The sequence below is a fragment of the Molothrus aeneus genome, chromosome 4, assembly GCF_037042795.1.
Source record: "Molothrus aeneus isolate 106 chromosome 4, BPBGC_Maene_1.0, whole genome shotgun sequence".
NCBI classification, from domain to species: domain Eukaryota; kingdom Metazoa; phylum Chordata; class Aves; order Passeriformes; family Icteridae; genus Molothrus; species Molothrus aeneus.
In genome coordinates, this window is record NC_089649.1 from 61,864,509 (window position 1) to 63,017,941 (window position 1,153,433).

Sequence of the window (1,153,433 nt, forward strand, 5' to 3'; positions counted from 1 at the left end):
GCCTCACTTTCACTGACATATTACCAGGCAGTTGGTGGTGAATCTATGAAACAAGGAACATGGACTATAGTATCATATAGATGGATAATTTCATTCACAGAAGGAAAACTACACAAACATACAGAAAATGTATCAAATATCATCAGCAAGGAGTTGAATCCAACCTACACAAATTTACTCCCTCATTTAAAATTAGGTGATTGTAAGCAAGGAAACTGCCTTCTTTACTTTTCCAAATGTGCATGTCTTGAAGATGAGAGGGTAAAAACCATGTTTCAGTTATGAGAGCCTATTTCTGCTCATTGGTCTTCCTGCCAGTTTTGTAATAGCTCCAGTCTGCACAGTGTCTAAAATCCAAGAGAGCTATTCAGGTCACCTAATATCCATGGAAGAGCTTAAAATTTACTAGAATCTCCATATTGGACTTCAAAATTTTCTATATAGAGCCCACCCCTCCAGATACTTAAAAGTATCCCAAACTGAACTCTTAAAGTTGTAATTGAGAAAGAAACGCCTAAGTTCATCCCCAGAGAGGCCATCCCCACACCTAACATCCATGAGTAGCTCTGAATTTAGCCCAAATTCCATTTAGTACTCCCAGCTGACATTAGCACTCTTATCCTGCATGTGGAGTGAGCTCTTCCAGAAGACTGCTCCAAGCAGTAGTGTAGAGAATACCTTGGGATGAGGTTCACATCTCCCTCCTTTCAGCTCTCAGTAACTCGCTCATGAGATAGAGACAGCATTCACAGTTTGCACTGCAAAACTGGGTAAACTGCATACATATAAATGGAAACAGAGTTTGAATCCCAAGACATGCCATTTCTTCAGCAACAAGATAAAGGGAGTTTGGGTCTGGTTTTATATTGTTCTTGGTTCTGTCTTTCCTTTCTGAACAATAATCTAGCTGCAACAGAGGGATGGAGAGTAGCTGTAGCCTTGGGCATTCTACCATTTGCTCATTCCTTGGGAAAATCAAAATTGGTGGGCTCAGCTCACTCAAGACTGAAAAGATCCTAGACTAGGCCTAGAAAACACATTTCTGTCTTCCAGGATAAATTCCCAAATCAACAGGTACCTTTGCACAGGACTACCTAGTACTTAACTATCAGCACAGCTGGCCAACAACAGCTGCCCAGCATGATCAGGAGGTAGCACAAGCCAAGAACCATCCCTGGCAGGAAACCTGGATGGAGCCACACTGGCTTCAAGGAGTGGGAAGAGAGAACAGTCATGTGGATGTGAGAGTGGGAGCCTCTCATGGCTCCTACTTGTAAAAATGTCTTGGTGTCAAAAGTTTGCTCTGGCAAAGCCAAACCTGCTGACTCTTCAGATGATTTTCAAAAACGTTTTGCATTGATGAGCTCTAAGCAGTGCTCCATTTCAGCATGTGGGAGTGCTGGATCAGCTGGCAGACGTAGGCAGTCAGAGCAGAGGAGCTGGTGCCTCACACAGGTGCCCTGAATTCCTTTTTACAGGGCCTTTTAGTTTTTCATTGACTATGGAAGAAATGTTGTCATAATATTTTTTGCCACGGCAATACTTCAATTCCAAATACAGGAATCACTTTAATGCACCAGACTGAAGCATGGAATTTTCATCTGGTTTCTTAAGGATATGATTTCCTACCTGGAAAAGTTAAAAGTCAAATACTCTTCATTGTACAGAAGAACATGCATCTATGAAAGTATGCTCCCAGGAATAAAAATCTGTAAAATCAAAACATTGCAATAAGCCAGAAAGCAATGCCTTTGGCTATCAATTCTTATTCAATGCCATGAATATTGACATTTACATTTAGGAGGAAAATATTTATTCTGAGAAATAAACTATTCTCTTATTTAATGTGACTGCAGTCATTTTACTCCTTTAACAAATAATGTTCAAACAATCCATCTTGTAGGATTACACTCCCATCTGTGATCTGTACTTGTGGCCCAGTCCTGCCACCTAATATTCCCCTCTGCTGTACCACCCTGCATAGCTTGATTAGCTTGGTCTTTAGTGCCTCCTCCCTACGTAATGTGAACACAGTATGGCCTGCAGTCAGCCTCAGAGAAAAAAAAAAAAACAACTTTCTTAGGGGAAATGACCCCTACAAGTGAACGCCTTACACCTGGAAAACCTGGCTGGGTTTAGGCATTTCAATGTTCATTTATTTCATGACCTCTTCAACTGCCAAAATGTGTGGGGGTGTTTCAACACCAAGACAGCAATCTCTGTTCAGCCAGTTAAAGCCATGCCTACTTTTTTTTTTTTTCCCTTCACAGTTGATATTGAAATAGTATCAAACTCAAAAGGCAACCCTATTTTAACAAAAAAATGCTAATGAAACCAGAAAGCAAGTAGTTTTCATCTCAACAGTGATAACTATTGAGAGAAAACACCTTTTTAGCATAAACACATAAACCAGCCTTGGAAAGTGAGGTAGTTTTCTTCCCATTAACAAGTTCCAATGAGTAACTCTTTAAATGAGCATCTAATCTAATTCAGTTAGAATTACAAGCCAAAATATCATGAAATATACTTTTGAGAGCATATCAGTCTAGTTGGAGAATATTGAAATATTAGCTACTTCTTGACAGAAAAATACCCTCTCCTTCTCTCGTGCTGTTCAAATGGTTTCTATTTCAGGCTGACAGCCTTGTAGTCAATCACAGCAGCTAGAAATCTCTTCCTAGAGCAGCTTTGGAAATGCAGATACTAGAGTTCTGCATGTACTGCCAATTTTTTTTCCCCTTAATATCAAAATAGTAGTATATTTGGTTGGGATTCAATACCCGTTTTTAAATGCTGCTTTTTTCAAACCTGACTTTTTCCCCTATTGAAGATGAACTCATTGTAATGGCTACTAGTATTAATCAGTCACTCTTAACAGTCCTTTGATATCTACAGAAGGAGCTATTTATTTCTAATGGCAGCATTTCCCAGCCCATCAGCTCTATCAGAAAGCAGCAATGGCCATTTTGCCTCTTGCTCCCACACAGATAAAAAAAGTTCACACAAATAAAAATACCAACACTTTTATTACTAAGAACAACAATAATAATCTTATTACAGTCTGTAAGTCGTGTATACAGATTCCTTCACTTTCAAGTCTCAGCTTTCAAACCAAACCAAGTTTGAGGAGGTTTTTTTTTGTTTTTTTTAAAGCATCTGAAAACATGCAACCTTTTTGCTTTGCAGTTTTTTACTATGGGATCAGATAAGAAAACTTTTTGATCAGTCAAAACATAATGTCAAAGTGCCAGGACAATAAGCCATTAATACACAAGGGATTACTTTTCTATTACCAAGGTCTGCAATAGAATATCTTGTTAAGAAAATGCTAAGGAAAAGAATAATACCTTCAGTGCAATTACTTTAAGAACTCAATAGAATTTCAAGTGTTTCTTTCACCTTTCATTTTTTATAGATCATTAATAAAGATGGTAGTACATTCATTCCAAAATCTGTGGCCAGATCATCAGCTATGAGAATGCATTCAACTCTGTTTTCAGCATTTTCACTGCCTGAGAATACAGTCAATATGTAGTGAAAAAAATGGTGGAATTAGTGTAGAACAATGTTGTATCTCTGATGAGCAAGACAAGGATTGGATGCTGATGCTGCAGGCTACTCAAGGATGTTTAATTGTATTCATGAACTATTTGTAAGACAGTGAGCTGCCAAAACCTCAGACATTTCCAACATGGTAATTCTGGAATGGCTGTAGTATATAGGAAAAAACAGATGTTATAATGTGTTTCATCTACTTTAAAACTTAACATGTAATTAACTTAATAGCTTGACAATAGCTGATGTAGCAACAAATACAATGCAATTAAATTCATACCTCATTATGACATAAAATTCTTCTACATATGCATTACAAAAAACGATCAGATTTTGAGACACTGGTATATTTAATGGTGACTAATTGTCCTTAAAATGCAATTGCATGTAATACTTGCTTTGTATTTCATCACTTGTGAAAATGGTTTTATTTTTGTAACACTGTACTTCCTGTAGTCCTTTGCTTACGCCACAAGTGAAAGCTATTCCTTGGTGTATGGTTTCAAATGCTGTATCTAGGTACTTGGACCTTTACATTCATTATGTAGTGTAATGTTTTCATTTTTCTAATATTTTTGTATTGCTTGGCTGTTTGTCCAAACTGCTGCAGACAATTATCATGGTTCTTTATAATTTTCTCTGAGTACTTTTTACAATAGACCTCAGGTGGTCTGTTTTAGGCACACAGCACCATGTTGAGACAGTACTGTTCATGTATTACTTTGGGCTATCCAAGGGTTTCTCAAGGTACTATTAGGGTTTCACAACTGTTAGTGCTGCAGGATGAAAAAGGGTAAGAGTAATACTGAAGCCAAATAATTTTTTAAAAAGTAGAGTCCTGAAGAAATACCAACACCAAGCCCAGACACTTGTTACAGAACAGCACTGCCTGATCTGCAGTTTCTGCGACAGTTTCTTACATGCAGTTTCTGTTCAAAGAAAACAAAAATACATTTTGAGGTTATAGTGATCAAGTTGGATTAAACAGAAAAGAAATTTACTTTGAATTATGCAATTGATTTTTCAAGTGACTCAGATCTTCCAAGCTCACCACGCTAGTGTGTTCCTATTAAAGATATTGAAACCTCTTTGAGAGGAGTCTGAAAGAAAAAGGGTTGAACTGTGACCTAATGAAAGCCCCACTAAAATTTAATGTCACATTCCATTCACTGCAGTAGATGAGGTCCTTGATGCTGACAACAGAGTGGTCCTCTGATTCTGTGGGTATGTACAGCTTGGTTTTTGGTACAGCACAGGGATATTATTAGGAAAGAGGGATCAGTAAAAAGGCATCTGAAACCTGATCTAGTGCTGAGGAATGCCTTTTGAATGTGTCATTTGAACCAAGTTATTACTTCTGGGAGGTGTGAACGTCTTTGCTCAAAACCTGAAATGGATCCTGAAAAGAAGTAAAAAAGTTAGGCAAGCCTTCATAGAATTAAGAAAAGTCGTTTCAAAGAGAAAATTATAATTTTGAATCTGTGCATCAAGATTTCAAATAAAACTCATCATGAGTCTGTTGGATATTCCGTTTCAGTTTACATTATCGTCCATCCATTTTCTAGATTTTAAAAACACATTATGACTTTACATATATATTTAGATCCTGCACATTTAGATGATCTTTTAAGTTCTTGAACTACATTTGTTCCCTCATGAATGGTACTGTAGCTCTGTTTCTAAAATGCTGAATGGGCAGATTGTTTTTATCAAGTATTTTATATGAACAGTTTAAGAACTGTGAACAAGAGAATTGTCTACTGATTGGTTATCATGACTTTCAAAGCTAACTGATACTTAATCCCTGCTCAGGGAAAATCAGAGGATTTTTATTGCACCTACAAGGAAATTTTAGGGAATATTATAAACGGACTGATTTTAAGGAAGTAAGAGGAATGGCTGACAATAAAATGCTTACAAACTGAGGCTATGTAATACTGAACTGCTGTGCAATTTCTCTTTCAGGAAAAAGGGAAAAATAATATATTATGAAATGGATACATTTTTAGAAATTTATTGGAGACCCTTTTAGCAGGGATCACAATGAAAAAGGGAAACAGTGCTACTTGCTGAGGCTGACAGCTAAAGTCCATCAGTCACTCAGTTGTGGTTTAGCATTCTTTTCAGCACAGATCATTTAGCCTTCATTTTCCAAACAAGTGCTGTCACCTACCATGCACACCCACATAGTTGTTCTCAGGGTGCAGGTTGTCACACAGAGACAATAAACAGGGTTCCCATAGAAAACTTCCATCTTTGATAGCACTTCAGAAAGCAAAAACCACTGATTGCAGCTCACGTGCTCTGTCCCTACAGCTTTTTGGAGGAAAAGTTCATTAGCTGCTTTGCATGCCAAGGGACCAGCTGTCCTTCAGCACATGGAGCTACTCTGATTGACCAGGAGGACAAGTGGGAAATAAGCTCACAGCAGTGCCAGCACGGCATATGGTCGTGTACCAGCTGTTTCTGAAATGCTTGCCAAATGGAGATCAGAACTGGGTTGTTAGGAAAATAAAACCCAACAAAAACCAACAAACAAACAAAAAAGTTCCACTGTTGGGATCCCTGAGATCTGACCACAAAACCAGAACTGTCAATTTGAAATGTCACACAGCAACCACGTGAATATTCAGAATAATCTGTCATTGGCCTCCATGCTCTGATTTGCTCCATTAGGAGAACACCAGTGTTCTGAGCATCTGTTCCTTCTACAAACCTTCAGAGAAAAAGTGTTTAGAAAGGGTGAAATAGAGTGGATTTGTACTGATGATACACATTACTAATACATTGAGGATATGTGCAGAGGACTGCATAGAGATTGATTTAAATTGGTGACAATTGTTACTACAGACAGATCCCAGGTGCCTCATATTTTAGTATATCTTATTCTACCTTGAAAAGGGGGATTCAAATTCTGAGCTCCTGAACAAAAGGAGATTTGATTGCGATTGGCGCGAGTTGTGTTACAGTGGTGGTGAAACGCTTCTGATAAACCCGGGGAATGACTCAGCAGAAAACAGTCAGCAGGATTTTTCCCCCAAAGCTTTTCAGTTTCAGCTTTTCATAACAAGAAAATAACTTGAACAGTAATTAAATAGTTCAGGGAACAATTCTGTCCTTTTATCACACAGTTTAAAGCACTACTTTCTCTTTAGATTTCTCCCAAAATACTCCTGCAAGGTTTGGAGAAAGTAACTGATTAACAGCATGTTCATACGACATCAATTACTGCCTCAGCGACATTTAAGAGAATGCTGGTAGTTCATGTAGCTACACAATCTTGCATACTTAACTTTTGGCTAGTCTAAGTCGGATTTATGACTAAATTAAGTGCTAAGGATGTTCAAAATTGGCAAACCCTAGCTAAAACAAAAATAAGAATAATGTTGCTCTGTATCAGGAAATGAGTATATAGGCTGGGAGGCAGTGTTTGCATTCATGCTTCTTATGAGATGTATTTTTTATATACAGACTTAACTTGTTGAAAGGCCTAAATGGGACCACATCCGGTACTGGGGGATCATGTTCTCAAAGGCAATCATGGTTCCATTGACTGAAGATGCTGTGCACAAAAGGAGCAGTGTGAGCCAACATGGATGACATACTGCATTTTGGAACTCTAGGAGCCACACGTTGAGCAGCGAACAAAAGGAAGAAAACCTCAGGATTACACAGACAGAAGACTTATTTTGACGTCTTACATAATATTGACTTTCCTTAGGCCCGTATGTGTTCATGTATTTGAGAAATGTGGGGTGGTAGTGTACACCTGAAAAGGGCATCATTATTTTCCCAATTAAGAAGCTTAATGAGTACTTTGGTGTGTCTTGTCATATTTTCAGCCTTACAGTGGCCCATTTTCATCCATCTACTATGCTAAAAATGTTACCCTTTCATTACTCCACGGTTGTGTAAACAGTTGTGATTAAACTGGCATTTAATCAATTGGAACAAAATCCCCGCGGCTCCCGAGGAGCTCACCTACTAAACCTGACTTTCAGTGGCAACAATCCCCTAACAGACGACTTCCCTTCCAGACGGGCTTTCATTGAGCAGTAAAATAAACTTTTATTTGCTAACCTCGCTCTCAGAGTCGTTCAGGATTTCAAAAGGACCTCACATGACAAACACCGCTACGCTCCATCATTATCCCCCGCTCCCTCCCTCGCATTCCTGCTCCGGCCCTGCCTGGGTGTTCCCCTCCCGGCGGCACAGCCCTCCGGAGGGGCGCGGGAGCTTCCGGCCGCCGCCTCTCCCGCCTCAGCGGCGGCCTCGCGGCCCGGCGCCGCTGCCGCCGCCCGCCCGGTACCTCCCGAGCGCCTCGCCCGCCGCTTCCCTCACGGGGCGGCCGGCGGGCAGCGCGGCGCTCTCCGGCGGGCGGGAGGCTGTACAACCAGGGCAAAGGACACTTCCCCTCCTCCCCCGCCCTTCCTGCGCCGCGGCCCCGACATGAAGGCGGCTCGCCCGTGCCCGGGCCCTGCGGCCGACAGAGATAGGGACAGGGATGAGTACGGGACAGAGCAGAGCGGACCGGTCCCGTCATCGCCCGTCCACCGGCGCGATGGTCGCTAGCCCCTTCCCTCCCGCCCGGCGCAGCCCCACGGATCGGGATCAGGGATCCGGGCCGCCCTCTGGGCGGAGGGATACGGGGCGGAGCCGGCGGCGCGGTCCGCCGGGGCGCTGAGTCCCGTTGCCGGGTGACGGAGCGGCCGGCCCGGCCCCCTCCCTCCCTCCTTCCCTCCCCGTGGCGCTGGAACCGCCGCCGCCGCCGGTTTACGTAACGCCTCCCGGGGCAGGTCCCGGCTCCGTCCCGCCCGCCTCACTCGGGGACGGCAGCAGCGGGACGGAGTCCGCTGCCTCCTCCGGCTGCCAGAGGCCCCAGGGCCCCGCTCTGCGCCACCACGGCAGGTAAATGCCCGCCGCGGGCCCGGGGAGCAGAGGGAGGGGCAGGGCTGAAGGGAGGGAGGGAGAGTGGCAGCCGCCCTGCCCGTGGAACGGGAGGACGGAGCCGGGAGGCGGCGGCGGGCGCCCTTCCCCTCCCCCGCTTCCTTCCCACCGCTGCGTTGGGACAGGCGGGCTGGACCCCCAGGAGCGCCGGGCCGGCGGCTCGGGGCCGGCCGGGAAGGCCCGCGCATCCCTGCCCGCTCCGCTAACAGCCCGGGAAGAGGAGGAGTTGCGGGGCCGGGCCTGGGCCCGCCGGGAGGACGGGTTCCCGGGACGGCGCGTCCCGCTCTTGGGTTGCGCCTGGCGCAGCGCGGCGGGAGCGTGCCGGGGGGCGCGGGAGGAAGGGGCCGGGGAGGGGGTGACAGGAGCGCCGGGGGCCGGGCGGGGGGCGGCTGCCGGCCGGCGGCGGGCAGGGCTCGGGGGCGGGGCGGGGGGCCCGGCCGGGGTGCCCCGGTCAGAGCGCTGCCCGGGAGGGGAGCTGAGCCCTCCCTGGCTGCCGCCGGCTCCGCGCTCTTCCATCCCGGCGGGACCCGGCGCCAGGTGAGCGGCTTGTTCCGCGGCCGGGAGGAAGGCGCCAGCCTGGAGCGGGAGCAGCGGCTCGGTGTCCTCGGGCTGGTTCACGCCAGGGAGCAGGGGAGGAGAAGGAGGGAAGAAAAGGCGGCACCCAGAACCCACCCGCCGCGGGTGCCGGCCCGCGCCGGTGTCATCCGGCGCCAGCAGACGGCAAAGCGGAGGATGCGGCGGTTCGGGGTCGGAGTAGGGAGATCCCGATCCGGGCAGCGCCTCGCCTGCCCCGCCTGACCCCGAGGTTGAGGTGACGGGGTTGTAGCGCTGCCGGGCCCGGCTGGTGCTCACGCCGTGACCTTTCATCCTGAGCGGGCGTTCAGAGCGCAGCGGCGGCCGCGCACCGGGGAGGGGGAGCTGGGGACGGGCTGGGGCCGATGGAAACCTCCCCGGCTGAGCCGCGGCCTCACAGCGCTGCCCCGGGGGCCGCTCTAGCGGGGCTCGCTCCCCTCTTCTTTTTTTTTTTCTTTTTTTTCTTTTTTTTTTTTTCCTTCCAGCAGCATTGTCCTTTAGGGCCTATTGAAGGCAAAAGGCGGATAGGAGGGCTAGGGCTGCTGCCGCTGGAGGAGGCGGAGCTGGGCTGATGGCAGACTGACGGGAGCCGCAGCCTATGGGCGCTGGGAGACGGGCGCCGCTGGGGCGGGACCGCCGGCCGCGGCCTCTCGCGGGCGATGGGCGGGGTGGGGGACAAGGTTTGGCGAAGGTTACAGCTGAATGCAGAAGTGACACAAACTGACACTTCGCTCCGGCAAACTCGTTTCCATCCTCTCGTCGTGTCGTCTCGATTAAAAGTGTACACGTATTGAATCGTGTTATGAAAGTTGAAGAAAGCCAAAGTGCGGTGCTTTTTTTTTTTTCTGTCTTGTCTTTGTTTTAATTACTCATTGCAGTACCTGATACTGATCTGAAGGGTGAAAATAGTACGATTTGCTTGTCCTTCCTTTCAAATAAAATGCATTCCTGTAGCCTGATGTTTTCTGTGTATAAGTGATTTGGGCTGTAATTTATAAGCTTGGGATCAGAGGCCTCTGTGGTCCGTGTAGTTGCTTTTCTTCATTCAAACCCTTTGAAATGTTTATGGTTTCTATTGTACACTGTCTATTTCTTCTGTATTCCTGGAATGAAGTAGGAATTGCCGATTGACTTTGGTTTCTTAACTGTCAAAAGTGAACTCGTGATGATTCAGTAGATAATTGTGTAAAGCAAAGTATTTCACTGCAGTGCTTAAACCCTAGGTATTGCAAACTCCTCACAATCCATGGTAGCCTGTAATTGACGTTTTCCTTTATTATTTAAGGCAAAAATATGCCTTACAAAAGTAAATGACATGGAACTTGACTGTTACTTGACATGTAACTGTACAGATTTTATTTTGTACTAATCCTCCATCTGCTGTTTCTTGTTAGTATGGATATGCTAAAATGGTAGTGTACAATCATTCTCTTCTAGTCAATAAAACATATCATATAGGTATCAAAATCTTCTCTCTTCACCATTGAGATATAAGAGGGGATGTAAGTGACTTGAATAAAATGAGTAGCATGTTATCTGTTCATAATGTTATTTATTTTCAAAGACTTGACAATTATAGGGGTAGTCCTGAGACAGGCCATTAAAAGCCTCAACAGTGCATATCCCCACCATTGCCTCATGTTCTGCTTGACAGATATTAACACGTGTACAGTGACAGAACTTTATCTGTCTGTTTGGGGCACCGTTGGCATTCAGACCCTTTGAGTCTACAGATTTTGTAAATTTGGGTTGGGTGTATGACCCTCCAGCTTTTCTGCTCATGAGCAGTGCAATTGGAAGGAAAGTAAGGGTCAAAGAGATCCATATGTGACTCAAGAAGAAAAAATGGAGGCCCTGAACTTCTCTTACCTTATTATGCCTGTTTCATAGGCATATTTCAGCATTCCCCACTGCTTTTGATGTTGCTATTTGTTATTCTTCCACGTAAGAGCAATTCCATAGGGGTAAAATGATGTCAGCATTTTCCTTTGCTCATTTGCTGTGCATTCTAGCAGGAATAGGGTCAGAGGAAGATCTAGATACTGTTCAAAACTTCATTATTTGTCCATCTTGAGCATCTTGTTTCTAGGCAAATAGGGGGAATAAAGCAACCTTTAAATTCACCTGTGCACAGGTGAATTTTCTTGAAGGATTTTACTAGGTTTTAGGCATAGTATTGTAGAGTCAGGATAGACATTTTATATACTTAGCTGGAATCCTAGCAAAATCGTGTCTGTTTGCTGCTTCTTTAAGCAATAGCTAATAACTGAAAGTAACAATTTAGCATTATAATAGGATAGGCAACAATGTCTGGTAAAGCAGAATGTGGTGAAGGTAGTAAGACTTAGAATTCCTGTGAGAGTTGGAGAGTTAGCAGGAAATATTCCCATTATCTGCATTGCTAATGGAGCTTGGAATACAAATGATCTTGTAGAAGCTATTTAATATGTTCTGTTTATTGGGATAGTCTGTTTTTAGGATATTCTTCTATCTTGTGGAACAGACATTGGTATCCTTCATTTTTGTCCAAGAAAAGTGACAAGCTGTTTGGATAATTTTTAAATGGAATTGCAGAAATGAGTTGTGTTGTCCATCCCTGTAGTCCTGCCCCAATAATTTTTTCCAACTAAAGTCAATTAGATGATACAAAAGAAAAAAAAATTCAAATGAGTATTGGTGTACTTAGTTACGTTTCAATGCACAGACAAAAGGAAAATTGTCTGATTGGAAGGAAAATTATGGTTTTTTTGTTAATTTGGAAATAATTTACCAGATTTTTCTAGTCAGAAGTACCATATAACTGCAAGACTAAGAATGATTTAGTAGAAAAATATCTAGATGGGCTAGTTATAATATTTTTACTAAAAAGCATCTTGCTCTACTTTCCTGAAAGTTGGTTTGGTACATTTTTTGGATGTTAAGAGATATAATGTGTATTTTATTGGCCCACAGAGGTGGTTGGGGGTGGAGGTTGATTAGCTTAAACATTCAGTACAAAGATGATTCTTTCACAGACATCTTACTAGCAGCTGTTTCTGTAGCTTTATTGGAAGCTACTGAGTATTTTAAATTTTTAATTATCTACTTCCTTTATAATTTCATATGCAGGATGTTTGGATCTACCTGCATAATACTATACATTGTTTGTTTTGTTTCTGCATCTAAATTCTGTTCATAACTTTGATACCAAAGAGAGCATATGGAATGTGTCTTTCCAAGAGATTTATTTCTGAGGCAGTAGTGTGGATATTTAAATAATGAAGTATTTAAATTAATTTTTCACTCTTGTGATATTACATGTGATGTTTTAATTATATTAGCGTGGAAATATAAATTATGTATAATTTATGTATAAATTATTTTTTTCAGTTCTGATATTACATGTAAGTTTAATTCTGTCCTTCTAAGTCTGTGCTCAGGTTTGCTGTAGTGATTTTCATTTTTACTAAAATTTGGGGAATGTTTAAATTTCTGGATTTTGCTGTATTGAGGAAGAAATCTCAAATATGCAGTCCATGCTAATGATAATTGTGTCTGTAACTTTCTAGGCCTTATTCTAGAAAGGACTGCATGTGAAAATTTATACTCTGTGTGAAAAGGTTTGTTAATAAATAAAAATAAATTGTAACAGGGACGAAATCTGAATAATTTTGTGGAGTTTTTACAGCTTTTAAAAATCTTTCTCTAGTTATTATTAAATTTACCAAAGGAACAAGGTCTGCTGGATAGAGGCTTGGCTGGGATTGAGAAAAGAGACCTGCCTGAAGTTTTCTATCAGCTGTACCACTGAGTGAATTCAAGTGAAATTTCATTTTCATGTTCTTGTGTTTAAGGTGCTGTATGGAAAGGAGTAGCTGTTATCCCTTTTGTAGGTTGTTAAATTGTGTGAGTTTGTTTTTATGGTTTGGTTGTAGAATGCTGAAGGGAGACAAGATTGTCTTGCCAATGAGATTTTGCATATATGGACTGTGGAAGAAAGTACAGAGAGACAGATAAGGGAGTAAGAGACTGGGGGTGGCTGAAGGCCAGGAAAAATAAAGCAACCTGACATAAGATGGTACAGCTTTAACATCAGAGCAGCAGAGCGGGGTTGCAAGATCTGTATCCTCTGCAGGGTTATTCCAGGTAGTGTTAGCATAGTCAGGGCTTGGATTGAGATAATAATCATCAACAGTAAAGTGTGAAAACATCCTAAAACATACACAGATTGATTAAAGAAGTTATTTTGTTAATTTACCATGTGTCATATGTACTTTTAAAGAAAACTGTGTTTTATTAGCCTAAAGGAAAAGGTCTGCTTGAAGAATCACTAATGAAGAAATCAGTAATGCCTATTGCTGCCACTGGATGAGTAATTAATTCTCACAAGATCCTTGTGACACTGTAATGTGTTATTGTGAACTTGAACCAAAATTGAAGACTGTGGCTGAGTGGATGTGCAAACACACATTAAAACATTGCATTTAGGACATTGCATTCTTTAGGACACTGGATTGTCCTGAAAGAAATGGAGCCAGCTTCCAGTTATTTGTTGGGTTCATATCTTTCCTTTTTAAGGTACAGGAAAAGCTTTTACTGTTTCATGATATTTGATTCTGCTCTCTGAAGACTTTGAGCTAATTACTGGTACTAATTAGCTAAAGACTACTGTTCAGTGAATTGTTCTTCTGGTTCTGTTTTCTGAGGTAGATGTTCAATCCACTGCATATTCAAGTCTTGCATTTGACAGTGAAACTGAATCACCTTTAGTAATTTTTGTTTTATTGATGTTTTTATAGCAGTTTAGATGGAAGTCATGTTGAATTGTGTGAGGTGACACAAAAGTTAAAACGCCTCTGTAAGTTCAGATATTATTTTATCATATGTAGATGATTTTTTCACCAGTCTCTCTGAACTGAATATCTTACTGACTGCAGAGAAACCTCAGAGTTCCAGTTTTTAGTAACTTTGTTCTTGAATTGTGAAAGAAATGCCTTGGTTAACAGTACAGTAACTTCCTTGAAGAGAATTAATGCAATGCTGACCTGCTGTTTTTGTAAGAGGTTTTCTGGTTGCACTTTAGTAAAATGACCTTTTCATCTGTCATTTGAAGTATCAAGCAGCAAATGTATTATTTCAAGAGCAATATTAAATTGTCCTACTTATTCAGTTAGTAAACTTTTTTTAAAAGTAGTGTTTTTAAACAACATACCTAATCATAAAAGTGGAGATATGATAACAAATATCGTCACTGTTTTTATGGAAAAAGCCTGGCAGCCTTACAACATAAACTGAACAATAAATGCCTATGCAAATTCATTCAAATGCTAAAATATAAATTATTTCATGTTGACTTGCTATTCTCTTCAAAATTGCAAAGTATCCTACCTCAGATCTCAATTTCATAAATGGAAGTTCATTTACTAATATTTTGGAATAAAAATCAGAGGTGGTAGAGGGGCAGGGGAAAAGTATTTGAAACTATTTTCTTTGTAGGCCACATATTTTATGTGCTGTAAATTCAGTATCTTCTGCTGGTTAAGTTGTAGAGCTTGCAAATTCAACTTGTCAGAACTCTTTGTATTTACTGAACCTCCTGTGGCTGACACATCCTGTAAGTTTTTACACTCTTATTAATGAAAACATTGTCTATATATGACTTTTAACTGAATTTAGAGAAACTTCTTTTTATTAAAATTACTGTTGAAAAGGCTGTATAGTTAGGTGAAGTTATATTTGTTCTTAAACACTTTATGAAGCTTTTTAAAGCTTTTCAGCAAGATAGTAATTAACTCCCTGAGCTGCAGACCAAGTATAGAAAACATCAATAGTGAGTATTCAGAAAATACTTTCATACAAATTAAAGAAATTAATAACCCAGAGTAAAATACACAGTGTGGTCTTTAACGAGTTAGCTGTTTATATACATATAGATTATTAACCTTGCAAGTATAAAAGCAGGACAAATATCGTAGCCTTTAAATGAACACTGGTGGTTGGATCTTTGGTATTCATAATTCATTCTCCTTTTCCTTGCCTGACTGAAAGATGCAGTGTGTGCCTGAGAGTAAATTGTATATTAATTGAAATAAATCTTGTATGGTTGCACTACAAGAGTGGCCACTGGATTCCAGCTGATATGAAGAGCACTGAATATTTTATCAGGGTGGTCGCCCTGGTGGCCTGGAGGGTGATTCCACCTGGTGGCTGCCTGTGCCTTGGAGGAGTCTGCAGCACATTTTGGGGTACATGGGTGGGTGCCTGTGTCTCTCACTGAGGTGTTCAGAACTGGGGTCTCATCTGTTTTAATGCACACACGTGTAATTTAGTGCATGGGCCTCCAAGAACTACCATCCCACTTGGGAATGGTGTTCAAATACAGGCAAGTACCTGTTGGTAGCAGATAGTTTGAACTGCTCTAAAAGTTAAGTAAATAAAGGACATCAGGAGGGCAGGAAAGAAAATTATCAAATAGTCAAGAGCTTATATCTTAGTCTTTCCATTACTTGACTGCATATTGTGTTTTGAAGTCCTGCATATATTCTAGGTGATAAATAAGGCTAGTAAATATAGTGAGACACAAATAGTAGAAAGCTTACAAAGTTTACCTGCCAAAAAATCCTGAAGATAAATTTCTTGGTGAACTCAAAATATGTGCATCTGTGTGATCGCAGTTCTATTTGGTTTTGTTGTCTGTTAACTCCATTAATGTTTCCGTAAATCTGAGGAAATGTTATTGAAGTATGATGATGGTAATCAGTGATGTGTACATAGTAAAAGGTACTGCTTTTGATAAATAGTGTTCATGTTAAGATTCTCATGGGACTGAACAGAAAAGACTGTAGCGATCTCCTTCTGGAAGATGCATCTAGAAAAGTATTTCTCCCCAGGATCTCTCAGGTGCAGTAGCAGCCCATCCAGGCAATTCCTGTGTAATAAACTGAGCTAAACAAGAGAGAGCAAGATGCGTGTCTCTGGCATTGCCTTGGTACACTGCTAAGATCTGAAAGTTCAAACTGAAAAACTTAAATCATACCATTGTCTTCAGTGGTAAAAGAAATATAGCAGAAAGGTCTGAAAGCTGATGTTAGTGGTACGGAAATGACTGTGATGGTTGGAGGGTAAAGTGTGAGGTGAGGCACTGCCTCAGTGTTTGAGGTCTGCACTACCACACATTCTCTTGGGTTCTCCACACTTGGGTGATCCATCCTGTTCTCATTTAGTTACAGAGCAACACCTACCTCGCTCCCAGCAAATCTGAAGGAACCAGTAATTTCTTTGTTATCACCAGGCTACTGTTTGAGACTGAGTCTCCTGGAAGTTATGAGTACAGGGTGTGGTTACATGGGTGCCTAGTGAATTTCTGTAAAAATATTGGAAGTAAATATCATACCTATTGAAATACCTGAATTGGCTTGCACACTTCACGTTCCTTAGAATAATTATTGTCTGAAAGACTTGGATTTGAATTAGCTAAAATGTAGCTTCTGCATTCTGCCTTCCTAATGTTTTCTTGTTATTCTTAAGTGGATTTAATAGTGGGTTGCTGCTGAAAGGGGCAACCCCACTTCCTCTCTTATGCCACATGTAGAAATTCTGTGGCGAGAGAGCAAGTTGATCACTGATTTGTATTTTTTTAAGACTGGGTTACCAAAAATGAAATCTTTCCCTTTGGAACAAAAAATTGATACAGTTCATCTCTGCAGCCACGCAGTGGATGTGTTAAGTACAAGGACAAGAGGGTGGGAACATGGAGGGGAGGATGAGAGAAACAGTGGAATGTCTTGTCCTCTCTTGGTGGCAATGTGCAGTGGTGGTGCAGTTCCTGTTAAACTGACTCACCTTCAAGTCATCCACAGAGGTATCTCTGTCAAAATGCTGCTGCTGTTGTTCTCTTGGAAGTTAGTAACTACTGCTATAAAAATGATCACTTCTGGTTTTTGCAAACTGATTCTTGTGCTGGCAGCAGTAGTAATTCCTTTAAGTCTTTGTGTAACATTGTTTTAATTAATTTTAAATGTGAAAAATATTTACCAATATTCTTTGTCATTAGATGCTGATTTGTATTTTTAAAGTCCTAAAAAGTTATCACACATCTAAGTTATGCTATATGTGTACATTTTTTCTTTTTCAGCTAAGATTTAAAAAAAAAGTAGTCATGTTTAAACAAAGTAAAATTTGGTTCAAACACCAGTGTAGACACTAACAAACTAAATAGGAAAAAAATTTCTGATGTCAGTTTCTGTTTGTTGTTTTTTAAGGATAGAATGGAATTATTAGTACTCTATTGGTAGCTGGATAACCTTTTGGACAAATTCTTAAATAATATAATTGTTGCCATTGTTCATGGCAGCCAAGTATTTGATAATAGTGAGGCAGCATTTCACTTCTCTAGATTCAGGCAATTTACAGATATCTTCCCATTTCTTAAATCTGATCAATGGACATATTTTTAACAGTTTCAAGTCTTTCTTAAATAGCAAAACTTTTGGAGATAGAAATCTTTGGGTTGAGGTGGTTGCAGGTTACAGATGTGCTGTACTTAAACTTATCTGGTGCAATTGCATAATCTGTGGTACCAGAGATTGTTTTGTCATGTTTTATTTTGTCAGAAATGCTCTGAGCTCCATTCTGTTTATTGAAGTGGTATCTATGTGCTGCATAATGACATGCTTGCTTTTGGGTTTTTTTAATGCAGCTTTAATATTGAGTTGACCTCCTGAAGCAGTTTCCTGAGTGATGCTATGAAATAAAAATACTTCCATCTTGAAGATAAAATTCCCAAATTATCAAGACTCCCACTGAACCATGATCTGCAAAACTTGCCAACTATTAGGCTTATTAAAGATTTTTTTTAAGTCATATTATATATACTGAAGGACCACTTCATTAGTCTCTACTCTGCAGAGATGATTCTTTACAAGCCTGCTGTAATGAGGACCTTTCCAAAAGAGTCTTGTTTATGAAGGCACATTCAAACCTTGCAATTCTATGAAATGAAGAAGTTTTGGGGTGTACATAGTGTCTACAGGCTTTGTTCTTAGGTCATGCTTTTCTCCTTTCTGTCTTGCCTTTTTTTCTTAGCTTAAACGTTTTACATTTTCAAGCTTACATACATATTTGTTTTGCAGAAGTAAAGAATACACAGATGACAAGAATTTGGGGTCTTTGATATGCAACTGACCCCCTAGTGCAAATGTCTCACCTGCTGATTCTGCTGTCCCTTAAGAGCTGTTTCCCATAGCTCTGTCTTTGGTTTTTGCTCCCTGACAGGATTGATGTTTTGACATCTTTAAACAAAGTCCTGTGCGTTAATAATGTGCGGCCCTGTGAGTGGATCAGCTTGTTGCACTCCTCCAGCAACTGTTTTTTGAAGTGTTGTTCTTGTAGGATGGTAAACATAAATGTTTTATAAGAGCAGCTGTACTGGTTCAGACAAAGGCTTTGACAAACCCTGCACTTGTCTGCAGCATCATCTCTAAAGGAGCAGTTAGGGACAAAAACAGAACAGGGGGAATGATACCTCCCCTAAATTCTCCCTCAGCCATACACTATTTTCAGCCTAGGGGATTTCCTGACCCTGATATGGTTTGTCTAATTGAAAACCCTCAAGGGATCTCTCTTACTCGATTTCCATTGAAGGTCTTGCAAGGAATTCTGCTAGCTGTTGTGTGAAGTTTTGTGTGTAGATCTTACTAACTCATTGGTACTTTCTAGTAACAAAAATTAGATATTGAAAAATCAGTCTCTATCCATGGAGAGACATGGATTAATAGCTCACAACTCATTGATTTATGCCTGAATAGGGTGGTTATTGCCCCTCTGCCTCATTTCAAGTTTGCCTATGCCGTATTTTGTTTACTTTTTTATTGCCCAGTCCAGTTTCATAATGGCCTTCTGTATTTTTTTTAGTTGCTCTGAAGTCACTATTCCTGGTCACTTGCTGTCCTTTGGTAGCTTCTAAACTGTCACCCATCTCATCTTCTAAGCCACTTAGAATTTATCAGGTAATACAGGTCTCAGAGCAGAATCTTTCAGAACTGTACTGGTGAATTCCCCTAGCTTCCCTTGGTGTCATCTTGATTATATCTGTTCTTTTTCTTTGCTAACCCAGGTAACTAGGGCTTACATGCTAGCTCTTGAATCCTTTGAGTAATTCCATTAAGCTTTTATACAGGATTAGCAGCTTCAGATTTTCATTTGGATAAGTGTTATGAAAATAAGATTGCAGATTTGCAAGGGAAAAAATCTTGCAGTAACACTCAGGCACTGGTTTCGATCTCCCCTGTGGGTTCTTTGACTTGAGTTACCCTAGAAACCCTAGAACCGTAAGCCCAGCCTCCTTAGACACCAGTTCCCTATGAAGCATAAACCCATTACAAATAGGACTCTTATCACAGAGCTGCTTTTATGCTTCTGACCACTTTTAGTGCTTTGATTGCAGCCAGGTGTTTAATCTCTGTTTCTCATGGCAGGACAATATTTCTGTAGTGTTTCAGTGCCTTGGTCATGAATCAAGCTGCTGCTCTTGCTGTTTGTTGTGCATAAAGAAAGCTGTCCTTGCTCTGAAGACTACACAGTCAAATTTCTTAGATTATCAAGGAATGTGGTTAAAAAATAACAACTCTCTTACTTTTGAATTCTCATGTCTTTTAAATACTGTGTGAAATTAAGCACACAAATTCCATTGTTTGCTAGACTTTAAATAGGCTTTGGTTTTGGGCTTTGACAGTGCCTTTCTCAGTGTGTAGCTGCTTGTTTTTTTTCTATTAAGGATTTGTTCAGTTTTTTTGTGGAAAGAAACAAAAGAAATTAGGGTAAAATTACAGATTCTTCCACAATATATAAGAACAATATGGAATTCTGTTGCCATCATATGATTTGGTCATGCTTTTGGCTATCAGTTTTCTAAAGGGGACTGAAATTTGCTGCACTGTATATGTGATTTTGGTATGTTGTTGGCCAAACTTGACTAAGTTTTTACTTTCTTTAATATTAATTAGGATTTTCATATTTTTTCCCCACTTGTAGTTGCCAGAGAGAGGACATATTGTTTGCTTTTAATAAAACCATTCTGGGAAAAAAACATTAGTTTGAAAAACATTGTTCTGGTTAAAAAATGTGGACTATCCACAAAAATGTGCTCTCTCCACATTAAAAAAAAAAATATATATATTTTTTTCTATGTTCATTTTTTAAATGAACAGTGTCAAAGTGGAGAAAAAAAATTTTGAAATGAGAGCTGTTAATTTAAACAGTGTCATGCACTGGTGTATTTCAAAGAATATTAGAGGAAACTTTGTATAAACAGCAGTTTTGATTTAACTGTTGTGTGAGAATATGTTTAGTCTAATTGTTAACATGTATCAGTAGGCAGCATGAAACACGGGAAACACGGGAAACACAGATGTTTTCCCTTTTGGGAGCTGAAGGAAGGAAAAGTAGTATCTGTGGATTATCCAAGAGATGAGCTTTCTCTATAAATGTATCAAAATGTGTGAGGAGTAAATTTGAGTTTGTAGAGACTCACTTACAGGTTGTACAAGTAAACAGTTATTAGTTTTCAACCTTTTTCAATATGTAACCCTGTAACTTTTTTTTTTTTTCCCCTAATGATAGTATAGACCCCAGTGTAGTGAATTGAAGCCTGCAAACGATTTGCTTCCTTTTCAAGTTACCTTTTATGATCCCCAAGACATTGTCTGTGGACCTTTAGTTTACCTGATGGGATAATTGTAAGGGGTATAGTTTTTACGTTCTTATTCCAATGTCTTCTACTGCTTTAAAAGTTGATAATTAAGAAAACTTGAAAGAGTGTTAAATCATTGTATTGTTTTGGGGTTTTTTAATTTACAAAAAATGTTGGTTTGGGACCTTGCTGTGTGGATGCACAATTTTCAGAGGCCTCTTGGTGCTGATGAAATAGAGATTGGGTTACCTTAGATTAATTCAGTGGGTTTTGTGGTTTGGCTTTGGTTACTGTTTTCTAACAGTATGCAAGAGAATATGGAGGAAAAAAGCTGTTAAAGACATGGAATTGTCTTGCTTGGCATGAACTTTTAGTTAATCTTTCTGTTGATAGTCCATGCATTAGCACTTTCTTGGTGTGCTTGTATCGAGCTTCATTGAAGAGTGATTTAATTACACCTTTCTTTTACTGCATTCTTTGGTAATCTTTGATCTTATGCTATCATCCTGTATCCCATAGAGACAACTGCCACAAGAAGTTGTTTGTGTTACTTTGATTATTGTAGTACCAAGACACTTTAAAAAAAAAGTTCTGTGTATTTGTTCTGACAGTACCCATATTCCAGTTATTTTATGGAGAAGACTAGATTACTTAATTTTCAAAAAAGGTTATTTATCATAAAAGAGCAAATGTGTTGTAGGGAACAAACCTGGAAAGCTCCAGCATCACTTTCCATATCATTGATCCTCCTTTCTGTTGCTTTCTATATGTTATTTGAAGTTGTTGCTTTGCCATAGCTGGATCTAAGGAGACCAAGTCTTAGGTATTTTCTTCTGCTGTCTGTTGTAGATCAAAAGAGTATTTAGTGTCTATCACATGGAATAGAATTTTGAGAATTACATGTATTCTAAGACAGTCTGAGTTGAAAAATCAGAGTGTTTATACAATATTGTGTTCTCAGTCCTTAGAAGATGCTTCATAAATTGGCCCTTGTGTCTCTACTGGTTAAGCTGCTGACAGTTTAACTAGTGTGACCTTGTTAAGGTCATTGATTAGTATTGCAAAAACTGAAGGTTACTTTAAAGGAAAAAATATACTAAGAAGTGGAGTAAGGAGAAATTATTTTGAAATAGTTTCAACATATATTTTTTACTTTGTAAATAAAAAGTAGTTTTCAGAAAGTATTGATGCAGATGTTTAAATTTGTATTTGGTAATTCTTGTTCTAAGGCATGTCCATATGTAATATTTTATAGCTGGAAATGGAGAATTCTTTCTGACTTGGTTAAAATAACTGGGCTTCCACTAATTATTTAGGATGTAATGTGCTCCCTCCATTCAGATTAGCCCTGGCCTTGTGAGGATGGAAAAAATATTTTTAGTGAGAGAGTGTGAAATAGATTTAGGAGGGATAATAATTATTTGTCAGAAAGTGTTATTTCTAAAATCAAGCTTCACATCTATCAGCAGAAATGTTTGCTCTTTGAGTGACTTGTATTAATTTGATATGGAAAATCTCTCTAGTACTGAGATAGAAAAATACTCTTTACGAAATTTTGTTAACTTTAAAACATAATGGAAATGCTTAAGGCCATCTGTGAAACAAAGCACTTGAGAGTTGTAAAATGAGAACTCTTAAATAATATTTAATAAATTTGTTTAGATTTCCAGGTTTTATATCATGTAACTGAATTGTAAAAGAGGTAATAGAATATGATATTCAAAAAAGCTGGAGTGCAAAACAGATTACAAAAATTTTGTTGTCTGATTTCATAGTTCCTCTTATAATCTGTTTCTCTCTTGCTGTCTTTTCCCTCTCTTCCCCATCTAATAAAAGCAAGACACACTTTAACTGGTCAGCTGAAGTCAATCAGATTTTGTTAGTTTAGGTCTCATGAACTGAATTTCTCAAACGTCTCACTTAAATAAGTGTTAAGATAGAAAAGAGAGGCCCCATTATCATCTCGTTCAGGGAAAAGCTGAAACAAATTCAGTCCTTACTAGGTTTAACTAAGGAGCTAAACAATGTGTCACAGTTTTCATTGAAGTGATTCAGTATCCAGAAGCTTTGCCATATAGACTCAGAATGGTTTGAGTTGAAAGGAATCTTTCAAGATCATCAACACTCACTTCTGTGGGTGGGGACATCTTTCATTAGATAAGGTTGCTCAAAGCCCTGCCCAGCCTGACCTTGAATACTTGGAACAGATCATGCACAGCTTCTCTGGTCAAGTTGTTCAGTGTCTCACCCCTTCAATGTAAAAATACCTTCCTAATGTCCAATCTAAATCTACCAGATTTTAGTTCAAAATCTTGTTACTACAGACCCTTATAAAAAGTTTGTCCCCATTTGTCTTCCAAACACCTTTTAAGTTCCCTCAGTACCTAGGGGTATTTCATCAGGTTCCATGGACTCATGTCCTTCAGGTGCCTTAGATGAAATCAATTCAAATCTGACCTAGTGCTGCAGTGGGCAGTTCTTCATTCTCCCAGTCCCCACGTTTGCCTCCAGGGAGTGGGTAAGTGTGTCTGGAGCACTTGCTGGTGTACACCAGGATAAAGAAGTCATTAAGTACCTCAGCCTTGTCTGTGTCCTGGGTCTCCTTTGAGATAGGGGCCCCTTTACCACTGATGTACCTATAGAAGCTTTTTCTTGTGTAGAAGCTTCATCAAGCATCATATCCCTGGCCAGATTTAATTCTATCACAGCTTTAGCTTTCTACCTGATTCCTGGCTGCTTGGACAATTTCTCTGTATTCCTCTCAAGCTACTTGTCCTTGCTTCCACCCTCTGTAGGCTTCATTTTTCAGTTTGTGTTTTTCCAGGAGTTCCTTGTTCAACCATGCAGGTGGCTGGTGTTTTGCCTGACTTCCTTTGGTAGGCATGCATCGCTCCTGAGCCTGGAGAAGGTGATCTTCTATATTAACCAGTTTTCTTGGGCTCCTTTACCAAGCAGATCCCTGAGAAGGCCAAACTGTGCTCTCCTGAAGTCCAGGACAATGAGCTTGCTGTGAACCCTTGCTGCCCTGAGTATCTTGAACTCCACTGTTTCACAGTCACTGCAGCCCAGGCTGCCCTTGAGCTTCACATTCCCCAGCAGCCCCAACATGTCAGTGAGAAGGAGACCCAGCATGGCACCTCTCCTTGTTGGCTTCTCTAACTCAGGGAAGGAAGGTATCACCATTACCACATTCCAGGCACCTCCTGGTCCTGGATTGCTTATGCTCTGCTGTGTTGCCTCTCTAACAGATATGGAGGTGGTTGAAGTCCCCCATGAGGACCAGGGCTTGTGAATGTGAGGCTGCTCCTGTCTGTCCATAGAGGACTTCATAGTTCAGTCTTCCTGGATGGGGAGCCTGTAGCAGACCCCCAGTATAACATGGCCTGTCCCTGCCTTCCCCTTCATCCTGACTCATAACCTTTCAGTCAGCTTCTCTTTTGTTCCATGGCAGAGCTCCGTGCACTCCAGGCAGTCACTCTCATAGAGGGTAACATCCCCTCCTTGTCTCCTGTGCCTGTCCTTCCTAAACACCCTGTATCCTTCCATTCCAACGCTCCAGTCATAGGAGGCATCCCACCGTGTCTTAGTGATGCCAGTAAGATGATAGACATGCAGTCATGTGCCTATCTCTAACTTCTTTTTTTTTATTGTCTTTGCTTCGCGTGTTTCCATTTTAGCTGGGCTCCCAATGGAGCTAACTTGCTGGCTGGAGTGGCAGAAGTTCCTTTGTGCTGCTCTTCAGGTGCTCTCCTGCTGACCTACAATCCCTTTCCAGGCTGTGAGCATCTTTTGGTGGCTCTAGCATCAAACTGGTAGCAGTAGGATGGATTGAGGCTCCGGTTCCCTTGAACCTTTAGGTAGTTCTGCACCATGTCTCAAAAAAGATAAATGAAGAGTGTCAGTTTTCCCCTATCTATGAAATGTAGGATTTGGGGGGCCAACAAGGGCTGTGGCATTGACTTGGGGAGAACATTCATCACATGCTGTGCTGTGGAGAGCCAGCAGGACTGAACAGATTTTCTGGAATGCTGTTCTTTAACAATTAAGATAGTATGGACTTCTTAAGAGTTTGGACATGTGGCTCTTGGATTTGGACTACCTTGGGTCACAATACTAGATTTTACTTGTACTTTCTGTTCTCTAATTATGTGATGAAGCAGTAACCTCCAGTGCCTTGCAGCATATTTCTATCTACTGTTATTTGTGCTTACTTAAAAGATCTTGACTAATTGAAACATGCTGCTGAGCAATATTGAATAATTTTGTGTTTTCTCCTTTCTCAAAATGAACATTGCAACCAGAGCAGTAAGGTCACTTTGGGAGAGGCAAAGGGTTTTGTAAACTCGGTAGCAACTGATCTTAATCTATTTGGGTTTCTATTTGGTGATGTTGCAATTGACTTAGAAGAATCTGGAATATACATTTGTATCTGTGTGATGCTATAAAGAAAGCTCCTAAAAACTATAATCTTTTGTTGTGTTGACGTGTATCGACTTTCAGTTTTGTTTGGCTGCAGAACACATGCTGCCCACATGAAATGCTGCCCCCAGTACCTAGTTCAGATAGTTGTATTAGGTGATGGCTGTTGTGTGCTGGTTATCTTGCACTGGGGTTGAAACAAACCAGCAGATTTTGCTTAGTCACTTGAGTCTATTTTGTTTCCTTTCAGTGAAGGGATATTTCCTGCTTGGAGTTGAGCTTTGTTTTCTCATGCTAAGAAGCTGGAGAGGAGAAAGAAGGCCTACACAAATGCCAGATTGGCATGTGGTTGATAAGTAGACCAATCCAAAAATGCCTTTTTTGGGCTGACATTTTCTGCGTTCAAGAGCAGAATGCTGACGTGTGTGGTGCTTGCACCTTCTGCCCCTGGCTTATCAAGATTGATTTGTGATTGTGGGTGGTATAAGTCGTAGGATAGTTTGTCTATTTTAGGACATGGTTTAGAGTTTAAGCTCTCAGGTTGGACAGGTGTATGCTTTGTGTAAAGAGGGTTAAATGTTAATTTTTGGCATAGGTAAATTATGTTCTGCTCAAATTTTTGAAGTTATTCCAGGGATTTACATTTTTATGAGGACAGTTTTTGGATGATAAAATGTTTTACTGTCCTGGAACAAGGCAAATAATTGAAACTAAGAAAAAAACCCCAAAAACCACCACCACCACCAAAAAACCTGAACCTGAAGGTAGTAGTAACTATTTAGTAGTAGGATTTATGAAACTCCTGATCAGAAGAATTTCATTAATTCAGTGTTTTATAAACAAAACACTTCTATTCTAGAAATGGGTATCTCTGCAAAACAGTAGGATTATATTGTCTTCTAGTGATGCAAAATATGCAGTCTTTATTCAAACTAGCATAGGGCTTTTTTTTTTTTTATGAGAGTGGGTTTTTTCAGCAGATAGTGAAAGTAATAAAATCTCAGCTTTCCCATAAAGCTAGGTCAGACATATGTTTCAATCGACAGATTACTTGTGAAATGTTTGATGAAAAAGTCTCTCTTCCTACAGTAAAAAGTACCTTTTCTAAAAGTCACCTTTAAACTTGTAATAATTCCTGTCACTCTTCAAAATGACACTGAGTAGATGTACAATATGTTTGGAGTAAGCAGTATGTAAATGACTGCTTTCTACTTTGGGTGGGTTTTTTCACTGTTTAATATTATTCATGTATGGATACATATTGTCACAACTTATCATTTTTTCCTCTTTATAGGTCCTGCTGGGGACTTGCATCTGGCCTCAATGTGAAATTAAGGTAGAAAAACACATCTACATATGTGTTTGCTATTAGGATTTAGTTTATTCACTGGTCATGCCTGAAGAGTGATGTTCGTCTCTAGTCGGCTAACAGCCAGGAAATATAAATGATTGTCCTAGAAGTCAAGCCTCTCTCCTATTTACTGGAGTGAAAATCACCTCCAGATACCGACGGAAAATCAACTCCAGAAAATGCTTCACGTTATAAGGATGCCAACCACCTAGATTCATGCGCCCTATCTGTACAGTTGTTGTGGATGGTTTGCCATCTGAAAGCTCCTCAAGCTCTTATCCAGGCCCTGTATCTGTTTCTGAAATGTCTCTGCTACATGCTTTGGGTCCAGTGCAGACCTGGCTGGGACAAGAGCTAGAGAAGTGTGGCATTGATGCCATGATTTATACTCGGTATGTCCTCAGTCTTCTGCTGCATGATAGCTATGACTACGACCTGCAGGAACAGGTATTTACATATTTTAGATGTTGTCCAGTGAAAGTGAGTTTTTGTACCAGTTATGTTTTGTGTATTATACCTGGGTATGCTTCAGCTGTGGGGGTGGATGTCTTTAAGTGTGTGGGTGGAAGGAGGGTATAAACCACACAGGAGTCAGATTTGATGGGTGAACTGAGATTAAAGTAGTTAGTTTGCTGTATGGGCAATTACATTAAACAATGTTTTCATATGGCTACAACTGATATCAGAATTGTTAACACTGGAATATCTGTGTCCTTAATGGAGACCATCACTACTTGTGATTGGAAGCTTAATTTAATATAGGAACATTAGTAAATGAATGTAATTCTTGTGAATTGTGTCACATTGCCTAGCTTCACAGTAGTTTGTAGACCCCCCCATCACTTCCCGTGGATTTTATGTTGTGCTATTTTCAGTAAAGAATAAACACCCCCCAAATATCTTTTAGTATTCAAGTATTTGAAATACATTATTATACATACATGATTAATCTCTTCTAAAATAATGTTAATGCTGAATGGTGATAAAAAGCATGCAAGAGAGTTATGACCCTAGAACATAGTATTCAGTCTTGATACCTTTTTTCTTTTTTTTTTCTTTTTATTTGTCTGCATCATGAACCTGTATAGAAATACTTTTAATAGTGGAGTTTATGGATTCAGGATTTAGAGAAATTACAGTGTTTTCTGAAAAGGCTGATGAAAATGCCATTAAACATAGGCTTTGTCTTAGAAGGTGGCTGTGGTAACTGTGGGAAGGAAGAAAAGCAAATACCTATTATTTGATAGCTTAATTATTAGTTCTTTTTCATTACTGTTGTTTTGGTTATACTTCAAGCATTGCTGCCTAACTGCTTCAGAAATTCCATTGTCTCCTAGTTTATCTTCTCAAAAATCCAGCAAGAGCAGAGCAGGTTATTGTGAGATAGATGTAAGTGTAATTGGAGAACAAAAAAATTCATGTCAGATGCTGTCAGTGTTTGAACTCTTAGCAACCATTACCATGCATAACAGCCTTAATGCTTCCCTTGTGCAAACCAGAAATCTTGTATCTGTAAAAGTTTTTTTGTTTCTTTTTTTTCAAAAGTGTATCTGGCAGCAGTAGGTGACATCAGCAACAACACCGTGATTAAGAATAATTAAAAAAACCCAGTGTAAGCACTTTCTGGAATGTACCTGAACATGTAGGTCTTGGTCAGACATGAATACCTGTATTTTAGAAGGGGGCAGAAAAAAGTTCCAAAACCTGTATGAAAGGAGCATGTGGGATGAGGACATTAAAAATGAAACCAATTGAAGCCACATGAGAACTTGAGGAGCTTTAAAGATAGGCCAGTGGCCTTGGGGGAAATGAAAATGTGTTTCTTTTCAGTCCATTTCAGACCACTGTCATAACTTTGAAGTTGCTACTGTGATATTTCAAATTACTGAAGTGCCACAATTAGTTTTCTTTTTATCAGGCTTTGCAAGAAGCAGGGTAACTATATTATTAAAATCTCATTCAGTTTATTTCTCATTTTGATACTTTAACTGGATCCTTTGTGGGTTTGATAACAGAGCTTTTAGGAATGTGTCTGTTCTCTTTCCAAGTTGATTATCTGAACCTAATGAGCCAAAGGGAGAAGAATACCACATGCTGACAGGGTAGCCAAAACCTGTGTTGCTGAGTGGGTGCTGTGGTACCAACGTGCAGGATGTCTTCTGAACAACATTGGGCTTTGCAGCTGGAAGATTTTTTTTCCACCTCCTCCCATTTGATCCTGTTTATAACGTACTTTTACTGTGTTCGCCCTACTTCAAATAACTATTTCCTAAGTTTTGAGACCTAATATCTATTTAGTTTTGGGATTATATTCTGTAGTAATGATTAGGTGCACCTGTTATGAAACATACTGCTCCCTAGTTCCTTCCTCAAATAGCTTAGTCTGTAAAGCCTGCAAGTACAAATTTCTAACATAGAATTGAGGAAATATTTGAATACATGTGTTTTGTTATTTATTTATTACTGATTTTAATTTTTTTTTCTTGCTGGTTGGTTCTTTGTATGTCCTGACATTTTAAATTAGTTTTGTTTGGTGAAGTTATTCAGAAACAAAAAAATCTTTACTCTAAAACATGTATTTAGGTATAAGAAATTTCAATCCAGTTTTGGTGATGGGTACAATATTAAAGGGGAAAAACATATACTAGTGTTGCTTACAAATAGAAGTCAAGGAAGAGAACAGGAATTAAATACCTAAATGAGAAGTAATTTAGGAGTAAAATACTTAGAGTTGCTGAGCTTCTTTAACCCAGATTAATTCCCATTGAACATTTGATCCTTGGCATCTCAGGAATTTTTTCTCTCATGTGATTCCTTTAATTCTTAAGAAAGATAACAGAATTTCCGTGGCAAGAGCTATTCTCAATAGTGGTCTTTTCGCAATGATTTCTCTCCAACTTATAGGACAGCTACAAAAAGGACTGAAGCAGTCTATTCACATGGAGGAGATAAGGGACAATGGGTACATGTTGCACTGGGGGCAGTTTCATCTTGATATGAGAATTTTTTTCTTTTTCTGTTTTCTTGTAGTGAGAACAGTCATTCCCTGGAACAGCCTCCTCAGGAATGTGATAGAATCCCTGTTGCTGGAGGTTTTTGAGATGCAGTAGGGTGCTAGATAGTCCTGTCTATTTTCCTTTTCCCTTGGAAGGGTAGACCACATTGTTCTTTGAGGTCCCTTCCATCCTGAGCTGTAATGTGTTTCTGTGATTCTTTGCTTTTAGAACTCTGTTTTTGGGGATAGTGAGTAGCCATCCCCGTTTCCTAAAAATACAGCAGTGGCTTCTGTTTAGAGCAGGTTACAAAGAATGTATTGTCTCACAATGGGATTATGCATAGGAACAATCCATTGCAGTTTGCTTTTTTGGGGGGTGGGAGTGAAGAGGACTAATGTAGGAAGTCTTAATCTTATGGATACTGTCATCTTCATTAGAAATGCTACAGACTGAAGATGGTCATTAAGATCTTTCCACCTCAGGGTGTTGATGGTATCATTAGCACTGTTTTAGTTGCTTCAGGGAGCCTCCTTCAGTGCTTGCTTTATAATGTTCTAGTGTCATCAAGTGTAGCAGGGAAATGGAACTCTGAAGTCTGGACTGAGGTTCTGTCAGGTAAGTACAAAAAAATTTAGTATCAAAAATAAGTAAGAAAACCCATTCCCAACCTTACTGGGCATACACAGATATTTCAGATATAGCTGTTGTTATGTTATCAGTCACTTCTGTTTGCAGTTAAAATAAGAATTTCAAAGGAATATGGGAATCTTGATTGACTATGGGAGTCTTGATTGATTAGGGTTATTTTTACAAATAAGCAGGATGTTCCCTTCTGCTCTGGTAGTAATATTTAATATGTGGGTTTTGGTCTTGATTCTGATGCAGTCTTCTCCATTGTTACTCTGGTGCAGATTTGTGTGGCTGTCTCCAATATTGTCTTTTTTTCTGCAGTGAGCTAGTTTGATATCTGCATAGAAGATAAGACTAAGGATGTGGGTGTGTGTGGAGGGGGGGTTGTGTTGGTTTTCATTCCCCTTTATTTGTATGTATGTGAGGGTGGGATTGTTTTGTTTGGGTTTTGTTTGGGTTTGTTAGTGGTGTTACATCTATGCCTAGCCCAGTTAGAATGGTTTTTGTTGGGTATTGTTATATGGATTCAGGCTCAGTATCACAAAATGTTAAATTGGTAAGTCATGAGTTTCCAGAGAGTTCATAGCAGATTTTTGCAAATACAGAAAACATAGGTGGAAGTAAAACCCTAATACACTGCAACCAAATTTTACTGGAATGTTTGCAGTTTCTATTCTGGCTCATTGGCTTAAACTGAAATAGCTATTAAAATATTGGGAAAATTTATAAGCCAGTATGTTTTGCCCAGCTGTATTTCAAAGGAATAGAGAATTTCCAAGAAAGGAATCTTGTTTATGGTAAACTGTACTGTGGTACCAGGGTCTTCAGGATTGCTATGGTTTTACATGTGTTATTCATACCTATCAAGAATTACTGTAAAATTCTCTAAATATACACACTTTAAATGCACGTTGGTTTGTTTTGAAATACTCAAGTACTGAAGGTAACTGAGTTATTGTTGGCACCTAGAGCACAATTCTTATCCAAGCCATGCTTGCTACTTTTGGAAGTGAGTCTAAGAGCTCAAGATGTAAAAGTTCTTGAGAAATACTTCATTCTGACTGTGTACACTTTTTTTCTTTTTTTTTTTTTTTAATTTCCCTCTCCCCTCTGTTTTTGTTTGGCAGCAATGATATTGCTGATGGGAGGGTTTAAATGGGTGGAAGTAGAAGGCTCTTTGGGATTTTTTCCCCCAGTATTGACTGATGGAATAGAAAATACAAAGATAGTATGAATTGGATTTCCACATTTTCCTTGATTCCTGTGATACAGTTCACAGAAATAGTTTTGAGGGTTTTGGGCTAGTTGAGGTTTGTCATATCAGAAGACAAGTAAGGATTTCAGTGATAGACTTGCCCTTTTTTTTTTCTCAAATTGATTTGCACATATATTAGATGTCTACATGGCCTAAAGATTACTAAAGAAATCTCTTGAACAATGCTATATAAGATATTCATTATTTAGGGAGTGTGTGAGGGAGTTTACTTGGTTCAGTTTGGTTTGGGTTTTTTTTGAGGCCTGTCAATGGTCTTTTCAAAATGTTTGGGAATCACTGGTATTTTGTGCTGAGATAGATGACTTTTTAGCCACTTTTGGTCCATTAAGGAAAACCTCATAAAATTCGTGTGGATTTATAGACTGTTTAATGTAAGTAAAGTGCAGAATGTTTCTGCCAAGTATACATGTTTTCACCATTTGCATTTTATTACTGAATTTACTTACTTTGGATAAATTAAGCAGAAAACCATGAAATTGCTGTCAAGTTTGTAACTTTTGGGCACCCACCGAATTGCTGTTGGTGGAGATCTGAATATTGTGAGACAGCCTTTTGACTTCATGCTAGACTAATTTTTGATCGGAATACCTTGCTCTTAGTTTCCTAGTAGCAAACCAAGTAGGTGCTTTTAAGATTTGATTGTTGTTTAAATGCTGATTAAAAATATATTTGTAGATGCATGTGTTCTCAAACCAGTTTCTGATGCAGTAAATATGGCATTAAGATAATATAATCTGTGTGAAGAAGAAGGCATTGCCTTAAAATGTACTTTGCGTGAAACATTATTTCATTGATCATTCTTTATACAGTATTAAAATCAGTGTTCTGTGTTGTATCTTTCACATACTAATTGTAAGCCTAACTGATTTTGAATATAACGAATTTATGGTTTAGAGCTATAGATTTGTTCCTGTGTACTGTTCTCCCTTACAGAGCCTTTATTTATAAAAACCCCAAAACCTAACCCCAACAGCTAGACACTCTGTGAGATAAAGGCTTTGTTTGTAAACCTTTGGTTGTGCAGCAGGAAGATCAAAATGCATTTGTTATGCATTCTTTCCAAATCAAGTGTCTTCTGTTGCTTTTGATCTACTTCTTTCAACTCATTTTTGGAAGTTAACAGTTTTTTTCTGAACCTCAAAAGTAAAAATCCTTTTTTTTTTTTTTTAAAGAGAATGTTTTCCTAACTCTCAGAATTAATTGGCTATTGCACTGCAAACTATGTACTTTTGTGACCAGGTTGAGATTTTTTTCTTTTGATTTTTCAATTTTTAACAGAGAGGCTTTTTTTTGCAGGAAGACTAATTATTTGTAGACTGATTTGAAGTAGTTCCATTCAGGTAATCTTTTATATGGAAGCATAAAAAGTCTTCAGAATGATAGTTACACTTCTCCTGACTCTGATCAGTTTTTATTCTTGCTTTTTGATCATTGTCACTTACATATTTAAAGTCCAAAATGTAGTTCTCTTTTAAGAGAAAAAGAGAGCCGTGGAAGGGACGCCTCAGCCCATATGTGATATATTTGAGGGTTTGACCTTGTGGTTTTAAGTCCATAAATGATTTTGGCCTATCCCTCTGCCCTGGGATGGGGATATCATTGCCAGCTTTAGTCTGTGTTTGGCTTGCATGTGCTAAGGACACAGGACACTTTGGAGACTGAACTTGGGATGCACTTGCTAGGTTCCCAGATCTAGTGGAAGATGCTGTTAGTTCTCCTGCCATCCCATATTAACCCAGTAGAGGGACCTGATGTCTGGATTTATATTCTAGTAATAGATACTAGTTTTTCCCATGTACATTTTGGGTGAAAGAGGATGTGGGGTTTTGTATGTGTTGTGTGTTTGTATGTCTCATCCATAACCTAAAGAGAGGAGGAGGAATGAAGATTTGGTCCTGTGCACTCCACTAACCATGTGTTAAATGTTATTCTGTCTGGTATGCCTATTTCACAAAAATAACAATGCTGCTTCTAGTATAATTGCACCTATTCTTTTATCATCCCTAAGAAATGCTTTTGGGTGACTCAAACACATTTTTTGATAAGGCATTAAATATGCAGAGTGGGTTCAGTTACAGTAGGGAAATGCTGTGTGACTACTGTACACAAGTGTCAGTAAATTTCAAAGTTCACCAGCAACATGTGGAAATAAATTTCTTGAATGCAAAGCATTTTCTGTTTAGTTTGTATTTGTGTTACTGCTTATTAAGCTGTATAAGCTTAAGCTTATACTTAACAGCTTATACTGCTTATTAAGCAGTCCTGTAGGAATAATTTTTAAAATTTTCTGACCATAATTTTTTAGTCAGTACCCCAACTAAGTATATAAATTTCAAATTGTGGGAATCGGTGTATGAAGAACAGAGTAGGTAGGAGGGGGAGCTGTGAGACCAAGACTTTTAGCTGTACTTTTTTATATGACTAATTTGAAATCCTTAGATTACTCAAATATATATGTTTACAGCAATGGGAATAACCCCCTTCTTCTTCCCATACATAAACATGTAAACTGAAGAAAGGACCAATTAATCATATTTTGAAAATAGTACTATATCTTGAAATTAATATGCCTATAAAGTTTATTCATACAAAAGTTAAACCACTTTCTAAAAGCTCAGATAACTAAGTTTTAAAGTTTATAGAGGAAAACTTAGCTGTGGTCCTGCCCTCTATCCCTTTCTAGGAAGGGGATATTATAGCTGAGAGCTATGTAATTCAAATTTTGGGAAGTAATTTTTTGTGTATAATATTAGTTTTTTGAGAAAAATTGGGTGGATATGGATTCTTCTTCACTCGAGCAATGGAAGATGGCTGAAGTGTCTTTACTGTAAAAGCATGTGGGTCAGGAAACTTATTTGATTTTTAGTTGGCATTTGTCTTGTTAATTGTGCAGTAACTGATCTGTTCTGTATTTCTCTGTCCAGGGACTGTTAGATATGGGACAGGTTTGGAGTATCATGGACTGTGAGTTTGTATTCTCTATTCTGTTTTAGGGGTGGGAGCTGTGGTGGCAGGGGGTGGAGCTCAGCTGTAGGCTTGTGCAAACTGTACAGGTTCCAGGACAGTCAGCTTCACTCATGTGTTAGTGCAGAAGAAAAGCATTCATTCTCAAAGACTGTGCTTATCTGAGAAACTTTATTTCCACACTTGGCTGAGTTTTTATTGGTGTGAGTGATCATGTTGAGCTGCTCGTTCCTTTTTCATCAAGCTGTGACTGCTAATGTATTCTCACAAAGACGTACATAATACAGAGCAGAGTGGAAGCTCAAGGGCCAGGTTGGTGAGTCCTGCTAACAGTCAGGATTTCTTTGCAGCCATCTCTGTGCTGATACAATTGTACTGTTTGTATTTCTGGGTATAATTGAGATACTTCCTTTGTTTTCTTTGGGTATAATGTCATTGCATGACAGTACACTTGCCACATTTCTCCAAGCATAGACATGTGCTGCCTATATTCTCTGAAATCAGATTATTACAGTGGTCTATGATGCTTGACACACAACTTTATCTCTAAAGCCAAGAAAGCAACCATAAATGTTATGAAATAACTTCTCCAGTCATGACATGCCCCTTTCAGACACCTTGACTCTGTAGTGACAGTTTTCTGTTGAGTTCCTGGCTTTCTTTTCTGTGTTGTAAGTCAGGCATGTAAGTAAAATGATGCCTTTATAGCTCTAGCTACAGCCTTGCTAAATTTTCTTCTTTCCTGCTTTCACTTTAATGGGAAAAGTCTAAAGGCAGTCTGCTTAACAAATATAAGATTTTAACAGATGCAGCATTTGCATGTTCTCTCATTCTTTGGAGTGGGTGTGACGAATTTCTTCTCCTTAGTTTTAGCCTAGAAGTAACTTCTAATGAGTGAACATCACATAGACTGCCCTTTCAAACTGGTAGGATTATAAGCAAGAGTTTATAATTGACAGAAACTAAGGTTACAAGATTTTATACTTGGATTGATTAGTTTTGATAAGGAGAATTCTTTCCTGCCTGCCCTCATTCCCAATGCCCTGAGGTCATAGCAGTGCATGTTGTGATCTGCTACATTATCAGCTGTTCTGTTACAGTCAGGCTCTGCGGGGCCTGTTGGGACTGTTCTGGTTGGGACAACTGGGAAAGAGGTGACTGTAGTGGCGAGGTGGTTCCCTGGTTTTTCACTATGAGTCTAAGATGAATTCCTTCCATGATAATACCTGGATTTGGAGTTATTATCTAACATTAAAGAACATTTCCCAGTCCTCTCTATTCTGTGTTTAGCAATGTTTTTTTGCCATGGAGAAAACTTATGACTTAGTGTAATTGACAAACTTGCTGAGGGAGCAGTTGATCCCACTGTCCCTGTCACTGACAAAGGTGTTAAACAGCATCAGTACCAATACACACCCAGAGACACACTTGGCACCGGCCTTCATTTGAACAGCAAGCCATTGACCACAGCTCTGAGTGTGACCATCCAAACAATTCCTTATCCACTGAGTGGTCCATCTGTCAAATCCATGTCTTTCAGAGGCAAGGACAGTGTCACAAACTTTGCACAGGTCCAGGTAGTTGACATCATTTACTCTTCCTTTACCCACCAAAGCTGTTATCCTGTCATAGAAAGCCATGAAATTTGTCAGGCATGATCTGTCCCCAGTGAAGCCATGTTGGCTGTCACCAGTCACCTCCTTATTTTCCATATGCTCTAGTACAGATTCCAGGAGGATCTGTGCCACAATCTTGCCAGGCACAGAAGTGACACTGACTGGTCTGTAGTTCCCCAAGGCTTCCTTTTTTTTCCCTTTGTAAAAACAGGTTATGTTTCCCTTTCTGATGTTGCCATTTATGTGGATCATGAGCTTCATAATGTTTTTATTTCAGTCGTATTGCAAGGTGTCACATTTATTTTCTTATGGATAGTAGATATTTCTTTTTACAGCAAATGAAAGGAGAATCACTATCAAACTTCCTTTTCTTTTTTTTTTTTTTTTTTGCTTCTCCAATTTCTTGATAGTTTAGAGGGAAGTGGTGGAATTGCTGCTTTTGCATAGTTGAATAGAACAAACCATTTCAAAATCTTTTTAAAATTTGTGCCTGTATCTCAATTTAAAATTGAGATAAAGCACTCAAAATACTGGCTTTCTTGAGGTACCACTAGCGTGAAGAATACAGATACTTAATCAATGTTTCTTTAGCCATATTTATAGTTATTAAGTTATTCTTGTCAGGAAACTGCACTTTCAGTGTCTTCATGATTGAAAATCTCTAATGAAATTATCTAGTTATGTAGTAAGTAGAAGATAGTAGGACTCTGAAGAGCAGATGTTTGAATAACAGTTTAGATATAAGAACTTGGGGTTTTTTCAGTATCCAGAGGGCATTGGCTTTCTGCTGATAGCTCTTTAATGGATGGTCATCTCTTGAAATGGTAGTCTGGTTTAAATATTTGAAGTCTGTAAGCAAAATTTTGGTTTTTCTTCTGTGTGTATGCACACTTTTAAAATCTGTAAGTTCAGAGTGGCATTGCTTTTGTGAAAAGTTCAGTGACCAGTGTAGAGCTCTTGCATTGAAACGAGCATTACATTATAATCTCTAGTTCTCTTAAGAAACATGGTAAATGAAGGCATCTAGTAGGTGAAGAAATCAGAAGTCCTTGGTTATTCTTTCCACGTGAAGGAAATAGTTTACCTGTCTTCATGCATACAGAATGTTTTGCTGAGCTGCTTTTTTTCCTGTTTGTTATGGACTTGATACTTTTCAGTCTAAGGAGTAAACCTCTACTGATGGGCTCCTGACTGCTGAAGACAGGGAGCAAAAGAGAGAAAAAAAATTAAGAGACTTATTTAACTAATTTAAACCATTAAATTTAAATAATTTAAACCATTAGAACTACTGGGTTGTCTGTCTTTTTTTTTTTTTTTTGACAATTTAGTCATCATAAAAGAAGAGGATCACTCTGTTTGTGTCTCACTGTTCTACAAACTCACTCTCTAGGGTGTATTACATTTCCTTGTTTCTCAGGCATTTTACTGTAATGTTGGGCTTTGTTAAACCTTTTTGTCTTTGATCCAGAATGGTTCTGATACACAAGAATTATGCCTAAGTTTTTTTTTTCTTCACTGTTCTGTAGGGTTTTATGGGTGTGGTGTTTGATTTGTGTACAGAAGGTGCAAGATCCTCAGTAACATAGCCTATATCCAATACATATATGGTGCTGATAAATACTGTAGTTTAGATGAAGATTTTAAACTGCAAAGTCTTTCATGGAATAGCTGTAATCCATGGTGTTTGCTAGTTTTGTAAAATCTGAGGCTATAAAATTTACAAGTTTGTCTTGGAAAGAAAATCCAAACCCAAGTTTTAAACTTGGCAGCCAGGTGTGACTGAAAACCATGTCTCCAAAATTTTTTTTGTAAGTGTATCGTAGAGGTAGAAAGAAAACAAGAATCCTGTCAGAGCTATGTCCTCAATTGCTGCATCCTGAAGGACAAGCCATGTTGTTCCCAGAGTGCACAAACAACTCACTCACTCTGGAAGGAGGGATGAGACCATGATACCACAGCTGTGGGGTGGGGGCCCAAGTGAGAATTCCATTTAGCTTCCCTTCCCCCATTAAAAAAACTGCATATCTCTTAAAAGAGGTTTTTCAGTTTTTAAAAGTTGAAAACTGTCAAGGTTTGTAGACAAGTGTCAGATACTTTTGAAATTACATGTGTGAAGGACTGAATGAAATGTTTTATAAATTTCTGTGAGAATGAAGGTTCTTGCTGCTCTGCTGACAGATAGTTGGTAAAGCTGTGATCTATCAGTACAAAGCAAACCTTTGTTAGCATAGAGAAAAGCAGTAATACATAGCATTTTGGGAATGTTTTCCTACTGCAGATGTTGTGTTTGTGAACTTTCCACGTAAAATCAGAATAAATGAAGTTAACCCAGTGCAAATTTGCTGGTGTACCTGGATCTTCACCCACAATGGGTCTCTCTTTACTTATTTGCAGCTGTGCCCATGTGAATGAGCTGGAGGGGTTTTGGGAGCTGGTGGGGAGTAGGTGATTCTCATCAGTTTGTTTTCTTTCCCATGAATATTGGGAAGAGTTAGAGTGCTCTACAGCCTCGTTGTATAAAGAAATACATAAACTGCAATTTAGGAAAAGGCTTAAAAAATTATTTTTTAAAAATGAATTGTAGAGATGCACAGTCTTTTAAACCTATTCTCTGATTTTTTTAAAATTCTTTTCTATTATTTCTTTTGTTATTCCTTCTAATAACAGTGCAGTAGCCTGTTCAAATTTTTGGTTTTAAGTGAATTACTGGTACCTTGCACAAGTGCTAGGAAAATCGGAGTGACTGGTAGCTTTTTGCTCTTTCAGCACTAAATGCAGTTCTCCAGTTTTGGTGCTCAAATAAGACTTGAAGCAGTAAATCCAGCAAATTGCTCTGCTCCTTCTCATGAAGTCACAAATGGCAGCCCTTTGGTGGCTTTTTCTGAAGATGATTGGTCTCTCTTGGCTCCTATTTTTTTCCCCTCTTGTTCTTTGCACAGGAGCAATTATTTGCACTGACAGCTTGTTTTACTTTGTTTTAAAACCATGGGGAATTAGGAATTCTTTTAAATGAGGGTAGGCCTTAACCTGGTTTTCTTTGGAAGCAGTAACAGATACATTGAAAAGGTTGATACAGGTAGGCTGAAAAGTATCAGATGTTTGTGGATCTCTCTGGAGAAGATGATTTTAGACAAGCATACATTTTAAGATGTTAAAGACTATCTCACTGACAGCCAAAATGCTTATTTCATGAGATGAATATGGCAAATCATGTATGTGTATGTGAACAGACAGTGAAGAACAAGCAAGTCTGGTAATAAATTTTGTAAATTCTGAAAAGCCATATAGAAGGGATTGCAAAGGGATGCTGTATCTTCAGATGATTGCATGTAATACAGTAGCATTCTACTCTGATGTTTTTGTTCTTCATCGGTCTCACATGTGTGGGAAACCAACCCCACCTACTCACCTTCACTTCTCAATTACTTGAATTTTCTTCTGAAATAGTTCAGATTTATTTTATGATAGCTACTGCTGTCTCTAGCTGTAATCATGTTCATTTTAACACTGAGTTGAAGGCTTCAGGATCTAACACCACATTTTCTTCTTCTGGCTTTTTTAACTTTCTCTTAAGTTTGATCTTAACTCTCTGAACTACTTGCTTCTCATTCTTATTATTTCAGAGATCAGTGAAACTAACATATTTTGTGTAAATTACAGTAATACATTCAACCATAAGTTGGCCACAAAATTGCCTTTGTGGATATTCTTTGCAAAAATTGGAAAATGTTACAGTGAAATGTGAGTTGCCTTCATGTCCTGTGAAAGATGCATGTGCTTTTCTGAATAGTAAGTGCAAGTTTTATGTAATCAAACTAATCTTTAATTTGGCAAAAAGTAGTTTTTTGCAGATAGAACAGGGTTGGTTTCATTTTGCTCAGTATGTTATTTGTAGTCCTCTTCTGCTATAGTACTGAGATACTAATGTATTTAAATAAGGTAATTTCTTTATTTGATTTTAGGAGAATGACATCTTCCTGGGCTGGGAAAAGGGAGCTTACAAGAAATGGGGAAAGAGTAAGAAAAAGTGCTCTGATCTAACACTAGAGGAAATGAAAAAACAGGCTGCTGTCCAGTGTCTTCGCTCTGCTTCTGATGAAGTAAGTTTGGACTATTTAATAGATTCTTAAGGCTTTATGTCCTTCTTTGTGCTAAGATGCATTTTGCTTGTGATGCTTATATTTTAATTTGTGGCTTCTTAAAGTGCTAGTTTGCCAAGAGTTCTTCAAGAATTGTTTGTTTTTATTTAGTAAATCATGATATCAGTGTATGTTAGAATGATTTCACAAGAGGTTCTGTACTATGTGGTGTCATGCTTTCCTTTCTGTAAACCGTTCCCTATTCTTGTCAGGGGCACCAGTTTGAGTTGAAATTACCACAGAGCTTTGCGTAAAAGTAATTCTAAAAATTCTAAGTTGCCTTTTGTTGTGTGTGGATAGAAAGGACTGGAACATGTGGGCAGAAGCCATCTTGTTCTGTGCATGCAACATGTGTAATCCAGAATTCCTAAATAAAAAGCCATGTATAGTAGCAAATGTTCACTTTCCAGGTTACATGATTGAGTGGAAGTGGAGTGGAAGTGCACTGACTAGAGCAGGTGAGGAGCAGTGAAGGCAGCAGGTTGAAGGAAGATAGCAGAGGCAGCAGATACTGTGTAGGTAATCAAGGAAGTGGGGAAGATGTGGTGGTTATTCCCACCACTTTCAGCAGCATTACCATCACATTCTGGCTCACTGTGAAGCTACTTGAGTATTTGTTCAGTTACTAAATTGCTAATTGACTAACTGGGAGATTTCTGACCTCCCATTTTCCCATTACTTATTATCCTAACAAAGTGATGCAAAGTACAGTTTTGTTGGTAATTTGCTCTGCTCTCAAAGTTACAGAATATTGAGGTCAGCACTCCAACTACCATAGAAGTTAATTTGAATATGAAGCAAATACGGAGAAATAATTGCAAGAAGTAATGTCTTTCTTGAGGATATGTTTGTCTTTGTATACTCATTTTATGAACAATAAAATGTAGGTCTCATACAGAGACTGCAGGAATACTGATGATTGATTCTTAACTTCAGAAATTACACTCTTGATTCATCTCTGCATAGCTGAAAATCAAGAATCATCACTTAAAACTAAATTTATGTTATATAGAGAAATTTAGTTGCAGAGCAAAAGGAAGGAGGTGAATTTATTAATAATCTTTAACAGGGAAGGGAAGAAACTATTCAACTACAGTTTTGAAAGAATAAAAATACATGAGATCTGAAAGGTTGAAAAATAACTTCACCTTTGACCTCTGTTACCTTGTTAGTGTTCGGCATTAACCTATAATCTGCAACCTGTAGACTTGAGTTATTTCAGAGCTATTTTGACTTCTGTTGCCTGCTCAGACAATTAAGCTTGCACATTTTTTGTCATTAATGAAATTGCAGGTCATAATTTTTATAATGTATATTCAAACACAGAATCGAACCTTTAAACCCTTTTAAAAAAGTTTTTACTTAAAGCTGCTTTATAGGTAATTTAACACAAGCATTGCGTGAAAGAAATGCAGACTTTCAATTTTTCCCCCAGAATTAAAGGGAGGGGTGATCCTACTTAAATTCTAGTAATATTTTAAAGTAACTTGTAAGATATCTTTTATTTCTGAATTTGAAACACGTTTCTGATGTTGTGTTTTTGTATTTAAGTTTGTGTGCTGGTCTGATGGGAATAATGAATAGATTTTGGACTGTGAAAGATAATGTTAAAATAATATTTCTGCTGAGGCATTCAAGCTGCTCCATACAATGTTCATGGTTTTTTCTCTACAAAAAGATAAAAATACTCTGTGAACTGTAGTTGAAATGGTAGGTCAGTTGTGTGTAAGTAATATTTATAAAAAGTATTGAGATACATATAAATACTTTTTTTCCAAGGCCACTTGAATTTTTTAAAATAGTTTTCTGAATCGTCTGAGAAATGTTTACCTGTGATTTTTTTTTGTTGTCAGATGAGGTAGAGGTGTTCATTAGGATGTTCTCTTTTTGCAAGTGGCCTGATAAATAGTCCACATGGGCAGTTATGGAGCTTGTTTATAGTTTTGCTTACCTTCTGTGATCCCTTTTTCAAAGTAGGCAGATGCAGAAATGCCAATCTGCTCATATGGATATGGAACACTTGCTCTCCTTTCAACCTTAGTATTGGAGTAAGACAAGCAAGTTTGAGTCCCTTTAATGGGAATAATTGGGAAAAAGTCTTAGTGGATTTCAACTTGAATATATTTAAATAAAATTGTATTTAAGTGATGGTAGTGTTTGCCCTGTGTGTGTCTGTAGACAGAGTATGTATGTATGTATACACACGTGTGTATAGGCACACACAAACAAACACACACAAAAGAGCCAAAGCAGGGTGACAATTCAGTGAAGACTTTAGGATTTTGCAGCCTGGTCATTTTAGAGAGAAAAGTGTGCAGAGGATGAAAAGGTAATGAGGGTCAGTAGTAACTTTTGTAACTCTCATAGGAAATTACAGAGATATGGTTAATGTAATTTTGATTTTTGCATTTAACTATTTAAACCAATAACATGTTAAGAAACGGCAGACAGTCTGCCTCCTCCCCTACCAGTAACCAAAAGCCTTAAAATTGAGTGATCACTTCAAGAAGGTGCTTGATGGAGAGAGGAAGTGATAAAATAGATTATATGAAAATTGGCTTGATAGCAGTAAGTACTTTTTTTGTCAGACTTCCATTTAGTGGTTGAAACAAATATTTTGAAATAACTTCTTGTGGGTTTTCATTTCCACAGTATTCATTCTTAGGGTACTTCTACTTTATACATTTTTACTTAGTTTATATTTTACATTCATACTTAGGTGCTTCATTTGGTAGCTTAGTTTTGCTTGACTTCTGTTCTTCCTCTTGTGTTAAAAAGAGTAATGCTGTAAAACACTAATCTGAGACAGAAATCCAAGGTTCTAGTTTTAATTTCACAGTGCTGAAAACAAAGATCTGACTTGAAGAAGCCCAAATTTTTTGTTTATTTCTAAAACATTTCCTACATTGTGGAGAATGAAGAGTCAGAGAAGCTGCTCTGCCTCTCTGTGTCTTTGCCATGGCAGAGCCTGTTGTGGACTAAGTGTGTTTGTGGGGGGAGGCCTGGTTCTGACAGGCACCATCTGGTATATGTGAGAATGCAAATTGTTAATGGGTGTACATTCTGAGGACAGTATTTTTTGTGTGACAAGCATTTTGGTGTCTCAAATTGTCTATATTTGTATAAATGAGTCTTTGGCTGCAGATGCTCTTGATGCAGTCAGGAGCAGAGGAAATGTAAGTACATTGCAACTCTCCAGAAAATGGAGACAGAATGATGGTGGGAAAGACTTTTAAGACAAGTACTTTAATGCAGCAATCAATTGCTATTCTTACTGTAGTTCTAAAGTTTATTTTTTCTGAAACACTTGAATAAATAGCAGTTTAAAGACATGCTGAAGAATTGCTCAAATTTTAAAAAGCTTGTTAATATTGACCTTGAGTAGAGATTTTTGTCCTAATTTTTGTCCTGCTAAAGTATGGAAGAAATTTTTGAACGTTGTTTTGCAATTAACTGCTCAAGTAGGGATGGAGCAGTTATTTTTGCAATTAACTGCTCAAGTAGGAATGGATAGGGATATCCATTCTAATGAAACATTGGGTAAAAAATCCTAATGTTTGGGACTGGGGAATATTTATATAAAAGTTCTTTGATGAAAATAAGAAATATTATCCTGAAATTACTGCCTCAAATTTTAAGTAAAACCAGCTGATCTGTCAACATTAAATAGCTTGGTGATTAGTTTTATTGTTGTTGTTTGTAGAAACGTGATCAGTTTGTTCAGGTGCAAGTGGAGGTTCATTTTTTTTAAACCTCCTAGTTCTGAAAGTACATTATTTTGTATTTGAATAATGAAACTTGTCATTGCTTGTCTTGTTATTGTAAAAAGACAGAAGGCAGTATCTTTGAGACTCAGAAATTTGTTAAATAAATAAGAGTTTAGAAATTCACGTGTGTTACTTTTTACAAGGTGGATACTGGGAGCAAGGTTGGAATTAGAGGTTAGTTATGGAGACTGATGCATGTGAGACTTTTCAATAAGTATATATTCTAGTAATAATATTGAAATTGCTTATGTGCCTGTCCATTGGTCACAAATCCAAGCTTAATTAGCTTGTACCTGGCTAATTTCTGCTAAAATTGACATTGTTCAATAGAGCAAGCAGGTCTCCAGCTGTGTTGTTGCAGTTCAGTCACCAAACACCTGCAGTATGACACGTGAAGCTGCACCCCAAGATGGTGCCAGAGTTTCAGTTCAACCAGTTGCTGTGTCCTTCTGCTGAAATGTGGGAGGACTTTTTAAGAATGAGAAAAGGAGACAATTCCTGTGATCTTACTTTCTGCACGGATGAAACCAGTGCTCCAAGACTCTCCTTCTCCCAGTGTAGGGGGCCACTTTACCTAAGCTGGTCCACAGCACATCCTGAGACAATCCTAGTGTCCAGTGCTGCTGGTGTCCCAAGGCCTGCCATAATAGGGTTCAGACAATGTGGTCCATTCTGAACTAACCAAGCTCTCAAAATCTGCTAACATGAAACAGTGTACAACGTGTTAAAGCAAGAGCTAGTCTTGGTTGATGGATTCCGTGATGAATTGTGAAAGAGAACTACTCTAATATATTTGACAAGAACACACAGTGCCTTCCATCCCACTGTTCTAAGAAATTACTGCTTGGAGATAACAGAGAAACATAATTGGTGAAACTTTGTAACAGTAATTTATTTTAAATTACTCAGGTGTGGCATGCTAACAGTACAGAGCATTGGCTTTGCTTACTTTGAGTCATGGGGGGGGAATATAACTCTTCTGATACTTGTGTTATCATATGGGGCCACGTAGAGGAACAAGTGTGGCTCTATTGAACACTTCTGTTAAAAATTTAAAATTATAATTTTATTCTCAAATGTGCCTTGCTTTCAGCACAGAGTTGAGATGTGTCTAAAATAAGATTTTTGTTGAAATTTTCTTAGTGTTTGTCATCTTTCTTACTTGAAGTGCAGAACTGTCAAACTTTCATAGCATCATAGAATTCTAGAATGGTTTGGTTTGGAAGGAACCTTAAAGATCATCTCATTCCAACCTCCTGCCATGGGCAGGGACACCTCCCTCTAGACCAGTTTGCTTGGAGCCCCATCCATCCTGGCCTTCAGCATTTGCAGCGGTGGGGCATGCATGCAGTTATTGCAGTTCTGCACATAAATCTTCTTTGAAGAAATAATCTGCTAGTCCAGGCCAAATGAATAAATTGGTTATGATTGCACATCTGAGCATGTTTTTTATTGATGGGTTACTTTGGCCAGCTATTGCTGCCTCCAGAGATTATGGTATCTGTGTGACATTTGGCCTAGGTCACTGTTGCATAATCTGCCTTACGCTTTGCAGTATGATAAAGAACTGAGAAAAATGGACTTCTGGAATTTGTAGCAAGGGAACAGTCTTTCTTTTCCTCTTAAGTAGAATGGCACCTTAACTAGATGATTTAAAATTAATTTTAATCACTGATTTATTCCTGCTGTTCCCTGCTTCTTTAATGTAAGCCAATATTAGTTAGATAATACACACAGACTACTACACTGGGATACCAGGGAATCAGGTTATAAACATCAGGTGGTTTCTTGAGTGATTTAAATTGCACATTTTTGTAGAACTAGAAGTGACATGAATGAGAGTGGTAATGTAAAGATATGGGACATCACAGGAATGAATCAAGTTGTGTAAAAGCCATCTTAACAAATCAGAAAAGTGAAGTGCATGTTGAAAATTTGAATTTATTAAAGCAAAAAAATGAAGTTAAGATTCCAAAAGAGCCTTGATGGTTCTTGAAGCATATATGCTGACTAGCTCAGTAGTTAGCATTTCTGTGTGTCTGATTGTTCAGAGTCTTTTACTGGAAAATGCCAAAGCACTTCCTTCACAAAGTCAATGAATATTATCTTTCCTTTGAGTTGTATCCAGTTGCCCTTATTGAAAGGGATATACTAGCAGTTCCCAGAACATGCAGTGTTATTTAGAACAGAATTTTAAAAATAACTTTAGATACCATATAGAAAATGAAAGTAATTTGTCTTGCCAAGGTAACCATCATAGAATAGATTAATTACAATAAATCAATTTCTTTTGCTTTATGACTATGGCATTAAATAGATATTCAAAGTACTACATATCTGATTTGTCTTGTTACTGAAGCCTCTTCCCTGTCAGTAATAGTAACATTAATTGAAGTTGACAAAACTTATAATTATTCCAATTTTTGTATGCATTTTCTCAATATAGAAAAGATACATATTGAACTGGAGAAATTCCTTGTGGGAGCTTAGTCTACACAAAAGTGGCTTCATAAGCATTATTTCCAATAGTACAGATGACTGCCTTGGAGGCTGAAAGTGTGTGTTCAGTGAGATAAAAAGTTATTTCACCTTGTATGTGCTTCCAATGAAAATGGGAACAAACTGGGGCAAGGCAGATCTGTCCTCACACAGCTTCTCTGCTAAGCCTGGGACAGAAGCAAAGCTGGCATCTGCATTTCTTGGAGGGAGGAGCAGCACAGTCTTTCAGGCACAAAGGAGTGGCCAGGAAAATGCCAGAGGAGTTGGTTACAGAGCTCTCCTGAATATCCCTGTGTTCCCTCACAGAACAGTGTTATTAGATTATCATTTTCCTTAATGCAGAACAATCATTTTCACCAAAAATTTGAGTTGGGGGTCCATTATGAATTCTTATCATACACACAAGCAAACTTGAACAAATTTTGCAGAGCACCTGGGGAAAATTCAAGTGTCCTTTCTGCAATTCACTTGATGCAGAAAAGAGCCTTTGCATAATTGGTGGGAACACACTTTACAAGTTTCTCCCATTTCATTGATGATACAGATAAGAGCGTTTTAGCATGGGCAAGCTGAAGTACTGTGATTAAGTGAAATCTCAGCAGCACTGCTTACAAGGATAGCAAGTCTGTTGTGGCTTTGAAGTCAGCATGTTTGTTTATATGTGATGAATAATAATCAGAAAGAATAGCTTCTAGTGAGGAATTATCCTTTCTTGGGGGGATAACTTCTATTTCAGTGTAGCCTGCTATGGGAGGGATCTAAAAGAATTAAGTTTTAAATAACAGAAGTCAGATTAGCTGCTCTAGTAACCTACATTTAGGGATAGCATGTTCATTTGAAGTTAATTTGAGCTGGCAGATGATCTCTTTTATCTAGAATTAGTAAATAACATGTGCTATTTATTATCTCTCTCTCTCTTAGAAGGTGTTGTGTGAAGTGGTGAATCATAACTCTGAAATCTGAGCCTGATCCTAGCAATGTGCTAGATATGTAATTTACCTCCCCTAATGTTGTTTTAATACCAAAGACACAATTAAGAGATCTGTAGGGAAGTATTTTTATTTCCTTGTTGGAGATTTATTGCTCTCTTATTTCTTAAAATAGCTTGGATTTTTGTGATATTAAGTCAGTTTGCTTGGAAATTGATATTCTGAGGTCACACATTGATTGAAGATTACTTTGGATGAAGTATTCATGAGCCCCAAAAAGAGACATTAATAAATAGAATCTGTTTTTCTGACTGGTCCAATATCTTTGTTGTAAATCATTATGTATTCAAGTGAGCAGATAAAGATTTAATTGTGTTCTTAGGTCTAAAGGGTCAAAAAGGTTGTACATACTCTTAAATGTTTCCTAGTGTCATCCACCTTATTATGATGGAAAAAATTCCATAATGCAAGCTGGAATCTTATTTTATTCCTTTGAACTCCACCTGGGTTGAACACCCCAGAGAAGCTACTGTTTTAATGGATTGATTTGTTTATTCATTTATTCATTCATATAGTGCTGATCTTGAGCCAAGATTTTTTTTTAGTCTTTTTTTCAGTCTGTCTTGAGCGCCTCTTTTGATAGTACTTGTAATCAGATGAATTATACTGTGTCAGAATGTTAAAAAATGAAAACCTAGACTTCTAACTTTCTCTCATCATCCTACAAAATATAGAAATAGATGTGTGGTTGCAGTGAATCACATTTTGTGCCTTACTCAGTTCACGTGGCTTAACAGCTGATTCCTATAGGAAAGCTGTTTAATCCTGCACTTGGTGACAGGAGACGTGCCAAGAAAACAGCCCTGGTTCAGTCAAAGTGCCATCTTCTCTGGAGAGCCTATAGCCTGTTAAATCAATGATTTGAAAGTATGAATATATTGATTTACTCTAATTTCTAGATTGCTTGAACTTGTATTTTGTGAAAGGAGTGTCAGTGTTCTCTAGGTTATCCTCTTTCAGCAAGGGTTTAGACTAGATGATCTCCAGAGGTACTTTCCAACCTAAACAAATTCTGTATGTTTGGGAAAAGAAAATGAGGATTTGTTTTGAAAGTGTAAGCTAGAAAGCTCTCAAAAGCCTAATAGCAAATGAGTGATTATTTTCATTGTTCAAGTAAAAGGAATTGTAATGCTTTTGCTTTTCAAAAAGATGGAAGAGGGGCAAGGACCTTTCCCCATACCTTACAGGACTGAAGTAACAAACCATATTTAGTAAATATTTGCACTGCACAGTTCAAAGCTTCTGGAGGAAGCTTTTAACTTATGTTAGACTAGAGGCAAAAAACTTGAACCTGCCAAAAAACCTAAAGCCAAACAGCATCTACCTAAAACAGCACTTCCCTTTGAGTTGTATAATCTGATGGAATTTTTCAGTTACTATGTCTATATTCATGATCTATCAGATGTGGAAAATCTCCTTTTAACTACTGGCTATCAGAAGTTTGTTTTCCTTTGTTTTGTCCAGAAGGCTTGGCTATTGCATATGTGCAGAGCTGCAGGAAAAAGTATATGTTTGCATGGCATTTTTTTGTTGGAAATATGAAACCCATAACCAGATGATATTACTGGGTGATGGGAAGAGGAGAAAGCTCAGTGAAAATGAAAAATTTTGTTGAACAATCTCCTTCTCAGTTCCATAGTATAGCTATGTGAAATAATAGTAGTGCTGTTTGTGATCAAATGCAGGAAAAACTTCTTATGTTTTCTGGATGGTGACTGTGCTGTGCTTGTTTGCAATATTCAGAAGTAACCTGCTAGCAGAGGTGAATATCAGTTAAGAATTCAAGTGGTTTGTCAAGCATATGAGAGGAGCTAATGTTTCACAGCTTCTTACTCAAAACTGTGAACACACAGAAGCCAGTGCCCACTGTTAACATAGGCAACAGTTTTTAGTGAATTTCAGTTTGGTGCACAGGATTTCTCCATGGTTCATGATATAAGTGAATATTTTAAATTTATAACAACTACATTAAGAAGTAACTACACTTACAGATTTAATATCATCTGGGAATATTTTCTGCAGCTATACAGAGGTGTGAATGTACATACAAAAGCAATTGGACTGCTTGAGGCTAATGAGTTACCACTTGTCTTCTCTGACTGCTCTACTTCCAAAGTAGAGTGTGTTCAAAAGGTCTTTGATTTAATATTTGACATTATATATATGTATGTGCTTGCGTGTTTAGGGAAAAAACAATCCAACCTCAAAAAGAAGTCAGAAGTACCAAACATATTTACAAATATGTATAAAAATGTGTGTGAGCTTTGCTCTTTTTTTTTTTAATTGGTCTTATTCTTCATTATACAGAACTGCATTAATTAGGCTCTGAATAGGGTCATGGTGGTCAGTAAGGAAGACAGTGGTTATTGGAGTCTTGTAACTCCAGCAGTCAGATTGACTGTTCTTGTTCATGCTGGGTGAGTTCAGAAGCTTAATTTATCTGTTAGCACCATCACTCCTATGCCAGTAACATAACACCTATCCTTTATGTAATCCTTCCCTTGCTGCAGCCAGCTGATAAAAAGCCAAAAAGAAAACTTTTGGTGAAACTGGATGTATATTAAAGTAGAGGAAGGAAAGAGAAATATGTTAAAAACAGTAGAAGAGAATAAAATGTGTTTGGTGTGACGGAAATATTGTTATGCAAAATGAAAAATATGAATTAAAAATTATGCACTGTCCTTTGTAATTTGAATGAGAGAAATAGGTTGGTAGAAATCTGGGCCAGACAATTTTGAGGTTTAAGCCTTTCATGATGGAATTAAAAAAGCAATCATAATTGGGCACTAAAACTTCCATATTTCAAAATGTTTATAAGGTGCTCCAGTATTTGTACTGGGGACTGTCTTTGAATTTGAACATAAGCAAAGTAATTCAAGCAGATCACCTAGCTTTGTTAGCTAGCTGTGTCCTATTGAACCAAGCCAGTGCCTGGAACGTGTTACTTTCAGGCCATGGGGTTGTAACAGCTACAACGCATTAAGGTAAACAAGAAAAAAAGTAACTAAATCTCCTATTCTGGGAACACCAGTGCCATATATGAAATAGCTGCCCTGGCATTTGTTCCATTAAGGCTGCAGCACGTTTTCATGTGCTGCAGTGGCAAGTTGAGCAGGGGGTCTCTGGAGTCCTGGCGTTGTGCTCAGTGGGTCCCACCCCCGTTTTTTTCAAGCGAGCGCTGTCTCCTTCAGCGCCGGGCAGGACAGCGGGTGGCGCGTCAGCTGACTCAAGTATTAGTTTCATGGTCCAGGAGGAAATGAAACGTTTGATTCCAAAAGTTTTCGCTTCTTCGGTGTAATGGTAAGAATATTGTTGCTGGTTTGGGGCATTTTTTTAGCATGATGTTATATTAAGTTAAGGAGGTGAATCTGTATTCCTTGGAGTGTTTGCTACAGGTGTCTGTTCGATTAGACAGTTTGGGGAGCTCAGGAAAACCAAGGCCAGCTCCTCCTCTGTTGACCTTTTTGAGGGAGGAGGGGGGAGTCAAGAGTGGTAAGGGCATAAAGTGACAAATTATTACAACTACATAGCTTTGTCCGTATTACTGTCCTGCTTGGTTCTTGCTGAATGATTAAATTTATACTGATAAATTTACTGATATAGAAGATGCCTTCTGAAGTTTGATATTGCTAAGTCATTCTCAGTTAAGTATGCGGTATAAAGGTTTATATTTAGCACTTCAGTGCAGCAATACAATTAGGAATAGAACATTGCTTTCTTTCTCACTTGGCTGCAAATAATTAAAGTTTAGAGTTAGCATATAAATCATTGCTTCAGTGTATGATTTTTCAAGTGTGTTTTTCTGACAGTGAATTAAACAAGCTAGCCTGACTGAATAAATGATATTCTCTTTTTCATAGTACTTGCTTGTGCTTTAGCAACATATATTCACATTTCTCAGCAATTTCTGGACAGCAATCAGGAGAGATGAGAAACTCTTAGATCTTGAAAAAATGAAATCTTTATACCACCAGGGTGACAAAGTAAGGCAAACTCTTTTCTGTGCATTTCTGTAACTTGATATTTGATCGGTGTTGCCTTTGGAGAGAAAACATGTCCCATAACTATATGCACAATAAGACCATGTTAAATTCAGAAGATGAGATAATTTTCTTGGGGGTTTGTGTAAATTTCTCCAAGTATAATTGGAACTAGGCTTCCAACAATGGAGTTGATATTGAGGAAACTGTGCACAGGATACAATAAGCTGCATGGTCTTCCCTCATTACCACTCCCAGCTGTAGGATGACATGCAGGGGACCTCTGGGATCTTCTTCACTAGTTCCAGTTTGCTGTGTTTAGCTGTGATTCCAGCTCTGTTTGCTGTTATGGAAAGTGTGAAGTGCAATCTTTGAGCACAATTCCTGAGCATTGAATAATGACAATCCAAATACCCACACAGTACCCACCTCACCTAGTTTTCCCTCCAACAGGAAGGGTCATTTCAGGCTCTAGGTTGCTTTTTAGTATTTCACTGACTGGAATTCAAATTTTATTCCATTGGAGTGACATGAGGTTTTCCTCTGTGGGTAATATATTGGACTATTTTGTGTGTATGTTTGTTATGTAGAGGAATAAAGGAGGAAAAATAGAGACTTATAGGAATATGAAGAAGATGTTTATTTTTCCCTCTTCTGTCCTGTGTTGTTAATAACACAATGTTTAAAAAGAAAAAAATACCTAATCATTTTAAATTGGCAAGACTATGGGAGGGTTTTGCATACAGATGCTGTGGAAACATTTCCTCTCCCTCTCTGCCACATATGTGGGTACGCCTTCCTCCTGTTCTCCTTTCCACCTTCTGTATCCTTTTAACAGTCTCATTCCCACAGGTATAAATTGTGCAGCCAGAAGGATCAGGCCTAGCTTTTTGAAATGAATCTTGGTGATCAGTGGGTCATTGAACTTCTATGCTGAGACTCCTGGCTAAATCTGCAGCAATACTATTCAGTAAATGTGACATGCTGTGTTTGCAAAGCTTTGGATATCCAATGGTGCAACAATGTGACCTGTAGTTTGAAACCTCTGTGTGAATGTATCTTCATGTTCCATGGAATCATTTTGACCTCTAACTAATGTATTTATAGGATTGGATTAATACTAGGAATAATTTTTGTTGATTTTTTCATATGTAGTTACTGTGCAAAAAGAACAGTATGTCTGCCGAGATATGTTTACTGTATTGGTATATTTTTATGACATTAAAACTCTTTTTAGTAAGTTATGTTTTCTGTTTTTCTTTTCTTTTTTTCCCACGTGGTTTTGTTGTTGTGCAGAGCTCTGGGATTGAAACGTTAGTGGAGGAGCTTTGCTCCAAACTGAAAGACCTTCAGAGTAAGCAAGGTGAGGAAAAAAAATGTTTAAACTTCTGAGGCCATGTATTGTATGTATCAGCTCTGCAACATTCTGGGACAGGGGTGGATGTGGGGGAGTAGGCTGTTTTTCAGTAGCTTTTAGTACAGGCCATGCAATTTTAAAATACATTTGAATAATTTCATTCAAATAATTTAAGCAATTTTGTATTGGTATGCTTTATTTACTAAGAAATAGCTAGTCACAAATGGAGCTTTCTTCATTAAAAGCTATAACTATTCATATCCAGCTGTGCCTGCTTTTTTAGTAAATATTCCAAATTCAGCATCTCCCCTCTCTACCAAAAGTAATGATAATAAGGTAGGCTTGATTCTGTTCCTTTTGTGTATTGATACTTGCAAAGAGCAGGTTTGCCTCAAAATAATTATGTGGAAACTATTTGTGTGAAAAGCATCCAAATAAGCACCACTACTTAAAATTTCTGGGCTATAGGGGAATGATAATGGGTGCTTTATGATGTCAAGCTTAGGGGAGAGGGAGCATAATGTAAAGTTGTATTGTCTCTAGTGAAAATTCATCACACATAAATGTTTACTCAGGCACACAGCAGCAGCCTTGGACAGTTAGAGTAAAATTAATATGTTTATTATGTAGTATAAGTAGCTGTAAATAAAAGAAACATTTTCCTGCTTAAAGCATGGTTTTAGCTGTTTCCATTCCCTGTTTTTGTTTTTAAACAGTAATCATTAGTCAGCTCTTAGTATTTCATAATGCTGTAAATTTCTTTCTGAGCCAAGGTGATGTTGAACATTTATTTTGAAAAGAATAAAATAAAAAAATAGTATGTCTCACTTTTTTTTTAATTTAAAGGTTTGAATGTAAAGAATTAGAAAATCTTCAGTCACCTCTCACACGGGAAATATGCCTTTACATCCACTCAAAGCTCAAAAATTACTGTAAGGATATTTCCTGTTAGTGAAGCACATGAGAAGTGTGTGGCCAATAATGAAAACATTTAGTTAAATAGTCGATTTTTAAGAAATATTTTTTGTGTCTGTAGCAATGCAAGAATGAGATAAGGATTTGGAACAATTAAACATTCAGCAGGAATCCTCCCAGTGGGGCATTGCAAGCCATGAGGTTGCATGGAGTTGCTGGCTGGTCATGTTTGATCAGATTTGCAGGACTGGACAAGTGTGAAAAACTTGAATCTTGGGTGGTAATTCATAATTTCTTAATGTTATTTACAGTGTTGTATGGAAATTTTACTACGATTATGGTTATACATCCTGGTGCTTTTTATTAAATACTGTTATAAAGTACACAGTCTTTTTTGAATTTTTCTGTTAAGCATTTGGGATTTTCTTCCAAAACAGAGGAGAAGATTCACAAAAAGTTAGAAGGCTCTTTGACTCCTGAGACTGATTTATCTCCCACAGCAAAGGATCAAGTAGAAATGTATGCATTTTTTTTTATTATTATTATCTTAGATGCTTTTCTCTTTTTATTCACATATTTTAACACAGGGAAGTTAACTCAGTGGGGAATCTGGAGTTTTGTGGATATTAAGAAATACATTTCTTTTCAAGCCATCTTCTTTTTTTAATCTTGTATATTTAAGTATAAGCATTTGGTACCATGGGCTAGTTCAATTTCTGTCAAAGCCCAGACTGCTTTCATTTGACTATATACAGAACTCAAACCATACTTTATTTCAGTTTCCTGAAGACTGAATCAACCAGACAAAAACCTTTAAAACAACATTAATTGACATGTAGATTTACAAGGAGGGAATAATTTGTTTCCTGGATTCAGATCTCGCTGTCTTCTATTGCAGAAATGGCAAACAAACTCTTGTAACCTTTAAACTCTTGATAACCAAAGTGATCTCCTAGTTAGCAAGTACCTGAGTCCAGTGTTACTGAACTACCCAGGAGTTTTGTCATTGACCTCTCTTGGAGATACAACTGCTTCTGTATCTCTTAAGAGTAGCAACAGCCTAGTAGAAATGTTACTAAATGGATGATCTGTCTTCAGGGAACTGATTGTGCTAATGTGCATTTTATTTAACTGACTTCTAAAAATTTTAAATAAGTTTTCATTGAAATATATGTGATTCTGTAAAAATCTCTCTACCACCAAACACATACTACTACAAATGTTGCAGAAAAGCATATTTTAATCTTGTACCTCTTGCACAAAGCTATTAAGCATCTTAAACTACTCAAAACCTACTCTTTTTTAATAGCTTTTTCTTAATAACTGGATGATCAAACTATGTAGAATTTAACAGATAATGTCTCATTTCATAAACGAAAATTTTAAAAACTGAAATTCAGGACTTTCTCATCTAAATCAAACATTTAAGAAGACTGTAGTGAATTACCACATTATCTAATAAACCTGGAGCCACTGTTGTGAGCATCTAAGATTTCTCTCTACAGTGATGTTTAGTAGTCTCTGAAAAGGAAATTATTTTACTTGTATGCAGTATATTTCTAAACATATATTAATATAAGCACTTTTAAAGCTCATTTTAATTTTCCCTTTGATATCATTCAAATGTTGCAGTGAGTGGCATGTGCATATGTACTGCAAACTAGATTTTTAGCAATTAGAAAACACTGGTAGTGTTTTGCTGTGGTTTTTTAATACTTATCTGAAGCTCTACGATCCAAATGTCCTTTTTGTTTTGCTTTCAGGTACTATGAAGCATTTCCTCCTCTTTCTGAAAAGCCAGTTTGCCTGCAGGAAATTATGACTGTATGGAATAAATCCAAAGTATGCTCTTACTCTAGCTCCTCATCTTCATCCACTGTTCCACCAACTAGCACGGATACATCTTCTCCAAAGGACTGCAATAGTGAAAGTGAAGTAACTAAAGACCGAAGTAATAAAGTATCTGCCACTGTACAGGAAAGAACCCAGCAGAAGAAGAGTAAAAACGAGAAAGAAAACAAGTTCAGTAACAACACCGTTGAAGAGAAGCCTGTTTTGTACAAAAAGCAAGTCCGACATAAGTCTGAAGGGAAGATGCGTCCCCGCTCCTGGTCATCGGGATCCAGCGAGGCTGGCTCAAGTTCTAGTGGTAATCAAGGTGAATACAAGGCATCAATGAAATGTATTAAAGTAAGACACAAAACAAGAGAGGTTCGGAGTAAAAAAGGGCGGAATGGGCAGAGCAGGCTGTCAGTGAAATCTGGTGAAAAGGTTGATAGAAAAGTCCACAGCGGAAGCAGCAGCAGCAGCAGCAGCGGGTCCATCAAACAACTGTGCAAAAGAGGTAAAAGGCCATTAAAAGAAATTGGAAGAAAAGAAGCTGGCGGTAGTGATGGAAAAGATTTGTATTTAGACAGTAGAAATGAAAAGGAATATAAAGAAGAGCCCTTGTGGTATACTGAGCCGATTACGGAGTACTTTGTTCCTCTTAGCAGAAAAAGCAAGCTGGAGACTACGTACCGCAACAGAGAAGATATATGTGGAGTAACATCAGAGGCTGTAGAAGAGTTGTCTGAATCAGTGCATGGTCTTTGTATTAGCAACAATAATACTCATAAAACATACCTCGCAGCAGGTACTTTCATCGATGGTCACTTTGTAGAAATGCCTGCAGTTCTAAATGAGGATATTGACCTCACTGGGACCTCAATATGTTCTCAACCAGAGGACGACAAGTATTTAGATGATGTTCATCTGTCAGAACTAACGCACTTCTATGAAGTGGATATTGATCAATCCATGTTGGATCCTGGTGCCTCAGATACGATGCAAGGGGAGAGTCGGATTTTAAATATGATTCGACAGAAGAGTAAAGAAAAAACTGATTTTGAGGCAGAATGTTGCATAGTGTTAGATGGAATGGAGTTGCAAGGGGAAAGTGCAATATGGACTGATTCGACCAGCTCTGTTGGTGCTGAAGGGTGGTTGTTGCAAGATCTTAGTAATTTAGCTCAATTTTGGGAGTGCTGTTCATCTTCTAGTTCTGGTGATGCAGATGGGGAAAGTTTTGGAGGAGATTCTCCGATCAGATTCTCCCCCATCCTAGACAGCACAATGCTTAATTCACACATGCTTGCTGGCAATCAAGAGCTCTTTTCAGATATTAATGAAGGGTCTGGTATAAACTCTTGTTTTTCAGTGTTTGAAGTGCAATGCAGTAATTCTGTTTTACCATTTTCTTTTGAAACACTCAGCTTGGGAAATGAAAATGCAGATTCTAGTAGCACTGCTAATATTCTTGGGAAAACACAGTCTAGATTGCTAATATGGACCAAAAATAGTGCCTTTGATGAAAATGAACACTGTTCTAATCTTTCAACAAGAACCTGTAGTCCATGGTCACACTCGGAAGAAACACGTTCAGACAATGAGACTATAAATATTCCATATGAAGAATCCACGCAATTTAATGCAGAAGATATTAATTATGTAGTTCCTAGAGTGTCTTCGAATTATGTAGATGAAGAAATTCTAGATTTTCTGCCAGAAGAAACCTGCCAGCAACAAGCTAGAAGTTTAGGAGAAATGCCCGCTTTGATTTTCAAAAAGAAATCTAAGCTAGAATCTGTCTGTGGTATTCAGCTAGAACAAAAAGCAGAAAGTAAAGACTATGAAACTACACAAGGGTGTAGGGAAAGCAGTCCACATGGAGATGGCTACAGCTCAGGGGTTATTAAAGATATTTGGACAAATATGACAGACAGAAATTCTGCAGCGATGGTAGAAATAGAAGGAATAGAAGATGAATTGTTTTCAACTGATGTAAATAACTATTGCTGCTGTTTGGATACAGAAGCAAAAGTTGAAACCCTCCAGGAACCCAATAAAGCAGTGCAAAGATCAGAGTATCACCTTTGGGAAGGTCAAAAGGAGAATGTAGAGAAGAGAGCCTTTGTCTCAAATGATTTATCTAAAGTAGATGGTGGTGACTATACCACACCATCAAAACCCTGGGATGTTAACCAGGATAAAGAAAACTCATTTATACTTGGTGGTGTGTATGGGGAGCTCAAAACATTTAACAGTGATGGAGAATGGGCAGTGGTGCCACCTGGTCACTCAAAGGGGAGCTTACTGCAGTGTGCAGCTTCCGATGTGGTGACAATAGCTGGCACAGATGTTTTTATGACTCCAGGTAATAGCTTTGCCCCTGGGCACAGGCAATTATGGAGGCCGTTTGTGTCATTTGAACAGAACGAGCAATCCAAGAGTGGAGATAACGGATTAAATAAGGGTTTTTCTTTTATCTTCCATGAAGACTTACTGGGAGCTTGTGGGAACTTTCAAGTCGAAGAACCAGGGCTTGAATACTCATTCTCTTCCTTTGACCTGAACAATCCATTTTCACAAGTTCTTCATGTAGAGTGTTCGTTTGAGCCTGAAGGAATTGCATCTTTCAGCCCTAGTTTTAAACCTAAGTCGATTCTGTGCTCTGATTCAGACAGTGAGGTTTTACACCCCAGGATATGTGGTGTGGATCGAACGCAGTACAGGGCTATACGGATTTCTCCGAGGACTCACTTTCGCCCAATTTCTGCATCTGAACTTTCTCCAGGTGGTGGAAGCGAGTCAGAATTTGAGTCAGAAAAAGATGAGGGGGGTATTGCTGTCCCTCCCCAAGTAGATGTATTTGAGGATCCACAAGCAGATCTCAAACCTCTGGAAGAAGATGCAGAAAAAGAAGGGCATTATTATGGAAAATCAGAGCTTGAATCTGGAAAATTCCTTCCCAGATTAAAAAAGTCTGGAATGGAGAAGAGTGCACAGACATCATTGGATTCCCAAGAAGAGTCGGCCGGGATGTTGCCAGTAGGAAACCAAGATCCCTGTTTAGAATGCAGTATGAAAGAATCTCTAGAAGGGAGAGTGGTGGAGAGCTCTAAAGTAAACTGCAGAATAGTGGAGCCACGTGAGGAGACTGGCAGGTTTTGCAGTTGTAAAGCAGGGTGTCATTTCCCCACGTATGAGGATAATCCTGTTTCTTCAGGAGAGCATGAAGAGGTATGTGGATATATGAAATTACAGAATTTGCAGCTGGCAGCTGATAACCAGCAGTTTGTCATGTGACAGTTCAGTTTAAATGTTTGTGATTGTATAGATCTCTAGAAAATACAGTTTTGTAGAGAAACTGGAGGTTCCATCTGAACGTAAGAATAAACTCGCTTATTGTAAGGGTGACCGAGTGCTGGCACTGGTTGCCCAGGAAGGCTGTAGAGTCTCCATCCTTGGAGATTTCAAAAGACATCTGGACAAGGTCCTGGGCAGCCTGCTCTACTGGGCCCAGCTTGAGCAGGGGGAGTTGGATGTGATGACCTCCAGAGTTCCTTTTGAACCTCAGTCGTTCTGTGATTCTGTGAAAAATTAGCCATCTTCAGGTATTTTGGTGTCATCTTGCATACCTTTAGAAATATATGCATGTGTACACTCATGTGACTTTAAAAATCTGTTTACCTTAGGTTTTTAGGTTATCTGATTTACATATAAAATGTTAAAATGTGCATAAATTTTGAGTAATGAAATATTACTGATTTTGATTCAAACATATTTTAAAATTCTGAAGAAAAAGTTCTGAAGTCAGTCTTTTCAATATCGTTTCTTCAAGTAGAAGAATTTGGAGTTGAACTACTGGATGTAAACTTCAGCAAAGAAAGACTTGTAAAAAGGCTTAATTGTCAGCATAGAGCCAAAAAGAAATAAAACATGGATGCAAAATATCCCTCGCTACCACAGTACCGTAAGAAAGCCTCAGCATAACTGTGGGTTAAGCTCAGAGGTTTCTTTCTGATTATAGTAGCCATAAGTTAAGTAACAATCAAGATAAAAATTCCTTTCTAGCCAAAAATACCCTGAGTTTTTCTTGCTTTGAGCTCCCTCTGTTCTTGACTAGAAACATTTAACTATCAAAATGAATTAGATGTGTGGCCAGCCCAGAGATATTGTCTGGATAGCTATAAGTTACATCTTACATTTTCTTTTCCTTACATTGTACATTTTCTTTTCCTCTTCAGCCTCCTCTTGCACATACTCAGCAATTGTAGTATTTACATTTGGAGGAAGTTTTTCCATTTTCAACTGAAGAGTTGCACCTAGCTTGTGTTGTGCAATTGCATATTTCTCAAGTTATAAGTTGAAACATTAACTCATACATAGGCAAGCTAACCTTTCTCTTGCTAAAACTAAATCTCACCTTTTTGTTTAACAAAATCAGACTTTCTTATTTTCCTTCTTCCTTATTTGTTTCTTCTCTCATCCTTCTTTAAATTAATTGCTTCTTTTCCCAGCATCAGTAAGTTGATATCTGCTGCTTGCACAAGAGAATCAAGTTTGTGACTTTTCCAGACCCTTTCTAGACATCTTGGTTCCTGCAGCTCTGTTAGGTTAACAGAGAAGTGGCTTCAAAAAGCTATACTGGAGTTTGGGAAGTTTCTGTGTTTGTGCCAGGCCTTGCAGAAAGAGTCATCAAAAAACTTAACGAACTTAGACTGTAAGTCAGAACAGATTCTGGAATTGCCTTTTACCAGGAGTAAGTGAAATCTAACTTCATCATGCAGTAGGGCATAATGAATGAACAAGTGATTTTACAGTTATTTGTGACAGCAAGAGCCTGAAGTTCCTTCCAGCCCTTGTCAGATCTTCTTTCTGGATGCGTAGTGCTCTGTGAGGTTGCTTATTCTCATCTTCACTTCAACCACTTATCCATTCAAGAAACTAGTAAGTGGCTGGTATATACAGTGGTACCATAGCTTATGGTAGCTCTGAGGCTTGTAAAAGGTCTTCTGGTAGCGAACAGTGTTCAGAAAGCCCTGGTATTTCATTTCATTTGAGTTCCTTAGTGCAAGAGGAAAACTTACTGCTTCCCTTGCTCAGGTCACATGATTTTGTAGGCATTTTCATAGTTTCAAAGTGATAAACCACTGAGAAGGCCAACAACCCTCTCAGCAGTCTAGACTCCAGTTTGGTTTGCAATTCAGCTCTTCCTGGGGGGCTTGGGGAGCTTGATTACCCCCTAAGCTCAGACAGCCTGGGTTAACTTGTCCCCCTCTGTCTACCATGTCTCAAGAAGGTGTGTGCACACTCCAGGCTTTTCTAAGCACCTGAGTTGGAGTCTGAAGGTAATTGACTTTTGGGCTCAAGAGCATGTATTTAAATTTCTTATTGTGCTTAAATGTCTGTAAAAGATGTGTGTGAGCTTTTTTCTTTTTAAGAGTGATATTATTTATTTTCATGAGCATTAAGCTAAATCAATATAAAATACCTAGAATTAGGACCGTCTAGGAACAACTTTTTTCATGGACACCCCACACATACATGCATGGGGGAAAAGCAGGCACTGTGGTGTGGATTTATTAGTATAGATCAATATTTGTAAAGATTTTTTTTTTAAATGAAACCTTCTGTGTTTCTATGCTTGACTTTGGACAGAAATGAAAGTCATTGTTTAACTCAGTCATCTAATGTAAAGTTTGAGTTGTGTTCTGAGGTACTTCCAGTATTTTTGCATAAATAATGAATGTGAAAATACTAATATAAACCACAGTGTAATAGTAACACATTCTGTTTTGCATCACTTAAACTTGAGTTATATATGTGCTGTGGAAACACACATCTCTAAATACCTCCTATTTATGAACAAGACTGTAGGAGAATCTGGTTCAGTTTCCTCCCTCTTACCTTCTATATTAGAGCACTTGTTTTAGAATTACAGTGTATTTTGCAGCAGGAATTTGCAAACAGCTCCTGCAGAATTTTTTCAAACATGAATGATATTTATATATCTAGCCATAAGATTAAAAAAACCTAAAATCAAATCAACAACAAAATGAAACCAACAAAACAATTTTTTTTTAAAGTCCAAACCAAACAACCTCTACAAAAAACCACCAGCAAATGCCACCCAAACAACTACATAAGACCCCACAAACACAGCTCCCTTGCCCCGCCAAAGTACAGTCCTTTTTCTTCTGAGTAAATGCTCCTGCTGTTTAGCTGTGGAGTCATGGGTAAGTACACAGTCTGCACCAGTTAATGGCCTGTGAATATACCAACACTGCATCTCCTGTCAACACATTTTATATGGGCTCCAATCCAGCAGGTGTGCTTAAAGAATGCTCATCCTGTCTGGTCCTTGAGATAAATAAAAGGACCTCTGGGGTTTTAAGGTCTGAACATGCCTGAGACACTGGTTTTGGGGATGAGGAAATTCTACTGACAAAAACTGTGTTTGTGTATCTCATGACTGAATTGGCCTTGAATTTGGCGAGGTTCTGTGCTGGAGTGGAGTAGTGCAGTGGAAGTGCATAACCCTGTTAGAAAGGGCTGTCAAGAGAGGAAGGGAAGAGGGGTGATTTATAAACGTTGGTTCTGAGGTCAGCAGGGTAGAAGGTAAACAGTCATAAATCCAGGTAGTGGTAGGTGGGAGACAAAATTTGGAGGTGTCTACTGTGTGCCTTAAAATCAGGGAAATCAAGTGGAGAAAGAGCATGTAGAGTCATCCACATGCAAAGCAAAGGACTGACTGTAAATAGTGAGTAATTTGAGGGTTACCTAAGACCTGACTGGGCCAGATAGTCCTTGGTAAGTGCTGATCATGGCAGGTGATGAAAACACCTACAAAGACTCTTAAGCTCTAACCTTCTAATTATGAGAACATTATTTTGCAGAGATATTGAAGGGATTGTATGAAAGGACTTTAAAAAGATAGAGTTCACAATAGCAGTTTAAAAATCATGAGGGGAAAAACCCCAAGGTTTAAACAAAGCAAGTAAAAAAGATTTGGTACACCTGAAAGTTTTAGAAGTAAATCAGAAACAGAACGATGACAGAAAGATATTTGATAAACAGAACTAGCAAGCTTGGAAAGCTATGAAAATTTAATAGCCACAGTATTGATTAGTGCATCTATTGTCATTGTTAATGAAAATACAGATATTACAATGTTTCAGTTAGTCACTGCAGTATTAACCTGAGTATCATGAAGAGCAGCAACTAATTTCAGAAAAGCCTACTAGAATACTTGTTTGAAAACACATGGAAGATAGAAAATACATAAAGAAGCAAATCTTGTTTTTAAAGAGGAAAATGGAACTCAGGGAAAATGGAACCAATGACCCTCTTAAATTGTCTAAACTGTACTTTAAACTGTAAATGGCCCAAATGTGTCAGTAACAGGAAGTTTCCAAGTATTAGTTTAGGAGAAAGATTGCACTCTCAAAATAACAGTCAATGGCTTACTAGAGGACAACAGAGATGATTTTTTTTTTTTAGTATGTGGCATGTTTATGAAAATCCCTGATAATAACAAACTGGGAAGTTCTGCAGGTACACTGGAAGATGGGATTAGAATCAAAAAGTTTTTAAATCTGAATAGTATCTGAAACATAAAATGCAATACTGCTGGGTCAACTAAAATTTCTACAGAAAATAATAACCCTCTTTACAAACACTGTGGGAGGAGTGACAGGTGAGGAAGTGATGTGAGACAGAAAAGCATTTTCAAATACATCATAGTTGAGTGTATATCAGGAATGATACACTGCAAAAGACAGCAACATGGAGATCCTTGAACAGGAATACCCTTCTGTAAGAGCAGAGTTGCTCTGCTGAAGTACTAGGCTCCTTGTGTGAGGAAGGATGTCTTGAGGAGAAAACACAAAGGTCACTACTTAGGAAAACAGAGTGAAGGAACTGGGGGTGTTTCTTCTCAAATAAGGGAGACTGAGCAGAGGCAGCAGTTTTGCAGAAGCCGTGTTCATAGTTAGAGGAGATAAGGGAAAAGCTATGCTCTCTGTAGGCTCCAGTAAACACAAAGGAACTGGATGTGATTACCTTAAATCACACTAAAGGAAATTGAGGAATAAGAATTGTAACCAGACAAGGAGCATACTGTCAGGCTCAGTTATTTTTTAGGGAAGAAGTGGAAATTCTGCTTTGATGAGACTGAACGTAAGAATCGTGCATTGTAGTTGATTCCAGCTTTGTGCAAGAGTAGAGGCTAGATTATCTCATAGAGTCCTTTCCACATATATTTTCAGTAAAATTCAACAATGAGGTTACTGCCAAATAGGTTTTAAGAATATAAAGTCTAGACTCAGCTCCCTTTGTTCATTTGTGACTGGCTTCTTGAGCCAAGTGTATCTTCACTGGGTGGCTGATGAACTAAAATTAGGGCCTCATCTTTTGGAATGGGAATCAATGGGTTCATTGCTGCTTTGGCTTCTGAATTATTCATGTGTTGTATTCTTCCTGATAGTAAGGGCTTGTGGAGCAGGTTGAAAGAAATATTTGCTTACAGATTAATATGATTTTTTTCTGTCAGTTGTAACACTTCTGATAATATTCATTCAGCCCATACTGAGGCTTTAGTGCTTATTCTGTTCACATTTTTCAAGCCTTTTGTTACCCTTGTCAGCCATGATCCTTGTCAGCAAGCGTTCTGAAGCAGTACAGCGGGTCAGTGATGGTGTTTTCAAATTAGTATCTAATAGTCTGGGAGAAGTTACTCTCAGTTACTCTATGCCTAGCTTTAAAACCAGAAAGGAAACCCATCAGTTTTCTCTCTGACCTGCAGCAAAACTGGGATTCAAACAGTATTGTAGCTGGTTTTGCCTTGCTGTCTATGAGTTTAACTTAAGAATAAAGTAAAATGAATATGAATGGTTTCAGAGAGGAGAGACTTCCAGTCACAATATTTATTATCACCATTCTAAATAATAGTAGCTATTTAGATGGTTAGTTGGAAAACTTAATAAAACTTTTCATAAAACACTGGAAGTGTATAGGAGTGCGTGTGAAAGAGGAGGAGAAGGAGACATAAGAGGAGGAGAAGGAGACATAAATTGAAAATCTTGTTTTCAAAAGGAAAGATTGCCAGCAAAGGAAGGTAGACTTGTGCTATTTGGGAGTAGGTATTTTGTATTTCCTGATTGGGAGTGCCTCTTTGATTCACAGAAAATTTCACAATGTGAGACTGCATTTCTAGGAAACACTTAAGCAACTGTAGGAAAAAACTTTTCTTCTGCAAATGTATGAAATGGACATTAAAAGTGTCCTCTATCCCCTCCCAAACAGAAATTCAGCAATGAGCTGGGAGCTCTCTGTGACCTGCCCCAGCTCTCCATGTGTCAGGGTGTGATGGAAGCACAGGGGGGCTGAAGCAGCCAGTGCTGGTTCAGCCATGGAGCCATCCCAGATCAGGGGCTGAGCTCTGCTGCTGCCTGAGCCTCGGAAGCAAAGCTGCTGCAGCTCCTTGTGCCCTGCCAGACTCAAGCTGGCTTTGCCAGTACCTGCTGGGGTTCATGCAGCTTATCCCATGTGCAGGTGTGACAGCAGCAGGGGAGAGACTTTGAAGTTAATAATACATTGTGCCTGTGGAGTTTAGATGCCTCTATCTATAATCAGCACAGAGTGTGGCTTCCATGATTGAATGTATTTGTAAATGCACATATTTCTTACTATGTCCTGCTTATACCCTTGAGCTGCTTCTTTTTTTTTTAGTGTTAAAAAAAGACACCAACTGATGGTTTAAGTTCCTAAGAATTTTTTTTTCTGGAATTAAGAGTTTGAATTTTTGGAGGGTGGTTCCAAAATGACTGTTCCTGGGTCTTATGACAGGAAACCAGCATGGATAAGTTCAAATAAGTTGAATCTAGGACATGTCTCTAAATACAGCACTCTTGAGTCACTCCTTTGGTTTGAGAGGGGCTTCTCTTTATTAAGGAGTGAGTGTTTGTCAGTTTAAGTTCTATGGGTGTGTAGTTTTACAGCAGGTTAAGGAGGAACAAAAGGATGTTTATTAATCTTGCATGTTTAAACATTCTCAAGTTTACTGAGGAGGAAGCTGGCTAGAAAGTCAGTGTTGAAGCTCATTTGTTAATGTTTGTTGTAGGCATCTGCACTGTTGTTTGTTTTTTGAATCATTCTAATATCTATAGAGGATGTTACAAGGTGGCATAATCTTTTGAACGCTAATGGGGTTACCTGAGGGACCCCAGTGAAACTGGGGGCATGTGTGTTGTGACAAGCCCTTGCTATTTTAGCCATGTCCATCAATGTCATAAGGAAAGACCTCTGGTAAAATTAAACTAGCATTAAAATATGGGGAAAGGGAGAGAATTTTGTCAGTCTTAGTGAATGGATTACTTCTACCATAAAGACAAATCATTGATCATCCTCATAACCTCTTTTTCCTCATGTTGACACATAATTCTCTAATTTTGTGTTTTTCCATTGAGTAATGGTTCTGCCAATTCATCCTCCCAAACTTTAAACATGAAATTTTGCCAATTTTTGTCCTCTGTCTTCTCTGTCTTGTGTTACAATGAAATGTTTGTCATGTTGGCTAACATTTCACCGTACTTCTATCTCTTGGGTAGCTCTCTCTAGATTATAAAGTGTAGGGCTGGAATTAAAATTTTTTTCTGTATTTGTGTAACTCTGCATGGGCAAAGTCTGAGCCCCAGCATGGAGCTCATATTGGCTGTAAGAGTTCAGAGAATGGATGTTCCACTGTAGTTTGACAGTCATTTCCCATTAATGTTACAACTTGAGCAGTGTGACCTGTAAGACTTAGGAAAATTCATTGTAATACCAGAATTTCCTCCTCTACATGTAAGTATATTATTTATGGCAAAATGAAATGTGATTATTTTCTAAACACTTTCCTATATTGAATACTAATCTGCAGAAAATGAGTGGCAGCCAGGAAAAGCAATGCTGGTGGGAAAAGGCGCTCTATTCTCCCCTTTTTCCTGCATCACAGTGTGAAGGTAAGCACCTCTGCCTGTTAGAACTAACCTTCTGTTGCACCCATATTAGAATGAAATGCTTCTTGTTATGGATTAGAATTGCTGCAGATGAATTGGATTTACTGTCTGTATTTTAAAAACCCACACCAGTAAGCTTCCACAAAAAAATCTGTCATCTGAGAGAGAACTGGGATGCTTCAGTTGCACTTGTAGTAGATCTCTAGCATGATTCTAAATTGGTTTTAAAAGAAAGTGGTTTTTAAATAATCTTAACATTTACACATATTTACTTAATTCCAAAGCCTGCAATTAAATAAACAGGAAATCTCTGATTATGAAAACACTTTATTACCTTTTTTAATGTTTCATCCTGAAAAATACTTCTTAGGTAGATAAGTCTATAACAATGTGAAAACACGATGATTATCTTCTATGGGTGTGCATAAATAACATGCCAGTTATTCAGTGAATGTGTGGAATCTCTTTGAGGCTGGGAAGGAGAGGGATTCGCCACTTGCCCACTCCTTTCACACTGACAGACTGGGAATTTTTCTGTCTTGCACAGAGAGCAAGTCCAGTCTTAGTAGGCAGGCTGCTTGTGACCAGAAGCAGGTGTGCTTCCAGCACTCCCAGGAATCCGTAGCTTCTGACAACTGACTCAAGCCCAGGTTTTCAGTAGACCGGCAAGAATCCCCACAGCTTTTTTTGCCTGCATACCAATTCACCTTTTCTGTCTCCAAAGCAAGAATCTAAACAAGACCATTCTGAATTGGTATCCTGCATTGACAGGATCTCTGGTGCTTTCTGTTAGTACAGGCTCAGGGTGAGAAAGTTTTGATTTGAGACCTGGTTCCTTAGTAGTTTGAAAGTAGATTAGTCAGTTATTATTTTTGAAGCACAGCTTTAAGCGCAACCAACTAAAACTGTGTTCTTGGTTCCAGAACAGCCTTACTTTGGTGTTTAGGACAGTTTGGGTGACTTCCAAGAACATCTTAACTTTTACTTCACTCCCAGCTGTAGAAGTGTGCCCAGTGCAGGAGCAGTTGGGCGCTCAGAGCTGCCGTCAGTCTTCCCACAGGGGGATCGGGGTCCCCCGCAAAGCCGCGGCGCCGGGGCTGCCCCCTGGCGGCCAGCACGCCTGAGCCCAGGAGCTGCTGATGCAGAGCCAGGGACAGCGCCGTGTCTGCCAGGGACAACACCGTGTCTGTCAGGGACAGCGCCGTGTCTGTCAGGGACAACACTGTGTGTGTCAGGGACAGCGCCGTGTCTGTCAGGGACAGCGCCGTGTGTGTCAGGGACAGCGCCGTGTCTGTCAGGGACAGCGCTGTGTCTGTCAGGGACAACACCGTGTGTGTCAGGGACAACACCGTGTGTGTCAGGGACAGCGCCGTGTCTGCCAGGGACAGCGCCGTGTCTGTCAGGGACAGCGCCGAGTCTGTCAGGGACAGCGCCGTGTCTGTCAGGGACAGCGCTGTGTCTGTCAGGGACAGCGCCGTGTGTGTCAGGGACAGCACCGTGTCTGTCAGGGACAGCGCCGTGTCTGTCAGGGACAGCGCCGTGTCTGTCAGGGACAACACTGTGTGTGTCAGGGACAACACCGTGTGTGTCAGGGACAACACCGTGTCTGTCAGGGACAGCGCCGTGTGTGTCAGGGACAACACTGTGTCTGTCAGGGACAGCGCCGTGTGTGTCAGGGACAACACTGTGTCTGTCAGGGACAGCGCCGAGTCTGTCAGGGACAGCGCCGTGTGTGTCAGGGACAACACCGTGTCTGTCAGGGACAGCGCCGTGTGTGTCAGGGACAGCGCCGTGTCTGCCAGGGACAACACCGTGTCTGTCAGGGACAACACCGTGTGTGTCAGGGACAGCGCCGTGTGTGTCAGGGACAGCGCCGTGTGTGTCAGGGACAGCGCCGTGTCTGTCAGGGACAACACCGTGTCAGGGACAACACCATGTCAGGGACAGCGCCGTGTCTGTCAGGGACAGCGCCGTGTCTGTCAGGGACAGCGCCGTGTGTGTCAGGGACAGCGCCGTGTCTGTCAGGGACAACACCGTGTGTGTCAGGGACAGCGCCGTGTCTGTCAGGGACAGCGCCGTGTGTGTCAGGGACAGCGCCGTGTGTGTCAGGGACAGCGCCGTGTCTGTCAGGGACAGCGCCGTGTGTGTCAGGGACAGCGCCGTGTCTGTCAGGGACAACACCGTGTCTGTCAGGGACAACACCGTGTGTGTCAGGGACAACGCCGTGTCTGTCAGGGACAGGGCCATGTCTTGTCAGGGACAGCAGAGCCACGGTTTGCTCTGTGCGACTCAGTTTTTAAACAAGCCCGGGACTTGATCCTCACAGCTGACATTACTCTTCCACAAACCTTTTTCTGTATCCAGTTTTCAGTATGGGTGCTTTTTATTATGTGGGTGTTGATGCATGTGATCCATATGTATCTATCTACATGATAGATGTTGAAATTATATATACAAGTTTACTCTGGTAAGTAGAAATCATAGCCATTCACATCAATTGGGGTTCTTGAGTTTCAGTGAGGAGCAGGCTACTGTTTCAGTCTATACAGTATGGGTATAGAAATAGGAGTGATGTGGAACACAATGCAATATCAGAATTGAAAAATGTACTGAACCACTTATCATAAAAAAAACTTGTTCTTTGGTATTTTAGGTATTTCCCTTAACTAAGTAGCTTCTTCTTTGACTATTAGTTATTCAGGTAGGATTTGATGAAATTTCCATGAGGTATTATGGTGATTTCTTTATGGGTGTCAGACCATAAAAACCCCCACAAGCACAGAGTTTATGTGGCATAGAGTGTGAATTCCAAGAATACATCTCTGGATGCTGAAATTTATGGTAAATGTAAATAACAGTGTTCCTCAATTCTGTTTTTTCTTCCTTTGCATCTGAAACACCCCCACAAAAACAATATAAGAGTGCTATACAAATGCCAAGGGAGAGAATGGTGTAGGAGAACTTGCAGATGTAAAGGAAGTATCCAATGATGATGAACATCTTTTAGATTTTAATATGGTAAGTTTGTCAATGGTTTGGGGGAGAAAGTTTTTTTCTTATTTTATAAGGGTGGGCTACTGCATCTTTCCTTTCATCACAGTTCTCAGTCTACCCTCAAATGAAATTCCTGCAAGAACCTTCAAAAGCTTCTCTTCTCTTACTTTGTTTTTTAACCTCCTCTGCATCTTGAGCATCTTTCTAAAAGTTCCTCAGGGTGTTGTACTTTGGGGAGTACAACCCTTTGTACAAACAGCTGTACTTCCAGTAGATAAGCAAAGCCAGTTTCCTTTGGGAATGCTTGCCATTTGCTTGTCATGAGTGTTAAACATGAGTCTTCTTTTCCTTCAACTTCTAATTTCAGTAAGTGTAGAGTGAGCTGAAGTGCACTATGAGGGCAGAAAGGACCAGCAAATAAAGACATAAAGATAATATATGCTGAATACTGTCCTCATTACAAGCAAAAAAAGTCTGGTTTTTTCTCTAGGGAAAAAAATTCATGTATACATGTGTTTATTGATATAACTTTAAACTTCAGAGTGATGATAGTGCTTAGTTTAACATTGTGACATGCTTGCTATGGCTTTACTCATTCAGATGAAAATATATTTAAAATACATTTGCTTGAAGTTTAGTCAGATCTGTGCTGTGTTTTCCTACTATTTAATACTTACTATCAAGTTTTGGAGATAACTTTTACAGTAATTTTTCTAACATGAACTGTGATAAAGATACATCCTGAGTTCACTTTTGATTCTCTTGCTGTGTTATGCAAATCCTAAAATTAAGGAATAGGAAAAAATAATAAAAGCACCACCTTTTTTCCCTGCTGTTCTGCAGTCCTTTCTACATAGTGGACTAAGTCAGGAATGAGGAGGACTTGCCCTGTAATCGTGGCATCTCTCTTGGACAACTAAAAATCCATATAACCTCCCAGCCCAGAGAAAAGCAAGCATGTTCTTTATTGTTCCCCATCAACACTGTCAGTTTAAATCCTTAGGTTTCTTCTGTTTATGAAGCAAGATGTGCAGATGATTTAAATGCTGAGGCAAAACCAAATGGCTTCAGGAAGAAGATCTACTCCAGTGATAGCTCCAGCTCTGAAGACACAGCTTCAGAAGGTGGAAGCGAATGGGCTGATCCATGTGAGGAGGAGCTTTTTTCTCGAACTCAACTGTAAAAACTGCAGAGTAGAGCAGATGATTGAAAAGTAACATAAGATGGAAAACTATCTTTCTTGAGGGTCTGTAGCTCTAAAACAACAACTTGAGTTTCCTCTTCAGTTAATGGATTCAGATGTGTATTTATCTTTCTCTTCTTGCTTATTTTATAGATGAAGACACAGCTGTCCTGTTGAAGATTTTTTTTCCCAAAAAATACTGTTAAATTCTTGGCTATTTGAACTAGACTAGATTGTGTTGTCAAATCAAGAATGGATGTGCATGTGCTTGTCTTAGTAGTACCACTGCTTTTTTGCATCTTAATTGCAGTTATTTTCTTTCGTAACTGTAGCCCTACCACTATTACGATCTTCTTAGCATCGCAGTGTCTACAACTACTTCTGCTATTCAGAGACTTCAGCTTTCTGCACATTAGGCTTTGTTCTTTAAGAACTGGGAGATAAATACTTAACACTGTAATCTATCAGTGCCTTTCTGAATGCAGGAGAAAAGCATGAATGACTTGTCCAGTCTTCATTCAGTAAATCTCATAACTTTGAAGTAGGAACAACAGGGTTGTGCTTTAGAGACTTACAGAAACTGTGTTTTCTATCCTATGATTCCCCCCTCCCACAAACCAACACTGAGGATACCATGGTTTGTATTTTTGCTAACTGGAGAAGCCAAGGATTTTTTTGTAGGTATGGAGGCAATGTGGGTTTTATTTTTTTCCTTTTTTTCTTTTTTTTTTGTCCTTTTTAGCAATTTGCCAATGTGGGGCAGAAGTTCAAAAAGTAACACCAAAAATAATAAACCACTGGGGTGATGTGTGGATTGTTGTGAATTTTGTTAATGAGTAATGAGAATGTTGTCTTGTTGCAGATGAAGGCATTCATGTAACCTGCAAAAGCATCCTGTAACTGAACTTGAGCCTGAATGACTGAAACTCTCTAAAATGCTCAGTGTTCAATGTTTTAAATGCAAAGGGTCAGTGCTTCACTTGAAAGAAATCCTGTGGCTGCTGCAGTTAGCTGCTGTTGTGGCTGTAATTTAGTAAATCTCGTAGTTCATTTTGTGTTTCTGAGAGAATGTGTGGGGCAAGTTATGTGTGTGGTGGGTGGGGGTAGGGAAGGTGATGACTTACAACATACGTGTGTGATTGCAGTAGTGATTGTTGCTTTATGTGACTTGCTTTTAAATTTTCTTTTGTTAACTTAGAAAGTCAATACATTGTCAAGTTGCATCTGTACAAGACTATCAACTCCTTCTGCTTTTAACACATTATGCAAAATGTATAAACCAGGAGGAGCAATATTTGCAAAACTAAACATTCTGAGTTTTTAACAGCTCCTAGTTTAAAAAATGACAACTAACTAGTCTACACGATCGCAGCATGTCTATAACACCAGGAAGTGCAGAAAGTCCAATACTGACTTGAAAAGCTTCACCATTATTTTTGACAGGCAATAAACCTCACAAGAAACATAGCTGTTTGAAATGTGAGCTGAACTGCCTTTGAAATATGTTCTGCGCTAGAAATGCTTTCTGAGTAACTGGGTTTTGTTGCCTTTATTCAATTGACAGTGTAAGAATTGAAATACATGGTTGGGAAACCATGCCGGTCTTCGTGCAACGCTTTTGGTGAGATCCTTACTAAAACTGGCTTGGTTGCCCTTATCCAAGGACTTTCTTTTGGTCCTCCTCTTAGACTATGTTTTAGGGTTTGTATTCATACAGCAAATCTTTTGACACTTTACAGTTTCTTTTCTTAATTTATTTGCAGACTTTGAATAGATTTTATATATTTTACTTTCTTCTGGAGCTTCCTTGAGAGGTTGTTTAGCACCTGCACTGAAACTAGTTAACTGTAACATGAAAGGAAAAAAGAACTTTACACACAAATTCTTCAAATCACTGCAGTGAAGAATGGAATAGAATTCATTTGAGAACAGGAAGTGACCAAGTGGACATATTTCAAACACAAACTTCAGCTCAGTTAATTCTGGCTAGAGCTTCTTCCTTGGTAAGAAAGGGCTCAAAAGTAACAAAGGTGTTGCTCATAGTTACACTGTGGCATGTAATGATCCCAGCACCTTTGGGGAAAATAAAATCCTATCTTGAGCTTGGGCAATAACAAATTGTCTTTACTCGTTTTCATAGTTTAATGGCTAAAGCTCTAAGGCTTTCAGTGAGAGTTGAAGTGTGGTTTTTAGTTTTTCTATATGGATAGAAACACACACCAACAACAATAACAACAACGAGAGCATTAAAGGTTGGCATACGCTGAACCGCACTGTGGGATGAAGCGCATTGCATATCCATAGCATTGAAGTATCAGTTTTCCATTCCTGGGCTGAAATTTGTTTCTACTTTTTGCTTCAAGTGGTTGTATTGTTCTGATTTCACGTACACCAGAGTAACTGATTTTGTTTTCTTGTGGAGTTACTTAACACCGAATAAAAATATAAAAGGACAATTGGATGGTGTGTGTGTGTGTCTTCATTTTCTTCGGCTAATGTGTATAGTATAGATACAACATGCAGTTAAGCATTAAATATTCTGGAGAAATGGCATGACATACCTAATTTGGGAGTCCTTTTCATTGCTGTAATTCATGTTTAGAAAACAGGAGACCTTTTAAAAAAAATCAAACCCAAGCAAACCCAGACCCTCTCTCACATAACAGTTACAGAACTGGTATGTAATACGGGATCTAACCCAGCAGATTTCTATTTCTGCTTTTAATTTGTGTTCAGCCATCAAGTAACCAGTATCTCACTAATTCCATGGCTGCACCTCCTTTCAGAGAAAGGAAAAAAAGCCCCAAGAGCTCACATTCTACTTGGTGGAGCCTTGTGCATTTTGGTGCTGTAAGTCTGCAGGCAGGGTAACCTGGGATTGTGTGCAGAATGAGTTCTGCTGAATTAAGAGTTCAGTGAAAACAACACAGAAACACACACTGGGAAATAATGGAAGTCCCTCTGTAAGGTCCTTGGGTGAATACTTTTGTTCAAACTTGGTCATTGAAACTTTAAAAGGCATATGTTATTTTCAATTATTTCTTAAATACAGCAGAAGTAGTATATTATCATTGCATTTATAGAAGATACTTGATAAAAGAACTACATTTCATCAGTCAGGCTTTTCAATTCCTGTATCTGAATTAATATTAAATATACATATTGTAAAGAATTAGTTTCCAGTGTAAACAATGCTTCTGTCATGCAAAAACTGCCACTGTATAGTCCTAGAGCAAGTGCATCTGTTAATGGTAGGACAGGCTGGCTGTAAATGCATGTCACACTGTGCCTTCATGGGAGTGTCTGATGTGAAAATACATGGGAAGGCAGTGAACCTTCTGGAAAGCCAGGATTCCTTCACAGTAACTCATTCTTTCCCTGCCAGGACCAGCATAGTTAAGTATTATCCCCAATGAATTAGTCATTACCTTCCACATACAGCATGTCACATAATTTTCTTTTATTACCTGTGAAACTAATAGCAAAAAGACTCCAGAGGTCTGAGACAAAGGAGTCTTTGCTGATACATTTTAGATTCCTACTGTAAGACTTCTGTTCCATTGTTCAAGTTCCTCTCAAATTGTAGTATTACATGCAAATGCTTATAAATTTTATGGTCTACCTCTGCTCCAATGGGATGATAATGGGATGAACAGGAAAAAACAGCTGCCAGAGCTGACAGTGGGCCAACATGCTGCTGAGAAAAAGCCACTGAGTGACAAAACACTGGTGTCCCTGTCCTACTTCATCTGTGTATAACAACTTCACCTGTAAACAATGAGGACTGAGGCTGAGCTGAGAGGCTGCCATGGGCACTGCCTTCTGCCTGACAGCCTTTTTGTAGGGCAAATGATTCTGGAAGAACAGTGTCTGTCATTGCTGCATTTGCAGCTAATCCGAGAACCAGGGGTTGCAAAAGCAGTACAAAGTCTCTGTGTCCCTCTGTTAACAGCTGTAACAGTCATTTAAAGTGCTACAACTGCTTGTCACATCAAAATTTTGGGATTTGCTGATGAAGGGTTAACTGCAATCATTTCTGCACAGACCTTATTTTACTCACTGCAAGCAAACAGAGACACAGGAGAAGCAGCAACTCTCCTTGTCTCATAAAACTGAGAACACTCAAATTCTTAAATTTCTTCTAAAACCGTTTTTCCTTCTAAGCACTAAAAATACTGTTAAAAAGAATAGATGAATACATTTTCAGATTCATCTCTGCTTTCCTGTTGGTAGCCATGGAAATGCTCAAGCAAAGAACAGTACAGTACAGTAGCAGTACTGAAAGCAAATACATAAGCACCACCTAAAAAAAGGGATGCCACTTCCACTGCTAGAGATTTTTAGGAACTTATTAGACAAATGTATCAGAAATTGTGCAATGACCCACAAACTTGTGTAATTTTTTCCTTCATTCATCCCCAATTTATGTTTAAAAAAAAAAGTACAAGTTGTGTGTTGCAGAATAATTTGTCTCATTAATCTCTACCTGCTATGATGGGCCAACCTGATCCCTTACAGAGACAGGACAGAAACTGGTTTTGAATTTTTCATTTTTTGCAGTTACTTTATTTGTGCAATAATAAATATTAAGGACATCCTTTATGTTTCCAATACCCTTTTAGTAGGATTTTGCCTTTTTACTTTTTTTCTTACATTTCATAACTTCTAGTTTTTTCATTGCTATTTGGCTTCTAATGGTCCTCACTTTGCAATGGAGTTCTAGCCCTCAATCATTTGCCTCTGGAACCTTCATCTATTTGAAGAAGACAACAAAGTCTTCTTCAAGAAGTCAAGTTGTCATTCATGGGTTTTAAATAGTTTTCCACCATTTTTCCTGTTATTGTATTCAGTACAAAAATATTAAATTCCTTGAATCACTGCAGTTCCATGGAGGCATAATAATCTGTTACCTGCCCAAACTGAATGTTACTTAGTTTCCTTCATCCCTACTAGGTCTAGACAACAATTGATTTTTAGTCCAGTACTTCATTTTTACTTTGTAGTGAGTTCCAGTAGATGTTGCCATGTTGGCAACTGCTCCAGAATAGATCTGTTTTCTTTTGGAAATGTAATTTAAATAGTGCTTGCATAAGAGAATAAATCTGTTCTAGAACTCCAGCTTTTCATTATGCAGCTGTGCATAATAGCAACCATGTTTCCTTCTCTGGCATGATTTAGTGATGAGTGAAGATCTGTAACAGAGGTACCGTGGAGGCTTTGTGAGTGATTATTTATGGGCACTCAGGAGTCTGCAATTCTGAGATATTATGCAAGGAGTAATGTTTTTAGTTGATACAGTTTTACTCCTTCACACCTTATTACTCATGTTGTCTTTCCCAAACAGCTTGTAGACAGTGATAGAAACAATCCTGTCACGCATCGTGTCTCAGTAATATCAGTTCAAACATGCTGGAAAGTCTCACACACTTTCCCCTGTCTTTCCTGCTCTTTACTTTCTTGCTGTCTCATGGAGGGAAACCATCTCAGTCTGTTCTTACCCAGTGGTAACAGAAGTGATGGTAGCTATAGACCAAGCTTCCTCATCCTTTATCAGGTCTAAGTTCCTATAGGAAGAGGCAGCCTTTTGGGATAATCAAATACCATGTTCTCCAGCTGTTCCTGATTCACCCCAAACCTATGAAAATGGCCTGGTGTACAGACAGTCTACCTCTAGTAGGAATGCCAGTGCAGATGGTGGTCATGCTGAAAATGGACTGCTATCAAATACACACAGGCAAAAATAGTTTTGTGTGAACAAAATTAATTTCTGATCAATCTGAAGTAGAAGAGCATAATATTCATTCCTCAAAAGCATCACCATTTGCTTCCAAGGTATTGAATTTTTCACAGAATTATTACCCTATACATTGCTACGAGTCAGTAGAAACCTGAATATATTCACAGTTCCCTTTTCTTGTGCCATATAACATGAATGGATTATTTCACTGTGCCTACAGTAATTCTGTAAAGCAAGGAGGAAAAGGAGCAATGTCTCCTGTATTGCTAACATTCGCTTTTCAGAGAGAGCTTCTCTGTCTCTGATGGATAACAGCTGGGAGTGTCCAGCACTGCCACACTTGGTACCCTTGCACTCGGGCCTGGGTGAGCCAGAACTGCCTTAAATCACAGAGATGGCAAGTGGAGGCAGGAGCTGTTGGTCAGCTCACAGTGATGCACAACTGCTGTACCTTCACAACATGCTATTCTTTACAATAAAGAAAAAAATTAAATTGTCCTCTAGCTTATGACAGAGAATTACTGACTTTGAAGAGCTGCACAGTGGATTCAAATGAAGCTCTGAAAGCTGCTGGCATCACACTTGGCTTGTGATGAATTAAAATTCAATCTAGATGTTCTCATCTAGTTCTTAAAAAATAAATTTGAAGTTGTATAAATTACAAAATTGCTGAAGCTTCAAAACAGAACTGAAAGCCTAAGTAGAGAATGCTTTCTCATATCTACAGGCATCAGAAGCATGACAGAAAATTGCATTTCTGTTCCTTGGCTCTAATGAAACAGAGGACTGGTATTTGGTGTACTTTTATCATATGTTGTATATTTTAGAGAAATCACCAAGACAGAAGAGAGCAAAAACTCTTCATGCTTTCTTGCAGAATAACCATAAACCTGGGATATCAAACTCTACTGGCATTAATATGAGCCTGTATGACAGAGCTTTTGAACAGAATGTTTTTAAAAAAATTAAATTCACTAGCACCAGGCTATTAATATACATGTAGAAGTTTTTTTGCCCACCAGCTGAACATAATTGCCAGTTTGAGGCTGCTCTATGTAACATTTCATGTCTACACAACAGCTGCATGTTAAACAGAACATGATTTTATTCCAAGAATTTTAATAAAATTAAGTGTGCTGTAGGTTTACTTGACCCTGAATCAGCAGCGAAAGACTGATAATAACCACACTGATTTTATGTGCCACAATTAACTTCTTATCACATTCTGAGGATTTACTTACAACCCACGTGTTTAAACAGGAAGAATTGATTTCTGTGTGCCTTTCTATGTGGACTTAAATTTTGCACAGCTGCTGCAAAATAAAGGTGCTAAAGGTCCCCTTTATGCTGAGTTATGCTTTTGTGCTTCCTGTACCTAGCAGTACCTGTTCTGTTTCCTTTCAGTAATTAGCACATGCCACACTTCATCACAGCTACTGGTGTGACATTGTACTCAGTCACAGTGTGAGCCTTTCAGCTTTTCCCCAAACAGAGAAGTAATAATACACATTATTTGCAGACAGAAATTTACCTTATCTGGGATGGAGGGGGCATGAAAGGACTGATACTGCTAATGCAAAACACCTTTTGGTAACAGCTCATGACAACCAGAAATGCTACTTCCCCTTTCCTATGAGTTACACAGCCATTCATGTACAATACAGGGGTGGTTCTTTTATATTGACCAGGCTGCAATTTTCTGTGACTTTCCATATGCTCTGCTTACCACTGAAAGATTCTGCAGCAGGTTTTTCTATTGTTTCTTCAGCCTAAATTATATTAGGCTGGAAGCATCATTATTTCCTGTGCAGGCACTCTGCAGAAGTAGAGAGGTCCTGACTGTTTCCATTATTTTATTTACCCTGGGAACCAAACAACTAACCTAGGTACAGTGACACATCATGATGACAATATTCTCTTCTGGTTGCTCCAACAGAAGAATTGATTCATGCTCTCAAAAACAGAAGAAAAAATTTAATAAAAGGAATTAGTGAGAGTATAAGCGCCAAAAATCTTTTGCATATAAACAAGTTTATAGTGCCTCAAAATTGGTTTGCTTTTATTTACCTTTTTAAATTTACATTTAATATGGAAGCTCTCTTACAGAGATGGTAGTCATTTTCAAAAGAATATATGGAAAAAGTAGTGCCAATCTTAAATCATTTTATGTTGATACCCATCTTAGAAATACAGCAGACTAAGAACTGATCCAGTCACAGAAACAAACTATCTGCAGAGGTATAATTTTTGGTTGATGGTAGATTTTCAGAGCAGTTTCAGAACAATCCAATTCTTATCTTCATAGTATGGAATTGGTGTCAACAGGGTCATGGTGGCAAGTACTTCGGTACAGGTTTACCTCAGCCTCTCACGATTCATTCAAGTGTAACTTGCCCATATCGAAGCTTGAATAATCATGGGTTTGCACCACTTCATAGCGAACCAGCTGCCCCAACACAAGTTCAGATATTTGTGTCTGCTGCCCTCACACTTCCAGCTTCAGTGTAGACATGAGAGGCGTGAGTTGACGGGAGTGCTTAAATCCTCGGTTCAGATGGGGGCAGCTTTATCTTACCACCGTTCTAGAGACATGATCACCGACTCTAGGTGCAAAACATGTGACCTTAACAGAAAACAAAACAGCGCCGAGTTTCGCAGCTGATAAGGAAACACGACAGCTCTGCTCCTGTCAGGTGTTGACTGCTCGGAAATCAGTGTGAGGGTAGAACAGGGTGTGCACAGCTCCACCCCCAAAAGGGCGCACTTTGAGACGACGGTGAAGAGAATGGAAAGATAAAAATACAAATCGCAACTACCACTCTAGAGCTTCCACTTTTGGCATTACAGAACACAATACCAGAGTTCCACAGAGCTAGGGACACACCTGGACGCGATACCTCCACACGTTCCGCAGCCCACACTTCCACACCCACTGAATTCTGGTTTTCCCCAACACGAGCGCAGCCCGCCCACCCTCCTGCTCCCCCCGGGCACGGCCAGGGCCGCCCGCCGGCCCCGGCAGTAACGCGGGACGGGCTGCAGCGCCCGGCGGCCACAAAGTGGCTCCCGCCGAGCCCGGGGCTCCTTGAAACGAGCGCTCTCAGCCACAGCCCCGTTTCCCTCCGCTCCGGGGGCTCCTCGGAACCAGTTCCCGAGCCACAGCCCCGCTCCCAGGGCGCCTCCGCGGCTGAGCCAAGCGAGCACCGCCACCCAGCCCGCCACAGGCGCTGAGGCGATTCAAAATGGCGCTCGGCGGCGGCCGCCCCTCGCCCCCCTGCGCGCAGGCGTTCCCTTTCCCGGCGGGCGGGGCTTCCCCGGCGAGCCGGGCAGGGGGAGCGGAGGCGGGGCGGGAGGAGTCCGGGCTGCGGGGGTTGGAGCATCGCCGGAGGAGCCCGGCACCTGTCCCGCAGCCAGGTGTGCGCCGCCGCCACCGCCATGGGAGGCCCCGCGCCACGCCGAGGGGGTGGCCGGCGAGGGGCGGCTGCTCCGCCTCAGCCGCGCTGAGCCCGGCGCTGCTCCGCGGGGACCGGAGAGCAGCGACATGGAGTGCCCGCCGCAGCCTCCGGCCGCCTCCTAGTCCCGCAGCAGCGGCTGTGGGGCGCGTCGGGCATGGCCCAGCGTGACGAGAGCGACGGAGGGCAGCGCTACCCCGGTGAGGCGTCCGGGCTCCTCGGGGCTGTTCCTGCTCGGGCGGCGGCGCAGCCCCGCCGTGCTGGGGGTGCTGGCGGTACCTGTTGGTGTGAGGGGCAGAGCCCGGGGCCGAGCGGGGCGGGCGGGAGGGAGCAGCCTCAGCACCGAGGGGCCGCGCTGGCTGCCGGGCTGACTTACCCGGCCGTGCCCACGTAAAAAAGTTAAGAGGAGCAGGTGGGCTGAACCCTCGGAGTGTTCACCGAGTGGGTTGAAGACCGCAGAGAAGAGTGAAACGCTGCTTCCTCAAGGCTTTGGTTGTGGCTTTTTTTTTTTTTTTTTTCTTTCGGTTGTTTCAGTTTCTTTGGGTTGTTTTGTAAGCCAAGGCCGCTAGCTCGGAGCCTTCGTACAGCGAGTCGGGTTCAGCCCGTGAGAAGGAAGCAACTTTCATCTCGCTGCCTCTCTTCTAGTCGAGGTCTCCCAGGCAATTCCCAAAGACCAAACAAAACTACATCTCACAGCAGCTGAAGTTCTCTTGACGTTGCTGCAAATTTAATGTGATTCACAGAGTTTTCAGTAATAATGGTGTGGGGAGGGTAAAAGCCCTGTAAAGCGCTTCTGGAGCAGAGGCTTTAGCAGAGCACTGTAACTTGTTTGTATTGCTTGCCTGACGGAGCAAAAACAGTCGGAAAGCGGTGAATGGCTTACTTATGATTATTCTCCGAGCACTCCGCTCAGAAGCCAGCTTTGTAAAGCTCACACTTCTAAAAGGTCACCACTGAGAGTTAGATAATAGTCATCTTAATTAAAACAAAACAAAAAACATCCCCACTAGTTTATTTTCTTTTTGCCAGCAAAGTTTCGGCAGTACTTACATAGGTAACCTTAATTACTGTATCCCATGTTTAGTTAAAGGGCAGACTTTTTCTAGTTTCAGGAGTTCTTCACTTCTGGCAATGCTGTGGCTGTTAGAACGTGCACACAAATGGAACAAAGAAATCTTTAATAAACAAAACTGAGTTTGATGCTCTTGTGCACCAAGGTCACTCAATAACAGCAATATATTTCTTGATACATGCAACAAAAATAATATCAAAAGTATGGAGAATATAAGCCATTAATTAAAAAAAAATCTTTAAGAAGAAAAAAAATTGCAACTTTGTAATTGAAGAAATTCCTTGTTCTTAAAAGTTTGAGAAAAACTCCTAGCAGAAGTAAGTGTTGAAGAGGTAATGTGTGATGTTAACTCTTTGAGAACTGAGCTGTGTATGGAATCATTCCTCTTCTCATTCCTGCGAGGCAAGCAAAGAGAAAGCCTTTTTTTGCAAATTATTGTCTTACCCTTGTTGCTTGCCTGAACTGCATCATAAGTCCTAGCAAACTTGGAATAACAGGCCTTGAGTTTGCATCTTTCTGATTTTGTTTTACTCTAATGGTTTGGCATTGCTGTTATATTTAACTTTTATATCAAAGTGGTTTAAAAAGCCATTTTATTGTGGATTTTAGAAATTATAATCAAATATGACTTGTTCCCTCTGTATGGTTGAGTGATATGCAAAGCCAAAATGTGTTTTAAAGCCTCTGGTTATTGTCAGAACATGCCTTCTTGCATGCTGTGATCAGAATCTGGGGAATGTGAGGCCGTACAGACAGCCCTACTGAGACAGATGGAAACTCCACCTGTCAGAAAAAAATGTACCTAGGGGAGGGTCTGAAAGCAGAATTAATGTGTGTTGATGTTTTCTTGAAGTTCTGATACTCGCAGTTTAGAGCCTTTCTAAGTTTTTCTTTGCTTAGGAATCATCAGTGATTTTGTATTCCCAAGCTTAGATGTAAATTTCTTGCATCCACAGTGTTCTGTGACAAAGAGTTGCACAGGTTAACTGCCCTTTGTGTGAATAGTTGTGTCCCGATGTTAACTTTGAACCTGGCTACAAAAGTGTCTTTATCATGTGCTCCTTAGCACTTAAGTTGGAAGTGTTAATGAGTAAATAGCATCTACCTGCTCTCTCATTGCCACTTGTGACCTTGGCTGTATTTTATTAATTCCCTTTTCCTTGTTATTTCCTGTGGGATGTTCCCTCTTATGAGATCATGTTCTCTATAAGACATAGGATGTTAAGACTTTACAAATATTGATTTTATTTCAATCTAATATATTTAAATAAACAATGGGGATTATGAATCTTGTGCAGACCAAATTGCATACTATTTCTCAGTAGTTTATGGTACTCAGATGATAATGTTTCAACATTGTTATCTTAATAAATGCTTTATGGAAAGAAGTTAGCATTGGGAGTACACGACAGAATATTTGACAGAAATTGTCAGATTTTGCACTTACCAATGAGGCAGCTAAAACAGAGTATAAATATCACTCCATCCTTAAAAACAATCCTACAACAGCTTAACTCAAAATGAATCAAGGAGTTCTCCTGTGTGTTTTTGAGAGCTGACTGCATCTCAAGTTTTCATTTAAAGCCCTTGATGGGTACACTTCAAAGCCTCCCACAGTTTTGCTGAACTGTGTAAAACCTTTGTAACTTGTTATTGCATAATTTGCTCCAGCAAGCTGTAGTGTTGTATGCTTCTGCATTTCTTGCTTGCCCGTTTAAAGGATCTCTTCCTGTTAAATTTATTGCTTGAAAAAATACCAAGTCAAGTTAAAATAAAATTCTACACTGAGTACAGAAGCTATTTTCACTTTTTTTCTTTGTAATTCTTTTGTTTACAGTATTTGGCCTCTTGAGCTGCTGTAGTTACTGCCTCTGCCAAGGTCACTTGAATGCTTACCATTTGTAAGCTTGGTTGAGAAGAGCAGTGCAATTAAGCTAAGGACTGGCTGCTGCTTGGGAAAATCATTGAGCAGAAGTAAAGGCAGTCATGGGAGGAATTCATTATGGGAACATGCTTGTACTGTTTACCCAAACATCATCAAAGCTGTTCCTGACAGATTACATTTGTGTTTTGTTTCCTGGATTGCACTTTCTAGATTCATTCAAAAGTTTGAATTCTTGTAAGTCAAACCTCTTGGTTACCCTGTTCTGAAGTGTGTATGTGTATATGCTTTAGAGTAACAAAAGGGGCTGGGGTGGGCTGTGGGTTTGAAGAGCAATGTGAAGTATATGAAGAAATAAAGGTGAGCACAAGGAGAAGAACAAAGTCAGACTTATGTTAGAAAAATAAGTGAATTCAAGTAAGAAGGTCTGAGAACAGGAGATTCCAGTATATACAACAGTAATTATATCTGATGCTCCGTGTTCTGTCTTATTTGTACACTTGAACTATCACTGTTGACTCCTGGAGTATAGTTTGCTGCCTGCATTCAAGAATTGCTGTTTAGGGTTTGTTTTTTGCTGGCCCTTGCAACTTTAATTTAGTGAATAAAGAATTTAGAATGTACACAGTTGGTATGCCAGCTATTTCAAAACATACTTTAATTGCAGGGGATGTAAACTTTTCAAACCATGGTAATATGAAAAAGTTGCTATAGCAACTCTTTGAGTTCTTCACACATCTTCACAAGCTTTTTAGTCAAAACAATACACTTGAAACCTTGCTTAGGCAGAGGATTAGGCAATTGATGCTTTGATTGATTTGGATGGGTAGCATATAGTTGGCTGTTAAAAAGTTCTGAAGAAGTCTAAAAGATGAAATATCCAGGGTTGTCTGTCCTCGACTTTTGCCTGTACTTAGGAGTGGATTGAACTGCTAGCAAATATTGTTTGGGTAGTAAGTTAAAGATTTAGTGTAGCATACGAAGTACAGGTGGATTCCTGAACTTTCCACATGACTGAAAACTTACGGGAAAAAATTCTGTTTGGACCAGTGTGATATGTTTGAAATGAGTTTTCTCTCACTCATTGCCTGTTGGTATCACAATGGCAAACTGTATTGATGTCCTCAGATCTAAGGATGGACTGTGTGTCAAACCCTGGTGTTTGGCAGGGCTCAGGTGACATTAACCAGGGGGTTAGAAGTGCTGTGAGATAGCAGTTTTCACTGACATTAGAGCCTGAGAACTTTGGGTTTTCTTTTGGGGTACATGTGTATTTGTTTTTTAAAAATAGAATGTGGGGAGGACCTTCTAGAGAACAACCAGGACCTTTAATTGAGTGCTCTACTTGAGAGAGAATAGGAGACCAGGCTTCAGGAGCTGAAGAAAAATCTGTCTAGAAAGCAGTCTGTTTGCAAGATGGAATGAGTGTTCTTCACTCATTCACACTTATCCCAGAGTGTTTCAGACAGAAGAAATTGAAGCAATATGTGCATATTTGTTCTGCCAACTGCTGCAGAGTAATTGCATTGCAAACTTCAGAAGAGCTGTAGACAATTTACTACTCATATGGAAAAAGATCTGTGTAATATATGGTGTTATATAGCTCATATAGTGTTTAAAGGGTCAGTAGCAGTTCTGGAAGCCAGGGCAGTATTCCTGTTGGTGTCCCAGGTGTATAAAAGTTGCCGTTAAGTTCGGTGCCTCCAACCTGTAGCTCCTTTTTGACAGCCCTTGCTTTGCAGGTCATTCAGATTCAGACTGGAATTGGGGCACTGACTGGATTAACTGACCTGCTGGCAGGCCCTGGGGAGACAGCATGGATGGAGGATCAGAGTCCCTGAGTGCAGTAAATTCAGTGTATTTGCAAATCTTATTGCTACTAAATGTGCACTGATGAAGTGCATTGTGCATATTGTCAAAACATTGACTCTGTGGATAGTTTTATAGCTGTTCAGAGTTTGCATCTCTTCCTTAATGCAACAGTAATACATTATGCATTCTCTTCTGTGACAATTTTATTATCAGTTTTATAGTTTCCAAAAGAATGCTGAGAAATTCTGTTTAAATGAACAATTATGAATCTGGTCTAAGTGTATGGAAACAAGTTTTGTAGCTCTCCGACATCAGCAAATATGAATTTATGACTGTATAAAAATAAATCTCATATATTTGCCTCAGTATTGACAGGGAACATTAAAATACTGCAGGTTTTATAGTATGTAATTTTACTCCCAGGAGATGTGTAAGGAGCAAACATGAGCACACAAACTGCTTATGAAAAGCTTTTCATGCTTCACATTTGCTAGAAGCCTAATTTAAGTTGCCATTGTCCTGGTTGTTCATGCTGGGGGAAGGGATAATAATCATGTGCAAGAGAAGACAAATAATTTTTAATTAAAAGCCTAAATTAGGACAGGACTGAGTGCATTAAAAAAACAAACCAAGAAACAACCATGAAAAAAAACCAACCCTACAAAACAGTCGAGAACAATCCACAACCTTCCTGCAAACTCCTAATCTTTTCTTTCTTTTTAACCAGTTACCAGCTGGGCCAAGACAACTGATGCAAATATATCCAACTCTTTAAATGGTTTGACCTTCATGGGAATTGTGGATGCAAGAGTGGGCAGCAGTATCCAGGGCCTTCAAAACTTGAACTCTGGGACCCCGAGAGAGCTCTCATTGCCTGAGTATGGACCTGGCCTCCTCTCCACTGCTTTAGAAGATTGTCATAGCCTTAAATCAGTGGATTCTGGTATTCCAACTCTAGAAATAGGAAATCCAGAGCCTGTTCACTGCAGTGTGTTGAATGTGAAGAGAAAGCAGTCAGAACCCGAGCTGGTGCCTGACAGGGCTTTCCAGAGCACGTGCACGCTGCCGCCGTACGTGCCTCCGCATGCGCTGGCTGCCGAGCACGAGCACGCCGTGCGCAAATCCTCCACCTTCCCCAGGACTGGCTATGACACTGTCAAACTCTACAGCCCAACCTCAAAAACGCTCAATCGAAGCGATGACATCTCTGTTTGTAGTGTGTCTAGTCTTAGCACGGAACTGTCAACAACTTTATCAGTTAGCAATGAAGACATTTTGGACTTTGTGGTCACAAGCAGTTCAAGTGCAATTGTCAATCTGGAGACTGACGAGGCGCACTTTTCAGATGTTACCCTGAATTCCTCTAGAGACAGCACTGACCAGAACCAGCAGCAGTATTGTCATGGGACAGACGTGGACAGTAAACGGAAAATACTGGGACCTTTTACAAACTTCTTTGCCAGGTAATGTTTCCATAAAATATATTTTAATGGATTATGGAAGATCTTAGGAGAAAGGTCCTCTTTGTTGTTGTACTTTGAAAAATATAATACCTTGGTGTTTTAATTGAGATCAGTATTAACATATATTTTCTGTTTTGAGTAAATAGGCAAATATTGCTGCGGTCCAAGGCTCTGCATCCTACTCTGTTATGTTCATGATGTATGGAAGCATCTTAAATCTTGGAACATTCCTTCTATGTTACAGTAAAAGGATTTCTGAACAAGGTCTTTTTTCTTCTGAACAGTGGCTTCTCCAGTGATATCTTTTGTGATATCTTGTGATTTTGGCCAAGGTCTTTAATCTTGTGTCACATAAATAGATAAATATAGGTAGAATCCATACCTGTATTAAAGAACTTTGACATCTGAAAATTCATAAGTAGTTTAGTAGTGATGGAATATTTTATTGATCATTCTAAGGGTATGAAGCTTAAAATATAAATACTTTACAAACACTTGGTAGGACTACTCTGGTCTTTCCAAATCTCAGTTACTGCTTTTTTAATACCTTTTCCCTTAATTTTTGTGTGGAATAAAAACCTCTGACATTGTGTCACCCATTTGTTGAAATGATGGCATTGACTACCCAAAGCAGTTTCTAATTGTGGCCTTTGTATGAATTAAATGCAGATACCCCAGGGAAGTGGGGAATAAGGAAGAGGACTAAGCTACTTTGGGGAGTTGAGCTGTTTGCTAGTGGGTTCTTTTTTTAAAGTTATGTAAGGCGCTCATAATGTTTCTTATTTTTAAGTTATATCATCTGAAGTTTGATATATTTAAAATAAATTGTTCTAGAAAGAAATTTTAGACATCAAGCGGAGTTGGCTGTAAATAACCTGTTTTGCACATGGCTTCAGCTAGTATCTCTTTCCTCATGCAATTTTTCTCTTGCATGAGATAAGTAGGCTAATAAAATACATCAAGAATTGGCAGAAAACATTCTTTGAAAGGCTGCCTTATTTGCAAAGCTTAAGAAAATCAGTTTGTTTAGACCTAAGTTGACTGAAGCCTTTGTTGATTTTTATTCTTAGGTTAAAGTACTGTGCAGCAGAACTCCAGTCATCAGTCATGTTTGAGGTGCTGATGCTTTTGTGGACCCTTGTCTGTTTGTTGCCATGGAACCAGACTTAATTCTGAAGCAGGAGGCTTCTCAGCACTTCAAAGCATAAACTTTTGTTACCCGTTCTGGTAGCACAACTGCCAACTGAAACAAATGCTGTCCTTCAGCCTGGCAGGGAGCAGAGTGGAACAGGCACATTTAGACCCCACTCAGAGTAGGATGTTTAACCACTTCTCAGCTTTTCTTATCCAACACAGCAAAGCCATGTGTCCAAATTCTGTTCTAGTGTAGTCTGTGGTGGTTTTACCAGTGTTGCAGAAACTGTAGTACTCACTAGACTGAGCTTTTTCACCTGAATCTTTGCAGGTACATTGAATGCCAGGAAACAAAGGCTGTCATTACTGCCTTTTAAATGGGGAGCAGATAATCTTGGTCACTGGGTGATGTCATTGTAAGAATATGAGGATTAAGTTCAAACTAGATGATCGGCTTTGAAGTTCCAGGTGCTCAGTCTGTAACCTGACCTTGAATATCCTCCTCTTTGGCATCCACTTCCTGCACTGTTTTGGAAACAAGAGCTGCCCACTGTCTGTCTGTACTTGCACACCACACCCCCATATTTTATGCACCATCTCATGTCATGAGACCTGGTGGTGAGTTTCACAGGTATTGAACATGCAGGGAGCCTCAGAGGTTGTTCTGTGCCACAGGGAGTACTATTTATATTTATACTGTCAGCATTGTAAGGGTTCAAAACATGCCCTTGCTAGTTTATGTTGGTGTTTGTAATCTGCCATCCCTGGGTTTGAAAACTCCCTGTTCCCTGGAGTTTCTTGGATTCCCAGGACTTATACGAGTACTGAAGTAAATGAACCTGGGTCTTCCAGTGTTTTGTTTGAAAGTATCTGCTTTCTAGAGGCCTTCCTACTCAGCTCCCCTGTGCTCTGTACCAGGGTTTGTGTGCAGTGTGAGATGAAGAGGAGGCATTTTGAACAGTATTGTTAAAGACCAGCTTGCTGAGAGGGAGCTTCCTAAAGCAGTTTGTTCCAAGTGCTGCAGTGGTGGGTGTAAACAAAGTCCCAGAAAGGAGTGTGTTCTTAGCCCTGCACTCTGCTGAAAGTTGTGCTTCAGTCTCAGGTTGAGTGCATAAACTTCACTTCAGAAAACCAAGCATGAACCATGGCAGGAGAAAGCCAAATTGTCTTGGCTTTGACCAGTGGCTGGCATACATGTGTACAACATGGAATAATGAGACCTGAGTACTTTGTACACTGCCTTGCAGCAGCCTCATGGTCCTGGGGTAAGGCTGCAGTGCAGAGACTCAGCCTTAATCTGCAGGTTTAGCTCTTTGAGGGCTTCTCTGGGTAATAGGGTACACCTTTGAGCCATTGAGAGCAAAGATGAGTCAGCTTAATGTTTTGCACAGGTTGTTGATATTTGGTAAAAGGGAGAAACCTTGCTTCTTGAAATGGCACCTCTGCTTGTATTGAACCCCATCTGGCCTCTGAGAATGTGCTAATTTCTCTGATCTTATCAGAGTAAACTTGGCCTTGACATGTCAGTTTTGTGGCTGCCTGTAGAGATAATACTGACAATAATTAGATGCCTCCAGTGCTTGGTCACATGTGCTTAAGCTACTTATGTATCAGCTAGGGGGTAAGTCTTTCTCAATACCAAGAAAATGCTTAGAGAAGTAGTTGGTTTAGAATATAAAGTAATTTTTGGCACTCTGTACATTCACTTTTCCTTTTGAGACTGTATGCATGTGTGCATGTGCACTGTGCACAAGGTTGCATATTCTGTGTCAGTTCTGTAGTGTGTTCTGAAGTTTTGGTTTGAGACTGCATTTACAAAATGAGTTGTAGAAGAGATCAAGGAAGAAGGAAGCACTGTTGGCTTACTTCCTTCAGTTCTGGCACCTTCAAGATCACTCGGGAATGGAGTGCTCCTGCCCTGCCTCTTTGAGCACTGTGGTGAAGAAAGTTTCCTGGCCTGCTTCTCTGGCTCAGTTTGTGTCTCCAGCAGTTTGAGTATCCATAAGGCCTAGTGGTTTCCTCAGGCTGCTGGGTGCATCTTTGGGTGTGGCCAGGAAGATCAAAAGTGAGAAGGAGGTCGCTTTCTTGCTTACACACAGCTTTCCTCTTGGAAGAGCTTAAGGCACCACAGGTACAGTGCTTTCATTAGGCTCAAGGTTGGCATATGAAAATGAATTACTGCTTCTGAAAGAAGCTGTAATGCTGACTGTTGACAAAAAAACCTGACATGTTGGTTGTTTTCAAGTGTCACTTGTATCAGCTTTAAAAGCCAGAGGTCTTTTATGTAATCCTGAGTTGGAATTAATTTCATTCATTTGAATATATGCAGGAACTTGGGTTTAAAACCAGTGTGAGCAAATAACTGGGTGGGAGACTAAAAGAGTCTGGCTTGTCTGCTCCTTTGCCTTATTGACCCAGAGTAGTGTGGATTAATGAGTTTTACCTTTGGACTTCTGAACAGTACTGCTGAAACTTTTTAAATGTGTGGATCTTAAACAGCTTTGCTGAATCAGGACTGTAGTGATCTTACTGCAGAAGTTGCCCTTTCCATTTATAATTTTCAATTATCATTTTGGAGACTGAGAATGAGGATTTTTGTGCTTACATGGAGAGTGACCATAAAGGGGTCACTCTATGTACAGCTAAATAATAAGCCATGCAGTTTGTTTCATTTTAATGGATTACAAGCAGTCTAAGTCTTTACTTAGTCCACTGCCATGGATATTGTGTGTTTTCCCAAGAATCTGGATCTTCTTTCTTTTCAGGCTACTCCTAGAAGTTTTTAATCCTAGTGTTCTAAGTATTTGGATGTCAGGAAGCCTCTAAGGAGCATAGGGACTACTCATGAAATAAAGGGCTTTATGAAGAATGTTACATTTTACTATTTGCAAAGAATCTCTGCATTTCTGGAAGAAAGCTTCTGGAGCAAGATTGGCATCCTATACCATATGTAGAAGCATGTACCTGTGACCTTGCTTGTAATCTGAGAAGAAAAAAGTCTTAAATTTCAAAATAGTAGCTGCTGCTTTCAGTAACTGCTTTAAGTCTGAAATCATATGAATTTAATATGTTTACATCACATATGTACACCCATGTTTTGAGATTACTGGTCACACATAATTTGGAGTTCTGAACTTAGAAATTAGGTCCATCAATGGCAAAAGTCAGTCATCTGTGTTAATGGATAGGACCCTTTCATAATGCAGTTTGTTGCTTTTAATAGAGGACAGCTTATTGTACTTCTATAATTTTGGTATTAAAAGAAAGGTAGAATGACAAGGAGCACTGTAGTGCTGATTTCCCACTTTCATGTCTCCAAAAATGGGAATTCACTGACCATAGGAGGGAAGAAAAATTGTGAAAATAATTGCAGTTTACTAATCTGAGATATTAGTTATGATGCTGTCCTCTCTTCTATGGAAGTTTCTGTTCAATGAAGCCTCTTAGAGTATTGGCTGTTCAGGAGGAGACCAGCTGAGAGCAGCCTGAAGCGTGTAGGCAGAGGAACAGAAAGAGCTGGATGCACTGTGGGGGCAGATAGAAGTCACTGCTTCTAACCACAAATGAGCAAAGCCAACCTGAGCTCCAGGTGCAGTTGTCCAGAAGCTGATGGGAAGGACTCCAGAAAGCCAGCCTGTGATGGAGGGAGCTGCAGGGCCACCCAGCCCAGGCTGCTGCCCTGCCCTGCTCTGGGCTGGGCTCCCAAGTGCTGCAGTTGCCCCACAGGGTTCACTGCCCTTGTGGAGGGAAGGGAATAACTGAGTGGCAGTTTTGTCCTTCCCTGCTGCTTTCCCCGGGTGCATTTCTAGCAAATTGTTGCCAATAGCAGGCGGCTAAAAGGGCTGGGAAGAGAGGAGGGCAAACAAGCTCATGCTGCAGTGGTGTGGGAAGCAGCATGGGCACTGAGGATCTGTTTAACACAGGATGCTGGCAGCAGTCTTTCAGCAGCCTGTGAGGCATTCAGGTGTGCTCATCTGAAAGGGGCTTCAGTCTTCAAAGTGTGGTTTTGGATAGTTCTTCTTTGAAAGCCACTCTCTCTACTGGAACTGACAGACTGAAAGTCCTCTCTCCACCTGTATTTACTACCACAGCTCTGAAATCATTTCTTCTGTGGAACAGAAGAAATCAGCAGAATTTTCTGAAATAAACATTCTCTCTCAAAGCAAATCTTCCACAGGTGGAAGGTTGGAATTCTACAAAGCCTTTGCTTTTGATAAAAGTTGAAATTGTATGATACAGTTTTCAGAATTCCTGTCTTATTCAGAGAATGAAGTTTTGAACTTTGTCATGTGGCCTGTTCTCCACTAGGTGTTGAACTGAAACTGTCTAAATTAATTGCAATCCTTATTTTCCCTTTTTGTGTGGGATAATGTAACTCTTTACAATTACAGTTCTTTTAGTTCTACCTTAAACTTTTCACTAAATTTTGACATGTGGCTCTTTAGTATAGAGTAGTAGATTAATATTTTAGTTTTGCTGTTGAGTAACTAGAAACAGTTTTACACAAACAAGACTTTAAACAAAGAGGCTTGTTGAACTTATTTGTTCATTATAGAAACTAAATGAAAATCTGCTCAGTGACAGTTTGATTTTTGGAGTTTTTTTTAGTAACTGTACAAAACTATGCAGTAAGTGAGGATTTAGTGTGGTCTAGTTATTGCTTCAAAGCAGGTTGACACGTGCATGTTTCTTTTCTAGTGGCTGGTGGGAAGCATTACAGAAGTCTGATACTGGCTGGTGAATGAAATTTGTAACATGGATGGGTGTTGAATGTTGCTTGCAGCATTGAGCTGTAATGCTTCCCCCACCCTCCCTTCCCTTGTGGGGGCACAGGTCCTGGCAGCAAACCTGCTCCAGCATGGGCTCCTCATTCCAAGGGGCCACAGGTGCTGCCAGGAGCCTGCTCCAGTTCTCCCAGGGTCAGTGTCCTTGAGGCACGTCCACCTTCTCCACTGTGGGGTCCTCCATGGGCTGCAGGTGGATCTCTGCTCCATCCTGGGGCTCCGTGGGCTGCAGGTGGATCTCTGCTCCATCCTGGGGCTCCGTGGGCTGCAGGTGGATCTCTGCTCCATCCTGGACCTCCATGGGCTGCAGGTGGATCTCTGCTCCATCCTGGGGCTCCATGGGCTGCAGGTGGATCTCTGCTCCATCCTGGGGCTCCGTGGGCTGCAGGTGGATCTCTGCTCCATCCTGGGGCTCCATGGGCTGCAGGTGGATCTCTGCTCCATCCTGGGGCTCCATGGGCTGCAGGTGGATCTCTGCTCCATCCTGGGGCTCCATGGGCTGCAGGTGGATCTCTGCTCCATCCTGGACCTCCATGGGCTGCAGGTGGATCTCTGCTCCATCCTGGGGCTCCATGGGCTGCAGGACACAGCTGCCTCACCATGGGCTGCACTGGGGGCTGCAGAGGAACCTCTGCTCTGGCACTTGGAGCACCTCCTGCCCCTCCTTCTGCACTGACCTTGGTCTCTGCAGGGCTGTTCCTCTCACATGGTCTCACTCCTCTCTTTTGGCTGCTGCTGCTGTTGTGCAGCAGATTTTTTCCTCTCTGAACTGCTATTCCATGGAAGCTACCATTGTCCCTATTGGACTCAGCCTTGGCCAATGGCAGGTTTGTCCTGGAGCCAGCTGGCATTGGCTCTGTTGGACATGGGGGGAAGCCTCTGAGTGCTTTTCACAGCAGCCACTTCTGTAGTCCCCCACTCCCAAAACTTTGCCATGCAAACCCAGTACAGCCCTGCACACGCTTGCTTTTGAATAGAAAGAGTGAGAACTACAAAAGTTTCTCACAGATGTGCATGAGACTTCAGGAGCTAATTCAGATTAATGAAGTTAAGCTCTAGTTTCATTCTGATTCACTGTTTCTATGAAGGTTTAGTAAATGGGTGGGTTAGATGGTCTTTGTATCTTTGTTTAATTTGCAGGAGCTTTACTGGTGTTTTCCTTTGTTAAAAGGAGCTGTGAGAAGTAGATGACATGAGGAATGGAGAACATCAGCACAATTACTGCTTTGTGATGCTCTATCTCTCTCTCCATCTGATCAAAGTACTGTTTAATATTCAGCTGACTTTTTCTTTCCTGAAAAATACAGTGAGCAAGATGAAATTAGATGGAATAAATACAATTTTTGCTCCTTGATGTTTTGATTTATACAGTATCCCTTTCTGTGTTACATAATCTGGAAGAGTTGGAGTCAATATTAACTTTGGTTTTAAACACATTTAAAAAGGCTCAAACAAGAAACAGTCTGTTGAAGTTTTCATCCTTACATAGAATTTTATTAACAGAAGTGGTACATGGAAACCATAAATTTTCTGAATCCATTCCTTTTTTGTGTTAAGTCTCTTTTTAGTCATTAAATGCCTCCAAAGTTCTCCAGGCATATCTTAAGAATAATAATGAAAAAAAACCCTTCAGTAAGTATTAGGGTCATTTATCCTTTGGAGTTGACAGAATAAACACAAGAACTTGGCAGCAGTTGGCGGTAGGACAAAGAACAGGACTCCCCTTGGTGAGCAGGAGCCTTTTGTGAGTGTGGAATCCAGAGCAGCTCAGCTCAGGGAGGGTTTCTGGAGCTGTTCCTAAGCCCCTGCTCGGTGCAGGGCCGGCTTCAGCACCAGACCATGTTCTTTGGGACCCCGAGCAGCTGTGAGTGCATCCCAGCTTGGAGCTAACCTCCCTGCACTGCACAGTTCAGCATTCATATTCTGCCACTGTGATTGTTTTTCCTCCCCTTTTATCCATTTGAAACATGCCTTACAGCAGCTTGGGGTTTTTTCCTCATTGGGGTTTTTCCCTCATTGCATCTCTGAGGACGGTCATCCAGGCTAAATGAAAACACCTTTGTCAGCATCCCTGCTTGTGTGGTGTGGGCCTCAGCACCCAGCCATCACAGTGTTAATCCACTGGACTTTCTCCAGTTTTTGATTCTTTTTTGTAGTGCAGGAGCCCCACACCAGATACAGATATGGTCTTGTAGGTATCAGGCAGAGCTTTTATTCACTTTTTCCTTTTGATCTTAATGCAGACAGGTCCATATTTAATTTCTCTTGCTGCAAGGTCTTAGAGTTTACTTTGGTTCAGCTTTTTGCTTAGGATGACATTTCATGTGTTCTGTTTTTTTTATTTGTGTGGTAATAGTGCTTCAAATCAATGAAGAAATCTACTTTCAAATTTTAGGAATAGAATTTCAATTACTCTGGTAATATGAGAATAACTGGGAATTTGGCCAGCTAGAAAAGGATCATTAATTTTAGCTGGTTGATGCTAATATATTAGTTTGAAGCTGGACCTGAGTGTTGATTTTTTGTGACAGTCCTTACTTGCTGAAACTCCAATTTCTGAGAATTCTTCAGCATTTGCATGGTAGACCAGCACTGTGCATTTTCCATGTGCAAAATAGTTCTTGGCTTGCTGCAGCCAGTTCTAAAGCTGAACTCACCAGGTTACTGCCTGATTTATCTTTGCATGTCTTGGATACTTCAGAGCAGTCAGCAGCTGAAGTAACAGCTTTGTTCCCCTGTAAAATGAGGGGAACCTGTAAGAAGAAAGATACATGCAGAATACTGTAGTTTTGATAAATAGTTTATTAAATCCTGCTCTTTCCCCCAGAAATCTAGAGAAATTTCCAAGTTACCCTATTGCAAGCTATCAGGTATCCTATAGTGCTAATTTATATTGTATTACTGCTTCTCTCAACTGTGGAGGTCTTTTTTTCCCAGACCTGCAAGTATCTGTTACACTGTGAACTGTTATTGTTTTTGATTCTTACTGAACGTACTGGAATGTTAGTGATTGGAAAACTTTGTTTAGAAAATGTGGTAGGAATTTATCAAACATAGTTCTGTGATTAGTTACCTCTTTCATAGGCAGGTCAGCTTGTAGGCTGTCTGGCTTTATTTCTGTTGGTTTGTTTATCCATAAACCAAGCATTATTCTTCCTTTACTCTGACCTTTGGCAATCTGGAAGGGAAAAACTTCTGCAAACCCTGCTTTTGTATGTAATTTTGGAATCTTATTCAAAGCAAAACTTCTGACTTGTTTATGGAGGTTCTTGACTGTAGCCAAAGTACTTGAACTTTTTTGATGGTGTTCTGTCTGTTGGTTGTGTTGATGTGTAGGTTGACTGAGAGGTGATCTGGGTTTTGTTAGAACTGCATCTAGTGAATTATTTCTAGAAACCAGCATTACTGGGTCATGGCTACCAATTGTTGCTTTTCCCTTTGGAGGATGTAGATTTAGGGCACTTCAGGAGACTTTGGTGGGTCTCCTGACAACTGTGCCTTCTCAAGTCCATCAGTTCTCCAGTCATCGTGATTTATGTGTCAGTCTTGTTCCTCCACTAGTCAGGTAACAAAAATTCCTTTGATAGAATATGTTGCTGATTTTTCAGGATTTATTTTCTCTGGAAATTCTTTAAGTGAGCAAATTAGGAACATCTAGAGATGAGACTCTTTCTTCTATTTATTGGTAAGTTACAAAAGTTATGATTAGTACAGAACAGAAAGGGTCATTGGCAGATGAAAAGAAAATAATGTTGTTGTTTGGAATGTTTCCTAGTTAGTGTTAATTAAATTAATACCACATCAGGTAAGATGGCTGGACATTTTTGCTGACAATGCAGCAAATATTTAATAAAGTTTATCTAACTGTAGTTTTTGCTTAGTAGGTGCTGTATGTTATTTAAAATGTCTTGTTTCAATGTAGCTTTCTGGATGCCTTGTTGAGTAATGTCTGTGGAGACATGTCTTACAGTGCCTGTGTGCTCAGTGTGGGTTTACCAGATATGATTCACATCTGCTTACTTATCTAAATATACATGGACCTTAGCCTCAGCCTGGCTAAATTCATTGAGGGGTTCAAGACCTTGGTGCTCTCTCCTTGTGTAGTTCAGAGTTATCAGGGGAGTTTCAGGGTCTTCTTTCAGAAGCAGCTGAAATGAAGTTTGACTTGCCTCTGTTTCTTTCTTGCTTCTTAAGAACACATGCCAGCCTGATACCCATTTGAAAAATTGTCTTTCAAGATAAAATTGTTCTACAAAACTGAACCTTTTGAACTTTCTCCACTGTCCTTATTTTACATCTGTTGTGCTCATGTGACTGCTAAGTCCTTCCAGTAGTTAATTTGCATGACTATTCCACTTGTTTTATCTCCTGAAAATAACCTTAATTGAAAGACAATTAAAATTTGGAGCATGCATCTTGAGAGCTGGAGATGTGTGTATTTTTAAAACATGTAACAAAAATTTACTTGGTTTTGCAAATCAGTGTTGGTTAAATGCAGATAAGAAATTGCATCAGTTTGCATGAGTGAGTCACTTTCTAGACAATTTTCATACATGTTTCTGTATAGCAACCATCTTTTTAAGAGTAAGGAACCCATTTACTTGGAAGTGCAATCTCTATGCTAGGTCAATGTAAGTCTATCACAGAGCAGCATTTGCCATCTCACTTTTCTATTGCTTGCAGTTGTGATTCTGTGCTGCATGCCAGTAGTTCAAGTACTGCAGAACTTCATCTAAGGACCCCTGGCAAAACAGTCACATCAGTAAAACTGAAATTCAGATTTTCTGAATAACCCAAATGCTCTGGTTGTAAAAACTCCTAAATCCTAAGCTCCTCTACCCTTTTGTTTCAGTAATCTGGTCATCTTGGGCTATCTGGTAAAAAGATACTGTGTGTTGCCTGAAGTCCAGAGGGGTGTGTGTGTGCCTGCCTTGGTCAGCTCCACCCTCTGACAGCCCCTGTGGGAGCCCATCCTTTTTTCCTGTTGTTTCAGTGACATGTGCCAGAGAAACAGTTCCTTGACTCTGGTGGTACCAAACTTCAGAGATATCTGAATGGCCTCAGTGTTGGGCCTTCCTGGCTTGAGAAGACTTTGAGACTTTTCAGGAAGGAACTTTGCAGTGACTTCAAGATTTGGAGTAAATTGGCAACAGAAGCCATGGCAGCACTGTCTCTGCTGCTTTAGTGGATAGGTTTGAGTACTGAACAGGGGGGATGTGGTAGAAAGGAATAACCTCTTGGGAGGTGACTTCACAGAAGTGACTGACCTTGCATGGAACAAAGCACAGCTGAAATGTGGAAAAAATGAATAACTGAGTGCTTGTGGAGCTGCTGCTCTCAACTCCTCATGCAGCAGTAATTGCTGGCAGTTGTGTTGCAGTCCTCCTGTCTTTTTGGAAAGAAAATTGGACAGAACTACATAAACTGTGGTGATGCTGGGTTTTTTTAAAAGCAAAAGCTTGAAAATGCTCCAACAGATGCAGTATCAATAGGTTTGACTTGATTACTTGTTATTGATGTTGTTCTAATATCTTTAGAAACACATTTTTAAAATTTGATTGAGGCTTCAGCCTGATCATGATAGCATACAAAGCTACATAAAGAGTGGCAATATACACATGTGAAGTACATTTATTAACAGCTGTTTTGTGCATTTATTTGAGCAGTGCTTAGAGAACGAAAATGGAATTGTTTCTTAAGTTTTATTAAAAAATAAGGTTTTCCTGACACTGCTAAACTTGCTTCTTGGTGTTAACTTCCTCTTTTTCCCCACAGAAAAGGCAGCTGGGCAGATAAGTATAGAGTGATGATGCAATATCTGTATGCTCAAGCAAAAGATTGTTCCATCTCTGTCCTGTACCACAGGATGTTCTTTGTATGTAAAAATTAACTCTGGAGTTAGAATTAAATTTCATCAGGTAGGTAATCCCTCTCCACAGCTCAATTAAAATAACAAGGTTAAACAGCTGTTTGGTGCAAAATACTGTTTGTAGGGGACTGTGAAATAGCAGTTTTCTAACTGAAATTTGATCTCAATTTAACTTCTGTACTTGGCTTTTCTAAAATAAGCAGCTACAAATACTTAGTGTAAAATAGTGGGCACATACAACAGAAATGCAGATGTAATCCATGACACTGTGATGACTCCACACTAATGAGGCTGCAGGCATCATGTCAGATGGTCTTGTTAATATCCCTATTGTAAATCATCATGATGTGTTCTGATAGATTTGAAGAGGACAGTGAAACTGAACTAATGATGAGCATATAATCTTTTCTTTCAAGTCATGTCAAGCACTTTTTTACAATCAGGACCTCCAATTTATTTTTGTTATCTTAAAACACTTGTAATGAAGCTTTGACATTTTTTACCCTAGAATTTCTGGGCTCATCTTCCGAGTAAAGATCTGTTTGTTTAGGGTTTTGTTTTTTCAAAAAGAGAAGCTTTGCTTCTTGTTAACATGCATTTTCTGTTAGTAAGCTCTTAAGTTACCTTTAGTGTGGAATATTTTGAAGTGAATTTGCTCAGAACTGAAATGGCTTAATGCTTTTCTTAAAAAATCCGAGGGAGCTGTGTAAAAATAGAAGAAAAAGAATTCCTTTTGTTGCTGTAGCAGCAGAAAAATGAAAGGTTTTGCTATGAGTTGTTTGCTCTGACATATATATGGCAGAAACTTCCTCCTAAGGCAGTTGCATATTTTAAGGGTTTACTTTCAGTTCAGGAATCTCAAGTAGTGACTTTATCAGGACCTGATTTATTGCAAAGCTCTGTAGAAATTGAACGAGAGAGCACTCCATAGTTCCTTTTTGGTTGGTTGGTTTGTTTTTTGTGGGGTTTTTTGGCTTTTTTTGTTTTTTGTGGGGTTTTTTGTGTTTGTTTGTTTGGTGGGTTTTTTTTTTGTTGGGTGGGTTGTTTTGGGGTTTTTTTTGGGTTTATTTTTTCCTTTTTCTCAGAATAGGTGCAAATTAGGTGGCATCTCTTCTGCTCCTTCCATGCCATTCTGTCATATATTACCTTTGCTGTGTTTCAGTGTGGGGCAGATCAGGGTTTAATGCTGTGTGTCCTCAGTCAAAGCAAGAACACATTGTAGTTTGCTCTTCTACACATGGTTTACTGATTTGTGGCTGCTGATTATGTTAAGCCTTCAGGGGATTTTAAGACTTTCTGGAGTTTGTAAAGAGTGTGGACACCAACCAAACACTGGGATTTAGGCCCAGACACAGGGTGGGGGAAAAGGACAGTACAGAATGAAATTTGTATATTGACCATGCCTGCTGCTTTCAGTTCAATATATATATATATATTAAATTAAAAGTGAACTGTAAGTCCCTGACATAGTACAAAGGGAGGAAGAGATGCCTGGTGCCCTAGAATGTAGGGACAGAGAAGAGTGAGCTGAACAAGTGCTGTGCCATCTGCTAGATAAGCTGTAGAACAGATTATTTATTGTGACGCTGCTGCTAAAGGGAAAGTAGATAGGATTGTGGAATTGAGTTGAGAGGAAGTGTGTGAGATTGGCTTTTCAGATTTGGTTCATTTTTATGCAGGCACTTGCAGCAGAGAGCTGTTAGAATTTATCATTCCAATTCATCTTTACTTTGCTCTGAGGGTAAAGACCTACTGCTGTTCTTAAAATCCCTCAGAGGAGACTGAAGGAGTTGTTGCTTGTATATACACTTGTGCTAGGAACCTCTAATGTGGATAGAGACAGAGAGAAAATTGCCTTTAATTTTTGTGTTATTGCAGTGCTAATGAAGTGTGATGAAAGCCTTTTACTTGCGAAAGGATTTGAATGTGCACAGAGCTGTCACAGAGATGTGCCTCCTTACAGGGCTCTTCCAGTGGCCCTGATGCTAAAAGTTCTTGTTTTCTCTGAAGATGGTTTGGAGTCTGGATTTTGCTTGCTTCTGCAGTAATAACAACGTGAAAAAAAACCTTTTGCAAGAACAGCCAGTCTTGCATTGTATATCCTATTCACATGCAGTAGATTTTGTTATGATATTTTTGCCATGCTTTCCTTTTTATTCTTAGATACATTTTAGAACTTGCTTGATGCATCCTCTCAGGCTTTAGTTACCTTACAATCTCTGCCTAAGTGAAAGGGTTTGGAGAGGTACAGTTACTGCTTAGCTTTGGCATCAGATGTAATTGACTTGCATGGTTCCTGTACATAAACACTTTGTCTTTATCTTTTAATATGATAATCTGTTCTTGGTTTGAATTTCAAGGTAACTGTACCCTTGTGATACAGAAGCACGTGATAATTTGTGTAAATATATGCATACTTAAGGATGGCAGTGCATACTATTAACCTTATAATATATTTCAGGACACTTTGATGTTATAACTTTAATTGTTTTTCACATATGAAACATATCTCTTGTATTCCAGCAATGTTATCTCTGTTGGTACAGCTATGGTATTTTTCATGGCAACTGATACAAAGTGACCAGGAAAAACAACTTTTTAGTACCTAAATTGTTCCTATTGCAGACATGTATTCAGCTCTTCTAGAATGTGAAACTCAAAATAGTTTTATTTCCCAAACAATCACACTTTTTATGTAAGAAACAGTGTGTACTGCATGGACCAACACACAGGGCATTAAGGTGGTAACTGTAAGGAAAAGCAGTAATGTCAGAATGGAAGCATCTGTGATTTGAAGGTGCTGCAGCTGCCTGCTGATTGCAGTAGGAAAAATGCTTTTATCTCAGTGGATTTATTTTTTCTTTTGATGAGGGAGCAAAAAGCAATAATCAGTTTCCAGAAAAATCTGCCTTGAGGTGAGTAAATAACAGAACTAACCTGGACATATTTGAATATGTGATAAACTGGCAGTAGGATAAAAGAAAATTGGTTACTTTAATAATGCAGGCATGCCACGGAGTAGAATATCTGTTCTTGGAGGAGCTGAGTGCTATCAAAATCATGAAGATTGGTCTGTGCTATGTGTCCAGTTTTGGAAAAGTAGCTGTTGTGTGAAGATGCAAGTCTGGCAAATCTCTTTATGATTAAAAACTAACAATGTCAATAAAACTAATCTAATTTTCAGTGGCTTTGTGTCTAGCTTTATAACTGTTCCTACAGTGTTTAAGCTAAATATTGGACATTTCAGAGAGACTTCAGAATTAATGTGTTTTGATAGCTGCTTTTAAGCTTATTTAGAAAAATAATCTTTTGTGAAAGCAGATCAAATACAGCAAAAGGGTACCATGTCTCCAAGGTTTTTGTGGTTTTTGGTAGTAATGTGTTGTAACAGGTGGGTAAAGAATGTTTGTGCAGCAAGAGGTTCTTAGTTGTTTTTAAAGAGTGAGGCTGAATGATCTCCAGGAATGCTAAAGAAAGGTGTCCACTTTTAGACAGTTGGAAAATGAACTTTTTTTATCTACTAAAAGTTATAATTTAACAAATTCCATTGCCTGGTATAATACAGTGATAATACTGCATGATGTTCCTTTTGAAGCTGGGAAACAGTGTGTGTCAGCACAACCACAAGAGAAGTTGGAATATATATATCATTAGGATACATAAGGTTAGCAAGTGTTTATCCTTCTTTTTATTGTAATTAATCAACCCTTTTTCTTAATAAAACTTTTTTTTTTTTAGGAATTTGTTTACCAGAAAGCAGAGTGCAAGATTTGAAAAACAAAATGATGTGCGATGGAAGCTGTTTGGAAAAGTACCTCTTGGAGAAAACTTACAGAAAGACCCAAAGAAAATACAAAAGGTATTTGTTAAATTCTGTGTTAGGATTAGTGGTCAATGAAGAAGCCAGTTAAGTTTATGATCTGTAAACAGGACTGTGCAGCCTGTTTGTTGGAGTTGCACACAATTTCAGTACCAGAAAAGGCTCTTTGTTGAAATTTTACTTCTGTTACAACAGTGCTGTTCAGAAGAATGTGTTCTACTTGGTCATTACACTGACTACATGAGGCATGAAGAGCCTCCCTTAGTGTGTCATAAGAGAATAAAAAACCTAAGTGAAAGTCACTTTTTTCCAGCATTGTTGAAAGCAACATTTCAGAGAACTGGTTCTACTAGAGATGAACCCAAGCTCTTGGCTAGTGAATCAAATGATTTATCTTTCCAATGGGGAAAACCTTGTGAAATCCAGCTATGTGGTCAGTAGCTCATGAGCTGCTCTTTCAGTAACAGGAAAACAGCTTCTTTCAGTCTGACTTGATCTGGGATTTTTGGATTGCATGTAGCCTTTTTGTTTGGAGCTTTTTCTGTATTTCAGTTGTCACTTCCTTGTTCAAATGACTGTGGGAATAGTAATGTTTGCATGGAAAGAGACCATGTAGTGAAACTTTAAAACCAGCTACTGTGTGTGAAATGCAAATGCTGATTTGAAGGATTGTGCTGCTTAATTCAGGGTAAAGTATTCTGGAAATCCACATGTCATGTGACTGTTCTTAGCTGTAGTTAGGCTGTTAAGATGAAATTGAGGTGGCTTTTTGAACTTGTCACTGTACTCAACCATTCAGGCTTTATCTACAGGTTGTCTTGACACAATTAGTGGCTCTGAAGTGTCCACCAAAGATTTTTGATGACAAAATTGAAGAGGCTTAATAAGTGCAGTACCCTGACATTTATCAGTATATTTTACTGTAGTGCATGTTCTTTATTAAGTGGGTAAATAATTTATTGACAATTTGTGGTTGTTGCTGGTACTGTGAATGTTTTTCTTTTGCATCCAAACTATCTTACCTTACAGCTTTGAATGACTGTATGTATTTGTTACAAAACAGTCACTATAAATTGGTAGTGTGGTATGGCATCTAACCATTAGCGAGTTCCTGGCAATATTGCAGCCTAAAACAATTGTCTCCAGTGCCTCTTGGGTAACAATAACTAATCCTTCCTAAATGATTTGGTGCTTTTTTGAAGTTATTTTTGACATGTAGGCTTTGAGTCATGAGTAGTGCTGTAAGTCACTAATTGAGCCTCAGCAGCATCTAAAAGCACAGCCTGATTTAGGTGCCCCCTCACCAAAACAATGCTCAGACAGGCTTTGTGAGCACATGAGCCTTTCCTCAGGCCCTGTAAAAACTCTTCTGACAGCACTCTCTTGTTCAACAAGTGTATATACAACATAGCATCATACTGTGATTTAACAGTATAGGAATTAAAATCACTCCAGCTAAGATGTTGCTTGTCCTGTTTTTAATGCTGAAAATATATGTATTAGTCTTCTGATAGAGAAGCAACACTGGAATATGCTCAGGCTGGGTTGCTTTACTGGGTCACTGAGAGCTTTTTTATAGTTTTTATTCAGTTAAATGTTTTAAAACTTAGAAGCTGTCAGGATGAGTAATCTTGGAGAAGATGGAAGTGCATTTGCAATGGAGGTTTGCATGATTAATTTTTTATATCAGTTCTCTTCAGGAATTCTGCTTGAGCAGAACTGGTTATGCCAGTTGCTTTTGCAATTGGTGTTTGAAAATGCACAAAGTCAGTCAGATGACAGAACTTCACCAAGAATAACCACTGAAGTTAAGTTCTCTTCTCTCCCAGTAGACTGTAGAACTGAGCTAAGCTTTGCAGCCACTGTTTCTTTCAGAAACTCTTTTCAAGCTTGGCAGAATTACATGTAAATACCATTTATTTGCAGCAACTTTTTTTCCCCCAGTTTTTTTAGTGAATATTCTTCTAAATAAATTCTTTTAAAATTCAAAAAGAAGTCACCAGCATATAATTTGGTTGTCTCTCTCATGTGATCTGTCTTCACAGAACTTGTTTGCATGTGGCCAGTCAAGATTTTGTGTATTGAAAGAATAAGGCATATAGAGGAAAGCCAGATTTTGGCTGTATCCTAGAGACATGTTACAGCTTTCATCCCCAGTGAAATTCCATTGCTTTCTTTTTTTTTTAATATAGTGTATTTATTTTAATTTTCTTTTCTGTAATAGCAAAATCAAATTTTAAGCAGCAAGCTTTGGGGTTTTTTTTTTTTTCCTTTCTAAGTGTGCTTTGACCCTATGAGGGTTGTACAATTTAGCTTTCACTACATGAATTCTAATCAGAGCTGAATGGAATATCTTTATTTTTTTAAGTTTCAGTATTCATAAAATTCAGAACATATAACACTTGAGGCCTTTCAATTACAATCTTTATTCAAAAATTCAGGTCTGAATGTTTTATAATCTCATTTGCTGATAGTCCATGTTGGAATATTTAAAAATTTTAATGGTAGTTCCTTAATAACTAAAAATAACTGGTTTTTAACTTGGGGATTATAATTTTCCCAAATGTTTTTTCTGTAATAATTAGGATATGGCTATATGTGGGGGGTCAACATTCCAGTCAATTAAAATCAGTTGTACTGAAGAGGCTCACTCTGCAACACATGATAAAGTGAAAATGAGCTCTTGAAACCGGAAAATAAATTGCTTGGCTCACAGGTGAGGCTTTGTTATGGGATGAACAGTAAAGCTGATAATATTACTATAGGAAAAGCTTTGTAAGTTGAATTGGGTTAATAATACAATTTTCACTTGATTTAAGCTATAATCCTGGTTGATGAAGAGATTTTATAAAGGTCTGTTTTCTGGCTTGGATCTGTTAGATGGAAAAGAGTTTCAAAGCAACAGCACCCAGCAAGAAATATGGAAAGAATTTACTACAGCCCATGCTTCAAGCAGACAGTGATAAACTCTCCTGTTATAAGCAGTGTGTTTTCTCCAGGTTAAAAAAGGCCCAGAGCAGAAAAGAGTCCCCAGAGTGCTGATGTGTGGAGGTGCTCGTGCAGCTGCACGTGCATGGGTGGAATCTGTGCAGTGTGGGGAGCTGCTGCCTCCTGTCCTGATGGAATCTGTGCAGTGTGGGGAGCTGCTGCCTCCTGTCCTGATGGAATCTGTGCAGTGTGGGGAGCTGCTGCCTCCTGTCCATGTGTAATCTGTGCAGTGTGGGGAGCTGCTGCCTCCTGTCCTGATGGAATCTGTGCAGTGTGGGGAGCTGCTGCCTCCTGTCCTGGGTAAATCTGTGCAGTGTGGGGAGCTGCTGCCTCCTGTCCATGTGTAATCTGTGCAGTGTGGGGAGCTGCTGCCTCCTGTCCTGGTGGAATCTGTGCAGTGTGGGGAGCTGCTGCCTCCTGTCCTGATGGAATCTGTGCAGTGTGGGGAGCTGCTGCCTCCTGTCCTGGTGGAATCTGTGCAGTGTGGGGAGCTGCTGCCTCCTGTCCTGATGGAATCTGTGCAGTGTGGGGAGCTGCTGCCTCCTGTCCTGATGGAATCTGTGCAGTGTGGGGAGCTGCTGCCTCCTGTCCTGGGTAAATCTGTGCAGTGTGGGGAGCTGCTGCCTCCTGTCCTGGGTGAATCTGTGCAGTGTGGGGAGCTGCTGCCTCCTGTCCTGGGTGAATCTGTGCAGTGTGGGGAGCTGCTGCCTCCTGTCCTGGGTGAATCTGTGCAGTGTGGGGAGCTGCTGCCTCCTGTCCTGGGTGAATCTGTGCAGTGTGGGGAGCTGCTGCCTCCTGTCCTGATGGAATCTGTGCAGTGTGGGGAGCTGCTGCCTCCTGTCCTGATGGAATCTGTGCAGTGTGGGGAGCTGCTGCCTCCTGTCCTGATGGAATCTGTGCAGTGTGGGGAGCTGCTGCCTCCTGTCCTGATGGAATCTGTGCAGTGTGGGGAGCTGCTGCCTCCTGTCCTGGGTAAATCTGTGCAGTGTGGGGAGCTGCTGCCTCCTGTTCCAGATGGAATCTGTGCAGTGTGGGGAGCTGCTGCCTCCTGTCCTGGGTAAATCTGTGCAGTGTGGGGAGCTGCTGCCTCCTGTTCCAGGTGGAATCTGTGCAGTGTGAGGAGCTGCTGCCTCCTGTCCTGGGTGAATCTGTGCAGTGTGGGGAGCTGCTGCCTCCTGTTCCAGGTGGAATCTGTGCAGTGTGGGGAGCTGCTGCCTCCTGTCCTGGGTGAATCTGTGCAGTGTGGGGAGCTGCTGCCTCCTGTTTCACATCCACATCTGCAGCCTCTGCTGATGGCCCACAGTGCTAAAAATACAGAGCTTTTCTGAGCCTTGCTTTGCTGCATTCCCATGGCCCCTTTAAGGCCTTTGGAGGGGAAGTAGTTGGTTCAAGCTGGCTGCTGGTTGTGGCAGGAGCCAGAGGTGCAGCTCTGGATAGAGCACTGTCTCCTGTTTGTGCAGAGCTTGTCTTTGGGTAGCCTGGGTGTGTCATTGTGACTGATGGCTATAGCTGCCAATGGGGTGAGTGTTTGTATATAGACTTCACTGCCACTTTGAAGCTAGAAAATGTGTAGTGCCTATTTTGTGTTCTGCATGAGAAGTCCAAGGGTGAAAATGAGTCACTTCCCATGTTCTCCACTGTTGGGTTCATTTCTTTTTGTCAGCCTTCAGAAAGGCAGGATTTAGATCTGTGTGGTAGAGTTCCTTTTTTTTAACAGGAAGCAAGTGCAGTGTAAGAAGGTATAGTTAGAAAGTTAGTCTAACCTATGTCTATTATTGTTACATTCCCTGGAAATAAAGGTGTAACTAACTTCCTTACTTAACAATTATAACCCAAAACTTGCAAGTTGCCTTAATGCACAGCTCTTTTGTATCTTTCCTTCTGATCCAGTTACAAATACCTTTATTTTATTGTATCATATGTAAAGGGCATCTAACTTTTGTGAAGGCAAAAAAAGAAACCTATTATGTCAGTGATGTCCTAAAAAGTCTTTTCTTTTTCCCCAACAAGAGCAGTAATAAATAGATCATTCAGCAATTCCAGTGTGTTGCCCTTGTCCTGTCTTGAAAATCTGCCTAAAACAAACATACTATCATATTTAAACAGAAAAAGCAAGAGTAGTTGCTTCCATTCACAGTAAATGAAAGCTATGTCAGGATGATTGTTCCTGAGTATTTTAATAATAAAAGCATTTAATATCACCCAGTCAAGTATCATAATCTAGCAAGGTATAGCTGACAAAGTGCTGCTTTTGATGCTGTTGGAACCTCTTCCCATATGTTAACAACATGTGAAAGTACAAAATATGTTACAAGCATTAGACTAATAGAAAACAGGTTTGAGTATTGGTTTAAATAGCTATGACAAGCTACAAAGTGTTTTTGAAATCCTTTTTCAGATTTAAAGCTTTTATTTTAGCTTTCTCACTCTCTACAATGCCTTGTAAATTGTGGGTATCAAAAGCCCTGGAAGATGGAGGGATCCTGAAGAGGTGTAGCAGGCAGTGTTGGAGGATAAGTATCTGCCTTCAGGAGGGGAGATACTAAATAGAAGGACAAGCTTGCTTAGTTGGTGCTGCAGTTACAGTGTCAGCTGCTGGTCTCTGCTGCAGGGTCTGTTTCAGTGCTGGTGGCATGTTTGGGGAAAGTGCAGGAACTTTGAAGTTGTTCCCTTTGTCTCAATAGGGACAGTTACTTTGTAGACCAAGTTGATAATTAGCATTAACTGGAATATGAATGCTGATAGCACAAGATTATTTTTAAATGCAGGAAGCCACAAATTCCTGGAAAAATGATCAACTTTTGAGTACCAAATACACAACTCTTTCTAATCCCAAAATTTCAATGCCAAGATTATAACTATTGAGGACAGCTGATACATCAGTGGAAGTTTGTTCTCAATTATGTTAAGTAAGAATCCATCATGCAGCTGGTATTTGTGTTTCTTCCAGTGGTAATAGAAAGATACTTAAACACTTATTCCTTTGTGTAGGCAGTAAGTTTTTTTCCATGTAGTAACCTTCCACTGGCAACACACAGGAGGCTTTCAGAGTCCCCCCTCCCCTCATGGGTTTTTGAATGAAAATAGATGTCTGAAGAGAGCAAGCCTGGAAATAACCCCATGTGCCTTTGGCTGTTGCATTGCACAAACACTTGGCAAAACATTGCTGTGAAGCAGAGCTGGCAATAAATCTTTGAAAGCAGGTGTGTAGCCCCTAAATATTGTGTTAGAACTGCCTATTCTAACTGGAGACTGGAACATTTCCATTGCTGACATGTAAAATTCAGAAAGCTTTGCTAGACTTCATTGTGCTAATTGTGTGTTAAGCAGAAGCAAGCTCCCAAGAAACTCGACCCAAAGGTTTTCTTTGTCTGTCTTCCAGTTTATACATCTTATACTTCATCTAAAATTAAAGAATGGGGATAGATACAGGTTTTGAAAGGCTAACTCTTACCATGCTCACTAGCACCAACAAATAAAGCTGATTTTCTTTAGCTCTGCAAAATGAATGGAGGTACTGTGTGTTGGTGGAAACCCTGAACACACAGTACCTGAAGAAATGGATGTAAGGATTTTGAAAAGCCAGACTGGTGCTTTTTCCTGAAGTGTCTTTCTGAAGGAAGACTAGCCAATTTTATGTTCTCATTCTCTCTCTGAGGATTCTTGGTCCTATTTTTTACCATGATTTTATTGCAATTTTTTCATGCCTGTCAGTATTTTCACATAATTTTCTTGTGCTCTATTGAGAACATGTCACTTGAGCATGACAAAGTTCAGTGGAAACAGCTTCATGAATATTAAAGCCTGAAAATAGTCATCACTTTAAGCCACACTACGAAGGTATGTTGCCCTCCTTCATATATTATATTTGTGTGTAGCTTTAAAAAACTACAATTTCTTCTTGTCAAGACTGAACTTTAAGTTGTGAAGATGATTGTATTCAGGAACATTTACATTTTTTATAGGGTTTTTTTTTGTAAAATAATGAATACACAAGGATCTGGCCAAGTGATGAGAGAAAACGTGGTGCACACTCAGTATAAGTACAAAAGAAGCTTTTATTAAACATGTAAGAAATTGCCATCCGTAATGGCTTCTAAGGTAATTTCAGGGATTAGAGAAGCAAACATGGGTGGAGAAAAACACTCAGAGGTTTTGATGCAGTCGACTTATTTCCTTATTTTTCTGTAATTTCCAAGGGCAGACAAGCATTAAACTTAGAGGTCTGATACCCTTAAAGATACCCAAGTCTCGATGAGGAAGCAGAAGGGAGATAAGCAGGGAGATTGAAAACCAGGGGAGAAGTAGAATGTGGTTAAAAGTATCAAGTGAAGTATCTTTCCCTACTCCAATATGGTGTATGTGCTGGAGTCAGGGAGGTAGATACAAGTGGACACATACTTACCTACAAAGCAACTGTTTGCAAACAAAACAGTGACTGTGTGCTATGGGGGGTCTCTGAACAGCATAAAATGCAAATGTGCATTGCAAAGTAGGTGGCATTCCTGGGGGACTTCTGCACTGTGTTGAATATTACAAGTATTGGTATTTGCAACTGATTTGAGAACTTGCAAGATGAAATGTGATATTTCTGTGACTCCTTTCCTCTATATCCTGGAATTAATCTGGATTTTTGGCCATTTCAGAGTGGTGTTAGCATCAGGTTGATGTGGCATGGAGAGTCCTTTTATTTTAGTGTCTCTTAGAATGAGAGAGACAGTTCTAACGTGATCTTCAGCCACAGTAAAGAAGGGTTGAGACTAGATAGGAAAGGTTGGTTTTCTTCTGCAACATCAGCACTAATGTGAAATGGCAGAAGAAAAAGTTGCTGAGAGTTTATGTGGAAGGGTATGATGCTGACCCTACACAGATAATAAAGGTGGAGAGATCAGTGAGTAGTCATACAGTTTAAGTAAAGTTACATTTTCACATTAAGTCCATATCCAGTGGAATTCCAGTCCCTGGAAGTAATGTTAATGGGATGTGTTGAAAGCAGGTGTTTATAGTGTTTTATTCTGGCAGATGCTCACAAGAAAATAGCAGTAAAATAAAACAACCATTTAGCTTGTGTTTTCTTGTTCAGACATTTCCCAGATGCTTGTCCTGCTGGAGGCCTTTCCTGCAGATGTTTCCATTTGATTAACACTGCAGTGTACCAGATAGTGTCAGTACCTAGGGAAAGTGTGCACACTTTTGTATGTGCAGATTAAATGGTGTCCTTTGCAGGGTTCTAAGCAGGAGGGTGTTGTTGTTTTGTTGTTACTGTGACTTATGCTGGAGTCACTTGTAACATTACACTGCACAATCTGATTGAAGATCCTGCTTTTGACAGTAAAAAGCTGTTCTTAAACAAAATGGTTCATGGTATGCTTTGTCTCTGAGTACTTCAAGTATTTTCCTTCCTTTTGTTTTTTTTTAATGAAGCATGTCACTCTATATAACCAAAACCCGCTTAAATTATTTACATATAGCACAAGCGAAATGTGAACCCTGAGGGTGAGAACCACCTGATACATAGCACGTTGAATGATTAGAGGCAACAAATCAGCAAGCTGTTATTCTTTCTTGGAAGAATTTACCTGCCCTTGTCTATGCTAAGGTTTTAAATGTTCCTTAATCTAAACCTTGCTCAAAATATGATGTTATAAAAATACGTATATGGAAAAATTGTTAAAATAGTCCAGTGGCTGGAGCACAGGACTGAAAAACAGAGTATGTGGCTTCTCACTCTTTTGCTTTACTCGTAACCTTCTGTAACATGTCTGGATTATTTTATCCATTTAACTTTAGTGTGATTGGGTGGGATCACATCAGTTGCCAGCCCAGGTTGTGTATTCCCTGTAATCTGCAAAGAAAAGTAGCTGCTTCCCAGGGGAAATGAGGAACATTTCAGAGCACTTGAAATGATGCCTACAAATAGTGGGAGGTTTTCCTCACAGCCTGGCCATAGTATCTTATCTTATCTTATCTTTTACATTGCTTAGGCATTCCTAATTTGTAAAGTATAGAACAGGAGAATGCTGTAGTACTAAAGATGAGAAGGATGTCCTGGTGGAAGATAAAACTCCGTAGAGATGTTATTACTGCCAAATTCTGTCATGTCATTGCTATCTTCTGCTCATATCCTTTCTTTAATGTAAGAGGATTAAACATAAATGTATACACATACAGAGAGCTGTGTAAAGCAAGTAGGGCTGATGGATTTTGAACCATTAGTTATTTGTGGAGCTTGGCTGATCACTAAACTGTACCGGTTGAGCGTGCAATTCTGATTTCTCAGGTTGTTAGATCAGTAACTAATAAATTAATTGCATTTCAGAATAGTTCTGTACTGGTTTTAAAGTTAGATCCCTAAGAAATTGTTTGACAGTGTAATATCTGAACTCAGAAGTATGTATTCTCCATTAAGTTTTGAAGGATAGTCTCATAATCTGGTCTTTGCCTGAGGTTTCAGTCTCCTTAAATTCTCTTTGGTCATTGTATATGTAAGGGTCTTTATTAAAATTATTACTTTGTGGCCTGGTGCCATGTGAAGAATTGGATCTTAAGTTTCCCAGCCCAAAGATCATAACAAATTTCATGATCTGGTAGTCCTGCTGCATGTTCCTTTCCTTTCCTTTTCCTTTCACGTTTACATTGCCCCACAGCAGGCATTGCAGAGTAACCAAACTAATGGAACAGAACAGAAGGTGTGGGTTTGGTGGTGTCATTTCCCCAGTGCAGCATATTGCAAGTCACATTGCTGATTAATGGTGGCACAGAAATGGTGTGAGGGGCCAGAAGGGGGGTGGGGGGCAGTGGAGAGCTGGGTGTGCACCAGCTGAAATTTGTCTGGTAAAACTATTTTATTTAGAAAAGGGAAGAGATTTCAGATGGAGATGCATTAGACAGTCATGAAACAATGGAAGGGAACATTGAAGCACTGTTGAGGTAGTGGTAAGACTTAAAAACCAGGAAAAAATAGTTTTCTCTTTGCTTGTGCAATTCTGGTCCAGTTCTTAATTCATATGCTGGGTGAGGCCAGTGGAAAAAATAAAATGTAATTGAATCTTGTACACTACCTGTTTAAGTAGTTTCAGATACTGTTGTAAATGCAGCAACCTAAAAATAGTGACTGCTACCAACTCTAACATGTGGCCAGCTGTGGTTTGAGTTACAGGGAGTACTTAACTTTTTACCCTGTGTTACCAGGCATCCCTTTCTCCCAGTCTGCTTTGCAGAAGAGCTGCAATATAATTCTATTTTCAGTGTGAAAGCACAGACATGTACTGCAGGAATACCACTGCCCATCCAAGGGTGCTCTTCCTCAGGAGCTGCTTTTTGCCTATGTTAACAACTATACTTTACATTAATGTTTTTTTGATATATGTGGTAACTTAGCCTGTAGTGCTTTGCATGGGCTGTGTTGACTTTTGCTTTGACATGAGATGTTTGGATGGCAGGTGTCTGCAACTAATTGGCATTGGTGGGAATGGAGCTGAGATACTTTTAAACAGTGAGCTGTTCTGTATTTGGCATTGTATCACTGAATCTGTGAAATAGATGCGAAATCACAGGTTGAAAACAATAGCTGATATAGCACCTAGCAATTCTGAGAAAATAATTTAGCTTCTGCAAATCCGCCCTTAGAAAGCAGAATACTTAAGTGACTGCTTGTTTTCAGATCAGTCCTTGCTAATAATTTTGGGATTGAGGATCAGACTTTGATAAAGATCATGAGCTGGCAGCTGTACCCCACAGCTAGTGATGCTTAAGAATATGAAATCCTTAGTGCAGAGCTGAGAAAATGGCAACGCTTGCAGGTCAATAGATAATATTTTAAAATGCAAGTCTACCAAAGATGAAGCCACAGCAACTTGGGTGTCTCTACTGAGTTAAATGACAGAGCCTTTGGACAAATTAAAATTAATGTTGATATTCTATCTGGATTGAGGCAACATATTTAGCAAGAGGTAATGTGGAAGTTGTCCGAACTGTAGAAGGGATTTATATATCTATCTCATAGAGCTATCAGAGGTGGACAGAGCATGAGTGGTACTGAAAAGATGTTTATGCTGTAGGGAAGTATTGCATCCTTCGGCACTGATGTAGGGGTTGGTGAGTTTTAGCTGCTCTTGCACCTCGGACAGGTACCGAGGCTGTCTCAGCAAGCCACAAAGCAGGACTCGGTACAAGCAAACGCCTGGCTTGGAACCAGGGACGCGGGGAGGGGAAGCGGTAGTGTGGGAAAGCAGAGGAGAGCGATGTCACTGTTTGAGGAACGCAGCTGCGTCCTGAGGGCACCCGTAATGCCGAGCTGACAAAGACTGCGGCTAATGCAGACGAGCTTGTGCGAGGCTTGGGTTGTCCGTCACGGCCCCGGATCCGCACCGGGCAGGGTCGGGCTGCCGGGGCGGCCCGAGAGGCGGGAGGCGTGTGCCAGGCGGTGCCGTGCGTGCCCAGGCAGCGCTGGGCGAGGCGGAGAGAAGCGATGCTGTGCGGCGGCTCCGCGGGTGATTAGCGCGGCTGGCGGGGCGGGGCGGCCCGGCCGGACCCACCCGCGGGAGGCGGCCCGGGCGGGGCGGGCGGGCGGCCCGCGAGGCCGTGCGGGCCCGGGCGGCGGGAGCCAGGCCCGCGGTGCGGGGCGGGCAATGGGGCTCCGGCGCCGCCGCCCGTGAGGGACCGCAGCGTTCATGGTGAGCGGAGCGGGGCAGCTGCGGGGAGCGGGAGTCGGGGCAGGCGGGATGGGCGGGCGCGGACTTGAACGCTTGTGGGTGAACCCGGCCTCGTCCGCTTCTCAGTCGCCGCACCGAGTCCGGGGGAGAAGCAGCTAACCGGGAAGGGGATTCTCTTTGTGCGGGGCGGGGCTCCGCCGGGATGGAAGGCGGCAGCGCAGCTCTGCCGGGTGTTCGGGGTGTCGGAGCGTGGGGGCTGCAGGCTGGAACCCGGCTGGAATCCCGGCCATCGCTCCTGCCCTGCCCTGCTGCCGCCCCTGGAGCCAGAGTCCCGCAGCCTGGCGTCTGCCGCTCCGGCAGCCAGCATGAATATTTCATATTCGGCTCTGTCGGAAAGTGGCTGCCTTTAAACACGCAGGGCCAAAACAAGATGACCTTGATAGAGCAGTTTGTGTTATTGTAGGTTCAGTTCTGCTGTGCTGCTGGTGCCTGGGGAGCCTTGGGGCGTGTGGGAAGTCCCACAGCGCTCTCCCGGGTAGAGCAGTCGATCTTTGAGCGCTTGCCCTGGGTTCTAGTGGGTTATTTGTGTCTCTCGGCAGAGATTGTTGAGGATCCCTTTGGTTTGTCTTTTTTGAAGAATCGCATAGGATCACCACAGTCAGAGCTTCTTGCATTTTAACTGCAAAGCTGGCAGGTTCCACCCAGAATTAAACTTGGTTTCAGGAGGCGTGTTTCTGTGGGCTTTCTTTGTTTAGTTTGGATTATTTAAATCAGTGCTTTAATCTACAGCACGCTTTTAATAGAACATCTTCAAACCCTTGTTCAGCTCTTGTGAACAGCTAAAGGCGAAACCTGGAAGAAAGCCTAAATGATCCCAGTGATAAGGCTGTATTTTAAGTCGTAAACGGTCAGCTCATCCTAAGTTGATCCTAAAATTAACTTGTAACTGTATCAGGTTAGTAACCCCTAATTGCAGCATTTAAACATATCCTGAATTATTTGTACCTGTGAGAGATTTGAGTCTGGTTTAAAAGAAAAAGCTTAAAATGACCTATTGTGTAGCTCAGCCTATTGCAATCTGCCTGTATGTGCAAATACTTGCACTTGCTCAGTCAGCAGATACTCTTAATATGAGTTTGTGGAGGCTTCAGTGTGCTTCATTGCTGTATCATACATTGTGCTCTGAAATTGCATTCTCTTCTCACTGGGGTAAAAGATAATTTTCATGAACTTCTGTTTTCTGTGAATTTTGGGATATTTGGTTTTTGTGGGTTTTGGGGGGGGGGGAACTGGGGTAGGAGGTTTTGTTTTGTTGGTGGTTTTTTTGTTTTTTTTTTTTTTTTTTTTTAATTTTCCCATAATAAAAAGCAGTCTTGTAGATAATATCACAAGAGGACATTTTTATTCTTTTTTGGCTACCACTGAAAAGGATGAAATTGGTACAAAGGAATCATACTTGTAATCTGATCAAATGTGCCACTCCCATTTTTGTGCTGGTCTGGCTTTTTTTACTGTAGGATAGTGCTGAGTAGAACACCAGTGAATACTTGCTGAAATGCAGGGTGGGCTTTGGCTCTTCTGGGAGGTTTGCGTAATGGCCCCAATGTGCTGATACTGTAACTAGCATCCATATTTAGAAATAAAACATTTTCTTAATCAAGAAATTCTTGTAAGGAGATGTGTAGTGCTGATCTGGAGAACTTTTTGCTTAGCTGAAAGGGATTTCCAAATCAATTTGGGTGTTCAGAATAAAATTCCCATTGAAGCCCAGTGTGGATATTCTTTTCTCACTTTCCAAAAGCAATTTTGCTCTCCAGTTGGCTTTCAGTGAAAGAAGACCCTGAATATAATTTTCATAAGTCAAAATTAAGCAGCTTTTCTGGAACTTCTGCTATAATAAACAATGGGTGCATATGTTTTAATGTCAAATTCTGAGATGCTTTAGGGAGTAAGAGAGGTTAATATTTGACTATGTTAATTTGTGAAAAAGGGCTCATTAAAAAAATCAGTCTCTTAATAGAAACTGGGAGAAAGAAAAGCCATTTGCTTCATTGCTATCAGCACAGTGGATTTACTCTGCAGCTGGTGCAGCTGAAGCCCATTATGATGGTGCACTTACACACTGGTTGCTCTCAGTTGTTTGCTGGTGCAAGTGACCAGTGTAAACCTGTGCTTTCTGAATATGCTCTCTACCTCAGTACCTTTTTTATAGTATGATTTTGCTTATTTTCTTTCTGGAGGTTTTTTTTGGTGAATGGCTTTGTCAGCAGGAGCACTGTCCCTTTACTTGACAAGCTAAATGCTAGTCCGTAGTTTAAATGCATTTTCCTTGGTTCTTTTCCTTGTTTTCCAACTGATGTCATGCATAGCGGTATTAGCTGGTATTAATGAGCCAGACATTCCGAATTCATGACCATGTTTCCCATTACAGCAATGTAGTCATCATAGGATTGATTGTTGAGGCAGTGCCCAGTTAATAGACAAGGAAAAATAGGGATTTTGTGTGTCCTGAGGGCTGCACAGACCTGTATCCATGAGTCCCACGGAAGTAGTTTGAATGAGGATTGAACTGTACAACACAGAGTAGAAGACCAAGGCTGTGTTGGTCCACATTCATTATATCATGACTTGTTTTCATCCATCGCCTTTTTTAAGATGTGATTTGAGACAGCCTTTCTGGAAGGGATGGATCCTGTTTTAGTTGCCGAAAGAACATCACTGGTTGGAAACGCTGTATCTATTGCCCAAGAAAGTTTTGCTGAAATGGAGAGGTTAGGTTGAGAGAAAGAGAGCAGAACCATCTGAGGAACTCTTTGTGCTAGCAGGAAAAGGTGTGTGGCTGGAGCACTCTTCATAGTGCTCATTGATAGTGCACATTTGTGTTTTTCTAAATTTTATTTTAATAGAAATGGAATAAAAAAGTTGTGCATTAAAGCCTTTGAGTTTTGGAAGTGGCAAGAATCATTATAAAGCTTAATGTAGAAGTAACTACATATACTGTGGATGTGATTTTTCCTTAGGACTGTTTGACCATGTTTGTTGTTTGTGTATCACTGATACTTTGCATATTTAATGTTTGCTGTAATACTTCAAGCACTGAAGTACATGGAAATTGTGTAAAGGTTGTTTTATCCCATTCGGTTATGGTTTTAGTATACTTTCTTTTAAACCAGTGTTTGTAGGAAAAGTAAAAATAAAATGGTGCCTGAATGCCAAGTCCTCTCCTGCAGGTCAGGGTGATGCAGTAATTAAGGGTAGAAGGACCTTGAGGGGTGAACTCTCCTCTCAGGACAGAGTCTGCTTTAACCAGGTTCTCAGGGCTCATCCCCTGAGCTTGAAATGCTTTCAAGGTTGGGAATTGTGTCACAAGGCAACTTGTCCCAGTGCTCGCCTCCTCTCCCTACAAAGCCTCTTCCTCTGGAGGCTGAGCAAGCCTGGTTCTCTTGGCCTCTCTTCATGAGGCACTTGCTCCACACCCTGACATCTCAGTGCCTCTCTGCTAGCCTTGCTCCAGTGTGTCAGTGTCTGATTACAGACACAGGTTAACATGTTATGATCTACTGTGATTTAGGATTGTCCAAGGCATTGTACCAAGTGTGGTCTTTGTTTTTTTCTCTCCCCATCGTTGAGCTGTTGCGTATGAAAACAGCTTGTGTAGGAGAAATCTTACAATGAGATTTTAAGATATGGAGCTTGTGGTCACTTTTTACTTTAGTTTGAAAACAGTGTAAATTAATAAAAATTTAAATAGGTCCTATTTTTGTGCCTCAGAAAGTACCTGCTGTTTGTAAACTCCTTAGTAATACTTTGGAAAAGCAGGCTGTCAGCCAGAGGAACTTAAGATGTGTTTACAAACAGAAAGAATGGAAAAAACCATCAAGATTCACTCCTGAACATAAATTTTGTTTATGGTATTTTCAGTGTTGAGGTTGCTCTAGTTGAAAAGCTTCAAAGGGACTGTAGTAGGGCTGAGATGTGAAAACATTGTCTTGAAAAGTTTTCTAGATCCCTTTTTAAATTCTCAAGTGCATCATCTTGGTGCTCTGCACTCATGTAAGTTTCCCTGTCTTTTTCTTCTCTAGGAATATGAAGAAAAAACTGGACGAGCTCAGAGACCACTCTCTCCTAAACAGAATGTGAGGAAGAATCTTGATTTTGAACCACTCTCCACTACAGCACTTATTTTAGAGGACCGACCAGCGTAAGTTTTGGAAGTGCCACAGTGAGGGTCTCTTTAAAACCTAGCAAGTATTTTCTAACTCAGTGTATTTACTTACTCTAACTTCAACAGATAATTTAAAATCTAAAGTAGATTTTTTTTTCAGACTAGTGAATATGAAATTGGGGTGATTATGAGAAAAATTATTCAAACAGAAAGAACTTCATTTTATAATAAAAGCAATGGCTTTTTGTGAAGGGAGTTAATTAGGATAGCAGAGCTTTTGTTTTGAGTAATTCTACCTCCTTAACATGATTAAGGGATTTTTATTTTCCATGAGATAACCTAAGCATAAAAACAAAACTATTATATGCTAAAGAAATTGAGAAGCAAGAATACAATGTCCTGTTTACACAGAGAAAGGCCACACTTCCATAAATAATGAAACAGTATAGTGATTGCTCTGCAGGGAGTTCAGCATCACATTTTAAGGGTTGTCAAGCACTTGATGAGTTGTTTCATACCTTTTACTGCAAGGAGATTTTTGCATATGCAGAGTGACTCCAAAGCGATTTACCAGCAGCTGCTTTACCGTGTTTTTCTCCTGAATTACACAAATTCAGTCATGCTTAGTCAGTTTATGATTATGAATGTAAACTGGCTTTATGGCCATGACATCTGCATTTTTAGTATAGCTGTGCATTGATGTGAAGAACTGGCATAACATAGATCTGTGTTTTCATCAACACAAACTTGTATAGGAAATGCTCACATCCAAGTAGTCTAATTGTAGGGTTACTTAAAGAACTTTCTGGCTTGGCTGATGGACTGTGTGGCAAGACATTGGGAGATGTAGAAAAGTATAAGAGTGATTATTTGTTATAGCAGGCTTTATTATGTCTAACTGGAAACAAAGTGTACTAGGTTATCTGTTGTATTTAAAACTTGTCTATTAAAAATCTCTTTTTTGTGGGGTAATCTGAGTAGTACAGTGTTCAGACAAGATGAACTTAGTGTTACATTACAGGGAATGTTCAGATTTTGCTTTCTTTCCTAGTGTTGATAGAGTGGGGAACTTGTAGCAGAAAAGTATTTTTAAAATTGAAGACAATTGAAGCATCACTTCTTTCATCTAATGGGAAAACTGCTCTGGACAGCAGTGCTGTTATCTGACTCTTATTAAGGAATCTTTTTTTCATTGTTTACCTACACTTTGTATATTATTTTTTATGTTTGCCTATTAGTCTTTGAGTAGTTCCCTTTTTAAGACTTCGGACAGAAAAGTGGTGTGAGATTATTTTTTTTTTTCAAAATACCTGCTCTTGATTTCACCCTCGTTTGTAGGGCTTAGGTAAAACTTCACAGTAAAAAAATCAATAAATATTCCATAGTGCCTCTAGCTTCAACTGGAAAAAGCATTAGTTGAATTTTAATAGATACTAAACACCATCTCACATGTTTGTTGGCAATGTTAAGATATAGAGCCAATAATTTGTGTGGTAGAATTTAAGTTAGCAATACTTGACTTTTTTCATCTGGTTTTCCTTTCCAAACTTCCCCTAACTTAAATAATTTCTAAGGACTTGGATTTTAAAAATGGATGCAGATCGATTTACCAAAGTGAAGATGGATAAAGAGTTGATTGGTCTCTCTGGTTAACAAACCAACATTTCACCAAAGTGAAAATTTACTTTTGTTTTTCTACTAACAACCTTGATTTGTAAAAATACTCATGGGCCTGTATGACATACTTATGTGTACGTTACAGGCACTGTGGTTACATAAATAGTAATGCATTCTAACTGTTAATGGTGTTGGGGGCTGTCAGCTGCCTGATGTGTGACACATGGAAACAGTGTCACACATCAGGCAGGATGGAACATGAAAGTGAATTTTTGCATAGCTTTTCTATTAATGAAAGATATATACTGTTCTAGGAACAAAATACAGTGTTCTACAATACAGAACAAAATAGTTAGTCATTTCCTGTTTTGATGTTTTGCTGATGCTGTAGCTGTAAGAGATACATATGGTTATGTTCATTACAAATAGGATTAGCTGAAAGGTCGTGTGTTCTGACATATGAACACATGCATTTGTATGGCAGAGCCTTCATCACAAATCAAAATGTTTTGTTAGTATTAAAAAATGGAGAATATTGAGGATGACTCCAGTGCCACTTGTTGCTCTAGAAGAGAAGGGAAGGAGTTAACTCTTTAAAATAGAAATGGAGTTTCAGAGAGCAGGAAAAAGCTGGATTAGGGAGTCATTACGTGTGAGTAAAGAAAGTTGTGGATGTAACTCTTAAACAAGGTGAACAGTAAGAAAGAATACAGTCCTGTATCTTACCAGTTCAAATCAAAAGCAGCCAGTATTGTATATAGCAGTGTATTCTCTTTATGAAGACCAGCCTGTGGGTTCAGTTGGTTTAATAATAAAAATGCTGAAATTACCAAACGTAAGGAAATTACTCAGCGTATTTTGTGTATAAACGTACTCAGAGCTGGTCAGTGTTCTTCCCTTCTGCTGACTCTGGCAAAAAAAAGATTCTTTCCAAGGATCTGTTGTTCTGCTCTTTGACTGGATATTTTGACAGGAAGCCGAGTGTGCTTTTCATTTAGAAGTGTCTAGAATTTTCTTTAGACAGTCATGCCAACTGTAAATATTATTTTTTTTAGGAACCTTCCTGCAAAACCAGCAGAAGAAGCTCAGAAACACAGGCAACAGTACGAAGAAATGGTGGTTCAAGCAAAAAAAAGAGGTGATGGAATTTCTTGTCTTCAGATTCGAAAAGTATAGGGATATTTCTAAACCTGGAATGCACTTGTGTCAGTCTGTTGCCCTGTAATGTGAGGGATCTCTGCTTCCTCTCAAAGAAAGATCACTCCCAAGAGAGAGGAGCAAAGGTAGTTTTGTTGAAAAGCCCAGCTCCAAGCTGAAAAAAAATGGTCCTAGAATCCAGCAGGAAATAATTTTTTAATCCATAACTCTTAAATGAGTGATTGACAAACCCACTATTTGTAGGTTTAAAAACTTAGTATTATATTGAAGTAGATTGTTGGTCAAATTAGTGAAGACTGGACTTCAAACTGCAGGATATTTGTCAGTTTCATGCTGGAGGCAACCTTTTCAGGCCGTAGTACATAAACACATAATTTTCCACACAGGAAAATGTATGCAGTTATGTTCATTTGATAATCTCTCACTTAAAATTTACAGCTTTCTTAAGGATTTGCTCATAATTTCTTGCCTGATATTTTTTGCAGAAGTGTCTTAGTAAAACTGTACCATGAACGTGAGGAAGAGGTGATGGTTGTCGTTTCTTTTGGCTGGTATTTTTGACCATCTGGGTTTTCTAATTCAAAACAAGCATTGCAATAATAGGAGATTTGGACTTGGGTTTTGCATCCAATGGGAGCTACTGGAAATATATTTTTCCAGCTGGTCATACCCTTGAACTGTATGAAACAGTGAAGAGGGTATGTGAACACAGGACTTAACTACAGAATGCAAGTGACACACTGATAGAAGTATCCTCTTGTCATCTTGAACATCATATACCTACCAGTGAAGTTCTGACTTCATGTGACTCCTGTTAAGTATATCTGCTACTCTATGTGTAGTGTAAAGGAGTTTCCCTGTTCTTTCTCTGCATGTAGGGTGGGTGGATTGGAGAAAATAGGATGATTGTTAGGCAATGGCCCAGGTCCTTGTGCTGTCTTCATTGAACTGCAGTATGTCATTCTGGCCAGATAAATACCATGACAAACCCATTTTCCCTGAAGCCACTCCAGATGAACAGCTTTGCAGGGTGATACATTGTCAAGATGTCAGGAGATCAAAGACTGTAAACACCCTCTTGTTGGTTAGAGAAAAATTGAAAGCCTGCATTTCAGCAGGCTTGCAAAGAGCTTGTGTCAGAGCTGAAAATATTATGAGGCAGTTGCTATGGTTCTGCTCAGGCACAGTTTCTGTGGGGCTTTAAAGTGGATCCATCAGGTAAAATGTGTCCATTCCAAACACCTTGTTCATGGTACTGCTGTTCTTCAGGGAGTTCTGCTTGCCAGGTGAGCACCTCCTCATACTGTAGATAGCATGTGAATGCACACCCATGTCCTGCTGTAGAGACTGCCTGCATTTGTTTAACAAATTTGCCAGTGGAAAAAGCAGTAATTGATAATGCAGGAAGAAATACTGAGTGATAATTCAAACTGCAAAGTACGTCTAAACTAGACATGAAATACATTTTCTTCTTAGTGAACTGAAGTTTTCCATTTGGTATGTGTAACATTTAGATTATCCATATGTGAAGTAGCATCAGAAATGTGGCTCTTGTGATTTCATGACAGTATACCTAAATTATAATAGAAGAATCAAACAAAAAAAAAAATTGTATTAATTTGGCCTGTAGTTTTGAGTCTGCCATAAGAGGGGTGGGGCTTTATTAGGAAATACTCTGACCTGTTCTACTAGGTGAGGCTGTTGACTGACTGAGGTGTTAAATCAAAGTTAATAGTGTGGTTAGATTTGAAGAGTCAAAGAAGTCATGCACTATCCAATTCTCATTGTCCCATCTGTGGAAAATGAAACTTATAGTTCCAGTTTGTTCTTTATTCACATTTGCAATCACTGCTCAGCTTGCTGTATGCTTGGGAATTTTTCAGAATTTGAACAGTCCACTGTACTTTAGGGTGAACACAGTGTGCTTAACATGGTTGCACAGCCATGACTAACTGAATATTTAGTTTCTGGTTTTATTAACTTAGGAAGGAAATTCCTTTTTTGCAGAGCTTAAAGAAGCCCAGAAGAGAAAGAAACAACTGGAAGAACGCTGTAAACTGGAAGACAGCATTGGCAATGCTGTTTTAACTTGGAACAATGAAATCTTACCCAACTGGGAAACTATGTAAGACAGTATGTTATATTGAGCTTTAATTAAAATTGCAGTGTATATCCTGAGGAGAAGTTGCAAAGTTAAGAAGCATAAATTTTAAATGGTCTTGGAAGCTTTTGTTAGAAAATCATTCTTGAACAGATTCAAAAGAAATAAGCAGCATCTTTATTTCTACAGAGTGGTTCTAAGTGATGCAGTGCTGAGTCTTATTACTTGTCTTTAATGAAAGCTCAAGATACTCAGAAACTGTGAAGCACTGAGGAGTGATCTGTGGTAGAGAATGTAAAAGCATAAGGCATAGTACTTGAACATTCATTTATCAGAAATGAGCTTTCCTTGACTGAGATGTTAGTGTAATATCAGTGTAGATTGAGGTATGTGAACGGTTTGTGAAGCCTCTTTAATTCTAGAATGGTATATATGCTGGGATAATCAAATGATGGAAAAGAGAAATAGGGAAAAAGTTATTTATATTAAGTGCTAGAAGATTTCCTTCAAAGACATGGCACAGCCAGTTGATAAAATACCTTGGTGATCCTTGCTAGTCATCTTAAAAGAACCAGCCCCCAGTGCTCCAAATACAACCACCACAACATAAGCCATAAACCAACAGCACTCAGAACTCCAATTTGCTTAACAATTGAATTCAGTTATCCTGAGAATATATATTAAAAAGACAGACAGAGTTTGTTGGAAAATGTGTTTCTGGAGAACTGAAGTGTAATAAACTAAGTCTAAAGAAATTGTTGATTTACATGTTTGTCTTTAGTATTTGAAGATGCATCTGTTATGGTTGCTGTAAAAATTCGGCCACCAAACCATTCCTTTATTGGTTTATAAATTCAGAAGTTCCCCAATGTATTTGCTGTTTTACATTTTAATTTTCAGAATCTGCTGAAGGATAAAGGGATTGTTGTGGTTTTACCACTTTTCATTCGTGCTTAGGTGCTATTTTGTTTCTCCTCCTCCTGGGCTCCCAGATTGCTGAATGTCAGCTGCATCCATTTCAAAGCCTGTTTAAGACATTTAAAATGTCTTTCAAGCTCCCACCTAAAAGTTAATCCTTGTCACATCTTTGTGGATTTTTCCAGAGGCACAGAACTGCAAAGATAGGTGGGAAGCTGCATGTCTTTGCACAGCAGGGTGATGGCAGAGGGCAGACTTCCATAACTTGTTCCTGTATTTAGTCTTGTGTGGAGCTGTCCAGTCTTTAGCATAGGCAGTGGCATAGGTGTGGAATTCCTTTCCATATGTTTACTTTTCCCCTATGATTTTTGCTAATCAAGTGTGGCTGCAGATTATGTGTATTGTGTTTGCTGTACTTCTGTCAATATAAAGCCATTACGTTGGAAAGAAAAAAGATTTCCTTTGCAGTTCAAAGCAAAATAGTACTAAAGAATGTGCAAATTGTATTTTACTTCTTGGGCCATTGATGTTCATTTTGGTTTGAATCCCATCAGCAGTGATAGGATATTTGCAATTCAGCTGGCAAGGAAATGTTTCTTAGAATGACCTGTTTTACTTTGAGCAGGTGTTGTTCGCGTAAAGTCCGAGAGCTGTGGTGGCAGGGCATTCCCCCGAGCGTGAGAGGCAAAGTCTGGAGCTTGGCCATTGGAAACGAGTTAAACATCACCCACGGTGAGGCTGCTGCTATCTCACAAAGTGAAATTGCAAGGGGACATTCTTGTACCTGTTATGGTGTGGGTGTGAGGAAATGTTATCTAGTTATGCTTTTTTTGTGCTGCTTTGATGTGTTTTGTTCAAAAATAAAGTGTCTTTTAGTCTTGTAGCTGTTCTAGGACTGCTGCTGTGAATTGTTTCTGAGTATTGCTGTCACTGTGTCTTGCTTTGATGTTGGATGGAGATGGTCAGAACTAACGACTCAATTTTTTTTTCTTTTTGAAACATAAAATTCTTAATTTTGAAATGCCTATGAGTATGTGTATAGTGTACTTCCTTTGATTTGAAGTAAGACAACAGGTTTGTAAGAGATTAACAGACCCCTGGCAAGATTTGTACTTTGATTTTTGAGAATAGAAATAATCTATTACTTCTGAGTACAGAAAAATTCAGCTCTGAAAGACTAACTTATGTTATTAATTCCAACATGGAAATGGGATAGACTGCCTATACTCCTGCTGTATTGTGCTGCTTTTCTGTGCATTGCTTAGTTACTTTGGGTATAGTTCTTACATAATTTGCTAGACTTTCCTAATTATCCATTCAGACTGTCATTTTGAACATCAGTGTTCTGCAAGAAAAAGCAAATATTTGAATGTAAAATGCAGTTTAGATTGCCTTTCCTTTTCACTTAATATGAAGTTACAGGTGAGGGGAACACGTCTTTCAACACTGTAACCCAGCTGGAAGTTCTGCTACTGTTAATGCCTAGGGCAGCATTGTCCATGTGGTGGGTGGTTAGTGGACATGAGCATGTGCTACAGTGTATATAATATAGTGTATATATATATATATATGTATATATAAAATAGTGAACTTGGTTTTGTGTTTTTCTTTCTCCAGAACTGTATGATATTTGCCTGGCTCGTGCCAAAGAGAAATGGCGATCACTTAGTACAGGAGGGCCTGAAGTAGAATGTGAAGGTATGCTTTTTGTAAATGATTTCTGCTGTGTTATAGAATAAGACATTTTGTAAACTAGTTCCTTAAAATGAAATCACATATTTTAAACAAACACACACAAAAAAAATTTAAAAATATAAGCTTTAAAGTTGTGTTCTGGTAAAAAGAAAATGTCTTTTTGTGAAAGCCAGGAATAGCTGTATTTTTCTCAATGAAATTCTGATGTTGTACAAAAGTGTTGTACACACTTGTTTGAGTTTTTTTATAAGTAATCTCTGGGTACAGTCCTTACTTTGATGCAAATTTGTAGGAAAACTACAAATAGTAGTTTGGGGATTATCACTGGAATTGGGACACAAATACTTTTCTGCATCTATAGTTTTGGGATTGCAATTCAGGTTAGAGCAGAAAATTGCATTCTAGTCCCTTATTGCAACTTTGAGCTCAAGTCATTGGTGTGCTTCAGAGAGCAGCAGGGTTTTTTTTTTGCAGATGAAGTAGTTTGAGGTTTACTAATTGGAAGAGTTGACTGTTTTTGAGAGATTAGGCAGCTACATGCAAATGATTGAAATTGCCTTCAGTAAGTAATTATACTGAAGGGAGAAAAAAAAAAGGACAACATTACATACTGGCATTTATCAGCAGAAAAATATTTTTGATTGGAAATTCCCACTTTGTTCTCTTGAGATTGTTTATATCTTAAATAAGATAACACCTAGTGTGTTTCCAGCTTCCTCTTGCACTTTATTTTCTGGAGTGTAGATACTCATGTGATTGATGCTCATTGCCTATTGACAGCTTGCTCAGTAAACAGCAGTAGGTAATTCCCAACTATACTGGACAGACAGAATACCAGTAAGACATCTTGATACCAGAATGAAGGCTAATGCTATAGAAATATACTTGATGCAGGATCTGTTTCAGTTATGGAGAGGGTATTATAGTATCAGTTACAAGATCTACAAAGGCTAAATAAACATGAAGCTGAAAGGAGAGTAATAGAGATAGGTGGTATCCATCACAGGCTGCTGCTTTAGCACTTCCCTCTTCCACCACAGCTTTTTCACAGAAGCAGCTACCTCAGGATCCACTGGGAAGCCTTGTTGGTGATGAGGGGTCACAATTAACAGGCTTGTATCTGTCCAATGATTTGTCAGCAGATACACAAAAAATGCCTGACCTGCCTTGCCCTGTATCTTTCCCTACTTCACTTCAAAACATATTGAGGGTCACTGGGCACTGTAGGGTTGCTCGAGGTCAGGATGTACTTTCTGCTTAGCCTGTCTGCTGAATGTGGGGATTTGTTCTGTCTGTAGCCTTATTCCCTAGCATTCACATCAAAAGGTGCAAAAGGTAAACCTTGCTGGAAAATAAAAACAAGAGCAAATGTTTGTAATAAATGTATTAAAACTTTGGCTTTTGCAGATGCTGGTTTTTCTGCAGCTGACAGAGAAGCAAGCTTGGAGTTAATAAAATTGGATATCTCAAGAACATTTCCTAGTCTCTGTATATTCCAACAAGTAAGCAATGTTAACTTTTGTCTTGATATGTCGAAGAAATTAGGTTTACATAATCTGGCCTGTCCCTTGGTTGGAACAGGCTGTAGAGTTCTGAATGAGCACACATCTTGAGAGGATAAAGTTCCTAGAGATTTTGGAAAACTAGAAATAATCTAGAGGAGAGTAACATCAAGGTGCATACAAAACCCCAAACTGTTTGATAATCACTGTGATTTACCTAACATAGTTCATGCTGGTTTCTGTCTGATGAAGTGATGCAGATGAGTGTTCCAAAGTCAGTGAATCAACATTGCTGGTTATAAACATACAGTGAGAGAGAACATCTCAAACAAATGGGACTACTTGGCCTTTTTTTTTTGAGGCCAAACTGATTTAGCTTGTATGGTTTTAGTGTGATTTAGTGACTCAGGTTTATCAGATTTTGTACTTCTATGCACAGATTTCAGCAGCCCTCTAAAAGGTTTAGATTGTGATAAATCAACATTTTTACGCAAAATCTTCTCTCTTTGGAAATTCTCAGTCATTTACAGTACTCAGTGCAAGATATGGCAGCTGTTAATAGTAAGCAATGTGAAATTCTTTTTAGCTGTACATGTCCTTCTCAATATGCTCCTTCTGTGTTATGGCATATTGCTGTTTTGACTGTTTTCTTCATGATTGACTTTTGCCTCCAGTCTCAGAGACAATTATGTGGTTTGCATTATTGTTCTGCGTCCTTAGCACCATTACCAGAGTGCTGCTGAGCTGTAAGGAATCTCTTAGGCTTGCCTTCCTATTGTATAAGTATTTAATATGTAATCAATGTATTGGATGAACTGTTTGTATTTATAATAAATGGGGTTTGGAGAGTTGTTTCATTCTGTTAAAGCTAAAATTATTTGGAATAGTTCAGCTGTTCTAAGCTACATTGGGAAAGAGTATTACTGCTACTTCGTCAGCAGTAATAGAGACCATCTGTAGCACTGAAGGTTTTTTAACATGCTTGTTGTATAATCAGGTGTATTGTGCTGGTTTTGTTTAATTATAGGGTGGTCCTTACCATGACACTTTGCACAGTATTTTAGGAGCCTATACTTGTTACAGACCTGATGTAGGCTATGTAAGTAAAGAATTTATTTTTTTCAGGGTGGGGAGGGAGATGTTATTAGGGGGAGGAAGGATTTTATTAATTGGTCATTTTTAGACCTGTATTAATTGATTTCGGGGGGGTGGTTGTGTGCTTTTTTCTATTGCTGTACATGCTTGAGAAGTGTGTATAACATTTATTTTGCTGGATTTAAACTTTTTACAGGTTAAGTAATTGGAAAATCCATATTTGTACTGAAAAGTACATAATTTGAAAATTGGAATCCAAGACAAGGTGTAGTTATGTCCTTATTATCAGTACCAATCTTACTGAGACTGCTGTTGAATTGAAATGATTGTTATTTCTGTCCCTTAGCACTGTGAGTTTCTGGACCAGTCTCTAAAGCAATGCCCATTGAAGCTGCATGAGCTCAATCATAGTGTTTGAAGTAGTGATTGTGAGAGGGCTGAGTGATTTCATGTAGTCTCTGTGTGCAGAGCAGAGTTATACAGAGAGGCTTATTCTTTATTGAGGAGCAGTTTTAGACAAGGCAAGTGTAGAGAGGGGACATTCCTACTTTGTAGGTAGCACATAATGCTTGGCAGGAGCTGCTGAACATGACTGCTGGGAATGAGACAAAGGGCAGATCAGCTGCTGTGCCTCATGTGGCACAGCAACAACCTGTTGTGTTGGGAAGGAGCTTGTTCCTCAGGTTTGCAGGAATGACAGTCACACCTTGCTCCATGTGACTCACTGTGGCAGCACTGCACCCTCCAGGTGAGAGAGGTTTGCCTGGATTCCACAACAGACTTTGTAGAGAAAGGGAACAATATCAATAAAGCAAATATATAATCTTAGAATGGTTTTGTTTATCAAATGACTCAGGGCAGTTGTTTTTAACTGCTGGTGATTTATTGAAAAACAAAAGTACAGGCTTTGTCTCTAGGGTTCAAGTTCAGCTTTCCTTAAATAAGGATCTAGATGACCTATCTTTGAAACACCTAATTGTTAAAAAAAATCTTTATTCTGTATATTTGAAAGTGTTGTCAACCTAGCCTATCCTAGGAGTTCAACTTGGAGCCTTTGAAAGAAGACAGCATGGGAATTGTTAACTTCCATGCACTGAACATGTGATATCAAGGGGCATGTGGGTTAAAAAGTCCTACTTTTCTGAACATTTCTCAAGATGCAGCAGCTCAATGAGTGCATCAAATACTAGTGAGCACAAGAACAAAATGAGGCAATATAATAGAATTACTGCTAAAGAGTAACTCTTCTCCTTTCTTCAGGTGCAGGGCATGTCATTCATAGCAGCTGTATTGATCTTGAACTTGGATACTGCAGATGCCTTCATTGCTTTTTCTAACCTTTTAAATAAGCCCTGTCAGATGGCATTTTTCCGTGTGGACCATGGCCTTGTAAGTATGCAAAAAAACACGTAATCAACATGCTGTGGATAATGTGTAGGAAAAGTTAAAAAAAATTACGATTTCAGTGGCTTGGAAAAGAAATCAGAATTTGTTTTAAATCACCACACTTTATAACAAAAAACCCCCAAAACACGTATGCATAATCCCTCAAAAAAGTCAAACCAAAGATCACCCTATCAATCTTTTTGAAAAAGACATGTGAATGAAATTGTTGAGTAGCTATTTTATGATGCTCAGAGAATAGTTATGAGAATATTACTGTAAGTGGTTCTCAACAACGCTGCAGTTGAAAGCTGAAAGCACCTTAATGAAAGTGTCTTGAAAGCACTTTTTATCAGAGGCTAATAGGTTGCTAAAAACAGACTATTGCAGGGAGAACCAGGTTTTCCATATCTTCCTGTAGCAGCTGTGTGTGAGTCCCACAGGCTGCTTTTCAGAGAAAGAAACCTCTCACCCCCCAAGTTTTCACTGGGAGCTGATTCCCTTATTTTTTCTAGAGTCTCTGAAATTCCATGTCAGCAGGTGCACTAGCAAAATAAGACACAGCTCCTCAGATGTGGTTTTAATTTACTTTAAAGGTATTTTTGTATAAAATATATGGCATTCTGTATTTCTTTCTCATCTCTTAGCACTATGAAAATAGGATCTGCCTCTTAAGAGTTCAAATGCAAGAGAATGAGTGATGACAACAGTCACTGTTGTGGTTTAAAAAGTAGACACTAGAAATCTTATCAGTATTCCTGATGGAAAAGTATTCCCTGTTCAGTCCCTGAATTTCATCAATTGTAAATACCATGGGAAAATGTGCCCCAGGGCAGCCAGCATTGCTAGGAGCAGTATCAGCTATCTCCATTACAGTCCTTGGAAAAGGAGGACATGCTCATGCATTCAGTGTGTAAATATGGTTTTTGTGAAGATGGTTTTGGAATTGAATTGGATAGAATTAGATAAATATTTTTTTAGCTGAGCTAGTGGGGTTTGCAGTTCTTTCAGATAGTGCTGTTCAGTTCTAATAGCCTGGCAAAATAGGGACTATGGGATAACTGTGTGCTTACAGAGGGCAGAGATGGTGGTACATGAAATATTAATGTCATGAAAGCAAACCCATGATTTAACAACGCAAAGAAAATGTCATTTAATATTTCAAAGGGACTAGTGATACTTGAGTTAGACAGGTTTTGCTTTCTGTGGTGAACATACTAATCTGCAGTCTACCCTCATCTTTTTGTGTCAGCTTAATAACCAAATGCTGATTTTTTTTGTATCGTAAATTAATAAAAAATAATACCAGCATAAGCTAGTTGTGTGAATAATAGTAATTTATACAGGTTTATCTTGACTTCCTTTGTTGGTTAATTTTATTAAATATATATTTTTTATTACCACTAAGGAAAAGTCTTGTTAAATGTTGATTTGATCAAAATACTACTTGTACTGCTGCCCACATTACCATCAATAGAAATGACTGTAGCAGTTATATGTAAGGTCCTGCCTCTGCAGTACTTTTGAAAGTAGGAACTTCAGTACAAGTGTCTTATAGTGGTGCCAGCAGATTATTTAGAAAGTAGCACTGTCTGATGCATTACCTGATTCCTTCTTTATACTCACAGGTCTCATAGGTGCTTGGATTTCATGCATTTAAAAAGCCACACTGGAGAGCTGATTCAGGGGTACAGTTCTCTAAAGTGGGTTCTTGGATTCCTGGTGTCATGTTTGACCTGAAGCTGTTTTTGAGTAACTGACAGTTCAGAGATTCCAGTGGCTTCAGTTATTTCTCTAGCATGCACCCATCTCTGATTGACTGAAAGCCTCATACTGACTACCAGGCTCAGGTGTTTATTTGTCACTGTTAATGAAAGTAGTCCATCATCTGTCATTCAGAGGAAATGGGAAATATTGCTGGGGAAAAGTATGCTGTTGCAAGTCATACTTTGACAAAATGACAGCCTTTCTTTATTGCTTTTATTGGGATTTCTGTTACTGAATCATTCAAGGACTTTGCTTAACTTTCCTCCCTATAGTATTAGGGACAGTGATTAAATATCTTTTGGTTTTGACTCTTGCTTGAATTGGAAAATATTTTAACATGTTCTCTGTTAATAAATTTGACTAAATGCTTGAATTCTAAAATAGCATAAAAGTCTTTTTGTTAAAAGCAATGAAGTTGAGGGGTTATGATGTCAGCGAGTTACAAACTGTTTCTCTTGCATAGATGTCCCAGTCTTTGAATTTTTTCTGTGAAACTCATATCTTCCTTTCTGCAAAAGAAATGCCTATTATCTAAATGTAGAATGTATGGTGTTATGTTGGTATTAGACTATTAGAATAGCTTTGGTATTAGATTATGATTTATGACTGGAATATACTGGACTCTTCACTGTTGCTGTGGAGTATTAACATTATTTTAGTTTTGTATTTCATTATGTTCCATTGGGTCTTGGATTTTATTCAGTACAATATTAAATTACTGCCACAAGCATAAAACACCATTCTGTTATAATTATTTTGAGAAATCAGCCAAAAACTTCCCTCCTGCTGGTATTTTTCTTTCCAAAGGAAGCTGGCCAAGACCCAAAGAAAATGTTACATTGTTTGGTATGAGGATCATATATAGAGTGGATCTTAAACTCTTAGTGCTTGCAGATGCTGCCTTTTATGTAAATGCTTAGCTGTTTATAGTATCATGTAATTCATTGATCCTATTTTTGAAGGGTGTTAATCCTACAACAGAAAATACATTTAAGCTTATTAATAACACAGCTAACTGCTTGTTTTCTCCCTGTTATATTTTCCCAGATGTTGACTTACTTTGCTGCATTTGAGGTATTCTTTGAAGAAAATCTGCCAAAGTTATTTGCCCACTTCAAAAAAAATAACTTAACTCCAGACATCTATCTAATTGATTGGTAAGACTTGAAAGAGTAATTACTAATTTGTGTGGTATGCAGCTCCATGTCAGTGTTCATGACAGAAATGGGAACATTCTTACCTGGTTTAATTTTGTTCTAAGATAGAGGCTTTATTTTTTGTTCAGTACTTGAGTTGTCAATCCAAATCATTCCCACTTATTTCTGTGATGTTTAACATTTGCCTAACCTTTTTTACTGTACTTGTGTTAAGTTGGAAGCTTGTTTTGAAATAATGCTGACCTTCTGAGAAAATTTGTCTGTTGCATGTGCTGGTGTGTACCAGGGTTGTCTATTCAGAAAATATTTCCAGTCTTGCATTTGAAATGTGTACTTTGTGCTGCACAGATTGGGAAAAGTGTAATTAAAACATGTGTCCATACAACATAAAACTCAAAGCTACAGAAAAGCTATTCCACTCAGCAGATGGGCAATTAGAGTCTTTTTATTAGATGAAACTGTCTTTCCTTTCAGTTCTAGTATAATCAGAAGATTTTCCTTAGAGGGGAAAAAAGACAAAGATCTTATTTGCACTTTTGCCAAATTTCAGTGAGGTATTATGCACTCCAAATTGAGTACTTGCATTTGTGCCTGTGAGACCTTGGTTTGGGGCAGTTAAAAAGTCTCTTTTCAGATAGACTTCATTGTCAGTTTTGGGATGACATGAAAGATTTTTTTGTGAAAAATTGGTTTGCCCTTACATTGTTGACAATTTCTTCTGTTCTCAGGTATCTGACAAATACCTTAAGTAAGAGAATAAATTCCCAGTGGTAACATTGGGATTTTTTCCCTGAGATTAATAAACTGTTCTTCTGGAACAGCTTATTATTCTGGAAAATATTTGTAGTGTTAATGTGATTTTACCTGAACGTCTTTGACAGTACCCTGATCTTTAAGACCAGACTTTTTTTTCCCTGCAGATGCAGGAAAGCCCTTCTTGTTGTCCTTAATGTCCTTTGGTTGATTCAGCTCCATCCAAATGGACTTCTTGTGCTGCCTTTGCTTGATTTGCATGGTTTGTATGTGCCTGTTGCACAGAGGGTGGTGTAACTTATAAAACCATGGGCTTTGTGACTTGGCTGTTACACTGGGATTAAATTTTAATGCATCATGTGTAGGGGAATTGTTGGGAATTGTAATGAACAGGCTCATTTCTCCCAACATTTAATGGAAGAAATACCATGGGAAAGAATTTGTGACTGAAGGCTGACATTTTAAACTGAAGTAGATCTGTGCACAGAGAATAGAAAAAGTACTAGGATAAGACAGAAGGGAAGAAAGAGAGCAGAGGCTGGTGTGTTCAGTGATAAGAGGAAAGATGTTGAAATTGTATGCCTGGGTGTTGTGAAACCCTGTGTGGAGAAAGCAATTGAATAAAAGGGACATCAGAATAAGATGACATGTAAACATACATGTGGGAGAGTAACTGGAAGGACAACACTGAAATCACCAGGATATTGTATTTTTAATGGACAATAATGTCAATAGCAGTCCAGAAATTATGTCAGCCTGTTATATGATGATGTCCCCTAACCAGCAGGGACACAGACTAGGCAGAGTTTTTAATGCTGTCTTCACTTTGGTATTTAATGATGATGATGATGATGTGCTTTGGGAGTCCCAGAGCCCTGAGCTGGAAGACCATGGCTGTGAGGATGATAAACTTCCATTTGACCCTGAACTTGTGGAATTTGCTGTTCCAGCCTGATGGGATTCATGCAAGAGCTGGCAGATATCATCATGAGATCTCTCTCAATGATTTTTGAACAGTCTTGGCAATCTGGAGAGGTTCTGTTTTTCTGGAAGCTGGTTAGCATTGTCCTGATTTTCAGGAAACAAAAGGCCTGTCAGAGTCACTACAGTGACTGGTAAAATTATGGAGCCATAAGGTTATTCTGGAACATATTGAAAGACACCTGGAGGATAGCACAGCCAGCTGTGCTTTCATGAGGTGAAAGCCCTGCTTCACAAACTTATTTTCCTTTTATGACAAGGTTACCCACCTAGTTGGGTAGATGTGATATTTTTAGACTTCACTAAAGATTTTGATAGCATCTCACAGTAACCTCTCCAGATTCTGCAGCTAGGATGGAGCAATCCTGGATGTACAGACAGACTGGGGGATGAGATGCTGGAAAGCAGCACAATAGAAAAGGACCTGGGGGTCCTGGTCAGTGGCAAGTTGAATGTGAATCAGCCAGGAGGGCCAGCCCTGTCTGAAGGACATCAGGCCCAGCATTGTCAGCCAGGCAAGGGAGGGGATTTTCCTGCTCTGCTCTGCTCTGGGGCAGCCTCACCTCGAGTGTTGGGGGCAGTTTTGGGCACCACAATATAAAAACCATAGTTAACTATTAGAGACTGTGTAAAGGAGAGCAGTAAGGATGGTGAATGGCTTTAGAGGAAGCTCTGTGAGGAGTAGCTGAGGTTACTTGGTCTGGTCAGCCTGGAGGAGACTGAGGGGAGACCTCACTGCAGTTACAGCTTCCCTGTGAGAAGAGGAGGGGCAGGCACTGATCTCTTCTCTGTGGCAACAGTGCATGAAGCTGTCTCTAATAGTTAACTAAATATTAGGAAAAGATTCTTCTTCCCAGAGGGTGGCTGGGCACTGGCACAGGCTCCCCAGGAAAGTGGTCAGAGCACCAAGCCTGGCAGAGTTCAAGAAGCTTTCAGGCAATGCTCTCAGGCACATGATGTGATCCTCCAGGTGGCTCCTGTGCAGGACCAGGAACTGGGCTCAATAATCTTTGTGGGTCCTTTCCAACTCAGGGTATTCTGTGATACTGTGGATTACTAATTGGATATGATGCTGTCATAAATAAGGTGATTGCTATGTAGGAGGAACTAAAATTGGGCATCCTCATGGTACAGGCATGTTAATATCATGCTATTGTTTAACTTCACGCTGTAAAGAAGAAATCCTAAGAAACAGTACCAGCAATTAGAGATTTAGGAAAAAATACTTTTTTGACAGAAGACTGAAGGTTTACATTCCCTTCAGTAATTTTGCTTTGATAGAATACTCTTTATTTATATTTATATTTCTTGAGTGAACATTTACGTGATTAGTTGTTTTCTCTTAGTACATATATAGGGGAAAAACCCAATACAAAACCAAAACAAACCAAAAGGAAAAATGACTGACTTGTGAGTGAAGAACTGAAGTGATGACATCTGTGTTGAAGTGCTATTGAAGTCTTGAGGCATATCAGATCCTCCTTTTGTTACCTCTCTGGGTGTCAAGAGCACTTGAAAGAGAAGTCAGTGAGGAGTGACTGTGGATGATGCTTCTCAAGGTCTTTGCATCAGTGAACTGATGATTAACATTTCTTGCTGACTACCTGCATCCATATTCAAGCTGTTTATTTTAATTCCAAGGACAATTTACTGTGTTCCTTCCCATCCCTAGAGAGTTACAGCACTGATCATGCACAGGAATGTAGGCTCTTTGAGATAGACCTGCCCAATACTGTATTAAACTTTTTCACACTTGTCTTGAACTACACAGCTCATACCACTCTGTCCTTAATTTTATTAGACTGTAAAGGATGTATGTGTGTAAAACTTAAATATTTTACTTAAATATAGGTGTGATGGTATTCATACGTGTGTGTGTGCATACATATACATACATTCTACTTCAAAATACTTTGATCCTGTAGGAAGCAGATTTAGATTTTTTTTTTCTTTAAATTCCCACCAAGAGTGTGGCTGCAGTGTATTTAAAGTCAGGGAAGAATATGGTACAACATTGCTTTGAGTAGGCAGACCTTTTGCATGTAGGTAAAAATCTCTGTGAAACAGCCTTGCTCTAACATTACTTTTATTTAAATGAACATTTGTTCTGAGTTCCAAAGGGGATCCCTGCTGCTATTCCAGTGGCTGGTGTGGTTACTGTGCAGGCATGTGTGCAGTAAATCACTGCTGCTGCCAGCTCTGGGAGGCTCCAGTAGCCAGTGCTGCACAGACCAGTTGCTGGGAAACCTTCCTGCTCCTTCCACAATTAAAATGGAGACAACTAGTCTGCTTTGTGCTTCTTCCTGTCACCTGTGCTGCAGGGAACAGCAGTAAAATTGGTGTGCTTAAATCATTTTTGAAGGGATATGTTGCAAGAAAAAGAAATGCTGTAGGTGGACCCAGCTGTGCAGGTTTTCTTGGAGCTGGTAGAGGACTTAGGGAGGAAAGCCTCCCTGCCAGTTTAGTTCAACTGCTGCCTTCTATGATGGGAAAACTCCAAGAGCTGAGTAGTTTAATTAAAGGTACTGTCACATGATTATTGGGGTACACCTGCCACAGGTAAGGCATCTCATTTAAAAAGGACCCACGTGCTCTAAGCCTAAACTCCAACTGATAAATCTTGTAGAAAGAATTCAAAAACTATACAGGGTTTTACTTTTTTTGGTGAGTATAAAGAGGATCAAGTGTGAAAAAGCCATAAAGAACAAAGAACAGAGGGGAAATAGTGTGTCTGAATAGCCCAGTTTTGGCCTCTCACTCTGTCAGCTGATGTTCTGCAGGCTCTTGTGAGCAGAGTGGAATGTGGATTTGCCAAGGACACATGCTGTCTATTTATGGCCTGCTGCTGCTATGCAAACACCTCTTTATCCCTACTCAGGAAAAGGGTTTTGGCAATAATTATAGCCAAGGGCTGTGTTTGTACTGATGGATTGATCAGTGGTTCTTTAGTATTACATGGAGTGTGATTGTGCTCCCTGAACACGAAGTTTCTATTGACACCATGTGCTTGTTAGGATAGAGGTCCAAGCCACTTTGTGTGGCCATTTTTAGTGGGCACTTCCTTCCATACACTTATACAGTAAAGTATGTATAAGTTTGTTTTCTGTTACTTTGAGAAAAGCATAGTCTGTGCCCCCCAGAAAATGCTCTCTTGCAGTCAGCATTAAATTTCTTTTCCAAATAAGAAATGAAATAAACACTTGTACTTTTTTTTTTAGACTGTAATGATTTTTAAATTTACAGATATGGGAAAGGAATGTGTAGTGCAAGAATACATAAGATCTGATTTGCATCAATGATGTGTGTGAGTTCCCAGTCCAAAATCTGTCCTACCTGTCTGCATTGCTCTTGCTGATATCTTATAAAGACTTTTTAATTAGAAAGAAAGGAGAAAAAGGAAGGGGAGGAAGAAAAAGCAAAGGGAAGAAGGATGGAGCTTATTATTATCATGGTAGCAGTGCTTTGCTTTCTTGATGACTTTATGGTCATATGCTTTTGCTGTGAGCAGCAAACCAGCCAGGACTTCATCTACCTCAAAGTACACTTTCATCAGAAACAGGGCCAGGGAGGAGCCTCTGGTGCTGCTTCTCTTCCTCTTCCAACCAGAGAAAGGCCAGGAGCCTGCATTGCTGACACTGGACATCTCTGTGTGAGTTTAGCTGTGTTGCCTGCGCCTGCGACACAGCGCGTTGCAGGAGAGCTGCAGACAGAAGTCACCCTGCAGTACAGGGACAGCAGGTCATGTGCAAGGAGTGCCAGTGCTGCTGGAAGATGCTGCTGGAACTGCCTCAGTCTGGCAGCTGCTTTATTACCCCAGTAAATTCCAGCAGAGTTTCAACCAGTAGCTCAGATGTCTAATAAAAATGTCTTTCAGTAGGAAATGTTTGAAATGATGAAATGCTGTATCTGTTCTAGGAATCTAAGCAGTGATTCCTACTGGCCTTTCACTGCTTATTCTAGGGGGCCTAGTCTCTGCTGTTAGGTCTTGATGCATCAATTCCATGCAGATATTAATGAAAGTTAATTGTCAAGTTCCTGCAAATGGCACTTCCTTCCAAATTATGAAGAGCTCAATAGCAAATACCTGACTTGATGTGACAGCCTTTTTGATGTGAGTAAATCCTTTCATACAAAAGAAGTGTTCTCATAAATAGTTCTGTCTTTTGACAGTTAATTTTCTGCATAGTTGGAGATTTAATACAAATGGGTTATTCAGGTTAGGTCTGAATCATGACAGAATAATTGCTTTTGTGAATAACAACGGGTCTATAAAGTTGGCATTGTTACTTATCTTTAACCAAGACTTATTTCTGGCTGCAGTAGTGTTTCCCTGCTACTTGGTGACCAGGAAAGGACTCAGCTGAATTGCTTCCTATTACACTGTTCCTTTTAAATTGAAAACCTGTTGCTGTTTCCTGTGTGTGTGTACAGACAAAAGTCTTAATTCTGCCATGTAGGTATTCTGTGACAGTATAGTTTTATATGATCTGTGACTGCTCAAAAAGATTGAAAGAGTGTACAAAGTAAATGAAGTCTGCAGTGCAGGATCAGCCAGTAGCCCAGAGAAAGAGCTTGTATCATGCTCTTCTTACACCTTCATGTATGTGTAGTGAAGAAGTGTCTGGGTTTTGCATCCCTTATTTTAGAATTCCAACTTAGCTTTTTGGAGAACAGGATTTAAAATGTTTCCACTTCTTATAACAAGATTGCAATGAGATGTAAAAATAGGAAAAACAGTAAAATCCTAAGGATCTTAAACCTGCAATTCACCTGTCACCTGAATTTGTGCAAATGTTAGTTTCATCAGGATGCTAATCAAATGAATGAATATATTTTCTTTTTTTTTTCTAAAGTGTGGTGATTCACACAGAAGCCATATACTTAACAGCACATCATTCAAATAAATTTTTATATAGTAAAAAGCAGATAATGCAGAAAACCTTTGATTATTAGACTTTGCTGTGAAAATACATTACTTCATATTCTATACCTATATATATGTGTGTGTATATATGTTCCATTTTATCTTTTTAATGTGAATCCAAATTTCCCAAATAAAAAATTGGAGGGGGTAGAGGGTAGTTTTAAACACGTGAACACTACTGTTCGATTCAGCATACTTGAAAAGGAGTTGTTTGTTAAAAGCTGTGGAAAGGTTTGATTGAAATTTGAGCCTTTGCTGACCTCTGCTGGGGAGAGAATTCTTTGCAGTTTTAGAGAGATGTTTGTGCAGTGCATCTGTGGAAAAATTATTTCTGAATTCTGAAGGATAAAACCACCATAACTCTTTCCCCTTATATAATGTAAAATGATTCCAGGAAATGATTCTCATCACGTGCTGTTAGGTCATTGTTGGCAGCAATGCTCCTGCTCTGCTGTGCAGTGAGATATTGGATAAAAGAGAGAGGAGGGAGCAACTTCTTGTTTCTGGCTGCAAGGCTGTCAGCATTTTGGTGAGGAAAGAAAAGTGCTCATGCTCACTAATGAGAATGGAGTTTTAGCAACTGGGATGAAGCTGTTGCTTCTGGTATTACCCTTGGAATCACATCTGTACAGGCACACTGAGCCACCATCTCATCACCACTACCTGCACCTCTCTGGACATCCTGCCTTGCCTGTTTCTCTCAAGGGAGTTCAGGCTGATCCTTCCTCCAAACTTCACACTAATATTACTTTGCCTGTCAATCAAGCCTGAAACACAAGAAACATCTCCTTTATCTGAACCACAAAATGCCCATTGCAGCTTGTCTTAAAGTTAAGCTTTTTGAGTTTTTGCAACTAAAACTGCATTGATTCTCAGCTCTGAAGTGATGATTAAATAGGCCTTTGATTACAGCTGTGGTCATCACAGGCCCATTGTAAAATCATGTATATTGTTTCTTCTGGTATGATCCAAGAAAATCAAACTTAGAGACCACGCTTTAATAGTTGTACAATTTTATATTGTTTCATGGATTGGTGTGCTGCAACTAACAGAAGTACTTCTGAAATATAAAAAGGAATATTCAATTACAAATATTTGAGAAGCCTCAAACTTACTGATGATTGGTGTGTGTATTTCTGTGAGTATCCAAGCCTTCTTGTCCAAGAAGTGAAAATTTTGTTCTGTCTTTCAGGATATTCACATTGTACAGCAAATCTTTGCCACTAGACTTGGCTTGTCGTGTCTGGGATGTGTTCTGCCGTGATGGAGAAGAGTTCTTGTTCCGTACAGCGTTGGGAATACTCAAACTTTTTGAAGATATTTTGACCAAAATGGACTTCATTCATATAGCTCAGTTTTTAACAAAGCTACCAGAGGACTTGCCTTCAGAAGAATTCTTCACATCTATTGCTGCCATTCAGATGCAAAGTAGAAACAAAAAATGGGCTCAGGTAAAGAGGATGTCAATCTTTGTTAATTGATGAATTTACTCATGAAAATGGGGTTTGGCAACATCTGGAAGAATGTTTCAGCAGAGCTAGTGCTCAATTTTATGGGTAGGTAGGACTGTGTAGCTCACTCCATGCGCTTAGCATACATTTAGATGAGTGGATTCCCTCAGTTTAATCTCCTTTGGAAAGGGAGAGCTCAGCCAACATTCAAAATTGAAATATTGAGTGAAATTTATGAAGTAAAAAGTCAGACAACTTGGAAATTTTTTTAATTACAAAGGCTGCTGACATTACAACTTGATGCTTAAAAGCAGATACCCACTCTTTGGGAGAAGTTGTCACATGCTATGATACAATCATTTTAATCTTCTTGAAGAGCTCTACTCTGCCTAATTTGGGCTCTGCAGAAGTGATTGCATTTCTGACTTCTTTATTGGGATTTAGCATGAGATTTCAGAAATTGTTTCATCGCTGTAATTTTAACTAAATTTCAGTTTAAAGAAAAAAAGATGTGTCATCTGAATTTGGAAATCATTAAGTGGCTGTAGCAGCCATTTATGTTGGAGAGTGGAAACACACCCTTTTTTTTTTTCTATGTTCAAAGCAGCAATACAGCCCACTTTGTGAGTCATTCCATAACAGAGCTCTGCCCATTTTATCCAAATGCTTTTTTTGCAGAGAAAATGAAATGTGGTGTTAACTGCAGGGGTTGGGGCAATTCAGCTGCAACTGGGTGTTTCTGGTTCTCTCCTGGGGTAGCAGTGCCTGTAGATGCTGGGGATTGCCACTTTTCTCTTCAAGATGAACATTTTAACCTTCACAGCAGGAGTGGCTCCTCAGGTTGTTCAGTTGTCTCACCTTCCTTGAACATGTCATGTGTGCATGAGGATTGCATTCCAAATAAATTGCCAGCCTGCTGCTCTTTCCCTCATGGGGAAGGAGAGATAAGGGCGCTATTCTGCCAAGAACCCCAAATGAGGCTTCAAAAGTGTGTTGGGGGAGATGGAGTTTAAACCTTTGTTAAATCTGTTTCTAATCCACCATGTCACAAGGACTTACAGGAGAGGTCTCTTGTCAGGGGAGAAGTTTTCTAAATGTAATTACATTAAATAGTTAGTGTTGCTCAGACATAATTAGAAACTTTTCAGAATGAATTACTATTTTTTTAATCTAATGCTTTTCTTCTCTCTCATCTCCTGCAATGTCTAGATACTGGCTGCTCTGCAGAAAGATAACCGGGAGATGGAAAAAGGAAGTCCTTCACTGAAGCGTTAACGTTGGGTTCGCCTCCAGTGACTCCCAGGAAAAGAGCTAAAGTGGCAAAAGTATTGATTACTGTTTGACATGTATGAGCCTGCAAATCAAAGTGTTAGTTCAGAGTTACATTTAGTAGTAGAATAGCCTTAAGGAGGAGAGAAGAAAATCGAGGAGGAGGAGTGAAAAAAAAAAAGAAGAAAGGAAATTAGGGGATAAACCCCTTATAAACTAAACCTAGGCTTAGCCTTAAACTTTTAGTGGTATGCGCATATACTGTGGAGAGCATTACACATTCTGTACTTCTGATGAGGGCAGTGAATCAAAATAACATCAAGGGTTTGGGGGTTTTCTAATTTTTTTTTTTTCTTAGATGTTTTAAAAGACTGGACATTCAGCAATGTTGGTTGCTTTGACAGCTCTTCCCGTTCCATTCTTAGGCAGGATATATTCCCAATACCTGTAACAGTAGCTGGATCTGGATTTTAGATAACTGGTGCTTGAATTCTAAATGGTGTAAGGACCATTTCTTTAGAAATGCTTCTGATTTTATAGGATGTGGGTCCCATTTACCAAAGAAATCATGTAGACATAGAACTACATTCCTTTCTTTAATAAGAAAAAGTTAAGTAGAAGATAAGCTTGGAAGAGAAGTCAAACTAGCAGTGCAAAACTAATTATTCTTCAAGATGCCTTGGAAATTTATTTTCCAATCTGGATGCATATGGAGGAAATAACGTTCATCAGACTAGATTCTAAACTCACCAAGAGGGTTCTGGTATTAAGGTGGCATAATTTCCCAATTGTGCTTACTTTCCTCTTTTGAAAGCCAAGGTCACATACCACTAAATGCATGTTTCCATGCATGTGTCCCTCTCCTGGGGTACTGCTGTTTCACAATGTTCTTCACAACCATCTGCTTACTGTGTGCCGTGTGTCCAGTCATGGAGATAGAACTGGACTTAGCAGATAAACTGAGAAATGGTTAAAAGCAATTTTGGTAACTACTTTAAACCAAGCTTTGCTCACTGGCAGAACTAAAGAGGAAAGGTTGTAGGGGAGCTGTTAATATTTGCCAGTGTTGCTGCTGAAAAGCAAAGGTTTTGTGGAATCTCCTGAAGCTGCTGCCACAGTGGGAACGTTATGTGGAGCAGATCCACAAGTGACAGGTGAAAGAAGTTTATTGGGAAATGTGCCAGGCACCATCAGGATAAGTACAAGCTGTCATTTCTGAGCGTTCTGTCTGACCTCTGATACATGAGGCAAGTTACAGCGGCCATTACGTAAACTCCTCATAGATTGTAGATCCTCTCTGCATTCAGGTGAATGTTGAAGGGCAAATCATGAGTGCCTCTGATTTACAAGAATGTTTATTGCATAGTGTGTAGTGTAAAACCTATTTTATGCTAATGGTGATCATTGAAAAGGGAAAGGTAACCTAAGCAATATTTGTGTTAACTGTGAACAGGCATTAGTAAATCCTCCAGCTGTATGGTCAGCAGTTTCCCAGTGCTCTTCAGCTGCTTTATGCTGATTACTTTGGCATTGTCTGAATAAAACCAAGAAGAATAGTTGCACACTGCTCAACTCAACATACAGTGTAAAGGACTGTGGGACATAATCAAAACACTGTCCTTTGGTACAGACATTATTTCTATGAGGGATAATTTGATTGTAATATTAAGAAGAGTGAGAACAAGATTCCCTGGTAAGTGAGGACTCATAATCACTTAGAAAGATGTGTAATGCAAATGCAGCCTGCAAGTCCGATACCTCATTGACTTCTTCTCCTGTCCACTTTGTGTAGCTGGTGTAATGGATGTGGTTTTTGTTGGTCATCTTAATTCCACCACAAGACGTCACCTCGGTCATCACTTACTGAAAATAGACATTAAGATGTGATAGCAAACGTGTTAATTCACTCAGAATTTGTACAGAATTTGTCCTCCAATGACTGGTACTTGTATGCTCCATTGCTTTGAAGTGCAATAGAAAGCAGAAAGGTCAGTAAGTGTTTTTTAATATCACTTTTTCTATTCCTACAACAAATCTGCCTTTCCATGAAGAATACGAGAGGCCTACCATCCAAAACATTTGCACTATGCTTTTAAACGGTTTATGGAACACAGAGATCACTTTTTCCTCAATATACATGTTTAGGTGGTACTGTAACTGGCTTTTTGATTTAAGTCTTCATTGCAACTACATTTGTATTTTCTTTTAAAGCAAGTCTACAAGTGTGGCTCATTTGTTTGGTTAAAAAAGCATTTTTTAGCTACTAGGTATCTTGGCAGCCATCACAGCCTGTTCTTTTTCTCTTCTCAATAAGATGTTGAATGTAACAGTGACAGTGGGCATAGCTGTGGGGAAAAGGCCTGCTGCAACACTTGTGCACTGTTTGTTACTTGCAAATGTAATTACTTTGTTTTGTGATTTGATCTGTTCTTAGAAGTTGTATATATTTTCTAAATGATTTCTTTGTGTATATAAGGTATGTTCTTTAATGAAGAAACAGCAATGCAATAAGGAGCTTTGCACAGTTTATTTTCAAACAAAATACATGTGAAAAAAATCACCTGCCTAAACATGCAATTATTTCAACTTCTCAATTACTTGATTTGAAGGTAATGCTTGAATTTTGATAAAAACAGAGCTGAGTAGTAATGGCATAGAATTTGTTGCCACTGAGCTTTTCAAGTTTCTTGCAGTATACCAAATCTCTTAATTAGCTAATACAGAAATCTTCTCTAAGAAATTCAGGGAATTGCATTAAAAAATTGACAATTTTATTGTTCAGGTACTTGAAAGTATCTGTAACAAGATGCATGAGATTTTCTTTCATGCAGAAAATGTCCCCATCAAGCAAACTTTCTTTTCTTCATGGGTGTAAAGAAAAATGAATCTGCTGCAATACCTGAGAAGTACCACTGTATATGCAGCAGATCAGAGAAACCAGAAAACTCCAGCCAGCTTTGGGATTCTTTACAATCTGCACTTTATAATAAAGCAGTTTTGCAACTTCGATCTGCAGTCAATCAGTAATATTATTTCATTTAGTAAACAATTCATTTGGGAAAAAAAGGTACCTTGTAACAGCTTATTTTTGAATGTTTTAAAACAAGAATGATATATAGAGAAGTGTTGTATATCTCCTGTACATCATGTTTAAATTGGGTTATGTAGTTACCACATTTGTTTTGTTTAGATATGTGTATCAAACTGGAACTTTTTTCAACTGTAAATATATGGTTTTGTTAAATAAAGTCATGTAAAGTTATCTTAATCAACTGTTGTCAGTGTAATTCAGATACTAAAAATTCCAGTACTAGTCTTTTTCTTCACAGGTGGCTTTAACAATTTTTATCTGTTCAAAAAGAGGACTTTGGGCTATTTGTTAATTGAAGGTAGAGGACTTTTTGCTGATGCTTTGAAGTTCTCATGTTGAAATACCTGTTAAATACCCTGTGACATTTAGAAAATCTGATACTTACTATGCCTGTGGTTTTATCCCTTTTCATACATCTTTCTCTGGACAAGGCCTGAGGTCTGATACATGTATTATGAAAAATAGTTGTAAATAAATCTTTGTGTATTTTCAGAGTTCAGGAATGCTTAAATACCTTATCCTGGCTTGGTTTCAAAAGAAGAAATCTTAGTTTTTTGCAGGTTTCATAATCACAAAGCATTTTTGTGCTCAAGTTAAGTCAGTGTTGTTTTACTTCTGACACAGGCATAACTTCAGAACTTCCTGTTGCTGAAATGAAAAGAGTTTGAAGGATCAAATAAAAGAGAGAAGGCAGTACCTGTGCAAGAAGGGTATGTGCAGAACACGGGCAAAGCCTTGGCTGCCATGGATCTGGTTGTTCCAGCAAGCAGCTGTCCCACCTCCTTCCACTGAAGTATCTCCTGATGTGCAGAATTGGAATGTGACATCAAATTTGTTCTCTCTTAACACCGATTTGATACTGAAAGAGATTTACATTGTATCTGTTACAGGAGTTGCACACATTTGTTCAAAACTAGATTTACTTTGTTTTCCCAAATAATAATTCCAAGTTTCTTCAGCCATGCTCAGCAAGGAAGGAGGAATTTGCTTTCTGGCTTTTCATCTGAACTCCCCTACAAGCAGGGGTCAGCCCAGCATAGTGACATTTCTGCATTTCCAGCTGCTGACTCAGCAGCTCTACAGTATTTCTCCTCGAAGTCCTGCGGTGGTATCTCAGTTCCAAGCACCCACGTTTCTGCTGCAGTTCCAGGTTGTTTCTCCACAGGCTTTCAGGTTGTTTGGCCGGCTTTCTTTTGGTCAGGATTTAGCTCTCTTCCGTCACATTTCCACGCCCATCAGTTTAGCCTTTTCACCTTGGCTTTCAGCTTCCATTGGCTTCAGTTTTTCCATGAAGTGGCTGAGAATATGGACTGAGTTCAATAAGTTCTTTCTGAGTTTCAGGATTTCATCCCAGACAGTCGAGCTCTTCCTTCACGTGCTCTCAGTGCATGGAGCGCTGAGCAGTTCTCTCCAAGTAGTCATGGTGGTTCCAAAGTTTGGATTTCACATCTCAGCCTGATGTTTTCTGTGTGGGCCGAGAGGAGTAGAACTAAAAGAAGAATCTCTTTATTTCTTTAATCCTCATCTGCTCGGGAAGAGGTGCTTCCGTTTGGGATGTCACACTGACAGTGGCACTGACACTGACAATGACACACTGACACTGGCAATGACAGTGACACTGACAATGACACACTGACACTGGCAGTGACAGTGACACTGACAATGACACACTGACACTGGCAATGACAGTGACACTGACACTGACAATGACACAGTGACACTGACACTGACAATGACACACTGACACTGGCAATGACAGTGACACTGACAATGACACACTGACACTGGCAATGACAGTGACAGTGACACTGACAATGACACACTGGCAATGACAGTGACACTGACAATGACACACTGACACTGGCAATGACAGTGACACTGACATTGACGAGGCTCCTCCCGCCGGGCCCGGCCCGGCCCCGCTTCCCCCGTTGCCGGGCACCCGCGAGGCCCCGCCCCCTGCTCGTGCGCGGCCCCGCCCTCTGGCGGGCGGCCCCTGCGCGGCAGCTCCGCTCGGGGCGGCTCCTCCCATTGGCCGCGGGAAGGGCAGACGGGCCCGGCTCGGCCAATCGGAGCCGCCGCCTCGCGCTGACACCCCCCGCGTCTGCCAGCCCCGGCCCCATTGGCCGGCGCTGGCCGAGGCCCCGCCCCCCCGGCGCGCTGCCATTGGCGGCGCGGGCGGCGGGGGCGCGGCCGCGCGCGCGCGCGGGCGGGGTAAGATGGCGGAACTGGGGAAGAAGTACTGCGTGTACTGCCTGGCCGAGGTGAGCCCGCTGCGCTTCCGCTGCACCGAGTGCGCCGACATCGAGCTCTGCCCCGAGTGCTTCTCGGCGGGCGCCGAGATCGGCCCGCACCGCCGATGGCACGGCTACCAGCTGGTGGACGGCGGCCGCTTCACCCTCTGGGGCGCCGAGGCCGAGGGCGGCTGGAGCAGCCGCGAGGAGCAGCTGCTGCTGGACGCCATCGAGCAGTTCGGCTTCGGCAACTGGGTAAGGGCCGAGGGACAGGGGCGGGGGCGGGGGCGATCCTCCTGCTGGGACCGGCGGCCCTGACAGCAGCCCCGGGGCGCGTCCTGCGCTGCAGAGCCCGGGCTGCCCCTCGCTCCCCGCCGCTCCCAGGAGCGCACCCGCAGCTCGGAGCTGTCGCCGCTCCAAGCTCTGCGTTTGCCTCCCGCCAGCCCGTCCGTGTCACAGACCTGGCACCTGCCTCTGAGCCGTGCTCGGCCTCTGCCTCCGTGTGTCCCGGCTGGGGCTGGCTGCTCGCCTTCAGCGGCACTGCACAGCCAGACCTGGGCTTAAATGCAGCCGTGGGAAAGCGTCTCAGAGTCACAGAGTGGGCCAGGTCGGAAAGGACTCCACTGGGTCATCCCGGAGCACATTGCACAGAATTGCATCCAGATTGTTCTTGGCTGTTTCCAGTGAGGGAGACCCCACAGCCTCTCTTGGCAGTGTGTCCTAGTGCTCAGTCACCTGCACAGTGAAGAAGTTCTTTCTCACGTACATGTGGGACTTCCTGTGCATCAGTTTCTGCTTGTTACCTCTTGTCCTTTTGCTTGGTGCCACAGAGCAGAGCCTGGTCCGTCTGACACCTCCCTTCAGATGCTGATGGACTTTGGTGATGTCCCCTTTCAGTTGTCCCTTCTTGAGGCTGAACAAGCCCAAGTCCCTCAGCCTGTCCTTGTAAGAGATGCTCCAGTCCCTCGGTCATCCTCATTGCCCTCTGCTGGACCATTTGATTCATTTCTGATTTACTTGATTTGTTGTTACTTATGTTTTGCTTCATTAAATATAAGGACTTTTTCAAAACTTTAAAGTGTACAACTGTTGCAGCTTGCTTAGTTCTTAAATAACTAGAAAAGAACAAAAGTTGTTACTCTTACAGTAAATACTGTTTATTTCCATGTTGCTCCTCAGCAATGTGATATAAACAAGCAAAACCCATGAGGTACAGTGCTATTGGTGTTGTCTTGGGGCTTGGAAAGCTTCCTGGTTATGGTGAGCTGGCTTTGTGGGAGTCACTGTGAGGTGCTGTTTTTGTGGCTTACCTGCCTCCATGCACTGTAAATGCTCATCCAGAGCTGAAATCACAGATCTGATAGAAATGGGGCCGGTATTGCTAGAGAAGTTTAGGTACTGGGAGTTGACTTTTGAGGAGTAAGGAGAAAGTCATGCCCTTTCTGAGTGCTCATTATGCTGGAGAAGTAACAGGAATCATTTCATCACTCCTCCGTTTCTTCTGTTTAGGAGGACATGGCCGCTCACGTGGGCGCATCCCGAACGCCGCAGGAGGTGATGGAGCACTACGTGAGCATGTACATCCACGGCAACCTGGGCAAGGCCTGCATCCCTGACACCATTCCCAACAGGGTGACGGACCACACGTGTCCCAGCGGCGGCCCGCTGTCCCCCAGCCTGACGACGCCGCTGCCGCCGCTGGACATCTCGGTGGCCGAGCAGCAGCAGCTGGGCTACATGCCCCTGCGCGACGACTACGAGATCGAGTACGACCAGGACGCTGAGACGCTCATCAGCGGCCTCTCGGTCAACTACGACGATGACGACGTGGAGATCGAGCTGAAGAGGGCTCACGTGGACATGTACGTGAGGAAGCTCAAGGAGAGGCAGCGGCGCAAGAACATCGCGCGAGATTATAACTTGGTACCGGCCTTCCTAGGGAAGGACAAAAAGGACAAGGAGAAAACTCCCAAACGGAAGATCACAAAGGAAGAGAAGGAGTTGAGGTTGAAACTGAGGCCTTTGTACCAGTTCATGTCTTGTAAGGAGTTTGAAGACTTCTTTGAGAACATGCACAAGGAGAGGATACTTCGAGCGAAGATTCGGGAGCTGCAGCGGTACCGGCGGAACGGGATCACCAAAATGGAGGAGTCGGCAGAGTACGAGGCGGCCCGGCACAAACGGGAAAAGAGGAAGGAGAACAAGAACATAGCTAGTTCCAAGAGAGGGAAGGAAGAGGGTAAAGAAGGTGAATTTGCTGCCATTGAAAACCTGCCTGGCTTTGAACTCTTGTCGGACAGGGAAAAGGTGCTCTGCAGCTCTCTGAACTTGAGTCCTGCACGTTATGTGACTGTAAAAACTATCATCATTAAAGACCATCTCCAAAAAAGACAAGGAATTCCTTCAAAGAGTCGCCTTCCCAGTTACTTAGATAAGGTACTGAAGAAAAGGATTTTAAACTTTCTGACAGAAAGTGGTTGGATATCCAGGGATGCTTCATGAAATTCAGCTGATCTCAAAAAACACAGCAGAGGCCCATTACAGCCTCAAGGACTTCGTTATTTTTTCCTTCCCTCCCCAAAGATACAGAAACCATGTCGCTTAAAAACACAAAAGAGCAAATACATAAACCTCCACAGTCATCCTGATCCATGGTGGTTTAAATAGACTTTTGCTTTGGATCATGGAAAATACTTAATTGTGAAACTTCTACATTGGATTTCACTGCTTTTGGTACATTCTTAGAACAGATTTTTTCATGTGAACTTACTCAAGTCCGGTAGTCCCAGAGTAGTTGCTTTAGTCCGTACTATTGGATAAATGAATATCAGTGTAATCCTTGCTTTTCTTTGAAGGTAGGAGATAGTTTCATTCACTGGAAACTTTCTTCACCCTTTGTTTTGTTTTTTTTTTGGCATAATGCTGGCAGCAAAGTGAAGCTTACAGAAGTCCTGTGCTCAGGAGCAGGTGAGCAGGGACTTTGGTGAGCAGTGCTAAGCTTTTGGAACATTGTCCTTCGTGACTACAGCCGAGGCGTGGGGACGCCGGGATGAGAGTTCAGGAGTACAGCAGGGCTGAGCTGTGGCAGGCAGTGGAAGGAAGGGAGGAAATGGGGTAGCTGAGATGCCTCCAGGGACTTGTGCTGTGGAGGGGGGTTCTTGAAGAGCTCCCAGCTGATCCGGGCATTGTTTTGACCCGAGTTTCCTGAAACAGACCCCTCTGAAGAGTTGACGTTTCCTGCTTGGTACTGGAGTGTCAGGAATCCCCAGCAGCTGTGGTGCTCTGCTCCAGAGGAGGGGTCAGCTACAGCAAGGTACCTGATTTGGGCCAGAAATGGCATTTGGGAGAGTAGGCAGTGAGGTGTTTAGCAGAAGTTGAGAGCCTCAGGCAGCAAAATCACTGTTTTTTCCTTACTGGGGGAGTCTGCGTATCCTCCTTTGGGATCTTAACTGCTGAGCTCATGGAGGCTGAGGAGGTGTAGCTGCCTCCTGAATTTCGTTGGGAAGTCAGGGAAAGGGAGCAAGATTCTCAAATGGGTTGTGATGGCTGAGATTGGTCTTTAAAAACAAAAATAACAATTGATGCAGATTTGGTCAAAATGCACATAGCATTCCCAAATTTGGTTAACCAGCCCCTGCAGGCTGAATTGCACATACCTTGAAATGTACCAGCCCAGGCCCATTGAATCTGAGTTTACTGACAGGAAGAAGGGCAGTGCACCTTGGGAGGGATCTCCTCCAGTTCTGGCAGCGGCTGCCTGGAGTGCTGCTGGAGCCAGCACCAGCTGGGATGTAGCACAGTGGGAAACACAAATGCCCAGCCCACAGCAGTGTTCTAGTAAGATCTGTTGATTAAGGGGAATGTTGAAGGAGAATTAGAAAAAAAATTTTCTGCCCATTTCATCCTTCAATTCCCTGCTGGTATTTAACCAAATGAATAAAAACCAGTGGTTGCCACATGGAAGATGGAACAGTTACTTGTGCCTAAGCCTCTCTGCTGGTCGTGTCTGGAGCAGGAAGCTGTGGCTGGAGGCGGGCTGGGCAGGTCTGGAGTGCAGTACCAAACTTGGAACCTGACTGGCTTCAAGGCCAGGCCTGGAAATGTCATCTTGCTTTGATGCTTTGAGCTGTAGTCAGTGAGGATACCACAAAATCTTAAAACAGTATTAATTCTGCAGTTTGGCAGGGTATTCTGATCAGAACTGGGTTTCATTTAATACATCCAGCATTACCAAACTAGTGTTACCAGTGAGTTTAGAATAAAAGGGTTTAGAAAGAGTTTAGAACAATTACAAAGCCAGCATTTCTAAGGAAAAAAAACCAAAACTCTAGTGCCTTTTTCTTTTGAGCTTATGTTATGTCCCTTCAAAAAAGGTAAGGGCTATGTCCTCTGGGATGTAATACTTTGTTTGGCTTATCTGTAAGTGGTTTGTTGTGGCATACTCGAGACAAAACTGTCTCTTCTTGGCAGCAGTGGAGCTAACTGCAGTGTGCTGAGTAGCTTTAATAACCACTTCCACCCTATTTGCATGTACAAGCAGCACACAAGTTCATTAGGTATAAACCCTTGGTTATTTTCTCTGTCCTGCTCCTGTGGGAAGGAAGCTCAGTCTTTCTTTTCAGCATTCTAGTTATGCAATTTGGTTCTTCTTCTAACTTGGTTATTTAACTGCCATAACATGCTGTTTTGAAGCCTCAATTCTGCATGTAGCTGGGAGTTTGAGAGATTTGTTTTGGTTTTGGTTCTTCTGGGGTTTTTTCCCTCAAATCTGTGATTTTCATATTTCTACACTGTTTTGGCACATCTAAGTTAAACTGAAGCAATAGCATAAAGCCCATCTGAACAATAACTTAGGAAAAAATCTAGGCACCAATGAGTCATTTAAATGTTGAAGTGAATTCTGCTTTTACACTTTGTAGCTTCTTAATTCCTCAACCCCTCCAAAATGTTTCTTTGGTGCTAGATGTAACTTATTGAACATCAAAATGAATGTAAAATAAAAGTATTTTTAATGTATGCAATATGGATATCAATATTTATTTTGTACTTGCAAGCTAACTCAAGGTGGTAAATGTTTGCTTTAGCAAATATTAGTCCCTTGGAACAGGCTTCCCTAGAAGCAATGTCTCATTTTCAGCTACGCTTTTAATTTTAAAGGTGACTTGCACTAGAGGATGCTGCTGTTCCATATTTCACATGGAACTGATTTAGTCTAAGCATTCCTTTGTTATGAGCTGCTGGTTTTCTGTTTGATTGCTTATAAATTGAGATGCAGTTAATGTTAATCCAGCAATTTACTACAGCTATGCTGCTTCTCTTCTATGGTGAAGGGGCTGAGACGGCAAAGAGCTCTTTCAACTTGTATTTTGTGTTGATCTGGAAGTGCTTCCTGTACTGTACAAATAATCCAGCCTTCATGTTGCTAATGACAAGGTGTTTTATATGCTTAATGCTCTTTTCTAATTAAAGTTATTACTAATGATAGTATCTGTCTTAACACCATTGATGTAAGCCTATGGAGAAGCAACACTCTCTAAGCTGTTGAAAATCCTGATTTTGTGCCCTGGGTGGGGAGTGTGCTGTGTGTCCCATCCCAGGGCTGTGCTGGAGGGAGCCTCCATCTCCCTCCCTGTGCACTGCCCAGTGCTGGGCTCGGATGCTGCAGGGCTCTGGCTCCAGCCCCTCGTGCCCCTGCTCTTGACAGGCCCAGCAGGCAGCGAGAGCAGGGTTTGTGGGTTTGCACCAGGAACTGCCTGGGAAGTCTCCCAAACTAAGCTCTGCCCTTATTCTCTTGTTCCCCACTGCATTCGATTCCTTTGCAACTGGAACGGGCTTCATGAACCTTCTGATTTACTCTTCCCACACAATGGTTTTGCCTGTGCCCCAGTCACTCCTAAGTGATGGCACACTCAATGCTGTGAAGCAAGATAACCCCATGAGCATGTTCAGCTCATCAGCTTCTTTCTTCCTTAGAGGGAACGTTGCCTTCATTTGCAGTTTACATTTGTAGCTGTGCCAGACACACAAACGCCTGTGCTGAAATCACACAAAGCCTCACTGATGTTTGCACACAGCATTTTACTAATTTTTGCATTGTGAATTGGTAAATAAACTTGTATTAAAGTTTCTTTCAATGATTGATTTAACAATAATGTAGGAAAATGGCTTAAATCTTTGCACTAACAATTGAAGCTGCCTTGCAGCTAAATGTGATGGGTGGAAATGCAGTGTAGGAGACAGCTAGTACTGGTGCTAGCTTTGTTGGGTGTTTAAATTTCAGAACTTCCTTCCTTTCTTCAGTGCTCCTTCCTGGGCTATGGCAGAGGGCACAGGTTGGTGGAGCTCTGCACAGACTGACCCACTCCAGCCAAAGCCTTTCTGAGGGCAGGGGAAGCACTTAAATGAGAGACTCAGTTACCAGCTTCAAAGATGACCCTGTGTTGAACATGAACAGGAGCTTGTGTTTGAGAACACCCCTAATGAATTGATGCAGTCCAAAATGACTGTGTGAAGCACTGGGAAGCTCATTAACAAAATCTTCATCTGCTAGGCAACAATGTGTCCCTTTGTTTTAACTCTATTACAAAAACTGCTACACTAAGGACGTTGTTATTACATTGAGTTTAGATCCAGAGGGACTGGGAGGGGACATAACACATGACAGTTCTTTATATAAAATGGAACCTGGTCCCTTTTTGCTATCAGCTGTGAGAACAGGTCCCAGTCAAAGTGCAACAACACAATTTCTTCAATCCTACTGCACACAACTACAGTGTGCTCTTAAACCCAGAGGGAGGAAAGATACTTCCAAATTCAACTTTAGTATATGGAAACCCCTTTTTCCCCCTCTATTTTTAAACTTGATCTTTGCATTTTTCCCCTGTACTTGTTAAGTTTAAAAATTTAACATTGTAGTTGTCTTCACACATCAGATAATTACTCTCCTTCCTCTGCCCAGTAAAAGCATTCTTTTGTAGAGTTGAGAAGGAATGAATCCTTAAATATGATTAACATGACTAACCTCCAAACAGTTTTATGCACTTAGGCTGTTCCTGGTTAACTGCCTAATTCCCATGAAGGAAACCAACACTGGGCAAAATGTCTTAAGGAATGACTAATCACTTCTCACTAGGAGTAGGTCCAGTGTTCAGTAAGCTCTTGGCAACTCTATCTGAATCACAAAAAATGTAATCAATATTTAAGGTAAGAAGCTCCTTAATCCACAATAACTGGAAACATGGTAAAAAATTCAGAAGTACTTACTTTTTACAGGACCTAATAACTTCCCTAAGTTTGAAGATCCTGTCCCTGTGTGTTAACAGTGTGGGCTTTCAGAATACAAGAGGACAGATCCTTTGTCAGTTGTGTAATTTGCCAGGTTCCACCCACTCCTATCCAGGTGACCAGACAAATGTTGTTCAGGTAATCATGTGCTGTATTTTATGCTGATTCTGCAGGATTGGGAGCAGCAGGTGGAGTCAGACATGGCAAGAGCTGCATAGAGAAAAGTTCTGGTGCAATCTAATATCAAAGCTGAGTAAATGTTAGAAATAAAGAAAATGAAACTAGGTTCACACTTTGGTTTGAGCCACTTACATGCAATTATTTATATAAGTCTAAAAGAAATCATATACCAAACTCTCAGCAATTCACTTCTTTGGGTGTTCTGGCTCTCATCAGGATTGTAACTACAGTTTGCATAACAAACTGACTGCAAAGCTGAAAGTTACAAGACTATAAAAATTATTTAAACCAATTTATACAACATTAAATTAAAAATCCAGAGATAGGATAAATTCTATTGGTTCTCCAATGCCATACAAGTATTAGATGGTTTTCCTGATTCAATGTTAGTACAGGACAAAAGGGTTGAACAATTAAAAAGATATCTAATCTCCACTGCCATTTATTTACAGTTCAGAATTCACACAGGTTTCAGCTTCAGTTGTTGAGAGATTATTTCTGAATAGACAAAACAGGGCATTTATCACATCAGTGTGTAAAAGCTGATGGGTGCTTGCAGAAGGCAGGTTATTTGTACTACATCACTTCTTCTGCAAGGTGAGATTCTACAAAACCAAAGGAAGTGTCTGAACCACTATCTGCATTTTCAATCCACACACAGTGATAAACTCGAAATTGCACCATTCTTGTGAGCGTTTCATTCTTTTCAATTTAATTCACCATCTCAGGAGCAATAGTTGTATAAAACATTATCTAATCTAAAGCATTAGGGGGCTTAATGGCTCTCTTCACACTAAAGAAGAGCTCATGGAACAGTGATGTCGAAGGCCACTAAGCAGGAGAATTTCATCGGTTACTTCATTTTCACTGGGAAACCTCAACCAACTCATGTAACCCTCTCAGGGAGCAGAGGAACGAGGGAAGCACAGTGTGAGAGAAAAACCATCCAGCTGTTTAATAGTCGTAGGGCACCGGAGAGCGGCCGCGGGAGCCGCTAGGCGTCCTTGACCACGCCCACCAGGGCGGGCCGCAGCGTGCGGCCGTGCAGCTTGTAGCCGATCTTGGAGACCAGCGCGATGGTGCCGGGCTCCTGCCCCTCGGCGGCCGTGTGGAACAGCGCCTCGTGCTCGTACGGATCGAACTTGGCCCCCACAGGGTTCAGTCTGAGCAGGCCATGCTTTTTAAACACCTTCTGAATCTGCATTTCTGTCATGACAAGACCTTCGTACAAGCTCTTCAAGTGAGGGTTTTCGTCTTTAATTTCTTCTTTTGGAACGCTTTCTGTTGCTTTCTCCAAAATGTCTGCAACTTCTAGTAAGTCCTTACAGAAGCTCTGGATCCCTGAAAATGGATAAAGGAGGAGAGAATGGGATTAGTCCACTGAGGGAAACAAGTGTTAAAATCCCCCAACATCACAACCCCAAAAGTTACAGCAATAATCTGCACTGTCAGACTTTTAAGAATATATGAGATACTGTAATCATTTGGGGTAAAATATCCTTTCCAGTTTTGGATGACAATAAAGAACTATTAGAGATACCTTGAAATCCACACCATCTCCTCTACTTCTATGGAAAACAAAAAAAAGTGATTTTAACTCAAATGAGTAAAGTTAGGCTGATGACATAAAAATAACAGAATTCTTACCAAAGTTACCAAAACCTTCAGATGGCTTCAAGTAATTTCCTCATGTCTCTCTCATCACCTAACGTTCAAAGCATTATGTTGCCTTATTCCTACTTTTCTACCTTTTAATCTGATGTCGTAAAAAGATTTGCAGAAGACAAGCGTGTAACCAGACTCATGAGGATTTCAGGAGATGAACAAGGATTCTTCCTTGAATGAAAAGAACTTGCACCTCTCCCTCGCTCTACAAACCTCTTTTACAGAATCAGCAGCTGTGCCTTGCAAATACTGAGCAATTTCCAAATTAATCACAGTCCTTGTCCTGAGGCTCTAAAGAATCTGGACTAAAAGACACTAAAAGAATCTGGACTAATCTCACTTAAGGCATTAGCAATCAAGGAAAAACTAAAACAGTTCAATAAATTAACACATTTCTGCATAGAGGTAAGCAAAGGACAAACAGCACTGGGTTTCAGTTTGGGTTTTGGTTTGGTTCTTTTTTAAGCTGGATTCAGCCTTTAAATTCTAGCTCACATTTTGGATGTTTTTTTTTTTTTTTCCTTACCAAGAAGTGATATGACCATTACCAGAGGCCACATCTTTGGTTTAAACAAAAAAACCCCGTAACAGTAGAAGCACCTTACAAGATCTGTGGGGATCAGCTGGTTCTCAGGAAAGGGTCTCTCTAACAACTGCTCAGCTCTGTAGAGACTCAAGCTCTTTACAGAACAGTGACTAACAACGTCCAAGTAGTTCCAACAATCTGAAAAAAAACTGTCATGGTTTTAAACTAGAAACTAGAGCTGTGATTGGGGCTGAACTGTACCAAATATAGACAAATCAGCTTCTAGTTATCTGCATCAAACCAAATAACCAAACTCTTCAGAAGGTGGTTTGGTTCGTTTTTTTTATTGCATACATGATATTTGCAAATATCTGTGACTGCAACTCAGAATTTATGCAAGTCTCAGAAAGGAATTTTTCTTTTTTTAACAGAACAAGCAGCCATGCACAAGCAATAAAACTTACAGATTATATGTAATCTAGTTTTCAAAATAAATTAATTTCCATTGTAGCACCTCTGAACTCAGACATGACTCCAAGTCCTTTGCAGTATGTAGAACATTAGTCAAACAATGCTTGTTGCAAATCAACCTCAGGATGAAGCACTCAAACATCCATGAAAAAGAATGCAAGAGTACTATGTACTTTTCTTACAGTACACATTAACTGGAGTCCCTGTATTCAGAAATGAGAACTTGAGTACTGAGAATTAAACTACAGCTGTGTATGGTGTGTGGTGAAAAAGAGCAGCTCATTTTTCAAACATCAGGATAAAACAGCACTCTGCTGCTGCAGCATTTGCACACAACTTCTGTTTTACAGATATGTGTTGGAAATGTCAGAAAGCTAAATCAGATGCTGCTAGCCTGGCTCTTGAAGGAAGATGTGCTTCTAGCACTCCTCACAGCAAGTGATTGTACATTTCTACCCCTGAAAAGAATCCGTTCATTCAGAGGCATTACTTCTATTTGAAAGGTTTCATCTTCAACAGAACAGTTATTCAACTGTAAAAGGCTAAAAAAACCCACAAAAATACCCCAAAATCAAAAAAGGACCAAATTCAAAACAAACACTAAAAACAGAAAACAACAAAAACCCTCAACCAGCCCAAAAAAAACCCAAAAAACCAACCAACTCAACCCCACAAAAAAGTCCCTAAACAACCAAACATCCCCCTCAAAAAAATAACAATAAAAAAACCACAAACAAACAACCCCCCCCAAAAAAAACCAAACAAACAAAAAAAACCACAACCAAAAAAACCAAAACCAACCAGAAACTCAAACCAGAAGGCAAACCAATATTCTATGCTCTTGGTAAGATCTGAGACCAAAATACATGAAAAAGGCAAACTTCAGGCTGCAAAATTTACTAAAAAATCTACAAATGCAGTACACATTGTAGGAAACCAGATACCAAATTTAGAGAAAGTGTCAGCTGTTGACTTCAGCAGTTTAAATCTTGCCATTGGCTGGGGAGATGGTCACAATTCTGATGCAAACTGAGGAACTGTTCAAACCTCTCTGCCTCAAAAGCATTATTTAAGCACGTAGTCAGAATCATTGTCAGAACTTGTCAATACTGCAAGGTCAGTCAGCTTCATTTTTCCAGGTTTTGCATTTCCTGGGTCTCACTGAGTGAACACCAGGAGCCTCCACTGACCGTATAACTTTGCCTCTTCCACCAGTTTCTGGCTTCTTTGCCTCACGTTTTCTGCATCTGCCAAGGCACGCTTGTACTTCTCCTAAAGAAGAAAAACAAGTAACAGAAGTTACTCCTCCTAGTCAGGCAGCTGACAACAATCCAGCATATTCAGTATAAAACAGCATTTTAAACAGCTTCATACCCTAAATCCACCGTTTAGGGTAATCTGAAAGAACATGTCAATTATCACCCCAACTCTCCTAGCAAGACTAAAGTTTGCTTCACTTCAGAAGGACAGAAATGTGGGAAAGGAAATTAGATAGTTTTCCAAACTCTTAGTATTTGTCAACAGATTAGCTGGAAAAAAAATTTCCCTCTACAGATATTTAAAGTTCTATGAACCCAGTATTTCTGCTTTTTCTGCTGTGTGCTCCCAGAAATCCTTCATCAGTCACGAGGAACACTGACAATACAGCAAATCAGATTCAACCCAGGCATGCCTTCCAAACCATCTCTTCCTTCTGCATAAACACCACAGGGTACCTTCAGTTTTCTCAGCCTTTACAAACTGAAGCCTAACTCCTCTGTTTAGGTCAAGTTTTGGTCTATTCCTAGAAATATGGCCATTTACCAGCAGATGGACTATGATGTGAAATACAATAAAATTAATAAAATAAAAATTCACACTGAGTGCTTTACCAACTAACCCTGAATGGCTTCCACCTTGAATATCCTTGAGCTTTGTATGCCAGTAAAGAATCTCAAAACAGAATAAAAATAGTCAACAAGCTGCCTGAAGAGCTGCATTAAGCAACCAACAGCAAACCAAGACATGAAATGACATCTCAAATTTTTCCTGTAGAGCTTTGGGAAGGGCAACAGAAAGCAAACTCAGTCCACATATGATCCACAGATGCTGGTTCTACAGAAGGTTCTGGGCTACCTATTGAAGCCTCATATGTCAGAAAGACATTTTATATAAAGCACTCGTTAGTATTTTAGCTTAATGCCCACCTCCCATCTCCCCGGGCATCCTTCAGCTGCTGCAGTTGTGCACAGGAGAGAATACACGAGGCCACAGAGAAGGGATGTGACACTTCAGCCTGGAGCCTGAAGGGCTCTCCAACAGAAAAGGGTTGAAACTTCCCAACTACAGCTTAAGTACACTATTGTACAAAAGCTAAGCACCATTAACTCTGACCTTTGGAAAGTCAGCAGCTGTTTCCATGAAGTCTACTGTTAACACACACAAATGCACACACCAGAGACACATGCACACCCTTCCATGGCTCCCAGAAATTACTTCTCCACTGAGCAAAACCTATGTGAAAACCAGTAACAAGTTTTCTGGCAGGAAAAGGTCCAACTCCATTCAGAAACTGGAAAGAAATTAACCAAGATCTTAATTTTTGACCAGGGATGTGTAGCATATGGTAGAGATAATTCATGCTATATATGTGTATAAAATATTGTATTCTGTGACCACCCTGGCTGGGAGCAGTCTTATGTTTATTCAATTAGTTCCCGGACAACGCTGAGATAATATCAAGTCTGTTAACTATGAAAGAAACCTTCCTGGGCCACGATTGATAGTTTCTGTGGAATGTCTGAATCACTCATCCTTCTGGACCCCTGGACCTACCTTTGTCTATTTCTGCACATGTATGGATCCAGTTCTACATGTCAAGAGATACAAAGAAACGTTCGGTCATCCCTGCCTCAGGCAGAATAAACTGTATATAAACTGGCTGCTTGAAGCCCTCGGGGTGAACCACTGGGGAAACGCTGGCACTTTGTCAGTCGGATCCTGGCTCACCCAGCGCTGAAACCCGGGGCTGACGCTGTCTTGGCTGTGGTGGGGTTTTTTTTTTAGATTTCATTTTTGTCATCGATCTAATAAGTCTTTGTTAAATTTTTATTACTAATTTGGCTGCTGATTTGATCATTTATAACAGATGCATCCTAGGTCTTTAGGACATGTACTCTTAAGTTTAAAGAAATTATCAAATTGTGGATTTTACACAACTAAAGAGATGTCACATAACCATATCCAGACTGTGCACTGAGAACCCACAGCGCAGGCTCTTGGGCACACAGCTTGCAACATGTGCAACCTAATAACCCAGGGGCACTTACAGTAACTTCTTTTAGTTGTTCTTCCAGTTTGGCCTTTTCTTCAGCTAGCAGTTTTTCAGCAGAGCTGGGTTCCACCTTCTGCTCATTTTGGCTCTGACTGTGGTCCTCTTCCAAGTTCTGGCCGGTATTTTTCTGTTGTGTTGCTGCACAAAACAGTCGTGGAGATGTTCTAAGGTAAGAAGATGGACATTACTATTCTATTGCTTATTTTGTAAGATATCAGCATTTTTTAGACATAAAAGACACTTGGACACATAACATCCACAAAATTCCCACATCAAAGCATGAATTAATACGATTCTAAGCCTGTGAATACTGCGTGCAGAACCCTCCATCAGAAGCAGCAGATCTCCGGCCATTTAAACTGTAGTAGTAAGTAACTGCTGCAAGATATCAGCTTGTAAGCGTCCACTACACTCAGCTTATAGTCACAGAACTTCACAGAGCTTCAAAGGGGAGCACGCGTTTTCAGCCCTGCGCTCTATGAAGAAACAAATTCCGTGATGCAATCGCCGGCAAGAGTCTCCCAGAAAAGCCAGGCGCAGAGCCGGGCCCGGCCGCTGTGCAGCGGCACCCCCGTGCCTCCCGTCCCCGCCGTGCAGCGGCACCCCCGTGCCTCCCGTCCCCGCCGTGCAGCGGCACCCCCGGGCCTCCCGTCCCCGCCGTGCAGCGGCACCCCCGGGCCTCCCGTCCCCGCCGTGCAGCGGCACCCCCGGGCCTGCCTGTCCCCCTTGTGCAGCGGCACCCCCGGGCCGCCTGTCCCCGCTGTGCAGCGGCACCCCCGGCCCGCCTGTCCCCGCTGTGCAGCGGCACCCCTGGGCCCGCCCGCACACACAATGGCTCCTCATCGCCCCGCGGCGTTCCCGAGGCTGAGCGAGCCGAACCCCCCAAGGACGAGGCTGCGGGACCAGCGCCGCCCTCACACAAGGGCTCGATCCCCGCCCGCCGCATGGGCACTCCGGGCCTGAAGCCTCCGGGCTCCCCGCAGAGCCGGGCCGAGCCGGGCCCGCTCTCCCGGAGAAAGGCAAGGGAGAGCAGCGAAGAGCGGCAGGGGATGGGGGCGGCCCCGGCGCGGCCCGGCCCGGCTGTCGGTCAGGGTTCTTCAGGGCTTGGGACCCCAGCGCGGCGGGACCGCGCCTCGCTCTCCTCCCGGTGCGGCGGTGAGCGCGGTCCCAGCCCGAGTGCCCGGTGTCGGGCAAGCGCCGCGGCACGGCGCGGCCCCCTCACCTCAGCGCGACGCTCAATAGCGGGAGGCGCGGGCGCAGCGCTCCCCGCACGCACTGGGCCACGGCCGCCATGGCGCCTTCCTGTCCGCCGGCCGCCTCGGCCCGCCCCCCGCGCCGCGCCAATCAGCGAGCGGGCGGGCCGGGAGTGACGCGGCCGAGAGCCAATCAGCGCGGCGGACGCGCCGCCCTAGGCCGAACATGCGGCTATTCCGGGGCGCGGCGGAGCGCCCAGAGGGGCGCGCGCGCCTCGCCCCACCGTGACGCGCGGTGGGCAGGGCCGCGGGCGGGGCGCGGGCCGGCCGCCATTTTGTCTGGTGGGAGGGGGGGAGTCGCTGTTACGTGGGGGCTGCTCGCGTGATCCACCTGTCCCAGCTGTGACTGGAAGAGTTTGAAGATTTTAGCTCATTTTAAGTGCTGGATAAGCCCGTTACCAATAACACCTTGTAGCACCCGTCAGTAATTTGCAAATCTCCACGGAGAGGTTTCGATCGACACACACTCGCTGTAACTGCTGTGTAAACTCTTGCTAGACAATAATTTCATTTAATGAAATCTTGAGCTTTCATTAAATAGGATAATGTTGCTAATCCACTAGTTCGAGACTTGGCCACCTGCTTGTGCAAACTGTTTGTGCAAGTGTCCTGTGTAACTGGAGGCTGAGGGAGCCCTGCTCCGTGATGCTGGGATAGCTGAACTCGGGCAGCTCCTCAGTTGCTTTGTCAATACCTTGTTAAAGGGGAGGGGGAAATAAATCAGGGTCACGTATTTGTTGTACAGCTGTGAGGCTGAGTGCTAGGTTATGCACAGATGCCTGAATGCCAGCTGTTAGCCTGATTCCTGCACGTGTTTGTGCACTCTCCAAATGAAATCTGAAGGATAAAGATGCAAATTCTGTAATGCAAATTTAGTAGTTGTTATATTTCAGTGAAAAATTAAACTTCATACTGAAAGAGAAGGTGTAGAAGACATTTTTGGCTCACTGCATGAGGATCCTGTGGGACCTTGCTCAGTACAGTGGAACTTTGCCAGGGTGCACCAAGGTTCCAAAATGGCCTTTACTCAGCAGATTGCTTTGTCTGGCTTGGGCTGTGCCACAGCCTGTGCAGAAAGCAGGATAAATTGAACAGGTCAGTGGCCTCATACCATGACAGGTTTAGATCCCACTGAGGCTTATTTTGCCTGTGGTTGTTCTGGTAGATCCCGTAACACAGCAAAGAGGAAGGTTGTGTGCCGTGTCCTGTCCACATGGAGTAATGGTCAGTATCTGCTTTCCAGAAAGTTGATGAGCCACAAATTTCAACCTTTATCCTCAGAAATATTGGAAGAAATAATTGAGGAAGTTTGTTAAGATAATGATGAGAGAGAATCATAGAGAACAAGGAGAAAACAAAGAGCAGCTATTAAGGATGATATCTGCTGAAAGCCATGAAGAAATGAGACAGAGAAGGCAATTGGATCTTTAGGTCTGATGTTTTTAAAATATTTCCTGAAAACATTATTCCTTGCAAAACCTAGACAAGGAGTCTGTCTGTCTCATAGTTCTTGTGAGTTGTTTTCCCCCACATCTTTGGATGTAGATTCCTGTTTCTGCTTGTCTCCATTTTTTTGCTGCCCACCATCTTTGGAAGTTGTGCTTGATTAATGATTGATCACAAAATCACAGAATTGATAACAAAAGACTGAGAAGAACCCACTGCCAACATATCTCAATAACTGAGGATATACATTAGACTTTATATATCTGGAACAATATCCTGCTTGTATTAGAAGCCATTTACCCCAAATGACATTTCACTGGCCTTCTGCAAGTAACCTTTCAAGATCAGGGACAGTGAAAATTCATTTTGTTGTGAGTTGTGCAAGTTGAGAACAGCTGCCATGAAAAACCTGCAGCTGGCTTAGATGCTGATGGGTCAAGACCAAACAACATCTGCAGCTTCAGAAGAAGAACATGCAAGTTTACTGGAGCTTGTTTGCATCCTGGCTGATGTTGGCTGTAAGTACTGTCCCACTCAAGACTTTTTCATGGCTTGTTTTGACTCAGGCTATTGCAGGCTGTTCTGGGTTTATTGCAGAGTCAGCTCTGGAGTTCGGTGTTTTTATACTCAGCTCCTGAGTATTCAGCATCTGTTGCTGGGCCTGGTTGGCTGTCATAGTGTTCAGGAACAAGTACAGTTTTTTCTCATCCAGTCTTCTCCCTATCAAGGAATCTTTACCTCTTCACATAAATACTTGGTTTAAATATGAATTGAAGATAAATAATGCTTATTCTGAATTCTAAACAGTCAACCATCATCCCTGCATAGGCCATTCACTTAAGAGTTGGACTCATTGATTCTTGTGGGTCCTTTCCATCACAGAAGATTCTGTGAACCAGCTGCCACTTTTCAACTTGTGGTTTGAAAGTGATTCTAACCTCTAATTTCTCTGAGCTTGTGATAGAATGACATAGTCAGGATAGCATTCCCACTTCCACTAGTGATTAACTTTGTGGTCTTGGGCAGTTACTTAACCTCATTTCTACATTTCTACAACTACAATTAAGGGCAGTAATCTTTCAGGACCTTACAAGAAAGTTGTGTAGTGAGCACGAAGAAATTTCTGTGATATTTTGAAAATTCAGAATATCAACTGAATAAGTCTCTTTTTATTAATATTGCACTTGCAGTAAAAAATCCCCATAATACTTCAAGATGAACATTGCCACAAGTGTAAGGTCTGTGCTTGAAAACTTAAATGAAAAATTAAGGCATTTCTATTTCTCTTAAAAAAAAAAAAACCCAAACCTTGTTCAGAGTCCTAATGCTAGGATGTAGTTTGTTGCTATTCAAGCAGCAAACAGAATGCCATTACATTTGTGTTTCAGATATGAACTTTCTTATTAATGTTTTGAGGGTAAAGGAGAAAGGCTGTTGTATCTTCTCCAATCAAATGTTATATCCCAGCCAGAACCAAATATTGAGCTGTGGTGGGAGCAAGCTTGGGGTGGGGAGGACACCACCAAAAATATCTCTGTAAATATTCCAGCAGTGACCTTTCAGGCCAGTAACCAGGAAATACCTAAATCAAATTAAAAAATAATAATGTAGCTGTGAGCCTGTTACTGAACCATACAGCAGTGAAGACAAACATTAGTAGCTCTGCCCTTTAGAAAAGATCACAGATCAGACCACACAGCCACAGTGTTCCATAGTCTGCTCTGGGAAGATGCCTAGTGGCAAATCAAGGGACTGATCCTTGTGTATAAAATAATAGCAGTTTTTCTTCTGTAAGGGTTACCAAGACTGAGAATCAGATAATCCATGGGTCCATTTCAGACAGAGGACAATAAAGTTTAAATCAGTACTTGAATTCAGAAACTTTTAATCCTGAAATGCAGGTTGGGATGTGTGTGTAGGGAGACAACCTTATTTGCTTTTAATTCGAGCAATACTAAAATAGTTAATCTGTACATTCAGAATTTATCATTTTTACTGTAAACATTTTAAGAAAACTCTCCCAGGAGTGAATGTGTAATACTTACATTCTGCCTGGTTTTTCCCTAGGCTGAAAATACAGAATCATACATCTTGCTCTGATTATAAAGAGTACTTTTGAGTTCCCATAGCCTTTTGCTAACTAGTTTGAAGGGTGTATTTTGTAACCATCTTGTTGCCTGGAGAATGTTGTCGCTGTGTTGGAAAGCTAATAGCTATAGCCACAGGGCTCTGAAGAGCGCTAATTAGAGCAATTTAGAATAACAAAAGTTCTGTTCCTGGGAGGACACCGAAGTGTTCCTTCCCCAAAGCAGCATGCCACAATTTCAGAGGCAATTTATTGTAATGTAATGCATAAGTCATCTGGTATCCCAAGGATTTACAAACCTGGCTATCTGTTTCAGTTCTCTTAGCCCTCATATTGTTGTGGACAGTCGTGTATGCCTCGTGTAGCATTCCTGGAGTGATAAAAATGGGAAAACTCTGCCAATCAGGCATTGTCTATCTTACTTTATTTAGTTACCAGTCAGAACAAAGCTGTTCAAATGCACAGAAACAATTTACTGTCATGCTGATGTGGCTTTCCACCTTGAGACAAAATTATTGAGCATTGAGAGAAGAGTTGTCAAATCTGTTGTGATTCTTTGAGTATGGTGTCATGGCTTTTCTGAAGATTTTTTTCATAAAAATCAATTGTTGCCTCTCAGTTTACCAGAACAATTGGACAGAAGGGGAGATCAGCTCTCTGGTCACATTCAGGTTTGCCAAGAGAGCAGTTTTTGGTCTCTATTTCTGCACATAGGCTAACAATGGAATGGTACTTTGACATTCAGATCTACATTTTCCTCTCTTAATTTTTCTTTAAGGTTTGATGAATTACTTGCTGTGGGCTTGTTTCTGCTGCCTTTGTGTACAAGTGACTTGTATTAGTCAGAGCCAGATGCTGGCAAATAGGCTGCCAGTAGCACCACAAAAGCTCTGAGGTGGCTGTTTACTGCTCAGGTGTGACTTTCTCCTTTGCTTATGACATATTTTTTGTGATGACTGACAGGATGTTGAACAGCAGGGTTGGTTGGGCTGGTGCAGGGAGCTCTGTTTCATCACAATGTTTCAGGGCTCAGAATCCCAGTGCAGACCCATAGGCTGCTCTCTGAGCTCCCAGATGGTTGACAAGGGGGGATTCTCATTCTGCTGATGTTGTGCAACGGTTTTGAAAAGCTATGAATGGAAGAAGTGTGAAACAAAATTTAAAAAATATTTTCTTCTGCTTTTATTTAATTCTATAAAGCAGCAAGAGCTTTTAATTGTAATTCTGTGCCTAATAGTGAGGGGGTGAACACTTCTGTGGGACCACTGCTGTGCTCCATTTAATCCTAATCTGGCTAGATGAGTTTGACCAGAATGGGGACAAGGAGTTCAGCTAAAAATAGCTGTAGTGGGAAGGAATAAAAAGCTTTCAAAATTTTGCCATGTAAATAAAATCTGCCTAATACATTTTTGGTGCTTTGTGTGAAGATCACAGTCTCTGAAGCTGGACTTGAACCTGTCCCTTAAATGAATGCTTCACACTTTCTTTGCTTTCCACAAGCATCTCTGAAGGTGGCAACTTCAACCATGTTATAGGAGCTCATATCATCATTAAAGCTAGGCCAATGACATTTAAGGCGAGTGTGTCTTTTTTGTTAGTTTTCCCTCAAAATCATTTGGGTTCTGTCACTATGGTTAGGTTAGGTCTCTATCTCCAGGTTTTGGACATAAAATTAGAATGTAAATCTCATGCCAGGCAGATACAGACAGAACTGAAGGAAAACACCTAATTACATCCACAGTGTTTGCACCTTGTTCAGAAAGCAAGAACATGGCTGCTTTAAGTTTTTTACCAATTGGCACACTTCCACTGCTGTTCTAAAGGTCACCTCAGATTCATGAATCACCTCGGGGTAATGTGTTAATAATCATCAGAAAGTGCATGGAAATTACTGGTTCAGCATTGTGAATGCTCTTGTGTTAGATGTTTATAAAATAAAATACAATACCAAGAAGGAAATCTGTACTTTAATGATTGGTATTAAATAGGAATTCTGCTGTAGCTGAAATCATGTAGTCTTCCCTTCTGGCTCCATTGCCAGCTCCTGGTCTCTGCACTGTTCTCTGGTCTGATCTGATGAACTGTTTCTCATTGCCACTAAAACACATCGCTGGTCCTTGGCTTTTGTCCTTATGTTGTTCTTTCTCCTTCCTGCTCTTCTAACTTCTGCTCTTCGCTTTCCATCACCACATCTGCTGTGTTCAGAGTGGAAGAATCTCTTTAACACACTGCTTCTATCTCTGCTTACTCATTCCCGGGTTTTGCCAAAGCTGGGTTTCCTTTAGATCTCACTGTGATCAAGAACAATTTCAGCTTTTTCATACTGACCAGTGCTTCAAGAGCACTGTGTTCATCCCTAGGATTGTGTGACAGCACCTCCTGCTCTGCTCTGTGGTGTTGGTGTTGGGTGGTAATTATGCCTGTGCTGTGAGAAAGCATCGAGGTGGAGAATGCCTGCCCCACCAAGGCTTCTCTTTTAGTTCATCATAATTACCAAACAAAGCAGGCTCTTCCATTTCAAAGAAATAGCTTTCTTATGACTACTGATGTCTGTATTTTTATTAGACCACCTTTCTTTGCTTGTTTAATTTGTATTTTGATACTTTAAAAATATATATATGTATTTCTATTGCATCTTTTTTCATGTGTGTATAACTTCTTTATGATTCCCCAAGTGCTTTGGCTGGCAAAGTCTGAATGAATAAAATTAATGTCATGTTACAGCTATAAAAATCTGCTCCCTCCTTGGAATGGGACATGCAAGTTTGAAGATGCTGAGGAAAGTAAGAATCATATTCAGATTCAGAATCACTTCAAGTAAAATAGGAATACATAGGAAAAATATTTGTAATATAATTGTGCAGTTATGAACTGTTGAAGCATTGGTCTTCCCCGTTCTGCATTAAGTACATGCGCTGAATGGTGTATTTGTGCTATTTTTGTAGTCTTGGTTCTGTAGGACAGATCCACCCAGACTAACTTGGTATAAGTCAAAAGCTGACAGTAGTCAGGAAGTACCAAAGAATTCTGTGGCAGCTAGAAACCTGCTGAAGTGTCCATTGTCATGGTAATTAACTCTGAGCTGGTTGTGCTTTTGGAAAGCTGGAGTACCTGAGGCAACTTCTATCTCATGCAGCTCTACACTGCTCTGCAGATAAATTAGTAACTGTCTACACATTGATCTGACAGCTCTTCTGTGATTTGGGACAGAAGGAGCTGCTTGGGACTGTTACTTGTTTTTCAATAACTATTATTAATACTTTGGTACAAACCCAAGAGAATAAAATATGGATAAACAAGAAGTTGTGGATTCAGAGATAACTCTGAGAGCTGTAAATAGATGCTGTACTTTTCTGCCAGAAGACAGCATGACAAACTCAGAGGATCTGTTCTCATGGTCCTCTGCATTGCAAATAACTGTGTTTCAGAGCCAAGTTCTCCATAAACTCCAGCTAAACTATGTAGATCGTGTTAGCAGTTGGCCAGCACAGCTATGAGCAAGGTCAAGCAAGAACATAGCACAGAAAACATTTATGCTTTAATGGCAATTTTGTTGTTACAGCTTATGGTTTGTTAGGAATAATTTCCCAACTGGGGGCAGTTCCAAGGCAGAAAGCAAATTTACCCAGCTTTTTACTTTTCAGATATTACCTGCCTTTGTAAGGGCTCTGCAGATCACAAAGTGCATGCAAAATGCTGATAAAAGTCAAGTGATGACTTAAAGTCAGTCTCAGCTTCTCCAGCAGAGCCAGTGCATGGCAGAGACAGGGTACATTTGTCTTCCTCTGGTGACACAATGTGATGCCAGCAACAAAGCACCCACCAGCCCCTCTCTTACACCCTCCCACAGCAGGGACCAGGGAGAGAATTGGAAGGGCAAAAGCAAGAAAAACTTGTGGCTCAGAGAAAGAACAGTCTAGTAAATGAAGAAAAAAAGGCAATCACCACTGCTCACTCACAGGCTCCTGCCCAGGCAGTGTCTGAGCCCTGTCTGCCTTGGAAAGATTCCCTCCCCAGCTTTATTGCTGAGCAAGGCACGTGGCATGGAATAACCTTCTGGATAACTTGGGTCAGCTGTCCCAGCCATGCTCCTCCCAGCCTCCTGCCTGACCCCAGCCAGGTTGCTGGGGGATGGAGGGAAAACCAGAAGTAGCCTTGGCACACTGTAAGCACTGCTCAGCTTTAGCTAAAAATCAGTGTCTTATTAACACTGTTTTAACCATGAATCTAAGACACAGCATCTTACAAGTTGCTGTGAAGAAAATTTACTCCATCCCAGCCAGAGCCAGTACATAAAACAAAAGGTGAGCCTGGCCTTGCAGTTAGATTAACACCCTGCTAACTCTAAATATGACCTGATTGTATTTGTGTCTTCTTTTTTAATTTTCTTTAGTCCATGTTAGTGACATGTGTCCAGTTGTCATAAAGAAATACCAGTATTTAAACTTCTAATACATTTTATGAAAGCTATAAGCAAAACTTTCAAATGGAATAGATGAAATTGTGCATCAGATCTCTATTTATGCACACAAATATTTTGGTCTTCAGATATGTTCTTCACTTGTAGTTCCAGAAAATTTGTGTTAGGCTTAATTTTACAGTGGTTGTGTGTTCATTAGTTTTTATTTGCTTTTCATGACATATTTTCATTGTATTTAGGTGAAATTCTAGTTAAGTAAATCTATAACCTAGATAAATATAAACCTCTGGTTTAGAGAAACTTGTTCCTGTAGAACTGTCTCAGTTTTCTTCTAGAAGAGCCTGTGCTGCCCTGTGGTGAAATATCACCTTGTTTAGGGGCTTTCTAGAATTTAATTTAAAGCAATCCTCCATTTGACCTATAAGCACTCCTACTTTATTTGAACTCATGGTTTTATGCAAAATTTACATTTATTTCTGGAATTGAAGACTACTTGAAGCACAGAAGCTGAGATGACATATAATGTGAGATAGAGGTGGTATTAGGCTGGAAACAGTAATATTTTCAAAACCAAGCAATGTTTTTACATCCAAATGCTAAGTGAGGTCACTGTGGAACTTCTGTATGTGTCAGTTGGGCTGAGTTCTGTCTTTTCTACACATCAGTTACAAAGTAAGTGATGCAGGTGCTAAACCTATTGTAGACAACTCACACCCCACCTGGCCTCCAGCTGCTGTTCCAGAAGTACACAAGTCTTAGTGAGTCCTGCTCTATTTCCACCAGTCCCACACTGATACCTTTACACACCTGTTTTTAGGCACCTGAATCACTTTTCAAGCATCAGTTCTAGTGGATAAGTCTGCACAAATCCTGTAAGCCACAGTTCTACAGGTGCCATATCAGCCGTGTCACTGGAGCTGCTGCACAGGCTTCTCTGTGCATGTCAAAGAAGGGCCCCTCAAAGATATTTAAGACTCAGCAAGTTGCTCTCTGCCTTGCAGTCATCACACAGCTTTGCTTCATTTGGGTTTGTCTGCCTGTGCATTCCCTGTGTTTGTGAGTCTGCCTGGCTTTTGGCAAAATTGTTGATGCCCTTTCCAGTCTGCCTTTCAGATTCATCCTGAGGCCTTTGTTTGGCTCAGTTTTCTGGTCTTCAGTCTGTTTTTCCTGGCTCTTCTCTCATCTGCTTCACAGCATTTCTTGTGACTCTGCCTCTTGTCAGTGGTTTACCCAGCTATTTCAGGAGGTATTTTCAGTCTTGACTCTTCCATTTTGTGCTCTGTCTTGTGAGTTGGAAAGAAATGTGAGGGTCACCATAACCTGGATTTAAGTCATCTGAGAGCATCCTTTTGTCTCATGTTGAATTCCTAGAGACTTACCAGCCTGTTCTTCTTGCTTTGAACCCTAGGACAACATCAAAACATGGACTTCTAAATGAAAGCATTGGCTAGGAAGGCTTTGTCTGCTCCTTAAGATCCTCCTGTAGCTTTGGATAACTCATTCCTTCTAGTGAATAGAAAGGGAGATCAAATGTTTGGTGCTTGGGCCATATTGAAAATAAACCCCACTGCATTTCACAATAAATGCTGCCCCAAGTGCCACAGAGAAGTGGCAGCCAGCATACAGCAGATTGGAAAGACCTTCTGTTGTTTTTCTGAAGTTCTGAAATGAAAAGAACATGCCTGTGAATATATTTAAGCAATATATTCTTTTTATACTGCACTTTGTGTTCTGCAAATGCCCCTGAAAATCAATAAAAACAAATTGTACCTAATGTATTCTGTGTTTTGCAAAGAGACCAAGCCTTTCCTCCTGATTTATTAATGTTTGGAAAAAAGTCATTGCACATAAAAATCTTATATTAAAAATAATAATTCATGATGTTTTAATATCTTTTTCTCATAGTTAAAGAAGAGTAAGAAGTATAGGAGTATTTTTTTTTTGTTGCTCTGAAAATATTTCTATTTTTTGACAGTAACTGGCATCAAGAACAACAACAAAAATAATAAACCATACTGAATATTTGTCCCCTGATGTTTTATGCCTACTCAGAAAAGATAGGGTACAGACAATTGTTCACCTGCAGTAAAGTTCTCATTTTATTGTGCAGAGCTAAATTTATCCTTGCTGTAATTTTTCTGAAATCAGCAGAGTTATTTCTGCTAGGCAGGAGAGTGACCTGCTCTGATTGTGTTGCTGTTCTGGGATGGGCTGCACTCCAGCAGGGTTCCTTCTCTTTGGTTTAATACACCTGTACAGGTCATTGTGCTTACCTGTACAGCTGCTTGTAGGATTGCAGCCAGCACAGGCAGGACAGCACAGGGACTTGAATCTGAGCCTTTCAGGTGCAGGAGGTGAGCTCCTGTTGTTCCAGGAGAAAAATGCTGCTTTATCACATGCTTCATCTGCAAAGCTTTATCACAGACATGATTAGGCAGAAGCCTTCTTCAGAAAAAAATTGAGGTTAGTACTTATGAGATGTCCAGGCTTGATATTTTCTAGAGAGTTTCCTGAAATCGAGGTGGGGAAAGCTTTGGTTTTTAAAATAAGCATCTCACGTTGTAGCAGAATATTTTGTGGTTATGAAAAAAAACCAAAACAACAAAACTAAATGAACAGGTGGAACAAAAAAAAAATAGGTCAAAATAGGAGTTTTCCAAGGCTTCTTTTTTAATAAGTATGTCAGAAAGGAATAGAGGAATATAAAGTTTAGACAGAAGTAGGATCAAACTGATATTTTTACATCCAATTTCTATTTTAATATTATTCATTTTCTCCTTCTTAGAACTGTACAGACCCAAATTGGGGAGGTTCCCCACAAACTGAAGATTCATAATTGACTCCCAAGATTTCATGTTCCAGTCTCCCTTGCATTGATTTGAAAATCTGGATTTTTAATAGAGCTGATTAATTTTTTCATCTTCTTTGGAAGTATCATGTTTCCAGAAATGGATATGGTTCATTTCTGTGCTTATTTTTATTTATTTTTAATGGGTTCTCTCACTCTCATCAGTAGCATATGTATGATACAGGTTGCCGTGGTAAACAATGAATTTTTTATTAACATTGTAAATATTAATTTAAAACATGAGTAGCTGGTAACTGAGATGTTAACACTGCTTTAGAGATTTTCCTGCTCCTGAGGTGACAGAAATTATATATGGAGTTAAAAATGTGGAAAGCAACGTGTCTTGGGAAGGAGGTTCTTTAGTGACAGTACAGCAGCCTAAGGGCACAGAAATGTAGGATATTTGGACTGTGAAGCAAAGACAATAGAAAATCAGACATAAGCTGCTGAATGTTATTACTTGAGATGATATGGAACCAAGGCTGAAGTTGTCAATTCCTTCCTTACATTTCTGGACCTCTTGCTGTCAGTTCTTTGCATCAGAGTGTGACCAAGTGGCTGAGCTGAATCCAGTATTAAAAAAAGAGAATGGAGTGTAAAGCGATGTGATCAGCTTCAGTGCAGGGATGGGCACAGTGCTGGCCCTCTGCTGTTTCATTTATGATGTTACATCTAACTTGCTGCCCTCATCAAGTCATTTTAGGCACATTTTTGAACACTCCTTACCCACATTTCAGTTACCCACATTTCACTGAGCTCAATGGGAGCTATCAAGGACATTCTTGAAAATTCACTTTTCTACACATAGAATATCTCTTAAACTCATGTCCTTGATCCATTGTGAAATTAGTCCAATGTTGCTTTCTTTCTTGGAAGATAAGAAAATTGAAGTATTTCTGGATAGGAGGTAGTTTTGTCCAATGGCTTTTTTTTTTTTTTTGCATAACCTGTGGTTCCTGATGAGTTTCTATTCATCCATTAAGTCCTTGGTGACAGAGTGTTAATTTTTCACTGTACATTTGCTTTTGGAGCAGAAAGTTACAAGGTGGTTGTTGTATTGCCTTGGGACTTTGCCTCATATTTGATGCTGTCACTGAAGAGTGATTTTAGAAGAAGCTACATGATAAGAGGTACTATCTTTCAGCTGATATGTTAAATTGAGGTCGCTTCTGTCAATGGCCCTCTTAAAAATCACCTCTGTGTCTTGTCAGACATTCCATTTCCCAGTGAAATTAATTCTAAAAATCAAGGACTGTGTCTGAGATATTACAAAGCCCATAATAGTGGCTCTGTTTGCCCCATCATCTTTGGCACTACTGGTATTTCACTTACTATTTTTGTCAGGACTTATATTAGAAAACTCAATTTTCCTCTGTTCTGTATCACAAAGCAGCATATGTCACCCTAACTCTACTGAGCAGAGTAAGATTACTACGTGAAATCTTATATCATCCTGTGATATATATGTACACACAAGATTACTCAGAAAATAACTTGTCACTATTGTAGACACTTCATGGTTGCTGGAAAGAACACTCCATGCTGAAGGTCACATGTGTATATACACTGATTTAACAGCTCTATTCACCCTTTGTAGAACAGTGCTGTTAGTAGAATGACAAGAGACCAGTAAAGTTTCATACTTCCAAGGAAAACTTTCTGATCCCCTCTGTTTAAAGGGCTGAAGTTCATTATACTGGAAGGAATAAAGCTTATTCACTACATTGTTTTGTAAAATCACTTTCAACTCCATTTCACCTTAGACTCTATTATAATTGATTCCAAATATGTGACAAATGTTGCTGTACAGAATACCTTATTGATTTCAGCATTAGATTTGACTTTCAGAGTGTTAATTAATTGATTTGAATCATGTTGGGGATTTTTTTTTTTAAGTGCTGATAAACAGTTTGGGTAGTTCAGTGTCCCTTTTACCTGAGATGTTATAAGGCACGGCTCCTTTCAGATTCCTTGTAGAGTGAAATCTTAAAACCCATGCACAAGAACAGGACTTTGGAAAGCTGGTTGTGGTGCATCTCTCTCCTCCATACTTTGTTTACTGTCCAAAGGCAAGAAGACTTTCCTTCTGTTGATCTCAGGAAAGCCACGTAGATTTTGCCATATTGTAACCTGTTGAAATGTAACATTTACTATTAGTGTCCTGTGCCTTTGAGGTGTCTCCCAAAAATCCTACTCTTGGTGTTCTGACTTACTGTGTGTCTAGAACTAACGTTTGTTTTGCCTATGTGAATCTGGTTGTCTTACAACATTTCACAAAACCATTAAATTTCTTTTACTTCCGTGGAATATATTGGATAAGAAGCAAAAACATTCGACATTCTTATTTTGTCCACAAAAATTATGTTCTGAGTGATTTATTTGACGTCTAACAGACCCACACTCAGTTTCTTTCCCAAGGTTCTGATCTAGCTTTGTGTTAATTGTTTTTGTTCATGGTTCCAGTGATATCTTACAAAAGAAGAATGTTGAATGTGATCCAGTAGTGTTGTGTTCTTTGTAGTCCATGGAAGACACCTGAAAAACTAAGCTCTAAAATCATTAGTTATAGATATAGGCAAAGGTGGAGGTCACTCACTGTCAAATTTCTCTCCCTCTCCTATTTCCTAAAGAAAGAAATTATAAAGCAGGGTAAATTTTATGAAGTCTAGTGACAATGCTTATTTTTATATATAAATTAGACAGTACTTGTTGCATTTTGGAAATGCAATGGAAAAATTTCAGTGAGCAAAGTTTCTGACTTGTTTAATAAAAATGGAGGGCTCTTTTGAATTATGTAACAACTACAACAAATCCAGAAACATTGTGTTCACTCTCAGTGTCTCTGTGAGGAATTACTTCTTGATTATTAAATGGCAGCAGTCTCTCAGAACTTTTACAACAAGCAAGCTGGAACCTAAATTAATATTCTACCTCTTTCATATAAATTTTAGCAATTATATAAAATAAATAGATAGGCACCTTTTGATATTTATTCAAGTCCTGAATGTTGAATTGAAATGCAGAACTCCCTAGTTATGTCAAATGCTGTCATAAAGAGTTCACTTGAAAGCATTTCAGCCATTACAGAGGAGTGTGTGGCTTAGTCAGCTTATTTTTCTTTCATTTAACTTGAGTTCTAATGTGAAATTGCTTTAAAAGCTTTGTTTCTTTTTTAAATGTTTTGTGGGCTCTCTTTCTCCACAGAAATTTTAGTTGTCATATTTAATTTAGGAATCTTTCCTTAATGAAATTTGTATTCATAAAAATTGCCAACCTTGTAGGCAAAATGCTGTGTTTATTCTCAGGTCAGATGTAGCATAGACAAGAATGTAGTGCTGTGGTTAGCTGGGCATGGTAATTTGGGTCAAGCTGCAGTTTTGGGCACCACAATATTAAAAAGTGTTAGGTAGTGAGCAAAAGAGGGGCTTGAGATGGTGAAGTGCCCTGGGGAAAGGCTGTGTGAGGAATGGCTGGGGACACTTGGTCTGTTCAGCTTCAGAGGACACTGAGGGAAGACCTCAGTGCAGTTACAGCTTCCTCATGAGGGGAAGCAGAGGGGCAGGCACCAATCTCTTCACTTTTGTGACCAGTGACAGGAGGAAATGGCCTGAAGCTGAGTTGGGGGAGGTTTAGGTTGGATATCAGGAAAAGGTTCTTCACCCAGAGGGTGGTTGGGCACTGGAACAGCTCTCCAGGGGAGGGGTCACAGCACAGCCTGACAGAGCTCAAGAAGCATTTGGACAATGCTCTCAGACACATGGTGTGACTCTTGGGGATGTCCTGTGTAGGGCCAGGAGATGGACTCAATGATCCCTGTCAACCCCTTCCAACTCAGCATATTCTATAATTCTATAAATTAAAGTCATCCCCACAGCCCTTGGTAATGGCAGCACTGTGCCCAGTGCTCTGCATTGTGCAGGTGCTCTCAAAGCATCTCCTGGAAAAGTCAGCTGAGACATCCAGCTTTGCATTGAATGAGAGGAAGAACATCTGCTTGTTTCTTCTACTTGCAGAGGTTTGGGGGCAGCAGCCTGTGAGGAATAGGAAAAACCTCTGTAAATAATTGATAACTGAGACATTCTTCCTGCAACCATGCATGTGAACCATTACCTGAACTTCCATTTCACTTGTTCAATGATATTTCAGGTCTTACTTTGAAGTGGAAGAACAACTTCCAGCATTACAGATGTGCTCATTTTGTTCTGCAACTTTGCAGCATGGCTTGTGATGCAAATTGCCAACACCAGTGTAATAGGAATGAAAAACACTTTTCTATGAGTTAATAACACTGAACACTTATTTTAAATAGCTGAAAATTATGCAGAGCTATGATCTATAGGGCTTTGGGATCTTTCCACAGTAGGGAAAGGGACTTGTGCTAACTATATAATAACTAACATGTAAAAATTGTAATGGTATATCATATGTACACAGCCTGATTTTCTATAGTAGACATAATTTTGTTTGTTTTTAAGGTAGTATTTACAAGTAATTATCATTCTCCTTTTTGAAATGTTAGCTTCTGCATAAGAACTGCTCTACCCACTTTTTTTTTTTTTTAATTTTAGCATAAAGTTTTCTACCAAAACCTGCAATTTTGGTTTGAGCTAAAAGGGCAGAGTTGAACTCCTGTTTGAATCTGTGCTGAGCCTATGTAAATGCTAATAAAGTGTGGTTAGACCTGCTATCCAGAAGGTGGGTAAAGGGACAGACATACTTTTCAGCTGGAGGTGGGCATGGCTCTTGCAGAGCATCAGATTGCAAATGGTGCAGTGTGGTGCAAAATCAGGCACTGTAGCCCCAGCCAAGACAGGCATGGTTTAAGGGTAAGCTTTGACCTTGTCCTGGGGAAATGAGGACTCACATATTCTCACTTCCCTGCTGTAATGTGAAGGGAGTCATTTCAGCCAAGCAATTGCAACATGCAGCTCTAGGGCAGTGACACTGCCTAAGGCAATGTTAGGGCACTAACTGCTCCAGACAGCAGGTAAAAATCTACTTTTCATTTGTTAGTTTTGTACCACAAAAATATACATGTAAATTCCTAGAAACTCAAAGAAGCAGATGGAAACTACACAGGTGTTAGCCAGATTAGATATAGCACAAGAATGCCATAATATTCATGCATAATACTTGAAAATAGCATTAATTAATCTCATTCAAGTCACAAAGAGATTTGTGGGGAAGAAAAGGTACTATATTACAAAGATTAAGCCCCGCTGTCTAAATCAACTTGGACATTGAAAAAAATAAATGTCATGGAAAGTCAATAATATTTGGCTCCTGGGTGACCCACATTATTTTAAATGTCATGCTCTGTAATAAATTGTGACTAATTTGGTACATGTTACTGGTTTGGGGTTTTTTTTTGGGGTTTTTTTTGGGTTTTTTTGGTTTGTTTGTTTTTTGTTTTTGTTTTTGTTTTTTTCTGTGTGTGTGGTTTTTTGGTTTTGGGTTTGTTTTTTTTTTTTTTAATTATCTACATCAGACTAACATGAATTAGCCAGTGAAAGGAACAGTAACTCCCTGGCCATCCATTTCTGATTTTTTGGTTCTTTAGTATTGATACCCCTGCAAAGGGTCTAAAAAAAGAAGTGGTTCATAAACTGAAGGTGACTGAAATGCCTAGTAAAGCTCTGTAGCAAAGAAACCAAAGGTGTCAAATGCTGTGTGAATTCTCAGACAGAAGTCTTATGTAGAAAGGCAGACATACTCACAGCTCTTAAGTGTAGTTTGGGTCTGAAAGAGGGTTTCTGCCTGTACTTCAAATTTTCTAGAAAAATATTTCACTGAAGTTGTGTTTATGCTACAATAAACATATTTAATTTATTGAGGTGAAAACCGTAGTGTTTTCCAGTGATTTCTGTCTCTAAACTGTGCTTAAGTGTCTATCACGTAATATGGATGGTTTTGATTGTCAAATAGTTGTTAACTTTGAATTCCAGGTTGTTTTCTAGAGGAAAGTTGTTTTTTCTGGCTCTCTTAGAACAACTTCAGATTCTTCAGATTGAATATATGCTGGTCCCTACACTTCCTTCATATTAGTCATGAACTCAGTGCAATCAATGGTTTAGTCCAACACATACTGAAAGTAGTAGAAGGTATTCTGTTGTTGAATAGGAGCTGGACTTGTAAAAGAAAAAAGCCATCCTCTGAGATGAGAATCAATTTTCCTTTCTGCAATTTTAAATATATTTCCTGACTTTTTTATGAACATGAGAGAGATTTTAGAGAAGCATCTTTAAGTCTACAAGAGAGGTTGAATAAGCAGAAATATCTTGTCTTGTTTCTTCTTCTAGCCAGATAAATGGTTGATTATAGTGTCCTCCTATATGACACCATGGAAAAGATCTGGCAGTTAATAGCTCAGTTTCAATAATTGTGTGCTTTGGCTTCAAATAGCATTCCATGTGGAAAATCTGCACAGCAGGTGTCTGCTCAGGATATTCAGAATTCTTCCTTCCTCTGCTGCCACATCAGACACAGGAAACATCATAAGGATTTTGTAGTTCCTTGTTCCACTGGGCTGTTTTCCATTCTAATTGTGTCTATTTTGCATCCAATCTATTGTTCCACGGGTTTATTAAATTAATGATGTTCTACAAAAATGCAAGCAGGGGCACTGTGTGAACCACAGGCTTGGTAGCATCTCTCAGTCCTTAAAGAAGTTATGGAGGAAGTCATGTTGAAAGCTTTCTCCCAGCTATTTGAAGAGCAGGAAGATAACTGAGAACAGCCCTGATTTACCAGGATAAATGATACCTGACCAATTAATTGCTTTCTAGAATGAAATGAATGCTCTGTTGCAAAGGAATAGCTGTGAATGTTGTTTACCTTGACAAGGCTTCTGATGTGATCTCCCACATCATCTTTGGGGCTAAGTTGGTGAGACCTGAATTGGGTAGTTTTGAAAAATTGGACTGTTTGCTCAAAGAGACCTCTGTATGGTTTGGACTAAAACTGGCAGGTAATCTTCCTCAGCAATCAGTGTTGGGGCTGATACTGTTCAGCATCTTCGTAGGTTTATAGAATTATAGGATCATTTAGTTTGGGAAAGACTTGTAAGGTCATTGTATCCCACAGTTAAACCAGCACTGCCCAGTCCACCACTAAGCCGTGTTCCTAAGCACCACTTCTCCATGTCTTTGAATACTTCTAGGGATGGTGACTTAACCCCTTCCCCTGGGCAGCCTGTTCCAGTACATCAGCCTAAAGGGCCAACGTGCACCCTCAGCAAGTTCATAAATAATGCAGAATTGTGTGTGTGGAAGGAGAGCAGTTGATATGCTAGACTGGGGCAGAGCTTCCATACAGAGTGACCTCAACAAATGATAGGAAGAGGCTGGTAGAGTCATCATAATGTTCACAATACAAAGGCAGTGTTCTGCTGCCGTGGGATAGAATGTAAGAAAAGATAGTGCAGAAGGCAATCTCACACCTGAGGAGCTGCAGCTGTACCAATCACCAAAGATAAGGAACAGCCCTGCCCTTGATAGGCCACAGCTGTGTCCAATAAGAAGACGAGTGCTACAAAAGAGGTGGTTGAGGGGAGAGTTGGAGTTTGTTGGCTGTGCTGTGAAGAGACATGCCGTCTGTTGGTTGTGCAGTGAGCTGGAGTTTGTTGGCTGTGCTGTGAAGAGACATGCTGTCTGTTGGTTGTGCAGTGAGTTGGAGTTTGTTGGCTGTACCATGAAGAAGGAGTCAGTGCTGTGAAGACCTGCCCATGAGAAATCATCAAGAAAGTATAGAACTTTTACAATAAGATGATAACATCCTGCCAAGACAGATTAGTGCAGGCTGGGGGCCAACTGTCTTGAAAGTGATACTGCAGAGAGACCTGGGGGGTGCTAGTGGGCAGTGAGGTGACCATGAGTAAGCAGGAATATGCTCAAAGCAATGAAAGCCAGTTGCGTACTGAGCACCCTTGTCAAGTCTGTAGCCAGCGAGTCAAGTGGTTATTCCCCTCTGCTCATTACTTATAATACCCCATGTAGAGAACTATGTTCAATTTAGACCAGCTGTGCAAGAGAAAGAGGAATAAACTGGAGCAGTCCAGCAGGGAGTAAGATGGTTAGAGAACTGCAGCATAGGAAATTTGGGGCAGCACAAGGAAAAGTTGAGAGCACTGTTGTTTTTTATGCTGGACAAATTAAGAGGGAGGATCTAACTGCAGTCTTCCACTGCCTCTAGGAGAGATAGAGAGAGAGAATGGAATTAGGAATGCACAAAAGAAGGGCCAGATGTAATGGATACAAGTTTCTCCATAGCCTCCATTCAAAGGCATTAGTCAAATTTCTTAAATATGATGTAGTTTTATTTTGCAGGGAAAGGAGGGTATTTAACTACTGGAGTAGATTATCTGGAGAGGTTGTGGAGTCCCCATTCTTGTAGATACTGTAATTTAAGTCCTTGGGCAACCCAGTTTCACTTTGGAATTCACCATGTTTTGAGGAAGAGATTGATCTTAAGAGGTTCTTTTTCAAACTGACTATTCCATAATTATCCCATTCTATAGCAAATCTTTACCTCTGGACATGACATCCTTCTGAAATGTGGGACAGGTAAAATGGAAATGGGAAAGAAGTATGAGGTTTCTAAGTTATTCTGTGCACTTTCACAGAAGATGTTTTAGATCTTAGGCTAGTCCTTGAGTCATCTCTTCTCCTGATTTCCGTGGATGTATCTGTCCTTAGAAGTGTCACAGAGCTCAGGTAGTGCCTGAATAACAGCATGGTGCCATGTGGAGGTCTGAGCTGGCTTTGCACTTGACCATACTTCTGCCTTAATAATGTATAAAAGTCACTGGTTTGTTTTCCTCTGCCATTCTTTCCCTATTTAGACTGCAAACTGTTTGGCTCAGGAAGTGAATTTTAACAAGCTGTTTAGCATCCAGCACGCCAGGGCCTCATATTGGGTAAGCCTCTAAGTAAGACAGCATCTGAAAGTGAACAATACTGTAAAAATGCAAAATGTTATAGCTGGAATTTCTGTCTGACTACATTGGTTGTTGAACACTGAGAGAAAATGAAAGTCCTCGGTGTTGTATTGCTCTCTCTCTAAGAGAGAGACTTAAATTAACTTGTATTATAAATGGAAGTGCTAGCAATGGTGACTGGAAACTGGGATTGAATTAGAGTAATGTGGAGTGGAGAGGCTGGAGAGCCTTGTTACAGTTAATGGGGCAAGACAGGGGAGAAGAATCTATATTTGCTCATAAGACTCTGCTTGTATCTTGGCTCCCTTCCCTTCCCTCCTCCCAAAATAAAAATAAAACCACAGGGCTTTATTTGAGACTGAAATCCTTATGTTACTTAGTGGAAGATTTTCTGTGCCTTCTGTAGTGTTAATTCCTGGAGGGTACTGTGAACCCTTGACTTCCAATTAATGTTGATGTAAAGTGCTCACAGGATTTATGAGCCCTAATTCAGAAAAATAACTGATGTGGACTGCTGCTATAGTCTGTTGAGATACTTCTGTAGCCAGCTTTGCTGCCACTAGAATTGTTTCTGGCAAAGTACTGCAGCTTCCTTTGCTTCTTTTTCCAAAACAAGGAAATGGCTGATCATGTTTCCCTGCAGCTTCTTACAAAGGCAGCTGGAGCAGCTGTTGAAATGAAGAGTTCAGACACCAGTGAACAGTTCAGGTTGTGTTTCCAACCATGAGGCTGTAGCAGAGCAACCATAACGCCCACCCCATGGGCAGGGGCAGGTGAACTCACTCATGGAAGAGCTCTGTTTTTACTTTCTCCTGGTCTGTGCAGCTGTGGGTACCATCAGGACATGATGTGGTGCTTCAGCAGTGTGAAATGCCTGAAGAGCATCTCTTGGATCCTACACACAATGCCTGCCACAGCAATTTCTGACCATTGGGTAAGGCAAGTGTGAACTGTTTGCTGGTTTTTTTACCTTCCCCAAACTGAAAGCTGACATCTGAGGCAGCTCAGGATGGGCTGAAACTTTTAAAAATATTAGCTCCCAACAATTATTTTTCAGAATTCACCCTTCTCATTAAAACAACAAAAAGGATTCTTACCTACTGAGAGTATAAGCTATGATTTAAATTACTCTGGAGATGATATAAACGTGAAAATAGTATTTTTTTAGGAATAGTAACTTATCCTTTGCTCAGTTTTGCTCTGATAGAGCTCCTATGAACATACAACAGGTATGTTGAAACTCAAAAAGCTTTAAATTTTTTTTGTTACTACCCCTGCTTGTCTCATTATTCCTTGTGAAGTTCCAGGCTGTGATCTAGAAGGGATGTGTTATTATATGCAACTAATATGGTAATGTTGGTCTTGCAGAGAATCACAGGACTTGATGACAGGAGATATGGATTTTTTTCAGCTTTGGTATCTTTGGGGCCTCCAGAAAATCACTGGATTTTGGTGTCTCACTGTACCTATCTGCCTGAGTGGGCCCTGTCAATGCAACAGAGACTCAGTACTTATGGTGAACTTTTAATGGACTATTGTGTGAAAGTTAATAATATGATTTTGTAATTCTCAACCCAAAATTTAGAGCTCACCCAGGCAGCATGTCTGGTGCAAGCATTGCTGTTCTCAGCTATGTTGTTTGGAGACTGGGTTAAAGTGTGTATTTATGTGCAGCCTCATTGCTGTCCACAGTTACACTGTTTGTATGATGGTCAGTATCAGAGAGGAGCTCCAGAAGAGGAACTTACATCTTCTGAAATTAATAGGCTAAAATTTGAGTATCTTGACTAAATATGTAGGTGAGGAGAGGTCTCTTCCAATAGCAAATTTTCTGATCTGTTATAATCCTGGGAAAAACTGATGGTGTAATTCCACACACAAAATAGAATAACAGATGGCCAGAAGTAACCTGATGACTATATCAAAGATAACAGTCCTATTAGATTAAGGCTTTTTTGGATGGTTTATTTTGTTGTAGATTATGATAACTGTTGTGCTTGGTGACACCTGAGAAATAGCTTAGTAGAGTGACCATTCTAAAGCATAACCTATCATCTTTAACTTTTTGTCAAAACACATTTGTGATCATAGTCTTGATTGTTTGCTGAAAAGGAAGTATCTTTGCACATGATTCTGTAAAATTCTCTTTGACTTCTATATATGATTAAGAGAGGGAGATAAAGTGATAAAAGAGCCAGGAAAACCAGTTGAACTGTACTGATCTCAAACTGTGTGCTGGAGTCACGTGTCCGCAGTATGAAGAATTCTGATGCCTGAATACATTTTCTTTGGTCTGATGATTTAAAAAAGTCTTTAAAGTTTCTGTATTTTTAAGGATTTAGTAGTTTTCTTTAAATTATGTAGGGCTAATGGATTGACTTGTAGCATAGAGAAGGCTGAGTAAAATTTTTTCCTTAGGCTTATGATTCTGATACCTAGAAGCCTGTCCTTGCAGCTGATTGAAATTTACATTGATAAAAAGTTGATTTGAGAATGGATACTACCTTTAGTGTCCTTAACATACACTCTACAAGGATAACCCCTAACTCCTGTTTTGTGCAAGTGATCTAATTAATTTCAGTGGAAGGTGTCACAAGAATCAAGAATTTTTATGAGTTTGGAGACTTTTAAATTGATTCCAAATTAGACAGTTAGAGGAGTTCTGTTCTAAGCTTTGGCATCAAAAGGCATAGCTCTGTGCTGCTAACTAGCTGCTGTGTTCCACTCCATTGTTTGTGATTCCTTTGTCTGCCTTTAACTATTTGATTAACTGGGAGGTATTAGTGGTGCCTGCTAAGGGCTTTGAAATCCACATATGAATGGTGGTGTAAAATTGAAAAGCCATTCTTTGTAAATGCCATAAAAACAGGCATTGCTTTGGATGTGGCCCTTGGAGTTATCCTCAGTCACTCCCTTATAATTACTTGGCTTTATGAAAAAATAAATAAAACAATGGGGTATGACCATGCTCATTAAAAACATTTTTTTATTATTAGGCATCCTATAAAGGACATACTGTAATATCAATTTTTGGCTTCAGCAGTTTGGGAAAAGGGAGCATCAAGGTGCATGAAAACCAATATGCACCAATGGTATAGTCATTGATTTTTCATAGGACTATGGGAGTCAAAAATGGAAATTGATATTGCAGTGATGACCTGGGTAATTGACCATTTAAGTGATTCAGGAGTAGTCCTGTAGGTAAGGGAAGTGATGCCCTTCTTTGGTGCCTGTTTCATATTAATGAGTTTCATACTTAGTCTTTTATGCTTGTTTGATTCAGAGTAGAGCTCTAAGTACCTTATCTTGACTTGAGAGTACTTGGCACCTTGCAGGATCAGGAACTGTGCTTGCTGAAGCTTGCTGCATTTAATTCAATTGTATCATTTTATTCACTGTTACTCACTCCATCTGTCCCAAAGGGAACATAGAGAAAGGAAAAGAGTGCCAGTAAACCATAATAGCAGAAAGAACTAATTTTAAACTGCTTTGAAACATTTTTTCTGTAAGCAATGTTGTCCTCCCAAGTGACAAAGTGCTTAATATAGAGGAGAACTGCAATAAACTTTGGTTTCCTTCCAATAGCATAACATAGTGTATTGATAACACCTTCTTATAAGCACTGTCTAAAATTTTTTTTTAGCCTAGGGAAATTGTCAAGTGGATAGGATGCAAAAAAACCACAGAAATCCACATTGTGGTCATAAGTTACAGTCAGGATCATACAGAGGGTCAATAAAAGACTTCATGGATAGTTGAGTAAAAGGAAAATCAGCCATTACAATCCAGTAGGTTGTTTATGATCATTGCCTTTAACTAGAGATTAAATCTTCTAATGATATTGTCAGCCTTAGTATGTAAATCTTTATATATAGAAATCTACACCATCCTTATAACATTATGCTCATTTAACCTTTAAAAATATTTGTAAGTGGAACTTTATTGTAAGTGCAGCCCATATTTTGTGTTGCTGGTTTCCACCCTGCAGCATGCTGCTTGTTGTGCAGATCAACATTGTCTTATTGCTTCTGTGTATTCCCTCATCTACCTATATGTAAGAAAAGAGGATTTTTTTTTTTTTTAGATTAGTATCCCCTTGCTTCTGTGGAACTGTGCAAATGTATTTAGTTACACACAAATATTACAGATGGCTTCCAAGAGATCTGTGACTGTGGTCACAAGGGTTTTCAGGATGAAGAAGAGACGAGAATGTTGACTCCATGATCAGAAGGCTTGATTTATTATTTTATGATATATGTTACATTAGGACTATACTAAAAAGCAATAGAAAGGAAAAGGTTTCTTCAGCAGCTAGCTAAGCTAAGAATAGACAAGAATGAATAACAAAGGTCTGTGTCTCAGACAGAGCAAGAGCCAGCTCTGCCATGAGTGGTCAAGAAATCCAAACACCCACAGGAGACCGATCATGGCTCTACTTGTTGCATTCCACAGCAGCAGATAACCATTGTTTACTTTGGTTACTGAAACTGCAACTTCTCACAAGGAAAAATCCTAAGAAAGGATTTTTCATGAAAGATGTCTGCGACAGAGATCAGTTCAGGAAATGTCAGAATGGATGTTACTTGTTCCAGTCAGGAACTCGCAGCCTTGATGTGAAGGGCTCCCTTCTCACAGTGGCTGAAATTAGGAGTTAAGCCTCTGTGTGGTGTTGTACATGAAGAACTGTTCCTTCCCTTCTTCCTATGCCTTGACATCCATGTGTCAGGACCAGCCTGATGGTCTGTGTGAAAGGAAGATCCAGGCTCCAGTGTGTCATTGGTGGATTCTCTGTCAGCCCAGACTGAAGCAGAAGAGTATTTTTGAAGCAGATCTCCCAGTTGTCAACACTTACTGTGCATTTCCTTCCATTATAGAGGAATTGCAGTTTGAATGACCCTAAATTGCTTTCAGAGGAAACTAAACCAGAAGATTTGCTGTGGATATGTACCAAATATTCCCCAATCCCTAATAATGATGACTGAAACCATGAATTGTCCTCAGCACTTTGAAGGTCTTTAGTATGAATGGAACGCACACCATGAAAATCTCCTGGACATTTGGCACTTTGTGCAGCAGCCAGCAAGCACCTCCTGTGTGCTCACTTGGTCAGAGCATGGTGCTAAGAATGACAGGGTTGTGGGATTGTGGATGACTCTGTGTGGGTCATTCACATGAGAGATGGACTCAGTGATCCTTGTGGGGCCCTTCCAACTCAGGCAATTCTGTGATGAAGTCCCACATGGATATTATGCCTTGATGTTTGACTGCTGTTGATCACCTTGACATTTGCTCCATTTTTTTTTCTTTTCTGGGACTCCTCCTCCAATATTACTTTTTTATTTTTTCCTTTATAAGCATTTTTTTTTGTCTTGCAGTCTCTCTTTGCTGAACTTTGGTCTCTAACACCATATCTCTCCTTTTTTCCAGCTTATTATTTTAGTCCACTCATGTCTTGCTGCTTCAGACTCCCAGAAGGTCCAACAGAGTACATGCTGAGGCCCCAGGAATATGGTCATGTTTATTACCTTATACTGTATGGAAATGTGTTTCTTCCTCTTTCTTGACCTGTGTAATAAAGAAAAATCAATTTGAATAAGTTATTTATCAAGCTGGCTTGTAATGATAAAGTAGAATAAAAACCAAGTAATTTAAAACTATTTTTAGAAGTTAAGCTAAAACTATTTTCTTTTGAAAATATATCTTAAAAAAACTCTATGTTTAAAACATGAGTATATAATAAATTATTAGTAAAATATACTTCTAGTTACTTTTCAGTTATTTTTATTCCATGGAGGTTTATTATATTGCAAATATTTTCAGTTGTCAAAACACTGCGGTCACAGAGTAACACAGATGAAGTGTTTTAAACCATTGCTTACTGAGGCTAGAATACAGGTTTAGTTTAGGGGTTTTCTTATTCTTTTTGTTGTTGTTTTTTTTTTTTTTAATTGGGATTTTTGGTTATTGTTGTTTTGTTTGGGTTTTTGTTGTTGGTTTTTTTGTTTTTTTTTCAAATACAAAAAAACTGCCTTATTTTGGACTTTTCAAATAGTTCAGTTCAATAATTATTTAATGCCAAGCTGAGAACTTGACCTGTGCTGAAAGAGCAGATGAAGCTGGTTTTCTCTCAAACTGTTGATAGGATGATCAGATCTACTAATTAAACACTTGGTGACAACAGAAATAAGAGAAAATCAGATTAGTTTGCTAATTTTAGATTAGGAAAGCCTTCCCTATCAATTAGGAAGTTATGTAGAGAAAATATTAGTTGACATTTTTCTTCAGGTATACAGCAGACTAAAGATTTTTTTACTTTTCATTAAATAGCTTCAAATGCTGTGTTATACATTTGGGATGAATCAGAATTTATAATCCTAATTCATTTTGACAGAAATTACAAAGAGGCAGACCTTTAACAAACAAGAGAGATGCTATTCACAGGAGTCTGACTCTAAGACCCTGAAGAGTCCAAACAATTGTGTATTACTCAAATAAGTTCTTAATTTATTTTTGTCAGTAAAGAGAAAATAACAATGCATACCAACAATGAAAATTAACTAAGTAAAGAATACAATTGCAATACAAAAGCAATGATTATTTAAGGTTATCTACATGGTAATTCAAATTATCATTAAAATCTGTGGCATTCAGCATAGCTGCAAATTGTCAGTAGTTCAAAGGCAACAGCATAGCTTTCTTTACTTTTCAGACAGTCTCACTATTCAAAGATAGAAATTTCTGTGACAAGATGGGAAACAGGAGAAAGATGCAGTGGCCTGACAATTCTGTTTGCAGTATTTCCTTAGTGGCACAAGGCTTACTCAGCAGTTAAAGCTGAATTGAAATGTTCTTCCTTCTATTGAAATGCTAAGTTACCCTGCAGGAAATCCCATCCACTGCAGCTTTGTGTTCAGTAACATGGTGGTTGACCAGTCTGTGACTATAGATGGTGCCTTGCTTTTTTTTGGTATTTCTTTCTTCTTACTCCTGGTAACATCTTCTCTGTATTTTTAACTATAAGTACATAAAATAAACTGGCCACCATAAGGGAATTGAGCCAACGAAAGCAGCTCACCTTTGGGTATGAACAACAATGAAGAAACAACAACAGAAGCCCTCAGAAGATCATTAATTTGTACTGAAAATGCTGAGTTGTGTTTTTAATTGTAGCAGTTTTAAATTCTGTGCTGTTACTCCAGGTTGTTTCACAATGGATTTAAATGGTTTGTGATGAATAAAATATTGATTGGTGGTTTTGGATGACAGATGCTTCTAAATCTGAACAAACATAACTAATATGAAATTCAAATTCTGATCAAACAAAAAATTAATATGACTCTATTATTTTCTTGCTTTTAATAAGCACAGATGTCTTGCCAGTGGCTCAGGCACTTTCAAGCATCACTGCATCACTTTTTGTGGGCTCAGACATGAAGGTGTAGAGCTCTTTCTATCTATGTGCCTTGCATGCAGAATCAAACTGATGGATATTCAAGCATAACTGATGTTGCCTTTCTTGAATAGAGACTGTGGTCCTCATGTAAAATTCCTGAAACACTTTGCTTTTCAGGTACAGTATGTATTTAGTAATTTAGGACCAGAAGAGTCCTGCCTCATCAGTGAATCCTGTCCTGCTCTTGCAGGCAGTTTGAACATAGAATCCCATTAACTGGCTGATGCAGCTCTGGGCCTCTTACTGACTGACAATGGGTAAAAAAAGATAAAATTGCTGATATTTGTTTTATCTTCTGCCAGGTTGCTGAAGATAACCAATGCCCTAGTCTAATGAACTATTACTTTAGTAAAATGAAAAATGAAGTGCATGAACTTTAGTGAAAAATGAAGTGCAAGAATTGCCATGTATGTCAAAATATCACGTCTCTAGTCTGGTGTCCCAGGTCTGGCAATGGCCTGTTCCACAGTGAGATTTGAGGAACCCTTTTCTAAAATCACACAGTCACCTTCCTCTGGGACAGGCATTTTTGTAAGGGCTGTCAGTGAGAAATCCACCCAAACGTGAAGTTAAATGTTTTTTTTTTTTTTTTACTCCTGCTATAAAAATTGTGTGTTCATCCTGTTATTATAAACATTTAAGATTTGCTTTTAATGCCTGCTAGTGATGAATTTCAGAGGTTAACTGACAAGTTTTGTATTTAAAATACTTCTGCCTTTTGCCTTCACTACTTCCCTGAGTGAAGGTATACCACACCTTGGCTGACAGTGGCTATACCATTGATTATATATGTCTATCATATGTCTCTTCTTGTTGACATCTTGCTGAAGCACTTATTTTCAAAGATAATAAAGTAAGATTCTCAGAACTAAATGTGCTATTTCAGCTGAAGACGTACTAATGACTAAAATAATGCTAAGATATTTTTTTACATCAATCCATTACAAAAAAAATAAGTCTGAGAATCTCAAATAATCATGTTTTTCCCTCCTTCTCCCATAATTCTACACATTATTTGCCTTTTTATTTGCAGTTGTGTGTTGAGCAGAAGCTTTTGTATTCAGTCTGTTTACAGTAGTGCTCCTGTCTCTTTCCTGAATGCTTCTAATTAATTTAGAATTTATCTGTGCCTAATTAATTCAGACAGGATTAATGTATAGTGAACCATGTCTGGATTAAAACCCTCATGTGTTGGATTGCTGAGTGGACTGGTGAAAGCACACGATGCCTTTCTAAGGCATTTTGATATGGTAATGAAAAAAAGTTTCACCAATGGGAACAAGAAGAAGATACCACCACAACTCCAGTAGAAGTTGTGGTGGTATCTTCTTGGCAAGTTTTTCATAATTGATATGTTTTTAGGAAATCTCCACCAAGAGGCCAAGGCTGGCATGAACCAGAGCCTGTGCAGGTGTCTTTGAGAGGTGGGCAGGGAGTGAGAAAGCTGACACTGGATGCTTGCTCTGCATTATTGATTCTAAGAAGGCCCTGGGGAAGGGCAGAGAAGTATTTTATTTTTTTATCAGCCAGGGACAGAAAGATATTTCTGTCCTTCCCAAAGAAATGTCCTGACTGTGTTTTCATAGAAATTGTAGAATCCTAGAATGGTTTGTGCTGGAAGGAATGGTAAAGATCACCTCCTTCTGACCCCCCTGCCATGGGCAGGGACCCTTCCACTAGACTGAGTGGCTCAGAGCCCCATCCTCCCTGGTTGTATTGACACTTTCAGGGGTGGGGCATTCTCTGGGCAACCTGTGCCAGCGTCTCACCACCATCACAGGAAAGACTTATTTCCTAATACCTAATCTAAACTTTGTCTCTTTCTGCTTCAGGCCATTTCCCCTTATGCTATTACTTCATGCCCTTGTCCAAAGTGCTTCTCTAGCTCTGTTAAAGGCCCCACCTTGGGTATTGGGAGGTGTTGTAAGGTCTCCTCAGAACTTTATCTTCTCCAGGCTGAACAACCCCAGCCTTCTTAGCCTGTCTTCACAGCAGAGGTGCTCCAGCCCTCTGAATATCTTCATTGCCCTTCTCTGGACAGGCTCCAGTAGATCCAGGGATGCTCCTTGGGTCAATGAGTCAGACAAACATGTTGTGTCATTCCCTTAAGAGCCTGAGCAAACTCACCTAAAGATGGGCTGGTGACTGTAGCCACGGCCAAAGAATCAGCAGGGATAATACATCCTGTTTGGGAAACAGTGCCTGAGAATTGTAGCTTCATTAGCTGCAATTAGCATGAATAAGCAACATGCTGAGATATGTTCAAGAGTGCAGGGTGAGAAAAATCTGAAGAAAATTACATCCCTTGTCCTCAAAACTTAAAATGGACAAAAAATATATGTCAGGGCAGGAGCAAACTCAAAATGGACAAAAAATGTATGTCTGGGCAGGAGCAATACAGTGTATATTCTATTACCTGGTTGAGTCCTGATGTGCGTATAGATATGAAAATCTCATTTCATGGCAAGAATGTACACAGTGTGTTTGAAGAGTGAAAGGATACAATACACTGGGTACACAAATTAACAATGTATCAGTAGTTACATATCATTTTAGATTGATACAGAGAGTAGATATACAGTAGATTGATATATCTAGTATATGCACATAGATACAGGAATAAAATAAAAAATAATTTTACCTAGCAGTATCCATTTCTCATCCTATTAATTGCACATGTTTTATCTAAACAGCTGGTTGATGTGATGGAAAAAACAGAATTCATTTTTTCCAGAACTTTCAAGTGCACAGCAATTAAAAAATCTGAGGGTTTATGATACACTCTCTGTGGTTATAAAAGAGTCTTCACCTAATGCATGAGTCAACCTGTCATGATAGGTCTTACCACAGATCCTCAATTGTTACTCACAAATTCAGCATTCATCCCTGGTGTTCCTCCTTGTGGCAGTGGGTCCATGCAAGGCTCACCCAAGATTCACTGGAACAACATGGCTCTGTCTTGTACTGAGTTGTTCAGGACTCTGGCCCTGATCACCACTATCAATGTCTGTCTTTCTTGGAGGAGCTGCAGAGGAGCAGAGCTTTTCTCTGTTTAATGCTGCACAAGGCTGATAGCCAAGTGTCTGGCTTCTTACAGTGTAAGGTTGTAGTGGAGAAACATAAAAACATCCAAAAGAAATGACCATTCTATGTGTAGTGTATGCATGTGCATGTATCCAGGCACACATTTTTGCTAGAGTAAGTAAAAAACCAACCATTTAGCTTAATTACATGTTAGCTCACTTCATCCAGGCATCATGGCAGAGGTGGATAATGATAAAAATCTCTGTATCAGGTAAATAAATTCTAAAGTGCTAAACCACTGATACTGAAAGAGACCTGCTGAGGTTAGGAGTGTCATCCCCTTGTCCCAGTCTTTAGGTTTGAGTGCACAGAGGGAGCTGGCTAAATTGATAGTCCTCATACAACACAAACTGGGATTTGTTCTTTCAGTGCTCATAACATCAGGTACCATGTTCACCTTCTGTAGTCTTTTCATAATTAATTATTTGCATATTAATTATGCAAAGCACAGGGGCCCAAACTGGTAATTTTTCATGACACTGAAAGTTTGATTTACTATACTGAATAAGCAAAATCCAGCTCTTTCTGCTTTTCTCCTCCTTACATTGTTTCTGTAGCTGATGCATTATCAGCCAGCTAGTACAGTTTTGTTTGTCTTGTTTTTTGCCAGTTTGTCTTCAGATTAGCTCACAGCACAGCAAATGCTGTAGCTACGTTTTCTAGTGAGATATTTTAAAATTCTAATGCAGTCTTGCTGCTGCTCAATATGTCTGCAAACTGTCAGATTGTTCATAGCCTTCACATCACTCAGTGGTCTTCTGTCTAAGGACATCTTGCAGCACTTGAGCAGCTTTCATGCTTTCAGACTACTCATTTCTGCTGCTATACATTCTGCATGGAACTCAGAATTCACCAGCATTTTTAGAAGAAGAAAATGAAAATATTGGGGGAAATTTATTTTTATATCTATTTTGTTTATTACATCCTCTTTTGTGATGATAATTTACAGAATCTACTATTCCTTATATCAAGGAATGGGGATTTTAACAAGGGTTCACCTGCAGTTTATAGTAAAACTTTTTTATTTTAAATACATTTTCAGGTGGGTTTTTTGGTTGGTTGGGTTTTGGTGGTTTGTTTGTTTTTGGTTTCGTGGGTGGGTTGGTTGGTTGGTTTGTTTTTGTGGAACATGAATTATTTACTACATTTGTCTTCTCCTTTTCATGGAGTGTGAATATCTCAAGATCTTATGGAGCTCTATTTCCCCAGTGTACCTCCAACAAAGCTGCTTTTGATTTCAGTAGGTGTCATTGCAACAAGAATTGTCCCTCTGATTTTAAAACTGCTGAAAATAATTCACTTTTATTCAGAGATGTGAAAGTGAAAATTCAAGAGAATGCTACAAATTGACCTAAGAAGAATGGCAGTACCAGATGCAGCCATAATGTGAAAGAAGGGATGCTGCTGGATGCATCTGACCAGTATTATGTGCTCCTCCTGGTCCACTGCTTTCCTGGCACCCACAGTGCCTTTAGGAAGTGTAGGGACAGAGAATGGAGTGAAGCACCATGCCCTGACTTTCCTCCACAGCCACTCTCACAACAGCAAGAAGCTCCTTCCTTCAGGGTCAGTTTCTGACATATCAGAAATAATCCTTCCCCACCTGCTCCTTTGTTTTTATTTCTTGCAGCTATGTCTACTCTATTTTTCTAGACAATGGTGTGTTCTTGCAGATGGAAGTTCCACTTGTGATTTTAGTTTCCTTTGTCTTTTGAGCAGCATCAGGAAGTTTTTTTGAGTAATTTAGTAACAATAAATAATAACAGCCTCTTTGCAAAGGAAAGACACAGCCAGGTCTGGTTTCACCAATAGTTATGCTTAAATCACTAGAATTTGAAAGGGAGTAGAAGTACAATATTCCTGCATGTTTTCTGAAAACAAGTTGGCTGGTGAGAGAGGTGTGACCTGTTTGTGTTGGAATAGCTTTGATTCAAATGTGTTCAGACATCAGTGTCAATCCATCTTGAGTTTTCTTAATGCTAGTAGTTGTTGAAGTACATATTTTAAATCAGGGGAGCTCACTAAAACATGGTTTATTTTGGTTGCAGTTTATAACTGGAAGTCTTTGTCTAGGAAAAACTGGATTTTCTGACACTTTTTCTGCAATTGCTTAAACTAGACAATCTTTTGAATATACAAGAAATAATTGTTGAAATTGTAAATGTTCTCAATGTCTTTAAAAACTATTGAAAAAAATTTCTAATTTATTTATTTCTAAAGGAGAGTTTCCACTGCAAGAAGCTGAAGGCAGATATCTCAGCCTCCTTAAGAATCCTTATCACCTCCCACATATTTTAAGAGCATACTTTTAGATATAACCCTCAGATCCTTATGTTAGATCCATTTTTCAGACTCACAGAAATCAGATACATCATGATGCTTTCAGAATGTAAATATTTAATACAGACTTTTTGCAGGAGATGGAACCATATTGATCCTCATCTTTACACCTTTGTCATTTGTCTGGCTGAAATTTGTCTGAGTGAAATTTCTGGGGTTTGATGACCTCTTTCCATTTCTGCTGAACAACCTGACAAAACCCCAAACTATTAGGACTTTATTGTGTAATTCAGTTTCTCAGCTTTATTGGAACAATGTGTTTTGATTCATTATTGAAATAGACTGCCCTTCATAAATAAACTGTAAGCTGAGAGTCCAAATGTGAATGAAAAATTCTGAATTTTATACTCAGAAGGTATAATTCAAACAACAAAACACATATTTTTCAGAAGGAGTACTCATTAAATAGAGTAAAATCAAAGCTTCCAACACTACTTCTATGTTGAGATTGTAAGTCAGGATAATAAAAGTTTTACTAAAGAGAATTAATTAAATGAAGTTATATGCAGACCATAAATAACAGAACATTCACTATGACTGTGATGAGAGGGCACTTGATTTTAGTAGAATCTGCTCTCGTTTTATGAAATTAATTATATATGTTTTCCATGCCTTAGAGCTAGAATTTTAATAAGTAGCAACTACACCTTAATTCAATTCAGATTGATATTAATTATATGATAGAGACCATAATTTATGGTATTATCTGTTGGTGACAAGGCTTTGCCCAATCAACCTGGAATAGACTTTGCACCTTATTATAATGCAAAGGAGCATGTAGGTGCCACGTAGTGTTTTAGGAGAATAGGTAATATAGAGGAGATTGATAGAGGCAACTTCTAAAACTGAAGTTGTCATCCTGCATGAGGCTAAAACTGAATGTTTAGAAACCTAATAGTTTACAGCTCCTTTTTCCTGGTGAACATTACTAGAATTTTACCATCACTGTGCATTAGGAAGAGTTCAATAAACTTTAACCAAAATTGCTGCTGAAAATGTCTAGTAACTAATAATAATCTATCCAGCAGATACAGTTTTCTTTCTACAGTTCTGTTTTTGCCATTATATCTTTAATCCTATTTGTCCAGAACACATACTCCAGTCTACCCTCACAATTTCTAAGATATTCACTCATGTCATTTTCCTAAATTCCTCTGTGACTAGATGACAATTTCTTACAATTCAGCAATCTTCCACCACTTCCTTCACTGAAATAACGCATTCCTTAAGAGGGAGACTTCAAGCTTGGTGCTTTTGCACCAAGTTTCTTGGGTCCCAGATGTTCACATGGCTGACTTAATATCTTGCAAAAGTCAATTAAAGGTCATGAAATTAATACCATTTGGACAAGATTCTGGTAGTTGTCTGGCTAGTTTGATAATGCCATCATGTCAGCCATTGAATTTCACATGCCTTTGTTGTTATTTAGTTATTATTACTTTGTATCTGAGTGTACAAAGGGACAGAAAGGTAGGCTTGCTGCTGTGCTCTCCTTTTTATAGTTTAGCTACTTTGCATTTAAAAAGTTAAAGTGATGACACAAACAAAGCAGAGGGATATAAATAGAACACTTTCTCTCAATATCTAGTAACAGATGGTTGGAGAAAAATAAAGGAAACAGGGCAAATACTGAATAATCTTTCCCTGGTGCCATCCAGCCTTTCTGTAAATTGCAACTCATGGACTTTCAGACCTGGCTGGATGTTCCATCTGTATCATGATGCTCAAATGCCTTAATGTGCCATTACCTGTCTCTGCTCTCTCTTTATATTTCTGCTTCTACAACATCTCATGTGGAGTGTAATTATACTAAGAAGTGTTCCTTTTAAAATGTTTTAGCCCTTCTGCATGCCAAATTAATGAACTACTTTCTCCCTACCAATTATTTCATAGAACTGTATTGTAGTCCTCTTTGGTCATCCTTCAGCCAAGCTCAGGAGTCAGTTTAGCCTCTTCACATACATACCAGTGTTGCTCATAATTTCAATCATCATTGCACCTTCCCTTCTCCAGGTTCTGTTATACCCTTTGTGAAATGGCAAGATCAGAACTGCACACAGATTTCATGGAATCATTGAATGGTTTGGGTTGGAAAGGACTTTATCCACCACCCCCTGCCATAAGCAGGGACACCTTTCAGTAGAACAGATTGATCAGAGCCCCATCCAACCCAGCCTTCAACACTTCCAAGGATCCAAGTTGTGGATGGGGAATCCACAACTTCTCTGGGTAAAGTATAAACACAACAGCGATAGCTGTGTTTGCATCTATTCACAATTTATTTTTCTAAAAATGTGACCATGCTAGAGGAAAATAATGTTTGAATACCTTGTCATGATATTTACAAGGTCTTTACAGGGCATTTACCTTACAGTCAGCTGTGCAGTTCATCCAGGAAGATGAGAATATATGCCTTTAATCTCATCCACTGCACCCTTTCCTACTTTTAAGGATTTTCAGAGCACCCAAATGGTGAAATTTTCTTCACTGGATATGACAAGTTCTGTAGGAGATACTTCTTTGATCTGTACCTCCTTTAGCTCTTTCACTTCTAAGTTCCAAAGGAGCTGTAAACTATTAGGTTTCTAAACATTCAGTTTTAGCCTCATGCAGGATGACAACTTCAGTTTTAGAAGTTGCCTCTATCAATCTCCTCTATATTACCTATTCTCCTAAAACACTACATGGCAGCCTCTGGCTGCTTCTTTGGTGTAACTGCTGCTCCTTAGGTTGTGTATGCAAAAGTCCTCCCCAGATTATACATGCCAGTACCTGCCATGTATATGCCAATTCTGGTCTATGCAATATTTTATATATATATATGTATATGTATATATATATATATATATATATACACACACACACACACATACTGTAAGTATGTACATGTACTGTATGTGCGCCTTCTCCATTACTTTATCAAGTGATAGTTATTACAATTGAGATTATATTTTCTTGTGCCTTAGACACATCTTCAAGTGAAGATATCAAAAACCTCCAGTTCTCTGCAGCTACAGTAATAAACATACGAAATAAATTGCTAAATACACAGTAAGGTTAATAACAAGCACTTCCCATCATAGTATTGTATTCATGGTTTTATGCCCAGGAAGTCTTTTGTACTCATGACTTGATAAAAAGTTATTATTGATAGTTGAAACATCTGCTTTAAAAAGCTACAAAATATTCTACAACTAAAAAACCTCTACCTAAGATATATATTTTCTCCTCGTAATCTTAGACCTGTATGTACAACATGTAAGGAGTTTTGAGAATAAGAAATGAAAGTTGCTGTAGAAATAATACAAGAGTGGTTAAGAATGACTTTTAAATGGTTCGGTGAAGTAGATACTGGAAAAGCAATCTAAATTCTATCAGACAAGGTAATGGAGGGTAAAGAAGCTGGCAAGCAGAGTGACTGGAAAACTAAATGATAATATAAGCCTAAAGCATAGAAGAGCTTTGAAAATCTGTATGCAAATGGGCCAGGAGACCAAGGAATACAAGAAGGACTATAGCTTGAAAGGAGTTAAAGGAATATCTGATGGAAAAGGGGCAGAGGATAAGCTGAGCCAAAGGTATTGCTCAGTACTTGTGCTCTTTTGAGGGCTAAATTCCTATTTGTGGTGTTCTGGTTTAAAATAAAGCCTATGCACATGTAAAATATAGCTGGTAATGGCCATCTGGTGAACCTCTTGGCTCTGAACCAGGGTCAGCTGTACCTCAGCCATTCTCCAGAAAGCCTCGTTCTACTGTGCTTAAAAAGGTGCACGGGGATCTGCGGTCACCAGAGGCGTTCTCTTCCAAGTGTTGCCAATTCACCTTATGGAACATTTCCTGATACCTCACCTTAACATTTCTTTCTGCATTTCAGACCCTTTACTTCCAGCCACCTCTTCAGCTGATGAGAATGAGATCTTGCTGCCATATTAGCTTGAATCTCAAACTTCAGTTCTCTGCTCTCCAAATCATCCCTAATGTCTGTGTGATATGCTTGGGCTCTAGTCTGGAGTGATCTGATTGCCTCTGGAGACAGGGAACACGAGTCATCAACAAAATAGGAGATGCTGCATTTCTTTCTAGTGTATTTTACACAGAAATACTTGCATATTGGCCTGATGTAGCTACTTTTTGGCTGAATATCTAGCATCCAATTACAAATGAATGCACCATATTAATCCTGGAAGAAATGCCTGGCTTTAAAAGGAGAATGCTTCTTAGAGAAATCCATGGGAATACAACCTGGGGGGGAAACATTCATGGCCGGTGAATTCTAATTTGAATATTTTTCATCAAAAGTGTTGTGACAATAGAGTGATTACTGATATAATTTTGAGAAATGCAGAATAAAAACAGCAGAGAGACAAATTCAGTTCTCATATGAAACAATTGCTGAGAAAGGTGTTCCCAGTGCTTTTCTAGAACTAGACAAGTATTCACAGGTTTCTTTAGCAATAAAAAGTGCTCTGAAAAGAAAGCTCAGCACCACAGTCCAGCCACATGACAAGGTATCCTGAGTGAGTGAATCAGTAATCACATGCCTGTCACAGGAGGGTCCTGTGGGAGTTTCAGAGATTTGGTGTGTGTTGATGGCCTTGCTGCTGTTGAATATGATAAAATAACAGATGTTGTGTTGAAATTTTGTGTGAGGAGAGGACTGTTTTTAAGTACCTCATTCAGCATGGCTCCTTGAGGATTTGGAAAGAAGGATGTTCAGACAACATGCCAGATGAATGCCCTTTCTGTAGTGGTCAGTCCTACAGCTGCACTCAGTCTATAACCAAGCCTAAACTCAACACATATGCTACTTGGCACAATTAACTCTGTTGACTTCAAAAGGGGTAAGAATTTGATGTAATTTTCTCTGGTTTTAGCCAGTTGGATAGTGCCACATATTATTTAGTTTTGATTAGCTTTGTGAATGCACAGAGCTAGTACATGTTAAACACTAAAATTAATCATACAGCAGTGCCAGTTACCAACTCTCAGCATTCTGATGAGAAGAGCAGCCAGAAGTGCAGATGTGCAGATGAGGAATGTTGTAGCATTAAGAGCCAAACCTTTCTGCCTCTTACACCTGCGCATGTTTGGAAAATAAATAGAGCCAATGAAAGCTCTTCTAAAATATTATTGTCCAGGGATTCCCTACCCAAACCCTTGTGACACACATATATTAAAGAAGCAGATGCTATTGTGAGAAGTGTAAAGCATGTTCTTGCACAGAAGGTGATGTGATCTACTGATGCTCATCAGAACAGCAGGAGGTATTTGATTACCTGCAGTCTGGCCCTGACTCAGTTGACTGGTGTATTGTTATCTAAAAAGCCTCCTCTTGCCCCTATTAAACCAACGACTGTGTTGTCTTCTTGTTGTCATTAGTGGGTCAACCCTTAGCAATATTTCATGAGATTGTATTCACATTCATGATCTTTCAACTCAAATCTTTGCAAATATCTCCTTTCTTGTTTATTTGTTTTAAGGGAGACACTTAAAGTTTCCACCTGTCTTTTTTTTTTTTTGTTATCTTATTGTAGGTTCATTTATTTAACACTCAAAATTAGAGGGTCAAGCTAACTACAGAAGTAAGTGGTTCATTTATTGATTCAGTAATAAATGCCTCATTCACAATCTGCATGGCAAAATCTGGTTTTTGTAAGAAACTCTGAACACTGTTGCTCTACTTTTTTGAATATATTGATTCAGAATATTTTAGAAATTGGCTCAAGTGAATTTGTGGAAACAATAAATCCCATGGGATAATATTCTCTGAAAGTTGCACAGACCCTCGTGAAAGTGCTGCTGCTGAAAAGCAAGATCCTCTTGTAATACAGGATGCACAGATGCCTAATATGTATCTTCTGGAAGTCTGGAGGAGATAAGAAGATGAAGAATGGTACAGAACACTCATAATCAGTAAACCTTTTATGAAGAAAAGTCAGATTCTGACTTGCTATTCCAGGAAGTCCCTAAGGAAAAAGCAAACATGGATGTGAATCTCTGCTTGTGTCCAGTGAGACGTCTCAGGGAGGAGTTGGTGCAGTCTCTGCTGGAGTTTCAGCTGGCTAAGTCAGCACAAGCCCAGCAGCCTGGGTGACAGCTGGGGCCAGCACACCTGAGCTTAAGCAGAGCTGGTTGGGTTGTGTCTTTCAGCCCCATGTGTGAGTCTAATTTAATGTGTAAATCTCAGGGAAACCACAATTACAAGATGACAATGATGGGGAATATTGGCAGAACTCTGTAAGGTAATAAAAAATAAACCCATGAAGAGAAAGAGTTAAACTTTTTTGGAGAGATTGTAAGGATATCTAGCTAACTGGAAATAATGGAACCAAGTTAAAAAAAAAAAAAGTTAGGAAACATATCTTATTTGCATTATGGCTCTAATGGAATCTTTCTTGGAGCATTTTCTTCCACTTGAGCTTATATAAGGCTTACAGCCACCTGAAAAAGATCCCTGTAGGCTTGGTTTGCATGTCAGTAAGGCTTTCTTAGGGTCACCCCCAACATTTATAGTAAGAGAAGCAGTAAGTGGATGGCTGTAGCTGTTAAGACATTATTTATGTTGATGTATATGTCAGAGGTGGTGAACTTCTGAATGGCCAGAGGCTGCTTTTATTCTCTGGTAGGTGTTTGGTGGCCAGAAGTAGCAGCAGTATTTCTGTTGCATTGCATGACCTGCCCTAGATCAGCATCCTCTGTAGAACCCATACCCTGAAATATCCTTTAATTTGACTGGTCTGTTGACCTGGTAGCACACTTGGGATCCAGGTGTCTCTAAGGTGTCATCCCTCTAGGACCTAAAAACCTTGGATTACTCAGTGGCCTCTCCCTTTGACTGTGTTGCAAATGGGTTTCCAACCTGGTTTAGGGGTCACAGCATGAGTGAGGCTAATAAGGTAAATACATAAGGTAAATAAAAGGTCCAGATGACCAATATGACAGCTTACATTGAGGCATCAGTAGTATGGGAAATACAACCATGAAGTGAATCCTTCTCTGAAATGCTAATGCTTAGTGGATGCAATGACATGAAGTGAATAGTTGCACCATTTTAACCCTTTTAAAAAACTCATTAAAATGTTTTTCTTCAAGGCATGCAAAGGAAGATTCCTAGTGAAATCAGTGGATCCATTTGCATGACTTAAGTTAAATGAGTTAATTATATACTCAAGGTCTCTGATGATTTGAGAGCCTTGGAAAGGATCTTCCTTTACTGCCTTTTTTTTTTAAATTGCAAAATCAGTAATGTATTCAATATATTCTTCATAATTTATAACCTAACAGTGACAGGCACTGTATCAAATGCTGCTGTGATGACTGATCAAACTAATGAAGTCCAGCAGCCATATGCAATACTCCACAGCTGGACAAAGAATTAGACTGGTTTTGGACATGGAAGGATATTTGGGCATGCACCTGATTCACAGTAATACTCATATCCCTAGGGATAACTACTAATACAGCTGAGGTGGAAAAACTAGAAAATTAAAGTGCTTTGAAAATGAAATGGTAGAAATAAACTAGAGATGAGAAAACTTTTGTAGCAAGATATCTACAACTGAATCTCTTCACTAATATTTTCTGCTGACAACAGAAACCTCATGAGAAGTCTTTTTTTTGTTATTTTTTTCTCCCAAATCAGAAGATTTGTATCCTTTCATGCAGTTCTATGCAGGCTGAAACTACAAGAGCTGGAACTACTGCTGGAAAATTGCAGGAACAATGATTTATTCCCGTATCAAAAACTGAACAAGGGAAAACATATAAACACTGCACTATAGGCACAAAGGGTGATTATTTTTTGCCACATAAAACTTTTAAAATTCATGGGGAAAAGTAATTTTTGACAGTATGTTGTAGGTAGTTTCAGTCTTATAAAAATAGCTATGGATGGTTTATTTGCTTTTCAGACTGCTATTTTTGCTCTGCCATTCAGGTATTTTTAATGGCTTTTCTTGAATAAGACTTACAGTAGTTAAGTTTATGGATGGATGAATTTATATGATTACAGCAGACTAAAACTGCAGAATCTTTACAATAGCAGAAACAAATCTGTGGGCTTACTGTATTTTTCTTGAGCAAGTTGTCTTTGAAGCAAAGATATGCTCATTCTGTTTGATTGGGTTTTTTTCTAACACTGTATTTATTTTAAGTATTTCAGTGGATAAATGTGCTACTTCTTTGGCTAGACTCTGAATCATATATGAAATTAGAGTGAGGTGTGGGACTTTAGCAGTAGTGTTGTCACTAAAATGTACATGAAAGTCATTCTCTGTTTCTTTGTCAATTTTTACAGTTTGGGTGATGCAAATTCAGATTTCAAACACTCTTTCATGAGCCCTAAGCAGATTTGTTTTCTAAGGTGTTTCAAATGTAATTTTCCCCAGATTTTGTGTTCTGTCTTCTATAGTTCAGGGATACAGAATTATCAACCAAAGCTGGAAAAAAAGAATTCTAGGTTAAGTTCCTTTTTCATGAAAATTACTTCCTAAGGCCAGGCTGGATGGTGCTTTAAGCAGTCTGATCTAGTGGGAGGTTCCCTGCCCATGGCATCTAGTCAAAACTAGATGATCTTTAAGATCCCTTCCAACCCAAAGCATTCTATGATGCTGTGATTCTAAGTATCATTTCAAAAGCAGAAGCAATCATCTCAAGTCCAGTAATGTGATAACCACCAAATGCTTTTGCAAGTTTAGTCAGGCAGAAGATGGTGAGAACATCATGCTAGGCCCTTCTGCCACAGCACTGTGAAAGAAAACCTAAAATGTTGAAAAATCATGAGAATGTGTTAAATAATGTAAAATTAAAATGAAGTTCTTGATCCCTCTATTTTTTGTTTTCCAGTATACTGAGTGTAGAGGATTAATTTATTCTGTGTTTTCAGTCTTTCTTTGAAGACATGAGGACTGTCACACTTGCTAAAGCCAGCACTGAGACTGTTATGTAATCTCCTGATCTTACAGCTGGAGCTCTATGAAAAATATTGTGACTCTATAAGCTGTTGTACAAACTTTGTGCATTAGAATCACTGGATGGTTTGGGTTGGAAGGGACCTTAAAGATCATCCAGTTCCACCCCCTGTCATGTGCAGGGATCCTTCCACCAGGTTACTCAGAGCCCCTTTTAGGCTGGGCTTGAACACTTCCAGGGCTGGAGAGTCCACAGCCCCTCTGGGCAAGTGAATTATTTCCTATGGACACACATTTGCTCTTCCTTTCCTCTCACATGGTGCTTGTTGCCAGGTTCAAAGTACCAGAATGATGTACCAGGCATATGGAAAAAACACAGATGTTTGCCAGACTTCCCTCTTCTTGATAATTCCAAAGAAAACTGAAACAGCCACTAATGCCAAATTTTAAGTGCAATGCATTTTCTAATGCATATGGGCTTATAGCTCCCATTGATCTTCCTAGAAATTAGGAACCAAGAGCATTGAAAATGTCTACCTGCATTTTGAGACATTCAGACACTTTCAAGATTCTGGGAGAAAGGAAGCTTCACAGTTGGCCACAAATGTTTGGGACTGGAGAGAAAATACCACATAGAAAACAAAAAAGATAGATAAATACTTTACCTTTTCATCCTTTGTGTTTAAATGAGGTACCAATGCTAGGATTTATAGAGGGCTGTTCAAAACAGTGTGATATTTATGCACCAGTCTGGTTTTTCCCAGGGTAGTTAGGTCATCCTGTGCTCATAGGACAATGACAAATGGTATATAGTATATATACCTTTAGTGTCTTGATATAAGTAACCTGGCTTTGTGCATAAAATAAGATTTTTCAGATGTTAAAAATATGGTAGGGTTTTGTTTAACTGGCTCAAATGCAGAGCAAGAGTGACTTAAAGGAAATGAATTCTTAAGTGGAGAAATGGAATCGATAAGGGGTGCCTTGGAAAGTGTGAAGTGCTTTGTATTTCTCCAGTTCGTGATTCCAAAGCCCTCCAGCCTTTTACTTACATAAAACATCTGCCTCCAGCTGTTTTGCTTTTCAAAAACAATAGTTTGTAGGAGAGGAATTGGCACCAGTTGTCTATTATGTTTCTATTACTTTAATTTTCAGTATTACTCATACAGCTTTTTTTTTTTTGAAAATTATCTTCTCCAAAATGTGTGGCAGTCAGGTTCCCTGGCATCTGATAGTACACATTTTTCACAGTGCTACATTATTTCAGTAACTTCCTTTTTTGGGGAAAGACTTATCTCTATCTATTCACTGAGACCATGCAAATTTTTATAGCAAGCAAACAAGGAAAAAAAAAGGACATGAAAAAGAATAAACCAGCTCAGAAAAAAAAAGTACCACCTAAACAAAATTCATGTACAGTTCTGTTAATTATTTAAAGAAGACACTCCTGAAGGCTGTTACTTTAAGTAAATCTATTTCACAGCTTAAAAATAGCGTGGCTTTCTATGATGTTTTAGCTGAATATGTCTTCTGCAGAAAACCCTCTCATTTTTCTTGGTTTGGCTTTGAACCAGCCAGTGCTGTATCTGCAGACCTCAGCCATGAGACAAAATTTAGCACACTCCCTGGAAAACTCAGAGCAAAAGCCTTCCCCAACCCTTGGAATAGGCACACAAGACCACACAGTTAGGTGTGTTAGGTGTGTCCCAGTCCCACACCCACTGAAGCTTGCATGCTCGCAGTAGAAAGGATTCGCTCTCTGGTCAAAACATATTCACCATTAACTGGAGCCTACTCACATCTGCATTCCTTGCTAAGCTCTTTCCATGAAGAGTTCAAGGGGACAGCTGAGGTAGCTGTAAACATGTCATACTGACTTCCACTAAACATCTACCAGATGGGAACATCTCCTCCTAGAAAAATGGTGCCTTTATGATGTCTCCAGATCTTCCAGCTGGAACTCTGGACACTTTGGAAAAGACTAAGACTGATTTAGAATGGTTTGGTTTTAGGTGAGCTTAATATTTATTTTTCTCACACCATTTTCTCAGAAATGCAGCTGTATTAGCAAACTGTTTAATAAAATGACACTGATAAAAGTACTGTTAAGATTAGATCAGAATGTAAGTGGTTGGTAGGACATTAACATTATATTTGAAATAAAAGGAACTTAATAGACAAATATGAAGATGAATCTAAACCTGAGGATTACATCCTTCACATCACATTGTGATTATCTAAATACCCAAATATTTCTCAACTTTCCATATTTTGCCAAATAAGCTTAATGAAATTTTAGGGCAGAAAAGACACAAGTGAAAGCTGTTCTGGGAAAACCAAGTTCCCATAGTCTAGCTGGCCACATAAACCAAAAATGTTTTGTTCTCTTCTGAGCTCTTAAGGTGTAGATGGCTCCCATGTTTTCAGAGCTCTGCTCATTAATTGTTGATGAGAAATTATGAAGGTTGAAGACAGATAATCTTACAATAGCCACCACAACATTACACTTCACCTTTTATTTTCTGTTTCAGACTAAGCCACTTTGTGGCATAACAAATATGTACAGGTTAGCTGGGTTTTTTTCTTTTGATTGATGGAAGATAAAACCTAAGGAGATCAAGACAGCTTGTATTAATTGTCAGCCTGTTTTCTTAGTGACAGCGATTGTACAACTTGTTTTCTCTTTTATTTTATGAGCTAGAACTAAACAAAATTATAATGTATATTTATCTACTCACTAGTAAAAGTGCTGAGCTGCTCAATTGCTTTCATTGAATCAGTGACTGCCTGCTTACAGGCCACTGGCCAAGGGGTAGTTGTGTCAGTTTTTTCTGTGCACGTGCTGTTTGCTAACTTGAGACTGGTAAAATTGGATGCTATTTAAGTTTTCCTTAAATCACTTAGAGCTCTTCCAAATTTTTTCTCCTAAGTGCATGCCAGCTAGTATACCCATACCTGGAGAGAGCTCTCTGTAATAATCAGAGATAATACACTATACTGAAATCCACTCTTTTATATTGTTCAAATTTGAACAGCATAATTGAACATGTACTTTGTAGCTTAGTCAGTTCTTCTTAGAACAAAGGCAGTTACTCACTTTTTTTTACTTCACAACTTCCCACAGAAGTAGAGTTTTTTTTTTCTTTGTGACAAGGAATGCTACCTATTAATTAAGCTTTCTTCTGTGGGCATCTGGACTGGCTGCTGACAGCAATGCATCAATGAATTAATGAGAATAAAACCTGACACCTGCTTTGTTTTTTATTCTGTCAAATGGAGCAACTACTGAGAAAAGTGTTAAGACACCTAGATTTGTTGACTATAGAAAGATTTTTTTTTGGTAGTTGCAGTGTACAAATAAAATTATTTTGCAACCTCAGAGGCATAGCTAAATAAAAGCTCTGCTGTTTGGCATAAGAGTATGGAATTATGTATAATAATTTTCATTTAACAAAGAATAAAGCATTTGGTTTTTGTTAATTGACTAACGAGGTAGTAAAACTTTGCTGTTTATTAAGTTGTTATCTAATGATATGGTCAGAGTGAATCATAAGGAGTTTTGGAGTTGGGCATTTTGATAAATGTGTGAGATTCAGTTGCTTGCATGCATGTGCATTTTGTCAAAAAACCTGCAGGTCCTTGTGCTTTTAGTGATGTGATCAACATAAACACAATGTAACTGGAAATTGTTATGTATCTAATGAATAGAATCAGGCATCCTAAATGCACCTTGATACATTAATTTAAATCAACCTTTAAAAGAGGAGAACAATATATGAGGAGCATGCTTAAGTGGGTAATTCTTCTGTGATTTTCTACCATATTGTGCATCTGCAGTCATCTTGATTTATTAAAGCTAAGGCAGCTGTGAGGGTGAAACATGTAACAAATTGTTATCAATATTTTTATTTGCAAACAAAAGGAGTATTAGTATTGCATATTGGTTTCTGCCTGAGCAGAATTTGAAGCTTTCTGTAGCTGAAGGTTGATCAGAAATTGATGTGGTAAAAAATAAAGTGGATTAATTGAAGCCTTTTAATCTAATCTGACAGTCAGTAAAAATGTAAGTAAATGTTATTAGTATAGCACTAATAATTCTGCCATTAACAGGACAAAACTTGCCTTGGATTTTTGAGCCATTTCTATTTTGGGACTAGAGGAGCTTAGAGGTTTGTGATACTCAGTAATTTATCTTTTTGTCTGCCCCTGTGTATTTGCTGAGCCAGAGTTTATAAGAGACATAAAAAATTACAGACATTTAGGGAAGCCTCTTTGTTTTAGGAATTCTTAGACTAAATCTAAACCATCCTTTTGGCACCTCTTAAGAAGTTCCAGTTAAACAAGATTTGAAACTGGGAGAGCTCCTCACTTATCAGAGTTGGTCTCTTACATTGCTTAGCTTGCTTGGACTTTCTAAACAAAATTATATTTGCTAGTCTGTCAGTTAGCTTCCTTCCTTTATTATCAACCTTGATGCTAACAAGCCCATAAAAATCAGCAGCACTTCTCTTGTGTTTGCATTTCACCTAGAATAGTCACAACAGAATAAGAAGTAATTAAATATTCTGGTCATGCTTTGGACTAGAAGTGTGTTGTTTTGATTGTCCTTTGCATAACCAAACATTGTGAGAATATCTTTTCCATGATTTTCACAGGAACCTAGCAAACCCATGGATGGAAGCTGGATCAACCTTTGTTTCTCTTTTTGTACAGTACCTACCTAAGACAATTGGCCTCTGACCTGTGATGCAGTCACCTGACTTTGGACAAAATAAAGACATCATTTTATCTCAGCTGACTTAGCCACAGGACTTTGAATGCATTAATGGGAGTTATATAATGAAGCTTCTTTTCCAGTTTTGCAAATCTTAGCATTTTCATCCAATGTGCTCCATACTTGTATTTTGAAACTCTACTGTCATTAAGTGTGCATCACAGTGAAATAATACCATATAGGTATTGTTTCTACAGCATCCCTTGTCTAGAGATACATTTTATTATTGTGGACTACTGATATATTACATATGAAATATTTATTAGATTGCAGTATTTAGCAAGTATGTATTAATCTGGTTGATATAAACCCAGCTTCAACAGCCATTTAAGAAGCCAGGCAAAAGTCTTTCACTAAGTGCCAGAGACAAGAGATGGTGCAAAGATTTTCATTGTGTTGCCCACACATCTGTCTTGGTTATGATAATCTCTAAAGAAAGGAAAATGGAGAAGTTACTTTTGATTCCATTAAATCCTTGACCTCTTAAAAGCCTGATACTAAGGGATTCAATTAGTGACAAGTATAGTTGAGGGTTGAGTGATTCATCCCCATGTATTCAAGTCTCACAATTTATATATAAGAATTGCATCCATTTCTCGCAGCTTTAGCATTCTTTAGGTAAAATATTTAATTAACTTTCCTAAGAATAAAAGGCTTGATTAGTCTTTGTCAGTGAGTGATTCATTGGGCTGTGGATTTGTCCACCCACCTGGGCCAGAGTCTTCTGAACCCTTAAGACAATTTCAACTAAATTGGCAAACTGGGGGCGATCACAAAAATAAATGCCAAGTTTTGTGATTGGGCAGACAAGGAGAACTTTATTAGTGGGTTTGCTAGGTTCCTGTGAAAATCATGGAAAAGATATTCTCACAGTGGGGAAAGACTCAAGCAGACCTTGCAGCTGACCATAGGGTGCAAAGCTAGAGGAAACCAGGCTTCATTAGTTCTGCAACAACTGCCTGATTTTCTTTTCCTTTTTTAGTCTCATTATGGGAAGTGTCAGTAGCTGACAGATACAGAGAGCTTGACTTTTAGGAATGTGGATGTTACCATCTCTTTGCTGCTGCTCTCAGGAGCCCAGCCTGTCAAACCCAGTGGTGAATGCAAAATGGATGAGCATGACAAAGTCCAGCCACATTTATTCGGATGAAGGATTAGGTTTTGCATGCCAGTTTTAACATGTAGGGACTTGGGCCCTTCCATCTCTTCTGAATACTTTTAGGTTATTCTACAAACTGTGGGTAATATCCACAGTTACACAGGAGACAGGGCATGATGTAAGAATCAAAATTATTGTATTCCTAATAATGGGGAAATGACCCCTTCATGTTGGTTGATACAGTTGTGGTTGGTCAATGTTTCCTTAATAATTCTGCATTGCATTTTTCTCTTGTTCCTCTTTGTGCAGAGGTGCAAAAGATGGAAGGTGACTCACTCAGAGTGGAACTGTTATTCCAACAGGAATCACTTTCTGCTGGTGTGTCTTCTATGAACTGTTGAATCACTGCTCAACTTGTGTGTCCCTAAAGAACACGCCCAACAGCAGTGATTCAAACAAGTGTTGGACCACAGCTGTCCTTGAGACCAGTTTACAAGAGTCAGGAGGGTTTTGTCTGGAAAATTAACTTTCTGCTCACTTAAACCCAGTGGTTTTTTGCTTTACAAGGGTAGTGTTTCAGAGGGATAAGATGCTGTGAGAAAACTAAATGGATGCAAAGTCAGTCTTGTCTCACACTTCCGTTTCACCTTCCTTAGCTCCCTATAGCTTCTCCTAGGCCTTCTGAGCTTTTGATATTGTCTCCAGAATCAAGATCTGAGACCAAAAATTAACTTTCTCTTTACACAAAATGTACTTCATAAATGAATTTAATCCATGGCACTTCAGGAGTCCCCTTCAGAGGCAGCTACTGGTGACCTGGGTCATGTGGTGCTGCCTAGGCTCCTGTTGACAGGGTGTTTGGAACAGAATATCCACAACTGGCATCTGGAGACTCCTAGATAAGGAGCAGTATCTTCTTTTGGTTCAGACACTGTGCTGGAGGAACAAGGGGGAAGGCTGCACAGAGGTTGTTTTGAGATTGTGGGGCTGTGCTTGGAACTCTGAAAGAGGATTTTATTGGGAGCTGCAGAAAAAGCACATGTGATTTAAAAGAAATTACTGTTTTAACTTTTATTCTGCATTTCTTTTGAAATGGAGAGTTATCCTGAATTTGAAAGTGCCTTCTGGTTTGAGCTATTACAGTAATAACAGGGCAGATTACCACAGGTCTCCTAGCACTGAAGGTGTGCAGCTAATACATAGTCATATAGCTTGCTGAAAGTAGTTTTTACATGAATTTGGTATAACCAGGTCACTGTAGGTCACTGTGGTAGTCATCACAGGCCTGTAAATGGTACAGTTAAACCAGTGGATACTATTTTTTCTATTAATCTTCCTAGAAAAGCCTTTGTAATCCTAATTTTCTAGGCCATTAGGGTAAAGGCAGATTACAGCTAAAGCTGGTTTATTAACTTTACTCACCTTGGGTTTAACCAGCCCAGATCTCCTTTGTTGGGTGCCTATACCTGGAGTCATTACTTTTGTCAACGGTCTTTCAAACTTGTTTTCTTACATTTAGGCCTGAGTATCCTTATCTTACCATGAAGTTAGATTGAGCTTCAGAGCTGGCCCTCAACTGAGCAGCAGGTTGCACCAGGACTTTTCCAGAGGTCCCTGCCAACCTCAGTTATTCTGGGTTTCTAATTTGTGCCCTCTTCACAGCATGTGAGGCAAAGTCCCAGTTTATTCACAGTTACACAGCGCACTGCAGTGAAGCAGCAAGAGCACTCAAACTGTGGTGGCCGAATCTTCTTCCACCACTTCACCTGTCAGTTGAGTGATGCCACCCTGCACAGGTCCAGTCATGGTCCCTCCTGGCTGTACCCATGCCCGGAGAGCCTTTCTTGGGGCTGCCATGGATCAATCCCAAATTACAAGGCTCATGTCCCCACAGTGGGCAACACCGGATTAGCAATTGGCTCTGGACGATGCAGGTGATGAGCCTGGTGCCACCTATGAGCTGAGGGGCAGAAGAATGAACAGATCCTTTTCCCCACGGAAGCGCTTGTCTTAATGACAGAAATCGTATTTTTGCACGGGCTTCATTTGCTCCTCAGCTCTCAGCTTCTGACACAGACCTCTTCTGACCGTTCACTGCGGCCTCCTGGGACGGACGGCCAAGCCAAGGCCGTCCCTCGTGTCCAGAGAGGCAGCGGTGGGTGCTCGCCCTCCGCGCCCCTCGGGCTGCAGCGCACCCGCGCCGAGCGTCTGCGCGAATCTTGCTGGGGCGCTCTGGGAAGCGTCTCCCTGGAGCTTTCGGTGAAAGTTCACAAGTGGCGGGGGAGAGCTGTCCCCGCCGCGGCTCCCGCGGGCCGCGAGTGCCCGTGTCCGTGAGCGCCGGCGCCCGCCCGGCGTTTCGGCGCGGACCAGCAGATGGCGGCGCCGCCCCGGCTGGGCGCGCAGCCCCGCGCACGGCGCTGCCGCTGAGCCCCGCTCCAGTTACAGCCCTCCCCCGCCCCCGCCCTCCGCCGCGGTGTCTCCCTCCCTCCCCGCCACCTCCCCGCCTGTCACTACCACGCCGGAGAGCCACCATGGCGCACGGCGGGCCACGCGTGTCCGCCGCTGCCGCTCCGCGCGGGGCTGCCCGGCTGCCACCGCCGCCGCTGCTGCTGCTGCTGCTGCTGCCGGTGCTGGGCGCCGCCGCCGCCCCGCGCTGCGCGGAGCCCTGCGGCCGCCCGCGCCCCGTAGCCCTGACCCGCGGGGCGCGCAGCCCGCCGGAGCCGCGGTGGAGCGGCGGGGCGGCGGCGGGGAGCAGCCGCTCCAGGAGAGCATCCTTGGCGGCCGGCCGGGAGCAGGTCTCCCTCATCAGCACCTCCTTCGTGCTGAAAGGGGACGCGTCTCACAACCAGGCGATGGTGCACTGGACGGGCGAGAACAGCAGCGTGAGTACGAGGGGCAGCGCGGGCGGGCTTTGGGGTCCCTGCCCTTGCCGTTGCTTTGCTCTTCCAACTTGCGGAGAGCAACCTGCGCTCGGTGCGGCCGGAGCGCGCTGCTCCCGCCTCCCGCTGGCCGGCCCGGGGCGGGGGAGTCCCCGCGGGCAGCGCTCGGGGCGCTGCGGACGGTGAGGTGCCGCCGGGAGGCGAAGCGCCGCCGTGGTCGGGCCGACCCCGCGAACCCCTCGCCACTTCCCCAGAAAGTTTGGAAAGTTTGCGAGCGCGCATCTTGCAGAGGCGCCGGGTGCGCGGTGTGCGCCGCGCTGCGAGGAGGAGCAGGAGCAGGAGGAGGAGGAGGAGGAGGAGGAGGAGGAGGGCGGCTTAGCTCCGGACCGGCGAGGCGGTGTCCGTGTGCGGCCGGCGTGCCCCCGGGTCTGTGCCAGGGTATCCGGGTATAGGAGAGGCACGGACGAACTGCGGTGCGGGGATTATCTCCTCCAGCTCCGCAAGAAGTCCCAGATTAAATTGTCGAGGCTTAATCGATTCACCGCGATTCAGTTATCCCCATGTAATCTCCCCCACGCCGCGCTCTGCCTCCTCAAGCGCCGGGGAAAGAAAAACCCGAAACAAACGGGAAATGAAATAAAACGTAGCTCTGGGCTTGAGGTGATGTGAGCAGCAGGAGTGAGAGAGCAGGACGGCGCCGCAGGTGCGTAGGGAAGTCCCGCAAAGGTCCGGAATAGCAGCCGCTCTCCGAGGGGGCTTTTACAGCCACATCGGTGCATAAAAACCTTGCGCTGGGACCAGTGATACTGCATTAGAGCATCAGTGTTCACAACTTTTCACGGTTAAAGCAATGTGTCTTGCCTTTATTGTTTGTCTGCTTTAAAGACAAACAATAAAGGTGGGTGCCACTAAGATTTTTTAAACTAATTTTCAGTTTCAGCTAGTGTTCAATTCTTTATGTATTAATCCATTAATGGTTGTGTATTCGCACGGGTGGTTTCAGGGATTTGCTGCTTCTAATTTATTCTTCGCTGAAACGTTATATCATAACAGTGGGCGTCATGGGTAAATATTACATAGCACCTTGCACTGTCTGTGTAACTTCATAGTCAGGAAAATATCGTTATGAAAGCTTAAGATGAACTTTCTCCTGGAGGATTTTCGTGTTTCTGGAAAACTCCTGAGCGTTTTAACTACATTCAGCTAAGCTCTGACTCTGCTTGAACTTTGTGAATTTAGTATAAAGTTTAATTAAACTTGGCTCAGTTCAGAGTGTGTGTGTTATACTTCCCATAAGTATGTGAATTATCATCCTTTCTCTAGGACCTGAAGTCTCGGGTTTTTGCCTGTTTTGCTAGGGAGTCAGCCAGGATGTGGAGCTGCTAAGGCTCCACTGATGAGGATGCAGTGATTCCCTGGAGCATGCTGAGCGCTTATGTTAATGCTCTTGTATAATCGGGTGTCAGAGTTGAAGTCAGCATCATAAAGCTTGACACTTTCAAAGGCAGTTTTTGGTTTGCTCAGGAAGGAAGTGTAAGATGATGGTCATTTTCTGTGAAAAGAAAGTGTTGCAAATCAGCAGCATCAGCTATTCTGATTTTGTCCTTCCTCCATTTCTCTGCTATTAGACGGCTGCTATTTTTTTGTGGACAGTGCTTGCAGGCTGTTAGGACAGCTTCCTTGAAGAATTCAGTATTAAAAAGTTGGCATAAGTTCATTTTTTGACATAGAAGGCAAGTAACAGCTTTCATGCAAAGCATTCTGCACTCTAAAATGAATATAGTAGAACCTTGCTAATCCACAGTTATGACTAGCGGTCTCGCCTCGCCTCTCTGCAAAGATTTAATAACAGATGCTGCAGTGAGGGCTTGTATTGCTAAAATGTTATTATTTTTTCACAGTATGCTACAGCTCCCTTACTAGAATACTACCACATAGTCTCTTCAAAAGCAAAGATAAATGGCAACTGTCAAAAGAAATGAAAGTGGTTACAGTCTTTGCTGCAACTTAGCTCTTTTTTTGTTTGCTTAGTTAATATCTACTAATTCAATATTGCAGAAGGACACACTCATCACAAATGCCTGCAAACGTTCTGTACATTATTTATACATTCAATAAAAATACTTTTGCAAAGTTCCTCACAAAGTATGGTGCTTACTCTGCCTGCCATCAGCTGATTACTGTCAAGCAAGATAGTATTTGAACAAGTGACCTGTTAATGAGGGACTTTGCTGCCTTAACCCAAATGAAAGCAGCCAGTCTTTGCACTGGATGTTTTACAATATGACTGTCAGCATTTTTTCAGCTTCTTTTCATGTTAGTTAGCTTTGTTTTATTGCATGCTTGCAGAAGAAGGGCTGATTTTAACAAAGGTTTCCAGAGAAAAATGATTTGTAAAGAGAGTTCATAGAATATTTTTTTCTTTATTATTATTTTTTTTAAGGAGTGGAAGAAATACATTAAGCTCAGAGGAAACAGGATGGCCTCCAGAGGATTGGAGAGAATTTTGCTGCATGTCTGTATGTTATATTCAAACAATTGAAAATAAGCACCTGATCCCAAACATATTTAAAGAAGTTTTGAATGTCTATTTCTTTGAGTAGATATGTATGAATTTATTTATATTACTCTGGGTTGTTTGCAGGTAGGAACACGATGATCCAGTGCTTCTCAAACCTGCCACCTTATTCTATGTTCTTAAATCTGTGGCAAGTTTTTCCTTGTCTTGGAAGCACAGGCTTGAGTCTCAAAGCTCTGTTCTGTCCCAGGAACATTGCAGCCAAGGAAAGGGTTGTCATTCCTGCAGTGGGGTTTTGGATCAGGCCCTGCTAACCTCAGGAGGCACTCAGCAATCTGAAAGTGTCACCACACACATTTGGCACCTCATTGGAGGTACTCAGCACTTTGTAAACCAAGGAGCTAAACTGGTTTCTTTACCCTTTACAGCTGTGGCTGAAAATTTGACAGTGATGAGCTCCAGATGATCACATATCCTCTTAAACACATCACCTAGTAAAATAAATGAAGAAGAAATATGCAATAGGATTATTCCTTTGAGCTCCATGATGAAGAGATAAATAACTATAAAAGCAGAGGGGGCAGCTGCATCCCTCAGGGATGTTCACCTGCATGAACAGCTCATTGAAAGTGCTGCCATGGAGTACTTGTGTGTGGATCAAGGGCAAATACATAAATGTGAGAGGGGCAGAGGTTAGGTTGATGTGCAGATGGAGTTTTAAAAAAATAATTTCCATTGTGTAAATCATCCTGTGCTGCAGTTGTAGGGCTGTGAGATTTTTGGTTGCATGAGATGTCATGAGATAAGCTAGGGTGGCTATAAATTAAATTGATCCTCTCTCTTCCCTCTTCTCTGTACTGTAGAAGTCTGATATTGACTTATTATCCTCTTGTAATGCTGTTAGTTTGGTGAGTTAGAGAAATGGTGGCTTTGATGGCAAAGCAGAGGATGTGGTTGCATGGATTGTGAAGTGGGCTTGAATCACTGGGAAGATCAGGGTACAATTCCTTGTTTTGTCAAGAGAGAGCTGTACTGGGAGATAGGCAAATTGCTTCTGGCTTTGTGTCCTCATTACTTTATTTTGTAGTCTAATAATTATTTACAAATCCTATGAACAAGAAGCACGTCCCCAGCCTTTCTTTGCAGTGGGATGTATGGCCAAAACCATCACTGGTGATGTAGGTCTTGCAAAGCCTGTACTTGTCACAGCAAGAATGTATCTGGTTAGTGAATTCCTGCAATTAGTATTTCTGCTCTCTGTCCCCTCTGCCCACAGAAAGCTGTTGTGTGGTCTTACTTTCAGACAAAGGCTCATGCAAGTGGAACTAATTTTCCTGCCAGTCTTAAAATATCATAAACTGAAGACATGGCAGGTGCGTGGTGCAACACTCTTTTACTGTGGGAAGGGCGAGTAATTGCCATCCATGTAATGATAAATAACACTGAGAATTGGAATATATACAGGTGGCATGCTAAAAGAATAGCCCTTGGTGTGTTAAGCTAAATATGCATGTGCCCAGATTTACTAAAAATATGCGAGCCTTTCTGATTTGGGGGAAAAATACTCAATTCATGACAGCTTTTAAAAATCCTACTTTTCCTTTGAAGAGACCTTAGTCATCCCAGGAGCTCTTTTTTTTGGTGCTAGATAAGCAACTTTGTTTGCAAAACTATATTCTTTTTGACCCTCCTGAAGAATTCCCGTTCTGCATTCATACTAGCCAATTTAAAAAAAAAAAAAAATCAAAGCCAAAGCAGAAATAGGGGGAGAATGAGACTTGTATTCACAATTGATTTTGATTCAGGGGCTGCTCTTTGTGCTGTGTGCAGACTGCTAAAGTAGTGTGAGCAGGACTTTGGCCAGCTTCTTCTAAGTCTGCAGTTTCATGGTGCCAGTATTTAATTTTTTTGTTTGTTGTCAAAATATTAAGTCCATGCAGGTGCTTATTTGTGCAGTAACTTGAGGTCATGATCCCCCATAAACATGTTTGTTTTGGAAAATAAATATAAATATGCACATACATTTTTTGAGTCCTAAAAGCAGTGGCTTACCAAAAAGAAAGATTTATTGCATGTCTACAGATACTGCTACACACAAAAACTTTAGCAGATACAGACTTGTTTATACTTGATATACAGATACTTTGTTCAATTTAGAAACTTTCTCTTTTTGATACAGTTTCACCATTATGGTTTGTAGAGGCTAGTGATGACTACATGTATTCTTCTGGCAGATGTTTTATTTACTTGGTTTCTGTTTTGTTCGGTTGCCATCAGTTGTGAGGAAAACTATAAAAAGCATTGAGTTCAACACTACTGTTGCAGTACCTGTAATGGTAAATGTAGTTATCTGTGCAAACATGGGCTAAAGTCCATTTCTGGTAAGGTTTGGGTGGTGTTTCTGCAGAGTAGTCAGACTACATTTTATGAAACTAAAGGGAGCATGAGGTCAAAAATCCTGACAGCTCAGACCTTTGATAAATGGCAGATATATTGCAAAGTGAAAAGTAGATTTCCCATAGGGAAGGTTTTTCTTAAAATTCCTTGAGATGAGAGTGTGATTATAAAAACAAACAGAAACCAAACCCAATAATCATATTTGAATGGAACAGCAGAATCCCACATGGAAAGCAGAATGATTTTAATCTGATTGAAGTAACTCAGGAGTTTAAAATTTCTTTTTCCTTTTTCTTTTTTATTGGTATAAAGTTTCTGGCTTACTTCATCTATTTGCTTCTACCAGCCTCTGTTTTCCCTCTCTACCAGCCTTACATCTGGCTCTAAGTCATATTGCTGCCTGCTGAGCTCTATCCACACTTCAGTAAATTCCAGCTGCTAAAGGAGAGATAGCACCTCTTCTCATCCCCTAAGCAGACACTTAAAATTGATATAAAATTTAATTAGTAAATGTGTATTTTAAACATGCTTCCAAGTCCTCCTCCATGAACCTGCAGCCATACCTGGTTTTACCTGGTTTGGTGGTTTGACTGGCATTACCTGACTTGCTTAGGAACAAACTATTATAGCAAAACTACTGTGCTGACACTGGGACAGGCTCAGTTTAAATCTAAGAGGGAAATTTGGCAATGTACACTCTAGAGAGAGACCAGATTGAAATCCTCCCTCTGATACTGCTGATGCATTACACGTGCATGATAAACAAAACAATCATAAGGGATGGGTTTAGGCTGGGGATAGCAGTTCACATATCCCTGTGGGAACATAATCCATTCTTCCCAAGCTGATGGTCTTAGAAATCTACTGATATACATCTTTGGAGAAAGAATTGAGGACATCTCTTTGGACTTTATTAAAATTCAATAGAGTAGAAGATCCTTTTTTAAAGAATGGAAGGGGGAAATTATGAGCTTTTCATAAAAACAGTAATTGTTCTGCTAAAATGGAAAGCTCTGTAAGGTATGGACCACCTTATGAATTTAAAACATGAAACTGCCCAGGTTGCAGAAGCTTTTATGCCAAGTCTTTTGCCTGTCCAAATATAATGTTTTATGTTTGTGTCAGTTAAGACCAAAGGTTGTTCACATAAAGGAGAGAGAATGGGCAGTACAATCAGGTGGGATCCTTCTGTTGTTCTGAAAACTCAACTTCATTTATGCAAAAGCAGAAAGTATAGGTTGAAACTATTCTGCAGTATTTGACTTCTTGCTGTAGCTCAGAATGAAACTTGATAACCTGCAACATCTTCAGAATTTTTATTCTCAAAGTCTCACATTCCTTACCAAACATTCCCATCCCAACCCCCTGTTCCAATAATAATAATTTCAAACTCTAACAAATCACCAATGACAAAACCACTTCTAAAGAAATAACGTGTGGGATCCTTTGCTGTGCTTTACTTCTTTAGGAAGGAGAAAATTCTCCACTGCAAGGGTGTGAGACACTGGGAAAAGTTGCCTGGAGAAGCTGTGGGTGCCCCATTCCTGGAGCTGTCCAAGGCCTGGATGGATGGGGCTTTGAGATACCTGGTCTAGGGGAAGGTTTCCTGCCTATGGCAGGGGGGCTGAAACTAGATGAACTTTATGGTCCCTTCCAAACCAAACCATTCTGTGATTCTGTGTTTCAGCCATTAAGTCTAAGCTTGGACTTCTGCAGTGGGAAGGAGATGGGGAAGGTCTCTGGATTGATCCCTGACAATGTTGACAGACATGCCTGAGAAAGCTGCGTACATATGCTGGACTTGCTGACTTTAGTGTGATGAGTTGAGAAGTGCTGGGCTTATGAATTCTGCTGGGGATCATCAGCCCTGGGTGAGGCTGTTGTGGGAAGAGCAGAGACGCTGAGGTGCTGCTGCCTTGCAGGACTGAGAGCCCTGGCAGAGCTGGTGATGCTCTGCACAGCCCTGTCACCACTTCTGTGAGCTCTAAGCAAGAACTGAGGTGCAGCTGATGCCTGGGGGAAATTTAAGGCTTGGCCAGAGACAGAGCATGAGGTTCCAACAGCTGTTGGATTAAATTGAAGAAGCTGAACAGTAGTGCCAAAGAACTTTTGCCAGTTACTTCACCAGTATCTTCTGAAATACCACTTGCCTTTCATGGGTGATTTTGCAGTTTCTCACCTGCAAGGTGAGAATAATGTTACTTCTCCATTTCTTGGGATGGCTTTTGCCTAAAAATTAGCTTTGCACTTTGATATTAAAGTAATGGTTATCACCTAAAAGAGGCAGGACTATCACATCTGTGATTTCTTTGTTCCTTTGACAGTACAGCCCAGGAATTAGAGAAGAAAAGATTCTCACAAGTCATGCAAACTTGTCTGCTTGTTCTGATGTTTGTTTTGATCAGGACTCCTTTTAATGTGTAGTCCAGTTTAATTTAAATGCCTAGACTCTGGCACTTCAAGATCATAGAACAGCTTAAGATTATGTGACTAAAAACAGTATCAGTGAAACTTAACCTGTATTTAATATGATTTTTCTGCCTTTGTTTAGCAGTTTAATCAAACAACTATGTTTCTTTCTCAGTGTTTGTACTTTTTCTTCTCTTGTAAACTAATAATTATTTCTCTGAATAATATTTTTTTTACCTTTTAAGTTTTCTTTTGTAGCTCACTTTTTCTAGCTCTTTAATTGCACCATCTGGATAGGACAGTATCTAGATATAATAGTACCTATTGTGTGTCTGACTGGCACATTTTTAGAAATGTACTTGCACACAGAGATTATTGGTAATTTCTGGCATCCTTCTAATTATCATTATGATTATCTGTTTTCCTAGAAAGAAAATCACAGAACAGCAAATAGTTGGGTTTTTTTTCTTTTTTAAGGGAAGTCATAGAAACTTAATTTGTTCATTAGCAAAAAAAGCTGGATTTTGTGGTTTCTGTGCAGTAACATTAGTAAAAATTTATTCTAGTAGATAAAGTAGATTTTTTTTTTCCTCATTCACTTTATGAACTTTGTTTCTTTGTCACTGGAGGTGCAGTAAAGCTGCATAAGTGTTGCAGCATTGTACTTGGGAGCACCAACCCCTGTGATGTGTCCTTACTCCTGTAGAGCAGTAGGCCCATGTTTACTGGCCAGTGTGTTAAGTTTTAGCAGATGGCAAGCTACACTCTGTGAAAACACTTTTTTTTAATCACAATAACTGTCTGTGGTCTGGTCCCTGGACTGCAAGTGCCCAGGGGAAGAGCAATCTTCCCCCTGCATGTGTGTGAGCAAGATGTGTCCTGGGGTTCTGCTCTGAGTTGGTAACATTTATGTGCTGTGTAACACAAATAAATAATGATGATGATGATGATGATTGAGAATCGAGCTGTTGCACCTGTAAATTTTACCAATGTGCAGCTTGGCCTCCCTAACTGAGCTATGGTGGAGAAATGCTGCTTTTCTCAGGTGGTGAAGAAGAGCCTGTTTATGATTAATGCATTCCTATGCTTTCCTCCACCAACAATTGTCACTGCAAGACAGGTGCCCAAGGGAATGGAGCTGGAGGCTGAGAGGAGGATGTTGGAATCACTCTTTGAGCTTTCAGCACTGTTTCACAGTGGTAAATGCGACTGATTCTGAAGAAATTGTTGTTTCTTCATTGAAAACACAATTGTAGTAGGTTGCCCTAAAATCCTCCAGGGGTACAATAAGGTATTTTTCCTGTGTTTGCTAGCAGAAAGATACTTTGTAACTTGGTCTTTTCAGAGGATTTGTTTGTAAAGTCTGACACATCTAAATCTGCAGCAGCACTCATTAAGTCTTGCCATTTATGGAGAGCAGAATACACTTCTCTCAGCTCTTGTTTTATGCTCCCAGCAATTGTTTTGGGTGTTCAGCCCAAGGAGGCACCGGTGTTAACATAGGTAGAGATAAGAGTATAACCCTGAGGGAACTGGTGAGCCCCTTGTGTATGGGCAGCTCTGTTTATGCATGGCTTTTGAAGGGCTCCATGGATGAGATAGAAAACCAGAAATAAACCAAACAAAAGCAGCATGGGCCAGGAGCAGGTGGATTAGTGGATTTCTTTCTTGGTGCAGAGATCTTTACTTCAGTTACCACCACCAGTCAATGGGGATCCAAATGGATGTCATGCACATATGCAGTGCTCTAACAGCCTGGTACAGAGCTCATGAGGTGAATTCTGGGGAGATTTGTGGCAGCAAATGCCTGGAGATTCCCACAGACCTGGCTGGTGATGCTAGAGCAGTTGGATGTCATAGAAAGACTGATGCTCTTGTGCCCACCTCACCTCAAACCTGCAGCCATTTTCCCAGTGGAAAAGGAAGTCAAAATCAGATTCTCAGGATCTGCTATGCATTTGTGTGTTTCTACTTACAGGGTCTAATCTGGATGATTCTTAACTAAAGAAACCCCTGTATCCTACTCCATGGCAGGATGGAATCAGTAAATTTCTATTTGTAAGTTCCCAGCTGCTTTTGGGAGGGATCCCTCTGTGCTCTTTCTGAGCACTTTGTGGGGCCCTGTTGAGAGTACTGCGGGTTCACATTAGATGTGGCTGCCTTACACTGTTCTGCACATGTGCTAACTGAACTTCACTCCTTCTGGCCTCTCATTTCACTCTTGTAACCTGCACTCATTGAATTGCTGGGCATAGGGCTTTGGAATCTTCAGTACTGCTGTATTTTATGAGCTTAGAGCATAGAAAAAGCTTTCTTCTCCCCAATACAGATGCCTCCTCATAGGCTGTAGAACTTCATCAAAGTTGCAGCTTTTGATGTAAAAGGCCATTTCTTATTTTGCTAATTTATTTGGCTCTTAATCAGTGGTTTCCTGTGTTTCCCTGCCTGTTACCCAACCACAAAATGGCTAGTATGTGGAAAGGGCTCATCTGCCTTGAGAGCAGTCTTGAAACATGTTCTTTGCCCTGAGTGAGAAGCACAAGCTGAACAGAAAGTATGCAAAACATTTATGCTGAGAGCTATGTCCTGAGCACCAGTGACAGATTACAGGGGACTGACAGTGAACTCTCTGGTTGCCCTGAACTGTATTGGTGCTTGGGGTAGAAAATTGGGAAGCTGTTACTATTAGTGGTTCTGAGCCTTTCTTTCTCCCTGGGTGAGGGAGGCCAGTACTGGTGGTGTCAGCTGAGATCTGATCCTCTTCTTTTTGTAGTTTCCCAGCCTGATAGGCAAAACACATATGAAAGAATCCAGAGTTTCTTCTTTCCTCTCTTGTATGTGCCATCCACCAAGGTGCTGCTGACCACATGCAAGAGGGAAGAGGATGTGTGGATAGAACAAAAGTGTCCATGTTCTTTGAGCAAGCAGCCCACTATCAATGTACTAAATTTCTCTCAGGTCACAGATACTATTATTTAACACTGTATAAAACCAGTTTAAAGAAGAGAGGCAAAGAAATGTGTTGCATGTCAGCTGCACGGCATTTTTGTAGCTCTGTGAAACCCACTTTCTGATTCACTGATTAACTTGTTGGTTCCTGTCAGCTTCTGTGAAGTAAGATGCAGAAGGAACACATTCCCTGCATGTAGGCTGAATCAGGCACCTTTGCTTAAAAATTGTAGCTCAGTGAACATGTTTTCAGTTCATAATGAAATACACATGTTCATCTTCCTGCAGCCTCTCTCAAGGGCTACTGGGCAGAGCACTGAGGGCTACTAACAAGATCTTCTTTTCCTTCCTTCCTTTCTTCCTCCTCTTCCAACTGCTTTAAACCAGATGGTTTTTTATAAAGTGGGCTTTATTTAGAAGGCTTTGAGCCTTTTAATAATCTCATTGCTCCTGGAAAACCCTAAGAGAGAATTTTTAAAATTTATTATATAAGCACGTTGTGCCCTCTGTTCCATTCCTTGATTTAAAAATCCTTGATAGGGAGATGACTGATATCAGACAACCATATATAATCCATGTGAGAACTGAGTTGTTAGCTGGTAAATTATCAATATAAATTGGTTTTTTTGTGGTTTAGTTAACTGCAGAAAGGCACTTCTTAAACTGACATGAACTGCTACAACATAAGAATTGAATAAAAGACAAGTTTCTTCATCAGTGGGTGGACTTGGTTTAGTTTGATCAGTCTGCAAGCACACAGAAATGTTCAGGGTGCTTTTGTGTGTGTTTCTGAGGCAAGAGATGCTTTATGAACACTGGAGCTGCATGAAAAGAAGTGCCTCTACTTCCTGTTTGAATCAATGTCCATCTATTGGCAGGGATTGCATCTTGGCTCTCATGTTCCTAACTGTGAAGAGACTGTTCCTAAAGATGGGAATGTAAAGCTACAGAAGGATGTAATTTTTATCTCGTTTGCAGAAACTGCCAGCAAGTCTGGTTATTGCATTGCTGTACTTTGTGAAGTACATCAAGGCTTCCCTGAGGGAGCAGAGCTCAGCCCAGTGTGATGTTTCACAGGGGTCCATAGCTCAGAAGTTGAGCCCATTGAGATGAGAGCACTGAAATTCACATTTAGTCATACACTCTGTGCCAGGGAATAATATAAAGAGTCCATAGTCTTTGATCCACAGTCTGTTGTATGTGGATGGTTTGCACAAAATAGGCAAGCTTTTATGTTTTGTAGCCACTAAACAGACTTGTATTTATTAAGTGAACCTGATTGTCACAGTCACTATCAGTGAGTCAGAAACTTTGCTCCCCTTCAGGCAAGTTCTGCAGCTGTCCATTGTTTCTGTTACTTCCTCGTCTGCTTTTTTTTGTATGTCTCATTCCTCCTTCCTTTGTCTCTGTGTGTCTCCTTTGTTAGTCTCCCTTCATTTCCTTCTCAGTATTAAATCACCTTTCTCACCCTTGAGGGCTTGAATAGCATCACCTTCCCCATTCCATCTGAAAAAGAAGATCTTGAAAGCCATGGTTAGTTATGACACTGACATGCCATCAGTTTGGGAGTTGTCATTCCCATGAAAGTAGATGTTCACACTTGGTCACATGTTGTGTGTAGAATTGGACACACTCCATGGCATTGCTTAAGGAAATCTTGTGTTCATGGCAGGACCTGTAGCTCTTGAGCATAGCAATAGCAGATATTTAAAAAACAACTGTCCCCAAAATACATCATCTTACTTGAAACTGGCCCAGGAGTGTTATATTTCACCTAATGCCCCAAACTGAAAGCTGTGAAGACATCCCTTAAACTTACCTAGGGTTAGTTTTGGATTGGGGACATACTATCAAGTATACTGCTTCTGTGTTAAGCTTCCAGGTGAGTTTAAATAATCATAATTAGAAATGAAATACTCAAAATTCCATTTCCAGTTCTGTGATCTGCACATGCCATCTAATAAGAATTTGAAATGACTTGCTTGATCATCCAGGTGTAATTGAAAAATAATCATAATCTATTCAGTGTTAGATTTAATATATAAAAGAGGTATTGTGAGCAAAACACAGCTTCTGAAATGTCAGTTGCTGTGGATTTTATTGTCTGGGTTAAGTTCAAATACTAGTGCATGTCATTCTCATACTTGGGTGATGTCATTCTGAGGTGGGACTTTGCCAAGTATGCCTCATTATTATTTTTTGCAGCTGATAGGCAATGAATTCTTTTTCCTTTAAATGAAATTAAATATTTACAAGCTGTTACTTATTGCAGGAATTTAAATGAATGAAGCTTCTTTTGGAAACAAACACAATCTGAGGAAAGCAGAGACAGCAAATGAGTTTGAAGCTGTCACAGGAGGCAACTTTGAATCTCATATATCCAAGGTGTCACTTTATCGGAGCCCTCAAAACACGAGAGTAAAAAGCAAAAACATGTAAGGTCTTGGTTTCTGGCATAGCTTATTTCTCTGATGCAAGTGCACTTGCTGTGTAGTCACTGAGGTTCATGGACTGAAAGAAGATGAACAGATTTAGAGTGCTTTTATCTAACATGAAATTGATACTGTCTTATGGGAATGACTTCTAAGAAGAACATGGGAATGTCTGTACTCAGCTAGACCTGTGGATATTTAGGGAAGAGCATCAGACTCAGATGAAAATTTTGTGATCCTTCACCAGACAGCTTTTCTGGCCAACAGCACTTTGTGGCTCAGGGGTAACTGTAAAAGCTTCTCAGGTGCAAGAAGCACCTTGTTTGTAAACATGAAATGAGAGGGAAGATGAACTCATGTACTTGCTAGTACTGGATTTCTATTATCCTTTCCTTAAAGATAAATGAGTAAAAATTTCGGGGTATATTTTCTGAGTAATTTAGATTTTGTGGATTTGTCTCTACATTTTAGAATTTTAAAACCATTTATCAATTCTTATTGATTTAAATAGTATTTGAAGTCAGAAAATTATATGAAGTAACAAGTAGATCTATCCACACAATTTACAAATGATGTGTTTTTTTCTATTGTAAATTTCTCACCAATTTAGGTACTTTAATGAGTGTTACTTGTCTTGAGTGAGTGTTGTTTTTGGAAGGAAAGATGCATGGCAAAAGCAGTTTTAGATGTCTTTTTGTTTCTATGGAATTTATTAAAGCATCCTTTTAGATGTGTGGATGATGGTGCTGTCATATGCAAAAAGCACAAAATATCCCAAATGTTTTCCTTGGTTATTTGAAGTTGAATAAATGTTCATTAAATGGACAACTTCATCTAAGCCAGGATTAATTTTAAATTCAAGCCATTATTCCTTTGGTAAATAACCAATACTTTGTATGTTCTTATCAACAAGTGAGTCTCATTTTTAATTTATGGAAGCTTACCTGAGAGTATTCAAGTGTCTCACCCTTTCCATGTATGAAAATATGCCTTTGATGTCTCAGCATTTGACTTTAAAACAGCTGATCTTCTGGTGTGCTGTATAATAAAGTTGTTTTGATACATACAAGAAATTCTGCTTGTTTGTTCCAAGTTTGCATGACACAGTTAAGCTAGGTTTTTGTTCAATAAAAATTGGTGATTCTTTTGAAATGGAAATCAATCCTTTTCTCTTAAGTTGCTTAAAAGTTTTATTAAACAGGCATGATCAAGTTTCTTAGATTTTAAGAAGTGCTGAAGGTGAATTTTGAAAATTTTGCTCATTATTATTTACAAATAGCTCATCATTTTTAAATAGAGATTACTAGTGCTCTCTTTCAATTTTAAAAATTGTTTTGAAGGTCATCAGTAAAAACATTCAATTATAGTGGTTTATCTATAGACTCTCTGGGAACTCAGGCTGTGATTGTATTTCTCAGCTATGAATGAAGCATCACCACTTCATTGACTTAAATTTCATCCATTATGGAAGGATCCTTGGCATTAATTTGTCTTACAGGTAATGGAATGCTAACAGTAATGGGAAGAAAGAGGTGCAAGAGCTTACAAAATGGACAAAAGTAAACAGAAACAAGTAATAACCAAAGAATTATATTTTAATTGTTGAATTCCACACTGTTCTTTCTTATGTTCTTCCTCTTCATTTTATTTTCTCTAAAATTCTATATTATTGCAGTTATCTAGAAGAAACAAGCCTCTTAACATGAGATGAGGGTTGCTGGTTTTTGTTTTTCTTTGTCTTATTCTCTCTTATTCCCCTACCTTCCTTTCTATGGATTGGTTAATTTAAATTTTCTAGCTGCTGTGTGTTCAGCATCACCAGGGTCAGCATGTTACATATGGAAGACACATCAGCTGAAGGAAACTAATATCCCAATCAACTTACTACCAGTGCAGATAGAGGGAAACCAGCTGGCATCAGTGAATTGATTTCTGCATCAATCTCCTTGCTCAGGCAATCGATTCAGCAGAGAGAAACGAGACCTGAGTCCTCATCACTTCCCTGCAGCAGAAGGCTCCCTGTAGTGGAGTTTCATTGTCCTGAGCTCTGTGCTGCACTCACTGAGCTGTGAGAGCAGGGCTTCTCCATCTGGTGTCACTGAGCCCAAAGGCTCTGCCAGGCCACAGCAGCTTCAGTGTTTTGGGTCAGATCCTTGGGCTAATACTGCAACCATAGTGGTCACTCTGTTAGTTAACAGCTATTTAAGCCCCCAAAGCATTAGGTGGCTCTCATCTCTCTTTGCTAACAGCATGAGGCTCATCCTGACAACAAAAGCAGCACCAATTCTATTTGTAATTTTTTGTAGTTTCTGAATCACATGCTAGTAATTCTGAGGAATGACACAAAAGTAGGCATCATTATTATATCTACATGGGGGGAAAAAAAGGGTTTTCTTCCTTCACTTTTTTTTTTTGTTGAAGGAACAGTGGTGCAGCAAACCAAGCCTGTTCAGTACTAAAAATTTTCAGGGCATTATACTGTGTAACTTAGGTAATTGCCTAAATAGTCAAGTTAAAGAGAAAATAATTAGAAGGCTAATTTGGGTTCATCCTTCCCTATTACCACTTAAAGATGTTGACTATAGAGTTCTGTTACTGCTTCATTTAGCTTGACTACTGCAATGAACTAACTCCTTGCATGTCAGGCTGTCCTTGGTCTGAGGTATTGCAGGATCACAGCGTGTGGCACTTGTGGCATTTCTGGTACCATAAAATTAGGAGCAAATAGGCTGATATTGGCTTACACAAGGGAACAGACTTGCTCTACTTTGGTCCCAAAGGTGTCATTGATTCTATTTGCACTACATGGTCAAATATTTGTCCATGGTATCAGAGAGGTTAACAAAAGGTTGTTGTAGGGCTGTGTTTGTCACAAATAGTGACAATAGGATAGTATAATGTCAGCATGTCGTGGTGCAAAAGTCATCATTTTGTGATGTGATAAATTGTCCCCAAGGACTGACTCTTTGAGAGATCTTAACAGCTGTTGGAAAAATGAGTAAGTTTAGATTGATTTCATTTGTGTCATATTCAGGAACAATCAGAAGTTTGGAAAGCAAAGCTTGCAGTAATTTGTATCACTTTTCATTCTTGAAGGGTCTTTGCTAATGTCACAAACTTCGGTCATTATATACGTGATGCTTCCTTAGCAGGCAAATTTGATGATGCATCATGCTTCAAGGCAGCTCCAGAGATGACAATTTTTCAGTAATAAATATGTTTAATTGGACTGTTCTCCATTTGTAGCAGACTGGATTTTCCTATTTTAACCACAAAATACTGGGAGAATTTGGAGAGTTTCCAGTCTGTCAAAATTTAAGTGCAATAGGAAGTAAGATAATTTTGTTTGTATTTGTTCTGTCCTTCATTCAAACCTTGTTAGAGGCAACTGTGAAGCATACTAAGCAGTGCTGCTTATACTTTATCTTCAAGGCAAATTCAGCTGGGATGGCTGTGCTGTGTTAACACAACTAAACCCAACCATATATAATATTTGATATTGCAATGTATTCCTGGGCCCCTCCTGTGTATCCCTGACACATACTGTGAGAAACTGGAGGAGAGGACGTTCAGTAGTTTCCAGAAGACATTTTAAATAAAATTAAGATGTACAACTTGCACTGAAATCAGAGCCTTTGAGAATGCTGATTGGGTTTCTTAAACATGAAGGAGATATTCTGGTGAGAGTGGAAGGCTGCAGCTTTTTCTGTGGAAACAGCAGATTTCCTGTTCTGTAGGTATAGACTAGGTGGAAAAATTGTTTGTCCAAGCAAAAAATAACTGAATCACACATTTGCTCTTTAGGTGAGGTGTTTCTGGATTTAGTTATGAAATGTTGTCTTAGACAGGCCTAGTCATTCTTCAGGGTGGTGGCAGCATGCAAGGCTGATTCTGTCAAACATGGGTCAGAAAAGCAACGTGTAACAGCACTAGCAGACTGTATGCTGGCCCTCTTCCTGAAGAGTTTGTGCTCATTCTAAACTGGACTTCAGCTCTTGTATGAAACTACTTTCTGTGTGTCCTGGTTCCAGCCAGGACAGGTTTTGTTTTGCCGTATCCAGGAGGGGGCACGGTAGGACACAGAGGTTATTCTATACCACCTCTCGTCATTGCTGGGGTGGGAGAAAGGGGAATCCCTTCTGGGGAGAAGAGATTCCTTCTGCTCAAGAAACACAGTAGAGGGATCCATCTATTAGATGGGATATACTATCCATAGTAGAGGGATATTGTCTAGTATTGAGAGTTTTTCTGTGTGAATAATTTATTTTCTTATACCTATTGTTATTAATATTGTTGCTTTAAAATATCATTTTTAATTTTTTTTTTTTATCATTGCTATTTCCAGCAAATTGTTCTTACCTCAATGCCTGCCTCCATTTGGAGAGGGGAGGGGCACATGGTTTTAAAGGAGTACTAAAGTGGAGAATACCAGTCCTAAACCACAACAGCCTTAGTTGGCAACAAAAAGGACTGTCATGGTTTCACCTCAGCTGGCAACCAGCCCCCACACAGCCCTCACTCACTCACCTACCAGTGGGACTGGGGGAGAACTGGAAGGGTAAAAGCTGGAAAACTGGTGGGTTGAAGATAAGCACAGCTTGATAGGGAAATCAAGAGCCACACACACAAACAAAGAAAAACAAAAAATTAATACCCTGCTTCCCATGTACAGGCAGGTGTTCAGCCACCTCCGGGACAGCCAGACCTACCACGGTAACAGTGACTTGTGAAGACAAATGCCACCACTCCAAATCTCCAACCCAACCCTCCTTCTTCGCCTCACTTTATATACTGAGCATGGTGTCACATGGTCTGCATTATCCCATTTGTCAGTTTGGGTCACCTGTCCTGGCTGTGTCTCCTCCCAGTCTCCCATTCACCTCCAACTTCCCTGTCAGAGTGGAGGGTGAAAAAGCAGAAAAGGGTTTGGGTCTGTGTAAGCTCTGCTCAGCAATAACAAAAACATCTCCATGTTATCAACCTTGTGTTCAGCACAAGTCCAAAACCCAGCCACATACCAGCCACTGTGAAGAAAATTACACCAGCCAAAACCAGCACACACTAGGTATGAAAAATCTGTTGAAATTTGTGCTTTCCAAGTCTGTATATTCTCAATTTTCTTTTCACACAGAAACATGTTTTATGTTAAACACTTACTCTGCCTATATAGTTTGTAGATTTAAAGTTTGAGCTGCTGTTCTTTGAAAACACAGATTGATGTAAGTAAAACATAGTATATGCTCTAAGTGAGGCTAGGATGGGCAATCCTGAGCTGGGGAAGCCTGTCCACTCATGTTGCCTTTAACTGTGATGCTATTGTCAAGAGAACTGTGCTCCTATGAACTTTCTTGCTGTACTTGGCCAATGCTGAGCTAATTCTCTGTGATTACACCTGGCTGTAACTTCCTGTTGAGGAAGATGAATTGAATAAAGAAAAAATGAAGTGTTTGATGGATATGAACAGTGTTGAACAAACTTTAAACAGCTTTCTAATCAAGATATTTGGACATTGGGCTCTTTTTTCAAACTATTATGCCCAGAGCTGATGCACAGCCAATCTTTCTCCTCAGTAAGGTCCTAAAGTAGGAGATTTTTGCTCAGATTGTCAACAGTGTAAGCCTCTGTCTCTGTAGTTTCTGTCTCAAAACCAGATTTGAGGTGAGTTGTGGTTTCTCTACAGAGGACTGCCTGGTTGCACCTTGATGTGTTCCTGCAGAAATGGCAAACAAGGAGGGTCCAGTTGTTTTTGAATCTCTTGGGCTTCAGGAGCAGTTTTGGTTTGCAGGGCTGCCAGAGGCTTTCTGTTCAAACTTGAGCAGGTAACTTGAGTCTTTCCATATCTAAATGTCAAATATGGAAGTCTTGTTCCGTCTTTTGGTCATAAGGGCAACATCAAAGATCATTAAATTGTTGGATATTTTGGAAATTTATCATGTTACCATAGGTAAACAGAAGAGAAATAGTGGCAATCTACACAGGGAAGTTATTTTTCTGATGTTAGTCTGATATGAGGGAATCTCATTTTACAGTCCCTTGTCCAGAGCTTTTATGTGGCTTTACATCCTCCCTGGTATTGCTTTTTAAATGCTGTACTGTACAAACAGTAGAGCATTGTGAAAGGTTTTTCATTTTCATGTATTTTTAATGTCTTATACTTGCATTAGTGAAAAATCCTTCTTATTATGCCACTTTTGATTTTGATATATATTGTTTTCTCTCATAATAACATCTATTATTAAAATTCTTGGGAAATTTTAACTTCCTTAAGGAATGTTTGGTATGTTTTAAAATTATTTTTCTCAGCTATATGTTTTTTTAAATTTTAGTTTGGTAAGAGTTATAAATTTATTAGAATCATTGCATACATAATAATTTGAAATGTATCTGGCATTAGTTCTGTAAAAACAATCTGGATGTTCTCTGATCTGGATCTACAGAGTCATAAAATATATATGGCACTGTATTAAGTTTTATAATGCTCATTACTTCACTCTTGTACCTGTTGGGTAGAAAATCACTGAAGCGAATGAAGAGTATTGCTCTTTGGGCAGCAGAAATATTGGAAGTGCTTTCACATGGCCCCTTCTAGAGATGAGTTTCACTGCAGGGTTCAGCAAAGAAATAATTAGTATTTAAACTGTTGGTGGAAGAATATGACTTCTTCTCCCAGAGAAGAATTACAAATCAGTGAAGTGCTGCAGAAGTTTTATTTGAGATAAAATAATTGCCACATGAGGTCTTCAAGTTGTAATGAGGGATATCAGTGGTCTAGGAGAGTGAGCTTGTAACTCATCATAGTTGGACCTTGTTTTGGTTCCTGAATCTTTCAATCTATCATTGCAATTTGGGGCAATGCTTTTTGTTCCTGTTCCACTTCTAGAGCTGTATTAGTAACATAATCTGTGTGTCTTTAATATTAACTGGGCCTTCCTATTTAGTTACTTTCAGGGTCAACTGCTGAGCTATTTAGACAACAAATTTAACCTACCTGATTTGTAATCACTGTAACTCTATTCTGGAAGGCCTCAGGGGTCTACATGTGTTGTACAACATTGACCATTGTACTTTAGCAATGAGGTTAAATATTTAGATAATGCTAGCCAACCTTCTGCCTATAGCTATAGCCTTCATAAACTTCAATAATTGTCTTGACAGCTTTTATTTTTGAAAGGGATTTTAATTTATGTTCTGTGGTAGATGTATTTATTTAATGAGGATTTCATTAGCATTGCTAATGGCCATAATATGTTTAGTTTCAAAAGATACTTTCTTTGAAATTTACTGCAAAATAGAGTAAGTGCAACCATTTCCTTGGGAGTTTCTAGGAGAAAGTCATGTTGATATTTTAATTTTAGAATATGTCATTGTAGCATTCAACTTTCATTACTGAAGAGCCAGTTATTTGTTCTCAGGAGAGTTGTGTAGGGCATGAAACAGCCCTGTGAGCATGGTGGTGCAAAGCTATCAGAGAAGATGTGGGTTTCTGGTGGGTGTATAATCCCTGTGCGGTGAGAGCTTGCACTCTAGATCTCGGATGTAAGCAGTTCCTGAGTGTTAAGCATGGCATGCAAGTCCCATTTATGTGAGTAGCTGAGGTTCACCTGTCTGTTGGTGAGTTTAAATGCTTTGCAGTATGTTGAGTTTGCATTTTCCCTGGTTCTAGCCCTCTTAAACCCTCCAAGCCCAAGGTTATTTTTAAGTGTGCTGATGCTTGGTGCAGCTCTGCAGCCACTGTGCTGACACACCTGAGATAGATCTGACACAGACAAGGGGCAGAGAAAATGTGGCCAAAGCAGTATGGAAACAGGAATGTTGGGAGAGTAGCTTCACTGCTGAATCAGTGTGTTGTGAAACAGATTCCTTGATGTACAGTTTGCTACCTGTTTGTCTGGGTAGCAGGGCTGCCTTAAGCTGCTACAGAGTACTTCCAGACTTATACAAACACTCCCAGCTGGTTTCACTGTCGTTGTTTGTGGAGAACTGAATTGGAGAGAATTTATTGTGATAACAAGAACCTGGACTGCTGAGTTAAACTATTTTCTTTAATGTCTGATTTAAATCTGCTTTGCTTCAGTTTACTTCTTTCCTTATCCACTCCATATGGAGAAAAGTTTATTTCCTGTCTGTTTTCATCAGGCTTTAATATCTCTGAAAGCCTTTATTAGACTTCTCCTATGTATTGTGTTCTTTAGATTTAATACCCTCAGCTTTTTCATCCTTTCCTTGTTGCTTGCTTGGTGCTGCTTTTCTGGACTGCTCATCATTTTTACAGTGCTCTTCCAGGCTCTTTCCCATTAATCAGCATTAGTCCTGTGATGCTCTGGCAGGAACACACTCTTCCAACTGTGGTCTTCTAGGTAGGTTCATTTTATTGGTAAACTCCACAAATTTAATTCTTTTTCCTTGCTGACTAAAATAATGTATAAAGAAATGAATCTTTTAGAAAAATGGGAATTTTTGTATTTCTGTGGCTCTTACTTCTCATGGCAAACTGTGCTTTGAATTAGTGCATTTACTTCAAGTCTTGCATGTTGTCATTGGACTTTGCATGCTGTTGCCTGGGTGTTCTTCCCTTCTGGCATATGGGCACACAGCATATGTGCTCCCACATCTCCTTTCACCTCTACCTCACTTCACTTTTACTGCTCGGCAGTCTCCTGGTCTCCTGTAATCTTTTTTTTTTTCTTTTTTTCTTTATTTCTTCTATTTAGTCTTCTGGCACTGCTGGAATTTTCTTTCTATCTCCCTCTACACCCTTAATTTTTCAACCTACATGAGCATCATAATACATTTCTGGATTACAGACATTTATTGGTAAATTTTGTATAAGCAATTTACACCAGTAAAAACAAGTTCTGTTAAAATTAGAAGCTCTGTGTGCATGTAGATATACTTATTTATGTCTCACTTGAATTACTTTGTAGGTTAACCTCTGCTTTATTTTCTTCACAGAAAATCATTGAAATGTTTACAAATGACCTCTGTTGCTTTGGTTGAATGTTCCCTTTTGTCTGTCACTTTTCCCATGTGGCCAATGTGAAATCTGTGCTTCTCAAACAGTACCTTGTATGTCCCTTAGATTTTGGTTTTGCAGTAGGGCATATAGATGCCACGGTAAAGCAGGTAATAATATTCAGCAGATGTTAATGCATTAAACATAGGAGTTCAGAGGCAGGATTCTCACTTTTATTATTATTACTGCACAGCTTTTAAGTGTCCCTGCATCTTCCTAGGCAGATAGCTGGAATTTATTGAGTGAAGTAAATTCCTTCTGGGTGTTTACAAGGAAAAGTGACAAATGTGATTTGATAACACTGATGATTGGAAAATTCCCTTTCTGCTGATGAATTCAAAACATCTTCTGAGAGCAATATGAATTAAGTGTTACCAAGACCAGACACAGAATTAAAGTAAAACCAAACGTTGGCTGAACCCTCAGAACTGCAGAATTTCTTGAAGAGACATTCAGAGAACAGAAGAAAAAAAACCTACAGAATATTAAGCTTTACATCTGTAAGAATTAAACTGATTTTTCAGATAAATAGAAGTGCATAGCTAGCTGAAGAGAACAAAGAAGCAGCATTTCTGTTGCTTCTACCAAGCTATTGCTACTGACCGGGCAAAGAAGTTGTTGAGGAAAGTCTATTGAAGAATAACCAGTGAAAAATGGGACACCAGTGAGCAGAGTGTGTCTGCTCTGCACACAGGAGTGCTGTGGGAGCTTCACACAACATTAGGTGAAGTTTCTGGTGCAGTTCATGGTAGCAAAATGCCTCTCTGTCTTGCATGTTCTACACTGGAAGCTGAGGAGGTTTCACAGGCTGCTACTGGCATCAGTTTAGGTATGAGATGTCTGAAAACTACAGGGCTTGCCATGAATTGTGAGGAAACTGAAATTCTGAAGGCATGGAACTGTGTGTTTCCCAAATATTTTTTCAGAGGTCAGTGCAGCTTTATCAGCAGTTGTGTATGCTGTCCTGGGGGACCTGTGTTGTGAAGAAGCAGTTTGAGTTGTAATATGAGAATTACCTCTGGTAGGGTCCAAGATTTCATTAGCTAAGGACAGAATAAAGTCAGAGTGCTAAAGGAAGGCTTAGCATCCCAGAAGCAAGAGGTCTGGGATCTTCAAAAGACATTGTAAAAGATTTGGCATTAGGTAGTTTCACTGAATATTAAAGATTGCTCTGGATTTGACATTTTTACTGCTTGGACTGTTTTTTAATGCAGTCAGGAACTTTTTGGAGCTCATGGTGTTCTTGTTGTACAAGAAACAAAGGTGAAATTTGTACATACCCAACAGAGGCTCTGAAAATAATTTGGGACCTGGAAACAAGGAGCAAAGGAGATTGGGCCAGTGGGAGTTGCTATTGCAATTTAAAGTCTGCTGCCTCTCTTGGGAGCCAGGAAGTTTAACTCTGAGAAGGAGTGTGGGCTCATGTTGAATGGGTGGTGGGTGTATTTAGAGTTGTGGGAGTTTTGTGATTGGGAGTAGTGATACTGTTGTCTTCAGACTCAGTTTCCCACTTTGGCTCTACTACAGCCAGGTTGGATTTTTGAACCCTGAAATCAGTCTCTCTCTTGATTTGAATAATCTACATTTCATTTTTATTTTAATGCTTTTAATCTCTCCCAAAACTTCAGGGAAAAAGCAGTTTCTTATGATGTATTTCTGTGGCACAAAGTGCACAGGAATCCCAAATTTGACAGAGTTTTGAAGTTCTATAATGTGGAAAGTGGAGTTCACCAAAAGCAGAGTCGATGCCCATTATTTTGCCTGCAGAAGTGTAGCAGATCTTTAGAAAAAGTTTACAGAGAGAATATTGGCTCCACTTGTCTAATAATCTATGCTTCAGTAGTTTGTGATCCCACATATGTTCCGCTTCAGGCTACATAATTAGTGCTGCCAGTGGTTATCTCTGTAAGAACTCCTGTCTGTCCTGGGCTGCAGGATGAAAAGCTTCTGGTGCATCTAAGGGTTGTTGTGCATCCTCATGCCACTGGATATACAGTACTTAATCACTAATAGTCTCTCTGGATTTTCTTGCTCTTCCTTTTCTGTGCCAGTGAGCATCCTTCAGGCTTTGAGAGAGAGACAGTGAGTGGGTGATACGTTTCATAAGAGCAGGTCATGCTATGGTATTTTGTTAACTTGGGCAGACAAGACTTCCTTTCACCAGGGACCATATTTTAAATTTCCAGGGTGAGAAAAAAAGCCTGTGACTTTGCTTCCTGAGTGAGAGACATGTCATACAGGGCCATGCAGCATGTAGAGCTTAACAGGAATATTTAGCCATTGGTCTGTATCAGCACACATGAGATCAGCCTTTAAAGTTTCTGGAAGTGATGGCAGCTTGTGTAAAGATGGAACTCTTTGTGTCTGGACAGCACCAGTGGCTTGCAGTGGGCACAGGTTTCACTCTGTGCTCCCAGTTTTCTTGGGAGAAATGTCACAGCATCCAGTTATGACTAAGGAGTAGAGAAAAGAAGTCAGGAGCAGGAGACCATTGCCACAATTTCTAATTGTAAATACTCCTTCAGTTAGTCTCTACTCTGTACTGAATCTAAGTCAATAAGGAATAAGCAATGAGGAATAGGCAGAAGTTATGAGTGAGATGTACAATGTAACTGAGTTCCAAAATGTTTACAAGATCACACTTTGATTTTTAAACAATTGCTTAAACAGATAGTTTATTGATAGAAGGACATTTCTTGCATTTGAAAATGATTTACGGTTTATACAGTAATTGAAGTGGCAGTCACTTCATCACACTTAAGTTTATTGATTCCATTAGTACATTGACCTTCTTTCTGCTGAATCACCAGCTTGAATGTCTGTGCTGTGTGGGATAAATGAAAAGGAAAAGATGTAATTTTTCCTAACTATGCAGGATCCAGTTTTCTGCAATAAATAAGGAAATGAACGCAAGGAAACTAGTGGAAAATTAAACATTGCAGGAGAAACAATGTTTTGAATCTCTCTAATATTAGATGGATTTTTCAAAGTAACTTTGTGTCTATCACAGGATGTGTTTTGTGCAGGTCAGTCATGGGTGCTGCGTTAGTTTGTTCTGTTACAGTGGCCAGCATCTGTATTCTGGCAGCTCGAATACACAGAATTCCAGAAGAATATGAAAACTATCACATGAATGGGAGAACAAGGCCAGCTGGAAAATTATTTCTGTGAGATTCCATTTTGTGTATTCTACATGTTAAATAACAGTTTCCATACTTTTATTTTTCCCCAGAAAGATTGCTCATAGTTGGGTGACACTCAAAGCTGCAAAAATAAAATTGGAGAGCATTGGCACATGTGAGCTGGAAGACAGAAATCACAGAAAGAAATTGCAAAAAGACAGAAATCCCTCTTTGCTCATGTTCTGCTGGGGCAGCAACTCCCTCCTTCTCTGGCCTCTTTAAGAGCAAGCTGCCTTCTGCACTCTTGTTCAATCTTATCTCTCCTTTGGGAAGATAGTGGTTTTCTGCACCAAACTGCCTGCAAGAGCAGGAATTGCTACCTTGCCAGAAGCAAGGGATTCTTTGTCAGTGCTCCTTGAATTCCTGGCCTTGTTCAGCTTCTGGCAGTTCCCTGGGACAGAGTGCTGTGCAAACTGCTGCTGCTCTGCCATGACACTGAGTGCTCATCCAGCCTGAGCATAGCACTGAGGAGGGAACATTTTGGCTTGTGCTGTGTGTCCCTTAGACTTGATAGGTTTTCTCTTTCTCCCCTTAATCACTGATGAAAGTCAGCCAGACTGAAAGGACATGTTTTGCTCTTTGTAGCTGGGAAACAGAACAAAACAAGGTAAAGATTTGGCCCTTGGGATGACTGAAATGAGAATAACCCATCATTCTGTGTCTGTTGGAAGGATAGGTAATATATTTACCATTGATAGTATATGCTGGGCTAATGGGTTTAAAGCTTCAAAAGCTCCTGTAGGATATTATGGCCATTTAATAATGCAATTTTGAAAAATAAAAGACTTTGATTACAGCCAAGGCTCCATATAACACTGTCAAGCTAATGTTCAATGTCTCCTAGTGCTACTTAGTTAGTGGTAGAAGCAAAGTCATCTTAGGAGCACAGTATTTTTAACAGTATGGTTTGTGCCTGGGTTGCCACAAAGTGGGTTTTGGCATGATTCCAAGAGCACCTTTTCATTGGACTTGGCCCAGGCATGCTGTGCTTTCACTGGAATAAGCCTGGAAAAGCTAAAGGGGAGAAAAAGAAATTGGGAGCTGTCATGCTCTTTCCAAAAGTTTTTTCAAGCAGATTTGTTTTCATCCTATTATATCCTATTGCAAGAGGGAAAGTTTTGGATGCAGAGTCTGATTCAAAGGGATCACATATTCTTGCCTTTATTAAATTGTATTGTGAGTTGAGCCATATGGCACAGAAGTGGAACAGGGAGACTGTGAAGGGTTTTCTCCAGGGATCCAACTCTCTTTCTGTGACTGCAGTAGATTTATTGCCATTTTATGGTGCAGGCATGCTCAGGTGCTGTGCTGAGAAGTGCAGTACAGGAATCTGAACTGGACTGAATTAATTTCTTCTGTATGACAGCAAAGTCTCTGGCCATATTTTGAGGTTGGTTATATTAGTGTTGTTGCTCAGAAGTTTACAAGTTTTCTGACAGCCAAGTGGAAAGGGCATTTCTCATTATTGTACTGATGCATGAGACATTAAATGCTTGATGTTGTGTTCACAAATGAGTGTACAGATTTTTGGCAAAACCTAAGAGTCAGATTCAGTCATCCAGATTAAGGTCATATTACAGTCTCTCCAAGGGGGTTATATACACCCAGGTTGAACCACTGGGTCTTTCATATGAAATAAGGAGTTGGTTTTTGCTAAATGATACCATTGACATAATATTTTGTCAGACCTTTCTTTCTTTTTCTTTAATCCATTTGAATAAACAAGAAAACAGGATCTAATTTTTCTTCCTGATCCCTGTAAAGATCTGTTTTACTCACAAATTAGAATTTCTGAAAATTTTATCAAGCAAATACTTTTCATCTGACAAGGCTGAAACTACGAAGTTGCCAGGAAACCAAAAATCTAGTGAAATGTTAATTAGAGAAGATGGTCTGGCTTTTATTTTTGCCATCTAACTCCATTTTTCTATCTTTGCATCATTTCACAAAGCTCAATAACTATTTTAGATTCAGTAGCCAGCTGATTGTCCTTTCTTTAACATTGCATAGCATGAATGAAAAAAGAATTTATTTGCAGAAGTATAATGAAATAGTTGTCTGTGCAACCTATGAAAATGCAATACATTTTTCAGATTTTAAGTAGCCCGTGCTTAAATGACAAAAGGTGGAATAGTAACCAAAAGAGTGTCTAAGAACATATAAACTGCAAGAAAAGCCTTCCACAGGCTCATTGTTTTCCTTTTATTAGAATGATGATTAGGAACCAATATGAATACTTTGAATACAGAAAGGTTGTGCTTCCCACCTTCTGATTTAAGGAGATGCATAAGAATGAAATTAAAGCAAATATGCCTGTAATTTACTGTGTTGTGTGCATTCAGCAAACTTGTTCTTTGACAGGTATCCAGCTCTGTTCAGTGCCAGCTTCTTCCTCACCAAGTAATAGATGGGGCTGGAAGGAGCTGCTCAGCATATTCTGGTAGAGTTTTGCTGCTGGGTAAAGAGGTTTAAGGGGGCCAGATGCAGAATAAGCAAGATGAGGCAGGATGCTACAGGAGCATGGATGCTGCTTCAGCTGCTTGTTCTAGGCTTTATTTATAATTTTTTTCCTTGAAGGATCATTGGTGAAAGTGCATAATAGGTGATATTAAAGCAGTGGATTTATTATCTGCAGTTGTTTTGTGTATATTTGTGTCAAATGAAGTGAACCATCTCCCTGGCTAAGGATTGCAGGACTTTATAGAAGAGGTGATTTTGGATAGATCTATCTTGTCTTTGTTGCTAGCCTGAATATTAGTTACCTTTGTTGACATTTAGTTTTCACTGTAGTGGCCTCTTACATTATTAAATTTATAAACACCTGCTTTCAAAAATCCCAAACAACAACTTAAGAAGAAAATATGAATTTAAACTGAAGCTTCTTAAGTCCTGGTATCACAAGGACTGCCCAAATTAATTGATCCCCAGTGTGGATGTATTAGGACTGCATCTTCTTCAAAGAAAATTAAACCAGATATTAGGGATGAGTTTTTACCATCCTGTGGAAATACTGCAGGATAATGTGAGTTTAGACTGTGCCATAAAGTGTATCCATTTTTTCTGGAAGAATTTATATGTAATTTTTTGAGAAGTTTGGTTAGAAGTTTGACTTTAATGGAATCTTTTAAGTCACAGTAAAAGAGATTGCTTTGTGTTTGATGATGGATGTCATAGTCTTGGATCAACAGGAGCCAGATCAAAGTGACCAGTCCTGGGTTCTTGAGCTTCTGCTTTGACTCTGTAAAGTGAGAACAGCAATGGCTCCTTACCTACATGTAGTTACCCTGAAAATTAATTTATTAACCTCCAGCTGCTGGTGGTGGTATGGTTATTGAGTATAAGTGCATACACACTATATCTATGGAATGCACAGCAGTATTTCTGAGGTTTTCTAAAGTTTGGTACATTGTAGTACACTGAGATGAGCCCAAAAGTGGAATCAGAAGTTCTTTTTCTTGAAGACAACTCAGTTCTCGTGACTCTTCTTTGGAACATGAGATTCTGTTCTTTTCAATCATGGTCCAAGTTAAAACAAAAGCAAAATAGTGTTTTGCATTGTCTTTACCTAGGCATTGGGCATGCACTGTGCCTTGATTATGTTATAAAATCATGTAATAGCAATAGCTCTGGACTGTGTTAGAGAGCTGAGTCCTGCAGTGTGCTGGACACTCCTGCCAGTTGTCACTGCCCTTGCCTTGGAGTGTTCAGTGTGCCCCTTAGGACTGTGTAACCAAGCAGAAACACAATGCATCCACAGTATTTATGTTTTCATTCTACTGTTTTTCTTTCTCTCTTAACTGCTTTCTTTGTCAGGCTTTGGGCTCTGAATATTCTCAGTTCCATGGATTGTTAACAAAGTTTTCCACTACCTGTCTACTTTGTATTCCCTAATGGGAACCCTTCTATGTAAGAGTAGAACCCTTCAATCTGTGAAGATCTGGTGAGCCAAGAAGATTTTTTTCAGCTAAATTAATTTTTTATGGTGTATTGATTCAGTGTCTAGCTGCTTACATGTCAGAGTGTATGAAAGTCACCCTTTGTCCCATCACTAATGCATTTCCTTTGAGCAGTCACACTTTGTGCATCTTTTTGGTTTTCAGTTTTTAAATTCAGGACCTTGAAATGCTCTGGTGCTGCTTTGTTACCTTTTCTTGAGTAAGAGTGGATGTGTTGGCAATCAGGGCACTGGTGAGACGCTGGGAGTGCAGGCTTTGGGAAGCTGGTGCTGGTTGTCCTGCTGATCTGTTACTGCTGCTCCTTCCCAGAGTGTCCAAGCATCCCAGGCAGGGAGCTCAACATCTTTGTTTTGTGTGTTCAGTACACATAGCACAAAATGGGCTTTGGAGAACACTTTACAAATTTGTATGAATAAAATTAAATCTCTAAAATTCATGCTCCAGGTATTTAGATGAACTTGGCTGTTGGTTTGTTTCCAGAAGGGATATTCTGCTTTTTTCACTCTTACAAAGACCAAGGGCCTATCTCTTCCAGTAACAAAAATAAGATAGCAAAACCAAGTGTTTTAGAACTGGTTAATTATAATGATATGTTTACAGCTATTTAATTATTTCAAATATTTAAGATTTTTGGATACCCATTTTGAGGTTTTTTTTTAAAGGATCATTTGAAAGGATTGAGAACACAATACTTTCTAAAAATCAGATCTACTTAAGGTTGCTTAAAGTGAAGATGAGTGTGAGTCAGTTCATCAGTCATTTTTGAAAATCTGCATCTATCTAATAATGAGGAGCCTAATTTAAGGTTCCTGTTTTGAAACAATGATGTCTTTTTTTCCCTAGCTTCATTTAATCACTCTGTGCACGGGATAAAGAGATGTACTTCATCATATTCTTGTCAAAGTTAATACTTTTGAAAGATTCTGAATGCTTCCCAAATTGCACCTCTCAATAGATAAAGTATTATTTTATAAATTGTGGCCCCTGATGGACAGACACATACTTTGCCTATCTGTATCTCCCTAAAATGAGCACAATGTTATTATTTGGTATTATTTTTTTTTTTCCTGTGGAGAATGGAAACCAGTTGATAAAAATAGGGAATTTTCATGAGCTCCCCATTTGCAGGTTTTGAAGCTTAAGAGTTCCCTGTGCTAGCCCCTTAAGCTGAAATTTTAAGCTATTTCCATCTCTTGTTTTGATGCCTACTTTGTAAAATATTCCTATTAACATCACATTTGTGTCCTGCATTATATCTGGTGCTGCTGGTAGCTGAGAGATGCAGGCATTTCAACCCAGAGTGAGTTTGTGGCTTGTATTCATATTCAAATTTTGGTATCATCGATCTATGAAATTATTCATCAGATTCCTGTGTGAATGCTTTTAATGGTTTAATATGTTCAGCTGATAACAAACTGCATGCTCAAACCTAATGTTGCTCTTTTTAGACTTGATTAGACTCTATCCTTGATTGTGATTTAATGGCTGTTCACAAGCTTGTTCGCTCTTGCTGTTGCATATTAAGTACCAAAGTATCCAGCCAGGTCTGCCAAAGTCTTTCAAGAGCCCATGGTTTCTCAAGGAGATGAAAAGCCCTAAGTAGGCTAACGTTTTGATTCAGGATTTGGATTGTTCTTGATCACCAAAGATTTTGTCCATAAATCCCTCTGGAAATGTTTTAAATGTTCAAAGACCTGTCTCAGTGCTTAATTTTACTCTTCTAAAATGCTATCTAAACAATCAAACAAAATCCTTTTAAAAGCAATTAGTACAAGCAATAGCAGTCAAAACAATTCCAAATACAAGTTTTATTCATCTCCTTTTCCCAAATGCCCATCTGACCTATTGTGCCAGAAAAAGCAGTGTATGATTAGAAGTCAGCTCCTTCTCATATGCTTTGTGGATCATCTCTAACATCTCATAGTTGTGTATTGTGAGTGCTTGCATGGCCCTGGTTACCAGAATCTTTACTTTTTAGCAACTCAGATGTTTAATGTACTGACCTGGTGCCCCTCTGGCACTCTACAAGCACCATGTCCTATTAATATGCATGGAATTGGCCTAATACCAGACCTGGGAAAAATACATGTCATTTTAGATCAGCTGGGTGTGGTATTCTAAGGCATCTGAAATTGCACTAAATACTTATTTTAATTCCAGTTTAAATGCCTGGAACTCTTCTGGCTCCATCTATGCACAGTTAGCTCACAGCTGGCTGCACACCTGTGCCTGGAAAAAATACCAAACCACCAGCCTTTCATTAGGCAGAGGTTTATACTTAGAAATTAAATGCAAAGTTTTGTACATGAAGGAATGATTTTGCAGTAATAAGTAATGTGGTAAGTACCAGTCACAAGGGAAAAACCATAGGAAAGATGCAATTTCAACCCCTGGTGAGGTGCTATTGACTTTTGAGATTAATCTTACAAGGAGGCAAGTTCTTGTATCCTTCTTTAAAATGCTTCCAAAGAGTAAAACCTTCAACATTCCTGTTCCCATCCAAGTGGCTCTTTTTCTGCTTGTATTCAATCCCATGCCTTCACCACTGCCTACTGAAATGTCCTTCATTTTTCTGTGGGGAAATAACCACCAGCTGAAGTGGATCAAGAATTACTTTTATATGGATCATACTCAGCAACAAATTTAATTACAGTTGAAGTGGCAGATATTCCCCTTGTGACACATCCTCCCTTTACTGGCACCAGAAGAAACATTTAGCAGTGGAGGAACTTCTAACTTCCAGGAGAATATTGTGCATTTCTGCTGCTCAGACCAAGTAGCTCTTAGAGCTACCCATTTAAGGCTTCCTTTTAGGAGAGAAGCAATATATATCTTGTGTTTTAATGTGTACCCCGCACAAGGATAGGATATGTAATTTTAAAATCAGCCAAATATTCTTCATGCTTTAATTACATGATAGTGTTTTATTAATGCAGCAACTCTGAATTTTGCTAAGATGCAGTGTAGACATTTTAATTTCTTATTAATCAAATCCCAGATATGTCAGGAACATGGTTTTGTTCCTACTTAATAATCCACTAAATGCAAATATTTGATCTCTTTAAACAAGCTAAATATTTTTCACTTGAGCTTGATGAAGCTGATTAAGAAATATCTGCAATAAGTTGTTTTCGTTCCAGTGTAAACTATTGGTTTAATAAAATAAATTACCACCTCATGGGAGTGTAAAGAGAAACAGTGGAACTTACTAAGGGCAAGGTTTTCAGAAGGCACTTTGTAGTGGCTTAACTCTGCTCTGTGGATTTTATCCTTCACTTCAGAAGAAGGTGAGGGAAGTACCCAGTGTCCATCTTGCACAGAGTATGCATAAACATTTTTCTTCTGTGTTCTTTCTAAAATGTTTGTTCAGCATTGCTATGAAATCCTAGTTGTCTTGCTAAAATTAAAAGTCTTCTGCCAAAGGCAAGGACAGGTTAAACTAAGTGAGCTGAAAAACATCTGTTAAACTCACTGGCAGTACTTTATTGTCTGTGTCTTGTTAGCTTTTTGTTGGATTTGGCTCAGTTCCTTGAGAAACAATCCCATCTCTTGAAGAAATAAACCTCATGTTACCACCTTAAAATAATATGAAAAGTACTTGATTCTTCTTGCTAAATTCCTCCCATCTTGTCTTTTTAAAGCTGTGTTGTTTGACCTTTTGAATGTCAGATTCTTTCAGTACTGAACCCGATACCTGTAGTACTTTACATTGCTATGCCCTAAAAACTCAAGCATATCATAGAGCTTGCCAGAAGCCATTCAAGCAAAACACTACCAGATTATGAAATATTTTTAATTAACATGCACATACTTATGAGAAATAGGCAGCATTGAAGATTGTTCAGCCAAACTAAGCATTGTGCTGTTGTTTTTATCCACAGATCTCCCCTCTTTTCCCTGAATCTCTGTTGATAGCATTACACTGCAGGTCCTTGAGAGGGTGATGGCTTTGGGTAGTTTGCCATGAGGCTGGGCCCCACCCTGCCTTCTGGAGCCTGGGAAATATTAAATATTAGACCATGCTGGGGAAACAATGTGGATCCAATTTGAAGTCCGAGAAGCGAGGATGTTCTGTGGCATATCAGAAATCCACAGCTTTTAACTCACTTTCTCAGGCCTGCTCTTGCCAATGTCCTTGAGAGCACAGCAATCCAACATGACCCACAACAGCACTACCTCAGCTAAACACAATGGAGTGGGGGTGGGCAGAGCTATGAATTTTCCATGGTTTTTCACTTTGAATTTTCCATGGTTTGGCAATAGATGGAGCCCAGCTCGGTGTGGGTGCTGATTCACACATGCACATTGTGCATTCTGAAAGGAAGGGACAAGGGCTTCCCTCATGCTCCAGGTGGCTCTGGCCTCCTGGAGAGCAGGACAGGCTTGTCAGGCAGCAGCACTTTACCAGCTTATGGACCAGCAGCTGTTCACAGCCACCTCCTTTGCAGAGCACCCAGATTGCAGCTTTATTAGTTGCTGTTAATGTCCTTCTGGATGGTGATGAAATACAGAGTGAAAAATAAGCTTAATGGTAACTGCACTTTCTTTTCTTTTGGATTCTGGCCTTGGATGCATCCTGTAATGTCAGTTACACACTGAGTAAAGTGAGTAAAGTGTGCACTGAAAGGTCATTGCTGGAGAAACTGGATGCAATTGCCTTTGGGAAGTGGATGTATTCATATCAGGACCTTGCTTATTAAGCTTCCATAGAGAAAGCAAAAGAGCTTTCTGTGCATGATTCTTTTCACACAGATTGTGAACACCTCTCTGCAGCTCTGTCTGTTCCCTTAGTTCTGTGCTAGCTCACAGATAACTGCATTTGCACACTGAGAAGGCTTTGGTTAGGCAGAGGCCTAAGTGAGGTCCTCTGGTTCATGTCCAGTCCTTAAGCTTGACTGTCTTTGCAGACTTAGGCCAACATTTTTTGAACAGCAATCAGGCCAACATTTTTTGAATGTTGATAGCTGAAGTTAGACATCCAAATTTGTAGTTAAGCATAAAGTAGGACTGCTCTGATTTTTATAGATGCTAACTCCCACTGTGTCTTTATGCGTTATGTTGTGTGGGGGTTTGCAGCATTACTGAAAAACTAAATGAGGATTTAGGAGTGTAACAGAAGTCAGCCAAGTTTGAGAATGTCAGCCTTGACGTACACACTGGAATTTTTTGCTCCTCTGTTCAGCCAACCCAAAAAGGCTTACCTTGCTGAAGAGGAATGCAGAAGGACTAATGGACAGTGTGTTTTGATCAATGAGTAACTGATATTTTCTAGCTTATAAATAAAGACAGTAATATTACAATATAAGGAGGGAGATTTCTTCAAACCTGTCGCCCAAACATAATGCAGTTGTCATGTGCAAATGTAGCAATCTAATACACTTCTGAATACCAAGACTGTGCTGTTAAACACAGTCTGGTTTGATCCACCCTCTACCAAAGCAGATGGACTGCAGTTTCTTAACGAGTAGTTAGGCAGCTTCTTAGAGACATGTGCAATGTCATACTGATGAGATAAAGGCTTCTTTGTGGTACTCTGGATTCATAAGTATGCTGGCCTGATGGGCTAGAGCAGAATGCTGGAGCATTTGATTGAAAAAAAAAAAGTAATTTCCACTGTTCTGGTAGAGTTTTGGGGCCACATTCCAATCTCATTTTCTTGACATAACTCTGGCATAGAGAACAGAAGAGCTTACAGCTACACTGGGATCTAAATTCCTTTTCATCACATGGGGACCAAAGTGTAGAACTCTCCTTTTAAATTCTTCTGGTCAGGGTTTACAGTGGCAAGGCCATGTTAATTTTGCTATATATTAATATAAAGGGAGTGAGTTCTGTGGCACACTTTAAAGGACTAGATCGGATGGTAGCATGTAAAGTTGTAGCTTTCACCTTGTTACAGTTATGTTCCAGAGTGTGCATCTTAAAATAGAAGTTCCCAGTGAATATAGAATTGTTTGCAGGCAGAAGTGTCTTCAGTTCTAGTATCTCTCTCCCTTCCGTTTCGTGAGGGCTGTCACAGCTCTGCCCCTTTTGGGGACAGACCAAAGTCTGATGCCAGTTTGTGTGGAACGTGTATCAAAGCCTACTTTTGTGCTGCTGAATTCAATGGGAATTTTGTCTTTAGATGTAGTGGCAGCCTGACTGGATTTCTTCTGTTATAATTTATTCTTTAGGGAGTTTATGTCCAAAAGTACTGACTGCCTCTTGCTGTCAGGGACTTAAACATGAGCTGACTGCTCACTGCTCTTGGAAGGTGTGGTTCTTCACTGCAGAAGATTCCAGTTTAAATAGACAGACATAATTGCTCAGAAACAAAATTTTCCTCTGCTTTGATGCAGAGGTGTGACAGTGCTCTTTCTGTCTTTGGGTTAACCCTGAAAGTTTTGTCTATTTTGACTATCATGGTACAATTTTTCCTTTAACGGGTGGAGAACAAATACAGAGACAGTATCACTGATTGCCAGAAAAACATTCTTCAAGTAAATGGTTTTATCACATACTTGATCAATCTTTCAAAATCCAGCTGTTGAGCAGAATCAGCTCAGACAATTGTGTTTTTCATAGTTTTAAATAATGTATCAGAAAAGACCTTGACTGTTAAGAAATGCACTGCTTATATTGTTTTTTCATTCTGAAGTGATGGAGCTGCTTTGCTCCAATTTGGCTTCAAGTGTCTTGTGCAGCACAGGGCTGTGTGCAGTACACAACTGCTGGAATTGTTTCTTTTTTTAACTTAAGTGATTGGCAGCCACTTGGATGAGTCACAATAATGAGCCTAATTTTAGCTGGTATGTATGTGTTGGGAGAAGCTACTGGAGACAGTTGCATCTCAAGGGTTGAGAGAGGTGAAGTCAATTTAGATTTGGGGCTTCTTAGAAATCAGCTTTTGTGTCTGAATTCTGTTTCTTTTCTTTTGGTTCTGTACAGTCATATTATATGACCTTTCTGGTGGAATACACCTAATTCCTTCACCTTCAAAGAATTTATCAGAAGGAGACAATTTAGAGTGACAACATCAATACTTCGATTGATGCTTGTTTGGTATGTGTTTGACTTGTGTTTGTGTTTTGAACATAATGAAGTGCAGGGTTTAAGCTGCCCGTAGTGTCCCATTTATTAATTTGTCCATATGCAGCCTCTGCTGGTTTCCTCCAGCTAACCTGGGAAGGAGCATCCAGGCAGGTGTAAGGGGTTTGAGAGGAGTTTAGTATATGCAGTCAGAGCCCTTCAGTCACGAGGGCTGCAGTATCTGGCTGCCAGAACTTACACACTGTTCAACAGCTGCTGCTGTTAGTTTAAGGCAGTTCTGTTGAATTCTGCATTTTGCTCTTTTGGTCCACCTGTATCAAAATAATGCAACTTCTGGTAGGAGCTGGTTCCTATTGTGGCGGTCTGTCAGGAAAGCAATGTGCACAGTGATCCCTGCCTTTAAATGCTGTGTATGTAAGAAAGAAAAGGTGTGTGCTTTTCATGGCACCTTGCTGTTTCCTAATGCATTAGTCTTGTTTACTGTGAGGCAAAGGTGTCAGACTGGGTTGTGCAAGGATATGGAAGCCAAGTTGTCATTTAGTGCCTGTGTTCTGAAAGCATTAGCAGTACCCAGGTCCCTCCTCTGCTTTGTGTTCTGCTCAGCCTCTGTGTGTGCCTAGGTAGTAAACTACCATATGTTGTTTATAGAGAATGCAGAGGCAGTGTATCCTTTTCCACTTAATCAGGGGGTTCCTAATCGGGAAATTGCCCAGAGAACTAATAAAGCCAAATGCACTCAATAACTACTGTTTAAGAGACACAGTAATTCTGCTTAGCAGGAAAATCCTCAGGTGATTTACAGGTACCTGGCCATGTCCCATTTTTAACTTGAATGTGGCCTCATTTCTCCTAGGAGAGCTTTTAACGTTTGTCTGAGTTATGATGCTCTTTGGGAGTGTCTGTACAAACAGCTTGTCTCACTGTCTGATCAGTATTGAAACTCTATCTTTTCTAGACCAGGTGAGCAGAGTGTCCTCATAGTTGCTGCTGTGGCTGGGCAGCAAGCTGGGCTCTTGCCCTGGACAGAGACACTTCTTTCATTGCCCCAGGGAGTCTCAGGCTGTGGGCTGCTGGTAGTGATGTGATGGTCCTGCTTAAGCTTTGCTTATGCTGAGCATAAACATGTCCTGGCCCTGGACACGTGTTCCTGATTTGTGCTGCTTCTTGTGTAGTTGTGGCAAACTATTTGTTCAGCTGTGCAGCAGCTAAATCTGCAGCACAGCTAAATCTGCATACTGATCTGGCTGAAAAATAACTTACAGAAAAGGGGGAGGAAAGAAGAGAGGTGTCTCATCCAAATGGTTTTCTAGCCTGGTTCACGATGTGGCTGCACAAACAGCTGTACAAGCACAAAGAAGGGAGTGGTGGGAATAAGTGGGTGAGGTCAGGGAGAAAGGAGGCTATTTAAGCCAGTACTGCTGCCAAAACATTACTTGCCAAATTACTTTTCAGCTCCTCTGTTTTCTTGAACATTTCCTCACATCTGTTCTGTCACAGTAAACTCTTATGGATGTTACTGCTTCTGCATAATAACAGCTGGACTGGTTCAGACAAAGACTTCATCTAACCCAATATCCTGTCTCCAACAGTGGCCACAGTGAGTAGACCCAGGGGGCAAGAAGGGGACAAGCCTGTCTGATATTTCCATGAATGTTCTCTCAGCTTCAGATAATATTTAGCTCAGGGGATTTCTTGAACCTGATATGGTTCATTTACACAGTAACTGTCAATCGATCTCTTATGTACCTGCCCAATTCATGTTGAACACCATGTAAAATCATGGTTTCATGACGTCTTTTGGAAGTGAGTCCCACAGGTTTCCGACTTGGAAGTGTAACCATGAAGTTCATAGGCAGGGCAGACCTATAATTTTTATTAATATGTCTTAGAAATAATGTTGATTCACCTATACAACAGATAAAAATATTTGAGAAATGAATTCCCTGAAAAATTGGAAGAATCATGGGGTTGGTAACACCTGCTTACTCCTGCTCAGTGATGGTGAAATGTTTTGGTTGTCTCAGTCCAGTATGGGAAAGAAAGATGTGAAAGAATGCTTTCCATAAGCCAGTGAAGGGTAATTAGGTTCTCAGTGTGCTAAGCCAAGATGACTGGAAAGGAGTATCAGGTTGTGCATTACTGCTCTCTTCTGCTCGGAGATGAATGAGTTTATATCTAAAAACACACCAGTCAGTGGAAAAAACTTGCAGCCAGCATCAATTCTGTGAGCAAATGAAATTTTTTAACATTTTGATGCTTGTCTAATTCCATTTAGATTCATAATAGATTATAAACTGGATAACTCTGAATGCCATCCTGAATTGCAGTGCTGCTTGGGAAGGGTGGAACAACTGAGAGAAGGCTGTGCTGACAAACTTGGGCAAATTTTAAATGTTTGTGTGGGGATGTGTTTGCAGGAAATTATAATTCTTCCTAGAACATGCATGCCCATTTACCAGCATGAGAGGGAAAATCACCCATCTTTTTTCCCCTGATGCTCATTGTGTTTCTCACAGTGACCAGGCCAGGGATGCAGTCCTGGTTGCTGCAGTGCTGCCTGAGCCACCGGAGTTTCTTTGTCAATGATGAACACAGGGACAGAGAATGAAATTACCTGGCATCTATTTGCACAGTAAGATCTTTTTATGAATGGAATGTACATTCCTTTCTCCTGCCCCCTTGGGATGTGATTGCCCCTCTGTAAGGTGCTCACCATTTATGTAAATGATTGTGATTGCCAAACTAATCAAACCAAGGACAAAAGCTATCACAAGCACTCATCTAGCATCTAGCTCCCACATTAGCTTCTACTTCATTAAAATATATATGACCCAATTCAAGAGCTAATTTGGACAAAACCATTAGGCTTCTGTCCTCATCACTGGTAGAAGTCTGAGGTTTATTTTCACACATGAGTGAGCAGTTGCAGCTTTAAGATGCATGAAGGTTATTGCTGTGTATGTGATGCACATGAAAGGGAGAGGGAAAGTAGCAGTGGATGTACTCTTTATTTCTGTGAATGCATCATTTTATAAGGTCTTATTTGTGCTCCACCTGTGGAACTCTAGACAGGATATGAAAATATATGGCCAAGTTAAACACAGGAAAGGAAAATCAAGCCTCTGAGAAGGGAGAGTGACAAGATGATCATATTGCATTGTAACTGTTGTGTACCTAAAACAAAAATTGGTCATGATCTCAATGGAATCCCTGGTGGAAGATGTGTGGTTGGATCTCCAGAGGTGTTTGGACCAGTACAGAGAATCTCTACACACTCTGCAAAGTTGCTTGGTTTGATTTGGATTTTTGGTTGGGTTGGTTTTTTTGTTTTTTTTTTTTGTTTGTTTGTTTTCTTATTAGGTAGCTGTTTTAAATGCCTACAATTAAAAGAAACCCTTAGCAGAGAGAGTTTGCAAAAATACTTTGAAAGTCCACAGATTCAGAATCTCATTATATTTTTTCAATGCAGCAAATCCAAGTAATTTATCCCCATAATATCCTAGCCTTGGGGAGGACGCCATGCCTAGATTGCGTCACTAATATCTGCTGGCATGTGTGGCTGGCAGGGGTTGCTTTCCTGGAGCCACTATCTGGGGTATCAAATTGCTCTCCAGACTGATGGATGAGTCACCAGAATCTCTGTTTTGTTTGTGGGTTTTATCAGAGCTCATCAGGTAGCCGTCAGTGTGATTGACTAACTCTGCGCCAAGTGTCAGGCAAAGGGAGCTGAAGTGAAGTAACACAAGTGACAGCTGAAGAATAAGCAACAATCTGTCTTTTCAAATGAGTTGTTCTGTTGGCAATTTGACAAATTGTACGGTGTAACTGAAAGTTCTAGTTAATGTGTTGCATTACTTTATTTCAAAATATTCTGTTATGAATTGCTTACATTTAAATTCTGGCAGATAGAATGCTTAATGAAATCAGTACAAATACAGTAGAATTGGCATAAAAATACTGAGACAGTGCATGACTTCTGAGATTTATTCCTAAATATACTTGCAAAGTCCTGCTTCAGCATTTTTAAAAATAATTTGACAATTTTGTCTTCTACCAAATAAAATGTTATGGGATCGTTCTTGAATATAAATGGACAAGAGGGAGAAAGGGTGGGATTAGAAACAATTTGTTTCCCTGTAGAAAACATCCTGCAAACTTTGGTTCAGCAGATTTATTTGGGTGCCACACAACTGTTTGATCTAATTTATTTGCCTTGCATGGGTAATTCATGTTTTTCCCATTCTAAAAAAAATCTGCCTTCCTTTTTTAATTTAGTTTCATCAAAATTACTCTGATTCCATGATATTAGGATGAAATTTTAATGGCACACCTAAATAAGGAGTATCTTCATGAAATCCAATTTTGTTGTACAAATATGCCAGGAATGTTAAAAGAATTTTCTCCCAAACCTTTGTTTTTGCTGTCTGGTAATGCTTTGGGAAAGCTCACAGCTCTTGTGAATGTCAGTGATCACCCATAGTTTTTTTTGAAATTACTCTCATTGTATAAGAAAGCGTGAATCATGGTGGATTGAGCGCTGGCTGCGTTATGACCATGTTTCAAGGTCTTATAATTTATTTCTCACAGGCTGTCCAGTCTGTGTTGTTTTCACATGGCCAGCTTGTAAAAAGCTTTACTGGAAAAATTTAAGTGTGATTTTAAACAATTCCAGATTTACTGATATATGTCTCTATGGGGATATCTGTATTCTACAGTGATTTTTTTTTTTATTCCTTTTTTTTCCCTAGACTGACAAACCAAATTTGTGACTAAATTGAAATAATCCCTTCTGATTCCAGAGGAAGCATCCCCACATGAAGAGCTGCTTGCAAGCAATCAAGTGCTCACATATTAGAAACTTGCTGTGGAAGGATTTTATATGTCTTTGTTTTATTTTGTATTGCAAAGGACTGGGAGTGTACTTTGTCAGCAACCATGCTCGACTGAGATTGCTGAGTCAATCACTTGATCACTGAAAATGTTCATTAAATTGCTGATACTCCATTTTGGGCTAAGATTGTTTGGAGGTTTGCATCAGTTTGCAGTATCTAGGTGCTTTAGGTTTCCTGTCATGCTTGTTAGTCTGATACAGTGTGAAAACACACTGCTTCTGTTGGCAGGTTGCAGCTTAGGCACCATTTGTATAGCAGCAGATTTCTGGTTTGTCTTCCTCACTGCTACCTGTGGTGAAGAGTTACCCAGGAGTCTCCATGAGAGAAAGAGCAGACAGCAGGAACAGGTTTTCATAACTATCATTTCTTATATGAGACCTTGCAGACAGCAGAGGTGTTTTTTGCACACAGCATTGCCCAAGTTTTAATCTCATCCCTCCTGATACTGCATGGTTGCAGGGAAGAAGCACAGAGTGCAGTTATCATGATTATATTGGGGCTTGGGACTAATGCAGAAGACAAGGGAAATCTACTTCCCAGTTCCCCAGCTGAAAACAAGGCAGCATCTTCTCAGTGTCACTCTGGTGGGGCTGGTACTCTCCCTGCTGATGCAAAGGCTCTCCCTGATGTTTTGGTATGGTTTAAGCACCATTGGTGTCAAAATGTGTGACTCTCTTCTAGTGTAGTGAGATGACAAGTCTCATCCTCAAAATGTGTGATACTGGAGTTCAGATAGTGGCTAGGTGGTCATGGCCTAGCATGGATGAGAAGGAGCAGAGACCTTTTAAATAGAAGATTACCAGCAAGTTATTGCAGAGAATATAACCAGTTCTTGCCCTGAAGATATTTCTCTCTTCTCTAATAGCTGATTTTGCAATGACATTTTAATGCCTGTGGAAACTAGAGCCACAAGAACCTTTTCTTTCAGATACCAGCTTTGTACCTCAGCTTTCACAGGCAGAAGCTGTTGCAGTGTGTGCTGGAAGCAGCCAGGCTGAGCTAACTTTGGCAGCCCCTGCTGCAGCTGCAGCCAGGATGGGCAGTGTCTGCCTCACTGGTGACCCCTCACTGCATCCTCTGCCTTGGGACTACCTGCTCTGCAGCTGGGGAGGCAATTTCAGAGAGGGGAGGAAGAAAAGGGAGAGCTCTAAAACTTCCCTCTCCCCTAGGCAGCCTGTTTCTGTGCAGGGCTCTCCTCTGATAAGAGGGTGGGTTTTTGGAGGACATGTACCTGCCAGCATCATTCCAGAAAGACATGACAATGCTTTTGAGATCCATCGTGGAGAGCTGTAGGTTGAATCTCATTGCAAGAGTTTCAAAAAGAAAAAAAGACAATTGTACTAACCTTGCTTCTCTCTCCCACTTTAAAAGAACTTGGAACGTTGGCATTTTCTCTTTCATTTTCATAAGGATGAACACTAACCCAGAGGTGATGATGGTAATGATTGATGGGTTTACCTTTGTTATGGAGTGAGTGTTGTATTATCCTTCTGTTCCATGACTTATGATTAAAAGGAAAACTGCTGACAGTTCTGAGAATGCAGGGGAGGTTTGGATAACATACATATCATAATTTAAAAAAATTAGCCTGAAATAAAATCACATTCTTTATTAGTGAGAATATTTCTTTCAGCCTAGTTTTTCCAAGGCTGATAATAAAATTATGTTATCTAAATTCAAACAACTATATTTAAAATATTTTATTACTTTGTTGGCTGCCTTTTTATTATATATGTCCAGACTTTTGAAACAGAGGTCATCTTCTTAAAGAATCCCACCATTGCCTTAGTTTGAAAATTAGCTTCTTGAAATAGCAGCTGTACATATCTTGCATTTATTAAATTAATATATTAAAGAAGCTAGGAATTGATAATTCAATTACTGTGAACCAAACATCCTAGTATGTTAGATGAAGCATCAATAAAAATCTATTTCATCAGCATTTCTTAGCAGTGAACTAGCTGCTTGGGAACAAAGGAGAGCACACACATGCAAACCCCCCTCTCTGAATGTTTTCAGATATGACATGACTGAAACACAAAAGTCCTGTGCAGTACATCTGTGTATAATCATGGGATTTGTTGTGTGTGAAATGCAATTTGCATTTCACTCCTGGAAGAAGGTTATATACATTTGTATTATGTTTGTATTATGTATGTCTGAGTGAGAGATATGGATCCCACTAGTAAGAAACACACTGTAAAATCTACATGCAGAGAAAAAAATGTGTATTTAAACACTAAAACTATGCTGAGTACTGGCAACAGTCCAGAATCAAAACTGTTATGGTTTGTATGTCTGCCTGTTTCCTTCTTCTTAAAGATTGTTAAATCTTTGCTTGAGAGCAGGCTCTTCCAGATAGTTCATAGAGAATGCTGCCAAATACTTCACATATAGAAGCCACACAAAGCAAAACAAGTCTTACTGAATGAGAATGAAAATATATGTTTATTTTGAGGTGTGGACAATAGAATATAAAGACAATACAATATTATGAACTTTAGCTTTCTGTTGTTCCATTTGGATTTTAAGCATGCAAGCACCAGGGCATTGCTTGCCATTGTAAATGTCTACAAAATAATGATTGTGCTGGGCACTAGTGAAATTTTTGCACTTCAGTTGGCATATTTGTTTAATAATTTGCAATTTGGATTTGAAATTTGGATTCTCCAGGCCAGGTTTTGTGCTCTTCTAGGTAAGTCTCAGACCTCTGATCTTTGGCAAATGTTGACTGTGGTTTGTGTAATGTGCTGAGATTAAGGTCATGCCAGTGCTCTTTTTCTTGTGGCTTCAGTAGAGTTCCTTCCCATTTACATCTGAATAACTAAGATCAGAGTCAGCTAATTGGTGTTTGGAGCCTTATTTTTATTTCCTTCTGTACGAAAATCCATGTAATGATATTCATCTGCTTGATGAGTTTTGAGGAAACCAAATTAAATATTGCTTTGTGGTATTGAAGTATTTCCTATATAGGGTAAGTTTTATTTTGAAAATAAAATCATGCAGGCTAATTTTAATGCATTTTGCAAAACTCTGCTTGTGATCTATGGTTTGTGTTGCTGGTATATTCTCTTCTAGCCTGAGATCTCCCAGATAACCCTTGGAGATGTTATAAAAGTAGAAAAATCTTTATTCCTCTTTCTATGAATCTGTAAAAACTATTACCACCACCACAAATCTACGCAGATGAAGGAAGCAAAGCAAATTACACTTAAGACAGATTAATGTCCCTCTTCAGCCAAATATTTCAGCATGCATTTGACTACAGACGTGGCTTTAATCCATTTTTAGTCAACAAGTCACTTCAGCAGGTGACTAAGTCCCAGTGCCTTCCCATGAGAGGTGAGTGTGGGTGTGTGTTCCTTGCTGCTTTGGAACCTGTTCCAGTGTGACTGCAGGAGTCTGATGGTGTCAGATGTGTGTGTGACGTTTGTGCCATGGCAGTTAGGTGTGAGGCCACAGACGGAGTGTGAATCATCAACATCACCACAGCAACACAGTTCCCAATACTCAAAACCTTTCTCTCTTGTGAGACACAATCTCCTGCTACACAGCCTTGGGAGAACGGTAAGGAAATTTTTATTGGAACAAGCTGAACAGGAGCCTTGCATGTGTTGAAGTTCAACCACCAATGCTGCTTTGCTTTGCACAGGATATCTGTGTAACTGCAAGTAACTGCAAGTCCTGTAGTTGCCTTCTGGACACTGCCCCAGCACTCTCAAGCACTTGTGTAAAGCTGGGCTCATCTCCATGCTGATAGATGTGCAAGAAGAGGAGCACTGCTCCCTGCTGCTCCCTGTATTGCTTCTGCCTGCAGTCCAGAAAGGATCAGATTTGGTTAAACTCAAACAGTTCTGTATCAGCAGAAAGTGCATCTAACTGCACCGTGTAGGGCCATCCATGAAATTGAATTATTTCATATACCAGATTGTTAACTGGTGAGATGCAGTGCCTGAATTAATTACAATGATGTAAACATGCCAAGGGGAGGACCCATCCTTCTTCCATTTGGGGAGTTTGCTCACTGAAGCAGACATCTGAAGTGTTGGTTTTTTATTTTTTTTTAATAGAAGCATAAATTGATTATTTTGAGAGAATGCAAATGTTCAGAATGAACCATGTTTTACCTGTTTTGGGATTTGAATGATTGCTCCAGAAACTGAGGCTGGTATCTCTTCTAGTCTTCTCCAGGATGTGGAGTTTCATAGAATGAATCTGGTGTTGTCCTGCTCTCACAAGCAGGGGTACAAATGTTTCTGTGAGGACTCAAAGAGAAAAGATACTTTTTCAACCTTTGCATCTGTTTTTCAACTTGATGCTTTAAAATGATTTTAAAATCATGATGAGTCAAATATTTTATAAGGCTTTTTGACTTCAGTATGCTTTTCTTGATATGGATGAAGGCACTTGAAGCTGAATTTAGAGCAAGAGTCAGAAGAGTGGCTACGATGAGGTGACCATCATGGGAGTCCTTTTTTGCCCCCATAGTATTTATTTTGATAATAAAGGTCTTGATGGCAGAGAAGAGATTCATGTCTGCTTGTGAGCAGAAAGGCATTGCAGGCACAGCAATGTTGGCTACCCATTTGAAGAGTTGCCTGATATTTCATTTGTTGTGATAGTTTGAGGTTTTTTTCTCTTTCTGAAAAACAGCAGGAGGCAGAGAATATTAAAACCTATACTTAGAACTGTATAATGGTTTGGGTTGGAAGAGATTTTAAAGACCATCTCTTGTTACAACTCTCCTCCTACAGCCAGGTACACCTTCCACTTGACCAGATTGCCCAAAGCACCATCCAGCCTGGCCTTAAACACTTCCAGGGATCACACATCTACATCTTTGGGCAACCTGTGCCAGAACCTCACCACCCTCACAGTAAAGAATTTCTTTTTCAATTTAAAGTAATTCTTCCTTGTCCTGTCCCTCCATGCCCTTGTCAAAGTTCCCTCTGCATCTCTTCTGCAGGCCCCCTTTAAGTACCACAGTAACTGTTCCCCAGTTGCTGGCTCTTGCATCTGTATGCCTTATACTGTTCTCCACCTCAAGAAGTATATTTGGAGGTAGTAGAGACACCCCTAAATTAAAAAACACAACAAGACAAAATCAACAGAAGAATTTGCTATTGAATGTGGAAAAGAGAACACAAATGTCTGGCCAGCTCATGTCTTTTTTTTTAAATGACAGTCCTTGTCTTGGAGGTTGTCTTGTGGGTCTGACTATGCCCATTTCCCAAAATTTATATCCATCTCTAATCAGAAGTTAATGTGGTAGAGTAATTCCAGTCCTTCTTCTGTGCTCTACCTCTGAATTAAATTACTTGTGACAATTGGAGGTGAATAGGGGAAGTGCCATCCAGAAGTTGAAACCTTCTCCTTTCAGGAATTAAGAGCTATTTTGTGGGTATTTCCATCAGAAATAAGAAGCTTCCTTCCCAGATGAATACAGTTCAGTTTAATAATTTATTTTTACACCAGTATCTGTTAAACTAAGATTTTGTGCCAGAAGAGTGCCAGCTTGGGCTGAAAAGCCTTTTCAAATGTCTGCCCATGTCTTCCAAATGTTCATTGTTATTAATATGAAACTGTCTGTGGAGTTTACTGACTTAAAGGTGTCATCTGACTTTGGCTTGGCAGTACTTGTAAAGTGTATTAAGCACATATTAGCTCTGAGCTTTAGTTCTGGGAACTCTTAAGGTTTGCTTAGTGACTATATTTATAGTTGATATTTTGAATTTTTAAGTGCTACACTGGATGTGTTACACTGTGTGGTGCTCACTATGATGAAATATTTGTAAAATTTGCTACCTATCATACTTAGTTTTTATCAGTTAAAGAAAAAGAGGACACTAATTCCTGAGAACACTTTGTTCTGTGTTAATGGATGAGATAAAAAGGGTAGAAAAGAGTGTAGAGTGTGAGTCTGTTAACACACAAATGTACAGGAGATTTAGAAAACATGTAAGAGGACATTTTCCCCAGGTAATATGTACCCTCTAGCTTGTTGCATTGCAAAGCAGGTGATGTGTTAAGTGTACAGCTCAGGAGACACACTTGCAGTATAGTTTTTGATTATTTGAACTGGTCATAACCCTCATGATTTCTCAGCCTTGAAGAAATAGGTTACTTTTTTTTGTCTTGAATTTACCATTACATTTGTAGTTCAGCAATATTTAAATACTACATAAACTTGCAGAGCTTTCATTTCTCTTTTGATGTACAGATTATAGTAATTTTTGGAGACAGAGTAGTCCTTTCCAATCGCAATATAAGATTTGCTGATTAGTTCATATTATTTCCTGAAATGTTTACATTTCTAGGTATATTCCTGGAGAGGAGGCAAATGTAGCATAACATTATGGTTTTCTTTTCCATCTACATGATTAATTTTTTTCTCATGATCTGGATACAACTTAAGATTTACCTGTTTCAATTTATCAGGTCATAATGGCCTTCTCTCCAGATGTAATATATTGAGCTCAACAGACAGCAGCCTTTTCACATTTCTGTCTTTTAAATTGCTATTTATGAAGAGAATATGAGCCAGTGGAATCAGCTGGAATCACATTTTCCCACGTCTTCAGAATGGAAGACACAGGAGGAAAATAAACTTCTGAGTGCCTTCTGGGTCTAACTGGCAGAGGTGGGTTATTCTCTGCCTGCACTAATATATCATAAGTTATTATTTGTGATCCACAAGCTAATAAATTGTACTGTGTGCTAGCAGGGAGTGTAAAATATGACCTCGAGAATTTGATATCCTTTTATATTGAGGGCTAGATAAGACATGGATTCTTTATTTACCATGAAGATTCAGAAATAGTTTCATATTTAGTGTCAGCTATTGATTTACAAGGATTTGGGAAAATGAGTTCTTTTGCTCGTGCGTGAAGTCACAGCAAACAAAATTTTCAAATCCCAGACATATCTAAAGGTATATCCCTAAATCAGCATAAATTGTTAGTATTTGGATGTCATGTATTGCTCCCTCTTTCCTGGAGAGGAATCAGAGGAGTTGGGGATGAGCTACTCCCTGTACATGGAAAGGCACTCAGATGTGTCACTCCTGCATCAGCCTGGCCCATGAAAACCTCCCGACCCCAAATCTGGGATGTGTAGCCCAGCTCATAGATGAGATTTCATCACTCCCTCTTAAATAACCAAGTGATCTGATCTGTATCACTGCTAAGCACTCATACCTTCTAATAACTTTAATTAAAGTTTCATGGTGTTCATCATTTGGAAACAAGTTACTTTGATAAATTTTTTCCCAGCTTTAGGATGACGTTTTCAGTATTTCAGCCTTTATTTTAATGATTTAATCATAGGCTTCAGTGCTGTTTTCTGGAATAGTCTTTTAGGTGCATCATCTCTTTGGAGGCTTTTATCTTCCCTCCTTCCTTCTCCTGTCCCTCTCCTCTGCAATCCCCTGAGCAGTTACAGCTGCTGTTCTTGCACTGCTCTGGGTCACCTGTCATGGATTCTGCTGAGTGAACGCAAAGCCATCATTCCTTCCCACCAGGACATTATCCATTCTCTCACCCACAGCTGCCTGGAAGAGCAGGGATGATCTGTGTGTGGGTGCAGTTCAAGTGTCTGTCAGTGTTTGCCAGAGTTCTGGCAGCTCCAGGCTATTGTGGCTCTGCCTGTGTTCAGAGGTTGAGGAATTGCAGTAATGCTTATTTTGCAGCTTCACAAGGCAGCAATGTCTTTGCTTCTGTTCATGACCAGTTGATTGCTTGCCTGACAACAGCACTTTGGATACTCTGGAGATTTCTGCTTGCAAGGACACCTTTCCATAGACAACCTCACCCATTCAGTCTTTTAAGGCAGAGAGCACAGGCTTTTTATATGTAAATTTGTTAATGAGGAATTGATATTGTACAAGGTAATAGTGCAGTGATTCATTGAAGCAGGAGATTTTATTTGGGCTTTGTATGTACCAATGTTATTTATTGTCTTCTTGTCTTTTTATACATTCATATGCAAGGTGACAAACTAAGTTGAAAACATGAATTTATATAAAGAACACTTTATATAATTGTTTGAGCCAGTAGTTTAGAGGACTAACTCATTCCCAAAAAAGTAATATTTGAAATACATTAAAGAAATTCTGTGCAAACTTTGTAAAACAAACAGGTTGAATATCTTTCAGTGAGGGGTGATGTTTTCTCTAGCTTTGCTTAACTCATTGAAAGGATCTGCTTTGTGATGTACCTGAACTCTATATACCTCACTGGGAATTTAATCCACTTATAAGAGACATTTGTATTTATTAGGTAGCCTGGTATACTCTTAGAAAGAAAACTTCAAGATATTTGAGAAGGATTTGGTATGTATTGAATGAGTACATGATTTGTATAATGCAGAAGGGGAAGAACTGATTTACCTTGTGATCTCTTGCCTATACAAAAGTTTGCAATATGTTAACAGACTTGGGATATTCTTCCTACACATACTGGAGGAAAGCCAAGATATTCCTATTTGGCTTAAAGTCTAGTAAGTAATTTTTGATTATTTCAATTGAAATATTCAGTTCATGTAATTCCATAATGCCTTGATAACACAGAGGCCTGTGCTGCACACCTGCAATGTCAACTTCACATAATAGCTACTATCTGGGAGGAACATAATAGCAAGCAGCAGAATAAAAAAATATATAAACTTGCTGGTTTCATCTCTTGGTTACACCAGGAGTTTTACAGCATTCTTGCTCTCTAATACATGTTTCATGTATTCTGCCAACACCCTCAAATAAACATAGCATTTTTGAAGAATAAATGATCAATTTCTACTTAAATAGCTCTTCAGGACATCTGTTGTCTGGTTCCATATTGGGGTGCTGGCTGAACTTAATGCAAAGCTGTAGCTGTTCCCCACAGCATTTCAGGACAGTGGTTTCTGGCATTTGGGATGTGTTACCATCCAAATGCAAAGGCATGTGGCTAAAAATGAAACAATATTTGTAATACTAGTTTCAGAGCATAAGCATGAGTTCTCTTTTTTCTTTTTTGTTCGGAAACATGGAGGTCTCTCAGTGGTGCCTGTTGATTCAGAATAACCCTATTCTTCAATGGACAGAATTCTGTAATTACCATAATGCCCCTGCTGGGTTTGCTGACAGGGCTGGTGTATCTGTAAGGGCTGTGCCTGGAATTGCAGCTGCTTCTGTCTTGGGCAAAGAAGAAAGGAATTGTATTTCTTAGTGGAGATAGTGCATAGCTGTTCTTTAAAGGGGGAAATTTTTAGTGAGCCATAGATATTAATGTAGATTCTGGTTTCTGATAGGGTACTACCCAATGAGACAGCCAGGTTGTTGCTTTCTAAGTTAAAGATACTTGCATTGTTGGACTGTAAATATAAAGCTGTAATCAATAGGCTGATCAGTTTTCTGCAAGCAAAGAGAGCAATAGTGTATGCAATAATCACTTTGTGTATATGTACCTTGTTGAAGTGATTAGAAAAATGACGACATCAGCCTTTTTATTACAGCTGTTGGATTAGTTAGGGCCTTGGTTTGCAGTATTATCTCAGAGATAGCAAGGAGATAAAGCAGCTGTTAGGGAAGCTTTGCTTGTTTCCATTTACAAGGAGCTTGCACCTGCACTTGTTTGTTTTCCAGTGTGTGGGAAAAAATGCTGAGAGCATAAAGCCACTAAGTGGCCAGAAATGATACCAGTCCATTACAATTTTCATGGTTCATATTTTTTACTGTGCTATGCATAATTAATCCAAGCCACCCATGGAAGAACACATAAACCATGTGCCTCCCCTATAATAGAGTCTGGAAATACTACTGTTCCCTTAGTCTCTTGTGAGTGATGTATTCCTCCTGATTATGTAGCCTTCTTCCATGTTTAACAGTCCTTCCTTAAATGTGATCCTGGCTCAGCAGGACCCTCTCTAGAAGTACAGCTTTGTGTGTGGGAGAAGCTGCTGAGTCAGGCTGTGATTTCTGTTTTAACTTCCCAGGTGCATGGATTTCTACTGCTTATTGATCAAAGGCAGTAGAAATAAATATACCCATGCCAGGATTAAGACATACAGATATCATGCAACCCTTCCTTTCTTTGGTCATATATGATTTGAAAGGTAGGTTTTAAAGTTAGTTTGGTTTTGGGGTGGGTGGGGTTTTTTCAAAATTGCTGCTTAAATCCTCCCTAGGCTTTGAAGTACATGGTTTGATTTTCAAAGCACTGAAAACAGAATCACCTGACATCAGACACTAAGAACTTTCAAAGATCTATAGATGAAGATTCAGAAACACAATTTAGTTTCCACTGAGGTATGAATCTTAATATGTTTATCAAGCTTTATTTAAAAAAAAATAAGACTATCAGTGTCCACTCCCATCAAGACAATTATTTCTCTGCATTCACAAGGATATGAATCAAACATGCCTTTTTCCCCTTGTGGGGATGATTTTTATCAATGGTTTACCTAGAGAAAGGTTTCCCCAAAATGTAGTTTATGTTTGGAGTTAAATATCAGTCTTTGGCAAATTTCTTTTGACAAGGACTTTAATATTTGGCATCCAGCCATTGAAAATATGTGGTCCTTGCTGCTTCACTCAAAGCTGCATTGTTTCTCGAGAGCAGAGCTATCCTGCAAGGCCATGGAAAATGAGGGGATTGTAAAGGCAGCCTGGTTAAAGGATTTGCAAATTTAAGACAAGGCTTTAAAATATTTTTGAAATGAAAAAGAGGCATTCATGTACTGCAGGGATGTGTTTGTGTAGGTTCCTGTTTGACATGTGTGTGTCATCATAGTCATCTACCTTGTCCTAAACATAGAGAGATAGAACTGTATCAGATCTGTACAGAAACAATAGGCCACTGTTAAATCTGCTTCAATAAAAATGTCCTGCTGTTGATATTATTAATTAAAACTAGGAGGCTTCCTTTAACATTACAACACTCTGAGGAAGAAAGGTGATCTTAAAAATAGCTTGAACCTAACCTTTCATAGCTCAGCACCAAGATCCTGAGCTGTATTAGGGTTAACAGGGCAGATATATGGTCTGAAAAATTGTTGTGTTCCTTGTTGATGGCTGCTTTCTCCATTGTTTGCAACTTTTAAGTGATCCACAACTGCTCCATGTAAAAATCAATACAGTAATCCAGTCTGGAGGTCCCAAGGTGCACCAGCAGTGGCAATTATGCTTTGACAATAGACTCCTTCTGTGTGCGGTATGGCTTCATTACAGTGAATAACTTTAAATATACTGCCAGGTTTCTGATGCTACTCTGATCAGGGCTGAGCTGAAGGGGAGATCTTAAATCAAGACAGCTCTATCTAAGCAGTCCAAGCAAAGGGGTATTAATGGTGGCAGCTAGCATAGTATTGAAAATCCATTTGCTTGGTGTAGCACCCATTGCTTGGTGCAGCAGAGATGTCACAAAAGTTTGTCTTCAGATGAGTGGGGGCATTATGATTTGTTTAAGGTAGCCAGGACAGATGGTTAAAGAAAATTACCCACTCTGCATTTCAGGGGAACAGGAAGATTTCAGATTATTTGTGCTGCCTTTGTTGCTTTTTTAAAATTGTAGACATTTGCAAAGATTACTTTAATGTGTACATAGCTATAGAGAAACTTGTAGTTTATGCAAAGAAGGAGTCTAACTTGCACATTTATCTGAGATACAGAAGATATTTAAAGCCATTAAGGAAATAAAAACAATGATAGAAATAAGCCCATATGGATATGAAATTATTGTATTTGGTCTTCTTCCATTTCCAGCCTTTGGAGTTGTAGTGTTTTGCTGTCTTTAATATAGAGATGTGGCCACTGACTCAGGTGGTCAGAGTTGGAAGTTACTTAAATCAGAATTCAGTGTTGCCTGTTGAGACTTGCCGTTGTAGGGGACTGTACTTTCATCGATCACATCAAGATGGATGGCTGCAAAATTGGATCTCCAGCCTCACCGAGCCACACTGGAGTGTGAAGGATGCAGGCAGAGGAATTATGCTCTGGCTTGGCCATACAGCTCCAGCTGCAGTCCCAGGGCTGCTGCTGCTGTTCCAGCAGTGTCTCTCTTGGCCAAACTGCCCCACCCTTGAGGAACTGAAGATAGAGGAATGTGTGTTCTAGTATTAAAAAAAAAAAAAAGTGTTTCTATCTATCAGTACAGTGTGTGTGGCAGGCCTTTTCTGCTCTAACTTCAGGTTCACATGGGAATTAAAAAGGTCAATCTCTTGCAAAGTAACTGACAAGACAAAGTTAAGTTGCTCAAACAGATATCCCTCTGTTTCTCTGAAGCGTAATCTGTCAATCAGTTCTCAGCCTCTTTCTTTGCTGTCATGAGATGATGGAAAATTAATTGTGTGTCTGAACATCAAACTTCTAAGTGCATCTATGTGCTCCTCTGCAAAAATGTGTTTCAAATGGCTTGGCAATTATAATTCTAGTGAACACTGTCCTTCACCCTTCACCTGTTATCCTTTTGAGTCTTTAGACAATCATGAAGAAGAATTTATCCTGGTTTTAAAAATAATTTTAAATTTTTAGAAATTGGTGATTATTAACAGAGAAGGATGACTCCTAAGTGGTCTAATCTGCAGAAAATGCAACCATCTCCCTTAGAACTGAAATTGCTTTGTTGCACAGATTTCTCTAGCAAGCTGTCCTTATCAATGGGGAGGAATTTTCTATGGAATTGATTCCCTTGACAGTGTAGCAGCAGTGCCTAAAATAAGTCAAAATACAGCATTTCTCTACCATTTTTGAAAGAGCAGCAGGCTCCTGTGAGTTTGTGTGCATAGCTGCAGCAAATGGGGGTCTTGGCTGCCTGTGCATGTGCTGTAGGATTGACCTGCAGAGCCACATGAAAGGGTACAGCTGTAGTTTCATGGGAAAGTGAGCATTAAAAATCCCATTCTTTATTGCTTAAACTGATTAGAAAGACCAGCACCTTTTGCAGGGCATTTGTAAATCCTAGCTCTGTTAAGATAAATATCTGGGTCAGAAGCTGGAGGTGCCATCACCCGTTATTTCAAAGGTATGGTATGTTTGAAAACTCTTTAATAAAGTTGGATTGCTATAAGGAATACAGTGGGTTTCTAAAGGCCTCATTGAATTTAACCTGTAAAACTCGACTTCCAGCAGGTTAGCTGAGGATTGTCAGCTGATGCTTTCATCTTGGCTTAGCCTGACATGAAAATTTTGAGAAAAAGCAAAGAAAAAATTCAGTGTTCTCTTTATCCTATTCAGATGCTTTTGGAGCTCTTCTCATTTGGCTCACTTCCTTCATTATGTTGCAAAATGGAGCTTACCTGTCTGTCACTGGGCAGCGCAGGCACTTGGCAGTGTGTCCCCATTCTGCTGCTGTGGGGGTGGCAGTGAGCCCCGTGCTGACAGGCTGTGGCTGCTGGCACTGGGGACACCCAGCAGAGCAGGAGCTGCCAGCACAGCCAGGAGCTGGGTTCAGTCCATGGGCTGAGCCTGGGTGCAGCAGCTCTGCCTGGGTTGTGCAGAAACAGGACACCCAGTGTGTGCTGGTTAGGGCAGAGAACCTGTTATTCTGAAATGAGCATCTTTGTCCTCCAGGACTCTTTGGGACTGTATGTACTTTGCTGGTGACAGTCCCCTTTTTTTTTTTTTTTTTAATTTTCTGTTATGAAGTGGTACTTGTTACTTTGGAAGTCAATTTAGAGAATCAGCTGACTGTGACCTCTGCAGAAGAGGCATCCTGCTGATACCAAAACACACGAATTCTTGTTTAGATGTTTTTTTCTCTGACTTCAAGAAAAGAAGATTTTTAAGAGCATCTAGTTAGTTAAATATTCAGACAGAGGCCTTATGAAATTTTAAAAACAAACCTGTTCTTAGCCTGCAGTTACTGTAGGTGCTTAAATGCCTTTAAAATTTGCCCCGGCTTCTCTACTCTAGATATTGCTTGAGTAAAGTGAAAATATAACCAGGATTAGTTCACTAATAGGAAGGCTGTGGCATGTGGGCAGAGTGCTGAGGATAAAAACAAACTTCCAAGATATCAAGGAATCCAAGATATCCAAGAAATGTGAAATTCTCACAATGTCTTTGTAAGACCAAAATGAAATAACAGGTCTAACATGGTGGAGGTAGTAGGAAGAAGAGGTTTTTTCACATACACGCTTAAGAAAGAACACCCCCTTCATGGCAGAGCTCTGGGGTCCTTCTTTTCAGAAAGCAGACTGACAGCATTTGCAGGTTAAATGAAATGAATTAGAGAACGAGTAATTATGTCTGCATGTAACTTCGTTAGGATAATATCCTGTCCATCTTAGACCTGTCATATCAGACATATTTAATCTTTGTGAGGCATGGGGTGTTATATTGTGTTTGACACCTTCCAAAGGAAGAAGGAGAGAGCCTGTAATTGGAATGCTGCCATTGGATAATAATGAGGAGCACTTCTCATCTTCAAAGGGCTTTCAGTCTCCCTAGCTAATCCACACATCTGCTGAGTTAGGAAGGTAAATTTGATCCCTGGTTTACACGTGGGGAAGCTAAGATGGAAGGAGTCACTGCATTAGAACTTGAAGTGCCTAGGTGCTAGTCATCCTGTGTAAAATCAAAATTAATTTTATTTGTGAACTCAAATGAAGTAGATGTGTTGTTTAGATTTATATTACATGGACTACATTGATCATCCTGACATTTGGCCTTTCAAATGTAAAGTTGGTCTCAGCTATACCAATGTAAGAAGTCTTCTCTAGTAATCATATTACTGTTGAGTTCAGTAATCTTTACAAGCAAAATGTGCACAGTTTCTGAATGTTTGCACTTGAAAGTGAAGATCTCTTCCTGAAAGCCTTCTGGATATAAAATCTGTTTTGTAATTGTAAGAGTATCACCCATTGCACTGGCAAACCTTTCACTAGAGTGGGGAGCTTCCTGAGCAATTTTAGTTGTTGGATTGACATGTTAAGGCAATTTGAGTTTATTGGTTATTCAAATGGTAAAACAAACTCAGTTGCTGAAATGGAATCTTCTTCTCTCAAAAATGATTGCTTTTGGTGTTAAACCACTAGTGGTTTAAAAGCAGCATTTTCTTTTTAAGTCTTTCATTTAGAGTTACTTATTTCATGTAGAGTTACTTATGGTTCCTTAAAATGGAAAATGTTTTAAATTAATTTTGCCTACAACAGTTCAGGCTTTGTATTACAAATTTTTTAATATACAAAAGAGGTGTGTCAGTTATCACATGTATTATTTTCCTGTGGCACATTCTATTGTCCAAACACCTAATGAGCATGACATAAACATTAGAGATATTTACAGAAAGTTTTAATGAAAAAATAAATACTTGACTATTTTCTCCTCATTTTCAATTTAGTAAAACTTCCCTAATTTTATTGTACAGATAAGCCATAAACAAACATACTATTGTCCCTTACTGGAACCCAGTGGATTAACTTAATGTAGCTGGTGAACAGACATGGAAATATTCTGACTGATGACACTACTAATTACTATCTACCTGGAGAATGCTTCACATATACAAAAAACACAAGCAACATTTAAAAACCTCATTAATAAAACCTGAAATACTGCCTTTTCCTTTTTCTGATCATCTTCCTTCTTCATGCAACCATCCCTTTTGTTTTCTTCACCTCATTTCTGCAGAAATTCCTACACGCACTTGTTAGTTCCCAAATAAAGGAAAACATTTTAGTCTTTACCTGAGTTCTATTGGCTGAAATGACAGCACTGTTAAAAATCAATGTTTAGAAAGCTGGATCATTACTGATGTTTCCCCTTGAACACTTCATAGGCACAGAAAACTCAGGAAAACAGCCTGAGTACACTGCATCGTGATTGATTTCAAGTAGATCTGATAGAGTATAATTATCTACCCATTCATTTCTCTTCATTCTCCTCTCTACATGCTTCCTCTTTTGGGATCAGATAATCAGTAGCAATAATGAAAAGCAGTAAAAATAAAAAAAAAAAACCAAAAACCAAAAATCAAAAAAACCCCCCCAAACCCCAAAACAAAACAAACAAAAAAAACCCCAATCCAACCCCTCCCCCCCCTTCCGCCCCCCAAATCCTCATAGAAATAATTGCCCATAAGGTTTGGCTGCAAAACTAAATAGCAGTAGCTTTGCATTTAATTTATTAATTCCTCTATTCCACTATAATATCATCCGAATCTTTGGGAAAGCCCTGACTCCACTTTAGGTTAACTTAATAAAAACACACACTTGGTTTTCTATTAATGGTTATGCTGTTAGTGGCATTGAGACTAAATTTTCAAGCATGTCAGCGTCACCATCAACACCTTCTCCCTCCCTCTTAATTTCTTTTGTAATGTGGCAAGAAAATCAGTACTTTGAGAGGTTAGGATCCTAACATTTCTGGGTGGTTGTTTGTTTGGTTTGTTTTCCTGTGATTTTTCTTAATTTTTTCATTTATGAAAACATTTTTGGAACTCAAAATGGAATTTCAAGTTCCAATTCAGAATGTGTGACTCTTAACTGGTCTATTTGAACAGAGCATTAATTGTGGAATATGCTCTGATACCTACTCAATATAAAACCAGATTATTGGACTTATATTGATAAACTTCCTTCAATAGGAGTCCAAATTAAAAGAAATTGAAATTTTTCTCATATTTTTAACCTTGAAAATTTACATAATCACAAATTCTACTGGAAACTCTTTATATGAGAGGAAATTGTTCCTTTATGATTACCTACCATGGACTATAAATCTGTTTAAAAAATCACACCCTGCTTAAAATGTTATTCTAGAAATTATTTATGAATTGGTATTCTTGCTTTCAGGCACAAGCAAATATCTTAAGGCAAAGGTTTGGTTTTCTACAAAGTATATAATAATACTGTCATCTTACATATGTATAGGTACCACACTGAAAGGATCTGTTGTGATGAATGCAGGAAGTTTTGGTTCCTCGTGAACTCCTTGCTGTAACTGCTCCCATACCCTTGAGGATATTGTCTGAGCACTGGGATTTCTCGACAGTCTTAGCTCTAATGTTGGATGTTACTTTTGAGTTCTCTTTAATTCTAAATTGCCGTCTCAAATAATGCTTTTGTTGGTACATTCTGGGGTTCTATAGTTCCAACTTGTCAATATTTTAAGTATTAAGTTTATCAGTGAAAAACTGCTTTTTTTTTCCTGCTACACCCATAAACTCAATTTTGAAATGTGAGAATTAAGTTATGTTCCTTCTTTTTCTGTGTGTGTGCTTAAATCTATTTCCAGTAAGAGATAAGCTGCTTGTGGCAGAAGGTTCATTGACTGTTATCAGAAAAGAAAAATCTACTTTTTTTAGATTATGCCTTCCGTGATCTCACTCACTGAAGGTGATGGAACTGTGCAGGGAGAACAAGGTTATGAGGAATGAAAGTAGTAATATTCTGTTTTGTTCAAGTGTCTTGCAAAGAGCAGATGCTATGGAAAAGAGAGTGTCATTCTATTTTGAAGCTCTTCAGAACAAAACAATACTCTCAAGTATCTTAAGAGTCACGTCTGCTGTCATTTTTACAGGGAGATCATTATAGAATTTCTAGCTATTCAAATGGTTTCTCCTTTTGCACTAAATTTTGGGTGTACCCAAATCCTTCCCTTCTTTCCTCTTTACTTTTCACCTAGTTAGTCATGAACTACATTGATGTTTCCTTCTCTTTTCTGCAGCTCATAGGTTTTGCTTCCTTTGCAATTTCATTGTAGGTGAGCTCCTCCAGCACTGAGAACATTTTGTTTCCCTCTGTGAGAGCTCTCCAGTTTAAAACACCTTTCAAATAATACAACACATAGAAGTGCTGGTTGGGCAACCAGAACTGTGTTAATACAGCCTGTTAAGAAGTGCTTTAAATGTTTTCAGCTTTGTTAATACCTTGATAAAGGTAAATTTGACCAGTAAAATATTTGCAAATATTTTCTAGTTCTGTATTACACAAACCTTTCTACATTCTGCTCCTATTTTTTTGACTTCCTTTAGGGATTGCTATTTACTTTTGCCATTTTGGATGGATTGTTATATCTGTTTATAAAAAGCATAAGATGACTTTATGGTAGAGAAGGGCCTCTCCACACAGAGACCTTCAGAGATAGTGAAGTTTTAGAGAAAACAGCAATGAAATGTTTTCTGAAGAAAATTATAATTGCATTAATTAACTACTTGATTGTATCAATTTTAGAATACAAGCTGACATTGTGTGTCTTTTCATTGTCTCAAAATGTGTTTTCATTTCAATTAAGCGAGATAGCATAAGGCATAATTCCTCTCCAGTTTAAAATAAAGGAAAACATTTGAGTCTCCTCAAAAATGTGTAGATTGTGTGTTTGATATCTACCTTCTTCTTGTATTCTCTTGCTTCTTGTATTTCAGGGATGTTCAGATGTATTGGTATAGTCCATGAAAGGTGTTCAGCAAGGAAAATTTGTGGAATTTGACTCTGAGTTGAAGATAAAATTCCACACACAACTCTATTCCTATATTTAATGAGATTCCAGCCTATTTTTTTATTTTTTCATTATTATTACATAAATTATATTATAGATGATTAAATTGCCTTGCTTTAGCTTATTAAAAAAAACAACCTACAAACCGCAAACCAAAAAATTCACTGTATGTCAGAAATAAACCTGGCATTGGAGAAGAGACTTTGGTGTGGTTCACAAAGTCAAAATTTTGGGCCATGATAAACCCCTAGTTACATATCCATAATCAATCAGCCAGTTGAATTCTTGGGAGAAAGATTCTTATAACAAATGCAACAGCTCATGTTGCATGGTGTGACTAATTCACAGGTTTGTTCCAATTGCATATTAAAACACAGGAACACACACTTCTGATTTCATCTGTTTCCAAGCACAAAATTACACACTGTTCCTCATTAATAACATTCTTTTAAAAATAGTACAAGGATGAAGACAAAGCCTGGAATATCTCTAATAATGATATCCTGGAGCATTAGAAATTCTACAAACTTCTAATCTTGATGTGAAAATAGTGAGCAAATGAAAAATGTCTGTGTACCAAGAAGGCAGTGAAGTCTTCCTGAGTACTCCTCTGTACTTTTTTGTTTTGGTGGATTTGGATCTATACCACTGTGGTTTAACTCTTGTCCAACATAATACATTAGTTTCTAATTCCACTGCTCTTCAAACCAGTAGAGTTCTCCAGGCTGTTGTTAGAGGTGATGGTTTAAGATATTAACATAGATTATGAATCACAATAGTTGTTTGTTACTGGATGTACAGAAGCTGTGCTGTTCATAGAAAGGGAAGTCTACCTTGTGACTATAAAACTTGAGAGACTGAGACTTATTTCTTTATCTTCCACAAATTTCCTGTGCTATTATGGGCAAGTTTTTAGCCTCATAAAAGGACTTGGGTCCTAGTATTTACTTCTTCTGCTGCTTATTTTCCCTCTTACCTTTTTTTTTTTTTTGAGTTGTAAATACTAAATAGTCCCTTATATGGGCAGTAGAAGGGTTAGAAAGTATCTCTGTTCCAATCTTTTTAATGGTCTGGCCAGTAGAAGGCTTTCTACCAAAGCTAGAGGTGCATGTTTCACTGTAGGACCAGAATCTACTGGATAAGTGTTTCCTCCTTTGTAGATAAATAGAATTGTGAGTAAGTGAGAGTTGTGAATGACAGTAAAAAACTGGGAATAATGAGTGCAAGTACATGCATAACTGAATTAACTCCTTTGCCAGGAAGCTTTGCATTTTCTTTGTTGCTTTCAGTTATTTAAACTTCTCAAATAAAACTTGTTCTGTGACACTTCTAGCAAAAAGAGGAAGAGGAATTGGTTTGAACAAAAGTCTGTGCCATTGGGATGAAGTGCTCTCCTCAGAGTCCTTGAGAAAATGGTTTTGGGAAATCTCTACCTTTTGATAGAGCCGAAACAAAACCATAGAGAGGTCATAACAACAACAATAATATCAGAAGCAAACAGAAGGACATTTTTGGAGGACTGAAGAGCAAGATACTGGAGCAGCCTGTCAGAAGAATCATTCTCTTGCTGCCATTATGATTGTGTGTACTAGACAGAGAGGTGAAAGACTAAAACTGAGTCACCTGTAAGGAAGACAAAAAGGTGCAAATCTCTCTGGCAGGGACATCATAACTGATATTTCCAAATTGATGCTTTCAGCTCTGAATACTGCAGAGCTGTCAGGGCAGTTGGCTAGGCTGAGACTAGCAAAACAGATCTTTGTAGGGGAAATATATGTGGTTCTTATAGCTGGGAAAGTGCTACTAAGAAAAATGTCTTCAAAAATGAAGCATCCCTGCTACAAAACCACTACGATTGTCACCAGTTTAGATTGTTCAAAACTCCTGGATTTCCTCTTCAGTTCCTTTTTCAGTGCTTTGTTTTTTCCCTCTCTCTACCAAGGTTGTTTACATTTCATTGCTGTGTCTGGCTTGTAGGCTATTTAGTCTCTATAAAGAACCTGTAGTAGAAAAAGGTCTAATAATGTGAGATGCTCAGTTCTTGTTAGTGCAGCTGCCAGTGCTGCTAAGGGAATTCTGCATGGGTGGTGTAGGTGTGAATTGAAAAAAATGGGGAGGTGTTGAAGAAATCGAAGGTGTTGTGAATGGGAATGGAAAAATTGGGTTGTTGAACATTTCTTGTCCTACAGCAAAAAACAATTATTGATGAAAGTTTTACTCTGCAAAAAATCTGTTTTGAGCTTTGTGCACACGAGTGTTTCCATTTGATGTGCAGATTTAAATGATGTGGAGAATGCAGTCTCTTTTAGAAAGTATCCACTGATGATAATGGCACTAGCCTGGAATTTGTTTCTATTTCCTGTGAGTTTGGCAGAACTAGCAAGAAAAGCACTGAGCATCATTTGCTGTTCTCACAATGAAGAGAGCTGATCTTTTGCACTGTGCTTTGGGTTCCTCCAACTCTGCTGAATAGATTATCTGTTGCTTTTTCAGGAAGAAGTTACAATAATTGTATTGATTGTCTTTCATTTGACTCTTGACTGAGAGGAATAAAAAGCTTCACGATTATTGATTTAGTTTGCACTCAAGTATGTTACTTTTGTTTTCACTTCCCACAGGACCTAATCCCAAGGCCATTTATGCAGTTGTGTAAGGCCTTAATGCAGTAGAGGCAATGCAGCCTGGATCAGCAGACATCCTGTGTGCCTATCTCCTTGCTCAGGCATTTATATAATCTCAAAATATACCTAAAATTGATTAGGAGAAGTTGAAACAAATGGATTTGTTTATTCTTTTTATGAACTTGTCTTTTCTCTTATGCACTCAAATGACTTCTAGGTAGATCTTTGTTCTATCTAACTCTGTCAGTAATCAGAGGGGCAGGAACTCAGGGCTAGAGATTTTCAAGTGCCAAGACTACCCTGATCTTATTGCTCCTAAAATGCTGTATCTGTCATAGTAGGCATGGTCAGTGCATTATGCTTTGGAACACACACTAGCAGGACTTGGGCAATGTTATCACAGCCAGCACTTAAATTTTAGTGTTTAAATATTATTTTCTTCTCCTTACACCCAATTCTGCATCCTCAAACAAAGCAGAGCTCAGAAAATACTGATCCAAATAACTTTGTAGGAAAGGGAGTTGAACTCCATGCGAGCTACAAAGGAGATGCCCAGCTCAGAGGTGGATTAAGAATATTTTTTTCAGTCTCTCAGTGCTTCAGTGTTTGTCCAAAATTGTCTCATGTAAATGTGTTGAATTTTATGCTTAATACTGATTTCTCCAATTCTCTTATTTGGAAAAATGATAAACACAACTTCTTTATCTGGCAGCTTATGCACTGTGCCTATATATGTATTGCCAGTATGTGCATTACTGAAATCACACAATCCTGTAATGATGCAAATTTGTCGTAGACTTTTTGGACACCTTTCTTCCATCACTTTCAAACATTTTCACAGGAGTTACATTGGTGCTATATTCCTCTGCCACTTCATTTTCTTGATGTTGCAAGTAAGGTTTTCATAAACACTAGGAAATCCTTTGGGGAAAAAGGTTTGTGTGTTTAAAAATGTATTATTGTTATTTCAGCTTCCACTCCAATATGAAATACTGCTTTATGTACATCAAAATTTTAGGAAGGCAATTAAATATATTTAAGCCCAAGTCAGATATGGTCACATGAACAAGGTCCTTTCTCCCAGGATGGTTGGTACCTAATAACAGAGTCAGGTTTTCTAGTCTTAGCTTTCACTTAGTGGGTGGCCTTGGCAAATCTTTTCTGTCTTGTCCTCACTTAAAGATAAGGAGGCAGAGATCCATTGCACAATCCTTTGTCATCTTTTGATGAAAAATGCCATTCTATTTCCAACTTTTTGTTGTTTTGCTACCATCCAAGTGTAGTTGTTAGTATTGTGTTTCCTTGAGAACATTAAACCCTCTCCAACCGGTGTTTTTTCCTCAAAAAAAAATTGTATGTATCTACCTTACGTCCATGAACCTCCTGGTATTTTGGAAAGGTTGGAGGATAGCATGTTCTCTGCTTTACAGCTATAACCATGAGGAATCTGTAAGGAACAAGATTCTTCTTGAATAATATACATCTTGCTCAATGGTTTATGTTCTTGTCTCCCAGCAGCTTTAATTGCTGGACAACTTTGCTACCATTTGTAAGAGAGAGAGGCAGAGGAAAAAGCCCATCTGCTGCTTGTGGTTGCTAGGGAGTCACATGCTGCCCTCAGGTTAGACTGAGCCACTTTCTCTCACATTTGTCTTGGTTTGGACCACTGCTCTCTACTGAGCTGAAGTTAATTTAGCTCTTGGTTTTTAACTGCCCTGCCCAGTAGGATGGCAGCTGGACAATTCAGGGTGGTCTGCATGAATTTAAATGGATAAACTCTTAATACACACATGCAGAAAGGGAAAACAAATGTAGATTTTGTAAAGTGTTGCTTTCTACTTTGCTGGTTGTCTGAGGTATGCAGCATGGATGAGGGAGAAAACTGCTTTTACTGAAGAATTCTCTCACCCGAGACACTGGCAGAATACTGAGGTTTATAGAAATCTGTTCATTATGGCTCTGTGGGGAATTTCCAAATGTATTAGCATTTTTAGGTCCCCTTATCAGCACTTCAAAGATAAAGTGGCGTGAGATGAACGCTTCTCCCTTTGTGTGCCGGGTTTTACATACACTGTGCACCCAAAATAGGTAGGAAAATCTAAAAGGGATTTATAAGCAGATGTTAAAAAATGCAGTGAATGATTTTTCGGATGGTTTTTAATTATGATTTGTCAGATGCCTTCTCATAGGAGCATAACCACAAGGCACATGTTCACTGATGATTTATTTAAAGAAAAAAGAAGAGAAGGAAAGGCAGGCTGGGTAGTGTTTTTGTGAGGTACTGCTGTTGGGGGCTCTGTGTGTCTCCATAATGTTTATCTCCCTGCTCACTGTCGTCATGGAAGCTCAGAACCAACTGGAAGATCCTGCTCTGCATGGGACTGGATTACTGACCCTAACACATGGAAAATTGAATGTATTAAGAAGCAGCCGCATTTTCAACCCTAAGGACTTCACAAGGAATTTGAAACAAAAGGCCAGAGACCTCTGAGGAGATTTTCATCCCAGGGGGGAGTCTCATTTTTAAAAAAACAAATTAGCATCACCATAGAGAAGCAGCTTCCAATCACCAAAAATTAGAATACAAAATGAAAGATTTTTTCATTCTCCTGGGTGTCGCTTTCTATCTTTTTTTGCCAGCTGAAGGAGTTCTCTTGTCTTAAATGTAGCTGAGGTGAGCTAAGCTCTGACCTCAATGCAGTCAGTTGCACTCATATTGGAAGTGGGAAAAGTAGTGACATCAGAATGTCTTGCCAATCCATGGGTGAAAGATAAAAGAGACTCATTCTTTTATAGAGAATGTTAACAACGTTCTGTTAACAACGGTGCCCTCTTTGTTTATATGTATATAAACTTGCTAAAGTCCATGAAAGAAGAAATCTACAGGAATTAATCTAGCAGGGACTGTTAGGTGGGTATTTTCCCTCCTTTTCCTCCTTGTGGCAAATATCACAGATGCCTAATAAAAGACAGAATTCTGAAAAGATCTGTGAAAGAGAGCTCCTGAGCTGTAAAAGCTTGGCTTGCATGTACTAGCAAGTGGAAAATGTGGATATCCTTCAGAACAGGGGTAGCCAGGAGCTTTGGGAAAAGGGCTTAAAGGTTTGCCTTTGGAAATGCAAAGGATGGAATTGCCAGATGTAAGGCATAGGCAATGACCACGTGTCTCCTGAACTGCAGTTTGCTGCTCAGCTGCACAGATTTGTGTTGCAACAACTTTCTGTTGAGGTGCATGGGGAGGTTAATGGCAGATTTGTGTCTGTGTGTGTGAAATGGAGGGCACAGCACAAACCTGAGATGCTTGTTTTGCCATTTTGCCCCCTGGGGCAGTGGCAGGATAGCTTCTGCCAAGGAATTCTGTGGGGACTGTGTGCTGAATTAATGCAAAATGTGTTTCACCTCCCTTTTCCTGTGACAGATGCTGTCCTCTGAGTTGATGGTATATGTTTTGAACTCCTCTAAGGAGCTGTTTCAGCCTTGTCATAAATGGTAGCAGATATATAAGCTAACAAGCTTATACTGATGAGTATTTTCACCTTAGGCCTGGCTATCCAAATGAAATAATACTCTGCAGATTTTTCCCTGAAGGGTGCCTGTGTAGCCTGTCACTTTAGAGGATGTGCATTAAGCCTGAAACAACACAAAGAATAAGCAGATTTTAATGATAGCTGTTGTCATACAAGATTTTGCAAGTGAAGCATGAATTTTTGGTGCAACCAAACCAAGACCAGACCCAGCAGTAGTCAGTGTTTTCTGATTCTTTACTGTAGAAAAATACAGAAAATATCTACAGCTATTGGGTTTTATATGCAAAACACTTTATAATTATTAAGCAACTAGTTCTCACCAAGTATATAATCAAAGCCAAATTTGTCAGAAGGTCTCCTCAACTCTCACATTGTTTTTTAGTTTCTGTCATCTCAGAGTTATTAATGCAGTGCTCTGTGGTGATTTGGTTTTGATGGGATAGTACTGGAGTATAGTAATGAAATAATTTCACATAATTTACTTTAAAAAATCATATGCTACATCATCCTTCAATATACTTGTGGATAAGTCCACATGTGGGCATGTGTCTCTGTACAATTGGCAATAGTGAACTGACACAGCAGTTTCACCACCAAAAGCTGTGGGTTTAGACCCTCTGTAGGACATACTGAAATCTTTTATTGTAAAGGTGGCAGCAAAATATCCTTTTTTTGGCTCTGTACACTGAACACTTAAAGGTCACAGTTGTCAGAAATAGCAACTTTATTTTTGCAACATAAGTGAAGTGTTTTGTACTGGTTTAGGCATTTTTCTCTGAGTGAGTTGTGGTGTTTCTAATGTGACTTTGCACTGTTCAAGTTCAGTGAGTGTTGGGTGACACACTACCCCCAATGGGGGCTCAGGTAGAGCAGCACCAAACACTCTGGTGAGATTTTGATAAAGAAAGATGCTGAATCATTGTCTACTCTGAACAAATCTCCTCCAGCAGCACAGTTAAGAGAAGCTTCTCCATTGTGATACTGAGTATTTATTAGTATGAGCATGTAGTAATGGTAGGAAGTGGGATAACCAAAACATTGCACAGGGTAACATTGGACAGAGTAAAGGTAAATCATGATAGGGGAAAAAATGGAACAGAGATCTTTTCTCCAGTGCCAAAGGTATGTGGGGACATGGCAGAGGGGAGGGCGTGAGAAAGGACACATGCACCCTCCCAAAAAAAAACCAAACCAAAACCAAAACCTAACAAACAACAACAACAAAAACAAAACCAACAAGAAAGCAACACAACTCAAAACACCAAACCCACACTCTGATTAACATGGCATAAAGCAGAGGTGCTGGCATGCCTGTGTGTGAATGAGGAGAAGCCAGTGGTGACAAATGGACCCACGACAGCCCCCCAGACATTTGCAGCTGATTAGAAGCACGACAGACGAGCAGCTGTCATGCCAATGAAATATTACAGAATGGAAATGAACATACAGCATGTTGGGGTGACACCCCTGGTACTTCACTTTTATCACTACAGCTCCAGGCTCCTTCTCTTTACCCAGTCAATGAGTCTCTCTATCTCCCTGCATGCATCCCATTTAATTAGGTTCACTTTAAATCAAAACGGGGCTCAATTCCAGAAAATATGTGTTTTCTAAGGAGGTGAGGTGTGGAGTAGACTCTCACTGTTCTCCTGGAGCACACCTGAGATTGGGTAGGTTATCACTGGTACAAGAGTGATGCTGATCAGCTAATAGCTGGGAAGGTTTGGAGACCACTAGCTTTCAAAAAATTCTGCTATCACTCTGCTTTCTGCTCTTCGTTTATCTCGTCCTTCTTTCCCATGCTCTTTTTCCTCTAGCACTGCACAGAAAGCTTGTTAGTATTTTGTTCAGCAACCAGCTAACTGAATGAGGTTGCAAATAAGGGAAATACTTCTGAAGTAGCTGTATCCTTAAAAATATATGCTTATATACTTCAAATGCTGAGCTTTGGTATAACATGTGTAAAATATATTTGCAGATCATTTAGTTCAAGCCATGGTGTGAAAGGTAAGTCTAATTGACTGCTGGAAATAAGAAGTGTAGCCTCTCATTTTCTGCTTTCAGTGCTGAGCTATTCATGGAATCTGCAACTTTTTTTTTTTTTATTTTTTCAGTCTCTATTATTTTCCATTATTTTCTAGATTTAGCAGCTCCTAAATCCAAAGGAATACTCTGGATTTAAAATATTGCCTCCAGGAACAGAAAATCTGTTTTCTGTAGGATGGATGTTTTGCTCTTGAGTCTATTAATTATGGCCTTTTCTTTCAACAGGAATAATTGTGTTATTAATAGTCTTTTCATGAACAGAAGAAAGGCCTCTTTGGAAGGAGAATGCTTTTGCTTCACAAAAGGTTTCTGATAGCCTTAAGGTGGATTTATCTGGTAGAGCCTTGCCTAACCTTCATATTAAACAGACAGAAACAGTTTAGGGAATTTGGGGATGTGAAGCAAATTAGAAAATAAATTAAAAGCATTATAGCTCAATAGTATAAATTAATGCAGCTGCTGTAAGCTTCATCCTGAGAGAGTTGTCAATATCTGCAAAGCTCCTGCTATGGGGAAGAAAATTAATGTGTATTTTAACATTTGTGTTTTGCCCCACAAGAAGCAATTTGAAAGGGTCCCCTGTAGCTTTGATGGTTTTCCTTATCTTAACTCTTTCCACACCAGTGCCCCGGGTATCCCAGGGGACTGCAGAGGGAAGGGACTGATAGCCCATCCCAGACAAAGCATATTGTGAGTAAAAGCTGTGCCAAACAGCTGCTGATGGCAGCACTGCTGCCCAGGCTTCCCTCTGCAGATGCTTCTCTGTGCAGGTTGTGGCAGGCTTGGTCCAGCAATTTCCCCACCTTGAAAATCATTATTTGTTGAGTCTGATGATTCTCCAGAGTAAAAATCTCTTCTGTTCTGCTAAGGTTTTATCAGGGTTGGTGGGAGAAGGGCAGTAACCTCCCTCCTCGTCCTGCATCCCAGCCCTCTGCAGTGCCATTCCCTCTGCAGCAACTCTTTGGGTCTGCTCTTCCCACCAGAAATCTTACTGTTGTGGTTTTCTCCCCAACTCCTGGGGACACCTGGGTGGAGGCTCTACCAAGAGATCAGAGAGGGCAGATTTTACTTACAGGACAGAATAAGAAGTGCTGGTCACCTTAAGCCTTCATGAGACAAACCTCAAAGCAGAAAAGAGCAATATAGCAGGAATTCTGTCCTCAGTATGGATGGAGTCATTCAGAGTGCTTACCTGAGAGTTGAGGAGAATAGAAAATACATGCTCAATTGCTGATTATAAAGAAGACTTTTATGGTGTTGTCTTGTACTCTTAATATGAACAGAAACTGAAAACTGGTTGTATTTATAATCTTGTTGTACTGGGCACTCTTAGTCAGATCTGGTCCATAGTGCTCCAAGAACTGTGCAAACACATAGTGGTAAATGAGAAATGATGTTTCAGGGAGCTTGTGATCTTGATCAAAATAAGATATTTCAAAACTTTTGAAGGGATGGAAAGTTGTGATGACAGCCATGATGTGGCCCATGGTTGGATAGGCAAAAATCAGTCCCTAAGGGTAAGCAGAAGGAGGTAGTGTCTGGCCACAGCTAACTGCTAACCTCTAAGAGAAATAGATTTGACAGAGGAACCTTTTGAGCTGGTCCTGAGACAGCATTTCTGGGGCTGGATGTGTCAGAGTTGTAGGTGACAGGACAAGAGGCTGTTTGAGGCTGCTGTTACTGGTGTGTTTGAGCATACTGGAGTGAGACAAGCAGTGCAAATGTAGGCAGTGCAAAGGCTTTCTGCAGAGGCCAAGGAAGGTGTCCTTGAATGAGAGCCAGTGGAGGGAGTTCAGTGGTAAGGATGATGTGTCAGAGCTTTATGATGGTCCTCATGGGGATGAGCTCGGTGCTGTGAAAATGTTGAGTTTGCATGCTGGGTGCATGCTCCTCCTCTGTGATGAGAGGGAGAAGGCAATCTGTGGCAGAATATGTCAGCAGATCTGGAGAAAATTTGATACATTTATCTAATTTTCTGATATCTATGAGGAGATATGCTAGAGACACCACATTCCATGGCTGCAGATAACACAGAAGATGTTTTCCTGAATTTTAGCTTGCAGGGTCTTTTTAGGGGTTTTTGTGTCCCTTAATTTTTAACAAAAAAGAATGACTTCTGTCTTTCATACATACTGCTAGTCTTTGAGTTCTAGTCCTAGCACTGTGAAATAGATTATAGCATGCTTCTGGTGGAGCATGACTTTCTTCCAGAGCAAACAAGGAAACTCATATCTTGAAAATCTGACCTTTGCTTAATTTCTTCCTACTTCTTTCTGTGTTTCTCCTGTAATTTTCTTTTTATTTAAACCACGGGAAAGTGTGAATATTGACTTTGTCTTTCTGCCATCTTGGAGGCACTCAGTGAACTTTAGATGACTTGTAACTTTCTGTGTAAGGAGAAGGATGTGCAAGGAAGACAAGGAATTGCACATATGTGAAGAAAGATGAAATAGAGTATTTGGAACAATGTTGGACTGAAAAATTCATGTTCACTGAAAGCTCACCTAGGCATAACTTTGCATCTGGTATGTAGCCTAAACTTCTCACAGCCTCTGCCCAAAAGTAGAGAGGTGCTATCTGGGCAATTTGTGTGAGCTCTAAACAGTATGAATGGAGTAAAGAAGCCTCACATGTGACAGCAGGTGCTAATATCTTCATTCTGCTGCACCTGAAACCCTGACATTCCCCCTGTAATGCTTCTGAAAATGCAGGTCAATTAATAGGAGTAGAGTTCTCATTTTTGATCCTGTATTTAATTCCCTGAAGCTATTATTGCCTTGAGGGAGTGGGGAAAAAGTGGAGAAGATAATTATACCTGACCTTGTGCTATGGACTTGTGCAAACTCCTGGATTAGCAATGAACACTGTCAAAGCTTGGTTAGGAAGCAGTGGGGGATACAACACTTTGTAAAGCATGTTGCTGAATATGCAAGTGACCAAAATTGAAATGGAGAGGACAAGAGAGAAGCAGAAAACAAATATTGAGGCCAACTCTGAAAGTGCAGTGCTGTCAGGAGTTAATACCTTTTTCTTTCTTGTTGTCAGAACATCAGTGATAATCAGACAAAATGGTACTTATTGGAGAGAAACAATTAAGTTGAGCCTTCAGAACCCAAGTGATAAAAAAAATAGGAATTACACTACAGGAATGTGTTAGAACAGAGCCTGTGATGGCTAAGCAGCAGCTGTGCATCAAATAGATGGAGCAGAGAACTGATTTTTATCACCTCTGCTTTTCTTTACCGTGTACCACAGAACTTTCTCTCACATTATCCCACTATTAGCATTACCAGCTTCCATTTTGGTAAGGATTGCACTGTCTTGAATAAGCCTTTTTTGGGAGCCATCTGGCCTCAGATGTCAAAGAACAGCTGTAGATAGAGCTGGCTTCTAATGTAGCTAAAGTTCACATCTCTCTGTAAAATAAAACAGAGCAGTGCCCACATTGATGCTGACATAGCAACACTGAGCCTTGGGGAGTTCCACTTCTCCTTTTGGTTTTCTTTGCCTTCAGCCTCTTCCTCCACAAGGGATTCCCAGCCAAATCCTGTTCACCTTGCTTGTGTGAAAATAGTTTTTGTTATCAGTAGAATTATTCACTTGCATTTTTAGACCATACAGTCTGTGCCCTAAATGTAGACATTGTTTATCAAATAAGGATGAAAGGAAAGGAAAGGAAGGTGATATGAAACTCTGCATAGATTTAGAAATTTTGCTATGATTTAAATTTTGCTAAATACTTTTTTTGGTTTGTCTGTGTTCTTGTGACACTGGCAATCCAAAATCAAAAGCAGTTCAGCAAATGGAAACACACCAGAAAACACTTCAAAGAGTTGGGCTGGATTCTGTTCTCATTTCTTGTGGTGTAAATCTAGTGCAATATGGACATCTTACAGATTTATGTAGCTGTCACAAACTGTACCCAACCTAGGAAATTAAAGTGATTATTGTTTTCAAGACTGGACTGTGTGCAGGAGGGAGAATTTGAGAACTTGACATGATTTATGAAAATGTAGTAATTTTCTGAATTCCTAGGACTTAGCAGTAGCATTACAGCTCAGCTGGAGCTTAATGTGAAGTTAGAAAATTTCAAAGGCAGCATTAACAGCCAGACTGCTTCCAAGAGTGGGCACGTGGTTGTTGCATTCCCTGTGCATGGCTCCACGGAAAGGGGAGCAGTGCCATCACACTCTCCTTTCTTTCCTGCCCCTGGGGCTTGGCATAGTGAGTGATGCTGATCTGACCCAACCCACTGTAAAGGGATGCAGAGCAGAACATAAAAAGATGTGTTGTCTCCATACCCTCTTCTGGCTTTTGAGAATCAAATAGAATCTGGAAATGACCTGCCTTGCTGCTCATCCTTTCTACTTCCATTTCAGTAAGTAAAAGTACCTGTGATTGCTGTGTACTGTGGAGCAAGCAGAATTGTATTTGTGTTATTGCTTTAATAATGGGCTCTGCTGTCAAAACAGAGCAAATGGGGAATGAGCAATGAGAGAAAAAAGTAATCCCCTGTTTATACCAAATCATTTTCCATAGCCTTCTTTGAAAGGAACAAAGAGAGAGTAAAGTCAAGGGAAGAGAGTGCTGCAAAAACATGTTTTGATTGCTTTATGAAGTATCTGTTAACATTTGTCTTTAAAATTCACTAAGCTTCATTAACACTGCACTTAACATGGGCATTTTCTTCCAGTGCAGCTAGATTACCCTACCCCTGACCTCTTTCCTTTGTTTGTTCTTTTATTTTTCAAGTGAATTTTTGATAACAAATGGCAAAACAAAATGAGATTCACTGTTTTAAGTGCTCTCTTTACTTTTCTGTATTCTTTAGCCATTGAAGTGATTGCTTGTAGAAGACAAGTATGTTCATGTTATGAAAACCACTCCCTATAAGTATAGTGTACATCCAAACTCATGTCCTTATCCTGATCAGATTTATTTTTTAGATAAAGTGTCCTTGAATATAGTCTCACATTTAACAAAGTGTCTTGACCAATAAATATTCCAGAGAACATTAAATGAAATAGATATTGGGCTGGACGAGTTTTAATATTTTGTACTTCCTCCATGGAGTCCCTGAAAGTTAATCCAAACCCTGCTTCCCTTGGGCTGCCAAGTAATGAGGAATAGAAAAAAAGGGAAAAAAAAAAGAAGAAAAAAATCTTCAGCAAACTGCAGGGTAAAAGGCTATTACAAGATGAATGAAATACTAAAAGGAGAGGTTAAAAACACTGCTCAGCCACACTGTAGGTTTATACCAGGATCACATAATGAAAGCACAATGAGAGGAGCATGTATGATATATGGAAATGTGATGTAAATGTAAATTATATGATTATCATCCTACATCTAAGGACATAACAGTGCTTTTGATTAAAATTTATATGTGAGATATATTTTGATTAAGTACTGCATAGATGAATTATCTGAATTCAGGGGGCTTGGGTGATGTGCTGTAGCTACTGGGCCAGTTGCAGAGCTGAGATTAACTTTGAGTAACCTCAGAGCAAGGGACTGTGGTGTCCAGTGGATCCAAGAGCAGAGCTGGGATTGGAGCTTCCCTACATGAAATGTCCATCAGGATAAAATTGCAGATCCCACACAATGTTCTGGTCAATTAAGACTGAAAATAATATTCAACTGTTGAGGATTTTTTTCATTCTTTTCTGTTTCAGTTGTTCTGGCATCTCTCTGAGGTCTTTCTCTTGCTGTGAGATCTCTCAGTGTGTCTGTGGCCCTGTGGTTAGACAGTAGTCAGTGTTCAAGATGTATTCATGAGCTAACTTGGTGCTGAGAAGCCAGGTTTCACACTTGTTCACTTCTTTCAAAAAGAAACAGGTTGTGAGTCTGAATTACCTTCTTTAGGCTTTTATCTTCTGGAGACTTTGTCATCCATGAGTTTATTTAAAATTGACTTCTTTCCCCAGGCCATGATTTGCTTTGTGAATGTCTGTCCAGGAGTCCTGCATGAAGACAAGGGAAGGATTGGAATTTCATGTTCTTTCACTGGTATCTAACCAATGACTTTCCGGATTTGGGCTTTTTGGGAATTGAGTCTCATTTTTCTTTGCACCATGGTTCTTCAGAAGATTCAAACTCACCACAGGTGTTGTTAACCAGTAAATGAGCTGAGCCATGGTGACTTCCTGTGAGTGTGTGTTCCTGAGGCTCATCCCTTAACTGTGCCCTGACTGCTCACAGGGATCTCCAGCGAGATGGCAGTGATTTGACTGGCTGCACTAGCTTGCTATCTGCTCTCCTTGTTTCTCAATGGTGTTTAGTAATCCTAAATCAGAAAAATGATTGAAGTTTTCGTTCAGTTGCTAGTCTTTAAGAAAGCTTATTTTTTATTAATCTTAAAATTCAGTTTACTGTCTTTTTTCCCCTTCTTTTAAATCAGGATGTACATTACTTGATAATTTGATCAACTCTTCAGCAACAAAGGCCAGCCAGTGCCTCATTGCATGTTGTGCCCTCTGGTTTGAATAGTAACAGCACATTTTCATGCTGAGTTTAGATGAATTGGCTCCTGCCTGTGTGTGCTGGGTAATGTCCTTTCATATTCTTGGCATTGGTAATGAATAGGATTTTGAACACTGCTGTAGATGTTAAGGCTTATTGTAGGAAAAATGCTCACAAAAACTCTAAGCTTCTAATAAGTGCCAAAAGCCAAGGAGGGTATCAGAATTATGGTACTAATTCAGTTGCTATTGGTTGCTTACTTGATCTGTAATTGCCTGTACATGCACTTAAACTCATTTGCTCATAGGTGATTTCACTTTACAGTTCTCGGGGGTTTTTTCCTGTCCTTTTGCCCATACATATGAGAACTTTGTCAATCTGTTTGCTAATAGGTCTGCATTCATTTTTAAAATCCCAAATATCTTCTTGAACCTTGGTAGTATTCTGGCATCTTTATTAAAAACAAGTTTGACTTGTTTTTTGGGGGGAAAAAAGCACTTTTACTGATACCATGGTTTGCAAAAGGTTAAAAAAATACCCATCAAGAGCCATAACTAAAAACCTGATACCCCCCCAAAACCCCAAGACCCTACTAAAATGTCTTTTGCCTGAAGATGGTCAGAGTATTCGCCACTGTGTGATATATTGTTTGGAAGACCAGAAACTGTGAAAACTGCCCACTTCTTATTTAACAGAGTGTATTTCTGGATAGTAACACAAATTATAAACAACTAACAAATAACAAACTGCCATTTTTGAGGAATTACTGTCATTTTAATATCCTATTTGATTTTACAGCAGAGTAATGCTATTGAAAAGCTGGATTTAACACAGACAGTAAAGAGGGATTCTGTATGTTGAAGGTTTTTTTCTTTTGATTGTGGGTTTGGGTTTTATTCCCAAGAGAGATGTTTATTTCAGCTGTGGATTTAATCCTTCCTTCAAAGAGCACTGGAGAATAAAGTGAGTGCCAGAGCAGCACTGTGGGTTCCTACTGTACTTTTGTTCTTTGCTACTGCAGTGTTAAACAAGTTTCTGTTAATGTGGTGGTGCAGGTGAAAATGCTGGAACTTCATTAATGGTCCTGCTGACGAAGTGTGGGCCAGAATAAAATCCAGTTCCTCCTCTGTTCACTGAGTTAGATTTGCAGAATGAGCAGGGGCAGAAAGCAGCATGCCCTGCTTGTGTTATTCCACTGAACAGATTTCCCTGAGACTCTACTGGGGCAGTAGAGTAAGACAAAAATAGCAATAAAAATGTGAAATCTTTATGTAGTCACATTTCTGAGTAAAACCAAACATCTGAGACCTTCAGAGTGAGACTTTGCAGGCAAATTACAATGGGTCATCTGTGCTGGAGCCAAAATACACTGAGGAAAATGACTGGAGAATGACACATTAACAAGGAAAAGGTAAGGAAATGAACACATCGTTTTACCTTGCAGTCTGTGTAATTCAGCAAAGTGTGAGAGAAGGGGCTTAGGCTCTGACACAGGCATCTGTGCCTGATTTGGTACCTCCTTAACTCTAGCACGCATAAAATGGATGGTCCTGTGGCCAACAACTTCTCTAGGTCTTAGGAGTAAATCTGAATGAGTAATAATGATTCTTCCAATTTCCTCGTTAGAATGAATTAAAATTTGGAAACCAAAAAAAATGTTTTAAACCAGTTTAAAGCCATTGTTTTTTTCTTCCTGCCAAATGTTCCCCAACTCTCGTGTGAGAGTAAATTCAGAGCTATATATGTACTGTTGCAATGGATAGTTTTAAGAGACAGGCAGTGATAAAGAAAGTCCTGTCCAATTAAAGAAGTAGCCAGCTCATTGATGAATTAGAGTAGATGCTAAAGGAAAACTTTTGTTCTGCTTTTCATAATCTTGCTGGTAGAGCTGTTTTCTAAACAATATTTTGCATAAACCAATTTAACTCATGTTAAAGAGTGCCTCAACATGTTTTTTAAGGGACATAAAGAAATAAAACCTTTCTCAACAATTGGAGTGCTTCACTGTTCCTAAGTATCACAATACAGAGGAAGATGAAAAATAGAAAATCACAGTCAGGTGAAGATGGTAACAACAGAAATTCTTTAAAAAACGGTGCTTCTGGTCTCTTGGTAATGCAATCAGTATATTCTCTAAAAGACTTAAGGCAGTAAGAGTTTCTTTAAATAGTAGAGTAGATTTGAAATTCCCTTTTATACCTGGGTAGAGCAACATTAAATCAAGAGGCAGCATCATCAAACTTGCTGTGACTGATGAAAGAAAAGGGGTATTGGTTTTTTTTTTTCTCCAAGAGATCTTGCTAGCTGAAAGTCATTTGTGACAAAAATCAGATTTTGTATCCCTATTACCTTCCTAGGGAGATCTCTGCAGTTCTAACCAGTGCTTTGCCTTTCTCCCTAAAAATCACCAAAATCTTTACTGTTTTTCACTCAGTCATGTATACTGGACACTTTTTTTATTTCCCAGGGCACACTTCAGATGATGCATAAAACTGAGGTCATGAGTACTGGTGGTAATTAAAGATCTGTGGTATGTGTGTTCTAGGTTGTTAACTTGGGTATCTGGGCAAAATTCCAGCTTGGGTAATTATGTGCTGTTTCACTGACTTCTGTCATCAGCTGCCACTGGGCAAGGTATTGCATTCAAGTCCTGTCCCACATGAGTGTGTGATGTTATTTTGTGTTGGTGTATGAGATCCTCAACATGAGCTGGCCATGTGCACTCACAGCCCAAAAAGCCAAAGCTTTCCTGGGCTGCATCCAAGGCAGTGTGGGCAGCAGGGCCAGGGAGGGGATTCTGCCCCTCTGCTCTGCTCTCCTGAGACCCCACCTGCAGGGCTCAGCACAGGGAGGACAGGGACCTGCTGGAGAAAGCCCAGGGGAGGCCACAAGGAGGCTGGAGCATCCCTGCTGTGAAGACAGGCTGAGAGTGTTGGGTTGGTCAGCCTAGAGACGAGAAGGCTCCAGGAAAACCTTCCAGTACCTAAAGGGCTACAAGGGAGGCATAGAAGGACTCTTGACATGGGCATGTAGTGACAGGACAAGGGCAAATGGCTTTTAGCTGGAAGAGGGCAGGTTTGGGCTAGATATTGGGAGGTGAGTCTTTACAGTGAGGGTGCTGAGACACTGGAGCAGCTTGCTCAGGGAAATTGTTGATGCCACATCCCTGAGAGTGTTCAGGGCCAGGCTGGATGGGGCTTTGAGCAACCTGCTGTGCACTGGAAGGTGTCCCTGCCCATGACAGGGGAGCTGGAACTAGATGATCTTGAAAGTCCCTTCCAGCCCAAACTATTCTATGATTTTGTCATTCTATTGGTTGCTTAGTCTCCTGGGCATGCGTTCTAGGCACAAATTTACTCTTTGAAAAATCACTAATTACTTTATATGTCTGTCTTGTTGCCTCATAAAAACATCCTCATCACTCAGTGAAAGACAAGTTCTTTCAGTATTCCTTGTGAAATTAAGCATGTGAAATCACCAGGTATTTTGGAAAAACTTTCATCAGAAATTCAACAATTTCTGAGCAGATTTTGTTGACTTCTTTTTTCTCCCAAATATTCCCTCATCTCTCCTCAGTAACATTGAATTTATGAGAATACATGTATCTAAGTGTCAGAGAAGAGTCAAGGAGAACTGCAGTTCATGCTGTCTTTATGGAAAAGGAGTCAATTAGTAGAAGAGAATTCTTGTTGCTATTGTCTTAATGTATTTGTATATTCATAAATATTGACATTATGTTCCACTGTCTTATCTGAATGTTAGTTGAAAGCTTTTGAATATCTAAATCATTAATGCTGTAATAGATTCTAGTTCAAGGAAAATAATGCCACTTTTTATTCCATCAGATGCTTTGTCTTGTATTTTGTCTGTATTTTGTCTTGTTCATGATCTGCTGGCAATTACTCCTAAGCAGCAAATTCCTGAAGATATTGGAGGTGCAGTTCTAACAGCATCTTATGCTGCTTAGAACACAGGGCTACATATAGCTCTGGTCATTTTTATTTTTAAATTTGAGTTTTATCATAAGAATACATTTCAGTAAAGTATCCCAAGGGACTACTGTGATGAACTTAATATAGCAGTGATTTTATGTTGTAACATCACCTGCAGCACACTGTGCTGTCACCAAAAATATTCTGCCATTATGGAAATAACCTCCTCAGGCATGATTTTTTTTTTTTTTTGAATCACAGAAATGGAACTCCAGAATGAAAATTAAAAAAAAAAAATCAGAGACTAGACATTAGTGGGATTTTATATATATAAACACATACATACATATATATATATAATGCCTCAGAGAATAGGGATACCCACAGACAGCCTCACCATCTGTTAGACTGTTGACTGCTTACACAGACTTTCCTTTCTGGTGTTGGAGACAATCATAGCAGTTAGTGTCATGGATTATGAGATGTCAAAAAAAGCAGATTTTTTTCCTTTTTTTTTTCTTTTTTCTGCTGCATTTTTTCCTGTTAAAGATGAGATAAAAAATGGAGAGGATACAATATGTCATTGGGTATGATTGGAAACTCTCTTTCCTATTGAGGTGGGACTAGCAGCAGTTCAGGAAAATTCTTGGTCCTTTGCTTATGTTCTAAAAAGAGCATAAAAATATCATTAGATATTAGTATAAAGTTTTTCACCATGAAAGCAATTGGTAGTTAAGCACTACAACAGTTGTCCAGACATGTTGTGGGATCCTCACTGTTTTGCTTGGCACAACCCACAACAGCCTGCTCTGATTTGGAGCTGACCCTGCTTTCATCAAGGCATTGGATCTTATGACCTCCAGAAATCCTTTCCCTTATATTTCAGGCTTCTAAATATGCATCTGGATATTTGGATGTGAATTTAGTACTTGTTTTTCCACTGGCTTCACTAAATTATAACTAAAAGATGTGTCCATGTGCCATTACAGCAGGTGGAGATGTTAATTTTAACTTCAGTTGGAATTAGTACATGTTCCAAGTCTCAGTAGTCCTGTTCTATTGCCCATTAAATCAGACCTTATGACTCTTACTCATTTCTCTAATTTCTCTAATCCATTTATATATGTGACATCTATAATAGTGTGTGGGAGGCAGTATTGCACAGTATTACTGTATGAAAGAAACATTTTTTTGTAGCCTAAAAGTTTAGCTACTGTTTTATTTGCATTCTTTCCCATTGGCTTCCCTCTGAGGCTTGCTACAAGTTTGTCAGGCCTTTTATATGAAGCAGAAACAGTAAGAAAAACATCTTGAATAAAAAAGCTTAGTACATAACACTGGATTGGGAACTGTCAACCATGACAGAAGATGAAAGTGTTGAAATTTAAATAAGCATCCTGGGCAGTGTATTTCTACCTCATCCTCAACACTAATATGCTGTGGCTGTGATGTTAAGACATTCTGCAGGCAGAAGTTTCAGCCTCTGCTCAGAGCAGGACTGGTGTGCAATGGGTTATTTCTCAAAACTTGCTGACTAGCAGTGAGGGCTTGGCTGGTTGAAGAGCATCCTTCCACCCAGCTGAGGAGCAGCCTGCTAGTCTTGTTGCTTCTGAGAGGAGCCAGATTTGAGCTTGTGACCTGGAGGTGAAAAGCTCTGTATCCCATTAGCTTTTCTCTGGGGGATGTTCAGTCTTTCCATTTTTAAGTGTTTAAGGTTTGCTGGATTTTCTCTGATGGCTGCATTTGGCAGCAGTGAACCGTTGATAAGAAATGAGATCAGACCTGTTCCCCTGAGGTTTCCTCCCTCACCCTCTCCACTTGTAGCTCAACAGTTTGGATAGAGAAGAAATCAGTTATTTACCTACAATGCGTAGTAGTTGAGCAGGAAAATGTCCTCACATCTCTCTAAGAGTCTTTAGCTCCAAATCATGCAAGACTGCTTGAAGTGGCTGGAAATATGGATGACTGCAGCAAGACAAAAATGGTAATGGCTTTGTAATCAAGTCAAGCTGGGTGTTGGAGCCTTCTCAAACTTTCTCAAATTGCCTGTAAGGCAATTTGCTGGTGGGAATGGGATCCATCATGTGTGTACCTACTTCCCAGACTGCTCTTTAAAGCACCTTGCCAATGGCAGGACCTCCCTGGGAGATGGGAGAATGTGGCATCTCTGTGTCTATGCAAGAGACAATTGAAACAAATAAAAATGTTGGCCATAATAATAAAATATGGACTTTCACATTAGCCTGATTGTTTATTTCTGGAGGGTTTATAGTATAGGAAATTATTTCAGGCATTTCTGTCTTGAATGAATATAAGATAAAAAATGAACAGTGATATTGATACTTTTTTAACAAACCAGCTGGGTTAAATTTTTCTCAGGTGCTTCACAGTATTATATATATTATAATATATATTCAACAGTCTGTTATAAACATACCAAGGAAGACATCTCATGCTATGTATGGAGAATTGATTTGAGCAGATAACCTGGAATGTGGGAATCTGCCACTACAGCTGATATGCCACCAGTGAAGCTGGGTGACATTCCTTGTGGAGCCTGACAGAAGGCCTCAGTGCAATGCAGCTCTGCCAGCTGTCTCTCTTCCATGGAGTGTAGCACAGCCCATTTAGATTCAATTTTGTTTTTATTCTTTGATGAGTGTTTAATAGCCATTTCTAAATCTCTGCACAGTTGGGAAGTGACGTTGTCAACAACAGGTGCAGTCAGCTGAAACTATGTGGTAATGCTTGTTGTAACAGCCCTGGGAAGATGTAAAGCAGAAAAGTTTTATTTCCATCAGGGCAGAGTTAGCTAAATGGAATTGAGTTATCCCAGGATAAAATAATTGCCCTCTTCCTTTGTCTCACTTTACATCATGAGAAGAATGGGATGGGACTTTTGGTTAGGGATAAAAATTCATATCTTTTCATCCCACCTTTGAGATCAGCTTGCTGGATGACATTTGAAAAATCACATGGACAAGATTGAGTTTATTTTTCTAAAACCAGGTGCCTATATAAGCCACCTAGTTTCTTCATGTAAACCCAGAACTCTGCTTTTCATTCTGGACACCCAACATTCCCAGCACTTGCTATTTCTGTAATTAACTGTATATTCACACCGACGTTCGTGACTGAATGTTTCAGCTTTATGTTTGCTGTAGGAACTCTCTGGGTTTCCAGGAAAATTAGTGGATCTTAGTGGAATATAGAAGCATGCAGTATCTTCTGAAATCTTTTATTTCTTAGGGTTTTTTTCTGGTTCAATTGGAGACAATAATTAATACATCGTTGCATTGTTTTGAGGCTTTTAATCAATTAGAGTTGGGTCCTGCAAGATCCTGAACATCGTAGGCTCTGATGGATATTAACAGCTGATGATGAAGAGCACCTCTTGCAAGAAGGAGCCTTAATATTTGCAATTGCTCTGAGGTCTGCTTTAAGATACTTTTCAAGTGCTCAGGCTTATTAAGCTCTATGCTAATGGTAGGAACACACCTCTCTGTCAGTGGTATGAGCTGTTTGTGGCAATGTTCTTTTATTCACTATATGTTTTACTGCATTTTGTTTGATCTTTTCCAGTGACTGTTTCATATAAATGTTTTGGTGAACTTTGTGAGCACTCAAAAGCCTTCCTTCTTGCAACACTCCACTCTCCTATTCTGTTTTCTTTTTCAGATACTCCACCTTTTTGCTTTGCCTCTTCAGTGCAGCAAAACAGCAGGCATAGAAATCTCTGTCCTTCAGAACAAAAGGATTACAGGGGTTAGATGTTGCAAAAGTATACATGGAATGAATAATTTCCATTAGAAAATCAGTTTGTTGACTAAGGGAAAGTAGCTGGGGAGGAAGGGAAGAAAAAGATTTACTTGAAATTATTGTTCCCTATTAAGTCTTTGTTAGTGTGAACAGCTGATGTCTGTGGGAGCTCTCTAAACTCCTTGCCTTAGCCATGAATCCCCTCTTCATGGCATTAACTCCCTGTTTGCCAGTGGAGGGGTTGCCTCAGTAGATGGCAGTCTCTTTCCTCAGTGCAGAGGCTGTGAGCCAGAGCTGCAGGGCGCTCCCCTCTTGGGGAGAAGGCACAAAGGCCACAGCCCAGTGACTGGGCTCAGTCAGGACTGTGCACAGATTCCATGGAAATCATGGAAATATGTGTGTTCCACCCCAGTGGCCTATAGCTCCCATCAATTACATCTCGTCTTTCCAAGTTAACAGCTGCTCTTTTTATTGTACCATAAAGTTTGGAAGCAACAGGGACATGAGATGGAAGCTCTGTCTCACTAGCAGTAGCTTTGCATGGCTGTTGAGCTTTGGAGCTGCTGTTTATTCACACAGAGGAAATGGAAGGTGTGTCAATCCCAAACACATTTAGCAACGTGTTTGTCCAAAATGATGAGAAAAAGCCCAAGGAGGTAAGTAATGTGGGTATAACCCTAAGGACAAGTGATGTATGAGGAGGTGTACTGCTCCCAAGCAAAGCTTCTCACACAGAGACTGGAAGAGAAACTATTTTTTATTTCACTCACGTTATGACAGTTGCAGCAAAAACTGCACAGTTTTTAGTATAAGACAAAAAATAATTTACTTTGTAATTGTTAGCAATACCTAATTAAATGTTAATATTTTATTAAAATATTTTAGGAAGAAATGAAATCTGGTATGCATTCCTTGTTAAAATATTAAAAACTTTCAGTACTAAATTAATGAATTATTATTTAAAAGTCATTCATGAGACTTAAAAAGAATACAAAATATAACTTGAAGTTGAGAATTTTTGGCTTCTGGGAGAGATTTGGCATGATTTTACTTAAAGCCAAGAGAAATTGGTGTGATTTTAAACAGTGCTTTTGGTTTTCTTTATGTCAGCTTTACCAGGCAAGTCAGCTTCCAGTCCCAGACATCATCATACAATGGCAGAAAACCAATTCAGGAGGTTCCAGCTGAGAGTCAAATAGTAGGATAGATTTGAAGATAAAAACTCTGGTGGTTGTTTGGTGGTTTTTAGGTTGGTTTTTTTTTTCATTTTACTCTCATCAGCAAGTACAGTGTCCAGAGCACCGACGTGTCTGTGAGACAGCAAACCCATTACTAATTGGGCAGCTGCCTCTTACATCATCTGGAGTCTGTTAGACCTCTCCAGCTTTCAGTTCCATGTCCTGGGTGCTGCAGCAGTCTGGCTCGGAGGGCACAAATATATAAATGATCCTTGTCTCCCATCCATTAATACAGAAGGACATACAGGCCTGAATGGATTAGTTACAGGGTTCACTCCAAAATGTCCTAGCTTATTATAATTTTGCCCTCTGAGCTTGAAAAATAATTTAAAAACTTTATCTACCAAACAATACTTCTAATTTTGGAGCCTCTGAATACATTTTAGTTAATTATTTTGCACCCTGCTTTTTGACATACTCTATGCTGTCATAGTGTTACTACAACACCTGCTTCGAATTCTTCTCTCTCCTACCTGTCAGTGCACCACTTCATGCTCCACTAAGTGGTGGGAATAGCAAACCCATCTGTTCATTACTCATGTAGCCATTGTGTGATATATGAATGAAACATCTCATGTCTGAAAGACTCATTGTCAACTGAGTCCAGCTGCTTTGGCTGTATTCTGCTGAGAGTCTAGGGTCCAGTTGCTTCCTGCAGTTGTGCTTAGTCTCAGCTCAGTACTATGCAAGCAAATGTCTAATCTGTTACTCAAAATCCTCTGTTTATTCACCTTCTTCCCCTTGAAGTGTACTTTGAGGTTGAGATCCTTGCTAGGAAATTAACTGTGGCATGAGGTCATTCTTTGATTTTATCCTTGTAGGCACAGATAAGTGAATAATGTATGTGTGCATGCTTACAAATGAGGGAAAGAGATGAACTTGTTATGTACTACAGGAAGTTAATGAATGTTTTAAAGAGCCTGTTTTTCCTCCCACACTATCTTTACTGAAATAAATTCCATTTGCATCAAAAGTTTTCTCGACCAGCTCTAGAGTTCCATTTCCATCAAAGCTATTTGTACCATTCAATGGTTTGGCAGAAGGAATTGTTCCTTGGGAAGCCATCATTGTCAGTACTACAGATCAGATGGCAATGGCTTCTAAAATAGCAGGTTAATATCCCTGTCTGACAGGATTAAATGCCTAACAGTGATTCTTGCTTTTACAGCTATCAGGGTAAGTGATGCCATATGCATCACATCATAAAGATGTGACATTGTTCAGCTTGTCTTTTGGAGAATGATTAAATGACATGCTTAAATCCTTTGTGGCCTCACAGTCTGCAGTGCAACAGAACAGCTAAACTGTATGTGAGGAACAATGGCTAAGTTACCTACCTAAAACTTTTTTTTTACTTACAAGTTGCAGGCAGAAGGAACAGCACACACTACTGTCCTTTGTGACTTAACAAAGGGAAAATTGTAAAATCTGTCTCTGATGCAAAGTTCCCCACACTCCTCATGAAGGCACTCCTCTCTTTGGGGTGGAAAAATTCAGTAAAACCTGAACCTGCATCATCCCTCTAGATCTTAGGGTAAGATCCTGCTTTTGAATTTAAATATCTGAATAGAGTTGTCTACATGTGAAGGAAGCAGTAGGCAAAAATTCTTTTAAGTCAGTAAAGATCTCATTGTAGCAGTCTAGAGTTATCCAGCCTGTGAAGTAACACAGTCTAGGGCTGTTCAGCATTGTGTGCTGGTTGCTGACATCAGATTTAAAAGCAGGGTTTGGACTGGTAGTTTGGTCTGCTTCCATAGTTTTTTGTTTCTAGCATAGAATTAATCATTCATAATAAGATATTGCCGAAGATAGTGTTGGGAAAGAGAAATCACAAGTGCCAAAATGGTCAAAAACCCCCAAGTCAGGATTAGCTGTGCCATTATATTTGGAGGAAGCCTTGGAAGGGTAGACCACTGCTGGCAGGTGCTTGGGAGCCTCACCCACTACTGACAAGCTGAGAGTCCCATTGATGTGGCTTCTGTTACAGATATTTGAGAAGCTTCTCTTCATGCTTAAATTTTTCTCCAGTATGGAGGTAGGAAGAAAGTACTTTAACTTCGGTGTCTTTTGTCTGTTAGTCTGTAGTTCCCCAGTGTTCTTTTTTTGAGAATCACCTATTATTTCACATATAGAAATGACATCATTAACCAAAAATGTTAGGAATTGGAGAATTTTTTGATTCAATTTTAATATAAGATTATGTGTTTCTTTTAAAATGAGAAGTAACTGTCTGGCTTTATCAAGAGCAAAACCTGTGATTCTTCAGTCTCTCTGTTATCTGACTTTAAGATATCTCCCTAATGGTAAATTAACCCTTATATAATCAGGCAGCTAACAATTTACAGCAGGATAAAATATAACCTGCAGGATTGCATTATGTACAGTTTCCAGGCTTGTAGGACATGAGCAGGTTTGGGTCAGCCCTCATGTTAAAAAATGACTCAAAGTTCAGAAAGCTGGAAAGCTGATGGTGTTTGCTTTACTTAATAAAGCAAACTGTAAGTCAAACATTTAATCACAGCACTCTGGTAACAGGGGCCCTGTTTTAATACAGCTCTTTTATTGGCCTCTTTGTACTTCAGAAATAATAAAGGCAATCCTGATGGATAAGGTGTTTTCAGTGCAAGTCTCATGTGGAACTTTTATTTTCAGACACAGGCCTTGTATAACAATATGAATCACTGATGTGAGAGCTGTTCTGATCTATGGTGGTTTTTCCAGTAGGGAAATAACCTGCTGAGTTTATTAATGTTTGTCTAATTTACATCATTAGAGTAATTTTTTAAATAGCTCTGACTGTTTGCTTTATTGCCGACACGTGTGTGGGGAGGAAGGATGCCAGAGTGCGAGGCTGCTCATTTCTGAGTGGGGTGGGAAGCTCAGCCTCACATCCTCCTGGGTGCTCCCTGAGCAGAAAAAATCTTTGAGGCTTCAAGCCCTGAAGGCCTGCACACCCCACAGATGTTCATGTTTCAGTGTGGTTTTCCTGGTCCAACAGAGCTTTGTGGCATCGGGAGAGGAGCAGGGGCGAGGGAGGCAGGAGAATGGGGCTTGTGTGCTCAGCTGGGGACAGCACAACAAATGCCCATTTGAGATTCAAGATTTTAAAGGGGTGTTGCACATATCAGCTGGCAAAGGGGGATTTTTGCAGCTCTTTGAGTGCTGGTCATTGGCAGTGCCTGCAGAGCTCAGCAGGATTGTTCTTGTCCTGCTGTGCTGGGAGGGGGCTCAGCAGTGGCCCTGGGGATGCTCTGGTGTCTCTGAAAGGGCTTGCCCAGCTCCCACCCTCTTCTCTCAGAGGTGGATTGCAGGAGACAGTGCCATGTCTGTTATTAGCAGTAATACAGGTGAGACTCTTTAGCTGAAAAGATTTGATTTGCAGCTCAGACTGAAATTCTGTTGTTTTTTTTCCCCCTCCTTGTTTGTTCTCAAAGAGAAATAAAGGAAGGAAAAGGAAATAGTTCAGTTGGAACCCAGCAGACCGAGTTGTCATCTTGGCTATTCTTAGTGAAAATCTGGAATCTTTGGTTTGCTAGTTATTCTGGATTTACTTCAATGAGATTAGAATTTGATGAAGCTGCTGTGATTTTTGTGAACTGTTTGTAATTGGTATCTATCTACACATACATAGGGAATATGTGGACAGTTGTCTGTACTTCACTAAAATTGTACTTCATGGTTGTAGTGGCAGAACTAATTCAATTCATCATTTCTGTGACTAAATCTTTTTTACCTGAGTGGGAAAGCTCCAATGAATTCTCCAGTCTGAGCTGTAATGCCTGTTGAGTTTGCCCCCAAGAAGCAGTGAGGTGCTCTGCCCCATAGTGCATCTAGCCAGGCAGGTAAAGCAGAGGCTGAGAGTTGGAAATACCCTGACCATTTCTGTTTCTGAGTTCATATTAAGTTTCTGAGTTAAATTTAACTCTCTCACTCGTACACTGTTATACAGATTGCTTGAAGAATTGTGTTTGAATGACTGACTCTCTTTGTGTAAATACATTGCAGAATTTAAGGTTTTGAAGTTATTTAGACTATGGGTAAAAAGGAACTCTGAAGGAGCTGTTTAATCAGGTACACTGGCTATACTTAGTTCTGTATTTGTAGACTGTAAGGAAGAAGTTATAGGCAACATATTTTCTCCTTTCTCCTGGGTAGGAAATTTTTTTCTTCACTTTGTGTGGACAGCTGCTCAGCTGCAGGTAAAAAATGTTATAGTTTATGGGACTGCCAGCTGGAGCCAATTAAAATCTAATGGACCAGAGTTGGCACTAAAATATCTTATTCTGCCCTAACAATGTAGAGGTTTATTCTGCTGCTTACACATGATTTAAAAGGTTTACAGTGTTGTCAAGGAACAAATTTGCTTACCATTTTGCAAACCAAATCATGTTTGAATTTAAAATCTGGCACAGAAATATTATCATTTGGGTCCTTTAATGAGGTCATGGTTCTACTGAACATGAAGAGTTGTGATGGAGGGACTGTCCTTGCCTGACATCCTCTCCTAAATATATGAGATGGAAGCAGAGAGCTGAAAGATTTGCTTTGGTCACACCAAGGGTCTGCTACATACCTAGGAAAAAATGTGGGTCTTAAAAATAATCTTAGTTCTGACTGCCTCAAGCCAAAGAAACCTAGGGAAAGATGAGGAGATTGAGTTACAGTGTCGGAGAGTGAAAATCATCATTATTGAGAGTAACATGGGCAAAGGGAGACATGGGTCAGGTGTGCCAGAGGGACAGAACAGAGAGTTAGAGCTCAACAAAAAGAATGGAGTTTTTGAAAAAGAATTCAGTTCATTTGAACTGGAAGGGGCTGTTGTTTGTTCTTGAGAGTATGATTCAGACTAGGCTCTTTGTACAAATCTGAATGCTTAAAAGGCATTTTTTGCCTCTTCAAAATCAAGTATTTTCAAAGATTGAATTGAAACTTTTTCACTTATTTTAGAAGGTGGAGAGACTTTTTTTTTTCAAAACATACAACAGTGTGTGAAAAATGGCTCATATAGGCAATCTTTATACCGCAGAAACCTTTCAATTTCTTTACTTAATGGTAGTTTACATTAATTTAATTTCGTGTCTTCAGTGAGAACATTTCATCCAAGGTTTGTGTGATAAGCAGGAACTCAATTGCATGGGATTGTTTCTCCATGTTCTAAAAGATTGCTCAGGGCACAAAAGATACCCTGACAACAAGAACATTGGCAATCCTGTAGATGCATGAAAAAGGAAAGAGATTATTCTTGAGGCCTAATCCTGGAGCATATTGTCCCATGGTTTCTATAATTAAACAGTCTGTGCATTTAAAAGAATGAGAAATGTGAATAGTGGGCATTTGAAAGTGTCCAATTTCTCTGTTTTGCTATTCATGGGACAGATCTAAGCTGCTTTTAAGCATTTAGTCACTTATTCAAAGATTCATGTATTCAAAGATGGGTCAACCATTGCCACTTTTAATCTTGAAATAAGCATTTTTAACTCAGAAATGGGTTATTCCATGCCTGTGTTCTTCTGTTCTGCAGGTGGACAAGCTGCTCTAGAGGGCAGAGAAAAGAGGATTGGGAGCAAAATAAAAGAGCATGAGAAAAAATTGAGTTTAAAGATAATTGTGTGGAACAGATTATAAAATGCCTGAAATACTTGTCTTTAGATGAAGTGCATCAAAATGTCCAAAGAGAGTCACAAAACTTAGAGTGTATCTAGTGTAATGGTACAAACAGTGCTGTTTGTCTTGCTTTAACTTGTCTCAGTGTTCCACTGCTTCCTGGGTGACCACTCTGTTTATGGATGAAATACTTTCTGCTCCTGTTGGGGTACAGGCAGTTTATTGATGTCTTGGTGGAATGCCAGCCTTGGATGGGTTTGTATGAGGAGCATTTATTGTTAGACCACTGTGAGGTGAAGATGTGGAGCTCAGAGAAAACTGTCCTTAGAGGAATGAGACTGGAGCCAGGCCTAATTCAGTCTTAATTTTAATTTTTTTCATAGTTTTCCTTTTATTTTTTTTTCCTTTGGGAACCATTTCTAGATATTTTTGAGACAATATGTTAATTAAAATACAAATAAATGTTTAGAACTTTGCCTAAGTAGTTTTCCTCCTTATGATATGTTCAGTTCCCCTCAGTACTGAAACCAAGGATTCCAGGAGAAGTGGAGATCACACAGCTACAGTTTGGTTCTCAGGCACAGGATTGAGACACTGTCATGAAACCACTGAAAATACTCCATAGATGGTATTACTGTGCCTCTATCAAAGCCAGAGCACTTCCTTCTCTGAACTTGTCAATATGTCACTTAAAATAGACATTACTATTTGAAGAGTCACAAAACTTCAGAACATTAATAACAGCTTCATAATGTTAAAGAGAAATATATAATCTAATTGGGGAATGAATGTAGACGTTTTTGGCTGCTCTTCAGACAGGACATTTATTAGAAACACTGTAGTGTTCTAATTCCTAACTTATCTCTTTTCCCTCAGTTCACAGTAAGGTTCTCCATTTGCCTCTCTCTCTTGAAATTGAGTCTTTTTAGGTACCATTGTTTTAGTGAATGTTGTGGAGGAAAAGGAAGAAGAAACCAATCCAAAGCAGAATATGGATGATTCATAGTAAGAACTACTGAGGCTGTAAAAAGCCCTGGTAGGGATTCTGACGAGTTGGCATATCTCCTTCCACATCGATAAATTTGTCACTGGTGAAGCTGTTTATTCCTTTGCAGTTGTATGATTTATGCTGGACCTTTTGTACTGCTTATGTGGACCTATAGCTCATCCTCAAACAGTAGAAGATGAACTCTGACTAATAGATCCAGTGACTATCCTACAATTTATGCAGGATCAGTGTTTTAAAAGGGTAGTGTGCATGATTTAAGTAGGATTTGGGTATATAGCCATGGTTTGTCCTTTGCTGTCAGCAAAGCCATCCTAAGTTCATTTCTTTAAAGAAGCTCCAGGCCAAATGTCAGGAAAAATTAAATCAAGCAGTGATGTAGTCCCATAGGGAAAATGTATTTCAATTGTGAGGTATTCATGGGTATAATATGTCATCCTGTAGTCTGTGACTGTTGGGTGCACTTAGAGGCAATATGGCTTGGTAATTGCTACTTGTTAAGAAATTTGGGTATGATAAAAAATGACCTGCCAGGGAGAGAGACAGTTTTGTTAATTTTATTTATGAGACTTTCATCAAAATTGGAATGATGTGTGTATGTAGCAGAAAATCCTCTTTGTAACAGCATCTTTTATTAAAGAACATAGTTTTTGTCTTCCAGCAAGGAGATACCGTAATCTTTTAGAGCTTTGATTTCTGCAGTCTGAGAAACAATTTGGACACAAGCTCCTTATTCTGCTCAACCAACATTCTGATACACAATTTGCCCTTCCTGAGGGCAAGTGTAAGCAAATTTTCCATCCTCCAAACAGATGTGGGACAAAGCTAGGCTTGTTGGATCAGCCTGAATCCAAACCTGGAAAGAATTATTTCTATCTTCTGTAGTTTTGTTTTTGTAGAAAGTTTCTTCTTTTTTTCCTGGCATATCCTAAATAAACCAAGCCAGAGCCTACAGTTCAGATTATTTTTTTTGTGGATACCTGACCCAGAAGCAAGACTGAGAAGATCATACTTGGAGGCCTGGTGAGCTGAGATGGAGCCACAAGCTGCCTGTCCATGAGACACTTCCCTGCCCATGCAGCTGTATTATCTTATTCCCAGCTTTTCTGGGGGCACAGGGGCTTGCAGTGGTTTTCTAGATCACCTTTAATTGCAGATAGGCAACTGTGGTATCAGTAACCATAAGCACTCATGTGTAGCACTGAAGCATCTCTGTCATTCTTAGCCCTTTTATTTGATTACTGTGAAGCATTGCATGTGGAGCACACATATAATTTAGAATCTTTTCACATGCAAATGGATGTTTAAATCAGAAGAAGCTGATGCACATTTGACTGCAGCATCCTTCCAGAATGGAAAGTTTTATCACCTTTTAGATCCTTACAGAACAATAGACCTAATCTCTCAGCTGGACAAAATCATTGCATTGCTTTGGGCTTTAGCAACTCTCTGACATTAATGATCTAACCCAGTATTGCTCCTATAGCTGAGGAAAAGGGTGATGAAGCCATATTTCAAGGATTTATTTTAAGGATGTGAGAAGTGGAAGAGGCCAGATTCTGCTTCAGCTTGTGTCACCCAAAGTCCAGAAGAGGTGAATTAAAGACCCAAAGTCATTTTAATCAGAGCACTTGTGTTATTCCACAGTAACACTTTCCTAGCCAGCAGCCTAAAACCAATGATAGAAAATGAATGAATCACAAGAATTTCTGAATACTTTCATTGTGCTCTAACACAATGCATGAGATGTTCTGGGTAAGGAAATAGGTTGCACAGAGTTTTGAATAGGGAAAAACCCTCATGTACTTAACCCTTTAGAGTCTGTTGCAGGCAGGAAAATTAAGGATGGGCAGTCATCAGGCAGCTTCATCTGGCCCTTGCATGTCTGGCAATCCAGTCCTTTTAGGGTACATTTTTCATATCAAATTCAGCTTTATTGCATTTTTTTGTTGTTGGTGGTTTTTTTTGTTGTTGTTGTTTTTTGGGTTTTGGTGGGGTTTTTTTTTTGGGTTTTTTTGGTTTTTTTTTTGGTGTGTGGATTTGTTGAATTAAAAAACCCCACTAAAGGAAGACAAAGTTTTTGCTGCATTCTTTAGTATTCATGTGTCATAGAAGAATCATGAGTTACACGAGTTCTCTTAGAACTAAAGTACTTCAGGATACAGTTAACCAATGCCTCTTCACTGGAAAGGAACTTGGTTCACAGATCAAAGTGCATCTTTTCCATAATAGTGAGCAAAAGATTTTAATCAAGCAGCCCATATGACCATAAGGAGGTGATATCTTTCCCTGAGGAGTCAAGGCTGATTGTGAATTCATTGAATCTTTCCAGAGTGCATTTCATTACAGTGGCTTTCCTTTGTTGTATTGCTGGAATTTGTTGTATTGCTTGGATTTAGGACTTTTTCTCAGGTTGTTTCAGTGTCCAGCCGCAGTGATGCTGTGATCAGTGCTGCTGACCCACAGACATCTGTTTTAACTGTTTAGATTTCTAATAAAGATGTTACATAAACCATTGATTGCAGGATGGAAACATGTTTCTTGATTAATTTCTTATATAAATACTTTTTAAACATTGGTACTGTCTGTTTTGACCAGTACCTAATGTTCACATCTCTTGGGTTGAGTAAGCATTCATTACCATCCTTTCTTCCCCAGGGTCTCCTTTGTTCTATTTCACAGCAGTTTTCCTGCCTTTGATATTGCTGCTTGCAGTATTTTTCTCCTGTGTTTTGTCTCCTTTCCAGTTATTTACCCCTTCCTTCTTTGGAACCAATATTACTATTTTTTTTCTAGCTAATTGATTTTCTCAACTGTTTTTCCTAGTTCCCTCTTCTTATTTATTTTTTAATATGTTCTCTCTTGGTTTGTTTATGGAGATGCTCTTGCCTCTATCTTAATTATCTTTTATACAGGTAGTTAAAATGTATTTCCCCCTTTTAACTTCATTATATTGGACATGAGATTGTGCTCATAGTGGCTGTTACCTCTTGTACAGTTGATCAGCAACACCTGCAGGTATTTCCTTCCTTTTTAGAGACTCATTCATTGCCTAGTGACCCTGGCTGAGGCTTCTGAGAGATGGAAGCTCCCACTGAAGCTATGAGAAAAGGTTTGTTAAGAGGCAAAAAAGAGTGTTCTCTAATTGGTAAAGGAAGCATCTTTGCTGGAGAAGATAGAAGACAGTACAGTTGTTAGTAATTGTGATTCCTACCTGTTCTCCTGTGACAAAGCAATTCATGTAGATGTTAGAAAAGGATGTTCTAGTGAGGAGAGCACAGCCCAGAGCCCACCTGTGCTGCAGGTGGCAGGGGGAATGAACCAGCTCCTCTCCCAGCAGGGAGACTGAGCTGTCCAGACCTGCAGCTATTTATTTCTTTGCATTTAGCCTTTGAAAAATGTGGTTACATTTTTCAGACTCATTTATGTAGTTTGGTGCATAATGATAGATGTGCTTTTTAACAGAAGCCATTTGTAGCACAATGGTTATGTTACACTGTTATTTCTAAAGACTTCAGGGATTCTTTTCGGGCCATATGACTCACAACTTTGAAGTCACTGAGCAAAGGGTCAAGCCCTTCCTCACTCAATAGATGCTTTCAGCTCCAAGTGCTACTAGTACATTCAGGGCTAAAACTCTTGTTATTGAAACAGCTGTAGCTTCCAAATGTCGTGAAGCTGCACTAACGCTTCATTTCCTGCAGTGAATCATTTTACTTATGAAAGTATAAAAGCCAGGGACATTTAGGGGAAAAAAAAAAGACAGAAATAGAAAGAAATAAACCTTCTGTACTCTGAAATGGATCTTTTTCTTCCTCCATTGGATAAGTTTGTCCTATCACAGCAGTAAAATGCAATGATATGGAATAATTATATGCTCCTAAGCCTTTCCAATTGATCTACTGTTGTGAAAATATATTCAGTAAATTCACCTAAGTGACTTTGGACAGCAAAACACAAGGACATTATGAATAAAAGAAACACTAATTTGGCTGATACAATGGAGTATTGTGACCACAGGAACATCATTGTCAACCTCTATTCTAGATTAGAGTAGGTTTGTTGTCAGAAAAATCAGTGTGTGGTTCAGAAGGTGACCTCAGTGATTGCTTGTGGGTTTCCGTATTTATTCCCTCCCTCTACTTTCTGTTCTTAAAATTTCATTTTGGTTGGAAAACCAAGCTCACTTATTCCTGTTACTAATAGCAGGAAAGTGATTTTATTAATTAAGTAATTAATTAATTAAATCAATAATTTATTTATGCTTTTGGCGATATTTCTGGGTGAGCAAAGAGGAAAAATAAAGCCTAGATTTCTTCTCCTGATTGGCTTTCTGATACTGCTCATATTTAAAGTATAATTTAGTTTTAAAAATACTCAGATTTAAGGGAGGAGATGAAAAGAAGAACATGCCATTATTAGTGATTTGCATCTATCAGTTACTGCATTTTGAAGCAGCACTGTATTAGCACTGTGAACAATGAAAACAGAAAAATGCAGTGTCATAGATAAGAAGTATACTCATTACTATTCCCCTGTTTTCCTGGAAGTATTCATCTTCTGCATTTGTCAGCCATACTTTAAAATATGAGGTAATAATTGTTTAAATGTTTGTCAGATGGGGATGTAGGAGTTAGGAAATGCTGTAATGAGAAGTTATTTCAATACATGAGATAATATATATGCTTTGTAATAGACACAGTTTGATATTATTAAGACATTACTGCCGAATTAACAGATTTCAAAGGACACTATGTAACAGCCAATGAATATGATATATTGTAAATAAGGTCATCTTGTTATACAGCTAGAGGTAATAAATTTATAGTGCTCATGATTGTTTTTCTGTATACATTTATCCTTCAGTGGCATTTGAATGTTTTTCTTTGTGTCTTAAAACAGCAGAAGAACTTGGAGTAAAACATCAGAAGCAATGAAAATAGAAAGAAAATTAAGAAAAGAAAGCAGGCAAAGTGCATTTCAGAGGCTAAGTAATAGAGGAGAATATGCCTTCAAAATTATGTGTTTATATATTTTAATTTCAAGAGTATAATTTTAACGAGAGACTGTAACTTGCCCAGATACAGAGCTGCTTTAACAAAGAGAAAAGCAACCCTTTCATGCTTTGAGTTTTTATACTACTAAAAGTTTGAAAATTTCAAGAGAAAGTTTTACATTTTGTGGGTTTTAATTAAGTATTTGAATTTTAAATGCCATTTTAATCTGTCTGCCTCCTACTTTTTGATTTGACTACAAGAAATGAAAGGATCTGGGAAAAGAAGGAAAAAACCGAACTACAGAAAAGAGAAAAAAAGGAGACCATGAGTTTTGTCAAAGCAAGTAACAAAATCTCCCGACCTCTCTTCCAAAATGTTGGGATTTCCCCCCCCATTTTAATATGGAGAAGTCAATTTTTGTCTACAAACACCTACTTTGAAAAAGTAAAACCTGACTAGTTTTATTTGTTAAATTATTATGGTAGAAGTGAGCGTTCAGAAGGTTTTTGAATGGTGTGACAACTATAATTACCCACAGAGGGAATAATTTTTGAGAGTAGAGGCATCTTCAATCCTGTTGTCAAAGACATGGCAAGAACATTTGGCTGGAAACCAAAGCATGACAAATTCAGGCAGAAGGTAAAAGCACAGGTTTTTAACTTGTGTGTGTGTGTGTGTGTGTATCTATATGAACTTCTGCAGAGCTAATATTTGGAGTAGCTGAAGAAGTGGAGCGATGGGAGAAGAATTTTTCTTACTTTTTCTTGGCTCAGTATCACTTTGAATGACAAGAACCAGGGTAGTGTTACAGATTTGTAGCCTAGGATATGTAGTTCCCATCCACTAAATAACACAGATCATGGCTGTCCAGAGGATGGAGCAAAGTAATTGTAGGTTTGCAGTATAAAGCAGGGAGATTGAGACAATAATATTTGACCAAGACAGGGACCTGTTTTATGCTGTGGTCAGTTGTTTTATGCTATGCTCAGCTGCAGTTGGCTCCAGCTCCTGCTTTGCCCAGATTTGTGCCTGGGTGATGAGGCAGGCAGGGCAATGCTGTCTGCTGGGTTCCAAGTCTTTCCAAGGACAGGGGAAGGGCTGTTGGGTAGAGCTGAGGCTGTGACTGTTTGGTGAATTCTTTGCAGTCCCAGTGGATGAGCAGAAAGTAGTATCAGGTTAACTTGCATGCTCCTAAAGAATTCATGAGTCGAATCGTGGTAGATCAGAGGGTTTGTGCAGGATTAGTCAGCATTAGTACTGGGCCATCAGGAGTTAAATTGTTTTCCCACAGTCTCAGAAAGGAGTGGAATTGGAGTGAGCATTTGAAGCCAGGTCCTGTGGATGAACAATGAAGCTCAGCTCTTTTTTTCATGGGGTACAGAGCAGCTGGGTAGAAACATTTGTAATATATGAATTCAGAATATCTCCGCAATTAAATTGTAGCATCAATCCTTCAGCAGTTGCATTTGAGACCTCTATGGACTCAGGAAGTAAGACTTCAGTAGATTTTATATTTTCTAAATTGATATTGTAATCATGTTTTCACTATTTAAATTTTTTCCCCTGAAATACCAGCATTTGATATACTTCCTCCATCTGTCTCTGTCCAGATTTGAATGGTTTGTGAAGTAAATTTTATCTCTCTGTTGCATCATTAGATTCAACAGCTTCTCAGAATTTTCATCCTCAGCTGTGTTATGGAGGTCTTTGTAACTCATCTGTGTACTAGTGAAATTTGGACTTAAATGACTGAGATGTGAGTGATTTCCCCCCCTGTTGCTTATGGGTAATTAAAATAAATTGGTAAGGAATGTATCTTTAAGTTTGAGGAAGACCTAATGTTTAGACAGAGAATTGCTTAGGAGGTTGTTTTTTTGCTGCTTACACTTAGGTAACACCTGCCTCATTAGTGCAGATTGCAATTATTGTTAATTAGTCCATGCAAAACAAACCAAGGGGATTGCCTAATTCTTTTCTAAATCTCACCTTTTTAAAATTGGTGTTATTCCAGCTTCTGTTTTAGAATTACTGTAGATTTACACCTAACGAGTACCATGACATCCTGAATAATGCTTTCCAAGTCAAATGTGTTTCTTGTTTGGTAAAACCTGAACTCTCTGATCTTCAGTTGCACTGAGTATTATCTCAGGTCAAGCAAAGGTATAGCTCATTCCCCCTGTACTTCAGGCACCTCTGTTTTACTCCAGGCATTTACTGCTGGAACACTCTGTGCCCAGGGGTGCAGATGTACACAGCTGTGTGCCCTCTTAGATGCAATTCACTTACGCTATTTGCTGCACTGGCACATAAAGTGTTGGCCCAGGGCTTGTGGCAGCATGATGTCTGAACTCTGGCTGGCACCTTACTCAAGGTATCCTCACTTGGAATAGCTTCCAACTTTTGCTGTGATCGACCTTATTTGTCCATCTCATTAGTCTTTTGAAATCTAGGTATGCACAGTGTGTACCTTAAGGGCATTAAATCAGCTTTTGAAGTCACAGCTTAGCAATCCTGCCTTGAGTGTTCCACGTGTTCCTTGGCATTATTAGTCCCTTGCTCTAACCAGCTGAGCTAGTTCACCAGGAATGAGTAGAACAGAGGTAAAGAATATGGAGACAAACAAGTATGGTAGTTTAAAATGTTTGGAAATCAATTGCTCCCTGCATTAGGTATAGCTGGGGGAGAGAGATCTGTGGTGTGCTGAGATGGGCAGAATTTGGACACATTGATGCAGACTGCACAGTATCTTGTATTATGCCTGACATCCAAGAGGCAATGAAGGACCATTAGAAATTAAAATCAGAAATTAAAAGTAAAACTCTTTATATGCTTCCATTCACAATATAGAAGGAACACACCTAAAGGGAAATCTATTGCTTTTTACCAGAAGGATTTTAAAGGAAAGTAGCAGTAATGAGGAATAAACCCCAAACATTTGTTGTGTTGAAGAAGGGGTCAGCCTGTAGCATTTGTGCCATTCTGCTGCAGCCAGTGTCCGTTTCACACCCCTGGAGGGTCCTGCAGGCTCTGGAGGTCGATTGTCAGCAGTCCCATTCTGAAACTGCATTTCTTCAGTTGCTTTGCGCTGCCTGATGTTTGCTTACAAAATAAATCTCCCACATTCAGTGTTGGGTGAAATGTTGACTCATCTGAAATCATTTGAGCCAGGATTTCAGGCCAGGTCTTTCCAGTGTTTATGCTTTCTTCTGCTCTGGGAAGGACTAGGGATACTTCCAAGACTCTGTACAAGAGCTGAAGATGAGCCCTCCCTTTCCACTCCAGTTCCATGGGATGGTTATTCAGGAATAGTCCTGATATTGTCAGAAATATTTACTGTATATGCTTTTCATCTTATGCAAGCATAAATAATATTTTTTTTTCACTTGTCAGTCGGTTGCATGCACATACTGTAATCCAATACTCAGAGAAGTAAGAAGTCTCCAAAGTGCTTTTGGCTTTTCAAGAATTTTAAGGATTGCAAATAAAGTAACTTTTGGCAGATGTCTAGTATGGAGGGTAGGAGTAGAAAATAACAATCATTATGTGTCTACTGTAATTGTTTCTGTGTTTATTCAGAGCTTGGCAGTAAGTAATGTTCTGGTTTGCATTTTTGGGTGTATATTTTGTTTATAGTACAGGCAAGAGTTGCAAAAGCACACTTGTTTGTTTCAAGTTTTAGAGGAGAGGTAGGAAAGGATACTTGTTGAAAAATGAGATTAAAAATATGTATAGGCTGGGACCACAAACCTTCTTGCTCAGACTGGTGCAGCCATTGCCTTGTGGGACTTGTAAGCACATGCACATCTATTGGATCCATGACATTGCACTTGTGCACAAAACTGGGAAAGGAAAAGGGCTGCTGCCTTTAGTGGTGGTCTTCCAGTTTTGCTGAAGTATTGATAAGTTTGCTTGCTAGAGTACTTTTATTGAGCTCACTGAATTTATGTGCAGAATACAATGGGCTACATAGTTGCTTTGTGCTTGAATTGGTCTGTTTTATGAGGGAATAAAAACTAGGAGCTGAATTAAAACAACCAAACCTCTGAAGAGCTATTCAGTATCTTCAATTAAATTCAGTGGTTTTGTAGTGCAGGCCTGCCTTATGCTGCATATTTTTTCAGTCAAATGAGCAGCATCCTTGCACAATATTTAACAGGTAGAGCTGTGTGAAAGAAGATGCTTCCTTAAAGCATAAAGCATAGAAGCAGAAAACTGGTGGTGATGTGTCAGTTCAGCTGTGTTCTCTCCCTACAGGCTGAGAAAGTTATTATGTAACCTCCTGGTGAGAGAAGTTATCATTAAAATAGTTAAATTCAATATGGCTCAAATCAAAATAGAGATTTTATGCAGTAGTCACAGAGGGTCTTTGCTGCTGCTGCTGCTGCTATAAGTGTTTATGACTAAATAGCTTTATATTTTAGATGACAACAAATCCAACAGTTCAGGCCAAAAAAAAACCAAACCAAAACCAAAATAGAAATATAAAACCTATGGATATGGTGTATTAAAATTGGCCAATATCTTATATTTAAGTAACTCAACTACAGGTTGTATATGTATCAACAGACTGGTGTCAAAAACCTCAAAGCTGCACAAACTTATCTTGGTTTCTTACTTGAATTGTTTTCCCTGTTTATCTTGAAAGCTGACGTATTTTTGTCATTGATATCTCTGTATTACCAAAATATTTTAGATAACAAGTTCTAAGTCAATTTGTGGAACTTGACTGTATTTCTTGGTTTTCTTGGTTTTGCCACTTTGTGTAAAGCTTAAAATGCAGACAGGGCAAAAATGAATTAAAGGGTATTAACTGTCCCTTAATATTAACCCTGCATATGGGTATTAGTGGGGAGTCCAGTGGCAGCTGTGGCTCTGGGGACTTTTGGTGGAATAGAAAATTGAAACCAAGAGATTCTGTAATTTGGTTTAGCCTGAGGCAGTAAGCACTGGTATTTCTGAGGTCTGCTGGAATGCTGCAGGAAATTGGAACTGGGCCCAATGAGTGCAACATTGAAGGTGATGGGTGTTATTGTCCAAATCTTTCTTGCACTCTTAGGAGAGGTTTGAAAGAACTCAGAGATGCGGAGGGATAGAATGTAAGAAAATAAAGATAGAGCAGAAGATAGTGTCACACCTGAGGAGCTGCAGCTGTACCAATCACCAAAGATTAGGAACAGGCCTGCCCTTAATAGGCCACAGCTGTGTCCAATAAGAAGAAGAGTGCCACAAAAGAGTGGGTTAGCTGGGTGAGGATAGAGTTGGAGTTTGTTGGCTGTGCTATGAAGAAGGAGGAGTTGGTGCTGTGAGGAGCTCCCCATGAGAAGTCACCAAGAAGGTATGGAACTTTTGCAGTGAGATGACAACACAGAGACTTGGTAAAGGATATGCCAGTGGGGCAGTGATGGGAAGATGCTGGTTTCTTTCTGTGTATTTTTAATTTGTCCTATGTCATTTGTTGGTGTTGCTGTTTTGATATAGTGGAGCCACTCTTTCAGCTTTTTCCAGGTATTTTATTTCCAAATGTGTGCTTTTTGTCTGTGACAAATGCCACTCTTCCTAAAGGAAGAGGTAGCAGGAGCTGGAGGATTTAGGTAAAGAAAATACAAGAATTTTACTTCAGTGGAGAAAGAAAAAACAATAATTTATTGATCATTGCATTTTTGTAACTGATTTGACGCAGGTCATTGGTGACTGGAGTCTACTAAAGCAATGTGCTCACTTCACACAGACAATCAATATATAAATACAACACATATAAGAGAGGCATGGTTTTCTTAGCTACTTGGCTGTTTCTTGACAAGTGCAATATGTAGTGGTCTGTGAGTGCTCTCCTTGCCGTTTTTTCAGTGTGCGTGTATGGGTGAGTGATACTGAGAAGTGAAAACAAACTGTTTCATTCCCCTCCTTACATACTGCTTTCTCTCTTTCTTTCTCATCTATCTTTTTTTAATTAATTCTCCTTTCACTGTTATATGACATCAAGGAGCGGCGTTCACATTGGAAGTTTCTGGGCATTTGGTTAAAAAGGTTGGGCGTTTGGCATGGGGCATATGCAGACAGAAGATGCGTGTGTGGCAGATGTTTCCTCTTCTGCCGGTGAGTTTGGCTCCTGAGCTTTTGTACGTATCAGAAATATGAACTCAGATCTGACTTGGCAAAGAGCCCCTAGCTCTTTGACTTAAAACCTCAGGACAAGTCTTGTTGGTTTCCCATCAGCTACAGCTTTGAAATGTAAATTAGTTCATATTGATTTTATGTATTTGTGTGAATGTGTTCATACCTACGTGCTTCCTTCAGCCTCCCTGCTCTCCCCCAAGTGTTTTAGAATTCTCTTTTCTGTAATTTTCCTTTCCTTCTGTTTTGTCCAAGGCCACACTGCCACTTCAATACATACAGGATACTGTGGAGTAAAAATCTCTGTAGAGGTAACACCTTAAACTGGCAGTCAGCCCTTTGTGTGGGCAGATGCACAGACCATTTGAAGGCATTCTAGTTTGAAGAGAAAGCCAGTTTCAGAGGAAAGATGATGTCTGAGAAATAAAACTCAACTTTCGAGGACTGGAGCACAGGTTGGATACCATCTGGATTTTTCTTCATCTTATTCTTTCTAAAATATTCTAGTTTTAGGTCAAACCCGTGCTTCTTACAGAAATCCAGCAACTTCAAAGTCATTCTTCTGACAAAAGTTTCACAGCTTGGGCTGAAGTTACTGATATGATGGAAACTGCTGTGGGCTTTGAGACCTCATGGGGTGTCCTAGCCAAAATCTCTTGTTCGTTAAAAATTGAAGTTAAGAGCCAAAAGCAAACCATAGGAAAGAATAGGTAATGTTTTTAAAAGACTACAGTTTTAAAATTAATGTATTTCATTCTGTTTTCTCAACGTTAAGAAATGTCATGCAGCATTCAGAACAACCCATTTTACTATTTCTGTAATTAGATTTTACCTGTTCCACCATCAATTAGTACCTTGTCTGTTCCAGAGATGAACCAAGAAACCATTGTGATTGAAAGGATTCACAGTCTAAACATACAAGTATTAGCAGTAGACAAAGGAAACATTAGTATCTTTTTGTGTAAATGGGGTAAATGCACAGGGAAATTCAGTAATTTGAGTTTACATAATCTGCATCTGCTCAAGACCTGGATCCCTAGGAAGAGAGCCCACATTTTGCAAAATCTCTGGAGATATGAATCTGTGTTGTATTGACTGGGTGTGCCATTGAACAGGACAGAATTATTTAAGAATCACATAGAAGGAGGCCTCCCCAGTGGAAACCACCCCACAGTGTAATTGAACTGTTGGTTTTCTAAGCCCCATTTCACTGGTAGAGAAGTGAAGCAGGTTTTCTGTGGCATTCCCAAAGCCAGATATCCCAAAGGGGAGTTAGAAGGCTAATGCAAGATTTTCCTTGCTTTCACAGTAGTACACCTGCTCAAATTTCACCACTGAGATAGGGGCAGAATCACAGTCTTCATTACTGAATGCCACTGATGAGTTAAAAGGCAGCTATGTGAAAGAGTCTAACATATGCTTATATGTGATCAAAGCAACTATAAAATCCCACCATTATGCTGTATTAAAAAAATAAAAAAAAAGAAGTTGTATCTGTTAGTACTGAGTTTGTCCAGGTTCAGGCTTTATTGAATTTGGAGTCCTATCCTTTTAGTTCTATGTGGAGCTAAACCATATAATATTGTAATATAATAAATACAACTTTACCTTGTGATTTTTTTGGTATTTATTCTTATCTGCTTGCCAAAATCAATCCCTTTTTTTAATGGGAGCTCTGTTAATTGATCTCAGATTTTTATACAGTAGCTTCTGCTTCCTAATATTTCACTGAGTTGGTTTTGAGGCAAATTAAATTTACCTTTTTGAGAACAGTTTTCCTTTTAGTTAATCATCTTTGACTATATAGCAGGAATTGTCTGAATGCTGTTTTTTGCACTAAATGTTTAGTTAATTTTATTTTTTATTATAAAAGCACTTTCTGTAACAGGATTGGCATTTATTTCAATAGTACAAAAATGCTCTGTATCATTATCAAAGTAACCACCTGGAGTGCTGTAAGTAATGCACATACATGGAACAAAACTGCTTTGTTACAAATTTTCAAATGCAAAGTAGCTGCATGTCAATTTAAAATAACTTTTAATTCAGTAGAGTTTCTCAAGATTTATACATATGTAATTGAGAACAAAATGCAGCTTCATGTATACATTTAATAATGGAGCAGCATTGCAGGAGAAGTAAATCTAAACTTTATTGCTGTCTAATAAATTATCTGGTAAGCACTATAATTAAACTACAAACCAGTTCATTAGTTGCAGGCAACATCACTAAATTGGGTCTAATAGAAGCTATGTAGTTGCAGAATGTGAGTGTCTGATTGTGACTATTATTGCTGTGACAGCAACAGTTAATTCAAATAATGATGGAACTTTAATGAATGAGGTTGTGTGACAGAATTAGCAAAAGCAGATTTGCTGAATAATTGGTTCTTTCTTGGTACAGTAAGTCATTGATTTCTAGTCTCTTTCTTCTCCTCCTTCCTCTTACAGTTGTTATCATCAGTCTGGTCATATGTGCACAATGTCCTGAGACCTCAGCTACAGCTGCAGCAACAGTCTGGCACCTATCAGAGCAGAGCGGGCCTGGCAGAAGAAATGCCAGACCCAATCCAGCACCAAGCCTGCAGGCATGTGGTGCCAGGGGGCAGGTTGGGAAAGAAAGGGAGGGAAAGCTCTTGGGGGTGAGGAACAACCCCCCTGCTCTGCTCAGCCAGAGCTGGCACAACAGTGGGGGGGTTCTGCTGTAGAGCTCTCCTACCTGTTCCTCATTGTTTCAAGACATGAAGTTGCAGCCTAATGTAGTGGTTTCCAAGTGGTAAGTGATGTGTCTGCACTGCTGATCTGATGTATTTGTTTTCTTGGTTCACTTTTCCTTGATTTGATCTTCTGCTGTTTTGCTTACAGATCAAATACCTTATCCTTTTCTCTTACAGTGTGGGTACTCATGCATCTATATATACATGAGCCATGGCAGAGTGTGTGCTTGCATAGGAGCTCAAGAATGTGTACATCTATACATAGCACATGCTACAGTGTTTGCAAAGCTATAATGTCACAGTTTCCCAGCAAATGCTTTCTGGGTGTGTAGAATCATCTAATACATAATCCTGTTTAATACATTCTTTTAATAGCACCAGACTATGACTTGTAGTGCCAGATTTAAATTGAAAGTAGTTACTGTAATAGCCATATTAAGGAGAAATGAAAAGTATGAGCTAAACCACTGGAGGCAGTTGCTTAAGATGTGGCTTGATAGGCAGGTGTCCAAAGATCAGATGTAGCTCTTGACTCTGTTTTAGAATAAGTCAATTTTCTTGCACATTTCATCTTTTCTTAGCATTTCTCAGAAAGTTTAGATTTGGAGCTATATTTAGTCCCTCAAGGGCCCTGCTTTGATTTTTGTTTTCACATGCTGCAGACTTTGATTGGACCTGTGTGTTAAGTTGCCATCACTTGAAGGAAGTGTTACACAGACTCATCAGTACTCATCCTGCCGTGCCCTTGACTCCCTGACGTGTTTGCAGCAGGGGGGTGGAATGACAGCTCCCTGCTGCTGATGCCACTGCAGCAGCCTGTGCACTCCTCTCACACACAGATTCTGGCTTTTAATGCCACATAACTGTGTTTAAGTGTTCAGAAATGTGGGACATCTACTTTGCAAACTCTGACAGTGCTGAAACAAGGCTCCTAAATAATTTGTGAAAATAACATTCTCCATAGGTCTCCACACATTGGAGTGACAGGTACAGGCTGTGAAGGCACAAAGAAAGCTGTTCCTTTTCTATGTGCTCTGTGTCATATCCTCACCAATATTATATGTTCTGGAATCACAGATGAGTCCACATAGATTCTAGAATTCCTCTAATTTTGGATTAACCTTTTGGGTTCTAATTTCATAGAATAATGAAATATTGACCTAACAAGGGATTAAGTATCCACAGAACTGGAGGAGAGATATAAATTATTTAGGTAATATACACATTTTGGTTCCTCTTTTACTAGCACACAAAATTTTTATTGGATTCTAGAGAGTTGGGAAAGCCAGGCTTTTTAATCTGCTGTCTTTAGGATTCTTGCAGATGTTTTGCAAATACTTTTGTATTCCAAGAACTCTGGACTGATCTTCTGCCAAAATCCAGGAGGTGTTCCCCTGCTTTTTCTGATAAAGCAGGCAGTCTTGTTTTCATATCCTGTCAACTGGGATCTAGAGTAGCATAATGAAATATGTGCTGTTGTATTATAATCTTTAGTGATTACATTTTAAATAGTTTTCAGATAGTAAACTCAGTTGCAGTTCATCACTATGGCCCCTGAAGATATAGGATTAGGTACAACAGAGTAAAAGCTCAAAACTTTGTTTAAATATTATAAAATCTGAAGACTTTCTGCATCTGTAACTTTATGCCTTGATTCTGCAAAGAATTGGGCATAAATTATTTATATTGTGTGCAGACTTCTGTCATTGTTCCTTTCCATCTGAGTAAGATTTTTAAATGACCATGATTTTTGTTTTGTAATAATTTGTAATATACCAAAGACAATCGGACATTTACCCTTTGGCAGCATTTGGATGCTACTAGAGAGCTTCAGGTTTGACTCTGGCCATTTGTGTTGATAAAGCATCAGTTGCTATTTAAATAGGTGCTCAATAGAAAACAGTTTTCATCTATTTCCCTATGGACCATTTTTTACCAGTGCTCACTGCAGCATCCTGTTGAGGAGTGCTGCCAGGAACCACTGCCACTGTATTTTGATAGTCTGCATACAAGCATTAGACAGTTCTTCATACCAAATTCTCTTCATGTTTCTAGTTTTGCAGCGAATAAAAGAAATGAGCAGGTGTTCCCATTTCTTTTGAAGGTCATGGATTTGCCTACATTTTCTTTAAGTTTAGTCTTTTCCTTCTGGAACAATAATAGATGTCAATTCGCTAACGAGAAGATATCTGAAGGAGGTTGTGGCCAGGTGGGGATTGGTCCCTTCTCCCAGGCAGCAAGTGAGAGGACAAGGGGAAATGGCCTCAAATTGCACAAGGGAGGTTTAGGTTAGATACTAGGAAAAGCTTTTTTACAGAAGGGTTGTCAAGCATTGGGACAGGGAGTTCAAAGAAGTGGTGAAATCACTGTCCCTGGAGGGATTTAAAAAATGTGCACAACTGGGGCTTTGGGACATCCTTTAGTGGTGTTTCAGCACCTGGATTAATTGTTGGACTTGATAATATTAAAGGTTTTTTCCAACCTAAATGATTCACTGATTCTAAGAAATGGTGAATCATTTAGGTTGGAGTCGCGAAAGTTTGTGTATAATATACAAACTTTACAGCAATTCATTAATGGTAGTTCCTGAAGGATGTTTAAATTTAATTCAACGTTTCCTTGCTAGATTAGCTTTCATCTCCTATATCAATATAATGAAGATTTAACTATAAATTGTATATAATATAATATAAAGAATAATATGTATAGTTGCTGTTTGAATCTTTGATAATTACTATCATTGGTAATCCTTAAAGATCCAAAAAGTTATGTGAAACAGGTATTTTAGAGCTCTGCTATCCAACATACTCTAAATATAGTCTAAAATTTATTTAAGAATGAGGAAAAAGATGTGTTTAAATGGACTGATAGTCTTCCATGCACAACTGTTGATTTCTTAGAAAACAGTTACATCAGTTTAATTTGCATTTGAATGTTTACTAATGGAAATTAAACCTATCTGAATCAGATATATTTTTTTAAGGGCAACTGGATGGTGTTCAATGATGCAGCTTGAAATTATATTGTATAGGGTACAGACACAACTGAGTGTGGAATGACTAACTGGAAGTTAAATTGATTTAAGCCACCCCTAGGGATGCTTCATGTAAGTATCCACACAGAATGGTTGGTAAGTGGTAACTTCTTAAGTGATTGTAACTCCATGACTCTCAGCAACTCCTGGTAGCTTCAGGAGAAACTTGGGGCTTAGACTTGTAATCAGTTTATTAAAGCTTAATAAATTACCTTGCATCAGCTGAGGTACAGGAGTGAAAGCCCAACAACATAATCTACCTTAAATCTCAGTGTAAGAGGTTTGAGCTCCATGAGATTACCTGGCTGTGGGCTGAGAGAGTACATAAGGATATCAGAGTTGTGGTAACATGAATTTGAGAGTTGGGATAAGTGTTTGTGTTTTCCTGGGGTATTAAAATACCTTAGTGGATTACAGCCACCAGTATGTAAATGAAGCATCTTTAGTAAGATTCTTCCAGTGGTACTGCTCAAGGCCTGTAAATTAATTACATAGGTATTGATTTAGAATTTTCTTTGAAAATTCCAGTAAGCTTATATTTAGATGTTTAAATTATATTCCTTGCTGTTTTTCAAAAATCTTGAACTTCAAGATCATTGCAAGTTGCTAAAGTTTCAGCACTTTGAAAACGAAGCCATGTGTTTAGGCTTTTTATAAAATAGGTGGGCCTGGTTTGAGCACCCCCAGGATATGATCCATAGTCTCTTACATTAGTAAGAAGCCTTCAGTTTATCTTAAAGATAATAACTCAATTTGTAATCTATTCTGATCACTGCATATTTAAAAATGATTTTTTTTTAAAGGCTGTCTCATTCTGCAATGGATGGATTTCTGCAGAGGTATTCATGTACAGTGATCACATCTGTATAGCTGTACAAAACAAACCAGTGACTTAGAATGGTTCAGGGACTGAAGTCTGTGCAATACAGGTCAGCAGGTGAAAATGCAGACTGTGTAATTGGTAGTGGTTTTGTTATTCACAGGTCTAATGTTTCCTCTGAATTGTTCTAAAAGATAAAAGATGTTGAAAGAATCTTTTGTCTTGGATTCCTCTCTGCAAGGTGAAGCAATGCTCCAAGCTCACCTGCTTCCTAGCAGTGTCTAAAAGGAGCATGAAGTATGTTCCTTCACTTGTGTTTGATTTAAAAAAGTCAGGATGCCAGGACTGTGGGCATTGTTCTGTTGACTTGAATCCAGCCATTTCAGTAATTACAACCCAAGCTGCTGTAGAGTGCTGGTATTTTCCCCGTTGGATGGGTGGTAGGAAGTAGACATTAAGAACGGAGTACAATTCTTCTTGCACAAGCATTTATCTTGCCTTACAAAGATGTGGCAATGATGCTGCACCAGCTTCAGGAGCCAAACCCAACCCTCTTCTGTTGAACACCCTTCAGGTGAGCTCAGAGGGCTGTGCTTGGGCATGCTTTTTTGCACCTGCTTTTTTGATAGCCCAAGTGCAGCAGGCTGTCATCTACCATTTTTGTCCATCTGCATCTCTGGTGTCCTGACTGTCTGAGTGATTGGGGAAGCAAGTAAGTAGAAATCTAAAGCACTCTTTTGAGGCTTCATTAATTTAGGGCAACACTCAGGTTTTCTGTTTCTTTGACTAATCTTCTTTCCAAGTTTAAGTAATATGTGTTTTTAAAATTAAAATGTATAAAATCAAGATGAAGCAAGAATGATATTTTTTAGAAAATTAACCAAGTTAGAATCTTTCTGTCATCTAGAACAGTATTTTTTATTAATGCATTTAAATTGTCAAATTGGATATGATCAATTAATGAGACTGCATTTGATGCAAATTTCAGTTTATTGTTACTGTAATCACGTTCATGTACATTTTAATAGCATTGGTGTACTGAGCTAGTTCAAAAGGAATTCTGCCATGGAATGCATTGATGAGCGCAGTTGGGAGGAGTCTTGGAATGAGTCAGAATTGTGTATTTAATACTGAAAGATTTCTGTGGTACTGTAGTGATCTGTAAACACTGAGCTTGAAACAGTAGCTCATTAATGAAAACCATGCTCTCTTATGAACAACAGTATAGATAACAGCCCCAGACAGGATAAAGGACAGGTTTTGATTTAATTCTTTGTTTGTTTCCAGATTTCTTTCTTCCATTAATTATTGAGCAGAAATATTAGACTGAGAAAACGTCATTGTTTTCTTCACCTTTTCCATAGCTGAATATAATCTCAGGAAAAGAAATCCACATAAACAATATAACATATTTTTTATTCTGAGGTTAACAAATAAGGAAGAGATGACAGAATATTAAAGAACTAGTAGTTTCTTATCAATCCCTTACTCTATTTGTTCTCTTTTCAGTTATACAAATAATTTTTACTTGAGAAGCCTCCATATGTATTTCACTTATAGCTCGTGTCTTCCCTGGCCTTATTTTAGAAGACAGAAATGTGCTTACATTTTCTTTCTGCTGTAACCAGTTTTTCTCCTCTTTCAAGGGGTATGTTTTATATTAACATTACAATCTGTAGGAGAAAGGGTCCAAGACACTATCTCAAAGCACAGGTTTAAGAGTATGTGCTGCAAATGTCATTATGTGACTCTGTTGATAGACAGTCTCCTTGTCATCCTTCCAAAAGGCTGATGGACTTATTTGGGTATTATTTGAAACTAAATTGAACTGAGAGGAAAAAAACCCACGTAAGTGTTTGTACTGGAAGTGTGAAGGAGCTCTTTCAGGACCCCACCTATGGATAACAGTGTCAGCAATGGAAAGATAAATAGGACTGCTCCTGATGTGTTTCCTTTCACCATTTATTGTCCTGGATTGTCAGCAGCAAGCTAGAGGCTGGAAGCTTCAGTGGCACTGTACAGTGCTGAGGCTCTCCTGACGAGCCTTTCCCAGTGTTATCCAGGTATGAAAAAGCCTTTGAACCCTTTCATAGATGTGGCTGAGTGTGACCTTTTCTGGTAATTCTTTTCTGTGTTTTCTTACTCAGAAAGAGGGGCAACTGCCTCTCTTCTAGAAGCCAAGATCTGAAAGTGGGTAGTTTTAGTAGCTGTCTTTCATCATTCTGCTTGGAGGAAGAGGTCAGGCCACTTCACAATGATGAAGACTGATGTATCACGGACAGGGTCAGAAGGAGAATTTGCTTTATTCTCCTAGAATTAGATTAAGTCTTAAAGAGATGGATTTTGTTCCAACTTATATTTTGTAGGCAGTATCTTCACTGATTTTTGTGAAAGAGTTTACAGATAAAACATCTCTTGTCAAGCTGAACAGTTCATCTTAATCTTTGCTTATATAAATCTGTTTGTTCCCACCTATCATCACTTTGTGAACAACTGTCTTGCATTTTCCTTCTTCAGAGCTTTGGTTTTCTCTTCAGTCTACTTTAGTAACTGAGTTGCATAAAATGACCTTCTTGTAGCAAAGGTAGGATTTATAAAATTCCACTGCATAAAGTTTCCTACATGGCATAATGTGTCCATTTATATTGGCAAATTCAGTTGTGTGAAATACTGTCATGGAGTCTGTTCTAAATCTGTCACTGATGGGAGCTTTGTGAACAGGCTCTTCCTGAATCCTTAGCAGAGAGAAGTTGGCAAGGTCAGGATCACATAGTGACCATGGTAGACCAAGTGCTTGCCTGAACCTGGGTTTTGCTAGGAATTGTCAAGGTTTCAGAAGATTACTGCCATATGATAGCTAAGCACTGACCTATCTTACTGCTTCATTTTTTTTCAAGTCTCATTGAATCCAGTGCCTTGAAGAGATGTCCTCTAACGCCCATATGCAAGAGCAGGTTGAAACATTGCTGCTCCAAATACAGAAAGGCTGACGTTGCTACAGCTTTCTCCACCAGTGCCAAGGCTATTGAGTCATTGTGGGTCTTGAATGTTGTTAATGTGTCATGTTTAATAAAAGTAACTACTTCTGCTCTGATTGTCAGATCTGGGTCAAGATATTAAGTCTTGGAATCATCTATGACACAGGAGTTTCCCTGTTCCTTCCCTTGACAGGTTATGTGCTTTTGTTTCAGACAGAGTTGATCTCTCCTCTGATGCAAATGCACAGCTGCTTTCCAGACAGTATATCTTGTGAAAAAGATGTATTAATTCCAAAAGTCCCTTTCCTTAGTGACTCTCTTTACCAATTTGTACTAGCACCATCTTTCTCATCCATTTCCTTCTGGAAAGGTTGGTAAACTAGCAGTGCACTTAAAGGTGAATTGACAATGAATGCATAGAAAGGTGAGTCCATGCAGGTCCAGAAGGTCCTAGTAGTGGCACAGTGTTCTTGTTGCAAAGATTTTGTTGTTGTTGAAATCCAGTAAATGAAACTTTCAAACTGAATGTGGCTCCTACTTAGAACAGTTTAATCTTTTGTTTTCTCTAGTAGGATTATGAAAGAGTATTGAAAGCTTGCTTGTTATGATCATACTCAGTTCACAATGAACTGCAGTGCAGCAAATTTTTGAGGTCCATCTGAGATGGGAATTTTCATGACTTCTGATCATGTTTTTATTGGAGATGCTCTCCAGGGATTCAGAAATTGTTCTTAATACCTATATAAGCAGGATTACATTTTCAAAACTGTCAATACAGTCTGCTCCCATTGGTTGCAGTCAAGGGCAGTTTTACTTCTGACTTCAGTGATAAAATTATGTGCCTACTCTACATGCTTTTAACAGTCCCATTCCCTACTTGTTTTAAATTTGGATGTACTTTTCCCTGACAACTGTACTTTGCTTAATAAAATTCCTTCTGGACTTGGTTCTTGACCAGTATAACCTTGCTAATAAGGAATTATAAACTTGTAGGTGGTTTCATCTGACCCAACTTTCCATGGCAGTGCCTTTATACTCTCACTGTTACTATTTGATAACCATTTTGTCTTCCTTAAGCAAAGACTTTGAAACATTTCAAGCCTTATAGGAAATTCAATGGCAAGGGATTTGAAAAAGGTTTCTTCTTGAACATCCCATTATCCAAAGAATACATGAAGGGAATAGTTCCATGAGGCTTCATATAAGAGTAATTGATTGGAAGGTAGTATTTTAATGTAGAGATTAGTGCTCTGTAAGAGACTACTGAGAATCGCCTTGCATTGGATACACCAGTAGGTGAGATCATCATTTAGGTGGTCACAGAAATGACAGGGAATATCTGTTTCCTTGTTTTTCTCTCCTTCGTCCTCTGCCATTCTTGTCCTCTTGATCTTCCCATTCAAGTTCACCATGCAGAACAGCTGCCCTGGGCCAGCTCCTGCTGAGACAGGCTGATGGGAGAGCACAGATTTTTGTTGCTTTTCTGTGTTAAGTTGTGAGTGGGTGTTGCACATAATAAACCCAGAGAAAAAAGAAAAAAAAAATTTAAAAAAAAGTAAAAAGTACTGAAACAGAGCCTGTGTGCTTTTAGGGAGGGGGTGAGATGGTGTTCTGGGAAAATACAACTGCTGTGTATTGCATCTGTGCTGGCATCTGAGAGGAGCGGTTATTAGAGCAGGACCCAGAGCATCACACCTGCAGTCCAGTCTCTGTGGGATCAGTAATTACATGTTAATTAACAAGTCTGGAATGAGTGAGAGTTTGCATGTCAGCAGATAATCTGTATAGTGACTAATAAACTGCAGAATGTTTTCAATTAGCAGGCTTGAAAAGGAAATCCCAGTGAGTGTTTTGCTTGGTTGGGAAAGGATGGAATGAATGCACTCTGTTGTTAGTTACCCTCCAAAAAGGAAAGTGGCAGATTTAAAAACTACATTGTAAAGATTAAGATCTGAAAACAGAAATGCTTAAATTACTTGCTACTACTGTGCACTGATGAAATCATACAGAGTAAACTTCAGTGAAATGAAATTTTTCACTTGATTAAATAAGAGCAAACATGGAAAAAGTCCATTCTTGCGTAGATTCCTTCAAGCTTTAAGGTATAAAATGTATTTTTATTGCAAGTTTTTTAATGGACTAAAGTAGGGACAACTCCAGAACCTGTTTGCCAGAGAAACAAATGTTGCATTCTTTCTTTGGCCCGAATTCTGAGAATCATTGGTTATATTCCACCTCTCTTAGGCTTTTCATTGTGATCTCCAGGTGTTAGATTCCCTATATTATATGTTTACATAGTAATGTAAGGAGAACTTATTTCTTGGTGGCCTGGCTTGTCTGTTTTCACTTGACTTTATTTCTGTTCTGTCCATGTTTGCACTCAGAGGCACTATTTTAAAATGTAATTTCCAAAAGTGTTGGAGCAGTTTTACAATTTTTAATTTTTTTTCTCCCTAGGATGATATTACAAGAGCAGGCAATTTGGGACCCTGCTTTTTAATTAGCTACAAGTAAGAAGAGGTTATACAAGGGAAGAATGATGAAAAATTTGTTTGGGATTTACAGTTTATAGAAATGAACTATAAAGCTTTTTGATTAAGCACTTCAAGGTATATAGTACATAATTTTGAACAACTTTCTAGCCTCCTGATGGATCAGAACCATTCAAATCAACCTGAAGTAATTGTTTTTAAGTTAGTTCTTGATAAGTGAGTCAGAAGATGTATGTTGTCATTGCCATGATGTATTTAGAATTACTGTTATGGAGATTATGGATGCTTTTTGGCCTTGTGAATATCCAGAGCTACCTGTCCCTCTATGTTGTGCAGGTGCTTTTAATGATTTGTCCCAGAGAGGATGCTTTTGAGAAAGGAAAGCTGATACAGATCTGCTTTGTACACTCTTCAGCTGCATGGCTCATCTTCAGCTCCTCCCAAGGAGGATTGGAGCTGTGTGGAGCCCTGGCTGGGCTGAGCTACAGAAGCAGGATTATAAACTCCACTCCTGTTCTATTGCTACATCATCTATCTCTGATAATGAACATTTTGCAGCAAAAGATTTTTTTTTTAATCTTGGAATAAGTGCAGTGTCGATATGAATAATGTCAACAGTTGGAGGTTTTCTTCTTAATAATCATCAGTCTTCAGGTTGGCAGTGAACTGTTGGCCTGTCTGAAGTACAGGGCATAGAATCCCCCTTTACATCCTGTGTGGTACATCTTACCCCATTTAGCCCCTCAACTAGTTGTGTTCAAGGCATGCATTGCCCTTTTTGGACCTTCTGTCAACATCAATTTCCTTCCCTCACCCCCATCCCTCAGACTGTCACCACCACTTGAAGGGAAGCAAGGCAAAGGCACATGGAATGGTGCTAGATCTTTTCTACATGGTGAGATGTAGCAGAGTTGGGTCAGTCACTTGAAAAGTCTGGGTGCTGTGAGAAGTTTTCCCCAATTTCTCCTTTATGTTTTCCTGCAGATCCCTTCCTGGCTGCTACACTGGACCAATATTGGATACAAGAGAGCTCGATAAAGTCTAAGGGATCATTTCCTTCATTACCTTTTAATTAATTTGTATGGTTCTCTGTAGCACCTGTTAGAAATCAAATTGGAATTGGCCAAGCCTCTTCTAAGGCAGTCAGGCAGGTTTTCTGCCATTTCAGATAAACTATGATCCCTGACTTCAAGACTTTTCAGTTCTTACAGGGGCTTATCAGTGCTCACCTCCATCAAGTGCATGGTGGAAGGTTATTTGTAATCAGATTAATCTAGTTCATGATCTTCCCCTCCTCCCTTCCTCTTTCCCCCTCCTTCCCTTCCTGTGTTTCTGAAGGATACCTGACCTTGCATCTCACTCACATCAGCTTGCAGATTTTTTTAGTTTTCTCATCGTGTTAAATCCAGGGTTGGTTGGAGCACAAGACGTGGGTTATGTTTTTTACTCTGAAGACAGTGTGCATCTAGAATTATGTCCTCACAGGTAATTGAAGTTGCAGCTGTTGTACTAGCCACCTCTTTTCACACTGTCAGGGAAAAGAGGTACTGTGAAAGATTACTAGCACTTCAAATCAGCAGTTGGTGTCTCCAACACGTGCTGACCTTCACACGTATTAATGTCACATTTGTATTTACAAACACTAGGCTGAAATTAGAGGTTCCTTTGGATATAAGATGTTATTGTGGTCATCTTGTGTTGATCCCTTGGGTTTTCCACCAGTCTGACAGCTGTCCATAACTCACTGCCCAGAATGTTTTTAAAGGGATGGCAAGTTATATTTTTCCCCCCTTACATGATTTGTTCCAGGTTGAATTGATCTAATTTAATTGTTTTTAAATTTAAATTTCTCTCTTAATTTTGGGTACAGGTAGAAATTATGTACTTACTTGGAACTCCTCTTAGAAGTTTGCACTTTGACAGGTTATACTATACAAAATGCTTAAATAAAAATATCAGTGAAACAATAACAGCAGGACAGGACTTTTCAATTGCTATGAAATAAAACCACATGGAAGTGATGGAAGTGGAGTGGAAAGTACTTGTCTTAGGTTTTCAGATGTTCAGCCAACCTCATGGAAGTCATTTAACCCTCTGTACCTGTTTGTCTCTTGTTTGCCATCACCCATATGATTTACAGTTTCTAGAAATTCCTCTCACAAGTGTCTCTAAAATGCTCTGAGACACCTGGATGCAAAGAACTATAAATATTAGCAACTAGTCATCCATTTGTATTGCTGTCTGAACTGGGGTCACCACCATACCTTTAAAAACAGCCTTTCAAACCATGCAGTCTCAAATTAGAAGTAGTTTTAAAAAGCTGATGCTTTTCCCAAGGTCCATAATGCAGCTAATCCCAAAGAAAAGCTGATGTCCTTAATTCATCTTGCTTTAATTTCTGCAATGTTAATGCCTCTTGTCCAGGCTGTCAGCGTGGCTCTGCGGTGAATCCGTCTGTATCCTGTTTGCAGGGGCTGCTGGAAATGCCGTGGGAGTCCTGAGCTGAGGGGCCTGGCCAAAATCCTGTCCTGCTGTCTGCTGTGGGAGAGTGCATTACCCCCCCAGGCAGGGGGCCATGCTGGACCTGCTGGGTTTTTAACTAGGCATCATGAGTCAGACACTTTACTGTTAAAAGTGCAGGGTTTGGGCTATTTAATTATTTGTTAGCCATAAGAATCTGAGGACTCACGAACCATCTCTTTTGAGGAATGCAGTGATTTCATCAGATAAATGTTTAAAGCAGGGCTAAGATAGCAGACAACCACAGCAGAAAAATATTTTTTCCTTTGAGATAACCTCTTAAATATATACATATTTAAAACCATTTTATCTTTTCTGTCTAAGCACCCCTTCTGTCAGCAGCAGACAGAATTAAAAAGAGAAAACCCTCAGTGGATGCCTTTCTTTTTTTTGTGAAATGTGTCAGTTGATAAGCAAAATGTAACTGGGTATTTATTCTACTTTTCATGTGCCCTGCAAACTGTGGAAGGCAGCACGAGATAGAGCAGCAACAGCCTGATAAGCCTGGCTTTTCCCTTCTTGCCGGCTTGCTATTTACTTTACTTCCTATGAGGGAACACTGGGCTAGAGACCAAATGTCTTTACTCATCTGGGAGATTTTAAAGCTGCTGGGAATAGACCGGTGCAAAAAGCAACTCCTTGATTACAAGATTTGTAGGTAAATGTTACCCTTGCAATAATCATCATTTCCCCTCCATCTCCTCCACAGCACATTCTGTTCTAGCAGTCCTTAACAAACAATAATAGCAAAAATAAGCCATATTTTTTTTTACACTGGTTATTTTCTCTCTCCTCACTGAAAAGGACACATAATGGAATGAATCTGGTTTCCCATCTGTTGCTAGGTGCAATTCAAAGTGGCAGTTTTGACCTATAAAGATTTGGCTGCTTTGCGTCATGCGTACCCTAGAGACAGCCTCTCCCCTTTAATTTCTCTGTGTCTCCATTTTCCATCTGTGAAAAATCAGGATAACACTACTTTTCTACTTCACAGGGATTTTACAAGGACACATTTATTAGCAGGCACAGAGCATAGGCTTTGTATTAGACTTCATGCAAATATCTATGTCTAAAAACTTGCTGCCACCCTCAGTCCCACAGAACTTGAGTTGATTGACCTTCATTATGTGGCAGAAGGTGATTTGTTGTCCTAGGCTGCATTATGGCTGTCCATCTCTGAATCTTGCCATTTTTAAACACATTCATTATAAGATACTTGCAAGCCATCCAGCTGGGTTTGGTCTTTCCCATTAAATAGTTTGGGCCATCCCAAGGGTAGGAAATTAACCTATCACTAGCCTATCATGAAGTGTGTTTATATGTTGCACTTGTGGGTCCCAAGTAAAGAAAGGGCCAGTGGGAACCACAAACAATTGGACTGGAGGAGGTGTGTGTGAGACACATGCTCTGAAGAAACATTCCCAAATAGAAAAGTATCTCCAGAGCTGTGGTTGCCTGTTGTATTAGAAGGGAAGTAGTTCTTCAGTCAGCTCCATAAATCAGTAGTTCTCAGGTGAATTTTTGCAGTCACATGCAGGTCAGGTTTAAGCAGTTCAACATGCCTGTTTGAGAGAAGACCTCTCCAGGGCATGTTGGTTGATCAAAGTGATATTTTAGACTTGTACTAAATTATGGACTTAGTACTGCAAGAGTTCAGGGGATGGGTAGGGCTGTTTTCAGGAGCAGTGGCTTTACAGCAGCAATCCTTCAGTGCAGACTCAGGGTATTTCATACATCTCCTATTTCCAATGAGATTGTTGGAATGACAAAATTCAAGCTCAGCAGTGGTAGTAGTTCTGTGACTGAACAGACAGGGCAGCAGCTTTCCTTGTGGATGATTACAAGACATGGTCCATCAGCTAGATGGACTGTCTTGCTCATTTATGTGGGCTCTGTGCCTACCAGCTCTTTATAACCCTTAGTAAAATCTTTGGAGTCTTATTTCCAGGCTGTGCTAAGCATGGCTGGCGCATATGATGGTAGCCCCCAGTGGGGATATTGGTAGCTATTCCCAGTCTCACAGTGACAGAAAAGAGGCAGGCTGTGCCAAAGAAGCACATGGGAAACTGTTACAGGGTCTATTAAAGATCATTGAAGTGCTTTAAGTTTTTCACCATATTACACCCAGTATTGCTCTATTTTTTCATAATATTATCTTTGTAACAGTAATGAAAATTGACCTTGTTTAATAAGAAACTCTTCTATTAAAACTCCATTGCATTATGTGTGTATGCATACACAGGCTTTGCAGAAGATGCAAAGTCTTCTGCAGAGAGCTCTACCGGCTTAAAAACGGGAAAATTGGAACTGCCACTTTACCTCTCTAATTCCCCTTAATTGTATTCTTTGCAGTTATAATAAAGTAGAATTTTATCCTTTTTAGGCTTAGCTACCTCTTAAGAATCTTGTTGAGAGAATTTAGAATAAACAGATAAAAGGAAACTGCAGCAGAGGTTTCTTCAACCTGTGTTTAGGGACATGTCACTGTAAGTGCAAATAAGTGGTTAATTAAAATTTAGCTTAAAATGTCTTCACTTTAGTTCCCTAAACAAAACAGGAGCCCCTTCATGTGAACATCAATGATGTGGAAGCTGCGGTTTGGCGGTGACACAGCTTTTGAGAACTGGAAAAAGAATATCAGGGAAAGATAGAGACAGGGCCTCATCCTGCAAGGCTTTGCTGATTTGATAGCTCTTATTTCCTTAGGGCATGTTTGCCTGTAGCACTGCATTCCAGTGGAAAGGCTCTTAATTTTGCTCAAAGGATGGGGTCAGGAGGAGGTGACATCTCCCTGCGTATGAGGGAGCAGGCAGGTCGAGCTGCTGAGCCTCCTCCCGCTCCTCCTGCTGCGGCGAGGAGCAGCGCCTCGGCAGGACCATGTGAGCTATCTCACAGCACCTCGTTAGCATGGGATGATGGCTTTATTGGAGGAACAAGTCATAAAAAAGTTTCCTTCGGTTAAAAATGAGCAGTTTTATTTTAGTGTGATGACAGCGTCATACTGAGGATTGAATTTTTGCATTGCAGCTAGTTTTGTGTGTGTGTGCAGGCAAGGGAAGGGAGCTGTGGACATACATAGCTAAAAAAGCAGGGGGTGAAATCCAAAGAAGAAAAACTTGCAGTGATTTTTTTTATTTTTATTTTTTAAACTTCTGAGGTTTTCATGGTCCTGTCAGCTGAATGAATTTCTCTTTGAGAAACTGCTTATGTGGAAGTCCTGGCTCTGAATCTCACTTAAAAGAGATCATTTGCAGCTATGGGTGAGATAACTACCAAGGATGAAGGTTTCAGATGTAGTTTTTTTACTGCTAGTTGTAAAGCAAACATTTAATTGAGGTATTGTGCAGTTCTGTATCTTGTCATGATGGAAACAGTCTACAGAAAGATTCAGTGTTACCTGTTCCACAGAAAAAAAGCTACTGGAGGAAAATGTGTCAAAAAACCTTCCACATAATGTAATACCAGCGTTTAAAAATCCACGCTCACCTTTCATGTGAACATCTCAAAGTGCTTTTGGAGAAACTGGAACCCAAATTAATGACACAGTACTTCTGGCACCCTATTACAATCTATTTATTTCATTTTTCTTTTGTGTGTTGTTACCCAGGAAGGCCAAGCCTGGTTATTGTTAAGGGTTCACACCAGAGAAGTGCCCTCACCCTGCCCTGCAGCTCCCCAGGTGCTCCTGCACTGTAAACCAAGCATGCCAGCAGGTCATGGGCCAGGCAGGGCAACCCGGGATCCAGGGCAACTTCACCCGGACCCTAGACGAGATTGCCTCCCTAGTGCTGGTTTTCATCACTGATCTGAATCCAGGGAAAATGACACAGAGAAGGAGCCAAGTATTCGCTGAAAACAGGGTCAGCACGATTGTTACACTTAGAAGAACAGTGCACAAATAGCTCACCCCAAATACACGTGAATATCTGCTGTCTGTCACGCACTAATATGGCTGTCACTGCATAACCATGAAGATTATGGGAATGCTTCAACACGAGGAGGACAGGCCTCTCTGCCGGCCCGGGCGGCGCGGGCCGCTGGAGCCGGGACGGGACCCGGCCCGGCCTCCGGGCAGCGGCGCGTGGTTCGCGCTGGCCGCCAGCAGAGGGCGCCGGCACACGCCAGTCCCGATCGGCGCCTTCCCGGAGCCCGGAAGGGCCCGCGCCCATCCCAAACCAGCCCGCACCGATCCCAAAGGAGCCCGCGCCGATCCCAAAGGACCCCGCGCCCATCCCAAACCAGCCCGCACCGATCCCAAAGAAACCCGCGCCCAATCCAAACCAGCCCGCACCGATCCCAAAGGAGCCCGCGCCCAATCCAAACCAGCCCGCACCGATCCCAAAGGAGCCCGCGCCCATCCCAAACCAGCCCGCACCGATCCCAAAGGAGCCCGCGCCCAATCCAAACCAGCCCGCACCGATCCCAAAGGACCCCGCGCCCATCCCAAACCAGCCCGCACCGATCCCAAAGGACCCCGCGCCCATCCCAAACCAGCCCGCACCGATCCCAAAGAAACCCGCGCCCAATCCAAACCAGCCCGCACCGATCCCAAAGGAGCCCGCGCCCATCCCAAACCAGCCCGCACCGATCCCAAAGGACCCCGCGCCCATCCCAAACCAGCCCGCACCGATCCCAAAGAAACCCGCGCCCAATCCAAACCAGCCCGCACCGATCCCAAAGGAGCCCGCGCCCATCCCAAACCAGCCCGCACCGATCCCAAAGGAGCCCGCGCCCATCCATTGTGGGACTCGAGGCCAATAATGCGTTACTTCATCCAGCGAGCGCTTAGGGCTGCTGGAGCTGCCCGCGGGCAGATTTAGTTCTCAGCACGCTCTACAAACCTCGTGCTCCAGGTCAGGAGGTCCGCATCTAACTCCCCTGGCAAGCACAGTGGGAGTGCTTGTGATAGAGGATTTTCTGCTGAAATAGCAAGTAACAGATGCAGATAATGAGTTGGGATATGAATGCATCTGTAATTTGGTATCCGTATGTAATAGCCGTATTTAGAGAGTAGGTGGAGAAAGGGAGAAAGTGTTACAAATCTTGTACAGTTCAACCACCTTGAATGGAGATGAACCGAACTGGGAATACTCTATTTCTGCCCTCATTGATTAAGGTTTTAGGGGCAGCTATTCTCTATGATGCCCCTACTTGCCTGGATGGTGTGATGTACAACTAACATACAGATATACTACCTGCAAGGGAGGAACTAATTTTAAAATTATCTAATTTAAGAGGTGTTTAGTGTTGTGGGAAGATGAGTAAATAAATTGATCAATTGTATAGTTTCAAATTCTCATGTGAGATGCTGTGACCCTAGGGCTCTGGCCCATTCTCTGTCATATGTATTTATCTCTCTCCTATATATTTAAAATATTTTTTCATGTGATGGCTCCATTTACCTCTCATTCTTTGTAAAATAACTAACACAGTAGTATCCAGGTTATTATCATGTCATATCATACCCAGAGGCCCTGGGTATTATCATGTCATGAATAACAGTAATGTCATTTCCACCTTTAAAGCCTGTCCTGACCTCATCATGTTCTTTTATAAATATCGATCTTTTAAATGGGGTTCATTGTTACTCTTCAGAAAAACTGAAAGAGGACCATCAGCTTGCCACAGAGAATACTGAATCCTAGAGCAAACAGATCAGTTTTGACCATTTTGGGGTGTTTTGATGCCTTTGTATTCTTCAGGGTAAAGCGCTATATATTCTTAGTGCTGCTGACCTGATTTTAATCCTAGCTAATGTCTTGCAGCCACTGAATGGAATATATTGAGTAGAATAATGAATTCAGTCTTACAGAGTGATGCTATAAGAGCAGTTTAAAAAAGGTCAAAGATGGAATTTATTTTCTCTGTGTTGTTGGAACTCCTGTGTTTGAGTGTTTAGAAACTTGATACGCCTTTCTAGCAAGTGAATAAATCAGAGAGAAGCTAGAGCCTTATATTGGCAGTTCCTGAGTAGCTTCTCCTTGGAGGTAAATCAGTGAGAGATAAACGGTGTTGAATGTCTTCAACTATTTTTGGATATAGAACAGATCAGAGCAGGATAGAATAGAATCCATCCATGAATTAAGCAACCACAAATGATTTTCAGTCAACACACAGTTTTTGCACATACTATAACAATAAAGAACAGGGGTGGCCATATCAGAGGTCATAAGGAAAAGCTGAAGTGTGTTAAATCTTCACATCTGTCAATCCTGTTCTTTTAAGGAGGGATGGAAAATAGCTGAAGAAATCATGATGCCTGTCTCAAATTACTCTCTGCATGCTATGGGAAGTCTCTAGGGATGGTATTTGATTCTGAACACACTATCTTTTCTCATCAGTCATCAAATTGGCATTGCATGTTGTTATCAACATATTACCCAGTTTTCTGTGAAACACACAAATCTTCTCAGCAAGATAAAGCTCGGGGTGTAAATCTCCGTGGCTCACAACAAACACTTGAACAGAGCAAAATTCATACTGGTTTTCTTCTGATGATGTTCTGAGCCCTGTACATTTAATAAACAAACATAGCAGCAGTTGTAATCAAAATGAGAGTAACAGAGAGCCTAAAGACATGAAAGTATTTCATGAAACCTAGTCATGAAAGTAAGGATTTTGTAGATTGCTCCCTGGAACTGTAAGATCCACTTACGTGTGATGCCTGTAACTTGACACATGAAGCTTGGGCATGTGAAGCTGTTCTTAGAGGAGAGGGAAAAAGGCTTCCTAGAGGATACAGTGCAATTTCTTAAAAGGATTATTGGTGATTATAATTATTTTTTTGAGAAATGGCTTTGACTCTACAGGAGTACTTAATCATTTGTGGATTTAAAGAAAATGCTGATGACTGAAGATAAGTATTTTTATTATCTTGGAGACTGGAAAGACTGTAGACTCAATATTTGTCAGATTTCCATTGACTATGGTGGTATAGGACAAAAAAAGATTTCTCTGTTTAAGGGGGAAACCACTTTTGCTTTTTCTCTAGTGCTTAAGATGTTTAACTTATGAGACATATATTTGCTTTTTGGTTTGTAGATGATATTGTTTATCTTGTACTGTTTTTTGATGCTTTAGTTTTATCTGCTCTTCTCTCAAAGTGAAAGAGGAAGCTTATTTTAAAGATGGTATTTTTAATGGAATCTTAAGAAAAAGTATCAAAAAAGAAGTATCAGAAATACTTACACAAATTTTTAGAAAACATTTGTTCTTTATTTTTTTTATTATGTCTTCATTCTAAAATTATGGCACTCATCCCTTTTGAATATAGACATAGACAAAATAGACACAGGGAAATACAGACAAGGAAGACAGAGAAATGATTCCATGTATTCAATTAGTTTTTACTCTGAAACATAGGATGGTTTAGAGCATATATTAATGTACTGTGGAGGCACATGTATGTAAGCCCTCAACATTTGGAAACAAACTTTCTTATAATCTGTACAGAGTATTTAAAAAAGGACCAAATTCTCTTCCTTGCTGTTCAGTAGAAGTGGCTGTATGTAACAGGACAACAGCATTTCTAGCAGAACTTTGCCAGATGTGTAGTAATGCCTTGGTTTCAATTTGAGAAGGCTTTAAAAATGGCATTTCCAATTCAGTATATTTTGATATTCAGTAAATAATTTAAAAGATTCTGGATAAGAATGAATGCTTTTAATAAATGTATTTTAAATTCAATAGGATTAAATATTTTTTTTCCCTGCCTAGCTCCAAGTTGCCCATCAAGGCATATTTTTGGCTAGCTCCAGATTCTTCCCCATGTAAAGTCACAGGGGTCAGCAGAGTTAATATGTGCAAATGTTTTTGCCCAATGTCATTTTTGGTAATTTATGCTTAATTGCTCCACATAATTACAAAGAGTACTTTAATGGTAGTTTATGAGAAATAGTCTCAATGAACCATTGCTAACACCATAGCTCCACAAATCAAACATTGCATCACAGTCTGCTAGTTCTGGTACCAATTTCTGTGTTAAGTAAATGAAAGGTGACATGAGTGGTTCAGCCTGCAAAAAAGAGTAACTTCCCCCATACCACATGAAGATTTCTTGCTCCTTGTATAATGTCCCTGCCCTGAGTGTAAGGGATTCTGTACAAGCCATCTCTGCAATCTAATAAGAGTACCTGTTCAGTTAGGCTGGTGTATTCCTGCTTGGTATCTCTGGGCTATGGATGGGTAGTGATAATGGCACAGTGCTGAGCACTGGGGTTATAATTGTATTGGAGAGGCTGCTGCTTACAAGTTCCATTTGCCCAGTGCCTGTTTTGCAGGGGGCTGTGTATTTTAACTTGGGCAATAGCATCTATTATAAAAGATTAGGCTGGCCTAAATTGATACTGCAACTCAGACCACTAAGGAGAATGACACCATTGGTATAGCAATGCTGCAGGGCCCCAGTGAGGGAGGAATGATGAGGACTCCATTGATATCAGAAGGCTAATTAATTACTTTATTATACTATATTATTCTATACATCTAAAACTGAATCTGCCAAGCACTCAACTCTGCACACAACTGCACACACTGCACTGAATCTCGTGATTGTCACCCGACAGTCCTGACACTCACAAACACTTGGCCCTGATAGGCCAAGGAAACAAAACACCATGACTTTGGGTAAACAGTCTTCATATTGCATTCTACTTTGGCACAACACAGGCACAGCAAATGATAAGAATTGTTTTCCTTTCTCTGAGGTTTGGAGAATGTGAATCTCAGAAATATTCTTGGGAAGAATTGTGCCTTGCTTTTCTCTGTGGAGATAAATGTGGGGCTACACACTAGCAGCTGTGGAGTAACTCATATCTATTTTGTAAGTTATCTAGATGTATTTCTGGATATAAAATAATACAGGTGTATAAATATATCTGTCTATTAGTACATAAACTTGCACTAGATATGTATTCTCTTTTCTTCAGCTAGTCAGAATATTTTCCTTTATTTCCCTTTATGGCATGAAGATTTCCAAGGTTTCTTTCAAGCTAATTCCTTAAATATTTTATTTCATTAGTATTATGTAAATACTAGGAATCTGGGGCAAGATTCTGGTCTGCTTTCATTTGCAAAGGTGTGGAGGAACTGCTCAGCTGAACTATTTTAGACTTGTGTTGCACAGGAGGTCACAGTGTGGTCCCTACCAGAAAACGTGAATTGTAGTCTCCCACTTGATTCATGTGCATTGTTCTCATTATCCTTAATGGATGTTTTGGACATATATTAGGGGAATGGGCCCTATTAGGAACTGTCTAAGGAGTGAAATGAAAATGATAATCACTTTCTCTTGGATGAGGTATTGTATTTATTCTATGGGATTTTAAAGGCTATTTTAGTGTTTAAATTATCTGGTGCATTAGAGAATGGTTTAGATAGGTTTTGGTTAATTGACAGTGGTGGGTATGTTTTAGAAAATTATTATACACACTGGGACTTCAATTTTGCTGTGAATTATATTATTTTTGGAGATGCAAATTGCAGTCTCTCCCAGGAGACAGAAATAATGTGCTGCTTATTTGATTTTTAGCAATAATTAAAATGATGTGTTAAATTAGGCGCAGGTATTGTCCTGTATACAGAACAGGACAAATCTACTTGTGTGGGGGAGTTCAGAATCCTTAACAAAGCCATGATGTTTTTGTAGTAAAATAAACTGTGTACCTTGTGGTTTGTATCCTAGAAATTGTCCTTCTACATGTATATCATCACATAAGAAGGCCAAGTAGTCTGGCAGAGAGACAAGGCAACAGAGCTGTTTGCTGAGATGGAGGGTGGATGCACTCCAAATGGGAATTAAACTAATTGAAGTGGACTGGAGCTATTGCCTTGCCTGACACTTAGCTGACACAGAAGACTGTAATTTTGAATGCTGTTGATCCTTTAATTTTCATCCCTTGCCATTCAGATCAGACAAGGCTGTGACTGAAGCAGTAAGTACCTTCGTAGGGGCTTCGAGGGAGGATTCACTGCCAGCTGCACAGCGCAGAGATCTGCAGGTTACATCTCCCTTCCCAGATCACCAGGCTTTGTGCTAGGGCTGTAGGAGGGAACAAGGTTAAAAGAAAAATAATTTTGTTTCCTTGTTATTTGGACTTCATGGCTCCCTACCAGTAGCCCCAATTTAGTTAAGGCTGTTTTTCTCCCCCCAAGTGTAGAGAAATAAGGAACATTTGTTACAGCTGATGGAAGCAAATTGAGTGCAGTGGAGTGGGTGATCTTTATTGAGAACTGGGTGGCAATGTCACATATCACCCTGTGTGCAGAACCTGCAAGCATAAAGATCCTCTTTCCTTCCTCAGCAGAGCAGGGGGCATCACACTAGATGGATGGAGTGAATGTGTGAGGACTTGGAGAGTTCTTTTATGCTGTAATTGAGAAGAATCTTAGATAAACTGGTAATCTCCAAGGGACAGCAAAGAAAGTTTTATCAGCCAGTTGACAGCTTTGTTAAGAGAAAAAGACTTAAGTGGGAGTTCTATCAGTGCAGAGTAAGTTGTTTCTAAAGAGGGCTGTGTGTGTCTGTGCACATCCTGAAATGCTCTAAGCGCAAGGTGTTCTTCTGAAGCACAGGTGTGGGATTTGGAATAGCATTCCCATTATTTCCTAAATTCCAGCAAAGCCAAACCTACCATATCGGGGATCTATGGAATTAAGACTTAAATTAGTTTCTGTTGTACAGCATTGTCTGCAGATGCTCCATTTATAGTGCAATGTTTTGCAATTTAACCATGCCACTTCTTAATGAGGTCATCCAGTGCTTTGAGACCACTTATTATTCAAATACTGCAAGGAACACTAAGAATGACTCTGAATTTTTTCCCATTTTTGTCCTGGGCCTCAGCACAGAAGGCTTTTATTTAACTTTATTACAAATCACTTAGGTATTTTTAAAACATGTAAATCACAATGTGTACTCACAAGTTAGGATGTTAAAATTCAGCTGTGCTAGGAGCCTGAGTCTCTGGGGTCTCACATTATATTTCTCTGTGTTTATGAAGTATAAGTTAGCAATGTGGCATTCAAATTTTGTTGAATTAAGGACTATCAACCTAGGCATCTCTCTAAGCAAACTCTGAATTCAACTGTCAACCAAACACAGGGAGAATGCAAAACTTGCAGTGTTGCATCAAAAGAACTGTGTGACTCCTGTGGTGTCTACTGCTAGCAAGTTCTTGATTTTTCCAAAGACAGGGATAGAAAGTGGCCAGTAATATGTAACTGCTAAATAAATATAAATTTCAGCATTACTGAGCCTTATCAGTTGCAGACTGAAAAAAGTACGTAGTATTATGTCCAAAACGTCATTTATAAAGTTTGTGTATTGATTGGATATTCTCTCAACCATTGTTTTTATTGACTTTGTGTTCAGAGCTGTTCATCATAGTACTTATTCCTTTTCTCGCTCCTTTTCTTCTTCATACTTAAAGGCAAAAGTGTCATTTCATCTCAATAACAATAGGACTTGATGATTTTCACATTCAAAAAAATAAAAAAGCTGGAGAGGTTCCACAAATCTTCCACATTCTCAATTCATATTTTTCTCTATCACTTTTCCCAGCTTCCTGTGCTTTCATCTTGATGACCACTTCCTTGGCAAATCAAAAAGTCTTCTTGCTGTCAGAGAAACTCCTTATTTCTTCTATCCTTTGGAACAATTTTTTCACATCTCTCCAGCTCATCAATTCACATTATTGACAGTCCTCTATGCTTCACATTTTGTCTAAGAGTGTATCTTCTCCCTTTTCTCTGTACCTTCATTTCTGTGTCATTCTGCTGTGTATTGGTATTGCAGTCATTAAGTATATATTTTCAAGGAAGAAAAAAAAGGTAAATTTTGTTTGAAAGACTCAAAATAAGATGAAATTTCATAATATTTCCTCTGTTCTGTCAATTCCCGAGGCTGCTCCCTGCAAAAATGTTCTGTAAATGTTCCCTATCAGTTCCCAGCTCTGTCATGCAAAGTTGCATCTTGATGTTGTTTTATCTGTGTTGCTTATGGCTGTGTAGAAAAAGAGGGAGGGCAACATTATTTTCCTACTGTTTCTGTTAGACCAAATGAGAATCATTCCTTCTCAAAACCTCAGGCAAATATTATGCAGCCACTTGCTGTGTAGCCTATGTAAGAAAAGCCATCTAATGAAAATATCTTGACCATGAAATATCGATACCATTTTTCTAGAGCTGAAACTGTAAGACAGAATCACAGAATCATTTACTTTGGAAAAGACCTCTGAGATCACAGAGTCCAACCTTTGACTGATCTCCACCTTGTCCAGCTGCGTGCCACATCCAGTTTTTTCTTGGACGCCCCCAGGGACAGTGACTTCCACCACCTCCCTGGACAGTCCATTCCAATGTTTAGCAACCCTTTCCATGAACAATTCCCTCCTGACGTCCAGTCTGAACATCTCCTGGCACAGCTTGAGGCAGGCCCTCTTGTCCTGTCAGTAGTTGCCTGGGAGAAGAGACCAATTCTCACCTGGCTACAGTGTTCTTTCAGGTAGTTGTGAAGAGCAGTAAGGTCTCCCCTGAGCCTCTTTTTCTGCAGACTAAACACCCCCTGCTCCCTCAGCCACTCCTTATAGAACTTGTGCTCCAGACTCTTCACCAGCTCTGCTGCCCTTCTCTGGACTTAGTCCAGCACCTCAGTGCAGTGAGAGGCCCAGAACTGGACACAGCACTTGAGGTATGGTCTCACCACTGCTGAGTGCAAGGGTAGAATGTCTTCCCTGGTCCTGCTGGACACACTGTTCCAGATCCAAGCCAGCTGCCATTGGCCTTCTTGGCCACCTGGGCACACACTGGCCATGTTCAGTCGCTCTCACCCAGCACCCCCAGGTCCTTTCATACTGGGCAGCTTTCCAGCCACTCTGCCCCAGCCTGTGGCACTGCCTGGGGTTGTTGTGACCCAAGCACAGGACCCAGCACTTGGCCTTGTTGAACCTCCTGCCATTGACCTCAGCCCATCAATCCAGCCTGTCCAGATCCTTCTGCAGATCCTTCCTGCCCTCCAGCAGATCAACATTCTTGCCCAACTTGCTGTAGTCCACAAATTTGCTGAGAGTATGCTCACATCCCCTCATCCAGTTCATCATAACAGGACTGGGCCCAACACTGATCCCTGGGGAGCACGACCTGTAGGATGCTCACTGGATGTTTGGCCAAAACAGCAAATTTAGAGCTGAAGGGAAATTTGAGCTGGAGTAAATCCTGATGATGTTTTCACCATAGTGAGAAGCGTTTTGTACAGTGTAACAGTAAATGGCCAAAGTGGCCAAAAAGACCAGAGTCTGCCCCAACCACACTAAGCTTGCTGTGTGTGTTAGCACCCTCCCCTGTCCTAATTGCTCTGTAAATAAGAGCATTACTTGTCTGTAGTCCCAAATGGCTTTGTGTTAAGGAGCTGTGCTGTCCTGTGGGCAGGCTGCATTTCAGACAGTCTTGGCACAGAGGAACTGTCTGGTCTTGTGAAGTGATGTTTTCCTCTGCTTTTGAGTGTATCATATGTTTTTCACAACAGTATTTCTCAGTCTGGATGTGATGCTGTGGCACGTGGATCAATAGTGTTCCTCTGTGGCAAGGTGTGCTGAATGCCAAATGTCTTTGGTGGTCTGTTATTCTGAGACAAGTTAGCAGAGCCAAGAAGCCTGCACCACCACTTTCATTAGGGGTAATTATCCCTGAGCAGCTGGGATAGGAGCTGGAGCCTGAATGGTAATTAGCTGCCATTGCTAGGAGATGCATTTGCAGGTTTTGGTACCATTTTACTCTCTGTTTAAAGAACAGACAGGGAATTGTGATAAATATTCAGCCCTTGCTGTTGGAGAAGAGCTGCCTGCCTACAGATCAGCTTAAATTAGGATGTTCTTTGCATGCCCATCCATGTGGTCTTGATGCAGTGAGAAATCATCCTGCACTTGGATAGGCTTTGCAGCAGCATGAACATTTTCCTATATGTTTTCTCAACAGATGTGCTGCTTTATCAGGTTTTTTAATGTTGTAGTAAAGTGACAACTACTGCAAATCTATTTCAGTTTTGTCAGAGGCAGAGGTATGTATGCATGTCACCTATGAACAGAATCAACAGACTTGTAGAAGCAAACACAAACTTCAGTACAATGTAAGATTGATGTGTCTCTATCCATCAGTATTTTCAAAATGTACATTTTCAGCAGAAGTTTTGTGCTAGACTTAAATAGAAGAATAGAAAAACATTTTCTTCCCCACAACTGTATTTAGTATTATGTTTTGGTATCAGTAAATAGCATTGAAAGAATTTGACAAGTAGTATGTCCTTCCTGCAAGATCCTTTCATGGTATGTAAGAATTTTTAGAGAGATGGGAAAGAATTTGTAAAGCTTATGTCATGCAGAACAAATCTGCTTGACACTTGATGACCTCTGCTTTGTTCTTTGATAATAACAATACTCATCCCTATCTACTCATGTTAATCTTCAAACCTTTTTTACAAGTATTAGTTAATGAACTTTTGGAGCACTATTTAACAAATAAAAAGAGGAGGTGCATGATGGAAAACTGAAGATGTTAGGCAATACATACTTGTCCTGTATTGTATTGTATTTCTGTGTATGCCACACTTCTTGTTAGACTGGAAGCAAAGAAAGCAACTGAAGGATTGTTTCTGTGCTTCACTAAGGACCCCTGAAGAATTGTGTCAGTGAGAGCAAGGGCATTCAGCATGACATTGCTAGGTGCTGGGTATGGTAGGATTTGTCCTAAATGTACACTTGTGTTTTCTGGTTGCCAAATTAAGTTTCCCAAGACTGGCATTTTTAGTGTACTATGTAATTAATGATTTCTGTTAACATTGCATATGAGAATAAACAATAACAGTCTATGTTTCTTACAGATTTTTCTGTATACCCTTAGAAATACCTTTTATCCTGCAACTTCAAACATTTGAATTAAGGTTTTTCTGCTTTCTGTGGGAAGTCTAAGGCCAGGTTCATTTCCTCCTCCAATTATAGCCAAATTTCAGTATACAGTATTTTTGACAGTATTGAGAATCAGTGATGCATTGCATTGGTGGGCATGGAGAGGACTTCAGCAGAGACTGAGGTGTTTGAGGGGACAGACACAGGTTTGATTTTTGCTCTATGCCTTGAGGTGTGTTTTTCAACTTTCTGAAAGCCTTTGTGGAAGTCTGCTGATCTCTGGAGGGGAGGCTGTGCTTGTCTATCTGTTAATCAGTAGCAGCAGAATTCATTGCCAGGGATATTTCTTCCTTTGATATTTTTGCTCTGCAAACCACAAAGTTCAGTAGTTCATGTTCTGCTGTAAATGTGCTTTGTTAGTGCTGGTATTACTTTGGCTGCTGCCAATTTTATAGAAAAGAATGTGGCACGAAGGCTTGGTTATAGTGAAGCCTAAAAGGGGAGAGTCAGAGGATGGAGTAGACACTTCCTGACTTTAAAATAATGATCCATTTATGAAGAACAAAATCTCTTCACATACTTTCCCTTGCAGCAAATCTTCTCCCTGCCTTCTTGCCTTTTTTTGGCCGGTCTTCATGTCCAGAAGCTTATTGCTTGTAGGTTCTGTGAAGTTACAACTTAATAATTGAAATTTCCCTATTGTCGGCTACATATAGGCCCCCTGGTGCCTTGTTAAGTGCTCTGTTACCAGTGAATATTCTTAATTATGTTAGGGAAGATGTTGTTCAAGTCAGAAGTCATTTACTCAAGGTTTGGGCCCAGCAGGTTAAACATTTTCAAATTAATTTCAGTTGCTAAACAGAAACAACTTAGATCTCCTGAATGCTGATAACTTGCACTTTCTACTGAATTCTGTGGGAGATTATGTTCTGTATTTTAAAATCAGGCTAATTGCTGATTGAATGACAGGATAGGCTGGTTCTAGTCTCCCACTTTAGAATATGCTGAGTATGATTTTGCTAGAGAGAGGCGTCTATAAAGTCTCTGATTTACATATTTAGAAGGGACATGAATTATGTGTACTGAAAACAGACACCTATAAAATTCTAGGAACAACTTCTGTTCATAGATGACTAAACACAAAACTTTGTTGTTCTTTATCTTATCAGTTTTACATGAAGTAAAACAGTAAAGCTGTCTAAGAATTTTGATCATTCTTTTGTGCATGCAGATATGTACTATAGCAAATGCTCTAAGCATTGTAGATACTAAAGGTATTTGTAGGTGAATTTTTTGGTTTTTTTTAGATCGTTTTATCTAAGGACATACCTGTTTTTATGGATCTTTCGTTACATGTAATTTTTTCCCCTTTTGTTGGAAATCATAGAATCTTTCTAATTTCCTTGATGTTGTTATCATAATCAGCTTTGTCCTCTGCCCTTTTAATTAATGAATGACAGCCACTAGAAACTCAGACTCAGAAAAATTGGTAAAGGACTGTGTATAGGGTGTGGGCCAGGGATGCACTGCTGGTAGACATGGAATTTTGCAACAGCAGACTTATATCTGGCCAAAATTAGATGCTGATGAATAATAGGGGAAAGTGTTCCCATGCCTCCCATACTCAGTTGTAAGTAAATCAATAAATAATGCTAGCAAACAAGTAAACTAAAAGCCTCTGAACAGATATAGATCTTTAGCCAAGCTTAAATAATTTAATGAATTTTTAGTAGAGAAGAGCATCACTATGTCCTGCTGACCAAGAAGGGAATGTAAGGTTGGGAGTTTGTCATGAACATGACCTTGTTTATGATGGAAATATGCAACAATTATGATTATACCCAAATTTCCATAATCATAATTTGAACATGATTTGTTAGCAGAAGCATAGCTTGTTTTAAATATTATCATGGGTTTATGTAGCAAACTTCAGCCTGGGCATACTATTATTTTTGTCTCTGGGATTGAGGATTCCTGTTTCAGAATCTTGAAGTACATGCAGTTTTGGTTTTTATTCACTTCTGTGAATAAAAAGAGTTTTGTTTTTACTCACTCTTGCTGTTGATAACCTGTTCACCTTTGGGAAAGCATGTTAGCTGTTTTAATCTGAGCTAGTAGTGGTGAATACCAATACTTTTTAGTGCTATACTTCAGTTTCCATCTGTGACTTTGTAAGTATAGAACTTCTGACTTCCAGCAAAGTGATCTTAATCATAGGAAGCATTGAGCTCCCAGAAAAACTGTCAGCCATAGAATATAATTTTATAAATAGCTGTAATGCAATACTTGTTAAGATTACTTTGGGAAAATACCACTTCAACACACATCCATATCCACCCACAGTAAAAAATATTGTTTTTTTTTTTTGCTAGGTAAAGCCGAAAAATTACTGTCAAATACTATTCGGGTTGTTCTGTCTGGGTTTATGAAGTAAAATCTCTTTATATGTAACTGAATTTTTAATAAAAATCTGGATTTTCATCAGTGAATCTTGCTTAAAATATTGTACATGTAGGGCAGGGATGGGAAACATCAGACCCTGTGAAATGTACAAGAAATAGAGCCCCTGCCTGACCTCTCCTGTAAACAAGTGGGAGAGCTGAGAGGCATCTGACAGGAAAGCTGTATGTGGATGGAGTGCTTAGTCACTGGGAGGTGGGTGGCTCTAAAAATGGCTTTGTGAGACTGGTGGTGTGTATTGAGATCATACAGGTTGTGTGGGTATTTGACAGCTGGTTGTTGGTGGAAACTCAGGGGCTGCTATTGGAAGAACACATAAATTATGGGGATTTGGGCTACTTTGGACAGAAAAGCGAGGAAGCGCTTAGGAAAAAAGTTTCCTGGGTGCTTGAGGAGTGTAAAATACAGCTGGATTTGGAAGAACATGAGACTGCTAAGTCAGCAGCAGGCCCTTGAGCTGATGGTTGTGCTGCCACAGCCCTGTGGTCTCTGCTTGTAAGTGCAAGGCAGCTGGAGGGGAGGTCCCTGCCCTTTCTCCAGAGGTGGCTTGAAGCTCTGGCTCTGCACTTGCTGTGTTCAGCAGCACTTGAGCTATGGGTCAGAAGTGGTCTGAGGTTGTGGTGAGGACTTCTGGTGAGTGGGCAGTGCACCAGATTTCCCCAAGTGAGTGGGCCAGAAGACAGGGCTCCTGCTTCAGTACCTCAGTAGAGCTGACAGGAAAGGCAAAAGCCGCAGACTTTGTGGATGTAGTGGTTAAAACGCTTATGAAGGTGGAAACTGATTGCTTGATCTTTGTAATAGGGACTTCAGCCTCTTAATTTTTAACATATGGGACACTCTCCTTGTTTCCCTTTTCTCTGAGAACAGAGAGATAATGTGTCTCAGTCAAATTCTTCTGCCCTGCCTTCCTCCCAGGTCAATATAGATAAGAACTTCGTTCTTCTTCCCCAGCCACTGCTGAAATCTGTTTTAGAAATAATCCCTTTTTTTTTTTTCCATTTGAAGTTCTGTTTGCTTCTGAGCAGCCTGCCATAATGGAGTTATTCCTGTGTGCCAGATGCCTTCCTCAGTTGTTTTGTCCCCAAAGAATTCCCACTCTTCCCTTTTGCTGAGGATATGAGGTTGTGCCTCTGCCTTTCCTAAGTGACCTACATCAAAAGGGACAGAGTTGACAAGAGTTATGGTGGCTTTCTCTGCAGCATATTTGTCCAACTTGCCTGCTGATCTACACATGGTTTCCTCTTTTGCCAGTCTTTTTTTAGTCACTTCAATGGGACAATGTTTCCTATAATATTCATACATTGATATCAAAGGGTTTATTGGAATTCAAGAAGCAGCAGTTGCTGCTCTGTATCAGCAGTCATTAACATTCTTTAACTCCTCATCCATAACAATACAACATCAAAGACCTTGAAGATAAAGGAGCAGTAGCATCTAATGGTGCAGAGACTCTTTTCACCAGTTCAGATATCTGCATTTTAAAGTAAGCATTTGAAAACAAAACTAGAAGTTCTATTATTTTCATTACTTAATAGGAATCCAAATACTTTAGCCCATCACATGTGCAGAAGGTGTGTATATCTGCCTACTTGTATGAGGAAGAGCAAAGAGATCATGGGTTTATTGCAAAAAGCTTCTTGAAGACTTCCCTGAGTTGAGTCTCTGGGTTTATTCTGCCAGTTCTTCAGATCTGATACCCCACTGCTATGAATGAAACATGCTGGGGAGTTACCATACTTTCCTCCTGCATCCCTGGGTCATAGTTCATCTCCTTCTTTTCAGAGAAACCTGAGATAGTTTTTGTTGTATGAACTCCTCCATGTTTTTAATCACTAAGAACAATCTAATTACCTGCCACAGAACAAAACACACCTGGTAGCCATTACCTGAATAACTGGAGATATGAGATCTGCTCTGTATCTGCATAGTGCTCTACCCCCAAAAAATCCTCTACTGTACTATGGAAACTGCCCTGGACTGGGGTGACCTTCCTGAGAACACAGTCCTGCAAAACCTGCAGAGACAAAATTGTTGGCTAGATCAGTAGGCTGAATTGCTATTGAACTATTGCAGGCTCAGCAGCATTGCTTTCCTTTGGTAGATATATTGATCAGCCAACACTAATTCCTCAGACTGTTTACACTTTATGCTGTCAGAAGACCATCTAATGCTTTTTCACTCTCTTCTGGAGGCTAAGAGAAGACTAAACTGCACTTTTTTTTTCCTAGTATTACACTGAAAGACATGTATTCAGCTAGTAGCTAGTTTCAGCTGCTCTCCTTGTGTTTCAATCTTCCCAGCTGTCCTTACTGATCACTTGCACTAGTTTCCCTTGCTCAGCCTTTATCTTTGTCCACCTGGCATCAAAAATTGGTGGAAGCAGCAGTCCCAGCTGGAGCTTTTTAGCTTAAAAATGTGCTTCTGGGTTTACTGCAATATCCTGGGGGGCATGGCCTGATTAGGCTACATGGAACTTCTGTGAACCACCAAAGGAAGCATTTAATCACTTAGTAAGCAAGCTAAAAACTCTGAGAATGAAAGGTGACTGCTTTGGAGGGATGTCAGATGGGACCACCTTCAACATCACCCAAAAGTTAGTTTGCTCTGTCAATATGCCATGAAGTCTTGTGATGTGGTCATCAAGGGTGAGCTTTTTTTTTAGTACAGCAGTATTAGAAATACTGTTTCCAAAGTATGTGTGTATATACAATGAGCAGAGACTTCTCATTCCATTGCAAGTAAATTTTTCCTTGTTGCAAAGGCTGGTGATGAATTATGACTATTCCTTAATTTTTTGATAAGTGAAGCAAAAAGTCTCCATTCATAGTTCAGGAGTTTTATCTCATTCATAGAATGGCTTCAGGGCCTTTTATCAGACTACACTGTGGTTCTGCAGCATCTCAGAATGCTCAGCCTCTCCATGTGTCTGTGTACCAGATACCAGCAGGTATCAGGGCAGCATCTTGTGTAGGCTGCTGTGTTAATTGCTGCTGGTTATTCTTCTGCATCAGCCACTTCTCAGTTCCTGGCACTACTTGACTCTGCAGTTCAATCTCTGGTGTTTGTTGACTTCATGTTATTGTTATATGTCAGCTGGTTGGGGACTTGCCTTGTAAATGATCTTTCTCATCTGATCCTTGTGACACCAGTAACTAACTTGCATATGGACCTTATTGTTTTTTTTATCCACTTCTCTAGCAGTTGTTCCTTGAATTGTTACATCTGGTGTGAAGTAGTTGCCCTGAGGCTAAGAATTAGAGCTGATATCTTTAGGAAAAACCCAGATTTGGAATCTACTTTATAGATCTGCACACAACACAGTCTGTAGGTTTGTGCAGTGTGTTTGCATTGCTCACCAGTGCATTAGGGAGCTCCCTTAGGAATTGTTTGCAAACTGACTTTCCACAGACGATGTCTTATGTTTTACATCTGGGCACAGAACTCCGGCTGGGATGCCCTTGCCAGGCCTGGCACAGCTGGCTTAACTTCACTTGAGCTGTCTCTAAAGACAACTGGCACGAGGACAACTGCATGAATGTATTTGCACTGCATACAAATAGGCATTCTGAATTACTCCTCCTGTCTGCCTTCTGGCTTGCCATCCCTTTCAGTGTTTAAGCCAGTATTAAATGCCTTCTCTCCTCCCTGGAAGAGCTTACACAGCTATCTCTAAGACTCCTGAGAAACCACAAGCAACAGGTTTTGGTATTGCTTTTGCAAATTCTGATAGAGGCAATGCAGCTTTTTCTTTAGCATTTTCATATGCAGAAACAACAACTCCAAAATCTGAGTATAGAGGTGCTTGATTTGATCAATATGATCAGTAAGTTTACTCTCATGAAAATGCTTTTACCATCTGAATCTGTTGGCAGCACTTGTGATTATTTTGAAAGATCGGAATTTTTGAATGCAAAAATCTACAGTTTCAGACATTTGCAACTATTTGTCATCTACTGTAATAAATAACCAGTGTCTTGTTATCCAGCTTTAATGCTAAGATGCAGATCTTGAAGGTTTTTTGGCTGGGTAGGTATGGTTTTACCTGGCAAATGCAGCTGGCTTGCTGTTCTAGCACACCCAGAAGTGATGCAGCAGATGATACTGGTTATCACAGCCAATATGGCAGGGACAAGGTAAAGAATTTCAGAATGTAAAAGAAATAAGAGGGAAGAATAATAATTTTTTATAAAATATTTTAAAATATTTTATTTCAAAAATGTGATCTCTCTATGTTGCAGAGGTGAGCATGTGATCTGTCTGTATTGCAGAGGTGAAAAGGCAAAGGGCCAAATCATCTTGGTGCTCATGGTAGTACAGTTCTGTGGCAGAATAACAGCATTTCCTCACTATACAAAGAGGTCACAGCCCAGTTGCATCCTTATTATGCTATCTATAACCATATAGAATTGGAAATTCTGTACTTTTGGTTCAGGAATGAGCCAATAAATAAGGAAAGGCAAGGACAGAAATATGTGTGTTGGTGGTAACTGCATCATTAGCAGTAATACCAATTGCCCAGGGCACTTCTCATGTCAGGCAGATGAGATGTATAAAGCAGTTTTGTAACAAGAGACACATCACCTTTTACACTCCTAAAAACAAACTAGCCATGGATGGAGTGTTATAGGGTAAAATTGCACCATGTGTCGTGGGCTGTACTGAACCCTGGTGCAGAAAACGAGAAAATCAGAAGGGTTTCTGCACCTCAGCAAAGGCAAGGTAGGTGTTTGGGAGAGAAGGCTGATGGAGGTAACAAAATCACTGCAATATTCTGTCAGGTGCCATCATAATGTGGCTTGGTGCCAAGCCTGAATGAGCTTCTGGCCCCATGTCCCCACACATAACTGTGCCTCCTGCTGCTTCAGGACCCAGCTTGTCTGCACAGCCTGCCAGCATCTCCCTGCAGCAGTGAGCAGAGGCTGGCAGCCAGAGGCTTTCCACAGAACAATTTAGTCTTGAAAAGCTTCATCCTGCCTGCAGTAGTTCAGCTTTGGAGGGCACAAGGTCTCTGGTTCAGGATGCATTGCCAGTGCACATGGCCCTGCACTTAGCTTAGCTTCCTGTTTGTGAGGAAAGCATCCTGCAAAACTCATATATTCAGAGAAAATAAAAACCCAAATGTGAGCATGGTTTCAGAGTGCACATCTTGATGCAATCCCTCTCCTCCTAAGCTCAGAAGCTGGTCCCACTTTGTGGGGTTAGCACTGGGGAAACGCGGGCAGTAGGAATTAGCAGAGGTCCAAACCACACCGCTTGCATAGAAGCTCTCTCTTGATGTAGTTTGCCAACATCTTCCCAAGGGGACCTGGCTCATGTGTTGAGAAAAACACATTGTTGTCCATACCCAGTGATTTACAGTCTCTTGAAATGTTCTCTTTAAACAGATCTTTCATGCAGGCAGAGGCCAGTGACTTGAAGCTGTCACAAGCTATGGGAGCATGGGACAGGGGTCCAAAGAGCCTGCTTGTTTACAGACACAAAGGAGCTGTTCAGGATTTTTTTCTTTTGTTTCTTTTGTTGGTTGTTTTGGTTTTTTGTGGTTTTTTTGTTTGTTTTTTTTTTTTTTTTTAACTCATCACATGCTGTAGGTCCTAAATATATTTTTATTCTTAGAACAATAGACTTAAAACACATTTCTTAGTATTGCGTGGCCCGGAGTTCCTAGATACTTTTACAGAGTAATTAGGTAGTTAAAGCACTTTTAAAGCATGTGTAGAATTGAAAAGATTTTTGTTTTTTCTTTCTACTTGTAAGGCTTTATATATGTATATGTGTGTATATGTATGTATATACACGCACAGAGGAAGAATCACTTAAAATTTCTGATTGCATTTCATTGATGTGGAACTGTAATATTTGCAAGAACATAGGTGAAATGGGAAGCTTTGAGAGGTTTTTTGGAAGTCTAAAGAGAGCTGCTATTATTTTTCCCTGGTTGGCTGAACACAGTGTTTCCTGCACATGCAATGAAACCTCCTCCTCCTGTTGGTTTTATTTTAGACACTCAGTGCACTCAGCCTCTACACAGGGGATGGAGATCTCAACTCCTTTGAATGAGAAATATTGAAATCATACAAACAGCTCGTGCACATTGATTGCTCCTATCATCCCAATTGGCCCAGGAGAGACAGCTTTTCCTGCTGGCCTTCAGTGCTTCTCATTTCAGCTGTGAAGGAAGATGCTCTGATGGGAATATCTGTAATGCAAGTTCCTCTCAAGTTCTTATCAACAGGGATCAAGCTTATTGGCATCTACTGCCTTTGAGATAGAAAACAAATCTCATGGTCTGGAACTCAAAGAAAATGTTTCTTGGTTTTTGCTTGAGAGCACTAATCCCTCTTTTTAATTGGGAGGCAAAACTTTAACAGGAGGATTTTATTAGGCTTCGTGTTCCATGAAGTAAAAGAGCAATTTGTACAGCAGCAACTTTGTATTCCACTGGTAGTGAAAGAAATATTTGAAATGGGCATAAAGGTTGGATAGAGATCCAATTCAAGTGTGTTAAACAGCATGTTTCAGACATGCTGTGTTGTTGGTTTTGTGGGGTTTTTTTAGGTTTTGTGTGTGTGTGTGTTTTTTTTTTTTTTTTGTTATTGTTGTTTTTTGTTTGGTTTTGTTTTGTTTTGAATGTACCTTTTCTGGGGAAAAAAAAAAAAGAAATATGTGAGATATAAGTGTAAGGGCTATTTATTCCCTCTTGCTGACTTCATGTTTTTACTTAAAGCCATAGAGCTTTCATATCCTGAGTGTATCTGGAGAAATTGCTGTGCAGATTTTTTTCTTATACACAAGACCCTCACCCTCTTGAAGATTTTCATGGACAAAGAAGTTCAGTTGCTGGAAATGAAAGATAGTCATTGCAAGGACAAACCAGAGTAACTTTGTCATCTTACTGCCAAGGAGAACACACTGTTTTGGTTTGGGTTAGTCTCAGTCTGCAGGTTGGAAGGGTTGACATGAACTTCTCAGAGTCCATGCTGACAATAAGTATCCTGCTAAGGCTGGCCTTGTTTTTCCCCAGTTTCCCTTCTTAATGCAGTTGTAGTGGGCTCTTAACTTTGGAGCTTGCAACCTTTCTGCCAAGCTTGTTGCAAAAGTGGTGAATTTTCAGCTGTGAAATTCTGAGTGAGGGGTACTGCAGAAACACAAAACCCTGAGCTAATTTCCCCTCATTTTGCTTCTTCCCCTGAAAAAAGGGATGAAAATCTTATCTCATATTTCTAATGACTTGTCCAGATTCTGCATCTCCCACTACACCTTGCAATACAGAGTAAGCAGCTGGGACTGATTTTACTGTAGTAGGACATATCTGTGTTTCCAGGGGAAAGGAGAATCTTTAACTTAAATTCCTTAGCAGATCCATTCAAGTAATTCAAGACCAAGTACATCTCCTGTAGATCTGATAGCTGAACCATGTGTCAGAGAAACACAATTAAATGTAATAAAATGTAGATTTGAATCACAGTTTGGCCTGAATGTAACCCTGAAGTATGTGCCTTATAGTAATATTTACAATAGATATAAATCATTGCAATTAGTAATAAAACTAATGAGACAAAAGCAAAATAGTAACCTTATTAAAATTCTCATTTCAGTAATGGAATGTGACTCAGACATTTGAAGTAAAAATGGATGCACGCTGATTAAATTTGAAAAATATTCTTTGAGTCTTTTTCTCAAAAAAATTCTTATTGCTTGATTGGTCACTAAGCTTTGCATTTACTTATAGTGAAAATGCAGAGTTCTGTTAAAGTAAATGGAATTCATCCCTGGAAATGTTCAGGGTCAGTTTGGATGGGGATCTGGGCAGCCTGTTGTAGTGGAAGGGGAGTTGGAATGAGATGACCTTTAAGGTCCCTTCCAGCCCAAACCAGTCTGTGATTCTGTGATCAGGAGAAAGAATAGCTGTAAGGTCTAATCTTACAGCAGTTGCTCCTGCTGGAACAACTTTGATTATCATTTATCTCTGGGGTTTGGTGTCTTGCAAGTTCGACACCATTTGATAACCTAAAATTCTTAGGGATTAGGAATATTTATGGGAATACTAAAACATGTGATCATGCTATCAGATTTATTCAGACATCAGGTGTGGTAAACATGTAGTAATCAAAATACTGGGTTTTCCATTACTTGCCCTATTTTTATAATCAAAACAGCACTTTAAAATTGAAGCACTTAATTTCTTATTGCTTTTATGAATTTTCTGACAACTCAGACAGTAAAAAGGCAAATCCTTCTCACCACATCTTAGCCCCGAAATGCATAATTTAAAATGGATTCTGAGTACTTTCTGCAGCTTTCTGTGTTCTCCTGCCAGAAATCCTGGGTTCTGATAATGATTATTATTATCAAGTTGCAGTCATGATAGTCATAATGATAATAAAAGATACTTGGTGCTCTAAGAAAATACCATAAGCAAGAGAATAGAAAATTATTTCAGTGCTGTCTTGGGTTTTGCAAGCTTAACAACGTGATGTGTCTCATGGCTGCAATTTTTGAAAAAGCACGTTTTCTCACAGATTCTTTCCCAGCTTTTGATCTTAGAGAGTCTCTCTGTCTTCCTTTTTTCCCCTCTTCATTTCAGACTTTGTTAATTGCTACAAAACCTAGCTCACAGAAGTCTCATCTGAATGCCTCATGCAAAATCTTCCTGGCAGTAGCTGAAATGTCCACCCTGGTTTTGGGAGTTTTGTTTGTTTGTTTATTTTTAAAACCTTACTATATTAATTAAAGGCTTCCTTCTGTTAATATTGTAAGGGTTGCATACAAGGAAATTAATCAACTTCTGTCAGCTGTAAACTTGTCTTTTCTCTTATTAAAAACATTTTCTGTAGCAAGAAATGCTGCTGTTGCTTGATCCTGTCAGCTTTCCACATTTGATAAGCATGGAGAAGTACAGTTGGCAAAATTCTAGGTAAACTGGGATTTTGGAACCACTTCCTTCTGCTCTTTACTAGGAAGAATCTCCATTATTCCTTGATTTTGGTGAGATTCTCCTTCTAGCTCCCCTTTCTGGTGTTTAGAGTCTTAGAGAATTTTTTTCTTCAAGTTTGCACTTTCTTTGGCTGGTCAAAATTCTAAGAAGGCCTGGTGAATGCTGCTTTTTTAGGTCACATCTGGACTCAATATTTGATTTTGAGATTAGTCTTCTAGAAGAGTGCTTTGTTTTGTTCAGACCATTGGCATGCTGGAGTAATTGCTTATAGAATGAGGAAGAAGCCTGTCATCAGTCTTTGGGTGCTCCTGTCTCCTTTTGCCAATTGGATCCATAGATGTTTCTTGTTCTCCATGTGGGTATACAAGTGATGGCTTCCCTGGGCCTGTGGCTGCAGTGAACAAGAGCTGCTGTGCCTTTGGTGCCTTTTTCATAGCCAGGATGGAAAGGTGGCCTTGGCATGTCAGCAGAAGTTGCTGTGTCTGAAAAAGGGCATTTTTTTTGACCAAGCAAAGACTGAGTGATTCAAAGTTATTTCTGCATATGTGAAATGAATTTCTTTCCCATGCTGCCTCAGTTCATGGATTAGGCACACTCTGGCTCTAGGGTCCTCCAGTATTGGTAAATCTGCTGTATATAAACTTTATATGGGCTTATCTAGATTTATCTTTGGGGTGGGCATCTTTTGGGCTTGGTGTTTGTGCAGCATCTAGCACTGTGGGTGTAACAAGAGACCTATTGTGTGGTATCATCATGAAAGCTAATGGTCTGGTAAAGCTCAGGGGACAGCTTAAACCAAGCTTGTACCAAACTTTAGTAGGTTCACTGTCTTCTCAGGAAATCTTTGCCTTTAAATAATTCCACTTAAATCAAGAGCAGAATATACAGAACAACTACAGAGGATAGGCAAGTCTCCATACTCTGTTGGTCTGTTCACCAGACTAACCATGCTGACTGTCTTGCCTGGCATTCCTATTTATTTTCACATGCTTTCAGAATGCTTTCATCCTTTCTCACAATTTAAAATACAGTTATTTTCCTTTTTTTTTGTCACAACACTTCTGAACTTCCAGCATGTTGTCAGAGCCTCATCATTGTTTTATTGGGTAGGACTTTCATTCCTAACTGGGAATTTGATTGACAGATTGGCAGGAGAAATTGTATTATGCCTCTCTTGCTGGTGGTTTGGAAGAGAAATTTCTGACACGTTGCACACAGGACATATCTGTATATGCATCTGTCACCTGAGAAGGGGTATTTTCCTTGATCCTTCATGTGGGGAGATTTCTTCAGTCCTTAGTGTTTGGTTTGTCAGTGGCCCAGGAAAGCTGAGTCCCTTGTGCCCAACCATTCTGTTGGTGTCCCATTATCGAGCCCTTTCTACAAGGGCTGAGCGTGCTGCTGGAGCAGAGGGGCTTTGACTGACTTAGGGCACTCCAACAGCAAAAGGGAGACCCCTCAGTGGGTCCTCCACCTTATTTGGCTGTTGCCCACTGCTGGCAACTACTGATGACCATGAAGGACTCACACCAACAGTTTATGGAATAACACTTTATATTTATAAAAATGTGACGGGTTAAGTTTCAAGGATTGCTGGTGATAGTGTCTGAATACAAAAATATATTCAAAATAATACATAGGCAAACTCTAATCCCCACTAAGAGTATTCTGTATGCACAGAGTAGGGTTCTTAACCAATAGATATCCCTATGAGGGAGAGGAGAATTCAGCCCATCAGCTGATCCCAGCACTTATGATGGAGTCTTCCCTGACTTTTCCCCATTCTCAACTTACTTTCATACTATTTCTTTGTTCAGGTGGAGCTCAAGTGACTCTAGTCATGCATACCTTTGTTACTGATTGGTGTCAAGTTCTCTCACTTTGCTCCTAAAGTCAATAGTCAATAAATTCAGATTGTATACTCAGGGAGAGGTGGTTTGTACCTTGGAGAAGGGTAACTTTGGGATGGACATGTGTGTTAGTATTACAATTAGGTTTTAATGAACCAAGTTCATCTGAGGAGAACAATTTGAGCCCTGACTTGCTGTCTCAGCAGCAGGACATCCTCCCCATCTCCCCTGGCTGACAGGCACCGCGTGATTTCCAGCTACCATCGAGTTCCCTTCCCTGCAAAGACTTCAAAAGAGCCTGGCAGAGGTGCTTCTGCTCTGCTCCACCCTGCATTCATCCTCCTTAGCAGGTGCTGTGGTTGCAGCTTCTGTGTATGGGGAAGCATCATGGCAGAGGTTTTGAGCTGCCAAATGCATTCCACCCAGGGAGCAGCAGCTGCATTTTATCCTATAATTTCCGTAGTGTTGTAACTTTTGTTAGGATGTGAATACAACTTCTCAGTTTCTTCTAATTTTACCCCAAGCCATCTTTCCACACTCTCCCACTGGAGTTCCATATAAATTTGGTCCTATTACTGCAAGCTTTTGTTGCTTGATATCTCCTGCAAGTCATTCCCTCACGGGAAATATTTTGGCACTTGAAATTTTATTTACATCTGGATATTGTGCCTGCAGTCGTACCAAAGTTAAGTCTGCAGGCACAAAGTTAAACTGATTAACACAAAGTTAAACTGATTAAAAGTAGTCTTTTTGTATTCCTGTTAAAGACTTCACCATCTGTGAACTGTAATGAGACTTCTTACTAATTAGATGTAACAAAACTGCATAATGCCGAGTTTGAGGAAAAAATTATTAGAAATACAATGTGCCATATCACTGATTTGTTTCTTTAAGTGCTTAACTGTAAATAAAATGTTCCTTTAATGTCCCAAACATCCAGTTTCCCACCCCTGTAGGCTTTAAAAATTCCTTTCAGCCATTCATGATACTATGTTGGTTGCTATAGTGATACCAATTTCCTGTCTCAAATTATTGTACTTCAGAGGTACATGAGGCCTTTTAATCTTCTTTACCCATTTCCCCTATTTCACTCTTTGATTTTACAGATGCTCTTACTCAAGGACTGGAATTCCTATAACGTTGGTCTATTTTTTCCACTATATGATGGAAACCAGAATAAATATATGCCTTTCCCCCATAGGACTAATGAAGATTCCTGCTGCCTTATTGGTACCCTCTCTGAACATTGCTCTATATCAAAGCCTTACAACATTTATATTCATTTTTTTTATGGATCACTAAGCTAGGGAAGCACAGGCTCTTCACCTTGACCAAATCAAGAACAGCTGCACCCAACCAAGTGAAATTTAAACACTTAGGAGAGACAGTTTGTCAGCCATGATGCTACTGAAAACCAGTATGAGAAGTCCAGTTGGGCCAGGCCTCCACAAGGTGACTTAATGGGGACTGAGCCCTGACTGAGGCAGTTTGCTGTTCCTGTGATACATGTAATAGAAAGCAATCCTAAAACAGTGTTAGCCAATCAATATTCCCTTTATCTACCTATGACAAAGTTTGTGTGATGGTTGAATTTTCTGTAAGGTTTAGGGTCTTTTTGGGGGTTGTCACTGTGCTGCTCTATATTGCTTCCCCTTCTCAGTGTACATCCCTGTGAGGGCTGCTCTGATCAGAGATGGGTGTCCATTTGACCTGTCTTTTTTGTTGCATGTCTTTTAATGCAACATTCTTGTTTATTATGACACCTCAGTCCCTCTGAATTTGGTAATTCCCATGGTGTAGCATGGCCACTGTAACCTTGATCATAAGTGTATGCAGAATTTGGTGCATTTTGTGAGATGTGCAGCCCCTAGTAGCCTCAGTTCAAAGGTCTGTGTTGCTAAATACCTTTCTGGTCAGGAATCACTAATACAGATGAATGATGCTGTTTCTGATATAGATCACATCCTGAAAAATCTGTGGGATGGGATAGACTGCTGGAGTTTCTAAGCAGCAGGAAAAAAATCATTACTGCATAGATTCCAGATGAGATTATTGGATATCCAAATGGACAAAAACTGTGTGGGGAAGGTGTGCATAGAAAACATTCAGGGAAGTCAGGAAGAGATCCGTGTGCCTGGGAAGCAAGTGATGTATTTGTATATTAGGAGGTAATACATGCTAAAACTGGAGGAGAGACAGGAAATGAAGAAGATGGATGTGTGTGAATCCTAAGATGAATTATGATTTCACAGAATTAAACAGGTTGGCAATGGTGATTGTATAACTGAGAAGGAATGTATAATGAGCTCTTTATGAATGTCATTCTCATTTGTATATATGCTATTCTACCCCCTTTTCTTTCTAATTTAGGCTCTCTTCTGATTTTTGTCCCTTGAGTGGCTCTCTAGTGTGGTGGATTTATGCTGTTTGTTCAGCAACATTCCTACTCTTCTGAATTCTGTCCCATGTGCATTTAAGATAATCTTGGTTTGCATTTCCACTTGCCTGCTTGTTTAGCTTTTTCTCCCAGGCCATTAGTTCAGTTTCATTTTCTTGTGGGGAAAAGAATTTCTTTCTGTGGTAAAAGTAATTAAGTCTCCTATGCTAAAACCCTCTTCTCCAGGATACTCCAGATTTATTCTATTATGATTCCCTTGAAATCCATATATAATGTTTTGGATTGGTGATAGGAAAAACTTGACTTCTCCTGCTCCTTTTCCTTAGGAAGGAAGTTTCTGTGGCTGAACTGGCTGGCAGCAGGTGGGTCCCAAAGCAGTACCTGCACCACACCATTAACAGCTATTTGCTGTGGCTCCAGAAGCTTAGCCTGTGGTGTTGTCTTCTTTTTATTTGTGCTACAGTTCTCGGTTAGCAGCTGCTCACATCGCTATCTTTTTCAGCTGCCTGCGTGTGGGCATAAAATCCATACAAAGATCACTGTCCTGTGGTTGTAATAGCAGAAAATAGATGTATTTTAATCTCTCAAAAGATCTTTAGATCTTTTCAAAGAGAAGTGAACTGTGATTGTGCAGGGTGAAAAGGGTCTTGTGCTTTTTAACTTCTATATGATGACACAAGGGACAACTGCATTCTTCCTTCTTTTTCTGCTCTTTTTATTGATGCAGGGAATTCAAGGCTTGTTTGGCTCAGGGGAATCCACAGGATTTATCTTTTCTCTCTCTTTTGTACTTATTTGACTTTTTGCCAATGATTGGTTTAAAAGTATTTCTATTAGCTTTTTAACATTAATTGAATGATGGTGCTGTTTCTCCACCTCAGCTGCAGGTGTGTGCTGTAACCACCTCTCCGAAACGGGACGGATATTGTAAAACAAAGTAGAAAAGCAGGTCAACCAGGATCTGAAAATTTGTAAGCTTTTAATTTTTTCTTCCTTTTTAAGTTTGATCTGGGTTAAAAATTATGTAGAATGAGCATTTCCCTAGTTGCAGGAAAGATATCAAGTCGGGTCCAAAGCCAGGAGATCTAAGTAGGGTTCAGGAACATCAGAGACTGGAAGGGGGGAACAAGCACAGCCTCTGGCAGAGCTGAAATGAAGATGGCAGGCTCTGCAATAGGAAGGGCATGGGTTGGGCTCCAAGGTGAGACTGACCATGGCAAATAAAGTCCTGCTTCTCAGGACTGACAAATACAACTTGCTGAAAGCATTTACTGGGAGAATCTTATGGCCAAAGTCACTGTGACAAACTAGAAGTGCCCAGTAGAGCTGAAAGGTGGATGATGCTGACTGTGTTGAGAACGAGCAGGAGGATCTCATGCTGGCTTTCAAATGGAGCAATTATAAGGAAACATGAAGAGGAGATAATATCATTACAGCATCAGGCTGGATGAAGCCCTCAGGAACCTGTGATTCCAGTCCATGCTCTTTTGTAACAAGACTCTTATTCAGTAGAGAAAGAGGGAAGAGGACAACTACAATTCTTAGAACAGATGAAAAAGATGATAATTGACACTGATTTACTCTGAAAATAATCAATAGACTTAGATGACACTTGCTACAAAAGCCTATCTTTCAAAAATATTTTTGTGCTTTTGATCTGTAAAAGGATCTGCAGGGGATTCTCAGGTCATGGTCATATCAAAATACCTGGTTTCAGAAAAAAAATCAAGTACTTAGAACAAAAAATAATTCAGACTGTGGTAGTATCATTTTGGTAAATGATATGGATGTAAGAAGAGATGACAGTGGAGAACCAAGGTCAAAAATCAGACTCTTAATATTATCTGACTAATATTTGGTTTCCCAAGGCATTTGTCTTTTAAGTAGAAGACTCTTGTGGTAGGGGTATTTTCTACACAATGCACTTGGCCTTTTGCCAACAGATGAGTGCTCCAGATGGATACTAATGAAAGAAATATTAATGCACTGTAGCATGTCAATTATCTTGAAAAGGTCTCCAGCAACCATTTATCACTTAAATTTCACTTCTTATAGCTTGGTACCAAATTGTGTTACATGTTAGAATAGTTCTGCCAAATTTGATCCATCATTAACTTTCATTTGTTGATAATTTGAACATGAATTTTTATTTAAGTTATGCATCTTTGTCAACTTGATGGAAACATCCAGAGTTATCATGCTGTCATAGATAAGTAATGCTGTTTCCCAGCATCAGAGAAGGGACTGAGATTTGACTGTATTCTGAAAGGACTTTAGGGTATAACCCCCTGGCAAAAATCCTGAGGCCAGGGACTTTTTGTTGTATTTGAGAGGAGTGGGGTAGAGAGGAAAGGAGAGAGAAGAAAAGAGACAAGGTGAAAATAGTTTTATGACTTAAATTGTATTCTCATTTGCTGAATCATGCCCTGAAACTTATGGTTTTGGGTTTTTTTTAAATCTCATCAGAATGGTGGCTTTCATTGCTAGGGTTACCAGGCTACCAAGCAGGACAGAATAGTTATAAAGCAGAAAGGTAACAGCAGAGTAAACATTATTTATCTAGGTGGGTTTCCTGGACTGGGTGATGTATCTCAGGTGCAAGAAGCCAATGAACCCCTTGCAGAGGATGTGATGCTGTTACAAGTTTAAGCAATAAGGAATATTAACATTGGTGGTCTCTGACTTCAGATAAAGGCAACAAGCCAGAGAGTCAACCCAGAAGCATCTCTCCCCGTTTCACTGGCGGAAATCCTTTGGCTGAAGGAGAATGTTGGACCTGTGCAGTATGAGATGGCTACCCATACCTTCTGGTGTGGGATAGCATGTGGTAGGCTGTGGACATTTGTATCTTTTTGTGTAATATTTCTGTGCAATATAGAGCACTGCAAAGCTCATCAACTTATTTTGCCTATAGCAGGCATGCTTCATCTGCTTGCCTCTTGAAAAGCAAACACTGAGCAGGTTAGATTTGTGCTGTTTTATTAAAGCTCTCAAAATTCTTGGTGGCATGCAGAATTCTGGCCAAGAGAAATCTTGGAGAAGGTTACATGGTAGTTTGTAACCATTGCTTAGTATACTTCTCTAATGTGCTTAGACACTGTTCTCAGAGTGTGGCCTCTGTTGAATAAACAGAATGGAAATCAAAGAAAGAGTGCCTAAGCAGCCAATAAATAATTTAATGAGCTTTTAATTTATATCAGGTGATATAAATTAAAATCAGCAAGAAGGAGATTACAGAGGGTTAAACAGAGACTGTAGCTGAATGCAGCACCTTGGAAATGGAAGCAAAGCCTTGGAATTGGGATTACACATGCTTTTTTTTCTCCTGGAATTGCTGTGTCTGATCAGTATTGTTGCCTATGTCTAACTGTATAATGGAAATGTATTCTTCATGCAAAGCTCAGGATTGGTGCATGTGTTGCATTTGTCCCTGTGTATGGTCCAATTTTCTCTTCTGAGAAACTGTAGCACTTTAAAGGCCTCAGGTGGCCTTTCTCATCACTTGGTGTAGTGATTAGATCCTTGCATTGTAAGTCAAGAGATCATGCTTGTAGTCATTTTTCTATTACCCAGGGTATTGGGAGGCAGGTGTAGGCTTTGGATAATATGTGTCATCCAGAATAAGCTTGGAGTGCAGTTTCAAGACCCTTGAACCACTGTTCTAAGCCCCCAGGATTTTGGAAAGGCTAATTAGCTCAAGTTGTGAACATGAAATACCTCTGCTCTGCTTCTAGACAAAACCTAGGTGAGAAGCTGCAAAAATGAGTTGTTGCTGCACTTGAGCTAATAAACCTTAGTTTAGTGTGCTCTGTGTGGAGCTGCATCCATAACCCAGGACAGGTAATTGGCAGCTTAAATAGTCTGGCCATGGGTGGGAGCAAGTGACAGAGCTGTCAGCATTTTGCACCTTTGTCACATTGACCTGACTTTACAGTGACCAGGTTGTCACTGTGAGAGTTGTTCTGACCCCTCTGCAGCAGCCCTTGTGGGCAGCGCTGGGTTTTGCTTGAGTGTGTGAAGTCCTGGTGTGTGACACAAACTATTGTGCAGGGTAGACAGTGGAGAAGTTACATTTCTCAGGCATCAGACTGAGTGAAAACATGACTGTTTTTGGGGGGGTTATGGTGATGTTTCTTCAGGGAATTGTGGTGCTCCATGGCAGAGTTCTTTTCTGCTTCCCTCAGCTTCTAAAGCTGAAGGCAGTGCTGGGGCAGGCTGGGTTCAGAGGGAGCACTGCTGAGACAGAGGGTCAGTTGTGGGGCTGTCTCAAATGCACAAATGTCAGGTCCCCTACATTACCTCGTGTTAACATCCCCTGAACACTTAATACATCTGGTTTTAATGTTATGTTGCTTTAAAAACACCATGATTCCTTAGTGATACATGAAGAAAATCCCTCAAGTTTGCTTGTTTTGCAGCAGGTTGAATAGTGCTCTGACAATGAGAACACTTCTTTATCTAACAGTAGGTCTAAGATATCTGATACGTTCTTTCTTAGTGTAAGAAAACTTCCAAATTTTCTTAATAGTTTGTTATTTTCTGGTTTGTGTCTACATTATTCTAGAGCTTATCTTACAATTCTTTAATGTATTTTGTATATATTTGGTACATCTTTCTGGATCTCTTGATATTTATAGTTTATTAGTTCTTGGTGTTAGTATCTCATCTGCTTAATCACTTAATCTCATTTACATAATAGCATTTAGAGTTGTGCTTCTTGTTTAGGTTTGTTGGGGGAAAAAAGCAAACGTGGGCCGTCAGAAGAATAATAACACACCAATCCTGGTAAAAACATTTCTCCCCCTCACTGAAAAAATTAAAAAGAAGAAAAATAAGCATCGACTGTGTACTACAGTTCTCTACAATTGTATATATTGTATAAAGAAGCATATACGTGCTCCTTTAGTTCATGTATGTCTTTGAAACAGGGAAGATTTGAGTCTGGCAGTCACAAGAACAATTTTTAGAATTTTTTTTTCTAGTGATGATGCATATATTTCATTTAAAGTAAGTAGGGAAGATTTTGGTGAAGCTTATTTACTTGCTAGCAAAAAACTGTGTAGTCTCAATGTGAAACACTTCATAGTAAGTCTTTATACTAACAAGCTTCTTAGCTCATCAGTGCATTAATGTGGCTTGGTCACCCTCCTTCCTGCTGTACCAGGGAAATCAGGTGGATACAGAAACTTCTTGTTGGGGGGAAAAGTCATACACAGTCACCTTATCAGTGAGACATAGGGGAATTGTTGTGGAATTGATTTTACTCAAAATATGCTATAAAAAGAAACAACTTAGATTTCAGTTTTTATAAACTTTCTGCTTGTTGCCAATGTTAATAGATTTTGCAATGAAATTGGTCCTCAGGGAAAGCAAGAGTGACAACAATCACAGTTACACCAAACTTTTGCTTCCTATATCCCCTGTGGAGGTTCTGCTGTCTCCCATTACACACATACATGGTTCATATAAGTTTGTTATTGATTCAGCGTTGCTTTCCCTGCCTAGGAGGCTTTTAGAAAAAAGAAATTTAAATGTTAGGGATCTTTATCAGCATATAATACCATTAAATTGGATTCAGGAATGAGATCCCAGACTGACAGCGTCTCAGTGTTTTCCAGTATAGTATTTGCAGGAAGGAAGGAAGAAATGATGCATCTGACTCCATCTTATCAGAAGGCTAATTAATTACTTCATTATACTATATTACATCTGTATGACATTACATCTAAACTGAATCTGCCAAGCACACAACTGCACACACTGCACAGAATCTCGTGATTGTCACTCGACAGTCCCGACACACACACTTGGTTCTGACAGGCCAAGGAAACAAAACATCATCACTTTGAGTAAACAATCTCCATATTGCATTCTACTTTGGCACAACACAGGCACAGCAAATGATGAGAATTGTTTTTCCTTTCTCTGAGGTTCAGAGAATGTGAATCTCAGAAATATTCTTGGGAAGAATTGTGCCTTGCTTTTCTCTGTGAAGAGAAATGTGGCTACATTCCACTGAATAGCAAATAACCTGGATGGCTTCTGAAATAGGCCTGCATTTTGCAGCACTGTGTGACCCAGACTGCTCTGGTCAGAGTTACACCTGTACAGCCCTGCTCAGCCCAGGATGGCTGGGGAGCAATTCCCCCACATCTGGGGCTGTGCAGTGTGGAGCAGTTGCTGGGAGGCTGTTTCTTTGTCCCCATGCCCACTTTAGGCAAGAGAAATCTGACTGCTGGAGTTGCAGAGCAGTGAATGAGCTCTGACAGCCTTCAGATCCTCGTGACTGAGGTTGTCTTGGTGCACAGCTGTGGGGGAAGGTTTTCCTGCAGGCTCTGGGCATGGCCGTGTGTGCTCTCTTCGTGCTGGTCCTGGGCTGTGTGATCCCACAGGCAGGGAGGTGCTGGTTCTCATGCTGTTCTTCTCTCCTCCCCAGGAGGCTGTTGCTACTCTCAGGCTGGTGTGAATCAGAAATAAGAGTCCAGCTCCATGATTGTTAATCCCAGACCAGGTGCTCCTTTATCATCCAGCAGACCAAGTGTGATCTGGAGCACTGCTGTCAAATTAGCCAGGCAGCGCAGCGTGAAATCCGTGCTGGCTCTGTGCCTGATGCTGGAAGACAGATGTTACCTGATCCATGGGGGTGATTGGAGGAGTGCAGGAGGATAATACCTGAGCCAACATAAAGCTTGACAATAGCAAATTAACTTTTCAGCATTTGCTTGTCAGATTTGAACTGTCAGGCTGGGTTAATACTGAAGCAGTGCTTTGGTGTTTTTTTAGGAGCCCGAGGGGTAGCTCTGCAGTAGAGTCAAACAACAGCCTCATTCCAATTCAACAGCTATTTATGTAAATCTGCTGGTGAAATGTTGAAAGAAAATGAGTGGTTGTGTTTCCTCAACTGCTTTGGAAACCTTACTGTGAGAGAGGTTTGAACACAGTGAGTGCTGCAGCTCTTCTTAACCAGCAATTGGGTTCTGTTCATCTTAGTTTCAGATGTAAAATGAGCAGTCTGAGCCTGGCTACCCATGTGCTGCCTGGGTGCAATGGCACTAAATGAAACCAACTGCAGATGAAGCACAATCAGGCCTAGTGCTGAATGCTTTTTATTTCTTAGCTCTAAGTTTTTAAGGACATTTTACCATTATTTTGGGTTCTTCCTATTTCTCTTTTTTTTCCACAGCAGGAGAAGGAGATTACAGTAAAATGAGTTTTTCCTTGACATTATTAGCCACATGATTTGCTGTTTTAATGGTGATGTTTGTAGTCTAGCAGTGTGTTAGCTATATAGGTTTCTCTATGTTTCTGTGAAAGAAAGGAATGCTTTGAAACATGTCTTTCCACCAAAAGAAAAAATCTCAGAGGTGCAAACCATAGCAATTTATGAGGAAAATCTGATTGTAAATTCATGCAAGTTATTTGTGCAATTTTCAGAGCTGTTTAGTAGTCTACAGCTAGTTAATACTCTCACTTTGAAACCCTGATCAGCTGCTATGAAGCATCGTTTCAACAGTTGATATTTTTGCAGTCTGAAGAAGAAGTTGCTGAAAAGTCTTCTCTATGAGATTGATGTTCTTAGCAAGATCTTACTGGTGCAGATAATTTGTGTAAATTTGAAGACTTATTCTTTGCAAAATTAGTTAATTTCCCAGAATAAAACTACAACAACTATCAGAGCATTGTCCTAAGGAAATACATGGGTCTTAAAAGATTAATAGAAGAAGGCTTCCTTTTACTGGTGCTATTTACTATTGCAAAGTTATCCTAAAGGGAGAATTCTTGCTTTACCATATCTGGCATTGTCCTGTTGGAAACAGGCTATTGTTAATTTTTTTCTAATGTGACCTACAATGCTTTGTAATTACCAGAGGTTACAACAGTAAAATAAATAATATTATTTAAGTTTATTTTAAAATATAATCTATAGGTATCCTGAATGTTGTTTTAAAGGTTTTATTTTCAAGCCATCAACATTTTCTGTTTGAAGTGAAATTATTTGATTCAGAAAAGAAATGCATCTTTAGCAAGGTATAGGGTTTTTATATATTCATGTATGATCTAAGGGGAATTATTCTGATGCATCACAATGGACTGTATAAGTGATCACATTCATGTAACAGGAGATATTCCTATAACACTGGCTGAATCTGTAGAGAATGAAAACATTAAGAATCAGACCAGACAATTCTGATTTTGTGGAAAGAATTTTATCCTAACTGCAAGTAGTATCTTTCACATTCTTGAAAGCAGAATTTCACTGGTCATGAACAGACAGTCACTCTTGTGGCATGAGAGTTAGATGCTGAAATGAAGTGTTTGATTTTGTTGTTGGTTTTTTATTTATTTTTTTTAAATACAAGCCCATGACACCACTGATACTTACAGAAACAATATCGCATCTTATCCAATTATATGTTAGCACTATTTATAGATTTGAAATACTGGGGGCTTCCAAGGTGCTACAGGTATCTAGGAGATCATCACAGAAATTCGTGTGTTCTACAAGACAAATCTTACTCCAGCATCAATAGAATGGCACTATTCTTTATTACAATAAAATTCAGTCACATTCATAGTATTGACTCTTACAGGAGAGTTATCAGAATTATAAAATAAACTAATAAAACCTCCACTTTTTGCAATGCATTTTTTCTTTAATTCTAAATTGCAGCTGATCAATGGCATTCTCTATCCCATTGTATGAATGGAATAAAAGTTGGGCTGGAACAAATTGCTGCTTTCTAGGTCAGCAACACAGTTGTCCTTTAGAAAATGTGTGTTAGAAAGTTGAGGCCTTATTTGATGAATACTTGGTATGTGCCTGGGTGCATTGCTGAATCATGGTTTCTGTGCTGGAATTGCAGCCTTGGCTCCTCCTAATTGAGTCCCCTTTGGGCTGTCTCAGAGTGTTGGCTGGCAGGGATTTAGATCCTGGGAATTCTGCTCACTTAGAGCTTTTTTAGTTGAGGGAACATCTTGTGCATTAGGGAGCTGTGTGGACTTATCCCTTCTGTGGGACAACTGATGTATTAAACTCCTCTTGTTAAATAGAAGTCTGTATTTCCATGCTTCCTAAGGTCATGATTTCTGTCCCTCTTGAGCACCCTGCAGAGGGTGGTGGGGAAGGGTCATTTTAAGTTTATGATGAGTATTTGAGAAAGTCACCATTCAGGACTGGAAATTGTTGCTCACACAACTGAACAAGTCCACGCTTGTTGCAATGAGCTGTGGCCACTTGCTGCAGCTGCACTGCTCTTATGTTTTTTCCTTAAGCTATGGGTCTTTTTGCTCTGAAAGGTTCTGCATTCTTTTCTGTATGTTTGTATGCAGTTTAACAATTAAAAGTACTTTTGCAGTGGCTTTTTAATTTTTTTTTTAATTAGCAGCACTGATTAAGACAGCAGTTGACCATTTGGCCATTAGCCGCCATTGTGCTTTTCACAATACACCCTTATTTTCTTTCTCCTTCATAGTGGGCTACTAGCCTGGAATCCTTCCAGTTCTGTAGCAGTGACAGGATGGGCTTAACAGAAATCTCTGGGCTCAAAAAAAAAAGTGACTCATCTCCCCTTGCTCATCTGCTCATGTACATCTTATTAAAAAGAAGTTTGTGTGATCATTTTGTTACGAATGTCAGGTAGAGATTCAGTCTTCTCTTCATAGTCTGGTAAATTTTTCACTAAAACAAATGTGTTCAAAGGAGTTAATGTTATCTTAGAGGCAAGTGAGTGCTCAGGGCAGATCCTGCTCACCCACAGCAGCCCTGCTGCCCGTTCTGGCTGCTGCACCTCATTGCAGGAGGAGATGTGAAAGAAATGCTTTGCAGCTCCAGCCCTGGTCGCTCTGGGAAACCAGGCACACTAGCTAAAAATAGGCTTCTCTAAGTTAGCAGCTCTGCTTGTGAATGCACAGCCAAGGGAGGCTGATTTGTGTAATAAATGATTTCCATGGACTGGGAAACAGAGCTAGTTGGGAAGAGACAGGCAGGAGAAAGAGTTGACAAAATGTAGTAGTTTTAATCCTAGCTTTGGCTATTTATGGAGTGCTTGATATTTCATCCTTTAATTTTGCTAACCACTGTGCATTTCCCTAAGGTCTCAGTCAGTGTCAGAGTTTGATCCCACTGAATACTTTACTTAGAGGAGAAAAAGCATTTGTCTTGGAGACTGCAAAGTTTTAGCAAATCAAGGACTGTGTGAGGAAAACAAAGAATTATTGTATCTATTCTCTGGTCATGGGGAGTTAAGTGAAGGACACTTCCTTGAAGCTGAAAATTCACCATCAGAGGAGCTTGATCTGAATTGTCTGTGCTCAGGATGTGTGCCTCCAGAGCAGTTTCCCTTCTTCTCCTTATTCCCGTTTGGCTTGGCCTCACCCCTCCCTCTGCAGAGCTCTCTGAAACCCCTCTCCTTTTCAGTCGTGCAGCTGAACTGAGCCTGCCCCGCTGCTGGGGGTGATTCCTCTGCTGTGGGGTGAGGCTGTAGGCATCACTGTTTCATTTGGTACTGTAAATGACTCATTTTATCAGCTAGGGAAGATTTCCAGCTAGCTAGTTTGTGGTACAAGGAGAAAAATAAAAATGAGGGTTGAGAAGTGCAATAGATAAAGTGTTAAGTGGTCACAATTTAAACCTTAAATTGCCAATTGCATGACTGGCTAGAAAAAGGAAATGTGAGCAGAAAAAGAAGGCAGTAAACATGATGATTAAATGGATCTTACTCAGAGTAAATTATAGCATTCCCAAATGAAAGTCTTCTCCTTTACAGAGAAATCATTAAATGTTAAACTCACACTATTATTTGCGTTTCATTGGGTAGACTTGCATGTGCAGAAATATCCATTTTAATTAGTGTTGAAAAGAAGTCTCGTGTACAGAGAACTGCCTGGTAGGTATTTTTATACTCTCTCTCTGTGAACTCATTTTATATGATGATGATTTCTTCTAATTTTTAATTAACATGTCTAAGTTAGAGTTGAGGAAAATGATCAGTGTTTCATTAACTGCCTCGCACTTGGAGATCTATGCAAACTTAATTGATGTGGTTGCTACAGGGTACTTTGTCAAATGAGCCATCCTGCCACTACTTTTCTCCCCTTGCTTTTCAGTTCTGTGAATTTGAGTGAAAGGCATACTGCAACAGCATAAAGTTTTACCTCCGAAATGACAGCGTATGATGTGGTGTTGTATTTCAGAGAAGTGTTTCACCAAGAATATTTTGAAATATTTTATAGACTGTGTATTGGAAGATCTTTTGTGTATCACTGGTATCAAGTGCCCCTACTTAGCAAAGAGTGTGTATAACAGTATTTTGGGAAGGCACTGAGAGTTTTTCTTGTTCCTTCTCTGGGAAAAATTATTAGTTCAACTCTGAGCATCACAATTTAAAATATACTTGCTCGTGTATAACAAATACCCCATAATTCATATTGTTTAATATCACAAAATATTAAAGCTTGTTGTTGTTATTTATTGATTTATTTAGTCATATATATAAATAAGCTATAGTATCTCACTGGAAAAAAATATTGAAATGTGTGAAGGCTGCTGGTCTAGTGGTAAAGGAGGTGTCCTTGGCTCTGGTCCCAGCTCTGCCACCAACCTGTCCAATGACTGGCACCCAATCAGAGAATCTCAGAAGGAGTAAGGTTGGAAGGGACCCCAGTGGGATCATCTGACCTACCTCAACTGAGTACAACCATTGGCATACTAGAGAAAATAATTTTTGTGGAGGAAGAGGCTGTTATTCATCATACTCCTTAGTAAGTGAGTCTATTCCTACTTAGTATTATTAAATGGGTTTAGGTTATTGTAGCTGTAGTGTTACTGTTGCCATAATGTGATAATAAAAAAGGATAGGAAAACAGCAAAGGCAAAGAAGAGCTGAAACCCAGTGATGTACTCTGACCATGAATTATGCCTAGAAACTGAGTTAGAAATTGTTAAGTCTGAGTAGCCATCCTATGTCTGAACTTGCTATGTCTAAGAAAACCAATACTTTTTACTGTGTGCTTATCATAGTGATAACAGCTAACTGCAGCAGCAGAGAGAAAGTTGGTAAATTAAAAATTATTCAAGTATTTTTTATGAAGTCATTATTAAAAGGATAGAAAAAAATTGTTTTCCTTACAAAGTGAGGAAAGTGGTTATGATATTAAAATATACTTGGCTTCCTGCAAATTTTTGGACTTAGAAATTTGATGAACACAACTCTTAAAATATTATATTCACATAATACATTAAGGCACGTGAGATTAATTTAAGCCATCCATGTAGCATGGAATTACAGAGTAATTGAGGTTGGGAGGAACATCTGGAGGTCATCTGGCCCAGCTCCCTGCTCAAGGTAGGGCCCATATCAAAGGTGAGGTGAAGCTGTTAAGGGTCTGTCTGGTTCAGGTATAATTTGAGAACACCAAGGTTAGAGATTTGTCAGCCTCACTGGGTGACCTACTACATAATCAATCTCAGGGTGCAATTATTTTTCTTTTTATATCCTCCTGGAATTTACCCTCCAGCTTGTGGTTTTATTTCTCTTGTTCTCAGACCTGGGAAAAGTCTGTCTCTCTTTTCTTTAGGTAGTGGAAGGTGCTGCCTTAGTGTTCTCTTCACTGGACAAATGGAGCCACCTTACTTTTCCTTTTCTGACACGTGCTTCAGCTCTCTCATCATGGTTCTCTACTGGAGTTGCTCCAGGCTGTCAGTCTGTTGCAGAGGGTCCCAAAGAGGGACACAGTATTCTGGATTGTGTATGTTGCCGTTGTAGGGAATTCCTGAATGATAAATATCAATGAGAGGATCCCCACACCTACCTGGATGTGAGGGGACATAGTTTATACAGCAGATTTGTCATGAGAAGCTGAATACAACCAGGAAGAATGAGTTACTTAGATCTTTGTTGCCTTTGCACATTTTATTCCATTTCTGAGGGGAAAACCAACCAAAACAGGGAAGAAGCCCGGTTTGAAAGAAGAGCGTGCTCAGTTATAGCGCTGATATGAACTACAAATTCTAAAGCTTGATTTTCCTGGAGACGTGACAAAGAAGCAAGTTGCAGAGAGATGAGTGAGAGTGTCTTTTGGCACATTGCTCACTGAAACACTGGAGCCACTTTAGTGCTGAGCATGATGTCATGCAGGGAACAGTTTCCGTTTTTGACTGTTTCCAGTTCTGCAATTAGGAATGTAATGCATTGCACTATGAGAATAAAATTTATTTTTCCTGGTAGGCTTTTTAGTGTTGGGTAAATATGACAGTTGAAACACATGGTGTTTCCTTAAAAGCTGTGAATTCAAATGATGGCTTAGTGTTGAAAAAAGGATATTGGGTGTTTACGATCCAAGGCAGGTCTGTCAGCTACAGAAGTCAGAGCATGTTTTCCACAAGCTGGAATAGTCCATTTGGAGCAAGTGCCAGGAAAGAGGGAAAATCTCCCTTGAGGAAGCAGTGGGGACATAATTCACAATTTTGTGAAAACTCATTAACTTATTTTCTAAGCATTCGTTCTGAATCCAGTGCCAGTCAGTATTTCCATATTTTCAATCACCAATATGGATAGTGACATGAATTTGCTGATAAGTTTGTAGATAGCACAAAAATCACTAAAATAATGAAGGTTGTTGCAAACATAATCTGAAATGGTTGATTAGATGAAAATTCAAAAATTCACTTTTATGGAAACAGATGGAGAGCTGCACATGCAAAGATATAAGGCTTTCAGGATGGAAGGCTGCTTTGGGAATTAGCAACCCTGAAGTCAATGTAAGGTTTTTAGGGGTAGCTTCCTCAATGAGTAAATCAACTGAATTGATGGGAAAGAGAGCTCAAGAGGTTTGTTCTTGATGCTGATATTGTCCTATATATGTATTTGTGAACTGGACCTGGAAGATGTTCTTGCTTTCATTTTTCTTTTTCCTTGTCTCCAGCTGCAGACTTTTTCTTGACAAACTTGCTTGCTCTTCTGCAGAAGATCATTGAATTCTGCTGGCAGTTAGCCCAGGGAAGCACAGACTAGTTAGAATAATTATTGCTGGAGGTGTAGGTGTAGGTCTACAAAGCCTAAGGCTAAGCAAGAGGAGACAGATTAAAACCAGCTCTTTGGAGTCTGAGAGATGAATAATGTCTGGGTTTAGAAAGTTCTTGAATTTTCAGGGAGAACCTGGTGGGGTAATTGAAAAAATGCTGATTATTTTTGTATGTATATGTATATTCATTTAGTTCCTCCTCTGCATGGCCTGATTTTATTAGGCATACTTGCCAAGCGAGCTTTCACTTTTAGGGGAAAGAAGAACAAACTGGTTTAAGTTAGTTTTCCAATAGCAGAACTATGCTGGCTTATCCCACAATCTCTGTTCCTGGAAACCTGTGGTGAGGTTCCTGTAAAGCTGTTTGTGGGCTGGCCATAAAGGGCATATCAAGAACAAGTAAGAAAATCAACTTGGCTTCTTGGCTTTGCCTTTGGTAGCTGCTGCTGCTCAGATCTGGTATTGTCACCTCAGAAATGTCCTCAATTCTGGAGAATACATTCTGAAGATAAGGGGTGAGGGGTGGGAGGAGGGAGATGACCCAAAAAAAATCATCCAGATGCTGAAAAGTAAGCTTTATGAGGTGAATTGCAGGGAGGCCAGTCATTAATCTTATCAAAGAGAAAAGGTCAAAAAGCAATGTGATTACTGTGTGTAAGTACTTATTTATGGAAAATATATTTGTCAGAAGAGGTCTTTTAATCTTCTGTAAAAGCACATGACATGATCCCATAGATAAATATCGAAGGTAGATAAATTTACTGAAGGAATAAGTCATCATTACTTGCTTGGTTGCTTAAATAAATGTGGAACTCATTGCTAGAGGAAGAGGTAGGAGCAGTATATTTTTAAAAGTATAGATAGTTGCATTTTGTGCAATGTGCTTTAAGTATGTTTCTGATTTGTATGGATTTGGGTCTGGAAGTGTAGGAGGAGAGGAGAATGGACAGAGAGAACCTGCCTCATTGCTTAGGGACACCATCTTCTCCTTATGCCTGAGTCATGGCAATCTTGATTATGGGGATTTTGTCCCTGTCTTCCTATCCCAATGTAAGAGCAAAATATCAGATTAATCAGTTGGGATAAATCAGAATGTTTCTGACACATAAATCTTCAGGAACAATCACCATGTCTTACACAAAATACAAACAGTTTTAGGGTAAGTTAAACTACAAGTGCATCTTAGGAGCTAGAACCTACAGTTTAGAGAACCTAAAAGCTGCACATGCCTTTCAGGGTCTCTGAGATGCCTGAGTACAGGAATTCTTCACTTTGCAGTAAAAAAGAACCACTGCCAGGAAGCAAAAGTACTTTTTTAGTTCAGGAAAGCGTTACCTTCCCTCCCACCCTAGGAACACTTCCTTTGTAGCCTTTATCCTCTTGGATTCGTTATGAATTTAGCCAGAAAACATTTGGCTTTGTGATCATTATCTCCCATTACCTGCTATGAGGACTGTTACATTTCACTGTATCAAACACTATTAGAATTAAGGTTATAATTGCAGAAATATCTATTTCTACAGTTTTGCAGCTCAATTCTAAGCAGGAAACATTTAGCTCCAGGCAGTTATTTAATTTTTTATTTCTGCCTTTTTCCTTTGGTGTTGAAAATAAAATTTTCATAATCTTGGAAACTAAAATAAACAAACTGTCGTGGAAGCTTGCCAATTCCCACCTTCCCCCTCCTTTTTGCTTTTGTCCATCTTCCTACCTCTCTTCTAGCTGCAGTGGGATGGACCCTTTTCTCTGGTCTATCAGTGTGAAATAACCATGAGAGTCACTGCAGAGGTGAAAGGTAATTAATAATTAAAGACAGATCCAGAGAAATGTATCTATAATGCATTGATTTGTGGGGGGAAGAGTAGGTAAGTTGTTTTTTTCTTTTTAAGTAAAAGAAAGAATTAGCAACTACTCTTGGTTTTGGACACAAATCCATTTTTCAAAATTCAGATTACAATTCTTATTACCTATCCATAATGCTGTTTCTGGACCTGGGGAGTTGGGACTGAAGTTTGCAGATCTCTGTCTGTCTCTGTGTTAGCCAGTCATGCACAGCCACAGACTGTTAGTATTCTTTGCTCTGAGAAAATAAAATAAAAAAAAAAATAAAGAGAAGGGAAGGAGGGCCAACCCTAGATACCAGGATGCTAAAATCAAAACAAAAACTTGCCTGAGCTGTGATCAGAGACCCTGCATGTTTCTCTAAGCTATTTTTCTTAAGGCACTGAGGAGTAAAAAATCCTTAGGGACTGATAGATCTCCAAATAGATTAACTCACTGAGAAAATAGGCACTGCTTTAGTTAAAATAGAAACCAAGAAACAGAATTTATGTGAGTATCTGCTTCCCCCTTCCTGGCTGATGCATTTCTCTGATAGCACATTTACTGCCTGTTTATTTTATTCCTGGAGGACTTGCAGATATTGGATATATATTATCCAATATATTATTTCCAGATATTGGATAATTTCTACTTCGTCACTGTAGTCCCCTGACCTTTATGTCCATAAACTGGATCTCTTCTTTCTTTTGGGAAAATATTTTTGGATCATCATCTAATGGTAACTTAGTTAATAAGCACAACTGGTTAAGAGGTGTACATATTATGCCTTCTTCCTGAGAAATGCACTTCAGGCTGTTTGTGTTCTGATTTGAAGAAGGGATAGATAATCTACAAAAAAAAGAAAAAAAAAACCAAATTCAGGTAACTTGCTGTCAATTTGTTGTCACAAAGATTAAAGAATTCTTTCACCTTCTCCAGACCAGGGAATATTGAGGGGACTTGATTTCTTTCCCTGCTGATACGGAATCAATGCCCCAGAAATTGCTTAAGTGTCTGTGGGTAGTGCTCTGAGCTGGGCAGTTTGTGAACACAGGTAGAAAATCCCTGGACTGAGCTAAAATCTCCCAACATTGGGCTTTAACATTTTTAATTTCTCTCTTCACATAGCAGTAATAGGGATACTTTATTAATTAACTAGTGTGATTGTTATCCTTGCTCATTTTAAGTCTCAGAAAGAAAGCCTGAGCCACTTTGCTCTCTATTTTTCCTATATCATGCCCAAACATTTTTGTTGAGTTACCATTGGTACAAATGACTATTAAAAGTCAAATTTGAGCTTAAAAAAACTTTAGTTTCCTTATTTTTAATACTCTGTTTCCTGAAGAAATGCCACTGGTCTTCTATTTGGAAAAAGACAATTCATGGAAGAATTGGCAGGGAAGATAGAAGGTTTTTCGGGTTATTTTTCTCCCCCCTAAAACTTGGTCAGTTTTGACATGCTTCTGTCTTCAGGAGGTGGCTGAGTGGTCTTGAACAGATGTTTTATTCATTTTACTGTGTGTGTCTACAAAATAATCTTCTGCAGCTATTTCTTGGGCTGCACTGAAATCTTCTTCCTTCTATTTGCTTTTGAAAAATACAGGGCTACTGCCTTGTCTAAGATGATGACAGACTTGGGAGAGGTTGGAAAATAATTTCTACTGATGAAAAGCTATTTCTCCTTCCAAAGTGGGGAAATGAAAGTAATTGAATGTTGTTTTAGACATATGGGTAATGCATTTTTCCTGTGGCCTTTAATCTTATAAAATGATTGCAAAATACAGTATTAAAAAAAATAACAACAATGTGTGTAGTTGATCAGGGATTGACATAATAGGTCGGAGGTAATTTCCAGTAGTTAGTTCTGCTTGCTTTCTCTTGTACATTGTGAGTGAACTTTACTTCAAGAAATGTCTATTTAGGCAGTGTAAGTTCACACTGTATGGTGAAAAAGCTTGCATCTTTAAGTTTTGCTCTAGCTATTCTCTTGCAGTGGTCTCATGTCCATTATAACTTGACATTTAACGTTAGAAATTTGTACAATTACCTGCATTTAGTGGAAAATACAATGTGGTTGTTTTTCCTGTGCACAGAATGGGTGAGACAGGTTTCATCAAAACTGGATCCTTCTCTTCATGTAAGAAATTTCAAGATCTGATTTATTTTTCCTGTGTCTAGAATGGGCTTAATCCAGATTCTAATTGGTTCAGACTTTGGGTTACACTCTGAGTAATGCATGGTTATGGAAGGGGGAGGAGGGAACAACAAAAACATCAATTTGCTGAACAACATTGAGCTGAAAAGCTGCCATTGGTTTTGGATTGTAGCTTCTGAGCTCTGGCTATTACTGTCTTCCTGTCATGGCATCACTTAAACCCCTAAATTGAGGAAAAGCAATTTGCGAGAATTTAAATGTTCAGATTTTTTTTCTTTGTTTTGGGATAAGTTAATTTCCATAAGAAAAAGACTGTTGACTGGTAAACAGTGAAGACTATTCTCTTAAGTTTCAGAAATAAAATATAAATAGAGACAGGCATTTGTAATTCAAATATAGAATAAACTCATTAGGAAAAATGATTGGAAAATAAATAGCAGTTCCAGAGAGATGCTCAATATAATGGAGGACAACAGTAAATGTCATGTACACTGTACAAAAGTTTTAACTGTCTGATAGTATAAAGTTCTGTGGTAAAGAACCTTGGAATTAATTATATCATGGTCATACCTACCATTTTGAAGAAATGAAATATGGGGTTTTTTAGTAGTTAAAAAATTTAGTCTGCTGCACCTTCTGAGATGATATATCTCATATATCAAATTTCTTCAACTCTTTCCTTTGTTTCTCTAGGAGGTAAGGGAAGAAAGATTTTTTTCCATAATAAAGATGTTGCCTCTTTGGCACAGTTTCTCTTGCATGTCAGGACATTGGTGATACAGAAGCACATAACTACTGCAGACCTTCTAGCTCCACATGTGGGTGTGCTGTGGGTAGCAGTGAAAAGGGAAAGGGTCTTGGGACCCTGAAAGCTTTTGGTAGGTGTGGGAGTTGGGTCTGGCAACATCATGGATGAGAAAAGAAGATCCTTGGGGTTAGGCATATGGAATTTAGATGTGTCTGTTGATCCTGCTTCTCCGTTTGTTCTCACTTTATATGATGTTTTCTGCTCTGCCTGGACTTCTCATGCAGCTTATTTAGACAGGGATTCATCCAATCTTTCTGAGAGGGTCAAGCTGGAAGTGTAGGTCCTCAGTATGATAAATCACTAGGAAACACAGTACTTCCAAAGAACTGTTACATGTAGGTGGGCAAAACTGATCTCTAGAGGTATCTCTCTCTTTTCCTATCCTAAAGTTGGGATAAACCAGGGTAATACATCTGTCTCCATTTCTCAACTGTAAAATAAACATTATGTTAAGGGGGCACGAGAAGACTGAAATTACCACATTTCTACAGAAGAGAGCCATGAGAAGGTGTAAGTGTAGAGGTAACTCTTCAAAAGAGTTCTAGGCATGAATTTAAAATATTTTCCTTCCACTTCTTGTGCTGTTTAACTATTGGATCTATCCTTAAATCCATGAAGACAGAAAACAGTAGTGCTCATAACATGAAGAAAGACGTACTTAGCATATTTCTAAACCAATCTGTGATCATGGGGAGAGACCAACCATGAAAAACATCAGTCTTTAAGAGAGAGAATTTCACATTAAGGGTTTGTGACTGAAACTGCTTTGCAGCTCTAGCTACAGCCAATTAAATGCTGACATGCAAAAACTGTCTCTAAAGAATCTGTTGAATACCTAAGTCTTTACTGGAGTAAAATAAAGAAATATAGATCTCATTTATCAGGGCCTACAATCTTTCCCTGCTTGTATCTACTTGATCTGAGGGTCATTTAAAATGTATTAGAGGTTTGAGATTGGAATGCGAGGTTAATTTGAAGCCTGGCTCTAAGATGACTGATGATGTTATTATACTTCATAGTGGTTAAACTAAAGCACAGTGTCTATATGACAAGAGGGATCCAAAATGATGTGGTGAAAGAGCTGTTCCTTTTCACAGATAATGCCATATAATTCCACTTAGCCTTTTTATGTCCCCGTGGCTCTTAAAGAAATGGACGCGTAGGGCAGAGGCTGGGTGAGGGAACACAAAAAGCTGGCAAAAACTCAGTGCTCACAGATTGGAAATCTCCTGGTTTGGCTTCAGACTGAATGTGGAGAACTTTCCAGCACTCCCTCAGTCGCTTCCAATGTTTTCTTTGACGTATTTGGCCCTTGACCAATTTTCCCAACTGCTCCCAAGCCCTCTCTAATAGTCTCCTAACCCACTTGGATGTTCCCTCTGCTCCTTTACGCCCTTTCCATTGGCACGGATATGAAGTTCTGCTGCTTCAGGAATAATGCTGAAGATGAATGTGCTTTCATCCTTCTTCTCAAAGGGGTTCATTCCCAGTATTTTACAGTAGCTGAATTCTGTTAATGCCATTTGAGGTGTTCCAAGTTTATTGTGGATGAGGCCATGGGGAGCAGGCAGGCTTGGCATTGGAGTGGGAATGGTTCCCTCTCACATTATGCTAGGGGCAGTGTGTTGGTACTTCTGAAATTAATTATTTTAACAAGAAAAGTAAGATGAAACAGTTAAAATGAAAGGTAGTCCTAGAAAGACTGACTTCCACCCAGGAAAAATGTTGGGCCTTGTCTATCCCTGTGTGAAATTGCAGAGTATGATCCTTTTTTGGGGAGGCACCCAGGCACTCCTCACTGGAAGGGTGATCAAGCTGGGAGACTCAGGGACTTTTGTTAGACAGGATCTTGAGTATCAGCCCCAGATCTGTTTTGGGTTATTCCTGTTTTACTAGACAACCTGAATTTTTTTTCTTTCCATTTAATCCTCCTTACTCTATTTTTGCGTCATTTTCCAATTTAGAATAAGCAGAGTTAAAGTATCCCTGACCATGTAAATGCTGATTAGTACAACATACAGGGTCCACATCACAAAGGGTGTGAAACAAGTTTTGCATCTGCCTCTGGTTTCTCTCTGGTCTTCTGACTGAAATATTCATCAGCATCACTCTGTCACTGTAATAGAACTGCCTTGGTCTTTAGCATGTTTGTCCTGGCAGAACTCCTTTCAGGTAGGAGTGTGCCCATGTTCCACTCTGCAGACCATGTTCCTTTGTTTATCTTTCTCACTCATACAGAACAAACTCAGGAACCTAATATTCAGTTAATACAAATTTCAGCCCTTATTCATTATGAAGAAGGATATTAAACAGTGTGGTTCTTTGACTGATCTTTATGAAGTATCAAAGTCCTTGCTTCCATGTACAGTGTTTATAAAGCCTTTTTATGGTAGACAATTAGGTCTCATTTGAACACCATCAGCCATTTCAGAAATAATTAAATGTTATTTTGAGGTCATTGTAGGTTGATGAAACCTCTGGTAAATATGATGTTATTTGGTCCAATGATGCTTAATCCTGTGGTTCTGGTGAAAACAGAGCGGCTGTGAGGGAGAGTAACCAATATGAACACGTCTGCCCACAGCCCTGCGTCAAAGAAATGCTTTTCTCAGCTTGTAGTATCCTCCTCTATTGGTATTTCCATATGTCTTGCATAATAATTTCATTTTTAAAATAAAAAGCCTAGTTATTTTTATATGTAAATGTTTTTCTTTTTTTTTTTTTTTTAAAAAGCTCAGGCCTTGAGAAAGCATTTAGTGATGCAGATTAGAAGCTGTTTCAATTTTTATATTTTACTATTGGGCTGTAACACTAAATGAGAGACTGGGGATATTTCACAAACTGCACTTAAAATCTGATTTTTCTTTTCTGGTAGTGAATAGCTATATAATAGTGATGATGGAGGTAAACAGCTTATTTATAATATTGAATTCTTGAAATATTTGGAAGAGACTAAAGATGTTTTACATATGCCATCTTTCGATATTAGCTCTGCTTCCTCTTGAATTTTCATGGGAATGAAAAAGAATATTCACATAATAAGTTTGGTTCTGCAGGAAGGATTGCTAATTCAATTTAGAATACATTAGTAGGGAAGATAAGTAAAGCTAGTCCATATTTAAAAAAGAATCACAATTAGGGGACTAGAGAGACAGGAAAAAAAATCCTTACTTCATCTTTTAGAAATTTATTCTCTTGGCATGTTTGCAAATGTGGTTTTAAGAACTTATCAAATGCTATGTTAAATATTTAAACCTAAAAATTCCTCTGGTTGTGTAGTAAAAGGCAATGACAGAAAACCGGAGATTTTTGTGTCAGAGGTGACATTGTTTGGAGCTGTTTGAAAAAGAACAGGAAGTTTAATTAAACAAATAGTTAAAATGTTAGACAGTTTCCAAAGCTGCAGATTTGATTCTAATAATTCAGACTGAGTTCCCTACCATTTGCTTGAGCAAGCTCTGCATCTGCAGCATGCCCAGAAATCTTGGACCTGCACCTCCTGGTTCTAGAAAGGAACAGCAATGTGAATATGTTGAAGTAGCAGCAGTTCACATTGGCTGACCAGTTCTGCATAAACTTTGATTTTTGGGGTCTGATCATTAACAGTTATATAATAACAGTCTCTGTTTTTGTGTGGGTGGGTCAGGCAGTACCACAGAAACCTGTGCTTATCCAGCAGCCAGCTGCTAACAACTCTACTAGCAGCCCAGCTGCCCGAGTTACAAATTACTGAAGATAGGAAAATAGATTTGGGAAGCATCTTTATTTATATGCCTTCCCCATTTTTTTTTTTTTTGTAGTTTTTTGTTTATTGCTGTTCTAGATGCATCTGTGCCATGGACTTGTGGTATAAACTGATGTGGCTACTTCAGCCATATGGCTATCTACTTCTCTGTTAAATATGATTGAAATCAGTCACTGGATTTAGAATTAAAAAGTGGGGATGAGGAGCCAAACCCATACATATACAGAGTCATACATATGGAGTGGTATCACAGAAACATAATTTTCTCAGGAGCTTGTATTGAAAATCTGGCATGAGCCGGTAATGGTTGATGGTGATGGTGTTGAAGACTTCTTGTGTTCTGTGCTTGAACTGTAGGCTCCTGAAGGCGGTAGGTTGTCTTTTTGTCCTGTGTTTGTACAGAGCTAACAGAGGATAATCCTGTTCTGTGCTAGACAGTAGATTAAATCTATTTGATATCTTAAAGTTACTTTTCTGTATGAATGTTTTCAGGGTCAATGTGCAAAGTACTGTGTTTAAAATGGTTTGGAATCTGGAAGCAATCACAACCACTGCTTTTAAGACTATGCACATATTCAGCTCTTGTGGATGGAAATACCTCTTAGAGAACAGGAATTGAGTCATTATTGTGTCTTACTTTGAATTATGAATTAATTCACTGTATGGAATTATTGCTAATGTTTAATACAAGTGCACTGGTATAGTCAGTGACTTCATACACCGTAAGTCCTCTAGTCTCCGAATACAATTTAGTTGGAAGAAATAGAAATCTAATTCTTTCAGTATTTCATATTAAATCATGTATTGCTTTTATGAACTTTATTACCAGAGAGGAGTAGAAGCTTATACAGTGAATTCTTAATAGCTTAAATAATGGTTTAAATGTTTGCTTTTTTACCTTTTATCATAGTGCTGCAACAGAGTCAACCTAAATGCCCTTTTTCTGTTTAGTTTTCCTAGCATAATCAAATTATGATGTAGTTATTAAGAGTAGTATGTTAGTCCATATAATAGCCTTGTAGTAATGTGCCTTCATATTAATAATTTCCTGAATTCTATTTTTCTCTTAAGAGTCTTTGTTTTAAATAAGAGATGTGAAAATTAACATTGCTCTTAGCATGATGATTGAAGAGCCTGCTGCTGCAAAAGTGGAAATGGCTTGAGGGATTGGAGCAGTAGGTGGCTGCCTATAATTTGTTAGGGAGCTTTTTGATTATTAGGTGTCAAAAAAGTTTTGGAATTACAGGGGGTGGTAGTGAAAAATTAATAGGATGTGCCTAGAACCTCTTGATCTCCCCAAAATAGTTGTGGTGTACAGTGGAATAGTTAAATAGTTGAAAAGGTGAGTGAGGATCTGTTCTTGAGCAAAAAAGCAGCTTATTTTCCAGTCATACAGGGTATTAAGTGGCTCTCATAAACACTTCTTTGGATTTCAGTGGGTTCATTCACATGAATTAAATTAAGCAGATGCTAAAAAGTTTGCAGAAACTTGAATCTGTCTGAGGAGTTTATTTTCCTGGTAGCTCTGGCTGCCCAGAAGTACTTACAGCATGCTCTCAATGTCTAAAAACTTGAGAAAAGACAAAACCTCGCAGTCATACTTGTAATTGTGCATTTGAAAGTATGAGATTTTTGCTATGGAACTTCTAAATAGATTAAAAAAATCCTGAAACCTGAAATCACAAATTTCAGGGACCAAATAAAACTTTATCTGAAAGAATAGATGCATGTAGATAGAAAAAGAGAGATCTTTGTTAAGAATGGTCCATGAAAAAAAAGCATCATGGAGGGAGCATGGGGAAAAAATAAAATAGTTTTCCAAAAGTTGATGTTTATCAAAGAGAAAAGGACTTTAGCAAATCCTCCGGAGAAAGATAAAATATAAACACCAGGAAAGGTGATTGATCTAGAATTCATTCCTTTTTCCCTTCTCAGCCCCCTTAGCTTACATGGTGATGAAAAGAGAGGATTAAAATGGGCTTCTTAAAGCCAAAATTTTATTAGGAAATGATTAAAAGCACATTGTGTCTTGTAAAGTGAAGTTGTTCTCTTTTCAGCCCAGCCTTGCTGCAAAGCATTTTCAGAGGAGAGCAACAGGAAAGGAGAGGGAATAAACATAGATCATTCTACCTTGCATTATTCATGGGTAATAATATCTGGAATTTTCCATTTGTTTTCCTGGTCTGTCATTCACTGGAAACCCAGTGCACCCCTGAAGACAGCTCTATATCCAGAAAAGATTTTGAATGGAAACTGCTCCAACTCCTTTATTTGGAGAACAGTTTGGAGCTGAGACTACTGAGAATTCACACGGGCAGAACGAAGTTATGGAAGCTGAGGAATTATGTGGGAGAACCAGAATTCCATCTGTGCACCCCACTATCCCTCTCCCCACCAAAAAAGGAGGGGGAGGATGAGGTAGAGAAATTTCTGAAGGCCTGACACAGAGAAATTGACTGAAGCCAGGTATTTCTTCCATGGAAAACTAACTTCTGATGCACGTTGCATTTGATTCTTAGAATTCATAAGGGATTTATCTTCCATACCATGGCACCTAGAGAGAAATACTGGCTTGATGGAGAGGCCTTTACCAAAGACTTTGGTAAAAAAGCAGGTAATAGAGTATCATTTTTGTGGTAAAAGCTGAAAGTTTTCACTTTCTTTTTTTCCCTTTCAGTATTTTTGTCCAGAAGCACCATCAGGTATTCATAGGCCCCTAGCACATGACAGTAATCATTCTTGTCACCTCCATTGTCATACACTGGGAGGGAACTCAAAGAATTGTGAGTGAAGTTTAAATGGTTTAAAATGGATTCACAAGTCTCTGGAAGTCTGGATAGAGTGGAGATTTCTAGATAATCCTATAAATCCAACTTAAAGTAAAAAATCTGATAAATCTTAATTCTCCTTCATTGCCTACATTTGTTTTAGCTGTAAAATAATAAGAGAAAAAAAGTTAAATTTGTTGTAGCTGTCCATGACTGATGGTAGTGTGAGCTGGTTAAGAATCATATCCTTGATCACTGCTCAGTTGCTGCTGTGTCTCTCCCCACCACAGGCCACCCAAGCACTTTCACTAGAGAGCCATGTATGAACCACTGTGTATGAACCACTGGCTTCAATCCAGCCTGTAAAATGCTCATAATTATGGAGTCTCATTAAAATGAAATCAGTGAACCAGGCTTCTGCTCTTAAAAATGATGGGTAGAATGCAGAGATCCTGAAGACCTTTATGCTTTCACTGTGAAATAATTCTTTCTGTTCTTTGGATCTATCTATTAATTTAGAAAAACTGCCATTATGATCAGCCTGGATCCTGTTTTCAGGATCACCTGAAAAGGTGCTCACAGGCTAAAGGACTGTACTGTGAAATCTGTTAAATAGATGGCCTCCGTTATTCAGATACTGGGATGAAATGGTCAGCCCCTCAGCAGCTTCATTCTTCTTAATTCATTACAGGAATCTGCTAATGTTGTTTGAGAGTTCAGAGATAGCTTCTTAGGGCTTTGTTTTTCCTACTAAGTCATTCTCTTTACTTCCCAAGTGCAAAATAAGGTGCAAACTTAAATTTTTACATGAATTTACCAGTCAGATTGGAAAGTACTGACATCTATTTTTCAGAGCTCTGACTCACTTTAAAGCACCAATCCTGCAGCATCCAGAGGGTGTTTTACTGCTTACGGCTCCTCCCCACTGCAGTTTGCAGTTACCTGAAAGCCATTCAGTTGAGGTGTGTGGAACAGCAGTGCCTTTCTGGTTCAGTGTGTGCATGCTCAGGTGAACTGCAGCTAGCCAGCAGTACCATGAGCCTGTCAGTCTTTAGCCAGCAGTACCATGAGCCTGTCAGTCTTTAACATTCCTGACAGGTCCTAAGCTACAAAAATGGCTTTTCTGGAAGGTTCTTTGTTGGTGCATCCATACAGGTTATGTTCAAAGCAGGTAGACTGAGGATGATGCCATAGGATTTTCTCTGTGTGATTTTAATCTGTTTAATTCAGGAATGGAACATTTGGCTTAGCCTGTGGCAGGATGGCTCCAACACACATTGCTGAAAATTATCTGAATTTTAAAATTTCTAATTCTAGGATGTACAGGGATGAAGAAAGTTGGTTCACCAAGTTCAGGATTCAGCCTCCATTTCTACATAAATGGAAGGAAAGAAAGTATAATTTCTTGTATTTTAAAGTATTTTCTTTTTTATTTTCATGTACCAAGTATGCATTCTTGTATCTCTTAAAAAAATAAATTCCAGATCAGTTTTTGTGACTCAAGAGGGATTATACTTGTTTGGAAAGGCACAGTCTGAAACTTTTTCCTTAATAATTGGAGCCAATAGATGCTCCCAATAGTGAAGTTTCTTTCTTTTTCCTCTTAACTGCAAGCACCAGTAAAAGCTGTAGTTAAGACACTGATGATACAATAAATAGCTGACCTGGTAGAACGTGCTTGAGCTGTAGCCAGGAATCTCATCCACAGATACACTCTCCTTTGGGAAATGGCTCTTACCCTTTGCTTTGTAAGTCTTGTAGTAACCTATTTTTTTTTTTTTTTAAGCCAAAACTTTTATTTTTATAAATAATCAAATTCCAAAAGAGCGATCTGGTAAATTGTGGCTCTTTTGAGCATAGGAGTGAATAATACTTGTGAATTATGGATTGTTTCCACTTTTGCTTATATCAATATACATCCAGGAATATGTGTTGTGAATTTATTAGGTTTGGCTAACCCTGGGTGAGACTGGTATTACACCTCAGTTCTGTAAAACACTGCATTATTTCCATGGAATAACATCCTTAGACTGTAATTCTGTTCTCTCACAATCTCCAGCATACATGGAGTGCAGCATAAATGTATCATTGGCATATTTAATTATCTGAATAATCAAAGCAAACACCTACAGTTGCTGTTTGCTGTAGATTTCATCTGGTGGTCAGCCCAGAGCAGTGCCAGTCAAATAACAGCTTGCTCCAAGCTGTTGGAGACTGCTCTTGACCCCACATTAAAGAAAGTCTCCAGCTGTGCAGGGGACCAGCCTGTTCTGCCTCTCTGGAGCTGCCATGGGCATGTGGCTCTGAGAGCCACTAATATGGGCTGGCAGCAAATGAAAGAAACCTGTACAAGATCCAAGCATAAACCATAGTGTTGAGCTTGATACCCTGCTTGTGGGCTAGTGCTTTACATTATTTGACCAGTGAATTTGTCACTTGTTGAGAAGATGAAAAATATTTCTTGCTGACTATTTTCACAGGATGAAGATGTTTTGTGGATAAAATTTGCTTGTGTGTTTTGTTGGCTGTTGCTGATGCAGATGAGTGATTTATTGAGCACAGAGCTGGTTCATGAAGGGGAAAAAGTGATTCTTCAAGAAATGAAAAGTGATAGCTATGAAAGTTGCATTGCTGATTTTGTAAGGAAGGCCAGAGCTGTTTTTCTCCTGATTTTTTTAAATCTGGATAATCAAAGTTAATCACCATTGTTTAACACTTTGGATTAAAAAAAAAAACGTGTCTGTAGAGTTGCCTCCTAAATTTAAACAAGCAACCAGGTTGGTTTTTCCTAATCAGAAAGTCATAAAGATTCCTTGAGGAATGTCATGTGCTGGTGGTATTTATGTGACAATTCCAACTCACTGTTTATGTGAAATGGGCAATCTTTCACAGTCACCAGGTTTGCAGAAAACTTCAAGCACTGAAATCACTCTTCCCAGAAAGAGAAATGAAAAAGTCAGGCTTAAAAGCAAAACTCTAAGAGTTAAAATGAGGTAAAATACTTCTCAGGTTTTCAGAAGCCTCACTTTTGTTTTTCCCAAAATCATGCTGCCCATGTCTGTTTTCTGTTTCTACATCAGTTTACATATTTAAATCTATTTATTCTAATTTTCTTTAGGTGATCCTGATCCTTACCAAGTATTATCATACTGACATGGGGAAAGTTCTGGAGAGCTCTTTGTGGAGGTAAGACCTCTGCTTTTTCTATAATCTTCACTCCTGCCATTCTTGGAATAGATCCATCCCTTCCTTTTCCAGACTGCTGCTGAGCTGAGTTGGTAGCTGACTGATACTGTTGTAGTAAGATTATCCAGATTGTCATCAGCTCCTACCCCTTCTCTTCCTTGGATGCATTTCCTGTTGTTGAATTAGAGTTTTTAATGGTTTTAACAGTAGAAACAAAGAATGATGGAGAATATAAGGTTGATCTTGATGCTACTTTGCAAGTTGCCATGTTTTTCCTTTGCCTAGAAATTCTGCATCAAATTTACTCAAAAAGTTTGAAATGCTTACTGTGATGGGATATGTCCTTTGGGAATCCTTGCTGCTTGAGTAGTGTACTGAGGTTAGTAAATAATCCTGCTTTGGAAGTAGTTAGGATTGTCTGGATGAAGTATACCAGCAGTGGAGGTTATATTGTGTTTTATGACAACTGGGAATAAATCGTAATCCAAATAAATTTCTAAACTGATTCTTATTCCCATAATACTTGTGAATTAAGATACCAATATGCTTGTTGCCTGTGTGTGCACAGATTGTACAAAATTTTCCACAACAAATTTTTTTTCTGGACCCATCATGTACATTTGAAAAGCTAAAGTATTTCACCGTTATCAATAAATGTGTTACTGCACCAGTATTTGCTCTGCTGGTTTTGCTGGTAATCTCTAGCAGTAAAAATGACAGGAGAGTTAAATTCAAATTTAGCTCATAATCTTTGGGTCTAGAAACAAATAGTTTATCTAAAACCTCATGGCTTAGGTACTTACAGACTTCATGCTGTCCCAAGAGTTTGTATGGGGACTTGGCCTTCAGCTGTGAGTGTAAGGACCTTTACAGAGACAATCCAAGAAAAGAACTGGGTAAGGGAATAGGGAGTGGGAAAAGTCTCTTTCCAGGACATGCTGCAAAACAGCCTTGTAACTTATTTTGAAAGAGGTGGCATTGTTTTAACTGTGTGGGGTTTCTCAGTGACAGTGCTTCTGCCATAACTTGTTGTCATACCGGTGTCTGAATAGTGCTCAGTCTGGCCACGGCCAGTGGTCCATGCAGAATAAGGGTATTTCTAGTTATAAGAAGGAGGTATTCAGGAAAGAGAGTAAGATCAAATGGACACTGGCCTTTTTAGGGCTGTGACAGTTCATTTGTAACTATCCTTTAAACTTGCAAGACGCAAAATTTATTGCACATTTGTTTCTGTTTTAATTTTTGTCCAACATCTTGTGCAAATAAGACAACCAAATGACAGTTTGGATACTCCCAACTGCGTAAGCACACACTGCTTTCCTGTTATTTGTCAGTGGCCCATACAACATATGCAATATATTTCAAGTTTTCCAATTCATACTTCGGAGTATCTATCATAGTTTTTTAAGCATTTTCAGTTGGATTCTTCAAAATAAACTCTTTGGTCTTTCAAAATAAACATAAACCAGGCTTCAGATAATGTTTCTTTCCTTGGAAAACATAAACACTTAAAACAAGGTCATCCAGACCTTGCTGTGACAGCTGGTGTAAAGAACTGGTGTGAACTGCATTCAAATAAAATTGATACTAGCGTGCATCATCTGGAAATCGTGCCTTTTTACTTACAAGGAACAGATGTACCAGATGCTTTGGTACTGGCACAGGTCAGGTCCTGCCCCAAGGGCTGGGCACAGGTGTCCCCAGGGCTCTCTCTCAGTGCTGTCAGGTTTTGAGGATATGCTGAGTGCCCATGGCTCCACTTTAGTGCAGCAGGGATGGGGCCTTGGGGGACTCTCCTTGGGTACGTCTTGCAATTTCACAGGGCACAGCCCAGCCAGGGTCTGGGCATCAGGGTGCCTTGGACCATCCACTTTGTCAAGGGAGCCCCTGGGAGCTCACTCATCATGTGATGATGCCAGAACCTGCTGAGCCAGAGATGGAGGCTGGGACTTGTTGACCAAACAGGCTGGATGGGTTCTGAGTCACCTGGTCCAGTGGAAGGCTCCCTGCCCATGGCAGCAGTGTTTGAACTAGATGGTCTTTCAGGTCCCTTCCATCTCAAACCAAACCATTCCATGTTTCTGTGGTTTCTAAAACCAGGGTGGAAAAGCTGAAAGCAAGTGAGTGCTTTAGATGAGCACTTGTGCCAGGGGTTGCTAGCTAGGTGATCCATGCCTGGATATATTCTGGGCTCACTTCCTTCCTCCATCTCTGCCCTCTGTGACATAGAAGAGACACAGTTGTCAAACTAGAAGAGTTACAAAGTGCTTGGATCTGGAAAAGTGCAAATCAGACCAAGTATTGCAAAAGTATCAAATAGAGCCCCTCTCTGTTGAGATGTAACTCACTATTTGTACTAAATAACTGAATGAAGCTGAAGTCCCTTTACAGTCAAGGGACTTCTGTGTAAAATGGTTGGAGCTTCACCAGTTTTCACCCACATTTGCTGATGGAACTGGGGTGTTGTATTCACATTGGCAGCCTGCCCAGCATGCATAGTGTATATATTTTCACCTTTTTTGTTTAATTCTCTTTTGCACTCTTCTTACTTGTATGAAACAAATATGTGAAAAATGATAGAGGGTTTTTTTTGTTAGCAGAGAAATGCCATTAATCTGTTTCTGTGCCCTAGTGGTAACAGACCCTCTCCAGTTATTTCCTGAAATGTCCCGATGTTTTTGTTCCTATGCTGCCTGGCTAGATAATACCAGAAATCGTATTATCTAAATCACTATGTGACTTAGTCACTAAGTGAAAATAAACTACTTTATAAGCTGATCAATTCTGACTAGGGTAAGTTTTTAATGTTAATATCCCAATTTCTCTTTCTGGTCAGTAAAAATCAACCTACCTTGGTGTTTATCAGTTATTTTGTTTCTTGAAACTGTGTCTTTCATCTTCTAAAACTTATTTCCACTTCATCTCTTTTCTTTTCTCCCATCACTCAAAAGAACTTTTTCCCCCTTGTTTAGTGGAACAAAGAATGAGAAAAGATGGTCTGGTGATCCTTGCTTGTTCTTAGTGACTTTGGAGCTGCAGTCAGACTTTTAAGAGTGATACAAATGGTGGTGGAAAACACCAGTCAGAGATACATGCCTAGGTGGGGGAACTCAGTGTGAAGAAGATGTGTGGGTGGATCTTGGTGATGCATTTTTGTACCTCTGCAGAGCATTGTCAGTTTGTGTAGGTAACTTATGCCTGCCCACATAAGTCAGGTTACAGGCTTGGGAGACCTAAATTTCAATTAACTTAGAATTCTTCCTTGTTGAAAAAAATAGGGAAACTAGTGCTGTTAATGAAATTATTAACAGGGTTTTTGCTTGTAATAGCCATGTCTGGTTGCACTGAAGAGGTGAAGATAAAATGCTGATGGAAGTATGGAGTTAAAAAATACCAGATTGTGCTTCTTTAGTCAGCTATTTCTGATGCTTTCCTAATTTACTTATCAAGTAATTGTCAAGGTGTAAATTATATAATTCTTTTACTCAAAATAAGGTAGGGAAATAAATAGAGGTAACATTGGTTGCCTCTTGAATATAAACTAAAATTACTTTTTGAGAAGGAACAGAGGATTGTTTTCAGCTCTACTTTTAGAGTTTCCAAACTGTGGTACTTATTGGGACTACAGATTGGTTGTCATGTTAGAGCTCATTAGCATACTGAAAAAACTGACAACTCAAATACTAAAATTATTGCAACAAGTTGTGCATACATGGAAGATACTTTACATACTAGAGGTGTTTGTGTCAGAGTTCACACACATTTATCCAGCATATTTTCAGTATGAAGAAGCTGAAACCAACTGACCATTTAGGCTGAGTGTGTGTTCTCATATGCTTTATGGGCCCATTTGTGCACAAATATGTAGGTGCACATATTTTACAACTTCAGATAACTCCTTGCATCTGTTGAATGCCTGCAACTTTAGATACAAGTATTAAATTTTACAATCAAATAGTTTAACTCTGAATTAGTAACCACTATGAAATTAATGATACCACTTATCTGAGTTAATTATTCCTAATAAAATTGGAAATATAGATGATTATTTTTATTCATTTTTATACATGGAACAACTGAGATGGTAATATTTCTGAAGGTTATGCAGTGGTGACTCAGCACTATGTGGCCATGGAATTACCTTCCAACCCTGTGCTTAGACTGGCTCAGAGTCCTGTTACTGGTAGACATTCAGCCTTCCCTTTCTTAGCTTGATCTAAGCAATGAATAATAGATGCTGCTGATGATTGCTAATAACGTTTTGATTGCATATTATCAAGCTGTAATGATAGAGTAATGCTGAAGTGGCTTGCTGTGTAATTGCCATTGTTCCCAATGGCATCACCATGTTGTTACTGCTTCACCACAGCAAAACAAATGACATTACTTGATGTTAACTGCACTCTTGGATCCCCTTAGCTTTGCCTGCTGAGTGCTAGATAGTCCAAGATGTTGGTAGCCCTAGACAAATGCCAGGTTTTTTAGAGATGTTGGGTTGTTTTGCCCCATAATTTCACTAAAGAAATACTAAATGAAGAAACTTCCCCACCTCTTTAAATATTTTTGCATGTCCCAGTTGAGCTTTCTGGGAGTCCTTACTCCAAAATCAGCCTGAGGGGGAAGGAAAGTCGAAGTGCTGTGGGAGGTTGAAAGTTGAAGCAGATAGAGGTGAGAACAGTCGGAGAGCCTCTCAGACAGCATTGTGCTTGCCAAATCCCAAGGAGCCAGGAATATCCTGGCTGTGGTGGCACAGCTCTTTCTGTCTGCACCCACAACAAGCCATCTATTCAAGGACAAGGCTCACTTGTACAAGCCTGCTGGCCCTCAGGAGTGATTGGGGCACAGTGACTGCAGGGGGCTTTGGGCATTTGCAGAGTGCAGGCCTACACTAAAGCAAAAATCCAGACTACAAAGAGCTGGAGATTCTTTTAAGGTGGATAGAGTGAACAGCATATGGCTCAGGAAAGTAAAATTTCCAGATGGCTCACAGAATGTGTGAAAATGAATATGGACATTTGTTTCCAAAATCTTTGGACTTGTAGGTGAAACTCATTTCAGCTGTTTCCTGAAATTAATTTTAAAAGGAAAACAAAACCCCCCAATATACAGTTCAGTGCCCCAGTGAAATTTTTGGTATGAAGTACTGCTTAATAAATGAGCAACTGTTGCATTCTGCAACAACTTGAACTTCCAGATGGCCTTATATTGTGGCTCTGCTTTGAAAAGTGACTTTGTAGAAATGGCCCCAAGGGATGAAGTTATTGAGTCTGTGATTTTCATATCAAATTTTCTCCTTCGAAGTCAAAAAAATAAAAAGAAATGGCTTTCTAATTATTAGCCCAGTGAACTCAGCTTGGGATCTAATGTCTAGCTGTGCTTTCTCTAGTTAATGCATCATCATGAGTAATGCAAGTTCTGCAATCAAACTACAGTGTTCTCAATTATACCTGTGCAGCTCTCTTGTGCTCATATTATATCCTTATTTACACCTGTTCCACTGAGCAAAGGTTTTGAGCAGCATTGAAAAGGCAGTCTTACAATTAGAATTTTATTCTTCTTACTGAACAACAGCTTTTTATGCTCTCTTTGATCATATTTCTGTATTCATGTAATAGTATTACAAACACTTTCATTGTTTTGCTGTAACTTGCATTGTCTTGCTAAAACTCAACAGTGTGCCATTATGAATTGAATTGTGCAGGAAAATCTTTATTCTAAATTTATTTTGGAAATATAAAATGTGCTGTAAAACCATAGTTAAAAAGTGGATGTAGTGGGTTTCAGCATTTCAGCAATGTTTTATTATGGGTATCAGAAGGAAAAATATGTAGAAGGTAAAGGAAATTAAATATACATATCTTGACAAACCTTGGAATGTGCAAGGAATTGAAGAGGCAATTATTGATATTTTTAATGGGTAGTGGAATTGATTCAGGAGCACAGAGGGTGCTGCTATTGCCACGTGTGCTCTAATGGACACATGACCTACCATTGACTTTCTGAGCCCAAGCCCAGCACAGTGGGGTGGCAGTAACCTTGTTGGTGCCTTGGTGTTCCACTCATCCTGCCATGTTTTGGCTGTAGCTTTTGGCCATTACACAGAGGAATGAAATTTGGCTGCGGATATTTGGGACTGTTCTCTGAGTTGTGACCTGTAGACTCCTCTGAAAGAGATGTCTTTAAAAAGGTTTTCCTTTTAAAAGGCATGCGATTTAGCTGAAGCAGGTAATTTTTGGTTTATGTTGCCATATTAGCATTTAAAAATTATTTTGATGTCTTAGTATGTATGAAGGTCTGAACTGAGAAGAACATATCCTACAAGCAAGTAAAAGCTACCAAATAAGTCTATCCAAATTTCTTTACTGAATATCTGTTGGTCACAGTTGAGAGTGCTGTGTCACAACTACTTCTCCATGTCTTCAACAACTTGGAATAATGATGATGATTTTGAATGTTAACATGTTACTGCACTAGCTTGTGATCACATAGAGAATATATGACATGCAAATTAAGATCCAGTTAGAAAGCTGTGATTTATGTAGTTAGGAAAGGGCTCTTGCAGTACACTTGTGCTCATTGAAGCTGATTGCAGCATGGCTGAACATGTTAAATACATCTTGGAGCATGAGAATTTTGCTGCTTTACAGGTTGATTGTTTTTTTTCCCCTTAATCCTCCATCTGGAAAATGAATTAAGTCATTGCAAGATATAACTCATAATGAGTGAGTCAATTTATTGAGAAAGAATAACCATTTATTTTAAATGGCTTAAGAATCCTTTTCTCTTGTTTGAGTAACTTGAGCCTAAGTAATAGAATTTCTGATTCCTTTAACTAGTGCAGCAGACTTTGTGGGAATTATACCACAGTTTTCTGTTTGAAGTAGACTCTGGCCAAGACTGATGGTAACAGAACTGATCTTTGATTCCCAAGACCCATGCAGGTTGGTAGCAGTAGGATGCTTAGAAAAGTTGCTTTGCTGGTGTTTCCTCAGTTTTGTCATGGTATTTTATTGAAAAAGCCTCCCTTGCCAGCCTCAGCAGAGAGATTTAAGGTGAGAAACAGGAAATGCTGTCTTTCTATGCATTAGTTATCCATGGGGCTTGTGGTTTTCTTTTGCCCTCCCTCCCTGCATAAAAGAGGGAAGTTTTGCCCTCGATCCACGCTTCTGTGTGAGCAGACTGTGAACAGCAACCTTGGGGCTTTTATTTTTGCATGAATCCTCTGTCCTAAGTTCATATGAAAACAGTTGAGCCGTCAAGTTTTTGGTAATCAGAGGTGCCTTGCTGGATTATCATCCATTAACTCCCACTGTCAGCAGGGTGGCACAGCAGGGAGGTGCAGGGCCCATAACCTGGGGCAGATGGAATGACACCATCTCTTCCTCTCTCTCTCTCTCTCTCTCTCTCTCTCTCTCTCTCTCACAGTGTTTCCCTTGCCACTCTGTGAAATGAAATAAATGAGAAACCACAATCAAAGCAGATAGATTCATTGCTCATTGCATTTTCATGATGATGAATGAGGTATAAAACTTGGGATAGGATACTTTTTAAAACCTGAAAAGGGTTAAGTCATGGTGTCAGGGAGCTTGTGATAAGGCACATGTGACATTCTACTCAGCAGCCAGTGATGCTGCTGGTTCCACCTTCATTCCACCAGCCTATTCTGTGGCCTTTTTTTGAGAATCTGCCTTTACTCTGCTTTCCTCACTTGGTCTTTTGTTTCTTGGGAATACAGATAATTTGGAGAACTGATTGTGAGATACCTATCAGTGCTGGGGCTCTAATACTGCATTAATACAAATAAAAGGAAGGTGCTGTAATGTTTATGGATGTTTAATGTTTGTGTCCTTAAAGTTTTTGGCTCGAGCCTGAGAAGGACAGGAGTCCATCAAAGAGCACGGACACGCCATGAGGCTCACCTGAAAATACCCATATTTTCCCTATGAGACAGCTGATGGCACAGTGCCTTTTCATAGCTGATCTTTGAAAATACCATTTTGCAACCCCCTGTAGCATCTCAGAGTTGAGCACCTTGTGCACTGATGTGGTGTGTGGAATGTGAGCAGCTTCACTTGCTCCTGCAGCACATGCAGTCTGCTCCAGAGCATCCACTGTGAACTGATTGCAAATTAATTTGGTTGTTGGGACTAAATGAATGAACAGCTGCATGGTTAATTATGCAGAATGGTATAGAAAAATGTAGTGTTAATGTTTTATACCCTCATTATCTCTGCAGTGTGGAATATATTTTTCAGTGTGAAAATAACAAAGGCAATATTTCCCACATAATTTATTTATTAAGATCATCGTATTGTTAGGCAGCTTTCTCTGCTTTAATTTGGTAAGAACAGGGAAAATTAAAAACTCAATACAGCAATACAGGCCAGTTTCTAAAATGTAAATATAATCTCACATGCTGAAGAATTTGAGGGTGTGGGTAGATGACAAAAATGAAATACATTTTACAGTAAGATTTAAATGTCTTGATTTTTTTGGTGGGGGCTTTCTGAAATACAGAATGTTAATTCAGGGCTTTTCCTCCCTCTGCTTGCAGCCTCTCATTGAAAAGATGACTGATCATATGGCAATTAGTCAATTGAATCTCTGTTCAGGCTAATTAAAAAAAAAAAAATTCTGGGGAGGTTTATGTGTGAGTTTGTCCCCTCCTGCTTCTGTTCCCCCTATTTCTCCCTTGGTGTATTTTCCTTCTATTGCATATAGAACAGGGATAGCAAGATACAATGTTTTAACAAATACCTGTTCTTGAGCTCACCTTCAAAAAGGATATTTCACTTTCTCACTGATTTTTCTCTCCTAGTGGCCTTGTTTTGGCCAACTGTTACCCTCCCTCTCTCACAGAACTGGTTTGTCTCTTCTGGGCCTGATTGCTTCAGTCCAGAATGGTGAAGATGCTTTTTAGATGAGGTGTGAAGAAAGTTTTGGTATTTTGGCCTAATATATCAGCTCAAAACCTGTTTTTTTGAGGCTCTTCCAGAACTGATACCCTTCTGATGGCAGGGCTTTCTCTTCATAGTTGCTTTGACAGACTGTAGATATTTCAGTGACCTGTGAATACATTTTATCCCAACTTTCTATCATAGGATCTGTAATTGTCATTTTGGGCAGGAGTGGGGCAATACTTGTTATCACCTATTTGTTGAAAAGCATCTGTGTGAGTAAAAAATTCCTTTTTTTTTTTTTTTTCAAATCTGGTATGTACTTTCTTTACCAAATGAATATAATTTTTCTTGAAGAGTGTACATGTAGCTCAAATTACTCCCCTTGATAAAAAGGCATCACAGTAAGAGTGGAATACAACCACCCCTGGGCAAAAGCTAGGGAAACAAATAAAGAGACATATGGTAAAACATGCTTCCTTAATAACAAAAAAAATTAACAATTAGGTTCAAAAAATCTATGTCATTCAGCCTTTTGATGGTCTGGCTACCAAGCTTTCCTTTCTGGCAGGAAGGGGATGTATGGTTCTGCTCTCTGTATGACTTAGAATAGTTTTCTGTAATGCTGATCTTTCCTTAGGATTGTTGGCTGTTCTGAAGACTTCAATGTAAAATTATTTTAAATTTTACTCTCCTCCAAGAATTTGGAAACTTATCATTGTTTTATCTTAATTAGTGCCATATGCTGTCCAGTCCCTAATTTTGCAATGTCTCTTTGGGATAGAATGGAAAAAATCAAGTTGTGCTGTTCTGAAGTATGCTGACTACAGTTTGAGATTTCTCTCCCTTCACCCTACTCCTATGCAGTTTCTATGCTAAATAGTGGTCTCTCAGGTTTCATTAATTTTTAATTTTCTTCAGCCTGACAGTAGAATTAGAAAAATAACAGCATTTTACTTTCTATCTCCATGTAGAAATATTTGGAAGCAAAATATACATATGATGGACTTTTGTATATATGATGATTTCAGGTGCATAATACTTAAGCTCTGCTATTTTGGTGCAGTTTTCAGTACAATTCAGACTTCTCAGTGCTAGTGGGGAGGAGGCAGCAGTAAAAGATTAAACCTGTGCACTGTGAAAGTGCAGCACATTCTGGCACAGTGTGGAAGCCTAGAGTGAAAACTCCCATGCCTCAGCTTTCCATGTGGCCTCAGATGAATATAAGAATCTGTTGGTATTCCAGAGTGGAAAGCATCCAAGAATCATCTTTAAAAATAAAACTGAAGAAGGAAGTGAAGTTAATTATGTAAAGACCAGAAAAGTATGTTACAAATATGCTTTATAAAACACCATGACCTATCATAGCATTACCTTAACAGGTCTGCTTAGAGGAGCTCTCTTAATGTGCCCAGATATGAGAAAAGCAGGGTTGGAGTTCTGAGATCTTCAAAGTGATAATAAAACTTAGCTTCTCAAAAGCCTTGTGAACATTTTTAAGGTAGATCAATAAATAAATATGAGTGAATATTGAAATATGAAATTATATTTGATTTCCATGCTAACTGGAAGTCTTGGTACATCCAAATGCTTGAGTTATGTTTTTGGTTTGTTTTTAAATTCATGTTTGGAATAGATGCACAGTGCTGTTAATATAATAAAGATCATTATTTGTTTTTTCTTTAGCATGTTTGTTAGGGCTGGGAATAGGATGTAAGTTTTCTGATACCCAGTGGGTCACTTATATCTCTGCTTTACTGGCAAGTTTATACTGTATTGCATCCATGCAGAGAATGATTTAGTTGCAAGGGAGCACAATGGAAATCAAGTACAATCCCTGCTCAAATCAGGAGTGGCTGCAGAAGTTAATCAGGTCACTCATGGCCTCATCCTGCCTAGATCTGAAAAATGTCCAGATCAGAAATCTCACAGCTTTACTGGGCAATGCTTTGCTGCTGTCATTGTGAGGGGTTATGTCAGCTGGCATTTCCCATCTTGCAGCTTGTGCTTGCCATCTATTGCCTTTTCACTGTCTACTCTGACCCTGTCTTATTTAAAACTTCTCTTTAGATGCTGAGTGAAATGAGATTCTCCATCAGCCTCATTTCCTAGAATGACCTAACCCAGCTCCCTCAGCCTTTCCTTGTACATTGTATGCTCCAGTTCCCAGCATCTAAATGACCCTGCATTGGACTGGTTTCACATTGCTGAGCTCTTTCCTCAGTGAAGTGACACAGATTTTTTTTTTTTTAATTATTATTATTTTAATTCCATTTGCAGAACTGGGATTATCTGTTTTCTGGAAGTTCCTTTCTGCTGCTCTCACAATATAAAATAGCCTGTTCTGTGGGGATTTGTTTAGAATAGTTACCTTATTTATCTGAATGCAAAAATCAGTGTGAAATGCTGAAATCATTAGCAGGGGAAATTCAATTCTTTAGAAATTGCTTAGACACCCAAGTCACTTCATTACCTGTACAGAAAGATAACATTGGTCTTGTTTGCACTGAACTGCTCAGTGTAAGAACAGTGGGGATGCCAGCATTAACTTTTTGTCCTCACTTTTGTTATGCACTATGAATTCTTGATAGGTTTTGATTTAGTTGCTGGTACATTATTTATGACATCTCTTGGCTGCAGCTGCTGTAATCCACAAACCAAAGCCAAGCCTTTTATTTCTAGTAATAGAATTGTATTTTGTTGTAGAGCAACTCCCAGGTAATTAGGGAGGATGTGCTGTAATTGGTTGTAACATAGGCTCTTCTAAATAAAGCATTAGTCAGACTGAATGGCAGATTCAAGTATTTTTTTTCTTTTGAAGATTTGTCTACCACAGGTAAACATTAATGTGACCACAAACATTAGGTTTTGCCAGGAAAGGAAGGAGAATTTTTGTTCTAATGATCCTTCACTTTGAAGAGTGTTCTATCCATTGAGAATATTGAAAAGTGCAAAGCCGAATTTTTTGAGGGCTTTTGGATTATTGGTAAATCTAAAGGCTTGTTCAAAGAATGGACTTCATACAGCAGTTTTTATTGCTATGGGATTTGGGTTTTGGACAATTTTGAATCATCTTTAGCTTGATCTGTACTTTTGCATATGTATATTGTTAAATGACAGTGCTTCAAGGGTCAATGTAGACACCTGAAACCTCTGGAGTAAATCTGCTGATTGATTTAAAAGGTGATTACAAACTGAGAAGTAATTGTAAGAGGTGCAGTTTGGTAGATTTCTTGTCTCTTGGCATCTTCCCATATCAAAGCTGGATTCTTTTGTGGACTATGTGATAAATTCAAGTTAACTGGAAATAATTCAAAGAAATTGAATGAAATTCAAGATTAACTTTGAAAGTCCAAATATACAGTAGCCACCCCAGAACCTTTGAGAAGCTGATGGATTTGCTTCAATTTATGTAACAAAATAGTGAAACAGCCTTTGTCATGAAAACATTCAGAACAGAGGATGGGAAACAAAAGGGAGCCAGGTTGCACTTGTTCTGTTGAAAGTTGTTCCCTTGAACATGCTGTTTTGCTATTGTGTTTTGTTAGGAGAAATGAAAGAACAAAGGGTCAAAACTTTTATGTGTTATGATTCTGTCTTTTTTTGAATCAATATGTTCCATTTGGCTGGTTAATGGGGAATGGAGTTTATGAAAAGGCTCTAGTCTGTTCTCTTGTGGGTAGTGAAGCAAAGTGAATGACTGTGTTGCACATTACAAAGAAAATATTGGGATGACACTGAGGCAGAGCCCGGACCACACAGGGTTTGTTCCAGTTTTCCTTTCAAAACTCCACTCTGTATTATAAATTCACAGTTTAATTTTCCTTTGCACTCTGTCTGTAAAATTCCCATGAGACGCAGCAGCTGTTGGTGCTGCTGTGCTCACAGTGAGCAGGATTTCCCCTTCAGCAGTCACAGGTTGATTACTGCAAAACAGCCACTCCAGAAGAAGTGAACTGTGTGGTCTTACCCTTGGGGCCAAGCTAATCTGTGTGGCCCTCCATCTTCTCTCCTGGAAAACAAACTGGGTTTTAGGGTACAAATGCATGGGGGACATGAGAATAAAGGGGCTGAATTGGCATAAAGCACTCCAGCACCTTTGGAAGCACTGGGGCTCTATTGATCTGGATGGGTCACAAGTCAGGTCCTAAAATTGTACCAGTTGTGGAGTATTTAGACTGAACATCTGTGCAGTGCATTTCTTATGCCATTTCTTCTGGAAGTAGTAATCATCTGTTCCCATTCCTTTTCCCCTCTGCTTGATGGCCTCTGGGGGGGCATTTTTTGGATCACTGGAGTATGTGTTCTACAGATGAAGTCCTGCAGCTGAAAAAGGGTTAAACTCAAGCTCAACAGGAGGAACTTTCTCATCTTGACAAAATTTGCTCAGCAGTTTTGGGGTTTTTTTGCATCATAAAGAATTTTCAACTAGGCAGAAATTGGGTGATTTTCCTTGGGGTGGGAAAAAGGCAATATTGAATATGCATAGGTTAGATTAATATGAGCTAAAACTGTAGACTTGAAAGGCCTTGGGCTTCCTCTATGCATCTGATAGTGATTGCATCAGTTTGGACATCAAAATGGAGAGAAATGGTGTGTTAGAACTAAGTCTGCTGATCCCCTTATTCTCATCTGCCTGGTCTATTCATTGCTCTGTCACAAGCAAGGATATTTGTTGAGCCTCACACCTTAGTACTCATTTTGTCACTTAGTGTAATGGGCAGAAGGAGGCACACTGGAGGCCAAGTGGCTTGAGTAGATTCTTGGCTCCTGGTTTCCTTCTGCATCTGATAGCAAATGGCAAGAGTCCCAGTGTTGAACTGAGTCCCTGTCCCCCATTAAGTTAACCAGGCTGAACTCAGTCCTACCTGGACAGCTGAATGGCAGCAGGACAGCCACCTGCAGAAAGGCAATGGTATCTTTCATTTTCTTTAAAACACCTCAGCTTAGCTCCATATTGGAAACAAGCAACTAAATCAGTCCCAGCCCTGCTGAAAGATGTGATTATCCAAATGTAAGTGTAAGAAAACTGATTGCCTCCAGTTGTGTAGGGCCACTGCTCAGAATTTGGTCAGAGGTAGGGTGCACATGAGGTGTGGCTTCTGGTGGTCACATTTTCTTTTCAAATCAGCCTGTGACTCACCAAGGGTACTGTAAGACTAACCAAAACTGTTAGCATGTGTGTTAAGTTGGGCACTGTCTTTGCTCAAGTGCTAAATAAATGAGCTGAACATTTCTATAAATGACAAGTACATCAGGGCATGTAGAAAAAGGGGGATAGAGTCATGGGAGCATTTGGAAGCTGGAGAAAATGACCTGATGTGAGGGATGCACAGCCTTCAGATGTCCAGCTTATCAAAGGGAAGTAAAGGGCTGTTTCAATCTAAGGTTCAGTTTACAGGAGGGCTTGCTGCTTGCTCTGCTCAACCCTGGGTGACCTTTGCTGTAGCCAGCAGGCTTAAGGGAAGTGATGGATGTATTTATTAATTTGTTTTTTCTTGCTGATATTCCCCATCTTAACTGGTTTGACCAAAAATACGTTTCTGACTTCTTGCTCCTTATCCAGATTTCTCTGTAAATTATTTTTTGGTGAGTTTCTTTAAAAAAGAAAGGGAGGTAGTAATTGCTCAGTTGCATAGGTACGCTCATTCCCCAGTTGTTTTTCTACTGGTTGGGTGAAGGGAAGGTCAAAGAGTAGTAGGGAATTTAGAAAATAAGTACATGGAAGACACTATCACAGTTCTTTATAAAAAGCTTTATAACATTCTGACTTGTCAATGATGCTTGTTAAAAGCATTAACTTAGTTTATAAGTTTCATCCCATTTATAAATTAATAGTGCATAACACCAACTGTGCATTGGAAGAGGTGGTAATCTCCACCTGATTGCTCACAGCCAAGTTCTTAAAGTGGGCAGAAGCCCCAAGAGAGTCAATGATGATTTATGTTCCAGTAGGGACCTAGTGCAGAAGGACCAGGAAATTGATACAAATGCAGCTGTGAAATATGCTCTTGGGATGGGGATGGTTCAGACTGGAGCTTTGGCCATCAGCACAATGTTCAGTTTTATCTCCTTTAATGTTTAGTGTCATAAATATTAAGTTTTCAAACTGTGAAATGTTGTTTGTCAATTATTTTAAAGGCTGTGTGAAGTCAGAAGGCTCTGTACAATAGGGAAGGAGGGAGGGAGGGAGGGAGGGAGGGAGGGAGGGAGGAAGGCATCCACACTCATGCCTGCTGTTCACTGAGAGCCTGATTAACTCAAGTGTCTTAGCAAAATGTGTGTACAGACCAGGGCTGTGTGCCTTTGGGTACCTGTGCACTCTCAGGCTTTTGCATTACTTTGACAGCAGAGGCCAGGACATTATTCCTGTTTCCTTTACACCTCATCCATGTATCCTGTCACTTTGAATGGGAATGTTTTCCCCAGTGAGCATTAATTAAAAGGAAACAAGGTAGTTCAGATTGAAAGGTTATCAGCAAAAGCTGCATGAATGAAAACATTAAATGAGTGAATCTTTCATGTGTCTTCTGTGTCAGTTCTGCTTAGAGGAACTATTCTGAAAAAGACACAAAAAACCCAATGCCTTAGATTGGTAGCATTTAACAACCAGAAATACTCAAATTACCCATGTACTCATAAGGAAAAGGGGTTGGTACTCAGAGGGAGACTTGCTAATTTATAGTGTTACTGAATCATGTAAATGAGGGTTTTGTTTAGCTTTAAATGGAGATGTTATGCAATGGTGTCAGACAGCTTGGATGTGGGGCATTTCTCTTACTGAAGATTGTATGGTCTTGGTAGATTTTAATGGTCAATTTGCATGGCATCCATACTGGATAAGCAGTCTTGTATAATTTGAAAAATTATTCAAGTTTTGTTCTGAATTGTTCCATTAAATTTAGATGGATTGAATATTATTATAATTTAAAATAAATGGGTAGGAAGAGAAAAAATAAATCAAGATGAAATCTCAGTTGGAGAATAGGGTTTTGCAAACCCCTCCTATATATACCTTGTACATGCAGAGGAAGCTGTTTAGGGGGTTATTGTTTTAGGAACTTCTTCCCTTACACATTCCCTTCTTTGCCATTAATTTTTTCCTCCTGTTTTTTTTTTCTATCAGATGAGGAGTGAGGGAAAGTGACATTAAACTCATTGAGTATGGTAAGAGTCAGGATGATGTAGTGCAAAGCAATATTAAAGTTGTTCACAGCTACAAATTCATCATTTTCTGCCCTGTATTCTTTGGTTTGGGATAAGAAGGTTCTTACAAGCCAGTTCTAAGCACCTTTAGAAAGAAGATTAGGAGTAAAAATAGTTTCTTCAAATGATATAACCTCCATTTATATCCTGGGGAAGTTATATGAAAAGGAGACTCTCTCCCTGGAAAGCTTTTGCAATGTGAGAATTGAATTTAACAGGCTAAGCTTTCCGTGATAATTATTGCACAGCTAAGGATGATGCAAATTTAATGGCTCTAATCAGATGAGGTGAAAGAAAGCAAATATTAGGTTTATGCTTTAATTTCTGATTTGCTCTACTGTTGATTCTTCCATGCAAGAAGAAAGCTGAGCTGTGTGTGCTGTTCCTTTTTCTTTCCTTTTATTTTTTTGGTTTTAACCTTTGGAAAATATTAGTCACATTGAGTAGTCTTCATGAACACAAATTGATTCCATCTTAAAATGATACATTTTACATGTTTTAAATAAGAATAGTTTCCTGAAAATAATTCAGAAAGTGGAAATGACCATAGTTCACAGCAGAGCACTGAGCTGAGCAGTCCTTTGTCTTTTCCAGTTGCTCATAGCAAATTGAACTGCCAGGAAAGGACAGAAGTCTGTACTGGAGTTTCAGAGAACCATATAATAATTGAGAGTGGAAGGAATCTCTTAAGATCATCTGGTCCAAGGTCCTTCTAACAGCACTGTCAACCCAGGACTGTGCTCAGCTGGTTTTTGAACAGTTTCAAGGATGGAGACTCTAAACCTGTCTGGGCCAGCAACCTGCACCAGTGTTTGACCCTCTTCACATTCAAAGGTCTTTTTTTAGGTATTTACATGGAATTTCCTGTGTCCCATCATTGGACACCACAGAAAAAAAGTCTCTCAGCTTCCTTAAACTTCCCCATCATGTATTTATGTGTATGAATAAGGGGCCCCTGAATATTTTCTTCTCAACACTCCCAGCTCTCTGTCTCTCAGGCAGGGATGAAGGAGAGGTAGAGGTACTCGTAGCTCCCTGGTTGCTGCTTTTAGCCTCTCTAGAAGATAGGGAGGACATTTATTCTTGCATGAACACTCTCCTTGGCATTTTGAAAAATGGTGGAGCACCTTTTTCACATTTTTCCCCCCACAAATACAGGTTTTGAGGAAACAGCTGCTCCACGTTATCTTGTAAGCTTTAGATTTTGTGGACACTTCAGTTTCTGGTCCCTGAAGAGGAGTCATTTCACTTCTCTGCTTGTCCTTGTTCCTCTTTGGTGTACTTCTTGTGCTTCCCTTGTGTCCTTGTTTAAGTACAGCAGTGTTGAACATGTTCAAGGTAAAGGCACTGTGAAGGGGCTAATACAGGGCTATAATGGTGGTTTGTAAACCTTTAGAAAAAACTTGTTACTGTTCTAAATATTTCTGAGGTTGTGTTTTCTTGAATCAGTGCTGAATGGCAGTTTGGTGTTTTCATGGTACCCTGGGTCATATAACTCAAGTACCTTCAGGGTTTGTTCAAAAGCCTTCATTTTGTATGTAATGCCAGAATTTCCCTTTTTAATGTCACTCAGCATCATGAGATTCATCTACAACCTTTCATGTTTACTATCTTACTTGATATTTACTTGTCTTTGTTTTACTCCTTTGAATGCTCCAGTGCTATCAGCATACTTTTGTCACCATCTGCCTCATTTCTATAATTATGATAGGTTAAATAGGACTGATGAAGAACCTGGTGGGTCTCCTTGAGGACTTTTCTCAATAGCAAAAAATTAATCAAACCTAATGTTTCCTGATTTTAAAATAATTATTTCTCCAAATGAAGACCTGTCCTCCTATCCTCTAGCAATGCAGCTTCTTTAGCATATTTTGTAGGGGATCTTTCTGAAAGACTTGGAGAAGACAATTTGGTTGAGTTTTAATTTTATATATTCATTGATTCTGTTAAAAAAATGAAGATATTAATGGATCATGTATTCCCTTTCCAAGGTAATGTGGACTCTGACTCAATAGCTTTTATTTCTCTGTGTGTCAAATTACAGAGATGGAATAATTTTTACTATTTTGCAGACTTTAATGCCCTGAAGTGCCTCTCTGAATTGCTTTTGGAGACCTTTAAGAAATTGGAACCCATATTGCACTGTTCATTTTTCTAATACAAACATTATTTTAAATGAGAAGACACTTTGCAATTAATGGCTTAGTGATTTCATCCTTGAGTTCCTTTAGAACATTTGGATGAATACCATCTGGTCTGGACAGATGAGTAGCATTGATTTGTGTAAAATTTCTTTCACTGACGCTTTAATCTGAGGCATTTCTTAATACAGTGACAGTGAAGAGGAGCTCTGACATGGGAACCTTTCAAAGCAGCTTTGGGATGAGCAGAGATGCAAAGCATTAGTTTGCTTTCTCTGCTGTGGCTTTGTCTCTGGGTGCTCTTTTCTCACCTTGCTCATGTATTGGTTCCACAGATTGCTGTGGCAGACTTTGCATCTTTTGGGAGGTTGAAAGAAGATTTATAATTACAGTGTAAACTTTTGCAAGTTGTGTTTCAAAGGTTTTTATTTTGGCCTATTGCATTATAGGGTTATCCTTCTGAGGATGTTTTTCCCCATTATCTTCAGCAGGTCAAATTCAGCTCATTAAAATTGTCGTTCTTTGAGTCATGTTTCTTTTCAATCCTGCCTTTTGTTATCTTTGGTCCACTTTATGTGGTATGCACTCGCACTGAAATTCAGCCTTATGCCTTTGGAAAGATGTTTCCAAAATTTTACCTTTTGTATTCATTCTTGTAGATTTTGTTTGTTTGTTTGTTTTTTTAACCAAGCTTCCTCCTTTTTGTGCAAGAGCCCTTTCCCTGTGGATATTTTGGCTTCCTTACTTATGCACAGATGTTGATCTACGTCCGTGCTGCTCACGGTTGCAGTGACTCCCTGACAGCCCTGCTGAGACCCAGTGAAGAGTTGCTTCCCCTCAGAGTTTCCTGGATAGCTGCTCATGAAGCTGCTCTGAAAATTTCCTCTTGGCCCCGTGCCCTGATACAACATTTAAGCAATCTGCATGGGGTTGTTGAAATCTCCCATTAGTTCTGAGTTTCCTGGTCTGGCGCTGGTTGAGTCTGTGGAGCAAATCTCACAGCTCCCACCAGGCCAGCCCAGTGCTGATGTGCTAAATGCTGCCTGCTGTGCTCCCACCCTCTGGGGGAGCAACTGCCACTCCATGGGGGTTCCATGTCACTTCCTACGCTTAACTCATTTATTAGATTTAGCTTTCGGATTTTTCTGATGGATAGTACCCTTGCTAGTTATTCTGGGGTTTTTTTTCTGTATTCCCCCTTTGTTTCTTTAATATCTAACATTTATATATAGAAGGACATTGCTTTATTTATCCTTCGGTATGCTTTTCTACTTTTTCATGCTTGTTTAAATGGGAGATTTTTTAATCTGACTGCTTACAATGACCTCCAGTTTCAGTTTTAACAATCTCTCTCCTATTCTTTGTTTAACATACAGTGTTTGCTTCCTTCTTCCAAAGTTGCATGTCCCAAAATGTGAGTTCTTCTGTGCCTTTGAACATTCTTTTTCTATATGTCTTTTCTTAATTTGCTTTTTTATCATGTGGCTATCAATTTTATAGAATTCAAATGTAAGCATTATTATTTCCATTTAAAAATTGAAAGCAATACTATGTCTTTACTATCAATATATTTTTTTGGGAGTTCTTTTACTTTCTCCTTTTCTTATGACTGTGAGTTTATGCATTGGAAATGCCAAAGATGAGGCAGAACTGTTTCTTTTTAGGGAAAGAGGGTCATTAACTCAAAAGAATTTTTGTCTTTCTCCCTCACTCCAGTGGTTTCCCTGGGAAAATTCTCACTAAAGTGTGAGGAAGCCTTTGTAAAATCCATGGCCATGTGTTTTTTGTACATTTGTCATCTGGCTGACTTTTTTTTTTTTTTTTTTTGGTTATATATATTTGTTATAAAACTAAGTTGAAATTAACCAGCATGCTTTGACTTTTTTTGACTTTTCTGGTGTTTTCTGGTGAATCAAAACAGAGATAGTACACATGAATAAAACAGGCTTTGCATGTCTGCAGCAGCTTCCCACACTGCATCCACCAGGCAGCCAACACTTTCCTCTGGCTTTGCAGTTCACCCTCAATGCTTGGCCATCATTTGCGTCATTTAAAATAAAACTGCTGTTTAATGCTTCATGGATGTTACCTCCAGAACACCATTATTTGTTAATTTTAGTGGCTAGAGACAGTTCAGTCATCTGGATTGTCATTTCTCTCACTACTGCTTGTGCCTGTAGTAGATCCTGCCTGTCAGGGATTTGAGCAGTGATGTTTGAGAGTCCCCTCTTCACTGTCTGTGCCTCTTGCTTATGCCCTCCCTGTTTACAGGAAAACATCTGTCATCTGTGAAGAGATCTCTCTTCATCCTCTGCCACCAATTTTTTCAGGATGTTTTAAAATATAAGAAACGTTAGTAACAGGAGACCAGCATTTCTAAGAAAAATGATCAAGAATTGTACTTATTAAGGTCAATTGTGGATTACATTTCCTGGGAATTTCATTAGGTCTCTAAGCCTTGCCAAATATGATTTCATATATTTTTAAGATAGGAGCTTTTGTTTGTTTTTGCAGTAGTGAAACTCTGCCTGTGACCTTCCTGTACAACAGAAGGTCCCTTCCTTGCTAAGGAGCCAGTTACAAGAACAAATCTTTATATCAGAGCTGCCAAGAAAAGACAAGGAAGAAGCCTTGTCCTCTTGTCCCTGCATTTCTTTTATCTGGTCTATTCTGTGTCTGAGAAAGAGGACAGTAGGAGAGGAAAACCTGTAAAGAAGAAAAAGACGTGGAAGAAACTCCTAGGAGAGTATTTCATACTTTCACTCTGTCTTTGCAGAAAAAAACTAATGTGCAAATAAATGCTGCATAAAAATATTAATGCTTATATTGAAAACTATAAATGATTAAACTATTAATCATTACTTTGTCAGCCTGTGAATGTCAACTTGGCTACTGAGGGGTATATGATTGCAGTGGAGCCTTAATCCTGGCAAGCTCAGACCTGGAGCTATGTGCTAAGTGTAGCAGGGAGAAGGAAGTGGGCATTGAGTGACTCATAGTGCTCAAATGATGAACATTCATGTGAGTGCTGTTTCTTTGATGAGGTGCTAAATAAAATTATTATCTTTTGTTCTTATCAAAGCAGTCTTTATAAAAAGAGAGGACTTAAGCCTGTTAGCCTGGTCACATTTCAACTGCTACATGCACATTTTTGGACTTTGTGGAGGTGTTGCTCTCAGGTAATGGGGATGTGATACTCTGTATTTATGTATTTCTGTAGGCACACATGTAGCCCATTGTGGAGAAATCCACTGTCCTCTCTAGCAGAGCAAGTACTGCAGAGCTCTAAACTCTAACAAGAAAAAGACACGAATAAAAGCAATGGCTGGGAATTGAAGCAAGACAAATTCAAATTAGAATTCAGGAACACATTTTTAATTAGAAACATAATTGTATACTGAAACAAACCCGTCAGAGGAAGTGATAGATTCTGCTAAGGGTGGCTTTTAGAAAGAAGTGCACTGGTCAGGTGAGTTGCTGTCCTCTCATATAGCTGTACTTGAGCAACATGTTCTGGCCAGTGTTATTCAGCAGGTCAGGTTACAGGCTCTAATGCTTGCTCCAGATTAAAACCAAGTGAATCTAAATACTTACAGTATTGCTGTGAGGCATATGTATTTACAACTGGAAACCAGCAAACTTAGTAAAATCTGGAGGGGAAAGTGTTTAAGGAAGGCACATGTTAAATTTCTATTTTAAATTTCTAATTTCTAGCTCTGTATTATGTTTTTTTTTCCCCTTCTCATGGGCATGTAGTTTACATGTATTGAAAAACAAATGAATGTAGGAAAACTTTAGAAGTTGGGCTCTAACTGGGTTTCATAATGAACTTTTGTCATTGGTTTAACAGGGGAATACTGAGATGCTTTCATTTTCCAATGAAGAGGAAAGAGCAGCAATTTAAAACAATTTATTTTCCTTCCTGCTTTTGGCACATTTGACCCTTTAATATATAGACATAGGAATAATTTTTTCAATGCTTTTTCTGTTGTGCTGTGGGGACTGTATTCTTCTATTTATTATTAATTTGTGGTTTCTATGTCAATTAGAAGTGTGGAGTTGGACTTTCTATCAAACTCTGTATATATGGGAGGTATGAAGAGAAGTAGGGTTTGAACAGGCATTTTAATCTGTTTTTCAGTTCCTTCTTGTACCACTCACTATTGTGCCCTGGCAGCCCTGGAGTGGGAGGAGAAATCCTGCCTTGGTGTTACTTGGATACAATCAACTTTCAGCAGTTGCAGCATCTCAGCCACCCCAAGCTGCTGTTGTCATCCCTCTTTGTAATTTCAAATATTTGCTTTTGAGTGTGTTTCCTTAAGGCTATAGAAAGACATTATATGGCTCTTACAATAGTATGCAATATCTCTGCAATAGTATGCAAGATTTTATATATATGGTAGTCTAAGAGACAGAAATTTATAGGATTTTTGGAGACCAACTGTCTGTTTCTGGTTCTTTTTTCATTTCCTTTTTTTTTTTTCCTGTAGTGTGCAAATTAAACAGGAAGTAAAAATACTCATTAAGCTGTTTTGCCAAATTTTAAGTAGGTTTAGATATTCCCATGAAGTCATCAGGCACCTAGTTGCTACACAAAAATGTGTTCCTAAATGTAACAGGTTTCAGATTTCTGGCTGAGCTCCTCTTTGCCCGTGTCAGAAAAGCCCCACAAACTACAGACAGCTGAAGTTAAACAGAAATAATCATTCCCTGGAAGTGCCTTTACTGTGTTTGGCAAGTGGACCACAGTTACTTAAATGCTTTCTAGGTTTGTCTGTGTATTTTTGTCAAGACTGTACACAATATTAAGGAGGTTATAAATTTTAAATTGCCCTTTTTGCTACTTTTCTTACAGTCGTGACTAATTTGGAGTTAAAGAACTTATTAGTAAGGGCTTGAATCCATTTATTCTGCCAAGCAGAAACTATCTAAAATATTTAGTAGTGCTACTAGAAACAAAGAGGAAAACAAGGAAAATACAGATACTTAAGTTTTAATGAGCAGAATTGTAACTAATTCCATTTCCCTCTTTTCCTTGTAGGTTTTATTTTTTAAAGGAAGATCTTTTCTAAATTCACCAAGTGACTGTGAGCCCCAGATATTCCCATTAACTTAAATGCCTAAATTAAGTAGGTAGTTAGTTGCCTGAGGACATATGTGGGGCTAATGGAGATGAGTATAGGTCTCCAGAGGATGATTGGGAAGAGAGGGGTGCTGACCTGACCATGGCAGTTGCCTTTGTCTGTCCACTGATTTCTGTAAGGTGAATGTTAAGTGGGATGAATCTGGATCATAAGAGTCCCACTGGGAAAGGTGGAGGAGTCAGCAGGTACCAGCTCTCTGCAGTTCTCTTGGTCTGGATCTAAGATACATTTAGGGGGAAAGAGGGAACAAAAATACAGCACAAACAATTCAGGGTAGGTGGGATTGGTGAAGTTCAGCTTGGTGCCTTGTTGAGCAAGAACCTGAATGAAGGTGGGAGGAATGCAGAAGGAGAGTGACTGAGTCACAGAGTGAGGAAAACAGGAGCAGATTAAATTGCTCTTTTCCAAACAGCCTTCAGATGATGCTTGTATCTGGTTCACTCCTGTCAGTCCATTCAGACAATTCTGGATAGGGACAGATTGCTGCTTGTGTGTTGTATACTCAGAGGTTTTCCTAGGTAGGTGATGATATCCATAGTTTTAATGGTTTGGGTGGAATTGGAATAGGGATGTGGCTGTCATAACTTCCTGCCTTGTTCAGTAAGTTGCTAGACTTTTCCTTCTGAGAAGGAGTATCCAAGAGAAATGGAAACTACAGTCCTCCTCACCTAATTCCTGGCTGGCTTGGTTGAGAAATGGACAGGGAGATTCTCTTATGTAAAGAAACTGCTTAGTGTGGCACCTTCGTTTGCTGATTGAACAGATTGGCAGCAGGGGTATCTAAACTGATTTCAGAAAAGAGAATTAGCACCTTGGAAAATGTAAGTAGGAAGGTAGCATAATGTACACTTTAACCCTTACTGAAAAGTGGGATTTAATCAGCAAGAGATGGAAAATTACAGCCCTCTCTTGCATGATTTAAATAATCTTTTATATTTTCATGGCAGGGATATAATTACATTGATTAATTGCATAAGATATTACTGTGGAATATAACTTGACTGATACAGGCATATCTGTATATGTCTGTTTATATATTTATATATATATAAATATCTGTATATTTATACTACTGAAAATATAATTGAATACACATCTTTACTTGGAGAAAGCATCATGATTTGTTCTAAAATGCAACCTTGTGTAAATCAATTACTTATATAAACTGTACATTTTACAAACTTTGTGTTTAGTTTCTGACAATGTGATAATTTCCTTGTTATCCTTAGAGTGCAAAATTACTTCATTGCTAATTAAAATGTTAATTCCCCCTGAAGAAATCAATTACCTGAGTAGTTCTAGTAAATGTGCTCTGTTCTGTACAGAGCAGAGTGAAACTTTCATTTTTAAACTGTTGGTCATTTAAGTATTCTGTTGCTGCACTTCATCATTTGGATTGGGCTTGGAGGAGGAACTTGGGAAATGTATTTTCCTTTTGTGACTTTCCTACATGAAATACTCTGAGTGGCATGCTGAGAACCTTCAGGGCAAAGGGATTTCTTCTGTGTCTCAAAAATGGAGGTGCACATTCAAGGCTTTCCTGAGGCAAACTAGAAACCTTAGGAAGGGTAGAGGTGAGCTCTATCAGCTGGCAAGTTTTCTTGGCAGGGTGACTAAAATAATGTCTTAATGAAGTCCTGATCTGTAACTTGGAAATTTCATCATTAAAAGGGGCATATTTATATAGTTTTAATTATTGTGCGTATATTGCAAGTATATTCCTGAAGTTTAACTTTTGGACCTCAGTATAATGTTATATTCTTGTTGTTTCCCTGCTGTTGTTTTCATCTCTAGGGAAAGAAAACAAAAGAAAATAACCTCAAACAAAAAAATCCCCAACCAACCAAAAACTCCTTCTATCTTTCCTTATTTTCTGGGAATATGATTACCTTTATATACCTTGATATTGATCTATCCATATATTTAAATGTGTTTTTTTGGATGTGTGTGTGCATGTGACTACATAGAGAGGCTGGGAGAGGTATGAATTCTGAGCTGTACATTTCAATGGAAAGAAAACCAAAGTGATACAAGAGCAATTACTGTCAACATCCTCTCATGTCTGTGTTTAGAGTCATAGTTCTGCATCTGGATGTCATAGTGACTTTTTGATGGGAAAAACAGTGTGACTTAATTCTTTCTGAATTCTTTGATTTGAAAGCACTGAGAGTCCTGTGGGTTTCAAATGCAAACAATGTATTTTTTTTTCTTTCTTTTTTTTTTTTTCTTTTTACTAGAGAGCTAAATTAAAAAGTAAGTCAAAATAAAACAGTTGTGTTTTAGCATTTTGGAAAACACTTGAGGTAGAGGCCAAGCTTGCTCACTAAGTAATAACAAAATTAAAAAATTATTCTTGTAGATATAAATTAAAAATAAAATAAACTTTGTGCTTTGCTCTATGTACCTCCTCTTCTAGAGTGGCAGAAAATATACCTAGCATTATGTCATTGCAGCATGCAACATTAATAGTTTGGTATTACTAGAAAACATTTCCTTATTACATGAAACTTTTGTGAAGTGTTTGGATTTGAAATCACTGGTGCTTAGTTTTCAATGTATTGCCTATGAGAAGATATTCCAAAAACAGCAGCTTTAGTTCCCAAGAATATCTTCCTGGGAAGGAATTGGTGTAAACCTGACCAGCTATTAATTTCTTAGGAGCTGTTTATCATTAGAATTCATTTCTCCAATCTTTGGTAGTTTGTAAAGTGTGGCTGTCAAGAATTTGAATCTAGTATCAGAAGGAATTGCACTTTTCATGAAGTCTCCTACATATGGTTGTCTGATATGCATCCTGTTACTCCACTTGAATTTCTTTCCTTTGAGACGAGACAGTTTTGCCTTCATAACAATTATCTTCTCTCAGCAAACACACCTTCAATTAAGAGACTATTTCTATCTTAAAAAAAAACCCAGAAAAACAAACCAGCCCAAATAGAGTTTGAATAACCATCAGCAGCTGTGCAACATTTCCATTTTGTCCTATTAGAATATTCAGTACATACTCTGGCACTGCAGGCAGGAGAATATAATGCATAAATGAACTTAGAAGAGCAGTAGCAGTCAACCTTTTCAAAGAAAAGTTGATTGTATATTCCCTTATAATGTACCATGACTAAGAACATCAAAACCTGTTATTTGTTGCTGCCTGGACTGGTGGAAAATATTTTAGGAATGGTAAAGTCTGTGAATGTTAGGTCAATGGGCCTATTAGTGGGGTTTTGTGCTAGCCCCCACTTCAGAGACACTGACTGATATTCCTTCTTCAGTCTTGCCTACGAGAAACTTAATTAAAAAATGAGAGCTTGTTGTATTGCTTCAAGATTTCAAATCCAAAAAGCGGAAAATATACTCAGAGGGATCTGAAAGGATATGCTGGTATGTCTGCCACAGAAATGTCTGCGTTTGATGTCTTCCCTGAAAAGTAAAATTCATTCTTGCAATACCCCTCAGGCTTTTGAACTCTTAAGCCATTCTTCAAGATGAGATTATTTGAACAAATGACCCATCTCTCTCTAGGCCCTTCCTACAGGGGTGATAACATTGGAGAGTTTTTTTCCTTTGTCTTGGATTTGTTTCAAGTTTATATATAGAGCTTTGGTGGTCAAAAAGAGGTTCACTGTATTTCATGTGCAATATACCAAGTGCTTTTTGTAAACCATTCTGAAGGGGAAGATCTAGTCCAAATCAGGATTGCAGCAGGAATTGCCCACTTGCATGGAATCTGATGTCACCTTGGCTGAGCAGGCCAGAGGTAGGATTCTCACCTTTGGAAATGGAGATTAGAATGAAGCCTGAGCTCTGAAAATGAGAATTTACCAGAGGATAACTGTGTTACCTGGCTAAGTTGCAGAACTGGTGTATATAGAAGAAAGAAATTCCTGAGTTTCTTTCTCTGTTCAATACCAGAACTGCTCGTACAATTCTCAAATTTCTCTTCTTATTGCAGCCTTTCCTTGGAAATAATTGTGTCCTTGAAGAAGCATGTTTGAAACTGTCAGGGTTACATTTTTAGCCTGCAAATCTTGGGGACCTGGACCTTCTACCAGATGAGAGAGAGAGTTCTCTTCCATGTGCCAAGGAGCACAGTGGAGGTAGCAGGGGCCAGGATGAAGCTGAGCTAAAGGTGTCTCCCTGGCCAATGTAGGTGCTTTAAGGGGAGATGGCGTTGCACAGAAGTTTTACATCAGATGAATCTAAATTCCCTTTGGAGGCAGTAGAAACAGATTTATTTGTTTGTTTGTGGTCTAGCCTCTGAGGCTTAATTACCCACAGTTTAAAGCTCACAGGGAGGGGTAAGAGAGCTGCAGAAGCAGGATCATAGAATCACAGGTGTGTTGGCTGGAAATGACTATGGGAGGTTATGGTGCAGCCTCCTGTGATCTTTGCATTGGGCAATTTCACCATCAGCAGCTGTGCAAACTGAGGTGAGGGATTATTGCATCTCTGGGGCTGGGTATTTACCTTATACATATGCATATGTTTTAACAATTACTTTTGGTACTGTTTCTCCTTGTAATAAAGGTAACCCTTATGAAGTGCATATGAGAGGGATCAAACCACTGAGGTGACTCATATAAGTAAGAACCATTGGATGTTTGCATCCTTCCACCTTAGTTGTTTAACCTAAACCACCTGAGTGCCCTAAACAAGAATTTCAGAACCTGGCTCCAAACATTTGACTTTGAATGTAACTGGATTTTGGGAGAGGTCTTTTTTTTTGGACAATGGCAAAATTTCATCAACATGTTAGGTGAAGACAGTCTGGTTTTAGTTTGGCCATATAAGTGCATATATGAAGTGATGAGGGAAATAATGTGGAAGGGCAAATCAGACTTGCATTTTCATGGGGCACTCCAGAATTAATTAATTTCATACACATATATACCTTACTATTATTTTGAAGATAGATTGTAGCTAGGGACTCCATCTTACTGTGTTTCAGAAATATCTTATGGCATCTAAAAGATAAATATTTAAGAAAAACCTTATGCTTTTGACATATGAATCATAATGTTGGGAAGTAAGGACCACCTTTTATCTTCAGAACAGGTTCAGTTCAGTGATGGTAAGAGCTGTTTCTCAGCTCCATGCTGTGGAAGGTCCGTCTTTAGCAGAGGGAGAGTGCAGCCTCCATGGCTGTTGCCTGTTGAATCACTACCACCTAGTGTGTGATTGACAATTAGTGCTAATTGTGTCAGTAGCTTTTGTGAATCTAACTTTTTCAAACCTTTCATATTGCATTCCTGGATCTTGCTGGAGTATTTAATGTTACCCTCAGTCTGCAAGAAGACATATGTTGCACTGATGCCCAATTAGATGGTTTAATATCTCTACCTTGTTGAAAAGTGATGAGTGTGACTTAGGAATACTTGGGTGAAAATAAACACATCCAGGAATAATAATTTGGTTTTTTCTCATTGTTGGTTGTGGGCTTTTGCACACAGGTTAGATACACAGGTATTAATAAGCCTAGCTGCTCTTCCAGCATTTGCCCACCAACTAAAATAAGCCAATCTTATAAGCCAGTTGAGTCCAAGCCTTTGAAGATGTGTCTGTCTCCAACAGCTTTGATGAGTTTTACTTCAATTTCTGTTTTCTTAGGGTTATTCTGGGCAAGGTGTAAGGGGGGGGTTGTTTGTGGTTTTGTACTTACTGCAATTAGGGGCTAGGGCTGAGAAGTTAAAGCACAGAAAACTGAGATCCCAGACTGGGGGGTCCAGCTGTTAGTCTTCAGATTCTTATGGTTCAAGATTTTTCCTGCGTATTGGAGGGATCCCCTCACTGACAGGAGCACTCAGCTGAGTGCTCTGGCATATTGCCATTTACTAACTTTCATGTGAGTCTAATCTGCAGAGTAATACTGATTTCTCAAGTAAATGTTTTAAAGCTGCAGAATGTTCTCACACTGAAAGAAACCCCAGGGAATCATCCGTTTCCTCTTTCCTGCCACAACAGAGGAGATTATTTCTGCCTCTTTCTTTCCATAATATTTTTTCCAAGAGTATCTCTTGCCACAGGCCATGCAGTAACCGAGGTATCTGGCACTGCCAGTCAGAAGTGACCCAGCAACTCAGGGTACAAGTTGTAAGCAGAATGAAATATTTCCTACCCTTGGTAATCCAGTACCGAATGGAAAGAAAAATGCTTTGCTTTAGAAAGTTAAACTTTTATGCTCCATACATTAACTTGCTGTGCATTCAGAACTTGATATATTCTGGCTTTATGTCCTTTATAGAATGAAGTGTAAAATTCTTATTCCATAAAAAGTTGTTACAGTAAGAAGTGAATAGCCTGTTTAGTTCATCATTGAGAAAAGGTATCACAGAAATATAAATACCCATTGGTGTTTATGTGTGAACAATTTAAAAATTAATTAAGGAACTATGAAGCCAATGAAGTTTTTGTTTGAACATGTGTTTCACAGAAGTTCCTGTAGTGCTTGTTCTTCCTGAGTAGTGATCTATCCAAGATGAGGAATTAACCTGGGATCCAGATGCAATTTGTGAGCATCCTTTCTTATTCCTAAAAGTCAGCCACCTGATACCATGGCCTTAAAAATGCGGTGTTTAAGAACTGAAGCATGTTCAGACCATGAGCTAGAATCCAGAGAAGTACTCCACTATTGTCAGATTTGACAACCTCTAAAATTCTGGGGTTTTGCCTTGGTTAAGTCTTCTGTTTCTTTAATACTGCTTTTGTGTCGGGGCAAAAGAAAGTTAAAAGAAATTTATTACTGAAATAAGGGAAGAAAATTAAATTCTGCTGGCTGCCACAAAAGAGTTATGGACAAAGAACACACAGACAATGATTACTTTTAAAGCCTCCCTGGAAAATATAAAATCTCTTGCTATTAGTTAAACTGCCTCTAAAACCAAAGAAGTCATGTGCAGGGCCTGCACAATTTATTTGTGTGTGTCCATGTGTGATTCTTTGAAGCCTTTTCATTTCAAGTCCACATTTGCAGTATCCTTCCCTTCCCTTTCATTCTGTTAAAGAACTTCTAATGTGTGTTTTGACACACAGACTCCAGAATTCCACTATCTGGTTTGTTTATTTTTCACTTGACTATAATGTTTTATAATAAAAATTGCATGCATATCTTGGTTAGCTAAATATATGTGTTGATTGATAAATTTACAGTGGGAGCATGTGAATTAATACAAGCAGTTCTTCCTTTAGAGAGGCTTTTCTAGTTGCTTGAAGTCTATTTGTGCTTTCCTTGGTAATTCCCAGAGATGGGATTTGAGGAAGCAAGTGTAGCAAATCTAGATTCAGACTTTGCTTTTGGATCTCCTCTCTCTAGAGGATCAGAACAAATCAGTGAATTTAATTAGGCACTTAGATGTGATGAAAATTTGGATATTAATCATCAGTGGGAACCTGTGTTCCATGCTCATTAAATAGCAAATTTTGGTGAGTGCTTCCAATTCCCTTATGATTTACCAGAATTGCATGTATACACCAAGAAATGTCAGGTCATAATGCAAATTTTCTTGGAAGCAGAGCACTGCATACTGTATTAGTTATCAATAAAATCTCAGATTCCACTTTTATTCATGTAACTTCAACATCATAAATATATAAAATTACTTTATCATATGCAATACAGCATTCTCATAACTTTTGCTAATGGAAGTCTGGACTATTTAGAAAGACCAGTTGTTAGAGTCAACATGAGAATTAGATTAAGAATCACATTTCAAGAGTGGGGAATAATAATTCAAGTGGCATTAGAAATAAGTGAAGTCTTCTGACTTACTCCTGAAGTATATATTTTTAAAATTAATTATATTTGCATACGAGAATAGAAGATGTAGAAGTAAATACTTGGGGCCATAGAGGACTTTAGGCAATGTCAATTCTGTACATCCAGAATTCAGAAACAGGTATCAGTTACTGAACTTTGAATTATTTTTACTTATCTTCTGGCATTTTTTGACTTTAGGACTGGTATTTTTAAGGGGTTTTTTTTTCTACTTTAGGAATTAACAGAAATTTTCTTTTGCATTGATTTAAATAAAGGAAAAAAAGAGAGCCAGGATTTTTTTTGTGTGATTACCTGTCTGAAAAGAAAGGCCACTTAAAGGAAAAATAATTATCTGAAGTCTCAGGATGATACTCAGATTTGTTATAAGATTTCACAGTATGAAAAAAAGGACAATTCCCATGGCTAGAGCTGTATCTTGTCTGTTCCTAGAACAGGGTCTCCTTCTCTCTCTAATGCCCTGCAGCTGGGGCTGTCAGGGGGTGCTGGGTTCTGGGGTGGGTATTTCCTGTGCCAATGGGCTCTTTTGCAGCAGGGCTGTAGCACACCTGCAGTCCAGCCACAGCTCGTGCTCCAGCTTGCTCCAGCTGCTGCCACCCTCCCTGCTGACTGTCACACACATGGACAGAGCACTTGCAAGTTTTAAGCCACGAGGGCTCCCATGGATGGTGGCACTGAGCGCTTCTGCGGGAATGCAGTGTCCAGGGGTCCAGGGTCCCTTCCACCAGCCAGGGTGTCAGAGCTTTTCATGCTCAGAATGGGCAAGTGGAGCTCCCCTCGAGCTGTTTTTGGTTCACACTATAGAAACTGATGGAAAAATGATTCAAGTTCCCTGTGTAGCATCAGAAGGAAATAAAGCAAACAATAAAACAAGAACAGGGGGGATTTTAGGGCAATCGATATAGAGCACTTAGGAGCAAAGCAAATCCTGCAGTGAGTTTAAATTGTCTTTTCTCAAAACACTTTAAATATGGAAAAGCAACATCTCTACTAAGCCAAAGAAGGTAACTGAAGCTGTGTAACATCTGAAATTACTGAGTGCTGAGCTAAAGCTGAATTTTTAGAATACAAGTATGAATTCACAAATACATATGTTTTAAAACATGCAAAAAATCCCTAGATTGAGAAGAAGTTGTTGAATTAATGCTGAAAACTGTAAGGATCACATGGGTAGAGTTTTGGTCAAGCAGATCCGGGGCAGGATCTTGTTTTCCTTCATTCGCCTGGCAAGTCTGATGTTCCAGGTTCAGTACAGAACAATTCCCTGTGACAGCTGCTGAATTGCAAGCAAATACTACCTGTAGTCCCAAATGCAGAACCCAGAAAAATTACAAATCCCAGTATTTTTGACTGTGTTCCTATTTACAGTATAAGTTTAAGGCCATGTTTATAAAGGTGAATTGTTGCAAATGTTAAAAAAAAGGTCAAGTTAAAACAGCATATGCCAGTTTTAAAATATATTCTTTACCAGCTAATATTACTTCAAAACATAATTTATATACATATATCATATGTAAGTTCTCTTTCTATTCATAGAACAAATGGTTTAAAATTAATTATTTATTTAAAGATAAAATAACATATTTGTACTTAATTATGTATTAGAACATCATGTATTAATACAATGTATGTTATTAATTAAGAATGATGCCTCAGAAGAGATCCTAACTTCTCATTGTTTGTTACTGATCTTATGCAGTGGTACCTGAATATTTTTACTTTCCAATGCTGAATGGGAAGAAGTGGAATGAAATAGCAGTCATTCACTAGCAGCACTTTCTAATAGTTTGCATCTTTTGGCTCTTTTTATTTCAAAACCAATGCTTGTTGTAGAAATATTAGCTCTATTTTTATGTTTGTCATGGCTGGTGAGCAGTTCTCCTTCTGAGACTGGTCCAAGCTTGCAAAACTGTCTAAACATTCTTATACTTATACATTTAATATTAGATTTTATACAGTCTGCTTAACAAAATCCAAATGGGAGTAGGCTATTCAAGATATCCTTCTAAATCCTGTTCTCTTGTGCAGTTTCCTACTGATCTATGCAATTATTAAATGCAATTACTTGCTCAGTTTGTGTTCTTTCCTAAATGCCATCTTTCTGTTTACTTTGTTTGTAGGCAGGGGAGGGCTTGGGGAGACCGTGGCCTTATTTATTCCAACCTTATAATAGCAAATTTTAGTTTCCTTGTCTACATCAGCAAATGTATGCTTCATACATTAAAGGAAAATATGAAACCTCTTTTTCTAGTGGAGTTGTTTTAGTTGAGTCTAGATTTAAAAACTGAGATCATCTGCCCTGTAAACCCATTTGTCTGTAATTTACTCACTACAAAAGGCTGGTATTTTCTTGTCCTTCCTGTCCTGACTGACTGGCTTGAATTTCAAGAGTAAATGAATTTGTGTGCAATGGTTTATTCCATTCTGGCTTTAAGGCTTAATGAGACTGTAATGCATCCAGGCTGAGGTTTCTGTTTGATCTCCTAATAGTAGGAAATGGACAAGTAGATTGCACTAATCATTAGAGATTGCCCATGCATTTGTTCTTCCCTGCCCTGACAGAATGGCCCTTGAAGGCATGGGTTGGGCACATGGTAAAGCCAGAAGGGCTCTATTGTCTATTTTATGTAATGTCACTGGCAAAAAATACACAGCTGGTTATGGAGAAGGCTGGGCATCTTTCATGTCTCCTGCAGGAGCTGAAGATGGAAAGGTCAGTGCTGTTTGGAAGAACAGGATGATTTTATTGGGAACTCCCTCCTCCTGGGACCTGCTCTGCAGGTGTGACAACTGAACCTAATGCCAGTCAGGGAATTGGACACCTGCAGTCATGCCCCATGGGAATTAGTGCATCCAGAATACATCTGGAATAGTCCAGAGCATTGTGATGGAACTGGTGGCTCTTGTGTTGCAAGAGCTCACCTTTAGCATAGTGACTCTGGTGTTCTCTGAATTCATCCCTGAGACTCAGTCCTTTTGTTCTCTCAGGAGTTGGAGAGAATTACCTGTTCTGAAAGAAAAGTCTGAAATGAACTTCCTTTAGGAAAATTGCAAAATTAAATTAAACTTAAAGGAAACCACAGAATGCCTTTTGAATATTTAACACAAACCTTGACTTTTTTTTTTTTCTTCCGCTCACTTGGCCTGCCTTGGGACACAATCAGAAATGAGGGCTGGCAATGCAGGATGGGAGAGCAGCCATGAGGTAGAAGTTGGGTTTTTGGATGGTGGCCCATCTTTGGAGAAAGCCAAACTGGAAAAATTGCAGAAGTGCTAAACGCTCTGAGCCCACAAAGTTTGAAAAACTGCTGACCTGAAAAGCTAATACAAAATGTGTTGTAAAACTTCTGGATGGTGGGATAATATATGCAGTGAAATGAGAAACAATGCTGGCCTTTTCAGAAACATCTGGGTGTTCTGAGGGGTTTTTGTTGGTTTGTTTTCTTGTTTTCCTTCATGTTAAATAGGACTTAAAGAATCTTCAATGTATGGGACCTGCGAATTCTCACTATGTGTTGCTGCTAAGTATAAGGATACATGGCATGTGCAACAAGTTCTGTTTATTTATTTATTTAGCAAAGTATTGGTGTGAATTGGTGGCTTGCTTTGCTTTTCCTTCTACCTTAGTGAAGGCTGTCAGCTTGTGGCAGGAGAGATATTAAAGCCACTGCAGACAATGGTGCAATGATCTGGAGATGGACACAGAACCTGCCTGAAACAGAGGTCCTGAACAGAGGCTCCTCCCAGGAGCCTGAAGTTTCCAGCCTAGCTCACCTGCCCAGTTCACTTTCCACAGCCCCTGTCAGCAACACTTAACTGGGGTGCTGATAAATACTGTAAAATGTCAGGGATGTTGTCTAGACCCAAATCCAGATGGTGTTGCATGAGATTTGATCTTGGGAATATACATTCTCTTAGATTATTTTAAATATCAGAACTGTTTCTTTCTTGCACCAACAATTAGCTGGCAGCACTATAGACACTTTACAGTAACAACACAGATGACTTTATTTGCTTTTGGAAGGTTTTGCTGCCTGAGTAGATGCTCCTTCTCTGCCTTTCCCCACCCGTTTGGTTTTTGGTTTTTTTTTTCCCCTCCCTAAAACAGGACTAGATCAAGGCCTAGTGAGTTTTACGAGAAACCTTATGTTTTTTGGGGACAAAACAGGTAAGGAAGTCAGATGTCTCTTTCTGATAAACATTTGTTGACTGAAAGAAACTGTGTGTGAGGTGTATTCAAACACTTGGAGAGAGAAGAATGGCTGTGGCAGCTGGGCTGTGTTTTCTAACAATGATAAAGATCAAAACATTCTGGTGTGTTTCTGAACCTAGAAAATTATTTACTTGAGGAAAGGAAAGGCATATTCTGGTGTAAATGAAGGAAGCCATGTACACACTACACTTAAATTCTAGATGAGGGATTTCAGAAAGTTGAGGAGCTGGGAGTGTTTTCCTTGCTACAGAGTGCTCCCCAGGGACACATGGAGCAGAGCCTCAAATCTCAGGGAGGCTGTAGTAGGCTCTTGGAGATCTTGATGCCTTGTGATGGCTTTTTTTTTTAAAGGGCTCACAAGTTTAGGTGAGCTGCTTTTCAGGAGTAAGTACTTAGCAATAGGCTACCTCCTTTCATGGAAACTTTTTGGTGTTTGAAACACTGGGCTTACTTCATGGTCAGACTGTGTTATGCACACCTTGGTGGCATGGTGAAAATATTAGAAGATGCCAGATGGATGATATGACACTGTGGACAAATGAGGGACTGTGACTAAGAGTTGTGGTCATCCAGTCATAATGGAGACCATCAATAACAGATACTGTATAATTTTTTTAGTGCAAATGCAATGAAGAATATCTCCCTGTAATTCAGAGCAGTCACATCCTGTTGAGTAAGCAGATGGTTCTGGAAGCCACCAAATAATTAGCTACATGTTGTATCTGTGACTCTTGCTCGTAATGGTGGTTTATTAGCCTTAGAAACAAGGCACAAATTTTCTTTTTTGCTTCTTTTGAAAGATTACTTCGCATGTGATGACCAAGATTTTTTTTTTTTGCCTGGAGTTTTCACTGAGGGTTTTTTTTTTTGAGTGTATCACAGGATTGTGTCTAGCCCTGAATAGTGAAGATTAATCAGGTAAGAACAAATTGCAGTCTTTGTGCCATGTATTCTGGAACACAGACTAGATGCACAATCTGATTGAGGCATAAATCCTGGTTTTAGCTCTGCTATAAGATTCATGTGTGGTGCTCTCAAAGATTTTTCTAGGAGCTTTTCCTAGGCATCTACAGAGCATCTTGGTGACAGGTTTTGTTCATTTAGGATACATGAGGCTTCAGGGTCAAGTGTGTCTCTGGGAATGTGACTCCCTGGGCTGGGTACTGAGCTTCTTTCACTGACAGACACATACACTGTGTTTCTCAAATCCCATGTAAAATGCAGACTTGCAATCCTATCTTTCTGGAGATTTATTCTTGGTTTCTAATTGTCATAATCTCAGTGCAATTACAATCTCAACCAGGGCTACTTGTTACCTACTTTCACGTTATATCTTGGCATGATGACAATCACTATGAAAACTGTGGAAGATACAAGCTTTACTTCACAGGTTTCAGGCCCAAAGAAACCACTAGAGAATTTAGTTCTTATTTTCTTCAGAGAAAATAATAGATTTTTTTTTTTTTAACTCAAATACCCCTTTATTCAGATTAAAGCTCTTTTGTCTTCTGGAGACTATTCCAGAGAACAGGAGAGATGAGAAAACCTCCCAATATGTGATACTTTTGGAATGACAGGGAATTTATTAGGTATGATTACATGAGTTCATCAGAAAAGAAAGTTCATAGCACCATTGTCCTAGTTTCAAGTTTTAAATGTGTTTAATATCTAATAAAGTAGGATAAGCTAAATAGAGTCCTTTTGCTTCTGCCTTTGGAGTAAGTCTAGTTAGCTGCATGAAAGGGAGAAGGTGTTGCTTCTGACCTCAGTGAGTGATTTTGGAAGCCCTAGAACATGGTATTTAAGCAAAATCATCATCTTAATGGAGAAGAGAATTAAATCTGATTCTTTGCAGAGAAAGGAAACTGTGAGTGAAGGTAAGAACCTGTGAATGAAGAGAAATGAGCAGGCCAAGGGTTTGGAGTCTTACTTTTATAGGTTTTCTGCCTCTGCAAGTCAAAGCATGATCTTTCCTGTTCAGTCCAAAGTGTGCTTACTGCAGAGAATTTTTGCAGGGAAAAAAAGGAAGAGAAATATATTCTAGAAGGATGGCATAATTTTCTTTGAAAGACTTCAAGCAATGCAGAATCCCCTGGTAAAATATTTCAATTTGATTTTCCTGGCTGTGAAAGTAATCAAAAGGTTTTTTCAAGGTTTAACTTGCTAATGAGATCCAGTGACTGGAAGTTAGTTATGCCATTGTCTACATGATTAACTATTTCCATCTTGTTATCAGTTATGTGTGAAAATACCTATGTGGTGATGAAGTCGGCTCATAACCTTCTCTTTGATGATCTGACTATGTTGCACTTCTTAAGTCCCAGATCATAAATCATGTTTTCTAGACTGGAGTAATTTTTGTGGTCCTCCTTTTAATGTTTTCCAGTATTTCCACATGTTTCTTAAATTGTGGATGTTATGCTGGTATTCTCTCAGAGGGCTCACAAATAATATAAAACAGGGATGATTTCTGTTTGTCTAAGCTTTATATAGTTATTTTTTCCCCTCAAAAATGTAATAGGTGCTTTTTACTAAGAAAGCATTTCAAGAGGTTTTCCTGAAGTTCTCATTCTTCTTTTTCCTTTGGCTTTTTTTTTTTTCCAATCTCACTTCAACTGAAACTGTTCTCCAAGTTCCCAAAGTGGGTGGTTCTCATGGCAGTGACCAACTGATAACCTTCAGCCATACAACTCTGGAGAGGTCTATTTTTATTCTGTAATTCTGTAAGAAGCATAGACTTTTAATTTAAAAACTTTGACAAATATCTGAATTCCTTAAGTAGGCAAGTCAAGTACAATTCTGGACTTCCCATTCAGCACATAAAAACGCCATTCTGAATTCCCCTTGCGTTGTCCTACATTTGGTTCTATTAAAATGAATTTTGGTAGGTTCTCCATGTAGGCAGGAACTCAGTTTATTTCTCAGGCACCTCATTTTCTTTCCTAACTCTGAGAAACTGTCTCACCTACCACGGTGACCACAGGACATTTTATATTTTTTTATAAAAATAACTTCAGATGAAGAATGAATTCCTTGTCGTTCCACTAGAGGAGGAGTTGTTGGTATCAAGAACATTTTGAGACCTGTGATTATACTACAGTTAAATCCAACTGAAGTACACTCTGTTAATTCCACGTCATAATTTTTTAATTGAGTTGTCATGTGGTACTAAGTCAAATGCCATGGAGAAATCAAGTGCACTATAGCATACAATTGCCTTTGTCAAGCAGACCTGTTATCTCTTCATGAAAAGAAAATAGGTTTGTTTTACAAGACCAGCCTTCCATTAAACTAACTGATTGACATTAATTAGATTTTTAGCCTCTAATTCTTTGTTGATGAAATTTCAAATTAATCACTCCTTTAACTGAATGCTAAATAACTGTTCTAGAGGTCTGTGGCCCATCTCTTTTATCCTTGTTTAAATATTAGGTCTCCTTTGGCAGTTCTTTTTCTTTGGAATGTCCCAATTTTTCAAAGGTTTGTTTAAAAATAATATTAGCAATTCAGGGAAGCTCCTCAGCATGCCCTTTTAGCACTCAGGGGTATGTGCTATCCAGGCTTCTGATTTGAACATTGTTTAATTTTAGCAGATATTGCTTAACATCCTTCTTTGTCACATATGGCAGACTTCCTAGTCCATCCACAACTTTGCATGAGGTGAATGCATCCTCCTGCTTCATTCTGAATAGAGGACAGGGGAAAAAGTAGAGCATTTCTGTGTACTTTTTGTACTTTACATCATCCTTTGCAGTTTTGCCACTCACTTCTTGCAGATCTGCTGTATCTTTCTTGCCATTATTATTTTTACGCTCTTTCCCTTACCTTTCTTCAGCCTTATGCATCCACATGCTCACTTTTATTCTCATATGTATTTTAGATTTTCTGGTTTCTTTTCTGTTTTCATTGCGAATTCCATTTCACATTTTAAGCATGATACTTTCATTGCCTGGTTTTTGTTTGAGTAATGATGACTTCTTGAGAATTTAGAAGCTTTTACTTGTACAGACATCCTTGTATTTTGTTAAAACTTACACTTAATATTTTTGTTTATTTTCAGTTTTAATGCCAACTACTGTTTTAAATTTTGGAGAAGTGATTCTTTGGAGTTTTCCAATTTCCTGTAAAATACATGCTTTGAATTTTAAAATAGAATTTTGTTTTATGATGGTGATTTGCTCAAGGTAATCACAGTGAAGTCATCATCATGAATATTGCAGTCTGATGTCGAGCATATTTTTTTAAAGTGTTTCTCATTCAGATATGTGAAACAGATTGTGGGTGAAAGTTTTCAGGTTCATATGTGCTGGTTTTGTGAATGTATGAAGTCAAATATTTGTCTTTGCTAGGACTTCCTTTCCTTTTCTCAGCAGAGCTGAAAAAATCAGCTGGTGCAGAGCCCATGGAAAGCTGAGCTGCTGTGCCAGCACAGACACTGGGTGCCATTGGCAAATTCCAGCAGCCAGTATCTGCAAATATGACACACTTTTAACAATGCCCAGGGGTATTTGCACAGTAGTACAGTGAGAATCTTTCATTCAGGCCCTGTGCTATGTGAGGTGTTCTGCCACGTGCTACATCTCCTGCTTGCTGTCCCTTCTGTGTTACACCTGCAGCAGCATTACTGTGACTCCCTACTCCCCCAGTGTTTGAGAAGCTGTGGATTTGGGCTTTTTTAAATTGTATTGGCTCCCTATGGCATCTTCCATGTGCTGTTCTGGCACCCACTCAAAAACACACTTTCATGCCCTCGAGGACGCTTTCCTGCCCTCAAAAGTCTTTGGTGTTTTGGCAGCAAAGAGCTTTGTAGCCGCACAGATTGAGATTTATGGTTAGGAAATTCTGCAGAGGGAAAGCCACCGCCCAGAAGTGGTTGATGCCTGGTGTGAACCCAACACAGATGGTGTAGCCATCCTGGAACAGGCTCTGTTCATGATGGGCTCTGGTGGATCTTCTCTCCATCTATCTATTGTTCAGTGAGCTCAGGTAGGCTCAGGGTGCTGCCATGGGGACAAAGGGTTGTGGGCAGGAGGTTTTGTGAGGCTGATGAAGAAATCTCCTCAAAGGACATCAGTTGGGATTATATTTTTGGGAAGCAGAGAGGAGCATAAGAACAGGGGCTGATAGCTGAAAGCAGAGGGCACAGGGTAGCTCATGTGCACATGAAAGCTCATCTTGCAAATACTCCCAGCAGGGCTTTTTCCCAGCAGGGTTTTTTCCAGTATCTGAGTGAACATCTTTAATATCGATTTCAATTAGAAGTGTCTCACATATCTGTATGTTCCTGTTAGCCCCAAGAGAGGGATTGGGGATAAAAACTGGAATTTGGAATGCAGAGACTTAAGACACTGCAGACTTGATGTCCTGAGCATAATTGCATCTTTCAGAATCGGACGTGTTTAGCACAGCATTTTCTATACATCTCATGCACCTCTTCAGATTTTGAGTCTAAGTCCTGTGCTTTATTCCCTTGCTCATTAGTACTCTGCAGATCTCAGAGCATCCACAGCTGCTTTGACTGCTGGGGTAAAGATAACTTTATTATGAATACAATTAAGAATGTTCTTTATGGTTTATTTGACCCTTTTAAATCACTTTAATCACTTTGCTGGCTGCTTTGTTTTGTAGCTGCCACTGAATATGTGAAGACTAAATAACCTTATACTTCAATCACATCTTCAATGTTTGTGTCTCTAATAGAAAAGTGATTGATCAACTAACTGATAAAACCCAGCCAGGAATTCCCTAAAGTGCTTGTTGGCACCAAAGAGGTGATGAAAAATGGAAAACCTATTTATTCTAATTAACTCAGAAAAAAACAAATTTAGAAAACAATGCCTGCATCAGTGGTGTGGAAACCTACAGATCCAGGCAAAACAGCTCTATATAGTGTTTCTCATTTTATTAAGAGTAAGTTTCTCGTTTGCTGGAGAGGGTAATTTTTGCTACACAAGCAAGGCAGAAGAAAAAAATTAAAACTACATTCCTGGAAGCTTGAATGTAAAATGTTGTCTTTGTTCTTGCAGCCCCAAGCACAGAATATCTCCTGTGCTGTTTCATTTCTTGCCTCAATGGATATATTTGAAGTCAGTGGTAAAATTCAGCACCTGAGACATGGGTGTAAAATGGAAAGGAGCTACAAGACATCAGCTGCATGATTCTAAATCTGATTGATTTTTATCTCCTTCCTTGTCTGGTAGAGTTCAGGAGAAGCTTTTACCCTTGCTTCCTGTGTTCTCTGTGAAAATGACAAAAGGGTTGTGTTGGACTGTGCTTTGGTGTTGGAGTGCTTGTGCATGGATGGATAATTGAGTCACTTTCTACAACTCTTTGTGCAACTCTTAATATGTTGCATTTTATTCCCTGGGTTAAATCTAGTCCTGTGGCTAAGCTTTTCTAAAGAAAAGCCCAAAACAAAGCATCACCATTATCACCAAGGAGCACAAAATACCCTAAATCTAACAGCAACAAAAAAACCCAAAACAAATCAAGCTCCTCTTTCTTCAGTAATTTCTTTTAGTTGTTAAAAGTACAAACCAGCAACTCTTTGCTTCTCTGGGTTTAAAAGCCTGGCTGCAAGCATAGTCATTAAGAGGTGTAAATATTTATTTCACTGAGATGCCAAAATTAAAAAAAAAAATCAAATTATACTTGCATGGATACCAGGTCTTTGAAGTTTAGTTAATTGTTTCATTGCCTAGATTAGGATGTGGAATAATTAACTAAATAATATGCTTGATTTTCCAACTCAGACAGCTTCCTCGTGTACCTAAACTTCGCAGTATTTCCTCTCCATCTGTCACATTTTATGTTTTCCCTATAGCCTTTCCTGACAGGATTTATAATGTCCTTCTCCATTTTCAGTGCAAAAGTTTATCCATGTTGCTATTTAAATCTTCAAAGCCATCAAAGTTAATCAAACACATTATAATATAAAATATGGAAGTAAATGCAGACCAAATCATTTTAGTTCGCTGTAAAATTTTATTTTTCATTGTGCTACAAGACTTTCCCATAAATTGCAGTAAATCCCTGACTCTTATCTTTGAATTGAGGCCTTTTTCCCACAGCAGGTGGTGCTTGCATGCAGGAAGGTGATTCTCCATGTGCAGGGCTGGGGTGGGCAGCAGTGGACACTCACAAACTTGAGCTGACATTCACTTCTACCCTATACGAGATTATTGCTATCTCCCTTTGGCATCTTTAGCAGATTACTTTATATAACTGAGGGGAATGTAGACATTTTTTTTCTAAAAATCTCTGATTTCTCCTTTCTTTTATGTAGAGGGCTACTGCTATTACTGCCTGTACTGGATTGTGTGGCAATGAAGGTTATTCAATATACCTGCTGCCCATCTGAAAATGCTTTAATGGCTCTCTGGCCTACTTTGCAAATGCCTGGCTTTTGGAAAAACAGGAGAGTTGTACTATTTGACTAATCTTTCTTTAAGAAAAGAGGAAAATCCTAATTAAATTTAAAAAAAATTACCAAACTGTTTTGAATTTTCTACAAGAAGCATTACTATATTTTATAGCTATATTGCAAGTATGAAACAAGGTTTAATACAGAGAGACTGTGATCTCTTCAAAGAATTTGCCTCATTATGCTTCTGTGTACCATGAGTTATATATTGTCAAATGAGTCTATTGTGTTGTGGAAGTTACAAGTTCAGTTCAGGATGCCTTAGCTCAAATTGCTGCAAATTGAATGGTTCTGGTTCAAGGGTCTGATAAGCTCCTCAAGTCTGAATGTTCTAGCTCGAGATATTTATATCCCCTGCCTGTTTGAAGGTCTGGGTAGTTTGTTTGTTCTGCAAAAAGAACAGCTTGAGAGTGCTTTTCTTCTTTTCTACTTTATAATGTGCTAGTGGTTTTGGTTTGTTTTTTTTAATTATAATTATTTCTCTACATTTTTCTTATTTTGCGCACTCACGTTGCTGTTAAATAAGCAAGTCACACATTCATGACTTCAGTAGGAGTGGGGAAAAACACACACAAACATCAAGAAGCTGAAACTAATTGAATATCCAACTCTAATTTGACCCGAGTTGTCTCTGCAGTCAGATAATGTGTCGCTTTGTAGCACTGACTGCCTAGCATACAATTAAATCTGTAGTAATTCTAAATTAATTCTAAATCAATAGCTGTAAAAAGTTAAGATTGTCAGATACATCATACATTTGTCACAGGCTTTGAGAGCAATATAAATACTAGTCAGTTTGTGAAATGTTTGTATTCTTTAAAGTTACATACTGCAGACTTAGGGCCTTTTAAAATGGCATTAATTTCTTACAACTGAAAACCTGTCTGATATGAATATTTAATGTATGAAATTATATTTGATGTTTGGAATACATTATGAATAACTGATTATTTTAAGAAGAAAATTTCAAGCGATGCTCAGGTTAACCTTGGAAAGTTGGTGTGATGTGTGGAGAGTCAGGTGAAAGCCAGTCCTCTGGGGCTTGTGAGATAGGAGCTCCTGCCCTGAGTTCAGAGTGTTTGCAGCTCACAGAAGACCTTTCACTCCTGGTGCAGAAAACATTGTCCATTTACAGCACCCAAAGAAAACTTTGTTTTTTTGGAAAGCCCCTTGTAAGGCGGCAGTAATGGTGAAAGAGGAAAATGCTCTTCTGCATGAAAACTTTGCCTCTAGGAAAGCCTCATCAAATGTATGTCTCCTACAGCTCAGCATTTTCTGCCTTATTTGGGCATTTTTTGTATCATCATCTACATGTGTTTATGGAATTAAGTTTACCAAAAAAAGCTTGACACGTTTTCTTTCTTATTAGCTTTCTGATGCTGCTTTCCCTTCTTCCTCCCTATTCCATTAATAAAAAGAAATTAATGTTCTTGGGATTCAGACCCTAAAGGATGAAGTCAGTGTCATATCCTTGCACATTATCATTATATATGCCTATATATAGATATAGATTTTTATTATGACTAAATCTTTCTGATGTTCCAGTTGCCACTGAGAGGTTTGCTTAAAAAGGAAATAAATGTAAAGGTGAAAATAGAAAGACAAAAGTTGGGCTTTGTCCTTTGATGTCTTACAAATAGGAAGAATGTATCTGGAAAATGACTGCCTTCTGAGGCCTCCCTCTGATACAACTAATCTTTTAAAATTGATGCTGATACTCACTTTTGTTCAAATCTGAGAATACAACCTGTTCTTACAATGACCTGTGATCTGCCTCTGTTTTTCTCTGCTCTTTTTTCTGCCTCCCCCCCTTCACAGAAAGTCTGCTTATAGTGAAAAAAGGTCAATGTGCTATACACAGCTAGTTTTGCAAAAAATGTAGCTATGTAGAAATGAGTTCACTGTGAGCAAGCTTGCTTAAAGTTGCTCTATTTCTCCATTAATGCCATGCCAGCAACTTAGTTGCAGGTCCTTGTGTTGATGAGGGTGACACATTTTTTATCTTAGGTTTATGGCTTGGAAACATATGAATGATCTAGTGAATGCACACATATTATCTGTGACAAAATATGTATTGGACACAGATTAAGTGGAAATTTGTGTATCTGAATTCTAGGCACAATTCTGAAGCATACACAATTGTGTGCAAAAATGAGCTCCAAGTAATGGCTGCTATTTATTTTGATTTCTTTGAGGTTTGTCTATGTGATTTTACAGCATTTCAGATGACAAAGTTAGTTGATGAAGGGATCAGCAAGGATCATGGCAGACAGACCAAGAACTAAACAATACAAGGCAACATGGCAACCATGCAAGGACTAAAAATAGCCTCCAGTATAGTCCACAACCTGCATCAGTGTGCTGGTGAATGATTCCCTCTCACTGGATTAAATCTAAACAATCTTCTATAAGTAAGCCAAGCATTTAATGGAAAACTTTGCATTTTAATGTGCAGACAAGGCAGAAAAGATGTTTTGTATTTAATAGAATTTAACACCACCTATTTCCCAAAAATTCTGCTCATTTAACTCTTAGGATGTCATCCCTGTTTCTATTAGAGCAGGGAGACCTGAAGGAGGCCTGTGAGCAGAGTGAGCATGGTGGCCTTGCAAAGCAAATGTGTTGAAGTTTGTGGAGCTGTTTGCCTTTTCCCCCACTTACAGTTATGAATGCAGTGGCTACTTGAGCAACACAGACAGACAGACTCTGCAATTCCTTAATGGATCAGTCTAGGAGACAATACTGAGAGAACTCATGGCCTGTGAAATTGCTTCCTGTGAAGCCAGAGTAGAAATGTTGAAGTGGTTGGGTGCCAGTGGCTGGTTGTATCCCTGGGAGGGGAAGATGAAATGCTGTAGGGCAGTATGCACATTGAGGTAGGCTCCCACTTGTGGCCTTCCACAGGAAAAAACAAAACAAACAAACAAGAAAACTCGAACAAACAAAACCAAACAAAACAGAAACAAAAAATGTGTGTTTTGCATAGCTCAGAAGTAGCTGCCTTTGGTAGCAGCTGTTGAAGCAAGCAGAGCATGAGGGAGATGGGAAGATGGTGGTGATGAATTCTAGGAGGAAATTGCCTATGAGTGGAGCTGGGCATGTGAGAGCACAGTACCATCTGCATTGGGAGTAGATACTTTAACATTCCATAGCTTTGCATAAATGGTTTTGTTACAGGAGTACCCATGCATGCTGTCAGCTCTGCAGGGAGGCAGAATTCAGTTAGAAAATTCAGCCAGATGTTAAGTTGAACAAAGGCAGATGATGACCTTGAACACTTGTTTGTAGATGGATGTTTTGGCTTGTTATTTAGGTGAGGTTCCAGATGACTGGAAGCTGGCCAATGTGACGCCCATTCACAAAAAGAGCAGGAAGGAGGATCCTGGTTAGGCCAGTTAGCCTGACCTCAGTACCTGGTAAGGTTATGGAACAGTTTATATTGAGTGTCATCACACAGCACTTAGAGGATGCCCAGGGTATCAGACCCAGCCACCATGAGTTTAGGGGTTTAGGTCATGTTTGACCAACCTGACCTCCTTTTATGATCAAGTGACCCACCTGGTGGATGCAGGAAAGGCTGTGGATGTTGTGTACCTGGACTTAAGCAAGGCCTTTCACACTCTCCCAGAGCTCACTCCTGGACAAGCTGGCAGCCCGTGGCTTGGACAGGAGCATTCTGTGCTGGGTTAGGAACTGGCTGGATGGCTGGGCCAGAGAGTGGTGGTGAATGGTGCTGCATCCAGCTGGCAGCCAGTCACCAGTGGTGTCCCTCAGGGCTCTGTGCTGGGGCCAGCTCTGTTCAATATTTTTATTGATGACATGGATGAGGGGATTGAGTCTTTCATTAGTAAATTTGCAGGTAAATTAAGCTGGATGCATTTGCTGATCTGTTGGAAGGTAGGAGGGCTCTGCAGAGACACCTGGAACAGTGGATGGACTGAGTCTAACAAGATGAAGTTTAATAAGTCCAAGTGCCAAGTCCTGCATTTTGGCCACAATAACCCCCTGCAATGCTCTAGGCTGGGGACGGTGTGGCTGGACAGTGCCCAGGCAGAAAGGGACCTGGGGGTGCTGGTGACAGCTGGCTGGACATGAGCCAGCAGTGTGCCCTGGTGGCCAAGAAGGCCAATGGCTCCTGGCCTGGATCACAAATAGTGTGGCCAGCAGGAGCAGGGAGGTCATGCTTCCCCTGTACTCAGCACTGGTGAGGCCACACCTTGAGTGCTGTGTCCAGTTCTGGGCCCTCAGTTTGGGAAGGACATTGAGATGCTTGAGCACGTCCAGAGGAGGGCAGTGAGGCTGGTGAGGGGCTTGGAACACAAACTCTGTGAGGAATGACTGAGGGAGCTGGCGGTATTTAGTCTGGAGAAAAGGACACTCAGGGGTGACCTTATCACTCTCTACAACTTCCTGAAAGGTGGTTGTAGTCAGGTGGGGGATGATCTCTTTCACCAGGCAGCAACTGACAGAACCAGAGGACACAGTCTGAAGCTGTGCCAAGGGAAATATTGGTTGGAGAGTAGGAGAAAGTTTTTTACAGAAAGAGTGATAAAGTACTGGAATGGCCTGCCCAGGGAGGTGGTGGAGTCACCATCCCTGGATGTGTTTAAAAAAGACTGAATGTGGCACTCGGTGCCATGGTTTAATTGAGGTGTTGGGGCATGTGTTGGACTCAATGATCTTGAAGGTCTCTTCCAACCTCGTCATTCTGTGATTCTGTGTTTGTACAAAAACGTAACACTTCATATCATAGTGTCTTCATTTCCCAACAGTTGAGGCTTCTTATAAGCCACAGTCCTGATGCAGGTAGTGATAACCATGGAACAAATACTTTCTGTGCTGCAGAAATTGCTCTTATGTCTCAAGATAACCTTTTCCCAGGAAAAAGAAATTTCAAAATCATGAGAAATTTCTCTTTCTTGGAGTCATTTACCATACAGCTAGTGCTACTCTTGCAGAAGGTAATATTGAATAACTGCAGATATGGTCACAGCCCTGTCAACTTTGATCTTAAAAGGTGTCTTAAATTATTCTCAGCACTTTTTCTGGATCATAGTCTTGTTTCTTATAACAGAATTTTTGTCCTCGTGATACTGTCCCCAACTGGTCATAATACCTAAATGGTATTATATAGCAGAAATTGAGGTAGGTGCAGTTTTATAGCAGAAATTGAGGTGGGTGCAGTTTTGTGCCAGCAGTGTGCAAGAGAATGACAGTGTTTGTTTGAATTGTGCCCATTTTCACAGGAAGTTTTTTTTACCAAGCTAAGGCACAACATATTTAAGTGACTGAAGAAACCTAAATCCTTGTCAAAACTGGAAATGTTCAGCACATGGGTTTTTGAAGCCTGGTGTCTTCTTACCAGCAAGGAGTGACGTAGGATGCTTAGGACAGACTATGAAAACACACACAGATTGGAGATTTGGAGACATGTCCTGCCTCTGTTAGCATTCAAAGTTTCAGATTCATGGAACCACAGTTTGCGTCAGGATTACTGTAGCTATTCATGAGTTCTTCTTTGCTGATGAAATACTGAGGAAGATGACCTGCAAAGAGCCAGTAAGGTTGAAGTCTGCTCTATGCACATCCAGGATTACTCACTGGCGTAGGAACCTGCTGCCCCTGCTATGAGCATATCTTTTGGAAAACTCTCCACCGTTTTTTTATAACCTACTTTGTCATCATCCTCTTCTCTGCCTATGAATTTTGCTGTACTGCCTCAATGAAAGCTCATCTTGCAAATCACAGTTTTCAAGAGGAGTTATCTTTTCTTTAAAGACAAAGGCTTGGCTCAAACAGTTGTATCCCAAGTACTTAGTTGCCAACTCTGTCAATTATTTACTTTGATTTAAGACAAGAATCTTTATCCATTTTGTGGAAGCAGAGGTAATATTTTTCTCTAGAGAGGAGTTTAAAGTTTTTTAATATTTAAAGATATTGCCCTAGTAGGTCCACACTATATCATAATATTTTATTCATGAACAGGACAAGTGAATGCAGCTTATAGTATACTGAGAGCTTGAGGTATTGCTTGGGAGAGAGCTTAAATTTACCTAGTGGTGAAAATTTGGTGCACAACTGAATATCTCTAGCATTTCAGAAATATATATCTGAAATATATTGATCTTCTTCCTTAAACAACACTTCATCATAGTTTGTTTTTTTTTTAATGTTGGTTTGTTTGAAGTAAGGACAAGTTCTTTACGTCGTAGTGGTACATGCAAAGAACTCGACTCCTATGGAATGGTGGTTAAATATTCTCTGAATTTTCCTATGACATGTCAACTGCCTTTTTTCAGGCTTTTCTCACCATTCTTAAAATGTAAAAAGCCCTTTGGTTCCACCAGCCTTCACTGTCCAAATTTGGCTGCTTACCCAACCTGGCATGCCAAACTCAGTTTGCTGATTTCAGCTCTTCTAGAAATTGGTGAAAGAGCTAAGCTGTATTTTTGCCTCAGAACATATAAGAGAAATAGTGATTTATTGCATTTATTTCCAAGTTGAAGTACCTTGTTTTTGTTGTTTTCATTCTGTTTTCTTCTGGTCTAAAGCACACACTAAAATGTGTGTGTGCTTGCAACACAGAGAGAAAATTATTCCTATTAAGTGGTGTGAGTGGCTACTTGCATGTGGGTGATGCTGAGGAAATGCTTCTAAAATTAATTGCTGAAATGTAACAAGGAAAGCCACTGTCATGCCATAAAGTTCCTGAAGGAATCCATTCTCCCTGATCTGAAATGTGGAAAGGGTGTTATTGCTCTATAACTACTGCTGCTTCTACCTCAGAGTGTTTCTCTTTTTTGATGAAAGCATTTTTTTGAAGATTGTGAAAATATAGAATCAGAAAGGAAGGTCACTTGCTTGTCTGGATGTTTTTAAAGGGACATTTATCCTCTGTTGTGGTGTAAATTAGCTGAAAACCAGCTGTGCTATAAATGAATGGACTGCTGTGGTAAATTAGTCGAGAAATATGTTGTTCTCTATGCATTATTCCAAATTATGTGTTCTATCCAATCCTATCCTGTCCTGTTCTAGCCTGTTCTTTTTTTTTTAATGATACTACATTCCTTAAATGATAAGAGTGAATTTAAATGCAGCAAACAATGTGGTCAGCAACAGTACAAAGCTGCTGCTGGGCCAGTTTCTCTGTGCCAGCTCAGGGCTGAACTACTCTGAACTGAGCAGCCTCTGTTCTCAAGTTCTCCATGAACAAAACTGAGAAATGTTTTAATTGTTGACCCTCAGAGTGAAAAAGCACATCCATTAACTTATAATGTCTTCTACTATACTGTGTTTATTGATTCACGGGGCCAGAAGTGCAGATAATAAGGAACTGATGTGCTTTAACAGCAAATTACTATAATAATCATGATTGTTTGATGGCACCCCTTCCCCTTTTCATTCTCTTCTGCAGCACTGTCTCATCTTCTATACTATTGCTGCATTGTCGATCATCTGTCTTCCTTTATAGTGTCTAATGCCAAATTTTAATTCTTCATTAGACAATCAAAGAATTTTGTGCGCACTACAACAAACCAGGTTTTCATAGTGATGTATCTGCAGTTCTTCTCTGGGTCAAGTTCAATAGCAAAACAAAATACCTCCTGGATACCTCATTTTAGAAGTTGTTTTGTATCTTCAAAGTAGAAGAAATACTGTTTGTCTAAGAAATGAGCAGCTGGTGTGGACTGTTAAACTGCCTCTCTTTTATTTACATCTTTGCTCCTGATTTTGGTCTTGGCAAGTTCAGAGCTCTGCAGGGAAAACTTCATAAATGCCCTACAAATCTTCAGTAAATTAGGCTGTAAGGAACTTCAAAGTAGCGTTCAATCTCATTATCTAGAAAAGGCATGGCTTGCTGCAGAATTTAGTGGTGATTGTTGAATCAGATAATGGCTTTTATGCTGGTTACTATAATCTCTGGTGATATAGATGGATAAGCTATTATTCAACATGCAGCTTATAGAGATAGTAGATTGCTCAATCTTGGGTGGGAAGTGGTGAAGATATTTGAGGGGGAGAGGAGAAAGAAGCTATTGATTAGTGAATACTTATGTTTGATGCATTTAATCTTTCTCATAATGTACATGGTATTAAATGGATCTGGCAGGTTTTAATTTGTAGGTAAAATGTATGAAGAGGAGGATGCCCAATTCATTTAAGCATGAGGGGTCTAAATTCCCACTAACAGGATGTACTAATGCATGAACTAAAATCTTGAACATAGACACAACAGGGAGTGACTGCAGCTGCTGTAGGTGATTAAGCCACATGAGAAAACTGCCATAATTGTTTTTTTTATAATTTCTATTGTTTTTGCCTCTTTATGACTGCTGATCAAACCAAGTTCTAAGGGTATTTTTTTTCCTGGTGTAGACCAGGCTTCTTTGTCTGGATTCAAACCCAAGGCATTGGAGTGTCCTTCTGATCAATAATATTAAAATACCCACAAATTTTTCTCTTCATTCCCTGACCTCTACAAGAAAAGATAAGGCAAAAAGCATCCATAGATGTGATAGGTTAAAGCAGACCTGTAAAGTAATTGAAAAGGTGATTTACTCACACTTTCAAAGAAAACAGGAGTTTCTATATGTATGGTGTTTAGGCAAAGTTTGAGGTGTGATTTTGAAAACTGAGCATTGGTGTCATGATAAGCTAATGAAGAATTTAATTCAGACAGTAAAGAATGAATTTGAATTACTAAATTTCTGGCTGAATATTCCAGCATTATACAATGGGTTTCTCTGCAGTGCAGAGAATGAAACCAGCATGTCTTGTTCAAGTATGACCATTTGTTAGTTCTGGTGCACGTGGTCTGGTGCCCTGGAACCTGTAGATGGCCATTGTGTGCCCATGGAGATGGATAATAAAGCTAAGCAGAGGTGAAATATTTTCCAGCACCTGCTGGGCTCCAGTGCAATCTCACCAGCACAATATGGACTATGTTTCTAGTGCTGTGTGTAGCATGATTATGAATTGATTTATCATGTGCCTTTGTCACTTTTTGGTTTCAATATATCACTCTAGATACAAAGATGGCCTGATATGGCTTCTGGATCAATTTTTTTGCAGTTATTTTATTGGCTTTTGAGTTATGCAGTGTACCGGAGGTGATCTTCATTTCCCATGCATTTCTGCAAAAGAAGATAATATTTTAGGACAGCTGCACTACCTGTTAAATTCCTTGATTAGATGTAAAGTAGTTTTACAGACAGCAGAGAAGGAAGTTCTACTAATGGAAGTATTCTGATTCCTTCTTTTAAAGATTTATTTGACTAAGGCTGTAATTGTCTGTGCTTGGTCTCTGCCCAAAAGAGTGAGGCTTTTGTTGGTGTGAGGGGGATTTTTATCTACTTTCTAAATGCAAGCCAAAATGCTTTAGTCATTATACAGAAACATGAGAAAACATAACAATTCGATTGTCTCTGCTGTCATAATGCAGAATTAAAAAAAATTGAAAAGGCTATATAAAAAAGGGTGAAATCTAGAATTTGGGGTTGAAAAATCCTTCCCTTGGAAGAATAATGGTATATTAATTATGTTCAGCAGTGGGAAAATGTTCACTTTTATGTTGATTCATACAGCTGGCTTTAACCTCACTTCAATGTTCCTCATGAAATCTGGCATGAACACATGCTTGATATCATTGTCTGTGAGATATTGAGATATTGTGAATATTTTGTGAGGTACTTACTCTTGGTCATATTTTTTTTTTTGGAATATAGAGGGTGTTTTTCTTAGATCAGGGGAAGAAAAATTAAAATGAAAACTTTTGCTTGGCTCTTGGCCTGAGTACAGGGCAATGACTTACTGTGTGTCTGGGTTTCCATGTCTTCTGTTCAGGATTGTGCTCAGCTGCACTTAGAAAAGTTCTTCATGGTCCTATAGCAGCAGGGTTTCATTGGTATAAGGGTGATCCTTGGAGATCAGGGTAGAAGGTGGGCTCTGAAACATCTCTTCTCCTGAAGAGTCTAAAGAAGGGACTGTCCATGGAGATTTGAATAAACTCTTTAGAACTGGAAGACATTAAGTCTGAAGATTGCCTCTAGTATGGCAGGCTCCTGGAGCTTTTCAAAATGGCCAAAATGTGGTGGGTTTTGACTGTTAGTTCACCAAGGGCAACTACCTTCTGATTGTCTCAGTCATTTGCCTAATGGACAAAATTGAAACTGAGAAATATTCAAAAGAAGATCAAAATCAAAGCATGCTTTGCATTAGCCCAGTATGTGTTTTCCTAACACAAAGCTTTGATTTTGGTGGAGGTCTGGGACATTGTTTGGTTTGATTCTGCAGTTTGAGTTCAGTTTGAAAGCAGTCAATTATTGACTAAATGCTTGAGAGAATTTAGACTTAAAGCAACTTAGGAAGCCAAGGGATCATAAATGATAGTAGCCTAGTTTCTTCAAGCTTTTCACAGAACTTTTTTAAAGATGTAATTGAAATCTGCATTATATTATCCTTGTTCTCAAAATAATAATTTCCACTTTTAGTACTAGCCTGCAATTGTTACACTGTAACATTATGCTCTAGGTAGTATTTATGACATGTTTTTAATTGGAGGAACTTGGAGCATTTCAGGAAGCATTAATAATCCTTGTAACTGCCCTCCTAAAGGAAGTATTTGTAGCCCCATTTTTCATATAAAAAAAGATAAAGACATTGAGTAATTTGCCCTAGGTTACAGACAAGCCAGTGGCAGAGTGAAAGTGTAACCTGTGAGTCCTGATCTCTGAAATCTGAAATCAATCAAACGCAGGCAAATGTTTTTCACTGCATGGGATTCCTTTATATGAGCAAGGGGAATAGGTGGGGAATAGATGGGTAGTTTTTATGAGTGAGTGCTTATGGAATTATGTACTAATTTTCTTTGACTCTTACTCATAACTTTTTTTTGCGTTTCTTTTTGGAAGAGTAGAAGTCATATTTGCAACTGAATGACAAGAATGCTTGTCTTCAGTGTGGTACTTTCACTATGGTATTACAAAAAACAGGAGTACATGCAGTGCTTTTGTGAGCATTTGAATTGTAGATTAGTTTTTAACTGTTCAGTTGCAATGGTATCAAGCACTACCAAACAGGGCTCACACAAGTGATATGGAAATATAGAACAATGAAATTTTTGCATTTGTGAGGGGATTCAAATCATTAGACTGTGTAGAATAAAGCATATTTGAACAGATATCAGCCATATGAGAATGGACACTTTTGAGTCAAGCTTATTCTGTGAGTATAAACATTCTTTATTTATATAACCAAAATTATGCTACTATAGCATTTCTTTCTGTGAGAAATTATTTGTATTTAGAGCTATAAAAATATGCAAGTTTAAATTACAGTTACGATTTTAGTAATTAACATTCTGCTGTAAATCAAGTGTATAGCTTAGTTTAATGTCTTTATATCAGTTTCTTAAATAACAGCTTATAAATTAAGCTTCAGATCAGAAGAAAAGAAACTCTCTATTAAAAAGGAAATAGCTATAATGAAGAGATTATGTGTCTGAAGTTTCCTTTTTCATTTAGTACAGGCCATCTTATTCTCAATTTTTACTCAAATAAAAAGATGATTACATTCCTTCCCATGGTCTGTGCTATATTAAAATAATACTGATGGCTTTTTGCACTTTGGAAGATAACCCCACTGATTGTTGGATCTTCTGCCTTCACTGTTGAAGGAAGGGAGTCTGATGCTGTATTGTTTTCTGACATAAATTGTTCACAAGTTCATGGCATTACATTTTATAGTGATATAGCAGGAAACAAAGACTATCTTATAGCCCCTGTTGAGAAAATATCCTACTCTTCTCTTCAGGTCCTCAGACCTGTGCTAGCACTAATCTTTTTACTGCTGCTAGTGATTTTGGAAAAATTACTTTGCAATACTGTGATGCTTTGTAAAAGAAAAAATACTGAATTTTAAAAAATAAGTGTAATAATAAAAATATAGTTAGTGATGACTTTGGTCTTTTTATGTAGGGTTGGGCACCTTAATGAAATGAATCTATTAAACATACCATAAGTGGTTCTGAGCTGATGAGAAATGAGTTGTTGGTATTACAGTTTTCAAAATCAGTATTCCTTCTGCAGTGCTGCATGAAATTTTATAGATTGAATGTATTCTGAGCAAAGCTGTCAGATCTACTTCAGGAGAAGTAATTAATGCTAGTTGCAAGGCATGCTGTTGTCATGACAAAATCCAAACGTTCACTTGAACACACCTGTCCTCCCGAGCACTGATCTTTGTGTATCACTTGGAGACTGTTGTACATTTGTGGCCCACATCTGAATGGCAGCTGTTCTTCAATGGGAAAAAGAACAAAACATAAAAAAAATAAACTAAAATAAGTCAATTTTAGAGGTATACCTGGGAAGAAAAGTCAGCTGTTTCAGAGCAACAGATAAAGACCGTGGGTAAGCCAAAGAAGAGAATGTGAAAGGGCAAATTTTTCAACAGTGCCATTATACTGCCAGGTAACCAAATTACTTTGTCTTGCTGATATAAGAGAATCTGTATGTTGATCTTCAAACAGCAGATAGTTACTAGGGGCCCAATGATGCAATTAGTCCAGTGTGTAACATCTGAGTACCAAATGCTTAAAGAAAAGTGCAGAATGGGTTGAGAGGTTTCTGTGGTACCTGAACTGGTTGAGACACTGAAGAATTGGGTTCAGGAAGATTTTCAAAATGTGATGGAAAACTTGGCAGTAACTCTAGAAATTCCCATTTTTCTAAATATCATTCCATGAGGTAAATATCATTCTTTTATACTTGATTTCTTTGTGATGTGACATAGATGGAAATCTATGCATCAGTTGCTCAAAAAAGATTGTTTTGCTTGATCAGGTTTGATTTGATTCATTCTTTGTTTCATTCAGAATACCTTTGTCCTGGTACTGCATTAAATAAAGAAGTGTTACAACTGCCCTCTGTAGCATGTGCTTTCGTTATGCAGCATGCTTATCATGTTTCCTCAATTTTTATCTTTATAAAATAATCTTTCAGCCTTTTAAGTCACTCTTTTTGAGAGAATACTGGTATCACTCTATATATTTCCATCCTCAAACCCCTTTTAGATCTTTAATAAATGGATTTAGCCCTTTGGATTAAGCATAAAGCAGACTTATTCAGCTAGAAATGGATTTAGACTTGTACTTTAATGTTTTGCTGAACCTTGGCCTAAAAGAATACATTGGTTAATTCAAAAGTCTTTCTTAATTAGGATGCAGACACTGGTGAATGAATATTAATTCCTTATTAGCTATTTTTGGATTAGGTTAATAAAATTACTGAGCATTTAATGAAGGACTGTTTTTAATATTTTTACTCTTGTGCACTGCTGTATAAGTGTGTGAAGATTTTTTTAGGTCCTAAATTTTACTTTGCTCCATAATGGATCTACACCACATTTCAGAAACACATTTGCATTTACTGTAGAGCCCAAATAATGCAGTGCTAAATTTTGGCATATAAAGGGTTCACGAGAATAAATCCTCCACTTATCAAAGGCTAGAAAATAAACCTTGAATGACCTTTAACTTTAATGTCATAATCATGACTATATAGCATAGAACACCATATAGGATTTCAGGTGAAATCACTGAATTTATTTTACAACAGTTATAGGACATTGGAACAAATCTGTTCCCTTTGATTCCAACAAGCCACATGCTGTAGCAGCTTTGTTAATCTTCCAATATATGTAAGGCACACCAGTTTAAATCTTTGTGAGGGATAGGTACACATACACAAACAATAAAATGATTGTATGAATTAGGGGAAAAAAATTTATAACATGGATTTGTTAGGATTAGCTTCTTTCAAGGCCTGAGCTGTGGGAGTGCAGTGGGAAATGTAATATGGTTTGGCTGATGAGCCTCCTTCTGTCCCCCACCCCCTGCCCTTTTTCTTCTGTTTCCAGCCCGAAACCTGAAGCTTTCCCAAATCCACGTTCAATCCACAGGGATAAGGCCCTGGGACTCAGTTCCCTTCCAGTGAAATGTGCCTGGGCTGGGCACTGACATCTGTGGCTGTGACCTTCCTGTGAACCCTCCAGCAAGTCTATTGCTGTTTTTCTGCATTTCATACAATATACAGGGCAAAGATTCACTAATTGCATTTACTGGGCTATGCTACCTTTAAAACATTGCTTTTACAATGTCCTTTCCCCTCAATCACTGGTGTTTTTTGGCTTTTCGGCAGTATCTGGAGAAGATCAAACTGATAGTTGCAAACAGAATATGAGTTTTTGAAGTCCAGTTATTTGGAATATTGCTCAGCCTTAATAGTGAGAATAAGTATATTATTGAGAAATATTAAAGGCAACTGGAGTGCTAATGATGTCACAGCTGAAAAATGATTATTCTATCATAAGCACATTTAATTTCCAAAAATTAAATTATGCATATTTTCCAGATTTGTAATAAAATAATTAGTGCCTGCACTTTCTCATTATTGACTGATTTGCTCCAATTTCTTTGTGTGAAAGGGGCTTTGTCATTGAGTGAGGAGTCATAATATAGTCAAGTTTTACACATTTTATTGTTTCGACTTCAGCTCCAAGAATTACATGTGTACTTGGGAAATGAATTCACAGTACCACAGAGGCTGGCAAGTTTCCAGATTTTAATTGCTTACCAGTGAGGCTCAGGGCAGACTGTTCTTCCTAGGGTGGGAAAATGAAAAAGAAACAAACCTCAGTTGTGCTAAAGAAAATGGAAATTATCTTCTTGAGAAGAGTACTCACTGATATGTGAAAAAAAGAACTGCATCAAAGTTGCATATTGAGCTCAGTGGCTGAATTAATGAAATTGGAAAGCTAAGGAAAGTTGGAGCTGTCATGGTATTTAGCCAAGTCCTGCTTTTTTTAAAGTAAAATATTTTAGGCAGACTGAAGTACCTGATAGGAAAAAGGAACTTTAGATCAAAATGCATGGGCAATGTTTACAGGAAGTATGGGCTGAAGAGCTCAATGTAGCAAACCAAAGTACCCATAGCACATCTGGTATGAGAAGGTGCTGCATGAGGAGCTCAAGTGATGAGATCCTGGTAGTGAAAGCCAACAAATCTGGATTCTGATCTCTGGCTCCACAAGAGGCTCCACTCAAGATGCTGTTTCTGGTGTGCTCTGTCTGGAACAGGGAATAGTTTTTCACCTTTTGCCTAAAGCCTAAAAGATCTTTCTTTTTCAAAGAAGCATTTTCCATTGTATAGCTTCATGCCATTGCTTTCATATCTCTATCTTGTAAGTGTGCAAGCATCATGATGCCAAAAAACTAGTGAGAATAACGGAGTGAAGGAGTGATGAAGGGTGACTATCTGAAGTGAAATAGTAACTGTAAGTGTAACAAAATCTCTGCAATTTACAGCCATCAAGCTGTCTAGATATTGTCTATATGCGTTATCTATTTAATACAGTAAAGGTACTTTGAGAAGGAGACTGATGTGTTTCACTTGCTCACACTTGTGCAGCAGCTATATAAGGCTGCAAAAGGGGAAAAAGAAGGAAAGAGGACACTTGGATAGGCTCAAGCCTGAGCTCTGGTAGGCAGATTGATTCTGATGTGAAGTGAGTTTTGTGTTTGCTACAAAATGGGTAGAGAACTAGTGGAACTTTACTAGGAAGAATCTTTATTGCATTGTGCATGAATAGATGAAAAATAACAGCTTGAATTTGGATATGAGCAGCTTGGGATACTGTGGAGGAGCTGGGATGTGGTGGCCAACAGCTGTGGGCAAGCTGGGTGACTGGGTTGGTGTGGGTGTGCAGGTTTGTGTCTCTGTTCCAGTATTGATACTTGGGGCGTGGGCAGCTGGGCCCAAATGTCTTCTAATGGGACTTTGAGTCTCAACTTCATTGCCTCTCCTGAGCTTTCCTTTCATAACTAATAATTGGCTTATACTAAAATTTGAGCAACCTTTGTATTTTTCATTGTTCTTTCCATTGCCAGCCTGGTAAAAGACAGGAATGTCAGTTTAGCTGCAGCAAATACATTTCCATGCAGTACAATGTGGACTCTAAAATATATTCTCCAAGCAAGAGAAAACTGCTTACATGACTTAAGATCTCTTTATCTGTCACCAATTACATGCTCCAATAGATCTTGTTTAATCTCAAGATACTAATAATATGCATGCTAGGAAGAGTTCTAGTTATATTTGTCAGATCCAAAACTTTTTAAGCCGTGCTATTCATTCACTAGTGTTCACACTCACCAATGTTCATGCTTGTTAAATGTAGCACTCATTAAAATTATATCATCCATATTCATCATTTTAGTTATCCATCACTAAATCAGATTAATAGATCACCATGCAATTTTACATTCTTTTTACAACTTAATGGAAATGATCCATTATTCAAATATTGAGCATTGCCCATCTGCACTCTTCGTATTTTTTTCCCTCCAGTTGAGTCGCCCATTAATGAGTGATAAAATGCAAAAGGTTGACAAATGAGTTTGGATATCTTCAAGTAGTTGTTGCCAAGACCCCTTGTAGGGTTTGGTCAGCTTTCTGAGTCATTACTCTCTGCTTCTGGCTTCTTGTGCATCCTCAGGTGGGGTACTCCTGTTTTGGCAATGCCTCTGAAAGATGGCATCTCTGATTGGATTAATGGATTCCCTTATTATGTTTGATGACTTTTCATATTTCTCATTTTAATTCAGTTTTTATAAATGGACTCGTGTCTTGGTAGCTTCTTTCCCATGACAGTAGGTCTTTTTTAATCAGAACACTTATTTTTGGGTAAATATTGCATTTGTTTTGCCAGTACTGCTATCTAAATAGATGCATCCGTGTGCATTCTAAAATTCTGTGTTTCTGGGGTAGGCAGGATATTTTGTGCCTTTCCATTCCAGTCTGTGATTTCTAAGTACACTAAGGAGGCAAAAGATAATGACATCATAGTTAATTTCAATATTAATCACGACAATACCTAACTACAAGCACATCTCTCACAGATCTGTTTCATCTGGATTTAGCTCAAGCAAAGCCTTCACTTTAAGGGATGTCTCCCTCAGGATTTCCCTGCCTGTCTCTGTTATTAATTCTAATTGGTTTTGTCTTTAGCAACACTTCCAGAGGAGGTGGCTGCTGAAAACCAGTATGTAGCAGTTGGTCCTGAGACTACAGCCTCTGTCTCTCAGACCTGTCACCATGAGGTTTGTGACTAGGGTCTGAAAGCTTCTGAAAGTGTTAGCAGCTTCTCAGCCACTGTCAGTGCTAAGTGATGCAATTGCAGGAGAAACTCTTGGCAATATGTTCTGCTATTCAAAGCCAGCAGTCAGCTGTCAGGTATACAGTGTGCCTCAGTTTCTGGACAGTTCATGTCACTCATACACAGAGATGAGTGATACTCACCAGGCTGAAGAGTTGCAAGAGAGTTGCTAAGGGAGAGGGGTGGAAAAGGGGTGGAGGAGAGGTAAAGCTGGTTTTGGTCATTGCAGAAAAAGATTTCTTTCCAGCACCTGTGAAAGATTGTACAGCTCATGATGAGTTTTCTCTCTGTAATGTTTTTTATGTGTGTATATAATTCCTTTGGGCAGGGACTGACAGGTAGAACACATGACATATTCTTTTAAGAAAGACATTTTCGTAAATCCAGCACGTTACCTTTTGTCTTCCTTTATCCCCAGTTTTGCCTCGGAGCTGCTTGTTGAGGCTGCAGTTGGCAGGAATGCTGGGCAGGTGATGCACTGGGGGAGCAGCAGGAAACATCTTTAGTTTCTGGCCTTCCCTGGCTCAGCCAGTGCCCAGGAGTGCTCCCAGGAGCACTGAGGTGCCCTCTTGAACCTGTTCCTTGCTGGGCTGGTGGCCTTGAGAGGCTGTGCATTGAGGCAGGTCTTTTCTGAACCTGTTCATTTCCTCCCAGTTTTCTTTTTTCTTTCTTACCTTGTTTTCCATGTCTCTTCTCTGCTTTTTCTCCCACGCTGCCTCCTGAGGTCTGCTGTTAAGGGGAGTGGGTGCAAGCTGGGCTTGCTCTCTGTGAAGTGGTTTTGGACGGGAAACTTCTAAGAGGCTGAAAGGTGAGAATTTTTTTCTTTTTCCCCAGTAAATACTTGGGAAAAAAAACCAGATTTGGCAATGAAATAAAACTTCAGAAGTGATACTAGAAGCAAAAGTGAATTTTTTTCACAGTGTAGGGAACATATTGTGCAATGTGTGTTTTCATTACAGGAAAACAATCAAAGAAACCTGTGAAGGCTGCAGTTTTTGTGATTTGACGATAGCAGCTTTGTGAATTGCTGAGAGAAAAGTGTTGCCATGCTGTGAAATCATCAGATTCCCCCGTGCTTGCCCTATATCTGTAAGGAAAAACAAACTCCACTTTATGTGTTTATCTAAAGCTTAATTGCTGGTGCTGTAAGCTTCTTCACCAACCAAGCCTGGATCTAAGTTACTGATCACTCAAGAGATAAGTACTTTAATAAAATAAAGAAAACAATGGTAGATCCTATATCAATACTTTAAACAATGCAAAATGTGTTCCATACACATCCTTTCCCAATCATGCATTTCACAGCAGGTTTTTTGCATACAGATCCACTGATGCAGGCTTTTTTTACACGTTGTACAACAAAATTCAATTTCACCTGTGTGTGTTTCCAGCTCAGGAAAAGTGACCAGATAACCTGTGCAGATAGGGTGTGAGCTTTGTCCCACAGCTAAAACATGATGAACCAAGTTGTACTGACCTTTCTAGGTATTTGAACAGGCTTTTAGCTTATGAACATTTTCTTCTAATGTTCAGTGATTTGCTAAGATTAGTAATTGCATTTCCTGTTCCCATCTCTCTGCCTGCTCTGCCTTTGTATTTCCTTCCCAAATATACTTTTCTGTGTGTCCTTGTGTCTTTATCTGTCTTTTATTCCTATCTTTTCTAACTTGAATTCCTTTCATATTTTTTCAGCATCAAATAGCTTCACCTACATCCTTACCATGACTCTATAAAGCATTTCAGGGCAGTCCTTCACTGAGATCCCCTAATGTCAGAAATTAAACAAAGCAACAGAAGAAAGAGCCCAGCTTAATGCATCTTTCTACATTTCAGTATTTAGCCAATATGTTTTGTTGGGGCTGTGTGCTTTGTTCATACAGTAGAGAAGCTTCCTTGGAGAGCATAAAGGCTGAAAAGAACCACTGGAGAAAGCAGTTGGTTAAAGGGGTTGCTATCACATGCAAGCACAGCATGTTGGACCAAAAAAAAAAGCCCACTAAAAAAGAAAGTTTTGGGGGTTTTTTTTGGTGGTTATTTTTTTTTTTTTAGCATAGTGTAAATGGCAGTAGGGGGTCTTCAGGAGGGATGTGAGCAATGAGAAATCTGAAGATGAATCATTTGCTTAACAGAGCTTCTCATGTGTAAAAGGGGCATTGGAAGGAGGGGTGGGAAGTCACACTGTCAATGGAGGAAAGAGGCACAGGACCAACTTTATGAGAGATCAGGACAGTTTCACAGACTTTGTGCTTCTAGTTCAATGGAGCTCCAAACTGGAACAAAGCATTTTGGATGACAATCTGCCCTTTTCAAAAGATGAAGGGGTTGTATTCTCCTTAAATATTTAAAGAACACAGGGAGCACTTTGAAAAGACTAAAGTATCAAACTAGGCAATTAAAAGAGAGAAGATTCTGCTGAGACCTTGTTTCTGAAGATGTACTGATGAGGTAAAAAAGCAGTCCAAATGCTTAGTACACAGAAGACAGCAGGCAGTAATTGCTTAAGTAAATGTGTGCTGTAAAAAAAGAAAGTGTGCAATGCAAAAAAGGCCAGTGTTCCCAATTTGCTGTTGAGAACCTGATCACAATTGTGCATGTTTGCAGTAGAAATCCATGCATTTGCATAAGAGTGTGTAATGCCCCTCTGTACTGCTGGAATTAGGAGCCTTCCAGTATCCTCCATCCCTGGAAGATTGCAAGGCTAGGTTGGATGGGGCTTTGAGCAGCATGGTGAAGTGGAGATGTCCCTTCCCAGGGCAGGGGGTTTGGAACTAGATGTTCTTTAAGGACCCTTCTAATTAATACCATTCTATGAATCCATGTTCCTTCTACTTGGATGAAGTTATTTCATTCAGCCTCTGTCCATCCTGTAACTGAGAACTGATGGGATATCCCAAGATACAGATGGTTTTGTAGACATTTAAAAATAATGGATTTTTCATGGCTGAAAATCTCTCCAGAGGAGGTAATTGTAAGATTTATCAATTAACAAGAATCCCACCACCCCCTGCTGCCATCAGGAATTTAATCCTGAATTAGGGGAATCTTTGATATTGCTAGTAGTACCTGTAATGTGCCTTAGAGAAGCATAAATGGGAAAGGCATAGGTCATTCCATAGTGGATATTCACAATTGAAGGAATCCTAGGAAAATAATTGGCTTCAGAAGACTTTTGATTTGTTATTAATTATTCACAACACAATTTCTCCTGCCTGTCTTGATCGTACACTTTAATCTCTTCAATTTGTCTGGCTTTCATTGGTTTTATTTGTAAGTTCATTAAAATTAATCTTTCTGAAAAAGAAGTCTGACTTGGAATATAATGTTGCTTGTGCAATGAACCTGGGCATTTTGCTTTGTTACATGCTTATGTATTTTATGGAGCTGCATGTGAAAGGGTGGTCATGTGGGTTAGATGAATGTGCAATCAGTTACCTGAGCATAATCTGTCTCACAGCCTCTGTTCTAGAGGATAGAGCATCTGCATGGACATGGGTCACACAGCAGCACTGCCTTCACACTGCTGTATGTTTTTTGAAAAAGATAAGAAACACCACCAGAAATGCCTTGAAATTATTTTTAAGTGGACAGCAGGTGCAAGGCTTGGGGTATTGTGTTTGTGTGCTGGGTTGGGTTTCTTAGTCCTCTTTATATCCAACACGTATCTTAAGGCTGGAGTTGCACAGGCAATTTAATGATCAGAAGCTCCTCTGGTACAGAAGGGGCAGCTCCTTTCCCTCTCCTACCCCAGGCAGAGGCCACCCATCCGCTGTCAGGGGCTGATGTTGGTGTGGCTGCAGGGAGAGAGGGCAGGGTGTGCCCTGGCTGACAGCCTTGGGCACAGGAGGAGGTGACAGCCAGATGTTTTTGCAGCACTTTCTGGCTCTGGCTCACTCCTCTTGCCCAGGATTTTGCTGTGAATGAGGGAGCCATGGCCTGTGGCAGGGGAGCAGGGCTAGGGACAGCCTGTGCATCTACTGAAGGCATCAGCAAGCAGTTACAGAGAAGCAGAACAGCAGGGTGGTTTGTCAAAGGTGACTGGAAGGGCGGAGAGCAACAGCGTGTTTGGGACAGCATAAATGCTAACCAAGTTAGGTGCTCATAAAGATTGGTGTGCCATTTGCTACAGTGGTATTTTAATGTATTGGTTGACAGAAAAAGAGGTGAAATAATGCTTTAGCAAATTTGATCATCTCATTCCTACATCATCTCTGGTGGATTTGGCTGTAAAGTGGCGCAGGATCCCCTCTGATTTGGGTCTCTGTTTTAAAACTATTTGTTTGAATTTGATGTGCTTTCTTTTGATCTCTTTAGAAGTATTTCTGCTACCCCTCAGCAGATACCTTCTTGATCAGGTAATAGCATTTCATCGGGGCTTTTTTCAAAATTATAATAATGCTCTGCTAGTTCCTACTCCAGAAGGAGTAAGTATCATTTTGCTTTAGTCTTTATTAAATTATTACTTAGATTTTGTCCTCTGTTTAGGTTTTAAACAGGCTTCACAGCTCAGCTGAATACAGTTGAATTTGCTTAGCCCTCTTTTGTGAAAAAATAATAAGCCTGAATTAATATTTCTTAATTAACCCTGCCTAGTCTTTGCTGGTAAAAGTCACTTTGAAATGAATCCAGCCAAGGTTGCTATAGTGCTAGAGATATTCATTAGGTATTTCTACCCATAAGACTGTTCCAGATGTTCCCCTGGGTTTTACTGCTGCTATTTGGAATGATTGATAGCAGATGGGAGGAGTTTGGGGAGTAAATCCTGAAAATAGCAGATTTGGAGTTTTGCAATTGGCCAGTTTGAACCAGAAGGCAGTGAAAATAGAGTTTAAGTGCCATTTAAATCAGAGCTGAGATTTGAGACCTTTTCCTAAAAGAGCTGTTCATCAGTTTTTGCTGATAAATATCACTTGGAGCTTTACATGTAGAATGTAGCACACTCATTTCTTCTCTTCCTGAAGTTAGTGTCAAAGTTTGTAGCACTTAGAGGCCGAGGAGGAAACCCAAACCTGAAACCCTCTAGAATTAGCCCAATATCTAACCCAGTGTTAATTCTTGGTAATTGCAAATACCACCATAATCATATGGGCCCACAGATTAATCTTAACATCTATTTAATTTTAGATTTTGATTTGATGGCTTAACTACTAACTGTATCTGGAACACTGGCAGATTATTCCTAGTATTTTGCTTTAGCAAGAGTAGAATTATTACTTCTTCAGAGGTTTGGCTGGACTCTTAACTTTTTAGCTTCCAAAAGTTTAGCTGAGTTTAAGGTTCAGAAAAGAGACCTGCAACTATCAGGTAGTGAATTAGTTTGTTACAAAATATAGTTATCAATTCCATTAGCCATTAGCATATTTCAAATGCAATGTTTCGTGAATATTTAACTTCAGTCATACTTGCTTTGCCAACTGCCTTCATAGACAAACTTTTAAGCTGGTATATTCAGAATTTCATAAATTTGAGGGGTTTTAATGCTTTGGGTTTTTTGTGGATATATGTCAGACTGGAGATTGCTTTAGGAGACTGCAGTAGCCTCTGTCTGGACAGCTGAATTTGCTTTGTGTGTGACTATATTTGCAGCATTTCCTTCTAATGGCATATTTGAAAAAAGATAGATACTGGAAATTCTTGACTCTCCAAACATTATTTTTGCTGACACTTCAGCCTTTAGGTAGTGGATGGTAGAAGAATGTTGGCTGTTACTTTTCTGGTCAATGGCTTTGTCTCCACAAACACACTGCATGTGAATTGCTTCTCACCATGTGTCCCAACCAATCCAGCCAATATTATCTCCTTCCAAATGGGCTGAAATTGGGTAGTCAAATGGAAACTCCTATTCACAGTTTGTGATGAAAAAAACTAATGAAATGCTCCATTAATCATTTACTTTGCCCTTCATTCCCACTGCAATGAAGACTGAGAAGCAACATTAGCCCACCTGAAAGGCTTGAGCATTTAAGATTGATCTTGAGTAGGATAAGACCATTGCCTGATATGATACAGGATTACTAAAGGCTTAAATAAATAACTCATGTCTTATTGTTGTGTTAACATAACAATCAGTCATACACAGTACTTCTAGGTATTGTATTTAAATTTTGTTATTGAAATGCCTCACTGCTGGCAGTTTTGTGTGCTTGCTGAGAAACTTGGTAAGGCTGCTTATTTTGGCTATTCAGGATTTTATTTCACTATTTGTAATGCTGTGAATGTTAATAGTGCTAAGTGAAGCAGGAATTATTTTTTAATACCTGTGAAATAAAAATACTGCTGCTTTGTGAAGAGTTTCCTCAGTCAGTGCTAGCAGCAGTCTTCTCTTTATGCCAAATGATCCCAGATTGAAATCCTCCTTAGACACGTGGAGATCAATTGTCTCAATGTCTTTACATGGGGTCCAGTGTTTTGTGTGAGATATTGAGCCACATCCGTGCTTGAAGTGCAAATTCTGAAATTACAGGCATGATATGTGGAAACTGTAGAAGAATTTTGAGTATAGTGTAATTTTTTTTTCTCTTTTGTTATACTTCTTTTACAACCCTTAAAATTAGGAGAGAGCACCTATGGAAACAAGCATTAGTATTCAAAGGATTTTGCATTATAAGTGTCTCCATTAAGTAAATAAATGGAGGAGTCATAGCAAAGCAGTTTGTTGTTTAGCTGTATAGAACACCAGTGATTTGTGCTTATTGAATTTTAAAACAGCGCAAAAAAGTTAGAGCAAAATTTAGGAAATAGCTATGCAGTTCTTGTTCACTGTTACAAAAAGTTGAATGATGCATACAAATAGCACTAATTAATTTTTCAGTAGGGTACCAACACTTTTTGCATACTGATTTTTCCAAGGCTGGCATGAAATTGGTTACTCTATTGCTACAGTGGGAGCAAGTGGCGCTGCTGCAGGGGATTGAGTGTGTGGAAAGGTGTTGTGCAATCAGCACTGCTGGGATCCACGGTCTCATTGACTGAAAGCATTACAAGTGGGAGAATGTATCATTCTGGATTTACCAGTTACTTACTTTGAAAATGTATGAAATTGAAATGCAATTTTCTGATTTTTTACTTTAGGTAAATTAGGCTATGATCAGTCTGTAACAAATGGAAGGATTACAGTGGTGCTTGAGTCAGGGTTGATGGCAAGCTCTAGGCAACACTAGTCTTTAAATGAGCTGAACTTGTTCCTTGTCAAGCAATATTTGTCAGTAGAGCAGGTTTAATGTGAGACTTTTAATAAAAATAAGACTGTGGATTTGTAGAATGTTGTTTAAGGATCTGTGGAGTCTCTTTTGTCTTATCAATGAACAAGACCAAATATTTCTTTTTCTTTTACCAAGTTGCAATATTTGAGATAATAAGCCTTTAAAAAATTTGAAAATCTGCAGATGTTAATGCTATTCCCTTACATTCAACTTTTTCACAGGCAGTGAAAAGAAACATTTGTGGAGCTTCTGTAGAGGAGGAAGCTGAATGGAGAGAGTAGGAATAGGGAGAGTAAATTTTCTGGAATGGTTTTACAACAGAAAAATGTGTTAGAATAATAAATGAGCCATGATAGCTAAAACTTCAGGCCATGGAGGCAATGCCTCTGCATATCTGTATGGTCTTAGCCCATTTTCAGCTTTGGATGAAGAAGCAAAGAAGGTGGAAATGCACTCTTAGTGTCAGAGAGTAGAAATGGTTGGTGCAGGACTTCTCATGGTCACAGTCACTTTGCACTTCCCTTTGATGTGGCTCAACATACCTTTTCTAGGGCAAAAGTACAGTCTGCAGAATTAACAGATGAGGTTCTTGCCTTGCACCAAAGAAAATATTTCAGTAGCTCTTGTGTTGAAAAAACAGAACTAATTTAGAGTGGGTATGTTTGTGGCTTTATGAATTGACCATATCATGCTCAAATCTTTGCAAAATGTCTAAATTACAGTCCATGGCTTGGCTGCAGCCTCTGGGACGACTAGTCCAGACCTCAAAAAACTAGAAAATTGGGTTTTTTCCCCTGCCTATGTCAGAGTCCTTTACTCTTCAAACTGTAGCTCATGTTTCATAGAAAGGGGTGCTTGCTGTTGGTAAATACCACTGCAGAGAATTGGCTCAAAGACTTGAGGATATTGTACAGTTCAACCACAGAATGCAACAACAGCACTGTAAAATTTTGGATACCAGATAATTTTTATAAATTTCACTGTCCATTAGAAATTTAGAGCATGATACAATAACAATGTTAACATTTTTACCAGTCTCTAAAAGAGCAGTGATTTCTAGCTCCCAGCCTTTCTCTATGTCTTCTTTAAAAAGTTCCCTTAACCAGCTGATACAGAACGCTTTGGAATATTTTGAAAATTTCTTTTGTAATTGTCTCTGGCAACAGCAATTCATCCTGCCAGGCAAAGGGCTTGAACATTGTCACCAAGCTGATATATTTGAAACATTTGTAAGTACAGTGCTTCTGTGAAGCTCTGGAAGCCTCAGGGTATTTCATTTCACAGCTCTGGTGCTCTAATGCATATCTGGGGCTATTTTAATAGGGGAAGACCTTTCTCCAGCTGGAAAATTTGAGCCAATCTGAGGATTATCTAAGTCTTTCTAATGATTTTTCAGCCCTACTTACTTTGTAACAAGACACCCACCTAACAGGCTTACTGGATAATATTGCATTTCTTGTTCTGCTCTAGCAAATGTTGGATGTGTTACATGATTAAATGACTCATTCACTCTTTACTCAGAGTGCAAACTACAAAGTGCTCTGTGCTGGTGGGCCACTTTCTCCTGATGTAAATAAAGGCTGGGGGAAGAGCAAGATTCAAGTCCCACCTTGAAGAGACAGCAAAACATTATTATTGCTTTTTGATTGGACTGTTAAATATTAGAATGATACAAACAGTGTCTCATTCTTTTTGATTGGACTGTTTAATATTAGAATGATACAATTTTTATCTGAAAGAGGAAAGGGAAAGCACTCCAGAAAACTCAAAAAAGTTCATTGTCAGATGATAAGGAGGGGCTAAGGTAACACTGTTGAAAGTGATATTTTATGGTTAATGCTAGAGCCTTAATAGAGGTATTGAACTTAAAGTATTCTCAAGAATTCATATCTGTTTTATAAATACAATTTTATTTTCTCCCAAAGCTTTTGGTGAAAATAATTATTAATGTCAGGTAAAAGGGTGTACCATTTGTGAGAGAGAGGCAGGTTTTGTCATTTCTCACTGTACCAGGCATGAAAGTATGCAGAGCAAAAGATTTATTACAAAAGTGAATGTGGCCTGGTGGTTTCTCAGCTTCCTGCCCCTCCCTGATTGAGCCATATTGGTATTTTTATGCCCCAGTACATTTTCTGATGCATATTTTACACCTCCCCCACTCATGAAATCCTGCTGCTACCTGACAGGGTGTTCTATATGCTGCACAGACGAGTCTTTGAATAGAATGAATCCCTCTAATGCCTTTTGTGGCCAGCTTTTCCCCTCCTTTCACAACATGTCTCCTTTTATTGAGGATGGCACTGATTCAGACTGTCTGATCTGTTCCTTTCAGACTTTTGTCACTTAGATTCTTCTCCCCAGTGTCTTGTGGCAGATGATTACTAAGGTTATTCTTCCTTCTTTTTTTTTTCTTTTCTTTTTTTTAAATTGTAACCTAGGCTTTGTAGCTTGAATTTCTCTGTGAAGTGCAGTAGAATATCTGAAACACCTGTCTCACTATGTCTCTGGATTTCTAAGCCATTTACAATTTTGTTACTGCTTCTGTTTCTCTTAACTTTAGGTTTATATTATCAGTAATTTTAAAAATATTTTCAGCTTTTTTTTTATATTGGCCATTTTTAGATTCAATCTGTTACTTCTTTTAGGTGTCTCTACCCCACTGTAAATAATCCCTTGGCAGAAGGAATTATTCTTGAAAAGTGTACTCTCACCTTTTCTGCCAGGTATAAACAAAGCATTTTCACTCTCTTGCCTCTGGGCTTTGTCTTTACAATCCGTTCATTGTTTTGCTTGCCTACTTCAGATTTTCTCTAATTTATTAATGCCCTTTTTGTAATAAGTGCCCAAACTGGCATGCAGTACTTTAAAGCACTGGTATTAAATAATTTATTTTCTATGAATAATTCAGTCCATGCTCTGTAATGAACGATCCTGCCTCCACAGAAGCATCCATTGTTCATAAGCATGTGCCAAATTGTTTGTGCAAACAAATGTCAGGTGATGTGATCCTGAATAGTTCAGCTGTTTGATTTTGGTGGTATAAGAGTATTAACATAAGGTCTTGTCTTAGCACAGTCTTCCTTAATTAAATGGGGGCCCTTAATTAAAGGGCTTACATCTTAGGAGGACTTAAACCTGCTCTGAATATTGGTAGTGTTACAGGTTCAGCTCATCAGCTCAATTTTTATCAATGAAATCTATGTTCTTAGTCCATCACAAATGTGAGATGAGATTTTTGTCTCCCTTTTAGATAGGTTTATTCCAAGGCCCTGAGTACAGCTGTTACTGCTCACAAGTTTTCAGCACATATATCTGTATTGCTCGTGTGTCTAAACTTCGTTTACCTTCAGTGTGTTCCTACACAGCTGCAGCTAAATTGAAATAAATACATGGCTTAAGCTGAAATGAGAGCAGATACAAACACCTTGCAGAAGTGCAATGCAGTTATGCAATCTGGTTCTGTCCACGTGCCTGGATTCCAAGGGTGAAATTTGTCAGTGTGGGAAAATATAATTATAGAGTGCCATTTAGTTCAAAGAAACCAAGTTAGGCCTGCTAAAACAGGCAAATACAGGTTAATACTAGAATCCTTCATCTCTTCCAATACTAATAATAGGACTCATGTTCAAAGAACTAAACCAGAAGCAACATGTAACAACATAAACACAGTCTTTTGCAGATTGTCAAGAGTAAAATTTGGAGTGGTTTCATTCATGATTATATCATTTTTTAAATACAAGATTAAAAAAATTATGTATCTGGGACCTCATCATTTGTCAGTGAAGGATAACAATGAAAGATAACAGTGCATTACACTTTCAGTTATTAATCTGCTTGCCAGAGTCTCTAGGACTTGGAGACATGGAATTTTGACAGGGGCATTGAATCTTGTTACAAGAATGTTCTAGGAAAGTATCACTTAAAATTATTTAACGAGCAATTTGTTATTTTGACTTCATATTCAATAGCATAATTGCCTACACTGTAAGGCGTTGTGTCGAGACCATCATCCTCTTCTCTGCTCTGCTGTCTGCCTCAGGTTGGGGCATACAGACAATGCAGTGACACAGATGCACAGTCACACTGACATTCCATGTTAGTTTAGTTCTATGTTCATTTGCATTTTTTTAAATTCAGGCGCTCTTTATAGATTTAAATATTACAAAATGCATTCAAAACAGTCCCACAGCATGTAAGATATCTGACTTTAGAGATAAAGAATCTCTAATACTATTTTCTGAGAGGAAAAAGCTGATTTTGGTCCTGAATGTTAGATTTCAACTAGGCAAACCACTTGTAATTCCTCTATCTGCAAATTGAAGCATCACTTTGGTCTTGGTTGCTACCTCTGATTTTAGGATTTCTCAACTATCTTATCATGGATTTCAAAAGTAGTAGAAAAATTCTATCCCATCCCTCATGAACTGTTATAGGACATGGTATTTCTTTGACTGATGGGCTGATTTTGACTTCTAATAAAAAAATGGATTGCAGCCATAAATATGAACTCTCTATTTCCAATTCCCATAAGTGCTCTTCATTGTATATTAAGGACATGAGATCTGAAAGAAGATGTAGGAAGGAGGGCTATAATTCAGAATTAATAGAGTATCTGGAGTTATATCAAAGTATTTGATTGGCTAGTGTACAACATTACTTCTTAAGAGTTCATTTAAAACACATTGCTTCAAAATAACCATATGTCCATCACATTTAATTTCTTTTATGACAGCAATAAAGTGAGTACAAATACTTTTTGTGGAATCGATTGTCAGCAAAGGTTAAACATCCCAAGAAGTACCATGTGTCTAAACTATTGTGCCTGAAAGAGGTGTGGATAGCTTCAACTTTTAAAAAGTGTTGACAAGTACACAAAAGGTCTGCTGTCATCCATAAAGATGAAAAACCATATCAACAAGGGGAATTGGGATGGAGCATAAAGAGCTATCCACATTTGGAACAAGGAATAACTGAGAGCTGTTCTGCAAATAGGTCCTGGGAAATTTGAGGTCGGTGTAATGAAGAGCAAGCACATCAATACTGAATTTTAGCACAAAAGTCTATCTTGGCTTTATCATGATTTAGCAATTAGAGAAAAGCACAGAAAGTTGCACAAGAAGAAAGGTGAAGCTTTAAGGATTCAGAGATGTCAGAAGTAAACTGGAGAGCAACATAAAAAACCCCAAAAGAACACTTCAAAGATTTGCTTCAGCATATATGTGGTGGCATGCAGCTCCCAGCACACTAGAATTCAGCTTTTATTTTTTTTTTTTTTTTTTTAATTCTTTGTGTTTGGTGATGATAAAAATACTTACTGTTAATGTATAGATTTGTGAGAAGGATTATTCGGCAAACCAGTATAAGTAGGTGACAGCAAACTGGCTATTGTTCTTGTGGCAAAGTTATTTTCTATTTTTTGCCATTGGGCCCAATTCTGTAGTCTCTCTGGAGTGTCACTGATTCAGTGTCATTTGGGGAATCTTTCAAGGGCAGTTGAACATGGACTTTCAAATATGAATGAAATGGCATTAATGCAAGATTTTTCCTCTGATTAGAGATGGTATTTACCTAATACCCCATGATTATCTTTTAAAGGCCTATGGACATAAGGACTATATTCAGAACAAAGTTTTAGAAATTTTGTACCAATTATGCTAATAATGAATTAACAATAACAAATAGGAAAACACACATACCCTTTATTCCCCTGAAAAATTATATATTCTAAAAGCTAAGCAAACTGAATCCTCCAGATTAGATGGATGTTAAGAACCCAGCTCAGGAAAACATTCAGAAGAGCTTAGGCATTATCTCCTTAGTTTTCAGTGTTTTTAAATTCAAAATCAAACAGACAACAAAAGCCATTCACTCCTCCTGGAATTGTGTACCCTGAAGGCACCGATGGGCTTTGGCGGCCATGACCAAGCTCTGTGGGGATCATCACAGCCTGAGCCACACCATGGGTGCTGCTTTCTCCAGCTCTGCTGCCGCACCAGGTACGCCTGTCTGGCCCTGTGCTCCATGCTCTGGACTCTGACACGAGCCTGGTGTGGCTGGAGCTCAGTCCTGGCTCATCACCAGGACATTGCCTTACCCTCTGGACTCGCAGTTGGACCCGGCCACCATCTCCAGCCTGCCCAGCTCTCTTCACTTGATGTGCTGCAATGAAACACTGGTCAGTGAGGTTCCTGCCCTGGTGACCTTGGCCTTTGGAGACCAGTCACCCCTTGTTGCACCTTGACAAATTAAGGATAAGTCCATCTATTTTACAACAGGAAAAATTACCTGTGCATGAATTCAAACACTGCAGCCCAGTGTTTCAGTAGTTGCTTTAGGTTCATTCCATTATAAATCCTGATGAGGGAGGAAAGGAGACAAAATGCACAAATGTTATGCTCTGTTGCTGCTTCTGAGAAACAATTTAAAAGGAATGTCCTGCATGAAAAGCCACTTTTCCTTGTACTGGTAAAAAAACTTCCTGCTGGGAAAAGTGATGTGTGTCCTGTTGATTTTTGGAGCACAAATGCGAGACCAAGGAGAGATCAACCCATCCAGGGAGAGAGAATCGGGGCTGAAGTCTTTCAGAAGGTCATAGTCACAGACTTATTTTCCAATACTGAAAATAAATAAGCAGTAAGTACAAAATTGTATCTGTTATGCATACATACTGCCAGGGAGAGTTGAAATTTTCTCCTTACAGGGTATTTTGCCTCTAAAAATTACCTGGAGGGATGAAGGGAGAGCTGTGGATAATGTGAACCTTGACTTAGCAAGGCTTTTGACACTGTCTCTTATGAAGTCCTTCTAGGCAAACTCAAGAAGTGTGTGCTGGGTGACTGGAATGGTTTCAAAACTGGCTGAGTGCTAATCCCAAAGGGTTGTGATCAGTGGCACAGGGTCAAGATGTCCCCCAAGGGTTCTCTACTGGGCCCAATATTTTTAACTTGTTTGTCAATGCTGGAGGGGCAGCAAGTTTGCTGATGACACAAGGCTGGGAGGAGTGATCAGCACCCCAGAGGGCTGTGCAGCCCTTCACAGGGACCTTGATGGGCTTCAGAGATGGGCAGAGAGAAACCTGCTGAAATTCTACAAGGGCAAATGCAGGGTCCTGCACCTGGGGAGGAATAACCCCAGGCACAGGCACACAGCTGACCTGCTGGAAGGCAGCTCTGCCAAAAAGGACCTCAGCTTCATGGTGAACAAGTTTTTCAAGAGCCAGAAGTGCCCTTGTGGCCAAGAAGGCCAAAGGAATCCTTGTTTTTACTTTTTATTCTTATATTCCTGATTTAAAAAAAAAAAAAAAATCATGGGAAATTGGGCACCCATGACATTGGCACAAGATGTGGTAAAGCTTTTCAGGGAGATGTGGCAGCTCTTCCTGGCTGGATGTAGCTGCTGAACAACCTCATGGTAGCAGCATAACTTGATCAGTGTCTTCTGGATTGGTCCAGCTGTCTTATTGGTTCTCCATGTGTGCTGCTACAGCCCTAGTAATAGCGATCATGGTTATTTTTCTAATGGAACTGTTTTACAGTTTGACTGGTTTTCCTTTTTTAGCCATGAGCTGGGCACACAAACACCTTTTCCAGTACAGTACTGCCTGCCATGCAAGGGCAGGAATAAGTGGCTGGGACTGAGAAGATTAGTTAAGCTGCTGTGGTCAGTACTGCTAGTGAGTGTGTAATTGCAGCCTAGCTCCCATATGCTCAGCCCCTGTCACTTGTGCTTGTAGAAATCTGAATCATTGTGTACAGCTCAGGAATAATTCCTATTGTAGACTTCTGGAGTATTGGATCTGAGTACTTGGCATTTTTAAACTGAAATTCCTGACCTCTTTTTGGTTTACTTATTTTGAAGTGACCCCCTGAGTTGACACTGACTTACTTCCTCTATCATGTGAAGACTGAGATGCATCTGTAATTACTGGCTCACACAAATGTTTTGGAGGATCTGAGCTGTTGTAAACAATTGCATTAGATGAGCACTTTCTCAGCATGTGAAACCATGTGTAGTCACTTATCACAGCCTGCTCTCATTTCTCCACCTTGGAACCTTGGAAGAGCTGAGTTTTTGCAGATTACTGCTGCCTAACAATTCTCAATCTTCCCTTAGCTCCTTTGTCCCTGCTCCAGAGGGGCCATGATCCATAGTGTAAGATTACATTCACATTCATGAACTGAATGTATGAAATGTGTAACCCAAAGTGAAACTGAAAAGAGCAATATGAATTTTGGAAAAGGGGAAAAAAGCCTTTCACAGTCATTTAATCTCTTTTGAACTTCATCATTATAAAAGACTACCTAGAAGAATATGTTTCTTTTATTAACTGAAAACCATATTACTTGAACCTTATATTAAAAGTCATCCTCTTGCTTTCACTGGGGCTATTTAAGAGAGTAACATGAGTCAGTATAATGTGTTTAATTATTGCTGTGTGTATTGCTTTAACTTGTATTTCTGAGGTGTTTTCCTTGTTTGACTTGGGCTGTTTTCTTTTGCATCTGACTTGGGCTGCCTTATAAACATTTTTTTCTTTTTAATTAGAAATAAGCATTTAATGTTTTCTAAAGCAGCTATGGAAGCTTGTCATGTGTCTGTGACTGACCCATAAGCAGGCTTGAGACCACAGTCTGAAAGTATGAGAGTATGTAAATAACTTTCCATGTTTTGTTCAGAAACTCAGGGTGGGATTGCTTATAGTGAATATCTGAGTATTGTTCTATGGTTTACTTTATGATCTAAAAAAGAAGCAATATCTCAGATATCTTCACCAAAGAAAAATGGATTTATAGTCTTAAATGAGTTCAGAGTTTGTTTGTTAATATAGAGTTTTTCCATCACTTGCTTGCTGCATGGGCAGAGGTTTTATCAGCCAGTAACAATTAGCTCTGACATTGCTAATTCAGCATATTTGTATTTTGAGCTGGATAATGCTTTGGTTCTCCTTTCTGCAATTTCTTTTAATTGTAAAAATCAGATGGAATAAACTTATTCTAGAGATGGGTCTTAAGGGACCCAGCCAATTCTTCATTATCACATGCTCTTACATTACACTTAATGCCAATGAAATACATCTGTCAAGGCTTATCTTTCATTCTCTTTTAAATATACAGTTCCACTTTGAAACATAGCACAGAGAGTTTCTCATGAGTCTGACTGGAGTGTGATGGCTCCCTGCTGACTCATGCAGGAGATGGTAATGGAAATCTTCACACTTTTGTCTTGAGCCTGGGCCAGGGCCTCCAGCCATGGCAGCCCCGTACTGAGGCAGTGCAAACTGCCCAGTGAGTTGAACAAGCACTTTAAAACTAAATAAGACTCTTTCCAAGACTTAATAAAATCTGGACTTGATCCTAAATAAACATTAAAAATTTTGAAAAGGACATAGTCCCAAGATGTACTTTATGTTTATGAGCCACAGATTTCCATATGGGCCAGAAATAGATTTTGATTAAAGAAATGGCAGCAGTTCAGCTGGTGGTGCTAAGAAATACATTGGTGCCATGTAAGCAAATAAATATGATTAATAAGTGGTTTAGTTGCTACATAGTGTCCTTCAAGGCTTTAAATCAGTTATTGACAGAAATGTTTCATGCCTCCAGGATATTTTATCCTTCAGCTGGAAATGTATTTATTTGTGATCTAGTAATTAGGTATGCTGAAGTTGTCACATATATTTTGTCATTTTGAGGAGATATAATGTATGTGTGAAGGAAAATACTTGTTATGTTGTAGTAGAGAGGTAGATGAGTTCTTTAACTCTTATTTCTTTAAAAATATTTTATGGGGCTTACAGCTGAAAGCCAGTCTCCACTGCTACAGATAGTTCCTCTGTGATAAACTTATGATGCTGTCACAGGATGAAATAGATGGGGGCACACAGTTGTGTTGTTGATATTTGATTCTGTGTTTTTTCAAAGACTCACAGCTTGAATTGCAGGCTTTATTGAATTTCTTTGCAGATTGTATGAGAGTAAGTTGATTCCACATCGTACAAAAAAACCCCAAAAAGCACCTTTGAAGGAGAAAAGAGAGTGACTGAATATCAAGCACAGAAAGGTTTATAGCAAACAGTAAAAGGAAGACAAGCAAGAAAAAAAAAATTAAGATAGGGAGCTTGTGATAGTCACTCCATCAAGCACTGGACCAGACTTGTTCTCTTCCAGCATGCCTGCTCAGTCTGTGCTGTTTCAGGCTACTGAATCCTGTACTTTGTCAAACTCCCAAGGTCTTTGGTTCGTCTGTTCTTTTTTTTTTTTTGGTTGCCATTCACAGTAAAGAAATCTTCTCCATTGTGATAAATGAATAAAAACATGGACATCCATCTTAATTATAATTATGACCTTGCAACTTTTAAGGAGTATTGGAGAGATTTCATGCCCTAAAATTCCCCAGGTACTGGTTTTTTGTAGTAACATTGTTATAAATGAAACTGGCAATGAACTGTTCATAGCACAAGGTTAGAGAATCATCTAATACTACTCAAGTGTGGAAAAAAGTATTCTCTAATGTAGATGATGTTAGCATTTTACTAGTTGAGATTTGTAAACATGGCATTGGATGCCCAATATCCTTGGTGGATTATCATTTAACCTAAATATAAGGGGAAAAAAATTCTATTAGTTATGGTTGTTAGTGTCACTCTGCATTGTAAGGATGACTAGGGCTGTGCAATATTGAAAGAGACTGCATCCCTTTATAGTGCCTGGGTGTGCAGAAATTTTTGCTTTAGAATTGTGTGATACCATATCTACAGCAGGAGGCATTTGTAGAGGGAAGTTACATCCTTCTTGCTGTGCAGGAGCAGCCAAAGGCAGCCTTATGTCCAGCTGCATCCCCAGCACATTTCAGTGCCTCCAGTGCCTTCAGGGTGCCTCTGAGTGGTGTTCTGGGAGCTCCTGTTCCAGTGCATGCTCCAGTGTGTATTTATTCCTGTGCAGCCTGACAGTCCCCTGTGGCCCTGGCACATGTGCAGCAGACCTTCCTGTGGTGCTTCTTAACTGACCACCAAGTTTATTTGCCAAAAATGTAACTGAATTTCAACAGCAGAAGGGGTTCAGGCTGTCCAGATAGGAAATGGGGAAGCATGATGCAAGCCTGAGAACAGGAATAGCCAGGGCATCTCTAGTGGGGCCAGAGGCTTTAATGAAATAGGAACAACAATAACAAAGAAGGAATTGGTACAGGCCTTGGAGTATAGAGGAAATATACAAAAGTTCAAGCTAGACTATTGCTTTTCAGTCCTCTTTTTTTTTTTTAAATTTTCAATATGATGTCTCCTGTGGATATCCACATCCACCATCTCTCTGCCTTTGTAGCTTCTCCCCAGGTCTATTGTCTCCAATAGTTCTTCTCTGTATTCTTCAGCAGAGCTTTCCTTGCTGCCTCTATTATTTGAACTACTTCTGGTCAAATATATTTGTCCAGATAAGGGAATTACTTCATGCCTCAAACCCTAAAGAAGTAATAAAAAAGGAGTACTGGAGAGGGAAATCAATTTTTTTCCCTTACTCATCATATCTGCTAACTCTTCTCCAAGTTATCTTTTCTTAGTATGCATAGTCCTATATTGGAGTAACTGCCAGCAAGAAAAAAAAGGAAAGCAAGAAAAATTCTCTAAATTAAAAAATCCAAGCAGAACAACACAGAAAACCTTCTTGTTACTGATAAAAGTGTCTCCAAATATATGGCATGAGTCTGCATAAACAGAACAAATACAGGTAGTAGCACAAGAGTGAGAAAACAAAATGTGGCAGCAGCTGTACCTTGTACTGAAGCAACCAGAGGTCACATCACCTACCTTCCCTGCAGTCATTCCAATAGCAGTAGGGCTGGCTTGGCTAATCTGGCAGCAATCCTTGAGTGTGCAAGGATGCAAGGACAGAGAAGAGAAACTTGATAAGAAAACACATCTCTTAATTGAGCTGAGACTGAAAGTAAAGTTTTTATGAAACAACCTCTTATTATCTCTGCATCAGGTACAAAAAGTGACCTGGAGCACTTTCTGTTAGAAATATTTTCCACTGTTAGCATAAGCAAAGCAAACAGCAGCGCAGAAGTTGGGCTGCAAATGTGCATTGGCAGTATATGCAAATGCTCTAAGAGGAGGTTTCCATTTATTTATATACACATTCTCACTGTGGTGGGAATTGAAACTAATAACATCTCAATTGTTGAGTTGTTTGCTAGATAAATGAAAAGCATCAAATGTAGGAACTCGATAATATATACATGAGTGTTTTAGATGGGGTAATTTCGAATTGGTTTTAGGTCTTGTATTCTAGAAGGTGCTTTGCCACTGAAGACACTTGCCCTATTCTCTGAAGAATTGTCTAGCTAAGTGAGACTCTGTTTATTGGGATGTTATAGTTTCTGTACTAGAATATGGGGTGTTCCTTTTCCAGGTACTTGAAAGCTTTTTCTCTAAGAAAGGGTGTCCATTACTCAGGTTAGCTGTCCCATTTCCAGCAATGTTTTCTTAATCTGAGAACAAGTCTTGAATTTTCAGGACAGAAAAAAAGGATTGATGCAGCAAGACAAGAAGGAATTAAAACTTGGCTGCTTTGAAAGATGGATGCCTCCCAGCAGGAGCTCAGAGAAGAATTGCCTGTAAGAATAGAAACTGGGGACAGGTTGCTGGGAAACGGATTAATGAGCTGGAAGATAAATTGAGAGGAGAAATTAAACAGCAGATAGACCCTGCTTTTGGTGTCACAAAGACTGATGTCCAGCTCCATGTAAGAGAAGGAGCTGGGAGTAAAACTGCCATGTTAGACCCTCACACTCTGGTTTCCAGACCAAAATGTTTCTGTGATCCCTCTGTTGGTGAGGCAAGTTGGGGTCTGTTGCCCTGCACTTGTGTGCTCTTGCCTGCTCACAGGGACTTCAAGAGCTTGGGCAGTGGCTCTGATAGAATTACATGGGAGAAAGGCCAAACTGGGCCCTAAAATGAGAAGAGTTGCCAAGGGTGCTCTGTTAAATCACATTTGTGTGCATGGACCTTACTTCTCTTGAGCAGAGGAGAAACCGTAATGTTTTCTGACATGTTTTTGAAGAGGGAAAAATGCTTTCTTCCTTGATTTAATAGTTTGTCTCTAAAAATGAACAGAAGACCTAAGTGATTGCCTTTGAAAACAGATTATTAAGGTGCCTGATGTGCATTCATTGGTACAGAATCAATTTATCATCATTTTACAGTCTACACATTTGCATCTAAGGCTGAGTCAGCCTTAGATCACTAGGGACACCTTTTACTGTCAAAAAAGTCCTTTGTGTTTGGTAGAATAATGGTGCTTGTATGTCATTATGAACAAGCCAGTGATGGAGCTTGTAAGCGAGAACGAACATTTTGGATATGCATGGGAGACCTGCTGCAGATTCCCAGAGAAAAGAACATATCCCATTCGGAGAGACAACAGTGGAAAGAGGAGATTATGGAAATGGGTCATGCTCTGCAACAAACTGCAATGCCTGAGGGAGTATCCAAGAAGCGTCTAAGAGCTGGAAATGTAATGACAAGGTTATGGATGAAGCAGCTCTGTTCATGCATTGGAGCAGAAAGCAAATACATCACTTTTCCAGAGCAAGTGAAGACAGGTGCAACAAGAACTGAAGGGAATTACAAGTTACACACTGTGTAAGGCTCTCTCTCCTGTGCTAAGACCGTAGTGTTGAATCCATTTCCCAAAATATAAATTGAATGGAGTTTTTGGGTAAAATCTTAAAGGTCTGGATTATGCTTTCAGTTAACCTGACACAAATTTAGCCTCATCCTGTTTATCTTGGTAGAGTAACTTGGAGTTTTAATAAGGCAACTGAAGCAAAGTCTGGCCCCAGTGGATTTAACGCATCTGAATGCAGGAGAGAGTGTGAAATGATGCTCTTGTTAGAGCTTGAGAACAAGAATGTTAACAGGAAAGAGGCTGTCTTTCTAAGTTTATACAATTGCATTAAATTGCATCTTCTAAAATTTTGGTCATTAAAGCAAGCTAAGAATAGCACAGGACTGAATTTCATAGGCAACCCATCTGAAAATAGGCTGAGATGACTGTTTATAGAATAATCTTACCAGATTTTGGCATAAATTAGATTACATTGATGTCACTGTTTCAGTGTCTAGCCTACAGGAGGCTAGAGGTGGAAATATTATGAAAAGTCTAGGCAACAGCTAAGTTGCCAAGTATTTAGGCTATATGGATCTCGTAGTCAAAGAAAAACAAAACTAAGAGAGGGAAGCAACACCTGAAGTATAGCATTTTTAAGCAACATGGAATATTTTACTGCTCTATTTGCACATCTAAGTATGAGAAGGAGGGAAAATATGAGGAGTTAATTTTATTTATTGATCCTACATATATAAAAATTAATTTTAGGTTTTTGTGATGCTTTGCGACTTGTCAAAATCTGTAGATGAACCCTGCTTGTTCTCCTTGTTCTGATGGTTGATTTACTAGCACAATAGCAAGCAAAGGTGGGTGATGCAAAAAAGATTGGCTTTGAAAATACAAAGACAAAACCATCTTTGGTATTTCAGCTCTCCCAGCCTCCTTCTGGAGTACAGCAAAAGACTGGAGATATCATCAACTTTTACAGGGTGCTTTCAGATTTCTACATTCTCATAATGTCTGCTAAGTTATGACAGTCATATGCCTGGTGAAGCATCTGGTTAATCTTTAATTCTGTAGTGAATAAATTCTCCTGCCTTTAGCACTGATGTGAAATAATGGATCTGACCTTTAATTTCAGACCCTGGTTTTGTGGGATAAAGAGAAGCATAAAGCTTTTTTCACAGCTCCAGGAGGTTCCCAGTTTAATATTGGAAGATGTGTAGTAGGATCTCATGTCTCCTTATCACTGGCCAGTGTTAGGGATTTTAGTAGAAGTATTTAGAACAATAACAAGAGTTCCCCTTTGCAGAAACTTGTGTGTATAATCCTGATAAAACTTTTCAACAGAGGCTCCTTATAAAGTGTCTCAAGGCCTATTATTAGGGAGGTACCTGTCTGAAGTGTGGTAACTGCACCACTTTTTCCTCACTATATCATATGCAAAAGTCCAAAGAACCCCTCCTGCTCTTCAACTATTTCTGTTTCTATTTTTTACTAATTAATAAAATGATTAATAAAATATTCACCTTGGATTAGATGTAAATGAAAAGTTAAGATTAATGTAAATTTACAGACATAATTCAGAGTTCTAAGTTCCCAGACCTCTTATTATGAAGATTAAATTCCCCTAGTGCCATACCAGGAAATATGGTATTAGGAATAACTTGAAGAATATGAGAGAAATGCTTAAAGGAAGTACCACTGTACTAGGGTAGTAAGAGGAAGCACTATCAAAGGATAAGAAACTTTGCCTATAAACTTGCTTTTGAACCTGTAATTATCTTAACAAGCTTCAAAAATGTGAGGTGTTAAGAAACTTTTTTAAAGTTTTGAAACTGCAGAGAATTTAAATATAAACTTGTGTCTCCATTGTACTGTTAGGCAAGAAAGCTTTTGGTCCTACTAATCTGTATAGGTAGAATTTCAAAAAATTTTCTCTTCACACTGATTCACATTTTAACATTCTCATTTCTACCTCTTTACTGTTGTGTAGCTTATTACCTGTTAAAAATGCAGTCATTTTCAGTAATGCTGATAATGGTAATGTAAATCTCAAGTGTAGCCTACTGTACTGATAAAATATCTTCATCTCTACATCTGTGCTGTTAAGAAGTCACACTGCAATTATGTCTATACCTTCTAGTGTTTGTGGAGGTTTCTTTTGTTTTCTGAAATCACTGTTAGGGATCAAATTAAAGAAGAACTGTCAGTGCCCAACCCTGGTGGCTCTGTCCTCTGCATTTCAAACACAGGGGTTATGGGAAAAGACCACTTTCTTTCACTTGTGTTTTTAGAGATATCTTCCCTTATTTCATGTCAAAAAGTAAACCTTTCAAATTATTTCTCTTGCTTTTTTTAGTTGGCTAGATGTATAAAAATTTAACTACCTTATACATATATTTTTCCCTATTCTATTGGAGTTTGCTGTAGAAGGTGATCATAATTGCAAAGGTGTCATTGCTTTGAAGGGTGCCAAAATGTCATGTTTGTGAAAGCATGTGGGAGCCAACAGAGAAGTTGTCTCAAAATATTTTGTTTCCTTTTCTTCTGTTTTAAATGGCTGCTAAACAGAATTTTCAGTTTCAAAAGGTGTGAGAAGTGGAAATTTGTGAACCAAATAAAACCTTAGAGGATTTCTTTCCTGAAAACCTGTTTTAGTATGTGTAATCCATGAACATGGATAGAGGTGTATGGTCCTCTTTCATGATCCCCCAAATGTCCATTATGAATAGAAGTTTAAAGACCATAGTTATAATAATTTAGTAAGAAACATTGATATTTCCCATTAATTTGAATGCAATTTCAAAAGAATTTCTATCAGTTGGTATATTGGTAAAGCTTTAATAATTGATTAATTTGTTTTCAATTACACTTAATCTCTTTTATGGACATCCCATTTGTTTGACTGCTGAAACTGTGGGACATGCAGTTTTTAAAATGCCTTGAAGTCTATAATATAGCTGTCCTTTTTAGAAGCCTAAATGAGATTTCTCATTAATTTCAATAGAAATCAGGTTGATGCAAAAATTACTTTGCTTTAAGGCTAATTTCTACTTTCTTTTAAGTAGTACATATCACGAGCTGTACATTTTTTTCATACCTCTCTCATTAAAAACCTCGCATTGTTTGGAGAGAGAAGCTGTAATCATTGCGTGGTTGGAAGACAGGAATTCTGATTTTCAGTTCTTAGAAAGAAAAATTTCTGTCTGAAGAGACTCATTTGTCACCTATGATGGCATTTCAACTTTGTCACATTCAAAATTTCAGTTAATATTGTTCATTCTTTTCAATTTGTATTTCTTTTCAAGAAAGGAAGAATAACTATGGGATGCATAAAAAGATGAGCTAGAAAGCAAAAAACTGAGAGAACAGCTCTAGAGTGTTAGGGGAGGACTGGGGTAGACATTTAGAATTTTGGGTCCTTTTAAAAATATATAAACAGGTTACTGATTTCTGACTTTATAGTTTCTGAATGGAAAAATGATTGTTCTCTACAGGAGTCTGCCTGCCTTAATCTAATTGGCACATGGGTTTAGAGTCACAACACTCAAGTTTCAAATGAATACATAAATTGAACTAAAATAATATCTGTCTTTTAAACAATGAAAATATAAATCACATTCACTCTGCCTTGGAGAGAAGGGAAAAGTCCATGAAATGTGGGTGGTCAAACGTCTGTGCAACAGACAAGAGCTCTAATTTATACAGAGGTCATGATTTTAAGGAATAAATGTTTATAATCCCAGATGAGAAAAGGTTTTAGAAAATAATTTCACAGTCCTGGGATTGTCACTCAGAGAAGAATTACTTTCTTATGGACATATCTTTAGTTATAATTCAGTTAAATATGTGTGTGTACACTAGTAGTAATTTAACAAATTCCTTCTGTTATGTCTCACTATGATGAAGAAAGGCTTTAATTCATCAGTGAACTCTCTGTTTTCCCACTTCCATTGGTTCTTCCAGCTGTCTGCTATAGATGCCATAAAATGATAAAAGGATTAAGGTTTTAAGCCATCTGTTGATGTAAGTCTTGCTAGAATTAGAAGTCCTAATTACACATCTCAGTGTAGCACACATTTCCAAGGCTCCCTTTATTCCATTATCAATGTCCCCGTTGTAGGATCTTTTAAGACATAGTTTTAATCTTTTCTCCATTTGAGAGATCAAGCAAGAGTTAAGTAACTTGGTTATTTGGCAACCAAATATATATATATAGTATTTTCATTGACATGTCCTTACAAATAGTGGAATATTTGTCCTATCCTTTTAGTTTTAGTTGTGAAGCATACTCATTTATTTCATATTTTAGATTCATTAACAGCATTTTAGGTAATCTGTCTTTTTACTAGAACATCTAAGGTTCTGAATTTTTAACTGCACCCCTTTGGGATCTCAGCATGATTCACTGCAAGGTCCATAGAGCTTTTGCAATACAGTGTGATGGAAATGAAATGAGAGTTAAGCTTCTTACACTGCACTTTGTACAGTTGCTTTAATACATGAAATGCTCTCAGTATAACTGAATCAGGCAGCTCACAAGTGGCTGAGAATTGTAATTGTAAAATTATCCAGTCCTTCAACATGGATCTTCATTGCAACAGCTTCTGAGAGAAAAAGTGCCTGTGGGGGGACTCTGGAGAGTTTGTGAACATGCACCATGTTCCTGTGGCTCACTGTCAACACTCAGGCACAGCTCCCACCTGACTTTCAGAATGGTGAAATATCTCATGGGTTGTAGTGGCGTAGAAAGACATTGCAGGCACGGGAATTTCTAAACATGAAATGCTCCAAGTTATTCAAGGCCATGTTTTCCTTTTTTTTTTTTTTTTTTACTCCAGCTAATGAATTTAAATAAGTAGGAATAAGTTGGCAATATTGGCCAAAACCTGTTTTTTGGCAGAGGAATATTGCCCTAAGATACCCATTTGTAATAGAAATGGGATTGACCTGCATAAAATTCAACTGCAGCTGGAATTTCTAAAGTTAAGAACATGTTGTGGGTAAAACCCAGATACAGATGAGTTTCTGGAAGACCTTTACAAAAGAAATGACTGATAGGTTTGCCTTGCTTCACCACAGCTAGTGCACCATGTAATGTCAGTTGCTATATTCTGTACCTTGGCTCCATCTTTTTCTTAAAACTCATAAAGTCCTAACCTGAAGCACCTGAAGTCAATCAACAGTGAATTTTCATCTCTTTTTTTAAAATTCAAGTGAAACTATTATCCTGTTAGTCACATGAAACTCTTCCCACCTTTATTAATGAACTTCAGCCAGATTTTTGGTTTTGGAAGGCTGACTTTTTCTTACCTGAGTTGTTCTCATCTGTTCAGTATCTTTTTCTACCCTAAGGATTACAATCAGAAGCCTCTATTTTTATTTTCGGCTTTAGAATATCCTTCATTACAAATTAATGAAAGTGCTGTAATTAGGAAAACAGGGTTTGGGGCAGGGATTTACATGCAGCCCCAGGTGACTGTCAAAAACAATCCATAGGTTTTGAAATCTCTTTCTTTTGGGAAGGGGAAAAAGTTTAAAGCACCCCTGCTCAACTCTTCAAGAGTAAGTCACTTCAGGAGTTTCTCTAGACTCCCAAAAAGGAGGACCCCTGCATAGGGTCTGTTAATAGTAGGAGTTTAATATAGCACTGAAATATCAGAAAACATGTTATAGAAAGCCATATTGGAAGAATGAATGACTTTTTAATTTGTACATTTTTGCAGTTTCTAGCTCAGCTGATTCTGTGCCCTATGATGTTTGTTTCTCAAGCTCCCTTTTATAGCTGGAGAATTTGTGTTCTTTCATTAGCAGTAATCTGGGATAGGGCTTAGCATCTGTTTTCTTGGCCTTGAGTTTGCTTTTCTTTTGAACAACTCTACTTTTTAAGGATTTGCACATAATCTGATCAATTTCAGTAAATTGCAAGATCACTAGCAAGGGCATTGGCCACATCCTCTGTCTGCTAATAAATCTGGAATTTAGTAAACTCTAAGCAGCCTTTCTCTTCAAAACGTGCATTCTTTTTTCTTTGCTCAGGATGTCCTGATTTTGCCCAAGAAAGAGCAGAACAGCTGCTGCTGTGATCAGGGCAAGGATGCTGTCAGCCCAGTTTCCTTTCTGCAGGAAAGATCAGTACCTTATGGAGAAATAGAAAAGATGTGACATTGAAAAGAATCTTTAGAATAGATTAATTTGTTGAATTTATTCTGGCCACTGATCCAACCAATATAATTCTCCCTTAGCAAATAGTACTCTCATATATGAAATGGACTTTTTCATGGTTTTAGCAGCCTTGCACAGTCAATAGCTGTTTTATGTGCAAGTGTAATAGGTACTTACTAATTTTCTCACTAGACTTATTTGCATTTCTGTATGAAATATAAAATTTTGATAAAAATGCAAATATAGCACCTACACACTCCTCTTCACGCTTTTTAATTTATTAGGCCCATGTACTATAAATCTTAATCTACTCTGTGTGCTACATACAGAAAATATTCTCCAGCTGTTGAAAACAAGTGTAAATAATGTCAGAGAAAGCAGAAGCTGACATGGATTAAGTGACCTTTCTAATAAAAGGAGCAATAACTGTAAATTAAAGTTTCAATTACCCAACATACCTATGGATCAATTTTTACAGATGTGTCTTGCGTTGAAGCAATAAATACTGAGGGAAAGGACCTGCATACAAAAAGAATTTATTTTTAAGTATCTTCTTTCAGCCTCTGGGAATATTTTTAACCTGTAGCTTCTTCTGTAAAATTGTCTTTCTGTCCCCCAAACTAGAACTTCTTTTCCTTATTTTAATTTCTTTGGATGTGCCCTTGACCTTTCTGTTTTTGTATCCTTCTTGCTGCCCTCCCCACTGCTCACATTCTTTTTCCCTGGATCTCTTTGCTGGCAAAACAAATGTCATCCATTTATATGCTGCTCTCTGATGCTGTTTACATTTCTGAATTTCTCACCTTCTATTTCCTTAGCATGCTTTTCATATTCAATCATTTATTTTTGGGTTGGTTATTTTTTTATCCAGTCCGAACTTTGATCTCTTATTTACACCTGGATGATTTTCCCCATTCAGGGGGGAAATAAACTCTTTTCATCTCCTATGTGTGATTGATACTGATAGGTCATACAAATGATTTTAGGTCTTCTTAAAATGATTTACAGTTTAAGATAAAGTTGTCTTCAGCTCTGAGATGCCTTATGTGCCTGTCTTGTGTGTCATTACAGCTGCCTCGGGGCAGCATTCCTGTCTTCTTTCTTTTGCATGCAGCTCTGAGCATGTTCCTGTCACTAAACGAGTCATGTTATTACTGACTAATAGATGGGGTGTTGCACTTCTCTGTTTTCTTAATTTGAACCTTTGTGGAACATGATTCCCCTTTTTAACCATTTAAAACCTACCTTACAATGACTTTTATTCTCAATCCAATGGAAACAAACGGTATTTTCTCAGCAGAAGCATCTTAGTAAAATGTACTGTTGGCAGACTCCTACATTTTGATTTAGAAGATTTTAAAACAGAAATTTTGAATGATTTATAAATGAAATGCAGGGACTGATGTGTTTGCTTCAGAGATTGACTGACATGTAATCTAAATTTTCTTCACTGTTGTGTAATTGCTACTTTTGATTTTAATGGGAAATTCAAGTCTCCTCTATCAATTTGATTAATGGGGTAATACAACTTGTGACATTAAAAAAGTTAAATATTGAATAAAGATCGGAGTTTCCTAAGAAGTTTAAAATATATTCCAGTTGTTGCCGAAGAGTTACAAAGTCTGGGCACTTGAAAATGTTAGCATGATTTTTAATGTTAGAACTTTAAATAATACTTATCTGAATATTTGTGCTATTCTTCATTCCATAAAACTTTATCTTAATCTCTGCAGGGATGAAAAACTTTGTTACATAATCTAATTGGTTTTGAAGAAAGGAAAAATGCATAAATTGACATATGAATAAGCAGAAATGCCACTCTTTGAAATCAATAAAGTAGAAAAAATCTCAAAAAATTACATCTGCAACAAAACCATGTAAAAAAGTGTCTTGGCCTCTTTAACATTTAATTTTCTTTTTGTGTAATATTTCAATATGTAGCATTTTGATTATTTTTTACAAGTGTGGTAACACAAAATATTGTCCATTTATAACCAAGCACACCATTTTCTGTACAGGTAAAGTAAGAGAATGCAGTTACAGAGGGAGAGAGTAGTGGCCATATGTAATGAATCAATTTAATATTCTTTTGGTTGTGTAGTAGAGTAGAACTATAATCTGAGAAAAAATAGTTCTGTTAGCTGTGAAAATAATGTTGATTTCCACATGCCAAGTCAATGCCTGCTAGTTAATATTTCTTGGGCTACAAGAAGTCAATAGCTGCTGGTTACTATTTCTTGGACTACATTGATATGAAGGGCTTCTCTCTGGAGACAGAGTCCTCTCTGCCAGAGTGTGTGGGTGTGTGCAGGTATTGTGCGTGTGTGTCTGTGTGCAACTCTGGTTTTGTGTTCTCGTTGGGTCATGAGGGGTTTTGCTTTGGAAAAAAACCAAAATTTCACTCCCATTTACAGCTGAAAAGCTGGAGAATGGAGAAATTAAGCAATTTGGGGCTACAGAACTATGCTCTAGTGACAGAACTAGGACCTGCTGAACCCAGAACTTTCCTCCATAGCAGGAGTGTTATTGCTGTCATTTTCCCAGCTCTCCACTTGTAGAGGACTAATCTTGTCCATGAGACACCCAACAGGGTTATTAAGATTCATATCACAAAATACTTCAGCTTTTAGCAAACACCATTGTCCTCAGTTCTGCCATCTTGCTTTTATCCCTTCAAGGACTAGATTAATCTAAGCCTGTCTTTAAAATTGGTATTCCTTACAGATTTTGTGTTTTTAATTACCCTTGGTTTAGGGAAGATTGGCTTGTTGTTTCAGTAATCATGTAAATTCTTAATGGAAAAGAAGGAGCCTCAAATGGCATAGATTACATGTTTTATCATCCATTTTCTTCAAATAAATTGACAGTTACAGACCCTTAAATACTTACAGCCCTACTCTCTGCTAAGACTGTGAGCAGGCCTGAAGGGATTGATGACTATTTTTGAATACTAAAATATTGCACAGAACGAATGAAAACAGCAAATGTAATAAGCCCTATACTGTTATTAAAGTGTTGATGCACCAGAGACATTCAATATTGTGGCTAAAAAAGGGCTTTGAGGAAAAGGAGGATAGAAACAGCTGTGAATGAAGCTTTAAAAGCAGGAAAAGCATGACCTGAAAAGAGTAGATTTAACATACTTGTTGCAGAATGAAAATTTCATCCCTTCCTTTCTCCCCATTGGTATTTTGCTCACAAGGTTTTAGATATAAGCAGTGACAAGTTATCACTTTACACTAATTAACATTTTCTCTATAGAAGACATTAAAGTTTCTGCATTCTTGAAGAAATCTAAATTGCATGGTAAAATATTAAAATGGTGTTTTTAAAATTCTGTCATCATCTTCTGCTTATGACAAATGAGAACCCATTTGCTTCTGTATTTTCCCTCACTGGCTGTCAGTTCCCAAGCCTGGTAAACTTAGAGGGCTTTAATGTGATACTTTGAATTTGAACTAGTCATATCAGGCCCTAAATCCAAAATATTTTCCAAGGTTGAAGCAAAGACGTTGCATTCATTTAATTAATATGTTTTCTGTCTGTAAAATCACAATTCAATGTCCCATGAGGTGGATTCCCATTTTCTTGGTCCTGTATAAGAATTTCTGTGAAACCACTAAATCTAGAATCTGTACCCAGACAAAATCCTTTCCTCAGAGAAGCTGTCAGTGAACTGACTGATGCCATGTGTATGTTCATTTCCACATGCTTTATGTACTTATGCCCTGAAATACAAAAGTTTTCTTCATTATATAGATAAAATCAGGAACAGAGATACGTGGAAATATATTGCTTTTCTTGGTGTATATTATTCTTGTATAATGAATATTTATTTGTGAGTTCTCCGTACTAGCAGCTAGTGATAAAAAAGCAAAAAATAAAGTTGAGCACAAGTGTATTTTAACATAGCAGTGAATGAGGTTCTACTACTCTATCTCTGTACCTAAATGATTTCTTCTTCCTATTTCTATTCTTGATGTTCTGCATTTTAATGTCCAGATGAACCAGTTTTATGGTTGAGAGGTTATTTTCTAAAGCAAATGATGAATGTAGCTTTACACAAGAATTTTAATGCAACAGATGCATTCACTTACAGAATAACATCAAAGACTCTTTGACAGCAAATGAAAATATTTTAGTTTGTCATTAAAGGAATTTTGAATTTCTTACTAACTTAGATAAATGCAACAAAATATATTTTTGACATCTCATTATTTAAGTTGATTCCAATGGAGTCATACATTGTTAAACATTATAAAACATAACATTAAGACCCTTGACTGGAAAAAAACATACAGAACAAGCTGGAATTTATTTGATCTGTGGGTTTTTTTCTGCACCTTCATTTTACATGTGGTCTCCAAGAACCAGGGAATTTGAGTGTTGATTTTAAAGAGATGGTCTGTTAACAAGGATGGTAATACCAAATCTTTGTCTGACAGACAAGAAATGATAAGGTAAGCAGAGAGAGAGCACTTTTAGCAGGGAAAAAAGAGCAGTGGGAATGACTTGCCTGTCCCAGAACCCCATTTATTCACATACTGTGTTTTTACACTTATGAATTTGACTAACATTTATTTTACCTTCACCTGTTACTGTGGTCTTGAAACAGCTTTACATCTATGCAGATGATTTGAACTTGCACCTCTCCAGTCAGTTCTCTGTCTACCCAGTAGTTTTATCAGAGGGATCAGAGAAGAATTAGTTCTTCTTGGGGTCTCCTTGCAAAAGACGTGTAGGGTTTATTCTGAGACTGGATACGATCAAATATTTCATGCCAATTTCTGTTTGTAAATATAGTGGGCTCCAGTTTGAACTGTTCTATGTGAATATATGAACATATTGACAATATGTGGCTATTAATATTTTACATTTATTGCCAAAGGTAAACTGAGAATAGGTCCAGCTCCAGACAACACTGCTTGTACTCCTAAAATATTCTGTTGCTCATGACCAGATATTTCTACGTTCTTTTTTGTTTTAAATCACAAGACACCCAATATCTGTTCCTTAATAATTGCTGGTAATGTTGTCAACTGAACATCTTTTCCCTTATTCATAAAAATTATTTAGGGAAGAGGTTGGCACATTCTCTTTTTCCTAGCTTGCCCATCCCACTGGGCATGATTGCTTGAACACAGAGTTTCCTGGAGAGCTGGCAGATTGGTGTGTGATGGATGTTATCTCCTGGGAGCTGCTTTCTTCAGGGACAGCTCCGGGCAATCAACGTTTAGGACCTCAGGCCCACATTGTACAAATGCATCTATACTTTTTATTTTTGGAGAGGGGGATCACTCCAGGACATGATGGATGGATGTGATACCTGACTTCAAACTGGTCAAAGATGGATTGGAAACTGCATCTCAATCCTGGTCATACTGACTGGAAGAATCCCTTGTGTCTGCCCCTCATCGCTGACCTGGGCCTCTGACAGGGCTGCTTCTTGCCTTTTACAAAGCCCTCCCTTTGTGATGCATGAGCCAAATGTCATGAAGCTGATACTTATCCAGGTCCTTCTTGAGTGTTTCTGTGCTCCCATTTCTAGGAGGATTTCCATTTGCTCACTGGTAATGCAATGCAAACTCCTGAGCCAAGCTGGCTTCCAACACACAGGTGCAGAGACACAGGAATGAGTCTCAAACCTCCCACAGTGTCTGATTATTTGGGGCCTTGCCCTTTTGGGGAGTGTCCCAGTCCCCTTCTTTGCCTTAGATGATCATTAACTCATTGAAAGGTTCTACTCTCATGATAGAATAGGGACTCTTTCAGAGGTGATAAAAGCAATTACTGATGGTGGCATTTCAATTTTTTTTTCCATTTAAATCTTGAGAGATGGGGAATGAGGCTAAGGAGGAGATTTGTATGTGTATATACATTTTTCTTTCATTAAGAATATGTGGGGGACAAATTGCAAAAGATGGTGTTGTAATGTTGTTTGATAGGATTCAGTCTTTTCAGTCCAGCAAGACTGAATGCTGGTCCAAGTACCTTGTTGAATCTTCCCAAGATGACATAATGTTCAACTAATCTTACTCATTATGTGTAAAATCAGAAAATGTGCAGAATTACTGAAATGTCCATTGCTGAAACAGAGTGAAATTCAGGGGCATGAGTAAAATGCAGATCAGTCCAAACTATGTAGAAGTACTAAATTTCTTTTTATTCTTGTACAGTTAACCCTCAGTATAGTTAACAATGTGTGCAGGAGCATGGATGCCATTCCCTGTAACACAATTCAATGATTGTATAGCTGATGTTATCCTTTTATATACATATATATATATATGTGTGTGTGTGTGTGTTTCTAGAAAGAAGCAAAATGAAGAAATTTAAAATGACACAGTCAAAAAATTGGCCAAAACAAAGAAATCAAGCAAAGTCGAGGTGCATAAGGCTGCAGAAAGACAGGATGGACACCACTATAGCAGTGACAAGTTTATGGCAAGAGAGATAATGAGCAGGAAGAAATGAGGCAGCTAAATGATAAGGTGGGGAAAAGTAGATGTGGAAAGACTGATGCAAAAAAAGTATGCTGTTTGGCAAGAGAGGAATTACATGATGGTCTATGAAATTAGAGAGTAAAGAAAGATAAGATGAAGTGAAATTGGATTTAATGATGTAGAAGAAAGGTGATTAGGGACAGAAAAAAAATAAAATTTAGTGATGAGAAAATCATACTAAATTATCCAATAAATCTTCTTTCCACTCAAGCATTTCCCTTTCTCCTCCTTCTCTCCAGGATAATTTCCAGGATGGTTGTATCAATATCTAACCACAGAGTAAATGACCTTTTCACCATCTCTCCATAGAACAAGGAAAATTATAAAAGTGTGCTCCTGGCATGTAGTCATAGTCTGCAGGCTTGTAGTTGACATAGTGTGTTAGCTCTTTTTCAAGACCATGGTTAAGAAACTGGTATCGCTTTTTCAAGAGCTCTTTTGTTTAGGGTGGGTTTTGATTGTCATTATATCCATTCATGATATGGGATACTTTGTATGCTCTAACCACCTTTCCCTTTTTTTAATAATCTCCAATGCATTAGTTAAATCTCTGGAATTTGTGCCATTTGCTTCTTTTTAGTATTGTTTAGTTCTCTTACAGCTTATTTAAATCCAAGTATAGCAGATAGGAGCAGCAATACATGGAGCTCATGTGTCATGGTTTAACCCAGGCAGAAGCCAGGTACTGCACTGCTGATTTCTCACACCTTCCACCTTCCCCTCCCATGGAAGGATGGGGAGGACAATCAGAGAAAAAACCAAACAAGTAAAACCTGTGGTTTGAGATAGGAATTTATAATTGAGATAAAATCTTTATAATTGGAATAAAATCTAATAATGATAATTATCATGAAAATGTGGACAACAAAAAGAGAGAGAGAAATAAATCCCATGAAGAACAAGCACTGCACACTGCAGCTGCTCACCATCTGCTGCCAACTGCCCAGGGACTCCCTCTGCAGTGCCTGGCACCTCCCAGCCAACTCCCTGGTTATTTCCTGAGCATGAAGCTCTGAGTGAGGAATATCACTTTGGGCATCACAGGTCGGGCTCTGGCTCTGCTCCCTGCTGGCACCTCCTGGTGCAGCTCCTCACTGGCAGACAGGAGCCACTGAAGAGTCCTTGATGTAGGGTGAGCACTGCTGAGCAGCAGCCAAAGCATCAGAGCGTGATCAACATTATTCTCATCCTAAATCCAAAACACAGCATTCTGTGCTGTGCCATCTTCCAAGGAGAAAATTAACACTACCCCAGCCAAAACCAGGATTGGGTACAGCAGATAGCTTTCCATTAATTTAACTGAATTATAGTCAGAAGGTAAAGTTCACAGATTTTAGTTTGGGTTTTTTTTTTTGTTTTTGGGTTTTTTTTGTTTGTTTTGGTTTTTTGTTTTGTTTTTTTTGTTTTTGTTTTTGTTTTTTTTTTTGTTTGTGAGTTTTTTTGGGGGGTTTTTTGCCCTTTTTTAATGGATAAAAAGGAAAATTCAACATTTCATGCCTCCTAAGACAATCCATTAAAACAACAATTGCCACTATTGCATTCTTAATGTGTCACCTTTCTGCCTTGGTGTCATGTCACTGGGACCTTGTTTGGCAAGAATTTGTCTATAGGTTGAAATTTGATCTATTTGGACAGTAGGATGGAAATGACAACAAAATTACTTATTTGCCACAAAAAGTGGTTTAACAAAACAACCCCAGACAATTCACAGTTTACTGTTCTGAAAAAGGGGTCTTTTCAAGTCAGTGAGCTAGTAGAGATGGAGGACTCTTCTGAAAAAGCTGAACAATGAAATAGCTGTTCTGCAAAATAGTTAAAATTACTTTAACTTGCATATAGAAAGCTTTCCCATGCAGTTACAGTGGATCTGATGCACTAACTAAGCTTCAGTCTTTAAATGCTGTGTTTTACAGAAGCAACTAAATTGAGCAGAACTTTTGGAGATCTGATGTTTTAGTCATGAGTAGTCACCTGTTATTAAGTTTTTTGCTTTTTCCTTTCTTTGAAGACTATTTTACAGAAAAAAGAATAAACACAGGAACTAAAGTTAATGCAGTTGTCATAAAAACCCCCATAATTGGTTTAGTCAAATCATAAAACTACGGGAAGTGTACTGTTATGCTTTTCCTACAAACTGGCACTGCAGAGTGGAAATAAGTCTTCCACCTCTATGTCCTTCATGGGAAAACATTCTGAGTGCTGCAGTTTTCACAAGTCTATTTGTTCAGCTTGAAATACATTTCAAAACTGTTCTGGTCAATTAGATAAGCCTGATGGTTGCTCAGCAAAGTTCTTAATTTTTAGTGCTGTGGAGTTGCAAGGAAGTTCCCTTAGGTGGTAGTCCCCTTGACATGGAAGGTGCTGAAATCCAAGCTGAGCAAGCTGCTCTCCTTTCCTGTGGTCTCTGGCTGATCACCCTGTCCATGAATTTGTGTGAAGTACCCATTGTCAGCTGAAGCTGCAGCTGGCAGTATTTTAGTGATATAGAATTGTTACCCTTTTTGAAGAGGAGAAGCAATATCCAAACAAAGCCTGTGTGCCAGGGAAATCTGTGCGAACACAAAAGTAAGAGCATTCCTAATGACTATGAAAAAGAGAAAAATGCTGAAGTAATCACAAAATTTAACAAGCAAAACAAGTGTATACTTTTAGCTCTGTGTTGTATCTATTTCTTAAATACTTGTTATTAACAGTAAGGACTCTGCATATCAATCCTAAAACCTCTCTTTCCGGGGTGGATGACGCACACAGCTGTTTTTCCTCCCATATCAGTACAGTCTGTGTTTTAGTGACTGACCAAACACCCATTCTTTTACTGGTGATTCTTGCATCAGGCTCTGAGCAGGTTCCTGCTGTGTGCACCAGAGTCAAATTGTTTGTGAAGTGAAATTTGAAAGGAAGACAGCATGAAAGAATTTCATAAGGAATATAAAATAAAACAGGATAGCTGTTGAAAGCTACAACAAGCTTGAACTGGCAAGAAGAGAGGAAGTATTCTAAATTTATAATGAAAATTAATTATGCATTCATTGCATTTGAGGAGGTCAGACATGATGAATTTAAATAGTACATGAGAATGAAGGCCATCTTTTATATTAAAGGCAGTACAACAGGGTGATGTGAGGAGAGGCAAAGAAATAAAGGAAGCAAATGGGGAAAATTGCAAGACAGAGGCAGTAAGGAACAAGAACATTTAATCAAACAGATCTGCTTTGTGACTAAATTGATTCATGATTTTCAGACAATTCAAAATAATGATAATTTATTAGCCATAAAATTATACTGAAAAAATGCTTAACGCTGTTGGAAAAGTTAATAAAATAAGAAATTTCAAAGTGGATTCTCTCCAGCTTGCAACAACCTTTAAAACTTATACAGAGTGGAGTAATTTTTAAAAAAAATTTTATTCCTTTCTTACATATCGTTGTTATATATGCTTCTTGTTCTTATGAGGGGAATGCTAATTTTTTTTCTGTTTTTTTGCTATCTCCCATCACATCTATCATGTTCCCCCTACCCCATTACATTTGTGAATGTGGTATCCAAGCAAAGGGATTCAACAGAAGCCTGAGTAAATGCTGTGTGGGCTGACTGGCTGTAGGGCTAAAGCAGAGGATGTTGCTCCACTTTCTGGGTTACTGGAGCAGAGAGTTATTCTTAGCAGGGATGGACTGTGCTGAATAACATGGGCAGAAATTCAGCAGAACCTTTCTGCTTAACACTGCTTAATGCATGTACTCTGGGATGTATGAAGGTACCACATTGCTCAGCCACCTTTCTGTTAGATAGTCAGATAATTTGGACCTGGGGACTGTATAATTTTCATATGAACTTGGACAGTATTTATATTGATAGCTAAACACTGCTGTCAGACCCAATAGTTTCATTTGAGCAAGACATTGCTATGGAGCTTGAGCATAAATAAATTGTTTGTATTTTGCAGTGTGACTGGGAAGTCAGAAACTTGCTCTGGTTTCCCTGGGAAAGACATACCTTTAATCATGGAAATTCCAGGTGAAATGAGTCCTTTAAGAGTTTAATTTGTATGGCCCTCAGCTAAGCATCATTAATGGCAAATGAAATCAGACAGGCTTGGTGGCTAAGAAGGGTGAAAAAAAGTTGGAACAGAAAATAGTAAATTGCCATCTGAGTCTTTTACATAACAACACAGTAGAGAAGTAAAGAGTCTTTCCCAGGGGGTGGTTTCATGTACCTTGCTGTCCATGGGGTGCAAGGTTACCAGAGCAGGAAAGTGTGCTGGGTAATTCCCTCATGGCAGTTGTTATGATTCACTGGTTTTAATAGTATAACCAGCTTTACTTGAGGGAATTCTCCAGGCAAGCTCCTAAAGCATCACATGGAACCTAATGGCTGTATTGTTTTTATTTTTTTATCACAGGCATATTCTTCACTTACTTATCATCTGCCCTGAAAATGGCACCATAATTCCTCTAGCCACAATTAGATAACCACAGTAAGGTTTAATCAATACTTATTCTTCTGAAGAATATTATACTGACATTGTGGAGTATATCTCTCTCTGTCCTGACAAATACAATTACCACTGGAACAGCAGCCTAAAGTCTCCCTAATTAATGTAATTGGTTATTTCCAATTAAATATTTAACACATGTGTGCTGTCCTCATAATTGAGAATCCTAGAAGTTCAGTGTGATTATCTATTAATGAATAGTTATTGCACCACTGTGTTTGGTGAAAATTCTAACAATGTTGGTAGTGGGCATTTAGTGAATAGGATTTTTGACACCTTTGATGCTGTGTTGAGTTTTCCTGTTGTATTTCCTTTTCCCTTGTGTTTTCCTTATTCTTCACCCTCAAAATGAGTGTAGTTTTTTGATGGTTTTATGATATTTCTTCTTACCCTCACCAAAGTGCCCAGGGCCACTGTGAATTGCCCTATGAACAAAGTTCAGGGCACTGAGTAACCAAATTGGAGATAATTCTCCCTCTTCTCTATTAGATGGTTCTGAGAAAAGCTTGTAGAAGTCTGTGAGAAAGACACACTAACAAGAATATGGTGAACTATCAGTACAGCAGATCAAGCAGAAGTTTGTTTCTTAGAAGAGCAATAGATAAAACAGGACAACCATCTCCTGCTTTCAAATTACCATTTTAATGATCTCTAAGGGCTTCTTAATTCAATACCAGTCATTACTTAAATTTTGCATTAAATTTAAAATTAAAATTTTATGCTTTTAAAACTTCTTTGGAGTATTAAAGCATTTCAACATAATTTCTCTCATTTCACTACCTCTGTCCTGAACCACAAGTAGATTTTTTTTTTTTTTTAAAAAGACACAGCAGGGAAAAATCCTTCCCTGCTAGGATCCAGTCCTCATCAGTTTTCCTCATCAGTTAGGTCGACAGCAGGTTTAGCACATTTATTAATTATGATTGCAATTTGTTAGAACAAACAATATTCCAACTCTTTAGGAGGCCTACCTAGATTATAAATAAATAAAAACCCTGGAAAAGTGCTTCAAGGCGAGAGGTAAGCAAAGAAAAAGAAGGGATTCTACTTTGACACAATTCCAGTTAAACGGAGAGTACCTTCTTTTGAAAAAATGATTCCAGATAAGTTACCAATATGTTAATGGTATAAAAGTGTGTGTGTGTGTATATATATATATATATTTGCTTGCTAGAAGCTCATCAAAACAAAATGTGTCATGAACTTGTATGTGAATCTCCTTGTGAAAATCTGTCTTCAGGACTGGCAGTTGTTCTCTCGTCCTTCTTGTGAGTCTGGTTGTATTTCTGGCTTTGGGGCACCTTGATTTTATCTACTACTCAGGAGATAAAATTCTGCAACAACAGTGGTTACTGTGTATTGTGGGTTGGCACATGCTCCTCTTTTTCAAGAGAATGGATGCTTGCCAGGTCCTTAAAGGGATCTCTGGAGGTCATCAGTCTAGTCAAACTCCCTACTCAAGAAATGCAAGCACCTTCTTCAAAATTACCATCCAACAAATTTAAGCAAAAGAGAAGGTTAATTTTCAGACATAATTTTCCATGTGGCATTTGTTACCTAGCACACTTCTTCTTGAGCAGAACCCAAATACTAATCCTGGGGGCATAGTTGTGAATTACTACAAAAGGTCCTCTTTGTGTGCCAACAGATACAAGAGATTTAGATGATTGTCAGCTGTCATGGTCAACTACTGTATTTAGAAAATCTAAACCATTTTGTGTAAGAGGCAGGCAGTGTGGCTATTTACTTGGGTAGCACTAAGATTATTGATTTCAGATTTTGAGAGGCTTGTTAAATATATTGTGAAGGCCAGTATTCATTCATTTATTGTTTTATGAATGGCCATCAACACTGAAACCTCGAAAGTTGAGTGTACAGTAGTGACATGAATGAATGAACCTCATGTTAATATCTTCAAAAGAAGCAAATAGCTGTTTATAATGGGCAAAGACATATTTCTGAGGGAGACATCAGCCAAGTGCTGACTTGGGTCATGTCTCCCTATTTACCCACACTTATGTTTTTCATGATTTCCAGTTTTCTGTACCTCAGCCAGTGAACAGGACTGTAGCCACTCCATTCCTTGCTAAAAAACCAGTATTAGCAGTTGTGTCTTATCTCACTGTCTTGGGATCAGTATTTCTGAATTTTCTTCTATGGCAGGGATTTGCATCCAATAGTTTACATGCCTCTATCCATTTTTGTACATTTGTCCATGAGGAATAGAAAGTTATATAATGCAATCAAATAATCTGCTCATCACTGGCACTAGAACTTCAGAAATGAAAATGTTTTTCATAAGTAATCTGGATGACACTTCTTCAATGGAGTGTAAGAGCTCTTGTGCTGTGAACTGGACTCACCTCTTTGTTATGCTGATGATAAAAAGGGTTCTTTGGTTGCACTTCTGGGGCAGTTCCAGTGAAAATCAGGGATCTAGTCCAGCTAAACACATTGTAAAACAGGCCTGGATTTGAGTCATTAACAAGTTTTTCTTCAGATGTAAGATTTGGTTTCACCAAAGTGCTGCTATAGTGGGTTGCTTTTGTAACTATATTTGTCTTTTGAAGTTGCAAGTATGACAAAGATGTGTTGTCAAGGTATGTCAGACCCACAGAAGGGTATGAAATAGTCAGGAGAAGGATATTGTGAGCTGCGAGAGTCTCTGTGACCCAGAAAGTAGCACAGAAGTGCATTTACTCTGTGTGCTGATGGCATACTCACTTTGTTTTTTCAAGAAAAAACAGTTACTAGTTTTCCCACTCTATTATGTTTATTGGACAAGTGCCACATAGTTCATGATCAGCAGAAAACTGAGATCAGACCATTAACATTTTTTGGCATTCATAGATAGACATATTTCCCCTTTTAGGAGAACACAATTTTGAAATAAATAAATTTAAAAACCTGAAAGCTGATTGTAGTACCTTGTAGATCAGTGAGTTGGTTTTCCAAAAAATGGTGCTGACAATACCTGTTGGCAACTTTTCAGTCATTCTGAAAATCAAAGCATTCGATTAGGTACAACAGTGTAAATATCCCTGTCTGACTTAAGTATTCTGTATTATTTGGCTGGATCTTTTTCCAAATTTTTAATTGGCTTGTAGTGTGTTTTCCTTAACAAAGAAATTAACAGCCAAAGAAAACAGAATTGAAGGAGGCTCAGATTGTGGACATTTAATATCTGAGCTGTTCATCTTTGTACATCTGGGAAGTTGCTCCTTTGATCTGAAGGTCTGTGGGATCAGTTGTAAGGCTGATATTTATGTTACTGTGTCAAAGCCCTAAATGCTTTGTGCAGCCACTCCTGCTTTTCAGTAAGATGTATTCTCTTTCTGAATATTTCTATCAAAATTCCTGAAGGATCAGATGGTACAGGATTCACTTGATAATTGACTTTCAGGTTGAGCTTCGACTTAATAATTTGGGATTTCAGTTCTGGTTTAGCTGTGACCATGTGTGGCTTTATCCCAGCCCCAATTTCTCCCTCTCTGGCCTCTTCTTGCTTTCCCAGTGACTTGTACTGACTTGAAGTGGGAAGGAGATTGCTCCACAGCTGGGTGATTGCAGCTTTAGTTTTGGGTGTGTAGGCCAGGTGTGACCCTTTCCAGCTATAAATGATTGTTCCCCTCTGTCACTGACCCCTCACATGGGCCATGCTTCAGGATGTGCCTCAGTCTGTGCCAGGAGCTGCTCACTTTCATTACCTTTTCTCTCATTATGCCTCAAAGCAGAAAAGCATCATTTCAGCTGCTGTCTGCCCCTGGCTTCAGACAGAACAGCTCAAGGAAGGTTTCACAGGATTCTTCTGTGCACAGCTGTATTTAATGAATATCTCCTGAGAATTTTTGAACAACACTGTATTTAAAATTACCAAAACTCAGTCTTTACAAATGCTTTTGTGAACATTTCATAGCCATGCCCAAACTATTCTCCATGTTTTGTGCAGGCAAGGAGAAATTATTTCAAAGGAAACATTGTATGCCATTCTGGATGACATCCTGCTGCTCCCCAACCATTTTTTTGTTTGCCTTTTTTTTCCCTCTCTGCTCCATCATATATTAATTCCGTCTCTTCCTCCTTCAGAGACAGATGGTGAGCTGGTGGTACTAATGAGCTCCCTGCTGCCCAGGGAAGGAGGATTGAAATGCTTTGTGTTCTGAGAACTAACAGGCTGAGCACCCTCAGTGAGGATGTAACACATGTGATGAAAGGTTTGATGCACAAATACTGTAGCAGACTTTTTTTCATGGACACCTATGAACCGTGTTTCCCCAAGAGAAAAACTTCCCAAAACAGCCTTCCTAATAGTCCAATCCTTACTGTGTTTACTGGAGTATTGCTGTGAATGGTACAATAATCTCTCTCTTTTATGGAGATGGAGAGAGCATTAGGTTGTGGACACATGGCAATTGAATGCCCCGCTTCTCTGGCATGAGTGCACTGAGAAATAAAAACAAAGAGCACCTGCTGTTCCTCAGAATGAGTCTTTGAACATTTTGAAAACTTTCTTGGCTGAAAGCCATTCTCTTCTAGGCTGACTTTAAAAGGAATGCGATTAATTATAGGAGCCACAGACCTCTAAGGTAACAAAATGTAATTATCCAGGGATTCATGATGGATTCTGTTATGTCTTGTTTAAAATGTAACAGGATTGTCAAAAGTGACTTGTGCTGAGGATGCAATTAAAGACAGATCCCGTTGGCTGGGAAGTCTCATGGCTGTAGCCATGTGACCAAGGCCGCCTGCAAATTTTGGAATGGTAGTTATGTGGATTCAGCATGTTCATGATGAGTATTTAAAAACCTAATGAATTAATATTCTGAGAACTTTTTAAATAAATTCATTAAATGTGCTCTCTCCAGCAGAGACCACAAAGATGGACCCTTTCCCCATACTCAGCAGAAAAATTTCAGTGAGACAGCATTTCTAATTGAGTGAATGTGAAACAATCATTTTTTTGTATCTAAAACCAAATACATATTAATATCAGAGTACCTGTCTTTTTATATGAGATGTCTCACTAAGAGAGACCATTTTGCAACTAAAATGGAGAACATTAAAAAAAATCAAGGCTTTCTTTTAAATTACTGCATAGAGATAGATCACATATGTTTAGGGGATGGATAGTAAATCTAGCTCTAACCTGAGCAACTATTTTAGCTGATAAAGAAGTGTGTGACTCTTATCAAAGCAGGTGCTTTGATATCTGTTGATTCAGGATAGTACCCGGTCCACATTTAAGTTAATTACTGTATACTAGCAAGTAACAGATGTGCTACAGATGGCTAGGGTGATTAAAATAAAAAAGCTCATAAATTAAGATTTTACAGGTCTGGAAACTAATGATAAATACACTATTTAGGACTATATTAAAACTCAAATATTTTAGTAATTGAACTAAAACTATATTCATTTATTTCTTATCAGTCAGTTGCTGTGAATAGGATTAAAACAGAATATTGAGTTACACACTTATTCCCATTTGACTTTACTTCTACTCTGCCAACAGTCTCTCTGGGATAAAGTGTGTACACTCCTCCTGGTTCTGTGCTTTCCCCAGCTTTCAGTAAGAGCATAAACTGAGGGTCAGCCTGAAAGTGGCTGGTGTTTTTTTTTTTGTTGTTGTTTGTTGGTTTTTTTTGTTTTGTTTTGTTTTGTTTTTAATGTGCATTTACATTTATGGAAATAAAGCTTTTACAGATCTGTACTGGTTTCACCAAGAATCCTTTTACCAAAATTTCTAGTTTGTGGCTGGGAACTCTGTGGGGCCACACATTGACAAACACCTATCTCAGTAACAGCAATGTGGTCCTGTAGGGAGTGCAGGGTCGAGAAGCTGAACCAAGGATTCTCACAGGAGTAGTGGATATATTGATAAAAGTCTTTTGGTTTGTTGTTCTTTTACCCTTATTTTGATCCTAAGTCAAACCATAGCGATATGGAGTCTCAAAGATTTTATGACAAGAAAATGGTTTCCCACCCAGCTGTGAAGGGAGGAATCATTGTAAGGTGAGAAAGATGAAATGTCAGTAGAGGAAATTGTACAGTCTCAGTAATACCAGTGTGTATGGATAGACTTACTTACCCAAATTAATAATAAAAATGTGTAACACCACATACATATTTATGTGTGTGTAGATACATATATATGATATTTTATTTGCCAAAAGGTGTTGATCTGAGCATTGTTGTGTCATGTGAGAAGATTAGCATAAGATGCACTGCAGATATATTTCCTTCTCTCATGTATTAAATTTGCTTCATATTAATGCTTTCTATTAGTTTTGATTTTTGGATATGGTAGAATATTATCAGGTATAATGCAATACTGTTCAGACATGTTTTAGGTTTGCTTTGTCATAGACACACACTTAAAGAATTAGACAGGAAGAAATAATGTTGCCTTTAACTAGATTTGCATTATGAAGCACCTTCTTAGAAATCACTTTCAAATTTCTGTCATGTCATATGAAAAAGTCCTTTCCATTTAATTGTGAGACAAGAGACAAATACCCAACTGCTCACTCAGATGTACAGGAGATGTAAGCTGAAGAAGTATTTAGAATTGATTAAACTTTCTCATTTCAGCATGTGCTGCTGGCTCTGGGGAAACCTGGGGAATTCTCTCCCAGCAAAGATAAATTGAGAGGAAATGCGTTTTCAGTGCTGAATAAACCACCTCTGCTTTAAGTATGGAGAAGCTTGGTTATTTTGCATGCAATGAAACCTAAACATGTTGATATTGGAGGTTGTTTCCTTTTGTTAAACTATAGTTTAGTTGTCATACTACACTGGCTGTCATTGCTAAATTTGCTCTGCCAAAATCCTCATTGTTTCCCAACCTATGTGGATTCAGCTCTTCAGGTCTGTCTCCATATTAGGTTATTCTGTTTTGTTTTAGGATAAACTTTACCTTTTCTCTTTTATTTTTTCAAAATGTCTTGCTATTTCTTCTTTTACCCATCCTACAAGCATTGATACAGACAAATTATTGTGGGCAATTCTTTTGAATATAGTCAGCACAAGAAAAGTGATGTATTTGGAATGTGAGCAGTGGAAGTCTAGCACAAGTACATACTCTACTGCATCCAGATCATGTTCAAAACTGGCTTCTGAATGTCCCACACTATAATTCTTTTGGCCAGGGGCACAAGGCTGTCATGCATATGAATCTGGATTTCTCTGCAGTCCAAAATCTGAAATCTCCTGACTTTGCACTATGAGGGATTACACTTGTTACAAATGACAACTCTATAATCCACTATCAGATTTCTCCACCAAACATAGTTCTAGTCACAAGGCTGACTCAAGTTAGTGTCTAAACCCAATATTTTATCCCATGCTGCTGTAGTTTTAAATTTTTCGTTCTGTGGGTAGCATGCAAAAGACTACAGTAAATTATCTCCTTTGCTGTTGTGGACCACATCCCACTTGTAAGTACCAGAATTATAATGTTATAATTGTTAATATTCCAATGCTGAGCACTGAAGTTGATGGAAATCCGGCATGTAGAATAATGGGATTATCAGTGTGAGTTGAGTAAAAGGCATCTACATTTTATTGCTTTAATTGGTCACTTTTCATAAAGTAGAGTATCCAGTTCTTTATTTTTGTCCAAAGATTTTGATGGAAAGCAAACCAGTATCTAGGGGTGAATAATAGAATGAAGCTGCTACAGAGAAGGTGGAGAGGTGGTCTAAAGACTTCTTCACAGTCAACTTCACTGGAAAAACAGAAAAGTGAGATGAAGGAGATTCTTTTGACAATTTTGTGTTTGGAGTCAATCAATTTTTATTACTGATCTGGTTGATGGAATAGACAGTGTATATATTTTATCTGTATATCTTGGAATCTGAAACATTTCTAAGTATTGTTGGAAAACAGAACTGGAATTCAATATGATGTTGGCAAACTGAGGAAATGATAGGAAAACCAGAGGAGATTAATTAATAGGTCTAAGGGCAAACTTTTGCACTTTAGCAGGAATTGACAGCTTCACAGCTACCAATTAAGTGGAAATGTTACAGAAATAAAGCTTGAGTTTTAAAATTAACCACAAACTGAACTTCAGTACTGTCTTTGTGATGCAGAAAAGTCACACCTCACACTGAAATATATGTATATTTTATGTGTAAAAGACACGGATTAGTCCTTCTGGTCAATTTGGTTTTGTAGGGCATCAGATGGGAGTGAGCCTAAAGAGAATCAGGGGTGAAGGAAGATCTAACAATTGACTTGTGACAAAGACCAGAAGAATGTGGGGGCTTCATTTTAAAAAATAGCAGTCAGCAGGCAATGTGTCAATCAAATATAATAAAAAATACCAGCAAAGAGGATGCAGACTCTAAATGCATAATGCTAGATGGTGAATAGCGGGCTTACATGTCAGCAAAGAAAACACGAGTTAGGAAACAGGAAAAACTTTATAGTGTTATACTATTTGGATTGTTTGCCTGAGAAAGTTTTAAAATTTCATTACTGGAGATTAATAAATGTACAAACAAACATCTGTTAGGCATAAAGTATAATTTACCTGCCTTGGCAGTGATGGAAATTAGGTAGGTGTCTTTTGAAAAAACTTGCAGCCCTGATGTCTGGATTTCTTTATGGGTTTGTTTGTTTGCTTTGATTCTAATGGAAAATTGATATTATCAGAAAAGAAATTTTGGGCTTTAGGACTACTTACTGCTTTGTGTGTTTAAAGCCTGAAAAATTTCGCCTACAGGAAATATTGCTTAAATTTACATTGTTAGAGTTTCTCGTGTTAGGCAGATCCATACTGTTACATTGATCAATAACTATTAAATATACCTGTGGTAGGGTAAAATCAGATGTTCTTTTCCTTTCAGTATGTGGTAAATTTTGTCTTCCTTCTGAAAACCTTCTTTTACGGCCATGCCTAAAATAAACACTTTTATCTGCTCTGATGTCTTGGTGGTAAATGAAACATATTTTTAGTATTTTGCCTTTTTTAAAAGTGTCAGAGTTATTCTGATAACTCTTGTGACCTTCTGAAAGTGGTAATTTTGAAAGCACATTAAGAAAGTTCATAGACTCCAGTGGCACATTGCCCTGGGTGGCATTAGGGTTTGTTACCAGCTTCCATAGCAATGGTGCAATAAAGCAAAATTTGCCTCCATTCCTTGGGTTTCATTGTCACTCTATGCTGCTCTATGTGGCATGATACTGTAGTTTAAAGAGGCATAAACTCAGATTGAAAAGCAGTGAGGCACCTTTATCACAGAGAGGAATAGCCTACAGCAGGAAATGATGGGAATTCAAGAGAGGCAAAGGATTCAGTTTCTTGTATCCCTGTAATTGCCTTTGCAAAGGTGGAGGTGGGCATGGCAGAGCAGGCAGGGTGCCCTGGGGTGTTTGAGGTGGATGGGACACCTGAAGGAATCCTTTCTAGGGGTGAGTCATTCACCAGTAATACAGCAGTTGGCAGCTGTTCTGAATGCCACCAGGATGTTTCATTTTTCATGGAGAAAACATGTTTTTAATCCTGAGAGGTGCTTCTGTCAATGCTGGAATCCAGCAAACCTGGATTACAGGTATGCTGGAAATGTGTGTTTAGATCTACTGTTCAGTAATGGAAGGATTGAGGACTGAAACACTTTTGATGAGTTGAAAGTTATTTTTACAGTACTTGTATACAAAAAATTAATATTGTATACAAAAATTTAATATTTTTAGGCACTGTGGCAAGAAATTTGAATTTGCTCATTATGACTTATGCTCAAATCAAGAAGGTTCCTTTAGCTTTTTCATGCTTTGCATATGTTCATATTTCTGCCCTAATGCATTTTCAGTTCTCTTTGTTATCTGAAATATCTTTTAGATCTGGAAGAAGGAACAGTTTCTAGCAGGCTTGTTTCTTCCGAGTTGCAGGATTTCCTCATGGGTTTATGCTGTCAAATACAGAAAACAGCCCTGTTAGCTCTCCTGGATTCTCATGAAAAGTTCATAGAATCATAGAATGGCTTGGGTTGGGAGAGACCTTAAAAATAATCTAGTTCCCAATCCTGTGCCATGGGCCAAGTTGTAAATGAATTTGCTATTGTACACAGATGTCAGCTCCATAATAAAGGCAGAACACTGGAATCAGATCCCTTTATTGCTGGATTCAATATCCATTAAAAAAAAAAGAAAATCAGTTGATGTCTTTGCTATTAGGAGTAGCCCACTGTTACTGGAGGATGTGTGTAGGAGGGCTCTCATTAGATCTTCTCTTCTCCAAGTTCTTCCATGGCAATACCTGCAGGGCTTTAGCTGGAGGTTGGTTTGTATGACTCTTATGTGGTACAGCCTTTTCCACCTGCATACATTTTCAGACAAATATGAACACTCACCAAATGTAGGTAAGGAAGAGGAGCTAAGAAATGTTTGTGCTACTGACTGATGGCATTTTGACTTTTCCATAGTGAAATCAAATCTTTATGAAAGCTGAAGTATTCCAAAACATATTAACCAAGTAATTCCAAGGTTGATATTGAAAGAGGGATGTTTTCTAGTGGCAAAACAATGCCAGAAAGGAAGAAGTGCTGACCAGCTAAAGAAGCACTTGTTCTGTGAATAGGTTTGTTGGGACAGGTATGGTGATTGTTCTGCATCTCCATGCAGCAGAGATCACTTTTGTTTTACAGTTCTTTTCAGTCAAATCACCTCTTATGCTTCTGTTCAGTCACTATTGGTTGCAAAGAGAGGAGCAGTGTGTCTGGGGAGTGCTTAGGCAAGAGAGCATTATTGCAGGCATATGCAGTACACAAAGAATAATTGAGAGACTCGTTCAAGGATACAAAGTTCTGTTACAAGTGGTTCATGAAATGAACAAAAAAAAACCTCTTGAACTGCTCCCCCTGCACACTTCTGTTGAGATGGTCTCAAGTTGGGGAGGAGAAACAGAGATTTTGATTATGGAAATAACTTTTTCTTTGGAAGGGTACATGTTCTCAACTGAAATGATTTTTAACCACTTGGATAAGCAGATTTCGAGATGAAATCAGTATTTCTAAATGCTTGTCTGTAGTGAAGGGCAGTAGGGAATTAACATTTACATTATGAAGGACTCTTTAAAGAATGAATTGTTAAGTTAGAATGTGTTGTTGTTCTGCATCAGCAGGGATAGTGCCAGAGAAATGGAAGGATAATGCTGGAATATTTACTTGTCTCTGGATGAGCAAGTGGTTTTCATCGTGAGCACAAGGTGACCAGGAGCTCTGGCTCCTGTGAAAAACCTCCACAGCTGAGAAGGGCAGCTCTCATTAGATCTTGTTTTCTGCAAGTCCTTCCAAGCTCCTGGGTATATTTGGGAGTTTCAGTGTGGCATGTAAACAGAATCAGCCCTGATAGGAATTGTTACCATGTACTTCATGGCATGTAGACCCAATTCCATTTTTCATATCACTCTTTCTCTAAACTGACTGTTTTCTAGGGGCAGACTGGACCCAGTGTGGGTCCTCTGCTTCTGTCTGCAGGTGTTTTATCTGAGGTTAGGAGCTGGCATTGTTTTGTTCTGTGGATGCAATTTGATGGACAGTATGGTAACATTACTCCCACAGTGAGAATTAACTGGCAAGCCAATACCATCATGGAATCAGAGAAGGTGAAACCAGGAGGAAGATTGTGGCAGTAAATTTTCCCTCAGAAGCCTTCTCTGTGTTTGAATGTGTTTGAGATTGCAGTTGAGTTTGGTTTCAAACAGGAAGCATATGGCAGCAGGCTGGGGAGCCAAGTCTTGTGCTCAGATACAGGACATCAAAGAAGCCACATGCCTAATTGAATGTCTTGTTCTGCTTGAGTCAAGCAACAGAATATTGTTTTCTGTGAATATTAGCTCATATTTGAGAATTAATTTATTTCAGTCCTGTCTAGACATGTCTTTTGTTCATCATCTACAAATAGACTTCAGCAAATGGCAAAAGGATTTTCCAAATCAATAGATTTTAACTATGCATTAGAGAATTCTTGAGGATGGCAGTCAGAATTTATAATCACAAATGCTCAAGGCAGAACTCTGGTTCTCCAACTCTCAAGTTGATCAGTCAAAACTAAATTTACTTCCGACAGGGCATAAGGAAACATTTCATTTTATGCTGACCAAGATACAGGTCAAGAATTACTTTACAAATATTCTGCAGCAACTATCATTGATACTTTGTAAACAATAATTTGTCTGAATAACATAATAACAGTATTCCGTGATATACTGGTGTAATGAGATGAATTTAGCGTTCATATACATAGAAATTACAGAGCTTGATTCCAAGGGATTTACTTAGGTAGGTGCCTTTTTAAAGGGGGTCTTAAAGCATGGCTCCTAGCATCTCTTCCCTTCCTTTAAACATCTTTGCAGAATATTTACCCTTTTCAAGAAATGCAAATTGTTTCATCATTCTCAGTTTCACCTTTTCTCAGTTATAATGGAAACCAGGGTGGTGAGAGTGGCAAGTGAGGTCTGCAAGCCCATGGGCCAGTGCTTCACAGCTGAGCTGTGGAACTGCATTGCAGGTGTGTTGTTTTCAATTGGCAGTGTATAGTGATATTTGAAATATTCTGACAGAGAGCACCTTATTTAACAGTTTTGGAAGCAGTTGCCTGCAGACATTATAGCTGATATTTAAGGAATTTTTCTTCTCTTTTCTGAGACAGGACAGTAAATTGCCACCAAGTGTTCTTAGGCTAAAAGAGAAGATAATAGAAAATTCCAAGGCAAATGCAAATAGGCCTTCTCGACTTTGTCCAAGGATGCCTGACATTGCTATCAGTACTGTTAGTGATGCTGTACTGGCAATTTAGATTAAATCTGTGCCTAGCATGTCCAGTTTTCAAAGTAAGGACTAATGCATTTCTCTCTCCTTTCTCTGCTACACACTGAGTCTTGTGTAATCACTACCAAGAGATAAGAATGAAATGGAAAGAAAAAGTAGCAAAAAACAATGCTACTGTCATGGGGAAGGCAAAGAAAAGATAGGTAGAAAAGAAAGATTATATGTGCAATCAATGCTGTGATAATAATTGGAAATGCAGTTACTAAAGGTCAACCATCTCCAAAGGCAAATTTTGCTTTCCTTCTCATAGACTTAGAAGTGGAAGTAGGGGTAGAGTGGGCAGCAAAGGATAACAGATCATGTTTCCCTCCTCAGGACCTTAGGTCTTCTAATGATGAAGTCACATACATGTTTAGTAATTGTATGCAGTATTGCTTATTCACTACGAGCATGGAAGATGCTTCTCTCTTCCTATTTCATTATACTCTTCCTTTGTGTGTCTGCTGCTTGAGGGATTGAGGAACAGCAGAACTAATTCCCTCCCACATTCTTTGCCTTTTGACACATTTACTAAAAAAGACAAGGTATATTTTCCCCCAAATCTGTACCTAAAGATTTGAAGAGACAATCACACAGCATAAAATGAAAGCCTGGAAAATCTACCTACTATATGCATATCCCAATCTATATTTTCTTTAAGACATTTCATTAAAAATCTTACGTAAAAATTCTTCTTTTCTTTCCTTTTATACTTGACAGTATGTGTATAAAGATGTGAGAGCCTGAATGTGGTGTTACTTATTGTTGTTATTTAGTACAGGCACAGAGCTGAAATGAAAAGTAATCCAAACCTCATAATAATAAGTAGGCATGACTCATGGATTACCTCTAAAGTATTTGTTCCATTAATCCAACTCTACTGTGTGGTTTGAAAGTAATTACATTTTGAATATCAGCGTGAATAACTTAAAGATTTGGGATCACTTGAAGTTTCTTATCAATCATCAGCTAATACCCCTTCCTTATAATCTGCATTTTTAACAGAATAAGTGACTCAAAGCTGCTTCTTATTTTGCTTCTTTTTATAATTATTTACAACTTCTTTTGATTGTATGGTAATACCCTTCACATTTACATCTTTTAGTGTCTTAGAGGCTACAAGTATCAGTTTGTTCGATTTTAATGCTTTATTGAGACAAATCCAAAAGTTTCTTTGACCTTTTGTAATATTTGAGGGAATATGAAGCATCTGAAGTTCAGTTGTTTTGAATGCATATTTACTTATTTATGTAAAATATGCAAAATATTAGAAGAATCTGAGACAGATCCAAAAATTATAACAATAAAAAAAAATTATCAACTTTAAGTGCTAATCAAAATGCTATCCACACGTAGCTGCTGATAGCCCATATGTGGCCAATGCAAATAGGGACGTGATGTGACTGTTCCTTGTTATGCTAGATTAGTCAGATCCTGAAGACACAGCACTGATATAGAGGGCAATTTCTGTGGGATTTGATGGGTCATCTGATTAACATATTTTGTATTATTCTTACTAATCTCATGCAGTAGAAGAGATGAATTTCCAAGCAGGTAAATAAAGAGAGTGCAACTATATTCACACACATAATATTCTTATAATATATTCTTATTCTCCCCTTGGGAGGGGGCCAAAAAGATCATCAAGTTCAACTCTTAAGTGAGTGGCCTATACAGGGGTTGAAGCCACAACTTTGGCATCATTAGGACTCTGCTCTTAATTGGAATAAAAGATCACTTTTCTTTCTGAGACAGTTAGGCAGCAATGCAAATATTTAGGAAACACAAAAGAAAAATATTGCTGCATGTAATTTTTTAATGTGATAATGCTAATGAAGAAAGGAAAGCATTAGCACTTGAAAATATTTCCATCCTCCATCACACTCCTTTTTGTGACTCTGAAGTGCAGGAATGCTGATAGATATCATGTTAGTGATAGATGGAAAAATTCAGTTCTATACATTGTACATCATGATGAAAGAGCAAACCAGCTTTGAGGCTGCTTCTCAAACTTGCCCAGAGCTTGCTCAGTGAGAGGTAAGAAAAAGCTTTTTAGGTTCTGGAACTGTTTCTGCAAAGTATTTTGCATCTGTCTTTATCTCATGTAATGTGGTCTATCTTGGTCTCAAAAAATAATGTTCCTCAGTCCAAAAAAACAAAACCAAACCAATAAAAAAACCACAGCGTAGTTTAAGAATGGTTTTACTTGTCTTTAACTATAAAGTGAAAAAATGAAGTTTGTGTCTCTTTCTTAAAGTACATTACAGATGACCCTTCTGTCCAAACTCATTTATTACTATTATAAGATCTTTTCAAACTCGAGATGTGCTGACATCCTGTCTTTAATGCTCTTGTAAATTCTGAGGTAAACAAATTTCAAAGACACTTGACTGTTACTGCAAAGACAAGGTCAAAGAGTTGAATGACACATTTTCCTCATACAATAGGACTACCTATCAATCAGTTTTACTAGCAAATTCTTAATAAAGAAGAGAGATCAGAACATGACAAAACTGTATCTTGGAAAATATATGTGCATGATGTCCATTTTGGTATCCTTGGAATAGTAGCTAATGATGAACAACCATTACATATGACCTGGAAATATGGTTGTCTCCTGTAGGAGACAGCATTCTGCAGTTTATTACTTCTGAAAATAAGAAATAGCAAAAATCTATTATGTTAAAGTGGTCTCAACTTTTTAAGTAACTAAACTTAAATGTGTACTGAACACATTTAAGTAACTAAAAGAAGCAAGATGGTTAAATTTAATTTAAGAATTATCATGTTTTAGTGTTGATAATGCATGGAGGGTAATTTACAGGCATTAAAAAATTATTTATTTCAACTATTGCATTCACTATGATGCATTTGGCAAATACATGCTCAGAAGTTAGGTAATTTTTGTCTTTCAATATGCTGAAAGATTTTGGCATTTTTTAGCATGCCCTAAAAATGTGTCACTATCTTTAATTTCCCTAAATTTTCTGTAGAACTTTTTCTACAGGGTTAGATGTTAGACATAGGTTAATAAATGGTAATGTTAAATAGAGCCAGTCTCCCACTTTAATAGTAGGACACAGTCTAAAGTTAGACAGATGACTCTGGAAGAAAGAAATTCCCTTTACCTACTAAGTAAATATATAAAAACAACAAAATTGTGACTTGAATATCTCATTGTTATTATCAAGAATATTAAAAATCTGAAAAAATATAAAATGCCTGTATGATAAAGCACTTCAGGTGATTCAGCAATCAAGGAATTATATGTGTCTTTAAGGTATATATATGATTATAATGAGAGTCTGTCTCAATAAAAAGAAAACAATTTATACCTGGAGATCCAGTTTGATCCAGTCTGCATTCAAGATACATTTACATAGAAATTTACACATATTTATATTAGAATTAAATTTATACATACTTATATACATAAATGTATCTCGTGTGGTGAATTTGGCAGTGCTGAGTTAATGGTTCATTGGCTGATAATCCTAGAGGTCCCTTCCTTCTCAAATGATTCTATGATTTTATGAGAAGGAGAGCAGATAGCACTCTGTGGTTTTCCATGGGATATTCCACAAATGTGGGGCAGTAGGCATTGAGTGACTCTTTCTGACCACCTTACTTTCTTTTTCTCAGTGATAACTGGAATCTTGAATTTCTTTGAAGAAACTGCCCTGAAGTGGAAATTATTTGGAAATAAGAACAGCAAATGTATCTTGGTCTCTTCCCAAATGCTGGCATGTTGGGTTTTAATTTACTGGTGTAAAGTCAAGCTGGTTTCCAAGTAATGTGTAAAAGGTATTTAATAAAACATGTTTGGTGGGACTAGAGGCTAGAATTTGGAATCTCTGCATTTATTTGTAGAGTAGTTGTGTCATGCTGAACTTTCCCTGTGAACTGTAGGCTTGACCGCATATACCAAAAGGTTTGCCAAAGCTTTCATAGGTTAAATTCCTAAAGTGGGGGTTTAGAGTGCAACCAACAACAGCAGAAAAGGATAAAAACAAATGCTTTCCTTGCGTAAATCTGGTTTTTTCTCTTTATTTTAGCTTGACTGCTTTGGGCAGTTGAATAAGACTGAGCTATATGACTGCAAAATGACATTTAGATAAAACTCTTTTGTGCCACTTCAAATGCGGAGTTTTGGATACAACTGTAATTTCAGACTTCACATCCAAAGACTATGCAAGCTCTGTGTTGTAAGCATTTTTCTTATCAGTAAATGTGAAGGTTTCTTTTGTTGGCTTAATTTACAGTGCTGCCAGTTAGGAACTTCTTTGGAACAAGCACACTCCAAGCAGAATTCAATTCTGCTGGACTTTAAGCAAAATAACAAAGCTTTTGGTTTTAGTTTGTGAAGTTGTGGATTCCCCAGCATATATGCAGTGAATTCCTCCCATGAGTTGGTGATGCTTTAACTGTGTTGGTTGTCTACAGAAAATTACTTTTGATGCACAGTATCTTCAGCAAAGTCAAATAATGTGATTCTGCAGTTACTGAAAGTTGAATTACAAGTTGAGTGATGTTGGAAGAGAGCTCTTTGACATCATTGAATCCAGCCCACAGTGATCTAGATCTTGTCCAGCTGACTTTTGAGTATCTCTAAGGATGGAGATACCACAAGTTCGCTGGGCAGCCTGTGGTAAAAAAAGAAAAAGAAAAAAAATTCTTATGTTTAAACAGAGTTTGATATATTTCAGTTTGTGTCCATTGCCTCTTAGCTTGTCACTGAGCACTGCCAAGAAGAGTCTGGCTCCATCTTTATACACTCACATCAATTATTTATATATTTATATTTATATATTTCTATATTTATATATATATATAATATTACTTTACTTGATAAGGTCTCTCCCGAGCCTTCTCCAGGCTGAGCAGCCCCAGTTCTCTCAGCCTTGCTCTTTGTGGTAGGTGCTCCAGTCTCCAATCATCTCTGTGGCTCTTCGCTGGGTGTGCTCCAGCATGTCTGTGCCTCTCCTTCTGAGGGGCCACATCACTGCAGCTCTATCTCAGCTCTGCTGAGTGGGAAGCTTTCACCTCCCTTGGCCTGCTGGAAATGCTCTTCCTGATTCAGCTCAAGACACTGTGAGCTGCCTTTACTGCAATGGCACTTTGTTGGCTTAGGTTTGATTTGATGTCCACCAGGACCTCCAGGGCTTTTCCTGCCAAGCTGCCTTCCAGCCTGTTGCCCTGCAGTACACACCGATGCACAGGGTTATTTCTTCCCAGATGTAGTACTTTCTACCTCACTTTGCTGAGCTTTATGAGATTTCTGTTTGCCTGTGTCTCCACAAGATGTATTACTGATATATCAGCCACTCCTCACAGTTTTGTTTCATCTATAAACTTGCTGCCATCATCATGGATCTCTTTCCCATCTTCTTGGACACTGTGAAATTTGCTGGCCTCCATCTGCAGCTGTTCTCTTGGTGACCTTCAAACACCACAAGGCTCATGCAAGGAAGGAGCCCATCCCCTGCTATCCCAGCCTCAGTGAGAAAGTCCAGACACCCTGACAGCCTCAGAGCTACATCTGCTACTGGCACCTCCATCTGAGCCTGAGTAGTAGGTGATAGGGGAAGCAGGTGAACAGGTAATAACCTTCATTCCTACAAAAGAACCCCTTTTTAGACACTGGGTCACTTTTTTTCTCTTCCTAGTCTCCTTTAATGTCAGACAAGAATATGATTGAAGTTTTCAGCTCCTTCAGTGCTTTGAGTTATTTTGGGTGCTGAGAACTATTCTTATTCTGTGGGAGTTGTTTTAGCTTGCATTTGAAATTACATGTCAGTAATTTACAGTGGACCAGGCTTCTGTTAGGGGCAGTTAGTCATCACCAAGTGAATGGATGTATTAGCCTGTCACCCTGGTATATATCAACCTCCTCTCCCATAAAGCACAGTGGCAGCTGTAAATACACTCTTGGTGCAGCTTTCTTTTAAGAAAATAGATCTAGCAAGGCATGTATTCAGAAGATCCTTTCTACCAAGGATCATTGCCTTACTGTTTTATTTTTGCAATGTTCATTAACATGGTGTGGAAGCACCATAGATCCATGTGGAGGTGTTAATGGCCATAAAATTGGCTGCTTCCTGTACTTGTTGCTATGAAGTGTGATCTCAGTTTGGAAACTCCTGTGTAAATGCGTGTGTTTGTCTTAGGATTCTGTTTCCTAGCAAACTGTGACACAGTGCAAAATGTGCTGCATTTGCTGTGGCTGGCCCTCTTAACCTGTCAGAATAATTTATGGGAACACTTCCCGACACCTTCTGCTGCTAATGGTCTCTCAGAGTCCTGCAGAAAAGGCTAGTTCTGCCTCCTAATTTTAAGAGCCATGATGGTGGCACTGCTTGTCTCTTTTCTGGATCTATTTTGGATTTATGTCTGGCCAAGGGTTTGAAAGAGCTGCTATTAAAGCAGAAACATCTGCTGGGGCTTCATGTGCTGCTGGCTTGCCAAGTTCAACAGGAGGCCAAACTACAGCTGATGGGCTCAGCCCTCCACAGGTGTCACTGCAGTTACGGGAGAATGACTGTAAGGGAAATTTGGCTGCTGAAAGCTCTAAACTAACTAACTAACTAAATAAATAAATAAATAAAAACCCTTCAGCAACTGTAGAATGCTGTTAGGAGATTATGGTTGGGTTGATTAGCAAATAGCAAAAACAAACCTTGCTGAAGTGGTTGTACCTGAATTCCCTGGCGCCCCTGGTTGCTGCAGCACCCTGAGATGTGTCTCCTCCAATTCCTACCTGCTTCCTGTTGTGTTCTGCATGCTGCCAGCTCAGGCAGCACAGACACTCAGTGATTTTAAACCTCTTAGGAAAACCTGATTTTGTTTAACCATCTGAATGTTTTCATGATTCAGATACATTAATTGTTTGTGGGCAGACATGGATGAGGCAGATGATTGTTTTGACATGGACTGTTTGTGAAGGAGAAGGATTCAAAACAATGCTTTAAAATTCCTTGTAAACGTTTTGTTGTGATGCAATTTCAATAACTTGAAATAATCACTCCTTTGACACTGGGAACATTGGAAATAACATCTTGGATGAACTTGAGTTGCATCTGAGCACTGACCAGCCTCCATCCCGGATGTATACTTGCAGTTTCAGAAAAGCATTCCAGAAAACTCACAACAGGCAACAGTGGGTCTCTGATAACATTTCCAGAGTCTATTTTACTGTATTTACTTGTTTAGGATTTTTATTTGTTTTAAAAATGTCCAGTTACTCCCTTAGTTTTGCCAAGCATTTGGCTTCAGGTGCAGAATAGTATGCTCAAATTACTGACAAAACTTCAGTTGCCTTCATTTACCTTTTTATAAAGTGCTACACCTGGCCATATAGTTCATTTTCCCTCGCACCTCCCCCACAGCAATCATAAAATGGAGATAGCACATCAGCAGCAAAAGCTAAAACTGCTACAATTGGAGTTAAAGAAAAGTTGTGCTTACTGAAGAATGAGTAGAAGACTGTTATAGTTGGCAGAGCCCATTGCTAGAGGAATAGATAATTGCATGTGAATGTGCATATGCAATTTATTAAATTATTATCAGTTCTTTTTTAATTTAATAAATGTTCCTATTTCAACTAGTTCTATCCAGTGATTACAAGAAAATTTGCTGTTCTGGTCAGAAAGCACAAGGCCAAATTCTCTATATATCCCAACATGTTTCTTGCCTTCCAAGAAGCTGCCTGAGAATAAAGTTGTTTCAGAAATATTTCAGCTGTGTTTAGTGGTTTAAATAAAAACCCTGGGCTATGGGAAATGCCTAGCATTTTTCCATGGTGGAAAATTTTAATGTTCCTTGTAAACCTCAAGAAAATATTCTTGAACCATCTCCTTTCCCCAAAGAACACAAGTATGTGAGATAAGAAATAATTCCTTTGTCATTACTCATTTCCCTTCACAACACTCATAAAGGAGAAATCATACTGGAAGTGATGTATGTATGTTTCCACTTCTGGCAATATAGTTAGTAATCATAATTTTGGAAAATTGCATTTTAGCAACAAAGACTTCTTTTTCCTAAACTGAAAAAAAACCCAAACAAAAAAACCCCACAAAACTAAACCCAACCTAATTTTTTTCCAAAGATGCATGTCTAAATAGGTGAAAGGAAGCTAGTATTATGTAGGAAATATTAATTTGTTTTGTAGGTAATAATTGAATAGTTAATTGAATAGTTAATTAAATAGTTAAGTCTCTCAATAGCAAATCTCCCAAATGCTCCATAATACACTCCATTCCTTGCTAATGCAGTGCTGGACTTGCAGCTGCTGAAACAGAATCTATACAGGGCTGTTTCTTATGAGAAACGCCTGCATACTAACTGCTGGTTACACAATACATTGAATTCAGTAAAGAAAGTGTGGTAAGAAATTGATCTTTCCCTATTTCCAACAATTTCATTTTTATTTTTTACTCCCTCATGTAGGTCACCGGAACTGTTTGTGGGAAGGAGCTGTAAATAGCATGACTGAAATGATCCAAGAGCAGGACTTTAAAACTGTTAATTTGACTGTGAATTGTTTCAATAAGTTTGTTTTTAACGGGAACAAATGACTGGGATTGAATGATTGTGGGAGAATTTTTAATTTTCCCCCAAGCAAATTAAAAATTCCCTGTGCCCCTTGAGAGCAGCGTGATCCAGCGCATGCCCCAGCTCTTCCATGGCTGCAAATCTAAAGAAGAAATAACCCAGAGCTTTTGCTTTTTGCAAAAGTAAGACATAACCCTGTCTTGCTGGCGGTGTCTTGTCTGCTTTGTCACTGTGACACTGCTTGTTTCATGCTTGAGTGGATTCATCACAAGTATCTGTGTAGTGCGAGCGTGGCTACAGGCTGTACCTTCCAAGACGTGCTGTCAGCAAGTGCTGTTGTTGGTGATGGAATTAATGCAGCAAGGCAGTAGTTTCAGAATAGGTGTCTAACCTAAACTAACACTTTCTGAGAGGGCAGGAGATGGCTGCAGCTAATAGAAGCTAATGTGATGTTTTGTCAGCCTGTAGAATAGAAAAGCTAATTGTTGCAGCTGTGCAGCAAAGTAATGAGGAGCTTGAAAATGTAACTGATAAGCAGAGTGATTATAGGCTAATGAGCAGGATGTTTGTGGTATATTGAAGGACTAATGAAGGGCTGCAAAAGATAACTGCTATGGAATACAGTGAGATATGCAGAGTGGGAATGTTTAAATACAGCACAGAAAGATATGTAGTAGATACTAAAGACACAATGCTGCTAAACTATTGGAGTTTGAACATGTGTGTGTGTGCATTGTGCAGATGAAGGAATTAACCAAAACCAGTACCTGATAAATGCATGACAGAAGATACTAGTAAGGGAAAAAATGATACTGTACATAAATACATATTGCATAATTCACATATCTCCATCAAGTAACACCCCCATCAGTACAAAGTGCTCTGTTTATCACCATCCATGCTCTCCCATAAGAAAATGTGAGTGGTTCCTGTACTTGTACGAAGTATTGGGTCCAGACAGCTCTGAGACAGGATAGTTCCTGAAAAACATGGAATCAAAACATTTTTTTCAAAGGTAATTGCAACATCAGGGTAGGAGATTGTAGCCTGGCATGCCAGTCTGGGGCCCAGTCAGGCTTGGTACCGTGTGGTGTCAGAGGACCCGGCTGTGTGCATTGCAAAATAAGGCCATGTCTTATTTGTCACTCTGATATTAGCAGCCAGAGCTCCTGAGGAGAGATCTGACTCCCTAAAGTCACCTGCCATGGTAATCCTGGCTTTTATTGTTGGCTACAGAGGACTGGTTTTCCTTCTGCTGTGGCCAGTTGAATTCGATATGTTTAATGCTTTGAATAAAAGCCCAGTTCTAGAACATGCAATGTTTATGATCCTCCTTAAGTCTTCACTTGATGCAAATGCAGTCTTTTGGGCTCTTTTATTTTTTTTCCCCATGGAATTTTTTAGGTCAGCAATTTACAATCATGAATACCTGTAATTATTGGCAGAAGTCTTTATAACTGTATGAATGCAAAGTTGCACCATGTCCTGTACACAGCAGGGCATTATGGAACAGGTCACTTCACTGTTGGGATTACCAACAGCTCTTAAAAATCTGTGTTATCAGATATGTGATCAATATATGATATCAATAATTGATAAGCGAAAACAGGACATGTTAATCTCTAGTGGTTTTGGGAAAAGTAGGTAAACCCTCTATTGCCTAAATACGAAGTTGCTAAAATATTTTATGTTCCCTCTAGCCTATGCCATTGATTCTTTAGTGTAAAACTGGATTAAGGAAGAAGAATTTCTATATTTTTGGTTTTGGGAGGGAAAATGTATAATGTCCAAAAGGCTCAATTTTCTGGAAAGTAGAGAAAGAGGCATTTCCAAAAAGTACTCCAGCAAAGCTGATAGCTGATTATTAATCTGTTAATTAGATTGCTGGGTGTTAATTGGATTGCTAGGAGTCCTATACTTCTACAGTCTTTGAAGAAACTTTCAGCCACATGAATTCCTCAATATATGAATTGGGTGTTGGAATTCAATGTTACAATGTGTTTGTTCTCTGAAGAAAGGCTTTGGGGCTTTTGAGGTTTTGGGTTTTGTTTGAAAGGATTTTATGAGGCTAACCAAAGCCTCTGCAATTTCCACATTGGACATGTAAAAAGCTTTGAAGGCTTCTGTGCTGTTTAAGTGAAGATGATGAGTTAGTTTTCCACTTCTTTAATGATGTTCCTCTGGTTTCTTCCCTTTCAGTACACTTGTCCTGGTATTTGTTGCTGGAACCTCTGATGTGTCTGTTTTAGATACTCCATCAGCCAGTTCCTCATTACTCTGCTGTAGTTATCTATTTTCCTTACACACATTTGAGGTGTAGTCGACAGCGTTGTCTCTATTATTCAGGTGAGGGACCAGAGCACAAAGGAAATCCTGCTGTTAGATCTAAGTCTGTCCCCGAGCAAGAATCTAAAATAATTTATCCTGTATTTTAAAAGTTCATGCTGTAAATCTTGGACTGTTCTGCTGACTGAAAGGAGGGGAAGGTGGGAAGACAACATTTGCAATAGAGTCTGGAAGAAAATTAAGTGGGAAGCAGTCGAGTGAGTTTTATGTACAGATCCATTCTTCCTTGATTCTCTAATGTGCATCTCAATTGAATCTTTTTTCCAACAATTTCCCAATTATCTAAACCAGCAGATCTTTTTATTCTTTTCTTTCAAATAGACATTTTTTTTAGTTTCACCAGTTTAGTGGTCCAAGAGTCATTTGAAACCTCTTCATTGTTGTCTTCCAAGATTTTATGTTAATGGAGCTTGTACAATATGACTCATTTGACTAGAATGAATCTTGAGTTAGTCTTCAAGAAGAAAAAGTAGAGGAAATCTGATGAACATGTGTGTTAAGTGTTCCAACCATTCTCTTTCGAGTGTCTCTTCAATTCATTACAAAAAGAAAGGAAGGAAGCATTTTTTTTTTTGCAGTTTATGTGTTCTTTGAGTATTACATTTGATTTGGGAATGCAATTTTCATCTCTAAGAATCTTCATTAACATTTTATTATACTAAATTTTATTTTTTCTTATATATTTTTAAATATCTACTTGTAAATAAAACCTGGAAAAACAACTAACAATGAGCAATGTTCAATCATAGGTGTGAGTTACAGGAGAGAGCTTTATAATGGTAGTGAAGTTCAGAAAGGCAGACATTTGGTTCATGTCTCTTTCGGTATCTGCTAAATTTCTTCTTCTTTCTCAAAATTTCTTTTGGAAGATATCCAGATCCAATGTTTAGGTACAGTTCCAAATTATGTTAGACACAGGTTTATTTTACCTCAAATCTAAAAAAAGTTACATGTTTGAGGATGAGGCCTAAATTTGTAGAGAGCTTAGGGGCTTTGGGAGTTTTATTTCATGAGGGTACATTTCTTTACCACTTGGACGTTTTCCCACCTATTTTTTTGAGCTCACAATATTAAGCTAAAAAGAGCTGATTATGTCTGTGCTGTAATATCACTGTATGATTTTGAGGACTCTTATCTGAACATGCTGTTCTTACAGTGAGAACTGATTTTTTCCATAAAGGGAAAAGAAAAAAAAAAGGCTAAGACATATTACAGCAGAATTATGTACATGACTTCAAAAAAGCCACAAACTGCCTGGCTCAGGTTGTGTGATGTCTGCATCAGTATGTGAGTAATCATGTTGTCCCACCATCCAATGGTTCTGTCACCTGAGTACTGGATGATGTGTATCCTGTGAATCCTCCACTAAGTTTTGCTCAATGAAGAAACACCCTTGTAATCTGTAGCCTGTAGAGCACAGATGGATACACAGCAGCAGGAAGCAGCCTGAGTATAGCTTGCTGTTTCCCCTACAATGTGTTACATAAAGGCAAAATTCTGATTAACTGTGTCCAGATCACTTAGAGCTGCAGGTCAGGCCCTTCTTTACCAAGGCAGTCTGTACACATCTTGCTCCAGTTTATGGAGTTCTGCTGTTGTGCTGCCACTTCAAATAAACCATGGTATAGGAGGAAGCTTTACTCTTCTCATCAGGTACATGTGTGTCCTCTTTCCATTAAAACCATAAAGGGCTCCTCCTCTCCTTAATTTTGTACAAGTACAAATATATGTTTAAATATATATTGAAATACGTGTGCACTGGGATTATAGAATTCATCCTCCCCAACTGTCTGTAGCTTAGTAATGCAATTAAAGGATATTCTGCTCTAGCTGCGTGCTTCAAAATGTTAGTTCTTTATATATGCAGTCAGGAACTTTGAAGTTATATTTTAAGTGAAAAAGTTGAGGTGACCTGTTTTCTCTGGATTATAGTAGATTTGGAAAACCCATTATTTTTCACAGTGCCCCCCTTGAATGATGCCCTTGAACTATGTCCTCTTGTGGATGAATGTCTCAAAGAATAGCTGGCATTCCTGGGCTCTCTCAAGTCTGGGGTATAGTAAAAAAGATTTGGAAGCCAGAATACATTCTGATTCCATAGATCCATAGGTCTTCTTCCAATCATGTTTTTCCTGTTTAGGCATGGTGTACTTTTCAGGACATACAGTTGCCTATTTTCTCAGGCTGGAACTGGATTTCTTTTTTCCCTTGAGATTGCTAATTTTTACCTGAAAAATTTTTTTTTTTGACTGTATAGTTTTATTACATTTGTCTGAAACTGAAAACACAGTACTTAGAGCTCTCTTGTTAAAACTTTATTCATTTTTTGCATTCTATCTATAAGTCATGAGAATTAGAAGGGAAAGTTTTGGACTAGAACTTTTTATCTTGGAACTTGCTTATCTTTTTTGGGCTTCCTGCCTGTACTCTTTTCACACATTGACAGAGTTGCCATGGTGTCCCTCGCATGGTGTCACTCTCCAGTGGTCCCATTGTATTAATCCTGAAACTGCCTCTTCAAAGTAAATTGAATCATCTTTAAGGTTCAGAGAATTATTTCAGGATGTTATTACTGGGCTAGCCACTGACCTGATAATCTTCCCTCAAAGAGAATAGACTAGGTTATGTTTCCATTATACATACTTGTTCTGCATGGTTTCAATACATCTATCTGAAGTTGATATTTTAAGTCTTTGCTGTAATTTCTTTCTGTCAAATACCACTGGTAAATTAGGTTTAGCACTGTCCATCCTATTCCCCTTAGAATTTTAATTAGTTCTGTGCTGAACACCCAGTAGTACACTGCAGTTTTATGTGTTTGATATCTACATATTTATTTGTCAAAATCGAATTGCCATGATTCGGTTAATTCTCTAATATGTTGCTGTATATCTGCAGAGAAGGCAACATTGTGGTGGAAAAATATCCCAGATCAAATCCATTCAGATAACACAAAAAAATGGCTAAACTCCCAGCTTTAGTCTGGAGGATGGCCTGGGTGTCATAGTGTTATGGCCAGCTGTTTTTTTTTAATTGGTGGAGAAGGAAGAAAAGCAAGGTAAATATGAACCTTTCTAGGTATTCCTTAGGACCTGTTCCAGGCATATCTCTGTCTGCCCACTATGCCTGCTGATGCCAAAGACAGAAAGCTGCTCCATGGCAGCAGCTGAAAGTTCCTGTATCTTGTGGAAAGCTGGATTGGTGAAAGCACAGAAGGCCCCCCTGGCTTCATACAACATGCCCTCCAACTTCAGTGACATTCTGGGTGGCACTGGGACATAGGTGGGATGCTCATGGTGGCTTTCTGTGGGCACCAGCCGTTCAGGGAATAACCTGCCTCACATGGCTTGGAGGAGACCTCTGGCAGTGGGCTACTTCTCAGGGTGTACACACTCAGCCAGGGATTTGGTTCTTTGTTCTCTCTCACTGTACTCAGTCATGCTCCCACAAACTTCAGCAGTGACTGCCCTGGGTGAGGAGCATGAGGCAGCAGAGCCTGCTGGGGAGCAATGAATGTGGTAGAAAGGAACTGTTGGGCAGAAATCACTGCTCAGGCAGTGCAGTGTCACACTGGGTGGGACAGTCTTGTCATGGTTCTCTTGACATGAGAGCTTTTGAGTGCTCTCAGTTGTTTGAATGATGCAGAGTTAAGGCAGGGTACCTTCAGCCCTGTTTGTTATTCCAGGGAGAGAAAAGGGTGTATAGAGTGGAAGTCCTCACACCAACTCTGTCCTAGGGAGTGCTTCTTGGTGAAGAAGGGACAAGTGCCTTAGATGTGTCTGAGTCCCTTCCCAAATGCAAGATTAATAACTGTAAATATGGAGAGGGCATATGGTTTGATCCTAAACAGAACAAGCAAGATTTCATCCAAACTGATTTAAATTTGGGTGTGACTTGCTCTGACTTTTCTTTATATTAACATTGTACTTGTCCATTCTTTTTATAATTGAAATTGGCAATACAATTGCAGAGCATGGATGCCATTTTTCACTGGCAGCTTTTCAGAAGTATGGAACAACTCTGCAGAGTGCCTACATTTGAAATACTCATGAAGATGTCTGTGTGACGTACTGATGGCCAAATACTGACTTTCCTTGTTTTAATTCAAAATTCAGCGATCCTCTGAAAAAGACCTGGAGGAGTGGATGGGATACCTTTATTCAATACTAATTCTGCTAGAGGTCTAATGTGAATCTTCGAGATCTTGGGCCAAATTCTTCTCTTAAGCAACAGCAAGCTCTGAAGTCAACTCTTCTTTTTCTGCACAGCTGAGGAGATGCTTGCCAATGAGCCTGTGCTCATCATAGGTCTTTTTTCCCACTTTGTGGGTGGTGATGGAAAGGTGTACATGTCAGGCTTCTGTCACTGCACAGAAAAAAATAAGCTAACACTGCAGAGAACTTCAAAGTACAGACAGAACTAGGCATTTTTTTCAAACCTAGAATTTAGTTTTCTTCATAGTAGTGGGTTTCTTTTAGTAGCTAATGAACACTGAAAAGAACAAAAGGATGGCAGAGAAGCATTGAAAATGGGCTGTTAGTGCACAGAGAGAGGTTTTCTTTGCAGAGTTTCAATGCTGAAGCCTTTAGAAAAGAGCACTTACAGATGTTTGATTTCTTTCAGGTCTTCAGATTTTGGGACATTATACACAAAGTTGAATCTACAGCCCGGGATTGCCACTGTTATTGACAATTTCTACATTTGTTCCACCAACAAAAAGAAGGTATGTGGCAAAAAACCCTTTTTGTAGTGCAGGTGAGATTCTGGAACTATGTAAAGAGTGTTTTACAGGTTTTCACAATATAGGAAACTGATTTTCCTGATGGTGAAGATCACCTTTGGTGCATTTGTGACATACAGAAGTGGGATATTTATTGTTCCTGAATAGAACAGACAGAAAAAAAAATTACCTTGATGGACATGGGAACCTTATGAGATCATTGACTCATATGACTCCTGGAAATCAAACTTTCATAGTGCAAATGAAAAATGAAATTCTGTAGGTTTTCACACATCCCAATGGATTCTGGGACTAACATTCAAACTCTTAATCTTTAATGCACAAGGTTCTTTACATGTTCCTTAATATAAAGTATAGGGATTGGGCAGGCTGTCATTGATAATGATGTTTATCCTGTGTAGAACCTTAATTAAATAAATTTTAAAAACCCCTCCCCATGAAGCTTTCTTAAGAAATGTTCCTGCATCATTACTAAGAAACAAAACACTGTTCCTGGAACCTGGAAAGGTTAAGTGGACTTCATAAGTGGGAGCAAAATCGACCCACTGAGTGTATTTACAGTGGATGTTATATTAGAAGCAAAGGAACAATGATTATGGGAAAAAAATCACAGTAACAGCCCTTTTATGTCTTAGAAGTGCCTGTGATTTAAATGGCAAGAATTGTGAAGTGCAATGTGAAACATAAGCACAGTGGGTCTTTCATGAAATAAGAATTTTCTCTTGATAAGGGCCTTTTAAATCCAGTGTAATACAGAAACACTGATTTCCAGTAGAGGCCTCTGATTGGAAGAACAATGTTTGTTTTGTTTGTCTGTCTGTTTTGCTTAATCAAAAATCAGTGGAACGCAGTAAGGCTGCCTTGATGATTAAGTACATATTGTATTTCCCAAGCTGTGCTATGTCTGAAATTGGTAATATATTTTTAATCTACTGAGAAGCCAGAAAGTATTATTTTGTTTCTTAAAGTGGAACTGCCAACAAGCACGAAGTTGCTTCAGATTATGTGTTTCAGATATACAATCTACTGGTGGTTTCAAGTCCAAAAGAATAAAACCAAAAATCTTTACCCATCTCAGTTTCTGGAATAAAAGCTAGAAGGATGAAATGGATTGAGAGCCCCATGGAGGATCTATCCCAGCTCATTCAGTTACAATATCAAAGCCTGCCCAAGCACAAGGATTCAGCGACAATATGATTGTGCCATTTGTGTGAAAAAATAAACAGCAGTAATACCACTGCCTAATTTCAGGCCTGAAAGACATACCAGTGTTCACAAGAACCCTCATCTTAATCCTGTCTAAGAAAAACCTATATTCTACTGAATTTCACAAGTTGAAGTTCTTAGAGATACAAACCCCACTTAGTAAGCTAATATGTTATTGAAAGCCACCTGATACAGAAAGTACCTTTGAGTCAATATAAATACACGATTTTTATGTGAATATTTGCTTCTATGAAGGTGTTGTTTGTTAGTATACAAACAACAAAACCAGCAGAGCAGAAAGGATTTCTAGAGCCTTTAAATGATGCCAGAGGGAGATATATTAATACATGGAAATATACATACATGCATATATGGTACAAAAATGATAAAAGCAGTGGGGTTGCATGCTTTAGCCAGCCGCTTCAGACTATTGGAGTCACCTGTGGAAGGTAAGAGGGAAGTCTTCATGCTTTAAGATCTTCATGCTGTAAGTCTGCTGCAATGGGAAATTTTAGGTGCTGGACCCTTTGATTAGGGCATTAAGAGCAAGACTAAGTTGATCTCACACAAGTTATTTGGGATGATGGAGGAACATATCTGTGGAGGGATAGAATGTAAGAAAATAAAAATAGTGCAGAAGGTAGTGTCACGCCTGAGGAGTTGCAGCTGTACCAATCACCAAAGATTAGGAACAGGCCTGCCCTTGATAGGCCACAGCTGTGTCCAATAAGAAGAGGAGTGCTAGAAAAGAGTGGGTTAGCTGGGTGAGGAGGGAGTTGGAGTTTGTTGGCTGTGCCCTGAAGCAAGTTGGAGGTTGTTGGCTGTGCTGTGAGCAGATGCCCATGAGAAATCACTGAAAAGATACAGAACTTTTGAAATGAGATGAAAACACGTATCTCCCTGTCTGTCTCTTTCAGCACAGTTGTGCTGGGGTGGAATAGGATATTTAGAACTCTGATTCCCTTTTTCATAGGGGAACAGAAGCTTCAGGGTTTTACTTGTTCTTGATGTTACTTCAGATCATTATGTGTGGGTTTTCTTCAACCAGTTCCCATCTTTTAAAATGTGCTGAAAATGGAAACTGGACTGCCTATACTGGAACTGAGCATGCACTTTAAATTTAAAGCATAAGTACTCCCATGCTACCACTTAGCATTTAGTGACTGGGAAAATATATGAAAGCAAAGATAAAATACATTTATGGGGATTTTTAATACTTCATATAGTAAAAAATGTTCTATTTCTTCATTTCATTTAGCCATTGTAGTCCTCATTTGTGGAAGAAGAGATTCTGCACATTTAAAGCTCATCATTCCCACCTCAGTGTCATCAGGGCACTAACTACATCTGATTTAAGTTCTATAGAATTAGGTAACCGGTCCAGCTCTCTCCCTCTACAATAAAAAAAAAATCCAAAAACCAAACAAAAAAAAGGCAAAAACAAAAACCCAAACAAACAAAAACCAAGCAAACAAAAACACCAAAGGAGAAATATGGGTATCTCCAGACAGTTCATACTGTTAAAATCATAGTTCTTTATAAGAGTTCCATGAGAATAAGGTTGAATTATCTTGTGGCGGTCTCTGTAACTGACTTTGTGACTGTTGTGGGTTTGAACAGAATCAAACTGTGGCTTCCTACAAAGACATATAAAGAGATGGGTCATGGTTTAACCCATGACAATGGTTAAACCATGGCAATTAAGCCATAGTTTAACCCCAGATGACAATTAAGTACCACAGTGCTCTTGGCTCATTTCATCCACCAGTTCCCTCAGGGCTTGTGGATTCCTCTCATCAAGTCCCATGGACCTGTGCACCTTCAGGTTCCTTAGATGGTCTCAAACCTGTCCTCCTCTACCATGGCAAGTTCTTCATTCTTCCAGTCCCAGCCTTTGCCATCTTTGATTTGGGTGGTGTGACTAGAGATCTCATGGGCCAAGAAACAAACATGAAGTGGGAGATTGTTTGTTTTGAAATGCAATTAAATTAAATATCTGCTGGAAGGCTCCAGTCTAGCTCTTGGGCTGACATCATTTTTACAGTTCATAGCTTCCAGTATACCAGCTCCTGGAGTGGCTTAGGCTTTCACTCAACTTGCCTCCACTCTGTGAACTGCAATCATACCAGACAGAGCAAGGGAATTCTAAATGAGCTTTATACAGTAAGTGTGAAATTGTTCTGGAAATTTTCTGTGAATGACTCTAATTTTCATTTTCTTAAGATGTATTGAAAATAATGCAGTTGATGAAGTGCATTAACAAAAAGTACAACGGCATCATTTTCACATAGTACTATATGGAAAAAGGATTGTATAAGGTAAAGTATAGGAATGTTGGGGACTGAATAAGCTGGAGGAAGCACGGAAATCATCTCTAAAACCCCACTACATTCATTCAAAAAGTGGCACATTCCATTTTGCTTTGGAAATGTGTCATAGCCTTCTATGAACAAGCTGTGGTGAGTACTGTAGGCTTAAATTAAGAATCTGGAAGGAGTTGTAGCAAGGTCATGTCTACACAATCTTTTGACAGTTGAGGTAAATTCATTCATTCTGTGTCTTTTTCTGTCTGAAAGCAGCAAAATTCAAATACAGAAATTGTGTTGCTGCAGTTACCAGAGGACTCAAGCTATGAAACCCAGTTTTGACAAGAAATGCTGGCAAATCTCTGAGGTTAGAGCTTTAGAGGGCTTTGTTGGTTGCTCTGAATGGACTTTTCTGATGAAATGATGGGATGTAGGTGTGAACTGTGGCTGTATTGTTTGTGAGGCAGATTTGAATTGCAGTCAGCCAGCTGCACAAGTAGAAAACATTTTGACCTACCTGCAAATGACTAAGTAGGATCAAAGATCATCACCCTAAATGCTATGAAACAGCAGAGTGACAGGAAAGGTCACACTCTAATTAAGAGTTTATGCTTCCTAAGGATGCATTAATCCTTGGTTTGCATTCTGTCTGGTTTTAGTGTAGTATAAACCAGCTGCTAAAGACACTGATATGGTTTTGGAAAGCTGTAGACTTGTGTAGGGGTGTTCTGCTATCTGAGCACTCTGATGCTAACGTCTCCATTTGAAAAACTTTTTTATTTATCTGTGTCATAAAATAGCCTTTCCCTATGCAGTCTTGAAGGGTTGTGCAGTGATAAGGTATGTCCCTGCACTTTAAACAACAGAATTTATGTAATTATCTCCTTTTCAGTAATTAGCACGTGCTGATAGCATCAAATGGTGCAGGAAATCCATCATGTACCACGTGCAGGAAATAATTTGCTTTGTGTTCTCCATTTCCAAACCAATGTTTTAATTCTGACTTGGAAGTGTGATGTGTGTGGCTTATTGATACGGGATTAAGGCTTCTATAGTGTCAATCTGGAATCAGGTGAACAAAGTAAATTCTTTCTACAGAAGAAAAAAGTTAGCACAATTTAATTTCACTCGGCTAAATTATCAATAAAATATTTAACTTTTTGGGGGGCATATATGCTGTTGGATGTGGAAATTGCATATTTTATTTTATGTAGTGTTGCTGGGGAGGAGTTGAATGAACACACTGATTTTTTTTTTTCCCCCCTCACATTCAGTGCATATTTTAATTTTAATTCATGCTAATGCAATTGGTGCATCCATCCTTCCATTTATATGCTCTTGGAAAACATGCAGCTAAGCAGTTTATATTCAGGCTTTTAATATTAAGAGAAAACAAGTATTGATTGTGATACACTATCTTATTAGTTAAATGAGTTGAACACTTACATTTCCCAGCTGTCACAATAACCAATAATTACATCTTTTTTTCCAAAATGAAAGACAAGGTGACAAGCATATTCTTGCTTGCCAAACAAGGCAGAACACTTAAGATAGTAATAAGGATATAGACTTTTTTATAAACTATTTTTACTCCTGATAATTTAAATAGTATGAATTATACTTTGCAGAAGAGTATTTGCCAGAATTATAAAAGCACTTCCCAAGATGCAGTTGTTTTGAACAATGTTTGTAAGCACTTGCAGGTAAATGCAGTCTTACATAATTTTGACATTTGTCTTTCAGAGCAGAACAATTGGTTGTGGAATTTGTCAAAATGCAGTCTGACTACATTCACTTGTAAGGAATAATTCTACTCAAGTATCAGTTTCCTTAGAGACCATGCCAGAATATCTGCAAATATAGAGAGCAGAATTATCTTACACTTTTACTAGTAGTCAGGTAAGGGAAATTCCTTTCAATAAGATGAGTAGTTACTTGAGGAACATTTCCCTGTGAAATTACAGAATATGAGTTTGTATGTTGAGATCTCTACCATGGTGTATTCTTGCCTTATAAGCAGTGTCACCATTCCATTTTATTCCAGTGATGCACCAGCAGGGCACTAATGTGACCTGACTGCATTGGTTTGCTTAAGGCTTAAGTCCATGACTGTTCAGTTTGTCTTCAGGTATCTAGATACTACCGGAAATATGCCCAATAATTGACTTTTTTCCCCCCCCACCCACACTTTGCTTGTTGGTAGATTGCTGTGAGAGGCAGTCCTGGGCAGAAATCCCAGATTTTATTCACACACAATTGATGAGCAGTTGCTTTGTTGACAACCCCGAAGCTGGTAAATGCAACTGGAACTCAATAGGTTAAAACAGTCAGAGCTTTCACTGAGCTGTTAGCTGCAGTCACAGCCCACAGCAGAGGTTCATGCAGCACTACCAAGCCCATGACATATATGGGGAGGATTTGATGGATGCTGTTTGATGGGGTGTGACTATGTATATGTGGAAAAAATAGGATAAAGCTTTGAGAAACAGAGTGGAACTGTTGAAAATTAAAGGTGTGGATGAAACAATGATTTGGGATCTGGCTATTAAAGAAGTATTGGAGTTATTTACTGGCTAAATGGAGGGTTAGGAGCCATAGCTTTCCAGCTGGACTGATTTCTGCTGTGGTTGAGAAACCAAGGCTTTTTCACAGTTTGTATGTAAACAGGGCTGCATAAAAAAATATGTAACTCCTATGTCATTGTCATGTTCTAACTCCTTGTAACCCTTTCAATAAGTGTAAGTAGGAGCAAGTGTTACTGCTCTATTTGAGAATACCCTTTCTCCTAACCAGTAGATTATGAATGTATTTTCCTACAGTGTGACAGAGAAAGGTTTAGTTTTGTTTCCATCAAAACTCTTTCTGTGCATTTCTCCATGTTGTTCTTGTATGTGCAGAGCTAGAAGGAATCCCCAGCTCTGGTTGATCATCACAGGTTTGTCTTTGAATACCCTTTTGAATGCAGGTCTACTAAAACATTGAACCATGCGAGCTGAAGGTGCCTCTGAAGTTTTTGTCTCAATTCTACTCTCTTGGAGCCAATAAATATTCTACAGTCCAGTACCTGAAGTACACTGTCTTTAAAGGCTGCAATTGATATTAAAAAAAAAAAAAGAAAGAAAGAAAACTGCCCACAAAAGTCAGCCAAGCCAACAAACTGGCTAACAATACAAGTGAACAGCAGAATGCCATGACCATGTAGGTTTCCCACAGCATGTAGGTATGTAGGATAATTGCTCATCAAGGTAGAGGGTGTGTGAGCTAAATGGCTGCATGCTTGAACATTCTGTGTTATTATTCTATCCTAGAATTCATTTGATGCTTAGAGATCTCAATTTAAGTTTTTGAGACTGACCTTCCACTGTGATTTTGTAGCCTAATGCGCAACTTTTGCAATCTTTTGTGCTCAGGCATACAATTATTCTGAGGAAAAATAGGCCTGTCTTTACAGTGTGCTCATTATAGATGCTTTTGTTCTGTTTTTATGAATATCCTGTCTAAAACTCATTAGTCATAAAAGCACACCAACAACTACCAAAAAGACGTAATGTTAAATTAAGTTTACTGTAGTGAAGCCAAAAATAAAATGACTAGTTGGTGGGAGTACAACATAAAAAAGATTTATGTGAAAATGGAAAAGACCTCTGAGCAACTGTTAAGAGACCATTGTGCATATGATTCTGCTCTTGAGAGACATCTATTTCCCTCCCAGTAATTCTGGAAAGAGAAGGATTCCAAGCATCGTATTTTCAGCAAGGCTTTATTTGCTCTTATGGTGAGCAGCGGTCATTGCTTGGAGAAATAGGAGCAGTCAATCAAGAGCATGCAGCAGAAAGCAGGTCTGAAGCTGCCCTCAGCACCTGGGGGAGGGCGTGCTGCTGAGGGGTGGCTGGTCAGAGGGAATGGCAATGCACAATATTCCGTGCCAGGGGGGGTTTAAGATCTGAGACTTTGATTTGCTATGTTTAAAAATAAGGGTAAATTAAATTTTTGCAAAATTTAGACCAGGTAGTTATTTCAGGCTCATTATTTTAAAATGTAGATTCTTAGGCCCAATTCAAAATTTGAGCCATATGCCAGAGAAAAATGTAGAGGGAGTGGGAGGTGTGGATTTGATGTGCAGGACACCAGGCAAGTCGTGTGTTTCCCTTGTCCAGCCTGCCCATGTACTTATTGACCTGAAAGTACTTTTGAAATCCTTCTCTGCTTGAGATAACTAAGGGGAAAAAAAAAAACCCCGAAATAATCAACCACAACTATCTGCAGTAGATCTCTAGACCTGAGTGGGACCTGAATGAGGCTTTTCTCTGTCATGGCAGAGAATTTAATGTGTCCTAGCAAAAGCTGCAAATGTCTTCTAATCAATAATTATGAGTACCATAAACATATTTTTTTTTTAAGCTATACATTTCCACGCAAATATCATCCTGGAAGAATTTCTGATGCAATATGGAACTTGCAGAATTAAATATAACAAGGAGGCAAATCTTAATATATGGGATAGTGTCCGAAGGAGAAGGTGTCCACATGAAGAGTGAATAGAAAGTTACTCAATCTGTGTGAATTCTGTCACAGGTAAAACAAAAAAGGAAGATGTGCTGAATCTTAACAAGATGAAATGGGAGAAAAGAGAGAAAAGATAACTAAAAATAGGAAATGGTAAAGGATTGGTAACAAGCCTCTTAATGTACTCAGTAAGTATTTAGCTGGTCACCAAATCTGCTTGCATGAAATGGGTACAGGTAAATCTATAGAACAGAGTCAGGTTTGTGTTGAACTGGCATAGGCAAGGTTTTTGTTACTGATTTAGATTATTTATATAAATTTCAATACTCTTGTATATTGAGATTACTTTTGTCTAATTATTTACTGAACATCCCAACATGCCAAGAGGCTGTATCATGTTCCCCATGTTGCAGAAGGGAAGAAATTTGGAACTCTTTCATCTTAACTCAGAGCCTAACAGCAGGAACCAGGAGGTCTGTGCTAAGGAGATGATGTGAAAACTGCCAAACTGTATTTGACAAGAGATGAGTACCATTCAGGAGGTCTGCAAGGACTGTGAGCAGTAGGTGTATTCCCCACACAGCCCCAAGAAAATAATGGTGTAGTGTGGCTGAAACATATTCATCATGCTTGCTGATGGATTGTCTGCATCTCCTGGAGCCCTGTGTGTTTCCTTCTCATTTCCCCAGGGATGGAGTGGTGGATGAGTCCCAGCATCCACACCTCCTGCTCTGCTAGCATTGTCCAATCTACTGATGTGTCAAATCCTGCTTCTCTTCACCACTGCTGTTCAACTTCCCTTGTGCTGACCACACAGGCTTCCCTGGCTCTCTCAGTGGCAGAAATGCAGCAGGACTTTTATCCCCAGAGCTGGCATGGAAGCACAGTGGAAATGAGCAGGTTTAAATGGTGGCCATGGCCATTTTGCAGGGCTGGCAGTGTGCTCAGCCACCTGAGAATCCCTGCTGCCCCCCTGATCTGCTCCAGCAGGAGTAAAATTGGTGTTAAACCAGTCAACTTCTACAATCAACCTGTCATGCCACAAGTAGGACTTCTAAACGATTGTGGAAATTAAGCATTACAGTGACTTTGATTATTCCACTCTCTTTGTGCCATTTCCTAGAAGGGGTGAATGTACCTGCTTGCTTACCTGTTTCTAATTCTGAAATGAATCCTGACTCCCAGTAGTCCCAGCACCCTGCAGCAGCAGCAAACGTCTACTGAAAAAGCAGCACCTGTGTGGCAAATATGTTCTAATGCAGCCTGCACCCGTGTGTTTGAGCACAGTCAGCAAAAATTCTTGCAAAAATAAAACAGAATTTTAATTTTTTTTTCCACACAATGTGTTTCTGTCAGAGAAAGATACTTTCTCCTGGAAATTGGATTCTCATATTTAACTAAGCCATCTCTGAAGCCTTCTTGATGTGGTCTCCTTGGGGCTTATACTAGAGACAGATTTTTTCCATCTGTGGGAGTAATGCTGCCATCCCTTCATAGCAGAAGATTGCTATGAAATGAATGGTGGATTCTCCTTAATATTGCCCGTTTGGTTTTGAGGAGGGATTTTATCCAATCTTGTTTAAGCTTGTGACTAGTAGATATTTCTCTCTTCGCTGTTCCTTTGGTGGTTTTATTTTGTAACCTTTCATCATCTATTTCTGCTTTTCCATTTCCTAATCTCTTTCCAAAACTCTTTCTACTTTTCTTTTTTTCCATTTTTGAGTATTACTTTTTCTTACAGCTCTCACATAGATTGTAGACCAAATTTAAGCTTTTTCTTTCATGGTTACAATTACTAAAGAAAAATATTATTTAGAAGAATGTAGCTAATAGTCTGTTTCTATTTAAAAAATCACAGTATTCTTGGGATAATAATAATAAATCTGCTGGCACATCCTTAACTATTATTCATGAAACAAATCTCTTCAACAGTGGTGGTAGGATGGTTCAGTTAGAGAGCTGTTAGCCAGGAGACCTGACATCAGTTTCTATGACCTTGAGCAAGCCTGAGCCTCCTTGAAGCCTGGCTTCCTATTGCCTCATACCTTGTAATTGCATTTGCCTGATGCAAAACCACTGTGACATGACATGATTTGACACCCTACCTTCAGATCAGTTTGCAAGGTAAGGTTTTGCACAAAGTACAGAATTAGTCTGGCTTAGTTTCCTTATTTATAAACTTGACCATAATACTGAAGTCTCTAGATCACCTATGATCCCTAAATAAATGCTAAGTATTTTTATGAACCCATTTCAAGACAAATGCACATTTATCAGATATTTTTTGTGTCACACCCCTGCAATATTCAACAGCATTTTAAGATTTGCAACATGCTGAAAATAATTGTTATAAATATGTTCCTGTATTTTTTAAGATTGTTTAGCTTTTATCAGTCATATCTGGTTCAGTACATAGGTAATAATTTGAATATGATGGAAATACCTTTATTCTCACTGAAATGAGAAAAGTCAGCTTTTTGCCCCAAATAAAACAGGATTCATTTTTGCTGCAATTGCGGGATCTACAATTTATAGATATGTTATTTTATTCTCAGTCCTCTAAACAAAATTAGCAGTCTGGGTCTTGAATTGGCTTTCAGATTTGACTAAGATGCTCTCATTCTTTTAGAAGGCAGGAATCTGTGCAGGGAGAGTGTGGGATGGAGGTTTGTCAGGTAGCACTGGGGGATTGTGGGTGTTTATCTTGTAAAAATTGGTGCCAAAAACGGACAACTGCAAGTTGCATAAAAGCTGTGCTTTCAGTGTAACTATGACTACAGGAATCAGCCTGGGATCCATGGAAAGAATCAAACATCTCATATCAATTTAAGATAGTAAATGCACTAGAGTAGTTTTTTTAGTACTAATACATGTCCTGATTTTTTTAATTTTAGCCATACCCATGAACAAATTTTTTTACAGATTGCATCGCTCTATGTTTAAATGCTTTTACAGTTTGTTTGGGATGCAGTGCTGGCAGGCATAAATTAGTGGGGTTTGGCTAAAGGTTCCAGTCTGTCCATGAGAATAATAGTGCCACACACCTTGCTCTTTCTGTGAGCTCCAGGAAAGGCAATGGTTCTCTTACCTGCTGCTGCTGAGGATTTCAGAAATGCTTCTCTGCTCTGCAAAGTGCTGTAGCACAGGAGCAGGAAGTCTGGATCTGGCTCTATATTGTTCTTTTTGCATATTTGCTATGTAAGTCTCAGGGATACAGGATTTGTGCTGGGCTTTGGGATTGCAAAGCAAAGGCTCCTCAGAAACTCTTACATGCTGTATATTATTGTAAGGCCCAGCTGTAACTTTTCACTTGATTTAGGCTGACAAAGTCTATAAAAGTGTCTGCTCTGGACTAAAATTCCATTCAGGAGGTACTAATGTATTGCTGGGTATATTGCAGGACCATATTAAAACCACTTGTGTTCTGCACTCTGCCATAAGATCTCAGAATTTTATGTGCACGTGGATGACTTGGCGTCTCCTGTTAATAACTTTGGGAATTCCGGAGAGGTTATAAGATTTCCCTTTTACAGATGTGGAAACAGAAAGATGTAAATTACTTGCATGGGAAAGAAATTAGAAATATTTAATAATATGCCACACATCTAAGCCAGTCTCTCAGCTTGAAGACTAGTCAGGAAAACTAGCCTTTTTCATCACAGCAAAATATTAGATTAATTAAATAATATACATTATTACCAGTTTACAGGGGTGTTTGGGCTTGTGGAAGGTGTATCAATACCATAAATATCAGTAGTCAAATATATGAAAGTATATTTTGATGACCAAAATTAAAAAAAGTTCATTAGTTCTGCAAAGACTAAAATTTACGAAGTATTTTCAATGGAAAGGTCATAATTAGATTTAAGAGGGATCAAGTAGATTTTATACATTGTGTTGTTTTTAAAAAAATATTAAATAGGTGAATACACATAATTAAATATTCATCTATCTGTTATCTAAGATAAAATATGTCTAAGATGAAACATGTAACTTCTGAGTCAAATTTCTTAACTTTGTAGAAATCTACTCCATGAAAATAATGAAAGTTTTAAAGCTTTTCTAAAGTGTTTGGGGCAATTTGAACTACATATTTAAAAAGTTATACTCAGAAATGAAGAAGAGAATTGAATTCACACCTAGGACCTTAATTCTAGATACTCAGTTGGAAAACATTGCCCCTGTGTTTCTGCACAGTTCACAGAATTCAATTTTTGTTAACACTTCTATAAGCCATTTACCAGGTCAAGTACCATTATCACATGGCTGTATTAGGATAAGATCAGAAATTTTTACCAAGACTGAAAAGTTCTGAAAAAAAAATACATATCTTGACTTCCAAATTAAAATGCTTGGAAAAGTGTTTATGGTGCTAAGATAAGGAAAACCAATGAGATAAAGTGGAATATTTTGTTTATGTTGTCACCCTTTTAAATGTAGTGCTTTAAAATGATGTCAAGGTTTGCTTATAAAAATAATAAATTTTCCTAATTAAAATTAGCATTTGGCTTGGCAAACTAGTCAGAATTAAAACATGCATTGTAAACATTGCCTTTGCTACTTCAGCATTTTCTGGCCCAAATTTATTTTTTTCTGAAAGTGCTTTGACATTTTAATAGCCTGGTAAGTGCCACAACCTTACACATTTTTTACTCTGATAGCTGGTAAATTTTTGACTTACATAATATTTATAACTCTGAGTTTACTTCCAAGCTATAAGGGATACTGCTTTGCTTTTATATTTTTCTTTTTTTTTTTGATTCATCAGTAGCAGCATTGTCCTCTTCCCCCCATTTTTTTTTTAAACCAAGATCTTAAGAGGTGAATTCATTAGGCTGATGCTCACAGTCTGCAGGTGACACTGCTCTGGTTTTCTATCTTGTGTTCAGTGGTCCATGATTTAGGTAATTGCCAGTTATTCATCTCTTTTGAACATTTTGATAGCACGCTGTGTTTTGTTAGTGGTGTTTTTTTACCATCTCTCTTGTCTGCTCTCTGACTAAAGAAACTACTGCAGCTTGTCAGTGTTTGAGGTTGGACACTTTGCTGTTCCTTAACACTGCTCTGTCACCTGCACACAGCATTTAAGCCATGTCCAGAATATCACTCAGGAAAAAAAGAGACAAAATCTAAGTCTCTAAGTGTTCATGATAGCAAATAAGTTTATTTAAAAATCAGCAAATGATGTAGTAACAGAATGCCAGAGTCCCCCTTCCTGCCTTCCCGCAGCTTCAGCTAACAAAATTATCCCAGAGAGCATTGCAGCTGTTGTAAACTGGCAGTGACATCTACTGTGGCTTTTACCAGAAATCTCCAAAAAAGGTCTGTTCTCAAGGCTGTAGGCATTTTTGGTAGATCTTAGGAAAATTAGGAATAATGTAAGAATGCACAGTAAATTTCCAGTTTACTTTTAAATCTGGTAAATATATGTTGATTGCTGCACACTAAGATGATTGAAGTTTCCAGCTTATTTTAATTTCTTAAGGAATTGTAAACATCAGGAGAAAACCTTCAATTTAGGCTTGCCCAGCTCTGTGGTAGTATGTTATATGGTAATCAGATGTACTCCAGTTTGATGACCTTTCGTCTCGGCTTGTTGTTTAGCTGTGCACAGTGCTGCAATCTGGCCTTTCATGTGTTTTGAGTATTGATTTTTCAGATAGCAAGAACTGGAATAGTAACCTGGGGAGGTCTGGAATCACTCTGACCTGTTTGTTTTTATTCCTTGTGACTCTAGTCAGCTTCTGGGAGTGGTGGGTTGATGGAAATCGCACATCTCTCCCACTTTCCTTTTGTGAAAGCTCCAAGAAAAGGGCTTCCCTAGAGTCTCTTCCTCGATCTTTCCATTCCAGCTTATTTTCATCCCAATTCTCTTTTAGTCCTCCCACCCTTCCAGTTGCAGCTTGACCTGGAGGGGGCTTTTCCTGGCACACCAGGAGCAGCAGCAGCATTCAGCTCTGCCTGTATGCCTGGGCAGCCTTGCATGGACACTGCTAACAACTGCAGCACTGAAAGCTGAGGGAGTTGTACTCGGATAAAAATTGCACATCAGATGCAGTTTTAGTCAAGAATCACCTCAAACTGGTGCTCTGCTTTCAGAGTGTCTTATTTCCTTCATTTGTTCAAAGAAATGTCCTGGTGTTATTTTGGTCAAACCTCTATGTAAACTCCTTCCCTTTCTAAAGCTCGAGGGTATGAATCCCCAGTTCACACTGGGGTACCATAAAATCACATAATTAATTATATTGGAAAAGACCTTTAAGATTATCAAGACCAACTGTAAGCCTAACGCTGCCAGTGCCACCACTAACCCATGTCCCCAAGTGCCAGGGACATGACTCCCACGAAGGGGTCATGAGGGCAGGACCTGGCACTTTCACTGTGTTAAACCTCACAGAGTTACCTTGGCCCATCAATCCAGACTGTCCAGATTACTCTGCAGAGCCTTCCAGCCCTCTGGCAGATCAACATTCCAGCCCAAGTTGGTGTTTTCTGTGAACTTACTGAAAGTGCACTCTTTTGCCAAGACTTGTTGGATCAGATGATTCCAGAGGTCCTGGCCAACCTGGTATTCTGTGATTTTGTGATCCTCCCCATCCAGATCACTGATGAAGATGTTAATGATCTGGATGATGGGAATGAGTGCACCACGGTGATGGGTGGCTTCCAAATTAAATAAGTGTGATGATGGTTGTTGTGAGGTTGGTTCTGTGTGAAGAACCCATTATCTGGGTGAAATGTTCTTCATATATGAGCAGTAGTGCCCCAAGGCGCTGAGCTGGTGGCTGCTGTCAGTGCTTGAAGTTTCTAAAACAATGTCACCAGGATATACTTTCACTTGGATGTACTTTCTCAATCTAAAAATCTCTTCCTAAATGGAGTTCTCTTATGGGAATGAGGTTGCTTACTGACCATTTCAGAATACAGTCTATTGTCAATGTTTGTTCATCACATGTAGTGGTGGGTATGCAGTATTTATAGCCTTTCCACAAGGATTGCTGGTGGGAATAGCAGAGTCACCACTGATTACCTCAGCTGCTGCCTACAGAAGCCAGCTGAATTATCATACCTTGGTTTCAATAATCTAGTCTTGTGTTAGAAGTACATTACCCAGTAAACACAATGCAGTTGATGCCTTTTTGCAGAGACCTCACTCATTTCAGAAGTCTCAGGAGACAAAATAATTTATTTCTGTGGCTGATTTGCTGAACAAAAGAGAAGCTGTTTATTATCTGAAGTAACAGGACAGCATATGTTTCACTGCAGTGCGGCTGGCAGCCTAGAGCTTTGAAAAATATGTTCTTGTCTTCAGGGGAGCATAGGCATCAACTTTGTGCATCTCAAGAGGTGTTAAAGCAACATCTGATGAGTCAAGTTGCAATCAAATGAAAGTTGCTAGGGAAAAGCAGGCAATGTAGTCAAGGTTTTGGCAACTGCCATTTTATCTTTGCCTTTTGTAATCAGAGAAAATCTCCTGTGATTTTTTACAAATTTTCTTGAGTTTTGCAATAAAGAAAGATGTCCTGAGTATTCTCTTTGTCACCCTAATTTCAAGTATCTTTAAATTTTAACCTCAGAAGTGAAAACAAAAAGTTAAAGTACAGTTTGTATTTTAGCTTCTATTCCCGTTTGTATTTTAGCTTCTATTCCCTTACCTATTAAAAATTATTGAATCTGTCATCTAAGACTTCCTGAGTTAGGCACCTGTGGAAACTGTCTTTATTCTGGAAGAATAAATTGCAAATTTTCATTTTTATCATTTTTGAAAACACTTTGACTGCCAAACAATTATCTTGAAATGTCAATTCTGCAGATTTATGTAGTCTTCAGTTTGTTGTGTTTGTGTTCAGATATGCCATTCCCTCTGTCTTCATGATTATAAGATAGGTGGCCATTTGGGCACTTTTCAAGTTTGTATTTTCTGGTAGAACACATCAATGATGCCCACATTTTTAGCACACTCACACTAGTAAACAAGGAAAATATGGTAATCATTAAAGGCTTTTTGCACCCAACAGCTTGCAAAGCCTTTGAAAAACAGTCCTTGTACAGGATGAAAGGTGTGTGAAAAGGTTTTCAAAGTCTGTATGTTTCTAGCAGGTCAGGCAAAGAGGAGGGACTTCATTTGCTGCTGATGAAATCAGCCCCAACAAAAGAGGTAACAGTCAAATCTGTGGAGGCGTTATGTGCTTTGGTTGGATCTGTAATTCCATTATGCTGAGTAAAAGGAGTTTCACAGAAGAGCCTGAAGCACTGATTCTTCTCTGAAAGAACAGGGAAAGAGAAACCATATTCTGCCCAGATCTGTCTGGCTGAAGTTGGAAACACAAGGTGGTTCCACAACATCTAACAATGGATGGCACATTCAGCCTCAGGTGGGACCATGACACATAAATCAACAGAGAAATCCATGACCATATCAAAGGCTCAAACTGTTCTGATCTTCTGGAGTAATTAACAGCTTCATCACTTCACCTTGTCCACCTAGTACAGCTGTAAACCAATCAGTCCTTACCACGGTGCCATGCACGGCACATCCACCGAGGAGCAATTGCAGCAAAAAGGGTAGATAACTTGGAGACCTGATCTTTACATTTTGCTTGTTCTCAGTCAAAACTGTTGTGCTTGGTTCCCTACCCTATCCTTTGCATTAATTTCGAATTACTGGTTCTATTTGCTGAACAGGCTGTAAGCAAATGGGGAGACATGCCTTGGGTGTAAGGTCTCTCATTTCTGTTTATTTTTTACCTCTGAATTCCTCTTTCCGCACAGAAATTGTATTTATAATGGAAATTAGAAAGGATCTAAGTAAATCCTTTCATCTTCTCTCTGGTTGCCATGTTAAGGAATTCTCACCAAAAGTAGAAACACTGACCTTCTCCTTATTCAGAAATAATAGAGAAACTTAATTCAACCAGTAAAGATTATTTCAGTACGTGTAGGATAAAACTACTTTGTTGTGCTATACCTATTACATTCTAGAGGAATTGTCTCATTAGGATGGCTAATAATTGCCTTCCTGAATGATCTTTTATTTTGTTGGCAAACCTCATGCTGTTGCATGTTTATTGCATGGTAACAGGAGATTAATTCACATGACATTGAATTCTTTTGCCATCTTTATATTCATATTCTTAGAACCAGTGGTTCAAGTGGTTCATGGGTAATAGTGATTAGTAGATAAAACAGCATAAACAAATCTTTTAAATATTTTTACTTCTTTTTTTTTTTTGATTTCTCCATGGCTGTGAGCAACATGGAAGAGCATCACAGGTAGTGTGCTGCTCCCAGTGGTGCTACAGGATCTAACCCAAGTTTGATCAAATGTAAATTAGCTGAGTTTACTCTTGAGGATGTAAGTGAAGGGGCATTTATGGAAATATTGTACAAAACTTCTGCTATGTTTCTTGTGCCACCTCATTTGTCATCAGCCTTCTTGGAGCATCAACCTTTAGTCTGGCATTAGAACTGGAGTATTGAAAATAGTTTCTTAATTGTTCTATGCACTATGACTTTATTTATTAGCAGATTATATTCTTAGGACACAGGTTATAGTTGGAGGTACATGATATCCAGTATAAATATCGTAAGAAGTGTCACTAAAGCTCATCCTTGATTAAGATTTTATTTTACTCTCCTCTTAACTAGGATTGACTCGATCACAGGCCATTTCATTTAAGAGGCTGTATGTGAGAGCTTTGTTGATTTTTAATTTTCCTCCATTGATTTTCAGCATCCAGAGAGCACTTGTTCTCTAATGGCTCTCTGTGTTGGTGTTTGCTTGCAAATTGAAGTAAAAGATAAATGGCTTTCAGGGTAATACCTCTCCAAGGGCTTCCACTTAAGGGCCGGTGGCTGTTAGCAGAGCTGCATTATGTTTAGAAAAGTTCTGTGCTCAAACAAAAGTATTCTTGAGCCTCTTTACTGTGGTAAAATTGTTTTAGTCTGGTGTGACAACAGTTTCTAGCTGATCTATAAATCTTTGCAAGGAATAGCCCATTTGTCCACATTTTTCTAAGTAAAATTTTCTGCACTTTGTTTTTGTTTTGTTTTAATAGGAATTTAAATATGTGCTCATGTTTTTCCCACAGCAAACAATTGATTTTTCAGTAAAAGAGAGGAATAACTGTTGCTGGTATTTCGTTGGTTTTTAACAAGTATTTGTGCTAAAATGCAGTGCTAAATTGAAAGTTTTGGCCTGCCTATTGAGCAACAATATTTTTGAAATGGCTATAAATTGACTTTTCAATATCTTTGCTTGCTTAGGAATGTTAACCTCATCAATAGCACAAGTTGCTTTATATTTGTGTATTTCAAGCCATCTTGTACACTGTTGCTGTGATATATCATTGCATTGAGTAATAATGTTCTGTCTTATAACCACTGCTAATGAAAGGGTCCTGCTTAACACCCCTTGCCCATTGCCTCCTCAGACCAAGCTTTATTATTTAGAAAATACATATCCTTCTTCTAGGCTTGTGTCAGAAAGCCATGGAAAAAGAATTGTGAGGCTCTAGGAGCTCCAGGGAGAGATGATCCAATGGCAGCATTTCTTCCCATCATCTTCACTAGAAATGATGTTATTTATTGCCTCAGAAAGTCCTGTTTAGGTGTCAGGTAACAGTACATACAGCTTGTACACAGAGACTGCAGTATGTGTTGTCATGCAAATTAGAAAATTGGACTAATAAAATTTTTAAGAGAGTTTTTAGCTGTTAAACATATACTGCTAATATAGAATCCATGCTTGTCTTTTTAATTCGGGTTTCAGCTCTTCAAATGTCCTGTAAAATCAGTAAGGACTGGGCTTAAGGGACCTGTAATGCATATTTGTTACCCTGTGTTTTTTGTGCTACTTTTTAAGCTTAATTCAAGCAGCTTCAGCAACAGTTTAAAGATTCATATTCAAATGTCTTGATCAGGACTGAAACAGCTTAACAAACTACTCCATTAGCATATGGGTCTGAGAAATTAAAGACTCAGTCTGGAACAGAGAAGCTACAAATCCTGGGCTCTTTTCCCTGCTCTGCTGCTGTGTTATTTTGTGTCTCTAAGATGAACATTAGAACAGCCTCAGCTGCCCCTCGCCCTACAGAGCATTGGTCACAGTTTCATCTAAAACATGGATTTCAGGTTGGTTTCTGTGTTCTGCTGCAGCTGGAGTTTAATCTGGTCATGTTTGGCACTAAGCAAGTGGATGATGCTATCGACTTCAGTGCAGTGCTTAAGGTTAAGCATTTGCACAATTTCATTTGGGAGCTGGGGAATAAGATGGAATGTGCAAAAATTAGTCTTTAGTAGAGGAGTGGGACAGGAACCTCTCCATATCTTAATTTATAAATAAGAAGAGTAGGTTTTTTTTTTTCCCCCCAAGCAAATCAAGTCTCTGTTTTACAGCAAAATGCAATTTATCTGAAGCCTTCTCTTAGCTCTTTTTTTTTAAGTTATAAATTGCTGGTGGCTGTGTGTGTCACAGGGCACACAGAAATCTTTTGCCGGAGGCTTTATTTCAAGCTTGTGGGGCTTTTCTTTCTCAGTAGTCAGACACATTACATCAGACATGCTTTTGTTTTGTTTCTCCAATGCAGCTTTCAGGGTGACCTCTGCTGAGATAAAAGGACTAAAACCAATGTGGTTTTTCCTGAAGGAACACCTTCTGCAGTTCATTGCCTTGACAGCAATTGCACACTTCCAAAAAGAAACCAAACCAGACCAAGAGCTGCTTGTGAATCAGAGCAATGTTAAGTCTTGAAATACAGCAGTATATGTAATGACCATAGTAATGATTGAGAAAAAGCACTGTCCTGTTATTCCTTGAGGACTTAAAGGAGTATCACATTGCTGCTACATTTCTGGTCAGCTGTTCATTGGAGGTTCTTCTGGAAGAGCTTGAAATTTTGGCTATACCTTCACTGCATGGTTCAGTGCTGTTTAAACTCAGGCAAATGTAGTGTGAAGGGGTTTGAAATTCTGCCAATAGTAAGAATTGCATTTAAGCTACTGTTATGGAAAGCACCCCAAACCAGGGAAGACGTCCAGGTTTAGACCATGCAGAGGTGACACAGCAGCTGGTTTGTATTGCAGGGATACTCACGTGCTGGGGATCTGTCCCAGAGCCTCGTTTCCCAGTGTGTGACTTTAAATATGATTTTAGGCCAGCACAGAGCTCTTAGAGACAGACCTTCTCCCTCTCCCTCCCTCCCTCCCTGCTAAAAAGGGAGTGTAGCAGGTTGGCCTTCAAGGAGCTCTTCTGACAAAGTTATAACCCCCAAATGATTTAAGTGAAATGAGTCCTGATGTTTTTTCTTTGTATAGATGTATATCTTTCAAACAGAATCCAATGCAGCAGCCTTCCTGCAGGAGAGGTTTGTCACCCAGGACACTGTGGAGGAGGCTGGCTGCTCTGCCCATGCTCTAGGAGCTCCTGCTCTGTAGGGATGTAGCAGTTTTTGGTGAGAGTGTAGGGTTGGGTGTGTTTACATTTGTGGAGCTGTCAGTGGCTAATTTGAAAGTCAGGGAGTAGAGAAATGAAATCTCCATCTCCTGTGGAAGTGGCAAATATCTCTGTTGTGAAGGTGACTCATTTTACTCTCTTTGCAGTAGAAAGTAGGGGATTTTTTAAGTGGTATTAGACCATATCACAATCCATAAATCAATCCATGTTCTTTGAAATGGAGTGTGGGATGTGAGGTGTGTGTGTTTGTGTGTTAATCAGCAATGGAAGCCCTAGAGTATTTAATGGGAAACAAGTAAAAGTGATATCAGGGAATAGTCCTGGAAAAAGACTCAAATGAATAAAACTGTGAATATATTTCATGATACTTGTTTTTAATCAGATGCCTAGCAAGGGAGTTGAAGGAGGGCACTGGAGTGGTTTGAAGCTGAAAATCAAGCATTTTTATGGAAATAGACTCATTAAAACTGCCTGTTATAGAAGGGCAACTGTTTTTCTGTGAACACAATATTTGTTCAATAATTGAAATATGTTCCTAAAAAGGAGATATTCTTTTCAGTTTTCTTTTTTTCTTTTTTTTTTCTTTTTTTTGGTTATGTGATTAATGAATGCCATTTATAAGTAGACTAGATACCTTGCCCCAGAATACCTTGAACATATCTACCTGCTTTTTACTGAGCTGGTAATGCAACCAACCCAACCTGCAAAATAAGGGTTTATTTCATTACCTTTAGAGAAATTACTATTTTGGATCAGTAAGTAGCAATGTGGTTCTACATCACAGCATGCATTGTCTGATGTTGATGAAGTAATCTCAAGTAGCTTGAAGTTATTCCATTATTTAAGATACTTTACATGATCTAGTACCTTTTTTTGCAATATCTTTTTAAAATATTTTTAAAGCAGTCCTTTCACTGGTCAGCTTGAGCAGGAGTCTGGCATGGAGACCTCCTGAGGTCTGCTGGGTTTCTGGGGTGACAGAGTCCCCCACCCATTCAGAATTCAGTTTCGTGGGTTTTCCACTCCAAGTGTGATTTAATTAATGTGTATTTATTTTTAATTGTTTAACTTAAATTCAAAACTGCATAAGACTCTCATACAAGATGAACAGTGTGAGTTAGCCTATTTATATATAATCTGGTTTTATATTGCAGAGTCAAAGACACCGTGAGAAAGGAAAATGCTGTGCAACCTGCAGTATAAATTGTTAAAATAGATCCTCTGAGTCTTGAAGTCACCAGTTTCACACAGCTCACTGTACAAAAATGTGTTGGTTCAATCCTCCAGTTGGCCAGAATACCCATTTTAAACATTCATTTATAATTTCCTTGACATCCTTTCTCTTTTGTTCAGTTACCATCTGATCTAGACCTTTCAAGGTTGCAGCATTTCCTCCCCACTCCTTCTCTGATGGGAGAAAAAGATTGCTCCTGTCATGCCCTTGGAGCCCGAGTGAGACAGGAATCAGTGCCTTGTTAGGCTGAGAGCATCCCAGTTTCTCCAGGGATGGAAAGCCATGCTGCTGTAAGCAAGATGACCCAAGTTCACTTGGTTTGGTTGCATTATGTATATTGATATTGGTTCTTTTGTCACTTGGCTGACTTTTTACTTAACAACTTTCCTGTTTTGAAGTCGAGCAGCACACTGGAGACAGCTGAACCTGAGAGGCACTGGTGATCTACTGTGTGGGAGTTAAGGGTGCCTGAAGCTGTGGTTTGCAATTCAGTAAAGGCTGGGGCAGATGCCTTGTTATGGTTTCCCTTTAGGCAAAAGGTTTGCCAGCTCCTTGTGTAGCAAGTTCACTGGTGAAAGAGAAGGACACAGTGTGCACAGGGAGTATTCACCCCCCTCCAGAGCCACCCTCTCTTCTGCAGATTTTTTTTCTTTTTCTATATATTGCATTATTTGCTGTTTATTGATGGGCTTTTTTTCACCTTTTCAATCTAGTTTTGTTTACAATGTGTCTATGTAGGTAAACTGCTTTACACCTTTCACTTCAAGTGAAGTTAGACAAATTTGTGTAACTCATGGCAAAATTGTGTGAGGTGCCAGAATGTAATTTTTCATGGAAAAAAGATATGGAGAAAGCTAGACACCATTGAGTTAGATCACTCTGTGTGTGTAACAGCATCAGGGATTGCTTGCAGAGCCAATTAAGTGGCAGTGTTCCCTATGTGTAGTTTCCTAGGCATATATCCTCACTGTTAGTGTATGAGCTTCTGGGGGTTTGGCTGAGCACACACGGTATCAATGGTAGAATTTCATAGGACCTTTTTTTTGTGAAGTCTTTTTAAAACAGACAATCTATGAGAATCTGCACCATGCCTATAGACAAAGTATGTTCTGTACAGAACATCTGGTGACGCCTTTCAGCTCTCCCCATAAACTGTAGAGCACCTATTGGTGGCCTTTGTGTTGGCATTTTCATCAGGTTTCTGAAGAGGCAGCATTGCTGCCTCAATCAATACACCTCAGTTAGATTTACTGATGACACAGTTCTCTTTTCCCGAGACAAACAGCTGTAATTGCTCAGCTTGCTTTATTTTCTAGCAGCTATATCCAACCACGCCTGTCAGTTTGCATGTGCCACAGGAAAGGATTCAGATCACTACAGATCTCTTCTGTCTCTCCCACTGTTGTGAGCTGGTGGACTTTCTCTGGCAGAAAAGGAGAAACAGGTTTTTTAGGATCTGAGTCTGTCACTGTAGGCTTCAGAACAGTGACCTTAATGTGAAACAAATGTTTTGAGATTTTCAGAGGGCACATTCCTAAAGCTGAGTATGCTACTTTAAAAAAGAACTATCTTAACATAGCATATCAAACATACAAATCAATAACAAATGAAATTATTATAGTGTGTCCAACTGACCTAATATCACTGATTTTAGTTTTATTTCTGAATACTAACATAATTTTTGTTGTTTCCAAGACTATGCTTGGAACTGTGAGTTCTGTTATGTGTTATTACCTCTATAACTGTGTACCTGCTCTTTTCTTCTGCATTGACAGAGATGTAAGTCTCAAGTTTTGGGAACTTTAAGTCTCCAGTGTACATTAAAACTCTAGGCTCAGTGTGAGTGTTGGGCCTCTTGAGCAAATTATCTGCCAGTCAAGAGAAAGCAGTAGTTAATCAAGCCTATCTGGATACCTGCAAATCTCTGTGCTCCATGTTCATGGGCAAGCCTCTCAAAATGCCTTTTTCTCCCTCAGTTTGGTAAAGCAGCTATTTTTCTCTTTGAAAATGCAGGTTTTCTACTACTTGGAAAATATGTGCTAAATAACACAAAATAGTTAGATGAGACCTACCATTCCTATAATCACATTTTCCCAAGGCTTGCTCTTGCTTTTTAGTAATCTGTTTACTGCTGTAAGAATGCTGCAATTACTGGACCCAGGCTTACTTGCTGAAGGACTCTCTAAGTAGCTCTGTTAGAGATATGTTATTTTTCATTTTGGCTTTCTGCTAAGGAATTACAGCCATTCTCTCCCTGTTTCTTTTCTTCTGGTGCACAGATTCTCTACTGACATGAACAAAATTTCATTGATAACACTTGATTTTGAGCCCTTTTTCCTCTTTGCCCTCTCCCAATGATATTGCTACAAGCAACTCTTTTCATCAGCTTGCATAATTTGTTTTGGTAAATATAATGGCTTGACCATCTCTCTTGCTGGGGGTGCAAGCCTGATGTCAATGGAAAATCCATGCCAAAAGAAGGGAAGGATTCAGTGAGGGTGAACAGATGGAATTAACTTCTCTTATGTATTTTTTTTCCCTAAAGAATTTTGATAAGCAGGGGCTTGAGTGTCTGTTGTCCTGAAACCCATTTACTGGCTTAAAACTGTGAGGAGAAGCTACAAGCACACGACTGTGGCAATGCAAAATGGAGGCAGCAGGGAAAACAGGGCTGGTTTTACACTGCAAGCAGAAAGGATTTGAGGAACCTAATACAAGGGTTAATAAATGCTCTTGAGGGTAAAAGCAGCCTGAGTTTCCTAATGAGTATTTTATTGTATTTCAGACAACCGTTTCACCAGAATTATCATCTTTGTTTTCTTTGAAAACAGACTGACCTGCAGCTGAACTGTGCTGAGAAGTTTTAACAGAATTATACCAGCTATTAATAGATAGCAAAACCCTGTGCTAGACTCACAGCTGGTATAACCTGATGCAATTACATTGTGTTCAGGGGACCTCTGCTTGTCACATCAACCTCGGGGTCTGCTGTTCAGGGTTTTTCTGAGGCTGATGGGCAGCATGTGACTGCTGGTTTTCCTACATGCTGTGCTGTTTTGCTTACTGTGAGGTGGGGAAAATATCTAGGTTTAGTCTTAGAGATTCCTTGATCAGACTTTGAAGAGACCTTTTACCACCTCTGATGTTTCCCAGCTCTCAAAGAGTGCACCATGCCAAGGTTTTCCTAGCTGGGATCAGCCATCACTGTTATGGAATCTTCCTAATGTAGGCAAAAATACGTATGAGGCTTTATTTCACAGCACAGTGCAAAAGTGCTTAAAGGAGGTCCAATTTTCAAGGAGAAACTGTATTGTTGAAGGTATTGCCATGTGAGGAGTATCTGCATTGCAGTCTTGGCCACTGGCTTGCAAAGAGGTGGAAGTAAGGGGATCAAATTGGTGGGCTCATCTTTTCCTGGTTGTCTGTTCCTTAGGAAAACTGTAAATAAGAACAACTATAACTAAAGCTTTGTCCTTTATACACAGATTCATCTCCACTAGAAGTTGGTTGGTTTTTCAATATCAGATAAAAGTTTTAATTAATAGTTTAATCTCTTAATCTCTTTCAGTAGTTCTCTTGTAGTGCTCTTAAATTACACAATTCCTAGGAGATGGGTGCTGTTTAAGTCCAGAGGAACCCAAAAGAATGCTAAGCTGGTTTTGCCCAGAGCTGCATAATCTGGTAATTGCTTACAGTAATGCAATGTCTGTGATAAGATGATGTTCCTCCCTTGTAATTTTGACACCATGGCATAATAGCTCTATAATATAGGTGCTGTTTAGTAGTTCTTGCTTGCTCCCCTGTCTCCAAACAAGTAAAGGTAAATAAATATATGGTAAAGACATTTTAAACATTTTTGCTTTTTTTGATGTTTAAACAAGAGAATTTTTTTCCTATGATTACTGCTTGCCATTTTCCAAAGCAAAGGATTGTCTCCAAGTGAATGTGCTGGGATGAGATATCAAATCCACTGTGTCTTTGCTCCCTAGGTAGCCTGATACAGCTAGAGGGAAGGGCAGCCAAATGTTAAATTATATGTCTCAGGCCATAGATACTAATTTCAAAGACAGCATTAAAACAGGGAAAACAATTAGCACCCTTCCTTGGGCTCATAGCTTTCAATGGGGTAAAATAACCATCCCTCAAAAATCCCCCATTGTTCTCCTCCACTGTAATGCTTCTATTTTTATTTTTCTTGTACCTCCTTTAAATTCATAATGGTCCAAGTTTATTCTCTCTCCCTCTATAAAGTATTTCTTTTGACCAAAAGGAGATATTCCTTATTTGTAAGAAGTGTGGATATGAATTTCTAGCCTGTTTTAATATGGTTTAGCAGGTGCAAGAGGGAGCAGAATTTCTTTCAGGTGGGCAGGTACTCCTTGGTGTAGCTGCAGCAGGTGAACTGCTGGCCCCTAGTGGTAAAGGGAAAGTAATTGGAGAGTCTGAGTATCCCTTGCTCAAAGATGATGTTTTCTGATGTTATGTCATGCAAGTTACACCAAGAGTTGATGTAGAACTGAGACCATGGCTGTGATTTAGTTTCGGTTATATGAATTATTTAGTATGATTCAGAGAATCTTGAAATTAAATACTTTTCATTTTAACTAAATGAAAGAAAACTCAAACTGTGTGTGAGCACTGGAAGAATAAGATTTATGTATTAAGGGCCAAGGGTAGAGTAATTTTAAGGGAACAAGCAGTCTGTTTTATAATTTCTGTGAGGAGGAAAAGTTTCTGTCAGGCTGGTTGTGAGAAATAGATGTCATTGTAAAACATAACCATCTGAAGGTAATTATTTATTTTCCAAGTGAATCCATAAAGAGATACAGCTCTCCCTGGGATATATGGGCAGCTAATGAGGAAAATAATATAAAGGCCAATTTGGTGGCCTACAGGTAAGTGCTGTGTTACAGGGCTGATCTCTGCCCATCTGGGACAGCAGAAGCCACAGATGAGACAAGATGCAGCATTCTCATTTTTCATACACCAATAAACTGTGCTTCAGACCAGCAAGTGTTGCAGGGCTGCTCAGGTGATGAAATTTAGTAGTTGTAACATGGAAATCACAGCCAAAACATGGTGAATCTATCCAGAAGTCTCCAGGAGAAATGTTCATTATGGCAATACCTTAGAGGGATTCAAAGAAGGGAGGAAAATGCAAACCTTTCAGGACAGCTGAGAGGAGAAAAGCCTCCTTAATCAACCCAAGAAACAATTACTGTGAGAAGTGAGACATTTAGTCTAACTAATTTGTGTGTTGCCAGATGCTTTTACATTGCTTTATTTTCTTTGATTAATGTGTCTGAATTAAAACTTACCCATTGCTCAACTTGTATTTATACTAGACATAGTTACTCTCTGCTTAGTGCAGTCTTTTTTTAAAGGCCAGAAATAATGGCCCTGAGTCCTAATCCCAGAAACTGCTGTAATTCAGAGGTTGAAGCAAAAGATCTGTGCCAAGATAAAACGAGAATGGAATTTGATTTCCTGGCTCTGAATGGGGAGAGACTTTGGCATCGAGGTTCAGCTCCTGTTTTCTGGTTAGCCCAGACATAGCTGCCATTTCTGCACAGATATTCCCTTCTGTAAGACCTCCTTCATCCTCACCCCTTTTTTCTCTGAAGTGACAGAAAGGATCTGCTTACGCTTATGTGCACCTCAATAACAGTACTTCCCAAACGTTCCCTGGCAGGACATTTTGTAGTGACTAATAGTTTCTCTTTGTGTATTTATTTGCTCCCTTTCCCCCTGCATCATCCCCCCTTCCCTCCCCAGGACCAAGGCTGTAGAACCCAGCTTCTTCCTGCCTGCCTGCAGGCTGGCTGGTGGTATTGGGGTTGTTAGGACCTGAATGAAGAAAGTGGCAAAAGGAAATTTAAAAAGCCATAAATTGCAAGAAGCAGAGCAGCCAGGTGTTGTTTACTCAGTATAGCTTCCATTAAGTTTTTAGCACTGTAGAAATTTTCATGTTTAAGATTTTTCTCTAAAAGTGTCAATTTTTCAGTGGTCTTTTGGAGCTTTTCCCTGGGTGTCCCCCACCTTGGAAGAATGCATTGCTTTACTGTAACTGCTGGAAATCAGGCTTTGTGTTTGGTTGTTAGTACTGTTCCCCTCATTCACAGGGAGCATTGGCTTGGAAGAAAAGACTGATGCCTCTTCTGGCATTCATAATAGGATTTCCTTCCATTTACAGGACCTTAACATTACTTACTCAGCTGTGCAGGGGTTGATGTCAGTGAATTGCTGCCTGAGTCATTTTTGAGTTATTTAACATGTTGAAAATAAGCCTGAAGCTGTCAGACAAGTAACATCTACATAGGCTTTTTCTAGCTGCAGCCATTCTCAATTTCTGTGCTATATTAGAGCTCAGCTAATAATAGTACTTTGGGTGATAGTTTGATGGGAAGCTTTGTTAATGCACTTGTGAGGACTAAAGAGACCAGTTAAGTCAGTGCTAGAAGTGTGAGAGAGGCAATGAAGCTAAACTGGAGATTGAAGGAATAGATGGAGCAGTGAGTTGTTTTGCTAAAGCAGACAAAATATGTGTGCAGGCCTTTGCAGCACATGAACTAGAGAGTAGGTACAACAGATACATTGCCATAGTTACAGCTTTTCTTTCTTTTTGTTTGTTAAAAGTGAGGTAAATTTTGTAAATATGAGTACAGGTATTCAGTTCCTTGCTACATGTTAGTACTCATTCTCACACTGAATCTTTTTTTCTGCACTAGCCTGTAATTTAGCCCAAGTTAATTAGGAAGAAGGTGAGTGGTGCATCTTTTTTGAGCTGTCAGCAGATGACATACAGAAGGCACCCAGGTCTGCAGAACCATGTAGCAAAGTAAAGTGGGGCCATCTGCAAGATGATTTGGGTCCTGGAAGGTCAAAAGAGAAGAGTGGTGGCAATGAGAGCTGCATCTGAGGAGAGCAGGGGATGCTGATGAGGATGCTCTTGTGGCAGAGCTTTGTATCAAATGTGTCTGGTGGGCCAGACCCCTGTTTGATAGCATTGATGGAGTCAGTGGTGCTTGTTGACTTGCTGCCTTTGAGATTTTTGTCTCAAGTGACACTTCTGTGGTCTTAGAGGTGTGAATTAGCTGACACCCACCACTGTCTGATCTGAGTAAGACATCCTGGTTAGGAAAGAAAGAATAAAATATCTAATAATAAACACAATAGTCGCTGCAAGACTGTAACCTTGTAGAAATCATATTTTTTTTCCATTTAAATTAAGTTCAGAAAAACGTATGCTTTCTTAAAATTAATGGTTTTATAATTGTATCAATAAGGTGGTAATAACTACAGTATAATACATGTTTACTTCAGTGGCTGTGTGTTTCCCTCTATGTGGGAGGAGTGGTAGGGTGAGATCTAAGCATACCCTGCCAGAGTTATTTTGTTTACTTCCTTGGGTTGTCTTACCCTTTTCTCTCTCCCTGTGGAATAACTGTAATGTATTAGATAAATTCTGTTCATTCTAGAATATTGTATAGATAAGCTTGAAAACTATTCTAAAAAAATACTAGATTCTGTGGATTGGTTTTTATTTCCTTTGTTCATATTGAATAAGACTCTAGAGGAAGAATTATATGGTATTGTTTGGTGTTAGTAATAGTGGCAGAAGACAGCTTTATCTATTTGAGTACAATTTCCTTATCTAAGTCTGTGAAAGCATTAAGGACAGCACAAAGGAACAGGACAGGCTAAGAGTGAGAAACATGCTGAAAAAGATGGTGAAACATGAAAGTACAGTAATGTAAAGAAACTAAGCTTGAGACAGCCTTTTGTAGCTTTCTCCATAAATGCTTGCCTTTAAGAGGTGAGCCAGCATGTGAAGCAGAAAAACCCCTGCACATGTACTTGCTGCTGATTGCCACTGTCAGCTTGTCTTTGTTGCTTCCCAGCAGAGAATTTTGGTACAAGTTTCAAACATTTTTATAGAGAAACTGCCAGCCAGACATGTACAGCAGGCTGGTCTGGGGCTGTGCAAGGATGCAAGGCTGTTGCAGACCACAGCCCATGGGAGGCTTTCTGCTGTCTTCCCCTGCATGGCTCAGTGTGGCAGCTTTGTGATGGGAACCCTGGCACGTTTGACTTTCAGCTGCATGTGTTCTTTTGATTGCAGAAAGCTGGTCAGTGGAGGCTCACAAAAATTCCTGTAAATTACCTCCATGGAGAGTTGTGGAGGCCACAAGTGCGTGTTACACTGTGGGAGATATTGTCTGTAATCTATATATAATGTACAAAGGGAGCAGAGCAAGATCTTCCCACCTAGGAATGGCAATTTTCTGTCCAGATTGAACTCTGGTTTGGATGTGAGGAAGATGATGGGGTCAATATTTTGTGTATCCCCCTTTTTTCCAAGTGTGCAGTTTTCTAACAGCATACATCAGCAGATGTGCTCCTGTCTTGTATTCCCTTTGTTATTTCTTGGCATGCTTTGCTTTTTCCCCCATCTCTTCCTACATGAACCAAGTGATAAACCTTGAAAGCAAACATGCAAGAATAAACAGATTGTCCACTCTCTGCATCCCTTACAGACAGTGCAGACTTTGAAATGCTTTTTGTTTCGGGTAGAAATGTCAAAATAATCAGAGGCTGCAAAGCTACTGCTTTGCATTAAGGGAGAATGTTGACACCATTTTCACTAGCATCAAGCCCCTTAATGAGCAACTGTTAAGGAAGAGAGGACAATACAACACAAGTAATTGTATTTCTCTTTGGGATTACTCTGTCAGCTACAGTTCTTTTCAGAAAAGCAGAATAGTATTTTTATGCTAATTAGAAATGTAATATATATTGAGGAGTGAGATTCTCTTTTTACACCTGGAATATGAAGCTTCCAATCTTCCTGCAAAATTGAATAGCCATTTCTGCCACTGTGTGTTGAGAGCACACTTGCAGATGTGATGTGGGGCCGTTAATGAGTCAATGGTAGATCATTGTCCTAACCTTGTCTTGGTTTCTGAGTAATTTATAGATAAAGTGTGAATATCTTTGGACAGTGTAATTGGATAAGGTGCCTCTTCTTGAGATTTTTTAAAACTCACTTGGTCTCTTGCCTGGTACAGATATGCTTGCAGGGACATTTTTAGTAGTTAAAGCATTGAGAAATGGAAACCAAGGGAAGTAGTCTCACTTTGTGGGATTTTAGTATGCAAAGGCTGTTAATACCAATGGTGCTAATGCTTTTAAATTCTGCTAGTATTCAAATGTAAAAAAATATGCAAGTTCGTGTAAAATATGCATACCTTTTTAGTCAGGATTGTCTGAAAACTGACATATTGCTGGTCTAGATTTTACTGAAATTGCTTTAGCTTTTATGAAAAAATAGAGCAATCACAAGCTGTATTAAATGGAGGTCATCACTCACTGGTTTCTGTACTGTGTAGCTGTGATGCTTTGTGCTTTCTCTGGTGATTCCACTGTCACTGTTTCACAAACGCTGTTCATGTAGGATCCGTAAGCAAAGTGAAGCATTTTTTTTAATAAAAAGAGCTTTATAAGATAGTTCTGTATAAGAATTGGTTTAATACTGGGCCAAAGTCAAAAGAGAATGTCAAAGTTCTGGTTCCTAAAGACTGCAAAATTTGGCAGGGGAATGAGCTTAAAGATCTCTTTTTTTCCCTGACAAAAAAATAATTGTGTATTAAGTATTTAGAAGCAATATTTGTTGTTGTTATAATGGGGTTTTTTTTGTCACTGTTAGTATAGAAGCAGATTTTTATGGTCAACCAGTGCTGATATTTTGAGGAACACAAATAAAATGTCAAGGGGCTGAATTAAAAAACTCAAACATTACTTTCTCTGTATTCTCTCATTACTCTTCATCTACTTCCTAAGTGATACTTCCTACTCATACAGTGACTTTAAAGAAGTATCAACTTGTTGATTTGCATATACACATCTGAAATATTTTCTTTTTTTGTTCTTAAAGATTTTGAATTTATTTTGCTCTGTAATTATATTATTGCTGAGGGCCTAATTCTAACAGCTGTCATTTTAACTGGGTTGATATTTTCGTTGGAGCCTTATCTCTAAAAATTAGATTTATACCTCATATTAGATTTAAACCTCATATTAGTATTAAGGACTGCCTTGTTTTCTCCTGAATGCTTTGATTTTATGTCTTCATCTCTAGAAGGTCACAAGTTCTGGCTGTCCCTCTGTTTTCAAACAAAATGAGATCTTTTAGATGCATTTTGTGTTGCGGCCTAACAAATAATATTTGGTTATGTACTTAATGAAAAAGATTGCTGGTGGATTCTCTTGTGCTACTTTTAGTTGTTATCTGTGCTCATTGATCCATGACAGCAGTTTAATTACACGAAAAATGAATGTCAATGGATGGAGAAAGAAATAAATCTTTTAAATCTGTGCAGCATAGTTCACTGAAATTACTGAGTTTACTGCACTTCCTCAGACTACCTTTAAGAAAGGTTGAAATGGAGCTCTAATACTGTACTGTGTGTCTGCATCCTTCAGCACCATGTTTAACCTGTCTCTCACTGCTTTTTAAATGAAGGCCTGGAACAATAAGCTGATTTATAGAGGAGAGTTTTGTAGACTTCAGGTGACCTGTCTTTATATGATATCTTATGTTTATATTGGGTTGATTTGCTGTGGATTTATTTGAGCCACACTTAGAATGTCAAGAATTAACTATGAAAGGGTAGAAAGCAGGCTTAACTCTTACCCAGATAACATATCAAAAAGAGCTATTGACTGAGCTTAGCTTTGTCTCTTAGCTGTCTAACTGGCAACATTTTAGTTGAGTGGAAAATACAGAGTTCATTCTGTTTTGCTGCAAGGAAGTGTGTTCTGGAGAATTTTTTTGAACATAACATATTGTTCAGCCATCATGAGCTGTGTACAGGTCAGTATCTGTTAATGCTCTCTGAAAATAACACAGTAGTTGTATGAACTGGTTGTTGCTAATTTCTGTTCCCAGTCTAAAAATTGTTCAAGATTTTTGGCTGCATTTTCTGGCCATCTACTGAATTGCTGGGTGAAAATACAGTAATTTAGAACAATCCAAATTTTTTAACTCTGCTTTGTAAGTGAATTTCCCAAAGGTTTTGATAAAGCCTTTAATTACAGCGTAGCCATGGAATAAATATCCATAGGACAATGCAGGTACCATTTAGAGCTCAGCTACATCACCTTTATGGCAGTCAAGCTTAATGTCAACTAATGAGCATGGAGCTCATGAGAGAGTAGATATTGGCAGGATAACACACACCTTGCTGCAACTACAAAAGGTCATTGGATTTTTAAGCTTTCAGTTAGCAAACAGCCACTTAAATGGGCAGGAACCAGGACCAGTATTTCAGCCATGGTCACAGTAAAGTCACTTAAATAAATAAATAAAAGCAGTGAAAATCTGACAGCTTCCACCTCCATGGCAGTAAGAGGAAAGCAGACCTGACCTTGGTGGCTCTTACCTACCTTCCCTCCATTGAGTGCAAGGCAACAAACAAAACCCCAAACTTTTCTATTAAGTATTAATCAAACCATGTAGAGACTTTTTTTTTTTTTTTTTTTGCTTCTCTCTTCATGTTATGGTGCTCACTTTTGAAACTAAGACTGGCTGAAGTGATTTCCCTGAAATCAGACAGAGGCTGCAATGTAGAAAAAGAACTCATAATTTGCACTGGTTCAATATTTTATCCCTTGGGATATGTATTTTATATGAGTGGTGTGTGGCCAGTGTTTCCAGCTTGCTCCTGTATTTGATTTTATAGTCACAGTAATGAATATTGCTCATCTTGGTTCCTGCTAGACCATTTATTGTTTTAAAATCTGCATGCTGTGTTATCCTCAAGTTGAACTCAAGGTCTGATATATAACAATTCAGTGTTTATAGCTCATTTAATATTGCAGTTTTTAAACAGTTTTTCATACTCCTTTGTCATTTTTTCAGAATTGCTGCAAGGACTGAGTGTCCTAACTGACCAGGTGTATTGAACAAAGAATTAGCTTGCAAAATATTAAAGAAAAGTTGTATGTGGAAAAAGGAAAAGTTGTTTGTTACACTGTACCTCTGGTTGCTCATGATTTAGGAAAAGGAGAAATTCTTCTACTGTATATAATTTCTCTTTTAAAGAATGGCGTTTTCCCCATCATAATTCTTCAATCCTGTGACTTGTAAAAAGAAAACATAAAAGGACTGCTGCTGTAGTTGTGTCGTCTTGTGCAGTGTTGGCCCGACCCAGAAATTATACAAATGTTGGTAATAATTACTAGTAATCTAGTAGGGAGAAAGGTCTCACTTCCTTTCACTGCAGCAATAAAACATAGGCATTTAGTACATTTTAGTTGTCAAATTAATAAAAAGCCGATGACATCTCACAATGAAAAGTCATAAAACTGGAGAGAGACATGAAATATATCATTGATTGGCTATAACAAGATTTGTTTAGAGACTGAGGAAATGTACACTGAGAGGCAGATTTTTAGAAATAGCCAGTAAAGATTTAAAACTTGGCCTTTCATTGTCATTATTGACTTCCTCTTTGTGTGTGTTTGCTGTTAAAACCTTAAGCATCTAATCCTGTGTTAAGTTTGCATTTCTAAATCAATACTAAAAAAGGAAACTTTTGTTTGAAGAGTTTTTTCTATCTCTGACACAACAAATGAAAACTATTAATGAGGAAATCCTAATTTCCATCTGCATTTCTTCCATGCATTATAAAATGACTTGAAACTATAGATAGATGTTATTGGTTGGTCAGTCATTCATGTTTTCTGGTATGAATTGCTGTTATTATTACTCTTAAGAATGTGTTAGATGGGTGACTGGGGTCTGTTGCTGTTGGTACTCTCTTTGCAGCAAGGGGATTGTTGGGCACCTCCCAAAGCAATAAGATGAGACTTGTGGAACTGTGATGCAGGCTGTAAATTGGTGTAATGAGAGTGCAACAGTACGAAAAATAGGTGTCCTTTCTGCAAGATCACAGGATGTCTGGAGATGGACATAGTGAGCTGGGGATACCTCTTCTAACTTTGAGTTTGTTAACACCTGATCTCCTTACAATCCAGATCTTTTGTCTTTGGAAAAGCTATCTTCTTCCTCAATTGTGTGTGCACTGTTAACCTTCAGGAAGAAATTAAATTCAGAATAATATGCACACGTGACAGATTTGAGCTCCATCTTTGCTGAAGTGTCTTTTCACTCCTACTAATAATAACTTGGTTGAGGTTATTTTGGAAAATGTAATAGAAAATACTCAACTAGGGGTCACACACCATTTTAGATAGTATTCAATGTCCATGGCCATTTCCTATTGGTTACTTGGGCATAAAAGTGTTTGCTGTGTGTTGCCTCAGATGGGCTCTACTGAAGTACAGTAAGTGTCTTTTTCAAAACAACAGCTGTATTAATATTAGGGAGGTTTTGCTGCAGACATGGGAAATAGGGACAATAACAGTTTAGTTTTGTGTCTAATGTTACTCCAATAGAGATGGTAAAAATGAATAGGCAGGGGTCTTCTGATAAAGGCAACTGTGTATCTGTAGATCAAAACCACTTGCAGGTCATTTTGAGCTAACAATCTGTGGTGGGCATTGTTTTAGCAGGGTATAATGAGAAAGGTGGTAGTTCTGACAGGAAACAAGGATCAATAAGGTATGATTGAAATAACTAAATTCCATTAGAATTAACCTTGAATGAAAGTCACAGTGTGATTAATAAAGGAAGTATTTATTAAGTTCTTTTTTAATATTATTAATGCATAGGAAGTACAGAAAATTATTGATGTATTTGTGGAACTTGAGTATCTTCCTCAGTTGCATGCCAATACATGCTTTATGAAATATATTATCAGTGAACTATTTCAGTGTGGTACCACTCAGATTTGGCAGCAGGTGTGAATATCATCTCCCTTCTGAAGCAAGTTCATTGTCATTTGTTCAATTTAACACAGGTATTTTCTGCTGAAGGGAAAATATCAGTTGCTACCTGCTTGATGAGGCTATTCAGATTCCATGGCTCTTTTAGTAAAGGTGGATTTTTTTTTCGTTCATTGAGAATGTGACCTGCTGAAATCTGTAGTTGTTAGGCAAGTTCTTTAGCTGTCAGCTCTCACTCTATTGTAGAAGCTTCATTGGCCCTATATGTGACTTAGAATCCTTCTGGGGTGAGCAGAACTGCTCACCCTAGAAATATTAAATATTACTAATAAATGGCAAATGACACATTATCTAGGGGAATTCAGATCTGCAGAATGTGCAGATCTACATGGTGAACCTTTGTGAGGAGCAGTGGCAATAGAAATTTGGGTATTGAGACAAACAACTTTGGCTTTTGACTCTTAAAATTGTCACAGATGGCAGGGAGGCAAATTAACAATTCTTTGAGAAAATATTTGTGTGTGTTACCAGGCTTTTGACAGATGGGTTTCTGCAGTAAGGCCTGCAAGCTCTAGTTTCCACTGCTGCTGTTGACTTATGAATTCAGGGGAGTTAGCATTGGATCAATAGGGATTTCTGAAGCCTTCAAGGCTTGTACAGGGAGGTGAGTGAGGGAGTGATATCCTTGGATATTCAAGAGGTTACTTGGTAATAAGTCAGGCAAAGATATGAGTTTCTGCAACATTAATATGAAAGAATGAACTTTTTAACTTGAAATATATTAATTTTTCTTTCTTCAAGAAATATGTGCATGATTGATATTCAACTTGGTTAAGTTTGGTAAATGGATCAGCAGTTTCTGTGGTGGAGCCTGATCACTGGACAGGCTGATTATAAAAGCAGAGTTGTGTTTTTCCTCCTGAGAGCCTCAAACAGAATCCCTTTGTTGCAGTTTTCCTTGAGGTGGCTGAGCCTATCAGTGATTCCCCTCTGGATCTGCAGGAGCAGCATCTCATGGATCTGCCCTGTATCCACCCTGTGCCAGAAATTTTGAACCACCTGGGCTCCTGGAGTGGGGAAGGAGTAAAGGCCTTAAGAAGACACAAATTGCTACTGATTGGTTACAAAATAAATCAGAAGGGACCTAAATCTAAATATTTGATAAAAACTAGAGAGTCAGAGCAGGGCAGGGTTGTTGTGTATGCTGAAATTATAATGTCGTAAGCTTCTTTTCTCAGATGTCTTCAAATTTCTTCTAAAAGGGAAAAAAAAAGGGCTGGATTAAACTGACCTCAGATTTGCTCCCCAAAGTCATATTTAACATAGAGGAAAAGTAGTTCTTAAAGAGAATTAAGAGTGTTTATCTGGGTGGTTGTAGAAATTCTCGTCATTTTGGATAAGAGCCAATATGCAGAAATGAAGAATTAGGAAGCAAGGAAAAGGCCTGGTGTAAATAGGCCTCACCCAGAGGGTGGCTGGGCACTGGAACTGGCTCCTCAGAGCAGTGATCACAACACCAAGGCTGACAGAGTTCAGGAAGTGTTTGGACAATGCTTTTGGGCACACTGAGTGACTCTTGGGGATGGTGCTGTGCAGGGCCAGGAGTTGGACTCAATGATCCTTGTGGGTCTCTTCGAACTCAGGACAGTCTATTATTCTATAAGAAAAGAACACCAGGATTTATTGGCATCAGAGATTTCAGTAAAAGGCATGTGTCACTTCAGGAGGCATGGAGAGGATTCCATGGAGAGAGGTATTTGGTGGGCATTTCCTGTAGGATTTGTAGTAGTAGAGCAAATACAAACCACATAATGGGAGTTTCAATGTGAAGAAAAAAATGTAAAAGTCCTTTTGTTAAGGCAACGAGAGCAAATGGGGGGCACAGCAAAGTGCTCAGTGTACCACCCTACCTGTCCATGGTTTGTGGCAGGTACCACTGTATCCCTTTTCTAGATCACCTGTGAGTGGCCAGAACCTCTCTGTTACCAAAGAAGTAAGCCAATATTACCCTTTGAAAAATCTCCCTCTAAGTCTCAGTAGCACAAGATGGGAAGGCAGATCTATTGGACAACAGTGATTTTGTGCATTAGTGCATGACTGTGTTGGATTTGGGAATCCCCAATGTCAAATTTTAACTGTACCCTAATTGCATCTGGACCAATATATAAATCTGCTCCAAAATACAAATGCATTAATTCTAATCTTAATAAAAGCAGCAGCTGCAGATGGCATTAAGGTCTTCAGGAAAAAAGCTTAAAGTATCACTGTAGGTGAATTTTCATATTTTAAAATTATTGAATATTTAAGTAAGTTTCCAATTAATTGTAATTCTTCTTATTGCAATTGATCATTCAACAGAATGTTTAATGCCAGGGAAGTAATGCTTCTGACAGGCTAAAGAAGAGAGGAGAAACTTAGGATTCCTTCAGACTAGGAAGAAAGACAATTCATAACTGATAGTACTTTAGGAAATGTTAGGAAGAGCCTGTCAGTGCATGGGTGAGAGCATCTTCTGGGCATGCTGATAGACAAGGCTAATAAAGCGAGGGCTCAAGAACATGAAAGAAGAAGTGTTTGGCAGGAAGCCATAAGCAAAAAAATTCCTCTCTGTATTTAAAAATGAGTAGAACTGCAATTGAAAGGAGGTGGGGAAAAGCAAGGCTAGATGTGTAAAGAGCAGAAGCAGAGTACTGGTGTGCTATTTGTGCAGGAAACCAAGGCTGGTGAGCTGGGGTAAGATTCTGTCCCAGTTACTAAATGTCATGTGATCATGGACAAGACAAAACCATGCATTTAAAAATTGCTTTGTTTTCGCTGCTACAACATCAGGTCTTCTTATTTCAGTTTTCAGCTGTCATATCCTAACACACATACAGCATTGAAATTGAACATTTCTCTTTCATCACATCTTTTCCTTGTTTAGGTAAGAACAGTTTGCTCTTGCTGAACAGATTGAGCTTGGAGACCTTACATGGTAAAGCTGACTTTTCAGCTCTTAGAGCATTTCTATGGCTTATATTTTCCTTACAGATTTGTGGCATTATAAAATTTTACATTTGAGAAAATTTACTTGCTAAGTATACTCTGTCCCACCTACCTAATATTCTGTATTGATTTTTTTCGGTGTGATCATTGATGGTGGCAAATTTCTGGGAGATAAGGAACCCCGAATGCTGCTTCACTTACATAAGCACTAATTGGAGCAGCTGGCTATTTCTTGAGTTGCTTACAGAATATGTAATTATAATTGTGGGTGAGATTGGCTAGTCAAAGGCTGTTTTGCTGGCTTCCTTCTGGAGTTCATAGCATACTTCACTTCTTAGCCTGTGGGAGCAAAGCTAAGCAATGAGAGCTTTAGAAAGTCCCACCCTACAATTACAACCAAAAATAATTTTTTAGCAAGTGGTTGTCACTGCTTCCTTTTATTTTAAAGCTGAGCCACCTGCTGAGAGTTTGATTCTCTAGAACTCTGAAGATGATTTGAAGGCGGAGGAATTCAACCTAAAAATTATTTAGAGGGGCTCTTCAATGCTTCAACAAAGACACAGTTGTAGGCCTGTCATTTCTGGGCCTTCAGGACTAAGAAATAAGTGTTGGATGCTTTGGAAAGGGAGTATTTGCATCTAAACATATGCCTGTGTGCTTTGTACATGTTCATAGAAACTCAGAAACTGTCAATTTTTGCCCTCCTTGGGTTGATTTAGAAGTATGTATTGAAGAATCTGGATTACTCTCTTTTCATCATCCTGATTACCTTATTTTAAAATATGTATTACCCAAAGGACTGCAATTCTTTAAGACTATGGTTAGCTAAATTTAAGACTATGGTTAGCTAATAAAACAGTGAGACTGTTGGTATTAGCAAATGAATCACTTTCAGCAGAACTGCAGAAAAGCTGGATTTTCAGAAGGAATCTGGCGTGCTGCTTTGTAAATAGAGCAGCAAATGTGGGACTGTGTTGTGTTCAGCACTTACACCAGAGTCATCCTGATTAACTCCTCTGAAGTTACCAAATCCATGCCACCGTCATGGTGAGAGAGAATATAAACTGTGGTGTCCCCTGGCTTGCTTTACTCCTGGGTGGATTACCAAGGTTCAGCACTCAGATTGTTGCTGACTTGTGACTCCCAGCAGTGCATCTTCCATTGCTGCACCCTGGCTGCACCATTGCAGGAGGCTGATGAGAATGTCACTTGGGAACAAGGTATCTGGGTTCCTGTGTGTAAAAAAAACAACTGATTTTTTTTTTCCTGCTGGGAGACTGAATTTGTTGTTTGGTTTGGCTTTTCAGAGTCTATCTGAAGGTGTGCAGTAAAGGTTTTTTTCTGTATTTGATGTAAACAATTTGGGAAGACAGTATTTTGGCTTTTCAGGGTGGGCGTTGTTGGTCCTGCAGTGCAAATGGATGGGGATCTCTGCAGTGCTCTGCTAATGTTCTGCTGGAAAAGTAAATTGAAAACCAGGAACATTGCTGATCCTTTCTAAGTTCTTCCACAATGATTTAGTATTCCCTCATTCGTTCCAAAGCTTGATTTTTGCATTTATTTTAATTTGAGCCTCCAGTGACACCCATCAAGCCTGATTATACAAAGGGTTTGCAGTCACACACTACTCAAGAAGAAGGAAGGATATAAACATTACTGCTTGCCTCATAAAGAAACATATTAATCTCACTCTGCCAGGCCTTTGTGAACCTTTGCAGTGGATAAATGATACTACAGTTCTTCAGCCATGTAGGGAAGGCAAAGCTTGTGACTTGACTTGTGCTGTCAGCTATCATTGTAAACATAAAGTCTGTGTTTCTACAACTGCTGACAGTTTGTAGAAATAGTGAATAAAAATATGCATTCTTAGTCAAATTGTGCTGCCTAACCAGAATACACTGTTAGTCTGATATCCTATTTTTGGGTGAAATATAATATATTTGATTGAATAATTCTATTGTGAGTTTAGTATTTCATCTTTCTGTCTGTATTTTCAAGGCTATAAATAAATTCATGAGATCATTTTGACATCTTACAATAAATATCTATGGTAATTCCTGGATAAGAGATAAGAATTATTTTGTTATTTTTATCAATCAATACTTACATATATTCATTGCTATAATATTTTAGTCACCTTATCAAAAACTTACAATTGTACTCCTAAGACTATAATTTCAAGAAATGTCCTTTCTGGTAGTCAGTGTTAACTGGTACTTTGAAAGGTAGATTTAAAAAAGGATTCTATTATTGTATACTTGAGGTCATAAATAGAATCATAAATAAAACACAATAATTCAAACTTTAATTCACGTTTCTTTGTAATTATAGAAAACACAAGTGGCTATTTGTCCTCTGTAATTTTCTGGCTGTATTTCCTATAAATGCCAGCTCCACCATTTTTTCTATATATTTTCATTTTGTTAGCTGAAGGAAAATGTCATTTCCCAGCAGACAGAATCAGAATCCTCTGTAAATAAAGTAAAATCAGAAATGTAAAATGTCAGCAACTGTTTTCATTTAAAGAAGGCCATTTTCTTTGTGTGTTTGCATGCAGTGAATAGGGAAAAGAAGTTTTTATTTTTTTTTCACCAGTATTGCCAATAAAGATGATATTTCAAGCAGCATTTTTAATTTGTTCTTCTCCAGGGGCTGACAATGAATTATTAACAGTTTTTAAAAGCGATGCTGCCAGTTCACAGTGTCTGTAATCCGAGGTTGAGTCCTATCCTCCTTGAAGGAACAATACTTTGTTCTGTGAATTCAGTGCAATCTCAGCTGGGGTCACATGGCCTTCAAGAAATGTCTGTTGTGGGCTGAGATGGTATCATCCCTGAATTGCTCAACATTTTGCATTGGAAGTTTTGCCAGAAGGCAGCTGAGGTAGCAGAACAAATGATCCAAGTGCTTTTCAGCATCTTTTGTGCAAAATAGCAATCTTTGTTTAATCAAGGTTCAGTAGCTATCCAAGTCAAGCCACCCAAGTCTGTGTGGAGGACGCGGGATCCTTATACAATCAATTCCTCAGTCAACAGCAGGAGGGGTGGACTTGAGCCAAAGAATTAGCCAGCAGCTTATATGAGGAAAAGGCTTATGCCTTGTAGAAACATGGAGCCATTGGAGCTGCCAGCTTTCAGGTTTTTCTTGGTTTATTTTAATCATAAAGAAAAAAGTTTGGGCGGGTGAGATTAGTACATTGGGCTCCAACTTAATTCCAAAACCTGCAGAGCTATCTTTGATTTACCTTCCTAACCTCAGTTTTTCCTTGTGAAGCGGGCGTGGCCTTTGGAGGGTGCATTTCCTTCCATCTAGGATGTGCATAGCCCAGGGTGAGCCTTCACTCAGTGGAGAAAGACCACAAACCATGGCATACCCACAAGTTAAGTATTACCCTTGGATGTCTGCAGTTGGGAGGGATGAATTTGGTGCTAACGCCTCAAATGCACGATGGCGTATGGCGTCTGACAAAGTCATGTAAGTTGTCTTTAACACTGTGTATTAGGCTGTAGTGCATTCATTTGTGTTTTTTGTGATCTAAGGCTGTATACACTGTTGTGATGGTTGCCACGGGCCACGTAATATTTGTTAGCTGAATAAACTATAATAACTGGATTTGGAATCTAATCCCTGGCTGAATGTGTGCATGGACTATTGTTATTGAACTTTATTAAAGTATTTGTGTGCTAAGAAACCAACATTAATAGATGGGAATCTAAGGTAGATAGATGTGATCTGCTTAGTTTAATATCCTGTCTCAAAAAGAAATTTGTTTAGGATAACAAAATCTCATAACAAGGAGTGAAGAGGAAAGAGTTAATATTTCCTTTTTTTAAAGTATACCACTAGTCACTTTTGTGGAATGACTCTTCTGTCATGAGGCAGAGAGCTAAAGTTCCCTCTCAATATAACTCATTATTTTTGATACATTAATTATGAATCTTCTTGTTTATTTCCCTTCTGGGATAAACACTATCAATGTTTTCAAATCCAACTTCAAAGGAAGAAGCTCTGTTTACAAAGAATTCCTAAAAATATGGTTAATCTTAAAAGCATGTTCTGAATACAAAGTCTTTGTTATCATATGTTATATTTATTAAAGCAGCATAGAAAAGGATGGTGTCAGAAAATGATGCCCTCTCTGTCCATTGGCCTGACACAATTACCTTTACACTGAAAATAGCTGGAGTTAGTATGAGAAAATCTGTCTTGTTCTGTTTTTCTGTTTTGGAGTATAAGGACAGTACAACATAGTTCTTATAAAATCTGCAAATTGTGTATTTGAGGTTTTGAATGAAAGAGCTGCCCAATTCCCCAGCAGTGACTTAGAAATGGTAACAAAGGGAAGCATAAACCAGGCAGTGCAGTCACTGGAGGAACAAAGATAATCTACATATTTATGTGAATAAATAAGAACAACTACTACTTTCTGTTGTCTCAGTTGCTTCTTCCAATTACAGCATCCCTTTTTATATGTCTTAATGTTTTTCTTAATTAATACTAGTGAAGTAATACTCATCTATGTTGTCTAGACATTTTTTATATGTAAACATATTAATTATTTAAAAAATACATTTCTTAGGACCCCAGCATACTCTGAAATGGCCTGAATACTCCTAGTATCATTTGCCTGAGGCTGTGTTTTGTGTACTGAAGACCTCTAAGGTAGATATGGGTCCAGGCATTGGGATAAACTGCCCGTGGAGATGGTGGTGTTAAGGGAACTTCCCTATCCAACCATCCAGGAGCCACTCTGGCAGTCACACCCACACCACCTGAGCTGGGACTGAGGCCACCCCACAGCTACACCCTCCACGCTCACCCAGCCAGACCAGGATTCCCACAGCACAGACTCAGATGTCTCAATTGTTAAAATAATTCAGTCTTGGTGCAATAACAAAAGAATCTCTCCAGCTGGTGCCTCCAAGGAAGGACCTTGAACAAAGATCTCTCACAGTCTAAGCACAAAATGTCTGTGAGTCCTTGTCTCCTGCCCTAAGTGTCCAGTCCCCTGGCTGGTGCCACAGGTCCCTGAGCCCTTTGGTTTTCAAAGGGTGGCATTTCATGGCCTTTTGCCTGGTGCTCAACCTGCAGCTCACTGAACTACCTGCACTGAATGAGTTCCTCAGCAGTGGAATCACCATCCCTGGAGATGCTCAAGGGAAGGCTGGATGTGACACTTAGTGCCATGGCCTGGTTGACAAGGTGCTGGTCAGTCAAAGGTTGTACTCAATGGTCTTGGAGTCTTTTCCCACCTTAATGGTTCTGTGATACTGTGAATTGGAGGACTGGAGTTAGAACCCACGTTTTCTGTGTAATGAGCAGTGAGAGCTGTGTGATCTTGACTGTAGATGAAGGGGTGTGTTTATATATATATAAAACTAGAACACAAAAAGTCTCTGTAAAGTCTTTTTCACATCTCAAAGCTTTAACATTTCAATTAGAAGTCGCTTATGCCAATGCAGCCTTTCAGATGAGTTTTTTTATTTCCTTGAGCACTGGCTCTCAATTTATTATTGCAGATGACAAAGAACATTCAGTAGCATTAAAATGCATGTCAGGATGTTCTTCAAACCAAAAGATTTGTTTAGTTTGCCACTGCACAGGCACAATGATATTATGAAAGGACCAAGACATTAGAGTAATTTTAAATTAGGTTTTACAGCTTCATATATTTCTTATATAGTGATAGATGACTTGTTTTACAATACAAATAAGGTATTTGGAATTAGTTGAGAGGTATATAGGTAAATATAAACTTGCTGATTCCTTGCACAATTGTAGTCTAACAATTACTACATCCTCGAAAATTATTAGATGTAAGTACAGCTCAAAACTTGTTTTTTAACTTTGGGAGATAGATCTGAGCTGTCTGAGTACTTGATGAAGCATATTTTATATAAAAACTGAAAAACAGGTTTGATGGGATCAGGTTTTTTCCCATGTATCAGCATTCATTAAAAAAAAAGGCGTTCTGATTGTTAATTTGTGTGTAACGAAGTCTTAGTCAAAATGTGGAAGCTATTATGAAAAGACAGCTCAGAAAGAGGCAACTCATGCCTAGCCCAGGGGCAAGTCAAAAGTTGTTAGTACCTCTGTCTATATATTGCTTAATTGTTGTTTTTCAGGGAGTCAGAAGATGCTGTGGGGGGGATGTTAACAGTGATGTTTCTGCTGCCATCCCATAACTGCATGCAGCACAGACTGCACATACCTTGTCCCAGGAGTCTTTATGTAGTAAGGAGAGCAAAGGACTCAGTTTTTACTGTGCTTTTGAGTATAAACTCCCACCTTAATGAGCAATGTGTTGCTTTTGCTACTGTAGAATAACGGAGGCTGTTTGAATTTTTTATTAGGTCAGGGAAGTTCAGGTTAAATGGGTGCAAATTAGACCCTGTTCAAACTTATATTCTGTAAATACAATTCAATTTTTAATATGCATTTTTTAGGCTTTTCATCATGGTTATATTTATTAATATTGTCTTGCTGCAAGAAAATAATTCTTGAAGGATTACTAGAGGGCTTTCTCATCTGTCAGGGAAAATAAAAACATATTCAAAACAAGTTTGATGTGGAAGTACAAAATAAGTGTCCTTCATTTTATATATAAGGGCTGAATAACTTCCAATTTTGCATGTTCCCTAATTAATTCCAATTTAACAAATATTCATTTACTAAATCATGCACTTCCTTGCTTACTGATATTGTGAATAGGTGTGTGAAATATGTATTTTATTCACTACACAAAATTGTACAAATAGTTTAATCCATAGCCATTATGAGGTTGTCCATTACTTGGGAAATAAACCATGGCAGTCTGCATCCATATTGGTTCACATGTTTGGGCCCAGGATTTGGGATGATAGAGGTGATCTCTGGCTGCCATTTAAATGGAAGGCTTGGTGTTCCATTGTGTCATTTGAATATGAGCAATAATTGCTATTAAGTTCCCAATGACAACAAATCAGCTTTTCAAGGGTTCTAGGTCCTATTAATGTTGGAGAAATAATTTCAGCTCCGCAGGTTTCCCTTGATTGTCTGAGATTTTGTAACAGTTCTCTTAACTGCTCATTTACTTAGTGTTTTTAAAGACACTAAAGCTGTATGGAAATGCTTATTAAATTAAGTAACACTGATATTAGGATAAATCAGTTTTAAGTGTTTTAATAAAGGATGCATTTGACATACTTCAGTATGATAGTAGTTAAGATATCTAAGGATGTAATTATCTTTTTTTAATATATTATCTTTATTATATTTTTTATATATTATCTTTTTATTATATTATCTTTTTTTAATATTCTTCTAATACTTGGTAATCATTTTTGTAATTTTCATACAGGGAGAAAACAGAGGGGTTTTTTTTTGTTTGTTTGTTTAAGAAAAAGAAGTAAGGCAACAGTGATTGGTTCAGCTTAGGGCCGTTCTGTCCACAGCTAGGCAATTTTAAAGTGTCTGAATAAGTTTCTTTTAGTAAAGGCCAGCTGAAGAGAGACCAGATCAACAGTGCAATCTGAGTGTGAAAAGCCTAAACCTGTTTTAAGCAGAGAGTACTTGTTAACCCCACAACAGGTAGCTGTTTTCTGTTACTCTACTCACATATCTCCTGTGTATATGAAGTATTGTTTCCTTCATCAAAATTCTCTGTAAGAAGAGCAAATACCTTTAAATCTTGGTAATATTTGGCTACTTCTTTTTCCCCCTTTTGTTTTTCTTTTTTTACATTTCCATTTTGGTTGCATTAACTTGTAGTTGAGATGATGCAGTTGAAGGCCTTCTTTTTGCTGACCTTGGTCAGCAAGGTATTTGAGATTGCAGTAGATGTTTGTTGTATTTTAGTGCATTTAGCTGACCCTATTTTGCTATTTATTCTACTCTAGAAGTAAACGCAGGCATGGTTCCCTGAAATCACTATTTGGCAGCAGAGGCTAGTGACAAGACCAACCTCCCAACCAAGTCTTCTGAGCATCTCCTTGCTGATGGCTGATGCTGACCTGTGAGTTAGACAAGAGCTGTGTCTGTTGTTTGACTGAAGGGTGGCTTTTAGAACTGGGAGCTGCAATGGGCAGTGTGCTGCCTGCTGCTTTCACGTATCCAAAGGTGTTATATCGCAGGCTGTAAATGTGACCATTGACTGTACATCATGATTATGTCATGTAAGTGCAGCTGGAAGAACATTTTTCTGCCATTAAACCAAACAGCTCAACTCTTTCAGACAGCAGCACGCACATAACAGTTTCAGATCGTTCATCCATCTAGGGTTTGATATACTGTGAAAGGAAATGCCAGAATTTATGCACATGGCCACGCTGCTGACAGATTCCTCAGGATACTTTGAAGAAATCTGACAGCTCCAATTTAAGTTTACTAATGTGATAAAGTGTTTTTTAAAGGGTGTAAACATTTTATATGGGAAGCTGCAGTCTTGCCGGTGAAAGTGTTTGGCTTTACAAAAGCATAAAGAAAACAAATGCCCCTCCATAAAATAACATGGCTTTACAGTAATATTGTTAGAGAAATTTATATAGTTAAATTTGCAGAAGGAAGTAAAGGATTCCATAGGCAACTGGATTTCTGGGCAAAGTCTTGAAAGATCATAAATGTTTTAACAGAAGTAAGGTTATATTGTGAGATTAAAAACCCAAAACAAAATAACTTCTGGTTTTCTTTTTTCTTTTTTTTTTTTTTTTAATTTAATCCTCTAAATTATTAGAGGACTTCCTTTTTTATGGAAACACCTTTACGAAAGGTAAATCAAGTTGTTTCATCTTTTTAAATAATACTCTTTCATTGATATGAAAGTTTGGACCAATTTCCTTAATGCTTTTAACCTAACATGGATGAAATAGATTTTGAACTTGAGCTTGTGAAGAACTTAATTGCTGTTCAGGATAATTACTTGTTTTCTGCTATACTGTACTGCATAATGTTCTTTTTGCAGTAAAATCACATCTTAGAGTGAGAACACTTAAACAGCAATTACTCTGACTTTATAGCCATCAAAGGAAGGTAAGCACCTTGTTGTTCCTCACTTCAGAGTTGCACAGTGAAGATAATCAATTGGTTTGATTGTGTCAGGTGAAATTTGAAACAATAAAGACAGTGGAATAATTTTCTACTGTGTGCATTGAGACAAGGGTTCCTCCTACCATCACTCTTGTTCACAGGGAACATCTGAAGTGACAGTAGAGGAGATATTAAAATGTATTGCCAGAGGCTATTGGTAATTACCCAGGAGGGAAGAGGAATTTAGGGATGAAATAGCTCTGCCTTGTACCAGTTGATAAAGTCAGATGTGCCACGAGAGCACTAGAAAGTGTGCAATATACTTCAGAATTGAAGGGGAAGGAGGGTCAAGATGTGTGATCTGTGAAACTACCCAGTAAGCTCAAGATTCATAATTAATCATTAGAAACAATTTTAAGCAATAAAAATAATTAATAAAATGTATATTGAGGAGTTTCTGAATATTGGAAATATGTCAGAGATGTTTTTGAGGATCCAACTAATATTTGAAAGAGAAGAATTTGTTTGATAGTCTATCTGGGTTTTCTGGGTTTACTTTCCTCCTTCTACAGCTGCTTTGCGTGTTTCACTGTTGGTACATGAGTTGGTTGATGGCAAACATTTGCAATTGTTTAAAAATGGATTAAGAAATTTATGGAAGAAAAGCATGCTTATGCTCTTAAACATAAAGCTGCCACTCTTGTTTTGAAAAGTACTGAACTGTGAATCAGTGGAAGATTGCAGTGTATAAAAACTGTAGGGCAAAAAGTATGGAGCAGAGATTTACTTTTCTATAGTAGTTTTTCTCAGAATCTATTCCTCTCCTGTCATGGAGAAAAGACATTGATGTGAACCCTTTGTCATCACTAGTGTGGTTAATTGTATGAATATCTGAAAAGCATAAAATTGCAAAAGCCCTGTTAAGCATCTGCATCTTCCTCTGGCCAGTGCTTCCTGTGACTATATTATTTAAAAAAAATATTAAATGCTAAATTCACCCAGTATATTTTAAAGTTTAATATTGTTCTCTAAATAGATTACTATTGAATATTTGCTCTTCTATAACTGAATATTCTTCATTAAAAACTGCTTCAGTAGTATGATGTGTATCACATAATAAATTATCCTGTTCAGAAGGAGATGTACAAGAATATATCTGGATGCTCCTGGAATGATTCAAAGTACTCTTTTTCAACCTTCAAATGGAATTCTCTTATAGCTTTTTCATGTGATGTTTGCTGTATATTGTCTTTCTTAAGTGATGGATTCAATGGATGAGCATGATATTGGCTGTTGAACTTTCTCATCACTTTCTAAATCTTCTCATTTCTTTCAGCAGATAGGTGTGGATACCCTCTTCTCTGTGGCTGTGACACCCCTCTCTCCCAGCTACTCATTCCTTTGTTGCCTCTCACAGCACTCTCATAATTTTTGCTTAAGCCTATCTCGAAATTTAGCACCTAAGTACAGTTCTGATGGAATCCAAGTGCAGGAGAATAAACCTGAGAATGTCACCGAGTGAGCTGCAAACCCTGGAAGTCCAGCTCTTTTCACTAGTGGAGTTGAGGTGCCTTTTACTGCCATGAGAGCCCAGAGGTGGCTCAGGCTCAGCTGAGCTGGATGTCCTGGCTCGTGCCTGGTGCCAGAGGCTGTGTGGATCTTGCAGCTGCACTCACTGCTCAACCTCCCAAGCAAATACTTTAGCAGGTGTATTTAGCACATGTCTAACAGGTACTGACAGTGCTGCAAAGCTGTGGCTGCTATAGATGTTACAAACAGGGGTCATTCCTGTATACCTGTGGGTGAGGGATAAGAGCATCTGTCCAGGCAATGTAGTACCAGGACCACAGGACTGCTTTAACTAGAGGGAATCCAAACCAGAGCTTGTGATTTTCAGAGAAATCTCCATTCCCCTAGGAGGGTTTCTACTTTCTACTCAGTGATCAGTAGATATAAAGGTACTTGTGAACCAAATTCAGGATTTTGCCCTGCCAGATTATTCATGGAAGAGGGGATGTAGAGACAGGTCCTATCACTGGCCCTTCTTGCCTCTCTAAATCTCTTCTTGCTGACCCAATGAACAGGTGTTAGTGTATGTTCTTGTCCAATTTGGCTTTAAGCTGGTAGGTGTCATGCTCTTTAACCTAGTGTAGCTGATCATATAGTGCAATAAATAACAATTCCCACACTCCTTCCTCGAGCTTAAAAAACCCCTGATACTACCTGTGTCACTTATGTCCATACAAAATGAAATACTTAATTTGAGAGGAAGCTGACAATTTCAGTCTTCTTTTAGTATCAAACTGCAGACTTTTGCTCAGTGTACAATCTCTAAGAGGAGGTGGTATTTTTCACCATTATATGCCATTTACATTAAGTGAACTCTTGATCTTCTGCCCTTCTCAGTGTATCAACAGGAGTTGTATTCCAATCTATGCCTTAGTCTTTACAATCAGAATAGGGAGTGGATTAAAAAAAGAAATAATAATAACCATCATTAAAAAGTACCAAAAATTTAACACAGAGCCAAGGGAACCCAAATATAACCACGTTTACCTTTTTTACCACTGCAATCAATATTTCTGTGCTGGCATGATAAGTTAGTGTCCTTTCATCATGCTTCTGCTTACAGGCATGGCTCAGGGAGCCCTGTCAGAGCAGTTGTTTAGACAAACTTTTATGCATCTAAAAAAGCAGGGCTGTTTATTCTGCTTTGGCAAGTAGGTGTCTTGACTTCCCTTGTGGATGTGACCAGAGGAGAGTGTTGATAATTATGCTGAAATCCAATACAGATTTTCATCCCCTTCTGCATTTCTAGCCTTTTCTCTTCTGCATTCCCAAGCCTTTTCTATAAGGAAACTAAATTCAGCTGTAGAAGTTTTAGAAGTAATTACATTGAAAATGCCATGTAGTGGGAAGAAGATTTGAAAACATGGTTCAATATTTTGTTTTAAATGGATTTATAATTACATAAGGGAATTCTTTGCTTCCCCAGTCCTGAATGGGACAGGAGGAGAAGAATGACAGCATGCGTGGGAGTATTGATTTTAAATAACTAGACTATTAAATGATAGCAAAAAATGTATCACTCAGTAGATACCTCTAAGGATGAAATCACTTTCATCTGTCACTGTGGAATGGAAATAAGTTTTAGACTTCAGCTTTTGATATAGATTTTATGGACTTTTTTTGCCTGTATAATTGGATTAGAATTGCTGCACTTGTAACCTTTTTAGTGACTACTCATTCAAGTATCGACACACGTATGTGTTTTATCAGTATCGCTCTTGTGGCTCAAAGGCTTGGTCTACAAACAAATATCTGTCTCTCAAGATATGACTCTCAATTACTGCAAACTTCTAGAAAACATCTAATTTATAATAATATTGATTTTCATTTTTTTTCCCTAACTTGAATGTAGCAGCATCTCTTCAGGCTGACAATGCTGTCTGTAGCAAAACCCCTTTGTTTGAGTTCACATGCAACCATAGTTCAGAGTCTCCCTGGATGATACTTTAATCATGTTAATCTCTCTGCAAAGTGTTTTATGACTTTTATTAGAGTTGAGAGGCATTAAGTTGCCTGTAATAGCTGTATCCAGTGAAAAATGCAGAAATTTGCTTAATAAAGCTACTTTCAAATTTTTGTTGCATTAGTATCATTAATACATAAGAGGTTGAAAAAAGTGGTTTTATGATATTGTAAGGTATTGGCTTTTTAAATTTAAATTTACCTTTAATGAGAAAGTGGGAAGATACATTGGAGAAGTGATTTTATTAATGACAGTTTCTAATCCTTTTTTTTCCTTAAATATTTGAAAATAAAGGAAACTTGTCTTAGAACCTTATGTTCATCAACTTCTAAATCTTTCTAATTTAGAGATTCAGTAATTCATTATTAGGATTAGCATCACATAGAGACAAAGCTCATTGGAATTGGAGAGCAGACACATATTTCATCTGGAAACATGATGAGAGATAGTCTGAATTTTCATGTGGATGCAGTATGTATTCGAGTTGGTAAAGAAGCAGTTTCCAAAAGCAAATGCAAACCTTTTACCCCAAATACTTAACTGATATGAGAGTAATGTTGATCCAAAGGTAGCCTTTGTGATCTCAGAGTAATTTCTCCATGCCCAACATGTAATAATCTGAATTTTTAATTTTTTTTCTTTTTCTTTTTTTTTTTTTGTGTGCCCAAAACGATATAGCTATCCTGTATTACATGCATCAGAACTTAGATTATGAACAATGTCAACAATATGAAAGTGTTAACTTAACAATTTTTATTCTGAATTTTTATTAGAATTTTATTCTAATTTTAGTTTAATTTTAAATCAAATTTGTTTTCCAGCCATAGGGGTTTTTTTATGTTTTGCTGAAAATACCTGAGCTCAGCTGGGGAAACCATATCCATATGAACAGTCCTGTTAACATCAACATTTAGGGCTAATTATGCTACAGAATAATTGAACAGTGGTACAGACTCATTCTCAAGGGGTTCTTTAGGGGTGGGAAGCACTCTTTGATTTTCCCCTCTTCACTTCATCCTCTGCTGTTTCCAGTGGCTTTTGATAGTTGGTTGGGTTGGTTTAGTTTGGGGTGGGGGGAGATGGTTTTCAGCCTTCCTTTAACCTCTAAATATGTTTCCTTTTTGTATAGATGGAGCTTTACACACATGAGTAATCTTTTTTTAATTCACTGGGGACTAACTGTGGTTTCAAACTACAGATCATCCTCATTCTCTGGGGCAGGGATTACTTATGAAGTGCAGAGCATATTCTCAGCACTCAAAACAAGTAAACTACAGATAAAATGTGAGGGTTAGATTGATGAGTGTGCAGAAAAGTACAGAACTTTTTTTTTAATGAAAGACACCACTTCTTTCTCTGTTATGCTTGAATACTCAAAACAGGCTAAGTAAACCTGTCTTAAGCTTTCTAAAGTATTTTCTTTTGGAAGGAAGACCAGGCAGGATAAAGATCTTACCAGATGTATGCTTTGAGGAGGTATATATGGTGGAAAAGGCCCAGTTAGAAGTAAAAGAGATGCTATTCCAACTTGACTTTTAACATCCATCCCCAGATCACAGAATCACAGAATTTCTAGGTTGGAAGAGCCCTTTAAGATCATTGAGTCCAACCCATGTTCTAGCACCTCAGCTAGATCATGGCACCAAGTGCCACATCCAGTCTTTTTTTAAACACATCGAGGGATGGTGACTCCACCACCTCCCTGGGTAGATGATTCCAGTATTTGACCACTCTTTCTGTGAAAAACTTCCTCCTTAATTCTAGCCTGTATCTCCCTTGGTGCAGCTTGAGACTGTGTCCTCTTGTTCTCTCTGTTGTTGCCTGGAGAAAGAGACCGACCCCCAGCTCACCACAGCCACCCTTCAGGAAGCTGAAGAGAGTGATGAGGTCACCTCTGAGTCTCCTTTTCTCCAGGCTGAACAACCCCAGCTCCCTCAGTCGTTCTTCATACAGCTTGTGTTCCAAGCCCCTCACCAGCCTCGTTGCTCTCCTCTGGACGTGGTCAAGCATCTCAACGTCCCTCCTGAACTGAGGGGCCAGAACTGGACGCAGCACTCAAGGTGTGGCCTCACCAGTGCCAAGTACAGGGGAAGAATGACCTCCCTGCTCCTGCTGGCCACACCATTCCTGATACTAGCCAGGATGCCCTTGGCCACCTGGGCACACTGCTGGCTCATGTTCAGCCGACTGTCAACCAGCACGCCCAGGTTCCTTTCCTCCTGGGCACTGTCCAGCCACACCGTCCCCAGCCTATAATGCTGCGGGGGGTTATTGTGGCCAAAGCGCAGGACTCGGCACTTGGACTTACTAAACTTCATCCCATTGGATTCTGCCCATCCATCCAACCGTTCCAAGTCCCTCTGCAAAGCCCTCCATCCCTCTGACAGATCGACACATGCTCCCAGCTTAGTGTCATCTGCAAATTTGCTAATGAAAGACTCTAAACCCTCATCCATGTCATCAATAAAAATATTGAACAGAGCTGGCCCCAGCGCAGACCCCTGAAGGACACCACTGGTGACTGGCCCCAGCTGGATGCAGCACCATTCACCACCACTCTCTGGGCCCGGCCAAACAGCCAGTTCTGAACCCAGCAAAGAGTGCTCCTGTCCAAGCCACGGGCTGCCAGCTTGTCTAGGAGTGTGCTGTGGGAGACAGTGCCAAAGGCCTTGCTGAAATCCAAATAAACAACATCTACTGCCTTCCCTGCATCTGATGATGATGCTCTGTGAACAGCTCTTGTGGGTTCCACTTTAAAAATCTTGGTTTCCCCTAGTACCTGGCATGCTGAGGCTCTCTGCAGTCCACATTTTTCTGGCTGATACATTTCTGATAAAACAGGCTTTGGATAAAAATACTCTAGTAGAAATTCTGGTGGCAGTGCCAGCAATCTGTATTTGCAATGGGAGAGTCAGGTTGTGCTTTTCTAGTGGAGAGCAGAGGTCATTCACCTGGGAAATGTGGATGAAGTGTGGCTGCATTTGTCCTTTTTGTCTGTTTATCAGCATGTCTAAGGTGTGCATCTCTCTCACAGGAATGAATCCATGCTGCTCACAAACCAGAAATGACCTCTCACTGAATCAAAGGCAGGCTATCTCCAGAATAATCACAATCTTTATACCCTAAAAATGCTTTTCTGAAACAAGGCAGGTAGGCAATAAACAGATGTTTTGTGGATCCTGATTGTTGTTCACGGGGAAGTTTAGTGCCCTGAACTTTCTGCTGCTGCTTTGGGACCCTGTGGATGCAAACTTGCTTGGATTTCTTACAGCATGTGGTGATGGTAGGAACAAGCACCTCTCTTTTCCTCTCCTTCCTGGTAGCATTCCTAGATATACAACTGCAAACTTGGCAGTATTGGCTGAAGAAACTCAGGTTAATCGTTTAGGACATTCATCAGTTTTTTTTAAATATTTCTCTTAAATTTGTTTTCAGGTTACAGAAGGTTGCAGCAAGAGGCAGATGGGGAGTTCAGCAGCAGATGATGCTTTCTACAAAGGGGGCTGAAGACATTAAAGGGGGATAAAGAGAAAAATAAGCTACAAGTCCCTTTTGAAAGCTTTTGAAGCCATAATCCATCTGTACTGTAGGTTTTTGTGGTCTTTAGAAACCCATGTCAAGGCAGCTTTTTTGGCTTCAGACACTGGTGATGGCATAAGGCTAAATTAAAAAAAGTGTGAAGTTGTAGTAACTCTAGTAGCAGAAAAAGTTGAAGCCACAGGGGTGAACAACAGCTAACATATCAAAGTGTAAAGTGTGTTTTATCTCAGTTCTTGGTCCTTTTGTAAGATATTAATGGTTTATTTGAAATGCAAATGAGAAAGGATGAAATTTTATTGCAAAACCATATTCTACATCAAACTTTGATGTATCATTATACAGAAAGAGCTTCTAAATTTTTTCATGGTTTTTAAAATCATCTCAACATATTCTTAAAGTGCCTGCATTTAAGATAAAAGATTTGGTAAGCAAACAGCAGTTGCTGTTTTAAGTGCACATTCATTAAGTCTCCTTTGTTTAAATCGAGTTGAAGGAGAGGGTGGAAGGTGAGTAAAGACATTGTGGTAATTTTCTCAGAGAGTATTTTATACAGCCCTTTGTACCACCTGACTGGGAATCAATAGTACTTTATTGGAAAACAAGCAAGCAAAATGAAAACCCAGGGCAGCTCTTGAGCACAGCTGCTGTCATTGCCATTAGGAAACAAAATCTTCCTCTAGCTTTCAACATTTTCACAAAATGACAATGATGCTGTTGGAGTGTTACCTTAAATTTGAGTTCTTTTCAGGACCTTTCTAAGATGTTGTTTGGGGGGTTTTTGTTTGTTTTTTTTTTTTTTACAGAAAGCATTGAATGCTGTTTTTGTGGAATATAAATCCTCTGTTCTTCTATGTACTATACCAATAGAGTAACTTCTACTGGAAAAGACTGAACTTTTCTTTTTTTTTTTTTTAAGTCAGCTCCATGTTTTGCTTTCTTCCCTCTTTTCTTCTTCTGCTTCCATCCCCAACTTCACTTCTCTACAATGACATAAATAGGAATGAAATTTCAAAGAAGTGCAGAAGGGAATTCTTAACTGACATTAAGGAAGTCTCAGAGGAACTCCATCTATTTGGTTTGCGCGTTGAGTGTCTTACTTGTGTGCCCTCCTGAAATCTAAATCTGACCATGGAACCAACTCAACAAAGTAGCAGAGAATCCAACTCTGTAATTCAAGCTGGAAGTTGTCAGATGGAATGGAAGCTTTTTTATTAAGAAAGAAAAAATGGTTTGACAGTTCTTCAGAAAAATGTGACAAAGCTGTGAGAATTATGAATGGAACAACTTTGATTTTGAAATGTTGTCATCAAGATAAACATTGTTGACCCATTCTGGTAGTCCTCTGCTTCTTTGATTTGGTAATGATCACTTTACAAAACTGGCTTCAGGCCTAGGAGGAAAATCTCCTAAAATTATTATTGTTATTTTTTTCTTTCTTAGGATTTTTTGTTACCTTTTTTCTTTTAATTTTTTTTTTTTACTTATTCAAAAATATGAATGGATGGAATTGTAAAAATGAAAGATGGTTGATTGGGTAGGATTCCTCTAGGCCTAAGGTGTAGATGTCATTATCTCAGTTAATTGTAATTGGTGGACGAAACTGCATTTTTAGGATGTAGTTCAATTCATAGAATGCATGTCTGAATTTGTGCCTTAAAGTGCCTATTTCTCTTCATTACATAGAGAAGCTTGGGTAACTATTTCAGATCTAGATATTCATGCAGATGTTTAAATTTAGAAATTAATTTTATGCTCTAACTTGACAACATCAAGTCAAAAATAAATCTTGGCATCAGTGTAGACAGCTACATTCAGACTTCTATGTGCAACAGCTGCCAAGGAATGTTGAAAATGTTCAAAAAACAAATTAAAAAAATGTTCAAAAGTTGTGACAATGAGGGAGGGGGAAATGCTGAGGACACTATTACTATGATTTTATTAAAAACCCAGGAAAAATCAGTGCTTTGCCCTTACCTCAGATTCAATGTTTGGTTCCAATTGCTGCATCAGAAATACACCTGAGAGAGGCAGAGAGAGGTTTAGTGGGAAGATGAGGATTAGGTGTTTATGGAGAAAATTTATCATATGATAAAGAGCCTGAAATGCCTTAGACTATTTAAGGAGAGATGAATAAGAGGGAAACAGTAAAATTAGCCCAAGTAGTGATTACAGTAAAGAAAATCAGGATGTGAATTTGTATTTTATTTTTAAAGCTTGAATAGAAGAACAAGGAAACACTGATTGAAACTGGAAGGGGGAAATAAAAAAAGGATGGAAGAAAAGATTTATTCACACATTGTATAATTAACCCATGCAGTCATTTCCTTAAGATGGTATTGAGGCTAGTGTTTTACCAGCCTTGGAAGAAATAACTGGAAATATATATATGGGAACAATTGAAACATCTACAGCTATAATAATGTGCAACATCCCCCCCTCTAAAAAAATAGTAGCTTTGAGTGTTTTCAAAGTCATTTCAGAACTCCTGGACCGGCGTGGCATTGGGATGATTTCAGATTTCACTACTTTTGAGCCAAGCATAAAGTAAATGGTTTTGAGGAACTTTTTTCCAAAAGTTAATTTGTTTATGCAAAATAGATGTACTGTTTGAAATCATGAGATTGGATCTTGCTTGGTTATCATCTGCTCTCATTTATTCAACTTTATGCAAAATCCATTGTGGCCCTCTGTCAGAATGAAGGCGTATTTTTGTTTGTGATATATTAAGAGCAAAATAGCAGTGATATTTCAAAAAGAGTGGGCTAAATCAGTTTCAGTATATTGTCTGACTGGGAGATGAGCTCAAAGGAATCTCAAAGCAATTCAAGCAGGTTGCAGCCTTTAAATGCTAATTGGGTTTGTCTGCAATGTTATTGATAGAGCCTCTAAGGAAGAGAATGAGAATTCATTATTCTTACACGAATAACCAAAGGAAGAGGAAGTGAATTAAAGGGAGATGTACTTTTTCTTCCTGAATTCCAGATCTATCAAACCAATTTCACTCACTTCAGTCTTGTGTCTAGTGGCCAATGTAATGTTTTAGATTTAGTTCTGTTTATAGGTCATTAAATATCTGTTGCAAATATCAGTGAGGTTTTTTTTTTTACTTCAGCAGCTAGCAAACATGAGAGCTCCTGTTATTGCTCCAGCTGTGGGATGAAATGTGGCAATGCAGTCTATTTCTGTGCCAGCTTTGGTCTGTTACACAGGGTTTTGAATAGATATTGGGGGGAAAATCATGGAAAGGGTTATAAAGCATTGGAACAGACTGCCCAGGAGAAGTGTTGGAGTCATGATTCCTGAAAGTGCTAATGAAGCATGTGGCTATGCCCCTTGATAATCTGTTTAATGACGAATGGTGGTGGTGCTACATTGATGCCTGGACTTGATGATCTGAAAGGTCTTTTCCAATCTCAACAATTCTACAATTCTCTGATTGTATCAAGTCCTATTTCTCTGAGTTAAAAACTAAGTTTTCTGAAAGCCCAAGGATTGTTTTAACTAGGACATGCAATTGAGGGGCTCCTTGAATCCTTTCAAGTTCCTTTGTGCTTTTTTTTTTTGACCAAGGAGATCTGGAATTGCTGTCCTTACCTCATTGCCCCCTCCTCTTGGTGGCATTGCATTCTGCTGTGTGATTCCCTCCTGATTCTCACTTAAGCTGGGATGGGGTTTGGGCTGTAGAGGATTGGTGTGAAGAGAGAACAGGGCAGCTTTCTGCATTCATTTGTGGTTCATGGGGATAAAGAATGTGGAGACTATTGCCAGATGGGTATGACAAATATGTACGAGGTAGGGCTCTGATTAGAGGCGGTGGAAAGCAACAAGAAAGGAACTGCCTGGAACTAAACCATGGTGGTTTTTTGCTTCCTAATCAGGAATGACATTCTGGCTGTGTGCATGTCTCTCCCCTATCTCAGAGCAGTTTACTGTGCTCCAACCCTTACCATTGTTGCCAACTGAAAATTTCCAAGAAGCTGCTTCTGCTGTGAGTGTCAAATTGGGTTAGAATGGGACTTAGAATGAGCAAGAGGGAGTTTAAAGCTGGGGGCCATGGGCCGTATTCATTAGTGCATACCAGCTGCTCTGTTTTGATGTAAAGGGTATAAAAACATCATCAAATCAAGAGATTAAACTGTTTATGGCTGCATTCTCTTACTTTCAAAGAGACTGCAATACTGGTGAATCCCTGTAATTTTGAGACTGGTTTGAAAAAAGGCCATTCATCTTTTAGATTTATTTTGTTAAACCCTGGGAAAATGGATGTCCTTGAGAGGACTATTATTTTTCACAGACTTGCAGTAAAATCTGGAGAGCACCTGTAAAGTCTGTGTTGGATACTGTATATTTGTACCATGGATAACTCTGCCCCCAGGCATCTTAGGAACCTTTTGTTAAAATTAATTTTGTCCCCCCCCTCCCCCTAAGTAAAGTAATGATCTTTCTATTCGCTTATTTTTTTTTATAAAACAGATTTAAAACAGAGACTTTGCAAATTATCAGATACTCACTGATGAAGTGTTAATTTTTTTAGCATTCTTTTTTTTACTGTGTCACTGGAATCAGCAATATAATTGTGCTCTCCTAAACCAACCCAAAGAAGATTTTCTTGTGGCTGGGCAAAATTTAATGACCTTCTCCAGGACACTGTGGACCAGAGCCCATATGTATTTCTTGGCATACTCTCTTAAATTTAAAACAGAAGAAGTAGAACAAAAGTTATGGTAGTACAGATTTTTTTTCCTGAAATTATTCTGGTTTCCTCCTTGTCACAGCCCCTCCTAGCTGCTTTTCTGGGATCTCTCCAGCAATTCTGTGCATATTTCTTTCTTGTATGTTTTCATACTGTTGATAAAAGGTATAATGGTGCCTTCCATTGAAAATCCATCTAGCACAATAGCTCTTTATCTCTGTGCATTACAAACCTGTCATTTGGGGCCTTGAGTTAAATTCCTTAAATTCTTTTGTGGGGTGGATGCACAGCAAATAAAGCCTGGATTTGCAAGGGTCCTGAAGAGGTCTTGTTTCTTAGGACTTCCATGGGTTGTAATGCTGGTTATCTCCCCTGAAATCCAGTGCTTGTCTTTCCAGACCATAATCCATATGTGTTAAACTTAGTGGGAATTTCTGCTTGAAGATTTATATCCTTCTGCCACCAGATGCATATTTTCTAAGGTGGAAATAATAATAATACTACCAAGAGGAAGAAGGAGAAGGATAAGAAGAAGAATATTCTCTTAACTTAGCCATTCTCACTGCAATATGTATTTAATGTACTAAACCTATGTCATTATTAAGAATGATAGTTTAAGGTAACAAAATGCAAAAAAAGCTAAGTATTTCTGCATTCTTATCCCAAGTGATGGATATTTCAATATAATTGCTATGTAAGACGTGATATTTATTTTGTAGCTGACAAATGAAAGAAAAGTGGATACATATTTAAACTGAACTTGGTTAGTGCAAGTATTGAGCACAAACAGCCAAGTTCATTGCAGCTCTTTGTGGTACAGTTTTTGAGGAGAAAGTGTGCTTAGATGAAGGAGGAGAGAAAGATGGTTATAGGGTAGGGTTACAACTCTGTATGAAACCAAACTCTCTGACTAATCAGGCTACTTGACCAGGTTTTTACTGTACTAAAGTATAGGCACATATTAATAGTGGATCAATTCTGTCTGACAGGCAATCAGAAGTCATCTATAATCAGTATGTTTGTTTGTATATACATCTATAGAATATTTAAAATTTGCCTCTGTAGCAGAAGAAATGTTCCAGAATGAGGATTGAGGAGACATATATTTCTAAATGAAAGTTGAGTTGAAGTGAAATAAGAAAACAACCCCATGTAATAACCTGTGCTTTGCCATAGGTGTGCTGGGAGGAAAATGTGCTGTGGCAAATGTTAAGAATGAGGAGATGCTGGGCAGCCTTTTTCTCTTCAATTGTCAGTGCTCCTCTCTGTACCACAGTGACTGGCAGGTCCTGGGGTGGGCTCTACAGCCAGCAGAGCATCTGCCTCTCTTTGTGCAAATGCTTGTTACTAATTGCTGTAGAACTGAACCCTGGCACAGAGTTTTTCAGAGGGCTTTTTGGGCCACTTAATATTGAAGCTTTTGGACACTATCTGCCTGCTTCATGGCTGTGTTTTAGTGTTCCTTTGGTCCAGTTCACCAGCCACTGGACTTACAGAGCACACAAAATGCATTTCTTTTTTTCTTCTTTTTGATGCTGTTTTAAAATGCAAATTATATTAATGAAGATTCAAGGAGAAAGCAGAATATTTCTGTATTTTCTTCGTGCCCAGTGTGCCAAGAGGTGCAAACTGAATGAGAGTCTCTTTTAATGTGAACTTAAGGTAAAATGAAACATATTTCTGTTGTCACCAGTGGAGTACCAGTGATTGTATCTCTAAATTTGTATTAATTTCCTTTAAAAATAAAAACAACAACAATATTTTTTAAAAAATAATTAGTCTTGGGAGTGAAAGTATCATTAAAAACCTTTGCTTCCCTTAATAGTTAAGTCTCAAGAGTCAGCATAAATAATTATAGATGTGTTCATGGTGGCATTAATGAAAATTTCAAAATTATTATTTACTCTCTTTGAAATAGAAGACCAAAGCTTTCCTTTACCACCTTTGGCTTTGTCTGCAAGGGAGATAATTTTTTTTTTTTCATTGCTTTCCAAAGGGAGACATCACAAACTGGCAACATTAAGAGAGAGATTCATTAAATGAGAATGTGATGGTGTTTCAAGGCATTCAGAATTAGCTGTGCACGCATAAAGTGACTATCTGCTCTCTGTTATGAACCATACACTGCAATTAATTGTGCGGCCTTTGAGAATATTTTCAGCCATCTGGATGTCTACTAAATGGTGGAAGAGCTTTATATCTTCAGGTAAAAAAAAAAAAGGTAAACTTGATCATAATATCAATTAGGGCTTTAACATCTGCTTCTAGAACTAATAGTCCAATCAGATGTTGAAGGTTGGAACATTTCTGGGTTGTTGTTTGCAGTATAAATATTATGCATCCTGTCCTAAAATAAGTGTCTAAGATGACTGGTAAAAGTTGCTCTTTCAAGGTGTGTGTCTCTGTGGCACAACATTAGTGAGAAATGAGGTTTTTTTGTCTTTCTGGATTGTTGGGCTAAAATCAGGTTAGTTCCAATGTTAGTTCCAAAACTACCAAATTGCTGTTTATTAAAAAAAAAAAAAAAAAAAGAAAAGAAATAAAGGGTAGTGTGAATGGATATGTCATTGCAGGTATAAGTAAAGTGGAAATCCTTTAAATCACCCTGACTTAGGAATCACTGCTGCACAGGGAAGGGGCAGAGGAGCAGGTGTTTTGCAGTAGTTAAATTAAATAAACAGTTATAACTGGAATGCTGCATTCTTAGGTATGTTTGGTTTCTTTCACTTGCTCCATTTAGGTCTGGACCCCAGTGAGCCATGCAGTAGGGACTATCTTGGCTCTGGAAATTGAACCAGTTTTTAGACTGATTTTTTACAGCTCCTCAAGCGTAGATGCTGATGATTCTGTGCTGCAGGGGTAATTACCATTTTCTCACCTTAAGAGAACTTTCTCTAAATAAATTAGAACACTTCTATATCCATGCTTCTTTCTCAGTGATCTACCAAATCCCCAATGTATTTGAATTGTTTATTAACCAGATGCTACCTAGATTAGAAAGGAAAAGGTAATCTACTATACAACATGACCCAATATTGGCTTAAAAATGAACTAAATTCATTCCAAACCATGACAAACAACATAGGCTTGTCCCTTGGGCTTTGCATGGAAAATTTCACACAGAGCTTATAAATGTCATCTCAGTGTCCCTGTGCAGTTTGTACACATGCTGGCTTGTATAATGAGGTGTCTTGTCAATCTTGGACAAAGTTGAGATAATGTTGCAGGGACAAACTGCAGCAATTTCCTTTCCTTTCCTTTTTTTTTTTTTCCTCCTTATCATAGCATTGATGAGGTATCAAATAAATAGTTCAATAGAAATTCTGAAATAAGATCTGGCTCCCTTCTGCATAGATCTCTTATGTGTTTAAGATTTCATGAAGCTTTAAGGTCACGTGAATAAAACTGCAGACCCTGATTAAGGTTTATAAAGAAGTCAAGGGAGCAGAGGAAGCAGGCAGACTTCTTGTAGAATTTGCATAAATGTTTAAACAACTTGGTGATTAAAACCAAAGTTTAGCTAAATGATTGTGGGCACTGCTGGAGCTCATTTTAAGCACATATTTGCATTTGTGTGCTTTCAGTATCTTCATAAATCTGACTACAAGAGGTAAAACCTGCAACAAATGTATAATTTTTGGGATTTAAAAATTAAATTATTTTCATTTACAGTCCACAGGTGCATGTAAACCACTGGAAATGCTTAGGAAAGAATGATTGCTAGGTCAGGAACCAAGAATCATGCTTTCACTTGTGTTAGAATTTTAAATTCCTATGGTACCATACGAGGTATTTCAACTTCATGCCACAGATGCTACAGGAAAAGACCCAGTCCCCACCTGAGTAGTGTGCAACATATCCAAAAAATGCAAATGAAATATAACTACTATATGTTTTGTGTGATGACAGCACTAATAATAACACAGTGGTAACATAATACAGACCCAAGACACCCTCTTGGAATTTGTGTGGCATTTAAAAAAAATGTCTGTACCCTTTGTGCCTGTGTTGTTGTTAAACCTAGCTACAAGCACTGAACTTAATTTTTGCTCTTATTGCCCAGTGTTACTCCTAATGTTTCAGATATTTCCTTTGATCTTTCCTCCTCTCTCTTACAAAGCAAGTGAAGTGTTGATGTGTTCAGGATCAAACCAACACGATGGAGGGGGCTCAGATTTGGTGAAGAGCATTCACTTGTTCTCAACAAAGATAGAAAATTGGATGATAGTTATTATTTTTAAAACTGCAGTATGTGTATATCAGGCTGAACTATTCTGTGATTTTATGAATATTAAGTATTATAAAGCAATGCTTTTCTTCCTGGTGAAGTTCTTGTCAACATGCTTTTGTGATGTTATAAGCTTATGGGTTTTTTTCTGTCAAAAACGTAACAGATGGGTTTCTTTTCAATTTTTTTATTCACAAAGTTGTTCAATTATTTATATGCTACTTTGCTTCCCTTCATAAAGCTACTCAGTGAACAGATTATGAAGGCTTTTGAGTTTGTGAAACAGAATTCTGTTCAGTTTTTCTGTTCTTTTATCTCAAGCCTCTCTCCTCTCATCTGTCCTTACTACTGCTGCTTCTCCTGTGTGGTGCTCAAACCTTTCTGACCACCATTTTCTGCTATTTCTCCTCTTTTCTGTTCTCAAAATTTCTTCTAATCTTTCACAGCCTAATAATGGCTTTCACATTTTATTTTGATCCACGAATTTACAAAAAAATGGCAAATTTTCACCCACAGAAATGGAGAGAGGTAGAAGTAAAATTCTTGTTCTCCATATAACATAATTCCAGATATTCATTCCCTCTTGACCCCTGTGCTGAGTAGCTGGACATTCAGTTATGTTCTCTCTTTAAAACTGGTGTTTCTTTGCTGCTGGTAGTTTTAAGCAAAGTTTCTTTATCCTGTTGGCAGAAATGTGCAGTTTGAAATACTTCAATTCATACATTTCTGTATTATTTATTTTCTTTCTGCAGTTTGACTAACTCTCAAGAATTTCCATGGAAGAAATGAAATGTCTTAGAAGGCTCTGCTGATTTCAAAATTAATGAAGTAAAACTATTGATTTTACTGGGGATAGTACCATGCCAATTAAGAAATAAATTACTTTGTTATATAGATAATCTGAGGATGGTGAGAAGATCTGAAAGAAAAACACAAGTTGGTAATTTCTTTCTCAAATCAGGGTGTATACCAGTACCCACAAATCAGCACATGAAATTTTTCTCTTACTGCAGTACATTGATGCAGACACTATATTGAAATATTTATAAATGTGATTTAATTTTTGTTAAAATGTGAACATCAGGAAGGTTCTATTTGTGGCTATCTAGCATCTATGTGATCTTGATATTTAGAATTGATTTGATTATAAAATATACACACTCACTAATGAGAATTCCATTTTAAATGTGTTAAATGCACATGAGACTCTCTACTATATCTGAGAGTGTGAGAGAGAATTTCAATAAGGTGCCATAGATATTTTGTTGGCTTTTATTAGTGATCCACAGAAAAGGATCACAGCAACATCACATATTAGCATATGGATTTGCTTTGGTTTTCCTTGTATTGAGATCACAGTTTGATCTAAAACCCATAAATTGACAAGTTTTCACTGTTCATATGAGAATAAATTAATCAAGATTAATCTTGTCAGACCAGTGTTACTGGTTAGAATATTTTCTGAGTGTGATGGTTTGTTGGGTTTTTTCCCCCAAAGACATTTGCAAAATAAGACTGGCTAGTTGGAATTGGAAGGAGATTTCTCAGCAGTCACAGAATGGTGAAAGTTTAGCTAAAGGTAGGAAAAAGGAATCTACAATAATGGTTTGGCAATGTAATATATTGAACAGAATTGAATCACGTGAGAGGAGAGTCATGACATAACAGTGCCTACAAAATGCAGGAGCAGGGTAGAAAAGTGCCTTAGAGGAAAGCTGAGTGTGAACCAGGATAATCCAGTGTCATCTTCTAATGCAGAAGCTCTAAAATTGCTGACTTGAAATTTTATTTAATAAGATAGATATTTTACTAAATAAGCCTGTTACTTAAGTGAGAGTTTAGTTGCTTAAGCATGTATACAGTTGAGATTGATACCAAATTAATGAGATCAATTTGAAATTGATTCCAGTTTAACCAGTTCCATTTCTCATGAAGATTGAATTTCAAATGGGTCAAATACTGGAAAAAGGGATTAGGACAGAATTTTTACACAAAGAGAATTTCCAGAGAGTTGGCAGTTAGGAAAATCAAGCTTCATATTGGTGTTTAAATCAAAGGTACAAACTTTATTCTCTTTTTCTCTCTTCATCTTAGTGACTTGCCCAGGGTCATTCTGTGAGTCAATGTCTGAGCTGGAAATAAAACTGAAGAATTATTACTCCCAGTCACAGGCACTAACCACAAGACAATCTTTCTCCTCATTTCCCTTTTAATGGACTACACTTGCATTGAGCATTCCACACCAGTCAACAGGGAAAATTATTGGCTATAGTTAGACAAGCGTACTAAAGAGTACCTTGGAGTTTATGGATGAAAACAACTATAAAAATGCTCAGTTTTATTATTATTATTTATTGTTTGCAAACATGGAGATTCAATAAAAGTTTACAGATAAAGGAGGCCCAGTGCAGGACTTAAGTTTCCCATTATTTCTCTTTTGTTCAGAAAGCAATACGCATTAAATATTTAGTTGAAAGAGGTTGTTGCCAAGATTTTTTTTCCAATTATTTTTGAAAAAAATAATACAATATGGAGGAAATCATTATGAAAAATAATCTTAAATTATCCTGTTTCCATTCTTAGCTTCTCCCCTTCACCTAGTAATTGTTACATGGTTCTCTGCTAAGAATAGAAAACAGGACCTTTTAGTGAAATTAAGAGTACCTGTAATTTTGAAAAATTTGTGAAGGGTTTTCTTTCATTGCCAGATCATTTTCTTTTGTCAGAATGCCAGCTCAGGTCTCCACACTGAGGTTAGTTCCCCAGGTTTTTAGCTGATTTGCCTTCCTGTTGTTGCAAATGAGAAGGAATGAGTGGTCCAAATGAGCTGTATTATCAAGTACCACTCAACATGGGCAACTCATAAAAAGTAATGGCCATTTTTTTCTTTTGGGCATTCCATTACTTTAAATGTGAATCATATTTGACAGCAAACATTTACACTGAGAGTTGAAATTATTGGGAATGGCGATGAAAAGCCAAGGTTTTACCAGATTATGATCTTCAGAGTTTTTACTGCACAAGTTCAGCAAGGATGTCAGAGCATGGCCAGCACACTGGGCACACACACACAACCGGTGAGACAGAAGAGAAGAACCATCTGCTTGAAGACAAAGTCACAAAATAAATGAATCTGCATACCTGGAGGAACCTGGCACAGGTTGTAGGGCTGCAGAAAAAGCTGAAGAGGAGAGGAGAGGAGAGGAGAGGAGAGGAGAGGAGAAGAGAAGAGAAGAGAAGAGAAGAGAAGAGAAGAGAAGAGAAGAGAAGAGAAGAGAAGAGAAGAGAAGAGAAGAGAAGAGAAGAGAAGAGAAGAGAAGAGAAGAGAAGAGAAGAGAAGAGAAGAGAAGAGAAGAGAAGAGAAGAGAAGAGCCTTCAGGAGGTGTGTGATGATGGGGCTTGAGGGCAGCCCTTCATCATGCTCAGGAACTGCAAAAGAGTTCCATGAGGAGGGGTCCTACCTCCATTCAGGATGCTAGAAGAGCACAGAAGTTATTAGAGAAGTCATCTTTTCATTCAGAATCTCAGTACCTTTGTGGAAGCATCTACGAGTCAGCCCAGGGTGGTGAAAAGGGGAAGTAGGGCTGATAATAGATAAGATGCTGGTGCTGCTAAGAAAAGGTAAACAAATTAGCATGAGCAAGCAGTCCAGCAGTGCCACTGAAAAAATGAGACAGGTATTGTTGAATGCTCCACTCTGCTATTCCTGCAAAATGGGGCCAAAATTGCAGTTTTGTGAAGATATGTACAAATCTGTTTCTTCCCTAGAACTACGTGGAACTTGTCTTCCATCATGTCCACCCTCTGTTTTTTCAACTTAAAGGATTGTCTTCTCTTTCTGTTTATTTATTTATTACAAAAGGATTAAGAGTATAATTGAGCTCAGCTGGCCAAGAAACAGGAATTTTAAAACCTTCTACTCTTGGGTCATTAGTGTGACTCATATACTTATGTTTTGTTTATTCTTAAATGCTAAATCCTAGTAGAATGAGGAAAAAAGCAAGCCTCAGAACCTAACACAGACTACAGACAACAAGTAGCAGAATTCAAAAGCAAATTTCAGGCTTCACTTGTCTTGACTACAAATTAATTCTGCATTCTAACTGTGCTCTCTGGTTCATTAACATTCCAGTTTCTTTTGTGTTTTCTGAGCATTGCATTTAACTCTAGCACATCCCTGTTTCTTTCTGCATAACCTTATTCCACCACAACATTCCAGGAGCAGGCACCAGACTTAGAGAACTGCAGCTTTTTTTTCTCCCTTCTATTGCCTATCTTCCAATATATTTCCTCACCAAAGGAGTAAGGGAGTTTTGCCATCAGCTTCCATAAGGCAGTATTTCACCAATCCTGCATTAAAAATAAGGATAAAGAGTGTAAGTACATCAGTAAAAAATAGCTTTTCCCCCCCTCCACTCCATTTAAAAAATATTTTATTTTATTTGCAAGCCATTTGTTTCTTTCTCGTAAAAGTCATTAATATTGTTATGGTACTCTCTAGTCTCAGTAAAGAGTCTTAAACTGTTAAATGGACACAAGGGGTGAGGAGAAGCCTTCAGGGTAGCAACAAAACCAAGCTTCTTTTGCAAGATTCACCTTTTCCACCCCTTAAAAAGGCTTAATTCATAACAAGTAATCTGAAAATAAGATGAAAAATATTTTTAATGTGAAAATGAGTACAGTAAAATTTATTGAATGTAAAACCATCATGCACACTTTAAATATAAAGTACAAATTATGTAAAATGTTGAGCTTTGGTTTTGCAAGCTGATAGCTGGAGTTATAGAAATCTCCTAATCTCCAGGTGCATGAGGTTTTATGCATCCCTCTAAAGCATTAGATCACAGCTGGAAACAGATGAGGATGATCTGTGGCACTTTGTGTAGCAATTTCAAGAAAAAAAATCATTTAACATTTGCAGCTATGAGATGAGTACATTTATTTAATAGAATTCTGTTTTTTCCTTGGACACATGGTGTTCCACAAATGAAATGTTTGTCTGATTGCAATACAAAGTGTGATCCAGATTTTGTGTGTGGAGAGGGTTTTTTGGTTATCCTTTAATAAAAGGTAAGGGCTGCAGTGTAATTCTTACCCTCTGTTCCCCTTTGTGCACCTCAGTCACCAATGTGTAACTGGAATGTGGTGTCTCCTTTGCAAGCTGCTCCACAGCCAAATGTCAGGGGACTCAGACCTGACTTCACAGCCCTGCTCTGGGCATTTTCTGTTTTCATTGGGTGGCTGTAAAATGTACAATGCATAAACTAAACAGGGTGCATAACCCCGTTTCTCCCACTTCCCACTGAGTACTCTGAGTACGAGGCCACAGAAACAGCTCACTCTGCCTGCAAATACTCTGCTCTAATGTGCAGCCATGAAACCTCTTCACCAGACTCTCCTGTAGGCTGTGGACAGGCACTCTGACTTGTACTCCTCCCAGTAAATTCTAGATGCTTAATTGAAATGCCCTGAGGTGTTCAGGTTCTTACCTCAATAATGAATGGAAAGAGAGAAGCAGTTGTTCACTGAGACTCCATTTTCTTCATGCAGAAAAGCCAAATCTTTATTGTATAGGTCGTATTTTATAGGATTATCAGAAGGCACTGTTTCAGATCTTATTGATTGGCAATATACTCACACTTAGTTCATTGGTCCGTACATGGTATTTTGCATATAAACTTCTGTATTTTTAGTTAGCTTACATACTTTTTCTTCTGATTCTCAGAAGAATCTGAGACAGATCCCTTATTATTACAGATTTTATTACTAGGTTGTTTCTCAACTAGAAATATTTTGTTATGTTAATGAACTCTCACTCTCATGATTGCTTTGCTTGGGAACTTGCAAGCTGTTGTTAGCTTAGCTGAACTAGCAGGGCCTAATCCATATTTTATAAGACCCTTCTTTTATAACATCTTTTACCTGCCTGCAACAGTTCACCAAACATATTTACAGATAATTTGCCCATGGGATGTAAACACACATCTATTCTCTCTCAACCTGCAGAGATATGCAGTGAATTCTCTCCAAATTTATGAAAGCATTTGGAATTAGATGGAAGCAGACTTGCCTCTCTGAGGTGCCTGACAGGCTGAGTTTTCTTCTACTCAAGGAAAGATTCTGACCCCACCTCTTCCATTCCTGGCTATGTGTGTTAACCTGCAGGGCACAGTTGTTCTTGTCACCCACAGGTGGATGTGGCTTTTAGGTACAAGTCCTGCCTCTGTCACCTGGATCTCAAGTGAAGGGAGCCACAAAGCCCTTACTCAGATGCCTTCGCTTCTGAATATGGCAGGAATTTATAGACAGCCCTCTTCTCATGCTGTAGCTCCTTGTTAACTTTGGAGCTTCCTGAGTGGTTCTTTGGTTCATCTTTTGATGCTGGTGTTTTTAATTATTTATTTTTTGTGGGGATACAGAGATCTTGGTTATCAGAAAAACAAGTGCATGTTACTGCCTCTGTCTCTGAACTGCCTCATGTCACAGCCTTTGTTGGATTAGGCAGGTTTCTGACACATCCCAGAGCCCTTCAGGGCTCTGTTAAAGCTGCTCTCTCTCCTACTCTGCAGGAAAATGGGCAGTACTCTTCTCACTCCTCCTTCCTGTTTTGGATGAAACAGGAGTGAGAGCAGGGCTGATTGCACCCACAGGAGATTACTAAGCACTTCTGGCAGCTTGGTATTAATATACCCATCACAGCATCAAATCCTCGTGCTGTGAAAAGGAAATGCATCTTCTTAAAGCGCTTAGCCGGGAAAACACAATTTCATTGCGAATAGGGATATTTCTACTAAAAATATAATCCCCTTTGCCTGGTTTTACACTGAAGACAGTCACCTATCAGCTTTTATTTGCAGTTGTAAGTCTGTAGTAAACTGTGTGACTTAAGCATGTTATGTATCAATTCAATACATTAGTCATGGTCAATAGAAAATAAGCCAGATCTTTGCATATATAAAAATGTTACTCAAGTGAGCAGAAAGGTCATGCCTTCATGGTCTTACAGTGTACACATTGAAGACTAAGGGAAATGCCAGTTGTGGACAAGCAGTTATGCTATTTAATAGTGTTAAAATTTTCAATGTTGGTCTAATTAAGCAGGTTCTCCAAGATATTTTTTTTTCTTCACCTGAAGATGTGATAGGATTGTAATAGGAAAAGCATTTGCAGCAGGATTTTGGTCCATGTAGTATGAGGTGCCTTGCAGTAAATTGCAGTAGACATTCTCTGTCAAGCAGGCAGTCAGGCCTTGCTGAGCAAGGACATCCTAAGGGAGGAAATTGAAAACTGTTTCTTCTCGTGATGTCCCTAGTTTTGTTTCTTAAACATGTAAGGAATGGGTGTTTTGGGTGTTTTGCTTTGTTTTTAAGTAATGTGGAAGAAGTTACATGCCTCACCACATTTTATAGTAACAAAATTCTGCTGACATCAATTTAGTACAGCCCATTTAGAAATCTTTTAAAAGCAAGGTGAGCACTGTCTCTTAAGTGGTTACAGCTACTGCAAAGCATCACCTGAGCTGCTTCTTAGTTCTGTTCAAAGCCATGGTGTGATAACAGCTGTTGGGTCTCCTGTAGGGCAGAAAATACACGTGTGCTCCCTTGTCTTTTGTACTAGGGCTTCAAAGACTGTCCTGAGTTTTGTAAAAAACTACAATAATATCAAACTCAGTAAAACCAATCCATTAATGAATTAAAAAATGAGTGGCTACAGCATGCTGAAACCTATGTCACTGAACACTGAGTAGGTTTTTGAGTGTTATGTTTGAATTATGCTTAAATAAGTGAAATATTTGAATAAGGTCATTTTCTCCCAACTCTTGAAATGTCACAACTGTATTTCTAAGAAGAAAATATTCTGATATTAGGAAGCCTAGGTATTTTAGGTTGCATGGAATTTGAATCAAATAAGCTTTTTAAAGTGTTATTTATTTTAAATTAATAGCTTATACATCCATTCTACTCAGGACTTCAGCTATTCAGTGAGGTTTTTTTACATGCTGTACTTCAATTACTGGAAAAATACTGGAAGAAGTCACTCAAGGTACCTGTAACACCTAGAAAAATAAAGGAGATAAAGGATGGTAAACATACATTTGCCAAGAACAAAATGTGTCAGACCAATTTGATGTTCATCTTGTGTAGAATAACAGGCCTTGTAGGTAAAGGACAGGCAGTAGGTGTCATATTTTGACTTCAACAGAAGAAATTATTGTAGTTGGATAAAAAACTGTTGGAAAAGCTATAATAGGGGTATGTTATTAATATTTCACTGTCAAAAAAAAAGCCTTTGTGTCAAGAATGTGCTTATTAAATCTATAGATGACACCAACCTGAGGAGTACTGTAAGCACTTGGAAAATAGTGAAGCAGAAGATCAGGAAAAACCTTATAATGTGATTAAACAGGGAGAGGTACCTGGAAAATGTAATGATGTTGCAATTAATGGGGAATGCCTCAATGTATTTTAAACTTTTGCTAAAGTTTAAAATAAATTGTGGCTGAGTACAAAGCATGACATTTGCTATTTTTCTTGATGATTTCAATTGAAAAAGATTTAATTTTCTGCATCCATTTTATCCCCTGAGGTGTTATATTTCCATCTATGTAGTGGGTGAAAGAGTCCATACAAATGAAAAGGGACATAATATTTGCTTCAGAAAATTGTAGATTTTTACATGAAACTTTACAGCTATTTCATATCACAGCTGCCTAAAACTTACATTTCAGCATGCCAACTGCTCTACCCAGCCATAAGCTTTTTCTTGTATTGACTCATGTTTTATCATTTAAATGGGAATACTAGAATTTTTTTGATTGTTTGGAAATATCAGAATAAAAATGCTGTGATGAGGCAACTTTTACCTCTGTGTAACAATGAGAAAACAAATATTCTTTGTAATATTAGTTTAGCATCATATTTGAATATTTTTGTTAAAAGGATTTTGTCCCTTTCAGTTACTTTGTTTTTATACCATGATAGAATTGCTTCTGATAGAATAGTTTTAACATCTGTATATATGTCCTAATATACTACCTTGACCTACATCCCTATATGCATGTTCATTTTACTTGAGAGCCTTACATTTTTCAAAATCTTTTCCTTAAACCTTCTCTTAGAAAGCTACTATTAGTTTAAGAAAATAATTTACTTGCATTCACAAAAGAAATACGAGACTGGAACTCAAATCCCTGTTCCCTTAATAGCATAGTGTTAACTTCATTAAAGAAATTGTGCACTGTGGGGTTAAGCAAAGGCTTGCCAAACAATTTATTTATATCATATCAAAATTATTGGTCCTAAATGATCAAATGTCAGAAAAATAAATGCTTTCTAAGGTGGTTTAACTTAAAAATAGCTCTGGAGAACATTTTTCAATAGTTTAGTTATCATGTTAGCGTTTCATTTGTGGTATTTCTTGACAATATGTTTTTATGATTAATCCTAATAATAAGTTTTAACATCTATTTCTTATGTTATCTTCACTGAAATCATTATATTTTCTTTAATGAGATGAGCATTTAATGTGCTCTTGGCATGAATTAATTTTTAATAAACCAATAATAAGTCAGATCTGTATGGATTTCTTTCCCCTGAAAAATCAAGCCTCTTCTAGCAAGGAGGTTTTAATAGATTCTGACATTTGAATTTATTTTATTGTTTTCAACATTATTCATAAGAAGAAGAAAGGAAAATTTTGGTTATTCAGACTGTAGATACATTTTTTCCAATTTGATGCACTTATTAGACAGTGTAAAAATTCTGTTGCTTGAGAAGCTGGGATATCATACCATGTGTTCTAATTTCCTAGCAGAAATTAGTAAAATTGCACATTTCACCTACTTATCTACCTGTAAAAATGTTTGTGTCCTACTCAATTCACTCTTTAACTGGTTGATGAGTCTTGGTGATAGTTTTTGCATTGATGCCTCAAAGATCTGAGTTGCAGATCTTTGGTCTGAGTATGGAAACAGGAATTCCAATTAGAACTTGAAAAGCTACCTTGGTAAACCAGCGCCTCAGGCTTCTCTGTGCATTCCAAGACTTACAAAGGAGGCAAATATATTGACAGTTGATCAATGTTTTGTTGCACGGACCATAAAGCTGCGAAAAGTTGGGCAAGCTTTTGGACTATTGTCATCCAAACAGAACTGGGTAAACTTGAAAGACAATGGTTATCCAGTATTTAGTTATGTTAATGCCATTTATACCACTTGGGAGAAGATAGTTTGGTACTTGTTGGAATGGAAAAGGCTCAGATGTTCTGTCCAAGGAGAAGGAGGTCAAGACTCCAGGAATGTAAACTATCCTTTTGAAAGAAAGGTACTGCTATGCTAAATGCAGGAAATCTGTCAGTGAGCTGTATCTTCTCACAAGTACTCGACCCTGGTACCAGAGGCATTTAGTTGTTCTCCAGTGGGTTACTGCCCCTACCTGAAGTCAGTGACTTTCTCCATTCAGTGGAAGTTGGAGTTGCAGCTCTGTAACCTCTTGCATGTAGTCTGTTGATTCTCCTCCTTTCTGACAGGACAACATAAAGTCCTTGAGTGAAAGGCTTCTCTTGGATCTTTTTGTGCACCTGGGGTTCTCTTTCAATATGAAGTTGATGCAAGTCTTGTCGGTGTTTGCTTAAAACTTACAGAAAAATCAGTTTGCTTTGAATATTAGATCCTGATGAGTTTTAGACTGTTAGGAGACTGGTATAAAACCAGTGGTAATTGCGGGGCACTAAGGTTTCTCTGGCATTGAGCCATCAGCTCGACTCCAACTGTGCTCCCAGATCCCATGAGTTGGCTGGGGCCACTGCCAGCCTTCCACCTGAGTGCACCCCACAGCATCAGGTATCCATAAACAGGGATTTATCTACTTTACTCTTCCAAGATCTCTTATTTTTCCCACAAATAACTGTGTGTTATTAATGAAAGGGTGATGAACCTGACATAACTTCATTTTAAACAAACTTCAGCATTTTAAGGGAACTGCAGTGTAGGCATTTCTGGTTTTGCAAAACAGATGTGGTCATTTCTTCTTCCATTAAATTATGGAGACAATGTTTTTCTTAGTTTTCGGCCTTTTCCTGTGATCAGAGGTGTCGCTCTCTGCCTCAGTTTCAGAACAGGACGTGCTCCCATGCTATTGTTCATTTTGGTTGTGCTTTGGAGGTGTTCTCAGCCTAATCCATTGATTTAAGAGGAAACTTTATTTTTGTTGAATTGGAGTGAAAAGTTTTTAGATTGTGTGGCTATTTATATGTTGTGGTTACTTCCAGAAAACTTGTCAGCTTTTTGCTTCAAGGGTTTACAGTTCAAATTAGCCTGCAAACATGCAAATGTTAGCAACAGAAGACCTTGCTAACAGTAAAGACCAATTGATCAGCTGGAATGACAAAGGAGGGCATGCAGGGCTAAAACAAAGTCTGGAGAGGATTCTTATTGCTTTATTTGTATTCATTTTCTTTGCTGCTAAATCCCACATGCATAAGAGGAACACCCACAGGCATTCCCCTGTTATATGGTTCTATAATAACAATGATCTTGTCTTTTGCAAGAATATTTTCTAAGCTTTGTACCTTATAATAAAGTACTTTCTATTATTTTCTTACTTAGCTACAGTACATTTCTATGTTTATGTTGCCTATTTTCCTTGCTCTACCTGTACTATTTCTGCCCATCCTAAAGTAAGGAATAATGAGTAGCTTCCATGTACTTTTGTTTTGATAAGTGTAATCTTCTACTTTTGATTGTAGTGGAGTTTTTTTTGTTTGAGTTTTTTTGTTTGGTTGGTTAGTTTTTTGTCTGTTTGTTTTTTCTTTTATAATTTAAAGCAATCCAGCATAGAGGGTGATTATGGTGGTCAGAAATTTGTGATATGCTAAATGTAGTGGGGTTTTTGTCACTGTTAGGAAGCAAATTAAAAGTATGGTTGAAAAATGTCATTAAAAGATATTTTTCTTGAGGGGAGCGATTATGTGCTTTTTTTGACATTTAACTACTTCTCAGGCTATGCTTTCTGAATGTAATCACTGCTTACTATGTATGGGTGCATTGAGATAGGTGTTTTTATGTATTAGGAAATTATTATAGTATTTTTCTTGTAGTGAATATAAGGAGTGAGTAAGCATTCTCACAGTGATATTTTCAGGCACACAGACTATGTCAGTACTTCTAAGTGCATGGCCTCAATCAGTGTTTTTCTAGCGAGGTAAGTTCAGTTTTGCTGATGGAAGTAAATTCAATACACTGGGGTGAAACAGAAAATACTGTTCTAAAGGGATTTGCTAAATATTAGGATTGACTTTTAGAATATCTGTGCATAATGATTGATCTTTTTAAATATTGTCAATTATAGTAATTTGGACAGACCACATAATGTGTAGAACCTTATTAGGTACACTCCAGGAAGATGGCAGCAGTCTTTCAGCTGTAGTTTGGAGGGGACTTCTGAAGACATTAATGTCCTGTGTTAGTGGAATATTTGCTTAGGAGGTGAAAGAGACTGGTTCAGTGCTGTCATCAGCATGATGGGCTCTGACTCTCCTGTCCTGCTGAAACCGTCCCCCTGTGCCCTGTAAGGCACAAGAAGTGAGAAAGGAAAAATACAGAGGGGTGATGAGGATCCTTATGACTCAGCTTCTGCACTAAGCAAAGGCTGCTATAAAATACAGGAGTGGTGCTGTGAGAAGTGCTGCAAGGCTTCAAAATCCCTGTTCCTCCCTGCTGCACCCTCCAGAGAGGTAATTTCATATCTAGAGCTGCTTTGGTAGGAGACATGGATTTGAGTCCTTCCAGGCAGAGGGAAACATTGGACTTCAAACTTCTACTCTGCCACTGCTGCATTTTGTGCAGGTCTTTATGCTGGTGGTAAATATTACTCATACTTTGAGAACCCCTACCAGACGGAGGCTCTGTAGGCAAGAAATACTCCAGGGTTTTTTTTAACTGGCTGGCCTTCAGTGGCATGATAGTTTTTAAGCAAAACCTGGTTGAAAAGGGCAAACATAATGCCATCTGTAAAAGAAGGGAAGGAGGAAGATTCTTGGCATTACAAGATTGTCAATTTAGCTAATTTTTTAGAAAAGCATTGGTAGAAATAAATAATTTTATTGTACGCAACTGGAAGATTATAATTATGCATAATAACTGTAATCAAGAAACCAAGGTTAATCAAGAAAAGAAAAAAGTGTTGTAAATTTACTTCTCTATCCTGATGGCTTAACAGTTTTGATGGATAGGAGAGAAGCTGTAGATGTCTATATAGTTATACATGAGAAAATCTGTCAGAACAGACAGATATATCAAATGGGACTTTTCAGGAGCCCAATTGGTACTCTGTATTTTCATTAAATACTTTGAATGAAGGACAGAGACTGCTTATTCATTCTTCAGGTCATGATAAAAATAGTATAAAACATACAAGGATGTTTAGAAGACAAAGTCTGAATCTTGTGAATTTAAAATCATTTTAGCCATTCTGTTACTGAAACACTATGGGAAAAATAAAATAAGCTTAGCTGTGTGGAAAGGACAGATTTAAGCTACTATATTTAGACTGGAATAATTAACTGTACAAGCAGAGGGTGGGTAATGATTCCTTAGGAGTCAGCCATACAAGAAGTGTGCACTAATAGTCAATTTTGACTTGAACTTAGGTAAACAATCTCTTGTCAGTGGTGTCAAACACCATCTGGAGTGTGTGACAGGAACACAGGAATATTGTGTTAAACATCAGAAGGAATTCTTTAGTCCTTGATTCTCTTAAGGTCAAAAAAGATATGGACCAATTTAGAAGAGCTCAGCCAAAAACAAGAGCCCTCAGAAGTCTGTTAAGAAAGACAAAACCGTAATAAGAAAAGGTTGAAGGGATTGGATTTTGAATATATATATTTGGTAGAGAGGTAGGACTATGAGGTTATGATACAGCTTTCAAATATATAAAAGGCTGTTACAAAGTGGTAGAGAATGCATTCCTGGTCTTTTACAGAGAGATCAGTGAGAAAAAGGCTTGAATTGCAGCAAGGAAGATTTAGGTTATACATCAGAGAAAAACTTCTAACAATAAGGAGGGTGAAGCCTTGAAGCAGGTAGCCTAGAGATAAGAGTGAGGCTTCCACTGTTTGAGGTTTCAAGAACAAGTGTCTTTGCTTGGTGCTGGGGAAATACAGAGGGAGCAGAGAGAGCTCTTTGACCAAAGGGAATAGATGCATATGATGCATTTAGTAACATCTAGTATCTTTGTGTTGGATTCTTGGAAACAACATATTTTTATTTGTACATTACTGGTACATGAAAATACAAGGATGTAACGTAGTTAAATATGCATTGAGCTTGGAAGAGGAGCAAACTTATTCCCTGCATCTCTCATTCTTATGAGCAAAAGCATTTCTATGTTCTAGTCTACCAAAGGTGAAATAGAGAACAAATTTTCTTACAGATTATTACCCTCCTAAAATGCTGTTTCAGCACTCAGCAGCTCAGAGCACAACACTTCCACTGGAGAGTTGTAGTTCAGTCCCAAGCCAGTCCTAATGGCCCTGCTAGCCTCCTGCTTCTTGGCCAGGGCTTGTTACTGACTTTGATTTTGCAGGACCTGACAGCAAAGGTCCTGAAAATTTCAGCCTTATTATTGTCTTGTTTCTATGTCTCATAATTTCTTCAGTGGCATTTTTCTTGAACTTCCTTTTTAATTTTTTTTATTTTTCTTTCCCCCCTAATGTTTCTAATGTTACCCTGGTTGGGATGGTATCAGATGGTGACCTTAAACATCAAGTCCAAAGCCATCTCTGCTTTGTTCTGCTTTTGTTGGGAAAAGAGATCTTTTCTGGTTCTGTTTTTAAACAGCAAAGGACTTTACTTCAGGTCAGACTATTTATCTGAAAGGCACTTCACAGATAAAAAGAAGAATTGCTGTATTTATCTTGCAGTAACAGCAACATTCAGCAAATAACACTGCCATGTCCCTTGGCTCTGGTGCCTGGGACACAAACAAACCCTCTACAGAAAGCAGCCCATGTTGCTATAGACTCTAAATGCAAGCACTGTCTATTAAAGAACTTCTACATGGCCAAATTCTTCTGGTTTTCCTCCCTTAGGAGGAAAAAAGGCCCAGCTGTTTTTCAGTGAAAAAGGTTCTCAGTCCCAACAGATGGAAGAGCTGCCATCTCTCTTCTCCTGAAGTGGAAAAAGGACATTCATCAGCTCTTGGAACTGGGTGCAAAAATCAATAGCTCCTATGTTGTTAAAGCCATTCAAAGCTGTAGTTCCAGCATATTTGTAAAACAGCTTAAAGCAGTGAATAAAAAAAGAAAAAGACATCGCAGTAGGAAAACCTCACTAATTTCAGTATTAGCCAGACTATTTGCTATTAGCCTACTTAAATATTAGTATAGAACCAAACTCTCAGGTTTTTTTCTTCTAATCCAAAACAGACTTAATTTTAAAACCCAGAAGGAACTTCTCACATTTCTTATCTTCTAAATACATACTTACTTCAAAATTCAATTTGTCACCAGCTTAGCTAGTGCTGTGTGCATCAGAAGCTGTGAAGGAATTGCTGGTACACCCCGGGTTGTTCAGAAGTGACTCAAAGGCAAGAAAGAGCTGAATGGATGCTGCTTCACTGACTGCCTGATTTTGGATGGATCTGTAGGATGTAGTTGAGCCTCTCCTGCAGTATCCTCCAGTGGTGACATTTCCAGGTCCTGGAGTTAGTCTAGGGTAAATACACCGAGACTTTGGCAAATACAAACTTGCATTGCTCAGGCAAGGTGAGGGCACCTGGTCACACTCAGCAAGAAGGTGTTTCCTGATGTTAGAGGAAACCTCTTGTGTCTCAGTATGTGCTCACTGCCTCTGGGTATGTCACTGTACATATCCTGGCTCCATTTCTTTGCACCCTCCACTGATAAGATCTCCTTGAGCCTTCTCTCCTCCAAACTAATTCGTCCCATTTATAGCATCACTCTAACCCTATATCACACTAAATTTTATTATATTCATGAAAACTCATTGATGCTTATGTTTATAGGTCAGTCAGGTTATTTGCAGACCTAAAAGAGGTTGCACTTCTAAAAATCAATTGAAAGAAGGTGTTTTGGCATCTCACTAAAGTCAGGGTTGAGTATTATGTGTTTGAATAAATATAAATTATTTGATACATGATGCTGTATTTCTGGTTGTGACAGACTTCTGAGCAGTTCACCTTGACTTTGATCTCCCATATGGAGTGAAGGACCAGTAAATAGCTGTGAAAATTTTCAGAAGAAGAATGTCATCTACTATGATATTTTGCAATCATATTTATAATGCAAATTTCACTAAATTTGTGTACTTCAGGATTAGCAGGGATGATCTTTCTTTGTTCAGACAGATTTATCCTATGCTACAGGGAAATCCCTTTATCTTATCACAGGCTTTCTTCTGTGGTAACAAGGTATTATCAGTGTCATTACAGTGACATCAGATTTTCTTTTCTACTGGAGAACAAATGCAGTTGCAGTAGCAGACCTCATTCAGTGCATTGTTTCAAGGCAAAGCCTTGAGATATCCTCCTTGTGATGAAAAACCTGGAATCCTTAGATCTCATAATTGCTTAGGTTTAGTGGAAATTGTGTCAAAATTCAATTGTGTTAATAAAAATGGTCAGTTGGTAAAGAATTCATTCTTGTAGCTACATCTCAAGAATGGCCCCTTTTTTTTGTGATTTTAAAGATTAAAGGTGACTGGTTAGAAGTCAATTTCACTGAAAGCTTTGAAGAAAATCCTGGTCCACTATTCAAAGAAGACACAAAGCTGTAATTCTTTCTTTGATGAAGTCCACCACTGTGAGATTTGACACTCAAATCCCCATTGTATTTTGTACATACATGGTGGATTTCTGGATTTCTCCTCTGCCTCTATGTGGGTTTACATGTGAGTATTTCAGAGGACATCTCTAGCCATTCTTGTTGTCAGTGTTCTCAGGAAAATTAAGAGAAGGCCTTCTAAAAGTTTTATTGTATAAATTAAATTCTAGAGAAAATATTATTTTTGTGGCTTTTTACTTGAGAAAATGTATTTTTTTAACTGGCAGTAGTATTTAGAAATATGCATCCATAGTTTTCTCAGAATTTTATAAAATTTTCCTCAATGTAGATTTTCCTCTCTTCTTTAATACTTTCAATAAACATACAGAATTCGGTTCTGAGTACTAGATATGTGGTGATTAAACATAAAAAATAACTGAATGTAGCTTAGTTAGATTCTTCATAAGATCATTAAGAATCTTTTTCTGCAGAGTGATCAAAATCTGATAGTGCTTATCATGACTTTGCCTTACATGAGCAGTGCTACTGCTGAGAATCAATCTCTTCAACTGAAGAATTTTTTACTGTGGCTTCTACATCTTATTCCTTTAAAAAAAATGAAAAAGTAAGTTTACAAAGGCAGTTCTCTGAGACCAGTGTGTTAAATGATCCTTTTGTGGCATGTACTTTAAAATGCCAGAGTGTGGTCTTGTTCTTTTGGCTTATATTAATGTTTTCTTCTTTCAGGCATATTGACAGGTATTTTATTTCCTCTCCTCTCTTAACAACTCTTTCCTACTGGCAGAAGGTCCAGCTTCAATTAAAAGGAGTGTGTTGGAGAGAAGTCAAAGGAGTTACAATTCCTTATGGGCATGAGAATAACACAGCTTGTATGACATCACATCTGCAAAAGATGTGCAGGAATTTGGATTTTATATGATTTGATTTCTTGGAGTCTGGATCCATGATGATAGGTTAATATATCAGGTTAATATCCTGATATTAACTCTTATATCTTCAGCTGGATTCAAGACATATCATACTGAACATTGACCATTTTTACAGATTGATTAGAAGAATGGAAAAATGTGTCACTATGCTGGGGGAATATTTTTACACTTGGCTGTTGATAGATTTTCTGTTGGGCATTTGATAAGAGGGGTGAGAGAAGGTGAGAGAAGACAGATGGGAATAGCAGGAAGAGTCAGAACCTGAGCATAGCCAAATCATTTATCAGGAAAATAAGAACTGAATGGGAAACTGGGTGGTAGGTGTGTGACAAAGCTCTGAGGCTGTGGGAGCTTCAGAGAGGAGGAAAGGTGCTAGAGATGTGCCATGTGTGTGCTTGGAATGTCCAGCACAAGAAGGCAGTTGAGGATGAAGTGCTTCAGTCCTGTCAGGTCAACACTCTCCACTGTATTTTCAAGTAGATTCTGTGAGTTGTTATTGGAATTTCTAAGCATGTGCCCTCATTCACAGATGCAGTTATCCATCCTGGTGATGGCTCCTCAACAAATAGCAGTGCTCTAGAACCTTACTTAATGCCAGCAATTAAGGGCTGTACCCAATACGCCCTTCTCCTCAAACCAAATCAATTCTTTCTTTTTCTTTCAAATCCAGGAGAGATTTTCATATCTTTATTTCATTTAACTAAGACAGTAGACAAGAGAGGTACCTAGACTGAATGCCAGCATTTTTTCTTTAACTGTAGAGGTACTCCTCTCAAATCAGTAAAAATCACCAGTAATCTCCAGTAGTATTTAATGGATTTGTCATTTAGATGACTTTTTTCAGTTCCCTGTGGTTCACCTTGCAGCTCAAGAGTTCATGCAGGGCTGGATCCTTCTGCAGCATAGTAAAGAAATCCAAATTGTGACAAATTAGGTGACTTTTTTCATTTGAAGCTGAATCTTTGGGGGAGTTTTGCATATATATGTTTTAAAGAATTTTAAGTACTGCATTGTTTTTCAAAAGAAATACTGAGATATCATGTGACTGTGGTGTGACCACAATTTATGTATATGGCAAGAGGAGGTATTTTTCCAGAAATGCTCAGCCAGGCAATTTAAACTTCATACTGCATGCAAATTTTAATGGGCGGTGACATTCACCTCTTGAGGCACTTGGTTTGAAACTATTGATTTATTCTATAATGTGGAAAATACTGTAGACTAGCTGAATAAATAGCTGAACTTGTGAATAGTGAGTGGTTCCATGTAGTCCTAACTGTGCTGATTCCAGGCTAGGAGTGATGATGATCCTTTCCATTAGAAATCTGTGAATTGGTGATTCCCCAAGTAATAAAAGGAGCTCTGGGGAAACTAAGTTAATACTTATGTATCAAATTCTTATTAAAATTAAATTGGCAAAGTTAGACCAAAAATGACAGTAAACTTTGTTAACAGAATTAAAACCTCCTTCAGTAGATGTGGAAAAATAGAGAACTTGAAAATCATAAACTTTTCTTGATATCTTGGCAGTTACATCTGGCTTGTCCCATGTTTTGCATGTGAAACTGAATAAGCAATTGAAACATGATCTTTGTTACATCATCTGTGTCACCATTACTGGACATTTTCCCAAACTTTGTGTCCAGTTCTTTAGAACTGACTGAATATTGTGTTTCTAGTTTCAGTTTTCTGATGGTGGAACTATCTTCTCTCTTACTCTTCATTTGTTTTTTTCTCAGATTTTACCAACTTTGTCTTACATAGGTGGCTGAAAATTTTTCTGAATTACCACTTTTAGAAGTTTCTTCTTCTGGATCTTTTCTGAGGGGAGAATAATGTTAAGAATTGATCATGTAATAGCATGGCTGTCACTCTCACCCCTAGATGTTGGATCTGATCTCCTCCTCTGGGCTTAACTTTCCTTTTTCTTTCCTTATTCTAGAATGGGCCTGTCAATCCATCAAGTTTTGGTCATTTTCTGCTATTCATTTGTGTTTCTTCAAATTGATCCCCCAAAGCAGTGATATTTCTCCTGCATACTGTTATAATACTGTTTTGATTTATTAGTTGCCTGCTAATTTGTGAATGGTTTTGAACACCAGTCTTTACTGTCAACCCAATATAATGCTTTTCACACCATTGGGAGGATTTATTTTTCATTTGTAAAGGTTAAGAAAAGTGATATTAAGTGAATGGTAAGAGCAGAATATCCCTGGAGATAAAGACATAAAGGAAATTTCATAAGAGAATGCTTGTGTCTAAAAGAAAAGGCTATTCAAGGAATGAAATTAAGGGACATCCACTCAATAAAGACATTGAGAGAAGGGGAGGAGGGTTCCCTACCATTTTCATACTGTGTATTAAAGAAAAACCAAACCTTATGAAGTGTGACAGAATTGTCTTTTTTTTTTTTTTTTTGGAGGAAGACAGCTTTTGACCAATAGAATTCACCAAGTTATCAAGTCACACTCAAACCACTTTGGGGTAGAGGCAGCTACTTATGGTTACTGAAGAGTAAGAGACCTAGAATCATAGAATTATAGAATCATTAGGGTTGGAAAAGATCTCCAAAATCATCCATAAACCATCCATAAATCTACCTTTACCCAGCTAAAAACCTACCACTGCCAGGTTCACCACTCAACAGTGTCCCTAAGCACCACACCTACACGTTCAAGCGCTTCCAGGGACAGTGATTCCCCCACTTCCCTGGGCATCCTGTTCCAATGCTTGATAACCCTTTCCTTGGGGTTATCTTTTCATAATATCAGATTAAACCTTCCCTGGTGCATTTTGAGGCCATGTCCTTGTGTACTGTCCCTTGTTACCAGGGGAAAGAGAGTGATGATCACTGCCCTGGTCCTGCTGGCCGCACTAGTCTTGCTCCAGACCAGGTGCCACTGGCCATCTCGAGGACCTGGGCACAGCTGGCTCCTGCTCAGCTGCTGTCACCAGCACCCCCAGGTCCTTTTCTACTGCGCCTTTCCAGCCACTCTGCCCCAGCCCTGGGCTGGTGCTGCCTGGGGCTGTTGTGTTCCAAGGGCAGGAGCCAACACTTGGCCCTGTTGAACCTCCTAAAATTGGCCTTGGCCCATCAATCCAGATCCCTCAAACTTGAAACAGTTTGGAGTAAGCTGTAACTGCTGTTGTGCTGTTTTGTAATGGAAGTGCATAAATTAATAAAACTTAGGCCTGAAGGTCAATTGGACTTCTTTATAGAATACAGATCACAGACTGACATCAGTGTGATGAGCTTAAAAGAGCTTGTCTGGAATCTGTAGGCAAAACAGACTGTTTGCAAAATGCTTTGAGTATTATTAAAATATTAGATTATTAAATCAGAAAAGTCTTACAAAAATGTTCTGATTCATGAGGCACATAATATATAAAATGTAAAAGTACTTTGGATAGTACATAGAAGGGTTATAAGACATCTGCTATAGCATGAAACAATAATAATGGCAGCTATTCTTCAGTAAGGGACATTTCCTGCTCATTGCAGACATTTTGTTTAGGTTTTAAAATAACTTATTTTAATGTTTAAATATAATTTTATTGTAGAGATTTCAGTAACTCAGCATATCTATAATTTTAATGGAAAAAATAAGTCAGTGATAACCAAACAAGAAAGTACTTATTAAAGTGATTCCCTGGTGCTGCTAGGCTGTTATGTCTGGAAATTGTCTATTTTGGGACAAAATCAACTACTAAGCTATACATCTGTACTAAGACATTTTGTGTTTTGTTTTTTTTCTTTTTGAATTTATACCAAATCAGTGCTGCTCCCTCTCAGTGCCTGACACTTCTCATTTATTCTTTTTCCCCTTCATCATTGCAGGGCACAGCATTGACACTCCTTTAGAGAAAAAGGATGCAACCTGTGACTTTATGCAAAAGCTTTCTTTCCAACTGCTTGTCATTCTTGACAAGGCTGAGGAGTCTATTTCTACCTAATTGTGGTTGGTTTTAGAAATAGTCTCCATCATTTTTACACAACATTAGAACCCAGAATACCTTCATGTTGTGGATTATCTTTGTAAATTAAGACAAGCAGGTGAATTGTGAAGGTGTGTTGCTGTGTATTTGTCAGTGAGATACTGTAAAATACAACTCAGAAACAGTCCCTTTGCAACTCTTTTGTGCTTCAAGGGGAAATATTTCTATGGGAAACACTGTCAATATGTTTGCTGAAGTATATAATTCCTGATTCCTAAGTTCCTGTTTTCAGCTGGGCTCAGGGTTTTATTCATCGTGACTCATTGGGAGGTTTAAACAATAATGGGCTCATCTCCCTTTCCTCCCCACCTGTCCTGTCTGGCCCTTTCCTCAGACTAATCAGTGACTCAGATGTTTTTATTTCCCTGAATTTTGTCATCATGGTGACTCCTCTGGAGACAGCACTGATAATCCATTTCAGTTCTGAGCTCCAGACAAGTGCAGAGGAAGGCAGCAGGGAGTGATAGAAAATGGCATTTGGAGGAAGAGAAAATAAGCAGTAAATTTTTAAAACCCATATGATGAAGAAGTGAAGGAAAAGAAATAGCAGCAAAAATATTTCCAGAAGTAGGACACCTTTTCAAGTCCTGGACTGAGGAATAGTGGGTCAGATTATGATGTCCTAAATTCTTGCTGCACCTTTCAAAGAGACACTGCACATGTGGCCTCAAAAAAGGCACAGCAGTGTTAGGTGGGTAAATTCTTTATTAGAGTGATTTCTTTTTGATCAGCAAACATCCATTGCTGCCACATTAGTGATGTTTCACTGGAAAACTCGTGAATTCAGTACAATCAAAGCTACAAACTGGGATATTTTCCTGTACTCAGTTTATTAGTACACCTTAGTTTGCGCTAATTGAAATTTTCACAGTGATTTCTAAGTTCAGAATGTAAGTTTAAAGAAATATAGTGATTTAGCCAGTTGGCACTTCTGACTTCTCAAGATTGCACTTGTATCTTCTAGCTGTGTACACTATACATAATTTATAAAATCAAAATTTCAGGAATGTGTTCAGCCCTGTAGTAGGATGGTGCTGCAAGGTGAGCTCAGATGACACGTCACCTCTAATTTTCTTCAAGATCTGAGATAGTTTTACACTGTTGTGGGTGGATTTTTTGGGTTTTGTTTGTTTATTTTTGTTGGTCTATTGTTTTTGTTTGGGTGTGGGGTTTTTTTGGGGGGGGCAATAAAGTTTGGCAGTTTTGTTGGCTTTTTGTTTTTCTTCCCCAGATTAATTGGACGAATCACAAGGAAAAGTTGTCTAAGGTCACCCAGAAAAGTTTATAGTTTAGTGTCTAATTTTCCCTAGGCTTTTTAGTGTCTCCTTTAAGTATCTAATTGCATCTAGAAATCCCATAAGAAAAAACTGCTGCAATTTGGAAAGTTACAGTGACCAAATGGTAACTTTAACATTAAACAGAGGTACAGGAGCTTTCCAACACTTTTATTTCAGGAGGATGTAACTGGTAATAGGGAAAAGATTGCTCAGTACTCAAAGTGATAAAAGACATAGCAAAGTGCCTTTCAAGCAGTTACATAGTGGAGGATCTCTGAAATACAGACTCTGCCTCCTCTCTTGGATTACCACTACAGCAGTGCCTTGAAGAAAGAAAAAATTAAATATGATGTTTTGATTTTAAACTGAGGAAGGTTCTTAGTGGTAGAGCACATTAACAGTGCTTAATACATAAACACAGGGGACATATACAAATGCTTCCAACCATGGAAAGCTCAGCTATGGCCAGCTTTGTACTCAAACCTTCAGAAGCATGAAAATAATTAAGAGTAAAGGTCATCTTTTGGTAATCAAGGTGATGAGACCCATCATGGTTTTGGGTGTTTCATGTGTTTGTGAACATGAAAATATCATATATTTCCTTCCTTTCATTTTTGGCACAGACACCCAACTCCTTCTTGTAGCTGGTTTCTTCTGTACTGAGAGGGGCAAAAATTTATGTGTGTGTGTTTATTTGAGAGCCTGATCAGCCACTGAGGAGGTCAATATAAAGTGCTGGCTCAAAGAAACTGTTGTCATTACAGTTCTTCCTATTGAGTACTGTAAATTCTGGACCAACCCAGTGAAAATGGGAGCAGATCCCTAGCAGAAGAAAAACAAAAAGCAGAAAATCAATTTTCATTTTAATTTAAACAAGTTTTGAATGCCCTAAAAAGGCAGTGAGGCATCCTCACCCTGATTCCCTCAAAGCCTTTTGAGGGAATGAAGCCTTTTGAGGGAATGAGCCTTTTGTATCACCCAGCAGGTCTGAAGGTGACCTGGGAGAGGATTTGCAGCACTGCTGAACATCATCAGTTATTCTTTGAAATCCAGCTCCAGGAATGGAGCCCACAATCCCACCTTCCAGCACATGCTCTTTATAAAACAGATGAGGACTGTCAGGTGTGCAAGATGTGAAGTGTGCTGGACTGTCTGGCCAGCTCAAAGCAGGAGCCAAGTTGCCTGGGGCTGCAGGACATTATACAAAGGTGTAGCAGCAGCTGCAGGCTGTCAGCAGTGTCATGAGGAAGTAAGGAGAGAGAGTGAGATCCCTGAAGAAACATGGTTTGGGGCAAGAGAAAGAAAGAGATTTCAGCCATCTGCAGCTTAAATAGCTGTGATCCTGGTCCCTCAGAGCCAGCTCTTCCCAATCAGGCAGATCCCAGTACCTCCATCCTGCTGTTAGCCTTTCACACACAAGCCCCTCCAGCCACTGCTGCCCTTGAAATGCTGATAACCTGCTCCTGCCCCCTTTGCTGTTCCCAACCATCGGTGGTGCCACTACAAAACTGAATTGTGCTTAATGCTATTGAAGCCTGGAAATGCCTTTGAGCCATTTGTCAGGAAAATGTGAACAAAGACAGCATGCAAAAATGTGTCTGTGGCCTGCCTGGAGTGTTCCTGGGATAGGCATTTGTCTGTCAGGAGAGAGCACAGCTCAGAAATCATGCTGCAGCTTCTGACTGACTCTGCTTTATGCATTTTATATTCCTATTCTTCTACAATAGTAAATAAATAGTTTTCAGGTGAAGATGTAGTATTGGGTCTTGCACTTCCCAGGCAGAGTGCTTGGCCATCACATGCCATTAGGAAAATGTGAGCAATGCTGCTGCTGTCTTCTGCTCTTCATTTTCTGCCTTTTTGAGCTTCTTGCTGTCCATGCTTGTGGGCATGGGCTGAGTACATCTCCTAGATTAGTAGACACAAATTTTAGACTCATAGATGTCTGACTTTGTGAGTCTGAGCTGGAGCTGGCATGCATTTACAGACAGAGCTGAGGAAAGTCGGCAAGTGTACAACAGTAAACTCAAAACATCCCAGGATTTATTTTTTTTTCAAGGAGAAAGCAGAAGTGCTCAGGGTCCATTAAATAAGGGAAGTGGTACAATGAAAATTATTTTGTAGCTCTCATGTTTTGACGCTGCCTAAATTTTGTCTGATTTGAGTTTTGGATGCTTGAATACTTTTTTACCTCCCTGAATATGGACAGATGAAATATTTCTGTGGAAACCTGAGGAACACATCATTAGTACTTTTACGTTGCAATAGAATGTTTTATGTTAGAAATTCCTTCTCATATCTACAAATGGATTGGCTTTTTTACTTTTGATTTCATTAATAGTGTATTAGGATGCAAAGGAGTTAATGATCTCAAGATGTAATGGACGCTGAATTTTGAAAATTAGTGAATATAAAAATTCAATTTTTTAAGAAAGAAAAGATAATGCAAATCAAAATGTATTCTAGTTCTTTATTTGACAAATGTAGATTACTATTGAATTAAAGGCTTCCTAGACTACTAATAAATATTATTTGACAAATTTAAATAATGCGGGAGATTGGTACGGTAATGTATAATTACAAATACAATAAATTGTAAATCTCATTATGTTGGTCTTTAGAAATCTTTTCTGAGAAGAAAGTAGGTGATGATTATAATGCAAATTGTGGTGTGCAAACTAAATATTATCTAATAAAGGTGCTATTCTGTTTAGATTTTATGATTCTTGTTTCCTCTGATAGGTAAGTCTACTGAATTCATTTTAAAAATAAATAGTGTTATTGAGTTTCTGTGCCTATGGTAGATTAGGTTAAAGAGCTAATTCTTTTGTTTGCTTGTTTGTTTTTAATTTGTTGTTTATTATGATATAATTTAGATGTGGAAATGCAGGAGAGTACTCTCCTGCACTCTTTTCTCCTGCTTTGAAATTTTTACTTTCAGCAGTGATTGCTTACTCTGGAGAAGTGGGAGGAAAGGTGATTTAAACTGGTATAACGTGGCTTTCTGGGTTCCCTGGCACCTCCTGTGGCCTTCATTTCATTAGATCAGTCCTGACTTTCCTCTTGAGCTGTTTTCCCCTCTCTTGCCAAGCTGCTGATGCTCACAACTGCTCTGACGCCCCTTCGTGACAGCGCAGTTTCAGAATTGTAACTTCTCCTTGGCATACACAGCACAGAATGGAGCTGTCTTCACGGCCAGGGTGGATCCCCATAGCAGCAGCAGTGTGCCTGTGGGAAGGTTAATGGCAGCCATGATGGTAAAAGGGGAGCTCCAGGAGCTGTGTGGTAAATAAACCATCTACCTGTGCCTGTCAGTGAGGAGACCCTTAGCTGGGAGAGAATATAATTCCCTATGGTTTTCAATTATGCAGCCCATGAAGCAACACTTGTTGCAACACTCAGGGCAGAGCAAATTTTATCAGTGTTATTTCAATCAGATTTGGACTAAGGCCACAGTATAGGATGTTGCCCCACTGACAGGGCATATTTTCCTTGGCCAGCTTGGGAACCTGACAGCAAAAGTTTCTCAATTCTCACTCAATATTTATTGTGAAGGTTCCCTCTGATTTCATTAGTGCAGTAATGTAATGTCAAAATTTATGACAATTCTCAAAAATAGATAAACAGGGAGGTAACAGCGTGAAATTTATAAACAGCCAATGTGTTATCCCTTCCTCCCTGGCTGACCCCATCACAAGGAGACTGTAAGGAACTGGGACACAGAGTGAAAAGTTTCAGACCAAATCCTTACTGACTTACTAGAATCCATGTTATTAGTATCTGACAACAGATATGAGAAGGTGTAATCTTCGTTTTAGCCTTGCAAAGGTATCAATGCATGATGAATATATTGAGAGAAAACTCTGAAACCCCTTGGAGGGAAATCTACAGCTGTCATCTTCAAGCTGTAACTAAACTTTTCAAGGACAAAAGGGATTGAACTGTCAGGTGAATTTTAATAAATGTATCTTTCAGTTACTTTTTCTATTTTTACTTGTTGAGTCTCAGGTGATGTCTCAAGTTAAAATGGACCCATAAGGATTGTCGAGTCCAACTCCTTGCCCCTTGCAGGACTACCTGTATCCAAAGTGTTTGTTGCACTGCTCACCATAGTGAATTCTATAGTTCTTTTGTGGAAGCTCAAACAAATTCAGTGATTTTTTTTGGTTTTATAGTGTAAAGTGTGGGTAAAATCCTTAGCCATGTAGGAAATAAAACAGAAGGGGTTTTGAGGTAGGAGGCACCTTGGGAATGTATTCAGATAAGGCCCTGGGATGCTGTTCCACCATTTAGTCTCAGCATGGATGATACCAGAGAGGAGTGTATATTGCAGGGTTTGTACACATTGCTGCCCACCTTTTATCAGGCTCTGACTTTATTTACAAAGAAATGTGGAAAGCAAAGCAAATAGAGTTGAGACAACAAAATGTGTACTGAGCTTAGGAATGCTTTTATCCATTCTCTTTTTATTTCTTTACCTACTTTGATTTTATGCCTTTCAGAATAGCATCCATCTGTCTGTAGGAAGTGCATTATTGTTTCTTCCTGACACTGTGCAAGTGATAAATACTAACAATATTTCCTCTGACCTGCCATGAGAGTCAGGAACATTTAGAGAAATGTACTTAGCGAAGCAGAAAAGGCCTCATATGATGATTGGAATTTTAGCCTTTGGAAGACTGTAATCACAATTTGCAAATGCATTTGCAAATTTCCTTGTGAAATAATTGAGAAGATGCAGAATGTTAAATTGGATGTACAGAAATGTTTGATTTTTCTTTTTTTTTTTTTTTTTGTTTCTGTGTTTTGGGGTTGTTTTGTTTTTTTTTTTTTTTAACAAGGAAATCTGTTTTATGAAGAGCATCTTTTAAATATATCTACTATTAAATGAGATGTCACGGTGGTTATTTCTTAGTCCAAGCTTAGATCATTCCAGTGATAGATGCAGAATAATTAGATATCCTATTTCTTGTCTGATGGAACCTTGTGAGATGGGATAGCTGTTCATCAGCAGGGATAGCCTGTAAAATGTTTGAAGAACATGACAGAGGTCACTTTCTAAAAAATCTGTCTACATTCTGTCAATATTTTTGTGTATTCACTTAGTTTATACTGCAGCATTTGAGTTTGCTTAGTCTAAATATTTTTTAAAAGAAAGAAAAAAGAAAAAAAAAAGTCGTATAATTAATAAGAGGTAGATACAAGGGGTTTTTTTCCTAAATTTATTTTATTTTCCCAATACTATATAGAAGACCACAGAAATATCCATAAGCTGGGTGGGCAGTCACTATTATCAGTAATTATTACTGCAAAAATTTACATTAGTCTTATTGCAGATAAGCATTTTGGCAGGGTGGTCTCATCCCTTGTGAGTGGAGTTAGTCTGATCTTTGGGGAGACAAGGAGGTGAACAGTATTAAATACAGCATCTGCATGTGAATAAAACCTGTGAATGAAATAATACCATTTCCCAGCTTCAGTCTGGTACCTGGAGAACAATGTAAAAGCTGTGTTGAAACAACCTGGGCAGGGCACGCCATGGGTTACTGCTTTGTGTGGATAATGTAGATGCAGTGTTGAAGTAATGCTTTTGGACAGCTAAACCAGTATGTAAAAAAATTGTGTATGCTCTGTCTAACAGTAATGTTATTTCCAAAAGCCTTGAGAGTTTCCTTGGGGGGACAGGAAATGTCCAGTGGGGAAAAAAGCATTATAGCTGTATCCTGTTATGATAATAGGGAGTGACTTCAAAGGCAGGGACCCTCGTTGGTAGGTTTTGACCCAAAGCTCCACTTGCCCTTAGTAAGGTTTAGTCTCCAGACTTTTATATAAAGGCTAGAAAAGCACATATGTTTATGCAAAAGACATGAACATTGGCTGCTAAGTAAGTGTCTGGCCTGCTGCCATCTTTGGGAAATCTACTACAATAGCGTATGTTGGCGAGAAAACATGTTTATGTAAATGACCAATTTGTCGACAAGGAATGCTGAGTGGGATTTGTCTCTCTGAGCATGCCTGAGGTTAGAAAACTGGAAGATTAGCCTCGTCAATAGTAATTACCCTGTCTTCTTCCAGCCCTTGCAGGGAAAGAATGATACCCTGAGCTCTTTGCTGCTCACTACCTGCTGCCATGTGATAATTGCTTTGGCTCAATCAAACCTTAATTAAAATGTTATTGATAATTTGTCTGGAAAAGCAACACTTGCTCACATTTCTTAATGGGAGGTCAAATCATGTCATCCTTTACCTTAATCAGCTAAAAGTTCAACAGAAATGAATTTAAATTTACTGTGGTGTTTTTGCTTTCCTCTGGAGGTGTTGGTCAGTGACAAAGGGTACAGGACAATATACAAGGACATGCAGGGATGGCATGGAGAAAAGATTTCTATGTATACAGATAACACTTTACAAGCAGGATAACATAACAATTACTTAGCAGCTATAGCTGAGATCAGCTAGCTCAGTGATTTTAGTTCTTCTACATCGTTTTCATTAATTACTCTTAGTTTTTGGTTCTGAAGTGTAACAATTAACAACTTTCACGTAATGTTCCAGTGGGAAAAGAAACCCCATCCATATAGTAAAACTCAAAACTGCTCAACTTATGAGTTTGCACAAAGTACATATATCAAGGGATTTTAAATAAAAATCACTGAGGTTGACTTCATTCAGGTTGCTTCACAAACAAAGGTTTTCTAAATCATAGCATGTTCCTCATGTATTGTCCTCTCCTTGGACCTTACAATGTGTGGAGTTGATTAAATAATGTATTTCAGGTTCATTTGATTTGCTGAAAATTGTAGATAAATTTTGTGTTGACAAAGTAGGTAAATCTAATATGATTTCAAATTTGGTTGCCATGTTAGATCCTAACAACCACTGGCATGTTTTTAAATCAGTAGTAGGTGCATGTAGATGTTATAGATGCAAGTACCAGTAGAAATCCTGCTGCTCTCCTCCCTGGCAGCTCTGAGTCCCGTGTCAGGTCTGTACCTGAAGATCAGGTCTGTACCTGAAGGGAACATACTTGGGCAAAAAGATCACTGTGTGCAATGGTGCCAGTGTAAAACAATGTTTTTATAGTAGCTATTATTATTGTATGCACTTTTTTTTGATTTCTGGTTGAAAAAACCCTTTGGAGAAAATCTGTCATTGGCAATGCTCAGTCTATCTTTTGTGGAATCTTTCAACAAATACATCATCAACTGTCTTTTCTGGATATATTTTGGTAAACTGTGACTAGGTTTTGCCCAGCATGTACAGGTCTTTGAATAAGCATCCCAAGAGTTTATAGGACGTTGTCTACACCTGCCTTTCCTGTGGGTTTTCACATTACATGGTGGCTAATTTGTGGATTTATGTATTGTGGTATTTTTGTTCTGAGGCTAAAAGCAAACTTCTTTTTTAAATAGCCAAGAAAGAGCAGTAGCTTCATGATGATCTTGATGGAACTGGTGGGTTTGGTTCTGTAAAAAATGGAGAAGTAGTATCTGACTAGCAAAAATATTGATGCTGCAAGATAATATTGTAAGCACATTCTTAAATTTCTTCTACTACTTGTACATGAAGGACTGATTCAGTTAACCACAGTTGCCCAAAGGTACATCCTTTTCTGTGTGTTTTGTATTTTGTTTTAAAAGGGCAAACTAGCACATTAAATTCCAATTAAGTTTATTCAGAGCATATAACCACTTTCAAAAGCTTAATGATTGTGCCCAGGAAAAGCACTGGCTAGGTTCTGGTCTGAGACACCATTACCAATCATTCATTCTGGATTGATTTTAGAACTTTTTCCAGCTGTTATTTTAGAAGGCACAGTTTTTTGATTTGTAGAGTGATTTTCATCTTAAGCCTCCATCTTCACATCAAAGTCTTAACATTCTGCTTGGTTTCGTGATTGAGGCAAATCTCTTTGGGAAATTTATCCCAGTATATATCCATCAGATAGGGTGGGGATTTTATTTGCTCTCATAAGTAGATTATGTAAAAGGCCTAAATTGAGTCTCATTAGTGATGGGTATTGGAAGGCCAGTTTCCTCATTCTCTCTGCACAACTAATTAGCAAAAAATATTACTGCAAGCTCCAATATGCTTTTGTGATCTATTTTTTTGTAGCTGACATAACTGAAATACACTTTACACTTAAATGTGGCTCCCCATTATATCAGTGTGTTGCATAAATCATTTACAGCCCTTATCATTCCCCTTTATTTTTGTGATTAGAAAGGTATTATCACCAGCATCATCATCTTTACAGAGAAGTGCAATAGACAGGAACGTGAAGAGGCTTCTTCATTGTGATTCTCTGGCAGAGTCAGCCCCAGATAATGACAGCTCCTGGAGCAGGATTGTGGTCACTGGGGTGCAGTTTGTACTGCTGAAACGTGCTGCCTTGCTGGGAAGAGAGGGAAGAAAGGGTTTCATAAGAATTGCTCAGTGGCCAGAGGCAGCTGCTTTAGGAAATGGGGCAGTATTTATTGCTAGATGCATATAGCTGTTGTATTTTCTTGCCAAGGAAGTGAAAGCATAAACATTCAGCCAGATTTCTATTTATTTGTATGCATTTAAGGGGACTATGCAATCTGTCTGGGGCTAAATCTCTGTGAACAGTGGCCATTTTTAGTTGCAGGACTACTGCCTTCTCTATCATATTTCTGTGATTCCTCATTGCACTAGCCCTACTTTCCTGCTTTGAATCCATCTAGTAAGTGACCAGTTTCCAGACATATTTTCTGGAAGTGGTTTTGTTTCATCTATAGTGAGACCTGCTTTTTAAGTAAGAAATCTTTTTGCATGTTAAACATATTTTTTTGACCCCAGTGAAATCCTGCTTCAGCATTTCTTCCAATATTCACTTCAGTATTGTCATTGATATTTGAAGAAATAGAGAAGTGAACACTAATTGTATAGCAAAGTCAGGCACTAGAAGTTGATTTAAAAACTAAACATTTGTTTTTATCCCTTCCAGTAATCTTCATTTTGGATATAGTGCATTTTGCTTTTTAATGAGTAACTTTTATAGTCTCACTAATATAGAACAATTACTCCTCTTTGCAAGCAGCATTATTCCATCTTCTCCTTAACTATTCTGAGGACTGTAGCCTTAGTAGCTCATGTTCATTTGCTCTCCTGACTGTTGTCTTGTCTGTTTTCAGACTTAAGCCCACTTAATGCCATCTAACCAGTTTGGAAAAGTTTTTTCTCATTAGTTGTATGATCTAAACTATTTAACATTTGAAATGTGAAGCACATGTAGTGTGCCTTGGGCTCATCTGGTGTAATTTGTATTTCTTTGTGATCTTCTTTTTCCAGCTAAAACCAGATGAGGAAAAAACCTCAATGTCGTGTGTGTCATTGAACTGGAAAGTGAAAATAGAATCCAGAACTGGTGTCCTCTTTTAGCTTAAGCACAAATCAAGCCCAGGCTAAGATAAAAATGACCAACCCTAAAGGGTTGGAGGTTTTGCCATTAATATAATATCCTATTTATATCAACTACACTAGTTATAAAAAAAATATTATGTAAATGATAGCTTAGCATAAATGCTTTCCATTTAGCCTGTTACTTTGAGATTCTGTATTATTAGTCTGACACTTTTGTGTCCCATCATAGTTTGACCAATGTGACATAAAAGTATTAGCAAATTTCTTGAAGCTGCATAATGTGTTTTTCTGTAAAAGATAAGCTTCTCAAGTGGGTACCATATTAATAGAGAAGATCTGAAGGAGAATATAAAGCTGTGCATGGTGTTTTGGATTCTAGTAGATGAAAAGTCCTAAGCACTTTATATAGTGAAATTTTGTCATCAAAAAAGTTATCCAGCTGAAATTATTCACAATGCCCACATACCATGTAGCTGTAGTTGTCAGATAATACAGCAACCATCTAGTTCACTCCTTGGCAAGCTTGGATGCCTGAGAAAAGTCAAAATAAAGTAAATTAAATCAAGTGGAACCTCCTACCCCGACAGGTTCTATAATTCTGTAGTTTAAAAGTCAAAACAGTTGCCTAAAATTGCAATTCTGTGTTTGTGCCAGGACAGCTTCTCACACTGTGAGTCAAGGTCATCCGATCTGCCAAAGTTCTGTTACAGTCAAATTAATAATTTTCTTCATGACAGTATAAGATCTTAAACCAGGATTTGCAGGGGCACATCAATCTATTTATTCAAGTACTAATCATATTTTTTTTACCAGCTGCTCAGGGTTGGAAGTTGCCTTTATTGGTATTTGTGATACAGTGTTTGGCTTGCAGATGATGTATATAAGTTTTCAATAAGTCCTGTTATACTTTATAGTCAGCTCTTTTTTGCTCCTTCTAATAGGCACATTCTTTCCAGTGAGTCAGAAATACAGATCTTCCAATAGAAGGATTTTTACTGCAGTGTTCTCCTGCCTGAGCCCCTTACCTCTTGTACAACTGTCTACTGAAGAAATTTCAAAATTTCCCAAAACAGTCGTCACTGAACAAGAAGGGAAGGAAAAATTGTTGAAATAAAAGAGAGTAGTAGAAAGAATGTACAGAAACAGACAAGCTTTTCTTTTGCTCTTCTTGCAAAGGTGTTTTATGTCCCTCCAAATATTTTTTTCTTTTTCAAACCTGGCCTCTAGTTGAAAGTTTTGTTTTACAAAATTGATTTTTTAGCAGGGAAACCCTAGGTAACATGGCTTATGTTTACTGGAGGACTCTGTTTGATAGTAAGTTCTGCTAGAACATTTTAAAGCATTTCAGCTACCAGGTGGTTGGAAGGGTTTTCAAGAGAACCCCTTTTTTTTAAACCTGAGGTTCTCCCAGTCCTATTGTTATGATTCATGAATTCTGAAAAAAGCTTTGGGGAAGTACACAAGGACAATAGTACTTAGTTTAGTGCACATACTAATTGAACTTTTCCTTTTTCTATGTACTAATATTTAAAGGAAGGAATCACAGTGGTCCATTTCAGAATGGGTTGGGTCCTTCATGATTTTTGCAGTTTGTGGTAGTTGTTTGGTCATTTGGGAAATAAATGCTGAATTTACAAACTGAACCTGAAGAATTTAACTATGTTTGGCATGAAGTGATATGCCTTAGCAAGCAGAATCCATGTTATAACTTTGTGCCCTTTAAGAAAAGGCTGTAGTTTAACTGGGGTTTTAATTTAAGGGTATTCTTGTTATGTTAAGGATTTCTGACATTGGTTATTTACAAAAAACCCCAAATGCAACCCCAAATCTCAACACCAAATATCTCAGCAATATAAGAAGTTTTCTGAAAGTTTGATCATAGAATTATAGAATGGTTTGGGTTAGAAGGGACCCTTCAGATCATCTAATTTCAACCCCTCCACCATAGGCAGGGACAACTTCCAGTAGACCAGGTGGCTCAAAGACCAATTCAAACCTGCTTTAAACACTTCCAGTTGTGTTATTCCTTTTATAAGTGATTAACTTACCATAGCTATGAAGAAAAAAGCCTTTACATTAGGAATTAGTTAATTTAAATATTAAGTTCATTTTGAGTTTTAAAAACTTCATTAAGTAATCACAGTAGAAATTGCAGAGTCCCACTTTTTGATTTTTCTATTGCTCATAATTAACCATAGATAGGATAATTTTAAGGTGACTTAATTACTTACAAGAATATCTATCAATGGAAAGGGTATGCTTAGATACCTAAGAAAAATTATATCCTGTGCTTACTCTACTCTGTGACAATCATGAACTTTAGATATGCATAGGCTAAAACATGCTGCAATCACACCAAGTACCCTGATCCCTTCAGTAATGATTTAGATAAAATCTTCATTTCTCAGAGCATAAGCATTGCTTTAAAAAAATTAAAAATGGTTAGATGAAACCTCAAGTTCATGAAACTTGAACATTTTGTCCTCTCTGTGAGATTTGCTGTAACACTCTGACTGTTGTAAGCAGAACCAGAAGTAACAGGAATGTTTTAAACAGCCAGGGGAGCTGGAACATCCGTAAATAATCGAGAGGATGAAACTGACCTTGACTGAAGTTTGGGTTGTTATGTAGTCTTAAGTTAAACAGAATCTTATGTTTTGATTTACTTACATGTGAGCCTGATTCAAAGCTGAATCTTCCCATATCCTCCAGTGGGATTTGAATGGGTTTCAGATGAATCTCCCATGGCTCTTAAGAAGGTTAATAAGTTAATGTTCATGCAGTGCATAGAAAATGTGAGGTAATCCCTACCCAGTGAATATATTGAATTTAGACACAGCTGTTGTCCCAGGTGTAGATGGACAGAAGAGAGGGTGAAATGTTGAGGCAAGTTACATATCTACACAATGATGACCATGTCATATGAAGCACAAATATATTCTGCTGTGTCTAATGGTAATTGAGAAGCAATGGCCTCCTTAAGCTTCCTTATCCAATAAATCTATCTTGTCTGAAATAAGCCTTCCAAAGAATTTAATGAGCAGCAGCCTCTAAGTAGACAACCGTTTCATGCTCCTTGAGTATGGCCTTCTATTCTTTAATAAGAATGAACTGCATCTTTGGTGAAGAAGTAACTCTCTTTGAAAAAATATATAGGTAAGATATTCTTGGATTGTGCTAAATATTAGAGATTCAAGGTGAATGCTTCCATTTTGGGTTTTTTTTACCTGCATCTAGGCTAATGATGCTAGCATGTGGATTTTGTCTTACCTAAGGTATTCTAGACTTGCAAACATTGTATTATTTGTCAAAAGACCAGCTGTATGAGTAAGGTCACATCATGGAATGAGATATGTTTGGGTAAGTTCTTTACTTCCTAAGTCAAATAAAAGCAACCCCATTGCATTTGGGTTCCCAGTTGTAATATGCCACCATTGAATCTGAAGGATTCCCTTTAGGGGAGGAAGCCAAGAAGGAAGGATGATGAAGATGGGAGAGGGCTGGGCTTAGAAAATATTCAGAGGAAACATGTGCTTTCACATGCTGATTTTGTGTTTAGAATAGTGAGACCTGTTAGTATTCTTGGCTGACAGAGCAGTCCCTATGGGTATGTTAAAAGAGGAAAAAAGCATCACATAAATTTTCACTTAGTGAGCTCCTTTAAAGATATTTGGCTTCTTGCTTTCTCTGACCCTTCCATGTAGAGAGTACCTTAAGAATATGTAACATCAGAAAATATCGCTATTTAAACAAATTATTAATATGCTTTTGCCTGGAAGCAGACATACTGTTAAATTTTGCACTAAGCCACGAAGTTCTTCATTATGTTTTGAATTTTTTTAAAAAGAGAATGTTGTTTCCAAAGGGTTGTTCCTTGTTTTATAACCTGACATTTCCTTGCCTCAGTTTTTCAGCGAAGTCACAATTGAGATCAAGGAGGGTAGTGAACTTTGGAAGCAAAAATCAGGGACAGCTGCAAGGTATGCTTTACAGCCAAAGAGGATCACTCATCATCTCTGCTTCTAAAAGCCATGGGGTAGCTTCTGTCCTATACATGTCTTTGAAGAAAAATGTAAAGATAGCCAAAGATGCTGAGAAGCAGCCTTTTAATCCTGCCTCTTCCACCAGCTATTGAACAGAAGAGCTTAGGGAATGTACTGAAGTGCTGCAATAAATAAACATATTTGGCAGTGGATAAAGTCGGCTGGACACATCTCCCTCCAGATATGAGTAATACAGCCCTGTGTGGCAGCCAAGGGGGCCAGTTAAAAATGATCTGAGATGTTTGGAGCCCCTGGAAGATATCAACAATTGCCTTTAATGCTTATGTAGCACATTCCCAATATTTAACTGGATTACTGGAGGCTTGTAACTTAAAGGCTTCTGGTGACTTAAAACACAAGAATAGCTGAAATAAATTGAAATAAGAAATCCCCACAAAGTAGCACAGCGCTCCCTGCCTCAGCCTCCAGCTCTGCATCAAGAACATGATAAAGAGCAAATATAACCAGAGGGCAGAAAGCTCCTCCTCCCTTTGGACACATCTTAGGGCAAGAGCTCTCAAACAGCAGCAAAAGAAGAAAGAGGTCTTCTTGACCTTCAGCTTCACCAAATGTGAAGCTTGTTATATACAGAGTGTCAAACAGGTTATATACTAAGCAATCAAAAAAAAAAGCAACAAACCTAGAGATGTCATCATATTGATAGCAATGATGGATATAGAACTTTTTAAACACGTTACTAAATTAAACTCAAGTTCTACTTATTGAAAATGTAATCTGACCCTAACATGTTTGTAAAAAGGATCAATAGGGAAGACATGAAATAAGGCTGAAATAAAGCCAGTCCATGTGAAAGGAGAAATATGTCATAGTCTGTAAAGCTGGGAAGAGCAGACAAAATTTACTTTTCTGTTAAGTGGAAGTGAAGAAGTTGATAAAGGATTTTGGTGGTAGAAAGTGAGAATCCTCTCCCTGGGTTCCCTGCGCACTGATGGATCTAAGAATTGTATAGTACTAAACACTGAGCAACAGATCCTAGATAAACCTCCTGTTAATATGGGGTACAGACAAGGTAGCAGGGGTTTGAAGCAAATTATATCAGACATCTTTCGTAGCACATCAATAGCAATACATTATTGCCAGCAGATCCCATGGCAATAGAAAATAAAATGCACAGATAGCAAAACTATGGGATCATGCTGCATATGCTGTCAAAAGGATGATCCAAGTATTTGTGATTGCCATTAAAGTTCCCTAGAACTTCCTAATGTGGGACTTTTGCTTATAGTTCTGGCTGGCTTTAGGTAAAATTTACACTGAATTTTTATTTTCCATATCTCCTACCTGATTGTTTTAATATTAGGTAGTAGATGGTCTTTCAAGGTTAAATATTGATCTTTTGCCAGGAAATGAAGAAAATATGGGACTGTATGCAAGAACAAAGGGAACACATGCTCAAAGACTAATTTGTGATGAAAACCTGAGATGCTGAGCCAAGGTTGCACAAGAAACTTCAGTGTAAGTTTTGGCAATTATAGCTCCAGCATTTCTGGTCCATATCTCTGGGACAGGAGTGCTGGAATATTAGGAGCTGAGTAAACACATCTGTGAAAATGAGTGGGATTTTACTGTGAACCAACAACATGTTGGAGCCCTGTTTCAGTGACTTTACTTGTTGTGTACATTAGCATTTGGCTGCAAGAGTAAACCTACTGGATTAATTGGATCTGCTCATACAGCAAGAGGTCTCTCATGTGAGTGGATGTAGAGAAGGGATTCTCTAGCACTAGGCCAGACAGAAGATCTGGCAATAAGAAAAATTAATGTTTTCATGATTTCTTTCTGATGTTGAGTTCCAGCATGTTCTGCTAAAAATAGCAGGAAATCATAGAAATGTGCAGGGAATAAATACTGAGGTAGCACATCATGATTTGGTTTCTTTTGGCAATGCAAAAAAGACATATTGTGATGCTAAGAGCACACTGCAAATACAGCCACACATAAACCATGTGAGAAGGTATGGGCATGGCTGACCAAACAAATAGAATTGTGCTTGGTCAACCTGATTAAATGGTGAGACATTATGTGTCTCTTTCCAGCAAGACATGATGTGTGGTTTCATCATACTCATGTAAGGTGTTGTATAGGTTGGTAGTCAACATAGAAGTGCTTTTGGTAGAGGAAATCAAGAGGTTCTGTTGTTAATACTAAGGAAAATGAATTTTATCTGTATTTCTTGATATTTGTGCATCTGTTTTTCTTTCAGATGAAATATAGTACATTTCATAAACATAAAATCAGTATCCAATCAAATGCACATCGAAATTTTATCTTAATCTTAGCCTTTCCTATTCTATGTAACTTGATTTCTTAGCTTTTCTTCCAAACACTAAGCCAGAATGTTATACTTTGTTTCCAGCAAGTCTTGAGTGGCTTTATTCATATGTTTGGAACGTGTATGTATACAAGTGTATAGATCTCTGTAAGCACAAAACTCTGACCTATTCCCATAGTGATGATGAAAATTCAGTTGTTGCTTCAGTAAACATGTACATGAGATGCAGTCCCATGTCTGCATCTACTTGCATGTGTAATTATGCATGCAACTTCTTAAAAATTAAGTCATTCATTATGGTTACTCTGTCACTAACAAAATGGTCATCCATCTTAATGTTTCAAGAGCCTGCTTGACAGTATGTCCATTAGTATAATAGAGTTAGCAAGTTTATGATTACAAAAACTCTTCAATCCCCAGGTAATTGGGAGAGCTGATAAATTGTAGATAATGCATGCAGCACTGGAAGGATGAGCACCTGAGTCTTTCTGGGCTGAATTCCACTGCTGGAAGCTTATCTGTCCTTTGGAGAGCAGCCATTTGCTTAGTTTTGGGGTTTGGAGGTTTTTTACATTAAAAAAGTGCAGAAAAATAACATTTCCATGCCATAGTCTATAATCAAACGGAGAAAAAGGCTAGCATACTCTTTTCTTTATAAATAGAGGAATTTTATTAAAAGGCTTAAAGTAGCCAACATTTTAAAAGAGTGGTTTTTTACTGAAAAAATTTCCTATGCTGTAAATCAGCATTCTCCAAGACTTGGATTTGCTTAATTTTCTAAGCAAAGTAATGTGGCTCAAACATCACACAGAGATATTTTCACACTGCTGAGAGAAACTTGTAATATTTTGGATTTGAATCATACTATACATTCAAGATGCAAATATTCTTCTTTTTTAATATATAGGGTATAGAATTCAATGTTGAAGTTCCTCATAACAAAAATATTCATAATAGTGTTATGATTGAGTCCTTACAGTCATGTATCTTAGTTGTTTCTCTGTATTGCTGCTGTGTATCAGGATAATGGACTGCAGATTTAATTTTTCCAATGATTTTTCAGTCTGTTTATGAATATGCTGAAGCATTTTGCATGCTATGCAGTCCAATTGTTTTCTTCTGAACTAGTTATTATACAAATCCAATGTGAAGCTCACTATCTGCAAGATTTTTAATTGATGCTCTTTCTCAGCTTGTTTGGTGTCAGCTATGTTACTGAGTGTGGTCATTGAAGAAAACTATTTTACAACATAATTAGAATTTAATAAGAGAAACAAAAAGTGTACAAATGCCCAGTGACTTGGTGGAGGGTGTGCTAAAATTATTCTTTTTGTGACTTTTTCTAGTAAAAGTTTCTATTCAATGGTGGAATCTCCTAGAAGATCTAGGGAAGAGGTTGGTGTCTTAATTTTTATCATCCACACAAGTCTTTCATAGTGTACCATGAGTCTGAGGGGTTATCCTCTGCCAATTCCTTTTTCCCTTGCTACTATAAAATGTTATTAAAATTAAGGATGATCTCAGTTGATTGCAGATTGATCTCAAGCCCTATGAGGAGCTAATCAAATGATGAATTTTTCTTTGGAATTTTGGTGAAAAAATGTGGTTTAAAAGTTTTAAATCTGTTTTAGAAACAAGCTTCAGGCCAATGTCATGCTTCTCTTCCATCCTCCTAATACCTGCTGAGATGGCACCTTATTTTTATTTCTTCAGTGGGTCTTTTTTTGCCACCTTGATTAAAATTATGAAGTAGCAATGAATTCTTTCAGAATGTATCTGCAAATGTTTGGTAGTAATCATGTAATCTCTCTGATTCCACAGGCTGATTACAAAAGCAGGTGCTCTGACTGATTACATGAAGCAGCTTCCCTTCTGTAAATAACTGTCATCAAGGAGCAAATTGTGCTCCATGCTAGTTTAATTCCAAAGTCATTCCATTAAAATTAATGGAACAGTTTTGGATTTCAACCAAGATAAGTTTTTTAGTGAACAGTTCAGATGGAAAACTGACAGCCATACATATTTGTGATCTTACTGTTGTTTTTTTTTCTTCCAGCTGTTGTCCTAAAGCCAGAATGTTTTGGTAGCACAGATTTCATTTTCTGAGAGACAGACTAAAGGAAGGAACTATGTAAAGATTTTGTGGAATTTTTGTTTGTTTGTTTTAAAGTGCGGATATTTCAAGTCTGGAATAAACAAAGTATTTACTTTGTTGATGTAATTGATGGGACTGGAAAATTACTTGAAAATAGGCTTCAGGAAAAAAAATACAGCCCATGAGTACTTTGTGAGCCAAATTTATTTGCCACCACTGCCTCTGCAATTCCTAATCTGGTTAATGCTCCTCCTTGACAGCTGATGACCTTTCTTCAGCTGAAATATGATTCCATTAATGCAGAAAAAATTGGAGGCTACTTGGATATTAATGGTGTCCCAATATCTTCTGATAAAACCTGAAGTATTCATACACACCTCCCCCCCCCCATGATCACTTTGTTTGATATGATGTTGAGTAGGATGGTGTTAGAATTACTCCCCCCAGTCCCTCTTGATCTTTGGATTGTTTTGTTTTTTGGCTTGAACTACATTTTACAGCAGAAGGGGACATGCAGTGAACCCTGTATAGGAAATAAAGTTGCCCCATTTTGAAGGTTTAGATCACAGTGTTTTTTATATGACAAGTATAGGCAGCATAATATTAAAGAGGTAATTAAATCTGGGGGAAATCCAGCAAGCCAGCAAAATTATGGCAGTGTGAAAATGATGCTAGAAATTTACATTACTATCACATGCAGTTTCACCAGTGTTGCTCCCATGAGAGACTGTTGTAGTGGCCTTTTCTAGACTTAAAAGGTATGAAACTGTGAGGCTTTTATAGTTAGGAAAAATACAGCACTTGCTCTGCCTTTTTATGGTAAATGACTGCTTAAAATTGTTTGGTGTCAATAGTTTGATGCATAACTGATCTAGCTGTTTACATGTGTGTTGCAGGCTGCCTTTTAGATCAATTCCTCCAACAAATAAAAGCCTCATAGCAGCTGTATTTGAGCACTATCAGGTGCTCAGAGTTAACATTAAGGCACGCAGCAAAACTTTCCATAATTTTTTATAGGGTTTTATTGTCTTTTTTTATGTCACAGAGAGATAAAAGGTTTTTCAGTTACCTGGCCTTCTGAAGCATGCCCTGCATTTGAACAGGAGCACAGCTTAATGCTATCACATCCCCAGTTCACTGCACTGAGACCAACACTGTCATGCTTTGAGCACAGCTGAGTGTGTTCTGTTGTCTAATCTCTAAGTTCACAACCTGCTGCTCAAGTGATGGCTTATCAAAACTTGATTAAGAGGTAGAAGCTGGGGAGGCAGGATAGGAATCTCAAGTGTTACAGCTTTTGAACCCCCCTGAAACCCCTGGTGGCAAATATCTGATAGCAGAGAGTTGCTATCAAAAAGCCTTGGACAGGTCCCTGAAGGGCAGCGGTGCACATCTGTGTCAGCTGTGTATCAGTAGTGATACCTGCCTCTCAATTAAACTTATCTCTGAAGTTTCATAGGTACACACCACCTTCTTAAAGCTCACTAAGCTAGAATGTGCCATGCACAGAGCTCAGTAAAAAGTTGACTGTCTTGCATCATGCTGTGCTGGAAAGTTACTGATGGAGGATCTGTAAAGGTGAGAGTGTGAAGGGAAGAGAAAAACACTTTAATAAATCTGCTTGACTCTAATGAATGTTGATTGACTGTGTAACTTTTAGGTAGGTTTGAGTTGGAGTAAATGTCAAATATAATTCAATTCACACAGCAGTGTTGAAAGGACTGTTACTTTCCTTCAAGAAAACCTGACAGCCCAACTTTCTTAAAGGGCTTTTCTGTCTTGCTCATTCATTCTCTCTTCTTAATGAAGCCTTTCACAGTTGACACTTCCCTAACAAAAGGTAACACAGGTCGTTCTGTTAGACAGAATGTTCTTCCATCAGCAACATCACAGCTGTAATCTGAGATCAGAAACTGTTACTTCTTTTTTATCTGATAGAAAGGATGAGTTGTTACTCATAAGATTAGTGTGATGTTAGAAATAATGTCTCTATGCTACAGCTGCTTGGTATTAATGACACACATTGAGAACAGGCATTTAGTTGCCATAAATATATGCATATTTGAAACTAAGAAATGTATATTCTTGTATTGAGTATCAATTTTATGTATAAAGTTCTTGAGTGAAACAGAACATGCATTGCATTAATACCCTGTTCTGCAATAGACTTCCCAAAAGAATTCAAGTTATAGAACTCTTTTGGGAACAGATTTGGGCAATGGTAGGCAAGGACAGAAAGGATCAAAATTGCTTAGTGCCTAAGATTAAGACCAGATTTTTAAGGGCTTAGAGTAACAAGTTTGGACATAATTGGAAAATTCATGGCGTCACAAAAGGAATTGCTTAATTCTCAGTGTTTTTCCATGGCTTTGTTTACATACTGTAGTAAGAGGGTTTTTTTAAAGCAGATCTTTGTTTTTCTCCATCAGTTCACAACATGGAGAGTAATGGTAATATTTTTCCTTTGTCCTTCAGTCTGTTTGCTTTTTTACAGTAAGAATAATAGAATCTCTTTGTTCACATTTCTGAGCTGCTATGGTTTGTAAAGAGTTGTAGAAGTATTCAGAAGTCCTTCAGATACAACAGTTGTACTTTAGTCTTCTGGGACAGGATCACAGAATCACAGCACGGGTCAGGCTGGAAGGGACAGCCACTGGGTCATCTGGTCCAACTTCCCTGCTCAAGCAGGGCCATCCCAGAGCACATGGAACAGGTTTGTGTCCAGTCAGTTCTTAAATATCTCCAGTTGAGGGAGACTCCACACGCTCTCTGGACACTTCCAGTGTTTGGTCACCCACACAGTAAAGAAGTTATTTCCATTATTCAGGTGGAATTTCTTGTGCATCATTTTCTCCCCACTGCCTCTTGACCTAGTGGTTGGCACCACTGAGCAGGTGGCTCATCTGGCTCCATCCTCTTGACACCTTCCCTTCAAATACGTATTTAGAGGATCACAGTGCTTTTAATCGTGGCTCTTTCTGAGCAGACAGTTGATATGTTTGACAGTCAAAGTTAAAAGGAACAGGAGTATTAGCTTTGTAACTAACAGGGAAGGACCAAGACAAGTGAGATTGAAAAAAGATGAGTATCCCTCCAGGGAAAATCGAGACTTGTGCAAGAGCAGAGAGAGAAAGGAAGAGCAGCAGCAGCAGAAAGTAGGAACTGGAGATTGCTTTTGACAAGGAAGACTTTTTGATTCAGGAAGGAATGTCATGTCAATAATTCAGTCATGCTGGATCAAGGCACCTGAAGTGCTTCTCCTGGTTGAATGTTGGATATGTGTTAATTCAACACTGTAATGAGAATAAAGAAATAAATGTGTCTGGATAGCAGGGAGCTGAGTTGAATTACTAAAGAGCCACTATTGAAATGTAAAATGGTTTGTCCCTGTAAAATGTAGCAAGTTCTGCTGTAGATGTAATTAAATAATTAAGACTGAGAGTAAAGAGATGATGAGCTAGGAAAAATGTACCTGTATTGTTCTCATGTAAGACTGACTGTATCTATAATAATTACTGAAAGCAAGGCAAATAGAGATCCAGTTTGGTGAAAATTGAGTTGTTTATGTATAGAGTATGAATTGGGAAGAAAAATTTTGTCTGTTATTGACATGGGCTTTTTAATGCATGTCTTGAGGTGATAAAAAATAATTTTGGTAGCCCAGTAAGATACATTTTCACATTTTCCAATAATTCCTTAATTACAGCTGTTTGTGACTGAGGAGTAGCTAGTGATGTGGAGTGAGTAATGCTGGTGTTCCCAGTGATTATTCAGATGGCAGCATGACTTTTAAGATTTCCTGCAGTTTTTGTCTGCATGGATTGCACAAATGCCACATTTTAATGGCTTTTTAATATTTTTCAAGCAGCCAAATACTGCTCTTCAAAGATTCTTAAAATTACTCTAGTAAATACATTTGCTCTGTAAATAGAACAAAAAAAAATCTTAGTATTATTTGACATATTTCTCTGCAGTGGTATATATTCACTCTTGTATTGGAACACACTAGAACTGCTTTGATGTAAGACTCATACTTGATTTTCATTCATTTTATCCATTTGTCTTTTTACAAGATTAAAATTTCAGCTGGAAATCTATGTTACATACTTATTGTTTTCCAAACTGCTATTCAGAATAGAAGAAAGAAAGGGAGGAAAAAATATTCTGATCATTCAGCAATAGTTGTAAATTCTGTATTGATTTATTTATTTCCAGTGGGTCTCCATGAGTATTGTAGTTCTGCTTTTCCTTTTACTCCCCAACTCAGTGAGGAAGGCTGTCCCTGCAGAATACAAACCTTCCTTGGGGTTAGGACTAAGGGAATGCTGACAACTGCCAGCAGCCTCCAAGCCTTCTCTGCCATCTGCCAGGGGCACTCATGGTCTTGTACTCTGCAGACTACAGAACTGTGTTTATTTTAATAAAACATCAGATCAAGACTGTGCACAAATGTTTGCTTGAAAAATATCTTTAAGAATCTTTCTGTGATCAGACAGTATCTATTAATTCCAATAAACTGACAGAGAACTCAGCATCCAGAAGCACTGGTAACTCTCAATGCTGATGGAGTCACCTTAGCTTTTGATTACTTTTTATTGAGCAGCTCAAGTGCAGTCCATTCATATGTTTTATATAATGGTGAGTCCTGTGATTCAGGTCTTTCTGCAGGGTGGTGAGACTCTGAAGAGTGGTAATTACTAGAACTAAAAACAGGTATATTGGCTAACTTTCAGGTCAGAACAGGTAGGGTGGGGGAAATGCAGTGCTAGTACAAGTGCTAACTTCTCACACTGAATTGAGTAGTTTTTGATAATATGAAAGTCACAGAGTGCTGGTGTGCTATGGAGGATAAACCAGCTCAAAGGCCTGAATTCTCACACCTCTGAAAAACAAGATGCTCATCACAAATTGTTTTAGTTCAACAGATGGTCATGGCAGACCTGATTCTGCAGCCTTCCCTTACATAAGGAATGATTAGTTTTTTCTCCAAAATACCTCCCATGTTAAAGTGAAGAAGGACTGTATAGACCTGCAACTCTGTTTTTTTGAAAGGTCAAAATACATCTGGACTTCATTGTTTTAGCCACCAATTTTACACTGGCAAATGTGATTAAAACAGATATTATAGCAAGAAATTTTATTTCTCAGGGTAAAGATTTGCATCTGTTAGACTGAGCTCAGCAGGTTTAACAGTCTTCATATTTGGCTCTGTCATTTCTACAGGGAGCTATGAAGTTGAATGAGTAGAAGAGTCACTTATTTATGGAAAATCTGCTTTTGAGACTCCTTTGAACAGTACAGATGTTTATTTTTCTTCACCATAGTTTTTGTTTTCTTGTTCAGTGGTTACTATTTTGATCTACACTATGCACATTGCAACGAAATTTTTGCATTAAATGGTCAAAATGCCAGCAGAAAAAATGAGAAGAAACCCAGAGAGGATGAAACCTGTGTTGTTATTTTTTTGAGAAATATAAGTAGGGATATTCTGGAGTATTTATAGCAAAGGCCAGTTCAATGTTAAGGCCTATTTTTATTCCATCACATTAATCCTGCAATGCACATAAGCATTTACCTACATTATGTTGATGGGTATTATAAAGCACAGAGAGGTGAGGTAAACACTCCCCCAAGTCTTACACTGAATTGCTGAGAGAATATCAAATACAGCCTGGGCTCTCTAATGCCTTGTTTTGCTGCCTGTCCATCACAGCACATCTTTGTTGGGCTCCAAGAATCATATCCTGGTGAATGTTTAAGCTACCAATAAAGCAATTTATCATAATATTCTGGTCTATGACCAGGACAGGCCTTTTTACTGCTCCTTTTCTAGAATGTAACCTTCAGCACAGAAGTTGCAGAGTCTCATCTCAACATACAGAAGAGTTGGCATAGATTTAGGGTCTTGTGCTGAGGGGGAAGGCTTTGAGAGCATGTAATTTTATTACAGATCTTCTATTGAGGAAAAGCTGTGTGGTTTTTGCTGCTGTGATGTGTGTTTGCAGAGTGCAGTGTGCTTTGGGAAACAGTTATTGTACCTTGTCAGCTTCCATTATGTTACACCATTCACAACAAATTGGTTTTTGCTGTAACTACATTGCAAAAAGTACCCTGAAACTTCTGAAGTTGTTTTTTTCCCCTTATATTTAGCATAGTGAGCATGGATTAACAAAGGTCACAGTTGACTGTTTTGATTAAAAATAGTGAAGGATTTGGGAATAGATTAAAATAAATCTTAAATAATTCCTAAATTCTGAAGGCAGGTGTAGGCAGAATATTGACATAAAACCAAACCATTTTTCATGGGAAGTTAGAGTATCACAGGATCACCCATTGCTATTGAGCTACATAATGGGAACTACAGACAATCAGTGCTTCCCTGGGAGGCCCAGGGCAGCCTTTTAACTGCTCCTTTTCTAAAGATACAGAGCAGGAACAAATCACGTTGACTGCAACTTTTGATGGAGATGCATATTTAAATTACCTATAACCTACACTGCTGCTTCTCCTTCAATAATTGTTCGTCAACTTGCAGTTTCACTTAGACATCAATAATGGAGGGAAATCAAAAGATGTACCTGGGGGTTGGGGGAGCAAAATATATAAATGCCCAGCTTGAACATGGTAAATCTTGGACACTAGTGACAATACAAACTTGAAATAATGATCTGTGTCTCATGAATGTTTCCCAAGCTCTGCAGACATGTAAAGACTGTTCATTTCACTGGTAGAAACCAGAGATAACACACTTGTGGTTAATAAGTTATAGTGTGAACATGGGGCTAGGCTGCAGAATTTAGCTTTTGCCTGTTTCTGAAAAGTGTCTCAATATAAGACAGACTTTTTTTTTTCCAGTGGGAAGTTACTTTATTGTACAACAAGCCTTAATTGGAAACAAATCTGCACTAGATTGAACCTTATGGTCCCAGTTCCCTGCAAAGAATCTTTCTGCAGTAGATGTAGGTTCCATGCTCTGTAAGAATCTATGGCCTAAATCTGAATTCACAAATTGAATTCTCAAAACTGAAAGACTAAATATATACACTCACTGTAAATTTGAATGTGGAAAAGAAAGAAGTAAACAATTGTTTTGTACTAGATAAACATTGGCATCATGCTGTAGCTGCCCCAGCTGGTTGGATTTCTGTAGAATCCTGTGTCCTGCTCAGCAGAGGGACCTGACAGTCCTCAATGTCACTGAGAGAGAGAGATGGCAACCAGATGAACACATCTTAGCTGAGGTTTGACAGGTTGGGTATTTTGTTGTTGAGAGTTTGCAAGAATTTAGCATTCTGCAGAAATTATATAGGCCACTCCAAAAACATAACTTCAGCTTCTTGTTTCATCCTTTTTCAACTAGCTGTTGGCAATCTGACATTTCTCTGTCACAGCATGTTTTCCAGGGGAACAGTTCAGCTTCTCAATTGCTTGCAGTGATTATTGTCTGTTAGCATGGTGCCACTTCAGGTTCTTGGGGCATGAACCTGTGTTGTTCTCTTTTGCTCTCTTTCTCCTTGTCTGCAGCTACTCCAACAGCCCAGATCACAGCGAGCCTTTCATTAACACCCACAGCCATGGATCTTTGAAAAGTCATTTGTAGCTTGGGGATACTGAAAACTCTTCCTAGTGATAAACCTTGCAAAAGATGCTCAGAATAGGAGGCTAAGCAGACCCAGGCTTCTCTGTAGGCGTAGATTTAAATTCTCTAAAAATTGTGGAAAGCATAAACGATGCTGCAGTTGAGAATTTCTGATGCTGGGCAGTTTGCAAATCACACACTAGTACAGTGAATGAAATTAGTGGAGCTGCTTTCTGAATATGACAGAGGAAATGAGGACAGTGTGTAGCTCATTTGAATTAATTTGCCATAAATAATTATTGTTTCTTTAAAAATCACCAAGTTCTCATTTGAAGTTAAAAAAAAAAATTGCTTCAAAAAACACTCAGCTGCTCTTAGCACTGGGTGTGACCAGTGTGGTTTTTGCAGCTGTATTTGTTTACTTTAATCATTATTGCACCTACAGGCAGAGGTATGATTGAGCTCACCACTGTCCAGATGGGAAACAGGGAGAGAATCTTGCCCTGGGCAACTTGTAATCAGGCTGACAGAAAAATGGATGTGCTGAAGCCCTTTGAAAACCTAGCTGGGATTACAGGCATGCTGAGCACATTTTAGATGGTGGGGTCTTCTTGCTGCTTTGTTTATGAATGCTAGCATCAGTGTTATTTCTGCATGCCAAATCACCACATGGATTTATACAGTTAAAACTCTGAGAAATTTTGGTCATTTTAATTTTCGTAATTTTTCCTAAAACATTTTTATTAGGATCCTTTGTATAAACATACAATATATTGTTTAGTCATCCAAGGCAAATTATTTCACAGATCATGAATGTCTGTTTGGAGGCAATTTGGGAAAACTAGCCATCCCCCTGGGCAATCTTGCTTCTTGAAAGAGGCTTATCTTTTCTCTTGGTTTTTGGGGAAGGTTGGTTGGGTGGGATATTGGGGTTTTTTCATTTTGGGTGGGGGGAAGGTTGAGGGGTTTTTTATGGTTTTTTTTTTTTTTTTTTGTAAATATGCCATCTTTGATACCTTTTGAGTTCTATAAGCCCTTTTATTTTCAGTAACAATAAATAAGTTATAGTTTATTTCTCTACAAACTTTTTCTTGTCCACTTATCAATTCTCTCAAAGAAATGCCAAGGAACAAGCTGATGTAGGAAGATATATTTGGTTGTGAGACACTGTCGGGCAAGAGAATAAATAAGTTTTTTTCTCCCCTTTTTTTCTTCTGCATGTCACTGAACTGTTTAACTTGCAATAAATTATCAAGAACTGTTAGTAAATTAGTTTGCCCCTTGGGACAGGCTGTTGATTATTTTGTGATTTCTATTTACTTTTCTGGAATGGACTGCAGTCTCAGATGAGTGCTTCTCTCAGGAAACTCACTTGAAGAAATGACAAAAGGCCATTTTTTCTGGATATAGATTATACTGGGAGCTTTTAATTAACTTTAATTATGTGAAAGAGGCTCTTTATATATCCCAGTGTTTCATTTTTTATGTCTCATCCTTTATGGCTTGCTCACATTGGCCTCCACCCAGTTAGTTGTGTTGTATTATGGTGATTTGATGGTGCTCACAAGTTTTTAGGAGCATTGTCTCAAATGCAATCAATAAAAAAGTCTGTAAGTATTCTTGCATTTTTTATCAATGTCTAGCTGTAGTCCCAGGCTGCAGTGGCTTAAAGCATAAGAGGTGAAGAACAAGATGTGTTGGACAGTTATACTGGCAAGGACTTTATAAAAATAAGTAAGTACAGTGTCATTTACAGGGCTAATGCCAACAGGAAAAAAACCCAGCAATCACAACAAAAAAGTCCCAAACAAAATAGCAAAAAACTGCAACCCAAAACACGCAAGAAAAGCCACCAAAACCTTTTTTTTTTTTTTTAATGGCATTAGGCAGGTTAAATTCTTGCTGGGCTTTGGCCCTTCCACTTTTCTCCCTTCTTAACCTCATGATGACCTTCCAAATGCCATAAATGCTTCTCCAAGAGCAGCAAACTTATAATTTTTGTGACCACAGCAGTGTCCCTGTTCCTAAACAGGAGGTCCAGCAGGGCATGTTCCCTAGTTGTGTCCCTCATCAGCTCTGTTGGGAAGTTACCTTCCACACACTGCAGGCACCCATCTTTTAACACCACTCAAAGGACACTTATTTTTACTCACATCTTGTTGGTATGGATGGGAAATATAGAGAAACTGTGATAAATGTAAAGTCTCATAAGACATTCGTCTTACAGCCTCAAGAACCACTGCAAAAATCTTGTAAGGGCAAAAGCAGTGATAAGGCTGATGTTTTGTTTGGATTCTGCTTTAAGATGGCATCAGTCCCAGGGTCTGCAAAATGGTCACTTTGCAGAATTCTATCTGACTGGGATCAGAATTGTAGCTCCAAGACTAACCTTGGTCTCATGTTTTTAGAGCTCTGTGTAGTTGCTTGTCTTAGAAAGGAAAAGAACAATATTGCCTGGATTTTCTTTTTCCATATCAGTTATAATTTGTAGCTGAATCTCTAGCAATGTTCTTGGCAGGAGAGAAAGCTCCTGAAATCTTCCTTACTGTTCCCTGTCTCTAAACACACTGCTAGGAGCCAAGCTCCTCAACTTTCCATTTCCAGTAAAATATTATGTTAAAACCAAACAAAACAACAAGCAAACAAATGCCTGTTTTAATTACAAAGACAAGCTTTTAAGGAGGATTAAATGTTAGTAAAATGAGAAAAGGGTATTAGTAGAAATGTTTGTTCATTCATTTATTAATGTCTGTATTCACTTTTAAACTACTCATTAAAATCTAGTGGAAAAGAGTCAAAATAACATTCTCAGGAACAAAGATAGAAACAATAACACTTGCCCCTAAATTTTTCCAATGTAGCAAATGAGCAAGAGCATGTTATTTCTATTTCTGAGTTGGTTTGGGTGATGTCCCTCTCATATGTGTGAGAATATGAACAGAATTGCCTAAGGTTTAGTAATAGTAGCATTCAACAGGGGTGAGGCCAGGACTTGTTCCTGCAATCACACACATGAGTGCTCTAACAACTAATGAACAAAGACAGTATCTCTGCCCCAACAAATATTTTCTAACCATGTGCATAAGGTGGAGCATCCCCAGAGGGAGCTGTTCTCTCCCCCCAAGTCCCTCATGGGCCCTAGGAATCATACTTGCAAATCTGATGTAAATTTTCAGCAACACATTTCAGTAATGGAAAAAAAATATGCTTTTCAATAGAAAAAATATTTTAAACATCCTCTTCTAAAAGCACCAGTCAACACCACTCCCAAGTACACCCAGAGAAAACGAGGACAACAGCTACCAGGTATGTGTATTTACTGAAATCCTACCTCAATATCAAATGGGTATTTTACAACTGCAAAAAATCTAAGCCCCAGTGGAGAAAGGTTTATTATCTGCAGTGCTGCTACAATCAGGCACAGCAGTACTGTATGCTTCTGAATATAAAAGCTCTATTCTTCAGTGAAGTCCTTTTTCTATTAATGAGATTCACCCTAATGGGACCAAAAATTACTTTAAAAGACATTTTCTTTCTGCTTTTCAAGGGTTTTTTTCCAGTCCATTTGGACTGGATATCAAAGATAAGGGGAAATATTTCAATAGCAAGAGCTTTTATAATTAAGCTTTGTAGCCTACATAATAGAGGTATGGCCAAATTCAAGTGAAAAATAATTACTGTTTTTCCAGCATTGCCTCTGCTCCTCTCCATTTTTTCCATCTCCCATTTTCTCCTTCAAACCCACATAATCTGGTGTGACTTAAGTATGAAAGACTTGCTCAGAGCAGCTCTTTCCCCCAGGTTTGTGTTTTCCCTCCTGGTGTAGGGGAGAAGACCTGTTCAGTCTTTAGCTATACCCATCCAGGCTAGTGTCTACACTTTTCAAAAGGAATCAGGAGCTTCCTGAAGGATAAAGACTTTACCAGCTCATTTCCTAGTGCCAGCTACCCCTTTAGGGATGGAAATGGGCAAAAGCAAAACACATGTGAGACCTGTGAGACACTTCTGAAGCACTTTGCAGACAATGCTAAGACAGGCATGATGTTTATTGTTTTCCAGTCTTGAGGAACTCGCAGTCACTGAGCCTTTCAAAGCTCTCAGTGATTAGAGTCAGCAGCTTTGGAGGTGGCCATCTGGATCCTTGACCTTGTTTGTGTTTGCAAATGTGTATATTCACACTCACACACACACATTTATTACCTACAAGTTTGGAAAATGCTACTTATTCTTCATAACTTCTGGCAGAGTTATTAATTACCTTGATCTCCATAAGAAATGCTCTGTAAAACTGGGAGAGAGAGGAATAGATGTGCTGGAAGTTGATGCCTCAGCTAGTGTTGGGGATGTCTTGGGTGCATTATAGGAAGGCCTTTGCCTGTGAAAACACCTGATGAGTATTTGGGATTGGAGAGGAAAAATTGTGCAAAGTGAGATTCCCCAGAGCAATGTTTTGAGAGTTCACTTTTGTAGTCTTCCCAGAAAATTCTTATACAACCTTATAACAGAGCTGAGATTCATAGTAAAGGACCAAAAGGCATACCTTTAGTATTTTTAGGACAGAAATATGTTTATCTATTACAGAAGATGATGAGGTCCTGATCAATCCTATATAAGTGATCATTTTAGCCACCACAACTGCCTTTTTTCCTTCATGTTTTCTCCCTGTCACTAATTACCATCCATGTAATTTCTCTTTGAGCTTAGTGCAGATTTTGCTGTTGACAAATTAATGGTTGGTAGGTAGGAACTGTTTGAACTGTTTCTTCATTAATTTAGATCAAATCACATACTGCAGTCATTTGTTATGCATCCATTATCCTGTTTGGAAAGCATTGTTTTATATTTTTGCTCTGTGATGTGTTGAGGAAGAAAATATTTGCTGTTTAGTTGGAGGTCTACAAAATAAGCACTTGAATTAGAGTAATCTGTGAATGCCTAAGCTAAAAAGGTCAGTGTGTGCCTGTTTTTTCCAGTAAATACTAATGTTTGTGGAAGTATTAGTGGGAAAGAGTTAAACTTGCCCATTTCTGGTTTTAATACTATTTTTTTTCCTTCTTCTTCTTCTTCTTTCGTTTTTCTTTTTTTTTCTTTTTTTACCTCTTAGACACAAAAAATGTTTTTGTTTCATAGGCAATATAAAACCAGGTTAGGGAACATTCCCCTGCTGTGACAAGAATTGGTGCTATGCCTTTCCTAGTGCTATTTTCCTCTCAAACTGCTGATTTAGAGCATACTGGAAAAGACCATCTGATTTAGTTCTTGGTACTGGAGTGCATCGATTTAAACCCAAACTTGTGAATATGTGAACAAACCTATATGGGGACCACCCCTCAAAGCATCTCAACATTAAGTTTTGCCCACTTTGGATGTAGGAATCTACAAGGGATATATCAAATGATCACTTTTGCTGAAGAATTAGCAATAGCCAGGCTGACATTGGACTTTGCAAGAAGATCAAAGGAGTCTTCTGTTTTTACTGTGACCTTTGGCATATTCATGCCTTTCTCAGTATATTGCAAAAATTCCTAATTTGCTTAATGTGTGCCAGTGTTTTTTGAATTCTCAGGCTGGCAGGATGAGGTACTGCTCTGAAATGTTTTTGAAGGGAGCATTTCTCAAGAAAATTTGCACTGTCATGGTAGTCAAGTGGCAATGACGTTTTGGTTCTAGCAGGTTATAGATGCATGAGGTTTGTTCCTGTGGAGGGTTTGGGATCAGCTTGTGTATCCCTCCCCTTTTCTAAGTAAAGAGACTGATGAACTGAGTTGTAATTGGTATTCCCTAGAGACTTGGCATCATCAGCCCCTTTGAGGTATTTAGTTGAAAAGATCTGGCTGATTTAGTTAGATACAGGTTGCCAACAGGGCAGAAATTTCAGTCTGTTCATCAATACCAGTCAGAACAGCCATAGCTGGTTCTCTGCAGGCATTCATTACTATGATATGTAAGCACCCTCAAACTTGATTTCTTTCCTAAAGGAAAGCCAACTATTTCAAAACTATTTTCTTTTATGACCTGATTATATTATTTCAGGCTTGCCTAGGTGCAATGTAAGCCAACTGTGCTCTGTCCAGTTCCTCTGAACACATTTTTCTATTAAGGTTCTAACTCTGATATTCACTCCTTCTTCAGTATGTCATACATTACCAACTGCTCCAGTTGCTAACCAGCCTATTTTAAGATCCTGACCTCTAAATATTCATTCCACATCCAAAGTGCCTAATAAGCTGCTGATACTAGACAAAAAAATATTGCACCTTCTGTTGTGATATCCAAATGATTAATGAGCTGACCACAACCCAGGGGAGAAGAAACTGTGATACATGCTTTCCATTAGGTCCACCAGGATAGCTTCAGATGGGCTTGGGTTGTGTCCTGAGATTATGTGATTAGTGTAGCAAATAATTCTCAGGAATCATCCTTAATATTCCCATTTTCCCCTCCCTTATGGTGTTTCTCCTAGAGACCAGTTGCTGTTTTGAAATGCTTCTGTGTGACATCTTAAAAGGGACTCTTCAAGAGAAAGTAACAGTTCTAGAGGAAGTTGTGAATGCTTAACATGAAAAGTAAAATACTGTTCTGGGGTGTCTGTAAATTCCTTTCTATATGTATTCCACCCAATTCAGTTGGACACAGAAGCAGACTTATTAGATCCACTTATAACTTCACATTTGTGAGGAGTGATTTTGTAATGCATCTTCCTGGGAAAATCTACAAGATTAAACTGCTATCTGGGAGACATTTCATTTTACTCTCTGCTTGGAATGACCTTGGTCTGATTTTTTAGGTATTGTTTTTCATCACTCTGAGAGTAAAGGGACTATATTTCGCTCTCACTTAGACACTCTTGAGTTATCAGGTCTCTCATACCATCCAAAATAAAAATCATAATCCTTTGGAGTCGACTTTGTGTGTTCTCTGAATGCTGCCTGAGAAGCCACATCTCATTTACAAGTGGGACCAGAAGCTTTAGTAATCTTCCTCTCAGCCAGGTGTATCTAATAACACATGAATAACACAAATTATAAACCCAAGACAAATAGATGAGTTAATTAGTCTTAAAAATGTTGAGTTTGTGACTGCAGTGCTGTGAAGCTCTGTGAATACTGCCCTGAGATTGGCACTGCTGGCACAAAGGCCGTTTCCCATCAGAGCTGTGCAGGCACAGAGGTTTCTGTGATGGTGTCGCCAGGTGATGCCCTGTGCTCAGCAGCCTTGTCTCCAGTTTGGCTAAGCACCTTCACCTAGGCATTAGCACTGCATGTTCTTCATGGCTTTAAGGTGAGGGAGGGCAGATTTAGACTGGATATTAGGGAGAAGTTCTTTACTGTGAGGGTGGTGAGGTGCTGGCAAGCATATTGTTCACAGTAGTTGTTGATGAGCCCTCTCTGGAAGTGTTCTATGAAATTGTTTGACCTCAGTGGGGATGGCTTATATGTTCACACCATTAAGGGTTTTTCCCTGGAGTGGGTGGGTCCAGCATTCTTTAGGATTGTATCTCCAGAGATGAATCCTCTATGTCCAGTGGGAGTTCAGCCATCCTGCTGGGGATGGCTGAGAAAGGATAGGTTCTTCCTGGCCATGCTTGGCTTCTCAGTGCATGTCTGCTGTGTGCTTAAATGAAGAGTCTCTATATTTTTTTTATTTCTTCCTCTGCCCAAAGGAGGTTTCTTCCTTCAGGGTCAGCATGGAGCACTGAGGAGTGTCTTGATTTCTGACCTGCTGGAGGATTCTAGAATTAAAAAATAGTGTCTCATCTCTCACCACTCACTGCAGAAGACTCCTATAGCGATTCAGATGCTGTGACTGTAAAAATTTATTAATCATGGGCATTTTTACTTTTTTATTTTTTTCCTTTGTAATACGAGGGAAATAGAAAGGAAAATAAAAGCTACAATTAAAATTAAGATCAGTTGCTACAGTTGAAAGAGACAGCACAATTGTAATATGTTAGAAAATTGCCTCGTTTTAGAGAAAGTGCTGATTAAGATCAAATTTGTCTTGAGTTTAAATTTTGATTGGACTTAAACTGAGGGGAGGGGGGTTATATTTCAGACACAGTGCAAATGATGCATGTTAATATCCTCTGTTTATTGCCACTTGAAATTGCAGCATAGCTTTGAATTGCTGCCAAATCTACAGTTAAGACTCCCAAGTAATCACTATGATTATTCCAAATCTTCATGGTAACAGTGAAAGAAAAAGTCTGATACGCAAAGAACTGTAGCCTAAGCCATCAGAATCTTTTCATTCTTTGGGGCTCAGATTGTGATTCCACTCATAGTAGGAATGGTTAGACAGGCATATTGGCCAATCAGTCTTGAAAGAGAGATTAAACAAATGGATTTAATTATGTTATTTTCAGATTTGTTTGGTTTTTCTGTTAACTCCTGCCTCACTGACTTTTCCTGTAATGAGAAAAAGCGTGGCTTTTATTTAGTTTTGGAATGGTTGAATTCCTATATTGGCATGGTGTGGTATTTTTCTTTTTTATTGGATTTTTTTCCTTTTCCCTTTGTTCATCTATAACAGATATTATTTTTACTCTTTGTCTTTACAATCCATAGGGCTGTTTATCTCCTTGAAATATATTTTTTTACTTCTGTGTAGCTACTGGCAGTTGTAGACTTACATAAGACCTGAATATATACACATGTTATTGTGGTTTATTTAGCTGGATGGAAATTATGTACTGATGTTTGAGATAAACAACATAATATAATGCTACAATTGAAAAAAAAAAGAATCTCACAGGAGTGAGAAATGATATGGAAAATGTTTATAAGGAGCTCAAATTTATCTGTGCTTAAAATCTGTTCTGGTTTTTAAATACACAGTTATTCAAGGAAGAAGTTGATTTTGAGGTAAAGCCATCACTGCTAGTTGGCTCTCCAGACAGTATATCCCAGTTGCATCCCTTCATCAGCTGCTTGCAGGAGGGTTTTGCTACTTGTTCCACTTACAAAGTAAATAAAACTTGCTATGGAAACATCTAATGTGGATACAATATTTACTCTGGAGCATTTTCCTAAATAACTGGTGTTAGCCAGCAGGCAAGTCTGAGCACCCGGTGTGTTAGCTGTGGGAGGAAATCTGTATGTCTGACACATAATGATCACTTTAAACTATGGAAATATAAATCACAGCACTGAGTGAAATTCAAAAATATTGATTTAAATGAATTATGATGTGTGTGAATAAAAGAATAGTTAGCAACCCTGCCATATATGCTTGCAAGTCTACAATCTTTAGGCTATTTTTAAAAATAGATTTAGCTCTAAAAGATACATAATATTTTCTGAAGGACAGCATTAGCAAATATCACAGTGTGTTTGCATTACATTATAACAAGCATTTTTCTTATGATTTCAGTGCTATTGAGTCCACATTATGAAACTTAGTCATGCCTATCTTTAAGCCTCATTAACAGTGAAAACCACTCGCTACTTTATGAATCTCAGTCCTTTATTATTTTGAAGCCATAATTTTGATATCTTTGGAAGTGTAAGATTTATAGGGTCAGAAAGAAAAAAAGGCAAGACAGTATTTCTGTGGTCCAGAGATTACTGTTCTGGTCTAGTGCAGTTCATGCCTTTTCTGGGGAGCAGGTCCTTCTCTCTATGTTCTGGTCACGAACCAACAGGAATGAGCTCTGTGTACCTCACTCAGCAGGAAAGTAGTTTGAATTTATTTATTTCCAAGAGAAAATAGATATTTTAAGCCTAAGTCACAGACAGGAGTCTGGCAAGAAAGTACAGATGTCTGTGCTTGGCATAAACACTTCTTCCCTCCCCCTTGAGATGCAGGCACAGGGACAGGGCTGCACATGGCAGCCACATTCAATTTCAGGTTCATGCCATGCCTGCTGCAGCAAACCTAATAAATGAGTGTGTCACAAGCATCTCTGAATGCTGTATCTAGGCCACCAGCAGCTACTGGTGGAGTGTAGATAGTAGTGAATTAAACAGACACTGAAGGGACAAAAAGCCCAAGAGACAGAAAGCCATTGGATACAATAGAAATAAGAGAAGGCATTTGTGAAGGTGTCATTTACAGAGACTTTCCAATAAAAATGTCATTTTCTTTTTCTTGGGTAAATTATATCATTAAAAATTACAAGATTTTACAATGTAATGGGTTATTATTTTGCTCTTCTTACTGACCTAGTCACTCAGCTAATGGAATAGATTTGCCTTAATATGTGCTTTAGTGTGGGATTTCAGCACTGGACCACGAACCCTGAAGTATCTGCAGTTGTCTCTCTTGTTGAACAATGTACTTCAATAAGTGCCCTATTTGAGGTATATGAAAGCCCTTGAAATTAGTGCCACTGTGTATGTGCCTCAAGGAAAAGTGCACATGCTTAAGTTACTTGTCAAATTGGAGCATCTGTAAATGTTGAATTTATAGTTTTCCCCCCAAGACCAATTGCAGTAAAAGCTCAGCCCAGCTGTCATATCTGTATAATTCATTAGAAGTTTCAAAATTTTAACTTCAGCTCTGCTCTAAAAAAGTGACTACATTAAAACTGTACTGTTTTTGTTAATCTCTTTCCTTCTCTGTAGTCACATTATTGTGATTCCGTTTGCATAAATCATTGCCATTTATCTCTGTAAGCAATTTACAGTCACTGTATCACAGTGATCAGTATTCTGTGGTGTTTTCTGCACCATTTGCTGAATATTCTAAATACATTTTGAGTTAAGGATTTTTTAAAATTGTTTTTGAAGTATGAGCTAGAGAGAGCCCAGTTGGACTTTGAAAATCCAGTTTGTTTGCAGGCTATCAGTTGATAAAGGCAGATTTTTGAATGCCAACTGGACTTTTTAGATCTGGAAAAACAATCAAAATGGATCCTCACATTGGCAGTTTTAGAACCATGATGTTATAGCAAAAGGTGAAGAAGTTGAAATGAGTGAAATTGTAACTAAATAATGTGGGGAGAATTTCTTTGTTCCACAAAGATCACACAAGGAAACAGCTCAAGATACTATCTTGAGCCAAGGCATTGTTTGGACCTGGGAAGGAAATGCAGATAATTTGTTGTGTATTCTTCTGCATCAAAGTGAATTGCCTTTTTATTCAAAATTTGTCAGGAAGAGGAGAATGATGAAACAATGGAGAGCTATTATAAAGAAGTTATTTCTCCTCAGTCATTCTTCTGCTATGGCAATGATTGCTCTTACATTTAGTAGCCTCACTAAATAAAGAGATGCATTTATATGGACGTATTTAAATAAGTCATTACTAGTAGTATCTTTTTTTTTTCATTAGTCTGAAGATTTTATCATGTGGCCTCATGAACCTTGTACAAGCACCAAAACCCAAGGCAGTCATTCTGAGCAGAGATGAGAAGCATAACCAGTTTGGTGTGGATTCCAAGAGAAGTCATAGAATGTAACATTCACGAGTTTGCTCAGGGAAGATTAATTAAACCTTGCAATCCTTTTATCTTAGGTGATTTGAGTTTCTTGTCTGCAGAATTTTGCATTGTAAGATAAGGTGTGTACAAAATCTGACATTAACACAAAGAAAATAAGGCTCTGTTTCCTGTTACAGAGAAATCAGGCTTCTGAAGGTTTCTTGTTGTTTTTGTCTTTTAGATAATTCTTGTAAGTTCTTCCCATAATGACCGTGACCAAAGCCTTTTCATAAGCACGGATGAAGGAGCCACTTTCCAGAAACAACCCATTGCTTTCTTTGTGGAAACTCTCCTTTTTCACCCCAAAGAAGAAGATAAAGTACTTGCTTATACCAAGGAAGGCAAGGTAAGGCTTGAAGATACAGAATTTCTTTGAAATTTAGGAATTGCTCTATTAAATAAAGTAATTCTGATATGCTGCTTAGTGTTGGGTTTTATGAAATAACAATTGCCCAGAAGGGAATCATATAGTGGTTTTGAGATTTATTTAAATATTTATTTTATTGATGTCCAAATCTTTGTGGTTATAGTAGTTTCAATCCTGGCATTTTCAGTTGATATTGATATTGGGAATATTTATCCTTCTGCATAATAGTTAAATAATAATGAAACATGCTCCTCCCTGGAAAGTGACCATAAACAATTTATAGTACAGTAGCAAGTTAATGAAGTTGAAATATTGTCCCCAAAGGCTGTTCACAGGATATAAAATAAACTCATACAAAACAAACTGCACACTCACTTAGAAGAATAAGATTTGTGGAATCAGTGACTCTGTAGAAATGTACAATAATTATCTCCCTTGTAGTGGCTTTACACCACTTTCAGATTCAGGAGCTGTTCATGTTTGTAAATTTTTACCCTCTTTCAGATTTCTTGTGCTTAAACTGTGAAGTCAATTTTCTGGGTGGGGTGGGCTAAGCACTGATGAGTGTGCACACCATCTCTAAGTGTGTAGCTCATCTCTCTTTCACAGTGCCAAAACTGCAGCTGTAAACTCGCTCTCATTCCAGCCTTGACTCACCTCTACCAAAACTCCTGTTTTAAACTTAAATTGGTAAACTCCAGCCCATTTTACCCTCATCATACCTCACAGAAAGTGATTGTTTAGGTGGTGAGATTAGTCAAAGAAGTTGCACATACTGCAGCCAAATACTGCACTGATTCCAGTGATGTTGTACCAAGTCACCCTTTTGGACATGTTTTTAAATATATAAGTTAACAGTTGACCCCAAACCAATTCATGTTTACAGGGGTTTGCAAATTAAGGTAGAACTAGAATAAAAAACATAGCAAACCAAGCTAAGTCACAAATTAAACAAAATATTTTACTTAGCTTTGGTTTGAAATCCTAACACAATTACAAATAATTTGAATGCGTGTTATGTAAATAAAATGCATCAGGGAGCCTGAAGTAATGAAAAGCCTTTGTTATGAAAATATCAATGAAAACCTTTGTTATGAAAATATTTTTTAAAGTTTGACTTTTGTTCCTGACAGTAGATATAATTATTGAATTTTTTATACTTTCAGAGTGGCAGAATCATGAAATGTAACAGTCCAAAGTGTATTAACAAGTTGTCCAGCCCACAACAAGAGGGTAGAAGTATTTATCAGAAGAGAGCAGGAGGTAGAAGTACAAAGTGAAGCAGTTGGTTTGTGCTTTGATCAATTAAGCATGTTAGGAAGCTTTTCAGGCATTTTATAATTGGAGAATCTCCCAAAAGGGAGATGCTATTTGCCATGCTTAAAATGTGACTAGACCAAAAAAAAAAAAAAAAAAAAAAAGAAACCTATAAAAATTATTCAGCAAGGAATAGTTCTGCAGGAATAGCTGGAAGGGTTAGGTAATCTGATGGACTTTCTCAGGCCATCAATGACACAAAAAAGAGTCAACCATAAAGACTTCCTTGACAAGTCCTACATCTTTACCTTGGATGTGTAGGAATGAAGGATGCCTTTGACTATAACTGGGTCAGTAACCTGCTTATGTTTTGTATGAAATCTGATCTATTTGGTCTAGAAGGGAGAGGAAGATAAAGTGATGTTTGCAGAGAAGGAGTTGAAAATCAAAATTGCAACTTGACACAAGAAAAGGTCACTGTACTAAAATCAATGATCATGAGAGATAGTGTTGATCTGAAATTGCCCTGAGGAGTCAGTACACTCTAGGTTTTTGAGTTAAGTAACTTTACCTTCCCTAAAAAAAAGTAGTATCAGAATGTAATGCAATCTAAAACTCTAAACTGGAGAAACAATTAGCTTCTGTTACTCAAATAATTCCTTACAAAGGCACTTTGTAAGAGACTGCAAGGAGACTGCAAGGAATGCAAGGAATCAGGTCCTTCAGAAATAGAAGTCAGCAAGGCTTCTTTGTCTACTGGAGCATCTTGGCCTTTTTCACAACTTTTGATTCGATTTAGGGCTTATTTCATATTGCAAAATATGTGTTGTTCTTTCATTCAGAACCCTAGATTCTGTTTAAATAAATCTCTAGCCTCTAGCTGACATCATAAATGAATGCAAATCCAGTCAATGTAGTTGGATTAATCCATTTACTGACTCAAATCTATACACTCTTTTTCTGGCAACCCCTCAGTTATAATGAATAACAATCATCTATTTGCTGAGCTTACATAAATGCTTCTAGATTTATTTTTTTTTTAATTGTCAAGGATGCAATAGATTTAATTTTTCATTTGGAAGGAGAAAGGATGAAGTAATGGCAAAACAGAAAAATATTTTCAATATTTTTTAAAATGCTTCTCCGCACATTTATTGAACAAGTGAGCATAGGCAAAATTATAAGACCTATTAGATCTGTTTGCTTCAGCCAGAGATTTTAGCTGTCTACTAAAATAACTGTTTTCACATCCTATCTAATCTCATTTAAGAGTTTTATCACAAGTGCCTGTTGAAAAAAAAATACATATGGATCACTTGGATTTTTTATTGCAGAAAGTTCAATGTGTATGCAAGTTATTTTTTATCTCCATGTTATTTTTTATATATTTCATATACTGTGTCAGTTAAAATTTCATTTGAGTGTGAATATGCCTTATTAGTCTTACTTCACTCTCCCTAACAGTGAGATTGCAGGGGCTTCTTCCCTCTGCAGAAAGCCAAACTGTTCACTCATAAGCTCCCAGACTTTGATCTTAAATGTGTGTGTGAGCAGATAGTTTGGGTTTGGGGAAGTAGGGGTGGATTTGGTTTGGCCTTTGGCTTCTCTTGTACAGGTGTCTCTGTTCAAAGAGCAAGAATCTTTCATTTTCTGCTGAAATTCACTGATGACAAAAATACATCCCTTTGTTCATGTGCCAATGTTGTCCCTTATCCTAAACAGTTCTCTTCCCCCTTGCTGGGAACATCTGAATTCTTGGCTTTCTTTGCAGCTCAGACAACAGGGTTGGGATAGTGTATTAAATGATCATCTCTCCCAGATTTAAGCAGTCCACTGAGGGAGGTTACTCAGTGAGCACGGTTTTCTATGTTTAGAAAAATGGTAAACCCAATGGTTATCTTCTCTGCAATGCCTGTGGTCACAGGTGTTTGAAGAAGTAAGCAGCTCAGGTTCTTCACCCTGCTCAGTCCAGTCCAGTTCATTCACAGCCACATCCAACCCCCCAGGGAGGTTGCTCAGAGCAGGATCCTATAAAACACCCTGGCTGCAGCAAATCCTAAGCCACATAAAATTAATAGCAAAAATTTAGCAGGCAAATCAGGATCCTGGCTCTGCAGCCCCATCATTTAGATCTGAGGATGAAGAATTTTTTATCCCCAATCATTTTTCTCTGCATTGACTGGGTCAATAAGCAGCCTGAGTCCTCATTGTAGTTTCCTACTCTGTGGTCTGTCTACTTTAATCAAGTGTGCAATGGAAGGAATCCCAGTTGTTGTGAATTGCAGAGTAACTGGGAAATTCTATCTCTAATTCAAACTTCAGTAGATTTACCCACAGAGTTTATGCTGCTTTACCTCAGCCTTTACATATTAATATTGCTGTTTTTCTATAATAGAACATAATACAGAACTGTGGGGGCTTTTTATCTTTTGTCATTGAACCTATCATTTTAAAACATAAGCATTCCTGACTACTCCTATTAAGATACTTTTCCCCCAGAACACTCAGTTACTGAATTGGTGAATTCTACATCAGAGAAGAACAGTTTTCCTTGCCTTTTTATCCTCCTTATTAGAGATATCAAGAGAAAACCCATCTTATGTAAATTGGATCAAATAAGAAATGCATGCAGACAGCAGGGGGCTTTAAATCTGTCTTTTTAGAAGTCTGATAGAAACTTCCTATTTTAACTTGAGGAAACACATTTTGAAGGCAAATGCTAAAGGAAGGAGATTTGTTAAGAGCTATTTTAGATCCCACATTATTCTGGGGGAAAACATCTTTCATTGGCACTTTTGATATCCATCCATGTCATTAGCATTTGGTTTTTTTGCCAGAGGGGAACTGTTTATGGAAAAGGTGGAGTTGGAATCCTTCTCCTCCAGGCCATTTTGTGCCTCTGTGCTGAAGGACCACTTCTCATGGGTTATAAATTAGTGTCTGTGGAGCAAGCCCATAAGTCCATCTCTCATCAAATCTCTTAAGCATTTCTGTAATATATTTTGGTCCTATTTTAGCAGAGTTTTAAATCCACTGACTTCCTAGCTTAAGTAGTTTTGATGGCATTAAGGCTTGAAGCATTAAAGAAACATTTGTGCTTCTTTGGTCAATGAATGGGAAGAAGTGCCCTTTTACCATCCCTCTTGTGTAACCATGCTGAGGTAAAAAAAAATCTGACCCTAAATGAATTGTGTTTTCACAGTAAACAAAAAGTCATTGTTGCAGCATTTTCTTTATTATAGATGATATTTTAAAATAGTTTCTCTATGAAAGGCAGTTACTCTGGAAAACAAGGTACTGAACTCCTGGTAATGTGTTTTTGGGCTTGTTTCATTTTTTTCTTTAATTTGTGTACAATCTGTCTTTCTAATAGTGATATAGGGCCTGTCTTTGAAGATGTACAGTATTATCAGTTTCCTATAAACTAATTTTTCACCTTCTTTTCTCCTTTTCTAGATTTATGTATCTATTGACTTGGGGAAAAAATGGAATCTTCTGCAGGAACGAGTTTCTAAAGATCATTTTTTTTGGTAAGAAGTCTGTTATTTTTGAAATAATAAAATGAGCAGCAAAAGCGTTTCATTCTAATCCAAGAAGATATTTACAGAGGTATGGATGGGGATGGTGTGAGTCTTGGCATCCCTTTGCAGATGATGGCAATGTTTCTGTATCCTCTATTGCAAAGCCATACTCATGCCAGGGATCATACTGAGTATCAGCACATGCAAGGGTTATAGGTCTGGATCTATGGAGCCCAAGATTTAAAGAAAGCTGCAATGTTGAATGAAATTGCTCTCCATTTTATTGGTGAAATTGATCTTTAGAAAGGAGAAGAGTCTTTTTTGCAGAGAAATATCTATAAATTTTTTTAAGAGAGGCTGGATCGTACCTACTAACTGGAATTATACATGCACTTGGAAAGTGCAAGTGTATATATGATTCCAGTTAGTAGGTATGATTTCACCAGTTAGGAAACTGGTGAAAATGTGACTTTATTGAGAACATATATATCTAATTATTTAATTTTCATCTCAAGTATTGTGCAGGTATCTCACAGTGTATATATTTCTCACAAAGTATCTAGGAAGTGATTTAAACAGGTTGACAAAATGTTTGAAAAGTTATTTGTTATTGTCCTTATTTTAACAAATAAAACTATTTTAAAAATGGTATAGGTTCTTTAAAACCAAAATGAACTTTTTGATACTGTTTTAATTTATTTTATTTTTTAAATTGGTCAGTTTCACACTCTCACCTTTCACATTTAATTTTGGTGTGTAAGTATGTATTTTTTTATTACAGGTTTAAGTCATACTACATTAAACACTTGTGTTCCCTAAATGGCTCTTAACTTCTAAGTAGACTCTGATCCTTGTCAGTTGTGCAAAGTATAATTTTCCATATGTCTGTGGAAACATATCTGGCTTTTGGTGGTAATTTAGTGGTGTGCTGGGGGTGTTGCCAGTATTGCAATAGATGCCTGATCTTGGTTTAGTCTGTGACCCTCCCAGTTTTTCATGGAGTTGTTTAAATAAATAACTTGTGTTTAAATAAAGACTCATCCTGGCCATACTCAGGATAAAACAAAGCAACAGAACAAAACCTGCACAAACTGATTACAAAGCACACAGAGGAGTTATGGTGCCTGCAGATACATGGCCACTGCCAAAGCATAATTTGGTGAGCCTAGGGCATGCTGCTGCTGCTGCTGCTGAAGCCAGGCAGGGGGAAGGTTGAGTCTGGGGCAGGGACACAGGGACAGTTCAAACCCTGTCTGAAAGAGCTGGGAGCACAAGACCCAACCTGCCCTGCTGCCCTGTTGGTCTCATCAGCCCTGGGCACAACACACACAAGGTTTTTCACACTTCCAAGTGCCTCATTTTCAATCTGCAACCTACTTACTGCCCATAATTTTGTATAAGTAGCCTATAGTTGGGTTGTAGAACATTCATCTGATTTATTGCAGTTTGCCTCAGCTTCATCTGCTGAAACAGTTGAGTTGAGCAGACACTTTCTGCTTACTTGCTCCTGCAAAGTATAGATTTGGACAGCTATTGAACAGCTTATTTCTGCACAGCAGATGGAGTTTCATAGGCCATACACTTTGCAGGTCTTTTAAGTACCCTGTGGAAAGGTATAATTGTTTTTAAGTAGCACTGTATGTCAGAAATGTCATATCTGTGTTATAACCAATTCTTCCCCAGCAAGATTATATAGGATGTAAATCATGAGGGCATGTGGTTATATCTTTAATAAAAATATTTTAAAATGCATGAAGTCTGGAAACCATCCAAGTCACTAACAGGTGAGAAACAAGAGTGGGAGCCTCTCTCTCACAGACTTTTTTTTATTGGAGTTTATGCTCATCTGATACTTAAGTAATGAAAAATACAGAAAGCCACTGAAATGTGTCTCAGTTTTGCTCCTACCCAAATAATTTGTCATTGTTTTCTGTATGTAAGGATCAAGGCCTACAAGGGCATGTTTAATATTAAGTCTGTATTTTGCTGTGTTTCAGAATCCCTATGTTTCCTTATATCATTTGATAGGAATAACTTCAATGTAGTACTTCAAAGTCATGGTTGTTCATAAATGTCACATTCCTCACAAATAAGAATTATAAATTTGAAGATTCTGTATATTTATAACCAGTAGAAATATTTTCTAGGGGGTTGTTTTCCTCTTTTCTCTATCACCAGAGTGATTTCTCTCAAAAACTGTATCAGCCAGCAATAACAAGGGTTTGGAAGCAGATGTTCAGTGCAGCACTACCAAATTATCCTTCTCATAAACTTACATAAAATAAAGATATATATTTTACTTCCATTTCATATGGAAATTTGCAATATATAAAGAGTGAGCTGTGAGTGGAGAGTTGGACATGATGGCTTTCCAGTGGGAGTTTGTCTGTCATGTGAGACTTTCCAGTATTTTATGGCCTTTGTCACCCAAATTATCTGAGTGATAGATAGAAACAAGTGTTTGTGTAATTTTCAACAGATGTAAGAATTGGGCTTTGTAGTAGCTTCACTGTGGGGACAAGTCTAGTGTTGTTTTCCTGTCAGTGTACATCTGATGTGTTAAAAATATTGTGCCAAACTAATTGTACATCTCATGATAAATGAGGGCATGTCTCTTGCTGATCGTGGCTGGCTGTGCCAAGAACATTTCACTGGGCAGATCTTTAGCAGATGTTTCCTCTTTGATTTCAATTTGATCTTTGCCACTGAGTTTAATCATATAGCCTAAGATTTTTATTTTAGTCTGGTAACTACAAATATTATCAGTCATAATATTTTCCTGTGCTTTGTAGAAACCATTTTTTTTCTGTGCCTCCAGAAGCAGCCAGATCTTCATGCATTTCCTGAATAAGCTCTTATTTTTGTTTTCAAAAAGAAATTAAAATCTAAATACAATTAATTTGATAGAATGTGTTATGTATTTATATTAAGGGAAGGTCAGTTGAGACTGAGTATTCTAAATATTTATGTTCAGATACATATTATAGATTTATGAGCAATATATTAATATCATCTTCAAGGGTTTATTTACTTTCTTGTTCTTGATCCTTCCTTAAATATATTTTTAGATTTTATGTGTGGAATTTGATCTTTCATGATAGTAGAACTAATGAAAATATTATTGGCATCAGTAGAAAGTGTATACAACCCTCTCTAATTTAGGACCACAAAATATTTTCTTCTGTGATACAGTGTGATCTTTTCTTACACCATCCTAGCTGATTTTCCTATTTGATTCATTTATCCTTTTGGAAGAGAAAGCTGGCTAAGCCTTCATAAGAGCTGGTCTTCTCCTAGCATTTTAGGAGGCAAAGGAGGTTTACCAGAGAGCTGGCTGATACCCCAGGCCTGTCAGTGTTTAAGAGGCATTTGGGCAATGCCATCAACCACTTGCTTTAAATTTTGGTCAGTGTTAAATAGGTCAGGCAGTGAGACTGGAGGGTTGTTGGAGATACCTTCCAACTGAAATAGTTCATTCTACCCTATTCTAAAACCAAAGAGCTATAAAGCAAAAGCATGAAAGCCAGATTTGAAACTAACAAAAAATACTGTCACACTGTAATTAAAAAAAATTGTATCAACATATAGAAAATAAGGGTTTTTTCTGTATAAATATTAATTAGCCATTTTTTTTAATTTTGAGCAACTTTTTTTTCTGTAAAATTAATAAACTTCACTTGTTTTGACCAGTTTTACTTGTGCCTACAAACTGCATTTGCCTCAGTGTAATGATTTCTATTTAGGAGATGTTATAGCACCCATCCTTTATAAGTGCTTTTTTTCAGTTCTTGGTGCATTTGTAGCATGGAATGCAAAGATATGAACTATCTCAGCCAAAAATCAAATACCTACCCATTAGATGGTTTATAACTGCTTTTGTGTAAGAAGCCCATTTTAAAAAGTGATGCATTATGTGGTAATCCTTGAGAAGAAGAAAGAGTAGTGGAGTTTGGGATTCCTCTAGGTCTGCTGCTATTCTTCTCAGTCCCCAAGGCTTATGCAGCATTGAGAAATCCTTTTGATTTCTCAAAATAGGTCTTAGTAATACATTAGCAAAGAATAGATTGTGAATCAGCTGTCTACACCAGCACAAATATACCCTGGGATGGCAAGAAAGGAATTGGTAATTACCAGAGAATTGGGCTCAACACATTTCTTTTATGATTATCTAGAGCCTTAGGAATTCTTTATCCTTGACTCACTTGGATATTTGGATCCTATGCTATGGGCATCTGTTGTTCTTATTTTTAGCTACAGGTCTTCCATTTTCTGAGAGGTAAGAACATTAAAGGAAAAAATGATGAGTTTATTTTGATGAAGCAGTTGTTCTCTGGGAACAAAGTTCTGTTCTCATCATGAAATTCCATGCAGATACTCAGTCACAGCTGTACCCATTTATGTCAAATGTACTGAGTGCCTGGCTATTCAAGTGTCAGGTGAAAGAGAGGATGTCAGCTATGTTATGTCCTCAAGGAGAGAAATGCAAAGAGGATTTCACTAAGCCTTTGTCATTGAATTTTTTATTATTTGACTTAATCACTTGAAAAAGGTTTTGTTTCTGTTTCTGTGTAATGAAGTGTGTGACTGGTGCATGTGGCAAGGTGTGGTAGCAGGAGTGTTCAGGGCTTCTGTGGGATGAGATCAGGAGCTGCCCTCGTGTCAGACCGAGCCAGTTCCAGCCAGCTCCAAGGAAAACCCTCTACTGGCCAGACTGAGCCTGGGGTGATGCTGGTGGTGCCTCTGTGATAAGAGATTAAAGAAAGGGTAAAAAGTGCACAACAGGTGTGAGAATATGTGAGAGGAACAGCCCTGCAGATACCAAGGTCAGTGCAGAAAGATGGGGAAGAGATGCTCCAGGTGCCAGGGCAGAGACACCCCTGCAGCCTGTGGTGAAGGCCAAGGTGAGCCATTATTCTACCCTGTTATTCATTAGCAATAAATTAAATTACTCTTCCCCAAGTCAAGTCTGTTTCACCTGTGACACTAATTTGTGAGTGAGCTCCCTGTCTTTATCTCCACTCTTTAACTTTTCATTATATTTTCTATCTCTGTCCTGCCAAGATGGGGCAGTGAGAGAATAGCTTGTGACCACCTTGTGGCCAGCCAAGGTGAACCCTAGGCAGGGAAAAACCACGGTAGCTCTTCTGTTTGGACAAACATGGCAGGAAAAACATTGTTGTTAAAAAGCATTTAGGCATTGGGAAATAAATTATAGGAAATAAACAATAAGAGAACAATCTGGCTGTGTAAAGCATTGACTGAATCATTAAAGGTGTGTCTTTTGAAGTGGATGGGAAGGCAGCAAAGCCTGGAACACAAATCAGTCATAAGCAGATGGATTTTTAGGTTGTATGAATAAAATCATAGTTTTGTCTTCCTGAGTAACCAGCTTGCCAAGAGTCAATGCCATTTTAAACTACTAAGTGAAAACATTTGTATAATTTTGATCTGTTTTCTAAGCACAGCAGTGCCCTTAAGCCAATTGCTAAAAATCAGTCAGTATCAATGGGGAGCATGTTACTTTTTGGATAAACTTTATATTCCAAGATTATGAGAGGGGCAGATTAAGGAACACAGCAAGTTTTCAGATGGCCTTTGATTGGAGGCTCCTGCACATCAGCGAGCATGTTTGTCTGGATTTGGTTTTGTTTTCAGATGTCCTGTTTGAAGTTGTCTCTTCATTAATATTCATCCAAATGAACTGCATCAAATGTTTAACAATGAAGGGATCCACTGGAGGTAGGGAAGACATTTGTCCAGAGCAGACTCTACTGGATTAGTGTTTGCAGACAATTGCTGCCCTTCATAATGACCTGGACTACTGGAAACAAAAGGTTTCCTGCTTGAAGTAAAATTGAATAATAATTATCATAGAAGGGACTGATGCTTATGATTCACATTTTGACACGTGTACTATTACATGCCAGTGGTAATTAACTGAATCATGGTATTCATGAGCATAATAATAATGAATATGGCATAACTGTGGAAGTTCAGATGACTATTGGTGTTTGCCCAATGCTGCACTGAACTAGAGGAAGAAAATATTGAGGCATCTAGGGAAAAAGAGAGGTAGCTATATAAAATAAAAGATTTTATTAAAATAATACCAAAAGTCTCTCATTAAACTTTTAACTTCTATTAAAATTCTAAATTCTTAGAATTTCAGTATAGTTATTTAAAACTACAAAATATATAATGGTTGTATCATGAAATATACATTTATAAACCTACTAAGACAAACACAAAGAGCTTTGCAGTCACCTCCTTTGCACTATTTTCATGCTGATATAATGCAGTTCAGGTCAGTGAAATTACCTGGTGAAGCACTAATGCAAAAATTATGAAGAACTAGGTCATACACTAGCTAATCTTTCAGGAGAACTTCTATAAAGTGCAAAAAACTCATATGCATAAGAAAACTAATCCCTCCAAAATTTTTTCTAAAATTACATTTTGCAGAACTATTTTTCCCAAGAGGCTCAACATGGTGTCAGACAAGCACAAGGGAGATAATGGGAGTTTATGTTCACGGGGAAGGGAAGAAGCATATTGAGGCTACTTTTATTTATGTCAGCCTGCAGTCAAGTTGGAATATTTTAATTCTGAAGTGTTGTAACCACCCTGTTATGTGATCTGAAGTGTTGGTGTGTTGCACTTGCTTTATCCCACACGTACACTTGGTCAAGAAATGTTTCTTTTCCTAGAGGAAGACATGTCTGATCTGAAAGTTAGTCTGAATTTCATTGGAAAACTCAGCAGTTGAATGCAAAACATTAAAAAGTTACCCAGAAAGCCCTGAGTTTACCTAAGTAAAACTACTAAACAAACAAGTGGTCCCAGACTGCTGAGGTGAGAACATTTTTATTGCAAAGTACTCTGAGAAGAGTGGGGGAATTTTAACCAAACCAAAAGTAACCACTACTGAAATTGAAAAAAACAGATAGTTTATAAGAAAATGCTTGTTGTATTTGGGAAAAAATATTAGAATTTATTCTAAAATGTCAACCAAGAAGGAAGAAGCTGTCAGATTATCAGGGTCCATTGCATCTGTGCTTTATAAGATAGAAGAGGTCCTGTCCTAAAGCCAGCTGGGGAACAACAAATTGTCCTTGTGAATGGATGTGTGGACACAATGCTCACACCAGTCCAGTGCACTTATGTTGTGGTAGTAGGATGATTGTAAATGAAATTGCAAAAAAAAATCCTGACTTTGTCTTACATTTCTCCCTCAAAAAGAAAAAGTATGCAACTGAGCTTTCCTTTTCCTGTATGCACCTTATCTGCCTGGTATTTTCAGAAGCTCAGCAGAGGGCCCTGCTCTGTGTTTAGCCTGCAGAGCATCACACAACTTTTCCTCTGGTTCATGATTTAAGCACAAGTGAAATAACTGTATTATCTTTTAAGTACTGTTGGCAGAAGAGTCCACTGAAATGAGATTAGTTTATTCTTCAGGGATATAGCTTCAAATTCTCTATATTAGTTATACTCTCTTCTGGAGATTTTCTTAGCAGCTGTAAGAGATTTGGTCTTTTTCCAATAAAAGAAGAAAGGACTATTCCTAAGTGTTTGTAAAGCTGGCTAAAGGAACTTTGGAGTTCAGAAACTCTGCTCCATAGCTGACATTCAAAAGCAGACTTTGAGGGTGTAACATCCTCATTGAGTAAAGAGTGTCTGCTGCTAGAGTTCATCAGTACACTTAGAGTAATTAAAAACACAAATAATATTTTTGAAATATTCTGTGTAATTTATAATTAATTAAATAATTATAATTAATAAAAGTCTAAAGGAAAAAAGTAGTCTGGGTAGGAAAGTGTCATTCTGCAGTGTTCATTAAAACGGATCAGTTACATCTTCTTTCACTGAAAAATTACACTAGAAACAAGATTTGAATCTATATGTGTCAGCTGCCACTGTTAGGAGGAGCATGATAGAAGTGAGATCATTGTAATTCTGAGCTGTTGAAATAAAGATGAGAAGGTAAAGATATTGACAAATACTTCAAACTGTGCTTATGAAATCATGTGTGATAAATTATAGATACAAGAAATCATTTCAGAAGTCCCCAAAAACTTTCTTTGCATTATTGATGTTTATTAGCATGTCAGGCTTAGAAAATTCAACCCAAAAGTTTCTTTGGTTCAGCTGCCTGAGGTCCAACACTAAAAGTAAAATATTCAGCAAACATTTTCTTCCCTCAAATTGCTGACTACAGAGTTATAACAGGTTTGATTTTGTATTGTGGCTATCTAGAAACATAGATAACAGCACACACAGCACAAAAGTTCACAGATCCCTTCCCTCTGCTCATTTATATTTTCATCAGACCTCAGTGGATCTAAAACCTTCTCTAACCTAACGTATTGCTTCCAAAATGCTAAAAGAGTTTGTGTTTGAGAGATCAAATTCTTAATAAATGCAAGATTTTTCCATGCATTTGCTAAAAAAAAATCCCACTATAAGTTTCTCTGACATCTTATGGCTTGGAGGGGGCTCATCTCTCCCCCTCCCTTTCCTCCTTTGGACTGATCATTTATCTTATAGGGAAAAACAGCAAATGTGATTATTTCTGGTTGTTATGCAGCAGTGGCCAGTTTCTCCCCCCTGGCCTGTGTTCCTGAAGAGCCACCATTTACTGAGTCTGAGTTTTAACCACTCCTCATAAATCACTGCCACTAAAACCATTAAACAATGATGTAATTTCAGACAAAGTCTAGCTTTATGGCATTTGATTGTTAATAATTGTATCAAAATGATAATCTTCTCTTAAGTATCTTAATGGACCTTTATAATATCTGCATCCAGCTGCACTTTATCACTCAGTGGATCTCCTTTGCATGTCTTCAGCTCACATTTTCTGCCTCGATGACTCTTGCCCTGCCAGTGAAGGGCCTTGAGAAAAGTGATGTGTCTGTGGGAGTGGGGCTGGATGCTGCTCCACGTTGTGACAGCCCAACTGCCAGCCCAGAGCTGTCTCTGCAGAATCTGCCTGACTGATGACAATAGAAGGGCCAGAAAAAAGCACAGTTGGGGCTGCCATTGCCAGGCTGGGATGGAAGCCCTGAGGGCAGAAAACTCATCTTTTGGCTGAGCATATTTGACATGAGAGATACTGGGAGAAAATCATCCTGTATTCCCATTACACCTTTACAAAGTTAAATGGTACCTTGATCAACTCTGACAGAATTTCCTTCTCAGGATATTTTTCTCAAAATTATTCTTCATTTTCTTTGTCAAAGCAGAATGTACTCTTCCCTTGACTATGCTAACCAAAGATATATCAATTTGTTATGGAAACCATGTGTCAAGTCTAAGATATTTCTAATAAGAAAGGAATCTAACTCTTTTTTAGCATTAAATCTGCTTTATAGTCTCAAATGTTAAACATAATTGTAAAAAGATGCTATAGTGCTTGCCAGTGCATGTGAATGTCTGCATATCTGCATGTGTGTATATATCAATTTATGATTATGAAGGTTTCTTCCTAGTTTCATGCATATTTCTACTCTTTTTTTTCAATTGATTCTATTTATATGCATTTTTTAGTAGAAGAGATTCTAAAGAAATTTAAGAAAAGCATAATGTAAAGTAGGAAAAAATAAGTTGTTTATAGATGTTAGTAATAGGACATTATAAATGGGGTTTATTTTATTCCCATGTAGAATTCTAAAGCTGGTTGGTATGAAATCCTCTCTTTTCTTCCATCCACATGATTGCTATTCTGTAGCTGGCTCTACATAACTTGATTACATTATGTTCTCAGGGCTGTTGCTGGAGTTGACGGGGACCTTGATTTAGTTCATATGGAAATCCAGGACCCCAGTGGAGGTATGCAAATGAAAATGTTATCAATTGATACACTAGTATGTAGTTATTTCTCTTTGGTTTACAGGTACTTTTTGGACTGTTTTTAAAACTAGTCAGAAGAGAAAATGTGCAAGTCAGATTCTTTCTCTGTTTATTTGTAGTCAGCAAAACTGTCCTGTTATATAAAAATATAGTGTAATTTAAAATCTACTTGTTTTTCACTTTAAGAGGAATTGATGTCAAGATGCTAAGCTCTATTGATAATGTCCATTAATAGTGCAATTTATCCTGGCATTTGAACATTGAACAGTTTTTCCTGATTTGCGAATAAAACTGGCAATGCAGTGTTAGTGCTGGGTGAGTGTCTATTAATGTGAATCATTGCACATGTCAGGTCTAGTGCAGCAGCCACCATCTCTCAGAATTTCCTCATCTTATAGTATCCAGTATACTCTGAAACTTCAAAAGGGAAATAAATGGAAAAGCTGATTAGTAGTCAGAATGTGCTTAAAGAGTCACCATGATTCCAAATGCTTGTATATTTTCTTGTTACCTATCCTACTCTTGAAAGATAATTTAATTCCTTGAATCAGATCACCTAAGTTCCTGTGCAGTCTAAAAGTGAGCCATAAAGAATGCACAGTTTGACTTGCTCTGTTCCCATAGCTTTTCTTAATTATAGCCCTATTAAAAAATCAAAGTTATCATGTTAAAAGCTGAATGAAAAAAAGTCTAAATCTTTTAGCAGTGAGGTTTATGAGACATGGTGACAGCTCCATCAGGTGTTTTCTTTACAGACAATGTAAGATGATTCTTCAGGGACTGAATGCCAAGGAGATTTTGGTTGGTGGTGGATTTTGGGTGGTTTTTTTGGTTTATTTTTTCATTTGGTTGGTTTTGGTTTAGGGTGGCTTTTTTGGAGGGGAGTGTGATTGGTTGGTTGGTTTGTTGGTTGGTTAGTTATTGGGTGTTTTTTTTGGTTGGTTGGTTGCTTCTTTTTTTGTTTGTTTGTTTCAGTTTTGGTGGGGTTTTGTTTTGGTTTTTTGGTTTGGGTTTTTTCTTTGTTTTGTTTTGGGGTTTTTTGTTTGTTTTTTGGTTTTTTGTTTTTTGGGGGTTTGTTTTGTTTTGTTTTGTTGTTGTTGTGTTGTTTTTTTTTTTGGTGGGATTCTTATTTTATTTTTTATTATTTAAGAAATAGCAGAGAAAGAAAAACTCTCATGAAATATCTCCTGGACTGACTTTATGCAATTAGGGTCAATACAAGCATAGCCATTGATTTTAGTAAAAACAGCATCTTTGCACTACCCATATGACAAAGAACTGTAATTTTTGTGTTGTGAACTGTGAACACCTGCAAGACTTTAGGTGGTCCATTGCTGCACCAAATATCCTCATGGTGATGATTTGGACATAAGCAGGAGAACTTGGATTGACTCTAACTGCCTCTAAAACAGATCCAGATTTTAAAACAAATAATTGTATCCAGTATACTGGTTTGTCCTTCTCTAATAAGAAGTCATTAAATGTGGGATGCATTTCCCCTCACACTGCAAAGCTAGTTAAGGACATGGGGATACATGATTTGCTCTCTCACACTGTACCTGGAGCATGGGTAGCATTAGTGATCTGGGCACAAGATTGTGTAAATAACATTTTCCTCACTGTGCTTGGGCAAGTCGCTCAACTGCTTTGTGCTCAGAAGCTTGTGACAAAGGATGAGCTGTACAAGAGCTTAGGGAAGGTCTTAAAGAGTCCCAGAGAAGGTCTTTAAGTCACAGCTGGTATAAGATAGTGATTGTTGGCTCTGCTGTCTCTGATAAGAGCAGATTATATCAAAGATGCAGTGGTGCTGTTCTAAGAATCCAGGGAGAGAAGATAGTCCTTGCTAACTGGAGAGGAAGAGAAAGGCCATAGCCTCCTCTGATTGTAAATCAGTCTAAGCTTTTGCAGCAAGATATTAACTCTGAATATAGAAATCCTGCCCCAACAGACCAGTTCCAATAGTGTGCTAATAGTGTGTCTGAACATTCTTACAGAGCTTTGAAAATAGGCTTTAAAATTCTGCACGCTGTCTATTAAATGGAGCCTGATTCTTTTCTCATTCATCACAATTTTATACTGGGCTTGATCTATTGATTTCAGCTATGTTGTGTCAGGCTGCCATATCTCCAAGTGAATAATTCGGCTCTGTGCATAGGTTAAGTGAGAAAAGAGGCTTCTTCTATTATCCCCACCCATGAATGGCTCATTCATCTAACCCCTAATCTCTCTGGACCAGCAAAATTTGGATAATAACAGGCTGCCTCCAGGGAACAATCTGAGCTGTAAGCAGTTAATATATTCTCAGTATGTTGGAGATTGAAAAAGTCTTATAGGAGAGTTTAATGTAATAATTCTACAACTAACTCACCTGGCAAAGGCAGCCTTTTTCCTACATGAATAGCATTTAGTACTGCTTGCTTCTTTTTCCCTTGATAACCCTGTCATATGTTTCTGTCTCTCTTCCCTCAGGTTATCGCTACATCACTTGCCAGATTCAAAATTGTTCTGATAAGACAATGACAGTCCCATTTGCTGGCAGCACTGATCGGGATTCCCTGACTGTGCAGGATGACTACATATTTCTTCAGGTATATATGTACCTCATATTTCTCTGCCATTTTTGAGAGAGAGAGCTTATTTTGGAATTCAAAAATAAAGTTCCAAACAGTGCAGCAACACTGTAAGGAGCAGGGAGGAATTCATGAATGATGATTTATGATTTTTTACATGGAAAAAAGCATTCCTTTATCATTCCAAACAAAAAAGAAATTTAAAAAAAAAAGCATCTTTAGTTTGTGCAACCAGTTGACCTTTAACTATATGAAAATTTTCAAGTGGATTGTGTTACTTTTTATAAATACTCTTGTGTGTTAGGTGAAATGCAAACCTTGTGTTCCTGAGATTAGAAACTCTTTTAGGTCCTTTCCAGGACAAAACACAAAAACATTCCCTGGGAAGAGCATCCAAGGGCAGCCACTGACAGAGTAGTTGCACAGCTTCTTCTCTTGCACATGGATTTTCCTCTGAAGAGATTTTGCCAGGAAAGAACTGCTAACATGGCTGTGCTTAGGAAGCAAAATGGCCATAGCTGGGGAGCTTGGAGCAAATTAGCATGGAATCATAGGATGATTTAGATTGGAAAAGACCCTTAAAATTGAGTCCAGCCACAAACCGAACACTGCCAAGTCCATCACTAAACCGTGTCCCCAAGCACAACGTCTACAACTCATGGTGGTCCAAATTACATTGGGGTTGTTTCATTCCCAAATTACAAGACCTGCCTGCAGAAATATGGACTGGAACTTTGTCAGCCATGTGGCACCAGTACAGCTCAGGCACACTTGTATTGTTTTAAGTGCTTGGCATTGGTTGTGGTTTGAATCTCTCAGAGCTGCAAACTTCTCAAGGAGCAGTTATGCCCTTTTTGTTTTATTAGATTTTAGTAGGGAAGTTGCTTGTGCTTTCCTTAGTGCTCAGCTATCATTTTTCTCTTACTTTGATGAGATTTGTTTGCTGCAAGGCTTGTATATTTACTGGCTTTTGCAGGAAAGCTATTTTGGGGCAGTGGATACCCCTCCCCACCAGTGCCTCAGTGTGCATCAGCTTGGCTCCTTTCCAACTTTCCCCCCTTGAGCCTGTTTCTTCCACAAGGACCTGTAAATTAGCAGGGTCACAAAGGATCTTTTCTCCTCTTGTTTGGCATAGTGGTTTCAAGGACCTGCATGGCTTAGAAGAATTAACACTAAAAAAATCCCCAACCAAAAAAAAACGAAAGAAAGCCCAACAAAAACCCACACACCAACTAAATGGAAAAAAAAATACCATAACAATAACAAAGAAAACCCCAAAACTAAAACCCATGGCATTGAGAAAGAACTTCTGGACTGAAGTAGCCTTTTTCAGATAAGATCTAGCACTCATGGCACGCATTTTGCTCAAAGGTGTTATCATCTGTGGCTCCCCCCAGGCACAGTCTAAAAATCCATTTCATAGTGTGTAGATGCTGAGAACTTCTTCTCACCATGCAAACTTCCAGACTGCTGTGCTCAGCAAAACACTGGCTGCTTCCTCATCAAGCATTTTGCTTTGCTGGATGCCATGTACAACTGCATCCTGAGCTATTACTCCCTTTCATGACAGACATGAGCAGACACAAAAGGTGGAAATGTACACATAAGTAATAGACAGTTGCTCCTCAATGATGCTTTTGGTAATTTGGTCTCTCTAGATCTGAGACATGTCAGTGCCAGTAGATGAGATGTTCATGTGTTCCTCATAAAGGGGGAAACATCCCTAGTGTTTTTCCTTTGGACTTTTCTGCAGTAAAACACAATATGTAACGTATATCTTATTGCTAAATTGGTTTGCAGTTAGCCATATCTGTATTACTGGAGGATAGAAGGTGACTCTGGGATCCTGTAGTCACATCTGAAGCACAGCACCCCAGAGCTGTGAGGCAGGACAGCATTTACCTGTTCCAGTGAAACCACACATCAACTGCACATCTGAGAAACACATACTTTTGAAACTATGTGGAAATTCTTTTATCACTACACTAAAGTACAGTTATATAAGTTATAATCAGACCAAGGACTCCTCATGATATCACAATGATGCCTGTCAGAAAGAGGATGGGACAGAATCCTCTGTGCAAAAAGACAGGAGACTTTGAGACTGTCTCCCTGCCTCTGGCATTGTTCATCTTGCCTGAGCTGTGCAGATGTGCATCACAGTGTTGCAGGTCTGCACTGGCCCAAATCTATTTTGGAGATTTTTACCATCTCAGCCACATTTCTTTAGTATGCCTATATCCACAAAGATTAGAAACTTTCTAATACTCATTTTTTTTCCCAATTTGCACTGACAGTCAGACAGTTTCAGAGGTGATTTTCGTAGGAGGATTAAAGTTTCAACGCTGTTCTTAAGCACAGACCAGCCTTTAATATCAGTGAGGCTTGACATGACTATGTGCTTCAAGTCCAATTTTCCTCTGCCTTGCTTCATCTCCAGTCATTTAAATGAATGATGATAAAACATGCATTTAAAAAAAGCCCGTGGACAGATGGGTAAGACTGCCATTTAGCACTAGTTAAACAAATGATGAGGTTTTTGGTTTGATCCATCATCATTTCACAAATCACATTCCTAAAGGCATCACATTCTTTATACCACAAAAAAAATGCATACAATATTAAATACTTTGTTACCTTTAAAATATTCAGGCATGTGGACCTGCTGTCATATATCAACTTTATTTTTACCAAGCCAAGTCAAGTTTTCATGTTTCAAGATAGGCTGTCTTTTGAATCTTGTTCCCTTTTTAAACACAAAAAATTAGGAGAAAAATAGTGTGATTGGGGTAGTATTTTAAATGGATTTCCCAAGTCAAAAAAAGAAGATGAAGCTTAATGTGAAAAAAAGTGAAATATTGCCAAAGGCTGAGTTTTATTTACTGATATGATCTGGTGGTGCTCAAAGGCTTAGTTGGAATTACGCCAATTTATATACCAGCACATTGGTGTTAAATTTTTGATTAGAAAATCCAGGAGAGGTTGTGAGTTGACAATTTTCACTGATGTTTATTTGGAATATTCCTTTTGGTACTTTGGAACTCTGCAGTAAAAATAATGACTACATATTTCAGTTACAGCTGAAATGTAAAGCAGTTTGCTATCTCAGGCTCTTTAGATTTCACATAAGCTGTCACAGAGTTCTGTTTCTCCTTTCTGTAGACAACATCAGCAAACAGGACCAAGTATTACGTGTCGTACCGTCGAAATGGCTTTGTTCAGATGAAGTTGCCAAAATATGCATTGCCAAAAGTAAGTGTGCATGCTTTCCTTTCTCTTGTTGCATTTGTCATCTTCTCTTTCTACCTAAACTTGTTTTGTTCTGCTCTTTTTCAAACTTCATTATTCTGAGATCAACGTTTCTCCTTGTAAGGATTTTTGAACCCTTGTTTTTATTTTGAATGCTGCTTTTATTTTTATTTCATTAATGTAGTACTTGTAAACCATAGAGGGGAATAATGTACAACAGCTTATTTGTCATCAGTTACTGCAACAGTTTTTGAGCTTTGATTCCATGAGGCAGTGCTATACACCCAATGGCAATGGAAAGATATAGAACAAGTGTTCTTTCAAGAATCAATTACATTTTAATTCCACATGGTGTTGTCTGGTATAAGCATGAATATTAATAGAAGAGAAATTAGCTACTTGGTGTTTCTCTATTTCATTAAAGAATCCCAGTACTGACTTTGGCTGCTCAATGAAATTGCAAGACTTGGTGAGAGGCTCCTTCAGTCTACCATATCTTCCTGGTGGTAGGGTTTCTATATTTCCATAGTAAATCAGCAGTTAAGCACAGAAATTTAAATATGGTCTAACTGATGCAGTTGAATTTTTTGTGCTGCACACAGTCTATTTCCTAACTTTACAGTTAGAAGGCTTCTGCAGTCCTGAAGAAAAATAACTTGGAAGTTTGAGAGATCCAGCTGGATAAAACCCTCAGTAACAAGCTCTGACCTTACGGTTCACCCTGCTCCCAGCAGGAGGCTGATCTGGAGGTCTCATGAGGTTCCTGCTTTTTCATGTGATTCTCTGTGATTCTGCCACTTACTTAGCAGAGAACTTGTTTTCTTTGCATGCCTTGAATTGTATTCGTTTAATTAATTGCCCATCTAAGGATGGACATTAGAGTACAATTTATTTCCTTTTGCTGTTATTGTTATAAAGCAAACATTCTAATATTAGATTTTTTTCATCTTAGATTTTTTTATGCCAGTATAAATGGTGATCTGAAGTAATTTTAAATTACTTCATATTACCAGAATCTCAGATCAAATCCTCAGGTATTAGTTGGACAAAAATCTGAAACTTGGATATGTTCCTAGTAACACTACAGAAATATCTATCTCTCTATCTCTCTGTGTCTCTATCTTGTCAAGAAATGTGTAGTCAAAGACAGGTATATAGACCAACAGTAACACAAAGTTATTTCTGTGGGTTTTAGGCCTTCAAGGCAGCCTTTGTGCTTTCTTGGGGGAAACTGTAGTCAGGAAAACAGCAGGAGAATATCCAGGTTTTGAAGGTTAAAATATGCCAAACATGGAAACCTCAGGTGACTGCAGCCCATTGAACCCTGCACTGGGACACAAATAAGCAATTAAGGAGCAAGGCAGGGAAGCAGAGTGTAAACAAGGAGCTTCTGACACATTCATAAAGTGTCAGCCACAATTCCCTGGCATTTCTGTCATATGGAGTCTGGATTGTTTGAAATAGTGCTGCATGCTCAATTCTTTGCCTTGGAAAATATGGCTTTTGTTTATTTTTCTCTTTTTTTTTTTTTTTTTCCTTGCTGAGTGGATTACCCCAGGCCTGACTGAATAAATAAATTAGAAGTTAATGGTTTCATTTTGGATAGAGTCTATTGCTACCTAGGAACAGGTTGACTATGTCATTTTGAAAGGGATGTTTTTGTGCTCTTCCTAGTTCAGACAATACCCAACAAGAAAAATAAAGTAAATATTATCTCTTCAGCATTTTGACAATACTGCCAGGAAACGTTTCTTTGGTATCTGCACAAAACAGAGTTGAAAATTGCAGGAAGAGGGCCTGGAAGCCAGAAATACATTTAGAATAGTGATTTAGAATAATGATGAATATGAAAGATTTTAACCTTTTCTAAGACATTTTCTTTTAAGTGATTTGGTACCTTCACATTAGAACAGAAATTTTACATACTGAAGTAAATATGAACACAGCTCTAAAATTTTTCACAGTGCTATATTTCAGTGAGAATCATCCAAGTGCAGTAGAATTGGATCATGGAACTTTGCAAAGACACAGGATATCAGCAAAGATCCTGGCACATTAAATGTGCGTTTAGAACATGTGGCTTTGAAGCTGCTTCTTTTATGGTGGTTGGAGATAAACAGAATGGAAGAATTTACAAAGGATGTTTTTTAAGATTGATTAAAACCAATAGCTTTTGAAAGATCTGAGTTTCAGAGGGTTTTAATATTAGATTTTGCTTAACCAGGAGATGAAGCATGACAGTAGCAGGCTATATTTCATTTTTCTTGAAAGCATGAAATGAAGTGTCAAAAAAATCTCTTTCCAAGTGGTCTCTGTACAGAATTTTTGAGCAATGATTGTTAATAGGGAAGGAAAACTGTAGCTAAGTCAGAACTTGCTCTAGACTAGTCAAGGTTGTGTCTAACAATATCAGGAGAGCTGTGCCAAAATGCAGCCTGTACCCTTAGGGAACTGGGCTGGGTTCTTCAGATGTTATTCTTTTGCTGCATAGATTCCTTTCATGATGATTTTGCATAAAGAGATGGAATGAGCAGTTTCAGACTGAATAGTTAGAAAATGTTTTTGATGTCTCATTTTCCTTTCAATATAAAAAGGTTGGAAATCTGCAAGGAATTTATTATCTTTTTTTTAATATTATTTGCATTTGTGTTTTTGTTTGTGTTTGTCCAAATGCATCCCCAAAGAGAAACCTAGAAAATAATAGTGTGTCTTTGGACATATTTACAGTCCTCCTTACTTGTGAATGAGAGGCTGCTAAAAGCAGCTTCCAGCCAAGCTTTACCTCTGTTAAGTTTCTGGGCTCCAGCTCCACAGTGCCTCTGAGATCACCTTTTTGTAACACATCATAGCTCTGTGTGTGTACAGACAGCAGAGCCATTGGGGGCCATCAGAATTCAGATAATTTTTTTAACCTTTCTTCTGTGCTGGTGAGAGATCTTTTTCTTTTTGTAACACTGTGTTTGATACTGACATTGCATGGAATCCCACAGCTGTCTCCTGCATTTGACAAGTGCTGGCTGCTGCCAGGAAAGGTGGAAGCAAAGGCTGGTGAGACCATATCAAAGGTTGCTTGTATGCTCCCCAAAACAGAAGAGGAATTTTCAAACTACTGTTTTCAAACTGTTGTTTTAAAATTGAACTGGTTTCTATACTGTATTCCATTGTACCAAGATTGCTTGTTCTGTGCTGCTAAAACTAGATCACAAGTTAGGAACTCATAGGAAGTGAATACCAAAATCAAGGCAAGAGCAGCAGGACAGCATTTGTGTGTCAGCTTGGCTGGTTAGGAGTGTCCCAGGGGGATCCAGCAATCCCCCCTGGGCCGTGTTCAGCCTGGAGCAGAGGTTCAGCTGCCACAGCTGGGAGGGTAAGTCTGCCCAGAGGCACAGGCGAAAGCCCCATCCAGACTCTCAGCACACTTGTATTGCACAAGTTCCTGCAGCCCTGATTGCCCTCTCCTTGAGAAGTGCAATTTGAAGAGGGAGAGAGAGGAGCAGTACATTGGGGCTGGTCCTTGTTCAGGTATTTGAGTCATGCTCTGATGTGGGTAACAATAAAACTGGGAACTAGTTCATTCTGAGAGTTTAAGCAAAAAACATCGTTAACAAAATTTTTGACCAAGCCAAGGAAACTGCTACAAATTATGGCAATTTTACTATTGGAATTTGGAATAATTTAATTATTCTGAGTCCTCTTCCCGTCTCTCTTAAATAAATCCTATTGATAATGATCTCCCTTTAAGAACTGATACAAGGCATTGATTGACTCTGCATTCATTCATGCCTCCTACAAAATCTTAATGATGCGAGAGCTCTATTGTTTGTTGTATCCGGCTGCAATTCAGAAAGTATAGTTCTGAAAATATATGGTGTGGGAAAAGCTTCTTTTATCTTTTTCAATCTCTGTATCTATTTTCTATCTTGTGAAATAAGCAATAATGTAAAATTTTTCAGGTAACCAGGAAAAATGGAAGTATAGGGTAAGAGCAAACAAAAACAAAAGAAGAAAAAATCCAATTGCCTCAGAAATAGGTTGAAGTCTGTACTTTATTCATGGCAATACAAATCTCCTATAGATGCCTTTTATCAGATCCATGTATTTTTTTTGGTTTGATTTTCACCTGGTCACCTCAAAGCATGCCCACCTCATTCTGGCTTCAGTCTGAATACTCATCACTGTTTTAAGCATAGACTTCTGAAATTGTCTGTGTCATTCAAAAATAGATCTAAGACAATCCTTCAATGGGTCTATCCATTAACAGCAGAAATGGTAGAAGATTCCTGCAACCCTTTTGTGTGATGTTCTCTAAGGATTTGGCTGCCAGATGGTTGGATTGCAAACTACTGAATCTATGACAGCTCATTTGCAAGGCTCTTAGTCTCCCAGTAATTTTTGTTCCACTTGGGAAGCCCCTTTGCCACCTCTGCCACTCACCACCCTGGGAAGCTTTGGCTGAGGTTGTTGCCCTGTACCAGGCAGAAGAGCAGTTTTAAGTGGCAGCTCCATTCTTCTGAAACTCCACTGGAATGGCTGTTGAGCAAAGAAGAAAAGGGAAAGAGTGGGAATGCAGGTGGCAGTGGCATTTGCTGCAGAGGAAATATTCCTTTCCCAGGCAGTGTCACCACAGCAGCCAGTGAACCTGAGCTATAGCAGTTGTCTGACTTGCTGGGTGTACAAATCCATCTGAGGAGGATTCAAGGAACTGTTCTTTTCTTCACTGTGCAACTTATTGATTTCTCTCCATGAACTTTTTTACTCAGCCATGCAAGGAAGATTAGGAGGATTATCTTTGGGATATGTGCCATCCAGTTTCCTTGACTGTGCTTGAGAGATTACAGGAGAATAAATGTGGTACATCTGGAGGTCAAGACTGAGACTGCAGAGCCTTGAGTCCTTACATCTGTTCCACTACTGATACATTTACTCCTCACCATTCTCTGTTTAGTACATTGCTTATTTCATGTTAACATTTTGCTCAACCACAGCATCAAAAGATTGCAAAGGGGCAGAATTCTGGCACCATAAATTGTAAGATTTAAACCCCAAGAATTTTGAATGATACTTCATATGTTATCAGCACATTGTAGACAAAGGAGCACTAGTGGACTGTACAATCTTGTCATCCTTTGTAGCCTTCTGTCTTCAGGCTGTATTTGTACTTATTTGTGTCATAGAATTTCTTATCACAGTTAGTAATATGATAAACCATACTGAACATTTCTTGAATATAAAATTCTGTAAAGTATTTGCAAACTTATAGGCTGGTCAGTTACTGAATGTAGATGGTATGTGTCTGTATACAATGAAAACAACTCATTCCCCTTCCCTTCCTCCTTTAAACCTCTTCCCTTCTTTCCTGCTATCCCCAACTGCCCCACATCCAGCTCTGTTTAATAGCTTTAGGCTTTTTGGACCAACTTTTGATTGGGTGTTCATTCAGCTTTATCTGATAACAGAGTTGACTACATTAAAAACAGGTAATTAATTAATTATGGAAAGACTGTTGGTATCTCTGTGTTAGAACTAAAGAAATAATTTTTAAGCAGTGTTTTCAAGAAGAATTATTTGATTGTGTCTGTATACTTGATGGAGGAGTTCTTGGATGCCTGTGCTCCAGGTCATGGCTGAACATGCCCAGTTCTTTCAATGCCTTGTGTACACCCTCAGGCTCATTGATTTAACAGACCGTGTCTGTTCCATGTGATATGGAGTTTCTTTGAAGTGGTGCTCATCTTTTGGAACAAGTTGGCCTTCTGCAAATGCCTAATTATTTTGGGTATCACTTTGAAACTCTCTTTGTGTTATTTGTTTGTTAATTATGTTCTCTGCTATTGATGCAGTACAAACATAGCAGCTTACAAGTCCCTGAGAGAGCAGGAGTGACATGACCTGTCACTGGATGCCTAACTTAATCATGCCAAATTTTAATATGAAGTCTTTGATCAGGATTTGTTTAGCATTTTTTGCAGAAAAAGTAATTCTGATTCAATAGATCTCCAGCTGTCCTTAATTCTAATTCCATGGGCTGGTTCACTGCTTTGGACCTATGAATAGTTTCACAGATTTTTACTGATAAATATACAGATTTCTGTGCTTAGTGTGGTATAACATGTCCCAGTGAAGAGGGAAGGATGAAGGAAAAATTGTGACAAAGGAATTGTACAAAATAGAGTGCACAAGAAGCACCTTAGTAAACAAAACAGAGAAATCTCATGGGGGCTTAGAGGTTTAAAAAAAAACAAAACAAAACAACAAGAAATTTTGGGCAATGCAGCTCATAGAACCTCAGAACTGTGCAAAAGCTTACAACCTAAGAAGAGATAGAAGGAGAATACTGGTATTTGGGAATTACAGACTATGGCTGATACCAGCTGACATTGGTGAGCTTTGCAAAAACAAAGAGATAAAGAGGAAAGTCAAAATAGCAAGAGCATGGATACTTGGGTCAGTAAGAGAGAGAGCAGAGGAGGCATAGCAGACTTGAGAGGGCAAAAGTAAAGTAGTAGAGATAAGAGAAGGGATGCCCATGGAGAAATGAACATACCACAGAAGAAACAGCAATGCCTGCTATGGCAAATCTGGGAGAAGGTTCTGCCTTGGGTCGTCTGGAAGGGCATGGGCTCTCATTTCAGCGTGGAAGTGAAAGAAAATCACAAGATCTTAAATAGTGAATGTGTATGAAAATGCAGCCTGGAGATAACAAAAATCTGAATAGAGACAATAAGGAATGTTCCAAACCCTGAAGATCTCTAACATCAGTGAAGAAGGTCTTTATAAATTAATTTGAATAAATTGTGTGTGAATAGCATAATTACAGAAAAATGTGATGATCAGTGGCACTTTGAGTAGCTTGCAGAATGTAGAGAGAGAAGGCAGCAGGTCCAGCAAAAGGCAATTGCCGTAGTCCAAGCGTGAAATCATAAAAGAATAAATGCTTTCCTTGTAGGATCTGCTGAGGTTACAGCCTAAGGTTGTAACTGTGTCCATGAATTAGATAAAGCAGTAAAAACGTGCATTCTCTCCATCAAGATTTTTTTTTCCCTCGGACATCCTTTCTGGTTAACTCTTAGGTGACAGACAGTAGGTACTGCCTAGCACTATTTGCTGATGTCCCCTGTCCATGTGCTTCTCACCTCTTGAGCAGTGGGGGTAGCTGGGATGAAGGAATGGAATCCATCCCCTGTATTTGCCAGTTAATTCCTTCTTTTTAAATTCACCTTTCTGTATAGGAATAGTAGAAAAGTGACATGACCATTTGGCTTTGTTTTAACTAGATTTTCAGCAGTTTGTGTTAACTGGGATTTTGAAAGATAAGTTGAAGAATTGGGCATGAAATTTGCAGTTTTCCTCACGTTGTCAATTACTTTTCCCAGAAGATTGTATCAGAAAGCAGGAAATGCTGCACAGGATTGTTGCAAGGTAGTATAACTGAAAGACTGCTTTGTTTCTTGAGGGAAAAGAAATCATTCTGAAAGGAAAATAGCTGTAAGGCTGAGCTGGAAATCTGAAAGGAAGGAACAAAGTTCAAGGCAGTGCAAGGGTAATTTCACTTGCTAAGACCAGGATCTGTTAAACTCTTGCCTCAGCAGAGTTGCCAACCAGCAGCCTGAGAGGACAAACATCTTTATTAGAAGCAGCCACTGCCAAGAGGAAAGTGAATTCTGATTTGCTGAGTAAAAGTTTGCATCCAACCTCTCTTTCCCTCACATGACCCCCACAGTCTGCCCCAAATTAATCTCCCTGTCCTTGTGCACTGCACATTTTGGCTCTTTGTGTGTTGCTTCTGATGGCTCAGCTGCTCCTACCCCAGCCTGGGATGGGAGACCCAGATCTGAGCCCATCCCCAGCTCTTACTCTGCCACCAAGGGCCACCCAAGCAACCCCTGCCACCTCACCAGGGAAAGCATGGAGTGGGACAGCATTGGGGCAGGAAAGGTGCCTTGCCTACATTCCCTGGGGGTTTGCATTTCTGTGGCACTGTATGAATGTTTTATTGTAATAATGTAGTCGTTAATTTTGCAAAAGGCTCCTGGCTTCGTGGAAGATTAAGGGTTTTCTAGAGGTTTTCACATTAAAAAATTGTTTCTTTATTCTTTTTGACTGCTTTGTTTCCATCCTTATTTTCAGATAGCCATGGGAACTTTCCATGTGGGCTACCAATCCTCATGTTGCCCTGGTTCTAGGCAGGAAATGAAACATTCTATATATTAAAGAGACTTTTAAAAGAACCTGTTGTGATCAGTTGCTGTGTTTTGCTGGCATTTCTGGCAGACTCTGCTTTGGAGTAATTGTTCAGTACCAAAAAAAACCAAAAAAAAGAGAGAGCTATTCCTGGGATGCTAAACAAAAATCTACTTTACTACAAAGTTCAAATGAGAGTCTTTGGAAACAGCATTGAGCTGTCATTGATAGGAAACTTCACTTAGATTCCTTTGTGTTGTGTCACATATGCAAAAATACTTTAAATTTAACTAAACTATAACTAAACTATTAGTATTTAATAGCCCTTCTCTGTTCATATTAAAAATCTTTCCTTTGCATTATTTTACTTCTATACATGCCTTTTTTTAATCTAAGTGTCTCAGTCACTGTGCATTGCCTACAGTGTGACTGCCATGCTTTGCTGAGTACTCAGTGTTCCTCTGTTACTCACTCTTTCTTCAGTCTTAACTGGATTCTTATGAAACTGGTCTGTCTCCTTGAGTTCTACAAAGTTATTTTCTTGATTTTTTTTAAAGCTAATTCATTCTAAATTGATATTGTCTTGATATTCTGGTAACTATTTAATATTCACTCCATTGCCTTTAACTTTTTCAATAATAAGGTGACCAGAACTGAATGCAATATCCCAGTTAAGTTCCAAGGTCATCAAGAGTTTACAAGCTTCCAGTCTCTGTGACTTGATGTCATTTCTTACATAGCCCCAACATCTGCCTTTGTGCTCCCAAATCATGTTGCCAAGTCATGTCCCTTTATTCTCTTTCCTAAGCTTAGTTCAGTGTTGCTACTTCCTGATTTATTTCTTCTGTTTGATATTAGTGTTAAATTATTTTCCCCAGCTGTGCATTTTTTTTTTTGTCTGAGACATTTGGAGTGAAGAAGCTGGGAAAACTGAAAGCAAGCTGTAGCAATATCCATGCCTGAAATTCTTGGGAAATGATTGCAGAATGTTGACTCTCCTTTTATTACTGTTGAATATTTAAGTGGTTGTGTAGACATAGATAGACAAATTAATGTAATCTACTACAATGCACATGAGCTGTGTGCATGATAAGTGCTATATCCCATGTGAAGTGCTGTACAATGTATCTGATCCTCTTTGTGCTATGCTATTTTTTTACCTAATTTTCATTTCTCCATTACTTGAAGATTATTTTTTTAGATTAGCTTTGTTAATGTTGTTTCATTCTTCCATTGACTCTTATCCAGATTTTAAAAAGTCAGTCACTTGAGGTTTTTTCCCTTTCACTATTTTTTCCTTTCAAGAAATCATTTCCTGCTGAAGTCAAAGCAGAGTACAGATATTGCACATTCATGATTTTTTCCTTCACTAAGGTGGTTTGCACTGCAGTCAGAAGGCAGTGAGGAACCACTTTGGAGCACTGGGATAGCCATGCTGATTAGTATTATTTTGGGAGGTTATTGTTTTTAAACATTCAGATGTTTCCCCTCCCCCCAGTATTAAACACTCCTGACAAAGTCACTGTTTGTACAATAGAAATTATGTAAAAAATTATTCATTTTGTATCTTATTTTCCTACAGGATTTACAGATAATCAGTACAGATGAAAACCAGGTGTTTGTGGCTGTACAGGAGTGGTACCAGACAGACACATACAACCTGTACCAGTCTGACCCACAAGGTGTTTACTACTCCATCTTGCTGGAGAATGTCCGGAGCACGAAGCAGCCAGAAGAGAATGTCCTGATAGATATTCTGGAGGTACATCTTTACATTTCCCATTATGTGTAGTCTGTGGGGAGGATTTTTTTTTATTTATTATGAGTAGAATTAATTTTAAGTAATGTATTTTCACAGTTATATTTAAATAGAAAGTCTAGGATTTCTTATTTGTAGCCCATTGTTACTACTTACATGTTTCCCTCTTGCCCTACTAATGTGTTGTGTATTCTAACTAGATTCTTGTGATGGGGTTCTATGGATATGCAAATCCAAAACTGAGTTCTTTTTAAGATATTGAAAAGTGAATCTGGCAACACAATTTATTATTGAAATAAGAAGTTATGCAGCTGTCTATGTACAGTTTTTTCCTCTAGGTGACTCACTGGTGCTTTTCCTGGCTTAAGAGCAGGACATCTTTTAGCCAGTAGGGTTTTAAGTAGTAATCTTGCAAGCCTTGTGCTAGGTTGTGTGAGCTCTGAAAGGCTAAGAGCCAACAAAATTAGATATTGGACAGCAAATTCACTTGCTTTCAGTACATGTGTGTGCCAACAGCATTTTCTATGAGACCAACTCAGCTGTAAACAAATTTATCTTGTATTTTAACATCAGCTCACTTGGCAAAATAAAAGACTATAGTGTTTTGGAAGAGAATCAGAGGCTGTTATCAATTCCATTCCTGTTTAGGGAATGGAATTTCAGTGTAATGAATTTCAATGTAACATTTGCTCTAGTTCTGTTCTTTCTGGCCAGTATCAGAGCATTAAACTGGCTTTAGTCTGACTCAGTTTGTCCCATTACATGTAATTTGCCTGGTGTTAATTTAAAAAAAAAAAAAAGCAAAATTTTAAAGGTGCACCAGACTTCTTTGGCAAAGGTTTGTAGTAATTCTGGATACAAGGCACACAATGACAGAACTGTTAAATGGCTGTAATTAGACTCTTCTTGGTGGAGGAAAATGATAGTGTTTTCTTCCTCCTTATCTCCTCCATCTTTCTTTAGCTTTTTCTTTCTAAATGGCTGTGGTAAAACAAAAAGGTCTCTCATTACCAGTGATTATTTTCTAGGCTCTACCTTTTTAGAAATGAGGCTTCCTAATGAGTGAAGCTACACATTGTGTGTAGCCACGTTCCCACAGGGTGATTTATCGATAGCATTAATTTGCAGCGTTTTACTCTTGGGCACCCCTGTGACCAAGCAAAGCTAAAAGGCAGTCAGGTGCAATCTCTACTCCTTGCATCACCTGTAGCATGTAATTTCAGATAAGTTGTACAGAGATGCTACCCCTGGCTATCCTTTTGTCTACAAGAATTATTAACTTAATTCAGTTACACTGATTGTTTAATAATTTCCCAATGTTGCCGAGGGCATATTAGATAATGCAATTGTAGTTTATTGTGTGCTGGATCAATTTGTAGGGTTACATTAAGAAGAAAATGTACACATGATAAGGACAATACACGTGGAGCCATACAATTCAATTCTTTTAAGCTATTTTTGAAATTGAGTTGCTTTATAGGAGAGTGCTGATGGCTTCTAGATAGCTTGCATGATAATTAATTAGTGCTCATCTTGTTTACTAGAATGGGATCAAGTGCTCATAATGTGTGGGTTGTTTACTCAGTATAAAATTGCTAATAAATAAAACACATATTGCAGCCCTTGAGGATGGGATTTTTTTTATTCTAATCTGGGTTTTCTCTTTCGGGCATTTTAATGTAAGTGTCCCATCTTGGGAAGGGGAACGTTCAGTGCAGCACAGAGACTATCTTCAGTGGTGGAAAACTTCTCTTTCTGCCAGTATGTAATTCTCCTTACAATTTGTACTGTTCATCTTTGTTATCTTTTGACTGCACTTAATCTTTTGCTTGTACATCTGTCATAAAATTTTTAATAGGTATCTGCCTGTCTGTATTAATTTTCTTTTCTATGCTGTATCTTTTGTTTGCACCATATTTCTTCTCATGTTGCACACGTAAAAGGGAACAATTTACAAATACTTGTTTAAAGAAGAGAATAAAAAATAATTAAGCACTAAATGACTGTCCAAAAGGACCATGCCCTTGAATTATGTGACAATTTCAAGGAGCATGTCCTTGAAATTGTATCTAGTGCTGCCAGTGTGAAGGAGTCACAAATTTGACATAAACATATTTGCAGAATGGGCATACTAATGCAATACCTCTGCATTGGTTCCTGCTGTGACTCCTTATGTAGATAAGAGCTACATGAGTTGCAGTACACTTTCTTCATGCCTTTTTTCCCCAAACAACAAATTGTATATATTTAAATTTTAGTCACAAACATATATGATATAGCAGTAATTTCTACATTTCAGTAACTGCTGCTATAAAACACTGTGGGACATCTGAACTGTGGTTCTTGCTTCCAACTAAACAGAATATTGTTGGGATGAAATATCAGAAATGTAACCAGGAGCAATTAACAAGTCACAGCAGAAAGTCTCAGAAAATAATTTTATTAGGTACAAAATGCTTTTCTAAGAGTACTGGGGAACAACTATCCCCTCAACTGTTTAAGAAAATAGGTACTCTGAGAACTAAACTCAAAGTTCAAAAAAAATCAGCAGAAAGGTGCTTTGAATTTCCTCCTGTACAGCTGTCCTGGACTGTTCATCAGAGTAACTGAGCACTGCACAATGTTGAAATGTCTTCTTTTCCATAGCAACTTACTATTAATGTGAATCTTTTCCTTTCTTGATAGAAAGATACTTATCTTGCAATTTTAGATTAGGGAACTAAGTCAAGGAGTAGAATGTACAGAAGAATTTGGGTGCCTTGGCATCACAGCCAGGAGATAGATTAGACACACTTCATTTCCAGTATTTACAGAGTCAGGTGTGTATTTGTATAGGCCACAGGACAAATGAAATGGAAAATGATACAGCAGGGGTGGGATGTTTTAAAGATGCCATTTTTTACACACCATAATTTTGTGTTAGTTATTGGATTTTAGATTAATGCACCACTCCGAACATGATATTTCTGAACTTGCTCGGAAGATAGATGCCTGGAACCTATTTATTATTTCAAGCAGAGTTTATGCCTTTCATTCAAAGTGCAAATGCTCTGAAGTGCTGGTTGGCTTTTATCTTTTAAAACAGCAGTGAGAGAAGTTAACTGAGATACTGGAAGAAATGTTTTCATAACCTTTCAGTGCTTGATAGATTCAAACACTTATGTCCCATATTCTAGAGAGGAGAAGTTACCCTAGAGCTTGGTTAGATTAGAGATGGGAGTGGCAATGGAGAAAAATTTTAGCCTGACTCCTATTTGATGATTATATGGAATTATTAAATATTCATTAAATGAGTGGGTGGGAAAGGGAAAGAGAGGAGAAACAAAAATAATCATGATACAGCACTGGTTTTGCCATCCACAGATGAAGAGGGAAACCTCAGTTGCAGTCTCTGATCTAATTATTGTTTAAATATTTAATATTGTGTTCACTGGAAGGAAGACATGCACAAAAATTTTACCCCAAGTCTGCCTTCTCATGTAAATATTTGAACTGCCAGGCTTTTTTTGTGGCTGAGCTGTCTCTTGAAGGTAGACTATGTAAAAAATCCCCAGCAAGATTAAAATGCTTTGATAGTAAAGAAAGCAGGTTCATAATTTCTTCTCTTCCTTTCCTTTTCTCACCTGCACTGCAAATAGTTGACTTTTATGGTATGTTTGACTTGGAGGTGGTTGTGAACTTTCAGCATCCTGGATAAGTAACCCAACCATATATGCACAGGATTTAAGAAAGAAGGAGCTTGTGGGAGAGTAGAATATTTAAATGTTTATACAGAATTTTTTTCATATATAAACTTATATATATATTTCCAAGTTCTAGGCTGTTACCATAACCAGCAGAACACTCACATTCTCTGTAGGTTTGGATCAGTTCCTTCCTGTATTAATAAACAGTGGGTATCAAATCTGTAGCCTGCTGGTAGGGATGCCTGCTTTTCACCTTCAATGCAGACTTCTGCTAAATGAATGTTAAATGGAGTTAAGACCTGGCAACTGGAAAAAGAAAGGAACAGTAAATATTTCAAATGAAAAATAAAAGTTCAGAAGTGCATCATGTTATCAGGAGCCAAATATTCCTGATCATTCAAAGAGCTGGCTGTCTTGTGCATTTATTTGTAACGAATGATTCAGTTTTGTTAAGAGTCAGCATCCAAGGAGATGAGCAAGCTGTACTGTGCTGGAAATGTGTATCAGTTTATATACGTTGTCCAGAATTTTTCAAAAATTCAGGAAGTCTCATTAATAATGGCAAGGGAACCAAGAGCACTCTTAAGGAAACCTTAACTTTTAATAGAAGACCTTTTCTCGTGCCCATGGGTGGAATATACATTAATATGTTAATAATTTAAATGTTAGGGCTATAACTAAACATATTAAGTTATAATTACTGTCAGGCTGCTTCTAAAATTATACCCATTAACTTCGACACTTTGAGTTGTAGTAATTTTCTAATAAAGGTTGTTTTGAAATAAAATAACAGCCCAAGAGAAGAGGGTCATTTTTTGTTATTATTTTTTCTCCAGAGGTTAAACTGGTGAAGGGTGGACTGTGGAAGCATTTCAGATGCTTGAGAGGGTGATTCAGCCCTCAATGTGTCTTTCTCAGATGATCTGCCTGTATTTATTTCCTGCAAAGGACAAGAGTGCTTCCCAAATCAGTGTTATTTTAAAGGCTATGATACTGTGTTGTGTTATTGTAACGTATTTGTGTGATATGGGCACAGAAATTCAGGTTAAAAGTTAGATGATTGTTAAAAATTGCTTACATCATTTGTAGAACAGCATTTTAAAAATGTCCATTATTTAAAGAAAATGCAGAGGGGAAACTTTATTGGTGGACCATAGTACCATAATTTTTATATTTTGCTATATAAATTGTTGTGTTTTGCTATATTAAACATGTATTTAATTACCCTTCTGACATGGAGAGAACTGCATATGCTTTTTTTTAAATACATTTAGAAATAAAAATCAGTTTGTAATTGTCCTTGTATTCCCCCTTTGTCCCTTTCCTCTTATATTTTTGCCTTCCTCATATTTTTTTAAGGTATCATCCACTTTCCTTTCAGTTTCCGGGAGAAACTACCTGAGATACACAGTTCAGAGCCACAAAAGAGCAGCTAATCAGGGATAATCCTTGTTGAAAGAAACGTGTATGTGCTGGATATTAGCTTTTCTTCTCTATGCTTCAGGTCAGAGGTGTAAAAGGAGTCTTTTTGGCCAACCAGAAAATTGATGGGAAAGTTACAACCCTGATAACCTACAACAAAGGCCGTGACTGGGATTTTCTAAACCCTCCAGACATTGATATGAACGGCAAACCCACCAACTGCAAACCTGTAAGTGGCTCTTTTTGGTGTCTCCTCCCTCTAAAGTGTGCAAGAATTACCTGCATGGTAGGATGTGCAGTGGTTCCAACAGCCCAAGAGCTTTGTGCTGAGTTTAGCAGGCAAATGGACTTGCATTGCTTGAGCTGTGGTTCCATAGGCTCTTAGTCCAGTCATCATGTAGAATGAGGAGTCAGTGCTTTCTGGTGCACTGCATTTCATATTTGAAATCACTTTGACACAAAGAGGGCACATTTCTTGTGTGTCAGCCACACAACCCAGTTCAGGATAATCATGGCAGTCATTTGTGTCTGGATATATGGGGCACATCATGAGTCAAACACAGATTGCCAATAATTTTTCTCTTTTCATCTCTTCATATTTTTGTTTCATAATAAACCAAGGTAACCTTTGGTTCCCTGTTAAAGGGAACTCCTGACAGTTGCTTGAAAATGAATACCATGGTAACTTGCATAAAATATTCCTTTCTTTTTGTAAGATGTTATTTCTGTTTGTTTAGATGTCCCAAGTGCCCATAGTATTTTATTATTTGCAAGGATTTACTGAAAGCCTTATATTTTCCCACTGACTCTCTGCTCCTGCAGACTCAAAGCTCTGCATTTGTGGGCAAAACAAATGCTTGTAGTCCTGCCACTGCCAGAGATTTACTCCCTCTCCCCATGGCAGAAGTGAAGGGCTGGAGCTGCTGGTTCACTTTTGGAGAGTTCAAGACTGTGCTGCAGGGCTCCAGCCTGTGGGGTCTGGTGCAGATCAGTCTGAGATGAGTGGGACAATGGCACTGGCAGCAGCTCCCAGGCAGAGCTGGCAGCTGGCTCCTGGTAAAGCTCCTGGTCACATTGCTGTGAACAATATGACCTTTGAGTGCACTGCACAAAGAGCAAGAAGCAGTAAGTTGCTTAGCAAGGAGACATGATGTGTCCTAAATTCATTATGCTATTTTTCAAACCACTTTTTTACTAAAAAAGGCATTTCAGCCCAAACAGTTGTTTTAAATAATAATTTTGCCATTTACCTGGGACCAACAAACATGCAATATTTGTTGCTGTTAGTTAATATTTTTAAGCAATTATGCAGTCAGAAGGGGGTTTGTATAATAATGCTGACTTCCTTGAGTTTGGAAATCTTTTTGTTGAGACAGTGGCACACTATGCAGACATCACCAGAGACTCTTGATATAAAGTGAAGACCGATACTTCAGACTGGAATTTGGCTCCATGGGAAGCAACCATTCTTCTTCTTTATGAAGACATACATTGCTGAAGCTGCTCCCTGTCTGGGCTTTCATTTATTCTAGGAGCATAAGTGATAGCAGTGATTTTTAAACCTGTTCTCTGCTTCTTCCCCCACAAGCCTGATTGTCACCTCCACCTGCATCTGCGGTGGGCAGACAACCCCTATGTGTCAGGCACAGTGCACACCAAGGACACTGCACCAGGGCTCATCATGGGGGCAGGTAAGTCCATGGCATTGCTTTTTAACACCTGAAATCTGGCAGGGATTCTTTGGAGATGAAGGCTTTGGATTTGTAAGAATACCATGCTAAAAACATTGCCAAAATAAGGCTTTCCTGCAGAATAATCCTTTATGATGAAACAATTCAATATATAAGTTAATTTAAGGCCCAGAGTTGCATCTTCTCAGACACAGATCTACATCAGATCTAAATCAGTCACCTGGGTCCATCATGCTCTGCTGTGCTGTGCTGTCCCTCCTTCCCCATTAATGTGCTCTAGAGGTGTGGTGATGGCTGAAGGACATGTCCTGCTTTCTTTTTCTCTGGAACTGATGTGCAGGCCCTTCAGCATCATGAATAACCCAGAAAAACTAATGGAAACAGTGGTCAATCCTTTGTTCTTTAAGCCTGGATACGGATAATTTGTCTTGTAATTTTTATTAATTCCTTTCTGCCTAAAGAGAGAGGAATTGAAAGAGGCTGTGTTGGGAGTGATGCTGGTTGTGGCTTCTCCATTATAACTTACATATGGAGTTATGTCAGTATGAAGTGGAATTTAATAAAGGAAATTCCATTGCAGTGTTGAGCACTCATCAAGAAAAATATTCACATAACTCAGTTTTGCTTTGTATCTTTGTAACCCATCTCTTCATTTTATTTAACCTTCTGTTTATTTGTTTCAAAATTGTCTAAATGTTAACGATACTAAGAGCTTTTTAAAATTGTATTATTTTATTCTTATGTTATGGATAATGTTTAGGTGAAATGCACACATGTAGGCTTCTCTTTTCATAAAAGTGCATCTGTTTTTAATGAATAATGGCTTCTACTTTATCCTACACTAGTCTCTGACAAACAGCTTACTAAGTTGAAAGTTTCCTGAGAATGTCAAGGTGAGAATATTTGGTGCTTTAAGAGAATGACAGCTGCCAGTACTGGTAATTTTTTAATATAACTGAAGACTTCAAGTTCTTCTGTAATGTAAAGGGAGTTCAAAGTATTTTACCAGAGACAGATCTATCTGGTGAAATGCTGCTGTGTTTTTATTGATACAAATGAGACTAAGAGTTTGTGCAATGCCCTTGTAGATAAATTCCTGATATGTGTTCAGGTCAAACCTTATGAATTCAAATGTTTAAAAAAATATCTTCCATTTCAAATATCTTCTTTTTTCACAAAGGCACTCAAAATGTAAATTCTTAATTTGAATCTCATCATATCATGCTTAAATGCCTTCCAGTAGTAAATTAATCAGTGAGATTTAATTTGTTCATTATTCCTATTTCATTTTTCTTTCTCTTTGCACTGTAATCTGATGTGTTGAACAGATATTTGTTGAGATGTTGGGTTGTTTTCTTTTGTCTGGGGTTTGTAGATGTTTTTTTAAGTGCACTGTTCTCTGAGACCACATTAGGGAGGGCAGCTTGTAGAAAAGTAGAAGAGTATTTTGCCCTTAATTCCCTTCTAGAACAGGGTGACATTTATCACTGTGACATTGTCTTACTCTGCAAGATAGACAACTTGTCAACAACTTTCCTCAACGTGATCAGGAGGGAGTGGTTTTGATAAAATCCTGATCTCAGGAGGAACTGAACTAATATGTTAAATTTGACTTGCCTGTGGAGCAACCAGTAATGTAATGGGAATGGTAGAAGGCACCCTTGCTCAGTTCCAGGCCACCTTGCTGTTAGCTACCCACCCCCTGGGAGGGGTGGTGTGGAAGTGGGAAAAGTTTGAGTGAAAGAGAGTGCAGTGTATCCTTTTTCTGGTAGAAGAAAAACATCTGTAGCTGAAAACAGAGCAAAGGGATCTATTTTGGAGCCTTAAAAATACTATAGAGCAACTGCATCCCCTTGCCAAAAGATGAGCTGAATCAACTCTGATTTGGACTTGCATTTACATTATTTGGATGCCCAGGTCATCTGGATTCAGTGCATGTGTTCAGTCTTATCTGGCAAACCTGATACCCTTGTAAACTTACACTTCTTATCAGAAATGTTTACATAGAGTGAGCTTGAATTTCCTTTGGCCTGATCCTTGAAACTGATAATCCTATATGTTGATTCAGAATCCTGAATCAACATAAGTATTAGGTTCTTAGGAGATCCAGGAATCAGATTATTTGGGCCACATCACACACTATTGGAATTTTACTGTTAGATTTAGGGAGATTACATCTTCTGGAAATGACTGAAGATGAGAGGATCCATGAATATCAGTTGATCACAGCGTGTCTAGGAATCATCAGTGCCTTGTGCTGTAAAAAGCAAAATTATTCTTGGTGTGAAATAGGTAAATAATTGCCAACAGAGAGAGGGAATTATTAATACTCTGGCAAAATACTGTACAGTGACATTATTAATACAACTGCGTACAATTCTGATAATCAATTTTCAGGACCAGTGAGCAGGTGCTAAGAAGGTCTCTTTGGCAGTTGATGGAAATAGAGAATATTTACAAGAAAACCCCCATTAGATGAAAAACTAAAGGACACTGAAGAATATGCTTTTTTTTTTTTTCCTGGCAGGGTAACCACAGGGTAGAAACAAACAAGTGATGCAAACAAGTGGATAAGAACTGGAAATATGGTTTCTAAGCATAAGAACCCTATCAATAAAAAAGCAAAAAAAGAAAAAAATCCCTTTAAAAAGTGGATTTTGACTTCTTTCTGGGAAGCTTATACAACACAGCTGCTTTTGATAATGGAAAAGCTATTCCGTGATTTAAGTAAAGTTTTGATATGGAAAATGCTGGAAAAATCAGAGATCAGAGACTCCTGAATATTGTTTTAATTTAAAAAAAGGAATAATTAACTGGTGAACTGCATTTAACACCTAGAAAATTGGGAAAATTTAACATCTTTAATAAAATGATAAAATTGCATCTTTTTAAACTCATGTTTACAAATAAAAACCCCACTCTGTTAAACTTGCATAAATAGTTCTAAGGAACTCATATTTTTAGCTTCTGTCTATATAAAAATTGTACAGACAGAATATTAAATTTTGTAGCTCCATACGAAAGTGGTATTTTAAATAACTGCTTTGCTCCCTTTAAGAAATGCAGTAGGATTTTGCATTTACATTTGATTTTTGTGCATTTTAATCTTGGCAACGACTTCTATTTCTCACAGCATCAGCTATGAAATGTGTGTCAATTGATGTGCAAATTTTTACTATAAACTTGCTAAGGACTTTTCTATGAAAAATGTTTAGAGAAGTGTAGCTTTTTCAGGTGCTAGTTTACAATAATTGCCTGCTTAGCTTCCAATCCAGATGGCAAATCAAGCAAGCAGTAAATTTTGCACATTCACACAAATTGAGGAAGTGCTGGACAAGTTCTGTTTACTTTTTCTCATATCAGGGCCAAATATAATTGCATACATTGTGGTGAATTTCCATCATTTTTCACAGAAGTAGCACACTAGGATGCCTCTATCAAAAAAGGGTAAGGGAACAGGGAGATGATTGAGCATTTTCCAGCACATTTTGGAGTGAACATCTTGAAATTCCTTTAAATTTTTGCTACATTCCTCAATTCTGATTCCCCACTCCCTCATCTGAGCACATCTTCAGCTTGCCAGGCAAAACTGCGAGTCTGGGAGATTTAAATACAAATTGGTTGTATGTTTGTTCTGTACTGTGACTACAAGATTGCAAACCATGAAATTTTAACTTATTGTGCATGGCCCAAGGGCATGTTACAGCTGTATTAATTACCAGTAATCCAGGCAAGGCACATCTCTCTTTTTGGAGTAGGTGTCTGCCTCTATGCTTCATTTAAATGATTGGAAAAGATTTTCCATATTAGAAGGATTATCTAAGCATTGCATATGGGAATTATTTCTTCTTACTGTAAACATGTCCAAAGTCACATATAAAAATATGGGTAAACACAGTGATAACTAGCACTTGAAACATGTAAATTCGTGGTAAATTTTAAATGAAATAATCTTCCATATTTTTTGTGATCCAGCAAGAACCTGCCAAAATGCCCAACTCTCTTGAGATCTGTATTGAGAGCTGTGTTTCTCACAGCTATATCACCTTTCCAGAGAGCTTTGCTGGCCACCAGACATCACTGGAAAACATTGATTTCTTTTACATCCCTGTGCTACCAGCTGCTAAACTTCCATGTGCAGAGTTACAGAAAGCTTGGAAAACAGCTATGTTGAACAGTAGTTAGTGCCTCTGTATTCTAGTTTTTGGTACTGCCACCCTGCTAGGATGGAACACATGATTTTATGCAGTTACTTAAAATCAGCCTTTACTCAGGACAAGTGAAAAAGCAAAAGAAGATTTCATGTATCCCAAAACACAATTTGAAAAGGTTTCTAAGAATGCAAGTAAAGGAAATGAAAAATTACTGTTCTTAATCAAAAACTGGAAAAGGTAGGCCAAAATATTTCCTTTTGCTTCCTGAATAGAAGCAGTGTCAGAACATAACAGCAGAGCAAAAAACTGACTCAAGCAGAGTCCATCTAGCAGAGTGTCCTGGCTCTGTTGGTGGCAAAAGCCTTTGGGAGAGTGTTTAAGGACAATTCAGGCGTGTATCATCCCCCAGGCATTGGAGTAGACACACAAATGTGTGTCTTATTAGTCACAAAAAGAATACAAAATATTGTAAGAAATATTTGAGAAATTTCTGTATTACAAACAAAACTTGCTGAAACTGGATGGCAAACACTCTGTGTCATTCTGTGTCAGAGGAGTTTTCAGGACACTCAGTCATGTTAGAATGGTACCATTTGTAGCTGTGGCTAATAAAGCCTTGGCATGGTTTAAGTCCAGCCAGCACCTAAGCATCACACAGCTCCTTGCTCCCTTCCCCTCCAGGAGAATGGGGGGACGGGAATTGGGAGGGTAAAAGCGAGGAAATTCATGGATTGAGAGAAGAGCAGTTTAAACAACTGAAATTAATAATAATAATAATAATAATAATAATAATAATAATAATAGTAATAATAATAAATTGAAATTAAAGGAAAAATGAGAGAGAGAAATGAAATCCAAGAAAGGGAAGTGATGTAAATAAAAACAGTTGCTCACCTCCAACCACCTGGTGCCCAGCCTGTCCCTGAGCAATGCCCCTGCACCAACCTCTCCCCCAGTTTACTGCTGAACATGCTGACACTTGGCCTGGAATATCCCCAGGTCAGCTGGGCTCATTTGTCCTGGCTGTGCCCATTTCCAATTCCTTGGGAACCCTCTGCCTCCTTGCTGCTGGAGTGGGGTGAGGAGCAGAAAAGGCTTTGACTCTGTGTAAGCACTGCAGGACTGAAAACACCTTTGTATTGTCAACAACACCTTCTCAGTACAGGTCCAAAACACAGCCCTGTACCAGGTGCTGTGAAGAAAATTCACTCTACCACAGCCCCAAAAAGCACATGCCTGCAGCTGAGTCCCCATTCCAGTTGCAGTTGCTTTTTCAGTATGAGCCTGAGTTGCCTTCAGTGTATTAGATTACATTTGCTTGTTCCCCCAGATGGATTTTGAGATCTAACACAGACACACTAACATGATAGAAAAGTTTCCTTGCTGTAGTGGCACACCTGAGGAGTTACTGCAGGTATTTACAGCTGTAATAAGAAACACAAATTTTGGTGTGGCCCACCAGGCAATGTAGCACACTGATATTTATGGGGTGTGGTACAATCCAAACACTTCAGGACATGGTGGGAATTGTACTTAAACATTGTTGTCATCCAGTCCTGGGCTGGTCATAATTGTGTCTTTCTCACCTTCTCCTGTCACTTGGTCACAGTGTCATTTTGCTCACATGTTGTTGGGTGCCACACTTACCACAAATATGTTTTATAATTCTCCTCAGATATGTCATGGAAAGCTTCAGAATTTCTTGGTTTTTCTTTGAGTGCTGCTGTGGCTTTGCAGTCGTTTGTTTGCGGTGTTATTAATGTCAGGATTTTTTTGCATTTCATTTGATGTGAATTGGAGCTGTTGTGAAGGGGTTTATGGGGTGCCATTACACACACTGTGTTAAGTTAGCTGCTTTATCCAGTAACACAACACTCTACAAGGTAGCTAGGGCCTAAAATTATGCACTTTATTTTAAATCTCAAAAAGAACAAAATGCTCCAAATCTTTGAAGTTATTTTTTATTAGCATATTGAAAAATAAAGTTAAAACAATGTAACTTTTTAACTAGAGAAAACTCATAACTCTTGTGTCACACATGTTAAATAGAAAGGTTTGCTAATAAAAGTCGGGCGAGTTCTCTTGGATCTTTGAAGGACTTGGTTTTATTCCAGTTCTATTTTTTCAGGCTAACAGCTTTCAGAGTGGCTTTTCTGTGGCTTATAAAATTTATGCATCATTATGTGTTCCTGTGGAAGTTTCCTTCTGTCTGTCACATGTCAGGTTTGGCTGCATGGGCGCTTCCCTGTGCACTTTGCAGGAGCCTGCCTGTCTCCCGTTTGCTGCAGCTTTCCTTCTTTTGGCCTTGCCTGCTTTTTCTGTCTGAATCCACTGATGCTCTTTTTCAGCAGGCCATGGTCTATGGTACCCACAGAGAAAACTCCAGCTGCACTTAGAAGTTTTATCCTTCCTTACAGAAAAGTAAGGAAGTTTTATGTTTTGGGATTTTTTTTCTGCTTGAAGACTTCATTTTACAAAGTTTGCAAAATTACATAATATAATTGTTGTTCCAAAAAATCTGGAAGTAGTGAAAGCTACAGCCTTCATTAATGACACAATTAAACATTGTGTCAACAATCAGCAGGTCCTGCATGCACCACTTCTGGGCTTCCCCCCTTGGCCCATCGATGGACTCTTTTCAAAGGTCAAATATCACTGAAGTCCTTTTTCCCAAAGCAGGGTCCCAGATTCTATTCCTGTTGGCATCAGTTGTGGTTTAGGCAGAATGAAAAGTCTCTGGAATTATAACTGAGCACACCAACTCCTTTTGGTCTTTTACCAAGAAAAGACAGTAAAGGTAAAATCAGAACTAGGAGAAGTCATGTCTGTCTTTTAACAGAGCTGCAAGTACAATGTTGCTAATGTCATTACTAAATCAGCTGGATAGAAAAGGCTTTTTAATGAAGAACAACTAGATGCTGTTTAGTTTACAGAGCAATTTTCCATTAGCAAGGCAATTTACCACTGAATTCTTTAAAGTGCAGATCCCTAGCAATGCTCAAAATAAAGACCTACTCATGCAAGTGGAATTCAGTAAGTGGTGAAAAGAGGTAGAATAAACAACATTTATTCAGGAGCAAAACTAACACTGCATTTATTAAAGTTATCTGTGTAAAGAAGAGTGTAGACTGACAGCAGTATGTTAGATTCTAGCAAGCAGATAAATATTTCTGTTTTCACCTGTCCTATAGAAAACATTCTGTGATTAACTTCAGTAGCACAAGAATATGTCCATTTGCAGGTGATATAGCAGTGAAAAGTATAACAGAGTAAAGTAAGTATAGCAGAAGAAATGTATTTTGTATATGCAGTTTATCAAATCTTCCTTCCCTTCCTTCAGCCCTGAGAAGGTGATTTCTCATTCATATCTCCTTCTAGTGATCAGATTAATCTTAAAGCTGAATTTGGGGAGAAAATATAACTGAATTAATGTCTACAGCTTTCCTTTTGGAACTATTTCATTTGGTTATATTCATGGGAGGTCTAGGTTAGATATCAGGAAAAGGTTTTTCACCTAGAAGGTGATTGAGCTTTGGAACAGGCTCCCCAGGGAAAGGGTCACCGCATCAAGCCTGACAGAGTTCAAGAAACATTTGGACAATGCTCTCAGGCACATGGTGTGATCCTTGAGGTGTCCTGTGCAGGGCCAGGAGTTGGATTAAATGATCTTGATGGGTCCCCTCCAACTCAACATATTCTATGATTCTATGAGCAACTAAATCTTTACTGAATTATGTGATAAATGAGAGAATGTGGAGTGTGTTGGAAAGATGAAAACCCAAGAAAAGCCCAAGAATGGGAAGTGGCATCTTCTGAACTGTTAGATGCAATTTAAAGGAATTAACTGACTCCTATAAATTCCCTGATTCAATATAAGTATTCCATCCTGTCTGGGATGTATTTAGGATTAAATGAGGTAGAGTTATCAAAGAGTGGAGCACATGCACCCTTGATGGTCTAAATAGAGTGTGTATTTTGGGCAGTGGGTGCTGTCATTCCTCTTGGGAACCATTCAGCACCAGTAAGCACACTCTGTATAAACAGATCTGGTCTAGTGATAAAAAACCAGCTATTTATATAATACACAAGTGAAATTTCATAGTGCTGTTCTAATCTCAAGTGTTTTCTTTCATCATCTCTTCTGCTTAAGAGGATCTGATAATTTTCGTCTTATTTCTACAGTGAAAACATTCAAACCATATATTTAAGTCTAAATCCCCAGGAGGATATCATTTAGAAGGAATATTGTGCCATGCATGATTCTCCTCTAGAACATTAAGCTGCCTGATGGTTTAATAATTTGCTATTTGAAGTACTGCATGTTAAAAGATGGAGATCTCTGTATTTGGGACTGCATCTGCTATCATCTTCCCCAAGTTTAACACTTCTGTTAACTTTGAATTCAGTTAACTGAATTATCCTCAGTGCTATTTGTCAGTATATTCAGTAACTTTCTGCTTAATATTTCGGTAAATCAAATAATTCTGCTTTCAATTCTTTTGTATTTACTCTTTTTCAAAAGCCCTATACCCTCTTTTTGTGTTGCATATTTCACCAGATTCCAGTCTAGCTACCACTTTATCAAGCTTTAAAGATAAAATATTTCATTTTAACAGTTTGAGTACAATGTGAATAACTTTACAGTAGATTAAGGTTAAAGCTTCTGAGTTTATGGGTGTTTCATATTTACATCTTGAATACATGTTGTTTCATAATAAATTTTCAGCGTGCAGCAACAAAACTAAAATGTTGGTATTTTGGTATTAGAATCAAGCCTCATTGCTTCCACCTATGGACAACTTAGCAATGGAAAGGAGAACTTTGAAATTGTACATTTGTGTTCTTAAAGGATTTAGCTGGTTCTACCAGAAATGAAGTAAGCCTGTTCAACTGTGTTTGGTTCTTGCTCTGACCTGGAAACTTCTTACTCAGACTGGCATCAGGGCTAGATCCAATCTCTCTTGCTCATGTGGATGCAACCCTTGTTTTCTCCTCTTTTGTGACAGGTAACCTGGGGTCCCAGCTGGTGGAGTATAAAGAAGAGATGTACATAACATCTGACTGTGGCAACACGTGGCGTCAGGTAGGAGGCATAAATCATCAAAGGAACCTGGAAATAATTCTAATGCCCCAAATGTGATGAATTATGTAATGCTTAACTAATCTTTAGATACTCACTCTTTTGAAGGAGGTGGTATTATTATCTCCAGTTTGCTTGAAAACTAAGAGATTAAGAAGGTGATTTTCTAAGACTAAAATTGATCAACCTGTCAGGTTCTGCTGAAGTTCAAATATTTTGGTCTCTTTAAAGATTCTGTAAGTATCTTATGCAAAAAACATAGTGTCTGTTTTGGTTTTTAATAATTTAAGTAATCTTCCTATGCTAATGATGAAGTGGACTTGGACTAGATCTTACAGTACAAATATTCTGAGCTAAGAGACAGCTTAGGTACAAGGGCAAAAATTCTTCTGCTTCAGTCTGAAAGTTGTTACTAAAGCATAAACTTTTTCTTCATTGAAACGGAGACAGTGAAAAGATATTTTCAAAAAATAATAAAAATTTTTAAGTCTTTTGGCATGATTTAATAAATTCATAAACTACAAATACCAAAGTGTTAAAAAGAGAACAGTGATATCATAATGCTACTTGAATTCTGGATGGCTTTTTCTTCCACTGGCAGTTCAAGTATTTCACCTTTCTCATGTGCTGTTTCCTAAGCTGCTCTGTCTCAGTGTGGTGGCTTTGCCCTGGCTTGGTACCAATCTCTCTCTGTCACTGCTCTCCTCAGCTGGACAGGGGAGGGAGAACATAACAAAATCTCATGGGTTGAGATAAGAACTAGGAGAAGTTGGTCACCAATTACCATCAGAGGCAAAACAGACCCAACTTGGGGTGTATTTATTTGATTGCCAATCAATAGCAGAGTAGGATAGTGGGAAATAAACCCAAATCTTACACCACTTCCCCCTACCTCTCCTTTTAATCATGGGCTCAACTTTACTCATTAACTCTCTACCTGGTGGATCTCTGCTCCATCCTGGGGCTCCATGGGCTGCAGGTGGATCTCTGCTCCATCCTGGGGCTCCGTGGGCTGCAGGTGGATCTCTGCTCCATCCTGGACCTCCATGGGCTGCAGGTGGATCTCTGCTCCATCCTGGGGCTCCATGGGCTGCAGGTGGATCTCTGCTCCATCCTGGGACCTCCATGGGCTGCAGGTGGATCTCTGCTCCATCCTGGGGCTCCGTGGGCTGCAGGTGGATCTCTGCTCCATCCTGGGGCTCTGTGGGCTGCAGGTGGATCTTTGCTCCATCCTGGGGCTCCATGGGCTGCAGGTGGATCTCTTCTCCATCCTGGGGGCTCCATGGGCTGCAGGACACAGCTGCCTCACCATGGGCTGCACTGGGGGCTGCAGAGGAACCTCTGCTCTGGTACTTGGAGCACCTCCTGCCCCTCCTTCTGCACTGACCTTGGTGTCTGCAGGGCTGTTACCCTCTCATATCCTCACCTCTTCACTCCTGTTGTAGTTGCTGTTGTGGACTTCTTAAATACATTATCCCAGAGGTGCTGCTGCTGTCACTGATAACGCAACCTTGAGTTGAGTCAATGGACCAGTGGCATGTCCATCTTGAAGCTGGCTGGTGTTGGCTGTAGGATGTGGGAAGGCTTCTCTAGAAGTGTCTCAAGGAAGCCACCCCAGTAGACTAATCTGCTACCAAACATTGCTGTGCAAACCCAATGCACTCAGCATAGGGGTATTTTCTTTCTCTATATATGTATATAGCAACAATACACAATATCATATAGATTCTACTTATAATAGATATCCAGGATAAAAAAAAGCACCCTCAAAGGACCAAAGTGTTTTCAAAAAATAATTTAATTTCAGTTAAAGTAGTGTCGTAGTGTTCAGCTGAAATAAAATTTTGTTATTTTTTTAGAACCATTAAGTGTGAAAATATTCTCAGTAGTGTTACTGGCTGAACTTGGGGAATTTGAGGTTAAAAGAGAAAAATACAGACAGTTTCTTATATTGCTATGGTAGGGTTCCATTAGTACTCCACAGAGCACTTTTAAAAGAATTAGGCTATTTTTGTAATGATAATGTCCTTTGATGTTTAAAAGATAAAATTTTATACCAAATTCCATTTTGAAATCTAGCGTACAATAAATAGGTGTGTAAATGCAAAAGCCTTCCAGGATTTACAGTGGGTACTGGGTTGTTTAATACTTTTAGAGGCCTCTCATAATTTCTTGTCAGCATTTGCCAAAGTTTTATAGTTTTTCTGGGGTGAAAAATAAGAAGAAAAGAGGAATGAGATCAAATTAATATTTTCACTGCTTTTTATTTGTAGAGACACGCAGGTAAATGATATATGTTGCAACTTGACCCTAAGGTGCCTATTTATGCTGTAAAATCAACCACAAACCAATCCCTCATTGTGACAGTCAATGTGGCAAACAACATTGCTAGCTTTATTTTAATTGAAACTCCTATGAAGCCCTTGAAAGAGCTTACTAAACTCTAATATCTGTGATCAGAATGAAACTGTAGATTGTTTTATGTATTTCATGGCCTCACTGTGCACAATTAAACAATTCTTTCAGAGGACAGAGCACATTTCCTGTCTCTGCTGGAGTTTTTACAACAAAAGAGAAGGCTTCAGTCAAGTGATATAGGAATTTAGATAATTCAGTAAATTGCAGGTCTTGTGAGCTGGTGAAATCCTGTGCTTTGGCACAACACTTTGTCTAAGTCTCAGCCTTGGAGACTTTGTGGTTGTCATTAATGAGGGCCTGGCACCTTTCTCACAAGCTCACATGATGCTACTGAGCTGTGTACAGAGGAGGAGAGGAGCAGTCTGTGCTTCTGTATAGGGACAGAGAATGAGGAAAAGCAAACATAAGAGACTTTGGGGAAAATGTAGTGCACGGAATTAATTAAACCTTTATTGACATAATAGCAGTATTGGTTCATAGGACTGTGGATTAGAGCACTGTGGGGAAGGTCAAAGATGCTGTAATTCAATGGTGTGCTCTGAGACAGCACCAAACCTTCCATAGCTTGCATTTGATGTGGTCATGTAAGGGTTCAGGAAGACTTACCTATAAACACAGCCAGAGTGCATAGACAGAAATGAATGATTGAATAAGAGGTTTTGAAATTAAATAAATTCTGGTGATAAATAGAAATATCTAGGAAAATCAGAAGGTTGGTGAGGAGGACTGTAAACACAGTCAAGTGCAGGTGTCAAAACCCACATATATCATATTACTACTTTTTTGGGCCCTCTGTGTTGGACAAGTCAAACATCTGTGTTTAGATAACATAGGCCTGTGATAGATGCACAGTATCAAACATGGCTGAGATCCCTGCCCTGCTTCTTCAAAGACCAAGCAGAGTGGTAAATTATGTCTGTGGAAACCCCTACAGTACAGTAGGCTGGGTGATCCTCTGGCATGGACTGAGCTCTGCAGTGTCTGCATCCCCACTTGTATGTCTTTGCCCAGGTGCTGCTTCAGGGCTCCCCTGGTTGGCCAGGTAATGAGGATAAATTTATGATTGCATTTCATCTGTGGTTTCGTCGTTGTTCCTGCGTCCTGTCTGTGTCAGCTCACACAAGAAGCAAAACCAAGAATTGTTATTATTAATAACTACAATACCACTTGTGCTAGTTCCAGTTGTTCTTCTACCTTTTTGTTGCATAGCTGAGCTGCTTGTTGGTATATCTTGAAACTATCACTCTTTTGTTTGAAGAAAACTCAAAATTGTGGCTATGTACTGTGCAACATTGCACTGTAATTAACAGTAGTGCTTTAGGAGCTGCTTGGCAAGCACCTTAAACCCCCATGCCGTGAACTGGATTGTAGAAGAAAGGAATCTCACCTTGACATTATCATGAAATATTTGGGCTTGGAATCATAGAATCATTAAAGTGAGAAAAGACACTTAAGATCACTAAGTCCAGCCATTAACTTAAGTGCCAAGTGGACTGTGAAGATGTAGCCTAAGGTGAACTCATGTTTATTTGAAAGATTTCTCTATTATACCAGGAGAACAATATAATAAAATGTGTTAATGAACATGAAATATTAGGATACTCTGTTGAGTGCTAAGGATTATGTATACATATGAGTGTTTTTATTTTATTATAATACTGATATCTGTTCACAAGTCTGGTTGCTGTTGTTATGTTAACAGCATCTGTTACAACACTGTACTTGAAATACAGCAAAGTATTTATAAAGAGTAAGAGAAAGGTCTGGATTTCAAAGAAAATAGCATAAATAAAAGGAAGAAGTCAGCAATAATAAACCTTTCACATTTGATCTGCTACCAGAGTAGCTCTTGCAGCAACAAAATGTTCAGCAAAACTAATGAGGTTGCAGATAAAGCCTTTTGGATGTCTAGGAACTAAATCTAGATCTCTGGAGCTTTAGTCTGCTGGTTTTTTGTTGGAATATTATTTATCTGTGTCAAATCCTTGTGTATCAAAGCAACTTGAAAAACCTTTGGTTAAGTGAGAATACATGTTTTCCTGCAGGCATCTTAGGAGATAGATGGTAACACTTATAAGCACAACAAAATAGAATGTAATTCCAGCCTTTCAACCCTGAGAACTATGGCTCATTCTGTGTAGAAAAGCTTCTGTTTCCAGATTTAAATTTAGTAATGGATATCACTTGAAATCAAAAGGTAATCTCAGGAATTTTTGTTTATTCTTGCAACTTCTGTAATATGAAGTAAAATTGTATGGCATCTGTTTTTCTAGGAGCACTTAAATATGCTTTCACTGATTTCATGGAGCTGTCCCAATTTCTTCCAACAGATATTCTGGCCTGAAATAGCTGCTGGAGTGTTGGGACAGACATAGGAAAAAAAGCATTTAGAGCAGAAGGAAGAGGATAGAATAGGAGATGATATTGTGACTATAAAGCACAAAAAAATTACAGAAATAGGTTATAAAAATCTTTTTCTGTTGTGGCTGGCTAGTAGTAAGGATCAGAATAGATTTATTGCCTACTTTAGTTAGTGTAGAGATGTATATCAAAATTCATGGCCAGAATTTAGTTAGTGGAGAGATGTATATCAGAATTCGTGGCCTGCTGTGAACTCACATATCTCATCTTCATAGGTCTGAACTTCATCTCTCACACTGGGACCACCTTTGCCTCAATCCTTTGCAAACTGTTTGTCTTGGGTTTTTTTACCAGCAAGTAGAGATAAATATTTACTCTTGTGATAAACAGGCACGAAACTGTTCATTCTTTTCAATGTATTGAAGATGAAGAATTATTTTCATAAGGCTTTCATACATTTTGTTTATAAAAAGTTTGAAGTGTGTGCAAGAAGAGCATGAAATAACAACTGCATTAATATGCCTGTAATGTGTCCTCTGTGCTTTATAGTGTGCTAAAGCAGGGTTATTAAAATGCTACATGAAGACCTACCATGGTGCTTTTCTGGGAAAGGCTGATTTGCATTAAGTGGTGCAGGTATCAGCTTCCTTTATCTTTGGTGCTGAAGCTATGGGAGACTTGGTGTCCCAGCACATCCTGTTGCATTTTGGTTTGAAGGAAAGGTCAAACAAAGTTTAGAGGAGGATCAAAACTCTGCTTGCTTATCTGACTCCAGCTGATCTCATTCTTTTGAAGTGCATCTAAAATTAATGTCTGTCCTTTACTGAATTCTCTTCTAAAATATGCAGCTGGAGGAATGAATAGGTTGGACTATCAGTGCCTCATATCAGGGGTTTGCCTATAAACTGGCAACACTGAAAAACTGATCAGACCCTTGAAGTCCTAGGATTCCCATAAAATATGTTCTTACTAGATGAGAGGAAGACTGAGTTCTCAACCCAAATTAAATGCTTCCTGTTTTTGAAGTAATTGTGAGTGTGCTGCAAGATATTTTCACCCCAGCTCCAGCTCAGTCTTTCTGAGAAATCCTCTAAATGTAGCACTTCATTTTCCAAAAGAAGAAAATAATTTAGTATTGTCAGTATTTTTTCATTTACAAGGCAAAGTAAAGCTAACCTTTATCATTTTCACCTTTGCTTTGTCAAAGCATATGGGAGACTGCATGTTTGTCTATAAAGGCTAAGTGTGTATAATTCTCATGTATCACTTGGTTTTGTGTTTAATGAACTACAGAGGTTAATTACAAAAGTAAATCCTGTCTTAAAACAGATTTTAGATGTAAAACAGGAAAGGTATCTACCTGTGCTTTTATTTTAGTACTGCTAGTCACCTCTAGAAAAGGAATTAAAATAATTTATGAAGTTTTTAATCCTTTATACCATTAAATCAATATTACATGTATCTTGGTTCCAAACTCACAGTGGTCTCCATGGGACATCACATAATATTTGAACTTAAACTCACTGACACTGGAAATGCAGAAAACAGCTTGCACCAATTATTTCACGTTCTGTAGGTTCTGGGGAATATGTGAGAAAGTCATAGACAGCAGTACTTTTCCTTTTTTTCTTAGAATTAGACTGCAAAGCATTTTATTCTGCAGGATACACAGAATATGGCAAACACCAAAGTAAGGTGATGGGTCACTTGATGATATATAACAGGAAGGAATGCAGAATGCACGCTATGAGAAATATAAGCTTGGGCTAAAATCACTTTAGGCAGTTTAATCTGACTGTGATTTGAACCTGAACATTTTCTGATTCACCTACTTAATTTTCTTTTCTTTTACAGCTGGGAGAAATATAAGACTTAACACAACTTTTATGTTCTTTTCAGTTTGAAGTGTGGACATTATAAAACATAAGTCTCTTAATTCTTGTTTGCGTGTTCATTTTATTTCAGCTGTTTTGTACATTTGCTTAGCTGGCCTTTCTTTGTCTGACTTGTAGGTCTTTGAAGAAGAGCACCACATCTTGTACTTGGACCATGGTGGAGTTATTGTGGCTATCAAAGACACCTCTATTCCTCTGAAAATACTCAAGTAATTCTACAGTCAATTAGAGTAGAGCTGTTGTGTACTCAAGACCTCAGGAAAATTTCAGAGTTTAAGATAAGCATTTCATTGTGATCATGTATGAAGCACAGGTGGAATCAACTTAATTTAACATTCATTGAGTCAACAAAAATGCTGTTGGATGTTTACTTTAAGATGACTTCATGATGCTGAAGATACCATGGCATCATGCATTAATCATAATAAAATTTCTTGCATCCGTGTAGGCAATTTTTCCTTAAAAGACTCTTCTGGAGCTCTACAGAAGCCATGTTCAGCACAATTGTTTATCTGCTGCTGCCTGACACCAGCAGTGCGTGTCAGTGATGCTCAGCCTGTGCTGCATACGTGGCTTAGGTGTGAAATCAGGAGAGTTCATTGATACTGTAAAGTTTCTGTCCCCTCCAAGGGCCATAGGGAAATTGGAGAATAGCCCTGAGTTTCTCTGGCAAGAGCAATTTATTGTAGAGTTTGAGAGCCAACAGGTGAAGGACTTATTTGCGCTTATGTGCTGTGTAGTTTAGTGTGCCAGAATCACAGCTCATCTGAGATATTCATGCACAAAGTAACTGCAGGGTGCATAGATCTTCTCATAGGTGACAGTGCAGCAAATGGCCTTCTCAGCCTGTTTGGCAGGAAAGGTTTGTGCAAAGCAGTTTGGTATAGAATATCAAGTTTTAGACTGCATAGATAGTGCAGCAAAACATGGTAACCTTGTGTAATGGCACACAGAACTATAATCTTCAGCATAAAATACATCTTTAAAAAAGACATTAAAAGACATAAAACCACATCTTTATCACTTGTGAATTGGCTCATTTTTGCAGAACTGTGTTATGTACATGAATAGGAACTAGGCTCTGTACCTGGTTATCTGTACTGAAAGCCATCATTAACCCACTGTCCAAAAGACCTGAAGGAAATGTACAGAAAAAAAGAGACTTATAAGTTTTGGGGTGCACATTTGAAATATGTTTTGCTGATTCATCAGTATCTTTTACAAATCTTTAAGTGGGTGGTAGCAGCCATGAAGGGCCACCTTCATACTTTTGCCTGCAGTTAGTGCACCTCACATGTTTTAGCAGTTGGCCTCTCATGTTTCACTGCTTAACAGGCCTTTAGCTCAGAGACTACTAGAAAGATTGAAATGTGAATTAATTAGCTTTTGAATCTTCAAGGTAGCAAGATAATTTGTTGACAGAGCTCAGTTTTATTTTATTTTATTCAGGAAATTTATTTTTGTGGAAAATTTATTACACCTTCTCATAAAAATGTGAATCCTTGGATAAGTTGCTCAGAAGATCACATTAATATCATGCACTGTCTAGGCACACTCTATTTTGTGATTGAAAAATCCTAAGCTTTAGTAGTGAGGGGATTTTTAAAGTGCATTCTGCTTTGTTTACCAATAGTTGTAAATGAAAGCTTTTTCTGCTTTTTTCCAGGTTCAGCATAGATGAAGGCCAGACCTGGAGCACACATAATTTTACCAGCACTTCTGTCTTTGTAGATGGACTACTTAGTGAACCTGGAGATGAGACACTGGTCATGACGTAAGGTTTTGGTTTCACCTCTGTTTTCAGGGCTCTCTCTGTGTATGCATTTGCATAGATTTTCAACTGTGCATGTTTGAGATGGTCCTTGAGTCAGTGGCTTTTGCTTCTCACAGTCAAATAGATGCTTACAGTGATGTCTGAACCTCCCTGGTATGTAACCTGTCTTTGAAATCATCTGACCGCAGTATTTCAGATTTTAAAGATTATGTTGAAATTAAATCTTGCAAAGTTACCACTGGGGAGAGTGGAATAATAGGACTGCTTTACAAATCTGAAAGATGCAGGGGAAAAAATAACTATTTCCTCTTGGCTTTTTTTGTTTTCTACAGATTTTTAGTCAGATCAAAAATGTTACACATCTATTGTCTTCACTGTGTAAATAACTGTAGTATTGTCTTAGTTAATAGCACTGCAGTACTTGATGTAACCAAGCACTGTGCTATCAAATATTTGTTTTCATTCTGTGCAGTGACAGAGGCAGATGCTGTGAATAGAGTTAAAAATAACCAAATTCTGCAACTCAGAATTGTTTACCCTGTTTATCTGTCTTTTACCAAAGGATCTGGGACATCTGGATCTGAGCTGCACATTTTGCTCCATCTCTAGGATAAATGCTAGTGCTTTAGAACTGTCTGAGAGTAAAACACACCTGTCCAGTAGGGGAGAAAGGCACACGCTGCCTGCAGCCAGAGAGGGGAGTGCACTGAGGGCAATGCACGCAGGTTGTTTTGTGTGCTCCTGTTGCAACAGTTTGTGTGATTCTTTATATGGAGCTCAGTGTGCTCATGACAAGCTTTGTCTCCCAGGACTTACAAATGTACCAGTGGCATTTTCCCCAAGGAAAAAGGAATTAATAGCCCAGTGTATAAAGGACCCTCAGCAAAGCAGAAATCCTACCCAATGTACTTCCAAGGGTTGTGCCAAGTCCATAGCACTGTGCAGATGTGGGGTTTGGGCTGTTGGTTTTTTCTCTCTTTCTTCACTGCCCCATTTATCCTCCATTATGCATCTATAACCTGAGAAGAACAGTATTATCCCATCATCTCTCTCTTCTCTCAAATACAGGTTTATTTATGATATAATATATGCCACATGGAGACACTTATGCCTCTGAATGAGGGATTTCCATTGATTTCAGTAAAAGTAGACAGATCAAAAGCTTATCCCAAACTGTACTTACTGGCAGATAAAGTGATGTGTGGAGACTGTATGCTCTGGGCTTGGGGTTCTTTCCTTATTAAGTATCATTAAAAACAGTGATTCTGTGAAGATGTGCTTAAATATCTGGCTGAATGGGCTAAAGAGCTCTTGTAAAACATGATGCCTGTCTAAAATCATCTATCTCAAGTACATGGAGCTGAAGCTAGATTTGGTACATGAGCCCAATCTGACAACAAAAGCATCATGTGACTTGTACATTTCTAGAGGCACAGCAAGAGTCTGACTCTAGTGTGTCATGCCAGGCTTGTTGCATCTTACTTTTTAGCTAGTTTTACTGAGCATGGAGGGCATCAAACATTTAATAGCACAGACTGGCCCTGAAGATACATGCAAATTTCCTACCTGATTCTAAAGAAAATGAGAGGAATAAACCTGCAGTATGAGTTTCATTGTTGCCATTGTATAAACTTCCTCATCTCTCCCACTGCTTTTGACTGTGTCACCTTCAGGGTGATGTTGTCAGCCCAGTGGTGCTCTGTCTGACTTTATGTCAAGACCTTTTGTCGTTCTGTCTGGCTTAGTCCATTTTTCCTGAAAACCTATTCTTGTACTAAATTATCGTGCTTGACTTAATCTACAGTGATTTGTTGCTTTTGAGAAATACACATTCCCTGGAAAAAAACCCGGAAATCAACTAGTCTATCTTTTCATTTTGTTTGAAAGAATTTTCTTCCTAGTAGAATATGGTAAGATGACCTTGTAAGTGGTAATGGAAATAAATTAATTGAGGAATCCCCAAATCCATTGCCAAGGACCTAGTTTGATATATTTTCCTAGTACAGGATTTCGATTCTCTTCCTTTGGTATGGAATGTGCTTGAATAAAGACTTTGAATAAAGAGTCAAAATCTGCATAAATTAGTAGAGATAGCATAATACTGAAGTGGGAAGGTAATAACTGAAAAAATGTGCAGTGTGCAACAAAATTAAGGAATAGACAGTATTTCATCTAAAGCTTCTAGAATAAACTCCCAAAAGAGTCAAAGAATATTTTACAAGTCCTGAAATTGACTGTTAAGGTAAAATCCTGGACCTACTGAAGTCAATCTGTGTGTAAGAGACTTCTCATTCTCCAGCATGGTGTCTGGGATATTGACTGGACTTGTAAGTGGCTTGAATTTGAATTTCAGTTCTGTCCTAATTTATCCAGAATCATAAAATCCCAGAATGGTTTGGGTTGGAAGGGAACTTTGAGACTATTTAGTTCCACTCCTCCTCTCATGGGCAGGGCACCTCCTAGAATAACTTGCTCGAAGCCCCATCCTGCCTGGCCTTGAACATTTCCAGGGATGGAGTATCCACAGCTTCTCTGGACATGGTCCAATGCCTCCACATCCTTCTTGTGTTCTTCTCTGGGGGGACCCCAGAGCTGGATGCAGCACTGTGGGTGGGTCTCAAGAGAGTGGACAGGGTGGCAGAATCCTCTCTCTTGCCTTGTGGTCTGCAGTACTTTGGATGCATTCCAGGATAAAATTGGCTTTCTGGGCTGTGAGCACACACTGATGGCTCATGTTGAACTTCTTGTTAACCAACACCTCCCACTTCTTCTCATCAGGGCTGTTTTTAATTCATTCTTCCACCCAGCCTGTATTTGTGCTTGGTATTGACCCAAACCTGGTGCAGGGCCTTGAATTTGGCCTTGTTGAACTTTATGAGGTTCACACAGGCCCACCTCTCAAGCCTTCAAGGTCCCTCTGGATGGTCCCTTCGCTCCAGTGTGTTGACTGCACCACACAGTTTGGTGTCAGTGGCAGATTTTCTACAGGAGGACTTGATCCCACTGTCCATGTTCCAGCAAAGGTGTTAAACAGCACTAGTCCCAATACTGACCCCTAAGGAATGTCACTCATGATTGTTTTTCATTCCAATGTGAAGTGGTCTAGTAAGCTTTACTGAAGAAAAAGGAAAATGTGAACCTGGTTGCCTCAAGTCCTCATTTCAGAAAGTTTTGTGTTTTCTCCAAAACAGAGAGGAAAGCCAAATGTTGACTTGTCAAAAGTTTTCATAAAACTCATTTGTCATCTGTCAGTCAACATTAATCTAAATCATTCATCAAAATCCCCTGCAGTATTCTAGGTATGTACATACAAATGCTAAGGAAAATATATTTTATTCCATTGTGCTCTGCAAAAAACCTAGTTCCGATTTTTAGGAGTTTTAGTGGTAAAATATTCAAAACTTTAGGAAACTCATTCTGTTTTCAATCTGTCTAGATTTCCATTTCTAAAGAGACCTAGTTATGAGTTTAGGAAAGATAAACAATTAAGTATTCATAAATTTTAGGAAATTTGATCTGTGTAAAAATCAAATTCTAAATGAGGAGCTCGAATTCAGTATTTATTGCTAAATGAATAAGTAAGGTTTGCTAAGAAATTTTCTCAACCAGTGTATTTTCATCAAAATAGTGCATGGACTAGTAGGTTTTATTTTGTCCTAAATTTGTAACAATCAAAGTTACTGCAACTCTGTTGAACAATACTGAACAATATTTTCTAGTTGGGAAAAATTACTTGCTAATAATGGATTGAGTAATGGCCTAACTCAGTGCAAAAGGAAGAATTTTTGAGTGTCTGAAATATTGATGTCCCTCTCCAGAGGAAATAGTTAATGTAATGAAAGTTTCAAACCTGTTTGAAATGCTTCTAAATCACATCTCAGCTTCTGAGAGTGTTTCCCAAACCAGGTTATTTAGATTGCAATGTAAACCCAGTAGGCACAATAACATATGGTACCACAGACATAGCCCCTTTTAAAAGGCCAATAAGAGGTTACATAAAAGAACTGCTTTTCTTTATGTCAGGTAGAATAAAAATCTTCCTTGTGGGTAATTGTATTTTTCCAGAGGGCTATTTTTTTTTGTATTGTCTCATAGAATAACAACTTTGGATGCTGCTGGGAACTTTATGGCATCTCTGAACTCCTGCATACATATTTTGCTGTCTTGAATGCCCATTGTGTTCCTTCGGGTTCCTGGGTGATCATGGAAACAGGAAGATAGTCTAATTTTTACTTACTCTAAACCAGATGAATATTAATAAGTGTTAGATATTCGGTAGAGCTGTCTGGATTTTGTAACTGTTGATTCTGCTAGGAATGTCAACCTCACCTTTAACAACATCAATAGCAGTCAGCATTGCATGCACTTTTTGGAGCTTATTGTCACACATGGCAGGACATTCCTTTTCCTGTCCTCTGAGTACCTTACTAGGTGAAGATACTTCTCTGTGTTTTGAATTCTTCTCTACTGACTTCCTCATACTGCAACCTTTATAAAAGGTAGATAAAAGGTAGATAAAGCCTCATTATGATGGAGAATAGCTGGTTTCTGAAGGCAAATTCTGGGTTTTCTTTTCAGCTACTTAATGTCTTGAATGAGAATCATTGTTCAGTTATGAAATGGTTGTCCTGTTCTCTGCATGAGAAGGAACATATCTGAGATTAAACAGAGGAAATGTGGTGAAAAAAGCATTGGAAAAGCAAACTGCTTCTTCTATTCCAATGCAATCTAGATATCAGCTAATGCAGATGTACAGATCTCTGTTTAGCAGCAAGCCTAATGCTTTTGCTGTCATCTCCGTGGACAAAGATGTTAGCAGAGCAAGTCAAAGCATTGCAGTGTCACCACCAGCTTGGACCTTGGAGTCAAGACATTGTACTGCCCCAGTCTCACTCTGCTCAAAAGAAGTTTAGTGGGTAAAGTTTGGTCTTTAAATTTCTTTCCTTACAGTTTCATATTCTAGTCAGAAGCACAGCAATAGGATGCTTTCAGTCACTTTAAAGCCCATATTTAATACATTTTTAGGACAGATTTGTTAATATATTTGAGTAAGAGGAACTGAAAAGTTAGGAATCCGTGTTCTGTTAGAATCTGTTTATTGCCTTATCACTGTTTACAGGAGGAAAGGACAGAAAATGGTGATGTGACTTTTTCATTCAGAATAGGCTTTGTGTAATTTTAAGCCCTTTTCACAGAGAGAGTGCCTGAAGCTTTGATCCTCTAACTATGCTTCCCTTTTGGTTTCTATTTCAAATAAATAACCATTACAAACTTAGACAACAACTAAATTTTCTTAACACTTTATTTGCTTTTGGTTGGGGCCTTGAACTATATTTTGCTCTCAAAATGAAGAAACCACAATTTAGATGACTGTAGTCTAGTAACTCTAGCTCTGCTAGGTGAAGTCTGAATTAAGAATTTCTAATTGTGATGAGACTTGCTTTTTAAATATATGAGTAGGATAGAGAGTATTAGCTAAAGAATTTTAAAATTTTACAAGTATCCCAGATTAATTTGATCTTTAAGTAAGATGAAAACAGAGAGTTGAATTATGTAAAAGCTATCCTCTACAGTGTCATATGTTTCTCTTTGAACAATTTTGTTCACTGTCCACTTTGTATTTACTTCTGCATAAGACATTAGGCTAGGCACTAAATCTGCAATGTTTTCCAAACAGCATACGTGTTAAAAGGTTGTTCTTGGACAGGAATTTATCAAATAGATGGGAAAAAATGTTGGATGTAATTCACAAATATCATGGAGACACTGAAATCCTGGATGAAGTGGAAACACCCTCATTCTGCTTCTCCCCAGCACTTCTCAGAACCTAAGCATTCATTTCCGTTCTTTTTCCCCAAAAGAGCTAAAACCAAGATGTTTTGGCATTAAAGAATGAATGGCAATTATTAGCTTATGTGAACAGGAAACAATGAAAAAACATATTTTGGTTCAATTTCAAGTAAATTGTTTCCTCCCTTCATTTTTCACTTTGGCAGCCAAAAAAAAAAACACCCAACCAAAACCCAGAAAAACCAGCCCAACCCAGAAACCCTACTCTTCTCTTTAGTGTATTAAGTATATGCATGTGTTTGTAGTTTAAGGCATTTAAATCATAAATGTCTCAGCATATTTGAACATGATCTCCTGTATACACAAGCACTTTTTATGTGCAGTTGCTTTATGTAGGCAGGTGTCTACTTTTGCACATGGAAGCATTCATCATTTCTCTAGTTGCAATTTAGGAAGGCCACTGAAATGTGACCTCTGTTATGTTCTTTTGGAGAATTAGAAAAATATGCTGAATTATAATCTTGATGTGTAACAGACTGCAGCTTGAATCTCACATTACTTTCACCCATTTTACCAGAAGGAACCCTCTGACTTATCTGGGTTTTTGTTGATTTTACAACAATGTAATGGAAGCAAAGACAACTGTTGGAAGGAAAGCTCTTCTAGTAAAGATTCACTTGTCATTTTCTCCTTTGAAAATAGTAGGCTTTAAATGTCACTGTAGGACATATTCATGGCTATCTCTGCCAACCCAAATCCCCTTGGAAAATCTTTCAATAATAATATTATTCCTGTGAGTTAACAAGAGCACTGCCTGTTGGCAGTGGCTACACTAAAGTACATCCTTCCCTGCCACCATCTCATCAATTTGCTCCTCAGCTAGGTAATTTCTACACAGATTTTGGCATGTCTCAGTGTATGTTCAAAGACATTTTAATAATATGAACCACAACAGGCAGAACAAAAAGAAGATTGTCACATTTATTTGCTTTTTCAAGAATATTTTCATCGTTCATAGTAAAGGTCTACGTGAAGCAAAGGACTCAGCTCTTTGAAGTCACCATAAATTGACAAGACTTCTAACTAATCCTTTTATGTAGAAGATAACTGAGAAAGATGCTGGTTTTTTAATGTAAATGGTCTTTGATATCTAGCGAACTGTAAGGTAGATTGAATATTTAATCTGAAATTGCAATAGTCTTATAAAAATTAGCAGAGAGGTCTGAGAGTTAAAAAATATACAAAACATGAGAGTTAAAAAATGTACAAAACAGTAAGTTCACTGACCATTCTATTTCCTTCTCATATGATTTACTGCTGGAAAGGAGACCTTCAATTCGGAACAAGGTATAAATATAATTTTTTGATGAAGCCCTGTGACTGCTTCCATTTAAAAGGAGACAGAAAGAATTGTTAAAAGAATTAACTAGCATCTCTCATAGTGTGGTTTCCTTTCCCACCTTGGTCATATACTCACTGTTAGCTAGTGAGGTTTAGATCTGTAAAGAATTTTGGGTACATGCTTGGACAGTTTGCTTAGGTGCTCTCCAAAGGAATTTCGACATATTATCCAAGAGAGAGCCCTTGAGATGCCCATCTCACCTGTATGTGGGGCCCTCAACTGACCCTGATTCAAATCCTAGGTTTTACTGTCAGTAGCTCTGTACTTTTGAAGTCTCTTTCAAAAAAACTAGAGGCCACCCCCAAGTGGCATATGAATTTAGCAGAGTATGCCAACAGGGCAGCTCATCACTGTGCAGACACTCTGCTGCAGTGTCCTGTTCTGAACATCACAGCTGATGGCAAGCTCATCAAAAAGGAGAGCAAAAGCCAGTGCAGCACTTGGAGATTAAAGCAGTGAGTCTAGAATGAAAGAGGCTTCTGATTTCAAACAAAGGGACTGTGCATCACACAATTGTCATCCCTAGTCCTCAGTACAACTGCAAAACTTGCACGGTTTTAGTTGCTACATTAAACATCTGAATAAATTCCCCACGTGACCTTTGTGACCTTGGTGGGAAAATCCTGCAGGATCACTCCCACCACTCTGAGGTCTTTGAGTGTTCTCAGGTATTCATGAGTAAAACAAAACACAGGGACAGGAGATGACACAGCTACTGCTGCTCACCTGAGCAAGGAGTCTCTATTGAATAGGTCTTGTCTATTGAACAGAATTTACTGGAAAAGATTATCATTGCATATAATTTCTGTTAAATTAACTCTGCCTGATTATGAGCTTTATCAGGAACAGAAATAACCAGCAATCCTCCAACAAATAGTTTAAATGAGTTAGCTTAAAAACTGCATTAAACTGTCTTATCTATCAAATGATGCAATCAAATTAAAAAATTATGTGCTCATAAATGAACTAGGAACAAATGTACAAAGTTGTTATGGCAACTGAAACGCTGAAGTTAAAATTATGGATCCTAAATCTTGCAAATAAAAGTAAATTAATTTCCAAGGTAATTGGAATTTCTTCCAAAAATTATTTATCACAGCATCATCTTTTATAGTTTCAACAGAATTGATTTGATGGCTTTCTAATGAAATATAGTTAATCAAGAGGAAGGTTTTAGTAGCTTATGAATTGCTATCATCTTGATATATAACTTCTAGTCATCAGTTACACTTGCTGCACCATTTCAGTTTTTTTTATTCATATGATTTTATTCATCATATATATTATATATTTTGCACCTGAGCAATTATATTGTGATTGCTGTTATGTATTGCTTTATTGTAGCTCATATTTTTGTCTAATCCATTGAATCCTACTTAATACTTCCTTAGTTACCTTGAAAAATACTTCTTTTTTATTCTAGTTATCTTTAGCAGCACATTTAAGTGTGCTCATGTGAGGTGTCTGCAACACATGCTACTGCAGCAACAGCATTAATAATCATTAAGACTTTTTTTTCAAACAGTTTGCTAAAGTGGATGTGTGTAAAATGCTTCATTCCTTGGAAAATTTACCCTAGGAATTACAAAGCTGTGTGTCTGTATTTTTAATGGAGTTTGTGACTGTACTGGGACACTTTCTTAAATCTTTGGGATTTTATTTAAGCCAGAGAATGTTTGGTGTCGTTACTATGCTCTGTGAGAACGTCATCTTCAGTTTGTAGAATCAGAACAGCCATAATGGAAATGAGTTTTTGGGGTTTTTTGTTGGGTTCCTTTTTTTTTTCCCCAAGAGGCTGGACCAACATGCAGAAATGTTATTTCAGTCTTCTGCTAAAAATCCACAGAAGAGAATGTTGCAGTTCACCCCCTGAAACAGTGACTTTGCTGTTTGCACACATGGTTTGTACATAGCTGCCATATTATCCCAGTAGGCTTTGCATCATTTCCAGAGTAATTTCTATAGTTTTTCTATCGTTATAAGGTGTGGAACTGGACAATGTTTATTTACCTTCTATCTATAATCCTGATATTTTCTAATTTCCCACTCTAGTGGGGCAGAATGAACAACTTCAACATCTTGAATCATAACTTCAACAGAATTCCAGAATCATAAAATCACTGAGGTCGGAAGTGACCTCTGGAGATGATCTGGTCAAACCCCTTTGCTCACACACACCCACCCAGAGCCACTCACACAGGGCTGTTCCCAGATGGCTTGTGAATGTCTCCAAGGGTGGAGACTCACAGCCTCTCTGGGCCCCTGAACACAGTGCACCCTCACAGCAGAAATGTTGATTCCTGATGTTCAGAGAAGACTTCCTGTATTTCATTTGGAATCTGTTGCCACTGGTCCTGTCACTGGGCGCCACTGAAGACCTGGCTCCAATCCTAGCAAAGAATCTTCTTTGTGCCTTCCCTCCAGATGTTTATAGAGAGTTTTTGACTTTTTCCCCTGAGCCTTCTCTTCTTTGGGCTGAACAGTCCCACTTCTCTCAACCTCTCCTTTCACAAGAGCTGCTCCAGCCCCTTCATCCCTTCACAGCCTTTTGTTGGACCCCCTCCAGTCATTCCATCTCTCTCTTGTACTGGGGAGCCCAGAACTGGACCCAGCACTTCACATGTAAACTCACCAGTACTGAGGAGAAGGAATTAGAGAATAATGTGGCAGTATCTTTTAAATTGATCCTTGTCCTTGGTCTTTCTTGCCCTTCCTCTAGGTCTCTTTGAAGACAGCTCTTTACTCTATAACAAGACTCTGCAAACGTTTTGTTGTACAGCTTTATCTATTCCAGCGAAAAACCCAATTCTTTCAATCATTCTTCATTGGTTACATTTTCTAAGCAGCTTATGAGTCATTTTGCCCCTCTTCAAATTCATTTTTAGTGGGTCTGTAAATATGCATATAAAATCCAAAATTAGACACAATATTCTTCCAGAGGCTTTACCAGTGCCAAGTTTATCAAAATAATTACCCCCACGTCTTCTGTTTTTGAGTTCTCAATACAACCTAGAATTAGTCTTTCTTATTTTGCAGCAACACTTCATTCTTGTTTTAATTCCACAGAATTACCCAAGTCTTTTATTTGATATTTGAAAGTTATTTTCCATTTTGGTTTCCACCTTTCATATGGGTTTGGGCTTCTTTTTTCCCAAGGAGTACTTTTTGCTTGGTTTTGGAGTATGTCATCATACTGATTTCTGAACATTGCTTCCATCATGTCCATTCCCTTCTTTGTGTGTTACCAGCAAAACTTTTTGTCTTTCTTATTTGACCAAAATTGTTAATGAAAATATTGACTGTGGGCCCATCATATCTTTGTGTTACATATCTCAAAATATTCTTTATTTGATAACTACCTTTTGAAAATGGATTCTTCTAATTCAATATGTATTTCCATTCCTCTTCACAGTGATTTTATCTGCACTGTTTTCTTTTTTATATTGAGACAATGTCAGGTAGAAATGTGTAACAGTTTTAACAAAGGTCAAAATATGCTACATTTTTTTCTTTCCTTTATCCACTAATCCAGTTACCCTGTAAAAGGAGAAAATTACATTAGTTTGACATGATTTGGTTTTGATAAATCTGTGGTAGCTGTTTGTTATCATTTTAATTATCTCCAAGGTGCTTAGAAGTGGATAGCTCAATAATTTTTTGGTATCTCTGTGGATATCAAAATTAATCTCTAACTCTCTGAGCTCTGTTTTGCTCTTTTATATCTCTGGTTCTATATACACACATAAAAGTGTATGTGTGGTTGTGTGTGTGTATTTATATATATAAGCAACATCTTTCCCTTGCCATAGTTATTTGGAATCATCCTCATGAGATTTCAAAGATCATTAATAATAGTTCAGAGATTATGTTTTCAGGAGAATGTCATTATTCTGTTCTCCCTTGAACTCAAAACACCACCTCCTTTCTTCCTCTTTCCTTGGCTAATCTGCCTGAGATAGCTCACGCGAATGGAGAAAATTTCATTTGTTCTGTAGAAAATACTTTTCTTGAGGCAGGAGTGAAGCTTTAACAGGACTTGGCTACTTGCACTTGAATGTATATTTTTATGAATGAGTTAATAAAAGAAATGCAGTAAATTTGTGAAGTTTTGTGATGCCTGGAGCAGCAATCACTGAGGTAGGTAGTTGCATAAGCACATGGTGAAGTCTGCCTTATGTTAGTACCTTGTATGGAGAAACAAAGATTTTAGAAAACAGGCACAGGACATTTTGCATACAAAAGACACTTCATGTCTGTCAGCAAACCCAGTCATATTGAAACAGGCATTGTGGAAAAAGCAAGAGACCACCTAGGTAGACACTTTATTGAGTATGTAACTACCAGTGAATAAGATTATATGGTGACAGCAGCTCTTAGGATCCAGCTGAACCAGAAAAAAGAACCAAACCCTTAGGCTTAATGAGAGAAATGGGACCACACACCTCACCTATGTGCACATACAGCCAGTGACTGAGCCACATTTTTTAGTTTGTGTGCATTGCTTCTACTTCTGAGCCATAAGTACGTTTAGAAGGAAAGGAATTGGATGTTCCAAGTCCTTTAATCTCAGAGCCTTAGAAGAAAAGAGTAAAAAATACAAACTAAATGCATATGTTTGTGTTTAATTAACTGCACTGCTTGTGGTGTGGTTTCCTGTGAGCATGGGTTGTCCAGTCACTATAATGGGAGCAGTGTGAGCAATAACCTATTGATATCTACAGCTCTCTGCTGTGGAGGAGAAGCAAAGACACCAGAAAGGAAAGGGGGAAATCATTGTACATCTTTAGTCTCTGTGAACTATTTTTCAGCCTTTTTGGAATATTTCAGAGTTGTAAGCCATTTACCAGGGAACATGCTTTGTGTATTGCCTCTGTGCTGTAGAAAATCAATCACTTCTGGTCTACTCCAGTTCCAAGCTGAACCTGGAATTCAGGACAAGAGAAATGACTGGGCACTGCAGAATGATTTTAGTAAAACTGTACCATTCCTGCTGTGCCTGGATTTGGACAAAACTGAGGGCAAAGCAAAAGGAATTAATTACTTTGGACAATGATACTAAAGCTTGGAATATGAACTCTGTGCAGTATGAACTGCACAGAAATTGTTGGCTTCAGAATTAACCTTAAATTCTTTGGCAAGTAAGTCACATAAGCCTGATACAAACCACAAATACATTTTACTTTTGCCCAAAAAGAGTCTTTATCCTTTCTAATTTGTTGTTTGATGTCATATGTACCCATTTTGTTTTGGAAATAAAGATTCTGTCTTAAAAAATGTTGTCTGCTTTGAAAGTGCAGCTTGTTTTTTAAAGTAATGAGATTTCCTTTTTTTTTCCTTCCCCCCCCCCCCAAAAAAAAAAAAAAGATTATACCGTTTTTGGCTGGTTTTTGTTATACTTTGAACTATCTGAAATGAAGAAGAGACTCTGAATTCTCCAGCACACTGTGAAGATGTAGTGTATTCCTTAGAAATTAATAAAATATTATGATAATGCTGTGAGTTTAACAATAGCATGTTGCCATCTGAAGACTGTAGAAATTAAAACAAAATCCCACAAGAAAAAGAACTGAAGAAATTGCAAATCACAAGGAATGAGCAACAGAGCTGGAAACTGACTCTGGTCATCTGGGTTTCTGCTCCCTGATCTGAGCTTCCTGTCAAAATCCTGGGTTTCTGCTCCCTGATCTGAGCTTCCTGTCAAAATCTGAGAGCTCTGTCTGTTTCACATAGCAAGATAATAGAGAAAAAAAAATATTTCAAATTAGAAAATATTATTCCCTATTTAATTTTTGGATAGTTTGCTAGGGAAAAAAACATTTAACATATGAGTTATATCTCTTCATTGTAAAGTTTCATACAATTAACAAGTGTTTCCTAACTAGACTCATTGTACATAGAAGAGTAATAAAAGTGGAAGAAAAATTAACCTGGGAGCTTTTAGCAGAGAACTACGACTGTGGATAGGAAAAGATAAGACTGAAATTTTGAATCTAAGCTGTTTGGTATTTCTTTGCAGTAAGAGTTTTCTTTTGGTCTTTTGTTCAGAGTCTTTGGACATATCAGCTACCGTTCAGACTGGGAACTGGTGAAGGTGGATTTCAGACCATCCTTCCCCAGGGAGTGCACTGATGAAGACTATGAGTCTTGGGAGCTCACAAATCTGCAGGTATTCATAGTTTTATGTTAACTGACAAAAATTTTCCATAGCTTTCAGATTCATATAGTGTTGTGTGCTAAGAAAATGTTTCCAAATTGAATTCGGATGCTATACCCACAGCTTAGTCTCCTTATGCTGATTTCGCTGGAGTCTAAAGTCAGAGAGGATTTTGTGTTCCCTTTGGTTGTGTGATCTGTGTCCCAAAAAAGGCAGAAGTATATCTGGGGGGTTGCCATAATAATAGGTGGTCCTGCTGGGTTGGGAAGCATGTCCCATAAAGTGAAGTGTGTAATATTGATTGAAACAATTTCAACATTCAGTCATGTTCTGCCAACTTCCTGACCACATACCATACTCATATATAAATTGCCATAAGTAAAGTCCATTCCAGAAGTAATTTAGGATCTCAGTGGACCAATAATGTAATGGAGTCCAGTTGTTTTGGGCGATATCCTTTCTGCATAGTGCACTAAGGCTGTGCTAATCACGATGCTCTGGCCAAATCCACTTTCCGGAAGCTAAATTGTCTGTACAATGTACTGATTAAAGAGACCAATATGTGGTGGTATTTTTTATTAAATGGAACACATCATATTTATTCATAATCATTCTGATTTTTATGTTTTACTTCTTCCACTAGGGTGGGTTAATTTTTCGCATACTTCAGTGTTACTCCGGCTCTCATTTTCTAGTTCTCATGCCTAATTTTACACCTCCTGTTTGGGACTGCTGTGTGTATACAAAGAATGTTACACAGATCTGAGCCTAAAGGGTAACAGTATCTTGGGGTATTGGCATTGAAATATCTTTCAGAAATTAGAAACTACTAAAACTACTTTGACAGAGTACTTGCAGCTGCCCATTTACCAATGGAGTGTGTATGGAGAGAGCTCGTTCTGTGTCCTCATGGTTGATGCTTCAAATGGACAGGCAACATGAGATATGGTCATTTAGAGAAATTCACTATCTGCAGACAGATGAAATTTTTAAATGGCAGTTCTGAGCTTTGCACACAGGTTGGGCACTTATGAAACATAAATTGCACTTTCATTTTCATGTGCATCTTCAGATTTGTGTCCTGGAAATATAGCCCATGTTACAACTCTGTAATGATCTGTTAGTGGACAGCAGTGGATATGAGGGCTTTCTATACCTATATATCTGAGATCAGAGGGCTGGTAAGGTTTATAGTCTTGGCAGGAAGACCAGCCTTTCTCAGGACAACACAAGGTCTGTTTGTGGAGGTTCTGTTGCAATAAGTCCAGTGCTTTGATATTCAGGGTGATCGTTGCATCATGGGCCAGCAGAGAAGCTTTCGGAAGAGGAAGATTTCATCTTGGTGCATTAAAGGGAAAAGTTTCACATCAGCTCTCACATCCAAAGTTTGTGAATGTGTGAACACTGATTTCTTATGGTGAGTCTGTCTGTGGGCCTTTTGACTTATTTCTAATAAATATTTCCATAGAGGTTGAGATGGGTTTATTTTCCTCCTTTTGCCCCTGTTCCCATTAAAAATCTTGCTATGTTTAAGTATTTGTTTCACCTGACTGAACAGATCCTGATGTTTTTCTTTGTTGACCAAGACTTGAAAAATGACCATGGAATTAATTTTAAAGGCAAGCTTAAAAAAAAAAAGAAAATAAAAGAAATGTTTGGTCTGAGTGTCAAAGGAAACCTTTAAAAAAATCCTTTTTTACCAAGGGAGGTAATTTTGCAGAACTGACGAAGTAATTGCAACCAGTTTTTCCCCCAAGTGTACACAACTCCCACTGAAATTAGAACAGAATTGGCTTCATCAACTTGTATGTTCATCTAGTAGAATAACACTGAAAAAATATATTGACTTTGAAAAATGTAGTCTCGTTCACCCCAAACTGGATTGCAGAGTGAAGTGGGGGTAGTAACATGTTTGGTGTTGATGTTTTTCAGTGATTACGGGTTTGAGCGCTCTGCGCCTCTGAAGCTGGAGTCGAGCAAATGCTTTGCTGACTTTTGGTTTAACCCAGAAGCACCTCCTGAAGACTGTGTGTTGGGGCAGGCATACACCAGCAGCACTGGGTAAGCTGATTTTGCATTTCATGGGCTCGATGAGGCTTCCAGAGAGGGGTAGAATATTTCAATCAGTAGCCTCAAATGTGGTTTGAAAGAAATTCATATTTAAATACTTAAATGGAGTCTACAAGAGAGCTGGAGAGGGACTTTACACAAGGACATGTAGTGATAGGACCGGGGGAATGGCCTTTAACTGAAGGAGTGAAGGTTTGGATTAGATAATAGGAAAACTTTCTTTGCTGTAAGAGTGGTGAGTTTCTCTGGGCACAGGTTGCCCAGAGAAACTGGGGATTCCTCATCGCTGGAAGTGTTGAAGGCCAGGTTGGATGGGGCTTTGAGCAACCTGATCTAGTGGAAGGTGTCCCTGTCCATGATAGGAGGGTTAATAGAGATAATCTTTAAGGTCTCTTCCAACCCGAACCAGTCTATGATTCTATGAAATGTAAATTAGGCAAACTGTAAAAACTGGGAAATGGAAAAGTTCTGATTCTGACAAAGGGCATGATCAGAAGGTTCCTACAGATTAATGAAAGGAAAATATTGCCTTGTGTGTTCACAGCAGTTAAAAAACTAATCCATTTGAGAAGAGGGTGAGCTGTCTTTTCAGAATTTTTATTTTTTTGGATCTATTATTACACTTCTGATAGGAATGCTCATGAGCCTTTTAGCTCGTTTCTTGGGTTCAGAGTAATTTTCAGTTTGGATCCAATGAATTACTCTGAGGAACTGACAGCATCTCACAGAATTTCCAAGTTTCTCACTTCCATAAGGGTAAGGAGTTCTGTGGAGAAAAGATTCTTTTCCTGACCATATGGGACACTCAGAATCAAAGGAAAGCTTTAGTAACTATAAACAATACTGCATAGAATATACACTACAATGTAGTCTGACGTCTGTGCTGAGAATAACTTGCAGCTGGCATCTATTCTGGCTTATCATAACACCATCACAGTCAGTTGTGGAGATGAGAACCAAATGCTGAAATGTCCAATCTGGCAATAGAATCACAGTCTCTGTGTATATTTACCTTACAGAGGAAAATGCTGCCTTTTGGGTTGTGGATGACAGCTGGGATATACAGAGTGGGAATTCAGAAGAATGAAATGTAACTCTGATTGTAAAGGATGTTTAAAAATAGCATACCTGTGTGAAAGTGATCTGTAAATAATTACTGTACACATCCGACCATTTCATTATTAGCACTTTAAAAGTGTGAGTCCTTTCACTCTTTTATACAGTTATATTAAACAAATGTTTTAAGTGTTTTAAGAAACAAATAGATTTGGAAGCAGCAGTTAAGCAATTAGTTCTGGGTTAATGTAGAAACTGTTTGGTCTAATTTCTTCCCAATCTGTGGGATTTGAACCAAGACCTCTAGAGCATTGAAGACTTGGATGCTAGAAAAGGGAATGACAGAGAGGTCAGCAGACTGTCTAGGTGCCTGAGGGCTAGTCAGGCATGTTTCTAAGTTGGAAAACACAGACTCTTCCAATGCATGTAAGTGAAATTCTCATCCATGCTCCACATCCTTTCTTCAGCCGGTTACCCCAGTTAAGGCAATGAAAGACTTGCATTGTTAGTTGGCTTTGATCGTTTGCAATCTTCTCTGTTTGTGAACCCAAGGAAAATGCAGTAGCCTCAATCACACATGCATTTGGTGCCTTTGCTGTCATTCTTTTGCTTACCTCCAATTCATTGTGCCCACTGTTTACTGTTTTTGCAGGTACAGGAAAGTTGTTTCTAATGTGTGTGAAGGTGGAGTAGACCTGCAGCAGAACTTAGCACACCATATGTGTCCATTGATTGCTCCCAAGGGACTTCAGATCAGCATCAGAGAAGAAAGTCTGGCTGTAAGGCCTGGGGAAGACATCACCTTCATTGTCCAACAAGAGCAGGTAGTAATAAACATTGCCTACATGGAAGTTGAATTGCTGATTTTAGGGTTAGTTTCATTCCTACCTGTTTTTCTGCTGATTGAAGATTAATTTGTGCTTGAGACAAAGATTAACAGCTTTCTAAATACTGAAACTTGATTTCAAGTGAATAAGATAAGCCAGTAAACTCAGTGAAGCTCCAAATTCCACCCGCAGAACAGGATTTGTCTCCAGAGAAAAAGCACTGATTTCTTGGAAAGTCAGAGTAACTGGATTACCAAAGTCTTCTTGAACTGAAAATTTCAACTGCTGTATCAGAGAACAAAAATGGAGAGAACATTTAATACTTGGGTTTAGATGCTTTTGAGAATCAACCTTTCAGAAAGGAATGAGGCAAAGCCTTACAGAAATCAGCAAATAGCTCAGCATCTGAATATTTTTATATTTTAGTTGTGTTGCCAAAGATACAGGGCCATTTTCTGTTTATTGAAAGACAATTCCCCAAGGCCCTGACCAACAGCAGCGAGTAACTCTTGGATGAATTGTTTGCCATGGGTTTGTTTTCTCATGCTTGTTTTTTAGCATTAAGATATAACTGCTCTGCTCAGGTTACCAGAGTATTGTAATCCTGGCTAACCCCACTGGTTTGCAAGAACTTGAAGAAAGTTCACACATTTTGGCAAACCTGTGCTCTATAAATCAAGCACTTGGGATTTATTTCTGTAATAGAATCAAGAAGGTCTCGTGCAGAACACTGGGCTGCTTAATGCTTCACAGGCTCTGTCCCAGTGCATGCAGTGCCCCAACAGTTTGTGTGGCAAGTCCTGCTGCCTTCTCTTTTTAGAGTTTGTTTGGAAATGTTTATTGTAAGCCTAGAGCATTTGGTTACAATTTGGACTCTAATGATTTTGATTGGCAGTTTGAGTTTCTTCCTACTGAAGCTTTAATTAATCTCTGTGGCAATATGAAAAACATTTAAAATTATTCAAAAATCTCCAGAAATAACGGATCTTGAAGAGAATCCCTTGCTGTGTCTTTTGGTGAACTCTTTGCTCCATGCATCAAAGAGGAAGACAGACTTAGAAGAAATATAGCAGTTTGGTGCCCTCTATGGCTAAGAATAATATTTAAACTCAAATGTTCTGAGTACTGCTTAGAACGTAATCTGTATGACAAAGTCCAATGAGAATTCATAACAATTACTGAGTTTAGGAATCAGCTCTACTACAACAAACCAAAACATATTCTTTTCTCTGGTGAACAAAATTAATTTGCTAGTTTCTGTGAATGCATGTTGTTAGGTGCAAGAATACCAGACATCAGAGAGGAAAGGAAGCAGGCTTCTGGTACATTTGGGCAGTTTGCAACTGTCCTTAGAAATAATAACAAAGAATAAATACACCATCATGGTCATAATTTTCCCCAAATTTTTTTGGCTGAATATATGAATAAATAATGTCATGACAATCTTCTATTTTTTATAGAAGTAGATGTCTCAATTCCTTATAGATTTATCTGCCTTTTCCCTTTATCACTGTTTTGCTACTTCTCCATACTCTGTCTTTACCCATCAGGAAATAGAAATACTTGGATGTTTTGAAGAAAGCACCCTCATCTTTACACTAGGGAAGTTAATAGAATAAAATGTTAAGAGAACCTTCCTCTACTGTCTTTCAATGCTGGTTTCTTTCTCACCTGGAAAAAATATGCATGTACACTTGTTAGCATTAGACAGAGTGAAAAAGAATTGTATGCAAGCTAATGTCATCTAAAGATTCCACTTACTGACACATTGCTGGCAAGGAGATATCTCTTCTGCTTTAAACTTTAATAACATATTATCTCCTCTGCAAAATTCTACCCTTCTGTTGTCAAAGTAAAGATGTTATTTGGGAAAAAACTATTCACAATGAAGAGCCTTTCACAGTCCTTTATGTGTCTTGAAATATGGTGCTTAGGTATTTGATAATCCTAGAGGTTCCTTATTATGGGTATTTTTTACATTATAAGCAATGTTTTTCGTGTGATAAAACATGGAACAAAATCATCCACACTGTAAAATAATAAAAGGAGGAAATAATAGTATGTTTTCCTTTCTTTTGGAAAGGTAATGGCAGGATTACATGGGTTCTAGGCATGATACCTCCTTTGATTTTCAAAGAATCATAGAAATATAGACTGACAGGTTGGAAGGGACCTCAAGGATCATTTGGTCTAACCTCTCTTGGAAAAATCATAGAGCTGGATAAGATGCCTGGCACCTGTCCTGCTAAATCAATAGAATAGAACAGAACAGAACAGAACAGAATAGAATAGAATAGAATAGAATAGAATAGAATAGAATAGAATAGAATAGAATAGAATAGAATTCTGGATAATTAATCAGTTTCCTGGGGAGATTATTGCAATCACTGATCGTTGTCATCATGAAAAGAATTACATAGTGCTGCCTTTTAGGACTAAATTTTGAAATAAAGCAATTTCAGAGAGTGGCTTTTGGAGAAATGAAGTGATTTTTGAATATTTCAATGTCAATCCTTTTCTGCTTTGATGGCCTTTCATGTTGCTTGACCAGCATATGGGTGCATACATTCCTTTCATAGAGGAAAGGAAGTTTTTGAAATTTATACTTGTGTTTCCACAACAAAGAGGCTTTTCTACATAGCCTGGCCCTGCATCTTGCCATGATCTCTGGGAAGCAAGCAGGAACATCCACACTGCTGGAGGTCAAGGAATCAGGGCCCCTTGCTCAGGCAGTGCTGCCAGTAGTGTTGAAAAAGCTTTGCTGCTCACAGCTAAAACAAATTTTCCATTGACTGAATCCAAATGACCAGTCCATGTGGCACAGACCTGATTTCTCTCTTGAGCAGCTATGCTGTGACAACATGAATGATGGGCATGTTTGTTCTCTGACAATGGTATCAGCCTTGTGGTACTTTAGGCCTGAATTTAGGAACACAGTGTTACTTAAAGGAACACTTAACAGAAGTATTATGAATTATAAATTTCATTAGCTATTTGACATGATCGAATTATTTGACTGGACTTTTAAACCATTTCCCAAACTCAGCTTTATTAAGCATGCATCTAATTTTGCACTAGACCATGTTAGCTCCTAACATGCTGGTAGCTCCGTGTAACACTCTACAACTCTGGAAAGATCCCCGTTTGGGTCTTAAAGGCCACAGGGTTGACAGTGAGAAGGTATGGCTGGAAAGCGCTGTGAAGAACATCTAAGCCAGTTGGTTTTACTTTATAACTGCAAAGGCTAGAAGCTCATGTGATGAGTAGTAAATTGCTAAAATAGCAATCTTCTGTTGCTTACAATCACATGAGCATCACTTTTGAACCTTGGGCTGTTCTGCACCATTATGGTACATAATGTCCAGCTGCATTAAGAGAAGAGTGATGGTTTCTGTCCCATACAACTTGGTTAGTGGTCTGGGGTATGTAATTTTAAGGTAGCACCTTGCTCTGTGAACAGGGTATTTTCTCTGTTAGTGCACACAGCATCTGTTGCACTAATGTAATTGCCATGGCAGAAGTGGTTTTACTGCAGCTGTTGCAGTTGGGTCAAGATGTCTGGCTGGGGCTGAAAACGCTGTTGTGATTCTGTAAAAGGTTATGAACATGTGTCCTGTCTATTTTGGTTGTGGCCATTGCAGATACCTTTGATGTGTTTTCCTTTTAGGGTGATGTATTGAGTACCAAATACCAGGTAGATCTTGGGGATGGCTTTAAGGCGATATACGTGAACCTGACAATGACTGGAGAGCCCATCCGTCACCGCTACGAGAATCCCGGGATTTACCGCGTCTCCGTGAAGGCTGAGAATGTGGCTGGGCATGACGAGGCTGTGGTGTTCGTCCAAGTCAACTGTAAATCAGCTCTTTGGTTTTCTTACTTTGGCCACTGTGTACAAACCTCATGTCAGCTATGAAGGAGGAAAGAAAATTGCTAGTCACAATTAGGAAAGACCCTATTTTTTCAATATCCTCATGCAGTCCTGCAGTGTTGTGTGTTATTAATGCAGAAGCTTGTAAACCTAATCCAGCAGGAGGTCAGAATTAGTTTTGTTTGGATTTGGCAGAAGGATGGTTTATTAATCTTTTAAATAACAAGCATGCCTCAGTATAAATTTCAGGTTTGATCCATCTTCCTGATTCAAAACCCCTTGTCAGCCTTAGCAGCTAAAATTTAATACTTTGAGCTATGTCTTTGTAGAGCTTCCAGGTGCAGTGTAAAGCAAGTTAACAGACGTGTTGGGAAACATGAGTTCTTGTATGATTCTAAAAAACAGTCAAAATCTCAGTGGTTCTAAATCTAAATTTTAGGTAGTTAATTGTCACAGAGTTTTAAATGCTGCTTGGATATAATTTCATGTTTGCAGGCAGTATTACTTGACTTGTATTTCTCTTCCTCTCCTTAATTAAGACTGAAAAAAACCAATCAAACAGATATAAAATAAAGAATAGCACGGCCCAGGGAATATCATGCACCATTGCAAGCTTAATGTACCTCAGTTATCTCATAACTGAAATGAAGAAGGAAACTCAGAAGTGGAACTGATTTCTCCTCTTCCTTTGAGATTCAGGACAGCTATTGCCTGTTTTCAGATGCGTCAAAAAATTCAGAAACTAGTAACATCAAAGGGAAAGATACTCATCTTGCATTCTCCAGGTGTCTGTTTCCCTCTGTTGTGAGTGGTGTGCCTTCCATCCTAATCCCAAAGCAGTGGAAATCACTGGAGCCATATACCAGGTTATGCACAGAGCCATCTGCTTTATGTCAGCTTGTCTAGTGACTGCTGATATTTTTGTATTTTGCTAGTCAGCGTTCTTGAGTTCAGTTTCCAGTTCTTCTTTGAGTAGCAGACAAAGGCAAACACATTCATGCTAAAGACCAGTCTCCTGTTTGTATCGAGCATAAAGAATCAGAATCAAATTTTACAACTCAGTTTCATTATCTGTTTCTTTGTTGTGTTTGTTTTTTAAATCATTTGACACCTCCGAAGAGCTCAGATAAATTACTTAGGGCTTCACTGTTACATTTGAGAAGCTTCTAGGTGCTGAGAAGTGGAGTAGGCAAAGAAATAGTAGATCTATACAAGCAATGAACAGGAAAAAACTCTGTGTGACATTCTTCTCTCCAAGAATAACTTCTAACCCTTCAGAGAATGACAAGCAGTAGCAAGGCCTGATGAAAAGCAGAAGACTTTCTCAAAATGTGCTTTTAACATGGCCTATGTTAGAATAAACAGTAAAACTAAAAGATGTTGATTCTCTTTTATGCAGCAGATTTTAAAATTGCAGAAAGCAGAGTTGTTTTACACAAGTAAATGATTGGTGCATTAGGGGACTGGTGCTGAAGTGCAGAGGCAGCAGGGCACTGAGGCAGATGTGATTCCTGCCTGAGCCTGCCCCTGAATGCTGCACAGGGACTGGCAGACTCATGGAAGTGTGTTACACAGCCTGCTTGAGGAAATGCTTTCACCGCGATTTGCTCTGTTTAATTTTTTTAGGTAAATTACAAGATTTGAGGAAATTAGTTGGCACTAATTAAACTGCAATTTCTACGTTCTAGTGAAACACTGATAGCCATTAAGGGACATTTTTCACTATGGAATACCATGAAAGCAGGGGTCTCTGTAGAATTCTTCTTTCAGGAGTCAGCAGTCTTCAACTGATGTATTATTCCCAGGGAATATTTTCAGAGGGAAATGGAAGAGGAAATCTTTCCACTTCTGCCAGGTTGCTATGTGATACTCTTTAATGCAGGACAATTATGAGAATTTTAGCCTGTCAGGCAAATCATACTTTCTGATCCAGATTAAACAATCTAAAACTTTCTAATGAACTGCAAGACAAATTAGAAATTAGAATTAGCATAAATGTGAGTAGGCAACTGTAGAGGCCCAAGAACTCAGAATAAAAAGAACTAAAGAAGAACTGCATACATCTATTAATACATATGCTGCATGTGTTTTATTTTTCATGGAACCATGACCTGTATAGTGTAGAACTTTGGAAACTACTGAAATTTTAACTTAGTTAAATAGAAATCATATAACTTCAGTCTTAATTGTACACACTTAAGAGTGCTATGAAGCTTGTTCAAATGCATTATGGAATTGTGTAACAGAGACAAGCAGAAGGATTTGCAGTAATTATTCTCAGCTCTTTAATATACAGAAAGAGCAAACCTGAAATTACAGTCATCATTCAAGTACCAAGTAACTTGGCCTCTAAAAATTTTGGAAAAGAAAGTAATCTTCTTCTGGAACAAAACCATATCTCAAAGTAATCAGTTTCCTCTGTGAAAACACAGATTTGTGGCAGAAGCTAAAAAGTTTCTCAGATCCTTCGAGAAGGAAAATATATTTCTAGGAGGAACAAATTTATTGAAATTCCTAACATTTCTGAATTTTATTCAAGACACGATCACCAGAGAAGCATTTTTTACTCCCCTGGAAGCTACTGAAGAAATAATTTGTTAAAGCACCCAACATTTTTTGAATTCATGTAGGTGGTTAGAGAGTTATTGGAGAAAATGCAGAGTAAAATAGAGCCTTGCATTCAGATGAAGCACCACACAGACCAAGTGAAGTGAGGTGGAAAAGGGCTTTGGACAGCTTACTCTCAGAAGTTCAGTCAGTTTAGTCAAAGTGAAATTAGAAGTGAACCAGCAATGACTCAGTTCCTGATACAAAATAAGAGAAATGCTTCAGAGCAGTGTTAATTACCATTAAGTTTGCACTGAGATGAAAAACCTTTGAATGAGTTAAAAAATATTTAGAATGGAACAGAAATGGATGGTATTCATTCTGTGTAAGGAATGAATGTTGAACTCTGCGGTGGTTTCGTATCCCAGGTAGTTGGTGCAGGTGAAGAAATTAAGAAATTCTAGTTACCACATTGTGCTGTTAAAAAGCTTTTACCTTCAGACATTCTTATAAAAATATACTGGGAAACCTCTGAGGGAAAGATTTTCTTTCAACACAGTTACTGTACTGTGAAACAGCACAACACTAATAAACATAACACAAGCAGATAAAACCGTTGTAATGATGCATTTCTTTTAAACAAATAGTAATGTTTATGGTTTTAGTAGTTTAGAAAGGAATAAACTTACCACATTTTGGAGTCCAGAGGTTATCTATTTTGATTTGCAAATAAATGCTCCCCTGATGTACAGATCTATTTTAAAGCATGAATTAATGAGATTTTTTATGTGAGCCTAACAGCTGATATTTTATAATGAAAATGAGTAGTCAGCAGCATTCTTTTTCAGTTTTCTGATTTTCCCTTAGCAATTTGAGACTTGTTAGATTTCTATTCATTTGATCTTTTGTTACTGAGTTTAAAAAAAGAAAAAAAAAAGCTGAGATTGCCTTTTCCAGTTTTTAACTGGAGTATTTGCTGGGTATGAGAGAAGCCCATTTTGTTGATCTGTCTTATTGCTTTAAGATTTGGTTTGAGGGGTTTGGGGGTCATCTGGGGGATGTTTTGTAATTGAAATGAGGTCTTTCCAATTATGTCCATAGCTTTCAATATGGATGTAAAAGAGGAAAGGGAAAGGAGGAAGGGAAAAATAAATTCAGGACCTTATGGTGAACAGGTGGGAGGCTTTTGGGGAAGGAGGTGTTAATAAATTGATGGATTCTTGTTCAATGGTATTTTTGGAACTTTGTTCAGCTCCACTCCAGGCTTTAAATTTAGAAGTGGTTCCAGTCATTGGGAGAAACCAGGAGGTGAACCTGACAGCCATCATCCTGCCTAAGAACCCTAATTTGACAGTTTTCTACTGGTGGATAGGAAACAATCTTCAGGTACACACATGGTTTTGATTATTTCAAGAGATTATTTCAATCCCTTTCCAGTAAAGGTTGTCCCTTTCTTTCTAATTTTAAACTGTTTGCTTTGTGGCGGGGAAACAACATTTTCTTCTGCTTCATTACCTGTGGGAAAAAACAGTTTCTAGAGGGGAGTGGATTTGGGATCATTACTGATGAATAATGAAACTTAGATTTATGCACTTCCAAGCTAATAACATGAGTGATGGAAATTGAAGTGCTGAACAAATATGTATATAGGTTGTTTGGGTTTTTTTCATTGTATAGATAAATGTTTTCTGTGAGTCTAAAATAACTGTCATATCAAAAATAAATGTGTTATCTTAAAGGATATCAAAACATTGAGAGCACTCAAACAATCTAGTGTTATTCATTTGTGGATCAAAGTCTGGATAAACATGTCCTAGAGCATTAAATATCCAAGTATTTCTGCTGGGGGGTATTTATTGTATAGCTGGGTTAATTTCTTTTAAGGTCATTTTTTCAATAACAGATAAGAAATTTTCTTTATGAGGCAGACTAAGTGTGACAGAGGAATGCTTCAAATAAGTGCAGTGAACTTTCTTCTTGTGAATGTGCTGTCTACCCTAATCCTAGCCTGTATCTGTTCATCACTATTGACTTTGCCATTGCAAGAAGAGGCACTGAGGGTCTTGTGAAGGGTTTTGTCATTCTTAAGGATGTGGTAAGGGAGCAGAGTATCTCAGCTCCACCTTAGAGGTGACTGTGGGCTGGTGCTCTGACAGCATTAATCCTTTTGACCCTGTTATACCCTACATTTTTTGAGGCAAATGAGTTGCTTCATATAATCTTGTAGAGATTGTTGAGTCTCACGCAGACTCCATTAATTTTAGTGGGATCTGACTGAAAACCTAATACTTGACTGATTAAAAGAAATATTTTCCTCATCTGGCTGCTTGATTGCATAAGATCCTTTCAAGGAAAGAAAAATTCTGTATTGAAAATTGTAGTTGATAGATTTGATAAAATATTGAAAATTTTAAATTTTATGTGAAATTTTTTTTGGTGATATTTTTAACAACAGTGTTTTTCAGCACGGTTCTCATGGTTCTTGCTGAAATTCTGTTCTTTGTTTTTTTTTTAAAGCCACTGCTTACATTGGAGAGTTTTCTGGTGACAAAGTTTGCTGAGACAGGTGATGTCAGAGTTACAGTACAAGTTTCCTGTGGGAGCTCTATGCTTCAGGACTCAAAAGTTATCCATGTTTTTGGTGAGACATTAGTCTTTTTCCTTTTTTTTGTTTCATATGTAATTTTATTGGATGTCTAAAACCAGCCCTACCACAAGTGAACCTATTGTAAAATTAAATCTAATGCCAGATTTAATTGTTAAAATTAGAGGCATGAACAGTCACTAAATAACTCCACAAAGCTGAATAGTCAAACATTTTGTTTACTTTGCTTATTTTAAATGTTACTGTGGTTCCTAGATGCTATATGTGTTTAAAAAGTATTTTGGCCAGTGACTAGAAAGTTTCCCAGAATTTGTAAGTAAAGTAGTCTAAATACCTCTGGAAAAAAAAAAAAAAAATGCTCTCAGCATTGAAAACCGTGTCAAATAATTGCCTTTCATCACAATAAATCACTGTTACCTTGATGTTTATCTGAGATTTTGGATCAAATATAGCTCTGCTGTAATTATTAAATAACCCTTCAGCTCTTGTTCCACTCTGTGTCCTGGTGTGGCTTTATTTGTATTTTATTATGTGGTGACAAGGCAGAATATACTGTGGAAAATTCAGTGCTGGGAAATTATTTAAATTTGTATTTGTACTGTCACATGTGGGGATTGTGATAAGTATAAAAGCTTTTATTTTAATGCAGAGCTAAAAGCCTTCAGCTATCATGCAATACAAGACGTGATACATCTCTGTTGTCTGAAGAAGATTGTGTTATTTTTGCTTTTATTATACTTACTATTTTGAAATAATGACAAAACCCGCACTTATGCTAAATGGAGCTTTTATGAACCTTCTCATTTTCAAAGATAAATGGATATAATATTTATATTACCACTTATAAATGCATCAGCTCTTTAAGAAACCTTTAGAAGTATAACCCTCTTAGTGTGACTACATCAATGGCTTTATCATTCCAGTGCTTCTTTTGCCAATCCTGATATCAAGAGCATGAAAGTACTGGCCATCAGAAAAATAAAGAAACTTTTGAAAAAGAAAGCCATGTTTAAATAAAATTCTGTTGGAAACACTGAGGGGAAGCAGGTTTGACTTGTGCATTCCAGAGGTTCTCTATCCCTGCTTTGCATTAAGTTCCCTAGGTTTTCATCCAAGGATCCTGTAGGGAGAAAGGGAAGATTTTAGAGACTTTTTTCTGAGGATCATCCCATTTCTAGTATTTCAGATATTTTTGAAAATATCCAGAGAAATATTGTGGGTGTACCTTTGTTTTATTTTTTCTTCAAAGAGGGAAGTAGTTAGCCTTTGTAATGTAATTTCTGTTCTTATTTTCATATTTAATTTATGGAGTAATATGTTCATTTTATACAGAAAACAGAAACATCTAGTGTAAAAACCCCCACATGCTTATGATTTAGTGAGAATAAAATCCATTGGTACATTAGCATTTCTAATAAAAGAAACCAATGACTTCTTTTTAATACTCCCTTATTGAGCTAGGGCAAAATTATTGGGAACATTATGACCCTAGAGCATGTATGTAAATCTACTTTGTTTCCTTTTCTTCCTCCTTTCTTTAGTCTTTGGGCACAATTTTGATGGTGCTGATGAAAATACAGAAAGAAATTGAATGCCTGACAACAGAGAGCAGCAGGGGTCCTAGATACTGCAGTGCTGCACAGCACAAAGCGCTAAATAGAGACTTTTAGTTCTATCAAACCCCTTTTGCAATCTAGTTTATTTTGTGCTATTTCTTTTTGTTTTTCTAGATAATTTTCATGTTCTTCCTCTGAAGTTTACTAAGGACCTGGACATGTACAACCCCGACATACCAGAGTGGAGAGAAGACATTGGGCGAGTGGTGACGCGACTTCTTGCAAAGGTGCTCCTTCAGATTGGTCATAAAATGGTCCCTCACCAGTTGTAAAGCTTGAAGGTTAAGTTAATACATTCTCATTTAGAAGGTATTTTGAAATGGAGGCAGAGCAAAATAATAAAGTGAACCTCATGAGCCACATTTCATGCAAGTTTGAGCCTAGTGTCACTTTTAAGTGCAAGCTGTCGACGATGATATTGTAACACAGACAGTTTAGGTCTAACACAGCCTAATTGGCAATTAATGCTAAATATTGCTCTCTGGGATTAGGAAGAGACATATTAGCAAACACTGCTGACTCCAAAGCAGGAAGAGTTAAGTAGCTTAAATGTGATAGATTTAGAAGCTAAGCAATGAGTAATATAAAAGACATTATCTTTTTGTGAAAACAAAGCAGAAAGAAAGAATTTCCTATGCTTGTTCTGTAACTTTGAAAATTATGTATAGTATATAGGCACAAAATTTATACAGTTGTTTTTCAGAGCATGTTCACAAAAGAAATCTGGAACAGCTGAATCCTGTAGGTTAAATCAGGTGCAAACTATGCAGTAGTGCTGTGGCATTAGATCACCTCATGGAAACTTTGGGCTCGAGAGCTCTTCAGGCACACACCCTGCCAGCAACTGAGGGTGCACACACTGGCTTTCATGAGGGCAGTAGCACTGAGGTACAGCTTGATATTGTTTATAAAATGTTGGAATTTTAAATCATTTTACTCTTCCTGGATTTGCAGTCATGCAAATCAGGTTCTAAACTTTTTGACTTTATAAAGTTTCCCGCTTTTTGTTCTTTGAGATTCTTATCAGATGTCAAATTAATTTCTTGCTTTTATCAAATTAAACTCATTCCATAATGAGTTCCATTAGAGTCAGTCAAAAACTATTTTATTCCCCTATAAAAAACTCTTGCATTTTAATAATTACTAAAACATTTACCAAAGCATATGAACAATTTAATGGAGTCTCAGAATCTGTTTGAAGAAGACCAAGGAAACTGCCCAGGGTATGGTCACTAAAATTGTGTGGCTGCATTGTACAAACATGGAGAAATTTTGGACTAAATGCCAAATTTGCACAAACTGTTTTACAAAGAGGTGCACTTGACTTTCAGCAGGGGAATGAAGGTATTCATTACAATTTCAGAAGCTGAACCTGAGTGTTCTTAGTCTCACATTGAAGGACTTCTCTCTGTCCATTAAGCACCCTCCTAAGCAACCTTCAGAAGCTAAAGTTAGCTGTAATGAATATGCACTTCTAAGTCTACACTGTGTCTGAATTGCCCACAAAGCCATTGCAGAGTTTTGATAAAACCTGAAAACCTCCTCATTTCGCTTCTTTTCTTGATGCCACTGAATTACTTTAATGCGATAACAACACTTAGGTCTTCCAATATTCAAAGAGCAACTCACATTTCAGTACATTTATGTTTGGCTTTGTTCATATTTCAGCTTCTAGTGGAATTCCCTTTAGATATTAAGGATCTGAACAATGAAGTCTAAAAGCCATATGTGGAGTTACTTATGTATTCTATATAAAACACAAAGTGTGTCTTTGTTGTCTTCACAGGAGACCAGTATACCTGAAGAAACACTCATGACAGTTGTGAAACCTGGTCTGCCCACAGCTGCTGACTTGCATGTGCTACTACCTGCAAATCAACCAAAAAAGAAGAGAAGCATAACAAGTGATAAGGTAACCAGAGCAGTGCACATCTGCCTAGGACAGCCTTCATCCTGTTTTGCAATAAGTGGCTGTACTCTCATTGCCTTTATATGAAATTAAGAGGTGATCCCTGCCTATGTAAAGATCTCGCTCCCATCTGACAAGATACATGTGAATGCTACAGCAGCTATGTCTGCTGTGTTTGACAGTGTCCAGACCAGCACAATCTACTTCTTTCTGGTATTAGTGTGTTTCTCAAGAGTATTTAATATTGGCCTGTCTTTTAAACAGAAACAGCAGTGATGCTTGTCATTCTGTGAAGATCCAGTAGAGCAAAGTCTCTGCACTGTCTTCAGAAGGAAATTAGATTTCAGGTCCAAACAAACCCAGAACCTTAGTCATTGACCCATAATGTGAAGAGCATCAAGCAAGTATTTTCTGCCCTTGTAAGAAAATGTCGTTGTGAATTGGTACAAAACAAATTTAGTGAACACAGGATTGAAAATCAGACATTAGTTTCTCCCTAGTTGTTTTCAAGCAATGTTTCCTCCATAGTAAAAGACTTCATGCCAGTTGAAAACCAGAAGACTGTTTGACACTTACAATATATTGTATTTGTCCTTTTGCTGTGATAGAGAATAAACAGATCCTGTTCCTGTACCTTGCAGTTCATGTCCTGCCAGTTACAAAGAATCAGTGTAAGGTATCCTTAACTTTGAGGGGCATTTTACAGTTTTCTGAGACAAGGTCACGGTCTCTGAAGAGCTGGGGAAGTAGGCAAGACAAAGCTCTTCATGTTAACATAAACCAAATAGATTGTGTTTGGAGTTCATGAGATATACTTTGGAAGGTCCAAAGGAGTATGTTGAAGTTGTCCAAGTACTTTAACAGGTGTCTATCATTAAAATGTGTGAGTGCACAAAGCTTTCTACTTTTTTGGCAGACACCCTTACTGTTCTCCCATGTAATCACAGTGAGAATTCCTGGGAGGCTGAATTCCTGATTATATTTCATGAATTAGTTAATTTTTGCAGGTTGTTTCTTTTGTAGAGACACATTCATGAACTGAGGCTTTCAGCCAGGGGAATATTACCACTTCAAAATTATTTGAAAATTCACATTTCTTGAGGAAGCAAGGTGAAGTTTCTAAAGGAAATTCCTTATTCTGAGCCTGTGGGGAATGGATATGTTCAATAATTTAAGGAAACTAATGGTGATAGATTCTTTTGGTTGTACAAACATTTTACTTCAGTACAAAGCGTTATGCATATTAGTTCCCTTTAAACCTCAATTTCAATATTAGTGCTGTGCTTCAAGGCAGCTTAAAGAGTATCAGTTAAAATCAATGCTGTCTCAAGGTTGCTCTCATGTTTGTGTATGAAACATCATGTGAGTTACTTTAAAGCATAAAGAGGAGCAATCCCAGGCTGCAAATGATTTGGAAAAGCTGCCATTCAGTGGGGCTGTAGGATGTCCCAGTAGTGTAGCAGGACACAGTTTTGTAATTAGTCCTCCAGTAAGACCTTGCAAAGGTTTTCTGGAACTAGAGGAGCAGGGGAAGGGGAAATAATTATATAATCTGGAGGATATGTGTACATTTCTGACATTGTTAGGATGAACCAGGTCAGACCTTTGGCTGGAGCAGGAACAAGGGAGACAGGAGCAATTACAGCAGCCTTTGCTGTGCTGTGATGATAAGTCAGGTACAGCAGTCTCACATCTCAACACTGACTGTTTTGTAGAGTAGAGTGCTGTAGAGATGTACAGCCAGTCTTCTTGTGACAGCTGCCTGCATTTCTGGTTTTATATTATTACTAATAGACATTGTTTTAGCTATTGATATGTGCATATAAATTTGTTGCTTTAGACTTGAATGGCAGAAATTTTGATAAAATGTGTTATATCAGAATCAATTGTTACTTGAGAAATATCCTGAAAATATATCCTATATAAATAAACTTAGAAGCAATAGCTTCTGGTAAGTCAGCAGGAAAATACTCATGTTGTCATATGTTTAAAGATTCCTTACAATCCCTTCTGTTACTAGAAGAGAATCTTGAAGATTTGTATCATGAATCAATAAAAAGATGTGCTTTGTCACACTGCTCATGCCAGTTCTCAAAGTCAGAGTTGTGACACTTTTGTGAGGATTCAGCAATGCAGAATGTTTTCTGCACATTTCGAGGAGGTGTCCCTGATACCTTTAACTTAGACATAGTTATAAAATGTCTTTTCTTAAAGAGAACCTCTTTGTTCTTCGCTGAAAACCTTTTAGATTTGGGAATATTACATTATTTCAGAAAGATTAAAGGCAATAATTTCTTGCTCATGCAAGGAACAGCTGCTTGCTGGAGTTTTTATTGGTGCTTTACATGGAGTGTTGGGATGTGATGCTGTATATTAGGTTAGTCATGTAGAATATGAATCATTACTGATAAAAGTAGCCATCAATAACAAAGACGGTAAGAAAGCTGTCAGTGCAGTAGGAGGAGCCCTTTGGAAATTCTGAAATTTTATTTCACTCTGACAAGAGCCCTTTTTGTTTCAAATATATGCAGGGAGAAATAAAAGCTGTAATTTAACCTGCTTTCAAGAACAGAGAATTTTCAAAAGTATTCCCTTCTAATTATTGACTCCAGAGAAGACTTGGTTGCTTAATTTATGCAGATCTACTGCATGTCTAATGTCAGGTGGGATGAGTCCAGTTGAAAGAGTCAATTAAAATGTAATTAAACTATAATCTGGAAGGCAGGGGCTCTGAGGAAGTTTTCTATCCAGACAAACTACTTCATGAAAATTCCCAGTGAATTGCTTTGGCAAAAAGGGAAAGTCAGAACCCAAGATGTAGAAGTGGGTAAGAGTTTGAACAGTGTCATTATTTTTCATTCTTTTACATTCTTATAATGCAGGAGCCATTGTGTTGACATGTTCAAATATTGTCATCATAAAGGATGTAAAAAAAGAAGATGAAAAATTCAAATGCTGGTATACGAACCTTACACTTAAGAAGTCTAGAGAGGAGCTCAATAAATATCTTGGGGCAGGAAAAAACCCCATGAGCACTGAAAAAAACCATTAGTCTTTCAGTGAAATAAGTAAGCCAGAACCTTTGGTTGGATTCACATGAGATTCAAATTTTTGACTTGAGGACCTGAGGACATGTTCATTTAGACTTGGGTTCAAATCCAGCAGTGGGGAGTTAAATAAGAAACAATGCTTAATCACTTAAGCAAAAACCACACCAAATATTGGGTTCCTTACGAACCTGCCAGGAAAATATGAAGAATCAGAAGTTATGGAGCTCATAAATTTCATTTAGTGGCTGTAAGTCGGATTAACCTAAAGTAGTTGTCTCTCTGGCACTGTACACCATGAACTCATGAATGACCCTGGATTGACACAAAGAAATTTTATTCATTGATAGCAGCATCACTTTAAAGCCTCCTAATCCTAAGGAGGAGTTACTCCTAACTCCTAATTGAAGATTTCATGTCCATTTTCTTTTCAGGCTTTAGGCAACAAGATAAATACTTAAGAGCTACCTGCTGCAATTGTCTTGTGAAATAACTGAAGCCATGCTCACTTCACCATTATGTTGAGTCATTCCCACATAAAAAAAATTTAATAAAGTCAGTGGAATAGCTTCAGAAGTTAGATATTCCTCAAAAAGAATGACGATGTTTGAACTTTTGTATAGTGTCTGTCCATAATATGAGAGGGACTACAGGAATTTTTATCCATTATACTTCAAAAGCTTGTCAAAGATGAGCACCATAATTGATAATATCGTAAAAGGAGTTACTTGTGAAGGTTTCATGGACATAAAGCAAATTTCTAATTTGGCATCCTCTGGGAAGTCGTGTCCCAAATTATAAGGCATAGAGTATAAAACTAGCTTTGATCTTTTAGAAAATTGACCATGTTGAAGACACAAGCAAGTAGAAAGTATAATTCAGACAATTTGTCATCCAGGGTTAGGATGTGAGGGTATATTTAATGGTTCTGCTCCATAAAAATATGAAAGACCATATTTCACTTTGCTCTATCCACTGGAGGAAAATGGGAGGAATACTGATTTTTTTTTTCCACATGAATGAATATATCTATTTCTATGGAGTATTGTTAAAAATTAGCTATAAATGGAATTCATTCCCTTATAGGTAAGGAGGTAAGGTAAATTATGACATGCAGTTCATTATTAAATAGTAGTTAATTTTCATGACAAAAAATCCAAAGTGACATCACAGGTTTTCTTCTGATAAGTTAGAAGAATGGGGGCTTTTAATATGGATTATGCATTGTGTGAGTTATGACCCAGGTAAACCCAATAGCACGTGCAAATTGCTTGCTGTCTGCCTCATACTGGGTAAATGTAAAGACTTGGGTAATCAAAAAGAAAGATTTGGCTATAAAATTGAGATGTTTTCAGCTTTTATGTCTTCTGGAGTTTTGCTTGATTTTTAAATATTGAATTCCTTTTAGATTTCAGCTTATCATTGACAAGTGCTTTCACCATTTAAAGAACCAGAAGTTTTCCTTTTTAAAACATTGAGTGTCTCAAAGTGGAACAGAGCACAAGACATCTGACATTCTCTCTGTTGTATTTTCAGAGAATAGCAGCTATAAAGCAGGCCCTGAATGCACACAACATCAGTTTCTTTCTGAGGGGAGGATACTGGGTCTTAGTGACTTTAGCTGACTCCGGTTCAGGTAAATATATTAAAAAAGCTATCAATAGACCAACTTTTGGATGCCTGTTCAAGTTCTAATAATTTAAGGGGAAAAATCTTTATATCAATATGTATGTGTACATATAACACATATGTATATATTTACTTGGTACTTGTTACATATAAAAAAACATATATGCATATATGATTTATATATATGTTTATTATCTATTTATGTTTTTATATATATTTATATATATTTGTTTATATGTGGTCATTTTTATATATGCATATATATATACACACACATTTTCATTTGGCCATTATTATTAACAATCACAATCAAATAATTTTTTTTTATGTTTCCCTTTCCATTCATACTTCACGATTTGTATCACGTGCTTCTTGCTTTGTCTGTGTGACCACAACATAAAGTAAATTCCTCCATTGTACAGAACAGTGCTCTGAAGGAAGAGCCAACTAGGCTTCAAAAACTCCTCTGGTGATCAAAGGCACTTTAGGTTGCACTGGCTGCTAAGAAAGCAGAATTTCTTTGCCTTTATATCGCCATTACCTCTGCTGCTGTGACTACATGGGTCTAACACAAGGCCTGCTGCATCTCTGCCATGTATCTCTGATCTTCTGATCAACTAATGGGAAGGTTGCTGTAGGGTCTCCATAATATATCCTTCTTTATTAATTTCAGTGTGTTGTGGGAGAACAGCTTTAGCCAGCCACTCTCAATTTTTGTAAATTATGGTATGATATTTTATATGTCATCTCTCTGTAGAAAACAAAGCTCTTTTATCTAGTTTCTTATGTAGACTTGTGCTACAGTCCCACTGTGGTATCTTGTCTGGTGTAAAGGGTTGACATTTGTTTGCCAGCACAAAAGGGATTGAAAGAAGTCCATGTTCATTCCAGCCTTTACCAATGCATGACCTTGACGAGTTCATTTGTTGTTCAGAGCCTTAGTTTCTCCATCTGTGAAATTAATGCAGCCCTGCTTTTGCAAAGCAAATACTTAGGGTGTGTGATCATTTACTATGATAACTTTAGATTCTCTGAAAAAAACCCTAACAACCACTGAGTACGCAAATAGTTAAATCTTCAGGATCTTGTGTTTTGCTGTTTGTTGCTTTCTATTTTTTGAATGGGTCCTCTGTTCTTCAGTAACAAGTCACCAACTAATTCTGTGGTTTTGCCTTTCTGAAGAAGCCAGATGGAGTGAAAAGAAGAGGTTGCAAAAACAACAACCAATGTTTTTGACCTGACAATTAAATAGAAAAGAATGCTCAAGAATGTGAACGATGTGGAAGGGGACATGCAAAACTGTTCTTTTATTTTGTGTTTCAGACTCTCAGACGATTGGAGGAGGCAGTGGCTACTGGGCTATTGTGGTTCTCTTTGTTGTTTGTCTAGTTGCAGTTGGGGCTTTCATCCTCTACAAGTTCAAAAGGCAAGTAAACCTTAATCAAGAGATGCATTTTAATAATTAGGTTTATCCATAGATTAGCAAGACAGAGTTTGTCATTTGTAAAGAAGATTTATTGAAGAATTGCAAGAGGTGCACGAATTTGAAAAGCCATATTTCTCTGAACTTTTCAGACATCAAGGTACTGAATTGTTGATTGTTTCACTTGCTGTGATCCAAGATAAATATCAACAATATAGGAACTATGGAGAGCTTGTTCAGTTTGTCTAAATAATACCATCAAGAATCATAGCTGAACTAAAATATCATTCCTGATTAATTCCCTTTTCATTACTCCCAACAGTTATAAATAAGCTAAAACTATTGGGACAGGGATTGCATCTGCAATGCTGATTTGCTTAAAAAAGTAGTTTTATCAAAGCATGTAATGCTCTGGGGCTTCTCTTTGCACACATTACATTTTAATTGCTGAGGCAATGCCATGGAAAATGACTGACAGAAAGAAATTAGTGTTAAATTGGCACTAGAGTGTGTGGAAGGAAGAAATATTTCTGCAGGAAATATTTCTTCTGTGAAGGATATTCTCAAAACTGAGCAATGCCAGCCTTGGACAGTCTGATATATCTTTAGTCTGCAATTAATTTTAATCTGAGCTGCTGTGCAATTTAAATAATTTGTTCTTGTTCATGGGACAGTGTTATTGTCTATCCTACTGGCATTTCTGTATCTCTGGGGCATTCAGAAGCTGTTGGGTTTAAGCATACTGGACACAAGCCTTCATCATCATCATCATCACCATCATCATCTCATGTCAGTGAGGATTCATACTGATTTGCCTCATTTTTTAGGGGGTGATTTTTATTTAAAATTAATACAAGTTTATAGAACTACTATCAGCATTAAGTTTGTGACAGCAGTAAATGAAACTAGCATTAAGTAAGAGTTTTTTTAGCTAAGGGATTTTTATGTCAATAGAGAAAAACCCATTTTTCTTCAAGAACCTGAGTTTTTTAGAGTTCATAGTGACTGATTGCTTTAAAGGACAAAGCGCAGAATACTGAATCAGCCTGTCTAAAATGAAATAAAAATCCATTTTGGTCCTTTAGGTGCCTGAAGCAAGGAAAAAACATAAAAATGGTTGATGTGATGTAATTATATTATTTCAATAGCAATACAATGGAGGATTTTCTGTTTGTGTTTCGATCATAAAATTTCCTTGTGATATCTTTTAAAGGCTATCGGATTTATATCTTTTATTAGCTCTTAAATGAGAGCAATTAAATAGCAGTCACAATTACTGCATGGTAGAAGAAGTATAAAATATTCAAGAAAGGAATAGAAACATATTCTTCCTTGAGTTCTTTCTAAAATGCTCTATGAACCATTGCTTTATAAGTAGAGCTTTTATTAAGGAGGAAAATACAGTACAATTTCCAAATTGTGAGCTTGAATGTCTCTTGCACTTCTGTATATAATTCATGAAAATCATTTGCATTTACATTTGGGAGCTGGGGGTTATTTAGATGCAAGTGAGGACTATTGTGAGATATATTCAAAAGTTTGTCAGTAGCCTGAAAACTGCATTGGCATTGATGAATGGCCATGCAGTAGTTTTCAATTTTAGTCTGTATCTTATCTGTTTCTGAGATATTTGAAAGAATCCTTTTTAAGTAATACTGCTAAGCTTTTCAAAATTGACAATTTTTTGGTTGCATGCTTCCTTTGCAATTTCTTCTTCAAACAATATTAAGCACCTAATCAGTGCTATGTTTCAAAAATTGCTTTTTCCTCATGGGCTCCCCATGAACTCCTGTCCCGCCAAAATCTTGAATCCTTTTTAAAAAGTCTTTCTTGTGTTGATGGAGATGGTTGGTGCACTGCTGGATCCTCATGGAGTGCTTGTTGGGAGTACAGTCCCTTTAAAGTCAGTACAGTGAGTATGTAAGTTTACAAACTGGTCCACAGGGACTGAGGCTATGAAATGAGTGTCCTTTATAGATATAAAAGTTGCAAGTTATAATACATTAAGGAGACTTTTCACTATTATATGCCTGGGTATTAAAAATTAATTTGCTGAAAGAATGCCATAGGCAATAAAAAATGTTCAATTTTAAGTGATAATTTCAGAATTACTGTGGCCTATGGTAACTTGGATAACTTGGGGAAATATAAATATTATTTAATTCAACAGAGAAATTACAGATGTGTAAAGTGTTGAAATGATAATACTGTCCATAATTATGATGTATGATTTACAAACCTAAGGAGGAGATGGAAGACATTTGGTGGTGCCTTCCCTTCATTCATGAAGATTTAACAAGGGTTAAAACTCCTTTTTCCCTATCTCAGTGAAGTTTTTTTGGAACCTAGTTTTATCACTACACTGAATGGGTCTAGAGGACCTGCAGCTAGCCTTGGAGCACATGCAAAGCAGGTGGTTAGCAGGAGACTGCATGAACATGTCTTGGGCTGCTTTCTCTCTCTTTGCTGGCTCAAAGTTAAGTTTGATACCTGCAAAGATGCAAGATGGAAAAACTGGCTTGCAAAATAAGATGGTAACTGGATTGGCAGGGAGGTTACAGCTTCATACATGAAAGCATGTCATCTATTTGCAGTGACAGAGTTCAGACTTGTGATGAAAAAAGGAGAGAAAATAGCAGGCTTTTGTGTAGACCTACAGCTTTGATAGAAAATGGCAAAACATGGCCGAATCGCCCCATGGATTCTGAGTGCTGAAACATCTTGTCCCCAAGCATGGTCACCTGCCCAAATTATTTCTGAGGTCTGTAATTTTATGATCTGCTGGATAACCAGAGCTGTTATGGCTGTCTAGCTAATGATTGGATGACTGTAGGTCACATTTTATATGCCCTAATCCCAAATACTTAGGCATTGACTAGGAAGACTGCTGCCCTCTGTTTTTACATGCTGTAAAATTGCAAGTGTTTATCCTTTCATGTCCCCATTCCTGAAATTCACGCACTCCCCACTTTATCTGATGGTTTCTTTGTGCATCCAGCCACTTCCAGAAAAACTGGTGATGGAGTCCCCAGAGCTCAGGAAGGGACTTGTGGCAATCCCAAGCATGGTTCATTTCTTTAAACAAAGGAAAGAAAAAAAGGAAGAATCCAAAATGTTTTGAGAAACACAGAGGTTTGCTCCTTTGCCATCAGAGTAGATAAGGACTTCAGATTAGGGCTATTTTTACCCCGTATAGAGCAAGTTAATTTTAAATGATAAATGCGATGGGTTTTTAAAAACGAATTGTAATGGTGCTGAACAAACGAGCTGTTTGGTTTATCTGAGCTATTGGTTTAGATAGGATTTTGAGCGTGGCAACAAGGAGCAAGGGGTCATTCCTTGCAGGTGAACCAACCTTGCCTGTGCAGGAGGAGCAGAGCTGGGAGCAGCTGTGGGTGGTGGGCAAGACACAAGTGAAGCGTCTCTGCCCTGCCCTGCTCTGCTCTGCTCTCACTTCCTGAAAAGGAAAGCACCACAGAGTGGGTGCCTCAAGCAAACAACATGTTGGAATACTCACTAGGATGCTCCAGCTGTTTAAGCATCCAGATAAAATGGACTGCAGCTGCTTATTTTGCCCACAACAATATGAAGCAGCTGGGAAATCATTTGAAAAATCTGGGGCTATTTCTTAATGTGGATCTGGGATCTGCGTATGTTTTTTTTATACCATGCCATCTTTACTAGATTTGGTTCAGTAAAAACACATTTCTTCCATTCCCTTTGAAACAATGTTTGTAATTTTTGTGGTTTTCATGCTGCCATCCAGAAAAGATTTCTTCATCCTCTCAGAAGAAGCTTTATGGTGTGGGATCCTGGGCAACAGTATAGAGAAGGGAAATAGCACTGTCTGCACCAGGCAAAGTGGAGGAAAGGAAAATTATATTTTAGCCACATCAAAGCTGCCATGTAATCATCATGCTGCTAGCAGAAGATCTGAAATCATCATTTTCTTATTTTTCATTTCTGTACAATAGCAGGATATTAGAGTAGCCAAACCAGAGCAAATGGCTGGCTGTTGTGCTTATATATTTTACCTGGCTAATTGCAGCAAATTCAATTCTCTGAGAGAGTATGAAAATCTTCACCTTTTAATTTGTATGCAAACTACTGCAAACTGCTTTACTACTTAAAGCTGCATGCATTGTTTTCACAAATCACCATGAATCGTCTTCACCCAGATTTATCCTATTTTGTGTGTATTCCTTTTTTGCCTGCTACTATCAAGTACCAATTTTGGTAAATGAACCCCCTCTTGGGTCATTTCCACAATCTGGAGCAGAACTGTGTTATCTTTCTGCCTCATTGACTTACTATCTCATTTTCAGTCTCTGAAGAAAAGCTATCTTTTTTCCCCACCTTGCTTATACTACTTTTATGTTCCATGAGAGCAAGCTTAGTCCCAATCCATGCCTTTTAGTGATAAAAAAACCAGGCACTAATTTAATGTTCCATAATATTTTGTAAAAACATCCTCAGAAATCAAAGTAATAGCATGCAGAAAAGATTTCAGAAATGAAAGAGGCAAGTATATCAGGAGTGCCTTAAAGCACAAAGAAATCAGTCATCTGAACATTTATCCAAACATAATAAAGTCAACACCACAATAAAGTATTCTATTTAATGGATTATTATTTTTGTTATTTTTATTTAAGTTCCAAGAAAATGCTACATTATTCCATAATCTTTGCCATGTGAATATGTTCAAATTTTTTATAGTAAACTGAATTTTAATCAAGACTCTGGAAAATAAATGAAGTTTCATAAAGGCGAATGGATATTTTTTTTCCACAAAGAAGGAATTGAAGCCAAATAAACTAGAGCTTAAATGAGTAGGAATCAATATCATGTCCCCCTCCTGCTGTTCCTTCCTGCTGAACATTTCTAAGTGCTAACAGTTTGGGGTATGAATTGATTAGATTTTCTGAATAAAGGAAGGAAAACAAAGTACTTCCTGGAATAGCTTCTAAAAGGTGTGGGACCTGGAGAGCTTGGTGAAATCAAGAGCTGTGATGTTCTTTAGTAGTGGTGTGCAGAATTACATCTCTAGCTCATATTTTTATGGTCCTCAAAGCAGGCATAATATTTCTTCTTTTTCATGATTGAAATAAAATGCTACAGGAAAAACAAAAGGAACTAAAAATGTAAACCATGGAGTGCTGCTCAGAAGAGGTAATTGTCTCCAGTGATGGATGTGAAGCACACGCATTTTGCAGATGAGTGAAACCCCCAAAGAAGCTATTGCATAATCTTCTTGTCTGTTCTTCTAAATGTGCTTTCAATTTTCATATTGCTGATACAAATCTCTTGGGTCAAATTTCGTGTCTTGTCATGTTTTCACAGTAGTCTTTTGTGTAGACCCAAGAATTTCAGCTCTGCCTGCTTCAAACAGTTACATTGGACTCAAAATTAGCTGCTTCTTGAAGAAGAGCAAAGCACATGAGTTTTATTCTGTGTGAGTATGGGTGGTGGCAGCCTCCTTCCTGCATGTTCAAGAAGCCAGAAAATTTGCCAGAATCAGGCCCATCTTTAGCGAGGCTCCAGTATCCACATCCTATTTCATCCCACAGTGTGGTCATCCCCCATAAACAGAATATCCAGCACATGTGTTAAAAATGCCTCTTGAAAAGGCTTGGACTTACTGTAAATCAAAGGCGACTCTGACAAAGGGGAGAGAGAATGATGTGTCTGACTCCATCATCAGAAGGCTAAAGAATTACTTTATTATACTATACTATGTACATTGTATCTAAACTGAATCTGCCATGCACTCACTCTTGCTCACAGCTGCACAGAGCTGCACTCATCATCTCTGATTCTCTCCTGACTGTCCCGTGACAGTCTGACCCACACACACTTCTTGGCCCTGATAGGCCAGGGAACAAAACATCCTCACTTTGGGTAAACAATCTCCGTATTGCATTCTACTTTAGCACAACACAGGCACAGCAAGCGAGATAAGAATTGTGTTTTCCTTCTTCTCTGCTTGTCTCACAGCTTCTCTCTGTTCAGAGGGTGTGTGAATACCACATGAACTATCATTTCCTTTAGTGTGGTTGAGTGTGTTCCTTGTAAAGCTGAACCACTATGAAACACAGGGAGATCTCTGTAGTGTGTCAAAGGTCTAATGCCTACAGTGCATGTCTTCTCAAGGCCTGTGATATTCTCCTCCCTCCAATCCATTCAATGTTAGTCTTTTCCATGTAAGTGTGAGAAGCAAAGGAAAGTGTGGAAGTACTGAGTACCTCAGCTTTATACCTTCCCCAAAGGATCTGCACTTAGCAGAATTGGGCAGGATAAGGCGAGTGAGAAATAACAGCTCGCAATTATTTTTTTCTCCTTTTATTCCTAAACCATAAGGAAATGGTCTTAGCAACAATACATTTAATGGTTGGTTGTGAATTTGAGAGGTTTCTTCATTTTTCCTGAACATCTTTACTAGTATGTGTTCTGCTCATGGTATCTCTAACTAGCAAGCCATGCAGGAGCTGTGAGCTGAAGTCTCAGGATTTACACCAAAGAACACACTTTGTTACCCTGGTTTCATAGGCAATAGTCACACTAGCAGCTCTTCTCCCTTTACTTAACTGCAAAGGTCTGATGTGCCATGTGGCTTTGAGACGTTTAACATTTTTATTATGTCAAAATTGTTTTGATAATGCCATTGATGCTTCTCCAATCTGTCAGAAATAGTTCAGAGAAGGTTATTATAATTATTGTAGAAACATATGTGCTAATTCTGCAGATGTGTTACAGAGACATTCTTCTGGGTTTTGTCTCCCTTAGGCTTTTGATGGTGGACTGAAAGTGAGCAGTTTGACAGGTTTGTTGCAGGTCTGATTGAGAGAATAGTTTTCCACATGACCAGTTTCATTACCAGACACATTAAAAACAGTCTGGAGTTACTGGCCCTAGAGAAAAAAAAATCACAATTAATTACCTAATGTATTTGTTTTGGTTATGAGGAATGTCCTTCCCTCTTGCAAAATTGCTTTTTTTAAAATCCATATAATGAAAGGAGAGTGATGCAGGGCTTGGCTTTATGTGTATGTTTTTGTTGGAGGAGCACTCAGACCTGTTGAAGTGATCATAATAACACAGGATTTTGTCATCAGACCTTCTTTCCATCCTTCTCCGTTTCCTTTTGGTTTTGTACTGCTTATAAATAATGGGATAAAATACCTATTTTTTATTTAGAGATATAACTCTGTGTGTGTGTGTGTATATGTATACACATACCCATACAGATATGTGAGTTTGTGTAGATATATAGGACTCAATTTATCTTTTGGATTGCTCAGATTAAAGGAAGGAGATTATCTTCAGTCATCTTTAATTTTTTAGTAAATTCCATTTATTTTCATTACTTTGATGCAATGTAAGTTATTTTTCAGAATAGTTTGTTGCAGTTACTGTTTTTTATCTCAAATTAAAATGGTGCCCCTTGCTAAAGACACCTTCTTGTGAAATGGCATTTAAAACAGATCTTCTTCAAAAGCCTAGAGAAAATAGAATAATTTGTATATTTATCCAGCTTTTAAACTGCCACTGTAATATGGAGCAGGAGATGGTTGCTTTTAGAGAGATGCCTAAAAATTAGTGTCACTTTTTCTGTTCTCTCGCTGTCTAAAGGGGCTCAACAGAAACCACAGCTGTTCAACCCTGTTCTTTTCTTTCCTTCTCGTTGTTTTTCTTTTCTGCCCACTGTAATAATCTGGCTTTAAGCACAGACTTTGACAGCCATGATCTGCTGTCATGCTGCTCAAGCTGTCAAGCAGCTTCTGGCACTGTAGGAAATGGAGCTTAGAGCCTGCAGCTCCCTAATCTGAAGTGTCTGCTTGGTGCTTGGGAAAGGATGTGCTCATGTGCCTAGGCAGACTGCAGGTGAGCACAGCTACAGCACAAAGGGTATGGCTCTTGAGGAATGTTTAAACCATAAAATCTGTTGCAAAGCTAGCAGTCCCTGATTTTTCCCTTTGAGTTGACAAAGTCTAATTTAAATTAATCTAGTTAAGAACCCCTTATCTTTATTAAGTCTTAAGCCTCTCAGTCTCAGCCAGGGTGATAATTTAATAAGATGATTTTTGTTTCTCTAGATTCCAGTCAGAGTGAGTGAATTATTGTCTCTTGTGGGGTTTGTCTAATTCATCAGTTCCCACTCCAAACTTTATACTCTGTCTCCTTCAGTGCTGCCTGCTAAACTTAACCAGCCTCCCCTGTCTTGTGCTCTTATTGATGCCTGTTTATGTTCTTACTCCTTCCCCCTTGGTCTTGGCCTCCTGGCTCTTCAGTCTGCTCCTTTCCATTCCCTGTTTCCTGGACTTCTCCTGACTTTTTCTCCCTGTCCCTGATTGATTATGAGTGCCAGCTGATGCTATCACACTTCAGTGTCAGCCCACATGCCCAGGGAGATGTGAAGATGATTGCAGCCCAGCTTAATGTATATGAAGACACCTGGGACCAAGAATGAACACCCACTGGGCCCTTTCATTGCTCGAATTCTTAAAATAGGTTTTCTGTGGCTTTAGTAATTTTTTTCAACATTGCTTATTGTCTGTTAATCTTAGAAATGGATGCTTAAATATTATGTTAGTCTGAAGATCCTGAAAAGGCAGTTATATAAAACTGTGACAGAGAACAAAGAGTTGGTAAGTTTAGGTTATAATCACAAAATTAAGGAAGGATGGGATTGGTGATGATTTTTTGTTTTGGAACAGCTTTGCCCTGCTGGAGCTCTGCTCTGATGCCAATGTGTGTACGGCACAAAAGAATTCCATCCCAAAATTTTTTCTTGTTGTACCATTTAGGAAACTGCCAGGCAGAAATGTCTACGCCCAGATGCACAATGAAAAAGAGCAGGAGATGACAAGCCCTGTTAATCACAGTGAGGACACCCAGAACATCATCCAGGGTGAGGAGTTTATTGATGATGATCTGGACTCTCAAACACTAGGTAACGCAAGAGGTAACTTCGTTTTTAGCTTATAAATTTTCATAAGTAGTTGATTTTAAATTTATGTTTGTTTTCATTTTAATTCTTTTTCGTTTTCTGTTCAGTCTCAAAAAGATGCAAATGGTAACACCAGTAACAAGAGATTATCCCAATCCCACCTTTTAGCTTGCTTGAGATACAGGCTAATGTATGGATGATGTGCTATATAGAGCATGAGTACAGACATAGTAGTTTAATGTCAGGAGACTGACTTAGACAATTTTAGAGATAAATTTTATTTGGTGGAATGGGATATAATCTGCAACAGTTGAATTCACTCAGTAATCCTCTGAATTAGTGGAAAATTGAGTTCAGGCCAGAAGGATTTGTAGAGTCAATGCTTCTGTGATTTCAGACGGATTGTATGGAGATCCATTGCTTTATTTGCCTTCATAGTCCAATGGCATTTAAATTTTTTGTTATTAGAAACATTAAATTTATTCATGTATTAAAAGTATCATAAGTCTTCCTTAATTTAGCTGTTGATTTTCTAGTATTCATGAGGTGGTTATAAAGAACCCATGAGGGAAACTTTCTGTGAGTATCTCAGTGCAAATGATTTCAGTGTCAGGTGGAAGTGTATAATCCTGGCACCCTGTGGTCAGTTTTAATGCAACATGGAGTTCTGATCTATAATACATTGTCTTCAGACTGCTTTCAGGTCACAGTCTGAAAATTGTAGGACAATGTAAACAACACCCAGTTCCATTTCTGGAAATTTGTGAAAATAAATCAGATGATCCAAAGCTCTTGGGATTTATAGCAGTAGATTGATGGTGTGAAAGGCAATTGTAATGTCTTTGTGAACCCCAAGGAAGAAGATGTGTTTTAGCTGCACCCGAGGTAGCCTGGGCAAGACAGAACCTGGGCTGACGAGAGATTTCTTTATTTTGGGTTTCACCTTTTCTGTTTGTTGTCCATGTCTCTATTTTCATTTGCAGAACTTTGTGTGCTTCTAGGTTCTTGGAGGTGTTAGCTTTGAACACAAGGGAAGAATCCAGCCTCTTGCTTTGCTTTGTGTATTTCTATCTCTTCTCTGACAACCTTGTGTATGAGTATCACTGCTTTCATTCTAATTTTGCAAGATGACCTTTGTTGCTCCCCTGACTTTACCGGAGTTAGTTCCAAAAACAAACCTGGAAAAACAAAGTCTAAGTTAAATTTGTTTGGTCATCTTGTCTCCAGGGTCTTTAGAGAAGAAGCTGAATGCTAACAAGGTCCTTGCAGACATGCCTATTAAAGTGGAGCATTCAAACACCTCTAGTACAAAAGCATAACTTCTTTTAATGGTAGAAAATCCCTCATGGCTTATTTAAAAGAAGGCAGCTTGGGATGCTCTAATAAAGAAATGCTACCCTGATTTGTAACACTTTTAGAATTAATCTCTGCTTGCCCTGCTCTTGTTACTCAGAGGAAACAAAAATCTTCCATCTGAGCAGAGCATTATTTTTGGGTTGAAGAGTACAAGATATGATGTTTTGATGACATAAGAATGTGAATGTGATTTTGATGTGATTTGTGCTTCAGCCACGTTGTCTGCAGCAGCAGACTTTCCAGGAGAGTGTAAAAATCTCATTTTTGTGGATCATAATCATTTGTATTTGTCAGCTACTGTACAGCCTTTAGACAGAAGATGTTATTTAATACATAAAACTACACTCCTGCTCGCTCTACTGTTTTGTTATTTGCAATACTTTCCACTAGCTCCGGTATTGCTCAGTACTGCCAAGAAAATATTCCTGTTAATGATACTCTATTTTATCTGGTTTAGACTATGAAACCTGTTATAATCCCTGCTTTATATTAAATTCTGGTTTACTACATTATTTGCAGAAGGTTCCTATGCTATGGAGATCCCTCCTAGCTCTGGTGAGCTTTCTCCCTCCCTCTTGGGAGATGTCCATGCACAGCAGGGAGTTACAGGCCTGGGTTTCTGTTTGTTCTCTCTCTTCTCATAACTTTTGAATTTCCACAGTACAGTATTTCCAGACTCACCCATCCACTTTTTTTGTTTTCTATATATTTTATGTTGCCTACTTTATCGCAACCCCCACCTTGGGACTCCTCAACACCATTACCTTGCAGTGACTCCTTCTGGGAGAGGTGGCAACTTGAACAGCTACAGAGTTCCCTTATTGCTGATGCCGGTCAGTGTCCAGTCCCAGGTCAGTGGCATGTCGAATGGACGCCTCAGGTTCCATTCTCCTCCCTCACCTGCACCCCTCGAGACAACTACACCTTTATAAGCCACAAAGAGAACCAACTTATGCTGTCACTTGGATAGAAACCCTAGGAATTCACCACAAATCCACCACCATGAGCAAAAGCTTAGTGCAAAAGTGTGCTGTAGGTACATGGAGCTGTTGCACCAACCTTCACCTGACCTGTTGTTTGATAAAGACACTCTCTTATGCAATTTACTTGTCCCTGCAATAAAAGGGGGATTTATTGTGGAGTACCTGAAATGCACTAATGTTGGCCTTTTGTTTCTGTATTTCCCCAGGCAATCACTCAGGCGTGGTTTTGAGCATAAACTCCAGAGAGATGCACAGTTACCTGGTTAGCTGATATTTGCAGCTGAACACGAAAACCGAAAGACTCTTCACTCTACCGTTTTATTTTTCCCCGGTGATGTCCCAAAATTGCAAACAAGGCTGTAAATGCTGATGGAGAGGAGGTTTCTTATCAGTCCTGTGGAAAAAAGCATCCATCCTCAGTTACCAAGGGCAAAGGATAACATGTCTTGCTTTCACTCGATGGCCTGGGAACTCATTTCGACTGAAACTCAAACTATGGTAGCAAATTTGTAGCCCTAGGCTCCTTCAATGCCACCTTGTTTCTTTTCTGTATATGCTCTATTTCTTTATGGGGTTTTTTTTAGAATGATTGACTGTAACTTTTTAATTATATTTTTAATTGAGGTATTCAGTGGAAGGCTGGGAGTCTTCAGCCCAAAAAGGTGATTTTTACACAAATGACTAGACCAGAAAAGATGGTTGATCACTATGACAATTTTTTTAGTAGGCCAAGTGTTTCTGTACTGGGATAGGACTGAGAGAGAGACAAATGCACTCCTAGTTGAGACCAGCTCTTAACTTAAACATGTGTGAGACAATCTAACAAATTTAGGCTTAGGCCCTTCTGAGGATTAAATGAATTAAAATGTTAATTAGGATTTCTTGTAATATACAATAATGCTCTTGTAAGTGTAGCAAGTCCTGAAAAACTATCAGCAGCAGTATCTCCCCCCATCCCATCACATGTGAAAGAAAAACACCAGCTTGATGCTATTTCCAGATCAGGTGCCTTCACTTGCAGACAGTCATTTTAGTTGCTCTTTTTTATTTTCTCCTGAGCGAGCCCCTCTAGGATGATGGCAGCTGCCAGATGAGTTCTCCTGTTAAACCCTAGGCTGGTGGCCTGTCTCTTTTTAAATTTGCAGAGAGTGTAAATAACTCTTTTACACAGTTTTCTTTGTATGGTTATTTTTTTAAAACTTCCTCTAAGGGCAGCTGTGCTGGGTGGGTCAGTGTTCTGCTCTGGGAAGGGCTGGGTACTACTGCCATCTCCTTTCTCCTTCCCAGGGCATCCCTGATTGGGATTTCTCCTGGCATTTGCCCTTTCTGGTGGGAATGAGCAAACCCCAACCTGACCTTTTCCACTGGGGTTGGTTTGACAATCCAAAGGGTCACGGGGATGATGGGAAGGGATTTAGGGCTTCCTGTTCCCTTCCCATCACCAGGGGTGTCTCTCAGTCCCTACCACCACTGGCCCCTTTTTCTGCAGGAACAGCAGGGGAAGGGCTCCTGGAGGAGCTGCCTGCAGAAAGGTTTGTGAGTCAGGTCCTTGTTTCCTAATCCCAGTTTTGTCACTTGGGTCAGAGTTTCCTAGTCTTGACCTCTGCATGCCTAGGGAATGGTGATGCAGTGAATCCACACTCCTCTTGTCTTTGCTCTGTGGTTTATTTTAGCCATGTAGGAAAACAAGTATGGTGCTGTGTGGTGAGTTTAAATGTCTGGCATCCTGTGTGTCACAGCTGCCTGGGATTAGGATGCTTCTCTCAGAAACCTATGTAATCTCTTCACTTTTTGCCTTTGATAGAGAATAAATAACTCTGTACTCACTGAATGTCATACTGATGCTAGTGACAAGCTTGCACACCACCTTGTTTGAGAAGGATACAGGTAGTGCATCATCCAGAAATGCAAACAGAAAATAATGAAGGCTAGTCAAATAGAAAAGAACTGTCTTAAAATCAGTGTATGCATTGGAACCATTCTTCCATGTAGCTGTGAATATAGAGCATATTATCATCAAATGCAGCAGATTGGGAGGTAGTAACTCAGTGTAGTACTGTAGGCTCTCATGAACCCCCATAGGATGTATGAGTAAAGCACAAGAAAATCTAGATTATAAATTTACTGTAAGGAACTAGGTGGAGAAGTTAGAGTGAAGATTCTGAAAAGCACTTGCAAACCGCTCAGGAAAATAAATTGTTCTAAGATTTCTGCCTATTTAGTTGTGTAGTGCCATGTAAACTTATTAACAGAGAAGCAATGCCCTGGCTGACTGTTGTGTGCCAGACTGGGGAAATCCAAAGTCTTAAATGTTTCTGAGTCTGGGTTTCTTGAAGAAAAGTGCATATACAAAACATGCTGTGAATTGGAAACTCTTGGGATCATTGCACCAGGGGCTTTCTCTCCTCACCAGCTCTTCTTGCTTTTTCTAGTGGAAATGAGCTGGAGCAGAGAATAAAATAACATTGCAACCATCTTACTTGTTCCTGTGAAATAAATCTGAAATAGGTTGTTTGTATAGGGCAGGTGAGTGGCAAACCAGCTCCATAGACAAGGAATGGGATGGAAGCCCCAGCTTGGGGTTGTTCTCACACGGTTGGAACTAGGTCACACAACTAATTTATGCTTTAACAGCTACTTTTATACATTTAATTCAGGGTGATTTGTGTTTCTGATCACAGGAGTGTTTTGGAACTTAGAATATTTAACTGCTTGGTACTCTAATTAACACTTAGCACAGTCTAGTACCTGTAGTAATTTTTTCCAATGCTTATTAATTTGATTCATACAGCACTCCTGTGAGGTTGGTTTGTCATGTCTTAAAAACAGTTTTCTAAAGACATGTTGGTATTGCCATAACTGTATTAATAATACCCAGCAGATAATAAAGGAAGCCTTTGATTTCCTCTCAAGAATAATTTTTAAATGAATTCTTTTAAAACTGAGAAAGTATTATTACCATTTTCTCCTTCATGGTGTCTTGGTTTATCTGTAAATGAAAAGACTCACTAGTGCTAGTTCTCAAATCTTTAGATACATATAAAGAATAAATATCTTTTTATTCTTTATATGTATCTAAAATCCTGACACATGAGTATTCAGAAACACAGAGCTGCTTCTGGGCACAAGCGCTAGTCACACATGTGTGCATGCACACATGCACTATTTGTACATATTTTAGTTATGTTTTTTAGTGGGGAAGGGTGATGTGGTGGCTAAGAAACAGAAGATGACTGTCAGATACCTGGATTCTGTACCCAGACTTTGAGCAAGTTACTTCCCTTGTATGTGCTCTGGTTTCCCCACTTGTAAAATGGGGCTGATAGTGATTGCCTACCTCACAGGGGTATTGTGAGGCTAATTTCATTACTGTTTGTTCAGAATCATCAGAGCAAAAGAATTTTGTTACTATAAATTATTGATGGTTTAACTTTCTTTGTTTCACTTGTAATTATCATTGTTCTTAAAAGATCTATTGAAACCAGCTGCAATTATGTATAAATGTAAAAAATGAATAATTCAAGAAAGGTGCATCACTGGTAAAAAAGAAAAAAAAAGATAATTTTATTTAAACACTGCTATTGGAACATACTGTTATGTGGTAGCACTGCAACATTGGCTGTGAATTTGCTGTTGCACACTAGTATTGTGAACTCACTTCTCTGCATTGTTATTTGATCAAAAACCTTGTAAAAATGGGTACAGTGATATTTATCAGCACTGATATTGAACTATACTGAATCTAAAAAACTGGCAGTGTATTGGCCTCATTGGCCTCTTTTGGCCTTCTTAAAATCTGATGTATTTGCAATTTCAGTAACACTCTGTACTTGTCAGAGTGCTCCAAGCAGTATGATCTGAAGTGTTCTAACAGAACCATCAAGATTTACAGCTGTTGTCTTTGCTTTCTCTTTTGACATTAAATGTTTTATATGGCTTTGGAGCAGCCCATCCATATGAAATACTCAGTAATGCTCAGAGGACATTTAGGGAAAATGCACACAGCGTTAATTAATTTTTCAATAATATAAGCAATATAAACCAGTGAATATTTTTATACTCTGTTAAAGAGGGTGGTGGAAATGGCTGTGAAGAAACAGAAAGCCTGAGGCGAGATGTTGTATCCACAATTCACATCCAATTTCTTGGAACTCTTTTATGATATTCTCATTGAATTAAATCCTTCTTGATGCATTTTCTTCTTTCAACGACTGGTGTAATGAGGAGTAAACTGTTTATTCATATAAAGTAGATGAGTTGTTAACTAACTGTCCCATAGAGAAAGACAAATCATTGCTTTGCCATGGGTAGTTCCTAGTGCAAAGCAGGTTTCATCTGACATGATTATCATGGTTAGCTGTGTTTTCAGTCCAATGAGACCTTCTCTTGGTGGGAAGACTCTACTACTGTAGGCTGTATCTTCAATGGAGATCAATAGAATGGAACTGCAGTAATTTCCATCCTCCTTACACAGATACATGCTCAAAAAAATGTGTGAGAAAAAGAAAATCCTTATAAGAAATTAAATACATGCAGTAGCTTTTTGATGATGAACCACAGGTTCTGATAAGTTTTGAATTTCTAGTGTTATTTCAAGTCAACGTTTCTAAGTAGATAGAATCAATGACAATTTCAGTCATAGATTTTTTTCTATGTTTCCTATTAAAAAAGTTTTGTAATTTTTTCATTAATGAGACTTCAGGGGAAAAGAGAGACTAAACATTTTATTTCATTGCACAGTTCCTGCCAGTTGGAGTTATTGTAGTTGTTTTATTGTATATTGATTGATACCACTATATTGTTTCCATATTCATTTTTATTTCAGCATTTTAGATGAAAGTAAGTGCCCATTTCTCTCAAAGCATTGAATTTCCACCAGGACAAAATTTATAAGCATTTACCCTTATAAATCTTGATTTTTGAGATACAAAATTTTGATTTGTCTTTTAAGTCCATCGAAAAAGCTGCTTCCTGGCTCATTTTCTCTGTTTTAGTCCCAGTTGCACACTGCTTCTACAACTGTCTTCAAGAGACTGGCACATAGCCAGTACTAGTCTGAGAAAGCCTAAAACTTTCTTTAGAATGGCATTTAATTGACTGTAAGTAAGGTCTGCTCAGACAATTATCTTAACGTTAAGTTTGTATTTTCATGTTCTGTATTTCCTTTCAGCTTCTTAGCATTCGTCCTCTCAGTGCCGTTTAAATGCATTTTTATTCCTGTAATATTTTTGACTTATTTTTAGACTATAATCATCAAAGTGACAAATAAGTCAGACCCCTGGTTAGCTTTTGCAATTAATAGCCTAACCCTGCAGTCTTTGGGAAATGTCAAGCTGTGCCCTCTCAAATTTGTACTCTTCTGTCCCAAGGCAGCCCTTGTCCCCATCTGACCACCCCAGCAGCATTGCCTCCAGCTCTCTGTGCATGCTCAGACTGGAGGGGGTGCAGAGGGGTTGCTCCATGTTGAGACAGCCCTAGAACAGCCCATTCCCCAAATCTGAATGGAATGTCATGCACAAAAAGTTGTTATTTGTTCCTTCTTTTCAGGTGTGTTGCATAAGCAAAGAGGATGCAGGTTTTTGGGGAAGGAAGAACCTGTAATGGTACTTCAGGCTGCTCTGGAGGGTAAAGAATGCATCCTCTTGGAATATTTTTCCATTGAAATTGATATGTACAGCAAGTTAGTTTCATGATTTTTAATATGAGATCTCATTTCTGTAAGTCTTCAGTCCCAGCTTTTTTCCTCCTGTTAAATGGAGTAGCAAATTACTTAAACTGTGAATTGCGGAGCCATGTATGACTTCCATTCTTTTCATCCCGTTTTTTTATATGTGAAGCTTATCAGTATTACTGTTTCCAGCTAGTTTATATGCTGGTAGCTGAGATGATCTTCTGTAAGACAGTTTCTAACATAAGAAATACTGGAAGGCTTAGAAATATGTACTCTGAAATACAACAATATAGCTGTGTGAAAAAATCCTTATCAAAGAGTTATTATGGTTTGCATTAAGTACTTTTTAGTAGAATATGTAAAAATACATACTCTTATTTGCAAACTCTTTGCCTCCCTTCAAGATTGATTTTCTTTTAGAAGAACATTTACTAGCCCTGACAGAGAGTGCATTCTTTCCCTTACACAAGTAATTTTGCTGAATAGTTTTTCCTCGCAACACTTGGATTTCGCACAAACTTCATCTGCCTTGATCAGCCTTGATTTCTGAGTTTCTGTAGAATGTGCATCTTTACACTGATTACTTGCAATACAGTGGACATAAAGCCCTGTTAAGCAGCAATAAGACAAGCAGCAGTACCTGGCACTGCTTAAATAATATGCCTTTTTTGCACGTATTTTTAATGGTATAATGAGTATATTAATCACGAGGAAGGCCAGGCATTCCAAATAACTTTCTTAACATGTCTTAATATTTCTGTTATTTGTTGCTAATTTTAGCCAGCTTTTGATTCTTATATTTAGTTCTTACTGACAAAGCTTATTCGCTTTTTAGAAAAAGTATTAATTCACATTGCTTATTGATTAAAAGAGTTTAAAAATGAAATCTTTCTGAAATGGTGAAAGAGATACTTTTAATGAGGACAGCTCATACAGGAAAACAGCAGGCTTATATCCATGTGGCTTTTGAGATATTCTTGTTATGGATTTTGAATAGAAAGGACTGTGCAGAGGAAGCGTGGCCTCAAACATCAGTAACAGGCACATAGGCAGTTTGCAAATGGTAAAACTAGTCCTAAGGAGAATATTGTAATACACCACCTCTATGCTTCAGGTTCACATCAGGGCATTTAAATGTTTAAAATTACAGAATATCTTCACAAACAAACTGCCCAGTGAATTGCCAAATTCATTGGCTCCATTTACTCGTAAATACACTCCTGTCTTTGGGGTTAATCTTCTGACATGCTGAAGTAGCAAAGTAACTGTTCCTGAAGTTACCTGCATTGTTTAATACTTCCAAATCTTTGCCAAGTAGCTTCTGAAACTAGAAAAAAAAAAAAAAAAGAAGCCGAATTTCCACTCTTTTCTGTTTCTCCTCCTTTCCCCCCACCCCTGTTTTGTAGTCCTTTTGTTCTCTTTCATTACTGCTGCTGTTTGTGGCTCTGCCTTGCCTGGCTTTTCCAGATGACAGTTTTCTACAGTTCACTTTTGCTTCCTTGCTTTTTGTTCTGCTTTATGTTACTGTCTGTGTTTCTATTTGGATATGCACCCTACTGTGTCCCAGCTGAAAGCAAGAATCACAATCTTCCCCCTCCCTGCCTCTCCTTTAAGCTCTGCTCTATTGTCTGAGTCGATGAGGTTCCCCGTGCTTTGTGTCACTGCAGTCCATCCTTCCTGCTTCTTTCCCACTTCAGTATCTTTTAATCCTTTCAGCTTTAATTTTGGCTCTCATTTTTGCTGAACCTTTCTGGAATTCTTATCTTTTCCTTTTCAAGAACTTCTCTCAGATGTTCATCCCAGGGAGCACATGCTTCTAGTTTGAGATGTGGATGAGTATTATACTCCCTGAAAGAATAAAAACCAGCATTTCCTCTCTCTCCAGTGTATAGATTAGTTTTGCTGTTGGTCTGTAGTAAAATTATGTATTTAATTGGCAAAGATGGTTATCTGTTATCTCCCACATATCTTCCTCTGCCTTCCTTTGGGTTACAGGCTGAGACATGGTGTTCCCATGAGTTTCCTGGAGCACAGCAAGGCCTGGCTTGCTTTGCCAGCCTCGCAGTCTGGCAGGTGCAGAATTGCAGCAGGGGTAGAGCACCTTGCCAGACCACTGGGCTGCATTTGTATTTCAGTATGGGAAATGCTGAGACCCAAGCTGAGACACAGCCTTTTAGAGAAATTGTTACAACCCAAAGCTGAGCAATAGGTGGAGTAAAGAGAATTCTTTGTTAACAGAGGGTCAGGAGCAATTTGACTTGACAGGTTTATGGAATGGGTGTGTATGAAACCTTTCCTAGAGGGTGGGGAAAATGGCTTGGATTCAAGTTCCATAAAATACAAATTTAAGCAAAGTCACCAGATATATTTGGCAGAATCATCATGCTGGAGGAGCTTGGAGAATGTAATGGGAGTAAGATCACTGAAAAGGCCAGTGGTATCTTGGAAGGGTACAGCCTGTCTTAGGGGATGTAAGTGGGAGAGATGTGGAGGGAGGGGAGCACAGGACTAACCAGTACAAGGAACAGCAGGGAGAAATTCAGTGTTACCAGTGTGTATGGTTTTACCACGTTGTTGATTTTGTTATGGTTAAGTCTTGAAGCTTTGATTTGTAATGGCAACTATTTTATTTTGTTGGTTGCATGCAGAGTCTTTAAACTATGAGTCTAAACTGATGCAGCACGAGGAACATGCAAAATTATCACCATCTCTGCCTATAATTTAAGACAGATCTGACTTGCAGCAACATTCCACCTGAGGTGCATGGAAAAGATGTTGCTTTAGGAGTCAAGATGCCTCTATGAGTGCTCCAGATGACTGGGGGTCATTTGCTAATGGTGTTCCTCCCTAGCACAGCACCAAGCTAGGACACAAGGGAAAAGAATTATTTTATAGAGTCTGTCTCTTGCATTTATACTGTTGAAATGTAATTTGCTAGAATGCCTGTGTGAGCTGTAATTTTATAATGTTTAAAGAAGATGAATGGAGCTGGTGTAGTATTCCTGAGGGTAAACACCAGTGATTGGAGTTTACTGAACATGTGATTAGAAATTTTAATTTTAGGAACAGAGAGTTCCTCCATTTCATATGCACACAAGGCCTTTGAGTACAGATCCTTTTTTTCATTTGTCACTGACAGGCTGTGATTTATTTCCTCATGGGTGTAAAGTCATGGTTGTGCTTGCTGCAGTGCAGAAGGCTCTGGAGGGAAAACGTAATCAAATGGAGAAGTATACTTGAATTCTCCTCTCTTGATCCCAGTGTTCTCTGAGTTGTTTTCCTCTGATTGTCATTCTGTCAAAAAACTGGGTTGATGTTAAAAGGTGATTAAATAATTTTCATCCTCTTCCGTGTGGCTGAGGAAAAATAAATACAAGAAGTTTGCAGAGGAATAGCAGATTGGAAGAGGGTGGGGAACTTGATCATCTGGCAGAGTGCTTTGGGAAGCTTCCACTTTTTTTGTTTTACCTACCCACTTATTTTTACAAATATGTACAGCACCTGTGATTTATGTTTCCATTAAACTTTGACAGGTTTCTTTGCAGAAGGTGTTTTAAAGAATACCACCCTACTGCATTGCAAGTGTGGATTTAGGTGACATCATGTATTGCCCTTCCTTACCTAAATGAAATTAACTTGGTGTATTAACTTGTTATATTTATGAAGCAGCACTAGAAATATTGCTTCATCCTAGATTGGAGAAATATTTGGAGAGATGAGAGTTGGAATAGGAGAATTTTCCTTTTTAAGAGCAAAGGATGGAAGCCAGCTTATTTACAGTGCATCTGTGGCTGTTCCAGCACAGGTGGGTGCAAAGTCTCTGAATCCAGATACAGACAGACAAATACAGATTTTGCTGACATTACCCATGAAAACAAAAGAGGAAAAAATGGTAATTAAACCAAGCCTAAATAATAATTAAACCAAACCTAAAAAATAGCTGCAGCTAATTAGTGCTGCAGCTCTTGGTAAGTATGTGAAAGGCTATAAAATAAAAACTAGACTTGACATATGTCTTGTGAAGATTCACAAAGCATGTCTCGCTACCCTGTTCTTAATGTGGAACATTGTTTATTTGGCATTGCCGGCCCAAATTCTACCCTAATTTATGGCCATGCAGTTCCACAGACATTATCAGTTCAGCTTTGTGTTACAGAACAATTTCATCCACAGTGGATTTCGAAAGCAACTGCAGGTTAAAATCAGTCTTCTCAATGCACCTGTTACTCACAGGTTACTCATTGATTTTCACCATAATTTTTATTCCCATTGCTAGCATGGGAGTCCTTTGGATAGATGTAAGCTAATTAAAACCAAGGTAGAACTGGATTTTTTAACTGCTTATGACTGCTTGGTCAGCAAATGCCTAATTTTTGAGTGGGGCTTATTCCACTCCTTGTGTAGGTTCTTAGCAGTCATCAGTATGCTATAACCCCTACCTTTAACATACATGGCTACACAGCCCTCTCCTTCTGCCTTTGCACATTCTGTATTTGTGAAAACAGAACATGCCTTCTCCTAATTTTGTTTCAGGTGACCTTGACTTTAAGCAGGTTTCTTTGTATACAGTAACAGGGCTCAAGTGAAGAATGAAATAAATCTATAATTGGTGCATTGTCAAAAATAGGGAAAAGTGTTATTTGTATATTTTTTGTAAATATGTAACATTTAATGGCAGTTTTGTAGTGATGTGCTGTTTTTGAGAAAAGGAAACAAATATATGTTTGAATATGCTTGACGTAACACTTAACTGTGATTCAATTGCACAAGTAATAGCTTAATCAAAACCTCTTGTGCAATATGTAGTGCACACACATAACCAAGTATCTGTTAGCAATCCACAAGCAAATTTTTGGCAACTTTTAACAATGGTGATGAACTGTGCAGTACAGATTATCACGGTCTCTTTCAGCTTCCAAACATGTAGCAGGCAAACTACTGTATACGTACCTGTGTACTCCACTGCATCCAAAGGTATGCATTTGTCCTGAGAACCTGCACTCCAGGTTTTTCTTTAATAAAATTTGGTTCTAAACTATTGATTGCTTTGTTTTTCTTTTGAAGCTTCTCATGGGTTTTGTGGAGGGGAAATGGTTTAACCAGTCCCCAGAGTTTGTGTGTCTGAATTTAGCAGCAAACGACTCAACTCTGCAACACTGAGCTCAAAGGCTGCAGCAAACCTTCATTCTCCTCCTCTTTAGCCACTCCACTTCTTCCTCCTACACTGCAGCTCGGCTCCATTCATAGGGAAAGAGGGAAAAGTCCTTTTTCCTTTTCCTGGAAGGTGTCTGCAGTGTAGCTGGTGGAGGGTGACATCCTGTGGTGAGACAGAAGCCATGCAGGGCTGTTCTGCCAGCCACTGCAACACAGGCTGGGTATTTCTGTCCTGCTAAAGAATTCATCTCCCTGTGATAGAGCGCCATCCACAGAACAGAGGCATGTGTGTTCTGCCCTTCCCGTGCCTTTATTCCAATCTCTTCTTTTCTTTTTATTAATTGCCCTTCCTTTACCCCACTCTTTTCCTAAGGAGTTGCCTGTGCTGTAGAAGCTGCATTCTCTTTGCAAAATTGAGGGGTCTGCAAGTCAAACTTAGCCCTTAAGCTGGATGTAGCTGTGTGTAAGGATCAGGCCTTGACTCAAAATAAAACTGAGCTACAAACTATATTCAATCATATACAAAGCTAGCAAAACCAAAATCCTCAGAATTATGCCCACTGGACATGCCCAGCTTCTACATATGATATTTATTTCACTCTGCTTACAGTCTTTGGAAATGAAATGCAAAATTATATAGTATATTTTTATAAAGTATTGGCCTTAATGTCCTAAAGGTTTTCTCCTATGGTCCTGGCAAGTGCTTTCTGTCTTTGCTGAAGGTCAGAAATTGAATTGCTGAAGTCAGAAAATGCCTTCCATCCCTACAGACTGGGCATTCCTTCCTGCTTCAAAGTTTAGAGATGAGCTGCTTTTGGTGCAGCTCATATTTTCAGGCTGGAATAGAGTTTATGGTTTGCTGAGAGGTGGTTGCTGCTGTGTAGCTTGGTGCCTTCCCAGGGAAAGTCTGACACTGGTAGAATAAACACTTGATGTTTCTTTTCACTGCCTGTTGCCCACAACAGGGAAAAACAGAGATGTTGCTAATTGTTGTGGACGTGCAATGTGAAGTCTTATTAAAGCTCATACTGGGATAAAGCAGCACCATGAATTATTATCTAGTGATTTTTAAATTAGCCATACAAATTTTATAGACTGCAATGAAGTTTTAATAGGACCACAAATGGATTATTTATTCACAGAGTGGATATATTTTGAGGGATCTAAAGATGGATAATTAAAAAGAAAAATAATTCAGACGAGATGAAACTGAATTTTCTCAGTCTGCCCTAGCTGAGCACTTCCCCAGGGTGCCTGCTGGAGGAGCTGGCAGCTGGAGGAGCCCTGTGGTGTGGGCAGTCTGACCCTTCCCCGTGGCACACCATGCTAAATGTGGGGCTGGATGCAGGAATGAAGCTTGAGCTTCCCCTGCTTGTGCAGCCCAGCTAGGGAACACTGCAATTTGTCATTTTAGGTTCTCTAATCCTATCCTGTGGCTAGCTGAGACTTTAACTGCAGTGTATCATCTCTACAAAAGCAGACTGTTGAATCTCAAATGACATCTCATTTTCCAAATGTAGTGCGCTGATATAAATAAAAGCAAAACTCAAAGAAATTATAAAGTTACTTTTAATGATGTTGCAAATAGTTCTTTCCAAGAAAAGCTCCTGATTTGGAAGGTCAGGAGTGAGAACAGACACAGCCAAGCTGTTCCCACAAATGAGACACCAAATAAAATTTGCTAATATCTAACCTGAAGGGCTGCTTTACTTCAGAAACTGATTTCTGTGGAAAGAAAAGAATAATTGCTTCACTTCTGTTTCCTTTGCTATCATCATCAAAGTCATATTAATTGCTACACTATTTTGAAGCTTAACTGATTTCAACATCATCATAAGTCATGTCTCTCTAATAAAACTTTTGAGGCATAAACAACAGGCAATATTTTTTCCTCTTTTCCATTAAGACACTGATTTCTTTTCAATTTTTTTTTTTTTTTTTTGTGATTTATGCCTTGAAAGACGTTTTGCTTTCTTATGGGTCCAGCTGCTGTGGAGAAAATGTACTGTACTCTGGTACAGTACATTTGAAACATTTCTTTTTGAAAACCTCATGGCTTTCAAAAGCTGAAGCAAAATAGTACAAATGTTGTGCAGTGTATTTTGAAAGTGATAAAAGGATCCATTCCTGCCATTACAGTACCATACCAAAAGCTGATTTCAAAACAAAGTTCAAAATCAGCAGTACATGCCAAAACCAGGCTAAAGAAGTAAAAATTCTAAGGAATAATTTAGTGAGAGCAATTAACAGTCTATTTAAAAATTAGTAGTTAAACCAGGAATTAAACTTATGTTCAGCTCAGGACCATGTAACTGCAACTCTGCTGGTTCTGCAAAATCTAACAGGAAAATTATTCCCTTGTAATCAGATTACTGATGAGGAATACCCTTGATAAGATTTTTTTTTTTGTTATCTAAATTGTGAAGGAATAATTTTGCATTACCTTGATCTGAAAAGACAGGTTCTTGCTTTAGAAGTCAAATTGAAAAGAATAAGATACGTGGCTGTATAGAAGGGAATGTTTTTGTAACTGCTGGTGTAAAAAAAAAGCATTTTTCTGTGGAAGAAAACAGCTTCATTTATCAGCAGTAATATGTCAGGAGAGCAGGGGGAAGCACACAAGGACACATAAACAGAACACACTTCCAGCCCCCTGGAGCTGGACTTTTCTGTTTTGAAGCAGGGAGCTTTGTGTTTGACAGTTTTAAGTAATTCCTTTCTGCCAAGAATTTTGTTTATTGTTTATGGACCCATATAAGCTTTTAGCATCAATAAAATTCTGTGACAAGTTCTGTAGCTGAATTGGGCAGTTCTTTTGAACCTGATCATTGATTTAGATACCCTCAGTGTTTGTACTGTTAGTGGCAGGGACTATTGGCAGGTACTATTTTGTTTCCCCATGTTTATAACCTGTTAACACAGTCCCCTTCTCAAAGTCATTTTTTTTCACACTGGGATGACCTTATCTTTGTTTTTCCCTTGAACTTCATTGTAATATGACAAGGATTTTTCCTTGTCTGGAGGGATTGCTGTGCTCCTTGTACTATCTCCCATAGAGTTTATCTATTTATGGCAGTCAGAGCCATTTGGATAATGTTGTATAGGTACAAATGCAGATGATTGAGACACCAGCAATGCAGGTGGTTTCCTTTCTTTTGCCATTTGCTTCTGCAAGTCTTGTGAATCAGACAGAGACTAGAGATACTTGCTGCATTTTAGACCATAAGGATTATGGCAGGTTTTTTTGTTTTTGTTTTTCCTGTTGCATTTTTAGGTTAATTTTGGTTTGTTTTCTTTTTTTCTTTCTTTTTTTTTTTGTATTTTATTGTTATTTTGCAGTACATGGACCTACCTATTAAAACTCCATTATGATATTGGAGGCTGTAACTACAGAAAAAACCCCAATTAGCTACTTCAGAATATTGCTTCCCTCAGTTTGGGAAAATGAAATGTATATTCTACTTAAGCTTTCTACTTTATAAATTTGGTAATAATTGTGGTGTAACAGGAGCAAGAGCAAAATCTAAGAAAAGCAGCAAGGAGTAATTACAGCTTTACACTTCTCAATCTCATCTGTCAGTCATCTATAAGAAATTGCTACATTCATCTTTAAGTAGCCTGGTAATCAGCTCAGTTTAATTTTAATCCACTTTCATGTCTTAGAGGTAATTTTTAATGTTTTACATATTGCATAATTTACCAGTGGCATTGACATCTAAGCAAATTGGTGCAGATGCAACAGGCAAGCAGAAGTGCTGCTATGAGCTCTAAATACATCAAATTCCACATTTCCATTGCCAAGAGAGTCCTTGGGCTGCATTCAAGTTGCAGGAGGTCACTGCTCAGTTAAATGGGGACACAACTGCTGCCAAAAAATACTCATGATAACGTCCAAACATTTTTCAATGACTGGCACGGGAGAATGGTTCTCAGCTGAGTCTCTGTTGTGGGAGAGCTGCTAAGGTGCCATCTCAGCACCTTAGGGTCCTTCTGGAACTGACAAACACCAAGAAACAACACTGCAAATCCTTTTTTTGACAGATAACTTTATTAATAATGGTCTCGGATCTGTCGCACCTACCAGGTGCCAGTCTTTTTTCACACTTTGCAAGACTTTCTGAAGAATAAACTAGAAAGGCATAAAGTTAGTTGAAGCTACTAAGACACACATTTGAAGGTGGGTCTATTTTGGACTTTTGTTCTTTTTTTTTTTTTAACAGAAGTGTCCATGAATGTGTGTCAGAAAAAACTTAAATACACTGAGAAATACAGTAGAAAGGCTATATTTACAGACAATTGTAATGGGCACTGCCAACATATCCAATAACAAAAATAAAACAAAACCTTTTTTTCATGTTTCTATCATGCTTTTTTTCACAGAGATTTTTTTTTTAAATATGATTTTGTTTTTTAAAAAATACAATAAGGAAATAATTACATTCTTAATATGAGAACATTATCATACAACATACACCCTAGGCCAATTAATTTGAAAGTGTCTAACAAAACTTGATACTAAATTAATATTCTCCATTTGAAAAATCAAATTGCCACAATCATCTCATTAAAAAAAGGCCCTTGATCCCCCAAAGTTATGATCTGGGTTTTTTATAAAAAAAAAAGCATCACCCATTTGAAAAAAAAACCAAACAAAACAAACAATTTAAAAAAAGCACCTGGTACAGTAACAGGCATTTGGTGAGGAAGCATAAGTGTAACATTTTCTTAGAAGACATAGAAATGGTTCAAAATCCGAGAGTTTTCTTTTAAAACAAAAGTCATGCTGCTCTATGGCTGAGTTTGCCTGGTGATCCTGGCATCTAAAAACAGTGAAAAATACAAGTTCTGTTGCTCTTTATAAAAAATTGTGCAGCAATAGTGCTATTCAAGGCAACAGAGTCCATTTCACAGCACTGGGAGTGGTCTACAGAGAGGTTATTTCCCAAGTTTTTTGGTTTTCTTCCTTTCAGAACCTTGGCTGTTACACAGAACAGACTGAAGTGGTGGTGGCTTTGTGGAGCCTCTGCTGGAGGAAGAGTGGAAGATGTTCAGATCAGGGGGCAGCCCCTGTGCTGCAGGCACTACAGGGGCTCAGGCTGCTACAGGTGCTGCGGGAGACCTGCACCTACAGCAGAGCTGAAGGAGGGCTGCACCACACAATTCCCATTTACCTGGGCAGAGACTGACACACATCCACCTCAGGCATAGATTAAAACCTGTCCTTGCCAAGGAATTTTTTTTCCTTTTTTTTTTTTTTTATCATTGGATAAGGGGGTGGAAAGAGACAATGCCAATATTGGGTAAACAAGACAAGTGATCTGGCTTTTGACTACTCTGCATTACTTCATGTGGGACCACTTCTTAAAGGCAACTGTTACATCACTGCTAACCTTGACTAGAAGCCTAATTTGCATTATAAATATGTACAGATATAAATTAAATATTTATTGAAATATACAAATAAATAACTTAATTTGAAATAAAAAGCCTAAATGAACTTACTTTTGCTTCAAATTTGTTTCTGCTATTATTTATGGGAATTTGATGCTGTTTAGTCCATAGTCACACAGTACAGAATGTGCCCTCAAGTTAGAGAGTTAATAAGTAAGTGACCTAAACTAATATTAAAAAATTGTGTTTTCAATGAAAACCACACTGACACTTGCTTTCCTACTGTATCTGCATTCCTGTGGCCCTTTGTACCAGGAAGCAAAGAGCCTCTTCTCATGCTGGGCTCCATTTCTACACTGCTAAGGTCAGTGGGGTCCCTGGCCCTAAACGCATTTGGGAACAGGACACAGCCCCATCTCCTGGCAGCTGTCAGGTCTTTCTGACAGATCTGTGCCTTCAAATCCCACAAGCTCCTGCAGGAGGCCCTCTGGAATCCAGCTCAGCTGAGAATCCCAGTGCACCCCCAGGAGCTGCACACGCCCATTCCTAAAGGTAAGAGATAATCTGCAGGCTTGGCCACGAAGGGATGGGATCCTTGATAACTGCTGTCTTGCCAACTTCTGTGATTTTAATTGCAGTCTTAACTAATTATCAAGACTCCAGCCCTAACATCTGTGATTAAAACACTACTCATATTTTGAGGTAATTTTTAAAATTAATTTTCTACTCCTCACAGTTGAGGAGGAAAAAAATCTTGAGAGTATGATTGAAAGCTCTCCAAAGGCCTAAAAAAAACAAAAGAGAAAACTTAAAAGAAGCCATCTGATTTATACATTCTCCCCCCATCCCCCTTCTGATTTTTTAAAACCAATATTGAGATTTTGAAGGGCTTCAGTGGCAATTTACTGCATGTAATTTCTCAGGAATGACATGGATAAGAGACAAAGAGATTCTTGTAATTTTACAGACTAAAATGCAACATGCTATTTCCTAGTAATCAGAAATGGACCCCTGTTTGAGAAAATTCCCAATTATTTGTTAAACTGTTTATAAAAGAATCTGAAAATTATTACCTTTTCAGTCCATCCTCCTCAAAAAATAATAGCTGAGGTCTGAAAACAGACAAAGGAAACTAAGTACAGCAGTGTTCTATACCTCAAGTTTAACAATACTATATTATAAAAAACAAAACAAGACTGACTGCATAAGTCATTCTGAGTTGCCGTTATCTGTTGAGGACTAAGTTCAATTCTTTTTATTCTTTAAAATGTATAGAAAAGAAGCAGTATCTAAAAATACCTGTTTGCCTTTTAAAAAAATCAGGAACAAGTCATAGTTCAAGAACATGACCTTTGAAAATGACTGGTGCTTCAGAACAGCAATAAAGAGAACGTACAAAAACGCATCTGTCTCGAAGTTTGGCAGCTTTTAATCTCCCCATGACAAAAGCATCTGTCTGAAAAGTATCCAAAAATGCTTCACCAATGAGTCCTTGTGGCCCTGCAGAGCTGCTGGGCTGAGCAGGCACTGCTGCTTCTGCAAGCACATTTCTTCAGCTTTGTTTTGCCATGTGAGCAGCCACCAGCAAAGCCTCTGCTGATGAGTTAGACCTGCTCTGTGGCAGAGTTCCAAAGGCAGTTTTAACCTGCAGGAGTCAGGATTTCCCACCAGTCTTCAGCAGTGGTCCAGCCGTCTGATGCACTATGATTAACACTGCTGGTTCCTTGCTGCTTCAGCAAAGTAAACTTTCAACTGTGACTTTATGCTCCTTTTTAGTTCCTATGGTTGGGGTTTTTTTTTGGTTTTCATTTTCTCTACCAGTGAAGTTGGAAACAAGGAGTTACAGCTAATAAAAAGGGGCACACGTAGTTACACAGCAATACAGTAGAGGGAATACAGGCAAATTAGCGCCAAGCTACCATTAACTTAACAGAGTTATAAAACTTCTCATGTTTTATCACTTGATGTGACCTTCCAGGTGAGTCCTTTGCAGCCTATGTCTTGGTCTGTAGTAGGTAAGGCCTTTATGGAAAGTGAGTGGCTTTGTTACGTTTATGTTCCATTTTTCATCTCCCATTCCTGGAAAGGGGAAAAAAATACAGAAAATGTTATAACAATCAGGATATTTCACTGATGTCATTGTATCTGCTGAGCCACAACTGGGGTCAATAACGGTTTTTTCATTAACTTTGCTGGATTCAGCCCAAAAATTAGTAAGGGAATGCTAACAAGTATATTCTGATAGTCTGATTGCACAGCATCCACCCTTCCACAACTACATACAGCAACATATTTCCTAGTGCAGTGCAAATAAGCCATGTTTGTATTCTGCAGAGGGGACTTCTGGAGCAACTGACACCCCACAGCTGGTGTAAAGCACTCAGCTCTCCCTGAGTAAGGGAGAGGCTGATCTAAGCACACAAGGCTCTCTAAATGACTGCTGTAAGACAGCAGGAAGCCCTCAATATCTCTCAGAGCTGACACCAAGTGATTGCTTTACTGCTCTTCAATTTTTTTTATTATAAGTAAGACTCATGGCAAACACATAAATTTATGACTAAAAAGAGCAACTTAGCAGAGAGACTAACAAACAGGGTTAAGAGAAACAAGTCAGTTTGCATTGCATTTGTTTCCCTTATAGATAATCCAAACTGAGCTATTGCCTGGCAAATTAAAGAAATTTTGACTTTCTGTGCCTCAGTTTCCTCACCTGTTAGCTGAGGGCAGGGACACCATCCACAGCAAAACATGTAATCTATAATGCTTTTGGTCATTTGTCTCAGAGCAAGGTATTGCCATTTCTTCTGCCACATAAGTGAAAATCATGAGGTTGCCACAGCTGAGCCCCCAGGTCAGTAAAACTTGTGGCTGTCAAATGTCACCTACAGCATCTCCTAACAGCACACAGCAGCAGAAGGGCTGAAGCAGGATGGGCTCACCTCAGGACATCCACACTGCACCCCTCCTTGAATCCCACCCTTACAGCCTCAGGAACTACTGAAGATCCACAGGAGGTGGCCTCTGGCTCCAGCAATCCCCTTGGAGGAACCCCCCAGCTGCTCCTCGCCAGGCACTGGGCGCTGCAGATTCCTCTCTGACCCACCAGAGAGAGACACTCTGCAGGCAGCCTGCTGACTTGGCTTCCAACCTGAATTCCTGAATTTAACACTCATTCCACAACATTTAAGAGCACTGATTGAAATCCATTACTTATGCACGTAAATAGCTGTTCCTGCTGCTGAAAGCAGTAAGAGCATTAGTTTGGCTCTTACAACAGCTGTATGACCATGACACCTCTTCAGCTGTCGTAAAATAACAGTAAAGGTCACAGTTGATGGCTGCTTTAGCAGTGTAAGAAAAAAAAAATCCTTGGGTTTAACATTAGACAATAATTTACTTTGTTTCTAAACTCCTGTTTGGTTTTTTTAAAATTTAAATGGTGCTTTTACTAAAATTCAATGTATTTTAAATATTCAGTTTTATTCTTCAAATTATGGTAATTCTAAAGTTAAAACACAGTACTGGTAGAAATTAGATTACTTTAAAAACTCTATTAAATCTGTGTTCTCTATAGATATGCTACCAAAGCTTAAAGGAAATCCTTGGCTAAGCAACTGGGAGGAGATTTTCTTTGAAGTGTTAAATAAGGCTTGAAAGCAGAAGCTTCTTTTGCAGGTGCAAAAGGAACTTTTTGTTTCTTTCCACTGCTCCTGCAGGCTCACACTAAGGAAAGAATGTCTCAGTCAACACTGACAGCCTGACTGGGAGCTGGGAAACTGGGACAGATCCTTTTCTTCTCCAGTCCTTGAACACAAGCAAGATGTAAGATGCCGACATTCACCAGCCCAGTAGTTTCAAAAACAAATCAGAAGTACTAATTTCAGTTTTCTTGCTGCACATAACAATTTGGCTTTAGAAACTAATTTGATATTTAAATGAATATGTGAAATGTTTAAATAATTGCTGTACAGCAAGGATTTTTGAATCTTTTTACTTCTCTAGGACTACTGACGCAGAATATTATTTTCCGTATTTTAATTGGAGTTTCCATTTCTAGCCAAGTACAGATTAGACAAAATTGCAATTAAAATGCCTTCTGGCTTCTTAAAAATATGCATAATTACTTTCTAAAAAAAATTTAAAGACACTTGTAAAAAAGTAAAGTTTAAAAATTCAAATGTATGTATGCGTATGTATGTGTATATATAATGTGCGTCCTGCACAGCCAATCCCCAAATCGCTGCTCTTTCTTAACACTAGATCTGTCTTACTGCTTCTCTCTGTATCTCCTTCTAATGTTAGTGCATCTGAGAGGAGAAAGCTTTTGGTGGCAGAGTTTCCAAACTCGCTGTCCCAGCTGTGCAGGGCACAGAGGCACAGGGAGCAGCAGCTGCTGCCTGGTGAGCATGCTGTGACACCAGGCTGGCTGTGACACAATGCAAGGAAAAGGCCAAGAAGGGGGGCATTCAGTGCATTCAAATACACACCAGGGGTAAAAACCATATTCTGATATTTTGAACATTTATACAACTCCCTCATAGCATCGGGAGAGGTGCCAGCTGCTGGAGATGCTGGGATCAGTTTCACTCCCACAAACTGCACTGACATCCATGCCTGGAGAGCCAAGTCCTGCTCTGGGATACTCATGTGTGACACCCTTTCCTGACCACATCTACAAGGCCTGGGCTCACTAGCAGCTGCAAAAGGCCAAAAGAATTGAGAGCCAAATTCCACCCCCGCACACGTACAGTGACCCCTGAGTGTGGGGCGTGCTGCAGATGTGCACCTGATGGCAGCTGTGGCTGCCAATGGGCTGGGAACAGATTGGGTTGCACTATCTAATTCAGCAAAATTTCACTCTTAATATTTAGTGCATGAGGTTTTAGGGAAAAAGCTATTCAAGCTGAATTGGATACTTTGAGTTATTTTTCCCAGCATGGGAAAAATATGCTTAGTTGCTCCATACCCTTTTCGATTAGACTAATCCTATATCCAAGATTCCTCTGCCAAAAAGCTTGACCAACTTATGGTGCCATCCAAAGCACACCGACACCAAACACAGCAGGGCTTTTCCTGTATGGTATGTGCTGAGCATAAAAAATGTACTACAGGAAGGTATTCTTTACACCAAAAATGTTTAGGTTTTTATAATGCTCTGGTTTCTCCAGCTGTAACGATTAGATGTCTGGATTTAGTGTGCCTGTCCAGCACAAATCCATGCTCCCATTTGCAAGCACTGTGCTCTGCTAGACCACACTCCCTGAGTATTGCTGAGCTACCATCCAAATCTAAGACAAAGTGTACAGTTAGAGATGATATCGTTATGGCACAAATTAGGCTATAATTGGAAAACACAGATAAGCTTTAGAGCATATAAATCCTTCCTCAGATTTGAAACACAAGCTGCAGACTTCAAAGTTAATTAGAACTGAGACCTATTATGCTGAGTGTAATTATTCTTAGTTGGATTTAAATGAATCAGGCTAACTGGCAGGAAAAAGCAGTTGATGTCCATGCAAAGGGGGTAGAAGAAGAGTGAGAAAGCTGTCACAAATGGTGTATCAGGAAAAATAATTCTATTATAATAATTTAATAATAAAATAATTTTTTGAGATGCTTATTTTTCAGTATCTACTACATTTAGGTTCCAGGCTTATGCTCAGACACTGGAAATGTATATAATCGATGAATACGTGTAACAAAAGTCACTTGAAGAAATTGGAAATAGCTTTCAAGAACAACAAGTGTTTATGATTATTGCTGTTTATAATTACAACTGGCAGTGAACTACTAAATAAACAAAAGCTTGGGCCCAGCACTATTACTGCCACCCTTGGTTATGTGTTGCCCACATGTTTATGCTGCCAGCAAATTTAGCCCAGAAGAATGGTCATACAAATCCCATTTAAACTAAACCACAAAAATTAGAAAACTTTAACAATACAAGAGGACAGCAAATTTCAGCCTGGTACTTGCAAGACAAAATTGAAGTCATTCAACTTTTATTTTAAATGTACATTGAGCAGATACTTGCACATTGTCATTAATTATAATGTTCTTGCAATGGCTGGAAAAGGTCAGACTCAATCTTGTGCCATTTCTAATCACTTATTGTAACAGTGCTCTTTTAACCACTTCTCTGCTACACAGAGTAGTGGACACATGGACTGTCTACACCACAGACTACTTACTTTGCAAATCAAATCTAAAAAGCAACAGAGAAAAACATGGAATCAGAGTACAGTCAAATCTGTCTCCCAAACTTACTTACCAACTCTTCTGCAGAAGGTTCCCCAAATCAGCAGTATTTATGTAGTAATATGAATAATTTACATATTCTCTTCTTAAGGCTAAATAAGACTTTGTAAGAAAGTATGAAAAAGCAGAGAAGAAGACAATTAAGACACCAGTGCTCTCACCTTTGCTTTTCGAAGGACATGGCCTCGACATGGAGAGTTGTTTGTTGAGGGAGGTCTCTTCAGAGCTGCTGCACTGTTCACAGGGATGGAGCACTCAGTATCACTGGTATCACAGCTGGAGATGGGAGAGTTTTCCAACGTTCGGTGCTTGAAAATTGGAGACTAATAAAGAGTGAAAAGCCTATATTGAGTTTCCTCCAAGTAGTCACACGTGCAATACTTTCTACTTTATATTCAGAACTGCAGAACTCTTCTTTAAAGAAACTATATTCATAATAATGATGATGAAAAGAAGATTAGAACAAAAGAAACAAAACAATGTACATGTGTGTTCTGTGATGAAAATTGAAGTTTCTTTTCTGTTAAAGGACTATGGGTCTGATTAAACAACTATGGATAATCCAGAGGAATTGATGTATCCCTCTGATCTTTCTGTGATGGCTGCAGCCCTTGCAGAGTGTGACACAACTGACAGGGGAACAGCACAAGCAGTTCTTCATCACTGCATGATGACTTGGTGCATTTAAATCTCGCTGGGCTGGAGCAATGTCTTGGTTCCTGCACTTATACAACCACTGAGGACAAGGTGTTGGCTTTCTGCACATTATCCTAACATATCCTGCCTGTGATTCCCATGTCTACCTGTCCCCTCCTGCTGCAGGAAATGCAAATAACACAGAAAGGCATTTAATTCTGCTCTTAATTTCTCAGGCTTAAAAAACCATTATCCAACTCTCAGTTCCTACTCATTTTTGCTGGAGCTGGGAAGGCTGAGCACTCCCAGCCCATGGTACTGGGATTTGCATGTTCAATGGCTGTGCATACCTGTGGACTTGATGTTCCTGATTTGGGCTCAATAGCCAAGCCCAGTGTGATGCCACCAGCCAAGGCTTTCTTAAGGCTCTCCTTCACCTCAGTCAGTTCCAGCTCCAGATTTACACGTTCAGCCTCCTTCTGCTTACATTCCTCTTCCAGCTTCTTTAACTTGTCTTCAAGAATCACTTGGGTCTTCCTGCCTGCCATTCACAGCAATTTTATTATTTCAGTAATAATAATGTTAAAGTGACACTTGGAGAAATTATTTTCTTTCTAAAAAGTAAGGAAACAAGCTCTCTACGTATCAGTGACCTGAAAAAAATAATTAGGTCCTTTACATAAAACACTTTTTTAATGTAAAAAGTTTAGTACCATAAATCAAATGCCTTCTATCAAGTGACATTCTTAGATATCTAGTCTGGTTTCAAATCAGTATTGTTTTATTTTTCTGTATCATGAAAATATAATTAGCTAGTGACAAAAAACTTATTCCCATGTTCCTCTTATCTGAAGTTCTCACCACTGTAATTCCTTAGGTATGTGTACAAATACACATGCATATATAAAAATAACGATGTACACTTACACATATGTATTTTTATCTTATACATTTTGTATCTATATAGAAAGCAAATATAGACATTACAGAGCATTGCTCAGCATTGAAACCTAACTTTGTTTAGGGTGACATTCAGCACAGAATACAAAGGTGTTTGGATAGCTAAGCCTAATTCTCAGGTGAGAATTCAGCCCAAAAAAGCACCTCCTACCAGCATTGACTTCAATGGCAGCACGCAGATCTTTCCTTTCTTTCCGGAGCTGGGCCAGCCTGTTCCGAAGGGCTTCTTTTTTCTTCAGCAGCTCCTCCTCTTTGCTTTGTAACTTCTTTGCATCTGCCTCCACACGATTCTTGCCGTATTTGTACTGCTCTGCATCTGCATGTATCAGATTGTAGTTAATTAGGGTTTAAATTAACAGCACAACCCTGAACTGGTCCCTGAGACTAAACATGACATGAAGCAAGCCACGGCTCCCCACGGCAGGGGTGTTGCAACTGGATGATCTTCAAGGCTCCCTTCCAACCCAAACCATTCTATAATTCTATGGTTTGAGGAAAAGGTTTGGCCTTCCTCTTCCACTGGCTCTTTCTCAAGGTCCATGATTTCTGCCAAGTTCTGCAGCACAGCTACAACAATGATCTGGGATAGAGTTTGTTCTTTATATTTACATGAGGAAAATGAGAAATACCAGTTACTTTATAGCACACTGGTTTTGAAAAATGGCCTTGCCTTTCTCTGTAGCTCAGAAGACGGAAAGGTGGCTCCTCTCTAGCTAAGAACCCTTCGTTTCTAATTGAAAGGGTCAGAGGAAAAACCACCTGCTTGGCCTTTTGCCTGACTTTTATTCCTACTTCAAGTGCACATCTTTTCTCACCTTACATAAGAGAATACAAAGATGTTCACAGTTCTTTGATGCTTGGCAGCTTTCTTTTTCTTTTTTAATTTCCCATACAAATGCTTTCATTTCGTGGCTCACATATATTTGTGATCTGATTCATATCACAGCTCCCTCTATAGCTCTGCTCCAGTTGCAGACTAAAAGAAGATAGGTCAGCTAAGAGATCACTTTGTCTGTCACATATCTGAAGGCACACTCTATGAGAGGAAATCATTCCTGACAAAGAATTGTTGAGCCAGTTTTAGTCAGTTAGAAGCTATTTACTTTTGTCCAAAAGTCCAACACCAATTTCTCTTGTTGCCATTAAATCCATGGTTTCTTAAATAAGACTTCATTAGTAAGTCCACTTAAGAGCAACACAGTGTTCTTACATCTATACCAGCTCCTCATCCTCCTTTTCCAACAGGAAGAAAGAATTCCTCTCTGCTGCAAATGAGGAATCATTATCCTTCTTTTTTCCCTGATGTCCTCATGACTTTGCAGCAGCCACAGGTCCACATTTCATATTTATCATTCTCCCAATATGACAGGCAGCCTTTTCTTGTGTGGCGTGGCTGGAATTAAGTCACCAAAGTATGTCCTGTTCAGTCTTGGCATCTCCTCCTCCTCAGCCTCTCAGCTCACAAAACCACACTGGTTCTGTACCTTGTCTGCTAAGAGGAGAGCCCTTCTTGGCACCCTCCTGACTGCCCAGTGAGCAGCAGTGAGGACAGACACTTACTGGATGCCGTGCGCTTCACACAGGAAACCGTCTCGGATTTCTTGGGCTGGCTGTTTAAAGTCCTCGCTTTTCCGGTGATCCCATTAGCAGTCACAGGAGGCTTCTTGCCTTTAAACTGTTTGAAAACAAAAGTACAAATGGGCTCCAGCTATTCCCATGCCACTGGCCATTACTTTCACCCTTTCATCAAGGGCAGAGCGTGACAGAAAGGTGCTTGCTACATCAGAGAGCCTTAATAGAGCACATTGATTGAGCTGGAGACGGCGCTTCCTCCAGAGATGCCTCTGGGAGCTGCCTGCTCAGCTGGAGCCGTGCCAGCAATCACAGGATAACAAAGGATGAACTCCCTGGTTCTGGTGGCATCATGGTTTCCAAGGCATTTAGAACCCTGGCATTTACAGTATTCAGAAAGCCACTGCAAGGCAGAAAAACATGTACCTTTGAAAAATTTTTTACAGTAAAGACTTTTGAAACACAAGTTTTTCAGAGTTAATTTCACACAGTAAAACCTACTAGGGTTTGCCACACAAAAAATTCAACGTTATTTCATATTTACTATATGACCTTGCCATCCTTGTGGATTTTTTTTTGAAACAATATGATTATTACATGTTTTTAAGTGATAGGAGTTAAGATATCATTTTCCCCTTATACAACTTCTAGCTGCTACTTAAAAGCTTTTCTTACTTAAAAAAACCCTCTCGTAATGGCCAGACAGGCTCACAAGATTACCAGGAACAGAGCATCTCATGTTAAAGGGATTTCCATTTAGAGGACTCACAGAAATGAACTGAACTCTGGAAAGATAACCCTGTCCTGACTAGTCATAGTGTCTCCCTGGAGGATGCTCCAGCCAAGCACATGTGTGCCATGCTCTGTTTGTGAGGACTAAATTGGGAGTGCACTGAGAAGCTTGCTGCTGCAGTAATTTATTGCTCATGTCCACCTCCAATTCTGCAACTGCACTGGATTCCAATATTCCAATATGAAGTTTTTAAGGGTTAAGTGAGTTAACACACAGTATGATAAGTACCTTATACAAGGAAAACATTTATCTTAACTGTTCCATGTCAGATTAGATTGAAAACCACTCATCACTCTGATACATTCACACTGTGATACTTTGGTTTAAGCCAATGGCCACCTTTCAAGAGACCAGCTAAGGGCTGTGAGCAAGGCTTGCTCTGCTCCCCTGCTGGGTTGTGCCCATCTGCTACAAGGCTGAGCTCACAGGACTTCATTTGCTCTGTAGGTTCATGTTTGATGTACAAAAGCCTGCAGCCACCCTCAGAAAGCAGCAGAGACAAAGGCTTTTTTTTTTTATGGGGAAGAAAATAACAGGCAGTAATAAAAAGATGGTGTATATGAATATATACAACATAATTTACTGAATATATAACATCAAGTTATGATATATATGCATATTCACAAAATATTTAACCATAGTATACATGGTATATAGATCAGTACAATTCTAAAGAGCCAAATTTGCTGTCACAGACAGGTCACATGTCACCTATCTTTTTTGTTTTTTTTTTCTAAGACATCTCTGCCTGAGGAGCCAAAAGGTAGCTAGACATGCATTCAGGTTAAGTGTAGAAGGTCACATTGATTTTTTCCTTATTATTCACCATCTGTAAATCATCAAGAACATGCTGGCAAAGCCTTTCCCAAGTACCACTACTTCCACATTGGAATTTACACCTTTGCAAATCTGCTTCATTTGCAGTGGGCTCATAACTAAACTCCAGGCACTTCAGTGCTAACACTAAGGGACTCTAAGAGTCCCTTCAGATAACAACCAGATAAACAGAACAAATAAAAAGCTTTGTTAAGTATTAAACAGTACAGTACCTGCGAGCCAGATCCCCTCCCCACAGCAGAGGTATTAGTGACAGACTGAGCAGAAGACAGATTGGATGAGACAGGGTGTTTGTAATGGTTAGAGGAGAGTTTGTCAGCAGATAACCTATTGGCTTTCCTGTCAGCTGGCGGATAGCGCGCAAAGATTTTTGGAGACGGCAAGTTATCGTACAGGCCTGCGTTATCATAAAGCATTTCTTCTCCAATGTTCCTGCTACGAGAAGAAGGAAAGCCATCTTCTGGTTCCCACTGCAACACATACACCTCAGCAGTTAGTGAACAATGCACCATGCAGAACCTCCTAAGTGAAATTAAAACATTAGTGATGCTTTGGACTCCAGCAAGCCCTCAGTGCTTAGCGAGCATACACCCTTACTACTGACACTATTTAGAAAGTGGGGGGAGGACATTGTGTGGAAAGCAAGCATTGCATTCCATGGCTCACAGCCTCAGCCCTGAGTGCAAGCAAACCTAGCACCCTGACTATGCCTTCATCACCCAGGGGGCAGAGGCAGACTGTGTTAGCAGGGGGATGCTCAGTTTTACACAGATGAGTCCATGGGATTACATCTGGTACTTGAGTTGTTAAAAGTAATACAGCCTAGCAGTTATCAGAAGCCAAGTTTTTTCTAGCTTGTTTTTTTTAATTTCTTCAGGGTACATGTCTTTCCCATGAATATCAGCTGCTGGTATGTAGCACATTTTATTTGATGGAGATTTATTATTCTGAGCTACAAGAACTAAAATAGTTCCTTTTTTTGTTAATTTTTAGAAAAATGGAAATCTCAACAACAGTACTCCAGGATTCATCTGATTAACCTTAAAAGAAACCAACCTGACTGCTAAATAACCTTCCTTAACCCATCCTGGCCATGGCAGTACACTACTCAAACAAAGGCATGAGCACATCCAAGAACTACTCAAAGACTGCTCCCCACACAAGTGATCATGCACTGTTCCCAAGAGGGGATTTCTAACATCTTTTGGACATTACTGTCATATTGGAGGACTGAATGTCCAGTTAATTTCGCACTTTGAAACTATTAATTTCTCTTGAGTTCGCCCTTAGTGGGGCCTCAATTCAACAGCTCAAATTAAGAGCTGACATAGGCTGTAGCTTCCCTGCAAACCTTCAACCTTCCTGAGGACCCCATATTGCTATTGGTGAGCATCCACTAGATGTTAAATCCTCTTACACATCTGCCTATGATCAGCTCTGCAATTTATGAAGATGGAAGTGACCACTGTGGTTCTCCTTTGGGACAAGCAGCACCTGCAATCCTCAGGAATGCAGCCGCAGAGACTGAGAAGTGTTTGGGTGTTGGTGTTTTTTTTCAACAGACATCAAAAAGTGCCTGGTGTAACTGAGTCCTTAATTTTGCCCTTTCCAGTCTGATCTAAAAAAATACCTCCTCTAGTGAGTATTGTATTTAAGGACTTGGCAACAAATCATCAACAGGCAACTGCTTTCTAAATGCACATTGGCTCACAAGCAGCTTAATGTAAACAATATGTCCCATGCCCTTATATTCTATAGGTGTGAGAGGAGTCTGCAACCCCCAATCAAAAAAAAACACGAGTTCATCTGGAAACTGCCCAGTGAGGATCTTTAGATAATACAATTTTCAGATGTCCACATGGCAATGAACACATGCAAAGCATTTGCTGTGTGCAGGCTGAGCTCTTACCGATCCGTTGATGCAGGGAACATCATCGTAATGGAGCGCCATCCCGCTGGGGCAGGCGTAGCCGTTGGCAGCGCTCCCCCGGTACGGGCTCGTAGATATCACCCGCCTGTTCATGAAACTGAACAATGCAAAGAGAAAATAATAAGAACCAGCACTCAAACCTAAGCCTAAGTGATGATACAGTGGTAAATTCCCTGTGCCTGGTTGTGCAGCCCGGAAGCACGCAGCTTCTCACTTTCCGCAGGGTGGTTTTTTCTTTCTTCGCTACTCACACGTTGCTGCTACAGCCAGCAACACAACATATGTTCCTGTTCTCCATTCTTGCAGTGGGGATATGGCTGTGTGAAGGCCAGGAGGGCAACAGCTGTAATTGCTCAGTGGCATGTTTACATAGGAACCTGCTGGTCTCTGTTACACACCAGCCTGACAGGGTCCCAGAAACGTTCCCTTGTTGTCTGCACTGGGGAGAAGCAGGTGTTTCTGTGTGCATGCATGCCCAAGGGGCTGCAAACTTAGGAAATAAGAGAACTAAGAATAAAATCCAGCAAAAATTCAAAAAAACCCCACATAATTTCGATGAAATCCAAGTTAACATATCTATAAAAATTTCCTGAATAATTACTTCCTCAAAACCTGGGAATTCTTCTTTTCTGTATCAGGACTTTTGGCTGGCTATTGCACTATGCTCCCCAACCTTCTATGGGTAATTTTACATGCAAATACTCTATATTTGCTCGTTCTTGATCTGTTACACATGGTGGACCTGAGTCCTCTGGAAACTTCAAAAGGGATATACATTTATATAATATATTTTAATTTTTTCCCCTTAGCCTATTCCAATCAACACTGTTGCTTAATAATGACTCCAAGGGTGAGTCTTCCTTTGTAGCAACTGCTAGAATTGCATAAGGTATAGAGTGAGATCCAAAATAATTCCATTCCTACAGTTTCAGGTGTACATAAATGGGAAAACAATGTTTTCCATCCCAAACAATGGAACTATTCAGAGTCTGTGCTGACATTCATAAAATATGATAAAGCACTGCTAAAGCAGAGAGGGTCTTCTGTGGTGCTGGCAGGAGCTCAGGAATGCTGTGGTTTCAACAGTTGCTTTCTTTTGGCTCTGGAATAACACGGAGTCTGTTGAGTTTCTCATTCAGAGGGAGAACTGGGGCTCACCTGAGCCACGGGAACCCTGGGCTCACAGGAGGGATGAACCTGCCCAGCTCCATGTGAACCCTTCAGGGCAGTGTGGGGATGGAAAAAACATTAGACAGAAGCTTTTCTTACTTCAAGCAAACAGACAGCAAAAAGCCCAGGAAAAGCCCATGATAAAAATGTTTTTAACCTTATCATAACTCATACCTCGTTAGACATTATTAGAGGGCTGCATTTGTTTACTGTTCTTGAGGAAGAGCATTACACAAATGTTTCTGGTTGGTGTGAAGAATTGAGTTTGGAGTTGTTGCTCTATTTCTTTCTATTTAAGAGGCTTCAATTACAGCAATATACAATAACCATGTCTGAAAACTGGGATATTCATTAGTGGCATCTGATGCACTTGTAGGAACTATTTCCACCACCAAAGGAAGGCAGGATTTATCTCAGTAATTGCAAACAATTCATAATCATTATTTCAATAATCCTCATTAATCATGTTTTCAGGTGCGTCCATGCAAGTTAATTGTATTCAGAAACTGCTAGAAGGAAAATGGAGAAATTTGCCTGGAAGCAAGTTTCCTTAGCTTTTCCTCCATACCTAATGACTTAGGTGAAGGAAATTGATGGGACTGTTAATGAGGAGCTGATAGTTTTGCAAAGCATCAGTCTTAATAAGTGAATAACCAATAATCTAAAGTGACTGAGTGATAAACTAGGCTTTAATGATAACTTCCTTTAATTTGGAATACTGATATTCATTCTATAAAGGGCAAATGTAGTAGTTCATTAACATTTAAGTACCATTGTAATTTCTCCTCATTTTCTAGCAGTAGTTGAAAATCAGCAGACAGCTACTCTATTGCTTATCAGCAAGCCCTCACAGGCTCTTTAAGACACCCAATGAATTTTAATTAATTCTTAAAAGGGAAATTCTGCTATTTTGCAAGTTGTTTGACATTGCTTTCTAACATGTGGTCTAGTTGCATATGTTTTTTCACTTGGCTCCAATTAGTACCACATTTGTACAGAAAAGGAAAGCCATGCAGAATTCAGGGGGAAAAGGTTACCATACTATTTCTCTTAAATGTGGTTATTGCTAGATGCTGACTGAAGCAAAAATACATGTCAACAAAGGAGAAACTTTTTGGGCCCTATTAACTTCTAAACAAATATTAACGTAAGTCTGAATGCTAAAAGCATTTTAATTCTATCAAAATTATCTGGTTTCCACAAAACTGGGCTTGTGTTAACACTGAGTCACTTTGATTTCCATCAGAAACTGGACTCTCATTGAAGCTGGGCATTTTCCCTCGTTAAATTCTCTTGGAAGCTTGCTAATGGCAATAGGATCATCTTTTGGAAAACTCCAAAACTTTTTTCCTTTTTTTTTCCCCCTTCATTTTCTGTCTGTTCAAAGTCATGATGGGCAGATGGGGTGTGATTCTCTAATGTATTAAGTCACACAAATTCCAAATTAGTCTGGGGAGTGTCATCTTGCAGTAGGATGAGGGATGATGCTTTTGCCAGCTGTCTTCTCAGGCCACCCACTTCCTGACCACAGGGAACAACTCCAGCAGGGCATCCCCCTGTCCCCACTGTTTCTTCACTCCTGTTTATAAAAACCTCATCTAGCCAAGGAAAAATGATGGGTTTTCCCACCAAGGACTGCTTTAGTGCCTCAAATGATTTGAACATGTAAATCACTGTATCTGTTAAGTATGCCTTTCTCCTTTTAGCATATGATCAGTAATGGCAAAGCCACTCTATTGATTTGCAATTTAAACAGTTTCCATGCTGCACTCTCTAGGCACTTTCTCAATTTCCACCTCCTATACTGAACCCCAGAAATTAATGGAACTGGGTGGATTTGATAAAGTTTTTAATTAATCAGAAAGAACTTGAGAAGGAAACACTGATTATGTGACTGTCCAAGATTTAAATTTGCTATATACTGCGAGTGTGCAGCATATATTGATCAATAATATGCTGTATATTTCCCTGTATGTACAGCAAATACAGCCAATAAATGTGAATTACGTAGCTGCATATTTCAGAATATTTGTTCTCTTTCAGGAACAGCTCTAAGACTTTAGGTAAAATAGAAGATTAAAATACAGCATTTGATAAGGGGACCTACTGAAAAAAAATCAGTAAAGATTTGAGTAAAGTTGCATACCACCTTGCATCTTTTACAGAACTTAGCAGGATTCCAACAGAATAATCATAAACACATCTAACGTGCTGCAATGCTGAGCCACTTCAGGAGTTCAGTACGTGGCAAGGGGGGAGGTGGATTTTGATAAGCAGTGCTGGCAGTGGAGCTAACACACGGCTGTGCATTCCCAGAGCCCTGGGAGCAGCACTGGGAACGCTCTCACCAGAAGGTCTGCTTGGCAGCCTGGATCACGCTTGCCGTCATTTCCACGTCGATGTAGTCATAGTGCAGAGCTCCAGGGTCTGTTGAAGACCCCGTTTCTGCCAGCAGAATTCCAATCCATCTGCCCATGTCTTCTGAGGAGGAGGCCTGTGAGGAGAGGGCAAGAACACAGGTCAGGTCTTGGCTCTGCCACTGGGCTGAGCATGATTGCAAAATGCACATTCTTCTCGGCTGACAAATTGCTACCACATGGTATGAGAGGCTCTGGTTTCATTCTGCTGAACTCTTAAAAACCCCAGGATTTCATATTAAATCGGCTTTGCTAGAAGGAGGGCACTTTAACTAAGCTATGTGCTCATCATTTATGATGTAATACAAAGTGGGCAATCCACTAAAAAGACGAAAAAATGATCATTTAAGGCCAGTGGATTTAGATTCAAGTAATGCTTATTTTAGACTTCAGAATACTGAAAGCTTTAACATAATTATTTTCTTATGTTAGGCTGGAGGATTTTTGGACAGCAAGACTCCTGAGAAGAAAGTGTTACTGTTAACCAGAAACAAAAGGGAAGAGGGAACAAAATAGTGAAGAGATTTTAATGTTACTTTTTGAAAAATTTTGCTACATTTGTCTAAATGATAGCATTCATCTTCCTGATACACAAGTAAAAGCATTAATACTATTAAAATAATTGAAGTTTTTTTTTATATTTTGCTTCAAGTCACCAATTCAGAAGTTAAACACTAGCAAAACAAATATTGGATAGAAGTAACAGGGGAAAGGCAATAATTTTTCCTTAACAAATATAGTGGTTTCTAAATTTCTTATTTTTACATATTTCGTTGCTTTTCACAGTTCCTTGAGCTGTTTTCTATTTTCAAATTCTCTGAACTGCTGTCATATAACAGGCCTGGTTGCAAGGACAGGAGACTTGATGTGTAGTCAGAAACCCAAAGTAGTCAAAGTCCCTGTCCTGCCACGAAAGTAGAAGGTTGCCTCCTGCTCATTATACTTGTCTTTAAATGTCTTCTTATTTTAGGTTTTACAAGATGATGAATAAAGCCCCTATAGAAAGCCTGACCCACCTAACACAGACATAGGTGTGTATATGTGAGGAGAGTCAGGAGATACACCAGGCTGATGGCACACTGCATTTTCTGAAATGCATAACTGTATTAATACAGACACAGACTAAACAAAAGGAGTTCCCATACATAGCAACAAAAGAAAGTTAGGAGTTTTAGAGCTCTCATCAACAGTGATCCATTATTTAATTATTGCCAAGTTATTTACCCTAAGTAATTATAATCCTGATATAAAAGTATGCCTAGAGAAGGAGCAGGGATATTCTAGCACCACGTCAAGGGGAGGTCAGTGCAGAAAAAAGTATTTTACTGAGAAGATTTCTGAACTACATTTAATCTCAGTTCTTTCTTTGTTTGCATCATTTACTACTTCTTTCCTCCTTCCAACATTTATTGTTCAGCTCTGCAATAGTATTATTCTGAAGATTTCTTTTTTTTTTTTTTAATGGACAAACACAGGCTGTCTGAAAGTGCTTCTCTGATTCACCTTGTGGGAGCTGCTAAAAGTCACAGCCACTGTACCTCAAGCACAGCAACCTCCTGCCCATTCCGGAGCAGGCGGAAGGTCAGGGGATGCTTCGAATCCAGCCCCAGGATGACTTCACAGCCACGGAGTGGGATGGAAACAATGTGTGTCTTCAGGTCTGTCCTGTCCTTGTGGAAAATGAGTTTATTGTCCTTCACTCTGCACCAGCGCTCGCGCCAGCGGTTATTAGAGAGCACGTTGAGATATCCTGCAATAAAATGAAATGTGAGATATTTTACTCCTCGCTTTTTCTGAAAAGGAAGAAAAAAAGAAACTCACTTCTCAGTGTAATGCTAGCCTTTAAGTAACTTGTTCCTCTTCTAATAGAAAGTCCAGATGGATTTTAGGAAGACAAGTAAATGACCCTGCCCCACTTCTTTTAATGAAAACTCTCACTGTGCCAATAACCAAGAAAAAGCATATAAATATGTGATCCAAAGGGCTGTTCTGTGTCAGTGCCTGCAGCAGCTGCACGTGTAGGAGCACACAGGTCCCCAGGACTTCAGTAAGAACGGGAGAGGGACACTTATGAAAAGAGTAACATACACAGCCAATGTGCTCACTCTGCCTCTCTGTGGGTAATGACTTTGGTAACTGTGTCTGACCAACTTCTTCTGGGAAAATCACAGTTCATATTATGTAAGTATGTATTGAGCTACCTTGTGTAACATCCAAAAGCAGTGTTTAAATGACCTAGGAAGTGCTGATGCTCTATGTTCTAATTACATTTAGAAAGAAGAATGCACATCTGGATTGCCGCACTTGCAAACCAGAACTTAAAAGATTGTTACCTTTACAAATAGAAATGAAATTCATGTTGATTTAAAATTCAGGAAGTAATTATGATACAGAATCCTTACATATTAAAATGCATTAAAAATTTTCTTTTAAAACCACCCAGTTTTCTTACCATGCTCTATATCAATATAGTGGCATATAATATCATCAAACAGGCAGAGTTTTGTGGTTTTCCTTCTCTGTGCCATAGCAACAATCATTCCAGACTCAAACATTACAATCAAAGCAATGCCCTTTTTTCCTGCCTTACTAGAGTTTGGAAATAGAAAAAAAACCCAAAAAAAAACCCAAAAAAAAAAAACCAAAACCTTTTACTTTTGCTTCCACATTACAAATGGTACATGAATTCAGCATGTTGCTGCTTCCAAACAGGCTAGGAGGAAGGAAATAAATGATATCTTGCAAAAGCCAGAAGTGAGGTTAAAAAGCTGTCTTCTATCTCAGACATGATTTTCATTTAATCCTGTTGGAGAGCTCTCTCTTTGGTTTTCATTAAAACTATGACTTATTATTCATTTTTCTAGGTTTTCCTTCCAACATTATGGTTCCAATGTCAAAGTGTGATCCAACAGGATATAGCTGATCAGAATTGTGCACAACTTGGAAGGTGCTATAAAAAATGAGGATGTGCTTAATCCTCTGGTTCTGGCTCCTTGTGATAATCACACTCTTCAGCTCTCCTCCCTCCTCCTGTAACAAAACCCTGTATCACTGTGCATTACATTACAATCCCTAGAAATGAAAAAAACCTTCCCATGCAAGCCAGATACAGCTTGTTTTGGAGTGAGAGTCCTTTTTTTCAGACAGTTTTTCCCCTCTGCTCCCAGGGCACCTCTCAGAAAAGCTCTTGCAAAACTTCCTGCTTCAGAGTTGAACTACACAGGATCCCACTTTCTACCCCCCACATCTCTGCTTAAACCTTCACAAGCTGACATGACCAAAACGCCTTGAGTGTGCTCCCCTTTGTGGCATGAGCACTTCAGCTTAGTGCAGGCACTCCAGGAGCAGTGGTGTTGGAGGCAAGGCTCTGCCATGACTGCAAGTGCAGGTGGGTTTTAGTTTCTACACCAGCTGGGTGACACCTGCAGCCCTGCTGGGATTTTCCCTTTCTTCACAGGAGGCAGAGTCTTCTAAAGTGCAAAAACCTTCAACTATGGAGCAGCCTCCCAGAGGGCACTGAACTGAGCCAAACTGCTGGTGGTGAGAAACTCCTTCAAGCCAAGACTTCCTGCAATGACCAAAGCCTAGACTTTTATATATTTTCCTTTAAAATCTGCAAGTGGTGTTGAGTAGAGCCAAATGCAGGCAAATAGCAAAGGCTGAATCTGTATTTATGTCCATATCCAAACTAATCATAGAAATATGAAGAATTAGATTGTACAGGAGTGGTTAACTTCTCACATAATGCAGAATTATCAAGGGAGTATGAGAGCCCGGAAGTTTGAGTCCTTATGGAGGCCAGATGCTCTGGACAATGCATCTGGCTGGACACAGCTTTCCCCAGCTGCTCTTTTGGTCAATAAATCACATCTGTACTTAACTGATGTATAGACACATGCACTTACTTAATCAAAGTTTGCTGATGTGAATGATGCCCAAAGTGTGGTTTGAAAGCCACCTGTAATTGATGAAGTTCTCTCTGGTGGTCCATGGAGCTGCTGCCATCACCTTGGGCAGGCATCTAACACACTTCATGCCCCAATCAGTTTTCTGCCAGCTGCTCCCTAATCACAGACTTCTGGGTTTCCCTAAGTTTTTCTAGTCAATTAAAGGGTAAAATCCAAACTCAGAATCTGGTGCAACTGCTTCAAAGCTTTCCAAGGAAATTTGTCTTTTGAAGGGATTGGGTGAAGGGTGAGTTCAATCTTATTCATGTGTAAGTGTTACCTAATACTGGAGCACCAAAAGATAAACTGGAGAATGTAACTACACTGCATTGTTTTAAAAAAGCAGAGCTGTGAGGACATCAGCTAAGTGCATTGCATGATGTCTTAAATTGTGAGCAATTATTAGCAGCTACAATACAAAACACAAGTATTTTCTGCATGCCCTTTTATACACTTCCCTGTGCACTACAGCTGTCATATGGAATGGTCAAAATTAAGAGTTAAAATAGCTTACTAGAAATTTGTTACTTCATTTTGTCCAATATGTACCACTTTAGGAACCCATAATTAAACTCAAATCATTTTGGTTGAGGCTAGTTGACTGCTGTCTGCTATTCCATAAAACCTTAACCACAATCTACTATAAAAGACCTGATCACTTTCCAAGAACCTTCTTCTACTTTGTAGCCTCAATTTATTTCACAGTTCAGCCTATATTCATTTTATAACTATCTGCTTGAGAACAGCACTTGTTTCTTTATGCTTCTTTTTCACAATTTTCTTCCTCCTCTTCCTCACTTCTGCAAATCCTGAGCCTGTGTTACCATTTTATTTAAAATGTCAAATTATTTCGGTCTCTTTGCAAATGACAAACTCCTGATTACTCCTCTTGCAGTCTGGGTGCATCCTTCCAATGATGGGGAAGAATTACTGCAGTAAAAGCAATCTTAGAGAAATTCCTAGGCTAGAATGCTATAAAATTTTAATAGCAATGTGCATTTAAGACTCAAGGAAAAAAACCACTTACCACATGTTGGAACATCTTCTTCAGCTGATGAGGTCTGTTCATCTGTTGATGGCTTTTTCTTTCCTAAACCAATGATCTTTGTTATTTTTTTCCCTGTTACTTTAGTCACAGTGCCCTTGGCTTCCGTTTTCGAACTTTTTTTCCTCTTCACTATTAAGAAAGCAGAAGTGTGTATTTAGTAGTGTGTGTACCCCAACCAACAGAGAGAACCTGAATAAAAACAGAAGTTCAGACAAAAATATCCTATGCAAGACATAAGGAAGAGCAAAAACAAACAATTGTACAAAAGTTGCAGATTTCAATGAGACAAACACTAGATTACCCAATAACCTCTGTGTGATAAGAATCATGGCATTCTAAAGGATAATACAAACAAAAATCAATCTTCCAACTTTATTTAATCTAATCAAGCTTCAAGTCTGTTTCCACAGCAGTCATCACCTAATTTAGGAGTATGACTGAAGTACCTGTATATAAATTTAGCTCATATACACAGCAATAAATATCCAGTCATACACTTCTTCAGTGTTTTCTTCAGTGTTCCTAAGCATTTTTCTCAAAATACTTCAATAATTAAGTACACAAAAAAAGACAGATTATGCTTGCTTAGCAAAATGACTTTTTCTGTGTACAGTTAGGTTAAGAGATCTTATCACAATGGACATTTTAGAAAGACAAGACTTATGAACTAACTGATAAGAAATCAGTGGGATCAGTATGAACATTCAATAGCTATAGCTGGCTATTGGAAAGAAAAAGCTGTGCTGAAAAGAGGTGTTTTGCTAACATCCAGTCTATGCTTCCACTAACTTCATTTGATACTAGGAATATTACCACTCTGAGAACTGAAGCAGGTTCAGCTGCTGAATGCAATATGGCAAGGACTATGGATATGGTGTTTAGAAGTGCCTACCTGATTAAAATCCTAATAATTTTTTTTAAAGAAGAGTTTCTAAGACTAAACAGATTCAGAAAAAATAAAACAAGAATTTCTTTGCAAAAACAGAACAAACAAAATAAACTTCAAAAACTGCATTCAGTGGCTGGATTCTGGCAAGAGAGCAAAAGTCTCTGCTAACTGACAGGGCACCAAAAATTCCATCAACTTGCCCTGATATGTGATTTTAATGAACAATTAATTTTAAATAGTTACTAATTGAGCTTCTCTATCTTTATCCCCTACATATCAATTCCTTTTGCATTAGGGAACACTTAGTGGTTATGGACAAACTGAGTTTGTCCATAGTGGTTTGCACAAACTGAGGAAAAAATTGGACAAAATGTTCACATGAGAAATGAGTGCATGAACTGATGAGCTGGGAAGAAGAATGCACAGCAAATAGAGAAGCAGTTTGGGACTCACCATGGGATAATTTATCACTTAGTTTAATTGTTAGCAATCATGGAACATTATTTAGAAATTGTATCTGTAGCCAAGACTGTACAAATCTGCCAGTGCTGAGGGGAAAGGCAGCTCTGCAAGTGCTGCCCCCCAGCCAACCCCAACACACCCAGGTCTAATTATCTGTTTCAAGGGCAGGGTGCTCACAACTTACACTGTTCTCTCTAAACATGCAATGGGCTTCCCCGTTGGAGGGAGGAAGGCCACCCATCCCATCAGCTCATGAACCCCTGCCTGGGGGCACAGCACCTGCCCTCACACAGGTTTCCATCCCACACAGCAGCAGTCAAAAGCTGACTGAGGCTATTGAGGGGCAGAAAAAAAAAGCACTGAAAAAAGCCAGAGACAGAAAACCTCATTTCTCTGAGACAGAAGCTAAAAGGAATCACTCCCACAGACAGTGGAATAAGCCCTTCTAGTGTTTGTTTTCCTGTCCTGTCTTCCCCTTACATTGCTGGTATTTTTTCCCTGCAGAACTGAGAGGCAGCAGAAATAAGGCCTTCATGACTTAATCTTTTTGAGTCAAAGGATATACTAATTGCCCAATTGCCAGTGATTTTTTTTTCACAAAAGCCTTTTATTCTCATTTCCTTCCCCACAGCAAAGCAAGCAGCTGGTTTAGAGCAGAGCAGGGCTGGTGGCTGGTGCCAGCTGGAGATGATCATTCACTGAAGCCTCCTTCCCATGTACTCCCTCAAACACTCCCCATCCATTTTACAAAGGCATAGCATAACTTCACCAAGCACACTTCAGTCTTCTTGCAGTCATTAATGCCCATAATTTCTCCTACTATGTGCTGAAAGTTCATTTTCAAAATACCAAAGTTTGGTATTTTAAATGACCCTCCTTGAGGCATCTAAGCTGGGCTGCTTTTCCAGCTGCATCATCACAGCTTCTGCAGGGTACCTGGGCCACCTGGTATTTCTGGACCTCGTGGCCAACATAGGTTTTGGGTCACAGATGATTCTCCACATGTTTCAGAGTTTTATGAAAGCTTAATAGAAGATTTTAAAATGTGAAAATAAAAAAAAGCAAAAATGTACCACAGCTTTCAGGAAACCAGAAACCATGACATTGTCCCATACTGTTCAGAGATCTGTATGGCCAGGAAATGCTGGAAAATGAGCCAGGCAGGAGATAAGGGACAAGATCAAAAGGTGAGACAGCGTTGGCACCAAGGCCAATATTGACACTGTGCTCTCTGCAGCTCATGTTACCCTTCACTAAAGGCAGCAGGGAAATGCTTTATCTAACAGCAAGCTAAGGAAGGCACAGAATTTCTTCTGCTTTGTGGAGGAGGGAAGAGGATGGGGAAGAGAGCACAAGGGTTGAGTGTATTAGAAATAACTTGGCCAGAACTCCCTCTGGATTTGGGGTTTACCTTTGTTAGATTATAAGGACTACAGAAAATGCATGGCTCCAAAGTAGCATTTGCAAAATTATACACATAGGTACTCAAAACTCACTGATATTGCATGACTATATATTTTTAGGATAAATAATCATATGTAATATGATAGTTTATATATGAAGGTGTCTGTGCACACACACAAATATATTAATATATATAAATATTCATGGTTCTCTCCTTCTAGTATTTAATGATTTTTTTGTTTAGAAGCTTTACACCACTATTTATATTGTCACTATACAGTTACTAAAAAACCTGTTATTTGCCTATTGCTCTGAAAACCTGTACTTTTGAACACAGAAAGGGCCAAATCAAAATTTCTATATTCTATTTCCTTATACTAATTATATAGATTTTACCTGCCCAATAACATCAAATGTTGCTGCCAAAATTGAAGGAATCCTTCTTGACATAGCTCAGCTTTCAAGTTAAACTGAATCCTAATTAAACCATTCAGAAACTTTACTTTATTGGAAAGATGAAAGTGAGGTATTCCCCTTTCTCTCAGCACACATCACTCACACCAGACATACCTTGTTCTTTACCATTGCACACAGTAGTGATGCCATTTTCCACAGCACCTTCCCCATCTGAGCTTGGCCTCTCAAATGACAGCTTCTGCAGGGGCAAAGAGATCAGCTGACATACAATGTTTGCTCCTTCATAAAATCAAATGTCATGAGTCCCTTCACAAATAGACTTACTATGAAATAAAACACACTTTCAAGCTCTCATCCACTTGGAAGAGAAGTAGGAGATAGTAAAAAATTCAAATAAAACACACTTTCAAGCTCTCATCCACTTGGAAGAGAAGTAGGAGATAGTAAAAAATTCAGTTTTAGAGCCTTTAGAAAATCACAGAAACAATAAAATAGTATATACTTGAAAGTGTATTAAAATCAGTGAAATATTCATAATTCACCATATGTATTTCTAGGCTCTAAATGTTGCAATAAAGAATTACATGTATCAGATATGAGCAGAGTAAAAGCTGTATCTTCAAAAATGCTTCATAGATGCATTTGCAATTACAGCTTATCAGAAAATAGTGTAATCCTACAAGGTCCTTCAGTGCTTTCAATATGTGCAAGAAAGGCTTTTGAAAGCAATTTTTAGCATTGACTATTTTGTAATGGTTATGTGTGAGGTCTGGGTTGATGTAGGTAGAGCTTATGACAGCACAGTTTTGATGGCCACATTACTCAGAAGTGGTGAAGCCATGAAGCAAATGTGCAGACTATCACAAAAAAGAATGGATGACCACATAAACTACACCTTTTCATGGCATGTATTTTAGAAAAAAACCCTATTTTTCAGCACTTTAAGTTGCTTTGTCTGTGTGTGTGCAAACATGCAAACAGAACAGCTTCTGGCTGTGCTGGAACTGCTCCCAGGACCAAAGCAACAACACCACAGGCAGTGAGGCACTTCCACCACAGGGGTGGCACTTGCCATCAGGAACTGGGTGATGAAGGCTGTCAGTGGGATTTTTAAGCAGGGGCTGGAGAGAGATTTGCTCACCTGGATGCCTTAATGGAGCAGGGGCTTAAACTGGTGCTGGTAATGCACCAATCATTCACTGCAAAGCTGCTCACTTCCCTAATTCCTGCTCTCACATCCTGCTGAGTCAAGGCAGTGGAGTAGCCAAGTACCACGTGTGAGTAGCCAAGTTTCTCTACTGAGACACGAATGCTTGGAAGAGTCTGCCAAAACAGTGAGCTCAGCATGCCCAGGGAGCTCTTCAAGGACTCAATTCCCCAAAATAAGAGAGTTTCCCTTAAAACCCTGGTATAATCTTCATCTTTTCTTCCTCAAGAGTGACACCCCTGCTTGCTGTTTGCATTTGTTGCAGACCATCTCTGCATCTCAGCACGTGTACCAGACCCATTAATCTGCACCCTGCTATGGCTGAGGAGAAGCTGGACCCAAGCCAGGCTGCTCCTTGTTCATGGCCAAACAAACTGACATGGCAGAAACCTCAGCTCTGCAGGATGTGTGCACATATCCAAACAGACCAACACAACACAGGCACTGTGTGCCTGAAACAGCAGCACGAGGCAGCAAGGATTTACATCCAGTGTCTCTTTGAGTAATCATAAGGCATTTTGCATTCACCATTTTGATAACTTTACCTTTTCCAGCTCCACTTTGTGTACTGGAGAACTAGACAATGGCCCATCAGAGTCTACAGCTCCTGTGCAGTTGCTGCACACATCTTTTATAACCTTAGGAGACAAGGCAAAACTTATTAATAATTCATAAAATACAAATCAGAGAGATTAGAAATTATATTTGGATGTGAAAGGAGATGGGAAGGAGAACCCCACAGACTTTTACTAGGTTGGCAGGTGTCAGGCAGGCTGACACTACAACAACCTCTCCATGCTCCCTCCCTAAGTCATTTCATATATGACCTGAAGGAGACATAAAGTCTGGAGGTGGAAGGTTTCAGTTTCTAAGCAGACTAAGCTCCAAGTCTCTCCTAAGTGAAGAAACCAATAGCACTGCTGATTTCCATGAGCTAATTTTGCTATATGAACTCAGCTGACACAAGCAAAGTAATTTAATTACAGTGATGAGAAAATGGGATCCAAGGTACCTCAAGCCGATAGACAAGAGTTTTATATAACACACTTCACAGATGCTCTTTTTTTGCTATCAGAAACTAGTGAAGTGCTGGTTAGCTTAGAGTTAATATTGCACAGAGGTATTTTGGGGCATTTTTGTATTATAATTGCACATTAACTCAAGAGTTAAAGGTCAAAGTAATCGTAAATATGTTTGTAGTAAACAGAAATGGCACTTTCTGTTCTAAAAAGTTAAAGAAAAATCTTGAAGTGGGAATTTGCTGATATTTTGATGGAATTTGAAGAACTTAAAAACCTGAAATTACACAATGAGTAAAGATGCTTGATGATTCCCCATGGCCATAGCTAAGGGTTTTATCTCTTGTGAAGTTATCAGCAGCCCATTATCATCCTGAAACTGCTGATGAGAACAGGCTCTCGATCCAAGCTCATGCTGAGTTTCAAACTGAACAATTTTGATGAGGAAATACTAAAAAGCAAAGGATGGCACCAAACAGTCCTTTCCCAGCACTTAAGCTCCCTTTAAGGGTGAAGCTAAAACAAATCAAATGTTTATGGGCCTACAAAGACCCTTATGCTAACTCAGGAGCACATCATACATTACAGGCATTATACACCATAGAGAAAGGAAGAGCACCAACCCCATTTTACAGAGGAAGAACCCAGAAACAAAAGAATGATGTCAATGACACACAAAAAAAAACCAAAAAAACAAGCAAAGCTGGGAGATGAACCTACATTTTTATTTCTGAGCTAAAATCTCAAAACTTCATCACTTCAGCATTCTTTCCTGACTGTCTGACTACCCTATATTTTGTTCCAGAAACAAGAGCAGCATTTCATGGCACTTGGTGTCCTTTGTAACACAAAATGTAGATGTATCTGCAGCAGAGCACCTCAGAGTTAAGAAAAGCCCTCGACTCCCCAAAATTGTAAGATTTTTCATGTGTCTGTTTGGTTTTTTTTCAACCACTGGTCATCAGTATGGTGTAAATACACTGTCGTTTTCTTCCTAGGGAAATGTGACTGTACAGTTTCTGGGAACATTCATTTCTGTCTCCTGCATGACCCTGATTCAATGGCTTATGTTTTCAGCATCTGCTCACACCACACAGTTAGTTAATTTTGGCAAAGGCAGATTGTAATGGGAGTTACAGACAGAACAGAGGGAAATGATTTGGCAGCACTAACTCAACAGTATGTGCTAAGTCATGCACTCAAGTAAATCCGGTTCTTATCATACCCCACATATTTAAGGAGAAGATGAAGTGCTTAATTGGGTTGTAATTAAATTTTGATTTAACAAACGACACATTGTCAAAAGGGAGTTGGTGGCAGGATCTAAAGTAAATGCATACTCAAGAGTCGAACACTTCATTTGGGTTCAAAAGGTTCACTGGCAAAGACTTGCTCATCACCTTCTATGTGCACTATAATTGTGTTTAATGCACAGCACAAAATTCATTCTCCTCCACCTCACCAGGATGAAATGTCTTTAATATATAATGGTTGCCTGGATGCACTCTCTGTAATTATGTTTGCAGACAGCTGCCATTAAAAATCTGGTTTTCACATGCATATAGCTTCAGCTCAAAATTTTAAGGATAAAACATTCCACCAGTATTGCCAACTTGCATAATTTCAATCACAAGACTCAAAAGTTCTTGTCAGTTTCTTCTATGTTCCATCTTCTGGAGCCATATGAAAACAAAAGATTACTGTTTTCATTAAAAAGTAATTGTCAGTGAGAGTGAGGAATGGAGTTCAGCTAATTTTTATCCATTGCAATGAAATGCCTAAAAATATGAATAAATGTATCTCAGTAGCTGCAAAAACAGAAAGGGAAAATAAAGGAATCCCCAAAAGTGTTATTTTTAATAAAATGGCATCATGTGGAAGGGTGCACCGAGAACACCTTGTAATGGCAAATAGTCCATTATTAGCTTAAGTTTTCTCACACATTAGGGAAAGGAAATAACTCCCTTTTTCTCAACACAAATACCTTTGTACATTACATGTACACACACACAGTGTGATCTCCCAGGAAAATCAAACTGACACCATAAACAGACTATCTATTCAAATATTTAAAATCTATGAGCAAATGTAATCAGAAAAGTGAAGACCCAGTATTTCTTTGAATAGCCTCAAAACCAAATGCATTTAAAATAATCTTTTGTCATTCCATTGCAAGAATGTGAAGTACCACAATTACCATTACCATGTTACAATTAGCTGACCTGGAAAAAGCTTCTGCAACCTGAACTGTATTATTATTTCTTATTTATAGAATTAGAGAATCATTTAGTTGGAAAAGACCCCTAAGACAGAGTCCAGCTGTTAATCCATCAGCGCCAAATGCACCACTAAACCATGTCCCTAAGTGCCACATCTACACAGTATTTAAATATCTCCAGGGACTGACTCCACCACTTTCCTTGGCAGCCTGTTCCTTTCAGTGAAGAAATTTTTCCTAATATCCAATCTAAACCTGCTCTGGTGAGACTTGAGATCATTTTCTCTTTTCCTGTCACATGTTACTTGGGAGAGGAGACTGATCCCCACCTGGCTACAGCTGCAGAGAACACAAAGGTCCTCCCTGAACCTCCTTTTCTCCAGGTTAAACAGCCCTAGTTCCCTTAGCTGCTCCTAATCAGACTTGGGCTTCAGACCTTGAATGCCCAGGTGGATCAGGATATAAGTCAGAGTACAGCACTGAGTGCAGTGACATAAGGCACAGAGGAGAAATATTTGTAGGTAGGAAGCTGGAAAGATCCCTTGCCCTGAGCCATGGGTGATGTCAGTGGAATTTCTGCCACATGGCGTGTCTGGAATATTTCTTTCTTTAAAACTATCTTACTACAGAAACACTAATATTTACTATAAAAAACTTCATATCTGCATACACCACAAATTTCTGTAATTCTTGTATCTTATTTTAAAAGACACACCAGGACTAGAAGTAAAATACTTGCTCAACATTTATTCTACATGTGAAGTCAAAAAAAGTAAATTAGATTCTTCTGGCTACTTTAAAGTTCCAAGCTCCAAATAAAAAGCACTGGCTCTGTAGTAAAACCAGAAAGCCAGCTACTTGCCAGCCAGCCCCTGCCACACAGAAACCAAACAAATTCTGAGTAAAAGTACATTTGTAGATAGTTCCTTATGGCTGATCTCTTTGGGACCTGTTAAGGAATAAGAGGAGCTCGAGGAGCTTGCAGACCTCTCTCCTGGTAGATACCATGGATGGGCTCAAGCTACAGCCTCCCTACCACAAGGATGTGATTACAGCATTTTGTATCATCTTGTGTTCTCAGGGAACTCCCATGAGGAGCTCACACTTTTAATATGATCGAGTTCAAGACAGAAAGCTCACAGCCTGACTGCACATTTGCTTTACTTTATGTAATCAGGCCAGAAATCCAGCCAGCCACCCACCCACTTGTCCCCCTCTGCCCACATGGTTCACAAATACTGGAATTGCTGGGAAGGGGATGGGCTGTGTCCCTTGGCTCTGCCACTTAACTCTGGAAACAGGAATATGGCAAAGCTGAAATCTGCTGAAGTACAACACAGCGCAGGGAAAAGGGTTTGGCTCCAGCTGTAAGTCAGTATTTCCCATTCCTGAAACACTCCTTTTTCACTGCTGGAAGAGTACTGACTTTCTGGGACTCTGTCATTTTGGCATGACTAAGTCCTCATTTTCTCCTTCTTGTGGACTGTTTCATATGCTAGTGTCAATACCCTCCTCCTTAGGAGAGCAGCAGAACTCTTGTTAGTGTTTTGCAGAGCAGAAATGCCCCGAGGAGTTCACCTAGAGGAAAATCTTAGGCAGGAAATGCAAAAATTATTCCCATCACAGCCTATGCTTTAAGTCTCAAAAAGAAACCCCCTTTACCTTCTGGACTGGAAAGCATTATTTATCCCTTAGCCTGGAAAGATTAATCTTTCTGCCTTACTGCCATTTGTCTGAGCAAAGTGAGGATGAGATTCTGGCAGCCTAGCAGTCAGTAAGCCTGTCCTTAGTGCCTGTGCATCCCCTTAGGAGAACTCTTCTGTCATACTCAACCAAGACAAGCCCTGTATCATTTCTCCTGCATTATTACCATGAAGTCCATTGCCATTTATGGCTGCTGGATCAGGCAGAGCCCAGGGAGGAGGCACTCCCCAGAGGTTGGGGAGGGTGGCAGGAAGCAGAGGTGCCCTGTGCCAGGGCAGCTGCATCCCCAGCCTGGGTGCCAAAGAATGCACATGGCACTTTAGGCTGTGAGTCTCAGCTAGGTGTGATTTAAATGATTCTCCATCCAAAGCTGTGAGTAGGAGAGAGGAGGAATAGTATCTAGTGGTGAAAATCCCAGCCCTCCTGGGTTCTGCTCTGACTGTGACAGCTTGCATTTGTGATTTTAGTCAGGAAACCCAGAGAAAAATTATCACTGAGAAGACAAGTAAATAGGATGTTTGTGGTTCTGTATTCGTGGGTGGTTTGGTTGGTTTTTTCTTTAATTTACATATACATCTGGTTCTTTTAAATTATGCATTGTTTTCCATGGTGCTGGTCACACACACACACACACACACAGAGACTCTGGCTCACAGCCAAGCTGGGATCCTCTGGCTCTGCCCACTGGCAGAGTCCTGCAGACTGGTCAAAACTCCCACGTGCAGTTTGGTCTGTCCCCTCTGCAGGCGAGGCCCTAAAGAGCTCTTATGCAAACTCACTGACCTTGCTGTGACTTGAACTGAGGTATTTTAAACCATCTGATTGAGACAACAGGGGTGCAATTCCTGGGAGGTTCCATTTAGTTTGCACAGCCTTTGCTGCTGGTGATGATGGGCAGTGGAGGAAGAACCTGGCCCGACTGCCTTGGGTCACAGTACATTCTTTAAGTTAATTACAAATTAACAAACACTGCATGGAAACCACTAGTACCAGGTATGCATCCCCAAAACCACTTTTTAAAGTCACTTTTAGGGCTTGACCATTCAGAACTTGATTCTACTCAGTTACAAAATGCAGCTAATAACCTCTTTGGGGAGTTATTACATAAGCCAAGAAAGAAATGCTTGAAGTGTTGAAGATCTCTAGCTGGAAATCCCCATAGAAAGCAAAAGCAGCCACACAATGTTTACAGTTACAAACTCAATTTTATGCTGATATAAATGGGCTAAAGAACAGCTCTGTCAGTAGTTTACTCTTCAGTAAAACTGTCCACATAAAGACTGGAGGCCAGAAGTTACTTGATTACCTTCACTAAACTCAGGACAGTGAAAAAAAAAGAGATGTTTTCATAGACTTTCATAAGAGATAACATGCAGTTAATCCGAGAGAAAAACTGGGTAGGTGAACCAGCTAAACAGCCCTACAAGGAATGCTGCAGAGCCTCTGGATGACTGGATACAGTCCCAACCATGATTTTATTCTCTCTTCAGGGCAAAATATCCTCCTTATTTTGACAAGTTCAGAACTGGCTGAGCATTGTCAAAACGATAGATGAAGCAATGTCTCCTTATGGCTGGAAGATTCACTGCTCAATTACAGACCCTCAGCTGGAGAGATTGCTGCACAGTGCCAAAGCACCAGAAAATGAAGAGAAGTAAACTAAGGGTGCCTAATGTTAGGGAAAAATGAAAATCAAGGCCAGTACTCCAGGATGACAGATTACACCTCATGCATGATAAATAAGAAATACATTTTTGTAGGAGGAACGTCAGGAGGAAGAGAAGGCCTTGGGACCAGTCACTGTGACCATTTCCTTCTTCTGCCAGTCTTCTACAACAAGTTACCTCAATTTCTTTGGCATCCATGTATTTCTAATATTGAGTGCAGTTTTCTGTGGCCTAGTCTGAGGGTTCTGCACACAGAGCACATTCATCTGTACAAACGAAGCCACTGAATAAGCGGCTTCTTGTAAGATCATGGTCTTACTGGTCCTTTTTTTCAAAGCAGCATTTCCCAGGGATGCTGACAAATAAGTGTAGTTTTAGCAGTCTGTTGGATGTGCTGAGACAAACAGGAAAATTTCAGCCCTTACTTGACCACAAAATGCACAGATGCACATATACTCAAGCACGCATGGAAAAAGATCATTTTTGGGTCAGAGTGTGTAACTGCACACATTTTTTCATGTACATTTTTGTGGGAACATTTTAGGACTCAAGTCTGGAAAATTCCACCACTTTTTGTTGCCCACCATATTACTGAGATGATCTCAGCTCTAGCCTGAATTTATACTAGCTTTGCTCCTTCCTCTGAAATCTTGACAGGCTCTTTGGTGACATCAGCTATCTGTTTTCATCAAGCATTTGTTAGCTGGTAAATCTGAAACTCCCTTTGTGGTTTCCAGTCTAGACTTCAATTTGCACTATGTTTATCAGTTGGGGCTTTTTTGGTGTCATCTTTACGAAAAAAAAAAGGTCTGAAGTATTCTACATCGATTTAGAATTTGTCTTCCAATAGATATTTTAAAATTATTTACTTGATAAACATATTCTATACTGATTATATACATGAATTGGAAAAAAAAAATTTGGTTTAGCTTTCAAAGGACAATCTAGTCTCCAAAACATTGTGAGGTTTTTAGGATCAACTGTAAAGCTTTAATGTGACACTTAACATTTGAATTCATGAGAACCCATTGCTCCTGGGTGATAATCTGCCTCAAGTGGCAAACACTGGTGCAGTACCTTTGACCAAGAAGGCATCTTCCTCTTATGCTCTAAAAATATGGTTGCAGAGTTCTTTCTCATTGGCAGTCTCTGGATCTGCCCATTTTATTAACTACAGAAATCACATGTAAGGGACAGAGCACTGGGAAGGATCTTGGCCCTCTGACTGAGAGGCTGGGAAAGCAAAAATCACCCAAGATGAAGCAGTGACCTCTTTCATAGTGTAAGAATGTCCTACACAAAGCCACACGTGATTTTCAGAAGCTAATTTTGAGTAAGGCTTGAATGATTCAAACATAATTGCTTATATAATAAAAAAAAATCCTTAAATTTTGATGTATTTAAAAAAATACAGAAAGCAATGCTTATTTTATTTCTCCCAAGGCTGTACCTTTGGAAAACACTGGAGCTGTTGCAAGAGCTGCACAAATCTTTTCTGGTTAGCTGTGGGAAAGGCAATTTCTGCAGAAGCAAAGGGCTGAAGCAGCACTGAGGACTTGGAAGCTGAGTACAGTAATGCTGCCATGTACATGAAAGATTTCATGAATAGAGAGCTTTGCAGCATGAAGGAGCTAAATAAAGTGCTGTCAGACTCTCTCCAAATGCTTTGCAGACACAGAATACACAACTGTGTGAACATGCAACTGCACAAAATCCATCTTTTTCTTCTCAATTTGAAGCAGCAGGAATGCATCTGGGATATGGAAAAATCTAGTACTGCTCTGTCTGCCTGTGTGGGGATGCTTTATATACAATTAAAAAAATAAAAGAATTTTTATGAAAGAACGTCTGATAGATGCCAGTGAATTCAGTATTACTAAATTGAGAACAACAGAGGAAATAAGGGTGCAGTTTCTATGATCTAATTACAGCAGAATTCCCTTGGAAGGGAACATGACTTATGAACTTCTCTTCATTCCAAACAGTGATTTTGAACTGCTAGCTGAACTAGTGGGACACTTGCATGACTTTAAAACTTAGGACAAGATATTGATGTTAGAAGAAGCCTAACAAATACATGGCTGGGATTACTTGCCATTAAAATGACAATAGAGCATTTTCTAAGCTAGGATACAAAGCCAGAGTCAAAACCAAACACACATAAACCTCAAACCCCCAAAAGGTATATTCAAATATTGCAAAATAGGAAATTACAGATTAATTTTCCATTTAGTACATTAGCCCACAGCAGAATTTATACCGCTTAAGCTGCATTTTATGTCTCCCTCTTCTGCAGAAAAACTATCTGCCATCAGGAAATTCCTATGTGTTTAATTCAATTGTATTTGGGGAAATACAATTTATTCTTAGAAAAATAAGTACCATATAAGGTTAGATCAGAGCACAGCATGGAGAATGCCTGATGAGTCTGATGCTTTCAGACTTATACATGTATTTAAAAGGCTGGATTTCAAGGTCTTAAAACAGTTGCTACTGCAACTGCAGTAATAGTTTCCCACACTACTCACTGACCTCCACCTTTGAGACTGGCAAATCCAATATAAATACCAGTAATCTGGTTAGGATCTGTAACTGCAGCCCTTGCCTTGGGATTTTCCATGTTTGCAGACATTGAACAGAGAGGAATGGAAGATGACAAAATCCCGTTTTCTCTGAAGTCTGCATTCGCAGGACAAACCATAACAGATGATACTTTGCTAAACCAGAATTAGGAAACTTGAATGGCCTTCAGGAAGCTGAAGGATTTTTCTCCATCCAGAGCAGTTCAAACAGGTATCTCCTCAGAGAATCTTCTTTTCAAAAAGGTGACACCATGCCAAAAATAGTATTGGTGCCAGCTGCCTCCACCTGAGGGAATTTGAATCTTCCACCCTAACCACCAAATCTTTCTGGAAAATGATCTGGAGAAGAAGATGGAAGGGAATTTGCCACCTCTCCTCTCTGTGCCAGATTATTGTGCTATTAGCAGTGAAAACCATCACAGCAGCAGCACTGGGTTAACCCTGAGGAATTGCTTTGATGCCTGAACTTGAAGTCTGTATTTCTGCAGTACCAAATTAAGTGGTCTGAATTTGTCTGGAGGTTGTTGTCTGTGTCTCAGTTTGTAACAGCAACTGAGCAATGTGAACACTTTGTGGGTAGAAAAACTCCTGGTCAGAAATCCCCCCTTACCCCCTTACCTTTAGCCACTGTTCTGCCTGCTCTTTGCTCTGCACTGCCAGAACCAGGGCATCTGCTCCTTGGTGAGAGATTTTCAGCTCATGCTTCTTCTTTTTGCTGTCTTTGGGAATATAGGTGATACTGCAGTCATTCAGGAACAGCTCCATCTGGGGCTGCTGGTCCTTGGAGCTTTTGTAACACTAAATAAACATAAGGGAAGTTCCAGAGTTAGATATTATCTTTCTGAACCTTGGGGGAAAGCTCTTATTATGTAGAAATGCTCTATTTTTAATTCATAAAATTTTGAATGTTTTTTACACATCCCTTTACCACATACCACAGAGTTCAGCCAGAGCAAACTCATCCACTCTGTAAAGCAAAATTACTTCCAGACTGACAGTAAAAGATGTCTTTTATTGCAGGACAGGTACAACATATGGAGAGCATTAAGTGTCTCTGCATTATCCTTATGACTCAACCTTGACCTTGATCAGGTAGGAAGAGGGTGATTTAGGATATCTGTTCACATATAGCAGCAGAATAAACTTGTAACTTAACAACTTTAAAGCCCAGATGTTTACCTTGCCCTCCAGTGACAGACCAGAATATGAAGGCAAATCTACATCAGTGCCTACACACTGCAACTGCAAAGACACTGGCACAGCCTTACTCACCTGTTCATTTTCTTGAGATAAGTAAAAAAAAACTTCATGGAAAGTGGGTAAAATCACACTTTTCCAGTTAATACAGTCAAATAGTCCCTGCACAAATTTCCATGTCACTTCATTTTGTAAGCTCCTGGCTACAATAATGTACTTACATTTCTTGCCTCATCAGTAAATTCATCTTCCCTCATCAGTAAATGCTGTCAGTGAACAGCCATTTCCTGCTGGGTCACTGATGGCCTGCTCTCTGCTGGAACTGGTGATCTGAAGACAGAGGGCTCCCTCTTTACATCACTTGTCCTACAGACCCAGCCTCCATTCCCCCCTTCCAACCCATCAAGTACAGCTGAGGCTCCCAAAGACTGCAGAACAATGTTTAACTCTCTATGCAAATGTCCAGTTATTTTATATACTTATGTAAACTGGGCTTTCCCTCATACAAATAAGCACTAAGGCTGAAAAGACATCTGATAAAAAAGGGGTCTCTGACAATCAGTAAGACTAACCAGTATCTGCATACAAAGGACAGCTGAGCATTTATGTGAATAGAGAAAAGCACATGAACTTCTGCCTGTCTGCAGCAGTATTCATGCCAGGATGCAATTGTCTGGAAGACAATTGATAGAAGTATGTTATGAACACTAGAAGTTAGGCTGAGCAAATATAGCCAATTCTAAACCAGCCTCTGCAGATCACTGAAAAACCTTCCCTCTCCAAAGCCCATTACCCTAAAGTTTCTCCAGTTTGGTCACAGATTTTAATTTGCAACATTTAAAAAATACTAAGTTTTCAAGCTATGAAGTCTTGAAGAAATACAACATTATTCACTTTAAGAACCAATAAACAGCTTGTAATTCCTTTTATATTTATCTAAATATTTTATTTAAAATTATACATTGCTAAAACTGAAGTATGTATATATTAAAAGACTCTAGGTGAAAAATGAGTCCCTAACGGACTTTAAGTGAAAAGTAATTCCCTACTAAAAGTTATTTCTAATGTCTAATCCTAATTAAAATATTTTTGTTTTATGCTGACAGCTGCATTTATGACACAAGCAATTACTAATCCCTAAGAACACATATTTGTTTTACTTGCATATCTCATAAGTTAACTGTCCAAGTCCTCCTTCAAACAATAAACCAATCTTGTGTAACTTGGTCTTTAGACTCCTATTGTGACTTTTATTTTCTTAATCCCCATTATAGAATTACTGAAAGACAATCTCTATAAGGAAAAAAAAAAGCTTTTTGGACCACACATGTGGGTAAAGGAAATGAAAATATAAAAAATAACATATTTTTATATGGAACAATAAATGTAATTGTAGAACAAATGCTGTATGACTTCAGGGAAAAATCTGTTTCTCCATCTCTTTCTTTCCTTTCTTCAAGCTGTTATCAGATGGTCCTGAAATCTGATATGGTACTGATATATGGTGATAAAAATGTGCATTAAGGATGATGGCATTATAAGAATATAATAAAAGCTGAATCAGAATAAACTTTTTTTCAACATTTAAATACAGGAGGGTACAAAAATTAAAGCTACTGCAAACTAGCAAATTCATTCCAACTGTATTTTCAGAAATCTCCTACCTCCATATCATATCCTACTATTTTCTATACTGCCATAAGCACAAATGTACTTGGAAAGTGAACACACCTAAACTATATTGTACCACTGTAGAATAGAGAGGTTCTACAGAATATGTTCTATGACTTGTTAATCAGCTTTTAACACTTGGGGTAGTGCAGTAATTGTTATGTAATTAGGTACAATGGCTGGAAGCACCATATCAGAAGGCAGGAGCACCGAGGACCCCAACTTATTGATTAATATAAGCATTAGTTTGCTCATAACAACACACAGTAAATGCTTCCCTCAATTAAGGTCTATTTTCAGAAAACAAAACTACATCTGTGAGCAGATAATTCATGGAATCTTTCACTGGTGCCTCCAATCAGAAAGAAGCATAACAGATTTGCTTAAGGAATAAATACATCCACTTGTTTCTGTCCCTTTTATAATGCAGCTGTGCATCATGTGAATACTGCATCATAATTACTGCAGAACAGATGGCAAAGGTTTAGTTTAAAGTGTGTACATTACCACAGCATATGCTGCCAAGTGAATTCTCAGTCCAACAAGGGACTTTTCTCTCCAGCAGTCTGATCCAACAGTTCACACACAGAGCTCCCTATGAGATTTTTTGTCCGCAGGGAATGAAAGACTGGATTTACAGTTTCAGCAACTATTTTTTTCCAAATTAAATATTTTAGAAGATAATGGGCCAGATGTTCTTTCCAATATCAGAGAACTGCTGGGGTTCAAGCTGAAGTGAAATAAAAATCAAAATTTTAAGCGGTGAAATGATACACTTATAATTTCAGTGCTTTTCTGCTTCTTGGGTAAATCATGATCGAACTCTTTGGTAAGGTTACTGCAGACTTGGCCACTGTTTGCAGAACATATTCCAAAAATCAGATTCCTGTAAAAATAAATACATTATTTAAAAGGTACAATGAAAATACAGCTAGCTAAAAATAAGAATTACCAGTAGTTTGTTTTCTTTGATAACACACAGTAGTTTGGTCCATTGCCCAAATCTTTTTTTTCTAAGAAGGAAGGCACAGATTTTGGCATCCTTCACCAGATCCATAGAGGCTTCCTCAGAAGGCCACTGATGTCTCATTTTCTTCCCCTTTCCATCCTCCTCCTCTTCATCATAGGATTCGTAAGAGCTGCTCATGGCATCTGAGTCATAATCTTTAATAAAAGTGTAAAAGTGTTAGGTTAAAACACTTAGCCATGAAGCACACTGTAATAACTGAAAACCTCAAGAAGGTTCATTTTAAGTGAAAGCTTTTGAAAATCAGCCAAGAACAAGTTACTGTTTCAGTGCTCAGTAATATCAATGCATTACGTTAATTAAAATAAGATACTTTGCCAAGACCCATACAGACACCGTGTGAATTTTAATGAAACAGTAAGCTGGGAATACATAGCTAGAATTTTAGGTAGTGTTTCATTATCTTCAAAATATTCTTTGACAGATAGCTTCATTTTCTGTAATTCTTTCACAGAGAAACATCTTCATCTTGCTTTAGTGCATCACATCGAGAAACAAACCCCCCATATGGCAAAGATCATAGGAATAGGTTATAGGGCAGGATCTACCCACCACAACATTTCATATAATTCCCAAAGACAGACAAGTAAGTCATACACGCTCTTCTTTTCATCTACATGCAAGCACTTATTTACAAACCAATCAGAGGGACTTGGGAAAGTTATGGATATTTAATTTTCATGACTTTGTTCTGCAATTTTCTTCAGTGCTTGTTTACTTTTACAGGTAAGACACATGGTATGTAAGTCTCCTTGCTATTAATGACATTACAAAAATATTCCATGGGAATGTTTATTTAAAATAATTATATCTATCCCAATAGATGCATTCTTGGACTTCTTTTACTTCAAGTACTTTTTTCTATTGTCTTCTCCATCTAAAATACTCCAAACAGCTATGGTTATATATTTTAATATACTTTGGTAGCTGATTTTAATTACCACACAACTGGAATTAGTGGACGTTTTGCATGAGTGAAGATGTATCATTAATTGCACAATTGAATTTAAAAACAAATTCATTGCCAGTAAAGAGAGGAATTCTTTTAACACAATTTTTAAGATATTATGAAGTTCAGAACATAAAAAAATACAACAAAACCTCAACAAGTGAGATGCTAAGTCACACTAACAGAACCTTAAATGTCTGGAGATATAGATATACTATACTTAAATTATGGAATTATTAATGAACTTTTAAGGCTGATATCCTAAATATTTTTATGCATTGAAATGGTTAAGTACAATAAGAAATCAGCTTCATACTTTGCCTTGTTTTTCCCTAGGTGATTTTTTAGCAGTGCTATTAATATTTGCCCTATTAATATTTTTCTGCCTGAGCTTGGCTCTTGTTTAACAACAAAACCCAAGTCAGAAGCTCACTGGGTTACAGGGTGCAGTAGGACCACCCTGCAGCATTTCAAGGGAGGAAATGAAGAGAAGAATGATTCTGCTGCTCTTCTAAGTCCATATGTTCTTTCATTTGCTTTCCAGCACATGAAACTCTTTTTTACCTTGAATTTCTTCGGTTAATTAAAAGCTGCTAGATAACATCAGTTTGTGCAGTATACAGATGAATAGTATTTTAGTTTTAAGGTGACTCCTATGCATGTTTTAAGAACAGAGAAATAATTTAAAATAATTAAAATGGCTATAAAATAGGGGAAGATATGCCTTTAATCTTTGGACCGTAGAAAATAATGATTAGTGATAAATCAGCCCTACACAAGCAATAAATTACTCCAGCCAATAAAAAAGCAGCATAAAGATGGTACACAAATGACCCTGTATAAAGGTCACAGCAGTCATTGCAGTGTTTCATCAGGATGCTCTCAGCACAGCTCCACTGAAGTGCACAGCTCTTTGGGGAAGCATTTGGGTGTGAAAAAGAACATTTGGGTGTTGCAGAAGGACATTCTGGTAGACAGCCAGAGGCAGCCCTCTGCCTGCTGCCCTGAACAGGTGGGCACAAAGTACTGCCATGGGCATCACACATGGCTTGTGGGAGCTGCTGTGACCAACTCATCCCTTTCCACAATGTGTCATCAGAAATGCTGCAAATACATCTTTCCAACAGTTCCTTTTTTTTTTTTTTTTCCTTTTTATTTTTCTATTTTAGCAAGCAATTCAGTGCAGTAGAGGCACAGCAGGGCAGATGTGCAGTCAGTACCAGTTTCTGAGACCTCCATATTCACAGTGTGATCAGTTTAGAGGGGTCTGGGCAATATCTAGCTCTGGACTCCTGATCCAGGGCCCCCATTATCTGTGGTTCAAAGAAGTCCAAAAGATTAATGGCTAATTTGGACCCTCAGTCTGCAATAGCTGCTGAAACCTGTTTATGTGCTCCTCACTTGAGAACCAAATTAAGTTTTCTGTAAAAGGAGCCTGGTTTGAGCACACCAAAACAGTTCTGCAAACCAGTCCAATGCACACCAAATCAGTTCTGCAAACCAGTCCAATGCAGACCAAAACAGTTCTGCAAACCAACCCAATACATGGCCAGCAAGGATAACCAGAACTGGCCCAAACTGTCAAAGTGACTCACAACACAACACCACAGCACCAAAAGAGATTAAGTTCTCCAATAATAAAAAAGCTGAAGGACACTGGAATTACCAGCTGCTCAGAAACTGCCTGGAAATGTCTTACTCACTGGAAGTGATGTACTCAGGAGCCTTCCCAGGACTAAGTGGCACTGCCTCTTCATAATAGCCTTCAGGAAGGGAGGATGTTGGCAGTGGTGGAGGCCCATTGTCTGGTGGCTAAATGAACAAAAAGAGAAAAAGTGATTACAGACCAACAAGGTGTTAAATTAAACATGGACAGAACATCTGCTCATGATCAGTGTCAATGCAACCAGCTTCATAAACCCTGCTCTTGTGACTATTTCTTATGCTGACTATCTCTAAAGGCAAGGCTCTGGAGGGCTCAATTAGATGCTCTGCAAGGCAGCATCTTTCAGATGAGAAGAAAGCCCAAATCTCAAGTTCCCCATATATTATTATAAATAAACAATAATAAGGAAAGGTTGAGACTTGAAGCAGTAAAGCAACTTAATTATGCTTCATAACACGCTGATACATGTTTAAATGTATCATTATTGTCCAGACTTTTACCTCTACCATGATAAGGAAACAAAACTTTTTTACAGGTCCTCCAACTGAGTTCTTTGGAGATGATAAACACTGTAGAATCCTACTTGTCATTGCTAAGGATGACAAGATCAATACTACAGCTACATTAAAAGAATTTTTCTCTACAACAGCATTAAGTGGTAAAAATGCTGAAAAGATATAGTTCTCCATTTAAATCTAATGGGTCAATGTAAGAAAAAGATTTCTATGCACAGACCACTTTACAGTGTTAAGGCTAATTTATTAGCATTTTACACCTAAAATAATTCACATTAGAGAAGCAAACAGCAGTTTGACTGCACACTGTAGAAAAGTCAAATAGCCTGGGCTGGCAGAGACTAAGGACAGAAAATTGAACCATATTTTCATGATAGGTGTTTCTTCAATGGCAAATCAACTCTTAATATACATATTAATGCTTATAATGCTATTTCTACATAGTGAAAAGTGATCTACAAACAAGGAAAAGTTTGAAAAATCAATAAACTATTACATGATAAAATAACTATGTCAAATAATAGGTCAAATTCCAAAATGCTTCTTTTAAATATAAACCTGTTTTTAATTTAAAACTGACCAACTGGTGGTATTAGATATAATAACAAAGTAAATGTAGTACTCTGTGACTTCTTCCATATGACTTTACTGTTCTATTTCCTTAAGTAAGGAAATAGAACAAGTACCTAAACAACTGTATTTTATGGAACCTATTCATATTTGCCCCAGGTTTTTAGTTTCATATTTATGTTTTAGAGAAAATATTGAAGCCTTTTTTCAGCACCAATTATTACAAAAAATTAACTTGCAAGCAGAGTTGCATTTCTGCAGTAACAGTTTTTCAAGATTTTTTTTTTAACGGAATGACAGAGATGCAACAGTGTTTGTCTGCACTGCACTGATGCAGTGTAAACTAAGGGAATAAAGGAAGATACTGAAGTGAGAACCTGGTCAGATACAGAGATACAGACACTTTTGGGCTGTACCTCAGGTGGGCTGACCAGTCTAGCAGAGCCTTCTTCCACATCACACAGATGAGGCCACAGGGACTGTGCTCCTCTTTTGCTACAGACCTGAAGTTACCTGGGAGGAGCCTGAGCTTTAATAACATGTGCCATTAACTGCAGTGAAATTACTTCTGTGGGCACTTCCAGGGCTGGATTCATCTTTGAATATTTCAAAGCTAGACATCTCCAAATCTCATAGCTGATTACACATCTACACCAGTCACTCAATTCTTGACACCATCACTAATGAGTCCCACCCTCAGAGGGCTCTGTAGTCCAATTCCCATCAAGGAGGTTACTCCACCTTGCAGGTAAGTGCTTGTGCATTCCCAGAGTGCAGGATGCAAGGAGCTAGTGACTGACCCTGCCCTTCAGCTCATCCAGCATGGACTCACCTTCGCACACCAAGTAAAATGAGAAACTTTTTCACAAACAATGAACTGATTCACGACTGAACACAGAAATTCCTGGTCAGACTGAAATTTACACTAATATTACTTCTATTATCAAATGATACAGCCAACTTCTTATGTCACAATCAATTACAAATTACAGTTGGCAATTACTGTTACTTATTATGTGAACCAAATGAGATTTCCTCACATACCAGATGTGCTAGAGAAATTATCTGTCAAATGAGCAGAATAAAGAAAAAAATATGACTTTTAGTGTAGTGATCCCGTAATTTTGCTGGGAAAAAAAATCAAATTGACAACCTGTGCATCATGACAAAATAAATCTTTCAAGGTTAGCCGCTGCTGTACAACAGCCATAAGGGACATTAAAAATTATTACATGTTCATTACTGTTGGAAAATTGACAGCAATTATTAATTGCTCTACACATATCACCTCTGTGTAGCCTGAAGTGCTAAACACAAGAGGCAGGACTGCCTCCAAAGAGTTGATTTTCCCCCTTCACACAGTGGGTAGAACCTTGTTCTCGTTAACTGGGGTCACAGTTTGTTCCTGGGGCAGTATACATTCATACCACCCTTTTCATTAGACAAATTTAATTTCTTGGTCTAGCCTTAAACCATTTTTTCCATCAGCTGCATACAATACATGAAATTCCTATCATTATTGAACCTCATTCACCCAGGAAATACATGTCCTGAGTCCTCCAATTTTGACTTGACACAGCACCAAGGTTTCAAAGCTGTATTTTATCCTGGGACAAATGAAAAATCCCAATAAAGATCAGGAGGAAAAAAAAAATCCTTGTTTTTAGACAAAATGTTATTCAGAAAGAAAGAAAAAAGGAAATGAAACACAAATGGTGCTTGTCTGATTCTGACCCTGCTGGAGCACCAGTTACTTCATACAGCTGGGGCGGGCTGGGCTGTGCAGCCAAGGTCAACACAGATGGAATCCATTGCTGAATTAACTGGGCCCTCCTCTCTGAAATGCATTTTGCAGTGCTTGCCATAACAAAGTTGAAAACAATTATAAAAAATATTTTTTTAAAAGGGAGAAACAGAAATATACAAAATTAAATACTTTCTGATAAAAGTGGGGCTCCTTTAAAATTAAAAAAACCCGAAATTGATTAAATACAAAATAAAATCTCAGATCTGTACCATAAACAACTACATCTTTTGGCAGCTATGAAGTTTATGAGTTTGACCACCAAGAGATGCAAAAACATATATGTGTGCATTCTGGTATTAATTACTAATATTATAGTTCGTTAATGTTTTTACTATTGCTTGTTGTATGGTTTCATTCTTTCCACTTAGCAATTTTTAGTGGAAGAATTTTGATGAAGTTATGAATTATGAGTTAAGTCTTTATTCAATAACTTTTCTATAGTTTACCTGAAAATATAAAAAGGCCATAAACTCCACAAAATTATTTACATATTCTGTAAGATTAAATTTAAAAAAAAGACCAGAACATGTGTAGCTTGAGTGGTATCAGGAGGAAAGACGTGGCAACCTGCAAGGAAGGCATCAGCATGAATTCCTCCTTTTTGATTTGTTTTGTTTTGTTCTGTTTTAGTAAGAGGCAACAGAGAAAAAGCCTAGAAAATGTTGCCTCTTAAGATAAACCACCTCTCTCAGTCACAGGAATAAGAACTGAGAAAAGAAATTGACATTACTTTTATCTCCTTGGAGGAAAAGAGACAAAAATGTAATATGTTATTGTCCAGAACAGTAACAGCAATAATGAAACAGTACTCGTGAAGATGTTTGTCAGGTCCTGGGTTTGAGAACAACTGAGAGCTGCTTTAATTGAAAACAAGAAGCAGATGAGGTGATCATTACACTACAGAGTTGAGATCTCTGATGAAATTAGAGACTGGATTGTGCACAGGATCCCCCAATTCCAGCTGACAGGATTGATTGTTAAGAGAAACAAAATGGTAAAATTTGTTATCCTACTGGACTCTGAAACGGACTTGTATGGACATTTTAAATTAATGGCATATTATGATCTTCCCCTCCACCTGCCCACCTGTATTCCTCACATCACAAATAAACTCTTTATCCTAAGAGATAGACTACTTTATTTCCCCCTTCTGTCCAAGGCTACTGAGCAAGATAGACAGTAACTTTTATCTTACAGATGGTCCATCTGATAATCTGGTGACAGTATGGAAAGCAGTCTGAGTGACAAAGGAAAATAAATGTCAATGTATAGAGGCCTGAGGATATAAAATCACTTCATATCCCAATGAAGACTTACACTCTGTAGAAAATAGAAAGCAATAGCTTCCTTTATGCAATGATTTAGGATGTGGAGTTCAGCAGAGCCTGTCAGTAACCTGTGCTGCAGGCAAACCCTGCCAGCAACTCAAGTGCCACACTTAGAGCTGTGTTATTATAGCAACCACCAGCTTGGATCCAGCTCATACACAGCCCCTCTGTGCTGAAGGCAGCAGCATGCAAACAGAAAAGGGGTCACACACTGGGGATGTCCAAGAAAGCTGTTCAGGAGCCAGCAGGCAAATCCGGGCTGTCAAGAACAAATTTTGAGACAGGCACATGTCATTTGCTCTGGAGCAAGCTTAGACCTGTCCTCTGCACAACCCCACTGCAATCTTCAGCCTGGAGGCAGGGGGAAGAGTATGCACACATCTATGATCTCTAACTCCACATGTGCAGAAATGGATGTCCACAAAGCAAGATGAACCAACAAACTGGGTAAAATGCAATTCACAAAATTCCTGAGCATACATTTCAATCAGGCTTTTTTTGTAACACTGTAAGGGTTGGAAACTGGGCATTAGTACTTGCCATGTGCTTGGTACGACAGCCCTTAAATAAATTCAAAATTCTGCTAAAGAGAATTCACTATTAATTTTCAGCAGTTGAGGACCTGGATGGACCTTGGATTTATTCAGGACAAAAGTGCTGACTGTGGGACATTAAGATCACTTTAAGCTGTGCAATATTAGCCTGAGAGTACACAAGGAAAAGCTGAGAAATATTCTTCATTTGACCTCTGCTTCTTATTCTAAGTTTATTATTTCTGAGCTTGTCAGTTGGAGACCACAAAACCGGGAGCCAAATAATGTGAAGGAAGTCTGACAACTTATCTTCCCAGCTTCTGAGCACAAAAGGCAGCAAAACCAGACAGACAGCTACAAAGTTCAACTTTTTGGAATGGAGTAACCCTGTCAGTCCCACCAGAAGGGGGGTTACAGAGGCACATGATGGGCTGTTGGTGTAATCCCACCTGACCATCTCTGACTGCACATGCAGTTACAGCACACACCTCTACAATGCCAGTGCTATCAGGAAAAAACAGAAGGAATTCCCTGAAAAGCCAACAACCAGTTTGACATGATGGGAGGCCCAGCAATATGAATCCCATGAACAGCAGAACTGGTCACCACTCTCGGGAATTTTGCTGGTCAGAGTGACCCCAAGACATGTACAAGTCTCTTTTCCCAGCCCAGCAGTCGAACAAGGAGTCAGAACTCTTTAGTTCTCATTCTCAAGGTTGTTTATTGTTTCTTAACTATAAAATTCTTTCTCCTGTCCTGCCAAGGTCCGTTCAGCAGGTCAGACAGAGGCACACGGACCGCCTTGGGGAAGTGTTATCTTTTTATACTAAAAACTACGTGTACAATATTTACAATAACTTCCCAATACCGATCACCTTTGTGAGACAGTGATTTTCCACCTTAAACCAATCTAAAAGTGCCAGCATCACAGCAGAAGATGGAAGTCAAGAAGAAGAAGAAGAAGAAGGACAAAGCTGGACATGCCCAGATTACTCCATCTTGCCTCCTGAACTCCCATTCTAAAAACACCACAAATCTATTTTTCACCCCCTGACAAACTAACTATTATTCTACTTAGACTTTCGTGGCTTGCAGATCCTCATATAAGGTTGGTAATTTTTTCCATGGGTCATAATCAAAGTCACAGGTGTCTTGGGCTCTGTGCCATGGTCTCTTAAGCCCCCTGGCAGGGGCTCGAGCCATCCAGGACAGCCAGAGGGATGTCCTGAATTCCGACAACTCACCAGCTCCTGCAGTGCTGGACAGATGAGGGCAAGGGGGAAAGAAGTGCAAGTGATCACCAGGCAGAGGATGAGTATAAGCTCAAGTGGAGCTTCTCCTTAGGGGGTGATCCTGAACAAGGGTTTGAGCAGGTTTAAGGTTAGGAACAGAAGGCACACACACTTGGCACCCTGTCCTCCAGGGAGTGGAGAACATCTGACACAGCCTGAGAGCGTGTCTGCTGACTCGGGGGTGAATGCCTAATTAAAGGTATCACTGGAAAAGTGCTTAGACAGTGACTACAAACAGATCACAGCCTCAGAGAGCACAGCCTGATGATGGGAAAGAGATCTGAACAGGCTTGCTCGCATTAAAGAATGAATCAGGGCGTCCTATGGCTCCACAGTTTGATCTGAAGATTGTCTGGAGAGCATTTACAGCTGTACCTCACCAGGAGCTGAGTTACTGGTTCACAAGGTACAACACATCTGCTCAGATACCTGAATAACCCCTTCACCTAAGAAACAGGAAGGCAAAGATGACAATGAAGAGGACGAATTGGAACAGAAACAGAACAACATAGTACATTGACTGAGTAGAAAACCCAGTTGGTTCTTACACCTCTGATGACACTGTCAGTCTGTGTCCAGACACAAATTGTCTCAGTTCTTACTACTCTATGTAATTACATACATATTATTTGAGATAGTAAATAAAACCAAAAAGACTGGAGCATGGAATGCACCATTGAAAGGACAGGTAGCTGGAAAGAGTTACACTCAAACTCTGTGGACAACTGGAGTGAAAATAAACTCCTGACTCAATGGAAGGAACAGAAGATCTAACAAAATAATTAAAAGTGAAAGCGAATGAGCCAGAAACAAAAACAAGGTATTTCTGTATCATTCATAATTTATAATAAAAGGTTATTACACAGCCAGTTGGAAGCATCACTCAGACAAAACAATAGACTTGACTCAAGTCAAGCAAAGGGTCTGTGTGTACCAAGAAATAAAATGGGCTTTAATTAATGCTAGGGAACACTTTCATACATATTACATGAGAAGGATTAATCTGAATTTTAAGCAGCATGGGCCTCTCAGTCAGAGTTGTTTATTCTGACTGTGCTCAAAGAAGTGTCTGTACTCCCCAGAAAAGACAAAATCACCTTTCTCTTCCAGAAGTAAATAAACTCATCCAAGTGTGTGACATGACAGTGAGGACAAGGCAGTACAGTGATAAAAGTGTAGGCAATGCCATTTCCACTGGAACTATATTGTATAAGAGCCTGAGCACTGCATCAAATTAAGACAAGAGGAGACTTGGTCCTTACTGGCCTAATTCCTTCCCCATGTATTTGTGCACAGAACATTAATGAACAAGATAAAGAAAGCAAAAAAATTTGGTCCCTAACTATCAACACAGAGATGGCATTTTATGGACAGGTATAGCATAGAAACAAGAAATGAAAAACCTGAGGTCAGAAGTGTGAGCATTCTACAGTAAATGGTGGGACAATATCCTACAAAATCTGTGCCATTAGTAATTTAATAATTTTCTTGTAAGAAGGTCAAAGATCATCAGTATCTAGTTAAAAAAAAAAGACAAAAAGGCAAATAGCTTCACAATGATCACAGAAATAACTTGGTAAAGGAGTTCAATTCTACTCTAACTCATGCAGTTTAAATGTAAATTCCAACTAAAGGCAGCTGAGAACAGCTCATTCTGGCAGCTTAGACATGAGGAAAGTTTTGAAATATGGTGATATGTATTGCTATAAAGGTATACTATAAATTAACTGAGAAGGTAATTGCTTTAACTAAAACTTTTCTGTGGTACCATTTGCAAATGTGAAATAAATCATCAACAATAATTCACCAACCTCAGCCGTGGAAAACAGAAATGGCAACTGGAGTGCCCTGCAAGACATTGCTAACACAAAAAAGAGGGGGCATACATTTCTTCATCCTTATCCCTTATGCAATGACATATTATATTCCACAATCCCAGTGTGCCCAGGTGGCCAAGAAGGCCAATGGCACCTGGTCTGGATCAGCAATAGTGTGGCCAACAGGACCAGGGCAGGGATTGTCACCCTGTACTCGCCACTGGTGAGGTCACACCTCAAATCCTTTTGGGCCCCTCACAACAAGAAAGATTCTGAGGTGCTGGAGTGAGTCCAGAGAAGGGCAACAGAGCTGGGAAAGGGTCTGGAACACAAGTCTTAGAGGCTGAGGGAGCTGGGGGTGTTTGGCCTGGAGAAAAGAAGGCTCAGGAGAGACCCTATCCCTCACCTGAAAGGAGGCTGTAGGCAGGTGGGGTCAGGCTCTTCTCCCAAGTAACAAGCAACAGGACAAATAGCACACTCCCAAGTCACGTCAGGGGAGGCTCAGATATTAGGAGAGATGTGTTCACCAGAGGGGTGGTAGAGCACTGAACAGGCTGCCCAGGGAAGCAGTGAGGTCACCACCACTGGAGCTATTTAGGGTCAGGTAGATGTGGCATGTGGGGACACGGTTTAGGGGGAGCTTTAGGCAAACAGCTGGACTCAATGATCTTAAGGGTCTTTTCCAACATAAATGATTCTGATTCTATGTCCAGAAGACTGTCTGACTGACTGACTGCTGTTTTGACTGACTGCTGTTCTGGTCACTTAGGATCAAAGTACATGATCCTTATAGCAGGTGCTTGGGGAAACACTGATATCATTCACTAGCACTGAACCATAGCTCAGAATGAAAACTGACAGAGCTTTTCTTATACACAGTGGAATGAAATGAAACCTGAGGGGAATATGATTGGGATTACAAAGGGTATCTGAAGCACACATACCATGGTGAGGGGAAAAGACCTACTTAAACACACAAAGACTGACAATGAACAGTTGCCAGTGGAACAACTTTAAAAATGAAATAGTGGGTTAAAGAAACCTAAAAGCTAGTGAATAGATTTTAACTGCACTGATAATTTAAAAAGGCCTCTTTACTTGTTTCTTCATTATGGAAGAACTTGCTCAGACCTGTTCAAGCTGAAAGTATAGCCAGCTCTGAATGAAACAAATAAATATTTGTTAAATTTATTTTTGTGGCTTTCAACTCTTCTTTTGACTCTGCTCCAGGAAGGAAAGAACCTGAAAATTAATACTGCCTTAAGATCATCTTTAAAGAGAAATGGAGAATAATAACTGTTTTTCAGTGTTAGAAAAAAAAACGTAGCTGAAACAGAGATTCCCAAATACCGACCTGACACGTGGACCCCTTGCTTCTGTTATGGCACTTTTCTCAAGGCACGCTTTAGAAAAAGCTTAAAAACTGGCACTTTTTTGTTTGCTATGCAAAGAATGATTAATATAATTAGTGATATATCACCTCAAGAATCCTTTCAATTTCCAGGTGATTTTTCTTCTTCTCCAAGGACACTGTCTCATTTCAGCATTTTCTAATAAATATCTAGGAGTTTACCTGACAGGCAACCAGATAAAGGGAGGCTGTCAAATGATTTCCCCACAACAGGAAACCCATTTATACAAAGAACTCCTACAGAGTGAATGTGTATTGTGCAGGAGTGGGTTGGAGGAAGATGACCCATTCTTTTGATTCATATCTGCAGGGTTCTGGAATTCTGCTGAACATTTGCTGTGCTTAAATAATTATTAAATTGTCACTATTCCAAGAAAAACAAAACACACACTCGATTTCACTGTGAAAATCATGCAAAATAGCTAAGTGTGCTGTTTGTGTTTGATTTTGTTGGACAGCACAGTGCAATGAAATCACCAACTGTCAGATGTAACATGACAACCAAATGCTTGGAGGCTAGAAGTGTTCTGTCACTGTCATGCTGTGGATAATTGATGCCAGGAATCCTCAGGCACATCTGAGCAGCGGGACACGCCGGATATTATCCCACTGCCCCAGTGGAAAATGCACTTCAAGACAGCTTGGTGATGGTGCAATGATGGGATCCCAGGTGTTAAACCACCAGCAGCACTTTGAAGCATGCACAGAGCCTTGGCTCTGTTATTCCTCCAAACCCATCATCGAGCACAGCTTTGTGCCTGTGAGGAGCAGGGGAAAGCCAAAAAAGCAGCTGCTGATGAAGAGGCAGGCTGAATACAAGCTCTGGCAGTGAGCAGGTTCAGGAAGGAACCATAGAATATGCTGAGCTAGAAGGGATCCACCAGGATCATCAAGTCCAGCTCCTGGAACCCACAAAGTAATCTAGTGGAAGTTTTCTGCTGGGCTTTCAGGTAGGCTTTGGATCAGGTTATGCAATTGGAGCAGCCTGTGAGATAAAAAAATAGTTTTCAAACTCTCCTTAGAACTTAAAGGAGCTTTTGGCCTAGGATCTCTGTTGAAGGAATGGGAATTCCACTTGCAGTCCCACCTAAGGTGGCACTTGCAGCTACCCCTTCTGGACAGCAAAGTCAAATCCAGCATATCTGAACTACTTCCTGCTTTTTCACTGATCTGCCTTCCTGATGAAGTCCCTTCTAAGGGTGAAGTAGATGCTGGAACCAGAATTTTGACCAGCTCTCTGTATAGGGTGTCTCCCCAGATCCCTGCACATGTCCAGCCCATGGCCTGGGCTGTGCAGCAGCTGCACCTTGGGATGGAGAGGAGATGGACAGACCTCTAGGACCTGGTGGACGAAGGGCAAGCAGGCATGTGGGCACCCATCATGTCCAAGTTTCCTTCCTGGTAATTCTCTGTATGCTCATCCAGAAGGACTAAGAACAAATAGGACTCCATTTCAAACACAGTGACCTCCTGCTCTGCAGCTGACCCAAACAAAGCTTCAGAGCTGGCACTGAATTCCTGCTGGCAAGCTCAGACAAATGGTGTCTCAGCTCTGCAGAGGGACTCAGAGCTGCCCTTAAGCCTCACATCCTTTATCTGCAGCATTTCATTTGCCAACCTAAAGGAGCTGCACACACAGACTAAAGCAAGAGGGGATTTGGGCTTTCCACGCCTGACAGAAAGTCTGCTAGACCAGATGCAGCCAAGGAAATGTATGCAAAAGAGAATTACTAAGAGACTGTGCTTAGTGATTTTCCTAATTCAAGTATACCTAAGGCCCAGCTTTGTCCCTCAACTTTGTTCCTTCAAAGCCCACTGAGTCCAGGAAAACTCTGCAGGCTCTAATATGTTTTAATAACTTGAGACTTTGTTTAAACTATTAACAGTATGTCTCAATAAAATGAATTTTATACTCTTAGTTCATGGGCTGATGAATAACAAAAGCGATAAAAGATTTGGCCTGAGCAAATATGCAGGTCTATTTACAGATTTACAAAGGAAGCCTTGCACAGCACCTGCCCACACATAATTCTGGCTCCTGGCACTACTTTAAGGAGTATTAAATTCCTTTCCACCCACACATCTTTACATAAGTAGAAACTTAAACACCAATTCAGACTAAATATTTTTGAATGCAGAAATCCTTGAGTGACATAAAGAGAAACAGTGGTGTAAATGAACCTTTAATTTTCATCACATTCAATAACTGATGGGCTAAACCCAGAGATTTTAAAACAGTGTGCAGTTTATTTGAAGTTATTGATTCCCACCTCCAGTAAATTCCTATGCTCCATCAGCACAATGTGCTTTCATTGGAAGCTGAGACCATCACTAGATGTTACTTAGCAAGTGGAAAAAAAACTTTCTGTCCTGAATAGCTGTCAAAAAGAGGTGCCATAGAGAATGACTTCCAACTTGCCATGTGAAGAAGGGCAACCAGCAGCAGGATATTCCTGCCTCTGGTGAGCCCAGGGAATTTTTCCCACTCAGCTATGAAAACACAGTCTATGAAAAGTGGCTAGGAAAGGTAGCTCAGTGTTTATATCACTGCAATTATGTGAAGTTTTCATAGAGTTTGGCATCAGCTACAAATTTTTAGGACTCCATTGATTCAGGGTGCATTGAAAATCACCATGCAAGAGTAGTAATGGATGAAAGAATTAGATCTTGGCCACTGGCACAAATGTCCTGTGTATGAAAAGAAAGATGACAGTCTCTGAACATATCAATAATAACAAGGGTTTAATAAAGAGACACCTAATAGTGAAAGGTTTCCAAGAAATGATCAATGATATAATGATCAATTCCATTATATCAATGTGACTTCAGGAGCAGAATTCAAAGTAAGACTGGGCTCTGAGCTTACCATAGTGTTCAAAGCACAAAAAGCTGATGGTTTTGTCTTTTTGTTCAGATTCCTCCTGGTCTTTTGCAGGACAGCAGCAGTCTGTGATCTTTTTCACAAATTACAGTGTGCTGCCATATTAAAATATCACCACTTGTAACCTGTATTTGGGTACTGCAAGACAGTGAGAGGCTTGGGACTGGCTCATGGCTCATCTCATAGTGGCAGTGAAAGGGAGGTGAATCCACCACTGCCTGACAGCAGCAACAGAATTGCAGAAACACTGGCAAAAATCAGCTTCTAACACTACAGAAAAACTTGATGAATTGAGGTGAAAACATCCACAGTGTTACAGGCAGATCACAAGGGAGGGCCATGTTCAAGATCCACTTTGCCAGGCTCAGCATGGGAAGACCACACTGCAGACCAGCCAGCTCTAGCTGTGTCAACCTCCATGGTAATTCCCACAGTATCTCAGAGAAATATTTTTGTTATTAAAAATCCAAAATTAACCACTGCAAAAACCAGAGCTGACCTCCTGGACCTAATTCATACTTCACACCATTTAACTTGCTGCAGCTGTACCAACTTTAGGGGAATTTACACATTAGTGTATGAGAAAGGAAAAGGAGATGGGTTGTTCTAAGAAAAACAACTTGAATACTCAGAGCCAAACTGAACCCACACAAATATAAAAGAATGAGGATCTTAGTTGGTTTCAGTTTATGAAACCTGAAGTACCTGAAGTCTACATTTCAAAGGCATGTTCATTTTGCATAATTTTCCTGCCTCTTCTGAACTCTTTCCCTTGTAATTTATGCTGTACGTATTTTGAATTAAATAAAAATAATCAGTTTCTGGCGCTGTTAACCGTGAAATGAATTCTCTAAGTTTCACTGAATATTAATAACACTTGTTTTGCATCCATTAAATAAATGCATAATTAATCTACTGTCACAAACCTAAAGCTGGCATTGCTTAGAAAGAAAGTAAGATTAAGGTATTCCATACAATAAATGTTTGCTGTGTTTTTTCTTTTTTTTTTCTGCAGTCCACAGCATTTTACAAAAGGCTGGCCAGGAGTTCCATTTCATATATTAGTTCCTATGTTCATAAGATGCTACTGGCTATATTTCCCTCAGGCCCAGGCATAAATGTGTTAACAAAATACCACACTAAAATGAGGCAGAACATCAGCCATCCAGTTCCTCTGGCCCTGTAAGCTGCATCTGAGCTTCCTGATTCAATGAACCTGGGTCTCCATGGATGGTCCTTATCTCTGTGCACAAAATTTTCCACCCAAGAATAAAGAGATGGATACTTTAAGAGTATCAGTTCAACCTTCAACAGGCTAAACCACGATATGCTTACACTTCTCTAAAAAATGTTGAAAATGTTTTCTTCTTTCTGTAAAGTCACTATGGGAGAAGGCCTGAAACTTGTTTACATTTTTTTTCTATAACAAGACAGCTGCTCCCAGCTGGAGGATTGAATTACAGATCTCAATCAATATCTTTGCTATAAACACCTCTAAGAATCAGTGCATCTGCTTGATCTGAAGGGAATTTCCTACCCAGAGACTAGGCAGGAAAGGCAGCACCATGAAATGAAGCAAGGATACTTCCTTAACTTTAAAACTCTGCATCTTCATTTTTCAGCTGCTGAAAGGAGTCTTCTCGTTAGGCTTGCTCCAGGAAATGTTACCAATAAAAGTGTAAGAAACTGTCTGGGCCCTGTGAGCTTGGCTAGGCCAACCTCCAACACAGGACAGGTCAACCTTTGAAATGAAGGCTATGTTGCTCAGATTTCTGTCTGAATTCTGAAAATCTCCAAGGAGTGCCATTCCACAGCCTTTGCAGGTGACCTATTCCCAGGCTTATCTCACCACAGGTTATTTTTTGATGTCTCTTCTGCAGGCCAAACCGAATTCCCTCAACCAAAGCAGAGGTGAGAGGAATAATTATTTCCCTGGACCTCCAGGCTCTTCTCCCTTGTAACCATTTCTTTTAGGACTTACCATAAATACATTCTCTCTTGTATATATTTATACAATTAAATATAACACTCACCAGCCACTGCTGAGGTATTTCTGGCAGAGGCATTTGAGGAGGCGCCGGCAAACTGTTGGCAACTTCTTGCTTCTGGACATGTTCTTTTATTTCTAAACCTGTGGAAGAGCAACAAACATCCCTTAATACCTTGGTGGATGCAAATGGGGTATTTTTTCCACATGTGGCTCCCATGTCTGACTGTCACACAGTGAAATCTGGCATGCAGTTCTGATCACAGCCCACCTCCCAAGTGCAGTTACTGAGGCAGGACTGGAAGAATGCTGGGAATTCAGGAATTTAATCAAGCAGAACAAACACATACTTGCTCTATATGATAATGACATATATGCTGTTTGGATCAACAAATACCAGACATTGAAAAAAAATTACAGGAAATCATTCTGAACTGCCCATCCATCTCAAACTCAAAGACTTGAACAACTTTCAAACACGCTGCCAGGTGCCTGCCAGATAAAAACATTTATTGGGGGAATATGCCACATTTGAAAACATCCCAGTGGCACCATACAGTGAATAAAACACAGCCTGTGGGCAGTACATGACCAGCTGCCTTTTTTCAATGGAGATGATCAACACCTTTTTCCATGGCACATTTTGGATGGGCAAGGCCAGCATGGAGAAACAAGCCCCAAACCATCTTCCATGCCAAAAGAATGGAGAAGAGGGTGGAAGAAGAGCCCCCACCTGCCTGTTTTTCCTGGAAGTGACGGTGACAGCTCTTTGGCCAAGCCCACAGTGCCCATGTTCCCTGGGACCCTGCTGTGTCAGTCAAAGTCCCAGGGGAGGCAGGATGCTGAGACACCCCAGCCTGGAGCACTGCGGAGGGACACTGCCCTAACCAATTCACCATTAACAGAAATGCACACTGAGAGTATTTTCCCACCATTTCCTTCTCACGAATTTTTTATTTTAATAACCTCATAGTTTTCCAGGTGAATTTGATAAGGGAAAAGAATGAATGTAAAAGCTGCTTTGAGGGTCCTTTGTGCCATTGTTGCATCTCCCTCACAGGAGAAAAGAGGAAGGACTAACTCACTCTGTGTTTTTGGCACAATAATTTAAGTCACAGTTGAATTCCCTTCATACAAACAGGATATTGTTTATTCTTCTAAATATCAAAAGAAGATTAGGGTGCATCTCCTCGATGTTCTGGCAAACATTCAGTCCATGGATTGTACCCTGCTTAACCCCAGATGGAATTTAGTTCCTAGTGTTTAGTTGCATTTTTAAAATACATATTTACACAGTCAAATGGATGCCTTTCGGTCAAGATCATGTAATTCTCAAAAATGTAATCAATGATGAAATGTTTCTTGTCATAATATCCCAGACCCACTGGCTGTGAAGTCATGGGCTGAAAAACAACACTGATTTATTAAACTGTCTCCAAAGACTACAGATTCTTCTTTCTTCCTACAAATCGAGAGAGTGATTAGTCTTGGGAAACATTCCTTTTTTCTTTTTTTTCCAGTGTAACTTTCACTCATTGCTCTTTACATAGGATGAGTGATGAGTCCATATTATGACTGCCATCCATATCCAAGTCTCCCATGCTTTCCATAACAACCAGAAGCCATATATGAAGGTGTCTTTACTGAAAAAACCCCAAACAATTCCAAGTAAATACTATGGACTCCATAAAACTATTTTCCCCAGTTTTCAATCTATGTGTATGTTAACAGGAACCTGCTCTATCATTTAATTTCTTCTACCGATTTATACTGCAGAAGGAGTACAACAGGTTTAGGGCATCAGGTCCTGTTAAAGAAAACAGGCAGTGTTGATAGTCGTATTAAATGCCTAAATCCAGCAACAGTTCTTACTCCAAAATAAACTCTTTGTGTCTTTGTTTTTTAGAAAAAAGTCTGAGTTTTAGAATGAAATGCCAAGTGTTTTCTTCAGACTTACACTCCACTGGGCATGCCAAGGCTCAGGAAGAAAAATAAGGTTTATAGTTTTGCCAGCTATTCAGAGTAACCACTAGTTTGGATGCAGGGCAAGTTGAGGCCAAGCAGCTACGATGTGAAGAACACATCTGCCCGGCCCAGTTCTCTCTGCTTGATAGATATTAGATGAAGAGAACAGTGTGCATTTAGGGGAGATGGAACAAAACAAGGCAAAAGATTTCTAAAGAATTCCCCAAGTAAGACCTCACTCAGTTTGAAGTGTTTTACTGAAACCCAACCAGCCCATCAATGTAATTTCCACACCTTTACAAAGAAAAACATAATTGTTCATTTCCAGACATTCTAACAAAGCCAGCCAGTTCCCAGTTTCCCAGATCCATCATCACCAATCCCCATTGATCTTACATGGTTTTCTCCAGCAATCAAACAATCCTGTTGGATTCACCCTGTTGATTTTTGCAAATGCAACTAAAGAGCTTGAACTCAGCACAGTCCTCAAGCCTCTTAAACTGTGCCAGCAGCCCAAGAGCTCTCGTGGAGTTGTGTGGGTGGAGTAAAACAACAATCTGAAAAACAGACTCCAAATGATAGCTCATCTTAGTTACAGAGTACTGTGGGTTGATGCGTCTTTTATTGCTTTTAATTTTAATGAAGAGATGAATAGTTTCAAAGGGATGGGAGTACTGAATGTTATGACCGATAAAAAAAGCAGCAGGGTCGGCTCCAGTAAAGTACATGACTCCCTGGGTAGCTTCACACACACTCAAGGCCAGGATGTGATGGCAGAGCTCCCAAGGAGGCAGTTCCTCTCCTTCCCTGCCTTGTTCCTGTCCCTGCACCAACCTCTCCTTTGAGCCAGCATAAGCATGTGTGTGGCCTTAGGATGAACCAGACCAGGGAAGTGACACTGGTTAGGACTAAACCAGCAAAAAAAAGCAAATAATGTTTGTGCTAGCAGAAAGGAAGAGGCAATACATGAGTAGCCTGGAGAGAGAAACTGGATGCTTTTTTAGAGGCCATGCTGGCTTAAATTCCACTCAACTACATAAACTAAAGTTTATAGATATATAAAGCATAGTCCTATGATCTCTTATTTAACTGAACTATGGGATTTCCTTAACTCTGGTTTGAACTAGAGCATATATTTTAGCAAAATATTCCATCTTGATAAGATGCCAGCAATGGCATGCAGAACTTGCTAAGTTCTTCCATTAGTTCACAGCTTCAATGCTCAAAAGGTGCTTTATTTCCACTTTGAAACAAGCATTCAGCATTGCACTTACTCTTGTGTAAGTCTAGGAGCTTGTTCTCAGTCACTCCTTTTCTACATAAAGATTAATTATGGCACCTCATTTTGGTTAATTTGAAGGCATATTCCTGGATCCTTTAATCACTTTTACAACTTTTCTTTGAAATGTCTACATTTGATCTCCTTGAAGGAAGGCACTAGAGGTGAGTAAAATGTTCCAGTAACAACTGCACTAGCAAGTGCTGAGCAAAGGCCAACCACTTAATACATGGATCTCACAGGGATCTTGGTGATGGGTGGATCCTGTAATTGGATGAAATGGATCTTGTTACAGAGCCTGCAATAGGTTTTAAAACCTAAATGGTAGGTGCTGATTAGTGGAAAGCTATGGTTCTGGGGTCTTCTTATCTGTCACCACATGCAGAGACATAGACTGGACACACCTAGGAAGGTGCCCTGGCACACAGAAACTGGTATTCACACAGTTAAGACCTCTCACTCTCAAAGTGATTTTGATCTGTGTACAGGGAGCAGATCTTTGCCCAAGCTAACTCCCACATCATGCCTAGGAACTGACGGAGGACACGAGTCTGCTCAGGCCAAACTAATGCAAGCATCACTCCTCAATTTAACAGCATAAATAATTGAGCTCTAGAGTCCAGAAACATACTCAGCACTGTGAAATGGAGGGTTTTTCCTCCTGGAACACCATCCACAATCCCAAAAGAAAGAATGTGACAATCTTTCCCCATGTTTTCAAAGCTGGCAAAAGAATGACACCTGACTTCCAGAACAAGTCAAATGTTTTTCGTAATAAATCTAGTTGTAAAGATTGCAAGAAGAACATGCAGCCTCAGCTCAGCATTGCTGAGGTTATTTTCCATGCCAGTGAAATACAACTGTTTCTAAACATAAATTGCAGGTTCACCCCTACAGATTTTTGGGGAGTTTGGTGTATTTTGATGAGCTTCTGGAGCATGAAGACTCCTTCCACAATATGAGAAATTGGTATCTACCTTGTTCTCTCAGTGTAAGGTAAAAATAGTGGTGAGTCTTAAAGAATGTCGAAATGGAGAAGAGGACAATCATTACTTTAAAGATCTCCTTGGACTTGAATCCCACAGCAAAGACTATTTCTTTAATAAATGGGGGCAACACTGCATTAAACAATACCACATTTTTCTAGCACCAGAGAAGAAACAAATCAAGAGAAATACAGCTGCTCATAATGTGGCATTTTTCTTCAACAAACTCTGTTATTTTTCAAAAATCTAAACTGGGGGTTTACACTGGAAGTTCTTCTGTCAGATGTAGTGCAGACAGAGGTCTTAGGGTCCAGATGTCACTGCATACAGAAAAGTGTGGTAAAAAATATAAGGGTACTGTTAGAAAAAATAGTGAGGAATGTTCTTCACCAAAGCTCTGTGGAAAGGTTCCTGTACACAGTGAATCACTTATGTTGCACTCAGTTCCATAATCATGATGAAGACAAGAAGTTGTGCAATAAAAATGGTTTTAGATAGGAAGAAAACAAGAAAGTGAGTCTAATTGCAAAATGCAATCCAAACATTCTGGCAACAATTTCCTATCTCTGGCTTGGCACTCCTGTATCAGTTATGCACCAGACTCCACCTCAGTATCAGGCTTTTTGATGGATTTGGGTGATTTGACACAGATGAAACGGTGCTGTGGCCAGCACTCACTCCCTGGCATCAAAACTCACAAACAGCATTACTGGCACAAATTAAATGAAGCAGACACTCTACCAGCAGAAGTGAAAACTTTCTACCTAGGCAATAATTCCTAGGTGTGCCTGTTGCTGTATTTCACTGCTGGACACAAAGCAAAGCATTCAGGAAAGTTACACTTTGGCTTCACCCTGTCTTTCTGTCTTGCTTCAATTTAGGGCTTGTCTTCAGCTCTTAAAAGTTATTTCACTGAGTACAGACTTATTCTGTGCATTCTGCAAGCGAGAAAACACACCCCAGCACTGACCTTTTGATGACTGTATCCTCAGGAGAATGTTAGTTATTACTGCCTTCTTCTCCCTGACAGTGGAAGTTAGATATTCATGGTCCAGAAGTTCAAGAAACAGGCGCAGCTCAACTATTAACTCTTCCATGGCTGAAAGACAAAAGAACAGAATTACTTTTTCTGAAAAGTCCCATTGGAAAAAAAAGTTAGTTCTCATTTATCTACATTCATAGATATTTTCTAGTATTTCTTAAAAATGTATGGTCCTCCCTGATGAAAAGAGACTTTAACATTATTATGCATTAAAGAACCAACAGAATAATCCATTAGTGAGCACTGCTGGCATTTATAACATTTATTTCCTAACTGGAAGACATAGCTTTTCACATGCCACACGATGAAGCCAGCACCAGACAAGTTACGTGCAGGAATGGTGGCCCCTGGCTTTTCTATTTCTGCCACTCTGGTTCCCCTCCCATTAACAAACTGCAAAAATTTCTAACAGCAGAACAAATGTAAGGCTTGGTAAAGCTTCCAGACACCACTGGTATTTTAATGAATCTTTCCTTCATCTTTTTTCTTCTGTTTGCTGTGGTAAGAGCTGGTACTGATTTTTCTTTTTTATGATCTCCAAAGACAAGCTTCCAATCTCTCACATGTTTTCTTATCACTCCCCAGATTCTACATGATGCATTTCACATTTCATCCTATTCTATTATTCCAGATCTCAAAGCTTTCCAACTCTAGAAAAAATTACATTCCTTCTCTCTATTCCCAGTGCTTCTCAATTTTTTTATCGATGAATTTCATAAGCACAGTTCTACTTTTTTCCTTTCAAGTTATCCCCAAAGTCTTGCATCATCCTGAGAACTGCAGTAGCTCAGACCATACATAGAAACACTTTTGTTAGCCTGATCATATGATCTCTTCAGCAGATTTCTGAGGAAGCCCATGATATTGAACCCCACTTTCATGCTTCAGTTCTCTCATAATTCTGAGATTCTCTGGTCCCTTTGCTTAAGGGGATGTACTATTTATAGTTTTGTATCCTCATTCCGAAATGCCTCCACTTAAATTTTTCTCTACTTAATCACATTTGTTTTTACAGTCTTTTCCAGGCCTAACTGGGCAACTGCTGCTAAGCCCCTTCAGACCTCTAAAAGGTACATTCTTTGCTGCTTACTCCCTTACCAGCTCTTCTCTACTCCTAAAACCTTTCTGATACAATTGTTTACCCAAGTGAACCTGGAATCCATTCTTCCATTTCTGAGAACATGTCAGGATGTTTAAACAACCCTTGTTTGAGGTGCATTTGCTTTATCCCACAGATGTCAGCTACACTCCTGCAAGGGACTCCTGGCCTATTTTTGTCTCCAAGAAATGCAGATTCTCCCATGCATTTGGAGACTGTACCTATGCTCTGACTGCTCTGGGAAAGCCAACAAACTCCTGGCAAGCACAGAAGATGTGCCAGTCAGCAATACCAGGGCATGAAAACATCTTAACAAAGAAATCCCTGAAGAAATAGGCTTGGGCAAGTATTTTCATAGAATCATTTAGGCTGTAAAAGACTTTTAAGATCATCAAGTCCAACCACAGCACTGCCAAGTGCACCACTAAACCATGTCCCTAAGCCCCACATCCACGTGGTATCAAGGACAGCGACTTCACCACTTTCTTGGGCAGTCTACTCCAATGTTTAACTATCTTTTCATAGAAGACATTTTTCATAATATCCGACCTAAACATCCCCTGGTGCAAACTGAGGGCATTTCCTTTTGGCCTGGGGTAAAACACTGGCACCCACCTCCCTACAACCTCCTTTCAGGCAGTTGTAGACAGTGGCCAACCTGAATCCCATTTTCTCCAGTCTAAACAATCTCAGCTCCCTTAGATACTGCTCTTAAGACTTGTGCTCCAGACCCTTAACCTTTAATTTTCTCAGACACTATTCATTTGTACATTTAACTCCACCCTGCCCAAGTTTTTCTTGGTGATGATATTCTTTTATTCAACTGAGCAGAAGTACTGCCATTACATAAACTGTCCACATTTTCAGGAACTATGTTTCCCAAAGATTTTCACAATATATTGGCAAGAAAAGGGTTTTTAAAATGACAGGAAAACTGTCTGTGTGGCTTCACAACGTAGCTCATGAAAAACATCCCATGGCTACAATGGTAATTTTTTTTGCCATCACATTTGTAGCTGTCTAAGCTCTCTAGAAATCTGTCAGAAATCCAAAGTATTTCACAACAACCCTATTACTTCCAGAGTTGGTCAAATTATGAAACAAATATTTACAGCATACAGCTTTCTGAAGCACAAAGGCATAGGTTCAGATTTGCAAAGTGACCACGAGACTCTAGGAGAAATAAAAAGTCCATATGACCAACAAAAAAAAAAAAAGTAATATCCAAATAATCAGCTCTTATATTTTTCTCAAATTATAAAATTTAGAGATAAGATGTATATTCCATTCTGTGTATAGTGGTCTCCACCTTTTAAGTATGCTTTGAATATAAAATGCATTAATATTGTTCATTTTAGTTAGAGAATATATGAATATTTTAATAGTTACTTGATATGATACATAGCTTTCAAAAGCTATCATTATCATACAATCTAGGCAATCATTGTGAAACCTGATCAGTATGCAGTACAAGAAATGTTTATTTTTCATGTAGTTCTACAGACATATTTATTGTTAGTAACTGCAATTACTGTTAGTAATTGCATATATTACTGCACTAATATTTCTTTGCAATGCCATGTTTCCTGATTTCTTTAAGGCAAGGGACTGTAAATAGGCTGAAAGGGAGCTCTGCCTTCACCTCTTCACCAAAGAATACTGTATGCCACAGTCACCTCACTTCTTTGCTGAGAACTTCTAGGAAGGGAAAAAAGGATGAAAGCATCAGATACCTTTGATATGCAAAGTGTACACAACTGTGTTATTAAAAATTATCAGATCCTCCTTCTCAGGATCTTATAATCTAATATAAACAGATGGATTGCACAATGAGAAATGAAAACAGAGCGAGAGGGAGTTACCAGGGAAAGAGACAGGGGAGCAAGAGGACAAGGGATAGGAAACCACAACTGGAGAGACTTCTGGGAGCTGCACCAGCCCAAATCTCTCCTGATTGTACCATATGTGGTACCAAATATGAGGCTTTTCTCTCTATCTTGGAGGAAATCTGCATTGCAGTCCCTGGTGACCCCTTCCCATCGACCTACAGTGACCAGCCCACCAAAGGTACTGGTGTGGGAAACAGTAAAGGTAAGAGGATTTTCAACAAATTAACTGCCCCAGCAGAGGATTTAAACACAAAGTTTTGGTTAGGATGGATAAAAGGACGGGAAGATGAACCTGATACCAGTTGAGGCAATCCTTGAAAACACAACCACACCAAAGCACTGCCCTGGCAGCACAGTGGCACTCACTGCATGTGCCCTGGGCCAGCAGTGCCTCACCCAGGAGCACAGAGCAAGGACAAACTGCTGCTCCTGCCTGGCCAAGCTCACAGGTGTGTCACACTGACTTCAGGCAGGCAGCCAAAAATGCTAATTCACAATTCTAGTGTGACAACAGAATGAAATTCTTGGCAGCTGCTAAAAAATTCGAGACGTGAACACTCAGACATTGTTTCTACCAGGACTAAATGAGGGATGTATTTTCTTTTGTGGGAGTTAATAGTATCATAAATATCAAAGGGTGAAGGAAGAAAGTTCTGAATTTCACTTCATATATGCACCGAAGTCAAACATCTGAAAAGAAAAAAGGGAAACATTGTTCCCAGCTAGCAAGGAACACTCTTTCCACATATCCTAAAGCATACTTTCCTGTTAGTACTTCTGCTGCTTAAGGAAAGAGCAGGAATACTGCCATGGAGTGTATTGAAATAAAGTACTGAAAACTCTTTTTTCCAAGATGAACTTGTATGTTCAGAGGAAGAAACAAGTTTCCCTGTTGTCAGTCCTTGGCTGATTTTCTGGATTAAAAAATCTTATTTTCTCTTTCCTAGAAATGTGAAGATGTACTCACAAAAAACAAAAATGGAACTGAGTAACAGAAAATCTACATATTTTCAGTAAGCAATCATTATTTCTTAAATGGAGACTGAAAAAGTGCGGGTGATGCAAGCACCAAAGAAAAACATACTCCTCCAGTGAGAGATTACCCTTGGAAATCTGACATCACCATAAAGAAAGAATAATAATCAGAAGAAGGCTCCCAAAAAAGGGGCCAATTTGTTTGACAGTTTTGGCTGTATTCTCATTGCCAAAGGAATTACTGGTAAGTGGCAGGTGGTGAAAGGCAGGGTGGAGCCCAGGGATGGTAATCACAACAGTAAGCTGCTTTTAGCTGGACTGAGGAACAAAATCACATTCCATATTAAATGATGAGAAGTCCATTCTATGCTCAACAGGAATTATAGGCCCCTAATGGGCTGCTGTAATTGCCATGCACAAATAAAAAAACAATGATAAATCCAGAAGGGTTTCCAAGACCAGCTCTCAAGAGTTTTAAAGTTTTTCAAATGGCAGCACATAAAAACTATATACATCAGCCAGCAACAGAATACACTAAGGCAAAAATAATCAGAAGAAGCCAATTACATCACACTGCAGATTTTGTTCCAAACCAGAACTAAAACCAAATGGGAATAAAAATGCATAATGATGCAATTATTCCAAATCTATGTTTACAGATAACTAGCTTATAACCATTTTTTTAAAAGAATATAGTTTTCACTTCCAGTTGATTTGAAAAAAATTGTAGGGACAGTTCTGTATCACACACATGATTTCAAGGTTGCTTAAACCAGAAGAAATGACAAGAATGAGCTCATTAGAAAAATGGTCAGATTGTTTTTGGTTAGTCCTAGCAATTACAGTATTTCTTAACCTTGCCATAGCATAAATGACCTGAAAGTGTTTTTCAGTTGACTAATATACACTAGTGAACTTTTAAAGAAAAAGAAATGCAGGTCCAGGAAGGAGGACAGGAAGTATGTTTATTAATTATTGTCTTGTCCATACAGCACAAACCTCCCACACTTCCAGGCTTGCATATCTGTTATAAATGCATTTATGAAAATACATAAGTATACTTTATTTTGCTTCAGCAAAATAAATTTTAATTGAGCTTCAGCTTTTTAGAAGATCCTATTGATCAGTTCCTTGAACATTGCTGAATCAAATTTCTCTGTGCTTGTGTTTTTTGTTCTCTGTTTGGTTTGTCATTTGCAGAAGTTGAAGGCTAGAACAGAGACTCACTACAAGAAATCACCTAATCTGACTTTGTATACAATACAGGCCAGAGATTTTCACCTTGCTACCTCTCTGTTCGTGGAGAGAGGTGTATTTTTGGGGAGTGCATCTTCCAGGAAAGCAAAAAATCTCTGTCAGAATCTTGAGCCCTAGTTTCATGGGGGGTGATCCCACTTGACTTCCCCAAACAAATTTGATTGGATTAATGGGTAACATTGAGGCCAATCTTCAACCTATATATAAAATCTTCTTGAAACATAGTGACTCTCCCAATCCTTCAAAAAAACCTCACTGGTATTTGGGTACCAAGCAACATTGTAGAAACCAGACATGCGTTCTCATTTAAAATAAAAAGCAGAATGTGAACTTCATGCTTAAATCCATTTCTCTTGAAATAGTGTCACTATCCTTAGTTTTGGATGCTGTAATTTGAATATTTTATTAAAAAGCTCATAACAGACTACTGCTGAGGAAACCATGGCTGTTTTTTATAAAGCTATAAATATCAGGGACACTACAATGAATGCAGAGCCACAAGGAGACAAAAATCTTTATGAAGAAAAATACAAAATCACTTTGATGCACTTTCACTCAATCCTATAATGCAGTTATAAATATCCTGTACCCAGCAATTAATAAAAAAGCTCCTTTCATGACTATTTTATCATTATCCAGGAAAATATTTTCACACAGAAGCACACAAAATCTGAAAGCAAGCAGTGAGAGCATATTTAGCAGCAGGAAAAGTTTTTTAATTTTTTCAATATGCTACCAGAAACTAGCTGACATTATTTGAAAACTGTATTAGAATCCCCTGCCCTCAAGAAATAAAAGTCTGGTTGCTTGAGGAACACCCTATGAGGAGACAAGACTTCTCACTTGATGAGTTTTCTCTTGGTTGCACTCACCCTTCTCTGCTGCTCATAATGTACATAATGAGAACCATAATGTACAAGTGTGATGGACTCTACCTGATAAATATGCTAAATCCTGCATCAGAAAGTGCAGATGATCAGCTTGGGCATACATGGCATTAGAGCAAAGAATAGTAGTGTGTTAAAAAGGGGTGAACCCTAAACAGTAAATGAAGCCCTAGAGATGAAGAACCAGTATGATGCAAGTAAAACATAAATAAGGATTTCCATTAGAGTGTTTTAGCATAAAAATAATTACACCCCTCTAAAAATGGCAAAAAACCCGTTTATTGTTTAAAATTTGGCATTCCCCAGCCTGTCACAAAGATTCTCTCCAGACAGCTTGGGGTAAGAGAGGCAAAACAAATCTACTAAAAACTCCTCCTGTCTTATGCATATTCATGATCAACCTCAAGGGATCACTTCACCCACAACGCACATGTATTCCTCTTTCTCCTTCTCTGCTTCAGATCTCAAGGAACTGGCTTTTACAAAACCAGCTTTCCAAAATGCTATCAGAGCTCCAAGTGCTACTGCTTCAATACCTGGGTGATAAAACAAGAGGTGGGAAGGCATTAAGGAATGTCTGGACAAGAAACAAGCTGCCAAAAATCCTGCTCCATCACTGAATTCTAGAGCCATGCCAAAAATCCTACAGCCATGCAATGAGTGACAGCAGTGCTGGGGTGTAATCCATTAGCAGGGTGGATGGATAAAGCATTTATTTTTTTAAGGTGCAAAACAATGTTTAAGCAATGTCACAGACTTTGGAAGGGAACGCTTGCTTGTAAGCAAATTCACAGACTCATAGAAAACAAAAAAGAACTAAAAATAAAACAGAGAAGGGAAAATGAAAAAAGGAGAAATAAAAAAGGAAAAAAAAAGAAAATAAAAAATAAGAAACAAAGGAAGAACCAAAAAAGAAGAAAAAAAAAATTAGTGTTCAAGGTATTTCTTTTTATTTCACATAGAACTACATGGAACTCATAATATGCTAGCCAAAAAGAAAAAAAATGCTGATAACTAACTAACTAAACTTACAGTGGACTTTTATAAAGTTGTTCAAGACTTTATCTAAAAGTCTGTTTTCCATCTGAGATTTCTATTGTTCCCAAAATAAATGTAACACACTTTGTAAAGCACATGAACATGGATTTCACCCTCGCTGGATGCCCAGCAGGCTGAGAAAGTCTCACCCCCCTGCCTCTGTGGGCACTCAGGTTCAGCTCTCTTTTTGGACTCCCATTATCCCTCTGCAGCAGGAAACTGGAATTTCTTGCATTTAACCACCTCCAAAAGTATCAGCTGCCATCATCCCATCAGGACAAGACATTCCAGGTCCTGTCTGCTGGCTCCTGCATTATCTCACCTCCTCCCTCCCTCCAAACCACCAAAGACAAGCAGCCACTACAGAATTAATGAACAGGCTCCAAATCCACAAAAGAAAAGCACTTCCCTCTGATGAAGAGGACAGAAAATCTGTGGTAGGAGGTGAAAGTCTGTGCCTGTCTCCAGATCCCAGGGGAAATGGGGCTCAGATAAGGCTGAGACCACAGAAACCAATGACCTGTGGCAGTAAAAACAAAGAGAAGCACTGCAGCACCCCCTGTGAGCTCTTCACTCGTGTCCCCAGCTGAACACAGATCCCTTCTTAGGGTAGAACTTCTATCAAAGTTATGAATAATTACATATCCAGAAGAAATGTGAGACAGTAAATTAAGGAAGTTAATGGAATGGAGCCACAGAATAGCAAAACAATGACAAAGAAATACAAATATGGCAATGGTAGGAACTGCACATTATAATTTGGTATTTCTGTATTGAGCAACACAATTTTATTATCCACGCCAAATAGCAAACTTTAAAATTGTTCAAGTCCAGAGTCTGATCATGTCATCCATGTGAGCAGGACAGCTGAAGAACAGTTTTCACTTTGTGAATCTGGAGTCCAGACTTCCAGTGTGCAGCTAAATTAGAGCCAGAAATGAGATAATATTGCATTTTATAAGAATAGATCCATAAGCTCTCACATTTGGATGAGAAGATGGAAAAGAACTCCTTTTTTTCTGTCCTACAACACTTTTTATATGACAGTTCTCATTGCTGGGTTCATTATGCAGTGAGTAACTTCTGCCATATATTGATTATTGTCTGATGCTCTCCCCAAGGAGAGAAGCATGTTCTGCTTTTTCTGTCAGGCTTTTGAAAATTTCAATTAATATATGTACACATTGATACAGATGACACACATGATCCATAAATGCATGAAATATATTCTCTATTGAAACCAGCAACATGTGCCTTTCAACAGTGGATTCAGCTAGCTGTGATAAAGTAGGAAAGCTGTAATTCTAAAATGGGGAAATTCAATTCCCTCTACCCCTCAGGTTAATTCTCTGTAATACACCAATGTCTCTCTGATTTTTTCCTCCTTCTGGTTCTCCTTCATGGTTACTAGGAAGACAAGAAAATTAAATAAACTTTTAATTTTATAGTTTCTGAAAATAAATAAAAAATAAATTTAAAAAAATTGAGCTCAGCCAGCCTGAGGCAAATTACTCCTTTCAGCTGCTGCCCTCAGCACAGCTCTGCAGCATGCCAATGAGACAGACCAAGGCTCCCTATGGAACCCTGCCATGGCCAGCACAGAGAGTGCTGGGAGCCTGGGTTTGATCCAGGTGCCTCTGGGCTTGGACAGAGGCTGCTACAAGGGAGGGCAACAGCAAAGACAGCAAAGACCCTGAGCACAGGAAGGGATCAGCCAGCAGTGGGACCCACACCTGCCAATGGAGCAACCTTCAATGCCCCTTCTTTGTTAACATTTGTTACAACTGATCCAAGGTTACTCTCTAAAAGAAGATAAAGTCAGAAAATACATTTCAGGAAACTATGAAAACCTAGGTCCCTGAAAATAAGTTATATTTTCTTACAATAGGAGAATCAGAATTCCAACAAGTGCCCTTTCATGTATTTTTTAGAAAGGAAGAGGTGCTAAAGAATATACTAACAAAAAGTGGGTCCAATAAGTCAACTGAAATGTTGCCACTTGAAGGACTGTACTGGAATTCAAAATGCTATTTTGTCACAAAATCTCATTTTCCCACCTTTACAAATATACAGAAACCTCATCATTTCAATATTCTAGCATGGAATGCTGGAAGTGAGAGTGGGACTTTTAAATAATGGCAATAGTACATGAGAGGCTCATTGCCCTGGCAGGACATGGGCAATAATACTGTATTTATGGGACCTGAAACTGAGCATACTGAAGAGAGCAGCACAAACACTCTGGCACAGTTTTTGTGATTAGATTTAGACCCCACAAATTTCATGTAAGAAGTTGTCACCGTGTCACCAACATACCATGTGAAATAGACTAATTGGAAAGCTGAATTATTTTCAACATCCATAGTATTGATAGATGGGAATTTTTATCTCTGGTACTGATCAGCCAGAAAACAAGACATATTCAGAAAACAAAGCAACAAAAAATTATCTTCATAACAAAAAAAGAAAGAAAAAAACCCCTTTATTCAAAACTTTGGATCTTTATCTGGTGTACTTCATGCAGTTTCACTAAAGCCCAATTAATTCACTGCAACCCTGGACATGCAGCAAATACTTGTATTATGGCCATGCTCTAAATTTATCATGAAACCAGAAAACATATGTTTAAGAAACAGTAATAAACTCCTGCCAACACCTTTCTCTCAGGCTGCTCCAGCCACCTTTCCTCTTCTATTCAATCAGCCCTGCACCTCTTTGGAATACAGACTGTGCTAGACAGCCTTACCTACAAGATCCCAGGGAAAATTTACCTCCACGACTTGCACTCCCCTTGCATCATTTTCTGTTTTCTGTACATTATCTGTTATTTTTTTTTTTACATCTGGTCAGACTGCCCCACATGTTTGGAATAGCCTCCCTTTTCCCTGCCAGGCAGCCTCCCTCTCTCCCATGAAATCCCTCTTTCTTTCAGCATCCCCTTCAGCAGCAATCCTCACATTCCCCTTGACCAACAGTTGCACCACGTCTCGTCATGCAGCTGGGTTTTTATCTACCTTTGGGTCAGACCCTGCCAATGTTTTCCCATGGTAAAAAAAACCCTCCCAATCCTTCTGATCAGTTTCACTAACCAAAGCAGCAGGATGGGTTCAGAGAGAGGGGAACAAAAAAAGTGTTTGAGTTATTAACATCTAAAAGGCACTAAGTTCATTCCAACGCAAAAGGAGCAAAGCAGACAAACAGTGAGATGTCTGTTCCTCCTGCCAGCAGTGGGAAAATACAGCTCTGAGGATGGGAGACCAGGGCAGCTGCCAGAACACATCCTGGCACCAGCACGGGCACTGCCTGGCCAGCTGTGCCAGCTCCATCCTCCCCCTCACACCTGGCCCTTTCCAACACAGAGGTGGTATTTGCAAAAAATAAAACTATTGTTCCATATTCCAAGAATATTTCTAAGCTCTGAGGACGTATGTCCAAAATGTTACCAGTGGCTCTCACTCACTTGGAGTCTGGCTGTGTTTCTTCAGGTCAAGGAAATAATTTATTGTTTGTAAAAAGTGCTGGGATGGAACAGCACAAGCAACATCAGCTCCTCACTGTTACAGCATTTAAAAACTTCCTATCAGGCCACATGGCAGAAGAAGAAAAGCACTTTACCTACATCCTTAGCATATTCTCTCTGTGACTGCCCACTTGTATCAGCTGATGGATACCATAAAGATAAAAATGGACCATTGGGTTCAGAACAAAACCCTATATTCAAACTACACAGCAAGCACAAATAACCTCTGAGCACACTTCAGCAGTATCACTTGGGCAGGGAAGTCACATTTTATGACTCAGAGGTTCACTGCACGTCCATTTGTCCTCACCAAACTTCTGTCACAGCTCAGGGAATGCCCTGATCAACATGAGCTTCACCAAGGGCTGAGTGTGCCATCAATCCAATGCCTTGTTTGTCTGGATGAGATCCTGGATGGTTTGCTTAGCCACAGTTGCCAAAAGGTGTTCCCTAGCTTTTCCCATATTCCTGAGTAACAAAGAAGATGCACTGCCAAATGTCCTCCCACTGAGATCTCAAAGGCAAAAACTCAGCACCCTCCCTCAAGAAAAAAAAGCAAAACAGCAACGATCAGAGTTTGTAGCAAGTTTGCACATTTTCCTGAGTTTATATGCTTTGTTTTTCCCAGACTCATAACCTAACTAGGAAACCACAGCCTGATGCATCTGTTGGTCTCGGTTATTACCAAAAATGTGCTGACTCTCTATAAAAGTTATCCCATTGCATCACTGCACAAAGAGGCAGGGTCAGGCTCTGAGCCCCTGAGGATCCCTCCCAGCCAGGCTGGCACTGACCAGCTGGGCTGGCCAGGCAGGGGCTGAGCCCTGCCCTGCACAAACACAAAAGCTGGCCATGGCAAGCATTTGCATCCTTGCCTCATCTCACCATCTGCTGCTGCTCACTTGAAAATTAATACAGTGGCTGCTTGAACCAGAAGCTGATGTTACATCTGTCCTCCTTAGATCATTATTAGACCACACATGCAACCCTCTCTGCAACTCAAATGGGCTGACAGTGGCCTCTAATCTGACAGCATCTGTCCTCCATCAAGAGAGACCAAATTGTAGACCCTGAAACAAATTGGTTTCAATCTTCCTCCCAGTCTGTGCTATTGTACTTTCCCCTTCTCCTTCCCCTATACATTTTCATCAGAGTTAAAAGGTAAATTAATAAAGTGTACATCTCTTTCAAAGAACATAAGAAGGTCTTTTCCAAGCAAAAGTACAGAAAACTCAGGACTGGTCTTGCTTGTATAAATTACACTTCCCTGTCCAATTTCTAGGGGCTGTTCATGGCTGTTAAGGAAACAAGTGAAATTGCATTTTATCATCTTGATCATTTATTCCTAATAGTTTCCTATTTGCATCTGATTTGCACTGCATGAAGAAAAACAAAATGTGAGAAGAATCAAGCATATTATTGAGGTTACAATTCTCATACAATCTTAGTTCTGTGGCCTTTTATCCAGAGAAAGTCTCAAAGAGGCATTCCCTATATATAAATTGCAACACACTGATTTTAGAGAACTAATTTCACAGGCTTCAAGGGCAATAATCTGAGATAGCCATCTGCTCTCTTCCATGGAAGACACACTAGAAACTTCTTCTGGGAACATCATCAAATTGAGCATTTTTAAAAGCCTCCTAGTAAAATATATTTTACCCTACATGTATTTTTCATCATTCAATTTAGAAATTATTTACAATAAGAAAGCAAGCAGTCAGATCCACTTTAGCAGGTTTTAGGGGAATTCTAGTAAAATGTACATATCTACAAAAAACCAAAGCCCAAACCATTTCCCTTCTGTTTAAAGCACTTTGAAAATGAAGTGAAGAAACTGCTAAGATGAATGTTTGTAACCATTTCTTTCTTAAGCTACAGTTTGAGAACCATGGCTATAGCTAATAAAGTTCTAAAACAAAAAAGAAAAACCCCAAAAACCCAAACCCAAACAACATTAGAAAGGATAAAATGTTCCATCATGTCCTAGTCCCTTCTAGATCTGTCCCCATATTTGTAGGAGCTCAGGACAGATACATACATTAGAAATAGAATAATGCTGGGCAACCTTGTTCACCTCCTCAAAGCAAGAAATGGACAGACAATGGCAAAAGGCAGAAAAGACCAGGAGAAAAATATAAACTATTTAAATAAGGAGCATTTGAGAATGGCAGAAAGGTGCTTCAAAAAAGGCCAGGTGGTCCTGATGAAATGGAAGGAACATGAGAAGAAAAACAAGAGGAAGATGGGTCATTCACAATCCATGAACCTTTACAGCATTCTTTGAAGAAAACCAGAAAGGTTTAACTCAGTTAAATAGCTTGTTTATAGGAAAAATGCAAATGTGTGCTTGGGGTAAGGCTTTTTGTCTTCTTTGCTTATTTAATCTGTTTTCTCCTGATTACACTTTTTTTTACCACAGTTTTCCTTAAGAGAAATATGAAGAAAGGCAGAATCTGCTTACACTTCCTTTTCATTCCAGATGGCAAAGTGATGAAAACTGACTAACAGCTAAATCAAGAAATCATTATGAGGAAGGCACGGATTCTAAAAAAAGCCTTTGCAATTTTTCAAGTCAGAGAAACAGGAGAGTAAATATCTCCTAACTTTTAGAAAGCAATGCTCATTCTCAAGGCACTGGAGACTACTCCATTTTCCTACCATCCTTTTGGATTACAAAGCAGCACTCTGTGGTTCACAGATGGGAAACTGAGGCAGGCTTAGTACCACAAAGACTGTCACAGAGCATAACTTGGCACTGCCACCAGAAGAAGCAGCTATGGGCACCTTTCCCAAACCACAGCTTTTCACAAGCCCAGGCTGTCATTTCTGCCTCTTCTCTGGGCTGGCATGTGTGCTTGTGCAGCCACAGGATGGTATGAAGCAGGGCTCTGATAAAGCTTTTAAGAGCAATGCCAGAGAAACTTCATGGTGAAACACGACCACAGACATACTTGTACCTAAATTAATGCTCCATGAAGCTCATAGGGCTGTAGGCACAAACTCAGGCTGTTTTGAAATGCATTTTATCCTACAATCAGACAATACTGAGGTAATGAAAGAATCACATGTGTCCTGTTTCCACATAAGGAGTGACAGGACACGTTGAGAGCTGGTGTCCCAACCACACTGCATGCAAGGGCAGCTCTGTGCACACCCCGGCATTTCCCTCATGGGGAGACCAGTGAAAAATGGGGAAATTTTGTGTTCTGCAGTTTTCTAAATCCACAAATTTGGTGTCAATGTAGCTGCTGTGCTGCAACACCAAATTAGCCCTACAGACCAAATATATACACATACATGTTGAATGTGTACATACACTGAATGTTTGAGATGGAATCTCAGATCCAAAAAGCCTTTTCTAATGATTCCCATTAATGGTAAAGTTCTTACAGTGTCAATGGCTGCTGAGATAATCTAACTCTCAGCACATCTGAAAATTCAAATCAAGCTGTGGCCCTCTCCAGATAATGTGACTAATTTTATCCTTTTTTGACAGTGTTGTTTATTTTTGTCTTTGGTTTTGTAATGAAAATGTGGATCTAAATAATGTGACCTGAATGAAGTGGAAAGTTCTTATTGAAGAAGAGAAATGTTTCGTTAATCCTAAAAAAGCCCAAACTCCTATAAAGTAAATCATTAAATATTTGCATTAAAAATTGTTAAATAAATTGTTAGAACCATACAGAATTTACTATTATATAAACTTTTATAACATTAAATTTTATTAAGAAGTTTCAACACAACTGTGCAGGTTTCCCTGACTTTGCAGGACTGTGAATGGAGGCAGATCCCACTGGCAGGAGCTGCCTCTGCACAAGCCACAGCATGGCCTGACCAGATGTGCAGATGTTAATAAATAATAATAACGATGATGATGATGATGATGATGGCAGAACCATGTAAGCATTCATGACTTTCTAGTTTCCAGCCTCTCCTCCATCTCCAATGCCAAAGTTGCTCAGAAGGCTGGCGAGGAGTCAGGGGCTGAGATCCATCCTGGCAGCGCTCGCGGCCCCCGGGGCCCCTCACCTCATCATCCTGACATGGAGCTGAAGGATGCTGAGCCACTGCCAAGGAGGAGGTGCAGGCTCAGAGGGACGCCCAGTCTCCCCAGCCCAAGGAGTCTGGCCTGGAAGGACAATCACAGGTCACCCTGGGCCCCAGACTCACATTCCTGGCTTGCAGTAGCCTGCAGGCAAATGCATTACCTAGGTCCAGGAGTAGGGAGGAAGAGGACTGGATTGCAAGCCAAGCCAGAGATTATTTGCAGCATGGATTAATTAGAACTACTCGGATTCCTTTTTAAGCCCTCATACTGAGAAAGAATAAATGCTTCAGAATAAAAATACTCAACCATGCCAACACATCACCCCCACTGGTGGCTGCGGATGCCAGGGCACAGTCTTGTGTCACCCTCTGACACAATGACATTAGCAAAAAATTCTATCACAGGCTACAGTGAAACTGTATCCCACTGTAACAGCTCATCCTAAATGCCTGAAACAAGAAGAAAATGGAGAAATAAAATCTATAGGTGAAAATTATCGTCATATGCAAGCACACCACATATGCACAACTCTGAAATGTTCATTATAAAATTCCAATGGTCTCAGCTCCACAGCCCTGAGAGACTATGTTGAAATAATGAAAGAGCAAGGGTGGAAGGGGGCTTAGAATACAAGTCAGCAGGTGTAATTATTATTTGGAAAATTCTTAGGCACTTACTCTTCAGAGCACTGCATGAATATTCATTAAGCCTCCCAGCTTAGGAGGCTTCAGGTTTGAGTGTTGATATCTTCCCTTTATGGATAAAAAAAAACAAAGCATAAAAGCTCAGTCTCAAACATCTACATGGAACTTGAGGATTGCTCTTTCTCCATAGTCTCATCAAGCTGATACTCTCAATCAACAATTATCATTCTCTAAGGTTAAAAGAGCAACAACTAAGCGACTGTAAAGAAAAGCAATTGCCCAAGACCACTACAAAAATAAATGGCAAAAACAGAGGTGAATTCAGAACTCTGCAAACTCAGTCCAGTACCTTGCTCCTTTGGGAGCACTACTTAAGTGTAGCAAATCGTGAGCTAATAATATCACTCTTTGGAGCTCTGGTAACAGTTTCCCAAAGCTTGCTCTGTGAGGCCACAGCTCAGTGATCCATGGAGCAGATCAATGGAGCAGTGCTGTCAGCAGGGCTTCAAATTAAAAGCTAAAAGAAAAGGGTTCATTGAGCTCTTGACATAAATTTTAGGTTCAGCAGTGGTGCCTTAAAAACACTGCTCTTTGGCAATCATCACAGTCAAATGGCATTTTTCAGAATATATATCAGCTTTGGAAAACATTTTGTCAGGGAGTGTCTTGCAAGGCCTGTATGTTCTGATTTGCAGAATTTGCAGCTGAGGACCAGCACAGCAAACACCTCCTGGCACTAAGTTAGACACAGGCACCTATGCAGGGGTAAGCTACAGAAGCCTCAGCCACACACCAGGGCAACAGTTTTGCCTCAAGAAGCTTCAACACCATCTCAGAAATCTATTTAGAGAATAAACAATCCTGGCTACAAAGGCTGTATGGAAAGCCTAGGAAGCAGACAGATAATAGCTGTGCCCCAACACCTCTGCTCCTCCAGAATGAGAGGGCTAGATAAAAGATACCAGAGGACTAAGCAGACATGCTTCTGGCTCTTGATGCACCCATGAGGTGCACTGAAGCAAACAATACCTCCACTGGGGCTTTTTATGGCCTTGTCATTCGAGATACAAATAATATTGTTCATGTCTTTTATAACACATATATGAAAGCAACATAAGAATTCTTGTGTATGCCATCCAACTATTAAGTGGTTTTTCAGCTATAGAAATATGAAAGCATGACAAGAAGTAAAATGTATGTAAGTAAAAGCAGAGTATGATCCCAAAGGTCTGCCAGCAATCAATCCAGCCCTTCTGTCTGATTTGTTCAGTCATTTCTAACTTTCCCTAACTTTTTTACTTATTGTAAAACAATAAGGAATTGTTATTTATCCTTATTTACAGTATATACCCTTGAGTAAAGGACTCATGACAGGTCATCGGTACTTTGGCAGGATTTAATCTTCTAGGTGGTCCAAATAATAGTGAAGTTCTTCCAAAAGAACAAATAAACATATACCTTCTACAGTCTTTCCCACTTAAACAACAGGAAGCTAAATAACATAAGAACTTTGAAGAGAGTGAACACAATTCAAAGAAAACAACTGATATAATAGGAATGGTAGAAACTTGAAAAATGCAACTGAAAAGTAAAAATACAAAATATCAGCAAGGATGCAAAGAATTTATCTTTTGCTAATGATTCTGTCCACAGGGTAGGGCACAGACCAGACAGGGTGATCTGTTTCTCAGGGTTAATAAGGAACTTCCCAGAAGTCTGGTTATGCCAAGGTGACCAAAATGATGGGATGGAGCACGCTCTTTTTGTGCCTTTGTTAGAAAGCTGGATCTCCGGCAACAGTGCCCTCAGACATGGACAGAGAGGAGAAAAGGGCTGCATCTGCTTTGGCAGGATCTTAGCAGTATTTGATTCCATCATCACAAATTGTCCCTGTTTCTGCCCCTACACTGGAGCATGTCTTGGTGCCAGTGAATCAGCAGAAAGTCAAGGGCAAAGTGGAGTTCAAGGAATAGTCTGGGTCATAGTTTATTTGCTTATTATTTTGGGTTTCACTTAATTGTATGAAATGCTTTTCTAATTTACACATGTTTTTCAAGGGCATTGAATCCTAATGTTTTCTTATAGGTTCAGCACCTCATAATGAGCCTCTCTGCTGCCTTTCAGCTTTGGACAGGCTGCAGTCTTATCTGTCTTCTCAAAATTTTATTTATTCTCTTTGCAAAATCTTATTTATTGTTGGACACTGGTTTTGAGATCAGCCTCCTTAGAACACAAGTGTGTATACACAGCCCAAACCACTGTAGAGTTTACAGTCCAAACATTCACTCAGCATAAAATCCTCATTAGCTCTGTTTCATCCCTGTCTCCTACCCCCTATTTATTTTGGCATTGTACAAGAATATGCTGAATTCCTGAAAACAGAAGTCTGCTTTATAGCAGGATTTAGGTCCATTAAAGCAGGTAAAGTATAATTTTGATGAACATTAATGTAATAGTCTGGTGGGAACACAGCTGTCCAGCTGTGCTTTTCACAAAAAGATGCTGAACAGAGCCACCAGCTTCACCATGGCAGCAAGAGAGGTGGAAGCAAAGGAGCTCCCATCCCAGAATTATGAAGTTTCTCTGTTTGTAACATCACATTGGTGCTAACTGAGCACTTGTGAGAGCCGCCAGTGAAAGGAGGTTTATGGAACACATAGATCACTGCCAAGGGTCAGCTCTGATGGAGTTAATCCAGTGCTCTTTTGCACCCCCTCAACCATTCTTCTCTCTTCTCCTCAAGACCATGAGAAACTGCCACACCAAGAGGTGAGATTTGCACTGTGCCAAGCACGAACACCATGTGGGGTAGTGAGAGATCCCTTCTGAGAACCAAAGATCTGTTCAGAAGTCTTCTATCAAGAAGAAATATAAGTGTCCCACCAACCTGAGGTACTGAGATAAGATCCTCTCATTTACAGCCAGTGCTTCAGAGCCATTTTTTAATGCTTTAAAAGCACAAGAACATTTTATTACACCTCAGAATAACACAGTGTTTTTTATGTTAGAAAAAGATGTTCTGGAAACTTACCATGAAAATTACCGGCAAATATCCACTTCTTGGCAGTCCTGTGTATTTGGAGAGGTCTTTTATTTAGTTTTAAAAAAAATAAATTACTAAATAAACATACACGTTATTACTCACATCCAGGAGGAAGTGTGACTTTTCAGGAAAAATGAACTTTCTGCTCAGGCAGTTTCCAATAAGAGCTCAGAAGAATGAGTATAATACAAGTCAGATTTATTAGAAGTAAATTAAAATCATCTGTAATAGGAAACTTTTTTTTTCTCCTCTAAACTTTTGTTCTGAAGCAGAAATAAATTCCAATTCTATTCAAAATGAGGTAAATAAAAGCTTTTGTTACTTGCACTATCTTCTCAATTGTAGTATTTATTTTTGGAGGGGAAAAATGAACTGCTATTATTTTAGTCTGTTTTGTGCCTTTTTAACAGCCATGCATTTCATTCTTTTCAAATGCCTATTAATTTTTGGCATTAGAATTCCTTAAAGTAATTTTGTTAATAAAAGGACACTTAAGTCTGTGTCCTTACATAATTATTTTACATACTTTCCTAAACGTGCATTTAGTTGATTCATTTCTAAAATCCCCAAAAGCTCATATTTCAACACTTTTGAGTGAACTGGCCCTTATTATCAGTTAAAATATCATTAAATATCAACCTGCTTGGAAACCAGAGCCTCTTCACTTAATCATAAACACCACACCTAAATCTGACCTAAGTAATCTGCCAAATGCTGTGCAGGAGCTGGGGCCAGTTAGGATGACAATCTAATTCTCCCTTTTTCCAGAGCTGGATTTTATCCAGGGGACGATTTTTTCTTTGAGTTATATTGTTTCTAAGCTAATTTGGGGCATTTGCCTTTGGCTTGGAACATTTTCTAAATAATACAAAAACATCAATTTGGACACAGTGTCAATGCCATAATGTACTACTTTTATATAGTTTCATATGAAAGAAAAATCCCCGTTATATCAGAGACAATTGTAATAAAAGAAGCAGTCCTAAAACACCTTCTTGCTTTCAGGCATGTGGGAAATGTCATTCTAAACAGACCTGCAGAACCTATAGCAAACACAAAAGTTAACTTAGATTCTTTTCCTCTGGCACATTGGCTAGAAAATGCAATTCCTTGCTCCTAACCCAGTGTGACTGTTGATGGTTGGGAAGGGGTGGAGCTGCTCTGTCCCCACTTTCTGCTGTGGGTTTCTGGCTTTTCCCCCCATCAAGAACTAGACTCAGCAGTGCAGTGCACCTCAGCTGAGTGCAAAAGGAAGGATTCCTTCTCCTTGAGGAAGAGCCATCTCACCCTGTAGCTGCACAACTGCTAGATCTGGTGCATTCATCATGAATCCAACCAAGTCCCTGGTAAAACAATCCAGTCAGCCCTGCTGTCCTCAGGGCTGCTGACTTTCATTTTAAAATTACTCTGGAGCAACTCAATTTCCAACTGATTTTTGTTCTTCTTGCTAATGCCTTACTCTGAGGTTGAAAATGCAATCTCTCAATAGTTGAGTTTAATCACAAAATCCATTTATATGTTCAACAAGTCACTCCTATTTCAAGAGAATGCTTTGCTAACATTAAGATATAGAAAATTTGGAGCTGTCTCCATGAAAGTGACTTCTAGATTTTCATTAAATACTTCCTGCTAGTGCTTTTGTATTAGGTCATTGTCTCTTGTCACTACAGACCTGATGATGGCACAAGGTCAGGTTTCCTGAGGCACAAAACAACTCTGCTGGCAGCTGAGCCTCTCTCCTACAGACCCTTCTGATCACTTCATGCACAAAGGCACAGCCATGCCTTGGAACCACCCTTTGTGCTGCAGGGCCAGTGCTGGCTTTTTTCTGATAGTAAAGAAGTTGCTAAGGAAAATAAAGGAAAAAAAAAAAGATTTCTCAAAGTGAAAAGCATCATAATAGAATTAGACCTGAGAGGTTTTGGGGGAGACTTGCTGCAGGGTAGATGACACCTGGGGAACCTTCATCCTTATCAGCTGTTAAGGTTTGCTCCTACAAGACATTAAGAAAAATACACCAGTCACAGCCATAATAATCTGAATTCATGTGCTAGTCATTTCAGAACATGCTCCTTCTGCACCCAGCTACTCAGAGATTCAGACCTTCTCTGGGGTCCTCAGAAGGCTGGTACATGCTCTGGCAAGAAGGTGTCATTTCATCCAAACAGGAGGACACATACTGACAGATTCATTACCATTCTTTTCTCTAATCACCCTGTCTGCTCCTCCTCACAAAGGCAGGCAGAGCTTGATGCTCTGCATGAAGGTTTTCCCCATCTCCTTCAGTCTTAGTGGCCAAAGTGACGTGAGACTCTGACATCCTTCTGTCACAGAGTTATAGAATGCTTGGGGTTGGAAGAGACCTGTGGAGATCACCTAGCCCAACTCAAGGAGCTTCACCTAGAGCAGGTTATACAGGGCTGCACCCCGGCAGGTTGTGCCTATCTCCAGAGAAGAGACCACAAAATTATTTCCCTGTTTCAGTCCTCTTTCAGCCTCAATGTAAAGAAGATTTCCCACATATTTAGATGGAACTTCCTGTGCTCAGTCTGTGCCTGTTGCCCCTAGCCTTTCTCTGGGCAGCACTGAAAAGAGCCTGACCCCACCATCATGACACCTGCCCTTAAGGTATTTGTATGCACCTTTAAGATTCCCTTCAGTATCCTCAAGGCTGAACAGGCCCAGCTCCCTCAGCCTTTCCTCAAAAGGGAAATACTCCATGCTCCAGGGAGGTGATCTATGGCTGTAATAGATCCCAGCCTGTTAAATGACTGAAATTTCTAAAGACATTTAATTCTACATTTTTTTGCATCTACAATGGCAAGTGTGTGGGGTGTTTCTAAGTTTAATACATTTAAGTTCATTTAACTGAATTATGAACAGAGAACTTTCTGCAGAAGACACACGTCTGCAGAACAAGTCTTTTGATGACAGTTACAAAATATTGACAATACTTTTACTATTTTCATTACAGTAATACCCAGAAGATTGCAAAACAGTGTGAAATGAACTAAGGCTTTAGGCTTTACTATAGCTATAGACAGTACCACTACTTGCAGGACTAGATGTTCAGGTTGGCTTATTCACATTTAATCTCATCTGCCTCTAGCACTTATCTTAATGTTAGGAGAGACACAGTTCTTACATCCCTTCCATTCTGGATCAAAACTACATTCATCTCAAGGTTTCATCCACACACAGACATTGTAATTATACTGAAGGTTATTCCACTGTGTCTGAAATACATCTCAGTCATGAAAACTGAAGTCTTATTTCCAAAAGCAGCATGTGCAGGCATAGCAGAATAATGTAAGGGAAAACTCAAAAAGATACTCTCCACTAGAAGACCTCAAACAATGATTCAGACAACTTTTTTTCTAGGTAAAAAAAACTTTTTTACATCCCAGGAATGCAAAATTTGTTATTTATATACTTACACATATATATTTTCTGCATCAGTTGCAGCAAAAGCTTTTTATTATAGACGCCTATCTATATTTAGATAAGACTTCCAGCTCATTTCACACTAGCTAGAAACAGCCTCAATCATGCTAATGACTTTGAGGTTGGCCAAATTTCAACTAATAGCCTAAAGATTAATAGATGCACATATCCAACTACTGTGTCCCTTCAAATGAACACTAACAGAACACTTATCTTTGTATTCAGAGAAAAAAAGGGGAAAAAAAATTAGCCAGGTTGGCAGAAGCCATTTATTTGGCATCTGTCTGAACTAAATAGTAGATTTATTTGTTTAAAGAATAGTCTAAAAATTAGGATTGCCATGAAGTCAAACACCCATAAACTTGTAATCCAATTCCAGATGTCTACTATAATCTTTGAAATTACATGCATGACTCAACTGTCAAATTTTAAAAGTCCAGGAAAGACTTGGTGGCCAATCAAAAGATATTTAGTAAAAGCAAACTGTTATACAGCATAATAATCCTAACAAATGCCAATGATGACTGTGTGGCCCAAATTTCCTTTCTTTTGCTTCAGCATCTACTGAAAAAGTACACAAACTATTTCACATTCTGTATTGAAACAGGGAAATAATTTATGAGTAAACAGCTTTTAAGAGAAAAAATAAAAGCATTTGGTAAATATGAACTGCAACAACAAAAAACCTGCACAGATTGTTAATGATGTGACTGCTAGTTAAAATAACTACTGATTTTATGGCACTGAAAGTGGAGAAATCAAACCTAAAAATACAACAAAAAATGAAGAATTATGATCTACTAATATATATTTTAAATGAAAAATCTTGAGTGAAATACAACTTTGTTCAAACACTAATAGATAGTCCAAGATTGTTCACTCTTCTGTTGTCCCTAACCTAATTTGTTTCAAATTCATGAAAGTCTTGCTATTACCACATGCATTCCCTTCCTAATACTCCAGTGAGAAACAAGCCACCTATCCCATGTTAAGATACAGAAGAATACAAAATGGTGAATAATTAATAATTTATCATCATAACTGGACTGAAGGCATTAACAATTTATGACAAAATACAAATATGCTGTCCCTGCTGTCCCTCAAAACAATGAGCAAACATTGTTTTTCCCTAGAGTTCTCTTACTATAAAAAAACACAAATGAGAAACAACATCTCTGTAGTGCACAATTGTGCCCCTATGCATTCAGTGCCCATGAAGCCCAGGTCCCTGCTGCCTCTGCTGTCCCTGGCAGATGGGACACCTGCTCTGCAGACCAGTGCTACAAGTGTATTTTAATCCCAGTAGCACATGGGAAGGTATATCAAACCCCAAAGGCACCCTGTATGTGTCCCAGTGGCACACATATCAGACACAAACCACTTAACAAGAAAACCAAAATCTCAAGGTCTTTGTTCAGTCTCAAGGTCTAAGACAGCCAAAGCAGGATTATTCCTCTGCTGGTAGCCAAGGAGTGACCTTCAGTGTCAAGAACTCAGTATAACTCCAGCTCTGTAAGCTGATCCAAAGATGGATAACCCTGCTGAGCTCCTGGTGGTTTTCAAGCTTCATTACTCTGTAAATCAGTGGCTTCAATGATCAGATAGGGGGGGCTGGAAATTTAGATTGCAACATTTTAGTCTCAGGTTCTTCACGTTCTTCTAGTACAGCCTATGTTGAATTTATTTAAGATCTCTCACCACTGTGACACACTGACACACTTCTTTTCACAAATGTTGCAATATCCTGAAGTCCTCTGATTACAGATGGAAGTGATCAGACTCCCAACATGCCTCTTCCAACCGTGACATCAAACACCTAACACAGCACGATTCTCAGGAAGGACACCAGAGTCAAACCACTGACAATGTAACTTCTCCACAAACAAAATGATCCAACAGTTCCTGTACAAACAGGCCCTCATGTGCCATGCTAGCTGACATAATGGAATAAATACACCATAATGGAGTAAAAACACAACATAATCAGACCTTGACTTTAATCATGTAGTGTTCTGTTAACTTTCATGCATTTACTCCTTACTTTACTGTGATTTACAAGAAGATCCAGCTATATTCCTAAAATACTTAACACAATACTGTGGCAGCCAGAAACCAGTTCCTTAACCCTTTGCACTTATTCCTCATCCCAGTCCTTCTGGAAAAGTGCAGCATCAGTGACAAGATTCTATTTGTTAGGAATTGTTAATGCTTACTGCCAAAAACCGCACATGTATTTTGCTAGGCAGCAAACTTAACAGAAAAAACATCAGTTATTTATGCCAGATCATGTTATTTATGCCAATCATGTTGCCCACATTAAACATTTTGACATGGTGGTTCATTGACATTTAAATATTTAAGAAAGAGGGGTGAGATTTTTTCCTTATTACACTCTCATAATTTCCAGGGAGCACTCGGTACCTTCTTGGCCCTTATGTTAAACACAAAAACTCTATCCTACATTGTCTATCTGTTACTTCCCTGAAAACCTAAGCTCGATATTAGAAAACCAATATGTATTTATAACCGGTTTTTGTAATTTATAGGTAGAGACCAGAAATTTTTGCAATTTTTTTTAACAAGTTTATCCAAACAAATCTATTAACAAAACAGGGCAGTCCATTTCTTCATATCAAATCAAACCATCCATCTCCATGCAAATACAGAAAAAAGTCAGAAGGTTCCCCATGGATGACTCCTTCCTTACAGAGAATATATCATCTGAAAGACAAAACCTACAGGAATCTCCTAGAGTGAATATCCTCTAACTATTCAAATAAAAATTAGAATCCTACATTTTGCAACAAAGAAATCTTTATCACTTTTACCTCATTATTACTAAGACATTAGTATGGCTTTTTCAAAACATTCCAGTGGCCTTCCAAACTGCAAAACCTGCCAAATTCTTTGACTCAGTTGCCATAAAACATTTCTAAATTGCTGGAACCAGATCCAAATTTTGTTTTATAAAAGTATAAAAAGGATATGAGTAAAACTGTGAGTTGATTCATTGTGAATGTAACATATGTTAAAGGGTTTCCGGGTCCTGTTACTCATTATGAGAAAATAGCAATCCAGATACGCAGATACATTATGGTGGCTCCACAGATTTAGTCTCATCCTATAGTTTTTGGTGGTTTTCCCTTTCATCTAATCATCTACATCTGGGTTTTCCCTAAGTAAACCCATGTATTCCAAAACCAAGTAAATGAAGGCAGTTCCATCAATAAAAGTGTGTACTTTCTCTAGTAATATTACCCATATGCTTTTGTCAATGGAACAAATTGGACCACAGAGAAAACAAACCTTTGGAATTCTCAACAATTCAGCTATTTTACTATGACATTTGGAGTATTTTTATCATTTGAGAAGACAATAATGTAACTTACAATTTAATTTATACCTAGGTTGTATGAAGAGCTAGAAAAGATTCTCAAGGGTTTTTTTAATATTATCCAAAATTTTTCAGTTTTCTGCGACTTTTACAGCTCAGTAAATATTTACAGGCTGTTCAGTAGTTAATACCTTCCACATAATCAACACAAGCAACCACCATCCTTGCCTACCCTGAAAGCAGCTCCAAGCTCTGTTCACAGGGTTTTGGGAAGTGTGTTTGGAGAGTGAATTAGACAATACCTGGGCAAGTGTAGGAGTGAAGCCTGCAAAAGGATCAGCAGCTAATTCATGTTCATCTACCCTTCCTGGAGTCTCAGCAGTCCCAGAGCTGCAGCTTAATGGAAGGTAACACATGGCTTAATATTTGTTTGGCACAGTTGGTTTTTCTTGGTTTTTTTTTTTGGTTTGGCTTTTTTTTTTTAAACCAAAGGATAGAATTACAGATGAGTATGAAACAAGCTGAATTCTTATTACAGCTTGTGATGTTCATGCAAAGTGCAACTACATTTTCTGAATCGCAGGAAGAGCCTTTCAGAAAGTTCAAGTTTGGGTAGTGCTGGGGGACTGAAAGCTGTTTTGACACCATTTGCACAGAACAACACTTCCATGGTTTTACTGGCAATTTTTTAAAAAAGCACGGGGTGGTTGTTTGTTGTTTGGGTTTTCTTTTTTTTTCTGGTTAGTATTTTTAACTTTCAAACAAAGCCGAAAGTGATCCACTGCTTTGGAGCACTGTGTGGGAGGGAGGAATTGCTCAAAAATATCCTAAGAGCCTCCTCAAAATAAACCCTGCAATCTCTTCTGCCCCAACACTTGTGGGTTTGTTTTTGCCAGCATACTGACTTTTTTTAAATGATTTTTTAGTTTTCTTTTTTCCTATTTGACTAATGTAGAACAAATATTTACTCTCAAACAGAAACATAAAGCCAATGCATTCTTTGAATTGTTTTGCTGACTCCACTCCTTCCTCAACATAGTTTAGTTTTTAATGCTCACCACCCATATCAAGCTGCTTTTAGGCAGCAGCACAAGAAACTGCAGGATTTCACTTAATATTCAGTATTCCTCTCCTTAAGGAATGTTGGTGTCATATTTCAGCTTTTGCTTTGTATTTCCCATTGTCATGTGTCTCTGTGTATTTTTTAAGACACAATTTAGGCAGAATATATTTCTGTGGGGATCAGAGCAGCAAAAATGTGCTTTTAGTGAATAGAAAAGGATGACAACAGGGAAAAATGAATGGAAGAACCAAAAAGGTTCTAGGAAGCGGGGTGTGATTGTCACTCCAAATTCTCATTTTCAGTCTAAAATGTTTATAAAAAGTGGAATCTTAGCAATTATATCTGGGTGTTTTTGTATTTGTAGCTAAGTGATTATATTTGACACAGCTTGAAGCCAGTTATGTTTATACAAGTGCGTGGGTTTAAGATGGAGAACTGAAGTTTGCCAAAAGCAATTGAACCGTAAAAGTCACTGAAAGATTTAATATTACACCAGAAGAGGAGAAACACAGATACTGGTGCTGTGCTCTAACCAGATAGCTGAAAAAGAAAGCTGGGATTTTGCTGGTCATATTTTCTTAGAAATGGCATTTCCACAATACTTCAAAGAAAACCCTTTTTGTACTAAAGCCACTTCTAAAGCAGCAGCCATCAGAGGAAGCAGGATGAGACAGCAGAAGCAGGCGGAAGGAAGGACAGACCGCAGTGCCAGAAGATGTCTGCTCTGTCAGAGCCTCTCCAACATTCCCTCCTTTAAACACTCAGCTGGACATTTTCCTCCTGGAGACTTTAGTAAGACGGAGTTGTACACTGCACCACCCTGCCTTTTGCAAGCCGCGTCCCTGGCGGGCTGGCTCTCAGGAGAGTGGAGCTGATCAGGACAGGGATGTGCTCTCATCAGGGACTGAGAGGTGCCAGCAACCAAAAACTGAAAGGAAACAGAAAGCACGTCCCAGCCTGACAGCAGATGGTTTTCAAATTCTGGCCATTTGAGAGGCAAAGGGGAGGGAGAGAAAGGGAAGGTATTGCTGCTGAGAAGAGGTGACAAAGCAGCCAATCCTGCAGCTGCTTCCAAGGGTGAATAGGTGAAGGACATGTCAATTTTGCTATGACTGTAGAACTGAATTTCAACACAATAAAAGAAGAAAAGAAGAAAAAGAACAGAATAATTTTAAATATAAAGTTCTATGGAAGAGCAGCTTTGGGTGAACATGAAACTGTGATTTGAGAAGAACTATGAATATGATAAGTAAAGTAATGGTATTTTAGCATTTAAAGCTTCCAAGAGGTCAAAACTATTTTTCATTAGTTATTTACTGTATGACCATCATACTGTATTTAAGATGAGTAAACAAGCTGTCAGGTCACTGAAGAGAGCAGCCAGAAAATCCAAGCTACCCTCATGAAAAATGTCCTTTACTATTGTTTAAGTTTACTTTGTTTAGACATCATTATGCATTAGCATGAGGAAAGATCAATCTTTTGCATGGGAAAGGGTTAAAAAAACCAGGAGAATGCACACAACACAAATAGTTTGTGTTCATTCCAAGATTATGGCTGAAAGCAACATTGAGGAAGTGATGCCATTAATCATTCTCATCCTAGGTGAGACCAGCTATCTCACTCCTCAGGGAAATCAGTCCAACCTTTTACCTGGCAATCAAAGCCAACCTTCAAACTACTAACCTAAGAAAGAGTGGTTCTAGCATGCATTATCAATCTTCTTTTTTGAGTCTTAAGCCCATTTACACTGGTTCTACCCACAGAATATAGGGGGAACACGCTGTTTTTATTGCAGCCTTAACATGCCTGAAGACTATTGTGATGCCTCTCCTCATTTTCCTCTCTGCTAAACAACTGAAATCCCTTCCCAACCTCTCACAGGTTGCATCCTCAGAACTTCTGAATATTCCTTTTGCTTTTGTACTGAAATCTCTTTTATATGTCATAGTCCAAATTATCCCTCAAGCACAGTGCCCCACATGAGACCCTGCTCTAGATGAGGCCCTCTCAAGGTCATTTGGGCCCTGAGGATTATTTGACATCTCTTGCAGACAACACTCCCAGTACAGTGTTTGCCTGTTACCCTGGCAAAGGCTTCCCATCAGTCCTTCAGCCTTGGCCAAGATGTGGCCACCACTTCTCACACTCTGGGAGTGTTTACAGCTAATTGCTTATTGAATAGAGTTATTTGATTATTGCTGTAGGTAATGCAACAACATGGTAACACTTTTAATTACTTCTATTACTTAAACACGGGTAAGGGAGGCCAGGGATGACATTTTGTTACTGGCCTTCAGCCTCTGCATAAGCAAAAAAACAGCATTAAAACACTCTTCAGGGTTTCATCATCAAATTTATCATACCAAAGATGACAAACAAGTGAGGAACATTCACCCTAATTGCCCAGAATAATAAACCTTTCTGTCATCTGGGCATGAGACAAGATGACAAAAAAGCTGCAAACATCCCAGCTGGTGGCAGTCTGAAGGAACTGCTTTGCTGCAGGTTGAGAGACCCCTTCCCACATGCCAAAATATTGCAGAAGGCTTGCCAACTCTCCCTCATGTTCTAGCAGTCAGTTTTATGAAAAGCAGAATGGTGGAAAGGGAAGGATTTGCAAGATGATACAAATTATGTGTTTAGGAGTCCAGGAACAACCTTCAGTTGCTCAAGCACTGTTTGAGTAACGGGGAAAAACATGACATAATCCAACACCTCCTGATATTACTGCACATCACTTTAATCAGAGAAAAAGCTCTGTGTCTGCCTGAAGTATTAGTAGTGACTATATATATATATATATATATATATATATATATATATATATATATATATATATATATATATATATATATATAGTTCAGTTGACCTTATCCCTTCATGATTAAAAAAAGTTGTGATGAGGAAACACAGCTCTGCTAACATGACAAACTAGGAGGTTGGAAAGAAGTGGCCAAGACAAAGCCTAATTATGGAGAAGCAATAATGGGTTATTGGCTCCTTTCTGTCAGTCCTGAATTGTTACGTAAGTTCAGGCAGGAGAAAAAAAGAGAGAAGGAAGAGACACTATACAGGCCCTTCACAATCAGCTCATCTCAACAGAATGGCACAGATCTCCCAGGGTTTGGACAGACCTTGGCACAGTTGCCAAGGATATCCCTCTCCCTCCTCCCCATCCATGCATGGGAGCTGAACCAGTCTTATTTCATCTGCTGAGCCACTGTGCCTGGAAGAGTCATGCTAATGCAAAAGATCCCTGTTTCTTGTTAGTATTTGAATGCCAAGCAGTTCAGCAGCTGAATCCTAAGTAGCTCAGCCATGCATGAGTAGAATTAACTTCAGCTGGCCAAGAAGGGTACGCCAGAGCTCTTAACCAAGGGTTTGACAGGCTTAGCAATAAAGAAGTCTGTGCAGAGCTTGTCCTAAGATCTTCCTTTTCTTTCTTCTTACTTTTCACAGAAAATGTGATAAAATATACAATTATACAATACAATTTTCAATATAAACAAAATGCAATTTTCATGGGAAATTAGTGATCCTCATTAAAGGCTTAGATCTAATAATGCTGAGTTCTCCACTTAAATTTAAGTGGAAAAAAATCAAGTTCTTAAGTAATCTCTTTGATGCATGTCAAGGAGTAGCAGTTTAATTTAGAGAGTAGCTGTGACATACCATCCAAATAATAAAAAACCTGGAAAAGTCAGGACAAAAGGTAATTCTGACATCACTAGGAGTTTAAATTCCAAAGGGATTTCTCCTACTTCTCTTTTTAGACTGGCAGGAGCTAAAACCATATATTCTGTGAGAGGACAAGATGTTCAATTAAATGTAAATAAAAAACTCCTGCTGATGCCCTCTCTACTTCCCCCTTCCAAGATGCTTGCAGGGTGCTTTCATCTTAACTATTCCCTGATTAGGGAACTTGCTGTCCCTCAGGCCAGGCTGGATGTTCTCCTTGAAACAGGTCACCAACACTGAGAAAACAGTAACTGGAGAGTCACTTTCTGAGACACTGAGATGACTCTCAGTGCAGTCTGTACAAGTAAAAGAAGCACACTCAAGTGTGCATGTAGGTATTTCAAATCAGATGGTTATTTCTGGGTTTCTTTTTTCATCCCTGCCTTTCCTGAAAGCTGTGGTTTTACAAAAAGTTAAAGTTAACCCAGGCTGCTGCTGAGAGAGACTGATGTCATCCCTGATCCTTCATTTCCATTACTTCCTTTGGGCCAAAATTAGCATTTCTGGGCCATGGGTGAGCCAGAGGAGGGCACAGAGCCAGCTCAGCACGTGCCAGTGAGAGTCTCTGCAGGGCAAGAGCAAGGAAGGGAGAATGAGCTGGATCATATCTTGTAACAGCATTCTACATTTAAATTTAAAGTCACTGTGAAACAGCAGTCCATGGTGTAGATGCCACACTATGGTAACACTGCATATGGTGTAGTCCTATATATGTGTGTGTATAAAAATGTACATATATTTATATTTATATATATTTTTATATATTTATATATTTATCTATTTCCACACAGCTATACATGTCCATAGGTGACTATCCCCATGTAGCTGTGGGTAGAAGCATGACAGCTACCAGAGGACAAGTGGTGGGAGAAAACATCTCTGTCTCCTGGGTCAGGCACTCAGGGTATGGCAGGAAGGCTGCAGCTCCCTCCCAGCTCCTCAGAGAGCAGCCCCTGCTCCTGAGGGGTTTCCCTTGTTTATCTGAAGCACTCAGTAGCTATGTGGGAGCAGAAACAAGGCTGGTTTTATCATCAGTGAGCTCAGCTTCTTGGAGCATGCGTGATTCAGACAGAGAAATTTGGGGCTGCATAGGAACACCTGAAGGAAAAACACCTGAAGGAAAAACACCTGAAGGAAAAAATGGTAATTATTAAAAACATATGCAAAATACTTCTGTGTATTACATGTGAAACAGACTCAGATGCTCTAACCTGCAGGAATTATCAGAGGCACAGCCTAAATGTCATAATTATTTTCAAATGAAAGCCAAAGCTGCAAGCAGGCTCACCTTCAGCTTTCTCCTCCCTGAGGCAGTGCATCCCTAGCAGGGGTGTTATCCTGCAGCTCTGTGGAAAGCATTACCTTCACTGGCAACAATGCTTTTAAAAACTACAAGGCAACCATGCAAAGAGTGGGAAAGTTCATTCTGAATAATTCTGCAAGAATTAAACAGTCCTGTAGTCTTTCATGTGCTACAGTAGAGACATTGTTTATTTTGCCTTCTAAAATTTGGTTTAAGGTCAATAAATACAACATCAGTAGAGACTGTATTTGCTTACATAAATAATGATCCAATGGGCTATCATAACTACCATTTCCTTTTTATATTTTTTGATTTGTGCTCCTACCTGATAATTAAATAGAAGAGAGTGCAACTGAATAAGCAAAGGTTTTAACAGAGGAATGCACACAGTCATCCACATCTCACATTCCAAAGGCAAATATTTAATTTTTTGATGTATTTTAACCCTTAGGACATTGTTCTCCAGGTGAAATTGAATACATTACAATTCCTACTACAGTCTCTTTTCCTACAAAGTAGATTCAAGCATATTATTCAACCTTTACAGAAGCAGACTACATACATACACTCACACTGTAAGATGAATTTAATAAAGATATTTATTGGAAAAATAGTTGACAAGTATTTTGATCTGTGCTGATGTGTGACAACCAAGAGGACTGACCAATTTTAAAAATACCTTCCAGCAAGGTTTTGAAATCCACAAGTAGCGTGGCAAATGAAAGCATTAAACAAAAAAACAAAACCAAACCCCCACCATCACCACAAAAAACCCAAAACAATAAACCCCAACACTCAAACAAACACAAAGAACCCATACCTTTTAGGGATGGAGTATGGAAAGGTAGTTAGTGTTTCCAGTTTATGAGAAAAATGGAAATGCATCTGAAGCAATAGGAAGAAATCTCTCCTGAAAGCTTTTACAATTCCCCTGCAATGGGTTAGTATTTCTATATATTCTATATAGAATACATGTATAAATGCATGCATTGTATTTATATATGACCTGCTCTCCATAACACAGTTTAAGTTCCTGTATCTTTTCTACCCCACAACTCACACTCAGCTAAACCAATTCAGCAACTGGAAGCACTATCTAGTTTACTTAGTGCTTCTGTTTCCACATCAAAATCCTACAGCTCAGGTTAAAGCTGAAAATCCTCACCAGGGTTCAGGAAAAGTGGGCAAGCTTCCCTGAATTAAGCAGAGAAGCCTCAGGTCCCCTGATGAGACCCAGGGGCGTGTGTCACACAGGAATCTCAGCACCAGGGATGAGGCAGTACAGGGAGACAGAGATTGGGGTGTCCTTTTTCACAGCATAGCTTCTCTCAGACATCCTCCACTGACACAAGAAGAACAACCAGTGCATACTTATATACATGTGTGTGCGTATATATATATGTATATATGTATATATGTATGTATACATACATACATAGTGAGAGAGATAAATAAAAGCACATTCTGCAGAATATCAGAATAGCAACAAAAGGAGTGATGGGCACCAGCTAGCCATCTTTAAAAAAGCTGGGGTCAATTCTCCCCAGATCTGTCTGTGATCAGCAAATGAGGCTGCTTGAATTAAAAAATTTAGAAAATTCCACCATCTTGCAACTGAGAAACTCTCTCAATTGTAGGCTTGTTGAATAATATGTGGTTTTATTCCAGAACTACACTTGCAATACATTTCACTAGATTAGGTCAGACCTCACTACTTTGCAGGGGACAAGACTAGTTAAAATCAGTTTTACATCAAGAAGTCCTATCCAATGTCGAAGTAAAGAGGTATAAGCACCTATGTGCTATATAGTTGGTAGTAGAAACCAATTTCTTCTAAATCAAGGTCAATAGTGAAAGGGAGGCATCTCCAGAGCTCCTTGCACTTAAAATCCTTTATCCCTGCCCAGTCCTTTACATTTTGTTGCATTTAAGGTCTTTAATTGTCAAAGAAATCAGCAATTCTCTGGACAGAAAGGTAAGGAGAGCTGTGTAAATATATTTACAACTCATCTCTTCCTACCAACACCTGCAGCACGTTGTGGTATTTTGCTAGGGATCTTGGATACAGTTTTGAAGAAATCAGAGAAGTACTTACCAAGGCTCTCGTTTAGCTCCACCTTGCCTCTCTGGTTAATATAAAAAGCTAACAAAAACTCCAGCTGCTCAATGTATCACAAGCCCTTGTAAAGAACACATAAATGGACACTTGCCTAAATTAAACAGCAACCACGTGGTGGTCTGCACAGAGTGAATGTGATGTGTTTATGAACAGCACTTTCTAAAATACACTCTACCTCTCCAACTTCTAATAATATTTAACTTATCTCTTTCTTTTAACCAAAACTATTTAGGTAAAACAATACAGGAATAATCATCCTGTTCCAAACACTAATGAATCTTTCTGGGAGGTCACCTACCATACAAGCAATTGTTCAAACCCAGCAATTATTCAGCCTGCAGCAGTGATGAAGAACTACATTCCTTACAAAAATAGCTTAAGCTTATTATTAAGTCTTTGAACTATTTCTAAGACTTAAACAGCAACAAGAAGTCAGACGAAGCCTGATACCAGTAAACAAATATCAACAAGAAATAGAGAACATGGGCTGTGTGCACTGTCTGCCTTAGGGGTAAATGAAGGAGCTTCCCAAGGTGCTGCATCTTCAGAGGTCTGCAGCTCCACTGGGACTTTTGGCATGGAAATAGACATATTTAACTCTCTGAACTTTTCCACTGGATTCAATGCAAGCACACGTGTGCAGCAAACTCTGCCTGATTGCATCTCATGGGCAAACCCATTTTTACAGGTGTTCATTTCCCACTGGAGTCATTTGAGTGCTGTTGCAGGTTTACAGTTTCCAGTCATCGCTACTTAAATTTCTTCTATATTCTATGGAAATTATTGCTCTATTCCACTACCTCAGAATGATAAAGATATAAAATGTATTCAATATGTAATATGATAGAGTATATAATAAAAAACCAAACAACTGAGTTTGATTAAAGAGCAGCCTTTAAGGAAATCACCTTACAATACAACATTTCATATAGACATTTCTGCTGAAGAAAGTCATATTTCTCAATTATCCATATCTATACTTCCTGGCCAAACCTGAAATATACTTATAAAATAATCAGGTCTTGGAAATAAATCCAAGCCACTGGTCCTCCCTGGGTTTCCTATCAAAATCCCAAATTCCTGATATTGTTTAAACATAACATTCATCTTTAAACGGATTAGTAAATTATCAGTTAAACCCAGACACTCCAACTTTCCAGAAATTACCATCTCTAGCATGCACCTTTTTCAAAGACACAAGGAAAAAAATTTTCCCAAATTCTATCTGTAGTTTCCCATGTGATGACTTCTAAGCCACTACACAATCAGTTTCTTTTCCTGTCTTGAGAACATTTTATTTTGACGGCACTTTTATTTGTTGTTTTAAAATTTTAAACAGTGGCAATAAAATGAATTATTTTTAGTTTATTGAAGATTAAGAACCTCAGTTACTCAAATGCATGATATCTTAATTAGTTAGGCATGGAGAGCAGCAGCCTAAATGAAAATCTCACAGCTGAATGAATTCACATTTGGTATGCAAATAATTTTCTATGTGACCAATATGGCAAACTACTCACAAATCAGAAAACTAAAATTATACAGCAATGCCCAGAAGAACACCACTAAGAATTTTATATCATAAACCTCATTTACTGAGAATGTCATCTTTCTTGCATTTCCATTCTCTTTCCAAAGATGTTTTCCCTGAATACCATAAGCCATCAAAACTCTGTAGCAGCCATGCAAAGATGTTGTGACAGACCTTTTTGTAAGTACTAACTAAACCCAGAGTTTACATGCAAATGCAAAGAATGATTATCTTGTTTTAAGCCTCCAGAATAAATTCCTTTAATTCAGAAGAATTACTCATTTTGTAGGGTTGAAAGGTGAGGCAGGCCATTTGAGCTTTAGCAGGGCCATTGCTCTGACTAAATGCCAGTGCTCACAAAGCAGTCATCTGTATCTCAGCTAGCTGCCCTAGGCTCAATGCACAGCCAGTGGAGAAATTCAGTCTTCCTAAAACAGATGTCAAGAATAGATCAGATTAATCACATCCTGGAGAAGCCAATTTGCATCCCCTGATTGTACAGAAGGTCTGCTGGGAAGGGGCTCAGACCTCGTCTGCAGTCAGGCACAATGCATCCCACTCTAAGTGCCTATCAGATTTCACATGCCTTTCATTTGGAAATCTGATCCCATGTTTACTAAAATGAAAGTGAAAAAGAGCTTTTTCATTACAGTAACATATTGATACATAGGTAGAAAGTCGTTTAGTGATATGTTATACTCACATATATTTACTTGTGCTATTATTATTTATTATTTTCAGGTCATCTTTTAACAGTACTTAACCAGTTTTGCTGAGAGCAGGAGTGAGAGAAATATCTAGACTTGCATTTTCTGAAGAACCTATTAACTGGCACCACAGAGAGCCACAGTGGAGATCCCACAGAGCCTCCTCAGTTTCAGACTCACTCAGCATTCACATGAGGCTGCTCTTAAAGCACCAGGGACAGGAAGGATTTGTGAACATACAATGACAGTTTCATATTCCCATTTTCTCAACAGATGGCCTGAGTGAGTGCTTTTCTTAGTCCCTTGCAAGTACCAATAGCTGAGTCCTAACTTAGATGTGAGTAGATTAAAACAAACTGTTTATCCTCAGCTAAGAAGCACATTTCCAAATGCTAATCTTCACAATTGGTGAATGTGACATAACTTCATAAAAATACATTCTCATTCCACTTTAACTTTGGCTTTCTCCTGTCACAGACTCATCATGGTCTTTTTCTCCATGCCTCAAAACATGAAAAACTTAACAGATGTGATGTATAAATGAAAGATTTCATCCCACTGTCCTAAGAAAAGGGAGGATGGAAAGAAAGCACTTTTGGCTCATAGCTGACACCCATCTATCAAGAATAGCAAATGTGACAGGCCACCACAAACACAGTGAAAATGGTTTTAACAAACAGCAAGCCTATTCCCACAAGTCCCACAGACAAGCAGGGCTTGCAGTACACTCAGTACCTTTGCTTTTCCTAACCTACCCATGCCAGTTCAGCTGTAGCAATTTAGTTCCAGCCCCAGAGTACACTGAATAATGCAGTTAAATATCCCTTTAGTACCCCTCTGGATCCCACTACTGCTCTTCTACAACTGATTTAGATAAGCATCTTATTTCACAAATTTTATAACTATTTGCAATCATTCATATCTTTAATCAATGTCCAAGTTGATTGTGTTCTGTTTCACTTTACCTTTGGTTGCACGTGTCCAGTTGCATTCTGTATTTGAGGGACAGTGATTGAAAGTAATCTGAAATTAAATCCCCTACATAACTTCTACCCATGGTCTTCTGTTAAGAAAGGAGACCCAAACAAGTTCCCATCAGCAACATTCTGTATTGAGGGACTGAAAATCTCCATGATGGAGCACCTTGGTCTCATTTCTTACAATGGGGACACTTGCTCACCATTTGTCTTCTAAAGCAATTTGTCAGGATGCCGACCCTATCCGAAACTCATCACAAATGAAAATTAACAACAGACACAGGTATTCAATCAAAGAGTAAGGCAAGGCTAATAAAAAGGATGGCAAAAGTCATATATAGAGGATAGGGTACCATTCAGATGTGGACCCAAAATACCTCCAGTGTGGGGCAGATTGCCTCTTAATAACAAACATAAGCATAAACAATAACTAATATGGTTGTTTTGGGGTGGGATATTTTCAAGTGAAGTGTGCAGACAAACCAGTTTAATGTTTTTCAAGTCCAGCAGATATATTGCCATCTTTGGACTTGCAGCTAGATTAAAGTCATTCTATGTTGCTAAGTGCCCTGTATGAGTAGATGCTGATAGGTGATCATTTGGAAAAGCAGCTATCAGTCACAAGCAATACATCATTCTATATCTTCCCTTCAGAAGTGACTATTTTTAATCTGGAAAATGACACCAATCTGACCTAACAAGTAAAAAATCCTATAATAACTATAATATATAATATAATATATAATAACTATATGGCAAAAGAGCAGTGGCACATTTTTTATCCAGAATATACAGTTCTTGCTTTGAGAGATTCTGAAAATGGATGCAGGCATGAAGGAGGTAGGAAAAAACCATCTGGGAAGACAAAGAAGCTAGGACAACAGGAAAGTACCCAAACAAATCCACTTGCCAGTCTTAATACACATTTTGCAGTTGTTTTGCTAGGTTGGTAATGCTATTTCTTAGCCCTCACACTGAGCAGAAGGGATGCAGCCCTCTGATCCTTAAATTAGAAACCATGCAACTTCATGCTGACAAAATGTTTAATTATCCAGGACACAAAGTCTACCACTGTCAGAATTTTAATTCAGTGACATAATTCCATGGTGTGATCAGATGAAGAAAGGAAAATAATGGGATTTTAAAAAGCCCAGATTCTAGTAATCTTTTACTAGTAACAAGCTGGCAGACAAGCAGAATGTAAAACAAGATAATGGCAGCAGACAATGAAAATTCTCAATTCTCTCCACTCAAAGGCCACTCTGCTGGTGTTCAGTGTTTCCCAGCAGTCCCAGTATGAGGGTCCCAAGTCCCTGAAGTTTCTGGTATTAGTCAATGACAGAAATTCACTTGCCTACAGGCAGACAAAGAGTTATTGTAGACAAGAATGTTAATTCTGAAGCACAGGAAGGAAGAGGCATCAGCAGTTATAATGCCAAATTAAAAACTGAATAAAATTATTTAATTCTGTATTGGGTTTACTACAGTATAAATAATAATTCCAGAAGAAAATGCACTTTACATGTGAAATCAGCAACCAATGAACATTTATTTTTCCAGGTGGCCTTTATTAATTCTGTACTTAACAGTTTGAAATGGCATTTTCCCTTCTGCTTTGGACAACTTCCACTGGTGTATGTGAAGTTTCCTCCTTACAAAAATCTCACCAGGAAGAAATTCTCACTTTAATAAAGAAACAGTGGCAAAAGGAGTTAAACATTTTCCTAGGCAGGCTTACTTCAGATGGTCCAACAACCACAGTTTTGGAGAATTATGCCTCTAATAACAATTTCTTCAATCCAAGCAAAAACCTTCTTGCCATGCCCTTTGTCTGCTTTTATGTAGTTACACCCTGGCAACTCTCATCACAAGGTGCAGTTGCTCAATATTACTTTTATATTACTGAACTATACAAAAATGCTCTTTATGACTGATTAAAACAAAGCAGCCCCATGAAGTGCTATGGTACACACAGAGCCATGCCTCATTCCACCCATCCTAGAGCTGGTAAGAGCCCTCTGGAATTATACACATACTTTTTGCTCTGCATGCAGCTGAACTGAACAGGGGAAGGATTATCTTGGCATGAACTGAATTGATCCAGGCTGGTCAGCTCTTACAGCTGACCCTGGTGAAGACAATCAAAGAGAAGTGCAGGCACATGTGGAGGTCTCAGCATGTCCCAAGTCAGTGAGAAAGCCTGCACAGCTTTTCTCTGCAGGCTCACTGGGAGAAGGGCACAGGCTGTAATTTCAATAGCAAAGAGCAGAGCATTGAGTGGCACCACTCATGCATGCAAACAGTGTAAAACATCAGGTGAGATGTTTGCTGCAGGCTGCTTGGCACAAGGGGCAGGTGAGGTAACCCCTGCAAAGCACAGTTCAAAGGTGCTGTGGCAAAAGGTCTTAGGGATGTAACACCTGGCATTATGTCAGAAAGGTTCCCAGGTAAAGTAGGTAAAAGCTTGTTTATCCCAGAATTTAGGAGTGCTCCTGAATTCATTAGCATTGCAAGAGTTAAAAAGAAAGCTTAAAAAGCAGGGGTGGCAACACAAAGAAATGGAAAAGATGCTGAAGGATTCTTACATGCTTCTCTCCCTTCCTTGCACTTCATTAGAGAAGATTGTGGGTTTGTACTGAAACCTCAGGAGTGCTGGGGCACTAGCAGGGCTGATGTGAGGTGACCAGTGCACCAAAACCCTTACAACTTTATTATGCTTAAAAAGCAGGGGTGGCAACACAAAGAAATGGAAAAGATGCTGAAGGATTCTTACATGCTTCTCTCCCTTCCCTTTGCACCCTGAACATCTGCCATTTCCAGTTCCTGCTGCTTGTCCAATTTCATGAAGTCATTAGATTTTAATGAGTTATTAACATATAAAGGGCTGCTCTAAGGTACCAAGTGCTTTATAAGTCACTGATGACACTTGCTAGAAGGGCCTTGCTTCTTTTGCTCTCTCCACATGGCTCCAACTACAGCTTGGGAAAGGGCACATTCCTTCTGTGCTGTCTCCTTTGCTCCTGGCCGAGGATGGGCCATCCAAGTGATGCCTCCTGGCCAAGAACTGCTCCACAATCACTCCTTGGAAAGCAGCATTGTTTCATGCATCTCTATTTTCACATTATTTACATGTAGGTCTTGCTCTGGGTTGTTCAGATCCTATCTCACAGAGGGAAACACTCAGACCTTAGCAGGAAACAGCCCTTCCCTACAGCAATGTGCAGGGAAAGGCCTGGACTCGCTCACAAGTGCTGCTTCCAAGTTACCTCCCTGAAGCAGAAGAACTTAACTGGTGTCAGTGCAAAGACTGAGACTACTTAAAACACACTCAAACCAAGCTAAGCTTTGATCCCTATTTGCCAGAGTACTTTTCCTTTATTTGGTTGTTTTTCTTTAAAGCTGGTAGAAAACCCCAGAAGAGCTGGGTTGTTTGTAAGAGCTGGTATGTCAAGAAACCTAGAAAATGAAAAAATGACCCCAAATCTTGAAGATGGATTTCACCCTTTGCTCCCATAAAGTTCAATAAACTTCAGGGCAATCTGAGTTTGCATTTATATCCTAGAGCCTGTGGGTGTGCTGACCATAAGCCAGACTGGAATCCCAAGTGCAAGAACAGCAGAGCTAGTTCCATAATGCTTTAAAAGATGTTATTGTGGTAGAAAAAAAAATTTTGAAGGATTTAAAAAGGGTTGAGGAAGTCTAGAAATCCCCAAACATCATACCTCTTCAAGGCAACTTTTGCTTTCCTCTGAATCTAATTATTATTTTAGTCACTTCTTTGGGACAGTCAGTCATTTGGGCTTTCCACACACATCTACAAGCCCTTAGGTTGTAGAGACAGCTATTGTTTACACACAAGCCTTCACTGCAACTTATTTTTTACATTCAGACCACTTTTAAAAGTTACATAGTTGGACTATAGGCAGGAAGACAAAAAGGAGAGATCTGAAAAGAATGAGGTCAAAGGGGGGACAGCTCTCAGCAAGATTTTCCACATATTCAAAATCGAGACTCAGTGTTTTGCAAACAACAATAAAGAGGAAGATCCAAAGGGATGTGAAGGAAATTGCTGTGTTGAGAGGCTGTGAGGCTCAGTCATTGCAGACAGACAGGAACAGTAGTCAAGTGGAGACTAATGGAAACTTGAGTCAGACTAAAATTAACTGTTTCATTTTTGGCGCTTGTTGAACACAGTTTGCTCCAGATTAGCTCTGGAATAATGCTCAGGATGTGGCTGTCACAAGGTGAGGGTGTCTTGATGGCCACAAGCTGCAGGGGTAGAGGCTAGTGCATGCTGAGCTGCACTCAATCCCACTGCCCTTGTCACTGACAAAAAGTTAAACAAGACTGCTCCCAAAACCAAGCCCAGAGGAACCGCACTCGTCATTCATTTACTTAAAGTCCAGTGCTTGCATAAACACTTTTCTAGGCTCCAGGGAAAGAAGACCACGAAGCTGAAAAAAGCAAACCAAGGACAGCAGAAAGTCCCAGAGAAGATGAAAAGTTCACAAGCCACAGGAACAGGCAAATTTTCCCAGAGAGGGAACAACTCTTCCTTTCCCCAGAGGACACTTGTTTTGTTTATCTGAAGTTTTTGGTGTGTGCTTTCAGCTGTCTGCATGTTTGGGGGCTTGTTTTCATTAATTTCTGAAGTGAGAGACTTTTAGATATTTTGATTACAGTTTGTTTTTTTAAGGTCTCAACTGTTTTTTTTTCCTTTTAAGTGAAACCTTACTTGTTAAATATCCCTTTTTTCAGCAGAAATAGCTAACCTTGGAAATGGGATTGTTTTTGTAACCAGGTGGGGTCCCACCCATCTGCACTCAGCATTATTCATACTGGCCCTCATCCAGAATTTTCCCCAAGACTCTTCAGGGTGGATTTCATTCCTGTTAAGCTCAAAACAAAATGCTGTGGCCTGACCTAGCCCCTCATCTCCTCTCAGCTCTCCTGGTTCTTCCTGAAGGACGCACCATGCACCCATCATTGCCCCTCTAAGGAGACTCTCAGCTGTTCATGGTGCTAATGACAAACACATGGTGCAGACACAGGGCTCAGGCAAGGAGAAGAGTTCTGAATGTTCTCTGAAGTTCTTCAGTCTGAATACCTCTTTTCCCCTTCCAAGAACCAGATCTTTTCATTTTCCAACAGGTATTCTTTTGACAATGCTGTGTATTAACAGAGCTTAGAATCACTGAGCTTCCTAACATTTTCAGATATTTACTTTCTTCAGCCTGATCTCTTACAGCCAGTGACAAATCCAGTGTTTCACTCCATTCCCTAGCATGGGCTGCATTACATGAATAAATCCCACTCTCCAAGGGGCAATTTCCTTCTGTTTGATCTATGCTAAGATGCAGCAGCAGCACAGCATCAGAGTGGCCCCTCTGCAGCTCAGCTCCCAACCACCACTGCCATGGTGACATTGAGCAGCCCTGCTCCTTAACTCATCCCTCTGCCTTTTGCATGATCTGTCCTGTTTTCAACTCCATGGTTTCAGGGCTGAAACCATGTCTTTTTGTTTGGCCTGACCTGCAGCTGGTTTGCTGCATCCTCCTGAAGCAGGAGCCCCCAGACAATGGCACAGGACTCAGCATCTCAGACCAATTCCTGCGGGCAGCCTTCCCTCTCCTCCTCATCCTGCTGCAGAAATGGGACTGCTCATGGCTGTGGACTCTTCAAACCTCTCTACCACGTGTTTGTGCATGGTGCCTGGCTGCAGGAACCAGAAGATGGAGAACAGGCAGTACAGTTTTGGGCAGGCTCCTTGCCCCTCAGGTTTGCTGGTCTGTGGGGCAGGGACCAAGCACTGCAGCCACTGCCCTGCCCAGTGCCAGTGCAGCAGCTGGGGCTATAAAACCTGTCAAAATGGCACAGCACACACTGAGGAAAAACACAAAAGTAATTATTTCCATAACCAGCTAGCCAGTTCACGTGATTTCTTTTTTCCTGACAGAACAGATAACCTTTTGCTAAGTGCATTTCACATTTTATGTGCCTTTTCCTTGCACCTGCTCATTTCATATGGCATTTCAAACTTCCTTGCCCAGATCTGGTACCAAGATAGCTTCTGCCAAGAACTGGCTGGTTAAAAACCACAGAAATTATAGATCACACCCTGCTGTTGACCATTAACATTAGCAGTTTGAAGCTCAAGGCCTTAGTCTTTTACTCAAAAGTATAACAGTACATTTATTTATCTATTAGCCTTTTTTCTCCAAAAACCTGTGTGACAAAGGCAGCTCTAACATATCACCTACACATCTTTATTTACCTATATACATGTACATCTTCATTTGCATATATCACATACAAACATATCACCACCATGAAGGCAGCTAGAATTCCACACACAGTAGCAATTCTGCCTGTCCCCATTGCTTCTTGCTCTCCCATCTCCCTGTCAGCAAGGACTGTGCCTGCCAGCAAGTCAGGCATGAGGTGACAACCTGTCCAGCTGTCACTGTATTGAGCACAGGGAAGGAAAGCAAGAAAGTTTTATCTATTGCAGATAGCAAGAAAAGGAGAGCAAAGGAATTTGAAAACGGCAATGAACTTGGTGTAACAATGAAAAATTGTAAGAACACAAAATGTTTTAAATTTTAGTAAAACTCCATAATCAGACCAAGGTAAATAGGGAAAACCAACCAACCAACCAGAAAACAAACTATTTACAGGGCCATTTACAGGGTGTTAATAATGTTTTGCATGCTGAAAAAGGAGATGCTGCAGCTGATCAGCTGCCCTTGGCTGCTACATTATGAACTTGCCTCTGGAGGAGACCTCGAGTAGCCCACAAAGGCACACATGATCCTACCAAGAAAAAAAAATATAGCAAACCACTTAATCTGAGAAAGCTTTGTTATTTCATATAAGAATCAGAGAGGTCTGAAAACACTTATTTATTCTGTAACATTTACCTGTGTAGAAAACACCTGAATTAATCTAACTGCATAAATGCCTTAGTAAAAATAATGCTGAGGGTTAGAATGGGACTGAAGAGCATTGCCTGAGAAATGCTGAAGCTGCAATTCACATACTTGTGAATGAGTTGCCAGTGCCATTGAAATGTAGTGAAAATCTCTTCCACTGCTTTACAACCATCATCTTTTATTAGTCAGCCCAACAGCACAGGCAAAAACAGAAATCTGCCTACAAAGCTGGTATATATGGGAAAAGCTCACTCCTGGTTGTTTTATTTTAAACAAACCCTACAGTAGCTCCCATTGTTTGTTTGTTTTTCCCCCCAGACTAGACAGCATGTGGCTTATGAGCCACACTGATAGATGTGATAAAGCTCCTGCCAGATCTGATTGATGATGGCACTAGGAAGTGCTGTGAAGGTCACAGTGTAATTCTCCCTTTGCAGCTGCTCCTGGCAAAAAATGGTACAGGAGAATAAAATCTGGATCCGCTAATTGCTAATAACGGAAATTCCGTCCTTACCTTGCCTTCTCCTCTCTTCCAGTTTCTAACAGGAATGCCATACGCATGTGTAACCCATGAAAGACCAGATAAGTTTCCAAGACATACTTAAAGATCATTATTTGGACCAAAAAAAAAAAAAATCTATCCACAGCAACTGGCCAAATATTGAGCATTTATGCTTTGAAGACAGTGCAGAGTAGTTTAGCATGAAAGCTGCACATAAAAGAGCTTTTACTATTTGCTCTTCTGCAAGACTGAGATAACATACCACTACATATTCCCTGTGAGAGAGTGCTATCTCTGATGATGTGAATATATGAACTAAGCTCCTTTCTCAAAGTCTATTCATTTTAAATGAACAAGGCAAGCATGCTCACTGGAAGTGGCTACTGGCAAGCCAGAGCATCAGCCACTCAAGTGGGACACCAAAATCATCTTTTCCATAGATGTTGAGATGTCATGAGGACACTGATAAGAGACTTTGGGGAATTCACAAGCATGATATAATGACAGTCCCCTAATGAATTATATATATTCAATGTAAGTCATAGCAATTACCTCACATACAGTGTTGGATTTCTTGGGGGTAAGATGTTGTTATCTTTGAGACATCAGCTACATTACAGATTAAATTTGAAACCCCTTGTGTACTCTTTTCTGGCACTCACCATTAATGGATGGAAATATTTTTATACAGCATTTTGTACTCACAAAGATTTTGGCACAGTAAGGCCATTACGAACATCTGTCTTAGAGAAAGAGTCTTTATCACTCAGCTCAAAACTACATAATGGCAGAGAGATCTTGGCAGCAGGCATCCCCTAGATAGTTAAAAAATCCCACCACTATGTCACCATAAAAGGAATAATACATTGATTTTTTTTTTCCTGTTCCAGTTTAGGAAAGAGATTTAGAAAAGACATGTCTATCAGTTTGCTCCTTTTACTGCCAAACATACACAATCGATTTTTAAAATACCAATACATGTAAAGAGCAGTATCTATACAAGATCCAGCTGATTAAAAAAATCCTCTTAGGAGTTTCTTTCCTAGATTTCTTGATGAACACTGGCAAAATATAAAAGAGCTATTGATTTATCCTTTCCACAGCCTCCTGTATTCTCCAAGGCATACTTGGAGAGGTATCCACCAGCAGCTCATTTGGGCATTGCTGTGTTAAGGGTTCTCAGCACCTCTGGCAGTCAAACCTTTCTATGCACACTGAGCCATTGCTGACTTTTTGCTAGGATAGCAAAGGGGAAACTGATGGCAGTTTTGCCATTCAGGTTTTAATTACTTGCCATATCTCTGGAAAATAGAGATGATGTCCCAAAAGACTGTTACCTGCTATGAGATATCCCCCACTGCACATACCCAAGCTATGTGCCTGCAACATTATTCATTACCATTACTCACAGCAGCATGTCTTTCATGACCTGGAGAGTCAAGAATTAACTTCTGATCACAGAGTATCATAGAATAGTTTGGGTTTGGAGGGGCCCTAAAGATAATCAGATAGTAGAGAAAGAGCAATTGAATAGACACAAAATGTTTTAGAGCAGTGATGCACTACAAAAGGCAGACCTTCATGTGTGCATGGACAGGTTGGTGCAGTGAGACAGCTGTGCTGGTGCAACCCCTGCACTCTGAGCTCAGGCTCATCCCTGTGCCATTGCAGCCACATGCCTTCCTACCTGCTCATTCTGTGCTGACAGACTGCTCTGGTATGGCTCCATGCAGACACTCCCCAAAGAGACATCTGGTATGGTCTTGAAAACTTAAATTGCTCTAAAGTCAGCTTGGGGTGCTTCATAGTAGGAAAACTAATTCCTAAAATTAATCCCTCCTAGACAACCCTTACAGATGGAGGAGTACATTCAAGATCTGTTTTTTTTCAGTCCTTCACTAAAAGCTCAGAGTTCACAGTACCTGCAGTCCTCAGGCTGACTTGAACATTTCTATTAATCTTGATGGGTTTGACTATTAGGAGTTCAACTGTGAGCCTAGAAACACTTTATATTAGAAGTACAGTGATCTGGAATAACACATACTGAGTGTGTAACCCAGTCACCTGCCCAGCCCAGACAGACAGTTTCTACACCAGATGAAACACTATTTGTCAATGAAGTGATGAGTAAGGGAAGTTAGAACCATACCAGTAGCTAGGTGTCATTCACACCTAAAACCAGTTGAACTGCACAGCTGGAAGGGATGCATAATTTTTTTGGAAAATTGCCACAGTATGCTTTACTATGACTAACCCATAACAGAACAGAGTAGACTAAGCTATACAGGAGTTTGGAGGTGCAAGTCCTTGCATCCCACCCTCCCACCTCAGCTGGAGATCTGCAAATGAATATAAAGTACATCTCTTCCTCCTCCTCTTCCTCCTCGATCCCTCCTCAGGAAACAAAGAGCACAGCTTTGAACAAAGCAGTTAACCAGGAGGGCTCCTGGATACCACACTCCCCCTGACTGACCTATCAGACACAAAACTTTTGAAAATGCATGGAAATTAAATCAGTCGACTCCAGATAGCTTCAACCAGCCCTGAACCGCTGGCTCTTTGTCCTGAGGCAGTGTCACAAGGGAGACTGCAGCAAGCAGCAGGGCAATACAATTCCTGGTCTTACAGCAAGTTGTCTTTGCACCACTGTAAGGAATTTGTCATACATGTATCAAACACAGTCTGTCCCACTGAGACTTCAATATTTGCTTTTGGGTTTTATGTGTCAGACAGTATCTCTTCAACTCTGAGAACTTCAGGAGAGAAAAAGGAAAATCATCCTTCACAAAGATTGTAAAATTTTAAAATTATGTAAGTGGTTGATCTATTGAAGTCTTGCATTTTACACTGTCCTCGTTGGCACTGCTTCAATACTTCAGATTTAACCCCACAGACCTTCCAAATCCCTTCAACTAAAAGTCTACCCAAGCCACAGGAAAACAATATAACACTTTGACTTTTGATGACAAATTTCCTAGGAAACACCAAACAGTGCCACATATCACCAAAGGCAGTGAGTATCTGCTCATTGTTCTGTTTGCCGGCTTGTCACTGCAATCACTGGCTAACACACAAAGAAAACTAGATCCTTCTTTTTCAAATCCATTTCAAATTCTTCTTAAACCCATGTGGGGCCCTATAGCCCCAGAAAGACGGGATACTCTCCCTCTTGCTCTAATGTAGCATTTGCTCTTCTTTTACACCAGTTCTAAAAGGAAAAATGGTTCGTTCAAAACAAGAAAGTAATTGTGCAATTCTTCCCATGGAAACCACCAGGAGGCATAAGGGATGACAGAAAGGCACCAAGCGCCCATATCCGAGAGCACTGATGGATTGATCCATCTGGCTGCCAAGCTGCTCCCTTGTGCCCCTGCACCGACCATTCTCAGAAAGGCACACAAAAAAAGGTTCACAATACTATGATTTTCATGAAAGGAAAAGAGTGGCCCTGTAACACTTGGAGCAAACTTCAGTAATACAATAAAACAGAACAGGCACAGGCACACCAAGTGTTTGCATCAAAATGATCATAAAGGAGATCCTCCTGAGAGGAAATGAGCTAAATGCTTCTCTGTTTCTCACATGTGCCTTGTCTTGCCTTTCAGAGTGTGCATTTACTCAGCTGCACTATCCTTTAGGGCAGGTGAATACCTGGGTTGCCGAGGGATGCCTGCCTGAATCCACTCACCTCCTGCCACTCCAGAGCTTTTAGCTTATGGAGCGACTCCTGCTTTTGGCAGTTTATCTGCCTCTTTTGCCGCCCATTATTTTCCTACCGCCTAAATCGTTGGCAAGTTTCCTCTAAGCCCTCTACACAAGACATATACCGCGCGTAGGACCGAGAAACTCGAGTTTCCAAAAAACCTCTCAGTGGAAGAAATCGAACCACGTCGCTGTGCCCGGTCCCCCCCAGCCTCCAATGGCAGGCTGCTCCTCAGCTCAACAGGAAATCAAGGAGGGGGTCGGCCCGGCAAGCCGAGGGGATGGATCTGGAAAGATGGTTCTGTTCGCCTGTGCCCTGACTGACTCCAGGACTGTAACATGATGCAATCTCTCGGCTATGATGAAACAGATCAAATGGCCCAGCCTGGGGGGAGACCACCTCTGCCCACCCCGCAAGGCAGAAAACAAGGAAGCTCGCAGCGGTACAAAGCAGCAGCGCGGCTGCGGGGCCGGTGCCTTTCCCGGGAAGGGATGCGAGTTTCGGGATGGCGGACAGACAGAGGGCTGCGTTCCGGAGGATCTCGGCCGGGCTCCTGCCCTTCCACAGCCCGGGCAGGGGCCGCCACCGCCCGATAACCGGGTTCCCTCCAGCTCGTTCCATGTGCTGCTCCCGGCCGAGAAAACGAGCGAGACTTTTTTTTTTTTTTTTCTATTTTTTTCCAGCTTTTTTTTCCCAGTAAACCCACAGCTTTCCTAGCACGGGGCTGCCGGGAGCAGCGACGGAGCAGCGGCTGAAAAAGCCCATTTCTGGATCCAGCCCTTTCCCTCCCTCTTCTTCCCTGCCGTGCTCCCTCTCCGCCCGCGGAGCTCGGCAGGGATGCTGCCCGGGGCGGGCGGCGGCGAGCGGGGCCGGAGCCCTCCTACCTTTGCGGCCGTCCTGCGGCGGCTGCCGGCACAAAGCGGCCGAGCGCGGCTCCTCCCGCGGCTCCTCCCGCAGCCCCGCTCTGCCGCGGAGCGCAGCCAGCGCCGCGCCGGCAGGGGACAGCGGGGAGGGGACAGCGGGGAGGGGACGAGCGGGGCGGGAGCAGCAGCCCGCTCCCACCGCCCCCGGGCCGGGCCCGCCCCGCGGGGAGGGGACAGCGCCGAGGCGGAGCCAGCGGAACAAAGGCGGGGGGGGCGTGCAGCAGCCCCGGGTGCGGGCAGGATGGGGCAGGTGTGCGCAGCAGCCCCGGGTGCGGGCAGGATGGGGCAGGTGTGCACAGCAGCCCCGGATACGGGGCAGGATGGGGCAGGTGTGCACAGCAGCCCCGGGTGCGGGCAGGATGGGGCAGGTGTGCGCAGCAGCCCCGGGTGCGGGGCAGGATGGGGCAGGTGTGCGCAGCAGCCCCGGATACGGGGCAGGATGGGGCAGGTGTGCGCAGCAGCCCCGGGTGCGGGCAGGATGGGGCAGGTGTGCGCAGCAGCCCCCGGTGCGGGCAGGATGGGGCAGGTGTGCGCAGCAGCCCCGGGTGCGGGGCAGGATGGGGCAGGTGTGCGCAGCAGCCCCCGGGCAGGATGGGGCAGATGGGGCAGGTGTGCGCAGCAGCCCCCGGGCAGGATTGGGCAGATGGGGCAGGTGTGCACAGCAGCCCCCGGGTGCGGGGTAGGTGAGCCCAAGTGCTCCTTGCGAGGCAGATGCTGGCAGATCAAACCTGGGCTTCTGGCCCCACAGTAAAGCCTCCCTGGAGCCGAGTAAAAGCTGGAATACTGAGATGTCACAGCGGGAGCCTCAGTGCAGCCCATGCCCTCCCCATTCCTGCCCAGGAGATGCTGTGACCTGAGCACTGAGCAGAGGAGGAATAACATGGATTTGAGGCATAACTAGCATGTCTGCATTTATCTAAAATTTAAGCTCTTTTGTTGAAATGGTGTAAAATCATGTACAAACCCAACACCTGGTTCTGTCATTTTAGTTTAGCTTAATATAAACCAGATCTAAATCAAAGTGAGACTTTTTGATTAAACTGAGACTTATATTGATTAAACCTGCAGGCTTCAGTTTGTAACAAAATTGCTGAGCCTGGGCAAACTTATAGAGGGGCAACCTGAGCAAACATGTTCCAACTTTGAGATATCCAAATATATATATTTATATATAAAAATATATATATATATATATATTTATTATTCTATATTTATATATATTTCTTTTCCTCCCTGTCCATACAGAAACTGAAAATCTGAGGTCACAGAAGAATGTCGCTCAAGGAAGCACACTAGTTAAGGCAACTCTGTCTTTAGTCCAGCTGGGTGTCAGAACTCCTTTAACTTCAGCTAGATGCACAAGTGTGCTCTTGTGAGAAATATTTGGGGATCATTGGACATGCAAGTGCATAATTCTGTACAAGCTTGTAGCTTACTTTGTATCACAGCGTATGCAACTTGTTAAGCACCTTAAATTTTGATTAATAAAATTTGGGTTGTTCTGGCCAGGTTTAATGTGCTCTTCTGTCCTGTTTCATCATCCTCAGTCATTCCAAGAAGGTCATACCAAAGGTAACAGGTTTGACCAGGGAAAATTCTATTTAGTCAGCATGTACACTGTGTGGCCACTTAGGATATGCATGAGATCTCCGTAGCCCAAAACAGGAGAGCTGAATTCAGAGCCCAACGTTTTCAACAACTATTACTTAGCCTAAAAGCTCACTTTCAGCTGTTCTCTTTCTTGTATGCCTTTGGGTATGGGCAGGGAAGGACTTGCCTACTGGCTGAGCTATTACAGCAGCAGCCTGCTCCTACCTGCCTTTTTGTATTCTGCTTGTTGAGAGTTGGCAGGGAGGAGCCTTGGAATACTTAGAAGTAGAGATTTTTCAGGCAATAGTAAATGCTTAGCTGGTCTTGAAAAAATTAAACCACAACTTCTCTTCTCCACGGTTCAATTGGTTGCAGCTATTGCTCTCTCTGAGCTATTTAATTTGTATCATGACATGTAAAATATGATCTCTAGGGAGAACAATCCAGTACTTCGTTGTAAAAGCACAGCCCTTGGCTGCTGTGGCACATGCAGTACCATTGATTTGTATGCTTGCGCTGAGCACTTCCATTATTTGCTGGCTTTACTGACTCTAGTTTTATTGTTTGGTTTTTTTTTAATTTTAATGCGCACATCACATGAAGCAACACTTCAGCCTCTGCCTGCCCTAAGACACTCTCTGGTCTGTAAACAGGGCACTTGGTTCTAGTAACACTTCAGAGTATTTCTTCCACAGAAATGTCCTGAAGAAGTTAGGAAGCTGATCAGCAGAGAAACACAGATCAGAGAAAGTCATCACAAGACCAGCAAGAAAATAGGCACTTTGTGCCCTCTGTCAGATATGAAAGTGAGATAACTTAAGGGTTTGTCCTTAGGCTGTTGGAGAGAGTGGTAAAGACTTCATGTCTTGTGGTGGTAATTCCATAGGGACTAAATAATGGGCTATCTGTCATAAAGACAATCATCAGACAGCACAAGCTGTTCCTCATGGACAAGCTCTCTCTAAGGCGGAAGGGCTCAAAAGAACTTTTTTCTTATTTGAATTTTTAGTTTTCACAATGCTACACTTCAAAATGGCATTACTCCCCTTTTTCATTTGTACATATGCATTCTATAAGCTGCTTCAGCTGCAAAATACAACTTAGTGATTCATTGAATTTCTTCCCCATGAATCTTTAATGACGCTATTTAAATACAAATTCTATTTTATAGAATTAAAAGAACAGCATATAATTCACCTAGAACACAATATCATCAAAATAAATCAAGTGATTCCTAAGGAATTGCTTGCAGGGAAACTGAAGTCACATCATTAATAGGAAATCTGAGGTCCACAGTAACTGTATGTCATACTTTGCACCCAATAAACTTCTTAAACTAATCATCTTTTAACACAAAGCAGCAGAAAGCAAATCTGTGTAAACGTCCCTATTTGAAATACATGTCCTCTAGCTTGAAAAAGTACTTTTTAGCTTTAAGACCAAATATTCATGCAGTGTTTCAAACTGTCTTTATTCTCAATAATTCATTATAAAGTTCTACTCTATCAAGGGTAACTTCATTACTGTAGAAATAATCTTCACAAGCTTTAGGCAGGACTCGGTGAAGCTTAGTCATAGGGATCCCCAGTCTTCCTATAATCTTCTTAGCCTTGTTTATCACAAAAGAAAAGAAAATAATCAGAGCAAAGAAAAATAAAACAATCAAGTAGTCTCAGCAGTAAGGTATCCAAATAGACTTGTTTACAAAACTGGGACTTGAACCATCAGATAATCTGTAGTGTGTTGAAACAGAGAAGTCATGACAATGACAGACCATATTTGTTATCTTTAGGATGTGCTTAAAAGAGTCATTTATGCATATTTTAAGGTTTTTTTTTCCGCTTGGAAAATCAACATTGGATGAAATCTGAGAAACACAGTCATGAGAAAAAAAAATCTTCAACCATTTTTTTTTGTGATTTATGTCTTGCAAGGTACTCCAAGCAATTTGGATTTGGCTCACTTAAGTAATGTAAAAAGGCAGGAAAACAGTAGTTTAGGCATTTGGAAGTATGGGTCAGTTTTTAAAGATACACTCAATTCCACTTCAAATCTGCCTTGGACTGAGTCCATAACCTGACAACTCACTAGTCTAAGAGGCCCCAAAAACTCAGCAACATCCTGTTGAGAAAACAAGTGTAAGAAAACCTATTGCATGCTCTAAGTGATGACTGGTGTTCCCTGAAAGTCTGCTCAATACTTTTCAGTAAGACCTTTCAGGGTGACTGTACAAGGTTATGTTCATTATTTTCAGTACCTTAAAGTGAAATCAAAGCTGTGGGGAAAAGCATGTGTGATACTTGGTATCAGACTGTAAAATAATTTGCCTCTTTGGATTGTTTTTTTCTTTTTCTTGGAAGGGGGGCTGAGCAGACAAAAACCCCAAAAACCTAGAATTGGCAAAATGTTGACTTCGTGTGAGACCCCACACTGCCCTGTGCCACTGGTGTGTCAGGCAGGGCAGGTCAGGCTCCCTGGAGCAAGCATCAGCTGCCTCCTGATGTGTCCAAACTCCTGCCCTCATATTGTATTGCCAGGGGGGAATGGATGGTCTCAGGGAAGAGTGAAAAGCAGGCAAAAATCCTGTGCAGTCTGGGCTGTCAAGAGATGGAGTGACATTGCAGCAATTGCCACTCTCTTCAGTAAAACATATTGATGGCAGGATTTCAAAAGCAGGAGGCAAGTTATGCCTTTTTAGAACAGAAATCTTCTTCTGTTACTTTGAAACCATAATTTTTCAGTAAGGAAAACATCACTGTTTCTGAAGTTGTCTCAGATACTCAAGGCATTTACAGACTAGGGAAAAATGTATTTTACAAATAGAAAAAAAGTTCTTGATAAAGATAGGGTCTTTTGCCCTTGCTTATCATATACTGTGATCCTGTTAGAGCAGAATCCATTGTTATTAAGAACCTAGTAGCATCTTTTTAATTTTTTTAAAAGAGTATCATGAGTTATTTCTTCTTGGGCCCCACATAATTTCCAGGTCCACTGGGGGAAAAAGTAATTATATTTTAGATATACGTGAAAAATTTGTTTCAGGGATCTATAAACTGAGTAGATACATGTCCCAAAAGGACTTGTACAGCAGAAATGCCATTCACCCTTGTGCAAAAAGCAAATCTGAAAAAGTGTGCATTATAGAAACTTCAAGAGCAGGGATTGTGCTGCTTTTCTGCAATGCACAGGCCTATCCTTACTCTCCACACAGGGAGGTCATCTGTGTAACAAAACTATCTGCAAATAAATTCACAGAGATGTAAATACCTCAAATTAGGTTCTTGATTTTGAATCAGGGCTAAAGAAGGAATATGTAAAAAAGGAGAATATACATTTTATAGAACCTTAATGTGCAGGTAAAAATAGTTACTTTCCACTTATATTCTTCTGTTTGAACTAAACATAGGCAAACAATCATTGCCTGTGATTTCAGTTTTGGAAGAAATTCTGCATAACCTGACCTTTGCGCTCTGGTGCAGGTACAAACACCAATGATTTCAGTGGGATTAGCATTTAGTTACTGACATTTTCAAAATACTATGCTAACATCCTTTTATTAAATGCATATTAAACCCTCAGAATCACTGAAAAGTACCTCTGTCTTTGGGTATTACTAACTTGAAAAAAAAAATCTTATTCTTGTAATTTTACTTATAAATTTAAATTTTATATTAAAGATGAATACAATAGGGGAAGATTTCCTCTAAGTGTTGCTTTCTTGCCCCTGCTTTCTTTGAATTCAATCAACATTGGGCCAAAACTGGAATCTTATTGAAAGATAAATTTTAGCTTCTATTCTGTATTTGTCTCCTGTGCCATTTAAAATGAAGTAAATTATTTCAGTATTTTTGATTATTATATTATTTTTATTGCACTATAAAAATAATCAGTTATCATACTGAAAAAAGGTATTAAGACAAAAAAATGCAATTTGAATAATTTGATCCTTATACAGCAACTCATATAGTCCTCCTGGCACTTCCATCTGTCAAAAAGTAACTGTCAGATGAAAAATGTCTAGTATAAAATTGGGAAAAATTGTGGAGCTCAAAGTGTTCCACATCCATAACTTGAGAGAATTTTTTTTTAAAGTCTGACTAGCAAAATTGTCAAGTGACATGAAGGTTTTTAACCCTGTTCCTCAAATGAATTATTCCAGGTCAGAGCACTGAAAGGAAGTTCAGACAGACCATTAACAACCTCAGTTGTTTAATTTGCTATCAATCATTGTGCTTTCTTAATTATCAGTTAATAGAAAAAAATTTATAGCCATAGAAATAACAATGACTCATGTCAGAGTTCAGAATCGTGTCCACTTGTATGGAAAAAAACCTCCAGCAATTTGCAAGAGTGAGGTTAGGTCAAGCAAGGAATCAGCATAATGTAGGTTTTGTAGGTTTGTAAATAAAAAAAGTCATTCTCAGTTTTCTTCTTCCCTACATCCCCCCCCCCCCAAAAAAAAACCCCAAAAAACCCCAAAAAAAACCCCAAAAAAACCCCAAAAAACAACGAAACCAAACCAACAAACAAACAAACCATATATATAGAGAGAGAGAGAGTGCTTGACATAACATGGCAAATAGGAAGCCTTTATCTTGTCAGACCATTCCTGAACACAATCTGCTGAGAGACATTTGCAGAAGATTTGCAGAAGAACTATCACTGGCAAAGAAAGGTTTTAGTCTCAAAAGAAATAAAACATACTGCAATTTTTAGTGGAGAGACAAGGTAGAGGATGTAATAAAAGAATGTATGATAGCAAATGGAAAAAACAGATCAACAGTAAATCATCCATGACACAAATGTAACTAGACTGAAAACCAGAAACCAACGGACTCCAGACTTGTAACAAAAGGCAAATACATAATAGCTGGGACACTAATGCCCAAATTGGGATACATTTACCTGTGTGGGACAGGATGCTTTTGCCTGGTTTTGTTTCTTCCTGACCCCTCTGGAGCTGCTGCTTGTCCAGACTGGCAGGGAAGGACTGGCGGGTCCCAACAGCCTGGGTGCTGCAGACATCTGAAGCATTACAGACATGGAACCTACCTGCTTACCTGTGGGCACAGATGTCAAACACCAAGGGGAAGGAAGAAAAATGTCCCAAATCATGAAAAGTAGCAGCATTTAAAACTAACTTCTCTGAGTGTAACTCACAGAGATGGTGGTTGTGAGGAGGGAGTAACAAGCTGCTGCAATAACACAACAAATTGCAATTTGCTGGGGGTGCTTCATCACCTGGGAGTTAAACTACTGAGATCTTGCTTTTCATGGCCATGTACTTTGACTGAGTACCACCTTTTTTAACATGGCTTTTCACAGTCTAGAAAAAGTGAGAAGGGATGCAAAGACTCAAAAAGCCTGAGCCAGCTCCTCCTATGAGCCTTTAAGGATTTACCCATACCTCAGAGGCAGCTTGGATATGATGAGGGGATGCAAGCCTCAGTATAAATTTACATGTGCAAGAGAGTCACATCTGTCATTCTAAAATTAATAACAGCCATCTTTTTTTTTTTGAGATACTCAAGATATATGAAAAATGGTAGCCACAACTGTGACCTATCAAGTAATCACATTGGTCAAAGGTCAGTTGAGGTCTTAGGAAGCTTATAAAATGATCCTGTCCTTTTTCTCACACACAAATCAAAGGGGCAGGAGAATACAAATATAAGGACACTCTGAAGCTTATGCACCAGAGTTGAGTGCCAGACAGAAGTGCCTGGGATCTCATCCAGCTCATCTGCAAATAACAGAACAGCATTTTCCTGTAGATATGTGAAAAGGTTAGTAAAATAATTTGGTCTTAGTCACACATGGGAAATGTCAAATAGATGGCTTCTCAAAATCAAAATGTGGAATGTAAAAGACCAGGCATCTCTCTTGGTCTGAACCATATCTTTTTCCCTATGTAAAATTAGCCTTGCCTCAGAGAGTTATTAGATTCCAGGTACTATCTCACAACTATGCATTTTCTTGTTTCTGCAATTACAGGTTTCAGAGTTCTCCCCTGAACCATGAGGAGAAGAAATAGCAGAAGGTCAGACAAAAATGTCAAGTCTTCTCAGACAGCATGCCTAGGCATTCCTAGCTGGAATTGTTGGTAAGATATTCCTTCAGCAACCACAAAACCCCACATATTCCTTTGTCTCAAAGACTGTGATGATGAAATGCTGTCTCTTTCATTGCTGAGTTTGAGACATGTCTTCTTTAAAATACATGAGGTGAGAATTAGGTCATACATAGGGCTGACATGAGCAGCTGAGACATACAGCTCAGATCCAAGAATGAAAATGAAGTCTCTGACAGAATTCCCCTGCTTCTTGTATACATATCAAAATAAGTTGCTCCAAGAGCTATATTGATCCTTTGGAGCTGCATATCCACATCCATACTTACAAAAATGCTGAAAGGCACATGTCCTTGAAAATAAGACTATAGAACAGTGACTTAATAACTCTAAAGAGCATTATCTGAAAAACAGCCTATGATTTGTTGAGACTCAGTTTTTTACTGCCAACACCAGACCACACTATCAGATGGAACATTCTGGCAAAGTCTTATCTCATTACTCTGAATGCCTTTTCAATTTCATAATCCTACATAAGATTAGCATATGGAACCCTATTAAAATAAACCTGAATATTTACTTCCCACGTCAGTCTATCCACATTTAATTAGACACTCAAAGTTCCTGAAAGAAAACAACATGCCTGAAATTCCAATTTGCAATTTTTAAACAGGGAAAACATAATAAGATTTTAGAAACAGGAATCTTGTATTCTCTGGTATACTATGGTTTATGGAGTTTAGGTGATGTACAGACAACTTAGCAGTGAAGTAAATTACAATGCTACTCACTTTATGGTCCTTTCACACTGGTACATTTAGCTGGTGCCAAATCCAGCACACAATATCATACTGTAAATGTGAATTTAGTTAGGCTGGAGAGCATAACTGAATAGGTCACTGCACCATATGACAGTAGATGCTTTAAATATAGGGTGATACACTGGCATGTATCACGTGAAAAAATGAACAGCTTACCGAGCTGTGCCACCTTTGCACAAAACAGACATCTACAGACCATTTCAAACTTCATGGAAATGAAACAAGGACACACAAGAGTCCTTGTTCATCTAAAGTCAGCAAAGGTTTTGTGTATGGAAGCCAAAATTCCTTTTTGGTTTTGGCTGGTAGTAGGAACGTAAGTTGATAAACTGACTGTCTTCTAAAACATTTTTGCGTGTTTGGCATTGAATGCATGCCTGTTTAGTGAATAGTATAATGAGCACAAAAAATTACTGTGTTAGGGAGTTTTGTGAGATCTGTGCAACTCAAAGTATTTTCCTGATTGCTGGAGAATGATTTGGTAACATGGTCTAGGAACTGCCAGTGGTTTTAAGACTGGTACTCTACCAATTGGTAAAAAACTGGCTTATTTCCCTCAATTAATTCTATTAATTAATTAATAGAATTAATTTCATCCAAGATTAGGTAGCCTGCAATGTGTACTTCTGCAGAGGCATTGCCTTCCTTATATTCAGTGGACAGGAATATGATAGGGGCAATTCATAAAAGGAAGTACAGAAGGATAAAGGAATTTGTCTGAAAATACAGAAAGAGGAAGGGGTACAACTCCTAATAGAGTTGGGCATTGTGGTAAGAACTGATGCTCATGAGCTAAAAACTCTAGATGCAAAACTCTAGAAGCAAGAGTTGTACCTGATTTAGCTCGGGTAGGACAAGGACCTTCAAGAGACACTTTAAAGGTTTGACATTATAAGACATGAACTGTCTCAAAACAGTGAAAATGGGTCCAATAGCTCACATGAGCTCACCATCCTCACTTGTCATCAGCCATACATCTGCTGGTGAATAAAACAATAGAGCAGCACAGAGCTGCCTGTGGTCCTCAGTAATGCACTTTTTCCTTACAGCAATCCTACACCAGTACAAAAGCTGTTGTGGTTAAGAAATTTTCAAATTATTTATGAAAATCCATACTGAACCTGATCTGCACTGATACATGGATTTCTTTGATCAACCTGAGATTTTCTTAATCACTGAGAAAATGCCTGTAATCCATATGATGTCCCAGGAACATGGGGATGAGAAGAGTGGTCATTGCCAGTGTCAAACTTCCTCATAATAGTTCTCCAACCAATTGTTCTCCTGGATTTAGTTTTTCATAGTTGCAATGGACCCTGCTGCTCACATTTTGCATTGGCCCATTTTAATGGGCTGCCAGTTTTCACAAAATAATGCAACGAGCTACTCTAGGTTGAAGAGCATTATGGATGTGGTCTGGATGTGACTGGGAGCTCTCAATTGAAACTGGCTAATGATTCCCTACACAGGATGGTGGTTCTGTACATCACCAGTGAAGCAACTTCTGCTTGCTGAGCTGTGACAGCTGCTTGATTGTTTAAATCAAGACCAACTTTACAGTAACTTGACATTCAGAGGTACCCTCAATGCTCTCCTCAGTGAGCAAACAATGCAAATTAGATATTATTTGCATTAATATAAGGGGAAGACCCTATCCAGAGCAGCAATATAATCTAAAAAATTATACACACATTAGCAAAGTCATTCCGTTATGTCTTTGTTTTAATGAATTTTTTTAAACATTTGTATCATCAGACAAAACATTTAGGTAATGAGAAAATATTTATTTCCAACAGCATGGACTTTGAAAGTTAGTTGGAAGAAGGCATGTTCAATGCTATGATTTTTCCAATGCTGGGTCAGTTGAAATAGTGTGTTGTAGTGCATATATTAACCAGTTACCTTAAGGAAATGCGAAAAGACATAGTGAACTAGGAGGTGAGTACAAACATCCAAGGCAGTAAAAATGCAGAATACTGACACATGGCTGAAAAATGTACTTTTTGTAATGCTCATTTAGTATCACAAAAAACTAGCAACTCACTTTAAAACATTCTTTGTCAGCAACCATACCTCTGACCAAATGAAACTATTAAATTTAATACAGTCTTTCAGCTGGAAGAGATATTAAGGTCTAACACTTATATCAAATGCTTAGATTTTGTTAGCTTTGCTTGTTATTTAAGATAGTTTCAAGGTACTGCACCAGTATCACATAGTTTGTTTTTTTTCTCAAATTGACTTGTACAGAAACATGCAAATAGTAATGCATGAGGGTTTTATGGATTTGATTCTAATTGTCTGTATTACTGATAGAGCACACCAAGCTTTTTTTGTTACATTTTATGCTGAACTGTTCCATTTCCATTACCAAATGCCATCACAGTTCTCGTGGCTTACTGTATAAAGATGGAAAGTTGAGAAAGTAAGAATGCCTTCACTTAGGACATATATTAATGAAAATAATTCTTTTATAGATAGATATATCTATCTACATAATAATTAAGATTACATGGTATTTTATCAGCATGAAATGTAAAAAAACCATTCTTCAAACACCCCAGGCTAACAGGAAAACACAGTCAACTGGCACAATACACTCTTCAACCAGTTTTGTATAAGGCTTCAGTTTTCCTGATGAATGGAACTAAATCTTAGTAGGTCTGTATACATTTTAGTAATTATAACCGTTTTATGTCACAATATATTCTTAATAAAATAAAAACTCTGGTGTTGTAATTAAAGATAGCTAGTTACCTTCTAGACAAATATGATCTTTTAAAGAGTACACTGTGTTTAAATATAAGAAGTAGAATTAAGGTGCTTCCATATTTCTGCTTTCATTCTTAAAAAGTACCACAGATAAACAATTGCAGTAATTGCTTGCGGATATGCTTTTCTTTGGCTTTTACCTTATTTTTAATAGCATCTGATCCCCTGCTGGCAAATTTCTATAATAATTACTTACTTGGTTTTGTAAAAATTGCATTATAAAACTGAATGGAATAAAATGTTGGATGCATTTCCTGTGTACAGCTACACTTTTTTCTCTTCCCTTCAGAATTTCCATTTGCATCAAGCAACAAATGCAAGCAACAATAAATTTAAAGCTAGATTTTTTTGCACATTGTAAACTGGGTAGGACCAGGAGTTACTGACAAAACCAGCTGGAAATGCAAGATTAGCAAATTCTCTGTATCCCAACACATTACCATCTAATCTGTCTTGTTTCCCCGACACATACTAACACAATGAAGCTGGACAATGGTTCAACAGCAAGTGCATGTGATAGTTCTGGCAAGACTATTTTTGTTTTGATTAAGCACATATTTTATCCGGGAGGGTTTAGAAAAGCAGGGCCTTTTTCTTCAGGTCATTCCGCTTCCAAAGTGCCAGACGATCAAATTCCTCAATACTCATTTTGAAGACTTCCTGGAACTCTTCAGGGGACAAATGCCTCTTGAAAATGAAAATACAAAAGATATCATTAAGCTTGTCTGTGCACAGGAATATTTCTGCCCTAAGTTTTAAAACACACCACAAAATAATGCATTAGGGTTTGCATTTAAATTCCAAAATTGTTTCTGGAAAAGACTGCATTGAAACCAAATGAGCTCAGAGTAGCTGGGAAATGAAATTATTGATGGCAGTAGTGACTTTTGAAAAAAAGTGATCTTTTTAATATAGTTCTAACTGAACAGAAGCTATGTTTTTTGGGAGAAAGTATGTTTATCCAGGGTGCCTGATGACAGAGCACACTGAGACAAATTCAAGTCATTCCAGGACTTTAAAGAGATTGATAACAATGTAATTTTGGAGTTGGATTTGTTTTGCCTTGATCTTTAATGAGAGCACTGGACACCACACTGGTCCACTAATAGCAACCTTGTAACAAAGGAGAGAGCATACTGCTAAATTCTGAAATCCAAAATGTGCTTATCCACGGGGAGAGACTCTAGTCAGACGTTCAGGCTGGATAAAGTAGGGGGTTTTTAAATGTCAGGAAATATGCTCCTATTTGATGTTTTGATGCTTTAATATTAAAAAAAAAAAAAAAAGAGATGGGAAAGAAATCCAACATAAAGAATTGGAAGGAGGTAGGATAACAATTCCCTAGCAATTATTAGCATCCACACTGAAAACAAGAAAAGGTAAATATGTGAATGAATTTAGAAGCAAAATATCACTTTCCATTTATTACCAAAGATTTCATCTTTGTAATGTAATTTACTCAAGAAAACGAAAGAAATTGTTTGTAAAAAGTCATTATATATAATTACTTTGAGTGGTTATCATGGGTTCTTGTTTCTTAAGAAAGGACAGACTTGGTTTTTTAAAACAGGACTTGTTTTTTTCCCTTGAGATTCCACATATTCAGAACAACAGTGACTAAGATCTTGGAACTGAGCCTTCACTTTTCATTTGACAAATGACAGCAACCCACCATAAGCACTGCTCATAGCATGGAATAAACATGTATATTTTGCATTGGAGATATTTTTTCACATGGAAATGAGCAACATCTGACAATGTATTCTAGAAACAATCTCTCACTGACAGAATTTAATTATATTGGGCTCAGAAAGCAAAAGTAACTTCTCTCTGCATTGGTTTTTTTAGAATATTTTTCTGGTAATCCAGTGGACAAATGCAAGTAAGTTTAACTTTAGCAACTTCCCACAGCAAGGAACATGTCTGTAGGCTGAAAAAGAAGTCTGGATGTGAAATATTTTATTTTATTTTACTTTCTAGGTTGTGGATAAGACTTAAGACATCTCCTCACTCAGGAGAAAGCAGTGGCAAACTGTAGTTCTAACTCAGAAATGAGAAAGCCTATATACCCTTTCAGGTAAAGCTACCTTGCCAGTCTTCCAAAACCATAGAAAATCACATAAAACTTTAAAAGGACTATGTTTTCACCATTTTTCTTTTCCTGAGGTAATTTACACCATGTATTATGAGAAACTGCTGTGGTCTCAGATCTGTTCCAGTACTGGAGGTCAGTGGAGGGAAACTCAAGAAGCCCAAAATCACCTCTTTCCTCCAGAGTGACAAACATTTGCTACATCTTCCCCTCCTAATGAAGCTGCCACCCATCTCACCACAAGCTGTGCAATTCCCTCTTCAATGTTGTACTTTGCCATTTATCCTTTTGCTTTGCCCTCAGGCTTAGTGAGCTTCCCATCCATATGCAGCTATCCAAGAATTAATTGGCTGTGCACTGTGCTCCTCTGCCTGTGTGCAGATGACACCACCTTCATTCTCTGCATACACTCATTTTCTATTTCTTATACCTCAGTTTTGTTTTATAACAGCACCATTTTTTTCCTCCTCACAGAAGGTCTCATTTGGTGCTGCCTGGTCCAAAAGCAGGTGACAGCTTCCAGCCCAGGAACAAAGTGACTGAGATGGGGAAAGCATAAACTCACTTATTTCCACATCCATTCAAGTAGAGAGTTTCTTTGCTTTTAATTTTCTTCCCCATATACCCTCAACTCAAGGACTAACAAACTGACTTCCACATTAGCAGTTTGTTATTCCATCAAGGCTTTTTTCACATGCAAAAATAATTCTGGTAGAAGGGAACATTTTCCCTTTAATCTGAACCCTCTCTGAGAATGCCAGTCTATCCCCAGTGTAACATATTCCCTGCTGCTGTCCCTGCATCTTAGAAGCTTTCACCATACCCTTCTTTAGCACCACGGGCTCTAGATTTGGGACTGACCCTAGAAGCAGCAATGACTTAAGTTCTGTCTTCAAATTTGGAATAAAACCTTGGTCCCAGAAAGATGTCATCAAACTGGCAAAGCTTCAGATAAAAGCAACAAAAGTAATCATGGGTTGCAGTTTGATTTACGAGGAAACACTAAAAGGCCTAAGTATGTCTAAGCTCAGCCAAATGATGACTAAGGTAAAATATGGTAATATCTACAAATATTTAAAGGGTCTAAACACCAGGGGAATACACCAGTGTCAGAAGTTTATGGTCACACTTTTCTATGTATATGTGATGCTAAATTTTGCCTGCACTATTGTTGGGACTTTCCTAACAGCTTTCCTCAAAGCTTTAAAACCTAGAGCTCTTCTCAAACCTAAAGGCAGAAAAAATGCACCAGTAAGAAATCCTGGGCTGATTAATCTTTCTTCTCAACTATTGGAATATTAATTTGCCTTAACTGAAGCGTTATTTTCTCTCATTAGGGAAACAAAAGAAGGGAAATTGAAAATTATGAGCAGGGAATATGAAAGATACCCATTTTGAGGTATGAGAGAACATGGGTGAAGCTATGCTTTACAAGGCCAAGAACATAATTTCCTTTTTCTTTTTTAAGTAATGGATCAGCTTAAAATATCCAGCTATGTTAATAATGCATCACTGGGCTATTAAAGGAAGGAATGGCCAAACTTACTACTAAAAGCAACACTAATTCCTTTTTTTTTTTACTACAGTTGGCCTTGTTTACATAGGAAGTCTGGGTGTTTTACAGTGTGCTAGTAAGTGATTCCTAATTCCCTTTGTGACAGTTTGGCCATACTCAGGCAGCTTAACTCAATCTCCTTCTCTGCTCTGCATCAACAGCAAGGCTGGGCACGTTGCAGACACTGAGGAGAGAAGAGAGGACTTACCAAGGACCTGTTCTGCCCACACTCTGAACTCACTCTATGTCAGTGAGGTCATTTTGGAAGCTACATAATGATGTTAACATGATGCTACCTGAAAACCTTGCTAAAAGATAAAGTAAGCAATTTAAAGATGATTCTTCACTATGATGATGACTGCTATACTCACAGCATCAGAGTATCAGCTTTTGTGATATAGTTAAGGGTGATATTGCTACAATAGAAAGGACTATGGCATCATGTTGTTTTGATAACATTGTATTAATCTGAGCCCTTTATTAGGATACACAGAACTAAGCAAGGGCTGAGCTAAACCTCTGTGCTGCATTGCAACCACTAGAACAGAAAATCCTCATTCTCTGTGAAACACAAACATGAAAATGAGCAGTACAGACATGACCTCATTTTTTACTCTCTCAGAACAAAAGTAATTAATTGCACATTCAAATGCTTGCTCCACAGTGTTATCTCAGAAAGAAGTGGTACTTTTCACTATAAATCAATGAGGCTTGTCTCTATTTCTGTGGTCTGCTAAAAAGCCAGTAATAATTCTAAATAGAAATCATTTTTATTTAATTCAATGAGATTTCTTTTCCCCAAGAATAATTTAGCTCTTAATGAAATTCAGAGATGCTTAAAACCAATACATAGTGTCATGGTTTCACTGCAGCTGGCAACCCACACAGCCATTCACTCACTCCCCCAATAGTGGGATCAAGGAAAGAATTGGAAGGGTGAAAGCTGGAAAACTCATGTGTTGAGATAAAGACAGTTTAATAGGGAAAGAAAAAGCCACACACACAAGCAAAGCAAAACAAGGAATTAATTCACTGCTTCCCATGGGCAGGCAGGTGCTCAGCCATCTCCAAGAGAGCAGGGCCCATCATGCATAGCAGCTACTTAGGAAGACAAAAACTCCAAATGTTCCCCCTTCCTTCCACTCCCCACTTATATACTGAGCATGGTGTCACATGGTCTGCATTATTCCTTTGGTCAGTTTGGGTCACCTGTCCTGGCTGTGTCTCCTCCCAGCCTCCCACTGACCTCCAACTCCCCTGCCAGAGTGGGGTGTGACAAGCAGAGACCTTGGCTCTGTGTAAGCTCTGCTCAGCAATAACAAAAACATCTCCATATTATCAACCCTGTCTTCAGCACAAATCCACAACACAGCCCCACACCTGCCACTGTGAAGAAAATGACCCCAGCACTTAGGAATGTGGCATTAGCATGAATAAGTCACAGGAAGATAAAATTACAGCTCACCTGCAGCCATCCTGCAGTACCTGGTGACCAAGGGGTGCTTCACAGGCATCCCTGTTCTGTGTCAGTAATTGGATGGGAGTCCTCATGTGCAAACCTGCTGATGTAGGAAGCTCAGAGGATATCCTACTTCCTCATGAAGTAAAAAAAAAATTGAGCCAATGAAAGAACTCAGTGGATGGCAGCAGGTGATGAGTTGGAAGACCAGAAAAATCAAGGTCCTAATTCCTAGAGGAATTTAAAACCTCAGATTTGTTTCTCTTTTGCTCTTTGTTTTGCTGTATTCATGGGAAATGACAGCTGAGCACCACACTGCCTTTGCTTGAATCTGTGGTGACTCTTTCAGCCAGTCTCTCTGAGGCACTACTGTGCACTCTGTTTAACAGAGTGAATTTTAGTAGCTGTCTACTTCAATTCGTTTTTATTCAAAATCCTTGCAACACTTCCAACTTCTGATTCACATAATCCAAAAATAAAAGGTACAGGATCTTCTCCAGAGATTTCAGTATGAGAAATACTCAAAATAAACAGGGATTTATTGAGAAAGGTTTATTCACAGGTAAGTGAGCATTCATGTAAATAACCAAGCCTCAGCTCTTCAAGTTGGTGCACAAACTTTTCCTATAGTAAGACTCAGGACTGTAGAAGTATTTCAACACTTAGAAAATAATAGCTTCTTCCCCTCTCCAGTTTTTCTCTTCTTCACTGCCCTTCCACTCTCTTCTCTCATGCTTCTCAAGGTTAGCCCAAATAAAACTCTCAGATGGCCAATCAAAATTTGCTGGAATTTTTTTTATATTGACTTTTAAATCCTCGTTTTGCTTTCACAAGGTTTGCACTCTTCACCCCTCTTTCTGTTTCACTGCTGGTGCTCAGCAGGCTTTTCAGAGGTTTCTTCTAAGCCTGCTGCATGGCTAATTACAATGCTGTAATTAGCCATGTGCCACATTCCCAAGGGAGTATTGAATGTTATGCTCATCTACAGCCTAATTAAGCTTCATGCTCAATAAATATTTGAAACTATTAAGTAATTATGTGATTGGGGAGGGAAAGTTAAGAAATGGCATGAATTGCACCTAATGAACTTTAAAAGGTATCAAAGGATGACTAGGGCAGCTCTGCTGATCAGAGGATAAGGCAGCAGGCACCTGCAGTTACCCCAGACAAGGGCAATTTGGCAGCACAAACAGAGCCCTTGTGCAGGCAAGCCTTGCAGGAGCTGCAGATCCCCCTCCAAGCAGCAATGTGGGTGCCCAGAGGGGTTTCCAGGGAAAGCAGTGAAATATGAGCAGTGAGGAAAGGAGTCTGAGCCCCTTCCCCATGCCCATATCACCCCAAGCACCTCTACAAGGCTCCTGGGTCTGGGGCTTCATCTCATTCAGTACTTCAGGGTACCATGAAGTCTCCTAGAGAGGCTGCTTTCCACTCAGCACTACCACTGCAGGGTGCTGCCAATCTAACCTCCTGGGAAGCATCACAAAGCACACAGAAAATCTTCTGTAGGAGCACTGCACAGCCAGGATTTTGCCCAGCTGAGTCATCCCTAAAGGTACAGAAAGCTGGGACAATGTATTTCTCTCAGGTATATGAACATATTATCTAAATAGCATACACAGAATACCTCTGATGATAATCTGTGCCACCATCCTGTCATTCAAATGAGCTTTTTCATTACTGACATTGACATAAGTCATTGCCTCCAGCTGATGGCTGCTAAAAAATTCTGTATAATTAAGAAAATAATTCATAAATAAAAAAAACATGGCATCTATAGTAAGTTCTGAAAATATAAAGAAGATGAATTTAAAAAAAATAATTTGTTTTAGGCATAAAATATCTTATTCTTAAAGCAGATTTTCCAGCTTCCCTTAGTTTGGACTTCAATGCACCTGTAATGTAAGTGTTCCACATCTAATCTCTGTTCACTCCTACAGTGTTTCCATTCATGCAGAAATTGCTTTCCACATTATATCCCATCAATTCTAATGCATATTTTCATCTTATAATGGCTCCTTTTGTAAAAGGCTTTGAAATCTGATATAAACATGCATCACTGATCACAACACAAGCACATGCCTAGAATGAGAAACACCACCCATGTATTTTTCAAGTTTAACAGTGTGAAATAGTTCTGCTGAAGTCAGTGACCCACACTTTTTCACCCCAGGTTATCAGCTTTATTGTGAAGTCAGCCTGTAACCTCAAACCCAGCCCCAAACTGCAAACTCTAAAACACACAGCAGTCCAGTCTTGCTCTCATTTTCCCCATCTCAGCTCCAGAGGAGGTGAGACACACAATGCTACTTGTATGAATGACATCCAGGAGCTTGGGCTCTTAAACATTCAGCCTCAGTTACTGGAAACAAGTCCTAAAATTGTTGAAGCCCAAATGGCTGGAACCCAGGGTTATTGTTGAATGAAAAGTAGTGGAAAAAATGTTATCCCTAAAGCAAATCCAGACAAGCAGTTCCAGGAGGAAAAGCATATTTGATTTAAAGTGAGTGCTCTGTTCAAGTAAGACCACACCCATGTTTAAACCTCTCATTTCTGTTTACAGGAGAACAAGGTGGCAAATGAAACTTTGCTACTTGACATTCCAGGGTACTTTTTCCTTACAATTGTCTCAGTTAAACAAAGAATGAACAGGCTCAAACAAAAAGTGTAATAATTTACTTTCTACAGCATTTGATAGGCACGAATGGATAATGCTTTTAAGCCTTGGCATTCAAAAGAAACAGCTAAAAAAACCTAAGCTACATTAAGATAAGGAAATCAATGAAAACACTAAAACATGGTTTCCAAATGGAAGATCCTAACTATTTTGGCTTTCAAAACTACCAGCCTGTGACCACAAAAGAAATCTTATACTCTGTGATAAAAACAACTGCAGAGGGAAAAAAAAATAAATCCACGCAGTTGGGCATGAACTACCAATATCAATGTGCAATGTGTGCACTGAACCACACTGTTGTGACTGAAGAACAGGCAAACAATATCCAAGCTAAGAGAAAAGTATCAAATGCATGCTTTTAGGAGCACAAGGCTCAAATGATAAAGGTATTCAAGTACTTAAAAGAGGTTGCAAAATATTTGAAAGTGTATATGTTGTGTATGAAAGTGTATATGAAGTGTAAATATTCTCAATTTCCTTTGAGAAGCATCAGATAAGGAATGTGCCAATGTGTACCATCCAAAGGGGATGTCTTAGACCTGAAAACTCAGGACTTAAGTTGTCCAAAATGGGGAAGTTTGGTTTAGAACACTTATATTTTAACTGTTGCATTAAAAAAAATAAAAAGGGAAAAAGTTCTGAGATAGACCAAATTGTCTATTTTTTTCAAATGCTTTTGCAACAAACTCACCAAATAATCCTGTTTTGTAATTATACTATATCTTCACAGAATATACCAGTCTAGGCAAATTAGAGACTTAGAGAGGTCTCCAAAGCAGGGTCAACTTTAAAGACCATGAAGACTATAAAGACAAAACAGACCATGTTCCTCAAGGTCTTCTCCAGCTGTGCTCTGCATGCCTTCAGGGGTAAAGATTCCACAGCCTCTTGGGCAACCTACTCACTGCACTGCTCTTACAGTGAGGAACATTCCCCTTATATCCAATTGTAATTTCCTTTCCTGCAGATTGTGACTGTTGCCTCTTGGCTTTCCAGTGCCACTCTCTGGGAAGGGTATGATCTGCCCTGTAACACCTTCTACTACAAAGGCAAGCTGCTGATTCATTTTCAGCTTGTTCTCCATCAGCATCATCAGGTACTTTTCCTCAGAGCTGTTCCCCCCCATCTTGTCCTGATGAACTGTGTTACTTGGTCACAAGTGCAAGGATGTGGATTTATCTCCACTGAATTCCATGAAGTGTCTGTCAATCACTCCTGCAGCCTGGCCAGGTCCCTCTGAACAGAGGCTCTGCTCACCTAAGCATCAGCTGCAGTTCCCTCAAGTTCATCTGCAGACATGGGGAGGGTGCAATTCCTCTTCTCCACCCAGGATGGATAATCCACCCAGTGTTACTGCTTGGTCGTTCATATAACTTGCAATGTTACGTGAATAAACTTGTTCTTCACCATTTCCTGTTAGAATAGCTCATGGGAATGCTGCTCTGTTCATCTAACATTACAATAAACAGCACTGTGGTAGAGAGAAACTCCTAAAATATTCCTTGGCCAAATCCTTATCTACTGTGAATTCCTTGCATTTCTAATCAGCTTATACAAAAGTGAGATCCAGACTATTTATTCAAAAACCAAAGTGCCAGTAAGGTATTTAAAAGTCAGCAGGCTGCTCATTATAACCAGTTCTTGGTGCTGCATGTATTAGTTCACTGTTGGCATAGACATCTCCTTGGAAGAGCACAAGGAACTGGGTACTTCTGTCTCACTGCTGAGTTAAGACAAGCAAACAAAAACATGCTGTGTGTTTCTATGCTTAGTTACACATACTTTTGAGGAAAGAATGACTATTTGAATGCATTTATTACCAGTTGAGCCATCCTAATCTCTAGATACTTCTAGGGTTTAGAAAAATATGCATTTTTACAGGAAAATATTTTTATAATCCTTAAAATAAATTTCTTGCACAACAGTGTAATCTAAAAAATACTCACAATGGGAGTGAAGTTAGGAAAACACTACCACCCATTAAACCCCCACCCTCCTGTGGCCCTTGAACATTAGCCAAGGTTTCATTGTGGCCTCCCTTAATTTGACCCCAGGAGCTAATATCATTGACTTGAGTTCACTTCTCCTGATAGGAACACTCAGTGTAGGAGACTTTGCTTGGAAGAATGACTCATAGACAAACAATAATGCCCCTTCCATCACATCTCTGATGGATCATTCAAAGTTCACAACAAACTGTTTCACAAAGAGGAGCTGCTTCAAGTCAAATTGTGAGACAGCTCTTAAATAAATCTATCTCATGCAAACTTAGTTGACCTTATTGCTCCAAACTGGACCAGGAAATCAGAAACATCATGAGTGAGAGAGATGTTTTGTTGATACCAGACACAGTAAGACTGTTTTCAGGCTTGACAGCTGATATGAAGCACAGAAGCTCCAGGTCTCCTTTCACAGACACCACCTGTACCCTTGGACACAGCCATCACACCAGAAACTTGCTCTGCTTTGTAGCAGCAACAGCAAGGTGAGGCTTCAGCCCACACAAATAATCAGAATAAAACTGGTGTATTAGAACATGGATTTTTTTTCTTAGGAGATTTTCCCAGATATATCACTCTTGGATAATACATGGATTTTAGCACTGCTACCATTTCTGTAGGCGAAATCCAGCCCTTTCACAAGTGACATTGGATGTGCAGGATGAAAACAGAATATCAGCTGGAAACCAATTCAGATTGGAAAGAGCACTTGCCTCTTAGAGATCCCAAGCATTGAATCATACCATCCAGCAAGTGTGAAATGGATCTCAAGAAAGGATGAAATATAACCTTAGTTAGTGCATGCTTTCAGTATTCCCAGTGCTGTCCTCAAAAACTTGGAGATACCAAGGTATCAATGTATGTGAAGTGAGCCCTCTGCTAACAGACAGTAGTCTGTATCCATTTCTAAGCCTGGTCTGCTTCTGTGCAAACCTAAAAAGCTACACAGTCCTGGGCTCCTTGAGTCCCAGGTCCTACCCAAGCCTGAAATCTGCTGAGTGCACAAGTCAATAATTAAGTTATTATCTTCTACTTCTGCCACAAACGGGAAATAATGATAGGCTGCTTTACTATGCAAAGCTACTTATTTCCAGGAATTCTGTAACACAAAAGAAAGGGTCAGGAATGAGGGGAAGAGGCTGACAGGGAAGGCAATGGTTTGTGCCTGTCACTCAACTCTGCACGTGGTTTGAATGTGTAGATGAGCAACTGCCTCTGCTCTTACACTTGTTACAGTGCTATTCAAACTCTGCTAATTTAATTGTTTAAAAAACTACCAATCCCTATTAAATGTAAGACAGTCTACAAAGGAGTCCTTCCTGCAGACACATGTGTTTAGCATAGTGCAGCAATCAGCAGGATTGGCCTGGTCCCCTCACTGCTTTTCTGGTGCAGGTTTGAAGCAGATCTTGTTTATTGTTCTTTTTGCAAACCTCTGTGAGATCTTTGAAGTGGTTGGGCTCCTTGAGCCAACAGGCCCTGTGCTGCACCTGGTGTGAGGCAGACTGAACAGCTCCAAAGTTAAACAAACAGCAATCCCAGCTGAGGATGGTGTATGAGTTACAGATAATGGCAGCCAGGGCAGGCATGATCCATCCAAAGCAAACTCTGTGTTGTCTAAACAAAGCAATTTAGAGCTGCATTTGCTATTCAGACCAGTCTGCTGTGTTTAAACAGAGACTCTATTCTTTAACACACACACACATACATATTTACACATGTGGGTAAATATATACGTATGAAAGAATCCTTCACTGGATGTGTCCAGAGGAGCATCCCTCCAACTCCCTGCTCCTTTTTCCAGACTCATCATGCTTTTCAGTATTGCTATCATGCCCTGCTATAAACCAGACTTAAAACAGCACATAACTGAGGCTCTCTTTTCCTTACAATCAAATCAACACTGATTGATGCAAGGAAATCAAGTGACAAGCACATTCAAGTATTCAAGAGAATAACACCAATTTCAAAACATAGTACATGAATGCAAGTCTGGTAAATTATTGTTTTTAAAAACTGATTTTAATCAGAGTAACCTTCTGCTCCTTCAAAGTTTTTCTTCTTTTCTTGTTCTAAAAGTATTTTTTCTTTCTTCTTTTCTTGTCATATTATCAAGTTCAAAATACAGTAAATTTATTAAAATATAAATGTTCCTAAAAGTACTGTTATCACATATTTTTTATTGAGCTATCTCTTCTTCTTAACAGTAGTTCACAGAAAGATAGGTTACTTAAGGTGAGTTTTTACTCAGTCCTGTCATTGATCAGTCAAAAAAAATCAACTTTGGGAATTTTGCTTGAACATCAATTTCAGGATTTGATCATTGGATACTCAGCTTTCTGTTATGATAAATTATATCTACATTTCTCTATCTTAAGCAAGATGTGGATGGTAGAGCAAAGCTGTAGTAGAATGAACACAGATCACACAGCCAAAGGAGAGGCTGAATAAGACAACAGACCAAACAGAGATCCATGTGTTTTCAGGATGAATTGAGCCTTTTTGTAATATTTAGGTTATTCTATGAGGATGTTTTTTATATGAATTCAAACCAAAACAAACTCCACATTTTACCACTCCACACCTGAACTTCCAATACCCTGTAAAATCATCCAAAACTGATGGGTTTTATCAGTATCTTTGTGAAACACCATTTGGTCAGACATTTGCCAGGTTTTAGGCAATTTTTTAGTTAAATTGCCTACATACTGCCTTTTTTGAGAAAAAAATACAATACATAATGTCATTCTTCTCCCTTACTCTTCTCTCTTCTTTGTTGCTATTACTGAGACACAGGGGTATGCAGGATAGTAGGCAAACAGGAGAAGTGCTTGCAAAACTGTTGAGCAAACATTCCTACCTCCAGCCTGGTCCTGTCCACATCCTTGGGCAATTTCACACGAACTCGGTTTGTTACAATAAGTGTTTCATAGGGGTAAATCTGTTAAAAAGACAAGAGCATATGAACTCCAGCTGAATCCAATTCTGAGGCAAGGAAATGGTGGTATGAGGAACTTACTAAAAAATGGTACATACTTGCATCCTGATTTGACAAATATTTCACTGGGACAAAAATTAACAAAATGAAATAAAAGAAAGGAACCCATGTAACCTTGCTAGGAAGTGCTGAATCTGATTGTTCTTCCAGTGCTGGAAAAGCCCTTCTTACCTTGTATTCTGCAAAAGAATGAGAACAGGTTCACAGTTTAGAATTTATAGCCATTTTCTGGTGTCGCCACAATGAACATTTAGGTACATCACAAATGTGCTATGCTACTACATTTCTCTCTTCTCAATAGCTGTTGGATAACTGCATGCATAGTAAGAATTTGACCCCCATGCCCTGAATGCCTATAACACTGTCTATTACCAAAGCAATTGTCCTGGAAATCAAAGGCTTTTTACAGAAAATCCATCTCCCGATGCCATTGGGTTACACGGTGAGTATGTCTGGCAAAATTGGGTATCTCTTTTTACGAGGCTTATGTGCAGAGTTAAGTCAGTCTGTCATCCAAAACTCCTGCCCTTATTGTTCTTTACTGAAAATAGTTAAAATATACGGATTATTAAAGGCATGTCAGTTTGGAAGCATAGATGAAAACCACTGAGATAATACCATATTACAAGATGCTGACACCCTGCACTTGGGCTGACTGCAGTGGGAATAACAATAGGGAAGAAAAGATGATTTGGGGATGTGGTAACAGTGACTCCTGGATCTACACTAGCACAAGGGAATTCTACTTAGGTCAGTGTATGACTATGTATGATATAACTACACAATGTTATCTATTCACAATGGTGATTAAACACAACCAGGAGAGCCAAAAGGTTTTCCCAGACCTCTTTATGGTCTGAAATAAAATCAGAGATTGAGTCTACTTTTCCAAACTTGTACTTTAACCTATTCAAACACAGCGACAAAGATTTTTATCAACACAGAGTCATGAAGTGAAGCATTAGAGTAAGATTTTAAAACTGAGATAAAGTGTCTTGGAAATAAAATTTTTCAGCTCCTTAGAAAATTCCAACCCAAGTTCCATATTAAGTGCACAGTCCACTTAAAACTGTAAAAAAAGAAAATACTGCAAATAAATTCTGCATTTTGAACTCTGCACTTTTTAACCATGCTGTAGTACAACCAAGAAGCACAATGGACTTTTTCCAACTAGACTTGAAGGAAAGATTATCTTAAATTTCCTCCTGTCTTTGATATAAGACAAACACCACAAAGCTGTTGCCACATATCAAGGATCCTGCTGTTGACTCAGCCTGGTTGCACCACCCTATGATGCAAGACTTCTGTCAAGCCTTTAACTTGGGGTAAGTAAAAAATAATATTCTCTGTGATAAACATGACACTGAGCTGTGCCTCTGGCTAGTCATTATGATGTGAACTACAGGAAGAGCTCAGCATAGTAACCTTTATGGCAATATGTTAATTAAAATCCTCAAAGGGTGAAAACACAAGGGGAAATGATATTTCAAAAAAAATGTACCTTTCATCCCCCAGCTTGCATCCTGGTCCGTTTCATATTGGCCCATAGTTTCAGGCTGACAGAGAAAGAAAGAAGCAATGTAACAGCAAAATACACAAAAACCCCACTCTGAATATTGTTGAGAGAAAAAAAGAAACACATAGAACCCAAATACAGATCCTTGTGTGAGAGAAAGAGAAATAAGTCTCAATCAAATTTGACCTAATTGCTCAAGTAAGCAAGGTAACACTGAAAGTGTCACATGCTGATGTGTTACTGACATCATCACAAATCACTTCTGCTGCACTGCAACTTTTCTCCTTCTGCTTCACACTGCTGATGCCACTGACCAGGGAGAACTCTACATGTGCCATATATGTGCTTTGTTTGAATCACTGTCTTCTTCATTTGCTGACAAATGCTATGATAAAAACAGTACAGGAAATCAGAAAAGCACTATTATGTGATTTTTTTTTCCCCAAGTCTCATTTTTGCCTGCTAGGGTATCAATGGTGTGCACAGCTATGCCCACAATAACCTGCAAGGCTCCTTGTTTGCTTTTGGAGTTTTATTTATGCAGCACTAGGATGGCTGATTAAAAATAACAAACCAAAAAAGCTGGTATGAATGAACCTACAATCCAAACAGAGGACATCCATTCTGAGAGGAATTTTGGCCTCAAGGATTTGACCATGAGCAACCTTTTCAACTCTCATCCAGGTTTAGGATTCTTTAAAAGGGACAGATGCTGCCATCTGCTGCTTTCCCACCACACTGCAAGGCATCCTGAGTGTTCTGGCCTCGGGAAGTCTTGGGAAGGCTTTGGTGCCTCACCACCAGTGCAGTGGCTGGGCACAAGTCAGTGTCTTGTTCACTTCAGGTTACTGGCAACACCTATTCTGAACAGTCAGAAAAACCTCTTGACTCATAGGTGGGATTAGTTTTATATGGACCCTTTTAAATTTCTAAATATTATTTGACAAAATTTCAGTGTCATTCCTTTCTTCAGAGAAGAATTCAAGAAACGAGGTATTGAAGCAACACAGACATAATTAGTCCTGTAATATTAACTCAAAGGGATGGACATTTCAGCAGCTACTGAAAAATCCATTTAGCTACTCCTTGATAATTTCTTTCTTGTAGCTCCTTCCAAATGACTCTCAGTTTGACTCTTGTCACTGGGGAAGTTTAATCCTCCTCAAAACCTGTGCTTCTGCAGGTTTCACATCTTCCTTTGGAGAAAGAAAGGGAATTTGAACAAGGTCCTCTCCATGCAATTTGGACACAAATCAATTCTTCAAAATGTAGGTGCACATGCATCTATGTATTGCTCATTACTATAAACCATAGTGGTTTTTCACCTAATAGTGTAAGCCATGACCTGAGAATCCTTAATGCTAGATGCCAGAGAGGCCACATTTTCAAAGTTTCCTCTTTATTAAAGACTAACAAAAGTTGCAAAAAAGGATTTAAAAAAGCATTCCTCGTCTGTTCTGATTATAATTTTGTTAGGCAATTTTCTTTCTAGATTGCTGCTTGTCATTCAATCTTCATTGATCCCTCCCTGCCTTAAAAGTACAATGGCTGTGTGTGAATACACACACCCCACACAGACACACATTCATACTAGAAAAAACAGAACAGGTGGTTCAAGGAATGCAGTGGATGTGGGCTGTTCCACCTTTGCTCTAAGATCATTACTTGTCTAATTATAGCCCTGTCTCTATGATTAATTCAAGCTATCCTATGACTAATGTGTGCAGCCTGTACATTTTAGATCTTTGTTTGCTTTGGGAGGAGAATCAAGATTCCCAATGCTCACAATGCACACAATTAAAAGGAGAAGCCTCAGTCAGTCTCACTCTTGCAGAGAGACAAACTGTAACCCACTTAGGGAATGACTCTGTCAGACAGGGCTGGCAGCCAAAACACCTTTGAAGTGTTATTGCTGTGTATGTTTTTAACTAGTTACTGAGTTGTCTGTTTATGAGACCTTATTCCCTGGAGAATGGATTTAAATGTGTACCTACCTGATGTAAGCCATTCTTTCCATAGCCAGGTAGAGAAGCAGACTTAGAATATGGAAATCCTGTAAAAGACATAATATACAGCTAAATCTTTCACAGCCTACTAAAACAGGGAATCCAAGAAAACATCCAGAAACAGCAATTACAAGATCAATGCAAATATTCTATCAATGAGATGAGATATAACTGACCTATGCTCATCTTTTCTCCATATTTCATGCACATGAACACGTGTAGCAATATCTAGAAACAGCAGCATGCCAGGAGCACAATGTGGAGGGAGTTGTGGGGCTCACATTATGGAAGCCTCATGCACCTACATGATGCAAAGCTTGTGATTTGAGAGATCGTGAAATCTCTGCCTTCCAGATTGGTGCTAAATCATAACTTGAAATTGGGATTAAAGGGATTTAGATCATCACTTCTGAATGTGCTATATGAGGTCTGGGTTATGGTTTTGTTTCTTAAAAAAGATGGGTTGATACCCTACCACTTAAAAAAATAAAAACTTTTTTTTTTTCCCTGTAAAACATCTTTTGGAAAAATGCAAAAATGAAGGTAGAGCAGTGGATAAAGTAAATCAGCCAGAGTATATACACCCAAGTGAAAGAAAGTTTTAAGATGGAGAAAACTGGCAAAGTGGTGAATAAATGATATAATACAGTGATGAAACTGAGTGTGGTCATTATGAGACAACTGAAACAACTTAATTCTAGTATTAAGACCCTAATAAGAAAGTTTAAAAGTTAAACAATAGAATAAAAAACATGTGTAATAAACATTCCTGACTCCAGTATAGGACATTACGTAAAACTGGTGCAAAGAGTTACAGAAGTCAGATGGCTCAAAGAACTGAATGTACAATACTTCTTTCTGTCAAAATTGTTAGCAGTCTCTGTCCAAAGAGGAATCCAGACCCCACTGGATTAATAAATACCCTAAGGAAATTATTAGGAATAGGCATGCAGAAAGAAAAAGCAAAAGATGGATCAGCAGAGAGCTCAAAATGTGCTGAGATTAACTGAAAACTGCCAGAAGTCAAGCTGAGTTAAACACTGAAAATGATATTAAAACAAATAGCAAAAGTTTCTCCAGCTATCCAAATAAAAAGAGAACAAGGCAAGAAGAAATGGGATCACTGGGAGTTGCACTGTGTCAGTACTCAGCAAAGGTGAAAGACAGCCCAGGTAGGGCTTGAGCACTGAAGGAGTATTTCATCCAGGGCACAGAAAGTGCAGTACTGAGCACGGATGAAAAGCTAAAGGAGTAAGGGTAGGCCAGTGAATCACTGTCATGATGGAAAAAAAATAATTCAAAGCACTGAATGTAGTTAAACAGGGAGCAACAGGCTCACACTGAATTGCAAACCAAATGCCTCCTACCATTAGAAAAGGGCAACTACAGTTTTTAAACTTAAGAGAGGAAAAAATAACAAATCATTATGTGAATGGTAGTGCCAGCAGAGAGCAAAGAGTAAAATAATACCTGTGCAACAGAATGCCTGTATCTGCAACAAAGCTGCCATCTCTGCTCCTGCCTGGAAAAAGCTGCTATGTTGGACATCAGTGTGCATGCATATCAATCTTTTGGCCTTTTGGCTACAGAGAAGATGGGCGAATGAGGTTTGCTGTATCGCTAAATAACCTTCGGTCACCGAGGAACACCGCCTCAAGGTAAAGCGGGGTTGGCAGCAGAGCCAGGCGGGCGCGGAGCCGCCCAGGAGCTGGCCCGGAGCTGCCGGCCTGAGCCGGAGCCGGCGCGGAGCTGCTCCGGAGCTGTCAGCCTGAGCCGGAGCTGCCGCAGAGCTGCCGGGCTGAGCCGGAGCTGCCCGGAGCTGGCCCGAAGCTGTCGGGCTGAGCCGGAGCTGCCCGGAGCTGGCCCGAAGCTGTCGGGCTGAGCCGGAGCTGCCCGGAGCTGGCCCGAAGCTGTCGGGCTGAGCCGGAGCTGCCCAGGAGCTGGCCCGGAGCTGCCCGGGAGCCGCCGGGCTGAGCCGGAGCTGCCCGGAGCTGGCCCGAAGCTGTCGGGCTGAGCCGGAGCTGCCCGGAGCTGGCCCGAAGCTGCCCGGGAGCCGCCGGGCTGAGCGGCAGCCGCGGCGCCGGCGACACCGCGCGGCCGCCCGGAGCAGCGGAGCGCAGAGCTGAGTCCGAAGGGCCCAAACACAGCACTGAGAGCCGCTGATCCAGCTCCGCTCCTCTGTGATTAGACACTATTTGAACAGCTACCCTCTGCAGGGGTATGGCTCCTGCTTTGTCCAGTCTGAGGCTGCCTCTCAGCACATCATGGACACATCGACAGCAAGAGTTACATGCCTTCCTAGATATCTGCTTTCCTAAATACACAACATTTAAAATCATGAATTGTGGTAAATTATTAGCTATTGCACATCTACATATACAGAAACAAGACCCATTTTCACAGGTGGATGTAAGGAGATACAAGCTCCACTCCTGCCTGTTGATTGCACAAGCCTGACACTGATGTGCTGTGTTAGTTGTGTTCTTCTGGGCATTTAAGTAATTTAATGTGGCAAAACTTCTTTTAGAGCAAAACAACCCTTTTCCAGTATGTTCAGAGGCTGGACAGAAAAATGCAGGGCTTTTTGCTCAGTATATCTAGAAACATCACTACCAATTCACAGCCTGCTAACTCCCTCCACTTGGCACCAAACCTATACCTAACAGGTTTATTTTCTCTGATAGTCACTGACTATGCCACAGGGATAGGGCTGAAAGCCAGAGTTCTCAAGGAGAAGTGCAAGAGGTAGAGATGCTACTCTTCTGTGACCAATGGGGGGCATATGACAGACTATAAATATTCAGAACTAAACAGGGAAACACTGAATAGAGAAGGAATTAATTAGGATGTCCACAGATATTAAAACAGTCAGGTAAGTGAATAAAAGCGTAAGGAAAGGAAAAGTGTAAATTTCAGGAAGATTAAACTTCCTCAATGTTATTTCTGTGTAGCTGCTAACTGGGTAATGGGGTCAACTTTCATGAGGGACAGAGAAATGCTGATAAAAAGCAATGGAAAATGAACTACAGAAACTATATTGGCACAAATGGGATATTGGCCCTGACACAGAGGTGTGAATTATCTATTGCATTTCTAGTTTTAATAGTTCCACATTCCCAAGATAATCAAAAATATGAAAGAAGTGCTAATAGAGCAGAGTGACAGGTATAGGAACATTCTCAGGGGAAAAAATGAACACCATATGTTGTTCCTGTATAACAGTTCTTGGGGTGCTACGTACTTCTCCCTGTTTAAAATCTGCACTTAAGGACTGGTCTCTCAAAACATGTGTAGAAGAGCGTCAGATCTACTCCATAAAGCTTCCAGACAGATCCCATGTGTGTATGACAATGAAAGGTTTCAAAGGTTCTCATTTGTGGGCTACGATTTACAGATGAATCAGATGTTAGGTGGTCAGACTTGGTTTCCCCTGCACAGGGAATCCTGCAGTACACCTTGGGCATATGTTTGTGATTTCTAGTGAGGATTAAGTTATCAAATTCCTTTAAGCTAGACCAGTGAGACTGGTGATGATCTAAAATAAGTTTTCTTCTTTATCTTGTTACAGCCTTGTGACAGACTTTGTAGCATCTGTTTTCCCTCTTCCTTGCATAGCTAAGCCATAATTTCCTTAATACAAGTTGATGGAGCCAACTATCACATTACCAAAATGCCCACAACACTGACATCCTCACCCTGCTGCCAGACATGCCTTGCATTGGGTGCATTCTTTTGGAAAACTGCTTCCCCAGCTTGTTTACCCTGGATGACCTGCTGCTGCAGCATGGGGCAAAGTGGAGGAAGCAAGGAGAGGAACGTCCCAGTTATTTCTTAAAATTTGCTAAACTTATTTTTTGTCATGTATGTAACTTAAAAGTAAAATTCAGGCCCAATAGTAATGCTTCTGACTTGCTGAAATGTGTAATAAGAAATGTGTAGAATATGCTTTTGGTACTGACAGCTAACATGGGCCAGTATTCAGTTACAGAATTATTCCCTTTCCCACCTGGAATACGTCTGTGACCTTATAATTGTGAGTGATAACAAAAAAAAAGTCTAAGTTAATCTCTGAAGCAAGGAAATCTTTATGCATATCATGATAGAGAAAGAATGGCTCCATCAGTATTCAAAATACATAGTTTGTGTCAAGTACTAGTTAGCACAAATGAAAAATCTGCTTGATACTGCCATCCTGTCTACTGAAAATTGGTATCATATAATAAATGGGCACTTTATGAGGAGTGGGTTTTTGTGGTGAGGAATCTCTGCTCTCCAAAGAGATAACAGTTCATTTACATAGGCAATGCTGTGTCACTGACATATCTTATGAAAAATCCCTTTGCCAGGATCTTTTCTCCTGAGAAGCTGGGAAGCTTCAGCTTCTCTATGGTTTGCTACTTTGGAGAATTGTTTACCCAGCATGTGAATTGTTTTTTACTTGATGACCAATGACAGCCAGCTGTGTCGAGGCTGTGAGCAGTCACAAGATTTTATTATTCATTCCTTTCTTTGCTAGCCTTCTGATGTCTCCTTTCTCTTTCTTTAGTACAGTTTTAGTATACCATTTTCTTTTAATATAATACATATCATAAAATAATAAATCAGCATTCTGAAACATGGAGTCAAGATTCTCATCTCTTCCCTCGTCCTGGGAACCCTTGACCACCACAATGCTGCTCCTTTCACTAATAAGAAACTAAAAAATAGTTTCACCATCAAAGTCTGGAGGCACTGAATGCTCCCAAACCACGGCACAACAGACAGATGGGTGTAGTTATGGCAGAGATAAGCACAAAGGCACCAAGGAGCTGAGTGCCAGGGCTGCAGCACTGCCAGGGAGCTGAGTGCCTGGGCTGCAGCACACACAGGGAGCTGAGTGCCAGGGCTGCAGCACTGCCAGGGAGCTGAGTGCCTGGGCTGCAGCACACACAGGGAGCTGAGTGCCAGGGCTGCAGCACACACAGGGAGCTGAGTGCCAGGGCTGCAGCACACACAGGGAGCTGAGTGCCAGGGCTGCAGCACACACAGGGAGCTGAGGGCCTGGGCTGCAGCACACACAGGGAGCTGAGTGCCAGGGCTGCAGCACACACAGGGAGCTGAGTGCCAGGGCTGCAGCACACACAGGGAGCTGAGGGCCTGGGCTGCAGCACACACAGGGAGCTGAGTGCCAGGGCTGCAGCACACACAGGGAGCTGAGGGCCTGGGCTGCAGCACAAACAGGGAGCTGAGTGCCTGGGCTGCAGCACTGCCAGGGAGCTGAGTGCCTGGGCTGCAGCACACACAGGGAGCTGAGTGCCTGGGCTGCAGCACACACAGGGAGCTGAGTGCCTGGGCTACAGCACACACAGGGAGCTGAGTGCCAGGGCTGCAGCACACACAGGGAGCTGAGTGCCAGGGCTGCAGCACAAACAGGGAGCTGAGTGCCTGGGCTGCAGCACACACAGGGAGATGAGTGCCAGGGCTGCAGCACTGCCAGGGAGCTGAGTGCCTGGGCTGCAGCACTGCCAGGGAGCTGAGTGCCTGGGCTGCAGCACACACAGGGAGCTGAGTGCCTGGGCTGCAGCACACACAGGGAGCTGAGTGCCTGGGCTGCAGCACACACAGGGAGCTGAGTGCCTGGGCTGCAGCACACACAGGGAGCTGAGTGCCTGGGCTGCAGCACACACAGGGAGCTGAGTGGCTGGGCTGCAGCACACACAGGGAGATGAGTGCCTGGGCTGCAGCACTGCCAGGGAGCTGAGTGCCTGGGCTGCAGCACACACAGGGAGATGTGAGGCTGGGCTGCAGCATACACAGGGAGCTGAGTGCCTGGGCTGCAGCACACACAGGGAGCTGAGTGCCTGGGCTGCAGCACACACAGGGAGCTGAGTGCCTGGGCTGCAGCACACACAGGGAGCTGAGTGCCTGGGCTGCAGCAGGACCCCTGGGTGCCCCTGCACTCACGGCAGTACGGCGTGGCCGTGCCCTCCTGTGCCCGGTCGCTGCCGGCAGTGAGTGACAGCGAGCGCGTCTCCGAGTCCGGGGAGTTGGTTCTGGTCTCCAGATCCCCTTTCAGGATCAGCCAGCTGCTCTTCAGCTGCAGAGAGGAAAAGGCTGTTATAAGATACAGGATTTAACACCTGGAGGCAGTTCTCCTACCTCAGCTGTCTCACATGCCTTGTGAACTGCGTGTCTGTTAATGCTCACTGCCGCTTGCACCACCCTTTATCAAATTACAAAATCTGGCTGTATGGTGAATTAGACATCACAGCTACCAGAAACTTTTAATTTGTAGCAGGGCTGAGGATAGTTTCTCTGTTCATGAAGCTGCCCACTGTGCCCCAGTTTAGAAGATGCCCTCTGTCATTTTCTTATAATTAATCTGCTCTTGACATTTTTCTTCTAGGTTGATGTGCACCCTATGTCTGCAGGATTAGCTGAATCACCAATGTAGATATTGAGATCCAGTGAAAATCCACAGTTTATTGCTCTTAATCTCAATATCCCTACTACTCTTTACTGTAGAATGTACATTCTAAACCCTTTGGGTGAGAGATTAAACTTTTCTATGTCTTTTTGGAAAGACCTAAAAGTAATAATGATTATTTCAATTATTTAAAAGAATACCTTTACATATGAATGTTTTAAAAACCATTTACTTCAAAAATGATCAATGCTTCCTTTTGTTCTTTCTGATCATTACCTTCTTACTGTCCTGATCCAAGCTTCCATCCTCCCCTTCTGATCTTCTTGCTGCTGCAAGATTAAATTAATTTTAAAAATTTGAACAGAATGCATCTCATTGTTTGTCTTCTGTTTTGACTGTAGTTATGTTCTGAATATTTTTAAGAGGGGGAGAAAAATTAATTTAAAAAAGCCAGAGTTTGACCGAAAATTTGATGTACAGAGCTATGGTTTCACATAATTAACTGAAATAGTTTTGAAAGTATTACAATAATCCTCATCCTTCATGTATACAGTGAATTTAGAGAATCTATTCCTGCTGGATTTTGAACCTGCATTTTCAGGAAGAAAATACTTTTGGAGAATGATTGGTGGGAAAAAGAATTGTACATCATAACTTAGGGACAAATTTCTACAGCCACCACTCACAGGGAAGCCACTTCCCCCTTCTGTGCTACAGTGACCATGAAAGTACAAGTAGTCACACAGATATTTTGCAGTCAGCACACCTGGGTCTCCTGGGATTCCAAAGATGGGCAGACAATCATGGTAAAGAAAATTATGAACAAACTTGGCGTGTCCTCTTTATAAAATATGCATGGGAGGTTGTGTAAGACTCTAAAATTCAAAATTCTTGACCAACCAATTTTTATGACTGTTTTCCTCTTCTGCCCATATTGTCCTGTTAAAGAATGTTTCCTAAAAAAAGTTGCAGATGTTTTACCATTGGGTTATTTCCTTGTAACTTTCCAACATGCTGAGAAGAGAACTGAAAACCTCAAAGCTCTTCCTTAGATAGTTCCCAACCCTCGAATGTGTTTTTCCTTGTCTTTTATTTCCCAGGGTATTGTTCCAGACACCAAGTTACACTTGAGAATCTTACAGAAAGTTTTGTGCCAAATTTCACACAATTTCAGTAAGTTCTGAAAATTTGAGCCCCTACTTGCCTTGTATCTCTCTGGGTAGTCTGGGGAGAGTTTTAATGGGGCAAAACTGGAATAATGGAAGGACATAGTATAACTTTAAGGTTATGAGAAATGAATGTGAAAAGGGGGTTGTCTGCAATGCCTGAGAAAAATGGCCCTGTGCAATGCAATGTAGACAGAAAATGTAATTATTATTAAGAGAAAGAGTACAATAATACAAAAGTTAAGGCTCAGATGAGATACTTAGAGACAGAGATGGAGAGGAGATTAAATTGCACCATTAGAAGTGCTGGAAAACTCCCAGGAAGTTGGGAAAAACTCTGCCCTCTCCAGCTCCCCAGCCCTCATGCCTGTTGAGGATCTGCTCTGTGTCTAAACAACACAGGCAAAAGGCCATCACCAAAAGCATTTCAGTCTTATTCTGATCCAATTTCTGGTGCCATTGCACAGCTCACATCCAGACCTTAACTGGTTTTGCTGAGAAGGTGGTAGCTAAAAAATGACAAATTGCCATAAGGAAAATATCTGTAGATTAGAGGTGAAAATCTGGAACTGTAGAGGGTTTGGCTGCTTCCCCCCACTTCCATTTAGTGTGGGGAAAAAAAAAGCTGGGTTACAAATTGTGAACAGCATTATGAAAAAGGTTTTCACAGTTATCTCATAGCACCCTGACAAGGGTATTTCCCCATGATGGCGAGCTGCTTCTCTGAGGAATAAAATAGGAAAGAATATTCAAATATGACAGATGATGAATAAAGTCCCTACTCTGCAAGAAGGACCTAAACCTGGTTCACAGATATTTTAGGAGCACACCCTAAACTGCAAGTCAGTAAGTTATTCCAGGTTACGTGAACAGATCTTGGTCTCATTAAATCAGAAATCCTTATAGAGGATCTGATGCATTTCTGTAAATTTTATTTTTGTTCCAAGACATTGATGTTTTCAAAGGAAAAACACCCCATGCTTGATTCAAGATTTCTATTCAGAAATTTCAAGAAAGTTCCACAAGATCTTGACAGCATCTGCCTCCAAAGAGATGCAGAGGATTTACAGCCAAAATCAGTGAGGGCCATGAAGGCCAGCCCCTCCCAAGTTCCTGAGAAGGCTTCATGTAACACATTGCTGGCAGGTAAATCCAAGTGCCCTGAATTTCATCAGTACTGAGCATTAGCTTCACCACTACAAGGGATACTCTCTTCTGCTGTGAATCCCAACGTGATTTCAAAACTTTTTTACTAAGTTTGAATGATGTTCAAATATTTCTAAAACACAAATAAACACACACACATAACCATGCAGGCTCCTACACTCTTCACTTTCCAACCCCAGCTCTGAGCATGATCTCTTGCATGTTCCATTCTTCCACCACCTTTTTCTCATTCTGAAGTTGGTTGTTTATAATAGAAACACAGAAGCTGTGGCTATAGCAAATCTGTTGGGTGCTGATGTAACTAAAACCTTCTAAACCAAATGTTTTGGAAGAGCTTCTTGCACTTCTTGCTTTGCAGAACATTTTTGTGCTTGTTTGTTCAAACTTGGTCTCTTCAACAAAGGAATGTTATCTGGCCCCTTTTCAGCATGAATTAGTTCAGTGTCCCATTAGTTTGAGGAGCTGAATCATCAGCTGCTCATGTGTTCATGCTTTAGCTGGGAGTCCTTCCAGAACAAAAAATAAATCTTTTAAAATTTGGTATTCATTTGTATTATTTTTATTGGAAGGAAAGTTTATTGATTTTTGTTGTTGTTGCTGTTTCTGGATTTTATGGTTTTTAGGGATTTTTTTAGTTAGAGTAAATTATGTTTTGTCCTCTGGTAGGAAAAAAAAAAAGTATTTCCAACACAATCTTTCAGAATGTCTATAATCTAGAAAAGAAAGTTTAAAACATATATTCTTGTTAACCTATTGAGATTGCTGACTTGCTACTTTAATTCTCTGCTCACTTCAGTGATTACGAGGACAACTCCATACAGCAGTGCAAAACTGACATAATCCAGACTTTGACAGACAGCAAACTGATATAAAAATGCCCAGCCTGCAAATATAAAGCTGTTGCTTAGAATCCTCTTTGCAAACCAAAAGTATCTATAAAATTAAATTACACAGCCAGGATACAGGATATCAGAGTCCTATCATCAGCCTCTGTAAATGAGTGAAACTATGCTGACTTACACTAGATGATGTTACTTTGCATTTGTTCATGATTTTTCCAAACACTATTACAATATTAAACTTTTTTAGCTGTCTGTTTTTCTTTTTTTTTTTTTTTTTCTCAGCCTGAGAAGTTACATCTAATGATTGATATTGAGGAGCAGGCACAGAGGGGCAGGAGAGGGCAAACAGGGCGTGGAACAGCAGTCAGGGTGTAGCACACCATTTTATGTGACACTTATTACCAGCTCTGAATCATCACAACATATCAAAATACCAGTGTCCCAGTTCTGGAGAACTTACTGTATCCTTGGACATCATGTTATACCAAATGCTATTTAATTTTCACGTCACTTTTTCTCCTTTTCTATTTGAGGTTATAATGAAATGCAAAGACTACAGCAAACGAATTTCGGAGTCAATACACGTTTTTTGCAAAGACACATAGATAAAACTGCAACAGAGAAAAGCAGACTGTACCATGCTGTTTGTAGATAGGAGGTTTCCTATAGATGTTATCTTTTACGCCAGTGTCTGAGGAAGAGGAAAGAGAAAGGAAAGAATGACAGAGTAAGCAAGCAGTTCAGACCACGCTGCTCTTGTCTCCTCTCAGCAACAGTAACAATGCAAAAACTTCATCAAAGACTCTGCATTCATTCAGTGGTTTGCCATTCGCTGGTTATTAAAAGAGGATGGAACTTTATCCATCATATGCCAAAAACCTTTATACCTACCTGTGCAACATATTCCCCCTAAGTCCCTCAAAATGCCATAGGACAACTTGGCATCCATTTGGTGATGTGTAGGTGGTTTCATCTGCACCACCAGAATATACTTCATAATCAGCAAGAAAGAAACTGGCACACTTGCCACTATTGAAAATTCATATAGGAGTACAACAGACTACAACAACTGTCACACTTGGAAAAGGATTTTCTCCATTGTTTATAAATAAAGTGTACATGTTAAGGTATGAATGTTTATACTGGAAATACAAACTATTCTTTTAGGAAATCCTATAATTTGTCTTTACTTTGAATTGTATAGCTAACTTGGCCTTCCAGGAATTTTCTGGAAGCACTCAGAGCCACAGTCTAGGGTTCCCAAATCACAGACATCAGATTTACTCAGTACTGTGGCTGATAGAATTCCTAATTGTGGTCTGTTTACAGAAACATTAACCACAGAAGCTAAATGTGAATAAACAAAGGATTACAGTAAAGATGTAGATGTGTTTAGCAGTCAAAAAGCTAAACGGTGTGGATGTAACTTTAATGTGCTTGTTGACTGAACTTGAAAACAGTAAATATACAGAGATTGTCACAATGAACCCCCTGCAGTTCTGAAGTCTTCCAGCTTCTTTTAAAGTTTATGTTACTATTACTTAAATTCAGATAATAGACTGATAAGAAAAAAAAAAAACCAAACAACCAAATAACAAAAACCCCTTCAGTCATTCCTCTTGCACACAAATTCAATACATCTATGCAGTTATGGCACTATAAATCATGGGATCTTAGAATTGTTAAAGCTGTAAAAGACATCTAAGATCATCTCGTTCAGCCACTAACCCAGTGCTGCTATAGCTTTGTACTGTTGGTAACATTTTTCATTCTGTTCCTTCTGTAAAGCAATTTTTTTAACATAGAGGTACATGAACACACAGCTTTCTTTTATTTTTGAGATGAAGTTTAACAACAGATATTCACTTAGTAGATATTTTCTCTTTCTGCACTTTGAAATTCACAAGTCAATGCCAAAAAAAAAAAAATTACATTCAGAAGAGAACAAACAGGTGCTAGAAATTGAAGATCAAAAGCTAAGCAGTTAATGCCTACCTGGAATATGGAAATGCCTAGGAGCCTGCTGATAGACAGAAGGTGAAGATTTGCTGTCAGAGTACATGGATAAGCTTGGAGTGCTCCGACCACTTTCACTGCCTCCAAGGGGAAGAGCAAAGAAAGCAGATAAAAGAAAAATGGAAAGCAAAGTAGAGTATTTCAAGCATAAAAGCTTATTCAGAATGACTTGTTAATCCAACAGTTTTAAATATATGGTTTTGTAAAACCCATTCTTTTTCAACATAGTATATTGGCTCAGACTCCTAACAACTCATCAAAAATTACTATCTGATAGATATCAGATTAAGATGCCCTACTTTGAAGTGAAAATTTCTCTTTTAATGATGCTTTAAAAAAGAAAATCAAAGGATAAGAACATCCAGAATCTTGCCATGTGTTTTGCATAGTCTTAACTGAATAATCTATTGGTTAGGTGTTTTAAAAGTTAAATGCTATGGCTCATAGCCTGCCCCTGAAACTAGTAATACATAATTCAGTAGTGTTTAAATTATCTCAAAGCAGGACCAGACAAAAATATCAACTTTATGGTTAAGTCAAAAAATCCTGCATATATCAGTGACAAAAAGAGATGTTGAAATTCGGCTTTCAATTGCAAACTTTTCCCACAGGTAACATGCCACAGCATTTTTATGCAAACAAGGTTGGATTATCAAGTCATGGATCTATAATGCCATAGTCACTTCACCAAATTCCAAGACACACATAGGATTTTTCCATATTCATTTTTCCACTTCTTTTTTCAAATGCTTATTATGTGTCATTCATCTCCTCTTGGCTCATTTCCCTGAAGCACACTCTATGGCATTATAGTGCTGCTTGGCAAACAAAAAAGTAAAGCTCTACTTTTTTGGGACTTGTAAAATCCTTTTAGTTTACAGCACTGTTAAGCAACTGGAAGCAAACATGACATCTATTCTTACATCAAATGATTGTTAATTTGCTGTTACTGTTTTAGTGTGGATGAAGCACAAATTTAATGGCTGGGTAATGATGATGTCGTAGCAGGTTTCTCTGGGGTAAAGAAAGTGCAGCAGCTCAGGGCATTAGATCTGCAGCTGAGTTCTGCCTTCACGAAGGGGATGTTTCATAACCACAGAGCTGCTGGGATACCAGAGCTGGCAAGGCCATGCCTGTGGATGGTCTCTGCTGACACACAAGGGGGCATGGCCACCCCACTGCACCAAAGCCAGCCTTGCCATGCATCACTGAGGCCAAGGGGACAGTGCCACCGAGCTCAGTGGGAGCAGAGACAGGACAGACAAGGTCAGAACAGTGTGCTGTGTTATCTCATGACAATACACTGACTAATCCATCCCAAATTTTGTGTCTGTTGTGTCCACAGTAGACCAAAAATTAAACCTCAAAAGCTGTTCAGGTGCAACCACACAGTGATTTCTTATTGGAAAAGTGTAATCTGGGACATTGAGAGATTGAAATGCCAACTACAGCTGCTGATGGCCTATGGTCCTTCCAAAATGTTAAGAAAAATTATGGAATTACTAAGAATCTGGTGCATCACCATGAGCTTGCAGGCAAGTAGTCCTCAGATAAGAAACCAGACAGTTATTCAGTTTCTAGATTCCCACTTTGCCCTTGGAAGGAAAAAACTGGGGACAGGTTTTCACTCAACATTTATGAATTCCATCTTTCTTTGTTGCTTGCTACCCAAATTCCTGCTTATCCCTATTAAATAGAAGAACCCTGAATGTCACTGGCAGATATTTACTCCATTACACCTCCAAAATTCTTAAAAATTCTGTAATGTCCTTCACTCAGATATTGTTATTGGATTTTTCTAATTTAAACAGAAAAGTTCTCAAGCAATTTCTACAGTGTATTAATTCCTCATTTAATTAAAAATTAGCATATCATTCAAATGTCTATTCAGATATGATCTGAATTAATAATCACTTCATTGAGCAGTGACCCAAAGTGCTGGTACTGTACACACAGAGAAAATTATTCTTCAGACAGGGTAGAGTGTCAGCAAGGAATCAGGAGGAAGCATTAATTAAGAGGAATAAGCTTGTGGGAACACAACATATAAGTGCAAGTACCAGGGGACAGGGAATCTAAAAATTGCTCAGTGCAAGGATCATCTGTGTGGAGCAGTTTGCAAAGCCACCACCTCTAACTTGCTCAAAATGGAAGAATTAAGGATGAAATGATGGAAAAGGTTCTTCTTGGACTCCACTCATACAAACTGATGCACATTTGAACTTTCATTCTGCCACTGATTCAGATAAACATGTGAGCAGCTGTATTTCACATTTTTCATACCAAAGTAAGTGTTTAATAATAAAGCAAACTGAAGACCCATGTAGAAAGTTAATGAGTAGGAACTACAGACAGCCACTTAAGCCAGGCTATAATTTAAATCTCTAAAATGAGACTTTGCCAATAAACTATTTCTTTCAAGGTTTGCTTAGTGTAGACTGAAGAAGAACTTCAAATAAATTCTCAGAGAAAAGACAACTACTAGAGAGAGCAATTTTCAAACTTTTGGGTTTGCCTTCTGCCATAGGCAGCCACAGGCTGTGATCTTCTCTGCTGATCAGTGAAGAGCAAAAAACCAGAATCTTGAACTCTTCCCTGGATGTTGTTTAACTTGGAAAGAATCTGGGAACGCTTACTTTGAACTTGAGTGTAAACCACAAAAACTTCCTTGTGTCCTCTGGTTGCTGACAGGGCAGGCTGTACTTTTAACCCTGGTGTAGAGCCAACTGATCAGGGCTCAGACCATGCTTCATTTTCAAGGAAAAGTAAAATTGCTTATATCTCCTACTTAGCCAGCTTTTATCTTATCTGTGAGGATGGGAAAATTTATAGTAAATTATAGTAAGAGCTGTCTAAGTTTAGGACTGAAGAACAAACAGATGCCCCTGGTTGAATGAGGGAGCTGTCCAAGCCTACTCATAAACTGGGCCCTTTAATATCTCTGCCCATGTTGCATTAAATTAAAAGAAGTTTTCTGAAGTTTGGTCACTAATTCTTTTCAAGTGTTCAAAGCCAAAAAAAAGGGTTTTGGAAGCTGTGCTCCTGCGCTACAAAGGCAAGATAACTTCCACTATGTTTTAAGCAAACATTTTTTCAGCAGGGGTCAGCACACTCAAAATTCCATCAACTCATAAGGAACTACCACACCAAGCATAGGTGCTTGGAATATCACACCTATCACTTGCAGTGGCATGAATTGTGAAGCTTTCTTGAAGTGAGGTTGTCACAGGACTTATTTTGAAGACAAAAATCCTTAAAAGAGCACAACCAAATCATCTGCTTTCATAATAAATAACAGTTCATCCCATTACATTTCATGGGAGCTAGACTGCAGAACACTGACGGAAGAACAGGAACTTAGTAATCCTATTTGTCACTGGAAAAAATTATGAACCCTGTCATTCTCAGGAAGAACATGATGCAACCTCAGTGAAATCAAAAGGAAAATTTTGCTTGTCTTAATTTCCCTAGGGTAGTAATGTATCTATCTACTGGAAGTGTAAAGAAATCTCTTTTATGACATATGTGGAGTGCTGGTTTTAAAAAGAATACTTATAGTATAGTCAAGCAGTGTATTATTTTTGGATCTTATTTTTTTTTAAATAAGCAAGATTTCACTTTCTTAAAACTGAAGCGGCAACATTATGGTTGGTCTGGATACAAACCAACTATTGCTACAATCCCACTCTTCCCACACTAACCACTTTGAAGAGAAAAAGAGCACATCCACATCATCAAAAGGCTCCTTAAGATAAGGAAAAAAACACATTCTGGAACTCTGAATTTAGAGACCTTGAAGAGGATGAAGCAAATCTTTTGACTTATTTTGGGCAGAGACATTAACTCAATGTAAACCAGTGAATAATCTATTCAACCTTGGCAGAGCTCAGGATTACCTATTTAGGAAAATTATAAAAATGTTCACCTGCCTCACAGGAACATTGTGAGGCACCTTAAGGTACTGCCTGCAAAATATTTTAGCTCCTTGATAAAAAAGTGCCTCAGAATTGCAAAATATTATAATTTTGATCACATTACTAATAATTATTTGGGCACAAGGAGCTACCACTTAACGATTCCTTCATCCAAACAGCAGCACTTAATAATTGCTGCTGCTCTGAGAAACAGCAGGTAGCACTGAGCAGAAAATCATTTGCACAGGAGTGCTGCCAAGCAGCTGCCAACAGGACTTTGAGGAAAGGCTTTCCATACACTGCAATCATGTGCTGCAGCACACCAAAGAAGTTTCTTTTACTCAGTACATCAGGTTGGACAATACCATCCCAAATGAGAAGACAGATACAAAAACAGTTCAAGCAGTGCCTCAGAGAATACCAGGGATTGTGCCAGCCTTTCAAGAAATGTGTGGGATGCTGGCTGCTTCTGGTTGCGGAAAGGAGCTTTGCAGGTAGCCTCTAAAACAGCAACTAACAGTTTAATCTCATCAGCTCTTTCCTCCAAAATTTTCTCTCAAGGATCATATTTGGATGCCTCAAGCTTGATTCTGTTCCTGGTTATCCCAGTGAAATTCAGCTAACTTTGGGCAGAATCAGGGCCCAAAAAAGATGCATTAGTTATTATTCCAAAGGCAATGAGTACCTGCTATTCACTTGAATGTGCAAGTCTGTCTCCTGCAGAGGGTCATTCCCTTCTCTTTACTGGTTACAACCTCAGGAACAACAGTCTTACTTTATTAAATCAGATAGTATATGAGAGTCAAGGAACAGGCATTGAAAGTGTTTGCCATTCATGTGGCCTCACAGTTCCTATTGTTACTAGAGAAGGCAGATGTGGTAGGTGAATTCCTTCTCTCTCAGATATTTAACCAACTGACTAAAAAAACCCTTTGCCTCAAAGGTTCTTGGCACTCCTCAGCACTGTCTCATCCACAACATGGAGGCTGCTAGAAGTTAATTCCACTGCAAAAAAACTAATGGCAAGGAGAACAGATTCAGTTACTGTTTTGTAAGATATAGCATGGACTAATTGAGAGTCAGTGCAGCTGCACTGATGTAACCAGCTGTCATAATTTTTGGCAATGCTACAAATAATATGAAGAATATCTAAATGTAGGTTGGAAGGTTAGATAACTGATCATCCTATGTTGTATCAAATGTGTAAACTTGATTATACTATTTAGCATCACCAGAAAGGGTAAAGGTATTTTAGAACTAACAGACTTTTAAGTATTTTCCTTCCTCAGTTTCATTATGAAAGCTAATTCCTTCCCTCTATCCCTATGAAAGACACTGAACACTCACTGAAAAAGCAAAAATAAAACACCCCATACCCACTCAGTTTGTAAAACTTACACAGTACATCAAGGAAGCATTTGCACAAAATTAAGACAAATTTTATCCAAGTGGAAGCCATGCTTGCACAGACATAAAAGTGAAACACAGCTGAATAAATCTACATTATCACAGCACGGTTTTGCATTCCTGGACCTTACCTTTGAAGAAAGGGATGTAATGATGTCTGAATGTAGATGTAAGGCTTGGGTGTTGGGGCAGGGAGATGCAGCTACTGGTACCAAGACTGTGAGTACCAGCTGGGGGCAACAGAGAGTAAGTGAAAATAAACTATTTAGTTCACTTACTGAAAGCCACAAATTACAATGCCATCCTTTTTTTTCAGGAACATTTTCCTCCTGATGCTTAGAAAACATACAGTTTACATTTAAGTCTTCCTCTTTCTCTGGTTATTGCTAAAAACATGCCAGTTGCCACACCATGGGGTCGGCCAAGGGACAGGGACTTTCTGCAGACAGAAAGGGCATCACCCAAACCGCTGTAAGGCATCAGAAAATATTCCAGAAAAGGCACCACAAAAGGCATGGCTGCACTCAGGGGAAAACCTGCATATTAAAAAGCTGCAAGAGGGAATGAGAAATGCTCATAATGGGTCTAATGAAATGAAATGGGAAGAGCCTCTCTGTCTCTGCAGAGAACTGTGCCACGAGTGGGTCCAATTCTCACTGTCGGTGCTGCACACTGCTGGGATTTAGTTCACAATGACCAGGGCACTCTAGTGCATGGCTAATTTAAATACTTGAAGAAACATCCTGAAGTTATTTGAGCTCTGAAAGTTAGATATGTGATTAAGTACCTTTAAAAATACTCTTGAGTCACCTCTGCTTTGCTGCAATAATGTCCTGATAACACAGTTTGGAGGATTAGCGGCAATTATTAAAAACGGTGATTATGAAGATTATTTTCTAAATTTTAAAGCATTCAATTTTGTTTGGAATTCCTTTTGTCTTTCTGCCTTGCTTTAACATTATGCTGCTAAGATGAGGTGTGACAGTTACCAGACCTTCAGCAGAGACTAATGTCACTCTAATAGATTTTTTTTTTTACTCCATCTCATTTCCATTTTGTCAAAGACTTTGTGTAGTATAAATATTCAAATCCTGTAAAAACTGTTTCTGTTATCTCTAAAATCTTCATTTCCCCTGGAAAGATTAAGAACTTTCATATTTCCAAACTAGTTTAGAATTATAATGTATCCCCAATGAAATTAAAAGACAACAAAAAATAATATAAATGCTCTGTGTTCTTCGCCTAAATAATGGAGTAGAGAAAAAATACAATTAATTTTGAGCAATTTCACCCATTATTTCCAAGGATAAAACCCTGTACAGAGCCCAAATATGAATGGGGTTTTGTAAAGCATTCTCATGCAAAGGTCAAAAGGAGATGATCCCTCCTGTCTGTATGACAAGAGCACCAACACAGCTGCTATTACAGCTCAAAGCTGCAAAAAACACTATGTAAACTTCTCAACCTAAGCAACTTGGCCTTCAAAATTCAGCCATCAGAATTGGTCATTCCTCCAGCTCTTGCACTGTGGAGAGGGGACATGAGCCATGACCCTGTGGTACAAGAAAGTAACACAAGGTCACTTGATCTCCCTCCTGGCTTTGTGTGCACTCACTGTGCCACCCCTCGGAAGAGCTGTGGAATGAGTGTGCATCTTCAGGCAGGATGAGACCAGGATTAAGTCCCTTAAACCCACCTATCTTGTGTTTACAGAGAATTAATTTTTACAAAATTACAGTTTGTAAATGCCTGGTTTTATTTTCTTGGATGCACATTCCTGAAGTGCTTCCTTTCTCCTCATGGAACTCGCTTTTCACTGTAAATAAATCCCTGCCATGAATTGCTATTCCACCTTAAACCCCTGACTGCTGAAGTCATTTCTACTTACAACATAACACTAAGTAATGGAAAAATCTAGAGAATAAGTAAGGCTGCTTTTGGATTACCTGGTCTGCTGTAATGCTGAGGAGAATGGGAGGTGGGGGTGTACCGACCATAGCCCAGGGAGCCAGCAGAGCTAGGACTTGATGTCCTGTACTGCTTGAAAGATCTGTCATCTTGGTCACCCTTAGAGGAAGAGAGAAAACACGTGTTACTAGGGAAGAGAAGCAACTTCTCAAACAGGCAGAATATGCCATCTCATGTGTTTCTGTGCTGTGTAGATGGCAGTCAGTGCTGTCCTAAGATTCCATGCAATTCTAATGAAATGAGGTGGCTTTCGGCACCTCCACCTGCAGAGTGACTGAATGAGCTCTGCCAAGTACCAGAGAATGGTCATGTTGCCAGAAAAGTCAGCACACACATAAATATAAAATTACAATTTAATTTGAAAAGAACTGTAAAAGTGTTGCTTCAGGACAGTGTAATTTCCTGAACAAATGAAATTGGGTGGAAGATGAGCTCAGGTCAGCATGACAGCATTATGGTCACTTTTTACCCATATGAATAGATGCATAATGGCTGCAGACAACACAAAAATCAGCATTTGCTGGTTTCACTACATCATGAAACTGATTGTGTATAAATTGCCCAGTGCACCACACTGTAACATGGTCATTAGCCTGAGAAATCCAATATAAACACATCAGCACTAATACTGCACCATTGTGCAGAGCCATTCATGCAATCCAATTCCCACTAAACCCTTGGCTTCAACCAGTCAAAACCATGTACACACCCTCCAAGCCTCTGATTTTCAACAGCTAGTTAAACTGCAAATGCAATTTGCAAGTAGAGTCTTCCTAACAGTAAAAGCACTACTGAGTGAAATAGATGGGGAAGTGACTTTGCGTAAACTTGCTATAAAAGCAAATTCAAATTTCCCTTTTTTTAAGACACGTGAGAATTGGCTTAAGTTCATATTAGAACAAATGAATGTAACCTGCAGATACTTTTTTATGGAAAGTCATACTCAAAAAAATGCTTCCCCTCTCCTGTTCCAGTAGAAAAGAGTGAAGATATCCCACACTGTATTAAGTGTCAGTCACTTATCATGAATCCATACATTCATCTTTAGATAAATTTGGCTTCTCTGGGACTATCCTTGACTCTACAGAGACGTACAATATTCTCACATCTTCAGGTTTATCCTGTGGACAAGATATGCTCCATCCCTTCAACATCACTCCAGACCTACCAGCTACATTTTCGAAAGTGGAAAATCAGTTTAGTATAGTGGCCAGCAGCATTACTGTTTTAATATCAAATTCAGAAGTAGTTTTACAAAAAAGCAAAGAACAACTGATGCCTTCCCAAGTGTGCAGTGTACTGTAGGAATTCTGCCACCAACTCCTCTCAACATCCAGCTCGAGGTGTTTCCTTCCCACTGTACCTACATCATGTAATACCCACTCTAAAATTTGTGGAGAGAATTACAAGCAGTATTGCAATGGCTCTACAAAGTCTTGTAATGATATTTAAATATCACATGAGTGTCAGCTAATGGTCTGTGATGTGTCCAGCTGTGTGACACATGTATGGAACTCTCCTCTAACAAAAAATGCCTGCAACAAAACTGGTGACAAGTTTGCAGATGATGATGCCCAAGCACCTGATCACAGATTCCTCAAAAAGAGACAGCAAGCACAGAGAAGCTGGATAACATGGGAGTATACACAAATCATGGCAGTCCCAACCTCCACACCAGTATCTGTTCTGGAACTTAATATTGCCAGTTTGGTAACTGAATTTAAAGGATATTGTTATAATCTTACAAAACATCAATTTTTCATATTGTTTCAGACCTTACCTTTGTGTACCTTGTGTCTCTGCAAGGAACAATCAACCTACTCCATGTCACCAAATATTATATGAAACATGCTTTTATTTTTAAATTACCAAAAAAATTACATCTCTACTGGTTAACTTCTCTGTTAACTGAGAAGATATGGAACTGAGTTACTATCTGGGAAAACACATTAAATGCTTTCACTGCTTCCAAAGTGATGTTTCTTGAAACAATGACTAACTTAATTAATGCACATCAAAATAGATCTAGAAGTTCAGGTATGTGCAAATGATTTAAAAGTAGATGCACACAAATAGTATAAGTAGTTTAACTATTTGTGGAATAAAAAAATGAGAAGAATAAAAGAAGAGAAATCTATGCCAAGCACTAATTTGAATCAGCTCACACTGGCAGCTTTAAATGTGAACATAAATCATATTTCCCAATATAATTTATTCAGTAGAGCTTGAAGATGTGACCACCATACAACCTTTATTTTGGAAAGCAGAAACATGGATGACAGTGGAGACAGATGCATACAGATGACAATCCAGAAGCAGAGCACGTATTGAACACAAGTAACACTCTGAAAATCATAAATTGTAAACCCCATGCACTGCAGAGGCAAGGGGCAAACCCCACATTTCAGACACTGCTGGTTAATAATATGACCAGGTTAATGCATTACAAAATGGGTCAGAATAGGAGAACAAAGGCACTGGGGATTACCTCAGTAGGTGTTGGAGAGAGCAACTGAGGTGACTGCAAACAGCAACACACAACAAATTAGTGATACAAATTCATGCATGATGTTACTTGTGAGAAGAATTACTCTTAAAATATCACTATCCACGTATAACACATGATACAGTTAGGAAAAACACCTGTCAATTAAGTTAGGGCAATTTTTTTAATCTGTTTTGAATTAAGTACATAAGAACTAATATATAAATATCTTCATATCTATCTTTGAGTGATTTCTCTACTACAGAATCCTGGGGTCTGGTGAGGCCAGTCCTGAGGCACAGAGAAGGGCAATAGGGAACTCCCAGTTAAACTGCCTGAAACTACACACAATCCCTAATTAAATCTGCATTGAAGGACCTCAAAACTCAGGACTAGAACTGACAGTTTTAAGGGAAAGAAAAATGCCTGCACTATTTATTTTCAATCAAACATCATGTAATTTGACAATCTGCTGCTCATTTTCCTTTCCAAATCAAACACTATGTTTGGTTAGTTGAGCAAATAGACTGAAAGTACTGCAGCTGCAGGTAAGAAGCCAGGATGCTGAAATTTGGGAGACAGGATTTTTTTTCCTCCCTGGTAGTATCAAGGATAATAAATAGTTGGAGCACCAGGAAATATGTTGGACTGCAAACACAGTCCATGTTTGGTCTGTGCACCTCTGCCAAGCCTGGATGATACCAGGCACTTGAGAAAGGCCACAGCCATCAGCAGCACCAAAAAATTTTGACATAGAAAGGAAGTGATTATGCTCCACATGTTTAGGGTGAGGTAGCAGCTTTTGATTTTGTGAAATCAGAAACCTCAATACCATTTAAACCCTCTACCAAATACAATTAAATTATTTTTGAATACTTTACAATGGAGCTATCATGGATGAGCACTGTGCAGAGAGGGCTTGGAAGAAAGTCTGCAAAATCTAACATATGCACTGCACTTCACCTGACAGTGATACCTTAGTGGTACTGATTAAGTGTAAAAGGTGCAAGTGATAGCATGACTAGGGCTTTTATTAATATCATGACCATTAATTATAGCATTTATTTCTGCTCATTTACTGACACCTGGAGAGAACAAAGCAGACTTCCATGCTACACTGTATGTATATTGCTCTTATCTAGCATATTGGAAAGGTTTAAATTGTAAACATTTAGCTAAAAGTATAAAAGCAATCAGAAAGTCAAATGAAATGCACGTACATTCAGAAAAGAAAAGATAACTTGCATGACAGGAGTTATATATAAATATGTTTCACAAAGCCCAGAATTGGTATTAGTTATTAGTATTGTGTTAAATTAGATTTCATTAGCACAAACTGTATCATATTAGCTCTGCATATGAAAAGGCTGAAGTGCATGCATGACATGAGGATGAAGTTAAGTAAGGGACAGTTGAAAGAAATTTGTACACAGGAAAGTGATACCATTGTTTTGTTACCAAAATAACATGATACACTTTGTTAAAAAAAAAAAAATCATGAAAGACATTTGGCTTTGCTTCTCCTTTTTGCATTGTAATTAGCAATGGCTCTTGTTTCCTACCGCATGCAGAACTACTCCCATGGAAAAACATTTTAATTGCATGTCATGTCTTTAAAAAATGATAACAGAAAGCAGTGTTTTAATGTCTATAAACTAAAAAATGAAAATAACAGAAATTAACATCTTGGGTTTGGTTTTTCTCTTTTTTTTTTTTTTTTGGAAGTCATTTGGAATGAATGAATGACATGACTCAATTAAAATTAACTAGAGCTACAAAAGTTACATTTAAAAAAAAAAACCATTATGCACATGTTAATAGTCTTTGGCAACATGTTCAATGATGCACATAAAACCTGAAACTCAGAGTAAAAAAAATACCCATGTTTCAGTACCTCCCCGTAACTATGCCTGTCATCTGAAGAGTAACTGATATATGGAGAATAGGAGATCATATCTGGGCGGTCAATGTTATAGATGGCTTTATTTTTAGGAAGAGCAGCCAAGTCCCTGTAGTCAAGAATTTCATCTCCAAGCTTTGCCTAAGAAAAGGAGGAAAGAAAGCAGTGAGAATAAGAAAGAATATGAGCAGGATGCAATCAGACAAGGAAAGATAAATGTAGGTAGAAAAGTCATAATCAACCACTTTTTTTGTTTGTGAACATTTAAATCTCTTGTATTTACTACACTATGCTAAATATTAATGCTGTTTTCTTTTATATACTGTTGCCTTTACCTTGTCACTGGCATTTGGCTAACAGGAGTAGCATGGCATCATTCCAATTCCCTGGTTACATCCCACTTACTCCTGGATGCCCAAACACATACAGGGGACAGATACTGTAGCCTTTTTCAGGCAAAACACACTGAATTTTGAAGTGGTTTTGGTGTGCAGAATTCCCTTGCTGTAAGCAGTAGTGAATAATCAAATATGTATTTCCAGCATATACTCTCCAGATGCTGAAAAGCATTAATCAGCTCTTTGATCTTTCCCATTCCCTTGTGTCCCACAGCTTCACCTCCTTTCCTATGTCCAAGCAGCCCTTGATTATGGGTCACAAACCAGCAGATGATGGATTTGCACCATGGTGGAAGATCACAGATTCCACTCAAGTCAAGTTCAAATCCTCTCATGAGGCTCACACAACCAACAGAGGGAAAGGACTGTGCTGGTCCCTGTTCTCCTCCTACTACACATATTCCAAAAGAGTAATTTATTACCAAGCTGCCACATTTGCACAGATTACCTTTAGGATAATTGCACCAAAACTGACACCAGCACTGTCTCCAGTGTTGTAGATGTGACAACAAGTTGGCCACACTGAGAGTGGACAAATGGGCAACATAATGGTCTCATTCCCACTTCAAGTTTTGCAGAAGGATAAGCTCTTTGTTGGCAACAAAACGATGAGTGAATCTTGCTGTGCTCTTAAAATCGCAGTATGATCAGCTATAAAATTGTAATAATGTTTTCCACATGCAAAAATACAAAAGTATCCAGATTTATGTGTGCAGTAATTCTGTTTTTTCTTAGTATGAGCTAAGAAAAGTTCAATAAATTTTCCAGGGAAGTTTTCTATCAGGTTAATAATCCAGGAAAAATTTAATCTGACAACTTCCAGTTACCCCTTTTTCTAAAACAATGCATGAATTTGTGCAAACATAAACTGCATGAAAAGAAGGAAGATTACTCTTGAATAAGAAACCAGAACCAAGGTGCCATCACCATCACATATTCCCATCCTCAAAACTAATGAAAAAATGTGTTTTAACCAGGTACATGATTCTTCAGCCATCTACAGATCTCACTCTCTTTGCAGCTCCTTTCAGAAGCTAAAGAGCAATGAAATATCCCCTTAATGAAAGTAAGTCCCTCCCTGCTGAGAAGGCAGGAGAGAGCTCTGGTGCAGAGACAGCTAATGCAAAGGTAAAGAATCTGTCTGTCCCATCTGTCCCAGAAATACTTTGGGCAGCATTATACCTACAAGGAAGGCCAAAGAGGCTGTGATTTCAGTTAAGGTATCCAGGTTTTTGGCCATTATTCTAGTGAATCCAAAGTAGTTCAGAACTGGGAATATTTAAATCTGAATTACAGTAATTTTGGTTCTCCATCTAGATGTGCAACTTCCCATTAGATTTCAGATGTCAGAGGAGTAAAACTTAACTTATTATGCAATTCCTTTCAGTTTAGATATAACAATGTGGGCAAATTTGGATGAAGAAACACCTTAGGGATATAGCTGCTTTCTAAACAATTCTTCAAAATATTGAGTCTACACAGTATTTTTATTTTATTTGTTTCACCTACATTCAATTATGTGAATGGAGTTCAAATCAGCTCAGGAAAGCTCAAATTACAGCTGAGAGGCTTCAAGCCATTTCTTCAGTAATTTGGTATTTAGGGTTCTGGTAAAACCATGCTGTAAGTACAGAGTATCTGTTTCATTTGGAATATGTAATTTTACAAACATATAATTGTGAATATGATCTGTATAAAAATATAGTGTGATTTCTATTCCTTGTATGAGAGCACATATAACACAGCTATGTAAAGTAATGTAAGCCTTCCAGTTGGGTATATTAGGTTGGAGCATCTAATTCTGCCTTAATAAAATTAAGCAAAGTATAAAGCAGGACTTTTATTTTAACGTTATTTAATGGCATAATTTAGAAATCAACACATTTTTAATTAGGAACTCCGAGGGGCTGCCAGCACTAGGGCAAAATTTCAGTCTGGATATAATGAAGTCATCCCTACAGGTCATGAAAATATGCCCTTTACCTTCGAAAGGCACTGGCCTGTGCCCTCTCTCAGTGCAAGAAGACACCAAATTCTGTTATCAGTAGATGAAGAAGAAGTGGTATGGCTTTAGCAAACCATCTGTATGAGGCACATTCACATTTATGTCAAAAAAACCCCCTTTTTTCACCTTTCCCTATGTGACCACACCACCACGGCCCAGAGGCACAGCTGCCCTGCCATGGGGTGGTGCCCATGATGATGTTCAGCACTGCTCTGACCACAACAAACTCACAGTTCCTAAGATGGAACTGTTTTCTCTAAACTCTTCTGTCCATGAAATACTCCACAGAGCTCACCAGCTGGTAAGGTACAATTTTACTACAGGTTTAATGACTGGATCTATGCTACTGCTGAAAGCTGCTGCCCTGTGTGCACCATCCCACCCTGTTCTGCCTTCTACACTAGCATTAGAAGTCATGTAGACAGCTTGGGTTTTTTGGGGTTTTTTTTGCCTCTTTGGTTGTCTGGAGGTTTTTCCTGAGTTATTGTTTAGCTCAGTCTGGCCTCAAATTTGACTGCATATCTCTGTGTACACACTAGTATTAGCAGCAAAGAGGAGATGGGAAGGCAAAGCCAGAGAGGGACAGGGCTACGTGTGGGTGGGACCTTCCTTTCAGTGGCAGCAAGAATTTAGGTTTGGCAAAAACAGCCACAAAAGCACACAAGACAGATCTTGAGCATGTCTGTATGTCATAACACTCCTGTAACAGAAAACACATGTAAAAACAGATAGCCAAGGGACCATTGTGATAATATAGAAGTCTCTAACATGTTTTTAATTCTCTTTACTTTCCTGTTTCTGAAAGCCAAAATAGGATTGATTAATCAATCAAAATCAAGTTTTGACAATTAAGCAGTGAGAGATGGGACAGACAGAACAAGAACTTGCACTGCTCTGGGGAGTCTTTTTTTCTGACTGACTCATATTGCTAGTCAACTTTATTCTTTCCCAGTCCCAGCTATATATTACAGTAAAAAACATCAGGGTTGTGTGCTGATTTAATGATAGCCTTTAAAAACAAACAAGCAAACAAACAAAACCAGAAAAGGAGAATGGAGGTTCATCCTTGACTTTTAACAACTAGTGAAGCATGTTTAAAGTTGTAACACAAACATCAATAAAAACAGTATCATCCTGCAGTTAGATAAATGTCTCTAAAAACATATAAATCTTAGGAGAATTCTCATGCTTAAAAACACAATGAGATGGTCCCTGCCTGAAAAAAAGAGCTCATCTGACCAAAGAAAGTGCTTATATGATAATAGGCACCCAGCACAATGAACTGTCTTCACAATGACATTTCTTGGCTGGTAATACACCACTGGAATTCAGCAGCACTCAGAGTCACAACAAGCATCTAGAGAAGGGGCACTTGTTCCACTGCAGGTTCAATCTTACTCAGATAAAGCCCACACTGTATTCAAAATAACTTTTATTTGAGGAAAAAAGACAAGTTTTGATCCAAAGCACTCTTTTGCTTGCCTCTATGTAGGAGATAAAAGCCCTTAGTATTTGTATAATAACCTCTCTGGAAGTCAATTGCATCTCCAGCAAGTTTCTCACTATATGGCTCTAACTGATGAGGATGACCTGCATACCTGAAGGATACTTGGCCAGGAGAAAGAAAAGCCCTGGAAATGCTCAAGTCCTGCAAGAGATATCTGCATGGATCATACCACATTTGCATTTTTTATCTATTGCTGGTAGCCTTGAGAATTTGAACACTACACTAGAGAAATTTTGATCTTGAATTGAAAAAAAAACCCCTAAGATTTTATTATACTTGTTATTTTAAATTCTCTCAATGAGCTTTTCAGAGTGCTCCATAAACCATAAACACATCAAAGGTCCTCTGAGTGAGGGACTGGCATTTGGCACGGGCAGAGTCCTGCAATCACACACATGAGAGTTCCCATAAGCAATCAGATACAGGCTCAGGAGCTCAATTTAAACAAGTTGTGCTCAAATCTAAGCTTGTAATCTACCTGTGGGCTGTACTGTTTACTTAAACTTTTCTTTTCCGAAAGAACTGTGGTATTCTGCAGGCTTTGGTATAAGCCAGCTCTAGCTGTAGTGTAAGTGCTACAAATACACCACAAAATATAGGAGGAAAATGCCAGGATCCTGTAACAGCAAATGCAGTATTCAGATATTTTAAACTTGAGAAAATAATTCCATTTTAGAGGAATCATCAACTGCAGTGCTTTAGAGGCACTAACTTTCCGTATAATGTGCTAAATTGTAGGAGGAAGCATGAGGTTTTCCCCATCTCACAGAACAAATTTCACTGGGAAATACTCACATAGATCACACGGCTTGGGGAACCTGATGTACTTGAAGCAGGTACAGAAATAATACTCTCAGAGGAAGTCCTAGTTTCCTATGGCAGGAGAAGTGAAATAGATAGGAAATACAGGAGAGTCAAAGATAATGTAACAGTTATTTGAAAAAAAGCATACAAGACATTTAATTTAATTCAATCTCTACCACTCAAAAATGACGTATTATAGAGAGCTCAAAATATGGAATTAAAAATAAAAGAACACTCGCAGACAATCAATTTAACCTTTTAAAAGTGCAGGAATTGTTTTACACATGGCTTCCTTATCCCTTCTTCAGAACAAAATGGCCCAGAGCATTTCTGGGATGGCAGGACAGCCTTTGGGCACTCTCAGAGACAGTTACAAGACAATATAGTAGCAACATTTTTACTCTAAATTTATGCCATCAAACCATTCTACATTGTGACTGGACATGTCACACTGCCATGCCATTTACTCACAGTGAAACATGGAAAAGGATAATTTAAGACAGACAGTCTAATTAAACACCTCTTCTGCATAATTAAAGCACTTTTCAGTTTTCCAGAACTTGAGTAAATGACATGAAAGTGTCATTGATACACTGATGTCATGTACAAACCATGAGGTCCCTACAGGACACTCAATGCAGAAGAGAAAAATAACTTTAGAATAATTACATTATTCCAATGTTTTGAACCCTGTTGAAGTCAAATGGCAGTTTTGGATAAAGCTCAGGATTTCCAGATAAAGCTTCAGGGCTTCTTTCTGTGTCCTGAGCATGGTCATGGGCATCTGGCCCAAGGCAGCCAAGCTTGAGCAGAGGGATTGGACAAGATGACCTCCAGAGGTTCTCTTGGAGCTCTGGGTCTTTCCAAGGACAGACAAGAGTCCTTTTTTCCTGACACCCCTTGGAAGAGCCCAGTCCTGGCTTTCCATTGGCACCAAGGTCACTGGAGTTCCCAGCATGAGCCTTGCACATTTCCAGTAACCTCTTTGGACTGCCCAAGTGGAAACCAGTAACAGGTGCTGCTCTTCAAGGGTCCTTACAGGGAGCAGTAAAGCTCAATATCTCCCTCCATGACCCAGACAGGAGGATTGAGCACATCCCTGGCAAACCTGCAGATGACAGCCAGCCACGTGGTGGGGACAACACACTGGAGGGAAGGGGTCCATGGGATCCACAGGGATCCTGATAGGCTTGGGAAGTGGGGCCATGCAAACCTCATGAAATTCAATAAGGCCAGTGCAAGGTCCTGCACCTGGCAGGGGAATCTCCAGTGCCACCTCCACAAACTGGGTGGTGAAGGGAGAAGAAGGACTTGGAGGATACTGGTGGCTAAAGAATTGGATATGAGACATCCCACATCTCACACATGTTCTTTATTCTCTTCATGACCCATTACCCCTTTTAGTATCCCCATCCACACCTGCTCCACATCATCTCCCAGCTTTTTCAATAAAACCTCACACCTTTGTCTCTGTCTCTATTGTCTCAGTTCATTTTCTGTACTACACATTTTTCTTCTTCTTCCACCTACCTCTTTTCCCTATTTTATTTGCTGCCTTTTTATAAACCTTCCTTTCCCTTGCTGCTTTGATTTCTCCTGTCTTTTCCAGCATCCTCCCTTCTGCTTAAAATCTCACTCTCCCATCATCTTTCTTTATGCTGTCACTCTCTTTCACAACTTCTTTTTCCCCTCCACTCCATCTTCAAAGTTTTGGAGCATGCTGCCACTTTCTCCTCTTGCCTTTGTCACCTACTTCAATTACATGCTGTTCATGTATCTATATATAGGAAGATAACTTAAAAACAACAAACTGCAAGGTCGAACAGTAAATTTCTCAAGCAGTAGATCTCATTCCAGACATTACAAGTTATGTTGAAAAGTTCATTATTACTCTCTTAAAAATGGCATCCTTCCTTCTGGTTTTATTTTTTCAATAGTGAACATAAAGATCAGAAAATAGGAAAAACTCCAGGAAAAAGAAAAACTGCTAGTCTTGGGAAAATTATTTGATATTCAGAGCTTGTCATAAACAACACCAAGCAATCACTTCCCAAACACATGGGTACAAAAATTACAGCCAAGTTCCTTTAGGGTAAAGCCCAAACAAGTTTGGGTTTTTTTTCAAGCTGTAATTTAGTCAAAGTTGGACTTTCTGACACACCAGATTTAACAATCTTTTTATGGATGCTGCCTGCTGTTCTGACTTGTCCCATGTGCCTTCCTCCAAGACTTGAACCAAAGCAGAGCTTTTTTGAACAAGGATACCAAGGGTACCACTTGGAGCATCAGAGAACATCAGCAGTGAAAAACCCACACTCGGCCTCTACATTAAATGAGATAGTTATAACTCATTCCCACCACTTCAGAAGGATCATTAATTCTTCATATCCTAGGGACAGCTTATTTATCTGCTAATCTTCTGCCAGAATTCCCCCCCTTTTCCCCTTGCACACAGAGAGGTGCACAATCATCCAACTTAAGGAGGTACTTAAAGCCAGAGATTAAATTAAATTGTGGCTGGCTTGCCAACATTTTAGAAACAAATAATGAAACAGAAACTCCAAGGAAGTTTTTTTTTGTAAAAATAAATAAAGTCTCCTCTGATCTTTTAAGTTCAGAGCCACATGAGAAGAGAAGAGGTCATAAACTGTTAACATCATAATCAAGCAGAAGTTAAAAATTAACTTTTTTTTTCTTATTCATGTTTTCACATTTTTATTTACTTAGCTTATACATATATATATAACTCTTAGGTCAACACTCTCCTTTATCTATGGCTTTAATCACTGATTAAAAGTAGAGTACTTATATTACATGATTACATTTCATTAGCAAACTGGATTCCCGTTAGTTAAGATTTAAAATTACAGTAGGGAAAATTTTCCAAACACTTCCATCCATACCTGATGAAAAAAAAAAATGATAGAGAATAATATGGTAATCAAGTAAGATTGGGTAAAAAATACAGGTTTTTTACCTTGTTTTTTTCTTCAGCCTTTGCAGCCTGTCTACAAACTGGATGCCAAATGGATGTTCCTGCAAAGTAAATGTAAAGTTCTACTTAATTCAGTTCCATAATAAGAACCTTAAAAAAGATCAAAATAAGAACATTATTAAACCCTCCTATAACGTTTTGTAAGACGTAGGTTACTGACTAATTCCCGTCAGCGCAGGACACTTTCAGAGGTCAAGAGGACAGCCCCTCAATCCCATTGAGCCTCATCACAGACATTTAAAAGACTTCAGAAAGCTACATGTACCTCAATATGGCAGATCAACATCAAAATCTGAGTCCTAAGGATGTGATATGGGATCTCTGGAGCTCTACCAATCCAACCTCCTGCTCAGGGAGCTCCCATTACAGCAGGCAGGGCTGTGTCCAGCTGGGCTTTGCCTCTGTTTCATGGTAAATTTTGCCTTTATATATAGTTAGAATTTCCTACACTCCTGTAATACATATTCCTGTAGTAGGAGGCTTGGCTCATACCCAGCATGCCGTGGTGGGATGGAATTATACACAGCACTGTGCCTTGTAACCCTAGCTGAAAATCTACTCTAACATTTATTCACTGTTCCAATCTTGTCCTTCCCACATGTTTGTCCACGTACACTTCTAGCTACTAAGGAACTGCATAAACTCAGGGGAATGTCCATCATGGAGGAAGCAGGAGATACCAAATGAACCAATTCTCTCTTGCATACAGATATTGAAATGAACATCTTAATGAAAGTAAACAATAAGTGTGAGACAAACTTGAATAGTTTTGCACTAGTCACAAAGGAAAAAACTATTTCAAAAAGTTGAACATGATGTTTAAAATAGTGTTCAGTAGAAGTGGAATGTGCATAATGATATAAAATAAAATAGTCATTTGCAAGTCTTAATAGTAAGAAGAAACTTTTATGTTTTTGCCAGTCTGAGCCCAGACATGGCACAGATAAAAGCTCAAGAGGTAAACAATGTGAGTGCACTACAACTTCTGCCTGACTAAACTGGAATCTGAGAACCTCTGCATAACAAATACTTTATGTTTATACTGGGTGGGGAGTATCAAGAAGAGTTATTGAAAATGCTTTGTTTTCACAGCAGTTTGATAATTTTCTAACCAGTGGATTTTGGAAACACAGCCTTATTTCCCAGAAGACAGATGGAGATCATTAGAATTTATTTCACAAAAATAACTCAGATGAACCCAGACTCTTGCAGTAAAAGAGTACCTATAAGAACAGACAAGATAAATTATGTTTACTAAGTTAATGAGTTTTTTGTTACTGAATGACAAAGAAACATTTTTATAGCACCTTTAAATTTAATGCTAAGTTCTCTTCCACTTACAAGTGGATTTGAGTTTCCCTTATTTGTCCCATAAATTGCTTCAAATTATCCCAATGGATTTAAGAAGCATTTAGATTTTTTTTAATCTACTCCTGTCTATAGCCAAGCAACACTGGGAAACATTTTCACACTGAATAAAAAATGTCCTTTCACCCAGCAGCTGTCTGTTGGATGACCACTGTTTAGGCAGTCCAAATAACTGATTATAGATCTCTCATGGCATTAACACCAGTTTCTGATGGAAACTGCTCTCCATGTGAAGACAAAAAAAAAGGGCATGACAGTAAGCTGGTGTAAACATTCCATGCACCAGAAAATACAGTAAAACAGATCCAAATTAAGAGAACCTGAGCATACCTTGCTATTATTTGAACTAATAATCAGAACAAAACCTAACAAATATCCACCCTTACAACAAATGGAACTTAAAAAGAAGATTGACTTGCAAACAATTTTCAGAAGGTTTGAAATCTAGAAACAAATTTGTAGTTTGATATACTTTTTTAAAGCATTGATTAATTATGGGGTTTTAGCACAGCTAAGATCCTTTTCAAATAGAAGAACTGAAGCATTTTCTGGTTCCTGAGGGGAAATTCATGAGCACAGACAAGTATCACTATGCCCTTTAATGAGCTTGTTCTTGTTGCAAACCAAAGTGACAATAAAATTGTCATTTAAAATAAAGTCCTAAACCATAATTAGATCTTACTGAGACCACTGCTGTGTTCTAAATAAAGTCTAACTTTTCCAGCTTAAGGAAAAATTTCCAAGTACACTTCTAGAAAACCATGGACAATTGAGAAGTTGTAAACACAGATCTGGGCAGGCATGTGATTTTAGGATAATACACCAGCCATGCAGTTCCCACATCCTACTGAGTTTCTCTTTTCTGTTTCCTTTGAAAAGATAATGCCACTCAAAGACATATACAAAAGCCTTTATTTTCTCTGGTGTTTTCCCCTGTATTTAACTGTGCAAGCAGTTTTCTTTGATCAGTTTAGTAGAGCTAGAATTTGCTACATATGAAGGATTTCAGCTCATGTGTTAAATGACTTTTTTTCCCATTGCATACTTTATTGAACAAATCCTTCTGTAACACTGAATTTTTCCTGTGCAAGCCTATGGTGTGGGCAAGCAGGTGGGGGCAAGAGAGACAAATGTAACTGTTTTATTCTTTGGTTTACCTTGAAGATACATTTCTTCTCCTTCGGCAAACATCTGATTGCACCTGACACATCGTGCGCAGGTTGGGTGATAATGCTTCTCTCCTGCCTGTTCAGAAAGAAGGTACAGATGATTAATATTGATCAATTTAGAAGTTTTTCTTTCATTCTCTTGAATATGAATAATTTAATTAGTTAATGACAATTAGTTCAACAGTCTCCTACAACCACAATGCTGCTTTGTCATTCTAGACAATTCATGCTTTAAAATGTAATTATGGTCTTGCCTACACAAAGCAAAAAAAGTTCATGTGCAAAAGTTAAGTCTCTGAATTTACAGGACAGAAACAAATTTATGCAATGAACACATCTTCCCTGTAAACCAAGCACAGGGTAGCTTAAGACTTACCTGCATGAGCAATTTGGGAGGTCATAACCTTGAGCACAGATTTGCAACTCATATTTTCATCATGCATCAACTGAATACATAATCTTAATGCTCAGCAAAAAACATTCTGTGCAAAGAATGTTTGTAGCTGCCTTGAAAGTGTCTTGCAGACAACCTGTACTAAAGAGTTCCTTGAGGAATGAGTGTAGCTGCCTACAGGACAGTAAGTCCAGAGCAGGCACCTCTGGGTACTGTGCACCCACACTCTCACATGGACAGGCCAAGAGTTTTGCAATCTGTTCAGAGATTAATCCACATAATTTAATACCACTATTTTCATTGACTGGAATGAGAACAGGACTGAGCCCTCAATTTGCTCAGAACTGCTCAGTAACTTGCCAATTTTCATATATTTAAATTCTGAATTACCTGCAACATTGGCTTGAGCCAATGACAATAAAAGCACTCATGGAGTTGTGCTCTGCTGAACGAACAACATGGGCCAGTCCCTCCAAACTGCACTCCCATTCCATCTTTCCACTGTCACTCACAAAACAGAGTTCAAAGTCCCAAAGACAGCTCTTGCATATGCTCCCAGCACTCCTCACTCTTCAAAATCCCTATGGAACTGAAAGCCAGATCTTGGCATCTCCTTTCTCTTCTTTGACCCCACACTCCTCCGTGGCAGACAGAATTACCCACGGTTTAAATGGCTTAAGGTCAATGCCATCTCCACTAGGAACCAAAACCAGGAGACCAAGCAACTCTACAGCTTAGAACTAAAGTAAACTAAAACCTTAACTCAAGATTAAGCTAAGCCTGATTTTTGTAGAAATTCTCCTGAAGTTAAAAAAATGCAAATTTTGGCCCATGTAGGATGTCTCATAATCTGCTTACCTGAAAAACATTGAAAGTGCTACTAGGGTTAGGGATGCCTTTAAGAAACTACTATCAACTATTGCCCCACTGCCTTCAGCATGTAAACAGGCTCTCACAGCACTGCAAATCCCCTTCTATCAATGTAGAAAATTAGCCTTGTTACTATGAAGGTGACTTTTCTAACTCTTTCTTATTCACCAAATTTCAAAGCTTTCAGAGGCATTTACATTAAAGAATGTAATCTGTGGGAGGGGGCTATTTTGCCATTCACACTACCAATCACAGGAATGCCGTAAATCTAGGTTAAAGAATCTCTGGTTTCATTGCATCAATGTTAACTTGATTCGCTCCTGAAAACCTGCTGCAGCATTTCAGATTGGCAACAAAGAGCAACACATCACATCAGAATTGCCATTTTGAAAACAGCTCTGCTCCAGTTCACTCTTTTTATGTTACCATTTGTGCAGATTTCAGAATGATTTTTGCAATTTTAGACATGGAATATGGTCACTAATATCTGTGATAACACCTTTAAAGTAGCAGACCACAAAGTATCAGCATTGAGTTTAAACTTCTGATTTAAAATTGCTTGCCCTAGTGCAGGTGTTAAAGCACAGAAGATTATTTAATTATCACCAGACAAACTTATGTTTGGTGTATCAAATTGAAAAGAAATACAATTTCCCTTGGAAATGCACAAACATTGCTAATGGAATGCATAACCTCAATAACTCAACTGATTTAGCATAGATGATACAATTCCCAGGCTGACATTCTCTAATGGAATTAAATTACTTCTTTGGTAAAATAAACTGCCAGGACAGATTCTCAAATAACCTGGGTGCATCACAGAACAAAGTCTATTCCCCTAAATTTAACAGTACAACCAAATATATAATTTTAATTCACTTAGTGAACTCACTTGCATAGTCAGTAATATCAACTAGTATAGAATGGCACAGAAAGACCTCTTTGATGACATAGACACAAGTGTAACAGAAAAATTGGGGGAGGAAAGTACAGCGATTCTTTTGCTGATGATCACACCAGGAGAACTCCAATGGATTCTGCATAAGTATCTCTGAATTAAAATGGCACAAACTCAAAAATTTTCATATAAGTCTAAGTGCTGACAGTAACTTTTGTTGCCCCTTTTAATTTTTCTTTGGTCCTTCTTCTAATCAAAGCACAGAAGACAAGACATAGCAGATACTTCAACACTTGGAAGTATTTAAAAAAGACCACCCTATATTTTTAAATGAGAGGTGCTAGCTGACCCTGAGCCTGGGCAGCTGATACAGGAATTAACTAACACTATTTATTGATATGTGTATGCAGTTGCCCTGATTAGGTATCATAAATTATATTCAAACCTAGGACCTGAGTCTGAATCATAGAGTCCCTTGGGTAAACACCAAGGAGGCTTTTACCAGTGCCCCTTTCTCCTGTCCCTTTCAGGGGCTTGCTCTCACAGATGAACATTGGTTCCAGCAGAACCCGGCTATTTTATAAGCTTAGAGCAGCAAATATTATATGGTTTTGGTTTATTTGTAATAAAGGCTTCATCGTTTTTTTCTCTTCTTGCTTATATTAATGTGAGGTAGTTCAATGCAGCAAACAAATTCCTAACCATATGGTTACTTCTTCCTTGCACAGTTTGAAAGCTTAGTTTGACAGATTGTTGTCTCAGTGTTTAATAAAACACCAACACACTCAGAGCACAGAAGAAGCAACATTCATCTCTGAGAGATCTCTTACAGTTCAAGGGATAGTTTCTAAAAAACCTCCTCAATATCCTACATTTGCTTCAAGACTGCACCAGGTCTTTGTGCCCAGGAATCCAGATGTGAAGATAGTATTATTGTGAAGATCAAGTTGAAGATTAATTTTCAGCTGAGATTACCTCAAACCTGAATAGCAGTGTGTCCTTAGTAATAATACAGTACATATACTAACAATTTAATTTTTCTTCAACTGACCTTGAACCAGCTTCCCACAATCACCAAATTGCACTCTTTAAATGGAGTCAAAACAATCCTCAACTTCCTGAGACAAAGCATTATGAGTTACTTCTTTCCCTTTAGGTATAAGAGACCCCTTTGAATGTGAAGTCTCCTCTGCAGGAAGGAAGAGCCTTCTGGGCTGATCAACATGAGGAATGATGTTGATCTGGGCTGATCAACACAGACCTCCTGCAGTCCTTGCCCTGAGCACAGGGACCATTTCAGTGCTGCAACCTGTCCTACATTGACAGACAAACTCATCTTCACTCAAAGCAAGACCAGAGAGCTCTGCAACAAAGTACATACAACCACCTTTTCTCATTTCTCATAACTTGAGGGCTTGAACTAAGTAAAAGGAGAATAAAGCTGATGTGGCAAATGTGAATCACATTGTGTAAAGCACAATTTGGAGACAGTAAGGGGTGTTACTCAAAAATCTTCAGAACAGTATGATCACCAGGCCTGGAAAACATGCAGCTCTAGCAAAACTAGAGCAGTTCATACCAAAAGGAATAGCTTTAACTAGTTAAGTTTGAGTTTTAAATTAGCTGTCATCACCCAGGAAAAGTATATTACATTACTGCAGACAGCTCAGCAAAAAGCTCTGCTCATTTTCTGGCTATGGCTGCTCTAAGTGATGAAGTGGCAGAATATATAAAAGATGATATGCACAATAACTGTAACTCTACCACAATGGCATTGCTTGTCTGATGTCTCATGCTGTTTCTAGAAGTGTGATTGATATAATTTTTTACAGCAGCTGATGAGCGACAATTGCTTATGGATTGACACATGAGAAACTGAGCAGCCTAAAGCTCAGAGTGAGCTGAGTCCTGGAAGGAAGACTCAAGATTTCTGATGTCTGATTCATCACTGAAGTCTAAGTACATCCTCATTACATTATTCAATGAAGTAATTAGTAAAGGGAAGATAGAAAGTACAGAAAATGGTTTCATATACTAGATAAACTTAAAACTATCTGATTCTTTTCCTAAGAATTAAAAGCTATCAGCAAACTTCTTCCTGCAAAAATGAAAAATAATAACAATAAAAAAAAAACCTATCTTGTTACCAAAATGCATAAGGGTAATTGACATCTTTTATTGCAGGGAGTAAAGAGTTTGTGGAAGTGACAAAAGGTTAAATTGCTGCAATGTTTCAATCATATAAAAGCATATTTTCCATTTTGAGTGTATAATACAATATAGTTGCTATAATAGTTCCTCATTACCACTAAGTGTTGTCTATTGAAGGAGTTCCAAATCCTGCCAACTTCATATTCTAAAATCCCCAAGTCAAGTCCTAACTGTACCCTACCCTGAACAGAAATAATGAAAAACAGCCTTCAAAACACTGAGCTGAGGGGTATGCCAAGGCATGGTCCAGCTGCCTGACTCACAAACAAAGCCCTCAGAAGACTGGTATAAAGCATTCTTAGTTAAAAGCCTTTCACATGGAACAAATTTGTTGGAGAGTTGTGTCATCACCAGACAACCACCTGTCCAAGCAAAGGGAAACAGAATAAAGCACAAAACCACTGACAGCCAATAAGCCTTCCCATCAGGCAGCTTCTCAATCTGAAATGAAGCTTTAAACATCTTATAGAAGACATATGACTTGATTTGTGTTGCTTTTTAAAGTGGAGAGAAGCTACTGTTTGTATGGGATGGGAAGGGTAAAAATACTTAGGCAATGTAGGGAAGGGTAAAAGTGTAAAACTTTGATTACACAATCAATTATTCTCTTTTGTATATTCTGTCTCCATCTCCTGACTAATGTCCATTCATATGGACATTTCCATTTTTTCATTACAGAACACTGATATTCCTTCAGGTAAACTTCATAGCACAGGCAACAGAAATAGAATTCAGTTTAAAGACAGGAAGTTTGCAAGCAATCAAAGAATGACAGAGTAATTCATCTAATCCAACCTCCTGCTCAAAGCATGGTTGATACTCAATTCAGATCAGTCTGACTAGGGATTTTTTCAGTTGAATACTGAAAACCTTCAAGGATGGACACTGCACAACCTCTGAGAATATTGCTCCAACAGACAGTAGTTATTCTTAGTTATTAATAGTGATATTTTTTTCCCTTTTTAGGCAGTCAGAACCTCTGTGCTTTAAATTTATGACTTTAAATTTAGTTGTCTCCTGCCCTCCCACCATGTGCCTCAGTAAGGTGCTTGTCTCCACATATTCAAGGGCCTCCTCATAGGTATGGGAACATCACAGTTAGGTCCCACTAAAATCATCACTTTCCTAGGCTGAAAAAGTTGAGCTCCCTGAGCATCTCCTCAGGATATGTGTTCCAAGCCCTCAACTATCATGGTTGTCCTCCACCAAAATCACATTGCTAGTTCTTGCCCTCTGTGGAAGACTCCTTTAAAATCTGCTGGCTCTGTTCTGCTCCCATTATCTCTCATTTCATACTTGCTTCATTATCTATCATTTTAAACTCAACATTGAGGAGCATGTACTTTCACTAGGAATTTTTTTTCAGAGTATATAAAAAAAAGGTGGAAAAGTGGAAAATCACTGAACTCCTTTAATGGAAATTTAATTCATCCTGTTTATACTTCTTCATTCATTCCCCAAATGATGTTTTTACTAAGATATTAGGCCATTATGTAAATGAATTGTGCTTTTTCTTAGGTGCCAGAAATGTACACAAAACTGATAATGAAGCACAGGTATAAAAAGGAACTCCACATATTTATCTTTATGAAATTTAATAAAGTTTATGAATGAGATATAGCATTTTGTTGTTTAATAGCCTAATCAGTCACTGCATTGATTTATAAAGGCAAATTCACAATTTCTCTCAGTAAATGCAATTCCCTGACTTTGGCTGAGATAAGGTTTTAATTCCTGCTCCCAGAACTACATGAGATATATAATAACTCTCTGACCCAACAGCACAGAACTGGCTTAGAACATTTTTCTATCAAGTCAATTAGGCAAAGCAAATCAGAGGTTGTTCTTGCTTATTCCCACATGTTAATATAACCCTCCTGCTTCTGGCCAGCACTTCAACCCACACTGCACAGTGTGCATTTAAATCCAAAAGGCAGTGTAACATCTAGGGCTCAGATGTTTGTCCTGTCTTTCTCTCAGGAGTACCACAAAGAAGGTGCACAGCACTGCACCATCAAGTGTTATCAGTGGATGCACACACTGGTAACTCTGCCACTGCACCCACCTTGTGGCATATTACAAAGACTATACTGGCTTCCATAAACTGAATTCTAAGGGGTATATTCAAATTAGAGTGATGCTATTCAGAAAATACCCTCTGTGCTTGGAATATAACACTCTGCTCAGTTAACAGCTTTAAGTGGAATCACATAAAACCTCCACTCACATTTCTAGCAAAGCCAGAGTTTTGCATATGAACAGAAGGACTCAAAGAATTACTCAGTAATAGTTGTACACAGTAATGATGAAGTTAGTAAACAGCTGTCATATCATCTACTGGGTTTGAAGGAACAGGCAGCATTGTAAAGGCAGAGGTATTTGGCAAAATGTCTATTGTTTATGTCATACAACAGTGTTGAGCAGAAAAAAAGTGTGAGAGCCAGAAATTAAAGAGAGAATTCTGTGGAGAAAAACTCTCTCTAATTCTCTTAGTCACAGTGGACCTGACTCACCACTGACTCACTTCAACAGTCTGCCAGGGCTGTTGATCCATTCTCATCAGGATTTACACCACTGTAAATGCAGTGTAATGTTCAATATCAATCACTCTCCTCATCTTCTCCATACTAGATTCATTTTTCATCCTACTAGATGCCAAGAAACAGTCACCTGAAATGTTCACTACACACACCTGCAGCATTACCTACAGCTTTAGCAATCTCACATGTACATTTGTTTCATGTTGTCTTGGTTCTGGCTCATCCTGCTGTGCTTTGCAGAGCCTTGAGAATTCCCTCCCACATTTGAGTCATTTTAATTGCTTCCCACACACTCCTTATTCTTCCAGGTATAAGGTGTAAATCAAATCAACAAGAACATTTATCTCAGAACGATAACAACTTACTATAAAACCCAACTCGCAGAAGAAGAAGTTTCTAATGGTTGTGGGAGAAAATAAAATAAAAGTAATTAAAAAACCATAAAGGGGATAATTGAGAAAAAATAAATAATAGAAGGAAAACTAGCACTATTACAACTGTAATCTCATTCTGTGAGCTCTCCAAACAAGTTCTGGCTCAGGAGCAAATTCAGCCCTGCCAAAATCAGATAAAATCTGCACTTTTTTCTACAGAATTTGGTAAATGTTCTTGTAAATCAAAATGGCCTGTCATACCTAAACCCACTGATTTTGCACTCAGATGTTTCTGTTATGGAGTGAGTGATCTGCCTCTTTTGTCTTGTTCTTCTCAGCTTTGCAATTTTTCTTGCCACCCACTGAGACTGGAAGAGGCTTCTGTTTTCCATCTGTTCAACAAATCTCCTTTTCCACTTTCCTTTCCCACTCCTTAAAACCCACCTAGGGGCCAAGACAAGCTGCAGCTGGCTCTCACTTGTGCCAACTCTTGATAGGAGAGAGGGAGTGAAGAAGGAGAAAGATGACTTGCAGACATATTCCCCTTAATTTTCAACTTTGCAGCTGTGTATTTAGCACACCCATTTCAGATGGGAAGAATGAAGCTCAACCAACACTGAACAGCCCTGGAGAAACAACCCAAGCAATCAGAGGAAGCCAGCACAGCTCTTTTCAAGCTGAACGTGGTGATCTGGGCTGTAAACATCTAAGAACAGAACCTGTCTCTCATCCTGTGCCTGAGTAAGGACTGCTATTCTGCATCACTAGATTTACCTGGGAGTGGAAATGCTACTGTCACATGCAGAACTGACATTAATAATCTTTCCTGAAAGTAGGAAGCTTCTACTTTCAGACCCAATCTACGTATTTCCAGTTCAATGTACCATTCAAAAGTTCTTACTTTGGCAGGGGGAGAAAGAAATTTGAAAAAGCACAAAAAGTGCTGAAGGTTAATAGGATGAAAAAATCTTAAAGCTACAAGAAATGAGTCACAGGCTGCTCTCCTGCTATTAGCTGACATGTTGAACCGTTTTCACATGGGCCAGAGCATCCTGGAGATACTTTATCAACAAAGGCAATTGTCACTGAGTGCAGTCACTGCTGCACCACTGCCATGGTTACAGGACAGAGCTGGAGGCAGGGCTTGTGCTGCTGACAGGGCAAGGGAGCTCTGGGGCTTTGCAGAGCTGTGCAACAGCAGCATTCCCCTGATGTGGGTCAGAGGACCACCAGGAATGAAAGAATACATGAAATAATTGGATGAGGGACTGAAAATACCCATGAGGTGCAACATTCCACACTGTAAGAACACCCAAATGGCAAAAGGCACTGGATGTTAATGCATCACCACAGCAACACGTGGCTTAGGGAGGCAGGGTAGCTGCACACTGTGCTGCTGGGGTCTGAGGCTCAGCAGGATCAGGGTGACTGCTGGAATCACCCCTTTGATCCTTCAGTCAGTCAATCCAGATAATCTGAGACAGTTAACTGGTACTACATTTTTGTGTGAGGAAAGGCAATGGGCACCACGAGTCTGCCAGGCTCAAAAATCAAACTGTGCACTAAAACTAACACATACAAACCCACACAAGCACAAATGCACAGCAGCACTGCTGAGGACTTTCCCCACACATGTGGGAGGAATTCGCAACAGAAAAGCAAATAAGCAGCTGAGAAAAGAAATAAAAAATCCTCACAAAACCTGGAACAGTCATTCTTTCTTCTCTATCAATCAGTTTCCCTCAAATCCTAACTTTTCTGTAATTCAGACATAGTTTGCAGAACCCTTTCCTTTGGTAAAAATGTCTTAAGCTATCATCAAATGGCACTCAGTGCTCTTCAATAAACCTAACAAATTATTTACAGGGTGAAAGCTATGCAAAGAGTTTGGTTTAATGTATAGTTTTCTCCTGACACATTAACAATTTTTGAGTTTGTAGCAGTTCAGACAATAAAGACAAGCATAGATCTGTATTTCTGGAGAGAAGAGGTGGCTAAAAAGGGAAAGGCTGGAAGTGGGAGAAAGATGAGTTAAATTCATCTAGACCAATATAACTGTGCTACAGAGAAGCTAAAAAATAAGGACAAAAAGCATTTGCATTGCTATTTATCTGCTGGCTGATAGTATTTTTAATAATGCCTGTTTTAAAGAAGAAAGTCTAGGTCAACTGTCAACACCTACCCAGGCAAATTCAGATAAATGCACTGATGATTAACCTGCCTTTGCAAGCCAGCAGTCCCAGATAAATGCAAGTGGCACCAAACCAGAGACCATTCCCAAGCTGCAGAATGCCTTGCATCTCAGCAAACATTATGCACTGAAAGGGCTAGTTAACGTTTCCTACCTTGGATGGTCTCCTTTTGCAAAAGCTAATGCTGATTTATTTAGATTTGTCTTTCCCACAGTTTTCTTTCTTCTCTGTTGAAGGAGAGAAGCGCAGAGAGCAGTTTCTAACGAAGGCAGCACTGACACTTGGATCCTTCTGCTGCTCTGACAGCCCTCCCGAGGCTGCCCATGCACAGGGAACCCTTCACTCCCACAGACAGAGCTGCCTTTATTGCATGTTTCACTATTAATGCCTATGTAATAAGCTTTTCAAGCACCTTTCACACATCAGTAGGTCCTGTTGTTAATGAAACAGCAGGGCAACAGACATTGCAGAATGAACCATTCTTCCACACTGCAGGCAGAAATTTGTACTCCCTGCTCTAAAGAATTAGTATCGTCTCTCTGATATCCTGAGACTCTTGCAAAGGGAAAGGCAATCGATTTACAAAGTAGATATGGCTGCAAACAAAATCAGCCCAACCCCAGGGCAAGGCAAAACTACGGAAAAGAAGATTCTTGTTTTAATTAGTAAATTAAAACTGTGACTTTGTCATAAATGACATCTAATCGAAATACAAATTATTGACATTTCTAGTCTCATTTCTGCCTAGTGCCCACTGCATTTGTTCCCTTATTTCAAAATAACATATGGTTGTGATTAATAGATTTTAAGAACGTATATTGATTATGTTTTTCTGGACATCTACACATACATGTAAACAAGTAAAATGCTAACTCTTTCTTCCCCCACGTAAACTGAGTGCCATGCTGCCGTGTTAGGATGTCAGATACTAAACATAAAGATGGCTCTAACTGCTGTGATTTTCAACAGCACTTGTAAGCCACATTTACACCAGTCATGTAGCTGTGAATCATGGACAGTTGTAGATAAAATTGAGAGCTGAAAATATCCCTGAAGGGTATTTTGGGCACTGATGGGACACAGTTGCCTATCCAAGCAAATGTGACCCCCTCACAGCCCATACTGTGTCTGCCATTAAAACATCCTCAGAAGGTTATCTCTGGATAAGGAGGCTTCCTCTAACAATAGAGGAAAGCACCAGCTGAAAAAGCAGATAAAGAGAACCCCTCCCCACAAAGTAACGTCTCAATGTCTCGCTATGGGCTGTCAGTGTTAAAGAACTCACAGAAGAAATCCACACCAGTGTGGGACACACCAGGAAAGCACTTTCTTTAGAAATGGTGGAAGGGGTTACTATCACTGCACAAGGCAGTGCTGAGGCATTGTCTGGAGTACAATGTTCATCCATGCTGAGAGAAGGTGGCTCCAGTCAGGAACCCACAGCATCACTAGAAAAGCCTGGAGCCGACTTTAGCAGCAGAGAACTGGGTTCACTGTTTTGTAAAATAGAAGTTGAGAGGAACTAAGATTACTCTCTAGAAGTTCTCATATTTCATCAGTTGGAGGGGAAGACAAAAAAAGCTAAAAATCAATCTTATCCAAAGCATGTTTAATTCTCTTTATGCAGACCACTTTAAAATAGAAAGATGCTGGAATTGAGATGATGTTTCAAGTATCAGATGTTAAGGAAACCCAGAAATGCCTCCCAGGAGAGGACAAGGAGGAGTCATTGGCTGTCACACAGCTTTGTCATGAACCTCAACAGCTTTCCAAACCTTTTACACAACCTGCTATGTGGGAAGGACCGAGAGACAGACTACACATCTCTGCCTCCCCCAGCAAAATGCAGCTAAAAGACTCATTAAAATGAGGAAAGAAATGGAAAATGTTTTCTTGAATGAAAGGAGTTTAAAGCAGGCTCTGTATTATCATAAGACATACAGTAATTTTTTTTTTTTAAAAAGACAATTAAGATTTTTTAGGATATGCTCGTTAGCACAAGTTGAAATTTTAACTAATAAATTACTGCTTGTAATAGAAAAAAGGAGAAAAATATTTTTAGCTCTAAGTGCAGAGAAATGGATTGCAACATGACAAAAGGGAAATGGCTGGTCATAAAAATCAATGGCTTGTTATTTTAAGATGTGTGCTATTGCATGATGCTAACTATTGCAGGATTGGTAGCAGAGATACAGCATGAGCACTGAAGTAAACCCTTTCTCTCCCTAGAGGTTTTCAGTCACAGTGCATTTTAAGTCAAACTACAAAAGTAAACTCCAGCAACTTCCTGCTCCTCACTTAAGTTGGAAGGTTTATCAATATATATGGTCGGGGATAAAATAACACAACTTCTAGGAGAGGATTGATTTGTATTTAAGAGTGTTCTGTATGCATCACAAGCAAAGCAAATCTTGCCCATAAATGCACTGGTGGGTAGGGTTAAAACAAAAACAAAACAAAACAAAAAAAACCCAAAAAGAACAGAACAGCAAAATCATTGCTGTTAAAAGTAATAAAATTTATCATCTCCATAAATGAACTCAACCCCTTTTATAGCTTTTCCAGTACAAGTTCCCTGGAAGAGTGGGTGCAAGCCAAGGTGGAGTGGAGGGGAAGAAAGGCACTAGAATGGAATTATAAACAAAGTTATCCTGTGTCTAAGCACATTTACTACATTGAATGAATCTGGCCCTCAGAAAATGGGCTGAGACAAGAATTTAGGTAACTAAATCATCATTGTATTTGGCTGAGGACCTACAAAAACAGCCATATTTTGTAACTTATCAGTAACTCACACTGGTTGACACTCCCTTCCTTTCTGCTGAATAAACACCTAAAATGAACAAGTGTTGGAAAGGGAGACAATATTATAAAATCTAGTCACAGAATAACATTGGAAGCAGCTGTCCTCCTGACATTATCACAGAAATCAGAGATGGAAAAAATCTTATTAGGTCATATAGTCCCTCCCTTTGTCATTGCAGGACTGTTCCCTAACATGGATTTTCCAGTGCCTTGTCCAATCTTGTTACAAGACTTTCAAAGTGATGGTTTCCAGCAGCTCCCTTGGGAGAGCATTCCCCCGCCTAATAAGTATTGCTGTCAAGATTTCCCCCAATTTAAGAGCAATTTGCCCTATTATTTCTGTGTTTCTCCAGATAATATTCAAGATGGTAAAAGAAAATACTGATGTTTCAAAAAAATGTGTCAATATTCCAGACAACTCCACTAATAATGCATCCTCCAACAAAGAACAGGCATTGCTACCCTGTATTTTCTCTGTCCTCCTGACCAGGAGATACACAAATATATCAATTAGCCTGCTAGGGACAAACAGACATCGAGTTTGACACCAAGACCAGAGAGAGAGAGAAGAGATCAGCCCAGTTCCAAGCCTTTAGAACAAGCCCATCTGCTGCACACAAACAACAAATGCCTTAAACACATTAGCTATGGACATGCTTTCTGAGTCCTTTCAAAGCTGCTTGCTCAGACTGTGACTTTTTGTTTGCCTTCCTGCTGAAAGGAGGTGTGTGCATTGCCTCCTCACCCAGCTGCTCTCCGTGATCCACACTGAAACTCAATGGCTGTTTAAGTGATCCCTTCCAGAGCTCCAAAGAGTCATGGAAACCCAGGCTGATCACCATGGGAGAGGGCTCACAGTGTGAGTCATTCCTTGAGAACAGGCAGCTCTTGAGATGTGTCATGGCAAAACAGAGGGGATGGGAGCAGATATCTTGGGAGATGTCATGAGGAACAGGACCTACTGTGACAGCAGAATGCTCGGACATGTGACACGCACCCATGTTCAAGCTTCATTAGCTTTGTTGCACACAAACCAACAAATTGTTTTGTACAGTTCTATAGAAAAAAATTTAGAGATCATAGAATTTCCAGGTTGTTCCAACAAGTGTCCAGACATTAAAATGTCATTGTAACCATTCAAATCCATTTCCTGCTCCATTCTAACCTCAACCTATGTTTCCTGTTTCACAATGATACTATCTGTGCTTTTACAGATGCTGAAAGTCCTTTCTCCTCATCTACTTTTTTTTAAAGGTTCTGGAATCTTGCATCAGTATTTTTTTCCACAGTTAAATGCCACAGACCAATGAATGTAGTTCTCAGCCTGAACCAGTACCAAAGCAAGATGAGGATCAGTGGTACAGAGCTGTCCTTAGAGCAACACTGAGGAGTGGAGAGGAGAGGGACACACACACACACTGACCAAAATCATCCTATTTAATCTGTCATGGTAGAATTCCTACAATAGTTTTCAAAAATTAGCTTTTCCCAAGTTTGTTACTGGCCCATCTACCATAAAAACAAGGAACCGTTTTCCTATTCAGTACACTCTCACCAAGCAGTCAGAAGAATCAGCTACAGTCACATGTGCACCCAGGTCCCACAAATCACACTTGGTAATGTTACTTTGCAGATCTTTAAGGCTTTTTTTTTCTTTTTATTACCCATAGAGACAGTAAGGACCCAGTTCTTAATCATACCACACCACATGCTATTGTTTAACCATACTGCAGGTAAAATATTACCACATAAAAAGAGGATTCTTGCACATATTTCAAGAACCAGGACAGAAAAACAAAATATTGTGAAGCCAAGAGTCAGTACAGAAACTGGAGCTTCTGTTCTTCTCCTGTCTCAGCATTAACCACTCCTTGTAAACTGCTCTGAGTAAGTGCACTCCAAATTTGCCACAGCTTTAACTCCTCTCTCTGCATTCACCTCTCCTAATTACCTTCACTTTCAAATCTCACCCCCTTTTACTCCCTTTCATTCAGTGTCAATGCTTGACACCTCTGAAAATATATAACAGCTTCCATGGTCACCTTTTACATTTTTGAAGGTTTTAAGATGTTTTCTTTTGTTTTGCCTCTTCCAGTTGAGACAATTGTGTCCAAAAAAAGTAAGAAAACTGTCTTTATACTCTTTCAAATTCCCTTTTAGAAATCTCCTTTCAGAAAGGTCTGTAAAAACATTTGTTAATGGAAAAATCTCTTGTGCCTATGTTAACACCATATCATCCCATCCAAGACAGATTCCCATCTAGTATGGATACTTGCTCATCAGCTCCTAACAAGTTATCATTGTCCACCACTTGGACAGTTAAGTCTTTGTGTGACTCCAAGCAGATCTTTCACTGGTGGAAGCCCTTTGGGATTTCTCCAGGCTTTCTTAGCTGATGAAGAGAAAAGAGTGAACCCAGCAACTCTTCCTAACTCCAGTGCTGCTTGGACTTCACAGGGAAAAGCAGAAAGAAAAAGCAGATAATCGATGACTGAAAGGGTAGCAACAGACTTAGATCCAAGGATAAATTTTATTCTGATCAAAGGAATATATTAATTTTGTGACATTGGGTCAGTTATATGGAAATTTTTGCATAATGCATAAAAACATAACCCTACACTAAACAATTTCCTGCTTCTTAGAACAACAAGTGCAAACAAATCTCTGCCACACAGTTCATTTCTGGTTGCAAAACCACAGTTCAAATCATTCATTTTACTTTTCAACAGCTTCATCCTATCTTTGGGGAACATAAAAGAATACAAAAAAAGCAGACATTGCAAATGAATTTAATGCAAGTTTTAAAATGTGCCTGATAACACATTCATTTATTACTTCTGCTGCCTGAACATTCTCCAGTACCATAAATATCCATTTAGGGAGTTTGTGTATTACCAAATCATTAACAGAAGAAACAAAAAACCTGATTACAGACAGAGTTCCTGGTATTCACTAAAAGTAACATTAAGCTGTGGCATTAACACTCATTTGTGAGCACAGGACCAAACCCAAAAGAGCTAGTCTTTTTGTACACTTTGGGATGTGCTTGAATGACAGGTTCTCCTTACCTCGAGCACTCTTCCTGTGATGTACTTTTCACAGTTGTCACACCTGATCCCAAACTTGGCGTGGTAGTCTGTTTCACAATATGGAACCCCATCCCTAGGGAAGAACAACAGGCTGTACAGATGCTGTTTTATGTAAGCTTACAGTTCACTGGGAGATTATGCATCTAAAATTTGTCAGCTTCAACACTGCATAGGGTATTTATGGGCTTTCCTGCCTCCCTCGCAGTCATTAATATTGTAAAAGGCTGAATAGTAATGAACAACTATTTTGGACCACTTCTCTCCTTTGTTGCCAAACTCAGCCATCAGCCTTGTAATAAAACTCGGTCTCTGAGACCCTCACACCACCTGTTTAATCATGTTACCCATTACTTCTTTCACGTGTTTCCTCCTCTCTGGAAAGTTATTTCACCATATTACTCTTCCCCTCTTATCATCTAATTCATCCAACTGATGTATCATCTGATATATGTATTACCTAATCCTTTAGCTGAGACTGCAGAGAGCAATTTCTCAAATATCTTGTCTGTAAACCAAGTTTTGAAAAACATTTAAATCTACTGGCACACTTGACTGGACTTGCTTAAAGGCAGTCATGGATCAAACAACTTGGGAATTGCTCCACAGAAGCCAGCAATGACTACAAGAATTCAGCCTGAGCAGCAGTGTGTTCATGCATGATGTAAGCAGCTATTTCACCACCACCAGTGAGTTAAGAGACAATTTAGAGATATGAGGAAAAAAACCTGGGGTCTCAGCTTTTATTTTAAAGTGTCAAAACCAGATTATTTGGACTATTGCCCTGAAAAGAACCTGTTAATTTTACATTTTACAATTTTACTAAATTGTACATGTAGACCATTAAATGGATGAATGAAAATAAATTGCTCTAAGAAGAAACTGGAGACTCTTCTCGTGCTTCAAAGTTCAAGTTAAACATAGCTAAATATATTTTGTTTGTTATACTAAAACAGCCCATGATCAGACAGATTTATCAGTAGAGGCATAATTTTATCAGACATTTCCCTGGAGAAACATAGAAATTAATTTTATAGCCTGGAAGTTGGATTTCTTAGAGACTAACCTAGAAGTTATCACAATAATTAATTGAATTAATTAAAGACAGGATGTTTCTTCTTTTATTTTGTTTGGCATTTAGCCTTTTTAAAAAGACGATTTTGCAGTAATTATATCTTTACAATTTATGGTGGGAGGTATATTCAATAACAAGCAAAAAAAGCACTCAACTAAAATACAGCAGACTAGCCCAACATTGAGACAATGTAAAACCTTATTTAGGAACACCATTTTAATAAATATTGTTCTCCAGTGCAAGCTGTGAAATTAAATGTTGTACTTGTATTAATCAAAATCCAAAGAATTGTTGAAACTCAGGGGGACATAGGCTCTGAAATTCCATCATCTCTGAGCACTGGTGACTGAGTTACTTTGCTGCTTAACCAAATTTCAACATAATCCACTTCTCTGAAGCAGAAATTAATCCCAGGTGCCTTGGCCAGTGAAAGGCCTGCATGTCACTGGCAGAGTGATCAAAGTGATCCAAGTGTTGACATGGGATGTGGTCTGTGTGGGTGCTTTGTGCTCTTTCTCATTGCTGTCATCACACTCAGTCCAAATTTGACAGCATGAGGGTCTGGAGCTGCACAAAATCATGGCATGTACATCCTTAATGAACTTCTGGCTAACATTTCCTCTTATGTAATGCATATAGAAAGAACAGTACCTGCTTCTTTACATTACAGCATCACAGAGAGCAAAACCATAGGTATCTAAGGGCATACATTCGTGACTTTCCAATTTCCAAATTCCACTTGTTGCCTCTCTGCAGTATAGCTGCTTTGTCAAGTCCCATTCCAGGTAAATGGAAAAATGTTACTTCCACTTTTCTCCATTTCATTCTTTTAAATACAATTTAGGTAATAATTTAGACAATAATCTCTAATATCTTACACATTTCTGAATATATATATGTATATGTATATATATGTGTATATATATGTATATATGTATATATAAAGGTACTGCAATATGCATTTATATATTATATTACTTACATATATTATTATAATATATATTATATTTCTATATTATGCATTACCTTTAAACCTTAACAATGCAAATAAATGCAATGATAAATTAATTATTTGGCATTAAAAGAATGATTAAAAGAGGTGAAAATACTCCTCTACTTACTTGCTGATATACTCTGCATTCAGTAGCTTGCCACATGTATTGCACTTAAAACAGCCCAAATGCCAGTGTTTGTCCAAGGCGACCAAGGACTGACCATTTTTTATTTCTGAACCACAGCCCCCACAATCTGCAAGAGAAAAGCCCAAATGAGTGAATCATATTCTTCAGGTGGTCATGCAGCAGTTGGTTACAGCAGCACAAGGATCCATCAGTGTCCCAGCACCAGCTCACCCGGGCTCCATCCACTGCTCACTGATGGATGGCAACTGCTGCTGCCCTTGGAAACTCTGAAATTGCCACAAAACATGCATCATTCAAAGAAAAAAGCTTTAGTTTCCTAGTGACTTAGGTTCATTTTAATTCATTTATACTGTGTTTTAAAAAATGAAGTTTTGCTGATTGATTTTTCAAGCACTGCAAATCAGCCTGATAAAAGAAATAAAAAAGACCAAGAGTAAAACAACTGATTCTTCATATTGGCCTTTGCCTTTGGATCTGCAAGCTCTACTTATTTCAAAATTCTTTTTGCAACCATGAAAAAAATCCAAGCTGAAATCCCGGTATGAAATTTCCTGTACCCAGTAAAACACACCAATACTTAAGAGGCATTAGTGACATTTCAATATGTGAAAGTGATGGCTGTCTATGTATTTATTCTCTATAAAAACTCACTTATATAAACTTTCAAGAGGTGCTAACAAAAAATACATGTAAAACATGCACTAACTGGTAACAGAGGTTAGTCTGTGTTGGTTAAACAGGCTGTAGGTAAACCAGTTATGCTCCCCAGAAAGAGTAATTCAAAACAAGACTCTCTGGGGGTTTGGTTGCCTTTCTTTTTAACAATGGAAGATTTTCATTAAGCTAGCAAAAGCCAAACCTACAATCAGTTTCTGCCTCTTCAAAGATGTTACATAGACATGGATCTGGTTCTCTATAACCCAAATGAAGCCTCTAACACCCTACAAGGTCCAACTCTCATTCATCCTTCACTCTACAGATTTCCTGTCTGTGGATGATTTTCTTACTAAATGTAAAAATAGTAGAATATGTGGAAAAAAGGGAAAAATGCCAGTGATAAATTGATTCTAGTAGCAATATCTCAGTAATCTTCTAATGCTCCATAAAATATCTTCCATCTCATGTGGAAAAATACATAATATTTTTAGGAATTCTTCAGGTATACCAATAATTTTCTAGAGAAAAGACAAAGCCTGAAAGACATTTAATCATTCAGAAATTCCAGGAGAGAAAACAAACCCATAAAAATATCTTACATGGGAGACAAAGCTATGCAAAAGCATTAGAAAGATTTATCAAGTTATTAAGACAGAACTCTCAACCTAGGATCTCATTAAAGCATTTAAACAGTCTTCTTAAAAACTTTCTGATTTAAGACTGTATTTCACTGGTTACATGACCCTAATGAGACAGTGTAAGTGAAATTGTAAATGTTTCACTTCTGAGCACACAATGATAAAGCACAGTTTGTATTTTCCTTTAGTGGATTTGGAATGTATTGAGGGAGCAATAATGTGGCTCTTTAATGTTACCCTCCAGAGCACCAATACCTGGAAACAAGCCTAGCACAAAAGCATGTGCACTACAGATCAGAACATTTGAGTTTTGCTAATAATAAAGAACATTTGGGTGTGTGCCTGGTTTTAGCCCCTGCAGTATTCTACAGTATCTGTTGTTCAACTGCAATCAGAAATTTGTTTGTGATCTCCTCTGTACTGGGGATTCATCTGGAAATCTAATTTAATCCGACTGCTTGAGGGTTTATTTCACAAACTGAACACAACATCATGTGCTCAAATGTCATTCACCTTTCATCTGGTTTAAGCTTGGGTGGGCAGAAATGCAGCATTTTGTGAGCTACTTTTTTTTTTTTCCAACTGCTGCTTTCTCTGTAAAGTGCCAGATAATTACAAACAAATATTGTGGTTGCTATGCCAACAGTGCCTACTGATGCATGTCCTTGTCTTCCCATCTTGGATGCAGCATCCTTTGGTGACTCAACTAATTTCAAGCAATAACTCTGCAGAACACATCAATTTGCTGCTCCATGTTAATATTCTTCCTTGAGTACTCTCTCAAAATCAACACTGTCACAAGAGGTTTTCAGAGCTATTGTTTTATAAAACAAAACAAAACAGAAAGGTAGGTACTTATATAATAAAAAATTCAAGGACTCAGGCAGAAAGCAAGTATTTTACATTGTTCATTTCTTCCAAATGGAATGCATGAAGGAGGTTAGAAGCAAAAGGGGAGGATGAAAATAGAAGGACTTGTCAGAGGGGGCAGTGATGCTGGGAGCTCAGTGAGTCCCCAGGAGATGTTCTGAAAGCACTGCTGAGATAAACAGGCTGGGGAGCAGCACACATGGTACACATCAGACAGTTCTGAGACAGGAACAAACCCAGTGTAACACAGGGTCAGTGTACTACTCCTTCCTTGAAAACGTTTGCCTGAGATCATGTTTTTGTGCACTACTAACAAAAGTTGCTCGTTTAAAGCATTAAGGTCTTCTCCAAGAAAGCTCTTGTCAGGAATACACCATTCACTGCTCTATGCAATGTGGGGAAAAGGTAAACTTTTATTTTCCAGGGTCAGGTTTTGCCACAGAGATGTGCTTGCTCCCAGTGCTGTCTCCCTCTGAGGCAAGTGGTTTGCTGAGGTTTGCAGGTATCTGTGCTCTGGGAAGGTTCAGTGCAGACCCAAGAGAGCTGAGGAAATGCAATGACAAGAAAAACTCCCCATGGTGTGTGTGTGCACAGAGAAAGGGAATGTAAATACATTAAAGGATTCTGTACCACAGACAATCAAATGAACTTGTCCTGTCAGTACTCAACCAGGCTAATAATGTCTATTGTAGTCAAAGGCACCTTTCACATGTGACAAGGAGACAGCAAAGATGGCCAAGGAGGATCCATCTGCAGAATAAGTGACAAGAGAAAGCACCCAACAGAGAGGGCCAACCTATCCCCAAAAGAGAAAGGCATTAGCAAGAGGAATCCATAGAATATCTCACAGGGCATTCACACAGCAGGTTTAGCTGATGAACTGTAGAAACGAGATGGTGAAAACTTCTCTGAAGAAATGTGGGGGGGAAAAGAAAACAGAGAAAAGGAGAGATTTCTCCCAGAAGTGGTCTAGACTCCTTACACAGGTAGATGAGCAATCCATAGGGCCCCTTCCTCAGCCATGCTGAATCCAGCTTGATGTAACAGTCATTAAAAATTTTTCTGTCTTTGCTGTTTAATTGCATTGCTGCTGCTGTTTAATTACATGAAGTGAGCAGTGGACTCTTAAAGCATGGCAGCACTTTATGAGCAAAAGAGCAGAGGAACGGAGTCCAGAGCAACAACGCCCCTCTATGATTTACTGCAAAGAAGCTGGTGCGAAAAGACCACGTTTCTTTCCTCTACTGCTTGTGTCTTCTGATAGTGCACAATAGTCTGAGGTCAAGGTGAATGCCCCCCACTGACACTTCACACATTAAACCCCTTGCTGTGTAGTATTTAGCCATGCAGTCCTGCCACTGATATTTTCTGAAGCTGGAACTGGAACACTTAAAATCATTAAATCTCACCCTGGCTTTTATTTCAGATGGACTTGGACTGAATCCTCAAAAATATTAGCATCTATATTATGTCTTTCTCCAAATAATTTGATTTAGTTCATTTTAATCTTTGAGAGGTTCAATGTATTGTTAATCCTATAATGGCACCATCTGTGCTTCTTTTAAATATCAGACTTTCTTGAAAAACCACCCTATACTTTTTCATGTGGCTACCTCGAATTTCATGACACCTCTTATGCAGCAGAGTAGTAGAAGTTCCAATTGTACACACTGGTGTAAAATTATGTCCTTGAAACCTGTGCAGACTAAGAAGCACTGACTGAAAAGAGCAGAAATCCGTACTTACTTCTCAGGTTCTGTACAGGGAAGGAGCCAGTGCTGCTGGAAGGGGGCAGGGAACATTTCTGGCAGATGCATTCCTTCCCATTAAAAGTTACCCGGTCACCCGCAGGGAAAGGCAACCTGCAAGAGCAGAAACAAAAGCAAACTGGTTACAGTCTCATGCCTTTATCGCAATTATCTTCCCACAAAGGAACTGATTATACTCTGGCTTCTTTTTCTCTGCTTGCCCAGCTCTCATTCAATTTTCCAGCCACTTAGAGGTTTAAGTATCAAAGGGGCATATCAAACAGACAACTTCAAATGCAGATGGTTACAGCTTCTTAGGAAAAATAATAATATCTAAAGCTACAAAAACACAGTGAGCACTCAAGTCCAAATTGTTGTGTATCTAAGAAATGTAGTATCAGCCAGAGTTCATCACTAACAGGATCAGTTACAGAATGAAAATAAAATTGGCATTACAGGGAGTTAAGTAGAGGCAAATACAGCTGCTTTTATGTTGTTAAATAGCTGCACGAGAGTGATGACTTTTATACATTAAAAATCAGCGCTTGTCCTCACAACTTTTATCCCATCAAAGTCTTTCTCTTAATCTATGTGCTCATATATAAAGCAAATGTTATTGAACTCTCAAAGGGAAAAAACCTATCCCAGTTATAAAACCCACAGCGTCTACATTATTTGTTTTCCCTACCTAACAATAGCTCTCCTTACACTTAATTAAACCATTCCTTTTTATCAATGTTCTTAAAACAAAAGCTCTCTGCTGTGCACTTCCTTGTCTGGGCACAGAAACCACTGAGGCTTTCCCTCTAAGGGAGCCAGATGGAGAAATCACTTCATATGCAGCAAAGGATGGTGAGGATTTAGAAACACATTTCACTCCACCCAAAGCTCATGTCCAACTAAATCCCTATCCAAGTATCAAAATATGGCTTAATGGGGCACAAACATAACACACACCTTCTGCTTCATGGTGAAGTCCATCTGACCACACTATTTCATTAACATTTCATTAAAACTCATGGCATTCTCCCACAAATGCTATCAAATTCATATCAATTGTGAGGTTGTCTCCACTACAAAAGCTACACAGATACTTTGCGCTAAATTTAAACATTATTTTGCTCCCTAAACTGCCTAAGAGACACTTATTTTATTCTGCACTTGAATTAAATTTAAAATAATTTTTTATTACTTAGAAAAAAAAAACAGAAGCAATGCTGTCCTTTGTTTCTATATAATGTTACTAAAATATATTTGAAACCAGCTAAGTGCCATGCATTTTGGACCGCTGGTGATAATTTAAAGAATGAGGAGACATGGAGTGTAAATATTATTCTCTTTTTTGATATCTGATAACAAATTCTGCATTTCACCTTTTTTTTTCCTCTTTCTCAAGTCTTTATGGTCAAAAAACTTCCTACCTTGTCACTCAGAGTACAATAAGTAAAAATACTCTATGAAAATAGCCTTTAATATTGCCTTACTCTCTGACCCAACAAAATGATCCGTGCATGACTCTGGTACAACAAGGTCCAACACCATGTTAGTATAGATTCAGGAATATGTGCCATGCCTAGTTGTATCCATGCCTAAATTTCCATCTGTTTCAAAGAGGATTTTGGACTATTAATTTTACTCAATAACCTAACCAGAAGACAACACTGTTTCTAGTGTGACAGCCAGGATGTGGGGGAGCTGCACTCCAGTGAGCAAACCTGTCCTGTCTTGCAGCAGTAGCAAGCTTCTGTGTTAAACATTCAAAAAAACTCCCAACACCATCTTTTTAGGTCATAACTGTTGTCTGCAACAGATTTTGATACTTTTAAAGTCAGAGATACTCCTGATATGCAGAAAAATGAAAGAGCTTTATGAACTCACAGAAGAGTTGAGGTTGGAAAGGAGCTCTGAAGGTCATCTGGACCAACAGAAAATTTATTCAAATAAACATACATAAATTTGAATAAAAATTAGTAAATGTGATACACTTCTATATAAATAATAAAAATTCATGACTAATTACCAAAAACTGTCTCAAAAATGGAGCGATACAATTCAAGTGCTGTCCTAGTTTTCTACTGCAAATGTGAAATAAACCATTTATTCATGTTTTCATTAAAAAAAAAAATTACAAAATCAAGCCTAGAGCTTAAGACTACTAACTGACCTGGAAAGACACAAGCCAAGGGATTTCAACCATTCCAGAAGTGAGACAAGAACTTGTATCCAATCTCCTGCATGTTTTCAGGAAGAGATCTCATCTCGACTTACAGATACACACAGATTTATTATAAGCACTGGCAATCTGCCCCAAATTAACCCCCCACAAAAGCAGCACCCTGCTGCACTGATACCAGCACACGACCACCTCTCAACTCCAATGCACAGCTGCATGCCCTGGGCAGGACAGCTCCTTCAACTGTGTTTTGCCATGGGAACCAAGGCTGGGCTCAGCTCATGACCCAGCTGGGCTCTGCTGAGATGTCTCAGTTAAACACCATTAATAATCCCAGGGGGTGATGTGCTGGAGCTGTGAGCAATTCACTGCTCTGAAGGATGTCTGTAGCTACTGAACAATCTTGTATGCAATATATAAGGAGCAGTAGGGAGAGGTGAGGTATATGTGAACATTACATCTTCCTAATAAAGATCCAGCTGAACTTCCAACTGAGCACAGAAGCCCCCCTCAAACAGAGGCAGCAAGCAGCAGCTAATGTAGAAGCAGGGAGTGCCCACTTTGAATTGGCTCATCTCATCATTGTCTGAGCAATCAGACAATCTAAAAGGAAGTAAGTTAAAAGTAGAGGAGAAGAAGAGGAATATTCACCTCCTATGGCACAAAGACAAAAGCAGGCAGATGACAGCTCCAAACATGCCAAAGCTCACAGGCACCACAGCAAGTCACAGAGCCTCCTTAGATGGGAGGCCACATAGGGGTTTCCTAGCCCATAAAAATACTGAACTTGGTTTATTTTCTAATGATTCAGTAGCTAATCACCTTTCCATTCCAATGGGAGAGAGCAACAATTTTGATTCTTTATTGTTCTCCAAACATGCAAGACATCTTGTCTTGTTCACTGGGAATTCACACCCCACGCATTTGTCAGTTTTCCTGTACCAGCTGACCTCTCCCTTTCACAAGCAGCCCTGCTCAAGCATTTCAGTGCCAGTATGAGTGAAGGCACAACAGAAGGTGGTAACAGCCAATTAACAAGGTTTCAGTTTCTGAGCTCTGTAAGTTGTGAGCAGGACTATATATAGAATTTTAGGCTAAGAACAGCATATCTGCCTTCAAATACAATGATATCTCACCACCAGTCACCCACTGAACACTGCTAGGTATTGCAAAAACCAGGACAGGGTTTTAATTAGCTACTTATCCTTTAATAAATATTCAGTGAGATTTTTCACAGTTGGATAATCTATTTTTAAAATGAGAATTAAGAGCATTTTTAAAGCAGCTCTCTCAAATGACTTGCAGAATTTTAAGACATCTATGATTCATTTCCCAACAAATTTTGTTTTATCCACCTGCCTACAATATTTGCAAACCCAGAAAAAAATCTGGAGGGGACCAACAAAACCATATTGTAAAACCTTGAATCACCATCAGCCTAATCCAGTCTGTGTGTTGAAACCAAAAGGTCTTGTGCTGATACCAAAGGTCTTGTCTTTCTCAGCACCACATCTCAACCTATGCAGCTGTGGGCAAGTCATTCAAGCTTTCTGAGAGGGACAAAATAAAATGTTTGGGTTTGGTTTTTTTTTCAGAGCAGATAGATGCCCATCTATTCTTTAAATTGCTGATCTGACTCTAGGGTTGAACAGTCAACTAAATTTGATATATGAAAATTAAGACAAGCCAGTGGTCAGGCTGTTGAGAGAGCAAAGCTATTCATGTCAGTAGGTGGCTGCAGTTTCACCAGGTCAGGTGTAATGTCAGACAGCATCCTAAGGACCAGCAGGATCAAATTCTGCTCTAACTTGTACCTGGTACAATCACATCCCTCAAGGTGCTCCATAGGGATGAATCCCTGCGGATTAAAATGATGATACAAAGTGGACATTGAGTGCTATCTACCATCTACACAAATTTCAGTGAGGGAAAATGCTAAATCCTACGAGAGGTGAGGAACAACTCTATGCACCAGTGCACCACAGGGGTAATCAGCTGGAAAGCATAAGAAGATGTGGGGTCCCAGTGGACACCATGCTGGACATGAGTTACCAGTGTGCCCCCACAGCAACTGAACAGCCACATCCTGGGAGGCATTAGTGCAGCCAGCAGGGACAGGGATGTGACCTTCCCTCTGTTCATCATTTAGGAGACTGGGGGGTGATACAGGGATGTGATCTTCCCTCTGTTCATCATTTAGGAGACTGGGGGGTGATACAGGGATGTGACCTTCCCTCTGTTCATCATTTAGGAGACTGGGGGGTGATACAGGGATGTGATCTTCCCTCTGTTCATCATTTAGGAGACTGGGGGGTGACACAGGGATGTGATCTTCCCTCTGTTCATCATTTAGGAGACTGCAGCAGGCACCATCTTGGGCTCCTCAGGACAAGATTTACTGGATGGAGATGAGGGAAGGTGGCAGGTCCAGAGTGCAGCACAGGACACATGGGCAGGCAGGGGCTGCAGAAGATGTACTTGCTCAGGAGAGATTGTGTTGCTGTCTAAAACTACCTGATAACATCTACACAAAACTGGAACCATGCTCTTCTCAGAGGTAAAGAGTGGAAGGACAAGAGGCAGCAGACATAAGCTGGAACATGGGAAATGTCAACTCAATATATGGAAGAAAAATTACCATGAGCTTGTTGAATGCTGGAACACATTGTTCAGAGAGTCTGTTGGAGATATGTTAAAAAAATGCATTCAGCTGTCTACTCAAACTGGACTTGCTTTGAGCCAGGGGCTGGACCACAGGACCACCAAAAATCCCTTCCATCCTACATTATTCTAGGGCTATAGGGATGCTCCATATAGAACCAAAGAATCCTAGAATCACTCAGGTTGTAAAAGACCTCCAAGATCATCAAGTCCAATCTTTGACCAAACTCCACCATGCTCATATCATCACATAGTGCCATGTCTACTGATTTCATGAACACTGGCATAGATAGTGATCCCATCACCTCCCTGAGCACCCTGTTCCAATGCTTAACCCCCTTGTCAGCAAAGAACCTTTTCCTGATATCCAATCTGAACTTTCCTTGGCACAACATCAGCTGTTTGGAATAGCATTTCCCCTTGTCCTACCGCTGATTGCCTGGGAGCAGAAACTGACCCCCAGCTCACTACAACCTCCTTTCAGGCAGTTGTAGAGAGCAGTAAATACCCCCTGAGCCTCCTTTTCTCCACATAAACAACTCCAGTACCCTCAAGCTGCTCCTCACAGGACTTGCACTCCAGACTCTTCCTCTAAAGAGCAGGAGACCTAAACCTGAAGAGCAGCACACCACCCCCCCTTTGTTCAGGAAGAACCACATGTTGGTGAATACATTTGGTTTAGAATCAAAATGCCAAGAACACTCAGGCAGATTTCAGAATCTTGGGCTCAACACCCTACCTAGCAATGTTTAGTGGCTGACTGGTAGTGAGATGAAGACCACTTCATGAGATGCCTTAAGAAGCACCAAGTACTGCTTAAGTGGAAACCAAACCCTTTCCAAATTCAGCAGCATTAAAATTTGAGCAAATAAAAAGGTTTAGCACATTCAAAAAGTCTGTCATGACTTCTATGTTTAAGAAGAAACTGAATTTGAACTTTTAATTTTCAGCATTATCCTAATTTCTTAAGACATACATACACAAAAGATGTCAGTTCTTTCTAGAAGGAGCAGTGTTATATATAGTAGGACTACACAATCTTCTGCTGAAAAAAAGAAAATAATTTAAGCTTTCTGATTCTTTATATTCAACTGCCTGGCCAAAGTGAATTGCCTTCTTGAAGACAGTAAAAATACAAATAGGTTGAAAGAGGTTTTAAAGCTGGATTTGGCAGGCAACCCCTTGAAGAATATGTATCTGCCTCTTTCCTGTCCACATACTGCTCACCTCTACATGGCACACATTCAGCTTCTGTCACGATGCTGTTTTAAAAGAAAACTTCCTGAGCTCAGAAAGACTTAAATATAAAAATCTGCAAAGCAGACACAAACCTTCTTCCTTATTAATCCACAATGCATGTGCTAATCTATCCTCCACCTAGGGGTCAAGTTGCTCTCTCTTTATCATTTACATGTCACAACTTTTTTCCAACTTTTAAGTACAAGAATACTGAAACTAAAGGGACAGCCATTACATACACTCCTCCAACTGGGTACATATACAACCCCCAACCCAACTTTACTAATTTCAGTAACACCCATAAAATCAAATCCCTAGGTTTTTAGTATTCAGTGAACACACAGCCCACAAGTAACAGAAACTGTACTCTAGGTACCACATTAGACAGAGCATATATCATATATATGATTACTAAATCTACAGGACTTGTTAACACACTAAGACATCTCCTGAAAATTCCATTTTCAAAGAATTACCACAGGTATGACAACCCATTTCTTTCTGAAAGACTCAATGTCCGGCCCTTTCCCATCCTAGATAAGAGCCACTGTCCTGACTATGACAGCCATGTAAGAAGTATGTGCACAATTTTAATAAAATTAAGCTTCTATTGCTACAGCCACCTTCAATTTTCTCCCTCTTTCTGTTTCACTTTTACAAACACACTAAGCTTTTGAAGGAAATGTCTTTGGCAGTCCTCTGGAGGACACAGCCCCTTCCAATTAATGAAGCTATAAGAAGATTGCTCAGCCACTTCCTGGGAATTCAGAGTAAGTATTTAATCTGCAACCCTTTTCAATCTATGTTGTTATTCTTCCACTCATTCCTAGTTTTAGGCATTATCATCACAAAATACCACTGCAGAAAAAAGGCTTCACTAGACTATGAACAGCACTGGAAGAAGAAGGGATTAAGTTTTTAATCTTTACTCCAGCAGAGCAAACACGCAACTGAAACCTGATTTTTTTTTTTTAAGAGCCACTTGGTTAACACAAGATAGAGAGAAACAATCAAAGAGGATGGCACAATATATTGTACTTCTACCAGTTTTTCTCTGAATACAAATTCTTTTTTTATTTTTTTTTTTTTAACTTTAGCTTATGGAAGCCCTGGGCAGCAGCATCTGACACCCAAGAGATGCCCAGGGATGAGCTGGATTATTTCTGACACTCCAGCTTTTTCACAGAGCAGGGCAGCAGGTTACAAATGCAGTGACACTGAGCCATGTGGCATCCTACAGTAGTAATATCAGGAGACAACTGAGCTTGGAGTGCTGACTTTTTCCTACTGCTCCTGCTAGCTAGGTTTTCCCACTGCTGCTACCATACACTTCCCACATGTTTCTATTCAAACCTTATCTTCTCTGAAAATAAGGGGAAAAAAAGGACTTGCTACTGGCACTGGTTTACTATGCAATGTAGAAACAGTTCAGAAGTGTTACTTCAGCAGCTACAGAAATAGGGGTTGCAGAAGTGCTCATTTAAAAGAATTTTAATGATCCTGCAGCGTTCTGGAGAAATGTGTCATGAGTGCAAAATGCCTTCTGCTGCCAGTGTTTTCATGCTGAAGACAGTAAGAGCCTGGCTTGGTTTCCATGAGAGTGGGAACAGCCCCAATGGCAGGCAGTCAGCACCTCTCAAATTCACACCATTCTGGAGGTTAGATTTCTAACACAGCACCCACATTAAAGTCTGGCTGTAAAAGGTAATGCCAAACGCAGTTGGCATCATCCACCAGCTACTACTGACAGCGTGCCTTGGTGCAGTATTTAAGGTTTCTGCCCATCTGTAAAAAATGAGGGCACAAATGGCTCTCCTGACTCTTCCCACCAAGGGAAATATCAAGGTAGAGAGCTTCAAACCATTTCCCTCCTCTTTTATCATTACTGTTTCTTAAAAAACAAACAAGTTCTTTCTTTTGGCTTAAACAACATGTCTTTACAGCCTAACAACCTTATTTTTGCTGAGGATATCACTCAATAAAATAAATGCTGATGATGTTTAGATAGGACACCCTTCCCCATAAAAAACACAGGTTATGTCTGGCTTGCAATGACAGGGGTAATTGAAGCTGATTTAAAGCATATAAACACATGACAGGATTCTTCTGCTGCTCTGCACCACAAATCAGTGTTACAACCCCCCTGGGAGACACTAATTGAATCCTGCTAGTCAGCAGGGCATTAGCTGGCTCTGATGAAGACAATATGAATTTGTGTGTCCTTCCAAGAAAAGCAACAAAAGCAGATCTGGGTCTCTCTACTGAACGACTAAAAACAGCAAAATAGCATTTAATACAACTATTTAGTTATACAGAAGGCTAGGGAACATCTCTGATTTTATTTTTTGTATGATATTATTGTATCAGCAACTTCATTTTTAAAAGCTTTACCACATTCTTCATCACACATTGTATTTGCAGCATGAATAATTTCACAGTGCTGCAATTTAACTCACCTGAATTGTTAGGCACTTAAATATTTTAGTCACAAGGAAAATTATTCCAAATTTCCAGGGAGACAAAATAAACTGTATCACCAAGCTCTAAACTATGATTGACTAAATAAAGCAGGAGTTGGTATTTCCAGTGGCCTGAAACCCAAGTCAGGCAGTTTCTAAGTACAGTAATAGACACTTAAATACATTTCTGCTAAGCTCTAGTGGTGTGACTGAGGATGCAAGCATTTTTAGCCAGAAAAATAGAATCAACCAGTTTTTTGGTTTCTCTTAAATGAAGGAGTACCTCACTTTACAGAAGATGCAAGTGCTGAGAATAAAGGTACCAAAAATTAGTTCTGCTCATCTCTAGAAGAGCTGTAATATTTCAGGCCAATAGCATGTACAGCCAGCAGTTAATTAATGAGATACACTTGAAGTCATTTTCCTTTACTATTAAAAGAAAAAATAAAATCTGAAAAGAATTTTAGGATTTTTCTTATCTTTACTCTCCATATTTGTGTTAAGTATCCAAAAGGAAAAATTGCCTATTAAAGAGATCAGAACTTAGAACTTAGACAGAATTTAATATAATAAAGGCTTGTCCATCTCAGAGTCTCCCCTCTATCACAGGTATTATTATTATTTGTGCAATTGCTTTATTTAACTGAGATTCTGTCAGGAGCTGCTCTGGGATTTGATGCCCTGCTCCTGCACCAGCACAGGAGGATTCCTGAGCCCCATGTCAGGGCAGGCTGGGCTGGCAGACAGCCACAGTGGCATGGCCATGCTGGTTTGGGACTGCACAGTCACCTGCACGAGGCACCAGCACACAGAGCACCTGAGCTGTGCTGCACCAGCCCTCCCGGGGCTCTGAAACCCTGCCAGAGTGGGGGCTGCTGTTCTTGCACTCCTCAATGCTCAGGTTTAGCCAGAGAAACTGTGGCAGCATTTCCATTTACTCCAAACTGCTAAAACTGTGTGTTTTCTGAAGGCTAAGGGCACTTCAAGCTTCTTCATGAAGTCCTCAATAGATGTGTTTGTGCTATTTCTGCACAAGAGGATTAAGATGCAGGTCAAAATTACATCAGTCCCTGGTATTGCTGAGTTTGGGACCCATGTGGGAAATGATCCCACTAATCTACACTTGGCTTGGGTAGTAGCCTGCTGAGGATTCAGCCACTGGCACTGGAATTCTTTGTAACTTCAGGCCAAAAAATGACAAAGCAGCAGATACCAGAGATATTAAGCAACACTTGGTGCAAAACATCTTACAATGAAGACAGTGGAAGTTTCTAAAGTACTTTGAAAACATCACAGATAAGACAACATAAAAAAGAAAAACACATTTGGAAAAAAGGGAGGCACTCAAAATTACAGACTTTTTTTTTTCTTTTTAATTCTGCAATTTTTTAAGGAGTGAGTAACAGAAAACTTTGTCTCTAGGCTATAGGTTAGAACACCTGGCATTCAGGGCATTCTGGCATCAGAAACACAACTTCATGTAGAACACCTACCTGCAGACAGCACACACAAAACAGTCTGGGTGATAGGTTTTGCCCAGTGCTGAGACCACTTCTCCCTCAATGAATTCATCACAACTGAAGCAGCGTGTGCCATAGAGTCTCTGGTAGTCCAAAGTACAGATGTAGTCTCCCTGTCTCACAAAAAATCCTCCTTGAGCCAGGTCACATCCACAAGCTGCAGAAAGAGAAAGGGCAGACTCAGAAGGCAAGAAACAAATGTTCTAAAATTAGGTTGATTTTTCACCTGTGATCTGAATGGTTCATAATGGAGCACTTCAGTGTATGGGCTTATGATCACAGAGCAGATGTGCATCTGAAAGACACTACTCTTACAGTAAATTACATCTGTCATGTATTTTGGGCACTAATAGCCTGGACTTATTTAATGTAAAACCTCAGTGCAACATCTGTGAGCACAAAGTTAAAGTCTGTAGAAGTTGAGTTCAGGGTCACCATATACAACATCTAACATATTTAACAGGTTAAAAGAAATGCATAAAGGATATAAATCTTTAAAATCTAAAGCACCAGTGTTACAAAGAAACATCTCTGACAGATTACAGGTGTTTGATATTCCTCCTGGACATAAAAGGGTTAACTAGTGCTGTCTCTAAACATGGGGGCTGATGCTCATGGCAACTGCTGCAAGTTTTCACAAGTTAAATCAGTTTAAAGCAGCTCTCATGTTTACCTGATGAACATCACTCACCACATATGAACTGGAGGCATCTCCAGGTTCATCTGCTCCTGGCAAAAGTAAGGTCTTAGTCCTAAATGTCAATTTCTATTTTTTAAATTAAACCTGTAGGAAAGGGTTAAAGTTGATTAACCAATGGCTTGTGAGACTGTTCAGGAGTTTTCTTCATTGCACCAGGGATGGAGCTAGGCTGGAATTTTGAGAACATGTAAGATGGGAAAGGAGAGATACAATGGTCTGGTGAAGTCATACAGAAAGAGCAGACATGTAGAACATAACCATCATCCACAATGGCCAGGATCTTTGAAAACAGACCTGACTTGATTTAACAGAGAACTGGACTTCAAAGTGGTGATTCTGCTGCTGTGATGAGTACTCCTTTAGTACAAGTCACAGCACCACACTTGTTACTACACACTTCTGCTCCTGGGGATGCTCATGTGGGAATGTGTTCCCATCAGCAAATGGTGTTTACAGTCAAACCATGCTGAACTACAGCAGTGCCACTACTCACATACAGCCCACAGAAAAGGAGTGGGAATGTTGCTTATTAAATTTGGGTTGCATGTACTAAACATTGCAGAGTTGCTCAGTGCCTTGGTCCCAAAATAGGAGAAGTATCCATGCTTGTAAAATTCCAGATTGAGATTTACACTTGGGTACCTGAGAGCCCACAGGCACTTTGGTTTCTAAATGTAAAGCCTGGCAACTCACACCCAAAACTGTTTGCAGTGTCAGAATCAGTCATCTTGCACCTAAACTATAAGAAAAATAGTCCAACAGAGGTGCCCAAGGCACAAAACAACACATACAGCACAGAAACCCCAAGAAAGCAGAGGGTCCAGATCATTAATTCATGGGATGTATAACATCCAATCACCCTCCCTTTTTTATAGTCTTTGTTAAATGTAGCACAGGAGGCCTGGGCTCAAGGCTCTCCTTGAACCTTCTGAGGGCTCATCCCTGTGTGGGATTTCGGTGCTCATCATTCTCCCTGGAGATGGCCCTGACTGCTAGGAGTCAGAAAACAACAATCATGCTAGAACTGTATTAGTGCATGGTCAATAACTGAAGAACTGCAGGCTCCAATCTTTCTAATCTATAATTCAAAACAATTCCAATAATTCCAATTATTATTATTGCATGTGTCATGGACTACACAGATTAGATGATTTATATTTGTATACATTGTTCATGTTCTCTATCTCACAGGCTTCACACATTTGCTTTAGCATTTCTCTTTCTCACCTGTGCTCTCATTTTTACAAAGGACAGGCTTTTTGAACAGACTTGCCAAAAATCTGGCACAACTTGCTGGATATCATGAGTTTCTTTCAGCCTATGTATTTCAGCTACCTACTGATGTCACAGAAGAAGAGCTCAACTATGGATTCAGGATGATGCTGAGCAGCATGCTGAGCTGATACTGATGCCCCAGAGCAGCTCCAAATTGCATCATACAGTGTTTGAACTTGTAAAATGGATCATAAGAGAAAAAAGTTAAAAGGACACAACTGCATTTCTGAAAAGAGGAAGGAGGGGCTATATCCCTAAATATGTTTCTTTATGCTGGTAGTGGCACACCTGACTGCAGTGCACCTGGACAAAGGCACCAAGAGCCACTTGGAACTACAGAACAGGCACTGGTTAACACATTCTGCTGTGCACCATCACAGAGGGACTTGCAGCTGGGCTTCCATCACCAGAGGAAGATGACTCGATAGCGTAGCCACAAATTATTTGCCACTGCTCTGTTGTGCACTTTTGTCCCTGTTCACCTGCTAAAATGAGAGAGAAGCACAACCAAATCTGTATTTATAGTCTGAATGGAAGCCAGGCAGGCTCTCACTGCAGCTAAGAGAGGGCTGGTGCAAGGCTTGGGGCACATGGGGTCAGCAACAGTTGTGCCACTGGCATTTGGTGGCACTCTGTCTCACCCTGAGGGTATTGGCCTCTCTCTGTCCTGTCACTAAAGCAGTCTGCACCAATGCACTTAATCCTGGCTTCTCAGGAAACCCTGCAGTGAAACTGCTCTCCTAAAGAGACAGAAAAACAAGTTATTGGGACTTTAAATAAAAGTGAGCTCAGCATCCTCTCACCAGGCCCCTTCCTGCACCACCATCACTTCAGCCTCCCCCTATCCAAAGAGTGGCTGAATGAGCATCACCACCGGCTCTGCTCCACTGGCCATACCTTGAGTCACAAACCCTTGCCTGCTCCTTCACTCTCTGAACCATCTGATCCAGTTTAACTTGACACTCAGCTGACCAGAGAAAAGCATAAGGATTCCAGTTAAATACTGGCTTGGATATTAAAAATAGTCATGCTTTAAAGCTGAGAAGAGCAGCTCTAAAAAGAGACCCATTGGCCTTCCCTCAGGTGAGATGCTGTGCCCCTAGCTGGCTACTTGTGTGGACACAGACACTGCCCATCTGAGATGATGCTGCAGAGACAAGAAACTGGGAAGAGAAAGCTGGAAGAAGTCTAGGGAGAATATCTGAAGGCAGCTACCAGATCTTACTCTCCTAGGACAGGAAATTAGCATTATGTCACATCCACTCCCACCTAGCATTTGTCTTCCAAAAGGAGTATCTGGAGGAAGGGTTATTTTTAACCTAGAAACAGTTTTCAACAGCTTCTGAGTTCATCTTGGTGAGAAGAGAAAAGCACTGAAAACAGTAATTATATTAATGAAGAGACTAACACAGAGTAACTCATCTTCTTGTCTCAGTATTACCTTGCATACAAGGCAAAGAAAACTGTCTTTTCCTCAGCAGTTATAAGCTTTAGGAGGAATTCTAAAGTAGTCAAGAAGTGTTTGTGTCTTATTCTTATGACATTTAGAAGCAAGCCAGTACCCAGATGTGCTATGGGACTTGAGAGGGACAATATCCACACCATTTTTAGGGAGGGTATCTCAGCTTCTCTTACAGCTGGATAATTCCACTTTTCAAGACCATGTGCAGCTGCCAGACACCAAAATACTTCACATATAGATGTGAGGGGTTCCTCTACTGGTTTAGAAACTGACTACTTTTTTCCCTAGCACGGGGTCTGCAACAGCATCTGAAGCATTGGAATTTATGCAGTGTGTAATGGTTTTAAACTAAAATAAGCGCGATTTAAACAGGATGTATGGAAGAATTTTTTTTAAGTGATGCTGGTGAGACACTGGAACAGGTTGCCCAGAGAGATGGTAGATGGTCCATCTCTGGAAACATTGAAAGTCAGATTGGACAGAGCCCTGAGCAAACTGATCTGGTTGAAGACATTGCTGCTCATTCCAGGGGAGTTCGGACCAGATGACCTTTAAATGTCCCTTCCATTACACTATGATATTATAAAAATAAATAGCAGTAAATCAATTAATCAATGCATTTTAAGCACATTGCTATTCCCCTACTGTATGCCATCAGTACTCCATTTGCAGTGTACAAGTATAAAATTCATCTGTTTTCTGTGCTGGCAAATGAGCCTGCTGAAATTAGAATAATTTTTTGGCTGCATGGTGGGCCTAAAAACCAGCTGTGTCCTGAGGTGCTTGGGGGATGCTGTACTCTGTGCTGCTGCACATTGCAGCAAGCTGCAGCAGGCACTGCAGGTCTGGTCAGCCCAGCAGTGCTGCTCTGCTGCCAGCGTGCCAGACAATCAAATGGTTTGCTTACATGCAACTGCACATATCAAGTCTATATTTTTCCCTCCCATCTTCTGCCTGATGTAAGTTAAATAAAATTTTTCTCCCTCAGCACTGTGGTTTTATGTCCACTTTGGTATTTTCCTCCATCCATGCGATGGATGCCGCTGGCTGACCATGATCCCAAGAATGACACATAGTACACTGCTGATGCTATTCTCTTTTGGCAGCTAAATTGTATGTATTCATACACCACCAATGAAGTCTGGGATCCCATTCTCCAAAAGCCCATGATCACATGAGGAATATTTCTCCTGGCCCCTATGCCTGTGAGAAGGAATCAGAACCACCTGGCAAACTTCCCCACTACAGCTTTGACAGAAGTTCAAACTGAACTGCAATTAATCTGCAGCAGCCTAAGCTCATTTCCAGCAGATGGCTGTGACTCTGATACTCCTTCTTGCAGGGTCTGGTGTGGTAAGTCCAGATAAGCTTTTCACAAAACTTTTGGCCAAGTCTTTCCCAGCTCCAAGTTTGCTGGCCATACAAATACTGGCATGGGAATATAATTTCTTAGACAGAAGGAACCTTGCAATGGGGTATATAAACCATACAATTCAATCACTCTTCTGTGCACAAATGATCATATCAACTGTCTTTCCAAACACATCTGTGAAATCAAGAACACTCAAGCCTGTCAGTCATTGGCAGGGTATTAGCAATAATATCCAAAATACCATCTATAATCTCAAGGACTTGAATGGTACCTCATCCTGTTACTATCCAGGGCAAACAAAAGCAGCATGCAGCCCCAGAAAAGTCCTGGACAGACCTGCTGGTCTCTTCTGCAGCTTCCAACCAGGAAATGCAGGAAAGACAGGTCTGATGGAAGAAAACCAGCAACTTTTAGGAGCAGAAAAGATACAGAGAACTGTGGGGATATATCTTACACTCCACCATGCAGATGCAGCACTGATGAAGCTATAGAGGATAGAGAGTACAGGACCTACACAAGCTCCCTGGCTACACTGGCCATCATGCTCACAAATTTATTTGTGGAGTAAACACTTCAGTGCAGGAAAACCCTTTGAGATTCAGAATACTCTTATGAGATTGACAAAACATTAGAGTGTACCAATTAAAATGAAGGAGAGTTTTGGAAGTTTCCTGGGCACTATATACCTTGAATCCTATAATAAATGGGAACTACACATTGAGTAATTTTTCATTAGAAAGTATATTTCCATTTTCCTTCTGGAGAGCATAGTTTCCCAATAGCTTAGAGACAGTGCTGCTGCCCTGTAAAAGCTCTCCCATAGTCTTAGAGGTGAACAAGGTCCTCACAGCATTAGGTATGTGGCTGTTTCAAGCTACCAAAATAATCCCCAGGAAAATTGGAAAAAATGTCTCGTTTATACTGATTTCTTATTTTAAGAACTCAATCTGGTTATTTAAAATTTACAAGTATGCTAAAGAAATTTGAGAAACAGAGTAATGTGCTTAAACCCATTTTAAACCTAATAAGTGTCTATCATAAAATACTGCTGTCATTAGCCAGACTATTTAAAACAGGTTTTTAAAAACAATAAAATACAGTAAAAGCCACAACCCAAAAGAAACCCCAACATGCAAAGCAACAACACCAAATATTTTCAGATTTTTTTTAACAGTGCTTTGGGTGCCAGTTCCAGGCTTGCAAATGAAGTCCCTGCTCTATTCACAGATATGGCAGATGGCCTCGTGTTAATGAGTTGCAGCAAGTGGGAGGTGGAATAATACCACTGTGGCAGTGATGAATTTTAGGCAACAAGTCTCTCTGGGTCTCAATACAGGCATCACATCACCTTAGTGCACTGAAATGCCCAGTAGCTACTCCACAGTGCTGCTGTACCCCTGCTGTGTCCTTAAGGGAAAGAGCATCACAGTCTGCAAGTCCCCTGCAGAAAGGCATCTTTGCACTCAGGTTTTTGGTTTTTTTTTTGCACAGGAAAACCTTACCCCAAAAGAGAACTTGAGTAATTAAAAAGACTTATGGGCTTTTTAAAATAATAATTCTGTGACATTATCTAATGTGGGTTGAAACCATGTATAATGTTCAAAATTTCTTTATATGAATAGAATCTTTACTGCCTACAAAGCTCACACAGATTTGAAAATCCTATCCTCTAATGAGCACTTACCTTTCTACTATAACTATAATGGACTAGAAGGATGCAAATAAGGAGTAAATAAATTGGAAAACAGAAGCAACAGAGGTTTGGCCTCCTTTGGTGGGTAGTTAGCTACCTTCTACTGAATGCTATTAAGATATTCCTTTACCAATACTTGTAACCATGATTCCTCCCATTTCACCACGCTTTACTAATATTATGTATTTATTAAATTCGTGAAAGATACTCTTAAAAAAAGATTTATCAGACTCTGGTTGAAATATATCTGTCATGTTGCTAGAGTGCTGGTGTGATGGGTGTATGGCAAGGATGTGAGGGACTGCAGAAAGGTCTTAATGAATGCAAAGAAAGGTTGCAACAAGAACATGATTATAAAAAAAGGAAAATTACCCATTACTTCGTGATAGTGCAAGTTAATTAACTGACCAAAATTTGCTTGAGCTGTAATTATTTTTAGAAAAACAGATTAAAAATTTTAAAGTTCAGGTTTCAAAACTACAACATAGAACCATTTGCTGATACATTAAATTACTTTTGCACCAGCAAAAGTGATCATTATTATCATCATCATAATTTCAGTGAAATAAAAGATTACAAGCTAACATGACACTGGTAAGGCAGCCCTAAACCCACCACACTCTGCAACCTTGGTGAGCATTACACTGTGAACAGTTTTTCCTGTGATACTGAGTTAATATGATCAGGGATTGCAAACTCCTGAAGGACTCAGGAAGTGCTGGCCACATTGCTGAGAGTACCTGATGAATAAGAGTCCCTACACTAATCCCCAGGGCCCATGACAGCAGAAATACCAGAAATTGCTACTCCCTGGCAAAATCTGGGACTGGGCAATCTCACAAATGAGCTTCCCGTAAGTGACTCCCATTTTGAAATGTGAAACCCTGTAGCTATGTTCGAATGCAATTCCCTCAGATTACTCAGTGTAGCTTAGAACTTATTTATATCCTAGCAGATGCATTTGATCTAACAAAGAAATAGCTCCTATTGCCAAGTTACTCCATGTTTTTAATGTTTGCACTGAATATTTTGTCTTAGCCCTTCCCATTAAGGGGACTTCCCAATAAATGATATAACTCTGGGTTCTGTTGCATGTTCTATTGAGAAAATGGTATAGAAGTGATATATACAGACCTGGGCTTTTTCACAATTCCCAGGACACTGCAGGGTCACAGAAACACTAATCCCCAGCACCACATACCCCATTCTAAGGTGAAGATGTGATAAATTCTAGCAGACTAATTAAAAAAAAAAGACCATGAAAAATAATGGGAAGTATTGTTGCAATTATTAATGAAAATTAATAATTGCAACTGCTAGCTGTGCCAGCAGGGAAGACTTCATGTGTTGCACCCATAAAAAGCCAGCAATGAGGACAATTTTGATTAGGGGTAAAACAAGACACATACAAGATACAATGAAGCAGGTATAGCACATAGGTCATGTTTTCACCTCTCTGGCTCACACTGGAAGTTTATTTCCTTTCATGGAGACAAACCAGGAAAGGACACAGATGTGAGTTATAGTTTTTCTCACATATGTACAAAGAACACTCTTTAGCAAGATGGTATGGGTTCTCCTGTTGAAATTGGTCACTGCAACTCTGGAAATATTAGGATATTGTCAAAACACAGAAAATTAAATACTAATGAAACAGGGTAATTTCTACCACTATCAATGATCTAAGAGGCAATCCAAGATAATATAATTACAGCACCTACATCCTCCTATCTACAATTCTATGTTAACCTGTCTCTCTGCTGGGTCTACTAAATCACAGTTGTAAGCAAGCCCCAAGTCAATATTTGTCTAATACCATCTGCTCCATTAAATGCAGTTCTGACCTGACAGACACCCTCAGAATAGTTTATATTCAACAATTTTTTTTTTAAATTTGACAGTCTAAGTCATAAATACTTTATTACAGTGCTTTTTATTACAGTCCTTGACACTTTTATTATAGTGGTAACAAATAAAAAAATAATTAGCAAACATGGAAATCAAAGCCCTTGAAGTCTGATGAAATTTTGCCTTACTATATCAAAGATATCAGCTTCATTATAACAGTACTTCTATCAAACCTGATTAAAATGGGATATATTTTAAACCAAAAATTAAGTAAAAATTTGAAGTAAGGTTAGATGGCATGTTCTCTGCAGAATTTTATTAGCAGATTAGACATGCAGTTGGAACAGGAAATAACACAAATGAATAGATATGAGTACAAACCTTATTTATAATGCCTATTTACCTCCCTAGGTCCTATTGTACTTTGATACTGAGCAAGACTAGCAGATGCTCCCAGTACTGCTATTAAATTTTTTAATCTGGATGTGTCTCTTAGTCTTGAACAATAAAGGAGTTGTTTGCCTTTGAAAAACTTTGAAGTGTTTAGAATCATTGTCTGGGGAATGCAAGAAGAACTGGATGGGAATGAAAGAAGAACTGCATGGGAATTAGTGACTTTATACTAACCTTTCTTGGTTATGTAATTTCATTTGAATACAAAAGGCATCTATATAGTTGCTGTTACCATTCTGAAATTCACAAGGTTGCCCAGAAAAGTTGGGGCTGCCCCAACCCTGGAAGTGTCCAAGGCTGGATGGGGCTTTGAGCACCCTGGTCTAGTTGAAGGTGTCCTTCCTCATGGCAGGCGAGTTGGAATGAGGTGATCTTTAAGGTTCTTTCCAACCCAAACCATTCTATGAATAATCAGACAGAAATATGGCAATACACAAAACTGCCTTTCTACCCTAAAAAAAGGGTAGAAATACAGAATTCAATGTATCTGACCCTCTGAAACCTCATAATTTATCCAAAACTATCAAAGAATTAGTTTCAAATTTCACACATATTCAAAAAGGTGTAACTTCTTCCAGTGTTACATCATCTGTCATTGATGAGGTCATTCAAACAGACCTCAGATACCTCTATTTGTCATTCTTATCAATTAGCATTTTCCACCACTGTACAGCCGTAAATTCTGTGAGAGGAACCAAAATTCCCTGCAGCTTTATAACTATTACATGTTTTCTGATGCAGGCTACAAGATGGTTTAACACAGAGGCAGTCAACCAAGCAGGCAGGCATCCTGGCAGGGCAATGCAGCCAGCCCACACATGGGATTATCTGTCCTGGACAGTCCTGCATGCTGGACACACAGCCTGGCTCCACGTGCTATCTTTGGTGCATGAGGTGAGACAGGACAAACTGCATGGCTGAGCAGCATTGAAATAAATGCACCACAGGGAGGAATCAACAACAGGATAAATACATTCCCAGAACCATCGCCCTGCCCGTGCACAGCAGAGGTCATGGCACAAAACTCTCCTCCAAGGCTGAAAGCAGATACATTGATCAGAACTGAATACCATTTTTTTTGCTAAATCCTAACACATGAACTGTATTCCTTCATCCACTAATTTAAAAATTTAAGCCACGTTTGCCTAATCTGCTTTTTCTCCTTTTATGCAGCTAGGGAAATGTATATTCAGTGCTCTGTTTGTTCCAAAGCTCTTCACACCTAACAATATGGCAAATCCATATTACAAAGCAACTTATGCTTCTTAAGTAACAAATAAAGCCCAGAAACAAAACAAAAACAGATACCAGAAGAATGCCAGAAAAATTGATGGAAACCATTGAAAGGTGATAAAAGAAATTAAGGCAAATAAATAATGAGAGAAAACCCTCAAAGCAATCATGTGGGCAAACTTAGCAAAACGATTAGTAAGGAGGAGGCCAAGAGCCTTGACACCTAGCAGCAGTTTCACCACACCTCTGACACTCTCCTGTGCCAGCTGAGAGACTGACAGGTGGCTGACAGATGCTACCCTGCTACCTCACTGACACTGAGATTTTTTCCTCATTTTATCCAAGATCTGCCAGAAGCAGAACAAACTCCTTCTTATCTCTTACAGACAGATAGGGGCAATGCAATTCTGCAGTGCATTCATCATCTTCCTCTGCATGGGGGTGGGAAAAACCCCTCTGCACTGCCTAAATTTGGGATCAGTGAATCAGTTCAGTGACCATATGCTGCATTTGCTGGTGACCTGGCATCATCTAAATGGAGATGGCCTATAAAACCAAAAAAATGGATGTACAACTCTGCCTTACTCCCTCTGCAGAATTTGTTTTTTCTCATTGCAAATCTATTAAAAATACAGGAGGCTTGGAGTTCATAAAGATGATAATATGGACTAAATACCAGAATGTTACTGGTTCATGTAGGAAACAAGACTCTCGAATAACAGATCAGCTGCTCTTTTACTGAGCTAGGTCTGAAAAACTGATTTAACAGTGAAATTTGCCATAAGAACAGCTGGCTTTAAAAGAACGTAAAAGATGAATGTGTGGGCTGTGGTCTGCTCTAAATACTAATCTCTTCTGAATAGATGACCAAAATATTTTTGCTGTTTAGGAAAGTGCAGTATGCTTATTTTGCTTGTGGTGCAATTTTGCAAAGAACACAATTATTGAGCTGAACATTTAGTCCTGTCTGTCTAAATCATTAAAGATTGCCTCAGTTTTTAATAGTATGTATTCAATCCCATTGGATTTTAAAAAAATATCAGTATAGCTAACAGATAGTGACAGTTTTCTTTCTAGTATTTCCTCTAAAGAGGAGTAGGAATAGTTACAGTAACACATCAGGAAGCAGAGACATGCTCATGCTTCTAGACTGGGCTACAAGGTTTAATAAATGTCATTTATTAAAAGCACTGGTTAATAATAGAGTGAGCAGGTTGTTCAGTCAACATCAGTTAATATTTATGTACCTGTACATTTAAAACAAGTTAGATCTTTGCAGCTTCCAGACAAGTTTTTAAACAAGCAAGTATCTACAGAAGGGGTGCTGTATCAGATAATTCCCTTTTCCTGTGACCATCCTTCTGCTATTCATGTGACAATATTAGATCACCAGGCACCAGTCTGGAGCAAACTAAGTCCTTCCCCCCAAAAAATGGAAAAGCACAGAGGGTAACACTGGAATTTAAAGATCACAGTCCAACACAAGAGAACCTGGACAGATGTGGCCATGGTGCACCCTACAGCACACATTAGAGAGCTGGAGGACAGAAAACCTCTGAGTTTCTTTGCAAATGTTCATCCTAGCCCTGCACTGTTCTCCCAAAGTGCTCCTCTTCCTGACATCCCAAATCTATAGTAAACTCCAATATGGATATAAACAGCTTTATATCCATTGAAAACATTCTCCAGTTTTGGGACTTTGGTTGTTTATTATCTTACAGTAAGGAGTCAGGGATTTCACAGTAAATCCTTTCAGGCATGGATTGGATTGTAAAATATGCTTGTGAAGTTTGCAGGATCATTAAGTCACAACCATTGCTAATGCCCTACTTGTAGAAGCAGCAGTCACACTTACCTTTGCAAACAAAGCATTTAATATGGAAATATTTGCTCTGAACTCTCAAAACTTCTCCTTTGCATGGTTTTCCACAGGTATTGCAGAGAATTGCAGTACTGGATGGCTTCTCCAGCTGGCTATGTACAGCCTGTGGTTGGGAAACTGCAGGGGAAAACAAAAAGAGCATTTTAAAGGCCATAGATGCATCCTCTGTAAGATCTACAAGCAATGACAATTAACAACACCTAGGACAAATCAGCTCAAGCAGACTAAAATTTGAACTTCTGGGATTGGCCAGCACAGGAGAAAAGATCTGCCAAAAGGAGTTGAGGCAATCCAACCCTGTTATTTCATATCTTTGAAAGCTTTTGACTGAACACACTTCAAACATAAATCAGAATTCCTTTTAGAAGAAAGTCTGTGATGATGATCAAGTCTTGAGAACCTCTGCCTGAATTTCAAAAACTGCTTTGTCATATTTTCTCTTCAAGGAATCAAAGAATATAGATAAAAGCTATAGTTTTTATTCAAAATATCTTTAATGGGAGTTGGTAACTCTTACACTGTGAGCTACTGATATTTAAAGTTCATAGTAAATACCTTTTTTACTGATTTTAAAGCAGAAATAAAGCTCTGTAGATGTTTTGAATACTTCTGAAATATTGACATCCCCGTAAATAGCACACATATCTGACCATTAACCAAAGTTTTTTGTCATTTCGTAAGAAAACCACAATTTCAAGAGGTTAGGTTAATCTAGGTTAGTGAAAATTAAGTGAATTAAAAATTTGCTGCCATCTTGTGATGTAAATTAGAAATTGCATTTATTGTGCTGTTGATAAAATGAGATAAGTAGGCACCTCAATGTGTTATGTGGAACAGGTGAGATATGACCTTATTCTTGCAGTCCTGCTGCAGCACTTGCATCAATATTTTATCAGTGTACTTAGGAGTCAAGAGAGGAAACATCAAGGCAGTTAATTATAAAGGGGCTGTACTGTAACTCAACACATCTGGCTTTTTCCCTGTGTGAAGAACTAATAACAGGAAAGCACATAAAGCATTTCAAGTAAATGACATATTTAATGACATTTTCTTCTGCAATGTGGCATGCTTACTCAAAGGCTGGATTGCTTATTTCAAACTGATTTTGTTTAAATTTTAGCTACAAAATAAACTCACCAACCAACCAGTCAAGATGGAGCAACCTCTCATATGCCAATAGGCTTAAGCAAAAAAGGCCTTTCCACATCCACTGAGTTGAAGGAGTCAGTATTTCAGTAAGATGCTAAGCTTCCCTCCCACACACTCATCCAGAGGACTTGCTGCAAGTTTCACCCAAAACATCACTTTCTACTCCTGCAACTAAAGTGGTTTGGGTTAGGTTTTTTGTTTTTTTTTTACCCAGAAGATAGATGGGTTTGAGCTTCTCATGACATTATTCACCACCCACCAGCATTCTGCCTTGTCTGCTAAAATTACCCGTTCTGTGATGGTCCAAAAGTCCTGCTCAAGGCATTGTGAACTTTGGAGCAATTACTGAAGGCCTGGTTATAATTAAGGACATCTCCAATAAAAACACCATAAGCATGACAGGCAACTGGAAGCTTACAGAAAGGCAGATGCTCAAACTTACACAGAGCAAGAAGTACAGATCCTTCAGGCTACTATGAGGGTCTGATTTACTCCTCAAATAAAACCAGAGGAAACTCTGAACTTTGCAATACTTTACTTTTGACACGAGAATCTCTCTGTACTGTAACCTGCCCAAAACAAACGACCCACCCTGAAAAAGAATCAACCCTGTAAGAAACCAAAACAAAATATTTTCATGAGTTAGTTACTAGAGTAGCAGCTAAAAGTGCAACTGTAAATAAAGGTTTGCTCTCTCCAAAGTATCAAATCTGTAGCATATAATCCATGAAAGACTTGATTTAAAAAGAGCTGACCATAGCCAGAACATTTGGGCCTAAAGAGTCGCATTTGAAATAAAAAATTCTGATTGGAACAATTAAACAATTGACTTTTCCTCACACTCAACTATTCCCCTGTTCCAGCCTTTGGGAGCAGCATCTCTCCAGAGGCATCTGTGCCTGGCCAGCACAGAAAGCTGCCAGCTCATGCTGTGCTGAGTCCCACAGGGCAGAGAAACCCAGCTCAGGAACTCCAGCCCAGAGCGGAGCCAGGAGGAACCAGAGCCCTGCCAGGGCCATCCCACCCCCCAAACATCCATCCTTCCTCAAGTGCCAACAGCCTCCCACTTCCAGAGAAAACACTGCTTTTCCATTTGCCTTCTTGCCCCTGGGAGTCCAATGCTGCACTTTTTGCAAAGCAGCGCAACACTGAAAACTGTTGCAAAGTTGGGTTATTTTGGTTTCTGGCACTGGCTGCAAGCAGAAAATGTGTCAAAAACCAGAACAATTTGTTTCCCATGATGTATTTGGTGCTCAGTGTCCAGAGCTACAGGACAGGACTTCACACATTTCCTTCCCTTTGTGTCTCTAAATTAAGGTTTGGAATTAAAAACTCAGTAACTCAGCTATAAAAGAAATTTAAAAAGGAAAATATTTAGGTTTAGGTTTTTAAGAAAATTCTTCTTTGAAATTTCTTCTGGAATTTTTCTATTAATTTTGAAGTAAAACAAAGCATATTTAAAATTTACACTGCAGACAAAGAAATAATTCTTTTTCTTTTCTCTCAGTTCAGAACTGAGCTACAAGTATTTCCCACAAAACCCCAGTGGGAATACAGTGCCTCTGAGATCATCACAAAGAGGTCCTTCTGAAGACAGTTTGAAACATTTACTCTTCCATATAGCACAACAAAATCATATAATTAATCAAATATTAGTTTGCATTTTAAGACATTGACACATAATATGGTTTAGGTTGAAATTTCAACTGCTGACAATTCTGAGAAACTAATTCAATTCGGGAACTTCACTTTTTAACTTACATTTCAAACCATATTTAAGGAGATAAGTTTTACATGGCAATTTTCAGTATTCTACCTTTATGCCTTAATGTATCAAAATCAGTCTTCAAAGCAGCAGAAGAAAAAATCAACATATTAAGTGAAATAATGAATTACTGATGGAATGCAATAATCTGAGACTATTCATCAGATCATAACTGACTAAAGAGTTCATTAAAAATTAAATGCTTCCATTTTACCCCACTTTGTAGAAATTCCCTTCTTTATGCTACTTTTTCTAAACCAAAATAAAACTGAATACCTGATTCCTCTAAATTTGCCTTTCTCCCAGACTACATTCTGCTCCAGCAGAGGTATCCTCATTAATCCTTAAACCCTAAAAGGATCTGACTGCACTCACTTTTTGACAAGGACAAAAACTGGCAAGGAATGAACAATTTCCACAGTTTCCACAGGACTTCTTTGTGCAAGACTTGTCTGCTGGGGACATTACTGCCAATATTCTTGCCAGCTATCCAGTGCTCACACATCTCTGATGTCAAGACTCAGACTGTCTCCACAGTAGATAATTCTGCTTAGCTCTGGACCAAGTGGGGCACATGAACCAGCAACAGTTTGCTGAAGAATTGTCAAATGAGATAAACTCCTCAGACTCACTTCTATACTGCTTATTCTAGACGGGCACTTGCTGCTTGTACCACAGGGAAGGAGGGACAGTGGCATTGCTTATTATTAAAGCTGCATTACACATCTTATGGCTGCTGTAAAGTGATGTTTTCAGCGTGCTTATAACTTCTGCATACTCACAGAATATCCTGAGTTGGAAGGCACTGACAGGGATCATCAAGTGCAACTCTTCGCCCTACACAGGACCATCCCTAAAAATCACAATATTTCCCTGAGAGCTTTGCCAAACTTTACCCATTCACATAAACATTACTTGCATTTGATGATCTCAAACTCATTTCTTCAGGGAAAATTTCAGGCAAAATGTTTAAGCTTTTTATAAAGGTGAAAAAAGGTTAATATACAATATATTGGTTTTCAACATGAAAAAGAAAGCAGAGCAGCTTGATTTTGGAAGTATTTGGACCAAAGGCTGCAGCCTGACCTCAGTGAACACTGTGACAGGTACACTGGATCCAAAATCCACAGCTTGTGGTAAAAGCCCATCCCTTTGACTAAGCCCAGCTCCTTTGTCAGTGCTAGACCAAGCAGGATTTAACAGCTCTGGGGACTGGGTTAAGGTGCCAGAGATAAGGGAAAGATTGGGGTGAGGCAGGAACACTTTGGAAGCAGAGCAAGACAAACTGATGGTGGTGACAGAAGGGAGAGGGTTCACAAGTCCCTGGTCAGGCTCTGCTCAGGAGCCTGGGATAGAAAATGTCACCTCCTCTCTGCTGTGAGCAAACTGCTGAGGGAAATCAAACTCTTGGCAAAAGAGCCACTCTAGGATTGTGCAGAAGATGACAAACCCTTTTGCTATCAGGCTCTCCAACAGCTAAATGAGAAACCTTCATGACAGATTACAGACCTCATGAAGAAACATGTCCAGAAACTGCAGAATTCGACACAGTCCTAACGCTTTTACCAGTTTGTTGTGCTTTGTTTCAACTCTGCACAGGAACCTACAGAAGCCATTTCTGAGTTGGAAATCAAGTACTGAAAATTAAGAAGTGTCATGCTTAAGAATGCACATTTAATCTGGAATCAAACCTCAACTATAAAGTTTAATAATAAAGACTTTCACTTTCTTTGTTTACTATACAGACATAGTTAAGGCCACATAACTCATTTGTGTCACATTATTTAACTCTGTTCTAAAAAAAACAGTTTAATAGATTTACTGCTCTTGGTGATTAAAGAAGCCCAAAATTATAGAGGGCCAAATGACACAATTTGATATTATAATCTCAGAATCCTTGAATGATTTGGGTTGGAGGGGACTTTAAAGGTCACCTAGTTCCAACCCTCCTGCATTGGCAGGGACACCTTCCTCTACACTACATTGCTCAAAGCCCCATCCAACCTGTCCTTCTGGGATGTTGACATTTTAAACAGTACTGTGATCTAAAGAGAGATGTAATTTGAGTGGAAAAACAAAAGTCATGAGAAAAGAAATTTTATTCCTAATATTTGCAACAACCCCAATTACTCTCAATGGAGGAAAAGTGGTAATTCCTTGGTAATTCCTCACCAAGGTTCCTGGAAGGATAGTGCAGAACCAGAACCTAAAGGCAACAATGCAAGGAAAAACAAAGGGCCTGGGGGGTGGGGGAGCACCTTCCCTGTCCTTTCTGTGGATTGTTCTGGTGCTTCAATTATTGTGTTCTGGGGGCTGGGATAAAAAAGTGCAAGCCTTTCATTTCAGGCTCATACAAATAAAGCATCATTGGCCTGCAACAGCAACCCTCCATCAGCAGAAAGGATACAACAATTTTCTTTAGTAACTATCAGCACTACAGGCTCCTCTGTAAATCCACCACCTTTTGCTTCATGAGATGAAAACATATTTTTGAGTGGAAAAAATATTAGGCATGAAAATTTCAAACTGTAATTATAAGCTGTTTAGTCCATAATAACATTCAGTTTTTTCAATAAAGGCAAAGGCCACATTCCAACTCTGAACCAAAACCACACAGCACTGGTAAGGGATGTTATTTTGCAAGAAGGAATTACCAGCAAATTATCTTCGCTTTGACACTGAAAATTTATCTCTATAACTACAGGTGGCTACTGAAAATCAAAATAAACAAATATGGGACCCAAATTCCAGTTACTCACTAAGGATTTGAGAAACAGGACAAAATTATTGATTGCTGTTATGCTCTATCAAGTGACTTGGGGAGGGTGAGGTTCACAGCAGCCCAGAGAGGAATTAAATTTGCAATCTTCCTGGAGCAGGATTAAAGAAGACGCACACAAGTACTGCAGGAATTAGAGACTGGAGTTTAAGTTGTTGTTTTAACAAACCCTTCTTGTGTCAACTGAGTCAAAACACTCAGGGCTGAATTTAAAAACATTCAGATGTTTTTAAAGATCTGATGGATTTTTTCTTAAAGGAAAGATGCAGTTAAGTTCCTCTAAATATCCCAGTGAAGCATTATTCCCACTGCAGAGCTGGCCTCTGCTCTCTCCCTGTCTTGTGTCTGTGTTTAAAATCCAGTGACAAGGGGCTGTGCTGATGTGAGGATAACACAGAAATACATAATACAGTAATACATGCAGTGATCAGAGAGCTACATGCATGTCAGCTGTACGTTCCATTTAGAAAAGGGGGTTGTTTTTTGATTTTTTTCCCTAAGAACCAGTGATTAATAATGGAGCCTTCTGGGGGCCTGAGACCCCATTGGTACTTTCCACAGAAAATATGAGAAAAAGAGTAATTGTGTAATGGTAACCCCACAAGCTCTTCCCATCCATCCTGCCAGCCCCACTCAGCCAGAGCAATTCCCTGGCCCCAGCCCTGCCTAAGGAGTAGAGATGTTAGATGGACTGGAACAGAACATTAAGTAACTGATGGCAACCTGGTTTACCCTGTTTCTCAATTAGCACCTAGTGTTAAGTGACTTTACAAATGTGTTCCCCTGCTTTATGGTGCCTTCTCAATAAAATGCCCTGTTCTTCTGTATGTCTCACAGGAAACCAGAAGATCAGGAGGATAAAGGGAAAGAAGTTTTGCTGTCAATGTCCATATTATGTGGCCCCTCGAGCCCTCCAGCTGGCCACACAGAGGGCTGAGGTGCCCCCAGGCCAGCACAAACCTCACTCCCTTTCCCAGGAGTGCTCCTCTGCACCAAGAGGGTCTGGGCATCCCCCCAGAAGTGCTCGCTGCTCTTTCCAAGACCTCTCTGGGGGCTCCTACAGCAAAGCATTGCTAATTCTTTGGTTCCTGTATTATAAGAAAAAGTATTCACCAAGTTTGACAAATCTCTACTTCAATATGTCTCAATGTAATTCTTTCACATTGTCCAAAAATACAAAGTAAAATGCTTCAAGAACTGTGTTCCTTTTTGAAATGTATACCTGTTTCTACTACATAAAAGCAACCCCTCCTACAGTGCCTTTCCAAGGCATGCCTTTTCCAGCACTTCCTACTCATCATCATCAAAACAGAAACCCACAGCTGATACAGGGCAGGCACACAGCACAGCTGAGCTGACCTCTGCTTTTACCACCAATTACAGAGTTTTTGGGACCAGAGGCAAAAGAGAGGTGTTTCCAACGGGATATGAATAAACCATGAACAAGAGGTGCAACACAGCTCAAGTATTCACACAAGAGTTTAAAATCTCACCATATGCTCTGTGCTAGAGTCACATCACATAAACAAAGCATAAGCTAACCTCCTGCCCTCATTATTACAATAAAATATTTACTGAATTCAAACACAGTTCATAAAAATCTCTGCTGAGTTTGAATAATTGCTACTGCAGTATTGTAAAGGCTGGTTTTTTACAGGTTTAGGCAGATTACTATGAGATAGGATACAGAAACAATAATCCAAGATATCTGCATATAGAAATAGGGGCTTTTTTTGCATTATAGTCTAATATAAATGCTGAAGTCAATTTCAATTTACAAAAAACAAGGAAAGTGTTCAAATTGAGCTGTCAGCTAACTACCAGAATCAGTATCATTTCCAAATCATCATTCATATAATTAAAAGAACACAAAGCACACTTAACAATAAACCTTTAACCATCTTTCCCCACTCTGCTGCGTTCCCGCACAAAAGCCGAGTTGTTATTCTCACGACAGCATCAGTGATTTAGTTACCACAGCCCCAGACGAAAAACGACTCATTTCAGGTCTAGGCTGACCAGAATGCGGAGTCACCACACCGTACCTGTATCTTCGGGCATTCCTGCGTTAATTCCCTCCCAGAGGGGCAATTCCCGCGGGAGCCGCTGCCGCGGGGAGCGGGATCCGCAGCGAGCGCTGCCACCACCGCTGTCACCGCCGCTGTCACCGCCGCCGGGTCGGGTGGCGCCGGCCGCACCCCCGCACAGGAGGCAGCGAGGCCGGCCTCGCCGTCACCAATGGGCAAAAATAGCGACCTCCAGAAGCCGAAATATTGTCACGTCCAGGGGGGGTGGCACCGCTGTCCCGCGGGGACCGGGTGCGGGACGTGCCAGCAAGGGCATCAGGTGACAGCACGGCCGCTTCAGGGCGGCGCTGGGCAGCTGGGGAGAAAAGCTAAAAAGAACTAAAACCTGCAAACTCCTTGTTGTAAATTATAAACGCAGGCTGAGGTAGCAGAGAAACCCCTTTTGACACCCCCCAAACACAGCGGTGCCTTCCCCCGGTGCAGGAGGGCACAGCACTGATGGAGAAGGAGATGATGAAAGCAGAGATGCTCCCACTGTGCAATACCTGGCAGCCAAAAATCTCCTGCTTGCTCAGATGGAGATGGAATGTGTGGCACTGGAATAACAGTGATGTGTTGAGCTATTTAAAGCACTGCATGGGAACAGAATGAGCACTTCTATAAGTACTGTGACTTCAGGAATCTATATGGTGAGGACACCACTGCCCTGGGCCATGCCAGACGTGGTCTATAACTTTAAATAGCCCTCAGCTGACATGGCCTGAGACCCAGAGCATAGATCTGAAGATCCCAGGTTTCTATACACTCAACCAAAACTATGAACAACTCAATTTTAAAAAAATCTTCTATATGCATTATCTTGCAGCAACTACCTTTTGACATGAAACCCTTAAGTCAGCTTTTTATTTTGTTCAATATTGCTGTGCTGCCTGCATGAAGCCAAATCCATCCTCACACTCTTTTGGATCACCATCAGCCACCCTGGCTGAGCTCTCCAGATATTTGCAGGATTTGGCCTACTTAGTTTTTCCCAGCGGCTACTTCAGCTTGGCAGAAACACAAAAGGCACTTTGCTAAATGGCAACACTCTGAAGGCACATAAATTAATAGGCAGGAAAAGTGAAAGGGCTTTCACTCTAACACAGCCTTTCCCTCTGCTTGCCAGGCTCCCAAGGCTAAATGCTTGGTAACTTGCATTTTAACATTGTATGATCACAATGCAGTCACACAGTGCACTGATTTGTATTTACAATTTGAGGTGTGATCCCTGAGCCTCCCCTGCAGTCTCACCACTTGGCTACAGCAAAGGAGGAGCTCAGAGGGTTTTCGTGGTGTTTCTGAGAAACTCTATCACCACTCATGGGTTTCACAGGCACAAAACAGGAGGCCATTGCCCTTCATTAGCATGATGGGCTGACTCATGATGGGCATGACAAGGGACAGCAGTGGCAGCAGCACAGGCAGAGATCAGAGACCTCCTGCTGCAAATAATCCAGAAAACCTTGTAGCTTTGCTATCATTATATCACAAGAGTTGTATTGTCACTATATTGCAAAGATTCCATGTTGCTAGAGTTTCCTACCTCCTTGATGTTTCTCGTAGGCAGCTCCTCCAAGCACTGACTCTTGCTTCTTCTCACAGCAGCCAGATGACTCCAGTTCCCCTCAACCAACCAATGCACTCTTTTATAACACTCTTCATCTCATTGGCTACAGCTGTGGCCTGTGAAAGTCAGGCCTGCTCCTAATCTTTAATAATTAACCCAGCTTCAACTCTTTAGGGTTACTTTCTATACGACCTTTATTTACTTATATTCTATTGCCATACATAGCTTGAATCTGATTTGTCACATCAACACAGACCAAACACCTGTAATTCCACTGTTTTAACAGTAATAACAGCACACTGCCCTTGCTACAGAACACTTGGCTCCTCTTAAAATCTCAAGTGAAGTCCTGGTAGCCACAGCAGTGCTCTCACCCATCGTGTTTCAGGTTTGCTTTTTCCAAGGTTGCATTACCCAGGTCAATGCTGTCACCAACATCTTTGCAAACACCAAACAGACAGCAACGCATTTAGGCCACTCTGAAATGGATGAGCTGGCTGAAAAATCTTTATAACCTATGGTACCATGAATTATAAAGGACATTTTAAAAATATTTCAGACCTGTTCCTAATTAACTCACACTTTTTTCCTGTACTCCCTGCCCTCTTCCCAAGTGTAAGCTAAAGTGAATGTCAGTAGTAAGTGGACTGGTTATAGTTTAGCTTTAGGTAGTTCCTGCAAGGAACAAAGAGTTAGACCTGATGATCTTCGTGGGTCCCTTTCAGTTTGAGGTATTCCAATAGGATTCTAGGAATATGACTCTAGGAAGGTGACAGGACATAGTCTAACCTCGTTCCTGCTGTTCACTGCACTTCACTAGGCCAATTTTGAGCTTTTTTCACAGTCTTTCTCTGAAAATGTTTTGAAACAATTACTTTATTAAATGTAGAAGAATGTAGAGTTTGTTCTTCACTATAAAATATGGAAGTATTTTCTAACTAAGAATTTTTTTTTAAAAATCAGAGCTGTTGTATATTGCAAAGCCCCACTCAGGGACTTTGCAATATACAACAGGTATACTATTGTATATTGAAACATCACGAAAACCTGATAGCTTGCAGCAACTCTTAAGTTGCTTGGGATTGGCATATTGGTTTAAATTTTAGGTTGCCCTGTGTGGAGTAAGGAGCTGAACTCAACAATCCCCATGGGTCCCCTCCAACACAGGAGCCTTTATGATTTTATAAAACTAAGTCCCTAGACTTTTAAGTAGCTCAACAAGTTTCTACCCAATCATTTAATGGCAAATGGGGACTCTATAGAGTCCAGTCTCAATACAGATTAAGATATTAACTTTCCATAAAGAATCTCTAATTAATGAATTTTACTTTGAAAATGCTGGAAAATACAATAAATCATCATATTTTACAGATTTTCTCAGTATATTTTAAGATTTATTTTCTTCTAAGTTGCTAAAACTGGTTGCAGTGCTGCTTCATGTTATTTTTGCTTTTGGTAGTTTTGATCCAGTTTAGTGATAATTTGGATTTTCTGCTGGGGATAATATGGTCACAAAGAGAGGCACTTTTCTCTGTAGTGACCTGTGACAGGACCCCAGGGAATGGCCTGAGGTTGTGTCAGAGGAGGTTTAGGTTGGATATCAGAAGAGATTCTTCACCTCTTCCACCAGAGGGTGGTTGGGCACTGGAACAGCTCCCCAGGGAAGGAGTCACAACACCAGCCTGACAGAGCTCAAGAAGTTTTTGAACAACACTTCTGGGGCACATGGTGTGACTCCTGCATATCAGTGCAGGGCTAAGACTTGGAACTTTGAGGATCCTTGTGTGTTCTTTCCAACTCAGGATACTCTATTATTTGAAAAACACAATAAAATTAAATATATCTCTATATAAAATGATACAGATTTCAGTCATATTATATCACTAGGACAAAAATAAAATTAAGTAATAGATGTTTCCCATGTCCCCAAGCATTCATGATAGAAACAAAAAAGGACAAACCCATGGCAGAAGTGAAAATGAGCAGGAAAAGGGTAAATGGTGAGTAAATGGTGCCTCTACAACTAAACTCATGTCTTCCAACTTTCTGCCCAGCCTCTCTTGCATTAATCCCATTTCTGCTGGGAATGGACTTGCAAAACCACCCTACCCTACCCCCAGTGACCTGTTGCATGCCACCAAAACCTGTCCTGCTCAGAACCAGCCTGAGTTTAAACATCTGGCTCTCAAACACCTCCATCCTCAAGTCCATGCATGAGATATCATTGTCATTAACTGCACAGCAATGAGCCACATGCAGTCACCTTTAACTGAAACACGTGCAAGCAGGGCAGAGACAGTGGGCTCCTGTACAAGGCACTGAAGTCAAGAACCTGCTCCAGCAGGGAGCTTGGACTAGATGAACTCCAGAGGCCCCTTTCAACATCAACCAGTCTGTGATTCTGTGAATCCTGCATATTTATGAAGCAGGAAAAATCAGACTGAGGACCCACTCTGAGCTCTGACAGAGAGCAGGCAGCTGTGTTTGCTCCAGAGGTAACTGGGTCATGAGTCCTGCTCTGCTCCTTGCTATCTCTTGGGAATAAAGAGCTTCTTCAGCCCTGAAATCCATGATGACAGCCCTTGACTGCTGGCCAGCAAGTTGGATGAACAAAAGCAGAACTTCTCCCACTGGCAGCTCCTTTTTCCAGGGGGGACCTCTCTATGGCAGACCTAGATCCAGACCATGCTGGCATTAGCCCCCTGTGCTCCCCCAGCCAGAATGAAAGCACCATCTAATATTCTTCACAAAACTGTGCACCCAAAGCAGTGAGCAGAAACCAAACATAAACTCTACAAAGCCTTTAGCAGAGATTTTATAATGGGAAACGGGGTGTATCAAACCTAAAAACAGGGTGCAAAAAAATGCTTAGAGAACAGAAAAAACCAAACACTGCCTCATAATGAAGTGAGAGGACATCCAGAATGCAGAAGTGACCCAGGTGAAAGGACAAAGGGATAGGGTCTGGTTAGCAGCAGAGAGGCAATGAGAGCCACAGCAATGGCTCTGCAGGTCACGTCCTCAGGAATGAACCTGCCAGCCCAGGACTCTGCTGATCTTATGAAACTCACAGGGACTGCCAGTAAAATGGAGCAGACCTCAGATAAGGAAAGATCTGCTCAAGCAGAGGTCATAGGCTACAATTTAGCTCAGATTAAACCTGTCATGTAATAAGGATAAGGCAAGTAATTAACAAAAGGTTAATCAAAGGTTTCTAAAAGGCACTGCAAGGGACTTTTCACAGAAAGGACTTAAAAAAGCAGGAGGGAAATTGCACACCCAGTGGTGAGCTAGGATAAGGGATGTATTGTATTAAGGGAAGGCATCCTGGCTGCAACAGAAAAGGTACTGTAACAAGAACCACCCAGGAAAAAACTCACATTTTATGAGAGGGAAATCAGAGAAGCAGAACAAGGCAATAAAAGCCAGTTGATGTGGCCAAAAATTGCACATGGTAGGCATGAGAATTAGAAAAACTCATTTATATCTTTGAATACAGGAGGATTTAAACTACAATATGATTTTGGCATTTAGGAGATCATGAGTGGTGCAAGAAAGATGGCACTGCAAAGATGCCAAGATAATTTTTGGGTATTTCTTTTGGGACTAAATGAATGCATGGAGAAGGTTTTAAAGGAAAGATTCTTCTGTGTGGGATGATGCTACATGCACACAAAGAAAGAAAGAGATTACTAAATTTTAATTTATCATTGGTTTATATACAAAATTATCGTTTAAATTGTCTGGATTTTTAATCAATGGAAATTTCAAGTGCTTAAATAGAGAGTAAACAGAAGTATTACCTAAAGAATTAGACAGACTTAAAGGACCTTCATTGCACTGCTCTCTTCTGAAAAGTTACATAGACATAGCCATAGTTCTTCAATCACCAGCTACCTATCTTAGAAAATTATCAAATGATGATGTAGGTTGCATGCTATCCAGAAAAAAAAAAAGATTCAACGTCTCATGTGTTCCAATTGGAATCAATAAATTTAACTTTGAAGATTTCCTACCAAAAAAAAAAAAAAAAAAAAGGCACACATTCCACCCTCATCATCCCCCACAAAAATGGGACATTCTGAGAGTTAAGAGGCCTGGATCTATGTCTAACAGAACTCATGTGCCTGAAATGCCACACAGTTAAGTCCAAAGCTGTAAGGCTGGAAACTCCTCGTCAACACTGATTTTTCACTTCCCACTTCCCAGCTGTCCATGGCTGACTGTGGGAAAGCACCTTTGGCTTCCACATGTAGTGGAAACAGCTGTGTGTGCTTCTTTGTGCTCGTGTCCTTTGTGAGTGTGGGTACCAAGGCCTTAACTCAGTGTCACCCAGCAGACCTGAGCAGTTTCCATCTGAAGAGTTGCCTTCCTTGTTTTCCAAGAAACAACTCTGTGACCATAGAGACCTCTCTGAATCCTTGTCATATTTTTTGGATGCACTCATCCCACAAGCCTGGGATGCCTTTCCACAAACCCTGCAGCTCAGTCCAGCTATGGTGATGGCACACCCAGGACAGTTTAGAGATGGCCATGCAGAGACAGAGATCAGCCTGTGCAAAAAATTCTGACCATCATCTTCAGATTGGGACCATCTGAACAAGTGGCAAGGTGAGTTTTACACCAACAGATCCAATAGGGACCCATGGGTGCAAATTCCTCTTCCTCAGAGGCTCAAGCAGCTGCAAGCCCAACCCTGGTGTTTGCACAGATAGCTCTGCTCAGGTTTACAAAGGAGAGAGACACAGAAGATCATATTTAGGATCTGGAATTTAAATCCCAAGTGAAAAGCCCTGAAGAAGCAATCTGCCCCAGAGGGGAGTGGGGATTTCAGACACATCCTCATCTACAACATTCTGTGTCCTGCACACACACACAGCTCCCAGCACTTTAATCCTGTGCCTTCAGCCCACAGGGACCATGCCAGAGAACATTTTTCTGCCTGCTTTCCAAATCCCATTCTCTGTGAAGGGATGTAGCTGCAAAGCAGCAGGTCACATCCAAATCCTACTTAAATGCATTCATTTTGGTCGATGATCGCTGAGGAATTTGTCAACAATGTGGAGTGCTGGTTTGAAAGTAAAAAAGAAGCCACCACTGGAAATGTGATGCTGTTACATTTAACACTGTTCCCAGTAAAGCCCACCAGTAAAACCATTATTGATCTGAGTTGAAGACTTTCATCAGCATTCATTTCCTAGTTTTGTCAAGTTTTGATCTTAGCAGTTGGCTCATCACAACCAGAAAGTTCAGCCTTTCCCCTGCTTGCCTGAGGTCACAATTTCCCATCAGTAACATCTGAAATGCAATTATGTGTCTGAGCTCACTTTAATACCAAGAAACAAAGCAGATTTTTTTTTTTCTTGGAGTGTGTCTAAAGTAATGGATATTCTTTATTGCTCAGTTCCACCATAAGCCGCTCCAAAATCTTAAGAATCAACTAAAAAAATCACTGGATTCTCTATCTATTACTGTTCTGCACCTCCCTGTCTGCCTGATGATCACTTCTAGCACCTCCAGCAGTTACCCAAACCATATTCCTGCCAGTCCCCTCATCTTTAGGGCATTGTTTTTTCAGAGCCATGACCCAATATCAGAAACTGTGACTGTGATGCTATTTCCTGCCCCCAAGGTCTGCAGCACCTGCTGGGTGCACCCCTGCTCTGCATCACTCTTCACACTGGCATCTGCTCCATCTGCATCCTCCAAGGGGGGAGGGCGACAAGCACATTCCCTGGCTTGGAAATGAGCAAATGTTTGCAACTGGGGAAAAACAGTGTACAAGGAATTTCCATGGCTCATTTGTCTTTCCATTCACTGGTACAAACAGAGTAATAATAAGAACAACAGTGATGCCTGTTTGTTACAGCAACACCAAAAAGCAAAAGCAAGATAAAATAATATAGAAAGCAATAGTTCATTTTGCTTTGCCAAGCCACAATATATCACACCCAATTATTAATGAATAAAATTTACTAACTTCTCACTAGCACATATGAAATAAATATATTTCTAAAAGAATTACAATTTGCAAAGGCTCTTTCCTTTTAATGTTGTAGTCTACAGCATAAAAATGTCAAAAATAGTTACTCTGAAATATAAAATTGAACTCCTGCTTTTATTTGCTCTGCTTAATTTGGCATTAGAAAGGGATTAGTTCTCGTTTTATGGCAATCATAGAATTAATTAAGATATACATAGATATTGATGTTACTGTAGTTCTGGTGCTAAAGTCACACTACCTCACACAGTGCAAATTAGTTATCTTTGTCGAATTTTTTACAGTGTAAGAATTCCTTCTTAGATTCAGCTACACCCATACAAATCTAATTCTGTTTCATCCCCATCAGACAAACCAGCACGTTGCTGCCCTTTTCACATTCAGGCTACACAATTTCTGCAATCAATTATCTCCCAACACTGCATTCATAGCAGAAATGTGTCACATTCACACCAACACGACCCCAGAGCCTCCAGCTACAGTGCTACTTCTTGCACAGCTCTGCAACTAACAGTTCTATTATCAACAGGAACATTTCTGAGGTATCTATACAACTTGCTTTTAGACCAAGTTTTGAGTTGCTTAATTTGCAAACCACCGCCTCATTCAGACAGCAAATGGGCTTCAGCTTTAAATACATATTTTGTTCTGAAGCTTTATATTCACTTTTTACAGACCGAAGGGGAAGCAGCAACATCATCTGATAAAATCATGTCTTATATGTAAAAAGAGATATTGTATAGCATTTTTCCCAGGTAATGTACAGAAATGCAATTCAGTGAAGGACAGACGAAAATCCAGTGCCAAATTCCACCCTAACCTCTGTCCCCTGATTTCAACAGGGTTGAAACACCAAGTATCTTTATTGTGTCCAGTGGACAGTAGCGTGGCCAGGAGATCCTGAATCACACTATTCCCCATCCAGCTGCTGAAGCTGGTTAATGCCTCACACTCTACACAAAACATTCAATTAATCTAAAATTGTAGCCAAGCTCTGGTGAACACCGAGAACCTTTACTTCCCTCTGTCTCAAGAGGAGCCTTTATCTCTGTCCCTAACAGAGAGCCCTAGCAAGCCACTGCAAAGTGGAGCTTGGCAGCCCCCTGGGCAGATGTAGGTCACTCCTCCTCCTCCTCCCCCTCCCAAGGGCAAGGAAACCAGGAGTTTCATCTGGCTGCAAGCTGCTCCAATTGCCAATAATCCCCCCAATTTGGGTCTATAATAACAACACTGTCCCCTGACCTAGATGCCACTGGAGCCAGACTCAGGCTGCTGGGCCATCACAGACATGGCTCTTCCAGGACCCAGCTTGGGCCACGACACCTTCCAGCACATCCCCTCCTTGTGCCTGCCCTGCTCTGAGGCTGTTTGCATGTTGGAACTTTCTGTCTGTCTAGAACGGCCAAGACCCCTGCCAGGAGGCTCAGAAGCCCTGGCACAGAGCCCAAAACACCTGTGGTTTTGATTATAACCCATAGAGCAAGTTACCAACCTTTTATGAAGATCAGCAAGCCACAACAGTTTAAGTAGAATAATAGTGAAGTTATCACGAGGTGAAAAAATAGATTTTGGAGTTTCTAGAATGGGGGTTCAGGGGGAAAGATGGAGGAATCTGAGCATGTCCAGCCTTTCTCCTTCTTCTTCTTGGCCTCCATCTTCTGCTGTGATGTTGGCACTTTTAGATTGGTTTAGAGTAGAAGCTCACTGTCTAACATAGGTGATAGGTATTGGAAAGTAATTGTAAACATTGTATACGTATTTTTTAGTATAAAGACATAACACCACCCCGGGGGCAGGCAGAGTGCCTGGAATTGTCTTCCTGGACAGACCTCAGCAGAGCAACAGAAAAACTTTTATAGATAAGACACAATAAACAACCTTGAGACCGAGAACTGAAGAGCTCTGACTCATTCTTCAAGCGCTCAGGCTGAGAAAAAGACTTTTAACGTTTCTCAAAGTCACGGTGACCAGCTGAAGATCCTAAGATCTGCACTCCCAACACTCCCACCTTAAGCACTTCAGGCTCCCTTCCACTACCCCCATGGTTGCTCGCACATGGGTTTGGTCTTTGCACTGACAGCTGCTCTTCAGGCAGTTGGCTTTGTGTAGAAGCAGGATAATTATGCATAGCCAAATCTGTGGGATTTGTCCACACACAGCCAGCAAGGAGCCCAATAAGCACATGCAGCCCCACAAAACCCACACACAGTTTAAGAACAGAGGACATGAGGCACTGGGCTCATCCAGAGCAGGCTAACACCCAATGACCAATGTACTCGCTACCAGGTCCATTTACTTATATTTTAGCTCTATTTTCCCACAAATGCTTCTCCCTGACTGCCCTTAGCATCTCATTTTCCCAACTTCAATCCTTCTCCTGGGCACACAGTTTCTTCAAACATTCCTTCCACCGTGTTGCTGGAGGAAGGGAGTCTCCCTTACTGTTTCCCAGGGCTGTGACACCTGGGAGCTCTGTTCACCCTTCCCACTGCTGACCATGTACCAAAGGAGCAGCAGAGCACAGTCTGGCACTGCTCTGCTTCCAGAGCACCACAGAAAAATAATGGTTTTAATTAAAGAGAAGCCCAACTTTAGTTTAATGCAACACACAGAAAGAACAAGTGGTCGATGCTACCACAGCACATTTCCAGCGTTTATTTCCAAAACAGAAAACAAACAAAGAGTCAGTCCAAGCACTCCTGAAGTACGTGATGACTCAGATGGTAAATACCCTTTCTACCACATCCCACTTCTCTCTATCATTTGGAGTGACAGCCCTGCTCTCACTGAATTAAAGACTATTCGGCTTTGTAATGAATGAAATCAACATTCTCTCCTGTATCAATTGTTTTTCTGCACTGCTAAGCACTATCATTATCTGGACTTTAAAACTCCTTCATTTTAATAGTTTCTGTAGAAACAGGCCTGAATTTCAAAAAGTGCTTTTTGAGGTGCTCTCTTAAAACACAGACGTGATTGTAGCACTGAGTGAGGTACCTAAGACAAACACAGCCTAATAAAGTTATACTGATCAAGCTGGAAGCAGTGAGTATTAATTTCATATTCAAAGCACAATATGCAACTCCATGAAAAGACTGATGTGTTCCTCAGGGTTTGAAAAATGATATGATGCAATTGAATTTTCTCAGCAATAGAGCTTCTTACATAAGAGCTAGGAAAAGGACATAGTAAGGGCTAACATGTTAAATAAGCAGAGAACTAGGAACAATTCCTTAATGCAATCCAATCCTTACCATTGTAATAATTTTAGCTACAACTGTCACTGGGGCTGTGGAAAATGTGACATCTTATGGAAATGCTTCTCTCTACTGACAAACAACTAGCTCACCCAACCAATAAGACCTTAGTTGCCAAAAGCAGAAAACTCTGAATTAGCCACCATGACTTCAGAAAGCCTTAATTTGACCTGGCTTCCAGACAGTCATTCTGACAACATTTTTCATGCTGTCAATCACAAATCAGTTCCAACTCTTTGTGAGTCTATTAGTAACATTTGCTGTGTCACTAAGCATTAGAAACTCTGCTATCTCAATTTCAGTCCCTCATCCAATGCTGAGCTGAAATGGAGCTGAAAACTCAGGTCTGAATTCCAGTCTGGCACTGAACAATGAACTTCCCCTTATGCTCCAAGCCATACAAGCTTGATGACCCCATCATGTCACAGGTTCCCTGTCTGACACCCAGCTAGAGCCCAGGGCAGACAGGTTTTAATACCTTGCACTGCACCACTGAGTTGATAACAGCAATTCTTTTAGGCACCTTCATATTTCCAGAGCACTGTGAGTAAGTCTAACATGGCATCTTTTCAATGACAGCTGTAATTTTCAAAGGAACAAGTTTTCAGTTCTTCCCTCTCATGTAAACATGAGCTTTATACAAATAGAGAGATCAGGTAACACTTCAGCCTTCCATTCTTTGCTAAAGTTTCCTGAAATGCTACTGCCAATAGCAATGAAAATTTTATCAGAAGAGTTAACTCCCAAGCAAAATCACTCAGTGAGAACACTGTATATGAAACAATGTGCAAATGTATTTTATTCAAAGCAAAGATATAATATTTAATGGGTTAAGCATTTCTCTTGGGCAAAAATTAACAATGTGTGGTATTGCATAATAAAAATGAAACATCTTTAATCTCTAGATTTAAAATTGGGCACTGGAAGAAGAAATTCTCTTTCTGATTATTTTCAAAATGTTACAAACTCTTACTTCCAGATGCTGATTATGCAAGCTCAGGATATAACCAAATATTAAATAAATGTGCAAACTGTATCTTTAATGTAGACTCATATCTACAAAACTTTACAGACCAAGTGAAAAACAAAGGAAGGAGAAGGAAAAAAAAAAAAGAAAAAAGAACAAAGCTGCCTCTTTTAGGGGAAGATTTGTAAAACAGTAAACCCCTGCATACAAATACCTGGCAACTGCTGGCCAACACAGATGTGGTCCTGAGGAAAGAAAAGGACCAGGGGAAATGCAAACCCCACAAACTACTACTTTCAATAACAAGAGAACAACAATAGGTTCTCTAGAGTGGAGAAATAGCAGATCTCTGTCTGATCTTGGGCCCTGCTATTCACACAAAATAGGCCTTTCTTCATATTATTTTCTTGAGAAAATGTTATTTTACAAGGAATACCTGCTGTCAATTCTTTGTCTTAACCAAAATAATAAAAAGTGCCCCAAAGATTTGTGGCAATCGTTTGGGAAAAAAATGAGTAATACTGTGTCATTCTACAACTGTCATCTAAAATATACAGTATTTTTTGGGTAAATATTCTTTTTTCAAGATGGTGTCATGGAGGTTTTCTATACACACAGCAATAATATTATCTTGATTTAGAAATACACCACTGACACAAGGCCATTCAGTATGGCTCTTCAGAAAGCAGCAGAATCTCTGCACCTCTAGTTCAAGAATATTTTCTGCTGCACTTGATCATTTGCTTCTTTTAAACCTCTATTGAACTTTCTTTCCAATCGCAGGTCCAATCTGCCACATAATTCCTGCCTTCAGCCCCATTACTGACAGTCTGCTAGGGTGGTTATATCCATATCCACAGGTGTAATCAACACTTATTTAAAAATTGATTAGGTTAATTTCAGCTGTGAGTTCCACTTAGCATCAGGTAAGGGTAAAGGAAAATTGCTGGGAGTCATCTCTTTGTCCTCCAGACAGGCAGCCTAGGTGCCCAATTCTCCAGCACTACAGCAGCAGCAGTCCCCAAAGATGCTCTAGCAGACTGACAGATTTCCCAGTTCCATACTTAATAATTCCATGTTAATAATTACCAGAACTAGAAAAAGACAGAAAATAAACTCATTATTATCCCTCTGAAACTACTGAGATGGAGTTCTCCATTAATTTTGTATGTTCTCTGTTCAACCAGTGAGATTATACTTGTACAAAGGTAGAATTATAACCATCACTTTAAAGTTTATTATTTTACTCACACAGTAAGATTTAATTTATTTTATTTAAAGCACTAATCCAAAACCTATCAAACACACTCAGACCTACTCAAAAGCCTTAATACTTATATGCTAAACCTCAACTTTGGCACATTTCAATGCATTTATTGGTTGTATGATTAGTTATGGAACATAATTAGAAAATGTAATAATATTTGCTGCTTTTAACTTTAAATTGCTCTATCTTTAAATAAAAGCTCCTTTTTCTCAGTATGTTTTGCTATCATTTTACAGAAAGTTTTATATTACTGAGATTATACCTCTCCTATCTAGGAATTTCTTATATTTTTGACATTCACTCAAAAAGAAAATAAATCAAGACACTATATCAAAATTAGTCTAGCTGTACTAACAACATATTAAATTATAATGAGAAGCTGTGTACTCTGCTGTGCAGCAAATCTACAGACTATTAGAAATTTATTCTCAGGTCAGCTGTACAAGAGATTAGATCTTTTAATTATCTGCCACAGAATGGGAGTTAGGAGCCCTGAATCCATTCAGCTGTTCAGTTTGTGACCTGCAGAAATAAATCTGACCTCTTACAAAGCACATGTAAGCACCACACACACTCTGAAGCACAGCTATGGTTTTAAAATCACCATGTAACTCTGGTATAACACTGTGCTTCAGAACAACTGAGCTTCCCCTGGAAATGTATGTGAGCCTGTGTTTTTTGGAAGTGCTGCACAAGAGTCCCAGAAGCATTGTCTTGCTGTCCTGCTTTAGCTTTAAATGTAATTTTAATCATGCCAAAGTTAAGTTTAGCACTCCCACACGCTATATTTAGAACCAGAATAATTTAGGTTGGAAGGCACCTCTGGAGGTCATTCAGTCCAGCCTCCTCCTCAGCACAGATCCCACTAGATCAGGTTGCCCAGGGCCTCGTCCTGTCCTCAAAGCCCCAAGGATGTAAGGCTGCCACTTCCCCTCCTCCAGTGCTTTACAATCTTCTTGGGAATTTTGCTTCCTCTTCTGCTTAATCAGAATTTGCCATGTTGCAAGCTGCCATGGGGTTGAGCCCTGTGCTTTTGCCCCCCACCTCTGAGCAGAGCCTGGGTGCATCCTCTCTCCAGGCCAGCAGTGGGACATGAGGACACTGAGGTCTCCCTGAGCCTCCCAAAGGAGCCTGGCTCCTGCAGACCCTGCTTGAACATCCAGCCTCTGCCATCCAGCCTGTCCACGGCCCTGCTCCACTTCCCCCAGGGCCAGGACCCTGGCATGGCAGCAAAGCAGAGCTCTCTAAATCCCTCTCTCACATGAATACCATCACAGCTGAGTGAGCACACAAATTTAAAGCAGGGTGATTAAAATTACCCTTCCAAACCCATATTTTGTATCATTTGAAAGCTGACCCAGTGTTCAGTGCTGCTGAACACCTGTAATTCACAGCATTTTGCCCATACAGTTTTTTTTTTTTTACAAAGCCACCTTCCATCATAGTACCATGTATCCTAAGTAACAAACCAAAACTCTTCTATCTGGATCTGCCATAAAGGAGCCTGGAATGCCCTGAAGAGGGTGTCAACATTTCTCATCTGTAGCTTTAGATCACTGGATTCTAAAAGAATAGAAACTAATATTATACTCATGCTTAAATGGCTAAATAAATTCCTTTCTTTTAGATTTAAATGTCATAATTAATTTATTGTCCCCCATTGTTACCAGTCACAATAAAAATGTAGATTTGCAGCAGCCTAACCTGAGGACTGACCCTACAAACCAAGTATTAGATACACAGTGACATCAGTGATCCACCACCAAAAATTCACAGTAGAAGTAGAGCAGCCAAACACTTTTTAAATCTATGCACAAAATAAACATTTAAAGAAACCGAGGCAGCTTACAAAGCTACACATTTGACATTGCAATTCACCTCAGAAGTAGAGATTTTGTTGACACAATAAATACCAATCCCACCTAACAATATATCCTCAGGATCACAGGCATTACTGCACAGGTATCCAGTTTCCAGCCTCTACACCCTGCCCAGGCTCCTTGCAATTTAAAGAACAGGCAATGTGATTAACACTGCTAATCTGGCTGCACTGTGAATTTTGGCTGACTCTTCCATATGGGAGCTCTGGGAGTTTTGACTGCAATATAAGAAGCATTGTTAAGCCCTCGAAGTTCTATCACAGCCTTGAAATACTTGTTGTTTTAAATTAAGTACCATCCCTCAGGGATATGTGACTGCACAGCAATCTGTTCTTCAGTTTTTTATTAGATGAATTTGGTTCTAGTTGTCATAGTTGCAGAAAAAGGTTAGAAGTTTTTAACATTCTATAAAGTCTTCTCATCCCTTTCCAGTATGAACAACATAAACAAAATGCAAATGGTAAAAACGAGGCTCCAGTTTCTGTTCCATTTTATGATTATGGATGCCACTGCTTGGGATTTTTCCCTTAATGTTCTTGAGCGTGAACATGGCCTAATTTATAGATCTCAGCAATATGCATAAGATTTTGTCTTCTGCTTGTATACTCTCTAAATTTATGATACTATAGTATTTTTTTAATATAAGTATTTATTTAAGTCCTAGAGATACACTACTTTGGAGAAAAATCACCAACCACATGAGTGTTGAAGGGACCTTCCCAGGATGTTGGAAAGAGCTGATGGGGCAGTTCCACTCGCCAGTGTAGCCTCAAGGAAAGGAAAAAACATTCAGGGAAAAAAAAAAAAAGAAAAAATACTCCCACAGCAAGTGATATTCCTCTTGGAAACAGCAGGAATGGCCTCTTTGTCCCACTCCCTGATTTTATGGCTGCGGTGGGGGAAATGGGACAGTGGCGACAACGCCCACAGCTGAGCACCTTGTACCAAACCAAGGCAGGGGCCAAAGGCAAATCACCAACATGGCTGGTGCCAAGGGACCCAGAATTGGCCCCAAGCCCTCCAGCACTCAGAGCAAATCCTGAGCTGCTGGATCCATCTGTGGATCCTTTGCTGTAACGCTTCATTTTCCAGCCCGTAGGCAACTGACAGAGCAGATGTCGCTGAGATGACTTAACGTATTAAGCTGCTATTTGTTTAATTCTGATGTGGAAAATGTGTCACACTCTAAATAGTTTAGTATGTTAATGTACCACTGCAGCAACCTACAGCAATCTTTAATCATTTTATTTTAGACTTACTTGCTTATTTTACTTTAAATCATAATTAAAACCTGTTTTCTTGCTTCCTTTTAAGTGTACTTACTCTTAACTTCACCTCCAGTTTCCTCAAGCTGAATAAACAGAACTATTATCACAAATAAACATTTCATGTCCTTGGATATTTTATCTACAATTTATTTGCATTAAATTATATAAGACAGATGCAGATAAAACTTCCAGTATAATATATTCCATTAACAATCTGCAGCACAATAATTCATAAATGATGGGACTCTGGGAGTTTAACTTTAAGGCATAATAGCTTAATTTCTGTGTCTGAATAGGAAAGGTGACCAAAGCTGTATTTGCAATGGGTCTCTGAGTAATAGTATTAAAATCTGAAATCTAAATATTCTTATTTGAATCAAACTTTTTCAGAAAATATTCTTCAAAATTTTAATTCTAAGGTAAGAGCAGATTTTAATAACTACAGAATTAAGTTTTATTTCTTATATAAATGCATAGTTCCTTATGCTTCAATGGGATTATACATGGCAGTACAGCTAGTCTTGAACATGAAGAGTATTCACCTCAAAAACTTTTAAGGAATCAATTTTAGAATCATTTTTAAAACATTATGATGAGCAGTACAAACAAGGAATTCCAAGCTGTAAAGATGAACACTGCACATTTCAAACTGAAGGAGCAATATGAAGTCTACTGAACTTTCAGTGCATTCACAAGAGATGTTGCAGAGCCTTATTAGCCTGACAAACTCTAAGCATGTATTAGTAAAAATAATCCTCTTGCATGTAGCTGCAGCCCTTTGATAAGTCAGCACCCCCTGCATTAGCACTTCTGGTTTCTTGAGGCTCTGGGCACGGGTAAGACACATTTAGCTTGCCAGCACCTTACCCTGGTGATTTGGGTTGGGCATTGGGACTGTGACAGGCTTTTCCTACAGGCACTGCAGGGCTGGCTGCTGCTTCAGCAGTGGGGTCATGTCAACAGCTCTGCAAAAAACCCTCATGAACTTCTTAAACTGTAATGTAAAATCAAAATTGTGGAGTGTACTTTTAAAAATATAGCTTCTGAAACATGCTTCTGTGCTTGTAAACCCAGTTAAAGGATAATGTTGCATGACAGTGAGGAATTCCTGCAAAGAAACTCTTGTCTGCATTTTTCTGTACAGCAGGCTCATCTGACTTGCTGGTGGGCAGCCAGCCACTCCTCACTGGGACTGCAATGGCCCATTGCACAACCCACTGTGAGACACCTCTGGAACACAGGCAGAGGTGTCAAAAGGTTTCTAACAACAAAAAAGCTGGAAGGAGTGTGTTCAGCAACACATCTCCATAACCACCCTGTGCTGGTCCCCAGCAGGCACCCCCAGCGTGGCCTGTCAGCTCCACCTCTCCTTGGAATCATTCTCATCAGGCATATGCTTTTCCCCCAACAATTTTACATTCTACCAGCAGTGACACTCTTCTGCAATGATGAAATTATCAAAGCCTGCTGACAAAGAAATGAACACAGGAATCTGATGCTTCCAAACTGAGAGCAACAGGACACAATCAAAGCAGTGCACTTTAGCCAGATTTTTTTAAGATGGACTCAGTTGTCTCAATGTCTTTTGAAGAGGAGTGCTATGTGTGGCTAGGAGCAGGTTCCCTTTATCTACACAATCATACTCAGTAAAGAAGCTTGACTCAGTACCAACCCTCAGAGCTGAAATAATCTTCACCCCAACAACTTTCAAGTTTCAGGTCACAAAAGCTCACACATGCTATCAGTGTGACCTGGAAGAGATCACAAATATTTTCTAAACTACCTATTGAATCCATGTCATTGTAACTGATGAAAGCTGCAGAAATTGAAAAATTGGAAAGTTGCCTCAAACCCCAGCTTCCCTACCCAGCTGGGAAAGGGAGATGGGTGAGCACAGAGAAACCTGGAGCTTGTCCACTTTGCTGCTGTGCTTATCCGTAACAATGGCCTTTGGGGGAATATTAACTTAAGCCTGCCTCTAGGGGAGAAAGCTGCACGTTATCTCTTTGCCACCACGTTATGCCACCTTAAAGAGCTTTAAAGAACTGGCAAGTGACAGTGACAGCTGCTGGCAGGGGTGTGCTGGGACAGGCTGCACAGATTCCTTGGTGGGGCTGTACGCTCAAGGCTTGGGTGCCAGCCCATGCTGCCTTTTCCTACCATGTAAAAATAAAAAATAAAAATAAAATTTAAAAAAATAAATTCCAGAGTTAGGTTCTAAGGATTTTTTTGAAAGTATTTCACATGTGAAGTTTTTTCTGATGACATCGGCTGCAATCCTGGTTGTTTTTTGAAATGAAATCTCCTCATAAATATGATCCAGAGAGAAACAAAAATCAAGGGCAGGAATATTTAGGCTGCCAGGGGCATGGAGTTAGCAGCAGGAAAATGGCTTTGTTACAGTTAGTTTTCTCAAGCCCAACTCTTCCCTCCCTTCTTGAGCCACTGGACAAGCTAAGACCAGATATTATTTTCAAAACTTAGGGGAAGATGGCAAACAAATTAACCTTTCAATTTCCACTCTTACATCTATAGACAAATGTCAGCCACTCATGCCCATGCCAAAAATAACCCAAAATGTATTAAGTCTTACACACGTAAAGTCAGAGTGATCTAACAGAAGGAACATTTAATTCAGACTTTGGTATTTCAGACTCCTCTTCTCTTGACTAATCCTACCCAACACAAGTCACAAATCTCTTCTCAGTTCTGCACAAGCAAATCCCCTCCTTCTGTGAGAGCTTTGCAATCAATTGACAAAAAACTATTAGAAATTTAAATATATTTACAAAAAAATGAGCACCAACATACCATGATGAAATTCTACCAAAAAGAAACTCTGGCATCAGAGAACGTAAATCTCATACATCCTACCAAAAAAGGAAGGGGTTCCTGCAAAATAGGGCAAAATTTTCCTAAAGATAAGATCTTACCTTTTAGTCTGGGATTAAAAATACTACAACTGTTTACCTATGACACAAAGCCAGAGACAACATCTCCTCCCAACAGTTTACAAACAATATAAACCGCAGTCAGAAAAGATACAGAGAATATTAATATAACAGCAATTATTGTAATAATTACATTGTTTGTATTTAAAAGTTTTCCAGTCATTTATTGCATTATTGCTTTCTTTAAGCCAGGATGCTTAGAAAGAAGTATGCAATAAAAGCTGAAATAAATTGATGAAAAGAGATTTTAACACTGACAGTGAGATTCAAGAGCCATGTTGGAAGCAGCCTAGAGACAGGAAGGAGTGGAAGACATTGGGTGATTTGTTTATTTGTTTGTGATTTGTTTAAACCATTTTGTCCAATGGATTTGTGGATGTGCAGCTCCTACTGCCCACCCAAAGCCCTCCCTCCTCAGTGCTACCCAGAGCTGCCAAGATGAAATGCCAGGTAGCCTGTGACCAATCCTTAGCAGTTAGTTCTTTAGCAAGCATTAATTCTTCATGGAACCGTAATATCAGTGCAATGGAAGTAACGCCCATGTAGTATTTTTTTTTCCCACAGCACAGTTAACAATGATTTCCCTAGAAAATTCACAGGGGCTATCTAAATTTCAGTCCTTTGCCTTCCAGCACAAGAGACATGATCTGCCTTCCAGATCCACAGCACAGAGCCACAAGGCAAGCTAAGAGTAGGAATCTTCCTTTAAAATGTCAAGGTTTGTTGTTTACCCACTGCTAAGGTCTCTCTAAGCAACAATGGATGTGCAACTCCTTAAAAAAGATTCACAGGCTCACCTAAGGAAAAAAGAAAAAAATTTTATTACAAAAATGTAAACCAGTACAGCATTTTCTAAGCATGCAGTGTAACTGGCACAGAAATGCACTATCAGGAGAAGGGATATGTTCAATACCTTTTATTGTCTTGAAAGAACACACTTCTGCTTTTGCAAGTAACTCACTATTGGGATATATGAGTGAAAACAACCACATACAGAAAAGTAGGAGAGCATTAGATGGTTTAGCAACTGAATTTGACCATAACTTAGGCAGTGTCTCAAAAATTGTTTATGCAAGTAACTGGAATTAAAGATGGAATGCAGAACTGAAATATTTGTGCTTTTTGATGGCCATGGTGCAAACAGCTATACTGAAAGCATTCATCACTGTAATAAATACATAATTACTGACCATACAAAACACATGTATGATAGCAAAATTACTAGGATGGAATCATCCAATGTACATGATTTCTATATATTTCCAAAAATACTATTTACCCTCGTATTTAGAAAGGGCCTGAGAAGCTCCATCTTTCTAATTCTGAGCAGGACAGGTAAATCGAGCATCCAACCAACACTGTGGCAGTTTCTGACAGCTTCAGCTTAACAGCCAGGCTTCTCCTGCCAACTTAAATTTGCAGCTCGTGCTGCTTGCTACTTTCTAAAATAGGCACGGCTATGGCACGCTTCTAGATCTGTGCAGACCTTATGTGCTTCAGAGACAAGACAGAAAGCTCAGCTGAGCATTTCCCCAGAGCTGGCAGCACTCCCCTAACATCAATCTCATCATCAGCTTCACAGGACACAGCCTGAGTTGTTCCCATCAAAGCTTTGACCTTGGGAAAAAACTCAGGCGTATCACAAGTTAAAATTATAGATCTATGGAAAGAAATGCAAAACGTGACTATTGCTTAAGCAGTTTTTCTGAAAATGCATCACATGACTTCAGACATTTGATTTAATCCCAAAGTTTAGCAGTAGCAGAAGTTAAGGGTTCCCAGAACAACCTAGGCTTTAGCTTTAGGTCAAATCCTATTAATAATATAGACAACCAAATCTGCAGCAGTGTCAGTGGGTAGCTCTATTAAGATATAAATAGAACTTTGTTAAGCTGGCTTTATGCATTTAATGAAATTTAGGCCACACTACCAAAAAGAAGCTAAAATTCATCATCTGAGGTGATGATTCCTTAGTACTATCTTGAAAAACATACAAGACCAAGATGGACACAGCCATTGTCATCATTAGCTCCCAGATCAGGACAATGGGCACAGCTGGAAACAAACTACTGGGCCACACAAGCACTCAATCCAAGCTGGACAGTCTAATGATCTGAAATAATGACAATAAATGTCAGCAAATTGAAACACAACCTATTGTGTTTTATCATTACTAAATTTCCCATGGCTCATACAGACAGAAGGTGCTAGAAAAGCTTTGGTTATGCTCTCACTGACAACACATTAAGGCAATCTGTGAGATGTTGGTTACCTTAGTTTGGTACCATGAAAACCTATGGTTATTAGAACAAAGATGCTGAAATGATTGCACCTAATTCTGTACAAAGGCACATAAATAAATGCCCTAGTTTCAAAGAGATAAAACACTGCAGTTTACAGTGATGGGTGATGATACTTCAAACTTCCCAAGGTCTCAGCAGTGGAGAAGCCAGATTTTCACACCAAACTCCGTGTCCCAGCTGAGGGGCTCTGCAGCTGCACACACATAACCCCCAGGACAGGTCTGCATCTTTAGGCAATTGTTCAAGAGATCTGTGATACATAAACCCTGTTTCTCCATGGGGTCTGGTTCAGGAAAGCTTACCAATGTAAGCTTACCAATGTTCATACATGCAGCTGACACTAATTTTTCTCCAATTTTCCAAGGCAGGAATGAGGCATCAAAACATGTCCAGGAAGATTGGTTGGTAAATAGCCACACAAAACATTCAAGATTAATCTGCCTGCAGATCTCTGTAGCAACACAACAGATGCTGTGCAGTCATGGCTTAGGACAGTTTCAAATACCCACTGAAAACTTTGGACCAGATAACCAGAGATCCAGCTGACTGCAGGCCAATCGTCAGTTTGGCAAGTGCTGGAGCAACCTGGCCTGTTAAATTTTGAAAATCTCAGAGGCTGGAGATTTCACAGCCCCTCTGCTACCCTCCTTGGTTCCCTCCTGGGTTCAAGCACTATCACTGGGATTTCACTTTTCCTTACAAGCAGCATGAACTCCTCCTGTTACTCCTGACTGTTGCTTCTTGCCCTTTTCCCATGCCTTTGTGAGTGGAGCTTGGCTTCATCTCCCCTTCATCAACCCATTGGGGGGGTTGAAAAATTGAAAAATTCAGTTCCCCTCTGTCTTGTCTCCCTTTTCCAGGTGGATCAAGAGCAGAACTCTCCACCCCCTCTCCCTGGCTGCCACACTCCCAAGGGAAGCACACAGCAGCTTCCCTCGTCCTGCTCACTGCACCAATCCTGGCAGGCCCACTCTGCTGACCAAGTGGGTGGGAACATCACAGCTCAGTTACACTATTAGTCATGGAAAGGTCAGTGCAAAGCAACTCTCCTCCCTTATCACCAGTACTTACCCATCACCTGCACCCAGGAACGTTCCTGTCACTGTCTGAAGCCAGCAGCAGAGCACAGGGCTGAGTTTGGTCTGAGCAGGGCCGGAGCTGCTGAGCAAACCCAGGCTCAGAGCACAGGCAAAGCCCTGGATTGGCAAGCCTGACTTGCAGCCAGGTTGACAGGCAGCAAAACAGAGAGCATATGTGCAAGTCACAGGGTGAGGTGCCAGGGCCAGCGCCAGACACCCACGGCACAGACAGACGCAGCCCCAGCTGCTCCCGTGTGTGTCCCAGCTAAGGCACTTGGCTGCAAACCCTTCCCCATTCCCATCTTCCTCTCATCAGGGTAATTAATAGTGGCAACAGAGCCTCTATTTCTATGGTTTCCCTGGTATCAGTACACAATTCTATATGTTACCTTAAAGATTAGATCCTCTGTTTCTGTGTTGTGTTCAGTTTCTAAAACTGTAACCAGGTGATTGCCTTCATGCTGCTGGTATTGCAAAGCCAAAGGAAACATCACAGAAAATCCTACAAGACTCCATAAAGCCAAACTTCCCAGCTGAACTCAGTCAAATATCCTCAGTGGGGTCTTACAAAGTAAAGAACAGAAAAGCCTGCTTGACTTGCAGGTTCCAGCAGAGTTTGCAATACCAACAGGAACAAAGAGAGGCAGAACTTGTAAACAGAGCAAAGCAAATGAAGGTAACTGAGACAAAAACAAACAGGAAACTGTAAAAGTATTTTTCATGACTTCTAGGGCATTCACATTATTTTAAACAGTAAAATTTACAGCAGTCTAGGATTTATAAATGTACCTCACTAAAATCTCTTGACAGAGGTAAAAATAAGTCAAGAAAAAAACAAAGCGGTCTCTGACCAAGAACTCTCCAAATGAATCCTTGCATACAAGGCTGTCCATTCGTTCAGTCCCACTCAAGAGTTGCTCAGCAAAGAAGATCCCAGTATATATTTAGACATCACCTAGTAAACTGCCTTATGAATCACTTCTGAAATTCCCTTTATCCTAAGTCACATACTCTATGTCATATAATCTCTAAGTCATATACTTAGGAGGAGAAGGAAGTATATGACCTATTTTTTAAAGTGACAAAAGCTCTTGCCTGACACTTGAGCAGAACAGGTTCTGTGGCTTGTTCTTCATATGATATGCATCAAAGTTTAACTCCTACTTCACCACGAATTTTACCATACAAACAGTATGACAGCAATTCAATCTTTGTCACTGCCTGAAATAGACTGGAAGGAACACAACTACTGAATGCTTAGTGCTCCCCTTTTGTACACCACACCCAGCTACTTCACTCCATAAACCAGTACAGGTGAGGGATTTTTTCCCCACTGAAGCACAAATGAACTTGGCAAAAGGGAAGAGGAAGAACCACATTTCATCTTCCTCTGAAGTATCACAGTGCCTCATGCTAGAAATGAACTGACAGAAGAGGTACTTGAAAACTTCCCAAGGAACTGGATGCTGTATTTGTGAGCAGCTACTATGCAGTAACAACCAAGATTACACATTTGGTCTTCATATTCACCATGAGGAGCAACTGCAATCTGTTACTGTTTTACAATGACAGCATTACTTAAACCTAAAAATAACAGTTTCTAAGTAGGAAAAAAACCAACCTGCAATTAAGAACATTAAAGTATTTTCAGAGCATTACTAGTGATCTCCTGCAATTCAGGAATTTGTATTTTTCATGGCCACCTGCACTTAGACTTTGTTTTCTTTCATATACAGATCAAGAATCTTGTCCTATAAGATCAGGACATTCTTCAAAACATAGTTAATGATCAATTTGACTAATGCCAGTAGAAGGATTTGATTTTAAAGAGAAAGGGAAAAAATGGCTCCTAAAGCTACAGAAATATCCACTGAACAAAGTTTTTATTCATCTCACATTTCTTGTCTGAAATGGAAAAATAAGTAACCACGCTTCATGCAATACAATACTCCATCTAGATTTCAGAGCACGAACATCAACTAATAAGCTGTGAAAAAAAAACATTCCAATGTTTCAGATGCTAACAGTTATGGACCTTGACATGCTGCTAATGGATCTTGACACAGGGAATAATATAAATTCAGAAATGTTTGCCTTAAGGTTATATTTAAGGATTCAGAGGGCAAGCCAACAAATTGTCCAATAATCTCCAAGGCCCAGGCACCATCCTCCATCTATCTGATGCTGGGCTCATGCAGAGACCCAGCTGTGCTGCCTGGGCCCCTCCCATTCTGGCACTTACAGAGCTCTGTTTCTAACAGCCCCATGCAGCACAAGCCCTTTTAACACAAATATGTTTAATTCTTTACTTTGAGTGCTGGGTGCTTGGTTGGAGAACCAAAGGTCCAAAGGTGAGTTAATGGTACCAGCAAACTCCTACAGGACTGGAAAATGCAGCAGTGAGCTTACAATTAACAGTAGTCAGGAAAGAGGAGTTTCCACTGCTAAAGCCTTAATTTGTATAGACAGGAATTGTTTTTCAAATTGAGAAAAACTAAAATTAGGATTTCTTCACTCCTCCTTGAATGTTGGCCATCCCATTGCACAGAAGAAGAGAGATAAAAGCAGCCATGCTTGTATTTCTCAATTTTCTCTACATTTCTTAGACCTCTATGTTTTTATGTCAAAGATAATTCTTGGTGATTAAGTACATAAGCAATAATGGCCTGAGGAACAGAACTGAAAGCACACTGCTTGTACCTCGTACTTCAGGGGCACTCAGAAGTGAACAGACAGCAGCCCATACCAGCCCAGAAGGGTGCTCAGTACTGGGCAGGTGCTGCACTGAAAACAGGCAAGGGAGCCAGAAGGAGACCTCACTCAGAAAGCCAAATGCCTGGATTCTGTTGAGCAGAACTATCCACCTTTCCAGAGATGGGCTGCAGCACCTGGGCAGCATGTGAAGGCCACCAGGAGACAGGATGTCCTGCAGGCAGGAGTTACCAGCTGATGTGACATCACCTGAGAATCTCTTCTGACCCACTTCACCCCATCCTAACTGTGCTGTGTGTTTCCACCATCCAAGAACATGCTGCCATTTAAAAGATACATGCACTGAGCTGAAACCATTTTCTTAAGAGCTGTAAAGAATCCCCCAAAACCTTAACAAATCCCAAGATACAGCTTCCTGATTTTTACAGTCTAAGAAATTAAATAGAGTCTTTGCAATTCAACCCAATTTTCAGGAAGAAAATACCATCAGGAAATAGAGGTTGTTGGGTTTTCTTTCAGGGAAACCTGGCTAAAATGGCAATGAAATGAAGTAGTTCTACTCTTGTTTAATTATGAAACATGTAGGATTGCATCCTATAAGGTGAACACGTTCATTAGCAGGCAAACTCCAAAGCAAGCTGACCTCTTGGTGCTCCTGTCTAGTAATTCAATGCTCTTTTACCAGTGCCCAGAACGAAGGGCTGAAAGAAAAATGCTGTATCAAAGTATAAAATATAGCACAGTCTGAAACAATCATAACTTTTGTCTCTAGGGAGGATTCTTATCAGCATAGTTGCATGTGAACTTTGAAAAGGAATTAATCATCTCCAAGCTGAGCCGGACCCTGTGTGACCAACCTGAGTAACCTCTTTTGTAAGCAGAGCCACTACATTCCTGCTCCATTTGGGCTGTGACACTCCATTAGCTGTCCTCTGATCCATGCAATCAAATTGCCCCTTTAATATAATAGTTTAAAGACTAAATAGCTGTGTGAATTTGTGTCATGACATTTAATTTAATCTAATCTAACTCACCTAGTATGTAATTAGCTCTGTGATTCCCTTTTTGCACTTAAATAATAGACATCATGTTACCCTATTTCTGAGAATTGAGGAGAACCTCATTTTCACAATCTCAAATATTTAACCTATTCTGTTCTTCTTGCTACAATTTCAAGATGGCAAAGAACTTAATTATTAGACTGAAAAACCATATTATAAACTCTTAAAAGTACCTTTAGTATCCTAAAAGCACAACCATTTCATGCAAATCTCCCAGGTATAAAAAGCAGTGAATAGGCTCTTTCTTAGAAATAGTCTCAGCCAAAACCAATGGTAAGTATATGTAGAAGGCAGCTGAGGAAAATCATGTATGGAAAAATCTAATTACAACACATGTAATGATGCATCTGAGCTGTGTCTTACTAAACCAGGTGATCATATGCTTTCTAGATTTAAAATTATAGCATGAGTCTGCAGCCCATTCATCAAGACAATGGCTCAATGCATGTACTACTGAACCATTTTAAATTGTATTACCTTTATCAACATCACCCTTAGCAAATATAAGCATTTCTGTATCTAATGCCAAATGTTATGGTTAAAGTGGCAAAGCAGTGTCACAGCACTGCCTGAAACCCTCTTGATACAGACAGTGAATGATGTGCTGCCTTGGTGCAAGAGAGGACACAGACCGAGCAAAAGTTTCTGGAGTAATAAGGCAGATTCACAACTGTTTGCTCCATCTGAAGAGCAAGAGAAATATTGGGAATTTCTCCTAGATTACCAAACCATGCAGCAATTCATTGGAGCTTATGTGAGGCTGATTTTAACACACCACTTCACCCTTGTTTTCTTTGCAGAACCAGAAATGTATTTCTGTTAGAATAAACAGCAAACTTTGAATTAAAGCCTTTCCATAGTAATTTTGGTGGAAATCTTTTGGGAACAGCAATTTTAAACAAACAGTGGCACTGAATTTGTTGTACAATACTTGACCCATCAATGTTAATGGAAAATTTCCATTGATTTCACTGAGTAGATATGGGCTCCTCACATTTAATTTATCATGAGAATTGATTGCAGGTTGTTTACATAGCCCACACAGACACACAAAGTCAAAATCTGGAAAGATCAAAGCTAACCCTATACTTAAAACCAAAACTCCTAAAACTGCCAGTTATTCTTTCAAATTAGACCTAAGAACTCTCAGGGTTTTTTTCCACTCTCTTTTTTCTCAGGATGTTATTTTTATCTTGGCACTGTTCTTTTTTGCTGTTTAATTTACACCGTGTTTGGAGCAATTACTGAGATAGAACTGTGTCAAGTCTCCTCTGCACTAACTTTTCTACTGGGTTTATAACTTCAGAATCTATTTAACTGACATTTAAAATATTATAGAGAGAAAAATTTGCACTCTAATATTTCCTCTACCAAGCTCAGTTCTACCACAATAGAATTTAAACATTTCTCAGTATTTCATGTTCTTCAGTTCAACATTACAGACAGGCGACCAAGGAGTGGATTCCATACCGGCATTTCACCAGTACCAAAGGAGATGTTACTATCCTTGTTAATTATCCCGATGCTCTTTAAAGAAACAAACAGACTTGGGATTTCTACAGTAGTTCAAACACCCTGCAACATAAGCTTTGCTCTCACCTGCACACCTGCCTTGGCCTGGGCACTTCCACAGAGAGGACAGGCATGCTGGCAGTCCGTGTTTCACCCACAGACCACACGAGGACGGGGACAATCAGCACACATGAAAGCACTTACACCACCAACAAACATGAGGAAATGCCAGACTTGGCTTTCAGCTGCAATCAGCAGCAGGTGCCTGACCCAGGTCACTCACTGTCCTAACCGGGAGCTCGTTCTCCCTCTCTGTTTGCAGCAGGCTCCCCTTTGGCTCGCTGCGAGGATGTGGTATGATTAAGCATGTTGACATAGAGAGTCACCACATAATTGTAGCTATTCAGCCTCTCCCTGTTGTTGTGGTAGAGCGTATATTTAGCACTACAGTTACCCTCACAAACGAAACACACAACCACCTCCCACAGTCCCCTCTCCTCTGTGCACAACCCTGCATTTGCCTTAAGGACTGTAATATTTTGCAATCGGCTGTGCTCTGAAGTAACCACCCCCCGCCGACACTCAACGCAGATGAATGCTGAATCGCTAAAAAATACAGTTCCAAGTCAAATCCTGAATGTATCACAGGATAAATTAGTTTTGTATTGCCCTGGGCAACTGGATTCCTCCGGGCGGCAATCCTAGCCTGGGCTCCGTGGCACATCCCTAATATCCACCTTCTCTACCGCCACAATATCTCGCCCAGCAGAAAAGGCCGGTTTTTAACCCAAATATCCCCGTCTGAAAAGCTGTGTGCTCCCACCCGGGATGCCGGGGCACCAGCTGATGCCGCCCGCACCGCGCCTCGGCCGAGCCGCTGGGTACCGGCAGGGGATGGAGCGAGGGCGGCCCGGCCGCGGCCGCCCCAGCCCGTCCTGCGGGCTCCGGCCGGGACTGCGGGGAACGCCCGGGGCTGCGGGCTCCGGCCGGGGCTGCGGAGAATGCCAGGGGCGGGGGCGGCTCCGCCGGAGCCCCGCGCTGGGTCCGCAGCCCCTCCCGCCCGACAGCGCCCGAGGCTGCGGCAGCTCCCCCCGCCACAGGCGCACATACGGATTCTCGTATTTTCGGGTGGTTTTAGGTGAGCAATTTTTATCCGGCTGCCGCTGCCCGCACCCCGCGCTGCAACGAGACGGACCCGAGCTGGGCAGCGGCAAAGATGCCCCGAAACACCGGGGGTCCCGGCCGCCTCCCGCGCCCGCCTACCTGTGCCGGTGCTCATGGCGCTCCCGCCGCCGCCGCCGCTGTCACCGCGCCCCGCAGGCGCCTCCGTCCCCGTCCCCGTCCCCGCCCGCCGCGCAGCGGGGCCGCGCCGCGCTCCGCCCCCGCCGCCAGGTGCCGGCACCCGCAGCCGCGCCGCGGCTCCGCTCGGTTCGGTACGGCACGGCTCGGCTCGGCTCGGCTCGGCTCGGCTCGGCACGGCGGCACCTTGGGAAGTGTAGGCAGCCCCGCGGACTACATCCCCCTCCGTGCCTTGCTGCGGCCGGGGGCGGCTCCGGCCCCGCCGCTGCTGCGGGCAGAGCTGCTGCAGCACCCCCGCCCCGCAGAAACTTCTGCCCAGGTCTCGGCCCCAGTCGCAGCCCGCTCCCACCTGCCGGCCGCCGCCGCCCCGCCCGGTCTCCCTCGCCCTGCGGCTGAGATCTTCCTCTGCATTTTCCTGTCCCGCTGGTGCTGGGCTCGTACGATGGCCGGGCAAAGCCAGGAGGTGCACAGGTGCTCCGGGATGTCCCCGAAGCGGCGGGCAGTGACCATGAAGATGCTTGCGCTGTTCCCCAGCGCAGCCCAGGCTCCCAGGCAGCGCTGCACCGCACGGAAGGTGTTGGCAGCAGGTCTGGGCGTTCAGCAGGGTAAAGCAATGCTTTCTGGATCAGGTGAACTTTCACTGATCCTTTGGATTTGAGAGTACAAGCTCACACAATTACTATTAAAGCCATTTGTTTATTAAATACCGATTTAGTCAGTATTTCATCCATCTGAAAAATCTATTTTATTTCTGTGAGAATTAATGGGATATTTTTTTAAGAAACAAACATCTGTTTTAACAAATACAAAAGCAGCCAGCATGGTTGCATAAGCGTGCTGTACTGCACAGCTGCTCTGATGCTGATTTCAGACTGTGCTCAGGGCAGCTTGGGGTTACAGTAACAGCATGAGGAAATAGGGATGTGAAGACTTGCTTTGCATTAATATCAGTCTGCTCTTTTCCACTGACAGTTGCCTAAAAGTTATAACTTAATTAACAGTTGTAAGCATCAAACCTACACAGCTTTCCCAGCCTCCCCCTGAAACTGAAGGGATGAGCTCTGTAGCAGTGCTTACACATCACACTTTGATAAAGAATCATGGTCCTTGGCCCTGTGTAAGAATGGCAGTACCTTATGGCTCTCATGACATTTGTCTGATGTGGATGGGGAACCCCTGGACAGAATTACTGCCATCAGGAAGAATGTGGACCTGCAATCTGAACAGCCATATGATCAGACAATCCTAACAAGTAACATCCCATTCCTGACAGCCACCATCAGTGGGTATCTGCTGAGGGGATTTCCTGAGCCAGATGTGTGTTCTTTGTTTAGAAGAACCTTCTGTGGATTTTCTTCTGTTGTCTTGTCCAGTTGTAGCTTGAACCCAGGCACACCTCAAACAACTACAGCCTCCTGTGCAGGGAATTTCACAGCTGACCTGTCTGTTGTGAAGAACTATCTGCTGTTATTTTGAACCTGCTGTTTGCTATTTTTACTTGATACCTGCTCATTCTTGTAATAAAAGAGATAGCAAACATTTCCCTGTTCACTTTCTCTGTGAGTATATTTCTCCACTTATGAGTTTACACTGCTCCATCAGATTTCACCCTTCACTCCTACTCTAGTTAGTCATTCCTTAAAATGGGTGACTTGCAACTTCAGTACCATGCTGCTGTCACTTTCTGTCGTTTGTTCTGGAGTTTTATTGTTTGATTACCAACTTTGGTTTCAATCATGAAGTGTCTTTGCATATAATAATCATCATGAGTTCAAGGCAATCTCTGAGTGATGTCAGCAACCCTGTGGCTATGCATAAGTGTTGCTTTAGAAGCTAAATTAGACAGAACTCTTGTCTTGGACGTGGTGGGTGTACAATCCGTATTGAAGGTAATGAAGAGGAAACAGCCTTGGGCTTGAAGGCTACTAAAAGACAGTTTGACTCTTCTGCTGGGTGGCAAAAGGAGAAGGCATACTAAAGCCTTTCATAATTCATCGCAGTGGGAACCCCAGGGCCACAAGAGGTTTTGGAAAAATTTCCTACAAGTCATAGAGACAACTTAAAGGTCAAAGTTACTACACAAATGCTCAAAGTGCCCTCACAGAGCCAGATCTTAGGGAACACTGAGAAACAGGCCATGGATTTCAGATTTCCCCCTGTTTAGGGTAATGCCACCTGCCACAAGCTTAATTAAAGGCTTCTGTGAACCCCTGGAAAAATCACGGTCTGCTTCTGATAAGATCCCCTTACTCCAGCCAGTGAATAAGGGAGTAATCAGCACTTAAAAGGTCCACTGTCTAAAAAAGACATTTCCCAAGCTTATCCAGAAAAAACCCTGCTTCAATGACTTTTGGAGGTAGTTCAGTATCATGGATGGCACAGATGGCACAAGCATTACTTGGGAAGAGGTCACAGTTCAGTACATGAGTGGTCTATGGCAAAAATAGTTGCCAGAGTTTATTCTGAATTCTGTTGGATTTGATGTTATCCTTGCTCTCCAGAAAAAAATTATCTTCTTCTCTGATAAGCTGGCCTGGAAAGGGTTGATAGCAAAAGTATGGTGAAATTGTTGGTTTCACAGTCAAAGTGAAGCCATCCAGGAAGGGTTGCCAAGAAGGCTTATACTAAACAATTTTAACTGAGCACCAAGTCAAAGAATAAACAGCAGAATAAATTAAGAATTAATGAATATTACAGTGCCCCAAAGAGTGTATCTGCCCATTCTCAGGACAATGATCTGTCCTGAGGATGGGCAGATACACTCTTTGGGGCACTGTAATATTCAGCCTCTTGTTACCAATCTCAGCCTAGTAGGTAGTCATCTCTTGATTTTCATTTTTGAGACCAATCAGCTTGTTCAGCTGTGGTGAAGAAGTCTGAAAAGTCAGCCTTTGACCTGTCAGCACTTTGCATTATTTCTGTCATTACTGGGAATTCAATTGGCACCTGACAAACCTGATGATCCTGTCTCTTCCTTCACATCCTCAGTGTCATCCTTAATTCTTCTAAGAGTATTGATTTTGAAAATGCTTGAAAAATGCTATGCAAGACAAATTTACTTTCTAGCATAGAAGTGTTTTCTAAAATTTCTCCACCAGTATTATTTGGACAACGTTATGGAAGAACTTTACATTTTACTGTCCATGTGCATTTAAACTCTATGTCTTTCTTAAGTACATCTTTGTGTCTGGCTCTATTGCATTAGCTGTATCAGGAAAGTAAAATCTTCATTGTCTACTGAATTTGTGACCATCCCAGTTATCAGAAATGCATCCTCCTCACATAATATATATTTATGTATCTTCCCTCGAGTAAGGGAATATGTTTTCATGTAAAGAAAAAAAAGAATGAGCACTGTAAATGCAAAGAAAAAATTCAATATTGTGTGTCTTCTGTTAAAAAAGGTCCAGCTGAAGCAAGAAAAAAGGATTGTTTCTAATATTTCTGAAGTTTCCAACTTCACGGTGGTCATGGTCTTCCAGGACAATAAAATTATTGCTTTTATTTGATTATTTGTCTGAAAGTTTTTTAGGTCGTTGCCATATGAGAAGGGTCATATTTTAAAAGTACCTCAATGACGGAGGGTCCAGCAAGAGAGAGAGAGGGGAATTAAAACTTCTGCACTAGGAATGAAGCAGAACTTTTATGTCTTCCAAAAAACCCCAACAAAACAAACCAACCCAAATAAACAAACCAACCAACCTTCAACAACAAACAAACAAAGCAAAAAAAACCAAAAACAAACAAACAAACAAAACCAAGCCTGTGAAAAAAGCCATTATCCATCCAATTGCCAGAAGTGATTTACATGCTAATCCAGACAGTAGGAAACTACAAATCCAAGCAGCTGTTTAACCTGGTTAAATTTTCCCTTGGCTTTATGTTCAAAGCTGATACAGTATCATGAGATTTTCAGGTCAAATACCACCAACTTGGAGTGAAACTTAAAAGAATAGTTACTTTGTGCCAGCTATGCTATTGGTTGTTGAAACCCTTCTGAAGTTGCCCTAAATAGATATCTCATGGAAAAAAAATCAGAGAAAAATTGCATAAATTAGACTTGCTTTTGTGAATCTTACTGTGCAGCTCTGTATTTCATGCCATTAAGTTCTATTGTATAGTCCTGAAAACTGAATTTAAGCTCCTAAGAATCTACAGTAATTTTTACCTTTTAACCTGAGATCTGCTTTATAGGCTGATTTTCAATCTAAACTGCTGTCTAATCTAAGCTGCTGTCTTTTGACAGGTGTTAAATCTTCTGGAAGACAAAAAAATCTTGCAATTTACAGTAATGTATTTTGAAGTGCTTATGTTTTAAATGACAAATTATCCTTCAATCGTGTTCTATAAATTTACAGAAATATGTTATTTTCCTATTAATTCAAAAATAGAAATTCTTTTGTATCACAGAATATTAGGAACCTGACATGACATGCTGTCATGACCCCTCTTTTGTTTTTTACTGATTCTGTTTTGTGTGATGAAAGCTCCCTAAACATCTCTGTTGAAAACATTCCTACTTTTATTTTTCTGGTGTCATATATCTCTTAGGAATTCAGGGCTGGGCTACTTTGCCTAGGCTGCAGTCCTTCTGTAATTTTATGACTAATTCCATACCAAGTTATGAGCTTTTTGACATTAAAATTACTATATCGCAGAATTACTGGTACCGGGGCAGTTGCCAAAATAAGCCACCCTTGTGTTTGCAACCAGGGACAGCAGTTACCTCTCCACCACCTTGCTCTGTTTGCTGTACTGGAATGACATTGGTAGTAAATAAAATATAAGGCAAGCTTGAAGTTCCAGAAGAGTAACAAACTGGGATTTTAAAATGAGATTCTGGGTATGAGAATAAATTTCCAGCTACTCACTGAGGCAGGAGCACACGTGTTTATAAATAATGAATTAGTGTGAAGCAGCAGTAATGAAATAATAACATGGCACTATATTAGGATGTCTGAGTTGCACTATGAAGATGTCAGCAATAATTTTTATACAAAGCTCCTCTCACACCATGGGAAGAATATAAACCCTGTATCAGCAGCTATAACTTGATATCCATTACCCATTACAAACCTAAATGCATTATGATCAGTAGGTCAAATAAAACTCCCAGGCAAACTTTGAAAACAGCAAGCATGAAATAACATCAAAGGGAGCAATGGCTGAGGATGAAAGGAATCTTTGTTACAGTGAGACAATCAAAGACTGTTCTCTCATGTCAGCAGTCAGCTTTTGGAAAGTTGGTCAGAACAAATAAATTTTTGGTATTGCAGGCTGCTGCACGTGGCAGGAAGTCTAGCAGGTAATGATGAGCATCCATATAGAATTCATACACAAGGATGACAAATCCAAGGTCACAGCAATGAAATGGACAGAAATACAAATGCAAAGGGTTTGGGGAAGAGCCAAAACAAAGCATGAATAAGATAAAAGTCACTACACTTGCAAAAAACATTGGCAAAAATTTAATTTTAATTTGGGAATGGCAGGTGGAACTTGCAAGGATTTCGGTGCCATGTCACACAGTGTGTGTAACCACTGAAATCAACACTTAAAACAGTAAACATGTAAATAATGTTGTGCTTTCTGTAGTAAACAAGAAGGATAATGAGGTCCCTTTTGTTGCAGAGAGGTTAACACTTATTAAGTATATTGTTATCCCTTGCAAATGTGACTCCTTGGAAAACCACTCTTTATGTGAAGTTGCAGCTTCTCCCTTGGAGTAGATGATATTGCAATTCATGGCCCTTATTCAATTTAACTCTGTTTTGCACCCTAGGCTGATTTCCCATTCCTTATCCTACACTGCATAGCTAACACTGCTCTTATGTAAAAAAAACCCCATACAACACAGCCTCATGCCAGCAGAATAAAAACTCTTCTGAGGTGATGAAATTCTCGTGTAGCACCGTCTGTAACTGAGGCTTTGCCTGGGAAGATGTGTGACAGTTTGCAGGAACTTTCAGCCCACTCTGGCAGTGAACATCCCTGAGACATCAGGCCCTAGAAAAGTGCAGCTGTGTTTGATTCTTCTCTCTGTATCCTCAGCTGCAACAAAGCCACCCTGGACTATATGTGTTGCTTTCCAGGCTTCACTAGGGGAAGGTCTCAGCCTGTGTGAAATGGCCTGGACCAAGCCTACCTAAATGAGCACTTAAAGTTTACATGGGGATTGTGGATGATGTATGCACAGATGTCAACTGGAAAAAAAAAAAGAAGGAATGGAAACAATATTTTTTTTTCAAACGTGGGAAAAAGTGGAAAAAATATCACTGAATGTAATTAATGGACATGAGATGTGCTGTGCATTTAATGGAGTGAGTCCAAAATATGTTCATGTTTATTAAAATTTTTGTGTTTAGCTGCATAGCCTTAAACTTAGGAATCTTTTTATACCATCCCCCCACACAGTCACACCTTAACACCATTATTGTCTGTGGTGGCTGGTGCAAGTACAGTTGATTTAATCAAAAGTCCATAAATGGAATTGTAAGAAGGTTCCAAGGCCAAATTCCAGACAGGAACCATCTAGAGTTTTCATGATTTTCAGATATGTATTGACAAAAGCTCCACTGTTTCAGATTTTCCCTGATAAATAGAAATCTTTCCTCATATTTCTCAAGACTGAGTGTTGGACTATACCTTTTAAAGATTGTATTATTCTTATAAGATGTATGACCTCAAGCATACAAGGCTGGATACTTAAGCAGAAAATGTTGTGCTTGTTATGTTTATAAACACCTTTTAATATACTTAGTTCTGGTACTTGTGGCCAAATGGTCTAAAAGGATAAATGTGAGAGGAAAGTTGTTACTAGAAATTATAACTTAGATCTACAGATAAAGCTGCAAAAAATGGAGGTGTAAACCCTTCTTCAGGTCTCAACTAGAGGGCAGCAGTAATTTGGAAAAATTCCAATTATTTTGCTAGTTCCATGTGAAGACAGATTTTATAGTTATTTGTTGAAGTCAAAAGTATCACTATAGGATTTTCTCTACAGTGGACATTTTGGTGGCTGGAAATGGTAATCCCAAATTATAGGAAGACAGTATTTTTGGGCTACCTTGGTCAAAGGGAAAACTACTGACAGTAAACCAAGTTGCAGTTAGTGAATGGAACAGAGCTTATAGGATGATAAATTGAAATTCTGTGATTGTTTCTATCCTGATGGCTCTCTGTTGGTTTTAGTCCTCCAGATATTCCTTCAGGCATGTTCTTCCACAGAGCATTAGGAAAGCCAAAAGATTTCATTTCCACTGAATCCATATCGAAACATCTTTTCTCCAATTTTTGAATGCCTAAGGAAGTCAAAATTTCCTTTCTCAATGCCAAAACTAGCTCAGGAGATATCTGTATTCCAAAATATTCAAGCTCCTATAAATAAATTTCCATGGCCCTGCACTTTTTAGCACTAAGCAGAATCACCAAACAGATGGATAAAACTTCAGTTCTGCAAATTAAGTGTTTCAGTGTATGGTTAAGGATTGTAAGTGCTTCTTTCTTGAAAGTCTTTTTATCCATCCCAGAAGTGCTCTGGCATGCTAGTAAAGAAAAGAGTTGAATATGTACATAGAAATATAAAAATACATTTCAAATAGTACACATTTATGCAAATCCTAGGAAGGGAGAAGGAATTGAAGCAGAACTAAATATTCATTGCTGCTGCTCCTCCCCCTTCTTTTTTAAGATCAAGGAGCTGTAGCTTTCTACTCCACTCCTCAGAATAAACAGTTTTAGATATACTGACATAGTTTTCTCTGCTTTAAAGGACAGCAGAAAAGCTGTGACAACCTCAGCAAGAAATCTTATTCCAGGAAAAAGCCTTGAGTGGTGCCTTTTTCTAAATGTTTAACGTGGGACTAGATGCTCTTGAAGGATGCTCTTGAAGGTCTCTTCCAACATTGCTGGACATATGACCCTGTGAAAAGAGTCCTCTGAAGGAAAAGAGATAACAAATCCATTTGAACAGCATAACAAATAATTGCTACTCAATATATGATTGTGATATATAATTATTTGCTGGCTGCCTCTGAGAAGGTTTCCTTAAGAATAAGGAAACTACCTGCAAAGTTCAGGCAGCTGAAAATAGTTAACCTTTAATTAAAAATCCCTTCACCTAATTATAAAAGGAAGTACCTGGTTTTTTTTTTCAGTTCCCCTGTAATGCTGTGAAAGGTGAGGATTTAGCCTGTCAAGGGGAAAAAAAAACTTTTTTAAAAAAGGACGTTCTGTGGGAGTTTAAGTGTGAAGTGTCTGAAGTACTGATTTTTTTTCTGCTCCTTTTAATAATTAGAGGTTTTTAGATGAACAGAATTATTGTTTCCTTGTCAACAAATATTTCTGAATTTCTTTATCCTTGCATGTTTTAGAGGCTCTATTTGCTAAGTGGTTTGTTAATTCCAGTAGATAAGAGGAATTAAATTCTACTTGAAGATGAAAGCAAAATAGGGAAAGCTCATTTCCTATGCTGAAGCTTGTGAATATGAACTCTCAGGGTGTTGGGTTTGGGGTGATTGAGAAGTAATGTGCTTTCTGTGCTGCACAGGACTCCAAAGTTTGTGCTTGATTTAGGGAGGCTGTTATTCCTATGGGGCAGAAAATAAATCCTGCTCAGCCATAAAATACAGAAATGAAATGATTAATCTAAGGATTAGTGATTCTAAGTGATAAGTGATAATCACAATTTTTATTCTGAGCTGATGAGACTCTTCTAGAAGTTTTCTCCTTCTCTGCTCTTGGAAGGCCTATGATCCATGCCATGGCTGATATGGAAATGTGAATCCACTCATGACTGGATCCCATTTTGCCTGCTGAGATTTCAATATGGGCTTCCTTGGTTAGGAGTGTTTTGGATTTTTGGTCTGCAGATAAAAGTGTTTTCAAGAGAGTAGCAGTGGCACTTGGGAGGAAGCTCTGTCAGATGTGTACCGTGGCCCTTCTTGTGCTCAGGAATAACAAGCTAAGTAACATCTATTATTAGCATTTTAATTATTTAATTTAACATTATATATATTAAGATAATATATATTAAATATTATATTAAATAATATAAACATAACATCTAATATAACATCAATTAATTTAATATTCTATAATATTAATTCAATATAAATTTAATATTACCATTAGCAGGGTAACTGTGAGCCATTATTTGGCGGGCTGTGTAAATAGCTCAGGAGCTGTGGAAGTGCTGTCACAGCTGGATGCTTTGACTCAGCATTTTCCTGCAGACTAGAAGGCGACAGCATTTCCGTACAGATGGGTGACAGGGTGTTTTTCTGTTCATGTTTTCTGTTTTTCCTTTCTGAACCTGGCTGTGGAGCTGGGATGGTGTTTTGTCAAGACTTGGGGGGAAGCTATCTGGTTTTCAAGCAGGCAGATGCAAAGATGACAGGAGATCAGCAGAAAGCACTTTAGCTAGTTCTGTTCTATATGCAGTTGCTGTGGAGTGATAACATGCTAATCAAAAGGAAACATATGGCCAAACCTGCTTCTGTGGAAGTTGTGTGTAATCACAATAAGCACGTAGCACAACTAATATCTGTGCATGCTGATAATCTGGCTAGAATTAATACCATTAGGTAAGTTTGCTAAAATGTCACCACTGTGAGTTAGTACTTCAAGCTGAATGTTTTTCACATCTAGGGGGTCAATTGATTTTTTTTTTTTTGAACTTTGCAATACAGATTATATAATATTACATTTTTTTAAATAGGTGTAACTCAATTACTAGTTGAAAGAGGAACTAAGAGAGAGTAATTTAGCCAAGACAGCAGTAGTATTGTGCGTGATTTCAAATTTGCCATGCTAGATGTAAATAGAGGAGAATGCCAGTGTCAGCAAAACATGGAACAAACAGGATTTTTTTATGATGGGTTCCAGCAAGGGACAATATTCTTATTACCTTTTATGGGACTTGAGATTAAAGAAATCAGGCAGAAATTTAGTAAAATCTGTAGCAATATCCCTTCTCACCTAAATCTGATATTTCTGTCACTTGCCAGTGAATAATCAAATGAGTTATGCCTCAATATTTTTACAAGTTAGAGTTATTCCTTGGCAGTGGACTGTTCCTTCACAGGTATTTCCGCAGCTGTGATGGAATAAGAGTCATACTGGAAGGTATAAGTCAGCCTAAAAATTAAAATGTGGTGTTTTCCTTAAAACAAGCTGCTAAGTGAAAAAAAATGGTCAGACAAACATGCAGCTGCAGAAGGGCAGACAAACAGGATGATGAAAAGCAATGCCTGAGAGAGACAATGAGAGGAAGTGTTTTGTATCAACACCCAATGTCCTCCCCAGCCTCCTGTCAGCTTCTTTTAATAATTCTGAAGAGATCAGGGACAACCCAACATAAACAAGACCATCAAGTCTTCATGTAATTTAATTAGTTAAAGAATTGACTAGAAGAAACAACTTTGAAGCCTATTTTTAGCAAAAGGAAACCTGAAACAGGTAGCACAATTCACAGTAATTAGAATGTATAAGGGATATGATTACTAATGTGGAAACCAATCTGTGCTACCTCTGTTTTTTTCCTGTTTGCTGCAATATATTGGTCTCTGGAGTTATTTCATGAGAGCAGTTGTCCAATAAGGTTATGCACCTAAAGTTTTGTCATGCAGATTAGTACTGTTCCAACAAGACAACAGGAAGTACAGGGCCAACTTTTGATGTCATTACCTTAAAACTGAAAACTTTGTTTTTCCTATTTCTACCTAAACTAAATGTCCATATACCAATCACCAAGAATTGAAGTACTGGCTGTGGTGGGATGAAATACCATGGAGCATGACTTCAGAGTAAAATCACAGAGGAAGCTGAAGATTTCTGATCTAGTTGAAGATTGCAGGGAGTTGGCTAAGACAACTTTTAAAGGTCCCTTCTTACCTAAACTATTTTAGATAGTATGGGAAAGGGAGCTAAGGAGCCTGGAGTTCAGTTGGTGCTATTTTTTGTGTTTCTTGAAGTGAGTTGCATCTCTCCTAATTTCAGTACTCCAAAAAAAAAGTTAGCTGTATCTTTTAAGATCTTAGGGACATACTAATCAGTGGTAGGTTCTACAATGATTGAGACTCAGAGACTGAAAGATTATTATCCATTAGGAAAAAATATAGGCTTAGATGACTCTTTGAGGTTTTTTTCAAAACTACTTTGAATCATATAAAAAAAGAGGAATACCAGTGAAGAACTGATGTAATAAAATGTAACCAAATATTATCTTTAAATATACGTATAAAATAAATGTGATGAGAAGACTTGGACATGTATGAAACTCATGGAAAATTAATCCGTAAAGTGGCGACAGAAATGTGGTATTTCATGCTGTTGGCATAGTTACTACATAAATTAATTACTCCTGAAGTGGTACGCTTTGTGTACTGCATTTTAGTGCAATGTCAAATTAATTCCCTCTGGGATGATTGGTTGGTTGTGATGTACACAGTCACTTGAGTACCTTCCAAATGTATAATTTCTGGGAAGATGGAGAGTTCCCAAGCACACTGCAGGAACAGACTGCCCCATCAGTGTGAAGTAGCATTTCTAATTCCTGTTTACGTGGGGTGATGGGATGAAGTAAGGTAAATGAGAGCATGATTTATAATTAACACCTGATTTCTAATGTTTAAAAACAACTCTCAAGTGCATGTTCCTTGAGATGGACTGGCAGGAGTCATAACTAAGGTCTCAAAGGCATCTGAAGGGTCTGGTTTTGGTATTTCTGCTGGCAAGAGCTGTAGGAGGGCAACAGTGCAGTGGGAACAGCCCATCACCTTGAGCCCACTGCCTTTGTGGGTCATTCAGGACATGGGACATGGATCAGTCTTGTTACACAGAAGATAAACTCTGTGTGCATTCCACAACAGTCTTGCTCAACTCCCCAAACTGATATTTTATGCTGCATAGATCTGCTAAATAATAGACTTCTGCATTTAAACCTGAGTATATTGGTGTAAATATTTTGTCAAACAATTTTTCATCAGTGTTTTTTGCAGCTGTAATGATAGCAAGAAATCTAATTTTGCAATCAAAAGCAAAAGGGTGACAAAGTCCTGTACTTTATCTGAAGGACTGTTTGTAACTTTTTTCTGAACAATGCTTTTTTTAAGACAATGCCCTGGATGAGTCCCTTGGAGATTTTAGCCACTAATGCAAAATGCCACAATAAATTATTGCTTTGAAAAGCTGGAGTGTGTGAATGAACCTTCCAGCACACTGGATACATTTCTGCTTTGCATAATGAACTTTAGTAGCTCAACTCCTTTCTCAGGAATGTTTCTTTCTTTGAAAAAAAAAAAAGTTTTGGAATTAACAGTATTGGTTAATGGACAACTTTCTGTACTGGCCACATCCAAGCCAGGCTGTGCAATCAACAGGAAAGATAAGAAGGTCAAACAGGAAGAGCTGTGCTGGAGTCAGTTTTGAGCAGAGCTGAGGAAGGCAGGGATCTGCCTGCTCTTTACCAGCATGTTACAGTGGATCAGAACTGGAAAAGGTAGGGGAAGTTCTGGGCTCTGTGTCTACATCTCCCTCTTTTGCTCTGCTTTAGGTTCTTGTGGTCTGGAATTTGACTATTTTATTGTCAATGTGTTGGAATTGCAGCCAGTTCAATGGGTAATTTTGGTAGTGTTCTGTTCCTTGGTGTGCCCATAATGAAATCACTGGAAAATATGTGTAAATGTGATCTGTCACAGTTAGGAGAACCTGCTGGGATTTCTGTGCTGCTCTGTTTCCCTCTTCTAGGAATCGTGGTGTCATCTGGGCTGTGATTCAGTAGCAACAGCTCCTACTTTATTTCTCTGCATTATCTGCCACAGGCCAAGTTCTGTCACATCTAGCACTCAGAATGAAGTACTGAGATTCACAGATGCCTTTTATAGTTTTCTAACAGTGATCTGATTTTTATTTTAAAGCATCTCTAGAGTTTATGCTTATTTTTAAGCAGTTATGAGATTGTGGATTTTATTCTCCAGTTTTCCATATCTAAACTTGGAAATTTTGCTGCTTTTAGAGCTGTGTTGAGGATGGAAAATATATTTCAGTGCTACTGAGATATAAAGAAAATTAATCATAGAGAGGGCTAAAGCTTTTAAAGGTATCTATTGGATCTCTGAGGGCTTTTTTCTTTGTAGACCAGCTGGGAACAATGATACCTATTGCAACATTGTTTACTGAGAATTGCTAACTAAACTCAACTTACTTCTGCAATAAAGGAGTCAATCTTCCATTGCTGGAAAGCACTCAGATTCCTAAGTTTGTTTACCCTGATTATAGATTTGCTTACCTTTATGTGGAATACATAAAAACTGCTGCCTATATGGAACCTAATATGGATTTTTTTTTTTTACATTCATCCCTGTGACTGAATTTCATAGAGATCAAGTCTGATTTACTCCCTAAGGAAAAAGTTTGTAATGATCTTGGCTTTATGATGTTTGTAGCCTGATACAAAAGATGAGAAATTTTAAGTGGAACTGGAAGGAGGAATAAAATAACTACTCTAGTGTCACTTTGGGAAAATGACCTAGATTAACTTAGGGCAGTATAGTTGCAAGACAGGTCCTTAGTAAGTCATTAGTACATTTTCCTGAGGCTCCTAGAGGAAAGATATGAATGAAAGAAATGTTATATTGCATACAGGTTTTGAGCAGCTAGTTTGAATAAAGCCCATTTTTGTATACCAGGTCCTAATCTCAGAAATATATCTTTAGAGGGAGAGAGAGAATCTGGTTCAGTGAATGTTATTGGTTTTCTCCTTCAACACCGTTTAAATGGGAATGAATTGGTGTTCCTGTTATCCACAACACATCTTAAAATAATAAAAAAAAAGGCAGGGGAGAAAAACAACCCTCAGCCTACATGGAAAATCTCAAACTTTATGTTTTTCTTCTGATTAGCTGGGCTTTGAAAACACTCAGCAAAAGGGAAGCAACAATACACAGAAAGGCATGAAAAAGGAGGAAAAATAATGTCTCATTTCCCCCTGATGTCCAACAGCTGTTGGATACTGTCCTTTCCTGCCTGCTGTGCCCTGAGAAGGGACAAGGAAGGTGGAGTGACCTTCTGAGCTCCACAAGCCTGGACAGGGTGTGGGGCAGCACACAGAGCCCTTGGGCGCATTTCCAGTGTCCAGGGCACCCAGGGCCATGGGCAGGGAGGGCACCAGGGCACCCAGGGCCATGGGCAGGGAGGGCACCAGGGCACCCAGGAGCACCCAAGGTGCTGAGCTGTCCAGCATCTGCTGCTCCTCCCTCTGCTGCCTTGGAAACTGAGCCTCCCCATGAGCAGCTGGGAGAGCCACATCTTGGCTGCAGGGCTTTTGAGTAGAGGTTGGCTCTGCGTTCAGAAGAAAAGGATGATCAGAAAGTTTTATGGCCAACATCCTGCACCAAATATGAATTTTTGGTGCAAAAATGCCTCAAAAAGCATGAGAAAAATAGTTTTTTCTAAGTTATAAATAAAATGCTTAGTCAGCATGCATAGTCTACACCTGTGTGTAGATTGCAAGAACTAGTTAGAGATGACAAAATTTATATGGTGAGTGATCTGTACTCTTTACTTTACTCTTGAAGATCTTAATCTTGTATTTTTTGCCATCAACAAATGGTTAGATGCTAATATTCCATTATATTTAACTAGCATTATAGGTTTATGAAGAAATATCTAATAATGAGAGTGACTCAAGCACTGAGCTTTAGTATTCTCTAAAGCTGTTTTATACTAGATGAATGTTTCTCTCTGGTTCTCTGCCATTAAATCTGCTTTAATTTGTGGTGGAACAATTTTAATAACTGAGAAAGCATCAGCATAATAAATAGGATAATTATACTGTAGCTTTGCTTATATGTCTTGGGGTACTTACATGATAGTTAAAGGCAAATAATAAAAGTACAGGGATTTAATGTAAATTTCTATGAAATCTTTGTCACTTGGGACCAAATTTGTGTCAGTTAGGATGCATTTAGATGCCAGATAAACATTCAAAAGGGCCTAGGTAGACAAGGGGCCTAGTTATGGGAAAGTTTACTATTTTGTTCTCAGTACTTACACAAAGCCACGTGGGTTGACATTTGGTGGTAAGGCAAAAATGGAAAAGAAATCTGTAGAAGAGAACATGACTGCTAAAAATGTTTAGGGTTAGAGTTTTTCTTCTGTGCATCTTGGAAGAACCCAGAGGATACAGACATATGGACATACCTGTTTGCTTTTCTTTCACTCATTCTGATTTTTTTGCTTGGCTTTGGCTCTACGACTGAATCTTCTTAAACAGATTATATCCATTTTTATTTGTTCAGATGTCCTCTTGTAGCACCAAGCTTTCTAAGTTCATTCACAGACCTGCATATATGTTACTCTTACCAACAGAAGCTGATGAAGAAGAGATGAAAATTTTTATCGGTATCTCTTCTCCAGTTCAACTGAATTCTAATATTTCCAGTTAGAGTATGTTTTCTTCCTAAATTTTATGCAGGATGATATTTTTGTTTGTAGATAGGAACTTATGGAAAAAAATGAATAATCTGAACACTGCATTTCATTTCTGGGATTAAGGGTAATCCTGATCTAAAAATAACAACTGTCTTTGGATTCATAGAACAATGTAACCCAAACAATCTCCTTTGGAGGTTTATTTTCATTAATACCAAAATATTTACAAATTATCATTAATACCAAAACATTTACATCTTCATCAACATGACATACTAATATTTACAAATATGTGCAGAAAAGTATTTAATTTCTAAGTGTGAAAATCGGAATGCATTACATGTAATCCTGGTACAGTAATGAAAAGAATGGTGTTAGCTACTGTCATTACTTCAAGGAAAAGATCAGCTATATAAATGGAAAAACAGATCCCTGGCAAAGTGAGTTTGGCCTTTGGCAGGCCTGTATTTTTAATCACTTATAACTGGGTCATCAAGTCTGATAGGCAGTTTTTCAGTGTCAACCAAATATGATAATTCAAATGTTCTTTTCTGAGAGAAGGGATAAAAATTACTTGTGTTTGAGTTACCACCTCTGTTTTGTAGGTGCATATATGAATTTTTATACATAGCTTTATATAGAGAACTGTGATGCAGCACCAAAAGTGTCTTTTGAAAGTCAGCTTCAGCACTCTGATAGGCACTTTAGAATAAATGGCAAAATGGGACAATGAAAACATAAAAGCAAAATCCAGCCTAGATTTCTTCATGCTTCATTAACTTGTGGTAGATCTGGTTATGATTTAATTCTCTGAGCTGGTCATCCAACCTGTGACTATACCTCATTAATTTTCTCTAATTGCATAACTTGCCTAGGTCTATATATAGTTCACTGTTTTTTTCAAGAAGTGCTCATTTGGGGCAAAGGTTTCAATGACTGTAAAGGGGTAGGAAAGTTGTGCAGACAGATCCTCCCTTGTCCTGTGTGCCTGCTTACCCGGGCAGCTGTTGTGCTGCTCTTGTTGGTGCTTGGTTTGCTCAGGGTTAGGGATCTATGACATAAAGTTTGGAGGGCAAGAAGTGTTGGAAGAGGCAGGGTTGTGAAGAAAAAAGCCAGAACCATGTGGTTTGGGACCCCCCATTGCATGGTAGATGGAGAAGTGAGACATTTCTTGACCAGAGTAAAGGCAGAGCATAAGTGGATCCTAGGTGACCAGGTGCTAGACTGAGGCTTTAGCAGAGCAGAAGTGCACCTTTCATCTACAGCTTCAGATTTAACCATTTTCTGCTGGAAAACAAATGAGGTGAAATTTCCCAAAGATTACAACCTTGGACACTCATCATGAATGTAGCTCGTTAATGGAGTATGGCTGGAGTAAACAGAGGAATTCAGATTTAATCCAAATGACAGGAATAAAGCAAAATCTATCCTGTGCCTTTATGAAATCATTTAGACACATGTGAAAGCCCACTGAGGAGGAGTGTAAATATCAGTGGGCATGTTCTGGCTACATGAGTCACATCCTTTGCAGATGCTTTGGCTGGTGGTCTGGCTGCATCTTCCTGACCCTAAATTAGCTTGTGCCCACAAAAGGGGATTGCAGGACGCCTCACCTCAGTGACTGCAGGGAGCAGTGAAGCTTGCAGCCACTTGTGCTCCAATTCAATTTCTATTCCTTCTCCCTGATCATGCCAAATGGAGTCTTGCTGCCAGACAGCCTCTAGCTTCAGCAGGGCTTCACTTTTCTGCTTTGCTGCAAAGTATTACTTGGCTCTTTGGCTGCGTGTCTTCCTGAACAGTGGGTTCCTGTGGAGGATTCATTCTTTAGCTGAATTTATATAAACCCTCTTTGTTGGTTGAATTCAGCATGCAGTACTTGTTCCATTCTTGTCACCTTTAGAAAATGATGTTTTTCCCCTGCAATTCCTCAGTTGATGTGAATGATGTTATCCCTGGGAGGCTCTGCTTTATAGCTGGCCAAGAACAAATAATTAGCAGTGGGCACAAGTACATTTCACTTCAGGCCTTGGATTGTTGCTGTTAGGCAGGTCTGTTGCTTTGTTCCTAAAGCAGTGATGCCACCTCATTGCAGGAGCTTTTTCTGGGATAAATTTGGGTGTTATGCAACAGTTCCTCTGAAAAAAACCCTATTGCAAAATTCTTTAATCCATACTACTATTAAAAATAACTCCTGCAGGAGAGGCATAGCTCTTGAATGTGTTCATCTTTTCTGATGCTTTTATAAGAAATACAATTAATATTTTTTCCCTTTCAGGTTATTGATAATGTTAATTGTGTCACTGTGAGGAACTTCAAATTATGGAGAGTTTGGCAGGTGTCACATCTATGCTTAGCACTAGCACCATTGTCCCTCCTCTGGAGGGAGAGCAAGACAGGAACTTGGAGAGGGAAGAAACAGAGCAGGAAATGTGCAGGTGTGACTGCAAACATGTGGAGAGCAACGCTGCCATCAGCACCCTCAGGGATGGAGCTGGGATGGACACGCTGCAAGAACAAATGGGTAAGACCTCAAAAAATACATCCTGGTGCCTCTGCTCCTGACTTCTCCTTGTGCTTGAATTACTGTGTTTTTTAAATGGTGCACAAGCTGAGAACTCTCATGTATTTTTCACAGAATCACAGAACCCAGATGGGCTTCTTTTGGAATACAAAAAGCAGCTATGTTTCCTCTATAGAAATGCTGCATAAATTGGACTATTGAACAATCTACATTGAGATTCACTTGGGGCAGGCAAATGGATTATCTTTTAGTAAGATAAGAGGAGATGAAAATTACCAGAACCCAAGAGCCAGGGTACTGAAATATAAGTTGTTTTTGTTATATCTGTAAGATTCGGAAGCCAAGTTTCTATTTTAATATTTTTTTTAGTTCCTTTTTCATCAGAGGTGTAGTACTGCCTTTGTGCAAAAGAAAATCTACTTTGTGGGGTAAAATCATACCAGTCAGAAGGACCTTTTGAGTAGAGGAGTGGAGGGACATAGGAAGGTGGCAATGGCCAGGCTCTTAGTTTACAGTAGGCTCAAGAGTGTTCTTAATGTGAAAATACTTCCAAAAATCATGGACAAAAAGCCTATTTCATTTTAGAGTATATGTTCTGTGACTTGCACAATATCTTTCTGTTCACAACTGCAACATTTCTGACATTAAAGACCAGGTACAAGCATCCCAGGGCAGTAGAAAGTTGCTCTTTAGCTTTCCCAGAAGTATGCAAGACATTCTACCAAGTAGGAGTTAATATTACGTTTTTGAAGCTAATTATAGCCCTTTAAAAAGTTTAAGCATATTCAAACTGTATTTATAGTAACTCTTACCCTTTCACTCAAATTTAACAGCAAACTATTATTTGAAATTAAACTGATGAGTAATTCAAATGCTTGCTGATAGCCTTTGCCTTTTCCTAAAAGTCACAGAAAAGGATGTTAATGTCTTGATAACTACCTTTCAAGGAAAGTTAGTTTTTAATATCTAAAAATAGTTCACATATCAAAAAAAAATGCTAATTTATTGTTCTTGTCAACTATTAACTTTGACAACATGTTATTATTTTTATAATCATTTTTGACACCTTCTGTTTGTAATTGTGACTAAAACCAGAAAAAGCAGAACTACAGGTAAATCTGGTTCCAGAAGCTCTGGGGGACTTAAATTTAGAACATTTCCTAAACACAGTCAGCCTGCACAGTGGTGAGCTTATTATCAAATTTCTAGTTAACAACAAACATCATATAGTCCATATTAAGAAAATGGACTTTTAATAAATAAAACCCCAACCCCAAAGTTTCTGTCAAGTACCCAAACAAGACCCTACAAAACTGAAGTGTTTGGGGATTTCAATTTCTAGTTTGAGTATCTGCTAATAATAGGCCTTAAAGACAATGTTTTTAGTGCTTCCTTTCTTTGTGAGGTGGGAAAACTCTTTTTATGTATCCTTATTTATTTGCATGACTTTGTTCATTTAACATTCATAGATGCACTTGAGGGAAGATGCAAAAGATTTGGAAATTACCATGCCCTGTTATATTACAGGATTAATTTTAAAAGCAGAGCTTCATAGGATAATATCTTGGGATACATGAAAATTGCCTCAGAAATTTTTTAGAAAAAAATGAAAGAGATATTTTTCTTTTCTTCTTAGAAATATGAAGCCTTGAGAGAATGAAATTGTTGTTTTATTAGCACAAAAATATATCATTCTCCAAAGGAGAGGAAGAAATACAGGTTAAAAGAAAAAAAGCAGATTGCTATTAATACAAAACATACCTTATTTGTGATATTTTCCTGAAACTTCAAATCACTTGATTTTACAGTACCCTTTCACAAGTGTTACGTACGCATATAACAGATGAAGAGTTATTTTTCTCCATGTACGAATTGGTACAAGACACAGCAATTTATACCACTGAAGCATAAGTGGGAGCCATTTTTAATATAGGTGCAAAGGAAGAGAAAATTAGGTCTGACCCTTGCTCTCTCCCAAATGAGAATTCTGTTTCCTGAGAATCTTTCTTACCACCAATCCCCCATCTTGAAATTTCATATCAAGATGATGCAATAAAGATTTCATTTCCCCCTCTAGCCCAGAAGGAAAGAAATATTCTGCAGACTTTTTGTAGGGTTTGGGAATTATATAGCAGGAAGGGGAGAAAATAGTTAATCTGTCTTAGAAATTATTTGATGCATCAAATGTTTTGAAAGCATGGGGTGTTTTGCTGGGGTTTTTTTCAGGGTATTTTATATGACTTAGAAAAGGCACATAACCATTCCTCTCATTTATCATAATAGAGTGTTCTCCAAGTGAAAAATGCATGAATGTCAGTTCAAGGACCCTTCCCAGTCAGGCAGAGAATTTTCCAACTGGTAAGGCATTTTTTCTCCCATCCTATCCTTATATTATAATGATTTTCTCACAGTTTACTTTTTATTTTTGAGACAACTCAACTATGTCAACATTTGCAGTCACCACTCCTATAAGTTTTACAATGTATTTCATGGCAGCTGTGAAGTGACCAACTTATATATAAAGATTTGTTGAGACTATCTTACAAAAAGAGGAAGCAACTGATATAAAAAACCAGAAATAATTTATGTACTATATTGTACTGGTTACAAAAAAAAAAAGATAAGCAAATAAAAAGTTCATAGCTTATTTTACAAATGTCTTTCAATCTTTCAAATGTCTTATCTTTTAAAGTTTATGGCCTTTCCAAGTATCTATTTTTATTGTTTAAATGCTGTATTTTCAGGGAAGTGTCAATTGAGTGCAGTCCTTCAGTAAGAGGGTTCTGTAGGCTTCACCTCTGGAGGGCTGATGGCAGGCACTGTGAATTGAGGGTCTTGGCACGTTTCCCTTCTTGTGCCATCAAAACCAGCACTGAGCTGTTCTCTGCTCTCTGGCTTGACCTGACAAATCACATCAGTGGCAGGCAGTCTTCCCCAGGCATATGGTTGTTTCTACTCAAATTATTTGTGCTTTATGTACCTGCTTGCCTTGCTTTGTACAGGATTTGGGTTCTTTGTAACTCGAGTCGGGGCTCACAGAAGCAGATTGGAGATTATAATGGGGTTTTAGACAATATTTCATCTCTATAAGGCATTATTATAGGGGTTTTTTTTGACAGAATTATCTGTATTTCTGTTATTTTAATTAAATGTAATAATTATTTAATTAACTTTTATAGAAAATTAGGTTGTGTGTCTACTATTATATATATATTCTACTTCAGAACCAATTTGATTAAGTAAAATGAATGTATACATTTTTAAGTCAGTCTTCTCTTGTGCCAGTATGTTTTATGTTTTTATGTTTTCAGGTAAAATGAAAAGGTCAGTAATTCTACTTTAGCAGTGATCTGAACAACATTCAGAGACTCTATTGTGTGTTCTTTCTACTAAAAATTTACTATATGACCACAGCTTAAAGGGAGAGACCTTGTAATTCAGTAACACAGGTTTATATTTCTGAGACACCCTTCTTGACCTTAAAGTAATGAGTAATTTATGCAAGTCATGGTAAAACTCCTGGAGACATGCATAGGAAGCCCTCTGAAAACAGAGCAAGATACAGCATATTAGACTAGAATCTGAAAGCCATATATTTTACTGATTAAAATGTGAAACTCAGAGGAGGTGGAATATTTTAGTATGCATAACAGTTCCATATTGCTGGAAGTGTGACCTATTTACATACTTTGCAATTGGAATTCTTCCTGACTGGGTATTATTGGCTTATATGTGCCCATCTGGGTGTCTGAAAATTTGTGATTTACTGTTATTGAGCTAAATTAACAAATTAATGTGAAATAAAAGCAGCTTTATCAAAGGTCCTCTTTATGTGAGAGAAGCTGGCTGGAGCTGTAGTAAAAGCTTCTCATAAACAGATGCCAAGAGCTTGGGAATAGGTATCTAGCTGCTTTCAGATGTGCTGGGAAAATTATCTAAGTGAGCTTTTGGTTGTACCATTTAACTTGGTTGGTACTGTTCAACCAGCTTAGCTGGGAAACAGCTTTTACAATATTTGATTTATAAAAGGCTTCTGAAGCAGAGGGGGTGACATATCAGATAGCTATGAATTTAAGATTAGCATGATGGATTGTAACATGCAGAACTATTTGTTGTTCAAGTTTGTTTTTTTTTTTTGTGATGGCAGTATCTGTTTGCTTTGATTTCTGATATGCATGGAATATTTGGAAATCTGAGCATGTTTGCAATGCCCAGACCTGTCTAAATTGACAAATTACCAATCTTCTTGCTTTTATCTTTTTTTTTCCTTCTCCATCCATAAATATCAGTTGTCTCTTAAAATTGTTTCATGCTAGGCTCCTATGTCCACAGAAATGTAAACAAAAATGTAAAAGAAACATGCAATAGATCAGTGTACTGTGTGCCTGTCTCTGAAGCTGAAAAAACATATCTTAATGTGTACTCTAAGATTTTGAGGCTTTTTTTGGTTCTCCAAAGCTGATTCACAAAGCTTGTAGTACTGAAAATGGATATCCTCCTCCAGATATCTCCTTGAAGTTAACAATGGTCAAAAGAAAGAGTGGATGTCCTGATCCCAGGCTCCAAAGACAGCTCAGAGGGCACCTCCGTCTTCTGGAAAATGACAGCAAGGAGGTGATGACTGTCTTCAGTGTAAGTCAATTGCTTGGAAATTGTTTGGTTTATTCAGATAATACCCCCTGTGCCACTGAAATAATCTTCCAGGTATTTGTGTCCCATTTCCAGCTACATGCTGGGTGCTTGAATTTGAGTGACCAGTCTCCTATGTACTGGAAACATTTAAGGGCTTTAGAAATATTGAATTATTGAAAAGGACTGGAACATCAAATTGATATAAAATAAATAAACAAACCCACCTTAATAAGTAATTGAATGAGTTTATTTTTAAAAAAATTCTGCTTTCATTTACATCAAGGGAAACAATGGAGCTTTGATTTATTTTAATTTGCCCTTGTATTGACTCATCACTTTAGCTTCCAGACACCTGGAGTTATTTTGCATGCTAATTTCCTGGGAAGCTCACTGCTAAGCCAAAGAGGAAGTCTGAAAGAGAATAGCCTAAGCATTGGACTTCCTAGGGCTAAATGGCCATGACTTTAAATAGCATGCAATCATTGGCCAAATTTTATTACTCCTTATTTTTTTTTGTGCATGGGAAACTTGTCCTCTACAACCAGTGAGGTTTACTTTCAAAAAAAGTTAGTCTCCTCCTTCCTCTTGGAAAAAAAAAAAAGATACCATTTTACCTCTGGTGTGTCTTTTTTTTTTTTGGTCTGTGCCAAGGGTTTCAGCCTCCTTCAATAGCAAACCAAACTACTGAAATCTTAATTAGTTGTGGTTTTTGACTAATACAGACACATGTTTCTATAACGTTTTCTTTTCAAGTGTTGTGACCACCCTACCACCAGGCTGCTGACTTTGCAGCTGTGCAAGCAGTCTGTACTTCTGCTTCTCTGCTCTGGATTGTGTTTAGAGGGAGAGGGAGGAAGGGAGATGGGATTGGGAGGCAAAGGAAAAGAGCAAACAAATGGACTAGATTAGAAACAGACTGGAAAAGACTTTGAAGGAAACAAGATTGATAATGTTAAGTTTCGTTAGAATGTTTTGATATTCAGCAGTGCATGAAGCCCCTGAGGCTGACATACTTTGGCATGTGTTGGCAATTTCTTAATAGATTTCAGGCTCTCATTAATATGCAATCTGGTGTAGAAAGGTGCATGGAGAAGATCAAAGCAGTGATGAGACATGCCTGATGAAGTCTAGGTTGGACTTTTATATTTCAATGTGTTCAGATTGTGTGAAATGAAAATATGTATGTTAAACAGAATTAATTCAGAGGTTTTTAAAATTGTGCTGTAACAGTCATAAAATCAGTGAATCAGCTCCATTTTACTCAGATTATAGAAAGGGTTTGAGGGACAATTTCTTCCCTGCTGCCTTGAGTTAGAATCAATTTCTTGATCAGTCCTTCAATTTTTTTCAGCTGTATTTCAATTTTAACATGATGGGAGTAAGGGTACAGTAGCATCATATGTGTTAGCTTTAAGTTTGATTTATTCTCTGAGATAGTGATGCAGACACTTGTCTCATAAATTACACAGTTCTCTGTATTTCCCTGAAAGGTAATGGCCAGCATCTTTGGGGAGCCCTGTTTTTAACCTACAAACTGGAGTGCAACCAGACTCTATATTACCCCCCTCTGTCCAGAATCCAGCAAAATGTGTCTTTCTTACATTTATTTGAAGGTTTATGTAGTTGTTCCTTTTAGCATTTCTGGAATAACTTAAAATCCATCATCACCACTTACAATGATCATTGCTTATCTTTGTCAAAAGTGTAATTTAATGCTATTCTAGCAATATGAACCAGTACAAAGGAGGATAAAAATATCTTACTGCATCTTTAAAAAAAGAAAAATTATACTTTAGTGTATTTGTTTTAACAAAAAATGAGTAAACTTGGAAATAATTATTCAATATCTCTTTTGGATAAAGACTGACTATACCAGGAAGCAGGTTCAAAGTTGCATCAAAGGAGCTGCATTTTTGTGTGGGTACAGAGGGTAATCTGAGGGTAATCTACATCAGGAAGTTGTAGAACCTAAAAATTTACACGGATCAAGTGAGAAATTTCAAGCTAAAAAAAGCTCCAAAATAACTCCTTTCCACTATTTAATATTAATGCCCATACATCTGGCAAAGGCAGTTCCCATGCTGTAAACCACTCTGTGTGGAGGATATTCTTGGAAAGAACTACTATATACTTGCCTATATAGAAACATTTGAATATATGGTTATGCAAATAACTAGACATAGACATTTCTGAACTAGACAAACCTTCAGTCCTACTCAATGTGGTCTTTATTTCCTCTGTAAATTAACCTCACAAACTGTCAGTACAATTGCTAAGCAGGAGTCGGATTAAAATTTGGCTCCCTGTATGTTAAAGAACAGATATCTCATACAGATAGAATTCTGGATTCTTATTTTTTTAATGATTCTTATTTTTTTAATCCTTCTTAATGAATAGTATTTTAGCTGAAGTGTTATCTAGTGAGAAATTGTGCTTAAATCTGATATAATTGTCATTAAAGTACTTGTTTTGATTTTTAGGAGCTTTCTGCCAGACTCCTGTCTATTCACAGTGATCAGGATTTAATAGTGGTGACATTTAAAACTTTTGAAGAAATATGGAAGTTTCTAACCTACCACTCACTGGGTAAAGTTGTTTCACCATACAATAGTTCAGTATAATAATTTGTATTCAATTGCACACCATTTTTAGGAATTTGTTGAACACAACTTTGTGATTTATACATTGTGCATTAAGTAATAATGTAGTAGTCTCTAACTCTCTGAAAGTTCGTATTTTTGTGTAGTACTCTAAAATGGCAAATAAAACAAATTGGGTTTTCTTTTTCCTAGGTTTTATAGATCATTGCATGGAGAATTTGTTCCTAGACCAGTCTTTCTGGCTATATTCCCAAGAGGAGGAAGATACAGGCATTGAAGTCTGTATAAATGAAAAATCATTAAATTTGATGTACAGAAGTCTGCTCATACAGGAAGGTAAGAAAGACTGTACATGCTAAGGCTAGGTTCAGGGAAACATCTTTATTTAAAATCCCCAAATCAGACATTAAGACCTATTCAAATACTTAATGGAGTTGAAGTTTAAATTTACTCACTCCAAATGCACATTGTAAAGAGAAAAGAAAGGAGCAAACACAGATTAGGTTCAGTGAGATCATGAAGGGATTGAAGAAATTCATGTGCAGCTGGTGCATAAATGGATACAAAAGGATTAGGGAGTGATGTACATTCCAACTTGCTTAATATTATTGTAGGCTCTGGAGGATGTGCAGGAGAAGGATTATAAACAGTTACCAGTGCTTCTCCTAAACAGCATCACCTGCTGGTACTGCCAGACACAGGATGTCAGGATAGGTGGTGATTTGTTTCTGCAATAGGGATATGCAGAATTGCAGCAGAGGGCTCTGTGCTTAATAAGACACAATCTCTACTTTTTTTTCCCTGTGGAAAGACACACTAGACAGAAATGTATGAATATCTGACAATCAGCAAGAAAATTCTTGACAAAGATCAGATTTTCAATTTCTAAATGAATATTACTGATGCTCTTGAAGCCAGTTTTAGGGCTTATATGACACTCAAACGTTACATAAAATGACATCTGCTCAACTGCTTTTATTTTAGGATCTTTTTTTGTTTTATATCCTGATAATACAATAAGAAAGATGATGGTTACAGACAATGAAACAACTTCTTTTGAGACTGGGGCTTTAACTGCAGATGTGACAGGTGGATCTGTGGATAGTGACATGCCCATGTGGTCTAATGCTTCCCTGGAGCCATTGGAGCCTTTCCATCAGTAGGTACCTGACTCTACCTACTTATTCCGTATACATCTGCACGTCTTCTTAGGGATGCCTCTACCTGGGGCAGGGAAAAATAGCAAGACTTTCTCAGATTGGTTTGTTTTCCTGAAGTAGCAGCACTTTTACTACTAATAGTAGCAGTACTTTTACTGATAATATTAACGAAACCATAAATGTGTCTGAAGTGTATGGGCAGTGCTGAAATTGAAAGCTAGTTGTGGGAGGGACATATCAGTTTTCATATGTATTTTACATATGACTGTCACAACATTAAGTGTTCTATACACACTAACTTCAATTTCTTTTTCTGCTTTCAGGTGGTTTCTTAAAGGGTATTCTAATCCCATAGATTTTTCATATAAAAATGAATCTAAATCAATCAAAAAAGTTGGTAAGAAACTTCATTCAAACATCAACATTAGAAGAACACCAAACTTACTCTATGCTTTTGCTAGAACGGACTAAAAAGTTCAATGGCCTTTTTGTCCATTGTATTAGAGTGGGGACACAGCTTTCAAAATTAGTTTGCAGTAAAATTAGTGAGACTATAAATTTGTCTAAGATTAAGCTCTAAAGAGTCAAACTCTAAAGTCTTGTCTTTCCCCTTTTTCCTCCCAAATACTACACAAGGTAGTACAGAGTGACTGAGTTGAGGATGCTTCAGAAAATGCACCAGTGTAATTGTGGATCTTTGATATGTATGCTGCTTTTTCTCATACTGCCAGAGAAATAAAACTTATACAGATGGTTTGAGGTTAGAGAGCAAATATGACTTATTTTCTTCCATGATTTCAGTTTCAATACTGTACTGACTGGTAAATACCCACATTTATCCCATAGGGATTATTTTAATTGGTTCAAAATTGGTTCAAGTGCTTTACTCTGGCCCAAGTTCAGAGCCCTTTATAAGAGGGAAAGTAAGGACTTAAAACATTTCTTTTTGCTCCATTATGAATTATGTTAGAATTGTGAGAATATTTTAGGCTTTGCTTTCTAATGGGAAATGAGGATTTTTATGCTATTTACAGATCTATTTATCAAACCAATGAGGTTTGGATGCTTTAAATCTTGTCACAGCAGATATTTAACTCATAGGTTCCAGGAATGTCTTTTGTTAAATATATTCTGCTGAGTTGCTGTTCTATTAAGTGTATTTCTATTGTTAAATGACTTTATCTGCAAATATTATTTATCTCCTTATTACACAGCAATGGGATCCTGTCTAGCTGTGATGAATTATGAAAGTATTGTGTCAGAAGAGCTGAGTTTCCAGGAAGGAGACAAAATTGAGATCCTTGGCTACTTCATTGAATGCATGGAGTGGTTTCTTGGAAGACATGTGTTTACTGGCCAAATAGGTTTTATAAAGACAGGTCATGTTAAACTGGACTTATCTAAAAATAAGTGAGTAATACATATTTATCTCTCATAAACAAAAATAACCTAGTGTCAGTTTTAAAATGCTGAACATTAAATTCAGGGTGTGGTTTTGGGGTTTTTGTTGTTTTTTGGGGTTTTTTTGGTGTGTGTGTGTGTTTTGGGCTTTGTGTTTCTGGATTTTTTTGGGAGTTTGCTTTTGGGATTTTTTTGTTGTTTTAATGTGAATTGTCATAGCAAATATCAGTCAAATGTGCAAATGAATTGGAATATCAAGTCTGCTTAAATATTGCAAAATACTATCAGTCTGTAGCTGAGTTTCTTCCTGGAAAAAGAGGTTGGACTTATACTGGTTCAGTTTTTATTCTTTGGCTCACAAATCCAAGCAGCTTTACCCTCGCAGAACATTCTCTTGCTGGTCTCTCAAGATCTATGTTAAAGCACCCAAGTTCTGTTTGGTTTTTTTTTTTTTTGTAGTACCCTCAGTTATATGCCTTAACTTGCTTCTAATGGGACCTTTGTAAACAGTTGCTAATAATGCAGACTGAAACCTCTAAAAAGGGTGTATTTCATCACGCATTGGCACCATGTAAATAGGCAGCTCTTATTAATATGCCTGAACTGTTTGCATGCTGAAACAAGGAGTTCTTAAATGCTGCTTGCAGGTTCATTTCATATGTAACTTAAAGCCTATATTAGAAAATCAATACCATGAAGTCCCTCAAGACTCATGCTTCTAATAAATACTCTCATAAAATGCTATCCAATGACACTGACACAAAGCTTACTCTGCTATGGCAGGAACTGTTAATTGTTAGAATGGTTACTATCAGTTTATATGCATCTTTTATACATTGACTGAAATTAATTTTGAACACAGCACAACCAATAATGTAAAGATTGTATTAGTTTCCCTAACAAGTTCACATGTGACTGGTGCAGTGAGCTCCTTAAGCCAAGTCTGCTTTCAGGCACCTTCAAAGTTACTCCTTTCTTTGCTAGACCACAAGATCTGGATTTTCTTGAAGCAGAAGAGCTATCTTTTTTTTCAAAAGAAAAAAATTTGGAAGAAGTAGTACATTTGTTGAAACAAACCTCTATCACAGATGTTTGCTCTGTGTACAGAATAGGTAAGTATGAGTTTTACTCCTTTTTACTGCACAAGATACATGTGTAGTTCCTATACCCCTGTTATAAAATTATTTTTTCAATGACATTCCAGCATTTACATCTATTTTGAAATATCTTGGTAATCAATTGGATCTTTGATATAGCATGTAAAAATTCTTTATATCATCTTTGCTATTCTTCAGCTGTTTCAAGGCTTTTCCCAGCAGAGGATTTGTAAATCTTTTGGTTTTTTTTCTTTTTTCCTGAGTGAATTTAAACAACAGGCTTTTAAAAACTCTCTTACTGTTCTGCACAGATCTCCAAGCTTTTACATGACTGAATTACAAATTATAATTTCACATGGCTGCATTGTATAAAGCAGTATATTCACCCAAACACTGCTGGCTTTTTGTCTTGGGAAAGGTAGCACAGCCTAATAATTATTGACAGCTTATGCAAACACACACCTCTTCATGCTTGATTTAATTTTCAAAGGTATAGAAAAGTGGCAAAATCATAGTCATAGTAACATAATCTCTGATATAGCTGTTATTTCTCTGTGTTGTGCATAGGCAATTGGGGTAACTGGGGTTTCACCTTCACAGACTTACTGTAAGGCAGGGTGATGTAATGATGCCTTGAGCAGGCCAACCTAGAACAGAGACTAGATGGAGCTAAAAAATAAAGTACATGTCTATTAGGAGGCCTCAGCAGATCCACCTTGGGCAGCACAAGAGCCCAGCCAAGGTTACACCCCAGGTGAACCCAAAATAGTCACAAAATGGGTGACCAGTCACAGGTTCTCACACTTTTATAAGTTTTAGTCCACTAGCATATTGGAGTAAACTGTCCAATTAAAGCTCCAGCCCATGAAGTCCCATCCTTCTTGTTTTTCTCTCTTCAGTCCACCACTGTTTATGGTCTTGGGCCTGAGATCTGGATGGGTTGTCCTTGGCCCCAGCTAGAGAAGGAATGGTTTTGTCTCACTACTCTCTGAAGAGAGCTTACTATCCCCTGATATGAAGCCCAGAGACACACACTAAAGCGGTACAGAATCTGAAAAATATAAAAGCTAAAACCTGAAGCATTAGTAATAGTCTTGCTGAACTGAGGAGAGGCAGTGGTTTTTAATTCCACCACAGGCTGTTGGTGATGCATTTGCTTGCCCAATATCTAAGGAAGTTTTATCTCCATTAATGCCATCCTGAGAGACAGAACTGTAGGCTCCAGGTTGAAAGGAGCTGCAGTGTAGGTTGGAGTCAGGCACGTTAGTTTAATTCTGCAAATCAGCAGGGTGTGTGTGTGTGTGTGAACAATAACTAGGGTGTGCCAGACCTGCCCTGGCAATGTGCAAAATGCCTGCACGTCTCCCCTCCTGTGCCCTAATGAAAAGCCTGGAAACAAAAGCTCAAACCTCTAAGGTACTAAAGCATGTCATGGGCTTAATGGACATACTGCTATGTTGCTGTTGCACATTTTTCACTACATCTCCTCCCTAATCTTTGTAAGTAACACCTTCTTTTGCATCTTGCCAAGCTCATAGTACCATCTTTACCACTTTCCTCTTAAACAGCTCAATTGATTCTCATAACTCATCCAGAGCAATAATCTTCAATACTCACTTGATAATTTGTTTTGTGATCTAAATGGATTTTCAATTCTTCCATCAACATCAATTTACTGAGAAGTATTTACTTATGTGCACTTCCCTGATTAAATATTTAGAGTATTAAGTTACAACTACTGTAAACATCTGTGGCTTTCATCCACCAAAGTCAGAAAAGCATTTATAAAAAGAACTTCCAGAAGTAAACAGTCAGTGAGAGGTCATTCTCAAAGGCTAGTAAAGTAGCTTTCCACCAGCTTAAATAGAGCTTAAATAGGTCTGTGAGCCTCTGATTTTGTAAATATCCTTCATACCCACAGTACCACTTCTATAGCATCAAGTGTAAAAAAGACAGTGATAATATTTCTGAAATGCAGCATGACTACTTAAATACCTTGAGAAATATCTGTTACTCAAAATAGTAATTCTTAAATGCTCTACAGCTGTGCTATGTTTAAATGTAAAGCTAGATCTATAGTTAAAATGTCTACAGAATTAACCTAATTTTTTTTTAAATAAGAGTGATTTTTTTTCACCCACCTGGTATTGGAATGGCTACAAAAGTCTGACACATCTACAAAAACACCCTAAATAACTTCCCTTCCCACCTCTCTCCCCATTACCCTGGGAGTGACACTAAAAATATTAAGGGCTCCTTGCTACCTCATTTTACGAGCAAGTTGTGGAGAATGGTCATATCTTTGCTGCCCACTTGTATTTTAATGCAGCAGAAATGCCTCCCTCCTGCAGGATAGGTTGGCTTTTATTCTGACTGTGATGTGCTCCCCACCTTACTGAGCAGAGGTAACAACTTGATGATAGCCATGCACAAGCAGCGAATTGTGTCAGCAGGAGGGTAAGCCCCTGTTAGCTTTGGGTCAGATTTAGAATATTTATTTTCTCCTAAATTTCCAGGATATTCCAAATTCTTCTGACTTAAAGAATTGTCAACTAAATATAGCCTTATTTTAGGAGATTTGAAACTGAAAAATGACCAAGATACTATAGCTAAGATGATTTTTTTTCTTTCTTACAGATGAATTAGAAGAACCTGAATTTCAGAAAGCTCATGAATGTGGTAATACTTCATACATATACAATTTTTACATAAAATTAATGAGACTTCTGATATTTTTGGTGTCTTTGCCAGCTATTCTCCTTCTAATGTCTCTTCATATGTTAATTTCCTTGTCTCATTGTTTGCTTTGAGATTTTGCTTTAACCCCTTCTGACTAGGTTTTCTGTAACACATTGTGGGTTTTCACTGATAGCAAATGTCTTTCTTGGGGCTTGCTATCCAGCTGTAAATTCTATGACTGACTTTCCCTGATGTGACACACATTCATCATCTCAGCCCCTCCATATTGTTTATCAAGGCAAAATACTGCTTATGGGGCACCTGGAAACTGCTGAGTTTGAATTCCAGCAGATTTTTTTTTTTTTTTTTTGTTAGAAAACTTCGTCCCAGAAATAGATTTCCCAAAGGAGATATTTTGTTGAGAATGCAGAATTATTTCCCTTTGGCATTTTGTTGCTAAGCTGTCACTATCATTACTCATATTGTAAAACATTTTCCTAAACAACAATTTTTATATTTGTGATTCTGCTGCAGTTTTGGAAATGAGATTCTAAGGGAATTGAGCTCTAAATCTGTGACTTCAACAAGCTCCTGTTGGATCTGCAGCTGTAAATTTAAGAACTGACTATGACTGTGTACTCCATCCCTAATCCCTGCCCTATTAACTGCCTGGAAAAGAGTGGGAAGACTAAGAATTGATGGCATATCTGCCTTTATTATATTTGTAGGTATTCAATGATGTTGTCACTAGGAGAACTTGGATCGATGGCCACGTCAGTTGCCACAAATTGGTAATTTTGTGAAAGATAATCTGTGCCAGCAGAGAATCAGGGCTGATATTTGATAGATAGAAGAAATCCTATTACACAAGACACAGGCATGGCTAGCCAGGACCGGGCAGGAGAACAGAACCTTTGCAGGCACCCCCAAGCAGAGTGAGACTTGACCAGCTCAAATAGCACAGTCCTACTCCCTGCCTTGGCTGACCTGCCCCCTGAGCATGCTGTCAGGACACAACCTTACTCTACATGAATGGTTTCCCATTTCCCTCATACCTTAAGGTCCAACTGTGCCCTGACCCCTGGGCCCCTTATCCAGTCTCCACTTCAGACCTTGGATCTTCCTAGATTTCCTTCTGCTTACCAGCTAGTCTGAATTGTATTTCTTGGGCAGGTCTCTTGCTCACATACACATGGAAAGAACAGAGAATATACACTGACTGTATTTTTGAGTATACACAGACAAAAGGCAGTTTGAATTAATGCTGAGTTGGATTAGTGTTGGATCAGCCCCAGGGCCTGGCTAGACAAGTGTACTGATCACTAACCTGCTAACATGTGGCACATTGTGTTTATTCCCACTCCTCCAGTCTCCCACACTTCTCCAGCCTCCTTGCTATCTTTTTGCACCTTTGGCTTTTCTGCTAGACATTCTGTTAAGAAATTATGGTATGTCTACATAATGTTTTTGTAACAGCATCTTCACTGACAAATGTTTTAGTTGGTCTATCAAAGGCCTTTGTGTGCATGCCTACAAGAAGTTGTGATCTGTAATTTATTTTTAAATTTCAGAAATTGCACACTCACCTTCTAGCCCAGGATCCACTAGCAAGAATGGCAAGATAGAAGAATTGCTGAAGAACTTCAAGAATTTGGAGGCCACTCAAGCTGAAGAGCCAGCTGCTGAAGGGAAGGAATCTGCTGGCTCTTCAAAGACTGAAATATTTCCTCTACCTCAAGGCCCTTGCTTTCACATATGTCAAGAAGATTCTCAAGCATCTGACACCTTTGAGCCATTGTTACTCTTCTTAAATAGGAAAGAGTATGAGAGCAGCTTCAAAAGCCTGTATAATTTCTCTTATTCATTTACAAATAGCATGTTTTATGGATTTTCAGAAGAAGAAGAACTGGTTAATTTTTTACGATTAGCAAGGGAAGCAGCAAAGAAAGCAGGTCTGTCCTGGGCACTAGCAAGGCTATGCTTTCTCTTGGGCAGGCTCAGTGTCAAAAAGCTGAAGTTTTCCCAAGCTCGTGTGTATTTTGAGGAAGCACTGAGAGCAGTAGCTGGAGAATTTAGTGATTTGTACTTTGTGATTGCTCTTTATACAAATCTAACAGTCATCTACTTGACACAGAAGAACAAAGAAAAGTGTACTCATATTTTTGACAAGGCTGCATCTCTTCTCATGGGAATTCCCAACTACATTTGTAGTGCTGACCTGGAATCAGATATACTGAAGTATGCTCTGAAGAGGACAATTTTGAGCCAGAATAAACATGCAGAGGCAAGGGCATGCTTTCTGCTGGCAAAACATTACAGTGCACGCAAACAACACCAAGAGGCACTGCCGTTCTTGGAAAGGTTTCAGCTGTTGCTCAATGACCTGGGTTTACAAGACAGTTTATCCAACAACTGTTACTTCAAACTGGCAGAGTCCTACCATGACAAGTGTTTGCCACACATTGTATTAAGTTGCATAAAGGTTACCTCTCCCCAGAGCTCCAGTACCTTAATGGATTCCCTGAAAAGGATTGATTTAGTCATCAAAAATGCTCCCAAACTATATGGCCTGAGAAAACTCAGACAAATATTCCCATCCCAAATTGCACCTTACCTCATACAAGCACTTTCTTCTGTCTTTACTAATGAGGAGGAAGGATTGTGCAGCACTATCTATCTCAGCTTAGCAAAGCTGTATAGCCACCACAAACAGTATGGAAAAGCCATTGCTTACATAATGAAAGCACTGGACTCTGCTTCTGCTAAGCCAGAGGAAACTATCAACTATTTGGTTTCACTTGCTTGGCTATACATTCTTTACAAGCAGTATGATGTGGCTTTGGCCATTTTAAATGCTGTTGTAGGCTCTGCATGGAGCAGTCCTCAGCAGCTTGGCATTGCTTACAACATGCTTGCCATTGCTTTGAAAAGGACAAACAACACAAAAGAAGCTGCTGAGAGCTACTACAAAGCGCTGCGTCTCTCAGAAGAGACTGAGGTGACCCATAACCAAGCCATAGCCCTGGCCAATTTTGGGGCCCTCTGCCTGCATGCAGCAGCCAGAAAGCTGGCAGAACATTATTTTATTAGGGCAGTTAAGCTGTTCTCCAAGCTTCCAATTATGGACTGTGGTCAAGATTTTATCCAAGTCCTCCTTCAGCTGGGACGTTATTATGTTGGTGGAACTGACAGAGAGAAAGGAAGGTTTTACTATGAATGGGCTTTTTTAGTTGCAATGGAGACAAGTCATCTGGAGAGTAAGTATGTCTCTTACAAGTCACAAGATGTACTATGTTTGGGAATGTTATACATATATGTTACATCTGTATTTAGAAGGTTCATATATTATTTTGTCATTTTTCCTGCCGTAATTGAGTCAGCTAATGCAGGTAAGGTGACTCTATTACTATTTTCTTTTGGAAACGAAGGTTGAAGTAACCTCTAGCATTTGTGAACTTTGGGGGTGAATTAAATGGCAATGGGATGATTCTAGAAATCATTAGATTTCTATATCTTTCATCGTCTGTGCAGTAATTTGTGAAACAGTGAAAATGAATAATTTTAAAATTAATTAACTTTCATTTTAAAACAGAGATTCATGTTTGTATTTCCAATCTATTCTCCTAGGTCAGCTGCAAGCAATTAAACTGCTGTGTCATTTCTACAGTACAGTTGCTCCCAATGAGACTCAGTGTGTCATCTACAATGAATATCAACTATCTTTAGCCAGAAAGATGTCCAACAAAGTTCTGGAGGGACAAATTTTGGAAACTATTAGTCAGCTCTATTTGTCTTTAGGAACAGAAAGGTAAGACATGCTGAATGACTTTTCTTTCATTCTGATTTTAACTTTTTCATCCTGCAAAGGATCTTAATTTTTCTGCAAAAGCTGAATATGTCTGATTTTTTTTTCCTCTCTCTGCTTTAGTAATACACTTTATCAGAATTGAAAAGTCCAGTGCTAATGGAGAATTTTCTTGTTTCTTTTTAAGTAACTGTAATCTCTCAAGGGAGACAAGATGTTCTGAAGGGATTAGTACTACTCCAAAAACCAATTTATTTTTAAAATCTATGTAAATACATTTTAAACCTATTATATGTTATGCAGCTCTTGATGATTGCTATATCAGGTGATTTGTTTTCAAGGATTTTTGCAAGACTTTTTTTTTAAGGCACCAAAGGACATATTCCAAACAGGTCAGGCATTAAATTGCCTCTATGTAAATGTTTCTCTTTGAGGAAGGGCTTTTTTCAAAACTTACATAAGTACAAAGCCAAAGTGGAAACCTGCACAGTTTTGCTCTTCTGCAATTTCTATACTGCTCTTATTTTCCAAATACCAATTTTTTTCTCTGATCTATTGAAATAACAAACTGCACAAGTTAAATTATAGTAGCAAGTGCTGAGGAAACTTAGCTTTCTCTAAGAATATTTAGAGTGTTTTTTAAGGCTGCTTTCTGATTTTTTTTTTCTTGCTGTATTTCAAGGAGTTACTTTTGATTCAGATATTTTCAAGCTTGCCTCAGTAAGAATGCAAAAAAAATTCTCAGTCATGGAAAGAGAACAGATACCTATTTCAACTTTAAGTGCCTTTAGTCTGAGCATCCAAAGTGCTTAATAGATCACACTATTTTACTTTGTTAGGGCTTTTTAATGATATAGTTGGTGACCATACTTTGGAGACACTGAAGATAAACAAGTTGGTTAAGATGTCAAGCTGCCTGGAATTTGCAGAAAGACTTCACTAGCTGGAGAAGCTGCTGCTTTGTGTGCTTCTAGTAGATGGAGCTCTCTGGCTCCCAGATGTTGACTGTGTAACATGTTAGCATGCCACCAGATAATAGCACAAACTCAATATTGTGTTAGACCCCACTATCCCAGTATTCCTTGTGTTAGCTGCCCTGAGTAACAACGAAACTCAGCTCTTCCAACACCACAGCTGTGCAGCTCATGCTCCATTTTAATACGTTTGTGTCTTGTGCTCAGAAGAAAATGCATTGGGTCAAGGTGATGGGAGTCTAGCACAAGATGGAGAAAGATTTAAGATTTCTGGGGTTTCTATGTCTGGTATAAAGCACCACAACATCAATAAATCTGATAATTTAAGTGCTTAAATCTTACCACTTAAATCTGGTCATTTAAGTGCTTCTAGAACTGATCATGACATGTCCCATTCTCCTCTGCCCTACCACTCTCCTCCCAGTTTCTTGGTTTTTTTCAACAATTGCTGATTAGTCTCAATTGCAATTAAGTCAGATGTATAGATGATTAAAAACAAATAGATGTGATTTCTTTGACATTTTTAGTAAAAATCTATCAATAATAGAAGAGTTAAATCTTTTCTACTTCTCATAAGTTTGAGGTAGAGCAAGGACACATATAAACCATCTTGAAATTATATAACAGGGAAAATGTATGAATAACATAATATATATAATATACCATTATATATTTAACATATTTACATAATATATAACAATATGATAAATAACAATCTAACAGGAAATGTAGATGGAACAGAAGAGGAAAAAGTGTTCTTTAGTTACTAGTGTAATATAGCTGAGAAATTATAATTTTGCCCTAAATAGGGGAAACAGAATGTCTTACAGCAACATTGCTTGCTATGAAGAAAACTATTTGCAATTCTGAAGAACCCTTTTGTGATTAGCACTTTTTCCTGTTTCAGGGCCTACAGGTCAGCTCTGGAATATACCAAAAGAAGCCTTGGAATATTTATAGATCTCCAGAAAAAAGAGAAGGAGGCATATGCTTGGCTCCGGGCAGGAAAGATCTATTATGTTCTGAGGCAGAATGAGCTTGTGGATCTGTATATTCAGGTACATTGTCAACAGGCATGCACATAGTATCAGTGTTGTGCAGGTGGCATGGTAAGAGTAAGTAATCAGATATAAAAATTCCATACATTTTGCCAATGGATGTTCTGATCATTTAGTGCCACCACTCATGTAATGCTCAGCAGGGGAAGGGAAAGTCTCAGCATTTTCTCTGCTAATCCATTTTAATCTGTTGCTTGATTCTGGAAGGATTTTGGGCAGTGACATTTCTTAGGTCCTGTTAATTCTGTGGGTTCCTTCAACATCATTTACCAGCTCTACAGCACCACAGCAATTATATGACACAGGCATCCTACCTGCTGGTGGGTAACAGAGAATAATCACCTCAGCATGCTGGCTTGTGGGCCAGATTCCCAGGAAAACAGAGCAGCTTCTTTAGGAAGCATTTCCACAGCATCAGAATTTTTCCTGCAGGGGCCATGCCTAGTATGACACAGGGCCAGCTGGAGCTGCTGTCATCTTTTCACATGTGAGAGCAGAGGCATGTGTGCTGCACACCTCTGTGCTCAAGTAGAAAGAAGGATTTGTATTAACTGAATGCAATTTGAGAACTAAAGACAAAGCCACAGCAGGATCCTTAACCTTGCCCTATGTAAAAGGCACATTTTTCATTGTTATTTTCTCTGTCAATAACTGAGGATCTTGGTATTCTTGCTTTGCATGCTGTCTGTCATTATATCCTTTTTGCTAACAAGACATATGTTTATCTATGAGAACAGAGTAGTGGACCTGCATTTATTTACAGAAATCAGTTCACAGGCTTTTAAATCTGCAGTTAGCAATATCTAACTTGCATTTTGAATTTATTTCTATGATATGTTTGATCTAATTCAAATTTACTATGTGGCAGCTATCAAATACACTGCTGTTTTTAGAATGTCTGACAAAGATAGCAGGATACTATTGCCAGAAAATGTAACCAGGTTTTTGTTTCTTCTTTTGCACCTGCCATTGGCTAGTTCAAAGACAGGGTACAAAAAAGGGTCATGTTCATATCAAACATAGCCTTTCTCATCACTATAATAGGAGAGAAAATAAAAATATATTTTAAAAATTGCTAATATTTATGATTTTTTTTAACCATGGAGTAAACAAGATTTAATTTCTTTCTTTCCTTCCCCATTCCTTTTTTATTTTTCAGGTTGCTCAGGACGCTGCTCTTTGCACAGGAGATCCAAATTTAGGAATGGAATTGTTTGAAGCTGCTGGAGACATATTTTTCAATGGTACTTGGGAAAAGGAGAAAGCAGTGACTTTCTACAGGGTTTGTGCAGTTTTTCTGCTGCATTGATAGTTATGTACCTCCCACTATAGCAGGTATTCTATAAATGCTGAACCAAAAGCTGAACCTCTCAGCAAACTGTTCCAGTGAGTACTTACCATGCTGTTAGCAGATATCACCTGTTTCAAATGCACTTCTGGTTGCAAGAGCTGTTCTAAGCAAAGAGCAACATGAAACCAGAAATTACTTGATTTAATATAAATGAGAGCTGTCAGTGCACATCTTGGGGTTCAGCCATTCCTAAGCTGCTGTTGTGTGTTTCAGGACAGGGCTCTTCCACTTGCTGTTCAGACTGGCAACAAAACCACTGAACTCAGGTTATGCAATAAATTGGTGGAATTGCTGATGAATCTGAAGGCTTATGAGGAAAGTCTGGAATATGCAAGAGTAGCTCTCGTCCTCAGTGTAAAATTAGGTAAGAACAATTTCCATTATAGCTGAGTATGAGTGATACCTCTAAAATATAACAGAACTCTAAATTTAAAGTTTTCTTCCCTTGCATTCAGTAATTTCTTGCCAGGATTTCATAACACTACTATAATTACTATTTTTTTCTTCTATTCAAAAATGAGCAATTTATTTTTTACTCTTCTAACTTAGGATCAAATGGAAAACCTGTGGTAGAGCACAGAATCAAACCTGGAATTTTAGGTCCAAACTGAGTGTGCTTCTAAGAGCTAAGATACAATACTCATGAAGAAAATAGTCCTAAGAGGCTTTTGAGAGTACTTTCAGATTTGCCCCAGGCTCTGATTGTGAACCAACATAAGATGGAAAAATCAAAAATTATAGGTCTTGTTTCAAAATGACTGTTCTTCAAATTTGGTAGTTGTTCAACTGATTAATAAGTCATATTGATCAGTCTGAAAATAATCTTTTTGTTGTAAAATATATATTGGAATGGTCAATGGAGTCTTTATTCCCATTAACTTTCTTTCTTTCATAATAATTAATTTTCTTTCTAAGTATGCACATTGTGTGTGTGTATATATATATATATACACATATTATAGTATATACAGAAGAGATGAATGTAGTTATTTCTTAAAATCCCAGACACTGTTGAATTTTAAGGGAGGAAATTCAGAAATTCCATAGGTTTTTTTCTTGAAGGGCAGGTTTTGACCATGCATCTCTTAAGCAAATGTGGGGTTTTTTCAATAAAAGTTCAGCAAATTCAATTAAGAATTTTTTAAAAGTAGCATAGATTTGAGTAGTCTGTCTCTTTGTTTATATCCTGACTCCTCTGTTATCTCATTAGGAAATCAGCTAAATGAAAGAATAGCTTACCATCGCCTGGCAGCCATCCATCACCATTTGGGTCACTGTGAACTGGCTGAACACTTCTATTTAAAGGCCTTGTCCCTCTGTTCCTCTCCTCTGGAGTTTGAGGAGGAAACACTCTATTATGTCAAGGTGTACTCTATCTTAGGAGATATTATATTCTATGACCTTAAGGTAAGAAATTTTAATAACTTATGTAGCAAATTTTTATAATGAGTAATATTTAATCAGATTTTGCCATTTTCTGATTTTGTGTGTTTGTAAAGTGGGAAAACCTCAAAACCTCGAAATCCATATTATTTTTGTTAGATGCTCACAAAGCTGAGCTCTGCAGTCCTCTTGCACTGGCTGTACTATCTTTAAGCATCTTATTTCAGGACCCCTTTGATGCAGCTGGCTATTACCACTTGGCACTCGCTGCTGCCATGGACCTGGGCAATAAAAAAGCTCAACTGAAGATTTACACCAGGCTTGCTGTGATCTACCATAACTTCCTCGTGGATAGGGAAATGTCTCTCTTCTTCTACCAAAAGGCAAGAACCTTCGCAACAGAGCTGAATGTGAGGAGAATAAATTTAGCTCCTGATCAGTGTTACAAGAGTTCATAAGAATTTTTGGAAAATGCAGCCTAATTACTGCAGAAGTACCTAAGGAAACACTGCACTGGCTTTGTAGGAGGATGCAGGCTGCATTCAATGACTCATTATCAGTGTGCTGAAAGGTGGAGCTCCTCATCCCTGACTAAATTACCAGTTTATATGACAGTGAATTACATTTCATTGCCTTTGAGATACACAGTCTTGTACTTGTTAAGGATCAGTCTGTGAACTAAAACCAAAACCCAACAGTCTCTTTTTTTTAAACTACAATTTTCTTTGCTATATCTTTCTGCCTTGATGGATATTGGAAAATGATTAATGCATAAATGCAATGAAAAATATTTAATAAAGTGTTACAGCAGAAAAACCACTCAATATGAATTGTGGCTTCCTTTGCCTGACTTAGCTTTATTACATTTTTTGACATCAAGTAAATGCATCTGCACAAGCATGTTAGATGGGCATGAGAATTGGCTTGACCCAATTCCCCAGACACCACTCCTCATTTTCTGTCAAATTCATCTACTGCAGTACTTATGGGAACTAGCTTTATCTTCTAATTCAAGAAAACTTACATAGATATTGTACTAAGAACTAATGGGTTTGTGGAACTGACGGCTCTTGTAATGTGAGTAGTAGTTTTGTGGATTTCAGTGGTCATGTGAAGGCCTTCCTCCCCTATTTTCAAAGACAATTTAAGTGCCCTTTTCAGAATTGTCACTATTGCCCGCAATGACTTATTGCATCTTTTCCTACTGTGTTACATGGAACTAAGTATTTTTCAGAAAAATTTATTATTTCACTTTAGTTTCAAAAGAAGTCCATTTTGAGATGATGCCTGTTTATTCTCTCAGGAACTCTCTACAGAAACTGCTGATTTATTTTATATTTGAGGGATACTACAAAGAAAGGAAGTATGGATGTTTTTGGAAGTTGCATGTACAGTCTCAGAAACCAGATGGGGCTGTTGGCTACATATTATGTTTGTTTATATTGCCAAGTATGGGGAAAGGTAAAAAACACAAAACCTTCATTTTTTTTTCAGAACTCTATAGCTATGTAATCTCATTGCCTTGTTTTTTTGCCTGAGAATCTTTCTTTTCCTAAAATCTGTCATTCAGAGCATGCTCTGAATTCTTTCTATATATACATTCAGGTAATTGAATTTTGTCATCTTTTTGACTTTTAGAATTCTTTGTCAGTTTTACTTATTTCCTACAGGGAGAGAATATATATATGTGTGTCTGTATGTATTATATGTATATTACATATCTATGTCAGTATATATAGATCTAGATAGAATTGAGATACTCTCCAGGGAAAGGGGAAGTGCATCTTTTTCCTTGGTCTTCTCATGGTCTATATAGTGGATGATTGTCACTATCATGATAACTATGACCTTTTAATTACCTTGAAGCAGTGTGTTAACATAGCTAGTCAAGGTAACTCACTATGGTCTTGCTCTTAGCTCAAGGTCCAGAAAGTAAAGTGGCATTTGAGATTAAACACTTTGTATTTGCTATTTCTAGAAGGTTCTTTACACAATAAGCATTTTGTTTGCTTGTTTTCTCTTCTGACATAGTAAATTTGAAAGGTTTACTGTAATGGTGTCTTAAGGAATGACTTGATGACAGATTCATGCTGGTGTCATAGTGTCCCATTAAGCATGGGAAATTAATTATCCCACGTGCTCTTGACCTGAAAACTCAACAGAAGGTCCTGTGTGGAGGGATAGAATGTAAGAGAATAGTGCAGAAGGTAGTGTCACACCTGAGGAGTTGCAGCTGTACCAATCACCAAAGATTAGGAACAACCCTGCCCTTAATAGGCCACAGCTGTGTCCAATAAGAAGAGTGCTACAAAAGAGTGGGTTAGCTGGGTGAGGAGAGAGTTGGAGTTTGTTGGCTGTGCTGTGAGGAGCTGCACATGAGAAATCAGTGAGATGGTATGGAGCTTTGCAATAAGATGACAACAGTCCTGTATGATCTCTTCAGAGCTGTGAAAATTGTGGATGCTGCTCTCTGTTCATTAGCTTGCTTTTCAGTGCTTGACATTCTATTTTCCATTTCATTTGGTTTTCAAACTAGCTAAATTTATAACCTCTTGCTGATTCTGGTTGCTGCAATCATAGGCTGTCTCTGTATTCTGGAAAGGGAAGCTGCACTTTATCTGGAACTCAATTCTGCTGATAAGGCCGATCTTCTTTCTTGCACAGCTACTTCATCTTGTTGCCTTGATTCCACAGAATTTTTGCTTTCATAGCAATCTTGTTCTACGTTATTAATTTACCCTTTAGTTTAAATTGTGCTTAGGCAGTCCATTCCCTTGAAACCAGTAGAGCAGTATATAAACATGTATCTGGTTTTTGGAAAGGCAGGATCTGAATTGGCTTTGGTGACATGGGAATTCTGTTTTGCTACTGCATGTGGTTAAAGTACATCACAAGCGGAGGATTTGAAAGAACTGCATATCTATTTAATTTTTAAATGCTGCTTCAAAACCTGTTTGATCTTTAAATACATCTTTTCCTCCAGGGAGCACAATATAATTTTATGATTCTGAGATAACAAATGCAATTAATGCACTTGAACATCAAATCTGGAATTTACAGGTTCTAGAGGAACTGAATTTGGATAGAAGGATTACACTGATAAGTACTGCTCATCCAGTCAGGAGTGGTAGGATTCATCTTCCCTGCAGGAGAGACCTGAGTTAAGTGGCCCTAGTCTCTTTACCATCTGAGAATGGTCTGCAATGTGGAATTCCAGAGGTATGGGAGATTAATTTTACCTGATGAGCTTGCTGGTGCAAGTCTTTATTGAATGGAAATCTGATTATTATAAAACTGTTTTCCCATTGCTGTTATGTAAATGATCAGTTTTGGACATATAACTGGTAGAAAATTCTTCCAGCATAATGAAACAAATGGCTGAACAGCTTGGAGTCTGGATATCTACTAGGTAGGGTATAGAATCAGATCTCTGCAGAGTCTGTTTGTTAGAAAAGACAGTGAGGAATGGGATGCTTGAAGATAAATGAAAAACAGACATAGGAAGTGCACGAAGATTCATAGGGCTTCCACCCAGAATGAGTTATGTAGCTGATCAGCAAGTTTTGATACTCTTAATGAGCCAAAAAGCACTGCTGAGCTGTTAAAAGCTCTGCAGGATCTGACACACTGTAGGTATTTCTGCTTGATTTGATAACAATGTTCTCCTTCCTGAACTGGCACAAACTGGTGCCTGTGAGCAGCTCCACGTGTAGAACTTTGTCAGATATAGAGCCAGATGCTTTGTAGTGCTTTCTCATCCAGAAATGACATGTTCCCGAGTGTCACCCCTTCATTTTTAAAATGGGATTGAAGAGAAGGAAATTGTAGTGAAGGTACCATGGTACAGAATACTTAATTACTGGAAAGGATTTCCTCCTGTAGAAGCTCATGTGTTTTCCAAAGAGGAAAATACAGAGTACAGTACTCAGGCAGTGAGGGGCCGGTCCTCCCCCTCTCTTCTGGTTCAATAAAAAGATGCTCCAAACTCTGCATGTTCTCTGTGTGTGTCTCTGCAAGGGAGGGCAGTCCTGTCCCCTCTCATGGATAAGCAGTTCATTTTGGAGTAACAGATGTCAGGGCTACATGTCCCCATTTTTGCAACTTTGGCCTGCTTGGAGAAGCTGAGCCCCCTTGACGTTTTCCAGGACCCTGAAGCTCTAATGTGGTGTGAGCACTCGGTGTTTTGCGGGCCCGGCCCCAGCGCTGGCCAGCCGGGCGCCTCTGGCCACCGGGTGGCAATGTCTAGCTTCGCATCAGTGCCTTCCTGCCTGCCAGCCATCAAAGGAATCCAGCAACTTGGAAAAGCATCCCATTTTCTCCAATACCCTTTCCATCCTGCTAAAATTTCTTAAAACAAACAAAAAACCCAGCCCTAACAACCCCATGACTCACTCAAATAAACCCTCTAGAAATGGATGAGCTAAAACTCATCAAGACCCTTTACCAGGGCAAGCAAAACAGAGCTTCCACTGCATCAGTCAGCATCTATTGCAAGGGAAATACACTCTAAGAAAGCAAAAGAGCATTTGCAGGGAGTAAAAAGAATGGAAGATAATAATTCTAAGCTACTTTGAAACGCCTTTAACTGACTTATCCACAATCTAGAGATTGGCTGCTCTGAGGTACCATGCAGATTTGTTTTGTAATAGGCAAACTGCTGTGCTAGTGTGGGGTACTGTGGTAGAGAAGAAACCTGCTGAGTGAGGTTGGATGCAGGTACATGCTCAAAACTCCTGGTATTTTTTTTTGAGTAAGGTCAACTTTTGGCATCTACTTCTTTTGCCAAGAGAAACGCTCCATGAATTCTTTGCATGAGCCTGGTGTGCCAGTACAGGCAGTGACATTCAAAATACCTGACCTAGGGATCCAAGAACTTTTTCTGAAGCTGTTTCAAAAATATTGGTACATATTATTATTATTATTGGTATAAGTAGCTGCTTTCCCAGTTAATACAAATTGCCTGCCTGGTGTTATTTTCTGCTGAGTGCTCAGGAAATCTTCCTATAAAAATTTTGCTCCTAATGCTTTGCTGCCTTCATTTGGCCATTTCAGATAATGAAGGTAAGAAAAATGTTTAATTTCACAAATATCTGTCTCGCTCTGGCATTTTAATCACTGGGTGGCAGGTTAAATTGCTTTTGCACTGACGTATTAAAGGGATTGTATTTTTCCATGAAAAGGCAAATTAAACACAATTACTCTGACTTACAATATTATGTAAACTTATATGCCATTTAGATTCTGAATTACTCTAGAGAGTTATGTGCTGGGAAACGCTCAAAAATTGTCAGCAGGTGTTTCTCCTGATGTAGCAGATGTACAAAATCTGTTCAAAGTAGCCTTTCTTTGCCAAGTCAACAGAAGGAAATTTCACCATTGCATGGAAAATATCTAATTTTTTGGAAGTTGGAATGAGCACAATAAATGGAGTATTTTTGCTGTTCTAAATATAACACTGGTTCTTTCTGAATCTTTCCTGAATTATATTTAACACTATGGCTGGTATTAGATACTTTTGTTCTATCAGTCAGGTTATACACTGACAGAGAGAGAGACTTCTCAGGATCTAATCTATTCCCAAGCTGGGGAAAGACTTTAAAAAAAATCATGGACAATTATCCTCCTGTTTGCATTTTGCTTAAGATGAAGACACATTTTTGTGTGCCTGCCTTTGCTAATATATGCCATGGGTGCATGTTTGAGGTTCAACACAGCTGTTTCTTTCTCTCCCTCAAGAAGATTTAACCCACTGCCAGTATAACAGTGTGGATTTTGTAATATCAAAAACCAAGAGAGCAAGAGAAGATGGGTATTAAGAGGTGCAAGTGAACATCCAAGAAATGACTGAAACTGAATGTGAACCCTAGTGTTGGTTCCTTTTCTGGAGTTCTTGTGCACTTTGACCTCTGGTCATGAATGGGTGGGAGCAGGTGTTTTTAGGAGAATTGGGGACTTAGGTCTGGTGATACAGCAACCCCCTAAGTTATTCTCTATATTTTTCTATAATTTCTCTTTAGCAATTCTTATCCATATAATAACATACAAAACCTTCCAATTCCAGATACACTATTCTTCAGTGGCAATGCAGCAAAGCATCTGTATTTCCTTAAAATTCAAGTGTAAATTAATCACTTTTAGTCTACAATTCTTTAAAAAGCATCTTTAGCCTTCAACAACCTGTGGTTTATTGAGGCAATTTCACTCTCAATTCACAGAATCACAGTATTGGTAGGATTGGAAGGGAGCTTTGGAGATCACCAGTCCAACCCTCTGCCAGACAGGGTCACCTAGAGCAGGTTACACAGGAACATGTCTAGGTTTGGAATGCCTCCAGAAAGGGAAGCTCCATGACCTCCCTGGGCAGCTGTGCCAGTGCTCTGCCATCCTCAGTGTAAAGAAGTTTTTTCTCCTCATGTTGAGGAGAAACTTCTTGTGTTGTATTTCATGTCCATTGTTCTTCATCCTGTCACTGGGCACCACTGAAAAGAGTCTGGCGCCATCCTCTTGGCACCTGCCTTTGAGATATTTATGTACATTGATCAGATCCCTTTTCAGTCTTCCCTTCTTTAATTTAGACTTAAATTTTAGCATAAATGTAAAATGTGGTCAGGATTTGTCTTATGTTTTCAGAGTTGATATTCACACAATCACAGAATGGGTGAGGTTGGACATGGTGCACCTGGCTCAACCCCCCTGCACAAGCAGAGTCAACAGAGAGCACATTGCACAGGATTGTGTCCAGACAGTTCTTGAATATCTCCAGTGAGGGAGACTCCACATCCTCCCTGAGCAACCAGTGCTCTGTCACCTGCACAGTAAAAGAGGTTTTCCTCATATTAAGTGGAACTTCCTGAAAATTACTACTAACCATAGAGAAACACCCAAATTGTACAAACACAGGGTAGTGAAATAAATACATCCACAATATCCCTGAAGCTATTCCCTAGAAATTATTTCGTTTTGACTTTTTAAGTCTTGGCATAAATCTGTAGCTATTTCCTTGGTAGATTAAAGTGATATGCACTGCAAATTCATTTAAATCTTGAATCTGTCTCATATTGGTCAAGACTTATGTTGTGTAAAGACATAGTTAAAATCATGCATTCTGGTACTGATGAATTGAACTCAAGAGAAAACACTTGTAAATTGCTTACTAAGTAATCTGAAAACTGTTTTTCTTTTATGCTCTGCTGTAGGTATATCAATTATACACTGTATAAAAGTTATTTTTTCTGTTCTTCCTGCATACCAGAGATGCCAGCAGTCTTACATGCAAACATACAGCTGAGTAAATAAGTTGTTCAGCATGAAATAATGATAATTAGATGATTATTATTCTATCTTTATTATCCAAAATATCCCATTTATTTTAACTTATTGATAACTACAGGCTTCTTAAAAGCTTAAAATATTTGCAACTACGGGAAATTTCAAGAAAATTGAGTTATGTGTCAAGAAGTATCTTAGCCTAAAAACCTGTCCTTTACTAATGAATTTTAATTGACATCTTTATTTCTGACATATTTTTTCTTCTTTCACAGTAGAATTTTTGTGTAGAATCACTTTACAGTTACATATTTCCTTTTTCTGCCTACCAGTTGATCGATGTGTATAAAGTTGCATCTGTGACTTTCTGGGTCATTAAAAAGATGACACACTTTCTTACTAAATCAGAGAAAAGTTGTTCTTATTGCATCTTTTGCCAATTATGTTTGCTCTATTGCTTTCCTTTTTTAGACATCGTTTTTACTTTTATGCCTGCCAGGCTTTTCATTGCTCTTGCTGGTTCCTGGGTGTCTGCCACAAACCAGTTAAGGTTGGAAGAAAATCAATCTTATTTCTAAGAATGAGTCTAGAGAAAAGTGTACTAATTGGTCAATGTTTATTTTAGACTGTGAAAATCTGGTTACCTGTTCACTATTAAGCTTTAGTGACCAGAAACACTGATTTGCCAGGAAAGCCAAGGGGTTTTTTTAACAGTGTGTTTTCTCATATTGAAAATTATTCCTGTCATAAGCTTTTAAAAATTTTTAACTTGCATAGGAAAGATGTTTTGAAGCATGCTACCAAAATTCTGTGCCTGCTGAGCAAGCTTCACCTACTTTAATCTTGCAGGGGTGAGCAGGCTCTGCCATGTGCACACTCTGTGCCCTGAAAAGGGTGAAGCAAAGAAACCAACAAGACTTCTAAGAGAAAATAAGAGAAAAGCTGTGATAAGTATGAAAAAGGCTTATCCTCTGCTCAAAATGAGGAAAAAGCCATGGCAATTGCTTTTGAAAATACTGCTACATATTGTCCAGTCCCCCATAGTCACAGCAATTACATGGATTCAGAATGCTTTGCTGCTTTTTGTTATACACATCCTTTCTAATTGGCAAGGGGTAAAATTCAAAAGCAGTGCACTGAGCACATTTCTCTATGGTTTTATTCTTTGCTAATTTGCAAATATCTGCAGTTTTGCAAACTGCTTTTTTAGTGCTCATCAGCTTTACTTTAAAATCTATACCATGATTACCCAAATGTATTTGTTGATCTTTTCTGAACTGTGTTCTATTTTAAAATTATTTTTTAGAAAATAATCCTGTATTAAATATGCTGGATATAGTTTATAGTAGGTTAAATCTAATATAAACTTTGAGCATTTAAAAATATTTATATTTCTGCCTTTGGACCTCTGTGTTCACAAGTTAAGGTTTTATTTTACTCAGTTGCTGAGACATGGAATTCTGATTTGGACAATAAGCCACATTCTCAGTTCACATAAATCAGCCAAGCTCCATTAAAATAAAGCTGTAGATCTGGGTCAAATTAAGAATTTGAGATTGGCTCAAGGTCTATATCTAGCACAACATTCCCTTGCCATGGGAGATGAAAGCTGAATGCTGAGGTCCTGCAGAAGGGCTCAAGTTGAGTGGAATCATGGAAACAGTGAATGTGGGCTGAGACTGCATCTCCTTCCCATCTGGGAGCAGCTCTGGTGTGTGTTTTCCCGTGTGAGAGTCTGGAGAAGTGGGTTACGTGGGCAGGGATGAACGGGAGAGATTTCCTCATCCTTGTGTTTGCACTAAACTGTGAGGAGCACTTCTCCACAGGATGTAAAAGTTTTGGTGTATTCCTACACATCCTTCTTGCTTGTCCTTTCAGTGACCTTCCCCTCTCCTTTACTGCTCTACAAAATATTAAAGGTTCTACTGGAAAGTGGGCTGCAGAGTGGGACACATTTTACAGGGTCTGGTTTATAAGACTCATTAGAGAGGCCTGATTTTGGAAGAAGATCACAAGTGCATGTTTTAAAACCGTCTCACACTTTCCCTATAGTTCAAGACCTTACAGAATTTTTTTCTCTTCTGAAAAAATCCATTATCCTTTATTGGCTAATTCATATTTCTGTAATTAGAGTCTTCTCCCATTCCACAATTCCTAAGCCAAGTTACTGACTGCTTTGTTTACTCTTCCATGAAGCTAATATTTGGAAGATTTCACTGGATTATGAGTTGGACAATTTCTGCTTGGATTCTTCCTTAATTAGTCATCTTGTGCATAAACCTTCCACAGTTAGTCTATCAGTTATACTGCATGAGAGACTATCAATGACAGGATAATTTTATTCTTCATTTAATTTTCAGTACTGGGGAGTCAGGAAATTTTAAAACTAAGCCTTCAGTTTTGCTGAATTACAGGAAAATATAAGGGAAACAATGATTTTTATCTCTCAAAAGTTGTATCATTCTTTTGTAATTTCAGAAATTTTAACTTAAAGCTGAAACACCTTAATACAAAGGTTTTGATTAGGCAAGCACATGTATTTTCAATATCACTCAGGTAATTAAAAATACTGTGGAAAGATCTAACTTAATATGGATCTAGGCTTTAATTACAGTATCAACGTGTGTGGGATATTCTCCACTATTGACAAAGTAGTTTGGAGAATTCCAACATAGCAGAACCAGTCTCATGACACTTGCAGATCCTCTTTTTTAGAAAAGTAATAAATGTACACGAAAAGTACCAAAAGAACTACTAAAAGATGGAAGATTGAAGAATTAAAATTATGTATAATATGCCTATTTTCCATTTCTTTATTACTTTACAGCAGATCACAAGTTTTTCAAGTTTTTATTTTTTGCAAACATACAATTCTTGTTAAGATTTTAGCTCTGTTTTTATTTTGCTTAAGTTGACTGAAGAATTTATTTTCATACAATGCAAGGAAAATTGGGATACCCTGGAAGATACAAGAAAAAAAGATAATTACTTGTTAGACCTCATGGAATAAAGCACCAAAGACAACCTTTGAGTTCCCCAGATCCATAGGTTCAGTGAGCTGAGTATAAATGTCTCAGATGTGTTCACAATCTTGGCAAATGTCTGAATTCAGGCATAAAAAGAAGAATCTATTGGTTTTTACTATCACATTTAGTTTCTGTATTCTGTATTACAGGGCATGGTAGAATATCAATGTTTGAAATAACCCATATCTCGAGGCAATACTTCTAAGTAAATGGTGGAAAACAAAATGGGTTAAATTCATCCAATTTTAAAGAATATCAGAAACCAACCTGAAGCTATTTTCTTCCTTTCAAATTATCAGTCTAGTAAGGGGAGGTGTAGCTCTTTGCTGGGTGGAGTAAAGTATAATTTTTCATTTGGTCCATACTCTTCTGCGCATTAAAATCATGTTCAGTCTTTAAATTCATCTTTCATGAATGAAAACAAACTAATAAAACCTCTGGAATAAAGCACCATGAAAATAAATTTTCATTATCGTTTAGGCTTAAATCATGACTTAGAAGGAGGTTTATGTATTTATAATTGAACTTATTAAAAGAAAAGATCTTGTAACAAATTTATTTCACACATCCTTTTCCAAAGAACATATAAATTTGGTTCAATCCCAAGATCCTACTCTTGGATGGAATTCTTTATTATTATAGAGTCCAGCAGAAAAGCACAAAGTCTCTGCAGTTTAGATTTGACAACAATTTTGCAATTCTTGGATTGCTGTTGTTCTTATAGTTTGAGAAACCTGTAGCAGCCAAGGATCTCAGAAGTGGGATTTAATACAAAAAAAGGCATAATATCCGCCACTGGCATAAAACTGGCAGTAGGAAGCACCAAGATGATGGTAAAGTGCCCTTGAGCTCACACGTCAGAGCTTCCCAGGATAAGTGCTTTAATGAGGCAGTGGATGAAGGTGAAGCCATAAATGACAAATTTTGTAAAACAGTGTCACTTCATACATCCTCTTTTAGAGGAATACATGATGTAAATATGAGATTTATAAAGAATTTGAAAACAAGCAGCTGGGACTTCACACTATCAAAATAGAAAGGATTTCAAACGTCAACCTTCTTTTGAAGAAATCTGGATGTATATAATTTGCCTTTAATGGCAAATTGGAAGGGGCTAAATGCAGTACTGAGGGCAGGATCAGAATTCAAATCTCTTTGAGAAAGGAAACTTGTGTTAAAGGCCTATGTTATGGAAAATAGATGTGGAAGGGGAATATCTGACGGGGTGACCGGCGGATGGGGATTGTGATGGGTGGCAACTCAGACATTAACAAACATTTTGGCTGCAGTACAAAAACGGCAAGCTTCAAATCAGTAGAAGTGTCATGGACAACAGAGATAAATTTATTCTCTGTCCAGTTAGATCTTGGGACTGTATCTAGTTTAGGCACAACTCAACAGAAGAAACATGTTGACAAATTAGAGCCCAAAGAGGAACAATAAAACTGATAAGAAGTTTAGAAAATATGAACTTTGTGGAAGAAGCAATGTTTGTTTAGTCTAGAACAGACTGAGGGCAGATATAATGGGCTTGACAATGTAAAAGCCTTTTACAAAGAGGATAGCTCCTCTCATCTGCAGGGGAAAGGAAAACAATTTATACTGTATATTTTCATAGCAGAAGGAGTACTTCATTAAAATACCAAGATCTATCACATATGGAGGGTCACATTCATTGCAGTTTTAAAAAACAAATTAGACAAATATTTTTTTAATATTTGGTGTCCTGGCTGTAGGTATTTCTGCCTCAGGGAACCAGGGTTGCACTAGATCCCTAGGGATCCATCTGATCCTTTGCATTTGCATGCTTTCAGGATTTAATTTGACAAAATAGACCAGCTTTAGCTGGAGGGATCAAAAGCCTTCCATCTGTAAACGTCCCAGACTATAGTGGATAGAAGCCAAAGGAGGTGGTGATTCAGACTCTTTCATGTCTAGTTGTCCCGCCACTAACTAAAAAGGCATTATTTCACTTGGTTGTGCTCTGTAGGAATAAACCACGCTTACATCACTAGAGCAAGAGATAGGGGAAACCTGTTTTCTTTCAGATTTTTTAGGCTATGGCCATATCTTTGGCACTGTCAGTGCTAATGTGTTTCTGACCAGTGACAAAGCTGTGTCATGGCATTTAATCAGGTTGAAGAGCTCAGGAGAGATTTTGAATGGTGATTATACCAAAACACTGGGTAGATGCTTAGTAAGGAATGACGTATCCTACAGTGACTGCATGGGCTTTGGTAAACCCAAGCTAAACAATAAAAAATATTTTTGGAAGATTTAACTTTTCCATTGTATTATTCTTGTGCTCAGACAAGCTTAGTGCTTGTGAATGAAAGTAGATATGACAGCAAAAGAGACAGACATAATTTCTTTATCTGTACAGGCATAGCACAGGCACAGCATGAAATACATGATGCTAAAAGGCTTTCTCAGTTTATGGGAGGATAGTTTAGTCTCCAGGCTGATGCAGAAACAATTACTTACCAAGACTGATGATTCTGCTATGGGTGACTGTCCACTGGGAAATGAGATTGAGAGAGGAGTGTAGGCTAATGAACAGCTGTCACTAACATTTTGGACTATAAACCCATAATTTAGAACAGAAATGTTACATCAATCGCATGTTCTGGTCTGCTCAGAAATTAATTTCCACTACTAAAACGTTTTTATAGGCAGAATTGTTTCATATGCAGATTTTTATTTCAGCTGAATGTAAGACTCCCTAATGGTAACTGAAAAATGAAGCTACTTGCAAAATTTTACAATATTTATCAGGAAGAATCAGATGTAATAGTGGGTGAAGCATGACACAATATTTTCCAGTAATTCTTCTTGTTATTTGTTTCTTCTGTCTTCCATCTCTTTTCTGTCCACTGCCCTCAATGAAAATACTTTGAAGTACTATTGTGTGAGCTAGACAGATGAATGGTCAGATGTTCAGCACCCAAAACCAAAGCTCCAGAACTCCAAACTCATGCTTATCAACTGCTTAAAGCAATTTGAAACCCATAGACACTTATAATTTTGGCCATTGGATTCTCCTGACTGATGTTATACCTGTGATATAACCTTAGTTTCTATTTCATGAATAGCTCAAACCTCAAATCTAAGTTCCATCAGAATCTGCTAACAAGATATTCCTTTGCTTATTTTGATTGACATCTCAATCCAGAAAGCAGTTTCAAACTTCCTTAGTAAATCAGTCTTTTAAAAAGAGTAACAGCAACATGTCGCCCTCCCTAATCCTCAGGCACTGTTAATTTTGGGGAAGAGGTAATAGAAAATGGAGGAAGTTGTAACAGAATGTTCCAAACAGGTCAGTAAGACTGTGAAATCACACAGGGCCTCTCTGGCTTTGTGGTTTCCCACAAACTGATGGATACCATTACAGAATATCTTAGTATTTATCCAAAGGTCCCAGATAATCATATGTGGGCTTTGCAGTTCCAAAAGCAGGTCCTTATTGGAATAAAAGTTTTCTTTTGGAAGAGGAAGTCCCACCTGTAAAATAGTGGGGCAATTTCTATATACCTGCTTTTGCTGGGTCTCACTTGTGTGTGAAGCACAATGATCCCAGTGTTGGAAACTTCCATTACACATCCAATTGACTTTGTTGATTGACCTATATTGGCCTTTCAGTTTTGGGCACTGTGGTTTGAAGCTGATGAAAGGCAAGCACCCTGAAGACTAGAACACAACTGCTTTTCCAGTGACTACAGTATTTCTCCAGTAACACTGCAAAAGTTATAAAGCTGCACGCAACCATTCCATGGTATCAAATCAGTAATATGTGCAATAAATTATTTGTATCACTATGTAACTCCAAAAATCTAAGTTAACGACAGCCTTCTCATGGTTAATTGTCAGAGCTCACGCTACTGTGCTAATTTTGTCACCTGAGAGATTTGTTGTAATTGAGTTTGGTGTCCTATTTCAGGTATAAACCAAGAAATATACCCTAGAAAGTACACCATTTTTAGCGACTCAGTTTATCACTTTCATTGCCAAGGATAATATTTTCAAAATTGAAAAACATGCAGGCTTTCTTCTCATACTTGCTGAAAAAAAAATTTCCACTGCTGCACAAACACAAACACACCAGTGAGCACAAATCCTCAGTGAGGTAATGGCAAAGCTCAGAACCAAGTCTGCAAGAACTGAGACTTGCTTATGTGAACAAAAAATGTTAAATTTATAGGCTGGGTGCTGACTGCTGTCTTCCACAGGTGCTAGACATAATTTAGCAATAGAATTTTTTTTAATGACGGCATACATTTTTTATTTCTGTTTGCTGTTATTTATAGAATATGCCTGTCACAAGACCTTGATCCTAATTACTATCTTCTGATTACTCTTGCTGAACTACTTTAATTTCAAGGGATAGCCCTATTTTTGCTTGAGACTAGTGGACTGAAAAGACAACACTAAGGCTGTGGTCTCCAACCCTCATGTGCCATAAGGCAGAATTTGGTCCTGGTTCTGTTATTAAGAATAATCAGCCCGTTACTATAAGCAGTACAGATTGGAAATTATTCTTAAAATATTATTTTTTAAAATTAAAAGTTACTTTCCTTTTGGCGAAAAAGTAAAGTATATAAAATACTGGGAAAATGAAATATTTAGTATAATTTTTAAGTTTAGAAATGTGCAGAATTTTTCTTCTTTTATAGGACCAGCGATGTAGTGAGGAAAGAGGAGTGAGATCAATAAGTTGTGTTTTTATTAAATTTTAAATTGAAAATTCAATAGTTCCAAATGCACCTCAAGGCAAAACGGCTATTACCACGCGTATAAAAGGAGATGACTTCAAGAATATTTTGTCTGTGGCTTTCATAAAAATGGATTTCTGAGGTAAATTTATCTCTCACTAATGGAAAATTTCTGTGGATTTATGAGCCATTTTAAGTTATGAAACGATACCAGTGCTGATTGTATTTGTCCATGGAAAATCTTGACCTATGTCATGAGGCCCAAGGGAAAGCAAAACAAATCCCATTTTTCTGTAGGAGAGAATTATGAAGCTGGTTGGGAGAATAACAGCTTGTGTACATGAGTTTCTAACCTCTCACATGAACAGCTTCTGGGATCTCTACCAGTGTTACCCAAAGTGTAACAGAGCAGACACCACAGAGAACATATCCTCAAAGCCTGTAAAGAGAACTGAAAATGGCTCCCAGAGGTCTGAAAAGAAATTCCTTCACACATATGTCTGTATGCTCATGTGTGGAGACAAAATTATCTCTGCAGAATGAAGACCATAATCGTCTTCCCTAAAATGTTATAGTCTAATAGAAAAGGTGACAGAACTACTAAGAATTAGAAACAATAGCTAGTGATAAATATAGGCCACAGAAAAAAAATCACACCGTACTGAAGCTTCTAAATGAATAAAAAACCACATAATTAAAAAAACCCCAAGCAAACAAACCAAAATAAAACCCCATAAAATGATCATAAGTACCATGGAAGTAGCATGCTATTTCACAGAAGTTTTCTGGCCACAGAAATTCAGTTTTGTCTGTCTTTCCATTCAACAGTCTGGACATCTTTGACCCAAGTTATGCACAAATTTTTTTTTCAGGAACTCTTTGGGGAGGAAGCCAAAGACTCTTTCCCAGTGACCTTACACAGTGATGTCCTAAAAATGCTTCCTGTGAACAAAGCTGTTACCCTATGGTTCTTTGGGAAATGAGATATCCTACATTGTAAGAGTCTGGGGTGTATTGCCATGTAACCCTGTCTGATTGGTTTTCTATCTGCAGGAAAACAAGATATATATTGACTTAGATATGTGCTGAATTAAAGGTAACACCCTCCCAAGCCCAGCTGAGCCCTGCTTTATCAGTGTCTGAGAAATGAAGAACACTTTGCCAGTAAGTTAGGGATAATGTAGTTCAAATTTTTTTAAGATAATCTCTGCCTTCCTATGAAATCTATAGTAATAGCACTGGAGTAATGGATAATGAGACTAATATAAAAAAAAAGATTGAAAATATACTGAAAACCAGCTGTTTGAGCTTATTTCAAACAACGTATACAATCAAAAAATGGTAACAATTTATCTGTCTATAGTATGTCAGATAATTTCTAGGTCAAAACCAAAATGACAGACTAGAATTCCTACTACAGCAAAATTTTCTGCTATGCTCCACTGTAGCATGGTAATTTCTTTGAATTATCATTGCATAGAATATTCTCCTATCTATGAGGGTTTCAAATTCATCATTGAAGAGGCCTGACCCAATGCCAAATGGAAGCACTGTAAAAACTACAACAAACTTGAGTGAGTTCTTGAAAAAGGAAGTCTGTTGTGAACAATGTTGCTTCCTTATGGTATGGCTTCCCTTGAATAGAAGCATATTTCCACAATTAGAAGTTTTCATTAACTGCTACAAGCCTTAACAAAGCAGACAAGCTGAAGCCCCTATATTAGCTTCTTTGCTATGTGGCAAAAGCATGGTTGCTAAATCTCATGTAATCTGCTGATAATTACTTCCTTCAGGACTTCTAGTAACATTCTTGAAAGAAACAGTGAGAAAAGAAAGAACAAATATTTAGAATTAAAATGTGTACAGTGGATATCAACTGAGGGTATTAAAGAGAAAGTTGGCAAAAATAATGCAAATCTTCTCTTTTCTACAGGAGAGAGATCAGAACAGTTCAAGGTCCTTAATTTCATACACATACACTGAAATAATTTTAGGTTCTTCCTTTCTGAAATGATACTTTCTTCCATCCCACAATCCGACTGGTATCATCAGTTTGATGCTGGTGCAGTGGAATGGAATTGATGACACAGAAGGATCCTTGCCCAACCCAAATGAGTCTATGTAATCAATTTTTAGCTAACACATATTTTTCTGCCTCTCTGCTAATCCTTGCTATGCAGGATATATTCCTTTCTTAAAGGAAGGGATATTCCTTACATTTTAAAAAACACAACCCTTTGAATGCAAATGAAATGACTAATGCTTCTTAAGCTCACAGTGGTTCCATGCAGTAACTTAAATGAGAGGCTGTTAGTTCATCTGTGACTGAAAACCAAAACCAGACGGATTAGCTTGTTAGAGTTCTCACAACACATAGCTATGAGTTACGATCATGGTGGGGAATATATTTCTTTTTCAGTTGCCTTCTTTCAAGCTTCTCTTTCAGCTGTTACATTATATTGGGATTTTAGAAAATGGTTGCATCTAATCTCTTTCTAAAAAGTCTTTCTGAGAAAGAGGGAAAGAGCAGATGTTATTTTCAAATGTGAAAATCTAGCTGAAAAGATGAAACACAAGTTTGCTAGCGACAATTCATAAACCCCACACGTTCTTCTACTCTCTCTGCTGTCTAAGGGAAGCCAAATTTGGAAAACAGTTACAAGACAAAGAGATATTTGCCTCCTTCTAAAAGCATATTCTTCAAGTCTTTGCATGATTTTAGAATAAATGAATTAATGTAAGATGTCTGCTGGTGACTATTCTCTGTGTGTACATGAAATGCCAAGTGAAACAAACTCATCAAAAGAATTTGGCATAAAGATATCAACAGTGTGGATGGTCATGGGCTCTATTAGAGAGCAGGCAGCTCGATATCCAGCTTGGTCAGGACAGAACAACTGCATGAAAGCCAAGAAGCAAAGCTTTATGTGTGTAAGGAAGTTTTAACAGGAAAATGGCATGTATTGTATTTCAACTCATAAATGCACAGCTTTTTGTTGTAAAGAGCTTCTGCTCTGAGAGTTCTGGCAGCAGAAGTGGGCTTTGAGTCCCTCTCCTGTTGATGCTGGAGTCAGCAGGAATGCCTCCACTGCTATGAGAGTGGATATGCTGGATTGTCCAGCATGTTTCAGGAATGCTCTAGACCCCTCTCTAATTTCTTTGAATCTGGTTAGCAGTGCGGATGCTCAATGTCTGATAGAAATTCCTGAAAATGTTAAACAAAACCCATCACAGCAACATTTCTTCACTGTACAGCATTCCTCCACTGCAATCTCTGTGATGACTGCCCTGTCCCAATCCTCAGCTGTCAATTGCCAGACCTGCTTTTCCTTTACTGGGACTACAAAGTAACTTCCCACTACAGAGCTCTGGAGCTCACTAACTGAATTGGCAGTATTATAAAATCTGGGTCTTGAATACATATCTAGAATCCACTACACCAGTTTTATCAGGGATGCAGATATCAATCTACAGGACTTGAGATAAAAACCAGCAATTAGATAAGCATAAGTTTTGATTCTGACCAGCTTTGCTTTTATTTGAAATGAAATAATGCAGTCTGGATAGTGTCAGTTTGGAGGGTTATTCAGTCTCTTTACTTTATATAGCTTACCTGATTCCCATCTAAACCACGGGAAAGATTGAGGGTGTCTTATGTGAAAGGTGAACTAAAGCCTGTTCAAGCTCTCAAATGAAACAAGACACAATGCATATGATTCCTCTCCCCTTACTTCAAGGTCTGAATTCAACTTTCTAAGTATCAGTGCAGATTGTGATTTTTAGCACTTTAATATATTCAAGATGTTTGCAGGGCTGCCAGGAAAAATGGGGTGTATAAGACAGCTATGCTTTTCTGCAGTGCCAGTGCCCTTTTGCAGGCCAGATAGAATGCAGCTCAGATGGCAACAGATCCATATGTGTGCAACTGGATTGAGCCATAAGTAGTTGCAAAGGACATGTCTACATGTAACTCAAGTATCCAGGCTAATCTTAATATTAATGGCAGTAAAATACACTGAATTATTTCTGTAATCTGAAAGTAGACATCCACATTTGATGAAATTAATTGTACTTTGAATTCAAGGGATGATATTCATGACATGAACTAAATGTTCTGCTTGTCTTGAACTAAAGATTCTCCTGTTCTATAACTCAAAGTCCAAAACAATAAAAAAGTTAAAGAGCCTCTGTCTTGTGTTTGATAACCAACACTGAGTTTTCATTTTTCTGCCAGTGCCTCCAGGTTGATCCATAAGGATTTTCTGTGCTCAGAGAACCGTAATGTCTCTCCAGATCATATAATTTTCTATATTTCCTGCTAATTTTGTGAAACTTTCATTGCGACCATAGGTTTCGGTATCTAAGAGGGAAATTTCAGACTGAAGAGACAGACTTTCTAATATGACATCTAAGTTCCCTATACATTCTTACCTTTTCACTACCTAACTCAGTTTGATCTCTCTAGCTGTGTCTTGAAAGCTGTACTTGTATTCTGGAAGTTGTGCATATTGTGGAAATTTTAGCCTGCCTGCATAGTAAAGAACCTACTTATCAGCCATTGATTTAAAGGTTTCTGAAACTGTGAGGTGCTTTCAACTCAGACACTACACCGACTTAGGTTATCATCTTTCCAGATTTTATAGAGCAATGCAGGCTCAGAGTGGCTAAAATCTGAATGGCAGCTGTGATCTCAAAGGACTGCTGGATGCTGGAGTGAAAGGGTGGTAGTGATTCAGAAGACAGCAGTCTTCCCTCCAAGTGCCCAGTGTGCTTCAAAGAGGCCCTGTACTGCTGAGAAAGATAATCCTGACCCTTGGTGGCCTGTGGCCAATCAAAGATCTTATTGAACATTTCACAAGGGAAAAGACACTGACCTCAGTGTCCTGGACAGGTTATATAACACTAGTGAAACCAAGTCCAGAACATTGTGGATCAAGTTTTGCATTCCTCACTCAGTGTTAGGTGCCAGGATTTCTCCTGGTGTGCTCTGGATTCAAATGAACTCTACAAACCAAAGCTGCATTGGACTTGGCCCCAAGTTCAGCTCCCTTCTAGATCTGCTGTCAGCTGTGCATTGGGAAATTCACCCACAGCAGATGGGCTTTTGTTCTGGTTTGGTTTTGATGCTGTCAGGTGAGTGGGCGTTTTTTGAACTCCAAAGACTGAAGTGGAAATCAAAAAGCAACAAAAATCCCAAGTGATCCTGTCCATGAGCAGATGTTTTTAGACCACAGCCATCAAAAAGCTAGTGTAAGAAAACATTATCTACACTAGAAAAACAGATTATTGGCACTTTGTGCACACCAAGAAAAGAGAGTAACAAAAATGGGGAAAAACCATTTTTTGTTGCTAAATCATACTTATTTACTAAATATTAATACCAGATGACTTCCCATTTGTTGATAAAAACATTTCAACATGATAAATGCTTTCAAAAAAAAGGTTTTTTTGAAACATAAGATGAGGAACACTTAACAGGAGAAAAACAATAGGAAGAGCAGGTTTCTATAAGAACAAGAAAAACGCTGAGCATGATATGTAGCAACAAGCATAATTACAGTTCACTGGGTTAGTTATACCCTGTGGATACAACAGACGGGCTTGGATGCATTACCAATCCAAATACAGGTTGGAAGGAGAATGGACTGAGAGCAGCTCTGGGGGAAAGATTTGGGGGTGTTGATGGATGAAAAGGGGCCTCTATAATTTGATAAATTATATAATTTACGTGAGTTAAGTTCATCACATCATCCAAATCAGGTATCTGGTGTAAGAGTCATCTCTTTAAATGTGGGAGGTGAATGAGACAGGGGATGAATGCAAGAAACAAGGAGAGAGATTCTTCAAGAAGCTGGATGAGAGACAAAAGTAACATTAAACAAGGCAGTTCTAATGAGACAACCTCTCCAGAACTTGGGGAAGTCACTAGTGACGGGTTAGATGGAGAGCCAGGAGGAGCTCCTCTCACCCTCTGAGTGAGAGCAGCACACAGCTCTTTTCCTTGCTTTCAGGATGAGTTCTGCAATCCCTATACTGCTATATAAAATATGACTATATCTTCATCTCCTTCTGATCTTCTGAAGGGAAGATTTAGGCCAATGCACAGTCAGGGATTATACCCAGACACGTTAGTGCAGAAGCTATTTCAGTCCTGGGTGTGTTTCCCTGCAGTGACTCCTACCTGGCAATGTCACACTTGGCCTGTTTTGGGGATTTTCAGCCACCTGGCTGTGAGAAGTCCATCCCCTCTCAGTTGCTCATGTCTTTGTAGCGCTGTGTAACACCAAACACCTCATCTACTGCCTTGGAAAACTAAAGCTCACCATAATCCCACTAAGGGTGCAGTGCCTTCTTCCTTCTCTAAGGACAGCAGGAAGGGCTGGGGAGAGTGGGACTGGAACTTTGAGACTCTCTGGCCTGACTGAATGGCACTCCAGTGGAGAAAAGTACATTTGAGACCTGAGTGGTTCACTGCTGCTGTTCCTGAACACCAAGAAATTGGCAGAACCATAAAAGAACTGTCCTTTCAACTCAACCTGTAAAAATGTCCAATGTTAAAAGATTTGTCTGTGGAAAATCTTTATGAGTCTGTACACCAATAGACAGGGAATTTTTGAATCCATGTTCTTCCTTGCAACAATGAACATTACTTGCTTATTTTCAGATTTAATCTCAACTGAAAATACTGATACATTCATTTTGTTTTCTTCCATATGTAGTCACTGCTCTTTCCTAACAACTCTGAAATGCAGCTGCTCCATGACAAGTAAAGGATGAGGAAACAGGCATGCATGACTCCTTGACTAGTAAAATTTTCCAAAATCTGGGCCAGCAGCACACAGAAGTCCTGGGGATAGCAGTAATTATACATTCCCTTGGGTTCTTTTGAGTGGAGAGAAGACAAGCATCTCCTCTTTTTCCTCTCTTACATTAAAAATATCCTTAAAACACGCATGTTTCCAAACATATTTTATGCTCCAACTTCACTGTAGCAATATGATTCAGTAATTTCATTATGCAAATTCCTCTAATTTAGAGTGCCTATTATTTATTCTTCTTTTGTCCAGTCATCACCAAAAAAAAGCCATGATAGTTTTAACTTATTTGGATAAAGCACACTGATAAAAGAATTTGTGAGAATATTGATTAAACCCAGTATTTTTTTTAGCATGAAACATTGTGGGAGATTTCCTGTACAAGGCAGCTCTTGGCTCCAAATGGAAGAGGAGTGTGAAGCAGACATGAAAAAAGTACAGCTCTCATCTGTCTTGCAGTGGGGCTTTGATAACAATACACAGAATTTCAACAGGCCTCTATGTGGAGGGGGTGCAAGCAGAAATCCTTGTTGAGAGCACTAGTGAGTTTTCACAGATAGTCATCCATGGAGACAAACCAGAAAGAAGTGATTAACGAGCTGGAATAACACGATCTTGAGGAGTGCTATAGTTTGTGCTACAATGTTTCTTCACACTGCACACATCTGTCACAAACAGGCTCATGAAATCATTTGCTGTTCACTTTATCTGCAGAAACATTCTTTGTGTGCTGTAATCACACCAAATGTGCCAGGGTAAGCAAATGCAGCCCTGTGGCAAACAGCTTGGACCAACAGTAACACCTGTCCTCTTAACTTGCTCTGGCCAATTATTTCACAGGGCTGAGCTAATAAAAATGCCCATAGCTTGGGGGAGAAGGTGTAACAACCACCTCTGCAATCGGCCCTTTCGCTCACAGCTATTCTCATGCACATGGTTGGGCTGAGAGTTCCAGTTTAAAACAGTAATGTTTAAAATAGATGTGAGAAAACTGCTGCTTCCAAATCAGCAGCACCATCTAGCATGGGAAGTGTCACTTTCCTTACTTTGTTCCAAGGACCTGTTTTAAGTCACCATAAATGAGAGGACACTGGCCCTCTAGACTGACCTTATCTTCTCCACGCTTGTCCCCATGCTGTCCTCTTTATGGTTTTCCTCATCCTATCAATCTCCCTACCCAAATTTTGAGTTCTGCTAGCTCCTCTCTTCTGCCATCATTCTGTCTTCACAGGGAAAACTGAGGTTGCTTTATAACTTCCCTCATTGTGCTTATGTAGCTTTTTCTTTAATTCCTCAGAAGTAGTTCTACTTACCTTTAAGTTTTAGACCTCTGACTTAACCCAAAATTTCCAACTCTTATAATTTTATGGCAAATCTTGGATTTGTGGTATTTTTCTACAAACACTAAATACAGCAGTAATTTGAGACTTTCCATTCCATAATAAAACAATTTTGCAGTTCTCATTTCACAGAGGGAAGCTCAAAAACACAATTCCCAGGCTTATAAAAGGACCATAAACACCCCCCGCGCACACAAATGTAGCCTATTAATTTTTTAATTTAAAACTAGGAAAACGCTTAGGAGTTTAAAAACTTGAGGTTGGAAAGGCTCCTAAACCCACCTTTTTTCAGCAGTCTTCCTTTGGACTGATCATTTAATTAGAAAAATTTGATGGGAAAAGCATCATACACTCTAGGCAACCACTATATTTATGGTAAATCCCCTAACCCTTTCTAAGTTAGATTAAACAACTTATCCTGTCATGAATTAAAGAGAAGAAAGGTTTCTTCATAAATTTAAACTTTTAACTTTGACTTCTAGAATTAATTCTATATTTGTTTCTCTAATTAATTCTAAAATTCTGTTTCAGTCTTCCAATCCCCATCCCTCTTGGCACCCACCCTGCAGGCCCTCTCACAGAAAGATTGGCTGACATCCAGTGACATCCACACCATCCTTCCACAAAGCCAAGCCACCATAAAAACATTCATAAAATCTGCAGGCCCCTGAACCTTGTTACTCTGCCAAAAGGGAAAAAACCAGTCACATAAAATGGGATGGTATCAAGGAAAAAAAAAAAAAACATTAGGGAAGAAATGGAAAACAGAAGAAGGTTGATTTTGGGATGTTTTAGAAAATATGCATAGTAATCTACTGAATACAGAGTGATACTAATAATTATAGTACAAAGAGAGCAAGTTGAGTTAATACATGGAATCTGCATTTGTAAAACAGTAACTAATTTACTCTTTTAAAAAGAAGTCTTTTCTTACTTACTGAACAGAACTTAATGTAATACAGTTAGTATAGCTCTATTCACAGTATAACCTCCTCTTGGCAAGAATCTCTAACATTGCCAATCCTTCCACGAGTAAATATACGCCATTTGGAAGAAATGTTTCTCTTTTCCCCATCCTCCCATCTGTTATATATTTCTCTTAGATCCCCCCACCATCAGCACTTTATTCGCTGATCGTCGCTAGACCTCAGACTCTAGCTGTACAACCATTTTCACTTTCAGTCTCACTGTACTTCTCTTTGGGTTTTACCTTGTGGTTTTATCAGTACTGAAACTCCTAGTCTGCAATAGTTTTAGTGGAATCATCCCTAATTCCAATCAGTCTTTTTCTTTCTTTTATTGTGAAAATTTGAGTGGGCTCCCTGAACTCATTTAAGGACTTCTGCTATCCAATCATATACCCTTTAATCAGGCTGGTTTCTTTTGTCATTATATTGCAAGAGTTCTATTGTTACTATATTGCAAAGGTTCCATGTTGCTAGAGTTTCATACCTCCTTAATGTTTCTCGTAGGCAGCTCCTCTAAGCACTACCCCCTCCTTTTTCCCACAGTAGCCAACTGACTCCAGTTCCCCTCAACCAACCAATCCACTCTTTTATAACACTCTTCATCTTACTGGCTACAGCTGTGGCCTGTTAAAGTCAGGCCTGCTCCTCATCTTTAATAATTAACCCAGCTGCAACTCTTTAGGGGGTAAGATTACTTTCTATACTACCTTTATTTACTTATATTCTATCCCCCTACAGATTGTCTGCATTATGGTGAGACAATCAGATATAAAGTAGGATGGGAGTTCGAAATTCTACCTTTCCAAAACAGGATCTATTCTTTCTAGACTAATTTCTGAACAAAAACTATATGAGCTTTCTTATTAACAAGGTCCTTAAAATAGAGATTCCACATATTGTCCACAAACTTAGTTTCAGTTCTTTGCTATCTTTATTTTTAAAAATACACTTTACACTGAAGACAATCTTTGTAGTACCAGTCCTAAAATTTCCTAGCAGCATTTTGAGTATTTTTCTTCTTGAGCTATCCTAGTGAATACAAATAACAGATTGTTACTCTCTTTTAGCAACCTTTTACATATTTGAATACTCTTATCATATCCTTTTTCTGTTTTCTTTTGTCCTAGACTAAACAATTTCAGGTCTCTAAAGCTTAGCTTTAAGTCATATTTCTAAAGGTCTAATGATTTTACACTCTTGTGGATTTTCTCCAATTGATTCATACTTTTTAAGCAGGAAATGCTTAAAAAGTAGTAGGCACTGAATTCCAACTGAGACCTTACAAGCAGTGAGGAAAGAGGAGAGGGGAGGTGCTGGGGTCTCTCACAGGGTTGCAAACTTACATGGGGAACTGTACTGAGCCAGTCAGTTTCGCTACTGGATTGCTCATTACTTCTGCTAAGTGTAGCACTCTGCAGTTGCTCTTATTGAATTGCATCTTACTTACCAGAAACACTTCTCCATTTAAAGAGATAATTGTAAATTTCAATTTTTCTACTCTTTTGTCTTGCAGTCAGCTGAAGGAACCATAACAACAGTGTTCAAGATGTGTTCCTCTGGAAACATCCAACATAATTTGTGATGGACTTTGAAGGACTGATGACTATTTGGACAGCAGAATTCCAAGAAGCTGTGCATTGTGAAGTTTTACCCAGATGTTAATTTCACTGTTTGCTTCCAAAAATATGATCAAAGATATTAGTAATATTAGTATGTAATCATGTGCCACCCACAGCTTTTAGAGTCTACATACCTATTGAAATTAGGCTTGTGAGACAAAGTATGTTCTTAATCATATCTGTTTATTACTTTATGGTCTTCTGAAGGCTTATAAGATGATTTTATTTTCACTATACTGTGAACTGCTCTCCTAGGTCGATTTTGGCAGTTCATTAAGAGCATCCTAAGGTCGAACATATTGGCCCAGCCAAGTAGAAAATCTCTAAAAGTGACTCCTTTAACTCATTCCTTAGAAATTAAGTCCCCTTTAATGCACTGCATCCTTTCTGATAAGCAGGATGTTGCTCATCAACAACGTCCTGTTTGATGAGCAGGACATGTATATTTACAGGGATACATCAGCTGGGATTAAGTTATTCAAAGTTCTAGGCAGTTGTTCAACAGCAAAGTAGCACACAGAGCAGAAAGAAGCAAAATCCCTTTTACGTTTGTGTTTTCCTTCAATTCACAGTAACCATTTATGACAAGAATAAGGAGTTTCTATGAGTCACAACCATTTCCATGTGGCTGCTGGTTCCACAAATTCAAATCTCACACACACACACAAATCAATGAGCTAGAGAAGATGCAGCACGGGCCTGGCAACATGTCTAGTCTGAGGAACCCACAAAAGTTTGACTTGAACTTGACTTGACTTTCTTACTTTCAGATAGCCCTTCCCATACTAAACTGATAGTAGCTGGTGTCACCATTCTCCCTTTGGAGGCCAGCAGGAGGTAAGGATCAATAGATCAGTATTTTTAAAGCACTACAAACTTTGGTATTCTGCCGAGCAGTGACTCTGCCTTAGGTCTGCTGAGACCCCTCAAGCCCCCTCAGCAGCCACCTGAGCTTGCACAGTGCAGCAAAGAGAGGGGGCTGCAAAGCAGGAAACCTGCACTCCTATGTGGCTTTGATCTTTCCTGTCTTTTTGCTTCTGCAAAAAACCAAAAGTTTCTAAAACTATATAAGAAACTGGATTTTCCAGTGTAAATAGAATATTTACCTGCAACACCAAAACACCAAGGCCAAGTCCCTGTTCTTGACCAGAAAGATCAGAGAATTGAAATTGTCTCCTACAGCTCAGGAAAAAAGCCTGAAATTTTGCTACTTGGATTTCACGGAGGGAAAAAACAAAGGGGTCTTTTCTTTCCTTCTTTCGAACTCCACTCTTCCCTGTTCAAACACATATTTTGACCTAGCTTGTCTCTTTATAAACACCCTCACACATCAAACAGCTCTTCAAAACACAAATCCTATTGCTTTCTTCCTCTGGACACCTTTCATTTTTACGAATCAGTATTTTCCAATAAAAAACATTCTTATTTTGTTCCTAAACACCTGTTTAAAAATACACTCATCTTTTGACTGCAGAATAACTTAACAATAAAGTCTGAGACATGATCCCCCCTTCCACAACTACATAAAATCCTGTTAAGACTGTGGCAAAATTTATAGCTTATGATTTCTAGGGCAGTTCTGTTATTAACAGTTTCAATTTCCTCTCCTTAAACATACTAACACAAACTGTTCTTTTGGCTGGAAAGGGAGTGAAGAAGACAGCAGGCTGTGGCATTTCCTTCAGATCATCCTGTCTCTGTGCCAAAAACCTACCTTTTTTCTCCTGCACCAAAAGCAATGAGTTCAGAACGGCTGAATACATGTAAGAGGAGAAAAAGCTTTGGATTTTTTACTCTGCTTTCAGTTTACTTTCAGAGCATTTCTTGAATAGATTTTTGGATTCATTAACATTTCCAAAGATTATTTATTGGCATCAGTTTCAGGCAGAACACGAAAAAGAAAAAAATGACCTCTGCTTTTCAATTACTATTGGGGGATGGAGGAAAGAGAAAGAAATTTTTCCTTAAAAGCATATTTCTAGGGCACAGCTTGCCTGCTTGCCTGGAAGACAGCTGAGAAAGTTATCACTTTGTTTGAACTGATGTGTTTGTGAAAGTCTTATTTCTCCTCCCACCTCTTCTTTTCTTCTGCAGCATCCAGTCTTGAAAACAAACTGACAGATGTTCTCTTGGATCAGCTTGTGAGACTTGCAATGTCAGGAGTGCAAACAGACTTTTGCTGTTTAGTCCAGGAAATGAGATGCAGACAATCTGATAAATAAACAGTGTTTATTACTCCAGTTTAAAGTGTGCTTTGGATTTCTTTTCAAAATACTCCTACGAGGAAGTGAGGATGAATATTAAACATGTGCTCCTAATTTAGAGACCTCAATGGCAAGGTCAGAGGGTCTTTCACTTACACAATTTGTATAGTTAGGTTATAACAGCAGTGAGTGTTTCTGATCTTTCACCATACTAAAGAAACAACAAGAAATTTGAATTACATAGAAATTCACTCCAAAGAAACTTATAAGACTTATGAATACACCATGATGAATTAGAATAATAGGATTTAGGACTGTGTATAAATTGGATTGCATTGTGACTTATATAACTAAGAGACACATAGAGATTTAAAGAGATGGCACATAATTACCCAGTATGGACTGGGACAAGACAGAGTGGAAAATATTCTTCTACTTAAGCAGTTAAGTATGCATTTTAATGGTTATGGGCTCATAAATTTTGATTTAGATATCATTCAAATGGCACTTCCATTATCAGCAGCATCTAGATCCCCAGAACAGCATTAGAGCATCGTTTAACTTTTAATTCTGTGTAATGTCATGTGCCACCCTGCTTCTCTGTCATGGCTATGTGACCTACACAGCACAGGAGAGCCCAGCATCCATGGCTCTGATGACACATATGCTGCCAGGCACAAGTAGGAGCAGCCAGGGACCTGCCCTGCACGTATGCCAGGAGATGGAAACAAGCAAGCACAAAAGGACAATTAACTTCATAAAAGGGCAACAAGATTTTATTTCCTATTGTAAGAAAGAAAAGGGGAGAGTTCAGAATGCAGTAGGTGAGTTTTGGAGCTAAGGCTTTATATTCAGTTAAGGACATGGTGACTGCATGCTCTGCTGTCCTTTGGGCTTGCAAAAACACAATTTGGCCCTCAAGAGAGAAAACAGAGACCCACTGAGTCACCAGTAACATTTGCTGCATTGCTTTGGATTTGCCTTGAGGCACCTCCCTTCCCTTCCAGCTCTGCAGTAAAGCATCATTTCCACCAGACAGAGGTGATTCAGAACCCACGAAATGCTCATTTTTCCAAGTCATGGAGAACTGTTACTGAATGAATTATCATTTAAACAGATTTTAGTGCCACATTTGAATTCTGAATGAATTCAAATTCTAGTGAAAGGTGTTCAACAAGTGTCATTGAGCCAAGAAACTTTACTCACTGTTCCCAAGAGGAACACACCCAATACTTTTTGTGAGTTTCATTTTATTCCTAACCTTATTCTCTACATCACTCTGGTTTTTTTTGGAATAATGAGTTTTGGGGGGGAAAGTATCCCATATTATACCTATGTTTATCTGAGACAAATGATTTCATCTGTTATATTTTGGCTGCAAGATATCAGTTAGCAGAAAATGCCTTTCAGATTTTTTTTTAACCCTAAATGAATGATATGCCGACTGATGAGCTAATTATGAAAAATTCTGTGAACTCATTTTATATGCCAAACTCTCTCCAATTAAGGTGGCTGTATTTACTTGTTGATATTCACCCTTTTTTCTTATATTGTGTTTGCAGTCTCCAAGTGTGACTACAGAGATAACAGCAGGAATCCAACAGAACTATGGAATAGTCTGTAGTCCAACACTAGTAACAACAGTACCTCACAGACTATTTTGTATTTACCACTTTGTAATTTGAAACATTTTTCTCAACCTCTTCCTTGTAACTGTCATTGTAAATAACAAAAATATTCACCTTACCTACACACCGTGCTCTTGTTTCCTTGATCCACATCTCAGGCCAAACACTTTTCACTTTTATTAGTCTGTTTCCTTAAAGGGCAAGTTTATCAAAACGCCGACATTTTTCATATTTTAGATATTGCACTATAAAGTCACTTAGGTTAATCTTACCTTTTCAAAATGTGGAAAAATGTATGCTACAGCAAAATCTTACAGTTTTCTTATCACAAGACATGCCACATCTTTAGCTATGATATATACCTTTTTTTTTGGTCATAAGTGAGACTGCTGCTGCTTGGAAAATCCAGGCTTGGACCAACTCTGCCCCTATAACAGAGGGAACAACAAAACACTAAGTCACTGTCATGGGGGATTCTGGCTGCTGCCTACTGCATTCAAGAGGTCCTTAATTAGAACACACTATGGTTATTCCAACCCTACGGCCTGATGCAGCTCAGTGAATTGTGTCTACTAAAACCTAGCTCACAGGATCCTATCAGAAGGCCTGAGGTAGTACCTTGCAGGACTACATGAGTTTTATCCCCTGTGTGAGTAAGAGGGAAAAGGGAACTGCAGGCAGAAGTCAAGGCTGGATGTGTCAAGTAAGACTTCCAAAGTTTGGTATAGGTTCTGGGTGAGCTATGTCAGATGTCCTTTTTCTGAAGTCAGCTTAACTCTTTTGAAAGCCAGCTCAACCCCTCAACCCATAAATTAAAGTTTGGATTAATTAAAGTTACGTCTAGTAAAAGTTGTGATTACCTTAGAGCAAAAGTGAGTATTTTCTTGATAAAGATGGCATGCATGGGCAAGATTTACTCTGCATGTTATAAAGACTGTGGAGGTGACTAGTTCAGAGCTCAACAGATGCACTCTTCCACCTGATAGTCTTACTGAATATGTTTAATAGTAGATTAAAACCCTCAAAAGGCTTTGGCAACACTCCCAACTACTATTATAGAGAAGCTGCCAAATCTTCTGTAGAAGCAAATGACGGTGTGGAACCCAGCAGATCCCCTTTGGCAGCTGGAAAGCGTCTCGTACAATGTGCAACGATGCCTTGCAGAATAAGTGGCTGCAAGGACTGTGTTCAGCTACTTGTGTCTCTGCTCCGACACCTGCAAAGAGGGACTTGTGCCCAAGACCGTGTTTAACATTACAGCAGAGACCAAACTAAGCGAGACCAAACATGATTACCCTTCGGTGGCAGTGGCGACAAACGCCCTTATTACTGCTGACATTACAGACAAGCATGAGGGAAGGCAAAGCGGCTGCCGGCTTTCTGCCCCTGCACTCACAGAGATCACAGCCGCTCAGATGTAATAGGTTCGCCTTTGTTTATGCCACGTCGGGCACCCACAGCCTCTGGTGTCCTCACGCCGGGCTCTCCCCGTTCGGGGCGGTGATTTGCCAGCAGGCGGGCGGCTCAGCCCCGCAGCGCCCAGCTGAGGGGAGCAGGCCCTCCCCGCTCCGTCCGTCCCGCCCGGGGTGGAGCCTGGGGAGCTGCCGGTGCTGCGGGAGGCGGCGGGCCCGTCCCTCATATAACCCTGCCGCCGCCTTCCCAGCGCCTGCCGCTCCGCCTGCTCTCGGCGCTCCGTGCCATGGCTCAGCGCCTCAGTCCGGCCAGCTGAGTCCTGGGAGCCGCCGCGTCCTGCGGGGACCGAGCCGGCCGTGACTCCGCGGCCCTGTCTCTGGCCTGCTGCCCTCCGCCGTCCCGCTCGGCCCGCAGAAGCGCTGCCCGGGGCAGACGGCGCTGTGCTGCCCGAGTGTGCATAAAGCCCGCCTTCCCCCTTCCCTCGCCGCGATCGCACCTTCCCGCCTCCTGCCCCAGGGCCGGCCGGGCTCGCAACCCGCGCTCCGCCGCCGCTGTCCCCGCCGAGGATGCGGGTGTCGCTGCTGAGCCCGCTGCTCCTGCTGTCCCTCAGCGCCGGCCCGCACGCCGCGGAGCTCCAGCTCGGCCGCGCCAAGTGCCCGGCCCGCTGCGATGTCTCCACATGCCCCAGCCCCAGCTGCCCCAGCGGGTACGTCCCCGACCGCTGCGGCTGCTGCCTCATCTGCGCCGCGGGCGAGGGGGACTCCTGCGGCCGCAAGGAGGACCCGCCCTGCGGGGACAGCCTCGATTGCCGCTACCCCATGGGCAAGCGCTTCGCCAAGGGCGTCTGCCAGTGCAAGCTCAGCGCCCAGGTGTGCGGCAGCGACGGCCGGACCTACGACAACATCTGCCAGCTGAAGGCGGTGAGCCGCAAGGCGCTGCAGCACGGGCTGCCCGGCATCGCCCAGGTCCAGAAGGGAGCCTGTGAATCGGGTAGGAGCATGGTGGGACCTGCCGCGGGGTGGGAGGTGGGACACCTGGGTAAAGAAAGTCGCGATTTTCAGTGGCTTGGGAAGACTGGGTGGATCTAGGTACTCTAAAAACCTCCAAGGATGTGGAAACTAATGACACCTGTGGTATGTGGAATGGATGCTCAGGTGCTCTCTGACCAGCAGAACTGCTGGATGCTCAGTGTGGGTTTGGGCAGGGCTCCCCCAAACCAGCAGCACGGCTGTGGATGATGCCTTGCAGTGCTCCCGGACAAGAGGCGGGCGAGCTTGCCTGATGGGAGCGAGGTGGGTGGAGGTGGCTCGGCTGCCAGGCCAGGGCCAGGGCAGCGGCAGCAGCTTTTCTGGAGGCAGGGGCAGCGGCAGCAGCTTTTCTGGAGGCAGGGGCAGCGGCAGCAGCTTTTCTGGAGGCAGGGGCAGCGGCAGCAGCTTTTCTGGAGGCAGGGGCAGCGGCAGCAGCTTTTCTGGAGGCAGGGCAGCGGTACCAGCTTTTCTGGAGGCAGGGGCAGCGGCAGCAGCTTTTCTGGAGGCAGGGCAGCGGTACCAGCCTGCTCCCGTCCGGCCGGTGCCACCTGCGCTCGCCGCGCTGGCTGCGGTGCCGGCCGCGCTGTTTGGTGGCCGTGTTGGTGTTGGTGGCATCCCCCCTGCAGGGCACAGCCCGCACAAACAGAGCAGGACCCGGGAACACCTGAGCTCCGGGACCGTCCCTGGGGGATTTTGGGGTGTTAGTCAGATTGACATAACAGGCGAATCAGAAAATGCCTCTAAAAGCCCATCAGGGCAGAAAAGGCGCTGAGTATTAGATCAACCACCTAAAACGTGGTCTTTTGTCTGGTTTGTTTTCTTCACCAAGGGGTTTTGTAGTCTTGTAGAGCCCTTGTAAGGAAAAAAAGTCTTGTAAGGAAAAAAAAAAGCCTGAGAAGTTCCTTTATAGTGTAAAATGTTGATACTCAGGCAATCAAATGATCTTGTGGTTGCAGTAAAGTGTTGAGGCCTCTGCTCAGAGCCTGTGATATGCTATGACACACAACTTCAGGCTTGGTGATTTAACTTTGGAAAGTTTAGTAATCTTTTAAGCTAGTAATTTCCTTTTAATATTAAAATGTGTCTCTTCATGGAAGTGTTAATGCTGGCAGTATCTTTCCACATACTTACTGGTATATTATTTTAAGGCTTTGCTTCTGCTACATTTCCCATAGAGTTCCTGAAAAGAGAAAAGTGCTATGCTTAATGGTGTTTTAAAATATGCTTTAATGTTTCCATTATGTCAGGTAAATCACTAAGCATCCTGTTTATTCATAGCAAACTGGCCAAAATGATTGGCAGGGTTCAGAAGGAATAGGGGTAGTGTTGTAGCCTTTCTGTGAATAGGGGGCCTCTCATATATATTTTGATCTTTGGAAAGGCTAAGCCAGTTCAGAGTGGGAGGATATTCAAATGATGTTCCTGGAGTTCCTTTCAGAGTATCTTGTCAGAGCCAAGAATTGTTTCAGATGCCAGCCTGAAGCTGCAGTGTTCTATCTCTCCAGTGTTTTGTAGTTATAAATTGTTCTTTGCCTGTACCTTTTCACATCAGCAAATGTTAACTTTAGTACTCCTAAAACTTGGTTGAAACTGGTCCATGTGAAATAATCAAAATGTTTAACCAAAATGATTGAACTAGCCTGCATCTGTGAGCTTGCTGTGTGCTTGGCATTGGGTATATGTGACATTTTCTTTAAGGAATCCTCCTGAATCTAATGCTAATAGGCTTAGGAATTTAGGGCTGTGAGGCAGAAGAGATTTTTTTTTTCCAAGCAACTATTTTAGTGTTTACTTTAATTTGGCTTTATTTTTTTTGTCTCAGAAAACATCAGCTTAGATGAAGCATCTGGTTTTCAGTTGAGATTTAATTTTTTTTTTTTTTTTTGTTCAGTTCTACAGCTGCACAAACTGAAGCTCAAAGAAACCGAGTGTCTTGCCCAAGGTCAGGCTGAGTTGGTGGTTGAGCCAGGAATAGAACTCAATTATGGGTTTTTTTGTTTGTTTTGGTTTTTTTTTTAACAATAACTTGCAATGGCTGTAATGAGAGGCTTGGAAGAAAGTTGACAGTTTAAAATTGCTGTCAAATTTCTTTTTCTCCTGTTCTTGCCTGGCCTCAGATGACTCAGAATTTGAAGGGATAAGCTAGTTATGAAGTAAATGCAGTTTTACTTAACCATCCATATATTAAAACAGTCTCAGATAACAGAAGCTTCACATAGTATGACTAAGGCCCTATTTAAAACATGCACAGACCCAGAGTGGCTCCTGAAATGTCTGTTCCTCTCCTTTTTGAGTTGCTTGTGTTGATGCTGAGTTGGATTCTGGCTGTGATAAACCCAGACAGGCTGAGAAACTTGGCTGTGGTTTCCTGGTGACAGCAGTCGGGTGAATAGGGATGCATGAAACCTGGGTAGTAAAGGATGAAGGAAGGAAGGAATGAGGTGGCCAGGGTTACTGAGTGATAATTGAAAAGTTAACAGAATTTAAAATGTTTTTGTCCTTGTTGAAGTCTTGCATTGGGCTGAAAAGCACCATGCCAAATTGCAGTTTCTACACACAGTGGAATAAATGGGGTGTGCACTGCCTGGAGGTCCAGGGGCTCCATTCCTGATGCTCTGCCATGTATCAGTGCCCAGGGGCTTCTCAGAGATACTAATGGGCGCAGTCTGCAGAAATCCTGTGCAAAGTTAAACTCCCTTCTACAAATACTGGGGTTTTTTTTTAACTTTTTTCAACAGCATATATGTTTATATATGGGAATATATTGTGAAGCTATTTTTTTTCTGCCTTCTGTCGCCTACTGTGATAACAACAAGCTGTTACAAGCTAGCATGTAAGTAATGGGAAAAATACTTTTGGAGGACAACCTCTGTAATCAAAGATCTATTCCTACAGAGCCTTGTTTCTCAGGGCAGCAAGTGTAAGTTTTAACAATGCCATGTATCAGTCAACTAAGATTTCAGACATCTCACTCAAAGGATTCACTTGGTCACCTGCCATCTACAGTCAACCTGCTTGTTTCTTGAATGAAGGACTGGTTTTGATCTCAGTATATCTTAGTACAGTTAAATTCCCTGCAAGGTTGTTTTGCAAATAGCTTCTGTGAAGACAGATTTCTATTTTCTTACCTAAGACATGGAAGCAAATTTATTTTTTTTAAATACTGGTGCTCTTTTGTCAATGGAACTAGGAAAATTAAAAGCTTAATTAGAAAACCTTTGAGGCTGGACTTGACACTCACCATTTACTATCCTCTGGACTGTTAACCTGAAGTCACTCTCAAAAAGGGGTCGTGGTGTTGACTCACCCAAGTCAGTCAGATCTTTGCAAGATAGGAGCCTAAAAGTTCATATTCCTAAGAGAGTGTTTAAAACACAATTAATTCATAAGTCATTGCACACAGGTGTTTGGAATGTGCCTGTACATTGAAGATACAGAGGAACAACTGAGTGTATGATATGTGCATTTCTGAGAAGTTGGCCCAGTGAGGGATAGAAGTCTCTTGCTGGTGTTGTTGCCATCAAAGCCTTAAAGCTGCCTGCAGCTGTATTTAGGGGCATGTACTGCAAGGTATTAACTGAGAACACAAACTTTGGTCACATTCCTGTGCTGCTTGTTTTCCTTATGCCTGAGTTGCTTTGAGTTCCTGCAGGTGAGGATGGATAGTGTACAGGATTTGGTATACAATTCAGAGTAGAGCACTTCAATGCTTTGTAAAGGATGGGTAACAGGAAAAGGCTGTTCTTGTTGTATGTCCTCATGAGGGTCACTTGGAAAGGAGGCATACCAAGCATACAAAGTCAGTGTGGTGTCTGTGCTAGAAAGCTTGTGCCACTCTGTCTCTGTCTGGCCCTTGTGATTGCTGCATTGCACAAGAAAGCCACTTTGGTGTTGGTTCACCAAATTGTGCACGGTAGACATCCATTGTATAAACAAGTTGCCTGAACCATAATGTGGCATTAAACTCACCAAGGCTTTATGGTCAGTGCACAGCTATGCAACTTGATCTTAATGCTGAATTCATCAGAAAAGCTGCCCATGAACCTATGTTTCCAGCAGATGTTTCTGTTTTTTAAGCAGAGACATTATAATCTTTTATTTGTCTTTCATTTCTTTCCATGAAAGCGCAGTAGGGACAGTGTTTATCTCTGGTGATCAGATCTGCCAGGTTGCAGTCCTCCCTTAGACATAATAATTTTGCTGAATGCACAGATCTTTTCTGAAGCTGGTTTTAAAAGGGGGATGGGGAAACAACCTTAAAAGAATGAGTTTTCCAGGCTCACAAATTCTTAATGAATATAAAATTGTGGATTTTAATACAATGCATTGTCTTTAAGAAAGCAGTGAATGTGATTTGATTTATTTCTACAGGGACTAAGTTGGCAGATATTCAGAAATGTTCAGTCTTTTGCAAATGTAAATTGGTCTGGTTTTATTGTCTTCAGTGGGATTATAATGATTATTTCTGCTGAATTTTTTTCCAGTTCTCTTCATACTAGGTTAACTCAACAGATTTGTTGGCATTGTTCCTGGTTTACAGCAGTGTTAATGAGATTGGAGTTGGGTCTATTGTCTCTGCAAGAAAGTAAATAAACCACTCTTAAATGGACCCATAGCCTGTAGATAACACCACTATCCAGGAAAAATCTTAAACTGATAATAAGACTACTCCTACCTGAAAGGCACTCAGCTTTAGCCATTTAAATTCAGTGTAGTGGGAGCCCATAAAATTGGAAGCATAAGGTCACATTTTAGAAAATAGGCTGAAAATCTTTAGCTCCATGCACTTACATTGAAATCTGAGTTTTAAGTGTTCTGCAAGGGGAGCTGGAGACCTGAAGATCTAATCACTTAGTTGAAATGATAGACTCAAAGTTCAAGGCTGCTGAAAATCTGGTTGATTTGTGGCTATGGGGCAGATTGGGGAAATCTAGTTTTTTTGACAGAAATGCATAGACAGCTAAAGACTCATACAGCATAGATTTGGTTTTGTTTCAAATACAACCTGGTTGCAGCACCTTTGAAATCTTGGTTATGCAACACATGGCTAATTGGATTAAATTATGGGTTTTTGCCAGGATAAATTAGATTTTGTTAGTGTGAGATGATTTTGAACACTCAGTAATAACATGGAAAATAATGCAGGTTATTGAGAGACCTTCGAAAAACTATGTGGCAAATCTCAGAGGGTCAATGAGTCAAAATCCACAAAAGTTTTGTGGGCTCAGAGCTGTTACATGCTCAGGGCAGCAGAGAGCTGAGGGCTGTGTGGGGCTCTACAAGGCAGCAGAAATATGGAGGGGAGAGATACATATTTAACTTTCTCTCTTAATAAGGACAGTAGCAGCAGCTGGTGTCTACCAACTAGTGCACATTAAAGGATAGATTCTACCTCTAAATTTACAACACTTGTATTCAGGCTGACATTATACAGTATACTCAGTGTTGGATGTTGCTTCCTTCTTCAGTTTCCCAGGCTTCAGTTCTTCCCTTTGAAATATGTTGAGGATTTATGATGAAAACCATCAGTTTAATAATTATGCACTAAAATTCTGTAAATAATAACCAACACTTCAGTTCCCTTAAATAGTGCTGAGTGAATGCAAGTGTGCAGTTACACCTTCCAGGTCTGTAGTTTGAGTTCCTGGCACATCATGTAATGTGTTTAAAGGTTCTCATCACTGCCAGCTTGCAGAAAATTATTCCAGAAAGATCACCTTTTTAAGTCAGTTTTCACTAGTGTTTGATCCCCACCAGAGAAAAAAACAGCTCATCTCTGATCAGCCCAGATCTTCAGACATGCCTTTCATACAAAGCCTGAGTGTCTGTTATTCTTGATCCTCCTTTGTTTCAGATTTCCCTTTAATATTGGTGCAGATTTCAATTTTATTTCAGGTTTGAGCATTCTTGTCTTCTAACCCCAGCAGGGAGGTTCTGGGCTTCTGCTCGGACACAGAAATGTTTTCACTATTGTATGAGAAGAAGGTAAACATTGTTTCAGTTTTAGTCTCCTCTCTGTATTGCTGCATTTTATTTTCCTCACCTTTTTTTCATGTTGTATTCACTACCTCATACAGAGACTTTCTCTTTGCCTCCCCCAAATCCTACCTGGAAAGCCACCCATAATGTTTGCCTGGTGCTAGTCAGGAGTGAGGTTTTTGAACAAGGCTCTTCCTGTGCTTGTGGCCATGTACAGTGCTGTATCCATTTGATTAGGGCAGAACAGTTGAGCACTTAGAAGATGCAAATGAATTTAGTTGCCCTGACTCACCCAGAGCTATGCTGATTTACACCAACTGAAAGGCTGCATTCATCCCCAGTTTTTCCCCAGTTATGTGCAGTTCATCAGCTGCCTTTCACTGATGCTTGGTCATGTCCATTAGGATAAATGTGATGGCAATGTTATATCCTGTCAGTGAGCACTTGCTGTGTAAGCAAGTGTTCAAAGTCATGTCTGTAGACTTCAAAGGATATAATGCATAATCAGGCAAGCTGCTTGGGAACTGAAGGTAAAATAACTCTTTAGTGGCCTTGTAAGCAAAATAAATAAGAGTGTATTGTGCTTACATTTAACTGTCCTCTGTGATTCTTGTTTGCTGTGTCTCTTTTAAACTAAGCACTAAAACAAGACTGTTCAATTGGCTGGAGAGATTCTTCAGTGTGTGTGAGAATGTACATAGAAATAATAGACTGAACCTAGTCCTGCCAAGCTGTTCCTTTTGTTTATTCAGTATCACATAAATCTAACTTGCTAAATATAAGCAGGGTTTCTTTTCATTCAGAACTAAATCCCATGTCCAGTAGCAGGATAAAGAACTTGCAGACTTCTGTGAAGAAATTCCTAGTCTTCTTGGTCTAGTTTTTTCAACTCATTTGCTCACTTTGGTAGATCCCATAGTTAATTTTAAAGCTTCAGGCTGTGAACAGAAAGATTGCTATTTGAGTGTGGGGATACATCCCCTATCATATGCTTTACCTGTGTGATGATGGCTCTGTGTATGAAAGACTGCGGAGAATATAACATTTAGCACAAGCAGTGCTATTCCTCTGGGATGTTGTGGTGCTAGAAGCCAGGATGCTGTGGGCTTTTCCCCCACCTCTTTAAGATCTTAACTTCACACAATTTTGACTCTTAACGAATGCTGTGTATAGTGCTGTTTAATGTAGTACCATACTGGCTTTTGTCAGGCATTTTAGTAGTCTATTGCTAGGCCCAGCTGCATATGACAGCTTAAATGTGAATTTGCAGAAAGTTTTAGGTGCAAAGGTTGTAATTTAAGTCAGGTTTCTAATGTGTCTACTTAAAAAAAAATAGAACTTAATTTGGGAGTCCAAATTCCAACTTTTGCAGCCGTGGTACTCAGCACTTGTCAGACCACATCTGGAATACTGCATCCAGTTTTGGATCTCTCAGTACAAGAAAGGCATTGACAAACTAGAGTTCAGAAGGTCATGAGGATGTTTGGGGGGAGCTGGACATATCTCCTGGGAGGAGAAACTGAGGGTACTGGGCTTGTTCAGTTTTGGGAAGAGAAAGCTTCAAGGGAACCTGAGAGCAGCCTCCCTGTGTGCCGGATTCATACAGAGGTGCATAATGGGAGGATGAGAAACAAGGGGCATGAGTTGGAACATGAGCTCAACAAGTTCAGATGTGATGTAAGAAAAACCTAAACATCATGGGAGAGAGTGAAGCAGTGGGACAAGTTTCCCAGGCAGTTTCTGGAATGTCCATCCTTGGAGTTTTGCAAGTCCCAACTCTGTTTCCCTTTGTAGCTGATGAAGCTTTGAGCAGGAGGTAGAACTAATGACCTCCTAAAGTCCTTTCCTTATGACCCTCTGTGTCTTGGATAATACCAAGTAGTTGTCCTCAGAAAAATGCTCAAGGCAGAGCTTATAGACTTGCAAAGAAAAGAATGTAGAGCTAAGTGATGCTGATGTTTCATTTTCTCAGGATCATGCAGAATGCTAGGTAAATTTTGACCAATCTTAATGACTTTGATTCCTTTTCCAGTACTGTTTGGAAACTGTTCTAGTTGGAGAAACAGACCAAATCAAAGCAGGTTCATCTTGCCTACTTGATAAAAAATGTATTGTCTTATTAACATATCCAATTCTTTCTGCTAGTATAGGTCACCTACAGTCCAGCAGCCCAAGATACAAATTCAACTTCATAGCTGATGTGGTGGAAAAGATTGCACCTGCAGTTGTGCACATTGAACTTTTCCTCAGGTAAACTTTCAATTCTTTGTTTTAGTTACATTGTTTAACAAATATCTACAGTGTACCAACTTTCCTTTTGAATTTGAGGTTCACAAAACATTCTAAAACATTAGAGCAGAGCCATTTCTCCAGAGAACCACCTGTTTGTGTGTATTGTTCCTGTTCAGTAGATCTATTCTAATGGGTTTACAGTACTATACAATATATATAACTGTCTACCCTAAAATAAGTATGTCTCATTTTTGGAGTTCTCTTCCACCTTCACTAAAATGTTTTGCTTGTTGGACTGCATTTGTATCTCAGTTTAAATACATATATATATATATGTATGGATATATATATGTGTGCACACATATATATACGTATAAATATGTGTGTGTGTGCACATATATATTCAGACACTAAGCTGGAAAAAAATGGCTTGTTGTTACTTTTTCAACTTTGAATGAGAGGTGATTTTATTTTGGCAGGAAGAACATTAAAGGGTAGAATGTCTAGGAGATGTAGTCTATCTAAACACAGAAATGATTCCTGATAGGAAAGAAATGAACTAAAGTTTTTGACCAGAACATCACCAATATTCAGGATGCTGAAGCTGGACCTGCTGTGGCAAGATCAGCCCTGAGTGTCAAAGCCACCTCAGAGGTTTAAATGAGTCCTCAGAACAACCTGCTGTCAGAACAAATTACTGCAAATATTGCATGTTCTCCATTATGTGAATACCTTTCCTCCTGGAGTCCTCTCAATTTCCACAGATATAAGAATTTTTTTGAGAATTTTTGTAGGCTTTTTTAATATCCAAAATCAAGATAATCAAGTATATCAAGGGACATAGTTTTATGCACATGGTGATTGGTCCTTTGAGAGGATGTTACAGCTGAAGATGCTTTAGATCTTTTCATATGTCGTCAAGATTGTTTGTTCTTTTCCTAGCAGCTTGCTGAGTGCTAATATTGATACTACTTTTTCATGGGATTTGCTGCAATTATTTACTGCTAAATAGTCCAGAACTTTCAAATAATATCCTGACCAGGACCATGTATTGGAAGAAAGACTTTGTGGGCCTTTTCTTGTCTTCTGCTGTGCAGACACTTTATGTTCCCCTAACATAAGGTCATTACAGCAGTTGTTCACAGAGAAAATCTGTAACGCCTTGAACAGTTTGCAAAATCTTTTACCTGTCTGTTTTGCAGCACATGTTGTTTCCCACCAAGTTTTACCCATTGGTAGTGTTTTCCATTTTTTCTTTCACATTCCTAGTCATTTTGGTTTCCAAACATGCTTTTTCCAGTCTGCACTTGGGCTTCATGATCTCCTTAGACCTTGTCTCTTCCTTTATGCTTCTGTCCAGCTGCAAGGTTCCTTCTTCCCCTTCTCCCATTAGATGATCAGTTAATTTCTTAGCTTTATTATTTCCCTCTTTCAGTATGTAATCAATAACCAGTGGGATCAGATAGGCTGCTTCTCCTTCCTTTTTTGTCACCTACACTCTGTGCAAGGAAGATTATGAAGACAAAATTGCAAAACAAAGGAAAAAGATCCTGCTGATTGTCTGTAAACCTCAGTTCCTGTCTCCCTGACTGACTAAAGCCAGTCACAATTTTTAGGAAGGGATCCTTTCTTTGTAATTTTTTAAAAAGTTTGATTCTCAGGGTGAAAGGTGGTAAGTGATGTCTAATATAATCTTTTCTTAAGTTTGTTTTGCTTATGACACAAAATTGCTTGCTTTTTGTGCAGGCACCCTCTCTTTGGTCGAAATGTCCCCCTTTCCAGTGGATCTGGGTTTATTATGTCTGATTCTGGTTTAATTGTGACCAATGCCCATGTGGTGTCAAGCACAAATGCAATATCAGGGAGACAACAACTGAAGGTACAGCTCCAGAATGGAGATACCTATGAAGCAACAATCAAAGACATTGACAAGAAATCTGACATTGCAACAATAAAGATTCACCCTAAGGTGAGTGACATAAACAGGAGAATGCCTTCATTTGGGCAATTTCAGTTTCACTTAGTACAAAGTGATTGACTAGAATATATGTTTAAGGATTCCTTAGATCTGTGGAAAGCAATGTACTGAAATACAGGCCTGGAAATTTTTCCTATTTTGGAATTAAATTACTTTGTCTTCTGTGCTAGGAACTGTAAAAAGCTAAGAAAAAAAAAAAAGTCACTCATTTAATATGTGGCAAAATCGTGCTATATTTACCTAAATACCCAGGCTAATCTTTCTAAGCTTTGTGGCATTATGCATGGACTGCAAGGTGGGCATAATGCAGAGAGAGTGGTAGTCAACAATTGGTTTTTGTGCTGTTTCTAGGAGGAGGCAACAATCTGCTGGAAAACAGGGAAATTTTGATGCCCTTCTTTTCTTGGTGAAATTGCAAGGAACTACAGATAGCTGTTTGTTTTTGAAGATGGTTTAAAACAGCATAAGTTTTGGGTGTAGGATAGTGAGTGGCTCTTTCATTAATGTAATGGAAAGTGTTCCTAACTTTTTGCTGGTTTTTGATCTTTGCAATCAGATTATTTTCAAGTATGAACTAATGCTTATTTCTTTCTCTCTCTGTTTGATTAAGAAAAAACTACCAGTATTGTTACTGGGACACTCAGCTGATCTGAGGCCAGGAGAATTTGTGGTGGCAATTGGGAGCCCCTTTGCCTTACAGAACACTGTGACCACAGGTATTGTCAGCACGGCTCAGCGAGACGGCAAAGAGCTGGGCCTGCGGGACTCAGACATGGATTACATCCAGACAGATGCCATCATTAATGTAAGCTCCACTTCACAGGCTGTCCCCACTGTGCAGCATGGAAGGGCCTGCTCTGAGACATGAATCCAGCAGCTTTGTTTAACATCAGTGAAACTCTTCTTTTTTGAAACTCTATGCAGTGTCTGTAAGATGTGTTCAGGCAGCGTTGTGAAGGGAATGATAAATAAAAGTTCTCCCACTGAGGTTGTCTGTGAGGATGCTGCATAGGTCAGATGCTTTGAATTCTGTAAATCTCATGCAGCAACATGGTTGTATCAACCAGCAGTAAATTAAAACATTTCTCTCTCTGCCTGCTGAGTTGCTCTGGTCAAGGAAGCTGTAAAGCCAAAATTTTTCATCTCCATCCTTTAGAAGCAGATGGAGTAGTCAAATTGAGAGTATGTGCTTCAGTGTAGTGACAGGACACCCAGGTAAGAACATAAGGAGAGGGCTGGGGATATTTGTTGCTGTGCTTATTTTCCCTTTGCACATCACATAATCAAAACAAGAGTCAAGGTGGAAAATATAAAAGTTTGAGGTAAGGTTTGGAGCTAAGCATTGCATGTATATAGAAATACATTAAATAATGTTCCTTCAGAGCATCTTGGAGTGATCCAAAGAGCTTAAGTGAAGTGCTTGGGTGTATGTTTAGTTTGTACTGCTTCTAAAATGAGCACTGCACACATATCTGAGGTAGAAAATGGCCTGAAATTTTATACTTTAAATCTGTTACACATTGAAAGGAAAATATTTCAGGATTTGTTTGTTGGACTTGAATGTCAAATTTGTCATAACAAGCAATAATAATGTTTTACACACAGAGTGCTTCACAAATTGTTATTGTCACAGACTTGTTGAAAGAAATTGTGTAGGGAGGAAAAAAGAGGAGAATTATTTTTTGTGCTAAGATATGACATAAAAGTGAGGTTTTTCAAAAAGCTTTTGTGCAACCCAGGAGCTGAACCTCTCTAGACATTTAATTGGAAACTTAGGCAAGATGGGTTACTTGGGAGCACACACTGAATTGGTGGGGGAGACAGAATTGGAACATGGGATTCTTGACTTCTTGCCTATACACATTTTTCAAGCTCAGACTCCTTCCTTGTGTATGTACTTAGACATTTGCTGCCTTCCAAAGCTAATGAGCAGGTTTAATAAGGATAGCAGAGTGTGTTAGATAATGCTGGACCAAAGAATGATAGCAGATGAGGTGAGGAAAATGACACTAAGTTTGAATTGCTTTGCCATCTGGGACTGCAAAACATGAAGATGGTCCCTGGCATAAGGATGCTTTGTGCTTAGCTAATGCACTCATTTTCTCCTGAGAATGGGAGGAGTTTGAGAGTTGGTCTGTTCAGAGCATTCCTGTGGCTCAGCCAAGACTTTCCTGCAGGAATGTGCATGCAGCTGCCTTTTGAGGAATGCTGGGACAGCAGTAACATAGGGCAGGAGAAAACAGGGCCATGAGGTTCTGAATGGAGCTGTATTGCATGTGCTGAAGGTCTTTCACATCCTTCAAGCAGAAGACAAGTGAATGAAAGACCATGTGCTGAGCAAGGCTGAAAAATCATTATTTTGGTTTCTTTGTGCCAGTCAGACATAAAAATCACATGTGCAACCTCTGGTCACTGGAGAGATACAATATAAGGAATTTATCTAATTGTTTAATTTGAGCTTTGAAGCTGTTTGATAAATTTTAATGTCTGTTTTATTCTCCTATGAATCTATAAAGTTTGCCCAGTGCTATCTAAGTGTAAATAGTTTGTGTCTTGCTTCTCTGTCATACATCACTTAGCTTTTGTTTCTTTTGAGTCGTAAGTTGCTGCTCTTGGCTGTTTTGCAAACCTACTCTAAAACTCTGGCCTCACTCAAAAACAAATTGTTGAGCCAGCTTGAAGATGGACAAGCAACTTCCCCAACTCTCATTTCCTGTGGTCCTGTTGCTTATTTCCTTTAAGGGCCATTAGGTATTAGGTAATTTTGGGCTGTTCAGAGTTGCTCTATGCCTTCCCTAGAGAGGCATATGTGTCTGTGGTTACTAAATCAATCCTTATGTAGTAGCTACCTCATAGCAATATGCTGTGATTAAATATGTAAACCACTGTATTCTGCTCCAGTGGAGAATGAGAGACTGACAGTGTTACAAACCAAAGTGATGAGTGAAACAAAAATTGTAGAAGCACTTCACTGAAGTATAACTATAAATAACAATAAATTACTTCAAAACATTGTTCTGACAGGCTTTAGGAGAATCAAAATACTAGTTTTAGCTATTCAATGTCATAAACTCAGGGTCTGTCTATCTGGAGTGGCCCCTAACTTAATTTCTGTTTCTGAAAAAACCAAACAACTATAATCATGGGAGGGGTGTAGGGGTAGGATAAGAGCTACTTGTGATCTTCTGTGATTGATAGTGTCTGTCAGTGCTGCCTAAGAAATTACCTCTTCTCTTTCATTTACCTAAAAAACAGTACTGTTTGTAATGAGAATTGCATTTCCAACAGTGAAGTATTAATTTATTGTTCCCTTATGTCATTTTTACAGTATGGCAACTCTGGAGGACCTCTAGTTAATCTGGTAAGTCCATGTGACTTGGTTTGGTTGGTTGGTTTTGTTTCAAGAGCTAGTTTCAAGTGGGAGATTGTTCTTTTGGGAAGATTCATGGGTCATTCCAGCTTCCATTCATTTAGCTAATGGTAGGCAGATAGCCTGTAGCTAATGAAGAATATGCAAATTAGGTTTCAGTTCACACACCACAGGAGAACATTTCCCCATTGAGCACAGAAAAATTTACATAGCAGGTGAGGAATATTGGATCTGGAGGGAGCAGTTACACTTGTTAGTTCACGCTGTGAAATCTGGGATGCACAACAGACATGGAACCTGGCTACCCCACACAACTCTTTCAAAGGAGATTGCTTCCAATCAGCACTGGTTTTGCAGGGCAGTGACTTGTGGCCGTAGTGGTAGTAGTGACTTCCCTGCCCACTTGGCAGAGGGAATGTCTTGCTGAGTGTTGGGATGGACCTTGGATGAACACACTGTACTGTAATCTCTCTGGCCATCACAGTTAAATGCGAAATGGATCGTGAATCAAAGCCCAGATCCTCCCTTATAAGTAGTGTTTATTTCTTGAGTGATTACAACACTCTAGAATTTCTTACACCAGCTTTTAACATGAAATACTAGGCAGGGAGATGAATCCTGTACTTAGGAACAAATTTAATTGGGTGTTGTCTCTCAACAGGATGGTGAAGTGATTGGGATTAACACCTTGAAGGTCACAGCTGGAATTTCTTTTGCAATTCCTTCAGATCGTATCACTCAGTTTCTCACAGAGTCACATGACAAACAAAGTAAAGGTAAGGTCTGCAAGAAAAGTGACATCTTTCAGTTATTATCCTGATCCAGGTGAAGTGCTAAAAGACATGCGTGTGGGATCCTATTACTGAAAGGAGCAGCATCCTTCTCCATTATAGAGCATCACAGACTGGGAAATAGAAAACAATTTCACAGAAGTAGGAGAGACTTCTTATTACTCACACCCCCAAAGAGCAGACAGTGTGTGTATAAATATGGGAAATAGGGCCTCTGAGAATAGTGAGGACACAGATGAATCATCACTGTCTCAACTGATCTTGAGAACAGATGATCACTTGTTTAAGGAGTTTTATTATCCTCTTTTCATTTATTGTCCAAGCAAAAAGATTAAGGTATACTGTAGAAAATAAGTTAAAAACCTTTTAAAGCATCTGTCCACAGGTGGGATGTAGTCCATAGAACCTGACCTATGTTTTAGCATGGTCATGTATGTCAGTGCTATATAATCACATATTGTGACAGACTCTCAGGCCCTGGTGGAAGAAGGGCTGTTACTAATTTGTGAAGAAATACGTGGGAAGATGGAAGAGAGGCAGAAAGAAAGGCCTCTGCACTGGACAGCATATAAATCTAAATATATTGGCAATGACAACTGCAGTACTTTAGACTTTTTTTACATGCCTGCACCATATCTGTCACCCTGCTCTAGATGTCATACTATAGGCTGCACAGCCAAATCTGATCTAGTAATGCTGCATCCAGGCCAAACCTTCCTTTCTCTTTCACTTGCCAATTTATCTGTCCACACCCTACTACTAATCTTTTATCACGAGTGTTGGCTGCTGCTGCTTCTTCCCTTGCATCTTTGTTATTAATCTTGTCTTCTCCTGAGTTCATCCAGTTCTGATGCCAGGGTTGTTTCCCTACTGTCTTCTCAGATACTGTTATTTTGGAAACTTCCTTAGTCAGTGGTTTTAAAGTGATGCATCTGCTTGTATGAGAGCATCACAAACTTGATGGGTCCCCTCATCTGTGCTCTGTTGGATTCCACAAACCATATTGTTTTCACTGTTGATTTGAGAGAAGGGGGACAAGTAGTTGAAAAAAGGTTGTTAATTATATGCTGAGAAATGCATTTCAAAGTAGCTGACATAATTTTGTTTCAGTCAACATGTCAAAAAAACTTATGTATTCACCCTGGTTACTAACTTATTGTTAGTTTCTAAAACAAACAGGTGTCTCATTAGTGATGTTACTCTTCAGAACCAAACTGCTTGTCCCAGTCCAGGGAGGAGCAGTGACTCAGCCTGCAGGCCTTGCCTAGAGGCATGAACTCAGGCTTTGTGCAGAACTCACCATCTCCTGGTAACTGGGGCTGGAAAGTCAGTGAAGGTCAGGGGTGTCACCGCTGAAATCAGTCACCTTGCTCCTTCAGGCACCTTTACCTCCACAGAATGATGAGCCAAGCTAAGGGCCCAGAGACAGCTTTGCCCCTGGTAGAACCCTGTTCTTCCAGGGCAAAAACTGTGAAAGATTCAAGTTTATACTGGGATTGTAACATACAGATTTTTATTTTTAATCATATCACATAATTCCCTAATCAAAAGGATTTACACTTTCTCTTAGTGTCAGTGGGACTGTCACTGCTCCAAAAATCCTGGGGCACAGGAAATTTTATTAATTATTTTTCAAATTTTTTTTGCTTTTGCTTCTCTGAAGTGCATCTTAAAATTTTGCTATAGCAGAACAGTCATTTACTGCCCTTAATGCATAGAGAAAGTTTCTAGGAGATATTTTCACCACATATTTGGGACTTAGTTTTCATTTCTTAGGCCCTTAGTAATAGTTCTCTGGTTTATTGTATAGTTGCTATTTTTTGGCATAATGAATTATGTAAGCAGAATTTTAGGGATGTTTCTATCACGTTTTCTTCCAGTTATATTTCAGTAGTTTCAGTGGGATCCTCCCTTATGGTACAATTAGGTCATAGAAAGACATTTATGGGTATTACCATTTTGCTCTTAATATCATATTGCCTGAAGATGGTAACATTCCCTTAGGATACCACTCTTTCCAGATTTATTGACATAGTAGATACTCAATTGTTTAATAAGCTGGACATTAGTCTTTCAAATCTCAGTTGATCAGATAACTGTTTTATATAGAAGGCATATATTTTTTTAAATCTCATCTATTATATATATAGCTTCAAATATCTGATCTGTTGAAGAACAGGAGTGGAGAGTGGGGGAAAAGTAGAGGATGTAATTTGAATGAGGAATTTGCACTGGTTATATTTTCTGTCCATTCTATATTACCTAATGCATTGTTAATATATTATAGCAACTAATGTATTTTTGTCACAGCCTTCACAGAGATGTTTGTCTGTTGAATGGTCTGAAAGTCTTTGCTAATTTTGGGGTTACCAGTAATAAGGTTAATGTCCTTTTATAGTTAGGAAGTCTTAAATTGCTACATAAAGTTAAGTGTCTCCATCTGTATCTCTTTTAATCAGCTGTGTATTCTGTGTTTATGTCTGGAAGTTAACTACATACTTAAGCATCGATTGATTGATTTTATTTTTAAATTTTTTTTAGGAATTTCTCCATTTTGGTCTTGTCTCTATCTACTCCTAGTTTAGACTTGAGCAGAACAGTAAAACTAGGAAGTCTTTTAGATGCTTTATGGTAGAAGTCAGTAAGTCAGCAATTTGAAAAAAATAATAAAGAGAAAATCCATCCTAAAAGGTCATCTTAGCCTCTAAAAGTGTCAGCAGAAAAGTGAATAATCCTTGTTTCAGATGGGCAAGGGGAAATGGGGGAATTCTGCATTGGCCACACCAAACAACTCATTTACATGAATCCTCATTTTACATCCCCAGGGCCTTGCATTAGTTGTGTTGAATCCATATTCTTACCTTTGTATTTGAATGATTATTACCCATAATAATTACCACAAATCATGAGGGTTGCTTAGGAGCCTTACTGAGCACAGATTCAGACCAATGATTAAATTCAGCTATGTAGTTTATATGAAAGGGACTCTACACAGTCCAGTATTACAGGCTTGAGCTGTTTTCATGTTTTCTATTTCGCATTAGAATCTTTCTTAAATGCTTTCAGGGCTGTTCATGTAGTCTGCAAGATGAGCTAGGTGCAAAAGGATTTAGCAGAAAAGTAGCTTTGCCTGGCACTTGAATAAGAAGTGCAGGATCTGTTTCTTCACTTGGAAGTCTGGTGATATCCTGGCCCCACTGAAATCAGCTGCATTGGGTATAATTTTGCACCACAGTTACTCAAGCCCATAGAAGTTTGAGTACATGCCCCCTTAATTTGGATTTATCAGTTCTTTTTGCTACCGTTTATAAGTCATAAACATTTCTGCCTTTGGTTAGTGTTTATCTGTCTGGCTTTTATCTCTATTATTGCAAGCATCAATAAATAAAGTTTAACAGTAAGGCAAGTGCTTTCCTTACTGTGAAACAGAAATTTCTGGGAATACTGAACTTCTAGATACTTGGGGTCAGCTGCTTGTGACTTTCTATTATTACTAAGCAGATTTAAGTTTAGTCTTGTGGTTGAGGTTGGTTTGCTTGGCTTTGTACCCCTGGAATCAGTGTTTAATCTGGCCTGGTGTTTACAAAAATGAGATTTGAGTCTTTCTCTTCTGTGCTGTGCTCCAGCTTTAGGCCACAACGGTTTCACGTTTGCTAAACCTGATTCTTCTAACATATGTTAACTACTGGAGGGACTGCACCCTTGTGATGTGCTCCTTAGATTTATGACATCACTTTATTCCAGTTCTCCTAATTATTTTTTCTTTTCTTTCATTATTGCACAAATTGCCAGAATGACAGGTTTTGAGACTTTCTATTCACAGAGCAGATGTAATATGACAGTGGTAGTTCCAGGTGCCACACACTGCTCTGCCAATGTGACTTAGCCCCAACATCACCATGCCTACACTTTGGGAATGATAAAACACTACTACTGGTTGTCTGTGCCTGTTCAGTTTCTGCTGATACTTCAAATAAGATGGACAGTTAAATTCCCATTAATCATTGTTGAAAACTGTGGCTTTTGTTGAAGGTGTTTAACTTGGGTTAAATTCAGTGGAATGGACTTTTATGAAACAAAAGGACTGAATTTTTAACTTGTATTCTGACACACAAGATGTCTGGAGAGGGGAAAGAGAGGAGTGTATACTCTGCTGCTAAAGTAACCTGTGGCTCATAGTTTTTAGTTTTACTTTATGAAATAGCCTGCTACTCCTGTAGTATGAATTGCTGTTTGCAGTATGACAAACCTACTTCAGAGAGAGAGCTGAAGGCCTTTTTGAATTTCAGTGCATGAACAGAAGTGAAGTAATACTTTGACCAGCCCAAAGTTGAAGGTAGAATTAGAATTTTGGTTAGGAGTAAGTCTGTAGTTGCAAGACTTATATTTTCCCTAAAGCTTTATGTTTACATATATCTTTAGCCACTGGAGAAATAATTCCTTTTATCACTAGTGTCATTTCTCCTGTGGTTTTTCATTCTTGCAGTTCTGCTTCTTCCAAGTCAATTTCTTTTGTCTCTTCTTTCATTTTCATTTTTCATCATGTAAACATTCTTAACTCAGGCTCCAGAGTATCTTCATGTTTCTGCAAATTTCTGCCTCACAGGCAATGACCAGCATCAAATTGTTTAATGCAAAGGGAGAACTCTCATCACAGATGCTGTCACTGCTCTTATGAAGGGAATTTCATTATTTAACTGCCAACATTGCATGGACAAGGGGATTGTTTTTAGGGGGGAGAATTATCATGTCTGAATATTTTTAAAAAGTGAAAAATTACATTTCTGCCATGGGGACTGGAGGAGCACTGTGAGCTAGTTCATGGTCATACCCAAAGCTCTTCAGACTTCAAATTTGAGCAATTGAACTTCTTGACACTCTTACAATAGCTGATTTTGATCTTGCTAGTTTTCTTTTAAAATAGAGGAGAGCCAAGCATTTCAGGGCAAAGTAGGGATGACAGTTTCAGTCAACATTTTCAGTGACTCCAGTGGGAATATTTGGCATGTGTAATATTCAGAACTAAGTTCTCTACATGGGAGTATTTTTCTTGGAAAGAATAAGAGTTAGAGAAGAGTGTGTAGATCTCCTTTTTCCTCATTTGAGAACCTGGAGAAACTCAAAGATCCTGTGAAGTTGTTGTGCTGGCACAAGTAAGGGGAAATATTGTTTCATGGCGGATGTAACTGAGTACTGCAGAGCACTCACTGCAGGAAGTCATCAAACTGCATTTTTTTCATAAGCCAGCTGTGCAATATCTTGGCTTAGTAAAAGCCAACTTCAGAAATATGGTGTTCTTCCTACAGGAGTGATTTCTCACCATTTGAAATTCCACAGAGTCCTGGCAAATCATAGAATTATAGAATAGTTTCTATCGGAAGGGACCTTTAAAGTTCATCTAGTCCAACCCCTCTGCAGTGATCAGGGACACCTTTCATTGCATCCAACCTGACCTTGAGTGTTGGCAGCTGAGGCATCTACCACTTCTCTGGGCAGCATTTTCCAATGTGCTACAACCCTCATAATAAAAAATTCTTCCTGATGCCTACTGGCAATCTACCCCCTTTTAGTTTGAAGCCATTACCTTTTGTCCTGTCTTATAAGCCCTCTTTAAATACTGAAAGACCTCATTAAGGTGTCCCTGGAACCTTCTCTTCTCTAGGATGAGCAACCCCAACTCTGTCAGCCCATCTTCATAGCAGAGGTGCTCCACCCTCTGAGTATTTTTGTGATCATTTTGGCAAAGGTCTACATGTTTTGGGATTTTTTTAAACTTGCTTTTTATTCTTTGGGGTAGAAATAACAAGACATTTGCATTATAATCAGTGTGAATCTTTTGATTGCCCCTTCTCTGAAAAGTGGAAATTTAGATGTTTAGATTCCATTTCTACATTTTAATGAGAACATCATGTGATGAAATTGTATTGATCAGTTTCAGATTAAATGGTAGCTGGTTATGAAATTTTCTATTTACTGAATTCATGTGATACTAAATCACAGTAGTTTCCTGGAGGAAAAGCTCTTAGAGAGTGCAAATGAGCTTACTCTCTTACCCCCTAGTTGCAGGGAGAGGAATTGTAATTCTGTACACCGAAGCTAATAAAAAACCCCTACTTTAGTACAGATGTGTGTGATTTTGTTTAGTTTTGTTAAAATCTGATACATTCCATTTTAATTTTCAGGTATTTTGGGTCATCAGAGAAGTTGTTTTTGTCAGTGTTTACCTAAATTTCTTAAATATACTCTGTGTTCCTTTCAGATGGGAAGAAACGTTTCATTGGCATCAGAATGCTGACAATAACACCTGCGTAAGTATCCTAGCGAGGTCGTGGTATGTTCATGCACACAAGATGTGGTCAGCAGTGCTTCAGAAATTCATTCATCTTTCTCTACAAATCTTCAGAGATCCAAAAGTGGACATTGGCTTCTAGGAAATGTGCAGGCGTTTAAATGATATAGGTGAAATCTATGTTCTGAGACCTGGAAATTGTCTAAATACTGATTTTAGTTCTTGACAAGGACATCTGGCGTTACACCAAGTTTTAGGTGGCATTTTAAAAAAATGGTGCTTTCAGGTGACTGAGTGCCAATGGCAGACCAGCTGATGGAGGGTTTGGTGGTGTTTTATCAGTGCCATTGGAGGCTATATGGTGTGAGGTTTGGTGCCTAGCCATTAACTAGAAAGAGCTGCTAAAGTGCCAGACTAAAGCTTTGTGCCTCTGTGTTAACTAAGCCAGAAATGGACACCCTCCTCTGGCTTTTTACTGCCTTTTCCCTCTTACATTGCTTTGTGTCTTGCTGTTACCAAGATATATTGGTATATATTCTTGGATAATAAATGAGTGCTCTTGTGCTGGTGTTCTTCCCCAGCAGTAGGCATGTTTCCAATGTGGCAGTAGACTGCAAAATTAAACAAGACAATTTCCAGCTGGGGTTGTAGTAAAGCCATCTTTTTTTCTTGAGTTACTCTCCTGCAGTCCTCCCTGAAGGGTCAGATCCTCAGCTGGAATGAGTCAGTGTAATGGCATTAACATGACTGATGCAGAGACACTCAGGATGTTTCTCTGCATAATTGTGAACATGATGTGAGATTTTACTGCTTTTGGAACATCTAAGGAAGCCATGTAAGATGTCTACAGGCCTATTTTCAGAAAAAGACCACTTCCCTTGTTGTGTTTGCTTTAGTTATTCAATTGTTAGCTTCCTCAGTACTAAATCAAATAAAGAGAAGCTATGTAGCCATTTTGGCTTGTTTTCCTTCTGTGGGACCCCAGTTTTTCATGGCAGACAGCCCAGTGATCCATCCTTGGTTTAAAATCTTTCCAGAAATGGGTTTTAACCCACATTGTACACATTGACCTGAAATGATGTCACCATCTCTGAAATGAGGGGATGTTTGTAGAGGCTCTATTTTGCAGGGAGTTCCTGTCTTCGTTCTTTAAAAAGTGATGTACAAATTGCCGATGACAGCTTGAGGAAACTGAAGTTTCCAGCTCTGATCTGTCTTCTCTCTGGAGTTATCAAAAACTCTATTGTTCTAGATAAATACAAATTAAGAATCACTCGCAAAATAAAAGAAACTAAAAAAGTTAGCAAATTTCTGCCCTGTCACCAGCACTAAGTGTTTGGGCAGAAAAACCTTTTGTCCCTGGGAGTGCTTCTGTTCTTGTGCCCATGAACAAGGCCCTCTGTGCTACTGCTGCAAAGAGCCAAGTCAGATTCTTGGAGGAGATTTGCAAGACCATTAAGTTTAGCATGTTTTGCACAGGTAAGAAGTTTTACCTCTCTTAAAATCTATATAATTTGTTTTAATCTAAGTCCAAATCCCCTATATTTTTATCACAAAACAACAGGCAAAACAATTAATTGTTAAGTCTTTTACTTTTTGTCACAAAAAGTCTTAATAAATAAAAAATATTTATATGCTTTTGTAGTGCAATCAAATTCTGTATAACTTTGTTCTTCTTTCAGCTTGGTGGAGGAACTGAAGCACAGTAATGCTGATTTTCCTGATGTCAGAAGTGGAATTTACGTACACGAAGTTGTTCCAAACTCACCTTCTCATAGGTAGGTAGAACACAGTATTTTCTTCACCACAAATAAACCTCCAAAGGGATACTGGAAGGTAATATTTCTTTTTATATTCAAGTATTTCCTCTTCCAGGCTTGATCTGTATTTAAACAATTAAAAATTGTGCCTTTAGGTTTAAAATATTTGTGCTAAGATTCTGCTTGCCTCTACAAAAACTAAGCATTTCAGAACTATTTAAATAATGGAATTGTTTAGGTTGGAAATGACCCTTAAGATCATAAAGTCAAACCACGAACCCAGAACTGCCAAGGCCACCGGTGAACTGTCTCTAAGTGCCACTTCTTCCCATCTTTTAAATTCCTCCAGGGATGGTGACACCACCACTTTGCTGGGTGACCTCTTGCAGTGTTTGAAAACCCTTTCTGTGAAGGAATTTTTCCTATTTTCCAATTTAAACTTCCCTTTGAACAACTTAAGGCCATTTCTTCTTGTCCTGTCACTTGGGAAAAGAGACTGCCACCCACCTCACTACAACCTTTGTTGACATTATGAAACACTAACAGTGTGCAAATAAAAAGAACATCCCAAATTCAATGAACTAGTTTGAGGAGTTTTGTGGAGTATGTTGAATATTAATAAACAGAAACTTGGATTAAGTTTAAGCAGGAAAAGCAGGAAACAGAATAATGTTCACATAAGGCACTGTCAGAGCTGTTATCTGAGACAGTGCTTAATCTTAAAGGAAGAGGCTGTTTGACAGAACAGTTGCAAAATAAATAAAATGTTTCTAAAAATGATTTTAGGAAGATCAAAACCAAAAGTAATAAAAGCAGCTATTCAGGATTATATTTGAGCAGCAGGAGAGAAATAATTTCCCAGTGCTTTTGCTGGTCTAGTTGTCTTGAAATTTTGAGGTTTTAATTTTCAATTCTTGAAATACATATTGGTGGCAGAAAAGCACGGTCTTGCAAATGGACTGAGTAAAGTGAATCAGTAATAGATAAAAGCCTTTTTTCTCTTTCTCATTTGCTGTAGTTTTGTAGAAGACATGAGAAAATTGTTTTTGTTGTTAAGGAAAAAAATCCTCAGTGAAATAACCTGAGCCTTATTTTGCATTTAGCAAGTGCCACCGGTTATTATTTCACAGTCAGGAGGCTGGAATTTCCCTTCAGTGGAGACTAAAACAAATCAAAATTTATTACATTCGCAAAAGAGATGGTGAATAGCCTTTGTACTCTTCCTCTGCATCGAATGCATCCTTAGTGCCTTGTTCTTGCCTTTGCAGAGGAGGGATCCAGGATGGAGATATTATTGTGAAAGTCAATGGGCGTCCTTTGGTGACTTCCAGTGACCTGCAGGAGGCTGTGATGAATGAATCACCTCTACTACTTGAAGTTCGAAGAGGAAATGATGACTTGCTATTTAACATTGAGCCTGAAGTTGTCATGTAAATAGAATTGAGGGAGCTCTCACCATAAGTAAACTCACTTATTCTGGAACACTAGATACCTCCTTTACAGCTACAGTAATTATACTTCCTGTTGACTAATGACAAGGTGGACTAACTTAATTGCCTGAGCCATTTCTGTACATAGTAGCTAGAATGACTTCAAAGATGCCATTTATAGAAGATTTAAATTTCAAAGAAACTTAAGTACTGTGTTCTGGGGAGGAGGAGAAACTGATTTTGGGTAGCTTGTAGAAATGAGTCCCAGTTCCTGTGGCTGCAGATGCAGAGCAGATTCAACTCTGCCTATGGAAAGATCCAAATACTACTGGAAGTGAGGAAGTATATAAAGAGGGAATTATTCTTAAACTACAATCATGGCTGCAGCAGAACCCAAGTTATTGCAATGCAAAATTGAGCTTTTTTTTTCCTTTTATGTAACTTTTCAATGTGAACCTATTATTGGCAAAGCTTGTTCTTAGTGCTTCTGTGCTCCATGTCAATGCAGGTAGATGAAATCTGTAAATATTGAAAGGAACAAAAATGGTGTCAGGCTATAGAGTGTTACACCTAGGTCATGCGATTTTTGGAATATAGTAAATGATTCTTATAGAATTAATGCCTTATATATAAATCAAAACGATGTGCTGAACAAAGTTAAGTTTGAAAAAGTGCACAATTTTTTAAGAATTTGATACAAACCTGTTTTGCATTTTTACCGGTGAGCTTTGCTGTAAAATTGTTACACTACTTTTGGCTTTGACTGTGTATGTTTCTACTGTAAGGAGATTAAAGTTTACACAAATAATCTGTGGATGTAAACCTCTTTTTAAACAAATGTCTTCTCTGCTTCTACTGTCTCTGGAATAAGATCTCCCAAGAGAAAATCTTTTTACAGAAAATTGGGCCCTGATGTTATGAAAACCCTTTGCATCCCTATGATAAAATTATTCTGCCCTTATTTAGACTATGTTTAGAAATGCTTTGCACTCAAGTAATTTATTTACGCTGTGTTCTTCCATATTTATGAATTGTGCTTTGATGTCAGTTAGCGAGTATCAAATGGGGTCCGGCTGTCCTCAGTTCCCTCTGTATGTGATGAGAAACAGAAGGGAAGCACACCAGTAACCCTGTTTTACTGCTAGAGCATGTGAGACTTCTGTGTAATAAACCCAAGAGAGAAATTGCTAAGAGCTAAATCCAGATCTCCTAGGTACCCCAAACCAAACAAGTATCTTCTCCCTTAGTGAATATTTCTTCATTTCCCAAAGAGGCAGAGGGACATTTCTATCTGGAGCATTTTCCACATCAAGCTGTGATTTCCAGACCTGTTTCTCATGTCTTTGTTACACTGATGCAAAAAGGAATTAATCTTTGGAGCAGTTCCCTTGAGATTGCTATCATGCCTAGACTTTCTGGTTATACCAACTCACTCATGTGTGACAAGCCTTGCATCTTCAGGTGTGTACAGTGCCACACATGGAAAAGTACAATCTGTTCCCTCCTTGCTGGCTGACTGGGACTGCAGCTCTGAAGTTCAGAGGTGGATGGGGTACCTTCCTCTTAAATATGAACAGTGTTACTTTCCATCACAGAAATGTGATGTGCCTGTAATGATGGCTTCACCCCCCTGCTGTTTTCACACCACAAACAAAAGATGGTCAGTTGTAGCTGTTGAATATTCCAATTCCTTTATGTTAAGATTCAACCTTAGCATCCAGACTTGCAAAAAGCCTACTTGTGTTCTGAACTTAGGGTAGCTGTGGCATGCAGAAGGATGCTCTCATGGCCAAAGTTAAGCCTATCCATCCACATGCACCATGTTAGCACCAACCTTTTACAGTTTGTGAGGGGTGTCTGTTTGTAACCGTTGATTAATACAAAAGAAATTGAAGTATTTCTGAATTTGTTGCTATTTTTTCAGGTTTTGGCCAAGGAATTGTTTGCTAAAGAAGACCCTAGAGAGTGATTAGCTTCTTTTACTGTAAAATAAGCTTTTTGTCTTCCAGTTAACAAATTGCTGATTTTGAAATAGATTGCATAAAAACTCCTAATACAGCAAGATTGGATAGAGACTGGAAGTGACACAACAGTATTAAAAATTGAAAACACTGTTGTTGGTGCTTGCCAAATGCCTAGGCCTTTTAATCAAGTCACTGTGTGGAGAGAGAAAGGCTATTTCCTTATTCATCAAAAAATATTGCTTTCTACCAGCAGTTCCTAGGTTTTGTAAACTGTCTCTGAAAACCTTGATGAACTCGCACATCACATTCAGTGGTCTGCAAGTGCTGCTGCACTGTCACAGATCTCCCTCCAAGGTTACAAAGGCCAGCTGAGATTCTTTAGAAAGAAAGCATTGTCATTCCCTTTGGCTGCAGAAGTATTTGTGTCATTTCAGCCGTGGTGTGACCCTTGTCTGCTGAGATATGAGTAGGCTTTATTAATTTCCACTTGTCCCCCTGACATCAGCCAGAACTGTGAAGGGTAATTACTCAAAGACAGGGTCAGCATCTTCTAATGCCAGCAGTTAGCATCAAGTTTATGACCCAAACTTGATATCTTTGTTTCTTGGATAAAAGGAAGTAAAATGGCAGGTGATGTCTCGTTAAAACAAAATATTCTGGCAGTCTTTCTGTTGTAAGCAGTTACTGGTTGTGTCTCTCAGGGAAAAAAAAGTAAGTGATCTTGATTTCTCAAAAGAACTGGACTGGCAGCTACAGCTTTTTCAAGTCAAAGTGGTCATTGACCTCATTATTTCTGCAAGGCCTAATCAGCAAAATAAAGAGAGAGACTACCAGTTACTGTAAGAAAGACATGAGTATTTCAGGACACTTCTATGCTGCAGCCCAGCAAGGTCATCTGTGGTTGCTGCTCAGTCCTGCCCTAGCTAAGCCCTGTGGGGGAGCTCCCTCTCACCTGTCCTGCTCATGTTGCCCACTGGGAAGCTGAGCAAGGCAATGACAGCTTTTCAGGCTCAATGTTTGGTACAAAACAGGAATGAGAACACACCGCGCACAATAAAATTCCATCCATAAATAGAGGTTGTGGCTGTTAGGAAGACAAGGTATGGGTGGAGCAGGAAACAAGAAAACAACACATAACAAAGAAAGAAAATAACCATATCCTGAGGAAAAAAAAAAGAAAAGAAGGTATGTCTGTTACTTTCTTTCCTATAACTAGATGGGCATGACACTGGGCCAGGCTGCTGTACAGCTGCCAAGTACTTGAAGGCCCCTTTCTGCAGAGATGGCACCTTATAACTCTCTACCCTCAGTATAGGACTGTAATATCCCAAAACATCAGTGACTGTCCCCAAGAGGAAGCAGTAATGGGGAGAGAGCCTTTAGGCTGTAGTCAATGTGCCACACATTTTGTCATCTTCCCTGAGCCCCACAGAGCTGCTCCAATGGCTGATTGTTTATAGCTCTCTGTTCCCCCACTAAATGAGTGCTCTAACACACTTGTACCTCTGATACCAGCTAAAAAACATCACAGGGAGGAGAGAGAGAGGCACTTTGTGTGTGCAAACAAGGAAAAACAAGGGAATCCAGCACCTGTCATGGAACTGTACAAGACTCAAGATGTGCATGAGCCTTAGGGTTTGCCAGGCTTTTACACTTGCTCATGTGTAACAGCAAACTGTGATTTGTAAGCTGGGGCTGCTGTGTTGTCCAGAGCACTCTCATGGTCCAGCAGTTGTATCTGCTGCCACTTCAGGAATTTTGGCCTGTGGAGATCTGAAAAGGCTCGAAAAGGCAGAGGAAATATGAATTACTGGGGAGCCCCAGTGTTCACACAGAAAATCAATGCAAGTCAGCTCTCCTGCACAACCTGCTCTCTGTGTGCTGTTGTGTACATTGTGCACAACCACACCCCAGCCAACAGTCCCTCCTTTCTCTGCATGTCCTGGGGCTGCCTCTGCATCAGTTATTCTGTGCAAAGCTCTTCCCCACAGCATCTGCCACGGGGCTTTCACACCTCTGCATTTTACCCTCTGCAGCAGCTGCTCTGTTTGCCCTTCTCCCTTTGCACAGCTATTCCATACCTCCATATATCCCAGGGAGCAGCCTCACACTCTTTAAAATTTGTTTGGAGTGCTTGTATCTTGCTTGAGGCTTTGTTGTTTTAGCAGAAATAAGGAAGAAGGAGGAATTTTTATTTCTTTCTTCCCAGGCTCTGGAGTCTGGAGTGCTGTGCTGAGCAGACTTTTTCAAGTCCATAGCAAAATACTCAGGCGCTGGGTTGATGAAAAGTTTATTTAACCACAAGACACTGCAGGGTGTGGGAGATGCTGCCTCTGTTTAGGCACCACCAGGCAGGAGCTGGTGCTTGTAGACATACAAGGCTGAGGGTGTACCCCAGTGTGTATGGGCAGTATGGGTGTGCTTTCTGTGCCCACATACAGGACTAAAGTCTGAGGATTGCTTTGAAGTAAGAAGAAAACTTAACAAGGGAAGGAAAAAGGTGTTTAGCATATTTTTTTAAAAATTTTATTCCCTTTATTTACTTGGCTAGCTATAATCTTCATTTAATTGGACATGCCTAGGGAAAGCCTCCAGGTCTGTGTTTATTCTGATCCTTGTTCCAACAGTAGTAGGTTATTTTTGCAACTTTGGTGTTCTGTAAATAGTAGATTTAGTCTTTTATCCAGGTTTTCCCTATGTCAGTGTCAGCAGAACAGCTTTCTGGACCTTTGCTATAGAAGAATTTGCAGGTGATGCCATGGGCTGTAAAACAAGGCAGAAAGAAGATCCTCTGTCAGTTAAGGTGCAGTTGCTTAGGAGACCTTGTTGGTTGGTCCAATTCTCTATCTTCTGTCAAACATTAGAAAAAATACATTATTGCATTTTTATACTCAAAAATGCAGATAATATTTGCTAGCAGTGAACTAATGCTCAGGGAGAAGAGAACATAGATACAGGAGAGGAACTTCAGTCTGCAACAATCACAAACAACAACAACAAAAAAGAAAATATATATTTGGGTTTTTCCTCTTTTGATTTTTATCCTCTGGGGAGAAAGGTCAGACAGTGCTCCCCCATCCCCCCTTCCTCTTCCCCTCCCTTTCTCTCTTCCCCAGAGACTGTGAGAATATGTCAATATTAAACAGCATTTTCCCTGTAAAGATCTCTGGAGAATAACAGAAGCGACTTCTTGCTCTTTCTTTGTTCAACAAACACCAGCCAGGCCTTCACAAACAGCCAACTGAAGCATAGTCAGGAAAAAACAAGTTCTTAAAGGCAGCAGCGGCCAAGGAAAATAACTGGGCAGTGTGAGGGTTTTGGTGACGCAGCTGCACAGCTGCTGAGTTCAATGACTCTCAATTGCCTCCATCTGAAGTTGTGCTCCACTCTTAAAATGATTTTTACCTCCATCGCTATAAATAGCAGGGCAGGATGCTTTGCTGCTTGCAGCCCTTGAAGCAGCTTGGGAAAAAAACAAATCACAACCAAACCCTAAAAACTAAACCAACACACAACAGGAAAATAAAAAGCCTTCAAGTGTCTTCTGAGTAAGATCCTAAATGCCAAAGAGAGATCATGAAGCTTTAGAGTACAGTGCTAATGCTTTGATGGTGATTTTATGACATCTTCGTTGATCAAGAAGATGTGCAGCACTACAAGAGTTGTGCCAACTGCTCTGTTCTCCTTCTGGAGGAAGAAGTCCCCCTCAGGGTTGGTGTCACATAGACTGCTGGTCATTTCATCTGAGCTACCTGGCTACAAGCCCCTTAGCATCAAGGCAAAGAAACAGTGGCTTTCCTCTTCACAGAAAGCAGAGGTTCAAAACCAGCCCCAAAGGTTGTATCCTAAAAATATTTACTATAAAGCCTCCTTCCTCTGAAGAGGCCTCTGATAACCTGAACTGATGTACATGACTGCACTGTACAAATCCCAAGTTAGATGAGGTGATTTTCAATGGATATAAATAACCTTATAATTGTGAGATGGATCCAGAATAATGAAGATTTCACCTCTGATTATTAGCTTAAATTCAATCCTAATTCTGAATGAGTGAAAAAAAAATCTCAGCATTTTTCCATGTCCAGCAGAAGTAAGACATTAAGTTCTGTGACAAGAGGAGAAATGTACTTTCTGAATGTATTAGTATGTGATAATTCATGGTATTGTGTCGATTTATCTGCAAGAGCAATGGTTTTTCTACTGAAGGTAGCAAAATGTTGGCTCCTGACTTGTTGGGATTTTAAGTTTACTCCCCCATGCCCACCTACCTAAAGTTATCAGATCCGTGTTTGAAATCCATTAATTACACTTGCCTTTCTAGTTGTTTTACCACCAAAGCTGTTTCTTTCCTGTCTATAAATCCAGATGCAAGGAACATAGGAAAATACACCTCAACCAGCAGAAATGCTCCCCAAACCCTTTTCTATGTACATAAAAGTATCTGAGTTTGGAAGTCCATCATGTTGGTAGTCCTGGTGGTTGGACACCAGTGCTCTGTTTGCCCCTGCATGTCACCCACTGCCAGGTGTGCATCCTGCTGGAAAATGATCTATTGCTCACATTAAGGGCATAAAGCTGCCAGCTGTGCCCCTGCAGAAAGATTTCTACATCTAAAATATGTTACTTCTGTGAGGTTAAATATTGCCATTCTGGCCCATAAATCTTACAGCGAAATTCCCCTTTTAGAGAAAAGCAGAGAAACTTTTGCAGCAGGTTAAGGGAGTTCTGATGTTTTGAAAAACTCTTTGCAGTTTCTCAGAGGTTTGGGATGTCAGATATATGAAGAGGAAAGTCAGTGGGTGAAATCTGAGAAAGTGGTGAGAGGTGCAATGATGAATATATACCATTGTTTTGCATGTTTTCCCCCCAAAATATGTGTACACGTGGTCTTTGGTTTTGTTGGTTTTATTTTTGAAGCAAATTTTCTGAGTGCTTCTGAGATTTTTAAGGAGAAGTTATGAGCTCTTGCTGATCAATGTCTTTAATCTTATTGGTATGAGGCTATGCAACCAAGGAAGTGAAGATTATATGAAGGAGCTGCAATGTTTTTTTGGGGAGGGTTGGTTGTTTTGTTTTGAGGGTTTTTTTGTGTATTCTGTTTGTTTGCTTTTGCTTCACAGACATCTGCAGCATCAGCTGCAGAAAAAGACACATGAGTAAATTCTGGCAAACTGAAAGAGAGCAGCCTCTGAAGGCAGCCTGGCAAACTTCTCTGCATCACCACTACCTTCTAGAATAAAGCAAGCTTTACTACAGCTTATTTATGCCATTTAAACAATTTAATATTTGTGTTGAAAATAAAAATACTAATCTTTACACATTTTGTATTGGTTGGCATTACAAATTTTCCTTTAATTGGAACAATATTTGAAAAATTTCTGAAACTATTTTGCTTTGAAAGATGGTAGGTAATTAAATAAAATCAGTATTTTCTTAAGAGAGAGGTGAACCTTATCTAAGATAACTTTTTAAATGGGCAGTATTTTCATAAAACAAAATTTATTTTATACATTATACACCCAGCAGAGTAAATTGCTAATGCTGACAACCCTAATAGCATGGAGTCAGATTCTGGGATGAAAGACTAAGACAGAAAGACCCTGTAAAGGATACCTGGAAGTTACTTTGTCATCCAACAAAGGCCTACCATGCAATTTGGGTGGGTTTCTGTGATTCTGCTGAGTGCTGCAGGCCAGGCATACCTTTGCCTCTGTGTGGAACTGTGAGAGTTTGCAGCAATTGCCATTAATTACAACAGCTGGGCAGAAGTTACATCCCCCCCAGCTTGCTGATACCTACCTCCATCTGTTTGAGAACATAACTCTGCAGGTGATAAATCAGCATAAAATATAGTTTTCTTTTCTCCTGAAAACTGATTCCTGTTTACATTTACTTCTAATATACAAAAAAAAAAAAAAAAAATGCTGCAGTCATCATCTTGTTTAGGTCCCTGAGATTTGGGGGGTAAATGCAAAGAGATACTTAAGCTTAAGGTGGTCAGTGAGTAGAAAGTTATGCAGTTAAAATATCACAGATTTTGAACAGCTCTTGGCACATTTTCATTTGCATGTGCAGTGTGGGCTTACAGTGATAGATATACACTCTGTGAAATCAAGCCTCTGTGGTCTTTTCTATTTTTAGAGAAAAACAAGAAAGAGGATGTCAAAGAGTGAAAAATGAGCTCCCCACCATCCTGCTTTCATTATTAGCATGGAGGAAAATGAAGGAGAAGAGAAAAGCAATGCTGGCCTGAAGTTCAGCTTGCTCTTGCTGTGGTTCAGAGTGGTTGGATGATACAGAGGTTTATTTAACTGCATCTTTACACAGTCCCATTCCCATGGGATCTGAGGTCCAGATTCTCCAGAAGATGTAGGTGGTATTTCATGAATACCTTATAGATTACATGATTCACTGTGGGTGGTATTTTATTTCCTAGAGACTGGCCATAAGACAAAATTTATATGTGTGTGGCAGTATGTAACACCACAGCACTGGTTTGTGTCCTGATTTAGGGGAGTAAGCACCAGAATGTAAACATCTTTACTGGAGGAAAGACTCCCCTCAGGTTCATCTCGATGCTTCTAATTACAGAGGCACATTTTGAGGTTCATTCATCTTTCTACGAACACATCAACAGCTCAGACAGAAATAAAATAAAATAAATTACATCACAGGGCACATTACATGTCCAGAAGAAGGCAAGAAGGAAATTTTTCAAATTTTTAATGGCAGCTGTATAAAACTCATTTTAAAAATGTGGGGTTTGCTCCATATTGGGCATCTTTAGCTAAAATCACACCATTTTGAGAAACAACTTCATGTCCAGCATTTAAATTTATACAAAATAGGAAAGATCTGCATGACATTAAGGCTAAATACTTAGTGATGTTTAGCAGCAGTTCATTTTCACTGATAATTCCCCAGCTCTAATTGTGCCAATTCCAACAAATAGAAAGTCATATTGATAATAATATACTACACAGGATAGATTTTGTTTAGATTGAAATTTTCCCCTGAAAACAGAAAAGAAAACCGAGTCACTGTAGGTCATTTAACTTTCTTTTGTGTGTGTGCAGAGATTAGGAGAATTAGAGAAGGGTGTGTTAGGGGCATAGGAGATGTTCTGGGACCCAAGACCTAATCCCATAGCTGTATTTTGAAAAATCGTTCTTCAGCTGCTATGGTAAATGTTTCTGAAAACAGAGGAGATGTTCATAGTCTGTTACAACAGTGAATCAAAACAATTCTGCTCATTTGCCATGCTGAGTCTCAATAGCCTTGGTAAACACTGAAACAGGAGAGTGACTGACAGTGTAAGGTAACTAAAATCCTGAAAGAGAAAACAGGTAGGTGAATTATCTCTGAAATTAATACTCAGTTCCAGGCACAGGAGCTTTGTCTGCTTAACAAATAATCTGTCTGTGGGTCCAGCACAAATATACCACAGAATCCCAGGACCTGATCCTAAAATCTGGGAAAGAAAACATGTGCTTGAAGTTGAGCACGTGATTTTGGTGAATACTGAAATCTGGTCCATACTGGAATTTTTGGGTTTCCAGTACTAAAAAATGCCTCCAAATCTTTGCAAGTAACCACAATTTGCCAGTCCAACCCGTGTTTCCTCTGCCATAGGTAGCAAGTTCATAGCAGCCCTGGTCTTATGAGAGATGAAGACACAGCACACACTTCTAATGAGTTCCAGCTTATATACACCACAAAATAGACATGGTGTATTCATGTTGTTTCATGGTGTATTGCATATGCTGTCTATGCAAACATAAGATACAAAAAGTAGAAACTATTATAAAAGATAATATAAAAATTGTAGAAGTATTCACCAGGGAGATCACAGATGAATTTTCTGGCTAGCAGACATTAAAAAAATCTGACCAGGAATGAGAATCTTGGGGCAGGAAGAGGGCAAGGGAGGAGGTGGCTGTGGTAAATAAGCCCTGAATTTATACAGATAACAAGTTTTCTGCAACTTACTTGAAAAGTAGTGGGGTTGCAGTTTAAATCTGTTCCAGACTGTGATCTGTGGTGGACTGGTTGTTTAACTCCTCCTTTGCTTCACTTCCTGCATCTATTAGATGTAACTGGTAGCACTGCTAGCACAAAGCATTCTGAAAACTCAGGGAAAATAAGATTATGCTATCAAATTGCAAATTCTGCCTCTATGTGATTTAAAATAACACAACTCACTGGGCCTGTGTGGTCTGCAAGGAGACAGATGTCTAAATGGACACTGGCTCCTCTCTGCTATTCAGTCCCTTCACTGAAACCTTAGCTTATGGCTGTGAACATGTGCTTTTATAGATGCCTGAATTCAGTGTCTGAGCAGGCTAAAGACAGCATGGCCAATTAGTCAGGGTGTTGTCTCTAGGCATCAGAAAGTTTCATTTGGGCTGATTTTTCAGCTGACAGTTTATATTTTAATCATTTTTTAATCCTGATGAGTCACCACCTATTCTCTATCATGTTTTCCTGGGTAAAGTCATACCCTGTTTCCCCTTTATTAGAAAGAGTCAGTGCTGGGAGTTTTTGTTTTTGTGTTCTTTTTGATTTTTATATATGTTCTCTTTGTGTGTCAAATCTCAACTAGAACATTCTCTTAGGATAGTAAGGTTCTTGCAATTAAAAGGCAGAATAGTAAATATAAAATTAAACTATCCCTTAGCTAATTTCTTCTTTGTCCTTTATAAGTTAGGGCCATACTTCATACCATAGGAAAAACTCAAAGCTAATAAGTCAAAACAAGATCAATCCTGCCTTGCCAGAAGCTCTTCCATTTGCTTTTACCCTCTGAGAGGAAGTGACTGGTGCTTGCGTCAGAGAAGTTAAAGCACAAGGATTCTCTCCAATTTTTATAGGGACTGCAGGAAAAAACCCCAAATGCTAAAATTGTGCCTGTGTTCACAGATCTTACCTGCTCAACCTCAGCAAACATTTGTCTGAAAGGGTCAGGTTCTTTTGAAGGCAGCCTCCATTATCACCCACCTACAAATTAACATTACAACAAGTAGGAACAGGAAAAATCCCCATAAACATCTTTGTGCATTAACAATGTGTTTGGTTCTGGAAGGTCTGAAATATCTGGGAGCTGTTGGGGTGTTTGAATATGAAAACCAGCTGAGGGTTTTGAGGTGTGCTAGAAGTGGCCAACTACAATTAAGTTACCTGTCAGCCTCCTTATAAATCTGTTAGAAAGCAGAATATGTACAGGCTGTCTGATTTTCCCTATTTTTAGGCATGGAATAATATAGTAGTAGGCAATTTTGAAGTAAATCAAGTAATCTGTGCACTTTATACAGTATAAACTCATAAGGCAGCTATTTGGATACTGGCAAGGCTTCTGAGAAAGCCAGTTCTGAGGGGGAAAATAGAAGACAAGATTTATTCCATTTCCTTTGATACCTCAAGATGCAAGAAAGCATGCTGCTGCTAAAGCCTTCAGAAGACCCTTTAGGGATCATGCTAGAGCTTTGTGTTCTGTGCTTCACCACTAAGGTCAGGTTGTCAAATTAAATAACCTCTATCTTTTTTATCCCTGTCTTTCTACTCCCAGCCTTTGCTGTTTGCCAAGTTGACTTTTCCAAATAAAGGCAGCAGACAAGCTTTGCATATGAAAAGAAAAGGAGGATTTATGAACAGAGAAATCAAAAAGATGCTAACTTTTTAACAAGAATAGCTACATTTTTATTATCCATATGAAATATTCTAAATCCCAGGAGGGAGATGTAGTGAGGCAAGATTTATTCATTAGTTTATCATGAAATGCAGGTAAATAAAAAAGGTTCTTTACATGATGGAAACCAGTATTTTCCTAAAAATAAGCTTTTATTTTTTTGGGGAAAAAACCCCATTATCTGATAAATTTTGCTGGACTTCCTTTTCAGTTGTGACACTGAGAAGCAATAAGAAAAAGGCAGGGAGTAAATCCAGACACCAGTCAATCCCCTCCATATTTATTGCAAGTACAAACAAGGTACTAGTCTTTGTGGTAAGTTACAAGCTGTTAAGATCTGCTCTAAGATCAACAAAATCCTTTTGCATCTGTCATGAAATAGTTATAATTTTATGTTAAGGGGTGACCTGGATTTGAGCCAAGTGGCCAAGTTGAAAATATACTGCCAGTTTTAGGATCTGTATAAATTACTAAGCTGACTTCTTCTGAAGAAACAAAGCTAAAAGTGTTCAGATCACTTTGAAACACTGCAAGAATCAAATTACAAATACATAGCAGATATAAATATATCAAATCAAATGGAGGACAACCTAGTTCTGGCCTTGCCTTGCCTTGCCTTGCCTTGCCTTGCCTTGCCTTGCCTTGCCTGTCTTGGCCTCTCCTATTCAATGCTATCCTATTCTATTTTATGTATTTTCATTCTGTCCTCACCTGACTTGACCTTACTGTGGTAATCAGTAAAAATGTGACTGGGCAGTCACTGGGTGTTATTCTCTAATGCTCTTCTCAAGGAATGCATGCAGTTGGTAAAAATAATAGGATTATGTAATGGTCTGCACTTTTTAGCTAAATAAAACAGAGTAAGTTTAACATCTAAGAAAATGCTGTCCTCAAATCAGAGTTTGAGACCAGCTTAGATGTACCCTGAATTTTAATAATAGATTCAAAGAATCACTTAGGTTGGAAAAGTCCTCCAGTTTCCTTGAGTCCAACCCTTAACCCAGCACTGCCAAGGCCATGAGTGTCACAGCTACACTTTTTTAAGTACCCCCAGTAATGGTGACTCCCTGGGTAGCCACTTCCAGTGCTTGATAACCCTTTCCATGATGAAAGATTTCCTAATATACAATCTGAACATCCTCTGGCACCACTAAAGGCTCTTTGCTCTTGTCCTGTTATCTGGGAGAAGGGGCTGAACCCCACTGGCACAGCCTCCTTCCAGTGGTTTTGGTGCGCCATAGGGTCCCTCCTGAGCCTCCTTTTCTCCAGGCTGAAAGCCCCCAGCTCCCTCAGCTGCTCCTCATCAGAATTCTGCTCCAGACCCTTCCCCAGCCCCATTGTCCTTGTCTGGCCACTCTCCAGCCCCTCAGTGTCTTTCCTCTTGGGAGGGGCCCAGAACTGAACACAGAACTTGAGATGTGACCTCACCTGTGCTGAGTGCAGGGTTAGTTTAGCATTTACTAAATAGTGAAGGCTTTTAGACTACAGGGCCAATGCTGCTGTTGAAGTGAGAAATATACAGCCACAAGTAACTGCAATTACTTGAAAGAGAAACCAGAGCACACAGTCCCACAGAAACAGCCTAGATGTCATATTACTTTTTTCTTAGGTTAATGGAGGGGTATCTCAAGAATCAAAATAATAACTTACAACTCAAAATACCAGATCCAATGTATAATTAGAATGAGATGCAGAAAAATCTTGTTGCAGTCTCTGATATTGTAAGAGTTTGTCAGTCTACCTCTGATGTATAAACACAGAACAAACAGGACCATATTTTCAATACTGATGCAGCAGTAAGATAAAATTTAATCACACCAAATCCAGTTTCATAACATTTATTTTGGAGCTGGGTGTACTGACAGAAACACTCAAATTCAGTGTTGCCCCTTGCCTCTTATAGCCTGGAGACACATTTTTTCAAACACAAATAATTCTTATGACATCTCTTGCAACACTATCTCATTGTTCAAACAGGAATTGAATATGAACAGATATCTCTTTTTAACTCTACAAATTGTGGCAACTGTTTTGTTACAGCAGATATTTTGTTCCTCTGGGAGAATCTCCCAATTAGTGGTGGCCTTTTGTAAGAATGCCTTAAAAATATTTGGCTGAAAACTGAAAAAGTAACCCATAACATCATAGCCTTGAATCTTGAGCCTGTACTTACTTCTGCAATTAGATCAGATCTTTTTCCAGTTACTTTTCTAAATCCATTTATGGTGATACAGAAGGTAGTATGACCAATAATGGAAGTTTAAGAAGACTCCAATAGAATAGCTTTAATCCAATTCTCAATAGCAAGTAATAAAATTCTATCCTTTAGTTAAGAGTTATCAGATCTCACAAAATAACCTTTACAACCCTGCTTTCCAGTTCCAAATAAAGTAGATGTAGTTCAGATAAGACTATTATTAGGATTTTCCTTTCTGGGGCATAAATGAATTAAAATTCCCTTTAGAAAATTAAACATTTACTGCTTCATGTACCACAGCGAATTGGGTCTCCTTTCCTACTGTGGACTGGAACTGCTTCAGAGCAACAACTGACTCCTCTCTCTGTGTGCACAGCCTGTAGCCCTGCACTACTGAGCTCTAAATAAGTGCATTCACTCACACACTCACTCTGACTTAGCCTGGGTTTGTGGTTTGATAGATTTCCCAAAAAATTTAGTCTGAGATATTTTGCCTGCCTGGCATATGGCTTAGTGCACAAGCAGGAGTGTTGGAATACACTTTTTTAAACTGCTTCCTCATCAATAGTAAAAGACTTCACCTGTGAAATTTTCTGACAGGCTGGAGTGCAACAGTGGAGCCACAGGAGAAGTCAGTGAAGGTGGGCAGTCATGGACTGGGCAATTCTGGGGTCAGTCCTGGGCATGCATGGAAACCCTCACCTCCACCTCAGCCTCCCTGCTCTGTTCAAGGCCTTATCCCAGGGTGGGCTCTGAGCTGTGCCTGCCAGACCAGCCCATCCAGCAGAGGTGCTGCACTCAGCCATGTGCTTACTCATTTAAAGGAAGAAGGGACAGCAGTTGCTTCACTTCTGCACTTACTGGAACTTGGACACTATGGAAAGGTTCAGGTTTTTTTGGTTGGTTTGTTGGTTGTTTTTTTCCATGTCTTCTATTTCTTCCTTTGCACACAGAGCAAGAATTTAGTTCCATTCAGGGCAGTTGACCTTTAAGTTCTGAACAGATTCCTTTCATAAATTATAACAAATACATTGTCTAATTGTACAGGAAATAAGAATTGGGAGAACTGGATTTTCTTACTCAGTGTTCTGGGAGTTCTGTATGATTCCTGCCCTAAGGGAAAAAACCAGAAACCAGACTGGATTATGAGCACTGGGGTCTGAGAAGCTATCTGAAATAAGTCTTAACTGAGATTAGATACAGAGGTCCAGTATTGCAATATTGAAATGCTTCTCAAGTCCCATCAATCCTGAAAAACCTTCAACCCACAGCTGCCTCTCTGCCTCTATCCAATGTCAATGCAGCTGTGATAAGACTAGGACAAAAGGTCTCTGTGTACTTGTCAGCTTTAGAGCTCTTTTCCTTCCACTCAACTTTATTTTTATTTGTCATTAGTTACTGGCCATTTTTAGAGAGCTTTCACTAAGAGCAGTGCAAGTGAGCCCTGAGTGGAAGAAAGTCTTAAATCAATGTGAAATGCTTTCAGAAAGAGGTGGTATATACATATCCTTTCTTCTTTGTGGGTGGCTCCAGAGAATAATGAGCCTACTTTTTATACAGAGGCAAAAGGGCAAGACAGGGGAAAAAGTTTGACCCTACTGTAAGCATCACTGTAAGCAGCTCAGGGGGAGGAGGGTAATGCAAACACAGCTCCACAAGATGGAAGGCACTTTATTGAAAGCAGCTGGCAGGCAGAGAAATATGATATTTTGGCACCATCAGAAACTTTATCAAGACTTAGCCATGTAAGGTTGCATTGATTGTTATTTATAGCATCAGCTTAGAGGGGGTATGGAAATTATACCAGGAACCTCATTAGTATCAGCAGGAGAGCTGTGTCCAATCTTTCTGCTCTAGTGATTGTATTCATTCCATAGCATGGAGCCAGGGAGAAATCTTCTCAGTTGCTTTCAGCCTGATCATGGAGGAAAAATGTAAAACTGGAGGGCAACTGAAATACTGATCAGGCAAGACTTTTCCTGTCTTTTTCTAGAGTCCCACAGGTATACCACCACCCCACCTGCCTTCCTCTCCAGTGGAAAGCAGAGTTCTCTTTCCTTCACAAATTAAACCATTGGAAAATAGAAAGTTTCTATAGCTAAAGCTTTAAAAATCTGTTCTTGTTTTTATCAGAAGAGAGTACATAATTGACTGAAACTGTCAAGGAATGCTGTATGCCATTCACTGATATGCAAGTTATCTACTCTGTGGTAAAATCTGCCATGAATTGGTTTTAACTGTAAGCATCTTATTAATTTGAGAATTTTTCAGTCTTCCAGGGGCTTATTTTCTTTAACTATGTCACCTGATAGTGAGCCAAGTCAAAGAGATGGCTGATTGATTGTTTAAACCAGGATGCTGCCAGTTGCTAATACTGCCTGTATAATACAAATACCACTACAGGTGTCACAGCTCTGATTTGTTCCTAATTTTCAGGCAGTCTGTATATGCTGCAGTCTCATTTTGAATATTTGCTATACTCACATTTTTTGTTTCAAAAAGCCCTTTTTCAGGTCTGAGCAGCTGGTGTGTCTGTCCCACTAGATCTTGTCAAGGAAAAGCTGAAAGAGGCATTGCTTTCAAAGGCTTTGAAGGTCTGGAATGTATATATTCTATATAATATTTGAGGGCTTTGGTACTTACTTGGATTGCAGAATGTATTAGCAGAGAATTGCAGAATGGGGCAAATGGAACTTGAGGAGTCTCCGTTTATATAAAGAGCAGAGCTGCAAAAATGTTCTTAAAAAGAAAAATCATGGCTTGAAGTATAGAATTTTCCCTGTGTGCTTACTACTGCTTATTGTCTGCATTTAATAACATATCCAGATTTTTAAAATTCAGACTCACTTGCAATCTGCCCTTATTCTACTAGTTTTGTATCAGGTAGATCAAGTGGAAAAAGACACGCAATAGCACTCTATATTGAAATTCTGTGTTCCTGTGGGAGTCTGTTAATTTTCAAACATTGCAGTTCAGGCTCTAACTGAATGACTGGAATAGAAGTTAACAGTCTGATGCTTTTCAGTATTAAGCCTTAGCTGAAATGGATTTAAAGTTGTTTGGTTCCTTTAATCAAGGTTTATTTTGCATTCTGTACTGTCTTTAATTGTTTCATTTACTTATTGATAGTAATCCAAGTGATAAAGCACGTGTGAAACACAGCCCTGTCAGTAATTAAAACATCTGATTTAACTCATCTCTCCAGTTTGGTGCAGGTATTCCTAATTACTTTACCTTTGAATTTTTTCTTCTCTGTGAATTAATTACTCAGGAAAACTTATGCTGACAGCCTCACTCATATCTGGAGTTCTATTGTGTTCAACCAGTGCATTCGTCCAATTTTTTTTCTCTCAGACTAAATGACATTTTAGTACTTTTTCTTGTCTTATGCTTTGGCTATTACAGGAAAATCCAGAATGTCTGGGTTGTGAATATGTTATTTTCAGGTGAGATTTTTATAGGCAAATTTGTTTTCTCCTTTTTGATTAAGTTCTGATCGATCTACCATTTGCAGCCATTCCCTTCAAGCCTTTATGAGGACTAATTAGATCTACTACAACTTATGTACATTTGAATTGGCACTTTGACATTTATTTTTCTTAATTCTTTCCCATTACTGTTAAAAATCAGGTGGACTATGATCATGTATATTTTCAAATGGTGTCCTTTTTCTCATTGCCCCTGCAGAGATCCTTCTGCATCATTTATCTCCAACTCTACTTCCTCTCCTGGACTTTATTACATTTGCAGACAAACTAGAGGATTCCTGGTAGGCACTTCTACTGAGAAATTACCTGCAATGTGCATTTTTCTGTAACTCTGAAAGAATGTCTTTTATTCCCTAGTAGTGTTTTATGGTGTTTCATTTAAGATTGGGCTTCTGCAATCAGAAATTTCCAACCCCACAAAGACCTTTTAAATTTACTTTCTTATAAGCTGTCAAGAAGTGACTGAAGTTGTGTAATCTTACATTTTCTGGGTCACAACTGTTGAAAGGGCAATCAGGCTGCTATTCTCAAGTGAGCTATTAAATAATGATAGAGGATTGCATGGTTTCTGGTGACTGCACTAGAAGTGTAGCAGACAGACATTAAACATCCTGTGCCTCCCATTTGCATAAACATTGGTTTGGAAATCACTAGGGTCAGTAGTCTTCAAAATGCTCAGTAACCACCTGGCTATGAGGGATTAACCATGCAAGGCCAACTTCAGGGCATGAGTGAGATGTGGGCTCAGGATCGTGCCCAGGCTGTGACCAACACCTGCCCATCACACAGCACTGGGTAAGGGCGGAGGGAGGGGAGCAGAATATCAAAAGGAGGATTGTTGATCCAATAACATGGATCAACAGCAGTGTTTTTGTGCCCTGCAAGTCATCACTCCTCCTGGTTCCACAAAGACTTAGGTGGAACTCCACTTAGGTGGAACACACAGCCATAAAAGGGAGGCTTCTGCTTTCCTAGAAGAAAATTATGTTTCCTACATGAATGCTTCTAAAGCCTCTGTCATGTATTTAGAGTTGTTTAAGGATATTCCCCATGCCTAGTACATGTACCAAAGTTAGACAAAACAGCATTCTCCACTGACTTTCATGGGAAATGGCTAAGAATAGAAAAAGAAGGAATGATAATAAAGGCTTCTGTCTCGGACAGAGTCTGAGCCAGCTGACTGTGATTGGCCATTATTTAGAAACAACCAACATGGGCCAATCAAAGATCCACCTGTTGCATTCCACAGCAGCAGATAATCATTGTTTACATTTTGTTCCTGGGGCCTCTCAGCTTCTCAGGAGAAAAAAATCCTAAGGAAAGGATTTTTCATAAAAGATATCTGTGACAAGATTCCAATTGCTGAGATATGAATACCTCCCTTTGTAACTGTTGTTGGGTACTCATTCAAGAGTGACCAGGGAGACAGCAGCATTATGTATTAACATCTGAGCTCTGAAGTAGCAGTTAGGGATATGAAATAGTTTTAAATATTTGTAGAGATTCCCACAGAGATAATGACAATCAAGGAGAGAATTTGATAAAGTAGGAAGGGGAGAAAATGCTCTTAGGCAAATTGAAACTCTGGGTTATGTGGTGAAAAGAGACAGGCTGAAGGATAGAGGAGTGTCTGGCAAATGTTATATAACTGAAATTATTCTGGCCAGCTTTGGGTAGAGAAGAGCCAAAACCCAGAGCAGGGTCTGGTAAGGACCGCCCAGAATGAAGAATTGGAATGGAAAAAACTTGTGAAGCACTTTCCAACTGTCCCAAATTCCTTTGTCAATGATGTGAAGTGCTCTTTACGAATTGCCTTGGATAGGGCTGGAGGTGGTGAGGTAGTGTCTAAGCTTCAGCTTGTACCTTGCAGCTTCCATGGATGAGCAAGCTGAATTGGAGGAATGTTGAGTTCCCCAGTATTTCTGCAGAGGGAAAAAAGAAATTCCATTTAATTGCTGACTTTTTCTCACTTTGTCTACCAGCACTGAACCATTGTTAGAACACTCAGCTAATTTTCTCCAGAAAATATGCTACCAGCAGAGCAGCTGTGGTGTTTCAGTGAAGCATCTAAAATTAAATCACATGAAGCCATCTAATTCCTTATTTTCCCATTCCAGTAATGTCTGTTTTCTGGTTCAAAAACATCTTGAGTGCCCTCAGCTTTTTATGACCTACATTCCATGCATTAGATAGCCTCAGCCCTCCCCCTCCACAAGTGACAGACACCCAAGGACAAAATGTCAATAATATTTTCCCAGAAATAGTGATGATGCATGTCTGAGTCAGGGAGAGAGAAACCATGGGTATATAAACAATACAAGCACAGAAAGATGAAAATGATGCAAGAAAATCTGACAGATTTTTTTGTGTTGATAGTTTTTCATAAACACTGAGTATATTCAATACTGGAGCAGTGTTATTTTCCTTTCAAAGTATTGGAGGTCAATAATTGTTGTTTAACCCTTTTCAAGGTGTTAGACACCTTTTTTTCCTTCCTATAATTCTCTACTGTGTAGAAGGGAAATTATTTTTAACTTGTATAACTCAAGTGTGTGATGATGCAATTCTAATTTTTTTTACCTGGATACTTACTAATGACATCTATTGGCATGACATATATTGGATACATATTCCTTAAATATGTCTAAGTAGTGTTATTTCTGAAGTTTTGCAGAAGAATGTTGAAGCACAGTGAGATTTGAAGACAACCCAGAACAACCAACAATGTAGTAGGTTGAAGCTGATGGCAGCCCAAAAACACGTAGGCTTAATGAATGGCTAAGCCTCCTTTTGTTTCTTGATCCATATGATTAAGATTTCATACTTTGGAACATGTAGCTTTCTTGATAGTATGAGACTAAAGATTATGATTCAAATGGATTTGAATTGGTAGTGGGTAATGTGCTGGTTTTCAGAACAAAAAGACAGATCATAAAATGCATTGTAGAATGACTTGAGTTGGAAGGGACTGTAAAGATCTTCTATTTCCACCCCTCCTGCCAAGACAGTGATGCCTTTCACTAGACCAGGCAGCTCAAAGCTCCAAAGTGTCCTTGAACACTTCCAGGGATGGGGCATCCACAACTTCTCTGAGCAATCCATCCCAGTGTCTCACCACCCTCACAGAAAAGTTCTTCCAAAGACCTGAGCTCAACCTCTCTCCTGCAGCCTGGAGCCATTCTCCCTGGTCTGTCACTGCAAGCTCCTGCAGCCTCTCTCAATCCTCCCTGTAGGCCCCCTTCAGGCACCAGAAGGCCACAATTAGCTCATCCTGATGCCTTCTCTTCTCCAGGCTGAACAATCCCAAATGTCTTAGCATTTCCTCATAGCCAGCAGGGAAATAATGGACTCTAGATGGCACAGAAAGAGCAAATATCTGTTTAGCAAAGTATTCTGTACTTTTGGTACTAGCCAGTAACATCTTAAATAGCGTAGGAAAAGAGCAAACAATCAGTAATGTATAGTCCTTGTATTATTCTACCAGGAAAATATTCCCATATGACTTAGGGAATTTGAGATTCAGGTTATATCCTTCTACCATTCAGTGATAACTGGTGTGGTTGAGGGAATCCTAAGAGAAATTTCATTTCTTGTTTCGTTTCTTGGCATTAGCAACACTTTAGACAATAACTGGAAAATGTCAATGTGTGTGATAGTATTTGTCTCTGTAATCCCATTCACACTAAGGAGAAGGGAGTAAAGACTGAGCCAGTTCTTCCACTAATATTGGCAAATCACTTGCACAGGTTTCATCAGAATATGCTGGGTGGCTTCAGTGGCCGGATCAGAAAGTATTAACTTGGAATCATGAAGTGCAACAGTCCAGCCAGTGGTTTTCCATGACTCTTTTATACAGAGCCCTTACGTCTCCCTTTCTGTATCCAAAAAAAAATCAGTGTTTTGATTCTGTAATGTGTTTTGTAAACATTCTGCTTGTCACACTATAAATTGTTTTTCTCTTTTGAGGGTAAGTTTTTGGTGTTGGATGTTTCAAATAGGCCAAGTAAATTGAGATACCAAATTTTATTACATACACAGACAAGAAATTTAATTATATGGATCCAGCCCATAGGTTGTTTTCCTGAAAGAACTTTGATGCACCAGCATTTTTAATTCATTGACCCTCTGAGTGCAAAGAATGAGTGTGTATGAAAGTGCATGGGCTCCCTTTGAAGAGCAGGGGGAAAACTGGACATCTTGGAAAATACATAACACATGTATTAAGCAAGGAGAAGCCTAATCCTAACCAATAGGAAAAGAATGGGGGTTTTATGTGTTATGAATACTATCCCTCTCCAGAGCATAGACTCTGGACTCAAGCCTACAAAATGATCTATCCATACATTTCAGAGTTTAGAGGGTCTTCTGTGGCTAGAGATTTACATCTGGTTTTTGAGAGAATAATGCTTCATGGTTTCCTTTAAAAACAGTGCTCCTCAAGACAAAAGTGATTCCCTTGTTTTGTGAGTCTTATGCTTTAAGCTCTTACCAGGCAAGGAGCTGGGCCAGGCAGGCACTGAATGAGGGGCATTCAGCTGGGCTTTCATGCCAGATAGCAGAGCTCTGGCCTCCTGGGCTGGGCTGGGGAGAACTGGAGCTCTCCCTCTCCACTAAGCCAACAGGAATCCAAGGTCCAAGAGGGAACAAAGCCAGAAGGAGTATGCAACTTGTGGCTGGTGTGGAGGAGGGAGTCTTGTGTTTTGGTCCACTTAGCACAGATAAAATCTGTACTGAATTTTTTTTGAAGAGAATATGGGAGGAAAACTTATACTACATACACAAACAGTATTCTGTCTTCTTTAAGGTTAGCAATCTCTCTAAAGTGGACCTCTGGGCAAAGCTGGAGGAATGGCTCCTGCCTGTATTCCAGATAGGCACAGGGCAGGAAACATCCAGCCTGAGGTATTGGGCATAGGTACCTTTGTTCTACCAAAGTCCTCACAGTGTTCACAGTCTAAGTTCCTCCCTGGCTGTAGCTGTCAGAGACCTAAATGGGCTCTATTTAACCCAAGGACTCAATCCAGACCTTCTCTTGCCTGCAGCCTTACTGCAAACCCAGTAAGAAATATCTTAAAGCCACTGCTTTAAGATGCAGCCTGGGGACTCCTAATTTGGGAACAATTTTTTCTTCTGAAAATTGATCTCCCCAGATTGCCTCCATTTCAGAAAGGTGAAAAGATTTTCTAAGAAAATCCTAAACCAGCAGTGCTTGATCAGAATTCTAACAAGTCACCTTTCTGTCACCTTGCTGTAGGAAGCCTTGGAGAGCACAGATAAAATATACCCTGCTTTAGCTCAGGTGAGCTTCGACCTTTCTGCTGTAAGAAAGGGGAAGAATTTAATTCCATGAAGCTGAGTTTTTGGTGTTTGATGCTGAGAGAAATGGGTAGCTTTGCTGGCACTGGTGTGACACAGAGTCACTGTTCAAAGTCAGAGGCCAAGCTAAACTGTGGAAAAAACTGTGACTGATCTTCCTAACCTCAACAGTAGGTGAAAAAGAACTGCAATGGCAGCTTAGGTTTTTCCAACCACAAACAAATATCTGTGCTTTTTTTGGTTTAATATAACAAATTCAGAAAAAGTATCCAGAATGGTTTGTAATTTTCTTCTTTGCTTTCAAAAATAAAGAACTGAACATTGAACTGAGCTAGGGGTCATATAAATTCTGGTATCCAGAATAAAATTTCTTCAATCAGGAACTAAAATAAGGAAATCTCATGTGATAAAAAAGAAAATCTACAAGGAATATTTCATATTTTAGAGAATTGTATACATATGTATGTACCAGTGTCAGCACATGCAGAATCTTTTAAAATGCCACAGGCAAATCTAGAAACTACAGTCAGGCACTGAAATCTTAAGAAACCAATCTTTTAGCACAAACATTTGCCTTCCATTGATATCAAGTAGCATTTTACACAAACCCACTGTATCATCATCATTGTACTAAATAAATTAACAAAAGCCTGCCTATTCTTTTTCTACCAAATAATGATTTTTTGGCTATGAAGCATTCAAATTCTTTTATTGTGTTTTGACCATGTCCTAGTTGGAGATTACTGTAATTATGAGTTAGGTAACCAGATTGTGCAAATGCTCTTTGTCAAGTTCAGTGCAACATCAGTCAGATCTGAGCATTTTCACCAAAACCTCTCCAGAATTCACACTGAATATGCAAGAGACATTTTTAGGCTTCATTTAGAGATGATGGAACCATTGGTACAGTTAAACCACCAGAGGAAATAAAATTTCTGGCTTAGATGGCAGTGTCATCTTAAACCACAGCACCCATTACTGACCAGGCCTGATTTCATATTTCTTGTAAAAGAAATAGAAGTATTTCATCATATATCATTGCTGAGCCCAGCAGGGTGCTGTCAAGCAGTTAAATAATTTATAGCAGAAATACATTGACATAATTTATAGAGACCAGCTGTGAAGAAGAAAAATGCATTATAGATCACCAATGGGTTTCACAGCCACAATCTGGCAACAGCAAGGGATGAGGCTTAGGAAGCTGGGTATCAATTGCAGGCTAAAAAAAGTATGTTATGACTCTCAACTTGTCACTTCATGCCTCACCTTGTCCAACATGTTCCTATGACTGCATTGATTCTTCTGGGCCTCTTATTCCAAGTAATTCATCCAGGCTCACTTTCCATCCTCCAGAAAAGATTTATATCTTGGTCCACTCATTTTCAGTGTCCTTCCCTTCACTGGTCTGTCTTTGCCCCCTCTCCAATTCTTAGTAGACCATTTCTCCTCTGTGCTTCCTGCCATCCAAGCTCATGTTTCAGTTTGAGTTTTATTGCCTAGTTTCTATACCAAGGAATCTGTCTCCAAAGAGAGGAAATCTGGAAGATGTCCTGTTTCCAACTCTCACTGTGAGACCAGCACTACAGGAGATGTGAGAAGATGTGGACTGTTCACTGAGGACAGAACTGGTGCTGTTTAGCTTTTAAACCAGAAGCTGTTTCTGCTGAGCCCATTTGATCTATGATATCATAGAAGTTTATCTTGTAAAACTTTGTCTAGATTTGGTGGAAAGAAGTGAAAACGTGCTTCATGTAAGAAAGTATAATTTTCACTGTGTTTCCAAGGTGTCTTGTAGCATACTCTTCAAGCTTCTCCAAGAAAATGTCTGTGTACTTTTAACATTGCAAAAGATATTTAATTTTCTCAGTTTTGTTCTTGAAGAAAGCTGGACAGTTGCACAATTTTGGCTGACACTCGCCAATAAAATTCAGCCTAAGGCTATATTTTCTGAGCTACATGTAAAACTGCAGCCCAAACCATTCAGGTCTGGCAAAGCTATATGCTGTTAAATACAGAACCTTGTAAGTGGAAGTGTTAGTAATGTTTAATAGTAGGCAGTGCTACCAACTCCACCTCTAGGATATCTTAAATCTACTATTAGGTCTATAAATAAGGTCATGCTAAAAGTAATATTAAAACAGTAACAAACATGTTTTTATCAAACTTGAAGTGTCGTGAAAGGTTTTACAGCCTTAGGCTGATATATAAATGCAGGTTCTGATCTCGCAGTATATCCTAAATGGAGGCAGAAGTCAACACTTCTCAGTTGTGGTGTCAGTATTCCCACAGGACCGTGTTGGCGGGGCTTCACTGCCTTGATCTGCTACATAAAATTTCCGTGGGGGTTCCTGTGCTCTGCAGTCCATGACCTGAAATCTCTGCTCCCACTGAAGTCAAGTGCCCCTGAGAGAGTATTGAGCAATAACTAGATAAGGACCTCTGTGTGTAGAAACGTTTTTGCAGTAATGCTGCCTCTGTGGTGTAGTTTGTCGTGATTTTATGGTGAAGGAGAACAGGATCAGGGCACACACATGGTGGGAGGAGTAGGCAAGCAGTGTAATAATTAACATCTAGCAGATCCAAATTCTTTCTAAGTTGCTGGAAAGCAGCTGTTAAAAGGATTAGAACAAAGAAGAAAAGAGCACAGTTGTTTCAGACAAATAGGTGTGCTAATGTCTTCCAAAGTTTATGTTGAATTTGAGGTAGGCAAGAAAATGGAGAATGGAAAGAAATGTCAGGGATCAAAATGGGTTTTGTTGGCAGAGAAAGATGGTTTTTTTATTCTGTAGCCATCCTTTTTTACATCTAGAATTTGGGGGGGAGCAACAAAAAAACCCCATGGGGCAAACAGAATTAAATGTCTTGAAATGCCCATAATTGTAACCCAATTCTCATAGCTACACCACCTTTCTTTTTACACTTGATGATCAGTAAAGATACCCTTCCACCTCTCTGTGCCCTGGGCCCAAATAAACCATATAAACTTATTTTACCAATTTCAGCTAATCCCCAACCCTCTCATCAGGAATTCATTAGAAGTTCCTAATGTCTTGTCTTTTCTCATGTACATTTTCCCTTTCCACCTTGTGTTCTTGTGTAACAATTTTGGTTGCCTTAAAGGGATTTATTTTGTCTACTCAGGCTCCTATACTGCTTTTGTTATCTTAGTGCACAGACACAGCTGTAAGCACCAGCTACAAGGTCACAGTAGAAGCATCAGCTTATTGGATCAAAGTGTATCTGATGAGATCTTGAGCATGAGATGCCCTAGAAGGAGATGGAAACTAAGAGTTAGCAACTGAGACTGTTGCTCTTTGCTTCTTGGCAGTGTTGGGGGTTTATTTTACAGAATCAAAGCTAGAACATGAATGACCTCTCCAGCCTCAAGCTTTGCTGGTAATTATTTTTCTTCCTGAAGTAGTTGTAGACTGTATTTTGCACCACCTAAAAGTCTCTCAGTCTGCTTATCCTGTGCAACAATGCTCACAGGGACAGAGGGAAGAAGAAATAAATACCATTAAATAAAAGGTTTGCTAGATAATTTATTGCTACTCTTACTTATATTCCTTATTATATTTCAGAAATTATGAGAGATTTCTAATTGCATTTGCTGCAGATAATTTCTGCCCCTGCATTGCTCTTCAGGTGCTCTTTTGTGGGTAATGGGTTGTTTGCCTCAGAGGAGGCTTTTCCTTACCTAGATTCAGAATTCTTACCTCCATTAATCAGATTTGCCTTGCCTCCACTCCTCTTATCAGTAAAGACAAAGGTGGAAAGAAATCAAGGAGAAACAAATTTTCAGCAATGGAAAAGCTTAATTACACCTTTGACTGATGATTACAGAGTGAGACCTCTGAGAACAAACCTTATTTTAAAAAAGTTTTTGAGAAAAAGCAGCTTTTAGTCCTTACAACACGTTAGAACTGCGTTGAATGCATCAAGGAAGATTGTACTAAACCAATTCCCCCTCAGAATGTCAACTTTCCTGAAGGTATTTAGGAAATAAATAAAATAGAAATGAACTGTTTTTCTATTTATGCAGATGAATGGAGCCCATGCTTGCGAATTCTGGAGGAAAGTGAATAAAGACAATTTCATGCTGGCTCCTTGGCGTAATGATAAAACAGAAGGTCTCTGAAAAGGGATATGACTATTTCTGAAGTCCAGAGTCATCTCTTCAACCTGTCAGACCTATTTCCCCTATTCTTGCTGTGCTGGGAATGCTCATTCTTAAAACTCCTTGGGCTTTGTGCTCTCCTCAAAGTGACATCTCTGGTTAAATGGAGTGGCAGGATTAATACACAGTAGGAATTCAGAATATTTGCTGAATCTGGACTTTATAAGAGCATGGCATGGAACCTCATTTCAGAAATGAATTAAAAAGGAGTAGGATAGCTACACTTTCAAGTAGGCTGGCAAGCAGACAGGAGATCATAAATCAAGGTTAATGATAATGGCTATGTTCCAGTTTGGAAGGGAAGATGAACATAAGAAGTATTACAAGAACTGGTGCTAGGCCCAGCTTTAATAAAAGCCATTATTTATCATGTTAATGGAAAAGAAGAAACACTGAAGTCAGACCTTGTCAAAATCTACAGAAGAGGGAGAAGACATCTTGCCCAGCTTCATCTATCTGAGTCCTACTAGCTGAGAATGTATTATTTTTCTAAATTTTCTTGAAAAAAAAAAAAAAGGAAGATAACAGCATACCTCAAAAAGGGGCAAAGTTAAGAGGAAGGATGTACTGTCTGGAAGTACCTTTCCACAAATTTATGAAAAGTCCAGATGGCCATAGTAGTCACATCACTGAAGTACTTTCAGTATGAATAAATGCTATTAAATATGGAAAAATGTTAAATTATGTTCACCACCAAATTTTCTTTGGAATGAGATATATAGCTAGAGAAAGATATTTTGAAATCTTGGTGTCAGTGAAGAAGTTTTAACACAAAGAAGTAAGAAAACATCTTTTAACGTTGTAGAGTTCCAGAATCAAGTGGTTTTGTTCTTCATATGTAAATTTTGGATAGGTATTGAATAATTTAATTAAAATAAAGAAATGCATGTTGAATTTGAAGAGTTAACAGTATTGAATGAGAAATCAATGAGTAAGTTTAGAAAAACATTGGAAGATAAAAAAAAAGGTGGTTTTTTTTTTTGCCAAATTATGACTAAGAGAGAGAAGAAAACCTGCTAAAAACATTTATTAAAGATGAAAACAACAAGAGGAATGGTAGCCCAAGGGGCATGAGTAAGAAGGAGGAACTCAGTGAAACATTAAGCTAAACATTAAAACTATTGCTCGATACTAAATTTCTTCAGACTCAGAATACAGTTTTGCAAAAGAGAAGATGGAAGCCAAATAACATCAGAGTTGTGCTTTTGAGGTTGTTGGTGTGGTTATTTTTAGCTGGTTTTACAAAACAATGAGTGCACACTGTAGAGTGTGTTCCTATGCTACCAATGTTGTGGGCAAATCAGAAATGAAATGAAATACAAATGTGAGCAACTAAATTGAGAATAAAAGGTTTTCTATCGATGGTACTATTCAGTTTTGATCACACTCAAGGAAAAATGAATGAGACAGAAGAAGCAATGAAATCAACACTCTAATTTAGTGGTTGGGTTGCTTCCCTGAAAGCTGCAAACACGCTCTTCTAATTTTACTGCATGTAGGAGTTTTGCATCCTATTTCTACAGTATCCATAGTAATTGGACAAGATATATAAACAGGTCTTACAGCAAGGACTGGAACGTGAGTCTGCCCTCATAAAGGAATACTTTAGACTGAAAATAGAAGGATTATCTCTTGGCCTAGTGAATCTTTTATAACTCCAGTGAAAGCTGGCTGTCTAAAAGGGTACATGAAGTCATCCTCCAACAGTTCAATGTTTAGATCTCATTCCTAGGATGTGTGAATTTGATATTCCTTATGCTAAGAAAACAACTAGAAATAGGTGTTTCACAGGCTGCATGAGTGTTCTGCCCACTGCATTAACAGATGATGAAAAAACACTACAACTGCCAAAACCTTTGCTGCTGTTTCCATGAAGAATCTTACTCAATAGACATGCTGAAAAAACCTGTAATATATAAGAGAGGTAGGAGAATAGTCATAGTCTTCTGATGGTGTGCTGGGCTTTTCTGTGTTGTTAGTGCTAGAGCTTACGTGGCTGGTGCTGACTGGGTGCATAAGTTACTGGTGATAATGGAGACATTGAGGGGCTGCCATTTTGCAGTTACACAGCCTGGGTCACACATCTGACTTTTTATTGTCCATTCTGAGAAACATAATGTGCTGACAGCAGCATCTGCCTGGGAATTCACTGGAAAAGAATGGTCACACGGACAATAAAATCTCCAGAGCTGATTTTCAGGAAGCAGGAGTGGAGGATTGGTGTCTCTGCAGGCTGCCTATTTGCACTACATCACCTGTGTTATAAATCCCGAAAACCTTGTCACTGTCTGGAAACTATTTGCTTTGACTACGTTCAGGACTTCCGGACCCCATTTCTACCTGGCCCAAAGCAATTCCCTACACTGCAGGTAGTCCATTAAACACCACACAATTCCTGTTTAGGGCTTTAAAAAAATAGCCTTTTACTTTTTGCAGCTCTATTTGGATTTTTATTGACTGACTGTAGTAGACTATTATGTCACTTGCTCTGTAAAAATGCACAAGCCATGAATGACATCAGTGTCAGAGATAAAAAGGAAAGGCCAAGGTCTGCAAAGGAGCTTAAGGTACTCAAATGCAAAACATAGATCCTTGGATTTTTTCATACCTTTCAAAGAAATGGAATTCCCATCAGTGATCATGTCTAGATATCTACATTTCTGGTGTTGGAAATATGGATTTCTTTCAAAATCCTGATAGCAGATCAGTACCTAAGTACTCTCAGGGTTCCTAAGCGCCACACATTTTGTCAGTCTTCTTCATGACATCCCTGTCCCCTGGGGCACACTCTCAGGATGTGTCCCAGCTCTGCCAGGAGAAAAGCTGGGAGAACAAGGTTAAATCTCTAGTCTTTGACAATGCAATGTTAAAGACACTCTGTGCACGAGAATTTTTCCCGTGTCTAGCTTGGCCCAGATGTTTTTCCTGGAATTGTTTTTTCACATAGGTCAATGACGCCACTCCTGTCTGTAGCTCCCCTCAGCCTTTAGTGAGCACCTTCCACAGAAGAATGAGTGCATGTCTAAGTGCCCACTGCTCTGTCAGGAGGGGATCCAAGCCACGGGGTTGTTGGTGCTCAGGCTGACTTTTGTTCTCTTGAGGTTTCTCAATGGATAATTTCACCGTGTAGAAGGTGCTGAATGGGTGGTGGAAGAAAATGGTGAAAAGTCTCTCTATTTTCACTGGTAAGGCACTGTGCCAAGTTTATGGGCAATGCAAACCTGGGTCCTCTGCCTGCATGAGTGGTGCAATTGTGTTGATGTTTGGTGGTGAGGGAGATTTGCATCTTCGCTTTGTGAGAAAACTGCTGGGCTAAGATGGAGCCTCATTCAAGGCAAAAGTCACCCTGGGTCTTAAGAAAGGGTATCAAATCCTTGCATTTTCAGGGATGTGACAAACAATCCATAGAACAGTAATGGAATGGAAAGCAGAAGATCTGGCCTAGGTTCTCTAAAATTTGGGAAATTTTAGATCACGGCACTGAGCAGGAGCCCCAAACCACCAGAACAGTTTCTTGTGGTGCAGAAAAATGTTGAGTCTCTCAGCAGGCTCAAATAGGCCATGGCTTTAAGGATCATGAAAAATGGATGCCTGGGTGGTAAACACATGAAAACCATTTGGAGCATCATCAAAAGAGTTTTCTTGTTTCTTAACTAGGTATACCATTACCTGCATCACAGGTCAGTCCAAGATGGATGTTTAAAAAGAGCTCTTCAAAGGCTCAGATTGCACTTGATAGCTTCAAAACGGGCAAGCAGCCCTGCCATTGTCTGCAGGGTGTGTTCAAAGTGGGCCTGAAGAACTGGGAATCCAAACAGCATTCTTAGGGTGGGTGGATCCCTTGTCACCAGCTTTTGGCAAGGTAGCTGCTGTGTCAAGGCTGTGCCTGCCTTCGAGTCTGCATTTTGAGATAATGTGTTCTTGAGATAATGTGATCTTCAGATATCCCTGATGTTTCATGTCATTACTAATGGTAAAAAATATCTCTGTCTTTTATTTCTATTAAAAACCTGCTGTCTAGCTCAAACCAGATCCTTGATTTTTTGAACACTCTCTAGTATCTACCTGGACTACTGCTAAAATGAAAATCCATTTGCTTCCCTTTAAGTAATGCACTCAAATATGGTCTCTGCAAAATGCAATTTCCATCTAATGCTTGAACTAGACCTCATGAAATAAGAGGCTGAGAAAGATTTACGAGTCACTGAAGCTCGAGCTAATGTGCTGATAGCTGTGGAATTTCAGATGTTTAAATAAAAAGTACTCACAGCTGCAGCAGGAGTTTCCTAATTTGCCAAAAGCCCTTAGAAAACAACCCTCCAAAATGGTAAGTACAGGTTTACACTAAATATGCACACTTAATTTTTATACAATTCCAAATGGTCCTTGCAAATAATTAAAAATCATTGTGGAATCATCGTTATCTGTAAAAATACTTCTGAGGGTGAAACAAGCAAGCAAGAGGGAGAGGAACCTTTCAGTCTGCTCTGCTCCTGGGAATTCTCCTAAATGCACACACCTGATGGCACCTACTCTGCAGAATAGCTGCTAAAACCTCCAGAGCCCTCTGGGAAGGCTCTCACTGACTTACCCTCCACTGAGACTTTCCTTGGCTTCTAAGCACAGCATAAAGAGCATAACAGACCAGCTCATGCCTTGAATAATCGTTTGAAAGATTCAGCCATGTTAAGTGAATGTTTTACTTAGCTAAAGGCTGCAACACCAATTTCATTATTAAAAATAATGGAGGATTTGATGCAATGGAAAGCTGATTTACAAATATGTCACATGCCAAATCTAACTTTCAGGTTTTTTGGTTCGCTTAATGTTATTTCAAGATGTCAAATGGACCATACATTACATTTTCTGCAGGAAAGTTAGACTGCAATCCACTTTTATATGTTTCATCCTTATAGTAAGTGTTCAGAAGAAGGATAAAAGCCATTTGAGAAGACGAGGCAGTGCCTATAATCATGTAGCTGGGATTGTTTAAGAGTATTATTATTTTTCCAGTGTATATATATGTTGGCATAATGCTGTTTTGGATACAGTTATGAATGTATATTAATAAAAACTTTTCTACCCGTATAATTCTTTGCCTGGCCAAAATCAGCTACACAAGTATAAGCATATGTATTTAAGCACAACTGTGTTTATACCATTACCAGCTGCAGTTGAAGCCTCTTGTACAGGCAAACCCAAGCCCTTCAACTCTTCAGAATATACCAAAATGGCACCAGCCTTGATGTTTAGAGGCTTGACCCTCTTTTGCAAACAAATTATAAATCACTTTACTCCTCTGTGTTTGGGGAATAGTCCTTAAGTGAACATGCTTGAAGAGATGTCGTGCTTCCAACTGAGGCATTGGAAACATTTGATTTTTTTTCTGTGGTGTCTTTTAAAAACCAGTTGTGTCAAGCATGCCAAGTGTTTGATGTTGGTTTTCTGACAGGAGAACTTAGAAATGTATTGTTTGGGCTGATTTTGGATAACACAAACGTTTCCATGCTTTGATGAATCCTTGATGTTGTAGTGCTTTAGAGGAAAGATGACAACAACATCAAACTTCAGTCAAGGCCCTTCTATTATATCTCAGTTATATATAGTCAGAAATCCAGCTTCAGGGTAATCATAGAATCCTAAAATGGTTTGGGTTGGAAAGCACCTCAAAGACTATCTAGTTCCAATCCCTTGCCATGGACAGGGATGCCTCCTGCTAGATCAGGTTATTTGGAGCCCCATCCAGCCTGGTTGTGAACATATCCAGGGATGGGGAGTCCACAACCTCTCTGGGCAACCTATTCCACTGTCTCACCACCCTCACAGTGAAGAATTCCTTCCTTTTATCCAATCCAATCCAATCCAATCCAATCCAATCCAATCCAATCCAATCCAATCCAATCCCCTCTTTCAGTTTAAAGCCATCCCAATTGTCCTATCTCAACATGCCCTTGTCAAATCCCCTCTCCAGCCCTCCTTTATCCCCTTGAGGCACTGGAAGCTGCCCTAAGGACTCCCTGGAGCCTTCTCCTCTCTGGGCTGAGCAATTCCAGCTCTTTTAGACTGCCTTCACAGGAGACATGCTCCAGCCTCTGATCATAACCTGGGCATGGACTGGCTCCCTCTCACCTGGGCTCTTGGTGAGCACCATCCTATGAGAGAGCATTGTAACCCAGTGGTACTTCTGCTCTAACAACAGAAGTTATCTTCTGGAGTTAATTTAGGAACAGAAGTGACAGTTTCGTGTCCAAATTATTAAAAATACACAGGGAAGAGATGCAACACAGAGACATTTCTGAACTATCTGTGGATTGAGCTGGTTGCCTGTCCATCCATGACATTATTCTCAACTCAGATGATCCATTATTAATTAGGGGAAGCTGGCTGTGAATGCATTTAGTGATGAAGAAATGCATCTTTTAAAGCAGAGGGAATTTCACTCTTAATACAGAAAATGATCTTGCTTCTGTTCTTAGAAATGGACATGAGTTTGAAGTAAATCCAATTGATTGGTTTTTAATTTGTTGGTCATTGGAGAGGGCAGTGCTTTTCAAGGCTTGACCCAAAGTTCATTGAAGTCTGTAGGTGCTGCTCTGCTGTTTTTCATGGGCTGTTTTTGCAGCCTCTTAGTAAGTCTGTATTTGCAATGCCTCAGCTTCCATGATTCATTATATTGCTCAAACTTCACACTCTGAGATAGCATGAGTGTGTGATATCAGTTTAAGAATAAAAACCACTGGAGAATTGTTCCAGGGACATTTGGGACCACCTAGCATTGAATGAGGTTATGTATTTTCAGTTCATCTTTCTGCAGCCAGTCAGTGCATGTCATTCCGAGAAGACACAGCTGAGTTACGATGATTTCCAGCTCACTGTAGGTTTTTGGGAATTTGCTGCAACAAATGAATATTTAGTCTCTCCTAGGAGAAGGAACTTACTAGACATCACTGGGTGTGTGAAACAAATATCTTCCAAGGGATCAGCAACATCAGATGCTGATAAAACAGGACACAGCCAGTTCAGAACAGGCAGTAAATTTTATACTTTGCAGAACAAATGTCTTTGCAAGTGTGAATTCAGTATTTAATTAAAGCTTGTGGTTACAAGAAAGTCGTCAGTTTTGTTTTCCCTTATTCTTTCTTTTTTGTGTGAGTTGCTTTTATTAACATTGTCTTTGAGATTTCCTAGAAACTCTTCTCATTTTCTTGCTACTTTAAAGAGATATGCTGCTGCAAAAGTATTGCTGTGCAAAATGCTCTAGTGTCAAACCTCTCTTTGTTTTCAATGTTTTAAAAAAAGTTCTGCATTTAAATATTCTCTAGCATTGAAGAGAAAAGCTGAGCCATTTTCTTTATGGTTCATATTGAACTGTCTGTATGTGACACAGTGCTGTATAGGACTTCATATTTTATTCATTAATTTAGTTTGAGAGAGTAGCTGTTTGATGTGCAGCTATTTCAAGCCAATTCTACTTTCAAAAATCCTTCTAATCAAATTGAATAATGTCATGATATAAATATTTAATTTTAAAAATCCTCACACTTGTGATAGTTTTTTATTCTGCATTGCAGCTTTCAAACTTTGGTGCATGAAGAAACTGATGTTACTCTCATTATAAACACAAAGGCATTAACATTTACCTTCTACCTTTTAGTCAGCTTGTGTAAACATACTTCAGTATAATTAACTAGTTTAATGTTTGGGACTGAGTTTGGACATATGACAATGCTGTGTCTGCTCCTGTCTGCAGCTCTTGATAGAGTAGCTAATTTAAGGCAAAACCTGCAGATTTCTTAATGAATTTAGCAAACTTTGGCTATAGCAAGGGGGTAAGGATGGCATTGCCTGTCTCTGAGGGGCTGGGGTGCAGCCTCTGGGGTCCCCAGCCGTGCAGGCATCGCCCTGCAAGTTCAGGACATCACCCTTGTGTCCAGGACAGTGCTGGAGATGGCCAGGGTTGGGCTGGCACCACAGGAGGGCTGGTGATGGGTGACACAGATAACAATAACTGAGCTCGTGGTGCCAGTGCCACAGCCAGGCTCTATAGGATCAGGGCAACCCCAACGAAGGCAGGAAATGTTGAGGAGGACTCTGTTGATATCAGAAGGCTAATTAATTACTTTATTATACTATATTATTCTATACTGTATTACACTACATCTAAACTGAATCTGCATAAGCACCCAACTCAACTCAATTCTGCCCAGAATCTTGTGACTGCCAGCCAACAGTCCCAACACACACTCCTGTATTCAATCAGTCAGTGAATCAAAACACTCACACCAGAATCCATTTACCAATTCCCTTCAGGTAAACAACCTTCCACAATGCATTCCACTTGTGAACAACACAGGAGCAGTAAATGAGATAAGAATTGTTTCTTCTTTCTCTGAGGTTCAGAGAATGTGAATCCCAGAAATATTCTTGGGAAGATGTACCTTGCTTTTCTCTGTGAAGAGAAATGGTGGCTACGAGGCTCCAGCAGTCACTGCAGTCCTCACACACAGCCTGGCCTGGCAGCTGTACCAAGGACACTGGGACCAGCTGTCATCCCATCATCCCATCATCCCATCCAGGGGCCTCATCTGGCCTTGTGTCCTCAGCACAGACACTTTCAATGGCTCAACTCAGAGATGGCATTTAAAGGGTAGTTGGAGGGAAAGAAGGCTGGGGCAAAACTGGCCTTTTATGCCAAATCCTAATGATTACAAATTGGGCTAAAATATGAGAGAAGCTGGGTGATTTTCTCTTTTATTTTTAATTTTTTAAAATTATTTTGGGGATTTTGCATTATGCCTGCAGCCTAGGAAGGCTCCTGGCTGGGCTTTGCCTCATGCCATTGCATTGAGGCAAGCATGGATGTGCAAGTGGGAGGCTTTAAAGAGAAAGTGAGCTACCAGTAAAATGTAACTTCTTCTGGGATTTACAGCACCTAAATTAGAGTTTTCCACATCACACTTAAAAATTATATTACTATTCAATTATAGGTAACTTTTTTGGAGTTAGCCTTTAACCCCTCTGCCTGTCTTTTTCTCTCTATTGAGGATATATACCTCCCTCCTTGTACCTCAAAGAAGGGTTTAATATCTGTCTTATATTACTTCATCCCTTCCATCTTTCCACCAGTAGATTATTGCTCCTGGGAGAAGTACTTAGGATTTTGTGTGGTCCAGTTTTGAAAGGCTTTGGACACAAGAAACAGCTTCTTTCCTTATGGCAAGGCTTCACATCCTCCTTCGTTCAAGTGGTGTAAATTGTATTCCAGTTTAAATTTTCCTTTTCCCAAACCTCGTCCTGTGAGCCCATTTAATTATACCAAGCAACTAAGCCAATTCTCATTCAGCCAAATTGGTGTTGGCTTAGTCTCACTCCCCTTGAGCTTGGAAAAGCACCATGCATGTGACAGAGTGGTAAAGCAAAGAAATTCCCCTAATAGTGTCCAGTGGGTTTGCTGAGACCTGACCCCTCACACCTTGGCATGAGCCTGAGGGAGAGTGAACAGCCTGGCCCCACATCTCCACTGCCCATCCAGATTTTTCATCAGTTTGATTTCTTTTTTTCTACAACCTGCTGAAAATGTTAGGTATTAACATTTTTTCTATTTAAAATAAAATAAATCCCTCTATTTTTCAGCCCATTGTTATTTACCACAAGTGGGACTGAATCGTGTTTCTGCATTTCCCCTCCCTTTTTCACTTCCTGAGTCCAGGCTGCTGGCAAATTTGAAATGCTCTGTGGCAGACAGCAGGGCACATGGAACATATGCTGAACATTTTGAATTGAATCTAGAAAGAAATTTGGCATTTATTAGAAGATGGAAACACTTTTGTTTCTAATGTGCAATTAGGGAATTACAAATCTTTCAAGAAAATCTAAATAGGATAAAAAATTCCAACAGCCTAATACCCCTAGTAACATCTAGACCTGGCATTTAAATAAGGGATCTCTCTCTTTCAAGGAGTGATCCATGGTCACAAAACAACATTTAATGCCATTTGCACTCTTAGAAAACCCACTCCTTCTGCTCTAGCAAGGATTCATGCACCCTTTTCTTCCCCAAAACAGGGAAAGGGTTGCTTAAGAACTGACACTTTGTAAGAGAAGTTGTTTAACAGGAGTCGGGCAAGTTTGGATTTTTTCCAGAGCAATTCCTAGAGCAGCAACTGTGAGGGTCCTGTCAAAATATCAGCCTAAATCATTTACTTGCTGTCCTTTGCCATTCCTTTATTTGTGAGCAAACTAAAAATAGAGATGAATTATGGGGCTCCAAGTAACTACACTGAGTGTAGCATTTGAGATGAGGGTGTGTATTTAACAAGAAATGTTTTATAATTGAAGCAGAAATAGTAGGAGCTAAATATAGACTTTTAAATTCATTTGGACTCTGGAGTTGGCAGTTTTGTCTTCACGGTATTTATATGATTTCCTTATTTGAACCAACTTGAAGAGGTTTTGTTTTTATTTTTCGGACTGCAAACATTTCTATGATCCAACATTTTTGGTACACATCAGCATGGAATATCTGGCAAGCATAAGCCAGATTTTAAAGGATTTTTTTTTTAAGGGACTTTTTTCCCTTAGACAAAGTTCCTGTGGTGAAATCAAACTGGGCATTTGTGAATCCCTCAAAGGGTGACAGAGGGAAATAATAACTTTTTTTGCCAAATCTATTCATTTGTTTAATTTTGATTAACAGGTCTGGGGTGGTGATTCTTTCACTCTGTTTGTAGAGAGACATGAGTTACTTCCTCCCACACTGATGCCAAGCCAGAAGTGCTCGAGACAACTGGGTCTGCTGTGCACAATTTATTGCTGCCATGCCAAGCTAGAAAGTTCCCTTCTGTGATTTCCCCCTTGAAAAGCTCCAGGAGAAATCACTGCACCACATTGTGGATGGTCTCTAAATTCTCCTGGGCAGGTGGGAAGCTGTGTCCTTTCCTATAGGACAGATGTTGCCCAGTCAAGGAAAAGCAAAAGCAAAACATTGGGCTGTCATTGCCCATGGGTACCTGGCTCATGTGGGCAGTACAGGGTGTGGAAAAAAGAAATTGGGGTAATAAAAAGCAAAACACCAAGATTTCTTAGTCCTTAAATTGCCCAGTAAATGGGCAGCAAAACATCATGAGTGGTCCTCTCACCCAGCTGTAGCTGCCTATACGACAGGAGCTGGGTGTCAGCTAATTCCTCCCTCTGAGACCGGGAGAAGGAGGATTAATCCCATCCTAACACAGGATTAGTACTGCCCATTGGAATTGTGCCACTCCAGTGGATACTGGAAAAGCCTAGATGCCACTTCAGAGGCAGAGAATCCTATTCAACAACAAAATTACCCAGAAAAACTCAAAGATCAATGTGGGCTAATAAATAACTTGAAAGTGTCCCTGTAGGAGAGATTTTATACAACTTTTTCTTTCCATAACAAATTATTTGACTAAAGATACCAACACTGCTTCAGTTAAATCTCAATAGAAATAAACAAAATGTATTTTTCATTAAAAACAGCAATTACTGAATAACAACAGGATATAACTTCCCACCACATCTTATTTCTAGCTGCAGGGCTTTTGAAAATGCACCAGCATCCCAGTGGCAGAAGGGACATTGTTGACTGAGCTCTCTGATGGTAGAGCTTTCCAATAACAGCAAGTCTCATCTTCACCTCTCCATCAGGGCTGCCAGGGGGTGAGTTCAGAATTAAGTCAGGAGGGGCAAAGACATCACTGCATCATCTTTCAGCCCTTCGAAAAAAACAAAGAGCACATACTTGGCAGCACTTTAATTTCTATGGTTACTTATGAATAACAGCACAGCTGGGGAACTGTTGCTACAACCCACTAGCAGAGATCATTTAAGAGGTCACACTTTAGCAGATCCATTTTAAAAACACTGTTTTTTTTCAGAGATAATAAAGCTGAGGACTGTAGGTACTTTTGCACTCTTTATGTTGCTATCAAGTGGACTTTCCTGTTAGTCATAAATTTGCCCTCATTGTTTCAAAAGCAATAGAAGGAAGGATGGCTCTTTATTTAAGACATCAACTAGGGCTGATGATTTCTGGACAAGACCTTGACCAGGAACATGATTCACTTGGATTTTTTCAGTCACAGATGTTGATGTCTCCCATGCTAGTGCAGGCCAGTGCCTCTTGCAGCTTGGAGAGGCTTTCTGGCTGGGGAGACCTGCATCAGGGCTTCACTTTCTACCAAGGGGACAGTAACACAATTTTCCTGCAAAGTCCAGAAAAAATAATTGAGCAACCCTGAATCAGAATGATTTGGAAGCTCTGACACAGATTTCCTGTACAACCTGGGTGAAATAGCTGGTTTGTGCTTTCAGTTTTAATCTTTATTTTGTTTCTTAGTTATCAGGGCAACAGTCATGGAGCCCTGGTAACTTCATTGCAATAAAATATATCTTTAATTGGTGGAACAGACTTTAAAAGCCTTTTGGCCAAGGAAAGGTTATTGCTTTGTGTTTCACAGTGTCCCAATCAGGAGGGAAGTGAAGGCAAAATTTACTCTTATTTTGTCTGTCATGCACTTACTGTGGTCTCCTCTGAACCAAATTAATTCCTGACTAGCTGGGTATAAGGACTTTGAGTACCTATTTTACTTTTACAAATTCCAAAGGGCAGCATGTCAGCAGGGAATGGAAAACCTGTTATTTTACATGTTTATGGATAGAATTTTAAAGGACACAGATACAAAATAATTATTAAACAGAATCAGAGAATCATAAATCATAGAATGGTCTGGTTTGGGAGGGACCTTAAAGATCATCTTGTCCCACGTCCCCCCACTATGGGCAGGGATCTCACCCACTGGATGAGGTTCCTGCATCACTGCACTGGGCCTGTGAGTTGGCCCCCAGAAATGCAAATGTTGTGTTTTGACATTTTACTCAATGTAATGCAGGATTAGTATTGGAAAAGACAAATGAAATCCATGCAAGTCCTTTTTCAAGACTCTTCTTTTTACACACTGTCCCTACACACACTGGAATAAGCACATCATCCCAAATAAAGCCCCTGACATCAGTAGAGCTTCACCTGGGACAGATTTGGCTTACTATTGCTAATTGCATCATTACCTCAAGCTGCACTGAACAATTCATTAGTGGCAGACAGCTGAATTTCTAAACGTGTGTGTAACCTAACTCTAACAGCACAGTAGAAACCACTCTCAGTAGCTCCTCTGGGCAACCAAGGACACCATGAAATTGAATAAATAAATATAAACAAAGAATGTTTTTCAATCTGCTTCCCATCTGGAGTACTGGCTATTTTTCCAGCTCTTAAGCTGAGGCACCTTTGCACTCTATTAAGACTATCCTCTACCTTTTGCCATCTCTGATGACCTCAGTGAATTTAAGAGCATTTCTTTAGATTAGAAATTTCCCTTTTTAGCACTTCTAAAGACTAAGCCAATCTGCTATGGGTTGCTAAATTTTGAAAATTCCTGATTAATTTTTTTGTAACATTGTCTAAAGGAAAGGTCAAAGTATGATTTTGAATTTTATTCATTCTTCCTAAATTTTCTCGCCTATTTTCACCTAGGTGTTAAATTCCTACAAAAAATGAGGCACTGCTGGTCATGGCTCCTGGCTGAGTGGGGCTGAGCTGCCAGGGCAGTGGCAGGGCTGGGGTGACAGGGACAGCCTGGAGGACAGGTGAGCTCAGTGGCAGAGCCTGCCCTGTGCCTGCTGGCCTGGGTCCTTTCTGAACCTGCTTAATTTACCAGCAGAGGCTCAACCTCAAAGGCACCTTTCACTGGCAGGGACAAGCTGTGGTCCTTCTTCACTTTTGTCTCTAACACCACTTAAAGAGGAACAGCATTGCTTCATCCCTCTTGTGCTAGACTCTGCATAAACAGGATGTTTCCTACAGAACTTGTTGGACTGATGCGTCTAATGCCCAGTGTGGGACTTAAATAAATATCCCCCATCCAAACAATCTTAATTGTTGGCTAAAGTTTCATTTCTTGAGACACAGAAAGTTACCTAATCTAAAATGTCATGGTTCTTGTCCTCTTTCTTGCTCTCTTACTCATGGTCATGCTTCTTCTCAGTAACAGTGCTTCAGGAGGAGAGGGACCACCACTCCACAAGTGGGGTACTCTCCTTTCTCCACCAGTGGGATACTCTCCTTTCTCCACCAGTGGGATACTCTCCTTTCCCCCTGTGATGGCTGGAAATGGCAGAGGCTGTATGTAGATACTCACAGGCTTGTTTCTGGATCTCCCCAGAGCTGTTGGGTGCAAGTGTAGCAGATCTGGGGACACGTGAAATAGACCCACAGGTATGTGCCCTAACAAATATTCCAGTCTGGAAACAAATAACTTTTTAGTGTCTGTGGAAAATGTGATTTGTCTGACCCCACCACAGACCTCTGAAAGAGCTGCTATGAGCTGTACCCTGCAAGACCCAGCTTCTATTCAGTGATTATCAGGGCATTCTAGATGATCACCTCAGCTGCACCTTCATAGATAGCTAAGGCCAGGAGAGGCTGGTTCAGACACCAATGCCCTGCTGAATGTAGGTCTAGGTGGGGGCTGCTTGGCTCACCTCTTGATGAAGTATCACAGATACTATCTACAGAGCAAAAATCTGAGATCAAATCTTCTGTTTCTCCTGCATGCCTCTCTTTACCCCTATGTATTCAGCACCCTTTGGCCAATGTCCAGCCTGCAGACTGAGCCCAAGTTTTTCTTACAGCCTGCCTGACTTGTATTTTAGGAAGACCTACGTTTTCCAGTCCCAGAATCAGCATTTTCAAGTTGTTCAAGAGCTGAGGTTGTGCCCAGAGAAGTTCACTGGGGACTGCCTTTGTGAATGTTCCTGGTAGATGCTGACTAACGTGCACCTGCTGCTCAGACAGGTCCCTGCCAACATCCTGGCTGTGCTCTGCTTTTCTGTTGTCTCAGAAGTGCTGACTCATCAGAGCCTCTCCCATTATATGCTGGAGCAGTCTCCCCTTTTGTCCTGGAGTTTCTCCAGACCTTATCACCTCTAATAGCACAGGATTCCCGGGAAAACAAATCATCCTTCATGAATGACCTCATAAGACAAGCATTTAATTGTTCTCCACCTCTGGTGAGCTAGAAAAGTTCCATGTAAATAAAGGAGCTGAATCATCTTTTTCACAAATGTTTAACTTGACCCAGCCTATAAAAAAGGATAAGAGTAGAAAAATATTTTTGTAAGCATACTGTACATGTCCAAAAATTTGTCCTGCTTTAGTAAAGTGTAACTAAGAAGTAGAGAGGTGTTGACTGGTACTTGGTAGAGAGCTTGTTCCTTATCTATCTATCTATCTATCTATCTATCTATCTATCTATCTATCTATCTATCTATCTATCTATCTAATCTTTCTCAGTGTGTTCATGCTTTCTTTATATCTACAAGGCTCATCAAACAATTAAGTTTGGGGATAAAGAAAAGTGAATTAAGGCCTAAATTAAGGAGACAGCACTTTAAACCTTAGTTGAAACCATGAGCAAATAAGTTTGAAGGCAGCTACTGCACAGCCAAGTGCTGTAAATCCCTAGCAAAAATCCCTAACTAACTCTGTGGTGCAGCTTTGTCACCAAATGTTGTGTCTTCATTTAATTAGGGGAGTAAATTACAAGTACAACTTTATTTGTCTCTTCATTTCTCTTTTTCTTTATTTCTTTACTTTAGCTCTCTAAAGAATAAGATTGCTTGTGCAAAAGAAACAACAGCAGTGTCAGTTTCTCACTTCCTCTGATTCCAGGATAAAGACAAAAACCAACCCCTGATGTTTCACCTCCTCCCTGTCCATTCAAACCAGCTGCTACAAGTCCAGCCCTTTTAATAAAAAATGCCCCTTATCTGCATTTAATACCTCTTTGCTAATTTAAGTTCTCAAGCAGCAGTTAATGTGATTAACGAAATGGACAACCCAATATCAGACTAACTTTCCTTTTAAGCCCAGAAAGTGTCCACTGTGGTGAATATAAACTGATAGCACTGTCAGCTGCAGAAACTGGTGAGGCCCTGGTCAGAGGCCCTGGTCACTGAGGATGTGGTGCAGTTGACTGCACTCCTCCTCCTCCTCCTCCTCCTGCTCCTCAGCTTCAGCCAAGGCCATCACACAGGTTTTTGGGCTGGGGGCTTTGTGGAGCACAGAAGGGGCTGGGAACCATGTACCAAGCCTAAACTGCCACTGCTGAGCTTTGCTTTGCTTCTGACACCTCAGGATGCATCCAGGTTTCAACTTGCTTCATTCAGAAGTGAGTGGTGAAGGTACTTCCCAGGGAAGTGCAGGTCATGCTGAGGTGGGAGCTGGATGCTGCCCTTGCCTCCTCTGAATCAGTCACCTCCTTGCTGGCAGCATGGTTAAAAAGGCTCAGCCTGAACCACAGAGGGGAGCTGTGGATTCTGCACTCTCCTGGGTGCTCCTCACCATCCTGAAGTGGACTCAGGAGCTGCAGAGAGGAGCAGGGCTCTAGGTGCACCTGTCTGCAGTGTGCCTCCTGTCACCAAATCCTGCACCTCTCTGCTCACAATCGATTTCTTGCTTATAGAATCTCACTATAGACACACCTGCTTACACTTGGGCTCTTGCAGTTTCAACTCATAGCTATGCCATGCAGTTTTGAGTAATGTGATTACAGTGATTTTATTTAGCACTTCAAAAATAAAGTAAAAATTAATATTGGTACATTTAAGACATGCACTGGACAGTTTGGATTGGGACAGCAAGTGGTTGTCCCATTTTAAGCAGATTTCTTCCGATAATTATTTCATGAAAGCAAGTTTAATTTGTTGTGTGAAATGGCTAACAGATTTTAGGGACCATTTAACAATTATGTACAATCCAAGAAGATAAGTAGAACAGAAATGCAGCTTTTAAAATCTCAAGGAATCATAGCATGCAACAATGATAATTTGACACAGAGCTTACAGAATACATTTCTTTTTTTCTTAACTGAACAATAATTGAAAACTGACATAGCCCCTTAAATAAACCAGTGACAGCTGGGAAAACCAGCAGATTGGCCCTTTGTGCCTGTTTATAGTAGATTTTGGCAGCATGATAGTTGATGTAGTCTCTATAGGACACAGCTATTATATCTTCCAGATGTGCTTGACCTTTATCTTGGATAAAAAAGCATCTTGCCATAGAAACTATCAATTTATGTACCCTTAGCCCAAGTCATCAGCTCCTCTAAGATGCTCAAGAACCCCTCTTGTGATGGAAATGCTTCCACTGCCATTCAGTACAGACATCTAACTTGTGTGTGAGTGTGTATTTTAGATCAATGAGCCCATAGAATTTCCAATATGAGGAAGATCTGTAACAGGATAAGGGTTCCTCAGTGCTTGCAGAAGGACATTTGGGAGGTCCTTCCTTTGCTAGCTGCTCACACTGGGTGGAAGTAGAAAGCAAAATGGCAATGGCTTCTTCACAGTTTGCATTATTGTTTATTTATGTGTACAGGGTGATGCCACCATTGTCTTTAGTTCTTTGGGGAAACCACATCAAACACAGGGAAGAGCTAAGCTGCAGACAGCTCAGTGCTCACCTGCCAGGCAGTGGAGAAGGGCACAGGACACCTCACACACTGACTCAAGGGAACAATGGCACACCTGTGGCAGTGTTCATTGTCCCACTGGCAAAACCCCAGAGCCAGGAAAGGAAAAAAAAGCCTCTGGCTGTAAATGCACTTGAGTCAAAGGAGGATTTGAAGTAGGTTAATTTGATTCAAATTTTGTGTCAAAAACTGCAGCAGCACTCAAGAGTGACACAAGAAGGGAGTGAATGGCACTCAAGAGTGACAGAAGAAGGGAGTGAATGTCAGACATCAGTGCTCATGGGGAGGAGAATAGGGGACATGGTGTAGCAGAGGAAAATAAGGGATACAGGTTGTGGGACAAGAGGGAACCTGTGGGAACCCTGGGCTTGGCTTGGAGGCACAGAGGAGAGGTTGAGAGCATCACATCATCTTGAATAGAGGACTTGTTTTGGTGGAAAATAAAGCAAGATGGTCAAGTGTGTTGTACTTGCTGTCACATACTCAGGCCTCTGGGCTAGTAGTTGAGGAGTGTGGTTACCTGCCTGCCAATGGTTTTGTGGCATCTCCTAACCCTATGGTGACTGAAATTCTTGCTTTTCTATTTCATACAGGTCAGGCATGAGGACTCCTGAAACAGAACACAGGTTCAGTGCAGGAATCCAGGCTGACACAGAGGGATCTGCGTTCTGGTCAGTGCATCTCAGAAAACCTCAGTGCAGCACTGCAAACCTTCTGTGATGCCCTTTCATCATCACATGATGTGATTTCTTGGTCCCCTCTGACTAGGCAGGCTCATAGGTGTGCTTGTCCCCTGCTCTGAGGCTCAGTGCTCCCACCTCATTATGTGACTTTGCATGCCAATGCCTTGTACTGGGAGTTTAGAGGTTTGAAGTGGGGTGTGACAGGGTGGATTAAAGTTCCAGCAGAAGAAACCTTGCTGCAAGAAAGATTAGAGCCAAGCTTCACGTGCCTGTGGCTCACCAGTATGGGCTACTGACAATGATGGATACAGCTCTGCTCTCTGCATTGCTGTGGGACAGGAAGATGGGCTTACAGAAAGATGGGAGCATGCAAGTGATGAAGGGAAGAGAGAAGAAAGGGGATGAACAACATTGGCTCATGTCCACATTTCACCTGGATGTAAAACCTTTGAGGTCCTGTGACACAACAGTAAGGCAGTTTTGAAGGAGTAGGAGGATTCTGGAATGCAGTTTCTAGAATAGCACATAGCAGTGTTTCTGCAGCTGATCTTCCGAGGAATTTTTTGTGGGAAGTCAAAAAAGAAACAAACCCACAGTAACTGCTCAAATTGGACCTAAATTGAGCACAGATCAAAAATCTTGATTTTCTGCCTTTTTGTCTGTCTTCTGGCTCTTCTTCTGAGGCAAAAATGCCAGCTGGCAACAGATGGATGGCACTTTCTGAGATGTTGTTTCCTGGAGATGGGAATATTTTTAAGAGAGGTGGTAGGCAAGGCAGGACTTTGCTTCATCATACAGAGCCTGGTGTAATGTTGTTGGAGGACATTGTTTAGTTTTGCAAGTGGCAGCTCTAAACACAGCTTTCTTCCTGTGTTCTGCAGAGCTTACTGCAAAGGACATATTCCACCTATAAATCCCTGTTGAGGAAGATGTCATGGTACACATGCCAATTCATCAACATTTGGGCCTTAAGTCATTTCACAGCATCTTTAAATCTTGAGGCAAAACAAGGGAGACAGTAAAGCAGTATGGTAGAATGTATTTTATCAAAAAGCCAAAATATTGAAATAGCAAAAAAGATAAAAAATGAATTTGACTGGTAGGAGGAGGAAACAGCTGCGTCAGTTGTTACTTTGCTGTGTAAACAATTTTAAGCAATTGTAAATATGCTTCTGGTCACACTGTGTTGTAAATAAAAAGGTTTTTCATGTGCACTCTTCCTCTCTTTTCAGCTAAGCCCTGCTGCTGAGCCACAGGCTGTCCTGGCAGTTTGGGGAGCTGTGTTTGTGGAGTGTCACGCACACGTTTCAGTGGAGTCTGTGCAGATGCTCTGCTTGTCTGGGGCAGGGCAGCTGCTGCCAAACCCCAGGGCTGGGGAGTGGGTTCAGGCTGTGCCTAACACCTAGGCTTGGTGCCAGGCTGGAGCACAGCCCATCCTCTCAGGGCTCCTCTTGTGACTTAAAAAATGCTGCTCAGGTTTGACCCATACCTGTGATCTTTGACAGAATTGATCAGTTTTACTCAGATACCTGATGACATTTCAAGACAAGAAAAGAAATACATTTTCAAACAAGAAAACAAAACAACAAGATATTTCCCAAACTGCAAGTCCAGGTGACTCACCAGCATGGCCTGTCCTATGCTATGGGGACACTTTGATGGGGCTGTTGCCCTGGTTCTTCTGCCTGCAGGTTCCTGTGGCACAGGGTCAGGCAGGGCACAGCCCTGGTGCTGGGGAGGTGCTTCCTATGCACAGGGCACTGCCTGCTCTTCTCCTCTCAGCTTCATGGGCTGAAACTCCCTGGCTCAGAGACCACTGCTTGCTGATGACTATTCACAATTGGGTTTGGGTTTTTTTGGTGTGGTTTAACCCCTGACTTACTTGCTGTGCCATAGACACCCACCATAACCTGCATGAGACATAGCAGAGTTTGCATAGGTCACAAATGCAAGGAATGGGTTTAGGCAGCGTTTGGCTTTGAAGTGTGGAAACAGTACAATGAAATAATTTAAAACACATTTTATTGCCTCAGTAATCAGAGAGGGTGTATGTCTTGACATGGAGTTTGCATGAAACCTTCAAGCTTTTCTAACCATTTATAGTTTGCATAGCTATATGTTAATCCACAGACAATCTATAGCTCTCAATAGCCTCATAGCAACCACAGATCAACAAATGATTTCCCTGAGCTCTTAGGCATACCACTGCCATTAGGTCCTCTGATTTTTAATTAAGAGGCAATGTCTCTAAACATCTTGAGGTAATTAAAGAGGTAATATCTTCTGTAAGATGCATTTGATAAAATAACAGGAATTCCCTTATGTGACTCAAAAATATAACTGCAACTTCATTACAAAAATTAGATTTACCAAATTATTTTTTGTATGAACTTAAAATGTAAAGTATGCTCACAGTTCTGCTGTAATTCTTGAATGTAATAAGAGAATTCCCTTTCCCACATTTTACACTGTAACTCTTGATATAATGATCTTATTAACTTTTATTATGATTCTAATAAATATGCCATATTACAAATAGCTCCTTATTATCTCTTTGCCATTCATTATGCTTTCATAAGGAGATAATTACTGTGATAATTTTATGACTCTTAAAAAATATACATGCTAACCTACATTTAGACATTTATTTTTTGGCTGAATTCTGACAGAAAGTAGCAACCAGAAAGATAATGGTTTGCATAAAATAATTTATTAAAATAATTTATTTTTGCTTCTGAACACACTCACGTGGGTTGAGTTTTGTAAATAAGTGTGTGTCTGTGTGTGTATGAAATCTGTATCTGGAAATGTTGCAACATGTTGCAGTGAACCACTGCATTTTAGAAGTTTTTAGAAAATAATATTATTCCAGGTGTTGCCTAGATACATATGGAAGCAAAAAAATAACTGAACAAAAAGTTTAACAGATGTAATTACTTAAAGCAGTGGTTTAAGGAGAGATTTCCAGTGTGGATGAAAGCTCACAGCCAGCCTTGTTCTTATGTCCAAACTATCTCTAGACTTTAAAACTCTTTTGAGTTCTCTGTAAAAACTATTGACTTCCCTTTCAAACATACTTATAGAAGTATGTACCCATTATTTATTTTTCTCTGTCCTTGGAAAATGCACCTCTGTCCTTATCATTTCCATGCCAATATGAGACATTATTTGCACTTTCTCTTAGCACAGGACTTGGCTTGGCTGCCCCTTGCTTTCTTTGTCTCTCCACTGACTTCATTCCTTCATTAAGTGTAAACCCTTGGTCTTCAGAACTCATCATAGTGCAATCCTAATTTTGAAATCTTTTATTTGCTGATAGGATATTTACTCCAGACTCCATCATGCCATTCTGGATGCTGAGCACTGGTTACTCTTTTTCACGTAAAGCCTCTTCTCCAAATTAGGAAGGTCTCAGAAAATTTTGGCTAAAAATGGCAAATGGAGCATTGAGATTGCTGCACATAGTGCTCACCAGTACTGACAGATTGATTTGTTCAAAGTGCATAATTTCTTGTCTTCTCTCTAAATTGCAGTGTTTTGGAGATCTGTAAATGTGTACAGCATTTAGGATGGTGGGACCCTGGGCTGTGATTTCCCCTCTCGTTCATTACAAGTCCACCAAGAATCTACAAAAACATGTGATGCAAAAGTATTAGATTTCTAAGACAAGATCTATGCCTGCCTGCTCCAAGAAGTTAATCACAATTTAACATTGGATCTGTATTGAAGAAAATGTAATATTTCAGGACTAACACAGCTCTTATTCTTGTCTTGAAGAACAGCACTTGACCATATGACACTCGAGTTGCTTCAGTTCCTATGCTGTGGGAACATCTATGAGTGAGCCTTTATTGGACCTGTAATTGTCTATCTTGGTTGCATCCCTGAATGGGAATTTGAGTACACATGAGGGAATGTCTCTGCTAGTTCAGAGGTGAAATGATGGTTCTGAGAAGTGGTGAGACACACCTCACTACTAATGATGATGCCACCATATTCCTCCCCACTAAAACAAGCTGTAATCAATCACGTTGCAGACTGACCTTCTAAGGAATGTGCCTTTCTGTAGAATTTTTTTGCTCTCTACCTAATTAAAGCAAAATACAATATGAGCCTTTTGACTCTGAGCTCTCTTAGGTCAAAATGAAAAAAAAAATAAAAGAATTTTTTTTTTCTTTAAACATCTAAAATCCTGTCTTGTGAGATTAGGGGGTGAATCAAGATTTGAATAATATTATTATGGGAGAAGTCAAGCAAACAGAAAGATGACTCAAACCATGTACTGCCAGGACTATTTCTTAACACAGAGGAAAATCATATCGGGTTGCATATGGAATCCTCCCACAATGAACAGAGAGCCTGGCAACAGAAATAAAACTGCAAATACTCCAACTTTTTTTGTTGAACTGTCCTCACAACTGAAGTGCAATGAGAAGACACCAGAAATTTGGACTCTGAGGAGGAGAAATTATAACATAGCTAAGCAATTCCATGCCTATAGCATTCCTTATTGTCAAAAGACAACCTGGTCATTAGAAAGGTAAAATTTTCTTTCATTCTCTCCTCCCCGTTCAAGAACTTGCTTGAATTTAATCCAAAGCAAAAAGTGATCCAAAGAGATAGAGGGAAAATCCCTGGAGACATGTTCTCTCTGTGACCACAATGGGTTGTGCAGGGTAAGAACCTGTTCCTTCTGCTCCAGTGGGATACGGCAGGACAGCCCTGCACCACCTCCAAAGGATCTCCTGGTGACTGCCACAGGGAGAGCAAAGAGTGGCTCTGGCTGGACCTGTGCCCATGGGCTGTGCCTTGGATGAACAGCACTGATTGCAACTGATGGCTGTGAAAAAAATACATGGTTTTCATCTGCCCTAGAGCATAGTGCAACCAGGCAAATATTTATGTACTGAGCAAAGAACTGGGCTGCTGCTTGCTGAGTGTCTGAGGCACTGGTGTGTTTGTCCCAGTGCCCCACACTTCTGGCTGCAGGACTCACCCACAGATTTAGGACTGGAACAGGATATGCAGTTCTGCAGGGCTGGAAGACATCCCTTTAATAAGAATTTGTAAGGAGATCAAAACAAGCACAGAAACCCAATTCCATCCTATATGTGTCAAAAATAAATTTACAGCTGGGAATACTCCCCAGGAGATATGTTTTTCCTGGCTTCTCCCTCACACTAGTGAAACACAGCCAGTGCTCAGTTCTGGACTTTGCAAACACTCATCATTGATAAACTGGATGGAAAAAGCCAAGTGTTTGTGTGGGCTTAGAAAAAAAAATCATTATTTAATGACACTCAGACAAGTATGTTTTTGGAGGGCAGTTCATATGGCACCAGCTGTTCTGATTTAAAGGATCTTGGTACAGCATGTAACAAAACCATAGACCATGGTTTGGTCATCCCAAATAATGTGTGTATGCACAAACCTTCCTTCAAAGTAAACCATACCCTTAAATCTCTCCCCAGTGATCAGACACAAATTATATTTGTTTTGACATACAACATTTTGCTCCACTTTGGAGAAGCATATAAAACTGCAATTGCTCCAAATTTTAAGCTCCTCTTTGACATGCTAAACATTGAGTTTGTTCAGTTTCTTGTTGTACCACACCTTTCTCTGGCTTTGAATTCAGTATTTTGGCTCCTTTCTGTTACATTGTACCCTGTAAGGAAAGCAGGAGTTTGGCATATGGTTTCTGCAGGCACAGATGACTACTCACACACAATACAGTTTCCATTTTCCAGGCTGGCTGGCATTTGGAGCTGGCTTTTGTAACATGAGAACTGGACAAGAATCAATTCTCTGATCGTATTAGGGCTATAATGATCTTGCATTTTCTTACTCTTCCCGTGACACTCCTGGGTCATTTAGAAAAATTTCAATTCTCTCCCAAATACATCAGAGAGAAAAGCACTCACCTTCCCTCAGCTCTGTCTGGCCTAGGATGACAAAATCTCTCTTCACCCCTACATTTTTGAAGGAGATGTTGCACACTTGGGTCAGCAAACCAATATGGTTTAAACTTACTAAGCATTTCAGATTATATCTGTTCTCACCTAATTTACCAGTCCACCAATTATGCACAATTTAATAGAAGAGATTTTAAAATTATTTCCAGCTCACTGAGGAAAATAATAAGCAGTGGCAGGTTTAGGATTATCCTTAACAACATCCCTAAAGCACAGAGAATGATTTCTCCACTGATGGCTTCCTGAGTGTGTTTGCTGATAGACAGAATGCTGATTTTCTTCATCTCTATGTTGCATGTCACATATATGCAAAAATCAAAGTTTAAGAATACCTGGAATTAAATCAGGTTTGTCTGAAAAACTGTATTTTCCGCAAAATTTCTGATTTGTATTTTTTGTATTGCTATATGGTAATTATTTTATTAACTTAATCCCCCCTCAGGTTTTCCATTAGTTTGTTTTTCATAGAATCAAGTTTGTCACTTTTCTGCCTTTAAAAATGTTGGTAGAACAGCTAACTCTGGCCTGGTGGAATTTCTTTGATACTCTTAAATATAAGATAAATGAGTGTGTTTAGGCCAGTCAAGTCTTCACCATTTTTTTTTTACATGGCTCTGCTGATTTTAGTGTTTACCATAGTATGTGTTGCTTAACAGCTTTCTGGGTTACTGAGGGATTGGAAAGTATTTCATCACATCTCAGTGATAAGAACACATAAATACAGTTCAGAACCACTTGTTGAATATTTCTTCTGCCTCTTTACAAACCATTTTATTGAAGCTCATATTTTTGCCATAGGAAATTATGTCTGTCTATACATTTTTGTTTTGATTCTAACATTTTACAAAATAAAACCCCAAAACACTGTTAAAAGAGGTTTCATTCTCAGGCAATAGTTGCCAACTGCTTGTGGACAGGCTGCCCCAAAAGCCCTGTGGAGTGGTGAGGAGGTGGCAAGTGCAGTACCTGCTCTACAATACAGTGGCAGTGTGGTGGCTTTCCTCTGGATGCCCTGGAAGCTGTCCTGGCCCATGGATCATATGTGGAAAGCATAAGTCACATCCCAGTCACAGCCACAGGACAAACTCCAGATCCATGCTGGTCCTTCCAGGTTGTTTTCTAACTCCTGGTTACCACTCCATGACAAATATGCTGCCCTCTGAAAAAACTGACATTATGAATTGAAGCATTTTCTCTAC

The 1,153,433-nt window shown here is 39.1% G+C and overlaps 9 protein-coding genes across 23 annotated transcripts; 6 read left to right on the plus strand and 3 right to left on the minus strand.

The window, feature by feature from the left end:
• The first annotated feature begins 8,342 nt into the window (after window positions 1–8,342).
• Window positions 8,343–73,100, plus strand: KIAA0232 (KIAA0232 ortholog). Of its 3 annotated transcripts, none has more exons than XM_066548651.1 (9): window positions 8,343–8,463; window positions 26,457–26,960; window positions 39,958–40,095; window positions 52,666–52,732; window positions 54,079–54,160; window positions 55,405–58,702; window positions 66,384–66,465; window positions 69,383–69,480; window positions 70,460–73,100. In XM_066548651.1, the coding sequence occupies exons 2-9, from the start codon at window positions 26,730–26,732 to the stop codon at window positions 70,637–70,639; spliced, it is 4,176 nt and encodes a 1,391-aa protein (XP_066404748.1). In that variant the 5' UTR covers window positions 8,343–8,463; window positions 26,457–26,729; the 3' UTR covers window positions 70,640–73,100. The 3 variants fall into 3 exon arrangements, with proteins under 3 accessions (XP_066404748.1, XP_066404749.1, XP_066404747.1); XM_066548652.1 differs by having other exon boundaries at window positions 71,502–73,100; XM_066548650.1 differs by lacking the exon at window positions 70,460–73,100 and having other exon boundaries at window positions 69,383–70,088.
• Window positions 73,101–79,921: 6,821 nt separating this feature from the next.
• On the plus strand, window positions 79,922–144,510 carry TBC1D14 (TBC1 domain family member 14). Of its 3 annotated transcripts, XM_066548653.1 has the most exons (14): window positions 79,922–80,028; window positions 85,322–86,057; window positions 101,583–101,703; window positions 117,389–117,507; window positions 120,144–120,226; window positions 122,254–122,371; window positions 123,891–123,997; window positions 124,883–124,963; window positions 126,368–126,462; window positions 127,490–127,561; window positions 128,818–128,946; window positions 131,755–131,864; window positions 139,715–139,973; window positions 141,183–144,510. In XM_066548653.1, the coding sequence occupies exons 1-14, from the start codon at window positions 79,986–79,988 to the stop codon at window positions 141,246–141,248; spliced, it is 2,139 nt and encodes a 712-aa protein (XP_066404750.1). In that variant the 5' UTR covers window positions 79,922–79,985; the 3' UTR covers window positions 141,249–144,510. The 3 variants fall into 3 exon arrangements, with proteins under 3 accessions (XP_066404750.1, XP_066404752.1, XP_066404751.1); XM_066548655.1 differs by lacking the exons at window positions 79,922–80,028; window positions 85,322–86,057; window positions 101,583–101,703 and adding an exon at window positions 113,062–113,144; XM_066548654.1 differs by lacking the exons at window positions 79,922–80,028; window positions 85,322–86,057; window positions 101,583–101,703 and adding an exon at window positions 113,221–113,327.
• Window positions 144,511–146,552: 2,042 nt separating this feature from the next.
• On the plus strand, window positions 146,553–152,051 carry TADA2B (transcriptional adaptor 2B). Its single transcript, XM_066548657.1, has 2 exons — window positions 146,553–146,822; window positions 148,077–152,051. The coding sequence occupies exons 1-2, from the start codon at window positions 146,553–146,555 to the stop codon at window positions 149,067–149,069; spliced, it is 1,263 nt and encodes a 420-aa protein (XP_066404754.1). The 3' UTR covers window positions 149,070–152,051.
• A 2,242-nt stretch (window positions 152,052–154,293) lies between these two features.
• GRPEL1 (GrpE like 1, mitochondrial) lies at window positions 154,294–161,331 on the minus strand. Its single transcript, XM_066548658.1, has 4 exons — window positions 161,229–161,331; window positions 160,002–160,170; window positions 157,884–157,965; window positions 154,294–155,372 (listed from the first exon to the last, which is right to left on the minus strand). Exons 1-4 carry the CDS (start codon window positions 161,297–161,299, stop codon window positions 155,026–155,028), a joined length of 669 nt encoding a protein of 222 aa, XP_066404755.1. The 5' UTR covers window positions 161,300–161,331; the 3' UTR covers window positions 154,294–155,025.
• Window positions 161,332–211,184: 49,853 nt separating this feature from the next.
• On the plus strand, window positions 211,185–748,584 carry SORCS2 (sortilin related VPS10 domain containing receptor 2). 3 transcript variants are annotated; one of them, XM_066548659.1, is made up of 28 exons: window positions 211,185–211,535; window positions 385,565–385,632; window positions 511,939–512,038; window positions 635,591–635,755; window positions 640,490–640,563; window positions 650,318–650,382; window positions 652,873–652,991; window positions 656,136–656,225; window positions 665,986–666,165; window positions 671,353–671,499; window positions 672,859–672,961; window positions 682,122–682,198; window positions 688,987–689,078; window positions 690,536–690,643; window positions 703,881–704,001; window positions 705,273–705,406; window positions 705,922–706,050; window positions 707,768–707,939; window positions 711,610–711,796; window positions 715,613–715,746; window positions 716,878–717,001; window positions 718,696–718,808; window positions 720,368–720,493; window positions 725,074–725,173; window positions 726,490–726,592; window positions 735,394–735,539; window positions 737,664–737,743; window positions 738,082–748,584. In XM_066548659.1, the coding sequence occupies exons 1-28, from the start codon at window positions 211,185–211,187 to the stop codon at window positions 738,103–738,105; spliced, it is 3,432 nt and encodes a 1,143-aa protein (XP_066404756.1). In that variant the 3' UTR covers window positions 738,106–748,584. The 3 variants fall into 3 exon arrangements, with proteins under 3 accessions (XP_066404756.1, XP_066404757.1, XP_066404758.1); XM_066548660.1 differs by lacking the exon at window positions 737,664–737,743 and having other exon boundaries at window positions 735,394–735,551; XM_066548661.1 differs by lacking the exon at window positions 737,664–737,743.
• Window positions 748,585–752,726: 4,142 nt separating this feature from the next.
• On the minus strand, window positions 752,727–863,890 carry AFAP1 (actin filament associated protein 1). 2 transcript variants are annotated; one of them, XM_066548662.1, is made up of 18 exons: window positions 863,795–863,890; window positions 815,080–815,208; window positions 809,926–810,023; window positions 795,776–795,884; window positions 793,049–793,260; window positions 789,847–790,026; window positions 780,584–780,676; window positions 778,985–779,069; window positions 775,639–775,788; window positions 772,203–772,414; window positions 770,596–770,741; window positions 767,057–767,174; window positions 765,360–765,617; window positions 763,506–763,620; window positions 762,097–762,261; window positions 761,336–761,526; window positions 760,511–760,672; window positions 752,727–756,170 (listed from the first exon to the last, which is right to left on the minus strand). In XM_066548662.1, the coding sequence occupies exons 2-18, from the start codon at window positions 815,204–815,206 to the stop codon at window positions 756,144–756,146; spliced, it is 2,448 nt and encodes an 815-aa protein (XP_066404759.1). In that variant the 5' UTR covers window positions 815,207–815,208; window positions 863,795–863,890; the 3' UTR covers window positions 752,727–756,143. The 2 variants fall into 2 exon arrangements, with proteins under 2 accessions (XP_066404759.1, XP_066404760.1); XM_066548663.1 differs by lacking the exon at window positions 765,360–765,617.
• Window positions 863,891–874,018: 10,128 nt separating this feature from the next.
• On the minus strand, window positions 874,019–1,005,280 carry ABLIM2 (actin binding LIM protein family member 2). 8 transcript variants are annotated; one of them, XM_066548664.1, is made up of 22 exons: window positions 1,005,221–1,005,280; window positions 968,347–968,490; window positions 956,429–956,612; window positions 946,402–946,517; window positions 942,470–942,596; window positions 940,256–940,349; window positions 924,892–924,979; window positions 922,349–922,407; window positions 919,363–919,440; window positions 914,652–914,798; window positions 912,761–912,793; window positions 910,251–910,371; window positions 908,436–908,534; window positions 902,963–903,064; window positions 901,605–901,658; window positions 898,069–898,121; window positions 897,330–897,462; window positions 891,375–891,433; window positions 889,366–889,420; window positions 887,979–888,043; window positions 887,727–887,807; window positions 874,019–875,773 (listed from the first exon to the last, which is right to left on the minus strand). In XM_066548664.1, exons 1-22 carry the CDS (start codon window positions 1,005,234–1,005,236, stop codon window positions 875,660–875,662), a joined length of 2,022 nt encoding a protein of 673 aa, XP_066404761.1. In that variant the 5' UTR covers window positions 1,005,237–1,005,280; the 3' UTR covers window positions 874,019–875,659. The 8 variants fall into 8 exon arrangements, with proteins under 8 accessions (XP_066404761.1, XP_066404762.1, XP_066404763.1 ...); XM_066548665.1 differs by lacking the exon at window positions 1,005,221–1,005,280 and adding an exon at window positions 976,112–976,249; XM_066548666.1 differs by lacking the exon at window positions 912,761–912,793.
• Window positions 1,005,281–1,023,007: 17,727 nt separating this feature from the next.
• SH3TC1 (SH3 domain and tetratricopeptide repeats 1) lies at window positions 1,023,008–1,046,173 on the plus strand. Its single transcript, XM_066549209.1, has 17 exons — window positions 1,023,008–1,023,209; window positions 1,025,493–1,025,567; window positions 1,027,714–1,027,841; window positions 1,030,322–1,030,427; window positions 1,030,634–1,030,777; window positions 1,031,426–1,031,600; window positions 1,031,925–1,031,998; window positions 1,032,816–1,033,011; window positions 1,033,987–1,034,114; window positions 1,036,737–1,036,778; window positions 1,038,350–1,040,035; window positions 1,040,406–1,040,586; window positions 1,042,465–1,042,615; window positions 1,043,775–1,043,897; window positions 1,044,180–1,044,330; window positions 1,045,177–1,045,373; window positions 1,045,577–1,046,173. Exons 1-17 carry the CDS (start codon window positions 1,023,008–1,023,010, stop codon window positions 1,045,805–1,045,807), a joined length of 3,990 nt encoding a protein of 1,329 aa, XP_066405306.1. The 3' UTR covers window positions 1,045,808–1,046,173.
• Window positions 1,046,174–1,076,687: 30,514 nt separating this feature from the next.
• On the plus strand, window positions 1,076,688–1,102,032 carry HTRA3 (HtrA serine peptidase 3). Its single transcript, XM_066549210.1, has 9 exons — window positions 1,076,688–1,077,327; window positions 1,085,495–1,085,594; window positions 1,087,323–1,087,545; window positions 1,088,165–1,088,359; window positions 1,090,883–1,090,915; window positions 1,091,586–1,091,700; window positions 1,097,975–1,098,023; window positions 1,099,687–1,099,782; window positions 1,101,033–1,102,032. Exons 1-9 carry the CDS (start codon window positions 1,076,904–1,076,906, stop codon window positions 1,101,196–1,101,198), a joined length of 1,401 nt encoding a protein of 466 aa, XP_066405307.1. The 5' UTR covers window positions 1,076,688–1,076,903; the 3' UTR covers window positions 1,101,199–1,102,032.
• The last annotated feature ends 51,401 nt before the right edge of the window (window positions 1,102,033–1,153,433 follow it).

Bases quoted from the DNA above. Each gene is read 5' to 3' on its own strand.
- KIAA0232 (XM_066548650.1), top strand. From the start codon at position 26,730: ATGCGCCCTATCTGTACAGTTGTTGTGGATGGTTTGCCATCTGAAAGC. The intron at 26,961-39,957 runs GTATTTACATAT...ATTTGATTTTAG, and splicing joins ACTACGACCTGCAGGAACAG to GAGAATGACATCTTCCTGGG. The intron at 58,703-66,383 runs GTATGTGGATAT...ACTAATCTGCAG, and splicing joins CTTCAGGAGAGCATGAAGAG to AAAATGAGTGGCAGCCAGGA.
- TBC1D14 (XM_066548653.1), top strand. From the start codon at position 79,986: ATGGCCCAGCGTGACGAGAGCGACGGAGGGCAGCGCTACCCCG. The intron at 128,947-131,754 runs GTAAGTATGCAA...ATATTTTCCCAG, and splicing joins TCCGTGTGGACCATGGCCTT to ATGTTGACTTACTTTGCTGC. The intron at 131,865-139,714 runs GTAAGACTTGAA...TCTGTCTTTCAG, and splicing joins GACATCTATCTAATTGATTG to GATATTCACATTGTACAGCA.
- TADA2B (XM_066548657.1), top strand. From the start codon at position 146,553: ATGGCGGAACTGGGGAAGAAGTACTGCGTGTACTGCCTGGCCGAGGTG. The intron at 146,823-148,076 runs GTAAGGGCCGAG...TCTTCTGTTTAG, and splicing joins AGTTCGGCTTCGGCAACTGG to GAGGACATGGCCGCTCACGT.
- GRPEL1 (XM_066548658.1), bottom strand. From the start codon at position 161,299: ATGGCGGCCGTGGCCCAGTGCGTGCGGGGAGCGCTGCGCCCGCGCCTC. The intron at 160,171-161,228 runs GTGAGGGGGCCG...TTCTTACCTTAG, and splicing joins CTATTGAGCGTCGCGCTGAG to AACATCTCCACGACTGTTTT. The intron at 157,966-160,001 runs GTAAGTGCCCCT...TTTCTTCTTTAG, and splicing joins AACAACTAAAAGAAGTTACT to GAGAAGTACAAGCGTGCCTT.
- SORCS2 (XM_066548659.1), top strand. From the start codon at position 211,185: ATGGCGCACGGCGGGCCACGCGTGTCCGCCGCTGCCGCTCCGCGCGGG. The intron at 689,079-690,535 runs GTAATTCTACAG...GCTTTTTTCCAG, and splicing joins ATTCCTCTGAAAATACTCAA to GTTCAGCATAGATGAAGGCC. The intron at 720,494-725,073 runs GTAACCAGAGCA...TTGTATTTTCAG, and splicing joins GAAGCATAACAAGTGATAAG to AGAATAGCAGCTATAAAGCA.
- AFAP1 (XM_066548662.1), bottom strand. From the start codon at position 815,206: ATGGAAGAGTTAATAGTTGAGCTGCGCCTGTTTCTTGAACTTCTGGAC. The intron at 772,415-775,638 runs GTAAGTGGTTTT...ATTTTATTGCAG, and splicing joins AGAAGATGTTCCAACATGTG to GATATCTCAACGTGCTCTCT. The intron at 761,527-762,096 runs GTAGGAGGTGCT...TGTGAATGGCAG, and splicing joins TGCCATTGAAGTCAATGCTG to GCAGGAAGACCCAAGTGATT.
- ABLIM2 (XM_066548664.1), bottom strand. The intron at 914,799-919,362 runs GTGAGTATTTCC...TCCTTTTCTTAG, and splicing joins CCCCAAGCCGTGTGATCTAT to GCAAAGCTTGGAGATGAAAT. The intron at 901,659-902,962 runs GTAGGCATTAAC...CCTCTTCCTCAG, and splicing joins TAGGCATTTCCATATTCCAG to ACACTGGCGTAAAAGATAAC.
- SH3TC1 (XM_066549209.1), top strand. From the start codon at position 1,023,008: ATGGAGAGTTTGGCAGGTGTCACATCTATGCTTAGCACTAGCACCATT. The intron at 1,025,568-1,027,713 runs GTAAGGCATTTT...ATCCTCCTCCAG, and splicing joins GGCAGAGAATTTTCCAACTG to ATATCTCCTTGAAGTTAACA. The intron at 1,033,012-1,033,986 runs GTGAGTAATACA...TTTCTTTGCTAG, and splicing joins CTGGACTTATCTAAAAATAA to ACCACAAGATCTGGATTTTC.
- HTRA3 (XM_066549210.1), top strand. From the start codon at position 1,076,904: ATGCGGGTGTCGCTGCTGAGCCCGCTGCTCCTGCTGTCCCTCAGCGCC. The intron at 1,077,328-1,085,494 runs GTAGGAGCATGG...CTGCTAGTATAG, and splicing joins GAAGGGAGCCTGTGAATCGG to GTCACCTACAGTCCAGCAGC. The intron at 1,087,546-1,088,164 runs GTGAGTGACATA...TGTTTGATTAAG, and splicing joins CAATAAAGATTCACCCTAAG to AAAAAACTACCAGTATTGTT.